Raw genomic sequence first — 1,153,433 nt, 5'->3', positions numbered from 1 at the left:
AGGCCGTCAGTAGTTCTAATGGAATGCTGTCTACTCCCGGGGCCTTGTTTCGACTCAGGTCTTTCAGTGCTCTGTCAAACTCTTCACGCAGTATCGTATCTCCCATTTCATCTTAATCTACATCCTCTTCCATTCCCATAATATTGTCCTCAAGTTTATCGCCCTTGTATAGACCCTCTATATACTTCTTCCATCTTTCTGCTTTCCCTTTGTTTGGTTAGAACTGGGTTTCCATCTGAGCTCTTGATATTCATACAAGTGGTTCTCTTTTCTCCAAAGGTCTCTTTAATTTTCCTGTAGGCCGTATCTATCTTACCCCTAGTGAGATAGGCCTCTACATCCTTACATTTGTCCTCTAGCCATCCCTGCTTAGCCATTTTGCACTTCCTGTCGATCTCATTTTTGAGACGTTTGTATTCCTTTTTGCCTGCTTCATTTACTGCATTTTTATATTTTCTCCTTTCATCAATTAAATTCAATATTTCTTCTGTTACCCAAGGATTTCTATTAGCCCTCGTCTTTTTACCTACTTGATCGTCTGCTGCCTTCACTACTTCATCTCTCACAGCTACCCATTCTTCTTCTACTGTATTTCTTTCCCCCATTCCTGTCAATTGTTCCCTTATGCTCTCCCTAAAACTCTCTACAACCTTGGTTCTTTCAGTTTATCCAGGTCCCATCTCCTTAGATTCCCACTTTTTTGCAGTTTCTTCAGTTTCAATCTGTAGTTCATAACCAATAGATTGTGGTCAGAGTCCACATCTGCCCCTGGAAATGTCTTACAATTTAAAGCCTGGTTCCTAAATCTCTGTCTTACCATTATATAATCTATCTGATACCTTTTAGTATCTCCGGGATTCTTCCATGTATACAACCTTCTTTTATGGTTCTTGAACCAAGTGTTAGCTATGATTGAGTTATGCTCTGTGCAAAATTCTACCAGACGGCTTCCTCTTTCATTTCTTCCCCCCAATCCATATTCACCTACTATGTTTCCTTCTCTCCCTTTTCCTACACTCGAATTGCAGTCACCCATGACTATTAAATTTTCGTCTCTCTTCACTATCTGAATAATTTCGTTTATCTCATCGTACATTTGATCAATTCTCTTATTAGATCGCTAATAAACGAGGGGCCGGTTTAAGGCCCTAGCGACGCCCAGCTGAGAGGGGCGGGTAACATTCCTAAGCGCGACGTGTCACAATTAGTAGCAGTTCGCCTGGGGCGCCAGGCTCACGACGTGCAAGATTTGTTTATAGTGTGTACTAGAATTAGTAGCGAAAACTGACTCGGGAGAAAGGGTACGAGGGAAAAGTGCGGGGAACGGGGACGGAGGAGGGAGGGATGGAGGAACCGGGGGGGGGGGGGGGTGACGAATGTGAAACTGCTTGTGACGGAATATGTTCTCAAATCGGCCCTGAATAAACAGCGCCGATTTCTTTAGAAGCACACTTTTATCTTTTATTTTGTTGAGACACTAGATCGCGGAGCTCTCAACTGTTCTCCGTTTTGCCTTTGTGGAGATTTCTGCGAACGTTACAAGGACCAAACTGGAGGCGAAATACTGACTGACAGTGCTGCACATTAGTCGGCTCTTTAAATCGTCTGGAAGCAATTACATTGCTGTAGGGCAATTATCAGTGGTGTCGGAGTAGCTGCCTGACAGGTGATAAGTTCTTAAACGGCACAGCAGTGCCGAGAATAGATCCGAATTCGCCTTTTCTAATCAACTGTGCTGCACGTCACTAAGTCGCTAAGAGTGCGGTCGCGCGTAGGACTTGGCGCCCAGACAAGGCGTCTCCCGAGGACGAGTCGAGGGTCTCGAGCACAGCGGAAGGAAAGCGGCCTCTGCCTGCCAGGTAAAAACACAGCCCTGGTGGCCAACCTCTGCGGGGCTGCGCATCTACCGGCCCATCACCAGTACCTGCTAAGAACAACGCCGTCTTGAGCGAGCAGCTGACCCCGGCCCTGCCAAGGCAATGTAACGACTGCTGCAGGTAGGCCGCAGAGCCGCAGAGGAGAGAACTGTGTCCCAGACAGGCACTCGAAACCTCCTTCCACTACACACCGGACACATCCCACCGACGAGCCCGCTTGTGTCGGACGTGTTGCAACAGGAGGTCCGCTATAACTAACTGGTACTGGCGTATCGAGGAGGATGTGTCCGATGTCCTGACCGTTTGGGATCTTCGTACGTGATGACAATCGTGTGGAGTCTTTTCGCTTTCATAAAGACCACCGTTTCGGTTCGTCTTTGCCATCTATACAGAGTGTTCCAACATGTTTGTGTCAAACATGTAGGGATGAGATCACGTCATGCGGAACAAATTATGACCGGGACAAAATATTCAATGACGCTTTCCGGCGTCTTTAATTATTGATTATGCCCTTCATAGGTGGCAGGGTATAAGCACTCTGTAGTGCGTGTACGCAATGTGTGATGCCTATAATTTAGGCCTATGCTCCGCTTGAAAGGGGCCAAGCCAGAGTTGCTGATTAGCTTCTAAAATGTCTTTTTCCGCTTGGAAACATTCTTAAGGTTTTCTTGTTGAAAACCACTATCAATATGAAGGGAAACGTACCGGTAGAATGCATATTCAGCTCACCTGATTAGCAGAGCCCGCTAGTTCGGTCGACGCAAGACCGCGGAATGCAATAAAAAGACGCCGGGAAGCATCAGATGACTTTTCTCACTAACACACGTTGATGCCCACTACGTGCGAAACAAATGGGCAAAATAATCAATACTTTGTATCAGCCATACTCAACTGCTTTCAGTTCCTGAATCACAGTTGGTAGTACCTCACTCACGAGCACGATCTTGGCAAGTAATGGCCAACGATTCTCATCCCTTTCTACTATCCCGAGTCAAGCCATTCGGTACATCTATCTCGACCACAAAATTCAGCCACGGTAAGCCTTCTCTTTGATGTTCCTCAATTTTCATTTCAAGTTGTCCAAGAGATAAGGCACCACATTCATGTCTGTTAGGTTAGTTTAGGTGCGTCGAGATTTAGTGTGAAACAGCATTTTAGATGTTACTCTTTTTTTTTAATTGATTAACGTTCACTATTCAATATGTTGCTACACGAATTTTTCTATTATTGCTATCACATATGTTGCCAACGTAACATCTGAATCACAGTTGCTATACAAACCGTCACACGGTTGTGCACAGCCGATTCCTAGCATCACGTACTGACAACTGGCTACCCTGGCAAGGACTGTGTGCTTACCACACTTTACTGGAGCTAATGAGACATCCATCATATCAGAGTATGAATTGATTGGTAAGCGCTTATCCCGCTATAATAATTAGGAAGTGTAATCTTTGTCCCCTACACAATTTTCTTAGTTTTTTTTAATTATGTCTGATAACAATGACTTTGTCCTAGATTTAGAACGCCAACAATCGACATTTCAATATAAAAATAGCTAATGAAGTATAATTGTTAATGTTGTAATATGGACAGTCGCTTGCTCTTTCACTGTACATCAGAATCTTGTTTGAGTAATTGGTAAGTTTTCGAAAAAGACGAAAGCAGTCTTTTAACAGCAGCTTACGCGGCACGTACGGGTAACGCTAGGCAGCAGGCAGCAGGGTTCCCCGATAAGCGGGGCTTGCCAGGCTGTCTCCACCCAACTTCTCGTGCTTGGCGCCGTCGCTCTCAAATTTCTTGACATGGCTATAGCAAACTAATTGGAGGTCGCTGTCGTTTACGCAGGAGAAATCATAAGCAAAACAAAAATTTGTAATGGCAACCAAAGCACTTTACGCTGACAGCCGGAGGCACGCCAAACAATGCTTGGGCTGGCTACAGACAAACTTTACAAAAACGAATTTGAGAAACGTTTCATCGATGGCAAAAAAAGGAGTCCGATTTTGTTAACGAAGATGATAAGAGCAAAGTGTCTCGAGATGCGCGGTACAGGAGCATTTCTTTTTCACTCGATGTTATTTTCCGGACGATTTCTTTCGAGTCTATGAAGAGAGAGAAGTGGCAATACCCCACTGTCATGAATAAACTGAATGATGTTGGCCGTTTTGGCCATGGCACGTGCGAACCACTGTCCTACTGAGAACGGTATTTTATTATTCTTAGAAGGAGCCCTATGTCTATACATTTCCGTTGGATTTATCCAATACTGAGGGCACTTTTGACGATAGTTTATTTCTGTTCAGAAGGAATCGACACGTGCTAGTTGCGATGGTTCACAGGAAGTCTTTTTTTTACTTTTCTCAAATTACGGTCTCAGGGGAACTTGGCCCCTCGGAATATTGCTTTTTCCCAGGTCGGGTTCGTTTCTCTAACGGCAACGAAGCACCTCGAAACCGCATACGAATTACACCTGAACACCTCGAAAGATGGCTGGAAATTACTCACGATGTTCCACAGAGAACAACAGATTCACCCATCTAGCCGATAGTTCAATAATTGCCGTATGTCGCTCTCTCGACCATATACGGTGTCTGAAAGATCGTCGCTCTGCGACCGTGTAACAGGACGCATTAAGTCCTCTACGTCCATTCCCCAGTTGCTACATCGAGTTGTCCGTGTTCGTAAGAGCACAGACGAACTTAATAAAGCAGGGCGAGGATCCTGGAGAACAATTTGCGACTTTTCTTCTGTGGAAGATTGAAGAGCGTGTCGTCGCGAACAGTACCAGAACGTTTACAAACAGGCCACAGTGGAGCAGCGGGCAGGCGCCGCCCACGGCGCGGCACCGCACCGTTACGCACGCGAGATGCCAGCCGGCTCTCGCCTACGTCTGGTAACTGTCGGCCCTGCCTACTCCTGGTGGCCATCCGCAGACTTCCCGACCTGGCCCACACCACACAGCCGCCAACTGTACAACGGTCCAGTTCATGGGGTGCGGGGGAAGAAGACGTTTCCATCTGCGCAGTTACTGTCGGCTGGCGTGATTCTTCTAACGGTTTAGCACACGTTTTCCAAACAGAGGTAAGACGAGTTATCGTTTGGCGTCTACTTTAAATGATCGACTTCGTGCCTTTATTACACTGTGTCTCAATATTAAACAACACTGAGTGACTCTCTCTGAAACAAGGGGTTACCCAACAGGAGCCAAACTGATGTAGCAGAGGGCAAAGCTTTTTTAGTACCGCATTCTGCCACTAGGAGGGCATTGGGCTACGATTCTCTAGAGCAGGGCTTCCCAACCTTTTCAGCTGGCGGACCCCTTCTTCAGTCGAAAATCCATGGCGGACCCCTGATAAGCCAAGAGCACAGTAACTTTAAATTTCAGAGCGAAACCCATGGGAACTGACAGCTTCTTAATGCAAGTGCCATGTTCCAAATGACACCCCCCCCCCCCCCCCCCAGAAGTATCAATAGCCTTTGATTAAGAGATAAATGGAAACAACTTGAAATTAACGATCCAATTTGAATTCCCACTGTATCCAGACACTTGCTAGTGGATTTACTCCCTTTTTTTAACACAATATAGCCTGATTAAAATTACTTTGTAATTCACATTTCACACGTTGGAGCTGCTTTCCGCCAAGAGCAATCAACGTCACGTCCAAACTGTTCGCTGATTGGTCGACAAAGCTCGCTCCGCGCATGCGTAAAAGGTTTCAACGCATCTAGCGCCGTGAGTCGGCGCACAAACGACCCCCGTATTGTCGCGAAACAGTCGATCAGAGGAAGCCGCATTCTCCGGCACTAAACTGTGTATGAGTTCTCACTTAAGAACCGCAAAGGCTGCTTGGGAATACGATCTGAAGTAAAAGTAAACATGTTTTTCATACGAAAAAAAAAATTGTGATGAATTTGATTTTCACATAATTTTACTCATTACTTTACACGATTTAGTGAAAGGTGGCCGCGGACCCCCTAGAAAGAGCCGGCGGACCCCTAAGGCGTCCGCGGACCACACGTTGGGAAGCCCTGCTCTAGAGCAGGGCCGCACAAACACGGAAAACCGCACGCGTGCAAAGCGAGGTGCAGCGAGTGCCTGCACAGTGCATCGGTTCAACTCGGCATACTTCGCCTCAACTCGGCTTGCTAGGTCAGGCCGACGCTGTGTGCTGCCGAACGCCGGCACGGTAGCTCACCGTGTTCGGTCAGAGGGTTAGCTGCCCTCTGTAATAAAAAAACTGAGTCAATGGCTCAACACTGAACTCGAACGGGTGTCATGGGATATCCGCACGCAACAAATGCAACGAACAAAATGAGAACAATTAAAAAAAATTAATTAAAAAAAATGCGCTGCCACACGGCTTAGTCAACATTGGAATACGTAAGTGCAAGACAATTACTGGAATAATGGAACCATCTGCTCCAAAAAAAAAAAAGGGAAAATTGCCGAAAGTCAATTTAAAGCGAAACGGGAACTCTCCTACTTTTCTGTGCTTTGTGACGATAAAGCCAAATGTCTAGCCTGCGGTACACTAATTACGTGTGTCAGAAAATCGTCTATTGAAAGGCACTACAGCAAACTGCATTCAGAAAAGTGTAGTGATACAACAGGGGATGCCAGAGAGGAAGAATTACGGAAGTTGCAAACTCTTGCAGAAGAGAATTCTGTATCTACAAACGAGGTTTGTTGCAAGTACTTTAGCATGTATATTTTGGTTAAAGGTCATGCGAAACGAATTAACATTTGTTTGGATTCCTTAGTTTTCGTTTTCGCATAAATTATTTCTAACATATCTTTTTTTTCTCTACTTTAGGGTGAAGAAGATGAGGGGTGTTGCGAAAGGACTCTCAGAGCTAGTTACAAAGTTGCTCTACGTTTAGCAAGAGCTGGGCCATTTATAAAAAACATTATGTTGGACGTAGTAAAGAGAATGAATCCCACATTAGCTCCCGCGTACAGCAGAATACCACTTTCCAGAATGACAATACATCGGAGAATCAACGACATTGCTGAGAATGTGCATAAGCAACTGGCAGCCAAAATTGAAAACTTCCTAGCGTACTCCATTGCACTTGATGAGTCCACGGATATTAACGACACGGCTCAGTTAGCAATATTTTTGCGTGGCGTGGACGACGACCTACATGTAAGGGAAGAGCTCCTGGATATGATTTCGTTGAAGGACACTTTTACAGGGGCGGATATTTTAGCAGATGTTGAAATGGCAGCTGAAGGAATAGGACTCCCTTGGGAAAAGCTGTTTTCCGTAACCACAGACGGGGCACCAGCAATGTGCGGTAAAGCAGAAGGGTTTATTGGCCTACTGCGGAACAAACTTAACATGCCGAATTTACCGTCCGTTCATTGTTTTGCACACCAAGAGGCTCTTTGTGCCAAAGTTATCGGTCTTCAAGCTGTGATGAAGGTAGTGGTACGTATCGTGAACTACATTCGTTCTCATGGACTCACTCATCGTCAATTCAAAGAATTTTAGATTTCCTTTGAAGAGGAGTATGCAGATATTCCCTACCACACTGAGGTGCGCTGGCTGAGCAAAGGGAAAGTGATTTCCCGAATTTTTCGACTACGCCGATCCTCATGGAAACTGCACGGCCGTGAAGTTATACATGTGCTAGGAAAAATGCGTATGCACTCTCGAAAAGTTAAAAATGGCTTACGAGGCTGATACAATGGCAGAAAATTAAGTGTTCGAGTAGTCTTCCGGTCAAATACACGGTACCACAGAGGGAAAAGTAAAAAGGGATAAAATCAAACAATGGAAAATACAGGTCAGAATGTAACAATATTATTAGACAAGGATAAAACGCGCAAAGTACCCTGCCCTGTGCCTGCCCCATCCTCCCCCAGAACCTTCTAGACCCCACAGTCTCTCCTGCCCCTGTTCTGTCACCCACTTCCAATCCACTCCCCATTATCATCACTGCGCTAGCTGTTCAGGTAGTCACTCTCCTAGTGTTTGTTTTCAGTCTCATTTACGTGCCTGTCTGTAATTCAATTCCTATACTACTCAATTAGTTGCCTTTATTCTTAAATTATTTATTACAACACGGAAGTCTGCAGTGGTAAGAATTAGATTGCGAATCAGAACAGATCCTCAAATACTTTTGGCACAAAATAATATATAATAATGCGCCTACAACCGAATCTCTCTACGGACAGAACGGCACTCGACAAGTGGAGGCCATGGTGGGCTCGTGCTAACTACAATTTACCACACTCGACTCTACACAAAATCATCACCACACAGCAAATTGGTTTCTGTGAAAACAACAGCAATATTTGGCAAGCAATGAGACTTTTTGAGCACACTTGCTTAGCCTGGCAAATTAATCACAGCACAAAACCTGTTTTCCTCAACATCGAAAAACCATCTGATGAAGAGTGGCATTTAGGACTTATCTATAAACCACTTCAACTCAACTGAACATGTCATTTAGTCGAACATTTATCACAGTATTTTAAAATGCGTCCCACCCTAATAAGGAGAAGAGGGAAGGGGGGGGGGGGGGGGGGGGGGGGGGGGGATGCTACTCCTATTGTGTGTGAATGATATAGCTATTTACAGAAGCACTTCAAACCTGAAGTTCACTGACAGCAAACTACAAAAACATCTTTAAGAAATTCACAACTGTGCTCTTCTTTAAAAAATTATTATTACTGTCAACAAAACTCCAGCTATTTGGCTTACCAACAAATCAATAAGCCAAGATGTTGAATTATTACAAATGGAATCATCCTACTACAGAAAAAATTTATCAAATATGTAGGCATCTTCATTCATTCTACATTCACACACTGAATTTATCCAAAATTCTTCAAAGTTTCTCTTCTATCTATGCTCACTTTTGGCTCTGAGATTTGGTCATTGGTGGCTAATATCAAATATAAAAAGGTTAAAATTACAAAATAAATTTCTATGAGTGCACTCCATAATCTAGCAAACACAATCACTCACACAGACCTTAAAATTCTACACAAAAATCAATTCTTTGCCCCATCAGCTTATCCATTTCAAAGGATAAATCCATAATGACTCAAGGCTGTAAATTCAACTTCTGGAAGGGGAAAAAAACTGATCAATTCAAAATCCTTATTTTCAAAACCTCAAGTTCTGACATAAGGAATGAGATCTTGCTGCAGTATTCTTAATGGGTCTTTAACCAGTCAGACTGCCCACCGACTTAGATAACACAAAACATCACGAACACCAACATCAGTTGGACATAAAATACAAGCATACTGTGCAACATTTTCCTGATTAACTTTGGAAGACTACACTTGGAGCAAAAAAAATTAAAGTCCTGTTTCATGAAAAGTCTTTACTATATTCGCCAAACAAGTTTAGCACCCAACATAAAGGTAGCAGGAAGTGGACCCCAAGTGCTGTATTTGAGGTGGTGTGCTTGTACACTCCAGACAGTCTTGTCACGGGGCAAAACTAGACTATAAAAAAATAATGTTGGCAACACAATAAATAACAATCTACAATCATTTATTAAAAACACGTATATACAAATACTTCACTTCAGTATGACAGTGATGACGATGTGAAGGTGTGGTACTATGTTAAAGTTCTGAAAACTGGTATACATTTATCTGAGTGAATGATGACTACCTAATGTAATAGCAGTTCCAGCACGGCTCTGCTGTCAGTGACAGTATCCGAGTTCTGTGTCTGTTAATAATGCACACCGTGCCACTCGACAGTCAATAAATGTGTGGCGGTAACTGGTAAATGACAACTGACAACTGACAACCGATAACAACTCGAGGTGCAAAACTGTGCATACACTTAAATTAATGGTTGGCAGATGAATATTCATTTGCAAACTGTTTGCCTAGCATCATGCAGGATTTAGTCCCTGTTAGGGTTGTATTCTGTGATGCCAGAGCTTAACTATGGCAGCTGGATCGAGCTATCTCTGTGACATGCATAATATGGTCCTCAGTAGGTGTGCCCTCTAACTATAACTATTTGGTACCATGCCGGAGAGTGATACTGACATATGGTTTCTCCTGTGTACAGTATCTGTCAGTAGACTTACCTTCTTTTGTGCTCAGATTTGCAGATGCACTGAATTTATCCAAAGGAATTTTCTTCCTTTGCAGTACTGTTTTTATTTGAAATGAACACTATTTCACTGGTGAATAGCTAACTGCACCATCTTGAGCATAATTATGCAACATCACACAAAAGTTAGGTAGCACGCTTTCATTTGTCAGGATGAGACTGTGGAAGGATCAATAAGTAATGGAGCCTATATTTCCATTTAACAGTATTTGCAGTTCTGAGTTACTGTGCAAAGAACTAAAAACCTGCAACCCATATGCCTATTTAGCCAACCAACATACCAGAAAACACAACATATTAAAAACATTAGGTCAGTGTCTTGTAGGTCATCAAACAATGCACACCACTTATACACTGACTTATTTTTTCGTACACTTTGTCTGGTGGTATATGACTAAACCAGTGCAGGAATTTCACTTTTTTAGTCCTACATACAGAAATCTATACCTCTCATTGTATAATATTACATTATTTGATAGGAATACGGGAAATATTACATACTAACCTTTCCACAAAGATGTGTGGATCACATCACAACAAATGGATGCGTATAACCTGACTTTTGTGTGGTGTTAAATGAATATGTGTAATGGTACAAAATTAACTAATTACAGATGAAACAAAGTGTTTATTTCAAATGAAAGAACAGGTTCACACAGGGAAATTTCTACTTTAAAGAAATTTCATACATAAATTGCTGAGGTAAGAGGCTCCATCTTTTCTCCATCAATAAGCATCACTCTTCAATATCTCATATGAAGTTAAAATTGGTATTTAAAGTATTAAATTCATACAATGGTATAAATTGCTAAACTATAAATATCAGTTTTCACAAGAATTAGAAATTAAGAATGAAATGGCTGAAAATGGCACTTTGGTGTTGTTTGACTGTGAAAAATGGCAGGTAATGGTGCAGCTATGTTATTTGACTAAAGTTGTCCAGATTGCCTAAGGAGCTACGGTGCCAAAGATACTGGAAGTGCACACTGTACAATACAAGTAAAATGTCGATATAAAATTCATTACATTTTTTAGAGAATTTCTTTGTAACTAAACAATTTGGTACAACACCGACCAGGAAGTTCGTAGTTTTAATGCTGAAACTATGAAAACTGCATTTTTATTTCCGTATGATCAATTGAGCACAATTCATATCTATATTTTAGAGTTTTTGGTGTATCCACACACATACGTATTGCATATAGTTCTACAGCAAAAGAGTCTGGTACCCAGCGATAAATAAGACTGCAGAATCTTCCACTTTGCAGCAGACAGTTGTAATAAAAGTGTAGTTCCACAAATGATGGTGCTGACTCTCACTATGTGTATAGTCTTCTTGTTATGTTCATGACAAATATGTGAATTCCATACAGCATGTTAGTAAATAGAGCCACATGGGACACACATGTCACCTCACCTAAAGATGACTAACACAGATGGCAAAACCTTAGAAGTATATGATAATTGGCTGCAATTCCAAGACATCAAGTATTCATTTCTTTAGGAAAACTGTCATCATTTTGTGGATTCTTACTTTCACAATAATATAACATTATACTATTAAGTTGTTATATTGTTTCTGTAGGAGTATACCAGGGACCTGCTCTTTCACCTCTCCTCTCATCTTAGTCATGAATACAGTCACAAGAGATATGCAGAAAACAACAACCTCGACATGACCATATGCTAATGATGTGCTATCAAACTCTGAAGATAAGACTAACTTGGAATGTGAAGTCCAAGCCTGAGACGACCACCTCATAGAATTCAGTGTGTGACTCAATGTAAAGAAAAAATAATATCTCATCACAGATCTAAATTACTCAGATTCCATCAGAATCAATAGTGCTGACCTCCAAACAACAAGGACTTTTAAATACTTGGGCTTGACAACTGCTGCTGTCCACAGAAATCCGTAACCGATGGCAGAAATCAGGGGAGGAACAACACAAACAGCAGTCCAGTGAAGGGGAAGGGATAACGGGCAAGCAAAGGGGGAGGGAACAGGAATGTCAGGGCAGCAGGAAGAGGAAAGAATAGGAAAGGGTGGAAACATGAAGAGCAGGGGTGCCCCGAAAATGCTACGCGTGGTGGACAACCACCACTGGCACCAACCCGTCTTGATACCCACACCATATCACAGTCACAGTGCAATCAGGACAATAGCAAAGGGTGAAGACACAAGAAAAGGAGAAACAAAACTGCACTACATACCAGACAAAATGTGGGGAAAAAGGCAGGGAGAACCTGGCCAGTGTGGAGGCAAGGCCACGGATTGCATAGCCATCGTGTACGCTAACTGAGGGACTCGAATTCCAGAGAAGAATTCAAGTACTTACACCTGAGAAGACAAACCATTTTTGCAAAGAATACTGGGTTCAGATGCAGCCATCCGATGGTTATCTGCTAACCACTGACACAAGGAAGGTGGGAGGGCATATTTAATGTGAAGGAACAGAAAGTGGGGGCAGTACAGCAAAATATGGATCACCTTGAGGTTGAACTAAAAAGAAGGCAAGCACTCACTCATTCTGGAGTTAAAAACCATCACTCAACCTAGTACAGCCGATGCAAAGACAGCAGAGAATAGTAGATTCCAGCCTGGAGAGGCAGATGGGAGAACACCATATGGTAGGAATATCCTTGATTGTGCAAAGTTTGTTAGATGGGGGGATAGGTGGACCACCTCCCCCCCCCCCCCCCCCCCCCCCCGATCAGCAAGTTCATTTGCCAGTTTCCCAGGATACCCATGTGACCGGGTATCCAAAGGAAATCAACCAAACAGGAAGGATCACCAAGATCAGTGAGGAGGTCATGGATGGCAGAGATCAAGGAGTGGCCGGAAAAAAATCTAAGCAGTAGCCTGAAGGCCACTCACTGAATTTATGCATAACAAAACTTGGGTGACTGACGACCATTTAAAGAAAGCAGAGGTCCCAACACATGGCTGTCAAATCTGCTGTAAACACCCCACACATGGCATGCAAGAGATGATGTGCTGTGCTAACAGAAAAAGTGAACCCACACGATCAGTGGATTTAGAGCTATCGATGTGAACAATAGTGGCATCCTGAAACTCCAATAAGAGCACTTGAGCACTTGGAAGAAACAACAGGACACCACTGGAGAAATGATGGATTATGGATGCCGGAAGAGATCTGTCTGAATCAAGGGTGGAGGAAATAACAGGGAGACGGGGGGGAGGCAATGGTCAGGACAGAATGTGGGGAAGAGGACAAGGAGGGGAGATGGAAGCCAAGTCCTGGCAGAGACAATCAAGGTGGAGCTCAACTGTTAAACCCACCCAAGGGGAAGCAGTTGGTAGGTGACAGCCCAAAGTCACGATAAGAATGGAATAGGAGTGATGGGCAGGCAAGAGCAGATAGCGATGGCAAAAGAAACCAATAGCTGCGACCAGTCAACCGAAAGGGGAGGGATCCCAGCATCAACCAGCAGACTATTTACAGGAGTAGTGTGAAAGGTACCCCAGGCTAAACAGATACCACGATTGTGAATCCAAGAGGAGCAGCGTGGAAGGGGCAGCCGATCCATAAACTTTACAACCATAGTCCGGATGTGACAGAGCTAATGCCTGATAAAGGTGAAGAAGGGTCGAAAGAGGTGTGGGCAACAAAGCAAAGGATATTGAGTTTATGAAAACAGCCAACATTCAGATGATGGATGTGGGAAAATCAAGTAAGCTTGTTGTCAAAACGAACACCCAATGAACAGAACTGGGGGACCACGGTCAGGTGTCGGATGTCGAGTCAGAGCTTCCGATCAGGACGGATCATAGTACGGCAACAGAATTGCACCACCCTCGGCTTACAGGGACAGAAATGAAAACCGTACAAGAGAGTCCACACCGAGGCACGCCAGACGGGACTTTGGAGCTGACATTCCGTGGAGCACTGAGTGGGAGCTAGCCAAAATACAGATATCATCCACATACAGAGCAGGGGTGACCAAAGGTCCGTCAGAGGCAACAAGTACACGAATAGCGGTGAGAAAAAGAAGGACACTTAATATGGAGCCCTGTGGAATGCCATTCTTCTGACTCCGCAGAGAGCTGAGAACAGAACGAACCTGGACTCTGAAAGACCGATGGGACAGGAACTGGTGAGTAAAAATCCAGAGGAGTACCCAAAGACCCTACTCACGGAGCATAAGTAGCATATGATGGCAGCACAGTGTGTCGTGTGCCTTACTAAGACTGAAGAAAACTCCGACAAGATAGTGGCGCTGAGAAAAAAACCTGCCAACTGCAGTTTCCAGTCGAAGCAGATGATCCATCAGAGACCATCCCTCCCAAAAGCTGTACTGGTAAACAGATAAAAGGTACTGAGATTCAAGGACCCAACTGAGCCAACAAGCTGCCATCTGTCCTAGTAACTTGCAGGGGCTGACTGGCCTGTAACTAACAAGGGACGATGTGTCCTTGATGGGCTTAAGGACAGGAACCAAAATACTGTATGTCCATTGAGAGGGGATAATGCCTTGGAGCCAAATACATTTGAACACCTGGAGGAGATACTGCCGTTGTGGAGGACTGAGGTGGAGAAGCAGTGGGTTATGGATGGAATCAGGACCAGGAGCTGAATAGTTGGAAGAAGAGAGGGCCAGAAGAACCTCCTACTCAGTAAAAGGTTCATTGTAGGAGTCCACCTGACAAGGGGTGAAACATAAATGGATTTCCAGAGGAGTAAGGTGGCTGGATAGGAGGCTGACGTCCATGCCATTGCAAAATGAGTCGCAAGGTGTTCAGTGAAAACTGATGGTCCATACAAACGTCATCTGAAAGAGCAAGGTCCAAAACGGAAGACTGTCACTGACAACCTTGGAGAGTGTGGAGTATAGCCCACACCTGTGACGAACGGAGAGAAGAACTTAGTAAGGAGACAAAGCGTTCCCAACATACCTGCTTGCTCTGATTAAGTTACAGGTTTTGGCGCAAAGTTGTTTAAAGGTAATAACACTGGTAGAGGACAGGTGATCACGGATGGTGGTGGCAATAGTTATGCTCGACCACGGAATTGGTCGATGGCGAACAGGGCCTGTTGCGTAGGGAATGGCAATGCCAGCTGCATGGATTATCTTATCGGACAGATCATGTTCGGCATCATCAATGCAATATGAAAAAAATAGTATGAACGTGAACTGGGAGGTATGTAGAGGCTAATCAGCATGATGGAAAGCCCAGCAGCATAACCAGGTCATTAGGAGGTGGGAAGGGAAAATGGGAATCAACAGGAAGTGGTCACTAACACAGAGGTCATCATATGGTGACCAATGTACAGAGGTAAGGAGGGGAAGTGAGTGGAAGAGCAACAGTAGAGATAGTGACATATGTGACACTAAAATGAGTAGGGGCACCATCATTAAGAAGGCACAGGTCGTGGTCAGCATGAAACTGTGCTATGAAAGTTCGCTCCTCTGTCATATCCTTTGCACTCTATGCATTCTGTTGATCAATTACTATTCCCAGAGGTACTATGTGGTTGCCTCCAGACTAGAGTTCCATTAATACCACAAACTGCTGGGAAATCATACTGTTTTTGGGTGACTGACTGGCTTGCAAGGTCTCAGTGCAAATAAGATTTAACTTGCACCAGACAAGGCAGCAAGACTTCATATGCAGACTGTGACGTGGTGGTTCACCTTGCATCAGATCTGAAGGTCCACATTGCAGTTTTGAAACTACATAACCCTTGTTGGAGAACATTTTGCACATCGCACACTCATTTGAAATCGCACAGGAGGCTAATGAATGACTGGTGGTGAGGCCACAAGTTGTGGAGGTCCACACACCCCACAGCTGCACTGCAAGTGTAAGACGACCTGCAGGCAGCACCCTTGTGATGTCTGTCTGTGACATTTCTACGGCATCTAAGCCTCTGTTCGCACCTCGTTGCAGACCACGGGGACCGCTTCATTCGTGCCAACAGTGTTTCTCCACTCACTCGTGAGCGGACTGTCCAGACTGCCGGAGAACCTGCGTGCTCAGTAGCAAAGAGGAGCATCTTCGATTGGTGTGTTACAGCCACACAACCTGCCCCCATTCTGTACCACGTGCGCATCAGGACATTGTTCATGCACTGCAGTCAGTAGCTCTGCTGGACCCTTTCATGCAGATGCTCCACATTTATAACAAGGATGTCCATTTTCAGATGGACAAAGGGGCCACTGTCTGATCAATGTGGCAAAGTATGCCCGACTTGTCTCCACCAAGTTTTTTCTGGCCTTGCGGCATTTTGTGGCTTACGGGGGCAGTTCTATTCCCTTTCTGGGCAGTTCTTGGTCACAGAAGCCTATGAACACATTACATGGCTCATTACATTTTTTGTTGTCCACCACACATTGGCTACTAAACACTTCTGCCCGATGCCTTTTAAACTGTTTGGATTTTCTATCTCTGACAAAATCATGGTTGTATCCACTGAAGTCCCTTTCCACAAACTATTTAATACGTATCTCGGATGCACCTAGGATTTTCAGGTGCACATCACCCTTCAGCCAGATGCCACACATCATTTTCACCATGCAAGACCCATTCCAGTAGCCTTACAAACTGCAGTGAAGTAGGAGCGTTATCATCTCCCGGCTGCTGGAGCTATTGAGCCTGTGAGATCTAGAGCATGAGCCACCCCACTCCTCATAAACAGGAAGCCCAATCATTCTCCTCAATTATATGGAGATTTCAAGGCTACCATCAATGCTCTATCACTCATTAAATCTAATCCTATTCCCAAAATGGAAGACCTCCTTACCAAACTTTCTGGTGGGCAATACCACTCAAAGACTGACTTTGCCAAAGCTTAACTTCAGTTGTCCTTAGATGATGACTCTCAGAACACTGTTGTCGTCAACATGCCTTTTGGTTTATATAAGTGCAAGTGACTCCCATTTGGCACTGCTTCAGCCCCCACAATATTCCAAAGGTATCTGGAACAACTGACACACACATTTTGGGTTGTGTGAATCTGGATTATCTCACTGTTACAGGACTCTTTCACCAGGAGCACTTGCAAAATCTCTGCAACCCTGCAGGACATAGGTCTGCATTGTCATTTGGACAAGTGGCGATTTTTCCAGCTGGAAGTGGAGTATTTGGGGTACTGGCTCGCCAAAGATGGAATCAAGACTACTGACTGAAATGCCACCATCATTGATTCCTTTCCCCAACCGAGAAACTTACCAACTGGAGGTGTTTTTCGGCAAAGTCAACTATTACCCCAAGTTCCTACCCCAAGCAGCCCATATTGCACAACCCCACAATCACCTGCATAAAAATAGAGTGCCCTACAACTGGACCCTTGCCTGTGACCTAGCTTTTACTCAATAAAAAACGACACTGAAATCCAACCCCCGTCTCCCACCTTTATTTCCGGAAAATCTGGTGGCTGTGGTGCCTGACACACCCGCCTATGGCATCAGGGCATTCTGTCACATGGTAATGAGGATAGCTCGAAACAATCAGTTGCATACTCATTCAAGATGTTGATCCCTGCACAGGGCACCTACTCAGAGATAAAAAAAAAAGCCACTGACAATTGTGTTTGCCACTAAAAAATGTCATGTCATAAGTGTTCCTGGGCACATAAAATTATACTACTCGCCACTGTGTCCCTCAAACCACTTCACCACATTCCTAACCTTGTTTGACATGACGCATTATCTTGTTGAAAAATGAGTCACTGCCGTCGGAAAACATGATTGGCATGAAGGAGTGTATACAGTCTGCAACCAATTTATGATAATCCATGGCCATCATGGAATCTTGCATGAGCTCTACTGGACCCATGGATTCCCAATTGAATGACCCATAATGGAGCCACCACCAGCTTGTCTCCGTCCTGCAGTACAGGTGTCAAGGAGATGTTACCTGGAAGATGACAGATTTGTGCCCTCTCATGGGCATGATGAACAACATATCAGGATTCATCAGACCGTGACATGCTCGGCTACTGTGGCAATGTCCAATGCTGATGGTCACTTGCCTATTTCAGTCACAGTTGCCAATGTCATGGTGTTGCATGGGTCATCGGCTGTGAAGACCCATCATTATGAGTGTTCAGACACACTTTTACTCTGCCCAGTGTTAAAGTCTGATGTTAGTTCTGCCACAGTTCGCTGCACATCCTGTTTTACCAGTCTGCCCAGACTATGACGTCTGACACCTGTAATGAGGGGTGACTGCCCACCTCCATGACATATGGACACGGTTTTGCCACGTGTTGAAGACACTCACCACAGCACACATTGAACACCCGGCAAGTGGTGCAGTTTCCAAAACGCTCATGCTTAGCCTCAGGGCGATCATAATCTACCCTCAGTTGAACTCAGATAGATCACATGCCTTCCCCATTCTACACACGGACAGCACACCAGCCGATACCACATGTGCTGTGCACGTGTCTGACTATCTGTCATTCCTCGCCAGGTGATGCTGCTGTCGCCTGGATGGGTTTATATAAATTGTAGGTCAGTGGTCATATGTTTCAGTTAATTAGTGTATGTTGTCATGCAGTATCCCTGTATAAGTAGGGGATCTGCTTTACTCGAAATCGGGGTCCCGGACAGCAGGTAGGCACAACGAGACATCATCATTTGAATGTTGTGCTGTGGGCTTCATCTTTAGATGCCACCACCTCCCACGTCCCATTCGTAGCCGTTCCATCATTATGCACCTGGCATGACTGTGTGGGCCAGCAGCTAGGATGCTGGTGGATGGTATTAGATGCCAACACCAGTACCATCTCCACCCTGGAGTACAGGAGTCACACCCACTGTACATCCTACCCCTCCACCTTCCGGTGACCACGAGGCCCCAGGGTCGGCACCACTTGTGGTGGCTGCTGACAGCTACCCACAGGTGCACCAGCACTACCTTCTGCATTCATAGGCACTCTCACCTCCAGCAATGTCGTGATGGACACTGCTGACCACCTCCCTTCCCATAATTGACAGCTGAAGGGACAGGGTCTTCATCCATACCATCTTTCCACTTCCTATGGCATCGTCTGGGGTGTCCCTGTTTAGGGTGGGAGGGATCTGATATCAGGTGCCCAAGAGGTTGAATGCCCACCACGGGAGATGGACTTAGGTTGCTGTTAGAGGGCACCCTAGCCACACAGTGCTGCGCTTGTACGGGTGCCACGTGAGTACGGCAGTTAATATCGTTCCACACGGCTGTTATACAGACAGCCACCCAGGGCACAACCAGTCAGTTCACTGCTCATGCTCGATAGTGCTGGATCTACTTTCAATGTACTAGGACTGCTCGATAACTACCTTGCTTGTCACCCAGTTACTCTCTTAGGTTTCATCTCGGATTTGTCTCTCCACTGCTCTTGGACTCATTGTCATCATTGTGGCGATGGCTTTGAGTAGTGTCTTGTTGTCATCTAGATTGTCTGTCCTTTCCTGGTTTGTCGTCTCATCTGCTGTCTGTCTGTTGCATTTCATTCACCTACCATTGGTTTGGGTTACTCTCCCACAAGCAGTCTTACACCTCGTCCCTTCCTCTATTTATCCTTTTCTTCCGGTACTCCCTCGTGCGGCAGTCTGGGGGTCACTGTTTGTATGCACCCTTGCCTGGTGAACTGGTACAAACTGTTTTAGTGCACAAGGCAATGCCAGCCTATAAAAGACCACTGTAGAAGATATGTGCCATTCCACAATGACTTAAACGCTCATATCTATTCATTTATTAAGTGATCATGTGTTCCTTTTGTGAACACTGGACCTTTCATCTGCCGTTTTCACATTTTTTTTCCCCTGGCAATCACTGTCCCACAGGCTCCGTGGCCATCGCACAATTATGTCTGCAGCCACATTGGTCAAGCTGTCTCCCAATGCCACTAGTGCCCTGTCGGTACCACAATGCTGCGTCACACTGCTGCGCCACCTCCCAGAGCCGTACACACCTGCCGATGCCCCACCTTTGCACCTCTGCTCCAGTTGGTCACGAGTACGGCCTCCTTGTGCCACCTGCTGGCCCGCACCGGACTGTGCCGCCATTGTATCTTTCTCCAACAGTCTTTTTCTTTTCAGACATATTTCTGCCACCTTTGTTCATGCCTTTGATAGGCTTCTTTGGTTGAGCCTTGTCTCCCATCGGCCACAGGCATACCCCTGTGTCAACTCTCTTGCCCTCCGAAGCCATTGCGTCTCAGGTGACTGTAGTTATCAGGCTGCTGTCTCACACTGACCACCAACACCCACTAGTCCATCAGCAGCAGCAGCAGCAGCAGCAGTAGTAGTAGTAGTAGTAGTAGTAGTAGCAGTAGCAGTAGCAGTAGCAGCAGCAGCAGCACCAGCACCACCACCACCACCACCACCACCACCACCACCACCACCAACACCGTGTTTCTCCTTCAGTTGCTTGGCACCACTATCTCCATCCCTCCCCTCAACCCATGGAGAACACACTGACCTCTGTCAAGATCACTACTCTGTCATCTTGAGGGGGCAGGGATATTGTAACTGGCCGTCCATTGGCTACTTCCAGCACAACAGCCGCATCCAGCAGGTAGTCTGCTTGAGGGCCATAAGCGCTTTTTCTCGGTAGATTGTTTAAAATATCACATGTACAGCCCACATTTTAACACTGTACTGCTGATAAATCTGTTTACACGCTGATCACTACCACGTGCCACCGTGTGCCAGTAGTGCTCACAGGCAGTGCACGCATCAGCAGCAGCAGTGCTGGCATCACAGGGCTAAGCTGCATCCACCATCACGTGCTAGCTGACTGCCACTGTCATATTCCGCCACCTGTGTTATTCTTGCGGGCCCGTCTATCAGAGCTCCTGCCGGGGCCCAGCCCGAAGACTGTATCTACACCACATGTGAAATGTGATGTGGCTCCAGCAGACACCAGGAATGTGACTTAATAAATGAAACTTGTGTCAGTGACTGTCACAACCTATGCCATGAAAATTCTTGTTCATATTGGATCAGGACGATCATTTAGTTGTGTCTTTCCACCGTTGCATCGTACTGGGACTTAACTTCTGCATGTTGTGCTAATAAACTAAACTGTGTCTCAGCACTTGCTCACATACCTGCTCCAGACAAGGATATAAAATAAGCGAAACAATGACTTGCTGTCACGGAAACTAAGATGCTCAGTTGAATATTTGAATTAACACTGCATTATCATGTCCCAAGTGATAAAGTTCATAAGTTACATGGATCAGCACCAATAGCAGATACAATGGTACAGACATGTTCTTAGAGCAAACTTACCAACTGTAGTGAAAACTGCTTTTAGTTTGCTAGTAAATGGTAAATGGTCAGTAGAACAATCCAGGCAGTAATTGCTTGAAACTTTGCATGAAGATAAAGATCTCTGGCCTGCACCCTGATCAAGCACAATATCAGCTAAAATGGCAACACAGAACCAAACCAGTGAACGACACCAGCACGCATTACAAACATTAAGAAAGAGGAAAAGGAAGATAATACTGTCATTATGATATATGCTTTCAGTGTGAGATCGATAATTGCTGACGAATAACACTTTAAATGAAATATTTCTCTGAATCAGCTTTGGTAAATAAACATGACACATGAATTCTTTGCTCCACATCAACGTCAACTTATGGGCTTAACATCAATTTCTTTTAGTGACAACTTCACTACTATTTCACTTTGTTACTGCTCACACCAGTGTGCATTTGGCAACCATTAGATAGAGATTCTGCAGCAGGACAGGCAATAATTCTGTTGCACGATTTCAGGCAGTTTAGTTACAAAACAGAATGTCTAGAAAAAGGCTTATAACAATATAATAAAAAGGATAATTGCTACTTGCCATATAGTGGAGATGCTGAGTCGTAGAAAGATGCAACAAAAAGACTATTGGAAAGTTAGCTTCCAGCCAACAAGGCCTTTGTCAAAAAAATAACAACCCCCCCCCTCTCCCCCCCCCACACACACACATGCATGCACGTATGACCACAGTCTCTAGCAGCTGGAGCCAGACTGTGAGATTATAAAAAATGAATCAACAGGGTTAACAATAAATTGCACGAGCAGACATTAGCAACCACGAAGCAGCCATAATTTGGGTGATTTCACCAATCATCAAAAGTGTCAGTCACTTTAAACAACATGAAATTGAAGAGTCATGGCCTACCTTGTAAGTTGTCCAGCATGTAGGTCAGCAGCCGATGAGTTCCATTAGGTTCCCCATACATGGCTAGGATCTCCTTTGTCAGAGGATTACCCTGGAGTCCTAAAATATGCAGCTGGAAGAGTTTCCCCAACTCGTATGGGAGAACCCGTAGATAGTTGTTGTTCAGCAGAAGTTCCCTGCAGAAAGCAAAATAATAAAAAAAAAATTCTCATAAAACTGAGTATAGTCTCGATATTGAAATAATGCTATGTTAAGTTAGGAGTAAAATGAAAGAATTTTTACAATGGCTGGTAGAATAGATAACATATTCCCTCCCTAAAATGAAATAGTGACTTATAATATGGACATGAAAATCTGCTGTGTATGTTTTAAGCAGGTTTAACCTCATCATTCTTTGTGGCTATATGAAATGCAAACCTGCTATTATGGTGGTAATGTTTATTTTAAGAGAAACATTTAACGTATGGTGGATTGATGCAATCGTTGTTGAAAGGGGAAGATAAATAGATTGATAGTGAACAGTTAACAGCATATCATATATTTATAAGAAATGCTATCAGAACCATACACTAAGTTCATCTAATATTAACAACAGATCCTTCAACAAAGTCCCAAAATATCTCCTTAAGCAAACAGCTGCACATTACAAAAAGCTATGGCATCTTTGATCACATTCTGCACACCTATATGATGATGTCTCTCAAGACTTAAAGAAAGAAAAATCACGCTCATAAAATCAGCACAAGTTTAGGAAACACTATCATTTATGCAAATCCCTACTTGCTATTTTCACAGGTGATATCTTAGATTTAGTCATTCCAAATTTCGAAAGGCACCTGTTGCAAGAAAGTAGTCCTGAATGTGTGACTACATTGACATGAAGGCAAAGCAATCAGGGGAATTAAGATTGATGCTGCTAGTAGTAGTTTATATAGAATCAGTATTAATAAAAGAGAGTAGGAAAGTTATTAGTACTATTACAAGGTAGGTGTTTCAACTGAAGTCATATCTGGATGAGAATCATATGTCAGGATTATTTCGAGTTGGTGAATGCAGTGGTGAGAAATCCTCTGTTAAGAGGAAATGCTAGTTTTTTAGCAATAAGGTCATGCATTCATGAGCCAAATGTCTGTCTTGCAGACAAACTGCAATTTTATTCCGTAATGAAAATCAACACAGTATTTGTATAGTATGTAATTGAAAAGACCCTTAATTTTTAAACACTAATGGACACATTTATTTTATCCTTTAACATACATACATATGTAAATAAATAACTACATAGTTGCGCTAAAATACGGATTGTACTTTTCTATTGTAAAGTGTCATTTATACAGGGTGGTCCATTGACAGTGACCGGGCCAAATATCTCACGAAATAAGCATCAAACGAAAAAACTACAAAGAACGAAATTCGTCTAGTTTGAAGGGGGAAAACAGATGGCCTTATGGTTGGCCCGCTAGATGGTGCTGCCATAGGTCAAACGGATATCAACTGCATTTGTTTAAATAGAAAACCCCATTTTTTATTACATATTCGTGAAGTACGTAAAGAAATATGAATGTTTTAGTTGGACCACTTTTTTTGCTTTGTAATAGATGGCGCTGTAATAGTCACAAATGTATAAGTACGTGGTATCACGTAACATTCCACCAGTGCGGACGGTATTTGCTTCGTGTTAAAATGGACCGTTTACCAATTGTGGAAAAGGGCGATATTGTGTTGATGTATGGGTATTGTGATCAAAATGCCCAACGGGCATGTGATATGTATGCTGCTTGGTTTCCTGGACGACATCATCCAAGTGTCCGGACCGTTCACCGGATAGTTATGTTATTTAAGGAAACAGGAAGTGTTCAGCCACACGTGAGACGTCAACCGTGACCTGCAACAAATGATTATGCCCAAGTAGGTGTTCTAGCTGCTGTCGCGGCCAATCCGCACATCAGTAGCAGACAAATTGCACAAGAATCGGGAATCTCAAAAACGTCGGTGCTGAGAATGCGACATCAACATCGATTGCACCCGTACCATATTTCTATGCCCCAGGAATTGCATGGTGACGACTTTGAACATTGCGTAGAGTTCTGCCACCGGGCACAACGAAAATTACGGAACGATGACAGATTTTCTGCATGCGTTCTATTTAGCGACGAAGAATTATTCACCAACAGCGGTAACGTAAACTGGCATAATATGCACTATTGGGCAACAGAAAATCCATGATGGCTGCGACAAGTGGAACATCAGTGACCTTGACGGGTTAATGTATGGTGCGACATTGTGGGAGGAAGGATAATAGGCCCCCATTTTATCAATGGCAATCTAAATGGTGCAATGTATGCTGATTTCCTACGTAATGTTCTACCGATGTTACTACAAGATGTTTCACTGCATGACAAAATGGCGATGTACTTCCAACTTGATGGTGTCCGGCACATAGCTCGCGTGCGGTTGAAGTGGTATTGAATAGCACATTTCATGACAGGTGGATTGGTCGTCGAAGCACGTTCACTGGATCTGACGTCCCCGGATTTCTCTCTGTGGGGAAAGTTGAAGGATATTTGCTATCGTGATCCACCATAGCACCATCTGGTTTCCCCCTTCAAGCAAGACAAGTTTCATTCTTTGTGGTTGTTTCGTTTGACACTTATTTTGTGAGATATTTGGCCCGGTCACGATCAATGGACCACCCTGTATAATTGTGTATTTTGTTGAATCCTACGATAATGTTCAAATGTGATGATGAAATCTTATTACAAAATGTTTGGCAGAGAACTTTTGCGAAGAGTACAAACAATTAATAACAACGTGCACTCACCATATCATTCTCACAACACCGATTCTTGCACGCTATTGAGATTCATCACAGACTCCTCTGTCATGTACCCACAGCTCTGCTGGGCATAATAGATTTCCCCACAGATAAAATGTGCTTTACTCCTACATTCGATAAAGTTTGTCTATTTGCCATTTCATATTCAAATTGTGATTGATCTGTACTGAAAATACTGTTTCAACTATACCCTTCACCTGCGATCAGATGGTGACTTTCTGTACAAATGCTGCAGCACACACTATTATGTCTTTTCCATCCTTCATTTCCTTCATAGAAACAAATCTTGTTATCAGAATGAGATTTTCACTCTGCAGCCGAGTGTGCACTGATATGAAACTTCCTGACAGATTAAAACTGTGTGCAGGCCGAGACTTGAACTCGGGACCTTTGCCTTTCGCGGGCACGTGATCTACCAACTGAGCTACCCAAGCACGACTCACGCCCTGTCCTCACAGCTTTACTTCTGCCAGTACCTTGTCTCCTACCTTCCAAACTTTACAGAAGCTCTTCTGCGCACCTTGCAGAATTAGCACTCCTGAAAGAAAGGATATTGCTTGTGTAAAGTTTGGAAGGTAGGAGACGAGGTACTGGCAGAAGTAAAGCTGTGAGGGCGGGTCGTGAGTCGCACTTGGGTAGCTCAGTTGGTAGAGCACGTGCCCGCGAAAGGCAAAGGTCCCGAGTTCGAGTATCGACCAGACACACAGTTTTAATCTGTCAGGAAGTTTCAAATCTTGTTATTTTTCAGGATTGAATTTGGTTTTTTCTTTTAGTTCTATCTACAAAACTCCTTGTCCCAAGGCATTTAAATTGAGTTTTTTGTAGAAATAATAGCCCATTTTCTTAAGTTGTAATCATGGACAATCAGACTACAAAATGGGCATTCTTTAAATTTCTCAGACATTTCCCTTTTCATTAAAGAATAATTATATGAATTTGGAGGGGCTTTGCAAAATCTTACCACTCATAACTGCATTTGTAGTGCAATTAAGCTACTTTGCAGTTTGCATTGAACTTCTTTGCATATTTTCTATTATGCTTCTTTTGTAACTTTTTTGTACAGGCAAACATTTTCTTGTAGGCTCTCTTTCTATAGCGATTCCATTCAATTTGTTTCATTTAGTTCTGTCTGGTGATGATGGTTCATACCCGCTTGTAGAAAATGTATACTCATCGTCAACACCTAATGTATCACTTAAAGTCAGAGATATTTCGCCAAATGACATATCATTAATGAGTTCAAACAGTGCATTCTCAAAAAAAATCTCTTCATTTTCATACTACATTGCTATTACATTTTAAAATTATATCTGAATATGTAACGGCATGAAGCCAGAATATTCTAGGATGTGTAAATACACGTTAGTGTACTACAGGTAGTTCCTTCTGCCTGGGTGAGCATGCCATGAAGGTCCCACTTCATTATACCGTATAGCATGCAATCTTTATAATCCAAAAACTACACATTTTCTCAACAAAAAAACACCACCACTCCAACCAGTGACAAACATTGAGCCCAGTATGTGTCATCATCATCATCATCATCATCCTCTAAGACTGATTATGCCTTTCAGTGTTCAGTCTGGCACATAGTCTCTCTTATAAAATTCCTCCATGATCCCCTATTCAGTGCTAACATTGGTGCCTCTTCTGATGTTAAGCCTATTACTTCAAAATCATTCTTAACCGAATCCAGGTACCTTCTCCTTGGTCTGCCCCGACTCCTCCTACCCTCTACTGCTGAACCCATGAGTCTCTTGGGTAACCTTGCTTCTCCCATGCGTGTAACATGACCCCAACATCTAAGCCTGTTCACCCTGACTGCTACATCTATAGAGTTCATTCCCAGTTTTTCTTTGATTTCCTCATTGTGGACACCCTCCTGCCATTGTTCCCATCTACTAGTACCTTCAATCATCCTAGCTACTTTCATATCCGTAACCTCAACCTTATTGATAAGGTAACCTGAATCCACCCAGCGTTCGCTGCCATACAACAAAGTTGGTCAAAAGACTGAACAGTGCACAGATAACTTAGTCTTGGTACTGACTTCCTTCTTGCAGAAGAGAGTAGATCGTAGCTGAGCGCTCACTGCATTAGCTTTGCTACACCTCGCTTCCAGTTCTTTCACTGTGTTGCCATCCTGTGAGAATATGCATCCTAAGTACTTGAAACCGTCCACCTGTTCTAACTTTGTTCCTCCTATTTGGCACTCGATCCATTTATATCTCTTTCCCACTGACATTGCTTTCATTTTGGAGATGCTAATCTTCATACCATAGTCCTTACATTTCTGATCTAGGTCTGAAATATTACTTTGCAAACTTTCAATCAAATCTGCCATCACAACTATCACATATCTTAATCTCACCCAGCCAGTCTATTGTTTTCAACTAATGATCCATAAATAATATGAACAACAGTGGAGACAGGTTGCAGCCTTGTCTCACCCCTGAAACTACTCTGAACCATGAACTCAATTTACCATCAACTCTAACTGCTGCCTGATTATCCATGTAAAGACCTTTAATTGCTTGCAAAAGTTTGCCTCCTATTCCATAATCTCGTAGAACAGACAATAACTTCCTCCTAGGAACCCAGTCATATGCCTTTTCTAGATCTATAAAGCATAGATACTCATAACACTTCTCCATTATTTGCCGTAAGCTAAAGATCTGGTCCTGACAACCTCTAAGAGGCCTAAACCCACACTGATTTTTATCCAATTGGTCCTCAACTAATACTCGCACTTTCCTTTCAACAATAACTGACAAGATTTTACCCACAACGCTGATTAAAGAGATGCCTCTGTAGCTGTTACAATCTTTTCTGTTTCCATGTTTAAAGATTGGTGTTATTACTGCTTTTGTCCAGTCTGATGGAACCTGTCCCGACTCCCAGGCCATTTCAATTATCCTGTGTAGCCATTTAAGACTTGACATTCCACTGTATTTGATGAGTTCCGACTTAATTTCATCCACTCCAGCTGCTTTATTGCACTGCAATCTACTGACCATTTTCTCCACTTCCTCAAATGTGATGCTATTTCCATCATCATTCCTATCCCATTCTACCTCGAAATCTGAAACATTACTGATTGTATTTTCACCTACATTGAGCAACTCTTCAAAATATTCCCTCCATCTGCCCAAGGCATCCACAGGACTCACCAGCAGTTTTCCTGACCTGTCCAAAATACTTGTCATTTCCTTCTTACCTCCCTTTCGAAGACTGCTAATTACACTCCAGAATGGTTTTCCAGCAGCTTGACCCATAGTCTTCCCAAGATTTCTTCTTGGATGCTGCAATTATCTGTTTGGCTTTGTTTCTTTCTTCAACATAGCTTTCTCTGTCTACCTGAATTCTAGTATGTAGCCATTTTTGATACGCCTTATTTTTCCTTTTACAGGCTGCCTTGACTGTGTCATTCCACCAAGCTGTTTGCTTCATCCTACTTTTACACACTATTGTTCCAAGACATTCTTTAGCCACTTCTAGTACTGTGTCCCTGTACCTTGTCCATTCCTTTTCCAATGACTGTAATTGACTACATTCAACTGACTGGTACCTTTCTCAGGTCGCTGTTATGTACTTGTGCCTGATTTCCTTATCCTGAAGTTTCTCCACTCTTATCCTCCTACATATGGACCTGACCTCCTGCACTTTCGGCCTCACAATCCCAATTTCACTGCAGATTAAATAATGATCAGTGTCATCAAAGAATCCCCTGAATACACGTGTGTCCCTCACAGCCTTCCTGAATTCCTGAGCTGTTATTATATAGTCAATGACAGATCTGGTTCCCCTGCCTTCCCAAGTATACCAGTGAATGTTCTTATGTTTAAAAAAGGAGTTTGTGATTACTAAGCCCATACTGGCCCAGAAATCCAAGAGTTCTTTCTGCCCAGTATGTTTGTTTCACTCAAATGTGACTCATACAGTTTAAACACCTATTTTGTCAGAGTGCTGATTTGAAGGGCAAAATGGGAGGCCACGTTGCTACATATAAATGCATACAGGAAAGTCTTTTTGACTCACTTAACAGTTGCAATAGTAAAGGGACAAATTTATATCCAAATAAAGCAGCCCCCAGTAAGAGCCTTAACACATCTGGAATCCTTTGGTTGCCCTCTTAACAACTTTCAACAATGTTTCACTTTATGTAAAGTTCGATAGACTACACAGAGGTCAAATCTTACAAGACAGTTTATTCACAGATTGACAATATTCTGTGCATATACTGGGTCTTATGCTTATCATTAATTACAGCATTAGGAAGTACCTCCAAGAAACATATCTTTTGACACATCATCAGTGCAGATTCATAAAAATATTGTTCTTAGGAAACATGATGGGCTCTATATTCACACAAAGTAACAAGTGCTATCAATAGGGGAATCTCGAGATGATTCCACATTTTTAGATGTCCAGAAGACTTTTGACAGCATTCTTCATAAGAGCTTATAATCAAATTGCATGCCTACAGGCAATTTTCACAGTTGTGCAAATTGATTTATGATTTCCTATCAGGTAGGCTATAGATCATGGCAACTGACAGAAAGTCATTGAGTGAAAAAGTAATGGCTGCCATTCCACAAGGAAGTGTTACAGACCCTCTGCTGTTCCTAATCCAAATAAACAATTTAGGAGACAATCTGATCAGCCTTCTTTGATTATTTGCAGATGATGCTGTCATTTGCCGTCTAGTAAAATTATTATGATGTAACTACAAGCGTCAGAATGAAAAGGAAGAAAGCAAGACCAGAAAAGGTGATGAGGCAATGTCAGCCAAGAGCCCGCTGATAAGAACTGCGACATGACAGGACTGAACTCTGCAAGCAGTGAATATAAGCACCGCTCCTGCCAGCCTCGGCTGGGCATTAGTGGACAGTATTAGCACGGCCTAACAAAGAGTATCAGTTATAAGTGATCCAAATCCATTGCTTGTTTGGACATTGTCTACAGAGAACATTACTGTTTACGTGTCGCCCATTGTTTGCAACATCATTGTTATTTCAAAGTCATTGAAATCAAACTACTAATGTTATTTGCTTGAATTGTTGTATAGCATTCCGGGAATGCAGCATCCCTTAGGCACCCTATATGAGACGAGTGGGCAAGTCTCCACAACTGGCGGCGAGGATCCGATGAACTCCATTGCTTGACGGCCACAGACTTTCTTGTATATTGTGCTGGTGCCTTAATTCCCTCTTGTCTTTACTTTGCAGGGGTGCTCATTACTTCACCAGTTTCTTGTCTTTTTGCTAATCAGTGTTTTCAGGTAGGTGTTGCAGAAATTTTCTATGCTTTTTTTGCCTGTGTGTTGCATTTGTGTCTTCCAACATGTCTCCCCCCCTCCCCCCCCCTTCCCGCCCTGGCCAGCCCCCTGCTCAGGCACTGCAGCCACCAGCACATTAGATGCCACACAGCTAAGTAGATGTTTCAGTTCCAGACACAGCTGATTGCTGCACTACTCAACACGATGCAGCAGCTACTGGCCAACACTGTGCACCCAACAGAACAAGCACCACTTACTACAGCTGCTATACCACCTTTTCGACAGTTTCAGGAACAAGCAGAGGAATGGCTCGAGGGGTTACACCAATTCAAGGCACATTTACTAGCTCACAATGTACCAGGTACTGTGAAACTTCCTTATCTATTAACCACAGCAAAAAGTGCAATGTTCAGAATAATTCAAAAACTCTTTCCTAATACCACTCCTAGTGAAGTTGTGTACGACAGTGTTATCAGCTCACTAACAAACTATTATGACCAATAAGTGAATGTGGTAGCAGGTAGGTATCTATTCTTTAATCACAAAAACTGGTCAGAACAAACTTATCATGAGTGGGTAACAGATTTGCAAGGTATGAAAAGGAAATGCAAATTCAAATGTGCTTGCGGTGCTTTATATTCAGATGTTATGTTGCATGATGTGATCGTGTACAATGTACCTGATGTCAAACTCAAAGAACAGATTCTGAAACAAACCAATCCATCATTTCAGCAGGTAGTGCAAATACTAGGTCAGTACGATTCCGGTGCCTTGTCGGCTCATATATTTGGGCACCCAGCTATTTGTCAGGTTGAGTCCCTTGCTTGTGATTGCCCCATTCCGCACCGGCAGTTTGTGCCAGCCATGCCAAGTAAACAACCTTCCACTCCACGTAAGCAGCTCACTACACAGGCAAACAGAATTAAGTCTCACCCTAGGTGTTACTTATGGCACAAACGCCAAGACTGCCCCTCCCAACAAGCTCAGTGTTATGCTTGCAGTAGGAAAGGACATGTACAGTCCGTATGTTTCCAACAGAACAAACACGAATTCGGCCCACTCACAAAAATCTCATCACAAGGCCCATGTTATTCATGCAGTATATTCCAAACCTGAAACAGACATTAGCAAAACTAGCAAGCATGTAGTTTCTTCAGTGATATGCCAATCAAACTAACTTTTTGTTCATTTACTTATTTGTGGGAAAAGTGTGAAATTTCAGTTGGACACAGGTGCCTCTGTCACATTGCTCAGTCAACACACATATGAACTATTAGGCTCCCCATGCCTGTCTAAAACCAGCATGCAACTGATGGCTTATAATAGACAAGACATTCCTGTTCTCGGAACATGTACTTTGGCTGCAATGTATCGCTCGCATATGTGAGCAGTGACTTTTACAGTGCTACAATCATGTGAGTGTGAGAACATATTTGCTCTTGATCCTTTTGAGTTGTTTGGCTTTAACATTCAGGCAATGTGTGGTCAGTGCCTGCATTCAATGCAAAAGACAGTGTAGCTAGCCTGCTAAAAGAATTCCCGCAACTCTTTTCTGAAGATTTAGTCAAAACCAACAATTTTGTTGCAAACACTCCTCTGAAGGACAATGATCACAAAGTAATTTTGCCAGGCCATAACTTTTCCCATTGCATTACAGGACAAAGTCGCTGCCAAACTTAAAGAACTGCAGGATAACGGAGTTCTTATGTCCATATCAGCTAGTCAGTGGGCGAGTCCACTGGTTTTGCTCCCCAAACCTTCAGGTCGTATTTGCCTCTGTGTTGACTAAGTCTACAGTCAACCCACAAACTGCCATTGATACTTATCCACTGCCATGCCGAGAGGATCTCATGGGCAGATTAGGTGCTGGACGTTAATTTTCAAAAATTTATTTGCGCAACGTGTATCTTCAAATACTGCTTAATGAAGAATCGCAAGAAGTGTGTGTAGTAAATACTCATTTGGGTTTGTGTAAATATTTGTGTTTGCCTTTTGGCAGTCCTTCCACACCCGCCATTCTCCAACAGTATTCGGAACAGCTGACTGTGCAAGTCCCTAACTGTTCAAACTATATGGACGAGACTGTCATAGCACGCCGTACACCTGAAGAACATACTGCAAATTTACGTGCTCTGTTTTGTGTGTTATTGGATACAAGACTAAAGTGTAGACTGGACAAGAGTGATTTTTTTAAAACCAGAGTTGCAGTATCTTGGTCATGTAATAAACAGTCAAGGTGTACATCCTCTTCAGTTGCATTTGTTAGACATAAAAGACTTCCGAGTTCCTCGCAGTATCACAGAATTGCAGTCAGTTTCAGGGAAAGTTAACTATTATATTCTCTTCATACCAAATGCTGCACGCATCACAGCTCCATTGCATCGCTTGCGTCACAAGAATGTCCCATTTGTTTGGGCGGATGAGTGCCTAGTAGCTTTTCAAACACTTAAAGATGCATTGCTCAGTGATCGATGCTTAGTTTACTTTGATCCTGACAAACAAGTTGTTTTGCAAGTTGATGCTTCCTCCTAGAGGATTGGTGCAGTGCTTTCGCAAAGACTTGATGATAAAGCCAGACCTATTACTTTTGCTTCATGAGTGTTGTCCAAAGCTCAGTGTAACTATTCACAAATCGACAATGAGGCTATGGCTATTGTGTACGGTTTCACCAAATTCCACCACTATTTGTATGGCAGAAAATTCAGCTTAATAATGGATCACAAGCCTTTGCAGCCCACGTTTCATCTGATGAAGCCATTTCCTGTATGAACTGCCCAAAAATTGCAAAGATGGGCTTTGTTCTTGTCTCAATACCAGTATGAGATTGTGTATCGTTCGAAAGATAAACATGGTAATGGGGACACACTTTCACATCTTCTGCTTGGCCCTGATACACACTTTCACTCTTCTGCTGCATCTTGTTGTCACATCGATGCTCGGGATTCTGAATTGCTTCAGTCTTTTCCGCTGAACTGCAAGCAAATTTCACAGGCCACGGAAGCGGACCCCGATTTGAACAAAAGAAGGACGCAAGTATCGCTTCACGTCACATGATATTGTCTTTTACAGGGTTTTTAGCAGCAGTAGACAGTGAAGTGCAAGGCGAGATTGTCCGTCAACTTGACGCATGCACGTATCTTATTTCAGGTCTGGATGTCTTGCACTGCCGCCATCAAATAACTTCGCCTCTGTCATGTACACAATGATCTTCCAGTCTGTCTTCCTCCAGATACAGAGGGCAGTGCGGCTGCAGCAGCTGCCAGAGTGTGTCATCACGACACTGCGGGACGACCTCACGGAGACAGAGTCTTCGCCTCCTCAGCCTACTCTTATCCTACCGACGGAGTTGGACCTGCCCACACTGCAGCAGTCACTGCCTTCTTCATCTAGTTCATGACAGCAGGAGGTGGACGCGTACCCTTCTGGTCGTTTTCCAGGGGACATTCCCGCCAGAGCGCAGGCGGATGGTGGGGTCCAGACAGAAGCTTGACGTCCCCTGCAGCCACAGCTTCCAGCCCAATGTTGCGTCCACACTCCTGCATCCCCCACCACGGTCGCACTCAAATGATGACGGTCCATCACTTTGGGGGATAGGAATGTTCTGGTGGAACCATAAGCACCGGAATGAAGAGAAAGAACACTGACAAGGACCCACAACAGGAGCGACCTCTGCAAGAAGTGAATATAAGCACCGCTCCCGCCAGCCTCATCCGGACATTAGGGAACAGCATTAGAGAGTGCTACAATATCAATTATTAATGATCCATATCCATTGCTGATGATGGTCGAAGTACAGAGGATATAAAATGTAGACTGGCAATGCCAAGGAAAGTGTTTTTGAAGAAGAGAAATTTGTTAACACCGAGTATAGATTTAAGTGGCAGGAAGTCCTTTCTGAAAGTACTTGTATGGAATGTAGCCATGTATGGAAGTGAAACATGGACAATAAATAGTTTAGACAAGAAGATAGCAGAAGCTTTCGAAATGTGGTGCTACAGAAGAATGCTGGAAGATGAGATCACGCAACTAATGAGGAAGTATTGAATAGAATTGGAGAGAAAAGAAATTTGTGGCACAACTTGACTAGAAGAAGGGGTTGATTGGTAGGACATGTTCTGAGGCATCAAGGGATCACCAATTTAGTATTGGATGGAAGCATGGAGGGTAAAAATCGTAAAGGAAGACCAAGAGATAAATGCACTTAGCAGATTCAGAAGGGTGTAGGTTGCAGTAGATACTTGGAGATGAAGAAGCTTGCACAGGATAGAGCAGCATGGAGAGCTGCATCAAACCAGTCTTTGGACCAAGACCACAACAGCAACATCCATAGCTTGTTTGGACATTGTCTATAGAGATGAACATTACTGTTTGCGTGTCGCCCATCATTTGCGACATCATTATTATTTCAAAGTTAAATATTGTCAATCTGCTTTACTGGAATAAAACTACCTAATATTATTTGTTTGAATTGTTGTATAGCATTCCGAAAATTGCAACATCCGTTAGGCACCCTAAATGATATGAGTGGGTAAGACCACACAAAAATCACCAGAAGATCAGAAACAATTGCATAATGATTTAGACAAGATAACTGTATGAAACCTGTTAAATTTCATTTAGACAGTGAATCACATAAATTTAAAGGTTATTGATTCAACTAAATACCTAGGGATTACAATTATGACTAACTTAAATAGGAATGGTTGCATAGAAAATGTTGTGAGGAAGGTGAACCAAAGACTGCATTTTATTGGCAGAACATTTACCATATGCAACAAATCAACTCTAGAGACTGACTACACTAGGTTTTTCTGCCCTCTTCTGGATTATTGTTGTGCGGAATAGGATTGAAAAAGTTAAAAAGGACAGTTTGTTTCGTATTATCGGAAACATGGGACAGAGTGTCATGCACATGATATGTGAATTGGGGTGGCAATCATTGAAACAAATGCATTTTTCACTGCAGCAGGATCTTTTTGCCAAAGTTCAATCACTGACTTTCCCCACCAAAAGCAAAAATATTTTGTCACTTCCCCCTTACACAGGAAGAAACCAGAGCTCCAAAGAGTTAGGTGTTCATTTTCCCCACGTACTATTCGAGAGTAACAAGTCAGAAAGATAGTGTCAAAGTGATTCGATGAATTTTCTGCTGAGACCTTAACCGTGAACTGCAGAGTCATGAAGTAGATTTACATATAGACGATTTAATAATGTTGAAAGGGCCTTGAAATAATATTTATGTCTGCTCTGTGGTTCTCTCATTCATTCATTTCATTCTCTTTGTTGCCACTGGACAAACAACGGGTATCCCTGGCACCAGCTTTTCTGAACTACCTATATGAGAGTTATTCTGGCGGCACATCTTTTGTTCCCATAGTTGTCCTGGGTTCAATCTCTGGTAGCCTCCTGCCCCACACTCGTCACCCATCTGCAACTTGCCCAAGGACCTAACTTCACTCATCCTACACCCCTAAACCTCATCCCCTTTCTCCATTTTGTCACCCCCTCCCAAGAAAGGCACATACAATGCATGAACTCACCAGCACTGGTGCCCATGCATCGCATTCCTGACCTGTGCACCTATTGCCTCCCTCCGAGCTGTCAGCCCCCTTCTCTGATCCCCTCTCCTGATTCCCACCTTCTTTTTCCCCTCTCCCAATCCGTCCAATACAACCCTTTAACTCAGTCACCTCCAGAACTACAGTCCCTGCGTTGTGTATTCAGCTACCACAATGTAACTGTACAGGACAGAGAGAGAGAGAGAGAGAGAGAGAGAGAGAGAGAGAGAGAGAGAGAGAGAGAGAGAGAGATGGGGAGGGGGAATGAGCACACCCCATGTTCTCAAGTTATTTGGGTAGCAGCATCTGACACGCAGGGCACTCGTCACCCACTCGGGGGACTTTACAGTATTTGGATACTGTTAAACTTACCACTCGTTTTATCTCAGCTGCTAGCAATGCTGTTTATCTTGTAGATAAAGATTCTGCTTTTTAGCAGCACTTTTGTGAAGTCAGCAATTGACTAAAAATGCTGGTAAGAAACACTACATATCTAAAGAATACGTTAATATTCTAGAAAAAAATCATTCAGTAAATTACCTGAGATAAATTAGGTCTCCTAATTCAGCTGGCAGGCTGCGTAATTTGTTGCTTGAAAGATCGAGTGTACGAAGATTCACTAGTTTTGAAATGTCTGGAGGAATTCGAGAAAGGCAATTATCATTCAGGTACAATGCTGTAAGGTGTGTGAATGTCCATAAATTTGGACTCAGGTTGCGAATAGTCCCTGCAAAAACAAAAAATCCACATTAGTGTCACTGGCAATGAGAATAAAGTTTAATGTTTATTGGGAATAGCGGAACTTAAGTTTTACCACAACAGATGCAATCAGTAAAATAAGATTAACATGAATCAAAGTCAAATGGCAATATCCTGCTCATTTCAACTTTTACAATACAATAGAACTGAATACAGTACCACAATTATCCCATTAAGTTAAAAATGTTGACAACATTATTTTTTATGTTATAAGGAGAATGCCTTAACGTATTTCTATCTTGAGCTGGGCACACACATTCAAATCTCCAGCATAACTACAAATCTTATATAAACAATGAATACCACATAAGAGCAACTTATTAGCTAAATGAAAGTCAGAACATGCAAATTGATGACCTACCGTCAAACACAGTGATTTTGGACACAGGGTGGGATTTCGGACAGTGTGATTTATTTGCTCTTTCCCACTGTGTAGCAACAATTTGCTGCTCATTTTCACTTCCACACGCCAGTTACTTTAAGCGAAACGTAATAGTTATCACATTCCGTGACTTTTATTTTGGGTTGATTGTTTACCTAGCTAAATATCTGATGAACAGTCTCACTGTTGAAAGTTCATGCAGTATCGTCAAGTAGAAACTTTCTATTATTGTGACTGGCAGAAAAGTATTGTAACTGCAATTTTCAATGAGTTCAGCAGCCTACGGCTTTGAGACAATTCTTGTACAAGTTGTCAAGCTTTTCATGTAAATTTATGAAATAACAATGGTTTTTGCAAAATTGGGTACTGTGTGGGGTGACTTCTACAATGTCAAACGCATATAAAAGCAGAAAAGTTGCTGAAGTATGGTGGAATTATGACTCGAAACTTTTAGATAAAGCTGTTCATGATATTCAGTATAGCAAATTATTGCACAGAAAACCATGCATATTGTATTGTATACCTAGATCAACCCTAAAAAAGAAAGTGTGGGAAATACGTCTAAAAAAAACTGGAAGGGCAACGAGTACTAAATGAGAAGGAAAAATGTTGAAGTAAGATATCTTGAGGGCTGCACACTGAGGATTTTCTTTCACTAAACTGTATCTTAGATACTTAGTGAAAGGCTACCTTGATGAATCTGACCAAAAAGATAAGAAATTTTCTATCTATCTATTGGGAGAAGAGCGGGATGAATGAGATGACAATACTAAACGAGGAAGAAAAAAAAAAGTTGACATAAGGTATCGTATTAAAAACTGACCTTCAATATATAAAATTCATTATCTCAATCCTTATCACTTATTCGTAATAATAGACAACCTAAAAATGTGTTAATAGTCATGAAAATTGAACAGGAAGAATGTAGAATTTAAAAATAAGTCAATTCTTGTCCAAATTTCCCCAAATATTTTGAAACATTGGACAGAAAATTAAAAACCTCATGTCCAAAATCACACTGATCCATGGGGTGATTTCAGACACTTTATTTGTTTGTCTCAGACAAATATAGTTACACACAGAATTTCTGTTTTTAGGGTATTACGCCACCACTTCTGTAACAAACAATGCAATGTAACAAAAGCTAAGCAAGTTACGGTGAAAATAACACAAAACCTTCTGAATTCACCACATTTGACAGTACCTGAGTTCTAAAATGATTTCCAAGATTTACAGTTCTGATATTATATTTGTAAGGACTAGATCAAACTTTGCAAAATAAGATAAAATGAGAATAATGGCATTTCAGTGTACAGAGCCAATATGTTCCAAAACAGTATTGTCTGATAATACTCTCAAACTACTGTCACACCACAAATACTATATTGCAATACACAACAGATGTACCTATATGATGACCAAAACCGATGACTTCAGAAAGATACGTGAAACAGTAAAACATTTTTCAAGGGCAAAACAATGAAAAAATAATGATAATGTTCTACAAAACAATGGCCTTCGCAACTTTGCTATAAGGAAGCTTGACGTAGAAAAAGAATCTCTAATAATGCAATCCACTAAAAAGTGATTTCTTCATGTTGTTGGAGGCATGATTTTCTGAATGTAACGTATGGAACTAAGACATACAGAAAGACTTTAATATATACTGTGTTGTCGATAAATTGAGTACAGAAAACAGAGTGATTGTCTAACCAGTATGTCTGCAAGCCACGTTCCTTAGATAACTTCGAGAGACAGACCTATTAGTTGGAGAGACTCAGGATGACCAAGAAAACCATGGACACCCAGAATAGGCTATTTAGCTGAATTCTTCAATGAAGGTGAATGCATTAATGTTTTACAATTATATTAAATAGTCTCCTCAGAAAACTCAGCTGTGCTTTAAACTTTCATGTGTGTGTGCAACATACCAAATATTTTACTATAAAGCAAGTGACAGATTCAGTATAGGAACCACCCAAAGGCTATGACTAGGCCATTTTCAATCATATTCTTTCGCCCCAGATCACTCATCCACCAGATACAAAGTACAGTTTAGAAAGAAGTAACGTGCTAATAGCAAAAACCAAGATTTCACATTTGAGTCAGATATGACATACGGTTTTAATCTTTCAAACCACTGCAAGGTGAAGGTGATGTCAAGCCATCTAGAATCAGCTGTTCCTCACAAAGTAAGAAAATGTGTTACAATACAGTTTATTAACATGTTTATTGTAGTGGTAGATCCTGTATTAGTTTTATGGGATCCTTAACTATGAGAAATTTAATGATGAGAAAACAGACAGTATGTATTCTTATTCTTAAATACGAAAATATTCTGCCAAAAAGTGAAGGTTGCTCAGTCAGTTAGTATGTTGGTTGGCTGGTTGTTTTGGAGTGAAAGAAACGGAACTGTAAGGTCATCAGCCCCTTCATTCGTTAAGTGGCAAACCAGGAATAGTCATCAAAGGAAGGATGTGAACGTTAAATCCTGGAAAGCCTTAGAGTAACTAACACAATAAATATCAGATAAAAGTACAGAAAAAAAGACAGCACAGACAAGTCATTAAAAAAAATCAGTCAAGAGAAGGCTTTAAAACCAAGAAATGATAAAGAATAGAGAGAATAAAAAGGTGGAAAGGGTAGAGGGACCCATTGGAGAGGGGAGGAGGGGGTGGGGGGGGGGGGGGGTTGCTGGAGAGGAAGCCTCATCAACCCCACAAGTTGTCTATGAGGCCAAAAAGCTCTACCATTACAGGGATGAAGAGAAACCACCTTCTCAAGCAAAATGTAACACCAGATCAGCTGAGTTGACATCATCTGCTAGCACAAGAGGGAGCGTGCTAAGAAGATTAAGATGCCACCTCAAAGTAGCCAAATTAGGACTGTCTATGAGCAAGTGGACCACTGTCAGGAGGGCTCCACATCAGCAGTGAAAGGGATCCTCAAGTCTGAGATTGTGGCCACGGCTCAGGCAAGTGTGGCCCATTCAGAGTCTACAGAGGACGGTGGATCCCCGGCAAGAAGCATGCAGAGAAGACCACCATGCAATCACGGTCTCCTTAATTGTCCTCCATTTGTCTGGAGGTATCAGGGCAGACCATTCTGAGTTCCAGACTTCCTGCAATCTATGGCGTCTAAAAGACTGAAGGTCCAGTTCTGGGATCCCCTTTCCAAAATCAGCATCCTTGGCCAACCTATTAGCTCATTCATTTCTTGAAATCCCAACACGACTGATGAGATGACGAGGTCCCATACTCCGAGGAGCGTAGGAAATGATGCGGGAAACCCGCAATGCCGACTAGGCAAGGTCCTAGCGGAGGTGGTTTGCCATTGCCTTCCTCCGACCATAATGGGGATGAACGATGATGATGATGAAGATGACACAACAACACCCAGTCATCTCGAGGCAGGGAAAATCCCTGACCCCACCGGGAATCGAACCCGGGACCCTGTGCGCGCGAAGCGAGAAAGCTACCACAAGACCACATGAAAATGATTAGTCATCCAGATTGATGGAGGTCAGAGAAAAGATCCGGTGGGTGAAGACAGTATCACTTGTCTACAGCCTGAAGGCTACCAAAAGAGTCACTACAGATTAGGATACTCTTGCCAGTGCAAGAACAAACATGGCTAGGAGCTAATTTAATGGTCATCACTTCAGCAGTGAAGACAATGCAGCCACTGGGCAGAGTGTGGAGTGCCTGCACCGTGCACATGTGTATGCAAAGCCCGTTCATTCGTCAACTGTTGAGCCATCAGTAAATACCACTTCTGAACTTGGATACTTCTCAAGGACAGCCGAGAACAGGCGGTAAAAAATCATGGGGTCAACAAATCTTTTGGCCCAAAGGAGACTTTGAGACAAACCCAAGGTTTGGGCACAAGCCACGGGGGACAGGTGCAACGTCTCCCGGACCCGATACGACAGTGGTGGAAGTTGCAGTTCTGAACAGAGATACTGTCGGCATGCAGCAATTGTAATCCCAGTTCTGTGTTGCAATGTGGGAGGTGGAGTTCCCTTCCAGGGAAAAGGACACAGCAGTTGAGATGTTCAGGGAAGCTACAAATGTGTGTAGCATAGTTCAGCAACTGTTGTTGGCACCTGATAGGTAATGGAGGCACTCCAGCCTAGACTAGTAGGCTGTTCACAGGGCTAGTTCGGGAGTCTCCTGTCGCGAGTTGGACCCCACGGTAATGAATGGGGTCCAGTATCCGCAATGCTGAGGGTGATGCGGAACCATATGCTATGGGAGTCTTTCCCACAATCAAGACAAGACACTCAGGGCTATGTAGAGCCGCAAAAGGGTAGAATGGTCTGCACGCCAGCTAGTGTTACTGAGGCAGTGAAGTGTATCTAGTTGCTGCCAGCAGTTTTGCTTCAGTTGGTGTGGGTGGGAAGCTATGTCAGCTGGGAAACAAAGTCTAGTCCCAGAAAGCGGTGCATCTCAACTACAAGTAATTGACTATCTGGGTAAAGCTCTGGGTGAGGGCAGGCAGTACGGCAGTGAAAAAAGTGTGTGACATGAGTCTTGGAAGCTGAAAACCAAAAGCCATGAGTGAGTGCCCGTGACTGTGCCTTTTGTATGGTGCCCTGCAGGTGACGCTCAGCAACAACAATGCTACAGAAGCAGTAATAAGAACAATAAGGAGAGCAATACCGCAGACCCCACAGCCATCGCTAGACCATTGATGGCCACCAGAAAAAGGGGTATGCTCAGTCCAGAGCCCTTGGGATCCTGTTTATTAGATATGGGGTGGGGGGGGGGGGGTGGGGGGGGGGTGAGTGCTGAATGAAGCACCCACTTGAACTCGGAACATACGGCACGACAGGAAGTTCTTGACAAAAATCGGGAGTGGACCCCGAAGACCCCACTCATACATCATAAGAAGAATGTGATAATGCCATGTCATCAATAAGGTGCTGATGACATGCAAAGGTGGTCCAGATGGTGGACTCCAGATGAACCGAATTATCTGCAGTGGAGTGGCCTTTGCAAAAAGCGCCTTGAGATGCAGCCAAAAGGCCCTGAGACTTGTGTCGGTAAGGCTGAGTGGGTAATAACTGTCAATCTCGATAGGGTTCTTACCCGGTTTTAGTAACTGAACTATTGCGCTTTCTATGGCAACACAGCATCATTCCAGATCCGATTAAATAGGGCAAGGATGTGATGCTGATAATCCACTGAAAGATGTTTCAGCATTTGGTTGTGGATGCAGCCCGGCCCTGGGGCTGTATCAGGGCAATGGGCTAGGGCACTGGAGAGTTCCCATACACTGAATCGGGCATTATATGGCTCCAGGTGGTTGGTACTACAAGATAAACGCATGCACTCCACCCACTGTTTCACAAGCCGAAAGGCGAAATGGTAGTCGTTAGGTACAGATGCGTGAGCGTAATGCTCAGCAAAATGTTTAGCAACAGCATCTGTATCAGAATAAAAGGCACCACCTAAGGAAATACTTGGTACACCTGCAGGGGACTGGAAGCTATAGAATCATTTGATCTTTGCCCATACCTGTGATACAGAGGTACATGATCCAATGGTAGAAACCTATCATTTCCAGGATTCTTGTTTTCGTCTTTTATGAGGTAGTGAACACAGGCACAGGGTCATTTAAAGGCAATGAGGTGCTCCAGAGAAGGGTGCCGCTTATGTGTTTGAGAGGCTGGCTACAGTCTTTAACGGCTGCCGCAATCTTTGGGGTCCACCAGGATACTATCTTCCGATGGGAGGTCCCCGAGGAAGAAGGGATGGCTTGGTTGGCTGCTAAAAGAATGTCTGCTGTGGTATGCTGAACAGCCGCATTGATACTGGCTTGCGATGGGAAACTAAGGATGACAGTAGAGGTGAACCCAACCCAGCCAGCATTATGGGGAATCCATATGGGTGGGCATCCAGGGGAGCAATGCTGAGGGAGGGACAGGAAGATCAGGAAGTGGTCACAACCACACAGGTCATCAGGGACCCTCCAGTGGATAGATGGTAGAAGACCAGGACTACAAAAAGAGAGATCAATGGTCAAATAAGCTCCATATGCCACACTGAAGTGTGTGGGGGGACCAGAGTTCAAGAGGCAAAGATTGAGCTCTGCCGGTAAAGTTTCAGTGTCTTTACTGTACCCAGTGATCATTGTTCCGCCTCACACAAGGTTAAGGGCATCGAAGTCGCACAAGACTAGGAAAGGTGGGAGGTGTTGACAGAGTAATGCAGACATTATATCCTGGGACACAACAGCATCGGGAGGTAGATAAACATTACAGATGGTAATTAATTCTGATATGCCTGTACGTGAACAGCGACAGCCTCCAATGATTTATCAGGAGGCACAAGGTCACAATATATAGAGTCCAGCACATACGTGCAAACTCTACCTGATATCCTCTCAAAGTTGATACAATTCTTAAAATAAGCTCAGTAGTCACTAAAGGCAGGGGTCAGAGTTGCTGGGAACAACGTCTCTGGATGGCAATACAGAATGTATGGTATGTGCTTAAAAGCTGCTGTAGCTCAGCCAGGTGGTGGAAAAATCTGTTACAATTCCACTGGAGAGTCAGGCTGTCTGAATATTGTGGTGGCACGAAATGACCAGTAAGGGCAGGTCATGTACTGCTACGGTCACGGACTGCCTTCTGCGGCACATTGCCCGGTAAGATTTGGTGCCCAGGCGCCACCGTAATCTCCACCTTGGACACAGAAGGAGTACATGCAGAGCCCACTGGTTGTGGGGCCACCGGAGTTTTCTTCATCTCAGAAGACTACTTCTTGTCCATCTTCTCCTTAGAAGACAAGGACTGAGAAGGTTTCTCTGAATTGGTATTAGGGACAGAGGAAGAACAAGAAGTCAGATGACCAGCAGCCAGTGGTTTCTTCAGCCACTGGCTGGCATCTGGCTGTGGACTAGCAGGAACTGTGGAAGGAAGAGTCCCGAGGGACCTAGCTAGAGAAGCTGGAGGAGGATGAGGTGCCTCCAGCTGGCGGATGGGGACGGGTGTCCCCAGCAGGTGGGGAGCCAATGTTCCCGAAATTGGTGAGGTGGAAGCACCAGAAGTGCCTCCAACCACCTAGGTGGCAGGGATCAGTGGACAGCTCTGGGGCCCCACTGCATCAGAGGAAGGCACCATCAACAGAGAAGACGATGTACGATCGTGTCACTTGTATGGTGTTAGGATGCTCCTACTTGTTTCTTGCCTCTTGATACGTGAGCTTCTCCAGGATCTCATGCTCCCGGATTTTCTTCTCACGCTTAAGGACAGGACAATTTGGTGAGCTGAAAGAGCGGAGTATGCCGCAGTTTACGCAGATGGGGGGAGGAGCACAAGGAACACTCGCGTGCAGCGGATGGCCACAACCCCTGCAGAGTGGGGTAGCAGTGCAATGGGAAGACATGTCTGAATTTCATACACCTGAAACATCTCACAGGAAGAGGAACACGAGGTTTCACGTCACGCAGGTAGGCCATCACCTCGACCTTCTCGAGCAGCTTATCATCCTCTAAAGCCAAGGTGAAGGATCTGGTAGCAACTCTGTTTCCCCTTCATCCCCTATGGATGTAACAGATGGAGTGCACACCCCAACACTGTAAGTTGTCCCACAGCTCCATCGTCAGATTGCATAACGAGATCACAGTGAAAGATGACACTGTGGACCATATTGAGACACTTGTGATGAGTGACAGTCATGGGGGTGTCACCCAACTTTTCACAAGACAGCAGTAGCTGTGACTGAGTAGGAGATGACATTTTGATGAGAGGGGAACCGCTCTTCATCTTAGAGATGGCTGGAGCTTCCCCATATTTGTCTTCAATGTTTTCAACAAAAAATAAAGGCTTTGTGGCCAAAAAGGTATTTCCATTGGTCCTGGTACAGATCAGGTATTGGGGGGAGGATTTTGTTACTTGTCGTCTAGTCTTGCTTTCCTCCCATGGTGTGGCAAGGGAAGGGAAGGGAGTGTGTTGAAACCATACTTTATTGCATTGTGCAAGGCCTTTCCAGTTGAAGACACTGCAGGGGCCATGTTACCACCAGCAGGAGAAAGTTTAAGTCGCTTTGTGTGCCATCTATTCGCCATGGTGCCACCCACTCTGAATGGGGGCTCTCTCATGAGCACCACCCTGCCACAGCAAGAGCTTCCTAGCCAGTAATCCTTTGCCAGAGTCCCCTTGCCCCAGTCATGATGGGCACATACTCCATGGTATACAATGGAAGTGTGCAATGCAGGTGATCCCTGCATGGTCAAGGGGCTACCATTGTGCAGGTACATGATGACCCCCCCCCCCCCCACCACCACCACCACAACAGGATGGCTATCATGCTGGGTTTTGTGCATACTACAACAACAGGAAAGATGGGTGCCAGGGTAGAAGAGCACAGAGGCTGTACATACTCCATACTGGGTGAACTTCCCTGTATGACATGCACTTTTGCAGAATTTAGAAAAAATGGCAGGTCAAACCCAATAATGGGGGCCATATAATTGTTAATGGAAGGTGAATATAGTGCTGGGAGTGAAACTAGAAATCAAGACCAAACTCATGAACCAAGTCCAAGCATGATCTGCACCAAAAGAACCAACTTATAAAGTCAGAGGAGGTAAGAGGTAGACGAAGTGTAGGTTGGCACCACAGAAAGAGGAAGCAATACTGCAAAGGCTGGGACCCTGTGGCAGTCAAGCACAACTTACCAAAGAATGGTGAGCCCCCTGGCAGGCCAAAAAGTGAGCAAGTAATTATTGATCATTGGTTGTCTGTATAGTCTGCAGTGTTTTCACACAGCAAGATTCTGAGTTTATCAGGCAACATTTGGAGTTACGATTACAGCAGTGGACACTGGTAGTCCTTGTACAGCCCAGAATTGGGCAAACATAGTATTAATTCCATCAGAGTTCCCATTTGGGTGACTGTCCTTTGTTACCTGGCCAGAGATGGGGTTCTCATGTAGTATCCAAAGGTTAACTGTTAGGTGGCAATAGCAAAATGTATCAGATCAGCTTAATGGCTCATTCAATGTTTGGACATCTGTGTTCAGGGGCTACTGTGTAAGAAACAGTGTAGCCATAAAGTTAAGTTGTGCTTGTAGGTAAATTTTGATAGTCGGGTGGGCAACCTCCGAGTTGTACTAAATCTTATGGTAAGACACTGGTGTTGAACAAAAGAGGGTTTCAGGGCCTTATGGCATCTCATTGCAGAACAAATAGCTAGCTGAAGATTGTAAGTAAGGGTTCTCACAAGTCAGGAACTGAGATTCAGTGTGGAATTTTAAAGACAGAAAGTATTTGTTGGTCATGACAAGTGTATTATAAGAAATCTATGCACTGAAGTTATTGTTGATTTGAGTACGAAATAAGAGGTACAGTGCCTAACTCAGATTTCAATTTGAGCATTGAATGGCTGTGGCACAGTTTATGACATGGCTGTGAATAGATTGAAATGGATGGATAGTTAATATTGTATCACCATCAACTTATATTTAGGTTTCAAGTTCTGATTTCACTGAGACAGTTTCTAGTATGAAATATGAGTGGACCAGGCAACAAATTGTTGAGAGGTAATAACTTTGCACTTGTTAGAGGAGTTCCTGTGAAACACCATGTGAAATAAACACAAAAACAATAGTAAAGAACAGGATTTGGTGTAGGAAATTGTTGTTGTGTTCAACTGTGTCAAGAAAAAAATGTAGTACCTACGAGAGAAACGGAAGGCAGAAGTGAATGAGAGACTGGGCAGAGGCGCAGGCACAGTTTGTGAACCAATATATGTGAGAAATTTCAAATAAAAATTCAAAAGAGCATGCATTTCAACAAAACTTATTTCATTCAGTTAACTTTAACTTCACATAGCACTTCAGGCCTTCAACAAGAGTTCCACAGACATCAGCTTCTATTTGAAATATTGTTTGCTTCAAATTGAGAAATTAAAATGCAAGCAACAAGTGAATTTCTATCGCTAAAAATAAAAGCGTAACAGTAAGCAATGAAAACTTGTTTCTAGTGCCATCTTACATGCAGCTTTACATTTTAAGAGTGATCAATGAGAGGTGCCAAACAGGCCGCAACAACAAAAAGAAGAACCAGTCACATCGACACAAAAATGCAGACTGTTGGCATGTAAGCTAGTTAGTAAAGTACAGCACAGAATAATGTCTTCAGGCGATGAGTTCGTCATACTGCAGCACTTCAATTTGTACATTGTGTACCACTATGGCAGAGATGTATTTGTGGAAGTAGTGGACAGAAGAGGGTTGCGATGTAGTGGAGAAATGCCAACTATGTAGGTCTGTGTCCCTCTGGACACGACACAGGGACATCAACTCCTATGCACCGCAGCAATACAAACAGCAAATATTAGAGTGGGGAGGCCTTCATGCCTGAGACAGTGCTCATCCTTCAGGCAACTCCACATGGCATACTGCAGGAGGACAATGTGAGACCACACCACTTTGAGGAATGCACTATTTTTTTTTCTTCCAGATCACAAAGGGTACTTTGTGCATTATAGGGGCAGCAGCCAGTCTTCATTTACTTCTGAGCATATTTCAACTGGCCATTTGCCAGCCACTTCCAGGGAAGTCGGCAAAGGCTGTCCTCGGCTTCCAGAGCCTTTCTTATTAGCATGCTGTACGAGTTTTACATATATCAAAAATGTGATATTGCGACTATCCACACTACCAGTGATGCAGGCATTGTCATCAATGGTGGCAGTGTGAAACCTGGCTGCCCAATGAATTGCTGCTTGCCACAGCCTTATTTCTAACACAATGAGAGAAGGTAGTGGAAATAACACAATTCCGTGCACTATCAAAATGACAACCACAACAGCTGTCAAGAAGGTTTCCCACATCTATCTCCACAGAAACCACATTGTTAGCGATAGAGTTAAGGTGCTATAAGAATTCCATTAATTTCTCTTTTCTACGGGCAAGATTCCCCCTATGAACCATGGACCTTGCCGTTGGTGGGGAGGCTTGCGTGCCTCAGCGATACAGATGGCTGTACCGTAGGTGCAACCACAACGGAGGGGTATCTGTTGAGAGGCCAGACAAACATGTGGTTCCTGAAGAGGGGCAGCAGCCTTTTCAGTAGTTGCAGGGGCAACAGTCTGGATGATTGACTGATCTGGCCTTGTAAAATTAACCAAAACGGCCTTGCTCTGCTGGTACTGCGAACGGCTGAAAGCAAGGGGAAACTACAGCCGTAATTTTTCCCGAGGGCATGCAGCTTTACTGTATGGTTAAATGATGATGGCGTCCTCTTGGGTAAAATATTCCGGAGGTAAAATAGTCCCCCATTCGGATCTCCGGGCGGGGACTACTCAAGAGGACGTCGTTATCAGGAGAAAGAAAACTGGCGTTCTACGGATCGGAGCGTGGAATGTCAGATCCCTTAATCGGGCAGGTGGGTTAGAAAATTTAAAAAGGGAAATGGATAGGTTAAAGTTAGATGTAGTGGGAATTAGTGAAGTTCGGTGGCAGGAGGAACAAGACTTTTGGTCAGGTGATTACAGGGTTATAAATACAAAATCAAATAGGAGTAATGCAGGAGTAGGTTTAATAATGAATAAAAAAATAGGAGTGCGGGTTAGCTACTACAAACAGCATAGTGAACGCATTATTGTGGCCATGATAGACAAAAAGCCCATGCCTACTACAGTAGTACAAGTTTATATGCCAACTAGCTCTGCAGATGATGAAGAAATTGATGAAATGTATGACGAGATAAAAGAAATTATTCAGGTAGTGAAGGGAGACGAAAATTTAATAGTCATGGGTGACTGGAATTCGTCAGTAGGAAAATGGAGAGAAGGAAACATAGTAGGTGAATATGGATTGGGGGGAAGAAATGAAAGAGGAAGCCGCCTTGTAGAATTTTGCACAGAGCATAACTTAATCATAGCTAACACTTGGTTCAAGAATCATAAAAGAAGGTTGTATACCTGGAAGAATCCTGGAGATACTAAAAGGTATCAGATAGATTATATAATGGTAAGACAGAGATTTAGGAATCAGGTTTGAAATTGTAAGACATTTCCAGGGTCAGATGTGGATTCTGACCACAATCTATTGGTTATGAACTGCAGATTGAAACTGAAGAAACTGCAAAAAAGTGGGAATCTAAGGAGATGGGACCTGGATAAACTGAAAGAACCAAGGTTGTAGAGAGTTTTAGGGAGAGCATAAGGGAACAATTGACAGGAATGGGGGAAAGAAATACAGTAGAAGAAGAATGGGTAGCTCTGAGAGATGAAGTAGTGAAGGCAGCAGACGATCAAGTAGGTAAAAAGGCGAGGGCTAATAGAAATCCTTGGGTAACAGAAGAAATATTGAATTTAATTGATGAAAGGAGAAAATATAAAAATGCAGTAAATGAAGCAGGCAAAAAGGAATACAAACGTCTCAAAAATGAGATCAACAGGAAGTGCAAAATGGCTAAGCAGGGATGGCTAGAGGACAAATGTAAGGATGTAGAGGCTTGTCTCACTAGGGGTAAGATAGATACTGCCTACAGGAAAATTAAAGAGACCTTTGGAGAGAAGAGAACCACTTGTATGAATATCATGAGCTCAGACGGCAACCCAGTTCTAAGCAAAGAAGGGAAGGCAGAAAGGTGGAAGGAGTATATAGAGGGTTTATACAAGGGCGATGTACTTGAGGACAATATTATGGAAATGGAAGAGGATGTAGATGAAGACGAAATGGGAGATAAGATACTGCGTGAAGAGTTTGACAGAGCACTGAAAGACCTGAGTCGAAACAAGGCCCCGGGAGTAGACAACATTCCATTAGAACTACTGATGGCCTTGGGAGAGCCAGTCATGACAAAACTCTACCATCTGGTGAGCAAGATGTATGAGACAGGCGAAATACCCTCAGACTTCAAGAAGAATATAATAATTCCAATCCCAAAGAAAGCAGGTGTTGACAGATGTGAAAATTACCGAACTATCAGTTTAATAAGTCACAGCTGCAAAATACTAACGCGAATTCTTTACAGACGAATGGAAAAACTGGTAGAAGCGGACCTCGGGAAAGATCAGTTTGGATTCCGCAGAAATGTTGGAACACGTGAGGCAATACTAACCTTACGACTTATCTTAGAAGAAAGATTAAGAAAAGGCAAACCTACGTTTCTAGCATTTGTAGACTTAGAGAAAGCTTTTGACAATGTTAACTGGAATACTCTCTTTCAAATTCTGAAGGTGGCAGGTATAAAATACAGGGAGCGAAAGGCTATTTACAATTTGTACAGAAATCAGATGGCAGTTATAAGAGTTGAGGGGCATGAAAGGGAAGCAGTGGTTGGGAAAGGAGTGAGACAGGGTTGTAGCCTCTCCCCGATGTTATTCAATCTGTATATTGAGCAAGCAGTAAAGGCAACAAAAGAAAAATTCGGAGTAGGTATTAAAATTCATGGTGAAGAAGTAAAAACTTTGAGGTTCGCCGATGACATTGTAATTCTGTCAGAGACAGCAAAGGACTTGGAAGAGCAGTTGAACGGAATGGACAGTGTCTTGAAAGGAGGATATAAGATTAACATCAACAAAAGCAAAACGAGGATAATGGAATGTAGTCAAATTAAATTGGGTGATGCTGAGGGAATTAGATTAGGAAATGAGACACTTAAAGTAGTAAAGGAGTTTTGCTATTTAGGGAGTAAAATAACTGATGATGGTCGAAGTAGAGAGGATATAAAATGTAGACTGGCAATGGCAAGGAAATCGTTTCTGGAGAAGAGAAATTTGTTAACATCAAGTATAGATTTAAGTATCAGGAAGTCGTTTCTGAAAGTATTTGTATGGAGTGTAGCCATGTATGGAAGTGAAACATGGACGATAACTAGTTTGGATAAGAAGAGAATAGAAGCTTTCGAAATGTGGTGCTACAGAAGAATGCTGAAGATAAGGTGGGTAGATCACGTAACTAATGAGGAGGTATTGAATAGGATTGGGGAGAAGAGAAGTTTGTGGCACAACTTGACTAGAAGAAGGGATCGGTTGGTAGGACATGTTTTGAGGCATCAAGGGATCACAAATTTAGCATTGGAGGGCAGCATGGAGGGTAAAAATCGTAGAGGGAGACCAAGAGATGAATACACTAAGCAGATTCAGAAGGATGTAGGTTGCAGTAGGTACTGGGAGATGAAGAAGCTTGCACAGGATAGAGTAGCATGGAGAGCTGCATCAAACCAGTCTCAGGACTGAAGGCCACAACAACAACATGGGCAAGATTATATGAGAGTATGGTCAATTATCATTAGTTTATGGGCAGCTGATTTAGAGAAACCCCCACAAAATACAGTTCACCATAGAAACAGGAACATATGGATTTTTTTTTAAATTCCTGGATGTTTCCATTAGACATCTGATTATCATTAAGCCTATTCACACCAATTTGTATTTCTCCAAGTTATCATCATCTGTCACTAATCAAGGGCATGGTCAAAACATTTGTGTACAGAGTACACACTGTTTCCAAAGCAGACAGCTCAACAAAAAAACTATATTAAGAGAAAGATGAGTATTCCCTCTAGCACATGAACAGGGCACTATCAGTCGAAACTAAATGGTAGCCAATTGATACAGGGAACAGTAAGCCAGCAAAATCCACAGCTTCTGTCCGCATTTGTGCAGTAGTTCCTCCTCCTTCAACTCTTCTGGCAGAAGCAAAGCCACTGGCTCCAAAAGCTTGCAAACCCTTTTGTGTGTGGGTTCCCCTGCCGCTGCTTGGTGAGTAGGTTTTTAATCTATCTGTTTATATTAAAATATATCCAGGGGCAGCTACGGACTGAGCATAATTTATTGATTATTAATTGCAGAAAGGTAAGATATTGAGAAGATGGAATAATGACTTTCTAAAAAAAGTAAGTGGATGCAACAGAAGATCCATAGACAGCTTTGAGAAATGACAGTGATAGCAAAACTGAATAATTTGCAGAAAGGTGTAAATTAAGGAGGTGGGGCTTCGATAAATAGAAAGAACCAAACGATGTTGAAAGTCTCAATACAAGCATTAAGTAATGACTGACAAACATGGGAATACAATACCATAGACAGCAAATGGGTAGCTACAAGAGATGAAATAGTGAAAGCAGAAAGGTGATCAAATATTCTAAAAGACAAAGTGCCATAGATATCCCTGATAGCAAGCAAGATGTTGAATTCAATTGATTAAAGGAGAAAATCTAAAAATGCAGTTACTGAAGCAGGTGAAAGGGAATACAGAGATCTAAAACACAAGACTGACTAAGTATGAAATGGCAATTCGGGATGGTTAGAGGAGAAATGAAGTGCTGTTGAAGCACTTATTACTATGGTAAATACAGATGTCATCTAATGAAAGACTGAAGAGGCCTTTGGAGAAAAGAGAAGCTCCTTTATCAGTAGCTACAGTTCAAATGACAAGTCAGTTCTAAGGGGAAAAGGGGAGACTGAAAGGTAGGAGGAATACTGAGAAGGGCTATACAAGAAATTAAGTGTATTTTTTTTTTACAACAGATGATCTTAAACATCTCAACTGTTCCTTTAAACGACTGTTAGTGTATTTTATTTTCATTACCATTACAAGAAATTGACTTTAGGACAGTATTTTAATTAAATGTGCTATTTTTGTTTACAGTCTCGGGCATGCTCTATGGCCTTATGCCAGCATTGTAGAAGCACTTGCCAAGTGCTTGAAGCCATGTTTTCAGTGCGCGAATTATGCTGTCATCTTCAAAGTGCATCCTGCAGGAGTAACCTGAAGTGACAGATTGAAGTCTGAGGGCACCGGGTCTGGGTTAAAGGCTACACAAGGCAATGATGTCCAACCCAATTTGGTAATGTGTTTCTTGGTCCTGAGGCTTGCGTGTATCTGTGCACTGTCGTGTTGGAGGAAGATTTATTTTGGTTGTCAGATCAAACACGTCGGCAACCACTGTCGGGTTTGTTAAGAGTCTCCACATATACCTCTGAATTATTGGTCAATCCCTTTGACAACACATTCACGAGAATGACATCATCACTATCAGACTGTCATCAAAGCAATTGGAAGATGCCACTGTGTTCCCCAAATCACTAGATCACTCTCCTGGCCTTGTGCAATGGTGCATTATCTTTCTGAAAAATGCCACTGCCATCAAGAAACATGATCATCATGAAGATGTGAACGTGGTTTGCAATCAGTGTACAATACTCCTTGGCCGTCTTAGTGCTTTGCACGAGCTTCACTGGATCCATGGATGCCATGTGAATGTTCCACAGAGCACAAATGGAGCCACCACCAGAGTGTTTCCTTCCTGTAGTACAGGTGTCAAGGAGCTGTTCCCCTGGCCCCTGGTAGATGACAGAGTGACACCCTCCCATCAGCACAAAGAAGAAGGTAACAGAATTCATCAGACAATGCAACACTCTGACACTGCACCAATGTCCAGTGCCAATGGTCATGTGCCCATCTCAGTTGTAGTTGCTGATATTGTGGTGTTAACACTGGCACATGCAAGGGTTATCGGCTGTGGAGGCCCCTCGTTAGGAGTGCTCAGAGCACTGTGTGTTCAGAGATGCTCGGACTATGCCCAGCATTAAGGTCTGATGTTAGTTATATCACAGTTCACTGCCTGTACTGTTTTACCAGTCTGCCTGTTCTATGATGTCCAAAATCTGTAATGAGGAGTGGCCGCTCAAACTCATGACATCTGGATGTGGTTTCATCTTGGCTTCACCATGAGTTGAAGACACTCATCACAGCACTCATTGAACACGCGACAAGTGGTGCATTTCCGAAATGCACATGCCAAATCTCTGGGCCATTAAAATCTGCCCTCGGTCAAATTCAGATAGATCATGCACCTTCCTCATTCTACACATGGACAGCATGCTCACTGATACTACGTGCACCATCCGTGTGTCTGGCTAGCAGTCACCCCTCACCAGGTGATGATGCTATCGCCTGTAAAGGTTTATATCGATGGTAGGTCAGTGGTCATTGTGTTCTGACTGATCAGTGTACGCCTAGGTGTCTGAATTTTTACATGTGCGTGAAGCTGTTTGAGGTAGTGCATTTAACACTGAATTGCAGCTCCATCCTTTCTTAGCATTGCAGCAATACTTTGCACATACCTAGGTTATGCTTCTCGCTGGTTTCTCATTACAATTGAAGGAAAAATTTAAAGTAGCTGAGTGACATAACTGAAAGAAAGATTTGCATTTATATTATGGTTACTGGCAACTGAGACATTGACACCTAAATTGTTTTGCATTTGAACAGGTGCTATACCTGAGACAGTTCCCGATGTCTGCAGTATGTATGGCAAGAACTTGCAGGATTTTATTAAAGTACAAATGGAGAAGACAATGTCAGTAAAGCATGAGTAATGAAATGTGAATATGCACGCAACGTGTGATGTAAGCTACCTTATAAAAATTTTATATAAAGCTTGTTAGAGAGCAGATAGTGTTATCACAGGAAACCGGTTTTTACTTATTGTGTTACTATATCCAAATCCTCTAAAATAAAAGTGATACACCAGCCATGTAATTACAGCTACAACAAACATAAGCAATGAGAATGATCACGTCTTTCACATATTTTTAATTTCAATCAGCATAATACACTGAAGTGCCAAAGAAATTCATATAGGTTTTTGTATTCAAATACAGAAATATTTAAACAGGCAGAATATGGCGCTGTGGTCGGAAGTGCATATATAACACAACAAGTATTTGGTACAGTTGTTAGATCGTTTACTGCTGTTACAATGCCAGGTTATCAAAATTTAATTGAGTTTGAAAGTGGCGTTATAGTTGGCGCATGAGTGAAGGAACACAGCATCTCTGAGGTAGCAAGTGGGGATTTTCCTGTACGACCATTTCGTGAGTATACCATAAATATCAGCAATCCGGTAAAACATCAAACCTCCGACACTGCTGTGGCCGGAAAAAGATTCTGCAAGAAATGGACCAATGACGACTTAAGATGATCGTTCAGTGTGACAGAAGTGCAATCCTTCTGCAAATTGCTGCAGATTTCAATGCTGGGCCATCAACAAGTGTCAACAAGTGATCCACTCAACAAAACATCATCAATATGGGCTTTCGGAGCCAGAGGCCCACTCATGTACACTTAATGACTGCACAACACAAAGCTCTGCACCTCACTTGGGCCCATCAACACCAACATTGGACTGTTGATGACTGGAAATATGTTGCCTGGTCAGACGAGTCTCGTTTCAAATTGTATTGATGTGGGGCGTGTGCAGCTGAAGTGATATGGAACCCCTAATACATCTAGATATGACTCTGACGGGTGACACATATGTAGGCATCCTGTCTGATCACCTGCATCCATTCACGTCCATTGTGCATTCTGACAGACTCAGGCAGTTCCAGCAGGACACTGCGACATCCCACATGTCCAGAATTGCTACAGAGTGGCTCCAGGAACACTCTTCTGAGTTTAAACACTTCTGCTGGCCACCAAACTTCCCAGACACGATCATGCCTTGCAAAGTGCTGTTCAGAAGAGATCTCCAATCCCTCATACTCTTGCAGAGTTATGGACAGCACTGCAGAATTCATGGTGTCAATTCTCTCCAGCACCATTTCAGACATTAGTTGGGTCCATTCCACGTCATGTTGTGGCACTTCTGCGTGCTTGCGGCGGCCCTATATGATATTAGGCAGGTGTACCATTTTCTTTGGCTCTTCGATGTACATATATATATTCATACTTGTTTGTCCAAGGGAATTTATTGTACTGTTACATTTTAATACAGATAAAGAAAAAATCTTGCACTTATTCACTCTGTTTGAAATCATTTAAACAATTTTTTCCCGTCCTCACTTGGATCTTTGAATGCTCTGCAAACTTTCTACCAATCACTTTTCTTTTGGTATGACATTTGTAATTTTAATCTCACGAGCAAATACAACATCTATATTCTGCTGTATCACAAACATTACATGCTCTTCAGATCATCCCATCACCTACATAACTTGTCTCATTCGCAAAAGAGCAGATGAATACTCTCTACACTGCTAGCACCAATGAATAGAAGTTGTGAACTTCCTTTGGAGGTATGCTGAAACACTGACAACCAGTGGAGCTCCAGCAAACACCGATGAATGTGAACCAGTCACCACTGAATGGTGTTTGTTCGCACTTGCCTACCATTTACACCAGAGAAGATTCTCATTCCCTGATACCAGTGCAGTTGTGTTCATTCCAGGCTTTATGCTAAACCTGACAAGAAGTTTACAATATGAGTACCACGAACAACTAAAAAACTGCAGGTAGATATGCAGTACTAATAAGCAACTAATTTGAATAGCTAATGGCATCATAACATCACATAGGAGGAAACAGATATTGTACTGTAATATGAAGGGCATTGAGAGCCCAGTAACAGTGAAGAATCCCACAAGTATGATGAAATTTCAAGTAGAATTATGAACATCAGTGCACCATATATTAGTTCTGTTCACCATCACCTATGCAGTGCATCTTTCACGTGTGATCATTTTCTTGACAGAGTGAAATACTTGTCTGCAGAAACACTTTATAGAAAAATAAAAGAGATAATGTATATAATTATCGGCTAATTTGTTTGCCACCAGTGTTTTCAAAAGTTTTGAGACTGCAATATATAGGAGAGTAGTGGAACATTACAGTACACGTAATTTTTTGTTGCAGTTTGTCGTCCAGAAAGGAGGAGTATCCACAGAAAATTCAATTTATTCTTTTATGTGCAAAGCACTGGGTTCTGGGCAGGGGATATTTTATTTGATTTAACAAAAACATTTGTCTGTGTGGAGCACACAATACTTTTACAAAGTTGGAACTTTATGGAATTAGGGGAAAAGCTCAATAACGGTTCACTTCATATCTACAAAGCAGGAATCAGGAGGCTCTCCTTCAATGTGAACCACCAGGCTAAAGTTTGAATCTGATTGGGACCATGTAGAGTGCCATAGAGTTCTGTTATCAGTCCAACGCTTTTCTTGATATATGACATGATTCCATGATGATATAACAAATTTTCACAATGATGGAGAAGGATAAATGAATCTATTTGAGTTGAGAGACCCTGGTCTGGAAACAACAAAGTTAAAGCTTATAAGGGAAAATCGTTCTGGCGTCTCTGACAGTGAAATAAATGTAAAGGACTGTTGTTGCAAAGACTGTTAGGTAGTCAACTTTAAGAGGTGGTGGTATGGGGAAAAGTAAGTCTGATAAACATGGGCTCTAAAATGAGTATCTTAAGAGCTATGAGCACTTTTTCAGCTTCAGTAGTGTGAAACATCTTTTTTATTGCAAGCTCTTTGATTACACATTTTTCGAGGAGGCAGTATGGAGAAAAACAAGGAAAAAAGCCCAGTAAATATTGGCTCTAAAATGCATACCTTAAGAGCTAAGGACACCTGCTCCGTATAAGAGATAAGTTCCACAGCAGCAAAGATGAACAAGTGCTCGTAGCTCTTAAGCTATGCATTTTACAGACCGTGTTTACTTTACATTGTTTTGATCCATACTGCAACAGCTGAAAGCTGACTACCCCACAATTTTAGCAGCAATAGTATTGGTACATTTACTTCACTCTCAGTAGTATCGGAACCATTTTCACTTCTAATTTTTGATCAATCATTTCTAGACCATGGTTCCTTACCTCAAATAGATACATTTACCTTCTTCTATCATCCCTGAAAGTTTCATCCTTTGTCATGGAGTCACCCCACATATCAATGATTTGCCACTGAACATGACAGATGTCTCAAATATTTTTCTCTCTTTGCAGTTGACACATGCTACTGTGAAATGTAATACAAATCATACAGCTAAAATGGTAGCCAATAAAAATCAGCACATGGCTGACAGAGGATTTACTGTACTTGTGCAAATCTAATATGCCACAGGCTGTAATGTGCACCCCAATCTTAAAAATTAAAATCGCAAATAAAGAATTTGTTGATGTATCATTGATACGCTAAATTTATTTCCTCAACAATGGGTGTATACACGACCTAACAGAACAACAACTTTTAAGAGGTCCACTGTTATGTGACACAGTCATTATTAAAAAAGAATGTCTCACTTCATTAACTACGAGGTCTGTTCAAAATCTTCCTGAACTTTGTCCACAAAATTTTTCTACACTTACCTTTTACTTATTGTGCATGGTCTCCTTCGAAATACTCTCCTCCACAACTGATACACTGCTGCCAATGCCGTTTCCACGTTTGGAAGCAGTTTTGGTATGTCTCTGCTGGATCGTGCAAAGTGCCATCTGTGAATTTTCTTTCAGCTCATCTATTGCAGCAAATTTTCATCTTTTCAATGGAGTTTTCAACTTTGGAAATAAAAAAATATGTCTGCAGGGGTCAGGTCTGGAGAGTATGGAGAATGAGGCAGCACAGTGATTTGGTTTTTTGAGCAATAGTCATGCTCCAACAGGGCAACAGGATGAATGTGCGGGTCCATTAGCGTGATGCAAGAGCCGTGAACTGTCTCGCCAGATTTCAGGCCATTTCCTTCTCATATTTTCTTGCAGGTGTTGCAACACGTCCCAATACTAACATCAATTAACAGCTTGTCCCTGTGGCACAAATTCATGACAAAGGTCACAGAAAACCATCAGCATAGCTTTGAAATCTGACCTGACCTGAAGAGCTTTTTTTTTCTTTATCATCTTGTAGAACCTTTCTCAACCCATTGTGAAGAATGAACCTTGGTCTCAACACCATCACCATAGACCCACATCTCATCACCAGCTATGATTCTCTTAAGGAATCTCTCGTTTTCATTTGTGCGATCCAAAAGCTCTTCGCAGATTGTGAGGCACAGTTCTTTGTGGCTTTGACTCATGAGCCCGTGAGAAAAACTTTGCAGCAACATGATGTATTCCAAGATGCTTTGTCAGGATTTCATGATATGATCCAACTGAAATGTTACTGTATTCTGTGATCTCTTGGACAGTCAGTCTTCGATTAGCACACACAATTTCATTGGCATTCCTGACACGAGTGTTATGCGTAGACGTCGAAGGGCATTCTGAACGAGGGTTATCTTACACTCCATCCGGCCATTTTTAAACTGTGTGAACCATTCATATTACCAAGTATGGCTTAAGAACTCATCACTGTAGGCTTTCTGTATCATTTGGTGTGTGTCTGTAAAAGTTCTCGTAAGCCTGACACAAAATTTAATGCAGATGTGTTGATCCTCTAACTCTGCCATCATGAAATTCGCGAACTGTGCGACACAATGTTCTACTCAGGACAGCACTGAACTATAAATGACAGACATATAACAATTACACTTCTGCCAGTTACACACTAAACATAGGCATGCTCGGATGCCAGACACATGGTGCAAAATTACAAATGTTCTGGAATTTTTTGAACAGACCTTGCACATGACCTGCAAACAAATATACCATAAATTACAAGCACTACCCATCATTATTCACTAATTTCACCATTAATGGTATCCTCGGAGGATTTGAGATCAGAAATATATATATTTCCTCTTTTCCCACCATCCTCGCATAATCTTCATTGCCGTCTGGAGTATATTAAACAAAGTATGTTTCAAATGATTTTATGATCATTGGTGCTTTAACGCTTTTCCAGGCAGCTGAAACCAAGTGTGCAACAATGTCGGGCGCAGCACGCTTAATTTTACTTGTAATTAGTTCACGGTTCAGTTCACAAAACCATTTTTCATAATGTGAACGAAATCTTTGAAAGATTTATTTATACTAATGTCCTGGGGGTTGTAACACAAAAGTCATTCTTCCAGGAATAATAACATGGTCACTGGCTAGGCTGTGGATCATCTTTTTTACGTCGTCAGAGAGATGACCACGAAATGTATCAAGACAAAGCATTGATGGTAGTTTGGAAAGTCCACCTGGACAAACTTCTCATGTGTTTTGGAACCAATCGAGCGTTGAAGTTTCAGTCATCCATCCCGTCCCTTGATTTTTAACAATAACATCATCAGGAAACAGTTTTGCATTTTTAGGGGTCTCAGGGCTTGTTTTCTGCTCAGAGATTACGAAAGGGGGAAATTTGCAACCATTTGCTGTGATTGCTAGCATTATAGTCACGCACTGTTTCTCACACCCTGATGTTTTGATAGTAACTTATTTTGTCCCCATCTCATCAATCGTGTGATAAGGTGGCATATTAAACCAAATAGACACCTCATATATTTGGGGAGCAAAATAACTGATGATGGTCGAAGTAGGGAGGATATAAAATGTAGACTGGCAATGGCAAGGCAAGCGCTTCTGAAGAAAAGAAATTTGTTAACATTGAGTATTGATTTAAGGGTCAGGAAGTCATTTCTGAAAGTATTTGTATGGAGTGTAGCCATGTATGGTCGATAAATAGTTAAGACAAGAAGAGAATGGAAGCTTTTGAAATGTGGTGCTACAGAAGAATGCTGAAGATTAAATGGGTAGATCACATAACTAATGAGGAGGTATTGAATAGAACTGGGGAGAAGAGGAGTTTGTGGCACAACTTGACTGGAAGAAGGGATCGGTTGGTAGGACATGTTATGAGGCATCAAGGGATCACCAATTTAGTACTGGAGGGCAGCATGGAGGGTAAAAATCGTAGAGGGAGACCAAGAGATGAATTCACTAAGCAGATTCAGAAGGATTTAGGCTGTAGCAGGTACTGGGAGATGAAGAGGCGTGCACAGGATAGAGTAGCATGGAGAGCTGCATCAAACCAGTCTCAGGACTGAAGACCACAACAACAACAACAACAACAGTCAGTGATTGCCCATTTTTCCTCCTTTCACAGATGAATTAAGAAACTTCTACTTCAACGTCAGGGCAACTCCCATTTTGAGGGCCAGTGTATTTCTTTCTAGTAGCAGTAGTTGCAAATAATGCCAATTTCTGTTTCATCCATAAGAAACATTACCTGTTGCTATATTGAACTCTCTTCTTGCCCCACTGTTACCATATTTTTGAGCATCAAGAATTACTTTATGATCGAAAGCAGCATCATAGAATGTCATTCTCTGCTTGCCTTCCATTTTGCAACTACAAACACAATGTGCAGAAATAGGCCAACAATAATGTAATGAAGTTGAGAATACAACAATGCAATGTGATGTAAGGATCAATACCTCAATTTCACCAACATTCCTGGTGAATGATGCATTCATGTTGTTGTACTCTAATGTAATGCACCACTGAATACCGTGCACATCCCAATTTTGAATACTGCATATGGTAAAACAGTGCACATTAGATTCACAAAACTATGATATTAATGCTTAACTGCAACAAAATTCTGACACAGAACTCTTGTTGTAAAAGTGAAACTGTATTCTTCAAAGATGATCAGTCAGTGAAGTCAACCATTTTATTTTCTTATGAATGGGGTGGATGGCAGTGATTTTTGGAAGTGCCATGTTCAAGATCTCATGCACAATTTCAATGTTGGTATCGTCATCATTAGAATTATGTCCACTGTCTCACACTGAAATACAAAGCCTTCTTGACTTCCCTTTTATTATCTCCTATGGTGTTGCATTTTGGGGCAACTATGTGAATTCACAGAGAACATTCTTAGCTAAAATAAGGGAGGTCAGACTGATTTGCCGTATCGGTTTGGCTATTGTTCATGAGTCTCAGATTTCTAATTCTGCCATCCTTGTAAACATATTCCATTACGATGTGTTTGGTTGACAATACTGACTTATTCATAAGCAACAGCAACATTCATTCAGTGAACTCTAGAGAGAGATATGTACTTGGGTAACATCTGTTAAGCATTGTAAAGAGAGAGATGCACTACACAGAAAATTTCATTTTCAATCGGTTTCAAACATAGCTGGAAAAAAGTTAGCAATAAACCCCAAGTATTCAATATGTTCACTCTGCCAAATGCCATATAGGTCACTGAGAGTAAAACTCATTACCTGGATGCAAGCTGACTATATTATTCCAATATTACATGTTTCAGATGTTGCCATAATTGGACATCGAAACATCATGTTGCACATATACATTACTACTACAACATGTAACTATTTCATCTATGTGCAACATGATGTTCCTCAATGTCTTGTGATGGCAATATCCGAAGAAATTAATACTGGAATAATGAAATCAGTTAGCATCCAGTCAATGACTTTTTCCATTCAGCATTTTGCAGCTCACATACTTTACAATGTCACATACCTCCTTCATGACTTCGTATTGTAGCCAAGCCGAGTGTTCAAATCCGAGATGAAAGGTTTCCTTGTGGTACATACCTATTCTGCACAAGAATTCCTCCCAGTAGTTGAGAGCTTCTCTCGATATGTGTTATTTAATAATATATTGCTTCAATGTTTTTTCATGTTTTATAAATTCTTTAATTCTTTTGTTTATAAATCTTCTAAACAGCATTTTATAAACTATGTACTAATTTGTTCCATGACCAAGTAGTTTTGGTTCACATAGTCATACGGTATGTGGAAAAAATAGAGATTAACTAAAAAATGATTGAAACTCATCAATGACACTATTTCAGAGCATAGTGATCACATAGACTCAGTCACAGATAAATCAAATTGGCAGAGTTTGGTTCATTAGCATGACTCTAGGAAAATGCAATCAGGCTATAAACGCAATTGCTTACAAAACTCTTGTGTGATCCACTGCAGATGTGTGATCGATTCTAGAATATTGCTGAAGTGTGTGGGACCAGCACCAAATAACACTAACAGCATACAGAATGTATAAAGAGAATGGCAGCACGTCACTGGTTCATTTGAGCCATGGAAGAGTGTCAAGAAGACGTTGGAAAAATTAAACTGGCAAGTTCTTGGAGATAAACACAAATTACTACTTATAAAAGTTTCAAAAACCAGTATTAAGTGACGAGTCTGGTTATCCACTACAACCCCTATTTATTGCTCTCTTAGAAATCACTAAAACAAAATTAGGCTTGTTACAGTGCACAGAGAGGACTTTAATCTATCATTCACCCCAGTCTCCATACATGGACGGAACAGGAAGAGGCCATAATAAAGAAAGTACCCTGTTTCATGAATTTCACAGTGGTTCGCGCAATACGGGTGCAAATGTAGATCATGGACATTGCAGGGTCACTCATCACCAAGGTTTCTCAAACACATTGTGGAATTGGATATAATAGAGGGAAACATTCCATGTGGGAAAAATATACCTAAAAACAAAGATGATGTGACTTACCAGACGAAAGTGCTGGCAGGTCAATAGACACACAAACAAACACAAACATACACACAAAATTCAAGCTTTCGCAACCAATGGTTGCTTCATCAGGAAAGAGGGAAGGAGAGGGAAAGATGAAAGGATGTGGGTTTTAAGGGAGAGGGTAAGGAGTCATTCCAATCCCGGAGACTTACTTTAGGGGGAAAAAAGGACAGGTATACACTCACACACACACCCATATGCAACCGCACATACACAGACACAAGCAGACATATGTAAAGGCAAAGAGTTTCAGCAGAGATGTCAGTCGAGGCAGAAGTACAGAGACAAAGATGTTGTTGAAAGACAGGTGAGGTACGAGCGGCGGCAACTTGAAATTAGCGGAGGCTGACGCCTGGCAGATAACGAGAAGAGAGGATATACTGAAGGGCAAGTTCCCATCTCCGGAGTTCTGACAGGTTGGTGTTAGTGGGAAGTATCCACATAACCCGGACGGTGTAACACTGTGCCAAGATGTGCTGGCTGTGCACCAAGGCATGTTTAGCAACAGGGTGATCCTCATTACCAACAAACACTGTCTGCCTGTGTCCATTCATGCGAATGGACAGTTTGTTGCTGGTCATTCCCACATAGAAAGCTTCACAGTGTAGGCAGGTCAGTTGGTAAATCACGTGGGTGCTTTCACACGTGGCTCTGCCTTTGATTGTGTACACCCTCCGGGTTACAGGACTGGAGTAGGTGGTGGTGGGAGGGTGCATGGGACAGGTTTTACACTGGGGGCAGTTACAAGGGTAGGAGCCAGAGGGTAGGGAAGGTGGTTTGGGGATTTCATAGGGATGAACTAAGAGGTTACGAAGGTTAGGTGGACGGCAGAAAGACACTCTTGGTGGAGTGGGGAGGATTTCATGAAGGATGGATCTCATTTCAGGGCAGGATTTGAGGAAGTCGTATCCCTGCTGGAGAGCCACATTCAGAGTCTAATCCTGTCCCGGAAAGTATCCTGTCACAAGTGGGGCACTTTTGTGGTTCTTCTGTGGGAGGTTCTGGGCTTGAGGGGATGAGGAAGTGGCTCTGGTTATTTGCTTCTGTACCAGGTCGGGAGGGTAGTTGGGGGATGTGAAAGCTGTTTTCAGATTGTTGGTGTAATGGTTCAGGGATTCCGGACTGGAGCAGATTCATTTGCCACGAAGACCTAGGCTGTAGGGAAGGGACCATTTAATGTGGACGGACGTGTGAAGCTGGCCATTGGACAGATGGAGATCAACGTCAAGGAAAGTGGCATAGGATTTGGAGTAGGACCAGGTGAATCTGATGGAAGCAAAGGAGTTGAGGTTGGAGAGGAAATTCTGGCATTCTTCTTCACTATGAGTCCACATCATGAAGATGTCATCAATAAATCTGTACCAAACTTTGGGTTGGCCAGCCTGGGTAACCAAGAAGGCTTCCTCTAAGCGACCCATGAATAGGTTGGCGTACGAGGGGGCCATCCTGGTATCCATGGCTGTTCCCTTTAATCGTTGGTATGTCTGGCCTTCAAAAGTGAAGAAGTTGTGGGTCAGGATGAAGCTGGCTAAGGTAATGAGGAAAGAGACTTACCTTAGGGGGAAAAAAGGACAGGTATACACTCGCACACACACCCATATCCAACCGCACATACACAGACAACTTACCTTAGGGGGAAAAAAGGACAGGTATACACTCGCACACACACCCATATCCAACCGCACATACAAAGACCCTTAGGGGGAAAAAAGAACATTAAAACCCACATCCTTTCGTCTTTCCCTCTCCTTCCCTTTTTCCTGATGAAGCAACTGTTGGTTGCGAAAGCTTGAATTTTGTGTGTTTGTTTGTGTGTCTATCGACCTGCCAGCACTATCGTTTGGTAAGTCACATCATCTTTGTTTTTAGATACATTGTGGAATTGTTTACACCTGAGCAAGAACACACTGTTTTTATTTTATGCCAAGAAATGTGAAAGAGCAAATGGTAAAAACTATACACAAAAATTGTGTTATTAAAGTGAAGACAGCTATGAAAGCAAAGTAAAATGGTTTATAATTGAAATGGGTCTATAACAGTGAATAGTACTGTGCTCCATATTAGTCATGACAGTTATGGAAGAATATTAAACACAAATTAGGAAGAGATGCAACAAAAGCCATGTTGTTTGCAAACAGCAATATGATATGAGGTGACAATTAAATGGAAGAGCAAAGGCGTGTGGAAAAAAGAGAAACGAAAATTTGGGATGAGAGAAACAACAGAGAGGAGCAAAATAGTAGTGATGGCAAAAGGAAGGAAGAAGGGAAGAGAGATAAAGCTGAATGTAAAAATTTTTGAAGTGATCAAAAGTTTCAGTTACTTAGAAAGTGTGATCACAAACGACGAACAAAATTTCTGAGGAAATTGGGAAAATACAACAAACAAACAGCTTCTACCAGAGTGTAACAGATATTCAATGGAAAAGAGACGTCCTAGGATATACAGTTGGTATGTGGACTACAACAAAGAAGTGAAAGTGCAGAATGCAGTTCCAGAGGAATCAGAGTCAAGACAAGAAGGATACAATCAAAAATGAAGATATCGGCAAAATGATCGGAATCTCAAAACCTCAGGACATGACAGAGCAACAAAGCTGATATGGTATGGACACATGATGAGAGTGGAAGAGGGGAGAGTGCTATAAAAAGTATTTTCTGAAATGCTAAGTGGAAAGAGATCACAAAGAATGCCCAGGAGATGGGATGGTGTAATGAGCAGTCCATGAGAAGAGCGGTTGAAAACTAGAAGACATGCTTAAAAAAGGAGTTAGGAAGAGATAGGCAACGATGTAGGTCCTTGATTCACAACCTGACCCAAAAAGTGGAAACAGGCAATAATGGAGGAGGAGGAGGAGGAGGAGGAGGAGGAGGGGGAGAGGAAGAGGAGGAGAAGGGAGGAGGAAGAGGAGGAGGAGGAGAAAGGAGGAGGAAGAGGAGGAGGAGGAGGAGGAGGAGGGGGAAAAAGATCTAGAAATGTATTCTCATAGTAAAACAGGATTGTGTCTACAACCAGTAACATGTGATATGTTTATAAGCATAACAGAGCTATTCCTTAAAGGAAAAAAGATTCGGGTGTCACACCAACAGTGAGGTCATTGGATTAGATTAGTTTTTCATTCCATAGATCCATGCTGAGGAGATCCTCGTGGATGTGGAACATGTCAACTTCCCCCCTATTAAAAAATTCGTCAATGGAGTAAAAGGAGTTGACCACTAGTAAGTTTTTCAGGTTCCTTTTAAACTGATCTTTATTTGTAACTAAATTTTTTATGTTTGATGGCAAATTATTGAAGATGAGTGTCACTGAGTAGTGGGCCCCTTTTTGAACTAAAGTAAGTGCTAAGTCTTTGTGCAGATCATTTTTGTTCCTGGTATTGTATGTATGAACTGAGCTGTTTGTTGGAAAAAGAGATATATTATTTAGGACACATTTCATTAAGGAGTAAATATACTGAGAGGCAGTGGTTAGTATACCCAGTTCTTTGAAGAGGTTTCTACATGACATCCATGAATTTACTCCACAAATAATACGTATTACACACTTTTGGACTCTGAAAACTTTTGTTTGACTTGAAGAGTTACCCCAAAATATTATACCATATTACATTATGGAATGAAAGTAAGCAAAGTATGCAAGCTTTTTCATTTTTATGTCGCCTATGTCTGCTAACACTCGAATTGCAAATACAGATTTGTTAAGGCGTTTCTGCAGTTCTGTGGTGTGCTCCTCCCAACTGAATTTATTATCAAGTTGTAATCCCAAGAATTTAAAAATTTGGACATGGAGAAGCAGCTCTGATTGTGAAAGGGTGGAAAAGGAAATCAGCAGAGGCCCTTTGCCTTAAGAAACTTAGGAAAATGGTGGAAAAATTTAATCTGAAGGGCCAGATTTTGATTTGAAATGTTGTCCTCCTGAATAAGTTAACTGCACCTTAGGCTGATTTAACAGTCTCATAAATGTAATTAGAACCATCAAGAAAACCTATGCATAGAGCTAGGAAAAAAGGAATGAGGTGGATAGTGATTTGAATGGATGAATGATTAACACCAGAAATTACTAGATGACGAAAACTGTAGTTACTGTACTGAACAAATCTCATATGTACTACCAGACAGTGAACATGTATCTCCAACCTTTAGCTCTCCTTGCAGCTACTGCATCAGCTCCCTGATATGCACAATTAAGTTCTTCTTTAAAATCACAAACACATAGATTCTGACTACGGAGGTGTGATCAAAACTGTGTGCCTGCAGACTATTCTATGTGCACGTAAGCAGGCCTTTTTGTCACAGCTATTATGTGATACGCACAATTCATCTACTCTGCATTGCATCTTCTGGATTATGTAAACACAATGCTCATTGATTTGCACCTCATATAAAGAGATTGCCTTTTCGATACACACAGACCTGAGTGTCTCGCACACTGCAGAATTGCCTTGGTTTTTAGTTTCTATTAAAATAACACTTCCTTACTGTATGTGCAGCCTTATACTGCCAAGTTGTTGTTGTTGTTGTGGTCTTCAGTCCTGAGACTGGTTTGATGCAGCTCTCCATGCTACTCTATCCTGTGCAAGCTTCTTCATCTCCCAGTACCTACTGCAACCTACATCCTTCTGAATCTGCTTAGTGTATTCATCTCTTGGTCTCCCTCTACGATTTTTACCCTCCACGCTGCCCTCCAATACTAAATTGGTGATCCCTTGATGCCTCAGAACATGTCCTACCAACCGATCCCTTCTTCTGGTCAAGTTGTGCCACAAACTTCTCTTCTCCCCAATCCTATTCAATACTTCCTCATTAGTTATGTGATCTACCCATCTAATCTTCAGCATTCTTCTGTAGCACCACATTTCGAAAGCTTCTATTCTCTTCTTGTCCAAACTATTTATCGTCCATGTTTCACTTCCATACATGGCTACACTCCATACGAATACTTTCAGAAATGAATTCCTGACACTTAAATCTATACTCGATGTTAACAAATTTCTCTTCTTCAGAAACGCTTTCCTTGCCATTGCCAGCCTACATTTTATATCCTCTCTACTTCGACCATCATCAGTTATTTTGCTCCCCAAATAGCAAAACTCCTTTACTAGTTTAAGTGTCTCATTTCCTAATCTAATTCCCTCAGCATCACCCGACTTAATTAGACTACATTCCATTATCCTTGTTTTGCTTTTGTTGATGTTCATCTTATATCCTCCTTTCAAGACACTGTCCATTCCATTCAACTGCTCTTCCAAGTCCTTTGCTGTCTCTGACAGAATTACAATGTCATCGGCGAACCTCAAAGTTTTTATTTCTTCTCCATGAATTTTAATCCCTACTCCGAATTTTTGTTTTGTTTCCTTTACTGCTTGCTCAATATACAGATTGAACAACATCGGGGAGAGGCTACAACCCTGTCTTACTCCCTTCCCAACCACTGCTTCCCTTTCATGTCCCTCGACTCTTATAACTGCCATCTGGTTTCTGTACAAATTGTAAATAGCCTTTCGCTCCCTGTATTTTACCCCTGCCACCTTTAGAATTTTAAAGAGAGTATTCCAGTCAACATTGTCAAAAGCTTTCTCTAAGTCTACAAATGCTAGAAACGTAGGTTTGCCTTTCCTTAATCTTTCTTCTAAGATAAGTCGTAAGGTCAGTATTGCCTCACGTGTTCCAGTGTTTCTACGGAATCCAAACTGATCTTCCCCGAGGTTGGCTTCTACTAGTTTTTCCATTCGTCTGTAAAGAATTCGTGTTAGTATTTTGCAGCTGTGACTTATTAAGCTGATAGTTCGGTAATTTTCACATCTGTCAACACCTGCTTTCTTTGGGATTGGAATTATTATATTCTTCTTGAAGTCTGAGGGTATTTCGCCTGTTTCATACATCTTGCTCACCAGATGGAAGAGTTTTGTCAGGACTGGCTCTCCCACGGCCGTCAGTAGTTCCAATGGAATATTGTCTACTCCGGGGGCCTTGTTTCGACTCAGGTCTTTCAGTGCTCTGTCAAACTCTTCACGCAGTATCATATCTCCCATTTCATCTTCATCTACATCCTCTTCCATTTCCATAATATTGTCCTCAAGTACATCGCCCTTGTATAGACCCTCTATATACTCCTTCCACCTTTCTGCTTTCCCTTCTTTGCTTAGAACTGGGTTTCCATCTGAGCTCTTGATATTCATACAAGTCGTTCTCTTATGTCCAAAGGTCTCTTTAATTTTCCTGTAGGCGGTATCTATCTTACCCCTAGTGAGATAGGCCTCTACATCCTTACATTTGTCCTCTAGCCATCCCTGCTTAGCCATTTTGCACTTCCTGTCGATCTCATTTTTGAGACGTTTGTATTCCTTTTTGCCTGTTTCACTTACTGCATTTTTATATTTTCTCCTTTCATCAATTAAATTCAATATTTCTTCTGTTACCCAAGGATTTCTACTAGCTCTCATCTTTTTACCTACTTGATCCTCTGCTGCCTTCACTACTTCATCCCTCAAAGCTACCCATTCTTCTTCTACTGTATTTATTTCCCCCATTCCTGTCAATTGCTCCCTTATGCTTTCCCTGAATCTCTGTACAACCTCTGGTTCTTTTAGTTTATCCAGGTCCCATCTCCTTAAATTCCCACCTTTTTGCAGTTTCTTCAGTTTTAATCTACAGGTCATAACCAATAGATTGTGGTCAGAGTCCACATCTGCCCCTGGAAATGTCTTACAATTTAAAACCTGGTTCCTAAATCTCTGTCTTACCATTATATAATCTATCTGATACCTTTTAGTATCTCCAGGGTTCTTCCATGTATACAACCTTCTTTCATGATTCTTAAACCAAGTGTTAGTTATGATTATGTTGTGCTCTGTGCAAAATTCGACCAGGCGGCTTCCTCTTTCATTTCTGTCCCCCAATCCATATTCACCTACTATGTTTCCTTCTCTCCCTTTTCCTACACTCGAATTCCAGTCACCCATGACTATTAAATTTTCGTCTCCCTTCACAATCTGAATAATTTCTTTTATTTCATCATACATTTCTTCAATTTCTTCGTCATCTGCAGAGCTAGTTGGCATATAAACTTGTACTACTGTAGTAGGCGTGGGCTTCGTATCTATCTTGGCCACAATAATGCGTTCACTATGCTGTTTGTAGTAGCTTACCCGCATTCCTATTTTCCTATTCATTATTAAACCTACTCCTGCATTACCCCTATTTGATTTTGTGTTTATAACCCTGTATTCACCTGACCAGAAGTCTTGTTCCTCCTGCCACCGAACTTCACTAATTCCCACTATATCTAACTTCAACCTATCCATTTCCCTTTTTAAATTTTCTAACCTACCTGCCCGATTAAGGGATCTGACATTCCACGCTCCGATCCGTAGAACGCCAGTTTTCTTTCTCCTGATAACGACATCCTCTTGAGTAGTCCCCGCCCGGAGATCCGAATGGGGGACTATTTTACCTCCGGAATATTTTACCCAAGAGGACGCCATCATCATGTAATCATACAGTAAAGCTGCATGCCCTCGGGAAAAATTACGGCTGTAGTTTCCCCTTGCTTTCAGCCGTTCGCAGTACCAGCACAGTAAGGCCGTTTTGGTTATTGTTACAAGGCCAGATCAGTCAATCATCCAGACTGTTGCCCTTGCAACTACTGAAAAGGCTGCTGCCCCTCTTCAGGAACCACATGTTTGTCTGGCCTCTCAACAGATACCCCTCCGTTGTGGTTGCAACTACGGTACGGCTATCTGTATCGCTGAGGCACGCAAGCCTCCCCACCAACGGCAAGGTCCATGGTTCATGGAAAGAAATGAAGTGGCAGCCCATTTGCATTAGGAGCTACTTAAACTTCCAAAACTATTTGTAACCTGGATTTTGCACAATTTGTTTTTACTAATAAAGTACATTTTAGTGTTTATTTTCCATAATTTGCATCATGTAAATGGTACTAGTGTCTGAACAGGATAAAATTTATAAGGAACATTGAAATAAAAACTAGACAGTTAGAAAAAAAGTTTGCAAAACATTTATTATTTCAAAAGAACTCACCATAAATGTATCCCACTGTGAGACAAGATGGTCGATGCTTTCATGAAAAAATGTTGGTACTGGCCTACAGAAGCAGAACTACCCAGGTATACACCTCCTCTTCTGAAGCAAATCGATGGCCACAAATTTATTTCTTCAGGGCTCCTAAAATAGGAAATCCCATGGGGAGAGATAGGAACTGTATCGAGGATGTGTACGGGCTCCCCAGCAAAACTTCTGGAGCACGTCAGCTACAGGAAGGTTGTGATAACCATATCCTTTAACTGTAACAGCCCACTGTTCATTGACTTTCTGGAACACAGGGTCGCAAACCATGCACAGTGGTACATGGACAGTTTGCAAAAATTGAGTGTGCCATCAAGACCAAATGCCCAGGAATGTTGACAGAGGGCACCATTCTGTTGCAGGATAATGCCCGCCAACATTTTGCCATAGTTGTTTTAAGTACACTGCAGAAATTCCTTAGTGAAGCCCTAGAATATCCTCCATACAGTCCCTTCAGAGCACTGATAACCTCACTGTTGAGTGCCTGTAAGCTACAAATGCACACACATGCTGTCCCGATCTCTCCCAATACAGCGTCCATATTTTTGAGACCTTGAAAGAAGAGACTTGTGGCCGTCTATTTGCTTTGGAATAAGACATGCATGGCTGTATACAATCACGTGTAGTGTAACAGGGCAGATTATCAAATACTCTGTTCCACTTTTGGCATTTGTACCAGCTAAAGATGACCGTGGTAGCAGGTAAATGTTTAGTAGTGTAGAAAAAAGAGTAGATACTATGTGCCCTTGCCCGTGTTTGTATAGAGTGTGCATGAGCAATAATAATGAGGGGAGCAGGGAGTCGTCAGAGGATGAGTGACTCACTTGCTGCACAAGGATATAGAAATGCTTTGACACTTAAGATGGTAGCACCATGGAAGGCTTGGAGTAAGAGGGCCACCAACAATGTCAACATGGACTCAAAACAAATGAAGCACTTTCTGATGTAAAAAGATGTAACTTTGATGTACGGCCTATGGATCACATGTTCAATATTATGCTGAATGTTTAGACTATTGCAAGTTGTAATTGTGAGAGAGGAAGAATTAAAATAACACAGAAGTGCAATTTAAGAGTTCAAAGTTTATTTTGTAGCTTGAATTAGTTGTTGTGATCTCGTATTTCAGCACTACACTCCAAAGGATCGAAGTCAAGAAGAAGGGAAAGTTTTTACAAAGTGGCGGGACAGAGTAGCTAGACCACCAGAACAATTCATACAGGCATGCATAATAAAAAATAACATACATTTGAGTGACAGATCTGACATGGCGAAATGTACCAAGCGCACGCAGCAGCTGAAGCACATCATTACTTGGGTTTCTAACACTGGAAAACCACAACCACTGTCCTTTTTTACTGTACATGGTTCCATAGGCAACTGCAAACATTTTTCCGTGAGGCAAGGCACTGACTGCTTGTCTCACAGTTGCATAAATTTATTAACAGTCAGGGCACTTACTTTTGAAATAATAAACAGTTTACTTACTTTTTTCCCATCTATCTATTTTTCATCTGACTGTCTCTTATAATTTACAAGGGATAAAAGTTTAGCCAATTGATAGCCTATTAAAGACAATACACCATCAAGTATCAAATGAATCATTAGAGCTTTCAGAAAAAAGGAGCTGACTTCGCAAGAGCAAAATCTTAATGATTTATTTCTAAGAAAGAGTGCCCAGTGGGCAACACAAAGTACCTAGAACGCCACACATAGTACACTAGCACATCGAAGATAAATATCCTAGTAACTGGCAGAGATTGATTCAAATAAATTCATATACAGTCCAGCAGGAAGAATAATTCCAAGTCAGGTGAAGTTAAAAGCATATATTTCTACAGATTTCCTCCAAAATCTTCAAAGAAAACTAAGTTACTAAAGGCTTGTGGACTTCTTTTCTTGGGTGAGAAAAAAAGAAACACCAATTCAGGCAACTTATGACTTATTTGAACAGTTCTCGGGTATCCGACTGGGTAGCGTCGTAATTTCTCCACAATATTTCAGCAGACGTACACACTGCCATCTTCACGTGCCCGAAGATGGCAGCGTGTACGTCTGCCGAAATATTGTAGAGAAATTACGACGCTACCCGGTCGGATACCCGAGAACATTTCAAATTGGAAATATCCCAGGAAAACTTCAGATCGCCTAACTTATGACTTGTAAAAATTGTCTTCATAGTCTCTAGTCTCCAAAAAGACGATGTTATGGGTGGTATGTATGCATTTATATTTAAGGCAGTTAAGTGCCACTAGATGCCCAATAAAAGAAATAACCAAAAGACTAGAAATAATTTGGTGTATCTTTGGTAAATGAAACGGTTTTAAAAACTAATGTTTCAACGACTCTAAAAGGGAAAGATTATAAACAGAGTTCTGACTTATGACAAATAATAAATGCTTCTATTTTGTGAGCATATTTTTAAGACTTTCACAATTAATACACAAGGCCAAGAAATCACACTGCTTCCAAATTAATTACTATGAATCATCTGCCAATTGTTATTGCCTAAGATGTTAGGAAGGTTAACAATATTAAAATTGTTCTTGTACGACATTGGTTACCAACTTGCTACGTGAGTGAATTACTTAGTCTCAACCTATCTCTGACTGGTTGCTGTTTCTAGAATTACTATGCTTACACTGCTATTTAATACATGATTAGAGCAAGCATTTTTGTCAACATTAGAACACAGAGGTATCTTGCAAAATAAATTACAGTGCAGTCCAATGATGTATACCTGTTATCTCCAACTCCGTCCAATCAGATCTCTTTCCAGAAGCTGCGTCCTCTGGAGACATGATTGTGTGTGCCCTCCGTGAATTGGTGCCTTCATACTTTTCCTTGTGGTTTCGTGACATGTTAAAACCTGTACAGTAAGATGAAAGAATCACTTTCTTTAGCCTGTATGGGGTATACAATAAAATATAGTAACCTAGGAGAAATAACAACCAGTAACATAATATATGTATGTAAACTGCTATGAGCTGCTTTATACAATACGACCATTTCAGTCACAGGATGTCTGTCATAGCAACACTCCCCTTCAGTCCAACATCGTACATATTTGAAATGTCATGCAGTACCTTAAGCTTAATTGGTAAATATATTTTCACTCTCAGTTCTTTTCCTAGTACAAAAGTAGGTCTCATTTAAGCCCCAAGTGACAATTATCCACTTGGGGTGCTAAGCTGACAGGGTACCTGGGGCACCCGAGTGCAATATCTGTACACAGGTTGTATTGTAATTAGAAGATAAACCTGACATGAGCGAATGTTAAGATGAGAGAACCAAAATTTTCTTGCAAATTTGGATCTGCAAACAAGCAGTTTGTGAAATATTCTGTTGGTGGATATGTTCGTAGCGTTTTTGTTTTGCATACTGGTATTTCCTTTGATATAGGTTTATTTACTGAACGTAATTTTTTATTTATAGTTCACTGTGCTATTTGAGTTTACATAATGTCATTTTGTTATTTGGAGATAGTCAGTGGAGCTGTGGACACTGGAAAAATAGAGTGCCAAGTGGAGAAACCGGAACATTTCTGACATATTCTTCTGTTTGAGTTCAAAAGAGGGGTGACAGCAGCGGAGGCATTAAGAAACATTTATGCTGTGTAAGGGGATAATGCTATTGAACAGAGCATGCCAAGAAAATGGTTTTCTCACTTTAAGGAGGATCATTTTGACATTAGTGGCTCTCCATGTTCAGGAAGACCTACGGAGTTCAATAGAGATCGCTTAAACACATTAATCCACAATGATTCAAGTTAATGTACTCAAGAATTGGCAAATGTGATTAATTGTGATCATTCGATCATCATGTGACATTTGTGTGCAATAGGAAGGTTCAAAAATCGGCTGTATGAGTACTGCATGCTCCAAGACCAGGAGGAATGGTTGAGCCCAAACAAAGTAGCAACTACCTGTACAATAATCTGTGTGCATTTACAAAACATAATGTTATGTATCTGGTGGAATAGTACAGTGTGGTGTACCACAAATTGCTTCCCTGAGGTGTAACCATCACTGCTGACATTTACTGTCAACAGCTGAGACATCTTGCAGACGCAATCCAAGATCAATGACCAGGAAGGCTGCATGAAAGGATGCTATTCCACAATAACGCCAGCTAGACTAACAAAAAAATCAATACAGGAACTGGATTCGGAAGTTTTCCACACCCACCTTTTCCATCTATCTTTCAGGCTCAGATTTTCACCTTTCCGCTATCTGTCAGACACCCTTCCAGGAACTTCCTTACTGGGTAAAAATGAATCTCCCAACATGGCTCAATGAGTTCTTCATCTAAAAATCATGTTACAGCCACGGAATCGAAAAGTCACTCGAGCACTGACAGACTATTGTAAATAGTGAAGGAGACTATATTATTGCTTTAAAGTCTCTGTTATGTCTATTGTTGTGTTTATTAAACTTACGCAATAATGTTAAAAACTTATACACCAACCAAATAATTGCAAATTTGTGGTTACAAACTGCCACTAACATCTGTATGCAGAACTGTCCTAATGAGCACAAATGATTTTGAAATTTTAGCTAAGGCCTACTTCTGTAAGAAATACAATACTACTTTAGCTGTTCAATGTCCAATGTCAATTTACTGTACATCCTACCAGTAGAAGGGGATGTTCTCAATTTACTGTAGACTCTTACCAGTCAAAGGATACGTTCCACATGTTGTTATATTTTGAGACAATACTGCACTAGACTCTGCAGTGGAATGCCAATTCCTTCAAATACCACCTCCCTGTTCATCTGCTAAATCCTGACAAGACACAGAAGTTTCTGTTCCAATTCTTCAACCATACCAACAGGAATGCTGTACACTTCACTTCTGAGGCAAGTCCACACACAAACATACAGATGATTCATCTCAGCTGACCTTGGAGACCAAGGTACTGGCTGTGCTCGACTTATCCATCTTAGATCATATGATTTTTCTGATACTTCACCAGCACAGGGGGCTAGCATTGTCAAAGCTTCACCCTCCATTATTGGCAGTGGACTGGAGTTTAGCTTGTGGTTGAAGATTAAATAATCAAATCAATAGAAGCTGAAGCTTTGACAATGCCAGCCACATGTGCTGGCAATAGGTCAGAAAACATCATCAAACAAGCATCAGCCGAAGAACCTGAGACAGAAGTCAACAGGCCAATGGCAGTTATGGAAATTTCTTAAGTGAATATTGAGATTTAATTTTATTTGTTAAGGCAACTTGTGCAATCTATGCTAAAACATCCTTTCTTGCGGTCTTTGCACTGGTATCAGTAGCCATGAGGCAGTTACAGGAACAATTATTACTGCAGTACAGGGATAACTAAAATAGCTTGGAAGATTTGTGTATTCTCAAACTCGATAAAGAGCCAGTAATGTCATATCTCAATGAGTAATTTAAAGCAAACAGTTCTGGACATGAGTACATAGAAGAACTGAAGCTCCAGTTTAAAGAATAGTTGACCATGCACTTGATAGATATGCAGTGCCTACCTAAAAGAACAATTCATGATGGAAGGGACACTTCCATACTAGCCTATACGTTAACCTTAACGAGACAATGAAAGAAAGAGGCACTCCTATCTAATAAGTGTAAAATAAAGTATAGAGCTATGAATACAGATGATGATGACACATTTTTGGTTTACAAGAGTGCAATGGGCAGTGCCTACTGTAGCAGAATATTATCAAAGGATCTCTCACAAAAGGCAAAGAAATTCTGGTCACATGCAAAAGCTGGGTCTAGTGTAGCAGGGGATACAACCCGTCGGCTTTGGACAATGACGTCACAAGTCGCCAGAGAGCAGTTTACCATTTTCGCTTTTGCTGTTATGTTTCAGTTTCGTTTTTTTACTGATTGCTTAATAAAGTGGATCTGTTTATTCTATCTCGTGAGATTTTTTTTTTTAAAGCCAAAAAACACTTATCAGCCAATGAAGAGAGCTACAACACTAAGAAGAATCGCTTCTCGATTGGCCACTTGTGACGTCATTGTCCAAAGCCGACGGGTTGTATCCCCTGCTACACTAGTCCCCAAAAGCTGTTAGTGATGGTAAAATCAATTCCTTTCCATGAAGAAAACTCCCGTAGTACTGCCTCAATTCAATTCTCACATCACTGTAAATATCTATTAGTACCTGTGAGGTTGAGAAAGGAGGTCTATAATAATAATAATAATAATAATAATAAGAGAGAGAGAGAGAGTGCACAGGTCATGTCTGTCTACATGAAGAGTAACAAAGGGATAATCTACCATCCCACTGACATCCATCTGTTGTAGAATCATAGAACATATTCAGAGTTCAAACATGATTAGGCCTAAGTATTTAAAATAGAATGTCTTCCTCCATGCTATCCAGTACCAATTACAAAAACATTGGTCATGCAAAACCTAACTCGCACTTTCTCATTTGCCATCAATCAAGACAGTCTTGTAGATATAGTACTTCGTGACTTTCAATAAGCATTTGACATGACTAATCAATTGTTCAACCCTTCTACATTATAAAGGATTTTATTATTATTATTATTATTATTATAATACATTGAAGCAAAAATATGTGACAAACAATGCAACTCCTAAAAAAGAGTTATTCTTAAGTCTCAGTTATCTACATCTGCAGCACAAATCACAGTTTGCAATCACCTGAATTCTCATTGTCTTTCCATTTCTTTAAACTATGTAAGAGTATTGCCTTTTTATTAGTCAATTCCATCACCCCATCCCCTCTCCAAATTCCCCATCTCCGCACACTCTTCACTATGTGGGTTTTGACTAAACTGAAAATGAGTGGCTTAATCAATATGGTTCACAACAATTTCAGAAACATATTCCATTTAAATCAATATTTCTATCTGTACATCTACATCTATACTCTGCAGACCACTGTGAGGTGCACAGCAGAGCATATGTCCCATTGTACCAGTTATTGGGTTTTCTTCCTGTTCCATTCACGTACGGAGTGCGGGTAGAATGACTGGTTGAATGTCTCTGTGTGTGCAGTAATTATTATGATCTTACCCTCATGATCCCTATGTGAGCAATATGTAGGTGACTGTAATATATTCCTAGAGTTATCATTTAAAGCATTCACTGGACCTGATACATATGTTTCTATAAGTCGTAGTAAGTAGATTTTACTCAATGTAAGGCTGTGCAGGAAGTAATGAAGAATCTATGCAGATAATTTAGGAATCTGTGACCAACAGAAGTGAAAGCAGGATACTATTTGCAATTTAATTTAATTTTGAACATTATTAGTGCTTTCTGAAGTACTATTTACGTTGTTGTAAGTGTAGATTAAGGTTTGCTTATGTTTATGGGTAGAGGGTCATTAAGTACAACAGATAAATCCTCTTCAATTAATAGTAAACCAAAGAGGCAAGAGGGGATGCGATTTTTGTTGTATGAATGGTCATGATGAATTAGATCAGAACAGTGGTTTACACTGGGGGCGCACGCCCACCCTAATCAACACTTGAGAAAGACTGAAACATACCCAAGTGTTATTACTCAGAATCCAGGTATTATTAAGGCATCCAATATTACCTACAGTACCCATGCGCGAATGGTAGTTCGCTAAAATTCGCCATCACACAGGTTACAGGAAACAAATTACAACGTACAGTAAAAAAGACTGTGTATCAAAAACGAGGTAGAGAAAGAGAGAGAGAGAGAGAGAGAGATGTTACGCTTTTCCTAAAAGGAGGAGGGGCATGGGGTGTATCCTCACAAAAATTTATAAATTCTCTCAAGACAACCCAGTCGGAGGAATGTGTTTGGTGCAGTTTACCAGCTTACTCTCGGGTAATCCGATTAGAGATTTTAGCGCAACTTTTTTTTTTTTTTTTTTTTAATAACACCCGAGTAAAAACAACATTTTACCTTCTTTTTTTGGCAGTTTTGTGATGAGCCATCCACAGGAGTAAAATGCTTTATTTTGATTGTAATCTTCACGATATTTAGCGTCCAATTTTAAAATTATCAGCGGAATGGCAATAAGATGACAATTTATGTGCCTGGCTTTCTCGTGTCAGCTGATCGTTGTGCACAACTCAAACACATGCAGCATTCCGTCTGCTGTTAGGTTATTCAACATTCCACAAATATTTGTAAACTTCATTTCGTTATATTTTGTTTCATACGATGCACTATATGTAACTGGCCTTCGAAATGGCTGTATAAACGCTTGTAAGCACTCCTAGAGCCTTATTACACCAATCCAAACACATGTGAACAGCAATTAACTAAACAGACTACCATATCCGAAAAGATGCTACTTGATGTTTCTCATCAGGTTCATGCAAACTAGTTGGGTTTTGTGTACTAAGAGCATAATTTCACGTTAGATACAGCATGCGGTAACGTAACCACTTCACGAAACTACAACGCACCTTCATCTACCTCCGAACAGACACCAAAATCCTCTATTGCTGGAGTGCACCGATATTACTTTCTTGTAAACAAAACTATCTTGACAAACACTGCTTCGCCATTTATCAAAAGTGTTCGCTACGAGAAATATTCCTCGTTGGATTGGTTGTTGACCTGCGAAATGCTCCGTACTTAGACGAGTGCTGCCGACGGGAGACGATGCTGAGGAATATGGCAGCGACGTTGGGAGGTTAGTAAGCACGGAGAGCCGTCGCTTATTGTATTTTGGCGTTGTTCGAAGTTATTCTTCCGACAGTTGGCGCTTTATACACTAGTCATGTGAATCTGACAACTGAAATAATAAAACGCAGTCGATACATGGTTTAAGAAATTATTATAATTTTTGTAGGTTATGTGTAAACTCTGGCCTAAGCAGGTAAACTTCGTGCACAGGTATTCGTGCCGTGACTTCAAGATTTCTGGTTCCAATTTGTTATGGGCAGGCCAGAAATTTTGCTGCGCGAAAGGGAACTCGCGAAAAAGCAAGAAAAAAGAAAGTTAAAGTGGAGATCAAAAAAGTTGCATGGGTTCCGCCAAAGCTGAGGGAAAAGAAGTAAACACATTGCGTTTACGTTTTCTTTCTATTTCTAAATATTGCATGTTACTCAGGTTGATGAATTGCCACATTTGCCTTGTTACAGAGATAAATTGCCACTTATTTCTAAACGTCTGAACGACAGCCACAAGCCAGTTTCCAGTGACGATGTGTGGATTGGCAGGTATTATCAGTGGAGGGTATACGACTTTGTTGAAGCTGTACAGTGTCATCGAGAAACCCACCACCCAACAATGTACAATGTTCCAGATGCACCACTCTTCGCCTTTATTGAACTGGACATGTCCACAGACAAGAAAGTAAGACCAAATTATGTTAAAAATACTTGTTTTAATTTGAAGTAAGTGGATCATGTAATATATTGATTTTGTTGCTTGCTGACCATGCAAGCACCACAATCTATTGTGTCCCTTGCTGCCAATGCAAGCACCATAATCAAGTAAAACAAGAGGAAAAACTGAATTAGGCCCCTAATCATAAATATTATTGATCAGGTCTGGGTAGATAGTGTATGATTGAACTTAAAAATATTGTTCATTCGGTTCTGTGCAAGGCAAGAGGTAACATCATTAGTAACAATATGACACAGAGAAAATAGGATGTGTAAAATTGATTGTTCTAATTTCCTGGATGTGTCAATTGACCGGGACATAAATTAGAAATCATGTATTGTAGATCTTCTCAAATGTTCAGCTCAATTTGCTCTATGTGTAATTGCTGATATTGGGTGTGAAAGTATTAGAACTCGTTCTTTTCTTGGAATGTTCATTCATTGATGATGTCATATAGAATAATTTTCTGGGGGAAATTCCATGTGTAAACAGAAGTAACTCGTTTCACAAAAATGTGCTCTAAGGATATCTAGGGGCCATCCTCATGCTTCGTGTAGACAATTTCTTGAAAGAGTAAAGAATGTTAACAACATAATTTTATGTCGCAGTGGAACAACAGCGATCATAGTTAACAGTACAACTGGAAAAGGCCTGGATTGCTTTTTTTTTTCAGTTTGTAGCAACATCCTCACAATATGTATACTCTTTTGTGAAATTTTTTGGGAAATACGGAAGCGTCCGATCCCACCCGTCTGCTTTGACCCATGACGTCACAAATATGGCGGAAACAAAAACAAACACACACACTTTCCACAAGAAGCCTAATGACACTAACGGGACATGCGCGGGAAATGGGGTGTTTTGGGTGGGGGGCAAACTAAATACAAACAAATTTAGACGCCTTGCGTAGCTACAACGTGTAAGTGAAGACAGCCATGCATGAATACCCACCCACCTCCCCAGGGGTCATAACCCCTGCAACCCATAGAAGATAAAGATGCTTCAGTAGCTGATTAGTGTTTTTTGTCTTTTAAAAAAAAAAAAAATCTCACGGGATAGAATGAACAGATCAGAAAGATAAATATAATAAACTAAAACAGAAATTCGAGGAAACGGATAATTAAAATAAGTAATAAGTGTTTTTAAATTAAAAAAAAAAAAAAAATCTCACGAGATAGAACGAACAGATCAGAAAAGTAAATAAAATAAGATAAAACAGAACTGGAGACAGCCACACTCGAACCAAACTCCGTGCCGTCATGACGTCACACACGACAACACCCTTACATCACGGGTCAAAGCCGACGTGTGGGATCGGACGCTTCTGTCGACCCATTTTTTGTTCAGATTTAGGCCTCACTTAAAAATATGGCCAAATAGTAGTATTCATAAGTGTAACACCATGAACAAAAATAGCCTATGCTATCCATAACTTAACCTTGCTCATACACAGACAGGAACAAAGTTTGCAGCCATGAAAATAAATTACCAAGTCCCTCCTGAATTAAAGGTGATGTTAGATGATAAGTTAAAGTAAAATAATTTCTACTTGACAACTTGTGTTGCTTAGGTCAAATTAGAAGTAGGTAGTATGTATGTGGTTAGGTTACCTTTATCAAATTTTGTCACAGATTAAAACAAAAACCCAGTGGTCTGCATGTTGCCATGTTTTTCACAGAGATAACATCTAATTCATCCCCTCTGACATTCCACATAATAGTTAGTTGTCATGAATGTGATCAACATCACATGGGGAAAAAAAATCACCTAAAATTAACTGAAACTAAACCATATTATTTATTGTGTGTTCTTACTCAAAGGATATAATGAAAGATTTCTACTGTAACACTCTTTATTTTACAGATGTTAGCAATACCTTTCTCTACAATTTATCCCACAAAACTTCTTTTCATACTAATTTTTCCAAGTATCTTTCAACACCTAAATACGTTCACTGTGCCATAGCTCCGTAGTTCATCAACTACAAAAGAATAATTCCTTTGTAGAGTTGTCATCAGAACTGACAGATGTTTACAGTTTCTCAAAAGTGAGAATGAATGCACCAGTGTCTACCTCACTGTCTAGCAGGCCTTGTGGAGGAATCCTCTCTAAGTGTTCAAATAGTTCTTTGGCCATTTGTAGGTTAGATTGCAGTGAAAAATTAATCGCTGTATCGTGCTGAGGTTCTTATGATGTATTATGGTATGAGGTACATCACCAAGTTGTTTACAGGAGAGTAATGCCTGGGACTGGGTAGGATTTGATGCCTTAATTAAGATAGACTCTGTAATTTGCTACAGGAAGAGAGTTTGCCTAGTCAGTTTTCATATTCTCCAGAAACAATAATAGTTTCATACAGAGAAAAGATCCACCATTTGTTCAGATAAAAACCAGGAACAGTTTTAATATATCCCCCAGGCAGCTCATAAGTCCCTTGGTTTGTTTTTTTCCTGTGGCATGCCCAAGTAGGTAAAGTTCCTAGTGTCGTAACTACCAGCCTGAATTGCAGTCTGGCTGAGGAGACTGCTGGAAACTCAAGGTCACTGGCAGATAACTTGGGCCATTTCGTGATGCCTCATACTTCAAATGAATGCTCTTCCAATAGGTACCACCCAATCAGAGCAAAGCCCTTTTGGTATGTTAACCAGTGCCTAGACTTTCAATGCCCCAAATGAACAGGCACCTCCTCTTCAGCACACGCTGGAGGGCGGCAGCTTTGACATCAACAGTACAGTCCCTACATGGCTAGCGGCTTCCACTATACACATAACTGACAACTCGTCACGTTGACTGGCTACTCATCTTTGGGCGACCTTCCTACAAGGCACGCATGATCGGTAAAAAACTTTGAAAGGTGGTCAAATCCAGATTAGGGGACCAAATGCAAGTTAACTGAAACATGTTATCTAAAGTAAATGAAACAAAGTAGGAAAAGTCAGTATCAACATTCTACGAGCAAGCTGGATTGTCAGTAGGGGACCTGTCCTACAGAATGAGCCTGAGAAAAAAAGGCCCATGCTTGCCAAAAATGTACTCATACGAGAGTTATGAGCTGTCTGGGGTTCTTGAGCTCTTTGGTGGGTTCGTGCTTGGCTACCACGTGGCCCCAGCCTTTGCAGCATCTTTTCCCTTCCATGCTGCATGTCTGTCCTCTTGATATTCTTTTTCCCCTCCCTTGGGAAACATGTCTGGGGTGTTTTTGGGAATGTTCTGCATCGTCCATAGCTGACGTAAGAATCGTCTCACCACTTGTGTTTCATTCCTTTTTACCTTCTTCGTTCGCCTTCTCCTGTCCTCCATCTGCTTCGGCGTTTGAAGGTCCTCTTTTTTGTCTTCATCACTGTGCACTCCTGAAGGCTGTCCCATGTGTCTGATGTAAAACAGGTGACTGGGTAACATGTAATTTCCAGCCCCACGTCAACAGGTAGGATTTGCACATATCCCCTGGTACAAGCCAAGCCCAGGGAGGAGTGGTAGCCTGAGCTGCTACCTTCCCAAATTGCTGATTGGTCCCTCTGTCAGGTGTCGGAGGTGTGACCTGAGGTGTGAACAATCAACTGAGGTGGGTTCGCTCCCTGGTGAAGGGTCCCCCAGGTGGAAGGAGTGCGCCATCAGAGATGCTGGCAATCGTGGGGGATTTTCTCACAGTGACCAGTCTTCATGTTGCAATCCATGTCTACCAAATGTAAATGGAATGAAGCTCCCGATTCAAAGACCCTCCCAGCTGCACCACAGTTCCTAATGATTTCCTGTACTGAAGACGGTCAGTCCTTTCCAATGGTAAATCCATTTGTAATACAGAGAGGTGTTGATGCAGTTGCCGGCCCTGAGAATTCCTACTCATTTATGCTACGGCACTTTGATTTTTGGAGATTACTTCTGATTCTCAAGCTCAACAACTGCTTGCCACTTCGCTTCTCCATGGCTATTGTGTTTGTGGCGAGGCTCGTAGAGCTCTGAATTCATCCTGTGGTGTTACTTACACTAGGCTGCTCAACAGTCGATTGAGGCAGAGATTCAGATGTACCTCTCTGATTAGAGTGTCATTGCCATCCATCAGGTGATGAAAAAGGTAGATGCCTCCCCAGTGCCCACGCGCACTCTTTCTCTCACTGATAGTGGTGCTTCCACCCAAGATCAAAGCAGGCTATGAAGTTACCATAGTCCAACCGTACATTCCCCCCCAGGGGATCCACAACTCTTTTGTGGATACGTGTGTAGCGAGCACGGGACCCCGAGCTAATGTGGCCTTCCTTCCTTTCCGGGCTGCATACCTTCCCTTTCTGTATCCTTCCCCATCCCCCATCTTCGCCCCCCCCTCACCTCTGGCTCTTTCCTTCCCTTTCTCCCCCTCTGGGAGTATGGTTTGTGCCTACGTCCGGAGACGGACGCTTGTAAATGTACCGCACTCTTCGCCTTCCTTGCTTGTATGTCTTCATCTTTCTTCGTCCTTCTCTTTTCCTTACCTCTTCTCTTTACCTCTTCTCTTTACCCTTTTCTCCGCTGCGGCGTTTGAGACCTCTCTTCTTTCCTTTCCCTGTCTCTTTCTTCCTCCCTGTGCGTGTCTGAAGGCCGACCCACGCACTTCCATGCGTAGCCGGTGACGGGGTAACGCGTAATTCCCCGCCCCGGGTAGACAGGTAGGACACGTACGTACCCCTGGTAACGGCCAGGCCCAGGGAGGGGTGATTACCCGAGCTGATACCTTCCGAAAGTGCCGATTGGTCCCTCCGTCCGTTTGTCGGGAGGTGTGACCTGAGGTGTGAACAATCACCTAAGGCGGGTGTGCCCTCGGTGAGGGCCCCCACAAGGGAGGAGCGCGCCATCGGAGACGCCGGTAATCATGGGGGATTCTTCCGCAATGGTTTCCTCACCTTCCACTATGTCTGCTCACAAACGTAAGTTCACTGAGTCTCAGCCACAGACGGTTCTTCCATCATTGCCACAGTTCCTTGTTGTTTCTCGGTCTGACGAAGGTCACGACTTTTCCACGGTCAACCCTTTCATTATTCAGAAAGGTGTCGACGCAATTGCGGGTCCTGTAAGGTCTTGTTCCAGATTACGGAATGGCACCCTGTTGTTAGAAACACACAGTGCCCTCCAGGCTCAAAAATTGCTGCGTACGTCTCTGCTCCACACCTTCCCTGTCCGGGTGGAACCGCACCGTACCTTAAATTCCTCGCGTGGAGTCGTTTATACACGCTCCCTCGATGGATTGTCTGACGAAGAAATTCAGCACTACCTGTCTGACCAGGGCGTCACTGCTGTTCATCGGGTTATGAAAAGGGTTGACTCGAACATCATTCCGACCCGCACTGTCTTCTTGACATTTGACAAAGTTCAACTCCCATCAAAAATCAAAGCAGGCTATGAGATAATTTCCGTTCGCCCTTATGTCCCAAACCCTACGCGTTGCTATCGGTGTCAGCGGTTCAATCACACCAGCCAGTCCTGTTCCAATCCGGCCAAATGTGTTACGTGTGGCAGGGATGCCCATGAGGGTGCTTGTCCACCTCCATCCCCTCGCTGCATCAACTGTATGGGTGACCACGCTGCTTCCTCTCGAGATTGCCCTGTTTTTAAGGACGAAAAGCTGATCCAGGAAATAAGAGTGAAGGAAAAGGTGTCGACCTTTGCTGCTCGAAAGTTACTCGCCAGTCGACAGCCCACCGTGCCTCAGAAAGGAACATACAGCACTGTTCTTGCTTCTCCTCGGCCAACAAAGGAGGCGGCCACGCAGACTTGCGACCTTACATTTAGTACCACGGTCGTCAGATCGGCCAGCGCAAAGATCGCCCGTTCAACCTCACCACTTTCGCCTGCCCACTCTATGGCTCACCCTTCGTCGGGTTCTGCTAAATCTCGAGCCCAAAAGTCAGACGCCAAGTCTTCAAAAAAAGAGCATTCTCGTGAAGAGTTTTTACGTACTGCAACTTCACAACCATTGGTTCCTCCTTCATCTAAACATACCTCCAAGAAGGCTACGAAGAAACACAGTTCCTCTCCTTCTCCGCCAAGGCGTGTCCCATCTACAGCACCACCTGGCGGAAATCGCCCTCGGCCATCTTCTGTGTCGCCGAGGCGCACTGTTGGTGGCCGGTCAACTGGCCGATCGTTGGTGGCAGGAGCTGCTCCTGACCAACCTATGGATCAGGATCTTCTGCCTTCGACTGAATGCCATTCCATGCTGTCGGTCGCAAGCTCTGAGCAGTCGTTGAGTTGACAGCACCCTTGGTGACGTTCCTCCATTTTCTGTTCACCCTATGTCCATTATCCACTGGAATATCCGCGGCATTCGCGCCAATCGGGAGGAATTGTCGATCCTCTTAAGATCCTACTCGCCGGTCATCTTCTGTCTTCAGGAAACAAAGCTGCGTCCCCATGACCGCTTTGTTCTCCCTCATTTTCAGTCCATCCGATATGACCTCCCCTCTGTTGAAGGCACTCCAGCCCATGGAGGACTCATGATTCTGCTCCATGATACTCTCCATTATCACCCAATCCCCATAAACACTTCCTTCCAAGCTGTCGCCATCCGTCTTTCCCTTTCTGGATACAAGTTCTCTCTTTGTACGGTATACATTCCATCGTCTACACCAATGGCACGAGCTGATCTCCTTCATCTTCTTGATCAGCTTCCACCCCCCTATTTGCTGGTTGGGGACTTCAATGCCCACCACCCGCTTTGGGGATCTCCACATCCTTGTCCACGTGGCTCACTATTGCTAGACGTCTTCCACCAAGCGGATCTAGTCTGCCTGAACACTGGGGTCCCCACATTTTTGTCTGCCTCCACGGCAAATTTATCTCATTTGGACCTTGCGGTCGGTACTGTTCCGCTAGCTCGGCGCTTGGAATGGTTCGCCCTTGATGATACACACTCGAGTGACCACTTTCCATGTGTTCTTCGACTGCAGCCTCAACTGCCATATATGCGCTCGCGACGCTGGAAGTTTACCCAAGCCGATTGGACACTTTTTTCGTCTCTAGCGACATTCGATGACCGTCGCTTTCCCAGCGTCGACGATGAGGTCACACATTTTACCGACGTTATTCTCACAGCTGCGGAACGTTCAATACCACGCACCTCCGAATTGCCCCGGCGCCCCCCAGTTCCTTGGTGGAACGAGGCATGCCGTGACGCAATACGTGAGCGGCGACGTGCTCTTCGCATTTTCCGTCACCATCCAACTTTGTCCAACTGTATCCGATATAAGCAGCTCCGTGCGCGATGCCGTCGCGTCATCCGCGATAGCAAGAAGGCAAGCTGGAAATTCTTTACTAGCTCATTTAACAACTTCACTCCCTCCTCGGAAGTTTGGAGTCGGCTTCGACGGTTCTCAGGCGTGCCTAGTTTCTCCCCGGTCTCTGGGCTCACTGTCGCGCATGATACCTTAGTGGACCCCGTCGCAATTTCTAACTCATTGGGTCAGCACTTTGCTGAGATTTCGAGCTCTTCAAATTACCCGCCAGCGTTTCTCCCGAAGAAACGTGCAGCGGAAGTGCGACATCTTGCTTTCTCCTCTCAAAATCGCGAAAGCTACAATACTGTTTTCTCCATGCGCGAACTCCAACATGCACTCTCTTCTTCTCGCTCCTCCGCCCCAGGACCGGATGGTATCCATGTCCAAATGTTGCTGCATTTATCAACCCATAGCCTGCGTTACCTCCTTCGCCTTTATAATCGAATTTGGACCGACAGTACCTTTCCCAGGCGATGGCGGGAAGCTATTGTCGTTCCCGTTCCGAAACCTGGAAAGGACAAACATCTCCCCTCTAGCTATCGTCCCATTTCTCTCACGAGTAGTGTCTGTAAGGTTTTGGAGCGTATGGTGAATTACCGTTTAGCTTGGTGGCTGGAGTCCCGCAGTCTTTTAACACCAGCCCAATGCGGATTCCGAAAGCATCGTTCTGCTGTTGACCATCTTGTTGCTCTCTCCACTTATATCATGAACAATTTTCTCCGGAAACGCCAAACGGTAGCAATATTTTTTGATCTGGAGAGAGCGTATGATACCTGTTGGAGGACAGGCATCCTCCGCACACTGTTCTCTTGGGGCTTTAGAGGCCAGCTGCCCCTTTTTCTTCGCGAATTTATGGCAGAGCGCACATTTAGGGTGCGGGTGAACACTACTCTCTCCCGTACTTTCTCCCAAGAAAACGGGGTACCCCAGGGCTCCGTGCTGAGTGTTGTACTGTTTGCCATCGCCATTAATCCAATTATGGATTGTCTCCTTCCTGATGTCTCGGGCTCCCTCTTTGTGGACGATTTTGCGATCTACTACAGCTCTCAACGGACCAGCCTTCTTGAAAGACGTCTTCAAGGATGTCTCGATCGCCTCCACTCGTGGAGCATCGAAACCGGCTTCCGTTTCTCACCCAGTAAGACCGTTTGTGTTAATTTTTGGCGACGTAAGGAGTTTCTTCCGCCCTCCTTACATCTAGGTCCTGTCAACCTTCCGTTTTCCGACGTCGCTAAATTCTTGGGTCTTATGTTTGACAGAAAACTGTGCTGGTCCTCCCACGTTTCCTATCTTTCGGCTCGCTGTCTGCGTTCCCTTAACACCCTCCGTGTCCTGAATGGTACCTCTTGGGGAGCGGACCGAGTGGTCCTTCTCCGCCTCTATCGCGCCTTAGTGCGCTCGAAATTGGATTATGGAAGCATAGTCTACTCCTCTGCTCGGCCGTCTATTCTTCGGCGTCTCGACTCTATCCACCACCGTGGATTACGTTTAGTGTCTGGAGCTTTTTACACCAGCCCTGTGGACAGCCTTTATGCTGAGACTGCTGAACCTCCGCTGTCCAATCGGCGGGCAGTCCTTCTGAGTCGTTACGCTAGCCATCTGTCTTCCATGCCTGCTAATCCAGCCCATAACCTTTTTTTCGACGCCTCCTTTGATGTCGGGTATGCAGGCCGCTCCTCCTCCCTACTACCCCCGGGAGTCCGCTTCCGTCAACTGCTCCATTCTCTTTCCTTCTGCTTTCCTAAAACCTTCTTGACAACTTGGGGTACAGCACCGCCTTGGCTCCGTCCCCGGATCGACTTGCTCAGAGACCTATGTCAATTTCCCAAGGATGGTACCCCTACACTTGTTTACCGTCGGGCATTTGCTGCTCTATGTGCACAAATGACGGAAGCCACATTTATTTACACCGATGGCTCGAAAACATCGTTAGGTGTAGGGAGTGCCTATATTGTTGGCGACACCCCAAATCACTTTCGGCTCCCCGACCAGTGTTCGGTTTATACTGCGGAGCTTTACGCTGTTCTCCAGGCTGTCCACTACATCCGCCGCCATCAGCGGATACAGTACGTAATCTGCTCAGATTCTCTCAGCTCTCTCCTAAGTCTCCAAGCTCTTTACCCTGTGCACCCTCTGGTCCACCGGATTCAGGACTGTCTGCGCTTGCTCCACCTGGGGGGCGTCTCAGTGGCGTTCCTCTGGCTCCCGGGACACGCTGGTATCTGTGGAAATGAGGCGGCCGATATAGCGGCCAAGGCTGCAGTCTCCCTTCCTCGGCCAGCTCTTCAGTCTCTTCCGTTTACCGATTTACGGAGCGGTTTATGTCGCCAAGTTACTCATTTATGGCATGCGCATTGGTCAACACTTCCCCACAATAAATTGCGGGAAGTGAAAGCCCTTCCTTGCGCTTGGACCTCTTCCTCCCGAACGCGTCGTCGGGAGGAGGTAATTTTAGCTCGACTCCGGATAGGGCACTGTCTTTTTAGTCATCGACATCTTTTAAGCGGTGATCCTCCCCCACTCTGTCCCCACTGCTCTCAGCTGTGGACGGTCAGACACCTTTTAATTGAATGCCCCTATTTTAATCCGTTACGCTCCCGTCTACAGCTATCGCCTGATCTATCGTCGATTTTAGCAGATGACACGCGCTCAGCTGACCGCGTTCTACAGTTTATTAGTGACAGTGAAATGACGTCAGTCATTTGAAGCTTTTTTTTGGGGGACAACCAACCCCTTTCTATAGTGGACTTTTAAGCATTCCTTCTGCCTTTAGTTTCTCAAATTTTCTGACTTTGTTTCCATTGCTGCTGATTTTAAATTTCGTTTTTTTCCTGTTTTCTACGTCACGGGCTGGGCGCTAATGACCATAGAAGTTTTGCGCCCTAAAACCACAAACAAAAAAAAAAAAAAAAAAAACTGTACATTCCAAACACAATTTGCTGCTACCAGTGTCATCGTTTCAACCACACTCGAATGCCTTGTCGACACTCGGTCAAATGTGTAACCTGTGGTGGGGGTCTGCACGAGGACGATTGTCCGCCTCATTCTCCGTGCTGCATCAACTGCAGTGGCGACCATACTGCTGCCTCTAGAGATTGTCCTGTGTTTCTCGATGGGCGTTCTGTGCAGGTGATCTGGATAAAGGAAAAAGTACTTTACCCGGTCGCTTGCAAGTTATTGGCTAGTCGCAAACCCTGCGTTTTACCATCTGGCACTTACAGTACTGCTCTTGCTATATCTCCCTCCATGAAGGAGATGGCCACGCAGACATGCAGTGTCAAATTCAGCTCTGAGGTTGTAAAATCGCTCATGTCATGATAGCATCACTGTCTCCTCATCCAGTTGTGCAACAAGCCATCAGACTCTTGTCTCACATGGTGAAGTCACCAGCTACACAACTGGTAGGCTGGAAAGGATGGAAGGAATACCTTGAGCCGCCATTTTGAGAAGATTTCGAGCTCCTCCCACTATTACCCTGCCTTCCTCCATTGGAAATGAGCGGAGGAGGCTCAAGAGATACCCTTTTCTTCTGAGAATCCTGAGTGCTACATGCCACCTTTACTTTGAGGGAGCTAGATCGTGCTCTCAGTTCGTCTCGATCCTCCCCCTTAGGGTGAGACGCTTTCACTTTCAGATGTTGCTGCTCCTTTCTCTTGTGGGCAAGCACTTTCTGCTTAATACATACAACCGGACATACAACCACATCTGGGCAGAGGGCACGTTTCTTGAACAGTGGCGTGAAGCCACTGTCATACCCATACCTAAGCCCAGTAAGGGCAAACACCTTCCTTCTGGCTACTGCCCCCTTTCTCTCACCATCTGTATTTGCAAGGTGATGGAACGTGTGATTCATGCATGGTTGGTATGGTGGCTCAGTGTGGATTTCGAGCACAACATTCTGCAGTTGACCATCACATCATTTTGCCCACCCATGTCATGAATGGTTTTCTGTGGAAATCCCAGCCTGTGGCCATGTTTTTCGATTCGGAAAAAGCCCATGACACCAGTTGGGGGAGTTGTATCCTCTGTACTTCCTCTGTACTCTCTACATGTGGCGCTTCCGTGGCCGCCTGCCCTGTTTCCTTCAAGGTACGTGTGGGTTCTGCCTTGTCGGACACCTTTATCCAGGAAAGTGGTGTGCCTCAGGGTTACGTGCTGAGTGTCGTCCTCTTTTCTATCGCCATTAACCCTATAATGGCCTGTTTCAGCCCGACATCTCCAGCTCCCTTTCCTTGACGATTTTCGTGTTAAATGCAGTCCTTCGTGGACTTGTCTCCTTGACTGGCATCTTTGACTGTGTCCCGATCATCTTTACTCATGGAACATTGACAGTGGCTTTTGTTTTTCCACTGTCAAAACAGTTTGTATGAATTTCTGGCAGCGTATTTGGTTTCTTCCACTGCCTTTACATCTTCGGACTGTTGCTCTTCCATTCATTGAAACTATGAAATTCTTGGGACTCATGCTTGATAGGTCCTCCCATGTGTCTTACCTGACGGCCTACTGTATGCGGTCCCTCAGTGTCCTACATGTCCTCAATGATACTTCTTGGGTTGCAGATTGAACCACCCTCCTCCATTTGTACCAGTCCCTCGTCGGTCCGAAACTAGATTACGGGTGTTTCATTTATGCATCTGCACATCCGGCCCTCTTACACCGACTTAATACTACCCACCATCATAGCATTCGTTTGGTCACTGGCACATTTTACACAACCTCGATTGAGAGTCTGTTTGCAGAAGCTGCCACACTACTAGATATACGTGCCGTTTCTGTGCCATGCATGGCCACCCATTCTATGCCGCCTCCTTCAATTTGTCCTTTGATCAACAGTATGGGGTGTGTCGGTCTTCTCTGTCACCTCCTGGAGTTCGCTTTCGGTTCTTGCTCTTGCAGATTAACCTCACGCTACCTGCAACTGTCCCGGTGGATGTAAACCCTTCACTACCTTGGCTTTGTGCAGCAGCCTGTGTTCACCTGTGCCTTCATTCACTTCCTAAGGACACTACACCATCCTAGCTCAGTCGCCTTCAGTTTCATGATCTTCGCAATAGTACCTTTGTATACACTGATGGCTCTCAGACTGACCATTGTGTCAGGTGTGCCTTCACCATTCGCACCAACATTTTTTTTATCGGCTTTCAGAACACTGCTCAGTATTTACATCAGAGCACTTCGCCCTGTATCAGGCCACATAGTACATACAGCGGTGACACAGGTTTTTCTATTTTGTCATCTGCTTAGACTCTCGGCACCCTTCAGAGCCTCTGTGTGCTGCACAGTGTCAATCCCCTAGTGCAACAGGTCCAGGAAAGCTGTCACTTGCTCACTCTTATGGAACCACAGTGCTGTTTATGTGGGTTCCTGGTCGCATCGGTCTGACAGGAAATGAGGCTGCTGCCAAGGCTGCAGACTTCGTACCTCAGCCCGCTGGTTCTTACATTCCCTCTGATCCCTGAGTTGCCGTCTGTCAGCAGTGGTGTTACTTTGGCATCACAATTGGTCCTCCCTTCATGAGAACAAGCTCCAGGATATTAAGGCTCTCCCAGTGGCTTGGACGACCTCCTCTCACTCCGAGGAGGTCATTTTAACTAGGCTGCATATTGGGCACTGTCCTTTTAGCCATCACCATTTGTTAAGTGATGCTTCCCAACACTTTGTGCATGTTGCGCCCAACTTTTAACTGTCCACCATTTCCTGATGGAATGCCCTTATTTAATCGTTTATGTTCTTCTTTCCTTTCCATGCTGCAGTTTGTATTCTGATATTCGTTTTCTGTCCCCTGGGGATCATGTCTACAATATTTTTGGGAATGTGTTCTGAGGTTTTAACAGCCTCACATCAGAACAACCCATCATCTGTTTTTTCTTTCTTTCTTTCTTTCTTTGTAATCCTTCTCCTAACCTTCCTCCGCTTCGGCATTTCAGGTTCCTCTGGTTCTTCTTTCTCCCTGTGCACTCCTGAAGGCTGCCCCTACATTTGACATGTAACAGGTGATTTGGTAACGCATAATTCCCAGCCCCGGATCAACAGGTAGGGTTCACCCATACCCCCTGGTACAGGCCAGGCCCTTGGAAGGGTGATTCCTGAGCTGTTAACTTTCCAAATTGCCAATTGATCCCTCTGTCAGGAGTTCTAGACCCCCTGCGGGTCCGGAAGTTAGAATAGGCCTGAGGTATTCCTGCCTGTCGTAAGAGGTGACTAAAAGGAGTCTCACATATTTCAGCCTTGGTCCTCTGTCGGGTTTGACCTCCATCTTTCTAAATTTTGCCAAAGAGCGAGCCAATTGGGGAAGGGTGCCTTACATGGTGCATCGTGTCCATTGTGCTTTGAGATCTTTAGCCCGTTTTCTCGTTGTCACATTGCAGTCACGCTCACTCTCCATCTCTTGGGCAAGGACACCTCCTTGGGTGCGTTTTTCACCATGCACCTTGCAGTGTCGCTTTCTGCGTCAATGACGACCATGAACTTCTTAACACCTCATATCCGGCATGGTAGCCTGTCCATTGTGGTGGGATCGCCATGTACCCTGTTGGTTGTAGCCCCGTAACAACACAGGGATCCTGCCAAGTGGCCCTGCTAATGCTGGGTGGCACCCATGCGGAGGGTCTCTTGTCTGAGTGGGTGGCATCAGGGAGGATGACACGCCATGAAACGTAGTACGTCATCTCTTGCTCGTGTTCCACCACCAGCAATCTCTAAGCGGGCAGTCTAACTTCAATGTTAAGAAATATGACCCCAAATTGTTCCCCTCCCAGGACACGCTATGGGAGGATGCCAGGCTAAGGATGGTAGTGAACCTTACTCGCCCCGGTACCTCGTATGTCCATGAAGCCTCAGTTTTTTGTGGAGCATTTGGAGGACAAGTTTGAGGAGGTGGAGGGCTTGTCCAAAATGCACTCTGGGTCAGTCTTGATAAAAACAGCATCCTCTGCCCAGTCACGAGCATTACTAGCTTGTGACAAGTTGGGAGATGTTTCTGTTTCCGTCACACCCCGTAAGAGCTTTAATATGGTCTAGGGTCTTATATTCCACAGGGACCTTCTTTTGCAGTCTTACGACGAGCTGCACGCCAATTTACAGCGGCGAGGTGTTCATTTTGTCCGGCGCGTCCATTGAGGTCCGAAGGATAATCAGGTTGCCACCTGTGCCTTCATATTGGCCTTCAAGGGTGACACATTGCCCGAGAAGGTCAAGATGATGATCTACTGCTGTGACGTCAAGCCATATATCCCTCCCCCAATGCTGTGCTTTAAGTACTGCAAGTTCAACCATATGTCTTTCCACTGTACTTCCAGTGTCACATGTCGAGATTGTGGACATCCATCACATCCCAATACTCCATGTGCCCTGCCTCCAATCTGTGTCAACTGCGGAGAGCATCATTCAACTAGCTCGCCAGACTGCAGGATTTCACAGAAATAGAGGAAAATCATGGAAGCTAAGACAAAATTGAGCACGTACATCCTGTGGCTATGACCTCCTCTTACACCGCCGCAACAAGAACAGTTGTCACCCCATCAGTTCCTCGCATTCCTGCCACCTCTCAGAACCAGAAGATTACACCTGCCCCCTTGACAGTGGGGAGCACTCACCTCCCTGTTGCTCACACACCACCTACTTCAGGAGCAACAGCCAGAGAAGCGTAAGTCTTCTTCAGCTCCTCTCGCGAGGAAGGGGTCCCTTGGGTCACTCCGTTCCCAGGTTTCTGCTAGTGGGAAAGATGACACCTGCCAGTGGCTGAAGAGCCCAAAAGCAGCTGGTCGTAGGTTTTAATGCTCATCCTCAGTCTCGAAGACTGAATCAGTGAAGTCCTCCCAGCCAGGGAAACCAAAGGAGCAGCAAGGGAAATCCGAAAAGAAGGTCCCCAAGACAAAGGGAATTGCGGTGGCACCCACACCTCTGCTACCGACAAGCTCTGCATCTGCAGGTGAGGTGGAGATTCTGGCATCCGCTGAGGACCTATATCTGCCGGACCATCAGACACAATGGATATAGATTGCTCAGGCAAAAATTCAGTGGCAGTAGGTGACCCTGAGGCATAAACTGCCTCATTGAATGTTCCGTGCCTTCCCAGTCTCATGATGATGTCACCCTCCAGTGGAATTGTGGCAGTTTTTTCCACCACCTGGTTGAGCTACAGCAACTGTTAAGCTTTACACCTGCTTTCTGCATTGCCCTCCAGGAAACCTGGTTCCCGGCAATGCAGACCCCTGCCCTCCATGGCTATAAGTGATACTACAGGAACTGTAGCGACTATAATAGAGTGTCATGTGGAGTTTCGGTTTATTTCCTAAACTCAGTCTGTCGTAACACTGTGCCCCTTCAAACCCCTCTTGAAGCTGTGGCTGTCAGAATAAGGACGACACAGGAAATAACTTTCTGCGATGTATATCTTCCTCCAGATGGTGCAGTATCTCTGATTGTATTAACTGCACTGATTGACCAACTCCCTAAACCTTTCCTACTTTTGGGAGATTTTAACACCCATAACCCCTTGTGGGGTGGCACTGTGCTTACTGGCTGAGGCAGAGATGTCTAAACTTTACTGTCTCAGGTTGACCTCTGCCCTTTAAATACTGTGGCTGCCACACATTTCAGTTTGGCTCATGGTAGTTACTCGGCCATTGATTTATGAATTTGCAGCCCAGGACTTCTCCCATCTATCCACTGAAGAGCACATGATGACCTGTGTGGTAGTGACCACTTCCCATCTTCCTGTCACTGCCCCAGCATTAAGCCCACGGACACCTGACCAGGTGGGCTTTAAACAAGGTGGACTGGGAAACTCTGCTGTCACCATTGAATCTCCCCCACACAGGAACATTGATGTGGTGGTTTATCAGGTGACTACTACAATTGTTTCTGTGGCATAAAGCACGATCCCTCACTCTTTAGGGTGCCCCCAGTGAAAGGCAGTCCCTTGGTGGTCAGTGGAAGTTGCTGAAGCAGTATGCCTCGACCACTGGGTGCCATCCATTACCTTCCCAAGTCTGGGCAAAGATCAAACATGTTTTCAGGTACCAGACCCCAATAGGTGTTCCTGGTATTAACATACATGGCGTGTTATAAACCGATGCAAACGTGATTGCCGAGCAGTTTGCTGAGCGCTATGCTCGAGCCTCTGTGTTGAATAATTACCTCCCAGCCTTTCCCACTCTCAAACAGTGGCTGTAAGAGGAAGTACTCTCGTTTACTACATGCCACAGTGAATCCTATAACACTCCATTTACAGAGTGGGAGCTCCTCAGTGCCCTTGCTCATTGCCTCGACACAGCCAGATGGGATCCACAGCCAAATGATTAAACATCTCTCATCTGACTACAAGTGACATCTCCTCGTCATCTTCAATCAGATATGGTGTGATGGCCTCTTTCCATCGCAATGGTGGGAGAGCACCATCATTCTGGTGCTCAAATCTGGTAAAACGCCGCTTGATGTGGATAGCTATTGGCCCAACAGCCTCACCAATGTTCTTTGTAAGCTGCTGGAACGTATGGTGAGTCAACAGTTGGGTTGGGTCCTGGAGTCACGTGGCCTGCTGGCTCCCATGTCAGGGTGGCTTCCGCTAGGGTCGCTCTACCACTGATAATCTTGTGTCCCTCGAGTCTGCCATCCCAACAGACATCATATCCTTGCTACATTATATGAGTGGAGTCTCCAAGGCCCGCTCCCGATTTTCATCCAAAATTTCCTGTTGCTTTGTACTTTCCATGTCCAAGTTGGTGCCTGCCATAGTCCCCCCTCATATCCAGGAGAAAGGGGTCCCGCAGGGCTCTGTTTTGAGTGTCTCTCTGTTTTTAGTGGCCATTAATGCTCCAGGAGCAGCTGTAGGGCCACCCATCCCACCTTCTGTGTATGAAGACGACTTCTGTATTTCGTACTGCTCCACCAGTACTGGCGTTGCGGAGTGGCATCTACAGGGAGCCATCCACAAGGTGCCGCCATGGGCTCTATCCCATGGTTTCCAGTTTTCGACTGCAAAGTCATGTGTTATGCACTTCTGTTGGCATCGTACCGTTCATCCAGAACTTTACCTTATGATGGTCCACTCGTAGTGGAGACATATCGATTCTTAGGACTGGTTTTCGACGCCTGATTGAGGTGGCTTTCTCATCGTTGTCAGCTGAAGTGGAAGTGCTGGCAGCATCTCAGTGCCCTCCACTGCCTGAGCAACACCAACTGCGGTGCAAATCGCTCTACACTGCTGCAGCTGTCCAGAGCCCTTGTTCTATCCCACCTTGACTGTGGGAGTCTGGTTTATGGTTTGGCGACACCCTCAGCGTTGCGTTCACTCGACCTAGTGCACCACTGTATCGTTCGCCCAGTGACAGGAGCTTTTAGGACGAGTCTGGTGACCAGCGTCCTTGTGGAGAGGGCAGAGTCCATTGCAAGTTACACGTGCACAACTGCTGGCCAGTTACATTGCACACGTTCGTAGTTCTCCTGCGCATCCGAATCACCGTCTCCTTTTCCCACCCACGGCGGTTCATCTCCTGCATTTGCAGCCCAGGTCATGGCTTCCAATTGCAGTTCGTGTCCGATCCCTTCTTTCTGAACTGGGGTCCTTGCCTTTACCACCTATACTTGAGGTCCATTCACGTACACCTAGGCCACAGCTTGGACTGGACCTTTCACATGGCACTAAGGACTCAGTTAACCCCGCGACTCTCTGCTGCCACTTCCTCTCGATTCTTGACATTTACCGAGGCCACGAAGTGGTTTACACCGACGGCTTTATGGCTGATGCTCACATCGGCTTCGCGTATGTCCGTGAAGGACATATTGAACAGCATTCCTTGTTCAATGGCTGCAGTGTTTCCACTGCTGAGCTGGTGGCTATATCTCGTGCTCTTGAGCACATCTATTCATGCCCTGGGGAGTCATTTCTTCTGTGTACTGACTCCTTGAGCAGCCTACAAGCTATCAACCAGTTCTACCCTCGTCATCCTTTGGTAGTGACTATTCAGGCCCTGGAACAGTCCAGTTGTTCAGTGTGTTTGTCTGGACCCCAAGTCACGTCAGAATCCCAAGCAACGAACTTGCTGACAGGCTGGCCAAACATGCTACGCGGAAACTGGTTATGGAGATCAGCTTCTCTGCAAGTGACCTGTGTTCAGTACTACGCCACAACATTTTGCGGGTTTGGGAGACGAAATCGCATAACCTCAGCACGCACAACAATTGTGTGCCATTAAGGAGACTAAGAATGTGTGGCAGTCCTCCGTGCGGGCCTCTCACAGGGACTCTGTGGTTCTCTTCCAGCTCTGCATTGGCCATGCTCGGGTGACCCACGGCTACCTCCTGCGGCATAGTGACCCACCTCAGTATCGGTGCGGCGCCCGGCTGACAGTGGCCCATATCTTGGATCTTGGTGAGCTGTCCTCCTTTGGCTGCTCTGGAATGGACTCTTCAGTTACTGGACTCGTTGCCATTAATTTTAGCTGGCAACGCCTTATCGGCTAATTTAGTTTTACTTTTTATATGTGACAGTGGGTTTTATCATTCTTTATAAGTTTTAGCACATGTCCTTTCTCCCCTTGTATTCTCCTCTCTAATGCTTTTAGGGTGGATGTTATAATGTGTCACAGAGTGGCTGGCTTTTCCTTTTTGTTCTCGTGGTCGGCCAGCCACGGTCACTGCTCTCTTGTTTTTACCCCTTCTACCTGTTTCTTGCTTCTCTCTGTAGTTTTCTTTTCCTGTTTTGTCCATACTAGTGTTTGTTGTCCTTCTGTTGTTCTTCTGGTTCCTCCTTTCTCCTGTTATTGTGCTGCATGTCGCCTTTCTTTTCTTTCCCCTTGTGTAAGGGACCGATGATCTCGCAGGCTGCCTACCCCATTTACTTCAGCAATTTTTAGAAGACCAAGTTTTCAAAGTATGTATGGGTTTGGCCTTGTCAGACACCTTTATCCAGGAGAATGGAGTGTCTCAAGGTTCCATCCTGAGCGTCGTCCTGTTTGCTGTAGCCTTTAAATGTTATTATGGTCTATCTCCAGCTCCATTTTCATGAATGACTTTGCGAACTATTGCAGTTCTCCGTGGACTTGTCTCCTTAAGCGGCATCTTCAGCACTGTCTCGATCGTCTTTACTTTTGGAGCGTTGACAGTGACTTGCACTTTTCCACTGACAAAACCATTTGTGTGGTGGCAGTGCAGTGGGTTTCTTACACCATCTTTACTTCTTGGTCCTGTTGTTCTTCCATTCATTGAAACTATGAAATTCCTGGGGATTAAGCTTGGTAGAAAACATTCTTGTCTTACCTGGCCACACGCTGTACTCAGTCCCTCAATGAGCTACGTGTTCTAAGTGGTACTTCCTAGGTAGTGGATTGGACCACCCTCATCTGTTTGCACCGATCCTTTGTCTGTTCAGAACACGACTTACATGTTCTTTATTGATCTGCAAGTCTGTCCATCTTATGCCATCTTAATACAATTTACCATTGTAGAATACGTTTGGCCACTAGCGCCTTTTACACTAGCCCAATTGAGAGTCCCTATGCAGAAGCTGCCAAACTACTGCTGTCAGACCGACGTGCTGCTTTCCTTAGCAGATAAGCGTGCCGTTTGTCTGCCATGCGCGGCCACCCATCCTATGCAGCAGCAGTTTGAAGAGGTCAAAAGTGGCCTCCTGAGTGTGTCTTGGCCGGTGTTGATAAAGAGTGAAATAGTTGTAGAAGGAAATTGAAAACATTTTTGCTTGACAACTCCTACTCCACAGGCCCAATTACTAAATTTAAATGTAAGTATAGATTACTGTGAAACCAACTATGTAAATAGCCATAATTTCACTGAGAAAGTATTTCATATTTCAGCTCAGTGTGAGATATTGCAAACGTTTGTAACATGCAAATAATATTTGTAAGGGTCAGTATTATTGCTATTGATGCTTCTCGGAGCAATACTGCTAACACCTGAACACTTTGTATGTCATCCATATTACTAGATAGCTATGGTCACACAGTCCCAGTTGCAAGTTGCCAATCTAATGGCTTCCAGGAGCAACAAAAATTTGATTTTCATAATTTCGTATAGTTATTGACCAAATTACAAATTTAAAATGCTATCATCAACTCATTAAGAGGTATAATGTTACACTACAGATTTAACAGTAGTCGAGTACTATTCTGGGTAATTTAGGTGCCTGTCTTAAGACCTATAATCAGTTTTGACGTTTTTGGTATTCTTTGATCAAATAATCTGAAACTTATAAAATCAACATAATTACGGTTTTATGTCTTCATCCATAAAGATTTACATCAGGGCCAGCCACGGCATGCCAAAGTGCACGCATGCAGGGTCTGTGGGTCGCAAGTGGGCCAAGGTACAGTCTGTCTCGGCTTTGCTCGTTTGTTCCCTTAAGTACCTGGTACAGCACAACATTTCATTTAGTATTACGGTGTTGCATTTTTCGGACAGCACAAATGTCTTCAGTTCAGCAGCCTCGTGGTGTTAGTGATGTTTACCTTTCGCTTTTTGTTAGTGATATGAAGGACATTCACAAGTCCAGTGGCTGTTTGCACAAAAATAAGTAGACTAGCATCTTTCACCACAAAAGTGACAGAAGAGAGGTATGACATTTCTCGACGTATATTCTGCACTCATATAAGCAATGGGTAATTCAGATTTGCTATGAAATGACAGTGCAGCACCATGCAGAAAGAATTTAAAGATTGAGTTGCCAGTAAAGGAAAAAAATTTCCAAAGATCGACAAATGAGATTCGTTGTTCTCTACATCAAAAGCACTTTGTGCTAAATTTTCAGGCATGGAGCATGTGAAAAAAATTAGTGGTTTGCAAAGTAAAATTTCTGAAGTCGCACACAGGGTATCAGCTGCAACAATGTGGAACAGTTGTAAATCAAAAAGTCATTGCAGGCATGCCCCTTGACTTAACCAACTAGTTTTGCAGTAATATGCAAGGTCTCCATGAGATTTTATATGTTACTGCAAAATAAGTTGATTAAGTCAAGGGGTATGCCTGGAATGATTTTTTGATTTAAAACTAGGAGTTCTTCAATTTATTGAGGAAAAAGGAGTGCAGGAACAAAAATTAGAACATCTGGAATAGAATGCAGAACTTGCATTTTAAGTGAGCTTCAATGCACACTGATCATAATGACATTGCAAGATGTTCTATACTGCTCTTCTCAGGCACTTTCAATGTCTGCATAATGAGGTTGCAAAAGTGCTACAATATTTCGACCAATACATGTATGGAAGATGTTCTTTCAATTATGAAACTAAATAAATCACTATTACATGGCAGCCTGCATGTGAAAATATGTGAAACTGTCTGTGTGTGTGTCTGTATACTGACAGTTTGTACCAGATAAAAATTATAGGTCATCAGTGCGCTAAATATAATTCAGTTATACTGAAAATTGGTTTTGTTTTTGATCTGATTGTTGAGAAATGTGAAAAATAAAACCAAGTCGTGTGTCATCGCCATTTATATCTGGCACGTTCACAGTTTCCCCACACCTCATGCTGTGACAGCATGGCGTGGCAGTTAGGAAATTGTGCCAGCAAAGCTGAACACTATGACACTCGTGCCACAGCATGGGCCACATGCTGAATTCTTGGCCAAACACAATTCACATGTTTAACTGCAACTGTTTAACACATTAACTCATTTGTAAAGTAATCAGGCAAAACTGTCTTACACTGGAGAAGATATGTTACACTGGAGAGTTTGATTCTTTAAAGAATTGACGGGGAGGGGCAGGTTACTGGTGGTATTCTAAAGAAATACTTATTTGTTTGACACAATTATTATTCCTAAATGTAAAGTCATTGCAGTAATTGCCTGTTCAATTGTTTCATGGTAGCATATTTTATATGTTATGAGTGAAGAACACACAAACACTTTTCATATAGATTTGTTGCTAATTATTATGTTATTATTTGCAACTTTAAAATGTTCACTCTTAATTTCTGCTCTTGTTTGGTGACTATTTACTTTAGATTCCAGCACTATTTTATTCATGCTGTAATTTATAAATTGTATTTTTCAGACAAAATTTGTTGATAACTTTACCAGAGTTGCTGGTATTCCACATCCATTTGAACATGGCGAAGACAGATCTGTCATAGTTTTTGCAAAGACACAAGAAGAACAAAAGATTGCCCTTGAAGCCGGAGCAACAGTGGCTGGTGGAATGGAGCTCATCACAGATATACAGGTTATTTGCCACCTATTTTCTGTTTAAATTATTTTTCTGAAAATCAAAACAACAATGAAGTTGTGTTTTTCATGTGTGTTTACACAGCTACGTGCAAATGAAGAAAATTCATAGATTTATTTAAGCTCTTGTATGGTAGAAAGTTATCTGGAACTATTTCCGACTGGTATTTAAAGTTTTGATGCTATTAAATTACCACATTCCAACATAGGATTCAGTCATATATTCCTTTAGAAGTTCATTTGTTTAGCATTTGTGTGCTAAGGTGATATACTTCTCTAGAATACATCACCTTCTCAAAAATTTTGCTAGGTAATGTTAGCAGTGAAACAGGTCAGTAGTTATGGACACCTCTCACATCACCTTGCTTGAAGAGGGGTTTAACAACAGCTTATTTCAGTCTCTCTGGAAAAATGCCTGAAGTTACATATTTCAGGTAAGACTGGGCTTATTATATGGGAACAGATTTTTAGTACTCTATTGCAAACACCATCAAAACCAAATGATGTTTTATTTTTGGAGAATGTATAATTTTCTTAATTTCAAAAGGAGAAGCTGTCGATACATTCATATGATTGAATTTCATGAAAGTTACATTTTCAGCATACTGCTGTGATTTTTCTCTTGATCTCTTCGTCCCTATGCTTTCTACCATATTTAAGAAAAGATTTTTAAATACATTTGCTAGCTGCGACTCATCATTTATAGCCCTTCCATTCAGTTTAATAGTAGTATTATCCTGTTATGCAGATGGTTGTCCCGTCTCTCATTTTACTAATACCACATAGCCTTAAGTCTGTTGTCAGAATTACAGATTTTTGACATTATGTGGATGTTCCTTGATTTTTAATAATCTTTTTTAGTAATTTTGAGTAGTTTCTGTAGTGTGCAACTACTGCAGGATCCTACTTGTTCTTATCAACAGATATGTTCCACTTTTCCTTTCCCAAGATAATTTAATCCTTCCAGTGATCAATGGTTTTTTCAAGGCTGTTTATTGTCCTTTCTGCTTAGCTTTTGTAGAAAGCTATTTTCAAATGATGACATAAATTTACCATCGACTAGATTAAATTAAATGTTAGCATTCGGCTCATTGTAAATTTCATCCCGTTTCATCTCCTGTGAACTATTTTTAAAAACATTTGTCTTAGAGTCATTAATTACTCTAACTGATTTCCACTGAGGAGTATCCATACTGTAAGACTTTAGCTTTGATCAGGGGTATGGAATCAGGATGGCTCCTCCTAATGCTGGCCCTTTCATGGATCGCTTGGAGGAGGCCTTTCTGGGATCCATAAGCCTTCATCTCCTGGTCCAGTTTAGATACATTGATGCCTCTCTGCCATATGGATTCATGGCAATGGTGACCTTTTGAAAATTTTTGGTATCTGTAAGTACTTTCTTCCAATTAAATTTCACATAGTCATATTCTAAATCTCATGCCACTTTCCTTGATGTTGACTTCATCTTCATTGAGGGTCAGCTCCACACTTGTCCTCACATTAAACCTACAGTACTTAACATTTTGTCAGATGCCACCCTGCTTTCCTCCTCCTACAGCCTTGGCATTTGATGCATACATATTTGTTCAGTCTCTGCAGTATCCTGATAAGACTCTACATTCTTTCTTCCCTCGTTGCCTACTTTCGGGCTTTTTCCACTGTGACCATCCCTACTGAAAAACTTGCATGATGTACTCTCCTACCACCAGCTGTAATTAGCAGAACAGGGAGAGCCATCCGTGAAACAACACATCTTGTGTACCAGACGTTATGCAAACAATGTCAGGTGTTCTATATTGGTATGACTACCCATCTGAATTCTGCCTCCAGGCACCAGTTTCTCAGAACATAACAGGTAGGAACTAGCTTTACAATATGTGCTTGGGTCTTGTCACCTGCTTACCTCTAGCGGTGTTAATTTCACTTGTCTCAGCATTTATTTTCAATAACTGTCCCTTTTCTTTGTTCCATTTTACTGTTTTGTTTTCCAACCTGTCTTTTTTTCCAGCTATCCCTGTCTCACTTATTATCCTATTTTCCATCTTTAACTTCTCAGGTTTTCAAATTTCATCTGATGCAGGTACCAACAGTCACCATTTCCTTCTCATCGTGTCCAGTAAGTCTCCCTTGACTTGGGTTTCAGGGTGACTTTTCTAGTTTTCTGTAACTCTTCCCATTTCCTAAACCACGCCAGTCCTTTTCCGTCATATCTCTTCCTTCCCCTGGTAGAAGGAGACACTTGCTATGAAACCTTATATATTCCCACAATCACAATCCCCCATCCAGCCACCATTTGGTGGTGAGTAGATTTTCTGTCCATCCTATTATTTTATATTTTCAAACATGTATCACATACATAACATTTTGGTGGCTGTTTGCTATGTACCCCAAATGATGGGCATCACTGAAGTATAAAAAGTGGTTCAGTACCAACAATTCTTTGGCCTGTCTGATTGACACACACACACACACACACACACACACACACACACGCAAACGCAACTCATGCACACAACTGCAGTCTCGGGCAACTGAAACCTCACTGTAAATAGAAATACCTATATTCAAAGTATGTTGTACCATGGCTTGATTTGTCAGTTAAATAACCTTAATAAAATATTGCCCTAATCACAATTAATTGGTCAGATGTTATATCTGAGATGGTAGCCCTGTAAGAGCCATTGTGGAAGAAACAGAGTAGTATTTCTTTTACAGAAGTTCAAATAACACTTACTGAATGTTATGTAATTTGTATAATGTATGTTGTTTAGTTTCAAAGACCACTCAGAGCTGATATTCTTATTGTGATTTGCAGAATGGTAATTTGTCCATGCAAGATTTCAAGTACGCAGTTGCTCATCCGAGTATCCTACCTGAGTTAGCATCTGTCAGAGGACTCTTTAGGCGGAAATTTCCAAACATTAAGAATGGTAAGGAAACATTTCTCTTCAGTTTATAGACCATGTTTTTGTTACACTATATGCAAAACAGTGGAATAATGCTTTGGAATTCGTGGATACTCTGTCAATTTACACTTAGGCTACAAATCCAATTGGGAACTCAATCCACAGCCGGTGCTAGGACTTTTTATGTTCCTAATTGCTTTATCCACTTTCGGCAAATTTTTGTATTTGCGGAAAATACCAATTTGCACTGTGCTGTGAGGTCATTATTAAACTGTAGGTCCACGGTAACTCGCTGAGTAAATCATTTCAATGATTCGTGGAAGGAAGATCATACCACCTCCAGTAGCGTCACATCTGCTATAGCACTCTGCCCACGCCACATTACTGGAGCTGCTGTAAACTGCGGACATTACACCGTACATTGAGGCTTCATTCCCTTCCATTTCCAGATGTGAACTGTGAGGAGCATTACCGTGTGGCTCTTCATGAGCTACTGATAGTATGGCTGTATCTTGATATGGTATAGTTCACGCAAGTGTTTTGTAAGGGAATTCATCACTGCTGCTTCTTTCAAGACATTTACACAAGTTTCATACTTGTGTAAGAGTCCCAGGTGCAAGTTTGTCCCATAGAATCTCCCAGCACATCTTATTAAGAGTCGTAACACTTTAGGATTAAGGAAGACCACTCACCGAATAGCTCACATCGCTTTTAGCATGTGCCACTTTGGTCGTTACAATCGTGTCAGCCCACATACCCGACACTGCTCCCTTCCACAGTCCTAACTGGGAAACCGACCTTTTTCCAGGCCATTAACCACCCATCCCCAGTCTCTCTCCCTGCCTCTTGCCACCTTCTCCCTCTACCCCCCCTCCCACCACTACCCCCACCTACTGCAAAATAGCGTTAGCACTGTCACTCGATCTGGCACACCGTAGGGGCATAGGCACGTGTAAGAGTGTGGTGTGTTTGTGTATTTTATTCTAGCTCGTTGAAGTATAACTCTGACAAGTAGCAAGTTTTCCTCCTTTTCTGTGTGCCTGTCGGCAGCTTGACACTTCTGCTTTTCTGTAAGTGGTCTCCTTTAATTCTAAAGTATTTACATTCTATGATAACTTTCCACAATATTTATTAAGAGGCTTGTCATAGGCAGATCATATCCCAGCAGATGGAGGACCAACTGTTAAAATGGCCATATCACTTACCAACCCAACTGGAATTTCTGCAGAAACTCACCTGTAGGTGAGCATGACTACTAACAAGCTGTCTACCCAGATGAATGGTCAGTGTCAAACTGTTGCATAGGCTAGCGTGGCTGGTAAGCGGCAGAGCGTGCCACTGAGAGTCGTATGGGTGACTTCAGTGGGTGTGTGTCAGCTGCCAGCTGGATGCTCATGCCAGCAGTGGCCTCTCTCTCTTCCCTTTGCCACTATTTTCCCCTCTCCGGGTTCTTGTTCAGCTCACCCGCTTCACCCAACTCTACCTGTCATCTCAGCTAGGCTGCATTGCTGGGGCAACATAGCTGTGGTTTTTTGTGTGTGTGTGTGTGTGTGTGTGTGTGTGTGTGTGTGTGTGTGTGTGTGTGTGTGTGTGTATTGGGGGGGGGGGGGGGGTGCAAGAGGGAGGTACATGCGCACACATGCCAATTTAAAAAAAAATAAAATAAAATAAAAAAAAAGTTCATAAACTGAGATACCAAATTCTAAATCTTGACATGTTGCCAAGTGGCGATTAATCTATGACAACTGAATAATTATTGTAATATTTTATTGCATTTGTCTTTGTAATGATTATCAGTTTCGTTCAAATATTGAACGTCTTCAGATCTGTTAAGACAAATGAATTACATTCTTTTAAGTTTGATCTTACATTACTGATCTGTAGCAATACAATATAATAGTGTATACAATACTCACTGCAGTTGTGGAGTAGCCCATCTGTTTTATGTGCTGTGTCCCCAACGTCCTAATCCACCCCTATGCCACTCCCACCCCCAGACCCCTGCCACAGGGATTATAGCCTTGTCGAAGACTCGGGTGCGAGACCTGCCCAGTCCACCCACCCAGCACAACCTACTCATGTCCTGTCACAGGCTTATCCTACCCCATCAGAGGCTGGCAATCGACCAGGTGTCAGCTAGAATGAATGGCCACAGCCAAACCGTTGCCAAAACAAGATGGACCACCCAGTGGCACAACACGTAGCAGAGCAGAACATGCGAGATTTCAGTGGCTGCTTCACAACCCATGCCATCTGGATCCTCCCCATCACTGTCAGCTTCTCTGAGCTGCGCAGATGGGAGCTATCCTTACAGCACATCCTTCACTCCCGTAACCTTCCTGGCCTAATTCCGTACATTATTTTCAAAAATTTATTATTTTCATTGACACATAGGGAACCGATTTTTTTTTTTTTTTTTTTTTTTAAACTCAAAAGCGTTTTGCAATGCTGGACTCAGTATTTCTGTAAGATTTCTTTACTTCTCCATCAGAATTCACAATCATGTATTCAATAGCAGAAAGTGGTAAATCACTACTTACAAATGGTGCTGAGCTTGATTTAAATAGTAATGGGTGAGGTCCAGTATCCTAGAATTTTAATGTAGTCTCAGCAAGGATTTAATCTCTCAGTGATATCCAGCATTGTGTCTTGTTACAGTGCTTTTCTTTTTTTAGAAATAATTTTGACCTTGGGATACTAACATAGTGAGTGAAGAACTGAAAATAAAGAAGCTATGGAAAGTTCAATTTAATATTGCCACTGTGAGGACTGTTTCTATCAATCTTCCTGGAAATTAGAAATCCCGTTCCATTGCTGAACAGATGATTCCTTTTTCAGGAAAGAGTAATTTGAAACAGTTTGTCAAACATAAATCTAGGCCTGTGGGTTTGGTGGTGGGAACTATGATTACATCAACTTTGGGTCTTGTAATGGATTTAAAAGAAAATGCTAAGGTGCTTCAACAAATCTGGAAGGTACAGAGCTGGGACTTGGTTCGTCCATGATTCTTTCGCTCTAACAGGCCATTCCTCATGGAAGCTGCTTGCATTTAGACAGGTGTTTCTTTGTAATTCCCTTGTTGGAGAAAGTAGTTGACACGGAACATCATGGAAAGGGAAGATTTATAACAAATAGTTTAGGAGTAGTAAACTTCTGTGGTATTTCAAAATAAAAAGAGGAGAACTGATATAAATTGCTCGAAGTGATGCAGTTATTTTTAGTACGATGGAAAGATAGTAATTGCTTTTTAATAGCATCTGTGTGTTTTGTAATTCACCCAGAAATCAAGATACAGCACTGGTTCAGTAAGGGGAAGAAATACCATGTTCTCTCTTTTGTGTATGTAACCAGTCATTGTGTGGAGAGAACATCTGTCATCAACAAATAGGTTGCTACTGCATCTAGTGTAGGACAAAGAATTTGACTTTTAACATCATTCTCCACTTCTTCAACTTGGCTACACTGAAAATCTGGATGAAATACAGAATAGCCACAAGAAAACAGAATTTAGCAGACATTTTATTAATTAAGATTATTAAGGAGTGGATGAAATTTTGATTGGAAATTGCTGAAGCTTTACTGGCAAAAGGCCTGAATTGGACAGGCCTTTACCTGGGCCACACAAAAAAATCTGAAACTGCAGTTGTCCAAGCCTGGTTCCTTGTAATGATAAGAGATTAAAGGGTTAAATCATTTCCCAGTGATTGATGGTGTAATTTCTCAACAAATATGTAGACTGACATAACGTATTAGCAGAACCAAAATCCACTGCAAAAAAATATGGTGTGCATTTGTCTTTTGAAGCACAAAAATGTTTCAAGCAGTTTAAGATTTAGAAGTAATGTGCTCTTAATCTGTTAGATTATTGTTAGGCATTTTTCATTGATTGTTTGCTCCATGCCGCCATTGGGTAAGCAGCTGCCAACAGCAAGTCGTATACTCTTAGCTCACTTATTTGTTACATAGTTTAATTCTTAATTTCTTTGCGTGTTTTTGGGTACTTGCATTGTTTAATTCATAAATTTCGGGCGTATTATAGTATTTGGGAGTTGTAGCATCACATTTTAGTACCTGAATAGTGTAAAATCGCGTAGTCTCCTTTTGCCGCCGAGCAGTGTATCAGCAGTTCGCAAGCAGCAGCATTACTGCATTTACTAGGCAATCTTGTATTTTAATAATCGTTTAAATTTTGTGTCGAATTGTTTGTGTTCTCTGTAGATTAGTTCAGACGTTCTTTGCACAACAGTATTTAGCACGGACAGATACTGCGACTGCTGTGTTCGGATGCAGGCTGAGTTGGCATCCCTTTGCTCCCAGCTTCAGGCAGTGTTGGCTTCGGTCACACAGCTTGCCAATAGGCATCACTGTGGGGGTCCGGACGGGGGTTTGTCGGAGACGGCCAGCTCGTTCCATGCATCCCCTGATCGGTCTACGGCTGTGGCTGCCCGGGATACTGCCCACATTGAGGCTGACCCCTCACCTGTGGTAGAGTGGGAGGTCGTCTGTTCCAGAGGTTGCCCCTCAGTCTACAAGATCCGGGCGGTCGCAGAGGGTGGGCTTACTGGTAGTTGGGAGCTCCAGCGTCAGGCGCTTAATGGGGCCCCTTAGGGATATAGCTGCAAGGCAGGGGAAGAAAACCAATGTGCACTCCGTGTGCATACCGGGGGGAGTCATTCCAGATGTGGAAAGGGTCCTTCCGGATGCCATGAAGGGTACAGGGTGCACCCATCTGCAGGTGGTTGCTCATGTTGGCACCAATGATGTGTGTCGCTATGGATCGGAGGAAATCCTCTCGGGCTTCTGGCAGCTCTCTGATTTGGTGAAGACTGCCAGTCTCGCTAGCGGGATGAAAGCAGAGCTTCAGCATCTGCAGCATCATCGACAGGACTGACTGCGGACCTTTGGTACAGAGCCGAGTAGAAGGTCTGAATCAGAGGCCGAGATGGTTCTGCGACCATGTGGGCTGCAGATTTCTCGACTTGCGCCACAGGGTGGTGGGGTTTCGGGTTCCGCTGGATAGGTCAGGAGTCCACTACACACAGCAGTCGGCTACACGGGTAGCAGGGGCTGTGTGGCATGGACTGGGCGGTTTTTTAGGTTAGATGGCCTCGGGCAAGTACAGAAAGGGCAACAGCCTCAAAGGGTGCGGGGCAAAGTCAGGACATGCGGGAACCAAGCAGAAATTGGTATTGTAATTGTAAACTGTCGAAGCTGCTTTAGTAAAGTATCAGAACTTCAAGCGTTGATAGAAAGCACCAAAGCTGAAATCGTTATAGGTATGGAAAGTTGGCTGAAGCCAGAGATAAATTTTGCTGAAATTTTTAGAAAGGATAGATTGCATGCAACCGGCGGTGGCGTGTTTGTCGCTGTTAGTAGTAGTTTATCCTGTTGTGAAATAGAAGTGGATAGTTTTTGTGAATTATTATGGGTGGAGGTTATTCTCAACAACCGAGCTAGGTTAACAATTGGCTTCTTTTACCAACCTCCCAACTCGGCAGCATTAGTGGCAGAACAACTGGAATACATTTCACATAAATTTCCTCAGCATGTTATAGTCTTAGGTGGAGATTTCAATTTACCAGCTATAGACTGGGACACTCAGATGTTTAGGACAGCTGGTAGGGACAGAGCATCGAGTGACATTATACTGAGTGCACTATCCGAAAATTACCTCGAGCAATTAAACAGAGAACCGACTCATGGAGATAACATCTTGGACCTACTGATAACAAACAGACCCGAACTTTTCGACTCTGTAAGTGCAGAACAGGGAATCAATGATCATAAGGCTGTCGCAGCATCCCTGAATATGGAAGTAAATAGGAATATAAAAAAAGGGAGGAAGGTTTATCTGTTGAGCAAGAGTAATAGGAGGCAGATTCCAGACTACCTAACAGATCAAAACGAAAATTTCTGTTATGACACTGACAATGTTGAGTGTTTAAGGAAAAAGTTTAAGGCAATCGTAAAATGCGTTTTAGACAGGTATGTGCCGAGTAAAACTGTGAGGGACGGGAAAAACCCACCATGGTTCAACAACAAAGTTAGGAAACTACTGCGAAAGCAAAGAGAGCTTCACTGCAAGTTTAAACGCAGCCAAAACCTCTCAGACAAACAGAAGCTAAATGATGTCGAAGTTAGCGTAAGGAGGGCTGTGCGTGAAGCATTCAGTGAATTCGAAAGTAAAATTCTATGTATCGACTTGACAGAAAATCCTAGGAAGTTCTGGTCTTGCGTTAAATCAGTAAGTGGCTCGAAACAGCATATCCAGACACTCTGGGATGATGATGGCATTGAAACAGAGGATGACACGCATAAAGCTGAAATACTAAACACCTTTTTCCAAAGCTGTTTCACAGAGGAAGACCGCACTGCAGTTCCTTCCATAAATCCTCGCACAAATGAAAAAATGGCTGACATTGAAATAAGTGTCCAAGGAATAGAAAAGCAACTGGAGTCACTCAACAGAGGAAAGTCCACTGGACCTGACGGGATACCAATTTGATTCTACACAGAGTACACGAAAGGACTTGCCCCGCTTCTAACAGCCGTGTACTGCAAGTCTCTAGAGGAACGGAAGGTTCCAAATGATTGGAAAAGAGCACAGGTAGTCCCAGTTTTCAAGAACGGTCGTCGAGCAGATGCGCAAAACTATAGGCCTATATCTCTGACATCGATCTGTTGTAGAATTTTAGAACATGTTTTTTGCTCGCGTATCATATCATTTCTGGAAACCCAGAATCTACTCTGTAGGAATCAACATGGATTCCAGAAGCAGCGATTGTGTGAGACCCAACTCGCTTTATTTGTTCATGAGACACCCAGAAAATAGTAGACACAGGCTCCCAGGTAGATGCCATTTTCCTTGACTTCCGGAAGGCATTCAATACAGTTCCGCATTGGCGCCTGATAAACAAAGTAAGAGCCTATGGAATATCAGACCAGCTGTGTGGCTGGATTGAAGAGTTTTTAGCAAACGCAACACAGCATGTTGTTCTCAATGGAGAGACGTCTACAGACATCAAAGTAACCTCTGGCGTACCACAGGGGAGTGTTATGGGACCATTGCTTTTCACAATATATGTAAATGACCTAGTAGATAGTGTCGGAAGTTCCATGCGGCTTTTTGTGGATGATGCTGTAGTATACAGAGAGGTTGCAGCATTAGAAAATTGCAGCGAAATGCAGGAAGATCTGCAGCGGATAGGCACTTGGTGCAGGGAGTGGCAACTGACCCTTAACATAGACAAATTTAATGTATTGCGAATACATAGAAAGAAGGATTCTCTATTGTATGATTATATGATAGCGGAACAAACACTGGTAGCAGTTACTTCTGTAAAATATCTGGGAGTGTGCGTATGGAATGATTTGAAGTGGAATGATCATATAAAATTAATTGTTGGTAAGCCGGTTGCCAGGTTGAGATTCATTGGGAGAGTCCTTAGAAAATGTAGTCCATCAACAAAGGAGGTGGCTTACAAAACACTCGTTCGACTTATACTTGAGTATTGCTCATCAGTGTGGGATCCGTACCAGGTCGGGTTGACAGAAGAGATAGAAAAGATCGAAAGAAGAGCGGCGCGTTTCGTCACAGGGTTATTTGGTAAGCGTGATACTGTTACGCAGATGTTTAGCAAACTCAAGTGGTAGACTCTTCAAGAGAGGCGCTCTGCATCGCGGTGTAGCTTGCTGTCCAGGTTTCGAGAGGGTGCATTTCTGGATGAGGTATCGAATATATTGCTTCCCCCTACTTATACGCCCCGAGGAGATCACGAATGTAAAATTAGAGAGATTCGAGCACGCACGGAGGCTTTCCGGCAGTCGTTCTTCCCGCGAACCATACGCGAGTGGAAACGTAAAGTGCCCTCCGCCACACACCGTTGGGTGGCTTCCAGAGTATAAATGTAGATGTAGATGTTTCCCAGTGACTTCAAATAGTTATTTAAATTTATGCTTTAGTTTACATGTGAGAGAATAAAAATGTTTCAGGCAGGTTCACTCACAGAAGTAATATCCTCTTAGGCTGTTACATGATCACTAACGATTTTTCAAAAATTGTTAATCTGTGGTTTTAAGTTTGTCTTCTATTATACACACAAGCTTATGATATTGACATTTTGACATGGAAGAAGTGATTTCATTAATGGTTCATTTTGGATAATCTACGGTGGAGGAACACTACGTGGTCAAGATGAAGTGGGACTGATTCTTGGAAGAAGCTGGGCAAAGAAGGTTGAGAGCATATATCATGAAAATGACAGATTATTAGTGGCAAAGACAACAGCAACAGTTTGGGACATGACTGTTATATGCATGTACTTTCCAAAATCGAGCAGTGAAGAAGATGGGGTTGAAAAATATTTGAGTGTATTGATGATCTAAAGGAATTAATAGATGACAAGGCAAACATTGTCTGTTATGGGAGGTTTCAAGGCTGTAGTTTGCATAAAATCAGACAGAATAGGACTAGGAAAGTTTGTCCTGGGAAAGGGAGACTGTCGAGGTGAATAGCTACTAGATTTTTGTGAACAGTATGATATGGTAATAACTAAAACCTTGTTTGAAATGCCTTTTGAGAAGAAGATGTACTTGGGAAAATTCCAGTGACACACAAGGATACCAAATTGACTACCTATTGCTCGAAACTGTGTATAGAAACCAAATCAAATTAAATCACAGCTATCCTGGCACTGAAGTAGATAATGACAACAAATTTGTGATGGTAAAGTGCAGTTTCAAATTTAAAAAAGATGATAAGAAGAAATGAAGTAAGATGAGATTCAAACAAATGGCAAAATGAACAAACAAAACAGAATTATGCAGAGGATACCAATACATTTGTGGAAACTAATAATAGTTAAGTGGACCTGGGGTATGCTTGAACAAGGAATCCTTGAGGCAGCAAAAAAACTTGGGGCAATATGCAGCTAGAACCAAAACAACCTTAGACTACAGAAGAAATGCTAGACATCCTACACCCAAGAAATCAATATAAGAGTGTAAATACAAAAGACATCCAGATGCAGTATGGAATATATAGAATGCCATTGTGACAAAATGCAGAGAGACCAAAGAAGAATGGATGAAGGAAGGTAAGCAAAGTATAATAGTGTGTGATGTAATAGTAGGAGGAAGAACAGGTAAAGCATATACAGCATGATAAAATCACTGCAATACAAATGTAAAACAAAAAATTACTGTGATAATCGGCAAAGATATCACAGAGCGCTGAGAGAAATATCTTGAGGGCTTGTGCTACAATGAGTAAGTGCTGGAAATTACAGACTATCTTGAATCTAAGGATATGTTGGAAAAAGATAATAGAGGGTTGATAATCACATGAGAATAATTTGATCTAATGCTTTAGAAATTGAAGGACAAGAAAGCAACAGGACCTGATGACATACCAGTAGAACATCTGAAGGAAGTAAGAGAAAAAATGTAACACAAGAACTGTACAACATTATTCTAAGACGGTATTGCAATGGTGAAATCCTGGAAGACACTACTAAAAGTCTGGCAGTTATCTTACTGAAGGAAAGAAATACCATTGAACGCTCTAACTTTAGAATACTAACACTACTGCCATGTGCATTGAAAACATTGCTCAGTGTAATTAAGAACAGGATTAATATAATAGAGGGAAACATTCCACGTGGGAAAAATTATATATAAAAACAAAGATGAGGTGACTTACCGAACGAAAGCGCTGGCAGGTCGATAGACACACAAACATACACACAAAATTCTAGCTTTCGCAACCAACGGTTGCCTCATCAGGAAAGAGGGAAGGAGAGGGAAAGATGAAAGGATGTGGGTTTTAAGGGAGAGGGTAAGGAGTCATTCCAATCCCGGGAGTGGAAAGACTTACCTTAGGGGGAAAAAAGGACAGGTATACACTCGCACACACACACGTATCCATCCACACATACAGAAAAGAAACACAATAGACCATACCACAATAATACCGACAATAATGTAAAAAGCAATAAAATAATCAAAGAAAACTCTTAGCCTACAGCTACCTTTTCCTCTTATATCAATAAAAAAGGACAATTTCGTTTAACTGCTTGTGTAGATCAACGCACATAAGGTATCTTCAAATTAAACAACTTGCATGAGACCTCTATCCATAATATGAATTTGCTGCCAGGTATTCAAGCGATTGACCGAAAATTTCTATCGTCAACATACATCCACAAACCACCTTGCGAGATAAGCATCACTCATCTTTTAAGTAATACCTTAGCTTGGTAAACACATAAATAGCAATCTAAGAATTATATACTGGCATTAATCAAAACTTCTAATCATTGATAGATAATCCAATAACATTCAAGAAATATGAAGCAAAAAATGATCTTTCTAGAAATTTTAGTCCCCAAAAATTTGGATCCACCATTACAGAACTGCAGCCAGAAAATGTACCATTCCATCACCTGAACTATTCCCTTATGGGAGTAGTCACCTTAGTGTGCGCGAGTAATGAGTGGATGGGCAAATATCTATTAGGTACATTACGCATGTAGATTGTGGACAGTTGGGAATGTGGGTCTCAAGGGAAGCATGCAAGGGATAAGTCCCTGTAGTCGCGCTATTCATCTATGTCCTTGGTGGCTCAGATGGATAGTGTGTCTGCCATGTAAACAGAAGAGACCCGGGTTCGAGTCTTGGTTGGGGCACACATTTTCAGCTGTCCCCATCAAGGTATATCAACAACACATGTCGGCAGCCGAGGATTTCAATTAATTATCATTTATTCTAGAGGAGCAGCACAGTCATCAATGGTATCTGTTCTTTCGAGAGCAGTTACTATCTTCATATATCAACTGTATCACTTGACACTGTTTCAGCATGCACTATTCACATAAAACTGTATTTCATGTGCAACTTTGGCCTGCTATATCATGCCAACAGACAAAGCTTTCACAAAACAACAGGGTTACATATCTTGCTGTCTTTGTACAAAATTTGAACTAATTCACAAATGAAACTTAGATTCTTGAAAGCAAGTTTTCAGTTTTATCATAAGAATGCATTTTTTTGTTAATTTGATGCACTTTAACCTGATTCCATGCATTCATTTCACATAAGACTGAATTTTATGCACTGCATTTAGCTCGATTTTAAACCTTCATATCCCAACAATGGGTAAAGGTTATTGGATAAAAAAATCTTATTTTAACTTTATCCATTTAACTACCATCATGCAAATTTTTAACCAATTCGTACAAGTTTAAGTATAGACGTGGCACACTTCAAAAACATCCCAGTAAAATGTCTTCGTTGCATGTAAAATCCAGACAATGCAATCTTTTTTCAAACGGTTAAAAATTATTGTAGACCAAGGTCCAGTACACCGATGGACCAAATCTGAACCATCAGTCTTGATCCAGTCCAGAGTTATTTTAGGGTGACTATTTCCGCATGTAAAATCTGTATGAGGGTGACTGTTTTCACATGTAAAATCCGAACGCTGCACACACAATTTGTGCTATGAGCTGAACATTAATTTCAGCCCAATTAAAATCTTGTTCAAAAGAAATTGATTCACACAATTTGCGTGGGCACCAGCTCCGATTTTCCTTGCTAACCTTGCTTAATATATGGGTAACGTAGATACAGCAAGACAGGTGTTAGATTGTCTATACAGATGGCACTGGTTTGTGCTAAACTGAAAATATTTTACCCCTTGTTCCTAGTTCAAATAGCAATCAAGCACAAAGACACCCCCCCCCCCCCTCCCCCTAAACCAAAATTCTTCATTGTAATGTTAAACCCTAACCTGAGTGTTCTTACCGGGTGATCAAAAAGTCAGTATAAATTTGAAAACTTGATAAACCACGGAATAATGTAGATAGAGAGGTAAAAATTGACACACATCTTGGAATGACTTGGGGTTTTATTGGAACAAAAAAAAAAATCACAAAATGTCCGACAGCAAAACGTCAGTGACTGCGCATGGCAATTGTGTATAAAAGGAGCTGTAATGAGAGAGAGAATCAGATGCGGCAGCAGTTGCAGCATGTTGACGTTACCTGAAAAGGCGCTTTTAGTGAAGCTATATTATCAGAATGGGGAATGTGCTAGTTCAGCATTACAATCCTATCGCCATAGGAAGGGGATTCGAATGGGTAAAGGTCCGTTGACAAATGCAGCTGTGGTGAGAATGATTTCATAGTTCGAAGCCACGGGTTGTTTAGATGATAGACCCCGTAGTGGCTGACCGAACACAAGGCGTAATGCTGAGACAGTTCAGGAATAAATGGAGACTGTAGCGGGTTCATCTATGCACGGGGAAGTCAGCGCTCGTGCAGTCGCACGTCGCACCAGCATTCCATACACTACTGTTTGGTTGGCACTTTTTTTAATTCTAATAAAACCCCATGTCATTCCAAGCATGTGTGTCAATTTGTACCTCTCTATCTACATTATTTCTGTGATTTATTTGATTTTCAAATTTATACTGACTTTTTGATCACCCGGTAATCTACTTTTTTTTGTAAACTTAATGAAATAAGGTTTTTTAATATTTTTGCTAATGTAATTGTAGACTTTGAATCAAATTAAAACTAGAAGTTAATGCAATTAAAATGAAAATAAAATTAAAAAAGAGAAAAGGAAAGGCAGCAGGTGAGCTGGGGAGGATGGGATATCCTGGGCTTTGAGCTATGATACAATGTATTTTTTTATACATATAAATCACTGCTAGAGGTGGCAGAAGCTATAAATGACAGGATAAATTTCAGGGTAGACTTTAATTTGTAGTGTCGCAGTATAGACAATAAATCACTAAATAGACCATAATCACATTTAAAGTTTGCATTTTCAATTATGTTCTAAGCAGAGTAACAGAAGCCTCTATATCTTTAAAAAGTATGTAGTATTGTATATAGAGAATAAGCCTAAATTTATCCACATTCATTTGTGTATGTGACTATAAGAGCTCTCTGGATTGAAGGTGGGGACACCTTATTCACATTCCTCCAGAACCTCAACAACTTCTCCCCCATTTGCTTCACCTGGTCCTACTCAACCCAACAAGCCACCTTTTTAGATATTGACCTCCGCCTCAGAGATGGCTACATCAGTACCAACGTCCATATGAACCTACTAACCACCAGCAATACCTCCACTCTGACAGCTGCCACCCGTTTCATACCAAGAAGTCCCTTCCGTACAGCCTAGCCACCCGTGGTCGTCGCATCTGCAGTGATGAGAAGTCTCTCTCTGAAGCCTTCACTGACTGTAATTATCCTCCCATCCTTGTACAAAAACAAATCTCATTTGCCTTATCTTTCCAGTCTCCCGCCACCTCCCAAAGTCCCACAGTCCAGCCACAGAGGAGCATTCCCCTCTTAACTCAGTACCATCCGGGACTGGAGCAACTCAATTACATTCTCCGCCAGGGTTTCAACTACCTCTCATCATGCCCTGAAATGAGAAATGTCCTACCCACTATCCTTCCCACCCCTCCTACCGTGGTATGCCACCATCCACCAAACCTACACAATATACTCGTCCATCCTTACACAACCTCTGTTCCCAATCCCTTACCTCATGGCTCATACCCCTGTAATAGACCTACATGCAAAACCTGTCCCATACATCCTCCTACCACCACCTACTCCAATCCAGTCACTAACCTTACCTATCACATCAGAGGCAGGGCTACCTGTGAAACCAGTCATGCGATCTACAAGCTAAGCTGCAACCACTGTGCTGCATTCTATGTAGGCATGACAACCAACAAGCTGTCTGTCTGCATGAACAGCCACCGACAAACTGTGCCCAAAAAACAAGTGGACCACCCTGTAGCTGAACACGCTGCCAAACATTATACCCCTCATCTCAATGACTGCTTCATAGCCTATGCCATATGGATCCTTCCAACCAACATCAGCTTCTCTGAATTGCGCAGGTGGGAACTTTTCCTGGAATACATTCTACGTTCTCGTAACTCTCCTGGCCTCAACCTTTGTTACTCACTGTCCTCACCCATCCATCCCCCTCCCTGTCCCCATTCCAGCACTACACAGCCATCATTTCACCGCCACACCCAGTCTTTTAATTTTTTTTATTTTTATTTCTCTCCTTTCCGCTACTTACCCCCTCCCCCTCCACACCTTCCCTCCTACCCTCCGTCTAAATTGTAACACTTCACTGTCTGCCACTCCCACCATACTATCCCTCCCCCTCCCCACCCCAGCCTCCTCCTTACCCCAACCCAATCACCACACCCATCATGCACTGGTGCTGCTGCTCGCAGCGTTGTTTCAGCTCTCTGTGGCTGCAGATGTGTGTGTAAGTTGCGCTTGTGTGTGTGTGTGTGTGTGTGTGTGTGTGTGTGTGTGTGTGTGTGTGTGTGTGTGTGTGTGGGCGCGTGGGCGCGCGTGTGTGTGTCTACTGCTGACAAAGGCCTTAATGGCCGAAAACTATGAGTGAGTGAATCTTTTTATTGTGCCTATCGCGGCTCAGCATCTCCTCTATATGGTAAGTAGCAACTTTCCTGCTCTCGTATTGTTACATTCCATCCTGGATTTTCCATTGTTTGACTAAAATGTTCAAAAAGAATCATCTGAGTTTGGAGTCATATAACAAAATAACACTTTCTTGAAACAGCTTTATGTGTACTACAGTTTGAAATGAGCAAATCTGAATTTTGTTAACAATTCAGTTTCATCTTTTTACCACTCTGATTATGTTGAAAAACAGTTCAAAGGCAAGGGTTGTCAGTACAAAGGGAAAATAAAAAGCCTATCATCTTGTTTCACACAAAGATCAGAATATCATACAATGAAGCTTTGTTGTTCGTCCCTAAAAGTCCACTCAGTACGTGAGTAGAGAATTCAGGATTCCAGTTACCACTGTCTGGTGTTTGTTGCAGCAACATCTAACATTTAAGAATTTTAGGAGGCCATCTCCATTGGTTCTAAAATACACTGAAGAACCAAAGAAACTGGTACACCTGCTTAATATCACATAGGGCCCCCACAAGCACTCAGAAATGCTGCAACATGGTGTAGCACAGACTCGACTAATGTCTGAAGTAGTACTGGAGGATATTGACACCATGAGTCCTGCAGGGCTGTCCATAAATCCATAATGATACGAGGAGGTGGAAATCTCTTCTGAACAGTACATTGCAAGGCAACCCAGATATGCTCAATGATGTTCACGCCTGGGGAATTTGGTGGCCAGTGGAAGTGTTTAAACTGAGAAGAGTGTTCCTTGAGCCACTTTATAGCAATTCTGGACTTGTGACGTGTTGCATTGTCCTGCTGTAATAGCCCAAGTCCATCAGAATGTATAACGGATGTGAATGGATGCAGGTGATCTGACAGGATGGTCACATATATGTCACCTGTCAGAGTCATATCTAGACGTATCAGCAGACCCATATCATTCCAACTGCATGCACCCCATGCCATTACAGAGCCTCCACCAGCTTGAACAGTCCCCTGCTGACATGCAGGGTCCACAGAGTCATGAAATTTGAAATGAGACTTGTCCATCCAAGTAACATGTTTCCAGTCATCAACAAACAAATGTCGGTGTTGACGGGCCCAGGCAAGGTGTAAAGCTTCATGTCGTGCAGTCATCAAGGGTACACAAGTGGGCCTTTGGCTCTGAAAGCCCACATCAATGATGTTTCATTGAATGGTTCACACGCTGCTGCTTGTTGATGGCACAGCATTAAAATCTGCAGCAATATGAGGAAGGGTTGCACTTCTGTCACATTGAATGATTCTCCTCTTTCGTCATTGCTACTGTTCTTGTAGGATCTTCTTCTGGCCACAGTGATGCAGAGATTTGACGTTTTACTGGAGTTGTGATATTCACAGTACTCTCGTGAAACGGTCATACGAGAAAATCCCCCCCTTCATCGCTACCTCGGAGATTCTGTGTCCCATCATTCATGCACTGACTTTCAAATTCACTTAAATCTTGAGAACCTGCCATTGTAGCAGCAGTAACTGATCTAACAGCTGCACCAGACAATTGATGTCTTATGCAGGCTTTGCCGACCGCAGTGCTGTATTCCACCTGTTTACGTATTGTATTTGAATACACATGCCTATACCAGTTTCTTTGGCACTTCAGTGTATATTGTGGGAAATTTTATACTCACCAGGGAAGAAGGGCAAGAAATTTTCTGTTACAATTGTGTGGTGTGCGTACTGTAAGACCTTCGGTACAGACACCATCAGATTATTTGACTTGTCGCTCTACTGAAGTAGGCGAGTGTCAGTAATATGTCTCGTGGTCTTATCGTGGCGTGTTTATCTTCTGCCGTTAGGTCAGACGATAGAAATGCCACTTGCACGCTTAGAGTAGCAGATTGACGGTGACCAACTTTAAACAGAACTTGATTAATTTTCACACACACATATGTTAAAATAATAAAAAGCATAGACATTACATAACTTGATTCTGGATACTATTTACAATTGACAATCTGAAGTTCCTTTGGTCTGGGTACGTTAATCTTACTCTCACATATCTCTAATACTTGACAAAGTGTCTATACATTCATCTTCATGGCTATGTACAGGAATATGGTAATCTTATTAGGCGCAGACTGAAACTTGACTATAGACTGGTACAGACTAATGTAGACTTGTACAGTGCAGACAAATGCAGACTGACTAATCGGAGGTCTGTACACTCGTTATAATACCTTGCGCGTTCAGGTATCACTGCGCGAGTGTGATCCGCGAGGAGAAAAGGTTCTACGTTAGCAGCAATCTCATTGGCTGCATTACATATTAATACGCGGATCGGCGGAAGCAGAATTTGGTCCATCTCTAAGGCAGTGCCATCTCGTAGTGCGGAGACGGACGAGCGCTGCGCCTGCGCTGTTGTGCTTAGCAGGGCGCGCTCTAGTGGGAAAGTTGTGTATGCGCTGACTACGCGGAACTGTGTACACAACAAATTGGTTTTCAGTGACAGGCAACAGTTCATTTTAATGTGGAAGTAGGAGACAACTGGAGTACGAGAACCTCCATCTCATCGACCCCTTTCTGGAACCACATAAGAAACAGTATTTATGTGCCTCAACTTCGGACTACTGTAGACAATCTACAAAATCAGATAATGGCTGCAGTGGCAGGGGTGAAGCCAAACATGTGGGCACATTTATAGGTTAATTTGTTCTCTTGTACCTATTATATGTGTCAAGCATCCATAGGTCCAGCACTGAGCAGTTACAAACATTTTAAAAGTAACTTCAAGTATCTGGTGAGATGATTAAAAACCATATAACCATTTTTAGCATGGAGAGCTGCATCAAGCAGTTTCTGGACTGAAGACCTTAACAACAACAACAACAACAACAACAACAACCATTTAAAAAACTGAAGATTCCTATTGAAACTCTGGTGTCTAACAGTAATTAATTTACAGATTCTGGAATTTTATATCTTTATTTTAATTTTACAAGTTATGAAGCATTTTTCTCTTGCCATACCAAGCATTCAGCAGTTTCTGTAAAGTAAATACACACACATCTTGATATACCAACCATGCTCTGATTCAACATGAAATAAATCATAAAGAAGGAAGGGCAGAGTTTAATAGAGCACTGTTGTTCAGGAGGTCATTAAACATACAGCTTAATGATGAAGTGTAGGGGAGGAAATTAGTGGTATGATTTTTAGTGAACCATCTCGCATTTGTCGTTAGCAATTAGGGAAACTGCAAATTTGATGTACCTTCACAAATGATATTTGATGTGATGTACATTTCATCTCTAGAATAGCTGAATTATGTTTCATGTCCAATGTGTGCAAAGTTATGGTCTGCTGTGTTATTGTAAATGAATTTAATTATGGTAATGTGTGTAACTTTCATTTTTAGGTACTCTTGGGCCAGATATAGCAGAGATTGTTAAAAGATTTGCACATGGGATTTGCTATACAGCTTCAAGAGATGAACGTGAACTGGATTATGGTACAATAGAAGCACAGATTGGAATTGTGAGTATTGCAGAATCTAATTTTACCTTAGAATACAGTGGAAGCCATTTTTGTTAGAAGCCCATTTTCGTTCTAGGTGACCATTATTTCTAGTGAAGTAGAAGTACTGGTACATAGCCAAAAATGAAGCAGATACAGTATAGCAGTATGCTCACTAGGTACTTGTGACCATATTGCTCTCACTCCTCCCCACTCCACCCCATCCCCGCCCCCACCCTCAGAAATGGTACTTTATTGCTTTGGAAATGTCAGTGGGCACACTATTTAGAAGTTAATTTTAATGTACGAGGATTTGTCCAGATAAAGTTCCCTAAGAGGTCCAGCTGCATGGGAAAGTGCTAGGCGAAATCTGTCAACACCTCTGTGTGTGTGACTGTTCCCCCACTCGTAATTCTGCCCGGCTACACTTCGCTGCACTGCCACAAAGTATTGGCTGAGCAGCTGTCCGCGATGAAGGTGGCCATTGTTGTTCCTGCCAAGTGTGAGATTCGTTCTGTAATTTGGTTTTTGCATGCAAAAGGGACTCCACCTGCGGATATTCGTCATCAGTTGACACAAGTGTATTGCGACAAGTGTATGTCCATTCAACATGTCCAAAAATGGTGCGGAGAGTTTAGTGCCAGTCAGAAGAAGGTCCACAATGAAGAATGGAGTGGATGAGCTTTAGTTTCAGAGATGGCTATTCCAATGGTCCAACACAAAATGCTTCGACAGGAGTTTCACCATCCGTTCACTTTTACTCGGATTCCTGGGAATTCATGCAGTGCAGTTGAGAGCTTCAATGGCAAAATTGAAATATCACAAGTGTTGGGCTTGATGGGTACTGCTTATGCTTATAGCAGAGCACAAGGAGAAATGCCTTCACTGTGCTCACCAGTTTCTTCAAAAGTGTCAAGAAGATATGGAAGGATTGTTGGACTCCATTGTTAGAGGTGATGATAAGTGGGCGTTTAATTTCACTCTCGAAACATGGCGTCGCTCCGGGGCTGCAGTTGCAGAGAAGTTCAAACAAACCTCTTCCGCTGGCACATTTGTAAACACGAAGGAAGCCTTCCTTCTGAATCAACCCTCCTAGATTATAAATGTAGAGACAATAAAATGAAAAGGATAGATAGCTTCTCACCATATAGGGGAGATACTGAGCTGCAGACAGGCACAACAAAAAGCTGTCAAACAGTTAAGCTTTCAGCCAAAAAGGCTTACATCCCAACTAGAAAACAGCATGAGTTTGTATGTTATCTAATTTGGATGAAGGCCTTTTTGGCTGAAAGCTTACTTGTTTTTGTTGTGCTTATCTGCAGGTCACCATATTCGTTGTATGGTGAGCAGCTATCTGTCCTTTTAATAATATTGTCATTGTTCTGTCCTTTATTTTGCATTGTTAGAAATGTAGTGCATTTTTTAAATTTTATTTTATTCATTTCCCAAACTATTCATACCCATTGCAGCATTCTATTCTGTAGTATGGTAGGCAGATTATAGTATAACCTTAAAAGATTACAATTCCAGCATACGACATGATGGCAAAAAGACTTGGACAGAAAATCACAGTCAAAGTTGAAGTCCAGTAAAGCACTGATAGAAACGAAATACACCATGCCATTTCTTCATATTGTGTTGAGAAAGCACAGAAGACCTTGAAATATCAAGCAGAAATGGTCTTGTATGAATTCTAGACCTATTCCAAGAAGGCACAAAAGCTTTACTGTGAATACAATATGCTGTTATCAGCTGTAGATGTTTAACATAGATCTTTAACAGAGAAATGGTTGCAGGTCGCCACTGTAGCTGAATGATGAACAAAAGATTTAAAATTACAAACTTTTACTGGTTGTAAATTATTAAGCCCTTGTTACACAGGCAGCGCAACGCCGTGTGCCAGGTGAGTAGTGGTGAGCCTGGATGGTTGGGGCTGGGCTAGTGATAGATGTCACAGCATTGCACATGCCAGTCAGTCAGTCGTAATTTGTGACCATGATACTGTGACACTTTCACTGGTGCTACCAGAATCAGAGAAAATCAGCCTTAGTTGAAAGGTATTCATTTGTGTCTGAGTGCTACCAAAGTTAGGCTGCCCCTAGACGTGATGTATTACTGTACACATTGTTAAGGGTAATGGTGCCAACACAGTGGGAAGCAGCCAAGGCTGACTTCTCCTCACTGCTCCTCTCCCCTCAGCAGTCCTTATACAGGGGAATGGCACACTTGCTGCCACTCCCAACAACCATTGCACAAATTGTAAACTTACCATGGACAAACAGTAAGTTTTCTTTTGTCTTGCTCGGCTATGTCAGTGATTCTATTTGACTGTTTAGTAATTTGATGACAAGAGTAATTTAACTGACCATTAGGTCTCAACATACATACAAATTTATGACTTAGGAAAAAGTACACGTTTTTCCATGTTAAATTCTTTTTAATCAAAACCAGGTATAACAAAAGGAAATATGAGTATATCCATATGTGTGTGTATTATGAGAAAGGTACATTCTTGTGACTGCCTAGTAGCAGTTTGCAATTAAAAATGTGGTAAAAGTGTGTGCAAATGCATGCGCGCGTGTGTGTGCACACGCGCATATTTTTAATTTTCGTAATGACCTACCAGGATACGTAACCACCTCAATTCCTCTTCTTCTATTTTTCCAGTACTCCATCTTCTCCCCCTGTTGTTCCCAATTCATTATTTCATCTGTAGTGAAACCCATTAAATTTAATATTCTATTCTCAAAAAAGATATGTGTCGGGTATTTCTGAGTCTTTGATGTTGTTTCTTTGTAGGTCTTTCCTTATTTCTGTAGTCCATGGTGTTGTTGATTTCTTCTTTCAGAAGTACAGGAATATTTGTCTTGTGAGTCTGAGAATTCATTCATTAGAGGTGTCCATAAAAGATAATCCTTTTTTAGTCATTAGTTCTGGTATTTTCTCTATACTTTCGTAGATCTCTTCATGATTTCTTATTTTCCAGCCATCTGTAGTTTGTATTGCACCCCCTTCTTTCTCTAACTATCCCTCTTTCAGGTATCTCTGTCCTGTCCAGCTTACAACTCGTTGTTAGGCATTCACATCCATATAAACATTCTGTTCATACTACAGTGGTATAGTGTTTTAGTTTCGTTTTTCTAGATATGAATTTCTTGTTGTAAGTGTTCTTTGTCAAACCATATGCTCTCTCCATTTTGTTAACTCTTACATCTACTGCAAATTTTTGTAATTCTTTCTTTTGTGTAGTTTGTCCAAGATATTTGAATTTATATACTCCTTCTACACTCCTGGAAATGGAAAAAAGAACACATTGACACCGGTGTGTCAGCCGCACCATACTTCCTCTGGACACTGTGAGAGGGCTGTACAAGCAATGATCACACGCACGGCACAGCGGACACACCAGGAACCACGGTGTTGGCCGTCGAATGGCGCTAGCTGCGCAGCATTTGTGCACCGCCGCCGTCAGTGTCAGCCAGTTTGCCGTGGCATACGGAGCTCCATTGCAGTCTTTAACACTGGTAGCATGCCGCGACAGCGTGGACGTGAACCGTATGTGCAGTTGACGGACTTTGAGCGAGGGCGTATAGTGGGCATGCGGGAGGCCGGGTGGACGTACCGCCGAATTGCTCAACACGTGGGGCGTGAGGTCTCCACAGTACATCGATGTTGTCGCCAGTGGTCGGCGGAAGGTGCACGTGCCCGTCGACCTGAGACCGGACCGCAGCAACGCACGGATGCACGCCAAGACCGTAGGATCCTACGCAGTGCCGTAGGGGACCGCACCGCCACTTCCCAGCAAATTAGGGACACTGTTGCTCCTGGGGTATCGGCGAGGACCATTCGCAACCGTCTCCATGAAGCTGGGCTACGGTCCCGCACACCGTTAGGCCATCTTCCGCTCACGCCCCAACATCGTGCAGCCCGCCTCCAGTGGTGTCGCGACAGGCGTGAATGGAGGGACGAATGGAGACGTGTCGTCTTCAGCGATGAGAGTCGCTTCTGCCTTGGTGCCAATGATGGTCGTATGCGTGTTAGGCGCCGTGCAGGTGAGCACCACAATCAGGACTGCATACGACCGAGGCACACAGGGCCAACACCCGGCATCATGGCGTGGGGAGCGATCTCCTACACTGGCCGTACACCACTGGTGATCGTCGAGGGGACACTGAATAGTGCACGGTACATCCAAACCGTCATCGAACCCATCGTTCTACCATTCCTAGACCGGCAAGGGAACTTGCTGTTCCAACAGGACAATGCACGTCCGCATGTATCCCGTGCCACCCAACGTGCTCTAGAAGGTGTAAGTCAACTACCCTGGCCAGCAAGATCTCCGGATCTGTCCCCCATTGAGCATGTTTGGGACTGGATGAAGCGTCGTCTCACGCGGTCTGCACGTCCAGCACGAACGCTGGTCCAACTGAGGCGCCAGGTGGAAATGGCATGGCAAGCCGTTCCACAGGACTACATCCAGCATCTCTACAATCGTCTCCATGGGAGAATAGCAGCCTGCATTGCTGCGAAAGGTGGATATACACTGTAATAGTGCCGACATTGTGCATGCTCTGTTGCCTGTGTCTATGTGCCTGTGGTTCTGTCAGTGTGATCATGTGATGTATCTGACCCCAGGAATGTGTCAATGAAGTTTCCCCTTCCTGGGACAATGAATTCACGGTGTTCTTATTTCAATTTCCAGGAGTGTATTTTACCTATTTGTGTTTCTATGAATTTTGGTGCATTTTTTATGTTTGTCATGAATTTTGTTTTTTCAGCAGAAATTTTGAAACCAATTCTATTTACTGATGCAAAATTGTCTGCAAAAACTGGGCAGTTTGCCTTAATTCCATTTGTTTTACTTCCTAAAATTATTGATTCAGTTTTGTGATTCTTCAGCTCCAAATTCCAGATTCTTACGATTTTCTCTAGAATGTTGTTAAACAGTAAAGGTGACAAAATGTGCAGTTATCTAATACCATTTTTTATTTCAAATAGCTGAGATACTTCTCCCATAAATTTAACTTTAGATATCCTATTTGTAAGTTTCAAAAATTATGTTTACTAATTTTGCTGTAATTTCAAATTCTCTGATGATTTTATCTATTGTTATTCTGTCTGCCAAATCAAATTCGTTTTTGAGGTCAATAAATGATACTATTATCTCTTTGCTCGTTAACATTCTGTGGTGAATTATTGATTTTAAATAAAAAATCTGTTCTGTGCAGGATCTTCCCTTTCGAAAACCTCCCTGATATTCTTCAGATTCGTGCTTCTACAACTCCGTCCAGGCGAGTATTTGCAACATTGTGCTTCCCACTGGGAGAAGTGACATTTTGTTTGTCTCCCTTTTGATGTAGTGGGTGGATTAACTCTATTTTCCACTCTTCTGGAATCTTTTCAGTTTTCCAGTTCTCAAAAATCAGTTGTAGATCATTTATAATCTTTGGCTCTGACAATTTCAGTAAATATGTTGTAATGAGATCCTTCACCACTTCCTTTGTTATTTTTGAGTGATTTGATGGCTTCATGAACTTCTTGCTCTATTGGGGGAAATCGTCCTCCAGATTTTGTGGTATTACTGGAAATGGAACAGGACAGTTGAAGGGCCTCTGAAAAACTTTTGCATTTATTCTGCAGTTTTCTTTGTTGTTTAATCCTACTTTGCCATTTTCATCTTTGAAATAAATACGTGGTACTTGACACCCTTTAAAAACCTGTTTCAAAGTTTGCTAAACATTTGTAGTATTATTTTTGGTAATTTTCTTGAATTTCCATAAGCTGAGTTTTTAAAGGCGGTTCTGATTTTTTTGGATTATTTTTTATGTTTCTTTTCTTTGATATCTGATTTCTTCTAATTTTTTAAAAAGGTCTCCATTTTCTTCATTTTTGAGCTCTGGTTTTATTGCTTCTTCACACTCTTCTTTCCTCCAATTCATCTTTTTGTACTTGGCCAGTACTAAAGTTTTCCCCTCATCCACATTAACTTACATTTTTCTACATTTAGAGTTAGCTGCCATTCATCACACCAACTAGAAATTTTGTCTAATTCATCTTGTATCCTTGTACAGTCACTCAACTTATACACCTTACCATAAATTACATCATCATCAGCAAATAACCACAGATTGTTGCCCACCCTGTCCACCAGATCATTTATGTGCATAGAGAATGATAGCCATCCTACCACACTTTCCTGGACACTCCTGAAGATATCCTTGTCTGTGATGAATGCTTGCTGTGGAGGACAACATATTGGGTTCTATTAAGAAGTCTTCGAGCCACTATTGTGTGTGGGAACCTATTCCATTTGCTCGGACCTTTGTTAAGTCTCCAATGGGGAAGCGTCTCGAATGCTTTGTGCTTAATACTTTGGTAATTTGTTTGTGTTGGAACAGTTTCTTCTCTAAATTTTTGTGTATTTTCTTCATTGTATTGTGTGTTTTAGGTGGGAGAAAAATATTTCAACCTTACAGAGATAATGGTCTGAATCAAATTCTGAGTTTCTGATTACTTTGACAACCATAATTTTATTGCTAGTCCTTTTAGATATGGCCTCATGATTCAGTTGAAATTCTCCTATGTTTGGTGTTTGTTGGAGATATCTAAGTTTTGACTTTTCTTGGTAGTTCACAAGAAGGTGTGGACATAAGTTTTAACTTGAACATTTTACACATATTGGTCAGTTTTCAGTATTTTTGTTTGTAAAAGTCTGCTGGATTATTCACATACAATATTCTTAAATTGCATTTCTTTCCCAAATTGCACATTGAAATCAGTGAGATGTATTTTAAAGTTGTTCTTAGATACATTGGAGATTTGAGACTCTAAAAGATCCCAAAACTGATCTAATTTCTGCAGAGTTCTTTTTTTGTCACCATTTATAGGTGCTGGGCAGTTTATAAGAGTGTAGCTTTTATTCTTGTACTTTATTGTTGATATGCACATTCTTTCTGATTCCGACATAAATTCTATTATATTGTCAATGATTTATTTATTTTTTTTTTTTTTTTTTTTTTTTTTTTTTTTTTTTTTTTTTTTTTTACATAAAATGTTGTTCCAAACTTTGGCGTGTTTTCCATTATTATTACTGCTTTTTCCCCTTTATAAATCCTGTAAAGTTGCGTGTCAACTACTGTCACATTTAAGAACCTTGTTTCCTGCACTGTTAAAATTTTTATATGGATCTTCTGTAGAGATAATTCCAATTCCATCCATCTCCCTATTTATTATTATATTATTTACGTATTTTATTATGAAAATAAATTGTTTTCTATATGTTTGCTTGTTATGCTTATATTAGATTGCATTCCCGTTTTATTTTCAACTAACGGCACCTGAGAGAAATTATTACAGTAGTTAATTAAAATTGGTTTTACTTTGATAGAAATAAATCCACAACTATTGTCACAAATCACTCCTCGAAACTAGTGAAGTGTTCATGAGAGACAAGGATCTCTTCAGGAGTCCCCAGGAAAGTGTGGTAGGACTGTTATTGTTCTGTATACATATAAATGATCGAGCAGACAGGGTGGGCAGCAATCTGTGACTGTTTGCTGATGGCGCTATAGTGTACAGTAAGGTATCTTAAGATGATAACTGTTGGAGGATTCAAGATGAATTATACAAAATTCTCTGACCAACCACTAGAATTCTTCAAAGGAAAATTATAGAATCTGGGAGGAAAAAAAAAAAAAAATTGAGCTCAGGCAATGTGGTACAAGATTTGCCTCATCGGAGAAGACACTGGTAGTGCTGTATAAGATATTGAAATAGATAGTGCATTCAAAAAAGCCTCACACAGCAGGAGAAGCACTTACGAAACCTTGGTTCATCAAATATATTGAAGTTATGTTATAGGGTAGGAAGCAAAAGAAAGTACAAGAAATATTCCTATTGAGTAACACGTTAAAAGCTCAGACTGAACTAATGTTATTTGACCATTGAACAGACTCCCATATGGATGACATAGTTATAAGCATCCCTGGAATAGAGAAACAAGCATTGGAAACAAATAAAGCATTGAAAAGAAATAAGTTGCCAGCTTCAGATGTAATTCCAGTTAGTTTTACAAAGAGTACTCTATGGCATCCCATACCTAGCTTGCATCTATCGTGAATCTCTCGCGCAGTGCAAAGTAGCAAGTGACAGGAAAAAAGCACAGGCAACTCCTATACATAAGAAGGACAAACACATGGTCCTGCAAAATCGGTTTGCTGGAGAATCCTTTACCATATTCCCAGTTCGAATGTAATAAATTTTCTTGAGGCCCAGATGCTTTTTTCCGTGAATCAGAATGGCTTTAGAAAGCATTGCTCATGCAAAATTCATCATGTTCTTTTCTCACACGATATACCATGAACTCAGGGTGAAGAGCAACTGGCAGATCCCATATATCTAGATTTCAGGAAAGCATTTTATGTGTTGCTCCATTGGAGACTGTTAACGAAGGTACGAGTATATGGAATAGGTTCTCAGATATAAAGAGTGGTTCGAAGATTTCTTAAGCAGTAGAACCCAGTCTGTTTTACTCCACAGCAAGTGTTCATGAGAAACAAGGATATCTTCAGGAGTCCCCAGGAAAGTGTGGTAGGACTGCTGTAATTCTCTATGCATATAAATGATCCGGCGAACAAGGTGGCCAGCTATCTGTGGCTGTTTTGCTGACACAGTAAGGTGTCTTAAGTTGACTGACTGTTGAAGGATTCAGAATGAATTATACAAAATTTCTAGTCGGTTTGATGAGTGGCAGCTAGCTCTAAATGTAGAAAAAAGTAAGTTCATGCGGATGAGTAGGGGAAAAAAAAGAAAAAAAAGTGTAAATAGTAGCATCCTGCTTGACACAGTCATGTCATTTAAATATCTTGTGTTGCAAAGCAGTGGAACGAGCGTGAGAGGATTGTGGTAGGAAAGATGAATGGTCAACTTCAGTATATTGGGAGAATTTTGGGAAAGTGTGGTTCACCTGTAAAGGAGTCTGCATGTAGGATGGTAGTGGGACCTATTCTTAAGTACTGCTAGAGTGTTTGAGATCAGTACCAAGTCAGATTAAAGGAAGACATCACAGCAATTCAGAGGTGGGCTGATAGATTTGTTACCGGTAGGTTCGATCAACATGCAAGTGTTAAGGTGATGCTCCAGGAACTCAAAAAGGAGTCCCTGGAGGGAACATTGTTGAAAATTTCGAGAGCATTTGAAGCTGACTGCAGAACACTTCTACTGCTGCCAACATACGTGTCACTTAAGGACCACAAAAATAAGATACAAGAAATTAGGGCTCATATGGGGTCACTCTATTTGCAAGTGGAACAGGAAAGGAAATGGCTAGTAGTGGTACGTAGCACCTTCCACCACCCATTGTATGGGGGCTTGCGGAGTATGGATGTAGATGTAGGTGTAGATGTAACTCCACTGAAATCATCTAAATACGAAAGTAAATATCTTGAAACTAGCAGTATTATTATTGGATATGGAAATTCATATCAGAAACAAATTAAATACAGCCTCAAAGCAGGATCTGTGAAATGTTAATTGTAATTTATAAAATTTAAGCAAACAAGAATGAACATATTGTATTTCGGTTATTGTGATTCTATGTAATGTACTTAGTTGAAACCAAATCACTCAGTTTTGGTTCAGCCTTTGGCTTATGCACTGAAACTCGACTCCCACCATGCGACCTGTCTCCTTCACACAGAAGCTCGTTAGCCATTGAAAGGCAACGTGCTGGGAAGATTATACCAACTGAGAGTAGAGGTTGAGTTGTTTCTAGTTGGGGGGGGGGGGGGGGGGGGGGGACGACAAGACTTACTAGTGCAGGTTTCTGATGTGTCATCTCAGGTGCATTTGGCTTACTTTGTGCATATTTTCAAACATTTGAATAAATTGAACCTACAATAGCATGGTTCAGCAAACAGATATTAAGAAGCCATTGCAAATATATTTATTTTTGAAGACAAACTTCATGTCTTTATTTGCAAGCTTCAAGTATGGATGGGTATGACTGGCTAAAACAAATATTCTGCTTTCACAAAATTAAAAGCACTCATTGATAATAAAAGTGTGACAAGATTAGGGCAAATATACAAGAAAACATAAAGAGTCATTTGCAAATGTTAGCTTGTGAATTCAGTCATTACTTTCCACAATTTTGGAAAACATAAGTTAAAGTTGGTCAAAAATTATTTACAAGCCTTCTGGCAGTAATGCTGGAGAAGTTGCAGAAGAAATCCAGGAAGAGATCATTGAATTCCAAGATGATAGAATCTGTAAGGATGCATTTGAACCTGATTGTCTAGAGCAGTTTTGGAGTACAAGGCAGTTTTATACACTAAAATTCAAGAAATTGCCTAGCTCTGTCTTATGATTTTCTCCACAAATTATTTATGGGAACAAGGGTTTTCCACTTTGCAGCTAATTAGAAACAGAACCAAGAATCAACTGAAAGTAAGTGACGGTATGAGCGCACCTTTGAAAAGTAATATTAGCCTCAGGATTAATGAACTTGTACAATAGACACAAGCCCAAAAATCACATTGATGTAAACCAAATTTAATTTTCTACTAAAAAATTTGTTTTTCTATTGATATCATACTCTTAATGCATGTTACTTTTGCATTTAACAAATATGTTAAAAGTTTTGATTAAAGTTTATTTTTAGATTGATGCAATTTATTTTCCTTGGACACTTGTGTTCTCTGTTAACAACAAAGATATCAAAGTGGTCCCTGGTCAAAAAATAAATAAATAAATAAAAAATATGAACCACATCACTATTGTGATGATTTGTAGTCGGCGTTCCTCAGTTGATATGACAGGTTTTGTGCTGTAATGCAATGATCACTTGTGGCTGCAAGTATGATGAAACTATTGAAAACATTTGCTGTTAGCCAACCTATGAGAGATGGCTCTGGCTTTTGAAAAATGTAATAATATAATGATGATTAATTCCATCTTATTCTAGCATAGAGGTGAAGATTATCAAAAGTTGATTATTTAAACTACTCAACAACAGAAGCTTGGAACTGTATGGTGTTCTTAAGATTGTTACTGAATTATGGCAAGGTGAAGCAATTCCCAATGGCTCAACCAATTTCGATATTCATTAACACATTGATGGTGTCTGTGGCAGTTTGGACTCCAGGTGTTCTTGTGGACTTAAAAAGCTCCTTCACAGGGCAGATGATCTACTTGATGCTTGCAAGTATACTCGCATTACGGATAATGTTAGTAGACCATCAGTGTGACAACTGTATCTTCAGGAATTTGACTGTTTCCAGCATGATGGGTGCTTGGGGTTGTTTACAGATATCAGCACCATTGAAAGTGTGAGTAGAGGGAAAATGAACCATGTGAGAAAATTTGGTTGACCCTGAGCTGAGAACCCATGATGTACTTTGAAACATTGCCGTATATCTGCCTGGGAGGAGGCGGCACAAAATGAGACATTTATTGCTCACTTCATAGAACTCTTCCCTCACAAGATGCATTTGCTTACTGTAGTGGGACATTAAATGGTAAATAAATTACTGAGAAAAATGGAAGACCGAATATGCTTATTAAGAACTATGAATTTTGTCAATTTTTTGTTTTCTAGAGATGAAACAAATTAATGTAGAAAAACAAAAAAAAATTGCCAAAAGTGGAATTTTATCGAAATCTTGTTGGTATGCAGTTGCTTATCAGTTTGTTGACTGTGCCAACGAACAAAGAAGGAATGTGGTATTCAGGCATTTCTTACTGTTGTTCTACCTTTTCACCACTTCACAACATTGAATGCATTTTTCACACTGGAATCCCAGGAGCAAATTTTCTCATATTTCTTTACAGGGAGTGTTCTTTGGGCTGAGTGTCAATAAGTTGCAACTTGCTCATTTACACTAGCAGTTTACAAGTTCTCTTTACTTTTATGAGCAGTGCTGTATCCTCTGTAATATGATTGGCCCCCGTGTAGCTTTCTGGGCAGTTCAAATTTCAGCCACTACCACTTTTTGTGATGTCAGCTGTAGATAATTTATTAAATGTGTTCAGAATCGGTAGTCTTCTCAATTCACATAACTTGCCAGATTTATGGGAAACAAATGAATTAAACTGTTCGAGGGACCCATCTCTATAAATAGAATGAAAGCCATAAGTATTTTCATTGAACACATGTACATTATTACTGTCTTAACCATCTAAATATTGTGCTGTCTTTCAGCTGACAATGGATCCAAAGCATTTGGAAGAAAATTTTGCTGCGCTTCTACAAGATGTTCATGCTGCACGAACTCGCAAAAAAGCAAATTTTATTACAAGGACTCTTCTTACCAGTCCCCCATCTCGAGAACGGTTTAAGATTGATCATGGACTATATGTTGAAGTCTTCAGGGATGTAAGAGAAGAAGAATCAGAAGCTAAAACAGAAGAGGAGTTTGAAGAAGCTGATGTGAAACAAAGCACTGCTACAGGATGATGTGTATACTGTTGTTTGTCAGTAAGATAAACAATTTTTTTGCCTTATGGAAAACAGCGTACAGAGTTTCTCGGAGATAATTCGCCCTTTAATTCTGATATCATTTCAGCATTTCTGAACTGGCCAAATTTTTCAATTATGATTTTTGTAATTTATTTTTTCCATTTTTTCAACATGTTTACTAAATTACATTAGTCATAGAAAATAATCAGCTTTTGAAAGCATAATGTAATTGGATGGATAAAAAATATGCTCACCAAGAGGTAGGAGAAAAATCATATAACAGGTAATTACATTTCTCATATCATTATTTCTACATCTTCCCAGAAAACAGTGGCCCTCTTATTTATGAACATGGAGAATGGTGCCAGGATGTTTTTCAAATGGAAAAGCATTATCAACGCAAATGAAGTACCCCAATATTGTCTGACTACCACTGGTCCTATTAAATATTCCTGGGGAAGTGACACACTTTACAACAACACTTTCAAATGCAAACAGAAGAAAGAAAAATCTGTCAGTACACAAAGGAATCAAGTAAATGAGTAACCTAATAGTAAAGAAAAGTAAAGAATGATACCTAAAAATATATTCTTCCAAATTTCCAGCAATACTTTGCCTGAGGAACACCACTTTGTAAGGACTGGCAATAATCAAACAAAATTGAATATTCAATTTTATCCAGGAAGAAGTCCAAATAATCATTCAAAAAAAGTAATAGAAATGACTTTTTTTCCATTCTGTAAGGTGGTAAGATATCAGTATTTCTTGTACAATATCATGATAGTTCTTTGCCCTATTGTTACCTAAACAGACATGCTCTTCTTTCAACATCACTCAATGTTGTTGTTGTTGTGGTCTTCAGTCCTGAGACTGGTTTGATACAGCTCTCCGTGCTACTCTATGCTGTGCAAGCTTCTTCATCTCCCAGTACCTACTGCAACCTACATCCTTCTGAATCTGCTTAGTGTATTCATCTCTTGGTCTCCCTCTATGATTTTTACCCTCCATGGTGCCCTCCAATGCTAAATTTGTGATCCCTTGATGCCTCAAAACATGTCCTACCAACCGATCCCTTCTTCTAGTCAAGTTGTGCCACAAACTTCTCTTCTCCCCAATCCTATTCAATACCTCCTCATTAGTTACGTGATCTACCCACCTTATCTTCAGCATTCTTCTGTAGCACCACATTTCGAAAGCTTCTATTCTCTTCTTGTCCAAACTAGTTATCGTCCATGTTTCACTTCCATACATGGCTACACTCCATACAAATACTTTCAGAGACGACTTCCTGACACTTAAATCTATACTTGATGTTAACAAATTTCTCTTCTTGAGAAACGCTTTCCTTGCCATTGCCAGTCTACATTTTATATCCTCTCTACTTCGACCATCATCAGTTATTTTACTCCCTAAATAGCAAAACTCCTTTACTACTTTAAGTGTCTTATTTCCTAATCTAATTCCCTCAGCATCACCCGACTTAATTTGACTACATTCCATTATCCTCATTTTGCTTTTGTTGATGTTCATCTTATATCCTCCTTTCAAGACACTGTCCATTCCGTTCAACTGCTCTTCCAAGTCCTTTGCTGTCTCTGACAGAATTACAATGTCATCGGCGAACCTCAAAGTTTTTACTTCTTGTCCATGAATTTTAATACCTACTCCGAATTTTTCTTTTGTTTCCTTTACTGCTTGCTCAATATACAGATTGAATAACATCGGGGAGAGGCTACAACCCTGTCTCACTCCTTTCCCAACCACTGCTTCCCTTTCATGCCCCTCGACATCACTCAATATATCAAGGAAATGCTCATCAAACGTCAATTTGCTAATTTGTGAACTTACAAATATCTCTTTTCTGCATCACTGATCATGGGATGGTGGTGGTGGTGTGTTGGGGCTTATGGGCGCTCAACATCGAGGTCATCAGCGCCCTGACACACATTAAAAAGAACGAATGTGGACAGACCTAAGAAAACTAAAGCACACACTCAAAGAAAGCAGGAAAAGAAGAAAATGCTACATAAGAAAGTAAAACCTAAGGAAAGGGGAAACATAGCAACAAGAATGTCACAGGAAATTGTTATTGGCTGGTCACTTGCATAAAATATGGGCGAGCTTGTCACACAGTGAGCAAATTAAAATCCTCTCCCTAAAATCTTAGTAAAAACATTTGACAGGGCACAGAACTTTAAAACTTTAACCACATTCGTCCGAGTGTTGCCTAAAAGAGACGGCAGGTCCGCTGGCAAGTCAGCCGCGACCCGCTGGTCAGAAAATAAAACGCAATCCAATAAAACGTGGCGCACAGTGACCTGGACACCGCAAGCACCACACATTGGAGGGTCCTCTCGCCGGAGCAGGAAGCCATGCGTCATGGGGCTGTGGTCTATTCGAAGCCGAGTGAGGAGAACCTCGTCCCGTCGATGGGGCTGAAAGGAAGTGCACCGCACACGCGTTGTGGGCTTGACTATACGGAGCTTATTGTCAGTCACTTCCAGCCACTCATCCTCCCACCGACGCATGACCCGTGAGCTAGCTCAACAGCGAGGTGAGTGCGTGCAAGGGGATAGCACACTGAGATACTTGTGGGGCGAGACACGCCTCCTTGGCTGCGAGATCTGCCCTTTCATTCCCAGCAATGCCAACATGCCCCGGAACCCAGCAGAAAGCTACAACCTTCCCCAGTCGCTGTAGTCGGAGGAGGGCATCCTGGATGGTCTGGACAATTTTGTCTGCCGGATACAAACGTTGCAATGAGTGAAGGGCACTGAGTGAATCAGAACAGACAAGAAATTTAGGAGAGGAAGAATGTCTCATGTGCTCCAGTGCCCGCAACATCGCAAACAATTCTGCATCAAAGACAGTAAAAGTCTGAGGCAGTCGGACCTTGAGGGCACGATATGGAAAAACAACTGAGCAACCAACAGAATCCCCTTGTTTTGACCCATCCGTAAAAACAGCTACATAGTTGTGGTGCTCAGATAAAATGGCAGAAAATGCTGCATTAAAAACGGTGGCAGAAGTGCAATCTCTCTTGTACTGCAATAAATCTAAAATCACTCCGGGCCTCTTCAGTAACCAGGGTGGCAGGCGGTTAAAACCTTGGATTTGGGGTTGTACAGACTCCACACCGAGGGACTCTAGTACACGTTGCACACGGATCCCAAACGGCAACGTAGCCCGGGGACGGCGGGAAAAAAGGCGGTCCAGAGGTGGATGGGCAACAAGATGGTGAGCAGGCGATCTGGGAGCTGCAAGAAACTTACAAGCCTGGCGCACCAGCAGGAGCTGCCGCCGGATGGTAAGTGGCGGTTCGCCAGCCTCAGCACAGAGGCTGGGTACGGGACTGGTCCGATAAGCACCCGTGGCCAGTCGGATCCCATCATGGTGAACAGCGTCAAGGATCCACAAATAAGATGGCCTCACTGACCCATATATTGTGCACCCATAGTCCAGCCGTGAACGCACAAAAGCTCCATAAAACTGTAGGAGATGCGCCCTGTCCGCGCCCCAAGACCTGTGGCTGAGGCACTTGAGGATGTTCAGTGCCTTAAGCGTTCTGGCTTTCAAGTCACGTAGGTGTGGCAGCCATGACAACCTGGAGTCAAAAATTAGGCTCAGAAACCGCACTGTGTCTCTAAAATGTAGGACAGTATCCCCCATATGCAAGGCAGGCAAAGTAAAAAGATGACGAGAACGATTAAAATGAACACAAACACACTTATCGACAGAAAACCGAAAACCCGTCTTTGCAGCCCACTCCTCTAACCGCCGCACTGTTAGCTGCAACTGACGGCTTATGGTTGCAACACTGGAGGAGGAACAGAAAACAGCAAAGTCGTCCACAAATAAGGAGCACTGTACTGGACTCCTCACTGTAGACGTTATACTGTTGATGGCTATGGCAAAGAGGGTAACGCTTAAAACACTGCCCTGGGGGACACAGTTCTCTTGCTCAAAGCGATCAGACAGTGTGTTACCAACACGGGTCCAAAAAAACCGCTGAGACAGGAAAGACCGAATGAAAATCGGGAGGCAGCCACGAAAGCCCCATTGATGCATTTGTGCAAGAATACAGTGTCTCCAAGTAGTATCATATGCCTTACTGATATCAAAGAAGATACCGATACAGTGATGCTGACGGAGAAAAGCCTGCTGAATAGCCGCCTCTAGGAGGGTCAGGTTGTTGACCGTGGACCGAAATTTTCGGAATCCACACTGAAAGCGGCTGAGGAGCTGTCTGGTCTCTAACAGCCAGACCAGACGCCGGTTAACCATCCATTCCAGGGTCTTTCCGACACAGCTTGTCAAGGCGATCCTACGATAACTACCAGGACATGTGCGGTCCTTTCCTTGTTTGAGGAGAGGGATGAGGATTGCCTCCCTCCACGAGGTGGGGAACACTCCTGTCTGCCATATGAGATTAAAACATTCGAGGAGGATTTCCTTTGACGCCGCTGGCAGATGTCGAAGCATGGAGTACCAGATGCGGTCGTAACCTGGTGCAGTGTCAGAAGTCTCAGTAAGTGCCGATTCAAGTTCCCGCATGGAGAAAGGGGAATTGTAGGCCTCAGAACTGTTCGACCAAAAGTCCAAGGTCGCTTTTTCGACAGTCGCACGGTAGCGACGAAACGCTGGATCCTGATTTGCAGTGGCAGTACTTTGTGCAAAATGCTCTGCCAGCATCTGAGCAATGGCTCTGGGTGTCGTTTGGAGGCATCCCTGGTTCAGGACAGCAGCTATTGGTAAACAGCTATGTTTACCGGAAATCCTCCGGATGGCTTCCCATACTCTTGTGGAACAAGTGGACCGGTTGGTGGAGTCCAGGAACTCCTGCCATGACCTTTTCTTGCTCTCTTTAATGACATGGCGTGCCCTGGCTCTCACAATTCAAAAGGCGGTAAGATTGACCGCTGTTGAGCGGCATTTAAACCGGCGAAGAGCCGCACGCCTGTCTCGGATGGCTGAACGGCACTCTTCTGTCCACCAAGGCACAAGGCGCTGCTTAAGAGTGCCAGAAGACTGTGGTATGGACAGGTCAGCAGCATGATGGACCACAAGCATGATGTGATCCACCCATTCCTGTACGTTATTGTGGCGGTCAAAGACAGCCAACCGAGTGAACAGTGGCCAGTTAGCCCTGCCAATCAACCACGATGGTGGCCACTGCTCCAGCAATACACCATCCAGGAGATGAATGCAGATAGGGGAGTGATCGCTGGAATGAAGGTCGTCAATGACCTCCCAGTGAACAGAGTCGGTGAGGGTTGGAGAGCAGAAAGATAGGTCAATGGCTGAGAATGACCCTGTAGCAGTAGAGAAATGAGTCAGAGTACCTGTGTTGAGGATGCACAACACTTGAGATGTTAGGAGGCTCTCCAAAATTCGACCTCAAGCGCAAAGAGAAGTGGAGCCCCACAGGACATTATGGGCATTGAAGTCTCCCAGGAGGAGAAATGGGCGGGGGAGTTGGTCGATAAGATCTATGAGAGCGTCTAAGGTCATTGCATCCAGAGGGGGTAAATAAAGGGAGCAAACGGTAAGCCTCCGAGGTGAATGAATTTCAACTGCAACTGCTTGCAGGTCAGTATCCAGGGGGAGAGCAGAGGAGTGGTGGTCATTATTGATAAACACAGCTACTCCGCCTTTGGCCCTTTCTCCAGTCAGGTCATCTTTGCGATATGACATATAGCCCCTTAGTACAGGAGCATCATATGGTTTTAAATGCATTTCCTGTAAACACAAGCACAGGGGGCGTTGCCATGCTAGGAGGTTCAGTTCCTCCACATGTGCCCGGAATCCATTCATGTTCCACTGTATAATAGGAGCCATCTATCAGGGTGGGAATACCTTCATTCTCACTTTGTCAGGGAGGAGAGCCCACAACAGGTGGAGGCTCAGTTTTGGGGCGAGATGATTGCCCCAGTCTGACATCAACCTCCATCGCCGCAGAAGAGGAGTCGAGAGAAACGTCAGAGAGAATGACATCCACATCAGGAGACTGTATAACTGCAGTCTCCTTTAGTGGGCGAGTCTTCACCTTTGTCTTTGGCTTCGATGTTCTGGCCTGAGGTGGCATTGGAGCCAAAACCTCAGAAGCAGTAGGGAGTGTAGCAGCGCTGGGCAGTGCACAAGACTGGACCTGGGAAGGGGCAGGAAGTTCCATGATGTCAGCTACCACGGCCTGGTCAGAAGGCCGGGGGGGGGAGCAGCAGGCTTCAGGCTTCACAGGAACGGCAGCAGCACACGTACATTGACAAGCGCAGGTGCTAGTGCTGACAGTAGCAACCTCCGTTTGTGTAGCGGCATCGGTTTTCAAGACTGGTTGTTTGAGAACGGAAGAAAAGGAAGCAGCGAACGTGGGCGGCTGCATGGACTTGTAGATTTTCTTCGCCTCACCATACGGGATGCGTTTTGTAGTTTTTAGTTCCTGGATCTTCCGTTCCTCAAGGAAAACTCTGCATTCCCTACTCCACACAGGGTGATCCCCAGAGCAGTTGACACACTTGGGAGGAGAAAAGCAACCAACTCCCTCATGGGCGGCTTTACCACAATTCCCGCAAGTGGCTTCCCCTCTACAGCTGAGAGTAGTGTGTCCAAAGTGTTGGCATTTAAAACACCACATGGGTTTGGGGTAATAAGGCCGTACACTGAGACGTAGGAAACCTGCCTTCACATGCTCTGGCAATTTGGTGCTGTTAAATGTAAGGATAAATGAGTCAGTCTTTATGAGAGCACCATCCACCCGTTTCATAATGTGTTGCACGTCGACAATTCCTTCCCGGGACCATTCAGCCTTCAGTTCGTCTTGGGGAATGTCAACGAGATCTCTGCAAGTCACAACACCCTTGCTGTAGTTCAAGGTGTTGTGAAATTCAGTCTCTATCGCAAACTCCCCAAGAAATTGTGCCTTCTGAAGGTTCTGGACTTGCTGGAAGCTAAATGTTTCAACCAACAAAGTGCCATTTCGCAGGCGCTTTACAGATTTTAATGTGCCAGCAATACCTTCTAAGCCCTTCTGTATATAAAATGGCGAAACTTTTTCAAAACTCCCATCTTTTCTTTTAATTATGAAAAACACATTCTGCGAAGCAGCATGCGTTCTGTTACTACTACCTGAATCAGGAGGACTGGCTACACAAGCCCCCTTGTTGTATTGGGTGTTAGAACCCACCAGCGGTCCACCCTTTCCGCTGGCAGGAGAAGAATAAAAGTTCGAGGGTTCCACCTCAGTCCCACGAGCAGCTAGGGAACTAGAAGTCCACCTAGACAGAGCCCCGCGTGCCTAGGTAAGCCCAACTGGGGTGCGGCAGGTGCCCCAGAGGTTGCCCGCTTGCGACTGTTCCACCCCAACAGCCATGCATCTTATAGGCGCGCAGCAAACTGTAAGATTGAGGGGTTTTTATAGAGGTTTACCTTCCTCGCAATCCAGGCGGTCAAGCCAAGATTACCATTCCCCGCAGCACACAACATTCCACCGCCACGCCATGCGGTGGTCGCTGAAGCATGTCCGGGGGTACGGTGACAGGAGACTGGCGGCGCTGACCAGTCCTCAGCTCAGGACCCCGGGGTTGCCAAGCCCGTACTCAGCAAATGAATGCTGAGCCCCTGGGGGGCTGATCATGGGAAGTACATGAATCCTCATGAAGTTTTGTCCTTAAAGTTTTTGAAGAGAATCAGGGTCAACAAGAGCATTGTTCACGACATTGTTTTGCTTGGGCGGTAGTACATTCCAAGCAATCCTTTTTCCCCATAATAGTGGCTTTTTTTCTGTCTTTGCTGTCCCATTCACATCGAAAGCAACAGTGTTTTGTGTAGCTGAGCTGCATGTTGTTGCCTTCATCACATTGACTGCTGTGCTATCATAACAGAAGGAAACTGTGCAGAAGTACTGCTTTCAGACTTATTTTACTGGAATCTATCAACAAGTGCAACTCATGGCCACATGTCACCATAACATATCATTACAAAAAATTGTGTCACATTTCTTGGGGAAACATTCAGAAACAGTTTGCATGATAAAAACTCACTTTTGCATTTGAAGATGATGATTCTGTCCTTTCAGTTGCGAAACTAAAACTCAACCTGTTGCTTCTACAAATTAAAATCGAGAACAAGATTGTTGAGACAGGGAGTGTCATTCATTCGATTCACAGTGCCCCTGAAATGATTGGTTGGCAGGCTTATCTCCTTTGCTGTCTTCTGCACGTTTGTCGCTGTTATTGTCGTAGTTAGGATAATGCGCAGTTTTCTGTGTTCTCGAGTTGATCGGATCTGTTTTTGTCAGACAAAAAATAACAGTTCATCGTGTAGACAATTTGCTCCCTCCAAATCGTGGGAACAGCAAAGAATGTGTGACCTAATCCTTTTAACCTGCCTGCCAGGAGTGTAATACATAATGAACAGTGTATAAAGAATACTAGGAAAGTTTTGCAATATGATGTGATGGCTACTGTGTTCTGAGAATATTTCATACTTGCGTAGTAGCTGCTGTGCCAAGTCCCGGGCACAGTAATTCACTAGCAGGGTTTGTGACCATGATCCCATAGCAAGTACTTCAAAGTGAGATTCGGGCAGTTTTGTGGTACAGCATGATGCATGCTTTAAACACAGACCAGTGCTTTGAAGAAATGACTCTTGCACTCGGCTATGTGTATCGACATTGTATAACTGTATTCAGGTGGGACAGAGAATTCCAAAGAGGAAATTTCACTCTGGAGGATGCTGAGAGGACGGGAAGGCCATGGTCATCAGTTCCAGAGGAAAGCACTGATGCTGTGAAGAAAGACTGCCGAGTAACCTATAAGCATATAGAAGATATCTTAGGGCTAAATGCTCCAGCAGTTTGTTTGAATCCGCAAATAAAGAAATTCATTCTCTCTCGGTGCCGCATAGGCTGACGGAAGAACAGATGACACGATGTGTGACTTGGTGCTGGGAGATGATGAAGTTTTCTAAGGGACGAAGTCATTATGTGGATAATATTGTGACAGGTGACGAGACTTGGCTGTACCATTACGACGCGCCGACTGAGACTGGAAACAAAGTTTTATTCTTTGAAGGTAACGACGCACCTTTAGCTGTCTAAAAATCCCAATCAGTAAAGAAGAAAATGATAGCTTTTTTCCAAATTGAGTGGAATTGTGGACATTGTTATTTTGGACACGCACAAGACATTCACAGCTAAGTGGTACACTGAACAGTGCCTGCCCAAAATCATCCAGTCTTTGAGGAACCTCTGACCGAAGTCGAGAAGGCCACTCGGTTCCTTCATCACGACAATGCTCCATCTCACGCACCAAAGCGTGCACCGAATATTTGCAAGGAATGCGACTGAAACTTCTCGAGCACCCTCCTTATAGTCCAGACCTTGCTCCTTGTGACTTTGCACTGTTTCTGCATGTGAAAATGAAGCTGAAAGTAGTGCAGTTTCCAAGTGATGAAGATCTCCTGAGAACTTGGCACGAGTGTGCCTTACTCCCTACAGAAACTTGGGGGAAGGGGTTTAGGGGTGGTGAGGTGTACTCGGTGTGGTGGAAATTACTTCAAAAAAGTTAAATAAACAAAGCTGTACTGCAAAATTTTCCTAACACCCTTTGTGTGTAGGTATGCCAATTCTTGTGCTGGCCACCAACCTTACACTTGAAATAAAGTGCATAGCACTTATATACAAGAAGACAAATTTTCATATTTGTGCTTTCAAAGTTAACTCTCCACAGATGTAACAAAAAGGATTTGTGCTATTTACACAGGTATAAGAGATTTCTTCTTCTGAAGTAATACTGAACACAAATCTTCATGAACTTGGAAAACAAGCAGTCACTTCCAACAACAACAAAACTCACAATGCGGAGTTGTAAGGTAAGCTACAGAAGAAGAAGAAGAAGCAGCGATGTGCTGTGTTTTCAAGGATTTCAATAGATAGGGCTAGTGTGTTGCAAGAAAACTGAGACCAATAGCCAACACCAGATTTCATTCTTCAATTCAGCACCCACATCTTAAAAAATAATACCTTTCACACTCATCATAACATAATTCTTGTTGATAAGTGTAATTTTGAGGTAAAACCTGCATCTCTAGGAGGGATGTTGCATGGTCGTGCAGCCTAAATGTTCTATAGTTCGAATACATACATGACATGAAGAAACTGATATTCTATAATTTTTTATTATTTAATCTTCAATCCAGTCTCTGTGAGACTTGATATTCCTGTTATTCGTGGAAGATACAATAATAACAATATCTGTACAAATAATCAGTTGTATGGAAAAGATAAACTTTTGCACATAAATGTTGTCATCGTCTTTTGTAGTAAATGATAAATAATCGGTTAAAAATGAAACAGATGTATTTATTAAAATAAGAGGTTCTGTTTATTATGAAACTTTATGTAGTTCAAATAAAGTCTGTCATAATCACCAAATACTTTTCAGATTAAAGGAGACCACTCACCAAAAAGCAGAAGCATTGAATTGTCGATAGCCTCAAACAAAAGTCTTTTGTGTGTGCCTATCAACAACTCAACGCTTCTGCTTTTCAGTTAGTGGTCTCTTTAATCCAAAAGTATTTAGTTTCTACAAGAACTTTCCACCACACATAATCACTAAATATTATTGTGATGTTTCACTTCTTCAAATTCATACCTTCCAGATAGCAGAGCTTTGCACTAATAAGAAGATACTGTTTTAAATGGAGATTAGTTGTGTAAATATTCTGAGAAATCTCCATGTCAATGAAAATCATTGTCACTGTTTTGAAATTGGAGGAAACATTAATATTCCAGTAGGTGACTGAAACGTTGCATCAAAGGAAAAATTCATTTTTAGTGCTTCCTGCCATAGACACTTGCATATGGTCATTGTAATTAAGGAATCATTGTATTTTGTCAGTTATTTATATGTGATAGCTGTTGTTCCACTCATGAACAACAGACCTTATCAAAGTGGGCTGGGTTGTGTGCATCTATGATACATGTCACCATACTACCAACCACCATCTACGGGGAGACTAAACAAACATGTGGTTCCTTAGGAGGCGCCGCACCCTTTTCAGTAGATGCAGGGGGAATAAATAGTCTGGATGATTGATCTGGCCATGTAACATTTGCTTATACTGTCTTGCTGTGTCAGTACTGCAAGTATCTGAGAGTAACTGGAAATAACCCCTTTATGTTTCCTCAGGACATGCAGCACTACAGCGTGGGTCAATTATGTAGCACCCATTCAGATATCAGAATGGATATTACTCAGGAGGATTGCGTCTTCAGACGAAACAGACCTGGAATTCTGTGAGTCAGTGTGAATGAATAGATCCCTTAATTAGGCAGTTAGATTAAAAAATTGGAAAAAATATGGATAATTTGAAATTACACATGGTAGATGGTTGTAGGAGAAATAGGACTTGTGATCAGGTAAGTGCGAGGCTATTATTACAAAGTCAAATAGAGGCAGTGCAGGAGTAGGTATAGTAATAAACCATACTGTGTGTGTGTGTGTGTGTGTGTGTGTGTGTGTGTGTGTGTGTCTGTCTACACACCTCATCCTAAACCATTGGATCAATTTCAACCAAACTTTGTCTGCTTACCTTTTATTGTCTGGAAAGCAGTAATGTGGGTGTAAGAACCACCTGCCAATCCATAGGAGGGGCAGGGGGCAAAGAGGGCTGCTTCGGAGACCTGACGTGTTGTATGAGAGACAGGCATGGCTGAGCAGAGGGGGCAGAGGAGGAGACGGACAAAGAGAGGGGGAGGGGGAGGGGGAGGTGGACAGAGAGGAGGAGGATGTGATGTAGATGTAAATCTATGTCTAACGCGTACTTCACAAGCCACCCTGTGGTATATAGTGGATAGAATTATCTACGAGGGTCACTCCAAAAGAAATGCACACTATTTTTATAAAAATACAGTTTTCATTCTGCACGTGTGAAAGTTTTACAGTGTGTAGATACATCCTTACCGCTTGTTTTCAAACTTAGTTCAACCTCTTCCCGTGAGTGGCGCCATCACAGAATGTCTCCAAGATGGCTGCTGCACTTGACGTTCATCAGAAGCAACATGCTGTCATAGAATTCCTATGCTCTGAAAACGAGACAGTGGAAAACATCCACAAGAGGTTGAAAAAGGTGTTTGGAGATGCTGCTGTCGATGGCAGTACAGTTAGTCGGTGGGCAAGCAGATTACGTGATGAAAGCGGGCACGGCAGTATTGGGGATTGTCCTCGCAGCGGCAGACCTCGAACTGCACACACTCCAGACAATGTGCAGAGAGTTAACGAATTGGTGACTGCTGACACATGCATCAAAGTGAACGAATTGTCACGCTGCGTTGGGATAGGGGAAGGAAGTGGTTGCAGAATACCGAAGGTGTTGGCGTTAAAACAGATTTGTGCCAGTTGGGTTCCCAGGATGTTGACAGTGGCTCACAAAGAAACAAGAAAAACTGTATGCAGCGAACTTTTGGAATAGTACGAGAATGGCGGAGATGAATTTCTTGGAAGAATTTTGACAGGTGATGAAATATGGCTCTACCGTTTTTCACCAGAAATGAAGAGGCAATCAATGGAGTGGCATCATGTAAATTCACCCAAGAAAAAAAAATTCAAAACCACATCTTGTGCTGGAAAAGTTATGGCTATGGTGTTTTTCGATTCCGAACATTCTTGGACATCATACCAAGTGGAACCACCATAAATTCTGATGCATATATGATGACACTGAAGAAACTTAAAGCTCGACTGATACGTGTTCGACCACATCGGCAAAAGCAGGATCTTTTGTTGTTGCATGACAATGCACGGCCACATATCGGTCAAAAAACCATGGAAGCGATCACAAAACTCAGGTGGACAACACTGAAACACCCACCTTACAGTCCTGTCCTGGCTCCACAACAACCTATATAAACAACATAGACTGGCAATGGCACCGCCATCTTTGAAGCAACTTGAAAACTGAGCCGCCATGTCTTGTAACGTCAAGGTGCAGCCTACACGTCGTCTGCTAATACTGAATGTTGTTATTGTTTACTACGCATGGCGTAAAAAAAAAAAAAGCCAATCTGCACTGACAGTCTGATTTCTCTACTGCAAAACATATAGTGATGAAGGCTAAAAGAAATGAAACACACTTCTGATATCGATTAATTGAAAAGTTTATTACAAAATGTTGCAATTCATTTCGCTGCAATGCCATATAGATTAGGTCAAAAACTATTTTAAATAGTTCAGTAGGTCCAAAAACGATCAATTGACAACGCAGGACCTTTTATTTCCCCTTAAACGATATAAGTTTGTATATATTTGCCGAATATGTTTTCCTCTTTCTTCCATTGGCCTGGTTTTTGCACAAATGGTGTAACCTACAATTAAAATACTATTTTAACAGCATCCTGACTAGAAAAGAGTAATGCGACTCTTCTCCAAATTCAGCTGGCACCATTAGATGGTCAAAATCGAGTAAATAAATTCGGCCTGTCACCCAACATTCTGAACAATTCCACACACAACTACAGAAGGGAGTTCTTCTTCCATATTAAGGTTTGACAGTCCCTGAAAACCCTTTATGCCACTGTTAACAATTTGAATACACCCTTTGGAGCAGAATAAAAACTATTTTTGATGCATTTTATTGCAATGAAACCTGTTTTCCATCAGTTTCCTCCAATTTACGGAGGTACTGCTGCAGTAAATTAAGTTTCACACTTGCTGTTAAACCATTAAGAAAACAATAGGCAACAGGAATTTTCCAACTCTCATTAATCCCAGGGACCATAAATACTAGTGCCTCTTTTGCTATTTGGCTATCATCACTTTCCTCACATACTTGCCCTAAGTCAACATAACCCCAGACCTTATTACCATCCCATATTAAGTCTTGTTTAAGAGCCACCTCATCGAACATAAGAGCAGCTAAAATAGGTCCTGAACTACATTGAACCTCATCTGCTAATTTTTTAAGCTTTCTTCTGTAAATCCAGGAGTGTCATTCACTGTAGTTGCCCAACTGCAGAGTGTTCGAGGATGGGGTAATTTAACAGACTTCCTCAAATAATTATAAACTTTGAAGGAGTAAGGGCAAACTGTCTTATTTCTTTAGGATATTCAGGAATTGAACATTTGTTTTGCATTGCAAAAAGTGCTTCAGAATATCACTATTTTTGTCACATCTTATCACTTCAGAAGCACGGTCTTGAAGTCTCTTATTTAGGCCTACAACCACTGTTTTATATGTCACAATTTGTTTCTTCTTTCTTGAAACACTTTGACTTGCATGTTTCGCTTGCTTCCTCAGCTTCTCGGTCCTTTTCTGTAGTGCCTCATAATTCTGTTTCAATTTTTTGGGGCTAGGCAAACAATAAGAATGATCTGTATGATCATTTTGATTCAATCTTTCACCTACAAAAATGAAGTATTATCATTAAGCTTTATTTTTCTTTAAACATACATTGATTAATAGTAAAATTCACACATAACCCATACAGCAAATAAATATCAGGAAAACTATTTTACCCGGTTCATTTGATAAGGAAGCTGATTCTTCACTGACAGGCCGTTTCCTTGGTTATCTCTATACTATAGTCGTTTTCTGCAGATGGTCAGGAAACGTAAATATTGTCGGTACTGCGTTTGCCAGAAGTCGCCTTGTCTCGTTTGTACTATACATGTATCTATCTTCAAAGTGAAACGAGCATATGTAGCTACACTCCTGGAAATGGAAAAAAGAACACATTGACACCGGTGTGTCAGACCCACCATACTTGCTCCGGACACTGCGAGAGGGCTGTACAAGCAATGATCACACGCACGCCACAGCGGACACACCAGGAACCGCGTTGTTGGCCGTCGAATGGCGCTAGCTGCGCAGCATTTGTGCACCGCCGCCGTCAGTGTCAGCCAGTTTGCCATGGCATACGGAGCTCTATCGCAGTCTTTAACACTGGTAGCATGCCGTGACAGCGAAGACATGAACCGTATGTGCAGTTGACGGACTTTGAGCGAGGGCTTATAGTGGGCATGCAGGAGGCCAGGTGGACGTACCGCCGAATTGCTCAACACGTGGGGCGTGAGGTCTCCACAGTACATCGATGTTGTCGCCAGTGGTCGGCGGAAGGTGCACGTGCCCGTCGACCTGGGACCGGACCGCAGCGACGCACGGATGCACGCCAAGACCGTAGGATCCTACGCAGTGCCGTAGGGGATCGCACCGCCACTTCCCAGCAAATTAGGGACACTGTTGCTCCTGGAGTATCGGCGAGGACCATTCGCAACCGTCTCTATGAAGCTGGGCTACGGTCCCGCACACCGTTAGGCCGTCTTCCGCTCACGCCCCAACATCGTGCAGCCCGCCTCCAGTGGTGTCGCGACAGGCGTGAATGGAGGGACGAATGGAGACGTGTCGTCTTCAGCGATGAGAGTCGCTTCTGCCTTGGTGCCAATGATGGTCGTATGCGTGTTTGGCGCTGTGCAGGTAAGCGCCACAATCAGGACTGCATACGACTGAGGCACACAGGGCCAACACCCGGCATCATGGTCTGGGGAGCGATCTCCTACACTGGCCGTACACCACTGGTGATCGTCGAGGGGACACTGAATAGTGCACGGTACATCCAAACCGTCATCGAACCCATCGTTCTACCATTCCTAGACCGGCAAGGGAACTTGCTGTTCCAACAGGACAATGCACATCCGCATGTATCCCGTGCCACCCAACGTGCTCTAGAAGGTGTAAGTCAACTACCCTGGCCAGCAAGATCTCCGGATCTGTCCCCCATTGAGCATGTTTGGGACTGGACGAAGCGTCGTCTCACGCGGTCTGCACATCCAGCACGAACGCTGGTCCAACTGAGGCGCCAGGTGGAAATGACATGGCAAGCCGTTCCACAGGACTACATCCAGCATCTCTACGATCGTCTCCATGGGAGAATAGCAGCCTGCATTGCTGCGAAAGGTGGATATACACTGTACTAGTGCCGACATTGTGCATGCTCTGTTGCCTGTGTCTATGTGCCTGTGGTTCTGTCAGTGTGATCATGTGATGTATCTGACCCCAGGAATGTGTCAATAAAGTTTCCCCTTCCTGGGACAATGAATTCATGGTGTTCTTATTTCAATTTCCAGGAGTGTATATTGAGTTGGCTGCCACTTATCTCGCCTCATATTGGCTAACCACGGACTTAACAGCTCTTTCTTTTTCAGAGGAAATCTAAAAATAAAGAGACGTGTATACAGTAGCTTATTTACATTTTATATACAGCTTAAACACGAAAATGATGCACAAGACGCTAAGTACAAGACGCATTTAGATACTCACCTGAAATATGATAGTCCAGTTGTTTTATCACATCTATTAGCGCAATTGTACGCTGCACATACACTGGGCATGATTCGCGATCGGTCAATAAGACTTTTAAAACAAATTACAACCGGGAAACAGTGATTATCAAACGCCAGTACTATACACCAAATTTAAATATACTGACATGTAGACGTTTCAAAAAATGGCGGCCGGTGTTGCTTTTTGCTGCCGCTGGGAGCGCTGTTACCTCACAGATAGCCACTCTATGTAGTTTATATACCTCCTTGTGGCTCCATGTAACTATCATCTCTTTGGGAAACTGAAAGACTCTCCTCATGGAACAAGGTTTGAAGATGATGACTCCCTTGTGCAGGCTGCCAAACAGTGGCTCCAACAGGTTGTTCCAGAATTTTACCATGCGGGTATACAGGTGCTGGTTCCAAGATGGCGTTAGGTAGTCGAGAGTGATGGAAGTTGTGTGGAGAAAAGGAAATATTGTTCCTAAAGGATGTATCTACACACTGTAAAACTTTCAAACATGTAAAATAAAAGATGGATTTTTAAAACAAATAGTGTGCATTTCTTTTGGAGTGACCCTCATTAGTCATTACCTTCCCTGTTGCACTCGCAAATGAAGCAAGGGGAAAACAACTGCCTGTACACCTTCATATCCACCTTAATTTCTCATATCTTGTCTTTGTGGTCCTTACACAAAATGTACATTGGCAGGAATATAATCGTTACACAGTAGCTTCAAATGCTGGTTCTCTAAATTTTCTCAATAGTGTTTCATAAAAAGAATTTCATCTCCCCTCCAGGGATTCCCATTTGGCTTCTTGAAGCATCAATCTGATTTGCCAGTAACAAATCTAGCAGCACACTTCTGAATTGCTTCGATGTCTTCCTCTGATCTGACCTAGTGAGGATCACAATCACTCTAGCACTACTCAAGAATGATTTGTACAAATGTTCTGTATGTTGGCTCCTTTGTAGATAAGCTACACTCCTAAAACTCTCTCAATACACCAAAATTTTCCATCCCTACTAACATCTTTCCTTTCTGATATCACTTTGCAACATCATGCCTAGATATTTAATCAGTAATACTTTGCTAAGCAGCACACTATCAATACAGAATTTGAACAGGATAGGATTGTTTCTCCTTTCATCTGCATTAACTTACATTTTTCTATGTTTAGAGCAAGCTGCCATTCATCACACCAAACATTAATTCTGTCTAAGTCAATCTGTACGCTTCTAAAGTCAAACAGCGACAAGACTTTCTCGTATACCACAGCTTCATTAGCAAACAGTTGCAGACTGCTGCTTACCCTGTCTGTCAGATCATTTACGTGTATAGAAAATGAGCAGTTCTGTAACACGTCCCTGGACACTGCTGACAATACCCTTGTCTCTGATAAACAGTCCCCTCCCATCGACTGGTTCAGGGATTAGAATAGGCCCGAGGTATTCCTGCCTCTCGTAAGAGGCAACTAAAAGGAGTCTCCTACTTTTCAGCCTTCAGTATTATGGTCTCCTATTAGGGTGTGACCTCCACATTTTCCAAATTTTTAAGAAGTGTGGGCCATTTGGGGAAGGACACCTTAAGTGGTGCATCATATATCCATCAGTACACACATTGTGCGCTGTTTTGGCTCTGAAACTCTACCCATAATCCAGCTGTTTGGATGATGAGACATTAAGGTGTGTGTAATGCACATCCCTTGTCCACTGTCATCTTCTGCACCCATGGTGATAATGTGTCTTTTCACACCCAATATCCTGCGCAGTAGGTCCATCATGGAGGGATCATCATGTACGCTCTTGGTTGTAGGCCCTTGACAACACAAGGATCACACTGTTGATGTCCAAGCTGCAAACTCCCCATGTATGCCAAGTAGCAGATGCCCGTCTTCTTGGTGCATCAGGACACCTGGCAACAGCCATCGTACCCGGTGGCATTTGCTGTGGCTGGGTGGCACCCATGGACAGAGCTTCTGGTCAGAGCAGGTGGCATCAGGGGGGATGACACACAATAAAGCAGACCAAGTCGTCTTTTGCTGGTGGGCGAGTAGCCCCAGCAGTGCCTTTAGGAAGGCAGGCTAGATTTCAGTACTGAGAAATACGATCCCAAATCGTTCCCCTCCATAGCTATGCCATTGGAGTAGCATAGGTCTACATTCGCCTCAATATTAAGTTTGCAGCAGAACCGATGGGGATCCTTTTCTGGCCACAAAGCCTCTATTTTTAATTGAAAACCTCAAGGATGAGTTTGGGGAAGTGGTGGTGCTGTCCAAAATGAGAAATGGGTCAGTCCTCATTAAGGCAGCATCCTCAGTCCAAGCCTGTGACAAGCTGGGTGATATTCCCATTTCAATCACTCTCCACTAAAGCCAGGGGATCATTTTTCATCAAGACCTTCTACTGCAATCCGGTGATAAACTATGCACCGATTTAGAATGCTAGTGTTCACTTCGTCCGTCGCATTTATAGGGCACCAAAAGCTAATAGGATTGTGACCTGTGCCTTCATCTCTACCTTTGAGGATGATTCGTTACCTGAAAACATCAAGGTGGTGGTCTGTTGATGTGATGTACAACCATACGTCCCTCCCCCTTTGCAGTGCTTTAAGTGCTGGAAATTCAGGCACGTCTTCCAGGTGCATATCCAGTGCCACATGTAGAGATTGTGTGTGTCCATTGCATCTGAATACTCCATGTGCCCCTCCTCCCACCTGTGTCAACTGTCGGCAGCACCACTGCCGCTGCTGGCTGGACTGTGTGGTTTTTCAAATCGAGAGGAAAATTGTGGAGTACAAGACCCTGGACAGGCTGACTTATCAAGAGGCTACATGGAAATATGACCGGTTGAACTCTAATTGACATCCTCCTATGCTGCAGCTGTGATGACATTGCCCTCGCTGGCGAAGATACTCCCCTTGTCTCTGTCTCCAGTAGTGGGCCATCAGGACCGCCCAACTGCATCCCCGCCTCCCCCTTGGTTGTTGGGGCAGTTCTTCTTCTGTTGCTCCCAAAGCACCTACTTTGGTAGCAATGGCTCCCCAAATGCCAGGGATTCTGGTCCCTTCCTCCCACCTGGAGAAGCAACAGTTTCCTTAGGCTCCTCTCGCACAGAAGGGGTCGCTGTGGACTATATCTGAAGCTACTTTAGAGAAGTCCTCCCAGCAAGCATATATATGTGATGCACTTCAGGAAACATGGTTTCCAACAATGTGGAGCCCTGCACTTCATGGCTATCGGTGGTATTATAAAAATCGTAATGACTGTAACAGAGTGTCAGGTGCACTATGTACATATGTCCTTACCTCAGCCTATAGCAAACCTGTGCTCCTTCAAACAACTGTAGAAGCTGTGGCCATCAGAGTGAGGACAATGCAGGAAATTAACCATCTGCAACATGTACCTTCCTCCAGATGGTGAAGTACCACAAAATCTATTGATTGCATTAATTTCTCGACTTCCCCCACCTTTGCTACTTTTGAGTGATTTCAGCACCCATAACCCGCTGTGGATGTAACCAAGATCACTAGCTGTCGTAAAGTTGTCAAGAATCTACCAACGCTATTCGACCTTTGCCTCCTAAATAAAGATATCCCCACTCATTTCAGTGTAGCACATGGCACATACATGGCCATTGATCTCTCTGCCATTTATCTGGCCTGCCATCCACGCACTGGAGAGTTCTCGACAACTTGTGTGGTAGTGACCATTTTCCGCTCTTCCTTCCTCCACTAACGTCTCTCACATGGACGCTTGCCCAGTTGGGCTCTTACCAAGGCCGACTGGGATGCTTTCATACTTGCTACCGCCACTGTACTTCTATTGCGCGGCAAAATCGATGTGGTGGTCCAGAATGTTACTTCAATCATTGTTGCTGCAGCTGAATCAGGAGTCCCTTTCTCCTCAGGTATCCCTGGCAATGGTGGTCACCGGAAATTGTTTCAGCCATTAGAGAATGTAGGTGGACACTACATCATAAACTGCATTGATCAATGGAGCACCTCACTGCCTTCAAACAGCTCCGTGCTCAGGTCTGTCAACTAATCAGTTGACATCAGCATGAGTGTTGGCAATGGCACATCTCCACCATTGGAACACAAACCGCTCCTTCCCAAGTTTGGACTAAGATCAAGCACCTTTATGGATATCGGACCCCCAGAAGGTGTACATGGAATTTCCACGAATATTCCAACTCAGATGCCATTGCAGAGCAATTTGGTGAGCACTATGCTCGAACCTCTGCATCTGAGAATTACCACACTGGCTTTTGTACACTGAAACAGCAGGTGGAAAAAAAGTACTTATCTTTTACTACACGCCATCTTGAGCCATACAGTGTTCCGTTGAGTGAATGGCAATTTCTCGGTACCCTTGCACGTTGTCCTGACACAACTCCTGGGTCTGACCGCACCCATCCCCAAATGATTAAACATCCGTAATCGAATTACCAGCACCACATCCGTACTGGAGCGATGACGAATTTGTGTCATGATGGCGAGAAAGCATTATCATTACAGTGCTAAAACCTGGTAAGAGAAAGTATCACCATTCCAGTTCTAAAATCTGGTAAGACCCTGCTAGATATGGATAGCTATCATTCTATTAGCCTCACCAACATTCTGTGCAAGTTGCTAAAGTTTGTGGTGAGCCAGCAGAGCCTCTACAAATGAGGAAGCACTTCCCAGCACAGGAACTGATATGATCGAGGGTGCAGGAAATGGCTACCAGCTATGCAGTGGAAACACTGCAGTCATCTGACAAGGAGTGCAAATCAGTATGTCCTGCATGAGCACAGGCAAACCCAGCATGACCATCAATGATTGAACCATCCTTGTAACTATTCTGAATCCTGGGATGCATCAAAAACAGAGAGGAATAGGCGGTTGAGGACCACATCATGAACTGAGTCTTTTGGGATTTGTGATAGGTCCAGATGAAGCTGTGGTTGATTTATGTACAATGCAGGTGTATGTGAGTGGACCTGAAAGAGAGGTGGTAGAGAGAAAGACTTGAGTTCAGTGAGAAGAGGCCAGACATGGACTGCAATTGTAATCCTTGATCAGGGCAGTTATGTGAATGAATTGCTGTATTAGGGAAAAGGAGATGGTGATTTGGACGTTCAGGCGAGCTGTGAATGTGTACAGTATAATTGTCAAGCAGTTGGTGTCACCTAAACTGCGATGGAGGAACGTCAGCTTCCACGAGTAGGCCATTCACAGGGCTCATTTGGAAAGCTCCTGCCACAAGTTGAACTCTGCAGTGGTGAGTAGGGTACAGCATCCAGAAACCTGAGGGTGATATGCTGAAGCATAAGCCAAGCTCCCATAGTCAAGATGGGACTATACAAGGTCTTTGTACGGCTGCAACAGTGCACAGTGATTTGCATCCCAGTCAGAGTGACTCAGGCAATGAAGAATGTTAAGATGCTGCCAGCACTTTTGTTTAAGCTGGGGTAGCCAAGTTACGTGGATGTCGAAAACCAGTCCTAAAAAGCGATAACAGTCCACTACGTTAAGGAGATGGTTATCAAGATAAAGTTGTGGGTGTGGGTGAATCATACAACAGCGACAGAAGTGCATGACATCAAGTATTGGTGGCTGAAAACTGAAAGCTGTAGGTGAGGGTCCATGATTGCATCTTTCGTATGGCTCCCTGGAGTCAAAGTTCAGCCACACTAATAGTAGATGAGCAAAACGAAACGCAAAAGTCGCCAGCATATAAGAAGGGTGATACTGAGGACCCTCACAGCTGCTGCAAGACCATTAATGGCCACTGAAAGCAGAGAGACGCTCGGTACAGAGCCCATTGCATGGTTAATGGTGGGAACTGTGTGAAGCGCCGACTCAAACTCTGAAGGTGTGGCATGGGAAAAGAATGTGTATAAAAATCGGGAGGCCCGGAGCGAGGATAGACTTTCCTCAGGTCAAAAAAGGATGGAAATAAGATGTAAATGGCAGAAAAATGCCATTTGGATGGCAGACTCCAGGCATACCCAATTGTTAGTGGTGGAGTGACCTTGGCGAAAACTGCACTGAGACGGAGCCAGAACGCCCTCTGAGACTCAAAAAGCCGACACAACTCCTAGTTCACCACAAATTTAAGCAACTTGCACAGGATGTTGGTGAGGCTAATAGAATGATAGCTATCCATATCTAGCAGGGTCTTACCAGATTTTAGAACTGGAATGGTGATACTTTCTCGCCATCATGACAGGAATTCGCCATCGCTCGAGTAATGATGTGGCACTGGTAATTCGATTAGGGATGTTTAATCATTTGCGGATGGGTGTAGTAAAAGATAAGTACTTTTGTCCCACCTGCTGTTTTAGTGTACAAAAGCCCGGGTGGTAATTCTCAGATGCAGAGGTTCGAGCATAGTGCTCAGCAAAACGCTCTGCAAATGCATCTGAGTTGGCATAGAGAACTCCATTCTTGGAAATCCCAGGTATACCTTCTCAGACGCAGAGGTTCAAGCATAGTACTCAGAAAAATGTTCTGCAATTGCATCTGAGTTGGTATACAGAGCTCTATTCGTGGAAATCAAACTTGGGAAAGAGGGTTTATGTATTAATGGTGGAGATGTGCCATTCCCAACACTCATGCTGATGTCATCCGATTAGTTGACAGACCTGGGCATGGAGCTGTTAAGGCAATGAGGTGCTCCATTGATAAGTGCAGCTTATGACTTGTAGTGCCCACCTACATTTTCTAATGGCCGCAACAGTTTCCAATGACCACCATTGCTGGGGATACTTGAGGAGAAAGGGACTCCCGATTCAGCTGCAGCAACAATGATTGTAGTAACATTCTGGACCACCACATCGATTTTGCCGCACGATAGAGATCCAGTGGTGGTAGCAAGTATGAAAGCATCCCAATCGGCCTTAGTAAGAGCCCAATTGAGCATGCGTCCATGTGAGAGACGCCAATGGAGGAAGGAAGAGCAGAAAATGGTCACTAACACACAAGTCGTCGAGATCTCTCCAGTGCTTAGGTGGCAGAAGGCCAGATCAGTGGCGGAGAGATCAATGGCCATGTATGTGCCATGTGCCACACTGAAATGAGTGGGGGTAACTTTATTTAGGAGGCAACGGTCAAGTTGAGTTAGTAGATTCTTGACATCTTTACAACGGCTAGTGATCTTGGTGATGCCCATAGCGGGTTACGGGTGCTGAAATAACTCAAAAGTAGCCCAGGTGGGGTGAGTCGAGAAATTAGTGCAGTCAATAGATTTTGTGGTACTTCACCATCTGGAGGAAGGTACGTGTCACAGAAGATAATTTCCTGCATTGTCCTCACCCTGACGGCCACATCTTCTACAGTTGTTTGAAGGAGCACAGGTTTGCTATAGGCAGAGGAAAAGACATATGTAAATAGTGCACCTGACACTCTGTTACAGTCATTACGATTTTTATAATACCACCGATAGCCATGAAGGGTAGGGATCCACATTGCTGGAAACCAAGTTTCCCAATGTGCAACGGTAAAAGCAGGTATAATGCTTGCTGGGAGGACTTCTCTAAAGTAGCTTAGATATGGATGAAGAGCATTAAGCCTTTTGATAAGCAGCTTGTGGCTCCCTCAGTCCCTGGCTGGTATGCACTTTGGCACAGGGGGACTAGTTAAGTATAACATTTATGTTGCAGTCCAAAAGCATTGACATAATCAATCAACCTTACACTGAATAAGAAGCGAATTATTGCAGTCAGCTTGGATGTGGATGGTTGGTAAATATTTTACACTTACTCTATATTAATTGAAGCAAAAAGAGGCGTATTATTGTTAATATTTTTGAACTATAAAGTGCCAATTAAAGCAATGTAAAGCCAGTATGAAAGCTGCAAACTTTTTATATTAGTGATTAAATTCCGTTAATGTTTGTAACATTTAAATAGTTTAAATAAAGCATTACATTTTCACTGTAAAAAAAATAATTCCTGAACATCTTTAGGTGTAAGGAAAATAATACTACTAGAATAAACAGTAAAAAATAAAAGTTAAAAATAAATCTTAAAATTTGTGTATATCCGCCTTGAATATAATCAAATAAATAAATAATCTATATAAACCCTGACCACCTAATGATCGACCTCAACAATTAATCAAAAGATTTTGATGATTAATAACCAACTATAAAGGTAAATATGTAGCAAATTTAGTTGAAACAAAAAGGTATAAATCACATAGAATTAGCGAATTTAACAAAACATAACATAATTAAAGAAAACATGTTATCAGAAAAATCAAACTTAGAAACTAGAAAACCTGAATAGTAACTATAAATGACAACAGTAAGTGTTAAAAATTTCAAATAGTAAGGTAAATCAATTATAATAGGAATAGGAAAAATTAATCAAGGTAAAAGACTGAAACTAACAGTAGCATACAAAACTTTGGGTTTGAAGATTAATTACCAAAAAACAGAATACTTGACTAATGATTTAGATGAGCTATACACTGAAGAAAAGAAAATCAAAAAGATAAATACTTTCTAGTCAAAATATCCACGGGTGTGCTGCCAGTCTATAGTGTCCAACGGGCACAATATTTCGGCGATCATACATGTCGCCATCATCAGGTGAACTGACGGACTGAGCTCCTGTGAACGTGCCGGCACGGAGATCCGTACGCTATGGCTGCTCAGAGGGAACTGGGTTCGGTCGCGGCGGCGGCCGATTTAAATACCCTCCGCCCGCGGCGCGCTCCCTCCGCCGTCCGCGCCCCGCGCCACGGTCGCGCGGGGCGCGACCGAGGCGCGGGGCGCGGACGGCGGAGGGAGCGCGCCGCGGGCGGAGGGTATTTAAATCGGCCGCCGCCGCGACCGAACCCAGTTCCCTCTGAGCAGCCATAGCGTACGGATCTCCGTGCCGGCACGTTCACAGGAGCTCAGTCCGTCAGTTCACCTGATGATGGCGACATGTATGATCGCCGAAATATTGTGCCCGTTGGACACTATAGACCGGCAGCACACCCGTGGATATTTTGACTATCAAATACGCCGGGAGAAACTCAAGAATCACATAAATACTTTCTGTTATTCGGGATCCATTTTAGAAATAGAGGAAAAATCAGAGTCAGAAATCAATAGAAGTATTAGCAGCAGACGGAAGGTCATTGGGATGCGTAACTGCGTCTGTTGGAGCAGGAATTTAATGAACAGAACTAAAAAAATCAATATAAAAGTCTATATTCGAGACTGTGGTTCTGTATGGTACGGAGACCTGGACAATTAATCTGAAGCACATCAAAAGAACAAGCTCTAAGGATAGACTCCCGTAGAAAATCGGTAAGACTCTCCACGAAAGATAAGATAAGGAACACCAAAATACTAGGGAGAATGGAAATAGAAGAAAGAATATGTGACATAAGGGATAGGAAGAAATTACAGTCATACGGGCATGTTTGACGAATGGAGGAAGCCAGAATACCAAAATTGATACTGGAGTGGGAGCAGAAGAAGACCACCTGGCTCCAAAATGTACAGCACACAATAAGGAGAATGGGCACAGAAGAAGAGCACACACAATATCGAAATCCCCGGAGGAATAAGTTCAAGAACATTTATTCTTTGTATAGTAATTTCCGAGTAAATTATTATGTTGGATATAAGCCTCTGTAGTGAGGAAAAGCTCAAACTAAAAAAACGACTGCCACCAAAAATGGCAACAAACAATAAATAATCTATATGAAAGGAGATATAATAACCCTTACATCAAAGAAAAAATCTTTAATAAAACTTGTCACCAGGCATTGTGAAATAAAGTAAACGAAGAAAAGTTGTTAAACCTGTAGAAAAAAATGAAAAATTAAACACTTAATTCATCTTGAATAAACAAATCCATGAACTAAACCTTTTGAATCAAATCCAGCTAAAAAGGCATACCACACAAATACAAACTTGAAACATTAGAACAAACAGAATTTAAAGGTATAAAATTTACAATAGAACCTGTCAAACACATATCCAGAGAATCCTTTAAAATATGATTTATTGAACCTGCACATGTAAATAATAAGGCTTTAAGTAAAGGGTGAGCTGACAAACGTAAGAAAAAAGCAAACTTTCAATAACCTATCGTCAAAATTCTTATTATCAAACCAAGCTGTCTTAAAAGTCGAAAGACAAATAACTTTTTTCAAATCAAACTCAAAATTAGCCACCAAACCAGGCATAAAAATAGTTACACAACCAATTAATAGTAAGAATCAACCGCAGTTATAATTATCCAACATTGGAATAACAGTGATTTAATTAATAAACGACTACAGTAACAAGAACAGAAGAAGGAACAAAAAATGAAATAGAAGTAGGGACAGCCATAGCTGGAGAAAGCCTAGAAGAGAAAGGAATCTTAGTTACAGCCACTAAAAAATTAATATAGTATTAAGTGTTATTTCAAAAGAATTTGAAATAAAATCATAATATCATTCATTTAATATTAGGAGAATAAAAATCAAAATAGGAACATCACCAATCAGATTACATAAACCAGTCAATATACCTGCACTATAAGACTTCACATTTTGATCATAAATAACCAAATAATAAGAAACTAAACCCAATTCATCTCAATGTAATAAAATTCTAATCAAATTTTAAGCAATAATTAAAAATCCTATTGAAAGAATAAATAATAAAACAATACTAATAAAATGATTAATATTATTTTCGCCAGACATATAATCTCCTCCCTAATAATTTACCAAAGAAGACATAAAAACAAAAGATATTCAACTGAAATTAAAGTGATAACAACCATAGAACCATTTAAAATTAAAAAGTTCACAAAACTGTGCAGTCAATTTTAAAATAATAAATACCCCTAAACAAAAATTATTGTTCTAGAAAAAATAAAGAAAAAAAAGATGAACAAATAGAAAACAAATATGCAGTCTAAGATGAAAAACAAAACAAATTCATAGTCTAAGACGAAAAACTTCATATCATTGATCCCAGAAAACAATATTTTAAATTAAAATACTTAAGCAAATAGAAACAAAGAAATACTCCCCATTCAAACAAAGCATATTAAAAAACAATGTAAAAGTAAGAGAATATATTCCTGCAGATAACCAAGAGATGAAGTATAAACACCAGAATAATAATTAATGTGCTGGGTATATATATATATATATATATATGTGTGTGTGTGAGTGTGTGTGTGTGTGTGTGTGTAAGTGTAAACAGCCTAAAAATTTGAAAAAATTAACACCAAAAATCAAAAAGATCAAGTCATAATTCTATTTCATAATCTTAATTAACCAACTAGATATAAAGATATGGGAGCAGCCATCTTTGAAGCTCTCAAAAGAAATCATCATGAAGCTGTTCTAGGTATCAAATTAAGTATATCCTTGTTAATAAATAATCTTCATCTACCTGAACATCCATAAATAATAGTAGATAAAGAAAATAAACCAGAGGAACATAAACCATGACCAGCCATTTAAGGCTGGCCGGAGTGGCCGTGCGGTTCTAGGCGCTACAGTTTGGAACCGGGCGACTGCAACAGTTGCAGATTCGAATCCTGCCTCGGGCATGGATGTGTGTGATGTCCTTAGGTTAGTAAGGTTTAATTAGTTCTAAGTTATAGGCGACTGATGACCTCAGAAGTTAAGTCTCATAATGATCAGAGCCATTTGAACCAACCATTAAATAAAGTGCACCTATACAACCCCACCAATTCATAAATCATTAAGTCACCAATAAACATTCTCATATGAGCAACAGAACAGTATGCAATTAAAGACTTTGAATCAACGTGACAAAAAGAAATAAATCTAATAATAACAGCACCAGACAGACCTAATGAGGATAAAAAATAATTAAGCTTTAAACCCAAATAAGAAATAACCTTTGTCACATAAAAAATACCAATAACGACCTGACTGTAACAAAACACCAGCAAGATTCATTCTACCAGAAACAATAGTCTCTTCATGAGTCTTAGGAAGTTAAAGGTGAACCAAAAATACTGGTATCTTAACCAAAAAAGCCAAAATTATAAAAACATAAAAGATAAGAACTAAAATCAAACATCAAAGGAAAAATAGAGAGTATTAGAAAAAAAATTACGGCAATTGTCCTGCCCTTATGTAGGCCAAACAGGGCGAGCTATTTCGGTAAGATTCAGGGATCACTTACTTGTCCAAAAAGGCAAATGTTCACAATTCAACTTTTGCTGACCATTTGTTACTCAGAGGATGTAATCCTAAAGATGTAAAAGACGTTCAGGTTTTACTCAGAGGAAAAAAACGACTATAGGCTTCACATCTTAGAAGAGCTAGAGATTTTTAAACACCTATCATTCTTAACAAACAGTTGCAATTATGCTACAAAAACTCTTTTCAAGATATAGAACCACTAATTAAAAATGGTCTGAATGGCAGTACTCTCCTCAATGTAGACTCTTAAACATCGTTTATCTTTCCATTATTAGAACTGTATTCCTTTTGTAAATTAAGACCGATGCAGTATGTTATAACTTTCGTGCACTGGTTCCTGTTGTTGCCTCTAATGTGAAATTGTCTATGCAGTGCCACATTTGCTCTTGTCTGTAATTCGATCACTTCTTGCTAGTTGATGTGAATCTGTTTTCATGTCCAACTCATGGCTGCCTTGGCCTGTTAGCCATCTAGTTTGATTGTAGCAGCAGTTTGATGCAGTTCTTGGCCCTAAGTGACCTCATGACTGCCATCGTATTTCGATGGAACATTTTATTCCAATTGACAAATGTGTTACATTTTTACAGTTTAATATTTATTCTTGAGACAATTTCTATTTGACGAGAGCATTATTGCTCAGATGTTTTTTACTCATGTGATTATATTTAAGTATGCTTTTTGTACATTTTATGGAAGTAATCCTATTAAGTATATTGTATATTTGAGCTACGTCATTATATTTTCTTGGTTATCCTACGAAATTTTTATTCTGATGAAATTCTTCTGCTGTCAGCACCATGGTCAATTGGACTACAATTTTACGCAGCTGAGGTGGCTACACATATATTCTGTAATTAAAACTCATTAACATTAAATAAAATCAACAAAAAAGGCAATCTAGCAACCAAAGTGTAAACAAATCAAATAAACACCTACTTGGAAACAGAAAGCAAACCAGAAAGCAATCTAGTCTCAAAAAAATATATAAAAAGAAAGAAGGCTCAATCTAGCAAAAGAACAATATAAAATAATAAGTAAAATCATACCATAAAAATAAACAAATTAGAATGATATGAAATAAAGTAAATCTTTAGCAGTAATTATTAAAGAACGAATCCAAAAACTTAATAAAATCAAAGAAAAATGACAACACTAAAATAATACGTCATTATATTCAAACTAGCATATGAATAAACACAAATTATACAAATAAAGCTTGACAGTAACATTAAAGCATGCACGAGCCATCACCAATTATTTACTAAAAAATGAGGGATCAAAAATGGTCATAAATAAATATTTTAACATATAGATAAAGCAAAAGAATTAAAGAAATCATTGCCACGAGGTCGAATTATTGAAACTAAAATCGAAAGGCCCAAAGTCCCTTCGCAAACAGAAAATACCAAAAAGATAATGAGAAAATGGGAAATCAAATTCAAAAAGAAGAATATTTAATATAAACAAAGAAAGAACAATATATTCAACTCTCAACAAAAGAAACCAATGAAGAAGGAAAAATATAGAATGTAAACAATACTTTTAATTGTTTAAAGAAACACAAATTTTGTAAACAGGAAGTTATTCGAGCCCCCACTTTTAAAACATTAGGGGTGGGAAAATTTCCCATCCTCTGGCCCACAAACACATGTTTTAATACATTAATCCTACAAATGATTATAAAAACTATTACATTTCTATCAGATGTACTAAAAATTAGCATCATTGAACTAAGACACTAAATATCAATAATAGTTTTTATTATTTTACAAATCTTCCTTATTGGTTTAATAACAGGAACAATAATATAATCGAACTAAGACACTAAATATCAATAATAGTTTTTATTATTTTACAAATCTTCCTTATTGGTTTAATAACAGGAACAAGAATATAAAGTTACTGATTACCATGTATTTTATTTTTGGCACTTCTTGGTAATATATTACTTATGTTTATTTTACTTTATATTTATTTTACTTTGACAAAATTAACCTTAATTTTATTTACATTAATTATTACAGAGGTAATAATATTTATAGATTTTTTTAAAAACCCTGAGACTATAAATATGAATAACACAAATAATTATCGAAAAATAACAATCTCTTTAGAAAAACTGTACAAATATCCAACATTTATTATTAGAATAATAGTAATTTATGTATTTCTAGCATTATTATCAGAAGTTAAAATCACTAATATTAATCAATGACCTATTAGTAAAGTAAGATAATTATACTAATGAATAAACCCATACAATAAAACATACTTCAAATAAATATATTAAGAACTCTTTAATTGATCTACCTGCACCATGAAATATTTCATTTTGATGAAATTTTGGGTTTCTATTATGGTTATATTTAATAATTCAAATTGTAATTGCTATACACTATACCACAAATATCGAAATAGTATTTATTAGTGTAGTTTGCATCTGTCAAGAAGTCAACAATCCTTGAATTATTTGAAAATCCATGCATATGGAGCATCTATATTTTAGTTGCATTTACATACATGTAGGACAAGGAATTTATTAAGGATCTTATATGTACATATATCCCTGAAGAATTGGGACAGTAACTTTATTTTAGCAATGGCATTTATACAATATAATTACCTTGAAGTCAAATATCATTCTGAGGTACAACAGTATTTACTAATATATTAAAAGCAATTCCGTATTTTTGAACAGATTTAGTTCAGTGAGTATGAGGAGGATATGCTGTACTACCATTAAAATTTTGCTATAGCCATTTTTCATTTACTTTTTCTTCACCATACAGGCGCCAATAATCCTTTAGGATTAAATGGGGATATTGAAAAAATTCCATTCCATACATATTTTACATTGAGGGATTCCATTACATTTGTTATAATAACATCACTATTAATTATATTATTCCTAATTAATCCTTACCTTCTAGGATATCCAGAGAATTGAGCATGCTAATCGTTTAGTAAGAGCAGTTTGCATTCAACCAGGATGATACTTCTTATGTGCTTATGCAGTGTTTCAGTCAATTCCTACAAAATCAGGAGGAATTATTGCATTATTTCTATGAATTAGAATCAAAAATATTTTACCATTTTACAATAAAACAGCAGTTTGTGTTATTGAGTTCTACCCTATTTACAAAATCTATTTGAATCTTAGTAGTTATTGTCCATTTAGCGACATTAATAATGAAGCAGCCAGTTGAAGAAACGTATATTATAACAGGACCAAACATAACATACATATACTTTACCTACTTCATAATTAACGTTCATGTACCAAATGCATGATATAAGCTAATTAAGTAATAAAATTTAAAAAATCAGCTTAGGAGAAGCATATGTTTGGAAAACATAAAACTAGAAGCTTAACTCTATTGACTTTTCTTAAAATATTTCACTAAATAAACAGGTGAATAAAACTTTCAAACCATTAAAGAAGATAAAAAAATTAAAGATATAGGTAAAAAACTCTTTCAAGCTAAATATATCAACTTGTCAGTATGAAACTCTGGTAAAGTTCCCCAGACACTAATAAATCCAAAAGATATAGTAGCACACATAATAAAAAATATAAAAGAGTAAAAACCACCTTCTAATAAAATTCAAGCCAAGAATTAACTTATAAAAATAATTCTGAAATCTTCTGCTAAAAAAAAATCAAAATAAAACTACCTGCTCCATATTCAATATTAAACCCTGAAATTAATTCAGACTCCCCTTCAACAAAATAAAAAGGGATTCGGTTAATTTCAGCCAAGCAAGAAGCAAGAGAAGCCAGGGCTAAAGGAAAAGAAATAATAAATCAACAATTCACTTGATGATTCATAAAGTCAAAAATATTTAAACTACCAATTAAAGTAATAAGACAATAAACTCAGATCTAATCTAACCAGATATGAAATGGTTTGGCAACAGAACATCAAGCACCAAACAAAGAATAATATGAATTTGATGATCAACCAGCAATTATTATAGTATAAACACCTGATCTGGTATAATACAAAAAATTAAAACTTGCAACAAAAGGAACATATACATGTTAAATAAGGGAAAATCAGTCAGAGAGCTAAAGAAACTATTAAATTAAAAAGGGAAAAGAAATAATGAAGCAAATAATTTGACACAATAGGAACAGGCTACTCCTTAGAAATCAATTTGATTGCATCACTAAAAGATTGAGGAATACCAACAAATCCTACCTTATCTGGACCCTTTTGAATTTGAAAATAACCTAAAACCTTACATTCCAACAAAGTCTAAAAAGCTAGACTAATTGTACACTTAACTAAAATAAGAAAAATTTAAAACAAACATAAATAAATCATAAAGTATGAATACTATTTGTAGAAAAAATCTGCATAACTGAATTCTAAATTTAACACATCAATCTGTAAAAATAGTAATCAATTAATATCAGTCAATAATATAAAATGTATTTTATCCACATGGTCCTTTCATACTAATGTGAATAAATAGTATTAGAATAGAAATCAACCTTATTCTTGCCTATCCAAACTGACATCTTGTAAGAATTGAAAGGTCTAACAGACCTAATTACTGGGCTACTGCACCCATAATTTTTCTTAATCAACTACTGAGGTCACAATTTGCTTTGTCAATATGATCTCCCAAAAACAATTACACTGTTGTCCCTAAGGTCTTATGATCATAACTTATGGATCATGATAACAAACATAAATCAATGATTTAGTAATGAGGAGTTTATTTGTTTTTCATGTCACACCAAGAAATCATTCAGTATAGAAAGACCAACAAAAAGCTATATTAAAGTAAAATGTTATGCTGTATGGGGTCTTTTCATCCTAACAATAAATTTAAGTCTTTTGACTTAATAGCTAAATTCAGAAATTTACCAAACGACAAGTGTCAAGCCGTTCATTTCAACCACTAATTAATTAACTTATGATTATGCTATCTTTACATGGTCAGAACACTGTGGTTCTTTAAAAATTTACTCAATGAGCAGGTCAAACCTCAAAATATTATCAAGAGGACACGTTTTTCATAAACAGGCAGAAATCAATTTTGCCTCTTTCCTTATAACAAGTTAAGAATAACAAATACTAATTAAATAAAAACACTAATTTCATCATTATAAAAAAGATTGTTAACTTAAATAGGTTAACATTTGTGTTTTAGGAAATTAAGTACAAAAATATTAATTTTCCTTTAATTATGACACATTAACTATAAGTTGTTTGTAAATTATCCTAAAACGAGATAAGGATAACAAATGCAAAAATTTTGATAAACCCGGATATATGACAAATTAAATATACTTTCACAAATTTAATTTAATATATCAAAAATCATTTACATTACCAGTAAACTACAATGTAAAAATATCAATTCTATAAGATGTACTAAGAAAACCTAACACAATAAAATTATTTCTATTAAATATATAAACAAACAAAAAATCAATGTAAAACATCCAACACTCAAGATATTCTGATTTGCACAGGAAAACTTTCAGGGTAAATGAGGTACTTTACTAATAAGTTATGTCTTGAACCTCTTCCAAGATACATTTTCCAGTATATTGACAGTGTTATGACTAATCAAAATTAAAGCTATTTAAAAAAAACCTAATAGAATGATCAATAGAGAGAGCGATGGGTGATGTGTACATACCTCACAGCCAAAATCAGTTAACTAAATTCAATTAATATCAAATCCACATTCATTAACAGTAATGCGCCATCAACTTCATTATAAACAAAGATCTCTTGTAATTACACCTCCTCTTAAGAATTAGCTGCACCTTGAACTGAAATATTTTGCGATCAAGAGAACTCAAATAAATTTTGTAGTCAATTGTGTAGTATTAATCACATAGTAGGTTCTTCTGACTGGAATGAGATACTGCCAAATTCTTTGAGTTGAAAGACTGTAACTAATAGTAGCCTGGTCAGCATAATCAACATATAAAATAATAGGGTATGAAGTTTATTATTGAAGTTTCACAGGTTCATAAAAAGAACCACAAAGAAATGTTTAACATTTCACCTTAAAAAATTTATATTTTAACCCCAATAATAAAAATAATTGTTTTAGGCTATAACATTCACTTGTATCAATCATATAACTGCGGTTGCTGGCATGAATTATGCTGATACTAAATTCACTGCTCCAAGACCACTTGATAATTACATCACATTACTGCAAAAAGAACATTTAATCTTAACAAAACTTGCATATAATATGAAGAAAAAGTGAATATGTAAGCAACAAGAAAACGTTTGGGAAACATTAATAATGTGCACTCAAACAAACCTATTAAACCCTTAACAAAAGGTAAAAACATTACAAAAAAATAAAATAAAACCAGTCAAATAGAAATAAAAAAGCAATCTGGTCCATTGTGACCACAACTACTTCTCTATTATATATAAATAACGATAAATATAGAACTTGCATTCCAATGAATGTATATTATATTACTGTTTTTTCATTTAGTCTATTTTCTCTATAATAATAATGAAAGATCAAATAATATAATAGATTTAACAGAATATATTATATACTTTTTGTAGCAAAATTTAAACATTAACTAATCTATATTAGGTAACTTATTAAAATATATTATTATAATTACAAATATTAATTATATTAATATACTGTTTTATATGATATTAAATATTTATATATATTGTATCCTATCACTATTTTGTAATAGAGTTCTCTGAATATAATTAAATATGTTATTAAATAATAACTTATTATAAACTAAAATCATAAGGAGCTCTAATTCTAGATAAATATATAACTTAAAATAATCAGTTTATACTAATAAAGTAAAATGTATGGGTATATATATTTAGTTATCTGTGATATATTAAAATAAATTATTTAAATTAAATAGATATTAGAAACAAAATATCATGCATAAGTCATGTAAAATTAATTAAAACAAAAAAATTAAAGATACAAATTCAAAAAAACTTTAAATTTACATATTAGTAAAGGTATATTTAATATAAATTATATAATGCTTTCCAGTTTACCTTGTAAATGTGTGTGAGTGAGTGGATGCAAGAGAGAGAATTTTAAACTTCCCTCCACTATGTCAAGAATCATAGGACTATTGGCGTTATATTAACAACTTCACATGATAGATGGGAAATGCAGGATCAGATAGATGTAGTCAGTGACATGAGTGGACATAAATTATGTGGTTACCAATCCGCCTCTGCTCGAATGAGAACTGAAACCACCAGAGTACGCAGGTGGACTTCTTGAACGAGAGTGCCTTTCAGTATTCTTCTGTTTGATTCTACAAGCATTGGACACTTGAGTAAGTCATCATCTGGTATTTGGACAAATATATCAGCTTTGCTCAATTTAATGTATCAGGATCCCCCTTTTACTTACACTTTTACATAATTTCATGTGCTTGTATGTAAAGGTCGAATACAGGAAGAATGTACATTTAGGAACCCATCAGCATAATAGTTATAGATTGTAGTAGCTTTGTTGGAAAAGTACCAGAGCTCCAAGCTCTAATAGCAAGCACTGATGTTCAAATCATTATAGGCACATTGTGAAGTCTCTTTCCAGGTATACTCTTGCACTTTTATACCTCTTATGGATGGTCTACCACATCAAGAATTGATATACTGGATATGTTCGTATCCTGCACACGAACAACTATTTGTTTAAATTTGATCAGTGTATCCAGATCCTATACCAAATATGACTTGTCTGCCTCTTTTCTAGAGTGCCGGTACTGAGCGTGTACATCATTCTAGCTGTCATTTGTACTTAAGCAACCAGAATATTTCATCCAACATGTTTACAGTTTGGTCAGTGAAACACAGTTTAGATAGGAGCAGTCATTTACTCATTGTAATTTGAATTAATATATATTCATGTACGTCTATATCATACTCCACAAGCCACGTAATGTTGTACAGTGGAGGATTCCTTTGGTACCAGTATTTGATACCCCAGTTTGTGTGCCTCAGTGATACAGATTGCTATATCTTAGGTGCAACCACAACGGAGGGGTATCTATTGTGAGCTCAGACAAACATGTGGTTCCTGAGGAGAAGCGGCAGCTTTTTTAGTAGTTACAGTGGCACCAGTCTGGATGATTGAATCTGGCCTCATAACATCAAACAAAACAGCCTTCCTGTGCTGGTACTGCAATCGGCTGAAAGCAAGGGGAAACTCCAGCCGTAATTTTTCCCAAGGGCATGCAGCTTTACTGTATGGCTAAATGATGATGGCGTCCTCTTGGGTAAAATATTCTGCAGGTAAAATAGTCCAACATTCAGATCTCCAAGCGTGGACTACTCAAGAGGATGTCGTCGTCAGAAGAAACAAAACTTGCATTCTACGGATCGGAGCATGGAATGTCAGATCCCTTAATAGGGCACATAGGTTAGAGAATTTAAAAAGGAAAATAGATACATAGATTAAAGTTAGATATAGTGGGAACTAGTGAAGATCGGTGACAGGAGGAACAAGACTTCTGGTCATGTGAATACAGAGTTATAAATACAAAATCAAGTTGGGGTAATTCAGGAGTAGATTTAATAATGAATAAAATTATAGGAGCATGGGTAAGCTACTACAAACAGTATAGTGGATGCATTATAGTAGCCAAGATAGACACAAAGCCCACGCCTACCACTATAGTACAACTTTATATGCCAACTAGCTCCGCAGAGGATTTAGAGACTGAAGAAATGTGTGGTGCGATAAAAGACATTATTCAGATAGTTAAGGTAGACGAAAATTTAATGCTAATGGGGAACTGGAATTCGATTGTAGGAAAAGGAAGAGAAGGAAAAGTAGTAGGTGAATATGGACTGGGGGAAAGGAATGAAAGAGGAAGCCATCTGGTAGAATTTTGCACAGAGCATAGTTTAATCATAGCTAACACTCGATTTAAGAACTGTGAAAGAAGGTTCAATACGTGGAAGACAGAGATTCAGGAACTAGGTTTTAAATTGTAAGACATTTACAAGGGCAGATGTGGTCTCTGACCTCAGTTTATTGATTATGAACTGTAGATTAAAACTGAAGAAAATGCAAAAAGGTGGGAATTTAAGGAGATGGAACCTGGATAAACTGAAAGAACCAGAGGTTGCAGAGGGTTTTAGAGAGGGCATTGGGGAACGATTGACAAGAACAGGGGAAACAAATACAGTAGAATAAGAATAGGCAGCTTTGAGACATGAAATAGTGAAAGCAGCAGAGGCTCAAGTAGGTAAAAAGAAGAAGGCTAGTAGAATTCCTTGAGTAACAAAAGAGATATTGAATTTAACTGATGAAGGAGGAAACATAAAACTGCAGTAAATGTAGCAGGCGAAAAGGAATAGAAACGCCTAAAAAATGAGATCGAAGAGAGGTGCAAACTGGCTAAGCAGGGACAACTAGAGGACAAATGTAAGGATGTAAAAGCATATATCACTAGGAGTAAGATAGATGCCACCTACTGGAAAATTAAGAAGACCTCTGGAGAAAAGAGAACCACCTCTATGAATATCAAGAGCTGAGATGGGAAACCAGTTCTAAGCAAAGAAGGGAAAGCAGAAAGATGGAAGGAGTATACAGAGGCTCGATACATGGGTGATGTACTTGAGGGCAATATTATGGAAATGGAAAAGGACGTAGATGAAGATGAAATGGGAGACATGACACTTCATGAAGAATTTGACAGAGCGTTCAGAGAACTAAGTCGAAACAAGGCCCCGGGAGTAGACAACATTCCATTAGAACTACTGATACCCTTGGTATTCCAGCCATGACAAAACTCTTCCATCTGGTGAGAAAGATGCATGAGACAGGCGAAATACCTTCAGACTTCAAGAAGAATGTAATAATTCCCATCCCAAACAAAGCAGGTGTTGACAGGTGTGAAACATAGCGATCTATCAGTTTAATAAGTCGTGGTTGCAAAACACTAACACAAATTCTTTATAAACGAATGGAAAAATTGGTAGAAGCTGACCTCAGGAAAGATCAGTTTGGATTCTGTAGAAATGATGGAACACTTGAGGCAACACTGACTCTAGGCCTTATCTTAGAAAATAGATTAAAGAAAGGTAAACCTACGTTTCTAGCATTTGTAGACTTAGAAAAAGCTTTTGACAATGTTGACTGGAATACTGTCATTCAAATTCTGAAAGTGGCTGGTGTAAAAACAGGGAGCGAAGGGCTATTTGCCGGCCGGTGTGGCCGTGTGGTTAAAGGCGCTTCAGTCTGGAACCGCGTGACCGCTACGGTCACAGGTTCGAATCCTGCTTTGGGCATGGATGTGTGTGATGTCCTTAGGTTAGTTAGGTTTAAGTAGTTCTAAGTTCTAGGGGACTGATGACCACAGAAGTTGAGTCCCATAGTGCTCAGAGCCATTTGAACCATTTTTTGAAGGGCTATTTACAGTTTGTACAGAAACCAGATGGTAGTTGTAGTCGAGTGGCATGAAAGTGATGCAGTGATTGAGAAGGGAGTGAGACAGGGTTGTAGCCTATCCCCAGTGTTATTCAATCTGTATATTGAGCAAGAAGTAATGGAAACAAAAGAAGAAATTGGAAAAGGGATTTAAATCCATGGAGAAGAAATAAAAACTTTGAGGTTTGCCGACAGCATTGTAATTCTGTCAGAGACAGCAAAGGACCTGGAAGAGCAGTTAAGTGGAATGGGCAGTGTCTTTAAAGGAGGATATAAGACGAACTTCAACAAAAATAAAACGAGGATAATGGAATGTAGTCGAATTAAATCAGGTGATGCTGAGGGAATTAGATTAGGAAATGAGATACTTAAAGTAGTAAATGAGTTTCGCTGTTTGAGGAGCAAAATAACTGATGACGGTCGAAGTATAAAGGATACAAAATGCAGACTGGCTATGGCAAGCAAAGCATTTCTGGAGAAGAGAAATTTGTTAACATTGATTATAGATTTAAGTGTCCGGAAGTCTTTTCTGAAGTATTTGTATGGAGTGTAGCCATGTATGGAAGTGAAACATGGACGACAAACAATGTAGGGTGATAAATAGCTTAGACAAGAAGAGAAAAGAAGCTTTTAAAATGTGGTGCAATGGAAGAATCCTGAAGATTGGATGCGTAGTTCACGTGACTAATGAGGGGGTACTGAATAGATTTTGGGAGAAGAGGACTTGGTAGCACAACCTGACTAAAAGAAGGGATCTGTTGGTAGGACACATTCTGAGGCATCAAGGGATCACCAATTTAGTATTGGAGGGAAGTGCAGAGGGTAAAACTCGTAGAGGGAGACCAAGAGATGAATACACTAAGCAGATTCAGAAGGATTTAGGTTGAAGTAGTTTTTCGTAGATTTGAAGAGGCTTGCGTAGAGTAGAGTGGCGTGGAGAGCTGCGTCAGAACCAGTCTCTGGACTGAAGACCATAAAAATAACACTGTTCCCTTCAGTTTGCCATCAATAGTGTAGTTGTGGAGTAGCTGATTTGTTTTCTTATGTATGTGCTCTGTGTTACATTTATTCACGTTCAGGGTCAACTGTGAGTCCTCTGCAGGTCATTCTGCAAATCTGTAATGTCTGCTAGCGTTGCTATGGTATTATGGACAACTACAATACTAGTTCAAATTAGCGAGGTTTTCTGCACCAACGTCAAGCACTGATGCTCCTGCATCTCTGTGTTGATGCAAAACAGTCATAGAAATTTAAAGCAATGCATTCCTCGTCTTCTTCTTCTTCTTCTGAAGTGTTCGGATGGACAAGCATTACAATCCATTGCTAAAAATTTCCATAAAATTCGTACATATAAGGGTGGCACTGAAGCGTTTACCAGCCACGTGCTGGATGACTGAGCTACCATTATCAATTTTCTCAATGTAAAAGTGAAGTGAAAGTGAGTGCACCATGTGCTGTTCTCATTGTTGTATATTTTGACTTTTTCTGGGTAGCCCCCAACATATATTTCATGACAATCTAGAATCTAAATCTATATCTTATACTCCGCAAACTTCTGTGAAGTGCACTGCAGAGGATATGTCCCATTGTACCAGTTAATAGGGTTTCTTCTGTTCCATTCATGTATGGAGTGCAGGAAGAAAGATTGATTGAATGCTCCTGTGCATACTGTAATTATTCTGATCTTGTTCTCACGATCCCTATGTGAGCAATACGTAGGGACCTGAGTCGAAACAAGGCCCTGGGAGTAGACAACATTCCATTAGAACTACTGATGGCCTTGGGAGAGCCAGTCATGACAAAACTCTACCATCTGGTGAGCAAGATGTATGAGACAGGCGAAATACCCTCAGACTTCAAGAAGAATATAATAATTCCAATCCCAAAGAAAGCATGTGTTGACAGATGTGAAAATTACCGAACTATCAGTTTAATAAGTCACAGCTGCAAAATACTAACGCGAATTCTTTACAGACTAATGGAAAAACTGGTAGAAGCGGACCTCGGGGAAGATCAGTTTGGATTCCGTAGAAATGTTGGAACACGTGAGGCAATACTAACCTTACGACTTATCTTAGAAGAAAGATTAAGAAAAGGCAAACCTACGTTTCTAGCATTTGTAGACTTAGAGAAAGCTTTTGACAATGTTAACTGGAATACTCTCTTTCAAATTCTGAAGGTGGCAGGGGTAAAATACAGGGAGCGAAAGGCTATTTACAATTTGTACAGAAACCAGATGGCAGTTGTAAGAGTCGAGGGGCATGAAATGGAAGCAGTGGTTGGGAAAGGAGTGAGACAGGGTTGTAGCCTCTCCCCGATGTTATTCAATCTGTATATTGAGCAAGCAGTAAAGGAAACAAAAGAAAAATTCGGAGTAGGCATTAAAATTCATGGAGAAGAAGTAAAAACTTTGAGGTTCGCCGATGACATTGTAATTCTGTCAGAGACAGCAAAAGACTTGGAAGAGCAGTTGAACGGAATGGACAGTGTCTTGAAAGGAGGATATAAGATTAACATCAACAAAAGCAAAACGAGGATAATCGAATGTAATCAAATTAAATTGGGTGATGCTGAGGGAATCAGATTAGGAAATGAGACACTTAAAGTAGTAAAGGAGTTTTGCTATTTAGGGAGTAAAATAACTGATGATGGTCGAAGTAGAGAGGATATAAAATGTAGACTGGCAATGGCAAGAAAAGCGTTTCTCAAGAAGAGAAATTTGTTAACATCAAGTATAGATTTAAGTATCAGGAAGTCGTTTCTGAAAGTATTTGTATGGAGTGTAGCCATGTATGGAAGTGAAACATGGACGATAACTAGTTTGGACAAGAAGAGAATAGAAGCTTTCGAAATGTTGTGCTACAGAAGAATGCTGAAGATAAGGTGGGTAGATCACGTAACTAATGAGGAGGTATTGAATAGGATTGGGGAGAAGAGAAGTTTGTGGCACAACTTGACTAGAAGAAGGGATCGGTTGGTAGGACATGTTTTGAGGCATCAAGGGATCACAAATTTAGCATTGGAGGGCAGTGTGGAGGGTAAAAATCGTAGAGGGAGACCAAGAGATGAATACACTAAGCAGATTCAGAAGGATGTAGGTTGCAGTAGGTACTGGGAGATGAAGAAGCTTGCACGGGATAGAGTACGATGTGTGGCTAGAAAAAAACCGGACTAGTACTGGTGAAACAATAAAACGAATGCAATAAGGCTGAAAGTCGCGTGGGATGTCACGTGACTCTCACTCCGCCTACTGCTCGAGTTTCATCTGCCTCCTGCACTCAGTCTGTCCGTGGCGTCTGTTTTAAGTAGTTGACGTTTTGTCTGTGCGTCGGAAAATGTTGAGTGTACAGAAAGAACAGCGTGTTAACATCAAATTTTGTTTCAAACTAGGAAAATCTTCAAGTGAAACGTTTGTAATGTTACAACAAGTGTACGGCGATGATTGTTTATCGCGAACACAAGTGTTTGAGTGGTTTAAACGATTTAAAGATGGCCGCGAAGACACCAGTGATGACACTCGCACTGGCAGACCATTGTCAGCAAAAACTGATGCAAACATTGAAAAAATCGGTAAACTTGTTCGACAAGATCGCCGTTTAACAATCAGAGCAGTTTCTGAGTTAACAGGAGTTGACAAGGAAAGTGTTAGGCGGATTCTTCATGAAAGTTTCAACATGAACAAAGTGTGTTCAAAAATGGTTCCAAAGTGTCTCACAATTGTACAGAAGGAACGCCGAAGAATGATTTGTTCTGACATCCTGGAAAACATTGAAAGTGATCTCACCTTCTTACAAAATGTTATTACTTGCGATGAATCGTGGTTTTTTACTTACGATCCCGAAACTAAACGCCAATCGATGCATTGGAAAACTCCTGGTTCTCCACGACAGAAAAAAAGCACGAATGTCAAAATCGAAATTCAAGGCAATGATGATTTTTTTTTTGACATCAAAGGGATTGTGCACATTGATTGGGTACCAGAGGGACAAACAGTGAATCAGCATTACTACATTAGCGTCCTGGCTACCCTACGTGAGCGAGTACGGAGAAAACGGAACGATTTGTGGAGAAAAAAGTCATGGATCCTTCACCAAGACAATGCCCCAGCTCACAGTGCGTTGTCAGTGAATACGTTTTTGGCAAAACACAACATTCCCATCTTAGATCATCCACCCTACTCACCTGATTTGGCCCCCTGTGACTTTTTTCTTTTCCCTAAAGTCAAGTCAGCTTTGAAAGGAACTAGATTTGAGACTGTTGAAGCAGTAAAAAAAAAGCGACGGAAGTAATGTATGGACTTACCGAAAATGATCTGCAGCATTGCTATGAACAGTGGAAAATTCGTATGGAGCGGTGTAGAGACCGAGGAGGAGAGTACATTGAAGGAGATAACATGAAATTGTAAATAATTGTAAATAAATATTTTCTCCAGCATCAGTCCGGTTTTTTTCTAGCCGCACCTCGTAGCATGGAGAGCTGCATCAAACCAGTCTCAGGACTGAAGACCACAACAACAACGAAAGAGTCTGTAAGTTCAGTTCCTTCATTATCTCTGTGACACTCTCCCATGGATCAAACAGACCTGTGATAATTGGTGCTGCCTTCTCTGTATGAGTTCAATACGCCCTGTTAGTCCTACTAGGTACAGGCTTCATACGATTGAGGAATATTCTGGGATGACTCACACAAGTGATTTGTAAGCAATCTGCTTTGTAGACTGACTACACTTCGGCAGTATTCTATCAATAAACCGAAGTCTACCATTTTTTATATCCACAACTGAGCCTTTGTGATCATTCCATTTCATATCCCTACAAATGTTACACTTAGGTATTTGTATGACAAGACCGATTGCAACAGTGACTCATTGATATTGTCGTCATAGGAGACCACGTTTTTCCGTTTTGTGAAGTGCACAATTGTACGCATTTGAACATTTAAAGGAAGCTGTCAGTCTTTGCACCCCTTTCATATCTTATCAAGATCTGTCTGAATATTTATGCAGCTACTTTCACACAATACTTCATTATAGATAACTGCATCATCTGCAAAATGTCTGAAGTTACTGTCATAAGATATCCGGATTTTACAGACCTTACACCAGCTTGATCCGTAACGACAGTACGATACAGTATGAGATCCTCAGAAAATAATTATTATATTATATCAACAAGAGGCTATTGCAGTTAATCTTACATAGCAAAAACTAAAAAAAAAACAATACCTATCAATATATGGACAGGGGCATGAATAAACAAATTAAAGTGAAACACATTTTGGAGACAAACCGAGCAGGCGGTTGATGGCATCGGAAAACCCCATTTAACAAGAGGACGGCGAGCTTCAGTGCAGAAAGGTATAAGGCCAGAACAATACATTATACCTTTTAACGTAAATACAGCCGGGACTGAGGGTAAGTGGCTGCACAGCATTAACAGGACTAGGCTATGACCCAGCAAGAAAAATTAAATTCACCTCTAGTGAGACGGTGATTGGCTGAAGACAAACTGGGCGACACAGACACGGCACATTGGGGAGATCTCCGTTACATAAAAGCATTTTGAGAACTAAAATGGCTAGATCTCTCTTTCTTTTCTCACAGTGGACCGCACAGGTGTGTGGAAATAAGCGAGGGTGTTGAGAGCTTTGCTTTCTGCAAAGTGAGGATGATACGCTTCACACATCGTGGCGACAGATAGCAAAGAGGTAGATAATTACACCTACGGGAATTTTCGCAGGCAAAGAAATTGTACATGTCACTCCAACCCTCAGCGAGGGTGCAACAGTCATTATTTCACCTAGGGAAAGATTAACATCCTACAGAATGCAGGAAGGTTGAGACTGAGTGAATTCAGTCAAGGCCAGAGTAGGGAATTAGCATTTCAGATCCAGCACAGAGACAATGCCGTTGCAGGTGAAACTTGATAAAGTACCATCGTGCATTAGGCCACTGTAAATGTTGAGTCTAGATTTTGCTCACTCGGACTTGCATATACTTTGACCATTGAATTTCAAAAGCTTGGATACTAACCTACCCTCACATTGAGTACATGAGAGTTTTTTCATTGGTACAAAAAGTAAATTTATTCTCCACCAACTCAGTGCATTGATCAGCTACGACAATGTAGATTTAAATGAGCTGATGAAGATATTAATCATTCTTTCCTGTGATAAAAAATTTTTATGTGTAGAGCTAATGATTTTAATAATCATCAAGTCATTATGTCCAAGAGTTAAATATTTTGTTATTGAGTGTCAAAATTAATTGAACATGATTGTTGTGTATCACTTGACCCCTGAAAGTACAGTTAATAAATTATATGTAGAATAAAAAAGGGAATAGCTGTGTTGTCTTTCTAGAACAGAACCCAAAGTTACGTGACAGCAGCATTTATGATGATTATTGTTGTGATCCACACCTGATATTAGCTGCCTTACAGGGCCAAGTTCAGATTTATTTAGAATGTCTGTTTAACAGTCTGGGCTTGAGAAGACAGTCCAGATGTGTTGTCCATTTGCGCACTAAGTGGTAAGCTAAGTTTGCACACATTAGTACACTCGCTGTGCAGATACAGAAGCGCACATGATGACACTATTAATATTGTCTTCAAGGTCATTATATATAACATGAATGGCAAGGATCCCAACGCACTTTCCTGGGGCACATTTCCCACATCCTCCCTAACAGCATAATCATCAATCCATTCACAGATTTGACTTACTATACGATATGACTGTACTTTTGACAATAATCATAGGCGTGGTACTTAGTGTAATGCTTTTTGGAAGTCAGGAAATACTGCATCTAAATCACTACCTTTACACGTTTTTCATTATGTCATGTGATAAAAGTGCGAGTTGTGTTTCACATGATCGATGTTTATGGAATCCATGCTGATTGGTATGGAGGAAGTCATTATGTTCACGATACCTCATTATGTTTGATCTCAGAATATGTTCGAAGATCCAACAACAAATCGATGTCAAGTACGAGATGCGACAATAAAGTAATGAGACTGATGTGAAAAAAATGTTGCTTACTGTTTTAGTCAAGTTTAGTGTTGTCTCCTTCAAAGTAGTTCCCATCTTATTGCAAACACTTTTTCCAGCGCTTCTGCCATTGATGGTAACATTTCTGGAACTCATCTTATGTAATATCCTCCAAGACCCTCGTCACAGCTTTTTGGACATCTTGTGTTGTTTGAAAATGGTGTCCCTTGACCGCCGTTTTGACTCTTGGAAATAGAAAAAAGTTGCACAGAGCGATATCTGGTGAATAAGGTGGCTGTGGTAGTACTGAAATTTGTTTTGAGGTTAAAATTGCTGTACTGACCGAGCAGTATGGGATGGCGCATTATCGTGATGCAGAATCCAATTATCAGCAATGTTGGCACGGACACAAAGAACTCTTTTACGTAGTCTTTCTAAAATTTATTTGTAGTAATATTGGTTAACTGTTTGTCCAGGAGGCTCCCACTCTTTATGAACAATTCCCTTGGAATCAAAGAAGCACACAAGCATGCATTTCTCTTTTGACGTTGACGTGCGAGCTTTTTTTGATCTGGGTGATCCCCCTGAGCACCATTGCAAACTTTGGAGTTTTGTCTCTGGATCGTACTGAAAAAAAACAACTTTCATCACCTGTGATAACACAGCTCAACAATTCTGGATTGATTTCCATTTGCTCTAACAGATTGGCTGCCACATTTTTCCATGTTTCTTGCTGTTGGTGTGTGAGATTATTGGGGACCATTTTTGCATAAATCTTTCTGATACCAAGATCTTCAGTTATTATTAGACGAACCGTTTCTTGGTTGCTGTTCAGTTCTTCTGCAATCATTTTCACAGATAATCCTTGATCAGATTGTACGAGTTCACGCACACTGGCCAAGCTGACATCCACCCGTGAGGTTGATGGTCGTCCATTGCGGTCTTCATCTTCAACATTCGTTCTGCTTTCACTAAATATTTTATACCAACGAAAAACTTGAGCTCTTGACATACCTCCTCTCCAAAAGCCTTCTGAAGCTTGCCGTAAGTTGTCATTGCGTTTTCACTGAATTTAATGCAAAAAGAAATGGCATACCGTTGCGCAATACATTGTTCCATTTCTGTGACGAGAGACTCAAACACATGTTAACTGATTACAGCATAACTCACGACTGAGCAGTTGCATCGATGTGCTGCTTGGACTAGAAGCAGCTTATAGACCAAGGTCAAAGATATTGTGCCTATGCAAGCCTGCAGGGTTGCCACATCTTGCAAAGAAAATCAGTCTCATTAATTTATTGTCACACCTTATATACTGGACTGTAGTTCTGCGGATCACTTCGACTACCAATCTTGTCAACGGGTCTGATCTGTGCTTTTTTCCGAAAACTGCGAACGGTTTTTTATTTGAATGATCTACGATAGATTATAGTTAGAAGAGGGACTAACTCAGCCACAAATTCATTATTGAATCTGACAGGGTTTCCATTGGGCCTTGTTAATTTGTTCAGTTTTAACGATTTCAGTTGTTTCTCAACACCACTGATATTAATACTTATTTCATTCAATTTTTCAGAGATACGAGGATTACATTGGTCCATTTCTGGTGGGTTTTCTTTTGTAAAGCTACATTTCAAAACTGAGTTAAACATTTCAGCTTTTCATTTGCTACCTTCAGTTTCAGTTCCTGTCTCATTCTCTAGGCACTGAACACTGCCACTAATAGTCTTTACATATGAACAGAATTTCTTTGGGTTTTATCAAAGACAATTTGACGATATTTTGCTAAGGTAGTCACTGAAGGCTTCATGCATTGCTCTTGTGACAGCTAAATGCGTTTCATTCAGCATCCCTCTATCTATAGTCCTATGCTTTGTTTTATACCTGCCGTGCAGTTTGAGGCGCCATGTCACGGATTGCATGGCCCCTCCCGCCGGAGATTTGATCCTCCTTCGGGCATGTGTGTCTGTGTGTGTGTGTGTGTTGTTCTTAGCATAAGTTTGTTTAAGTAGTGTGTAAGTCTAGGGACCGATGACCCGAGCAGTTTGCTCCCTTAGGAATTCACACACATTTTGTTTTTCACCTATTACACAGTACTCGCTGTTTCTATTTAAGTTTCTTTTCAGTGACTGTAACTATGGAGGGTCCCTTTAATTATTAACTGTTCTACTGGGAACATATCTATCCAGTGCATGGTCAACTATTATTTTAAACTTGTGGCAGAGTTCTTCTACATGCTCCACCCCACACAAAAAGTTTCAAGCTCCTCATTGAGACAGGACGCTACCGATTTTTTATCTAGTTTGCTGAACATATACATCTTTGCGCCTGTTTTAGTAGCCTCTCGTACTTTGGTAATCATTCTAGTAATAACTGCGTCATAATCGGTGATATCAGTTTTGATGTGAACATCCTCAAAAAAGTCAAGTCTATTTGTTGCAATTAGATCCAATATATTTCCATCATGATTGGGGTTTCAAATTATCTGTTCTAGGTAGTTTTCACAAAAGGCATTTAGTAACGTTAGGATATCTTATCTCGGCCACCACTAACAAAACTGTAATTATCCCAGTTGATCGTTGGATGATTGAATTCTCCGCCACTGGTTACAGTATGGTTGGGGAACTTACGTATAGGTGCACTGAGGTTTTCTCTGAAGTTTTCAGTTACATCAGGAGATGAGTCTGATGAGCAATAAAACGATCCAGTTATCATTCTATGGCCACCCTTGATACTGAGTCTTGCCCAAACAATCTCATATGCAGCTTCAGTTTCTATGTCGGTGGATCTGAGTTTCTTGTCTGTTGCAACAAATACACCACCTCCCTATATCATTAGCCTATCCTTTCGATATACACTTAAATTTTCCCCAAAAATGTCACTTCTGTCAATTTTAGGTTTCAACCAGATTTCTGTACCTCGTATTATGCGAGCTAAAATGCTGTAGATCTTTGAATACTGGTCATTGGATTTATTTGGGTTAAATTCTGACGTAACTGACACAGTTGATGGTATGACAACTCTACTATCATGTCACTAAATCATGAATTATCAAAACTCGCCATTTCACTGAACTCCCAACCTGCGGACATGACTACAACATTATATTTACTGTCACTAGCACTCAACGTATGAGTTGTAACGATTAAGAGCATATTCGTTTTGAATGCACTGTGCACTGCTTGCAATTAAGCTATATCTGAGGACATTGGATATAGTGGAAACTCGGATGCTGGAAACAATTCTCTGTGTCCTGCTCTGATGGGTCAGTCACTTCATCATAGAGCGTGTCTGCATGCTGACTTAGAGATAGAAGTGATGGATATAGTGGAAACTTGAAGGCTGGAAACAGTTCTGCATGTTTGAGTTCCACTCCAGCGTGTTGAGACCTGCATCATGGATCATGTCTGTGTGGTAACTTGACTTTTGCTGCTGCTCAAATGTGTCAGGCACTGCATAATCTGCGCCTGAGAGCAGTTATGCTGAAAAATAATAGAAAACCACGAAAAGACATAGGCATGTACATACATAATGAATAATAAAAATCAACACAGAAGAAGATGAAGCGATTAGTGATTAAAATCAACTGTTCGTTTCTTTCTGGAGGTGGCAGATCTGTGTTGCTGCTTCATGATGATCAGCCTTTCACTGAAGTAGACAGGACACGAGTGTCGAGTCTACTTGTTGGCCATTAAGCCCGGAAGCATATAATGAGTGGTGGGGGTAGGTGACTCCAGCACCAAAGAAATAAGAACAACTATTTTGGATTAGTAACGTTGTAGGCTGCACAGGTATTCACAGGTTCACTGTCTTTTATTGACATCTTGGGTTGCAACATTATCAATGAAATTCTGTATCACCATCTTGCATTGTGATATCATACATCTGCCACCTCTGACAACTTAGCACAGCTATCTTACTTCCACTGGGGCATCATAGAAAAATCCATTGAGATGCAATAGTGTTGGAGCCAAGAGGTCTTTGGTAACAGCACTGTACAATTGTGAAAGCAGTGACGTTGCACATATTAGAATGATTGGTATGTGAGTGAGACAGAACTTGTACTGACTGGTCTTGTTGTATTTGTGGTCTACCCTAAGGCTATCGGCGAACTCTACTGCTTGTAGGAATTCAATGACTTTTTCTGCAGCATAGTGGTGCATTGGGTAATTTGTTACAATTTTCTGTATCACGGGGTGTTTCGTTGCAACTATGCTGTAACATGGAGTAATTTGTTACAATTTGATTGTAACATGGGACATTTTGCTACAATTTTACCGTAAAAGTAGTGTTATGTAGTCTCTACAGTGCAGTGCATGAATTGTTCAGTTTCTCACTATATACCTAATTAATGTAAAATATTCCAAATTCGAATTTTGTCCAAAATATTTCAGGGTAGCTTTTTAAAATCAGACTCCCCGTGACCTAGAATAACTCTGAATTCGACGGTTACTGTAAACATTTCACTAAAGCTGAACATATTTCAGTGTCCTAGCAGGTTTGCAGAATTTCTCCAAGTACGCAGGCACCGCCGTCTCACAGCACAGTTAATAACACTCGCTGTTATAACCAGCAAAAGATCTCCTGCATAAGCACCCCTGTTGACTGAATCATACTAGCATTCATCAGAAAACGGCTTATAAACCCTATGGGAGTGTGTGAGTTCATAAACAGAAGTCCCACTACTCCATAACAGATTATGATCATGGAAACTGTTCACATATTGTTCACACCTCCAGAGTCCTCAACTGCCACCTTCTAGAAATCATATGTAAATGTTATGTGCCTTATATACAACGTAATGTTGTTAGCATTGTTAGCTGCAACAGGCAGAAGACGTGGTTTGTTTGTTCTGCACACTTTTCTAGACTTTGACTAAGATAAACTCACACTGCAATATTGTTCGTCGGCGCGCCAGTGTAGAAGTTGCACAGTAACAGCTAAGTACAAAATCCGTGCGGTTCACGTTTGTTTATATGTAAAAAGCCAGCTTCGGAATTTTCCTTTGCGTGAGACCGTGTGTGCAAAATTCGTGGGCGGATTTGGTTTCCAGACTCACATATTTTATTGTCACGTCACTTTTGCATTACCTGTCATTGATGGCACCAATACCCGTTTGTATTGTGATATATTGTGAAATTTCGAACATTTGCGATACTGCAATAAACTATAATCGTCAACTGAAGGCTTAAACTAACCTATGTTCTTTTAAAATTTTTGAGAACAATAGGCCTATCATCGCTCAAAACAGCTGTTCTCTAATTTCATTGTATAATTACGTACGGAATAGGTTATTTCTGAGAATTTTCAGATGCTTACAAAACTATATTTTCATAAGTTACCAGTACGAGTGTTTTTGGATAACTTATTTCCTAACAAATCAGTGTTCGTGATTCACAGCTACTGCCAAATAATAGACCATCTCCAATTTCATTGAATATAAAAGCAAATAAACGTGTATTTTTTTAAATTTTCGGAAGTTAATATTGTCATGTGCAGAACCTAAAATCTAGTAAATCGGCGTTTGTTATTTAGTTACTGTAGCTGATATTCTAACATATTTGTTGCATCTAGTATTCCTTCAAAGGAGAGTATATATAATTTACATTTAGTCTCAATTAACTCCATTTTGGAGTCTTCTAATAATTATATTTAACCTCAAGAAGTTTTAAGAAATTAGTAATACTCCACAGGTTTTTCTGTTGCCTCAGTAGAAATCTCGTTTTGTGTATTTGCTCCAATTGTTATAGGGAAATAGTAATTTTTTAGCTCAACAGGTATAAAAGATAATCAGCAGGCTTAGTTTAAAGTTATTTGTTCGTTGTCCTGCAATACATTGCACCAGCCACAATGCAGCCCCACTGTGAATGCTGTTCTCAAGCATAGGACGAGTTGGTTGATATTCGTCAGCAGCTGGAAATCGTCCTGACTACTGTGAAACGACTGGCAGGTGCTGTGAGTCGGTGTGCTGGAAGGCTTCCTGACGGTTTTGTTACTGTGGCACTGGTGCCATAGACACCTTCTATCCTGTGGACGCTGTCTCCTCTGCAGAGAGTGCAGGATCTGCCATCACTCGTCTCGTCCTGTACAGTGTGGGCGGGGACCGTGGAGGGTTAAGCGTGTTACACCAGTCGAGATGCTGTCTTTCACTGAAACTGAAACTAGCCAGTAGGATTCAATTCACCTGTTTTAAGAAAATCCGTTTTGTCCAGTGTGAAGTGGAGGCGACAGGTAAATGGTAGTGGTCTATTAATCGTCGGCCGATGGTACCCCTTAGAGAAATGGCAGCAAGGAGCAGGAAAGGACAGCAGCTGCACTCGTTGTGTATGCCAGGGGGCCTCTCTCAACAAGTCGAAGAGGCTATTCCGGCAGCCATTGAGGGAACAGGGTGCAAGTAGCTGCACATTGTGGTGCACGTTACAACAAATGATGCCTGTCATATGGGCTCCAACGTCACACTTGGATCATTCCAGCGTCTGGCAGAGAATATGACCCCTGCACACGGAGTTTCAACGAAACTCACGATTTGCAGCATTGTCCCCCGTGGTCCTTTGGTTCTGAACCGAGCGGAAGGACTGAACCAGAGACTTTGAAAGCTCTGTGACAAGCCAGGCTGCAACTTCTTGGACTTGCGCCGTAGGGTTGAGAACTGTAGGGTGTCCCTAAATGGGTCAGGTGTGCACTACACGTCAGGGGTTGCTACTCAGGTAGCTGATTGTGTGTGGGCGCGCACAAGGTCTTTTTTTGGATTAGGCGACTCTCCATCCAATCCAGACAGCGATAGCTGTAGGAAACCCAGAAGTCCCTGGGTAAGATCGAAAGAAATGCGTCCTACAGCTGAGAGCATTAGAATCCTAGTGGTTAACTCCCGAGGCATACACAGCGAAGTGCCAGAGTTCAAAGCGCTCCTGAAAAACGGTAAAGCTCGCAACGAACTAGATACAGAAAGCTGGTTGACGGCCGAAATTGATAGCAGTAAGATTTTTAAGGAAAATTTAAGCGTATATCAGAAAGATAGGCTTGTATCTCAGTAGACAAGAGGCTCAAATCCACCTAGATATAAACTGGGGCTACATATTAGACAGTTTGGGCAAGACTCAGTATCAGGTTTGGGCATCAAATGGGAACTGGATCTCTCTATCGCCCACCAGACTCATCTCCTGATGTAATCAAAAACTTTAGAAGAAACCTCAGTTCACCTGTACGCAAGTTCCCCAATCATACAGTAACCATTGGCGGAGGTTTTAATCATCCAACAATCAATTGGGAAAATTACAGTTTTGTTTGTGGTGGTCGTGATAAGATATCCTAACGTTACTAAATTCCTTTTGTGAAAACCCCAATCATGATGAAAATATATTGGACCAACTGAAAGAAATAGACCTGACTTCTTTGACGATGTCCACATTGAAACTGGTATCAGTGATCATGACCCAGTTGTGGCAACAATGATTTCCAAAGTGAAAAAGGCAACTAAAAAAAAGCAATAAAATATATATGTTCAGTAAACTAGATAAAAAATCAGTAGCGCTCTATCTCATTGGGAAACTTGAAACTTTCCATATGGGGCGGAGAATGTAAAGGAATTCTGGCTCATGTTTAAAAGAATGAGACAGGAACTAAAACCGAAGATAGCACAGCGAAAGGTGAAATGTTTACCTCCGTTTTCAAACAGTCCTTTAAAAAGAAAAACCCACGAGAATCCCCCCAATTTACTCTTAGTACAGCTGAAAAGATGAGTAAAATAAGTGTTAGTCTCAGTGATATTGAGAATCAGCTGGAATCGTTAAAACTGAACAAAGCACCATAATCCAGTGGAATCCCTATCAGATTCTACATTGAATTTGCGGCTGAGATAGCCCCTCTTCTCACTATAATCTACTGTAGATTCCTCAATCAAAAATCCATGCCCAGTAATTGGAAGAAAGCAAATGTCACATCTGTCTACAAGAATGGTAGTAAGAAGTGATCCACAAAACTACCTACCAATATCCTTGATATCAACTTGTAGCATCTAAGAAAACATTCTATGCTCAGACATAATGAGCTATCTTGAGGATAATAACCTCCTCCATGCCAACCAGCATGGTTTCCGAAACAACTGATTATGCAAAAGCTAACTCGCACTTTTCTCACATGACATACTGAAAGTTTTGGATCATGGCAGTCTGATAGATGTATATCTCGATTTCCAAAAAGTATTTGACTCTGTACCACACCTACGTTTATTACCAAAAGTTTAATCATTCGGTGCATCAAGTGAAATTTGTCACTGGACTGAGGACTTTTTGGTAGGGAGGACACAGCATGTTATCTTGGATGGAGAGTCATCATTAGATGTAGAAGCAACTTTGGGTGTACACTAGGAAAGTGTGTTGAGGCCCTTACTGTTCACGTTGTATATTAATGACCTTGCAGAAATTATTGATACTAGCCTCAGACTTTTTGCGGATGATGCAGTTATCTATAATGAAGTACTGTCTGAAATAAACTGCATACATATTCAGATATATTGCAGTGAACACATAGTGTGTTGTGGGGCGATCACTCTGTTGTATAAATAATGCAAAAGCCAAGATCGCTTAAACACTGTTTACTAGATGACCAGTTTCAACACAGTGAAGGTGCGATCATCAGAGCTGAATGTAGCTTAACATGCATAAATCATTTGGATATAACGATACATGAGCCGGTCTGCCTCATATAAAATCATTGTCGCAGAAATAAAAATGGAATAGAATGACCATGAGAGCCGTTGTTTCTAATTTTTATTTCTGCGACAATGATTTTATATCAGCTGGTCTGCCTCATGTGTCGTTATATCCAAATGATTTATGCATGTTAAGCTACATTCAGCTCTGATGATCGCACCTTTAGTGTGTTGAAACCGGTTATCTAGTGAACAGTGTTTAAGCGGTCTTGGCTTTTGAATTATTTATATTCAGATATATCTTGATAAGACTTCAAAGTGATGCAAAGATTTGCAACTTGCTATAATGTTCAAACATGTAACATTGTGCACTTCACAAAACGGATAAAAACGTAGTATCCTATGACTATAATATCAATGATTCACTGTTGCAGTCGACCAATTCATACAAATACTAGATGTAACAGTTTGTATGGATATGAAAGGGAATGATCATAGGATCAGCTGTGGGTAAAACAGGTGACAGACTTCGGTTTATCGGTAGGATACTGAGGAAAGTGCAATCAGTCTACAAAGGAGCCATCGCAGAATATTACAAAGTGTGTGGAATCAGTACCAAGTAGAACTTACAGGGGATATTGAACTATACAGAGAAGGGCACAACGAATGGTCACAGGTTTGTTTGACCCATGGGAGTGCGTTAGTAATGCTGTAGAAACTGAACTTATAAAGTCTTGAAGACAGACCTAAGCTATCCGAGAAAGTCTACTGAAGTTTCAAGAACAGACTTTAAAAGATGACTCTAGGATTATACTACAACTCCCTATGTATTGCTCACGTAGGAATCGTGAGGACAAAATTACAAAGATTACAGCGTAGACAGGGGTATTCAGTCAATTAAACTTCCAGCACTCCACACATGAACTGAATGGAGAGAAACGCTGATAACTGGTACAATGGATTGTACTCTGTGCCATGCAGTTCTTGGTGGTTTGCAGAGTATGCATGTACACTGAAGCGACAAGGAAACTTGTTTAGGCATGCGTATTCAGATACAGAGATATGCAAACAGGCAGAATACGGCGCTGCAGTCGGCGACACCTAATAAGGCAACAAGTGTCTGCCGCAGCTCTTGGACCGGTTACTGCTGCTACACTGGCAGGTTATCAAGATTTAAGTGAGTCTGAAGTGGTGTTATAGTCGGCGCACGAGTGCGAGGTAGCGATGGAGTGGGAATTTTCCCGTACGATAATTTCGCGAGTGTACCGTGAATATACGAAATCCGGTAAAACATCATATCTCCGACATCGCCGCGGCCGGGAAAAGACCCTGCAAGAACGGGACCAACAATGACTGAAGAGAATCGTTCAACGTGACAGAAGTGCAGCCCTCCACAAATTGCTGCAGATTTCAATGCTGGGTCATCAACAAGTGTCAGTGTGGGAACTTTAATGTTGATGACTGGCAACATGTTGCCCGGTCGGACGAGTCTCATTTCAAATGTATCGAGCGGATGGACGTGTACGGATATGGCGACAACCTCGTGAATCTAAGGATCCTACATGTCAGCAGTGGACTGTTCATGCTGGTGGAGGCTCTGTAATCGTGTGTGGGGTGTGTCCAGTTGGAGGGATGTGGGACCCCTGATACATCTAGATACGACTCTGAGAGGTGACACGTACGTAAGCATCCTGTCTGATCATCTGCATCCATTCATGTCCATGGTGCATTCCGACGGACGTAGGCAATTTCATCAGGACAATGCGACACCCCACACGTCCAGAATTGGTACAGAGTGGCTGCAGGACCACTCTTCTGAGTTTAAACACTTCCGCTGGCCACCAAACTCCCCAGACATGAACATTACTGGGCATATCTGGGATGCCTTCAACGTGCTGTTCAGAAGAGATCTCCACTCCCTCGTACTCTTACGGATTTATGGACAGCCCTGCAGGATTAATGGTCTCAATTACCTCCAACACTACTTCAGACATTAGTCGAGTCCGTGTCACGTCGTGTTGTGCCACTTTTGCTTGCTCGCGGGGACCCTGCACGATATTAGGCAGGTGTACCAGCTTCTTTGGCTCTTCAGTGTACATGGAGATGTAGATCTAAAACACTTACAATATAAGTACATATTCGTTTAAAAATCACATCAATATGTAATGATGGCATGAAAATTAGATAGGTTTCTGTTTATTCCATTTATCAGGAGATACAAACCTGGGGTTCTGTGGATCGGAGTGTGGATAGATTAAAGTTAGACGTAGTGAGAATTACTGAAGTTCAGTGGCACGAGGAACAGAACTTCTGGTCAAGTGAATACAGGGCTATAAATACAAAATCAAATAGATGAATGGAGGAGTAGATTTAATAATGAGTAAAAAAATACAAACGTGGATAAGCTGCTATGAACAGCACGGTGAACGCATTATTGTAGCCAAGATAGACGCTAAGCCCACACCCACCACAGTGTAAAAGTTTGTAAGCCAACTAGCGCCGCGGAGGAAATTGAGGAACTGTTGATGAGATAAAGGAAATTATTCAGATGGTTAAGAGAGTCGAAAATTCAAGTCATGGGGGTCTGGAATTTGATAGTAGGAAAAGAAAGAAGAAAAAGTAATTGGTGAACATGGACTGCGGGAAAGGAATGAAAGAAGAAGCCGTCTAGTAGAATTTTAAACAGAGCATAATTTAATCTAACACTTGGTTTAACAATCATATGATAAACTTGTATACATAGAAGAGACCTGGAGACACCGGAAGGTTTCAGATTGATTATATAATTGTTAGACAGAGACTAAGGAACCAGGTTTTAAATTGTAAGACATTTCCAGGGGCAGATGTGGTCTCTGAGCACAATTTATTAGCGGTGGACTGCAGATTAAAACTGAAGAAACTGCAAAAATGTGGGAATTTAAGGAGATGGGGCCTGGATAAACTGAAAGAGCCAGAGTTTGTAGAGGGTTTCAGAGAGAGCGTTAGGGAACGGTTGACAAGAACAGAGGAAAGGAATACTGTAGAAGAAGAGTGGTTAGCTTTGAGAGATAAAATAGTGAAGGCAGCAGAGGATCAAGTACGTAAAATGACGAGGGCTATTGGAAATCCTTGGGCAATAAAAGAGATATTGAAAGGTGAAAATATAAAAATACAAAAATGAAGCAGGCGAAAGGGAATACAAACGTCTAAAAAACGAGATTGACAGGAAATGCGAAATGGCTAAGCAGGAGTGGCTAGAGGACAAATGTAAGGATGTAAAAGCATGTATCACGAGGGGTAAGCTAGATACTGCCTACAGGAAAACTAAAGAGACCTTTGGAGAAAAGAGAACCTCCTGTACAAATATCAAGAGCTCAGATGGAAAAGCAGTCCTAAGCAAAGAGGGGAAAGCAGAATGGTGGAAGGAGTGTACAGAGGGTCTATACAATGGAGATATACCTGGTGGCAATATTGTGGAAATGGAAGAAGACATAGAGGAAGATGAGAAGGGAGATATGATACCACATGAAGAATTTGACAAAGCACTGAAAGACATAGGTCGAAACAAGGCCCTGGGAGTAGACAAAATTCCGTTAGAGCTGCTGATAGCCTTGAGAGAGCCAGCGCTGACAAAACTCTTCCATCTGGCGAGCAACATGCATGTGACAGGCGAATAAAACCTCAGACTTCAAAAAGAATATAATAATACCAGTTCCAAAGAAAGCAGTTGCTGACAGTTAGGAAAATTACCAAGCGATCAATTCAATAAGTCACGGCTGCAAAATACTAACACTAATCCTTTACAGAAGAATGGAAAAACTGGTAGAAGTGGATCTCGGGGAGGTTCAGTTTGGATTCTGGTGAAATGTAGGAACACTCGAGGCAATAATGACCCTACGATTTCACAAAGAAGATAGGTTAAGGAAAGTTAAACTTACGTTTATAACATTTGTAGACTTAGAGAAAGCTTTTGACACTGTTGAGTGGAATGCTCTCTTTCAAATGCTAAAGGTGGCGGGGGTAAAATCCTGGGAGAGAAGGGCTATTTACAGTTTGTGCAGAAACCACCTGGAAGTTACAAGAGTCAAGGGGAACGAACGGGAAGAAGTGGTTGAGAATGGAGTGCGACAATGTTGTGGTCTATCCCCAATGTTATTCAATCTGTATATTGAGCAAATAGTAAAGGAAAGAAAAAACAAATTGAAGTAGGAATTAAAGTCCAGGGAGAAAGAATAACAACTTTGAGGTTTGCCAGTAACCCTGTAATTCTGTCAGAGACAGCAAAGGACTTAGAGGAGCAGTTGAACGGAATGGACAGTACCTTGAAAGGAAGATATATGATTAACATCAACAAAAGCAAAACAAGGATAATAGAATGTAGTCGAATTAAATCAGGTAATGCTGAGGGAATTAGATTAGGAAATGAGACACTTAAAGTAGTAAATGAGTTTTGTTATTTAGGAAGCAAAATAACTGATGATGGTCGAAGTAGGCAGAATATAAAATGTAGACTGACAGTGGCAAGAAATGCATTTCTGAAGAAGAGAAATTTGTTAACATCGAGTTTAGACAAGAAAAGAATAGAAGCTTTCTAAATATGGTGCTACAGAAGAAAGCTGAAGATTAGATAGGGAGATCACATAACTAATGAGGAGATACTGAACAGAATTGGGGAAAAGAGAACTTTGTGGTACAACCCGACTAAAAGAAGGGTTCGGTTGGTAGGACACATTTTGGGGCATCAAGGTATCACCAATTAAGTGCAGGAGGGAAGCGTGGGGGCTAAAATTCGTAGACGGGGACAAGAGATGAATATTGTAAGCAGATTCAGGGGGTAGAGGGATGCAGGTGCTTGAGGACGGATTAAATGAAAAATTCATTAGCCTAAAGTCCAAACAGGAGCCGGAAATTGCAACAGTCTTTTTGCAGTAGTTACTCGGAGATGAAGAGGCTTGCACAGGATAGAGTAGCATGGAGAGCTGCGGCAAAATATCCCTTGGACTGAAGACCACAACAACAACATGAAGGACGACTGTAGTTTAACATTTCTTTTACATTGATATGAAATTTTTATCACACCAAGCCGACAGCAGAAATCAGTGTTGAATAAATAATATTACTCCCAGCTAACAAAAAGTGTGTGATCGTTGCACTGTAACTAGTTGAGGACCTATGGTGTGAATCGAAGTACTACTACTACTACAACTAAATATTGTTAGGAATCTATTAGAATCTGTAGTATGAATTCACTGCCATAGAATCTAGTGTTCGAATGAATGGAATGAACATGCTACTATCACAATCAATAGTATTTTGTCAACTGCACTGTACTGACCACACACCTGTATGAACTACTACAATGCATTTTCCCACCCAAGCACTGTTATAATTGACTGTGGTGAAGCTCTGAATTTGCACTACAGTGGTTTGAGGAGCACTCACGTTGATCTCTTAGCCATCAAATTCCTCTGACCTGAATGCATTCAGAACATTATTGGACGTTAGCTCTACACCCACAATTAAAAGAAGTTGTGTAAACATGTGGTGATGGCTACCTCTGAAAGAAGCCGCTATAGAACTGATTCGTCTACATATTCTGTCTGCCAACAATCCTAAGCCTGTTTGTAGAGTGCATTGTAAGTTGACAGACAACCTACACTATCATGACCATCCATAGCGTTAGCTGGCAAAAATATTCTCATACATGTGGCTTATAATTGTCTGTGGTGTTTGGATCACACTGCCATGGTTGATGGCTTGAGAGATTAAGAAACAACCAATCACGAAGAAGCTTTCGCAGTGAACTAATGTAACAACTAATCACTAGTGAGCTTTCACTGTGGACTGTTGTGACATGAGCATAAGGGTTTGAGTACCCATCAGACCAACTTGGTTAACACTGATGTGTCATCAGAAATGATTTAGAAATCCTGTGGAAACATTAAATGTTAATGTCTGTTGTTTGTGGGTGTTGCAGAACAGTAAGAACAAGTGACCAAACTTGACGAAATGAGAGCTAAGCAATCCACAGAAATCATTGTGGAATATGGTAAAAAAGAAATTAGTGTTGTAAACGATTCAGGAAAACTTACAAAGTGTTAATGACAATGTTCAGGTAAAAGACAAAAATGTGGCCAGACTGTTCAACATATATAACAATTAATAGAAGAATTTGAGGCTAGGCAGGAATGATGACAAAATGAACATTGAGGCAGTGTATATGAAAGCTAAAATGTGGCTGAAACAGAACCTGTTATTTGAAATAAGCCCTGCAGTAAATATTGGAAACTGTGATGTATGTGATGTCGTTAGTAGAGAAGAGACTGTAATTAAATCAAGAAATTGTAGTCTCCTTGTCGCCATTCTGGTGTCATGTACCGTAGGAAGCAAGGGAGAGGATGTTATTATGGGTGGCTGGTATCCTCTATCTACAACACAAATGCACACGTAGATTAACACGTTTCTTTATTTACATGAACAGATAGCTGCTGTTTAACTTTAATAGAGTAAATGTGTTGTGGTACATGCTCATCCGTAATAGTCCTGTTGCAGACAATGTTGGTACTCTTGCTATTACATTAATCTGGACGCTAAGTACTGGAGTAGCCTGTGACATGCTCAGCACGTGAACTGCCAGTCATAAAAATGGAGTGTGAGACTGACCTCTGGTCAGCGACGGCGATCTATATACTTGCTGTCAAGAGGGCGCTGGCGGTGTGTTGCTTTCGAGTGTGTCTTTGGCCTCTCTCGTGACAGACGCAATGGATCCAGCGCCTGCTATCGATCTCGCATTACATCTTTGCCGACCAGTGTGCTGGCTACAATTTAAACCAGCACATTCCTCCCCATCTGCCCTACCCCCCTCCCGAAATGCCGCACCGTTGTCGTGTAGGGAGCCTGCCAACTACAATGTTGAGGGAGGCAGGATGCTGGATGGGACGCAGAGATTAGCTGGGAGCCGTGACTGTGTAGGACGGCGTTCTCCCGGCTGTATCCCGCCATCTGGCTTGTGAGGCAACAGGAACATCCTCCTGAAAACTGCTGCCGGGGACACGTCCAGGCCTGAGGGATGGAGACAGCGACGACGAGTCCACGTCCATCAGGTCAGAGAGCAGCGACGGCGGGGGCTCGTCCCATTTTTTACAAGATAACCCACTACATTCAGGGTCATTACTATTTCGTTTCAGAAATTGCCTAAAATTACAGAATTGGTCAAAACATTTTACATCTTTAATTTCAAAATCATTACACTTATTTGGTAAATGATGATGACGAGGTCCCATACTCCGAGGAGCACAGGGGACGATGCGATAGACACGCACTGCTGTACTAGGCAAGGTCCTCGCGGAGGTGGTTTGCCATTGCCTTCCTCCGACCGTAATGGGGATAAATGTTCAAAATGTGTGCGAAATCTTGTGGGACTTAACTGCCAAGGTGATCAGTCCCTAAGCTTACACACTACTTAACCTAAATTATCCTAAGGACAAACACACACACCCATGCCCGAGGGAAGATTCGAACTTCCGCCGGGACCAGCCGCACAGTTGGGGATAAATGATGATGAAGACGACACAGCAACACCCAGTCATCTCGATGCAGGAAAAATCCCTAACCCTGCCGGGAATTGAACACAGGACCGCGTGCGCGGGAAGCGAGAATGCTACCGCAAGACCACGAGCTGCGGACTATTTTGTAAATATAAAAGGTTTTTTCAACATCACTGTAGTTTACGTCTTTTATAAGAAACATCCATTTGAAACACGAAAAGTCATCAGCCATAATTTCAAATATTAATGGCACGACTGACTTATACAGCAACATAGCTTCCGCCAAAAAAAAAAAAAAAAAATAAAATAAAAAAGTTTAACTTCGTTATCAAAGCCTTCTTCTGTAGGAATTCCCAGCTCCCGTTTGGTCTTTAGGCTAGTGAATTTTTCATTTAATCGGTCCTCAAGCACCGTGCATATAGAATCTAAAATTTCGGTCACTTCAAGCACAGAATTGCCCTCCTTTTCTAGTTGCAGAGTATTTGAACTGAATGCAGACATCAATGAATGCAAATGCTATAAGTAGGCTTCACTTAAACTAGTCTCAAAAACTGAAACAAAACCTTTGACGGCTTGCTTTCAAACAGAAAGTAAGATTTCAGAGCGAGATTAATTTCCAGCGCCCTTTCAATTAGTGGGAAAAGATTGGAAAAAGAGACAACCGCCTATTTTTCACATGAGACAGGACTTATTTGAAATTTACCTCAACAAATTCACAGAAAGAGTGTAACTGGTACGTTCTAACATTGTAAACAGAGAAATAATGACGAATTTTCACAATGACACACTCTCAATCGACAGAGATCAGCTCCATGCTAAATTGTTTACGTAAAATGTGAGCTGGACATCCTACACAGATTAAATAGATTCTCTTTGTTCAAAGACCTCTTTAATCAGTTGTATGTATTCTTACCTTCCTTAATATTTGCACCCCCAAAATTTGTGTTAGCGTTATCACTTGTAAATGATACATACTTATTAGTAATATCCAAATGTTGCATTGTTTCTGTAATATACTGTGCAACAGTCTCATATGTTTCATTGGAGTAGATTTTATGTCAATTACCTTTGTTTTTAAACCACCAAGTTTGTAGTCAAAATACTGAATAAGCATGACCATTTTAAATTGCTGTGTTTGCTTCCGTCGTTCGAGACACCAGAACAACATATATCACTCAAACTTTCCATGGTTACATTCAAGACATTAGGAGCAGTTACATTGTTCATAATGCTTTGAGTTTTTGTTCTGGCTGAGATCTTTTTGGCATCTGAATCAAAATCAATGGCTTCGTTTGCCATTTGCATGCAGTCCATTGACATGCCTAACGTTATGGAATGCAAGTGGTCCTTCTCTAGTAAGTACTCGGCGACTTAAGTGGATTCCTGTTGCTAAATAATGTGTCTATCCCAGACATTGAATTGCAACCCCAAAGATTTTTGTTGTGCTTGTGAGTGGTAATATTATGCTGGAGATCTTGGCCACCTGGTGTAAGAAATTTAAAATATTTTAGTGACACAGTGACATGCGTTTCGTTTTATAACATTTAAATAAGTTAATGGTGTTTACGTATACTATGCAGAAATGGAGAATTTCTCTCATTCAGTTTTCCGCGTACAAGTAAATTGAATGGCTAAGAAACCATGACGTAAAACCACGAAATAAAATAAAACAACCTACCGAGCTATTTCATACTTTTATCGGCCACCGAGACGTAAGTTCCAGCTATACATATCTTACATTCTGCTTCGAATCCAGGCAGAACATCCTGCGATTAGGCATTTCCGGATATTTTATAAAACTTACTTGGTTACAAAAAACAGCAAATCACACTCACACATGAGTACCGAGTACATGACATGAAACCTATAATGCCAAGCCAAGACAATGCGAATCCAGAACTGAAAATATGGAACGGAAATTTTAAATAATCGATATTTGCACTCGCTTATGGATCGATCCACTATCAGTAGTGAAAAATCGATAAAATCGACGATCCTGCTGCCATCTGTGGATGAGATATTTAAGGAAAGAACATTAGAACGGGAAAAATTGTAAATATAATTTTATGAGGGTAAACTTAGCGAAAAAGGAGGACAATGTCAAAATCTGTCCCTGACAATGATTAAGAGATTAAAAGGAGGACATGTCCGGATTTATCCTGACGTCTGGTCACCCTAGCTTTTCATAACGGAGAAAAATAGCTTTGAATATACTAATTAGAAGAAATTATTCCGGAAACTGGTAATAATACTACCGTATTAATTACTCTGTATGAACTATAATCCTTCACTTTCTGGCTAGTGGTGATTCATACAGAAATCTGATATATTTCTAAAAGTGCACTTCGCATCAATATGTCTCTTGGTACAAGGTGTTTGCAACACTTCAGTGGAAGGACTCGAGGAATTTAATAAAGGAGATGGAAATAACGATCAAACATGATAATATTTTGTTGCGGTTCAACATCATAGTGAGAGAACTATTAATTTCATAAAAACTATATATTGACGAGAAGAGTTATAGGGCATGAAAAGTAATGTATGCAATCTGTGCACTAAAAAGAAACAGTTGGCTAATTGTTTAACACCATGCGTGATGTAGCTTTAAAACAGTTTAAACGTCTTAAGAACCCATGTAGAATAAAGCTATGGTTCACTAGTGCAGATTTTCTACTTAGACGGCAGCTGAAAACGTCGTTCTTCAAGTTTCGCTCTTTGTATATATTCTTTACCGTTTTCATAGCTCTGGTCCTTCATCTAAGCGTCACGTTCATGGAGGTCACGGTTTTCTCGTTTTTTCGTGTAGACAAGAAACAAATCGAGTGTCTTTAGGCGGGCGCACAAACTTCAGAACTGAAACTAATTACTGTCATTTCTTTAAGTTTTATGTTTTCCGTCGTTCCTTAGTAATTTGTCTATTAGCGAACCTAATCTCCAAGACCGAAATAATACTGTTCCGCGTGACTTGGCACGTGGCTCGAGGAAGAGTTAGCAAGGCGCTTCAGAGAAACAACCTTCTCCACACTTAACAGACAATTTAGCGTTTGACAAACTACAGACAACAGTCATTCACACGAAGTACCACCCGATCTTTAGCAACAACTAGCTAGAAGTCTGACTGTTGCTTCTGTGACACGAATAAGTTAATCTCTAGTGCTCTCTCATTACCTGTATCTCCTTCCCCCCAAGGTGGTGACGGGGGAAGGAAGAGGGGAGGGAGGATGGTTCAGAGAGGGGTTGGTGACTACGCCCTCGGCTGTTTTTACGACCCTCTATGTCGGCGGTCTCTGTCAGTCAACAGACGACGTCAGCCTGTACGCTTTTGTGCTGTACGTCTCCCTTCACGTTTCCACTTTACTATCACGTCGAAACAGTGGACGTAGGTATGTTTAGGAGTGTGGAAACCTCGCGTACAGACGTATGACAGAAGTGACACCCAGTCACCACGTTCGAAGTCCGTGAGTTCCGCGGAACGCCCCATTCTGCTCTCTCACGATGTCTAATGACTACTGAGGTCGCTAATATGGAGTACCTGGCAGTAAGTGGCAGCACAATGCGCCTAATATGAAAAAAGATGTTTTTGGGGATGTACTTGTCTATCACCCATCTGACCATCCACTTCATCTACTTAAAATACGAGGTTGCCCAGAAAGTAATGCACCGCATTTTTTCTTCTACTTTTCTTTATTGAACATAATGAGAATTACACAGACGAAGGAATGGTGTTTTAGCTACACTCTCTATTTTTCCTCGTAATTTGCATTCCGTTTTATGGCCTTCCTCCAGTGCGAAACAACCCTGTGGGAACCAATCCTTGCCCTGGTGGCGGAGCCACTGCTTCACTGTGTGAATCACCTAGTCCTCGTCCTCAAAGTGGCGCAAACAAATGGAAGTCCGAGCGGGCTAGGTGACGGCTGTCAGCTGTGGCAGCCGTGGACGGTCTCCCCGACCGCTGCAAATCGTGGAGCTCCGCCCAACCGCCTTCTGATGACCTCACCCTCCGTGCACAGCGACTAACTATACTTCTGTCGACAGCAGATGCTCCGTAGACTTTGCACAAGCGTTTGTGAATATTCCCCACAGTTTCTTTCTCTGCAGTCAGAAATTCAATGACGGCACGTTGCTTGTAACGTACATCATCTATAGACGCCAGACGAAACTGTCTCGTCGCTACGCTATCTGTCGGAAGTGACGGAAACTTGACGCGCTCGCTCAGGAGACTAATAATATATACGTAACGTTTCGCATTTTTCCCGAGGGATGCAGCTTTACTGTATGGTTAAATGATGGTGGCGTCCTCTTGGGTAAAATATTCCCGAGGTAAAATAGTCCCCTATTCGGATCTCCGGGCGGGGACTACTCAAGAGGACGTTATTATCAGGAGAAAGAAATCTGGCGTTCTACGGACAGGAGCGTGGAATGTCAGATCCCTTAATCGGGCAGGTAAGTTAGAAAATTTAAAAAGGGAAATGGATAGGTTAAAGTTAGATATAGTGGGAATTAGTGAAATACGGTGGCAGGAGGAACAAGACTTCTGGTCAAGTGACTACAGAGTTATAAACACAAAATCAAATAGGGGTAATGCAGGAGTAGGTTTAATAATGAATAGGAAAATAGGAATGCGGGTAAGCTACTACAAACAGCATAGTGAACGCATTATTGTGGCCAAGATAGATACGAAGCCCACACCTACTACAGTAGTACAAGTTTATGTGCCAACTAGCTTTGCAGATGACGAAGAAATTGAAGAAATGTATGATGAAATGAAAGAAATTATTCAGATAGTGGAGACGAAAATTTAATAGTCATGGGTGACTGGAATTCGTCAGTAGGAAAAGGGAGAGAAGGAAACGTAGTAGGTGAATATGGATTGGGGGTAAGGAACGAAAGAGGAAGCCGCCTGGTAGAATTTTGCCCAGAGCACAACTTAATAATAGCTAACACTTGGTTCAAGAATCATAAAAGAAGATTGTATACATGGAAAAAGCCTGGAGATACTGACAGGTTTCAGTTAGATTATATAATGGTAAGACAGAGATTTAGGAACCAGGTTTTAAATTGTAAGACATTTCCAGGGGCAGATGTGGACTCTGACCACAATCTATTGGTTATGAACTGTAGATTAAAACTGAAGAAACTGCAAAAAGGTGGGAATTTAAGGAGATGGGACCTGGATAAACTGAAAGAACCAGAGATTGTACAGAGTTTCAGGGAGAGCATAAGGGAACAATTGACAAGAATGGGGGAAAAAATACAGTAGAAGAAGAACGGGTAGCTTTGAGGGATGAAGTAGTGAAGGCAGCAGAGGATCAAGTAGGAAAAAAGACGAGGGCTAGTAGAAATCCTTGGGTAACAGAAGAAATATTGAATTTAATTGATGAAAGGAGAAAATATAAAAATGCAGCAAGTGAAGCAGGCAAAAAGGAATACAGACGACTCAATAATGAGATCGACAGGAAGTGCAAAATGGCTAAGCAGGGATGGCTAGAGGACAAATGTAAGGATGTAGAGGCTTATCTCACTACGGTTAATATAGATACGGCCTACAGGAAAATTAAAGAGATCATTGGAGAAAAGAGAGCCACTTGTATGAATATCAAGAGCTCAGATGGCAACCCAGTTCTAAGCAAAGAAGGGAAAGCAGAAAGGTGGAAGGAGTATATAGAGGGTCTATACAAGGGCGATGTACTTGAGGACAATATTATGGAAATGGAAGAGCATGTAGATGGAGATGAAAAGGGAGATGTGATACTGCGTGAAGAGTTTGACAGAGCACTGAAAGACCTGAGTCGAAACAAGGCCCCGGGAGTAGACAACATTCCATTGGAACTACTGACGGCCTCCGGAGAGCCAGTCCTGACAAAACTCTACCATCTGGTGAGCAAGATGTATGAGACAGGCTAAGTACCCTCAGACTTCAAGAAGAGTATAATAATTCCAATCCCAAAGAAAGCAGGTGTTGACAGATGTGAAAATTACCGATCTATCAGTTTAATAAGTCGCGGCTGCAAAATACTAACGCGAATTCTTTTCAGACGAATGGAAAAACTAGTAGAAGCCGACCTCGGGGAAGATCAGTTTGGATTCCGTAGAAGTATAGGAACACGTGAGGCAATACTGATCCTACGACTTATCTTAGAAGCTAGATTAAGGAAAGGCAAACCTACGTTTCTAGCATTTGTAAACATAGAGAAAGGTTTTGACAATGTTGACTTTCGAATTCTGAAGGTGGCAGGGGTAAAATACAGGGAGCGAAAAGCTATTTACAATTTGTACAGAAACCAGATGGCAGTTGTAAGAGTCGAGGTGTATGAAAGGGAAGCAGTGGTTGGGAAGGGAGTGAGACAGGGTTGTAGCCTCTCCCCGATGTTATTCAATCTGTATATTGAGCAAGCAGTAAAGGAAACAAAAGAAAAATTCGGAGTAGGTATTAAAATCCATGGAGAAGAAATAAAAACTTTGAGGTTCGCCGATGACATTGTAATTCTGTCAGAGACAGCAAAGGACTTGGAAGAGCAGTTGAACGGAATGGACAGTGTTTTGAAAGGAGGGTGTAAGATGAACATCAACAAAAGCAAAACGAGGATAGTGGAATGTAGTCGAATTAAATCGGGTGATGCCGAGGGAATTAGATTAGGAAATCAGACACTTAAAGTAGTAAAGGAGTTTTGCTATTTGGGGAGTAAAATAACCGATGATGGTCGAAGTAGAGAGGATATAAAATGTAGACTGGCAATGGCAAGGAGAGCGTTTCTGAAGAAGAGAAATTTGTTAACATCGAGTATAGATTTAAGTGTCAGGAAGTCGTTTCTGATAGTATTTGTATGGAGTGTAGCCATGTATGGAAGTGAAACATGGACGATAAATATTTTGGAGAAGAAGAGAATAGAATCTTTCGAAATGTGGTGTTACAGAAGAATGCTGAAGATTAGATGGGTAGATCACGTAAGTAATGAGGAGGTATTGAATATGATTGGGGAGAAGAGAAGTTTGTGGCACAACTTGACTAGAAGAAGGGATCGGTTGGTAGGACATGTTGTGAGGCATCAAGGGATCACCAGTTTAGTATTGGAGGGCAGCGTGGAGGGTAAAAATCGTAGAGGGAGACCAAGAGGCGAATCCACTAAGCAGATTCAGAAGGATGTGGGTTGCAGTAGGTACTGGGAGATGAAGAAGCTTGCACATGATAGAGTTGCATGGAGAGCTGCATCAAACCAGTCTCAGGACTGAAGACCACAACAACAACACAGCGTAACGTTTCGCATTGGTAGCACTGTTTCCGTAAAAAAAAAAAAAAAATAAAATAAAAATAAAAAAAAATTGCGGAGCCTTACTTGCTGGGCAACGCTCGTATGTGTCAGGCTATTCGTGTTGTGCCAAAAGACATTTATGATACACAGTTTCAAGCCTGGTAGTCATCATTCCGTAACAATTACGTATCCGTCTGTAAGACTGGCAGAGTTTTATTGGACATGTTTTCATATCAACCCGCACTGTGCTATTCTGCTGATGCTGGGCAGCGCGCGCAGTCCCGCCAGATGGCGTCGCCGGCCGGCCTACCTGCCCCGTAGACACCTGCCCGCCTCCGCCTCCGCCCCCCCCCCCCCCCCTGCGGCTTTCGACGGCGGCCTCCCCCCCCCCTAACCCTGCCACGGAGTCGCGGTCGCCGCCGCTGCAGCGCAGCCAGTCGCTCAGCCGCCTCGGTCGCGGGGGTGTGTGTGTCTCTGGCGGTCCCGGATTCGTGACTGGGTGGCGCTGCTTCTGCCGTGTGAGCTGACAAGCTGCGTCGCGGGCCGGAAGCTCCGTTTAGCGGAAGTGTGTTTGGTGCTAATTGAACGCGTGTGTCCAAACAGACGTCGCCGAAAGAGGATCTGCGTGCTTTCGTGTGTCTCACCTGGGATTAAACGCCGTCGTTCAGTTTCTCGAGCAGCACTGCAGGTAAAGAGAAACAGATATATCTATCTGCCAGATTTTGACCAGTCTGTCGGTTTGTTTCGCTCTTCGTCTTATCTTCCTCTACTAGGGAAATGTGTATTTTATTGTGTCGTTCCATTCGAACCTAAGCGTACGATTTTGATTAGAGCTTCATTAATGTTATCGAGTAAAATTCCGTCGTACGTGGCGTTGCGTAAAGCCAAATGGCCCATACCGTGCTATCGGACCTCATTTGAGCTCCTTATCGACTACAATTTGTTTCGCCGAGTTGTTTCGCATTTTGCGTCCTGAAGTGAACTACTTTTTATTAAAAGAGAAACTTGCTGTGATTTTCCGTGCTGCAATAAGAAGAACGCCCACCAGCTACGAGTAATACAATACAGGAGCCACACGAGTTGGAAAATCCCAGTTGTGTAAGCTGTTTGTTCTGTTCGCAAATTTTAGGGGCTTTGGCGGGGAAGGAGAGATAAGGAGACATTGCTCGCAGGGGCGGGAGGGAGACGTGCAACTGACCGCTTTCTGCGGTGCAACTCACTGCTTCCTGACACGTGTTCAGATGCTCTGTCGCAGCGGGATCCCTGTATGTTTTTTACGGCTTTTCTGCCAGTTAACGTTGGTTTCACTTCCAGTAATCGGTTGTATACTTCGGACGTGCCAAGCTACACATTTCACCGATCTTTAGAAAATGCTGCTATCAACAGAACTCTCCTCACCGTGTTATCCCTGACCCTTGTTTCTAGTTGAATTCTAGTACAAATGAATGTGTTTTGTTGCTGTGCTCACCAGTCCGAAGGCTGAGGTGACGCCGCTGTCCACACTGCTCTCTGCTGGACTGCGGCCTACATCCGTCTGAAGCTGGTAACTCTGGAGCCTCCGTCTGCCCCACGCTTCCCTCACTTACCAGACTGACAATTTGGTGACGCTCCACGATGTGCCCCTTCTTTTACTAAAGTTGTGCGTCAAATTTTTCTTTTCCTCAATTAGATTCAGTAGAAGGGCGTCACCGGGCAGCATGTTGGGGGAGGGGCGCGTGATGCAGGACGAGAAAAAGAGTGAGGGAAGCGAGAAGCGCTGGCACAGTGACTAAAGTAGAAAAATTGTTTAATGGCAAGAAAAATTATAAACATTACAGATTACTAATATCTAAAGACATGTAGTTACAACATAATCAAAATGGCTCTGAGCACCATGGGACATAACTTCTGAGGTCATCAGTCCCCTAGGACTTAGAAATACTTAAACCTAACTAACCTAAGGACATCACACACATCCATGCCCGAGGCGGGATTCGAACCTGCGACTGTAGCGGTCGCGCTGTTCCAGACTGTAGCGCCTAGAACCGCTCGGTCACTCCGGCCGGCTACAACATAATCCTCGTTGAGTTTTTGTAACTTCTTCCTACACTTTAGTAATAAAATCCTCTTTATTGTCAACAGTACGGATTCTGTGAATACGCGTAATTCCTAAACCAATGAGGCGGCTTTCTGACATTGTGCTCCACAACCAGGTTTTTATTCTTCTGAACCCTTAACTCAGGAGGTGTGGTCTCTCGGACCGCGCGAAAATTTTCGAACTCGCTCTCCAAGACCAGTTGTGGTGGAATGCTTCTATACCCCACCTACCCTCCTTAAATTGCCAAGCCCACGATATTTTATTGTCGGTTGCGTTATCGCCTTCTGTGTTTATTGTTGACAAGTGTTACTGCAAGGTGTTGGAGTCCCCTAAACCGCGCCTCGTGAACTACGTACCTGTTTTCTTCAGTACGGTACCGTAAAGCTAAAAATGTGTTGGCACGCATGTTTCATTTTTAATTTCCCCGGGTTTGATGAAATTGTTAGTCGGTTTACGGAGGAAGCTGTCAGTGATACAGATCAAGAAATAAACGAAAAAAGACGACGATTTTATGTTAGCCAGTGATCACAGTACTGCTATGAACGAGAGCAGCATTAAGAGGAAGAATTTCAAAAAAGTTGTGATGGGGATCTGCCTTTTTTTCCATGAAATACTTAAAGTGTCTGTTAAAATCGAATGTGTTCTGAGTGATGGTAAGAAAAATGTAGTTCCCAGCAATGAATATCAATTTGACAGACTTTCTTTTTTACCTATCGGGTGGAATTTTTAAGCGCAAATTTAAACTCTGGAATTTAGTTTTATTTGGGAATGTATTTGCTACAGAGATAGTATAATTTTTTAGAATGTAAAATTCAGTAATCTAATAGTCTTGTTTGTACTATTTAAAATAGCCACACAACATTAGTGCTTTTGTGTGATAAATAGTAAAATGCTGCAGGCTTTGCTTAGTGCAATAAAATAAACCAGAAGCCTTTAAACAACACTTAAATAATTGCAAAAATAAATGTTATATAGGATAAATTAAAAATATCAAATGATTTTTGCCTTAAATCTCGGTTTAAACATAGGGGTCCCAGAGGCCCCACCTCGTGGTTTACGATACAGAAAAGTCACCTCGCGAGTTAAGGGTTTAACTGCTAACAGACCCTTCCAGAGCATATGTTGTGCAAGAGATAGAAATCAAAATTTTTTATGCCTTTCGTGTTTCGGGGAAGCAGCTTTCCGTTTCTTTCAGGATACTGAGAGCAGTTAGCCCCCTGGTTTCCTTGTATTCTCTCACAATTTTCGCCGAAGTTCAATTTCACTTTTTACGTTCTATAAATCATAAAATACGGCGAAGGTTTTTCACATGGTTGTCATTTGCACGTGATGTAACTGAGATAATGCAGATACTGGCCTGTTTTCTTAAACAAAACGCGCTTCAACAGTGTCTACATAAGGCACTCCATTACTAATGAGGCCCTCCAGAATTGTGATAGACTTCCTGCTGAAGGGTTGCATCGACGTTGGTGTCTTCCAAACCAAATTTTGCAGCAATAACACTAGCATTCTTCATAATTTCGTCTGTGACTTTTCAGGGTAATCACGATGAGTTTCCAACAGTCGCAAAATTAATTTAATATACTGTGATGCGACCAAAGCAATGGACGGAAGCAAGGACGTAGCTATAAGGGGAGGTTCGGGGGTATGGATCCCACTGTCACCTAAATAAAATTACACACGATCTAGCTGCCGTGTTGTTGTTGTTGTTGTTGTGGTCTTCAGTCCTGCGACTGGTTTGATGCAGCTCTCCATGCTACTCTATCCTGTGCAAGCTTCTTCATTTCCCAGTACCCACTGCAACCTACATCCTTCTGAATCTGCTTAGTGTATTGATCTCTTGGTCTCCCTCTACGATTTTTACCCTCCAAGCTGCCCTCCAATGCTAAATTTGTGATCCCTTGATGCCTCAGAACATGCCTTACCAACCGGTCCCTGCTTCTTGTCAAGTTGTGCCACAAACTCCTTTTCTCCCCTATTCTATTCAATACCTCCTCATTAGTTACGTGATCTACCCACCTTATCTTCAGCATTCTTCTGTAGCACCACATTTCGAAAGCTTCTATTCTCTTCTTGTCCAAACTGGTTATCGTCCATGTTTCACTTCCATACATGGCTACACTCCATACAAATACTTTCAGAAACGACTTCCTGACACTTAAATCTATACTCGATGTTAACAAATTTCTCTTCTTCAGAAACGCTCTCCTTGCCATTGCCAGTCTACATTTTATATCCTCTCTACTTCGACCATCATCAGTTATTTTACTCCCCAAATAGCAAAACTCCTTTACTACTTTAAGTGTCTCATTTCCTAATCTAATCCCCTCAGCATCACCCGATTTAATTTGACTACATTCCATTATCCTCGTTTTGCTTTTGTTGATGTTCATCTTATATCCTTCTTTCAAGACACTGTCCATTCCGTTCAACTGCTCTTCCAAGTCCTTTGCTGTCTCTGACAGAATTACAATGTCATCGGCGAACCTCAAAGTTTTTACTTCTTCTCCATGAATTTTAATACCTACTCCGAATTTTTCTTTTGTTTCCTTTACTGCTTGCTCAATATACAGATTGAATAACATCGGGGAGAGGCTACAACCCTGTCTCACTCCTTTCCCAACCACCAACCACTGCTTCCCTTTCATGCCCCTCGACTCTCATAACTGCCATCTGGTTTCTGTACAAATTGTAAATAGCCTTTCGCTCCCTGTATTTTACCCCTGCCACCTTCAGAATTTGAAAGAGAGTATTCCAGTTAACGTTGTCAAAAGCTTTCTCTAAGTCTACAAATGCTAGAAACGTAGGTTTGCCTTTTCTTAATCTTTCTTCTAAGATAAGTCCGCCCCAGTAGCTGAGTGGTCAGCGTGACGGATTGCCGTCCTCTGGGCCCGGGTTCGATTCCCGGCTGGGTCGGAGATTTTCTCCGCTCAGGGACTGGGTGTTGTGTTGTGTTCATCATCATTCCATCCCCATCCGGCGTGCAGGTCGCCCGATGTGGCGCCGAATGTAATAAGACCTGCGATATGGCGGCCGGACCTGCCCCGCGAGGGGCCTCCCGGCCAATGACGCCAAACGCTCATTTCATTTCTAAGATAAGTCGTAAGGTTAGTATTGCCTCACGTGTTCCAACATTTCTACAGAATCCCAACTGATCTTCCCCGAGGTCCGCTTCTACCAATTTTTCCATTCGTCTGTAAAGAATTCGCGTTAGTATTTTGCAGCTGTGACTTATTAAACTGATAGTTCGGTAATTTTCACATCTGTCAACACATGCTTTCTTTGGAATTGGAATTATTATATTCTTCTTGAAGTCTGAGGGTATTTCGCCTGTCTCATACATCTTGCTCACCAGATGGTAGAGTTTTGTCAGGACTGGCTCTCCCAAGGCCATCAGTAGTTCTAATTGAATGTTGTTTACTCCCGGGGCATTGTTTCGACTCAGGTCTTTCAGTGCTCTGTCAAATTCTTCACGCAGTATCTTATCTCCCATTTCATCTTCATCTACATCCTCTTCCATTTCCATAATATTGTCGTCAAGTACATCGCCCTTGTATAAACCCTCTATATACTCCTTCCACCTTTCTGCCTTCCCTTCTTTGCTTAGAACTGGGTTGCCATCTGAGCTCTTGATATTCATACAAGTGGTTCTCTTCTCTCCAAAGGTCGCTTTAATTTTCCTGTAGGCAGTATCTATCTTATCCCTAGTGAGACAAGCCTCTACATCCTTACATTTGTCCTCTAGCCATCCCTGCTTAGCCATTTTGCACTTCCTGTCGATCTCATTTTTGAGACGTTTGTATTCCTTTTTGCCTGCTTCATTTACTGCATTTTTATATTTTCTCCTTTTATCAATTAAATTGAACATTTCTTCTGTTACCCAAGGATTTCTATTAGCCCTCGTCTTTTTATCTACTTGATCGTCTGCTGCCTTCACTACTTCATCTCTCAGAGCTACCCATTGTTCTTCTACTGTATTTCTTTCCCCCATTCCTGTCAATTGTTCCCTTATGCTCTCCCTGAAACTCTCTACAACCTCTGGTTCTTTCAGTTTATCCAGGTCCCATCTCCTTAAATTCCCACCTTTTTGCAGTTTCTTCAGTTTCAATCTACAGTTCATAACCAATAGATTGTGGTCAGAATCCATATCTGCCTCTGGAAATGTCTTACAATTTAAAAACTGGTTCCTAAATCTCTGTCTTACCATTTTATAATCAATCTGATACCTTTTAGTATCTCCAGGATTCTTCCAGGTATACAGCCTTCTTTTATGATTGTTGAACCAAGTGTTAGCTATGATTAAGTTATGCTCTGTGCGGCTTCCTCTTTCATTTCTTCCGCCCAATCCTTATTCAGCTACTATGTTTCCTTCTCTCCCTTTTCCTACTGACGAATTCCAGTCACCCATGACTATTAAATTTTCGTCTCCCTTCACTACCTGAATAATTTCTTTTATCTCGTCATACTTTTCATCAATTTCTTCATCATCTGCAGAGCTAGTTGGCATATAAACTTGTACTACTGTAGTAGGCATGGGCTTTGTGTCTATCTTGGCCACAATAATTCGTTCACTATGCTGTTTGTAGTAGCTTACCCGCACTCCTATTTTTTTTATTCATTATTAAACCTACTCCTGCATTACTCCTATTTGATTTTGTATTTATAACCTTGTAATCACCTGCCGTGTAGTGGAATTGAAAATATTTTGATTTTCGATCAGACGTCAAAAAAATGGTTACACACTATCGATAGTCACCAAGGCCATCCATAGATTAAAATAGCCAAGACCGATCACTGCGTACTGTTGGCCACACTGGAGCTCAGTTGTTTTGTTAATCAGTTGTTCTTACTTGCAGTTGAATGTAATGTAAGTTCTGTGGTTATTGTATTTCGCTGTGTGCTGGTGTTATAGTTTCTAATAATGGATAAGCTTGTAACAAGAAAGAAGATGGAAACCGGTACTGATTCGCCCACCAGCGTTATGGTAAATTAAAAATATGCACGCACTACTAAAACAGCCTAATTGCGTAACTATAGCAGTTTAATGTTAGCATTGGATTCGTTATTTGGAGACTGGTAGAACTTTGGGGTTGCAGTGTTTCAGTATTTCACAAGGCAGCGGAGCGGTAAACATAATTACAAATAACATTAAATTAAAATTCGGTGCATAAAAATACACTTGGATTTACCTGTGTTGCTCAAAAATAAATTAACAAAAATATCGTCCAAACGGCTATGGTTCCGTTCCTTTAAAAAATTGCTGTATTCCCGTTAATTGTAGCCCAAATGGCAAAATATCGCCCACTAAATGTATCTACGCTCTTGAAATAGTATAACAACTTAAGCTTGGTGTTCTACGATTATCTTCAAACTGTAATGTTTTTAAGTTGTAGAAAGAGTGATATAATTAATATTTTTCTTTACTTTTGCAACATTACTTATCTTGATTTGGGAAATACTTATTTAATTTTAACGCTGGCATGCGACAATAAGTGTAATTCAGCGACATTTACAGTAGAAGGCGGCTAGCGACCGTCATTTTGTACTATGTATCTATGCACAAAGTTGGCTCGACTTATGCAGCAGCGATGTATCCCTTGCAGTTTTACTACAAGAACGATCTTCAACTGTGAAATGCATGGAGGTATAAAAAGAAGGGAGGTGGCACTGCAGGTTTACGCCGTACTTTGCTTTGAAGCCACAGTGGGCGGGGCCAGCCGCCATTTTAAGTAGCCTAAAACAAGGCAAACTCATTTATAAAGTCGCATACATTAGAAGTCTAGTTGATATCAATGCGTGAATCAGTGTTGAGATCCCTAGACAGTAGCTCGTGATATTTGTGTATTCCGTTTTATTTTGTAAATGAAATTTGATCCTGTGCTTTCATGCTGACAATTGAAGTAACAATTTAAAAAGTTCTTGATCACTAAAGAAAACTGAAGAATTTTGATGTTAAGTTTGAGGCGTAATTGAGAAACTTGAGAGGCTTTTATGTGCTAAAGGAATTCTGACTTGGTTTCAGGTAAGTCGTCAGTGTAAATACAGGACTATAGTAGTTCGCATTGATTCTGCGTAATTTTTCATTGATATAATCAGCACCTGTTTGCATTGTGATATGTTGTGAAATTTCGAACATTCACGAGTGCCACGATAAAGTTGTAATAATACCGTCAATAGTAGGCTTAAACTAAATTGTGCTCCTTTAAAATTTGTAAGAATAGTAGGCCTATCCTCGTTCTCTAATTTCATAGCACAACTACGTGAGAAATAAGTTAGTCTGAGCATTTCCGGACGTTGCAAAACTATTTTCGTAAGTTACCGTAGCAAATCAGCGTTTGTGGTTCTCATTCCAGTCAAAGAATACGTCAGCCCCAAATTTTATTGTATATCAATGCAAATAAACGTGAGTTTTTGAGAATTTTCTGGAGCTACCATTGTCCTTTGCATAACTTACGAGCAATTTGTAGCAAATCGGCATTTGTGATTTAGTTACTGTAGCAAATTTCCTAACTAACATATTGTGTTACATCTAGTTTTCCCTTTAACAGGAGTAGACCTATATATATATTACCTGCAGTTATCGTAGGCCTAAAATAACTCTGCCGGCCGCAGTGGCCGCGCGGTTCTGGCGCTGCAGTCTGAAACCGCGAGACCGCTACGGTCGCAGGTTCGAATCCTGCCTCGGGCATGGATGTGTGTGATGTCCTTCGGTTAGTTAGGTTTAACTAGTTCTAAGTTCTAGGGGACTAATGACCTCAGCAGTTGAGTCCCATAGTGCTCAGAGCCATTTGAACCATTTTTTTAAAAATAACTCTGTTTACGGGTTTGCTAACAACTATAGTTGAACATCAAAGCCTTTTAGGAAACCAGTATTTTTTAGCACAGGTTTTTGTGTTGCCCTAATAGAAATCTCGTTTTGTGTATTTGCTTCAGTTCTTATAGGGAATTAGCAACTTCTTAGCTCAACGGATTAAAGATAATCAGCGGGCTGTATTAAGGTTATTTGTTCACTGTCATGCAATACATTGCACCAGCCAAAATGCAGACCCGCTGCCAATGCTGCGATGAGTTGGTTGACGTCCGTAAGCAGCTGGAAATCTCCCTGACCACTGTCAAACAATTGGCAGCTGCTGTGAATCGGTGTGTTGGAGGAGTTTACAAGAGTCGTTTACCTGCGATACCCGTCCCAGAGGTGCCAAAGTACTACAGTTGACTGCGAGTGGCGTGTTAATGGTAGATCTAGGCGTGCTGTACTGGGTGGACGGGCAGGAGGGAGGACCCAGGGTTCTGTACCAATCCCCCTAACCAACAAGTCCGAGATGCTGTCGTTCGGCCGGCCGTGGTGGCCGAGCGGTTCTAGGCGCTTCAGTCTGGGACTGCTAGGGTCGCAGGTTCGAATCCTGCTTCGGGCATGGATGTGTGTGATGACCTTAGGTAAGTTGGTTTAAGTAATTCTCTCAGAGCCATTTTTGGACTGGCAATAAACGCTCACATTGGTAGTTCGAAGTTCTATGGGACTGATGACTTCAGATGTTAAGTCCCGCAGTGCTCAGAGCCATTTGAACCATTTGCTGTCGTACACTGAAACTGAGCATGAGTCAGTGAGACTCATCTCACCTGCTTTGGGGGAACCCGTTTTGTCCTGTGTCAAGATGATGCAAACGCGAAAGGCTGGATGGGTGGGGGGTCTATTAATCGTCAGCAGTTCCCTCTTAGGGAAATTGCTTCAATGGACAGGAAGGGACGTCATGAGCAATCGGAAAGTATGCCTGGGGGCCTCATTCAACATTGTATCGCATGTCAGAATAAATGATGCCTGTCGTCTGGGCTCCAAGACCATTCTTGGGTCATTACAGCGAATAGCAGAGAAGGTTGAGAAGACCAACCTAGTGTTTGGCGTTTCAGCGAGGCTCACAATTTGCAGCATTGTCTCCAGAACTGATCGTAGCCCTTTGGACTGAACCAGAGACTTCGAAGGTTCTGTGACGAGCTAGGCTGCGATTTCCTGCACTTGCGCCACAGAGTTGAGAACTGCAGGCTCCTCCTTAATAGATCAGGTGTGCACTGCACGTCAGAGCTTCTACTCAGCTACTTTGTGTGTGGTGCACATGAAGGTTTTGTAGATTAGGAGATTATCCATCCAATCCAGATAACGATAGCTGTAGAAAACCCAGAAGTACCAGTGTAAGAGCGAAAGAAATGTCTCCCGCAGGTGAGCTCCTAATGGTAAAGCGTCGAAGCATTCGCAACGAAGTGCCAGAGTGTGAAGCGTTCGGTTGCGTTGGGTGATTTGAGGGAGTGTACCAAACAGCGAGGTCATAGGTTCCATCGGATTAGGAAAGGATGGGAAAGGAAGTCGGCTCTGCCCTTTCAAAACAACCATCCCGGCATTTACATAAAGCGATTCAGGAAGATCACGGAAAACCTAAATCAGAATGGTCGAATACAGGTTTGAATCTTCGTCCTCCCGAAACGCACATGAAAAGCAGTGAAGCCCACATAATACTAGGTACAGAAAGGTGGTAGAAACCTGAAAATGATAGCAGTGAGATTTTTGGGGAAAATTTAAGTGCATCTCTAAAGGATATGTAAATGGGAAATGGACACGGTGTATTTGCTGCGGTAGACGAGGAACTCAAACCTACCGAGATAGAGATTGAAGTTGCGTGTGAGATTATTTGACCAAGACTAAGTATCAGGGGTGGGCATAAAATGATAACTGGATCTTTCTATTGCCCTCCATAGTCGTCTCCTGATGTAACCGAAAACATCAGAGAAAACTTCAGTTCAAAGAGTGAGATTTTCACTCTGCAGCGGAGTGTGCGCTGATATGAAACTTCCTGGCAGATTAAAACTGTGTGCCGGACCGAGACTCGAACTCGATACCTTTGCCTTTCGCGGAAAGTGCTCAAGTTTCAAAACTTCTGTTCACTAGTACGCAAGGTCCCCAGTCACACTGTAACCGTTTGTGGAGACTTTAACCACCCAACAATTAATCGGGAAAATTACACCTTTGTTAGTGGTGGGCGTGATAAGACACCCTGCGAAATTTTACTAAATGCCTTCTCTGAAAACTGCCTAGAACAGATAGTTAGGAATCCCACTCATGATGGAAATATATTGGATCTAATGGCAACAAATAGACCTGATATCTTTAATAATGGCCACATCGAAACTGGTATCAGTGACCATGACGGTATTGTAGCAACAATGAGGTTGTAGCAAAAACGATTACCAAAATACAAACGACAACTAAAACAAGCATAAAGATACATATGTTTAATAAACTAGATAAAAATTCAGTAATGTCATGTTTCAATGAGGAACTTGAAACTTTCAGCATAGGCAGGAGCTTGTAGAGGAACTCTTGCTAAAGTTCAAAAGAATAGTTTGACCATGCACTGGATGTATAGGGACCACGTAGAACAGTTCATATTGAGAGGGAACCTCAATGGTATAGTGTCACAGTAAAGAAACTTCTACAGAAACTGCATAATAGGTATAAAACAAAGGGTAGGATATAGGGAGATGCTGTATTAAACGCGTGACGCCTTCAATGACTACCGTAGCACAATATTGTCATGCAATCTTTCACAGAACTCAAAGACATTCTGGTCGTATATAAAGGCTGTTAGTGGCGCCAAAGTTAGTGTCTAGTCCATAGCGAATGACACAGGAAATGAAACTGAGGGTAGCAAAGCAAAGGCTGAAATGTTTGATTACGTTTTTCAAATGTTCCTGTACAGACTGAGAACCTAGGAGAATTGCCCCAGTTTAATCCTCGTACCACTGAAAATATGAATTAAATAAGTGTTAGTGTCAGTGGTGTTGAGAAACAGCTGAAACCGTTAAAATTGAACAAGGCTCCAGGCCCCGATGGAATCCCTGTCAGATTGTTTACCGAATCTGCAGCTGAGTTTGCCCCTCTTCTAACTATAATCTACCGTAGGACCCTCAAACAAAAAACCGTGCCTAGTTCCTGGAAAAAGACACAGATCTCACCCGTCTACAGGAAGGGTAATAGAAGTGATCCACAAAACTACCGTCCAATATCCTTGACATCGATTTCTTGTAGAATCTTAAAACATACTATAAGCTCAAACATTATGAGATATATTGAACAGACTGACCTTTTCAGTGCCAATCAGTATGGATTTCGAAAACATCGATCATGTGAAACCCAACTCTCCCATTTCTCACATCACATACTGAAAACCTTGGATCAAGGCAACCAGGTGGATGGAATATTTCTTGATGTGACTCAGTACCGCAGCTACTCTTATTTTCATGTTTTCTTGGATGGAGAGTCATCGTCAGATGAAGTAACATCGGTTGTGCCCCCGGGAAGTGCGATGGGACCCTTGTTGTTCATGTTGTATATTAATCACCTTGCAGACAATACGAATAGTAAAATCAGGCTTTTTGCAGGTGATGCAATTGTCCATAACGAAGTACTGTTTGAAAGAAGCTGCATAAATATTCAGTCAGATCTTGATAAAATTTCAAAGTGGTGTGCAGATTTGCAACTTGTTCTAAATGTTCGGAAATGTAAAATTTTATAAAACGTAGTATCCTATGACAACAATTTCAATTAGTAAATGTTGGAATAGGCCAACTCATACAAAATACCCGAGTGAAATGTTTTGTGGGGATATGAAATGGAATGATCACATAGGTTCAGTTGTGGGTAAAGCAGGTGGCTTATTGGTAGAATACAGGGGAAGTGCAATCAGTCTGTAAAGGAGATTGCTTACAAATCACTAGTACAACCGGTTCTAGAATATTGCTCAAGTGTGTGGGACCCATACCACATAGGACCAACAGGGGATATGAAGATATACAGAGAAGGGCAGCACGAGTGGTCACAAGTTGGTTCAATCTGTGGGAGAGAGTCACAGAGATACTGAAGGAACTGAACTGAAGACTCTTGAAGATAATGTCAATTACCTACCAAAGTTTCAAGGAATTTGCTATAAGCGCCTACGCATCGCTCACATAGGGATCGTGAGAATAAGAATAGAATAATTAATGCCCGCACAGAAGCATTCAAGCAATCATTTTTCCCGCGCTCCATACGGGAATGGAACAGGAACAAACTCTAATAACTGGTACAATGAGACTTACCCTCTGCCATGCACCTCACGTTCTTTTGCAGAGTATAGGCGTAGATGTAGATGTTTAAAGATACCTACTGTCAAAACATGTTTGAGTCCTTGTAACTTTATAATTTAAGCTATGCAACGTCAAGATTTTTGTGCTCTGCGGCAGTGAACCTTATATTAGAGGACTGAACTGAACAAAGAGGGATTACGTTATATTAGAATTTTAATTCGTATGGCGATGAAGTGAAGTTATCCCACGGTCAAATAAAGAAATATTTAACTGTGCAATTTTGTATTTCTGGTATAAGCTTTTTCGCTTAATTTTTTAGAATAAATACTATTTGTATAAAGGCCTCCCGAAAGCAAAGTAAGTCCATAGCCTCAGGCGAAGAAAAGATTATCATGTGTAACACATGCGCTATGTAAAGACTGTGACCGCATCACCGCTTTCACTGTTCTCTGAACTCCGGACTTTAAAGTGTATTTTCTATTTCTAATTGCTTGGTGCACATCTGAAACTGACTGTTGTCTACGATTGAGCTTTATTTCAAGCAGTGATGCTCAAATTTTTACTTGTTTCTACATCTATATCTACATGGATAATCTGCAAATGACATTTAAGTGCCTGGCCGAGGGCTCATCGAACCACCTTCCCAATTCTCTATTATTCTAATCTCGTATAGCGCGGGGAAAGAACGAACACCAGTATCTTTCCGTACAAGCTCCGATTTCCCTTATTTAATCACGGTGATCGTTTCTCCCTATGTAGGTCGGTATTAACAAAATATTTTCGCGCTCAAAGGTGAAAGTTGGTGATTGTACTTTCGTGAGAAGATTCAGCCGCAACGAAAAACGCCTTTGGTTTAAATCAAATGGCTCTGAGCACTATGCGGCTTAACTTCTGCGGTCATCAGTCGCCCAGAACTTAGAACTAATGAAACCTAACTAACCTAAGGACATCACACACATCCATGCCTGAAGCATAATTCGAACCTGCGACCGAAGCGGTCGCTCGGCTCCAGACTGTAGCGCCTAGAACCGCACGGCCACTCCGGCCGGCGAAAAACGCCTTTGTTTTAATGATTTCCATACCAAATTCTGTATCATTTCAGTGACACTCTCTCTCCTATTTCACAATAATACAAAACATGCTGCCCTTCTTTGAACTTCCTCAATGTACAGCGTCAGTCTTATCTGGTAAGGATCCCCCACCGCGCAGCAATAGCCCAAAAGAGGACGGACAAGTGTCGTGTAGGCAGAAGAAGTAGTGGTATGAAGAAACACATCGTACGCTGTAAAATCTGGATCTCGCATGTCGTGCCGGCCGGTGTGGCCGAGGGGCTCTAGGCGCTTCAGTCTGGAATCGCGCGACCGCCACGGTCACAGGTTCGAATCCTGCCTCGGGCATGGATATGTGTGTTGTCCTTGGATTAGTTAGGTTTTAAGTAGTTATAAGTTCTAGGGGACTGATGACCTCAGATGTTAAGTCCCATAGTGTTCAGAGCCGTGCTGAGAATTACATTGAAAGGTTAAATACATTTCGATCATGTGTGCCTAATAAACAGAGGTAAGTGATGTCTAAAGCCGAAATTCCTCTTTTGAATGTAGCATACCTTAATCTGTCGGTCGTAGCTTCGAAGGCACGACAAATCGGTACACTGTCGAAGTACATTATTTAGAAGATTACTTACAAGAAACTTTAAAATCAGTAGTATTGCCTTTGCAATGAATGAAACAAGTGATTTACCGTTAAGTAAGTCGTTTATTTTATTTCATTGTATTAGGTGAAAAGCAGAAGCCGTAAGTTTAGTGCAGTATTTTTGGCGTTGGGCGAGCAGTGAAACGGGAAGAAGCTGTCCCTCAGTGCTGGCAACATACTCGTATTCTTTGCTCTCCATACTGGTGGCTGCCGCAATGCTACGCAGTTTTAAATTGCGTAGGGTGGCACTAGTTGCAAGAGGCAGGGAAATATTCGGATTCTGTAGGCCAGTCCGAGCTATGGGCACAAGAATCAAGAACGAGCCATTTGAACCATTTAAACACTTTCCTTTAAGCAAAATGAAGAGTTTTGTCACACAATACCATACGTTCGCAACTCTGATGTATTTTCCTGTCAAAATGTTTCATAAAAGTTGTTACGAAATTACCTAGCTTCATACACCAGCACACAAGAACTTATATCACGTAAGATGCCGTTTGCACTCATATAAGTTCAATGTAGTCACAGTCCAACTGGAATTTATTACTTCAGAATGGGTCCTCGGCCACGAGTACACAATTATTGTTGCAATTACCACCAACAACATTTAAGCCTGTATATAAAATTGCCGCTGTAATATTTCACTAAGATGGTAACTACATAAGACAATCCCTTGTCGATTCTGCTTCAGGCTGTTTTTTACTCGTAATAAATAACATATATTAAAACTTTTCTCACCTTCACTATATGCATTAACATTTGAAAACATTGCTCAGTGTTGCAACACACATTAATATTCACCATTTACCAATAAACTGCGCTGTTGATTAACAGCGCCAATGGCTGCGCTCCTTGGTAGCTGAGCAGAAAACTTAACATTTATATAGGATGAGAATTACAATGAAATAAAACTCCAAAGGAAGAAGATTCATTTCAGTAACACATAAACTCTATTTTCAAATATCGTTTAGTAACATAAGTATATTTTAGTACAGTTTTTACAGACATCGGTGTTACGAGACATCAATCACGTCCTGTGAGTAAAATAGTTGGAACAAGAAGAAGGATTTTTCTACGAAATCATAGCTAACAAAAGATGACGATTTTCATTCTCATTTTACATGGGTATTGTCTGAGATACAATTTTTAGCACAATATTAAATTATGTCGTTATCGATGAAGTCATTTTTATTAGTATTACGAGAATACGACCAAAGTTCAGTCACATTCCACATACAATGCTGCCGTGAATATTATTCCGAATAAAATATAAGCCTCTATATTACAAACTGCAAGTGTTTTGGAGTTTAAAATCAGATTTCGAAATCTCTGAAACCTTCCCACGTCTCCAGGTTTCATTCGCGTATACAACTTTGCAAAAAGTCGCCCGTCAGTAGGAATGGCCACACTACGCTCTGAGCACAATTCTACAAAATTCTGCTTTCCCATTCACTCCTTTTCGGCAGCCCACATTCTCGTTCTCCCTTTTCCTGCTGTGAAATTCCACCATTCCATTACAATTAAATTTTCCTCTACCTTTACGGTGTGAATAATTTCATTTATTTCATCATACATTCCCTCAATATCCTCTTCGTGCGCGGAGTTTGCCTTTATCCATTGCTATCAAGAAGGCGGGGAAGTTTCACATGAGCGATGTTTTCGGAACCCGTACTGGTTGTCATGGAGGAGGTCATTCTGTCCGAAGTAACTCATTAGCTTTGTGCTGAGAATATGTTCTAAGGTTCTACGACAGGTGGATGTCAAGGATACTAGAGAATAGTTTTGTTGATCACTTCTGCTACCCATCTTGGAGACGGGTGTGACCAGTGGGTGCTTTCTTCCGATTACTGGGCACATTTTTCTATTCGAGGAATTTACGGTGTATTACGGTTAAAGAGACAGCCGCAGATTCTGCGGAGAGTCTGTTGGGACGCCATCGGACGCTCTATGATTTGTTTAATTTTAACGATTTCAGTTGTTTCTCAGGGTCATTGACACTAACATCTGTGCCACGCATTTTTGCACTGGTGCGTTAAGGGGACCACACCGTGGTCCAGGTCGAAAAAAATTCAAATTTCGGTTTTCATCATATTTCGATGGATTAAGTTTTTATTTAAGTACTCTGAAAAGGATTTTTCTGGAAAATTTTTTTTCGAGGATTTAAAGAGCATTTTCCTACCACGTGAGTTTATGTGCCACACCCACTTTTGTGTCACCCACTTTTCTGCATATATTTTAGAGCTTTAACTTGCAGGTATACTATGGGCAGGCAATTAGGAGAAATAAAGAAAATCTGGAGACAATGAAGAGAGTTGTTTGGGCCATATTCTTCCATAAGTCCTCTACTGATGGTAAGCCATGTCATGGATTGTGTCCATCAGGAGAAAATTCGTGGTGCAAATGCAATAGGGCTCAAGCAACTGGAGAATCTTATCCTCACCAGCATTCTCTTCCTGCAGCTGTTATTACAGCAATTAAACCTATTTTCAGAGACTTGGCTCATCTGGACCTTCTAAGGAAATGTCTGCATGGGCAGACACAGAACCAAAATGAATGTTTCAACAGCATAATTTGGAACCGCCTTCCTAAAACTTTATTTGTAGGCATGCATACAATGAAACTAGGAGTTCACGATGCTGTTATTACATTCAATTGTGGTAATATTGGAAAGTGTTGGGTACTGAAAAAGCTGGGAATTAATCCTGGTGAAAATATGATCACTGGGCTGCAACATTGCGATAAAATGAGAATAGCCGATGCAGACAGGTCTGCATCTAATATGGCCAAGAAAGCAAGACAAACATCCAGAAAGGTGAAAAAGAAGCTGGAAGACCTGCTAGAGACCAAAGAAGGGCCATCATATGCAGCAGGACAGTTTTAATTAACTGTAAGTAACAAATTTCAGAAGTTTTTTCTTTAAAGTCAATTTTCCGCAAACTTAAATTTTCAGTACATATGCCTCACTGTATCATTAACTATCATAGATAAATGAATGAAATTTTCAGAGACTCTGCATAACATAAAAAGCCACCTCTGGTATTACATTTATTAATATTCGCCCATTAGGAAGTACGGAAAAAATATTTTCTGCAGAAAAAACTTTACATTTTTTGTTAATAAATTTAAAAAAGTATTTCTTAAAAACTATAAAATGGATAAAGTAGATTTTAGTACAGTTGACTCTATTAGCATCATGCAACATACAGTAAAAATGTTAAGGTCCTGCATCAAAGAGTTTTTTCAGAAATGGGTGAAACACTTGCCTAAAATAACATGGGTTACATAGGCAGGGTGTGGTCCCCATAATTACACTGGGAAGCATTCTTGGAGTAGCAGTGTTTGCAGAGATAAAAAAAAATGGTTCAAATGGCTCTGAGCACTATGGGACTCAACTTCTGAGGTCATTAGTCCCCTAGAACTTAGAACTAGTTAAACCTAACTAACCTAAGGACATCACACACATACATGACCGAGGCAGGATTCGAACCTGCGACCGTAGCGTTCTCGCGGTGCTGAGATAAATTACTGGATTTAGTATACGTCTGTTACGCGCATTAGGCTGTTGTGTGTATTTCCGTAATAGATGAGAATACGGAGAAAAACGATATTTAGAAAGTAACTAACTGAATAAAAGTATCCACATATGATGGCAGGAAAGGTGCTGAAACAGGTTTGAGCATTTATACAAAACGGTTCTTTGCGTACCAGGAAATTCAATAGTTCCTGGTTTTCTTTGCCCTTCTCAGTGTCAGTCTTTGTGCCATCCGTGACTGTCTGGACACCAACTGATGGTGCCACTGACAGTCTGTACATATAAAAAGAATTTGTTCGGGTTTACTAATTGATGTTTGTGCAAGAATCAAATGAAGGCTTCACACATTGACTTTTGAACAGCCAAAAACGTTTCATTTAGCATTTCCCTATTCGTCACCTTATGCTCTCTCTCTCTCTTTTTTTTCTTTTTCTTCTTACAACAGTTATCAGTTTCTTTACAAAGACTAGATACTATGGACGGTCCCTCCACTCGTGAACAGTCTTACTGGGGCCAATGCTTGGTCAGATGCTCTTCTCAGCTTCAGCCACAGTTCCAGGACATGTTCCTGCCAAGAGCTGAATGTACCACCACCTCGCCAAACTAGTAAATACAGTATTTTTACTTGTATTTGATGCAGTTTGAATTTTGGCAAGCACTGTTGCTACAAACGATTCATCATAACAGATACCAGTTTCAATGTGGACTTCCTCAAGGAATCTAGGTCTATCTATACCTTACCATTGGATGCAGAACAGTCCCGTCATAAGTGGCCTTCCCCGAATATTGTTTGTTCTTTATAATTTTCAGGGAAGTCATTTAATGTTATTTCGCAGCAGGTTTTGTTATACAAGTCATCCCTATTGATCGTTAGATGGTTAAACTATGATATCAGTCTGATTTGAGACTATGTTTAACAGCGAACTGAGGTTTTCTCCAAAGTTTCAGTTACAACTGGTGTTGAGTCTAAGGGGCGAGATAATGATTCAGTTATAAGTTTGTGCCCCACGCTACATGTTCAGTGCAATGTATAGCGAATAAGTTCTGTCCGTTTTCTTGCAGGTGGTAGAATCACTGAGTTTGGACAAAAGTTGAAGCAAATAATAGCTTAAGACGTGGAAAGACTACTTGCCTCGTCTGAGAACCTACAATTTTCTGATAATAGACGTGAAACAAAGAAATTTATTGTGGAGTATAAATCTGCCGACAGGAAGACGTCATTCGAAACGCGTCTGGCACCAGAAAAAGTACACCGTCTTCAGGCCACAAGTGGCCCATCGGGACCATCCGACCGCTGTGTTATCCTCAGTTGAGGATGCGGATAGGAGGGGCTGGTACCAGAAAGGCAGTGCGCAAACTTTTGAATAACCAGTGTAACAACGTAAGGTCGCGAAATTTGTTGCAAAAGCCTGATAAATCCTGGTCACATGTTAAGGCTGTCGGCGACACGAAAACCAGTGCTCTTGTGAAACCGACTAAAACAGGAAATAGCGAACCAAGAGTTGAATTTTGCATTGACAAGCGAAAATTAAGGAAAATTCACTGCTGCTGCGAAGATGACTAATAAAATAATTCGTATCGGCGGTGTCTGTCGAAAATTAAGCATAAATCGCTGGAACTCAGCGAAGGTGAAGATCGCGGGCCGATGCTAGCCTGCAGTGAGACGTTCCGTGCAGAACTGCGCTCGTTCCTTGTTAATGAACTCCAGGAGACAAATCACAGAAGATTTCTCGAGAACTCTTCTGTCGAGATCGCATTAACGAAAAAAAGCAGCAGAACTGGCTTACAAACCTACAGTCTTATATGACTCTCATACATAAATTGTAGCGGAACTGCAAGAAGAATTACCTATATATAAAGCAGCATGGATTACGAATATGTCTATCACGCAAAAGTTTCTCTCTCTCTTGACACACCATGCTTTTAAATACGATGGATAGGGGTGACCCGGTGAATTCGGCGCGGTAGATTTTTATAAAGAAACCTAACAGCTTCCATTCAAGTGTTCAGCATTCTGTTTCTCGTGCTTTCTGTCGAGTCCCCCTGGTAGTTTCCGCGACTACCGGGGTGGCTCCATTAGACTGCCGATTTCCTCCAGAGCCGCGCTTGTTCTCGGTCCCTAATGACCTCGTAGTCGACGGTACGTTGGCCTCCTAAGTCCATCAGTGATTTTTCTGTTTCACTCCATTTATTCTTGCCACGTATTAAAACTGTTTGCCGGCGAGGGACACGAAAGTGGGGCCTTCACCTCCTGCGGATAAGTGCTTTACCGACTGAGCTATCCTATCACGGCCCAGGACAAGCCCTCCCGCCAGTACCGTGCCTCATCTTTCCCAGATTTCTCAGGAGTTCTCCTGCATACCTCGTGGGACGAGCACTCTTCTCTCTCACTGCTGCTGGTCCCGCGAGGAATGCAGGAAAACACGTGCGGAATGTGGAAAACAGAATACGAGGTAAAGTTGTACTCGAGCAGCCCGCCAGCGTGGTCGGTCAGGGGGCCGAACCTCTCTCCCTTTAGCAGAAAGTCGTCGGGCAAAGTAGCTCAGTTGGTGACGCAGTGGTCCGCGGAAGGCAAACGCCCCAGGTTCGAGATCTGGTCGCGCCCACAGTTTTCATCTGCTAGTTATTATTGTGGTCGTCTGTCCAAAGACTGGTTTGATGCAGCTCTCCAAGCTACTCCATTCAGTACAAGCCTCTTTATCTCCGAGTAAGTACTGCAAGCTACATCCCTCTGAATCTCCTTACTCTATTCACCTCTTGGTCTCCCTCAACGATCTGCTAAAAGTTTCAAAAATCATTTTGCTTGTGGCGGGAAACAAATCAGTGCTTTTTGTTGACAATGGGTGACGCTCAAAGTCGCGTGAAAGACGTGATAAACAGTATCTGTGAGATGAGTCCCACAACACATTACAAAATCACTTTGCAAATACCTTCCGAACCAGCCTGACGACTCTTAGGAGAGATATCCCTTTGTATATAGCAGGGTAAGTAACTTCAGTCCTTGCCAGAGTCGTTCATTTGTTCGCCCACGCAACAGATCTTATCCCGTCACACTTCTCTGGTGTTCCGGTCTGTTGCGTTGTAAATTTTACAGTGGAATTATTTTTTAAACTGCAAATTTTGTTGCCATCCCTCGTTTCGGAAACCCCACGTCATTGTTCGAGACAGATGTTGAATTATTTGCAGCTTTCTGTGATGTCGTTTTTTGGTTGTGAGAAATGTTGCAGCCTGGAAATAAGAATTCGACCACATGTAATGCTGTTTGGTTGGTGATTACCGCCTCTACCTGGATTAGCTAGATCTCCTTCAGTGTCAGAGTTTCGGTATACGTCTCAGTGCTGCTTTTGTAAGCACATACACCCACGCTGAACATCGCTCTCTGATTCAGTCCAAATAAACAGCCGATGTGCGAAAAGCACACGCATCTAGCGTAATGTCGTTATTTTGTTATCGTCTTAGACCGAAGAGCCAAAGACACTGGTACACCTGCCTAATATCGTGTAGGGCCCACGGGAGCTCGCAGAAGTGCCACAACACGACGTACCATGGACTCGACTAATGTCTGAAATACTGCTGGAGGGAATTGACACCATGAATCCTGCACGTCTGTCCATAAATCCGTAAGAGTACCAGGGGTTTGAGATCTCTTCTGAACAGTACGTTGCAAGGCATCCCAGATATCCTCAATAATCTTCATGTCTGGGGCCAGCGCAAGTGTCTGAACTCAGAAGAGTGTTCCTGCATCCACCCTGTACCAATTCTGGACGTGTGGGGTGTCGCATTGTCCTGCAGGAATTGCCCAAGTTCGTCGGAATGCAGAATGGACATGAATGGATGCAGGTGATCAGACAGGATGCTTACGTACCTGGTATTTAATCGTATGATGGACCCATACCACTGCAACTGCACGTGCGCCACACCATTACAGGGCTTCCAACAGCCTGAACAGCTCCTGCTGACATGCAGGGTCCATGGATTCGTGAGGTTGTCTCCATACCCGTACACTCCCATCCGCTCTGTACAATTTGAAACGAGACTCGTCCGACGAGACAACTTGTTTCCAGTCATCAACAGTCCAATGTCGGCGTTGATGGCCCCAGGCGAAGCGTAAAGCTTTGTGTCGTACTGTCGTCAAGGGTTCCGAAAGCCCATATCGATGATGTTTCGTTGAATGGTTTGCATGCTGGCATTTGTTGATGGCCCAGTATTGACATCGGCAGCAATTTGTGGAAGGGTTGTAATTCTGTCATGCTGGACGATTCTCTTCAGTCGTCGTTGGTCCCGTTGTTGCAGGTTCTTTTTCTGGCCGCAGCGATATTGGAGATTTGATGTTGTACCGGATTCCTGAAATTCACGGTACACTCAGGACATGGTCGTACGGGAAAATCCCCACGTCATCGCTACCTCGGAGATGCTGTGTCCCATGGCTCGTGCGCCGACTGTAACACTACGTTCAAACTCACGTTAATCTTGATAAGCTGCCATTGTAGCAGAAGTAACCGATCTAACAACTGCGCCAGACACTTGTTGTCTTACGTAGGCGCTTCCGACCGCCGCGCCGTATTCTGCCTATTTACGTGTATCTCCGTATTTGAACACGCACGCCTGTAGCAGTTTGTGTGTATCCCTGGCAGTGCAGAGCGGCCGCGCGGGCTCCTGCGGCCCGTGGCCCTGGGCTGCGTCACAGCGCGGCCGGCGGCTGCTCACACGGCCAACACGTCGGCGCGCGCTCCCCTTTGCACCGTCGACTGCCCGTACTGAAAAATTCTTACGCACAGATCTTGCTTGAATTCGTTAGGTACGACTACAGTGCGCGTGTGATGAGGACTTTGTGCGTTACTTTCGCAACAAGATACTGGATTTTTGGTTCTTGACTTGTTACAGTCAAACCCAGCAACATACACCACTTGTGAATAAAATGATGTATTTTTCTAAATACTAAATTTTAAAAATGATAAACTGAGACTGAAATAGAACTGCCGATATTGGCCCTGCTGCTCAATAACAACTTGGAAATAAAGTAAGCTTTATTTCATTTCAAAACTCCAATATTGCTTTGAAAAAGCAGTGTACGTAAATCATACATACGCAACACAATGTGCAGCAAACGAAAATTTTCCACCGCCACAAACAACAGAAAACGAAACTTAATGTCCGAAAGAAGTTTCTGCTTACTTTTTCACTCGGATAGACTTCCTGTCGACAAAAAGAAGAGCTTCAGCATTGTCCGGTTGTAAAAGTGACCGTCTTGCGTTGAGAATGAAACCGGCAGGACTGATATTTCTTTCAGAGGCCGAGCTAGATGCTTGTGTATACAATATTTTTCTGTCGATCTTATGAACGGTCGGAAAACTTCGTCCGCTCGTTTTCCAGCGATCGTCTAATTTTTTTCCCATTTTGCAATTTTGATTTCAATATCTCTCCAATCTATAGTCATCGACACGTTCCCACAACGCATAGTTGTGTGTATTGAACCGGGGACCTAGAAACGACGAAGAAGCTTCGTCTCGCCGTAGCCCTTAGTGGTTCACAACCCCGCAGCAGGTCACAGCATTTCACCTACCTACCGCCGCCCCACACCGAACCCAAGGTTATTGTGCGGTTCGGCCCCCAGTGGACCCCGCCCCCCCCCCCCCCCCCCGCACACACACACACACACACACACACACACACACACACACATACACACGCCGGGAATGTCTCATAACAGGCGCGAGTGTAACCCCAAATGTTTGCGTGGTAGAGTACGTGGAGACAGTGTTTGGGCAGGAATCGCCGAAAGAGTGTAACTGAGGCGGAATAAGGGGAACGAGCCCGCATTCGCCGAGGCAGATGGAAAACCGCCTTAAAAACCATCCGCAGGCTGGCCGGCACACCGGGCCTCGATTTTACGCCCTACTGCTCGGGAAGCAGCGCGTTAGATCGCGCGGCTAGCCGGGTGGGCTCTGATAGTTGGGTTTTTGTGAAATTTGACGAAAGAATTGTTTCTTCGTGGCTTTTACGTGCTTCTTTCACCATAAAGCTTTTTACCTGATGGTGAAGTAAAAAAGCTCTTTAATATATAGAATTACAGATCCACGACAGTGTGAGATCTCCTCTGAATATGGACTTGCCATCATTATAGGACTAATAACGGTAAGATTCCATAATAGCGGATTCCAGTAGAAGATTCAGTTTTCGTTTGTACGGACACGCCAAGTTCCGAGTTAACAGGTGTAGAAACGCAGTTTGTCTGCTGATTTGAGCGAGCGAGCGCACGACTGCCTTCGTGATTGACGCACGCGCCGCGGCCTGTCTTTCTCGTAGGCCGCGCTGGGCTGCAGCACGCCCGTGCTGACGTACGGTGCTGACGTCACGGTCTGGCCCCGTTCGAGACTATTGTAGTGCAGTGTGGGTGCGCACGACTCTGTCTGGTCCGTGTAACAAACATCGTCCGCTTCTTCACACAGCTGAGGTGAGGTGAGGTGAGGTGAGAGCGAACGACGGCGGGGGCGCAGTAGACCCAGCGTCGTACCGCCAGCCTGCGCTGACTCCAGTGCAGAGCCGCATCACCGAGGCAAACCGCGCCGTGCCAGCGTCTCTGTTCTCCTCTTTGAATTTGTCTTTTAACTTTTCATAGTCGTCCCCACAAGCCGGTGCCTAGCCTACAAACACTCAAAAAAGGAAACAAAAAGAGAATACACAGAGAAAGACAACTACCACCAGAGTGTTCGGCCGCTTTAACTAATTTGTTTAGCACTGCTAGACTGTGTTATGGGACATCTTCCTCAAGCATTACTTTGTCTCATCAGTAGTTGTCGATACCAGTATTATTTTTCGAATTTCGGACAGGTAAATATTATCTCAGTTGCTTTTCTGAAAACCTTCATCTGATTTTATACACAGTACGTTATATTTCAGCCTAAAATTTATGAAAATTAATTACTTTATGAAATTTTTTTTACAAACATTTGAAATTACGAATTATTGGCACACCTAAAATTTCTGTTATTAATTACGCTATACTGTACTGGTTACTATGTTTATTTCTGGATCCAGTTATGAAATAATAATCGAAAGTAATAATGTTACAGAAACTAGTAGAAATTCGTTTGTTAAGAAAAATTCTAAACTTTTTGGAATATGGTTATTTCCGCAGAGAGTCGTAAGCATGCCTCTGATGTGGTCGGACGTATTTTTATGTTTTGTGCGAACGTATTTTTGTGTTTTGTGCGAACAGTGTAATTTCCGCTTTGTTAATGTGGACAATAGCTGCAAGTAGGAAGGAGGGCGTAGATTACAACTGATTCGAGCAGCAGCTCATTTTCATGTGGGCTTACAAAACCAAAATGTGTTGTGTTGGCAGAAGAGCCAATACCTTGTTACTAGAGGAGGCCGAAATGCACGCGTTTTAGCTCACGCGGGCTGGCGTGAGGAGGGAAGAACTATACTGACGTGAGGTCTGGAACATGACAAGGAATTAGAATTCAGAAAGCGGACGTAAGTAGTTTGATACTTAACTTTAATCGATTAATGATGAACGTCGCCTTTGACGGTACATGAGTGACAATATCAATATCAATAGTAACTGAATATGGCGCCTTGCTAGGTCATAGCAAATGACGTAGCTGAAGGCTATGCTAAACTGTCGTCTCTGCAAATGTAGTCAGTGAACCATCGCTAGCAAAGTCGGCTGTACAACTGGGGCGAGTGCTAGGGAGTCTCTTTAGACTAGACCTTGCGTGTGGCAGCGCTCGGTCTGCAATCACTGATAGTGGCGACACGCGGGTCAGACGTATACTAACGGACCGCGGCCAATTTAAAGGCTACCACCTAGCAAGTGTGGTGTCTGGCGGTGACACCACAAAATGTATGGGAGTAAAAAATGTATTTAAAGTCTGTACAACTGGACTAGATGTAGCGTTGTAAGAAACTCTGAGATTACGTACTGACGGAGATGGGCCACAGTCAAATAAGGGCGATAAAAAATTTCCATTTGAGGGCGTTGTTGCTGCGTGTATGCGACGTAGCACGACTCCAATGCGGGTTTATACCCACCGATATGTAGGGATGTCATTAATGTGGCGCATGCTGCTTCGTGACAACGCACGACCCCATATCGGAAACGTCTTGGCGCAGAAGTTAGACGAACTCTTGTGGGAGACACTGCAGCACCCGCCCTGCAGTCCTGATCTCTCCCCACGTGATTATCACGCCTTCGGTTCCTTAAAGAAAAGCCTCGAAGGATCGACGATTCCTGCCCGACCAGGATGTGCGGCAGGCAGTTACGGACTTCGTCACGCAGCAGGACACGGTGTTTTACCATACGGGTGTCTTCAATCTGGTACGTCGGTGGGATGATAGCCTCAGCGTTCGAACGGAAACTTTTTACATAGCCTCAAATCTATATAAAATTTCCTATTCCGTGCACATTTACACATGACATCTTCGTCAATAGAAACAACTAAAATATAACAGGCGCGGATTATATAGTAAGCACAACAGTAGTTATGGCCTCCGACGTCATTCATTAATGTTTTAGTTGTGTAATTGCAGTTCAGTACAGTTTCGTGTTCTCCAAGAGGAGACCTCACTCTCGCTGCACTGTCGTCTCGCCGGTGACTAGTGGAGTAGTGGAAAGCGCTGTGTGGGCACTAGTGTGTTCCATTTTGTTGCACAGGCGCTGCCTATCGAAGAGAGGTGTTTTTATGTTTTTTTTTTTTTTCATTTTGCTTCTCTCTTTGACACCCGCGGGGAGACCGTCGTCCGTGAGCGTTGTACTTGTTCCCCGGCGGCTGTCTGTGGCCCACGGAAAGCGTCGCCGTCGCTGTACAGAGCGCCCTCGCGTCCAGTGGCGCTGCGGCCCGGAATGCAGCTCTCTGGCTGGCTCTGGCCTACAACTGCTTAGATTGTACACAGTGACCAGACGTGCCGAGGAGGCACTGAACAGAGAGGCTTTGTAGAAGATAGCGGGAATACAACAAAGTGTTGTTATTAATTCAGAATGAGAGCACTTAGTGACTTAAACAAAGTTTATACATAATTTCAAACTCTTGTGAAACATTTTGTCAGCGGCAACCCCCACAACATGATGAAAGGAAAATTTTATCGCTAGCTACATTTTACCTGTTCGCGAAGTAAAACTGCCACATTATTCCTGACGTTTTAATTTATTACATCTTTGCGACTAACTGCAATTGCGACATATGCAGACATTCACTTGTAGTACTCAATGCACTTGCAAAAGTATCTCATTGTACGACACACAGTTCAGGAGACATGCCATTATAAAGACAGAGATGCGCGAATAACCGTCGTTTTAATTTATTATTTCTTTATTACTCACTCTACTGACAACACACATCACAGACAGAAGCCACGTATGTCACTGGATATACTGGCAAAATTATATCAGCGGACACGTGGCTCAGGATAAGAGTTGAACTGCCTGAAAATGAAACTGGAGAACGAAATTCGCTAGAGATGCAGGTGAGACATGTTAAATATACGGAAAATAAATTTGGCATGTGTAAAATAAATTTGGCATGTGTGTACACGATCGAAGTCACAGAAAAAAGCAGATTCTAAACCCATGGAACGATTTCAGTTAAATTTGGTACACTTATTAGTTACGATCTGGATACAAATATTGTGAGCCTAAGAACCACCAGCCTCCTGTTGTGGTAAGGGCGACAACGTGGAGAGAAGGGGGGAGGCGGAGACAGACAGACAGAGAGAGAGGGGAAGGAGCAGATGGACAAAGAGAGGGCAGGGGGAGTGGAAAGGCGAGAACGTGGACTGAGAAAGGATAGAGCATCAGATAGAGACAGTGGGAAACAAGAAATGCGCAGAGAGATGGAAGGAGGAGATGGATGGAGGGGTGAGGAACAGATGGACAGAAAGAAGGGTAGGAGTGCAGGGACAAAGAGAAGGGTAGGAGAAGATGGGCGGGCAGCTGGGGGCAGAGGGGTGGGGGGGTGGGGAAGAAGTAGACGAACAGAGGGAGGGGAAGGACTAAGGAAGACTGGAATACATACGTACCCGGTCAACTCCGCGTACTGAGCTAGTGTTAAAATTTATCTTGCCGTATTCGTGTAGTTTACTTTTTCGCTGCTGTAGTTGTAACGAATTTGTGCCGAAGTGTCTGCTCTATTTGTAGATAATGTTAATTCTACGTAGAATACCAACACCTTTGGCTTTCAATCCACTTCGCTCTCGTAAATGTTTTCTGGTAACTAGCGTTGCCTTCATCTCCAGCTGTGGTTAATCCGAGTGTAGATGTGCAGTCTTGAATCCGCCACTCGGCTGGCGACTTGTGTGACCAGTCGCCGCGGGCGCGAGAGAACGGCCTGCAGTTCCGGCGCGGTGGACGCGCCCTCGCAACGGCTGCCGCTGCCAAATACGCCCGCGCTCCGCCTGCCGCGCCGCGCCGCGCCGCGCCATGTAAAGGCAGCAGGGCAGCGCGCGCCCCCTACTGCTCCCCACTCGGCTTACGAAATGTCAGGCACGAATAAACACCAGGTATACTCGTACACGCACAGGCCAAGCCCTGGCACGTTTGCGACTGATGGCCCGCCTCGTGCTGTGGCGAGTTGGGCTGCAGGCTGCAGGCGTGCTCCCGCAGAGAAGACTCGAAAAATTTGTAGTCCGGAATAGTTACACTAACGTCTCGCACAAAGGACACCACCTACTTTTAGGGTGAGCCTCGGTGGGTATGCAAGTCAAATTTCGCGGCTCCAGCTTCGTTGGTTTTGCAGCTAGGATGCGCTGTATGCCGTAGTGTAAGCAAAATGGCGAATATCTAGTGAATCGAGAAGCTTGCTGTGACTGAATATCTTCATTTGAAGGGAATAACGCCCGAGGAAATTACGGGGGATATGCGGAATACGCTTAAGGACTGTGCTCGGTCTTATGCAACAGTGCAAAACTGGGTCTCCGACTTGCAACGTGGAGGGAGGAGTGTGGAAGGGGCGCCGAGGAGCGGAAGGCCTGCCACCGTTGCCAGTGGTGAAACAGTGACTGCGGTTCACGATACGACTGTGGAGGATCGTCCAACAACGCTGCAGCACATCGTAACCACATTTGCAATCTCCCTTGTGTGTGCTCGTGACGTTGTTGTGGATATTTTGGGAATGCGGGAGGTTTCATCTCGGTGGGCCCCGAAAGACTTGGACGCGGATCGTAGACGAGAGCGTGTGCTGGGTTGTGAAGAAACCATCTGCCAATTTGAAGCGGATGAAGACGGCTCTCTTGCAAGATATGTGACAATGCACGGATCGTGGTGTGCCGAGAATACCACGTCGAACGCATTGCCTCTCGGCAACGACAACGCAGTGGCCGACGGCTTTTATTTAACGACCGAGAGCAGCGGCGTTTGTGTAGAATCGTCAGTGATAACAGACAAGCAACATTTCGTGATTAACCGCAGAAATTGATGTGAGGCGTACGAAGAACGTATCCGTTAGGATAGAGTGGCGAAATTTTGAGTTACTGGGCTGTGGCAGCAGACGATCAGTACGAATACCTTTGCCAGCAGGACAACATCGCCTCCAGCGGCTGCCCTGGGATTGCCACCGTAGCGATCCAGACGACTGTAAAACCGTGGCCTAATCAGATGACTCCCGATGTCAGTTGGTAACAGCTGATGCTAAGGCTCGAGTGCGGCGCAGACGCCACGATGCCACGGACCCAAACTGTCAACAGGCTACGGTACAATCTGATCTGGTGGCGGCTCCGTAGTGGGGTGGCCCGTGTTTACGCGAATGGACTAGCACCTCATTGACAATTTTCAGCCATGCGTGGGATTCACGTTCTCAAACAACGATGCAATTTTTATGGATGACTGTGGACTTAGTCACCCGACCACAGTTGTTTGGGATGACTTTGAAGAATATTCTGAACGCTTCGAGCGAATGATTTAGTCACCCATATCGCCCGACACGAATCCCACAGAACTTTATTCGGACATAACCCAGAGGCTACGTCGGGCACAAAATCCTGCACCGGCGACAGGTATAGAGGCTCAGCATTTCTGCAGGGGACTAACAGGGGATGTCGGACGTGTACAGAGATGGGCAGTACGAATGATCACAGATTTGTTGCACCCATGGGAAAGTGTTACACAGATGATGAAACTGAACTGGCAGACTGTTGAAGATAGACGTTAACTATCCAAAGTCTATTAACTACGTGTCAAGAACCGCCTTTAAGCGATTACTCTAGGAATTTAAATGATGGTTCTACGAATATAGTACAACCCCTACGTATTGCTTTCGTTGCCATCGTGAGGACAAGAATAGAATAACTACTGCACGCACAGAGGCATTCAAACAATCATTCTTCCCGCGCTCCGAACGTGAATGGAACGGGAAGAAATCCAATAACAGGTACAATGGGAAGTACCCTCTGCCATGTACTTTACGGTGGTTTGCAGAGTACGGATGCAGATATATATGTAGAAACATTCCGTAAACAGTTTCAGAAGCTCTTTTTGTACAAATATTCCTCCCGTTATCGTTTGTGCAATCGCTTTCTACCTCTGATCTGGCGTGTTCCGGAATCTCACTATTTTTATTATCATCTATATGTGTTTCTGATTCATCTGATCGTTGTTTTTGAATGAAATAAAAAAGTTATATCTTTCTCTAATGTCAGTGGACATCTTTAGCGATACAGCGTCAACGGGAGCGTAAATTTCCACTTTTGCTACTGTGTGACAATTATTGAACTATACGAAAAAAAACGTAAATTAGTTACAAACTACTGCGTGCACACACTTTATTCAACACGTAAACGTTACTAGAGATGTGACTTTTCATGCTTTCCCGACGGATTTGTTTCAAATATGCTTATCGGGTTTGCCACCGGATCGTATTGTGTAACTCGCACAATATATCATCGATGCAAGTTGTCGACATCATCAGGTGGTGGTAGCTGCTGCTAGGAGCAACTCACGGTATTCGGATTTAGGTTGTGAGATGTTCGATATGCCGGCCATCATCGGCGATGGTGTGGCGCAGATGAGTACCGAAATTCTGCACGACCCGCTGAAGTGTCGGAACATCGATGCCGTCGATGACCTCCTGAATGGCTGTGTTCAGCTCAGATGTGGTTTTGGGGCTATTGCTGTACACCTTGTCTTTAATATAGCCCCACAAAACAGAGTCGCATGTATTCAGATGCAGAGAATATGGCGGTCAGTCGAGGCCCCTGCCAGCGGGTTGTGGGTAACCCAGAGCCAGAATGCGGACCCCAAAGTGGTCCTCCAAGACATCACTTCCCTGCTTAGATTGGGTCAAGCACCGTCTTGCATGAACCACGTATTGCCGAAATCATGATCACTTTGGATAACGGGGATGAAACCACCTTCCAAAACCTGTACGTACCGTTCGGTAATCACCGATTATTCCGTGACTAGACATTGCACAGCACACAGTCACCCGTTGAAGGTGAAGAGACTCCTCGATTGCAAAATGTGGATTCTCAGTCTCTCAAATGCGTCAGTTTTGCTTATTGACGGACCCATGCAAATGGAAGTGGACTTCGTCACTAAAGCAAACAATAAAGCGTGTGCCACGCGACCAAACGTGCAGTATGAACGTCCTCACGCAAACCGTTCAGAAGTTACGACGATTTTATTTCGTACAGTTCAATAATTGTCGTCGTCCGTGTAGTGGAAAACGAGATGTGTGTCCACCTAGGCGAGAGGGTAACAGCCCGCTGTGGCCGGCGGGGGTGCTGGTTGGCCGCGTCTGTACTGAGCAGCGTGCGGTGCTCCGCGAACGCTTCTGCACAGCTCAGCGCGCGCTACTCTGCACTGTGAGGGCGGGCGTGCACTTTCCAGTAGACCGCTCTACGGTAATTCCGCGCACACACACACTCACACAGAGAGAGAGAGCGAAATGCGGATTACGTCATTTTGAAATTTTACGTAATTTTAAGGAGACGGTGTGCCGCGGACGGTTCTGAACCCGGGTGTCGGGGTGGTACTGATAAGCTTAGAGACCCCTCACCATTGTTCCTTCCTTCTGGGTCTGTCTCTCCCAGGAGGCTGCCCGACTTCACACAATAAGCGACACAAATGCGGGAGTTGCCGTGTTGCAGCAGTGGGGCTGCGACTGTGCGCATGCGCAGACAAGACTGCCCGTATTCAGTGCCCGTCAGCGGAGGGCGCAGTTACGGGGCACGCTCCTGACGAGCTGAATTTGGGAGCCGTTACCTCACGTGTCTCGCTGCAGCCGGTGACGCCCCGCTTTGGTGTTCCACCGAGATTCAACATCGTCGCCCCGAGATCACCAACATGTACTGCGCCGAAAGGTCGTAGTGGACACATTGGAGTGCGGTCGCACGTGGAGTGACGAATCGGGGGTACTTCCGGGAGCACCATAATAGCTGAAGTTCACGTGGATTGGACTGTGGATTAAGCAAGTGGAAGTGGACCATGTATCGGTACTGAGCAATTGTAGCTTGTGTACGAGGTGTGCGCTTACACTGTCCTGCACTGAAATAGGCCTACTTGTCAAGCGCGTGAAATTAAAATTAAAATTAGAGTAATAGCAGTCGTTGAGGTTAGCGCAACAAACACGAACTTGTTTGACTCGGAGGAGAAACGGCCATTATCCTGCGCCGGTGGACGCCGAAAGCTAGAGAGCCGTTACTTAGCGCAGTTTCACGAACTGTTGCGAAGAGTATCGAAGTTGCGACCGTGACACGCTTAAAGTCCGGTGTGTGTGTTTTCACATTCCGATTGTTTGTGTGCTGTGTTGTGGGACTCGCCTGTCACAGTCGCGGAAAACTACGTAACAAATGGAAATTTGTGGTGAGGTCTTATAGGACCGAACTGCTGAGGGCAGCGGTCCCTAAGCTTACACACTACTTAATTTAACTTAAACTAACTTACGCTAAGGACGACACACTCACACCGCCGAGGAAGGAGTCGAACCTCCGACGAGGGCAGCGGCGTGGACCGTGACGAGACGCCGTAGACCCCGCGGCTGCCACGCAGACTGGGGGAAGTTCAGGTCCCCATCTGGCCATCGACTTTCAAATTTCCGGTGGTTTCTCGAAATCGTTTAAAGTAAATGGCGGGATGGTTCCCTTGAAAAAGACCACGTCCGTCGCCAAAGCTAGCGAGTTATACGGGACGTCGGAGCCACACCTTCCTGTTAAAGTGCTGCGCCGGGCGGGCGACATACTGACTGGATCCCATTGTGGTTGACCTCGGTGTTCCAGAGAAAGTGGACGACAAAAAGCGTGCAACACCACAAGCGCTGGAGCGATTTACGGACTACAGATGCAAATGGAGCCCCTTCTGCGCGTCGGTTTTGAACAAAAAGATTTAACAAAAGTAACATTAAAACAGTAATTTTGTTCTTCAGTGCCCCTGTGAATGTACACGGGCAGAAAGAGCGCGTAAGCTGGAAGCGTGCCTGCCCCGTGCAGTACATACGAGCGGGCGGAAGCCGTGCCGCGGGCTGCCCGCCCACAGCCGCACCGCGGCTGCAGCCGCCCGCGCCCGACCGCAGGCGTCGCCTGCCTCACAGGAGGACACACTGTGTACTGGTGCGGTTTCGGTTGCAGGTACTAGGAAATACACCGAAGTGCCGAAGAAAAAATGCTTCAAATGGCTCTGGGCACTATGTCACTTAACATCTGAGGTCACAGTCCGCTACAACGTAGAACTACTTAAGCCTAACTAACCAAAGGACATCACACACATCCATGCCCGAGGCAGGATTCGAACCTGCGACCGTAGCGGTAGCGCGGTTCCAGACTGAAGCGCCTAGAACCGCTCGGCCACAACGGCGGCGTGCCAAAGAAACTGGTATAGGGATACATATTCAGATACAGAGATATGTAAACAGGCAGAATACGGCGCTGACGCAGTTGTTGTTAGATCGGTTACTGCTGCTACAATAGCACGTTATCAAGTTCTAAGTCAGCTTGAACGTGGTGTTGCAGTCGGCGCACGAGTGATGGGGCGCAGCATCTCCGAGGTAGCAGTGAAGTGAGGCTTTCCCCGTACTATTCTACTAGTGTACCGTGAATATCAGGAATCAGGTAAAACATCAAATCTCCGACGTCGCTGCGACCGGAAAAAGATTCTGGAAGAACGGGACCAACAACGACGAAGAGAATCGTTCAACATGACGGAAGTGCGACCCTTCCGCAAACTGCTGCAGATTTCAATGCTACGCCCAGTGTCAGCGTTCGAACCATTCGAAGAAACATCGATATGGGCTTTCGGAGCCGAAGGCCCACTCGTGTACCCTTGATGGCTGCACGACACAAAGCTTTACTCCTCGCCTGGGCCCGTCAACACCGACGCTGGACTGTTGATGACTGGAAACATGGTGCCTGGAAGAGTCTCGTTTCAGATTGTATCGAGCGGATGGACGTGTACGGGTATGGAGACAGCCTCATGAATCGATAGACCCTGCATGTCAGCAGGGGACTGTTCGAGCTGGTGGAGGCTCTATAACGGTGTGGGGCGTCTGAAGTTGGACTGATATGGCATCCCTGATACGTCTAGATACGACTCTTGACAGGAGACACGTACGTAAACAACCTGTTTGATAACTTGCTTCCGTCTATGCCCTTTGTGCATTCTGACGGGCAATTCCAGCAGGACTATGCGACACCTCAGTCGTCTGGAATTGCTACAGGCTGGCTCCAGGAACATTGTTTTGAGTTATACACTTCCACTGGCCACCAACCCTTCACACATGAACATTATTGAGCATATTTGGGATGCCTTGCAGCGTGCTGTTCAGAAGACACCTGCACCCCTCGACCTCTTACGGATTCGTGGGCAGCCCTGCCGGACTCATGGTGTCGGTGTCCTCCAGCACTACTTCAGACATCGGTCGAGTCCGTGCCACGTCGTGTTGCGGCACTTCTCCGAGCGTCGGGAATTTTGCGTGTCGTACTACCATGATTTTCTATAACAAAATAACATTGTAAGCTTCACGAGGTGGTCTAAATAGTTTATACAGTTGAGCAAATATTTACGCGCTACTTCAACACATACATTGTAGAATCGTGTTACGAGAAGAACATCATGTTAGATATAGACATATTAAAAGCAGAATGTAGTTTTCGTAAGAATACTCAAATGAATAAAGACAGTTGTTATCAACGGCAAATAGCACATTCTAGTTATATAAACTTATTCAGAACAAGCATACTATTCGAAGAAAAGCCGAAGTTGATCAAAAGTGATTAAAACACGCCATTAGCTACGTCTTCGTTAATACTAGATTTATTAATCGCCTTAAAATATACATCAGCTATTTAAACAGTACCGATATTTCAGATAAGGCAAACTATAATGTAATTATTTAGGCTTACACAGAGTATAAAACAAAAATACGCTGACTTGATTCTGATTGCGCTTGTATTGAGATTCATTCCTTTGCTTGTATCTTCAGTCTGCTATACGAAAAATTACAGCCAAGAATGATGCATATACTGATGCACATACTGATCAGTATGTTAAAACTCAAAAGATAACACGTAGTTATTCCGGTTCATCACAATTTCTTACTACTGTTTTATCGGTGTATAAACAGCTGTTAACACGTCTTATCCGCTCGCCGCCACACTGCGATTCTTCAGTGACAGTATAATATTTCGAACCGTAGCATGAGGAGGTATTGAATAGAATTGGGGAGAAGAGGAATTTTTGTGGCACAACTTGACAAGAAGAAGGGACCGGTTGGTAGGACATGTTCTGAGGCATCAAGGGATCACAAATTTAGCATTGGAGGGCAGCGTGGAGGGTAAAAATCGTAGAGGGAGACCAAGAGATGAATACACTAAGCAGATTCAGAAGGATGTAGGTTGCAGCAAGTACTGGGGGATGAAGAAGCTTGCACAGGATAGAGTAGCATGGAGAGCTGCATCAAACCAGTCTCAGGACTGAAGACAACAACAACAACATAATATTTCCTGCTTTGCAGCCATCATATTCAGGTACAAGAAGCTCTTCTTAGAGCAGTGGAGAAGGCAGCAGTTGCAAGATGTAATAAGGTGTGAGGTACCGATGACAGATGGTTTGTTCGGTACAGGTATCGTGAGAAAGTCCGCTTAAATTGTGGGCCTTCTCCGCGATTGGCTGCTGCATTCGGAAATTGCGCGCCAAAATGGTAATCTTCTGTTATCAATATTTGAGAAACTAAACAGCGTTTTACTTGCTTTTCACATTTAAAGCATCGCTCAGTAGCGTGCTATCATTCCATTACTTCACAAGTATTAATAACCAGCAGAATAATAAGCAACTGCTAAACGAAAAGGTAGACAGACGCAGCACTTCGGAGAACTTCGGATCGCGCCTAACTTGGATGGCGGGCGAAGTGGTTCAGCTGTAAGATCAGAGGTGGTTGGGTAGCCTCGGAGGAAAGACATGTTGTCTGGCGCGGTCGATGTTAGTTAAGACTTTATTAGCAATGTTGGTTATTCGGACATATAGTTGAGAACAGTGTGATACTAGTTACGGAAATACGCAGTTCATTAATTTGATGAAGAACAAAAGCCATTTGTGACTCTAAAAAGGAATGTAATTGTGCAGTTTCTCGTGTTGTGCCAATAAAAAGCGAGTGGCATCCCGTATAAACAAACTGATTTGAAATTTAATCATTTCTAAAATAACAGTTCCTCGCAAAGAGTTTCTTGCAGCCTTTCATCTGTATATAATAAAAAAAAATTCCAATACTTTATTTATTTTTAATTCCAAAACCTAATGTACTTTGTGGATAGCCCTCGTATGTCTCACTTCCTTTTCTAGGGAGCATATCCGATAAAATAAGTTATCTTTCCAAAAACAGGCCGGCCGGAGTGGCCGTGCGGTTCTAGGCGCTACAGTCTGGAGCCGAGCGACCGCTACGGTCGCAGGTTCGAATCCTGCCTCGGGCATGGATGTGTGTGATGTCCTTAGGTTAGTTAGGTTTAATTAGTTCTAAGTTCTAGACGACTGATGACCTCAGAAGTTAAGTTGCATAGTGCTCAGAGCCATTTGAACCATTTTTTCCAAAAACACAAACATAAATATAAGCTTCCACACAAACCATAAACTTCAGCAGCAAACCATTCACAATATAAAGAATAACAACCCTTCATACAAAAGATCAGGTATATATAAACACAGATGCCAAAATTGCCCTTCCTCCTATATTGGACAGACTGGGAGAAACTCTTGATATTCGATTCAAAGAACATTTAGATCCCATACGTTAAAACAATCTTTCAAAATCTGCATTTTCTTGAAGAGAGAGAAATATATACACATAAAAGCAAATCACCGCATCATATTCTCAATGAACAGACAGAGCTAGCCAATGCAACCTTTCTAGAAAATTTCACTCACCTATTATCCAGATTAAAATATAAATAATCACTACTCCTTTTAACAACAACATGCAGTCAATAACCAAAACGAAGTATTACATCATAATATGGCTGCCTGCTCAGTCACACATTACTGCAACTGTAAAATTGATTAAAAAATAAATAAAAAAAGAACATTAAAAAAAGTGGTGTGCCATACTACGTTAATATAATTTCTACTGTCACACTATTCATGTATGTCATGTATATGTTGTTGCCTTTTTATGGCATTGTATTTACACAATACCATATAAGCAACATTCATACAACTGGTCAACACATTTTCCCAATTTATTTGTAATTAATGCTCACTGAATATGGTATGCTCACAATGTAATGTGTATTCTTTGTAATACAAATACTTGTAATGTTACCTTGATTCTTTGAGAGAGAACAAATTTCACTGTCTAATTAAAGCAATTGTAATACATGAACTTCTTTGGCACTGCTTTACACCAAAATATAGCCGCCTGCTTAGTCATACTTTATTGCAGCTATACTTGATTCAAAATTTCAGTGCGTCATATGATGTTAATATAATTGTTACTGTCATATTATTCATTTTATCTCACCTCTTATGTTGCTCCCTGTATATAGCACAGTATTTACATAATACCATGTAATTAGCATTCACACAAGCTGGTTACTACATCTGTCAACTTCATCTGTAATATTATTTGCTCATAATGTAAGGTTTATCTTTGTGTTTTAATTTTCATTATGTTATGTCTATTCTTTAAAAACAGTCATACTGTGAAATCAAAGCAATCTGTATATTGTAATATCTCAACATCTCTGGCACTGCTGTATTTGTAAAACTGCAATCTTTGTGTCAACTTCACATGTGGCAAGTACTTTTTGGTGTGTGCGTGTGGGGGGGGGGGGTGCTTTGCACAAATGGTGATATGCAAATCATATAAGTGCAGCATATATTTGCAATATTTCAAAAATACAATCCTGCAACTTCGTAACAAAATTGCGTGGAATTTTCGATGTAAGTACTATAACCACATAGCCTCACATATTTGTTATCTCTGTATTTCATCATTTGGAGGTTAGTTATGTTCACATAGTGCGCTTCCAACACTGTTTTCTACTGTAGGGCACTAACACACCAAGAATATTTTGCTACAGTGGAAGAATAAAAATCGAAAACTGACGCTGTGTTAAGTGCATCATGTAAATCTTGTGATCAGCCGTCTGATGATGAACTTGTCAGTTCGAAACCGGTTACGGCGCTATTTTCTTAAATAAATATCAGTATTAATAGTGGCTGGTTGCTGTCTTCTTCTTTGTAATAATCAACCTACATCAATTATACACAGCCACGGTCTCACCATGTCAGTTTTAGACAAAATAGCGTGAAATATACTACTAATACTCGATTCACTTTATCGAGAAATACACTACTGTAGAAATTCGACCCTGTAGTTTGGAATGCAGCGGAAAATATACCACTAAATTCAAATTATCGAGAAATATGCTACAAAATTCGACCACGTGGCTTGATGATGTTTGGCTTGTGGGACTCTCAACTACGCGGTCACCAGCGCCCATACGAAGTCCCAATTTTGACATAGTCCAATTTTTTTCACAGTTCAGTCTAGCCACTATCACAAATGATGACGACGATGATGATGAGGACAACACAAACACCCAGTCTCCAAGCAGAGAAAATTCCCAACCCGGCCGGGAATCGAACGTGGGATCCCATAATCCAGAGGCACAAACGCTAGCCACTCGTCCACAAGCTGCGGACAACCACGTGGCTTGAAATTCAGTGTAATCTGAAATATACTAATTTCATTTTATCGAGAAATATACTGCAGAAATTCGACCAAGTGCTTTGAAATGCACTCTAAGTATGTATCAGAGAAACACATGGTACTAACAAAAAGATACTACTAAATTTGAACAAGTGGTTTGAAATGCAACAGAACTCGAACACACATGCTATTGCTAAATTTGCTTTACTGAGAAATATACAACAAAATGCAAACACATGGTTTGAAATACAACATTGATATGTACTGAGCTGAGAAACACATGCTGCAACTGGTAATGTACGGCTAAATTTGAACACATGGTTTGAAATGCATCAAAATTCGAACACACTTGTTACTTCTAAATCGAGTTTAACATGAATATACTACTACAAATTGTGTATGCTGAAAATATGTATTACACTGCTGGTCCCTTGCTGGTGCATTCAGCTGTGGAGGCTGTTCTTCCATTCTTGGAACTGCTGTTCTTGCCTCTGTTGTTGTTGTCTTTCTTCTTCCAGCTGCCGATCTAGAGCAGCGAATGTCTCCAGTGTGAACACTATAACGACAAAGGAACTTCATGTAACGAAATTCGAACACGTGGTTTGGAATGCAACTGAAAATATACTACAACATTTGGTGTTAAATTCGTTTTCACGAGAAATATACTACTAAATTTGAACAGGTGGTTTGAAATACAATGGAAAATTTACTATTACTGAAATCTGAGCACATGTGCTACAAGCAGAAATATTCTACAGGAAGACACCCTAGAAAAGGAAAACTCTGAATTCATACGGTGACAATGTGGTCCACACCTCTCAACTGTGTGCGCTCTGGTATATCGCAATTCATTAAATAGTTAAGTGCGATTCATAGCGCTAGCATAGCATGAGCAGAGCACGTGTTCGCAACAGTAGCTCGTTGACCACGGTGAGAGGATGGCATAGGCAGAGTGCGCCACACTAGGACAAACACAACACTACGTACTTAGTGCTCGCGATATGTGCCAGAGTGTTTTTTTTTTATTATTATTATTTTTATGCAACCTTTAACGCTGCATCTTTCATTGTTGCTTTGCGAAATGTGTGTTTTCTACGCAGTGTAAGTTCTATTTCGATGGTATTTTCCACATGCAGCTCCCCATATGGCGGGTTCAGTGCGTTCAATGCTCGTATTGTGTTCTTTTTTAAAACTGTGATATGTAGGTTTTGTGTGAGTTTGACTGGTGACTGTATTTCACATCGATCTCTATATGTGTAAAGCAACCCGCATGAAGTTTCAGGTGTTATTTCCATGTAAGAACGCTATCACTTGCACAAGCGGTGTGGAGAAAGTAATTTCATACCGATTTGCAGGCAGGTGAAGTTAATTTCACCTCAATTTCTAGGCTGGCCGCTGTGGCCAGGCGGTTCTAGGCGCTACAGTCTGGAACCGCGCGACCGCTACAGTCGCAGGTTCGAATACTGCCTCGGGCATGGATGTGTGTGATATCCTTAGGTTAGTTAGGTTTAAGTAGTTCTAAGTTTAGGGGACTGATGATCTCAGCTGTTAAGTCCCATAGTGCTTAGAGCCATTTGAACCGATTTCTAGTTTAGTTTCATGATGCTCTTCCTTGTGTGATTAAAGTGTGTCAATTTCCATAGCAGCGGTGTATTGAGCTGTAATTAGATGAGTGTTTCCACACACAACAGAAATGAAATGAGCTCTGTGTGAAAATAAATGACAACATTCCTTGCTAGCAGCTCAGCACAGACTGAGTTGCTTTTCCCACCATTTTCCAAGTGGAGGGGAGGGAAAGAGGAAAGTGTAGGAGGCGAGGAGAAAGTGTGGTGGGGGAGAATATAGTTGGAGAGGGGAGGAGAAAGGGGGAGGGGGTGACATCATCAGGTGACACCATCAGTGCGACACTGCCACATCTGCTTCCGACATCTTGAGTAAATTTGGCAACAGTGCAGACTGGCTGAGTATTGGCCTTATTTCTCTACTTTCGTCTAATCGATCTTTTTTGGACTTGCTTTGCTGGTCTAAATGAGAGAGCCTACTCTACGGTCGTCGGTCCTGTGCAGGAGTATCGCTGTGTGACATAGGATCCTCAACGGACAGGATACGGGATTGACGGAGGACATCGAAAAAGTCAGAAGGAGGGCAGCTCGTTTTGTATTGTCGCGAAAGATGAGAGAGAGTGTCACGGATATGATAAACGAGTTGAGGCGGCAAACATGAAATCAAAGGCATTTTTCGTTGCGGCGAGATCTTTTCACGAAATTTCCGTCACCAGCTTCCTTCTCTGTATGCGAAAATATGTTACTGTCGGCATTCTACCTAGATAGAAGTGGTCATTGTAATAAGAGGTGTGAGAACTCGTACTTGGGTGGTTTTAATTTAAGTATTCATTTTTCCCACGCGCTGTCAGGCAGCTACGTGTGAATTGCAGAGCAGTTATATAAATGTACATACGTGGCTGCTCCTTTTTGTGGCACTTCGTGGTGTTAATCGTGGTTGCTTCAATGACTCGGCAGAGTCCAGAAGATAGCCGCTCATCTCGTGGTTGTGTAATGTCAGGTTGTTCCTCTCGTTCGTGGGTGTATTCTTAGACTAACCCCCGTTTAAAGAGAGCTGCCGTTCAGTAAACCACACGGTGAGGTCCGCATTTCGCTGCGATCGTTCACCGATGACGCGTTCCCTGCCTCCCTCCCCCACGGCGAGAGTGTGACGTCGCCGTCGGGCCCTGGCGGTGGGCGCTGCCTAACGGCCCCGCGGCCCACTGACCCCGCCAGAGGAATGCAGGCAGGCGCAGCTCAACAATTACACGGTGCTATAGTCAAAATCTCGCTGCTTGCGCCACCGTAGACAGAAAACTGTTTACCGTACGGGTACCCGCCTTTGTAGGAATGATGTTCAGACTGCGCGTTGCAGGATTTCCTTTTTAACAGTGTTAATGTCACGACTTGCTGCTAGCCGCCGCCACTACTAGAGCGACGCAGGGTTCAAACACGAGCATCACTGCGTCTTACAGCCCTACATCTACAGATACTGACGCGCAAAACAAACTGGTACAGGCATGCGCATTCGAACACAGGGATATGCAGACAGGCAGAAACGGCGCTGCAGTCGGCGGCGCCTGTATAAGAGGGCGAGTGTCTGGCGCAGTTGTTAGATCGGTAACTGCTGCTACAGTGGCGGGTTTTCAAGATTTAAGTGAGTTTGAACGTGGTGTTACAGTCGGCGCACGAGTGGTGGGACACAGCATATCTGAGGTAGCAATGAAATGGGGATTTTCGCGCACAACCATTTCACGAGTGTACCGTGAATATCAGAAATCCGGTAAAACATCAAATCTTCGACATCGCTGTGACCGGGAAAAGATCCTGCAAGTACCGGACTAACGACGACTGAAGAGACTCGTTCAACGTGACAGAAGTGCAACGCTTCCGCAAATTGCTGCAGATTTCAATGCTGGGCCATCAAAAAGTATCACCGTGCGAACCATTCGACGAAACATCATCGATATGGACTTTCGGCGCCAAAGGCTCACTCGTGTACCCTTGATGACTGCACGACACAAAGCTTTACTCCTCGCCTGGGCCCGTCAACACCGACATTGGACTGTTGATGACTGGAAACATGTTGCCTAGAAGAGTCTCGTTTCAAATTACATCGAGCGGATGGACATGTACGGGTATGGAGACAACCACATGTATCGATGGACCCTGCATGTCAGCAGGGGACTATTCAAGCTGTTGGAAGCCCTGTAATGGTGTGGCGCGTGTGCATTTGGAGTCATATGGGAGCCGAGCCCTGATACGTCCAGATACGACTCTCATAGGTGACACGTAAGCATCCCGTCTGATCACCTGCATCCATTTATCACCATTGTGCGTTCTGACGGACTTGGGAAATTTCAGCAGGACAATGCGACACCCATCACGTCCAGAATTGCTACAGAGTGGCTCCAGGAACGCTCTTCCGAGTTAAAACACTTTCGCTGCCCACCAAACTCCCCAGACTTGAACATTATTGAACACATCCGGAATGCCTTGGAACGTGCTATTCAGAAGAGATCTGCACCCTCGTGTATTCGTACGGACTTATGGACAGTCCTGCAGGATTCATGGTATTGTATCCCCCTTTTATTTTCGCTGTTTCAATTAATTATTGAAAACTAGTGCATGCTGACATTAGCGACACCTGGTCAACTTACTACACAAACATCTTGTGGCTACTGTACGGCAGCTTGTTTTAAACAGTAGTTTTACTGACAACACGACTCGTGCATGTGATGTGATTTATCTGTATTTTACGATGCTGGTGCTGATTCCGCATTTAACAGTTGACTATGCCACTATGGCTGCCGTGCATTAGGACTTTGTTTTTATGAGACACGTATGCCTCTTCACATTTAAACTGCACAAATGTAAATTTGGCAGTACTACTTTTCAATATGCTCTATGTATTGTTCTTAAAGCTGTATACAGTTTGCTAGTGTATTTATATTTTTCCCATTTTTGCTGCAGATCTGATGATGGTCATTAAAGACTGGAACCGGTAATCTGTTAAACAGAAAATATTGTGCCCATAGACGTAAATTAAAGGAAATTTATTACATATACGGGTCACTGTTTTTTCGCGACGATGTCGCAGCTTGTGTAAGTATTTTTTATTTATCCGTAACCGTTTTCCACGTAACAATGAGAACATGGATTTTCTTGAATTACAGCGCCAACTACCAACAATCAAAACAAATGTTTGAGACAAAATGTACGTAGTTTTTTATGTAGAATCTGATTCTGCAATAAAAAATGGGGGTTCCCATTTGAAATTTTGAAGTTGCCTCCCGCTCCACCCCCAGGGGGCTGGGGTGGCGAGCTAATTTTAGCACCAGCAGATGTTCCCCTCGAAAATAATCAACTTTGGATTCTACAAATTTTTTCGTGTGAAGCTTATTTTTCGAGTTTATTCTGGTTTGTCAAAATTTACACCCTGTATACGAACCTTCCTACCCTGATCCTACAGTCATGTTTGAAACTGGCGTACGTCTCTGACGTGCTCTATTCGAGCCGGTTGCAAAATCAGGTCCTGCAGGAGTTGACTCCTTTCCTGAGCTCCGGCGTGTACACTGCAGAGCAGAGGCTCCGCTTCCCCTCCTCCCAAATCGCTGTTCGTTCTCCTCCACCGCCGTTCCGCCGACATGACACGTAAACAGAAGCCTGTCAGTCTAATACATACCTACACTCGTCTGTAACTTTACAGTATTGTTGGGTCATTGATCACACTGAAATAGCAACACGAGTCTAGTCAGCAGTGACAGGAGATTTCTCTTGTTTGTTGCAGGGTGACTCACTTTTACTGTTCCTCACGCGACAGGACTCGATGTGCAGTTATGCGTTTGAAGATGTGAGTTCCCAGATGTGTAGCACATGCAGTAAGAAGTCAATACGTGTGATGTTTCAGTGCAGAGATTTGGGGAAACTAATTTGTTTTCTCCGTGGCTTGAAGATATGCTTCGCACTAAGAACTTACGGAGACCAACACAGGAAATCAAGTCAGTAAAAAAACTAAAAGCAAAAGTAAAAAAATTGTAGAAATTTTCACACCAGACATTTACTAAAAATTTGATTAGAGAGGTGCTTGTGATGTCACAAACAAGTTGCAATGTTTTCCATTTTATTGTTTCCAAAAGATATTGGCTGTGCGTGAGACGGTTTGGATCTAAGTGGCATTAATGATCTCGCACATTAATCATCACAGAAGAGACAACAGTCAGTTGACAGACACAATGATCGGATTCGCAAGTATCCTTACGTACTCTCCAAAATTGTTTACTGTGAAGTGTGTTGTGTTTCTGAGCTCACACTTGGTGGACATGACGAGTGCAGTAACTCACCAAATACAGGAACTTTCCATTGTCTTCTAAATCTTGGTGTCTAATTTAATGCTCTGCATAGCGGTAACGTTTTTAAGGCTACTGCTTTCAAGGGCATACGTAAACAGATTTATAATAATTTACTTTCCGATATGCGAGAGGCTTACCCTGGCGAAATTGCTGCCACTGATTTTGTACCTGCTATCGCAGTTAAGGCAACAATATTTCAACAATTCATAGTTGGTCTTAATTGTTAGGTATGCTTTGTGTGAGAGAAAATCTTTAGAACTTGTTCACTTCTCGTGAAAATGATGTAAAAACGTTGGTAGAATCGCTTAAACAAACTTTGCTGGACATTGTGGATAATGCAAAGAAATTTTTTTTTTTTTTTTTTTTTATTCAGAGCTGCAACGGGTCAGCTGTTACGAGTAATCGCCCGTCAGGTGTACAGACTCTTCGGAAAAGGAATTTGAAACATATCTATTTTGTTCATTGTCATTCCCATAACTCGAATCTGATTTTAACAGCAACAAACCATGATATGGCCGTTAGGATTTTTTTGTGACCCTAGTGAGATTCTTAGTTTTTTCGTAGTTCTTTACAGCGAACATCCTGGAAAGTTTCTCATATTTCCAACCTGAGGTGGGATTTTAAATCAAGAACAGAGCAAGTTGTGTACGAAAATATAGATCATCGTAAGGTAGGCGTGTTTCCGTTTAGCAGTTATTTCGTTACTCGTCTTTAGCCTTATTCCGTTACTTATTTGGAGCTTTGTAGAGCATCTTCCCAAAATATGCTTCCTTAGAAGAAACTCCATGAACGGTCACTGTGTGGTGATATGGGGCAGGGAATTATCCCTAATTTGAAGTTGGTACTGTGAAGAAAGAGGGGTCAGTGGAAGAGCGAGGATGGCCCCCAAATCACAGTGGCAGTGGACGTTAACTTTGGTACCGCTGTTAGTTGCAAACGTGGCGATGAGGCAGTGTTACGAAAAACGTTGTTGGAGCGCAGAGGACCGTTAGACCTGAAACATTGACCGTGTATAAAGATCAGTGTTGCAGTTCCGTAAACGTTCTGCTCGCAAGCACGCGTCGTCGCTTTCTGTGTCTAGCCGTACTGTTCTTCGGATTCTCCACGAAGGCCTACAATTTTATCCGTGTAAAACGGTGATCGCAACTGTCACAACACGGCCGGCAAAATCGGCGACAAACCTGTGGAGGCTTGATTGAAGTCCGTGCCTGCAGAGAGAGAGAGAGGGGGGGGAGGGTGAGGGGAAGGCAGAGAGAGGGAGGGGGGAGGGGGCGGAGCCAGGGACGACCGTTGCTTGTCCCACTTGCTACACTCCGCGGCAGCAGTCTGTCTTGTCTTCTGGCGCGGCGGCCACTTGCTCTCAGGCGCCCCCGTGCGGACAACGGGACATAGTCATCCGTTACCAGTCCGCTGACACTGATAGCCGCACGTCACATCACACGTCCCACGAATTTTCCCAATGCCGCCACATTTTAATTGTCACTCAGTAACCCGGTATACTTTACCTCATGTAATCGCGACGCGAAAAGCAACAAACATTTGCTATGGTTAGAACCTTCTGCCACCATGGCTTTTTTTCAGTGTAAACTCGTAAACAGACAATGTTGTATTACTTTTATTATTGCAGATGAATACCAGGCTCAAATTTTCCCCATTCTCTGCTCATTTCCTTCTCCGCCTCTCTCTGTCTACCACCACCTCTCTCCTCTCTCTGTCCATCTGCTGCTCCCCCTTGTGTCTGTCTATCTCTTCCTTCCTTTCGCTGTCCATCTCTACTGCACGCCCTCACCTTGTTCATCTCCGCCTCTATTTTTATCTATTCGTTCGTTCCTCCCCTCTCTCTCTCTGTCCAAGTCTTCCTCCCCCCGTCCTGTGTTCATCTCCTACTACCCCCTCTCTGTCTGTCCATTTCCTCCTCCCCCTTCTCCCTCCACATTATCACCCCCACCCGAATACGACATTGCTGCTTCTTACTCCCCAAGTATTTGTTTCCAGATAGTAAGTAATATGTGTACCAAGTTCGGCTGAAATCGACCCAGGTGTTTAGGAGGAGCATTTTACGCGCTTGTTATTGTGTATTTCACACATTCCACTCGTATTTGTAAACAGTCATGACATGAATCCCTAGCTACATTTCGCCCTGCAGTTTCATTTTCACGAAACTCTATGTTTATGACGTCATCCCTCCTGAACTGTGAGTCATATAAATGACGTAATTTTGCAAGTACATCCAATGGCACATGCGGATACTGTCGCGAAATGTGGTGCTAATGCCGGCCGTTGTGGCCGAACGGTTCTAGGCGCTTCACTCTGGAACCACTTGACCGCTATGGTCGCAGGTTCGAATCCTGCCTCGGGCATGGATGTGTGTGATGTCCTTAGGTTAGTTAGGTTTAAGTAGTTCTAAGTTCTAGGGAACTGATGACCACAGATGTTAAGTCCCATAGTGCTCAGAGCCATTTAATTTTTTTTTTATTTTTTTTTATTTTTTTTTTTTTTTGTGGTGCTAATAGAGTTAATAGTAAAGGAGTAATCAGTTGAAACTTCATGGATGATGCGGCTGTTTTTCACGTGCCTCAGTGTTTATGATTTATACGTCGTACAACGATATAATTTTGCTGTGTGCAAAATGTGCCGCCAGCACAGCTGATACTGAAGAAGTAGTAAATTACGACGTCACGCCTGAGAGGCAGTTTTAGTGCATGAACTGCAAAAAATGTAGTAAGCGGTAAACTTTTTTTCGTCATTTGTGTGGTCTTAGTGTCCGTAGTTGTTTGATAATTCTTGAGGGTATTTTTGTTCTGTCGTTGCAACTACGAAAATGCGTGATTTTTTCACCAGACGCATTTCGCGTTATTGAGGTAAATCATCATCAGTGGTCTGTAATTAAGTTATTTACATTTTGATTTGATTGCTCGAAAAACAGTTCGTTAAGAATAGGCTGATTTGTACTTACGGTGATTTTTCAGCTGATATCTCGCATACGTCGGGAAATGCCGTCTGCCAGCACATCGTTGTTTTTCTGTGTTTGGCATTGATAATTTTGGCCTAATTTTTAGATCTTTTGCAGAACTATGCATTTTTCAAAACACACTTTTTAGTGTTGTGAGTGTGGTGTGAGAAGTGCATAGTGCCGGAAAACATCCAAAAATTAGACCAAAATTATCATTGTCTAACACAGAAAAACAACGATGTGCTAGCAGACGGCATTTCCCGATGTAAGCGAGAAATCAGCCGAAAAACCACCTTAAGTACAAATTAACTTCTGCTTAACGAACTGTTTTTCGATCTAAAAAGCAAATCAAAATGTAAATAACTTAATTACAGACAACTGATGATGCTTTACCTCAATAAAGCGAAACGCGTCTGGTGAAAAAATTACGCATTTTTGTCGTTGCAACGACAGATCAAAAATACCCACAAGAAGGGTAAACTTTTTTCCTGTCATCATTTTGTGGCGATTGTCAGCGAGAAAATGTTTCACAAAAAGTCGTGAAATCATGTGCCAAGTTTGTTGCAAGTCACTCTGTCTTTCTCATATACTACATAAACAATGTTTGATATTAGCACGTCGTAGACTACACTTCATTTTTCACTCCCACCCCGTTTATAGGTAAATGATTCTTTTCTGACAGTAAGTGATGTGTAAATCAAGTTTGGTTGAAATTCACCTTTCCTTTGTGAAGTATGAGAGCTGTGTACATAAGGGCACTTGTGACGTTTAGGTGGCTGTGTGTAGTGTGTAGTCTAGTGTAGTGTCATCTTCTTGTTAGGGATGATCACAGGAGGGAAGGGTGACCTCACCATCCGTCCTGCCCCTCTGCCATAAACACAGAAGGGAAAATGCAAACAGCGCTGTATTGGCTCTGACCAACGCACTGCTTTAGAAGACCCGCGCGTCCGCCTACCGGCAGGATCAATTGTCTGCCGGCCTGTGGCAGGCGGAGGTCCTTCCGCTTCCGGGCCACACGTGTGGCGGCCGCTGCGTGCAGGTGGCGCCGTGCGACAGTAGTAAGCAGACAGGTAACAGGACAAAAGAGAGCGGCGGCGCGGTCGGCATTGGCGTTTCTGCACGCACCTTTCGGTGATCTTCTGCAGCACACGCCTTCCCTGACAAAGGCGATCGATGTGGGTCGGCGTGAGAGGCTGCACTTGAAACTTTCTGCACTGAACACGTCTACATGGTGCAGAAACTGCTTTGGCTCTGAGCACTATGGGACTTGACATCTGAGGTCATCAGTCCCAGAAACTGTTTTCTCTACTTCGACGTTTGACTAGTGTAACCGCCGTCCGTACATCTGCTGTCGTCGACTTCTCCGACGTAAGATATTGATGTTGTTATCTACTGTGTATGCCCGACTTTTCGTCAGATCTACATATCATATGGAGCAGCCACAAACACCTTCACTGTAACGGCGACTAAATTTCGGGTTTCACAATAATAATTAATGTTGACTTGTTGCAGAGTCAGTCACCCTCCACTTGTTGCCGCATTACGGAAGACAAGGTAGTTAGTAACCTCTTTGGATGTCAGTTGTTATTTCAACTTCCTATTTCCGACGTTAATACCGATCCGCACATTTCACATTTTGTATTATTTCTGTCCAGTTGGAAATGAAGTAATATTTCATAATCGAACCTTCCGTCATCCAGAGATACAGTTTGCCGCTTGTCTATGATTATCGTTGACTAATACACACGGTACTGTGGAAATCACTACAGTTTTTTTATTAACAACATTTAATAATAATTAAATGATCGTGTTTTGTGTATAGGGAAAAGGAGCAACTAAAATGTCCCTGAATTTTATAGTCACTCAAAAATATTATAACAAGGACATGACCCATTACTATACTTCGATACAGTCCTTTAAACTTCGTATGCTTTTACTTTCACAAAGCTAAGTGTCCAGTTCCGTTGTTACATTAAATTTAACGGCCCTTCGTATAGAATGAGATTTTCACTGTGTAGCGGAGTGTACGCTGAAAGAGCACTTGCCCGCGAAAGGCAAAGGTCCCGAGTTCGAGTCTCGGCCCGGCACACAGTTTTAATCTGCGAGGAAGTTTCATATCAGCGCACACTCCGCTGCAGAGTGAAAATCTCATTCTGCAAACATCCCCTAGACTGTGGCTAAGCCATGTCGCCGCAATATCCTTTCTTTCAGGAGTGCTAGTTCTCCTAGTTTCGCAGGAGAGCTTCTGTAAAGTTTGGAAGGTAGGAGACGAGGTACTGGCAGAAGTAAAGCTGTGAGGACGGGGCGTGAGTCGTGCTTGGGTAGCTCAGATGGTAGAGCACTTGCCCGCGAAAGGCATAGGTCCCGAGTTCGAGTCTCGGTCCGGCACACAGTTTTAATCCGTCAGGAAGTTTCGTTTCCCTTCGTATAGTCCACAGATCCTATTACCGGTTATTCGGCATGTAATTGAATTTAATACTGAGCGCTAGTTTTTCTCGCGCACAATTCCTCAGATATTCATAGTCCGTGACCTTACGCCAAAAGTCTGTTCTGTATAAATTAACCATCGTCAGTTTTCCTGCAGTTTTGCAAAAGTCCCCTGATCCCTTCCGTAACATGTCACACGGAAATGCCAGCTATATCCCGCGCCGCAGCTACGTAGACTTATTCCGAGTGCAGAAAACAAGACAAGAGAACTAATACTACGCGCGCATGGTTTATATAGTACAATTTAGAAACTAAAGTATCTGCGTTGAACCCTCTATGGTTTCTCTGAAGCGCAACTTTGCTGCGGGCGTTATTCTGATGAGAGATTATATATCGATAATTTTAATTAAAACTTTTTCAGTGCTATTGATTATTTCCGATATTATTGATCACCTCACCCCTGTATGAGAATAAGCCCGATAATATCGTTCTCAATTATAAGAGCGGCTATACTTTCTATTAAATCAGGGGAACTCATCAAATAAAAATTCCAACATATTGCCACATCCTGAATACAAAGTCGACTAGCAAGTCCGACTTAGTCTGAAATACAATATGGTGCTCATTTTCATTAGCCAACATGGATTATACCCTAACTGATTAAAAAAAAAAATTACACGCGATGTCTGTGGATATAATGCTCGCTTAATAACCCAAAAATCGCTTTCAACAATCACTTCTAGGTCACAATCAGTGCAAAACGCCACACAGATGTAGAGTATTCACAGTTCACACAACTCACTCTGATCTTTTTAGGACCACGACTGCCCAAAATTAAAACCTCGTCCCAGAACTCAATATAATGGTTCAAATGGCTCTGAGCACTATGGGACTTAACTTCTGAGGTCATCAGTCCCCTAAAACTTAGAACTACTTAAACCTAACTAACCTAAGGACACCACACACATCCATGGCCGAGGCAGGATTCGAACCTGCGACCGCAGCGGTCTCGCGGTTCCAGACTGTAGCGCCTAGAACCGCACGGCCACTCCGTCCGGCAACTCAATAGAAACTTGTCTGATCGTCATTACGTCTGAGCCCAAAATTCCCTCAGGCAGTTAAAGAATCCTGTAGCCCACAAAATGCGCGTGAATGCGCTCTCTTTTGGTTGACTTAGATTTATAATTCTGGCCTGGATTTTAGTGACCCAAATAATAGTGAATGATACATCATATATGACCTAAAACGTATATAAATATGACCTTAAAAACAAAATATTTTATATAAGTTTATTCAAAAACATTGTTCCTGATTTTTTTTATACATCATGTGATACAAAACTCATTTCTGAACAAATTGAGAATGTAACACTTATTTTTTAGTGTCACAACTTGTGCATCGGTCGGAAAAAAAACACGAAATACAGTGTAAACACAACAAACAATCAAACTATGTTTTTACTACTGCACACCAATTGTCTGCAGTATTCCGAATTATCATGAATAATAAAATAGGATACAGTTGTAAAAAATATTTATTTCTAAAAAGGAAAGTACAACCGAGTTTCGTGACCTATATCTCATTTACCGGTGCATCTCGAAAATTATGGATCAATCATATCACCTATACACATTGTTAACAAAAGAAATGCCGAACAGCGGTAACAGGGATTCTTAGAAGAAGAAAAAACAATGTACGTACTTTAAAATATGAGTCCATAAAGGATGCATAACTGAGGTTAAAATAGTGCATCGCAGATACATGGCATGAAATAGTACCCGCTGCTGCCACTCACACACAGACAAAGCGAGCAAATATAGCGGCCCCAGTGAACGCACTAAGAAAACGAGAGGTCACAGTCCGAATACACCAACCTGTCAACGGCACAAACGCGAGTCGCAGCACGGTTCTATAGAACTCACTGTTACCAGTTATCAGCCAACTCGTTTACACTAACACGATGGGAAAAGGAAAGTAATAAAAAATTCTTTGCCTTAACTGCGAGAAGACTTCTACTTCCACATTTATATTTCCAGTAATACATGTACTCGTAAATCTTCTTTGTAATATCAATGCAGTGATCCTTTCTTGTCTCAGTCAAATTTACGTTTCAGCATTTCACTTTACATTGCATTATAAAATCACTTATCATTTTAACAACCTGTTTTACGCGCGGTGTAACACGAAATATTGGCATGAGAAAATTTCTACCTTATAATCTAACACTTGGTGGCTTTACGGAGCACACCACAAAAACTGCCTACTGCAACCTCTTTCCCTCACAGACTGGTACACACTCTCTGCTGTGCGCCAAGCGCATTCTCACTCGAACACTACAATCTCAGACCAGAAGTAGTATCTTTGGCTCTGCGGTCGTGCAAAGTCAGCGATCCGCTTTATAGAGCCCATCAGAGACATACATCGTTTACAATATAATAGTTTCATTTTAGTTTACATTAGTATCATTACAATATTCAGGTGCCACTTATAAGCGTATCCCAGTAGACTCCTGTCAAGGTCACGAGATCAACGTAAGCTCCTGTAGGTGGAAGTTCTACAGTAAAAAAAACAAAACGCGTTTGAAATATATAAGAACGGAATTAAACGTAACATCGAAGTACAGCAATCACTGTACCTTTTGCGGTTTGGCTACCAGAAAATTTTCGCCGGTAAGGCGTCCGCCAAGGGCTGAGCCTAGATGTTGTTATGATTTGGCCCCCTGCCCACTGCTCACTGCCCCGGTTGACCCGGTTCCGCTCCGCCAGTGCGGTGCAGAGCTGGAAGGAGGGGACCATCCGCATTCCAGGCGGAACACGGGCACCTGTTGGCCGCCGCGTGACGTCACCAGGACACGGCGGCGTGCCGCACCTCACTGCCTGACCGAGCACTGCAAGGTCAACACCTCACATCTCGGAAAAGCTTCTCACATTGTTAACTGCGGTACCTTCGGTGTTACTCTCAAATTAGGTGGGTCAAAGTACACGAAGCGAAACGTTAGCTGCAACTTAAACAGAAGCCAGACTGTAGTTGTACGACTCAAGGCCTTCAAAGGGTGGCAGTAATTTAGAAGGGTGTGAAGAAGAGAATTACAACGAAATTAAGGCGAAATTTCTAAGGGGAGAAATGTAAAAACTTCGTGTTATTAACTGAATTTTCCGTCATTGTTCGGCAAAGCGCGAATACAGTGTTTAATGGGGAAGACTTCCCTGATATTTTGTACAGTGAGGTGGCGAAAGTCATGGGATAGCGATGGGCGCATATGCAGATGGCGGTAGTATCAGGTGCACAAGATGTACTGGGCGAGTCACTAACTGTTGCCACCTACAATAACTCCGAAAGTGTGATAGTTGCTGAAAAGTTTGTGGGACAAATGTTGCATGGGACAACGGGGGCCGTAATAAGACGTTGGTTTTTTGTTGCTAGGTGGGGTTGTGTCAGAGATATGAAGGTCAACTTTGTTTCTCTAAATGGGATGCTATAGTTTGGTACTTACTTTCTGACAGCGGCTATCTAGACGAATCCAATGATGTGTAACAGTAAGGTCTTTGAAGGTCAACGAAAGTCATAAAGGTGGCATGAACGTCCATTTACAGGAGGAATTCGAAGTGATGACCATTGGTGTCGATGCAGTGCTGCAATCTTCTTATCACGGATTGAGTGGTATTCCTTATCACTTCGGCACTAATCGAAGCACATGCCCTGACAATTCTCTCTCGTATATCGTGCAAATAGTAAATATTCGCCGAACACGGCGTATCCATCTAACGTGTCATTGACATGTAAACACCATTCGACGGTTTCGCAAGACAACACTAATAGGAACGGTAAGACTAGTTTCGTCGAATGAAGCGAATGTGAATGATGAATTCCTTCGAAGAACAAGTCGATATGCTTCTCATTTACGGAGAATGCCAACGAGATTCAGTGAGAGCTAGAGACTTATAGGCTGAAAGATATTCTCAACGTACTCACCCTACATGTCGTATATTTAAATATGTGTACGATAAATTGAGAACAACTGGATCTTTAACGCATCTCCGGCAAATGAAAGTTACTAACGAGAAAACTGAAATAGATACTCTTGCCACTGTGGTTCGAGATCCTTGTGTTAGTTCGCGTCAAATCGCAAGGGAATTTGGCATGAATCGGAGTAGTGTTGTTCGTGTTCTGCATCGCCATAAACATCATCCTTATCATATCAGTCTCCACCAAGAATTAACTGGTACGGATTGTATGCGTCGCCTTGAATTCTGCCGATGGGCTCAACTTCAGATTCACAGGGATGACACGTTTATTAATTTGATCTTATTTACTGACGAGGCTACATTCACGAACCATGGAAATGTTAATTTGCATAACATGCATTATTGGGCAACTGAAAATACATGTTGACTGCGGCAAGTTGCACACCAAAAACCGTGGTCGTTGAATGTATGGAGTGGGATTGTGGAAGACAGAATTATAGGCCCTTATTTCATCAAAAATGGTTCAAATGGCTATGAGCACTATGGGACTTAACTGCTGTGGTCATCAGTCCCCTAGAACTTAGAACTACTTAAACCTAACTAACCTAAGGACATCACACACATCCATGCCCGAGGCAGGATTCGAACCTGCGACGGTAGCGGTCGCGCAGTTCCAGACTGTAGCGCCTAGAACCGCTCGGCCACTCCGGCCGGCCTTATTTCATCGAAGGAAACCTTAATGGTAGGAGGTACACCACATTCCTGCAAGAAATATTAGGTCTATTATTGGAAGAAATATCTTTAGGAACAAGGAACAGAATGTGATATCAACACGATGGGTGCCCTGCACATTTTTCGCTGATGGCTAGAAATGAGTTGCAGGGACAATTCCCAAATCGTTGGATCGGACGCGGAGGAGATGTGTCGTGGCCGGCTCGTTCGCCAGACTTGACGCCTCTGGATTTCTTCTTGTGCGGATTCGTGAAAGAAATTGTTTATAAGGGCGTTCCAACTACACCTGAAGATATAAGAGAGAGAATTGTCAGAGCATGTGCTTCGATAAGTGCCGATGCGATAAGGCATGCCACTCGAACCATGATAAGAAGATAGGAGCACTGCATTGACACCAATGGTCATCACTTCGAACACCTTCTGTAAATGGACGTTCATGTCACCTTTGTGGCCCTCGCTGACCTTCAAAGACCTTACTATTACACGTCATTGGAATCGTCTCGAGAGTCGTTATCAGAAAATAAGTACCAAACTATAGCATACCATTTAAACAAAAGAAGAAGAAAGTTGAAGTCCGCAGCTCGTGGTCGTGCGGTAGCGTTCTCGCTTCCCGTTCCCGGGTTCGATTCCCGGCGGGGTCAGGGATTTTCTCTGCCTCGTGGTGACTGGGTGTTGTGTGATGTCCTTAGGTTAGTTAGGTTTAAGTAGTTCTAAGTTCTAGGGGACTGATGACCATCGATGTTAAGTCTCATAGTGCTCAGAGCCATTTTTAAACAAAGTTGACCACCATATCTCTGAAGCGATCCCATCTGGCAACAAAAAACCAACGTCATATTATGGCCTCATTTGTCCCATGCAACTTTTGTCCCACAAACTTTTCAGCTCCTGTCATACTTTCGGAGTCATTGTTAGTGCCCTGTAAAATGGCAGTGCAATATTGTACGCAGGTGATTCGTGTGACAGGGTTTCCGACGCAATTATAGCCTGCGACGAGAACTAACAGATCGTGAACACGGAATGGTTTTGCAGCTAGACGCATGGGACATCCCATTGCGGGAATCGTTTGGGAATTCGATATTCCGAGATACACAGCGTCGTGAGTGTGCCGAAAACAGCAGATTTCAGCCATTATCATCCACCATGGACAGTATGGTGGCCGATGGCCATCTCTCAACGATTGAGAACAGCAGCGTTTGCGCAGAATTGCCAGTGCTAACAGAAAAGAAACACTGCGTGAAATAACAGCAGAAATCAATGTGCGACATACGACGAATGTACCCGTTATGACAGTGCGGCGAAATCTGACGTTAATGGGCTACGGCTGCAGACCAACGACGAGACTGTCTTCGTTAACAGTACGACATCGACGGCAGCGCCTCTCCTGGACTCGTGACCATATGGGTTGGACATTAGACGACTGGAAAACCCTGACCTGGTAAGACGGGTCCCGATTTCAGTTGGTGAGAGCTGATGATAGGGTTCGCATGTGACGCAGACCAACGAAAGCGTGGGCACACGTTGTCAGCAAGGCACTGTGGAACCTGATGGTGGCTCCGTAGTGGTTGGGCTGTGTCCACCGGAATGAACTGGGTACTCTGGTGCAAGTGAACCGATCGTTGGCTGGAAACAGCTACTCGGACGCCATTGGCAGCCACTCACTGACTTCATATTACGAAGCAACGAAAGCAAATTTTTATGGATGACAGTGCGCAATGTCACTGGGACACAATTGCTCGCACTTGGTTTGAAGAACACTCTCGACATTTTGAGCGAATGTTATCGCCACTCAGATCGCCCGACGTGAATTCCACCAAACGTATCCTACAATGTTGCCAAATTTATTCAATATGGCGGCTGTAGATGTGGCAATGTCGCAGAGATGTAATGATGGGTAGTTCAAATTTTGGAGGGAAAATAGGTCAATTGGGCTACCTCCACTAACCAAGCCCTGTCTCCTCCCCCTCCCCTCCCACATCTGGCAATTGGCAGGAAGAGGACTTTGTCTGGGCTGGGCTGCTGGATAGCATGGACGTAAGTACTTTTGTTACATTGCTCCCTCTCCTCTTCTCTTCTCCATCTGGAAAATGGTGGGAAAAGGACTCAGTCTGTGCTGGGCTGCCGTATGGGACATACATAAGTCTTTATTTTGTATGCATTGTTTATTTAAACAATTTGAGTAGCTCCATCCACTGTGTTCACCGTCATGCCTGGAGTCCAATTGAGCTAGTTCAGAGCACCGCCACAAGAGGGTGCTGTCTTCCCTCCCCATGTGGTCCGGAGTCCAAGTGACCTAGTTCACAACTCCATCCGATGACGTAATCTAAGATGGCGGCCTGGGAAAAAATGGCGGGAAAAGGACTCTGTCTAGCTGCTGGACTGGGAGGATGAATGTAATTGTTTACTCTGTTCAGTGAATGAGATATCTGTGCTGGAGAAGGAATAGTATTTTAGCTGTAACGGTGCATCTGAGGACAGCGTCGATAACAATGATGGAGATGCAGCAGGATGGGGCTGTGTTACACTTCGCAACTCGTGGTGACAAGTGCCTGTGCTGTAACAGTAGATCACTCGACAAGAGTCCAGTCAGTCTTCCGCGGCACAAGACGCTCGCTCCGGTGCGCGCGCACCCCGCCCCCAGAGGCCGCACGCCGGCCTTACTGCTCGGCCACGCGGTGACTGCAGGGTTGGAAACACCTGCCGCTTTCCTCCCATCCCCGGCGCACGGATACCCTTTGTCGTTGAACACGAACTTGAACTAAATGTACCACGGCACAAAGAGAGACAGAGAGAGCTTTGCAGATGACGAGAGAATATTTAGACAATTACACGTTTTATTCCGAGGGATACCACTGATGTGTCAGCACAGCGTGGAATTCGACCTTTTACACGAAACAACCTCAGCACAATAGGCTGTGGGATGGTAGGACTGGACCAAGTGCCACATCAGGCAATCACAATTCACATTTGCACTGAACGTTTATTTGCCACAGTTAAACAAGACAAATAACAAATAAACATCAACACATTTTTAAAATTACCACACATCTTTAAATTTACCATTTAGATGACAGCAGCTTACTTCAAAATTTAAACATTCATAAACCACGGCACTTAGTGGCCTATTACACATTTAATGAACTGAGTTAAAAATTATTCACTCAAAAACTATTATCAATCTGAAGAACAATTTACTAAAATTTAACGAGAAAATGTAGTCTTTCGTTACTGCAGTGAGTAGTATTACCAAAGTAATTCAGAGTACAGGCAACAACAAATCAGATGCCATGGCACATAACCTCGTTACTTAAATGGCAAGTACCCTACAAAGTAGGATATAAAATATAAAATTTCATGTGACCGAGCAACCTCTTGGGATTCAACAAACTACGCCCAGAAGCGGACGCCCGCCCACTCAACTGTTTCTAATACAGGCTCGGCATGGACCCCCAAACGGGAGCAGCAACGGTCACGAAAAATCCCAGAACTAGTCGATATCTACAACAAACTGACATCTCACTTAAGTAACTAGAAACACAATAAATCATTACAGCATTCATTATAGAATCAATTTCAAACTATTTAAACACACAATAACAACTGGCCTCTCATTAACTTGTAAGAATTTATTGAACTACTCATTTAGAATTAGACACGTGTCTCTCAGACGCACTATTACTTCAGATAGAAACGTAAACAATTCGCAGCAAAATATATCCAGGGAAAATTTTATCCATGTATATCTATAGCAACTGGCCAACTTAACTCCGTCCTGTGATATAAATACAATAACCAGGCAGCACTTAGACAAGGACCAGCCAAACCGCGTTCAGTGGCGGTTAACACTGACAGTAGCAGTCTACAAACAGAATGTACCAGCACTCCAGGCCCTAGTAAATGTTAATCATCACATCACATACAGCTCTCACTAGAACATTGCGCACTGAGCGAATTGAAGTTAAACACATTCGAGGACAGGCTCAGTAGGAGTAGCAACGGCCGGCCGAGAAAATGAAGTCAACAGCGCTGAACCCAGTAGTCGATTCCGGCCACAATTTACAGCACAAGCAAGGCCCTTACCCTCTTGCTTATTCGACAAAGCCAGCCGCCGCAGATCCCGGTGCCAGTAGAAGTGTAGCAAGGCAAATACACGAACGGCTTCCCAGTAACGTGGCTGCTTCCACTCCGGCGATATTTGCTGCGACACCGTCATCCGGATAAACAGCCGCTTCTAAATGTGCTGTTCATGCTACCTCGCACGGCACCTGTACTGGCCGCCAGGCTTGGCACACGACGTTACTGCTAGGCGTCCCAAAGCAAAACCCTCGCTACTCACTAGGACTAGACCTTACCCGTCGCTGCCCGATCGGCCCGGCAGGTGGCGCCAGCACGCGCTCTGCGCACACCACAGGAAAGATGACCCATACCGGCGGCGGGAATATCGCTGATGGAGCCACACGGGTCGACCGCCACCATCGCACTCGAACACAGACACACTTGTGAAACCCCCCTGAGACACTTAACACGCTTTTGTGGGAGACAGATCACGAATTTACACTCCACACCAAATTTGGAGGTCGAAATAAATATCACAGGATTCTCACCACTTTGCTGTTTGTTTGAAGGCACTACCAGAGAGAGAAAAATCTCTCGAGTCCTACAGCTGCTCTGGTGTTCATCACTACTCTGAAACGATGGATGGTCGTGGTTTATATCTGCTGCTGCTGGAGTCAGGGACGTTATTTGTCTCACTTCTCGAAGCACACACTGGTGTCTAATAAGCACAGAAAGGAAAATCAGAACAATTACACAAACAGAATTCGTGCAGACGAGAAAAATGGCAGAAATTTTCGATGTCCTACAGCTGCTGATCTGGAGATGTTCTAAAGCCATAATGGCTGGTGAAGGACAGCATCCCACCCGTCCGAACCAGAAGAGGATGGTCTGCTTGTACTCGTGTCTGAACACCTGAACAAAGAAGACATCGCGTGACTGTCAGACGTCACACAACTTTCCGTAGATACCTTGACCCCGGTCTTGTTCAGACCAGTCTTTTGAGCCTCCTATGCCCCGCATAAAGAATGTCTTATGAATGGAGCACTCTAATTGGCTCTTACTTAATTTACCGACCAAACTGCTTCTGCTGGTGTGGGAGCACTGTTCGTCATTTTCTGCTGAAAGTCTCATAATTTGTCTATTTTGTACAGATTAAAAAAAAAACTCATCATACAGTCACAGTCAAACCCTGAAAAAGTGGTCTACAGATAATGAAACATGGAAACTATCGTCAAAGACACTTCCTCGATTACACTGCTCTGCTACTGTCGAGGAAAGCTTGAACTTTTCAGCGTGAAACCGATCTCCAACTGGGCTATATCACCACATACCGTATCAATGTAGTACACTCCTGGAAATGGAGAAAAGAACACATTGACACCGGTGTGTCAGACCCACCATACTTGCTCCGGACACTGCGAGAGAGCTGTACAAGCAATGATCACACGCACGGCACAGCGGACACACCAGGAACCGCGGTGTTGGCCGTCGAATGGCGCTAGCTGGGCAGCATTTGTGCACCGCCGCCGTCAGTGTCAGCCAGTTTGCCGTGGCATACGGAGCTCCATCGCACTCTTTAACACTGGTAGCATGCCGCGACAGCGTGGACGTGAACCGTATGTGCAGTTGACGGACTTTGAGCGAGGGCGTATAGTGGGCATGCGGGAGGCCGGGTGGACGTACCGCCGAATTGCTCAACACGTGGGGCGTGAGGCCTCCACAGTACATCGATGTTGTCGCCAGTGGTCGGCGGAAGGTGCACGTGCCCGTCGACCTGGGACCGGACCGCAGCGACGCACGGATGCACGCCAAGACCGTAGGATCCTACGCAGTGCCGTAGGGGACCGCGCCGCCACTTCCCAGCAAATTAGGGACACTGTTGCTCCTGGGGTATCGGCGAGGACCATTCGCAACCGTCTCCATGAAGCTGGGCTACGGTCTCGCACACCGTTAGGCCGTCTTCCGCTCTCGCCCCAACATCGTGCAGCCCGCCTCCAGTGGTGTCGCGACAGGCGTGAATGGAGGGACGAATGGAGACGTGTCGTCTTCAGCGATGAGAGTCGCTTCTGCCTTGGTGCCAATGATGGTCGTATGCGTGTTTGGCGCCGTGCAGGTGAGCGCCACAATCAGGACTGCATACGACCGAGGCACACAGGGCCAACACCCGGCATCATGGTGTGGGGAGCGATCTCCTACACTGGCCGTACACCACTGGTGATCGTCGAGGGGACACTGAATAGTGCACGGTACATCCAAACCGTCATCGAACCCATCGTTCTACCATTCCTAGACCGGCAAGGGAACTTGCTGTTCCAACAGGACAACGCACGTCCGCATGTATCCCGTGCCACCCAACGTGCTCTAGAAGGTGTAAGTCAACTACCCTGGCCAGCAAGATCTCCGGATCTGTCTCCCATTGAGCATGTTTGGGACTGGATGAAGCGTCGTCTCACGCGGTCTGCACGTCCAGCACGAACGCTGGTCCAACTGAGGCGCCAGGTGGAAATGGCATGGCAAGCCGTTCCACAGGACTACATCCAGCATCTCTACGATCGTCTCCATGGGAGAATAGCAGCCTGCATTGCTGCGAAAGGTGGATATACACTGTACTAGTGCCGACATTGTGCATGCTCTGTTGCCTGTGTCTATGTGCCTGTGGTTCTGTCAGTGTGATCATGTGATGTATCTGACCCCAGGAATGTGTCAATAAAGTTTCCCCTTCCTGGGACAATGAATTCACGGTGTTCTTATTTCAATTTCCAGGAGTGTAAATACACAATTCGTAACCTGCACTACACAAAAATCATCACTTCTGTATCCTTCATATAACTACTGACCATCAGACATTCGTACATATACCGTGAAGACACGCAGATCCCCAAAAATCCATAAGCACATGCACCATACATATAGTCGCCACGAAATCGGTCGGTCGGTCATCCACCGCAGCCAATGGCCATGGGGCAACTTCTCCACACACGCTGGCCAGATCGCAGTGGTCACTCTCTGAACTGTTGTACGAGGGCTGGGCTGGTTCTCCCCGGCAGCAAACGTCTCCTCCACCTGTCTTTCACCATCTATATGCACACAACACACGCCACAGTCGATGTTTTCTCAACCAGATAAAGACGGGAAATATGCAGAAGCAGTCGGCTGGGCAATTTACATGGGAGGGGATAACTGTGCAGCGCGCACACACACATCCACATTGAATCTTCTCAGATTTCCACGGGCAACACGCTATCACAGGTTTAGGTCAGCTACATTCTTGCACTCCAGCCCATCCAGTTCGGATGGTTCACCCCGTAAGCCAGAAATGTCAATCGTTCCGGCCACAGGCTGCCGCCACAACACGCGCTCCTGCACCCCAGACACAACTGTCCTAGGAAACCAGCCACATTTATTTTAACACTGTACTTACAATAAAATATTACGATGGCAGTATGAATCTGACTACATTGGGCAGTGAGTGAAGTATCGGAAATATCCCTTCCTTACGACTGTAGCTCTGGAAATATAAATATCTATATCGTTCTTATCACTGGACATAATTTTTCACGTCATATCAACACCTTCCTTACGACAGGACATAGTCATTTTCTGTGCACATGTCGGAAACTGACTACAGTACACATACTTTATAAGCTTGCTTGCCACGGTGAATCTATCACATATCCCCTGTTAAGTACAATACTTCGCCAATAATTGAATCCTGGTGATATATCGCGAAATGGGGAGATAGTGTTACAGACATGATACGTGAATTGTAGTGGCAATCATTAAAACAAAGGCGTTTTTCGTTGCGACGGGATCTTCTCATGAAATTTCAATCACCAATTTTCTCCTCCGATCCTACATAGGGAGAAATAATCATCACGATAAAATAAGAGAAATTAGGGCTCGCACAGAAAAATTTAAGTGCTCGTTTTTCTCGCGTGCCGTAATCACGTAGATGTAGATACCAAACAATACTGAGTGAAAATCCGCGATGGGTGGCCATATCTCATTTGTGTTTCCTGCGAGTGGTACCAGCGTGTCTTAGGAACAGAGACATAATCGTCTTATAAGCGACCAGTTATTAAGAAAACACGCGTGTGATGGCTGTGTTACAATCACATGCGGCCTTGGTTCTACCAGCGCACACAAGTAACGGTAATAATATCTGTAAAGACTGTAATAGCTTATAAATCGAGGTGTGGCATTGCTTCAGAATGAAGTTGTCTTCCACACGAGTACCACGGCATTGAATACGGATGGTCATCACTGGAGTGTGTGTTAACAGACCGGAGGTGCACCCCTCGCCGGCAGTGTAAGCTCGTAATAAAATCACCGAATTTGGGAAGTGATTTGGCAAAGGAACGTGCCATGAAGCCGGTATTTTGAACTCACTCATGATGCCCCTAGATATTTCTCCAGTATTTATAACACGTTCTATCTCAGTGCCATGTCTCATGTTCTGCGATATATTCACTGGCTTATAGGCGAGGAAGGACGATGGTTGATTGAGATTGATCACATAGAGCAGATGGTGTGCTATGCAACAAATCACTTAAAAAATGCAGCGCTGTATAGTGGTTGTAGAAAATGTGCACAATCCTATGATCAATACACAAGCTTTTTAGATGTACAGTTAAGCCATGTTACTGCTCAGATTACGTGTTAGAGACACCAAATTGCAATTTAACCATCGTTACTCAAAGAAGATAGGAAGCTAGGAATCTTTACTGATGGACAAACTCGTGGTTGGTACATAATTTTAATTTCAAATACAGGACACATTTCATAATTACAAAATTACAAATCAGAATAACAATATGAAAATTTAATTCGGACCTTTGTCCTCTTAAGAAAATACACAACTGGCTTTAACCAGAAAAACTATATGATTGGATCATAAATTAATATAACAAACAGTATTTTAAAAATAATAATTAGATCTGATTGCAAAAGGATCACAGACACTCACCAGCACAAGCAGACTATTTAGTTCATTGGTTTCGTAACCAAAATTTACACAACACTAATCGCTCTGAGCACTATGGGACTTAACATCTGAGGTCATCAGTCCCCTAAACTTAGAACTACTTAAACCTAACTATCCTAAGGACATCACACACATCCATGCCCGAGGGAGGTTTCGAACCTGCGACAGTAGCAGCAACGCAGTTCCGGACTGAAGCGCCTAGAACCGCTCGGCCACAGACACAACACTAATGGTTCAGCTTGAGTTACTTAAGAAAAGATCTCGTCTGTCCCGGCGGACCGGCCGGATACTTAACTAAAGGATGGAAGCGCGTCTTATACGCGGTGGTACTCGGAACAAACGAGTAGAAAGCAACCGCCAAGCAATTTCGAAGATGATCAGGCTGCAAGCCAGGACAGAAAACACGCCGAACACACACACGATCTCAGCGTGCCCGCCAAGGCCACAAACCCCAGCTGGCCCACATACCAGATCATTTCTGTAACGGCAAATAATTCACGCGGCAGACAAATTCAACTCGTGATTCGCCTTTTACAAGACCGTGCAAGGCTTACTAACTACGTGACTATCTGTAACATGATTGAAAACCAAACTGAGACATTTACCGAATAAAAGAACAATTAAAATTACAGTGACTTGACAAAAGCTCTGGCCTCCATATTAAAAGAAAATCTAAAACCAAAACTGGGCCAAGAGCACACTAATTAACATACTGCATCAAATTAAGACTACAAGAAACCTTTAAAACAAGCGGTAAAACTAGGCTTCACAAGTTCAGTATAGCAGATATAGCGTGTCACAAATCTTCACAGGTTAACCGCAGAATGTGAATCACACGTAACTTCATGCTTCCAGTTACGCAATGAGGAGACGTCCAGTATGAGATGACGGACCCGCCACCGTTTCGCACGCAAAGGCGGCGACTGTTCAGCACCTACCCCCGGCGCGCGGCTAAACGGCAAGGACGGCGAGGCCGAGGCGCTGCGGATAGAGACGAGGGCCTGCCTGCCTTCAGAACGTGTTGCCTCGTTGAACGCCGATCGGAGGGAGCCCCAGACCACGCGCCAAGCCGGAAAACCAAAGCGGAACCGTCAGAGATACAAGAGCAGACGAGTGTCCATATCAGCGACGCAAGTGGGGCGTAACTAGCGCCAGTCGCCACGGCTCAATGGTGTTATGCTTCGCGGTAGAAATGCTGTCTGCAATTTGGAATCAAGTCTTTCCATCCAACCACATACCTGCATTGGATCCTACGGAGATGTCTTTTAATGATTATAGCCAGCAGCGAACCATATTCTTGGCACTCTCATATCTCGAAACGAGTGACCTGTTTTGAACCTATCTGCTGTAGTAAAACTCCAACACGGTTTTTTACGCAGCCCCGATGCGTCGTGTATCTCTGCCCATCTGTCCCTGCAGCTTTGTGCATGTGATCGTTCCAATTTAAGTCGGAACTGAGCACAAGTCCGAGAGCGCTGTGGATCTACCACCTTCTGCAACCTGTCTGGAAACAGGGTGAGCTAAGTATTGAGACAGGACCTTGGTTTGACCATTCCGTGGAAACTGGAACGTGCTGCCATAGCTCTGCCAACAATTTGCGATGTGTAAGGCCGACGCCAAACGAAGCTTACTCCTGAAAACGAGGTAACAGTAGAAAAAGACAGCATGGTAACTGGAAGTACAACGAGGATTTTGCTACCACATTGGGCTGAGTCGCCAAACTACAGACAGGTACTACAGTCAGAAGGGGAGCTGCGTCCCTCGGGGTACATTCGTGTCTGTCACCCAAACAATCTCTTCATCATCGTTATTTTGTGCCATCCATCTGAGAATAAAAAACTATGAACTATAAACATTGCGCTAACATCATCCGGCAGAGAACTCGATAAGATTTTACCATGTCCCTGTCTTCCAATGTATATATTGAAAACAAATGGTGTCTGCGAGCTGGCATTGAGGATATACGCTGACCCCCATTAAATATACAGGTATTGGTCCACTCAGTGATCCAAGTCGCCTGCACAGGCCAGCGCAAAGTGTCATTCCCTGTACTGTAGGAGGACCATATTCCACACACTGTCAGTCGCAAGACAGTGTCCCAGTGTTATTGTTTGATACATTGTCTTTTTTCCGCTGTAACAAGTCCAAGCAGCATATGACAGACAGCTTTGTACAGTGCCCTACATTTTGTTATCTCCACCACGACTTCGAGGTCTGTGTCAAGTTCTAAACTGACATTAACATGTTTCGAGTCATTGGCTCTCACAGAAAACTAGACATCGCATCTGCTGCTGCTGCTCCCACAACACACACACACGACGATTTTAAGTGAAAGACAGTCACAACATATGAAAACTGGAAGAGTTATGCGGCGTTGTGGAGGTGATTGACAGTCTCTAAATTTAAACTCCTCTTTCGCAGTTACGGGATAGCAGATGGCTCAGTGTTCTGTTTCAATTGATTCTCCTTATTGCAGTCATGTACGCGATCACTGTTTTGGTGCCAGTCACCTGCGGAAGGAGTTGCCCTTCTGCTAACACTCTCTCCCCATCTCGAAAAAGCGATGTCAGTCAATCATTATGTGGTAATCAACAGAATACCAGTGGACGGATTGGATGGAAAAGACACCGTCGATGTACTGTAATAAGCAACACAATTGACAGTGCGATCAATTTGAGCAATGTTACCAGTTTTTCCGTAATTCCAACACCGAACAATGACGTGGCGGCCGGCCGGAGTGGCCGTGAGGTTCTGGGCACTACAGTCTGGAGCCGGGCGACCGCTACGGTCGCAGGTTGGAATCCTGCCTCGGGCATGGATGTGTGTGATGTCCTTAGGTTAGTTAGGTTTAATTAGTTCTAAGTTCTAGGCGACTGATGATCTCAGAATTCGCATAGTGCTCAGAGCCATTTGAGCCAATGACGTGGCAGAATGATTCCCAATTTCTGTATCATCGCTGAACTGCCCCTCCATTACTTTGCGAGTACCATATACGAGATTGCGAATGCTGATAGATAACTGTGCAGTACGTCCATTCATTGGTAATTCTCGAACATATACACCAAACTACACCAGGCAGCAGTCTACATATATCTAGCACTTCGATCATCGTGTGTAATTTATGATTATGATTGCCCACCTTTCCCTATATGGATGGGAGCATTCTCGCATTCTTAGGATGAAGTCAGAGACTGAAAGATCTCCTCCCATTGTCTTTGACCAACGCTCCCTGCAACACTGTCACATATTACGGTTGCAGCTGACCAAAAGTCGGCCGTGCATTCCACGTCTTACGAGAAGAAAAGAGCGAGACGAGTCCGTAACTGCTGTTGGGGACCAATCTTACTTACGAACCCATCCAAGTGCACAAGATCTCTCCAGATGCGCGCATGTCGAGGAGGGTAGCACCCCTTATCGGTGTATAGTAGATATGAAAGTGTTGTGATGATATAACAGACGGTTAAGAAGAAGAAAAGGAAATGCGCGGTTTTTACGCACGATGGAGCTCCAGAGGGACGGACTTTGAAGCACTTTACGTAAATCAACTGCGCTATCAATTCTAATGTATTTTCCTAGTGTTTGAGGTCAGTACTAACAAGGTATTGACGTGAGAGAATATAAACACATGCATTCCTTAGGCTACACGGTTCTACACTTAAGACACGCTACAATCTTAGAGTGGTGCTGTTTCCGACCTATTACTCGTGTGGAATGCAACACTGTTAATATTCCAACATAAGAAATATAATTCCAGCGAAAGACGTACATTCTCCTTGTAGGTTTCTCTCTACGGTAAACTATCGTGACAAACTGTAAAATTAAAAAAAAAACTACTACTACTTTAAGCCTAGTTTACACAACGACATTGGGTTGCGCCACTCGTTGCGTGGAATGAGTTGCACGCAAGTGGTTTCATATATGACTGTAGACACGGCGACACCGACACCGGTGTACACTTCAGTTTCGTCGTTTTGTGGGTCCCTGGGTCGTGTCTGAAATGAAAGTTTTGGCAACTGCACGTCGCACGAGTTGTGATGGAGTTAAAGCTTGCTGCGTGGAATCGTTGCATGAGAAAGCAATAAGAAACGTGTTTCGATTCGTGACTGGATGAAGAAAAGACGTCAGCATCCTTGCTGAAATAATTTATAACGGGAGATCTTAGAATGTCACCAGAACTGTTCACGTTTCTTCTAAGTAGAGTTAATTATGCGATAGGGAGTATAGATACTGTAATGCATGAAGCACTGTCGCCAGAACTGAAATTACATATCATACTACGCGCATTACAATCGAGAACACTCGGCATGCTATAAGATATGGTTTCCGTTGCTGATGACGGTATTTCATTTACACCAATAATTATTAACATTAACAGTAATAATTATTAACATTAGCGACAATGATTATTCGAAGCAGGCCGCATTAAGAAGAGAAAATGGTTTGCAAACTACTCTCTTGAAGATAGATCTGTAGGCTCTACAGTGGCAACATTTCAAAATTCTAACATATGTGAATGGGGAGGACTGCAGCGACGTTTTAAATAGATGAATATTGAATAAAGAACGCAGCTTCTTGAATTTGTATAGCCTTCCCTCCTGTCAACAATACTCCTTAGCAAAGAGTTGCCACAGCTAGAATTACACCTGCTTGTATTTTTCTTAATTCAGTTGTATATGTGCTCCTAAATCAATAAACTTTGCCCTGCAGCTCAGATATTGTCAAACCATCTATGTTATGATCGCACATGACTGTCAAAGTGGCAGCATTATGTTGCTTATTTTTGTAATCAGCATCACTGAAATCCCACAAACGCCCATGCAAAGCATAGATATCCAAAAAGCGAACATTATTGACCGTTCCCAACTTCATGTTTCAGTTTGTCTACACTCTGCGAACACACATAACCTCAAAACTCGTTCAACTAGTGTCGCCAAAGGTGGAAACTTGGATGATAGAGTTTAGACAAGAAACGAAACTTTTTTCTGTTCCTCGGGGCGCGCAGAGCCCAATGTTTCTTATATAGTAAGGTAAAAACACCACTCGAATGTGCAATACTTTTACGATCTTAGTGAACACTTTACAGTATAAAGACTTACCACCTATTAATGTATTTACAGAACACCTGGCAATGGTAAAATGCCAGAATGAGCTCATTGTTTTTTATTAATAGAAGTCGTAAAAACTAGTATAAGATTACCGTAAGAAAAGAAGCGTTTGAACCGTGGTGCTACTGAAGATTAACGATTTGTGTGGAGTATCGAGTAACTTTTGAAGAGCTATTGAATCAAACTCGGTAGGAAAGAATTTCCTGGCAGAACGTCAAAAAAGAAGGGATAAGCTATTACGAAACGTCTTCAGGCATCGAGGACTGATCGGTCGGGTAACGGAGGTTTGTACGGAGTGCGACAGCTGTACGGGGAGACGGAGGCTTCCATACGGTGAGCAGCTCCAGAGAGGTGTGGGGGTGGCACTGGTGAAGTGGGGCGCCGCATCAGACCGGCCAGTGTCAGGATCTGAGATCGCGACGAGGGCCGCAGACAGGGCAGGGCGCGCTGGTGTGTGTGCGTGTCTACAAACACATCCTTTAGCCGTCCGGTTCTGTTCAGGCTGGGCGGCCGCCGTTCGCGTGACCTCGAGCGACTGCCTAACGGTCCACGGCGAGGCTTACGCGGCCGTCTTATGTTGGCGTGCCTGCCTACCTGCCTGCCTGACAGAGTCGTGTTCCTCCAACACCGATCAAACGAAGGCCTAGGCGCTTGTTCGTGACGCCACGTCAGCTAGGCACGACGAACGCCAGGTCTGTTGCAGGCGTACTCGTAATGGTGGTGTCTCCCTCTCTGACACAGGAAAATGTGAAACTATTGGCGGTAGTTGACCAACACACATTGTTCTGAGAGATTTCTGCAATCAATATATTTGTGCAATTCATTACACTTCTTAACAAATAGTGTACTCCTGAACTTAAATTTCCACCTGTTTTAAGGATTGACACAAAAACAACTTCATGGTCCAGCTGCAACAGAATTCGTGCTTCTTTACCTTATTTGTAAATCTTAGGAAGTTACGTTTGTACTGGGCTGCTTTTACAAGAAACTGTGGACATATTGGTGCTCTTCTTTAAGTATCTTGGTTGACTATGGGGTGAGGAGCAATGAATGTTAATGAAATATCTTGCAATTGTACTCGTTGGGGGACGGGGTGGGGGACAGAAGAAGAGGCAAAAGAGAGATACTTGTTTTATCAAATAAAATTTTTTTTATCTTACAAAGTTTCTCCTTTCAGTTGCAAGAGGGGAATATTTATCTTTTCTAATGTGCATGTTTAAAAAAGTTTAAGCTCAGCAGTATTCTCGATGTATGAAGCCATTTTGTTTCCTGTTTAGAATTCCTTTCGTTGAAAACGACTCTAATCTAATGATTGGCAACAGTTGGACATTTACACATGTAAATTAGTTCACATTTCCAGTGACGTTGTCAAACGAAAATAAATAAAAGAAACGAGTTCATTGTAAGGGGATTGGGGTAAGTTTCGATAGCAAAATGGATCAAGTAAATATAGTTACTTGAATGTAAAATTTCCGAAGCTTGCAATGGGGCAAAGCATCTTCTCATATTGATCTACGTTTGTTTCGACAGGATTCAGTAATATAGAACTATGATCTTCATTTGTAGCATTACGATAGTAAGAAAATCTTTCATCTAAATAAAACTGCAGAACCCAAAACAATACCAAACAGTTTGTACAAAAATAAGAGATTTATAGTGATAAGCACGCCCAGGCGTTTCTGCCTGCAACAGACCTGGCGCTCGCCGTGCCTAGCTGATGTGACGTCATTAACAAGCGCCAAGGCCTTCCTTCGAGTCGGTGTTGGTTCCTCCCGCCTACAATGGCGGCGGCCAGAAGGGAACGTCGCTCTTTTATTATCGTCTCTGCACGGAACCGCTCGGCTAACACACAACACATTCTTTTCATTACACTGGTAGCAAGTTTTTCACGTCCTCGTTCTGACATTTCAGTCTTCGCTGCCGAACAGGACAGGACGAAGGCTTCGTTTGAGCAGTTGCCAGCGGGATCAGAGCTGAACTGGCGTATGAGCAGTGCCTTCTACAGCATCTGGCTGCTTCGAGTGCCGCTGTTTGCCGTATGATCAGTGGCAGCGAGTAGCCAGATGCTATCCGGAAATATTTTTCTGGCGCGCCCAAGCTACCTGATTCGCGCATGCGCTGAGCAATCGGACTTATAGTGGGGTCACTCTCCACGTGACCCGTGTAAATGTTACGTTATACTGCTGTTCACTCTTCGTTTGCAGCTCCCACGTCAAATGAAAACAAAACAATTCCTGTGACCGGGAGTCATAAAGTGAACTAATATACATTCTCATAATAATGGAAGACCAAAATAAGTTAGTAGTTTCTATTTTCTGATTTTGTATTATTTCCACGTTATTAGTGATCAGCCATTAATCGGCTTAATGAAGTTATTTTTGCCGGTTTGTCAGCGAAATTTGCTTGTATTAATCTTTTCCACCGAGGCAGTCAATCCATGTGGAACGAAGTGTTTCGTTGCACACTATTGATTGGTTTCAACTTCGTTCAGTTTGAAGTGCACATTTTCATTTTCTGGCACGAATGGCGTTATACCATAATAAAGTACCAAACATAAGATAATACAGTACTGGTGCCCCAAGAAAATTCGTATTCCGAAAACCACACAGAAAAGCGAAGTATTAGATACTTCAGAGGAAATCTTGACATACAAATGTGCACTTCAAGACGAGTTAAGCATTTTAGTAAGATTTACGAAATTTCGATGCTCTTGGAGTAGTCTCTGATGTCCTGTTTCTTTTATGATACTGTAAGATCTCTTAATGCTATATAAGTACGAACATACGTAAATATGTACCTGAAGCTGACTGAGCAGGCAAATTTGGTCAGTAGTTTTGAATTAAATATTTTGTTTCAAATATATTGACAGCTTTAGCAGAAATTTACAAATCTGCTTTCCGATTGTGGACTGGCAGCGTACCGTGTTTTATCATATCAACACCCCACGTGGCTTCATATTTATTCATAGAGTAGAAAATAAAATGTCAGTTGACAGTTTCTTTGCCTCACAGACAACCTTGTTAAATTTTCACACATTTTGAAACAGTCATGAAATTATTTATTGTACTTTATTCTGGCGTAGGCTACACACGGATCTTTTTATTTTTTGCAAGAAAATTCCTTCCTACTAGTTTTTTGCAGTACTGTGTAGATATGAACCTGATTGGAAAGGAAACATAACAATGTTGCAGATACGAATTAAAAAATCGTATGTGGAGAGTTTAAATGATAAAACACGGTATGCTGTCAGTCTATAATTTAACATAGAACGGCATTCCATAAATTTAAGATGAGCAGAGCATACACCAAACACGGGCTGCCTACGTCATCGCAGCTGCGCACGCAAATTAAATAACGGATGTCATATTGAAACTGAAGCTTGTACATTGGTTACGAATGAGACTCTTCTTAATGTAGACAGACTGTAGGGCCATACTAATGTAACAGTGTCGTAGAACTGCACCCAATGTCACACCGTGCTCTTTTCACTGACAGGTCTCTGCAGACATTCTGCAAGCGTCTGTGAATATCTGAGTTGCAGTCGTTTTCCGCTAAAAGAAACTAAATGACTGCTCTCTGCGTGGAACCAACTCCGTTAGAGGCGCCATTTTGAAGTCTAAGAATACCGCCGCCTCCTATCGGAATTTCATGAAACGCTAGGGGCTGAAAAGGGAATATTCCACGATGTCCCACAACAAATTCCGCATTTTTTCAGCCGAAATTAGCCGAGAAAAAAATGTATTGCATTACTTATTAAACGCCCCTCGTACAACAGACCGGCCTGTGCTCGTGGAAAGTGAATGCTAGTGAGACTTACGAAAAAAGAAAAGAAATATGAAAATATTATTCTGGTATATACGTATATACGTATCCGGACACCTGGCTGAAAATGACGTAAAAGTTCGTGATGCCCTCCATCGGTAACGCTCGAATTCAATATGGTGTTGGCTGGCCCACCCTTAGCCTTGATGACAGCTTCCGCTCTCGCAAGCATACGTTCAATCAGATGCTGGCAGGTTTCTTGCGGAATGACAGCCAATTCTTCACGGAGTGCTACACTGAGGAGAGCTATCGATGTCGGTCCGTGATGCATGTTCAGGAAGTGGCGTTTCAAAACATTCCAGAGGTGTTCTATGGGATTCAGGTGAGGACTCTGTGCAGGCCAGTCCTTTACAGGTATGCTACTGCCGGGTAACCACTCCGCCACAGGCCGTGCATTATGAACAGGTGCTCGATCGTGTCGAAAGGTGCAATCGCCATCCCCGAACTGCTCTTCAACAGTGGGAAGCAAGAAGGCGCTTAAAACCTCGATGTAGGCCGGTGCTGTGATAGTGCCACGAAAAACAACAAGGAATGAATGTCCCCGTCCATGAAAACCACGACCACACCATAACACCACCGCCTCCGAATTTTACTGTTGGCACTACACACGCTGGCAGATGACGTTCACCGGGCACTCGCCATACCCACACCCTGCCATCGGCTCGCCACATTGTGTACCATGATTCGTCAGTACACACAACGTTTTCCTACTGTTCGATCGTCCTATGTTTACACTCCTTACACCAAGCGAGGCGTCATTCGGCATTTACCGGCGTGATGTGTGGCTTATGAGCAGTCGCTCGACCATGGAATCCACGTTTTCTCACCTCCCGCCTAACTGTCATAGTACTTGCAGTGGACCCTGATGCAGTTTGGAATTCCTTTTTGATGGTCTGCATAAATGTCTGCCTATTACACATTACGACCATTTTCAACTGTCGGCGCTCTCTGTCAGTCAACAGACGAGGTCGGCCTGTACGCTTTTGTGCTGTACGTGTCCGGTCACGTTTGCACTTATGTTTACGAGTGTGGAAATCTTGCGTACAGCGTATTATGCAAGTGACACCCAATCACCTGACCGCGTTCGACGTCTGTGTGTTCCGCGGAGCGCGCCATTCTGCTCTCTCACGATGTCTAATGACTACTGAGGTCGCTGATATGGAGTACCTGGCAGTAGGTGGCAGCAGAATACACCTAATATGGAAAATGTTTGTTTTGGGTGTTTCCGGATGCTTTTGATCTCATAGTGTATGTATATGTTCCACTTCTCCTCCGAAGCAGCCGTGCGGGGGGATAACGGTTCGGTCTGAGGCACCTTGCCACGGTTCGCGCGACTCCCCTGTCGGAGGTTGGTTCGAGCCCTCCCTCGGCCATGGGTGTAAGTTTGATAGGTTAAGTAGTGTGTAAGCCTAGGGACCGATGACTTGAACAGTTTGGTCCCATGGGAATTTACCACAAATTTTCAAATTTCTTCCTCCGAAACCACCTGATCGATTTCAACAGCCTTGGTACACATTCAACTTAGTGTATGGAAAGAATCGCTGGGGGGGAGCGGGGGGGGGGGGGGGAGAACCACCTATCTTTGAAAGTGATGGTTATAGAAAAGCAGCGTAGCCCACAACACACGCCAGCCGGAGAGGCCGAGCGGTTCTAGGCGCCACAGTCTGGAACCGCGCGACCGCTACGGTCGCAAGTTCGAATCCTGTCTCGGGCATGGATGTGTGTGATGTCCTTAGGTTAGTTAAGTAGTTCTAAGTTCTAGAGTACTGATGACCTCAGAAGTTACGTCCCATAGTGCTCAGAGCCATTTGAACCATTTTGAACCACAACACGCGAATACCCTTCCTTTACTCATTCAGTAATTGAGAACTGAGAGCACTTAGTGACTTGCAGCAAACTTTACACGTAATTTCAAATCTATAGGAAACTTTTCCCCGCTGACAGACGACGCAAAATTATGAAAGAAAAAAAAAAACTTTACCGCTTACTACATTTTCGCTGTTTATGAAGAAAACCGCCCTCGTGAAGCATGACGTTTTGATTTATTTCAGTATTTCTTCACTACTAAATGTATGCGCCTCACATTGTAGCAGACAGCATTCTCGTATTTGCTGACTGTACGTACAAAGATTTATAGGTGTACGACACTCTGTTCAGGAGATATGACATCATAAACATTAAGCTGCGTGAAAATGAAAGAGCAGTGCGAAATTCACTAGTTATACAGGTGAAATATGTGCACAGAAACATGTGAAATATGTTAAATGTATGTAAAATTATTCGACATACGCGTACGCGGAGAAAGCCACTGGTAAAAAAGCTCATCCTAAACCCCTAGAACGATTTCAACCAAATTCGGTACACGTGTTATCAACGATCTGGAAAGAAATGCTGTGCGAGTAAGAAACACAAGACTCCTATTGGTATGAGGGTGATAATCTGGACAAAGAAGGGGAAGGAGATGGGCACACATGGGGGGGGGGGGAGTGGTAGTTCCGTAGAGAGAGCGGCGAGGAGGTGGTGAACAGGCAAAGGAAAGAGGAGGAGAAGAACAGAGACAGAGGGAGGAAAAGATAGGCAGAGAGAGGGGAGAGAAGGAGATGGAAAGAGAGAGGGGAGAGGATGAGATGGAAAGAGAGAGGGGGAAGGGGACATGGACGGAGAGAATGGGAGGAGGCGATGGGAAGAGAGCGGCGAGGGTGGAGAAGGTGGCCGGCGAGAGAGGGTGGAGGAGACATACAGAGAGGGGGCACAGCAGGTACTCAGCTAGTAGCTGGAAAAAGTACACTTGAAAGAAGAAACAAAAATCATATCTCGTTACGAGTAATTAAGTGTTACAGAATATGTAAGATCAAATCTAAGATAAACTGTACGTGTCAGGTGTAACTGGGTATGTCGCATATTGCTCAGACACTCAACATTTGCAACAGTTCATTTTAAATGACATTTGTTAAACTTCTTGCTGACACATTGTTATTCTGGATTTGAATTCAAATAGAGAGAAGTTTGAATGTGTCACAGGACCCAGTCGGCAGGTGGCACAAGATATTTGAAATTTCCATTTGCATTTCCTAGGAGATAAACCCTCGGCGATGCTCCGATAATAAAATAAAAGCTTCAGATTATTAGCAATCCATTAGAATTTGCACTTAGCAATAGAACTTAAATGTCATAATTCAAAACAGCATTCAGGTTAGATGTTCATTTGTATTACTGGAAAACTGTAATAAATTGAAGTATATCTACGCAAATAATGAACACAGTTGGCTGGGTTCATTTGGGGGAAGAGAACAAACTGTGAGGTCATCGGTCTCATCGGATTAGAGAAGGATGGGGAAGAAAGTGAGCCATGCCCTTTCAAAGGAACCACCGCGGCATTTGTCTGAAGCGATTTAGGGAAATCACGGAAAACCTAAATCAGGATGGCCGGACGCGGGATTGAACCGTCGTCCTCCCGAATGCGAGTCCAGTGTGCTAACCACTGCGGCTCCTCGCTCAGTGAACACAGTTGGCCACTTAAATATTGAGGTGCTACAAAGCAACGGAAATTCTTGGTTTCACTTGATTTCACCTCTTGCGTGCACTCGTGAAGGAACATAAACTCCTGATGTCGCACACAACCAGTATTTTGTAATTTGGCTGCATGTCCAAGTAGTTTATCACTACGAAATGTGATATATGTTGTATCTGAGGTACTGGAGAACACTTTTTTTTTCACTAGCTGCTTATATTTTATGACCCACCGTCTAGTTTCTTATGGTGGGTGGTATGTTGCCACTTAGCCGCTGTGACTGGGTCCGGGATCCGGAGTGACTGAGAGTGACACCACCCCACCCCGGCTCCCGTCCCCACTCACACCGTTGCCCGTGCCCCGCCACGTGGAGGCGGGCTCTATTTGTTTACATCCATTTGATATCTTTTTTTTTGTTGTTGTTGTGCAGCATTATAAAAACTTATAACTAATACAAAATCAAGTAAGATATTAATAAACAAAACGAAATTAAATATTTAGAAAGAAGGAAGGAAGAGAACTGAATAGAGAAGGGATAGGTATAATATTGCCCGTCACCTGGTTGTGGGCAGCGGCCCGGGTCTTGGAACGACCCTCAAGACGCTGGCCGTCGCTCACCATGCCTTTAACATTTACCATCCTAAAAACTAACTTAACTAGAAGAGATTAGGGTACGTTAGGGGGCTCCGGAAAGGCTCAAAATCATGAAAAGTTCAATTTTTACTTTTTTGCGTTTTCTGAATCTGCAGACTATTACCTTTTAATAGATATATAATTTATTCAATTCCGAAGACTACAACTATTTTTAATTTTTTTTTGAAATGTGTTCTACATGGGCGTGACCCACTGTGGCGCTGTTAAACTGCTGTCAAATGGTGTTATTATTAACGTCCGTGATCATCAGGTACATTTTAGTGATGTGAGATAAAGTATGTGTTGTGGCTAACCTGTGATGGTTCAATATATATCGCTGGTGTGATTGTCGATTGTTTCATGTTTATTTACTCTGTCGTTATCTCGAAAATATTCGTAATTAATTCTGTTTCTTGAGTCTCTGTTTTGTTGAAGTATAATAATGAGTAAAAGTAAAGTTATTAAAAATCCTCTGAAGGCTTTTAAGAAAAGGAGAAATGTTGGAAAGCCAAAGGTGTGTGTTATTACTGTAAACAATAAAGACGATAACCAAGTGAGTGAACCTAACCTCTCAAGTACACCTGCCCATAGCAGTCAAAGTGGGAAAGAAAATACTTCACAGAAGAAGCTTGGTTCAATGAGTGAAAACTATGAATGTTTTATGGGCGAATCGGATGTGAATGAAATATTTGATATGTCGGTTCTCAAAGGAATTTTTTCAAACTGTGTGAGATGTATTCATTGTAGTGAAGTTGTCTGGAACTCTCCATAATAAAGCACGGAGGACTTGCTAGTGAAATACAACTGAAATGTGATAAGTGTTCATACATGACCACCTTTTGGAACAGTGTTGCAGTAACTGCAACTGAAGAAAATGGTAGCAAAATCTACGAACACAACATTAGATTTGTTTATTCCATGCGTTCAGTTGGTAAGGGTGCTACTGCAGGTGCAATTTTCTGTGGCATCATGAATCTTCCAAATCCCCCAACCAAGTTTACGACCTATAATAAGTTAATAGGGTCTAAAGTAGAAGATGTCTGTATAGAATCTATGAAGAACGCTGTGGAAGAGGCAGTAATGGAAAATAATGGTAACAGAGATTTGACTGCAGCGTTCGATGGTACCTGGCATAAACGGGGACACACATCTCTTCATGGTGTAGTATCTGCCACCAGTATGTATACAGGGAAAGTTTTAGATGTAGCAGTAATATCAAAGTATTGTAGATGTCCACAAAAATATAAAAGTACACATGAAAATAATTGCAAAGCTAACTATAGTGGCAGTAGTGGAGGAATGGAAGTGGCTGGTGTTGCCAGTATATTCCAGCGTTCTGAGGCGTGTGATAAAGTGCGATATGTTAATTACCTTGGTGACGGTGATTCTAAAAGTTTCAAACATGTTCAAGGACTGAAGCCCTATGGTGATGATGTTGTAGTGCAGAAATTTGAGTGTATTGGACACGTACAGAAGCGAATGGGAACAAGACTTCGGCGACTGAAAGCTTCGTTCAAAAAAACAAAAACTCAGTGATGGTAAAGTGTTGGATGGGAAGGGAAGGTTAACTGACAGTGTAATTGACAAAATACAGAACTATTATGGAATGGCTATTAGGCAAAATACACAAAGTGTCCACGAAATGAAGAAGGCTGTTTGGGCTCTTTTTTTTCATACTTCTTCAACCGATGAAAATCCCCAACATAGCTTGTGTCCCAAAGAAGAAGACAGTTGGTGTAAATATAACAAAGGATTGCTGACTGGTGAAGTGTACACTCATAAGCATAGTCTGCCTCATGCAATAATGGAGGTGATAAAACCTATTTTCAGAGACTTAGCAGCACCTGAACTGTTGAAAAAGTGTATTCACGGAAAAACTCAAAACCCCAATGAAAGTGTAAATAGTGTTATATGGCCGAGAATCCCCAAGACTGTATTTGTTGGAATAGAAACACTTCACTTTGGTGTGTATGATGCTGTTGCGACTTTCAATGATGGCAACATTGTAAGGTGCAAGATATTTAGAAATATGGGAATGAAGATAGGTTCTAACATGGTACGAGCGATGCTTGCTTTAGACAAGGAACGCCTTCGGGCTGCAGACAGGGCTGTAAAGAGTCTAGAAATACAAGCAAGAGTAAACAGGAGGAGGAACAAGAGGAAGCTGGAGGAGGAGTTTGCAGAGGATAAAGATAATCCATCCTGTGGACCTGGAATGCACTAAAAAGTTAATCCAATCTTTGTCGGTCGATTCCCAAAACTTTTATTTTCTCATACTAATTACATGTTTTCTAAGGATCTTCCAAACATATTTGTTTCAAACTTTCAGTAAATGTTACACAGTACCTTCTGCATAATTTAACACAGCCTTTTTCCAAAAAACTGTATATTTTTGAATATATAAATAAAAAATTGCAAAAAAATGTTGTGAATTTTCATTACAATTGAAAAAAAATCATCTTTAGTAACTGAACTAAAATTTTGTAAAATCCCTGTGTTAAGTTGTAGCCCATATTCCAATAAATAATCTGTAAAAAGTTCAACTTCCTACCTCAAATACTTTGTGAGGAAAGATGTAATTTATAAGCGTTATTTTAACATTGCAAGTATAGGGCGTTCCGGAGCCCCTTAAAGCTAGAAACTAAGACTAAGACCTCCATGTCCAGCCTGCTAAACTATTTACGATATACAATAGAGAGGTAACTGATTTTGTGCTTGGCTCAAAGTTGCTAATGAAAGGGTACTTGTGGTAAAAGTAATAAGATAATGACGCTAACGGTTTGTGCTGAGCCTACAAGGCTCCTAGAAGAGTACATCAGGCGCAAGCACCTCCCGGCCCCGCCGACAACACGACCTGAACGATGGTTTTCCCCGATCTACCATAGGTATCCGTCGGGTTGGGCTCAAAAGAGAGGAACCACAATTAAGATCCTTCCATCCAGGACGTGCACCGCCTCTTACCAGGGGGGCGTAGGTCCCTTGAAGAGGTGCCTAACTTTAAGCTTCAGATCAGAAGTTGTTAGTGTAGTGAAGGTTGAGGTACAGGCTGTGTAGGTTGGTTGTACAAACAGTTCACGCTGAGCCAATGAGACTTACAATGATACGTGGTGTGGCAGTTAGCACCTTCCGGCGCCGTCAGCAACACAGCCTGATTGGTGATTTTCCCCGATCTACCATAGGTATCCGTCGGGTTGGGCTCAAAAGAGAGGGACCACAATTAAGATCCTTCCATCCAGACTGTGCGCTGCCTCTTAACGGAAGGCGTAGGTCCCTTGAAGAGGGACCTAGCTTTAAGCTCTTATTAGACATGGAGATGCTGTTAACTATTTACATATAAGGTGCAATCTGTTTTTAGGATTGTGTGTGACTTGTGCACCTCTTGTCGGTTGTTCCACTCTGTTCTTTGAATTTGACTTGGTTGACACTATGGATCATCCGCGCTGGACGCTTCAATGTCTGTGTTGGTGCCCTGGTCTGTATCTGTTTCTTCTTCAATACTCGTGGTGCTAATCATATCTGTGTCCCCCTGGGCATCGTGACGTCTGTTTGGACCGACTTGCCTTCGGTAGGGTCTGTTGCACAAGTATTCTATTTGTTGGATCTTCGAGATTTCGTCCTTTAGTTTGTTGAGTTCAGTCCACCTTTCCGGGTCGCGTATTATGGCATGTAGTTCGTTCTGTGTGTTCAGGCGATTTATGTGTACTGTGTGTCTTATGTTCGTGCGTTGTCCGCAGAAGAAGACAGTATGTTCAGGGGAACCTTCTTCCCCGCATGTGCATCTATTAGTCTGCTGCAGACTCACGCGTTGCAGGTGCGTGGGATAAGGGCCATGTCCTGTGATGAAATGTACCATACCGCGACTGGGATCAATATGTTTTAGTTTTAGTCTTTCCCGGATGTCAGGGAAGAAGTTGTATACACGGCGGCCCTTATCGCTGTTGGCCCACTCGCTCTGCCAGGTATCCACTCGCCATGCTCTGAGTTGGCGTGTTGTCTCAATCGGTACACCAGTGATCTGCCGAACCTGGTCTATTCTCCCCATCCTGAGCCAGTACATTGCTGCGCGGTACCTGATGGTAATATCTATGGGGAAGATTCCCATGACGACACATAGTGCGTCATTTGATGTTGTGTTGAATGCCCCTGTTAGTCGAAGTAGAACACTTCTTTGGCCTCGACGTACAATGGTTCTGTTGGTTGAGAGATTTAACCTGTGGGCCCAAGTACTGGCAGCAAAGCATAGTACTGACTCGAAGAGAGCACAATGGTATGTTCGTGTCACTGACAGGGGTAGTCTGAATTGTTCCGAATTTAGCCTAGCCAGTTTGTGAAGTATCTTTTCTGCTTTGTTTGTGCATATTCGCATGTGTGCGTGGAAGTTCAATCGTTCATCAATGTATACTCCTAGATAGCGTGTGACTGCTAGTCTTTTAATGTTTGTGTCCCCGATTTTGACTGTTGGGTTCCTGCGCAGGATACCCTTTGGCAATGTATAAGTTGTTTTGTTTCCTGCTATCTTTAATTTATTATCTGTGCACCATTGGGTTATTGTCCTAAGTGTTCAATTGGCTCTTTCTTCTAGCTGGGCACGGTTGTTTGCTGAAACTACGACGAGTAAATCATCAGCATAAGCGACAACTCCATCTGTCAAGATGTGCTCCTCTAGTAACTGTAGGAGCGGTTCTATAACTATGTCCCAGAAGATGGGGCCGCAGATCGACCCTTGTGGACAGCCTTTTGTAATTCATTTAATCACTTTCTGGTTGTCCATTTGCCAAACGACCGTTCTGTCTCTGCAGTAGTCCATGAAACTATTATACAGAGACTCCGGTACCTGCAGGTGTCTGAGCCTCTTGAACAAGGCCGGCCACCAGAGGTTGTCGAAGGCACCTAAGATGTCTATCATAATTGCAACTGTTTATTTGGAGGGTGTGTCGTGTACTATTTGGAGTGCTCTGTTAATTGCGTCGTCTATAGATTTCCCTTCCCTGAAGCCGTATTGGTGTGGTGTGAGTCCCCGTAGTGTTCGGTGTGCTTGTAGTCTTTTGCAGAGTAGTTTTTCTTGTACTTTACCGAGTGTATTGATAAGGCAAATTGGTCTGTATGACTTGGGGTCTGATGGGACTTTGTCTGGAGCCTTTTTGATGATAACCGCCTTCGAGGTCTTCCACACTGCAGGCACACGGCCCAGCCTTAATGCATCGTTTAACAACGTTGTGAGAAACGGGGTGATCTGCGGTGCAATTTGTTTCAGTACCTCAGAGTGGATACCATCCGGTCCAGGCGCCTTTTTGTTTTTGAGTTCTGAGATCGCTGTCGCCACTTCTTCCTGCGCAAATGGACAGGTGACGGTTGGTGTGGTGTATACTGTGTCTACTTCGCGTCTCAGTGCTGCGTGTTGTGGTGTGTCTGCGATGTCGTCAGGCAGGAGTTTGCTCAGCAGGAACTCCGCTGTGCGTCTCCAGCCCTTAGTCATCTCACCATCCTCCTGTCGCAGCGTTCCCAGAACCAGTGGGCTCTTAATTTTCTCTGTCACGATTTTGTATGGTTCCCCCCAAACGTTTAGTTGCGTTTGTGCTGCTACATGGCTGTTCCAATGGTCTTTCCTGGTCTTGTTCAGCTCAAGTTTATATTTGTCCTTGACAAGCCGGTAGTCGTGTAGTCGTAATTGTCTTTCTCTATCTGAAATTGCTCGTTGGTAAAGCTTACGTTTACGTTTTGAGTCGTGTTTGAGTCGTGTTAATTGTGTAGTCCAGGGAATACTTTGGTGTTTTGTCATTCTTTGTGTGGGTATGCAGGTGTTCTGTGTGTGTGTGTGTGTGTGTGTGTGTGTGTGTGTGTGTGTGTGATGATATCTGTCAGCATATGTGCTCTGTAATCAACACTGCCGGTGATGTCTTGCGGTATGTGCTCATGTATTTTTTGTCTGACCCTGTCCCAGTCTGTTTTGTCAAATAATAGTCTTTTTGGTAGTGTTTCTGTGTTGACGTTTGTTGTACCACTTAAGGTTAGTGTGATGATGTTGTGGTCGCTAGCAGTGATCTGGTCATGTACGGTCCAGTCTCGTACGTGGTTGATGGCGGCACTATTAACGAGGGTGATGTCTATGTTTGATGAATGACCGTTGTGTCCGATGTGAGTCGGGTGATGTCCTTCCTTGTTGAGTACGTGTAGTCTGTTTTCTTGGATGATGTCATTTATTATTCTACCTCTGTCGTCAGTTCTGTCTGAATGCCACAGGGTTGATCTGGCATTTATGTCTGCACAGATGAGAAGTTTTTTGTTGCCAGCGCATTGTGCGCAACATCTCTGATGAGGTCTGCGTATGGTCTGATGCAATGACAGAATTGGGCGTACAGCGACGCGATGATCCAAGTGTCCCCCTTGTGTGTGACTTCAACTGTAACTAGGTGCTCGGAACAGAGTTCTGTAATTTTGACTGGATGTATTTCTTTGTTTAGGATTATGACAGATGCCATGCAGCCTGTCCCCTCCGCAACTGTCACCGCACTTGGAGGAAAGTTGGGGATATGCCCTTGTCTAGTGTAGGGCTCCTGTATGCACAGAATGTCACTTTTTAGTTCACGTAGGACCCGTGGGAGCTCCGAATTTACAAGTATACTCCGCATAGCATTAAGCTGTGCTATTAGCAGTTTGGGTGTTTAACGGTGGCGTAGCACTTGCTGCCAGTTTGACTGTAATCGAAGTATGTTCTTCCATGAGCCCTTACGTTATCCTTGTAAAGCTTGTCCATATCGAATGGTTCCTCCCTGCGGGCGCACACCTGCATGAGCAGGTCTAGTAGGCTGTCTGGATCTGTTGGAATATTCTCCGTTTTGAGAATCAGTCTATCGGTTTGCTCTGATGTACGGAAACAAACAGATTGGCCGTACGGGTGTAGGATGCGGATGAGCATCCGCTGTGCCGTCTCTAAGAAGTCTCTTTTTTCTAGCCTACTTAATGTTACATTTATATCTAGCTTGTCGTAACTAAAACTATCGGTGTCGATGGCGTGTGTTGGCGTCTCTGCAGCCGTGACGTGTCGTGATGGTGTAGTGGCGTTGCTGTGCACCTCTGCGGGGGGCGCTGGATTGGCTTCCTCGTTGGTTGTTGTGGGGGTTTCCTTGGGCGTCGGCATTGAGGTTGTTGGTGGGGGGCTGCGAAGGTGTTGGTATCATCTGGGGTTTCGTATCACTAGGTTTTGAGGCAGCCTGCGATTGCCGCGTTTCGTCGTCACACGCTTTCACTTTCTTGACTCTCTTCGGCTGTTTGGGTTTTCTATGCGGTTTTAGTTTCCTAAAGGCTGTGATGATTCGTTTGTTTTTTGTGTGTGTTTCGTTTGTGCAGTCTTGATGTGTATCAGACGTGTTGGTTGTTTGTACCTCCATTCTGCATTGATTTGACGTGATTTGGTTCCCACTTGACTGCTCGTCTACGCTACCTGTGACAGACATAACAGCTTTTGGTATGTTATGCGCACTGTCGCCTCTGTTGCCAGACCCTCCGCAGACTTTTGTTGCGGTTGTTGCTGCGGCTTTTTGTGTGGCATTCGTGGTGTCTGCCGGCGCTGTGGCCTGTTCAAGGTCGATATTACGGTTTCGAATATCATTGTTATGAACACTACAATCTCTGGCGTAAGGGCAATAATAGACGTCGTCTTCTTCCTCTGTCAGTGAGTCAGAGAGAGTTATTTTGCGTTTGATTTGATTACAGTCTGAGGTGTCTGATTTGTCCATGTTTTCCGTTTCGGCTCCAGTTGTGCTGGCTTGCGTTACGGTTGTGTTTACACCGTTGGGTTCAAGGTCTCACCTTGTATGAATTTGATTGGTTTGATGCGTCCTTCGCATTTTGTAGTGTAGTATGGAGAACAACCAAATAATTTTTGGGACTGCACTTACCTCTGTGTCTAGTTATAATTCTCCAAACAATGCCGGTAACTTATCATGTAAGTGTTGCGAACAACGAAATGAAAAGGAAGTCGCTCTAGAAGTACCCAGATCGCTCAGGTAATGGTAACACATCCGAGAGGCGTTGGTATCTTGGGATATAAAACCTGCATCCACATCCTCTGATGATCAAAAGCAGTTAATCTTCCAGGTATCAGTGTAAGTTTGCTATGACACGAATTTGCGTCAGAGGGCATGAGCGAGTTAATAGTGAATGTTGGCCTAATTTCGTTGCATAAGTAGTGTACTAGTATGTACACTACATGAAGACATGTTCACTCGTGTGTGCTGGCATAAGCTGTCACCACCAGTCCACTCGGCAAAGAGGCTTCGAGAAGATCGACGGTAGGCACCAGAGCAAGCGAGCCTGTCAGGAGGGCGGCCAGAGACAGACTCGCAAGGAACGTGTCGCCAGCGCCCTCTCGACCGCCAGTGTTCAGATCGCCACCGCAGATGGGCGGCCCAGTCCGTCATCCAGTGAGTCAAAGAGCCGAGTCATCAGTCGCAGACCAGTGGGAGTCACAGTCGCAGTCAACCCAGCCTGTAGCTCAGAGTCTGTCAGTACCCAGCGACCAGAGTAGTGTGCATAGCGGACTTGTACTTCACCAGCAGTGAGGCTAACGTGGTCTATTACAGAGAGCTTCTACCACAACACCTTCTTATGAATGAAGAACCATGTTAATACATACGAGCAGTTAGTGTCGTAGAAGGGATACTGGCCACCAAATGACATCCTCTCCTTGCTTCCCATGAAGCCTACAATGAGACGACACAAAATTGCGTATGCTGTAAGTCGTCAACGGAGTCGCCGAGTCTCGACTATACTCAACTGCAGCATTAAATTGCAATACTTCTACATCTACATCCATACTTCGCAAGCCACCTGACGGTGTATGGCGGAGGTTCCCTTGAGTACCTCTATCGGTTCTCCCTTCTATTCCAGTCCCGCGTTGTTCGTGGAAAGAAAGATTGTCGGTATGCCTCTGTGTGGGCTCTAATCTCTTTGATTTTATCGTCACGGTCTGTTCGCGAGATATACGTTGGAGAGAGCAATATGCTGCTTGACTCCTCGGTGAAGGTATGTTCTCTAAACTTCAACAAAAGTCCGTACCGAGCTACTGAGCGTCTCTCTTGCAGAGTCCGCCACTGGAGTTTATCTATCATCTCCGTAGCGCTTTCGCGATTACTAAATGATCCTGTAACGAAGCGCGCTGCTCTCCGTTGGATCTTCTCTATCTATTCTATCAACCCTGTCTGGTACGGATCCCACACCGGTGAGCAGTATTCAAGCATTGGGCGAACAAGTGTACTGTAACCTACTTTCTTTGTTTTCGGAGTGCATTTCCTTAGGATTCTTCCAATCAATCTCAGTCTGCGTCTGCTTTACCGACGGTTAATTTTATACGGTCATTCCATTTTAAATCACTCCTAATGCTTACTCCCAGATAATTTATGGAATTAACTGCTTCGCCAGCCGAAGTGGCCAAGCGGTTCTAGGCGCTGCAGTCTGGAACCGCGCGACCGCTACGGTCGCAGGTTCGAATCCTGCCTCGGGCATGGATGTGTGTGATGTCCTTAGGTTAGTTAAGTAGTTCTAAGTTCTATGGGACTGATGACCTCAGAAGTTAAGTCCCATAGTGCTCAGAGTCAATTAACTGCTTCCAGTTGCTGACCTGCTATATTGTAGCTAAATAGTAAAGGATCTTTCTTTCTATGTATTCACAGCACATTACACTGGTCTACATTGAGTTTCAATTGCCATTCCCTGCACCATGCATCAATTCGTTGAAGATCCTCCTGCATTTCAGTACAATTTTCCATTGTTACAACCTCTCGATATACTACAGCATCATGCGCAAGAAGCCTCAGTGAGTGAAATTTCGATGTTATTGATTTAGAATTGAGAGTGAGAGAGAGAGAGAGAGAGAGAACAGTGTGTGTAACATTGTGGCCTTGTTTGTGGCGGACTACAGACATAATTATTTTGTCCGTCGTGTATTGGCGGATATATGTGTGACGTATACAGAGAAAACGTTGGCGAAGAGGGACGTTCGCGACAGACACAGCTGTGTGAGGTGCAGTTCCCGGTCCGCCGGTGAAGGGAGTGGGGAAGGCGGCCGGCTGGAGAGTGGGCAGTCCGACCTTGAGCGCTAAAGGTTAGCAGCCTCGCCTGCACACAGCTCCGGCGCAGGCTGGGGCTGCGCGCCGCGCTACTCCCAGAGCGAGAACACGCAGCGCTGTCGCTGCAGATTCGTTTACTGCAGAAGGCGACTTGTCAGCATGTTTTGTCGATGCGTCGGCGCATAGGTGAAGACGTGGTCTCACTCTCTCCAAAGGGAGCGACTTTACGTCTGTCGGGTCCGTTCGCGCACAGTTCGGTGAACGTGTGCTAATGTGAAACTTCCTGGCAGATTAAAACTGTGTGCCCGACCGAGACTCGAACTCGGGACCTTTGCCTTTCGCGGGCAAGTGCTCTACCATCTGAGCTACCGAAGCACGACTCACGCCCGGTACTCACAGCTTTACTTCTGCCAGTATCTCGTCTCCTACCTTCCAAACTTTACTTGCTTCGGTAGCTCAGATGATAGAGCACTTGCCCGCGAAAGGCAAAGGTCCCGAGTTCGAGTCTCGGTCAGGCACACAGTTTTAATCTGCCAGGAAGTTTCATATCAGCGCACACTCCGCTGCTGAGTGAAAATCTCATTCTATGTGCTTAAGGTGTCGTCAATCCGAAGGCCAGTTTGAACGCCGCGCGGCGAATTTTGATAATTTGTCTTAACAACAAATCAACGCTGGAGGTGAAAGAAGCAGCACGTGGCAGGAAAACTCTACCTTCGACCTGGGTGGTCCTAGTCAGACACTTACCCTCGACTCACCAGACCACTGTTGCCTATTCACTGTAAACTGGCGTTGATGGAATACTGCAAATAGTTTCGAATGTGAATTTACTTGCCATTGGTGTCTGAGATGAAACGTACGCCGTTTGGTTACTCGGTCACTGTTTAATGTTTACCGATTTAGTGTCCTCCAGTGTACGAGAGCAAATTCGGCTATTGGTGAGGACGTGCAGTGCGAGGCGCGGCCCGTCGTCTGCGGGAACAGGCGCTGCCTGCTGCCCGGTGAAGCAGAGCTCGAATCTTGTCACCGTCCAAAACCTGAGTACTAAATACACACTTACTCTGTGTTTTGCTTACTAGTTATTTAAAACTATGACAGAAGCAGTAACACGCATGTATACGCTGAAGAGCCAGTGAAACAGGTACACCTGCCTAGTATTGTGTAGGGCCCGCGCTAGCACGCAGAAGTGCCGCAACACGACGTGGTATGGATCCGACTAATGTCTGCTCGAGGAAACTGGCGCCACGAATCCTCCAGAACTGTCCGTAAATCCGTAAGAGTACGAGGAGCCACCTTCCGAACACCAGGTTGCAAGGTATCCCAGATGTGCTCAATAATGTTCATGTTTGGGGATATTGGTGGCCAGCGGAAGTGTTTAAACTGAGAGGAGAGTTCCTGGAGCCACTCTGTAGCAGTTCTGGACATGTGAAGTGACGCATTGTACTGCTGGAGTTAGCCAAGTACGTCGGAATGCACAGTGGACACGAATAGATGCAGGTAATCAGACAGGACGCTTACGTACGTCCCACCTGTCAGAGTATCAGGGGTCCCACAACACTTCAACTACACACCCGCCACACCATTACAGAGCTTGAACAGTCCCCTGCTGAGATGCAGGGCCCATGGATTCACGAGGTTGTCTCCATACTCACATACGTCCATCCGCTGGACCAGGTAACATATATCCAGTCATCAACAGTCCAATGTCGACGGTCTCAGGCGAGGCGTAAAGCTTTGTGTCGTGGAGACACCAAGATTATGTGAGTGGGCCTTCGGCTCCGAAAGCTCATATCGATAATGTTTCATTAAATGGTTCACACGCTGACACCCTTTGATGGCCCAGCATTGAAATCTGCAGCAATTTGCGGAAGAGATGCACTTATGTCACGTTGAACGATTCTCCTCAGTCGTCGTTGTTCCCCTTTTTGCAAGATCTTTTTCCAGCCGCAGTGATGTCGGAGAGCTGATGTTTTATCGGACTCCTGATATTCACGGTACACTCGTGAAATTGTCGTACGGCAAAATCCCCAATTCACGGTTGCCTCGGAGATGCTGTGTCCTATCACGACTATAATACAAAGTTCAAACTCACTTTTATCTCGATAACCTGCCATTGTAGCAGCAGTAACCGATCTAAGAACTGCGTCAGGTACTTATTGTGTTTATATAGGCGTTGCCGAGCGCAACGCCGTATTCTGCCTGTTTACATATCGCTGTATTTGAATTCGCAGGTCTATACCAGTTTCTTTGGCGCTTCAGTATATAAGCAAGTGCACTGAAGAAGCAAACGTAAGGTGAGTAGGTGGCTGGCAGGAGACAGACAGGTGTCTTTTGTTGCAGGTAAGGAGCGGCCGGAGCCGAGTGCAGAGTGCAGAGGCCAGCCACGCGCTGCTGCCCTGGCGGTGCCAGCCCAGCATCCACCTCCGGTTCCCTCATTGCTCTCTAGGCGGGGCAGTATCTGAGGGCTCCCGAGCCCCTTCCTCACTCAAGGTAAACTCCTGCTGATGCAGCTGACAGTGCGTAACAGACATTTTAAGTGACGAGGGTGCAAATGTGCGTGTTACAATTTCTTAATCCATCGAGTGTCTTTGCTACGTTTCATAATCCAGTTCGTTAAATTTTTCACGCTGGCAGTTTTGCAGATGAAAATATGGAGTGTGTTCTCACCAGATAAGTTTGCTTTTCATTCACAAAATTAACGGCGCCTTTGTCTGAACATTCTTTCTATACGTATCGCCTCATGTTACTGTATCATCTGCAAAAATCATCTTTTTGTCTTTTTCTTTTACTAAATCTTTAACTGCCCTATCCATTCCCTCCATCACAACACTGAAAAGTGCAGGAGGTAGAATACTTCCTTTTATTGGTTTTAGGCAAAGTCCAATTCACCAAATACATTTATGTCGGATAGTGCCACAAAATGCACAATCTGCGATTTTATTATTACTTACTCTGACTCTCCTGGCCTCACAGACCGCAGTCGGGTTTTGGCCTCATCAAGTATTCTGTCTTCGGCATCATCTTTCCTCATTCCCAGTACCTGGAGATCCTTGGCAACCATGTCTCCCCATCTCATTTTCGGCCCGCCCCTAGTCTTCGTCCTTCCGGCTTATTCTCTGAGACTTCTCCCTGTAAAGATCCCTGCTCTCTCCTATATACATGGCCGGCCCATCTTAGTCTCCTTGTCTTGGCTTCCAAAACTACATCTGGTTCTTGTGTAGCTCTTTCTCGCCATTCTCCTCCCTCATAGATTGGTCCAAATATCTGTCGCAGGATTTTGTTTTAAAAAACTTTTTTCTTTCTCTCCGTTTATTTAACTACTCTCCATATTTCTGCCCCAAATAGTAATACTGGTCTGATCATGATTTTCTGTATTCTTCCTCGTGAAAAAAATTGCTGAGTAAGTATGAGACTCTGGATGCAGCTTTGATCTTCGCCTCCACTTCTTGCTTCTCATCGTTTTTGCGGTTTACTACTACTCCGAGATATTCAAACTCATCTACTTCTTTAAACCTGTGGTTATCGATCTGCAGAATTCCCCGACTTTTTGTTGTGTAATTTCTTTCTACCCTCATGAATTTTGTTTTCTCGTCATTTACTTCTAATCCAGCTTCCTTTGCTTTTTGAAAGAGTATTTTGCCAGTATTTTAACAGCATCCGGATTTTCAGCGATTAGTGCTACGTCATCTGCAAAGGCCAGTACATTTATTTTTGTTCCTATTTTAATTCCCTCTTCTGCTTCACTTGCTGCTTCCAGCGCTTCCTGTATTACAATGTTGAAAGAGAGGGGGGGATATTCCATCTCCTTGCCTGACTCCTTATGTCAAACGCCTTGGAATATTCTCTATCCATTTTCGCTGTCCCTTTAGAGCTTTTCAGTGCCACTTTCACAAGATTTATAATCTTCTTCAGTATTCCGAATCTCTGCATTTTCTCCCACAACTTATGTGTAGATATACTGTCATAGGCTTTCTTAAAATCAACAAACAGTATTGCCGTTGTTTTGTTACTCTCCCAATATTTGAATATGGCTTCTCTCAGTGTGAATATCTGGTCAATAGTTGTACTATTCTTCATAAATCTCGCTTGTTTTTCATTTATTATCTCTTTTAAGTATGGGTCTAAATTTTTTCGGGAGAGTCTTGGAGAATGATTCTCCGGCTCGCCAAAGAGAATATCGCTGGGTCCGCTTCTTCACCCAGTACGGTATCTTTTCAGCAGTCCGATCTCTCTGCTTCAGGACTAGACATTGTGACGGACGAAATACTGAAAGTTTTATACATCAAATACTTGTACTCGTTTGGAGTTATTTTACAACTTATCTATTTACTGTAGTACCTTATGGGTTGTTGAGTAAACAAAGGAGTGACGCGAACAGTTGAATGTCTAAACAGTTGACGAAATAGTTCGATTACCGGGTGTACCGTAGCCGCCGGCATCAATTATAGAATGTTTTCGGCCGATCTGTACCAGAACACTTAGGATTTCGTAGGTACTAAAAGGGAGCAGAGAACTGTTTCGATGTACCAAGAAATTCGCCGGTACGATTACCGAGGTAGGCTGGTGTGTGGGTTCATTCCAGTCTTCTGTATGTCCATCTCTTCTTCTCCCTTCTCTCTGTCCATCTCCTTCACCCCTCTGTCTGGCCACCCCTTTCATCCCTCTGCGCTCTGTCAGTCTCCTCCTCCCCCTCTTTCAGTACATCTGCTCTTCGCCGCTCTGTCCGTGTCCTCCGCCACCGCTAATTCCATCTCCTTCTTCCCCTCTCTCTGTCCATTTTCCTCTGTCCGTCTCCTCCTCTGCCGTCTGTTCATATCCTTCCCCTCCCTTCTCTCGCCACGTTTTCACGCTCACCACAACAGGAGGCTGGTGATTCCGACCACCAAAGTACTTCCTTCCAGACTGTATTCTGTATTGTGTATTGAAACCAGGAACCTAGGAACAACAGAGAGGCTTCGTCCCGCCGTAGCCCTCAGTGGTTCACAACCCCACAACAGGTCACAGCAGTCCACCCACCCCACCGCCGCCTCACACCGAACCCAGAGTTATTACCCGGTTCTGCGTTTGCTACTAATTTTCGTCCCCCCCCTATACCCGAAGCGCGATATATCTGTATCGGTCATATTGTGCCCTGTTTCTTACGTATACTTGACCTTCCATAAATACACTGATGATCCAAAACATTAGCTTGGCTGTCCATCTTTGGAACGAATTACATTTCTGATTCTGCGTATCAGATTGTTGGTAGGTGTTTGGAGGTATGTGGCATTACATGTCTACCCACAAGGCATGTAATTGGCGTAAATAACGGGGCGCTGATTTGCGTACGCGGTGATGGCGCCCGATAGCGACCCAAGTGGGTTCCATAGCAATTTGATCGCCGAGACGTCAATCTGTGTGAGTTCAATATAACGCTCCTCAAACCACTGCAGCACGATTGTGGCTCAGTTAACACTGCTGAAAGATAACATCGCCGTCAGGGAAGACATCGACCATGAAGGGATGCTTGTGTCACGGCTTTCCCCATGTCTTCGATTACACGCCACAGCTCTCATGCAAGCGCAGAAGAATGTCTAGAGAGAAAAAAATAGCATCGCATAATACTGCTCCCACGAGCCTGCGTCCGTGGCGCGCTCCACGTTTCGAGCCGCCGGTCACCTCAATGACGGCGTTTGTGGGGACGATCATCGACCTAGAGTAGCAAAAATACGATTTACCCAAAGAGTCGAGACATTTCTATTGATGACGGCCGAATCCCGATGCTCCCGTGCCCACAGCATTCGTCACTGACGATGTCGTTGGGTCAGCATGTGAACACGTAGGTGCGGAGCTCCGTGTTGACTAATTTACGGTAAACGATGTGCTCCGAAACACTGGTGTTTCCATCAGTATTGTGCACTTTCGGCAGACATGCTACAGATCATAATCTATCGTACTTTACAGAGCAGACAAGCCTCCGAACCCCACGCTCTGTGAAGAGTCGTGGACGTCCAGCCATTTAGCACCTGGTGGTAGTTGCACTGTCCTTCTGCCCCTTTCCGTAGATGCTCACGGCATTAGCACGTGAACATTTGACTAGCTTCGCCGCTTTCGAGATACTCATTGACAGGCACTGCGTAACAACAATCTGCCCATTGTCAAACTCGCTTATCTCAATGAATTTCCCCATTTGCAGCCCATCTCTTCGCTAGGGTGATCCCACGTCCGTGTCTGCTCCGCTTAGGCAGGTATTACACTATCAAATTTCTTTGTCAAAGATTTGATCAAAGATATGATCAAATATTCGTAAAATTTTGACGTGGCGCTAAAAGGGGTATTACACTGGGTCATATTTTTCGTCACAGTTCAAGATGGCTCATAAAAACAACTTCTTATTAACCGGAGCAGTTGCATGTACCACAATTGCACTCTGTGTACATGTGGAAGAGAAGCAGGGAAAAAAAGGAAACGTACCTGGGTCAAGCCGTGGGCTTTACGACGAGACGATAAAAACATTCAACAAAACTTGTTACCTGAGCTTGTAGTGGAAGACGTCAAGTCGTACATAAATTACTTAACATTGGATGAGCATACATTTCTGTATGTGCTCAGTCAAGTATATCCTCATATCACAAAGCACAATACTCAATTAAGAACTGCCACATCTGCAGAAGACAGGCTCACTGTAACAGTTTCCGTGCTACACGAGAGAGTTACTCTAGCTTACAGTACAGCACTCGAATAGCACAGTGCACATTAACGAAAATAATAGCTGAAAGAGTGAAGCAATTTATATAACACTAAAGGGCCAATGTCTGAAGGTAAATAAATGTTCAATACTCCTATAAACACACTACAGATGACAGAACGCTGCAGCGATGCTAGCACTCCACGTGGTAACATGTCACATTGCAGTGAACAGAAGACAAGCGACTTTTATGATCAAATCTACAGGGAGGTCTTAGATTTGATCAAAATTATTTGACGACAGACGAGATTTGACAAAGTGCCCTATTACACCACCAAACTTTTTTGGCATATCAACTTTGACAAAGAAATTTGATACTGTAAGCACAACTTGACAAGAAGAAGGGACCGGTTGGTAGAACATGTTCTGAGGCATCAAGGGCTCACAAATTTAGCATTGGAGGGCAGCATGGAGGGTAAAAATCGTAGAGGGAGACCAAGAGATGAATACACTAAGCATATTCAGAAGGATGTAGGTTGCAGTAGGTACTGGGAGATGAGGAAGCTTGCACAGGATAGAGTAGCATGGAGAGCTGCATCAAACCCGTCTCAGGACTGAAGACCACAACAACAACAACACCGGCCTTACATACTTTCGTTACCGCGTCACCGCCGCATCCAACGCCGCGGTGCGCAGTAGCATAGAGGGCGCGTGGCGAAGCCGCGTTGATAGCGCCTATCCACGTCACACGCTGTGCACGCGCAAGCGGCAACATGCGGCCGGCAGTTCTTTCACGCGATATCAGGCGGCGCTCACTCAGCGAGTGACGGGCAACAGAAGCGTGGCCAGGCCATGAGGCAAGGAAATACACGAGCAAAAGGAACTCTGTCTGGCTCACCTGTTTCGCACGCCGCTCCGGCCGCCTTGGGTGACGTCAGAGGCCAGAGCAGCTTGCTCACAGTTTCCACATAACGTAGCGGCACTAATAGTCCCGGCAAGCATTCACATGCATTTAGAATTAGAATTTCTTTTTATCTGTCGATTATCCTTGTGTTCCATGGAGAAGTTATGCGCTGAATGGCTGAGATTCAGTATAACAAAAATTAAAGTGATAACCGAATATTGAATATTATTGCAGGTCATTGTTTCAGTCGTGGTACTGCATATTTCTGTAATATAGTAGCTAATTTACCATAGCATATTAGCATAGCCCTACAGCATACGTAAGTGCAGAATAGTGTAGCCTTAGCAGCGTGCGTTTATGTTCTACGGTTATTTTCGTTTTCCGGGACCTTTTTGGTATGGACCCCAAGCACTAGAACAGTACTTCAGAACTGATAGCACGAGTGATTTATGTACAATGTTTCAAACTCCTTCTGTCCAGAGCTCCATCATTCATAAACAATATGTGTCTTCTACTTCTTGACTGTCTGTTATATCACCACAACACTCTCAAGAGTATCAAGCTCATATCTACTATACACCAATAAGGAGTGCTTACCTCCTCAGCATACATGCACGCAGGGAGACCGCATGTACTGGGCTGGGTATGGAACAGTCTTCGCAGAATGTCAGCTGCGGTATTGTAGTGAGAGGTCTGGTCTGTATCACAAGCAATGGTTGGCTGTGCAAGTTTGGAACACATGTTATAATCTTTCCGAAAGGAAAATATAGAAGTCTACTGGTTACATGGAACTCTGCTGATTCTGTTTCTTCATGAGATGTCAAATGTAGAAGGTGTAGCACCCTCCTACTTCTGGTCTGTTCCAAATTAAATCAGAGACTGTGTTGCAGGGAAGGCTGATCAAAGGCAGAGGGAGAGTTACAACATGCATAGAGACAGACGATCTGGAATTTTGCTCAGGATCCTTAGCTGAAAGGTTCAATGAAAGGCAGATCGTTTTGGAGTAGAAGACAGAGTGCTTCTATGGATATGGATCGTTTGTTAGCTTGGTAACTATCAAATGTGTTGGTGACATCTTTCAATCTCTGACTTTATCCTGGGAATCCTGAAGAATGTAGTTTTTGCACCTCCTCTCTGCTGCGGGCTATTTCCCAAAACACGAAACATGATTTGTGTCACGTGATGTACACAGTGAAACAGGATTGACGATATCTCCATATGTATACAGCATTCACAAAGTAATGGAAGGGATGGTTTAGCAATGATACAGAAATTGAGAATCGTGCTACAATGTCATTGGCTGATAGCATCACAAAAATGACGCAATGAGACGCTTTGTTGATGTGACAAGTCGTCAAGAGCAGTCGTTTGGAGCTCAAGTAATTGGGTAAAAGTGCATTGAAATTATGGAAAACCGGATAAAATTTCGAAAATTGATGGAAAGTACGTAAAATTGAGTAAAATACGACAAAAATGATTATTGTAGAGCTTTGATCTCGGCAGTTTGCTCATCCGTTTTCCACAACAGTATCGTAAACTGAGTTCGTACTTTTACTCAGTTGGATGTTACGAAATAACGAGGATGGAGGGCATGATAATTATAGCTTTTGTTGGATGTAAAAATGACTGCGTTTTTTGTCTGACATGTGAATGGATGGTGTTAAATAGCGTAAAAGCTGCTATTCTGTATTAATACTGAGCTGTGACGTCTCGCAACGACCTCAATGGCCGCGGGTCACATCGTCCAGCCTTCCAGCTGGTCAAATCCTGGAGCTGCCTCACTCCACTGCGAGGCGTAGCACTTCTTCTCCTGGGAAGTTGTCTCTGCCGCATCTGTAATGAGTGGTCGAGTATTTCACTACTGTTCCAGTGTGAGCATTTCCTAGAAATGTGCTTGATATCTGCACACTTGAAACAGTATCATGGTCAGCCCGACACTGACGAAAGTTGAGCATCGCCGGCAGATGGATCGCTTTGTGTACTGTAACGGAGAGGTTAGAACAGGCCTGGGAAGGCAGTACCTATGTAAGTGTCAAGCTGAAGACCAGAAACAATACATCATTCAACACTGACCAAATCAGAGCACATGCAGTGGATGGAGTTGTTTGTGTACCATCAGCGACAGGATAGAACAGGCCTGGAAAACCAGTATCCCTACTTGCTGAGGGAGTGGGGGTGGAAGAAGAGAAGGAGGGATGGGAAGAGGTAAGACTGGTTCTAAGCTGCTTAATCTGTATCCACACGTTGAGATGAAGACACATGGACTATTCTGGTGGAAGATTTTTCCTATAGTTGTGTGATGTTGTTGAATGTTAACCCAGTTTTGGTTATAGTGTTGTTTGTTTCGTTCTACCAGCATCACATTATTGGAATAGCATGTGGAACTTGCTAGCTGAATGTATGTTTAAGGGCTCTTGGATGGTGTTAAGTACTTATTTTGGAAAATATTAAAAGCAAGATTCAATGTTCTCAGTTCAATATTCATTGTAGCAAGCATAAGTTCATACCATTGGAGATTTCATTGATTTTAGTACTTTATCCGCTATTTGTACTGTCGTAGAATACAGTACGTTAGGTTCTTCCTCTGCAGCAGCTTCGTGCAGAGTGAGTATTCTTCGCAGCAGTTCACAAGTGGGGGGGGGGGGGGAGGGGAGGAGTAGGGGGGCAGGAATGGGGTGGTCATGTCAACAATGTAACATTGCCACGTGTACCCCACAGAGAGGAGGTTGGGGGGCCACTGAGGAGGAACTGCCATTCTGAATAAATTTGGCGTCAGTACTGACTGCACCAAGAAGAACTTTGCTTCTCTACTGATGTCTTCATCGCCCCATTAGTTATTGACATTTTCTTTATATGTGTGTGTGTGTGTGTGTGTGTGCAAGTGTTGAACATTTGTGTATTACTTTTCCAAAAATATTTGTTGCCCAGGAATTACATGAATCTCATGAACAACGTGTACAGATTGCATACATAATGGCGTAACAATGAAATTACATTGACGGAAACTATTTTTGACTGGGGATGGTATTTCCAGTTTGGGTTCAGCTTCACTAAAATTGTTAATGGAACATTTCTTGGCACGTGCAGGAAATAATTACAATTATTTTGTATTAATCTTGAAGGAAATTAAATCCTTTATAACTTTGGGTGTTGTGTATTGTGCACGAAACTGCACTGAAAAAGTTATTAAGGCGAATCTGCTGATATATCGAACTTTTTGAGATTTGTTGACTTTTTGCAGATTTTCAAAACCTCTTATCTCAGCAGCTGCTCCGAATTTTCCAGCATGTTTATATGTGAAAGTGGTGGAAATTTAACGGCTCTTTAAAACTGATAATGGAGTATTTCCGTCTCAAATGCACTGGAAGCAAGTTAGTGAGGAAAAACACCGAGAAAAAGTGTCATTTCATAGCGATTTTTTCAAGATGGCGGATAATGTACAAGAGAGAGACGGTCTAAAACTCGGATTTTTCACGAGAGGGATAACACATTCAACATACCTGAAAATGAAAATTAATCCACCTTTTGCAACCCAACCGCTCCCCCTTTTAAGAGCTATACTACTAGGCCGTTTAGCAGAGCAGCGCATTCGATCTGCGTCGCCAGCTGAGTAAGGAGCGCGCGCGCGCGCGTGTGTGTGTGTGTGTGTGTGTGTGTGTGTGGGGTGGGGAAGGGATGGGGAGGGAGGGGGGGGGGGAGCGACCTGCTGCTGTTGGGCCAGTGTAGAGCCGCTGTTGTCCAGACAGCTGCTCTTCATTCGCACGGTTTCTCGCACACCACACACCTGCATCTGCATCCACATTCTTACTCTGCAGAAGAGTTGGGCAACACGATTCTTTTTCCTGATTCGATTCCTACGATTCAATCTCACATTGCGAATCGATTCCTACGATTCGTTCACGATTCTTTCACGATTCATTCTAGTCTGCGATGGCACGATTCTTACGGAACGCAAAAAGTTGTACATCTTACTCACAGATGGCAGGACAGGTCTAAAATTGTCAAAGGGGTTAGAATCGAACTGGTAAGATATGCCAGAAATAGTTTATTTATGAGTAAACATGCATATGACGTTACAAGTGCGATTCTCGATTTATACGTGTAATGCCTTAATTGTTGAAAGATCACGTTTGATTTGATTGCATCTATTGTTTTATTTCAGTATACCAGGAGAGAGGAGTCGATTTGTGCGGAAGGTGGTGCAAAATTACGTGGTATGCCAGTTTGGTTGTGTGGCTTGAACGCGCCTAACTGCAGACGTCTGTTTTATAGTAACAAAATCTAGCAGTGAGGCAGACGTGGTTTGGCTCATATCATTCTAAGTTTTCCTGTGCTAAGATGTCTTTTCAAGTCCACATCACCCTTGTAATTCATAACGCAGCTGACAGCCCTCTCACACAGGAAATTTAGCTTAACTTTCATTTCTTCTAAATACAAAGCATAGGTATTTGGCTTTTAATTTGTCTGAGCACTTGCCGCTGTCACTACTGTTTACGTGAGAAGACGACATACTTCTAAACAATAGGATTCAATCGTATACGTCGACATTACTTCACTAAAATTTAATATGAATGTGAGCAGGATAACATTTGGAAACTCGAACTGGAAATTATTAATTAAAAAGCTTTTGTTTAAAGACGGTTTTACACGGCGATCTGCCAAGAAAGGTATTGGTTAGAGAGCCTATATTCTCTCTATATAGGCTCTGTAATATTGGTCTAGTGCGGCAGCCATTTAGTGGTGGGACTTGTGGAACTAACAGAATTAGCAAATTAGCAGTGAAGTAATGTCGCTGTATACGATTGTATCCTACACTTTAGAAGTATGTCGTCTTCTCACGTAAATAGTAGTTGCAGAAGCAAGTTCTCAGACAAATTAAAAGCAAAATACCTATGCTTTGTATTTCGACGAAACAAAAGTGAAGCTAATTTTGCAGTGTGTGAGGGCTGACAGTTGCTTTATTGTGAAATATAAGGTGCTGTGGAATTGGAAAGAGCACAGAAAAACGTAGCATGATACGAATCCGCGTATGTGCACTATATGGGGATAGTAAATGGGAAATGCCTTTACGCCCGTTCCCGTCAGCCACCGCCAAGTGTCAGCTTGGTTTTCACGTCGAGTAATATTACGGCCCACGAACTTCGTTTGTTCGTTCCGAGCTTCCTTTGTTCACACGCATCCTCCACTTGGCTGCCATCTGGCGGTCGTAATCATTCGACACGACTCGGCATGATTCGGGAAGTTGCCTTCGAAGCATAGCGTACTAAGAATCGATGAATCGTTGGAACTTGGGATCGTCACGACTCGGAAACACGCAGTCGTTCTTACGATGCTTTTGAACGACGATTCGTCCGTATCACGATTCGATTCTTACGATTCTTTATTTAGAGTCGTTCAAATGAACGACTCATTCACGAATCGCCACAACTCTACTCTGCAGACATACTGAGTGCGCGCCAGGGGGTGCCCCACTGAGCAACCCGTTCCGGCTTCGCGCGAGTAGCACTAAGCACCTACGGACGGTGGACTCGACGAGTTGGGGATGTTCTCCCATGAACCGGTGGTGCCGCTCTACTCTGTGTACGGTCACTATCCCCTGTTAGTGCGGATCGTTCATACTTGGAAGATGGGACACACAAGCGGTCTGCTTGGTAGACTGACTGTTTCCCCAGTGAACCGAAGCTGTCACTTGCCTTACCCGAAACTGAGCCAGTGTGATCCGTCCATTTAATATCCACACGACTAGTGTGTTTTTGTAACTTGCCCGATTCCAGTTGTTACTCTCTGATATAGTCATTGGATATTACTATTCTGCGTTTTGTAAAGTGCACAGTTTTACATTTCTGAACATTCAAGCAAGTAATGTACCAAAAAAAGGAAGTGGTGCTTGTTTTTACGCTATGCTAAACGGTTTCAGTCGTACAGAGCCCATCCTTGAGCAGTAATGTTTCCGTTGACCTCGAGCAGTTGAGGCCAGGTGCCTTTTGCACTTACAACAGCACAACACACCAGCAATAGAGACATGACTGCTCAAGGATGGACTACGTAGGACTGTAACCTGCCTCTGTACCGTAGAAACAAGCACCATTTGCGATCTGGACTGGTTGTTTTTTACTACATTACGATGCAAGAGCGCTGGTTTTCGAATTACGAGCTCCAAAACTTTTTAAATACGTGTGCAGTCTTTACACCACTTTGAAATCTTATTGCATCATTGTGCAGATTTTTTCAGACAATACTTCGTAATAATCTGCAAAAACGGAGCTTGTTATTAATAGTGTCTGCTAGGTCTGCTAGGTCTCCGGCAATCCGTGTGAACAAAAAGGGTCCCAACACACTTCTGTGAGGAATGCTCGAACTTACTTCTACCTCTGTCGATGACTCTCCATCGAAAACAATAAGGTGCGTCCTCCCTAAGTAATCTCTAAATGGGTCACAAATTTTGTTCGCTGTCTCAAATAACAGTACTTTTCTTAATAAAAGGTATTGTGATCATGAGACAGATAGTTCTCGGAAGTCACGAAATACTGCATTTCCCTGAGTGCCTTCATCCATGGCGTTCAGGATGCCATGTATCAGATGGCAAACTGGATTTCGCGTGATCGACTTGTTTGGAATGCGTGAGGGTTGGCTTGGGAAGGTTATTCTCTTCCAGATATTTCATTACGCTGGACTTAAGACGTTCTACGATTCCACAGCAAAATGACACTACGAGATAGGACAGCAGTTTCGTAGATCACTCCAGCTACCAAATCACTGGTGCAGTTTTCTTTCTTTCTTTCTTTTCTTTCTATTTTTTTTTTTCAAGGGCTCTACCGTACATTGTGGTTAAAATGAAACCTGGTTTAGCTGCAAATTCTGTATACACTCATCAAAAAAAGTTTTGCATCACCCTACTTTCCCAGAACTCCTGAAGGTAGACTTTGACTGTGGATATTGTATCACAGGCACAGTCCCTTTGACTGTTCAGAGATGTAACGAAACCTACTAAACCTGCCCAAAGACGTAAACAACCAGGCATGAGCAGTGCACGGAGGGGGTTCAACACCCTATCAGTTCCAGTCATTCCATGAGGAAGGAGGTACACGGCTAGTGCTGTCTGCTGCAGTTCAATACTGGGATCGCGATCGCATTGTTTCTTTGTGCCAGGAAGTACTCTCAACAAGGGAAGTGTCCAGGCGTCTCGGAATCAACCAAACCGATGTTGTTAGGACTTGAAGGAGATACAGAGAGACAGGAACTGTCGTTAACATGCCTCACTGAGGTCGCCCAAGGGCTACTACTGCACTGGAGAATCGCTACCTACGGATTATGGTTCGGAGGAACCCTGACAGCATCGCCACCATGTTGACTAATGCTTTTCGTGCAGTTACAGGACGTCGTGTTACGACTCAAATTGTGCGCAGTAGGCTGCATGACAGATAGGCCCAACAACATGCCGAGTGGACCGCTCAGGACTGGCATCACGTTCTCTTCACCGATGACTGTCGCATATGCCTTCAACCAGACAACCGTCGGAGACGTGTTCGGAAGCAACCCGGTCAGGCTCAACGCCTTAGACACACTGTCCAGCGAGTGCAGCAAGGTGGAGGTCCCCTGGTGTTTTGGAGTGGTATTATGTGGAGCCGACGTACGCCGCTGGTGGCCATGGAAGGCGCCGCCGTAACGGCTGTACGATACGTGAATGCAATCCTCCAACCGACAGCGCAACCAATATCGGCAGCATACTGGCGAGGCATTTGTCTTCATGGACCACATCGTGCACATCTTGTGAATGACTTCCTTCAGGATAACGACATCGCTCGACTAGAGTGGCCACCATGTTCTCCAGACATGAACTCTATTGAACATGCCTGGAATAGCCGACGTGACCCACTAACCACTCTGAGGGATCTACGCTGAATCGCCGTTGAGGAGTGGGACAACCTGGACCAACAGTGTCTTGATGAACTTGTGAAAAGTATGCAACGACGAATACAGGCATGCATCAATGCAAGAGGGCGTGCTACTGGGTATTAGAGGTACCGATGTGTACAGCAATCTGGACCACCACCTCTGCAGATCTCCCTGTATGGTGGTACAACATGCAGTGTGTGGTTTCCGTGAGCAATAGAAAGGGCGGAAATGATGTTTATGTTGATCTCTATTCCAATTATCTGTACAGGTGGCGGAACCCACGGAACGGAGGTGATGCGAAACGTTTCTTAATGTGTGCAGAACGTGTGGTTTAAGTACGGTTACAGACGTAACTGTAAAATAATAGTGTGCGGGGTGCGCAGTTCTATTGGGGGGAAAGGTGGATTTTCAAGATTTTTTTCGATTTTCCATTTTAATTGGCTTTCATATGACAAGAGGCAAAGAAGACAGAGGTGTTTCATGCTGTTATGAAAGACGGCAGTCTGATGCAGCACCGTAAGCGCGTAACAAGGTAACATTTGTCTTCCCTGAATCGATAATGACGGTTTAAACCCGTCTCCGGCCATCCTGATTTAGGTTTTCCGTGACTTCCCTAAATCAGGCAAATGCCAGGATGGTTCCTTTGAAAGGGCACGGTCTATTTCGTTCCCAATCCTTCCCAATCCGAGCTTGTGCTGCGTCTCTAATGACCTCGTTGTCGACGGCACGTTAAACACTAATCTCCTTCTCCTCCTGTATCGATAGCGAGCGGCTTGACGTAGTTCATGCTTGTTGATAAATATGACGTACAGTGCCTGGTGTGTTTGATAATAGTAATAACAATAATAATGGGTTTGAAATGTGTGTACATACGAGTAGTTCGTATTCTTGTGCGAACGTCTAGGATCCACTTGTTCACCTGAAGACGTACTGCAAGTAAATACGTTCGCGAAAGAAGAGTGCCGGCCGTTTAAAGTGCACGTTGCGCGTCCGTCGCAGCCAGAGGCTGCACACACACACACACACACTCACCTGTGTGGCTGGCGGGCGACGCCTTGGTCGGCCCGACACGCTGCCTGCCTGCAGTCAGGCGCAGCGCCGGCAGCCGGCAGCCTTCCTCGCTTCGCTGTTGAAAGTTGGCAACAGTACTGCCAACCGTTAGTGTTCTTGCTTCGCTGTTCCAAGTGACTAGTGCACTGTCGCGAACGCTTTTCTTAGGTAAGCACGATTTACGTCATGTTATAATGAGCAACTGCATTTTGTGAGTAAATTGTGGAAAATAACGTTATCGATTTTGTATTGTCTTCCACCGTTACTCGCTATATGCGCTTGGGGTGGAGGTAGTGGGTTTGGAAAACGTGTACAAAACGTCATTTGCACATTTCAGGTCGTATTACAAACGTTTGTGAGATGCGCTGGTGCGGTTGTTTTGTTCCACCCGCGTAGACCATATGAGACCGTAACACGATGTATATTATTCTTTACTAGCGACCCAGCTCAGAAACTGCTGGTTAAAATATTCAATTATTTCAGATTGCATGTCTCACTCACACCCTGACGATTAGGTGGTTATCATTTCGTTAATGGTCATATTTATTTCTATACTTGAGAGCTGCGTAACTCACTCCACATTTTTCGAAGTTTTTGCAGCGAATTACAGAGTGCGAATTGCGACTGCTAATCTGAGAAAAGCAAAAATTGTCGGTTTGAAATTGTCGCCATATTTCGAAATGAGAGGTGAATGCTAGGTTACAAGACAGAGTGAATAAAAGTGACCCAGCCGGATTTCGATCCCATAACCTTTCGGTTTCCAGCCGCACACTCTACCGCTTCTTTTTTTTCTCTAAGGAATACAAATGGGACCTGTTGAGGATTCGACCCATAGCTCCATGGTAGATGTGGATTTGACGCCCCACCAGACTATTAAGTTTTATTATTATTATTGAAAATGTTTGTAGCGGCAGGGAAGAACGGACAGTCTGGTTCAGGCTGGGTGTAGACAGGGTGGGCAGCGGTCGAATTCCCCCCCCCCCCCCCCCCCTTGTGACTGTCCTGGTCACTCACGTGGTACTGGCCATTTTGATTTATTGATTATTCAGTATTGTAACTTTACAAATTTGCTACTTAAAAAAGGAAGAAAAAATCGGAGTTAATCCTACATGGCCTCCGCCATTTAAAAAAGAAAAAAAGATCATTTCTAGTCGTTGCGTGCAACATCTTTTTGTTTACTTTTCATTAATTAATGAAAATGAGACAAACAGGACCACAAAAATGAACTAAACTTTGTAATAATGCAGCTGAAAAGGGACTATGACGAAAATACGACGAGAACCGGTTAGCTCAACAATTTTTTTTGTCAGTTTCTGCCAGGAGCAAGAAATGAAACATTCAACAGAAAAGGGATTCTACACATCATCCAACTCTCTGACGAATAAATGCGAGATAAAGCATATTCGCAAAAAGCACACGATAGCGTGGCATCCTTTGCCATGTGCAGTGGGCCGTAAGCATAAGCTGGTAAAAGGCATAAGGGTTCCGGTCATACCCACTCCTCAGCACGTAATGAAAACATAATGCCCGACAAGCCACATAACTGTATTGTTCTTCGTTCTGGGAAAGAAGACTGAATCGGTAATGGCCGGTTCCATCGCCCTGGCAAGAAAGGCCAATTGTCGGCGGAGCCAACTCCAATGCCTGTTACACAGGGGCCCAACTGATTTAAGGTATCCGTTTAATGGCGACTGGATCTGTCTGCCTCACTTAGGCCAATGCGAAAAAGACAAACGTTGGTGGGGACAAGCTTATGAACGGCTTGGTAACGTGAGGACACGACTTCCATCGGGAAAATACATGGCTGACAGTGGAGCAAACAACCTTCATATCCGTCTCTGTTGAAAGGGACACCACAGAGCAAACGCGATTTAGAAGTGTTTAGCGAGATAACAGCATTTTTACAGAGAGATGCGACTGGGAATGAATATCAGCCCTCAAATAACTGACATCAATAAAAACTTCCCGAATATGCCGTAATTTGTTTTTCATCTAACTAACATGTACTGGAAGGATTAAGCTCGCAGGTCAGAGACAGGCGAAAGGACGAGCTTTAACTGATTGGGAGACGTGAAAACACGTTAAAGTAGTGCGTCGAAGAAATAAAAAAGGAGTCCTGGCTCAACCATCACGGAGGCCGAAACCTCCCATCAGCAGGGCTCTCGCCCTAACCCAATAGCACACCCGAAAAATTGAGTTTCGCCGGATAAATTGGCGCGATCGTAATTTTCGGGACATCGTCTCAGGAAGGGGCAGCAAAATAGGATATACTCAACGCATAAGTTTTCAAGGTTTGAACCTCATGAAGTAACGGGAGGAAGCGACACTTGTGTTCAAGGAGCGCTCCTTTAATCCTGTCCGACGGACTTACAGTTCAACGCACTCATCTTCATCGGACAACGATCAAGAATAGCACCCAACGATCGATGGCGGACGACGGCCAAAGCCCATGTAATCTCAACCGCGTTAAATCTCCGTAAATGAGTAACCAACTTTTCTGGTCGTTAATCTGTGCTCCCGTAAGACGATAAAGTTAATCCGTGGCTCACTTGATCACCGGTATGTCGTCATGAGCACGAAATAAATTATTTCGTGTTTGGGGTTCTCGTTCTTTAGTTGGTTCAAATTCATCTTGGTTTGCATGCGAATAAAATCGGCAGTCTTCTTTTCATTCAGACATCTGTGAGTGTCGATTAATATATTTCTTATTTCAACTATTGAGACTTTATTCTTCTCCGCGCGCAAATAGAGCCAAATTTGACTGCAGAAATTGATGTAAATTTCGCTGATCTGACTACTGAAAAAGTCCAAAATTATTCGGAGTCCAAAAATTGTTTTTATGGTATCCAAAGCTTAAGAATACTCTCAACTGCGCGCATTTACGACAGCCATCTTGTTTCTGAGTGAGAGGACTCTGGTGAGTGATATCAGTGTATAACCAGAACTCTTTCAGCCTCTCTGCCTTACAATGTATATTGAAAAGCAGTTAAATACTTTCATGGCGATTATTTCGATGTGGACAGTTAAGACTCCAGCAGCACTTGATATAGTACTGAGAACTGGGCATGGCTTTCAATTCCTTCCACATTTTTTCTTAGTTCCTTAATTTGCTGAAACACATTACGCTAGCCGCGTCGATGAGTAGGTGTTGGCATTGTCTCCACAAAAAGCGATTACTTTGCCTAAGGGAAACTTTCCAATTGTCTCCGATCCTTAAACAGTTCCAGACCCCTACTACTGTAGAAGTCTGGTATTTTCCCGAATGATGGCTCCAGATCTAGAAGGCGCTTGCAGTGTCGATACAGGACAAGCAACGTGCAACGCCATCTGTGAGACGAATCTGTCAACATAAACATAAAACTAACTGAGGCTGCATTTACACGCTGCGTCAACAGCTGTCGTTACTTCATTACTCGAGCCAAGTTCTTAACAGTATTTTGAAAAATCGGGACAAATTAGGTATTATCGGGATGTCGGGACAAGAAGGTCCACAACGGTGACGGTCCCAATATATAGGGACGGATGGCAACGCTACACAGACATACCCTCTTCTTCGAGGGTCATCTTTAACTTCTGTCCGGCCATTTTTAAACCATGTGAACCGTTTGTAACACCGAGTACAGTTTAAGCACTCATTACCGTAGGTTTGCTGCATCATTTGGCTTGTCTTTGTAAAGTTTTTCTTGAGCTTCAAGCAAAATTTAATGCAGACGCGTTGCCCCTGTAACTCTGCCATCTCGAGACTCGCAGACTGTGCGACGCAACGTCCTTCTAAGTACAGCGCTGAACATTAATTGACTTACAACAATGAAAATTCTGGCCGTTACATGTTAAACATAGGTATGTGCAGCGATGCCAATCGCATTTAGCTGCAATACGCCAGTGGCGCGAAATTACGAATTTTCCGGAATTTTTTGAACAGGTCTCATATAGTATGATTTTTGTCAAAAAATAATCCTGGCTGCAGCAAAGCAGACTGGGGAAAGGCGCGGCTGTTCTGTATCCGATCGAGGCATGTGCGTGTATCGAGAAATCGGCATACCTGCTGGCGAAACGCTTACAGGCACCAGCTTGTGCATCCGATTGTGAGCCGTGCTAACATTCTCCACTGTGTTCATCAGAAATCCTCGCTGCAGACCCAGTTAAAAGTCGGCAGATATTAATTGCTACCTGAGGCAGACGCGGGTCCAGCACCATCGCGGCTTCTCCGAATATTGTCCCATGAGAAAGCTAACCTCGAAAAATAGAGAAAACTAAAGACACTTTTGGAAGATGGCTGCCAACAGCCGTTAAGTAATGTACACACATCAAAAAGTTTTGCATCAGCTTGGTACCCATAACTACTGAAGATAGACGTTGACTGTCTATGTTACATCACAGGCACAGTCCCTTTGACTGTTCAGAGATGTCACCAAAGCCACCCAAAGATGTAAACAATCGTGCACGAGCCATGCCTATTAGACGGAGGGGGTTCAACAGCCGATCAGTTGCAGTCATTACACCAGGAACGAGGTACACGGCTCGTGTTATCTGTAGTTCTACCATGCGTAGACGGTCAGTAGCGCGTTTCGATGGCCGGGCGGTTCTGGGCACTACAGTCTGGAACCGCGCGACCGCTACGGTCGCAGGCTCGAATCCTGTCTCGGGCATGGATGCGTGTGATGTCCTTAGGTTGGTTAGGTTTAAGTGGTTCTAAGTTCTAGGGGACTGATGACCTCAGAAGTTAAGTCCCATAGTGCTCAGAGCCATTTGAACCATTTTTTTCGATCCCGTCCACATTGTTACTTTGTACCAGGAAGGGCTCTCAGCAAGGGAAGTGTACAGGTGTCTCGGAGTGAACCAAAGCGATGTTATTCGTACATGGATGAGATACAGAGAGACATGTCTCGCTCAGGCCGGCCGAGGGCTACTAATGCAGTGGATGACCGCTACCTACTGATTATGGCTTGGAGGAACCCTGGCAGCAACGCGACCATGTTGAATAATGCTTTTCGTGCAGCCACAAGACGTCGTGTGACGACTCAAACTGTGCGCAATAGCCTGCATGATGCGCAACTTCACTCCCGACGTCCATGGCGAGGTCCATCTTTACAACCACGACACCATGCAGCGCTGTACAGTTGGGCCCAACAACATGCCGAATGGACCGCTCAGGACTGGCATCACGTTCTCTTCACCGATGAGTGTCGCGTATGCCTTCAACCAGACAACCGTCGGAGACGTGTGTGGAGGCAACCCGGTCAGGCCGAACGCCGTAGACACACACTGTCCAGTGACTGCAGCAAGGTGGAGGTTCCTTGCTGTTTTGGAGTGGTATTATGTGGGTCCGACGTAGGGCGCTGGTGGTCGCGGAATGCGCCCCCGTAACGGCTGTACGATACATGGATGCCATCATCCGACCGATAGGCCAACCATTGGCGAAGCATTCCTCTTCATGGACGACAATTCGCGCCCCCCATCGTGCACATCGCGTGAGTGACTTCCTTCAGGATAACAACATCGCTCGATTAGAGTGGCCGGCATGTTCTCCAGACATCAACCCTATCGAACATGCCTGGGGTAGATTGAAAAGTGCTGCTTATGGACGACGTGACCCACCAACCACTGAGTGATCTACTCCGAATCGCCGTTGAGGGGTGGTACAGTCTGAACCAACAGCGCCTTGATGAACTTGTGAATAGTATGCCGCGACGACTACAGGCATGCATCAATTTAAGAAGACGCGCTACTGGGTATTAGAGGTACCGGTGTGAACAGAAATCTGGACCACCACCTGTGAAGGTCTCGGTATGGTAATGTGGTTTTCGTGAGCAATAGAAAGGGTGGAAATGCGGAAACGTTGTTTATGTTGATCTGTATTCCAATTTTCCGTACAGGTTCCGGAACTCTCAGAACCGAGGTGATGCTAAACCTTTTTTGATGTGTGTATAAAACGCATATTTGGACCATCAGCTGTTTTTATTTTAAACCCAAATTCTACCGGTTTTGTTCTTTGACCATCTTCACGATTGAAGGGTTAAAATAATTTAAGCCACCATATTCCATTAGCCTTTACTTAAAATGTGTTGTGCATCCCGTGAATGTAAATAATTGAGACATGACTTTAAAAGCAAAAATCCAGGTTCTAAATGTATACAGCGCAGTACAAGATTTCAGTTCCCAGCCATCTTCGGAAAAATACCGCGATTAAATCTAGAACCTTTTACTAAAAAACTAAAACTGAACTCCTCCCGAACAGGCCATGAAGGCCCAACGGTACCGTCCGGCCGCCGTGTCATACTCAACCCACAGACGTCACTGGATGCGGATATGGAGGGGCGTGTCTTCATCACACCGCTCGGCCGGCCGTTATTTGTCAGTTCCCGAGACCGGAGCCGCTACTCCTCAATCGAGTAGCTCCTCAGTTTGCCTCACAAGGGCTGAGTGCGCCCCGCTTGCCAACAGCGCTCGGCACACCGGATGGTCACCCGTCCAAGTTCTAGCCCAGCCCGACAGCGCTTAACTTCGGCGTTACCATTGCGGCAAGGCCGTTGGCAGATTCTTTTACTAACAGCAATAAAATACACTGCAAGCGGTCACATCAGCATGGGAGTCACGTTACGAACACCCTAAAGCGTTGAACAGCCGAAGGCCGAAGGAAACCTGGGAGACGCCGCTGCTTCCCTCTCGTGTGTCGTTTTCCTCTTCTCCGTTATGGCCATGTGGCGCTGCTCTTGCACGCCGCACTCGGTGACACAGTGCGCCATTTGTTTCATTAAGTGCAAGGAAGCTTTTAATGATTCCGGTATTAAAACAGGCATTGCTGTGATTAGCACTCATTTTTTCCATATACAACAACCGAGTTAGAAAACTGCTGCGGACGCAAGGGGAACTTCACAGCAAACATAAACATAGCCAAAGCCTTGCAGACAAACAAAAATTACGCGAAGCGAAATGTAGTATGAGGAGGGGCATGCGAGAGGCGTTCAATGAATTCGAAAGTAAGGTTCTGTGTACTGACTTGGCAGAAAATCCTAAGAAATTTTGGTCTTATGTCAAAGCAGTAGGTGGATCAAAACAAAATGTCCAGACACTCTGTGACCAAAATGGTACTGAAACAGAGGATGACACACTAAAGGCCGAAATACTAAATGTCTTTTTCCAAAGCTGTTTCACAGAGGAAGACTGCACTGTAGTTCCTTCTCTAGATTGTCGCACAGATGACAAAATGGTAGATATCGTAATAGACGACAGAGGGATAGAGAAACAATTAAAATCACTCAAAAGAGGAAAGGCCGCTGGACCTGATGGAATACCAGTTCGATTTTACACAGAGTACGCGAAGGAACTTGCCCCCCTTCTTGCAGCGGTGTACCGTAGGTCTCTAGAAGAGCGTAGCGTTCCAAAGGATTGGAAAAGGGCACAGGTCATCCCCGTTTTCAAGAAGGGACGCCGAACAGATGTGCAGAACTATACACCTATATCTCTAACGTCGATCAGTTGTAGAATTTTGGAACATGTATTATGTTCGAGTATAATGACTTTTCTGGAGACTAGAAATCTACTCTGTAGGAATCAGCATGGGTTTCGAAAAAGACGATCGTGTGAAACCCAGCTCGCGCTATTCTTCCACGAGACTCAGAGGGCCATAGACACGAGTTCCCAGGAAGATGCCGTGTTTCTTGACTTCCGCAAGGCGTTCGATACGTTGCTATTCACAATATACGTAAATGACCTTGTGGACAACATCGGAAGTTCACTGAGGCTTTTTGGTGATGATGCTGTGGTATATTGATAGGTTGTAACAATGGAAAATTGTACTGAAATGCAGGAGGATCTGCAACGAATTGACGCATGGTACAGGGAATGGCAATTGAATCTCAATGTTGACAAGTGTAATGTGCTGCGAATACATAGAAAGAAAGATCCTTTATCATTTAGCTACAATATAGCAGGTCCGCAACTGGAAGCAGTTAATACCATAAATTATCTGGGAGTAGGCATTAGGAGTGATTTGAAATGGAATGATCATATATAGTTGATCGTCGACAAAGCAGGTGCCAGACTGAGATTAATTGGAAGAATCCTAAGGAAATGCACTCCGAAAACAAAGGAAGTAGCTTACAGTACGCTTGTTCGCCCAATGCTTGAATACTGCTGACCGTTGTGGGATCCGTACCAGACGGGGTTGATAGAAGAGATAGAGAAGATCCAACGGAGAGCAGCTCGCTTCGATACAGGATCATTTAGTAATCGCGAAAGCGTTACGGAGATGATAGATAAACTCCAGTGGAAGACTCTGCAAGAGAGACGCTCAGTAGCTCGGTATGGGCTTTTGTTAAAGTTTCGAGAACATACCTTCACCGAAGAGTCAAGCAGTATATTGCTCCCTCCTACGTATATCTCGCGAAGAAACCATGAGGATAAAATCAGAGAGATTAGAACCCACACAGAGGCATACCGACAATCTTTCTTTCCACGAACAATACGAGACTGGAATAGAAGGGAGAACCGATAGAGGTACTCAAGGTACCCTCCGCCACACGTCAGGTGGCTTGCGGAGTATGGATGTAGATATACATATACCTGCAAGTATTAAAAAGCTTGAAACTCAAGGTTAGGCGTTGAATGAATCTATTCAGTTAATGAATAAAATTATTCTATTGAACTCCTCATTGGCGGAGGTATTATCAAGAAAACTTAAAAGTTTGAAAACATTTTCTACAATAACGCAGGCTTTGAAACCTTGTGCCAAATTGATAGTTTTATTAATGGGACGCGTGAACTTTTAGCAGAAACAATGAGTGCCAACATAGCACCCAGATTCAAACACTGCCCAGTTACCTCAGTTGATGTAGAACGGTCCTTTTCTGCTTATAAAAATGTTTTGAGTGATCGAAGACACAGTCAAAATAAATTATGAATGATGCTTTAGTCCAATAGTATTAATTAAAAATTAATGCTGTTCAAACAATTGATTGTATGTTGTTTTTTAAATCAAATATTACGGAGTTTTTGAGCGTGCCTCTCTGCCTGCGATATATCTCGAAGTTGATCCTATATATATCGATTTTTTCGCTGCGACTCACGTCACACCCATTTTTTACCGACAACAATAGCAAAGAAGTAACAATTCTTGAAACAAGGTATGCATTCCCGTTTTGCAAGTTTTTAGAAAATAATCCCAGAAGGGTCCCCTTCGTAACCTCTACCGGAAAGTATTCAGAAAATTATATCAGCTTTCTAAATGTATCGATTATTTGCGTGGCCGGCGGTCTTCCTCGTAATTGATATGCACAGGTTTTGACTTTGAGATATAATGCACACAGTAACTACCATGTTTTTTTAATTATTTGATCTTGCATATTACGACATTTTTCGTGTATTTTCAAGCATTTTCCATACTTATTTGGATGTATATCTTAAGGTTTTTATGATGCATATAATCCGGTCTCTAGTTATTACGTTGTATGTGCTTTGAGAAAATGTGTGTTGATGATATAATCTGAATAGAAATCTATTCTCACGGAAGGGAGAAAACACGATTTACGTAAAGCGTACTGGTGTGTTCTCACGAGGGGGGAAGCACAGAGGGTGTCGGTTTCCCGTCCGCAGCGAGCACGACGAGGCCGGGACGGCAGCGCGGCGCAGCTTCCGCGGAGAAGAAACTGGACCGTGGCCGGCCAACAGCGTGCTGGCGCAACTGCACCGGCTAAGGCAGATAGACGGCGACGTAGGCGGTAGAAATCTGGCTGTCGTGCAGCAATGTTGATGGCGGAAGGTTAGAGTCGATTCGAAAATGACAATCTTCCGTCTCGTGAGAATGGTGTGTGTCACCCTCGGACACCTTTGATGTTCCACGAGGCAATGAGTATAGGAACGTTACAGAGGCACCTGGGCACGCCTTTGATTCTGATTTCCGCGACTGGGGATAGTTTTGAACACCTTGATTGCATTCTAGGTTAACTGTACCTACAAATGTCTCCACACAGCGATTTAACGAAATATCTGTTTATTTCCTGTTTGAGACGATTGATTGGGGGAGTATAACTGCTCTTTTAATTGAGAACAATATTACCAGGCTTATTCAAATATAGGGGAGAGGTGATCGATAATATCGGAAATAATTAATAGCATTGTAAAAGTTTTAATTAAAATTATCGATGTATAATCTCTCATCAGAATAACTCCCGCAGCGAAGTAGCGCGTCAGGGAAATCAAAGACGTCTCAACGCGGCTACTTTCGTTTCTAAATTCTACTATAAAAGCATGCACGGATATTGTTAGTTCTCTTGTTCCCTGCGCTCCCAATAAGTCTAGTCAGTACAAGTTACACTTAGGACTAGGTAGATCTTTGCCGTAAGGTCACGGACTGAGAATATTCGAGGAATTGTGTGCGGGAGAAAAAGTAGGGCTCAGTATTAAACTCTATTACGTGCCGAATAACCGATAATAGGATCTCTGGACTCTACGAAGGGACGTTAAATTGAGTATAAGAACGGAACTGGACACTTAGCTTTGTGAAAGTAAAAGCGTACAAAGTTTGAATGACTATCGAAGTACGGTAATGGGCCGTAGTCCTCGCTAAAATATCTTTGAGTGAGGAACTATAAAAATCACGGACATTCTAGCTACCGTAATTGCTGGGAGTAATTGTAGGATCAACCCTCTTTTTCTCTATACCCAAAACGCTATCATTCATGTTCATTTAATTATTATTAAATGCTGTTAATAATAAACTAAAGTTATTTTCTCAATAGCGTGTGTATTAGTCAACGATAATCGTAGACAAGCTGCAAACCGTATCTCTGGACGACGGAAGATTCGATTATGAAATATTACAAAGCGTAAAGTGTTACTTAAAGGCTATTTAACATTTCATTTCCAATCGGACAGAAATAATACAAAATCAGAAACAGTGCGGATAAGTAACAAAGTCGGAAACAGGAACAAGAAATAACAACTAACATCCAAAGACGTTATTAACTATCTAGTCTTCCGTAACTCAGCAACAAATGAGGGGTGGTTCACTGTGCAAAACGTCAACACTGATTATTATTATGAAAAGCCGAAATTTTGTCGCCGTTGCACTGAAAATGTTTGTGGCTGCTCCGTCTGATGTGTGGATATAACGAAAAGCCGGTCATATATAGTAGATAACAACATCAATATCTTACGTCAGAGAACTTGACGAGAGCAGATCGACGAAGGGCGGCTACAGGAGGCAAGCTGAAGCAAGTAGCTGCGCTCTGCAGACGATAATTATGGCACACCTGTATTGTCGCTATCGATGCTGCCGTCCTTTTGAGGGTTTCCACTGGAGTCGCCCGCCTTTCAGACACCGCGACAACCACTGTTCTCTAGCGCTGTGCAGGCTCTTTCCTCAGAAAGGATCACGTTTTCTAAAACAGACGTATTACCCACTGTCTCACACAGGGATCGGGAGGCAACTCTTTGTTAACTCCTGCCGGCCGGAGTGGCCGTGCGGTTCTAGGCGCTACAGTCTGGAGCCGAGCGACCGTTACGGTAGCAGGTTCGAATCCTGCCTCGGGCATGGATGTGTGTGATGTCCTTAGGTTAGTTAGGTTTAATTAGTTCTAAGTTCTAGGCGACTGATGACCTCAGAAGTTAAGTCGCATAGTGGTCAGAGCCATTTGAACCATTTGTAACCTAAGAGAATGTTAGCACCTACAGTTACATGTAACAAGTTCACAAGTCGCACGATGTTTAATTTATACTAACGTCATCTGTTTGCACCACTCAACTGAAAATAAGTCTGAAGAGAAAATTAAGAAATATTTGACTAAGTACTTCATAGTCTCGATTTGTAGCCGTAAGTAGCAACTTAACTCAAAGATTATTATCACGGTACTTGATGAAAGTGATTCGTGTATACTTTCTCCGGTTTTTGCGCGGACTTTTCCAGAAGTATGGTACGATTTGGCATTTTTCACATACGCAGACAATAATTGACGGAGATGGAAGAAGCGTTGAGTGACAGAAAAAATTGTGGGTACTGAACAGCCCCCGACATTTCAGTTCTTAGTTTGGTACTTGACCTACCCCACTTAGCAATCCATCAAGCCGCAAAACCCTATTGCTAAGTTACGTGTATACTGGAGCGTTAATTTATTTTGTAATGTAATTCTCAGATTTGGATAGGACAATGTAAAGCGCTCTTAAGAAACAGATTACCATAGTGTGAGAAATTTGTGATTAGCTGAATTGCCGACAGGCGCCAGTGTTTCTCTTACGTGCACCTTCCCCCCCCCCCCCCCCCTCCCACCCACCTGCGCCCTGCTGGAGAGGACTCCAGCACGCGGAGGGCGAGCTGAGACGGCAGATGTCGCCGACCGGCCCTGGAACAGTTGAGGTGTTTCCTCAAGTCTGAGAGAGACCTTAGGCGACAAAAGGACTTATCTACTATTCCTGCCTACCTCACGTACCTCTCTAACATCGCCAGCAGTATCACACTGGATCACCGTGGAAATCCTTGATGTACTGTTTGGATGCCTCGCAGCAAGCGCCATCATTACTCATTAGACAGTTATCTGACGTATAAAGAGAAGTGGGAAATGGCGAGTAATTTTCTTTACTGCAAAAAATAAATTAAGGGTGATTTGGACATATGTGGTAAGTTCCTAAGGGACCAAGTTGCTGAGGACCTCGGTCCCTAGGCTTACACACTACTTAATCTAACTGAAACTAACTTACACTAAGGACAACACACACACACACACATGCCCGAGGGAGGACTCGAACCTCCGGCGGGGGAGGAGGAGGAGTGGGGGGGGGGGGGGGCTCAGCTCAGACCGGGCGGCTACCCTGCGCGGCAAATTCAGAGTACTTCATCTGCATAATCTGTAAACTGGAGTTCTTAGAATGGAAATTAGAGGTTGAAGGTTGTCTCTGCACACAGCCAACTGTATTGCGATTTATTTTATCGGTAATTGCTGAATCTTTCGCAAAATTTTAGTTTGAGTTATTTAATTAATTTAATATTGATGGTTTGACAGATACCTTGTTCAAAGTTAAGAATTTTGCCCGCAATTGTAAGAATGTCGTGCAAAAAGTTTCCAGCAGCTACGGTGGGTGTCCACTAAGTGTGAACGCGCGTAAATGCCAGATAATGCGCGTAGGTAGGGAAACAAATTCCACAGTATCGGATCACAGGGTCGCTGTAACTGTGTATAGTGCACTACAGGGACTGAATATACAGCTTTCACAAGCTGCGACATGGCCGCGAATTGAACAGTGATACGATTATAGAACAAATTTATCACCAGCAAAAAATTGTGACCATAGACCTGAAATAAAGAAAATTTATGTACGGAGATGTGAGGAAGTGACGCGCTCTGGGGTGGAACGGACAAAATCCACCTAGACAGGGCTCGTTTAACAAAGCTTTTGGTTGGTTGGTTGATTTGTGGGAGGGACCAAACTACGAGGACATCTGTCCCATCGGATTAGGAAAGGATGGGGAAAGACGTCGGCCGTGCCCTTTCAAAGGGACCATCCCGGCATTTGCGTGAAGCGATTTAGAGAAATCACGAAAAACCTAAATCAGGATGGCCAGACGCGGGTTTGAACCGACGTCTCCCAAATGCCAGTCCAGTGTGCTAAACACTGCGCCTCCTCCCTCGGTAACAAAGCTTTCGTAACACGTTTGTCAGAGAGTGTACCAGTTGCAACTGTGTTATTTACTGAAGTGCACGGAAACTGAGCTTGCAGAATGCACCTTCAACATGTACGCTATTTTTTTCACTCTGTTCCAACATCGATTGACTATGTAGCCTTACGGATGTGTTAAGACCGAAGTCAGTAACATATTGGACAAATAAAAAAAGCCAAATGACTGAAACACACTATCATTTCGGCTCTACTTGTTGCAATCTTTGCTACACTTGGCAGCCGTATGGTATGTGCATGCAACTCGGTTGGATAAACTAATCTACAAACGCATTGTTATTGTAATTCTACAGTGAAGCCGATAGAGATAACGGAAGAGTTTTGAAGAAGAAAGGCATGAGCTCTCTTGTTAACATTGCACGGTGTTACGCCAGATAACTGTTCTGGTTATCAAACTGTGTCTGAAGCTAGAAAGAAAATGAGGCGCTACAGTCTGGAACCGCGCGACCGCTACGGTCGCAGGTTCGAATCCTGCCTCGGGCATGGGTGTCTGTGATGTCCTTAGGTTAGTTAGGTTCAAGTAGTTCCAAGTTCTAGGATACTGATGACCTCAGAAGTGCACAGAGTCATTTGAACCATTTTTTTTAACTGTGGGTAAAGCGAAATAGCGTTGTACTCATTAATTACATAATTCCAGAAAGCGGCCTAAAATCATTTTAGTCCCAATTTTCGTTTCCGCTTGTTGCTATTAAAAACATGTATGCATGTGACAAGCATCAATAGAAGTAATCAGTGATGAAGGCAGACATGTACAAAAATATTAAAAGGCATAGTTGTTCGCATAATGTGCGGACTTGGTATTCGTGTAATTTGATTTGAAACGGTGGCTGTTTTTTAAAGCTCCGAAATCAAACGACGATGACAGATCGTAGTTCCTCAACAGGAGTGACGTCGGGTGATCCAGGTGTTAGGCAAGTAGCTTCAAGTTATAGCGAGGGTGTTAACTGAACCTTCCGGCACAGTCCGGAGCAGCGATGTGAGGGCACGTGTTAGATGACGAGAGTGTTGAGGAGAGAGATGTTGCCGAACATTGGTGTACAGGTGACACGGCATCGCCTTCCAGCCCTACACAGAGTCTTCCCGTACGAGGGTAGCACCACCGGCCGGTGGCGCCGGCCGCTCACAGCGAGTGTCGCCGTCGCGGCTCGCGTCGGCCAGCACGAGGACCACGCGCAGGTGCTCAGCCGACTCCAGCGGCAGAAAGCGCTACGGAGCCGCCCGCGTGTCGGCCGCTCGTGGCAGTGGTGGAGGGGTGGAGCTGGCCGGCCCCCGGTGCGGCTGCGGCTGCGGCTCGCCAGGGAACGCCTCTGACCTGCTAACGGCGCGCCAGCCTCTCACTCTGTCAACAGAGCCGGCCGGCGTGCCCACTGCGTCCGCAGCAGGTTTGCGGCCCAGGGTGTCCGAATGGGAGCCGAAGTGGTAGGTGAAGTAAAGGGAAGCTGTCTGGTGGCCCGTTGGGAAGCCTGTGTTTCACATTCTGACTGTGCCCGAGGGAGGGCGCAGTGCGGCCACTCCAGGCTGCAGGTGGCCGCACGCCAACCGGCCTTCCTCGTCCTCATTGCGTGTCCAGTGACCGCCCCCGGTAGCTGAGTGGTCGCCGCCACAGTAGCTCAGCGTGTTCGGTCAGAGGGTTAGCAGCCCTCTGTAATAAAAAAACTGAGTTAATCGATCAACAACGAACTTCAATGCATGTCTTACGACGTCGCCCCGAGCAGATGCAACGAACAAAAGCGAACACAATGAGATAAAAAAAAGGGGGTCAGCGCGACAGACTGTCAATCCTAAGTGCCCGGGTTCGAGTCCCGGCTGGGTCGGAGATTTTCTCCGCTCAGGGACTGGGGGTTGTGTTGTCCTAATCATCTTCATTATTTCATTCCCATCGACGCGCAAGTCGCCGAAGTGGCTTCAAATCGAAAGACTTGCACCACGCGAGCGGTCTACCCGACGGGAGGCCCTCGTCACGCGACATATATAGCAGACCTTCGAAGTAACCATTTTTTTTTTTACTTGTACTGTGTGGGAAACAGAGTCCCAAATGCCGGGCACAGGCACGCACGTGACGATACGACTTGCTGTTTGCTGTATATGTAAGCTCGGTATCTGTGAGAGACGGAACAATCGGGTAAAAATGCTCGCCGAACGACACACAAAAGACGTAGAGGCTGTTGGCACCAGAGCAGCAGGATGTTCAGTGCGCGGCTGTGTGTTGTCGCGTCGGCAGCGACTGCACCCGATCCCTTCGTGGGACGGCGAGCCGTGTGCGGGCAGCACGGAAAATGTGCGTCGGTACACCGGACGGGAACCACCCAGTTCGGTGCTGGGCGTGTACTTGTCAGCCTTTAGAGAGATACAAACCGATTGAAATTTCGTGAGAAGATCCCGCCGCAACGCAAAACACCTGCCTTTTAACGATGTTCACTCCAAATCTTGTATCACTTCAGCGACACTCTCTCCCCTGCTTCGCGATAATACAAAACGTGCTGCCCTTTTTTGAACTTTCTCGATGTACTCCGTCAGCCGCATCTGGTAGGGATAACGCACCGCGCAGCACTATTCTAAAAGAGGACAGACAAGTCTTGTGTAGGCAGTTACATTTTCTAAGCGTCGTGCCAATAAAATGCAGTCTTTGGGTAGCTTTCTCCACAACATTTTGTATTTGTTCCTTCCAATTTAAGTTGTCCCAAGTATTTAGTTCAATTTACAGCCTTTAGATTTGACTCATTTATCGTGCACTGGAAGTTTAACGGATTTCTTTTCGCACTCATGTGGATGACGTCACACTATTCATTATTTAGGTTCAGTTGCCAATTTTTGCACCATACAGATATCTTTTCTAAATCGTTTTGCAATTTGTTTTGATCTTCTGATGACATACCAGTCGATAACGACAACTTCACGTGCAAACAACGTAAGAAAGCTGATCAGCTTATCTCCTAAATCGTTTGTATGAGCAACAAATAGCAGATGGCCTATAACACTTCCTTGCGGAACGCCAGAAATCACCCGTCAATTACTATGAACTGTGGCCTCTCTGACAGGAAATCACGAATCTAGTCAGATAACTGAGACGATATTCCATAAACACCCAATTTCACTACAAGCCACTTGTGTGTTACGGTGTCGAAAGCCTTTGGAGATGTAGAATTATGGAATCAATTTCAAATCCCTTGTCGACAGCACTCAACACTTCGTGTGAGTAAATAGCTATATGTGTTTCACAACAAAGATGTTTTCTAAATCCGTGTTGACTGTGTGTCAAATGGTTCAAATGGCTCTAAGCACTATGGAATTTAACATCTGAGGTCATCAGTCCCCTAGAACTTAGAACTACTTAAACCTGACTAACCTAAGGACATCACACACATCCATGCCCGAGGCAGGATTCGAACCTGCGACCGTAGCAGCAGTGCGGATCCAGGCTGAAGCCCCTAGAACCGCTCGGCCAGACTGTGTCTCAATAGACCGTTCTCTTCGAGGTAATTCATAATGTTCGAACATAATATACGTTCCAGAATCCTGCTGCATAATGACCTTAATGATGTAGGCCTGTAATGTAGTGGATTACTCCCGCTACTTATCTCGAATACGGGTGTGACCTGTGCAGCTTGCCCGTCTTTGCGTACAGATCTTTTGTAGAACGAACGGTTGTATACGATTGTTAATTATGGAGCTATTGCATCAGGAACCAAACTGGTATACAGTCTGTACCGGAAGACGCTTTTGTTAAGTGATTCAAGTGGGTTCACTACTCCTGGGATATCTATTTCTACGTTGTTCATATTGGCAGCTGTTCTTGGTTCGAATTCGGGAATATTTATTTCGTCTTTTTGGTGAAGGAAGAATTTCGGAGGGCTGTGTTTAGTAAGACGTCGCTCGAGTGACACCGCCTCGTCTAGACCTTGGTGAGGTGAGTTGGAGAGATGGGCGGAGCTGGAGAGAGGTGGGTGGGGAGTTGTGGTGAGGTGCGGGGCCAGGCAGCCGCAGCCCGAGGCGCTCCCACGGGGCTCGGTGTCGCTGCGACAGGCCAGGCCGCGTGTTCGTCGCCCGTGACGGCGCCCCGTCTGCCGGCCACGGCGCCGCCCCCACTCGTCTCAGCTGCCGCTCTTCCACTCGCAGCCTTCCCACCTCCTCCGAGTTCCGCCAGCCGCATTATTTTCCGACCGATCGCATCATCGCAGTACACCTGGAGCACTGAAACAGCCGACTGCACAGATACTTGTTGCACTCCGTTCATCGTAAGAATAAACCTCATGTTAACAAACACAGATGCGATGATTGGTCAGAAGCCGTACCACTCGTTCACTCATGAATGTAGATCCTACTTACGAATTAGATGTATTATTACTAAGTTATGTTAAATGAAACTTTAAGATGTTCAAATCTGTTAACAGCTATCAACGTTTTTCTTAATCACGCTTTAGCTAAGTAGTTTTTATTTAAAAAATCTTGTACAGTCAGAGCCTCCGCACTGTCGTGCTTTGATTGGCGCGCTCTTAATACGCTGCATGAAAATGACTGAGGTTGCTTCATTATCCGTAGTAAAACACGCGTGTGGAACACGGCTAGGAAGTGACGAGAAATAGCTAGTTCTTAACGTTTTGCACAAATTGACAGAGATAGTCGGCTTTGAAGTTTTCCTAGGCATTGTATTACATGTAGTTTAGATACAAGCACCAACTAATTGCACAGCGGAATCGGTAGCGCTATGTATTGATAATTTATTGCAATTCGTGGTTCACTGCTTCAAGTCTCTCACGAATCATTTTCTTCTCGTTCAATTGGAAATACTTACATCTCGTAATTGTAAAATTCATCATCATTTGTTATGAATATGCACGTCTTCTTGTTTTTAATCAAGCATTGCACGCGAAATTGATGTTTCCATTTTAAATATAAATTCTTAATTTTTAATATTTTATGAAGGGCTTTTATAAAGGTCGCTTAAATTAGGAAAACATAAACAATTTAACATTTTAAGGGAAAAATGAAAAACTAAATACTCTTTATACGACAGATGTATGTAAGGGTCATAAAAACATGAAAAACAATCATTTTCACAGCATCGGGCTCACCATACAAAAGCTGTATTTTTGCATTTCCCACTGTATCATTAACAATGTGAACCCAGAAGAACTGATCTGGAACCAATTCAAGGAATTTGGCCCGAGAAATAACAAGACTGTTAATCTGCCAGACGTTATGGAACTAAAGCACGCAGCTTTTTCACCCGTCGCTGCCGAACGCTGGCGGGACATTCAAAGGCACGTCATAAAAAAAAGACCTGATAGGCTTCGTGGATTTTGCTGTTGAATGACTCGTTATCAACGTAGCAGATGACAGTTCGAGAACTGACATGTGTTTCTCGGATTCGGATAAGGAAGGAGCTAAGAGATAACCAGACGACTGACTGTAATTATTATCTTCAGTGCCTTCAGTATTCAACCGTACGGTGAAGTCCCCGCAGTACGCTTTTGCATGACACAAAGCTCGCCCAGAAAAATTATCCTGCGTTTAAGGGATTTTCAGAACTCTTGTTTGTAATTAGCATACTGTGTCAGGTGGGAACGAGAGCGTTTTATGCTTTCTGTCTGCTCACCTAAGAAGGGCGCGGTAGTGCTACAGTCTTGCCGAATATTATTTGATTCTCTTAAAAAATTAAATGACAATCGAAGCTATATTGTTTCTTTCCTCTTTTTACGTCTGAACGGAAACTGTTCACATCGTTGCAGGTTAGTTGGACCGCTGGCTGGCCAGTGCTATGCAAGTTTAATCCGCCGGTTGTTCCGCATTATCGCTCAGTCTATGTGCGTGTAACATAGCGTACAATGTATCCTTATGATCCTAGTTGACTGTACTGGTCACCGCTTGGTTTCCGCTCCACGTCAAACGAAATCCAATGAAATCCAAGCAAACGCGAAAGAATACACGGCGTAATGTTTACATCAGGTTTATTCTTATGATGAACAGAGTAGGCCTATAGCACAGTGTGGAGAGAATGACAGATGAGAGACGACCTGAGAACATGCAGAACTACGTGTCGGAAGGAAGCAGAGAGTAGGCAAGCGACTGGAGCCCTGCGTCACGTGGGCCGCCAGCACCTAGGATGTGCGCTGTGCGAGTGAGAGCGCAAATACGCTTCGCGTACGTCGGCGGAAGTGCCCGACCATTACCGACGATGGTGGCGGCCGCGTGAGCTGGGCTCGAGTGAGCCACGCGGGTTTCACGCGCCTACACTCACTTCCCTACATGCTGCGAATTTACAACCTGTGCACGCGCGTTGCGTTTTGCTTAGCGCCAGGCTTGTGCAAAATTTATGTCAATGACGAATAACGAATACAGATACAAACTGCTATTCGCTATTATTCGAAACACTATTCACTTAGACGAATAAAAACACTTGTTCAACATCTGTGAATTAAATACTGTTAAGGATAATAGATAAATCTGAGATGCAACTGCATTTATAGCTGCAGCTCTTCGTCATTTATTCAACGAATGCACTTTTCGTTTCTTTTAAATTAGTTTTCAGAACAACTATTTTTGTTGAAATGTCTCATCGAAAACTTTATTCGATTTACGGAGATTTACCGCTGTTGCACTAAAGAAAATACTTCCTGTACATGCAGTCCACCTCAGAATTCCACTTTCATCATGAGTTCGATATATGGCTTTTAGCTGATAATCTTATTTGCAAATAATTTATTTTGATTCCACTTCACTTCTCAAATCAGATGCGTATAAATTCTTCTTTTTCAATCATAATGTCATTAGAAACAAGTGACCCGATTTCTTTGACATTTCTTTGGCTATTATTTGTCTCAAGTCTGTTGTAAGCCTTCCTTGCTCATGGACAGACATAGAGATGAACTGCTTGGTTTTAAATCGTTGGTAAGGATTTGTTGCAATAATTAAGGTTAGTAGAGAAAGACGGAAAACGTCTTCCACTCGTCTCTTAACACTTTCACAGTACACAAGTTGCTAGTGTGTTGTGTTATTATGATCTCCGTTATATACTCGAACCCAGTGGCTCTTCCGAAATCTGTGAATTTCGAAGCTCTGCGTAATTGCGTAGATAGATGTCCGATCAAAAAACTATTCCATATTCTAACGGCAAGCTCACCCGTAAACACGTTGGATGGTTCTGGACGTCCAGCAGCAACCCATAAACGTTTTAGGAGACCTTAGAAGATTTTTAGGTTTAAAGGCTGGTGATGTTAATCGTCAGGAACCACTGAGTTCTTGCTTGGTTCACTCACTTTGTAGCACTCCAACCACGCGTGCCGTAATTATACTAAGCAGACACACATATCCGACAGTGTTAGCAATCTAAGAAAGGTTTTGAAGACTGAGAGTTTTTGTCGGCTGCGTTCTCATCGTTGGCTGCTTACGCAGAGTTCCTGCGTCATATTACCTGTGGGAGGGGAGACGTGTTGGCGGGTACAAAGAGACATGAAGGGCGCCGTTTCTGTAGTGTGGTAGGGCTGTAAAGCACGAGACGGGCCTTCTGCGGCAGCCAATAAAGAAATGGCGTGCTTGGTAGCTGCGCAGTTGCGACAGCCAGCGACTGCCAGCGGTGAGCAGTCAGTCTCGTAGGTAACTTCCGTGGCTGCCTTTAGAGTCCGTGCACGTTTCGAAGCAGCCAGACCTTCCTTGGGTCGTGAAATAAATTTCATGACCACTTTCGACACCTTGCAGTAATTGGGGGAGGGAGGGGGGGCGGTTCGTGTTCTAGAAGGACGTACAATATGTCTTCAAATACATAGCCATCTCTTTCTGGCACATTATTTTGTAGAACACAGCACATATTTGTTATGGCAATTGTAAATTAATCTCGGACGTCTATTGGGCGATGAAAAATTCTCCTTTCTACGTTTATTTGCCAGAGTGTATTCTATAATAAAGTATTCTATAGTAATGTATTCTATAAACCGCCAGTCAGAGACAGCCGATTTTTAAAGCTTCTTTTCTTGTTTAAAAATGAAGATGAACAGTCAAAAAAGCCACCGTTGTCCAAGAGAGCTATTCTCGAAAATTAATTTTCTTGTTTGTTAAGCACCTTCCTGCATAAAAGCGCATTAAATATTCGACATCAAACGGTTCGTTTCCGACAATGATGTACAGCATCGGTACTCTCTTGTTTGGTATGAAGCATTTCTCCAATATTTGTAAATTTTTGCCAACGAGATTTTCATGCAAAACTGGTTGCATAGAAAAGATGAGTCACTATATTTTCCGTATGATCTGAACATCTATGTAAGTGAACTTATAATCCACAGCGCATAAAGCAAGTAAAACGACGGAAAATAATTTTTATAGTTATAATAAAGTACGTTTGTTATGAAAAAGAAAACAGAACATATTCCGTGTCCATTCGATCGTCTTATCTGTAACGGTGGTGTGCCTTTTATTATAGGTGAAAAAAGCGATAATAACACAGAAAATCGTTGTAGCAGCCGGGGATCGAACACTAAGCCTAAGTTTTGCAGCCTTTAACTTGAGCCACTGAGGTGCAAAGACATATTTCACGACAAATATTTAAAAAGTTATTTAAATAATAGAAAATGCACTGAACCAAGGGAACAAATGCTAATTTTGTACAAGAAGTAAACAAATAAAATAGAGTGGTATTAAATGTTATTTGTTTTGTAATTTACAGATAATTTATTGGCGAATAAATTTGTTTGAATGACCTTATCTGAATAATTATCCATTATGTTCTCAAATAATACCGATTCTTTTCACCATTACACCTTACACTTCCTTTATCTTTCTGTTCATGTTTTCAAATGTAACGATTCCTGTTAGCTCACTTGTTTGTTTCACTCACAAAACCCTCCAATTTAGCTGAACTGAAGCTTTTTCGTTAATTTCAAACGAAGTTGACAATTATAGTCTTGTCAGACTGTCAACATTTTTTTAAATTTGTTCTGATCAAAATATGTCTGTTAGTGCGATTTTAGCAGCTGACTGAAAGTGAGCATTAATTCATCAGCTACTATTTCACATAAACATGCAGTTCCACAACTGAAACAATGTTATTGAGCATTCAATATCCGGTTGTCACTTTAGTTTTCGTTATATTGTGCTGAATCTCAGCTATACAAGACACACCTTCTCCATAGAAATAGTGAAAAATCGACGGCTAGAGACGAATTCTAATTCTAAATGTTTTTGAACGCTTGCCGGCCCATTAGTGCTGCCAGGTCGTGTCGAAGCTGTATAGCTAGAGCCCGTGCTTCCTTGCCCGCACGGAAAGGCCACGCGGCTGCTGGCCGTCACGCGGCGAGTGAGAGCCGCGTGCATAGCGAGTGATAGAGGCGAGCGCCACCCACGCGGATTCGCCACGCGGTTGCAATGCCAGGGGTGTGTAGACGGGCGGACTGAGGGGGCGGCGGAATGCCTGTGTGTAGGACGGAGTGGCACACGCGGTAGATCGACGCGTGAGCACCCAGTTTCTGCGCAACCATCGTGTCCGAAACAACCGTGGCTGCGGCGAATCAGGTGACTCTGCGCACCCAAAGTCCCGTCTCCTCTCGCGTTCCTTTTCGTCCGGACGCAAACCGCACAGAGCGCTCCTCCGCGGATACGGCCGTGCCAGACAGAGGCAACCGGCACTCAGGTCCACGCCTGCGACACGCAGCCCCTAGCCTTGTGCTTTCCATATCGCCGTGACTCACCGAAATTCTGCAAGTTTAAAGCGGAATGGTAAACTGTTAGGTATAAAAACTCTCTCGCCTGCATCACTTGTCGTTAAAATTTCCGCTTCTATAATGTTACCTTGGAGAGAAGTAATTTTAAGCCTCTCTGAGCGAGGGTTTCTGTGGAGCGAGATAATGCATGACGCTCTCGGTCACATTACGTGGCTCCTCGCTTTCGGAAGGCGTTTCCAAAGTGCGAGTCGAAGGCTGGTGTCCTCGAGCTGCAGCAAGTCTCGCGCCCCACTATATTGGCTGGATTTTTGAGACCACATAGCCTACTCCTCAGTCTTTTAGCCGGTCTGGCGGATTCGGAGAGACTCGACTGTCTTCTAGGCGTCTATTCTTAAACAAAGCGAAATCAAAATCTCCGAGGAAGCTTAATAAATTCGCTTTTCCTGACAAAGAATATAAACAAAACTTGGCAAAAGAGGCAAAGCAATGGCATTAAGTTTATAATGCACAAAGCGGAATAACTAAATCCGTACGCCCTAGCCAAAAAAGTCCATTCTTAATTTTTATTGGTAAAGATACTATTGCGGCGCTTAGTTCTGTCACTGACATAAACATCCAAAAATACATCTGTCGCTGAGATAAAAAAAACCGTCAGACTTCTATTGGTTCTTCAATGTACTACGAAACTAATAGCGCCATCTATTCGGTTTTTTTTTTGTGTTTTACGCTCTTATGATTAAAGCCTAACTACTACACTGAGCGGACGATTTGAGATAAAACTGTAAATTACGGAGTCGTTTTTTTTGTGTGTGTTCCTATTTTGAAGAAATAAAGCCTGTACATTGTCCGAACTTAGGCTCAAGTTAGCTTTGAAAACTCGTTGAGAATTTGCCTAGTAGCTTTTGAGACAGACGCAGTGGTTTTGCCGTTTTGTTATTACTGCCTCACAGAGTAAGACTAGCCGCCAGTTTGAATGTGTCCGTCGCTGTTGTCCGACACAACGCGGTGTGCGCCGCGCCCGGGCGGTGGCTGCGCGCCCTGCTGTCACGCCTCTTCTTACTGAACAAACCCGGGCTCGCTGACGCACAGCACTCGCCGGGCAAAGTGCCGAAGCAGGGTCGGATGCCGACTTTCGAATGCGTTGTACGCTTTCTGCGGTGGCCAAGTAATCTCTAACGCCAGCCTTCGGAAATGATGAAACACCAGCTGCAGCCCAGAGGCCCTGCGACTTGCCACCTCAACCCCAAGCTGGTGCGACTGACTCCTGCACTTCGCCCAGCTCCAGACTCGTCCACACCCAGCCTGTCACGGCGTAAAGTCGGCAACGAGAGGCAAGAGATGGCTGTGGGACGACGTCAGCCAATGGCACGCTGACCGGCCCCTCTCCAGGACGACAGCGCTATAGCAGCGGCCTCTGTGGGAAGAGGATGTAAGAGCCGCGACCAGTCGAACAGCAGCCTCGAGACTAGCGACTTGCGTAGAAGCGTCAGAGCTCACTACTTCGCTTGAACCCTCAATGTATCAGATTTTGGAATTGTTATACTGAAGAAACTTCATCATTTCGTATGTCGCCCTTTGCTTCCAACAGATCCGTGTAAAACAAAGTTAACTATTGCAACTGGTCAATAGTAATAAAACTCATTAATACGATTTGGTTGAATGTTGTCTAGCGATCCTAGAAAGCAGGTTTTCTAGACAGCCCATCTTTGACGATTAGGCAGGATTTAACACAGGCCTTACAGCGAATCAGAATCGGCAGCAGAATGTAGGCATTCAAACTGGACATTCCTCTCTCCTGTATACAGTTCTCGCGTAAGGTACTGGCTTCTGCTGCAGGCCTTGTTTCTAAAGTTACCCCCCGCCTTGGGACACGGCCGACTGAGCGGCCTCGGAGGGAGGCAGAGAGAGCGCGGGGGCGGCAGTGGAGCGTGCTCGCCTTTCCGGGAGCGACTTTCACCACCTCGTGGGATCCACGTGCAACTCGAATCTGAAGCGCCGTCCATCCGGATGTGAGTGCAGCGGGCGCCCTGCAGCGCGCCGCAGGAGCCACGGTGTTAAGTTAGGCTAGGCGTACACCTGAGAGTTCATCCACTGTCAGACAGATTTCACGAGTCGTGTGAACAGCTCGCCAGCAGTGACCGGGAATGAGGCGAGACCTCAGTCACGGCGCTCTGGCGTCTAGGCGTCGACCTCCGTCTCTCGATAGCTGCATCCCCGCAGCTCTGAGACAACAAACACTATGCCCGCATTATCGGGAGAGTCGAGAGTACTCTGAGGCTGCTGAGCGGCCATATTGCGATCCAGATTTGTGCCGTGTTTCACAGTTCGTACACTACTGCATCTCGATAGTATGTTTTGCCGTACCCATGCGCATATTAAATAAAACTACCCACGAGACCTCGTGTTTCAGCTACAATATGTAGCCCTAAATGTTCTGAGCGAAAAAATCGAACATCACGAGCAGGTAGCGTATTTCGGAATCTCTAGACTTGAAAACCCGTGGAAATCTTCGACTAGTTAGCGAAACGTTCTGCGTCGCAAGGTTCGAACATGGCCATTGCTTAATTTTGAATAAAAATCACCACCACCAATGGTGGCTTCCGGCGTAAGAAGTCACCTTCGTTCTGTCAGAGGCCTGCCACATATACTTGTTGGTCACAATAGTTTGATAGCGCGAATCTACAACCTGATCATAGGAAAGTTCATTCTTGAGTAGCGGCAGGTAAAAATTTCAGAATTAGTCTAAATACTGCACTGCCTACCGTGGACAAGAAATAGTGGAGTTTCGCAGAACCTGGTACGTTGTGAGTGATTATGTGGGCTTCAAACTGTTGCAACCACTCGAACCATTCCTCTCGGTTTTGATTAAACTGGCGAAAAGACGGTATGACACTCAGAGCTACAGTAGGTGTAGTTTGTGGTTCTGGGGGGTCCGGAGCGTTGGCCAGTTGCTGCTGCACCGTATTTAGCAGGGTTGATATTTGTTGGCTCTGGAACTGAAACAGCTGCATTAGCTGCGTTGCATGTAACGCTTGCAGCTGTGGGGCCTGACCAGGGAGTGCGATAGGTGGGGTGGGCATAGTGGAAGAAACAAATGCAGACAATAAGTAAAAAAGCAAACAAAATTTCTGCAACGCCCACCTGAAAACACTGATCAGCAAAAAACACTGTAAGAGATACTGTTAAAACAAGTAAACACGCCCCTGCAAACAAAAGACAAGACAGAATTAAGGCGCCAGCAAAACACTAAAGCCCACAAAAAAGGAAACCAGAGAATCAGTGGTGGCTGTCACTGTGGGATCCGTTGACCTCCTTGCCGTCAGTGTTTTTCCCGCCTACTCGTCGAATATGGGGTGGCTAGGAAATCTGCTTTCTCGGATCGCTATACAAAAATTCGAGCAAATCATATTAATCAAGTTTATTACAAAAGGAAATGATTATAATGCCTAACTTCGTGAGATATAGATGTGCCGCGAACAAAGGGTGACAGACAAACAAGTAATCTCTCCAGTATATACAGATCGTAATACAAGAGAAGTAATATAATTCCTAAGTCTTTGCTATAGAAGGGTCTATTCTTGATGCCACTGTGGAAGTCGGCGAACTGCCGGTCTTCAGCTGGGCCACGGCCACGCCGCGGGGCGCGGCGCTTTTTAAGTCCTCTTCGTGTTGAGGGCGCTGCCGTCGTGTTGTCGTCCTAGAGAGGGGTGGCTCCGCGTGCGATCGGCTGACGTCTTCTCCGTAGCCCTCTCTACTCTAACATCCCCGACCGGGGTGCCGGCGCTTGACTTTAAGCCGGACCAGCATTAAAGGTACATAATGTGTATCCGCGGGACATGTGGTCCATAATTGAAAAAAGTGTCATGATGATCCCTCCATTGGCAAAACATTTCGGGCTAATCCCCCCATTCGAATCTCCGGAAGCGGACTTTCAAGGGGAAGGTGACCTTGAGAATGAAAACTAAGGGAAGTAACGTTCTGCGAGTCGGGGCATGGGACATCAGAAGTCTGAACGTCGTAGGGAAGCTAGAAAATCTGAAAAGCGAAATGCTAATGCTCAATCTATATACAGTGGGGATCAGTGAAGTTAAATGGAAAGAAGACTAAGATTTCTGGTGAGACGAGTATAGGGTAGTATCAGCAGCAGCAGAATAAGGGGAGGAAGGTTCGTTATGAATAGGAAGGTGGGCCAGAGAGTGTGTTACTGTGAACATTTCAGTGATAGGGTTGTTCTCAGCAGAATAGAGAACAATAATTACTCAGGTCTGGTGAGCAAGATGTATGAGACAGGCGAAATTCCCTCAGACTTCAAGAAGAATATAATAATTCCAATACCAAATAAAGCAGGTGTTGACAGATGTGAAAATTACAGAACTATCAGTTTAATAAGTCACAGCTGCAAAATACTAACGCGAATTCTTTACAGACGAATGAAAAAACTGGTAGAAGCCGACCTCGGGGAAGATCAGTTTGGATTCCGTAGAAATGTTGGAACACGTGAGGCAATACTAACCTTACGACTTATCTTAGCAGAAAGATTAAGAAAAGGCAAACCTACGTTTCTAGCATTTGTAGACTTAGAGAAAGCTTTTGACAATGTTAACTGGAATACTCTTTCAAATTCTGAAGGTGGCAGGGGTAAAATACAGGGAGCGAAAGACTATTTACTTTTTGTACAGAAACCAGATGGCAGGGACATGAAAGGGAAGCAGTGGTTGGGAAGGGAGTGAGACAGGGTTGTAGCCTCTCCCCGATGCTATTCAATCTGTATATTGAACAAGCAGTAAAGGAAACAAAGGAAAAGTTCGGAGTAGGTATTAAAATCCATGGAGAAGAAATAAAAGCTTTGAGGTTCGCCGATGACATTGTAATTCTGTCAGAGACAGCAAAGGACTTGGAAAATCAGTTGAACGGAATGGACAGTGTCTTGAAAGGAGGATATAAGATGAACATCAACAAAAGTAAAACGAGGATAATGGAATGTAGTCGAATTAAGTCGGGTGATGCAGAGGGAATTAGATTAGGAAATGAGACACTTAAAGTAGTAAAGGAGTTTTGCTATTTGGGGAGCAAAATAACTGATGATGGTCGAAATAGAGAGGACATAAAATGTAGACTGGCAATGGCAAATAAAGCGTTTCTGAAGAAGAGAAATTTGTTAACATCGAGTATAGATTTAAGTGTCAGGAAGTCGTTTCTGACAGTATTTGTATGGAGTGTAACCATGTATGGAAGTGAAACATGGACGATAAATAGTTTGGACAAGAAGAGAATAGAAGCTTTCGAAGTGTGGTGCTACAGAAGAATGCTGAAGATTAGATGGGTAGATCACATAACTAATGAGGAGGTATTGAATAGAATTGGGGAGAATAGGAGTTTGTGGCACAACTTGACAAGAAGAAGGGATCGGTTGATAGGACGTGTTCTGAGGCATCAAGGGATCACCAATTTAGTACTGGAGGTCAGCGTGGAGGGTAAAAATCGTAGAGGGAGACCAAGAGATGAATACACTAAGCAGTATCAGAAGGATGTAGGCTGCAGTAGGTACTGGGAGATGATGAGGCTTGCTCAGGATAGAGTAGCATGGAGAGCTGCATCAAACCAGTCTCAGGACTGAAGACCACAACAACAACAATTACTCAGGTGTACACTCCAACGTCGCAAGAAGATGAAGAGGTAGGAAAAGTGTACGAGGATATTGAACGGGTAACTCAGTACCTATAGGGAGATGAAAATCTAATAGTCATGGAGATGGGAGTGCGGTTGTAGGGGAAGGAGTAGTAGAAAGGGTCACGGGAGAATGTAGGATTGGTCGTAGGAATGAGAGAGGAGAAAGACTTAATTGAGTGCTACAACAAATCTGAGTTAGCATAGCGAATACTCTGCTCAAGCGGAGGAAGTAAAATTGTAAAAGGCCGGGGGATACGGGAAGATTTAAGTTGTATCATCATGATCAGGCAGTGATTCCGAAACTCGAAGGCATAGCCAGGAGCAAATACAGATTCAGATCACAATTTAGTAATGACGAAGAGTGGGCTGATGTTTAAGAGACTAGTCAGGAAGACTGAATGTGCAAAGAAGTGGGATAAGAAACTATTAAGAAATGAAGGGAGACGTTTGAAGTTCTCTGAGGCTATAGATACTGAGATACTGAATAAGCTAGTAAACAGTTCAACTGAAGAGGAATGGACAACTCAAAAAATGGGTAGTCACAGAACTTGGAAAGAAAAACATAGGTACAAATAAGGTAACTGCAAAGAAACCTTGTGCAATATAAGAAATACTTCAGTTGGTCGACGAAAGAAGAAAGTACAAAAATGTGCAGAATAATTCAGAAATACAGAAATGGAAGCCCCTTAGACTGAAATAAATAGGAAGTGACTATGGGAGAGACTGAGTGAGCGTATAGAAAAGTCAAAACAACCTCTGGTGAAATTAAAAGCAACGGCCGTAAGTAAGAGCACAATGAGAATTCCACTATTAAATGCACAGGAGTGAGCCGATAGGTAGCAAGAGTACGTTGAAGGCCTCTATGAGGGTGAGGGCTTGTCTAATGACGTCATAGAAGAAGAAACAGAAGTCAACAGGGAAGAGGTAGGTGTCCAGCATGAGAGTCAGAATTTAAGAGAGCTATGGACGACTTATGATCAAATAAGGCAGAAGGGATAGATAACGTTCCATCACAATTTCTATACTCTTTGGGTGAAGTAGCAACAACACGACTATTCACTTTGATGTGTGGAATGTACGAGAGTGGCGATATACAATCAGACCTTCGGAAAAACATCATCCACACCATTCCGAAAATTGCAAAAGTCGACGAATACGAGAACTATCGCACAATCAACTTAATAGTTCAAGAGTCCAAGTTGCTGAAAAGAATAATATACAGAAGAATGAAAAAGAAAATTGAAGATGTGTACAAAATATGGATTGTGAGTAAACCGGAAAAAGAGAAAAGGTAATGAGAAGAAGCAGAAATGAGAATACCGAGAAACTTAACATCGGAATTTGTCATCACGAAGTAGGTGAAGTTCAGAAGTCCTGCTGTGTAGGCAGCAAAATAACTGGTGACAGTCGGAGCAAGGAGAACGTAAAAAGCAGACTAACTCCGACAAAAGGGCATCTAGACTGGCAATATTTGGTCCAGTTCTAAAGAGCATTTCTTCCATTTTCGTCGCCGCCGTTCTCGTAAATTTTCGATATTGTTGTGGGTTTCCCATCACAAGTTGTACAGTGAGATTCTTGCCTGCTCCGAAATCATCCGGCCGCCAAATCCTTTCTCTTTCCCAACACGAAGACCGTCGTTTACGTTTTTTCTTTGCCACTGAAAGTAGTGAAAGTGCGCTTGCAGCCCGGTGCTCTTCCGTCGCGGACTGAACTGCTACAGAAAAAACTCACGGAGAGTGTCTCTCCGCTCTCACATACACCCTCAACCTGCTTGCGACACCTGCTCTCGCAAGACCCTCCTTCTGTAGAAAATACTCGCATTGTAAATAATTCTGAGAGTAGCAAGCTGTCTGGGAGTAGCAAATTGTGACGTGTACCTTGGAGAGTGCGGCCGGCCCACGGCGCTAGGCGGCGACACGACTACTGCTGCGGTGCTGCGAGGCGGCGCGGCGCGGCGTGTCCTTGCGGTGGGCGCGCTGCGCAGAGCGGCTTGCGACACCCACCTGGCGGCCGACTGCCTGGCATTTGCCGGCGCAGCCGCAGCCACGGCCACAGGCAGCTGTGTTCGCTGCCTGCTGTAGGGCTACACTTCATCGGGGACGCCGCTCCTCTCCTCTACTGCTGTGGAAACTTTCCTATCGACGTAACCGTTCGGTTTCGGGCTGTAGTGTACTGCCCGAGGAGGGGGACGCAGGAGGAGGTAATCGAGATTGTCCGACGGGACATTAACGAGGAGCGCCAAGTCGTTAGATGGCGAGTAAATATCTGGCAAAGGGAATGGGAGTTAAGCGTAAAGGGCCTAGAGTGTTCTTCTCGGACATTAGGGAACGTTTGAGAGTGAGCCGTATCAATCCCGGCCGGGGTTCGGTTCACTTTCTGACAGGTCACGGCCCTCACCCTGCGCCCTTACGCAGCGTAGGCCGCAGCCAGAGTGCTGGTGCCTGTACGTGTGGGGAACACGGAGCCCCAGAACACATACGTTTTCACCGTCGCCGATAGAGAGCGGCACACCACACACCGACGCGGTACAACAGTGACATGATACGGCCAACAAGAGACAGAGACCAATTGGAAATAGTAAATAAAGTAGCTGATGATGTCTCGAGGACATTACATGACGAGTACAGACAGACACGGCCTTATAACAGAACACTGCAACACACACGAAGCATCTAAGACAGCAGTTCCAATTCGTGCACCGACACATACAGCAGTACCGGAACACACACTCACTCAGACAGCAAACACTTTCACCGACGCGTACCACAGACAATCTTACACAACGTCTAAAATAATTAAACTCTTTCAGTATAAACAGTGTAATCCAATCAACCCTATAAACGAGACTTCCTGGCATATTAAAACTGTGTGCCGGACCGAGACTCGAACTCGGGACCTTTGCCTTTCGCGGACAAGTGTTCTACTCAGATGGTACCGCAGCAGTAGTCGTGTCGCCGCCTAGCGCCGTGGGCCGGCCGCGAAAGGCAAAGGTCCCGAGTTCGAGTCTCGGCCCGGCACAGAATCTGCCAGGAAGTTTCATATCAGCGCTCACTCCGCTGCAGAGTGAAAATCTCATTCTGGAACCCCGTAAACCTTTTCTAGCTTAAATATAAACAGCAGACATATCCACACTCCGGTCATTACATCGCTGTTGGGTGTAACATTTGTAACTGAACACTTAGTATATGAGCAACATAACACATAATCAAGACACATAATATAGAAACTGAAGGTTAGTTAATAACCCCAAGAAATATCATACTTTACAGTCACACACCACTGCCCTTTCCACAGTGTTTTTGTTAATAGTGTTTGGAAGTATTAATCCGTAATTAAACTGTAGCGAAACGGAAGTAGTTCCGAGGCTTTCGGACTAGGGTGTGTCAGATAGAGTAACATTTCTCTCTCTCTCTCTCTCTCCGGGCTGGGGATTTTCTCTGCCTGGGGACTGGATGCTCGTGTTGTCCTCATTTCATCATCAACATTATCATCATTCGTGACAACGGCTAGATTAGACTGTGTAAAGATCGGGACTTTGTATGGGCGCTGAGGGACGCGCAGCTGAGCGCTCGACAAACCGAACATCAGCATCATCTCTCTCTCTCTGACTATCCAAGTCTTTCTTATCATCTCTCATCATATCTTCTTAAAATCTGAATATTTTTTGTATTTTTTCTTTCAGTTTCTAATGCATTTTTAATTTATTATTACTTCCATTGTAATTGCTGAAAACAATAATTGCTGTTTGCAGTACGGAATATGTTTCGTAATCTACATGAAAACCTGTAAAATGAACGACCTGTTATAAAATGTAAGGCAACAGGTCTCTAAATGAGCAACAAACCAAACCAAACCAAATCAATCCAGCGGTGGACCCGTTCCCCACCTGCCCGGTGATATCCTCATATCTTGAGGTTTTTTCCTGGCCCACTTGTAACAGAAGAGTTACACAAGTCTTTTCTTACTCCCCGCTAACACATTAATTTCAAATATCAGCTAGGAAAATATTAATTTCAGATTGTTGCTGGTAGATAGTAGATGGGATTCAAGTGGGCAAGTTCCTTCTATTGATGCCTTCCGGAAAAAAAATCGTTACATGTAGTGTACAAAGCGTTTCCGTGTCTCCACCCAGCTTCGAATTCTGAGGATGCGCGGAGCCCAGAACCCGCCGTTGCCGTGCACAAACGAGAATATCTTCTAATTAGGCGTCTTGGACTGCCATGTTTGTGGTTGCGCAAAAGGTACTGCGCTTATAATAATTGATTTCTTTTTAAAGGCTGTTAACCAGTTTGATACCGCGAGGCGCGTTGCCTGTAATACTACACTCCTAGAAATTGAAATAAGAACACCGTGAATTCATTGTCCCAGGAAGGGGAAACTTCATTGACACATTCCTGGGGTCAGATACATCACATGATCACACTGACAGAACCACAGGCACATAGACACAGGCAACAGAGCATGCACAATGTCGGCACTAGTACAGTGTATATCCACCTTTCGCAGCAATGCAGGCTGCTATTCTCCCATGGAGACGATCGTAGAGATGCTGGATGTAGTCCTGTGGAACGGCTTGCCATGCCATTTCCACCTGGCGCCTCAGTTGGACCAGCGTTCGTGCTGGACGTGCAGACCGCGTGAGACGACGCTTCATCCAGTCCCAAACATGCTCAATGGGGGACAGATCCGGAGATCTTGCTGGCCAGGGTAGTTGACTTACACCTTCTAGAGCACGTTGGGTGGCACGGGATACATGCGGACGTGCATTGTCCTGTTGGAACAGCAAGTTCCCTTGCCGGTCTAGGAATGGTAGAACGATGGGTTCGATGACGGTCTGGATGTACCGTGCACTATTCAGTGTCCCCTCGACGATCACCAGTGGTGTACGGCCAGTGTAGGAGATCGCTCCCCACACCATGATGCCGGGTGTTGGCCCTGTGTGCCTCGGTCGTATGCAGTCCTGATTGTGGCGCTCACCTGCACGGCGCCAAACACGCATACGACCATCATTGGCACCAAGGCAGAAGCGACTCTCTTCTCTGAAGACGACACGTCTCCATTCGTCCCTCCATTCACGCCTGTCGCGACACCACTGGAGGCGGGCTGCACAATGTTGGGGCGTGGGCGGAAGACGGCCTAACGGTGTGCGGGACCGTAGCCCAGCTTCATGGAGACGGTTGCGAATGGTCCTCGCCGATACCCCAGGAGCAACAGTGTCCCTAATTTGCTGGGAAGTGGCGGTGCGGTCCCCTACGGCACTGCGTAGGATCCTACGGTCTTGGCGTGCATCCGTGCGTCGCTGCGGTCAAGTCCCAGGTCGACGGGCACGTGCACCTTCCGCCGACCACTGGCGACAACATCGATGTACTGTGGAGACCTCACGCCCCACGTGTTGAGCAATTTGGCGGTACGTCCACCCGGCCTCCCGCATGCCCACTATACGCCCTCGCTCAAAGTCCGTCAACTGCACATACGGTTCACGTCCACGCTGTCGCGGCATGCTACCAGTGTTAAAGACTGCGATGGAGCTCCGTATGCCACGGCAAACTGGCTGACACTGACGGCGGCGGTGCACAAATGCTGCGCAGCTAGCGCCATTCGACGGCCAACACCGCGGTTCCTGGTGTGTCCGCTGTGCCGTGCGTGTGATCATTGCTTGTACAGCCCTCTCGCAGTGTCCGGAGCAAGTATGGTGGATCTGACACACCGGTGTCAATGTGTTCTTTTTTCCATTTCCAGGAGTGTATTTCATAAATAAACTCCTGTTTGTTCTCAAGAGTTCGTCGTTTCCTTCACAAGATGAACTAAAGCAGACTGACATTATTTTATTTTCAGTCAATCTCCGGCCTCTGCCTTTTCCTTTAATTGCTGTGTAAAGCGGAGACAGTCATTTATTGCTTGTTTCGTCGTTCAATCCCGCGTCCGGCCATCCTAATTTAGGTTTTCCGTGATTTCCCTAAATCACTCCAGGCAAATACCGGGATGGTTCCTCCGAAAGGGCACGGCCGTCTTCCTTCCCAATCCTTCCCTAATCTGATGAGACCGATGACCTCGCTGTCTGGTCTCCTTCCCCTAAATAACCCTACCCAACCTTAAACCACACACTCGCTTGTTTCGTCATTTGGTACTCTTTGCTGTTTGTAGCGGCGGAACTTTTATGAACAGTCAAATGCGATTTCTAGGGACGCAGTTATCGTTTTAATACCGGTAAAATAATTTTACCAGGGTATTTTTATGTTAGGCTCCTTATAGCGATGTATTCGAATGGAACTGAGGAAAAGATTTGCTAAAAGTTGTTTGAGGTGTAGCGTTATACGGCAATGAATCGCAGACCATTAAACAAAAAGAAGAAAGAGATAGTTTTCATCTGTACCTGTACAGAAGAATGCTTAAGGTGAAGTGGGACTGACATGTAGACGAGAAAGTGGAACGAATGAGAGGCAGAAGTAAGAAGAGCATTGGTATGATGGACGACACTGGAACTGAGCGAACGTACAAACGGAGAAACCTGTGATAAGACAGACATACTAAAGAAGAAGAAGACGATAGCGGCTGTTGCTTGTAAGCTACTGCTCCAGTTGTCATTAATCAGGCTCGTCGTCAAAAATATCTACGGAACCCATGCACAGGGGGAGGCGTTGCGGAATATTCGTACTTGTCGCCTTAAAGATATGTTCTCACGATTTCCTTAGCAGATTTTCGTTATGCATTCGGCGTCTTCCTTTGATTCTTCGGCAGTGAAGTTTTTTGGAGCGCGCCTGTTTCACAGATACCCGGTGTAGAAGTATAAAACCGGAATTTGGTTGCAGTAATTACACGTCTGTTGTTTGAAACTGATAAACAATATGTTATTCAAAATAATCTCCATTGCTATTTATACATTTCTCACACCTCTCCGACAGACTGTGAACACCACGACAAAAAAGCTGTTCTTCTTTTGGAGCGAACCAGTGACCGAGCCATTAGCGTACATTTTCATACGAGCTGAAGCGTTGTTCACCGAGAGCGTGTCCCGGTGACGCAAACAGGTGACAGTCGGACGGAGCCAAGTCTGAATAAGCCGCATGCCCTGGAATTTCCCAACTGAACGCCTCGGTCGTTCCCTGACCCGTTGTGCTGTGTGTGGTGGGGCGTTATCACGGAGCAATATGACTGTGTTGCATTCTTCCATATTCCGGTCGTTTTTCACGTAATCGGTCACTTACTGATGGTACCGATCAGCGTTAACGGGTTCAGCAGGCTTTAGCATCTCACAATAGATAAAACCCTTCTGATCCCACCAAACACAAGAGCACTGTGTTCTTTCCGAAGCGATTTGGTCTTGCAGTGGATGTCGATGGTTTGCCTGGATTCACCCATGATTTACGACGTTTACGATTCTCAGAACATATCCGTTTTTCGTCACGTGTCACTATTCGATGGAGAAACGGCTTGCTTTTGTATCTGGCAAGCAGCATTTCACAAGTGGTCTTTCTTGTTGCTTGCTAACTTTCATTCGGTACGTGCGGAACCCCATTTTCGCACTTTCTGCGCTTTTCCCATAGCTTTCAACCGAAGAGAAACAGCTTTGTGTGTAACATCCAATTGTTCCGCGATTTCCTGTTGAGTTTGAGTATCATTTTCATCCAATAAGGCCTCCAATTCGTTGTCTTCAAACATTTTGGTGGTTTCCGCGCTCGTCGTTTATCACGTCAATATCACCACTTTTGAATTTTTTGAACCACTCGAAACACTGTTTCCCCAAGAGCATGTTTGCCAAAATCTTCGACAAGCATTCGATGCGATTCTGCAGCAGTTTTCTTCAAATTATAACAGAAAACCAATGCTGCCCGCAAATCGTAGCTCGTAGGCATAAAACTCGACATGTTTATGCGTTTCAAACAGTGTATGGAACTTGGGTTACTGTGTGTTGACAGTCGTTGTCAGCCGTTACAGGAAGCAGACAGCGCTGCAGACACGGTCTAACGGGCTCAGCATTGGCGGCTAGCACCATCTAGAGGGAAAGTCCGCTTTCATACTTCTGCACCTGGTAAGCAGCCTGACAGGCTCAGGGAGAGAATGTGACGCCTCCTCAGTAAGGCTCGGCTTCGAACGGCACAGGAGCTGCTGCTGTCGGCGAATTCAGGTCCGTCTCAAAAAGGTTCCGAACGAACATTGCAAAGAGAACCGTGTGCAATGGACATTCCAAGTCGGGTATATCACTAAATGCCATTGCTTGCAGCGACATATAAAGCTCCACGTCTGGAGTGAGCCAAACACATAAACTAGACAGCAGCCGACAGGTTGTGTAGATCGACGGGTCGCCATTTTCCCCTTTTTTTTCAGACGGTGCTGCACGTCTAGCCCAATAGAGTGTTTAACCCGCATCGTGTGGAGACAGGAGGTGTTTTGTGGTATTTTTGGGCACATTTTTCGTACTGTAACTCGGGCCCATTCGTTCAGTCAATCGTTAACATGTAGCAGGCTGTGTATTTCAACATTCTCGCGGAACCAAGTGTTGCTCTGCTGTACGCCTTCACGATGAGTGTGCTGTGGACACTCCCATCTGCCCGGAAGACAGCCGCGTTGACGGGCCAAGCGGTAAGCGTCCCTGGTCTGACCATCACTCCCGCACACTATCCCACACTGACCGATCCTCTAGGCCACCCGATCGTATTCCCACAGAAAACGTCTGCGAATATTTAAAACAACGGTAGAACGCAGCAATCGAATCCCGCGCAGTCTACCGGATTTGAGTGCATTCTGTTGGATTTGACATTCATGAAGAACCTTGTGGACGCTCTTCGTATCCCCGATTTGACACCACTGTCGAAGTCAGAGGCAAATGCGCCCGTACCCGGGGTCGAGATAGCTCTCAGGGAAATGAAAATATATAATGTAGTCATGTATTTTTCTTTAAAGAGAATTGTTAAAAAGTTCGAGCTGGAACTTTTTATGGCTACTTACATGCCTGGCGAGAATTCTCCCGGGTTGTGTGGCCGAGGTCTATGGAACTCTTCGGTCCCTGACGTTTCGTCCAAAGCAACGTTGGACATCTTCGGAGGTGCTCCTGGTTGTGCTGAGTCTTTCAGACTGAGGTAGGGTCTACATTGGAACTACAAAGAGAAGTGTGAATACACGGTTGAAGGAACATAAAAGTCTTTGCCGACTACGGAAAACAGACAAGTCAATCGTGGCGGAACATGCTCTGCAGTCGGGTGATCACGTGGTGAAATTTTCGGAAACTGAAGTTTTATGTACTATGACGAACTGTTATCCACGGCTATATAGAGAAGCCGTCGAAATATATAAACATGGGGATAGTTTTAACAGAAAAGAAGAAGCTATGAAACTCAGCGATATATGGACAGTGGTGCTACAGAATCGATAAGTTTTTATCTTAGACGTACTATGATCGATAGTTATAGTTTATCCTTGACAAGGTTTATCTCTGCTATCACGTGAAATCCAGACCACGCCCACTTTCCATGCTATTTAGGCCATTCTTCGACGTCCGACTCGTTAGTCGGAAAGACTCAGCACAACCAGGAGCACCTCCGAAGATGTCCAACGTAGCTTTGGGCGAAACGTCAGGGATAGAAGAGTTCCATAGACCACGGCCATACAACCCAGAAGAATTCTCGACAGCTGAAACATCCGATCGTGAAAGCCATCATTGTATGATAGTTACTAATCGCCATTCGTCTTCCAAAATATTAAAAATACTCCAAACCCCCAGGTCTCGTTCGCCCCCCTTCCCTACAAACTATCGTTTGGTCGCCATTGGCTTGAGGCGTATTTACTCTTCTCTTCTATTGCTTCATCTCTTCCTTCCCCTTTTCTCGATCTAACTCCTCATCTCTCCTTTCTATCCACCTCGTCCTCCCCAGTCTCTCCGTCCATGTGCTCCTCCCCCTTGTCAGTTTGCTCCTTCCCCTTCTGTCCATCTCCTTCTCTCCTCTCCACCTCCTCCCCTTTCCGTCCATACCCACTCCCCATCTCTCTGTCCGTCCCCTCGTCCCCCCTATCAGTGTCCATCTTTCTCCTCGTCCACTCTTTCTGTCCATTTCCCCTCCCCTCTTTCTTTGCTCTCCACTCCCATCTGTGTCCATGTCCTCGACTTTGCCCCCTCTATCTGACCATCACCTCCTACCCCATTCTCTCTCCATGTTGTCACCCATACTCCAATAGGATTTATTTTTTTGCAGATAGTAAGTACTATATGTTACAAGATTACATGGAATCGACCAAGGAGTTTAGGAGGACCTTTCTACCAGTGGTTTGCTCGCATACGCCCATTTCGCAGATGATTCATAAATATTTAACTTATTTCACACATATTTGTCAACATGTTTCATCTGTATCTGTAGCGAATTTGGCCTGAAGTTTCGTTCTCACGCAGCTCAATGTTTATGACGTCATATCTCCTTAACTATGTGTCGTACGATTACATAATTTTGTACGTTCGTTCATTGACTTACGTCAACACCATCTGCCAAATGACTTGGGAATATAGCTACTAGCAAATAAGTAATAAATTAAAACGTCATGCCTGATGCGTTAGTTTTACTGAATGAACAGCAAAAAAAGTAGTAAGCGATAAACTTTTTTCTTTTTATCGTGCTGTGCAGGTTGTCAACGAGAAAAGGTTCGTAAAGGTTTGAAATTATATGTAATGTTCCGTGCAAGTCACTAAGTCCTCTTCTAAAATACTGGATAACTAAAGTGTAGGTATTCGCCCCTCATGGGCTACACTTGTTTTGCACCCTCACACCCACCTGTTTGGTAGATAGGTGGTTCTTATCCCCAAAGCCATTCTTTCCAGACAATAAGCGATATATATACCAAGTTGAAATTTGTCCTGTGGCTTAGGAGATGTGGAACATACATACATTTTTATACGCACATCAAAACAAGTTTTGCATCACCTCAGTTCGAGAGTTCCGGGACCTGTCCAGAAAATTGGAATAGGGATTACATTAACATCATTTCCGCTCTTTTTATTGCTTATGACAACCACACATTGCATGTTGTACCACCATACAGCGAGACCATAACAGAGGTGGTGGTCCAGGTTGCTGTACACTCCGGTACCTCTAATACCCAGTAGCACGTCCTCTTGCATTGATGGATGCCTGTATTCGTCGTGGCATATTTTCCACAAGTTCATCAAGACACTGTTGGTCCACATGTCCCACTCCTCAACGGCGATGCGGCGTAGATCCCTCAAGAGTGGTTGGTGGATCACGTCGTCCATAAACAGACATTTTCAACCTGTCCCAGGCATGTTCGATAGGGTTGATGTCTGGAGAACATGCTGGCCACTCTAATCGAGCGATGTTGTTATCCTGAAGGAAGTCATTCACAAGATGTGCACGATGGGGGCGCGAATTGTCGTCCATGAAGACGAATGTCTCGCCAATATGCTGCCTATATGGTTGCACTGTCGGTTGGAGAATGACATTCACGTATCATACAGCCGTTACGAAGCCTTCCATGACCACCAGCGGCGTACATCGGCCCCACATAATCCCACCCCAAAACAGCAGGGAACCTCCACCTTGCTGCATTCGCTGGACAGTGTGTCTAAGGCGTTCAGTCTGACCAAGTTGCCTCCAAACACGTCTCCGACGATCGTCTGGTTGAAGGCATATGCGACACTCATCGGTGAAGAGAACGTGATGCCAATCCTGAGCCGTCCATTCGGCATGTTGTTGGGCCCATCTGTACCGCGCTGCACGGTGTCGTGGTTGTAAAGATGGACCTCGCCATGGACGTCGGGAGTGAAGTTGCGCATCATGCAGCCTATTGCGAACAGTTCGATTCGTAAAACGTTGTCATGTGGCTGCAGGAAAAGCATTATTCAACATGGTGGCGTTGCTATCAGGGTTCCTCCTAGCCATAATGAGCAGGTAGCGGTCATCCACTTCAGTAGCGGCCTGAGCGTGGCAAGTCATGGACAGTTCCTGTCTCTCTGTATCTCCTCCGTGTCCGAACAACATCACTTTGGTTCATTCCGAGGCGCCTGGACACTTCCCTTGTTGAGAGCCGTTCCTGGCGGATGCGATCGAACCGCGGTATTGACCATCTAGGCATGGTTGAACTACAGACAACACAAGCCGTGTATCTCCTTGTGGTGGAATGATTGTAACTGATTGGTTGTCGGACACCTCCGTCTAATAGGCGCTGTTCATGCACGGTTGTTTGCATCTTTGGAGGAGTTTAGTGGCATCTCTGAACAGTCAAAGGGACTGTGTCTATGATACAATATCCACAGTCGTCTATCTTCAGGAGTTCTGGGAACGGGGGTGATGTAAAACTTTTTTTGATGTGTGTAATATCTATGGATTAATCATAGTGTACTATCAAATAAAGAGTTTACAACGTTTGACCACTTTCTGGCAACATTGTGTACGGTTAACCGTTTGAGGCAGGTGTCTGAGCTGTCTACCAACTAGTGGTGGGAGAACGGACTGAGTTTAACAAAAGAGAGGTCATCCGATAAACTTTCTTTTTTTTTTCGGTCGAATGAAAGCGGCGGATCAAACCAGCTTCTGCGGCCATGCCAACCGTACGAATGTTTTTCACTCCTCTCGGGGTTTAAGCTGTGACACAACCGATCAAGTAAAATTTACTACGCTACCGGCTCTGAGTTGCGTACTTGTTCCACCTTTACTGTTATAGATGAGCCACCAATAGGGTGGACAATTATTTTAAAAGGCAAATAACGCGTCTTATTTCAAGGTGTATCGTACTGTTATGACGTAAACAACAGCGCGGCCACAGTGAACGAAAATTTATTCTTCTTTCGCATACAAGCGAACATTATTTGAGAACAAAGACACAGCCAGCGCAGGTACTGATACGAGCAGTTGATGGCCGTAAGTACCGCATGTGCACCGGGGAGGGGTGAGGGATCAGTTAAGTACCCTCCGCCACTCACCTTTAGGTGGCTTGCGGAGGCTGACACAAACGTAGACGTGGACACTGAACGTACCCCTCGCAACAAGTGCTGCTCTTTCATTACATCGTCCTCAAATATACAAAGGCAGTTTCTGCTGCCTAAGAGATTGTGACGTGTACGTATGTGAAATGTTTGCATAAACACTGCAATTTGTCGCTATTTGCTCCCGAGTCGGTTGTGAGCTCTGCAGGATCCATGTACTAATTTATATTTACGTGACAAACCCTAATTCTAGGGCTATATTTCATTTTGACAAATGGATCTATGCCGATATTTGTAAAAACGGCGATGGTACATTAGTCCTACTAATGTAATATTGTAAGTACCAGTCGTCGTTCTCATATTTCTGTAATGCAAGAGCTCTCTAATTTGTGTTAAAATTTATTCTTGACTTAAGTTTCATACTTTACTAATGTAAGCTATGGTGTTCATTGTCCTTAGGCCACCTTCTGAAGAAGACAAATTTATATTTGTCGAAACCTAGGTAAAGAATTCTTTATACATTGCAACTGGTCGGCTGTTTATAAGTTTCTTATATATTACAGTAATGCTTCAGCGATGCTGATCTTTTTGCCCAGCACGCTGTCGCATTTCTCCCACGCATCATGTCGGGGTTGTTTTTAGCACCATCCATAAATTTGTTTTCTGCATTAAAACTTACAGTTATCACTGCCTAATTAGAATAACGTATGTATGATATGATTTAATGAACGGCCTTGTCGGTGTCAGTGGCCGGTTATCCGCTATATATCTGAGAAAAAAATTCACTGATCACATTTTCTGCATTGATTACGAATAGAATTCAAAGGATTGTGCTACTAATATCTGTAAGTACGTACCGTACTTTCTGCTACTCAGCTTTTCGTCTCAGTAACTCGATTTTTTTTATTTGAGCTTGTGTACTGAACGTGAAGAAAACTGATTTACACATGACCTAGCTTTGTGAGTAATATTTACATGGCACAATTGCACAATATTTTGAAAGCTTCACAAGAGATTCGCTGCTTAAGCGATATAAACAAAATTAATAAAGTTGTTGTATATATGTGAATGCTAGACACTTACTAATTTGCATATCTGAATGATAGGAAGTGCAGAGAAGAGATGTCTGAGAGCAGTAGCTCGCTACACATTGCTTCAAAGGAAGAACGGTGTAGATTTAACGAAAAAATTCAATCATATTTAATCTGAATTAAGAAAGAATGAGGTCCGGAAAAAATGGAAAGAACATGTAACTGCATAATAGTCGCTGCTGAACTATAACACAAAACAAGGGAAAAGGAAAATCGTTCGGTCAAGGAAAAGATACACAGAGAAAAGTACTTTACGGCGGCGTAAACCAGCTATGTTTCAATACTTAATGATTATCACCATCTCGCTTTAGTCTTCGATGAATACCAAAGAGCTCAATTGTAAAATTGTTCGACAAAAGTGTTTGCTAAACATCTTTGTCGGTGTCTCGTACACACCGAACGGCAGACTCGCAGGACAAGATCCAGTGCTGCTGTGCGACGTCGTCCTCGTGTTGCGACTTCTGTTCCGCAACAGTCGCGGAAGTCCCACGCTCCCCACAGAAACAAGGGACAGGCGACAACGTTACGCAACTTGTTGTAGTCTGTATGTTTTCCGAGCCAGTTTCTACTTATCTGCCACACAGGTAACATTGAAATTAATAACATTTTCACGCTCTCCCATGTCTTTGGGATATGATATCCCAAGACTACATAGACAGAAGAAAAAGGAGGCTTGCTGTACAGTATTTGGTCAAAGAATACGAAATGTCACACGCTACATGAAATAAAAAATTTAAAATCGCAAATGGCTCTGAGCACTATGGGACTTAACATCTGTGGTCATCAGTCCCCTAGAACTTAGAACTACTTAAACCTAACTAACCTAAGGACATCACACACATCCATGCCCGAGGCAGGATTCGAACCTGCGACCGTAGCAGTCGCGCGGCTCCGGACTGAGCGCCTAGAACCGCGAGACCACCGCGGCCGGCCTTTAAAATCGCAATTCAGGAGAGAACACAAGAAGTTGTACGAGTAAAAAATTTGGTTCTTCTCCGAAAAAGTGAAACTGCTTTGATTACCACCCATTACAGTTTTGGGTGTACGGCGTAGAGACTCTGACGAACATAGTGTTGTGGCTGGAATACTTAACTTTAATCCATAATTGGTGAACATCGCTCTTGACGGTACATGTTTTACAGCATCAGTAGTAACTGGTAATGGCGCTTTGCTAGGTCTTAGCAAATGACGTAGCTGAAGGCTGTGCTAACTATCGTCTCGGCAAATGAGAGCGTAATTTGTCAGTGTACCATCGCTAGCAAAGTCGGCTGTACAACTGGGGCGAGTGCTAGGAAGTCTCTCTACACCTGCCGTGTGGCGGCGCTCGGTCTGCAATCACTGATAGTGGCGACAAGCAGGTCCGACGTATACTAACGGACCGCGGCCGATTTAAAGGCTACCACCTAGCAAGTGTGGTGTCTGGCGGTGACACCACACATAGAGACTCTCAATGAAGTAAGTACCTTCTATTTTACTTCACCATGGTACACTGACACTTTTGCCTGCACCATAGTGAGAAATAATAATTACGTATGTGTACGTACGTAAGTTCAATTTCTTATTTTGACTAAAATTTTTATATGTGCATATTCAGTAAATTAATATTTCTAGGTCCGCATATTACTACCACCTGTTATAGCAGATAATTTTGTAAGTTTTATTTGATATTCGTCTCTCGATCCCAGTTACAACCCTTTTCTTTTAATATTTGCAGATTCCAATAGTGCATCTGATTGCGGCGATAAGGACTCGCAACTTTGTAGAGGGAGTGTCGCGGTACACGGTACATCGGGACGGTGCCTATGTAGCGTCACGAGACTTGGTCACCGGGCGTGTGCGAGCCTTTACACAGTTTTGCTTTTCAGATGGAGGCTGGAAACACTGGAAACATCTGTGGAGAAACCGTTACCAGTATTAATAATTACTTAAAAAGAAATTCACATCAAGGAACGGAAAAAGAAAGGCGATGTAATTAACATTACATAAATACCCGCATGTAATTTTATGAGAAATTTTTGGTATCTTGAAAACATTTTTATCAGAAGAAAGGAAAGATTATTTCCTTTGACATAGTTTCCTGCGCAATAAAACGCTGCGCAACACGTCACCATATATTTCAAAAATGATAATCAACGTTTGCTCGAGAAGGCGCCTTCAACGGTTGTCCATCCGTCAGCTGATCGACATGCTAGCGTCTCCACACGTTGATCTTGTGGTGTCACCGCCAGACGCCACACTTGCTAGGTGGTAGTTTTAAATCGGCCGCGGGCCATTAGTACCTGTCGGACCCGCGTGTCGCCACTGTGTGATCGCAGACCGAGCGCCACCACAAGGCAGGTCTCGAGATACGGGATAGCACTCGCCCCAGTTGTACCGACGACTTTGCTAGCGACTACACTGACGAAGCCTCGCTCCTTTGCCGAGCAGATAGTTAGAATAGCCTTCAGCTAAGTCCATGGCTACGACCTAGCAAGGCGCCATTAGCCTTACATAGCAATTGATACTTATCGTATAAAGCATGTCTCATCAAGAACGATGTATACAACAAGGATGGATTAAAGTTAAGTATTCCAAAAGCTACGTACTTTTCTTTATAGCATTCATTACGTATCCTGCTTCAGACCTCACGCCATCCTTCGTGAGCTTATAGCGTGCATTGCGGTCCCCTCAAATCACACTGTGTCGGCACTTCTGTCGACACATCAGATCTCACGCAACGGTCTAAGCTAGCAGCTCCTGAGAAATTCACTGTTAATTACTTCCAGCGTGGTGGATGTTTCTCAGGCGACGGAGCCGAGCCTGTAGAGTCTTATTTTAAGAGAAAAGCGTGTAGTTACATCATGTGAAAAACGTTATCTATTCGTGAAGTGGATGGAAGGAACAACGAATTAAGTTTTATTTCTCAGTAAATATCCGATATTTGGCGGATGTCAGTGCATACTACACACTAAAGAAAAACTAAGAAATGATACAGATTACTCTGTGGAAATTTTTGTTGGAATGGGAAGAGCAAAAAGAAACAGCTCATGCGTGGTAGAATTGTTCGACAACTGTGGATGGATCAGGAGCTGAAGGCACTGTTTCGTGGCGATATAGTGCAGAGAAGTCGCACTTCCGAGAATGTTACAATCAACACTTTTCAGTATAACATAACGAATTTTGTGTCGTCTCATCCATCGCGTGATATTGCCCTGAGAACGCTGCTGCTGTGGAGACGGTAACGTACGTCGCTGTTCGGATCGGGTCTCGACAGCTATGATGAGCGCGTTGAGATGCGTTGGCTTTCTTCGGCGCAACACAGGTGGTTTGAAGTCCGCGTCACAGTGCACCTGCGCGGAGGTGATTGTCTAGTCTGTCTTCGTAGTAATGCTTCGAAGTAAATAAATAAATATTGATAGTTAGTTGACTACAGCTTAGTGAAATGTTAAATAATGCGACATTTAGCGAAACCTGAGAGGCGAGAAAGACGAGTTGCTCGGGATACAGCTGTGATTTCCGCTAGGTACGAGGAAGATGGGCTGACAGGTGAGTCCGTTGCTGGGGGAAACCAGTTGCTAGCAGGCTGAGCGAGAAGAAAAAGGAGGAGCAACTAGCGCTGACTCAACTCGTGCACTTGTGCCGCTGCCTCGAACTTTCGGCGGGACTGCCGCACCGCCTTCACTCGTGGGCGAAAATCCACGATAATTTTGAAGCTGAGCACATTTGTTGGGAGCCTCGTATAGGAGACATCCGTTTTCAGGCGCGTGAAGGCATTTTGGTGGGAAGCTACGAGTCCCCGTATCCCTGATAGTGGTTTTCGGGCGTCCCAGTGCGTTGCGTGGACGTGGTGGTCCTCCCCACACACTTCTTTGTGCATGTGTTGGCAGCACGGCTGAAGATTTATGGCTGAAAAAAGTTCAAGTTTCTGTGGAATGCCCGCTGTGGTAAAGACAAATGCAACTGTACAGCACGACGCAGGCATGCCTCCCGTATCATCACCAATTAAAAACTCTGTTTCACTATACACCGCTTCAGGAAATTGGTTTCCTAAGTTAAGATCACGAATCTGCCCCAGCGTGTTCGATATTAGCTGAGAATGTCTCAGTTTTATAAGCCGCACTGCGAAATATTTACGCGATAATGCAGTAAGGCGAACTTTCTCGACTCTCTCATTGATACACAGGGCAGGAAGAGCAGTCCATCTGACATCGGGCAAAGTGGCGCCCCCGTTGCCGAGTCCAACATGTTTCCCCGATCAAAATGACTCCTATCAAGCTAATGGCATACTCGATAATTCTATGAATTTCTGGCTGAAGAAGATAATGAAATCCCATACTCCGAGGAGCATAGGGAACGATGCGGGAGACCCGCACCGCTGTACTAGGCAGGGTCCTAGTGGAGGTGGTTTGCCGTTGCCTTCCTCCGACCGTAAAGGGGACGAAAGATGATGAGGAATACGACACAACAACACTCAGTCATCTCGAGGCAGGAAAAATCCCTGACCTCACCGGGAATCGATCTCGGAACCCCACGCGCGCGAAGCGAGAACGCTACCGCAAGACCACGAGCTGAAGATAATGACGTGTTTCATTTTATTTGGCAAGTTCCTCACCACTAGAGGTCCACTTAAGAACATTGTGCCTCGGTAAACAGAGGTGTTTTTCGGCTGTTGTACCCGTTTCCTTTCTGTCTTCGTTGCTTTTTTTTACACAGTATTCACTGTTATAAGTTACTAGCAGTGCGCTCCGACATGGCATGGGTATCTACGGACGACAGCTTGTCTGACGTAATGGTAATTTTGTTTACGGGCTACTGCGTGGAGCTGTGATTAAAAATCAGAGAACAACGTTAGCTAACTGATATCAGGAATTTCCTATAAATCAAATGATGGACGAAGTAGTACACGACCCTGGCTGGCGTACTGCCGGATCGCCGCCCGTTGGCAACGCCAGCCGCGCAGCCGTACAGGGAGCAGCACGTACGGTAGTTCCTGGCAGCAGCCTCCATATACAGGGAGGCGGTAATTCAGCGTTATTCAGCAAGTTTCCACCGAATATTTAAAAATTACGTTTGTAAATTATATGCACGAACCTTTCTCGTGAATCTAGTGGTGAAGAAACGGCGGAAGGACGGGTTGCGGCGGCTGCACCGCTAGATGTCAGAGCGATCGTTTTCACAGCAGAGGCTCAATTTAATTAGTCATAGTCGAGCCCATTTCCAGGAAATATTTGTAAAGTTGTATACACGAGTTTCTTCGTGAGTTAGTTTGTCTATTAGTCAAAACCAGATCAAAATCTGTTGTGAAGTTCCTGAGATTAGACCGAACAGACAGCCAGAAGCGAGTTGGGAACTTCAGTCTACAGTGTGAAAAGCTTTTGAGGCTGTTTCAGGATACGTTGTGCTGCGAAATAATTGTTAACAAAAAAATTCCATACGATGCACCTTTTCCGAGTTAATTGGCAGCGCAGTTAGCGAATGAGGCAGTTGCGCGCGGACGGCCGATACCGAGAGCGGTAGGAATATTGGACACGGGGCAGTAGTAAGCATGGCTGAGGAGTGAGAGTAAATAAGCCTCTAGCCAAGGGCGACCAAACGATGGTTTGTAGGGAAGGGGGGCGAACTAGACCTGGGAGTTTGGAGTATTTTTAATATTTTGGAAGACGAATGTCGATTTGTAAGTATCATACAATGAAGGCTGAGGAGTCCCTTGCGCTGTTGTCTACCGTATGAGAACAACTGACACTAATAGTAGTCGTATCTCGCGCGCCGCTCCAATTTGTGTCCGCAACGGCCGTATTGGCTAGCTTCAATGCTAGTTAACTCTGAAGCGGCGCAAAGTATCGATTTTTTTCTTAACCTTTCTTTCTGCGCACAACCTTAGAATCTTTGGAGACTCTTTCCGACCACCCTGCGTAGAGATTTTTGCTTGCTAAATACACGTACTTCGTGATTTTAATACGAATTTTGTTGGAAGGGAGTGTTCTGTCGGCAGTTGCTTTACAGTCGTTTGAAAAGCGAAGTCACATATTTGATTTCGTCCTGGGAAGATGTTGGAACACGGTCGTCGCTGCTGGCTCCGTGACCTCGGCAGGTAGGGGCAGCGCCGCGACACAGCTTTCTCCCTGGCTGGCGAGAGAGCCGCGGGACAGGACAGGTGCATAGCGGCACTCGCGTCTCGGCCTCTGTGCGCCGAGGCGGGCGGCAGCTTCGGCGACCGTCGGCTTCCCTCGGGAGCGCTCGGCTGGGCGGCAGGTGGCGCTGGACTGGGATCGCCGCGGCGTCATTCAGGGACGGACGCACTCGACGCGGCGACGTACGCTACAGGCGCGCACATTGCTTCGTATTTGCCGCTGTTCGCTGCTGTGCACCTGATTCAGTTGAACAGTTTTACGTTCAAGTTTTCTTTTAGTTCGGCAGTCGTTTCCCTGTTAGTGAATTGACAAATATGGGAAATGTACGCACATGTTCAGAAAAAAAAAAAACAGAACGTCTTGAACGATTTAGAGATACGACGTTCATATTTGCAGGACATGTGCAATTAGTATGTTCTCCAGAACTGATTAGCATTTCAGTCACCTAGGATCAAAACGTGTCCAGTTGCCTGCTAGGCACAGAGTCCCCCATAGACCCTGATAACTAGTTTCACGCGTGATGGGGTTGACGCGTATGAGGCGCGAATGGCGTCCTGTGGCTGTATCCATGTTGCTGCGCCTGATTCCAAAGTTCATCTGTGGTTGTGGGCACTCGGCCACAGCGCTGCATCCGTCGTTGCACCACACCCCATACAACAAGCCTGGTGATGTGGCGAGCCAGGACAAAAGGCTGACATCCTGTGACTCCAAGAAGACACGTGTTCGTGCAGCAATATGTGGTCGTGCATTGTCTTGCTAAAAAGAACGGCATCTGGGGTGTTGTACACAAAGGGTACGGTTAAGGGTCGCAGGTCACGCTGGCTACAGCGCCCTGGACACGCACCAACTCTGATTTGTGGCTGTATCCTATACCAGCCCACACCGTAAGGCCTCGAGTCGGCACTCTACGTCTTGTGCTAATACGGTCACTGTGATGCCACTCCTGCCTGCGCGAGCCAAAATGCGGCCATCATTTTCAAACAAACAGAACCTGGATTCGTCCTAAAACACTGTCTGATGCCATTCCTGGCCCCAGTGATGTCATTCCATACACCATTGCTGTCTAGCATATTTCTGCAGGTTCGTCAAAGGTAGGCGGCGAAGTGGACCACGGGACCCATGCCGTAATAAACGGCGACGGAGTGTCACCTCTGACAGTGTACGATGTGGTATTACATTGTTCCACTGATGCGCCAAAACCGAGGAGGACGCAGATCTGTCTTCCACTGCCATTCGGATGAGGTGTCCATTTTCTCGGGGGGGTGTCTGACTGGTGCGGCCTGACCCATCTCGTCGTGTTCTGCGGCCCTCCGCGAACCATTTTACACACACTCTTGCACTGCTGAAAATACTTCGTCTCACATGAGCAGCAATTTCGCGGATGGATGCATCACGTTCTCTCGTGCCAATAATGCGCCCTGTTCCAGACTCACTGGTTTGACATATGGTTGACGCGTACGTTTGCGAGGCATTCTGCACGTCTGCTCAAGTCAGACTGATCCATTACGTCCAGTTTGTAGCGACAACGAGAGCAGGTGGCGCCTTTTATCGGTAGTTGGTGTTGCGCCGCGATATCGATGTCGACCTCGAACCCGTCCGTTTCGAATGCCCTCGGGGTTCCCCCGACACCGGCCGCAACCGACGCGCGACGTTCTGCTCCACAGGTGTGATCGGAAGCGTTTGTCGGCGGACGAGGTTTGCGTGTTCTCACGGTCAACAACGTAGGTAAGGCGCACGTCGCGCTGGATCGTGCGTGTTCAGTACGGAGTAGCCGTCAGTGCAGGTTGTTTACGGGTAGTGCGCACTTCGTATTTGAATTCAGAGGCAGAGGTCGACGTGCGATGAAAGACCTAACAGAGTTCCAAAGAGGGCAGATTGTGGGCGCCCGATTAGCGGGAACGTCAGTAACCGAGACAGCCACCTAATTGAATGTTTCAAGAGCAGCTGTTTCAACCATCATGACAGCCGACACAAAACATGGAAAGACATGATAGTGTAAACGTAATAATGGGCGCAAATGACAGAGATCGTTGTACGGTGACACGAAATGTGTCAAATCAACACAAAACTACGGCGGCTAAAGTGACTGCAGCGCTCAATAGCCACCTGCGAGGTCCCGTATCTACCGGCACTGTGCGCCGAAAACTACATAAAGCGAATATTCGTGGGCGAGCTGCTACACCGAAACCATTAGTGACGGCGACCAACGCAATGAAACCTAAAACACGGTGTCAGGAGCATAAATCCTGGGCGGCTCATCAGTCGAAACGCGTTATATGATCCGACGAATCAACGTTTTCGTTGTTTCCAACATCCAACATCGGGCCGGGTTTACGCCTGGAGAACACTAAAAGAAGCCTACAATCCTGATTGCTTAATTCCAACGGTTAATCGTGGAGGAGGAAGTGTGATGGTGTGGGCAGCCATATCGTGGTATTCTGCTGGTTCCATCATTTCTCTCAGAGGCCGTGTTACAGCCAACGATTACGTGAACATTTTAGGTGATCAGGTGTACCCCCATGATTCTAATGCTGTTCCCCAACAATGATGCCATATTTCAGGACGATAATGCACCTGTTCACACAGCCAGGACAGTGCAATCTTCGTATGAGCAGCATGTAACTGAACTGCAGCTTCTTGCCTGGCCAGCACAGTCCCTGGACTTGGTACTGGAGCGCAGACTCCGGAGCAGATTTCCGCCTCCGTCGTCACTACAGGAGTCAGACGAGGTTCTGATCGAAGAGTGGCATAAAATTCCGCTGGAGACTATACAATCAGTATACAATTATTCCAAGAAGAATCGCAGCTGTATTACGGGCAAATTGGGGTCCAACCTCTTATTAATAAACCATCTCCGAGTAAGTTCAGGCGTTAGCATTATTTTGCCTATCCCCTTGTGCCTCTCGCCGAAAAAAACAGCAAAATGCCTAAGGTCCGTCCGTTCGCTGAATTATTCAATTCGTGGGCCTTTCAGCGAACCAGAACCTGGAGCGCTAGTTAGACACTGGCCCTGGTCGGTCGCCTCTGTAAGGTGGTGCCTCCTGGCAGGACGTTCAGAAGTTTTTCTGCAAGAAACGCCGGACGACGCAGGCGGGAACGCCCCGTACGCCAGCCACACCGCATTTTTAAATCGAACTAAAAGATCTACAGTAATTTTCCCTAGCCACATACACATTCGTAACCCCATTCCTGAAAGTCTCCGCTTGTGAATTTTTAATAGCTATGGAAATATACGTTTGATTTAAAGTGAAGAACGTGGGGCATATGCAACATATAACAGTAAGAATGTGAACCGCTGTTACGCATCACTTAGTAAGTAGTGCAGTAGTAGCGAGGTGAACAGCTCGTGCACCAGTTAGGCATTCCGCGCCCCCTCCTCCCACATTTTTCGTTTCCAAATTGAAAAGTACTGTCGTAGCTATTAAAAATTCACATTCAGAAATTTCCAACGCTATGTCTGTGGCGTTATGAATCTATGTTTGCGTAGGAGGAATTATTTTATACATTTCAGTCAGATTTAAAAAGTGCTTTCACTTTTATTTAAGCAATCATTTACTGCTGTTTCGTTTTGCATGTGTGTAATTTTTCGGTCGATTTCAGACATGTTGATGGGATTAAAACAGAGACATTTTGTAAATTTCAGGTTCGTTTCGCTTTCTCTTCACCTGACTCGACCAGTATGTTGCTTCCTCCTACGCATATCTCGCGATAACACCGTGAGGGTAAAAATCAGGAAGCCTAGAGCTTACACGGCGCTTTACCAGTAATCGTTCTTCACGGGAAATATTCGGGAACGGAGCAAGGGAACAGGGAGAAATAGCAGTTATGCACCAAGTCCCCACCGCCACACACCAGATAACAAGCCCAGTTAGTATTGTCTTGTCATCCAGTTCTGAGCTACGTTGAAAATTTCAAGTATTCTTTCGTTGGGAAATGACAGTGATAAATAAAGTAACGTCCTCCATACATCAGACAATAAATGTAAATAATTCCGCAGATCGATGAAGATGACCGAGATGGAATGGTCTACTGCCAGCAAAACGGTAAACCATCTCATTTCCTCATTTAAGTGCGAGGTTTCCTCGGTAATCGCTTCCCAGCTCTTTGACTTTAGACCACTGGATTTCTTTTCCTGGGGTTTCATTAAAGACCGTGCGTATTTTCCTCCCCTGCCAAACAATCGATCTACGTTGCAGTTACGCAAGTTATGCCCGACTTGCTACGACGAGTGTGAGAAGAAATTGATTTAATTATGTCCATTTCCGTCAGAGTTTCTTCTGTAACTATTTTACTTTCGTAAAATAAAGAACAACCGCCTTCAGTCACAATCGTGATTTCATTTCAATGCACGGTACATTTCGGCCCTGGGAGCTCAGCTTCACGTCCTTTGACAGTCTACATCTGGACTCTGCAAACCACCGTGAGGTGCATGGCAGAGGGTAAGTCCCATTATGCGAGTTATTAGGACTTTTTCCTGTTCCATTCACGTTTGGAGCACGGGAGGAATGAATGTCTGATTGCCTCTGTGCGTGCAGTAATTATATTCTATTCTTATCCTCATGATCCCTGTGTCAGCGATACGTGGGGGTTTCTGGTATATTCTTGGAGTCACCATTTAAAACCGCTTCTTGAAACTTCGGTAATAGACCGTCTCGTGATAGATTGCGTCTATCCTCAAGAATCCTCTAGTTCAGTTCCTTCAGTATCAGTGTGACACTCTCCCACGAAACAAACAAACCTGTGACCATTCGTGCTTGCCTTTTCTGTATACGTTCAATACCGTCTGTTAGTCCTGTTTGGTACGGGTCCACACACCTGAGCAATACTCTACGAGGGACGTTTGAAAAGTCCTTTTAGACTTACACACTTCGTCCAACGCTGTTCTAGTTTGTTGATCCTCCGAATAATAGGAATTGTCCAAGTCTGCAAAATAGCTATTAGTTGCTACAATCACCTCCTCGTCTGAATAAAATATTTGTCCCGCCAGCCATTTATTCAAATTGGGGAACAAATACCAGTCCGAGGGAGCCACGTCTTGAGAATAAGGGGGGGGGGGGGATGTGAAACGAGTTGGAATCCTATTTCCATTAATTTTGTGACTGCAACTGCTGAGGTGTGTGCTGGTGCACTGTCGTGATGGAAAAGGACTTTTTTGCGGTCCAAGCGCCGGCGTTTTTCTTGCAGCTCGGTTTTTAAACGGTTCAATAACGATGAATAATATGCACCTGTAATAGTTTTACCGTTTTCCAGACAGTCGATGAGGATTATCCCTTGCGAATCCCAAAAGACAGTCGCCATATGCTTTCAGGCCGAAGGACTGGTCTTTGGTTTTTTAGGTGCAGATTCTCCCTTGGTAACCCATTGTTTAGATTGTTGTTTGGTCTCAGGAGTATAGTAGTGTATCCGTGTTTCATCCACAGTGACGAAACGACGCATAAAGTCCTGCGGATTCTTCCTGAACAGCTGCAAACCATCCTTGCAACACTTCACATGATTCCGTTTTTGGTCAAGCGTGAGCAATCGCGTAACCCATCTTGCGGATATCTCTCTCATGTCCAAATGTTACCCGTTCATTCGAGATGCCCACAGCACTACCAATCTCACGCACCTTAACTCTTCTGTCATCCGCCACCATATCATGGATTTTATCAATGATTTCTGGAGTCGTAACCTCCACAGGGCGTCCAGAACGTTCAGCGTTACTGATGCCCATTTGGTCACTCCGAAAATTTTGAAACCACTTGTAAACTGTTCTGATCGAATGTGCAGAGTCACCGTAATGTTTATCAAGCTTCTCTTTAGTCTTATGAGACGTTTTGCCTTTCATAAAGTAATGTTTGATCATCACACGAAATTCTTCTTCGTCCATTTTTTGGCAATCACTCGACTTCTTCGATTCACACGAATGCCAAACACAAAGAAAGACGCCAATATGGCTGAAACATCACCTTTGTTGACTGATTGCACGTCCCCAGTATTCTACCAATGAACCGACGTCTACCACCTGCTTTAGCCACGACTGAACCTATGTGAGCATTCCATTTCATATCCCTACAAAGTGTTACACACAGGTATTTGTTTGAGGTGGCCCATTCCAACAGTGATTCGTTGATGTTATAGCCGTAGCGCACTACGTTTTTGCGTTTTGTAAAGTGCACAGTTTTACATTTCTGAACATTTAAAGTAAGTTGTCAATTTTCGCACCATGTTTAAATATTATCAATATCTGACTGAATATTTATGCAGCTTCTTTCAGATAGTACTTCTTTATAGATAATTGCATTATATGCAAAAAGTCTGAGGTTACTATTAATATTGTCTGCAAGGTCATTAATCCAACAAAATTAATACCAAGGGTCGCAACACGTTTCCCTGAGGCAAACTCGAAGTTACTTTCACATGTGACGATGATTCTGTATCTAAGATAACATGTTGTGTCCTCCCTACCAGGAAGTTCAACCCAGTCACAAATTTCATTTGATACCCCATAAGATCGTACTTTTGACAATAAGTGTAGGTGTGGTACTGGGTCAAACGCTTTTCGGAGATCAAGAAATACTGCATCTACCTGACCGCCTTGATAGAGCTTTCAGTATGTCATGTGAGAAAAGAGCGAGTTGCGTTTCACAAAATCGATGTTTTCGGAATCCATGCTGGCTGGCATTGAGGAGGTCAATCTGTTCAAGACACTTCATAATGTTTAAGCTCAGAATATGTTCTAAGATTCTACAACAAATCGATGTGAAGGGTATTGGGTGGTTACTCTGTGAATGACTTCTACTGCCCTTCTGCTAGACAGGTGTGGACTGCGCTTTTTCCATGAACTGGGCACAGTTTTTTGTTCTAGGGATATACGGTAGGTTATAGTTAGAAGGAGAGCGCCTAAGTCCGCTGCAGCTTCATTACAGAATCTGACAGGGACTCTATCGGACCCTGGAGCTTTCTTCAATTTTAACCATTTCAGCTCTTACTCAGCACGACTGGCGCAAACACTTATGTCATTCATCATTCAAGTGGCACGAGGATTAAACAGGGGCAATTCTCCTGAGTTTTCGTTTGTAAAGGAACGTTTGAAAACGGAAGTTAAGCATTTCAGCTTTTGATTTGCTACCCTCAGATTGAGTGCTTGACCCATTCTCTAGGGGTTGGACACTAACTGTGGTGCCATTAACAGCAGACCAGAATTTCTTTGGGCTTTGCGAAATATCATTTGATAGTATTCTGCTAGCACTGAAAGACCTAAGTCGAAAAAAGGCCCCGGGAGTAGACAACATTCCATTAGAACTACTGACAGCCTTGGGAGAGCCAGGCCTAACAAAACTCTACCATCTGGTGATCAAGATGTATGAGACAGGCGAAATAGCCGGCCGCAGTGGCCGTGCGGTTCTAGGCGCTACAGTCTGGAACCGAGCGACCGCTACGGTCGCAGGTTCGAATCCTGCCTCGGGCATGGATGTGTGTGATGTCCTTAGGTTAGTTAGGTTTAATTAGTTCTAAGTTCTAGGCGACTGATGACCTCAGAAGTTAAGTCCCATAGTGCTCAGAGCCATTTTTGAACAGGCGAAATACCCTCAGACTTCAAGAAGAGTATAATAATTCCAATCCCAAAGAAAGCAGCTGTTGACAGATGTGAAAATTACTGAACTATCAGTTTAATAAGCCACGGCTGCAAAATACTAACATGAATTCTTTACAGACGAATGGAAAAACTGGTAGAAGCCGACCTAGGGGAAGATCAGTTTGGATTCCGTAGAAATATTGGAACACGTGAGGCAATACTGACCCTACGACTTATCTTAGAAGCTAGATTAAGAAAAGGCAAACCTACGTTTCTAGCAAATGTAGACTTAGAGAAAGCTTTTGACAATGTTGACAGGAATACTCCTTTCAAATTCTGAAGGTGGCAGGGGTAAAATACAGGGAGCGAAAGGCTATTTACAATTTGTACAGAAACCAGATAGCAGTTATAAGAGTCGAGGGGCATGAAAGGGAAGCAGTGGTTGGGAAGGGAGTGAGACAGGGTTATAGCCTCTCCCCGATGTTATTCAATCTGTATATTGAGCAAGCAGTAAAGGAAACAAAAGAAAAATTCGGAGTAGGTATTAAAATCCATGGAGAAGAAATAAAAGCTTTGAGGTTCGGCGATGACATTGTAATTCTGTCAGAGACAGCAAAGGCCATGGAAGAGCAGTTGAACGGAATGGACAGTGTCTTGAAAGGAGAATATAAGATGAACATCAACAAAAGCAAAACGAGGATAATGGAATGTAGTCGAAATAAATCGGGCGATGCTGAGGGAGTTAGATTAGGAAATGAGACACAGTAGTGGATGAGTTTTGCTATTTCGGGAGTAAAATAACTGATGATGGTCGAAGTAGAGAGGATATAAAATGTAGACTGGCAATGGCAAGGAAAGCGTTTCTGAAGAAGAGAAATTCGTTAACATCGAGTATAGATTTAAGTGTGTGGAAGTCGTCCTGAAAGTATGAAGTGTAGCCATGTATGGAAGTGAAACGTGGACGATAAATAGTTTAGACAAGAAGAGAATAGAAGCTTTCGAAATGTGGTGCTACAGAAGAATGCTGAAGATTTGATGGGTAGATCACGTAATTAACGAGGAGGTATTGAATAGGCTTGGGGAGAATAGTAATTTGTGGCACAATTTGACTAGAAGAAGGGATTGGTTGGTAGGACATGTTCTGAGGCATCGAGGGATCACCAATTTAGTATTGGAGGGTAGCGTAGAGGGTAAAAATCGTAGAGGGAGACCAAGAGGTGAATACACTAAGCAGATTCAGAACGATGTAGGTTGCAGTAGGTACTGGGATATGAAGAAGCTTGCACTGGAGAGCTGCATTAAACCAGTCTCTGGACTGAAGACCACAAACACAAATACTGAAATATGCAGATACCCAAGCAACGCCGAGTACTCAGATAGTAAAATGGTAATGGCGACGATATTAAACTGAAGGGAACATGGCGTATAGCAATATGGGCAACTGTGAGATACTCTAGTACTTCGAGGAGGTGTTAAACTGCGAGGAACCATGCCAAAAGATGATGTTCGATGGCGGACCAAAGTCATTCCCCAACGCAGACTCTAAACTCCCACCTGTATGTGAGATCCAGGCAATGGTAAATCATATGGATAGTTTCAAGGCATCAGGGGAAAAACAGATAACAGCCGAATTGTGGAAGTATGCTAGCAAAAATGCAATTGTCTTACTCCAGGAACTTTTTGAGGAGATATGGAAGAAAGGGATCATTCCAGAGGGATTGAAAATGGCCCTCAAACATCCTCTTCACAAAAAAGGTCCTAAATCTGATCCCAGCAACTACAGAGAGATTTCCCTGGTGGATGTGACCTACAAGATATTGTCCAGAGCTTTACTAGAAAGAGCAGAATCTCAGTTGGATTACCAAATCGAAGAGTATCATGCAGGATTTAGTAAAGGAAGATCCTGCGCTGAACAGATCTTAAACCTCAAATACATTTTAGCATATCAGAAGCAGAGGACGAAACCTATATAGTGACTTTTGTAGACTTCCAAATAGCTTACGATTCCATAGAAGTCGTTGTTCAATATTTTGAAGGAGTTCAGCTTGGACGGGACGGGAAAATTCGAAACGTAATCAAGGAGACGGCCACGAATGCGTCCTCTAAAGTCAGATTCATGGGTGAACTATCGGAACCTATCGAGACCAGACCAGGGGTCCGACACCCCTGCTGTTTAACTGTGCACTCGAAGAAGTTGTGAGGGAATGGAATGCAAGAACGAGAGGGTGAATAAGACTTGGAAAACAAAAAACAAAGGAATCACGATTAAGTGTTAGGCATTTGCTGACGACATAGCGCAGCTCACAGAAACGTGGGATGAAGCTAAAGAAGAGCAGGCAGGGAAGATAGGACTTAAGACTTGTTACGAAAAAACGAAGATTATGACGAATATACTCCCAAGAGAATTAAAGTAGGAGCTCAAAAAATAGAGGTGGTTGGGAGTTTCAAATACCTAGGGGAATGGATTCCTTGGAACAATCTTGAATGGAAAGCAATGGAAGCAAGAAGGACCAAAATGGAACTAGGTTTCCAGAAAACCAAAAACACACACAGAATAAGAAAGCCGGAAGCACTCTGTGCAGCAGAGACACTTGTCATGGGTTGGAAAGGACAAACGGAGAAATTGAAAATCAAGGAGGGGAAAATTTTGAGGAATATCGTGGGTCCCAGATTCCAAAATAACAAACAAGTTTTCTATAGAAACGAAGTCCTCTATGCGAAGTCGGAGAGACTCTCGGAAACCATGACGAAAAGGAAGATTGATTTGTATGGACACGTGCTCCGAATGAACTCCGACTGACTAACTAAACAAATCTTTGACTTCTTTTCAAAAAGAAAAAAAAAAGACTAAACCCAACTGGCTTAAGGAAGTAGAAAAGAATTTGAGAGGTTTACCGAAGTCATGTTGAAGAACAGTACAGCCAAGACAGTGACCAACGACAAAACTAAGAGGTTCCAAGTTAAGATCAACACCAAAACACCAGGAAACAGATTCAGATATCAGAGGAGGAAAGAAAGAAGATATCAAACAGAATGAAGAACTATTGGGAGAAAAAGAGAACACAAGCATCTAAGAAGTGATCGATCTGATGCACCCTAAAGATGGGTGATTCGAAGTGGGAAAAAAAAAAGGCTAGTTGAAGAGTCGCTGGAGCTAACAGATAGTTATATGATGAAACATGTTTGCGCGAAAGAATAAAAATAATTTATTTTTGCAAACGAGGCTTGTGTCAGCGCTGTCGTCGGTTTAAGATTACTGCCAGCGCACGCCCTGGCTCCTTGGTGGGCACCGTACGTATGGTCTCAGCATTTTCTGCCGGCGAGGAGGCACGCGTCTCCAGACGCTGGGGTCGCTAGTGAGGCTGGCTATGTAAGCAGTGACATTTTTTCATTTCTTTATTGCCTGCTGCCTATTTGAAAAAGTAGGTCGTACATTTCATAATTTTACGTGTTACAGTACAGTGTTCCACATTTCTAACAATATTTGCTTTGAGCCATAGGACGAAAGTAACAATTAGTTAATACTGGTATAAAACGAATATAATTTGAAGAAAAGAAAACGGAAACAATTTGTTAATTTGAGAAGAAGCTAAGAGATGATAGGAGGGGTTTTTAATTGAAAAAGGTGTCCCACTACCTTCCAGGTGAGAGGGCATCGGAACAACTTCGAGCCAGTCCCAAGTGGAGCAGTAATTTGCTTAGATATAACTACAAATTGTATTGAATTATGTTATTTTACAATTTTCATTATATATTATAACTTAGTATACGTTTCGCATATTAATTTTACTATTATAGCTCAGGTTCCAGTAATACATTATGGAAGATGGACTATTATGGAAAATTTACAGCTTAGGTGGCATTTGACACTAGTATGACGTTCTTGAATAACTACTGGCAGTGACGCGGCTTTTCCCGTGGGAGGGGACCTCGGAAGTTCGTCGAGCCGCGCCTCCCCAGGAAGTTTCGGCTCAGTGTATTTCTGTAACATGAGCCGTTATGAAATTAAACTTAGCAGTTATTTCGTGTTACTCGTCTGTAGTTACAAGCTTTATAGACTTTCCGTCGTTGGCTGTTATTTACTTGTTCTGTTATTTACTTTTACCTTGCTCTACGTATCCATTTTGTCTTGTTGTGAGTTTGTTGAGGCAGACGAGTCAGTGATTGGTCGTTGTCGGAATCTTTCCATGCGCCGCATTGTCTTTTAGGTTGATTCCCTATTCTCCGTCTCTTGTATGGTCTTTCCTGTCTTTATGCGGCGTGTAGAGCTTGTGCAATTTTGTCTGTGATGGTGTTAGTTCTAACCAATAATCCGTTTGTCTTATCCTTTGTCGTATGTCAATGTCGAACTGTTATGGTCGTATGTGCCTAAACATGTCGCAATGTAATGTGATGTGTTCCGCTGTGCCGATTTCTCCACATGTGCACATTTCTGTGTCACTTAGTCCAACACGATGAAGATGATGTGAGTACGGTCCATGCCCTGTAAAAAAATGGACCGTACCACGTTTTGGAGCTATACATTTCATGCTCATTCGTTCGGGAAAAATGTGTGTATTCAGCATTCTTTGTCTGTTATGTACCATTCGGTCTGCCAAGTGTCATTTCGCCATTCATTAAGTTGTTTCTTGTCAGTTATTTGTTGGCCTGTAAGTTGTCCTCTCGTCCCTTTCTGGACCAGTATGCTGGAGCTGTGAAACATACAATAGTGTTATTGGGTACACACCAGGACAACGCATAATGCCTCTATAGATGTTGTCCCAAACGCTGCTCACTTTTCTTAAAAGGATGCTTCCCTGTCCCCGTCGTACCATGGTTTTGCGTGGTGTAAGGCAGAGACGATAGGCCCATGTGGTGGACTCAAATAAGACGATGTGGTAGGTTATTGTCACCTGTAGCGATAGTCTAAGCTGTGCAGTGTTGAGTCTGGCTAGTTTATGGATCAGTTTCGTCGCTTTGTCAGTCGCGAGTTTGCGTGGCCTTTGAGTTTTCCGTCAACATATACTCCGAGGTATGTTGTAAGCTTTCGTCGTATGGTGGTTTTTTGTCAAGATTGATTGTTGGGTTTCTTTGTAATGCTCCCTGTAGCAGTCGGTAGACAGTTTTGTTGGCTGCTATTTGAAGTTCGTTGTTGTTGCACCAGTTATTTATTTTTTGCAGTATCTGTATTGCATTTACTTCTAGATTTGCTCTTGAGTTGGCCGATGTAATTACCATTACGTCATCTGCGTACGCAGTTGTCTTGATCGACAGTGTTTAAAAGATGTTCTATAGTGATGTCCCAGAATATGGGACCGCATATAGAACCCTGCGGGCAGCCTTTCGTAATTCTTTTGGGGCCCCTTAATGACCTGCACGCCATTCTGCAACTCTGTTGTTCCAGTAGTTGAGCAAACCGTAACATAGCGATGTGGATATCTGCATTTTCCTAAATCTTGCAAATAGAGCAGGCCAGCAGACGTTATGAAAAACGTCAGCTACATGAATTAGCATCGCAACTACGTATTTGTCTTGCGTCGTTTGTATTGTTGGAAACGCATTGTTAATGGCGTCATCTGTAGATTTCTGTGATCTAACCCCGAATTGGTGGGGGTTAAGGCCAAAGAGATGCCTGTGTGACAAAATCCGTCGCAAAGTAGTCTTTCCTGTGCCTTAGGCAATGCGTTTATCAAGCAAATTGGTCTGAATGTTTTCGAATTCGTCGGGTCTCTGTCCTCAGTCTTCTGGACGATTACTGCATCTGCAGAGTTCCAAGTTGTCGGTGTTGTAGTGTCATTCATTAATTCAATTAGAAACGATACGCTCTGCGCGGTGCTATATTCCTGATAGATTCTGGGTGGATTCCGTTGGGGCCTAAGGATTTTTTGGGTTTGAGTTTGTTAATAGCCAGAGCAACTTCCTCCTGAGCGAAGGGGTCACCACTCGGTCAGTAGCGTAGTCAATTCCCACTAGTCGGCGGAGACTGACGTGTTGTTGTCGGTCCCGAAATGGATCACTGTCCGGGAGAAGCTTTTGTGGAAGGTATTCTGAAGAACACCTCCAGCCTCGCAGAGTAGAGCCGCCTGGACGTTTTAGTGTGAATAGTACAAGTTTTCATTTTGTCAGTCTGCAGTTTGTGCAGTTTTACCAACATATTATTTTGTAGCAGAGTCCGCACAAAGTTGCCCCAGTGGTCCTGTCTTGTCAGCGACAGCTTCGGTCGTGTGTATTTTTAATGAAAAGCATGCAAGCATTGTAACAGAGCCGGTGTGTCTCTCTCTGCCTGCAGGTGAGCTGGCGGCGACGGCGGCGGCTAGGAGCCTCCCTGCTGCGGTAACTGCGGTAGGCCGGCCACGTGTCACGCTAACGTCGCTTCTGCCTCAAGTGAGGAATGTGAAAGTATTTCTTTGTAGCATTTTTCGATCAGCCCTTCAGGTGCTACGGGTCTGTTTGAGACCCTGCAAAACTGCAGTGTGAGTAGTAAGATTGTAGCCTAGACGTGCGGCCTGTATTGGCCACGTGCTGCGCTGACCGCAGTCGCCCAGCTGCGGTCGCAGCACCGAGCGAGCGGGCGCACTGGTCTGTCGGCACAGTGGACTCGTATTCGGGAGGACGGCAGTTCAAGCACGCAGGCGATTTCCTTCCCTAATCCGAGCTGGTGCTCCGTCTCTATTGACCTTGCTGTCGACGGGACCTTACAGACTGATCTCCTCTTCCGGTGGCGGCTGGTCTCTGGTCCCGTGTCTGTCACAAGTCGCGCAGTGTCGCGCCAAGTGTGTCTGTCCAGCCACCGATTTGGCATACGTGGATTGGGCGGAGAAGGGACACGGGGCAGCGAGGTAGCCGACGAAAGCGCGCACACGGTGGGCATACCTCCACCGTCTAGAAACCTGGATGGCAAAATGGAGGATACGACCTAGCCCAACCAAGACACAGACAGTCCCCTTCAGACACAGACACTTAACAAAAAAGAAACAACAGAACGAACATGACATCCGACTAACCCTCTGGAATAGCCCCCTACTACTAAACGACACAGCCATATACATCGGAGTATACCTAGACAAACATCTCAACTGGAAGACCCACCTGACGTACCTCCTTAACAAAACCCGACTCAGACAAAACCTAAGACGACAAGTGCAAGGACGCTTCCATGGCTGCAACCCTCAAACAGCAATACATACGTACAAAACCTTCATTCGTCCAGTTCTAGAGTATGCGGCAGCCCCCCTGGGAGGCATACATGCACCGATCGCAAGAAGACTGTTCAGCACAGAACACGCAGACTCCTACGAAGTATCGCAAGGCTACCATCTGTAACACCCAGCAACGAAGTATATGAGGCAACCAGAATGGAGCCACTATAAACCAGATTAGCCAGAATGAGAGCCAGATACGGATATCACATCTTAATCAAAAGACCGGACATGGAGGACATTATCACAGTCAACCACAGAACAAACAGGAAACCTAAATTCAAATACACAACACCCTCCCACACAATCGCTCACAACACAGCAAAGACGTACCCCGATCTCTCCCCAATCCTATCACCACTAACAAAAAATACCACCATCCTCCCGCACCTAGACCAAAGAACACAAGAATAAAACACAAACACTACCAAGCACACAAGAACATGGCCCACAAAAGAACCACCAAAACATACCTAACCCAATTCCCTCTACCTCCCCTCCCTCGCTCTGCACACTAAATAACAAAATGAAAAATAAATGCATATATATAGTAGCATAAGTAGTTACCTGTATTATAAAATATCTGTAATTATAAACTATTAATGGCAAAGAAGAATTTGCATTGTAAAATTAATTGAAGGAAAACGAAACTGTAACGTAATATTAACAAAAAGAATTGTTCAAATATCACTGAAATCGTTAAAATATCATTATAAATGTTAAAATATCAAAATATCACAGTAATTGTTAATGACCAAAAGAAAACTTGCAGTATGTAGCAAGAGAAATGTAAAAATTGTCTAAAAATAAAGTGTATAAACCCGTGGCTGAAAAGGGCAAATAGCAAGCCCTAAAACGGCCCGCTCTGTCCCCTCAGGGCAGAGAATGAAAAGTGCAAAAAAGAAAAAAAGAAGAAGAAGGGGAGGGGAGCGTGGCTAGAGAGGCGCCTCGCCCCTGGAACGGCGTCACGGGCTCTGCTCTCATCTTCCGCCTGCTCTGCGACTGGGTCGGTAGGCGAGCGCACCGCGCGGCGCTCTTATCGAAGGACAGCCCCCACGTTATTCTGTAAGCATTTCGGAAGCAATGCCAAACGGTCCTAGCGAACTGAAATGCTGTTGTCAGTTCTCCTCGTGCCAACCAATCAAAAGCAATCTGCTGCAGATCCGCGCATGCGCACTGCAGCGCGCACAGCGGCGGAAACCCGAAGCGGCTAGCACCCGACACAGCCACGCTATTCCCCGCAGCACCAGAAATGAGTTTGAAGTACGTAATACTGTTCAAATTTCGCTCACCCTGTGTTCCCATGCAAACATAATAACGATGGCGTATTTGACTGTGTTCTGGAAACTGACATGAATGTGGTTTTATTCTCATTCACATCGACGTATTGTTTCGGATTTTACGTTTCGGAATATCAGTTAGGAATTATGTGTAGTACTGCAGTGTACAAATACATCTATAAAAACACCCAAAAGATTTGTCATGTTTTCTGCTGTGCATCGTTTCTTAGTTGCTTCAAAATTCGTGGAAGTATGTTCTGTCTATACAACTGATTGAAGCCATACGCGATTCGCTTCTTTCATTTGTGAAGCATCTGCCTTCAGTTAGTTGCTTAGATGGAACATACCTTCACGAGTCAGAAAAATTGTTTAAGAGAGTGTCAAAGAATAAGAAGATGCATAGAACGTGGTTGTAGCTTGCTCCTAGAGATCCAAGTGATGAAGTAGCCTGCTTCCCTGTATGATACATCAAAGATTTGCGTCTTACAACCAACATTTTAAAGAACGCCTTTTCTAAAACCTGTGGCGAGTCCAGCTATTGAAGTCGTCTTAGTTTATAACATGTATCTGATGATGAATTGTCCAAGATGATGGGTACGAAACTCATTCAAACGTTGCGACAGGACGACGCCACTACTCGGCTGATAACCCGAGAAGAATTCATCAGTGGAATACGCCGAGAAAGACTGCAATCGCATATATGTATCCGATGAATCAAAATGTTTCGTATATGGTGTTACAGTCTGAAAATATTATGGTGGGGATCTTTCATCTTTGTCTACTGTTGTTAAGAATTCGATCTCAGATGAATACTTGTGACAAGCAAGAGTATAAAGATGATTGCTACTAGTTTCATTCGCAGTAATTTAAGCTGTGCTCTTAGATTCCTGTCTAATCACACACTCGGAAATCGCTACATATTCGTAAAAAAATGTGAATTACTTGTGACAAGAAAAAATATAAATGTCACTATCAGTTGCTTCACACAGTTTCATCTTTCATTTCTTAAACATATAGAAGTTATGAAATCGAAGATACTAACAGCATCTCAGAAAGTATTACAAATAGGAAAAGGAAAAAAGAATTTATACTTAACAGGATGCGAACCCGTGACCTGTAGTACTGCAGTTACTTGCCTTAACCACCTCGCCACACTACAAGTCGTACAGAGCGAGCGCGTTAATGCGGGCTGACTTCGTTGCGGGCGTAACCCGTAAATCCGTGAAATTTTGAAAGATCTCCACTATCTGGCTTCACGATAAATAATAAGTATACCATTTGTTGGAAAAAGTACACGAACTCACTAGCAATTTCAGTTAAGATTCATGCAATAAACGTAAGCAGAGCCAAAGTTTTGAAATTTAATAATTTTTGAACTCTTAATTACATAAAAATAACAGGTATCGTGTGAGGATATTGACCGTAAATGTTTTTTATGTTATAATCATTCACAGTAACAACAATACAAGCCATATTTCTAACAAAGGAAAACAGTCTGTTATGAACTCACTTTCCACTCAGATGCATCCTGGTGATTCTTCAGTAAAACACAATCTCTGAATCCGAAACTAAAACCACTCAATAATTCTAAGACAACAAATTCTAGCTGTAAACAAATCACACTGAATCAAACGAATGACTGTACCAAAACAACCATTTCTTGGTACAGTTATCAGAAAATCTGTGGCAGGACCGATCCGGAACAGGTCTCAAAATCTTAGAGTATAGCAGCTTCGGATAAAGATCCGAAAATTACTTCACCACCGAGGTAATGTACCGCACCGATCGGTACGAAAAATACAGAATAGGAGGGCCTGCGGTCTGAGCACCGCCGCTTGAATCCCTCGGTAATCTGGCGTCTTCCTCGTAGGGCCCTGTTAAACCAGTCGGTGCAGTAGATTAGTTTCGGTAGTGACGTCATTTCTTTATCCGAATTTCCTGTTCAGTAAGCTTCTGAGACATGTTACCGAACGGTCCTCCCGCCGATTTTTCGACAACTGTATGGAGAGGTTTTGAATTTCGGTATGGCTCTGTCGTTCGGTAAGATGTGGTTTATTTACACCTATAGTTTGTTATTTTAAACATATTGAGCGGTTTTAGTTTTGGATTTAGTGATTGTGTTACTAAAGCATCACCACAGGACGTGTCCAGTTGGAAAGTTAGTTCATAAAAGACTATTTTCCTTTGCTAGAAGTATGGTTAGGTTAGGTTGTTACTGTGAATGATTACAACATAAAAAAAAAGTTTTCGGTCAATATTTTCTCACAATAGCCTGTTATTTTTATGAAATTAATAGTTTAAAGATCATTAAATATTAAGACATCAGCTCTGCTTACTTATCTTACAGAAGCGCTAGCTGAAATTACTAGTGACTTGGTGTATTCTTTACTGCAAATGGTTTACTTCGTAACCATCGAAACGCGTTTAAAACTTTTGAGTAACAATCCAAAGGAATTTTGCAAAGTCTGATAGAGGCTTACGCCCGCATCATTCGGCAATGAAGTCAGCCTGCATCTCTCTCAAATCGAATTACATAAAATAAAGCAACGACAGCGTGCGAGTTGTAGTAGCGACATTGGTAAGGCGGCGAACTGCTGAGGCAAAGGGCATAGCTTCGTATACAACTGGATGCGAAAATACTTTTGTTCCTCTTCGTGTTTCCAACTCATCCTGAGACTTCGTTAATTGTCAAATTTAAGCATATTTCTGAAATGTTCGTTGTAATTTACACATTAAGAGTGCGCTTTCTCAGTAACGAGTATCTCCAATTTCGTAACTTCCATATGTTTAAGAAATGAAACATGAAATTAATGTGCGTGAAACAACTGACAGTGGGATTTGTACTACTTCTTGTCACAAATAATTCACCATTTTTTTCGAAATACGTAGCGATTTCGAGGGTGTGGTGAGACGGGAATCTAAGACCACAACTCAAATTACTGCGAATTAAGCTAGCAGCAATCGTCTTTATACTTTAGCTTGTCACAAGTATTTATCTGATTACAGTAGTAGACAGAGATGAAAGGCTCCCGCCACAATATTTTCAGACTATACCACCATATATGAAACATTTTGATTCATCAGATGCACGTTATAAACTATAATGAACGTCTATAGCTGCACTCGCCAAACGATCTCGAAAAGCCGATTTTTTTAAATTTTGTTTTTATGACACAAATCGTTGACGTATCGGCCGGCGGGTGTGACCGAGCGGTTCTAGGCGCTTCAGTCTGGAACCGCCCGACCGCTGCGGTCGCAGGTTCGAATCCTGCCTCGGGCATGGATGTGTGTGCTGTCCTTAGGTTAGTTAGGTTTAAGTAGTTCTAAGTTCTAGCGACTGATGACCTCAGAAGTTAAGTCGGGTAGTGATCAAAGGCATTTCGTTGACGCGTCAATAGGGAAGTAGGCAACTTCATCGGTTGGATCTCTAGGAGCGAGTTACAACCACGTTCTATGCATCTTCTTATTCTCTGACACTCTCTTAAATAATTTTTCAGGTTCGTGCAGATGTGTTGCGTCTATGCAACTAATTGAAGGCAGTTTATTCCCACACGTGTTTCGCTTCTTTTATTTGTGACGCATTTTCATCAATAAAGGAAGCGAAACGCATGTGGCAATAAACAAACTGCCTTTAATTAGTTGCATAGACGGAGCATACCTCCATGAATTTTGAAGCAACTAAGGAACGACGGAAAACAGAAAAATCGACGAATTTTTCGGGTGTTTGTATAGATGTATTTGTACAATGTGGTACTACACTCCATTCCTAACTCATATTCGGAAACGTAAATTACTAAACAAGACGTCGATGTGAATGAGAATAAAATGACGTAATGTGGCATTTACGACGGTTTGCAGGACACAGTCAATATTGTATCGCTATCATGCATTCATGGAAGCCTGTGTTCAGCGAAATTGAAACAGAATAACGTAGCGTAACCCGCCTTCTCAGCAGCTAGCCGCTCCGAGTTCGTGCCACTGTGGCGATGCAGTACGCATGCGCGGATCTGAGGCAGATTTCTTAACGTCGGTTGGCGCGAGAACTGACGACAGCGTTCCGGTTCGCTAGGACCATTCGGCGTCGCTTTCGAAATGCTAACTGAATAATGTTGGGGCTCTGTTTCGGAAATAAGACAGTTCGGTGCCGTTGCGTACCGAACCGATCGGCAAAATGGCGAAAAGATGCAGAATAGGGCCCCTGCTCTCGACTCGACGCTGGCGTGCTGGCATACTAACTGAAACGTCACTTCTTCCTGAAGTCTGTACCCAATTCCAAACCAAGCAGAATTTTCCTCTGCATCGGTGTTTCTTCGCCTTATCGGCCTACCCATTGCTTCTTCCACGAATAGAGCTAACTCATTTTGTGTTTTCTTACTTCCTAGTTAACACAATTGTCCGTCTTTTCTTCGAATGTATTTTAATCAGTACCAATGAGCTGACGATGTGCATTCTAGTTTATGATATTTTAGAGTACTTTTGTCTGTGTTTTGGCTACGCTTATCCGAAACGCTATACTTACGCGATTGTTCGTAAAGAGACGTGACGTTCGACACACGGGAAAATAGTCTCGACCTCGTTAAAGTGTCGGGTGATACCGCACTGCCTTTCTAGCAACTTCTAGCTTGCGCGCTGTAGAGGCGGCGGGGCGCCAGCCAGTCGATAACACGACGACAAACTGCCGGGCCGCCACACGTCAGGATAAGCGGGCAGCGGCGAGCGCCACGCCACGCCACGTCACGTGTCCCAGGCCTCGCACAGCCGGCAACACTCGGCTCTTCGTGTGACGCCGCCAGTTACGGCGTCCAGTGCGGAGTTCTTACTGTCGCCGTCGGTCTGCAATTGTTTCTTCCTTCCGCGGAGCATTCACCAACTCGCCGCCGGCACTTTGAGGCGACACGTTTCGTGCCGTGAGTTTCACGATTTCAGAACTATATTACAGTCCTCTTTAATACAGTTGTCCTCTGACACCAAGGTTCCACGTCCCGACGCGCTAACGACTGCAGCGGTATTCTACTTTATTTTGTTCTGCTTCCTTAACGATGCTCTCACGGTACTTTACTTCGGGGGCAAAATAACATTAACTACGCATTCTTGGATGTACGTAACAATGGACACTTCTACACTTCACATAATATCGTAGTCTCTTCTAACTAAAACTGTAATATTGGATGCCGTTACTTTGTTTAGTTCTGCTTTCACATATTCTAGCTTCTTACGTACCTACCTCTAATCACAAACTAATGTCCATGTTACGAATTACAAATGTTACTTTTTAAAATACCTATTGCCCACCAGAATTCAATAAATACTTCTCTTTCACCAGTGAGTTTGCTTCCAAATACATACTTTAGGTTTTGTTACACGAGAGAAGAAAGTCTTCAAACTGAATATTCGTTCAAATGCTTCAAATGGCTCTAAGCACTATGGGATTTAACTGCTGAGGTCATCAATCCTGACCGAGCGAGGTGGCGCAGTGGTTAGCACACTGGACTCGCATTCGGGAGGACGACGGTTCAATCCCGCGTCCGGCCATCCGGATTTAGGTTTTCCGTGATTTCCCTAAATCGCTTCAGGCAAATGCCGGGATGGTTCCTCTGAAAGGGCACGGCCGACTTCCTTCCCCATCCTTCCCTAATCTGATGAGACCGATGGCCTCGCTGTCTGGTCTCCTCCCCCAAACAACCCAACCCAACCCTTATCAGTCCCCTAGAACATAGAACTACTTAAACCTAACTAACCTAAGGACACCACACACATCCATGCCCGAGGCAGGATTCGAACCTGCGACCGTAGCAGTCACGCGGTTCCGGACTGAAGCGCCTAGAACCGCTCGGTCACAGCGGTCGGCGAATATTGGTTCTTGAATGTTGGCTTGAATATGTCTAAGTTGTTCATTTTTCGTGCTTGTGTTTTCAGATGCCCAAAGATATATGCAATAAAGTCCCAGAACATCCACGCGGGGCTATTATTTTCAGTTCACTCAGAAAAACGTCGATTTTCAGTCGCATTTGATTGTAACGCCGGCCGAAGTGGCCGTGCGGTTGTAGGCGCTGCAATCTGGAACCGCAAGACCGCTACGGTCGCAGGTTCGAATCCTGCCTCGGGCATGGATGTGTGTGGTGTCCTTAGGTTAGTTAGGTTTAACTAGTTCTACGTTCTAGGTGACTGATGACCTCAGAAGTTGAGTCCCATAGTGCTCAGAGCCATTTGAACCATTTGATTGTAACGCCCGATACGGAGTTGTAGGGGCGCGCTCCATGATTCACTACAAGTGAGGCCGGTTGAGGACTATGTGACTGAGAAGTAGCGGCTCCGGTCACGAAAACTGACATACAGCCGGGAGAGCAGTATGCTGATCACATGTCACTCCATATCCGCATCCGCTAAGGATGACACGGCGACCAGTCGGTGGCGTTGGGCCTTTTCGGACAGAGTTTATCTCCGAACTTAAGTTTTGAGCAATGTTAGCAGCTTTAGGAAATTTCACAATGATTCGACCCTGGGTTTTATTTTTCTTAGGCAATGCTTTAGAAAATAAAAATCCAGTGTTACTTTAATTGTGTTTGTTGATGATGCCTTCTCCTCTTCCTCGTTATCATCATCTTCTCAAGTTGCAGCTCTATTCTCAGAATTATGTTCACATTGTATATTTAAATTATTTTCCTCACTTGAAAATAAATGTTCGCTGCTATTTCCGTCATCTTCCTCCAAAACTCTTGCCACAATCTCTTCAAACACTGGATCTTTCACATTTACAGATTTCACATTAGACGAGCTGATGAAATCTAGCTAAGAAATTTAAACTACGGCACGTAAACGGTATAACCCCAAGGATGTTTCAGGCTCACATACGACTGAAAGCAACTGGTTAACAGCATCAGTGACCAGGAACCGATTTATTCAAAAATGACAAAGGAGCAGGCAGACATGACATAAAATTAAAACTATTGCAGCCACCTTTACAGAACAAACAAATTATTGCCAGGGTGACCAACCACCCCTGTTACCATCATATATACACTCCTGGAAACTGAAATAAGAACACCGTGAATTCATTGTCCCAGGAAGGGGAAACTTTATTGACACATTCCTGGGGTCAGATACATCACATGATCACACTGACAGAACCACAGGCACATAGACACAGGCAACAGAGCATGCACAATGTCGGCACTAGTACAGTGTATATCCACCTTTCGCAGCAATGCAGGCTGCTATTCTCCCATGGAGACGATCGTAGAGATGCTGGATGTAGTCCTGTGGAACGGTTTGCCATGCCATTTCCACCTGGCGCCTCAGTTGGACCAGCGTTCGTGCTGGACGTGCAGACCGCGTGAGACGACGCTTCATCCAGTCCCAAACATGCTCAATGGGGGACAGATCCGGAGATCTTGCTGGCCAGGGTAGTTGACGTACACCTTCTAGAGCACGTTGGGTGGCACGGGATACATGCGGACGTGCATTGTCCTGTTGGAACAGCAAGTTCCCTTGCCGGTCTAGGAATGGTAGAACGATGGGTTCGATGACGGTTTGGATGTACCGTGCACTATTCACTGTCCCCTCGACGATCACCAGTGGTGTACGGCCAGTGTAGGAGATCGCTCCCCACACCATGATGCCGGGTGTTGGCCCTGTGTGCCTCGGTCGTATGCAGTCCTGGTTGTGGCGCTCACCTGCACGGCGCCAAACACGCATACGACCATCATTGGCACCAAGGCAGAAGCGACTCTCATCGCTGAAGACGACACGTCTCCATTCGTCCCTCCATTCACGCCTGTCGCGACACCACTGGAGGCGGGCTGCACGATGTTGGGGCGTGAGCGGAAGACGGCCTAACGGTGTGCGGGACCGTAGCCCAGCTTCATGGAGACGGTTGCGAATGGTCCTCGCCGATACCCCAGGAGCAACAGTGTCCCTAATTTGCTGGGAAGTGGCGGTGCGGTCCCCTACGGCACTGCGTAGGATCCTACGGTCTTGGCGTGCATCCGTGCGTCGCTGCGGTCCGGTCCCAGGTCGACGGGCACGTGCACCTTCCGCCGACCACTGGCGACAACATCGATGTACTGTGGAGACCTCAAGCCCCACGTGTTGAGCAATTCGGCGGTACGTCCACCCGGCCTCCCGCATGCCCACTATACGCCCTCGCTCAAAGTCCGTCAACTGCACATACGGTTCACGTCCACGCTGTCGCGGCAAGCTACCAGTGTTAAAGACTGCGATGGAGCTCCGTATGCCACGGCAAACTGGCTGACACTGACGGCGGCGGTGCACAAATGCTGCGCAGCTAGCGCCATTCGACGGCCAACACCGCGGTTCCTGGTGTGTCCGCTGTGCCGTGCGTGTGATCATTGCTTGTACAGCCCTCTCGCAGTGTCCGGAGCAAGTATGGTGGGTCTGACACACCGGTGTCAATGTGTTCTTTTTTCCATTTCCAGGAGTGTATTTATGTTAGACGTTTCATCTCCGTTAAAGTTTTCCACGAAAACGTGTTTGCGAAGTAGACGCTTGACTGTGTAATTGTTCCAGAGTTTTATTGAATAAATCTTCGTATTAACTATCTTTATCAGTGTCCTCTTCAACACCCACCACCTTTGATGCTTGTATTTTTCGTATGTAGGAGCTACTTTCCCTGTATTCACGTAACTGAAAATCTTAAAAGTCATGCGTCTTTTTAAGAGAATCGTCGGCTATTTGGTAGGGTACAAGAGTGTTCTTCTTGAATTTATTTCGCTCAACATGTTTTAGTTTTTACCATTTCTTGCTTTGTTTTTTTTCTCCGAAGAAACCCTCGTTCTTACATGATTCAGTATCCTCTTTCATTGTGAGCATAATTTATGTATTAGGGTTCCAGAATTTTAATACGTTTGTGAAATAAATTTAATAAATGCTGTACAGAAAAAAATACAGCATTCTGGCAATCCACTTTCTTCATTAGCGGCAAAAGACCAAATGAGCACATTACACTCATTGTCACCCTCTTGGGAGATATACATTTTGATCGCTTTCCAATCATGCGAAAGCTTTTACACAGGTGACAGTAAAGTTGCTCACCTAACTGTTATATGGTGAAACACGGAAAGCCAATCTTAAGTAGAAACGCAAAGCATTTTTGAAGCGCCTCCACTCTTTTTGCACTGACAGAAAATTCACCAGAAACATTTAGCACAGGACTTACGACATCGAAAGATAATAATTTCATGCAGTGCTTTGTTGCAGTATTTAAGATATGGTAATTGCAGTTAGTTTTAAGGATATTTGGATTCAGATTTTGTAACTTCTGAAACACCGAGTAGAAGCGACAATAATTATAATGAATAAATAAATTACCGATATGAAAGCAATTCTAAAAATATGAAACCACTCATACTTCGGTACCGAATACTAGGCTGGAATACCAAACAGTTCGGTAGAATACCGAACATGCCAGGCAACTGAAATTAGACCGCGTGCGCCACATAGGCCGGGCTCCTGATATCTCCGGTTCTAGTGTTTCGTTAATAGCGACGTTTTCTCTGAATCCTTCGTCAATAATATCAGTGCTCATTTATATATTGACATATTTTCGAATATTTGCGGATGCCGCGCAAAATTCTAATTACACTGAAACTGGTATAGGCATGCGTATCCAAATACGGAGATATGTAAACAGACAGGATGCGGCCCTGCGGTCGGCAAAACTTATATAAGACAACAAGTGTCCGTCGCACTTCTTAGGTAGGTTACTGCTGCTACAGTGAGGGTTATCGAGATTTAAGTGAGTTTGAACGTGGAGTTATCGTAGGCGCACGAGCGATGGGACACAGCATCTCCGAGGTAGCGATGAAGTGGGGATATTCCCGTGCGACCATTTCACGAGCGTACCGTGAAATCAGGAATCCGGTAAAACATCAAATCTCCGACTTCCCTGCGGCCGGAAAAAGAGCCTGCAAGAACGAGACCAACGACGACTGAAGAAAATCGTTCATCGTGACAGAAGTGTAAGGCTTCCGCAAATTGTCTAGTGTCTGCGTGCGAACCATCCAACGAAAGAAACATCATCGATATGGGCTTTCGGAGCCGAGGACCCACTCGTGTACCCTTGATGACTGCACGACACTAAGCTTTAAGCTTCGCCTGGGCCCGTCAGTACCGACATTGGCCTGTTGATGACTGGAAACATGTTGCCTGGTCGGACGAGTTTCGATTCAAATTGTATCGGGCGAACGGACGCGTATGGTTACGGAGACAACCTCATGAAACCATGGGCCCTGCATGTCAGCAGGGGACTGTTCAAACTGGTGGAGGCTCTGTAATGGTGTTGGAGTGATTTGGGACCCCTGATTCGTCTAGATACGACTCTTGACAGGTGACACGTACGTAAGCATACTGTCTGATCATGTGCATCCATTTATGTCCACTGTGCATTCCGACGGACTTGATCAATTCCAGCAGGACTATGCGAAACCCAGCATGACCAGAATTGCTACATAGTTGCTCGAGGAACACACTTCTGACAAGGGAACCTCCCCATCACCCCCCCCCCCCTCAGATTTAGTTATAAGTTGCCACAGTGGATAGACCTTAAAAAACTGAACACAGTCAATCGAGAAAACAGGAAGAAGTTGTGTGGAACTATTAAAAAAATAAGCAAAATGTACAAACTGAGTAGTGCATGCGCAAGATAGGCAACATCAAGGATAATCAGAACTCGGGAGCGCCGTGGTCCCGTGGTGAGCGTGAGCAGCTGCGGGGTGAGAGGTCCTTGGTTCAAGTCTTCCTTCGAGCAAAAAGTTTAATTTTTTATTTTCAGACAATTATCAAAGTTCAGGCACTCACACATAATCAACTTCGCTCTCCAAAATTCCAGGACATGTTCAGATTTGCTTTGACATATGCAGGCTTTGCCGGTCTACACACGGAAAAATTTGAAAACGTTAAAAACGTATGTTTGACAGAGCACAGGGAAAAGTGTGCGACTGTGAGACTTTTGGATTCATGTGTTGCAGTTTATGTGACAAACTCTTATGTTTTCATCATTTTTTGGGAGTAATTATCACATCCACAAGAAAACCTAAATCGGGCAACGTAGAAGAATCTTTTTACCCATTCGCCAAGTGTACAAGTTAGGTGGGTCGACAACATATTCGTGTCATGTGACGCACATGCCGTCACCAGTGTCGTATAGAATATATCAGACGCGTTTTCCTGTGGAGGAATCGGTTCACCTATGACCTTGCTGTCAAATGTTTTCGGTTCCCATTGGAGAGGCACGTCCTTTCGTCTACTAATCGCACGGTTTTGCGGTGCGGTCGCAAAACACAGACACTAAACTTATTACAGTGAACAGAGACGTCAATGAACGAATGGACAGATCATAACTTTGCGAAAATAAAGAAAAATTTTTTGCTCTAGGGGAGATTTGAACTAGGGACCTCTCGTTCCGCAGCTGCTCACGCTAACCGCGGGACCACGGCGCTCCTGAGCTCACGCTGTCCTTGATGTTGTATATCTTCGCGTGGACTACTCAGTTTGTATATTTTGCTTATTTTTTTATAGTTCCACACAACTTCTTCCTGTTTTCTCGATTGATCTGTGTTCAGTTTTTCAAGGCCTATCCACTGTGCCGACTTATAACTAAATCTGAGGGGGGTGCGATGGGGAGGTTCCCTTGTGAGTTGAAACACTTCCGCTGGCCACGCAAAAAACTCCCGAGACATGAACATTATCGAGCATATCTGGGATGCCTTGGAACATGCTGTTCAGAAGAGATCTCTACCTGCTCGTATTCCTACGGATTTGTGGACAGCCCTGCAGGATTCATGATTTCAATTCCCTCCAGTACTACTACAGACATCAGTCAAGTCCATGCCACGCCCTGATGCGGCACTTCTGCGTGCTCGCGGGGTCCTACACGGCATTACGCAGGTGTACCGGTTTCTTTGGCTCGTCAGTGTGAGCAACAGTAGCCGATTGCTCAAATTATAGTTGTCTGTTCTCTAGTAGAGTGCCATCTGCCCAGTTTCAAAAATATTTATTTTTCAACTGAGCCGCAGACTCCAAGACGGCTGTGCACAGAAGGTGACTCTAATTACTACTATATATTCTTAAGATCCTTATCTCGAACAATGTTGAAAATTTTCTTCATATCTGTATCCGTTTCCGATATCGAGAGGTGAAAACAGTTACCCTACTTGTACACGTAAAATCTGGTGTGAGGTAAAAACGTAGTTTATAAAGTGACGTAGTACGGAGAAATACGCTGTAAAGTGTCTCCGTTGTCATTTGGGAACCCCTTGTTATAGTACTGAACCAGATTCGAAATATTTATGCACGTAAAATGCAGTTTAGGGTTTACAATTCATTCTGCATTATTTCAGTTTGACGTAAGTTAAATACTTAAATTTTACTGACCAATAAATTTCTTTTCATATGACTTGTATGCCCTGCCGCAGCAGAGAAAAGAAGGGAAGCAGCGGAAAAATGCTCGTGTCAGAGTGCAAACAATTCGAAGTATTCTTGTTTATTTAAAAGACTGACTGAAAATTGGAGTACCATCTGCCTTATTCTGCCTCTCTCAGCACCTGTTAGAAAGTTCGCAAACATTTCGGCATGCGAACTTAGTTGTACTTTTTTATGCTGAGAGAGAGGAATAGAGTGGTAGTGGGAAAGAGACGGAAATGTAATAAGTACCAGAAGGTAGTAGGTAGCGGTTGTGGTTCACTAAGAGCGAAGGAGACAAGTGCTGTGTGAGAGAAAGAGAGGGACTCTGTGGCAGTGGAACACTGTTGACAGTGACAGAGCAGTTCTACGAAAAGAGTGAATTTGAAAGTGCAGGGTGGGGGTGGAGGGGGGGGGGAGAGAAAGTGGAACTGAGTGAGAACCAGAGATAATGACGGATAGAGTCTATGTCAATGACAATGAGGAAGAGGGATATAGTGACGTGAGGAGGAGGATATTGGTGTTTAACGTCCCGTCGACAACGAGGTCATTAGAAACGGAGCACAAGCTCGGATTAGGGAAGGATGGGAAAGGAAGTCGGCCATGCCCTTTCAAAGGAACCATCCCGGCATTTGCCTGGTGTGATCTAGGGAAATCACGGAAAACCTAAATCAGGATGGCCGGACGCGGGATTGAACCGTCGTCCTCCCGAATGCGAGTCCAGTGTGCTAACCAGTGCGCCACCTCGCTCGGTATAGTGAGGTGAGATAACAGCATTAGGAAGGAGGGAATGCATTAGGAGGGAGACAGCGACAGTGGGAGAGGACAGTAGTAGTAGGAAGAAGAAGGAGGCTCTAGACGTGGGGCACTGGCTGAGAGAGACAACGACAGTGAGTTGAGTTGAGTGGGTGAGTGAAATGGGCAAATGGAAGTGGATGGGTATGAGCGAGTTACAGCTATGGACTGCCGGGTGTGAACGAGTTACAATAGGGGAGCTTGCGGGAGCGTGAGGTTGCATGTTAAAAACAGCGTGAATATGTACGCATGCAAAAATTTTTAAAGTTGCTGAGGAAAGTGGAATGGGGCGCAGTTGCTTTCTAGGGGGCGGAAACAAATTCACGATGCGAAAAACGGCGATTACTACCGCCCGAGGTCCGCAGTTAGTGATCTAGCGGCTAGCGTTGCTGCCTCTGGATCACGGGGTCCCGGCTTCGAGTCCCGGCCGGGTTGGGTATTTTCTCTGCCCGGCGACTAGATGTTTGTGGGGGACTGATGACCTTAGCTGTTTAGTCCCCCTTAAACATCCCAACCACCACCATCACTAGATGTTTGTGTTGTCCTCATCATTTCATTCTCATCATCACCATCATTCGTGACAGTGGGATTGTACTGTATAAAAATTGAACTGTGTGAAAACTGGGAATTTGTACGGGCGCTGATGACCGCTTAGTTGAGCGCCCCACAAACCAAACATCATCAGCTACCGCCCGACTGCTGGTAACGAAGTAAAGCCTACAGAACTCGGGCCTGGAGTGCGTCTCCCAGTAATTTTGCAGACTCAGGCCGTCGCTCACTGTACCGTACGGCACGGTACGGTGAGTGCGAAAGCAAAAGGTCTCCGTCGCCAGCGGGGGCGGAGGCGGAGGCGGCAGCTCCGGCCTGTGCCGCAGTTGGGCCCCTCCGCTGGCCAGGCCACGTTCGCAAGGTCTGGCCGTCGGAGGGGACCAACTCCCTGCGCACGTGGCTTTCTGAAACCGACGACCACTGGATCTTCTGCTGCAGCTCTACGCCTCTTCCAGCAATTTGTGAATTAACGTACAGGTGAACCCAGAAATTTCTCCGTCCCCCTCATTTTCTCATCCTGTGCTCAGACGCTATCTGGAGCGTGCAGCGTCGTGCCTGCTACGACTGAACTCGTAACTGTGTAAGCAACCCGAATTTGTGACTGGAACAGCAGATTTTATTTTAGTCTCTCTCTTTTTGTACGGGCCTGGCCAGGACAGATATAGAGACTTCGACCCTGGCTCTAAACCTCTCTCGAAAGTCTGTGTCACGAACACACTTGTGGACGTAAGGGAATTACATTACGTACCACTGCCTCCAAGGAGAGACACAATATTTCACTTTAATGCACAGCCTGATCGGAAAGGGGAAGCTCCCGGGATGGGAGCAGAAAACGAAATGCAGCGTCGTGGGTTGACAGGATGAGTGATGTTATTTCAGTGGTTCCAGACTCTAGTCAGACTTAGTAAAGACGTGGCAGTATGAGCCCACGATGTCGCCTGCGCGCGTGCACGCCATGACGCAGCTGGGAAGGGTGTCGTCCCCTGAGGCGGCTCTGCTTCTGTGTCTGTGAATCGGATGGTGAAGTACCGTAGAGAGATTTTTAACCGGTTAAGAGCTGTTAAACTAAAGAGTAAACTCCACCCGAACAGGCCACGAATTCACACCGGTACCGACCGGCCGCCGTGTCATCTTCTGCCGACAGGCGTCACTGGATTCCTATATGGAGGGGCATGTCTTCATCACGCCGCTTGTCCGGCCGTATCTCAGTTCCCGAGACCGGAGCCGCTACTCCACAATCGAGTAGCTCCTCAGTTTGCCTCACAGTGGCTGAGTGCGCCCCGCTTGCCAACAGCGCTCGGCACACCGGACGGTCACCCGTCCGACAGCTAGCCGAGCCCGGCAGTGCTGAACTTCGGTGATATGACGGGAACCGGTGTTACCACTGCGGCAAGGCCGTCGGCTTCTTTCCCCCACGGCGGTTCTTTTCGTGCAGTAAGTGCCTCGTTTACCAAGACTGGTGGAAATCGACCCAGTGGTTTAGGAGGAGATGTGGAACAAACATGCATACTATAACTCTACCGGCTACTACTAAATCAGCTATAGACCGATAATGTTGCTCCTGTGAAAACATTTCAAGTTGACCATGATCGTACGTGATGGTAAGTAAACTGAGTGTTTTCGTTCCTCGAAAGATTGCTATTCAATGAAAGCAACATCAGAACAAACGGGATTCGAAACAAACTGCAATTAGGTAAAGAGAACGGTCGCCAGTCTAATTAGGTGAAGTTGTACCTAGTACTATCACTGTTAAAAAAGGAAGTTAACTATTGGGACTGATTAGTCGCGGTATTGTCTGTTCTTCGCTGCTTTAACTCTTTTCAGATTCACAGACACTCGAACTTGGAGACAATAAAGCAGCTGACGAAAATTGGCTATATTGTGAATACTCTTGAGTTGCACTGGTTCTTCACGTCCACAACTATTTGCAGAGTTTCTGCTTCGAGAATTATTCCAGCTCAAATCATTTAATAAAGGCAACGCCTCCGGTCAAGATTGTATACCAGTCAGATTCCTCTCAGAGTATACTGATAAAATACCTCCATATTTAGCAATTATATACAACCACTCACTCACAGAAAGATCAGTACCTAAAGACTGGAAAATTGCTCATGTCACATCAATACCCAAAAAGGGAAGTAGGAGTAATCCGCTGAATTACAGGCCTATATCACTAACGGCGATTTGCAGTAGGGTTTTGGAACATATACTGTATTCGAACATTATAAAGTACCTCGAAGAAAATGATTTATTGACACATAGAACGGTTTCAGAAAATAAAATTCTTGTGAAACACAACTAGCTCTTTATACTGATGAAGTAATAAGTGCTATCGACAGGGGTTGTCAAATTGATTCCATATTTTTATATTTCCAGAAGGCTATCGACACCATTCCTCACAAGCGTCTTCTAACCAAACTGCGTGCCTACGGAGTACCGCCTCAGTTGTGCGACTGATTTCGTGACTTCCTGTCAGAAAGGTCACAGTTCGTAGTAATAGACGGAAAGTCATCAAGTAAAACAGAAGTAATATCCGGCGTTCGCCAAGGAAGTGTTATAGGCCCTCTATTGTTACTGATGTATATTAACGACACAGGAGACAATCTGAGAAGCCGTCTTAGATTGTTTGCAGATGATGCTGTCATTTACCGTCTTGTAAAGTCATCAGATGATCAAAACGACTAGCAAAATGATTTAGATAAGATATATGTATGGTGCGTAAAGTGGCAATTGACCCTGAGTAAGGAAAAGTGTGAAGTTATTCACATCAGCAGTAAAAGAAATCAGCTAAATTTCGATTACGTGATAAGTCACACAAATCTGAAGGCTGTAAATTCAGCTAAATACTTAGGGATTACAATTACAAATAACCTAAATTGGAACGATCACATAGATAATATTGTGGGTAGAGCAAATCAAAGACTGCAATTCACTGGTAGATCACTTAGAAGGTGCAACAGATCTTTTAAAGACACTGCTTACACCACGCTTGTCCGCCCTATTCTGGAGTACTGCTGTGCGGTGTGGGATCCGCATCAGGTGGGACTGACGGATGACATCGAAAAAGTACAAAGAAGGCCAGCTCGTGTTGTATTATCGCGAAATAGGCGAGATAGTACCACAGACATGATACGTGAATTGGAGTGGCAATCATTAAAACAAAGGCGTTTTTCGTTGCGACGGGATCTTCTCATGAAATTTCAATCACCAGTTTTCTCCTCCGATTGCGAAAACATTCTGTTGGCACCCACCTACATAGGGAGAAACGATCATCACGATAAAGTAAGAGAAATCAGGTCTCGCACAGAAAAATTTGAGTGCTCGTTTATCCCGTGTGCAGTTCGGGAGTGGAACGGTAGAGAGACAGCTTGAAGGTGGTTCATTGAACCCTCTGCCAGGCACTTTATTGTGAATAGCAGAGTAATCACGTAGATGTAGATGTAGAACGTGTAATACCCAGTAAACGTATATAGAAAACAGGGTTATGGAAGCCCAGTACAGCGGTGAAGTAAATCGGATAGTATGTGTGCAAAATGTCGGTATCTGCTGATCGATACTTGGGACGTTTGCAATATGTCGCCGGCGCTGCAGCAGAAGCAGCAAGAGCCTGAAGGGAGGGGAGGTGGCGGAAGCAGCGGCTGGGCAGTGTCGGAGAAGGGTGAGTGTGAGCCAAGGGAGCACGGTGCGGCAACGACCGACTCGGAAGTCGTTCTGACACCTCTGACAGGAGCGTCCCTGGATGTTGGCGATTCCCCCTCGAGCAGTCGCCCCCTTCTGATTAGCTTTGGGTAGCGGACCCCTCTCCTCTCTACTGGGTGGGCGACGCCCTGCGACCGACCGAGTGGCACACGGCTGCCGCACAAACGGCGGCCGTGGGAGGAAACACGCAACTACAGGACGCGCTTAGTGAGAAACTACTCTCGCAGTGGAGGGAGTCTTTTTGTCTGGCACGAGACGTCGAGAGTGAAAGCGTGTAAACTTTGCCTCGCCGTGGGAGCAGCGGACGAGGACGGAGGCCGGGCGTGTGCCGCAGGCCGTGCGCGAGGTGTGTGCTGGGAAAGCCGGCGGGCAAGCGCTCCGCTTACGACAGGGGGAATCTGATTCATCACTACGGAGTAGAGCAGCTGGCATCTCCTTCCAGAATTACATTTGTCAGCCTCTCTATTGCTTTCAAACTCAAACGGGTCGTAGGCGACAAATATCACAAATGTGAAAGTATAGGTAACAGTCGCATGTACTTATGCGGATACCGTGTGGATGTATCACATACACGAGCTGTACACATGGCTATAATTACTGTCGTTGTATTGTGAAGAACTGGTACCTAATTGAGGAGCTACTCCAAAATGTTATCCGTAGGGCATCAGTGAATGAAAGTGTATGTTAAATTATTATGTTCTGTGGACAGAAAACTTATTATTATTGCACTGTTTAAAGTAGCGGAAGGGAAACGTCTTATCGAACCCATTATGCGGTATTGGTATTTGTATGTTGTATGTTTACCGGGGACCTAGAAACGACGGAGAGGCTCCGTCCCCACCTCAGTGGTCCGAAACCCCACGACGACTACCGCAGTCCACTTCACCCCTCCGCCGCCCCACACCGAACCCAGGCTTATTGTGCGGTTAGGCCCCTGTGGACCCCCCAAGGAAAGCCTCACACCAGACAAGTTTAACCTCTATGTTTGCGTGGTAGAGTAATGGTGGTGTACGCCTACGTGGAGAACTTGTTTGCGCAGCAATCGCCGACATAGTGTAGCTGAGGCGGAATAAGGGGGCCCAGCCCGAATTCGCCGAGGCAAATGGAAAACCGCCTAAAAACCATGCACAGGCTGGTCAACTCACCGGACCTCGACACAAGTCCGCCGGGCGGATTCGTGCCGGGGACGAGGCGCTCCTTCCCGCTCCGGAAAGCCGTGCGTTAGACAGCTCGGCTAACCGGGCGGGCTGTTTTCTATTTAAGTGTTCATCACTAGGAACTATGTACCGGGCTTAAAATTTCTATTTAGTGCAGTATACTAACCGCAACTGCTCTGTTCTCGGTTGTACTCTCGATAGCCCTGCGTTCTTTCAAATCTTAAACCTATATCGTTTGTGGGAAGTGAATCATTTTGATACTTCTTTATTCCTCTTGGGAAAATATTACGTGTAGCATCTGCAAACGGAACTAATTCTGTCTGCTCATTCCAGGTTAGTTATAGATCATTAAAGAGTCCGTGCTTTTTCGCTGAAGACGTTCGTATTAATTTCCTCTTCTGGTGACGACGGGACACCTCTCTGTGTGCAGTTGGAACAGCCTAGCGAAGTTTTTGTGCACCCAGTGACGCTCGCGTGCGGCAGACGTGCCGTGCGTGCGCGCGTGGGCGGCGCGCCCCGCCCCACACGCGTCCGCCGTCGCTCGGGTCCGGGCCGGGGCCACGCCCACTCCACGCCAGTCGTCCCGCCTCCGCACACTGTTCCTTAAAGCACTGCACTGCGACAGCGGCGAAGAAGAGGCTCTGCTGAAAGTCCGCGTCGCTCGTGGCTAGAAAGCATTAGTGACAGAAAACGGGCTCTACCCTTGTGCACCATTGTTCGGAGGCGAGTCACAGTTTTGTGGCATAAGCTGAAGTACTGTCCTCTGGGCGCGATAGACAGTACCTGTCAAGATCGAAAAGCATTCTGGTCCGCTCCTGAATGAGCGAACAGACTACACTCGCAACTCCTACGTACTGCCAAACTAGCTACCCTAAAACCTTACTAACTGACGAATACGTCTTTAAATTGTGTCCCATTACAAACATATTTTGCCAGTGCCTTGGTGTTCTACGATTGCGAATATTTTATTTGTATATTTAGTACTAGTTGTCATCTTTTAGGTTGGTTGTAAAGTCTTTATATTTTTATGTGCCACGCACAGTAACATCTTCCCCAGTAGCGCTAGACAATGGACTGATAACCAAAAATAACAGTCAATCAAACACTAGCAAAGAAGGATTATGTCTCCATGCTCGTCGTCAAATATGTGGTGTCTTGGATACCTGCTTACTCGGATCGCTAGACAACATTCAAACAAATTGTATTAATGAGTTTTATTCCAAAATTAAAAGATACAATACTTAACTTTTCCAATTATACAGATGTGTCGCAAGCAAAGGGCGACATAGAAAATAAGCAATCCTCTTCAGTACAAACGTTGCAAGCGTGAGCTATATATGGAGCAGTGGTTAGAGTTGACCTTCTACCCAAGTTGCTAATCTTGAAGCTACCATTGAACTGGGCTGTGGCCGGTCGGTTGCGGCGCCTATGTACGCGTCACACAGGGGCAGCTGCTGTCGCGTTGTCCTGCTGGAGGCAAGTCCGGTCAGAGTGCGGTTGGCCGACGTCTTCTCACAGCCGTATCTTCCCTATCGTTCCCGACTGGCGTGACGGCGCTTGACTTTACGCCGCAAGAGTATGTTCCCCCTGTTTCTGACGCAACTGGTCACGAGTCCAAAGTAGAGATGCGGTGGCATCAATCGTGTATTCCGTAAAATATTAAAGAATGTTGTTGCAGATAAGCTCATGGTAAAAGAGGCAATGTGGAGTATGTCAGGAGCTTGTGACAGATTGAGACCTGAAGCTCTGGATTACCACACCTGTGAGGGGAATTCCGCATTCTCCGTTCAGACAATAGCTTCCAAAAGGAGGAGATTGTGATTCCTTTTCCTCGAGTTTCGGCTACTTAACTTCTTCCATAGAGGCTAACAAAGAACCTCCCGCAAAACAATGAGAGATCTGCATTTTTCATTTTATTTTTGTTTATTTACTTGTTCAGGCTAAGGCGCACCACACAGACGTGTTAACGCAGCGGAGCTGTGGTACGTGGCTGAGGCCGCGGGCGCTGTTGCCCGTAGAGGTGGGGCCGTCTGGAGCCCCTGTGGCGACAGCCTTCACTGCAGACGTTGAAACAGTTAAGAGACACAGTGCTGACCTCCTAACAGATTGCTGTGGCTCATCCAAGCGTGGAACAGAGGTACACAGCAAACTTAATTGGGAACCTTTGAATGAAAAGTGAATGTTTTCGCTTTACCCTCTTGGCTAAAACGGGGTTGGAGGGGGCTGTGCAAGAGTTCTGCTGACGCCACCAGAAACGAGTTGGGCAAAAATATGGGAACACCACGAGGAATGCGTGCTCGACCATAAAAGCAGGCGCCAGCGAAGCCTGCAGGTTGCGCTGCTGTACCTGACCACTAGCGGCGCCCGTGCAGCGCCCTCAGTGTATTGCAAGTCTCAGTTGCAGTGACAACAGTGTTGTCTGCAGTGGTGAGTGCATCCTGTCAGTGGCTGTTGCACAAGTGTGCCGCAGATCCACTGTTCACATCCAAGATTTTATTTACCTCTGAGCCAGGGTTCACAAGAGGTAATATTGTAAACCCCCAAGCAGTTCAGGAAAGAGGACATCAACACCGATTCTCAGTCAATGTACGGGCGGGCGTACTTGGTGATAAATTAATCGGGTCATGCAAGCTACCACAAAGGTTAACTGGGACGCATTATCTTGACTTTCTCTTTAACGTATTGCCTACTTTGCTGGAGGTGCCATTGCAGCAACGAATACAAACGTGCTTCATGCATAATGACGCACCAGCACACTTTCTTTACAATGTGCGCGAATATCTAATGGAGATATCTCAGAACCGCTGTATTGGTCGATTGGGGGGGGGGGGGGAATACACAATCAATCCCCTAGTCTTTTGGCTATGAGGGCACTTGAAGGAATTGTTCTACACCACGCCAATCGTATCACCTGTAAGCAAACGGCTGAGGACGGCGTGCACCACTGTTTGACTGCAGACGGCTCCTGCTGCATCGCTCAGCTTTCAGCCTGCAGCCCAGGTGACCGAAATTCAGGAATGCCCATACACGCTACCACAACTGATGGCAAATCATTCGCTCTTTTAACTACACGTCGAGATTGTCGTGAAAAGAAAACCAGCACTCATAAGCAACGGGTCATAAGGTAACACATGCACTGGGAATTAGGAAATACCATCACCCAAAAGATTGCAGCAAGAGATACGGGTGGCAGTTGCATGTGTGTTATCTTCGACGTGTGGTCGTGAACAAACCTACTTTAAAGCCAGTCTCAACTCTTCCCTAGCACCCCTCATTCCTCAGACCTGTTCTGTATGGTCCACAAAGAGATTCATCTGGTGGTAGTGATAGCTGTCTCCGATCTCTAACGTGCAATCTTTAAAATGTTTTTCTGGGAAAGACTGGACACCACCTGGAACAACAACGAAATTTTGGAGGACTCTGCAGATTCCTTTTTCAAACAAGCAGCTGCTACCATCTACGCTGACCGCAGGCCCCATCACATCTGGGAGAAGCCTTCTGTCCAGTGCGTCCCCAGTGGAGCAGGTGGCAGGGTGGTCCACACAGTCAATCAGTGCTAATGATGCCAGACCCTGATACCAGCAGGTAAAGGAACAAAGCAAGGTAGATAATGGCTACACCGACCGCAAGCTGTTTGTCAGCTGCCACCTACGGAACACGCCCCTATGTCTCCAGCGTACAGCCCCCGCAAATGGCCACCTTTCTGCAGAGGCAAACACTTCACTGTAACAATTGCATTTAACGTGATCGCACCTCTTATAGGTAAGCATCTGTCATAAAAGAAAGCATGATTGCGACGATAATAGATGTCTCGTTTTCACGATAGCATGTGCAATCCATTTTCTTATAGTTTTATGAGTAAAATTTGTACAGTTTTTTTACGCTCGTCTGCAGGATATGGTTCACAACTCTCTCTCCCCCCACCTCCTGTTATTTTGCGACATCCAATGAAGTGAAAACAACGTTACAGCACTGCCACCGGTAACTTATCTCACATCTCCTGTAAAAGCCGCCCTATGTAAAATCAAAAACAATTTCCAATATTTTGCTGCAAAAACTACCAATCACTGTAGAGCGTCTGTGTTACTCTGAAACTGTCGTCGGATTGATGGAAAAGCGAGAGTTAAAACTCCGATGAAGAAAACGTATATGTTGACCGATTTCTTTTAGTTTGCTGGACAAAATTAAATGGCTTGAAAGTGTCCCTGGCATTCAAATCAGTGTCTGTATAAAAATTTTCATGCACATGTGTGTTGCAAACATTTCAAACACGTGAAATAACATTACAGAATACAGCCTTTCGCACCATTTTTTCACATGTCAGGAAAAAACACAATCATTTTACGTTCGGCAGCAGCTGAATGTAATTCAAGATGATGATGTTTTCTATACTGCTGCCGGTCCTGTTTTGTCAATACACTGCAATATCGCACTGGCGTCTATGAAACGTCAAATACAAATCGTGACAGCATGCCTTGTAATGGAACCACGTAACATTGTCTAGCACACAAAATAGCGGAACTGGGGTGATCATGTGTCATCATGGTGGATCTTTAAGAGTGTGAAGGGAGATGTGATAGGTGCAGCAGGATGCCTTTGGTTTTTTTTCTGGATGGAGACAGTACAGTATTATTATGAAATATTGGTAGTGTAACTTGCTAGCACTGTCGATGTAGAGCTGGGGTAGATAGTTGCGGTTCAGACATACAACTTGGTAACTGTTTGTCTACAAATTATGATGCACTCTGTAGGTAGGGAGAAAGGAAACTCTTACTGTACAGAATGGAAAGTGCAGTCGACACACTGCCAACTAACGAATAACTTATTACTAGGATAAAAAATACCTAAAATCTACAGTTTGTACATGTCCTGACAGGGCTGTGGTAATATATCAGAGTTGGAAGGTAGCAAGAAAAGCAGCAGAGCTCATCTGGTAAGCAATAAGAGCATATACTTCTGGCAAAAATAGCAGAGCAGCAGAAAGCAACTCTGTACACATGTCAATTCAATGTTACGTATCGCTATGTGGTAGAGTAGAAGTCAAATGAACTTGTAGAAATGTGCCTGAGTTTCCATCAGGTGCATCGCTACGCGACTCCGCAGACAAGCTCTGTGATGTGTCGTAGGCGACTTATTATCAGTGCGATCGTGTTTTCTTTTTTAAAAGGTGCTCACTTATAAGAGGTGCGTTCACTTTAAAAATACAACTGTTACAGTGGAGTGTTTTCTTTTGCAGAGTGACGGACGCTTGTGGGGTCAGTGCGATAGAGGCATAGCGGCATGTTCCGTAGGAGGTTGCGACTGACAAACAGCTTGCGGTTGGGGTAGCCATCATTTATCTTGCTTTGTTCCTTTACCTGCTGGCATCAGGGCCCGTAGTGCATGTTGGCACCACTAGCACTGACCGACTGCCTGGACCAGCCAGCTACGATCTCCGCCAGGGATGCACTGGCTGAAGACTCTGCTCCCAGGTATGGTGGGGGCTGTGGTCAACACAGATGGTAGCAGCTGCTTGTTTGAAAAAGGCATCTGCAGAGTCCTCCAAAATTTCGTTGTTGTTCCAGGGGGCTCCAGTCTTCTGACAAATATGATTAAAAGATTGCAGGAAGTGTTCATCTGTGACCGAGTTCCGCAGACCGGAGACTGTATATCACTGCCACCGGATGGATCTCTTTCTGGACCATCAGCGACAAGATAAAACACGCCTGTATCTCTATGGCGGGGTCAGGGAGAGATGAGGGGTGCTAGGGGGGGGGGGGGGGAGATGAGACTGGCTGTAAGTTGGTTAGTTCGTGATGTCACGTCGAGGAGAACACTTGTGCAACTGCCACCCCTGCAGTCTTTTGGGATTACGATTTTCCCCGATCACCGATGTTGCATTATGGCCCGTTATTTACGAGTGCTGGTTTTTTTCATGACAATCTCGACATGTAATTAGAACAGTGAATCATTTTGCACCAGTTTTGGTTGCGTGTATTGACATTCCTGAACTTCTATCACGTGGGCTGCAGGTTGAAAACTGAGCAATGTAGCAAGAGGCGTCTGTAGCGAACTTTGACTTCAAACAGCGATGGACCCAGTCCGCTGCTGTGTGCTACACTTATTGACCTCCTTTGTGCCCAACATCAGCGTCTCATGATTTGAAGATATCCCTCCCCCCCCCCCCCCCCTCCCCAAAAAAAAGCGATAGTACCTTGCACTCCAGCCTTTCTTCCCACCACCTTCTAGGTGAAGGGGCCATTCTATGTAGAATTTGATTAGGCCTGTGACTAGGTTTGATTGGTGCCGTGAAAGTTTTCTCTAGCAGGATAATACCAGTTGTATAACATCGTCAATTTTTGAGCTGTACGGTGATTTTGGGCGCTCCTTATGTAGCGCTATGCACATAGATGTGCAATTAGGACCAATATTTATGTTTAATTAAATAATTAGCACCTAACTTTACATCAGTTTCCCGACCAAAATGAATAAAGTTCACTAATCTAACCTCGTTCTCCTGTATCTGGACAGTTTCCATGTGTTGTCGACTGTACTTCAGCTTTCCACCGTGAAGGACAGGGTTTCGAGTGCTAGGAAGAGCACTGATATTTTCAATTTCCCGCCAGTTCCTATGTGGGGTGATGTGCTGGCACGTCACTACAGCCTTCGGACAAGGAAATTTCCGACATTTTTTAAATTCTCACCATTTTTTTTAAATTCCGACCAAAATTCGAAATTCCCACCGAAATTCGAAATTTCCACCAATAGAGCAGGTGGCGAAGGGTACGGGATTGGGTAATGTGGTGGCCCCACGTGTCATCCAGGGGGTTGTTCAGTGGGCGGTGATTGATTGATAAATGTAATTAATTTGTGTATCAAACTGGTATAAAATCTGCACCAGTATTGCCAGCACCGCACTGCTGGCCGCGTCGCGTCTTCAACGTGTGCCAGCAGGCACAACAACAGCCGGGTGGACTTTAAAGGGTGCGTCATTCCTTACGCCGGGGGCATACAGGTGCACTGTCATGAATGGACGCTAAGTTGAACACCTCCCGTAAACACGTGTTGATCGCAGAAAGTACGCATTTCCGCACCACTGTGTATTGGCTCATCTCAGAAAATGTGTATTTCCGGACCCGTGGTCATTGGGCTTATTTTTCTTGTTTCATTGAGTAGTACCACCTCTCAAAGTATTCGACACTTTTATCGGTCACGCTGTAGGTATCTGAATAAGATGTCAGAGACTGAACACATCTTTAGCGCCATTTCGTTCAGGGGCGAAAGAGGGCACCACTGCTGTGTGAAGTGTACACTGTGTAAGTTGTGTGTCGACTCGCCAGCGAGCCGCCTTCTGCAAGATCCGTCCCTCCACGACGACTGGGGAAGCTCTGTGCTGCACCGGCCTCGGCGCACACACACCTGCTACCGGTCGGTGCACATTCCCCGCCCCCTCCACACCCCTTCTCCTCCCCTTCCAGTTTTCGCAGACTCGGCAGGAAGAAGAGAAAGCATTCGGAAGGAGGGCCGCACTATCACACAACTGAAACACTTGCACACGGCCTACCTCTTGTTTCGCGACCTGCATCTCGAAGGGGTTTCGGTAACAGCAGTACCACTGTCAGAAACAATCGATTTTCTGTATTATATTCTCACGCCACTTTTATATCGAAATGTGCACACAAAGGAATTGTGAGTGGAACTCGACATCGGCCCGCAGCTCGTGGTCGTGTGGTAGCGTTCTCGCTTCCCACGCCCGGGTTCCCGGGTTCGATTCCCGGCGGGGTCAGGGATTTTCTCTGCCTCGTGATGGCTGGGTGTTGTGTGATGTCCTTAGGTTAGTTAGGTTTAAGTAGTTCTAAGTTCTAGGGGACTGATGACCATAGATGTTAAGTCCCATAGTGCTCAGAGCCATTTGAGCCATTTTTTTTGGAACTCGACAAACAGCTGCCAGTGGGGAGTGGTCTACATATATGAAACAATTATTTACTGTTGCAGACAGAAAAGTGCTGCTCAATTTATCACGTCGAACGGGAAACTGGGATTAGAATTCAGACCCAGTAGGACACGTAACCCGTCAGGGTAGTCGAGAGCGCTAATGCGCCGCTTCCTGGACTCGGATAGGCGCGCCGGCGCCTGGCGGATTAATGACGAGGGCTGGTATACTGGCCAGCCTGGCTGTGGTTTTTAGGCGGTTTTCCACATCCCACGAGGTGAATGTCGGGCTGGTCCCCATGTTCCGCCTCAGTTACACGACTCACAGACATTTGAACACGTTTGCACTATTTCATGGCCTACACTAGATGCAGACAGCTAGACAGCTGCGGTACTCTCCTTACGTCCCAGGGGGAGAGGGGGGGGGGGCAGGAAGGGCGTCTGCTCACCCTCTTGAAGTAACACTGCCCATTCCGTAACAACAAGGTCGACCCCCCGTTGGCGCGGGACGAGGCCCAAAGAAAGAAAGAAAGAAATACAGCAAGACACGTGAAGGTAATAAGACAAACTGCCTACGGATTACACGTGTCTCGACCGTCTACGGAGATCTCGATTAATTTTTTCCCATACTTTTCGCCGCCACCTGTTTGTGGCACAGCAACAACAAGACGACGAGTGCGCCTTCGCCCACTGGGCCGTGTAGTGACTCTCCAGCGACGGCACCTGAAAACGGGGCCGCCTCGGAAACGGCCTGCGTCGCTAGTTAGCGCACTTCTGCGAACCGTTGTGTCGCAAACTCCGGCAGCTGCCGTCCTTACTGTACGCACGTGCGCTGTGACCGAGGCCGTGCGGTGCGGTGCGGTGATCAGCAGACCAGGACGACGGCGGTCCACGTCCCCGTCCAGCGATGCAGATTAAAGTTTCCCGATATTTCCCCTAATCGCTTAAGGCAAAATCCGAGCTTGGGTTGCGTCTCTAATGACGCCGTCGTCTTTCGTGTTACTTAAGAGCCCTTTTGTGGTCAATTATTGCACTATTAATTGCATTCCCTGTAGGCTCTTAGCAAGAAACGTATAGATCACTGCAGCCTACATCGCTATCCTACAAAATATTTTTGTTTTCTGACGAGATAGAACAATTGGGTACTTCCCTTCCATCGACGAGAACGTCCTTATAACACTGTGAGCTACTTATTGATCACCGTGTAATAAACGAAATATACATCATCGTGTTTGTGTTATTTAATGAAATTGGATGAAATGCGATTCCAAACGGAGTTAATGAGCTTTCTGTCGCCGATTCTGTGTTAACTGGAAAATTTATCTCACCTAACAATCTTCTGTTCCTTCGACCACGGTGATATCGGGTTCCTCTCGTCTAGCAGAAGTTTCAGTCGCTAAACAATAACTTATTGAAGTACGGCAACAGGAGAATGCTACAGCCCAGCAAACTGACAGATCTCGTACATAATTCAGATGTATTCACCGTAAAACAGGCAACGGCCTTGCCACCGTTTCCTCCACGGTCACCCAAGATAAGCAATGTTTGACGTGGCTGCTACTTGGATGGCATGCAATATGAGTTATATTGTACAAGAGAACAGTCCAGTCACAGTCAAAGAAATGAACCGGCACGATACGCCTTGCTGGAGATCAAGACGAGAAAACTGAACATAGCAGATGAAATATGAACAACTCGTCCAGTCCGATTGAGAGACTGTGCTAATAGAAAATCGCGAAGAAGTCTTATAAGTAGTTAGAAATGTCCTTGTACCACTGGTGATTTTATAGATCTTATAATTAAATGTTGTGGTGTAAAGGTTAGCGTTTCTGCCTAGCAGGCAAGAAGACCTGGGTTCGAGTCCCGGCCGCAGCACAAATTTTAATTCATTTCGTGTGCTTCGATCATTGTGGTAGATAATGAAAAGAGACTTAAATGTCTCAGGGAAACGTTTAATTAAAAAAAGGAGAAATAGTTAATAGACATGATACGTGCGTCTGAACGATAGCCCGGACAGAGGCAGCAGCAGCAGCGAAGAGTAGCTTACTGCATCAGCGCGCAAACGCCGTTACAGGCGTCGAGCGTCCTACCAAAACCAAATGCTGTGCCGATGGCCGCCACCAACTAACGTAAGCAACCGCACAGACACCGGAAAATAGCAGCAGCGTCCGCGACGGGAAAAACCGACCGGTTACAACCGGTATCTGAGTAACCAGTAGTTTTCTGTATTTGTTTAGTCTCGATTACGAAGGTGTTTTATTTAACACTAATAACTCGTTAAAAAAACCCGAAATATCAACTGGCCGTAACAGCACTGCTAAAATTTTTTGTTTTTAAATAATGAGCAATTTTATTCATAAAATTTCCATTGCTTTGTAATTTTAGTTATTACTGAAAAACGGATGAGATCTCATTGGACACAATATTTGGTAATCCTTTACTTAACAAGATGTACTTAAAACAGCAATATCATACAAATCAATAGAAACTGTGTGAGATAGATTTCGGAGTGACAAACCAGGAACACCAAACTTACAGTAAAGTAGCCCTGACAGAACACCAAGTTCAAGGCAAGTTAACACAAGTTACATAAGGCCGTTTAAGTACCTCTTTAAGCAGTTGCATATATATATATATATATATATATATATATATATATATATATATATAATTTTTTTAACATAACAAGTGATGCCTGTTTAAAAGAACAAGTTCAACATTCATAAAAACCCAACTCCAGAGCCCTTTAGAAACTCGTAAAATTTGAAGTAGGCAAATATGACTTCTGTACAATTACAGAAAGAGCGTTACCATAACAATTTGAGAACCATAGTAAACTTTAAACAAGTAAGGTGGCCCTTATTTAGGATAATTTTTCAAGTCCAGGATTACGATTACAATAATTTGACAGCGCTTTTTACGGTAGCAATTTAGAAACCGAAGAATAGTCTCCTTTCTTTTTTTTTTTTTTAAAAAAAAAGGCACAAGTTCAGCATTTCACAAAACTGGAGGAGTTCTTTGACACGAGAAACTTTTCGAACAGGAAGGCAACAATACTTGTAAAATTTACAGGTCCAGGATTACGATAAAGGATTTGGGGCGCCCTTGGGGCACTAACAATTTTGCAACAGAAAGGTAACAACGATTTTAAAATTTACTGGTTCAGCAATCCACAATTAAAGGACTGAAAGATCTTCAAATCACAGCAAATTTTGAGGTAGCAGCAGCAGGAGAAGGCCGGGCTGTCGGAGGCAGGGCTTGGCTAGGATGGCTTAGGGTAGTGAACACTTTGATTTAAACTTAAGTCCGAGTGCCATAAAGATTAAGAACTTAACACATAGGGAGATGCCGTAGCAAGCGACGAGGCCGCGCCGCCTGAGCGACTACCGCAGGACAGGATGCGAAAAAGCGCGACGCCCAGGCGTACACAGCCGACGTGGAGTAGCCACGCCCAGTGGATCGGCGAGTAGGGAAAACACGTCGGGCCAACGGCTCCAAAGTTACGAAAAACTCGGGAAGCCGAAGGCAGGATTGAGCATTAGAATTCTCAAGGCCAGAGACACGAATACAAAGTGCAAACCCCGCCCAGACTCCGACCAAAATATATCTGTTACAATGAATCCATAGTTAAAATAAAGGTCATTAACCGGTTAATGATTTGACAGTAACTACTAAAGATAACAATTAATTTGTTTAAGCAGCCGTTCACAAGGCCCTCAAAAAACAAATTTACTTACGTAAACTTAAGAAGTAGCAAGAAATGCTCGAGGGCTAATACTTAAGCACGAGCTCACAGTAGTAATAACACATACAACAGTGAGTAATTAATTCCTTCTTTTAGGAGAAGTGCTGAATCTCACCAAGACCTTCCAACACGAGTACGTAAAACGAGCCAACACTCATCGGGCCGTTGGCATGTGCCTACCACGACCTCGCCCGATGATACAATTCATGCACGCGTCGGGCAGGCGAGAACTTGCCACCTTGAAGGTCAGGCTCGATATTCTACATCTACATCCATACTCCGGAAGCCACCTGACGGTGTGTGGCGGAGGGTACCTTGAGTACCTCTATCGGTTCTCCCTTCTATTCCAGTCTCGTATTGTTCCTGGAAAGAAGGATTGTCGGTATGCTTCTGTGTGGGCTCTAAATCTCTCTGATTTTATCCTCAGGGTCTCTTCGCGAGATATACGTAGGAGGCAGCAATATACTGCTTGACTCTTCGGTGAAGGTATGTTCTCGAAACTTTAACAAAAGCCTGTACCGAGCTACTGAGCGTCTCTCCTGCAGAGTCTTCCACTGGAGTTTATCTATCATCTCCGTAACGCTTTCGCGATTATTAAATGATCCTGTAACGAAGCACGCTGCTCTCCGTTGGACCTTCTCTATCTCTTCTATCAACCCTATCTGGTACGGATCCCACACTGCTGAGCAGTGACCTCAGTGGTCACTAGTATATGAGATGCCCTAGAAAATATTACAACCAAATTAATTTCACACCCAAACAATAATGACAACGATCACCGAAATGCTAAACAAATTGCTATTAAAAGAAAAACACAGTTTAAATACACTCAAATATATGATCCATAAAGGGAATTCACACAGACAGCGGGGCAAATTTAGTAACTTGAGTACGGAGCGACGGAGAACGGCGGGCAAACCGGGGGAGCAAATCCACTACCGGAGGAAGTGTGTCAAAATCCCAAAATCCGTAAACAGAGGTACCTTACCTGTAAACAAGGTAGGGCGGGCGGTTACCAGAGAAAATCAACGTGATCGTGACGCCCACATCAGCAGACGGTCACTCCCAAATCCAGATAGTCAGTCGGGCGCGATAGCGTAGAACCCAACACGGCTGTACAAGTGGCCGCCCACTTGGGCGAGCAACCGCCGACCAGGCCCCGTAATGGCACGCTGGCCGCCCCTCACACGTTACTCCCTCCCTCTCACCGCCCCACCGTCTGTCGACAACCTGCTCACCTCTCCTTCTAACAAAGGAGCCAACTACGAGAAGACCGAAGCGCCACCCAGTGGCCTCACAGGAAAACCGATTGCGCCAATAAGGAAAGTTTCAACACCTCGGGAAACGAGCCGACACGGCTCAAGGGAAAAGCGATCACGCTGTTTTAATAACAACGCGAAGAAGAGGACGTGCCATAAGAACAGGAACAGCATTGCTGAGACAACAATATACCTGCTCCCTTGTGTCGTGGCCTATTGGATGGCGCATGGGTACAAGCAGTGTACAAGACTTCCTACATCTGGTCCATATGGTGGTGTCCCGCTGTCATTGTCGGATGTTAGTCGTATTGCAGAATGGCACCATCCCTAGTCTGGAAGTATTGTACAAAGTACGGTATCAACCAAGTACAGTGCCGCATTTGCTTTAAAAGATTAAAAACGGAAGGAAGCACAACAGGCCTGTGACATCAAATAAAAAGTACAACAGTTCGTACATAGTTTACAATGAAAATAGCAAGTAGGTGATCTGGTGCCAGTGTCTACATAATATGCCTTTATCTGTATGTGGCCTTGAAAATGTACAAATTAACAAGAAAAATAGAGTTCTTCAACCTCAGTATTCATCTTTTAGCACTGACTATACGTAACGTCCAAATAATGGTATGACCTTCGATTGCAACATTATTTTTCAGTAGAGATTCAAAAAATTAGAATGAATAGGAGAATACTGGTTATTTTTTGTAGTCTTCGGTCACTTTTCGACAACAGCAGTGAACTGCGAATGGACGAGTTTTCCTTCAGTTGGCTGTTTAATTTAATAATTTGATTGTACGTATCTTGAAACTGGCGGAGTCAAAAATCTTCAATCGTTTATTAGTGTAGAATGTTCGTCGCCACTGTTGTCTCCCCGTCGCCACTGTTCAGTCTTGTACCGTAGCAATCAAAGGAGGAGAAGTTGTTTCGTGGCCGGTATCCTCTTTTTCACGACACAACTGCACACATGTATTAACAGGGTTCTTCATGTACACGAACGGAGAGCTGCTACTTAATTTTAACTGCGTCCGCGTGTTGTGGTGCAGAGCTCTTCCGTAATGGTCCACCTCAGCCTCACTGCTGATGAAGAACAAGTCCCGCTGTACGATGAGTGACAGCCACCAAGTGGAGTGCGAGCTGGTGCGTCAGTGGCTGGACGACTGCGCCGATGCCTTGGGGACTGCCTTCTGTCTGCGACGACGACCTCAATACTTGTGGTCGAGCGCGTTGCTTGCGAGTCTGTTGTGCATTCCGACGGACTTGGGCAATTCCAGCAGGAGATCACGACACCCCACACGCCCACCATTGCTACAGAGTGGCTCGAGGAACACTCTTCTGAGTTTGAACACTTCCGCTGACCACCATACTCCCCCGACATCAATATTATTCAGAATATCTGGCATGCTTTGCAACGTGCTCTTCAGAAGAAATCTCCACTTCCCCGTACTCGTACGGATTTGTGGACAGCCGTGCAGGATTCACGGTCCCAGTTCCCTCCTGCACTACTTCAGACATTAGTCGAGTCCTGCTACGTCGTATTGTGGAACTTCTGCGTGCCCGCGGGGGCCCTACACGATATAAGCCGGGTGTGTCAGTTTCTTTACCTCTTCAGTGTGTAAATACAGAAACCGGCAACCAGTCACCTTTTTTAAAATACTATTTATTCCATACACCGGTTTTCGAGCCTTTCTAGGCTGATCCTCAGATGGTGCACAGGAGGTTACATGTCTGTTTCAATCCGTGATATTTGTTTAACCTGCTTTCACCATCTGAAGATGAACCTGAAAAGATTCAAAAACCGATTTATGGAAGAAATAAAAAGGTTCAAAAACCGATTTGTGGAAGAAATAACCATTTAAAAAAAGTGACTGCTCGCAGTTTTCTGTATTTATATTGAATGTACGTGCATAAGGGATAAACTTGATCGGGCTTTAGCTGGCTGTTTGGTAACTCCTTCGAAAAGTGAGGTGTGGGGCAACTCCGCGGCTCTCTTGCGAGTTAATGAACGAGATAAGCTCCTCCTTCACGTCTGCAATCGTGCTACTTGAAACTTTGCATACAATGAAGCTTTATAAATCAACAATACATTCCACTTACATGAAGTGTCGGGAACAGCTAGGCAGTGTTAATTTTCTAAGCTAATGTTAAAAAATGGTCTGAGTCTGTTCGTACGGATCGGTATACTCCGTACATCATAAGAATAAACTTGATGTAAACAAGCACAAACGCGATGATTCGTCGGCAGCCGTAGCTCTCGTACACTGGTGATGTTTCGCTCCTGGAAGTAGGTGCAACTTATGCATTATGTGTTTTATTGCTATGTCACTGTAAATGGAACTTGAGTCATTCTGATGTACTAACAGCCATCAAGATTTTTCTGCATCATACTTTAGCTACGTAATTTTTACTTCAGAACTCGTGTACAGCTACAGTCTTTGTAATCGCTGCTTGTGCTCTGTCCCGCTGTTCATGTGTACCGCGAAACTGGATGACGCTGCTTCCTGCTTCGTAGTCAAACACCGTTAGTGGCCAGAAACAACTTGTTCTTAATGTACATTATAGAGAAAATCAGCTTTGACGTTTTTCAAGAAACATCATGTAATAAATATTAGGGTCGATATTTCGGATGTATTCGTGGCGTCACCGGGAATGTCGTAGATTGGTAATCAGGCGGGCTGGTCGGCGACGGTTGTTCGGTTTGAATACCCAAATCATTTAAATATGAAATTTATCAAATATGCCTTAATTAACTCATACTTAGCCACCATTGTCTCAACAAAAATGCGCGTCTTCTAGTTTCTAATTATATGCCACACACAGGATTCTGGTTTTCATTGTAAATACACATTCTTAATTATCGATGTATTCAAAAATGGTTCAAATGGCTCTGAGCACTATGGGACTTAACAGCTGAGGTCACCAGTCCCCTAGAATTTAGAACTACTTAAACTTAACTAACCTAAGGACATCACACACGTCCATGCCCGAGGCAGGATTCGAACCTGCAACCGTAGCGGTCGCGCGGTTCCAGACTGAAGCGCCTAGAACCGCTCGGCCACCCCGGCCGGCTATCGATGTATTATAAAAACTGTTAAAGACTTTGAAGTTAAGAGAACATTACACAATTATTTTTTTTGTACAAAAATGAAAAATCAAATACTATTTGTTTGAATATGCCCATTGTTTCATAGAACAAACGTGGTCTCACATGGGCCAGAATGATAAGCGTCATATAAACAATTTTCACGGCGCAGAGCACACCGTGTTTACCATTCACGCCGTAACACCGCAATCTGAACCCAATAAAATTGATCTGGAGCCAAGTTAAGGGATTTCTCGCGAGAAATACCACGACATTTAAGCTGCCAATCTTACTGCAACTAATTCACGAAGCTTTGTGGCACGTCACTGCCGATCGACGGTGAAAAGCAGAACAGCAGCCCGTCATAAGAGAGGAGGAGGACGGAGGACGAGGAGCGAATGTGGACTTTTTTGGTGGCTTGGGATTCTGTTGCTGACAGCCCCGTTGTCATCGTAGCAGCACTGAAATGTACCGCTTTCCTCGGAGTCCGATATGGAAGAAGTTCAGAGGTTACCATACAACTGAATGTAATATCTCAAGTGGCTTCAGTATTTAACTACATGCTGAAATTCCAGCAGTGCGCTTTTACGCCGCACATAGCTCATGCAGAAAAATTAGGGATCGAGAGGATGTTATGTTTTCCAGCAGATCACGTTTTAAGAGTCGTATCGACTGAGTTTTACCATTACTCCCTTCTGTTCAAGAAGTAAATGACATTCCAGGCTATGCAGTTCTCTTGCGCCTTTGCTACAGCTGTTCACATCACTCCAGGTTGGCAGGACCAGTTGGCTGGGCAGTGCCTTCCGTGTTAAATGCGCCGGTAAAGCTGTTCTCCCGTATTATCGCTGAGTCGATGTGCGCCTAACGCACAGCATCCTCATTATCGTACTTGACTGTACTCGAGACAGCTTGGTTTCTTGTCAACGTGAAACGAAATCCAGTGAGGTTCCAGCAAATGCGGAACAGTACGCAGTGTAATGTTTACATGAGGTTTGTTCTTATGATGAACGGGATTGTAGCATTGTAGTCGAGTCAAATTTCTAAATGACTAAACGACGTAATCAGTCTGAGGTCGTGCAATGGAATTATTTTTCTAAATTATTTAACTGCATATACGCTTACGAGAGATTCGTCGCTTGCTGTTAAAATTTTCTTCTCGTCCTTGCAGATGCGAGATCTCTTTACTGCGTTTTGGTGGGATAGCTGGAGACCATCGAGGAATGCAGGGTAAATTACGCCACGAAAACGTTCGTCTATGAGCTATTGGTGCGATAGAAGGATGGCCTGTGTGATTTTTTAGGATTTGGCCTTAGATTCAGATTTTGCGCAGAGCGCGATAATGAAAGGTCAACATTCATACGCGGTACAGCAGCTGCGACTTTCTCAGGCACGTCGCTGATATATGACTGGACACTTGGAAGTCGTGCTTGCAGACACAACATCGATTTTACAGTATTCTACGGAAGCCACTTCATAGATGTTGGCCAGTGATGGGATTGTGTATACGGCTGGATTTCACCCCCTCATCAGTAAACAGTTGAAGAGGGTATATTGAGTCATCGAAAGTGGTTGCAATGTAATAAAACAACATCAAAACGACGGCTATCGGTGTTTCAGTTTCTCGATTAACTGAACGGCTGAATTCCCGCAGACCATCAATCACAAGGATGGACATGCAATAACAACGGGATATCGTCGGCATATACAGTGAAGGGCCAAAGAAACTGGTACATCTACCTGACATCGTGTAGGGCCCCCACAAGCACGCACGAGTCCCGCAACACGACGTGGCATGGACTCGACTGATGTCTGAAGTAGTGCAGGAGGCTACTGACACCATGAATTCTGGAGGGCTGCCCATAAATCTGTAAAAGTACGAGGGGGTGAACATCTCTACTGCAAGGCATCGCAGGTATGATGAGTAATATTAATGTCGGGGGTGTATGGTGGCCAGCGGAAATGTTTAAACTCAGAAGAGTGTTCCAGCAGCCACTCTGTAGCAATTCTGGACGTCCTGCTGAGTTTGCGCAAGTCCGTCTGAATGCACAATGGACATGAATGCATGCAGGTGATCAGACAGGGTGTTCACATACGTGTCGCCTGTCACAGTCGCATCTAGACGTATCAGGGGTCCCACATCACTCCAACCGCACACGCCCCACACCATTACAGATCCTCCGCCAGGTTGAACAGTCCCCTGCCGACATGCAGGGTCCACGGATTCGCCAGGTTGTCTCCATAGCCGTACAGTTTCACCGATACAATCTGAAACGGGACTCATCTGACCAGGCAGTGTAGCTGCGAAAGTCCGTATCGATTATGTTTCTTTGAATGGTTCGCACGCTGATACTTGTGGATGGCCCAGCATTGGAATACGCAGCAGTTTGCGGAAGGGTTGCACTTTTGTCACGTTGAACGATTCTCTTCAGTCGTCGTTGGTCCCGTTCTTGCAGGACTCTTTTCCGGCTGCAACGAAGTCGGAGATTTGATTTTTTACCGGATTCCCAATATTCACGGTACACTCGTGGAATGTACGCACGGGAAAATCCCCGATCGCTACCTGAGAGATACTGTGTCGTATCGCTCATGCGAACACCACGTTCAAACTGCCTTGAATCTCGATAACCTCCACTGTAGTAGCAGTAACCGACCTAGCAACTGCGTGAGAAATTGTCTCATATAGGCGTTGCCGACCGCAGCGCCGTATTCTACCAGTTTACATATCTCTGTATTTGAATATGCATGCCTATACCAGTTTCTTTGGCGGTTCGGTGCAAGTGGTGGTTAGATGGATGTGAAAGTTGTCGAGGACGCCAATGGATCGACGGCTGACTTTTGGGTGATCCTGAGATGAGCTGTTTTGTCAGTCGCACGCACGACTCGTTGACAGCTGCACTGCACAGTAAACTAGAGTTCAGAGAGTGTAGTGGAGTATCTAGCCCCATTATATGCAGCGTTGTTCCGCAATGACGATAATAATTTTCAGGAATGACTGAGAAAGGTAGATGTGTGAGTTTAGGGATGCTGTCCCGGAAAGGATCGAAAAATTTGGAAATTTGTCGTAAGTTCTTACGGGGCCAAAGTGCTGAGCTCATCGGCCCCTAAGGCTACGAACTATATAATCTAACTTAAACTAACTTACGCTAAGGACTACACACACACACACACACACACACACACACACACACACACATGCCCGAGGGAGGACTCACGAACCTCCGAGGGGGCAGTCGCGCGGACCGTGGCAAGGCGCCTCAGACCGCGCGGCGGAAAGGATCGAGCCGAAACGTATAACCGTAAATCGTTCTGATATCTCTGGCGATGGAATACATGTTCCGGTAGTGTTGTCGCTAAGACTGTAGGGTAGGCAGTTTTGAGAGTAGTTAGTACGGACCAAAGCGAGAATGAAAGGGTGGGAAAGATGGGCTGTAAAATTTTGCTAGTGTGAAAGACACGTCTTCTAGTGAACAGGTGGTGTTAAGGCATGCATTTCAGATCGCATGTTTACGAGACTTGTTTTGTTTTGGTTGGTATTGCCATGTCTGAAAGTTGCTTACCCTACAGTCTTAGCAACAACACTGCCAGTGCACGTATGCCACTGGCAGCTTACAGCTTTCGACTCGTTCGCTCCCGGACCAGGCAGCTCATCTCGAGTGGACAGCCGCGCCGCTGTCACCGCGGCACCCGCCCGTGTCGGCCCAGAGAGCCGCGCAGAGAGAGAGCTAGCTGCTGGCGTGGCGCGGCGCGGCGCGGCGCCGCCCCGAGCTGCCCTGGGCGCGCTGCCAGCCAGGCAGCCGGCAGGGCGCTGTTGCAAGCTCCGCGGCGCTGGCGCTGCACTCCACTCCACCGCGCTGCCGGCTCGCGCCGCCGCTGCTGGACCTTCCACGCCTCCAGTCTGCACTGCCTGCCTCTGCCGTCTTCACCTCCTCCTCCCCGCTCAACCACACCACTTTCTCTCCCACACGCACGAACACATATTTTCCTCCAGTGTCCAGTTATCTATTCTCCGTTCATCGTAACAATAAACCTGATGTAAACAAACACAAACGCAATGAATGGTCATCAGCCGTAGCTCTCGTACACTGGTCTTGTTCCGCTCTTGGAAGTAGCTCCAACTTACCTATTAGATATTTTATTACTATGTCACTGTAAATGAAACTTTTAGACATTCTGATGTATAAACAGCCGTCAAAGTTTTTCTTAATCATACTTTAGCTACGTAATTTTTATTTCAAAAATCGTGTGCAGTCACAGCCTCTGCAAGCGCTACTTGCGCTCTCGACTGTCCCGCAGTTCACGTGTACCGCGAAAATGCGTGACTCTGCTTCCTGCTTTGTAGTGAAACACGCACTCGGAACACCGTTAATGGCCAGAAACAAGTTGTTCTTAACTTTTTTCACGACATTACAGAGAAAAATCAGCTTTGACGTTTCTCCAGAAATATGATGTAGTAAGTATCGGTATATCCGTAGCGTAATCGGTAGTATCGTTAAGTTAAATGTCGACTGCAGCACTGCTGGGCGGCGGTTCGAAATCCGTTCTGATCTACAATTTCTGTTTATTCGGTTTGAATACTTAAATCATTTACATGTGAAATTTATCGAATATGTGGTAATTAACTCGTACTTAACCATCATCTTTGCGAGAAAAATGCACGTCTTCTAATTTCTTATTATATGTCTCAGGCAGAATTCTGTTTTTCATTGCAAATACACATTCTTAATTATAGATGTATTATAAAATATTGTTACACATTTTGAAGTTAAGAAAACATTGCCCAATCAAATTAGTTGTGAAGAAAAATCAAAAATCAAGTAGTCATTGTCTGAATGTGCCTATTGTTTTATAGGACAGATGTGTCACACGAGCCACAGTGATAGGCGTCGTAGAAACATGGAAAACAGCCGGCCGGGGTGGCCGAGAGGTTCTAGGCGCTACAGTCTGGAACCGCGCGACCACTACGGTCGCAGCTTCGAATCCTGCCTCGGGCACGGATGTGTGTGATGTCCTTAGGTTAGTTAGGTTTCTTTCTCGGGGACTGATGACCACAGAAGTTGAGTCCCACAGTCAAAAAAAAACATGGTAAACAATTTTCACGGCGTGGAGTGCACTCTACAAATTATCAAATGATGTATTTTTACAGTTGTCACCTTAACAGTCGAATCTGAACGCAATAGAGTTGAACTCGATATGTGAAGAGAGATAACGAGACAGTTAAGCTGCCAAACGTACTGGAACTGATGCACGAAGCTTTGTGACACGTCAGTGCCGAGCGATGGCGAATCGCAGAACAGCACGTCATAAAAGAGGAGGAGGAAATGTGGAGTTTTTGGGGGCTTGAGATTCTATTGCTGATCGGCTGGTTATGAACGTAGCAGCATTCCTCGGCATCCGATATGGAAGAGTTCGGAGGTTACCAGACGACTGACTGTAATACTTCAGTGGCTTCAATATTGAACTACATGGTGAAATCCCACCAGTGCGCTTTTACGCCGCATGTAGGTCGTGCAGAAAAATTACCCTTGTTAAATTTAGGAATTTTCATCACTCTCGTTTTTAATTACAGTACTATGTTAGCTAAGATCGAGAGCACGTTTTTCTTCATAACACCTAAGAAGCCTATCGCCTGTGTTTTACCATTATTTGCTTTTGTTTGAAAATTAAATAACATTCAAGGCTATATTGTTCTCTGCTCGTGTCTTTTTACGTCTTTACTACAACTGTTCACATCACTGCATGCCAGTCGGTGCACGTGGCTGGGCAGTGCCTTCCGTGTTAAATGCGCCGGTAAAGCTGTTGTACCGTATTATGGCTGAGTCGATGTGCGCGCAACGCACAGTATAAAACGTATCCTCATCAACATACTTGACTGTACTCGAGACTGCGTGGCTTCCCGTTCCATGTGAAACGGAATCCAGTGACGCTCCGGCAAACGTGGAAGAATACGTAGTGTAATGTTTACATGAGGTTTGTTCTTATGATCAACGGAGTATAGTGGCTATACTCCATCATAAGAACAAACCTCATGTAAACATTACACTATGTATTCTTCCACGTTTGCCGGAGCCTCACTGGATTCCGTTTCACATGGAACGGGAAGCCATGCAGTCTCGAGTACAGTCAAGTATGTTGATGAGGATACGTTTTATACTGTGCGTTACGCGCACATCGACTCAGCGATAATACGGTACAACAGCTTTTCTCCCCGAATCAACACATTTTTATAACTTACGCAATCCAAAGCTCCCCTTGCACTTTTCGAAAGCCTCTGTTCTCTTGTTTTCTGACCTCATTATCCGCGTTTCACTTCTGTACAAGAGTACACCGTTAAAATCCTTCCGACAGCCACGTTTTTCCTGGATGCTAAGATAGTTTTTTCCCCTCACGAAACCTTTACTGGCGATTGCCACTGTGTATTTCGTATTCGCGTTTACCTCTGTTGTCGATATTTATTTTTCTGCACATAAACCGAAACTATTTGCTAACCTTACCGTCACGTACCCCAACCTACGGGGTGTACCGCTTATTTGATGGGCGCCTTTGCGGTGCGGTAGATGCCGGCTGCGAGCGCTCGGTTGCACGGCGATCAGATGCCGCCTCGCCTCGCCTCGCTGCGACAGGACACGACTACACTTAAAATATAAGCAAATAAATTCCGTACTCACTGATGTCACACCAGGAGATCCTCCAACTGCCTCCCATTGTTTTCCATGCATTTCTGACATCTACTCAATAAATTATTAATCACACGATGTAAGTCTGTCTGAGATATTGAATTAATTGATTCGCGGATATTGCCTTGAGTTCCTCTATCGTGTCAAGATTGGTTGTGTACACTTTGTCGTTCAGTGCAACCCACAAATAAAAATCACACGGTGTTAAATCAGGACTTCTAGCGGGCCAGATAATGTTACTAATCATTCTTTTAACGAAAACATCGTGAACTGCGCGCAAAGAAACATTGGCCGTATGAGCCCTTGGCGAATCCTGTTGAAAAAATTGTGGAACTTCCTTCTCTTCAACTTAGTTCATTAAAAAAGGGTCGCAAAATGTTTTGCACACATCTTCCACTTGTGTCTTTAAAAAAAAAATTGGGGCCTATTATTCTGTCACCACTAACTACGCACTACCCACCTATTTTCTGATCAAGAAGGGGTTCTTCATGAAGCACAACGGGTCTATCTACGCTCCAATGTCGACAGTTTCGGGAAATTATGTACCCGTGTAAATGGAACCGAGCCTCGTCTGAAAACAAAATGAGGTAAGGATCCACTTCGCCGTCATGCACTTGTTTTAAAACCCATTCGCAAAACTGCGCAGGATCACCAGGTCGGAGTTATCGTACTACAGACACTTTATGGCACCTTAGCCCAGGCAGCGTAGCACCTCTGTATACAGAGGTGCTCGATATCTGTGTTTGCTGCGAAAGACGAATTGGAGACATTTTAGGGGAATTTTCCAGGCGGTACGCAATGGCAAGGAAAGTGTTTCTGAGGTAGAAAAATTTGTTAACAGCGAGGATAGATTTAAATGTCAGGAAGTTGTTTCTGAAAGTATGTGTATGGAGTATGGACATGTATGGAAGTGAAACGTGGACGATAAATAGTTTAGACAAGAAGAAAATAGAAGCTTTAGAAACGTGGTGCTACAGAGGAATTCTGAAGATTAGATGGGTGGATCACATAACTAATGAGGAGTTATTGAATAGAATTGGGGAGAAGAGAAGTTTGTGGCACAACTTGACTGGAAGATGGGACCGGTTGGTAGGACATGTTCAGAGGCATCGAGGCATCAGCAATTTAGTATTGGAGGGCAGCGTAGATGGTAAAAATAGTAGAGGGAGACCTAGAGATGAATACACTAAGCAGATTCAGAAGGATGTAGATTACAGTAGGTACTGGGAGATGAAGAAGCTTGCACAGGATAGAGTAGCATGGAGATCAAACCAGTATCAGGACTGAAGACCACAACAACAACATGCAGTGTCATCGAGACGAGCTTCTGTGAGCACTGTACGTCGTCGTTTACGCTTCTTCCCTTGAACGCTTTCCGTTTTACGAACTTATTCACTAATTTGTGAACTGTATCACGACTCAGAACTCAACACCTGAAACTTCTGTTCATACATTCTCCGGACAGTACGAAATTCAAATGGTTCAGATGGCTGTAAGCACTATGGGACTTAGCATCTGAGGTCATCAGTCTCCTAGACTCAGAAGTACTTAAACCTGACAAACCTAAGGACATGACACACATCCATGCTCGAGGCAGGATTCGAACCTGCGACCGTAGCAGCAGGGCGGCTCCGGACGGAAGCGCCTAGAACCGGTCGGCCACAGCCACGGGCCCGAACATCACGATCGGACTCCGTACGCACATACGAATCGTAAACAAACACTCGTTGTGGAAGTGAGTAATTCGCTCTTGCCGATGTTGCGTTCGCGAACTTTACTGTAACACTGGTGATGCCTGTTTCACAGCTCAAATGAAACTGCCCGACAAGGCGCGTATTTCTGTAAGCCCTTCAGGCCAAAACCCAAAAACAAAAAGGGGGCACAGTGCTGTGCCACGGGACCCATTCCACCGGCAGGCGCGGCTCCTGTGGCCGGCCTGCAGCACCCCGGGCAGGCGGTGATCAGACAAATGGAACACCCTGTAGTTGCTTCAGAATCGTCCGGCTTAATTCGGCTGCACTTCGGTAACCTAGTGTTACTTTTGTTTATGTTCACTTTATTTATAAACCTCCTTTCGTGACACTATCTATTTCGTCCAACTGTTGTTACGAGACTTTTTCCGCCTACAATTTCGTCACAAAATCTAAAAGTATTAATTTCTTCCTGCTCAACTTTGACATTTATTCCAAATTTATCCTAACTTCCTCGCCCATTCCATCACTGAATAACACATACCCACCTATCGTCGACACAAGCTCGCGTCTTTACTCCTCTCTAAAACTTCACATTCGCTCGCACCTATAAATGTATACACGTTTAGAATATCGTTTTGTTAAACATAGTTCAGTCCCAATTTTGATACTACGAATCCGTCAATTGTATGCAACACAAGACTTTCATTGATCACGTGCGTCTGTCGGAGTGAAACCCACTTCCCAGTTAACAGTTTTACCTCAGTCTCAACGTGGTCTGATGAGAAACTCGCGTCTGACGACAGAAATGATAAACAAGTTTACGTTTTAACATTCCGTCGATGACAAATTATGAGTAAGTACATTTTTTTGACGAAAACACCGCTGTTTGACTGTATTGTTCATTTAATTACGACCCAGGTATCGGTCTTTTGTGCCCTTTTCAAGAGATTGTCTCAGTTTATGTCATTAACACGTATTGCAGGACATCAGGCTACAACATTGGCCACAAATTAAGAAAAATATTCGCTCCCCACGAAATGCCGGATGTGGCATTTGGTGGGGAGGTCGTGAGCTTCACCTGCTTCTGCGAAACACATTTGGAAACGATCGAACTATCAGCCGATCGTTTGGCCGTCACGACCACCTGAACTGAATCCCTGTGATTCCTGGTATTGGGTGGCTACCTGAGGGACACGCTTTTTACCAGGGGAACAGCACATGTGCTGATGTGAAGCGCAGCATATCGGCAGGGGCAGCCGAAATACCTATGGACAAGCTTTGTTCTGCTGTGCAGAACGCAATCCTGCGCTTTCAGGACGCTGATGGGCGCCATATTGAGCCCCTTCCGTAGCAGTAATGGTATCGGTATGTGATGGTATGATGTACCGTAGCAGCACAGTAAAAGTGTTTCAGTCGAACTGATTCTGCATTATTTCTCTGCCTTGACACTAATGCTACCATGTTTGGTACTCGTACAGTGATTAGTTTCCGTGTTATAATGTTTTGAATAGGGTAAGTTTAGTTACGACCACCCGAAATGACATACTAGCTGCAGTGCCGAGATGTTTAATAACTAATACACTAAGTGATTGGCCCTGTGCGTTGTTGATACTCGTAGCGAATGCAAGTCTCGTGGGAAACTGCAATCTGTTTAAATCACTCGTTATCAGTGCAATGAGAGGAACGAATACGTGTTGACCTGTGGCTTAACCCTCGATGACCGTGGCCCCTATCTTGTTCGCCAATAGAGCATTTTCCACGGTACGGCGTCAGAAACTCGGCACTCTCGACACTCGAATGGACGGTCCGTTTGCCCGCGGCCCACGAGAGACCTAGCAGGAAGAAGCGCCGCGCCCTCGCCCTTGCCCGTGTCCCTGTCCGCCGCTGCGCTGTGTACACTGGGTGCCCCGCCGATGGCTCGCCGTTCACTCGCTGGCGGAACCACCCACCACTCCCGCGGTCAGAGCTGTACCGGCGTCCTGTTTGTTCGCAGCGAAACGCGACGCAGCGCGCTGCTGCGCAGTTCCGGCCGCACCCTCCCCCCCCCCCCCTCCCCCCCCCAAATCACCATCCATCGGACACGACGGTGCTCCGCGATAAAGCCGTCGGCACACGCACCGTGATTCTGAACGTTGAGCGTGCCGAGTTTCTGACGTCATAGCGTGGAACAGCACATTGAGAAGTCTTTCCGAACGTGCAGAGCAATATCTAGCATGCCATATATTCTGAACGTGCGGCTGAACGTTGACCAGTGAAATGGAAGAACGCCACCTACGTCACATGCACGCCATTTCCCTTCGGTGCAGAGTTGAAGCCTGTATATACACTATGTGATCAAAAGTATCCGGACACCTGCGAGAAAATGACTGACAAGTTCGTGGCAGCCTCCACTGCTAATGCTGGAATTCAATATGGTGTTGGCCCACTCTTAGCCTTGATGACAGCTTCCACTCCCGCAGGCATACGTTCAGTCAGGTGCTGGAAGGTTTCTTGGGGAATAGCAGCCCATTCTTCACGGAGTGTTGCACTGAGGAGAGGTATTGACGTCGGTCGGTGAGGCCTGGCACGAAGTCGGCGTTCCAAAACATCCCTATATGATTCAGGTAAGGACTCTGTGCAGGCCATTCCATTACAGGGATCTTATTGTCGTGTAACCACACCTCCACAGGCCGTGCATTATGAACAGGTGCTCGATCGTGTTGAAAGTTGCAATCGCCATCCCCGAATTTCTCTTCAACTGTGGGAAGCAAGAAGGTGCTTAAAACATTAATGTAGGCCTGTGCTCTGATAGTGCCACGCAAAACAACAAGGGGTGCAAGCCCCCTCCATGAAAAACACAACCACACCGTAACACCACCGCCTCCGAATTTTACCGTTGGCACTACACACGCTGGCAGATGACGTTCACCGGGTATTCGCTATATCCACACCCTGCCATCGGCTCGCCACATTGTGTACCGAGATTCGTCACTACACACAACGTTTTTCCACTGTTCAATCGTCCAGTGTTTACGCTCCTTACACCAAGAGAAGTATCGTTTGGCATTTTCCAGGGTGATGTGTGGCTTATGAGCAGCCGCGCGACCATGAAATGCAAGTTATCTCTCACTCAACTGTCGTTGTACTTGCAGTGGATCCTTATCCAAATTGGTATTCCTGTGTGGTGCTCTGGATAGATGTCTTTCTATTACACATCGCGACCTCCTTCAACTGTCGACGGTCTCTGTCAGTCAACAGACGACGTCGGCCTGTACGCTTTTGTGCTGTATGTGTCCCTTCACGTTTCCACTTCACTATCACATAGGAAACAATGGACCTAGGAATGCTTAGGAGTGTGCAAATCTCACGTACAGACGTATGACGCAAGTGATACCCAATCACCTGACCACGTTCGAAGTCCGTGAGTTCCTCTGTGCGCCCTATTCTGGTCTCTCACGATGTCTAATGACTACCGAGGCCGCTGATATGGAGTACCTGGCAGTACGTGGCTCCACAATCCACCTAATATGAAGAACGTGAGTTTTGGGGGGTGTTCGGATACTTTTGATCACATAGTGTATATATGCCGTTTCTGCGCACCAGCAAACTGGGCAGCACTCGAAAACCGGCCGTTAATGGTACGATTCGTTGTAATAAAATGACAAGAAACCTCATATTCGTGGTAAAAGAATTATCCTACGAGTAACTTGCGTATTATGAGAGTAAGCCATTTGAAATCAACAGCATGTTGAGGATCGATTAAAAACGCTTTGTCCTTGGTACAATTTGTTATACTTAAATTTCAATTTGTCCTAGAGGTACAGTTAAAGCTTTCAGGGAATGGGAACGAGCGACATATGGCCGTTCAACATATGAGGTCACGGCAGCGTAATGAGTAGCGTTGCAGTTACGCAACGATAATTTATCTCATCCCACCAAATTCAAATATTATTTCTTCCAACCTTCGCTTTTTTAATAGCTTCTGATATTTTCTTAATAGTTTACTGGAAGTATGTAGTATAATGTTCGATGTTATGTAAAGGTAAGGGCGCTGTTTTTGAGGGGTGAGTTTGTTGGATTGGCTTAATCTACAGGACACATTGAAGTACTCGCAGGAAGATATTTTGCCCTTTTTTTTCCTTTAAGTTTTGTAATTCACATGTAGGGATTCTGAAACTCAGCAGGAACAGTCATCAAATAGGATGACCTTAGGGTTTTACTGAAATTGAGAGTGATGAAATAATTTTGTCTGATGTGCAGAACTATTATAAATCTGTATCCCACTATTTGTAATGGAACTTTTGTATGCAGATGTCCTCATTGAGTGGACTTCTCAGTTGAAACACTTCCGCTGGGCACCAAACTCCCCAGACATGAATATCTGTGATGCTTGCAACGTGCCTTTCAGAAGAGATGTCCACCCCCTCGGCCTCTTACGGATTTATGGACAGCCCTGCAGGATTCATGGTGTCAGTTCCCTCCAGCGCTACTTCAGACATTAGTCGAGTCCATGCCACGTCGTGTTGCGGCACTTCTGCGTGCTCGCGGGGGCCCTATACGATATTAGGCAGGTGTAGGAGTTTCTGTGGCTCTTCTGTGTGTTTCTACCGTGCATTCTGTAGCTTGTTACGTTTTTTTATGTTGTGATCGTGCCTGCCTTACTTTTGACGTGTTAAAATGACTATTTCCTTTGCTGTTGGCGTGTTCTGAAACTGAAGCGTCAGCCCTTAACGTGGACGGGTGACTGGAGTCGTGAAGAGAGGCGGGGCTCTTCAAGTGGTTTTTGCGGCCGCTGTCAGTTGCCCCGGCTAACCGAGCTTTGTCGGTCGCTTCGCGTTCAAGTTTCGCCCGCCGCCGTCGCTAATGTACATCGGTCCTGTCGCGCACGAAAAAATGGTTCAAATGGCTCTAAGCACCTACCATGTAAACATTTCCCTAATAATCTTGTGTTAGTAAGATCTCTATTTATTGGTTTTATAGCTTCCATTATAGCAAATGGCAAAGAATATTTATGATTGTAGATCTGAATTTCAGTGACAGCCCTCTGTTAAGCACACCATGAATCACTGCCAGGTTGGCAGAGTGTTCAACTGTTCAAACGTGCGTGGATTTCTAAGGGTCCAAACTGCTGACGTCAACGGACCCTAAACTTACACTCTACTAATGCTAAGAACAACTTATGCTAAGAACAACATATACGCCCATGCCCGAGGGAGGACCCGAACCTCCGGCGGGAGGGGCCGCGCAGTCCGTGACATGGCGCCTCAAACGGCGCGACCCCTCCTCGCGGCTGGCAGTGTGCACCACATTGTGAGGGCTTATGAAAGAAGGTAACCCATACTGCCTTTTTCATTCCCTCAAAGTCACTTTTATTTTGTCTTATGCCTTGCCCATAACAATACAATAAGAAACTCACGCACACAATTACTTCGCTGTAAACAAAATGCTCGCGCCAAAACAACAGCAAACAACGACTAATCTGTCTGTACAAACAAAAGATAAGTAACTGTAAAGCCTTCGCAGGTTAGCCAACTTAAGGAACTAAAAAGTCATAAAAACGAAACAAGTGAGAGCAGAACTTTATTTTGAACAGAGCTGACTGTGTGCCATCTGGACGTCGTGGTGCGTGCAGCCACTTTTAAATTCCTCTAATTTTTGTACTTTCTGTGGTCCATTTTCATGGAAGTAAACTTCTTCTCGTTCTAAAAACTACAGAGAATTTTTTAAGACAAAAAATTAAAAAATCAATTTTTTGACAGTTATTCACGTACAACTCCCCTTGAATAATATTCCATGGGCGATATACGACTGGAAGCCCCTCGTCGAGGAAAATACTACAGACTGCGGAGAAATGTGGGACGTTTATGGAGAAATGTGGGACGTTTATGGCATTTGTAGACTTGGAGAAAGCTTTTGACAGTGTTGATTGGGATGCAATCTAGGAAATTCCGAAAATTGCGGCGATAAAATTCAGAAAGCACAAGGGTATATCCAAGTTGTACCTCAGTGCAGCTGTAAGAACCGAAGGACATGAAAGGGAGGCAGCGGTTGTGAAGGGAACGAGTGTTGCAGCCCATCCCCGACGTTATTCGCTATGTACAGTGAGCGTGCAGAAAAGCAAACGGTGGAGGAATCTGGAAAGAGGAAATATAAAAAGTTTCGTGTCTCGTGATGGCATTGTAATTCCGACACACAGTGACAGCTTGTGATATCAGGTGAACGGAATGGATTGCGTCTCAAAAGGAACATCAGCAGATGTGGAACAAAGCTAACTAAGCGTAACTCGAGGGAATTAGTTTAGGAAATAAGATATTGAATGCAGGTGACAAATTTTGATATTCTGACTTAGGTCAGAAAAATAAGACATCAAAAGTGGGAGACGAATTTTGATATTCGGCACAAGTAAAGAGGATATTAAATGTAAACTGGCAATAGCAAGGAATGGTTTTCTGAAAATTGAAATTCATTAATATTTACACAAATTATAAAATTGGATACAGGTCTGTCTGCATACAGGGTGACAATTATTGAGCTATACGAAATAAAATCTTCATAAGTTTCTCAACGGTTTGCGTTAGGACGTTCAAACTGCACGGTTGGCCGCGGGCCATGACGGGAATTGTATGGTTTGGTTTAGTGACGAAGCCCACTTCTATTTCTATGGGTTCGTCAATAAGCAAAATTGGCGCATTTCGGGGCATGAGAATCCGCATTTCGCGATCGGGAAGTCTCTTCACCCCCAACGGGTGACTGTGTGGTGTGCAGTGTCCAGTCACGGAATAATCGGTGCGATATTTGTCGATGACAGGGTGACTACCGTACGGTACGTGAAGGTTCTGGAAGATCATCCCCATTCCCCTAAGCAAACCTGATTTTCACAAGACGGAGCTCGACCCCATCGAAGTAGGAGAGTGTTTGAGGTCCTGGAGCAGCACTTTGGGGACCCCATGCTGGCTCTGGGGTACCCAGAGGCCACTGGCATGGTCCTCGACTGGCCGCCATATTCTCCGGATCTGAAGACATGCGACTCCTTTTTGTTGGGCTACACCAGAGATAAGGTGTACAGCCATTGTTGAGCTGAAGAGAGCCATTCCGACACTTGAACGGGTCGCGTACAATTTCGCTATTCGTCTGCGCCACATCATCGCCAATGATGACAGGCATATCGAACATCTCACTACCTAAATCCGAATATGTGTGTGCACGCCGTAGTTAGTAACTAATTTACGCTTTTTTCATATAGTTCAGTAATTGTCACCCTGTTTGTATGTACGTATGTATGTATGTATGTGCCACATCTCCTCCAAAATCACTCGGCCGATTTCAACCAAACCTGGTACGCGTATCATTTACTGCCTGGAAAGAATCGCTGTGGGAGTAAGAAGTGCCCATCTATCAAAGAGGTGCAGTGTAGTCCACGACAGGCGAATACCCTTGCTTTAGTCATCCAGTATTTGAGAATGGGAGCAAACTTTACACGAAACTTTGAACCTTTACGGAACTTTCTCTCACTGACGAGCCCCACAGAATGATGAAAGGAAAAACAAAGTTCGTCGCTTACAACATTTTCGCTATTCATGCTGTGAAACTACTCCATCAAAAGTGACATTTTAATTTATTATTTCCTTATTACTAACTGCATTCGTGACACATTTTGCAGACAGTATTCACTTACACCACTGAATGTACCAGACAAATTACATCGTCGTACGATATGTAGTTTAGGAGATATGACGTCATAAACACTGATATGCGTGAAAAACAGCAGCATCACGCATGGCGTTTTAATTTATTACTTCTTCACTAGCAAGTCTATTCACAACACATTTCGCAGATAGTAGGAACACATACAATTGGATGTACCGGAAAAATTATATCATTGTACAACATGTGATTTAGGAGAAACGATGTCATAAACATCGAGCTGTGTGAAAATAAAAGTGATAGGCAAAATTCGCTTGACGTTCAGATGAAGAATATGTGCAAAAAGGCCTTAACTTAGCTAAATACGTGTGAAATATATTTGACATGTGCTTATGCGGGAAAAGTCACGGGTGAAAAGTTCATGCAAAACCCCTGGAACTATGTCAGTCACACATTTGGTATGCAAATTCGTTACAGTTTCTGAAGTAATACCGTAGGCGTAAAACCACTAACCTCCAATTGACATCAGAGTGATAACGTGGAGAGAGAATGAAAGACGAGAAGATGGATAGACAGAAAATGGGAATGAGGAGCGGGAGGAGGAGATGGGTAGAGATAGGAAAGAGGAATGGAGAGAGAGAGAGGGGGGGAGAGAGAGAGGAGAGGAGAAGAAGGACAGAGAGAGGTAAGTTGAGGAGGTGGGCAGGGACAGGGGAGGAAGAGAGATGAAGAGGAGGAGATGAACAGGCAGAGGGGGAGGAGGCAAAGGGCAGACGAGGAGGTGGAAAAAGGGAAGGACCGTAGGACGGCAACGACCGTAAAATACTTAGGAGTTACTATCCGGAGCGATCTGAAGTGGAATGATCACATAAAACAAATAGTGGGAAAAGCAGGCGCCAGGTTGAGATTCATAGGAAGAATTCTAAGAAAATGTGACTCATCGACGAAAGAAGTAGCTTACAAAACGCTTGTTCGTCCGATTCTTGAGTATTGCTCATCAGTATGGGACCCTTACCAGGTTGGATTAATAGAAGAGATAGACATGATCCAGCGAAAAGCAGCGCGATTCGTCATGGGGACATTTAGTCAGCGCGAGAGCGTTACGGAGATGCTGAACAAGCTCCAGTGGCGGACACTTCAAGAAAGGCGTTACGCAATACGGAGAGGTTTATTATCGAAATTACGAGAGAGCACATTCCGGGAAGAGATGGGCAACATATTACTACCGCCCACATATATCTCGCGTAATGATCACAACGAAAAGATCCGAGAAATTAGAGCAAATACGGAGACTTACAAGCAGTCGTTCTTCCCACGCACAATTCGTGAATGGAACAGGGAAGGGGGGATCAGATAGTGGTACAATAAGTACCCTCCGCCACACACCGTAAGGTGGCTCGCGGAGTATAGATGTAGATGTAGATGTAGAAGATACTGACAAAGAGAGGGGAACGAGGAGACTGACAAAGAGAAGGGGAGTAATAGTGGAGGCAAGAGGAGATGGACGTAGGGGACAGGGGATGACGAACAAAGGGGGGAAGGAGCAGATTGATAGAGTGAGGGGGGAAGAAAGAGATGGGCAGGAAGAGGCAGGTAGAGAGTGGGAAGTGGAGTAGAACAATGATTTAATGTCAGAACATCTTTTTTGAAAGCATACGAATTTTGGGAATTTATGGTAAGTTCCTGTGGCACCAAACTGCTGATGCCATCGGCCCCCATGCTTACACACTACTTAAGCTAACTTACGCCAAGGACAACACACACACACACACATGCCCGAGGGAGGACTCGAACCTCCGACGTGAGCAGCCGAGCGAATCGTGGCAAGGCAGCCCAGACCGCGCCTCCTGAAAGCATACAGACTGTACAGGAGGAATAATCAATATTCAGAGATATAACGGGAACGATCATCTGAAACAAAATACGTCCTGTTCTGAATGGTTTCCGAGATAGAACACATAATGTACATTGTTATTTATTTTCTATATTATTCAATAAATTTTTACGTTCACACATGTAGTCATGTACAACAGTAAGTAAACAGTACAACAAGCGTTTTATAAAATGTGAATTGCAAAATCCATATTTTTAACACATTCACCTCTGAGGATTATCGTGCACGTCACATTACAGCCGTTGAATGGTTCGCAGTAAACGTTCAAGCCTGCTGTCAGCTTCAGTGCGTCTTGCGAGAACACTTTGTGTTGCTCGTCTGAGTGCGACTGCACGTTCCCTACTGAGGGCAGCAGTGTCCACGATGCGACCAGGCTGTTCATCTCGCGTTTTCACCTCTCGTTTGTACACATCAGACTTCATCCAACCCCATAAACAAAAATCCAGTAGTGTAAGGTGTGGCGTTCTTGGTGGCCAGTTACTTGTACTACCACGACCAATCCGGTGGTTGGTGTAAGTGTGGTTAAGGTATGGTAAAATGTAGAAGCGTTCCGTCATGGTGAAGTGCACTGCAGTCTGCGTGGCAAGCGAGGCGTCCTGGAGGTGTTCAACAAACGAATTTTGCAAAAAACGCAAGTAATAGTGTGCCGCCATTCGCTCTTTTAAAATGACGGGCCGTATCAACATGTTACCGCCCATGAAACACCAAACAATGATCGAAACACGAACTTGAAAATTGGTTTCTACTGTAGCGTATGGATTGTGCTGTGACCGTCGATGATTATTACGTGTGTTTTTGATTCTATTCCTCGTAAACATGGCTTCAAAATAAAAATGATTCAAATGGTTGTAAGCACTATGGGACTTAACATCTGAGGTCACAAGTCCCGTAGAGTTAGAACTACTTAAACCTAACTAACCTAAGGACATCACACACATTCATGCCCGAGGCAGGATTCGAACCTGCAACCGTAGCAGCAGCACGGTTCCAGACTGGAGCGCCTATAACCGCTCGGCTATAGCGGCCGGCAAAGATGGCTTCGCGAGCGAAGAGAATTAATGGAAAGAAATTACGACTGTCCCTGAACGAGCGACAGAATTCAAGTCGTGAGACATCGTCGCCAATGTGAAGGTTGTGTCCAGGCTGTATGTGAAATGGGTACAAGTTTTCCGCGCGTAATGTTCGCCACGCATGAGTTCGTGGGACGCATATGTTCAGAAAGTCGCCGTGTGCTGGTAGAAGGACTACGCTGCACCATTTCAGTAACGTGTTGCTGTTCCTGCACAAGTAGTTGAACTACACGTCCAGAAGAAAAATGGGAACTTGGAAGAATCCCTGTTTGACGCAGGAAACTGGGAGTATCGGCAAACGCCGACGGCTTTTTCGATCGGAGCAGGACCGCTACCATCGCAGAAGCTGTAAACAAGTCCACGTCTGCAAATTCTTCATTAGTGTAGATGTCTGGCATTTTGGACAGCGTCATAACCGCTGCTTCTCTCTGAAATACCTGGCGGTTATAATTACACTTTCCCTATTTAAAACATTATAACACGGGAACTAATTACCGTACGAGGACCAAACTTGGTAGCATTAATGTCAAGGAGATGGAGAAGGGAGATATCGCTGAATCACTTCAACTGAAATGCTTTTAATGTGCTGCTACGGTACATCATATCATCACATACCGGTACCATGACTGCTACAAAAGGGGCTTAATATGGCGCCCATCAGTGTTCAGAAGAGTCTGAAAGCTCTGGATTGCATTCTGCACAGCAGAACTAAGCTTGTCGGTTGGTATGCTAGCTACTTCTCTTGATAAGCTGCGGATGTTCCCCAGACAAACCCTGTCCCCTTCAGCCAGCCCCACGACCAGAAATCACAGGGAGTGAGATCAGGTGGTCGTGCCGGCCAAGCATTTAGAAACGACAGGCTGATAATTCTATCATTTGCAAATGTGTTTCGGAGAAGCAGGTGAAACTCACGAGGGACGTGAAAACTATTGAATTCAATGCGCCTGTCTCCTGTAGCGCGGGTACGACATGCTGGAGCTGGATATCGCAGTGAGGCTGGCCTGTCGCGCTGCACGTCTTCTGTCCTTGAGCGCCGACCTGTTCAAAAGAGAATGGGCCCATGACGAACGCAGCCGTGAAGCCACACCGTAGTGAGGAACTTCATAAACAGTGACTGGACGTGAAGATCCCCACACTCGGCAGTTGTGTGTGTTCACCTCACCCGTCAGAGAAAAATGAGCTTCGTCTGCCCATAGGGTGGTCCAGGACCAGCCCTCGTCAACTTCGCTCCTTGAGAGGAAATGGACAGCCAAGTCAACACGTGGTTGTGCGCCTTGTGGTGCGTGGTGCAAGCTGCTGTACGGTATGGATCTTGTGCGGATGCCATTCGAGAATGGTTCGAAGCGCCGTCGGTGCAGTGGACCACGGGATGTGCAACTGTCGTGACACAGCAGGCGCACTGCCTGACGATCGGGAATTGCGCGCAGCTTTGTCTGCGATAGCAACAGCGATGTCATCAACCACGTGCCGTGCTACCGGTCGCCGGCCTCTTCCCGGAGCGACGCCTCGTGCTCCAGCCCATTCTTCATCGTGCTCAGCACACTAGATGGAGAAAGAGGACCCTCCCGTAATCCTTTCAACCGGCGATATTCTCCAGCTGCAGCATTACTGTTGTTTTGATAATAGAGCTTCACTAATGATGTCCTGTTCCTTTTGTCCGAGCTTACGCTGACACGTCAGCAACTGCACTGTCAATCGTCAGGTGTATGAGACTATGAATAAGAGCACCTGGTGGCCATAGTTGGAACTGGATGGTGGCGTTGTGACACAAGCAAATCGTGCACCCCATGCTCTGGACGTTACTGCTACCAAGTTTGGTACTCGTACGGTAATTAGTTCCCGTGCTATAACGTGTTAAATAGGGAAAGTTTAATTATAACCACACTACTTCGCTCACCACACTCCATGGACAACAGCGCGTTCAACGGGCTAGCGTAATGGCAGAAGGACGCCCCAAGCAAAGAGCTTGCAAACAAGTATGTAGGTATGTAGGGCTAGCATTGAACGTCATTAAATGTGTTCTGTGTCGAAAACTATTCGGAGTAGGGTATTTGTCCATATGAGTTTTTTTTTAATGTAGCGGGCTGCTGCAGGGTGCGGCGTTCCTCCCTCCCTCCCTCCCTGTGCTGTCCGTGTCTGCAGTGTCCAGCCGTCTTTCCCGGAGGGCTGTCGGCGACGTGACCTTTGAAAGCACCGTGTCTTCCCTCTCCATGTTGTCCGTTGACCGCCATCATCGTTTCGGCGTCGGAGCAACGATATTGTGTGTAGGAGGCGTGTCGTCGTGAAGAAGGAACAAACCGGCGGAACGACACTGTGTGCCAGCTAGCCCTGTTACTGCAAAGGCGCGTTTTTACACCTCTGCTGTGGTCGGGCTCGCAGCACTCTGAGACACGTGCAGCCGTCCGCGGTTCGGTTCTCTGCTGTCGGTGCCTCGGTTCACCGTCTCCCACTGGTAAGGGGGGCTGGACGTCACACGGGCCGACCTGGTGCAGGAGGGCCGCTACACGACATTTTAATTCCCACTGTCTATACTTTTACAAATAAAGTCATAACACTTTGTCAGCATAACCAGGAACGATTCAGGATTCACACTCATACCAGTGGAAGCTCAAAAACATAACCATTTCTTTTTTACATGTGAAATTTCTATTGGTCGCATTTGTTGCTATAGGTACAGTTTTTAACAGATTTGGAAAATTCTAGAGTTTCATACACTTGTACGTATGGTTTCTATGCTGTGCAAAGTTCATCGAAGAATCTCTCCTACTTATAAAGGTTAGTGTACCTATAGCAACAAATGCAGCCAATGGAAATTTCACATGTAAAAAAAAAATTGTTATGTTTTTGAACCTCCAATGCTATGAGTGTGAATCCTGAATCCTTCCTGGTCATCCTGACAAAGTTTTATGAATTTATTTGTAAAAGTATAGATAGTGGAAATTAAAATGTCATGTGGTGCCTCTCCTGCTCAAACTCGGCCCGAGAGGTGAAATTTAAACAAGTATTATCGTGCGTTTCCTTTATTGCGGCTGCTCTGTTCCGCGGTTTATAAAGACAGAGTGAAAGTGAATGACTGTCTGCAGTTTTTCACAAATAATAACAATACAGAAACGAGAATCGCAAATCAGAACAAAAATAGAAAGCCTTCGTTCGAACTTCCAATTAATACGCGTTGAAGGAGAGGCGCCCTTGATGTGCCGAAGCCGTCCTGGTTCCTTTACGAGCCGCTTCGATACGTGAACACTTTACGTCGACGAGAGCAAATGAAAGAACAGTGAAATGTCTACCAGAAACTCGCACGCATATAGTACATATTGATTTGCAAATGGGATCGGAAACGCGACATCGAATATCTGACATTTCTTCATTAGTTGCCAGCCAGCCCCTTACGTTGCAGGTACATTTACCGTAGAAACTGCTCCCTTCTATGCTTCACAAATTTCAGCTCATCCGTCTGAGCCAGCGAATCAAACGAAGCAGAGCAGCAACAAAACGTCCAGACGTCTCAGACACTTGTGTTTCTTCAATCTACCAGCTTTCCAAGTGACGCAAAAATATATATTCAAAATGTAAACTGAAGGACTTTAAAGAATGTTGGTGATGGTAGCTCTTTCCTTAGTATACCATTATGATTGACCAATCTTTGTATGTTACGGCCAAAGTGTGAAAGCTTTGTTTTGGTGTGTTTTAAAGCAACTGCAAGTCGACAGACGAATGTGAGCACGTGGCAGATTACGTAAAAACTTAGTGCCCAACAAAATTGTGTCCACAACGGTAGTAAATGGGTGCGGTGAGTGCACCCGGGTGATTTTTAATAGTCCAATCCTTTTTTCATCGAAATAACTAGTTTTTTGATTTTGCTTAGTTAAATCAAACGTCTTTCACTTAGCTCGAAACACAGAGTAATATATAAAGAAGTCAACTTGGACTAATCACTCACCTTGACTTCTTTTTATATTACTCTGTCTTTCGAGTTAAGTTCAAATGGCTCTGAGCACTATGGGACTTAACTGCTGTGGTCATCAGTCCCCTAGAACTTAGAACTGCTTAAACCCAATCAACCTAAGGACATCACACACATCCAAGCCCGAGGCAGGATTTGAACCTGCGACCGTAGCGGTCGCGCGGTTCCAGACTGCAGCGGCTAGAACTGCTTGGCCACTCCGGCCGGCTCGAGTTAAGTGAAATACGTTTGATTAAACTAAGCAAATTCAAAAACTAGTTATTCCTATGAAAAAAATTGGACTATTTAAAAACCACCCGAGTGCACCCACGTACCCACTTACTACTTAGTGCAAATTTTATCTGGCACTTTGGGTGCACTAGGATTAATTAAAAAAAATAATTAATTTTAAAAACAGCTAACACTTTCGGCGCCTTTTGGAAGAAAACCCGGCAGACTTTTTTCTGATGTTACTCTGTTTGTTTCATTTGATCTCAACATTTTTTTTTTTTTTCTGAATTCGCTGTTGGACTGCGACGTGGCTGCTGACCGCCGACCACTCATCTTTTTCTGCTGCGTCTTTGTCAGTGCACATTGGAATGCGCTGAGTGAGAGGCACCTGGCGGTCGTCTTTTGTCTTCTTGATGGGCTCGAGCAGTGGACGACGATGGCAAATTACAATAGTATTGACCGAGAAAACCAGTTCTGTACCAAGTCAGCTGTGCCCTACAGGGCTAAGAACTCGTCTTCACAAACCGTATATGTAGTTAGTATTTGAGGAACGAAGATGATTCGAGAACAAAAATCACGACACCTGTTAGCGGCTTCGCGAATCAGGAGAGGAGAGGCGCGGCGCGGCGCGACCTTGTGGCCGCGGCGCTCGGTCACTCACCGTCCGCTGCTGCTATCTTATCTCGCCCAGCCCTCGGCCTCGAGCCGCTAGCCACGTTTTCTCTTCCGTTACCACTCGCGTTCAGGAAATTGCTAATTCGTTAAACAACTGTGCAACCAATTTTTAAAATTCAAAACGCTAACACAATCTACACGATAAGGGCTGTTCAGCGCCAGATGAAGCAGACGCAGTCTGAAGACCGCCTCGGCTGTCGCCACCTGACGCCTGCTTCTGCTGTCACCGGACTTAGGCCTGAGGCCAGAAAAATAATAGTGAATGAAATTGGATATAATTAGATACGCAAGTTTTCGATTTAAAAATTCTCAGTTGAAATTCTTGTTGCGCATTGTAAATGAAGTTCTTTTTAATATACATAGCGATGTATGCTAAAGTATCTACAGGAATTTTTCCTTTAAAAGATGCAACTAATTTCATTGTTGGTATCTGAACTGTCACAATATTTTTTTTCGAAAAGTAATGTTAATCACACAGTTGATGCTGCGGCAATTGAAAACTCCTACGATGACTTTTTCATTTTGGTTGTTGAATTTTTTGGCGGTAAGAAGGCTCCTCCCACCTTGTGTGTACGCTGCTGACAGCTGCGTCTTCTAGAGAAGAGTGTTGGCTGGATGCGTCCGTGGAAGACATCACTGTGCGGAGCAGCGACGCAGGAGGGGCGGGGCATTGGCGTATTGGAGCGAGGCAACACTGTCACCAGCTGGTGAACGTGCTGCTCGTTTTTGTTGTTCGTCCACGGGCTGAGCTTCCAGAAGGTGTGGTGTACTCGGGTGAGCCGGTTCAGGGTACTTCCCCCACCCCCCCGCCCTCCTTCCCCGTTGCTTCTCTGCTGTTTCTGAAGCACTTCATCTGACGGCCGGCGTCACGACTACTGCACTTGTATGGCCACCCAACCGCATCCGGCGTTCGGCTCAATACTTGTGCTATCGGCATCCAGAACGCTGATGTTCGCGATTTTAGCCTGCCTTAGCCTGCCAAGTAATTTCAACTTTTCTCTGGAATTTTCTGTGTGGAATGTTCCAATGATTTTAACGTGTGCGATACTCAATGCTGTTCTAAAGCCAGGGGATATGGTCTATTAAACACTTTCGATCTTCCAAATGGTCCAAATGATGCACAACTGGAATTTTGCTATCGTAACGAAATAGCTGGATTGCAGATAACTGGTCATAAATTGGCGACTGAAGGAACGAAATATCCAATTACTTATATTTCATGTTTTCGGATGTATGTGGTTTTCCTTAAATGTCTGTTTTCCGTTTTTGTTACTCGAAGTAGGCCATTCTCAAACTGTAATCAAAATTCGTGTTTCGTATGCGATATGTCCTCAGGAAATCTTCGTATTGGCCTCACTAAAACGAAATGCGACGCGATTTTTGTGCAGTTTTGTAGTGAAAACCCTTCAGCTTCGTAGAGTGTCACAGGTTGCTCCTTTATAACGCTCCGAGCGTATAAGCGGCCTGAGGCATGCCAGCCGCATTTTTTGGCTGCTGGAGACTTCGATGCGTGTGCCCGACACGAACCCGGCCGCCGCTTTTCCGTACGTGTACAGGAAAACATTTTAGCATCATGTTTCAAACCCACAGACTGTGTCGCTTAGCCAGCAGCAATTTCACCGATTAATATTCTGTGAAGAGCTTCGATAACCAATACATCATCTTCACGTACATCGTCTGTGTTGGGCTCCGTTTGAGGTTTGTTGTCATGTCTTCACAGGGCGCACTAAAATAAGGTAAGTGGACGCATTCTACCTCACTCGAAATTACGTATAAATACGTATTTCCCGTTACGATAGTGGTGTGCACGTTGGAAGGTGGGTTTTGGGGCGATGCTCAATGTCTTCTGTGAAGCCCAGCGAACAACGCCGTCCTGCCCTGTTCGCCAACAGCGTGCGATTCGGGGTGCGCATGAAACATTTAACGTTTATATTTGGGAATGCAGGCTTTCTCGTTGAATATCATTAGCTGTAACAAATGTGTCTGAAAAGCCCGCGCGCAGAATCTTGGTTTTTGGGAAGAGGGGCGGGGGCATGTGTTCGGTTCCTATTTGTGCTAAGAACCTGGGGTAAAAGGTTTTGGTTTAACCCGGACCAGCAGCCATTTGTACAGTCGTTCGGACATCTGTCTTGCTTAGCTACGTTACAGTACATTAAACAAGGTTTGAACGGCGAACCGGAGCTGGCGCCCTAGCAAATTGTGTGAATCGATTAATTCCTTTTGCAAAAGATTTTTAATTGAGTTGAAATTAATGCTCAATTAATGGCATCATTTGTATGTGCACTGTTCGCATTTTACGTGCAAAAACATCCACTTCGAACTGGAGCGAGACTGATGGTTGAAATTGAGTCCACGTGTGTAATGGACCATGCTGTAGGAGCAGTTTTAACCATTCGAAAAGTCTTGCTTCGTTTGAACTTTACGTGCAAAAAACACGTTTTTCTGGAGCCACTTCTATACTTCAAACTTGTAAAAATCGGTTCAAATTTTGTGCAAAGATAGATAAATTGATAAGTCAAAACGAATTTTTTTATCTAATAATCTTTATCTTTTGTCGAGATTCGATGGTTTGATGTGGAACTAAATGTTCCACGGAAAATTCGTTCATACGTGAACTGAATGCACGGAAACAGTTTGAAACGAACCAAATAAATAAAAAATGTACTCTTGTGATAAAATGGAAAACTCGCTTTCAATTTTTTTTTTTTTTTTTTTTTTGAAAGGTTTTGTTTTTTTAATTTCTTTTTTACACGGTCCACTTCTATGTTTCAAACTTATGCGAAAATATTGTTACAAGACAGACAAATACATGTAATTAACGGTCGTCCTGTTTTGTGGAAGTTTTATCCGTTACCACGATATAAGCATACCGGATCAGTCGTCGCCAGAGTCACCAAATATCTACATCGGTTATCAAGCTAGGCGGTCTAATATCAAAATTATGGTACAGCGAAGGTTGGGAACTAGAATGAAAAGTGTTCCTATTATAACACAAACAGACGAATATGTTCTGGGGAGATTTAGTGATGTAAAAGAAAGGAACTAGCTTTTCGACTTATCTGGAAGGTTCAAAGACATTTAAATGAAAACATCTTGACATACACTCCTGGAAATGGAAAAAAGAACACATTGACACCGTTGTGTCAGACCCACCATACTTGCTCCGGACACTGCGAGAGGGCTCTACAAGCAATGATCACACGCACGGCACAGCGGACACACCAGGAACCGCGGTGTTGGCCGTCGAATGGCGCTAGCTGCGCAGCATTTGTGCACCGCCGCCGTCAGTGTCAGCCAGTTTGCCGTGGCATACGGAGCTCCATCGCAGTCTTTAACACTGGTAGCATGCCGCGACAGCGTGGACGTGAGCCGTATGTGCAGTTGACGGACTTTGAGCGAGGGCGTATAGTGGGCATGCAGGAGGCCGGGTGGACGTACCGCCGAATTGCTCAACACGTGGGGCGTGAGGTCTCCACAGTACATCGATGTTGTCGCCAGTGGTCGGCGGAAGGTGCACGTGCCCGTCGACCTGGGACCGGACCGCAGCGACGCACGGATGCACGCCAAGACCGTAGGATCCTACGCAGTGCCGTAGGGGACCGCACCGCCACTTCCCAGCAAATTAGGGACACTGTTGCTCCTGGGGTATCGGCGAGGACCATTCGCAACCGTCTCCATGAAGCTGGGCTACGGTCCCGCACACCGTTAGGCCGTCTTCCGCTCACGCCCCAACATCGTGCAGCCCGCCTCCAGTGGTGTCGCGACAGGCGTGAATGGAGGGACGAATGGAGACGTGTCGTCTTCAGCGATGAGAGTCGCTTCTGCCTTGGTGCCAATGATGGTCGTATGCGTGTTTGGCGCCGTGCAGGTGAGCGCCACAATCAGGACTGCATACGACCGAGGCACACAGGGCCAACACCCGGCATCATGGTGTGGGGAGCGATCTCCTACACTGGCCGTACACCACTGGTGATCGTCGAGGGGACACTGAATAGTGCACGGTACATCCAAACCGTCATCGAACCCATCGTTCTACCATTCCTAGACCGGCAAGGGAACTTGCTGTTCCAACAGGACAATGCACGTCCGCATGTATCCCGTGCCACCCAACGTGCTCTAGAAGGTGTAAGTCAACTACCCTGGCCAGCAAGATCTCCGGATCTGTCCCCCATTGAGCATGTTTGGGACTGGATGAAGCGTCGTCTCACGCGGTCTGCACGTCCAGCACGAACGCTGGTCCAACTGAGGCGCCAGGTGGAAATGGCATGGCAAGCCGTTCCACAGGACTACATCCAGCATCTCTACGATCGTCTCCATGGGAGAATAGCAGCCTGCATTGCTGCGAAAGGTGGATATACACTGTACTAGTGCCGACATTGTGCATGCTCTGTTGCCTGTGTCTATGTGCCTGTGGTTCTGTCAGTGTGATCATGTGATGTATCTGACCCCAGGAATGTGTCAATAAAGTTTCCCCTTCCTGGGACAATGAATTCACGGTGTTCTTATTTCAATTTCCAGGAGTGTATTTGCGTTCTTATACGAGTTAACCATATTTCCCCAACACAATGAGCTGTCTTAGCTGTTTGTCAAACCTGCCTCTTGCAGTTTATGGGCTATAGTCTCTGATCCCGTGTCCAAAATGCAGAAAATTTCCAGCCATTGTGAACAATGTATAATATCATGTGGCTGAAGAGTATACATGTAATGGCGAAAAAAGTTTTTCTGTGAGCGGGCGTTATATTACATGACTAATACTAGTACTAACAAGTAAAAATCGCGAATACGTCAAGATGTTTTGAGTTAAATGTCCTTGAAGAGGCCAGATAAGTCGAAAAGTTAGTTCCCTTCTTTCATATCCCTAACTCTGCCCAGAACATATTCACCTTTTTTCGTGCTGTGATAGGAGCATTTTTCGTCCCGGTCAAGAATATGCTAGGGCCAGTCAAAGACCGACAGGGCGTAAGGGTACGTGGCGTCCAGGCAACCGTTACGAGTGTGGCAGGTGTGACACAGCAGCGAGGCGCCTCTCAGTGGTGTCCACAAAACGCGAGGAGCGTGCGCCTCGCCTCGGATCCGACCGACGCGACTGCTCTGCAGGGGCAGAGGGCAGCATCAGGCGAGGACACGCGGCTGTGCGTGTGTGTGTGTGTGGAGCTGTGGGGTCATCAGAGAGGCTGCAGAAGTGAAGTACAAAGTGATTATCATGATACTTTCGCTTCGTGAGCCAGTGTAGACAGAAAACTGTACCGTATAGGTCGGTAGCCAACTTCATAGTAATCATGCTGAGACGGTGCGCCACAGGAATCGCGTTGTTACCGCAGTGTCGGTGCTGGGGCGGTGGACGGCAGAGCGAGGGTGCGCTGCATGCTGCGTGTTCCAACATGAACAATCACTGCAGACGACAAAATTTATCCGCATAAGATAAATTAAAATTTAAACTCTGAGCATTTTCAAATCATTAAGAGACACTTGATAATCTTATATAATCTTATTAAACAACTGTATGGGTAGATAAGGTAGTACAATAACCATTTCATTTTTTATAGTTTAGCTCTTAAACTGTTCAATCAACAACAGGTAACTGTACCAAAATATAGTGAAATATGCTTCGCTCCACGGAGCATTCTAAGAAACAGGGGTACGTTAATCAGGGCAAACAATTAGCTTTGTGCACAAGAGTATGTACGTTCAGTTAATCAGATTTGTATTCCTTAACGTGCCCTTCAGAGTAAGTAAGACAAATCCTTACACAAGTACATAAGTAACATGAATCAGCAGTAGCAAAATGTTCCCCTTAATGACGTGAGCCACTGTTGCGGTTTGTTAACCTAACCCAAAAGTCATGAGAGGTAACATGAAGATATAGGAATGACAGCATTGATACAGTTCTACGTGTGGCTAGTTCTGTACAACTATTATTTACACAGCAGTCATCAAATTCAGAAATAACCAAAATCTCTTATTGTAAGACTTAGCTCTAAATGTGCTGCTCAAACGTTCTACAGTAAATTACTTCTTTTAACAGGACAGAACCTCTTACACATGACAGCAACAAATACATAAACATTTATTAATGTTAGTGTGCCTCGTAGCAGTTTAACAAACTTCGTCCAAAAAGGTAGAACTTGTTACACCAGACAGTCACAAATACGTAAAAGTCCTTTAATCTTAGTGTGCCACAGGATAGGCTTACTGCACTGTATTACATCCAGCAGGGCAGAACCTGTTACGTATGACAAGCAAACAGAATCAAATGGAGCTCAAGTGGAATCGCTAGAGATCTTCAGGAAACGAACTATCTGGACGAGTGTCTGTTACGAGGCAGTTTAGACTCACAGCAACACCAAAGATGATGGCTTAACCACACTGAATAATTCAGTACAACGCCGTCTTAACATGTATCGCAATCGTTCGGTGCCTTGTTCCGACACAACAACCTTGAAATAAACGATGCTTTAGATAGATTCAATACGCACTGCAACGCCATCTGACATGTTCCATCGTTGCTCAGTGCTTTGGCCCATAGAAACACCCGTTGTTGTTGTTGTTGTGGTCTTCAGTCCTCAGACTGGTTTGATGCAGCTCTCCATGCACAGTAAACCCGTACCAGTAGTATTTGAGACCCCAGACAGCCGCCAATTCGTCGGATATCGGATTGTCGCCAGTGAAATCCACCACTGTCCACTAGGTACCACCCGCCGTGCGCTCCTCGCTTCTGCCCACACGCAGCTCCGGACACGACAGAAGGCAGCACGGCGCAGCCGCAGCCGCAGCCGCGTGCCCTCCTCCGTCCTCTGGCTTCGCTCCAGTGAGGGGAAACTTGAACAGCGTGCTGCAAGCCAGGGACACTCGCGGCTAGTTTGTTTCCACGCTGCGCCGTGCTGCTCACTTCCTCTCACTCCGGTGGCTACTTACTTGCCTCCTGCTCTACGGACCCTTGGATTCCCACTGCTTCTCCCGCTGCAGCTGCGTCAAGTTTTCCCTGGCTCGGAGACGCTCCTAGTTGCCGCCACAGCTGCGCGCTGATCTCACTGCCGCGGCGGCTCACGCGTCATGACTTGCCGTTGAGCGCTGCCGGATTGCCTAAGTTGGTCTGCACGCCTGTAGCCAGGTCTGACTGCCAAGACGCTGCAACTCATCTAGTGTTGCCCAGAGTGCACGTGCAGTATTTTACTGCGGAGATGAGCCAGATTTACACAGCCATCTTAAAACCTACCGAATCACCGAATCTCCCCCAGAACTTTCGGCCAATTTCCCTGCATAGCTGCATGTATAAGCTCTTCCATACGTATATACATTAGTATTTATTCCATAGATCATGAATACGACATTTCGTGATGATGTGGAAAGTTTCACTTTAACTTAAGTTTTCTTTACACAAAATAATATATATATATATATATATATATATATATATATATATATATATATATATAGTCAGTACTTCATACCCTCTACATCTAACATCTACGTGATTACTCTGCTATTCACAATAAAGTGCCTGGCAGAGGGTTCAACGAGCCCACCTTCAAGCTGTCTCTCTACCGTTCAACTCTCGAACGGCGCGCGGGAAAAAACGAGCACTTAAATTTTTCTGTGCGAGCCCTGATTTATTTTATCGTGATGATCATTTCTCCCTATGTAGGTGGGTGCCAACAGAATGTTTTCGCAATCGGAGGAGAAAACTGGTGACTGAAATTTCATGAGAAGATCCCGTCGCAACGAAAACCGCCTTTGTTTTAATGATTGCCACTCCAATTCACGTATCATGTCTGTGGCACTATCTCCCATATTTCGCGATAATACAACACGAGCTGCCCTTCTTTGTACTTTTTCGTTGTCATCCGTCAGTCCCGCCTGATGCGGATCCCACACCGCACACCAGTACTACAGAATAGGGCGGACAAGCGTGGTAGAAGCAGTCTCTTTAGTAGACCTGTTGCACCTTCTAAGTGTTCTGCCTGTGAATCGGAGTCTTTGTTTTGCTCTACCTACAATATTATCTATGTGATCGTTCCAATTTAGGTTATTTGTTCAAATGGTTTAAATGGCTCTGAGCACTATGGGACTTAACATCTGAGGTCATCAGTCCCCTAGAACTTAGAACTACTTAAACCTAACTAACCTAAGGACATCACACACATCCATGCCCGAGACAGAATTCGAACCTGCGACCGTAGCGGTCGCCCGGTTCCAGACTGAACCCCCTAGAACCGCTCGGCCACATCGGCTGGCAGTTTATTTTTAATTGTAATCCCTAAGTATTTAGCTGAATTTACAGCCTTCACATTTGTGTGACTTATCGTGTAATCGAAATTTAGCTGATTTCTGTTAGTACTCATGTGAATAACTTCACACTTTTCCTTTTTCAGGGTCAATTGCCACTTTTCGCACCATACAGATATCTTATCTAAATCTTTTGCAAGTCGTTTTGATCATCTGATGACTTTACAAGACGGTAAATGACAGCATCATCTGCAAACAATCTAAGACGGCTACTCATATTGTCTCGTATGTCGTTAATATACATCAGTAACAATAGAGGGAACGCCGAATATTACTTCTGTTTTACTCGATGACTTTCCGTCTATTACTACGAACTGTGACCTTTCTGACAGGAAGTCACGAAATCAGTCGCACAACTGAGGCGGTACTCCGCAGGCACGCAGTTTGGTTAGAAGACGCTTGTGAGGAACGGTGTCGAAAGCCTTCTGGAATTCTAAAAATATGGAATCAATTTGACAACACCTGTCGATAGCTCTTATTACTTCATCAGTATAAAGAGCTAGTTGTGTTTCACAAGGACGTTATTTTCTGAAACTGTGCTGACTATCTGTCAATAAATCATTTTCTTCGAGGTACTTCATAATGTTCGAATACAGTATATGTTCCAAAACCCTACTGCAAATCGCCGTTAGTGATATAAGCCTGTAATTCAGCGGATTACTCCTACTTCCCTTTTTGGGTATTGGTGTGACTTGAGCAATTTTCCAGTCTTTAGGTACTGATCTTTCTGTGAGCGAGTGGTTGTATATAATTGCTAAATATGGAGCTATTTTATCAGCATGCTCTGAGAGGAACCTGATTGGTATACAATCTTGACCGGAGGCCTTGCCTTTATTAAGTGATTTGAGCTGCATCGTTACTCCGAGGATATCTACTTCTATGTTTCTCACCTTGGCAATTGTTCTTGATTGGGATTCAGGAATATTTACTTCGTGTTCTTTGGTGCAAGAGTTTCGGAAAACCGTGTTTAATAACTCTGCTTTAGTGGAACTGTCATCAGTGACTTCACCGTTGTTATCGCGCAGTGGAGGTATTGATTGCGTCTTGCCACTGGTCTGCTTTACGTATGACCATAATCTCTTTGGGTTTTCTACCAGATTTCGAGACAGAATTTCGTTGTGGAAGTTATTAAAAGCATCTCGCAACTTCTGTAAAACTTTGCCAATCTTGAGGATTTTGCGTTCTTTTAAATTTGGCATGCTTTTTTCGTTGCTTCTGTAACATCGATCTGACCCGTTTTGTGTAACATGGGGTATCAGTACCATCACTTATTAATGTATGTGGTATATATCTCTCAATTGATGTCGATACTGTCTCTTTGAAATCATTCCACAGCTTTTCTGCACTTACATAATCAGATCGGAAGGAGTGAAGACTGTCTCTTGGAAAGGCGTTAAGAGCAGTTTTATCAGCTTTTTTTAAATATACTTTGCGTTTCTTTTCGATGGTTGTAGGTGTTACGGTATTCAGCCTAGCAGCAACTGCCTTGTGGTCGCCCTTAAAATTCATCTAGTGAGTAGAAGGAGTTGTCATTCAGAAATTCTTTTACTTTGCTTTTGAATGTTGGTTGGCTATCTATCAGACTTTTAATGCTGTTTAGCAAATGACCAAAGATTTCTGTGGCAGCATAATTCACCCCTTTCTATTGCAAAGTCAGATTTGATCCAGAATAGTGAAGATCATCCTTTCTTTCTAGTGTTGTAGTTATGCACTTCGCCGTTATTTTTGAATTGGGATGGGTTATTAATAACAAATTATATAAGTGAATATATGTACTGCGAAGGTACTGTGAATATCCCGAGTTCCTTAAATAAATGTCTGCAAGGTGATCTTGGTTGGGCTACAGTTATTATTCTGATTACACGCTTATGTGCAATGAATACTTTCTCTCTTTTTGACGAATTGCGCAAAATATGATGCCATAGAAAGTAGTGAATGAAAATAGGCATAGTAGGATGATTTACTGATATGTTTATCACCAGAATTTGCATAACATAATAGTGTAAATCGATATGTTTCTTCCAGTTCAATATCTCATCAATGCACACACCCAGAAATTTTGAATATGCTGCCTTAGCAACAGACTTCTGTTCATAGTTTATATTTGTCAGCGGTGTTATGCCATTTAGTGTACAGAATTGTATAATCTGTGTTTTCTCAAAATTTAGTGAGAGTCCATTTGCAGAGAACCACCTAATAATTTTCTGAAAGACATTATTTACGATTACTATACTTGTATCTTCAGCAAAAAGAACTAGCTTTGCATCTTCATGAATACAGAGTCGCAAGTCATTATTTGATATTAAGAACAATAAGGGACCCAAGACTGAACCCTGTGGGACACCACTCTTGATACCTTCCCAGTTAGAGAACTCTGCTGCTTTTTGTAGACTATAATTTCAACCTTGTGCATTCTTCCAGTTAAGTGTGCATTAAACCATTGTGCACTGTCATACTCATACCACAATATTTAAGCTTATCTAGAAGAATTTCATGATTCACACAATCAAAAGCCTTTGAGAGATCACAAAAACGTCTTTAAGGAAATTCTGCTATGCAGACGATGTCACTCGGCTTGTCAGTCAAAAGAGCTTGGTTAGTCAGAGGGAACACTAACGGAGGACTTAGCGGCTCTTAACTCATATTTCCAAAAATGGAGACTGAAGCGCGGTACCAGTAAGAGAGACATTTGTGCGTTTCACCTTAATAACAAAGAAGCTAACACTGAGTTCAAAGTGCGGTTTGATGGCAATATTCTCCCTCACAACAACTACCCCAAATTCCTTGGCATCAACTCGGCTACACTTTATCTAATAAAAAACATCTGAAAAACGCATCAGCCAAGACAAAAACTGGCATTCAGAGGCCGTGTGACAAAACCTGAGGGGTCTGAATAGAGACTTTGCGTATATCAGCCCTTGCATCGTTTTTTTTCGGCCGCAAACTACTGTGCTTCATTATGCTGTAATAGTTATTATACCAGCCAAATCGGTGCGAGGCGGCCGGTGTGGCCGAGCGGTTCTAGGCGCTTCAGTCCGGAACCGCGCGACCGCTACGGTCGCCGGTTCGGATCCTGTCTGGGGCATGGCTGTGTGTGATGTCCTTAGGTTAGTTAGGTTTAAGTAGTTCTAAATTCTAGGGGACTGATGACCTCAGAGCCATTTGAACCATTTAGATGGGTGCGCAGCTCAGTAACATGATGAGCACGATTACTGGTACAATCAGAGCAAGTGCTCTCTACTGGCTTCCCGTGCTAGGCAGTGTCAACAGAGATCATGCTTAGAGATTACCGCAGTTTACTAGAGAACAAAGAACTGCCCAGTCGTCACGACGTACCTGTACCACGAAGAAATAGGCTTCGATCGTGACACTCGCCACTACTGTACGCTGAATAGCTGACCTACTAAGTAAGGAATCTCTGGAACAAGAACTGTCAGCACATCGTAAATTATCAAGTAGGGGAAGGGTTCGAGAAAGACAACTGTGATACTGTGGGTGTCGTACGTGACAGGAACCTGTGGGTCAAATTAAATGGACCCCGCGCTGGATGTGCTCGGTGCGGTTACTCGCTCTATAAGTGGCCTATTGCGTCGTCTCGGAGTTGTGAGTGCGGTGCACTGAAACACATATAAGAGAGGAGTGCGTATTATGATGCTATAAGAGTACGTGCGATCTTATGAATGCCAGGGCAACAGCAGAGGAATGGGCTAGGAACCAAAATAATTAATGTTTCGTTGTTTTATTTTTATTTTATGTGGGGACATTGATTGCGTACTATAAATGTACTGCATGTACGTGTCATACGAATGACAATGACTGTTACTGTGACGAAGGGCTGAAACGCAACCACCAGCGTGCATAACAGTAGCAGACAGTCGGTATGGATGTGTGAGTAGGGCTTCACCCATAAAGCTCTTTTATCGGAACAACAGCGACCGCACAGCGGTTGAAGAACATGATTTGAAAGTTGGAATTAAGTGGCGATTTGGGACTGGCCGACGTCCAGTTGCGCCACAGATTGTTTAACGAGTTACCGCTGCGATGGATGTTACTCCTGGACGCAGTTTGGGTTCTTCAGACACTGCACGGCAAGGGAGTCCACCGGTAGGGTCGCGAACGATTGTGAAGCCGTATGCGAGCTAACTAACTGGCTGTCGTGGGTGGACACGGTCGTAACGCTGAGCAGCGTTTGTAGCCTGGAACGCAAACACGGGCACGCAAATAACAAATGTTACCCCGCCGTGTGGAAATTAAAATATGTTTCATTCAGTGGTTTATTTGTTACCGGTATTTCTCTTCTGCAAGTCCTTACAAATGTTTCGACAAAGTTTCACTGTCCTACATTCACTCTTTTTTCACGGCGTTCCTCTCAAGTAACAGAGGTTTAATTACACTGAAGAGCCAAAGAAACTGGATACCTGCGTGATATCGTGTAGGGCCCCCGCGAACACGCAACACGACATGGCATTGACTCGATTAATGTCTGAAGTGTAGTGCTGGAAGGAACTGATACCGTAAATCCAGCAGGGCTGTCCACAAATCTGTAAGAATACGAGGGGCGGACATCTCTTCTGAACAGCTCGTTGGAAGGCATCCCACATATGATGTTCATGTCGGGGGTGTTTGGTGGCCAGCGGAAGTGTTTAAACTCAGAAGAGTGGTCCTGCAGCCTCTCTGCAGCAATTCTGTACGTGTGAGGAATCGCATTGCCCTGCTGGAATTGCTCAAGTCCGTCGGAATGCACAATGGACGTGAAAGGTTGCAGGTTATCAGGCAGGATCCGCAGAGTAGTATCTAGACGTATCAGGGGTCCCACATCACTCCAACCGCACACGCCCCACACCATTACAGAGCCTCCAGCAGCTCGAATAGCGCCCTGCCGACATGCAGGGTCCACGGATTCGGCAGGTTGTCTCCACACCCGTACACGTCCGTCCGCCCGATACAGTTTGAAACGAGACTCGTCCGACCAGGCAGGCGACACGTCTTCCAGTCATCAATGTCGGTGATGAGGGGCCCAGGCTAGGCGTAAAGCTTTGCGTCATGCAGTCATCAAGGCTACAGGAGTGGGCGTTCGGCTCCGAAAGCCCATATCGATGATGTTTCGTTGAATGATTTCGCCTGCTGACGCTTTTTGAAGTCTGCAGCAATTTGCTGAGGGGTTGCACTTCTGTCACCTTGAACGATTTTCTTCAGTCGTCGTTGGTCCCGTTCTCGCAGGATCTTTTTCCAGCCGCAGCGATGTCGGAGCTTTGATGTTTTACCGGATTCCCAATATTGACCGTACACTCGTGAAATGGCCGTATGGGAATATCCCCATTTCATCCCTACCTCACAGATGCTGTGTCCCATCGCTCGTCCGGCGACTGTAACACCACGTTGAAACTCATTTAAATCGTGATAACATGCCATTGTAGCAGCAGTGACCGATCTAAAAACTGCGCCGGACGCTAGCTGTCTTATATACGCGTTGCCGACCGCAGCGCCGTGTTTTGGCTGCTTATGTATCTCTGTATTTGAACACGTTTGGCTATACAAGTTTCATTGTCACTTCAGTCACTTGCACGTGACGATGTTGTCAGTCGGGACAGCGGTTTCCAGCTGAGCTCGGCGCGGGATGTGGCGCCAGCAAAAATACGCGAGGAGTTGTAATGTGAAAGCGGCGGAATAGAAAGTCGCCGGCGGCAGGCCTGTACGTCCGCCCCCCCCCCCCTCCCCCCCCCCCCCCTTGACCGGAGGCACGCGGCTGCGGTCCAGCGGCTTCAGAGGAACGAACTGGACGCCAGCTCGACTCTTCCTTCTCTGAATAAGACAACCGGGAACCTCGTGCAAACGTTGGGAGATGAGGCCACGACAAGCCTGGTAACCCGCCAAGATTTAATCAATTTAGCTCTGATTTTCGTGTTAGTTCGGTTACGCCACCGCAGAGTACATCGTCGCCGGCAGAAAGCAAAGTCGACAAATCCTGCGCTTTGAAGCGACAGCTATAGCTGCCCAGGCGTATAAATTTTTGCGATGAGAGTCAGAAGCAAAAACAGCGATCCCATTGGGCGCGTAACGCGGCGTTGCCAGCCAGCCCCTGGCGCGGCCGGCTGCGCCTGCCTCAGCCGCCGCCTTGCTTGCACACCACTCGCTATAGGCGGCGACAGGCACGCTGTAACACTGCCGCGGGTATACTTATTGTGACCGCAAGTTACTTAAAGTACTAAGACATTAGGACTTGCGAATATCAGTATAAAAGAGGAAAGCTGCTGCAAAAATAATTTTATACTGGACTACATGTATAACTAGAAATCCCTGCAGATATTTTATACAGGATGATTAAACTAAAATGTTAAGCTCAAATATTTCAGAACCGTTCACCATCACCGTACGAATTTTAAAGAATTTCTCAGTAAATGAAGTGCAGTCTCTCTACGTAGCTACATTAATTACAGAGATACGGGTATGAACTAGACGTTTTCAAATTGGATAACAGTAATTCATCTCGCTACCGTCGTAGGTCTAAATGAGGTGATTTCAGCTATGTTTCACTCCTCCAAATACGATTACTAGCTTCAGAGCAATTGAAAAAAGTCAAACTTTAAAATTATCTGTTGTGAAGATGAAAGTGATTACTGTCATGGGAAAGTTGGTGATTTGATAAAGTGGGTAATTTGATATCCAAATGTGGAAATACGAACGTCGGGTAAATTCGAAACTTGTGTTCCACCGTGGCGGTACCGGTGCAAAAGAGACGCAGAGTGATTGAAGATTCCGTTCTTTCTGTGTCGTTCACCTGTGTCGAGTGGCGATTGGTTGGAAAAATAAATGTCTTTCGCACAGTGAGAGAAACTAGATATGATACTTTTTTCCGGAGAATGCAGAAGGAACGCGAAAAGAACAGCTGAAGTGTCCGCACGAAGACAGACGGTGTCCAATGAGAATGACAGTTCAGCGAACGTGCAAACAGACTGTTATTGCACGAACACTGCAACACTACACAGAAGATGAGGAACAAATGTGCAGCTCGTGGAACACTATGCTAGCTCCATAGAGAGAACAGGTGCCTCCAGAATAATTCGCACCACCGTCGACTGCATTTTGCGGCGAAAAAGCATTGGGACATCTGGTTCTTTCTTCAAAGAATTCTCTTTAGCGATGAGCCTATCTCTCGTGCAATATCGGGGCGCTGAGAATCCGCCCGCACTGGCTGAGTCAGTTTGAACATCAGACGCAATGGAGTGTAAACGTAGTGGGGAACGGGGGACGCAGCAGGGGGGGGGGGGGGGTTGGGAGTTTATCCTTCGTTCACTGAAGGAATCTTAATGGGTAAAAGATTCCTTGCCGAAGTGGTCCTGGCTTTCCTAGAGGAAAGTATCTCTTGGAATACGTAGACGTTTGCTGTATCAGCAGGACGTGTGCCCCCTTCACTACTCGTTTATTGCTTAGCTCTTTCTTGCTCACTGGACAGGGCGTGGAAGCTTTATCGGCTGACCTGCTCGTTCCCCTCACTTAACGCCACTGGACTCTTTCCTCGGGATTAAACTCAAAGATCATGTCTGTGTACAAGTTCTGATAACCCTAGAGCATTTAAAACGTGGATTTGTTGCAGCGTGTGGAATTATATCGAAGGAATCTCTTCCGCCTGTCCAGAAGACCTTGCACTAGCGACTGAAAAAATCTATTACGGAAGGCGGGCATTTCGAACACTTGATGACCTATATGGAATTTTAAGTGAGTGTTTGTGGCCTCATTCTTTTGTAGTACTATGACTTGGTAATTGGTGTGTTGGTCCAAGCTCTTCTAGCCGAATGTGACCAGTACCAATGTAATCTGAAACTTTTCTCCGACACTCCGCTTTTGTAAGCGCTGCAGTCTCTCTGAGCGCCGCGTGAGCATGACGCTATAGGCGTCTACTGCAACACGACGGCAGCAGTCGGTTTCGTGTTCAGAAGAGATGACTCCCAATTTCTAAGTATCGCAATTATCACTAAACTCATAATCGAACTTCGAAGAGTGAAATGCCATAGAATTCGTCTTTAGAGCTACGACATTTTCTGCGATTTATCGATTGCTCAACGATTGGTACGTTTCAACCCAAATGAAGATAAAGCACCATTCGTAAAATACACAAGACAATTTATTTAGAACTACGTAGGAAGACTGAAATGCAATCTACAGAGAATATTGAAAACAATTTTACTAGTTATAACAATATTTATATTAATACAGAACAAGAGCCGACTTCGCTAGAGTTTTTCGTGGACAGTTCAATGCCCAAAATTGAATGTAATTTGACAAGGATTATTAAGCAGTTTTTACAGTTTACAGGAATGATAATTAACTTTTCTAACACAGCCCCAAAAGGGGAAATATCAAGTGCTCCAAGAGGTGTTCCAAAGTTAAAATAAAATTCTACCTACAAGAGCAGTTACACAATAACATCGGTATCAGAAATACAGCAGCATCGGAGTTAGTGGAAACCGCCTCAGCCACCCAGGCGGGAGTGTGTGTACCGTGACGTGCGGCGCCGACTGGCCAACCGATCCGCGGCCACTGGCCTCTGGGCCGAGCACGGGAGCAGAACGTGTCTGTAACACGTGGAGTACCCTCTTAGAAATACACATAACTATTAAACACCAATTCAAGGCACCGACCGCAATATCAGCTTAGGACAGATCGTGAAACAAAATCTTCGGGTGAGCGAGCTAAGAACGCGATGGATAATTAGTGTTAAGACGCTATCTGCGTCTCCTTCCCCCGGAATAGTAAACGACTTGCGAGGAGCTCCGAAAGAGGTCAGGTTAGACTAATGACAAAATTTAACAAGGCAGAAGATAGCGCACAAAAGAAGCGAAAATAGCTAGAAAAATTAAGTAGGCTCGATCACTGTGGTGTCACCGCCAGACACCACACTTGCTAGGTGGTAGTTTTAAATCGGCCGCGGGCCATTAGTACATGTCGGACCCGCGTGTCGCCACTGTGTGATCGCAGACCGAGCGCCACCACAAGGCAGGTCTCGAGATACGGACTAGCACTCGCTCCAGTTGTACGGACGACTTTGCTAGCGACTACACTGACGAAGCCTCGCTCCTTTGCCGAGCAGATAGTTAGAATAGCCTTCAGCTAAGTCCATGGCTACGACCTAGCAAGGCGCCATTAGCCTTACATAGCAATTGATACTTATCGTATAAAGCATGTCTCATCAAGAACGATGTATATAACAAGGATGGATTAAAGTTAAGTATTCCAAAAGCTACGTACTTTTCTTTATTGCATTCATTACGTGTCTTGTTTCAGACCTCACGCCATCCTTCGTGTGTTTATAGCGTGCATTGCGGTCCCCTCAAATCACACTGTGTCGGCACTTCTGTCGACACATCAATCACACTGATTTTAAAATTGAACAGGCACAGCCCAGGACGAACGCGTTACTATTCTAGCGGCTAATTTGTTACACGACAGATCGTTCCCAAGTAAGTAGGCCCGCTCGGTTTCACAGTTTAAGAGGCACACATACAGTGACAAAACCAGTACCCGCAGCACTAATGTGTTACGCGCCCGCCCGGTTAGCCGCGCCGTCTAACGCACTGCTTTCCGGGCGGGAAGGAGCGCCTGGTCCCCTGCACGAATCCGCCCGGCGGATTAGTGTCGAGGTCCGGTGTGCCGGCCAGTCTGTGGATGGTTTTTAAGGCGGCTTTCCATCTGCCTCGCCGAATGCGGTCTGGTTCCCCTTATTCCGCCTCAGTTACACTATGTCGGCGTTTGCTGCGCAAACACAATCTCCACATATGCGTACACCATAATTACTGTACCACTCAAAAACTAGCCGTCGAATTAACCAGCGTCGACCACCACTTATATGCATCACAGAAACGAAACCGCAGTTTGAATAAATTCCACACCGAGCATGTCCTCACAGCATTCTCAATCGGCGTGGAAGACATGTGATCTGGGTGGCGGCCCCACCGGACGCGACTCCCAACACGCCACACCTCCAGCAGCCGACCCGTCTGCACAGAGACCGGACTCCTCGGATCGCGCTGCCCCTGTCCCGTTACCCACTTCCCACCAGACGACCCACCCAGCGCCGCTCTGGCCACGCCCCGCCTCTTTTACGATCGCGGCGTCTTTTACCGGAACCAGGACCCTTGGGAACCACAAGTATGTACGTTCGTAAAATATCGAGACATTAATATTTTTTCAGAGAATTAGCCTATATATGGCACTATTTCTTCCGACGGTATATCGATAACAAATTGGTAATATCGAGTGTCAATATTTTTATTTTATATATTTTCACAATTTTCGGTAAGCATTTGAAGTTGTTCTTTTGAAATTGTAGAACAACATAATTTTACTTTCACTGTGTGAAGAAGTCTTACGACGTTTTGAGCTTTCATCATGTCCAGTCCTTTCACTTTGACTGTGTGAAGCATTACGTGTAGGGGGCACAAAAGAAGAAGTCCGCTTGCACTTTGGGGGGTGGAAGGTGGAGCGGTGTGAATGGAATAACAATAGCGTACCAATTGCGGGAAAAAAAACATTTTTAACGCAATAAGTGTGCTCTTTTTTCACATCGGCACTCATCAAAAACAGTGCTGAAAATGATGAAGAAAAATCTAAATGATAACATTGGTTTGCGGTGGACGCAGACGCGCGAGAGGGAATGCTGACGTAGTCGGCGCCCGGCGCTACCAACAGAAGCTGCAACGTTTGTCTTCACCATGCAGTTTTGACACTACAAGTGCTACCTCGCTGGCGTTGGAAAAAAAAAAAGAAACCACACAAGTCGACATGAAGTGTTCCGGAGAAATCCAATATGTGACGAAACCGAAAACGGGACCCATCGGACACCTTTTACTGTGTCAGTTATATGCAGTTACCCTTGTTGGGAAAGTGGTTATTACCAAGTATCTTAAACGGCTCCTGAGAAAATCAAGGTGAAGAGCTTGGCTGAATCACCGAGTACAGTCAACCCATGGCATGCTTCGCTCCTTACCTTTCTGCATCATCGGAAACCAGTTCGCTGTTTTGCGCAAGAGTAAGATGACAACACCAGAGAGAAGAAGGCTGCTTTGCGTTCACACAGGTTGGACACCGAAGTTGTTACCTCACCCGCGGACAAGGGCAGTGCTACGATTTTGTTTCGCAGGCAGGACTGTGCTGTGTTTGCTGTCTGATTCAGCTTCTCGGAGACGCGGTGCTGACCAGATGAAACGGGTGGAGAAGAGGAGACTGTTAGTCTCCTGAAGAAACGTTCGTTGTGTGCTCGCATTCCTTCACAGCTGGCACATTATACACACTGAATAAACTACAACCGTGGCACTCCGTTCTCAACCACCGCCTGCCCTTCACGTTCTTTGACTCTCGCAACTGCTGTCTAGCTTCTGTACAACTTACAGATAACCTTTCATTCCTCGTATTTTGTCCCTTCCACATTCAAAATTGCAAAGAGTGCATTCCAGTCAACGTTGTCAAAAGCATTCTCTAAACCTATAAATGTGGATTTGCCCTTCGAAAGCTTATCTTCTAAGGTAAGTCATAGAGTCAGTTTTGCTTCGCGCGTTCCTGTACTTCTTCAAAACTCGGACTGATCTTCCCTGATGAGGCAGATCCACTCGGCGGCACCCCAAGCCGCCACCAAGTGGGGCTTGTTATGTTCACACTGTCTGATTGCCCGCCGTCAGCCAAGTCTCGTCCCCCCCCCTCCCCGCCCCCGCCCCCAATTACTTATCGAAAAGCTGGGTCTGTGTCGTTTCGCATCGAATGGAATATCGTGATCAGAAACGTATAAGAAATGTGACGCAGTGCTTAGTAAAATTTAACACGTGTTTTTCCCGTCTATAGCATTAACTCACTAAAAATAAAAATCCCCTCTTATTACTGGCTTACACAACTTACAAGACCAGAGTTTCTCCCGGCGAATACAATGTTCAAATAACTTACACGACTATAGCCGGGTGATGTGGTCCACAACTGCAGATATTTCGGCAGGTGGACACCCAGCCTCAAAAACGACACGATATACCGAAGTCTCTGTTGGTCCATTATGGACGGGGGACATCGGCTGGTTAAGTATTTGTCAGTGCCAGTGAAATTCACCAACACCCGTGTAACTTAAGATGTTATTATACTTTATTTTGAAGGCTACCAGTTTCTGCATTTCACTATGCCGTCTTCACACCCCATATGCATCTCTCAAAATAAACGATAATGCTATATAGAGCCATAAATCTCTGGATGTCGTGGATTGGATCGTTACGCTAGTGCTTCATTCGAAGACTTGGTAACAACTCTCGATAGCTATCAAATCTTCGAATGAAGCACTAGCGTAACGATTCAATCCACGACATCCAGAGATTTATGGCTCTATATGGCATTATCGTTTATTTTGAGAGATGCATATGGGGTGTGAAGACGGCATAGTGAAATGCAGAAACTGGTGGCCTTCTAAATAAAGTAAAATAACATCTTAAGTTACACGGCTGTTGGTGAATTTCATTGGCACTGACAACGACGAAATACTGAATATTGTCGACGACGTCACCCCACTGCATTTCCGTAAGATATTTGAAGAGTACTTCCGTTATTTTACATAATGTTTCACTGTTTAGTTGTTATTTCAGCAAAGATTTTAATATCTTCTCTCCGAGTTACTTCCTGTGTCTCTTTCGGAAGTTTCCCTATTCTTCGATAGGAAGCAGTGTTTTGAGTTTTTAGTTAATTTTTGCTTTCTGTATGTCGTTTTACGTAATGGTAGATAGAACTGTTTGCAGGGTACCAAAAATGTTTTCTACGTGTCCAGTACAGTTTACTAAGTGCACTCGTATGACACGTTAAGATTCCCCAACTTTTAAACAACTGTTTTACGGTGAGAGAAATAACTATGTTGAGTTGTAATTTTTGTGGGCCTATTGTGCCACTTATAAATGGTGTCCACGTTCGGTAAGTTTTCCTCACGTCGTACGAAGTCATTACCAAGAAGTGTCCGTACAGTTTCCTGTTACAAAAGCTGAAGTTTCACAGTTTCGCGGAACGTGGTCCTGTTCGCAGAGAGGTGTGCGCCGCTCGCTCTGCACCTGCATGCGGGCGCCGAAACTGGGCCAGTCGGGACGCCAGGGCGTCGGCCGCAGCCTGCAGTCAGTTGTCGCCGTCGTGCTGCGCTGCACCTAGTGACGTCGTATCGGTGACAATTATTCAACTACGTGAAATAAAATCGTCATCACTTCTAAACGGTTAGCGTTACGACGTTCAAACTGCACGGTTGGCCGCGGGATGTGGTGGGAATTGGTATGCGCATGTGTGGTTTACTTTAATGACGAAGTCCATTTTCATACATGTGGATGGGTTCATCAATAAAATTGGCGCATTTCACGATCGAGAAGCCTCTTCACCGTCAACGGGTGACCGTGTGGTGTGCAATGTCCAGCCATGGAATAATCGGTGCGATATTCGTCGATGGCGCGGCGACTATCGAACAGTAACGGTACGTGAAGGTTTTGGAAGACGATTTCATCCCCACTATCCAAAGTGACCCTGATTTCGACAAGATGTGGTTGGTGTAAGACGGAGCTCGACTCCATGGAAGCAGGAGAGTGTCTGAAGTCCTGGAGCAGAACCGCCACTGGCATGGTCCTCGACTGGCCGCCAGATTCTTCGGATCTGAACACATGCGACACCTTTTTGTTGGGTTACACCAGAGATAAGGTGTACCGCAGTAACCTCAGAACCGTTGCGGAGCTGTAAAGAGCCATTCAGGAGTTCATCGACAGCGTCGATGTTCCGACACTTCAGCGGACCGTGCAGAATTTCGCTATTCGTCTGCGCCACATCATCACCAATGACGGCAGGCATATCGAACATGTCGTAACCTAAATCCGAATATCTGTAGTAGCGACGTTTACATGTTGAATAATGTGTGTCCACGCCGTAGTTTGTAACTAATTTAAGTTTTGTTCATATAGTTCAATAATTGTCACCCAGTATGATGTCGATTTAAAGTAATGTGGAAAGAAATGTGGATCGACGACAGCGAATAGGAAAGAGCGAGATGTGTGTGTGTGTTTTTTACGTGTATTCCTACATAGTCCTGACACCGTCGCACGTAAACATTTTATTTCTGTAGTGAGATCAGACTGGTGGAAACTTTTTTAGTCCTAGAGAGAGGTCGGTCAGCGCACTACCGGCGCACGTCGCCTCGCAGCCCCCTCTGGTGTAACGTTCCTGGCCGACGCGCCGGCGCTTGACGTTACGCTGGAACAGGTACTGTCCGATGCCTAGGATTCGATTTCGTGGTTGGTCTGTGGCGCACGACTGCCCTCAACCGCCGTCACCTGCTGTCCCGAGTAAGAGCTTGGCTCCTAGATCATCGTTTACGAGTCCTCGATCTTCTGCAACGGACGCAATATGTTAACGTATGTTTGGCATCACATATCCCCCACGTGGCACAAGCACTCCGCATCTCGCCATCAGTGGCCCGCCGCATGCTAATGCCGCTGCATTCGTACGTTTGTCACGGCTTGCTCTTCAAGATTCGGTACGAGACATTCACCCTCCCAGGGGCGGTTTGGGCCTGTGTCACGTCCTTCAAAAAGCGACAGCCCTTATCGTCAGCTTTCAGGTGCTGTTAAGGCACCGTTGTCCCCCGAGTATATTTCACATTCCACACATATGTGTGACAGACCTGTATGTATTTTGATTTTTATTCTATACTGTCTACAAAATGCCAAAATGACATGAGTAAGGAACGCACAGTGAAACATAACGTACCACCGAAAAAGGAAAAAGTTTTTGAAGGTCTGTAGAAGATACACGTCGAAAGCGGTCAATAAAAAGTAGTTATGACGGCGATCTTGGCTATAAAAAATTATTTAAAGAGATTGTAGTAGAACAGATGTGTTTCACAGTAGCTGAGATTACCAGGCGTCATATCTCTTAAGGTATTCGTTCTAGGCTCATCTATAATGAACATTTTGTCTTGTTTTGATAAATACTACTTACTCTCAGAATATGCAATGCCTTTTTTAACGCCCTATATAGAGGAGCGTAAGAGAGGAAACGAACTTGAAGGCAGTATTAAAGAAACAGAACAAGAAGTAGGTGAAGATGAGATATGATACTAGAAGAAGAATTTGACGTAGCGCTTATATGGAGACTACCCCGCTGAAGGAGACGACATCCCCTCAGAATTCAAAAAATGGTTCAAATGGCTCTGAGCACTATGGGACTTAACATTTATGGTCATCAGTCCCCTAGAACTTAGAACTACCTAAACCTAACTAACCTAAGGACATCACACAACACCCAGTCATCACGAGGCAGAGAAAATCCCTGACCCCGCCGGGAATCGAACCCGGGAACCCGGGTGCGGGAAGCAAGAACGCTACCGCACGACCACGAGCCCTCAGAATTACTGAGACACTTTTGGGAACCTGTCGTGACAAAACATCTCCCTCCCCTGGTACCCAAGATATACGAGACAGACGAAGAGGACCGACACTTGAGGAAGAACGTAGTAAATCGAAACCGAAAGGAGACAGGTGTGAATTTTACCGAACCATCAGTTAAATGAGTCGTGGTTGCAAAATTTTCACACGAATTATTTATGGAAGAATGGATAAACTTTTAAGTGCTGACCTTGGGGAAGACCAGTTTGGTTTCCAGAGAAATACGGGAACACGCGAGGCGCTACTGACTCTACGACGTACGTCAGAAGATAGGTTGAAGAAAGACAAATCTGCATTTATAATATTTGTAGATTTAGAAAAAGCTTTTGACAGCGTGAATTGGACAACACTCTTTGAAATTGTGCAGGTAGCAGAGATTCAATGGAAGGAGGGTAAGATAATTTCCGACTTGTAGAGAAACCAGACTGGAGTTGTAAAAATCTAAGGACTTGACAGGGAAGCAGTGGTCGAGAAAGGAGTGAGACACGGCTATAGGCTGTACCCGACGTTATTCAATCTGTACGCCAAACGAACAGTAAAAGGAATCAAGGACAACTATCGCAAAGGGAATTAACGTTCAGGGAGAAGAAATATAAAATTAGAGGTCTGGCGATGACGTAATTATATCAGAGACGACAAAGGATTCGGAGGAACACGTGAATGAAATAGACAGTCTTGAAAAGAGAACATAAAATGAACATCAACAGAAATAAAACAAGGACTATAGATTTTAATCGAATTAAATTAGACGATGCTGAGGCAGTTATATTGTTAAATGACGCACTAAAAGTAGTTGATGAGTTTTGCTGTTTGTATAGCAAAGTAAGTGACTATGGCCGAAGGAGAGTGAATATTGAATATAAAATAGAGCCTGGCAGTAGAAAGGAAAACCTTCTGAAAGAGATAAATTTTTAAAGCCCAATATAAATTTGAGTCTTAGAAAGTCTTTTCTGTATCTCTTTGGAGCGTAGCGTAGTACGAAAGTGAAACGCGGACGAGAAGGAGAGGATAAGTTTTGAAATGTGGTGCTATATGAGAATCCTATATAAGAATTAGATGGGTTGACCTCTTAACTGAGGAGAAGGTTCTGCATCGAACTGGGAAGGAAAGAAATTTGTGGCACCGCATAGCTAAAAGAAGAGGTCGGTTGACTGGGAGCAAGCAATAGAGGACGTAGGCTGGAGACGTAGGCTGGAGACGTAGGCAGGAACACACAAACAGCGTCAAACGCAAGACTAGCAGAGAGAGCTGCATCAAACCAGCCTTCGGATTGAAGACCGCGAAAACAACGTAATACGTTAAAATGAGGTCATGATCGACCTCTACTTTCTTTAGCCAATGAATTACGAAGTGTGACTTCAGCAGAAGACAATTCAGGCCAAGTGCGAGCATAGCGGTGGCGTGCTGGATGTCTATTAAAGCGATTTACAAAATCTTAAAAATGTTTTGTAAAGGATTTGCATATATGGATGAGTGGTTTGCGGATGCGGACAGCACTTGTCCCATCCGTACGTCTGGCTGGCACACGGCACCGATACCGTCACTTGCAAAGCAAAGCCTTTCGAATTCGTGTCAGGTCGCCATCTTGTTCATCTCTTTCATGCTAATCTACCAAAAAATCTTCGCATTTAGCCTCAAAAAATTCCTTTCCAGTGAGTCTGATTATAGTTCCCAGCTACGGGTGCTAGGCCCTCCGTGTGTTTTTTTTTTCTGTTTACTAGCTTAGTACCCAGCACTGCCTAGGTTTGTATTTAATCCTGTCTTCTGTTAACCTGCTCAACGTCCTGCCTCCCCCCCCCCCCCTCTGTCCATCTCCACCTTCCTGCTCTCTTTGTCCATTTCCTCTTCCTTCCTTTCTAAGCCCATCTCCACCATCCCCTTCCCACTGTCAATGCCCCCCCCCCCTTTTCCACCTCTCTGTGTTCACCTTCTCCTCCCCCTGTCTTTGCCATCTCTTTCTCCTCTGTCTCTCTCTGTCAACCTGCACCTCTTTCCTTTCTCACTCCATATCCTCCTCTCGCTTGCTTGGTGTCTATTCTCGCCCCCTCTGCCCCATCATTTCCTCCTCCTGCGTATCTTTAGCATCTCCTGCGCCCCCTGTCCGTTTTTCGATCCCCTTTCCTCTCCACGTAATCATCCCTAAACCGATAGGAGGCTACTTGTTCCTACGCCTATTCTTCCCAGACTGTAAACAGAATATGGATCAAGTTTAGTTAAGATCGGTGCAGGGTTTTTCCCCGCGAACGCACATTTCACATATATTTAACATATTTCCCACACATCTGTACTATTTCAGCTGTACCATTAGCGAATTTCACCCTGCAGTTTCTTTTGCATGAATCTCAATGCTTATGTTGCCATATGTCCTGAACTATGTACGCTGGAGGTAAATTCAGTAGTATACACGAATACTGTCTGCACAATGTGTCGCGAATACAGTTAGTTGTTGTTGTTGTGGTCTTCAGTCCTGAGACTGGTTTGATGCGGCTCTCCATGCTACTCTATCCTGTGCAAGCCTCTTTCATCTCCCAGTACCTACTGCAACCTACATCCTTCTGAATCTGCTTAGTGTATTCATCTCTTGGTCTCCCTCTACGATTTTTGCCCTCCACGCTGCCCTCCAGTACTAAATTGGTAATCCCTTGATGCCTCAGAACATGTCCTACCAACCGATCCCTTCTTCTAGTCAAGTTGTGCTTCAAATTTCCCTTCTCCCCAGTTCTATTCAATACCTCCTCATTAGTTATGTGATCTACCCATCTAATCCTCAGCATTCTTCTGTAGCACCACATTTCGAAAGTTTCTATTCTCTTCTTGTCCAAACTATTTATCGTCCATGTTTCACTTCCATACATGGCTACACTCCATACGAATACTTTCAGAAATGACTTCCTGACACTTAAATCAATACTGGATGTTAACAAATTTCTCTTGTTCAGAAACGCTTTCCTTGCCATTGCCAGCCTACATTTTATATCCTCTCTACTTCGACCATCATCAGTTATTTTGCTCCCCAAATAGCAAAACTCCTTTACTACCTTACGTGTCTCATTTCCTAATCTAATTACCGCAGCATCACCCAACTTAAATCGACTACATTCCATTATCCTCGTTTTGCTTTTGTTGATGTTCATCTTATACCCTCCTTTCAAGACACTGTCCATTCCGTTCAACTGCTGTTCCAAGTCCTTCGCTGCCTGTGACAGAATTATAATGTCATCGGCGAACCTCAAAGTTTTTATTTTTTCTCCATGGGTTTTAATACCTACTCCGCAGTTTTCTTTTGTTTCCTTTACTGCTTCCTCAATATACAGATTGAATAACATCAGGGAGAGGCTACAGCCCTGTCCCACTCCCTTCCCAAACACTGCTTCCCTTTCTTGTCCTTGACTCTTATAACTGCCATCCGCTTTCTGTACAAATTGTAAATAGCCTTTCGCTCGCTATATTTTACCCCTGCCACCTTCAGAATTTGAAAGAGAGTATTCCAGTCAACATTGTCAAAAGCCTTCTCTAAGTCTGCAAATGCTAGAAACGTAGGTTTGCCTTTCCTTAATCTTTCTTCCAAGATAAGGCGTAGGTTCCGTATTGCCTCACGTGTTCCAATATTTCTACGGAATCCAAACTGATCTTCCCCGAGGTTGGCTTCTACTAGTTTTTCCATTCGTCTGTAAAGAATTCGTGTTAGTATTTTGCAGCTGTGACTTATTAAGCTGATAGTTCGGTAATTTTCACATCTGTCAACACCTGCTTTCTTTGGGATTGGGATTATTATATTCTTCTTGAAGTCTGAGGGAATTTAGCCTGTCTCATACATTTTGCTCACCAGATGGTAGAGTTTTGTCAGGACTGGCTCTCCTAAGTAGTTCTAATGGAATGTTGTCTACTCCCGGGGCCTTGTTTCGACTCAGGTCTTTCAGTGCTCTGTCAAACTCTTCACGCAGTATCGTATCTCCCATTTCATCTTCATCTACATTCTCTTCCATTTCCATAATATTGTCCTCAAGTACATCGCCCTTGTATAGACCCTATATGTACTCCTTCCACCTTCCTGCCTTCCCTTCTTTGCTTAGAACTGGGTTTCCATCTGAGCTCTTGATATTCATACAAGTGGTTCTCTTTTCTCCAAAGGTCTCTTTAATTTTCCTGTAGGCAGTATCTATCTTACCCCTAGTGAGATAAGCCTCTACATCCTTACATTTGTCCTCTAGGCATGCCTGCTTAGCCATTTTGCACTTCCTTTCGATCTCATTTTTGAAACGTTTGTATTCCTTTTTGCATGCTTCACAGTTAGTAGTAACGAAATAATAAAACGGCGTGCTCCATGGCGGAGTTTTACTGCAAGAACCAGGATTGACTGGTGCGGATTACGTGGGTCGTGACAGGCACAATATAGCCACCCCCATGAAGAATGAACTCCTAGGCAATGTTGACACAAAAGAGATTCCAGCAGAATATGCGATCGGTATAAAACTGGGAGAACTGATGATCTATAATGTCAATAAGCCTCAGTCACAGATACGGTTCGTAGGTATTTTACCCGAGGCTAATCATGTAGCAGTTTACGTCGGTGTTTCTAACTCTGAGCACACTAGGTTTGGTTATCCGGGAGCGACGGTTGAAAGTATCAGAGTAGCCGACTAGGCAGACAGCCGGTACCTGCAGGGATCCTGCGGCCTTCCAGTCCACACGTGGCCTGACCTTCGCCACGCGCGCGCACCGGCAGCGGCAGGCACGCCCGTGCGGCCCACGAGGAGGCCCGAGAAAAGCCCACTGAGTTTATTATCTGTCCTACGTCGAGAACACAGTAAATCGGACACCGCAGAAATCTGATAACTACAAAAAATTCACAAACCTGGTACACAGAGCAGCCCTAGATGCTGTTCCTCGCGGGATTAGGAAGGAATTCACGCCTTCCTAGGGAAATTTTTAGGAGAGCAGCAACGACGCGACCGCGGTACTGTGAACGAGGAGCGTCGAAGCAGATGGAAGGAAAGTCTAGATTCCAGTGGGAAGTCCAGATCCTCACTCTAGGAGGAAGAGCTGGGAAAGCAGGCGGTGCCGCGACGCCTCACACGACATCTCTTGGCTCCAGCCCTGAGACTGCGACAGAAGAGACTTCCAAAATCCAACTAACGACAACTCACAATGAAGAGATTTCCTGCAACGCGAAGAATACACTAGTTACTAATCCAGTCAACATGGGCTTTGTGAAAGAAGTGGAAACAGAAGGAACTGTCCAGGCTTTGAGCTGATGAAGACAGAAAAAGCGACTGGACCTGACGAAATTCTGTCAGAATTCTTGAAAGAACTCGGAAGTTGAGAAAAAAGGTGGTTGGCTAAATTCTGCCACAGCATAGATCAGAACGGGTGCTCTCCCTGAGACCTGGAAAGAAGCAAAACTCATCGCGGCGCTGAAACCCGGAAATTCCAGAGATAACGAGACATCATAGTACGGATAGTACCCGCACTGAAAGAAGCTTTTGCGGCCGTAAGTCAAGCAAATAAGAAGATGGCTCTTACGATAAACGAAGATAAAACTAAATGCATGGCCTGTGGGAAAGCATATCAATCAAATATGCCGTCAAATTCCAATGTGAATGGATACACATTTGATAGAGTTGATAGCCTCAAGTGTCTTGGTTCCACAGTCACTTGCTTTAATGACATCTCAACTGAAATGAAGATTAGGCTGATATCAGCAAATGAGGCATATTTGACCTCGAGTAATTTATTCCGGTCCACACTCCTCAGCTGCACAACAAAATTCACTATTTATAAAACCCTTGTTAGACCAGTTCTCGATTATGCTTCGGAAACGTGGCCCTTGATGGAAACCGATGCAAGGCTACTCGACGGATTTGAGAGGAAAGTTTTGAGGAGGATAATTGGCCCTGTGTATGAGAGAGAACAATCGAGGAAAAGGTACAACGCAGAATTGAACACTATATATGCCGATGTTCCTGTAGCAAAAATCATACTATCAGGAAGGACGAGATGGGCAGGTCACGTGGCAAGATTGGAGGAGCCTGAGGTGGTAGAGAAGATTCTCTTTGGTAATCCAGGAGGACAAAGAGGACGAGGTCAATCTCGAGCAGGATGGAAGGGTGGAGTCGAAGAGGGCCTACGGAAGATCGGGTGCAGAAACTGGAGGAGGGGTCGCGTGTGACATGTGACCGTGATGGATGGCGGGAGCTCGCTGGGAAGGCCAAGGTTCATTCTGTACTGCAGCGGACAAAAAAGGCGGAAGAATTTCTGACTGATATCCCCGATATGTACCTACTACAAACTGTTAGAGAGATTGTTGCTCCATAAATCGACACCAGACTTCCTACATACCAAGCGAGTTTTCGAACAGTAGAAATTATTGCGATCACAACGTACATTGAGAAAGGCTTGGAAAACAAGACGAAAACCGATCTGATTCTCATATATCTTACACCAACTTACAATATGGGTTGAGAGGCTACTGCTTAAGCTAGCTAGAACCATCAAATGCAAAAAGACATATGTCTTACTCAACACGTGGTGACAAACAGAGACATCAAGTTCGTGGCTTGAACAGCAAGAGCACCGATCCTGAATACTGCCCCCCGCAGGGCTGGGCACCAGCATCCATTCTTTTCAGTCTGTATGCTGCCGAGACGACATGCCAGACACGAGATCACGTAAATTCCCGTACGTGGACGATCAGGCCATCGCATATCGAAGTAAAAATTATTGCAGCCACGGCAGAACATTGAACGCAGACCTGCACGTACTGAAGACCTACCACTCCAGGTGTCACCTTCGTCCAATCCTAACGAAACAAGCAGCAGCATAAAGCAGCTTCACAGTAGAGATAGAAATAGAAAACTGCATCTCTCTGTGAATGGCCGACGCATCAGGCATGACGACAAGCCTAAATGCAATGATTTGGGGTGAAATTAGATCGCACGCTAACGTGTAACTCACATTCAAAATATTCAAAAAAGAAATTAAAATCCCCTAATGCTACCACGTCCTAACTGTCTGGGACAACGTGGGGTTCTGGAGCGGATACATCGAGAGCGTGAGCTCTAGTCCATATATATAGCGTGGCTGAATACTGTTCACGAGTCTGAGTGAGAATTACACTCGTACCAACTGAAGGAGCCAATAGATAAACAGGCGGCGGCCTTGGCGCGGCTCCCGTCAGACCACGGAAGGTGCGGACTGTCTGGCTCGGATAGCACCCGGGTGGCGTACCGTCCGGATTTGCCGAGCGCTCTCGGCAAGCCGGGTGCACTCAGCTGGAACTACTCGATGGAGAAGTCGCTGCTCTGCTCGCGAAAACTGGCAGCGGTGTGCTGCCCACATGCCCCTCCATATCCACGTCCACTGACGGCTATCGGGTGAGAATGACACGGCGGTCGGTCGGTACCGTTGCACTTTCAGAGGCCTGTATGGACGGAATCAATCAGACGTAATATTATAAGAACATATGTAAAGAGTAGTGCGACTCAGTATAGAGCTATCAGAATATTTCAGTTAATACATTACGTTGTGAATGCCTCCGTAAATGCCGAACGAATAAATGAAACTGCACGAACAGCAAAAAATGTAGTAAGCGATAAATCATCATTTCGCGAGCTTTGTCAAAAAGAAAAAGTTTCCTACATGTTTGAAATTATAAGTAAATTTTGTTGGAAGTGGCCAAGAGCTCCCACTCTGAAGTACTGGATGAACAGGGCCTGGGTGTTGGCGCGTCGTGGGCTGCACCTGTTCTTCACGCCCAGCCCCCACCCCTTTGATTGGTAGCACTTGGAATCGGTCCAGTGATTTAGGAGGAGATGTGCAACATACATACATACTAGTAAGTACGTCATCCGTTTTTGTAATATGTATCGATTTTTTAAACTGCGAGCTACCTTGGCAGTGGTGCGAGACGGAGACGGGCCGCCAGCGGAGGCGCAACGCATGCGACGTCGCCGTCTGTCTGCCGCCAGGCCAGCTGCCCGCGGCTTCGCCACCCCCCCCCCCCCTCCCCTCACCGCAGCCACCACGGCTGACACAGAGCAGCGCGCTGCTGGTCGACGTTAGCGCACCACCGCCCCCCCCCCCCCCCACCCCCACTCTGGCACGCAGTAACAGGTTCGTTCGAGATGCAGTTGCAACCACGCGTATGCGTTCGACACAGGCTTTCTCCCAGTTCCTGTGATTCGTGACTGGGTGAAAGCTATTCGAGTTGCGGCCATTGGACGGTTGCAACCAGTTTCGATTGATCAGAGGAAATTCTTGTGACTGGCTCTAAAGCCTTTAATAAGTCTGCCCCAAAGACATCAGCCCGCGCATGTGCAGAGCTTTTTGTGTTCAGTCTCGTAGCATTCTCGTTGAAGATTAGAAGTTGTAGGTTCCTGCTAGCCTTCTAAGGCAACTGTATATCTCAAACTTATGACACTTTAATACATCCTAGTATAAATTTTATTCTCTTAAGCGGTTTTTCTGTAGAAATGTGTTGCATACATGTAGCCTGGGGTATCAAAAGGACCTCACTGACCTTTAACGTAACTTTCAAAATGAATAAATTTTTCTCTTCCATACAAGGATCCATTCACAAGAGCCGACAAATTGGTGGGTCACATTCTTTACTGATTGCTACAAATGACATGGGCACACGTAGGCTTCCGCAGCCGTTGTCACAATTAGCAATACACCCTGAGGAAGGCGCCTTGCAACAGTCGCCGAAACGTCGGAATTTTGTAGTTGACAATGCGGCCTCAAACCCAGAAGAATTTTATTGACAATGGGTACGTTAAGTTCGCTTACTGTAAGAGGTCAGGCGGCATAACTAGAAATAAACATGCGACGCTGTTCCACACATATTAGTGAAATTAAGCTGCGTACCAGACTCTTAACCAGTACACACAGTACCGCCTTTCCCTACCAACTAAACCTCCGACAATTTTTCTTCAAATCAGGTAATTTCCAGCATTTGTAATGCTTGCGCATTTACTACCTTGTCGTTTATCAACATTGGTACTAATCATCTGCAGTGTATTGCCACTCAATGTATTGTCAATCAACAACAAAATTTGTGTTACCTACTAAAATCAATGAGACATACGGATTAAATTTTTTCATCATATTCATATTACCAAAATATGTAGAAGAAAACAGTATTGATGAGGAAAGTGGTGTCAGGAATAATTACGAACTTCAGTTAACGTTTTGTATCACTAGTTCTCCGACATGTGGCGACAGCAAGTGGTAAATAAAACATTTGACTCAGTTTCACCATAATCGATGTTCTAGGAACTGTAACGTATCTTTAAATACGATAATGAAACAATGCGCAACTGACGTATTTTTTCATGCTTCGCACGAAGCATTTCGAGAATTTCTTTCCCATCCTCATGATCAAATATTTACATTAGTGGTTGTATGTTGTGTTGCCTGTCTTGCACTGTACCTATCGTTTTGTGGTTATAAGATACTCTGCCTTCCCCCATTATGCAGAAAATAGGACAGACGCTTGCCATCACTCATACTGTTAAACCTCAAAAAGACAATACAATGGAAGAGAGGCACAAAACACATACAAACAGCACACAAAATACTTACCTAAACATTTACACTAGGCAACAAATTTTTGAAATTCCTAGTGCTAAGCATAAAAAAAATACATATCCGGTGCGCTGTTTGATTATTTAAATCAGAAACATTTGCGCAACGCGAAGAGAGTAGAGGTATCACCCAGCGCTACACGTGGTGAGACAGCGAAACACGCGAAATATGCGTTCGAGTAAACTCACGGCGATCTGACGGCCGGAACTGTCACGCAGCGGAGACAGTTTAAATACGGCTGCCCTCAGCTGTAATACTCGAACGACGCTAACGTTTCGGCCACCGTCTCCGTGACGTCACGGAAATACCGGCGTGTCGCAGGAGCCGTAAGAGAGTAGAAGGGTGGACCCAGTAGCAGAGTTACTTCTCAGCACCAGCACATTCGTCTCCCGTGGCGTGGCTTCAACTTTTGTGCTGCAGTAGTCAGCCACCTGTGAATGTTTCAGCTGCGAAGAAGAGTTTCAAATAGTTTCATTACACAGCTCAATGTGCGTCTACATCTTCATCGTGCTTCGCAATCCACGTAGTCGTGTGTGGCGGAGAGTACTTCCGGTAATGTCAGTCTGTCATCTGCTTTTCCTCCTTTTTGTTTATAAGCGGCCGTTCCACTTAAGATCGCTCTGGATAGTTGCTCCTAGATATTTGACAGTAGATACTGTTTCTAGCAGTTTCCCATCAGTCGTGAAGTTGTACAGTAGCGGATTTCCTTTCCTATACGGGGTGATTCAAAATAACTGTACACAGTCGTGAATATAATGTATGCAACGAAATAAGAGTAAAACTTTAAAGTTTTGTCTGAAACTTGTTCATTTCCGAGATATGCATTAGAGTAGGGACACAAGTGCACCACAAACAACTCAATATTAATTCTTCTCGCAAAACAGTGACACGAAGGGACGAGAAATTCAACACAGCTTCGCACTATATACTTACGCCAGAACTTGTTCAAACTGATGTCCGTGAAGACAGTGACGTGTGGCCGGCAGAGACTGAAAACTCCGACGGGGGCGCAGCTGACAGCGCTCACCTGGAGTGTTTGGGGTGTGGTGGATGGGTGGGGTGGAGACAGCACCGTGCTATAAACTTCCACCGCTGACCATCCTTCTAACGCAAGTATCTTACATTTACTTACTACATTTTCAATTTATAGCATTCACTTTTTGTGTAACATAGTCTTCTTCTGAAATTACAAAAATCGCTCCGGAAAACCAACGTTTTTTCGAGATAGAATATTGTCGTGCACCTGTTGTTGTTGTTGTGGTCTTCAGTCCTGAGACTGGTTTGATGCAGCTCTCCATGCTACTCTATCCTGTGCAAGCTTCTTCATCTCCCAGTACCTACTGCAACCTACATTCCTCTGAATCTGCTTAGTGTATTCATCTCTTGGTCTCCCTCTACGATTTTTACCCTCCACGCTGCCCTCCAGTACTAAATTGGTAATCCCTTGACGCCTCAGAACATGTCCTACCAACCGATCCCTTCTTCTAGTCAAGTTGTGCCACAAACTTCTCTTCTCTCCAATCCTATTCAATACTTCCTCATTAGTTATGTGATCTACCCATCTAGGCTATTTTGTAGCACCACATTTCGAAAGCTTCTATTCTCTTCTTGTCCAAACTATTTATCGTCCACCTTTCACTTCCATACATGGCTACACTCCATACAAATACTTTCAGAAACGACTTCCTGACACTTAAATCTATACTCTATGTTAACAAATTTCTCTTCTTCAGAAACGCTTTCCTTGCCACTGCCAGTCTACATTTTATATCCTTTCTACTTCGACCATCATCAGTTATTTTGCTCCCTAAATAGCAAAACTCCTTTACTACTTTAAGTGTCTCATTTCCTAATCTAATACCCTCAGCATCACCCGACTTAATTCGACTACATTCCATTATCCTCGTTTTGCTTTTGTTGATGTTCATCTTATATCCACCTTTCAAGACACTATCCATTCCGTTCAACTGCTCTTCCAAGTCCTTTGCTGTCTCTGACAGAATTACAATGTCATCGGCGAACCTCTGAGTTTTTATTTCTTCTCCATGGATTTTAATACCTACCCCGAATTTTTCTTTTGTTTCCTTCACTGCTTCCTCAATATACAGATTGAATAACATCGGGGAGAGGCTACAACCTGTCTCACTCCCTTCCCAACCACTGCTTCCCTTTCATGCCCCTCAACTCTTATAACTGCCATTTGGTTTCTATACAAACTGTAAATAGCCTTTCGCTCCCTATATTTTACCCCTGCCACCTTCAGAATATGAAAGAGCGTGTTTCAGTCAACATTGTCAAAAGCTTTCTCTAAGTCTACAAATGCTAGAAACGTAGGTTTGCCTTTCCTTAATCTAGCTTCTAAGATAAGTCGTAGGGTCAGTATTGCCTCACGTGTTCCAATATTTCTACGGAATCCAAACTGATCTTCCCCTAGGTCGGCTTCTACTAGTTTTTCCATTCCTCTGTAAAGAATTCGCGTTAGTATTTTGCAGCCGTCGTGCACCTACTCAAATCCTATTCATATTTAAAACTGTGGCAGTGGAGGAAATCTGCTCGGTGCTGTTTATGTGTGACATTTCTACTCTACTATACACCGTTAATTAGCAAATCAAATCAGTGGTTACCAAACTGGACTCGCGTTCGGGAGGACGACGGTTCAAACCTGCGTCCGGCCATCAAGGTTTAGATTTTCCGACATTTTCCTAAATCGCTCCAGGCGAATGCCGGGACTGTTTCTTTGAAAGGGCGCGGCACATTCTCTCACCCATTCTCGAAAAATCCGAGCCTGTGCTCCGTGTGTGATGAGCTCGCGTGGACGGGGCGTCAAACCCGACATTCCTTCGTTCCTTCAAATCACATTAAGACCAAGTATTTTCACAGAAAAAAACATTTCGGAATATTAGCAAATTGAAAGTAACACAATTTTTCATTTTGAAGACAGAGAAGTTGTTAAGATATTAAAGAAAATCAGTTCATGCGTAACTCCAACGTGATTCGTTAACGAACGTTAGTTGTCACCATACACATATGAAGCCACTTTGTTTACAGCTATTTTCGACTGACATTTACTTGACACACATTGGTTCGTTTGAGAATGGTCGTATCCGAAACCGGTCACTGACTAAATAAACATCTGCCTGCCTCTTTTTGCATCACAAACTCAGTTCACTTACAAAACACCATCTTCCATTTCTAGGTACAAGGTGATGCACGGCCAATGAAGTACGCTTAATCGCCCTCACGTTATGTAGCTAGTTTTAAAAATATAGAATTTTTACTGACCATTAAACTCTCCAACCGAAGAATTAACCGTACGTCCGGGACTTTCTCTCTCTCTCTCTGGCTCTCTGCCCCCCCCCCCCCCTCTCTCTCTGTCTCTGTGCAACTCTTCCATACCGACGACTATGTGCATTTCGTTCCTACTATCTCTGTCCTTCTCCTACTCTCTCGTTTATCTGTCCTTTAGCCTTGTTCATTGTTTCTGTAAACGAGATTTTGGTTGGCAATTGAAGTCGCTTACAAAGAAACGATAAATCGGTTGGGATGATAGGGATCCGGGGCGTGAGACAGCCTTCTCCAACTGTGAAGATGGCAGTATTCCGCACTGTTTTATTCTGTGGTTGAGTAGAATTACAAAGTTTTAGACGATTCAGACTCCGTAGTAGCATTCTAACCATAAGCCGATAAACTATAAATACAGCTTCACTGTTTTGTGTAAAATCGACGATGAAGAAGAGGACGTGTTATCCATACAATTATTGTTTAGAATTAAATATGAGAAGACAGAATGTAATTGGGGGAAACAATTTGTCTAGTAGTTTACGTGCCCTGCTATAGTAATTAAAATTCACTCAGAGAAAGACAACGAAACGACATACTTTCGCAGGACAGCGCAGGATTTTCTTACTCGCCATTGGTTTTATATACGAAGGTGATCCCAAAAGTAAGGTCTCCTATTTCTTTATAAGTACATAGACCTGTTTATTTGTACGATGGTTTACATCAGCTTACAGCTTGAACATTTAGCTATTTTTCGACATAATCACCATTTCTGTCGATGCATTTTTGTAGGCACTGTGGCAGTTTTTGTATGCCCATGTCATACCAGCTCGCCGCCATGCTGTTCAGAGAGCTATGAGCCTCTTCTTTCACCTCGTCGTCGGAGCTGAATCGCTGGAACCACAAAAAAATGTTCAAATGTGTGTGAAATCTTATGGGTCTTAACTGCTAAGGTCATCAGTCCCTAAGCTTACACACTACTTAACCTAAATTGTCCTAAGGACAAACACACACACCCATGCCCGAAGGAGGACTCGAACCTCCGCCGGGACCAGCCGCACAGTCCACGACTGCAGCACATCAGACCGCTCGGCTAATCCCGCGCGGCTGGGACCACAATTAACGCTGACAGGTACTGTGAGACCCTGAAAAAACTCAAACGGCCAATTCAGAACCGGAGAAGAGCAAAGATGAGCAAAGAACTATACATTGTCCATGACAACGGTCGCCCACACATCACTCGGCAAACCGTTGCTCTCCTGCAACAGTTTGAGTGGAACATAATCACCCACCCACCCTATAGTCCTGACTTGGCGCCCAGTGACTATCACCTGTTCCCTAGGTTAAAAGAACATTTGGCCGGAAAGCGATTCAGCTCCGACGACGAGGTGAAAGAAGAGGCTCATAACTTTCTGAACAGCATGGCGGCGAGCTGGTATGACATGGCCATACAAAGACTGCCACAGCGTCTACAAAAATGCAGATTATGGCGAAAATAGCTAAATGTTCAAGCTGTAAACTGATGTAAACCATTGTAGAAATAAACAGATCTATGTACTTATTAAAAAATAGGAGACCTTACTTTTGGGATCACCTTCGTATATGTGTATCGAAATTTTGCATCAGCACCTCACTGAGTTTGAGCGAGATCGTGTAATTGGGCTACGAAAAAGTGGATGTTTGTTGCGCGATATTGGAGGAAGACATGGCAGGACTGTAGCCAGCGTACACGGTTGCCGGCAGCGGCGGTCGCGTTAGTGTAGGGTCGCGAGAAGACAGCGCTCCGAACGGCCGCGTCGCACTACCGAGCGGGAAGAGCTCCGTGGTCGGCGTGCGGCTCTGTGTCTGCAGCTGGCACCACACTGACACAGCCAACTGTCACAAATCCGCTACTTCAAACACAGCTCCGAGCCAGACATTGCACTGAGTCCAAACCACTGCCATCTGCGACTTCAGTGATGTGAAGCGAGAGCTCTTTGGAGGGCAGGATGGAGGTGTTCTGCTAAATGGTTCTGCCTCGGTGCCAGTGATGCCCACGTGTCGGTTAGAAGGAGGCCGAATGGCTGCAACAATCTTTCTACGTGCTAAACGTTCTAGGACAACCTTTATTTCCGTCCATCGTTGAGCGAATGTCATCACGAAAAAGTTTCGAAAAGGTTTGAAATTATGTATAAAGTTTGTTGTGCCCTCATTCTGAAATATTGCATCAAAGTAGCCTGGGTACTTTACCGTCGTGCACCACACTCATTTCTCACCCCCATCCCAACCGCTTTGATTAGCTCCATACTGAACAATCATATACAATCGTTCGCTCGACGAAAGATCCGTACCCAAAGATTGGAAAGTTGCACAGGTCACACCAATATTGAAGAAAGGTAGCAGGAGTAATCCACTAAATTACAGGCCCATATCGTTAACGTCGATATGCAGCACGATTTTCGAAAATATATTGTCTTCGAATATTATGAATTACCTCGAAGAAAAAGCGGTCTATTGACACACAGTCAACATGGGTTTAGAAAACATCGTTCCTGTGAAACACAACTAGTTCTTTATTCGCATGAAGTGTTGAGTGCTATTAACAAGGGATTTCAGATCGATTCCGTATTTCTGGATTTCCGGAAGGCTTTTGACACGGTACTACACAAGCGGCTCGTAGTGAGATTGCCTGCTTATGGAATATCGTCGCACTTATGTGACTGGATTTGTCATCTCCTGTCAGAGAGGTCACAGATCGTAGTGATTGACAAAAAGTCATCGAGTACAACAGAAGTGATCTCAGGCGTTCCCCAAGGTAGCGTTATAGGCACTTTGCTGTTCCTTATCTATATAAACGATTTTGGACACAATCTGAGCAGCCGTCTTCGCTTGTTTGCAAATGACGCTGTCGTTTATTGAGTAATAAAGTCATCAGAAGATCAAAACAAACTGCAAAACGATTTAGAAAAGATATCTGAATGGTGCGAAATTTGGCAGTTGACCCTAAATAACGAAAAGTGTGACGTCATCCACATGAGCGCTAAAAGGAACTCGTTAAACTTCCGTTACACGATAAATCAGTCTAATCTAAAAGCCGTAAATTCAACTAAATACCTAGGTATTACAAGTACGAGCAACTTAAATTGGAAAGAACACACAGAAAATGTTGTGGGGAAGGCTAACCAAAGACTTCGTTTTATTGGCAGAAAATGTAACAGATCTACTAAGGAGACTGCATACACTACGCTTCTCCGTCCTCTTTTAGAATACTGCTGCGCGGTGTGGGGTCCTTACCAGACAGGACTGACGAAGTACATCGAAAAAGTTCAAAGAAAGGCAGCACGTTTTGTATTATCGCGAAATATGGGAGAGTGTCATAGAAATGATACAGGATTTGGGCTGGAAATCATTAAAAGAAAGCCGTTTTTCGCTGCGACGGAATCTTCTCACGAAATTCGAATCACCAACTTTCTCCTCCGAATGCAAAAATACACTCCTGGAAATTGAAATAAGAACACCGTGAATTCATTGTCCCAGGAAGGGGAAACTTTATTGACACATTCCTGGGGTCAGATACATCACATGATCACACTGACAGAACCACAGGCACATAGACACAGGCAACAGAGCATGCACAATGTCGGCACTAGTACAGTGTATATCCACCTTTCGCAGCAATGCAGGCTGCTATTCTCCCATGGAGACGATCGTAGAGATGCTGAATGTAGTCCTGTGGAACGGCTTGCCATGCCATTTCCACCTGGCGCCTCAGTTGGACCAGCGTTCGTGCTGGACGTGCAGACCGCGTGAGACGACGCTTCATCCAGTCCCAAACATGCTCAATGGGGGACAGATCCGGAGATCTTGCTGGCCAGGGTAGTTGACTTACACCTTCTAGAGCACGTTGGGTGGCACGGGATACATGCGGACGTGCATTGTCCTGTTGGAACAGCAATTTCCCTTGCCGGTCTAGGAATGGTGGAACGATGGGTTCGATGACGGTTTGGATGTACCGTGCACTATTCAGTGTCCCCTCGACGATCACCAGTGGTGTACGGCCAGTGTATGAGATCGCTCCCCACACCATGATGCCGGGTGTTGGCCCTGTGTGCCTCGGTCGTATGCAGTCCTGATTGTGGCGCTCACCTGCACGGCGCCAAACACGCATACGACCATCATTGGCACCAAGGCAGAAGCGACTCTCATCGCTGAAGACGACACGTCTCCATTCGTCCCTCCATTCACGCCTGTCGCGACACCACTGGAGGCGGGCTGCACAATGTTGGGGCGTGAGCGGAAGACGGCCTAACGGTGTGCGGGACCGTAGCCCAGCTTCATGGAGACGGTTGCGAATGGTCCTCGCCAATACCCCAGGAGCAACAGTGTCCCTAATTTGCTGGGAAGTGGCGGTGCGGTCCCCTACGGCACTGCGTAGGATCCTACGGTCTTGGCGTGCATCCGTGCGTCGCTGCGGTCCGGTCCCAGGTCGACGGGCACGTGCACCTTCCGCCGACCACTGGCGACAACATCGATGTACTGTGGAGACCTCACGCCCCACGTGTTGAGCAATTCGGCGGTACGTCCACCCGGCCTCCCGCATGCCCACTATACGCCCTCGCTCAAAGTCCGTCAACTGCACATACGGTTCACGTCCACGCTGTCGCGGCATGCTACCAGTGTTAAAGAGTGCGATGGAGCTCCGTATGCCACGGCAAACTGGCTGACACTGACGGCGGCGGTGCACAAATGCTGCGCAGCTAGCGCCATTCGACGGCCAACACCGCGGTTCCTGGTGTGTCCGCTGTGCCGTGCGTGTGATCATTGCTTGTACAGCCCTCTCGCAGTGTCAGGAGCAAGTATGGTGGGTCTGACACACCGGTGTCAATGTGTTCTTTTTTCCATTTCCCGGAGTGTATTTTGTTGACACCGAGCTACATAGGGAGGAACGATCGGCACGATGAAATAAGGGAAATCAGAGCTCGCTATACGAGATTGGAATTATAGAGATTTGTGAAGATGGTTCGATGAACCCTCTGCCAGGCACTTGAATGTGATTTGCAGAGTAGCCATGTAGATGTAGATGTAGATAGGTAGGTGAGACAGTGAGTTACACGTGTACCAAGTTTAGTGGAAATTAACCCAGTGTTTTAAAAGGACATTTCGAACATTATTGTACGTACATAGATGCCTTTTGATAATATGTGTGGATTCGCCGGTTTCAGCTTGTTGTGTAGTGTGCAGAGTGGCTGACAGAGCGCGTGTTGTGTTCCAGGGTCGCCGCCGCCGCCGGCATGCAGCCCTGCTCGCGGTCCTGGGTTCGACCCCGGGTGCGGGCGCTTGCCGCGCTCCTCGCCGCCTGCCTGCTGCCTTTAGCCGCCGCCAAGCCAGGTACGTCTGTCTGTATGTACACACGTGCGGCCACGTCTGGACGTGTGCGCCCTACCCTCACGGACTGCTCCGCTCTCATCCACTTGCAAACTTCTACGATTAAAGATGAACTCCCCTCGCCAGCTTCCTACAAATAGTGCGACCCACTTCTCCGACGAAATAGCGTTTGAAGGTACCAAAAGATTTTCGAGCGCTGTTAAGTGCGCACTGCTTCCAACAGACTACCAGCTGTAGAAGTATGGAACCGGAATTTGGTTGCAAGAATTACACGTCTGTTTTCTGAAACTGATAAGCAATATTTTATTCAAAATAATTTCCATTGCTACTTACACGTTTCTCCCACCTCTCCAGCAGGTTCTTTTGAAGCGAACCAGTCAGGGAGCCATTAGCGTACATTTTCATACGAACTGAAGCATTGTTCAGCGAGAGCGTGTGCCAGTGATGCAAACAGATGATAGTCGGACGGAGCCAAGTCTGGAGAATAAGCCGCATGCCCTGGAATTTCCCAACTGAACGCCTCGGTCGTTTCCCTGACCCGTTTCGCTGTGCGTGAAGGGGCATTACCACGAAGTAATATGACTTAGTGTTGCCTGTTTCCATACTCCGGACTTTTTCACGTGATGCTCGATTTAAATCCATCATTTGATGTTGGTAGCGATCAGTGTTAACGGTTTCACCAGGTTTTTGCAGCTCATAATAGGTGAAACCCTTCTTCCTTAAAAAACAGAGCATTGTCATCTTTCCAAAGCGAATTGGTCTTGCAGTGGAGGCCGGCCGGGGTGGCAGAGCGGTTCTAGGCGCTTCAGTCTGGAACCGCGCGACCGCTACGGTCGCAGGTTCGAATCCTGCCTCGGGCATGGATGTGTGTGATCTCCTTAGGTTAGTTAGGTTTAAGTAGTTCTAAGTTCTAGGGGGCAGATGACCTCAGATGTTAAAGTCCCACAGTGCTCGGAGACATTTGAACTGTCTTGCAGTGGTTTACGACACTTAGGATTCTCAAAATATATCCATTTTTTACCACCTGCCACTATTCGATGGAGAAACGACTTTCTTTTTTATCTGGCGAACAGCATTTCACCAGTGGTCTTTCGATTTGCTTGCTGTCTTTCATTTAGTTCACCATTTTCTCACTTTCTGTATATTTCCCATAGCTTTCAACCGAAGAGAAACGGCTTTATGCGTCACATTCAATTGTTCCGCGAATTTCTGTTGAGTTTAAGTATCGTCTTCATCCAATAAGGTCTCCAATTCCTTGTCTTCGAACTTTTTCGGTGGTTTCCCGCGTTCGTGGTTTCTCACGTAAAAAAAAACCCACTTTTGAATTTTTTGAACCACTCGAAACACTGTGTTTTGCCAAGAGCGTGTACGCCGAAGCTTTGACAAGCATTCGATGCGATTCTGCAGCACTTTGCTTCAAAAAATAACAGAAAACCAATGCTATCTGCAAATCGTAGTTCGTTGGCACAAAACTCGACACGTTTACGGGTTTGAAACAGATACTGATCTACGGGACTTGGGTTACTGTGTGTTGACATTCGTCGTCAGCCGTTGCAGGAAGCAGATGGTGCTGCAGACGCGGTCTCACAGACCCTACACTGACCGTCTACAGGGAAAGTCCGGTTTCATACTTCTACAGCTGGTAAGAGATGTGCAGTGCAGGAGTGTTATAATCGAGAAATAGCTGGGGCGATTCCAGCTAATAGCAACTTGCTTCTTTTTTTTACTTTTATTTGAACTACATATAATTCCGAGGTCTGGTCTGACACATGCATCCCCCACCCATTTGAACTCGCTTACTTTGTCAACGTCCACAGTTTTTACCGCCGATCCTCCCGTTCCTTCCATTACGGTACTCACGATTCGCCGACGCCTGTGGACGTCTTCTACCAACCCGTCCCTTCTTTTACTCATGTTCCGCTATAAATCTCATTGACCAACTCGGCAGTCTACCCATCCGATCTCGAGCATTCTTCTGCAGTTCATACTTTCCACTCTCTTCTTGTCTCAACTGCTTGCCGGCGCACGTCTAACTTCCGTACCAGACGACACACGCCTTTATGAAACACTTCTTAACACTTTTATTTATGTTGGACGTCTAGAAATTCTACGTCTCCGGAAATTCTGTTTTCGCTAATGCCCGTCTGCGTTTATAGTCTCTCTACTTCGTCCGTCATCAGTTATTTTAGTGCCCAAGTAGCGACACTCATCCACTGCTTTTCGTGTTTCATTCACTAATCTAATTGCCTCTGACGTAATTTGACTACGTTCCATTACCGTTGTTTTACGTTCATAAATATTCGTCTTATTAAGACTCTTCGAGAGGCTAACCATTCGACTGAATTTGTCTTCCAATTCCTTCGCTGTATTAGACAAAATTGCAACGTCATTGGCAAACCTCAAAGCTGTCAGCTTTTGCCCCTGAACTTTACCTTCCTTTTCAAATTTTGCTATGGTTTCTTTTACTGCTAGCTCAATGTACAACTTAAATAGCATCGCGAATAAGCTATAACCATCTTCCACTCCCTTCTCAAGTGCAGTTCCTCTTTCATATTCTTCGGCTCTTACACTTACAGTATCGTTTTCGTACCAATTCGAAAGAACCTTGCGGTGCCCGTATTTTATCCTTTCTACCTCCAGAATTTGACAATAGTGTATTCCTCTCAACAATGTCAAAAGTTTTCACCAAATCTACAAACTCTATAAAAGTAGGGTTGCGTTTGTTTCACAAGTATTCTAAGATAAATGCACAGCTGTCGGCACCTGCCTTTTTCATTAACTGATGCGTGAATTGTTCGCTTCCGGACTATTATCTATTGCAAGCGCTCCAAGTTTTTCTTTTTAAATCGTACAAGTATTTCCATTACTATTAAAAATTAACATTGAGCAATGTTCAAGATTATCTGTATGGGCTAGGAATCAGTATACGACTGGGAGAAGTTATTTAATAGTTTTTAGTCCGATTTTTCTCGAGCGTTCACGCTAAAAGATATTGACGGTGTTTCCATCAATTATGGAAAAAAAGTGTTGCGGGCATTGGGCTGGGAGTACATGGAGAAGTCGTGGGAATAGTTGGTTTGGCATACACATACAGAGCCTGGGATATCGGTTGGTTGGAGGCTAGGCACTGTAGGTGTAGGTGTAGGTGGAGGGGCCGAGAAGGACACGGGCAGAGACGCAGCGCAGGGAGGGGGAAGGGGGAGGGGGGAGGAGACGGTGTCGCGTGTCGTGGTGCGCGAGTGCAGACTGAGTGACGTTTCGTTGGGAAAGAATCTGTGGTCTGTGGAGGTGCAAGGTCGACTGGAGGATTCGTTCTCATAGAAGCGACGAACTAGATGGGGTTGGTGAACAGAGGAAGTACAGTACGGTGTAGAATATTAAACGCACTAAGTTTTTCTCGTTTATTCGTGATTTCATTTCCTCGAGTGAGGGAGGACGGCAACACTGTCGACATGAGGCAACATCGGCATTTTAATTCGTCAAGGGAATTTGTAACACTCGACGTTAAAAAAGAGATTAAAAAATACAAAATCCATTTATTAGATAGAGATAATGCTCAGAATGAAAACGGCTGTGCAATGCCGGAGGCTAATGATGTGCTCCTGACGAAGGTCGATGGCTGCGCAGTGTAAGAGCTTCGTGGGTGTCAGTTACTAGGAGCTTAACGCGGGACTTGAGCTACGGTTGTGTAATGAGAGCCTGTCATGGGGGTTGCATTTTACACTTTCCAGTGTAAACGTGTGGTCAACGGAGCCTTCTTGTAACGGGTGGCATAAGAAGCGAGGGCCGGAAATCACGGACGTACTAGTATTCAGTACGGTTTTCTGTATCAGGAAGCGAGAATCGGTATGTGACACATGTGGAATACGTGGTGCGAATGTGCGGTCGCCAGTAGATATTACTAGTAGCGTTGACTTAGGAATGCGCGGGTTCGTTGGTGGCGGTGGGACGGAACCGAGGGGTGCTCCTGTGGAAGGTGAAAGACGACGCCAGGAGCTGACGTCACGTACGCAGAAGGAAATGCCGAGGTTGCGACTGCCGCGCCTGCGTGACGTCACGACGCCCCTGCGCCCTCGCCCCTGAGGCGAGCGCATTGCGAGGGTACGTTACGTGCTCACGAGCACGGCGGTCGTACTCGTCATCTCGTTGACAGCTCCAACAGACTTGACAGCGTCTGGAAAACAGGTCGTAAAGTCATCGTCATTACAAGCAAAAGAAGGGTCGTGGGGCTTTAGTCGATTTAAGTCAGGTGATGCTGGGGCATCAAAGGGAAATGAACGTAGTGGATAAGTTTTCTTGTTTGGGCAACAAAATGCCTGACACTAGTAAGTCTAAAGAGAATAGAAATGTAGACTAGCAACAGGAAGAAAATGTTTTCTTACTAAGAGAAATGTGTGAACGTCGCTGTGAGGCGTGTGCGCCTGCTTTTGCATAAAGTCCTTACTTGCTCTCCCTAAACTGGTTTCGGCGAGTGCTGACCTTCGGCGGCTTTCCTTCTTTCTGATAACACGAGAAACATGGAATTACTAGCTGAGTACCCGGTGTTATTGCTGCAAGTTTTCAGGTCACCTCCTCCTTCCCACCTCCTCCGCCCTGTCCACTTTCCCCCCTCTCTCTGTCCACTGTCTGTCTCGACCCGTGTCTCCCTCTGTCCTTCTGCTCCTGCCCCCTCTGTCCGTCTTCTCCTGCTCCCTCTGTCCATCTCCTGCAACCTCAGCCCCCTCCCCTCTGACTCCACCTGTCCCTATATCTTCTCCACACTCCTGTTAATCTCTCCGCCTCTCTCCACGTCATCACCCCTATCACAGTAGCAGGTTGCTGGTTCTTACCACCACCCTCCCCCAGTATGTCTTTCCAGCTAGTAACATGTGTCTCACGTTTGGGTGAAATCCATCCAGGGGTTTAAGGAAACGCTTTCCACCTACGGCTTTGCACATGTCAGTGCATTTAATTTATATTTAACACATTTCACATACATTTGTGCATATATTTTACCGCTATCTGTAGAGAATTTCGTCCTCAGATTCCACATCACGCAGCTCAAACCCTATGACGTCATGTCTTCTGAACTGTGTGTTGTACAGTGACACACTGTTTGCAAAATGTGTCGCGACTTCAATTAGTAGTAAAGAAGTAACAAATTAAAACATCGTGCCTGATGCAGCAGTTTTACTGCACGAACAGCGAAAATGTAATAAGACATAAACTTTTTTCTTTTCATCATTTTATGGCGGTTGTCAGAGAGTAGAAGCTTTATAAAGACTTCAAATTACGAATAAAAATTATTGCAGATCCCTGAGAGCTTTCATTCTCAAATAGCGGAGGGTTAACGTCTGAGAAATCAGCTCCTCTCACAGGCAGGTAGTTCTCTCACCTCCACAGCGATTCGCTCAAGATAGTGGTACGTGTATAAAGATTAGTTCAAATCGGCGCTGTTGTTTAGAGGGAGCTGTTGAACGTACATACACTAGCTGAAAAATGCTCCTATCGGAGCACTAAAAATGCGAAATATCCCTGTTTACTTAAAAATCTCCGATTGAAAATTGGGGTACCAGCTGCCCCATTCCACCTTCCTCAGCACTTTTAAAATGTTTCCCAAAAGTTTTGGCAAGCGAAAATATTCGCGCTTTTTTTTTAAATGTGCGGCGTACCTCAAACTCCCTCATCCTCCCCTAACTGTATCTCACTCAGACCTTCTAATCGTTCGCAGTATGTCGCTCATACCCAGTTCCCCTTTCTCACTCACTCATTCAGCCCAACTCGTTGTCATTGACTCTCTGTGTTTCTCTGTCGTTGTCTTCTGTGCCACACCCATAGTCCCCTCCGTTCTGTCCTATTTCTGCAATCTCTTCTCACTTCCATTGCCTCCCTCTTACTCTCTCTTAATGCTTATTTCTCATTCCTTCCTTCCCGCTGCTACGGTCTCTTCTGTCACTATCTCTCTCTTCCTCGTTATCATTGCCATATACTCTGTCTGTCTTTAGCACTTGCTCTCACCTGCTTCTACTTTTTGCTTCTTTTTATTCCTCCCTCCCGCGCCCTATCGTTGCCTCCTTCACTCTTTTCCTAGCACTGTTCTATCAACTATGTTCCACTGTCTCTCTCTTTCTTCCATACTGCCATTGTCTCCTTCGCTCTTTCTATGACACAACTAGTGTCTACTATCAACCAGTATTTTCCGTCTCTTTGCCACTGCCACTGTCTTCTGCTCCCTCAACATAAAAAAGTGCGAATATATTCTCGTGTCAAAATTTTTGGGAAAATTTTTAAATGTGCTAAGAAAGGAAAAAAATGAGGCAGCTGCTACTCTGATTTTCAGTCTTTCAAATAAACAGGAACCTATTCGCATTTCTGTGCTCCGCTAGGAGCATTCATCTGCTCGTTTCCTTCTTTTCCCTGCTGCAGCAGAGCCTGTAACTCAAATGAAAAGAAATGTATTGGTCAATAAAATTTAGATAGATAAGTTATGTGAAATTGAAATAACGCAAACCTAACTTTACACCTCAGTCCGGATTTTACTTGCAAAAATATTTTGCATCTACTTCAGTACTACAACATGGTGTTGCCAGATTATAACGGAGAGACTTAACAGCATATTTGACCGTGCTACATGACTTCATAAACTACGGTTTTACCTCACACTGGATTTTGCGTGCGTATTTTACGTATAGGTAACTGTGTTACGTGTATGGTTCTGTACGTCAGAACCAGATAAAGATATGAGGAAAATTTTCAAGTTTATTCAAGACTGGGATCTTAGAAAAGCATCGTAAAAGTTGCATAGCCGCTTCATAATACAGGGCTGAGGTTTGGTAACCAAAAACCACGTTTTTGGGGTGTTTCTCGATACCGAATAAGACTTTTTTGGAAACAGGTAGATTGTTCCTTCTGGATAAATGCTTAGAGAACATACTTTTAAAATGTAAGCAGTTTACTGCGATTTATTATTTATACTTCGCCCCGTACCGGATTTTACGTGTAGAACTAGGGTAGCTTTGAACCTCTTGTCTCTTGGGAAAAAAAAGTTTTTGTATGGTTTTTCTGGGAACTGTCCATGAACTAACGGCGCCCCCTTTAAGTCCGTCAAGCCCACCACAGACCACATCAACTGCAAAAGCAACCAATCGATATGCTCCTTTTGCTTCAGCAGAGAAAGTGTGCAACATTCATACATTGTCCCTGTGCTGCTGGATAGCGACACTAAGACGATCCTTCTATTGGGTATACAAATGGTCCCTGGCGCAAAGGTTATCCAAAACAGTTGCTGCTACCGTTTTATCACCAATAGAACTGGAGCTATAACATCGGAAAATGCCTTTTTATGCGCGTCGTTTTGGAACACTTGGCGCCAGTGAGAACAGACATCAGCAGTAGGAAGGGGGAGCTTGTTGGACTTTGAGATAAGTTGCATGTCAAAAAAAAAAAAAAAAAAAAAAAAAAGCGCAAATATGTCCGCATCCCAAAGTTTTTGGAAATTTTTTAAAGATACTGAGGAAAGTGAAATGAGGCAGCTGGTATCCCGTTTTTCAGTCAGAGTCTTTTAAGGAAACAGGAACATGTTCGCACTTTTTTATGCTCCAATAGTAGCAGTTTTCCGCTGGTATGTAAATGACCAAGTGGAAAGCGTCGGAAGCTCCATTAGGCTTTTCTCGGATGATGCTGTTGTATAAAGAGAAGCCACAACGCTTGAAATTTAATGCAAAATCCAGGAAGATCTGTAGAAGATCGACGCTTCAAACAGGGTTTGGAAGTTCACCATCGTCATAAACGAAAGTAACACTTTGCTCATAAATAGGCAGAAATACTCATTGTTTCACGATTACACGATTGCATAACTGTCAGTGGCTTAAGTTACGGCCATAAAATATCTAGGATTATTGGTATGGAGCGATTTAAAATAGAAAGACGACATTAAACTTATCACAGTTAAGGCAGATGCAAGACTGACATTAATTGGAAGAAAGGAAATGTAGTCTACCGACAAATAAGGTAACTTACGAAACCCTGAATCGAGCAATAATTCTTGAATATTGTTAGTCTCGGATCTGTACCAAATGGGATTGATGGAGGAAGTACAGAAGATCCAAAGAAGAACAGCGCTTTTCTTTTCAGATTCGTTTAGTAAGCGCGAAAACGTCACGGAGGAGCTCGAGCAAATCCAGCGACAGCCGCCGCGAGAGAGGCGCTCTGCACGAGGGCATAGGTTCGTGGACGACTGAACTAATGTGTTGCTTCCTTCTACACATATCTCGCAGAGAGGCCTTGAAAGATTCCAGCTCACATGGAGGCTTGCCAAGAAGTTTTCCTTCCGCGAACCATTTGCAAGTGGAATGGGAAAACGGGGAGTATAAAGGTGGAGATAGAAGGGAGATAGGGTAAAGGCATTGTGTGGAGTTGTACGGTGAAGATGGCGAAACAAGTCCGTTGAGATGTGGGTGGAAAAGATAAGGCGGCTAGAAAGGACGAAGAGTGAAGAAGTATTAACGAGAGTTTGTGAAGAAAGATGAATATTAGTAGGAATTTTAAAGAAGGAACGAAGATTGGAGCTAGACCTGCTGTCGACACTGAGGCCATTAGAGACAGTGCGGAGACTCGGGTTAGTCGAGGAAGGGAAAGACTGTGTCCTTTCAGAGACAATTGCCAGGTCCAGTTTAGGGAAATCACGGAGGAGCTATATCTGGATAGCTGGACAGGGATTTGAAGCGTCGTCCTCCCGAACGCGAGTCTGTGTCTGTTTCACCACTGACGTCTTCCTCAGCCTCGCTCCTTAGATTTTAGAGGCATAAGGAAACTGGATGGGAGGCTAAGAAGGCAATCATTACGGATGGATATTTTAGAAGGTACACTGGAAGGAAGAAGAAGCCACAGTTCGAAAACTTGAAGTTCTAGTTCACATATCTCTTCTTGTACTTCGTAACTCAGGGCTAAGGTGTGTGAACCAAATGTTTGGTGCAAATATTTTACGTCTAGGTGTGAACCATTCTGCACCATACATACTATGACAAACAAAGATATTGTAGGTATGTAATTTCTTGATACTAATTTTGTCCCCTGACACAGACCGAAGGAATGGTCGTAATTTTCCAGATGCTGATACTAGGAGTGATATTATCATTAATATATCAGTATATAAAATACACTGAAGAGCCAAAGAAACTAGTACACTTGCCTAGTACCGTTTAGGGCCCCAGAGAGCACGCAGAAGTGCCGCAACACTACATGGTATGGACTCGAATAATATCTGGAGTAGTGCTGGAGGGAACTAACACCATGAATCCTGCAGTGGTGTCTATAAATTCGTAATTGTGTGAGGGTTGGAGATCTCTTATGAACAGCACGTTGCAAGGCGTCCCAGATATGCTCAATAATGTTCATGTCTGCGGAGTTTGTTGTCCAGCGGAAGTGTCTGAACTGATAAAAGTGTTCCTGAAGCCGATCTGGATGTGTGGGGTGTCGCATTGTCCTGCTGGAACTGCGGAAATCCGTAGGAATGCACAATAGCGTGAATGGATGCAGGTGAACAGGCAGGATGCTTACGTACGTGTCACCTGCCAGAGTCGTTTCTAGACGTATCAGGGGTTCCATATCACTCCAACTGCACACGCCCCACACCATTACAGAGCCTCCACCAGCTTGAACAGTCCCTTGCCGACATGCAGGGTCCATGGATTCATGAGGTTGTCGCCATAGCTGTACACGTTCATTCGCTCGATACAACTTGAAACGAGACTCATTCGACCAGGCAACACGTTTCCAGTCATCAACACTCCAATGTCGGTGTTGACAGGCCCAGACGAGGCGTAAAGCTCTGTGTCGTGCAGTAATCAAGGCCATATCGACGATATTCTTTGAATGGATCGCACGCTGACACTTGTCGATGGCCTAGCATTGAAATCTGCAGCAATTTGCGGAAAGCTTGCATTTCTGTCATGTCGAACGATTCTCTTCAATCTTCGTTGGTCCCGTACTTGCAGCATCGCTTTCCGACCGCAGCGATGTCGGAGATTTGATGTTTTACCAGATTCCTTATATTCACGGTACACTCGTGAAATGGTTGCACTGTAAAATCTCCATCGCTACCTCGGAGATGCTGTGTCCCATCGCTTGTGCTCCGACTGGAACACCACGTTCAAACTCACTTAAATCTTGATAACCTGCCATTGTAGGAACAGTAACCGATCTAACAACTGCGCGACACTTTTCGTCTTATATAGGCGTTGCCGACCGCCCGTTTAGGTTTCTCTGTGATTGAATATGGATGGCTATACCCGTTTCTTTGGCGCTGCTGTGTAAATCTCGAGGAAAGGATTGCGTTACTGAGGATATGGTACAGTAATATATTTATACACAGGTTTGGAGAAGGATAGAAGGGAAAACAGGACGGAATGAAATAAAAGACGTTTCGATGAAGTGGGAGACGGACGTTTTAATACACGCAGAGTGAATATTGAATTCTGTATGGTAAGAATTGTCATTTTAACAATAACCGTACCAAAACGCAACTGTCCGAGGTGTACTGTGTATTGGGGGAATTTACAGTTTGGGATTCTGGATTCCACTTTAATATTAGTCGATCAGCCCTGAGAATGTTCTGCAGGCGCACCGTCAGCCCGGTGAGGACAGACGAGGCGTAGACATATTTAGGTGGAAATGTTTTTTATTCCAGTCTTTAATCACAATATCAATTCTTTTGACGAAGATCGATTCCAGTCAGTAATGACCATCCTCAGATCTACAATATAAAAATATAAACACCTAGGGAGCAGTGTGTTTTTTAACACAATACAGCATTGCGTATATTTAGGTGGCGTCAAATTGCAATACTTTTGATTTGCACGGAGAGAGCGGAAGTTTATTTTTTGAGCGTAGTGCAGCCGGATTTGTTTGCAAGGAGTCAGTCGTGGTGAAGCCGAGAGATGATACGTTAGAACCGTAAGTTATTCAGTACGGAGTCAGGGGAGAGCCAAGTGGCGACCGTGCGGTGTGAGGAACAGCGGCCGCTGTGCGACGCCTGTCCTCGGCACACAGGGGGTCGCGGTGGCCGTGGACCACGGTGTCGGCAGCCGGCAGCTCGCGGGCGACAGGGACAAGCGGCCTCTGCCGGAGCTGCCGTCTTCTGGTGGACTCGCACTTGCCGGGACGTCTCCGCCGCCTAACAGTCACGTTTTTCAACGTCGGCGGGCAGGGGACTTTCTGACATTCGTACTATACGGTACGTCAACGTCGTGACGTTACAGCTGGTTCATGAAATACTCACCAGAGGCGCTGTTTACTAGTTCGTGGTAGATCGTCATAAAATGCCGAAATTTAGCGTACAGCAGTTTGCAATGATTGCGGTTGCACTCGATGATGAAGAACAGACAGCAAAACGTATCTGGGTTACAAAAATGTTAAAAAATCGAGACTGTGAAGGAGAGTTCCACACTCTCTACAAGGAGCTGGCGGAGGAGGAGTGATCGTTCTGTGAATATTTCGTAATGTCTAAACAACAGTTTTATTAACTGTTAAGTAAGATACGCATGAAAATTACGAAGAGCAATTCAAGATTTAGGCGCCCAACATCACCTCGCCACAAGCTGAGGGTTAGCGTACGGTGTGCCTAGATGGGCCGTTTTAGTGTACTTGAACTGTTTAGGCCGCGCGGGTTAGCCGCGCTGTGTGAGGCGCCTTGTCACGGTTCGTGCAGCTCTCCCCCGTCTGAGGTTGGAGCATGGGTGTGACTGTTGTCCTTAGCATACGTTAGTTTAAGTTAGATTAAGTAGTGTGTAAGCGTAGGGCCCGATGACATCAGCTGTTTGGATGCCATAGGAATTACCACAAATTAAAAGAAAAAAGAACTATGTTTATTCGCTGTTCGTCGTTGATACGAATCTTATTTTAAACTTCTGCATGCCGCATCAGTTTTATCCCGGTTTTTCTTTTCGCTATTCCCCTGAAAAACTGTCAGTAAAGCACACTGAGCAAAACATGTATCATTTATTTTGCGATTATTCCTCCAGTGTATAAAATGAAATACTTCAGCCTAGTATTATCTTTCAGTACATATAAACACCTTTTCGCAACAGCAGTCAGTGGGGAATACTTTGGTATTATTGTCATTTTTTTCTGTTTTCCGTCTTTCAAATGGTTCAAATGGCTCTGAGCACTGTGGGACATAACATCTGAGGTCATCAGTCCCCTAGAACTTAGAACTACTTAAACCTAACAAACCTAAGGACATCACACACATCCATGCCCGAGGCAGGATTCGAACCTGCGACCGTAGCAGTCTCGCGGTTCCGGACTGAAGCGCCTAGAACCGCTTGGCCACCGCGGCCGGCTTTTCCGTCTTTCCTTAGTTGCTTTAAATTCGTGGTGGTATGTATCGTGTGTGCAACCAATTGAAGGCAGTTTGTTTATTACCATATACGTTTCACCGTTTCACATCTTTTATTTGGGAAGCATCATCAGTGGTCTGTAATACATGTTTCCTTTTATCTGGGGTTCTTTCACCCACATTTGTAAATCCTGCCTTGTCGGTTAATAAAGTCTTCGGCGAAAACAGTGGATCTGTAGGAGACATCTGCAAGAACCATTGACAGAACTGCAATCTGCCTCGGTGGTCTTCTGGCCTCAGTGCCTGGACGCACAGAAGATGACATGGGTGCAGTAATTCTTCATGTATTACAGCGCAGACATGAGGATGACTGCTGACAATCCCCGCTATTGGGTCCAGTATACGTATCACGTACTCCCCCATCTGAAGTGTGCAGACTGACCGAGGCCGTCCACTGCTCGCGCCGTGGGGTGCTAGGCAACCTGTGTCCCCGAGGCGCCGAAAAGGTCGACCGAACAGCCTATCGCACGATACTTCTGCTACGTGGATATTTTTCCGCGTAGAGGGCACGGTCTCACAGGCACCTTCCATTTGCTGACCTGTAGCTGTAAATAACGAGAAGAGAATGTAGTGAACCACTCGTGTGAAAGACAGTACAAACATCACAGTAACAGTGAATATGACAATTAATCCATTTTTGTAAATAGAGTCGTCACTACGATGCACGATAAGACACTAACAAGCCTGAAGCTGCAGTACCTACAACTCAGCTGCTTATCGACTACCCAGTGCCCGGACTGACGTGTACGATTGGAGTATGTCGATACAGAGAGACGAATCACAGAGGCCACGGTGCCCGTACAGTATTTATTTCCTCGATGTTGACGTTGGTTGACACAGAGGAGAACGCATTCACAATCAAACCTCTTCAGCACTATGGGCATTTGTACAGGTCTCGAAAGCCATATTTCCCGGACCCGTATTTATTGGTCTTTTTTCCTTGTTTTTATGGTTATTACCACCTTTCAAAGTATTCGACACTTTCTTCAACACCCTGCATAAACCAGTTAATTCAATAGATCCCTTCTTAAGGAATTATGTTTGTTTTCGAACTACGTCCTAACTGAGTCAAGGAGGTTATGTATTTTTAGGTAGGACCCTTCGATATGTAACGAAGTTCTATATGCAATAATAAACAACTGTAATCTTCCTCACACTCATCACAAAGTTTTCGAAATAAAACGTCAGAGGGAGCATTGATTCTCATGTTGTTAATTGATGTACTCATTTACTGTAGTGAGCAGCGAAGACGACGACTAGGGTTTTTTCAACCAAGTGCTGTTGCTGAATAACATACATCACGGAAACTACTTGAGGAAACGCCTTTTTTAAATATGTCTCGAATCCACGGTATCGTGCAACCATTGTCATCGGTAGCAACAGGCACGATGTTGCTGTAAGAAAAATCTGTTTTCTTTAAAGCAGTGTCCCAGCAAGTCAAATATAGGTTTTCCCTCGGTGTCAGTTTCGAAATGTTTTGCGAATAAATAGTTCTTGACAAACTTTTATGAAACGGACTTCGGTAAGGAGTACATTACTTGGCCGATTCATCGAGCTGTAAGGAAAACTCGTTGACCTTCTGGACATTAGAGAACTGTCGACACACTTGGACGATTTGATCGATTCGTTTCTGTACTGCATTGTCGCTTAATAGCATTTTCTTAAAAATGTCTGATGGCGTCTTGTTTAGCACGGTGCTCAAAACCTCACTCACAACTGGCAGTATCAATGCTTCTCCAAGTGTGACCGAGCGATGTGTCGCAGTGGTCAGCACACTGGACTCGCATTCAACGGTTCAGACGGGCGTCCTGCCATCGTGATGTCGGTTTTCCATGGTTTCCCTAAATCGCTCGAGGCAAATGCCGGGGTGGTTCCTTTGATAGGGCACGGCCTGCTTCCTTCCCCACCCTTCTCTAATTCGATGGGACCGATGACCTTGCTCTTTCGCCCCCGCCACCAACTCAAACAACCAACCAGTCCGATAGTGTGCAGTTTTCCTGATTTAGCAGTAAGTCAGGAAACGTGAAAGGCACGTAAGCTGTCTTCGTCTTGTTTTGATACCACTCAAAGCATGGCCGCTACTGTTGGATGTCTCGAATGCAAATTATGTATTACTAATAATTGTGCAGTACACACAGAGTGGAAGTACAAGACGGTGTAATCTGAAATGTTACCAACAAATGTTTGACGAATACATCACGCGAGGACATACGCAACGCAAGTTTCGCCAAATTTCGTGTAATTCGACTTAAATACCACGCTCCATATCTTTCCCGAAAGTGCATGTTTTAAATCAAAATAATTTTGTGGTTATTTTAGAGCGCCCAAAAATGAGTAAGCACAAGACAGACGGGGGGCGGAAAACTTGTGACGCATTGGCCGTGGCCTTTAAAGGCAAGCGTATGTACTCAACTGCGCGTTACCTGAAGTCGACAGTCACTCTCTAAAACAGAAAACAGCAGTATGTCAGGGTCAGGAACTTAAAAGCGAAGGTCGTACACGCCGATACCAGTGGTTAAGACATCAGTGCGGGATGCCAAGCTACAGTTGGAACTTTTAGATTTGCAGTGTGGCAGGCAGTTCCGTGGTACGTTTCATAATAAAATAAGTCTTGTAGGAGCGTACAGAAACTTTTTATTGGACGTACAGTTTAACGACCTGACAGACTGCTACGATTATGTCAGCATACGCAGAGCAGAGGAAGCTCAGTGGCGAACTTCAGAGCGTATCTTCGAGTTAGTAGTGCCCAGAAAGCGGCACCAGACGCTGATGCTTTAGTTGAAAGCGAAGTAAGGAGTAGTCATTGACGTCCAGTATTTCTACGTTTAACGTGTGCATAAAATAGTCACGGAATACGAGTCGACCTCATTTTAAGCGTCGTTCGAAAATGACACTCAGCGTAAGGCTGCATCAGTCATACGAAATATTATGTTTCATACGTGCTTGCCCTTTTTTCTTCGCCTCATGAATTAATCACAAGCAACCGATTGACGTGGCTGGACTGCGGCTGCGCACTTAGAGATGGCGGTTGTCGCTCAAACAACCGGTTTTCAGTTACATCGGCTCTTCCGACCCCTTTGTAAGGGGACTGTTACAACCGCTCAGCCGGCCGCGGTGGCCGAGATGTTCTACGCGCTTCAGTCCGGAACCACGCGACTGCTACGGTCGCCAGGTTCGAATCCTGCCTCGGGCATGGATGTGTGTCGTGTCCTTAGGTTATGTTTAAGTAGTTCTAAGTCTAGGGGTCTAATGACCTCAGATGTTAAGTACCATAGTACTTAGAGTCATTTGAACCATTTGAACAACCGCTCAAATAACCGGTTTCTGAAATAACTGACTTTCAGAGTTTTATTGCAATTATTTCCTGTTCCAAAAGTAGAAATCGAACAAAGAATGAGAAATTTCGACTCCGTCAGTTTCAAGACACGTAAAATCAAAATGTTATATTAAACAGGCAATTAAAACAGAACTTAATCCGTCCACAGTTCACTGCTTTTCTCGAAAAGTGACAAGTGGTTGAGTACTACAAAAAAATCATCAGTATTCTCCTATTGATTCTAATTCTTGGAAACTCTCCTCAAAAGTCATGTTGTAATCGGGGATCATACCACTAATTGGGCGTTACGAGTAGTAAGTGATAAAGGGTGATAACTGAGGTTGGAGAACTCAATTTTTCTTGTTAATTTGTACATTTTAAAGGGTACAACCAGATAAAGGCATATTATGTAGACATAGGGACATGTCAACTACTTTCTATTTTTACTGTTAACTATGAACGGCCGGCCGAGGTGGCCGAGCGGTTCTAGGCGCTACAGTGTGGAACCGCGCGACCGCTACAGTCGCAGGTTCGAATCCTGCCTCGGGCATGGCTGTGTGTGATGTCCTTAGGTTAGTTAGGTTTAAGTAGTTCTAAGTTCTAGGGGACTGATGACCATAGAAGTTAAGTCCCATAGTGTTCAGAGCCATTTGAACCATTTTTTTGAACTATGAACGAATTGCTAACAAGGGAACATCCCCATAACACCCCCCTCAGATTTAGTTATAAGTTGGCACAGTGGATAGGCCTTGAAAAACTGAACACAGATCAATCGAGAAAACAGGAAGAAGTTGTGTGGAACTATGAAAAAATAAGCAAAATATACAAACTGGGTCGTCCATGCGTAAGATAGGTAATATTAAGGGCGATGTGAGGCGAGGAGCGCCGTGGTCCCGTGGTTAGCGTGGACAGCTGCGGAACGAGAGGTCCTTGGTTCAAATCTGACCTCGACTAAAAATTTTGCTTTCTTTATTTTCGCAAACTTATGATCTGTCCGTTCGTTCATTGACGTCTCTGTTCACTGTAATAAGTTTAGTGGCTGTGTTTTGCGGCCGCACCGCAAAACCGTGTGATTAGTTGACGAAAGGACGTGCTTCTCCAATGGGAACCGAAAACATTTGATCGCAAGGTCATAGGTCAACCGATTCCTCCACAGGAAAACACGTCTGATATTTTGTATACGACACTGGTGACAGCATGTGCGTCACATGACAGGAATATGTTGTTGACCCACCTAACTTGTACACTTGGCGAATGGGTAAAAAGATTCTTCTACCTTGCCCGATTTAGGTTTTCTTGTGGATGTAATAATCACTCCAAAAAAAGTGATGAAAACATAAGAGTTTTTCACATAAACTGAAAGTTAAAATTTTCGGTCGAGGGAAGATTTGAACTGAAGACCTCTCGTTCTGCACCTGATCACACTAACCACGGGACCACGGCGCTCCTAGTCTCATAGTGCCCTTAATAGTGGCTATATTACACATGGGCGGCCCAGTTTGTATATTTTGCTTATTTTTTCATAGTTCCACACAACTTCTTCCTGTTTTCTCGATCGATCTGTGTTCCGTTTTTCAAGGCCTATCCACTGTGCCAACTTATAACTAAATCTGAAGGGGGTGCGATGGGGATGTTCCCTTGTAAGTGTCACGTTTTCTGCTTATACGATGTCGCAGGCAGGTTTCTAGTGCCTCCTACCGCGAACGGGGCTAGTGCTTCGTTGACACTGTATTCGGGAACGGCGCCATTCTGTAATACAACTAAAGCTCGCCGACAACAGCCAGAAACTACGGTATACACCAGATGGGGCAAGTCTCCCTTTCTCCATGTACAGCCGTCCATCCAATAGATTTATTTAAAAACGAAAAATTATAGCATGTCTGCCACGGATAATTGATATTTCGTTTTTTTTTACCCGTCCGTTAGTAAAAAAACGAAACTGGTTATTCAGCACTAAAATAACGATGTCGGTTTTAACCAGTCGGGCTTTTCCCGTCCGTACACCACGCAGGCGCCGCTGCTGCGGTGAGGCGCCCATTCCTGCCACGTCAGGCTCTCCATCTCTCTCTCTCTCTCTCTCTCTCTCTCTCTCTCTCTCCCTGCACCGTTTCGTTTCCGTAGACACCCGATTCGGCGCTCACCTCTGACTTTCTCCCTGCGCCTCGCCGCGCCACTGAGAACCTGCCAGCTTTTGTCTCGCTCTCACTTGCTCCACCTCGGCGTGCTCTCCGCGACGTTCCCGCTTCCGCGCCGTCAGACCACAGAATAGAGACTACACACAAAGGAAAGCACAGATTTGTATCGAGCCAAGCGCTGCGCTCGGCGTCATACTGAAACCGAGTAACCGCGAAACGACAGCTGCATACTACTATATACGGGCTGTTCAAAAAGTCTCTCCGCAGTGCCGTATGATTGTTAGTCGCGCCTGCCTGGGTTACTTCCTTTCAAGTGGACTCTTCCAACGTTTCCACTGTTTCGTTTATCTCAGTAAAAATGAATATTCAATAAATTAATAACTTCTATTTCACTGAGTTTCATTTCGGTATATTCACTGCAGCAATAGGCACGCGCGGCTAGCAATTATACGGCACTACTGAGAGACTTTTTGAACACCCCGTACTACGCTTCGTAATGGACGTTCCTACGAAACGGAACTAATCTAACGGACTACATGAAAACTTTTGCGAAAGCGAACGTCAGTGAAACAAGATCTCGTAAATCTTTAGTTAAAAACTTACAAGCTTTCAAATTCATTACCTTTCTCATGTGCAAGCTGTCAGCTGCCATTGCTTTTCCTTCAGAGAACAATGAAGATACTGTGTTTTGTAAATATTCGTTTTTTTGCTTTAAGCGATGTTATTTCACTTCTTAATTTTTCTTTTCTAGGAGCTTGAACTAATAAATCAACTTCACTTTCCAACAGAAACTACTATTACGACGCACTCTAGCATTTGTATCAATACTGGAATATTCATTTCTGTTTTCAGCCTGAAAGTAACACATACGCCTTACACTAAATGATGACAGTAGACCGCATTAAAATTTGGTTTATACAGACGTTTTGAATTAGGCCCAGACCTATAAGTTCACTCTAACATATTATGTAATATCATTCGTTTAATAAATGGTGATAGGTAAGTGTCGTAAAGAAGGTTTTGGCAAGCTTTGTCTTAAATATGAGATGTGTTTCATCTTTTCCAATACGTAACTGGTGATGTAGAATTTCTTCTGTTTTGGCATTTTCTTCCAGTGGTAATTACAATGTCAAATTGCGTTCGCTGATTTGAGAAAACGCGTTCGTAAAGATAAGATGGCGGCGCTTAATTCTGTCACTGATACGAACTTCCAAAAATACATCAGTAGTGGAACAAAGCAGACATCACCTCCCCTCTGCATTTTGCCATATTTATTCAAGATTGTGGCTCCAAGAAGGCGCCAATAGATGTGGCAATGTCGCACTGACTCATGGTGGGAAGTTTAAATTGTGGCGGGAAAATAGGTCTATTTGCAAATGAATTAACTCAATTTATTTTTTGCCATAAACGTTTCGTCTCGATTTATTATGAGGCACCATTAGTAGCCTGAAGCGTATACATATTTACGTACTGATCCTGCCATTTATTCAGCTGCACTTGGATGTAATCTCAAATTCATGAGTATAGTGTTGCTATACTTTATTCATCGTATGTTTAACATGGGTGTCAGCATTACTTTTGCTGTATGTTAAACACGAATGTTAACTTTACTCTATGTAAGTAAAGTAAGCTTCATCAATCCGAAGACTTCGACACCACAGTGTCTCTTCCGACATTTGAATTGATTTACCCAGGCTGTTATAGAGCGAACTACTGTCTAATATATTCAGAACCATGGCGTAACTCAACATTTCACATCAATAATCATTGTCAAGGGGGAAAGAAGTAATAACTGAAAGACAAAAATCCTAGGATTGACCATGATTGAATCCGAGACTTTTAGATTTGTATTTTACTACTGCACTCTCTCAATTATCTCATAAAAGAAAAAGAAGATCTGGTCAGAGCAGCAGCACCACGTTTACGTGTGAAAAAGAGACGGGGAGAATAAAAGCGTACGCCGCAGTAAGCTCTTGAGACACAAAGCTGCGAGTCTGCCGCAAGGCTACTTCTGGACGGCAACTCGTACTTGAGTTGGTGGCACTGCGTCTCGAATCCGGTGCTTGCAGGACAGTATTTCCCCAGCATTTTCAATTCTACCCGAAATGGGGAGGGGGGGGGGGTGTTCTCAGACTGAGCGTTGCTGAAGACTGCCACTGCGGACGTGAATCAGAGACAAGCGACAAGTTCAAAATGGTTCAAATGGCTCTGAGCACTATGGGACTTAACATCTATGGTCAACAGTCCCCTAGAACTTAGAACTACTTAAACCTAACTAACCTAAGGACATCACACAACACCCAGCCATCACGAGGCAGAGAAAATCCCTGACCCCGCCGGGAATCGAACCCGGGAACCCGGGCGTGAGAAGCGAGAACGCTACCGCACGACCACGAGATGCGGGCACAAGCAACAAGTGAATTTCGCACTATGCCGCCATGCAGTGTACAGCCTGACAAGTTACAGCATGCCACATAGTGCGTAAATGGCTTAATCTACTCGGGAACTGTGACCCAGTGAGTGTTTATATTCGCATTGCGGCAGTGTGTTCTCACTAAGTATGGAGTTTAATGGCTAAGAAACTGAACACCTTATAGTTTTTTGTAGAATAAAGTACGTTCAAATGGTTCAAATGGCTCCGAGCACTACGAGACTTAACATCTGAGGTCATCAGTCCCCTAGAACTTAGAACTACTTAAACTTAATCAACCTAAGGACATCACACACATCCATGCCCGAGGTAGGATTCGAACCTGCGGCCGTAGCGGTCGCGCGGTTCCGGACTGAAGCGCCTAGAACCGCTCGGCCACAGCGGCCGGCAATAAAGTAGGAATTGTGGGATCCCGAGGACAATAAATGTAACATAGAAATAAAACTGAACGATGAGTGACAGTGGGTCGCTAGTGATGTCGCATGGGAGACCGATGAAACGGAGAACAATATGCATGCTTCAATGACAATAGCTGACATACCTTCGATGACAATAGCTGACATACACAAATCATAAAAAATTTTGCATCATCCGGTTCCTAGAACTTCTGAAGATAGACGTTGACCTTGGATATTGTATCGCAGATACAGTCTCTTTGACTGTTCAGTGATGTCACTAAAGCTGCCCGAAGATGTAAACAACCATGCATGAGCAGCGCCTATTAGACGGAGGGGGTCCGACAGCCGATCAGTCCCAGTCTTTCCATCAGGAAGGAGCTCCACGGCTCGTGTTGTCTGTAGTTCAACCATGCCTAGATGGTCAATACAGTGGTTCGATGGCGACGGCATTGTTACTTTTTGCCAGGAAGGGCTCTCAACAAGGGAAGTGTCCAGGTGTCTCGGAATGAACCAAAGCGATGTTGTTCGGACATGGAGGAGAAACAGAGAGACGGGAACTGTTGTCGATGATGCCTCGCTCAGGCCACCCAAAGGCTACTACTGCAGTGGGTGACCGCTACCTACGCATTATGGCTCGTGGGAACCCTGACAGCAACGCCACCATGTTGAATAATGCTTTCCGCGCAGCCACAGGACGTCGTGTTGCGACTCAAACTGTGCGCGATAGGCTGCATGATGCGCACTCCCGACGTCCATGACCAGATCCATCTTTGCAAACATGACACCGTGCAGCGCTGTACAGATGAGTCCAACAACATGCGAATGGACTGCTCAGGACTGGCATCACGTTCTCTTCACCGATGAGTGTCGCATATGCCCTCAACCAGACAATCGTCGGAGGCGTGTTTGGAGGCAACCCTGTCAGACTGAACGCCGTAGACACACTTTCCAGCGAGTGCAGCAAGGTGGTGGTTCCTTGCTGTTTTGGGGTGGCATTATGTGGGGCCAACGTACGCCGCTGGTAGTCATGGAAGGCGCCGTAACTGCTGAACGATACGTGAATGGCATCCCCCGACCGATAGTGCATCCATACTGGCAGCATGTTGGCGAGGCATTCAGCGTACAGGCCGACCTCGTCTGTTGACTGACAGAGACTGCCGCCAATCGAAGAGGGTCGCAGTGTGTAATAGGCAGACATCTATCCAGACCATCACACAAGAATTCCAAACTGCATCAGGATCCACTGCAAGCACTATGACAGTTAGGCGGGAGGTGAGAAACGGAACTCATGGTAGACCGGCTGCTCATAAGCCACACATCGCGTCGGTAAATGGCAAACGACGCCTCGCTTCGTGTAAGGAGCCTAAGCACTGGACGACTGAACAGTGGAAAAACGTTGTGTGGAGTGGCGAATCACGGTACACAATGTGGCGATCCGATGGCAGGGTGTGGGTATGGCGAATGCCGGTGAACGTCATCTGCCAGCGTGTGTAGTGCCAACAGTAAAATTCGGAGGCGGTGGTGTTATGGTGTGGTCGTGGTTTTCATGGACGGGGACATTCATTCCTTGTTGTTTTGCGTGGCGGTATCACAGCACCGGCCTACATCGAGGTTTTAAGCGCCTTCTTGCTTCCCACTCTTGAAGAGCAATTCGGGGATGGCGATTGCACCTTTCAATACGATCGAACACCTGTTCATAATGCACGGCCTGTGGAGGAGTGGTTACACGACAATAAGATCCCTGTAATGGAATGGCCTGCACAGTGTCCTGACCTAAATCCTATAGAGCACCTTCGGGATGTTTTCGAACCCTGACTTCGTGCCAGGCCTCACCTACGGACATCGATACCTCTCCTCAGTGCAGCACTCCGTGGAGAGTGGGCTGCCATTCCCCAATAAACTTTCCAGCACCTAAATGAACATATGCCTGCGAGAGTGGAAGCTCTCATCAAGGCTAAGGGTGCGCCAACACCATATTGAATTCGTTTTCAACATTTTTTCCTTATTTTCGGTGTAGTTCCATGTTTTCCAATTTTGTAACTGTGTATGCAAACGCAGCCAGCTGTCCTCTTCCCGGTCGGCTCTGTCAACAACCTGCAGCTCGGCGCGCGAGCAGCACTTCCGGCATTGTGGCGAGCGATTTGCTGAAGCAGCGAGCGCGAGTTGTGGGAACGTCTGCATAGGAACGAGGACGCAGAGGTGTGGGGGGCGGGACGGCGAACGTACGAGGTCTGAAGCAGCTGCCGGGCGCCGAGGTTCGGCTAAACGCTAAAGTGTGGCGCGAGCGTGGGGGCGCATCCGCGTCAGCGGCTGACGTGCTGCCGGTTTCCGAGGCCACGTGTCTGCCAGGAGGCTAAAGGAATCCCTCGATTCCTGTAACGCCGTTAACACCTCCGCCGGTTCCGATGCGTACATTTCCTCGTGCTGTGCTGTGGACATTCCGCTTTTGGGTGATTTCATCTCAGATCGTACAGGTCAAGGGTGAATGTCTCACATCACTATTTCACTACTGTATTTCCTCTCTGAGGCTGTATCTAACAAAAATTTCAAATCAGACACAAAAATCGATGCAGAATGTTTTACGTGCAAGTTCTTATAAACAGAAGAGCGCTGTAAACATGCATATTTTACAGGAGAAATTCAGTGATGCGAAATACGTAGAATGTTGAAAAAGTTTTTGCCCACTGTGTTTGCACTGTCTACTAACATAATTCACCAGTTTGTGTTTTCGGATGGGGGTTGTAGTCTCCATAATTGAAAACGGAAACCACGTGTGTACGTGTACCTCACCCCTCAATTAATGTACATGAGCGTCAGTGAAAAAGACCAATAAAAAGGTGTTAGCATGTGGACGTAATGTGCTGTTGCAGTCTCTTCTGTACCTAAGGTCCATCACCGTTCCCTTTGGATCCCTACGTAATTCGGTGCTCTCCGATACACACGATCGAACAGCGGAGGAGTGGTACTCAAGCGTCAACTTTAGGTTACAATATCTCCGGATGTAATTAACATTTTACAATACAACAAACGGCACTGATTACGTATTTGTTTATATGTTCAGATGTGCTAACAAAACTAACGGGGTTCCATTTAAAAAAACGTTGGTTTCTGTTAAAAAACATACTTCCGTGCATTTTTTTTATGGTTTGTATTAACCAATTACACTAGCCCCTCTCCTCACGTTCGGTCTGTGGAATCGGTTCGTCAGTATTTGATGTGGTTTACGAAATATATCCAGCGGTAATGTTATGTGACTTACCCTGTACACCCGGTTCTCAATGGATTACGACAGATCCGCATAGAGCTAACCAAACATGTGCCGTCCTATTTATATATTCGTGGCTGTCGTGCAAGTATAATTTATTATGGCCAGCCGAAGACATGCTCGGGATGTGGCAAAGAAGGACACCTCCGTTCTAACTGTCTGCAACTGACAGGGGACGAGCAGACCACGGCCGCTCCAACGACGCTCCCGCTGACGTTTGTCGAAGTCCTCCATAACGACCCCCGACGGCGACCGCCACTGGCTCCTACCACCTGCCACTCCGGTAATGCCTCAGGCTGTTGCGGACGGACCGGCGTCCTTGCCTCCTCCTCCTGTCATATGCAGTGGGGAGCAGTCTCTAGTGCAGGGGATGGCCCTTCACTCCGTGGTTTTGTGTTCTGACCATACGGATGCCCAGGCGTCTTCGGACACTGAAGATCACGTGCGCAAGCAACGGTCGCCGAAGTCACGTCGGAAACGGTGGATCGCCCCGTCTGACGCCTGCAGGACGCAGTCTCAAGACGATGAGGGTCACAACTGTCAAGATGTTGCCCCGATGGACGATTCCGTGGTGGAAGCACCAGTCTGCACCCCGTCTGCCTATGGACGCTGAACAGCACCACCCTTCCAAGCCGACGTACCGCCCCTTCGGACTCCACAGGTACTCCACTGGACGGACACCATCCACGCACCTTTGCTTGGTCTGACGATGTAGACGACGAAACACCCACCGTTGTGACAGCAGCGAATGCTGCTGCTCCAAACCACGACTGCTAATCGACAAGGTTACTGGATGGGGATGTGCAGCCTGCGGGGACAACCTTCCTGTTCGCTGGTGTTCTTCGTGCCTTCATGACCGTCCGAGTAGTCCCAATTCCGCCACAAGCTTACAGGATTGGCTCCATCAACGTCGACAACATTGGCACCCCTTTCAAACAACAGTTGCTCCGTGAAATGTTGAGGGTGTCGGACCTCGATGTTTCCCCTTCTGCAGGAAGTTCCTAATATCTATGGCTATGTTTTCTACCTCACGCCGTGTGTTGACGGTGGCAGTGGGGCAGCTACTCTTTTTAAGGACGGCATTGAGGTAGATGACGTAATTTGCCTGTCATCGGCAAGGGGTCTTGCTGTGACTTTTCACGGTGTCCGAATCATTAATGTTTACGCTATTCAGAACAGGTCGCTCCTTTGTTTGTAGGGCTCTACGACCATATCAATCTTGGCGGCGACTTCAATTGTGTGTTATCCCAGAAGGACCAACATTCCCATTTCACCACATGCCAGGAACTCAAGCTGCTCGTGCATGAACTGAACCTCACCGATACTTGGGACCGCGTGCGTGGTGATCGACCTGGATATACGTATGTCACCAGCCACTCAACAAGTCGTCTTGACCCTGCCTACGTTTCCCAAGGAATCGTAACTGCCACGCTTGACCCTGAGTTTTGGCCTACCGCCTTCTCCGGCCATATCGCCTATATTTGCACTGTTTTGGTCCAGAGACAGAAGGTGTGGCGCGGTCGAGGCCTATAGGAGCTGAATGTCGCCCATCTCAAGGATCTGGAGTGCAGGCAGATGGTAGAGACTACGTGGAACAACTGTGTGAGACGCCTTCCAGCGTATCCTTCAACACTCCAGTGGTGGCTCGACTGCACCAAGCGTGCTTTTACGTCGTTCGAATATGAATTACAGTCGCGACAAAATGCTTTGGCAACGACATGCCATGGAATACTATTTCACAATTATCCGGAAACTCTCAAACCGTGCCCCCTCTGTTCAACGACCGGATGAAGTTCAGCGGATAAAGGTGAAGATGATTTCTCTTATGCGTCACTGCCTTGAACGCACAATAGTACGCGCAAGATGTCACGAGTGTGTACTAGGAGAACCCCCGTCCATGCGTCATATTATCCTAGAGAAGCAGCAGTGTCGGAGAAAGCTGGTCAACGCCCTCGACATGCCAGACGGTCGTCGATCGACGACCCAGAATGACATCGTTAACGCCTTGGTGGATCACTATAAACGTTTCAGTGCAGCAGAGGACCAAAACATCACGGTAGCGACTGATGTCCTCCGTTCCTTGACAGATACTCTTGACGGGGATGCTGCAGAGATTCTCACGGCGACAGTTACGGCTGATGACGTCGCCGATGCTCTTCATGACGGTGTGGCGAACGAAGCACAGGGTCCCGACTGGTTTCTGCTGGAGTTTTACCGCACATCCCACTACATCATGGGCTCACGCTGGACTGCGATGTACAAATGGTTCAAATGGCTCTGAGCACTATGCGACTCAACTTCTGAGGTCATTAGTCCCCTAGAACTTAGAACTAGTTAAACCTAACTAACCTAAGGACATCACACACATCCATGCCCGAGGCAGGATTCGAACCTGCGACCGTAGCGGTCTCGCGGTTCCAGACTACAGCGCCTAGAGCCGCACGGCCACTGCGGCCGGCTGCGATGTACAAAGAACTGATGAACCCTGACCTTCCCCTCCCACCTGAATTCGTTGAAGGTTTGTTTATCCCGGTCCCGAAGCATCGGGATGTCGGGGAGTTGGACATTATCGGCCGTTGACCATGTTAAACTGTGACTTCAAGATTTTCACCCGGATTCTTGCCGCTCGCCTTCGCCGCGTCATCCCTCAAGTCATTTGTCTGGATCAAACGTGCTTTGGAGGTGACAGTAGTATTCAGACGACACTCTGGGCCACGACCTGCCGTAGTCGCGGTGCCCTAGTGACAGTGGACTTTGATCACGCCTTTAATAGAGTGAGTCGTAACTTTCTAGAAAACGTACTCAGACGGATGCCCTTTCCCCACAGGTTTCTACACATCGTGTTGCGGCTCCTCTGCGGTGCAACGTCGCGAGTGCTGGTCAGTGGCAGTTTGGTGGGCCCTATTAATGTCATGCGGTCGGCCCGTCAAGGATGTCCGCTGTCGATGCTCATTTTCGCCATCGCCCTTGCGCCACTGTTACGCGGTTTGAGGAGCCGGGTGACAGGAATAACAATGAGGGGGCATGCTTTCATCTGCCGCGCCTATGCAGACGACACGGTGTTCTTGATTCTATCGAAGGATGAAGTGCGAGAGGCACTGGCATGGATCAACCAGTACGGGACTGCCGCGGGCAGCCGTGTGAACCTGACGAAATCTAGTGCTATGTTCGTCGGTAGAGGTCTTCCAGCAGAGAGTGTGGCTCCATTGCCATTAGTGGACGAGCTCAAATGTTTGGGGATCACCTTCACGCGTCATATACAGCGCACGATCTCATTTAACTATAAACTCCTGCTCTCATGGGAGCATTGGACATGTTACAATGGGTGGATTTTGTCAACACTCATCTAGTCTCGCGATTACCCTATTTAGCACAGATTTTATTGATGTCCAAAGGCAATGGCATACAGACTTCAGGCGCGTTCGGCTACTTTGTAAGTGCGGATCTTATCTTCAAAGTCCCCTACGACACTCTGACACTTCCTCCTTCACACCTTGTCAACGTCCAAACGAGAGCAGCTGCCATTTACGTAAGTACGATGGTTAAATCGTGAACCCGCCGCCAAACCAGATTATCGGGAAGCCTGATTGACGAATTGGCCCCTCCATCTCCAGTGGCACCCGTTGCAGTAGCCCGCATTTCTTCCTCTCTCTCATATGTCAGGACCTTTTTCACCGAATACAGTTATGTCCATGGCGACTTGCCCAGTACCAGGAACCCTACGGCACGTGATGTTTACCGCCTAATGATGAGAAATCGTACTCGGAATGTTGTGGAAGCCGACATCCTACGATCGCGTGGCCCGTGGTTTGGCGTTCTGTGCACCATGTCCTCCTCGACACGACCTGGTATTGGTCGTTAATGGAAGATACATGACACAACCTCGTCTGCATGCCATAAAAATGACAGATTCGCCGCTGTGCCCTCGTTGTCACACGCTTGATACGGACGAACACCAAGTGATGTGTTGATCTTCTGCGGAGGTGTGGCAGCTGATTCAGAAGATGCTCGCCTTTGTTCTACGTTCGGCTCCCCGTGCCATTACACCGAAATCTCTTCTGTTCCCAGATGAGAAGTACTTCCTACATACGAACACCAACGCTGTGATCTGGATAAAAGGCCTCTCGATCTCTTATTTGTTCCATGAAGGTGATATGAGCGTTCTTGATTTTTGGGTGTTCGTGCAAGATCGCTTTACTTTTGTCGTGCACCACCCGCGACACCGCCAATACCGTGCCAACTTTTTGGGTAGTGCCTTCTTCGGTCCCCCCAGCAGCTGCGGTGGCCCAGGTATGAGAAGGTGATTTCTGTGTGATTGTGTAATGCTTCCCGGCCGGGTTGGGGATTTTCTCTGCCCGTGTTGTCACCATTTCATCATCATCATCATCATCATTCGTAACAGTGACTACATTCGACTGTGTCAACACTGGACTGTTTAAAAAATGGGTTTTGTACGGGCGCTGATGACCGTGAAGTTGAGCGCCCCCCAAACCAATCATCATCAACATCATCATCATCTGATTCTTGAAGCTGAAAGTCGTAACATCAGTTCCTCACTGTTGGTTTGAAGTAAATAAATTGGAAGATTGTTGTTGCAGAATTTTGTACGGAAATATATTTTCCACTGATTTTCTCACATTTTAGTATATCATACAGCATTTTGATTTTTCACCTTATCAAAACCGAAATTAGTTTGTTCACACCTATTATACAAAAATACGTCCAATCACATCAGAGGCATCTTACGACTCTCTCACTCTGCGGAAATAACAATATTCCAAAGGGTTCACAATTTTTCTTAACGAATGAATTCCTACTAGATTTCGTTACATTATTAATTTCGATTATTATTTCAGAAATGTATACAGACATAAACATAGCAAACAGTACAGGACTGCGTAATTAATAACAGAAATTTTAAGTGTGCAAATACGTCATTTGTAATTTCAAATGTTTCTAAACAAATAATTTTAACTGTAGTTTCAGAACTAGTACTCATCGATTATAACATGGAAATTAAAATATTTTATAAAGTAAACCCTCTTCATAAATTTTAGCTTGAAATGTAACATAATGTTGATTGGCGACTCCATAGAGTGCTGTGTGCACAACGACCATATGACAAATAAAAGTAGAAGGAAGGTCAACATTGGCCGTAATTTTGATGATTTATTAACAGCAAAATCGATTTTCGATCACATAATGATCATCTTCAGTGCTTTAGCGTACAAATTAAAGTTCATTATGTGATCGAAAATCGATTTTGCTGTTAATAAATCATCAAAATTACGGCTAATGCTGACCTTCCTTCTAATTTTATAACGTACTGTGTATAAAATTATATAAAAGTTTTCAGAAAATTTACCTGTCCAAAAATTCGAAAAATAATACTGGTATCTATAACTGCAATTGAGGAAAAGTAATGCTAGAGGAGGATGTCCCGTTATAGGGTTTTCGAGTAAATAATTTGTAAGAACAATTGCAAATACAATTTTTTACATTTTTAGTAATAAATATTTACATAGTACAGATAGCTGGAGCGGAAAAGGTACTGATTATAATTACGTCAGTAGTATGTGGTAACATGACAGAAAAGATATCTTTCTGTGACTTTCCGTATCATAAAAAAAATATTTGAGTGGAACATTGACTTAAATTTCGTGTTTTCGTCTTAAATTTGTAAGTTAAAGGAAACGCATACGTGTGCGGGTGTAAACTAAATTTCAATACACTAAGAGGGAGCTTTAACGCAAAACATCTGCCAGGTCTCCAGTACTTTTGGTTTATTAGTTATACTTTTTTGTTCTCTACTATTTTAAGAGTTATTTACAAAGTATACATTTTTAAAAGGGTCGTACCATTTACAAAAATTAAGATGAAGCAAAAAATACTTTATTCGTTAATGATATAAAGATCTAATGTATATGTTCCTTCCAGATAAATCCATGGCCACGTGTTGACATGACTTGTATGATTTGTGATGAAATCATCGTGTTGTTGGCATGTTACACGTTGCATTTGGATTACCATTGGGTGAGGCCCCGTTCACCGATGAGAAATTGCGCGGATTAAATTTAACCGCGATTTATTCGTATGATTCAAATCTTGATCGCACAGCATTTGAAGAAGAAGGCGTTTTTACTGAATCTGTATGCTACAAACTGTGTCTATAACCCGAATCGGTTTGCATTCCGACAGGTCCGCGAATCGCATTTTATTGCCGGCTGGCGGTCTTTGCCAAGGCTTAGACCACATTATTGATTGTCAGCAGTATTTTTGCGGACGTTAATATCGCTGTTGTAAGTAACTGGTAAAATATGCATGTAACTAATCTCGGACTCTCTTCATTAGCAAGGGTGCGAGTCTACGCCTACGGTTCCAGTACGTACTTGGGATGTTTACCGTGAAGTTTGGGTTACCGTGACGGTCTCTGGTCGGTGTGAAAACGCCAAGCGCTAATGAGGCACCGCACGCTGCTGGCAAGTGAAACTCCCCACTGCACCCCCTCAGATTTAGCGTTAAGAGGACCCAATGGACAGACAGCCTGTCAGAAACTGAACATAGCCGCGCGGAGTGTAGTGGACTGTGAAAAAAAAAAAATAGAAATAGTGAACGGCCCGAGAGAATAAGGGCAATGCAGAACAACTGATGAGGCAACTTGCGTTGTGGTTAGGCGGTTACGATGTTGGAGTGCCGAGCGGGCGAGCCGTGTTGGAACCTCCTTCGTGCCACCTTTACTTCCCACTGTCCGCACTATTCAAATTTGCGTCTGTGTCGTGGTGTAGCGCCTGTTTGGAACAGCGAGGTGTAAGGTAGGATCCTGTAATGACAGTTGATCCTGCAGAACTATTTTATTAGTAGCCGAAAGGAAGTGGCTTTCGAATGTGAACCGTGAAGTTTGATGACACGGCGACAAGTTAACCGAATCCTCCATCGGAAAACACCTCTGGTGTGTCATACGCGGCATTAGTGACACTACGTGTGTAAACTAAATTTCAATACACTAAGAGGGAGCTTTAACTCAAAACATCTGCCAGGTCTCCAGTACTTTTGGTTTATTAGTTATACTTTTTTGTTCTCTATTATTTTAAGAGTTATTTACAAAATATACATTTTTAAAAGGGTCGTACCATTTACAAAAATTAAGATGAAGCAAAAAATACTTTATTCGTTAATGATATAAAGATCTAATGTATATGTTTGTTCCAGATAAATCCATGGCCACGTGTTGACATGACCTGTATGATTTGTGATGAAATCATTGTTTTGTTGGCATGTTACACGTTGCATTTGGATTACCATTGGGTGAGGCCCCGTTCACCGATGAGAAATTGCGCGGACAGGAATGTGCTAGTGACGCGCCTAGCTTGTAAGCCTGCTGAGCGAGTGAGTGAGTGAGCGAGTGAGTGAGGTATGCCTCCTTGCTCGATACAGATGTTCGTATGAATGTGAATGTGATCACTTCCAAGGAAATGATGAAAATATTGCCGCAGCAGAAGCTGAGTAGCACTGTGGGGTAGTGGTTGCTATATCAAAATTTTGCACGGAGGGTCGTGGGTTCAAAACTCACCTGGACTGTACAATTTTAATTTCTATATTCGGTTCGAGTACATTCTAGAAGTATCCACAAATGTCAAGAATCATTGTACTGGAATCTTCTTTAGTTCTATATATACTGCATGTGTTCTGGCGGGAGGCAGTTCGCTCCGCGCTCTTGTATCTGCAAGTGCTGAATAAACCTTCGTTTGGTGAAGTTAGTCTTCATCATTCATATACCTACACCTTCTTCTACGACACAATATAATAGTTTATCACATAAGCTGTAACAAATGAATGCAACAGTTTTACAGTGACACTGTTTCTCTGTGTTCTGTCAAAACAGATGTTTTTAATGGTTTTGAAGTTGCGTTCCGTTTTCGAAGTCTTGAGTCTTGAATTTCTTTGTTGTAACATTGTTCACACCCATTTATTTGTTGTTTTCATTTCTGTGAGTCGTCTATCTGGTATCTTGTCTGCTTTCACTACTCATCGCATTTACTTGCGACGGTAACGTATTCCTACCACATGACTCATATTCTATAACCAATGTATAGTATGACATCTGCCAAGATTACAGAAAAAGAACATACATTTGAGTGACCAAATGGATAGTTAATCGTGTTGTGAAAAAGAATGTATGGCAGGAGGGAATTTTGAACACGGTTTTGCCTGCTTGGTAGTACGACACCGTACCCACGTTTTTAAATTTTTTTCTTGTTTCAACTCACAACCGCGGCATCGCTGACGACCCACTGTCTGTAATTACCGTGTGTCTACAAGTACCGTGCGTTAACCGATTGCGCTACTTTTTTTTCTTGTACTTCCCTTGGGGAGTATAAAAGTGATTCAAAAATGAGGAAGGAATATTGCCACACCACTTTTGCCCTAAGTATAAAAAAAAAAAGCAAATCACCACTTCAGGCGTTGGCCCCTATCTAATCCTACACCCAGTAAGACTAACCTAGAGCTATGAGGGAGCGAGAACGGATAAAGGAAAGGAAACCACACAGAGGAGCCATTAAAATTTAACATAATTAGTGTTTTGTTACACACACACACACACACTTGACACCGCGCTCGGCCGAGAAGTGGCCGTAGACTGCACCTGCGACACGGAAGCTGCGCTGTTCGTTACACAGGCTCATTGTCGTGGCCACGGATAACATTTGTCAAGTCTCTCGAGTGCCTCATATTACGTAAACTAGGTAACGAATTTTTAAAATAACTTGTTGAAGCCACATTCCTCGCGATATCTGAGTCCGATATGCACCTAGGTAATGTGGAAAAAAACTAAATTGATGAAAGAAACGTGAGTTGCACTTGTCTAACTCACTGCTGTATGTTGCAGACAAGACGGGCGAAATGAGAGAAAATTTGTGGTAAGTTCCTGCGGACCAAACTGCAGAGGTCATCGGTTCCCCCGCTTAAACTAACTTACTGTAAGGACAACGCACACACTCTTGCCCGAGGAAGTACTCGAACTTTCGACGGGGGGAGCCATGCGAACCGTGGCAAGGCGCCCCACACCGCGCGGCTACCCTGCGCGGCGAAAGGAGAGAACTGCGTTTGTACAATGTAGTGGATGAAGTAAGCGACGGAATGAAGTGGCGAAACGCCCGGGAAACCGACCTGCCGGCAGCAGAGACGTGCGCCGCGAACAGAGGAAACTGTCCCGAGCCTCGAACCGAGTGTGGGGAGATTTACTGCCGCGCCCGAGGAGCGGTACGCAAACTACGAGAATGGCCAGGGACACGACAGCGCGGGCACTGGTCGTTTCGCCCTCTGCCGGCCTGCTGGGAGCCACGGCGGCTGCCGCTTTCTAGCGGCTAGTCCCTCGCGACACGCGCCGACGTCTGCGGCGAGCGACAGGAGTCGTGAGAGAGTTACTCTGCCGCGCAGAGGTGTCCAGGGCAGCTGACACAGGCGTGCGACGCTCTACCCTTCTCACAGCTTACGCACACATACACACACACACACACACACACACAATGCGCGCGTCGGAGCGTACTCGATGACAGCAGCAGTCTCTCTCACTGGAGCTGTCCGTCTATGTGCAGCCTGACCTTAGACTCGTGACTGCTGAGCCGAGATACCCGACACGGATGTTGAGCACAGACTAGCTCGTACGTGTTCTTTAGATTTACCATCTGCGCTGCGCAACAAAGGGGCCACCTTGCTGCCAAAGATTCCCACAACTGATATTATAGTTTCGTGTAGGCCGGCCGGACCTCTGACACTGAACCGCCAAAGAAATTGATATAGGCATGCGTATTCAAATGCAGAGATATATAAACAGGCAGAATACGGCGCTGCGGTTGGCAACACATGTATAAGACAACAAGTGTCTTTCGCAGTTGTTCGATCGATTACTGCTGCTTCAATGGCAGGTTATCAAGATTTAACTGAGTTTGAACGTGGTGTTATAGTTGGCGCACGAGCGACGGGACACAGCATCTCCGAGGTACCGATGAAGTGGGGATTTTCACGAGTGTACCGTGAATGTCAGGAATCCGTTAAAACATCAGATGCCGGCCGAAGTGGCCGTGCGGTTATAGGCGCTGCAGTCTGGAGCCGCGAGGCCGCTACGGTCGCAGGTTCGAATCCTGCCTCGGGCATGGATGTGTGTGATGTCCTTAGGTTAGTTAGGTTTAACTAGTTCTAAATTCTAGGGGACTAATGACCTCAGAAGTTGAGTCCCATAGTGCTCAGAGCCATTTGATTTTTGAAAACATCAAATCTCCGAGATCGCTGCGGCCGGAAAAAGATCCTACAAGAACTGGACCAACGACGACTGAAGAGAATCATTCAACTTGACAGAAGTGCAACCTTTCCGCAAATTGCTGGAGATTTCAATACTGGGGCATTAACAAGTCTCATTGTGGGAACCATTAGACGAAACATCGATATGGGCTTTCGGAGCGGAAGGCCTACTCGTGTACCTTTGATGACTGCACGACACAAAGCTTTACGCCTCGCCTAGGCCCGTCAACACCGACATTGGACTGTTGATGGCTTGAAACATGTTGTCTGGTCGGAAGGGTCTCTTTTCAAATTGTATCGAGCGGATGGATGTGTGCGGGCCTGGAGACAATCTCTTGAATCCATGGACCCTGCATCTCATCAGGGGACTATTCATACCAGTGCAGGATCTGTAATGGTGTGGGGCGTGTGCAGTTGGAGTGATATGGGACCCCTGATACGTCTAGATACGACGCTGACAAGTGATACGTACGAGTTGTAGACACTTGTGAGAAGCGACACTTGTGAGAAACTGGAATGTGACGACACTTGTGAGAAATCCAGGATGCTGAGGGACCGGCACAGGGTGTGTCGCAAATGCTGCGCCACTACCTACTCGGCCACTGCCTGCTGCCGCTTCGTGTGACTGAGCGCTCGGCTTGTGCCAGCCCGGGCAGCTGCCCAGGGACATTCACACTCCTCCAGTGCAGCCAGGCTACATTGTTCCACAATTTTTTTGGGCAAGGAAGAGTGGCCTTAGTCAGATTACAAATCGGAGCTGATTTTGCCCCCACGATATCATGTCAACCGTTAGTTGCAGCACAGTTATGCGTAAGACCTTTTTCATTGGAATTTTTGTTCTCATTAATCTTGCATAGGGCATAATTTTCGCTCAACCTCATACTTAACGTTGTATTTTACAGAAACTATAGAAACAGAAAATGTTTTCCGTCTTTAAACCCCTCACCCAATATTTGATATGATAGGAATGCAGCCTTTTACCATATATTAAGAAGATTACCATATATTAAGAGGAGCCAACTAAAGAATTTAGCTCTCGGTAGAAACTTTTTTCTTTAATTATTTCAAAATAAACCTCAGTTTTCCCGTACCACGCAGGGAAGTGTACTGAGGTCTAATGTGAATCCTGCTAGCAATTAGCGTTAAGGAATGCAATTTATGTATTGAAACAAGAAGTATTCATCGTTCACTCAAACAGATATTGTTTCTAAAATTCTCTACACAAAAATGGTGATTGTGATTGTTAGAACAGCTATGATTTTTCAGACTTCACTAGTGAATCTTTTACAATTTACAAGAGACATTTAGCCGAATTTGTGCCTTTTCCAGGGACCACCACGAGGAGGTACTTTCTCTTCGTCCCCCATTATACTGTATTTATTTAAAATATTTACAGGATGGTTATTTATTTACAATTTTTACAATAGGCCGATCGGTGTGAACTGAACCCCTTTTCAATATGTACAAATGTTGCTGTAGCTTCAGCCATTTCCTTTTCATTGTAATTTTTGTGCACAGGCCACGAAAATAAGAAATAATTTTATGTTGCCGTTAACTTGGAGTCTTGTAAGAACCTTAGAAACTATCTCTAATTGCGGACTTCTTTCTTCTTTTCCCACTCACACTTGTCGGTCAAATTGGTGCCCATGATATTCTGCGTCCCCTCTGAGAATTTTTATTAAGGAGTAAAAATTTGGATGAACCTTCGAAATTAGTGTATGTATCCTCAGATTCCAGCCTTCTGAAACACTGTTGGTGCGGTGACGCCTTCCTGCGCAGTGCCATATATCCCTTCGCATGTCTTCATTATCCAGCCATTGTTCAACAAAATAGTCGTAAAAATCCTGCAGTTTTTCATTGTCTGGCGTGCTCTCCTGAATGTATAACCGCCCATCATCTAACATGTCCAGGGGAATGTGAGCCAAAGCGGAAGACAATGTGAAAACGAATTCCTTCGTTTTCCTTGTAGGCAGCAACAAGGCCGCAATTCTGCACTTGCCTCCAGCCGCACTGATTGAAATGGTAGCTGCAGTCATTAATCTTTGTATCAGGAAACAAATGTGTTACTGATTGGATGATTGCAGCTTCAAATTCCATCATGAATGCTATAGGATACCATCCAGGTACGTTGCTCTTAACAGCTGTGAAAAAGCGATCGTACGTTTCCCGGTTTTTATTGTGTAGCAAGGCGTACACGGTTGGAACTGTGTTTGTATCCTTCTCAGAACTAGAAATATCGGCATCAACAATAAATAACTGTCCAAACAGCGTGCAGGAGCTTTTGAACCTTCCATCGACAAATAACGAATTGCAACAGTCTGTTAAACAGGATTTTCCCCTTTCGCTGGCGAACACCAATATTCTATCATTTGGTCCTCTGTCGTCATCTGCAAGTAAAAATTTGCTCCCATCATTCATTAGCAGATGATGTTCTTGCAGAAATATTCCTGCAGCATCGGTCGGATCTTGTGTAGATACCATGCTTTTTTGCCTGATGCGTTGCAGCGATCGTTTTGCACTCCTGTGTGACGGCAGTGATGTGACGATGTCGTATCCTTGATTGAACAGCGGCCCTACTTCTTCGGCGTAAACAGAAGAAATTGAAGTGTCCGTTCATTTTGCACACATTTTGGCGCTTGGCACTTATTTTGGCACTTCATTAGCCGCGACGTCCGGAATAAATGTATAGCTGCCTTCGCCTAGAACTAAGTTGTTTGTGGTGAATTCCATCTGTACAACAGCAGTACTGAACTGCGGTGCGCTACCTGTTTGGTGTCCCTGTAGAGCGCCCGCTGCCGGTTCGGCCGGGTCTCCTCACGAATGTCGCTCCTCACGAATGTCGCTCCTCACAAGTGTCCCGACCCCGACACTTACCGTCTGCATCCCGTCATGCCTATTGTGCTTTCCGAAGGACTTCAGCAATTCTAGCAGAACTATGCAAATCCCCACACGTCCAGAATTGCTGCCGAGTGGCTCCAGGAACACTCCTCTGAGTTGAAACACTTCCGCTGACCACCAATCTCTCTTGACATGAACATTATTGAGCATATCTGGGATGCCTCGCAACGTGCTGTTCAGAAGGTATCTCCGCCCCTTCGTACTCTTACGGATTTATAGGCAGCGCTACAGGATTCATGGTGTCAATTCTTCCAGCTCTACTTCAGACATTAGTCGCGTCGATGCCACGTCGTGTTGCGGCACTTCAGCGGCACACGATATTAGGCACGTGTAACAGTTTATTTGCTCCTCAGTGTAGAATAACTGTAGGCATATTCGAGAGCAGGGGTGAGTGAAGATTGATCTGCGGATTCCTTACAAGGGAACCTCCTCATCGCACCCCTCTCAGATTTAGTGATAAGTTGGCACAGTGCATAGGCCTTGAAAACCTGAACACAGATTAATCGAGAAAACAGGAAGAAGTTGTGTGGAACTATAAAAAAATTAGTAAAATATACAAACTGAGAAGTCCATGTGCAAGATAGGCAACATAATGGATAATACACTCCTGGAAATGGAAAAAAGAACACATTGACACCGGTGTGTCAGACCCACCATACTTGCTCCGGACACTGCGAGAGGGCTGTACAAGCAATGATCACACGCAAGGCACAGCGGACACACCAGGAACCGCGGTGTTGGCCGTCGAATGGCGCTAGCTGCGCAGCATTTGTGCACCGCCGCCGTCAGTGTCAGCCAGTTTGCCGTGGCATACGGAGCTCCATCGCAGTCTTTAACACTGGTAGTATGCCGCGACAGCGTGGACGTGAACCGTATGTGCAGTTGACGGACTTTGAGCGAGGGCATATAGTGGGCATGCGGGAGGCCGGGTGGACGTACCGCCGAATTGCTCAACACGTGGGGCATGAGGTCTCCACAGTACATCGATGTTGTCGCCAGTGGTCGGCGGAAGGTGCACGTGCCCGTCGACCTGGGACCGGACCGCAGCGACGCACGGATGCACGCCAAGACCGTAGGATCCTACGCAGTGCCGTAGGGGACCGCACCGCCACTTCCCAGCAAATTAGGGACACTGTTGCTCCTGGGATATCGGCGAGGACCATTCGCAACCATGAAGCTGGGCTACGGTCCCGCACACCGTTAGGCCGTCTTCCGCTCACGCCCCAACATCGTGCAGCCCGCCTCCAGTGGTGTCGCGACAGGCGTGAATGGAGGGACGAATGGAGACGTGTCGTCTTCAGCGATGAGAGTCGCTTCTGCCTTGGTGCCAATGATGGTCGTATGCGTGTTTGGCGCCGTGCAGGTGAGCGCCACAATCAGGACTGCATACGACCGAGGCACACAGGGCCAACACCCGGCATCATGGTGTGGGGAGCGATCTCCTACACTGGCCGTACACCACTGGTGATCGTCGAGGGGACACTGAATAGTGCACGGTACATCCAAACCGTCATCGAACCCATCGTTCTACCATTCCTAGACCGGCAAGGGAACTTGCTGTTCCAACAGGACAATGCACGTCCGCATGTATCTCGTGCCACCCAACGTGCTCTAGAAGGTGTAAGTCAACTACCCTGGCCAGCAAGATCTCCGGATCTGTCCCCCATTGAGCATGTTTGGGACTGGATGAAGCGTCGTCTCACGCGGTCTGCACGTCCAGCACGAACGCTGGTCCAACTGAGGCGCCAGGTGGAAATGGCATGGCAAGCCGTTCCACAGGACTACATCCAGCATCTCTACGATCGTCTCCATGGGAGAATAGCAGCCTGCATTGCTGCGAAAGGTGGATATACACTGTACTAGTGCCGACATTGTGCATGCTCTGTTGCCTGTGTCTATGTGCCTGTGGTTCTGTCAGTGTGATCATGTGATGTATCTGACCCCAGGAATGTGTCAATAAAGTTTCCCCTTCCTGGGACAATGAATTCACGGTGTTCTTATTTCAATTTCCAGGAGTGTATAAGCGCAGGAGTGCCGTGGTCCCGTGGTTAGCGTGCGTAGCTGCGGAATGAGAGGTCCTTGGTTCAAGTCTTCCCTCGACTGAAAAGTTTACTTTCTTTATTTTCGCAAAGATATGATCTGTCCGTTCGTTCATTGACGCCTCTGTTCACTGCAATAACTTTAGTGTCTGTGTTTTGCGACCGCACCGCAAAACCGTGCGATTAGTAGACGAAAGGACGTGCCTCTCCAATGGGGACCGAAAACATTTGATCGCAAGGTCATAGGTCAACCGATTCCTCCACAGGAAAACACGTCTGATATATTCTATACGACACTGGCGACGGCATGTGCGTCACATGACAGGAATATGTTGTCGACCCACCTAACTTGTACATGGGTAAAAAGATTCTTCTACCTTGCCCGATTTAGGTTTTCTTGTGGATGTGATAACCACTCGGAAAAAAGTGATGAAAACATAAGAGTTTGTCACATAAACTGAAAATAAAAAATTAAACTTTTCACTCGAGGGAAGACTTGAACCTAGGATCTCTCGTTCCGTAGCTGCTCTCGCTAACCACAGGACCACGGCGCTCCTAGACTCCCATAGTCCTAGATGTTGCTTATCTTCGCATGGACTACTCAGTTTGTATATTTTACTAATTTTTTTTCATAGTTCCACACAACTTCTTCCTGTATTCTCGATTGATTTGTGTTCAGTTTTTCAAGGCCTATCCACTGTGCCAACTTATAACTAAATCTGAGGGGGATGCGATGGGGAGGTTCCCTTGTTAGTAGGTATACCGAGATTTTCGAAATAAATGTGCGCTTACCGTTCGGAGGGAGGAAATTTAAGAGATGTTGTCAACGATGCCATTAGAGACGGAACTCAAACGTGTATTGGGGAAGAGTGGGTAATGCGCCTCACCAGATTTGGGCAAATCGCAGGAGGCCTAGACCGCCATGTCCGGACGGGCTCTCCAGGCGCGCCCCTGCCCCCTCGCTCGGCCTTCCTCGCCGCCGCTTTTCTCCAGTGACGTCACGAGCGTGTGTAGCCGGCCGGACTTGTAGCGGCAGCGCGGACTCCAGCTGGTCGCAAGACCGCACCCGCCCTTCCAGTCTCTGTCGGACGATCGCGTGACGTTTATTTACGTAGAGCTGCTGTCGAATGCTTGAAATCTCACGCGCTCCGCATCTCCTCACAATAACGCAGTGTAGGCAGTAGCATCACCAGCCGAGAATCTACAGAATGTCTCTGAAGGTATTCGACAAAGCATTGCGTCGCACCCGACGTTACCTTCGTTGTGTCCGGTTTTGGTTTGGGCGACATAAATAATCGTCAGCTTCTCCACACCAGCCCTAAAGGTTTACTTTTAAATACGTTGGAAGAACTGGAAATTTTTTTCACTATAGGACAGCCCGCTGGCCTTGTTAAATGAACAGTTGAGTTTTCGTGAAAAAGCCTCTTTTGAATATTTGAGGACATCTTTTGAAATAGAGGATGGTTTCTCCTCCAACTATCTATACTTCTATTAGAATTTAAGCTTATATGTTACAGCCAGTTTTAAGATTTTTAGCATCAAGTAGACAACAAATATTACAAATGTACCTTATTATTCTAATTGTTGTGACTCTCTCCTGATATAAAACGTGGAACAGTCCTAGAAATATTAATTTATAATAGCAGTAACGTCGACGATTTTATAAATGATATGTATAAATAATGTTCAAGTTTTTACTGCTCTTCTTAAGATATATTTTTATTCTAAGCTCCAAGTGTTTCTAAACTATTTGTAACATAATCGTTTCCCTTTGGGAATAATGATGTATAGCAGATTATCTACAATAACATGATGTGGCTAAACTGGCGTCACTTCTGTAGTCAACGCCGCTTTTATCTTTGATGAGTGATACCTAGCTACCTCCAGTGTTATACAAGCGTCAAGTACGTCTTTTACAACTGACAGACATATCAACCTCGATGTCTCCATGCAAACGGCGTCCTATTACGTTATTACAGGCACCAAGAGATGGCACACATATATGACGATGCATTTAGATTTTTCTTTTGTTTTTAAGACTTTAAATACAATACGCATACATTTGGTTTCATTACGAATAAATAGCAGCAGCTACAGTACTAACTATCTTATAGTACTAATTGTTTCATCCAGGCGAGACTCTGGACCTGAGTTCACGAATTACACAAGGTGATCAAGCAGGTTTTTTTTTTTTTTTTAGGCTGGCTAACTGTAACATAGATAATGAACCATAAATAAATATGAACTCGTTTCTTGACTAGTTAAAAAGGGGCAAAGAAACTGGTACGCCTCCCTAATACCGTGTGGAGCCCGCGCGAGCACGCAGAACTGGCGCAACACGACGTGGCATGGACTCGGCTAATGTCTGAAGTAGTGCTGGAGCGAACTTACATCGTGTATCCTGAAGGGCTGTCCACAAATCCGGGACTACGAGGTGGTTGGAGGTATCTTTTGAACAGCACGTTGCAAGGCATCCCAGATATGCTCACTAATTTTCATGTCTGGGGAGTTTGGTAGCCAGTGGAGGTGTTTAAACTCAGGAGAGTGTTCCTGCAGCCACTCTGTAACAATTCTGGACGTGTAGGGCCTCGCATTGTCCAGATGGAATCGCCCAAGTCCGTCGGAATGCACAATTGACATGAATGATTGCAGGTGATCAGACGGAATGCTTAGGTACGTGTAACGTGTCAGAGTCGTATCACTCCAACTGCACGCAACCCCCACCAGTTCAGAGCCTTGGGCTTGGAAAGCGCATATCGATGATGTTTCGTTGAATGGTTTGCACGCTGACACTTGTTGATGCACTGCAGCAATTTGCGGAAAGGGTTGCTCTTCTGACACGTTCAACGATTCTCTTCAATCGCCAATGGTCCCGTTCTTACAGGATATTTTTTCCGGCCGCAGCGATGTCGGAGATTAGATGTTTTACCCGATTCCTGATATTCACGGTACGCTCCTGAAATGGTCTACGGGAAAATCCCCACTTCATCGTTACTTCGGAGATGCTGTGTCCAGCAGCTTGTGCGCCGACTGTAACTCCGCATTCAAACTCACTTAAATCTTGATGACGTACCACTGTAGCAGCAGTAGCCGATTTAATAACTGCACGAGACACTCGTCTTGTATATAGGCGTAGCCGACTGCAGCGTCGTGTTCCGCCTGTTTACATATCTCTGTATTTGAATACGCTTGCCTATACCAGTTTCTTTGGCACCTCAGTGTATGCCCTGCGTGTAGCATTTCAGCTTCTGATACTGGCTCCACCGATTATTGGCACTATCTGTTTACATCTGTAACTTGCACGGCTACTGTCCTAAAATGTTCTGAGCAGCTTTAGCATCCCGCATCCGGTTTACATTTGTGTAACTCTAGCGCTCGCACGTCGAACATCACAAGTATAATCTTCTTATGGTAACCAACTGATTCCAGGTTCAGAGGCCGACACTTTAGGTTCCGCTGTCGCCAAACAGCAACTGGCTCCCGCTGAACTAATGCGCCACGGGTTATGTGGCTGACACGTCAGGAACAGCCCGACTCCAGCTGTGGCCCAGTTCTTGCCCAGTATCGAGCAGCTCCAGTTTGCAGCGGTCGATCATCGACATCGTGCAGTACATCGGATCTGGCCTATTGTTTATTTCTGTGTTGTGAACGGTTCAACTTATCCCAGCATTGCCAAGGTCTTGCATATGTCGTTCGACACGGGCGCTCTGTACCGGAGTCGAGAGTAGCACAGTATTTCTCTCAGTTATTGGATTCTCTCATTCTTTAGACTTCTGATTCAGAACCAACGCACCGTTCTGACAGGTCAAGAGTGCTTTTGGCGACGAGATTTTACTTGGTCGCATCATCTTTAAGTCATATCAGAATAACATTTGTGGATTATTTCGTCGATACTTGGAGTAACGTAGATATTAAAAACAGATAGACACAGTACCAATGTTCCACAATAGTATTTAATTTATATTTTGTTGCGAAGTTGCTCACGGCTTTCTAGAACATTACAAGACAAGTCTGAACAGACAGTTCAACATCATAAACAGATTATAGCTGCACAGAGTAGTGTGAGCATTCTACGACCATATACACTATGTGATCAAAAGTATCCGTACACCCTCAAAAACATACGTTTTTCATATTAGGTGCATTGTGCTGCCACCTACTGCCAGGTACTCACGGACTTCGAGCGTGGTCAGGTGATTGGGTGTCACTTGTGTCATAAGTCTGTACGCGAGATTTCTACACTCCTAAACATCCCTAGGTCCACTGTTTCCTATGTAATAGTGAAGTGGAAACGTGAAGGGACACGTACAGCACAAAAGCGTACAGGCCGACCTCGTCTGTTGACTGACAGAGACCGCCGACGGTTAAAGAGGGTCGTTATGTCTAATAGGCAGACATCTATCCAGACTATCACACACGAATTCCAAACTGTATCAGGATCCACAGCAAGTACTATGACAGTTAAGCGGGAGGTGAGAAAACTTGGATTTCATGGTCGAGCGGCTGCTCGTAAGCCACACATGATGCCGGTAAATGCCAAACGACGATTGAACAGTGGAAAAATGTTATATGGAGTGACGAATCACGGTACACAATGTGGCGATCCGATGGCAGGGTGTGGGTATGGCGAATGACCTGTGAACGTCATCTGCCACAGCACCAACAGTGAAATTTGGAGGCGGTGGCGTTATGGTGTGGTCGTGTTTTTTATGGAGGGGGCTTGCACTCCTTGTTGTTTTGCGTGATATTTTAAGCACCTTCTTGCTTCCCTCTGTTGAACAGCAATTCTCGGGTGGGATTGCATCTTTCAACACGATCGGACACCTGTTCGTAATGCATGGCCTGTGACGGAGTGGTAATGGACTGACCTGCACATGGACCTGACCTGAATCCTACAGAACACCTTTGGGATGTTTTGGACGACTTCGTGCCAGGCCTCACTGACTGACATCTATACCTCTCCTGGGTGCAGCAGTCCGTACAAATTGTGCTGCCATTCCCCAAGAAACCTTCCAGCACCTGACTGAACGTATGCCTGCGAGAGTGGAAGCTGTCATCAAGGGTAAGGGTGGGCCAACACCATATTGAATTCCAGCATTACGGATAGAGGGCGCCACGAACTTGTAAGTCATTTTCAACCAGGTGTCCGGATAGTTTTGATCACATAGTGCATCTGCAAGAATGTAAGATGCTCCTATCGTAGCACAAAAAGTGGCGAATATGTCCTGGGCAGAGTTAGGGATGACAAAGAAGCGAACTAGCTTTCAGAGACATTTGAATCAAAACATTTTGACATATTCAGGCTGTTTTACCTGTTAGTATTGGTATCCACATCATGTAATACAGAGCATTGTGCCAAGTAAAGTAACATGAGTACATGATACGTAATGTCATGTAGTATAACATAATACATGCCGATGTCATTAATGTATAGGATGCATGAATCCCCACTCTGGGGCCGTGCGGTTAAAGGCGCTGCAGTCTGGAACCGCAGGACCGCTACGGTCGCAGGTTCGAATCCTGCCTCGGGCATGGATGTTTGTGATGTCCTTAGGTTAGTTAGGTTTAACTAGTTCTAAGTTCTAGGGGACTAATGACCTCAGCAGTTGTCCCATAGCGCTCAGAGCCATTAGAACCATTTGAACCCACTCTGGGATACTTCCTGTTATAGGTGCACCCCTACTCTCTAACACTTCCTATTGTAGATGCATCCCACTCACTACAAGTACATAAATTTTTGTGTGTTTGTTCTCATCCTCCTCACCACACATGTAACAAGGGGTGGATCTAACATAGCGCGAGTATGTCAGCATGTTTTGATTTAACTGTCTTTGAAGCTGCCACATAGGTAAAAAAGCTAGTTGTGTTCTTTCACATCCGTAACTCTGCCCAAGACATATTTGTCTCTTTTGTATTACGATAGGAGTATTTTTCATTCTGGGTCGCAACTTTTACTCTAGCATAATTTTGACATTAGGCCACCATAGCTTCGCAAGTCGAGCAGATTTTTGTTGACTGGCGAAAAATGATCCGGTAAAGGTTTTTTTAGTGTTTTTTGCACCATGTTACTTGTATCCTGGCACCGCATAAAGGTTTTACAAAATAACAGAGCCACTATTAACTACATGTATTTTCTACCGGCTTACAAAATTTGAACCGATTCGCACAATTCTGAAACATAGAAGTGGCGCACTAAAAAAACTCACAGAAAACATGTATTTTGCACATAAAATGAGAGAGAAGCAATATTTTTGACAGAGAGTTTTCAGTATTATCGTAAGAGCGCGTTTTTTATTTATTTGACTCACTTTAAACTGCTCCTGCGCATTCACTTAACGTAAAAACAAATTTTACGCCCAACATTTACACTGAAGCACCAAAAAAAGTGGTATAGGCATACGCATTCAAATACAGAGATAAACAGCGGAATACGGCACTGCGGTCGACAACGCCTATACAAGACGACAAGTGTCTGGCACAGCTGTTAGATCGGCTACTGCTGCTACAATGGTTATCAAAATTTAAGTGGGTTTGAACGTGGTGTTGTAGTGAGCGCACGAACGATGGGACGCAGCATCACCAAGGTAGCGATGAAGTGGCGACTTTCCCGTACGACCATTTCACGAATGTACCTTGAATATTAGGAAAGCGGTAAAACATCAAATCTCCGACATCGCTGCAGCCAACAAAAGATCCTGGAAGAACGGGTCCAACGACGACTGAAGAGAATCGTTCAACGTGAAGTGCAACCCTTCCTCAAATTGCTGCAGATATCAATGCTGGGGCACCAACAAGCGTCAGCGTGCGAACCATTCATCCAAACATCTTCGAGATAGGCTTTGGGAGCCGAAGGCCTGCTCGGATACCCTTGACAAAGCTTTACGCCTCGCCTGAGTTTGTCAACACCAACATTGATGACTGGAAATATGTTGCCTGGTCGGAGGAGTCTCGTTTCAAATTGTACGGGTATGGAGACAACCTCGTGACTCCATGGACCCTGCATGTCAGCAGGGGACTGTTCAAGCTGGAAAAGGTTCTGTAACGGGTGGGGCATGTGCATTTGGAGTGATCAGACTCCGGATACATCTAGATACGAATCTGACTGGTGACACGTACGTGAGCGTCCTGTCTGATCACCTGCATCCATTCACATCAACTGTGCATTTCACCGGACTTGGGCAATTCGAGAAGGACAATGCCCCACCCCACTTGTCCAGAATCGCTACAGAGTGGCTCCAGGAACACACTTCTGAGTTTAAGCACTTCCGCTGGCCGCCAAACTCCGTCATCAACACTACTGAGCATGTCTGGGATGCCTTGCACCGTGCTGTTCAGAAGGGATCTCCACCCCTCGTAGTCTTACGGATTTATGGGCAGCCCTGCAGGGTTCACGGTGTCAGTTCCCTCCAGCACTACTTCAGACATTAGTCGAGCCCATGCCACGTCGTACTGCAGCGCTTCTGCTTGCTCGCAGGGGCCCTACACGATATTACGCAGTTGCACTAGTTTCTTTGGCTCTTGACTGTAGGTCGACTCTAAGCCATCGTATCTCGGCAAGATAACTGGATGAAAAAAAATCTTTTTGACTTTATCCATTCATCTACCTTCGTGAAAAGGTTGAACCAGTTCGCAGAAGTGGAAAATATAGAAGTGGTGCTCTTCAAAAACCTCCCAGAAGAATGTGTTTTTTTGCATGCGGAATCGAGACGAATCAGGATTTTTTTGAAACAGTTAAAACTTATTTAAGAACAAGGATGGGTATACCGATGGACCAAATTTGAATCATCAGTCGCTTTGCAGTCGTTTCTTCAACACATGGCGAAACCAAGGTGAAACGTCTAGACGTCACTGCTGTTCTGTTCAGAAGGACTCATTGCAGATGTCGGACTTCGTAGGATGGGCAGAGAGGTAAAAAAATGGTTCAAATGGCTCTGAGCACTATGGGACTTAACATCTTTGGTCATCAGTCCCCTAGAACTTAGAACTACTTAAACCTAACTAACCCAAGGACAGCACACAACACCCAGCCATCACGAGGCAGAGGAAATCCCTGACCCCGCCGGGAATCGAACCCGGGAACCCGGGCGTGGGAAGCGAGAACGCTACCGCACGATCACGAGATGCGGGCAGACTGGTAAAACAGGACAGGCGGCGAACTGTGGCGGAACTACCATCAGACATTAATGCTGGGCAGAGTACAAGTGTTTCTGAACACACAGTGCACCGAACATTCTTAACGATGGGTCCCCGAAGCCGGCGACTCGTGCACGTGCCGATGTCAACACCACGACGTCGGCAACTGCGACTAAAGCGGGCACGTGACCATCGTCACTGGACGTTGGCGCTGTGGCAGAGCGTTGCACGGTCTGGTGAATCCCGGTACCTTCTTCATCGTGCCGATGGGAGGGCGTGAATCTGTCGTCTTCCAGGGGAACAAGTCCGTGACGTCTGTACTGCGGGACGGAGGCAAGCTGGCGGTGGATCCACTAAGCTCTGCGGAACATTCACGCGGGCACCTATGGATCCAGTGGAGGTCCCGCAAATCACTATGACATCATGAGTATCGTACACTGGTTGCAGATCACGTACACCCCTTCTTGACAATCATGTTTCTCTACGGCAAGGGCATTTTTCCACAAGCTAATGCGCGGTGTCAGAAGGCCACGAGTGTGATGGAGTGGTTCGAGAAGCAGAGTTACAATTGATGTGCTGCCCCCCCCCCTCCCCCCCGCCCAACTCACGGCAGATCTGAAAGCGATCGATAATAACTGGCAAGCTTATAGCGCTCTTCCAATACAGCTTTCCACTTGCGATGAACTGTGTGTAAGTTGAATAGCTAAGATCAGATACGTTACTGAAATTGCACCGTTTGTGTGCGACTGTACGTATAAATATACTTGGAGAACCTGATACTAAAATACTTTCAAAAAATTCCAGCAGTCTAGAGCTGATGTCTGAAATACATCTATGTTGTATTGCAAACGTTTATGAAAATTTAAGACGTAATAATTATTCTCAAACAATCGGAGGTATCTCGATATCTAAGTTGAGTACATATTGCTATCGACCTTTGACGGGAAATGTGACACCGATCGAGAATGCTATCTATCGACAACGTGTTATTGAGTAGCTAAGAGGAGGCGATTGTAAGTAACTTGTGTAACATACAGAACTTTCTAAATGTAGTCCGTGATGTTGACGGAAAACATATTCGTCTAAAATGACCAGAAAATACTGGTACAACGTTTTATAGTTGTAAACATTTTCATTCAGTCGTACTGGAAGCAGTCGCGGATCTCCAGGAAACTCACATAACCGACGGTGAGTGTGTGGGAAGTTAAGTTCGTCTTGTGTATGTCGTTCGATAGAAAAAAAGGGAGCTTAATAAACGGCCAGACTGTCCATGACAAAAGACCAGCTGTGTTGCCTTTTGTATTCATTGCAGATGAGGCATATCCATTCTTGAAGCATTTTGTCAAATCTTATACAATCTGTGGGGTTAGATCCAGGGAAAGAATATTTCTACAAACGCTCTTCAGAACACGACGATTAACTGAATATGCTCTTGGAATAATGAGCGTTAAGTAGAGCATACCAGGCACCTATCAGATTGGAAGAAACTTTTAAACAGAGCGTCAAACTAAACTGTTCAAATGACACGGTTTCGAAAACTTTTTCTCATATAGTAAAACATTATTTTCATGTGTTTTTCAGCTATGATACTTCAACCTCATTACTGCCTCTCATTTTAACAGAATAAAAGAAGAGGAAATGTGTTTGGTACATGTAGTTTGTAATTCTGTTGCCACCTCATCAGATGACTTGTCCGAAATGAATCAGTTGTGATAGTTGTTTCGCTGATACCATAAAAGACACTGATAAAAACGGGTGCTTTGGAGGCTTCCGCTGACGCCATTTTCCAAACAGTACAGCAAAGTAAACACAACAGTAGTGGCTCCGATACCCGAAGCGACATCCGAATGCTACAAGAGTTGTGCGAACGCAGTCGGAGTCCTTCCTGAAGCGACAACTAGCTACTGTATTGGAAAAAAGCTACTGCTGGCATTCCTAGTCATTTTTGTGATATGATCTAGCCATTTTTATTATTCGATAATTTTCACAGTAAAAATGCAACAAGTACAACGTATTTGTATTGTTTAACGTTGCTCTTTTCTCCGCGAGACGGTGGATACCATGTATGGGTCACGTGTTAACGTTGGTCGTCCCTGCAAGTGCATACCTGTACAATGATATCATAATATTCCCCTGTCTGCAGAAAGCCGGGCGCCAGAGCTAGCAGCTGAAGAGCCGAGAGTTTCCAGTTACGCAGATGCACTTGCTTGGAAACGCAAGAAAAGGTGCAACAGTCGTGTGTCAAGTTCTCATTTATAGCGTGTGTGAGCAGTGAGTGTTGGAAGAAGACATTGTACTTTCTAATTACGACAGTCAATTATCACGTCATGCCGAAACCGGAATATAAATCCGCCAGAAAAATGTACACACTATAAGAAACGGAAAGTATTATTTATGTTTTTATTTTACATTTAATAATTGATCACACATGTTGTACAACCTTCACTTTAGCACATGGTTACTTTAAATGTTCGCCGTTGGCGGCTATACACATAACAAAACGACGAGCGGTCGTCGCAACTACGTCAGTCAATGTTACAGTGCAGACCGCTGCACATGTCGCCGTAATCTCCTGGCGAAGCTCCACCAACGCGCGTGGCTTACGTCGATAGACGTTATGTTTCACAGTTCCCCACAAGTAAATAGTGCATAGGTGCTAGATTTGGCGCCCGTAGAGGGAACTCAATGGGCCCCCTTCCTTCAACCCAGTGCCCCGGAAAACTGTCATCCAGGAAAGCTCGTACGGCTAGGTGGTAGTGTGGGGGCGCCTCTTCCTGCTGCTAGAAGACCTCTTCATCAGCACCATAAGGCGCACGTTTACCTGACAAAAGTGATGTGCGTAACATTTTCAGGTACACTTCTCCAGTAACAGTAGCATCAAAGAAAAAGGGCCCTACTAAGCCCCTAGATGATAGTCCACACGACACATGAACCCCTGATAAATTGACCGCTTTATCCACACAAACATGCGAATTTTCCGGTGCCTTGTGCACACTCTTATGCCAATTCACGGTTCCATTAAGTCACTCCACACTACCTTCGTCACAAATTGTTCGTCATCCGTTACCATTTGCTGATACCATTCGCAAAAGTGCACTCGGCGATCAGGATCGTCGTCATTAACCGCGTGCAGTAATCGTGGAACGTAAACTTTCAACTTCGCAGCTTTCAGGCTTCTTCGTACACACTTATACTGCTAACCCCCACTTCACGTGCACGTTGCGTAGCAGACTTCTGTGGAGAATTAGCAAACGATTCCAACACGAGAGCCGACGAACCAGGATTTGTAGCTGTACGCTGTCTTTCTTTGTGAATATCACAAATCGTTCCATGCAATTCAAACTTGTCAATGATGCGTTTAATTACTAGGCGAATTGGCGGTTCAGTTTCAAACTCCCGCCTCCACTGACGTTGCACTTGAACGGCATTATCAAATTTGAAAAACCACCTCACAATACATTTTCGTTGCTCGAATGTCAGGCGTGCTCCAGCCATCTTGTTTTCCCAATACCGACATGAAAGTACTAACATCTGTTGAACCAAAGACCATACTACAACAAACTCGTAACCCAAATCGAACGACAATATCGATATCACGATAGAGCCTGGCAAAAAGTGTATACGTTTTTCTGGTCGACTCTGTAACCGGGTGTTACAAACTTTCAGGAAACATTCCTCACACACAAAGAAAGAAAATATGTTATGTGGACATGTGTCCGGAAACGCTGACTTTCCATGTTAGAGCTCATATTAGTACTTCAGATCACATTAATCATGGAATGGAAACACACAGCAACAGAACGTACCAGCGTGACTCCAAACACTTTGTTACAGGAAATGTTCAAAATGTCCTCCGTTAGCGAGGATACATGCATCCACCCACCGTCGCATGGAATCCCTGATGCGCTGATGCAGCCCTGGAGAATGGCGTATTGTATCACAGCCGCCCACAATACGAGCACGAAGAGTCTCTACATTTGGTACCGGGGTTGCGTAGACAAGAGCTTTCAACTGCGCCCGTAAATGAAAGTCAAGAGGGTTGAGGTCAGGAGAGCGTGGAGGCCATGGAATTGGTCCGCCTCTACCAATCCATCGGTCACCGAATCTGTTGTTGAGAAGCGTACGAACACTTCGACTGAAATGTGCAGGAGCTCCATCGTGCATGAACCACATGTTGTGTCGTACTTGTAAAGGCACATGTTCTAGCAGCACAGGTGGAGTATCCCGTATGAAATCATGTAATATTGCTACAAGAATTTGCTATGCTGAAATCGGGTGCTAATAGTAGAATAAAAGCGGGTTAAAAGCTGTGAGCTGTCTGGGGAGAAGTTAACCGTGCATTACTGCGCAACTGTTTCACCAGGTAACTAGTCTAGGTTTACCACATTACCAATCAGACTAACATTGATTATAATCTTTTACAGTCATACAACAACCGGTAATATATCTATATATAAAAAGGAGAATTTAAATAAAAAGAAAGAAATCAGTTTATATTTGGAAATTTATTTTAAGATTGTTCATTGAAATTTCAGCATATTATACGTGAGTTATAACTGAGCTGGTGCCTTGTTTAAGGATTGTAAAAATGTGAGATTTTAATCTTACGGAACACATCAAATATGGGGCCAAGATTGGGAGACTGCATACAACCCTGCATTCACAAAACAACACCCAAAGAACGTTGAAACATAAGCAAGAAGAAATTAACCACAACCAACAGATTCAGTTTTCACCCAAAGAAATTACGTTCGTAACACAATCCTGTCCGTCATGTAATTACCACACACTGGTATACTAAATTCATATTAACTCTTTGTGAAATCTTCCCAAAAAGAATAGCTGAAGGCTACTTTGATGATTACACCACATGCTCCACGTGGTCAACTTGGTTTACAGAAAGCGTATAACTCCACAGTAATTTTGATAATTAACATAAATTCGATCGAAAAGCAATTGACAAAAGAAAAACCTTGAACTGGTTACTAACGTCTTACTATTGACCTGATGGGTCAAACAGTTATATAAGCACGTGGTACTGGTCTCGCAAAGTACACTCCACGTGGGTTGAACATAAAGAAAAGTTGCTATATTGTAAAATATTGTCAAGACGAGACGTTATAATCACACAAGCATTCACATTTAAGATTGATGAACTTAGTTAGAGTTACTGATCAACACGTGGTTCCACTTTACTCACAAAGTAATGACAAAGCAACTACCCCAAAATAATCTGAACTTCACACGAGAATTACACTACGCTGCAATTTAAGATAACCTTAGATATTTTAGAGCTAAACCCGAAATAAAGATGATTAAATTTTCAGTTAGGCTGAACTTAACAAATCCATTGTCCTATGGACTTAGCAGACACGCGCTTAGCCGGAGATCTTACCACTTCAGACGCTCGCCACCGCCAGACTGCAACTGCCTACTGCTGAGCGTGCTTCCTGAGGGTGGCTCACAAAGACAAACGGAAGTGGCCAGAGGGGCAGCTTCCTATACCAACATTACAACGGACGGACAGAACCATACTAAGGATAGAAACCTCTTTGCTTTTAGGAAGCGTAGCTACCTGTTCCGACGTTGGTCCTACTGTTCTCTAGCAGACAGGCTTGTCTGCTACCTTCAAGCATGCAACTACAAATACATTTGCTCATTCATACTCTCACACAGAAGGGAAGGGGGATGACAGTATCTTATCATATACAGTATATAAAAGAAAGCGGATGTAGGTTCCGTATGAGACTGTGTGACATGAATTACATATAAACTGTGTTTTAAAGTGTAGTAGTGTGACAGATCGTTCTTGTTTATGTGTAAAAGTAACACGTTCCACTACTCAGTCTCCTCCCAGATAGTCAGAAACGCCACAGTAAATTTAGGAGAGGAATTTACTCCATAAATGACAACAGATTTAAGAAATTAAACATGAAAGGAATCCAACAGAGACCTTTCAATCATGATAACGTTCTCCATTGAGCGTAGGTGGAAGAACATACTGACGAAACTAAAATGAGCTCTAACTTGGAAATTAAGCGTTTCCGGACACATGTCCACATAACATCTTTTCTTTATTAGTGTGTGAGGAATGTCTCCTGAAAGTTTGGCCGTACCTTTTTGTAACACCCTGTATAAACTTACAGAAAGGGCTGGGAGAATGATGAATCGTTTTTGGCTGCTGTCAGAATTCCCATACTTAGCTGTTCACTGCAAATATTTTGAGTTTTCTTTATTATTCTGCTGCTAAGTGTCTAAAGTGCCGTTGAACTAATCACATAAATTACGAATCGTCTCGCAAGAGCTGTTAGAGTTTGATCGTTAAGTACACATGGTAGCCGGTAATTTCCTTAACCTAACCTTCCAAGTCGAAAGAAAGTGTTCTGAACATCAGTGACCTGGAAATGGCGTAGTCACATATTTACGTGTCATTTTTTGTGTTAATAAAACTCTTTTTTATTATTTCAATTGGTATCTTATAAAAACAAAAGCGGTGAATCGTAGTGGCACTACACTATAAACAGACGTCGCCGGTCAAATGAGATCCCGACGATATAACCCAGGATTAATGTTCATACAACTCAGATTTCCAGTTTAAGTTTGAGCTGAGGTCATTTTCTACCTTAACCTAAGGTTAAATGCTTTATACAATCGGTCCTAAAGTTGTCATTATATTTCGCAATGCATATCTCCACATCCTTGAGAAGTGAATGCTAGGTTATAAGGCAGAATGAAAAAGTGACCAAGCTAGGATTCGATCCTACAACCATTGGGATTCCAGCCAGACGCGCTACAACTAAGCCTGCGAATTTTGTCGCACTTTCTGTGTTTACGATGTCTAGGTTATGGCGGCTGTTCGCTAGGTGGCATTCCTCCTGAAAACCGGATCAAACTCCTACAGCAGTGCTTGATAGCCTGCATTTACTCACAGACACGAGCAAGCAACTTCAGTTTTGATACAAGGTGATCAGAGAAAGTCTAGAAAAGCTATTAGGGGTGTTGCAGGGTAGGTTGCGTTGCGGCGTTTGCGACTTAGTTTAGCATCGAAGTTAACAACTCAGGCCGTTACGCACGAAAATTCTAGCGGCCCATTCAGAGACGGCGTCGCGAAGCATGTTCTTCGTTTGGTTTCCTAAAACCGTGTAAGAGAACGATGCAAAACTGTACATGAGACGGTAGTAAGGATCGAATCCGCGTCAAAGGCTGAGCAGTCTCGTGCGCTATCATACGCGTTATGAGAACAACTTACACTAATTGTATCTGGCGGGCCACTGAAAATTGCGCGCACAGCGGCCAGACTGTCCATCTTTCTTTCTTGTTGTTGTGTGGGTTCTAGAGCAGTCATTGCACCCCGCGTCCCCGCCGCCAAATGCCTCGGTCTCGCCACCCTTCATCGTCCTCTTCTATTCCTCCTCTGCCGGCCGGGGCGGCCGAGCCGTTCTAGGCGCTACAGTCTGGAACCGCGCGACCGCTACGGTCGCAGGTTCGAATCCTGCCTCGGGCATGGACGTGTGTGATGTCCTTAGGTTAGTTAGGTTTAAGTAGTTCTAAGTTCTAGGGGACCGATGACCTCAGAAGTTAACTCCCATACTGCTCAGAGCCATTTGAACCGTATTCCTCCTCTCTCCATCACTTCTTGGATATCACTTTCCCACACTTTCCGTGTCGTCCCCCGTCTTATCCTTCTAGAAGGTCTTGGGCCATCTGTTTTCATCCATTCTTTTCACGTGCACCAGCCATCTTAGCTGTCTTTCCTCTATTCCTTTGTAACAATATAATGTGTCTGTGTCGTTTCTTTTATTTTCTCATGTCTTACGTGGTCCAGTCGGGAAATTCTACATACTCTTCTCAAGTGGTGTACTTCTAAAACTCTAAGTGTCTTTCTGTTCCTTTCTGTGAATTCTCACCACTCACTCCCACAGCTTGTAATTGGTTCCACGATGAATTTGCATTAAAAGAATTTTCAATCTTTAATCTCAATTTTGAAGACCAAAGTACAGGATTTAATTTTTGCATAGCCGCCCTTCCATGCGTAATCCGTTGTTGGATATCTCTGTCATATCTTCCATCACTTGGTAGGATACTACGTAGGTAGTTAAACTCCTTACACACTTTAATAAGATGTCCTATAGTGGGTAAGTTGCTTCCCTCATCTCCCCAGCATAGACATTCCGACTTCTCAAAATGAATTTTCAAACGCCAAGTTTTATACTCTTCCAACAACTTCCTAAGCGTGTGAGATATATCCTCTTCATCGTTTTCTGCAACGACCTCATCATCAGCATAGAAAAGCGTGTACATACACTACTTCCCCAGTTCAGTCTCCATGCCCATGCACTTGCTACACCACAGGTCAGTGCCTTCGCACGTACATCTTAAAGAGTGTGGGAGGCAGATAGCATCCTTGCTCCAGTCCTTTACTTATTCTTAAGGTCTCGCTGGGAATTTCTTTCCCCACTTTATTTCCACATTCCGCCGACTTGTACAGGTTTATATTAGTTCTTTCATAAATATTTTTGCAGTTCCCCTGACCGCTGCAAATCGAACAATAGCTGTAGTGGCACTGTGACACAAGTTTTCTCAAGACCTATGAAGACCAAATGTTGCTTGCATTCCTTTGTAGTGTCTAAATGGTTCAAATGGCTCTGAGCACTATGGGACTTAACATCTGTGGTCATCAGTCCCCTAGAACTTAGAACTACTGAAACCTAACGAACCTAAGGACATCACACACATCCATGCCCGAGGCAGGATTCGAACCTGCGACCGTAGCAGTCGCACGGTTCCGGACTGAGCGCCTTAACCGCGAGACCACCGCGGCCGGCTTTGTAGTGTCTTCTTCATGATTTGTAGTAGGGTTAAAGATGTTATCTGCACAAGACCTGCCTTTTCTGAAGACCCTTCGTTCTTCTACTTCATTTACAAACTTCTCCATTCTTGGTTTAAAATATTTTCATACAGCCTGGTAATTGAACATGTGACATTTATGACACGATAATTGATAAACACTTTTTTGCTTCTTTTTTATGTATGAGACTTAGATGCATGAAGTTCCACGCTGTTGGAATTTCTTCCCCATACTGCATACATGTATTAAATGACTTGTTGTGGCACAGAATAGTAAGGGGCAGAAATTAGGAAAAAAAGTTATTAAAACTTGTTGCGTCCTGCGGTCGGCAGGAAAGAACTAACAGTCAAGTTTGAACACACTTTATTATACTTTAAAGAAAAAAGCCTTCTTTACATGCACTAAAGTTTAAACGCAAGACCAACAAGAAAACCCCACAATTCTTGTGGTAGCAAAACAGATAAGAACACGAGACAGTGAAAGAAAATAATGACCAAAATCTACTCTACCAATTACAACATGCAACGTGCTACTGAATGCTACGGCGAGTTCTAATTGGTGGAAACACTGTCACATGTCTTCTGGTGAAGTAGTTCCGTGTTTATTCGGAACGCCTGTTATTATTTACATGCACTGGCTATGTTTCGATCTGAGCTTTTGAAAGTAGGTCGGCAGCCCATCTTGCTTGTCTGTTGTGCGGGCCCTCTAACTAACGGATAAGGGCCCGCTACGACAAAACTCAGTCCCATTGCCACAGGTGGGAGCAGGAAGCGAGCCAGTATGTTGCACGTGGGTCGGGTTGTCGGTGGGGATACACATTTAGCAGAAAGGAGACTGTGACAGAAAACCAAAGGAAAGGACTCAGGCATATTTGTCAGCTTGTAAGATATGTTGCAAGAAATTCTATCTCTTTCACAAGAGCACCTGATGAGGAACTGACAGCAGTTAACAGTCCACTAAGTGAATATAGCAGACTAAGGAGGAAACTTGGGATAAATACGAACCGAGTCTTGCATATGACACTGTAGAGATGTATACCTAGATGCCCCAAAACAGTCTATGAACTAGCCTGAAGATGTACTCAAGATGATGACCTCCACCTCATGAACTTCATGCTGATCACCACCTACCGATGGAGAAACTGAGTACACGCAGAACTGTATCTGCTCAGCTCCCTGTAACTTGCTTACATATTCATACAGAATTCTTGGGTCATGCTTCATTAATTCAATTTGTACCTTTTCAGGCACTGGTGATTTCACAATTTTCATTTGTGTAGCCTCCTTCCATACCTGTGTCGCAGCTATTTTCATCACCTCTTCACCCTCCTTATTCTCCTGTACCCCGCACGCACTTTATTGCCTTATACTCTGTCCTTTTTTCTGTTAGTAGACTGGTAACCGGCAGATTAGCTCTTTCTTTTACGTCTTTCCTGAGCCCTGCAACCTTTTCCAAACTGTATGCTTCAGCCCACTTTCACGCATTTATCCCCACAGATTTCATTTTTCCTTTTGCAGCTGTCCTTTCTTAGTTCTCTATTCATTCTAAAATACAAGGTTCTGCCATGTTTGTCCCGTGTTATCAACCTCTTGTTATAGAACATCTTTTTTAGGTTTAATATTTCTTCGGTGCTTTGAGCCCATCATTATGGGGTCAGTTTCTTTCTCCTTCTTGCTTCTTCAGGGCTTCAAACGCTGCTGTGTGTATGGTGGTGGTGGTTAGTGTTTAACGTCCCGTCGACAACGTGGTCATTAAAGACGGAGCGCAAGCTCGGGTTAGGGAAGGATTTGGTAGAAAATCGGCCGTGCCCTTTCAAAGGAACCATCCCGGCATTTGCCTGAAACGATTTAGGGAAATCACGGAAAACCTAAATCAGGATGGCCGGAGACGGGATTGAACCGTCGTCCTCCCGAATGCGAGTCCAGTGTGCTAACCACTGCGCCACCTCGCTCGGTGCTGCGTGTATGCATTTGGGACATATGCCCCGCCGTTCCTTCTTCTAAGTGCCTCAGTTTGTCTGATAACCCCTGTTTCAAGCTATTTCAGTTGTATTTCATAGTATCCATTGTCCTTGTGGGAATATAAGCTTCTTTAATTTGTCTTTGGCCCTTCGATATATCGCCGTTGCACGTAACAGGAAGTGGTGTGAGCCACATTCTGCGTCCCTGTAGCTTCTAATATCATTTGTTCTTAAGTTGGAATTTTTATTGGCAATAATATAGTGTATTATTGATCTGATATTTCCAAGTATACTTGTGGATTTGCTTGTGAGGAAAGAAACCATTTGCAACCTTGAAGAACTCTGTCTCACACATATCCACTAACCTTTCACCACTGTCACTCATTGTGTCACAGCTATATCTTCCAACTACTCCACTATCGGTGATGACCCCTAATTTTCCATTAAAATTATTTGTTTGTGGGCGTTTATGCTCTGTAGCACATTTGTTATTTTTTCATAAAACACATCTTAGACTTTACTATCAGAGTCTTTGTAGGCGCATAAGCCCAGACAATGATAACTTCGTGGCTATATTTTGAGATTTTTACAGTCATTATCCTCTCATCAGTTTCCTCCCAGCATTTGATATCTCTTCTATGTCTCTTACGGACAGCTATCGAAGTCCCTCTCTTGGCCCTTTCCTCTTTTTTAACGCGAGTTCTCAAAGTAAATACAGTCTGCTATATTTTCATTTCTCTTCCCCTTGACCGTTGTTTCACTGACGACACATACATCTTCTTCAACCTCCCTAGTACCCAAGCCCTGCACATTCCACGTTCTTATAAGCAAAGTCCTTTTCCGTGGCCATTTTCGTCTCCGTGATGGTCCGTGATTTCTCCGAGGTTTTTTACTGAGATCTCGAACCGAGAAAATATTTTTTACAAGTGATGGGGAGCTGGGTCAGCAATTCAACCCCCACCCTCGACGACCGGGCAATATTTCGCGCTGCCATTCCGTAGCCATTCTGCCTTCCCAGGGCCTAGATAAGTCGAGGAAAGGAAGCATCGGGACTGGATGTAGGAAAGATCGCGTTCCTCCGCAGAGTTGTGATCGGCTCGGAAGATGCTGCCAGCAGCTACCCTGCCGCGCAGCCCTACGGCCCTCCACTTCAATGAAACACGCAATCCGTCTTGCCCGCACGCACAGTGCTACGGTAAGGCGGTGTCACCTGAGAGGGCTAACTTCACCGTAGCTGTTTGCCTAACTTCAATGCTAATTAACTCGAAAACGGCACAACGTATCGAATATTTTTCTTAACAGTTATTTCTCAGCACAACCTACCGTGAAGCACCTTTAGAAGCTTTTCAGACTGTTTCTGCCATCTGCCTGTCGTGGATGTTTAAAATGATTTTATCATTCATGAATTACGTCTGGTTAAGCATAGCACACTGAAGCGTTGAGGAAACTGGTATAGGCAGGCGTATTCAAATGCAGAGATTTGTAAACAGGCAGAGTACGGCGCTGCGGTCGGCACCACCTATACAAGACAACAAGTGTCTGGCGCAGTTAGATCGCTTACTGCTGCTACAATGGCACGTTATCAAGATTTAAGTGAATTTGAGCGTGATGTTATAGTCGGCGTACGCGTGATGGGACACAGCATTTCCGAGGTAGCTATGAACTGGGCATGTTCCCAAACGACAATTTCACGACTGCAACGTGGTGATGATGATGATGATGATGATGTTTGGTTTGTGGGGCGCTCAAGTGCGCGGTCATTAGCACCCCAACAAAGTCCCAATTTTTACCCAGTCCAACTTGTACACAATCCACTCCAGCCACTGTCACGCAGCATGATGATGAAATGTCGAGGACAACAGAAACACCCACACCATGGGCAGAGAAAATCCCCAAGCTGATCGGGAATTGAACAGAGGACCTCGTGATCCAGAGCCAGCAACGCTATCCACTAGACCACGGCCGCGCGGGAATAGCCCAGCGGTCTTAGGCGCTGCAGTCATGGACTGTGCGGCTGGTCCCGGTGGAGGTTTGAGTCCTCCCTCGGGCATGGGTGTGTGTGTGTTTGTCCTTAGGATAATTTAGGTTAAGTAGTGTGTAAGCTTAGGGACTGAGGATAATTTAGGTTAAGTAGTGTGTAAGTTTAGGGACTGAGGATAATTTAGGTTAAGTAGTGTGTAAGCTTAGGGACTGATGATCTTAGCAGTTAAGTCCCATAAGATTTCACACACATTTGAAGATTTTTGAACTAGACCACGAGCTGCGGACGAATGGACCGTGAATATTAGGAATGTGGTAAAACATGAAATCTCCGACACCGCTGCGGCCGGAAAAAGACTCTTCAAGAACGGGAGCAACGACGACTGAAGAGCAATGTTCAGCGTAACAGAAGTGCAACCCTTCCTCAAATTACCGCTGATTTCAGTGCTGGTCGATCAACAAGTGTCAGCGTGCGAACCATCCAACGAAACACCATCGATATGAGCTTTCCGAGCTGAAGGCCCACTCGTTTTCCCTTGATGACTGCACGACACAAAGCTTTACGCCTCGTCTGGGTCCATCAGCATCGACATTGGACAGCTGATGACAGGTAAGGTGTAGCGCCGTCGGACGAGTCTCATTTCAAAGTGTATCGAGGATGTGTACGGGTATGGAGAAATCCTCACGAATCCATGGATCCTGCATGTCAGCAGGGGACTGTTCAAGTTGGTGGAGGCTCTGTAATAGTGTGGGGCGTGTGCAGTTGGAGTGATATGGGACCTTTAAATGTCTAGATGCGACTCTGACAAGTGACACGTACGTAAGCATTCTGTCTGATCACCTTCATCCATTCGCGTCCATTGTGCATTCCGACGGACGTGGGCAATTCCAGCAGGACAATGCGACAACCCACACGTCCAGAATTCCTACAGAGAGGCTTCAGGAACACACTTCTCAGTTTAAACACTTCCGCTGGCCACTAAACTCCCCAGACATGAACATTATTGAGGATATCTGGGATGCCTTGCAACGTGCTGTTCAGAAGAGATCTGCACCCCGTCGTATTCTAAAGGATTTATGGACAGCCCTGCAGGACTCATGCTTTCAGTTCCCTCCAGCTATACTTCAGACATTAGTCAAGTCCATGCCACGTCGTGTTGCGGCACTTCTGCGTGCTCGCGGGGTGCCTACACGATATTTGGTACGTGTACAGGTTTGTTTGGCTGTTCCGTGTAATTATTTACATGTCTAAGGAAACTCCCTGGACTCGGACGGAGTGAGGCGCCAGGCCAGCTCCTCCTTCGCTGGCTTCGCTGTTCCCGCAGTGTGGCCGAGGCGTTTCTGCGGCCGCCGTCCATTCTGCCACAGTCGTCGCAGGGAAGTTTCGCGCGCCATCTGCCCAAGAATCACTTAAATTTTGCTGCCGACTGCACGTGTTTGCGTGCCGTATTTTCTGAGGTGGCTACGTGGGATCAGCGCGGTATTCGCCTAAACGAGTGTGGGAACACCGCCCTGAGTCCAGAGCCACCAGCCTGGGCAGTGGAGCAGACCAACTCCTCGTCTCTCGAGCTGCTCGAACAGCTGGTGGGTGTCCGGGATGGCAGACGTAGGGCTCACGTCGTAGCGGACGGCTGAGCCCCACTCTCCAGGAAGGTCACGTAGCGGTGCTGCCCACGGAAGTAGCCCGTGGCCTTCGGCGCCTTGACGAGGTGAGGAGGGGCCCCCATTAGTCGCACGCAGGGACCTGCACGTGTGACGTGTGAATATGTGCCCTGACAACGAGGGACGAACAGGACAGGTGATGCGGTAAGCGAGAGTCCTAGTGGAAATATTCGACACTAAACTGCAATAAAACGTCTGCGATTGGCAGCACTGTTTTTTGAGCTTATATGGGAATATTAGATCCAAACGCCACTGACACCTGACCGATCAGGGACTTGATGGCAGAGTGTTTTGGAGAAGCGTTGCAACGCAAGGAGTACCGACTGTACTATTCGTACACAAGAGATCAAAAATGTAACCGTCATGCAGTTACATGATCGGTTTCTGAAAATAACCCTTAAAAAAATGCCAAGTTCGAGATAGACGGCGGATTCTGAATGCAACATCCCGGGTCCATTTCTCCTAGCGCAACAGGAGGCAACTTGCTTACCACTCGTCTTGTAAAGATGTCTCGTCCTTGTACCCATTGTTTTTTTTCTCCGCCGGTCGCAGACTTTAACGTGCGTGCAATAAGTATTGCATAACGGAACGGCAAATAGGAGTTTTTCGACGTTACTAAAATGAGAATTGCCAGAAGACACGATGCCACTTGATCTGCTTTTATTCATAAAATCAGGAAAAGGATTTCTAGAGCTAGTCTGACATTAATGTTCACAGCAAAGTTCCCGAGCACTAATCGTCACTTCTCGACCACCGTAAAAAGCCGCAGAAAACACTTGGTACTATCTTAAGATTAGCAAGAGGTCGCACATGCACTTTTTCCGAGACAAGTTTCAACAAACTGTTCCATTTTTACGCTAAACCGCACTTGACACGCGGATTTCGCTGCTGCCTCTTGCGAAATTGATCGTAACTCCTTGTCAGCTATTATAGTCGTCTTTATTCCGAAAGGAATAATACATGAGAAACAAGTTACGTTAGCCATTGAAAGGGGCGGGGGGGGGGGGGGGGGGGAGGAGCAGGCAAACCCGTTTACTGATTCGTCTTTCAGAAAAACCGGTAAGAATACATGCATACCGATAATGTGGGAAGGTGTGTTAGGTAATCAGCGCTATGTTGTTCTCCAGAGAGAAACAACTCATTAATACTAATATTCGTTGCATTAGTTTTTAAAAAGACACCATTTATGTGGGAAGACATTGGCACTACTTTGTTTTGAGTCCATTTACGAAAAGGAGTTCATATTTACTGTAGACCGCAATATCAGTCGGCCAGAGAGAAACCTTTTGTTATTATTATTAGTTCACAAACCCATTACTATTTTACAGACATTGTGCATCACATCTTAATGAAAAAAGAATAACAAAATTTGTTTGAAGAAGAAGAAGGCTTTGTAACCTTCCCGTATAAACATATCCTTCCTGTACTAAATTGACTGAGAATTGAAACTGATTAATTTTGGACGTAAGCAGCGCTACGTCATGGCCTTGTGAAATCAACCTGAATAAACTGAAAAATTCTTACCTCATAATGGTGTCGCCGAAGAAGGCTGTCTATATATCTGCTCCAAAATGGCACAGCTTAGTGCAATGCTGGCCTGTCTACTATTACTGAACAACATTTGTCTAAGATTTGCATTATTACAAAAAAACTGACTTTGCTTGTTAATACAGCTGCATAGCTGGTCCTCTGATTATTAAACAACATATGACTATGATCTGGGAAAACTTGTAAAATATTTAAATTCAAGTAAATGACTGGTAAAAAATTATGTTCTCAGAAACCGTATTATTGAAAACATTCTGCAAACCATTACATAACTATTGAACATTAAAAGTCTGACTTAATTGGTGCTGACAAATCACAAAAAGATTCGAACAAATTCATATTAACATCTCAGACAACAAATTTAAATACGTGCATGGCGATGAAGTATAATAAAGTATACCTTACACTACATGGCAATGAACGGTGCTGCACCAGCGGCCGACGACTGCTATTCCTCTTAGATGGCTATGAACTGTACTGTAGCGGTGAGCTGCTACGATTTCTCCGTAACAGCGAGCTATTGCGACTGCTCCATTAAAACGAACTATTGCGACTGCGAGCGATTATTACTGCTGCCGACACTGCAGCAGAGATGTTTTATATCGCAGGCAGCGCGTGAGCAATACATCGAAATTACATTTGCTCCAGCAGGGTAGTGAACAGTAAACCTCTTACATAATGAACCCCTTACAGCTTATATTTTGCTTTTACTTACACTAAACAATTTTATATACAATTTCCAAATGTGTTTTTCCGTTCAACAATTCAGGAAACGATTTCTTTGAGGACATCCATAAGATTAATTTTTCCAACCCTGTCTTGATGAACATGGAGTAAGAGTATATGAGTGAGTTCAACTGAGTCGTTTGACACATTGAGATAAATTTTCAGTCGTCTCAAGGCGGCGAATAACCTCTCAGAGGGTGCTGAGTTGCTGACGATACTGCAACTGTCAGAATCAGAAGGATGAGACAAATAACTCCTGAAAGATTACTTTAACCCTACCAGGTTGAACAATAAGTTTTCTTCCTACAGAGGATAAATCACGTGGTTGTATACCCAGTCGTAATGGTTCGCAGCATTTCGACCGGTGCATGAAGCTTGTCCAGGTCAGAGCCTGATGTACATACTCCAAGCAATTCTTCCAAACGTCGTGGTGATGGAGGATGTATATTAAGTATCACTTCAAGATGGGACAGTCGCTTTAGATCCTCTTGGTGGAACTTTCGATCAATCTCATTCAGAAGGAGGTCAAGTGTTTCAAACAAATCTTTACTATATTTTCGTTGTTGAGACAGTTCTATGGGAACAGACTGTGTTCTGGGTGTTGCTATTTCGCTGGTATTTTTATTGGCTATGAGATGTTTGGATCCCTCATATTTAGATTTTTAGAACAATCTTTGGATTCGTCTAACGGCATATCAAATGCTTCCATAGTCCTAAGACTTGCAAGAGCTGCTTTTAGAACCTCTCACTGCGTTAAAATTTGGATTCTGTAGGGATCTGGCTAGTTCCTTACACAGTCCAGACTCTTCAGTTGCTATAACTTTACCTTATAACACTTCCATTTGGTCCGTGTTTGCATGGAAAAGGCAACAACATGGGAATTGTAAGTCCGCCTTGATGCAAAACACTTTGTTGTTTGTTTACTTATTTATTCCCCAAACTAGTTTCGGCGACAAATATCGCCATCATCAGCGGTTTTTTTAAATTTAGAACATGCAGAAAGTAGCATAGCTATACAAACACTGTAACACATAATTACATTTTTTTAAAATATAGTTTTCCTTGGATACTTTCATACTACCGTATTTATTGCACGTTATGGCATGTTTTTAAGTATTGCTGTCGCTGTTTGCGGCGTGTTTTCTGTGCTTTTTCTGTTGCCGTTTTCTCAGTGTACATCATGTCATCTGCAACTGTGTAAGCTGTTCTTAGGAAACAAATACTGCTAGGTGAACTTAACGTATGTCAGCGTTATACACTTGGGGTTGCGGTAGTGTTGTGGATACTGTTTTGGTGTGTTCTAGGCTGTTACGTAAGAAATAGTTTCAAACTTTTCGAGCCGCTTCGCATAGCCCCCAGGACTGACCTTTTTTCATCTCTAACTGAGCTCGTTACATTCAATATTTCGGTCACCGTTTTCTTGACCCGCTCATAGTTTTCCCTGAAATGTGCCAAAGATTTTACTCTTACAGCCCATCGGGTGGGATACATTGGAATTAGTCGTTGAGATTTTGGGTTTGGATTCGTCTCATCGACACCGGATAGTAGCACAACATCTGCATACACGTTTATCGTTTTTGGGGATTCCAGAATTATATTACCAGTACATCGCGCAATGGATCACAGCTTCTTGAAACTTCCTGTGGTGCCAAATCCAAACAATGGTTGCTGCAGTGGATGTAGCAACTGTGTGGCTTGTTCTGAAGGATTTCCTTCACACCTTTGTTCCGCCCGGACGTATTAGCAGCTCCATCGAAACTGTGGGCGTGTACAAACTCAATTTCTAGTGAGTCTTAGAACGATGTCTTTGATGGTGATTGCCAGCATTTGCGCCTTGGAGTCCGGTGGACTATATGAACCCAGAAAAAGTTCTTTTATTTCGAGCGTCTCAGGGTCAATACAACGTACACTGTTCCTGGCTAGCTACGTCCGTCGTTGCGTCTGCCACAGTTACGTAAAATGGGGAATTTTTTATTTGCTGCACAATGTCTCGCAGGATCATGTGAGCCAACAACCAAGTGTCACGCGGCATTTCAGTCATATCTTCTGTTCTGGCACATCATTCTTCCTCTCTTGGAGAAGAATAATGAGGTTCCCAGAGACCGTTTCATGACCTCTCAGTGCGTTTCCTGTTCGACCCAGGAACCCGAGTGAACTGATCATTACTAGCAAAGCGGCTCTTGCTTTCTCCTGATCGGTCAGCAGATGGCTTGGGCAGTCACAGGTGTGCTACGAGTATTTTCATGTTGTTGAATAATTGCGAGAGACTCCCGATGAAAGACTCTTCTCTTATATCTTGAACTTTTCCGTAGTTTTATTCCAGTTACAGAAACCTTCTTTAAGAAAAGCTGTCTCTTTCTGTGGTCTTCTATTGTTCACTAAGTTGATGGACCGAATGCAGTGATAGCAGAAAACACTGCCACTCTTTTCTTCGTAATGTGTCAACGGATAAGCCACAAACCATTCCGATTTACAACATGTTCCATTCTTTCGTGGAAACTTATGCTTCTCTGCTGGGTGAAATTTTCTTTCAAAAACAGGTGTACTTGAAGTAGAGCCCATTGTGTTTTCATGTCAGAATGGGGTGTCTGCAAGCTTAGACAGTCCTGTGCCACAACTTTTACGTCCATTGCCTCTACCTGCAATTGCTAAGGATAAAAACGTGCAACATGACGTACCTCGCACACATCACTGTAACATAAAAAGAGCTTTCAACAAGCAAAGTATGGTAATGGAGAATGTGAATCTCATGTGACTAGGGCCTCCCGTCTGGTAGACCGTTCGCCGGATGCAAGTCTTTCGATTTGACGCCACTTCGGCGACTTGCTCGTCGATGGGGATGAAATTATGATGATTAGGACAACACAACACCCAGTCGCTGAGCGGAGAAAATCTCCGACCCAGCCGGGAATCGAAGTCGGGCCCTTAGGATTGACATTCTGTCGCGTTGGCCACTATTTTTTTTAAAATCTCATTTTGTTCGTTTTCGTTCGTTGTATCTGCTCGGGGCGGACGTCGCAAGACACCCCTTTCAGTTCGTCGTTGATCCATTAACTCATTTTTTTTTTTATTACAGAGGGCAGCTAACCCTCTGACCGAACACGTTGAGTTACCGTGCCGGCAACCACTCAGCTACCGGGGGCGGACATGGTAATGGTGAGGACATAGTATAATAGCACAAGCGTAGGAAGAAACACTCATAGTTGACCATAAGATATTTAGCTTACCAGTGTCACTGCTTGTGCTTTCTTGTAAGTATCTTCGACTAGTATTACAACTATCAGACTGAGACTGGCCATTGTCATGGGTAACACTAAAAACACGGTCTGAAGTTTTTAGTGCCACTACCACCTTCAAAAAATTCCTTGATATATTTTTTGTGACAGTATGCAGTACCACACCTAAAATAACAAAATAGTAGTAATCGTATATAAATATCAGTGATGACTTTGTTTTATAGCATCACATGAGAAACGTTGCATAGCGAATATAAAAAGAGAGCGAAAAGTTAGGTATTGAAATTTAAAAATGACGCTCTAACTCGCTAATTGTATGTGTTGCAAGTAAGAGCAATCACTGTAAACATTATTAAACATCTATAAGGGAAATGAGATGAATACACTAAGCAGATTCAGAAGGATGTAGGTTGCAGCAGGTACTGGGAGATGAAGAAGGTTTCACAGGATAGAGTAGCATGGAGAGCTGCATCAAACCAGTCTCAGGACTGAAGACCACAACAACAATAAGGGAAATACAAAAGGAGGGTGCAAACTATACCTTGAAGCAAATGGAAAAACATTAACATAAGACATAACAAACAAACTTGCACAATTGATTCCAAAGCGATTGCGACTGATGATTTACGTATTAGGTGGAAACTCACATGGTAAGTAAAATATTTGTTCAGAGATGAACTGCCGTATAAAGCACTGTGTTTCTGTGTTTGTTTGACGTTCAACTTTCAGTTATTAAATCAATTTAAGTAAATTGAACAATGTTTATACCGTTACATGTATCATTTGTGAACTCAGGTCTCGTTTTCTGTTTACGAATGCTTTTCTCAATGGCTGTATAACAGGCAAGAATGAAGCTTTTTACCAGATGCGACTGTATATTTTTACTTACTGCTGTTGTTACGACATTATTGTATACGTTAACTTGAATTATAGCACTGTACTTTTTCTTTGATAAGCTAACGAATGGCAGTAATACACTTCCACGTTGTGATAGATAAAAACACGTCAGTGTTTACTGTACAGAGAACTACTCATCTCTATGCGCACTAAACCTTGTCCTTGTTTCAGTGTCTTGAGCTGTTTATGATCACGCTCCACTCTGCATGGCGTGCAGAAACTTATCATGTGCGGCGTATCACTAACGTATACAATCCATTTACTCTTCACTGGAAAGATACAGCTTTCCTACCACGATAAAAAAATTACTTCCTCACGTTAGCTGCAGTTGGTACGCTGCAATACATGACCTAAAATGCACAAAATGTAAAGTAGCCAGTGAGGATCCACTGCAGGTACTAAGGCAGTTAGGTGGGAGGGGAGAAAACTTGGATTCCATGGTCGAGCGGCTGCTCATAAGCCACACATCGCGCCGGTAAATGCAAAACGACGCCTCGCTTGGTGTAAGGAGCGTAAGCACTGGACGATTGAACGGTGGAGAAACTTTGTGTGGAGTGGCGAATCACGCTACACAATGTGGCGATCCGATGGCAGGGTGTGGGTATGGCGAGTGCCCGGTGAACTTCATCTGCCAGCGTGTGTAGTGCCAAGAGTGAAATTCGGAGGCGGTGGTGTTGTGGTGTGGTCGTGTTTTTCATGTAGGGGGCTTCCACCCCTTGTTGTTTTGGGTGGCACTATCACAGCACAGGGCTACATTGATGTTTTGAGCACCTTCTTTCCTCTCATTGTTGAAGAGCAATTCGGGATAGCAATTGCATCTTTCAACACGATCGAGCACCTGTTCATAATTCACGGCCTGTGGTTGAGTGGTTACACGACAAGAACATTCCTGTAATGGACTGGCCTGCACAGAGTCCTGACCTGAATCTTATAGAAAACCTCAGTGCAGCACTCCGTGAAGAATGGGCTGTCATTCCCCAAGAAACCTTTCAGCACCTGATTGAACGTATGCCTGCGAGAGTGGAACGTGTCTTCAAGGCTAAGGGTGGGCCAACACCATATTGAATTCCATCTTTACCGATGGCGGACGCGACCAACTTCTAAGTCATTTTGAGCCAGGTGTCCGGATACTTCTGATCACATAGTGTATAAGACATGGCTCTTCCACTACGTAAATCGTGCACATGAGACATTTACTGAAAGGTGACACAAGTAGAAGCATCCTATATTGGTAACTGAGACACTTACAGGCTCTCCATAAAATTAAACGAGAGGCCTGCAATGGTAGAATCAGTTTCAGATTCGTTTTAAGTGCACGTAATTTCTGGAAGAATTTATCAGCACACCTTTTGTGCAGTATTAACTTAGCTATTGGTACGCTTTTAGTAGCATAGACAGAGTTGGACTTGTTTTTCCACCGAGCTCTTCACATGCGCTACACGGTGCACCCGTGGCTACCCAAATTTTAAATTAAAATGTCCACGGAAAATTTTCAAATAAAATTGACAGTCAGCTTGAATATCCGGTCTAATGTTGTTGAACATTTGTCACATAATCTTGAGGTTAAGTTTAGAGTCAAAATAATTCCATTCTTCATTGGTATAATGTGCTTTCTCACTGGAAATGAGTTGATGTAATTTTTTACTTGCACTATTAAAGCCATTGGTTTAGCATTTCCAGGACGACATTTTCCCCTCTCGTCTTGTAGAGATTTACCTTCTGTCAACAGATTGCGCAGGCGGCTTACTCCGTCACTGCTGACACCGGAAATACTTTGGAAGGTCGTTTTACAAAGCCGAATCTTACCGTCATGCCCTGATAGCCAATAAACGTATGACTGTCCTTTTGATTCCTTCCTCCTACATTCCTTATCACTTCTAGGCTTCTTTCTTGCCATTGATTTTAGTACTGTGAGGCTTGGAGCAATCCTTCCTGTTCATTTTTTGTTTGGAAGTTACTAAATTTAGCGTATAATTCTATCTTGCTGCCTTCTGTTACCTTGGTTGTCATGCATTTCATCCGACTAATGGAAATAGAATTACGTGTAAAATTTAATGTTGTACATTATTATGTTCACTGTGGCAATTAAACCTTAATTTTGAAGCAATACAAAGTTTCAGATTAGAATTCACCTGCAGCGGTAACACGATGTTTTGGTTACTCTATTTCTTTTTCAATTAGTATACGCTTCTTTTTTCACTCTTACTTAGTTTGGTGTTTCGGAAATGAAATGAAATGATCGTATGGCATTTATTGGGCGGGATATCCCCTTCGGGTTTCGGGTTCAGTTGACTCCACTTGCGTGTCAATGATGATGAAAATGATGATGGATACACAACACCCAGTCCCATGCCGGGAACCGAACCCGGACCCCCTTGCGTGGTAGGTGGTGACGCTACCGCAGTGCTACCCAAGTTTCGGAAACCCCTCTGCATTCTTTCTTTTTTTTCCTGCTTCCTGGCATTTGTCACTCGCATCACCACTGTCTGTCATTTTATCACCAGTAACAGCGTGAATCGATTAAATCAAATAGTAAGAGGCAATATCGACTGTTCTCTCTGTTTAAAACAGTGCTGACTACTTCAACTTCAGAGAAAGCCGGTATCTTTCGTACTTGAGGATTTCTCTTCAGGTAAGGTGATACAATGGCTGCTTAACAATACCAAAAATGCCAGAACGTACGGGATTTCTCCAGACCGTACCATCTAAGTAGGTAACTCGATTCTGTCAAAAACTGGACATGTGGGGTTTCTGAATATTCCGATTCAATTAGTAACGTTCGGAAACCGTAGGTGGAACCGTCAGCCGCAGAGCACGTTTGAGTGGCGTGGTCCAGGGGCTGTGGCGGCTTCCCACTGTCCATGCGCTGCGTACCCGGCTGATGGGGAAGAGGTGCATCGACGTGTCTTCAGTTGTAGGCCAGATACAGGCAAGGATTGCCTCTTAGTAGTAGGCTTTGCGGCCAGCGCTGTGTTCCGATTGTAACTTGTTGCTTGTTTTCTGTGTTGCAGGGCTGTGCGAGCTGGAGTCTGGGCAGTCCAACATCATCCTGGACATCGAGGAGAGCAGCGGCTCGCGTAAGTCTGCTCCAGCTGTGCTGTTAGGCAGCCTAGCGCATATACTCTTTTTTTTTTTTACTTTTTTTAATCGATTGGTTTGTGTGTGTGTGTGTGTAGTTTGCTGTGCGTAAATATGTTTTTTTTTTATATACATATGTATGTATGTGTGGGGAAGAGAGGCAGAGAGAGAGAGAGAGAAAAGGAGGGAATGAGATTCATTAGTTATTTATCCTGGTTACATTTCGGTTTGCTATTGTTTAGGTGGCTAGCATGATCAAAGAGTTATTGCTTATATGGATTCTGTCGTTGAATACCCTTTTCTTCCATTGCAATGGCTCTTTGTATGTGAAATTTTTCTTACAATGTCAGGAGCTTTTTGTTCTGATTATTCACTCTGATAACTGTCATGTCACATTTCATGTTTGACTTTCGTATTAGATCACACTTTGTACTTAATATAACAGTTGCTCGCCAAGTTGGCTGTGGATGGATTTTAGGCGGTTTTCCATCTGCCTCGCCGAATCCGGGCTGGTTCCCCTTATACCGCCTCAGCTACACTATGTCGGCGATTGCTGCGCAAACAAGTAATCCACGTACGCGTACACCACCATTACTCTACTGCGCAGACATAGGGGTTACATTCGTCTGGTGTGATACGTTCCCTGGGGGAGGGCGGAGGAGGGGGGCGGGGTCCACCAGTGGCCGAACCGCACAATAACCCTGGCTTCGGTGTGGGGCGGCGGAGGGGTGAAGTGGGCTGCGGTAGTCGTCGTGGGGTTGCTGACCACTGCGGCTGCAGCGGGGACGTAGCACCTCCCTCGTTTCTAGGCCCCCGGTTAACATACAATACATACAAAATAACAGCTATCAAAGTTTTTCTTAATCGTACTTAGCTACGTAATTTTTATTTCAAAAACCGTGCACAGTCACAGTCTTTGTAAGCGCTACTTGTGCTCTGATTGTCCCACTGTTCATGTGTACCGCGAAAATGGATGACTCTGCTTCTAGTGAAACACACGTGCTGAACACAGTTAATGGCTAGAAACAAGCTGTTCTTAATGTTTTGCACTACATTACAGAGAAAAGTCAGCTTTGAGTTTTTTCAAGAAACATTATGTAGCAAATATTAGAGTTGATATTTCGGACGTACTTGTGGTGTGACCTGGAGTGTCGTCGATTGACAATCAGACGGGGTGGTTGTGGCGAAAGATCGCAACCCATTACGATGAACACTTTTTTCGGTTTGAATACCTAAATCATTTAAATATGAAATTTATCAAATAAGCGTTAACTAACTCATACTTAGCCATCATTTTCTCCACAAAAATGCGCGTCTTCTAGTTTCTAATTACATGCTGCACACAGAATTCTGGTTTTCATTGTAAATACACATTCTTAATTATCGATGTATTATAAAAATTGTTAAAGATTTTGAGTTAAGGAATATTACACTTTTTTTTTCTTGAGAAACATGAAAAATCCAACACTAGTTGTTTGAATATGCCCAATGTTTCATTGAACAAATGTGGTCTCACATGAGCCACAATGATAAGCGTCGTACAAACACGGAAAACAATTTTCACTTCGTGGAGCACACTGTACAAATGATGCATTTTTTGCCGTTCTCGCCGTAACACCGCAATCTGAACCCAACAAAATTAATCTGGAGCCAAGTTACGGGATAACACGACATTTAGGCTGCCTTACTGGGACTAATTCACGAAGTTTCGTGTCTTGTAACTGCCGATCGACGGTGAAATGCTCAACAGCACGTCATAAAAGAGGAGGAGGGAAAATGTGGACTTTTTTGGTGGCTTGGGATTCTGTTGTTGACAGCCTCGGTATCAGCGTAGCAGCACTGAAATGTACCGCTTTCCTCGGAGTCCGATATGGAAGAAGTTGAGAGATTACCATACGACTGACTGCAGTACCTTCAGTATTTAACTGCATGGTGAAAGCCCGGCAGCGCGCTTTTACGCCGCATATAACTCGTGCAGAAAAATTACGCTTGTTAAAGTCAGGAATTTTCATCACTCTCGTTTCCAATTAGAGTACGGTGTTAGCTAAGAGACTGATGACCTCAGATGTTAAGTCCCATAGTGCTCAGAGCCATTTGTTAGCTAAGATGGAGAGCATGTTACCTTTTTCCATCAGCTCACCTAAGAAGCTTATCTGAGTTTTAATATTATTTTCTGTTAAAAAATTAAATAACATTCCTGGCTATATTGTTCACTACTCGTCTCTTTTATCGTCTTTATTACAACTGTTCACATCATTGCAGGTGGCTGGCCAGTGCCTTCCGTGTTAAATGCGCCGGTAAAGCTGTTGTCCCGTATTGTCGCTGAGTCGACGTACGCGTTACGCACAGCGTAAAACGTATCCTCATTATTGTACTTGACTGTACGCGAGACGGATTGGCTTCTGCTCCTTGTGGAACGAAATCCAATGAGGTTCCAGCAAACGCGGAACAGTACGTAGTGTAATGTTTACATGAGGTTTGTTCTTACATACTGTGGCGCAGCTGCGTCGGGCCCTCGCCTGTTACGCGTCACAGCTTTCGCTAGGCGCATGCGAGTGCACGCCCGTACCCCGTCTGCTGTCCTTACTGCAGACATGTTTATGAAAGTCGTCACAGCGCAAGAGCTGCCACTACAAAATAGCTCCTTAGTACAGCATGCAATCTTGTACCGAGCCTACAGAACCACAAAAGATTTTTTGTTCAAATCTTCATTCGTTACAAGTTAACTACCGAGGTGGTTTTTTAGATGGCCATCTTCGATAAAATACAACCCGTCTTTCTTCTGGACGAAAACTCAAAATAAACATACAATGAGATTTCTTTTTGTGATCACGATTGTTTTGCTGCAAGGGTGGTTGGATATACAGGGTGTATCAGAAAGAATCGTCCGATTTGGCACGTCTACATTTATGAAACTAATAAACACATACAATGACTTTTTTTCTGATGAACAGGAAACTCAAAAAGTTTTTTTTTCCTAGGTGTTCAGCATGCCCCCTTGAGATGCGGTATTTGAATTGCTCCGGCACTGTGGCGAGCATGTCTAGAGTTACAGCTTCTCTTCTACAGCTGCTGTTATGCGGTGGCTCAGTTCATTCATTGTTGTTGGTAACGGAGGCACATATACACAGTGTCTGTTATAAACCACCACAAGAAATAATCGCATACAGTCGGGTCCGGTGACCATGGAGGCCAGTAATGTAAGGCTGAATCATTTGGTCCAGTGCGACCGATCCATAGTTCAGTAATCAAATGGTTCAAATGGCTCTGAGCACTATGGGACTTAACATCTGACGTCATCAGTCCCCTAGAACTTAGAACTACTTAAACCTAACTAACCTAAGGACATCACACACATCCATGCCCGCGGCAGGATTCGGACCTGCGACCGTAAAGGCCGCGCGGTTCCAGGCTGAAGCGCCTAGAACCGCTCGGCCACCCCGGCTGGCTCAGATTATCTGCGTATCAAGTTATGCTGGCAGCTGATGTGATATATATAGGGATCACGTCAATCCGCACCCCATCAACAACAGCCTGAAGATGGCGGATTGAAGCGTTGAAACTGGTTGCAACAAAATAAAATAAAATCATAAGGACGGCTGTAGCTGTTTTATTTTGCGACAGTAGTAAACGGCCGTCGTCCCAAAGACCTTCTGACAAAAGGATGGACACACAAAAACTTTTCTTCCCGATGTCAACTATCGTAAGCGCTGTTTGACTTTTAAATGCTGCCAAAGAACTCACAATTTCTGTTGTTGTTGTCGTTGTGGTCTTCAGTCCTGAGACTGGTTTGATGCAGCTCTCCATGCTACTCTATCCTGTGCAAGCTTCTTCATCTCCCAGTACCTACTGCAACCTACATCCTTCTGAATCTGCTTAGTGTATTGATCTCTTGGTCTCCCTCTACGATTTTTACCCTCCACGCTGCCCTCCAGTGCTAAATTTGTGATCCCTTGATGCCTCAAAACATGTCCTACCAACAGATCCCTTCTTCTAGTCAAGTTGTGCCACAAACTTCTCTTCTCCCCAATCCTATTCAATACCTCCTCATTAGCTATGTGATCTACCCACCTTATCTTCAGCATTCTTCTGTAGCACCACATTTCGAAAGCTTCTATTCTCTTCTTGTCCAAACTGGTTATCGTCCATGTTTCACTTCCATACATGGCTACACTCCATACAAATACTTTCAGAAACGACTTCCTGACACTTAAATCTATACTCGATGTTAACAAATTTCTCTTCTTCAGAAACGATTTCCTTGCCATTGCCAGTCTACATTTTATATCCTCTCTACTTCGACCATCATCAGTTATTTTACTCCCTAAATAGCAAAACTCCTTTACTACTTTAAGTGTCTCATTTCCTAATCTAATCCCCTCAGCATCACCCGATTTAATTTGACTACATTCCATTATCCTCGTTTTGCTTTTGTTGATGTTCATCTTATATCCTCCTTTCAAGACACTGTCCATTCCGTTCAACTGCTCTTCCAAGTCATTTGCTGTCTCTGACAGAACTACAATGTCATCGGCGAACCTCAAAGTTTTTACTTCTTCTCCATGAATTTTAATACCTACTCCGAATTTTTCTTTTGTTTCCTTTACTGCTTGCTCAATATACAGATTGAATAACATCGGGGAGAGGCTACAACCTGTCTCACTCCTTTCCCAACCACTGCTTCCCTTTCATGGCCCTCGACTCTTATAACTGCCATCTGGTTTCTGTACAAATTGTAAATAGCCTTTCGCTCCTTGTATTTTACCCCCGCCACCTTCAGAATTTGAAAGAGAGTATTCCAGTTAACGTTGTCAAAAGCTTTCTCTAAGTCTACAAATGCTAGAAACGTAGGTTTGCCTTTTCTTAATCTTTCTTCTAAGATAAGTCGTAAGGTTAGTATTGCCTCACGTGTTCCAACATTTCTACGGAATCCAAACTGATCTTCCCCGAGGTCCGCTTCTACCAGTTTTTCCATTCTTCTGTAAAGAATTTGTGTTAGTATTTTGCAGCTGTGACTTATTAAACTGATAGTTCGGTAATTTTCGCATCTGTCAACACCTGCTTTCTTTCTGCTACTGCCTTATTCTTGCCTCCTAATTCTTGATTTAATGCGCTCAGTTTTGCGGTAAAATTGAAACGTCCCCTTAAAAAAAATTATGAAAAACTGTTCTGGTAAACCTCTTACGTTATTTTATTTTCAAACAGCGGATCAAAACTGAACCTACTCAGACATTTCTCTCTTTACTTATTCTGATCATCACTAAACTGACACACAATATTTTCTTTAGCGCAACGTAATCTGACTTTCAATAATCCCTACAAAAGAATGGCCCTGACTAACAATAACCTATACCTTTCATGAATCATTTACCCCACAAAAATCTTCGTTACTCGAACTACTGCAATACAGCGAGCGCCAATACTGCTAGCTAAACAAAAGATTTAAACTAGTGACAGGCATAGTTAGCAAATGAAAAATTTTGATAGAGAACAGACTTCTTTTTTACCTTAATAACGTTCAAAAGTCATTATATATATATATATATATATATATATATATATATATATATATATCAATTCATGACCTCCATCTTAACAAATTTCCTTTTTCTGGCGGACACACGTCCAGTTCGTCCGCTTATAGTAACCTCTCAAAACTCTGGCATCTCTCTCCCCACATCCACCAGTGCTGGCGGCTCACCTCCAACTGCCCAACGCTATGCGCTGTTCACATCCAACTGCCCAACACTACAACAGCGAATAGTCCATCAATGATTCCAACCAGCCACAGACTGCACACAGCACAGTCAGTGATTTTCATACAGAGCGCTACGTGGCGTTACCAACATAAAAACGTGAACAGCCTACTTTCATAGCCCCCATGCTCCCCACAAAAAGTTTACAAATTGTTTTTGGCAGTGCCCAATAATTATTTGATGATTTGTCTTATATTAACGATAACAAATATATCAAATGCACACAATTATTGATACAATGTTCGTCAAAAGCAAAAATTGTTCTCATAAAGACAGTCCTGATCGTTCATCACAGTAGTAATTACATTGTACAAAGTCTGAACAGTAAAAGAAAATGCACACGGCAGTAGTGGATTTCCATGCGGTCTTGAAGAAGTAGTGTTGTTCTTCCAATGGAAAGACAGTACTAACTCTTGACATGCAGACAGGTAATGGGCCACAACAGAGCAAACCCACAGCAGAGCCAGTCGAAGTTTTGAAGAATATTGGTTGGTAGGTCATCACAGAGCAGACCCACTGTAGTCCTGGTATAGATTATGGTAATGGTGGGCCACCAGAGGTGCAGACCCACTATAGTCCTTGTAGAGATAATGGTATTGGTGGGGCACCAAAGGTGCAGGCCCACGGTAGTCCTTGTAGAGATGGCCAGAAGCCATCTGTTGCGACTGTGCGGGTGCACAATCACCATCGAAGAGTCTTGCGGATAACATAGCAAGTCCGTGAACCACCACCTGTGCAATCAGAAATTTTTTTTTTTAAATTTCGTTAAAACCTGCCATGCTGTTAACCAGTCCCTTGTTGAATTATCAACACACGTGCGAGCGCTAACAGTCTCCCCCCCTTTTTTTTTAGAACAAACAATGTATTTGCCTTAATAATGCCCGTCCGGTTGGCCGTGCGGTCTATAACGCACGGCATTCCGGGCGGTAAGGAGCGCCCGGTCCCCGGCACGAATCCGCCCGGCGGATTTGTGTCGAGGTACGGTGCACCAGCCAGTCTGTGGGTGGTTTTTAGGCGGTTTTTCATCTGCCTCGGCGAATGCGGTCTGGTTCCCCTTATTCCGCCTTAGTTACACTATGTCGGCGATTGCTGCGCAAACAAGTTCTCCACGTACGCGTACACCACCATTACTCTACCACGCAAACATAGAGGTTAAACTCGTCTGGTGTGAGACGTTCCCTGGGGAGGTCTACCGGGGGCCGAACCACACAATAACCCTGGGTTCAGTGTGGGGCGGCGGAGGGGTGAAGTGGACTGCAGTAGTCGTCGTGGGGTTGTGGACCACTGCGGCTGCGGCGGGGACGGAGCCTCTCCGTCGTTTCTAGGTCCCCGGTTACAGTAAAATACAATACAATACCTTAATAATGTTCAAAAGTCATCATATATGTATATCTATCAATTCATGACATCCATCTTTACAAATTTGCTTTTACTGGCGGACGCACGTCCTGATCGTCCACTTATAGCAACCTCTTAAAACTCTGGCATCTCTCTCTCCACATCCACAACTGCTGGCGGCTCACGCCAACTGCCCAACGCTACGCGCTGTTCACATCCAACTGCCCAACACTACACAAGCGAATATTCCAACAATGAGTCCAACCAGCCACAGACTGCACACAGCGCAGTCAGTCAGTTGCATACAGAGCGCTACGTGGCGTTACCAACATAAAAACATAAACAGCCTACTTACAAAATGTGCGAAAAATGCTAAATCACGCTCATCGCAACACTCTTCAGGAAATTTTATTATTTCGTCCAATGGACGTAAAAATCTTTCCAAAAACTTGCTTCGACTCAACCACCTCACGTCAGTATACAATGCCAAATCTGGCTCCTCCTCATCTAATTGCTGCTTAAAGAGCCGCCTTTGGAGAGATTTTCCTTTTATGGAATTAACAATCTTGAAAAAAGTACACATTACATTTTTTGTGTTAAGTCTCTTCCTAGCCAGTACATGATGAATTATGCAGTGTTAGCTAATGAAGTCTGCAAAGTCTTCGTCTTTGTGACAAAGAGCAATAAAACCATTATGAATACCTGTCATTGCAGGAGGCCCTTCACTGACACAAGTTTGTATAAAGGTAGCTTAATCTTGCTAATACGTGCTCTGAATTCCGTGAGTATATCAAGGTCACGAGTCTTTCCTTTTAAGAAAATCATACTCAGGGTTTGCGTCAGCGGGCTGCAGTTCCTCCTAGACTCTACGGCCTGTCCAGGATCCGTAAGAATGGGATGCCTCTCCGTCCCATTGCAAGTAACATAGGAGCACCTACTTATTTTGTTGCCAAATACCTGACATCACTATTGGGACCTCTCGTAGGCAAGTGCGAACATCACATTCGAAACTTTGCACATTTCATAGGTCGCGTGAAAACTGTTAGATTGTAATCATCGGATCTCTTAGTAAGTTTCTATGTTGTGTCTTGATTTACAAAGGTACCTTTGCAGGACTCTTTGGAGCTCATTACCAACAAGTTTGAGGAGGACATAGTAACATTAATTAAACACGTGCTTACTTCAAAATACTTCTTATTTCATGACCAATATTTTGAACAAGTGGACGGTGTCGCCTTGAGAAGCCCTCTGTCTCCTGTGGTGGCCAATTATTTTATGGAGGACTTTGAAGAAAAAGCACTACAGTCAGCCACTCTCAAACCCTTTTTTTTCTGCGGTATATGGATGATACATTTGTGGTGTGACCGCATGGACTTGATAGCCTACCTGCTGAAGAAGCGTCTGAATTCGCTCCATCCAAATATAAACGCCACAATGGAAGTAGAAAAAGATGGTACTTCACCTTTTCTCGATGTTTTGGGAAGAAAGGAAAGCAGATGGAACCTTGGGACACAGCGTCTACCGCAAGCCAACGCATACAGATTTATATCTGCAGCCACAAGCTGCCATCATCCTGCACAACACGGTAGTGCATTACGTACGTTAGTTCATAGAGCACGTGTGGTATCTGATCCTGAGAACCTGTCGAGTGAAATACAACATTTGAAGACAATGTTCCGACAAAACGGTTATTCTGAGAGACAGATTCGCAAAGCATTCAGGCCCAGGCGAGTTCAATCTATGGAGCAGAATGAAGATACGAGACACCCACCATTTTGGCCTTTTTGCCGTATTTTGGTGCCATGTCGTCAGGAATTGGAAGAGTCCTCGGAATATATGGAATTAAGTGTGTTTTTCAGCCATCTGGAAAACTGAGAAACCTGTCTGGTTCGGTGAAGGATAACCTTGGCCTGAGGAAATGTGGTGTGTACGAGATTCCTTGTCAATGTGGGGCAGCGTATGTAGGCCAGACATGCCGCACAGTACAAGAACGCTGCGATGAACATCAGCGTCGAACAGACTTCGTCAACCGGACTAGTCGGCAATTGCGGAACACTGTCTGAATACAGGGCATCGGATGATTTGCGAAAAGACGAAAGTTTTATATCCGGCAACATCTTTCCGGGATTGCGTCATTAAGGTAGCCATACATATCCGTACAGCCGATAATCTCATCAACAAGGATACTGGATTTCAGCTGAGCACAGACTGGAACCCTGCATTGGCTACTATTAAATCACGACGCGAAAATCAAGATTCTTCGGTAACAGGCCCGTTATAACACTGGCCTAGTACGGCCGTTGGTGAGTAACGTCTGGCCGCACTGTTGGCAAAAGCAGCGTACAGCGCACGCGCAGAACAGCCGTTCCGTGATTTTCGGCAGAGGGAGTTTGAATATGGCACCATCTAACTGTAAATCATTGCGCATGTCCGATTTCCGCGCCTGCGCATTCTTCGCTTGCGCGTTCTAGAAACGGGGCGTCTACGTGCAGATACCATCAGTCGTACCTAGCTACCAGCAAGGTTAAACCACGTGAGCCGAGCGGTTCTAGGCGCTTCAGTCCGGAACCGCGCTGCTGCTACGGTCGCGGGTTCGAATCATGCTTCGGGCATGGATGTGTGTGATGTCCTTAGCTTAGGTAGGTTTAAGTAGTTCTAGGGGACTTATGCCCTCAGATGTTAAGTACCATAGTGCTTGGAGCCATTTGAACCATCTGAAGATGGCGGACAGTTGCTCCGAGGAAATATTGTGGAATTTGCACAACGTGATCCGGCGGCAAACCGGTGAAGACTATTTACAACTCATTTGATATTTAAAAACGCATTTAATTATTGCTTCGACCGTTGGTGCTTGTAATCTCTTTCGTTCCTCAGTCCATTACACTTTCACGAGAGAAAATACTCGTTCCACGTTTCGATTATACCCTGGTACACTGAAGACGAGCTCACACAGATTCAGCAACTGAGAATACTGTTCTTCGCATCCAGTCTGTCGAAAGAAATATGTCCACTTCTCCCGACATGATTTGCTACCCCAGTTACCGCTATTTTTATTGATTTCTGATTCAGTGAAATGCTTGAGTAAAGAAAACTTGTCAAAGAATAATCTGTCATCTACTGACAATCCTCTACGTTGTATAAATGTTATTGTCCTTGTCACATTGCTCCACTCAGATTCTGTGTCCAGCATTTGAAAATGGAAAACTCATTGAAATTTGTTGACCAGTTTTCTAAGTAACCTGTACACGTTTCATAAAACTGTTCTACATCAACATGACATTTTTGAAATTCACTAGTTAATCCAACCTCGTTGTTCTGCAAGAGAGATGTCAGTTTGAGTGGAATAAAACTTTCTTCTTTACGACTTCTTTCTTCTTTACGACTTTCTACGATTTTCCAAAATCACAGCGTCTTCTACAACACTGCTGTCAGCTTTCTCAAGTTTAAGCATCCGTCTCTGAAACACGCTCAACTGACCATGCAGGAACCACGGATTTGCTTTCTGGAAGAGGGTTGTCAGAAATTTAGGTGTCTTTTTTTCTAAGAATAAGAATGATCTAAGACCATCACACAACTTCAGTACTCTCTGTACAGCAACAAACAAAGACAACCACCTTGTTTTTGTATGTGACAACAATGAATGATACTCTACGCCCACAAACTCACAAAACTCCTTGAGACGCTCCGTTCTAACTGTGTATATGGAGAAGTAATTGAAAAGATTGAGTATAAAAGTTTCTACGTCAACACTCATCACGCCAGCGGCTGTCTTGGCAGCACTGTTTAGTAGGTGAGCAGGGCAGCCAACTTTTCAGTCTAGCAAGTGCATTGTTAGTACCTGCTCGCCGCACTCCTGCAAAATTAGCGTCAGCATTGACACCGCAAAACGCAATACACTTAGACTCTTATCAATTTTATTTTCTTCTAATGCGGTAATGCAGTACGTACTTACTGTAGAGGTTGTTTGATTTGGCACTGAAACTTATTTAAGCAATTTCACTTGAAAGCCATTCTGAGGTGTAAAATATTGAAAAATTAATGGAAATACTTTTTCAGCCTTGTGATTACTCGCATCTGTAGCTGTCGAATAATAGGGGACCAGTGAAAGGTCGTCGCATACGAGTATTTGTTTGACAGTGTTAGGTGCCAAAACTGCTTTCAAAAGTGCTGTTGTTTTGGTTCTGCCCAACGCCACACTCTTCACTGTGACAGATTCGTTAAAAAGATTGCAGCTTAGCCTAGAAGACCAGTCTACAGATTTCCAGGACGTATGGTGTTTAACTGTATGATAACGCATTGTTAATTCCGCTGCTACTACTGATTGGCTCTGTTTTGATGACTTTGAAATAAAAAAGTTGTCTATTTTTTTAAGTGCTAGCAGAACACATGTTTCATTTACGCTTTTTGCTGCATGAATGATCTATAGTACCTTCCCTTCCTCCATGTGAAATAGTAACATATGACGTACATATTCCACGTCATAGTCATGTCATCCTCGTTTGATGAAAGACCATTCTTCTGTACATTGTCTTGAAAGGAACGCTTTCGCTTTGGCGTTCGGGGCTCACTTTAAAGACACAAGCAAATGTGAACTAAGCACAATAAGCCTCGGACAGAGGACCACATAGCTGCAACGTCTTGACTCAACTGAATCCCACGAAAAGAGCTACTGACAGAAGGAAGCGTTACGGGCAATAAAGGCCCTTGATAGACGCTGGCAAGTGCAACAATGAAACAAAAAACATTATTTTGCTTGACAGTGACCGTTAAAATACAAATCTACGCCAGTATTTGGGAAGAAATAGACGGTATGAGTGTATTTCTTTGGCATCACAAAACCGGGACTAAACTGGCGTCCCGAGAGCGATATCCGGGACGCTCATTTTTTAAATCCGAAAGCAGGACTGTCCCGGAAAACGGGACGTTTAGCAACCCTGTCACGGTGTAATTACCGGGCGCTAAATCGGTGGGCTGTGGTGCACTGCCTCTAGTACAGCTATTTCGTTAGCTCGTGTAAAATGTTTGCTTCATTTCCTTTTGTAGGTGTGTACGCTGCCATCAGACATAAAAGCGTTCACAGTCTTGTAAAAGAACGAACGAGAGTGAGATTTCTCTGGAAAATGTCGGCATAAAAGGCAACAGTAGCCTCGACATTCCTCCTACATTCTGCGTGTGTCAGGATCATTTCAGTTTTTTCTTCTGTGCCTACCGTGTTCATGGTTCGCTTGCACGTCTGTTCTCCAAATGATGGGTAGGTGTGCAGGCAACAAACACTGCGCAAATATTCTAATGCTAAGAGCCACTCTGTGTTCTACGTCTGCGTGGCACATGAGCTCCGGTCGCCGTCTGCTGCCTGTTACGATGGGTCGTAGTTCACTACACGGCCAAGGTTGCACCTCGAGTTCGGTATACAACATTGCGGATGCGGTTTCTGATGTGTTGGTAAATGTGCCAACACCTTGTAGATAGAGGCGGCCTAAATGCACGCTATCTAAGGCAGACGGGCGTGAATTTTGGAACAGGATAAGTAGTGAATTCTCATAAGAAAAGTATGCAGCTCCTCGAATACTTAAATTTTATTTATCCTTGTTGTGAATACGGCATTCCGGATGAGACATTTCATACTATAACTTTCAAACTATGTAAGGCTAATGGCGCCTTGCTAGGTCGTAGCCATGGACTTAGCTGAAGGCTATTCTAACTGTCTCTCGGCAAATGAGAGGAAAGGCTTCGTCCGTATAGTTGCTAGCAATGTCGTCGTACAACTGGGGCGAGTGTTATCCCGTATCTCGAGACCTGCCTTGTGGTGGAGCTCGGCCTGCGATCACACAGTGGCGACACGCGGGTCCGACATGTACTAAATGGACCGCGGTCGATTTAAGCTACCACCTAGCAAGTGTGGTGTCTGGCGGTGACACCACATTCCTCCCCCGCAAATCGGCGAACGGTCGTGTTATAAGGCTTCCGCCCGCCGTGGGGAGGACCCCATGTTGACGTATGCGATGAGGTGGGGAGCCTAACAACAGGCGAGGCTGTGCCACCCGCACCCGGCCATTCGGTCCCAGGGGAGCTAGGAAACGCCTGAAAACCTAGTCCAGGGTGCACGTCAACATGCGGTGTATGCGCCCGTACAGAGACAGGAGGGGCCGAAGGGTCGACCTCCATTGCGTCGGGGTACCCGACGCGCGATGACGTCATGTGGTCCGGAGCGAGCAAGAGTTCCATGGCGGAGGACAGCTGGTCACGGGAAGCGATCGGCGGCGCGTGACCCAGGGAGGCGCTTGGCGGCTGCAGCGAAGCGTCCACTGCGGGCGGCGCCGGCTGGAGGACAGGCGGCAGCGGCGCGTCGCCATGGGGCAAAATGGAAGGCATCGTCGGTAACACCTGGGGATGAGGCGAGCCAGTAGAAGGGTCCCCAGGGCGCTGACCGGACGGCACCGTCGCTGAAAGCAGACGGGGAGCGGCAGAACCCGTGCGACGACAGAGGCGCAGCTGATTGAGATGCCGACGCACCTCACCAGAGGCCCCCAAAATCAAATACATCGCGCGGCCGAGGCAGCGAAGAAAGCGCCCTGCGAGCCAACGCTGTGAACCTCGTTGGTTGCGATAGAATACAACGTCGCCTGGAGCAAAAGCAGAAGTCTGCCGCTGCACAGGAACCTGATGCGGCGGATGCAGCAAAGACATCAAGGTTCGATGAGGACGACCGTGGAGCAACTCAGCCGGCGAGCGACCATCTCGGGGCTGAGAGCGATACGATGACAAAAAGAGCAACAACGCGTCCTCCCGATAATGCGACTCTTTCAACTTCAACATCTGTGACTTGAAAGTCCGGACCAATCGTTCAGCGGCACTGTTTGACTGAGGCGAAAACGGCGCGGATGTCAGATGTTGAATACCATTGGCCTGGCAGAATGACTGAAATTTTGCGGACATGAATTGTGGGCCATTATCGGAAACAATAGTCTGCGGAAGACCTTCAATGCAAAAGATAGCAGACAACGCTTGGATGGTGGCAGTTGACGTCGTGGAAGACATCCGGACAACAAAAGGAAAATTACTGAAGGCATCTACCAGAACCAACCATCGAGCATTCCAGAATGGACCAGCAAAATCGATGTGCAAGCGTTGCCAAGGAGAAATGGCACTGGACGAAGCGGAATGAACTACATGAATGTCCATGGGGGAAGGTCCACGAGCCTGAGTATTCTTGGTTTGATTCCGGCGCGAAGCAAAGGGCCTGGAATGATTAAGAGTGTCTGATCTGAGCTTTTTCTGGCAAACACTTTGAACATGTCCTTTCTTATTACAGAAAAAGCAAATAGCTTGGCGTGACGGGCAATTTTCACGCGAATGTCTAGTTGCACACCGCGGGCATGATTTCACTGCATTTGTGTGCTGGCGCGGCACACCCGGTTTAGAGCGTGGCGGCAGCTGCGTTGATGTGCGCGAGGGCAGTTGACCGGGCCGCGCAGCTCGCCCAGCAGGCCGGTTAATGTTACACACGGCTGGCGAAGTTGCAAATGAGTCCTGAGCACAGTCAAGTGTGTCTTGCCTATCCAATATGTCTATCACTTGTTGAAGGGAGGGATTAACTAGTTTCAAAATTTGCTCCCGTATGCGAACATCAGAAATGTTCTGTGCTATTGCATCACGCACCATAGTATCTGAATAAGGAAGGCCACAGTGACATTCAAATGCACAGTCCCTAGTAAGTCCTTGCAATGTTGCAACCCACTCCCTATTAGTTTGACAGGCCGTACGTTTTGTACGAAAGAACGTATACCTTTTTGCAACTACATTAACTGTTTCTTTGAAATAGGCGTCCAATGCCGACAAAATTTCCTCGTAGGACAGAGTTGCTACGTCGCGTCGGGGAAACAATTTCACTATCACACGGTAGGTGGACACACCTACACACGAAAGCAAAAACGGCTGCCGCTCATTACCTTGAATTCTGTAGGCGGCGAGATGAAATCCAAATTGTCGGGACCATTCCGCCCAGGTCTCGTGGGTGTGGTCAAACTTGCGAAACGGCGGTGCAACTGCATGTTGTGGCTGCGGCAACGATGAAGCGGCGGCTGCCACATCGGTTTGAATGGCACGTTGACCCTGGACGAGCTGTCCAAGGGCATCCAGTAACGCCTGCGTCTGCTGATTCTGCAAGAGATAAAATTCGGACAGTACATCTGGAGATTGTGGCGAAGCCATGACACAAATAAATCAGAGCAAGTTACTATCAAAATAACTGCAACGTGGGCGCGTCACCAATACTTGGCGCATATGATGTGTTGGTAAATGTGCCAACACCTTGTAGATAGAGGCGGCCTAAATGCACGCTATCTAAGGCAGACGGGCGTGGATTCTGGATCAGGATAAGTAGTGAATTCTCATAAGAAAAGTATGCAGCTCCTCGAATACTTATCTTTTATTTATCCTTGTTGTGAATACAGCATTCCGGATGAGACATTTCATACTATAACTTTCAAACTATGTAAGGCTAATGGCGCCTTGCTAGGTCGTAGCCATGGACTTAGCTGAAGGCTATTCTAACTGTCTCTCGGCAAATGAGAGGAAAGGCTTCGTCCGTATAGTCGCTAGCAATGTCGTCGTACAACTGGGGCGAGTGTTATCCCATATCTCGAGACCTGCCTTGTGGTGGCGCTCGGTCTGCGATCACACAGTGGCGACACGCGGGTCCGACATGTACTAAATGGACCACGGCCGATTTAAGCTACCACCTAGCAAGTGTGGTGTCTGGCGGTGACACCACAGTTTCCATGTAGAAGCTGTTATGAAAGACGGGTCCGCCGTACCGTAGCACCGTGGAGGTGAGGTCCCACGTGCCACCGAGCAGCATGTCGCAAATTACTATTGTGTACCCATTTGTATTCCTCCGGTTACAGCTGCGCCATCTGTGGCGAAATGAAGAAAATGCTTCAGACTTTGGTCGAATCATAATCTACAATAACAAACAATGGTTCCCATTGAAGATTTCAGAGTTGCTCTCCACCACCCACGCACGGGGTGGGTGGCGAGTCTAATACACTATCGTTCGATGTCTGCCTCAGAGACAAACAAATTGGAATTATAACTTTTTTTACTCCACTTTATAGTTTTAGAGATACTTCAATGACTTCGATTAAAATGAACAACCTGTATACATGGTGTCTGTTCTTTCAGACATGTCCAGAAGAATAGACACCACATACACACAACAGAATTGTGTTATTTGGGAAGGAAGGAAGGAAGGAATAAGGTTTCTTTATTGCCAAATATTACTTACAAAAAAGAACATGTAATGCTTGTAAACACACGACCAACGACTGTAACAGTGCGAGACGTGACATTTCCAAAGACAATGTCGGAGTCGATACCTTGGCATACAGGGTGTTTCACTAAATGTGTTTGCCTCTGCAAGTTACGAAGTAATGGGCGACGGAAATATTTATGCGTTAGGTCACCATAAGAAACGTCACACTGTCCGCGGAGGTATGAACATCGTTTATTGTGGTATTATCCAAAGAGTTACAGCAAAAAGATACAATTTTTAAATGTAACAACAGTTGTTTCTATCATGCACTGGAATCAGTGACACCAGCTGTGCATACATCAATTTAAATTACATTCCTGTCATTTTTGGTTTGGGAGCTACAACCCTTCAAAGTTTCAGGGGCAGATGCCACACACGGTGCGCATAACGCAGTGCGCCTTCTCAGTGCGGTGCGGCCGAGTTGTGTAACGTCGCCGGCGTCACGGAGCGAGAAGCTTCCTCGATGCGCTGCTAGACTGCCGACTGTCGCCGCACACGGCCGTGTACCCGACACTTCGAGCCACACAAACAAACGGGGCTCCATACACCACAGTTACTGACTTCGGATGAAGTTGACATGTTGCTGATGACCGGCGAATGCCGACACGATGCCACTGAAGCAGCCATGGCGTGCGCCTTGAGATATCCTAGGCGAAGAGCTCCTGCAGCCATTACGTTCTTACGTGCCGAACAACGACTTCGGGAAACAGGCAGCTTGGTGATGCGCCGCAGTAACAGACGAAGAACTGCAAAAAGTGAGGAGACGGAGGTGTTTGTTATAGCTGCAGTAGCTACACCACGATCCCCCTGTCAGCTTAACGAGCCGTTGCTGCAGTCGCTGGTGTCAGTCTCACATCCGTGTGGCGTATAGTGCACGGGCACAGTTTTCACCCTTACCGCCTGTCACCGACCCAGCAGCTATATGGGAGCGATTTCCGTGCGAGAGTCACATTCTGTGAATGGGCCATGCGTGATTTCAAGCTGGAGTCTTTACAAGGTATTATGTTCCCTGATGAGTCCGCGTTCACAAATTATGGTACAGTGAATCGCCATAACGAGCACTACTGGGCCCCAGACAATCCTCGGTGGGTACAACCTGTCGACCGTCAACGTAGGTTGTCTAATAATGTATGGTGTGGAATCCTTGGGATGAAATCATCGGTCCACACTGCTTCCCAGGTACACTGACAGGTGAGTTATAGCGTTCGTTTATAGTGGACAGTTTGGGCGGTCTCCTTGAACATGTGTGTCTGCACACGAGAGTCCATATGTGGATGCAGCACGATGGTCACCCAGCCCATTCTGCGCGTGCTGTTGTCGAAGAAGTAAACAAGAGGTCTGCAGAAAGGTGGTTGGGTCGCCGTGGTCCTCATTCGTGGCCCGCTAGGTCGCCCAATTTAACACCATTACATTTCTTTTTGTGGGGGTATCTGAAAGATCGTGTTTATGTCACTGAGCCCACATCCTCAGATGATGTAAAACGGCGTATCGAGGACGCATGTTGAACATCCATCACCACCATACAGCCATATATTCTGTACAGCGTGTGGTATCTGCCACTGAAACTTTGAAGGGTTGTAGCTCCCAGACTAAAAGTGATAGGAATGTAATTTAAATTGATGTATTCACAGCTGGTGTTACTGATTCCAGTGCATGATAGAAACAACTGTTGTTACATTTAAAAATTGTATCTTTTTGCTGTAACTCCTTGGATAATAACACAATAAACTATGTTCATAGCTCCGCAGAAAGTGTAACGTTTCTTATGGTGACCTACCGCAATAAATATTTCCGTCGCCTATTACTTCGTAACTTACAGAGGCAAACACATTTAGTGAAACACCCTGGTATATTGCCATACATTGTAAGACGTCTCACACTTTGCAAGCACAAATTAAATATTGCCGTATCTATATTTTCTATATAAATCAATGAAATACATTTTTATCGTAGCGTAAGCGAAATCGCTAAGAAAAATCGGTTCATATACCTTGTAGACATGAAGGCCCCCTATCGCAAAAGTTGTATAACCACCCATAATTGCTATAAATGCTAAGGAAATACCACAACACGTATTAAAGGGATGTTATCATCTGTGAGATACTGATATATAGGCGTAGATATGGAAGTCGTCGTGTTCTAAAAAATTTGTGTATCATGACCAGAATTGATGCCTATATTCTACCAACCAATGATGCTGCTTCAACTGAAATATAAGCTTAGTATCAAGTCCTCAACCACACTCTTCATGCTTGGACCTCGAATTAGCAAAGAGTAAACGAAATGACCCTAAATATTACGAGGTATGGTACCTCACTCAACATTGCAGTGTGCCAGTATGACAGTCCTGATTTGTAGAGACGAAGCTAGCAACGTCGTAATACACGGAAAACATAGACGAAATAATGTGAGCACAGTAGCAATAGCGGTGAGGCATTACGAGTAATATTTGAAGTGACGTAATTATTGGTTTTTGCATCAGTTCGTACCGTTCTTGTTTTGCATGTTGCTATTTGACTTGCTATGGGTTTTGTTTATCGATTGTCATTTTTTATTTGTAACTCACCGTTGTTATATGAGTTTACATATTGTCATTTCGTCATTTCGAGGTTGTGAGCGGAGCTGTGGACGCTAGAAAATGGAGTGCTAACTGGAGAAATCGGAACATTACCGACATATTGTTCTGTTTGAGTTCGATAGAGGGGTTACAGCAGCAGAGGCGGCCAGAAAAATTTGCGCCTTGTAGGGGGATAATGCAATTGGACAGAGCGTGGCAAGAAAATGTTTTTCTCGTTTTAAGGTGGATCCTTTTCTCATTAGTGAGTCTCCACATTCAGGAAGACCTTCGGGATTTGATGAAGATCGTCTGTACACATTAATCTACAACGATCTACGTCAGTGTACTCAAGAAATGGCAGATATGATTAACTGTGATCATTCCAGCCAGCTTTGTATGGCGCATGCAGTTAGAAAGGTTCAAAAATCGGGTGTATGGCTACCACATGCTGTAAGCCAAAAACACAAAAATCAGCAGGTGTTCATATGTCTATCTCTGCTTGTTCGTTATCAATTGGCACATGAACAACACTGACTATTGTTACTGATGACGAGAAATGGCATCTTCAAGGAAAAGGAAGGAATGGTTGAGCCCAAACATAGCGGCAACTCCCCATACAAAGAGCTGCATGCATTCATGAAAGATAATGTTTTGCATGTGATGCATCAGCGACGATGTGGTGTACTTCGGATTGCTGTGGCGATCTACGAAATGCTTCCTTAGGTGTAACCGTCAGTGCTGACGTCATTTGTCAGCAACTGGATGCCTTGCAGACACAGCCCGAGAACAGTGACTAGGAACACTGCGTGAAGTGATGCTGGTCCATGATAACACCCTCCTGCACTCAGCTAGACTGACAAAGAACACTGTACAGGATTTGGGTTGGGAAGACATTCTGCACCAGTCTTATTCACCTGATCTTGTGCCCACAGATGTTCATCTTTTCCACCCTATATCGAAGAACTTTCAAGGACTAGCCTTTCTGAATGAAAATGCGTTCCGAACATGGCTCAACAAGTTCTTCTCCTCAAACCCATGTGATTCCTACAACTGTGTTATCGAAAAGATGTCCCAGCGGTGGCAGAATGTTGTAATGAGGATATGTTACTGATGACTGAAGTGCTTGTTATGTGTAACTGTTTTGTTTATTAAACTTACGGTAAGACACTAGTAATATATGCACCAACCTAAATATTCCATAACAGAGTAGTTGAAAAGAAAGGTACAATTCAGTGTACACATGCCTGAACAGTTTTGCACAGGGAACAAACACACAATCCATTCTGTAGTGGTCTCCAGACGGGTAATACCGTGGTGTTTGGCCAAGAAGGACGTAAAAAACTGCATATAGTCGTGTGTGTATGGCCACTTTATAAACTGTATCACGTGGTTACCAATAATGCTGCCCACTTGCGACTTGACATATATAACTCAAACTCTATAATTAGAGACCACCCATGTTAAACAGTCAACCCTAACTACCTTATCATGTAGTACAACGCTAGGCGTTGCTGTATGTGCGAGATGCCACCTCCAAGCGAACTTTATGCTCCACTTAGGAAAAACTTTATAGCACCACTGAAGCTGGCTGGTTCCGTTAGTTTAGATTTATGGTATAGTTTTGTGAGGTAGAGTTGTATGTGAATCCCATGTGCGTTGTGTGTAAATTATTGGTGTCATATATAGTTAATAGTCTACCTGTACGCCAGTAGGCAAACGGCAGAAACAATGTTAAACACCATACATCGACTGTTTTTTAAGTTATTCGTCAACTGGCACCACATAGAGGCAATTACCACGGAGTGGTTCTACTGCTTCCCAGCACTCGCTACTATTGAGTCGCAACACACACACTGGTGTCAAAAATTAAAGCATCAAACCTCTATTTCCCCGTCCTGTGTCTAATGCACGATGTAATCATACAAATTGTCAGTAGATGTCCGTACTATCGTGTTCTGCACGGAAGATAGCATTCCGGTCAACGGACAATCACACCAACGATGACGTAGGGCGCCTATCGAATGGGGTATGGTGCCTTGTAGTCCCACATCCACAGTCGCTGTGTACACAGTCACAAACGGTGCAGTACGGCTCAGAGCTGACGCCTACCGGGCTCTCTGCGATGAATTGCCATAGGTAGAATTGATGGGGCAGGGATTGTGTTGACCACTCAAACGCATCGTCATGACATTGTACAGCCGAACCAGCAAGGTTAACTTGTTGTCAGGAGTCGTGACGAGATCTTGGGACCTCACGTGGGGTTACTGCGAGGCGCTGAGGGGCCCAGAATTCGTATTAATGGACGATAATGCTCGACCTGTTAGAGCAGGGTTGTTTGACGTGTTCTTGGAAACGAAAGATATTGCACACATGGCGTGAACTGCGCACTCTCCCAATTTGAATCCCATAGAGGACATCTGGGATGCACTTGGGAGATGGATTGCACCATGTCACCATCCACCAGCTCTGTGGGAATAATGGGCGTTATTGCCTCAACATGAGATTGGTGACATCGTTCACAGCCTGCCCTATCGTTGTGAAGCCTATATTGCTGCCAGAGGTGGCCAATCCCCGCACTGAGCACATTAAAGCACATTAACCAGCCGTGTGCAAATCCGTTAAAGTTGGGCTAAACTAAGAAAACTTTTGTCTTCCATTATGCATATTGCAGTTGTTTATGTTCTGTATTTTTTACATTGTTTTTAGTTTACTATCATCTGTTTACACTGTTTTGTAACAAAATATACGTAATCTTGCAAAACTTCCGTTTGTTGCTGTAATTTTGGACAACAGTGCAGTATTGCCCAGACCACCACAGCCCAAGAGGCTTGCGATCAAATGTTCGTAGAACTGACGGAGTGACAGCATACGAGAGTAGGAGACGCATTATCGTATTGGCTGCTCCAGCAGAACCTACTGTAATTGAGTGATAGTAAATTGTCATCTGTCATACGGTTCTCATGTGCTGTAAACGATTTGACTAGCAGCAAGTTGGAGCTGGAGCGGTGTCCGTGGTCAACAAGCCGATACTGCGGACATAGTCCTCTCAGAGCATGTAAGTCTACTACATATGATACATCATAAAGCTCACGTGGGGACACACACGCGCACACACACACACACACACACACACACACACTGAAGCGCCCAAGAAACTGGTACAGGCACGCGTATCCAAATACAGAGATATGTAAACAGGCAGGACACGGCGCTGCGGTCGGCAAAGCCTATACAAGACAACAAGTGTGTGGCGCAGTTGCTGGGTCGGTTACTGCTGCTACAATGGCACGTTATCAAGACTTAAGTGAGTTTGGACGTGGTGTTGTAGTCGGCGCGCCAGCGATGGGACACAGCATTTCCGAGATAGCGTTGAAGTGGGATTTTACCCGGACGGCCATTTCACGACTGTACCGTGAATATCAGGAATCTGTTTAAACATCAAATCTCTCACATCGCTGCGGCTGGAAAAACATCCTTCAAGAACGGGACCAGCGAAGACTGAAGAGAATTGTTCAACGTGAGAGAAGTGCAACCCTTCAGCAAATTGCTGCAGATTTCAGTGTTGGGCCTACAACTAGTGTCAGCGTGCGAACCATTCAGCGAAACGTCATCGATGTGGGCTTTTGGAACCGAAGATTCATTCGTGTACCCTTGATGACTACACGACACAAAGGTTTACACCTCGCATGGGGCCGTCAGTACCGTCATTGGACTGTTGATGACTGGAAACATGTTGCCTGGTCGGACGAGTAGCGTTTCAAATTGTATCGAGCGGATGGATGTGTACCGATATGGAGACAACCTCATGAATCCATGGACCCTCCATGTCATCAGGGGACGGTTCATTCTGTTGGAGGCTCTGTAATGGTGTGGGGCGTGTGCAGTTGGAGTGATATCGGATCCCTGAGACGTCTAGATACGACTCTGACAGGTGACACGTACGTAAGCATCCTGTCTGATCGCATGCATCCGTTCATGTCCATTGTGCATTCCGACGGACTTGAGCAGTTCCAAAAGGACAATGCGACGTCCATAATTGCTAGAGTGTGGCTCCAGGAACACTATTCTGAGTTTAAACACTTCCGCTGGCTACCAAACTCCCCAGACACGAACATTATTGAGTTTATCTGGGATGTTTTGCAACGTGCTGTTCAGAAGAGATCTCCATCCCTCCGTACTCTTACGGATTTATGGACAACCCTTCAGGATACATGGTGTCAGTTCGCTCCAGCACTACTTCAGACATTAGTCGAGTCCATGCCACGTCGTGTTGTGACACTTCTGCGTGCTCGCGGGGGACCTACACGACATCAGGCTGTTGTACCAGTTTCCTTAGCTCTTCAGTGTAGTTTACTGTCATCTGTTTATAGTGTTTTGTGGCAAAATAAACGCAACTTTGCACAATTTCCATTTGTTGCTTTGATTTAGGACAGTGTAGCATTGCCCGACACTTCGCAGCCCATGAGTTTTGCGATCCACTGTTCCTAGAACTGACGGAATCACACCGAACGAGCTAGGCGGCACATTGTCGGATTGGGTGGCTCGAATACAACGAGTATAACCTACTATAATTGAGTGACGGTAAATTGTTGTCTGTAGTCCAGTTCTATAAACGATTTGACTATAGTAGGAATGGAATGTGAGCTGCAGCGATGTTGGCGATCAACAACGAGCCAATATCGCTGACATAGTGCTCTCAACGCATGTAATTGTACATATAATACATCATTAAGTTCACATATATATATTTTAAGTTCACGTATACAACACAATGGCGAGGAAGTCAGCATCTCGTGCAACACGTCAGAGAAACCACCGGCAAAACGCTACTCTGTGTTCGTAATCCGACACAGCATATAGGTCTTGGACGGTGTGGAAACTAAATGGATGCTGGCCGTCATCCCTGAAAACCTCCCAGAGTAACCGATGAGTGACCACCATGTGGAGTCCAACCGCTTGCCGCAGGTGCTTCCTCGGAGAGCTCGAGAACAGCCTCTTCAAGTGCAGCATCCTGTCGTGTTGGAGGCCTTCCAGCTTCACCACAATATCGCCCCAACGAGTCTGTTTCGCCAAGTCGCCGGTGAATTGCTGTTAACGTTTGCGGGTGTGGGTGGCGTCTTGCTGGGTACCGTTCCTCATACAACCGTCGAGCTTCATGCGCTTTACCGTCGGCTAGTCCACAAACAAAAACCGTATCTCGTTGTTCTTCGAACGAATACTGCGCCGCCATGCTTAGTATAAGACTAAATCGCAGGTGACGTGTGTGTGTGCTCCGAAGCGAAGCTTACGTGTGAGTGCCTCTGACGTGAGGTGGAGACAAACAGCAAGACCTGCTCGACACGTGTGCGTATCACGTTGGGGCAGTGACGGGGCGAGGGACGTTTGTGAACCGACAACCATAGCGCCGCCCTTCAACCTACGAAAGGCAACAGGGCAATCCCACGGCCAATCGGAGCGCGTGGTGCCGTGTTTCCGTAGTTTAAAAATGGTGCGTTGTCGACTTACAAAACATTTGTAATTTTGGTTGCTGCTGGCATCAGGTATCCACGGTTAAAATTTGATGACAATTTTTCTCCACCCTATACCGCACCGAGTGTCAACATTGTTAGCGCGTGTAAAAGGTGTATATAGATATCGAGTGTCAATATATATAACTTTTACACGCGCTAACAATGTTGACACTCGGTGCGGTGGCTTATGGGAGTGACCGTAAAGGCGTTTTCCATTTACAGTCGCTCCTAACACCCATCGCGCCGAGTGTAAACTTTGTTTGCGGGGGCAATATATATACAGGGTGGTAATAAAGAATGAGGGTTCCTATTTAAAAAAAACGCAGTCGATATCCATTTGACCTATGGCAGCGCCATCTAGCGGGCCAACCATAGCGCCATCTGGTTTCCCCCTTCAAGCTAGACAAGTTTCGTTCTCCGTAGCTTTTTCGTTTGACGCTTATTTCGTGAGATACTTTGCCCGGTCAGAATCAGTGGACCACCCTGTATATATATATATATACAGAGTGAAGGGAAATTCGCGCACTCGGGCTTCGCAGGCCTCACCTGCCAACGATGAAAAAATGTCTCTCACAAAATTTCGTTCGGCGAGGACATCCAGCAGAAAAAGGACATTAAACAGTGGCAATCTAGCAGCACTGTAGCCACATGTATGGTAACTCCCTTGTCAGCACGTATTAATCGTGATGTACAGTAAGTGCTGCGGATAAAGATTTGGGTTAGCATGCAGGATGTTGATGGTTCGATCCTGGGTTGAGGCATACGTTTTTTATTTGGTAAATGTAGTCCAGGTGGTACGGCATCTGGCATCTTAATCGTTAACAGAGATTGTAGCGGGTCCTCTAGAAAATATTTGCACTTACATAGTACAATCGTAGAAATGGTAGACTGGTCAGCTTTGAAAGAAGCCCTTTCCACGTCGTGGGCGTGACTTTATTCGCACCACCTCATGTACTAGACGCGAAATCTGTTTTCTTTGAACCCTCCTCCAATCGCCCCATAGATTCGTACCAAATATTATTCTTGCCTCTGTAAGGTCCATTATATTATGTTAGGGCCTTACGTTACCAGTAGGACTAGCAACGTGCTTTGCAAATGATGTCCAAATTCAGTAACTATTTGAACGTGTTATAACCATGGTCGCACCAATTATACATTTCAACACTGAGTCTGGTAACTGCTTGCCGTTTAGTACGTATCTCAATGCATTACTGTTATTGTTATTATTATTGTATGGATAGGGTAGTGGAAACAACGTCTATTACCGTTAGGGAAACAGTGTAATTCGAAACCGAACATTTCACATTTAGCATTGCCGAAATGAATGATACAGAACAATATCTCTAGGAGGGGTAATGCGCGTTCGGTGGAACAGCACACAGGACTGACGGCGTGTTTATACTGTACGCTCTGTCCACCAGACAGGGACTAGTTGTGAACGGAGTAACGCGCCCGTGACAGACGCCAATGTACATGCATACATGTACCGAGTTTTCTCATTGTAAACCTCTGAACCAGTGTGGCAGACGTATGGCACGCACAAACAATGAATATGTGCATGTGCCTCTGGTCCTTGGTGCATCTGATAACCCGGTTGGTGTTGCCACTCTTGAGTATGCTGCTAGATATTCTCTTCGACGTTATCCAGATAAAAATGTGTTTCGTCATCTGGAGCTGCACCTTCGGATGTCAGGTTCTCCCCTTCGACCATCGCGTGACAGTGGTCGACCACGGACTGGCCCTACTCCAGATACTGAGGCTTTCTGGATGTCATACACCATGAACCTCATCGAAGTACACGTAGCGGTAGCAAGGCAGCTGCGTGTCTACCAAAGCACTGTTGTTAACGTGCTGCACGACCGTGGCTGCACCCTGTCACTATGCTTTCACTCAACACGCGCATCATCAGCGGATGCAATTCTTTGAATGGTCCCAACAACAACAGGAAGCCAACGATGACTTCGTGAACACCGTAATATGGTCAGATGAAGCAGCATTCACTCGTGAGGGTGTCTTCAACGTGCACAATGCCCACAATTGGTGTGAGGTTAACCCGCACGTCACTCGCGACCGTGGATATCAAGTTCGCTTTGGTATCCATGTCTGGCCTGGAATATTGGGCGGCAGGCGTTTGGGCCCCTTCATGTTGCCTGACCGGTTGGCTGCAAGAAGGTATCATGCGTTCCTCTCAAGCTATCCATCTGATGCGCTGGAAGATGTTCCACTGCATGTTCGGCAGAGGACATGGTTCCAACATGATGGTGCACCTCCACACTTTGGAATTACTGTGCGGCAGTATTTGGACAGAACATTTCTAGGGAAGTGGTTAGGATGTGGAGGTCCAGTTGTGTGGCCGCCGCGTTCACCTGACCTAAATGCCCTGGACTTCTTCCTGTATGGACACCTGAAGAAGCACGTGTAATATACTCTGTTGACGAATGTGGAAGGATTGGTAGCGCGTGTTCATGCTGCTCTTGATACTGTGGACGCAGCTTTGTTGCGAAGGGTCCAGAGCTGTATGATCCGGCGGGTTGTGCAATGTTTGGACATGCAGGGAAGTTGCTTTGAGCATCTGTTGTTCTGAGGACAACGAATTCTGTTCTGAAGGTCATGCAGTCATTAATATGGACGTTATTGTCACTGGTTGCTAATGTGTGACTTCTGAGAGCTAACATGTAGTATAAATGACAAGTACGAGGGTTCGAACTTTAATAGTGGCAACTATTTATTTACAGCTCGTACAAAATACATATGTGTTCCAAAGGTTTACTGATCTTCAAAGTAGTCACCAGCATTGTGTATAACCCGTTGCCAGCGATGTGGAAGTCGTTAGGACACTCTCAGCAGTGCCAGTTGTGTTGACAGTTCGAGCGGCGCGGTCTATTGCCCGACGAATTTGTAGCAGTTCCGAAGCGAATGCCGTGAAGAGTTTCCTTCAGTTTAGAAATCGAGTTGAAGTTACGAGGGATTAAGTCAGGGGAGTGCAGTAGTGTGTGAATTACTAAGCGATCAAAGTGCTTAGGTCATCGGTCCCTAGACTTACACACTACTTAAACTAAATTATGCTAAGAACAACACACACACCCATGACCGAGGCAAAACTCGAACCTCCGGCGGGAGGGGCCGCGCAAGTGAGTTCCGAAGTGTTTAAATTGCTTTTAAAAGATTATTATTCAGCTTGTTAAGGTTTTATTCAGTCGACCCGCACTTGTGAAACGACATTTGTCGACTCTAAACTGGTGTATGTTGGAAGTTACACATTGGTCTTCCATGGGGTGTATGACAGCTTGTTGAGCTGGTTCTGTGTACAGTATTTGTAAAATTACTAGACGAACCTTTATTTGAAATAAAAACAACTCGACTAGATTGCGACTTTTAACTACTTTCGGTGGTAATTCATTATATATCGATTTTTATCCGTTCTGTGGAATAAATAAAATATAAAATAGAGTACTTGCTCTGTGGAGCAAAATTATTAACTTAACTTCGTCCGAACCGACCTCGGAAGGCCCAACGGTACCGACCGACCCCCGTGTCATCCTGAGACGAGAGGCGTTACTCGATGGGGAGATGGGCCATACCGCTCCCGGCATTTATCGGTTTTCGTGACCGGAGCCGCTACTCCTCAGTCGAGTAGCTCCTGAATTGGCCTCACAAGGGCTGAGTGCACCCCGCTTGCTAACAGCCCCCGGCAGCCCCAGGTGGTCGGTCATCCATCCAGGTGCTAACCAAGCCCGACAGCGCTTAACTTCTATGGTCTGACGGGGACTGGTGTCGTCACAGCGACAAGGCCGTTGGCCCAGAGCAAAATTTTCGCTAGCTGCTTGTTTGTGTACGTCCTTTTTGGGAAGTCAATCTCCACAGTTTTCCAAGAATTACTGTTTTGTAGTTTTTATTGTTTTCTAGCTGTCATATATTTCTGATGAACTAGGATGAGTTACAAGAGCAAGTGGCTAAATGAAAGAGACTCATTTGCGAGAATGGCAACGAGTGACTGAAGTACATTTTGAAAAAGCTAAGCAAGGAGAAGCAATGAACCGTAGTGTAGGAAGTAACTCCAACGTGAACAAAATCTTTGGAATGTGGGCGTTTGTAAACTGCAGGTAATGCTTGAGGAAGAGTGTCGTCTGCATTTCATGCATAAACGCCTTTCGAATGCGACAGCTACGAAACTTGGGCTTAATAAATGCAAGTATTGAATAAAATGTGCGCCGATTTATCTCGGAGATGTTTCTAGATTACCAATTGAGGTATTCGATGTTGAAGCTTGTTGCATATGTAAGACAGTTTCAAAGCCACAGCAGCAGTACTACTTTTGAACTGGTAATTCAGCTTCTTGAGTACAATCAAGTTTATTAGAAGTAAGAACCCATTGTAGCGCGTTCTCCATGCTCGAAAGGTAAAGATGCTACTCATGCATTTTGTAATCAATTTTAAGTAACGACGTCTGTACCAGCAGAGGTGGCTGATTCCCCAGAACTTGAACAATGACGGTTAGGCAGAGTTGTACCTTTTCTCAAACTTATCAGAGTTCAGAATAGTATCAGCCATGACTGTTGCAAAGGAGAAACGGATTTTTTGCCTAAGATGTAAGGGTGGCGAGCGCCAAACAAGTACAAATTACTCTTGCAGTAACTCTTACTTCTTTAGCCTGGACGACTGTAGTAAATTACTTCCGTAGTGGTACACTGTTTTACTGACTGTTGGAGAACTCCGTTTCTATTTACTTCTTTAGATTCAACTAAAGTACTAACGCCTTTTTACTAAAGAAGGAAGCGATTTCATCATACTGCAAGCACGTGCGTTTCGTTTCCTCTTGGAAGATACTGATTGTCGGCGGACAATATTGCCTCACCTTTTGACAATAATATCGTGTTTACGTAATTAGTGGTAGAAAGGATTATCAAAATTCAGAGAAGCTGCATGCTAGTGTATTAATGATAACGTCGGTGTATTATCCAAAAGATACGTGCTATTAATTGCATCTATTGTTCAGTTCTTAACCCCCCTATCTACAGCTACCACCGTCCATTATTGATGGGTGACATATGTTTAAGCGGGACCATACACTTTTTTTTTTTTTTTAATAGCTTGAGATACGAGCTAACAGCAACATTGAAGTAGTCAAGAACAATTTAACTATAAAGAAACGAACGCTAAAAAAAAATACCACAAAGTGAAATAGAGCGGTTTTGCTGAAATAATGTAAAAGTACATAACTACCATTAAATCTAAAATGAACGATCACAAGTTGCTAAAAAGGAAAAAAGGTTCATGGGAAAAAATAAACGTTGAATAAAATGTAGAAGCTCTTACACAAAGGTCACAAGAGGAGCTTAAAGTAACTAGGAAGGATATGAAAGCGAAGCAAAGAAAATGAAACCTAAATGCTATCGAGAACAATTCCAAACTCGCAATGGAGTAGCTGAAAAATGTTCAAATGTGTGTGTGAATTCCTAAGGGACCAGACTGCTGAGGTACTCGGTTCCTAGACTTACGCACTACTTAAACTAACTTATGCTAACAACACACACTCCATACCCTAGGGAGGACTAAAGTGCGGTGAGAGGGGCCGAGCAACTCGTAACATGGCGCCTCAAACCGCGCGGCCACGCCTCGTGGCGGAGTAACTGAGACGAAGATAGATGATGTAACCCAAATGTTTGTTGATATGATCCTACAAGTTTTCGAGAGGATAACTGGAGTTAACTTCGTGTATACAGAATGGCAGCATCCCAACCTGCTGGAACAAAGCAAACATAAACATACTACATGAAAAGGGAAGTTTCACGCTCTGAGGAACTACCACCCCATTAGCTTACTTTCTGTTATATGTAAAGTGTTCACTAAAGTCCTGATGAATCTTATTAAAAAGGTAGTGGGGACTGCACAGCCCATAGAACAAGCTGGATTCCGGAGTGGTTTAAGTACAATTGACCATATAAACACACTCCGTGAGGTAATTAGTCGAGCCAATGAGTATGAAATGCCACTATGCATTGCCTTCATTGACTTTGGAAAAGCTTTTGATTCTGTCAGCCACACTGCACTCACACAAGCATTGGCCGAGCAAGGAGTGGAAACAAAATATATAAACATGTTGTGCAACGTTTATGACATGTCTGTAGCATCTATCAACATAGGAAAAAACAAGTGCGAATTTCCCATTGGAAAAGGAGTAAAGCAGGGCGATCCTCTATCCCCGAAGTTATTTACGTCTACATCCATACTCCGCAAGCCACCTGACGGTGTGTGGCGGAGGGTACCTTGAGTAACTCTATCGGTTCTCCCTTCTATTCCAGTCTCGTATTGTTCGTGGAAAGAAGGATTGTCGGTATGCTTCTGTGTGGGCTCTAATCTCTCTGATTTTATCCTCATGGTCTCTTCGCGAGATATACGTAGGAGGGAGCAATATACTGCTTGACTCCTCGGTGAAGGTATGTTCTCGAAACTTCAACAAAAGCCCGTACCGAGCTACTGAGCGTCTCTCCTGCAGAGTCTTCCACTGGAGTTTATCTATCAACCCCGTAACGCTTTCGCGATTACTAAATGATCCTGTAACGAAGCGCGCTGCTGTCCGTTGCATCTTCTCTATCTCTTCTATCAACCCTATCTGGTACGGATCCCACACTGTTGAGCAGTATTCAAGCAGTGGGCGAACAAGTGTACTGTAACCTACTTCCTTTGTTTTCGGATTGCATTTCCTTAGGATTGATGATGTGTGTGAAATCTTATGGGACTTAACTGCTAGGGTCATCAGTCCCTAAGCTTACACACTACTTAACCTAAATCATCCTAAGGACAGACACACACACCCATGCCCGAGGGAGGACTCGAACCTCCGCCGAGACCATTCCTTAGGATTCTTCCAATGAATCTCAGTCTGGCATCTGCTTTACCGACGATCAACTTTATATGATCATTACATTTTAAATCACTCCTAATGCCTACTCCCAGACAATTTATGGAATTAACTGCTTCCAGTTGCTGACCTGCTATTTTGTAGCTAAATGACAAGGGATCTTTCTTTCTATGTATTCGCAGCACATTACACTTATCTACATTGAGATTCAATTGCCATTCCCTGCACCATGCGTCAATTCGCTGCAGATCCTCCTGCATTTCAGGTACAACTTTCCATTGTTACAACCTCTCGATACACCACAGCATCATCCGCAAAGAGCCTCAGTGAACTTCCGATGTCATCCACAAGGCATTTATGTATATTGTGAATAGCAACGGTCCTATGACACTCCCCTGTGGCACACCTGAAATCACTCTTACTTCGGAAGACTTCTCTCCATTGAGAATGACATGCTGCGTTCTGTTATCTAGGAACTCTTCAATCCAATCACACAATTGGTCTGATAGTCCATATGCTCTTACTTTGTTCATTAAACGACTGTGGGGAACTGTATCGAACGCCTTGCGAAAGTCAAGAAACACGGTATCTACCTGTGAACCCGTGTCTATGGCCCTCTGAGTCTCGTGGACGAATAGCGCGAGCTGGGTTTCACACGACCGTCTTTTTCGAAACCCATGCTGATTCCTACAGAGTAGATTTCTAGTTTCCAGAAAAGTCATTATACTCGAACATAATAGGTGTTCCAAATTTCTACAACTGATCGACGTTAAGAGATATAGGTCTATAGTTCTGCACATCTGTTCGACGTCCCTTCTTGAAAACGGGGATGATCTGTGCCCTTTTCCAATCCTTTGGAACGCTACGCTCTTCCAGAGACCTACGGTACACCGCTGCAAGAAGGGGGGCAAGTTCCTTCGCGTACTCTGTGTAAAATCAAACTGGTATCCCATCAGGTCCAGCGGCCTTTCCTCTTTTGAGCGATTTTAATTGTTTCTCTATCCCTCTGTCGTCTATTTCGATATCTACCATTTTGTCATCTGTGCGACAATCTAGAGAAGGAACCCAGTGCAGTCTTCCTCTGTGAAACAGCTTTGGAAAAAGACATTCAATATTTCGGCCTTTAGTCTGTCATCCTCTGTTTCAGTACCATTTTGGTCACAGAGTGTCTGGACATTTTGTTTTGATCCACCTACCGCTTTGACATAAGACCAAAATTTCTTAGGATTTTCTGCCAAGACAGTACATAGAACTGTACTTTCGAATTCATTGAACGCCTCTCGCATAGCCCTCCTCACACTACATTTCGGTTCGCGTAATTTTTGTTTGTCTGCAAGGCTTTGGCTAAGCTTATGTTTGCTGTGAAGTTCCCTTTGCTTCCGCAGCAGTGTCCTAACTCGGTTGTTGTACCACGGTGGCTCTTTTCCATCTCTTACGATCTTGCTTGGCACATACTCATCTAACGCATATTGTACGATGGTTTTGAACTTTGTCCACTGATCCTCAACACTATCTGTACTTGAGACAAAACTTTTGTGTTGAGCCGTCAGGTACTCTGTAATCTGCTTTTTGTCACTTTTGCTAAACAGAAAAATCTTCCTACCTTTTTTAATATTTCTATTTACTGCTGAAATCATCGATGCAGTAACCGCTTTATGATCGCTGATTCTCTGTTCTGCGTTATCTGTTTCAAATAGTTCGGGTCTCTTTGTCACCAGAAGGTCTAATATGTTATCGCCACGAGTCGGTTCTCTGTTTAACTGCTCAAGGTAGTTTTCAGATAAAGCACTTAAAAAAATTTCACTGGATTCTTTGTCCCTGTCACCCGTTATGAACGTTTGAGTCTCCCAGTCTATATCTGGCAAATTAAAATCTCCACCCAGAACTATAACATGGTGGGGAAATCTACTCGAAATATTTTCCAAATTATCCTTCAGGTGCTCAGCCACAACAGCTGATGAGCCAGGGGGCCTATAGAGACACCCAATTACTATGTCTGAGCCTGCTTTAACCGTGACCTTCACCCAAATTATTTCACATTTAGGATCTCCGTCAATTTCCTTCGATACTATTGCACTTCTTGTCGCTATAAACACGCCTCCCCCTTCACTGTCCAGCCTGTCTCTGCGGTATACATTCCAATCTGAGTTTAGGATTTCATTACTGTTTACGTCTGGTTTCAGCCAACTTTCTGTCCCTAGTACTATATGGGCGTTGTGACCGTTTATTAATGAGAGCAGTTCTGGGTCCTTTCTATAGACGCTCCTGCAGTTTACTATTAGCACATTAATATTGTTATTCCCTGTTGCATTTTGCCTACTCCTACCTTGCCGCGTCTCAGGAGGCGTCTTGTCGGGCCTAGGGAGGGAATTCTCTAACCTAAAAAACCCACATGTGCACTCCACACGTACTCTGCTACCCTTGTAGCCGCTTCCGGCGTGTAGTGCACGCCTGACCTATTCAGGGGGACCCTACATTTCTCCACCCCATAGCGGAGGTCGAGAAATTTGCACCCCACATCTCCGCAGAATCGTCTGAGCCTCTGGTTTAAGCCTTCCACTCGGCTCCAAACCAGATGACCGCGATCGGTTCTGGGAACGATACTACAAATAGTTGGCTCTGATTCCACCCCGCGAGCGAGGCTTTCCGCCTTCTCCAATTCCGCCAACCGCCTGTACGAACTGAGGATGACCACTGAACCCAGACGGCAGGAGTCATTGGTGCCGACATGAGCAACAATTTGCAGTCGGGTGCACCCAGTGCTCTCTATCGCCGCCGGCAGGGCCTCCTCCACATCTCGGATGAGACCCCCCGGCAAGCAGACAGAGTGAACACTGGCCTTCTTCTCCGACCTTTCCGCTATTTCCCCAAGGGGCTCAGTCACCCGCCTAACGGTGGAGCTCGCAATAACTAATAAACACCTCCCCCCCCCGTGTGCCTGCTCGGACCTTGCTGAAGGAGCGGCCACATGTCCACTCACAGGCAGAGCGGGCGATGCCACACGGCCAGCCTCCACATTGACCCACCTCCGCCTCGTGCGCCGCGAACGCCGCTGAACCCGCCACTCCCTTGGGGAGAGGGTGGCCCAACCGCGCCCGGTACCCGCGAAGATGTCTCGACAGCAGGGACAGTGGGTGAAGCATGTAAACCCTGGGGTGTACCATGCGACGCACCAGTCTCCCCACTGCCGCTACACTCCAAGGCAGCAGCCTGAAGACGGCTGACCGCGGCCATCAACACGTTCAGCTGTTCGCGAACAGTGGCCCAGCTCCTCCTGCGTCCGTACACAGCAGTCACACATCCTATCCATCCTAAGAAATCAATTTACTGTAGAGAGTTAATCAACTTTTAACTAGACTGCTAATTCACTAAAGGCGGCTGATTGTTGACTAAACTGTGGTTGCTAGCCACTTCTTGTAGAAAACAATGAAAATAGCACTAACTGTCTCTGGACTGTATTGAAAACAAACACTAGCACTACTGGCACTATGGTTGACTAAAGGGACTCTCTCTGAATGTATTCAAAACAAACACGAAATCTATGGAACACTATCACTAGCGCTCGACAGTTAAAGCTTCCTAAAAGCAAAAACGCATGGAAGAAGAAGTGACAAGTAAGAAAAATACAGTTAATACTTAAATTAACGTAGCTCGCTGCACAGCAGACGTGAAGCAGACGGCAGTTACGTCGACACTGACACTATTTATAGTAGTTCTCGAGATGGCTATGTCCAAAATTATTTGGAACAACAGAGGAATAAGGATAAATAGTAAAAGACTCACCAACCTGAGATTTGCTGAAGATTAAGTGGTTCTAGCTAACAGTAAGATGGAAACTCAGTCCTCTATAAAAGACTTAACAGATCATTGTCAGGAAGTTGGACTTAAAATAAATCACTCTAAAACTGAGGTTATGCATAATAAGTGGGTGGCTGCAGACAAGTAACACTTAACGGCAACATCCTAAACAACGTTACAGAATACGTTTATCTGGGGCAACTAATTGTGTTGTGTTGGCAGAAGAGCCAAAACCGTGTTACGAATGGAGGCCGAAATGCACGCGTTTTTGCTCACGCAGTCTGGCGTGACGAGGGAAGAACTATACTGACGTGAGGTCTGGAACATGACAAGGAATTAGAATTCAGAAAGCGGACGTAATTAGTTTGATACTTAACTTTAATCCATTAATGATGAACGTCGCTCTTGACGGTACAGGATTCACAATATTATCTGTTCAGAATACATTCGTAGTAACTGAATATGGCGCCTTGCTTGGTCGTAGCAAATGACGTAGCTGAAGGCTATGCTAAACTGTCGTCTCTGCAAATCAGACCGTATGTAGTCAGTGAACCATCGCTAGCAAAGTAGGCTGTACAACTGGGGCGAGTGCGAGGGAGTCTCTCTAGACTAGACCTGCCGTGTGGCGGCGCTCGGTCTGCAATCACTGATAGTGGCGACACGCGGGTCCGACGTATACTAACGGACCGCGGACGATTTAAAGGCTACCACCTAGCAAGTGTGGTGTCTGGCGGTCACACCACAAATTGACACAAATGGGGATTTGAAAGCGGAAATTAAACTGGGTTGGACGGCTTACGGAAGGAATGCAACAGTTTTCAAATCTAACATGCCAGTCTACTTAAAGAAGACAGTTTTTCTTCAGTGTGCCCTACCGGTTTTAACGTACGGATGTGAAACTTGGACTTTAAATGAATTTCTCAGAAGGAAACTTAGAAATGCTCAGAGAGCTGTGGAAGGAAGAAACTAGGCTAAAACTTACTCCTAGGTAGTAGTAACACGAATTCTTTACAGACGAATGGAAAAACTGGTAGAAGCCGACGTCGAGCAAGATCAGTTTGGATTCTGTAGAAATGGTGAAACACGTGAGGCAATATTGACCCTACGACTTATCTTAGAAGATAGGTTAAGGAAAGGCAAACCTATGTTTATAGCATTTGTAGACTTAGAGAAAGCTTTTGGCAATGTTGATTGGAATATTCTCTTTCAAATTCTGAAAGTGGCAGGGGTAAAATACAAGTAGCGAAAAGCTATTTACAATTTGTACAGAAAGCAGATGCCAGTTATAAGAGTCGAGGGGCATGAAAGGGAAGCAGTGATTGGGAAGGGAGTGCTGTTCAATCTGTATATTGAGCAAGCAGTAAAGGAAACAAAAGAAAAGTTCGGAGTAGGTATTAAAATCCATGGAGAAGAAATAAAAACTTTGAGGTTCGCCGATGACATTGTAATTCTGTCAGAGACAGCAAAGGACTTGGAAGAGCAGTTGAACGGAATCAACAGTCTCTTGAAAGGAGGGTGTAAGAAGAACATCAACAAAAGCAAAACGAGGATAATGGAATGTAGTCGAATTAAGTCGGGTGATGCTGCGGGAATTAGATTAGGAAATGAGACACGTAAGGTAGTAAAGGAGTTTTGCTATTTGGGGAGCAAAATAACTGATGATGGTCGAAGTAGAGAGGATATAAAATGTAGACTGGCAATGGCAAGGAAAGCGTTTCTGAAGAAGAGAAATTTGTTAACATCGGGTATAGATTTAGATGCCAGGAAATAGTTTCTGAAAGTATTTGTATGGAGCGTAGCCATGTATGGAAGTGAAACGTGGACAATAAATAGTTTAGACAAGGAGAGAATAGAAGCTCTCGAAATGTGGTGCTACAGAAGAATGCTGAGGATTAGATGATTAGATCACATAACTAATGACGAGGTTGAACAGAATTCGAGAGAAGAGGAGTTTGTGGCACAACTTGACAAGAAGAAGGGATCGGTTGGTAGGACATGTTCTGAGGCATCAAGGGATCACCAATTGAGCATTGGAGGGAAGCGTGGAGGGTAAAAATCGTAGAGGGAGACCAAGAGATGAATACACTAAGCAGATTCAGAAGGATGTAGGTTGCAGTAGGTACTGGGAGATGAAGAGGCTTGCACAGGATAGAGTAGATGGAGAGCTGCATCAAATCAGTGTCTTGACTGAAAGTCACAACCACAACACTCGAGTGGCTAGTACGTGCTGTGTTAAAAATTTGTTTTCATTTTAGATAATAATTATCCGTTATTTAGTCTTACATGTGTGAAAGTTGTCAATGGATTTTAAACATTTTGTTGAGACTATATTTGTTATTTAAATTATATATAAACTTTTTGCCTCTCTCTTTGCTTGCGTTCACTGTCACATATATTGTATACACCCGCTGCTCCCCTCTCTCGGTCAGTTTGCCCTCCCCCCTCTTCCTCTCTGCTCAGTCGTGCCCGTCTGCTTGCACACCAGCTTGAATGCATTCCTATACTACCTGATCAACACGGCAGTCCTGCAGGGTAGCTGAGATGTGAGGCGTTACGAAACTTCTTCATTCGCACCGCCACAACTTCCGAACAAACCGACGAGGAAACGAGTTAATATTGCATCGTCATGCAGTTCTCAGCCATGTTTAAAATCTCTAGCTCTTTGCAAAGTTACTTTAAAATCGAGTGAAAAATTCGTAACTAAGCTACAGACAGAGAAGAAAGCGAACCATATCACTAAAGTCGATTTGCAGTAGGGTTTTGGAACATATACTGTGTTCGAACATTATAAATTACCTCGGAGAATACTATTTATTGACACATACTCAGCACGGGCTCAGGAAATATCGTTCTTGTGAAACACAACTAGCTCTTTATACTGATGAAGTAATGAGTGTTATCGACAGAGGATGTCAAATTGATTCCATATTTTTAGATTTCCAAAAAGGCTTTCGACACCGTTCCTCACAAGCGTCTCCTAAGCAGACTGTGTGCCTATGGAATATCGCCTCAGTTGTGCGATTGGATTCGTGAGTTCGTGTAAGGAAGGTCACAGTTCGTAGTAATAGACGGAAAGTCATCGAGTAAACCAAAAGTAATATTCGGCGTTCCCCAAGGAAGTGTTATAGGCACTCTATTGTTCCTGATCTTAACGACATAGGAGACAATATGAGTAGCCCTCTTATATTGTTTGCAGATGATGCTGTCATTTACCGTCTTGTAAAGTGATGAGATGACCAAATAATTGCAAAATGTTTTAGATGGGATACATTTATTGTGTGAAAAGTGGAAATTGACCCTTAGTAAGGAAAAGTATACATGAGTACTAAAAAAAATCCGTTGAATTTCGATTACACGATAAGTGACACAAATCTGAAGGCTGTAAATTCAACTAATTACTAAGGGATTACAGTTACAAATAATGTAAATTGGGACGATCACATATATAATGTTGTGGGTAGAGCAAAACAAAGACTGCAATTCACTGGTAGATCACTTAGAAGGTGCAACAGATCTTTTAAAGACACTGCTTACACCACGCTTGTCCGCCCTATTCTGGAGTATTGCTGTGCGGTATGGGATCCGCATCAGGTGAGACTGATGGATGACATCGAAAAAGTCCAAAGAAGGACAGCTCGTTTTGTATTATCGCGAAATAGGGGAGGTAGTGCCACAGACATGATACGTGAATTGGAATGGTAATCATTAAAACAAAGGCGTCTTTTGTTGCGACGGGATCTTCTCATGAAATTTCAATCACGAGTTTTCTCCCCCGATTGCGAAAACATTCTGTTGGCACCCACCTACATCGGGAGAAATGATCATCACGATAAAATAAGAGAAATCAGGGCTCGCACAGAAAAATTTAAGTGCTCGTTTATCCCGTGTGCCGTTCGTGAGTGGAACGTTAGAGAGACAGCATGAAGGTGGTTCATTGAACCCTCTGTCTGGCACTGTATTGTGAATAGCAAAGTAATCACGTAGATGTAGATGTAAAATAAAGACTTGTTAAAAGGTCCGCGACGAATGAAAACCACCTGTTTTTTGGATGACGTATGAAAATGAAAGACCGGCTGCTGTGGCGGAGGGGTTCTAGGCGCTTCAGTCCGGAACCGCGCGACCGCTACGGTCGTAGGTTCGAATCGTGACTCGGGCATGGATGTGTGTGATGTCCTTAGGTTAGTTAGGTTTAAGTAGTTGTAAGTTCTAGGGGACTGATGACCTCCGATGTTAAGTCCCATAGTGCTCAGAGCCATTTGAACCATTTGATAATGAAAGAGTAGCCTACCTGTGAAGGTCTGCTAATTAAAAATGTCGATAGGAAGGAAGTGTGCGCCTCTCTGCTGACGGCCATTGGGCGGTGCGGTGTGTTCGCAGAGATGAGCCAGCAGACGACGCCGGCCGAGCTGCCCGTGGTGGGGGACCCGTTCTCGGACGTGGCGCTGGAGCTGGTGTTCCCGCGACTGGAGCCCGTCTTCATCCTGAACGGCAAGAGGCTGCAGCTGCTGCGGCCGCTCGACAGGGACCGCGACAACCTGTCGCACATCGTCTTCCAGGTGGGTCCGGCGGCCGGCGTGCACTCCCACCCGCTGAGTGGGCTCGTGGCACGTTGTGGCCCGCAGGGTAGCAAAATTAATGTTTATCGGTGTTTCGCATAACTTTTGACCGACTTAAAAACCTTAAATGTTGTCATAATCTACTTAGAAGTATGAGGGTTGGACAGAAATGTGGAAACACCAAATACACAAAACATTATCGTGCCTAATACGGTGTAGGAACCCTGTTGCCATTCAAAACAGCTTGCAGTCGTCTCGAAATGGACAGGCACAGGTGGTGTATGTTTTTCAGGAGAATACTATACTATTCTTCCTGTAAAATGGTGACAATTGAGTAACAGTGACAGAGCTGGATAGTGATCACGCACACTTCTCTCCAAAGTAGACCACAAAAGCACAGTGCTACTGAGATCTGGGGACTGTGGTGTCTGAGACAGATGCGGCAATTGATCTTTGTGATCTAGACGATGAGAGCTGTGTAAAACGGGCGCTGTAAAACGGCCGCTGTTGTCTTGGAACACAGCTTCACCATTGGGGAACAAACGTTGTACCGTGGGATGAACCCTGTAATCTACACCTCCCTCATTTGTTCACTGTCACTGACTTCGTGTCCGCCCCCGGTAGCTGAGTGGTCAGCGCGACAGACTGTCAATCCTAAGGGCCCGGGTTCGATTCCCCGCTGTGTCGCTTTGGATCTGAGGAGATCCTCTCTGGATTCCAGCGGCTATCTGATTTGGTGAAGGCTGCCGGTCTTGCTTCGGAGATGAAGGCAGAGCTCACCATCTGCAGCATCGTTGACAGAACCGACTGCGGACCTTTGGTGCAGAGCCGGGTGGAGGGTCTGAATCAGAGGCTCAGACGGTTTTGCGACCGTGTTGGCTGCAGATTCCTTGACTTGCGCCATAGAGTGGTGGGGTTTCGGGTCCCGCTGAATAGGTCAGGAGTTCACTACACTCAGCTGGCGGCTACACGGGTAGCGGAGGCTGTGTGGCGTGGACTGGGCGGTTTTTTAGGTTAGAAGGCCTCGGGAAAGTACGGGGTGGGCTGCAATCTCAAAGGGTGCATGGCAAATACAGGACGTGCTTGGATGAAGGAACAGCCGGAATTGTAGTTGTAAATTGTTGTAGTTGTGCTGGGAAAGTCCCTGAGCTTCAAGCACTAATAGAAAGCACAGAAGCTGAAATCGTTATAGGTACAGAAAGCTGGCTAAAGCCTGAAATAAGTTCTGCAGAAATTTTTACGAAGTCTCAGACGGTGTTCAGGAAAGATAGATTAGGCAGAATTGGTGGTGGAGTGTTTGTGTCTGTCAGTAGTGGTTTATCTTGTAGTGAAGTCGAAGTAGATACTCCGTGCGAATCGGTATGGGTGGAGGTTATACTTAACAGCCGAACTAAGTTAATAATTGGCTCCTTCTACCGACCCCCGGACTCCGATGATATAGTTGCGGAACAGTTCAGAGAAAATTTGAGTCTCGTAACAAATAAATACCCCACTCATACGGTTATAGTTGGTGGGGACTTCAACCTTCCCTCGATATGTTGGCAAGAATACTTGTTCAAAACCGGTGGTAGGCAGAAAACATCTTCCGAGATTGTCCTAAATGCTTTCTCCGAAAATTATTTCGAGCAGTTAGTCCACGAACCCACGCGAATTGTAAATGGTTGCGAAAACACACGTGATCTCTTAACCACAAACAATCCAGAGCTGATAGAGAGCATCATGACTGATACAGGGATTAGTGATCACAAGGTCGTTGTAGCTAGGCTCAATACCGTTTCTTCCAAATCCACCAGAAACACACGCAAAATAATTTTATTTAAAAAAGCGGATAAAGTGTCACTAGAAGCCTTCCTAAAAGACAATCTCCATTCCTTCCGAACTGACTATGCAAATGTAGACGAGATGTGGCTCAAATTCAAAGATATAGTAGCAACAGCAATTGAGAGATTCATACCTCATAAATTGGTAAGAGATGGAACTGATCCCCCGTGGTACACAAAACAGGTCCGAACTCTGTTGCAGAGGCAACGGAAAAAGCATGCGAAGTTCGGAAGAACGCGAAATCCCGAAGATTGGCTAAAATTTACTGACGCGCGAAATTTGGCACGGACTTCAACGCGAGATGCATTTAATAGGTTCCGCAACGAAACATTGTCTCGAAATTTGGTAGAAAGTCCGAAGAAATTCTGGTCGTATGTATAGTACACAAGCGGCAAGACGCAGTCAATACCTTCGCTGCGCAGTGCCGATGGTACTGTTACCGACGACTGTGCCGCTAAAGCGGAGCTATTGAACGCAGTTTTCCGAAATTCCTTCACCAGGGAAGATGAATGGAATATTCCAGAATTTGAAACACGAACAGCTGCTAGCATGAGTTTCTTAGAAGTAGATACCTTAGGGATTGCGAAGCAACTCAAATCGCTTCATACGGGCAAGTCTTCAGGTCCAGATTGTATACCGATTAGGTTCCTTTCAGATTACGCTGATACAATAGCTCCCTATTTAGCAATCATATACAACCGCTCGCTCACCGATAGATCTGTACCTACAGATTGGAAAATTGCGCAGGTCGCACCAGTGCTTAAGAAGGGTAGTAGGAGTAATCCATCTAACTACAGACCTATATCATTGACGTCGGTTTGCAGTAGGGTTTTGGAGCATATACTGTATTCAAACATTATGAATCACCTCGAAGGGAACGATCTACTGATACGTAATCAGCATGGTTTCAGAAAACATCGTTCTTGTGCATCGCAGCTAGCTCTTTATTCGCACGAAGTAATGTCCGCTATCGACAGGGGATCTCAAGTTGATTCCGTATTTCTAGATTTCCGGAAAGCTTTTGACACCGTTCCTCACAAGCGACTTCTAATCAAGCTGCGGGCCTATGGGGTATCGTCTCAGTTGTGCGACTGGATTCGTGATTTCCTGTCAGGAAGTTCGCAGTAATAGACGGCAAATCATCGAGTAAAACTGAAGTGATATCAGGTGTTCCCCAGGGAAGCGTCCTGGGACCTCTGGTGTTCATGATCTATATAAATGACCTGGGTGACAATCTGAGCAGTTCTCTTAGGTTGTTCGGGGATGATGCTGTAATTTACCGTCTAATAAGGTCATCCGAAGACCAGTATCAGTTGCAAAGCGATTTAGAAAAGATTGCTGTATGGTGTGGCAGGTGGCAGTTGACGCTAAATAACGAAAAGTGTGAGGTTATCCACATGAGTTCCAAAAGAAATCCGTTGGAATTCGATTACTCGATAAATAGTACAATTCTCAAGGCTGTCAATTCAACTAAATACATGGGTGTTAAAATTACGAACAACTTATTTGGAAAGACCACATAGATAATATTGTGGAGAAGGCGAGCCAAAGGTTGCGTTTCATTGGCAGGACACTTAGAAGATGCAACAAGTCCACTAAAGAGACAGCTTAGACTACACTCATTCGTCCTCTGTTAGAATATTGCTGCGCGGTGTGGGATCCTTACCAGGTGGGATTGACGGAGGACATCGAAAGGGTGCAAAAAAGGGCAGCTCGTTTTGTATTATCACGTAATAGGGGAGAGAGTGTGGCAGATATGATACGCGAATTGGGATGGAAGTCATTACAGCAAAGAAGTTTTTCGTCGCGGCGAGATCTATTTACGAAATTCCAGTCACCATCTTTCTCTTCCGAATGCGAAAATATTTTGTTGAGCCCAACCTACATAGGTAGGAATGATCATCAAAATAAAATAAGAGAAATCGGAGCTCGAACAGAAAGGTTTAGATGTTCGTTTTTCCCGCGCGCTGTTCGGGAGTGGAATGGTAGAGAGATAGTATGATTGTAGTTCGACGAACCCTCTGCCATGCACTTAAATGTGAATTGCAGAGTAGTCATGTAGATGTAGATGGGTCAGAGATCTTCACTGCTCACGGACTGGGTGTTGTGTTGTCCTAATCATCATTTCATCCCCATGACTCGCAAGTCGCCGAAGTGGCATCAGATCGAAAGTCTTGCCCCCGGCTAGCGGCCTACCCGAGGGGAGGCACTAGTCACACGAGATTTACATTTTACTGACTTCATAATAGACTCTTTTAACAAGCTTCGAGAGGGGTAATATTTACAATAAACCTTTTTACTTATCCTCCTTTCTTGCAGTTGGCCCCAGTTCTTAACGTCAAGAGGTTGATTCTTGAAGCTGAAATTTTTGGTATGATAGGTTCTTATGGTTCCAATTGACGTAATAACTTCTGAAGAACTGCCTGAATAGTTAATTTTATTCTCTCACGTTTTTCTATATCACACTTTTACAATTTCCACTTCAAAACCGATAACTACATTCTCATTGCCGGAAATAAAAACGCGGCCGGTTACATCACAGAAATGCCCACTACTAATCCATTCTGCGGTACTAACAATTTTTCAAAGAGATTACAAATTTGTTGAGAAATGAATCTTCACCAATTTATATCATTATTTTATAAATGAATCCAGACGTAAACGTAATAATTATCGTTACATTGTGCAATTATCAATGGGAATTTTAAGTCTGCCAGATATTTCGTATTTTCAAATGTTTATAAAAAATAAGTAATTTTAACTTTACTTATCGATTGTAACAACGACATTAAAGTAATTTCTTTTTATATATTTTAGCGTGAAATATGATACATCGCCTACAAAATCATATGCAATTCCTTTAGAAAAGCAGTTGAGATAATATTAACCAGTTTAAAAATTCGTATATATTATTTGATATCACCTACTTCTGTTGAGGAAAGGCAATGCTAGAGGAGGGTGTCCCATTACAACCCGAACAACCAAAATGCAGACACAGCCCCTGGCAGTAATGCGACACTGCAGAGTACCCGTGGGGCCCGTGGAAGAGCACAATACGGCTGCCGAGTCATCACACGAGACACCGACCCGTCAGCTGAGTGGTCTGCGCTCTCTGACTGCCGTGCAGAGGACACTGGTACGATTCCCGGCGGGGCGGAGATTTTCTGCACCCGGGGGACTGGCTTTTGCGATGTCCACACCATCATTTCATCATCATCGACACGCAAGTAATGCAGCGTGGTGTCGATTGAAGACTCTGCGGCCAAACTTTTTGGACATCAGTGGCATACTATCATTTCATTTTTTCATCATTGAACCTCCAACGTGTCCTACTCTTGGGACGTAGACTTGGCCAGAAGTTGTTGTGGCCGTGCGGTTCTAGGCGCTTAAGTCTGGAACCGCGAGACTGCTACGGTCGCAGGTTCGAATCCTGCCTCGGGCATGGATGTGTCTGATGTCCTTAGGTTAGTTAGGTTTAAGTAGTTCTAAGTTATAGGGGACTGATGACCTCAGATGTTAAGTCCCATAGTGCCCAGAGCCCCATTTTTTTGGCCAGAAGTTGGAAACAGTGTGGATCAAGACTCATTCGACGAAATGACTTTTTTCCATTGCTCCACAGTCCAGGTTTTATGGCTCCGACACAACGTTTTGCTGTTATACGCATTTACATGACTGCAGTGTACCTGCTTAGCTGAGTGGTCACGTGTTTGCCTACCGTGCAGCGGGCCCGGGTTCGATTCCAGCCGGGCTGGAGATTTTCTCCCCTCGTGGATTGGTTGTTGTGTTGTGCTTACCATCATTTCATCCCCGTCACCAGCACGCGAGTTGCCCAGTGTGGCGCCGACTGAAACAAGATCGCATTCGGCGGCCTGACTTCCCCGGATGGGGCCTCCCCACCGAGAATGCCATACGGTCATTTTTTCACATCACTGCTGAGTGGGTTTGGAATTCAAGTTCGCCCTGCAGTTCCCATCTTGTGGAGCTCCCTTCGTGTTGTCTTGTTGGTGAAAGGGTTCGGTGTATGACATTCGCTTTTGCGATGACTTCTGCATACCCTGCGTTCTTATTTTTTGCCACAATACTCTTCAGTGATCGTCCGTCACGATCAGACTGACTTAACGGATGAAGTTTCTCCGCGGTATAGATCCTCGATATGGTGCCTCATGAAGGACCAAATACTTCGCCTGCAGGAGCACCCCCCCACACGAGCAGCAACAATTTGCGCACGTTCGAAATCATTTAGCTCCGACGTAACTGCATGTATGTGCGAACATGGATTTCTCGCCAACCGTTATGTAATCTTATGTTAAAGTTCTAACACAGTAAGACAAGTCATATTGCTGGGAGCTTGGTATAAATGACGAGGCACCACTTCTCACAGCGCGCAAAAATTAAGAATATTCCAGAATGAAATTTTCACTCTACAGCGGAGTGTGTTCTGATATGAAACTTCCTGGCAGATTAAGACTGTGTGCCGGATTGAGACTCACACTCGGGATGTTTGCCTTTCGTGGGCAAATGCTCTACCGACTGACCCACCTAAGCAGTATTCAGGACCCCTCCTCACAGCTTTAATTCCGCCAGTACCTCGTCCCCTACCTTAGTTCTGCAAGGTTTGCAGGGGAGCGTCTGTGAAGTATGGAAGGTAGGAGATGAGGCTCTGGCAGAATTAAAGCTGTGAGGAGGCGTCCGGAATAGTGCTTGGGTAGGTCAGTCGGTAGAGCATCTGCCCCCGAGAGACAAAGGTCCCGAGTTCGAGTCTGGCCCGAGACAGAGTTTTAATCTGCCAGTAAGTTTCACTAACAATATTCATCCCTTATTTTAGAATGGTGTACTAAGCAATTTCCAACAAACTTTACAGGTCAAATCTTTACGAAACTTTTTCTCCCTGATACCCAGCCACAAAATGATGAAAGGAGAAAAAATTATCATTTACTTCATCTTCGCTACTCGTACAGTAAAACTGCCACATCAGGGATGCTTTCAATATATTACTTCCTTATTACTAACTCTATTTGCAACACATTTTCCAGACAGTATTTGCATGTACCAGTTGAGTGTGTCTGCAAAATTACATGATTGTACAACACATAGCTGAGGTCTTAAACATTGAGAAGCGTGAAAAGCTAGCTTTGCTTAAAATGGAGAGCACATCACTCGACTATACTCGTGGGGTGTCTGATAGTGAGAGTACTTTGCGACATACAACAAACTTTAAACATGACAATAGACCTTTTCTAAACTTGTTTTCGCCTACAGTTTAACGTCAGATATGTAAGATATATGTAATATATGTTTGTAAAGTAGCTAGACCTTTGAATCTGTTTCATACATGGGAGCTCGAATCATAAAAGAATTGAGGGCGGAGAATAGCGCTGTTTGCGATACTCTGGCGAAAAGTCACGAGAACTAGACCAATACCGCGAATGCCACAATACATAGGTCATGTGGAATATCACTGATGCCGCCGCTGCTACTGTTGCTTGACTGAGGTCCGGATTAAGAATGACAGAAGATGTGGGGGACATCATGGAGTGGCACACTGCAGCAGTGGGGAAGACACCTTTCGTTGGTTCCTAACTTACTATCATTAAATTCATAGTTATCACTTTACACTTAAAAGTATTCGGACATCTCGGTAAACATGAACACAAGTCCCCTACTAGGCTGACATCTTGCCCATACATTCTGGTTCAAATGGTTCAAATGGCTCTGACCACTATGGGACTCAACTGCTGAGGTCATTAGTCCCCTAGAACTTAGAACTAGTTAAACCTAACTAACCTAAGGACATCACACACATCCATGCCCGAGGCAGGATTCGAACCTGCGACCGTAGCGGTCTCGCGGTTCCAGACTGCAGCGCCAGAACCTCGCGGCCACTTCGGCCGGCCTACATTCTGGTAATTTGACAGTTATTGACTATTAATTGCATTATCATGACAGTTGTTGCCCATTAGCTGTACCATAAATAAATCCGTAAGAGTACGGAGGGGTGGGGGTCCCTTATGAACAGCGCGTTGCAAGGCATCCCACATATGCTCAATAATGTTCATGTCTGGGGAGTTTGGTGGCCAGCGGAAGTGTTGGAACTCGGAAGAGTGTTCCTGGAGCCACTCTGTCGCGATTCTGGACGTGTGGGGTATCGCATTGTCCTGCTGGAATTGCCCCAAGTCCGTCAGAATGCACGATGAACATGAACGGATGCAGGTGATCAGACAGAATGCTTACGTACGTGTGACCTGTCAGTGTCGTATCTAGATGTATCCGGAGACCCATCACTCCAAATGCACATGCCCCACGCGTTACAGAACCTTTTCCAGCTTGAACAGTCCCCTGCTGACGCGCAGGGTCCATGGATTCATGAGGTTGTCTCCATACCCGTGCACGTCCATGCGCTCGATACAATTTGAAACGAGACTCGGCCGACCAGGCAACATGTCTTCCCGTCATCAACAGTCTAATGTAAAGTTTTGTTTCGTGGAATCATCAAGTTTACACGAGTGGGCCTTCGTCTCCGAAAGCCCACATCGATGATGTTTCGTTGAATGGTTCGCACACTGAAACTTGTTGATTGCCCAGTTTTGAAATCTGCAGCAATTTGCGGAAGGTTGCACTTCTGTCACGTCGAACAATTCTCTTCAGTCGTCGTTGGTCCCGTTCTTGCAGGATCTTTTTCCGGCCGCAGCGATGTCGGACATTTGATGCTTTACCGGATTCCTGATATTCGCAATAAGCTCGTGAAATGGTCGTATGTGAAAATCCACACTTAATCGCTGTCTCGGAGAATGTGTGCCCATCGCTCGTGCACCGACTATAACGCCACGTTCAAATCACTTAAATCTTGATAAGCTGCCATTGTAGCAGCAGTAACCGATCTAGCAGCTGCGCCATACAGTCGTCTCACATAGGCGTTGCCGACCGCAGCGCCGTATTCTGCCAGTTTACATATTCTCTGTATTTGAATATGCATGCCTATATACCAGTTTCTTTGGAGCTTCAGTATAGAAGCGACGTGTATTATAGTATTTTTCAAGAACTGTATTAATTCTTCCTATTAGTTCGTTAATTACCTGGCATTCGACGTGTCCACTGTCAGTGTTCTTGAGGTCAATTTCACTTGTCTTTTCCGTAATTACAGTGTGTCCATCCCATATGTGGGGCACAGGAAATGAACGTGCTTTGTCCACTTTATAAAAATGTCCACGAGAACAAAAGTTTTAAATCAAATTTCATGGGTACTAAGGGATAAAATTAATGAATACTAAAATCATTCCAAAGTATATATTACACTCATTATAATTAACATGAGATCTTACATAAATAAATAAATTGTAGTTTCATTGACATAATATTTAGAGTAATGTCATGCATTACAACACAAAAACTTGCATATAGCAGAACAGAAGATGTTGCAAGAAAAACTGCACTTTTTGTTAAAACATTGTATGTCAAGTATTGTGTGAAGAACAACAATGTTTGTAACAATAAAGATACTTCTTGTTAAACAATTTGTCCTTGCTATTTTAACTTAATAAGACAAAGGGGACTACTCAAGAGGATGTCGTTATCAGGAGAAAGAAAACTGGCGTTCTACGGATCGGAGCGTGGAATGTCAGATCCCTTAATCGGGCAGGTAGGTTAGAAAATTTAAAAAGGGAAATGGATAGGTTGAAGTTAGATATAGTGGGAATTAGTGAAGTTCGGTGGCAGGAGGAACAAGACTTCTGGTCAGGTGACTACAGGATTATAAGCACAAAATCAAATAGGGGTAATGCAGGAGTAGGTTTAATAATGAATAGGAAAATAGGAATGCGGGTAAGCTACTACAAACAGCATAGTGAACGCATTATTGTGGCCAAGATAGATACGAAGCCCACACCTACTACAGTAGTACAAGTTTATATGCCAACTAGCTCTGCAGATGACGAAGAAATTGAAGAAATGTATGATGAAATAAAAGAAATTATTCAGATTGTGAAGGGAGACGAAAATTTAATAGTCATGGGTGACTGGAATTCGAGTGTAGGAAAAGGGAGAGAAGGAAACATAGTAGGCGAATATGGATTGGGGGACAGAAATGAAAGAGGAAGCCGCCTGGTCGAATTTTGCACAGAGCACAACATAATCATAACTAACACTTGGTTTAAGAATCATGAAAGAAGGTTGTATACATGGAAGAACCCTGGAGATACTAAAAGGTATCAGATAGATTACATAATGGTAAGACAGAGATTTAGGAACTAGGTTTTAAATTGTAAGACATTTCCAGGGGCAGATGTGGACTCTGACCACAATCTATTGGTTGTGACCTGTAGATTAAAACTGAAGAAACTGCAAAAAGGTGGGAATTTAAGGAGATGGGACCTGGATAAACTAAAAGAACCAGAGGTTGTACAGAGATTCAGGGAGAGCATAAGGGAGCAATTGACAGGAATGGGGGAAATAAATACAGTAGAAGAAGAATGGGTAGCTTTGAGGGATGAAGTAGTGAAGGCAGCAGAGGATCAAGTAGGTAAAAAGACGAGGGCTAGTAGAAATCCTTGGGTAACAGAAGAAATATTGAATTTAATTGATGAAAGGAGAAAATATAAAAATGCAGTAAGTGAAACAGGCAAAAAGGAATACAAACGTCTCAAAAATGAGATTGACAGGAAGTGCAAAATGGCTAAGCAGGGATGGCTAGAGGACAAATGTAAGGATGTAGAGGCCTATCTCACTAGGGGTAAGATAGATACCGCCTACAGGAAAATTAAAGAGACCTTTGGAGATAAGAGAACGACTTGTATGAATATCAAGAGCTCAGATGGAAACCCAGTTCTAAGCAAAGAAGGGAAAGCAGAAAGGTGGAAGGAGTATATAGAGGGTCTATACAAGGGCGATGTACTTGAGGACAATATTATGGAAATGGAAGAGAATGTAGATGAAGATGAAATGGGAGATATGATACTGCGTGAAGAGTTTGACAGAGCACTGAAAGACCTGAGTCGAAACAAGGCCCCCGGAGTAGACAATATTCCATTGGAACTACTGACGGCCGTGGGAGAGCCAGTCCTGACAAAACTCTACCATCTGGTGAGCAAGATGCATGAAACAGGCGAAATACCCTCAGACTTCAAGAAGAATATAATAATTCCAATCCCAAAGAAAGCAGGTGTTGACAGATGTGAAAATTACCGAACTATCAGCTTAATAAGTCACAGCTGCAAAATACTAACACGAATTCTTTACAGACGAATGGAAAAACTAGTAGAAGCCAACCTCGGGCAAGATCAGTTTGGATTCCGTAGAAACACTGGAACACGTGAGGCAATACTGACCTTACGACTTATCTTAGAAGAAAGATTAAGGAAAGGCAAACCTACGTTTCTAGCATTTGTAGACTTAGAGAAAGCTTTTGACAATGTTGACTGGAATACTCTCTTTAAAATTCTAAAGGTGGCAGGGGTAAAATACAGGGAGCGAAAGGCTATTTACAATTTGTACAGAAACCAGATGGCAGTTATAAGAGTCGAGGGACATGAAAGGGAAGCAGTGGTTGGGAAGGGAGTCAGACAGGGTTGTAGCCTCTCCCCGATGTTGTTCAATCTGTATATTGAGCAAGCAGTAAAGGAAACAAAAGAAAAATTCGGAGTAGGTATTAAAATTCATGGAGAAGAAATAAAAGCTTTGAGGTTCGCCGATGACATTGTAATTCTGTCAGAGACAGCAAAGGACTTGGAAGAGCAGTTGAATGGAATGGTCAGTGTCTTGAAAGGAGGATATAAGATGAACATCAACAAAAGCAAAACAAGGATAATGGAATGTAGTCTAATTAAGTCGGGTGATGCTGAGGGAATTAGATTAGGAAATGAGGCACTTAAAGTAGTAAAGGAGTTTTGCTATTTGGGGAGCAAAATAACTGATGATGGTCGAAGTAGAGAGGATATAAAATGTAGGCTGGCAATGGCAAGGAAAGCGTTTCTGAAGAAGAGAAATTTGTTAACATCCAGTATAGATTTAAGTGTCAGGAAGTCATTTCTGAAAGTATTCGTATGGAGTGTAGCCATGTATGGAAGTGAAACATGGACGATAAATAGTTTGGACAAGAAGAGAATAGAAGCTTTCGAAATGTGGTGCTACAGAAGAATACTGAAGATTAGATGGGTAGATCACATAAGTAATGAGGAAGTATTGAATAGGATTGGGGAGAAGAGAAGTTTGTGGCACAACTTGACCAGAAGAAGGGATCGGTTGGTAGGACATGTTCTGAGGCATCAAGGGATCACCAATTTAGTATTGGAGGGCAGCATGGAGGGTAAAAATCGTAGAGGGAGACCAAGAGATGAATACACTAAGCAGATTCAGAAGGATGTAGGTTGCAGTAGGTACTGGGAGATGAAAAAGCTTGCACAGGATAGAGTGGCATGGAGAGCTGCATCAGACCAGTCTCAGGACTGAAGACCACAACAACAACAACAACAAGACAAAGTGGTAATAAGAGTAAAATATAATACCACTCAAATGCAACATCCGCTTCTCCGATTAGTGTAAAACTCTCTAGCTTCTTGTCTACACTACTACTTCAAAACCTCCAATCCTGATATTTTTCTCTCGGCGTGTCTAGAGGATCTGTAAAGAGAAATTATTATTAAAATTATTATTATTATTATTATTGTCATTGGCATTATATAAAATTATTCTAGAATAATGTTTTATTATGTTTTTATATTTTACCTCTGTAAGCAAGAGATAGACATCCTTCAGACTGCCGGCCTTGAAGTCGATGTGAAGCTCTCACCGCCGATTAAATCCAAGCTCCATTATAAGTTTCTCTGCGTTGAATGAGGCCGGGATGTTTTTTTGTGAGGACCACCTCTTTGTTGGGCCTTGTTAGGAATGTACATTTATCCTCCAGAAATGATTCCCATTTTTGTATCATATCTTAACTGAGTACGACTACGTCAAAAGGCTTAGGTTTACATTGAGTTGCAATCAATCCATTGGAATTTCTGCTACTGCTTTTGTGTTAATCAGTCCTATATTCTTATCGCACTCCATAAAATATTGACTTCTAATAGAGAAAGTTACTGTCACTGTCTCCAAAAGTTTCAGTGACTCACAAAATAATTAAGACATCTTAGAGCAGCATTGGTTCAAATGGCTCTGAGCACTATGGGACTCAACATTTGTGGTCATCAGTCCCCTAGAACTACTTAAACCTAACTAACCTAAGGACATCACACACATCCATGCCCCAGGCAGGATTCGAACCTGCGACCGTAGCGGTCACGCGGTTCCAGACTGACGCGCCTAGAACCGCACGGCCACACCGACCGGCAGAGTAGCATTGTTCTTGTTCTGGCCTGAATATGAATCACAAAATACTTCAAGACGTTTGACTTTCTTGTTTAATAAGTTAGTCAGAAAATGATTTAAAAGGGGCTAGCTTCATTAGCACCTTTTCTTCCAGTATCTTAAGTGTGGAAACTGAAGCTGCATTTGAAATCTGATGAATATTGAGAAAGGATGCAGAAATCTGCCTTCTGTAATAGACATCATCAGTACTTATGTTCCGTAAGCATAATTTAGCTTGGAAGTGTATATAGATTGCTTCTGTTTCATTAGACTTTCTGCTTCTTAAACGAGCATTTTTCTCTCCGGAGTAAAATGTTTCAGCTTTAATTCCTTGTGCCTTGTGGCCAGTGCTGATCGTATTCCTTCTTGACATCGCCTGAATCTTCAGATAAATCTGCATTCAGCACTGTCACCTCAGACGTGTAGTTATCGCAGGTTGAACATGTGTCACTTCTTAGATACCCAAAAGCTGCGTTGAATTTGGTGATGAATACTGTTCTATACATTTCATATAAAATGTCAAAATTTGCGAATTTTTCTTTGAACATTTGCATTTTTATCACCAGGAGTTGCTCTGGAAGATACAACTTCTTGGTCTTGTCATTGTTGTTTAGAATAAAATGTACTGTTTACGTTTCAGCCTTTAAAAAATGTCACTTACAATCGTTCGGTTTGCTGCTTGAATAAGCTACACTATAAGAGTGCTCTCATAATAGGATTGCTGCTAATTATAGAAAGTGCAATGCCTATTTTCGTTTTCTTGGAGTCTTCTACAGTGTTCTTGTAAATATTTTTGCTTGTAATTTCTTCTTTTCTTTTCCTGCTGTGTTCTCCACTTGCGTATCAAAGTAAATTGTGCTTCTGAAAATCTAACAAAATAGTGCATCATATGTTACCCGAAATAGGAAAGCAAAATATACTTGTACACCGGTATAATATTAAAGATGAAATAACAGTATTAATCTACATACAAGGTGTACAACTTTGCTTCCGGCATTTTTTCTCCAACATTTGAGGCTTTAATGAAACAAATTGGTTACACATGTATCATTCAAAGTATTTTCCATCGCTGGCCACTAATTTCTCCCATCTTTCGGACAGTGTACGAATCCCGCGTCGAAAAAATTGTTCATCTTTTGAAGCGATCCACGAATCGATACAATTTGTGACTTCTTCTTGAGATGGGAAGTGTTGGTCAGCCAGGCCGTGCGCCGTTGATCTAAACAGGTGATAGTCAGAGGGAGCAATGTCTGGAGAATCCGGCGGGTGGGTCAGGACTTCACACTTTAAAGTTTCCTCTTTAGCAACGTGGGGCCGAGCGTTGTCGTGCTGCAAAATCGCCTTAGCAGGCCTCTCGCTGTATTGCGCCCGTTTGTCTTTTGACGCTCTGCTCAAACGCATTAATTGCGTTCGATAACGAGCACCTGTGATTGTTTCACTTGGTTTTAACACCTCATAGTACACGACGCCGAGCTGGCCCCACCAAATGCAGAGCATGATCTTCGAGCCGTGAATATTTGGTTTGGCCGTCGACGTGGAAGCATGGCCGGAATATCCCAATGACGTTTTGCGTTTAGGTTATCGTAATGAACCCATTTTTCGTCCCCGGTCACAATACGATGGAGAAATCGCTTCCATGTTTGCCTCTGAAGCAACTGTTCACAAACGCCGTTCAACGTCTCTTAGTTTCAGCTCACACGAGACCCAAGTTCCTTCTTTCTGAATCATGCCCGTAGCCTTGAGCTGTTTTGAAATGGCTTGCTGTGTCACTCCCACTAATCGTGCCAATTCTTCTTGAGTTTGTTCGAGTCTTCACTCAGCAATGTCTCCAGTTCTGCATCTTCGAAATCATTCCCTCTTCCACCACTATGCCGGTCTACGACGTTAAAATCACCGTTCTTGAGGCGTTGAAACCACTCACGACACGTTCTTTCACTAATAGCGTCCTTACCGTGCGTAGTGAGAGCATTCGATGAGACTCAGCCGCTGTTTTCTTCATACTGCAAAAAAACAGTAACACCTGCCGCAACGACGAGAATTAGGCTTGTAAACTGACATTTTCAATCAAGAACAACTTTATGATGCAGTCACAGATCGTCTAATGTTTGAATGAGGTTATGTTGACCGAGGTGCAAGCTAACTGCCTGACGTCTGCGATCTGTTTCTTTCGACCGCTACTTACCGTTGTCGCCACCTATCGGCAAATGGCCGGAGGAAACTTGTGCATCTTGTACAATTTTCTCCTTATATGTTTACACATATAAAAGCACAAACTAAATAAAACACTGTAATGCTTCCTACTAGATAATAAAAATAAGTGGAGAGGCTGGTACAAAAATACCAAAGGGATTGAATTGTGCTGTTCGCAGTCTGTTCTGCAGACCAGAAGTAAAGTGATCCTCGTGGATGTGAAGCAGTTCCAGAAATCTTGAATGCATTTTCATTTAAAAGGTAATAACAGATTTGTCACAAAATATGTAAATACTCAATAGAGGTGGAATAATCATTCTTAGGGTATTGTAACCACACACTATCAAACAGAGACATCATTTTACAACACTTATTTACATCGATAACTTTATTGCACCGAATTTGTGCAGAAATCATACTGCGTGTACTACTTGCGTTGTTTATCATTATTAACACCATATATATACATGTCAGACAGTTCTGCTAAAAATTTATCAAGGAATACGAAACGTCTACCAATAAATCGTTTTAGGTTACTCTTAAACTGAACTTTATAAGTAATTAAATTTTTATGGCTGCTGGCAAGTCGTTGAAAATGTCTGATTAATGGACACCTTTCTGGACGCTAAATCTCTGTGAAAATTATTATTATTTCTTGTACTGATTCCATGAACTGAGCTGTTGCTTTGTATGGGGGATATACTTTTAATTAGAAGTTTCATTAAGGAATAAATATATTGGGAAGGAATGGTTAGTAGCTCCACACACTTAAAGAGGTCGCTGCAGGATTTTTGGAAGGTCAGAAAAAAGCTTACCTTTGCTGGATTAGTTTTCCCAAAAACGTATCCCGTATTTCATATGGAATGGAAGTAAGAGAAGTATGCTAAAATTTTCATTTTTATGTGATTAATTTCTGACAATATATGCAGTGCAAAGAGAAATTTGTCTAGGCACTTCGGCAATTCTCTGGCATGCTCTTTCAAGTCGAATTTATTATCAAGCTGTAATTACCAAAGTTAAATACTGTCAAACTTTAGTGACCAAGAAATGTCTAGGAACCATTAATTAATGTTCATTAAAATTTTGCTAGTCAGTCTTTCTAAGACGATATTTGATTTTGTATTTATTGCAGTGTTTGTAACATCTGCAAACAACAGAAAATTGAACTTGGGTAATGTAACTGATGATATGTATTTGATATACACAACAAAAGGTAATGGCCCTAAGTTTGTACGTTGTGGGAAAAGACATGTAATTAGCACCCAGTTGGACAATGCCTGATAGATCAGTCTAGATCTCTCTCCTTCTGACACCCTTTGTTTCCTGTCAGAGATGTACAGCTTGAACCAATTTGCAATATTCAGATTTATCTAAAACGATATCATCATTTACACCCTCAGATGCCCTTGACAGTTCACAAAATATGTTGTGCCACTCTGTTTGGTTGCAGCTGACATGCACGGTGCGAGCCACGGGTCGTAAGCGCACCATCCCAGTGATCGTCAGAGTGTCTGACGTCAACGACAACGCTCCCGTCTTTCTCGACACGCCGTACGAGGTCACCGTCCCTGAGGTAAGCCAACTCTACCTGGATGCGACTAATTTCTGTGTAACTCATGTAAGCCTGCTCTCAGGTAGCTGTCCCGAGAGCCAACTGATTTCCGTGCCCCCGAGGTAAACCCACTTTCAGGTAAACCAACCTATAACCAACTAATTTCTGAGTCCATGAGGCAGGCGTGCTGCTCCGGGCAACTCTCCCCAGAGGCAACTAATTTCTGTGTCCCCAAGATAATCCCACTCCCAGGTAACTCTCCACAGACCCTACTAGTTTCTTCGTACTTGAGGTCAGCGCGCTCTCAGTTAACCCTTCCTAGATCCAAATAATTTCTGAGTCAATGCATAAATCTCCATAAAACCAATCTCCATAAAGCCAACTAATTTCTGTATCCCTGAGGTAAGCTGCTACATGCAACTCTCCCCAGACCCAAGTAATTTGTGTGTCCCCGCGGTAGTCCCCTCCTGTCAGGTGACTCTAATCAGACCCAAATGACTTCTGTGTCCCTGGCGTAAGCCAGCTCTCTGATAACTGTCCTCAGAGCCAAATAATTTCCATGTCCCCTAGGTACGCCCACTCTCAGATAACTCATCCAGACCCAACAACTTTGTGTGTCCCTTAGGTAAGACCAATCTCAGACAACCTTACCTAGACCAAACTAATTTCTGCAATACCGAGGTAACCCCACTCTCAGGTAAGCCTCCATAGAGGCAACTAATTTCTGAGTCCGTGAGTTAAGCCGACTGTCAGGTAACACTCACCAAACCCAACTAACTTCTGTGTCCTCGAGATAAGCCCAGTTTCAGGCAACTCTCCCTAGACGCAACTAATTTCTATGTCCACGATGTAAATACGCTCTAAGATAACAGTCCTCAGACCCAACTATTTACATATCCATATTGTTGAGAGTAATTGTTAGACTGTTAGTTCGACAATAGTTTCTGTTGGACATACATGTCTCATTTCATTCGAGATGGAATAAACTTAGGGACACATTTTCTGAGGAAAGTGGGTGCCATCTATAAAAAGTAATGAATATGCAGTGATATCGTGTCAGTAAGATTTAATTATACGAAATTTTCGTCCGACTGAAAGCTGCCTTGCGAGACAGGGTAGAAAGGTAATTGTTCACATGGTCCGCTATTATTACAGTTCCACACGATGACACTGTTCACTGCTCATGCTTCTGAGAGCTGAGAGAAAGTAGAAAGTGTATGCCCAACATTTTAATGACCTTTCGCCAACCACGGAATTTTCTTTTCTGTGGTCAGACAGGCCAGTACTTGAGCTGTGTTACTGACAGTATGTAGAGAGTAGCCCGTTTGCTTCGCTGACATTTCTGGCTGTCAGCATTCTGTATTAAAGGGCAGACACAGGTGGCGCTCTGGTAGCTGTTGCCACTTCGCCACCTGTTGTCGGACGACGTTGGAACCATCATCTGTAGTACATCTACTGTTCCCCGGTTGAAATATGACGTCATCGCATCAAAATAGACATCGTCTTTCCAGGTGCACTAATTTTTTTTCCGGTGGAGGATTTAACACATTGTTGTTGTTGTTGTTGTTGTTGTTGTTGTGGTCTTCAGTCCTGAGACTCGTTTGATGCAGCTCTCCATGCTACCCTATCTTGTGCAAGCTTCTTCATCTCCCAGTACCTACTGCAACCTACATCCTTCTGAATCTACTTAGTGTATTCATCTCTTGGTCTCCCTCTAACATTTTTACCCTCCACGCTGCCCTCCAATACTAAATTGGTGATCTCTTGATGCCTCAGAACATGTCCTGCCAACCGATCGCTTCTTCTGGTCAAGTTGTGCCACAAACTTCTCTTCTCCCCAATCCTATTCAATACTTCCTCATTAGTTATGTGATCTACCCATCTAATCTTCAACATTCTTCTGTAGCACCACATTTCGAAAGCTTCTATTCTCTTCTTGTTCAAACTATTTATCGTCCATGTTTCACTTCCATACATGGCTACACTCCATACAAATACTTTCACAAATGACTTCCTGACACTTAAATCTATACTCGATGTTAACAAATTCCTCTTCTTCAGAAACGCTTTCCTTGCCATTGCCAGTCTACATTTTATATCCTCTCTACCTGAACCATCATCAGTTATTTTGCTCCGCAAATAGCAAAACTCCTTTACTATTTTAAGTGTCTCATTTCCTAATCTAATTTCCTCAGCATCACTCGACTTAATTCGACTACATTCCATTATCCTCGTTTTGCTTTTGTTGATGTTCATCTTATATCCTCCTTTCAAGACACTGTCCATTCCATTCAACTGCTCTTCCAAGTCCTTTGCTGTCTCTGACAGAATTACGATGTCATCGGCGAGCCTCAAAGTTTTTATTTCTTCTCCATGGATTTTAATACCTACACCGAATTTTTCTTTTGTTTCCTTCACTGCTTGCTCAATATACAGATTGAATAGCATCGGGGAGAGACTACAACCCTGTCTCACTCCCTTCCCAACCACTGCTTCCCTTTCATGCCCCTCGACTCTTATAACACATTAACTCATTTAAGAGTATTAAGAAATCTGAAACTTTTATACAGTGTAGTTAAGTTCTTTAGAGAATCGCTGGCATACTCGGTACTTACTGTCTGCAAGAAAGCGCGCCATGGGGGTGGGAAAGAAATGAGGATGGCATTGCAGCAAAATTCAGGAACACCGAGAACAGTTTTAAATTTAACCAAATTTGTTAGGTACTTGCCTTTATTTCTTTTGTAAGTCGCTTGCTTGTGTCCGTCTGTACAGGCAGGCTAATATCAGGAATTGCTGTAGGCATTTAGATCCGTATTTCGCTATCAGATACACACTGATTCACGGTGAAGCTTTTTCTCTGTAATTTATAAATATTTCGTACAAACTGTGGAAATTAACACTGCATTAAAAGTAAATTAACACTGCATTAAAAGTAAATTGTGAAAATGATGTGAAGAGGCGCCACACCACACGTCAGGACAGTAGCGCCATCTCGAAAACGGAGCCAGTGGGATCTGATCCGTACGTGGCTGCAGTGGTGCTCCGCAGTTCCTCTTGCGGCGCTGAAAGGGTTCACTGTTTACTTCTGCTCCCTAAGAGCGCCGCGATTACTGCGAGTTTGCTGTTTAGGCAAGGTTTTAGCTTTGTGAATGTATATGGTATGTCGAATTCGTCTTCTTTTGTTCCCGTGGAGTCCAGGTCTGTTCCTCGTAAAGATACAGTGAGAAGTCGACCCGTCATGTGCAGACCAGTTCTCTGGTAATCTACCATTGGGTGGTAGGTTTTTCTGATTTGACATGCGATTAGGTAAATACGGCATATTTTGACACCGAACTTTGCGTTTATTTATTAAATTTTTGAATCCCTTGCCAGTAGAAATATTACTGCTGAAGCATGGTTCCCAGATTCCTTTCTGTCACAGAGACGACTCAGATAGTGCAGTCCTCCTTGCAAATGATGATGTTGAATACACGAATGTTAGTGTGTTCAACTTGCCTCCCTACGTACATAATGTTTACCGTAAGGACGTTTTGCTTAAGCACGGCGAGGTTAAAAACATTCGCCGTGAACGATGGTCCAGCCAGCACTGACTCCAGCGCTTCATCGGAATTCGTTCCGCAGAAATGCAGGTGAAACAGAAGATCCCGTCTCATACGTACTCTAGCCGGATGGGTACGTGCTGTGTCCGAGAAGTGTCTTTGTTTTGCAGCCTGCTCTTGAAAAGCGGTTTAAGTTAACGGTGATGGATCTCGTCCCTAATAGTACTGAATCAGGGGGTGAGCAGTCTTCTGCTAATAACGCCCACCGCACGGATTTGAATTTCGCTGCGGGTGGTATTCCACAGTTGAGACCGAAGACACGGGTTCTGATGTGACTCCTTGGACTTCCACTGATGTGTCCTTCGAAGCTCTCCAAACGCTAGAACCCGTGGTGTCGATTCCCTTGCCGCTTATTCCGTCCGTTCCACGTGTTGAGCCACAGCAGCACACTCCTACTCCCGACGATGACTCGGTCTGACGTGGCTGTCTTGTTGACTTGCGTCGGTCGCTTTCACTGGGGCTTCCCCTTGTGCAGACATTTTCCGCCTCTTCAGGGCCGGCGATGACTGACGTGGCTGCGGTAAACAATCCTCCCACACCATCGGCGGCGGAGGGTAACTTGCCGTACGGCCGGCGTAAGCAACGAACCCAGCCGGATCGTGCTGTTGCAAAGAAGAAACGTTACCTTAACGGTTCGACGGGATTGTGACAGTCGAGGAGTGGAATAAGTAGGTTTTCTTTGGCGTATGCACCTATTCTTATTCTAATTGATGACTCGAGCTTACACCTTTATTAAACGTTAATAGAACTGAATCATATTTTCATTTGGCTTCGTTACGTCAGTTTATTTATAATACTTGTCGATACTGAAGTTTTACAAGAAGTATCATTCACCAGATTTGCTCTCTTTGAATTTCAAACTGTTTTTAATGTGGCTTCTGAATGTGCGACATGTTGATTTGATTTGATTTGATCAGGGAGGCAGAAACAGCATTGGTCAAGCCCGCTGCTGCCCGCACCGAAACAGAGTTCATTGTGCGGTATTGATCTCTGTGCCTCTGGTAGAGCCAGTCAGTGCCCTTGAACAGTGCAAGCAGATCCTTTACCAGTGCTTTGCGAGACACAATTTCTTCAGGTCTGGTTGATCCGAATATTCTGTGTCTGTGATGCGGTTTCCTCGCCCATACCACACAGCCTGCATTTCGGGTCTTCTATTATCCCCATTGTATGTAGGAGTTTTTTGAAGTTCCCATGACCCTCAATAGTCCAACCGTGAGTTTCATTTCTCTCCTGTTCAAGCCCAGGACTGAGAGACTTGTCTTAGAACATGGGTTCGGCATCAATACCTTGCCATGTTTTTACCTTTGGATCTTAGCCCAATATTCTACATGCTGTCTCCTTGTACAGTCTCGTGGGTGCAAAATGAGCGTATCCCCGTTGCCGTTATTGAACTGCTTAATTCTGTTAGGGGGATAGGGTGTGCTCTTTCTAACCTAGCCCATGTTGTTTTATATGCACCGCCCGGTTCGGGTCATACAGTGGCGCGTTGACGGTTTCACAAAGAGAAGGTCGTCTATCTTTTGCGCTAGTCCTCAGTATCTCATGTAAGGTGGCGACTTTAATTGTGCTTTACGTCCTAGCGATCAGTCCCCACATTGTAGTTTCTGTCGTGAACTAAGTGAATTGGTAGATGCGATGTGTTTGCGTGACGTGTGGGAGCTGAAATATTCCATCTCTTGAAGCCGTATCGGCAGGTTTCGTTTATCTGATGGTTTATGTGCTATGATTCTGGCGGTTTATGTTGTCTCCGTTTCCTTTTCTGAGCACTGTGCTGTGGCGGCTACTGTAAACCTGGAACGGCGACCTGCGAAGCTGTTTCGGGCGCAGCGCAGTGGACGCTGACTGAATCCCAACTCGTGGGTTGCGCACTGGGAGCCGTGATGTGGGCCGTGTGGGAGCGTCGTCGCCGCTCCGCTGTGCCTTGTTCTTCGCTGTTGGATCATCGGTGGGCAGATGTAACGACGCCGAATCTCCGTCGTTCCTTAATATTGCACTCTGCTGCTGGAGCATAGGACTATAGTCTATAGGAAAACTTGCGAATTTTCTTACTCTCCTTTGCGCGAGCTGTATGACGGAGCGGGTAACGTCTGTCTCCTGATCCGAGACGTTCGCCGTATTAAATCAAAGCTGCTGCGGGTTAAGCGGCATCAGATGAAGGGTCTACAGGTCAAATCCAAACCTCTGTCGCTTCTTGAACGGAAACTGACATCACTGTATCACCTGACTCGCCGTCAATCGCGACATTGTCGCTGTTTCATTACATCTCTCACAGTTATTGAGCACGGTGATATTCTTGGCGCTCTCCAAAAATACTATGCGGAACTGAAATTGAAACAATTGAGCCGTCTGTCACAATTTTTTAGTCTTATTTACCAGGTTTTAACACTTCTAAGAGTGCCTTCATCAGAATTTAGACATTTAAAGTAGTCTGTAACATAATTACGAATTTGTGGGAAGAAAAAAAAAATTTATATAAAAAAAGTGTAAGTACTGACTAACGATACAAGACAGAGACAGTACTTACATTTCACGTATAAAATAAATAACAGGCCACTTTAAATGTGTAAAGTCTGATGAAGGCACCCTTAGAAGTGTTGAAGCCTGGTAAAAAAGACTAAAAAATTGTGACCGAGGGCTCAATTGTATTAATTTTAATTTATAAACTGTCACTGAACCGAGCAGCCTTGTTCAAAACTTTGTTATGCGCAGCTGTTTGCAGTGGACAACAATGTGAGACGTGTTCCTGATGGTTCTCGTGGAGCCGTACGTGGGTGGATCACGCCTGCTGTCTGTGACCGCCTCGAAGGCAGACGCGGTGCCCTCCCTCTCTCTTATCGCTGCTTCTCCCTCCCGTAAATTACCCGACTGGAGTGGTCTCCCTACCGAGTTTAACGTTCGCTTTTGGCGAGGCGACTCTCGGGTAAGACGTTTACGGCGATGTTAAACGAGATCACGCAGGCTTTTAAGACGGGTAAAATAGCGTTAATACCGAAACAATATGGCCGTTTCAGTTCTTTTCCTCCTCTCACTTTTCTTAATATTCATCGTAAAACTGTTTCCAGGGCAGAGTGTCAGTGGAAGGTTATCTTCTCTGCTGGCGACCTGACTGGCGAGCATCACAGTTGCTTTGCTGGTCGCTCCATTTTGGCTCCGATAGCGGTGGAGCGGGATGTGATTTAAGTTGCTGCAGTCACTCCGCTGTGCCGTCGCTTTTCTGCATTTTTAACAATACGTTTGACCGCGTGTTCGAGATAAACGGTTTTACCGCGGAGGCTCTTGTAGTTCTTCCCAACATACTTCGTAGCATCGAGGCGCAGATCCTTGTTAACAGCCGCCTGACGCTGCCGATCGCAACCCGTCGGGGTGTGTCCCACCGCAACTCGCTTGTTTCGTCTCTCTCTGGAAGCGCCGCCTCTTCGCCTCCCGCCCCAGTTAGGAGGAATGACCCCTTTTGGTGCGACAATGTGTATAAGTCGAGTCGTCTCTCGCCCGAATGTTTTTTATGCGTTTGTGCAACGAATCAAGCCTCTGGCACCCGCAGGCGACCTCGGCCAATGGCCTACGGTAAAACATAACGGTGACCATGTTGGCAAAGAAGTCCTGAAGGCAGGGCAACGGCTGGCTGCTCCAGTATGTGGAATGTATACGAACACTGGCGAAACGCCAGCACCACCAGCGACCACGAAAGGGTACCAACCAGACACACACACACACACACACACACACACACACACACACACACACCGCTTTCTTGTAATTTTTTCCTCCATCCTCTATCCACTGACACACATATATATCATGGGTAGAGAAATAAATTGGAAACCGAAGGGCTCTGGGATCGAATCGTGGTCGGCTCACTTCTTTTCACTCTGCCTTTCAACGTAGGATACATCTCTATTATAAAGATATGAAATTACGCATTTCGGAATATGACGACAACTTGACTGCTAATTTTTGGTTCCCTCAGATTAGCAGTCGCAATTCCCACTCTGAATTAAGTGCAATTTTTCGAACAACGGGCAGTCAGTTAAAAAACTGTGAAGTGTCGTAATAAATATGACCATTAACGAAAAGATTATTACCTCGTCATATGGCTACGATGTAAGACGTACAATTTGAAATAGTCAATTATTTTTAAGCAATAGTTTCTCTGCAATCGCTTCAGAAAAGTTGTATAAGAAACAAACATGCGGATCGAAAGCATACTGTGTTTTTTTATTCTATACGTAAAACATTTTTTTGAAAAATTACTTCTTCCCTTCGTTTACCTACCTTACGATCTTTCATCTGCGCAGGAGAGGACTCAACTTACAGGTTTCTGGCGTCGTCGACTCGGACCTACACGTGGTACGACGAACAAGTGTGCAATAAAAAGTCTACGAAAAAGAATTGTGGCAATGAGTCTCAACGATGCACCAAAGTGCGAACTAAGCTTCACAAGAGGAGTGCTGTAACACGATCTAAACATCTTCATCGTACGTGGTTTTCCTTATTTTCGCTTTCATTTGTGCCACCAAAGTGCGAACTAAGCTTCACAAGAGGAGTGCTGTAACACGATCTAAACATCTTCATCGTACGTGGTTTTCCTTATTTTTGCTTTCAATTGTGCCACCTCAGCCAGTTTCCCATGCATATGGAATCAGTGACAAAGACCCATGATTCGCATAGAATATTTACTTTGGTTGTAAACATGTTACTTGTATCACGATGTGCTCCCGTCATTGACTTGAGACGTCACTCCAAACGCCTATTCAATATGGAACACACGACATTCATGCGTCCAGACAACTTTCCTGCCGTGCGCTGCTTCCATCGCTTGTGTTACCATATTGAGTTACTTAATGCTGTTGTCTCAATTTTCTTCATAACTGTAGGTCGTGCCTCACAAATGAAATACGCTACGCCACACAAGTGATGTGGCTGTGCGAAACCACGCCGCGTGTAAAAGTATAGGAAGGTTTGGCACTACCACTAGGGGTAGGAGGGGGAATGAGGATAACAAGGGGTGACATAAAAATTTTCGAAGAGGACCTGCTGGTATTTAATTCTTGTGTTTAGTTTATTTGGAATATTTTTAAAGGCCTGAAGATCAGTTTGTATCTTATTTGTACAGTTCATCGTGTCAAGCAGGTCGCGACAATGAGGTCTGCAGTGAGACAATAGTTTTGTCAACGTGTTGCGGGACCTGAGATCAGCCCACACGGCTGCGAATCGGACATGTATGAGTGCAATACGTGCTTATGTTCAACATCTCCTGCTACGGCAATGGATCGATGTCAGCCAGACTTGTCGCACACATTACATACTACCTGGAGCTGGAGAGAAATACTGTGGTGGTAAAGACCACGGATCTCTCATTGGAGTGAGCGTGAGGCCGACCACCGAGTGGTGGACAGAGAAGGGGGAGAAAAGATGGACAGACAGGGAGGGCGGGGGAGAGACAGAGGGAGGGGGGGGGGGGGGTTAGTTATGGGCAAAGGCGGGGAGAGTTGACAGAGAGGAGGTAGAGGAGGCGATGGACTAATAATAGAAGACTGAAACGAAACTAAACTCCGCCCGAACAGGCCACGAGGACTCAGTTATTTGTAAGCAGTAGGTTCTGTGCAATCGTTTCAGGACAGTTGTATAGGGAAAAATAACATGCGAATCGAAAGTACGGAGTGTCGCCTCCGTGTCATCCTCAGCCCCGAGGCGTCACTGGATGCGGCTGTGGAGGGTCACGTGGTCAGCACGCCGCTCTCCCGGCCGTGTGTCACTTTCCGAGACCGGAGCCGCTACTTCTCAGTCAAGCAGCTCCTCAGTCTGCCTCACAGGGAATGAGTGCGCCCCTCTCGCCAACAGCGCTCGGCACACCGGACGGTCCACCCATCCAACTGGCAGCCCAGTCCGACAGCTGACCTGACGGTGGCTGGTGTTACTGCTGGGCGCAAGGCAGTGGGCGAAATAAATGCCCAGGTAACGCTGCGTGTGCCAGCTGGCAACGTAACAAAGGTCACAGGTATCTCCAGTGCCCTCACCTGTCACAGACACGGAAGTGTAACAGCTGGACGCGCCTGTGGAGTGGATACACACACCGGCGTGGTGACGTACCGCGACCGCAGCCCGGCCGACCAGCAGCGACTAAGGCGGAGTCCCTTACAGCATTGGGCAAGGACGTGCTCAGCGTTTTCGGTCGTTGGGGTAGCGGATAATACTCGTACAGGGAAAACGGGGATAAGGGATGTTATTACCCAACTTTCGTGGCCTAGTTACGGTAGGCCGCCAAGGAGAAACGACACGGGGTGCTCTCCGAGCGACGATTTTCCTCCAGCCCATTCCGCACGGGACGCGGGTACAGAGGCTGATTCGCCGGACTACCGAGCTCTGCCTGCCCCCTGCCGCCTGCCCCCTACTGACGACGACGGCAGTTGCGATGTGGCAATGTTGGTTGTCCCAGGAGCCTCCACACAGTAGTGCGTCCATCACGATGCCTTACTTGGCTCCCTGACTCGTCTGAGAGGACCGCTGGGTCCAGCGTGGTGGCAACATTTTTATCTTTATTTTTTTTTCTTTGGCTTTAGGCAGTATTGGCCGTACCGCCGTACTGTACAGAGTTAACATAAAACTTCGAGTAAACGTAAAAGGGCGGCCCGCCCGGTTGGCCGTGCTGTCTAACGCACTGGTTTCCGGGCGGGAAGGAGCGCCTGGTCCCCGGCACGAATCCGCCCGGCGGACTTGTGTCGAAGTCCGGTGAGCCGGCCAGTCTGTGGATGGTTTTTAGGCGGTTTTCCATCCACCTCGGCGAATGCGGGCTGCTTCCCCTTATTCGGCCTCAGCTACACTATGTCGGCGATTGCTGCGTAAACAAGTTCTCCACGTACGCGTAGACACCCATTACTCTACCACGCAAACATAGGGGTTACACTCGTCTGGTGTGAGACGTTCCCTCTGGGGGTCCACCGGGGGCCGAACAGCACAGTAACCCTGGGTTCGGTGTGGGGCGGCGGAGGGGTGAAGTGGACTGCGGTAGTCGTCGTGGGGTTGTGGACCACTGCGGCTGCAGCGGGGACGGAGCCTCTCCGTCGTTTCTAGGTCCCGGGTTAACATACAATACAAGGTCTGCTACGTCAGTTTCGTCCTCATCACAATGCTGGAAACTAAAATTTTTATACAATGTGAATGTCCCAGCTTCATACGAATGACGTTTGCTTAGCTTCAAATAGTCGAACGACGATTGGGCAGATATGTTCTGTCTTACGGCCGCTAGCCGTCTTATACTGCTAAGAACCTCACCTCTCTCGGTTCCAGTCAGGATAAGCAGTGTTCTTGATCGTAGGTTTGAAACCACTATAAACGATCAATTTTAGACACAACTGCGCTAGTTGGTCGATTCTTTCGCCAGGCAAAATTTCATGCGCTCCTTTTATCCGTAACAAATTGACGTCTACGTCATTTTCCCTGGCCTCTGTGATGGTCGCCAATATATCCAAAATATACTCCAAGGAGGAAAAATACGAAAACACCGACGCACCACGAAGGAATTATCCGAATGGGAGGGAAATTGGTACACATGATCAACAGAAAAACAAATCATTACAATTTGAGAAAAATTGGTTGATTTGATCAAGAGAAAGAGATCCGCACATTGAGCAATCAATAACACGTTGGTCTACCTCTAGCCTTTATGCAAGCAACTCTTCGGCTTGAAATTGTTTGATGCAGTTGTTTGATGTCCTTCTGAGGGATGCCATGCCAGATTTTGTTCAATTAGCGCATTACATCGTTAAAATCCCGAGCGCGTTGGAGTGACCTGCCCAAAATTCTCAAAACTTTCTCAAAATTGGAGAGACCCGACGACTTTTCTGGTCAAAGTTTGATTTGACAAGCAAGAAGACAAGCAGTTGGGAATTATCTTACCGAAATGGAAGCGAAGGATGGGTTCCCATTAAGGGAAACAGAACTGGCAGTAGAAAGTCGTCGACGTGCCAGTGTGCCGCAGATGACAACTGAGGTGGTCCTGCTATGAAATGAAGCTGGATCCCAGGCCATGGCTCGTGGTTCTCGGCCGTGTCGGCGTCCGACCGCTGTCCGACGTGTCTCCAGATACGTATTTGTCCTGGAATCCCACTGTCTTCTGTGATGAGACCCTCTTCGAATCGGCGACGAGGTGTCTGTAGATGCCTCGGACCGTGCTCGCCCAACAACCAGGACTGATCGTCTGGGATGCCATTTCATTTCATAGGAGGACCCCTATGGTCGCCATCTGCGGCGACCTTACAGTACAGCGGTGCGTCGACCATTATTCTACGCCATATCTGGTTGACCTTCGTGACCAGCCATCCTGAGCACGATATTGCCCGCCCACACACGGCGAAAGTTTCTGCCGCTTGTCTTCTTTCTTTTCAAACCCTACCTCGGACAGCAAAGTCGCCGGACATCTGACCAACTGAGAACGTTTGGAGCATTATGGGCAAGTCCCTGCAACCAGCTCGGGATTTTGACGATGTAATGTGCCAGCTGGACAGAATTCGGCACGCTATCACTCGGTAGGGCATCCAAGAATTCTAACAATCAATGCCAAGCCGAATAGCTGCTTGCATAAGAGCCAGAGTGGACCAGCCCGTCATTGACTTGCTCAATTTGTGAAACCCCTTCTCTTGAATAAACCATCCAATTTTTTTGAAATTGTGATCTTTTTTTTGTCTGTACATGTGTATCGCACCTGCCGATTTCCGTCGTCTTCGGATAATTCCTTCGTGGTGCGTCTTTTCTTTTTTTTCTTTTTTAAGTGTACATTATCTTAGCCTGCTTATCGATTTTTGTTTTTTATAGTTCCTGCAAAGCGCTTTGCGAGTCTGTGACTATCAGTGTGAGTTTAAATATATGTACAAGTCTACTGTGGCCAGTAAACTGCTTTAGTTCGTAATTGATGTCCTTCTCGTTCCTTAACTCGTGTGGCAAATATGAGAGAGGTGCAGAGACAGATGTCAAACGGATACCGAAAGTAAGGTAATTTCGTGTCTTAAAGGAAAATTCAAATGGCTCTGAGCACTATGGGACTCAACTGCTGAGGTCATTAGTCCCCTAGAACTTAGAACTAGTTAAACCTAACTAACCTAAGGACATCACAAACATCCATGCCCCAGGCAGGATTCGAACCTGCGACCGTAGTGGTCTTGCGGTTCCAGACTGCAGCGCCTTTAACCACACGGCCACTTCGGCCGGCTGTCTTAAAGGATTATTGGCAAGAGGTTTCGCCATTTTTCATGGGTTTTTACTGCAGAGAAGTTCGGTTTGTGGTTTACCAGTGATGTGTTTGTATTAGCCCCCAGAATTTAGCCACTGCCGTTTTGGAGTTATGATCAGATATCGAAAAACGTCTCAAGGCAGAACTATCTGACGACATCTGCCTTTTATGTTAAGTGCTATTTCGCAAGCTGCCACTAACAATGCGTTGGTGGTAGTTGCTTTCATGGCTCCAGGAATTCCCGATCACCCTATAATGTCGAAAATCACGCTCTGAGTAGTAGTTTTCAGTGCGATGCTTCTGCAGTCGAAGACTGAGCGGGTCAAGAACTTACACCGGTCAAGGACTTATTTGTATTCTTTGACAGCGTGGCTGGCATTGCCGCCTTTGACTGCTTTGCCCGTCAAGGCTCCAAGTACGTCTTCAGCTCTCTTGGAACGGCATGGAGACCAGGCGGAATACCTCATGCAAATAATAGTACACACAAAACAGGACTTGTCCTATAAATAAGTGTTCTTGCATAGTAATTAAAACTTTATATTTTGAACGAATTCCGCAGCTCGTGGTCTTGCGGTAGCGTTCTCGCTTCCCGGGGTTCCGGGTTCGGTTCCCGGCGGGTCAGGGATTTTTCCTGCCTCAAGATGACTGGGTGTTGTTGTGTCATTTTCCTCATCATCATCATTCGTCCCCATTACGGTCGGAGGAAGGCAATGGCAAACCAGCTCTGCTAGGACCTTGCCTAGTACGGCGGTGCGGGTTTCCCGCATTGTCCCCAACGCTCCTCGGACTATGGGAGTTCACCATCATCTTGAACGAGTATTCTGGATTAAAAAAATGTATGTAATTCTACTAATAAGGCTTGTTCATTTGTATTCAATATCAGTACTAGATTTCACTCCCACTCAACGAAATTATTTACTTCCAAATTTCGGCTAAAAAATATCTGGCAAATCTCGTACCCTCGCAGTAGGACAATCTCGTGGTGAGTGTCTTTCCCTTTGCGTAGCTGAATATTGCAATTCTCACTTTGCAGTTGATAAAGGAAGGAAGACTAAAGAAAAATCAAGACATGTTAATACGATTTGTCGACATGGAAAAAGCGTTCGATAATGTAAAGTGCTGCAAAATGTTGGAAATTCTGAGACAAATAGGGGTAAGCTATAGGAAGAGACAGGTATTATACAATATGTACAAGGGCCAAGAAGGAATAATAAGAGTGGAGGATCAAGGACGAAGCGCTCGAATTAAAAAGGATAATCTGAACATCGAAGAATCAATTATGAGAAAAAAGGAAGGTTCAGGAGTAGGCTGAAAATTCAAGGTGAAAGGATATCGATGATACGATTCGCTGATGACATTGCTATCCTGGGTGAAAGTGAAGATGAGTTACATAATCTGCTGAATGGAAGGAGCAGTCTAATGTGTAGAGAATATGGATTGAGACAAAAGTGATGAGAAGTAGCAGAAAAGAGAATAGTGAGAAACTTAACATCAGGATTGATGGTCACAAAGTAAATGAAATGAAGGAATACAATGAAGTAACCGTTGATGGACGGAGTTAGGACATCAAAAGCAGACTAGTAATGGCAGAAAGGGCATTCCTGGCCAAGGGAAGTCTACTAGTATCGAACATAAGCCTTAATTTGAGAATTTTCTGAGACTGTACATTCGGAACACAGTATTGTACGGTAGTGAAACATGGACTGTGGGAAAACTTAAACATAGAATAACTGAAACGTTTGAGATGTGGTGCTACGGACGAATGTCGAAAATTAAGTGAACTGGTGAAGTAAGGAATGAGGGAGGAGGCCCTGCAGAGAATCGGAGAGGACAGGAATATGTGGAAAACACTGAGAAGGAGAAGGGACAGGATGATAGGACATCTGTTAAGACATCAGGGACTCGCTTTCATTGTACTAGAAGGAGTTGTAGAGGGCAAAAACTGTAGAGGAAGACAGAGATCGGACTACATCCAGCAAATAATTGAGGACGTATGTTGTAAGTGCTACTCTGGGATGAAGAGGTAGACACAGCAGGGGAATTCGTGGCGGGTCCTATTAAACCAGTCAAAAGACTGATGACTCAAGGAAAAAAACCCTCTACGTGTGTCACGGATGTACGTTCTGCAGTGTGCTTGATAGTGGTTTACACGACGGGAGGTGGAGACGTCAGCAGTGAGTGTAGTCTCGGGCTTTCACCGGCGCGCAGCAGGTGCCTGTGACGTCACCCGGGCGTGGGCGGACGGGTCGGCGCCGCTGCGAGTTCCCGCTGGCCGTCACGTACCGTCTGACGCTCACCAGCATTCCACAACATACCCAGTTTGTGCGCTAAAGCGCCGCTGTAGAATCCCTGAAAAAACACGTATTTAGTGTGACTGTTACTTCAGAAACTCAAAACACTACCTGCATCGCGTCAAATGCACAAGAAATGTGCACAGGAAACAAGTTTTTTTTCTTTTTTTTTGTTTACATTATAGTGTTATACCTAAATATTTCTATTATCTCGGGAGGCCCTCCCAACACGACATTTCATTTCATCTACCCCATTCCCTTAAATGGCACAAAATGCATATATTATATCTCCAGATTTATTTACTCATATTCAAGAATTCATCTATGGTATATAAGGAGTTGTCAAGGAGGTATGATTTCAATGTTTTTGAAACTATTACTGCTGTCTGTCAGACATTTTATTTCATCTGGTAATTTATCAAAAACTTTTATAGCAGCATATTTTACCCCTTTCTGTGCCACAGATAGGATAAGTAAAGGATAGTGTAGGTCTTTCTTTTTTCTGGTATTGTAATTATGAATGTCGCTGTTGATTTTAAACTGGTTCATGTTGTTGGGAAAAAATTTCATTACTGAGTAAATATGTACTGTGAAGCAGTTGTAAGAATTCCTAACCTTGTAAACAGATGCCTTCAAGATGTGCGACTATGAATCCCATACATTATTCTAAATACTTTCTTTTGAGCAGTGAATACCTTCTGCCTAATTTTTGAGTTGCCCCAGAATATTATTCCGTATGACATCAGAGAGTGGAAGTATGCAAAGTATGTTAGCTTACTAATTTCTACATCCTCAAAATTGGGAATTATTCTGATTGCAAAAGTTGCGGAACCTAGTCGCTTTAGGAGATCAAAAATATGAATTTTCCAATTAAGTTTCTCGTCTATATGTACTCCGAAAATCTTAGTATGCTCTGTCGTGGCTACTGACTTCTTTTGATGTGCTATGTTTATTGAAGGAATTACACTTTTTGCAGCAGAAAATTGGATATACTGTGTTTTTTCAAAGTTCAGAGCAAGCCCATTCGCCGAAAACCAATTAATAACTTTTCCAAAGACCTTATTTGTATCATTTTCTATCGGACTTTCTTTTACTGGATTAATAATTATGCTTGTGTCATCAGCAAACTGTGTCAGTTCAGCATCTTGTTTCACATAAGAAGGGAGGTCATTCACATATATCAAGAACAGGAGGGGACCCATGATCGAACCTTGTGGAACACCTAATGTAATTTCACCGCAGTTAGATGAAGTGGCAAACTCCTTTGAATCACTTGAAGCATATAAAGAGACTTCTGCTTCCTGTTCTGTAGATATGACTTAAACCACTCATATGCTGTTCCATTTACACCATAGAATTGTAGTTTCTCTAACATAATGTCATGGTTCACACAATCAAATGCTTTGGATAAGTCACAGAATATTCCTACTGGTGACATTTTACCATTTAAAGACTCTATTATGTGGGCAGTGAAATTGTATATTGCTGTCTCAGTGGAACAGCATTTCTGAAATCTGAACTGTGATTTACTAAGTATCACATTACTGTTGAGATGGCTAACTGCTCTCGAGTACATTACTTTCTCAAAGATTTTTGAAAATGCTGTAAGCAAGGATACTGGCCGGTAATTATTGACATCTGTGGTTTCCCCCTTTTTGTAGAGAGGCCTGACAATAGCATATATCAACCAGTCTGGAAAAATACCCCGAGTCAGTATGCATTACGTATGTGACTCAAAACATCAGCTGTAATTGCTCCACATTGTTTTACTAACTTGTTAGAGATGTCATCTACTCCAACAGAACATTTATTTTTCAACGATTTCATAATTTTCCTTATTTCACAAGAGGTTGTTAGATGAAACTTAATCTGACTAAAATATTTCAAAACTGGCTCTTCCATGTACTGCCTGGCTTTTTCTTTTGAGCTATCCTCGCCAATTTTTTCTCCTACACTTAAGAAGTGATTGTTAAATACATTGGCTACCTGTGTACTGTTGGTTAAGATGGTCTCATTCTCTTTAACAGTAATACTACCTACTCCAGTGGTTACTTTTCCTGTCTCCCTTCTAACAACATTCCATATTGATTTGATTTTATTGCTGGAATTAATTTCTTCTCTAACATACATATTTCTTGATTTTCTTACAGCTTTTCTCAGTATGGTACAATAATTTTTATAGTGTAGAACTACTTCTAGATCTTCACTAGTTCTTGCAGTCTCATACAGTTTTCTTTTTCTTTCTGAAGACACTTTAATACCTGTAGTAATACAAGGTTTCTTTGAAAATTTGTGGTGTTACATTTAGTCCCTATTTGCTGTGCATGAAGTTTCTTTTCTTCTATTTTCCTTGGTTGTTGTCTGTCTGGAATTTGGCTTTAACCTAAAAAACCTGTCTGCCTGGTCCCAATAACCACGGGGATTACCCTTTGTGTGACTGTGGCCCCCCCTTACAGTATCTGCTAATAGAGAAGCTAACATCTTTCCCCTTCCTATTAAGGTGCAGGCCATGTGTAGTGAAACCCCTCCTACCAGTAGCATCAACTGGAACAACACTCGTGTGAGACTGCCATTGTCTGGAGCATCCCGTTCAGCTCAGTTTTAACACGCCTACAGCAGTGTCTACCCAGGGCTGATCATGGCGCTGAAAGACCTCCACAAACCCCACATTCGTGTGCCTAACTTGTGCTCCTATTTTATCCAGGTCAATCCTAATACTATATCTTGGATTCATAGCCAGACTGTTCCCTGCTCTCCCAACTATAATTACCTGATCTTCCTTCTCAAAGTCCTTGCATAGCTAACGAAGTTTTCTGTCACCTGGCTAAGGCTAGCACTTGGTTTCACGAAACTTGTGACCTGGTACTCTGTCCCTAATTTCTCCTGAAGCTGTTAGCCCACACTCCTCCCATAACTGCTACCTATAAGCAGAATTTTTCTTTTCCTATTCTGGTTTAATGCCGACCTGTCTTTTTTTCTTTAAGCTAGTATTCTGCTTCAACCTACATTCAACTACATCTGAATGAGGCCCTTCCTCCACTACTTCAGATAGCAAGCCAAACTTATTTGCTAACTGAATTTCAGAAGTTTCATCAATTGTTTCCCTATTTCGCCCTTTGCTTGCTACCTTTTCCCAGCGCCCAGAGTCCTTTTCCTCCCTTAGCTTACATAATTCCAAATTCGCGATTTCTAATTCAGCCTTAAGGGCACAAATCTTTGCCTCCCGTTCCGCGATTTTTCTGTCCTTTCTGCATAACCTACACTGCCATGGAAGAGCCTCATTATCTACCCTCGTTTCCTCTCCGCTGCACTCGCCCCAATGAAACCACAACCTACAGTCTATACAGAACCCCCCGCCCTCTCTCTCTCAAATTTCTACGGCAACCACCACACTTGTCACACATGGTTTGATAGTAATACGTAAAACAAAAGCAGAAAATAACTTCAACAACACAATAGTTTCGTAACCTGTACTAATACGTAACTAAACACTAATGTAAACAAACTTATAAACTTACTTCAGAAACTTTTAATTAACCACACAAATTCTGGATGAGAGACACGAATTAATTTAACTTTGAAGCGCTAAGTCTAGTCAAAAACAAAATATCTACGCTCGTACGAAATTAAGGCCTAAGTATGTAAACAAACTCGCGACTGCCGGCCTTTACGAAATGATAGCAGTTGGGTTCCTGTGAAGCGTCTCTGACGCTAGAAAACATTGTCAAAGTTCACTTATTTTGCAGTCGTCTCGTTTCAGACCGGCGCTGCAGCCGATGTCTCAGTCAGCTGCGTGTTGGATTCCCGCTGACGGCTGCCGAGTCAGATCGTCGTGTGCAGGCCCACGAAGCTCCCATCATGCCCCGCGGCCAACCGTGCTGTTTGAACGCCGAAACGCAAACCGTTCAGAAGTTATGACGATTTTATTTCAAATAGTTCAATACTTGTCAGTGACCTGGTGGCGCGGCTATGATCCACCACGAATGGTCTCTACTAGCTCCTGCAGTGTGCTCGATCCCACTCCGAATTCTGTGTTGATGCTTGATGACCCATCCGCGATGTAGTGTTGTCGGAAGTCGTGTAGTCGGTCCGTCTACTTCCTACCGGCCACGTAGATTTCGGGACCCGTGGGCACGGACTGTGAACTGCACGAGACCTTGCTGCCGGCTTCCGCGGTGAGGTCGGTGCCGTCAGCACTCCGTGATGTGGTGTTGTCGGAAGACAGTCAACTTCTCCAACAACAGTGGTAGGCGTCAAACAGTACAAAGTTCATCAGGCGAAGACCATCATCTCACTACACCTTCGGGTGGTTTCCAGACTGCTCTGTCGTATATATGCTATGTGATCAAAGGTATCCGGACACCCCCAAAAACATACCTTTTTCATATTTGGTGCATTGTGCTGCCAACTAGTGCCAGGTACACCGTATCAGCAACCTCAGTAGTCATTATACTTCGTCAGAGGGAACAATGGGACGCTCCGCGGAACTCACGTGGTCAGGTGATTGGGCGTCACTTACATGCCTGTAAGCGAGATTTCCACATTCCTAAACATCCGTAGATCAGCTATTTACGATCTGATAGTGAGGTGCAAACGTGAAGGGACACGCACAGCACAAAACCGTACAGGTCGACTTCATCTGACTGACATCTATCCAGTGCATCACACTGGAATTCCAAACTGCATCAGGATCCACTGCAAATACTACGACAGTTAGGCGGGAGGTGAGAAAACTTGGATTTCGTGGTCGAGCGGCTGCTCATAAGCCGCACATCACGCCGGTAAGTGCCAAACGACGCCTCGCTTGGTGTAAGGAGCGTAACCATTGGACGATTGAACAGTGGAGAAACGTTGCGTGGAGTGAAGAGTCATGGTACACAATGTGGCGATTCGATGGCAGGGTGTGGGTATGGCGAATGCCCGGTGAACGTTATCTGGCCAGCGTGTGTAGTGCCAACAGTAAAATTCGGAGGCGGTGATGTTATGGAATGGTCGTGTTTTTCAAGGAGGGGGCTTCCACCCTTTATAGTTTTGTGTGGCACTATCACAGAACAGGCCTACATTGATGTTTTAAGAACCTTCTTGCTTCGCACTGTTGAAGACCAATTCGGGGATGGCGATTGCATCTTTCAACACGGTCGAGCACCTGTTCATAAAGCACGGTCTGTGGCGGAATGGTTACACAACAATAACATCTCTGTAATGGAGTGGCCTGCACAGAATCCTGACCTGAATCCTACAGAACACCTTTGCGATGTTTTGCAACGCCGACTTGGTGCCCAGCCTCACCGACCGACGTCGATACCTCTCCTCAGTGAAGAATGCGCTGCCATTCCTCAAGAAATCTTCCAGCACCTGATTGAACTTATGTCTGCGAGAGTGGAAGCTGTCATGATGGCTAAGGGTGGGCAACACCATATTGAATTCCAGCATTGCCGATGGAGGGCGCCACGAACTTGTAAGTCATTTTCAGCCAGGTGTCCGGATATTTTTGATCACCTGCCGTATGACATAGATTCGCTACAGTATCGTAGTCGCGAAATCCAGTGCTATCACTGAGCGCGCCGTCGATGCCAGTTATCAATTCGGCGAGAGCTGGAGAGCTCGACTATCTGAAGGCAGCTAACGTGAGGCTGCGACGTGATGCTCTGTTGGTAATGACCGCCTGCTTCCTTCTTACTATGCTGTATTTGCTTAACAGGCTTTTAACTGCTGTGTAGGTTCTCTGATACTGGATCTCCCGGAGTAGGTACAGTTCCTATCGATACCTCTTACGAGCTAACGAATATGCGTGTCACATTTCCGTCGGTGTTGTGTCCCGTGCTACTTTTTGCTGAGCTCGTCCTCTCTCTCTCTCAAGGCGTGGTGTTGTAACGTGCCGAGGTCTGACCCACTTGCTACGAACCCCTTGTTTCTCGGTCCTGTCTCTGTCTCTGACGTGACTCGCTTTGCTTTTAGCAAGGACAATAAGTTTTAAAATGTTTTAATTTTCAGCCCCTTACTATTTTGTGCCACAACAGCAGTAAAATGTTCGATTGGCGCCTCTTGAAACACCAAACATTCCTGCTACTTGGCTCCGACGTCATTCACTCACAACTTAAACAGCAATGTTACGATCGCGATTGACACTTGCAACGTGTTCAGGATGTTGTACAAGTGCCACTTGTGTTCAAATGTGACAACGCAACCGGCAGGCTTGGCTGGCGTCTACATTTAAATTCGAGGACTCTTTTCTCTCTGTTTACGTATATTTGCTCGACGTCTGTAAAGCCGTACACGAAAACATTCGTAGCGTGCGTGCGGTTTACGTGTCGTAGAAGCCACGCACTGTCTGAGTGTGGTGGATCAGAAATTTTATTCCCCGCAGGCAATAAATGAATTTAAAAGTGCGTACCCCATTCGCCCACTTGTGCATTTTAGTCCAGTCGACGAAGGAATATTAGGGGTGAAATCGTTTAGTCGCAAATTTTTGCTCAGTGATAGGACCGACTGTCCTGAATATCGTATTAAAAATCCTGACCGTAGGGGTGTCAGCGTTCGGATAGTGGGGATAGGTTTTGCGGTCACTTTATCTGTTTCGAGTATGATTCGAAACCTGCAGCTTCTACTGAAAATGTTATCGAGTACAGACGAAAATACATTAAATTTCCCATAAAAAAGGTCCAACTCATTTTTTTCTAGGACTAATAATTTCTGCGTTAAGAGATGGAAAAATAGCAACGGTATGATACTAATGTTTACATTTAAATGAAGTGCATTAAAAACAAATTCTAAATATGTGTACCACATGTAGGTGTAGCTGGGCCGAATTGTAAGACAGCGGAGGGTGCAGTTGCGTAGGATAGGTGCGCGAGGCGAAGTAAGTGACCGCTTGTGGTCACGCTCTGCTATCCTTCATAGGTCTGCAGGCTGAAGGTCGAGCAGGTGATTCCCCACTGTGCCTACTCCACTACGTCACAGGAAACAACCGTGTGTGTTTCACAAAGTTGTAATCGGGCCCTCCACAGCGCGCCACGAAACACTCGCGACGCAGTGCCCGGGGAGTGTTTGCTTTGCACAAAATGCGTTACCACTGTACACAGTGCAGGTGTGAGTGACTAAAACACCTGACGCACAGATCTCTGCACACTGTTCCTCACTGCCGGAGCAAATTCTCATCCTTAGTGATCCTGTACGGCAGCTCTCGTGTTCTTCCGGCAAAAGGCAACTACCCCCACCGTGAGCGCTGATCCATTGCTCTAATGTGAGCAGAGAAAAACTTGACTGAGCCCGTGAGAAATAATTCGATGCTTTGCGCCGTTTCCCCTTTGACCAGCGTCGAAGTTAGCCAACCAGGCCGTTGTCCTCGCAAGTGGAAGCGGCCCGACAGAGGCGGTATTGGCAAACGTGTTCTCCATGTGGCTTCCTAAAACCGAACAAAAGGGCGACACAAAAACTGGTATGCGAAGGTAGTACGGACTGAAGCCGAGCCGAAGGCTGAGCAAGTCTCGCCTGACGCGCTGTCGCCTGCGCTGTGAGAACAACACACACACGCTTTGAATTTACGCGCACAACGGCCTGATTGGCTAACGTCAGTGCCAATTAAATCGTAAACGGCGCAAAATATCCAAGTTTTTTCTTAACCGTTATTTCTCAGCAAAACCTACGCTGCAGCACCCACAGGAGCGTTTCAGACTGTTTCCGTGTACAGGGGAGTTATTTTGAGTTCATTAAGTGAATACTTGTATGCAGTTGTTAACTGAACTATTACTGAAAAAAGCCCAGCAGCTGGAGCTGTCAACTGTCTACCACACTGAAGTGCAACACGCACATCTGTTCGACAGTGTCGATTTCATTGTCTCCACTATCACGGTCTGGAATACTTCTCACAACATGAGGGGTGTCAAATGCACCACCCCAGCCTCAGCTCTCCCAAACTCTAAAGAGTCCCAGAGGCTCTGCAGCAGAAGTAGGTCATCAACATGATCAGTCCCATTCTATCAGACATATTGTCACCCATCTTGAAAGATACGTTGCGGATGTGTGGTAAATGGCTCCACTCAGTCCAGCTCACCCAACGAGTGCCAGAAATACCTGAATGGAACTGATTTATGCATTCTACCAGTAACATAATTAATAGTGAGAGACGCACAGTGACTTTTTGGTCATTCATTAAGTCAGCACTAAGTGACTAAAATACAGCTACATGGCTTTACAATATGTAGTCAATGCTAGACAGCAGCAAGGCACCACTTTAGCCCCAATCCATTTCCCACCAACACTGCATAGGTCACTGACAGCATCGCACTTACAGCTTACACACAGGAACATATTTTACATAATAGCTCACATAACAACTGCAAATAAATACTCACTTAATAATCTAAAAATAACTCCACTATATGAACACGAGCTCCGTGAAGTTATTTTGTCTGCTCACATAAGGGAACCAGACACGAAATGCTGGGGATGTATAGTCTGTCTCTAAACTGAAGAGCGAGCGGCGCTCACGGTGATGGAAATTGTCTTTCGCTGAAGAATGCCATAGCTTCCGTGTTGGGTGGCTAATAATCAGTTTCTCCCCTAGCAGGAGAGTGTGCAGAGAATTGCGTAGATTCTGATCGTGTGAATTACCTGCGTTAGTGTTATTAGTAACTCACGTCTTCATTCTATGCAGTGTTGACGCATTCTGTGCAGATTAAACAGTCCCAGGCATGTTCGCACTCTGTGTCGCCAGACATTCATAAGGGCAGCTATGGAGGACTTGATTACAACTTTGTGAAACACACTGCGGTTGTGTCCTGTGGCGTAGTGGGCTAGACAGTGGGGAATGAGCTGCTCGACCCTCAGTTTGCAGACCTATGAAGGAGGGAAGAGCGTGACCGCAATCCAGCCACTCACCTTGCCTCGCGCATCTACCCTACACAACCCTCCCCTCCACTCTGTGACAGCCACCGAACACAATTTATCCCTTCATAAGGCGCTACAGCACTTAGATGTGGTACACACAATCAATATTTCTTTTTAAGCCACTTCATTTAAAACAAGTATTTATTTTATAGCGTTAGAACAATATTCTTCATAATCTGTGATTAATTCCATCCCCTGAACTCTTAGCTATAGAGAAATGATGAATAGCGATTTTTTTTTTTTAGGAAATTTAATGTAGTGAAGTTTTTGACTGGTAAACATTTTCGCTAGAAGCCGTGATTTTCGAGTTATTCGAGAAATACATAGAAAGTGACTTTTAAACCCATCCCCACACCCCACTGATCAAGATTTTCAGTGTATTGTTCAGGACTCTCCCTCCACAATTTCATTCCCTAATCAACCTTCTTTGGCCTTTGCTAACTGGGCTACGTGGAGCGTGCGCTCTAGCAGCGGAGTGTAGCTTTTCTGCCCAGGTGGAACGTGTTCTGCAAGCGCCAAGCAAACACATTGCGTTTTCAGGTGTGTGCTGCCTTTGCGAGTGTGTAGGTTCGAACACGGTGCCCCGGGATAGTTAAGAACCCGCGCAGATGCATCTGCCCGTTATATATTTATTTCAACACAGAAAAATATATAAAGAGACAAATGTTGGTTGAAACGTGGTGCAGGGACAGAGAGAGCCTTTATTACTCGAACTGCAACAGTGATTGTGATGATTTTGAAAGTTTTGTACTGATGGGCTTCTACATTTCAACACGTTTTGACTTTAATTACGCCACTGCTATAGAAATAAGATTCCATTATTAGGAACTGCATCTTTCTAGATGAATGATCAGCTGTGCAACTGATTGCTCGCTGCAAGACTTATTACATGTTCCGTGGTTCTGTTCGTGCAGCATGTACTTGTTATATAATACTACAAACATATTGCGCAGTTCATATTGCATTAAAGCAAGGGTTTTTAAGACTGTACATAAATTGCAAATAATATTTTAAAGTTGCAAAAGTGAGGGTCTTTTGCGTCAGTGGGTAAAAACGGGACGGTTACGGCGCTGGTGAGGAGCCAGCGGCCACGGCCTGTGGCCTGAACCTGAACCTGGCTCTCGAGCGACGGGAGAGAGGGAGGCAGGCAGGCGCTCGGTTTATACGCAACCGGGAACACATTTCCGGATATTTACGCCCTCGCTTGACTCACCTCACGTTTGCATCTCGCGACACAGATCAGTGGAAGTGCTTACCCGACCGCAAGATTTGAACACTGAAGAAAAATACATTCTCAGTGTGAGCGCAAAGTTACAGCCTGTGTGTCATGCGTAAAAAAACGCTCTTTTCGATGTGTAACTAAATTTATGGGATGATATTAAACGAATATCCTCTCAAAAACGCGTGTTTTCGGGCATAATATGTTGGTGTGGCGTATCGGGAAATAGTTGCCATTTGGCTCGGTGCTTATAGCCCATAAACCAGGGGCGGCCAAGATTTCGGGTCGCGGGGCTCGCCCTGGCCGGAGTGCCAAAGCGCTCTGCCTTCCTCCGCCGCCGTGCCCTGCTGTCTGGGCGCGAGCAGGGGGAAGAGGCGCTGCCGGTACAGTCGCACTGCATGTGACGTGGTTTTACATTTAACATGTGTCAACAGTGTAGATCACAATCAAAATCAATTTTTCAGTATTATTTAATTATTTTTATATATATTTTATGTCCACCTCTGGCAGCTGAGTGGTCAGTGCGACGAAATGTCATACGTAAAGGCCCGGGTTCTATTCCCGGCTCGGTCGGAGGTTTTCTCCGCTCGGGGACTGGGTGTTGTGTTGTCCTTATCATCATCATTTCATCCGCATCGACACGCAAGTCGCCGAAGTGGCGTCAACTCGAAAAACCTGCACCAGGCGAACGGTCTACCCGACGGGAGGCCCTAGCCACACATTATGTATATACAGGGTGTTACAAAAAGGTACGGCCAAACTTTCACGAAACATTCCTCACACACAAAGAAAGAAAATATGTTATGTGGACATGTTTCCGGAAACGCTAACTTTCGATGTTAGAGCTCATTTTATTACTTCTCTTCAAATCACATTAATCATTTGGTACCGGGGTTGTGTAGACAAGAGCTTTCCAATGCCCCCACAAATGAAAGTCAAGAGGGCTGAGGTCAGGAGAGCGTGGAGGCCATAGAATTGGTCCGTCTCTACCACTCCATCGGTCACCGAATCTGTTGTTGAGAAGCTTACGAACACTTCGACTGAAATGTGCAGGAGCTCCATCGTGCATGAACCTCATGTTGTGTCGCACTTGTAAAGGCACATGTTCTAGCAGCACAGGTAGAGTATCCCGCATGAAATCATGACAACGTGCTCCATTGAGCGTAGGTGGAACAAACTAAAATGAGCTCTAACATGGAAATTAAGCGTTTCCGGAAACATGTCCACATAACATCTTTTCTGTATTTGTGTGTGAGGAATGTTTCCTGAAAGTTTGGCCGTACCTTTTTGTAACACCCTGTATATATTTTATGAAGACGTAATATAATTTTTATTTGGTACAAACTGTTGTTATATGGAGAGACACAAACAATTTCACACAGTTTTGCACTCGAGTTGCCACGTAATCATGACTTACGTGGTTTCATAATGTAGAAAAACAGACTTGGAAACTATACATAAGGAAAGCAATGTAGACGTCCTGGAGGTTTATTATGTAAAAAGATATGTCATTAGGACAGGAATTATGTTGCAGGTCAGTCAGTTACATGTGCACTTTCTCAGGGGCGATTTCATCTGAGACGGCAAATTGTCTCGAAAACAGCTGGAAAACAGATTAAGATGACAGTGTCCTCAAAATGTTTATAAAACTGTCCTCGTAATTCGTTCAAGGCCAAAATGAATTCTTCAAACCTCGCAAATTTCTTTAACGCCATCGAGCTTAGGCAACTGAATTGTCTTTGTCGGACTGTGTCCATTCTACAACGCGATTTTGTTATTAAATGCATCGCCATCAAATCAGAAAAGTTACCCTGCAGTGTCTTGCTACAGTCAAATCTACTTAAAATGCAAAGTCTGAAATCCATTCCAGATGTCTAATTTTCGTTCCTGGACTCCTTTTTTCTTCATAAACTTAACACTAGTGAGTTTTAAATCGAAAAATCGTTCCAGGCATTAAGCTTTATTTAACCAACGTACTTTTCAGTAATACTTCAAGTCTCCATACTCTCTTCAGTTCCACTGGAAACTGTTGCAGCTGGAAACGGAATAGCACTCGGGACATCAGAAATTTTTCTATTCGTACCACCAATTTCTTCAAGTGCTCTGTGCCTGCAAATTTAGCACAGTGTTTCTTGGTATACAAAACAATAAATCCCATCTGCCGATGCTCTTTCATTGTCAACTAAATCCTTAAATTCTTTCTTCATGCTCTCAGTAATGTCGTTTCATAGCAATTCTGCAGTACCCGACACTTATGCCAGATGACAATTCTCATCCCTCTCTTCTTTCGTCATTCTCATTCATTTTAAAGGATTCGACAGATCGCTGCTAGGTTGCCACTTTTTGTGCAAAGAGCCACAGGGCCTGTGAACGTCCTTCATATCACGAACAAGCAACGAAGAGTAAACAGCGCTGACAGTATGATTCTGCCGAACTCACAGAAGAATGCCGCACCGCAGTGCTAAATGAAATATCGCGCCTTTCCGGGTACTTCCGAGAAGTGCCGAACAAAGCCGAATGACAGACCGGGTCTTGGAACGCTTTGTCCCTCCCGGCCATCAACATTTTAACGTCACGGTTGCTCTAGTTTTAATGTCACTTGCTAGGAGCGCTGCCGTCGTGTCACGTGGCCAGGCGGTCCGCGAGCGTCATTCAGCTTACGGGACGCCGATGGTTGTCCTTTCTCACCTTACAGGACTACTCGGGTGTCCAACTGTTCGGACCTCTTTTACTCGGGAGCGGTTAGATGTACCAAGTTGAAATTTGTGTCAGGTACATACTAACGTCTACGGTTCTTAGGCGGTGTGCAAAATTTAAACTTTGAAGTCAGTGCAGTCCATAGATACGGTTATTTATTCCACATGAACTCGCTATAGACTTGTCACACCTGGCAGTCGACGTTAAGCGCGTGCCTGGAAACCGAGAGCTCGTGGGATCAAATCTCGGCCAAATCATGAATTTTTCAGTCTTCGTTTTAATTTAGCGACCACCTCTCTACAATCCGAGGAGTCGCCAGAAGCAAAACGTGGATGGGATTCCACGTCAAACTGTAGGTACCCCTTCCACGGCTGTAACTGCTGTGACGTCTGGAGACGCAAGTCTCCAAAATGGCGCCCAACAGAAATACTTGCACCAGGCAATACAGCCACACGGAGTTGTTATCTGTATACGTAATGCAGTTTGTGGGGGAAGAGAGTAGGTGTCAGGTGACATCCGATTTGTTAAGGAGAACTTAAAAAAGGCTCATGTTTTTCATTTACTCTGAAAACACATTTGTTTATTTTTTAATTTTATTTACATAATTTGCTTTCGGAAGGCATTCATACAAATAGTAATTGGACTGTAAAATTATGCAATGTTGAGAATCCATGTTATTCTTTTAAGTGAACCTTTTCTCGCTTAGTTTTTATGTATATAATAAGAAATACCCAAGTGTAAACTAAAAAATGTATTGTCTCTTTGCGAACAAAACACGGATTAGTCTTTTAACATAAGGTTCACTACGGTACAGCAGAAAAATCTTAACGTTGCGCTGAATTGCTTATAAAATCAAACGATTCAAATCTTTTTTGATAGTAACTATCTTTCTCCTACTACAGTCTTGTATTTAAACTTACAGCTCATCTGAAACCATGTCAGAAGTCCTTCAGCATATGTAAGCATCCCAATTTAATCAATTCACTATCCGATTTTATTAAAGTATCTTTAATTTCATTAAAATTCTTCAATTATCCGTAAGTGAGCAAGAATTTCAGTGGTTATAGTTTTACAAGAGCGTAAATACATTTTGGATGATTGGGGGGGGGGGGGGGGGGGAGAGGAATGCAGGGCGCAGTCTACTGCTCGGACCAACTCAAGCAGCCCGCTGAAAAAATCTTTTAGAAACGAACTACTTGTTTCCATTATTGAATACCGTCCGGGTGACCAGATTGGGCGATATTTTGGCAATTGCGCTAGTAATGATAGAACTTCGAGCAAAGTTTTTTTTAAAGAAGTGTAACCATTATCGTTTGGGTGATATTTATGTTGATCAACGCGATTATTAGGTGACACAGACAAATCCAAGTGTATTTTGATGCAATGATTTTAATTTAATGTTATTTGTGACGGTGCTTACCGCTCCGCAGCCTTATGAAATACCGAAATATTGCAACCCCAACGTTCTACCAGTCTCCAAATAACGACTGCAGTGCTAACATTAAAATGCTGTAGATACATACAAGAAAGCAAGGGGAAACTACAGCCGTAATTTTTCCCGAGGGCATGCAGCTTTACTGTATGATTACATGATGATGGCGTCCTCTTGGGTAAAATATTCCGGAGGTAAAATAGTCCCCCATTCGGATCTCCGGGCGGGGACTACTCAAGAGGATGTCGTTATCAGGAGAAAGAAAACTGGCGTTCTACGGATCGGAGAGTGGAATGTCAAATCCCTTAATCGGGCAGGTAGGTTAGAAAATTTAAAAAGGGAAATGGATAGGTTGAAGTTAGATATAGTGGGAATTAGTGAAGTTCGGTGGCAGGAGGAACAAGACTTTTGGTCAGGTGACTACAGGGTTATAAACACAAAATCAAATAGGGGTAATGCAGGAGTAGGTTTAATAATGAATAGGAAAATAGGAATGCGGGTAAGCTACTACAAACAGCATAGTGAACGCATTATTGTGGCCAAGATAGATACGAAGCCCACACCTACTACAGTAGTACAAGTTTATATGCCAACTAGCTCTGCAGATGACGAAGAAATTGAAGAAATGTATGATGAAATAAAAGAAATTATTCAGGTAGTGAAGGGAGACGAAAATTTAATAGTCATGGGTGACTGGAATTCGAGTGTAGGAAAAGGGAGAGAAGGAAACATAGTAGGTGAATATGGATTGGGGGACAGAAATGAAAGAGGAAACCGCCTGGTAGAATTTTGCACAGAGCACAACATAATCATAGCTAACACTTGGTTTAAGAATCATGAAAGAAGATTGTATACATGGAAGAACCCTGGAGATACTAAAAGGTATCAGATAGATTATATAATGGTAAGACAGAGATTTAGGAACCAGGTTTTAAATTGTAAGACATTTCCAGGGGCAGATGTGGACTCTGACCACAATCTATTGGTTGTGACCTGTAGATTAAAACTGAAGAAACTGCAAAAAGGTGGGAATTTAAGGAGATGGGACCTGGATAAACTAAAAGAACCAGAGGTTGTACAGAGATTCAGGGAGAGCATAAGGGAACAATTGACAGGAATGGGGGAAAGAAATACAGTAGAAGAAGAATGGGTAGCTTTGAGGGATGAAGTAGTGACAGCAGCAGAGGATCAAGTAGGTAAAAAGACGAGGGCTAGTAGAAATCCTTGGGTAACAGAAGAAATATTGAATTTAATTGATGAAAGGAGAAAATATAAAAATGCAGTAAGTGAAACAGGCAAAAAGGAATACAAACGTCTCAAAAATGAGATCGACAGGAAGTGCAAAATGGCTAAGCAGGGGTGGCTAGAGGACAAATGTAAGGATGTAGAGGCCTGTCTCACTAGGGGTAAGATAGATACCGCCTACAGGAAAATTAAAGAGACCTTTGGAGATAAGAGAACGACTTGTATGAATATCAAGAGCTCAGATGGAAACCCAGTTCTAAGCAAAGAAGGGAAAGCAGAAAGGTGGAAGGAGTATATAGAGGGTCTATACAAGGGCGATGTACTTGAGGACAATATTATGGAAATGGAAGAGGATGTAGATGAAGATGAAACGGGAGATATGATACTGCGTGAAGAGTTTGACAGAGCACTGAAAGACCTGAGTCGAAACAAAGCCCCCGGAGTAGACAATATTCCATTGGAACTACTGACGGCCGTGGGAGAGCCAGTCCTGACAAAACTCTACCATCTGGTGAGCAAGATGTATGAGACAGGCGAAATACCCTCAGACTGTGACCCTATACTGATGTGAAACGTGCACAATTGCAAGAGAACAGAGTAGACGGCTGGAGGCCCTGGAGATGTGGTGCTATAAAAGGGTGATGATCAGCTGGAGAGACTAACAAACGAAGAGATGCTTAGGAGAGCACAGGAGGCACATCCAAACAGGAAGAGACAAACTTGTAGGACACAACAACATTATAGGAGCAATAGCAGAACGAGTTATTGAGGGAAGGAATCGGCAAGGGTGAGCAAAGATATCATACATACAACAGATCATGAATGACGTTGGATGCAACACATATGTAGAAATGAAGAGGAAGGCAGACAGAAGAGAGGAACGGCGCTCTGCTGCAAACCAACCTCAGGGTTGAACACTAAAAGAAGAAGACGCTACGGACAACACACACAGCCATGCCCGAGGGAGGACTGGAACCTCCGACGCGGGGAGCCGCACGGACCGTGACTGCAGCGCCTCAGACCGCGCGGCAGGCCCTAAGTGCTGATGAACGTACCACTGTTCTGTAAGGAGACTGACCTTCAAAAGTCTACTGTAGTCACCGTCATTAGTGGTAGCGTAACTGAATCGGACTTCGAATTTAAAGATGCTGGTTCTGTTCGGAATACAATGCTCAAGCAGCAAGACGCCATCGGCGTTACTTTCTTCGAACAATGTCCGTTACTCTTCCTGACAAACCGTCTCTAATTAGACACTTTTGTTAAATGTGTCGAGTTATTATTCAGAGCAGCGTACAAGATTCGCCAGTTACTCGTGCCTATGTGTGTGCGTTGCGAGACCGGACAGACACAGGCGATTGGCCGGAAGGAGCTTCTTCTCAAATGGTTCAAAATGATTCAAATGGCTCTGACCTCTATGGGACTTAACTTCTAAGGTCATCAGTCCCCTAGAACTTAGAACAACTTAAACCTAACTAACCTAAGGACATCACACACATCCGTTCCCGAGGCAGGATTCAAGCCTGCGACCGTAGCGGTCGCGCGGTTCCAGACTATAGCGCCCAGAACCGCTCGGCCACCACGGCCGGCGAGCTTCTTCTCTTAAGAAACTTGTAGTATTTAACAACTGACAGTTTTCTCATATACTGATACCTTTATCTACATTTAGTTCACGTATGTAAAGAGCCCTGCCTTTTTTTGCACTAATTGAAGCCTTGTGGAGTGTTGTCCTTAGCGTTAAGTTAGTTTAGGTAGTGTGTAAGTCTAGGGACCGATGACCTCAGCAGTTTGGTCCCTTAGGAATTCACACACATCTGAACATTTGCACTTATTCAAAACTTATTATTCCTTTCTTACCACATACATGCCTGGGTGCACATTTTGTTATAACAGTGTGGATGAATAAAAAAGTTGTCACATTATTTTTTTCTTTCACTTAAATGTCTTCCTTTTAAAGCATTACATCACCAAATGATGCGAATGGTAATATGCAGCTATGTGAAACATACTTAAACTCCCAGACTAATAAAACTTGTAAGCGCCAATCTTGTGTCTTCCATTTAAGACGTCATATCATTATATGGAACGTATGATAACTAGTGTCTGAAAACCCAAGCGGATACCCCCACATCCCAGCAGCAGAATCATGGGCTGGTACCCGATTCTCGTTTCAGTTACACGATTCGCAAACATTTGGAAAATTTTCACTCTGTTCCACACGGATAACATTACACGCACACAGTTTGGTGCACGTACTCCGTCCGGGGGGAGGGGAGGAGGCTTACGGGCAACAAACCATGCCAAGTCCGTTAATAAGTATGCCGATTCTGCACCGACGCCTAACAAAGGCACAAGAAAATAATGTCGATCAATGATGATGATAATATGTATATGAACCGCATTTTAACACTCAGATTGATAAAAAGGTTTTCCCATTTGTTTTGCTTTTTCTGTAAGTCGGTAACGGACCCTATTATTTATTCACAGTCCTGGAGAGAGTTCCCAAGTTTTAGATTGGCAGAAGTCGATAAAAGCCGGTCGACTTCGGCCCGTTCGTGTTTCGTCTCTGGCTGCTGCCGACATTGGTCATTTAAAACACAGTATGTGTGTTTACTGTAGACATTATGGAATGACCGTTGTGCCCTGCCATGCCAAACCAGGCAGCACACGTGTAGTGCCGTTACTGTGCGACACAATTGCGACTCGTCCCCACTCCTAGCCCCCCACCCCCTCCACACATCACATCTGCCCCCCCCCCCCCCACACACAGCAACACATGTGTTGGGATAATCAGTACACAGACCTTGCTCCCTCTACGCACTGCCCACACCCAACCGCCCCCCACTGCTCACCTGCTGGAAATTCGTTCAGGACATTGTGAACAGACTTGTTGCTTTTGCCTCAAACGTCTAGCGCTGACAGATCACTCTGTAGGCAACAATTTTTGTTAGAGACACAATGTTTGCTGATGCTTCCCAGTGACGCCAAACGTAATTGAATTCGCCAGCCTTGGGACGACGAGATGTCATAGTGTGCAACATCTGCGTACTATCTACGCCAGTAAAGTGATCGAGATTTCCAATCAGGAAATCTTAAGACTGAGTGAAGATATTACAGAAGCACGGCTGACACTCTTTTGGGTGGGCCAGATGGCTGGCCTAAAGGCAACATACACTCCTGGAAATTGAAATAAGAACACCGTGAATTCATTGTCCCAGGAAGGGGAAACTTTATTGACACATTCCTGGGGTCAGATACATCACATGATCACACTGACAGAACCACAGGCACATAGACACAGGCAACAGAGCATGCACAATGTCGGCACTAGTACAGTTTATATCCACCTTTCGCAGCAATGCAGGCTGCTATTCTCCCATGGAGACGATCGTAGAGATGCTGGATGTAGTCCTGTGGAACGGCTTGCCATGCCATTTCCACCTGGCGCCTCAGTTGGACCAGCGTTCGTGCTGGACGTGCAGACCGCGTGAGACGACGCTTCATCCAGTCCCAAACATGCTCAATGGGGGACAGATCCGGAGATCTTGCTGGCCAGGGTAGTTGACTTACACCTTCTAGAGCACGTTGGGTGGCACGGGATACATGCGGACGTGCATTGTCCTGTTGGAACAGCAAGTTCCCTTGCCGGTCTAGGAATGGTAGAACGATGGGTTCGATGACGGTTTGGATGTACCGTGCACTATTCAGTGTCCCCTCGACGATCACCAGTGGTGTACAGCCAGTGTAGGAGATCGCTCCCCACACCATGATGCCGGGTGTTGGCCCTGTGTGCCTCGGTTGTATGCAGTCCTGATTGTGGCGCTCACCTGCACGGCGCCAAACACGCATACGACCATCATTGGCACCAAGGCAGAAGCGACTCTCATCGCTGAAGACGACACTTCTCCATTCGTCCCTCCATTCACACCTGTCGCGACACCACTGGAGGCGGGCTGCACGATGTTGGGGCGTGAGCGGAAGACGGCCTAACGGTGTGCGGGACCGTAGCCCAGCTTCATGGAGACGGTTGCGAATGGTCCTCGCCGATACCCCAGGAGCAACAGTGTCCCTAATTTGCTGGGAAGTGGCGGTGCGGTCCCCTACGGCACTGCGTCGGATCCTACGGTCTTGGCGTGCATCCGTGCGTCGCTGCGGTCCGGTCCCAGGTCGACGGGCACGTGCACCTTCCGCCGACCACTGGCGACAACATCGATGTACTGTGGAGACCTCACGCCCCACGTGTTCAGCAATTCGGCGGTACGTCCACCCGGCCTCCCGCATGCCCACTATACGCCCTCGCTCAAAGTCCGTCAACTGCACATACGGTTCACGTCCACGCTGTCGCGGCATGCTACCAGTGTTAAAGACTGCGATGGAGCTCCGTATGCCACGGCAAACTGGCCGACACTGACGGCGGCGGTGCACAAATGCTGCGCAGCTAGCGCCATTCGACGGCCAACACCGCGGTTCCTGGTGTGTCCGCTGTGCCGTGCGTGTGATCATTCCTTGTACAGCCCTCTCGCAGTGTCCGGAGCAAGTATGGTGGGTCTGACACACCGGTGTCAATGTGTTCTTTTTTCCATTTCCAGGAGTGTACATAGCATACAAATGTCGCAGAGTGCCTACGCCCTGTTGCGTCATACTTTAAAAGACACAAGTTGTTTGCAGTGACGTATTACCCCCTAGTCGTTTGACGCAAGGACTTTGTAACACCCTTTACGCATGCCCTGTTTCATGTGAAATTAGTATATTAAGGGGGCAATAAAAGAAGCAGTAATAACTGGGCCGCTACAGTATGTGTGTGCTCATGTGAGGAACTCTCTAGAACTGCACCTCAGACAGAGTAAGTGGATGCTGTAAGCTTAAGGTTAGCGCTGCGACTGTACACTAATTCCATATAAATCCAGATAATTGCCTCACATAAAATGTTTATCTCCTTTAGCTGGTTTTCGAATCTATTCAGGGAGTTCTGAAGAGGACTGAGATTTCTCATAAACTAACTCTTGTAAATAAGAAAACAGCTCACACAGCGGCTGGTGGCAATCTTTATCTGTAACGAGTAAGTTTCTTCGACGCATCGTATTTGAACCACACTTAAGTTAAATGAGAGAAGAAATTTTACTGCTGTCCAGGTGGAACCTTAAGTGTCCGGAAGCTCTCGACGTACGTAAGGCGAATACGCACGATTTTCTGTATTTGCTTGTCACAATAATTGGAGAAGCGTAAAGCAACTCGCTACGTTGTCAGTAGGCTCCCGACTTGCACGCGTCAGCAGCGCGGCGTCACGTTCTTCTGATTTGCCTCGTTTATCCCGTCTTCACGACCTTGTCCTTTATGTTCGCACAGAACTTCTTGCTGAAGCTTTCCAATGCAGGATCTGCCCCGCTAGCCTCTGGCACACGTCCCTTCTACTTATTTTTTCACTGTTCGTGCAGACATTCGTCTCTTTATTTACTCTGTTGCAGTTTTGCACATATCTGAGAACTTCGTTTCAAATGTTTCTGTCTACGCAAGGTCTTCCTGCGTCGAGATTCGACACTCACCCGCATTGTAACGTAGAGACTGCGCCACCGGGTGGAATTATGTTTGGATGTTCGTACTTGCATTCTCTTTCAGAGCTTTTGCACCACCACATACTTGTTGTAGATGTTATCAAGTATACCCTTGTCCTCTCACTCTAGGTACAGGAATTGTTTCATTTACTCTAGTGTTAGTCAATCGATGACGACATATGATCGAAGTGAAAACGTTTCTGAGACAGACAAAAGTTAAGTTTTTGTTCTTGAAATTTTACTGTTAACGTTTGCACTCTGCCAACTGCAGGACTTCTAAATGGCGACAGGTGACACACACACACACACACACACACACATACTTAGCTTAAGTTACTTTCAGATTAATTAGTGCGTAAGCTTATGGACCGATGACCTCAGCAGTTTGGTCCAATAAGACCTTACCACAATTTTTTTTTTAAAACAAACATTGAATTTTCATTTAAAATTTTTGGTGAAATCAACAACTAGCGTCGAAATCAACGAAATTTCCACCTAAATAAGTGTTAGCCCCCCTTCTAGCTGCATTCTGATGCTTGTAAAACGAATATTGTACCTTTGCGTTGAAAACTGGGAATATTCATTATCATTCAAGGCGTACCAAGATTTTTTTGTCGTTCATTCAAGCAGACTCCATAACAACCCAACAAATTTAGGGTAGAAGATAGGGGAACAGTATAGAACCTGTGTCAGCCAGCACGACACGTGATAGCAACCATGTAACTGAATTTCACATCTGATGGGTCCAACCTTACCATATCTTGCACACCGCACACATGACATCAGACGTTTGCAAAGGATTTGTAAATGGAGACAGGTGACAAGCATACACAAGGTATTTGAATGTGTGTCGAATAATATGTGGCAGTACTATCCTCTGAATTAAAGATCGAAAACCACGACAACTAGAGAACTGAGAATTCAACACAGATTTTTAACGAATAGTGGTATAATGACTTCTTAATGTTTCCGAGAAATGTCTTTCATCTGCTTCTCCTGTACTTTACAAAGCCAAAGGACTACTTAAGTCTAACCACTCTATGGATCGGAAGATCTCGGTATCTGTTCTCTTATCCGTCAGTCGTAGGATCTGTATACGTCACTTACCATTTCTTACGACTTGTTAATGTTTGTTTGTGTAGAGGAAAACACTGTAACTATAAATAGTATCCTAATTCCATCCCCTTCTTTAATCGGACCATTTATAAATTCAGTAAGTTGACTACAGTGTCAAAATAGTGTTGAAATCTAAGTACTCGAGTTCCATGTAGTCTACATGTAAGTTAATCACTGTAACAAACGAACTGTTGTTAAAAGCAGTTATTTGACCAGTTTTAAGAACTCAGCAAACTGCTTCCCAACTTGTAGGTGCACTTATAAGAAGTGGACACATCGCAGAGCACTGTTACACAGGCTATAACAAACAGAAGCATATGACTAGTCATGATAAACAACACAGGCGTCGAACTACATAGCGGTCCTCTGTGCTGGAAAGAATAAGAGATAAATGTTGAGGGAGATATTTCCAGCAGTGCATATGTGACTAACAGTATTTACGGTGTACAAACAAAACAGCGACATTGTAACGGGTGTAATAGTCCATTCTCTTCTTATCCGAGACAGTTCAACATGAAACACAGGCGCCTGACCATTGCACCCCATGCATTCAACACAGGCCAGACGTCGCCCCAACACACACGTGGCAGCATAACCGAAAAGATTGAGTTTCTCCATAGAGATCGATGTTGTAGGGTACAAGTCGGCCAAGTTCACCGTATTTGAGCTCTTAAACTTACTTGACAAAGGGATGTATTGTTCTCATCATTTCTGATTAATTTTAAGGGTTTAAGGGAAAATAGCTCATACAGACGTGTGGGTTGCACTGGCTCAGCTGGTACAGTACTAGCCATTGTAGTAGTAGTAGTAGATTCACTAGCGTTAAACAGTAGGTCTCATGGCGAATTCAAATTGAAATTAGTTCCCAAATAGCTGTAGGGTTCCCAGCCAGCTGTGCCGCAGGGATCCGCACACTCTTTCGCTGTATGACAGTACTATTTTTTAAATTAACACCTATTTTCGCTGTAGGTGCATCTTGGCGTGATGGAAATTTGATCTCGATATAGAAGAAATGTTAAACTCCAACCATTCATCCTAAAAACATTTTAACGGGTAAGTGATTCCTCAGGCAAAATGTTTCACCTCATCAGCAGTGTCCAGGCTTACTAGCCGCCAAGAACATATTGGGTAACTAGACCAGCCTGATACAAGCCTTCACTGCAGTGGTGGAACTCACTGACTGTCCGTAGCACTGTAAAGTATGGAGCGCTTGAGGGGTGGTAAGAGGGCTGGCGATGATGATGGAAGCTGTAATTTGGGAAGCATTTTGATACATTTGGGGTGCATTTTGTTGTATTGTTTGGCAGAGTTCGGAGGATTTGTGGGGCGAAGTATTATGTAGTCACACGGGGTCCTGAAAGTCCAAACTTCATCTGAAATATTTCTGATTAACCAGAACACAAGCCTCTGCTACAAAATACTAGGATGTTATTTACATATGACGTTTCAAGATTGTAAACCACTGAGCATGGTAACGGTATTTCTGTGACATCTCCCTGCTGCAGGTATTAACCTGTATTGTCTATAAGTTTAGAATGCATGACATCCTCAGTGACGCTAGAATCCAAGGTGTGTGACCTGTGGATATGGGTGCAGTCTGAAATAATTGTTAAATTAAAAGGAAGGTCAGCCTTGGCCGTAATATTGATGTTTTATTGATAGCAGAATCGATTTTCGATCACTTAGTGATCATCTTCACTGCTGTACAAATTAAACTCAGACACTGGTACCAAGTTATCAATAAGCAAAACTGAGAAGCGATCACAATAACTGAAGCCGCTGTTTACCAGTTCTTGTGGCGCTGTGGTCATCTACCCCACCACTCATCTTCGGCGTACAGGCTTCCTAACCATCAAGTGGACCCAAGACTTGTGTCCCCGACTCCATAGTGAAAGGTCGAATATCGTCATGAAGCGTCATCAGACCTCCAAGCAAAAGAAATTTAGTCGCACACTCGATTGTAAGTTTTAAACCATATCTCTACCTCAGTGTTTATTATTCACTATGTCTATATGTGTCTGCAAGAGTTTTTCACGTTTTTTTTTACTCCTCCTTCATTTCGCGGCTCCCTGACGCAGCAACAGCAGCACTGAGGTCACAAAAGTCACAGTAAATCTCCTCACATCGTGCCGGACCTGCTTTTCCCCGTGTAGTGCAGCAAGTCGATGTGGCTCGAACTTACAAGTCACTGGAAGTCCCTTGCGGAAATAGAGAGCCTTACTACCTCTGCAGCCATCCATAACTGCAAAAATGTTGCCACTGCAGTATTTGTGCATGAACTACCTTCTCGATTATGTCCCCTAAAATTTTGGAAGCGTTGCCAAATCATTCACTCAAATTGTTCTGAATTCCCGAATGTTCTTCAAACTAATTGGAAATAGTTGTGGCCCAAGGACATGGCGCATTGTCATTCATAAAAATTCTATCACGGTTTGGAAACATGAATAGCTGAAATGGTTTTCAAGTAACTGAACATAACCGATTCCAGCCACTGAACAGTTCAGTTGGACACTCTGTGCAAACACAGCCAACAACATTACGGAGCTGCCACCAGCTTGCACAGTGCCTTATTGTCAGCTTGGGTTCGTGGCTCTGTGGCGTCTGCGGCACACTCGAAACATACCATCAGATTTTACCAACTGAAATCGGGGCTTAATTGTCCAGGCGATGGTTTTCCAGCCGTCTAGGGTCCACCCGATACGGTCGCGAGTCCAGGAGGGGTGCTGCAGGCGATGTCGGTGCTGTCGGCAAAGGTCCTCGCGTCGGTCGTCTGCTGCCACAGCCCGTTAACGCCAAATCTCGCCACGCTGTCCTAACGCGTACGTCCCACATCGGTTTCTGCGGTTATTTCACGCAGTGTTGCTTGTCTTGTAGCACTGACAACTCTACACAAACGCCGCTGCTCTCTGTCGTTTAAGTGAAGCCTGTCGGCCACTGCGCTGTTTGTGGTGAGCCTGAAATACGATATTCTCAGCACACTCATGTCAATGTGGATCTTCGAATATTCAATTCCCTAACAATTTCCTAAACGGACTGTTCCACACATCTGGCTCCAGTTACCATTCCGCATTCAAATTTGTTAAGTGCCGCTGTGTGGCCATAATCGCTTCGGAAAACTTTTGACATGAATCACCTGACTACGAATGACAGCCCCGCCAATGCACTGCCCTTTGGTACCGTGTGTACGTGACACTACTGCCTTATGCACATGCGCATATCTCTGTTCCATGGCTTTTCTCACCTCATTGTACATCAAGCCAACGACACACGCCACAATACCACTCAAAACACGTTGGAGTGGAAGTCAAGTCTGCATGCCGAACTGTGTCCATCATGTGCATCAATAAGTCATCATGCAGACCGACTCCATGATGGAGTTCCTGGTATATCGGAGCAAGACACAGAACTGGTTCCAGACTTCGAGTTTCCAATATATCCAACATACACACCGATAGTCAAGCCGCCATGATTGCATTGTGCACTTGACTTGATTAGCACCAGTCAAGAGATGTTCTAAAATACATTATTGGTTACATCCTTTTCTTGACGACGGAGAGTATGAGTGCAACAGTGATGGGGTAGCACGTGGCGTCCCATGTATCTGGTGACCGCACGCGCGGGGCTGTGTTTGGCGGCCACCGGAGCTGTGCAGGCCGGTCAAATGGGTCGCGTGTCTCGCTGTCATGCCGAACGCGCCACGAGACTCTTCGACCAGTGCCATTCCAGCTGTGAAAGAAACACACCATGAGTGCAACAGGGATGTTTGCGAATGTGACAGGGTAAACCAGTTATGTTGGCCATTGATGCGTCGTATATATGGATCGTGATAAGCCCTTCGGCATCAACTAAGGCCTGAAGATGGTGCACTGAAGCGCCGAAACTGGTAGCTACACAATAAATGACATCACAAGGACGGATGAAGGTGTTTCATTTTGTTACAGTAGTGAACGGCTGTAGTCCTCCAGGCCCTTCGACCATAGATGTTGGTAGACTGGTCATGACTTATATTTCGTGGCACTAACATCTCTACTGCTATACCACGTGACTATTGGCAAAACAATGGTGGTATCCTGTTGTGCTTATGGTTGTACCGAGCGTTTTGTGAAGGGAAGTAACATTAAATTTCACGTGTAAGTATTATTAGTTTAATTTAGCGGCATTTCTTGAATACTGATAAGCTGTTGTGTGTATCATATCCTTACCCAGAACGCCACAGTTACGTAAATTGGCGGTTTGAAGTGCTGTGTGTGTTTCCAGGCGCACATTGCAATCGTATATATTTCTTGAAATGAAATGGTAAGCTACAAAGCTGCTTTTTCTCTTTCGTATAGGTTTCCAAAGGATGAAGGGCGCAGGCAGATGTGGATACAGGCAGTGAAACGAAAAGATTTCAAGCCTACTGCGCACACACGCATCTGTTCGAAGCACTTTGAAGAATATATATAAACAAAGATGATGTGACTTACCAAACGAAAGCGCTGGCATGTCGATAGACACACAAACATACACACAAAATTCAAGCTTTCGCAACGAACGGTTGCTTCGTCACGAAAGAGGGAGAGAGAGGAAAAGACGAAAGGACGTAGGTTTTAAGGGAGAGGGTAAGGAGTCATTCCAATCCCGGGAGCGGAAAGACTTACCTTAGGGGGGAAAAAAGGACAGGTATACACTTGCGCGGGCGCGCGCGCGCGCACACACACACACACACACACACACACACACACACATCCATCCGCACATACACACCTATATATATATATATATATATATATATATATTTTGTGTGTGTGTGTGTGTGTGTGTGTGTGTGTGTGAGAGAGAGAGAGAGAGAGAGATATTTATTACCAATAACCCTTCCCACTCCAAAAGCAATGGCAATGTGCATTGCTACTACATAAGAAGAAAGGATGATTTTTACTATCCTGGATTAAATCTGACTTTGGTACAAAAAGGGGTGAATTATGCTGGCATTATTTTAAAGAACAATTTGCAAAAACAAGTTAGGGGTTTGATTTCTCATCAGGGGTTTAGTTTTATTTTGTACTTCCCAGTTACAAAACATACGAATATCAGAAACAGATACTGAATACCATTTGCAAAAAGGTAGTTGTATGGCCTAATGTTAGTTTCCAGATAATAAGCTGTAATGTATGGGATAAATAATATGCTGCTACAAAAATCTTTGGTCATTTACCAAAAAGCATTAAAAGCCTGACAGATAGCCAACCAGCATTTAAAATCAAACTAAAATAATCTATGAATGGCAGCTCCTACTCAGTAGACGATTTTTTAGGTATAAATAGGTGATTGGAAGAATTGTCATGTAATGATAGGTCTACCTTTCATTAAACTGACACATCATTGCGAAGTATCGTATTCGTGATCTGTGGAACAAGTATTCATGTAAGTAGGTACTGATTTTGTAGATATCTTATTTGATACATCTACGAAACAAACTGTTTGAACAAAAAAAGAGCTTTTAAATGAAACTGCTTTACGTTTTGTGGGTGAACGACACAATTGAGTTCGTTACATTCGATGTGAACACGTGTGTTTACGTTACAGGTTTCGTTGTTTATGCCGATTTATGAAGTCTATAACACTTTCTACAACCAAGGCACTAAAACACACGCACGCAATATTTACATTTTATGCAGTGCATAACGCGTATTGTTAGTAGAGAATGCATCTCATAATTGGTAACACTGAAATATTCGCGGCGAATATATTGCCGAACATCGAAAGTGTTTCAGCAGCTCACAAAGTTCATTGTGAAGTAATGGCTGTAAAACTAAATTTGTACAGTGGTTACGCAATAATTTATCACTTCTAGCTGTGTTTACATAAGCTACATTTAATGTGGTGAAGTTAGCAGGAAATCCACTGAGAAATACTGGAAGTGAAATCAGGAATCAGAATGCTGCCTTGAACTCCCGCCGACGTTCTGCCAACAGTCACGTGATCCTATGTTGCAGCCACGGCAGATGTATAGCCGCTGCACTGCTTGCCCAGTCTATTAGTATCTATGGTCGAAGTCCAGGCCTCAAGCCAAAAGGATGGACATACAAAAAGATTTTCGATCTTGGCACCAACATCTGCCATAAATATTTCAGTTCTCAACATTTCAGATGTTAGCCCTGTTTTTTCATTTTCCTGTCGTCTTTATTTTTAATAATATTTTCTTCTGTCTCACACTTGTGAGAGAACTTTCTGGTGACTTCCCTATTGATATGATTCCAATCCCAGCCAATGTAATGAACAGAAAGATTGAAATAATGATTTTTTTGAAGGTATCAACCCAAAAGTGGCTTTGGTTTTAGCCACGATCCACTCATTCTGTATGGCTTTGAGAACTTCTGACAGTCTTTAGCAGCATTTGCACGTGATGCTAGGACATGCAGAATTGTTGCAGGGTCGCACAGTAACTCGGACGCATTGGCACACCTGTACTTTGCTCTTTAGTCAATGCATACGTGCACGAGATTCGTAAAATATGGGTCTGTCAATCTGGTGAATGGCCGAATGCAACCTGTCCTCATTTTAGCACAAGCATCCCTAAACCTGATCTTCATTTCGGATGTAACTTGCGTTGCATGTGTACCATCAGGCGTGATAACTCTAAATCTGATGTTTTACAGCTGGGAGAGATTCATGCTTGTTTTGAAAATTTTTGTGTTGGAACACCAGAATCATCGTAACGACCCTGTGTACCAATTTGTGCTGCTTTCGAATATCTCTCCAAATTTTTCCCAGCCTGGATTGGTTATGTGGCTGCCTGTTTGAGACCGCACCGCCCAGTCATCTGATGACACGTTTTCCCGGACATTTTGTTTCTCTTACTGTTGCATCGCCTGTATTCTGTGGTGAGGTGCAGTGGTAAGCGTAGCGCATCGCGCAGGCGCTCACAGCAAGTACGAGCGCGTAACACTTGCGTAGTGGCACATAGGGCGTAACTTAGGCGCGGCTGTCAAGAAGCGCTCACGTGGATGCGTTACCGGGCGAGGTACAACGGTTACCCTCTGCAAATATTCTCTCTCGCACAGCGCAGAGGATAAGGCACGGGTCTGCAGGGCCCTAGGTACCTGATACGTCAGAGCCGAAGTCAGTTCAGCGTGCGGACTGCGACTTTCCACTATTACCACCGTCTGAGCCACTCGTCAAGCCGCTACCACTGTTTCCTGCGTCTGTCTTCGTGCTATTATTTGCTGAACGTACAAGTTGAATGCCAGTGACAGTAAAGGCATTTTTGTAGGCATCTCCTCAGTCATGAGTTAAAAGTAAAGGTAATTTTTGAAACTCCACGATTTAGTGACATGAAAATAGTGCTTTCAGACTATGAATGGCATGAATTACACCAGAATTCAAGGCAAGTAACTGCTACGTGCAACTCTCGAACGCCTGCAGTGTTACTAGATGGTCATAGAGTATGTTTGGGGGCTATCAAAGAACAGTGAAAATTTACACCAACGAGAATACCACACTGATGTGTGGTAGTGTAGTTATCCAGAGTACTGTGTATGGGTTTGGTGAATGGTGGCCATATGTATAGAGATTTTCTGGAAACGTCTGGCATGTTGCTAGAGAGCTACGTCAGAAGACTTCAGAGGAAGCCTTTGCTACGAACTGCGATGCGTGCTCTGGTTCAGTGTGCGCCGTGTTCGATGCGTCTGCACCTCGCTTAGGTTGCCAGAGAATTACGTACATATTTATATTCATTTCTGTATCCTACTACGTTACACCAAATTAAAAAAAGTGAAAATAAATGAGTATTTATCTCTCTAAACCGTGTTTCATTTCATCAGAAAGCTGAAATATGTCGAAGAAAATGTATAGTTAATATTATTAAAGTACAAATAGCAACAGAAATCTATACATCTTAGAAATCTGCATAAAGAGACAGTCAAGACATCTCATCTCCCTTCTTACGGACAGAAGCATGCAGCAGAACTTGAGCTCTAAGTGGGTCGTCGCCCATGCACAAAGAATACACACGTATCTAGCTGGTAGTATACAGTATTTCTCGATGTGAAGGGGAGGAGAAGGTGGTGCATAATTAACAGTCCAGTTATTGCTACATCGAAGAGACTTGTCACATTTTATGAGGGTCGTTCAATAAGTAATGCCCCACATTTTTTTCTCAGAACATATTTATTGTTAGGAGTCAGAATTTGGTGACAATATACATGAACATGTCTTATGCAGCTCCTGTTTTTCTACGTAGTCGCCATCGCGTTCTACGGCCGTATGACAAAGTTGTGGAAGAGCATGTATTCCCTGCTGGTAAAAGCTCTTGTCCTGTATGCGTAGCCATGTTTTCACTGCATGACTGACACTCTCGTCATCTTCAAAGTGGCATGTCCGTCGGGCTCAAAACGCTCCAACAATTCAGGTGACATCACCTTTCTTTGAATCTTGCGGCCCACTGTGAGCATTCGTGGAACCCATCGTGAGCACCTCTTTGAATATCCGAGAGTCTCGATCATTCCAGACGCACTTCCAATGCTGACGAACAACTGTAGAGCCAATTATAGAGTTGTGATGCGCCGGTCGGCACGATTGATGACATCCGTACGTTTCAGCGTGTCTGGAGCAGTGGCTGCCACATGACGTCCCGAGTGGCTGTGACATCACGTCCCGGGCGCAGCTGATCATGCAGCTCTGTCTCTGCATTTCCTGATGCTGTAACTTTCTTTATCCATCGTCCATCTGTACTGCTATCAACTGCAGCATCACCATACACTGCACACAAACGTTACTGATGTTCACCACGTTTTCTTTCCCTGCACACATGAATTCAATAACAGCACGCTGCTTGTAACGTGAGTCGTATGTAGACGCCATTCTGACGCTGTGCTACGTCTCTGCCATCTGCCAGAAGGGTTCGCAACTTCACCGGCGCACAGAACAAACATCAAATGTGAAGCACCAATAAGGACGTTTGCCTATGTGTATTAATGGCTTTTTAAAAATCTGGGGCATTACTTGTTGAACGACCCTCGTATATGAGATTAAACTTAACAGCTGAACTTATTGCAGTGTAAGAGAGATGCTTAACAGTTCGTCATTTCCAGTTGTTGTCATTATGTTAAAGGGAAACTTAGAAGTTTATTATTGGAACACGCAGAATGTGTGTGGAATGCAGTTGCTCAAAAATGAAAGTAAGCGTGTACTGACGAACTGCGCGAGATATCTGTGGGAGGAAAGGAGGGAAACCACCGTACCCGCAAGTGCCGCCCTTACGGACGGGGTAGGAAGCCGGGTGTGAGGCGGAGCTGTGGACGAACGCAATGCCCGGCACAGCACGATGCACTGTGCGGATTGTGCGGCGTGTGGTGCTCCTCGCTTGTACGGACACAAAACCCGGACAATAAGGCGTGCGGGGTGGAAGCCAGACGGGATACCCGCAGCAGGAGGGTGGGGGGTGGGGTTCGGTCCCGACCGCGTGGGCCGCTCAGCTGCGTGGGCGGCGGGTGGGGCCCGCGGCAGTCACCGCACGCTGCTGGGGCGGCGTTCAGGAGCGCCACGCTCAGCTGCCTGCGTGTAAGTGGAGGAAACAGCGCGCAAGCGTGGCGTCTGTAGTTTGGTCACTTCTGAAATCTCGTGTGTGCCCTGTGCGCGGCGTCTACGTTGCCTGCAGCAGTGTTTCGTACAAAAATCAATCGAACACGTGTTATCGTCGCTGCCACAGCAGTACGTACTGCCGCTGCGGTAATGAACATGTTGCTGTTGTGGTCCTCAGTCAGAGGACTGGTTTCATGTAGCTCTCCATGCTACTCTATCCTGTGCAAGCCTCTTCATCTCCCATGTAACTATAGCAGCCTATACCCTTCTGAATCTGCTTACTGTTTTCATTTATTGTTCTCCCTCTACGATTTTTACTCCCCCCTACTAAATTGGTGATTCTTCGATGCCTCAGAATGTGTCCTACCAACCGATCCCTTCTTCTAGTTCAGATGACACTGTAGTAGCGAACAAAAGTGAAAGAAAAAGTGGTACTTGGGTAAAAGAGTACAGGTGAGAATGGGCAGTGAAACATTAGATATAGTACTGGACATCGTCAAGGACAAAGTAAGCCGGAGGGACGCGGTGAGTGACGAGGGAGAGCGTCTCTGCATTGTCGAACAGCTACTCTCGGACTGTTAGCAGCAGGTCACTCCGTGCTGACGTCTTTGATGATATCGATCTGAATCGATACCTTGATCGTAGTCGGCGTCCCCAAGCGTTCTTTGGTTTCTCGACTGGCACTTCGGCCGTTACGTTACCATGACAACGGCGTCCTTTATCAGTAAACACCTCTATGATATCATGGCGGCCATCTCGACCTTCACGTTGTCTAGGCGACGCCGTCGGTTTAAATTCCTACCACAGGGCACTGCCTAGTAAATATACACAGCGTGTATATATTTTAATGGTTGCATCTTTTAATGAATCTTTATCTCTCATTATCTCTCTATGTCATACGAGGGTAATCCCAAAAGTAAGGTCTCCTCTTCGTTATAAGTACATACACCTGTTTATTTCCACAATGATATGCATCAGTTTACAGCTTGAACATTTAACTATTTTTCGACATAATCACCATTTCTGTCGATGCATTTTTGTAGACGCTGTGGCAGTTTTTGTATGCCCATGTCATACCAGCTCGCCGCCATGCTGTTCACAAAGTTATGAACCTCTTCTTTCAGCTCGTCGTCGGAGCTCAATCACTGGGACCACAATTAACTCTGACAGGTACTGTGAAACCCTGAAAAAACTCAAACGGGCAATTCAGAACCCGAGAAGAGGAATGTTGAGCAAGGGCGTACACATTCTCCATGACAACGCACACCCACACATCGCTCGGCAAACCGTTGCTCTCCTGCAACAGTTTCAGTGGAACATAATCACCCACCTACCCTATAGTCCTGACTTGGCGCCCAGTGACTATCACCTGTTCCCTAGGTTAAAAGAAAGCGATTCATTTATCACTAAATCAACAATAGGCGCTATGGCCCCGAAATCATTACCATCATCTATAAAACTATTAGTTTCACGCACCTTGGCCCTCTCAGAATTAACATTATAATCCACTGTATCCCCTTCCATGACACACAACTCAACAAATTTCGTACTGTTCTTTCACACACACTTTGGTCATCACAACATCCATCTATACCTTCAGGCAGTGCCTTAGTCCCTGACCTGTTAATAATGCTCACCAAACCAATACTATCTTTCTCAGAATTCACATCCCCAAACTCTTCACAAAAAGCATTCTCAGCATTGATTTCTTCCATTTGGGCCTTTAAACCCCTAACATTCTTCCTCTTAAAAGCTCTCCTTTTGCCATGCTCCATGCGCCAGCTCCCCAATACATTTTCATCATTTAAAATGGCCCCCATACCACAAATTCTTTCCTGTCTCCTACTTCTATCATTATTGTCATACCCCCTTTTAGAGTAACCACACTCAGTCTGATTATAGTTATTATTGTTCTATCTCTTGGCCCTATTGTTTGCAACTTGTCTTGTCCCAAAGTGGACCCCATTTGAGAGAACTCCTAGTTTAACGGATGCTGTCCCTGTTGTGTGCTGTTGTTCTGTCCCCCTCTTCCAGGTCCATTTCCCAGCATTGGTCTTGGTTCATTTCTCACATCATTGCCCCTAAAATCCCTTTGAGGTACTCAAGGTACCCTCCGCCACACACCGTCTGGTGGCTTGCGGAGTATGGATGTAGATGTAGACTGTGGCTCTCTTCATTATATCTTCCCCCATTTCCTCTCCAATCGTCATTTATATTTCTGTCCCCATGATGTCTCTGATTATTTCCCCAATGCCTATTTCTGTGACCGTTTTGATGATTGTTACCCCAATTCATATTTCTTCCCTCCCCCAGATACCTATGGTTATTCCCAGGATTGTTTCCCTTTGAGCCAGGCCTATAGCACATAGTCTGCTCCATCCTCTCAACAAAGTCTAAAAACTTCTCCACAGAATCAGTGGGGCAATGTATGAGTTCCCATTGTAACTCCTCAGGTAGTCTCCTCCTTAAAGTAGATATTTCTGTTAACACACCTAAAGGCTGATCCAGATGTACTAATTTATTCAACTCTTCCTGGCAAAATTCCCTCATAGTTTGTCTGCCTCCCCTGTACATAGGTCCATTCAAAAACTCATTTTGCAACCTTCACTGCTTATTTTTACTTTAGTATTTGTCTAGAAACATTCGTTCGAACATTTCAAATGAAATGAACTGATCCTTAAATTTGTTGGCTCATGTCTGAACTGAACATCCCAGCAATCTCTTTACAAATTTTACTTTTGCCTCATCTGACATCCCAGGCAGAAAATAGTCCTCGCAATTGGCCAAAAAATTCACGGCATGATATCCGTTTTCGCCTGAAAATGGCTTTCCACTAGGTGCCTGCATTCCAGGACACCCAGCATGACCCGAAACATTATGCACTTCTGTCTGGGTAATTTTGTCATTTACTTTTGAGGCGGCGGCAGTTGCCATTTCCTTTCTGAGATCATCAACTGTGCTGTCTGATTTATTTATCAGCACAGCTTTTGTCTCATCATTGCTAGCCACTATTTTTGTATTCACTTCAACCAAAGATTGCCTTGTCGCCTCTTCCCTATCATCCCACATCTGCCTTCCCGAAGCAGTTTCACCCCTCAGCTCTGCCTCAACCTCTTTAACCTTGGAATGCCAGCTCTCTTCTATTTTCTCTAATCTGTTATCTAATTCAGCGACAATTTCTTGTTTCATTGACTCGAATTGACCATTTATCTGGCCCAATTAGTTTTTAGAGAACTTAATTCCGAAGTTAATTTAGTTCCAAAATTAGTGTGTAAAGCACTTAAGCTAGTAAGTAAAAAAAAAAAAATACGCAAGTTTTGCCACTGGCCACCGATCGAGTATTTGATAACCCCTGCAAACTTGACGATAGCCGTTGAAACCTGCGCTGATATTCCGTGTCACTTCAGAATCGCTCGGCTATTTTCAGAACAGACTGTGGAAGGAGTGCAATAATCGATTCTTTGCGATTGTTTCAGTTTTCCGCTGTCGGTTTACAACGTGTCTGCTGTCGGTATCTGATATTCTTTGGTCGTGAAAAGTTAACATTCAGCTGTGCGAAGTGTACTTCTGGTGTTGTTATTGCACAGGCTAGCTTTAAGATCAGTCAATACAATGCTCCAAATCCAATGTAACATGAAAAAAAAATTGAACAGATTTTCATAGACTAATTCAGAATCGGAACGAGTTTCTTTCTTCTGTCCAGGGCTCAGAGAAATATGACTGGTTTAAAGCATAAAGTGAAAGATATATATCAATTGCAGCGGCACGATTGTGTACATGTTAATAATTTGTGTTGAGTTCTTTAATTAAAAGGTTATTTAATGACAATTGCAATTAATTTTCTTCATCATTAACCACTCCTTTATAGACACCGTTAATGCTCGGATTAATTTTCCTCGTTAATTACAACTTCTTCGCTGACAGAATTGCTGTTTGAATTACGGTATTTATGAAGATTTGTCTGACGTGCAGAAAGGTGAAAGGACATTGTGTGATTTCAGGTTTCAACCACATCTTCATAATTACCACTGTAAAGTAATGACGAAGATTCAAATGAAATGCAAACCAATGGTCACCTGCACAGCATATCGGTCAGTGTTTCAACCACATCTTTATATTTGGGAAACGGGACACCCCATGTTGGGAATAGATCAGGATCTTGTTATTTTACATACACAGGACAAAGGAAAATAGCTGGATCTACTAGAACAGCTGGAAATTACGATACATAGCGTGGATGATCAGAAGACCCTGAATCAACAGCTAACTGGTAATAGAAATAACTTTTTCAAACATTTGACTGGTTTCTTTTAGTAACTACATTTTAGCAATTGGTAGGATACCATCATTTCATGACGTCCTTGGAACATGTATACGTTATCTGTTTGTATAGATATCTCTGTGACTTCCTTGTTTACTTGCGCGTGAGCTGACTCGCGTTTCAGTGTCGTGTTTGGCTACGTGGTGTGTGGTATCAACGAAGACGCACGGGCGGTTTACGACGATAGAGGAGAGAGCCATGTGGTTAGATGTTGAAGACCATAGGCGACACCATTTTAGAGTTTTTTATATTTTGACGACTATGTGGAGATGCACCTTGGAAGACACGGCTGCAACAAGGGAAGTAGCCAAGATATTTTAATTTTATTGTCAATTTTATTGTGCCTGGTGCATGTTCCATTTTAGCGAGTTTTAACAGGTTCTTTTACTTTTTTTTATTCTGATGATGGAAGCTTGACTTCCGAAACTCGTCAATCTTAGTGTTTTACACTATAAACAAGTGATTGAGCCGATATATTTTTTAACATTCACATCTTTATAATCACCGAATTTCGTCCTCGATCTTCGTCCTCGGATTGTGGCAACCCTGAAATTGCACACTGGTGGAATGTGTAATACGGTAGTCGGTGGTGGACGGTGTGCCCGCAGCTGACGCCGGTGGGCAGCACGGTGTTCCGCGGCCTGAAGGCGGTGGACGCGGACGCGGGCGTGAACGCGCTGGTCGAGTACTCGGTGGTGGCGGGGCAGCCGGCCGAGGGCAGCGGCGCCGCCGACGGGGCGGCCTTCTTCGCCATCCGGCTGCCGCACCAGGGCCAGGTGACGGTGGCGCGCGCCCTCGACTACGAGCGCACGCAGCGGTACCTCGTCACCGTCGTCGCCTCGGTGAGTGTGCTCGCGCCGCCGCCTTACCCTGCTGCCCGCCTGCCTGCCACGCCTCTCTGGCTGCGCACTGTGCTCACGACGCGGCTTGTGCTCGCTTTCACCCTCCAGTCTCGCCTCCAGTGTTACCACGTGTGTAGCCCGCGAGTCAACTGTGGACGGTACTTCTGGCACCACTATTACCCTCCCACGCCTCCCCCCCTCTTTCGCCGTTCGATTCGTGAACAGTGTGTGCCGAGGAGGACTAACAGTGAAGCCGGGTATTGTTTTCAACTTCTGAGTTTCTCTTTTTTTCACCGTGCGAGAGTAAGGAAGGCGAAGTAGTACACTGTGTTTCCAGTCTGTACCTGGAATATACGCTCTCGGAATTTCGACAAACTTCTCCGTCACCCACGACCGCAGTAGTATCTGCCACTGGCCTCGAACATCTCCACAAAGCGTGCGTCCTTATTACTAAAACCCTTCACATTTTATCCATTTTCTGTACCACACTATCCAGAAGTATTCAAACGTCGGTCAGTCAGCTATATCTGCCTGTTCTCCCTAAGACGACGATGTCGTTACATCTGGTATCAGGTTACATATCCGGTGTCAGGTTAGCCACTTGAGCTCGTCGGTTTCTCCACTCCCTCTCTTCCAGGGAACCACCACGAACTGATCGAGATCACCCAGCCAGTTGAGCGACTCGTATTCGGGGTCGTGACGTAACTCTACAGTTCTCGCATGTGCACCAACCCCTGCCCCCTCCCACCTGGACCAATGAGGACCGGACACCTCGTCCACACCTTCATCTTTTAAAATTCGGACACTTCAGTGGGGCACCGTAGGGACAAGTTGTAAGACGTCTGTTTTTGTCAATTTCAAATTATGTCACGCGAGTCTGATTGTGAATAACAAATTATTATTTCGTCATTACAGGCACAAGAAGAGGTCACAGCCAGGAAGATACGTATTTACCCTCATTTTTCCATATTTTCCACAATTTTCCACATATTACCCAAATAACTGAGTTACTTGTTAATCTGAACATTGCTGTCACAGTGCTGCGTCGATCTTACGGTGCTCTCAGCCAATCACGAAGTAGCATCGCCCTTATTTACGTATCATTGCTAAGCCACGACCCCATTACTAGCTTATGTGTGATGTCATGTGTTAGAAATGAACAGATTGTGAAAATAATGACGTCATGTCAGTGACACAATAGAAAATTATACACGGTGATTCACGAAGATGTGCAAATATTTTACTATGTTTGGTTTTCCGCGCATGCGCGACACTGTTCAATACGGGCTTCCGTGCCCTGCCAGGTATTGTGCCGTCGCGCTAACTGTTTAGTGCGAACAATTCCCCGATGTCCTTGGTGGAGAAACCGCATCACTTCCTTTTGCAACCCTTTGGGAATAAACATACGCCATTTTCCAGTCATTTCGAACTACAGTCACACCTTCTTGAACTGAAAGACTATTCCGATGTGCAAAATATCGGCGGACAACTGACTTCTGGATACTGTTCAATGAAAGAGGCCAAGACGTGCGAATGTAATGCAACAAAATCTTGAGGTCTGAGTCTGCTTCCGTGGCCTGAGCTATTTTTCTGTAGTGCAAGGGAAAAGATTCCAGCAATTCAGAGACCTGCGCATCGATTTGGCAACATATTGCGACAGATGCATCAGCATCAGAGTCTGGGACAATCGGAAAGCGAGACCGGCAACTGCATTGCCGTGCTTTGCCGTAGCGCTGCACACAATTTCATACTGCAAAAGCAACGAAGCCCAGCGTTGGAATTTTTGAGCAGTGCGTGTAGCAACCGCCTTTGATGGATGAAACGAGGACTACAAAGGCTTGTGATCTGTCACTAAATAGAACCTGCGACCATACGAATAGTGATGGAATTTAGTCACACAATACACAATAGCGAGAGCCTCTTTTTCTATTTGAGAATAGCTGCACTGAGTTAGCAAATTGGAGGTCAAAATATAACAGGCAGGCCACGGATTGCAAGCAAATGAGATTGGAGACGGTGCACACCCCGTCTGTTTGTCACATGGCCTAAAGTACTGCAGTTCGAAAAAAGTCACACTTTTCGAAACGATACTTGAGTCCTACTTCCGACAACACTCAAAAAAGAGTACGTAAACTGGCAGTGTGTTCCTCTGGTGCACGACCTGAGACGGCAATATCGTCAAGGTAGTTTCAACAAAATAGTACTTTTGCAGTCAGCTGTTCCAAGTAACGTTGAAAAATGGCGGGTGAGGAAGCACTGCTGAAGGGAAAACGCAAATACCTGACCATTCCTAAGTGTGTATTTACAACAAAGACTTTCTGTCGTTGTTCATCCAATGGAATTTGCAAATAGGCATCACGCAAATCTATCTTAGAAAAGTAACGTCCTGCATCAAGCCTGCCCATGAGTTCCTCAGGGTGAGGTAATGGATAAGTGTCAACTACTGTCTGTGGGTTGATTGTAGACTTGAAGTCAACACACAATTGCGGATGCGACCAGAGGCCATTGACTAGTTTGAATGGGAGCAATTACACCATTATCTTGCAATTGTTTCAATTCACTGGCGACTTTGCCTCATAAAGCAATTGGAACGAGGCAGCCCTGGAAAAATTTTGGCTGTGCATTGTCTTTCAATGTAACATGTGCTACGAAGTTATTAGCTTTTTCCATTCCTTCTGAAAATAGTTCAGGAAATTCTTTAAGCAAGCTAGCGACATTGTCTTTTGGTGCAAAAGCAGCCACTGAAGTACATTGTCGTGGTGGCTAAGCCCAAACAAAAATAACGTATCTAGACCGAATATGTTGTCACTGTCTCTTTATTTCGAAACAGTAAAATTCACTGTCCTAGTGTGACATTAGTAAGTGGTAGACAAACTACACTGTCCGAGCACTGGAATTTCCTGTCCGTTGTAAGCAGTGAGGTGCTTGCTAGATTTAGAAAGGCGTGGTGAGCCTAACTATTCGTATGTGGCACGGTTAGGCAAAGTAACTGATGCACCTGTGCTAACTGAAAGCCAGCAATTCCTAATGAGACTGCCGCCCGCTGTGGCCGAGCGGTTCTAGGCGCTTCAGTCCGGAACCGCGCGACGGGTACGGTCGCAGGTTCGAATCCTGCCTCGAGCATGGATGTGTGTGATGTCCTTAGGTTAGTTGGTTTTAAGTAGTTCTAAGTCTAGGGGACTGATGACCTCAGATGTTAAGTCCCATAGTGCTCAGAGCCATTTGAGCCATTTCGTAATGAGACAAACAGTTTGTTAGAACGTCGTTGCACAGCACTAGGGCGAGAAGGAGACACAACCTTAATCTTATTTTTGTCAGAACCTGTTGTAGGTTAGGAAAACACAGCGTTCACTGCATGTGCACGAGCCTGTTTCTGCTGGGAGCGAGCAAAATTGGCGTTTTTGTGCAGTTGCAAACAAACTGCTTGGACATGGCCTTTTTTTCCACACGTATAACACGTTGCGTTACGTGATGGGCAGTCCTGTATTTTATGGCGAGCAAAACATCTAGGGAAAGACTTCACAAAGTCCACAGGCCATTTTACGTGTCTGCGTGGCCTTCCGCGCGACTGTGTATGAGCTTGTTGTTTTGGCTGCTTGGGGCGGTCGCGACCAAGGGGCGACTCGACCCGACAAGCTGGAGCCTAGTCAAACTTATCTGCCACAGTGGCACCCGAATCATATTGCTCTAAGATTTGCAACACTTGAGGAAGTGAAGGACCAGGGTACTGTTCCCTTATTCTACAACCTGGGACGTTGAATGCTAAAGCATCCGTAATCATTAAGTTACTGTAAAAGTTGCCACAACTACAATTTCCTAGTTGTGTCCGTTAATTCTGTATACCACTGATGGTACGTCTGTTCCAGCTTTTTCTGCAAACGAAAAAACTGATATGTGGCTGCAACTACTTGAACTTGCTGATCATAATATTGAGTTAACGCAGCGATTACTTCGTCATAACTGAGTTCGTTGGGAGACGCAATGGGAATAGTTTTTGTATGAACCTAAACACTGTGGATCCCGCGATTGAAAGAAAGTATCATAGTTTCACAGTACCTTGCAATGGACGAATTGCACAATGTGCTTGGAACTGTGTCAAATTTTCGTGCCATTCCTCTTCTGTGTCGTTAAATTTCTGGAACGGTGGTATGCTGGTCGGCGACACTTATTGGGTTTGTCGTTCAATGTGTAGGGTGGTCGACGCAGCTTGTGCAGCCAGAAGTTGTTGGTTCTGAAACTGAAAAGCTTGTGTTAGATTAATTACATTGGCCGTCAGCAGCTGAGGCGCAGGGGCAGGGGGTACAATGAGCGGGGTAGCCATGCTTTAAAAAAAAAAAAAAAAAAAAGAAAAAAAAAAGAAGAAGAGCAAAGCCTCCAAAAAGAGAAATTTGATTAGTTCTGCGGCACTGCTCTTGGAATACGTGCAAGAACACAACAACAAACTATCAAACACTTGAACAAGAGCACCCCGCCGGCCGCTGTGGCCGAGCGTTTCTAGGGGCTTCATTCCGGAACCACGCTGCTGCTACGGTCATAGGTTCGAATCCTGCTTCGGCATGGATGTGTGTGATGTCCTTGCGCTACTTAGGTTTAAGTAGTTCTAAGTCTAGGGGAGTTACGACCTCAGATGTTAGGTCCCATAGTGCTTAGAGCCATTTGAGCCAAAATCACCCCTGCTATCTGAAACACAATAGTAGCAAGCAGATTCTTCTACACTGAAGGTTTCGTGTCGCCAATGTTTTAAATCCTCGTGGCTGTCTTTTATTTCGCCTCGTTGTCTCTGCAGAGCTGTACCATGGGAAGCAAGGAGAGGAGGTTGTTTGGTGGCCAGTGTCCTCTTTCTGTAACTCCAACTTGACACATGTATTAATTGGGTTTTTTATTAACATAAAGAAAGACCTACTTAACTTATGCTTCCATGTGCTTTGGTACAAGTTCTCAGTTCTATTTCACTTTAGCCTAGCTGCTTGTGAAGTACAAAGTCCACTATGAACACTATTCTGTTCGTTGTGTGCTGTATGATTCTGAGCTAGAGACTGTGACTGCAGCTCCGACTCGGTGACACACTGGAACTCACTCGTTGTAACAGACGCAGACCCCAACTAACTGGCCCTCCGGTCTGCCGTCGCTACCTAAGTACTGGCGGCCGAGAGGGTGTTGGTGGCGCGGTTCCAGCGCGGTCCTTGGCGTCAGTCAATCTTCTTGTGACCTCTATGCCGTATCGTGTGCTGGCGCCAGCTTACATCAGCACATTGCCAACTAGTAGATGCTCTACATGTACGGTGTGCACCATCAGAAAGATTTGGGAGCAATGTGTTTTGTTCAGAGAATGAATTCTAGCAGAGTGTGCACTGACACCAAACTTCCTGGTGGATTAAAATTGTGTGCCACACCACAACTCGAACCTGGGACTATTTCTTCTCTCAGGAAATGGTCTACTGGTTGAGCTAATCAGGTACGACCCATACTTACTGCTCTACTTCTTCTGCCAGTTCTCTTTGGAAAGACACACACACACACACACACACACACACACACACACACACACACACACACACACTGAGAGAGAGGGGGTGGGGTGTTCATGTGGTACTTGTGTGAGTTAGATGCGAGTACTCGGAGAAATCCTCAAGTAGCTGTGCCGGAGTGAGGTTGCGGCTCCTCCGGTGTGCAACTACTTGCGGTAGAAGGACTAGATCCCTTCCCAACCCTCTGTAATTCACACTTTTATTCTACACTCTTCGATGTGTACTTACACTGGTGTGCAAAACTTAAGGACAAAAATATCTTTCGCATGATGTGTGACTGCCAAGAAAACATAGCACTATGAATCTTGGATGATACACAGAAAGAATTGTTCCAATACAGTACATTACATTATATGACATAAGGGAAGTGAAATAAATGCACAATGAGGTAAACAGATATCACACCTTTATTCCAAGAGAATAATCACCCTGAAGTCATTTTAAGTCGAAGAACAGAAGGAACAGTACATTTGTCACATATCCTCTCATTCTGAGAGCTCCCTTCACCTGCAGCCTTCGGTGTGGTCGCACTTTGGCATCCATAAAAATGAAATCAGTGCCGAATGCACCCCTGAAAACTCGTACTTGGGGAAGGTGCACAGTGACATTTAGCCGTGAATGCACTGTGTTCAAAGATTTCGTGGTCAGTGCTCCTATTTAAGGTGATGTCTTCCACACCATAATGCCTTTACCACCAAAATGAGGATTTTCGACAATATCCCTGAGTGCATTACGTGTTCCCACCTCTTGCCATACGACGATAAGTGGAGAATCACTATGCTGAGTGAATCTGCCTTCCTGGGAGAACAGTACACGACTCCTCTCCTCGTTGGTACGCTCATTATGCTCTTGGCATCATCGTAAATCATTCAATGTGGTACTCTCACCAATCAATGTTGTTGTGACTCTGTACTCAGTCCCCACATGCGTCCTTTTAGATGTGCATTCGGACCTGCCCTCATTTTTGTGGATGGCAATACCTGATAGCACTGAATGGCACAAGTGGACGAGCTCTTGGAACAAGTGGGTATTCAGCGAATGTACTCTCCAGCCTGTTCCGTCAACTTAAATCCCATTGAGTAGATGTGGGATGTGCTGGGGATACGTATTATAGCATGTTCACATGCGCTGTCAACCGTCCAACAGTTTTCTGTGCTGGTGGAGGCCAATCTAGCGCCGCCACCTGTGGTGATCATACAACCAATTAAAAACCGTGTCCTGCTCTTTGTAATATTCATGGGACAATCATGAATGGCAGTGACTTCAGTGTAATAAAAGTGAGTAAAAGTATCGTTTTCTTTGACCTCATTGCATATTTTTTCAGTTACATCCTGTACTATGTTGTAGCACTTCTTTCTACTTACGGTCCAGGTTTTCTCGAGTTACGTTACTTGTCCGTCACACATCATGCGTCCTCGAGTTTTACGTTACTTGTCGGTCACACATCGTGCGTCCTCGAGTTTTACGCAGCAACGTACATGTACACCTACAATCCCTATGCCAACTTATAATATGTGCTCAAGGTTTCATTTCAGTCCAATATCAATTTCTCCATTTCCTACTCCACTCGTGATTTCTGTGCTGGAATACCGATTGTGAAAACTCTCCGTATGAGATCCGATTTCACTTATTTTGTTGTCACAGTCATTCCGCGAGATTTGCACCGATCACCCAAAACACTGTGGCCGTTGCCAGTCGCGAAGCTGAATGTCGTGTGGTGGCGTTGCAAGCACCTTGCGCAGTGAGGACAGTACATAAGTGGCGCAGAGACGAGTGGAGGACTGTTCTAACGAGGATACGGGCCACTGCCGTAGGCGACTCTGGCAGTGAGCAGATTCTGATGCTCGAGAGCGAGCATTTCGGAAACAGCAGAGAGAGCGGGCCGGCTGCTGTCGTGCTGTCGTTGTGAGCATCTACGGAAATGAATGCACGCATCATCACAGTGAATGGAGATCCAAATTTTGGCTGCTGTGGAAAGCAGGATAGACGGCTCTAGCGACAGAGTGCAGTGCTGGTGCGGGTAAGTGTTTCGCAGCACTACGCCGTAAATGTGGCTCCGCAGCAGACGACCCCGCCGTGTTCCCTTGTTGATGGAATGATAGCATCAATTACGATTGCAGTGGGCATCATCGTCGAGATTGGACCGCGGATCAATGGAAATGGATCGCCTGTCGGATGAATGACATTTGTTGTTACACTACTTCACTGGTCGTATCCGGATATGCTGTTATCCAGGCCAGTGGCTGTCAGAAACATGCACTTGGCCATGGCTGCAGACCAGTGAGGGCAGAGCTATGCTGTGGGGGACGCTCAGCTGTAGGACCTGTGGTAGTACTCGAGAGCTGTCTACTATGTGATTACTGCGGATCAGCTACATCTCTCTGTGCTCGATGTTCTCCCTGACGGCGGAGAAATCTTCCAGTGGCATGACTGTCTGCATCCTGAGACCAGTATCGCGCTATAGTGGTTTGATGAGCTCGCTAGTTGAGGCACATTGATTTCTGGGCTACCAGTTACTCTGATCAGAGGCCTGTTGAAGAGATATGGGACACAACAGGGCATCGTAAGTAGCAGGGCAAAGTGGGTTCTGAGACAAATTGTTAGTGTGGGTTGCATACATTTGTGGGAAAACTTGATTGATTTATCACCACCTCGCCCACCTCTTAATCTGTTGTTCTGTTAATTTATTTATGACCTCCTGGCGATAATCCTTCCTTCTTGGAAACCCCCCACCACTCCTCTGGGAAACCCACTCGCAAATACAAGTGCACCTTTGATATAAAATTAATTGACTAATTAATTAAATCGTTAAATTAATTAACCCCTCCACTCCCACATCTGGAAATTAGAGGCAAAAAGAGTAAGTGAGTGCTAGAAAGGAAGGATCTCATGACAGGAAATTCAAATCAACACGAATTACATGGCAAATGATGTGCTGCTTATTTATAAAATTCAATTGCCAGGGGTTGGATCTCTCTTCTATTTGGCGGGAGAAGCACATCATTCTCTTATATTGTCTTGTCTTGTGACAGCCAGAGCGAGAGCACCAGCAGCAGCGAGTACTGTTTGTATAAAGCGTTTATTTTGCATTTTGTTTACGACCTTCCATTAAGGAAGGGATTCTATTTGTGTTTATCTGCTCTGCATAGTAACTAACAGTTCTTGATAAAACTTTACGTAGTTTTCGTGTTAGATTTCTTAGTGTTTTCTTGATCGTTTAGAACAGAAAGCGCCCTAAAACCGTCTTTTGTTTGTTTCGCGGCCGTTAGCCACTAGTCACCTGAATCAGCAGTTGTCTTGTGACAGCCAGAGCGAGAGCACCAGCAGCAGCGAGTACTGTTTGTATAAAGCGTTTTTGTACTTATTTGCTGCGCTTAGCTTTTAAATAGTTTTTCTGGGAAAACCTAGCGTATTTTTCGCGTCTCGTATTTCAGTGAGTGTTTCTTGATTATCAGAGTAGCTCATCAGAAGATTATCTTGGGAATTTGTCACCGTATAGAGTAGGGTAAACATAGTCATGTGTAGGGACTGTGGTTGTTGTGAGCGGACGCAAGGAGAATTGGCCACTCTTCGGGGGCAGGTGGAGGCTTTGTCTGTTAGGCTCATCGAGCTCGAGGCGCAGGCGTCGGCTCGTAGTGGCGTTGGGGCAACTGTGGTGAGACCTATGCCTACTTCGGTGGCCTTGGAATCACATGGAACCCCTGATGTCGCTGCGTCTTCCGGCAGTGAGCATCTTACCGGTCAGCCATCACTCCAGGGTGAATGGCGGACAGTGGTGGGCTCGCGCGTGCCTGGCCGAAAGGCGAAGGTGGGATCTGGCCGCGTGGCAGCTGCCTTACCCCTTTCCAACAGGTACGGGGTGCTTCCTAGTGGTGATGACATCGTTTCCGAGCCACCACAGGATGCCTCGCCTGTTGGGCCAGTGGCCGATTCTCCGGCAAGGTCCCGACAGTCACAGAGGGCGGGCCTATTAGTTATAGGGAGCTCCAACGTTAGGCGGGTTATGGAGCCCCTCAGGAAAATAGCGGGTAGGTCGGGGAAGAATGCCAGTGTGCACTCGGTGTGCTTGCCGGGGGGTCTCGTCCGTAATGTGGAGGAGTCCCTTCCGGCAGCTATTGAACGCACTGGGTGTGACCGGCTGCAGATAGTAGCACATGTCGGAACGAATGACGCCTGCCGCTTGGGTTCTGAGGCCATCCTTGGTTCCTTCCGGCGGCTGGCTGATTTGGTGAAGACAACCAGCATCGCACGCGGAGTGCAAGCTGAGCTTAATATCTGCAGCATAGTGCCCAGAGTCGATCGCGGTCCTCTGGTCTGGAGCCGTGTGGAGGGTCTAAACCAGAGGCTCAGACGACTCTGCGACTATAATGGTTGCAAATTCATCGACCTCCGTTATTGGGTGGAGAACTGTAGGGCCCCCCTAGACAGGTCAGGCGTGCACTACACACCGGAAGCAGCTACTAGGGTAGCAGAGTACGTGTGGCGTGCACACGGGGGTTTTTTAGGTTAGAGGGACCCCCCCTTGGGCGAAACGATAAAATACCTGACGGCTTACCAGAGAGGACATTATCATCGTTGATAAAGAACGTCCGTCCTCAGAGACCAAAAACAGGAAAAGTTAACGTAATATTGGTAAACTGCAGGAGTATCCAGGGCAAGGTTCCTGAATTAGTATCTCTTATTGAAGGAAATAGTGCGCATATAGTATTAGGAACGGAAAGTTGGTTAAAACCGGAAGTGAACAGTAACGAAATCCTAGACACAGAATGGAATATATACCGCAAGGATAGGATAAACGCCAATGGTGGAGGAGTATTTATAGCAGTAAAGAATTCAATAATATCCAGTGAAGTTATTAGCGAATGCGAATGTGAAATAATCTGGGTTAAGTTAAGTATCAAAGGTGGGTCAGATATGATAGTCGGATGCTTCTATAGACCACCTGCATCAGCAACCGTAGTAGTTGAGCGCCTCAGAGAGAACCTGCAGAACGTCGTGAAGAAGTTTCGTGATCATACTATTGTAATAGGGGGAGACTTCAATCTACCAGGTATAGAATGGGATAGTCACACAATCAGAACCGGAGCCAGGGACAGAGACTCTTGTGACATTATCCTGACTGCCTTGTCCGAGAATTACTTCGAGCAGATAGTTAGAGAACCAACTCGTGAAGCTAACGTTTTAGACCTCATAGCAACAAATAGACCGGAACTTTTCGACTCCGTGAATGTAGAAGAGGGTATCAGTGATCATAAGTCAGTGGTTGCATCAATGACTACAAGTGTAATAAGAAATGCCAAGAAAGGAAGGAAAATATATTTGCTTAACAAGAGTGATAGGGCACAAATCGCAGAATATCTGAGTGACCACCATCAAACGTTCATTTCTGAGGAAGAGGATGTGGAACAAAAATGGAAAAAATTCAGAAACATCGTCCAGTACGCCTTAGATAAGTTCGTACCGACTAAGGTCCAAAGCGAGGGGAAAGATCCACCGTGGTATAACAATCATGTACGAAAGGTACTACGGAAACAAAGAAAGCTTCATCATAGGTTTAAGAGTAGTCGAATCATAGCTGATAAGGAAAAGCTGAACGAAGCGAAAAAGAGCGTAAAGAGAGCAATGAGTGAAGCATTCAACGAATTCGAACATAAAACATTGGCAAACAATCTAAACAAGAACCCTAAAAAGTTTTGGTCATATGTAAAATCGGTAAGCGGATCTAAATCCCCTATTCAGTCACTCGTTGACCACGATGGCACCGAAACAGAGGACGACCGAAGAAAGGCAGAAATACTGAATTCAGTGTTCCGAAACTGTTTCACTGCGGAAAATCGTAACACGGTCCCTGACTTCAGCCGTCGCACGGACGCCAAAATGGAAAATATTGAAATAAACGATATCGGAATTGAAAAACAACTGCTATCACTTAGTAGCGGAAAAGCATCCGGACCAGACGAGATACCCTTAAGATTCTACAGTGATTATGCTAAAGAACTTGCCCCCTTTCTATCAGCAATTTATCGTAGATCGCTGGAAGAACGTAAAGTACCTAGCGACTGGAAGAAAGCGCAGGTCGTTCCCATTTTTAAGAAGGGTCATAAATCAGATGCGAATAATTATAGGCCTATTTCGCTTACGTCAATCTGTTGTAGAATAATGGAACATGTTTTGTGTTCTCGTATTATGACGTTCTTAGATAATACAAATCTCCTTCATCATAACCAACATGGATTCCGCAAACAGAGATCATGTGAAACTCAGCTCGCCCTATTTGCCCAAGAAATTCACAGTGCCGTAGACACTGGCGAGCAGATTGATGCCGTATTCCTGGACTTCAGGAAGGCATTTGATACGGTTCCGCACTTACGTTTAGTGAAAAAAATACGAGCTTACGGAATATCGGACCAGGTTTGTGATTGGATTCAGGATTTCCTAGAAGAAAGAACACAACATGTCATTCTTAACGGTTCAAAATCTGCAGATGTAGAGGTAATTTCGGGAGTACCGCAGGGAAGCGTGATAGGACCTTTATTGTTTACAATATACATAAATGACTTAGTTGACAACATCGGTAGCTCCGTGAGGCTATTTGCAGATGACACGGTTGTCTACAAGAAAGTAGCAACATCAGAAGACTCGTACGTACTCCAGGAGGACCTGCAGAGGATTAATGCATGGTGCGACAGCTGGCAGCTTTCCCTAAACGTAGATAAATGTAATATAATGCGCATACATAGGGGCAGAAATCCATTCCAGTACGATTATGCCATAGGTGGTAAATCATTGGAAGCGGTAACGACCGTAAAATACTTAGGAGTTACTATCCGGAGCGATCTGAAGTGGAATGACCACATAAAACAAATAGTGGGAAAAGCAGGCGCCAGGTTGAGATTCATAGGAAGAATTCTAAGAAAATGTGACTCATCAACGAAAGAAGTAGCTTACAAAACGCTTGTTCGTCCGATTCTTGAGTATTGCTCATCAGTATGGGACCCTTACCAGGTTGGATTAATAGAAGAGATAGACATGATCCAGCGAAAAGCAGCGCGATTCGTCATGGGGACATTTAGTCAGCGCGAGAGCGTTACGGAGATGCTGAACAAGCTCCAGTGGCGGACACTTCAAGAAAGGCGTTACGCAATACGGAGAGGTTTATTATCGAAATTACGAGAGAGCACATTCCGGGAAGAGATGGGCAACATATTACTACCGCCCACATATATCTCGCGTAATGATCACAACGAAAAGATCCGAGAAATTAGAGCAAATACGGAGACTTACAAGCAGTCGTTCTTCCCACGCACAATTCGTGAATGGAACAGGGAAGGGGGGATCAGATAGTGGTACAATAAGTACCCTCCGCCACACACCGTAAGGTGGCTCGCGGAGTATAGATGTAGATGTAGATGTAGATATTTTGGAAGATGTAGGAAAAGAAGTAATAAAATAGATTGCTTTTTTATTATGATTGTGCAAGGAATACCGTCTCGAAATCGACCTCAACACAGGTCATCACGTGTAATTGCACTGTTACAGATTGCGCTAAATGTATCTGGTGAAAAAACAAATTTCCGATTGCTCATTCTCGCTTCTTCACGCACACTGTCCACAGGCTGCTGGCCGACGATGGGGTTGCGGGCGCATGTTCGTTGAACAGTGGGCAGCAGCTACTGTATGAGTGTGGGGTCACCATAGGTAGCAGACTCTGGTCGCCTGTTACTCAATCCCCAAACAAAGTGTCAGGTGCCGGCATCCCTTTGACAGCGGACTCACTTCTGGTTTTGCTCCCAAACACACACTTTCCGTACCAGGTCAGTGGAAGCAGCTGCTCGATGTGTTCTCCCCGCTGTGCAGATACTGACTGAGTCACCACTGGCAGAGGACGATGGGAGGAGCAACCTCCCCAAAGCTCCTCCCTCGCCCCTCCAGTTACTTCCTGTCAAACAAAGCATTAGGCTGCAGCAGCTCTTAGACACTGATACCTGAGAAATTCCTGTTGAAACACATGCTCTCTGTCTGTCTGTTTCTCTCTTTCTCTCTCTCTCTCTCTCTCTCTCTCTCTCCGGTGGCTAGTTACTCCCCAGCGAGCATGTGTTGTATACCACAGTAACCCCTCTTTTGTCCTGAACGAAGTAGTGGATAGCTGATAAATCTCTAGCTGTAGATATCTTGGACATAGATCCCTCATTCCATCAGACTGAACAAGCACTTTTTTCTTGCATCCTATTTGCGGGTTTCGACCCTGCAACTAGTTTCCACTTTTTCTTGCATCCTGTTGAAGTAGTTGCAGTAGTTGAAAGTTTCAGATTTCAGCTCAGTTGCGCTGTGTCCTTAAACAATTTGTTGGAGACACAGGTGGTTTGACAGGAGTGTATGCTCGCAGTACCACTATCGGAAACAGTAAACTGATCAGTCGGGAATTTGACGTTACTTTGGGTTTTAAAGCACAGGGCTGCACCAAGACCAAGAATGAGAAGGAGGAGGGGGAGGAAGAGGAAGAATCTCCCACATGATAGAATAGTAACAATAATGAATACCACTCCCACCTTTCTGCTGCAAGTCAGAATGCACTGGACTCCATTGAGAAGCAGTAAACACAGCACACTTAAACCACATCCCATTCCGTAGCAGTAATTGTCAGGGTTAGATGTCGAAGATCGTTGGAACACTCGTACATCCTGTGCACGCACAACCCTACTTACCACCTGGATGCGTGTCTCCGCGACCACACCAGGTGTATGCCAGACTCGCCAGAGACGACGGCCCGGTCACGGAGAGTACCCACGATGACGGAATGGTAGGAATTCGGATCTCATCAATATGTCCAGCACCAACTAGCCAGTGATCGATATTGAATATTTTCAAATGACCGCGTAAAATTTGGAGAATACTCGCAATACACGCGATCACAAAGGCTGCCCAAAACATACTGAGTATTAGTTCACTATTGACCCATCTAGAGGGCGACACGGTTAGGTAACATGCATCCCAGTTCCCCACCTGACCGGTAGAGAAGGCTCAGTGGCGGTGGCATGCGCCTATCAACTCGGAAATGTGCATTAATTGCAGCCACCGGCTACCTCCGCTGCGTGGCCCACACACCAAATGGTGCTGTCCTAGGAAACCAGCCACGTAGTTATCAATTTAATTACAATTAATATTAAGATTGCAACACCAGTCTGGTGACATTCGATAATGAGTGAAGTATCTGAAATAGCTCCTCCCCCTACTCCTCATGACTGTGGCTCTGGAAATATCAGTATCTGTATCCTCCTTATGGCTGGTCACAATTTTCCACACAAATTCATACGGTTACCAGTGCATTGAAATTCACAGTGTTCGATGTCAAATCTGTACCTCCCTTACTACTGGACGTAAGAGATTTTCTTTGGAGATGGCGGAACACTGACCGCAGTAACTTTACACCCAACACGTACTTTATAAGCCTGCTGTTCACAGTGAATCTATCACACTTCCTTTACTAAGTATAATACTTCGCCAATAACTGAATCCTGGTGGCACCAAACAATACTGAGCGAAAATTCTGGGATGGATGAAGATACTCCATTTGTTTTTCTTGCGAGTAGTACCATTGTGTCTTAGGAAGAGAGACCTAACGTCTTATGAGCAACCATCTACTAGGAACATGATCGCAATGACTGTGTTACTGTCACCCTGCATAAAAAGCGTTCTTGCTTCTACGGGCGCACACAACTATAGTTAACGATATCGATGTTAAAAACTACACATCAAGGTATGGTATTGCTTCCGAATGAATTAGTCTTCCACATAAACACAGCGACATTGAATATAGGTGGCCGTCTTTGGGATGTCTATTAACACACCGGACGACTGGGGGCACGTCACCAGTGGCGTAAGCTCGTAACACAACACCACGCCTCTCACCGAGTTTACAAAGTGTTTCGGCTAAGTAACAAGTTATTAAGCCGACATTTGCATCTACCTCATGCCACTGCTAGATATTTCACATGCTAGCAGTATTTGTAACGCATTCTATCTCGATGCCAGGTAGACAGTGTAACAGAGGTTCTGCAATATATCCACGGGGTTACAGGTAAGGGAGGATAATGGTTGATTGAGAATGATCACATATGGTAGGTGGTGTGCTATGTGAGGAATCACATAAAAATGCAAATACACTGGTTTTTCAGTTCTATAGTGTTACGCTTTCTGGTCTCTCCATTCAACCACCAACTTGCGTTGCATCCTGTGGAGATGTCTATTAATTATTCCTGCCACTGGTGAATCGTATTCGTGGCACTCTCATATCTGAAAGCGAGTCAGCTTTTTCGAACCTACACTAGGTGATCAAAAGTTTCCGGACACCCCCCAAAAGCAAACGTTTTCCGTATTAGATGCATTGTGGTGCCACCCACTCCCATTTACTCCGTATCAGCGACCTCAGTATTCATTAAGCGCCAGAGATCAGAATGCGGCGCTCCGTGGAACTCACGGACTTCGAACGTGGTCAGGTAATTGGGTGTCACTTGTGTCATACGTCTGTACGCGAGATTTCCCCACTCCTAAACATCCCTAAGTCCACTGTTTCCGATGTGATAGTGAAGTGGAAACGTGAAGGGATAGGTACAGCACAAAAGCGTACAGACCGATCTCGTCTGTTAATTGACAGAGACCACCCTCAGTTGAAGAGGGTCGTAATGTGTAATAGGAAGACACCTATCCAGACCATCGCACATGAATTCCAAACTGCATCAGGATCCACTGCAAGTACTATGCCAGTTAGGCGGGAGGTGAGAAAACTTGGATTTCATGGTCGAACGGCTGCTCATAAGCCACACATCACGCCAGTAAATGCCAAACGACGCCTCGGTTGGTGTAAGGAGCGATTGAACAGTGGGAAAACGTTGTGTGAAGTGACCAATCACGGTACACAATGTGGCGAACCGATGGCAGGGTGTGGGTATGGCGAATGCCCGGTGAATGTCATTTCCCAGCGTGTGTAGTGCCAACAGTAAAGTTCAGAGGCGGTGGTGTTATGGTGTGGTCGTGTTTTCCATGGAGGGGGCTTGCACCCCTTGTTGTTTTGCGTGGCACTATCACAGAACAGGCCTACATTGATGTTTTAAGCACCTTCTTGCTTCCCACTGTTGAAGAGCAATTCGGGGATGGCAATTGCATCTTTCAACACTATCGAGAACCTGTTCATAATGCACGGCCTGTGGCGGAGTTGTTACACGACAGTAACGTCCCTGTAATGGACTCGCGTGCACAGAGTCCTGACCTGAATCCTATAGAACACCTTCGGGATGTTTTGGAACTCGAATTTCGTGCCGGTCCTCACCGACCGACATCGACACCTCTCCTCAGTGCAGCACTCCGTGAAGAATTGGCTGCCATTCCCCAAGAAACCTTCCAGCACCTGATTGAACGTATGACTCTGAGAGTGGAAGCAATCATCAAGGCTAAGGGTGGGCCAAAACCATATTGAATTCCAGCATTACTGGTAGAGGGCGCCACGAACTTGTAAGTCATTTTCAGCGAGGTGTCCGGATACTTTTGATGACATAGTGTATCTGCTAAGGACCCCATAGAGCAAAATTTGAGTGTGGTTTTACACAGTCTCTATGCATCTTGAAATTGTTCCTCATTCTCTGCGCCACGCTCCCTTCAGCTTTGTCCGTGTGATCGTTCCAATTTAAGTGGGAACTAAGTGGAAGTCCGAGAGGACTATATCACCTTCTACATACTATGGACAAATAGGGTGAGCTGAGATAATGCGACACGACCATGTTTTGACTACCCGGTGGATATGGGAACATGTTCTCGTAGCTCTGTCAACCGTGTACAGCGTGAAACGTGAGCGCCAAACCAAGCTTCCTCCTGCAACACGAGGTGATGGAAAAGACACTATGAGCAGTTACGGTGGTGTTTCTTATCGGTAAAATAAGGAAGACTTCACATCATACGGGAACTGAAAGAAGATTTTGCTATTGCATTGTGTTGTACTTCCAAAGTACATACACGTACTGCAGTCTGAAGGAGATCTGTGTCTCTGAGGGTGCATTCATGTCTGTCACCTCTGGCGAACTGCACCCGCACTTTGGTGCGTTAATACACACCACATAGATTAACAGGTGCATTCAGTGTTGCGGTATTTCTGTGGAAGATGACTTCATTTGGAAGCAATACCATACCTCGATTTATAAAGCATATATAGTTTTTAACATGTACACGGTTAGCGTTGCTTGTGTGTGGCTGTAGAACCAAGACCACTTTTTATACAGAGCTACAGCAACATAATCATTGGCATTGTGTGTTTAACAGCCGATCACTTGTAAGACGATTGCATCTCTCCTCCGAAGACACAGTGGTACCACTCACAAGGAAAACAAATTGAGCACGTTCATCCATTCTGGAATTTTCACTAAATATTGTTTGTTGCCACCAGCATTCAGTTATTGGCGAAGCATTATACTTAGCAAGGGAATGGTGATAGATTCGCTGCCGCCAGCAGGCATATAAGGTATGCGTCAGGATGTAAAGTTGCTGTTGCTATGGTCCATGTTTTGCCCTGTGCAAATAAAATAACAATATCCATTTGTAAGGGACCAGGTTGGTGATGTAATCGTAATATTTAATTGTAATTGAACTGATAACTATGTGGCTGGTTCCATAGGACAATGCCGTTTAGCATGCGGGAGGCATGGCGGAGGTAGTCAGTGGCCAGAACGAATGGGCATTTCTGGCTTGAGGCACATGCCGCCGTCGCTGACCCCTCGAACCACACTGGTGGTGAACGGTGATGCAGTTGACTAACCGTGTCGCCCTCTAGGCGGGTGAGTAGCGAACTAATACTCTGTGTGTGTCGGGCAGCCTTCGTGATCGCGTGTGTTGCGAGTATTCTCCGATATTGGGGAACATTCAGTGTCAGTCATTGACAAGTGTTGGCGCTGGACATATTGATAACATCCGAATTCCCACCACTCCGGTCATCCAGGACACGCTCCACACCTGGCGTGATCGCAGGGACGTGCATCCACGGCGCCAACTAGCCTTGCGCGACGTCTCGCCTGGGGTGCTGCGTGTGGGCATCGAGAAGTGAGCACGCGGGGTGTACAAGTCTCCGATATCTGTGACAAATACTGCTGCGGAATGGAATGTGAGTTAAGTGTGCAATGTTTACTGTTTCTCAATACAGTCAAGTGGTCTCTGTCTTGCAGCAGCAGTTTTTGCTTGCATTCTATTGCTCTATTGCTGGATACTAGGACTTGTATATTTGGCGAGATTCAATCTTGCGACCACCCGGATTCCAAATCCTGTACACTGTGAATCTACCCCCCCTTCCTTCTTCCATCTGTTGCCCATATTAAACAATGCCCAGTCCAAGTAATTGACAAGGAAAGTCTTTTATGAAGATTTGAAAGGAGCGAAGATTACAATAAACTTTCAAGTTTACTTAGCTTGTCATGTTAAGATGGCTCCCGTTCTTCTTGTCTCGGGGTCTGATTCTTGAAGCTGAAAATCTAACATAAGGTCCTCACGGTTACTTTGAACTAAGTAAATTTAAAGATTGTCGTTGCAGAATTTTTTCCATAAAAATATTTTCCACTGAATTTCTCAGGTTTTAGAATATCATACAGTATTTCGATTTTCCACCTTAACAAAGCCGAAATTACATTGTTCGCACATATTATACAAAAATACGTCCGATCACATCAGAGGCTAAATTTACAACTCCTCCACTCTGCGGAAATAACAATATTCGAAAGGGTTTACAGTTTTTCTTAACAAATGAATTTCTACTAGTTTTCGTTACAGTATTACTTTCCATTATTATTTCATAAATAAATCCAGAAACAAACGCAATAAACATTACAGGTTTGCGTAATTAATAATAGAAATTTGAAGTGTGCAAATAATTCGTTATTTCAAATGTTTCCAAAACAATAATTTTATCTGTTTATTCACAACTATTACTTATCGATTATAAATCGAAATTGAAATATTTTACAAAGTAATTCCTTTTCATAAATTTTAGCTTGAAATATAACGTACTGTGTGTGAAACTATATGAAAATGTTCAGAAAAGCAACTGAGAAAATATTGACCTGTCGAAAATTCTAAAAATAATACTGGTGACAACTACTGTTGAGGAAAGATAATGCTAGAGGAGGATTCCCCGTTACAACGTGGTAGATTCTTCCTCCTCCTCCTCCTCATTCTTCGCCCTGGTGTAGCTGAGAGAACAGACTTGGGGATTATATAGTGCTTTAAAAGCCAATAGTAATGTCAAATGCCCGACTGATCAATTTATTGTTTCTGATAGTGGAATGCGAGCACACACTCCAGTCAGACCCCTGACCCCTGTCTCCTGCAAAATGTTTAAGGACGTAGTGCAATTGAGCTGAAATTTAAAACTTTCAGCTACCTCCAACTTAATGTACTTCCTGCCAATCGATCTATCTGTGCCAGTATCCACAAATAGGATGCAACGAATCCAGAAGGGGGAAGAGTAAGGTTTAATCACGAATTTCCCCACGACAGCAGTCGGATTAATTCATGTTCAAAATAGGTAAATTCTAAGTTCTAAATCCTGCAAGCACTCCGAAAACAGTAACCGTGATTTGAAAATGAAACATCGTTGAAGTACGATACTACCAAGATAAGTTATTATAGTTCAGCTCGAAAAAGAGAAGTTCATACTGATATCTCGGTAGTTAAATTAGCTATGCGGTCAGGCTACGTCGGTTACTGAATACTTTACACAAGTCACTAGGATATTACGATAGTACGATATCTTAAACGAATCTGGGGAAAACAGCTTAGGCGAGTCACCCTTGTTTTTTTCCATCTGTTGCTCACAGAAACGTGCCTTTGACATTGACCTCTGACATCATCCCAGAAAGGTGCTGAAACAGTTCCTTGTGAAAACTAGAAAACTTCGGCTAGGATTAGAAGAAATTTCACACCTCGCTAAGGAATGCGTGCAAAGGGTGGCACAGGTGTTCAGGCTCTCGCTGTGGTCCACTGTACCTGAGTGTACAGACAAACTCTCTAAATGGAGTACAAGAAATTTTGTATCGTACAGTGTGGGAAGAGAATGATCGACTTTGGTTTATTGGGAGAATTTTGGGAAAGTGTGGTTCACTCGTAAAGCAGACAGCATTCAGGACTGTGGTCTGACCTATTCTTGAGTAGTGCTCGAGTGTTTGGGATCCGCACCACGTCGAACTAAAGGAAGAAGTTGAGAGGCGAGCTGCTAGATTTGCTGTCGGTAGGTTCGAACAGGAGGCAAGTATTTCAGTTATGCTTCAGCAACACAAATGTGAATCCCTGGAGGGATGTGGGTGTTATGCTTGAGAACACTATTGAGAAAGTTTAGAGAATCAGAATTTGAAGCTGACTGGAGAATGATTATCCTGCCGCCAACGTGCATTTCGCTTGAGGACCACGGAGATGAGGTAAGAGGAATTAGAGCTCTTGTGGAGGCATATGGACAGTCTTTTATCCCCTCTGTCTATTTGAGAGTGTAACAGGGAGGAAACGCTTCTTGCTGATACATTTCAGTTTCTCGTACTACTTCGCTCACAACACACCGCGCTCAACAGCGTATTCAACGGGCCAGTGCAATTGCAGAAAGACATCCCGAGCAAAGAAGCTGAAAGCAACGAGGCAGGTTGTGCTAGAATAAAACTTCAAAGATATCGTATGGGCAAGACACATATGTGCACGCCGCTAGTCCAAAAACAAATATGCATTAAATGTTTCGTTCGTAGGAAATTACTCGGAATAGGGCATATGTCCATACGAAGTTCTTTGCTTCAAATGGTCGTTCCTTTCATGTCACCGAATGTTGATCATTCCTCGTGGGGCAGCCTCTATAGCGTCCGACCCCGGTAGCTGAGTGGTCGCCGGCACGGTAGCTCAGCGTGTTCGCTCAGATACCTGGCTGTTCTCTGTAATTAAAAAAATAAAATAAAAAAAACTGAGTGAAAGGATCAACAACGAACTTCGCTGGATGTCATGTGACGTCCGCTACGACCAAATACAACGAACAAAATGAAAAAAAAAGGTGGTCAGTGCGACAGTATGTCAATCCTAAGGACCCGGGTTCGATTCCCGGCTGGGTCGGAGATTTTCTCCGCTCAGGGACTGGGTGTTGTGTTGTGGCGTCAAATCTAAAGACTTGCACCCGGCGAACGGTCTACCCGACGGGAGGCCCTAGTCACACGACATTTACATTTTTACCCTCTATAGCAGTGCCCGCTGGACTTTTTTGATTAAGAGCCAGTGCTGATATTGTGGGGCGACAGCTGAGGGCCCATAGAAGAGGGGGGATCAGGAATTGGCCGTTCGAAGAAGAAAGTATCAAATGAAAGTAGAAAAAAAAAGAACATTTTGTAGGCCAAAAAATTATTACTCCTCTCGCAGGCAGTAGCGCTGCCCAGGGCAAAAAATACCGAATGGCGACTTTTGCCGTCCTGGCCACTTTAGCAAACCTCCCCCAACGGATCCAACTATTAACTGGCAATCTACATAAATTAGTATGTTATATTAAAGAGTAATAGGAACACCAACAAGAGACACGACCACACTAAATATTCACTAAATATTTTGAATGTCATTTCTCTTGTACTCATTGCATTGTATTATAACTGCCTCAATTTGATTTCATATTCCTTGCTACAAACATGTACCTCATTTGAAGATAATGCATATTTCCGAGTCCGTGTTACTTCCGTTTGACATTTATGCCACAGCACCTGATTTGTGTTAGTTTCGCTCACTCGTGAGTTGCCAGCATCAGAAGACAAACAATAAAACGCCTCTCTCTCACTTCTGTCAACACCAAAGTCGCTGCACTGCGCCCCATACCACTGTGAGCATAACGTAAGCGCTGAACTATACGTGGATCACGGTCGAATTCATCAGCGTGAATTAAAATCAAACACCTCTTAAAAATATTACTGTTTCTTTGGGTATTTGTGTTTGTTTCTGAGAAGGGAAACTCCCCATCGTACTCCTCTCAGATTTATAGGACAGCCCGTCAAAAACTGAGCACGGATCAAGCACGAAAACAGGAAGAAGGTGTACTGGACTGTGGAAAAAAGAAGAAAAATAGAAACAGTGAATGGTCCAAACTTAACATGTGCAGTATGTAGCAGAGTTACCTGTCATCGTGTGGTGGTTGTGTGGTCGTGGTGTTGGACTGCGACGGGGGACATCCGGGTTCAAATCTTACTGGGTCATTTCTTTTCACAAAATCACGAACTTTCTGTTCGGTCATTGACGTATGTGTTAGCTCTATTCAAATTTGTATATGTATCGCGACGCAATGTCAGTTTGCAACAGCTACGTGTAACGAAGTAACCTCCAGATGTACTTACGTCCTATTTGTTCTACACAGGGGGAAACCAGATGGCGCTATGGTTGGCCCGCTAGATGGCGCTCCCATAGGTCAAACGGATATCAACTGCCTTTTTTTTGTAAATAGGGATCCCCATTTTTTTTTACATATTCATGTAGTACGTAAAAAAATATGAATGTTGGACCACTTTTTTCCCTTTGTGATAGATGGCGCAGTAATAGTCACAAACATATGGCCCACAATTTTAGACGGACAGTTGGTAACAGGTAGGTTTTTTTTAAATTAAAATACAGAACATAGGTAAGTTTGAACATTTTATTCCGGTTGTGCCAATGTGATACATGTACCTTTGTAAACTTATCATTTCTGAGAACGCTTGCTGTTACAGCGTGATTACCTGTAAATACCACGTTAATGCAATAAATGCTCAAAAAGATGTCCGTCGACCTCAATGCATTTGGCAATACGTGTAACGACATTCCTCTCAACAGCGAGTAGTTCGCCTTCTGTAATGTTCGCACATGCATTGACAATGCACTGACGCGTCAGGCGTTGTCGGTGGATCACGATAGCAAATATCCTTCAACTTTCCCCACAGAAAGAAATCCGGGGACGTCAGATCCGGTGAACGTGCGGACCATGGTATGATGCTTCGACGACTAATCCAACTGTCATGAAATATGATATTCAATACCGCTTCAAGCGCACGCGAGCTATGTGCCGGACATCCATCATGTTGGAAGTACATCGCCATTCTGTCATGCAGTGAATCATCTTGTAGTAACATCGGTAAACATTTAGATTGCCATCGATAAAATGGGAGCCAATTATCCTTCCTCCCATAATGCCGCAACATACATTAACCCGCCAAGGTCCCTGATGTTCCACTTGTCGCAGCCATCATGGATTTTCCGTTGCCCAATAGTGCATATTATGCCGGTTTACGTTACCGCTATTGGTGAATGACGCCTCGTCGCTAAATAGAACGCGTGCAAAAAATCTGTCATCGTCCCCTAATTTCTCATGTGCCCAGTGGCAGAACTGTACACGACGTTCAAAGTCGTCGCCATGCAATTCGTGGTTCATAGAAATACGATACGGGTGCAATCGATGTTGATGTAGCATTCTCTACACCGACGTTTTTGAGATTCCCGATTCTCGCGCAATTTGTCTGCTACTGATGTAGGGATTAGCCGCGACAGCAGCTAAAACACCTACTTGGGCATCATCATTTGGTGCAGGTCGTGGTTGACGTTTCACATGTGGCTGAACACTTCCTGTTTGCTTAAATAACGTAACTATTCGGCGAACGGCCCGGATACTAAGATGATGTCGTCCAGGATACCGAGCAGCATACATAGCACACGCCCGTAGGGCATTTTGATCACAATAGCCATACATGAACACGATATAGACCTTTTCCGGAATTGGTAAACGGTCCATTTTAACAGGGGTAATGTATCAGGAAGCAAATACCGTCCGCACTGGCGGAATGTTACGCGATACCACGTACTTATATGTTTGTGACTATTACAGCGCCATCTACCACAAAGCGAAAAAAGTGGTCCAACTAAAACATTCATATTTCTTTACGTACTAGACGAATATGTAATAAAAATATGGGTTCCTATTTTAAAAAAAACGCAGTAGATATCCGTTTGACCTGTGGCAGCGCCATCTAGCGGGCCAACCATAGCGCCATCTGGTTTCCCCCTTCAAGCTAGAAGAGTTTCGTTCTTTGTACTTTTTTCGTTTGACGCTTATTTCGTGAGATATTTGGCCCGGTCACTATCAGTGGACCACCCTGTATTGCACATATTAAGGAGGGAACATTCTCTGTTTCTACGACGGTTGTTCAATAAGTAATATCCCACGTTTTTTTAAAAAATGTCATTGATATGCATAGACAAACGTCCTTGTTGGTGCTTCACATTTGATGTTTGTTCTTTGCGCCGGTGAAGTTTCGAACCGTTCTGGCATGTGGCAGAGCCATAGTACAGCGTCAAAATGGCGTCTACATACGAGTCACGTTTTCAGCAGCGTGCTGTTATTGATTTCTTGTGTGCAGAAAAAGAAACGGTGGTGAACTTCCATAAACGTTTGTGTGCGATGTATGGCGATGCAGCAGTTAGTAGGAGTACAGTTGGGCGATGGGTAAAGAACGCTACAGCCTCAGGAAAGGCGGGAACAGAGCTCCAGTATCAGCGGCGCTCGGCACGTCCTCCCACAGCCGCTGCTCCAGACGTGCCGAATCGTGCGGATGCCATTATTCGTGCAGCCCGGCGCATCACAGCTCGACACTTGGCTTTACAGTTGTCGGTCAGCGTTGGAAGGGCGTCTGCAATTATCGAGACTCTCTGATATTCAAAGAAGTGCTCACGATGGGTTCCACGAATGCTCTTAGCGGACCACAAGATTCAAAGAAAGGCAATTTCATCTGAATTGTCGAATCGTTCTGAGACCGACGGAGAGGCGTTTCTGCCACGGATCGTTACGGGGGACGAACGCTGGGTGCACCACTTTGCGGCGGAAGCAAAAAGGCAGTCCGTGGAGTGGCATCATCCTGATTCACAACAAAAGAAGAAATTCAGGAGAACCCCCTCTGCCGGAAAAGTCACGGTGACAGTCTTCTGGGACTGTGATGGCGTCATTCCCGTAGAGATGATGCCAAGAGGGTCACCGATCAATTCAGAGGCGTACGTAAAGACTCTGAATAAACTTAAGAACCGTTTCCGACGTGTTCGATCGGAAAAGAATCCAGCAGAAATCTTGCTCCAACACGATAATGCACGCCCACACACAAGTCTTGAGAACCCGGGAACAGATCGGCAAATTGGGTTGGACGTCATTGCCTCATCCACCCTACAGTCCAGACCTGGCACGCTCGGACTGCCATCTGTTTTAGGTGCTTAAAGATTCTCTACGGGGAACACACTTTGAAGATTACGAGAGTGTCAGTCATGCAGTGAAAACACGGTTACGCCTACAGGACAAGAGCTTTTACCAGCAGGGAATACGTGCTCTTCCACAGCGTTGGCATACGGCCATAGGACGTGATGGAGACTACGTAGAAAAATGGCACATGGACAAGACATGTTGATGTATATTGTCACCAGATTCTGACTCTTAACAAGATTATGTTCTGAGAAAAAAAGTCTGGAGTATTACTTATTCAACGAACCTCGCATTTTTCTTCAGTTTAGTACACCTTCCTATTTTCATGGTTGATCTGCGCTCAGTTTTTTGACGGGCTATCCAATGGGCGACGTGCCGCTAAATCCGAAGGGGGTGCATGGGGGACTTTCCCTTGTGAGGAGGAAAAATAGACTCATAAGAAGTTTTTAATGTCAGCTGACGTTTCTGGATTCGGTTCTCAGTTTCAAGAAGAATATTGTTATAAAATACGACTGAGGACAGCGGGCCGCAGTTTGATGACCACTGGTCTGTTGCACAGCTGGCGATGATGGGGAACAGACTCGAAAGCCGTCCAACTTCATTGTGACCGTAGTCGGACGCCACGTATGCGGCGGCACACGCCCACACGGCAGAGTGTCGCTACCTAACGGCCTGTGCGAGCGCGTTCCGCAGCCCTACCTTGTAAGCGAGAAAGGGCAGGGCGTGCCGTCAGCGCGGCCGCTTCCGCTTCCGGCGTGGCCGCCGCTCTGAAGGCAGGACACGATCAGGGCAGGTGGGGGCGGGGGCGGGGGCGGGGCTCCACCACTGGAGCCAATAGCGACAGCGTGCGGCGGCACGGCTGCCGACCGTATTATCACACTGATATGCCGAAGAAACTCTTACAGGCATGCGTATGAAAATACAGAGGTTAACAGGCAGAATACGGCGCCGCGGTCGGCAACGCATGTATAAGACAAGTGCCTTGCGCAGTTTTTGGCTCGGTTACTGCTGCTACAATGGCAAGTTATCAGGTTTAAGTTAGTTTGAACGCGCACGAGCGATGGGACACAGCATCTCCGAGGTAGCAATAAAGCGGGGATTTTCCCGTACGACCATTTCACGAGTGTACCGTAAATATAAAAAATCCAGTAAAACATCAAATCCCCGACGTCGTTGCGGACGGAAAAAGATCCTGTAAAAACGGGACCAACGACGACTAAAGAGAATCGTTCAACGTGAAATAAGTGCAACCCTTCCGCACATTACTGAACATTTCAATGCTGGGCCATCAACAAGTGTTAGCGTAAGAACCATTCAACGAAACATCATCGATATGGGCTTTAAGAGCCGAACGTCCACTTGTGTACCCTTGATGACTGCACGACACAGAGCATCACATCCCGCCTGGGCCTGTCAACACCGTCATTGGACTGTTGATGACTGGAAATATGTTGCCTCGTTTCAAATTGTATCGAGGGGATGGACGTGTACGGGTTTGGAGACGACCTCATGTATCCGTGGATCCTGCATATCAGCAGGGGACTGTTCAAGCTGTTGGATGCACTGTAATGGTGTGGGGCTGTGTGTAGTTGGAGTGATATGGGACCCCTGATACGTCTGTATACGATTTAGACAGGTGACGCGTACGTAAGCATCCTGTCTGATCACCTGCATCCATTCATGTCCATTGTGCATTCCGTCGGACTTGGGCAATTCCAGCAGGACAATGCGACACCCCACACGTCCAGAATAGCTACAGAGTGGCTCCAGGAACACTCTTCTGAATTGAAACAATTCCGCTGGCGACTAAACTGGCCAGACACGAACATTATTGAGCATATCTGAGAAGCATTGCAACGTGCTATCCATAAGTGATCTCCACTCACTTGTACTCTTACAGGTTCATGAACAGTCCTACAGGATTCATGGTGTCAATTCCCTCCACCACTGCTCCAGGCATTAGTCCAGTTGTGGCACTCCTGCGTGCTCGCGGGGGCCCGACAGGATATGAGGCAGGTGTACCAGTTTCTTTGGGTCTTCAGTGTATTACTACAACAGCCTTAATTTAATTTCATATTTATTGAAAAAAACATATACCGCATCTGAAGATAACGCTGTCCATACGCGCATTCACGAATCCGCGTTCCTACGCTTCTTGGTGCGGGGTACAGCTGTCGTCGCATCCCGCATCTCTGTCGCGAAACTGGTCGATCTCGTTAGTTTTCGTCATCCTGTTCTATTTATCTTCATTTTATCACTTCTTGGATGCCCCTTAGTCAACCTTTTCGTGGCCTCCTTCCTCTTCTCCTTCTATGTGATTGCCATGAAAGTGCTATGTGTGGCCGGCCACCTCTCTTCTTCCATTCTTTTGACATGCCCCAATCATCCTAGCTGTCTTTCTTCCGCTATACTATAAAGGTTTTGCGTCCTTCCTTTGATTTCCTCATTTAGTGCGCGGTCAAGTCGGCAAATTGTACATGGTATTCACAAGTGGCAAATTTCCAAAGCTTTGGGTCTCCTCTTGTGTGTGTGTGTGTGTGTGTGTGTGTGTGTGTGTGTGTGTGTGTGTTCCCAGCGTTCACTCCTGTAACTTGTTATTGAAATACGTTGAAGGAGACACTGCAACCAGTCACAAGTTAGTTTTTTTTTTAGATGATTTTATTGTACCTTTACTAGCACTGACGTCTTTGCAAGTTTTACATTTGTGTCCTGAAATGTAGCAATTCTTTGTGATACATAGATTACAAAAGGTTTTACATTTGCGTCCTAAAACAAAACAAACTTTTTGTGATTACATAGTTTTATATATGCGACATACAAAGTACTTACTTCATGGAAACCTTCCTTTACATAAGACAGAGGTTTGATTTTCTTTTAAAATGCATACTGATCAGTGCACTGAACGTAATACAAAATGGCGAATACGTGTGTTTACATCGGCTACTGATTTGATGTCCCAAAGAACGTGATCTGTGTGTGTACAGATAGGGCACACCTCTCGAGTTATTTCAGAGATACTTCTTCACAGTACAGATAATTTTGTACAGTGAGACATTAAGTAATTTGGGTTTGGAAGATATGGTAACGGCCAGTGAAGAATTCTGTTTCTCTGAATTAATTATTATTTCTATCATTCCAAATTAGAGAAGTTGTATGAAATTTTGGAGGTACATTTAGTTTTTTAAATTCTAGTTGATCACACAGTATGGAGTCAGGGTTTTTGTGTGCCTCTAACAGATTCATCTGTACTCCTCTTTCGGCAAAATGTAATATCTATAAGTTTTTTTCCTTGCTTGTCTCTGTGTTTCCGTGCTGGGCCAAGTGAGTAGCAAAAGTTGACGTAATTAGGTTGCTGAGCCTAAGAGTATCCATGTGTTCGTGGTATCATACGTTGAAACTCCTACGGCTTTGGCCAATGTGAAGTTTGTGGCACACGGAACATCTTAGTTTATAAATGCCAGACTTGTGGTGCACTTCAGTGTTTAAGTTGTGAACAATTTTGTTTTTCATTTTACTGTTTGTATAAAAACTAATAGTGTTATTTTTGGCATAGAATAAGTTTTCAATCTGATATGACACTTCACCAATGAATGGTATGCAGAATTATTTCACAGTCCACCCTAACAACTACACCCGTCCGGAAAAGCGCAGGAAAACCCCTTTTTATTAGTGGACCCAGCTCTAGTCTTCACAAGTGTTAAGGCAGCTTGGAACACCAGGAGACTCCAGAGGAAAATTCCGGTATAGAAGTCGAGGCACCGAATATGTAGATTCTGAGAAATATTACGTGGGCTGATTATCCAGAACATTTAACCTCCCACTACAACGGCTGGGAAACCTTTCAGACTTGACGTCTCACAATCAGTCGCATCAGTACCACCTGATGGTGGCGACGAGCTTCGTCAGCAACACGCTGTGCTGGTAAGACACGCCGCATAGAGCCGCCGCCGAGCTCCGAGCTGCTGGCGCTCACGCCGGCCCGGCGCTGGCCTGGGCTCCCCCGCCCCCGCCCCCGCCCCCGCCCCCGCCCTGTCCTCAGGAGCTGTGCGCCTCACTACTCCAAGGGGCGGGGCGGGCCACACACTGTACATCGGCCTGCTGCTGTCTCCTCTATACCCGCCAATTAAAGCAAATTTTAAACTGTAGTACGCCGCGTCCATCATACGTGCAAGGGCGGAGTCAAGGGGGTGATACGGGGGGGGGGGGGGGGGGGGCAAGTACTCCCCTCCCCAAACAGAGACGGAGAAAGAGAGAGACAGAGACAGAGACAGTGAATATCGGCATAATCACGATTTTCACTTACTGACAGCATGTAATTGTGAGCTTAAAATATGCAGAAATCCTGGAAGTAATGGAACGTTAGTGTCACTTGTTGTGTTATGCCTTCTCGTTTCTTTTTTGTCATATTTTACGATAAAAGTGACAGTCTGTTATAAGCGTGCATAGATCTGTAGAACGTAGAGTAGTTTCAGTTTATGCTGTGATTTTTTAACACGAAAGAAACAATTCCACATTTTCTGCATCAGTGTAACTTATTTCGAAGAACCCTCAGATCAGTAATTAAGTTTTTCTTCTTTACTGAAACGCCCTGCTTAAATCCGTAGGACAGAACAGGTAGTTGCAGTTGTGGAAAGGGGCCAAAAGGGGGGGCTGTCAGTTACACTCAAACATATATAACTTTATTTAGTTGTCCAGAAAATACAGCAAAAATTTTCGACCTAGTTATCAGCTGAATAGGTCACACTGTTTAATGCCTTAAGGGCACAACCACTTAAATTTAAGAACGGCTGAAAGCCATTCACTTAAAATTCAGACTCAAAACCGAATATTTAGACGGCAGGAGGCCTCACGGAAGTAAGTTCTATAACGTGGCTGAAGGCACAACAAATTTAACACTTGAAAAGCAAACAAGTTTGATTTAAAGACGGCTGAAGGCCCATGATTTGAGACTGCAGGTAAAATTAATTTAAAAGAAACACAAGGCGGAAGGCCTTATCTTGAATTAGGCTGAAGGCCCCACATAGTGTGATACTTGAAAGACAAGAACTTTAATTTAAAAACGGCTGAAGGCTGATGACTTAAAACAAGTAAAATAATTTGTAGTAGGCAGAATGCCCAAACCTTTATTTTTAAACAATATTTTACATACGCTGAAGGCCCACCAATATAAGATTTAACAAGTAAGGAATTTAAATTTTAAAGCGGCTGAAAACCCATTATTGGAAAAAACAACTACAATAAATTTTCAAAAGGCAGAAGGCCCAAAGCTTTATCCAAAAAATATTTTAAATGAGGCTGAAGGCCCAACGCAAGACTTCACAAGTAAGGAACTTTCAATTTTAAAGCGCCTGACGGCCCATTATTTAAAACCGAACTAAAAGCATACAAATTCAAACCATCCGCTATAAGCCATTAAAATACACAATCAAACACCAATAAGAAAAGGCAGTACAGCCAGCGGCGCTCAGAAGTTTCTGAGGGTCAGTCCGCACTCGAAATATTAGCGTTCATTTAGGGGAGACAGCTAGTCAGCCGAACTATATCCGATCCGCCGGCAACCCAACCAAGAGACAGTCAACGGACCCACCGACAAGACGACTAGCTTGCCACCCGACCAGTGCACAATTAACTCCAAAGCCAAAACGTAAAAGGTGTAGCCACCCACAACCAAGTATGCATAACTACGCACACATGTTGGACAGCGACAACACGGTGAGGAAAGGACACTGCCTGAATTTTACGTCAGCGGCCAGGGCAGATAACCGGAACGCTAACGGCACAAGGCAGAAAATTCCGCTGGTGGACTTGGACTTCAAATAACCAAAATACAGTTAAACTCCACCGGATGGTGGCCAAACTTTCACCAACTCGAACCCTCGCTGTTCCTCACGGGAATACACCCAACAGCCAACCGTGTTAACCAACAACACAATGTGAACAGTCTGGTTTCGGTAGTTAAATCACCGCCCAACTTTGATGTCCTGGGTCGGTGAGCCACCAACCCCGTAGCAGTCGGGACAGCTCCCACACACTCCGGCACTGCGTAGAGACCGCCAGCGGGCCCAGCCCACTGCGCCGCGCGGAGATTGCCTGGTCGATCCATACCAGCCGGCCGACTGCCACACATCAGCACGGAGACAGCACTAAAATAAGTGAGCAGCCGACATCACAAGCTACACACAGTTTCACGAACACTTGCACGAAGGACTAGACAATACTAACGGCAGCGACTGTGCAGTAACAAGGACGAATCACGAGTCGGCACGCGCAGGCAACCCATAAGCGATACGTCGTCCGACAAGACGACCGACCGACGACCAACCGAGGTGGTCCGCACTCACAAGTGGTGTGTGTCGGCAACCGTCGGGGGAGCCGTGGCTGTCAGGACCTCACTGCAGCCGCGTTCCGAGTCAAACACTGCCAGGTCCGAACTGCACTGCTGGCGCCTCCCAACTCATCGGCACATCCGGGCTCCCCGAACACACGACAACCGGGAAGTAACAGCAGTCAACAAAGATAATACGCCAGGGCTGATATCGGTAAGCGCCGCTGCCGCCTCTCACAGGCAGGCAAGGCGGCAACTCAGTGGCACCAGTAATTGAAATTAACGTAACGAGGTGGTGGTGCAGTAAAAATGAGATATGGCACGAACACGAGCCACGCGCGGCTCAGTTACTCTGATTGTTTTGAAACAATTAAATCTTTGTGTTGCAAAAATAAAGCTCACGTTGGTCACTCTGATACCCCATTCGTTAATTTCACATTCTTCATTTTGCTAACAAAATTTGGAGAAAAGTCCATTGTGTGATTTCTAGGGCCTCTCGATGAAACATTTCAGCAAAAAGGTATTCTGACATCAATCAGCTATCGAAGGCACAACGGGAGGACAGAATAAAATAGAAGGAGAAGAAGAAAAATGGTGGATGAAGTGAAGAAAGGGAGACAGCAGAGTACGGAGTAGTTGGAATGGGAGACAGCAGTGCAAGTGGGCAGTGATGGGAAAACATGCGCGGGCTGTGCCCGTCCCCCGTCCAGCAGCGTGCACTGGAGACGGCCAGCTGCCGCCAACCTGCCGCCGATGCAGACGATGTGGGTGCCGTGTCGTCCGTCGGAGACGCGCAGAAATGCACTGAAACGTGGGACACGTCTCGCGAGGACCACCACGACGAGCTTTCGAGACTGCGAAAACTTTTGCGAGGGTTCTGCTGCGGAAAGTGTTCAGGAGAGACGATATAGGCAAGTATCGCTGTTCGGCTATTCTGTATGTTTGTTCCGGCAGTGATGTTTTTGCGCGGATGCGGGCATTCAAAACTGGAAACAGACCCAACGAGCACATGCTTTGCTGCCTGGCGAGGGCCCCTTCTCCAGCCAGTAGCATCGTTTCTCCAGCCTAGGAGGGTACAGCTGTCGTGTCGTGGCGCTGCTCTGCTGTTTCTTCTACAGCAGGCGCCCGGCGACCAGTTCCACCTTTGCAGGACCGGAGGGGGTAGATTAGAAGCGTGAACATGTCCTTACAGGCTGTGTGAGTCTGACTTTAAAATAAACAGACACGTACAATAAGAGATTAAGCTAATTACAGACGTTATCACATATGATATACATATTAGAAATATGATTTTATTACAGTCACAGTTTTAGGACAGTCATTATTACATATGACGGAATGAAACTTTCCTCTTGCGTTTCCTACAAGAAGATATCTAACTCTTCCTCGCGATCATCGTTGATGCAATACCTTGATGGATATGCATCAATGTTAGTGAATTTAAACGACCTTCCGTGATCTTGCTGCGAAGATACTTCTTGAGACGGAGTAAGATCGAGAAATATCTCACTGCAAGTAATAGTTGTTACAGATTTGTTGTCAGATTTGAAGCTCCCCCTTCAAAGCTTCAAAACAAGGGAGATCCTTTGTGTACGGTCCAGAACTTTGTAAAACATGCTCTGTACTGTCATCACTCTAGTTTGGCGACAGCAATTTTTGAACGTGACCGATTCTTTGTAGTTAAATTTTTTGGGAGTTTTAATGACAGTTCTTTTAAGAAATGATCGAGAAAAGGTACGAACGCTGACAGACAGTGATACTCTCCTACGGACTGTTTCTGAAAATTGGGCCTTTTGGTCTATTTTGTACGTGTATCGCATCACGGCACAGACAGGAATGCATCGACTCCAGCGCAGATTTTTTTAAAAATTTATTTGAAGCTCAGTTTAATCAGAATTGTCGTGACAAATGTTTGATGAAAGTCTGTTTACCCGTTTAAAGGTATATAAAGTAAATAGTTTGCCGGCAGCCTCACGCTTTCTAATCAATATGTACTACATAACTTGATGTCATACTACAATATAGATCCCAAAAATCTCTAAAGAAATTTCGCGAGAACATATGTTAACTTTTATGGTTCACCCACAATAATAATTTTTGTGATGTCTTTCGGATTCACTGCGCCAGGTGTATTCAAAAGACAAAAATTATTATGGTGAACCGTAAACGCTAAGCAAACGTAGTGGACTTCCGTGTTGATCCTTTTTGAGATCTACAGTTTGGTTCTTTCCAATTTGACATGGCTCTTATCGTCTGCGGAACGTATTGTAAAAGAATGCATTGCCGACAAAGATTTTGCTGCCTCGATACTTTTTATCGACTATTACCTTACCTGCCTATCGATTTAACTTTTTTTTTAGTCGACTTGTTCCTTCTCAAGGTTCAAGGTGTCTCGATACCAAACTTCATCAAATTCGGTTCAGTGGTTCTGCCGTGAAAATGTGACAAACAGCCGCGGGGTCTGGGGCGCTTTGCAACGGTTCGCGCGGCTCGTCCCGTCGGAGGTCCGAGTTCTCCCTCGGGTATTTGTGTGTGTGTTGTCCTTAGCGTACCTAAGCTAGTTTAAGTTATATTAAGTAGTGTGTAAGCCTAGGGACCGACGACCTCAGCAGTTTGGTCGCGTAGGAACTTACCACACATTTCCACATTTTCTGTGACAGACAGGCAGAGCTACTTTCACATATAAAATATTCGTACTTTATGGATTACTCACTGTACCTTTCAACAAGAAGTGAAATGCTATATCGTGACTGAAATATGTTGATCCTAATAAACTGTCGAACAGGACACAAGGTACTATCTGCCAAGAAAAGGACTTTGGCGAAATGTCAAGGTGCGTAGAACAACAAATATACTGACTGTAAGAAGCCTCACGATAATGGGAAATGGAAACGTGGCGGTACTATTTTTTACCGACTGAGAAAAGAATCCAGAGAGATCAAATATTTACCGAAAATGCCTGAATGTGTGAGCTTGAACGCAGCCCTAGAAGTATACAAAATGTTTCGCAAAGTAAAAGATTTAACTTTACTTGCATACCGAGTAAAACCTACACAAAATCTCATTCATCTGCTACACAATCACGAAACGCGTTCTACAGATCTATCTCTTAACGATAATAGACTACCGATCAATGTCTTCTGTATCTACATCAACAATAAAACTGTAAAACCGTCGTGTCTGTGTTTTGCCTATTTGGACATGCTAATCTCAATAACTGGTAGGGTTTTCGCAGGAAACTTGAGTGTAACTTCAGGTAACGTATACGTTTTATTTCATCGAAACCGGATCATGGAGAAAAAAAGATGTCCTAATGTAAAATTTTATCTCGTTTGAAGCATATAACGCATATAGGGAAACATAATCTGTCCAGTCACATTAGTCTGTTCGCCTGTGAGAAGCCTGACTAACCACCTTTTGCAGCGCGAAGAGAGTGAGTGACGTTTTGGAAGGTGCTGACAGCGGTGTGCAGCCGTGCCGACTCAGTGCCGGCCACCTGTGCTAGCTTTCACGGTTCGGCATCCGTGGCGAAACAGCCCGCAGCCGGCACAGCACGGCACGGTAGCTCAGCGTGTTCCGTCAGAGGGCTGCTCGCCCTCTGTAATAAAAAAACTCAGTTAAGGAGTCAACGATCAACTTGAACGGATGCCTTGTGACGTCCGTCCAGACCAAACACAACGAACAATACCGAACAAAATGAAAAATAAAAAAAATCGAGTGGGTCCCGCAGAACCTCGACTGGGTTTAAGTCCGTGCAGTTTGTTCGGTGGGGGAGTACAGTAAACTCGTCCTGCTGCTCTTCGAAACTCGCACGGACACTGCGAGCTGTTTGACACGTTGCATTGTCCTGCTGGTAGATGCCATCGGGCCGAGGAAAACGAGCTCCATGTAGGGTAGGACGTGGTCCACAAGGATAGATAGACGCATACTTGTGTTGATACGGTGTGTTATCCAGAATGACGAGATCACCCGGGGAGTGTCTCGAAAACATTCCCCACGCCATAAAGGCGTCTCCTCAGGCCTGGACTCTTCCGATGATTTTTGCAGGTCCATACACACCAGATGTCATCTATCTACATCGTACTCCGCAAGCCACCTAATGGTGCGTGGCGGAGGGTACTTCGGTACCATTATCTGATCCTTCCAACCCTGTTCCACTTGCGAATAATGCTTGGGAAGAATGATTGTCGGTAAGCCCCTGTATTGGCTCTAATTTCTCGAAATTTCTCCTCGTGGCCAATACGCGAGATGTATGTAGAGGGAAGTAATATGTTGTCCGACTCCTCCTGAAAAGTGCTGTCCCGATATTTCAACAGTAAATCTCTCCGCGATGCACAACGCCTCTCTTGTAACGTCTGGCAGTGGAGTTTGTTTGGCATCTCCGTAACGCTCTCTCGCCTGCTAAACGATCCCGTGACGAAACGCGGCGCTCTTCGTTGGATCTTCTGTATTTCCTCTATCAGTCGTACCTGATAGGGATCCCAGGTGGATGAACAATACTCAAGAATCGGGCGAAGAAGCTTTTCGTCGATGAGTTACATTTCCTTAAGATTCTCCCATGAATCTGAGTCTGGTGTCTGCTTTTCCCACTGTCTGTTTTATATGGTCATTCCACTTAAGGTCGCTCTGGATAGTTACGCGTAGATATTTTACGGCAAACGCTGTCTACAGCTCTTTGTCATAAATAGTGCAGCTGTACAGTAGTGAATTTCTTTTCCTATGTATGCGCAATATGTTACATTTATTTACGTTCAGGGCCAACTGCCAGAGCCCCCACCATTCAGCAGTTCTGTGCAGGTCGTTCTGTAAATTCTTACTATCTTCTGGCGTTGCTACTTTGGTACAGACCACTGCATCATTTGCGAATAGCCTTAAGGAGCATCCGACGCTTTCTGCTAGATCATTTATATATATTGTGAACAGCAACGGTCCTATCACATTTCCCTGTGGCACTCCGGATATTACCTTTACATCTGTCGATTTAGTTCCGTTAAGAGCGACGTGTTGAGGTCTATCTGCAAGAAAGTCTTGAATCCACTCGCAAGTCTGCTCCGATACTCCTTAAGCTCTCTTCTTCGCCCCCCCCCCCCCTTACCCCGGTGGAACATGAGGCCAGCTGTTGCCACTCAGTGAACGTTCAGTCGCTTTACTGGCCAGCAAATTCGAGCCTTTGTTGCCGATGCACAGCCGTCAGGATGGGCGCTTGAACCAGGCGCGTGCTGCGAAGGTCTACACGCAGCAACTTTCGCCGAATGAACGTTTAGGAAACACTGTTAGCAGCCCCTTGATCATTTGGGCTGTTAGTTGCTCAACAGTTGCACGCCTGTTCGTCTGTACGTATCTCGGCAGCTGTCATTCACTCCTGTTAACTGTAACCCTCGGTGCCTCACAGGATAGCGCCATTTTGCCATGCGCGGTGTACCTTTAATTACGGCGACATTCGAACAGCCTACAAACTTAGCCGTTTCGGAAATGCTTCCACACATTGCCCGAAAGCCAATGACTATGTCCGTTTGCAAATCAAATAAATCGCTCCGTTTCCGCATTACGACAACGACTACACTGTTTTCCGTCACCCTCACACGCTTTATGCGGTGGTGGGAATTGGTACATAAAGGCACGTGGTTGTTTGTGGGAAAAGCGTATTTATTTACTTATTTCGTATTGCACGCATTATCCCTGTGCAATTTACAACAAATCAAAACAATATACATTCTCATTTCACTATTAGAATTAGGCTGAGTACTTAAAAATAGAGAAAAAGGCTATGTTTCGGGTAGTAAGGGGCGGATGTGGTTATAAAGGCAGGGCAGCTAGATGACGCGCCGAATGGTGAATGTGAACAGCTCGCTGCAGTTACAGTCTGGAGGTGTGTCTGCTAACGTCGTACGGCAGTTATTGTGATTACGTCGCATGGAAAGTTTCTCTCGGGTGAAGAGCAAACAATTATTAAGGCGTACAAAGAAACGGGCCTGCCTAATCGCCAGATTGGTAAGAAATTCATACGTTGAAGTTGGTGTTATTGATAATTCTGTCAGGCTGGTTATACTGTATGGCAAAACTGACAAATATGGCCGGACACGAAAATTGTCGGCATCAGATACGCGTTTCATTCTGCGTAAAGTAAAAGTCGACGGCTTGTGTTCCTCTCAAATCGTGGCAGATTTGCAGACCCATAAGCCACTTTTAAACAATGCGCATAAGGAAGTTTGACTGAAATGAAACCGCTGGCAGATTAAAATTGTGTGCCGGACCGAGACTCCAACTCGAGAGCTTTGCCTTTCGCGGGCAAGTGCTCTACCATCCGAGTTACCCAAGCACGACTCACGCCCCGTCCTCACAGCTTTAATTCCACCAGTACCTCGTCTCCTACTTTCCAAACTTCACAGAAGCTCTCCTGCGAATCTTGCAGAACTAGCACTCCTGGAAGAAAGGATACTGCGGAGACACGGCTTAGCCACAGCCTGGGGGATGTTTCCAGAATGAGATTTTCACTCTGCAGCGGAGTGCCGTGAGACCGCTACGGTCGCAGGTTCGAATCCTGCCTCGGGCATGGATGTGTGTGATGTCCTTAGGTTAGTTAGTAGTTCTAAGTCTAGGGGACTGATGACCTCAGAAGTTAAGTCCCATAGTGCTCAGAGCCATTTGAACCATTTTTTGCAGCGGAGTGTGCGCTGATATGAAACTTGCTGGAAGATGCAAGCCATGTCTCCGCAGTATCCTTTCTTCCAGGAGTGCTAGTTCTCCAAGGTTCGCAGGAGAGCTTCTGTGAAGTTTGGAAGGTAGGAGACGAGGTACAGGTGAAATTAAAGCTGTGAGGAGGGGGCGTGAGTCGTGCTTGGGTAGCTCAGATGGTAGAGCACTTGCCCGCGGAAGGCAAACTTTCCGAGTTCGAGTCTCGGTCCGGCACACAGTTTTAATCTGCCAGGAAGTTTCATATCTGTGCACACTCCGTTGCAGAGTGAAAATCTCATTCAGGCTTGATTGAAGTTTGGGGGAGTACATCTGCCGTGGACAGCAGAATGAAACAGAGTGATTTTCAGTGATGAGAAAATGTTTAATTTGGATGCGCCAGATGGTTTTCAGTATTACTAACATGATCTCCATATGAAAGAACACGTTCGGATGAGCAGAAAGTTTGGCGGTGGCAGCGTTTGAATGTGAGCAGCATTTTGTGCTAATGGCAGGTTCAGGATAGCACGCCTATACCCCAAAATGAAGTCCGATGATTACACAAAATGCTGGAAATTGTATTTGTTCGTATGTTTGAGGAATTTGACGAGGATAGTTTATCAGCCCAACATGGGAACGCTGGGATTGACACGTGTGCCAAGACAAAGTGTTGTTTGCAAGAGAAAGGAATTTCATTCATGTGGTGGCCATCGAGCAGTCTGTGAGATCCAAGCGTGTCGTGCTTGTTGCAGTGGGCGACAGTTTGAGGCTGTGGCCGAGCTGAAAACTGCATTTCAGATGGAGTTGATATCAATCGCGGAAGACGAGGTCACTGCTCTTACACAGTCAATTCCTAAGAGAATTTCTGCAGTTATTAAGAACAGAGAATTTCCGCAGTTATTAAGATCAGTGGGGACTCGACTAGATACTAGGTCGTAGTTGTGATTGTTTACTGTTTACGTTAGATTATTTTGATAACAATTCATAAATGTCTTTATATCGATTTCCACACCCTAAGGTTGTTCCGTTCTTAAGTACCAATGCTAATGGTAAAAAAAGGATGTATTTTGTTTTACTTTGTTGTAAACGGTACGGGAAAATGCTTGCAGTACCAAACACGTAAATAAACGTGTTCTTTTTCACAAATAACCACGTGCCTTTATACTGATTTCCACCTCTGCATACCCTCCACTGCTAGTGCTGCAGCGTAGGCGGCGGTCACGTTAATGTGGCTGGACCATGGTATTAGCTCTCTGGAAAAGCTGTTTACTTCTGGCGTTCGAACTGTATCGTATTTGTAAAAATGATTGATATCTCCTGCGTAACACGATTCAACTTACTGATGCAATGCTTGTACAAACCTCAAACTGTTTAATGTATACTTCTACACAGGTATTATTAAATGCGAAAGTAGCTCCGTCTTTTACGTTTTCACCACTCAACTCCTGAACCGATTCCGATTACATCTGGTATGGGCATAGCTTGAACACTGAGGAATAACATAGGCTACTTTCGAAAGAAGAAAAAAAAAACAGAAAGGAAAAAATCGACCCCTAAGAGTATGAGGTTTCGGATGGAACATTTTTTTTACACCAGTGAACATGAACTATGTTAAAAAGTTATTAAATTTTTTGGGTAATGTCCAAGTTGTATGATGTGTAGTTATTTCAGTAGCACGATGCCTAGGTGCGCACTCGTGGCCACATTCCTCTGCACGCAACCTGTGCTTGCCGGAACAGCCAGTACGTGAATGCAGCTGGCATTGTTGCACGCACAACAGCTTACGTACTCACTCACCATCACTCATCATAACAAAACTGCTGATGCGTGAGCGCGGCTTCAGGTGACAGCTAGTTTAAGAAGAAGTGTCTCATGCTTTCCGAAGAATGAACTTAAAATCTAAAGCAAAAGGTAAAAAGGTTAGATGCCTCGTTTGCTGTATACGATGTCGAGAAGCAAACAAAAGCGCCTCAAATGTTTCCCCAGTCTGTTTCATTTGTTTCTGCTTTTAGACAATCATTTCACAAAACATCTGACCAATGTCTTTTTTTTTTAAATTTTTCTTATCCTCGCTGTACATGTGACATCCAGTATGGTTTGAGATTTTTTGGTTCCTTTACCCTTTCTAGTACTTAACTTTTCATTACCTTATGCATCCACTGTATTTCCTCCATTCTCTTCCGGTTCCACATCTCAAATGCATCAATTTGGTCTCTCTCTCTCCTCTTTAAGGCCCAGGTTTCACAACCGCACAGAAAAGCACACCACGCGAAGTATTTAACCAACATTTTTGATAACTCCAACCGCGATTCTCTCCATAATACAGTTTTCTGGAAAGCTTGGTTTTCCATTTAAATTATTGGACCTTTTTCTTTTTAATCATCCAGTAATCATTTAGCGTCATACCCAAATATCTATATTGCACAACCTGTTCACGTTGATCTTTCGTTGTTTCCAGTTTCATATCTTCTTTGTTATTTGCTCTGATCACGTTAATTTTCATTCCATACCCTTTCAAGCTTTATTCAAGTCTGGGCAGTGTCCATTGAGGAGATGCTGTTTTACCTGCAAGCAGTACCTCGTCGTTAGCAAATCTGATGCAGTTGATCTTCCATATAGAAAGGGTCGCCAACGAGAAGCACTATACTTTCATTTGGTTATCATGATGTTTAGCGCATATTTAAAAGAGCATAACTGCTCTACTCACATTACTATTACTGACAAGTCAAACACAAGTTTTTTGAAGGCTATGTGGAGCGAAGATATTGTTCATAATGGCCGCTTACCGCTCGAAGTCGATACGCGTTGGTGGGCCGTTGTTGTCTTCAAAAAGAGTATGGCTCAACGATCTCACTGGACTGCCCAGTAGCACACCAAATGACAACCTTCGGGCTACCATGGGCCCCTTCATTAATAAGCTGCGTTTTTGTGTCCGAATAGTATTTGGTTTACTGAAAAATCCATCAGATGACAGTTTGCCTCATAAGATATGATAATAAATTAAGATATCTTTTACCGTCATCCGATTTTAGTGAAATAAAGCCTGTATATTGACTCAAGCTACTCTAAAGTTACCTGTGGGAAGCCCATGAAAATCCGTCTAGTAGTTTTGGAAATTAACGTGTTCAAATAGACAGGCAGAGTTTTTAAAATAGTGTTACTGTATTCAGTTACACTCCCTACATCACCACAGTCAGTTATCGATGAATATTTTCAGTACACAGACACGACATTTTACAGTTTTGTTATTAGTATACAGTGTGTAACGAAAACGTATGGCCGAACTTCCAGGAAATATTCCTCACACGTAGAGGAAGGAAATATGCTATGTGGACATGAATGTGGAAGTGCTTTGTTTCCCTGTTAGAGATCAGTGTCTACTTGGCTTTATGATCGCGGTAATCATGGGAATCAAACAGGAGAAGAACGTATCAGCACAGTATAAAACACTTTCCAAATGAAATGTTCAAAATGCCCTCCGTTAGCACGGATACACGCATCAACTCGCCGTCGCTTAGAACCGCTGGTGCGCTGGTGTATCCCTGCAGAAATGCGTATTGTTTCACAGCCTTCCAGAACACGGGCACGAAGACTCTGTACATCTTGTACCGTGTTTCCGTACACGACAGCTTCCAAAGGCTCCCACACGTAAAAGTGTGGTGGGTTTAGGTTCGGAGAGCTCTCTGCAAGATGAGGAATCAGTCGCCTCAAATGTCCTCCTGTCAGCGCACGTTTCCCCCAATATAAACGTTGAGCGGCACGGCCATTATCATCTGCTAGTCCGCAAAGAAAATAGGCCTCTGCTAAGTACGTATTTTGAGAACACTTCCATTGCTCTGAACCACAAACCAGGTCCATAGTGAACACATTCCGTGCTTTTCCCCCTCGATGGCGCTGACCCTTTCACGGTTTAAGCAATTTTTAATTAAAAAGCCACAATTGTATCTACTTATGTGTTCTTATTTACGAAGGGTTTTTAGCCTTTTTCTTTATTTAGGTACTGCAAAAATTTCAGATACAGGATCTGTCTTGTGGAAAATCGCTCGAAGAAAAAATATCGAGTCCTTTTGCAACTTTCGCAATAAAACAAAGCCAGCAATGAAATGCGAACTAAGAAAATAAATATTTTAGAGAAATAAGTTTTTAATATAAAGTAATATAAGCTTTTTAATTTACCACGTGCCTTGTTTGGACTAAAAAGTGTAAAATAATTTCTAGGTGCCCATTAAGATTCCCAACCCTATACTGATAGTCCTGAAACTTTGTGATTGTAAATTTCTAACACAAATGAAGATATTTCTCGAAGCACATTAAGATTCCTGACCCCCAGATAGTATTGTGAATTTCTAATACAAATGAAAATACTTGTAAGACTTACAACGAAAAGCGCGGGGCGCATACAATGGATGACAGTTTGAAGGCGAACTATTCATACACCAATTATGTATTTTTATAGCTATTAAAACTTAAAAAAAAAAAATGGCTCTGAGCACTATGGGACTAAACTGCTGAGGTCATTAGTCCCCTAGAACTTAGAACTAGTTAAACCTAACTAACTTAAGGACATCACAAACATCCATGCCCGAGGCAGGATTCGAACCTGCGACCGTAGCGGTTTTGCGGTTCCAGACTGCAGCGCCTTTAACCGCACGGCCACTTCGGCCGGCTATTAAAACTTCACTATCACAAATTTTCAGTACTATGTATTTGGTGTTATAACAGCGTGACCAGACTTTCGTATTTCAAGGGATGGTCCCTTATTTTGCTTAAGTGTACCATTGTTCCGGTAAAATACGTACGGTATGTATACTGTCCCGTTTCCCATTAACTATCCCAGATATTCTGAATCAGCGTGTTTTCAGGTGACTTGTTGCGTTACCTAATGGAGAACAAACACATCAAAAGAATAAAGAAAATACCTCTCTGACGAAACCAAACTGAACGGGATTTATCATTTTCAACTTCTCTACATCTCAGATACCTGCTGCAATAATTTGAATTTCATTACAGCGTTTGTGCTAACTCTACCTGGCACTAATGGTGCTGCTGAAAGCGTTTTGCCTGTCACAAATGCTTCATGGACTTACGAAAGGAATAGGTTTAGTGTGGAAACTGTTAAGGAAAGTCGGCCGTTGAGGCCGAGCGGTTCTAGCCGCTTCAGTGTGGAACCGCGCTACCGCTACGGTCGCAGGTTCGAATCCTGCCTCGGGCGTGGGTGTACATTAAAATTTATTTTTCTTTAAATAATTATTTTCCGCTTTTTTAGCCTTGTGTGTGTGAAATTTTTCATTCGGTTTCAAATGCCGCGATCACATTAGAACAGAGATACGTGCTAAATTTCAGGTTGATTTCAGTGTCTCTTCACCTGACTTACTCCTAAGTATATGTGACCAAAGCACCGCGGAAGTAAACATCAGAGACAGAGTCGAGCTCGTGCGCAGGCCTTATCGGCAGCCTTCGCACGTGCGAACCGCGCACGACTGGAACTGAACAGGAGGAAGCAGCAGTGGTGCACAAAGTACCCTCCAGCACACGCCGGACAAGCAAACGAATTAACACTGCAGTGTCATCCGGATTTGAGCTGTGAGGAATCCTTAATGCTGTAGTTTATTTGGAAACTTTGTGTACAATAAATTGCAAAATTTGTGCTGAAGAGACAAACCGAAAGACAAGAGAGCTAGTTAATAAAAACGTAGTACTCCGAGGTGAAAAGAGTCGTGGGTTGCCTCCTGATATCGGATCGGACCCTCTTTTATCCTGCGTAGCGCAGCAACTTGGCGCAGCGTGGACTCAACAAGTCGTTACAAGTCCCCTGCAGAAATACCGGGCCATGCTGTCCCTAACGCTATTCACGAGTGCGAAAGTGTTACTGGTACAGGATTTTGAACACCAACTGACATCTCGTTTATGTACCATAAATCTTCGATGGAACGGATGTCGGGTGATCTGGATAGCCAAATCATTCGCTCGAATTGTCCAGAATGTTGTTCAAACCAATCGCGAACAATTGTGGCCCAGTGACATGATGCGGTGTTATCCACAAAAATTCCATCGTTGTTTGGGAACATGAAGTCCATGAATGGCTGTAAATGGTCTCATAGTAATGGGACGTAACCATTTCCAGTCAATGATCGGTTCAGTTGGACCAGAGGACCCAGTACATTCCATGTAAACACAGCCCACACCATTATGGAGCCACCACTAGCTTGCACAGTGCCTTTTTGAGAACTTGGGTCCACGCCACATTCGAACCCTGCCATCAGCTCTTACCAACTAAAATCGGGACTCACCTGACCAGGCCATAGTCTGGGGTCCAAGCAGTATGGTCACGAGCCCAGGAGCCACTGAAGGCGACGTCGTGCTGTTGGCAAAGGCACTCTCGTAGCTCATCGGCTACCATAGCCCATTAACGCCAAATATCGCGCTACAGTCCTAACGGATACGTTCCTCGTACGTCCCACAATGATTTCTGCGGTTATTTCACACAGTGTTGCTTGTCTTTCTGCACTGACAGCTCTACGCAAACGCGCTCTCGGTCTTTCAGCGAAGGCCATCGGCCACTGTGTGGTCTGTAGTGAGAGGTAATTCCGGAAAATTTTCAGCACACTCTTGACACTGTGGATCTCGGTATATTGAATTCTCTAACGATTTCCGAAATGTAATGTCCCTTGCGTCGAGCCCCAACTATCGTACCGCGTTCAAAATCTGTTGAATCCCGTCGTACGGCCGTAATGACGTCGGACCCATCAAACACCTGAGTACCAATGGGAGGCCCGCCAGTACAGTGACCTTTTATTCCTTTTGTAGGCGATACTACCGCCATCTGTGTATGTGCACATCGCTGTGCCGTGACTTTGGTCACCTCAGTGTAAAATGAATCATGTATACGCCAAATTTGGTTTAAATTGCTCCAGGCATCACTGAGTTATGCCGTTATATCACCACTTTCATCTTACACTCAACCATACAGGTCACAGAGCTGTTTTCTCCTGGTTGCAAGTGATACATGTTTGGTACAGTTCGGTAGAAAAAACTTCAGGCGTTGCATAGGTGCACCTATACAATAAATCGAATCAAATCTAGCAGACTTCCTGCAGCAGATAATTCTACACACATTGCTCCTGTAGGGGCTGTGACGCAATCTGCTGAGCACATCCATCGTGCAGGAATTCCAACTCTACAGGCGGTGCCCTGTTCCTCTTTTTTTTCTTTTTTTTCTACAAGTGCCAAAGAAACATAATTTCAGACAATAACATTAGAGCAGAATTACAACAGTGTTATGACAAACATGTATATGCTCTTAAAGTACAAGACAAAACAATAGCCGGCCGGGGTGACCGAGCGGTTCTAGGCGCTACAGTCTGGAACCGCGCGACCGCTACGGTGGCAGGTTCGAATCCTGCCTCGGGCATGGATGTGTGTGATGCCCTTAGGTTAGTTAGGTTTTCTAAGTTCTAGGGGACTGATGACCACTGGTAGCAGTTACTTCTGTAAAATGTTTGGGAGTATGCGTACGGAACGATTTGAACTGGAACGATCATATAAAATTAATTGTTGTTAACGCGGGTGCCAGGTTCAGATTCATTGGGAGAGTCCTTAGAAAATGGAGTCCATCAACAATGGAGGTGGCTTACAAAACACCCGTTCGACCTATACATCAGTGTGGAATCCGTACCAGGTCGGATTGAAACAGCAGATAGAGAAGATACAAAGAAGAGCGGCGCGTTTCGTCACAGGGTTATTTGATAAGCGTGATACCATTACGGAGATGTTTAGCAAACTCAAGTGGCAGACTCTGCAAGAGAGGCGCTCTGCATCGCGGTGTAGCTTGCTGTCCAGGTTTCTAGAGGGTGCGTTTCTGGATGAGGTATCGAATATATTGCTTCCCCCTACTTATACCTCCCGAGGAGATCACGAATGTAAAATTAGAGAGATTCGAGCGCACACGGAGGCTTCCCGGCAGTCGTTCTTCCCGCGAACCATACGCGACTGGAACAGGAAAGGGAGGTAATGACAGTGGCACGTAAAGTGCCCTCCGCCACACACCATTGGGTGGCTTGCGGAGTATAAATGTAGATGTAGAAGTTAAGTCCCATAGTGCTCAGAGGCATTTGAACAAAACAAGAAAGGGCAAACGCCGTGGAACAGAGCGCGATGCCGCCACTTTGATGTGATTCCCGAACACAGCGTGCTTTGCTTTCAGGGACGATGAATGACTATAGTTGGGCGTCCATTGGTGCGCCATACCGTGACCAATCTGCCTGCGTAACGTTCCATTGATGAGCTGGCCTATAGGCCGTGATAGGCGCTGCAGTGAAAGTTGATATAAGAAGAGAGTAGTGGTTAAAACTCATAGAGCACTTCACGTAAAAGTCGAAGAAAGTGACGCCAAACACTGAGTCAAACCGACAACTTTGGAAATAACGTAGGGGATCCATCATCGAGGAGGATAAGATTGAACTCGTCGAGAACCTCAAGGATCCCCACAACATAAGAATGGAGGTTCCAACTGCCGAACCAGTGCGTACCATTCTCCAAAGGGAATATACGACCTCTGCTGGCTATAAATAGCCACGATGATTAGGCGATCAATTGTGGTAGAGAGCCTGGCAGCTATCGCTTGAGAGCTGTCGATAACCTCGTGGGATATCTTCTGTACTTGGGTGTGATACAGTCCATTTATAATGAAGAGGGCGACACCACCTCGACCATCTTCCCTGTCTTGGCTATAACCTGTCATCCTCGAAAGTGGGCAACAGACCCTGGTTGAAACCGTATCTCTGAGGAGACAGCCACTGCTATCTTCCGCGTCCAGAGTTAATGTTTGAGGACTCCCTTTTCGGCAATTGCAGATCGTGCATTCCATTGGAGAATCCTTAAGCCTGCCACAGCTGCTAGACGTAAGTAGGGTCGTTAATAGTTGTCGTCGAGGCTGTAAAGTTCCTGGTGGCTGTGTCTTCGCGTCTTCAAAGAGATGCATGATACACGGCATAATCTTTTTGATGACATATTCGTTGTACCCGTGGCCTAGAGGTAGCGTCTTTGATTCATAATCAAAACGTCTTCGGCCCCGGGTTTGATCCCCGCCACTACCTAAATTTTGATAAATAATCAGCATTGGCGGCCGAAGACTTCCGGCATAAGAAGTCAGCCTCATTCTGCCAACGGCCTTTTCAAAGAGGGCGGAGGAGCGGATAGAGGTTCAGGGCACTCTCTTGTCCTAGGGGTGGGAAATTGCCCCTAAAGGCGGAAGAATCAGCAATGATCAACGACATGAGGATGCAGAAGGCAATGGAAACCACTGCATTAAAGACACGTAACGTGTATCCACAGCACATGTGGCCTGTATTTGAAGGTGTCATGATAATCTCTCCATTTGCAAAAGATTCCGGAATAGTCCCCCATTCGGATCTCCGGGAGGGGACTGCCAAGGGGGAGGTTACCATGAGAAAAAGATTGAATAATCAACGAAAGGATAACGTTCTACGAGTCGGGGCGTGGAATGTCAGAAGCTTGAAGGTGGTAGGCAAACTAGAAAATCTGAAAAGGGAAATGCAAAGGCTCAATCTAGATATAGTAGGGGTCAGTGAAGTGAAGTGGAAGGAAGACAAGGATTTCTGGTCAGATGAGTATCGGGTAATATCAACAGCAGCAGAAAATGGTATAACAGGTGTAGGATTCGTTATGAATAGGAAGGTAGGGCTGATGGTATGTTACTGTGAACAGTCCAGTGACCGGGTTGTTCTAATCAGAATCGACAGCAGACCAACACCGACAACGATAGTTCAGGTATACATCCCGACGTCGCAATCTGAAGATGAACAGATAGAGAAAGTGTATGAGGATATTGAAAGGGTAATGCAGTGTGTAAAGGGGGACGAAAATCTAATAGTCATGGGCGACTGGAATGCAGTTGTAGGGGAAGGAGTAGAAGAAAAGGTTACAGGAGAATATGGGCTTGGGTCAAGGAATGAAAGAGGAGAAAGACTAATTGAATTCTGTGACAAGTTTCAGCTAGTAATAGCGAATACCCTGTTCAAGAATCACAAGAGGAGGAGGTATACTTGGAAAAGGCCGGGAGATTCGGGAAGATTTCAATTAGATTACATCATGGTCAGACAGAGATTCCGAAATCAGATACTGGATTGTAAGGCGTACCCAGGAGCAGATATAGACTCAGATCACAATATAGTAGTGATGAAGAGTAGGCTGAAGTTAAAGACATTAGTCAGGAAGAATCAATACGCAAAGAAGTGGGATACGGAAGTACTAAGGAATGACGAGATACGTTTGAAGTTCTCTAACGCTATAGATACAGCAATAAGGAATAGCGCAGTAGGCAGTACAGTTGAAGAGGAATGGACATCTCTAAAAAGCGCCATCACAGAAGTTGGGAAGGAAAACATAGGTACAAAGAAGGTAGCTGCGAAGAAACCATGGGTAACAGAAGAAATACTTCAGTTGATTGATGAAAGGAGGAAGTACAAACATGTTCCGGGAAAATCAGGAATACAGAAATACAAGTCGCTGAGGAATGAAATAAATAGGAAGTGCAGGGAAGCTAAGACGAAATGGCTGCAGGAAAAATGTGAAGACATCGAAAAAGATATGATTGTCGGAAGGACAGACTCAGCATACAGGAAAGTCAAAACAACCTTTGGTGACATTAAAAGCAGCGGTGGTAACATTAAGAGTGCAACGGGAATCCCACTGTTAAATGCAGAGGAGAGAGCAGATAGGTGGAAAGAATACATTGAAAGCCTCTATGACGGTGAAGATTTGTCTGATGTGATAGAAGAAGAAACAGGAGTCGATTTAGAAGAGATAGGGGATCCAGTATTAGAATCGGAATTTAAAAGAGCTTTGGAGGACTTACGGTCAAATAAGGCAGAAGGGATAGATAATATTCCATCAGAATTTCTAAAATCATTGGGGGAAGTGGCAACAAAACGACTATTCACGTTGGTGTGTAGAATATATGAGTCTGGCGATATACCATCTGACTTTCGGAAAAGCATCATCCACACAATTCCGAAGACGGCAAGAGCTGACAAGTGCGAGAATTATCGCACAATCAGCTTAACAGCTCATGCATCGAAGCTGCTTACAAGAATAATATACAGAAGAATGGAAAAGAAAATTGAGAATGCGCTAGGTGACGGTCAGTTTGGCTTTAGGAAAAGTAAAGGGACGAGAGAGGCAATTCTGACGTTACGGCTAAAAATGGAAGCTAGGCTAAAGAAAAATCAAGACACTTTCATAGGATTTGTCGACCTGGAAAAAGCGTTCGACAATATAAAATGGTGCAAGCTGTTCGAGATTCTGAAAAAAGTAGGGGTAAGCTATAGGGAGAGACGGGTCATATACAATATGTACGACAACCAAGAGGGAATAATAAGAGTGGACCATCAAGAACGAAGTGCTCGTATTAAGAAGGGTGTAAGACAAGGCTGTAGCCTTTCGCCCCTACTCTTCAATCTGTACATCGAGGAAGCAATGATGGAAATAAAAGAAAGGTTCAGAAGTGGAATTAAAATACAAGGTGAAAGGATATCAATGATACGATTCGCTGATGACATTGCTATCCTGAGTGAAAGTGAAGAAGAATTAAATGATCTGCTGAACGGAATGAACAATCTAATGAGTACACAGTATGGTTTGAGAATAAATCGGAGAAAGACGAAGGTAATGAGAAGTAGTAGAAATGAGAACAGCGAGAAACTTAACACCAGGATTGATGGTCACGAAGTCAATGAAGTTAAGGAATTCTGCTACCTAGGCAGTAAAATAACCAATGACGAACGGAGCAAAGAGGACATCAAAAGCAGACTCGCTATGGCAAAAATGGCATTTCTGGCCAAGAGAAGTCTACTAATATCAAATACCGGCCTTAATTTGAGGAAGAAATTTCTGAGGATGTACAGCATTGTATGGTAGTGAAACATGGACTGTGGGAAAACCGGAACAGAAGAGAATCGAAGCATTTGAGATGTGGTGCTATAGACGAATGTTGAAAATTAGGTGGACTGATAAGGTAAGGAATGAGGAGGTTCTACGCAGAATCGGAGAGGAAAGGAATATGTGGAAAACACTGATAAGGAGAAGGGACAGGATGATAGGACATCTGCTAAGACATGAGGGAATGACTTCCATGGTACTAGAGGGAGCTGTAGAGGGCAAAAACTGTAGAGGAAGACAGAGATTGGAATACGTCAAGCAAATAATTGAGGACGTAGGTTGCAAGTGCTACTCTGAGATGAAGAGGTTAGCACAGGAAAGGAATTCGTGGCGGGCCGCATCAAACCAGTCAGTAGACTGATGACAAAAAAAAAAAAATCGTTGTTATTACAAAGTGGTGGCGGTTGTTGACTGTACTGATGAGGATATGGGTGGGGTGGTAGCGGGGCTTGGGGGAGACGAGGATGTTTCAGATGGCTCTAAGCACTATGGGACTTAACATTTGAGGTCATCAGTCCCCTAGACGTGGAGCTACTTAAACCTAACTAACCAAAGGACATCACACACATCCGTGCCCGAGGCAGGATTCGAATCTGTGACAGTAGCGGTCGCGCGGTTCCGTACTGAAGCGCCAAGAGCCGCTCGGTCACAGCGGCCGGTGATGGAGATGAGGAGAGACAGAATATTCGTGACGAATAATGTCTGTGAGAACCCCTGTCTCCGTACTGCCCTAGGAGCACGCCATCTCAATGACCTCTTGTGCCAGAGCTGTCTGCCGACTGGAAGAAGTCGGGTTGACAATGCACGGCATCCAGAGGGAGAGAGCCTAACTGGGGCGACAGCGGCGGTGGCGTTGATCCCGTGCAAGAATCTCGTAAAGCGACTATTGGCTGTGGGAAATGCCTTGGAGGTAGAGGTGGGAAATCCAGGGGAATTTGGGGACTAGGAGGCTGGCAGAGAACAGCAGTGTGCGAGAGCTGAGGGCAACCAATTACCATCCCCGACGTGGCGTAGGCTTTTGCACGATGGAGCCCTTGTCGACGGATAAAGGTTGCGCACGAACGGTCTGTCACTGGGTGCCGTAAAGTGCCATTTAAGCACGTCGGAAACGCCGCCGTACACGAATCTGCTGGGTGTGGACTACCACACTTGCGGCAACCAGTATGACTTCTACATTGGCTTGCCCGATGATGAAAAAGCTAACAATTCCTACATTGAATGACTGGTGCGACGTTCTACTGGGAAACGTGTCTCCAGGCTAGCAACATATGAGGACAGAGTTTGGGAGCGGAACATAGTCAAACAGAGAGGAATCGGCACAGTTTGTACATAATGTGAATGATGTTTCTTAGTGCATCGTTCGATACTTGCGACAGAATATATGTTCTCCATTGCGTCAGCCATCTCCATGTCTGTCAGGCTGATGTCAACATCACAAATAATGCGATAGGTATGGAATAGGAAGTTGGGAATATAGACGTCAGACTTACGATCTTTTAAAACAGGGACTTGTGTCAAAGCACTAGCAGCCGCAGCAGTTTTCAGTTCTATCTTAACTCTGTTTCTACCTAGCGGACTAATGTCAACAATGTCATGCTTGAGATGAGAGTTACAGGAAAATAATAACTTGCCCTGACATAGGGTGGAGTTTGCCAACGTTCTTGTCCGAGCTCTCCACGAAGGCAACACAGGTGCCTGCGTATGATCGACTGTACCGGTTGCTGACACTCGGGCGTACGACCGCAGCAGAGGAAGCCAACTGTTGACTCTGAGAGCGTTCCGAGTTTGTCTGCGCTGTACCATTACTAGAAAGGCTAACGGAACCCAGTAACTCAAACATGTCACAGGCTGGGACGTCGGAGAGTCCACACCCAGCCGTTTACTAAGCGGACCGCTTTCCTGCTGCTCACTTGCAGGTACATTGGCTTCAACGGCGCAGCCGGAAGGGTCACTGGGGTAGTTAAATTGATGCCTAACCTGACGGAACTGTTGGTGGTGGTGGTGATAGTGCTGGAATTGGTGTTGTTGTAGCTGCAACAGCTAAAACTAGTGCTGTTGAACCAGTTGTTGCTGCTGAAACGGCAGTTGTTGATGATGGTGGTGCAGAAGTTGCTATTCGGGTTGATGTTGAAGCTCGTGTTGATGTTGGAGAAACTGTGTATCCGAGTGCGGTGACTCGGCCTGCTGGATCTCACCACGGTTGTCGGACGTCGGTGGTAACGGAACGTCTGTCGGTGCGTGTTGATGGCAGATCTCTAGTGCCGACCGTATGACCAGACCCGTGTCAGGGGGTCGGCCATTTTACGGTGAACTATGCAGTGCTACCGCCGCGAACGTGTGTCGAAGAATACACACACAATCCGGCGTACGCTACACTGCGCGTAAACGATTCTTCTCGAAAAACGATGAAATGAGTAGGGAAATACTAGTAAGAACGCGAATAGCACGACACTCGTCGCGAAAAGTAAACAAATTACGATCACGCGGAGGGCACTAGCGAGAACGTCCGAACGCTGCGACGGGGGAAGTGACTCGGGTGCTCTGCGTTACTCTTCTTTGTCACCCCGTTTCACCCGCATCCCTTCCTCTATTGCGGATGGGTGGTTCTTACCCCCACGTACTGCACTGCCTTCCAGTTCTGAGCTACGTTTAAAATGCCAAGTATCTGGATCATTGGGACATTAGTACCGAAGAGATAGAGTCAGACAGTAAAGTAACCTGGTAAAAACGTGTCACAAGAGAACATAATCTAGTATTACGAGGCGGCTGAATGCGGCGAGAACGATTAATCTAGTAGGAGACTTCCCCTTGGATAGCCGAGCCTCGGTTACGGAAGGCAGCCGGCGGGAACGCCTTCCCTGTCCGCGTTGTCAGTCTGCTTCGGGATTTAATAATAATAATAATAATATTTATTCAACATCGAATAATCAAAAACAATCCCTAGAAATAATACAGTTTCAGGACATCATACAGATTATTCTTCTGAATACGTCAGTTTATAAATTACAAACTAAAGATTTGTTTTTATTAATAAATTTTATATTTTGATGGATTTTACGTCTGGTAATATACAATCACGATATTACAAATATTGTTTTTATCAACATTATATTAGTTGTAGGTTACTTAAAACTATGAGCTTGACATACTTATGAAGCACTTTTCATACAGATATAATACTCGTCTAGGGAATAAAAAGGGTTTTCAATTACAATTCTTTTTAGCCGATCTTTTAATTTGTTAGTAGGAAGGGTTGTGAGACTTTTTGGTAGGGCATTGGCTAGCTTCAGCCAAAAGAAGTGCATTTTTTTCATATGAATCTCTTCTGTGGCTATTTACGTGGTATCTGAACTTTTGCCTTGTATCGTACTGGTGCAGGTCACAGTTGAAATTTGGATTTATTGTTTCCACAAGCAGTATAACTTTCAATATGTATACACCTATAATGGTAAGCACACCTAATTTTGGGAACAGATTCCGACATGATTCTCGAGGTTTGGCACCACAAATAATTCTGTTAACTTTTTCTGTAGTATTAATAATGTACTTAGGTTGTCTTGAGTTGTTGCACCCCATATTTCTACAGCATAGTTTAAGTTTGATGAGAATAGGTCATGATAAGCAGTTTTTAGTACACACATGTCCTTACAATATTTGCTAATCATATTTATAGCAAACACATTCTTCGACAGCTTACATGCTAAGGAATCAATATGCATGTCCCATTTGAGGCTGTCCTGGATTGTAATTCCCAAGAACTTTGTCCATTTTTCCTTTTTTACAATGGCATTTCCTATGGATAATTTCATGTCAAATTCTATTTGTTCCCTTGTCTTAAATTCCATCATTGCAGCCTTTGAAGCACATTTAGATGGCTTTCATTAAAATACTTGACTATTGCATTAGTTACACTGTGGCACTGTACCTCCAGTCTCTCATAGTGTTTGTGTTTACACACTACTGATGTGTCATCTGCATACAATATTTTTGTACAGTTAGAAGAACAATACTGTATATCATTAACATAAATCAAGAAAAGAAGGGGTCCCAAGACAGAACCTTGAGGCACTCCATATTTGATATCTGTAATTTTAGATTTGTAAGACCCACCGTTTGTTTTAAGCAAGACAAATTGTTTTCTATTGCTCATATACGATTTTATTAGCTCATAGCCAGTTTGTTTGGTACCCAGGTTCCACAGCTTGTCAAGTAATATGGTGATGTTGACACAATCAAAAGCTTTTTCTAGATCAAGGAACACTCCAGTTATGTACTTCTTGTCCTCTATGGCCGTTATTATTTTGTCTATTAATTGTGCTGCTGCTACTGATGTTGACTTGTTTTTCATAAAGCCATTCTGATTTTCAAATATTAAATTGTGTTGACTCAGGAATGTCATTAGTCTAGTATAAATAACTTTCTCAACTACTTTAGAAAATGCAGGTAAGATTGAGATGGGGCGGTAGTTTTCAATTTTAGATTTATCACCTTTCTTGTGAATCGAGGTTACTTGTGCTGTCTTTAGACTATCTGAGAAACAACCTGATGCAATTACATCATTTACTGCTGTGGTCATGGCATCAGATATGTTGTCTATGCATCTTTTCAGTGTACTGATAGACAATCCATCATAGCCTGCTGATTTTGTATTTTTTAATAACATTACTATGTTTCTGACTTCCTTGTTATTGGTTGGGGCCAAGTATATGCTTTGTTTGAATGGAATGCCCCTATATCTATGCTGAAGATTCTTAAAATGGTCATTGACAGATTTTCAAACAGAAGAAAAGTACTCATTAAAAACATTTGCAATCTGACATTGACATTTCATGGTATGCCCTTTATGGTTTATAGTAAAATCACTTATTGATCTGTCCTTACAATCCCTAAAGCTATTTATTACTTTCCAAACAGCTAAACCTGTGTTAGTAGAGTTTCTTAACATTGTGGCTACATATTTACTTTTAGTTTCTAGCACAAGATCTTTATAGTAATCCTGACAGTTCTTAAATTCTACCTTTAGTCTATTATTATTGTTATTATTTATCATTGCATATTGGAAAAGTCTAAGTTTCTCTCTTGCTGTTTTTACTTCATGATTTATCCAGTTATTTTTTTGTATCTTTTTGCAGTCACTTACTGTAAAGGTCATTTCTGGACATGAGACATTGAAGCAATAATAAAAATCTGATGAAAACTCACTGAAAGTAATGCTGTTTTTTTGACCCCATTGTAAGCTTTTTATCAAACTGTTGAAATCTTTAACATTGTCGTCATTGGTCATTCTTTTTGTCACATATTGTTTCTCTTTTCTATTGACATGAAGATTTTCAGCTTCTATCAATACCTGTACTGCGTGGTGGTCAGAAATGGCAAGCTTCAGAACTGATGCACTGCATGTAAAGCGGGACATGTTAGTTATAATGTTGTCAATGCATGATTTTACACTATTGACCTCTCTAGTGGGCTCGTTTATCAGAAATGTTAAGTTAAATTGAGCTAGTATTAGCATTAGGTTTTTAGATACAGAGTCATTGGACAGCAAGTCAATGTTTATATTTCCAGTTAGTATTATGTTAACTCAGCCATTTTTATTGCAGTGTTTATTGTCAATGTCAACAAGCAGGTCATTAAGAACATCAAAGAAACTATCTAGGCTACCAGATGGAGGTCTGTATAGACCTATAATAATTAAGTTCTCTTTCCCCCACTTATAATTAATTGCTGCTAGTTCTATTACACCCTCAATGCTGAAAGCACTTACATCTATTACACTATAATTACTACCACTGGCTGCAAAGATAGCTACCCCACCACCACGTTTCTCTTTTCTACTGAAGTCAGACCAAAAGTTCATGGAAAGTGGCTTACATACACTAATTAGCTCATCTGTGTACCAGTGTTCACTTATAACTAAAACATCAGTGTTATCAATTGCTGCAATGGTATCCAACTCGTTGTGCTTATTGCCAAGACTTTGAAAGTTCTGCTGAATTAGTTTGAAAGTGAATTTGGATTGTTGAACGCTTGATGGGCGTGTCACCCTACCAGAACCACTTATACATTTATCCCTAAAAAAGAAATATCAATGGACAGAGTGGGTTTGGTATTTTTTACTATCCATTTATTCAAGTTGGTCTGTTTCCATGTACTGGGAGCCTGGGAAGAATCAGCTTTACCTGGTGTTTTCAGCAGCCATTTGTCCAATGTCGTCTGTATATACCCATTCCTGCAGTGTTCTTGTGTTGTGGAGCACTCATTCTTCGAATGTGTGTGTTTTGAGTATACGTTGTTCCTGGCATTTACGACGATTTCACAAATAATGGACGCTAAGTCGCTTTTTCCGCGCCGATTGAGGTGAAGGCCGTGATTGGTGTAAAGATCTCTACTAAAATGTTACACATCGACCATTTGTACATTTGCGTAACGGTTGCAAATTTCTGCATATTGACTGTTTGTGTATGCTACTGCCTTGTTTACACACGAGAATTGAGGCAAGTCATACCTGTGTGCAATTTCGAGAACAATGACGTTTGAGTGATTTAGATGGTTTAGGGCAGATTTTAGGGCATTAACAGCATGCAAACCATCGTTGTGTGCGACGTCGTTTGCCCCACCACATATTACAATGAAGTCTTCCTTCATTGTCTTTCGAGAGGATATTGTTTACAGTTGAAAGCACTTGGTCAACACGAGCGCCAGGTTTAATAAAACCTGAAGCATTTACTTCACTGTTTACGCTTTTTATTTCGTGTGCAAGACCTCTAAGATGACTATCACCCATTAAACATACGTTTATTCTTCTTGCTGCATTTGTGGTGTTAGTTAAATTAACTGTCGTCTTGAATGTTGAATTTACCTTGCTTCTGTTTATGAGTGACCGTTTTGGCTGGCGAGGTTCCACATTTTGCTTAATAACTGGCTTTTCTTTCAGATGGGGCACGATTTGATCTTTTGTAGATAGGCCTACCGTTTTTTGGAACACGGCAGGAGAATTTATTACTAAAGACGACGAAATGATTGCGCTATGGTTAGCGTTACCGGTACACCCAGAATGTGTTGGAAAACTTGAAATGGCGACGGAATCTTCGGTCACTGTGTACACTTTATTTCTGTCGAATTCACTTACGCCCTGCTCGGCGGTTTTTAGTTTTCTATGATCATTTTCAAGACATTTGAGTCTATCAGCTAACACTTAGTTTTCTGCCAAGGATCTGCGCACAATTTCTTGCAACGAATTAATAGTTTCAACTAGTTTTGCTTTGTCAGGATGGACTTCACATGTTACACACTTACATTTTGATCTGGATGATTTTTCACTGCGAGATTTTTGCGTGGCACTAGACTTGAAACTTTGCGAAGCACTTTTGTTGATCATCTTCTTCTTGCTATTGATGCCGGCTAACATTTGAAAATTCGAAATAACTGGAGGCACAAATTCACTAAACTCCTCAATCGCCGCCGTCAGTGTTTCGACGGAGTTTCCGATTTTCCGTGTGCGCGTCCACGGCCGTCCCGCCAGTGCTCGCCCCGCTTGACAGCTCCGCTGGTGCCGACTCGTCATTTTGTCTCAACCGAACGTCGCGCTCGTCCTCAGCTATGCGGCAGCTAAAAGGCCATCGGGTTTCCCCAGTGCAGGCGGCTTAGCGCTCCACTGTATCTCGTACACGCCGACAACGTTGAGGGCCTTTACTGCGTCCTTAGGCAGAACCTGTACTCGTGGAACTTGTACCGAAGAGAACTGCCAGAGGATATTGAATGTTTACATTGAACGTTCACATTTGCTTCACATCGCTCGACGCACTGTTGCTACGAAAATCGCCTCGTAACCCGCATTTGCTTGCACAAGCGTTCACACTGTCGGTGCGTATGCTCGAGCATGCGACATAGGTATGGTTGCACAAATTTACATAACTTAAAATCGACGAAGCCTCGAGGTCGTTTTCGCTTGTCAGGCTTGCTGTTATGGGTGTGACCGCGTTAATACTCGTGGTGATTATGACATATGAGCCACTTTTTCTGGGTGATTCGGCCAGTTTTAGTTCGGAAAAATTCGTTGTTGCCAACGGTCTCTTCTCATTTAACGCACAATTCTTTAAAAGTAATAATATAGCTACAATCAGGAATATTGTATTACATAATAAGAAATCTTCATCGAGCGTTTCGTACATCATGAACGAAAAGGATGGGAAGGGTGTGTAGTGTGGATTCTGCTCCTACCCTGCACTGAGCACATTGGTTGGTGAAAGATGCCGTTTTCGAGTGTTTGATGTAGATTCTCGTCCTGGACTTTGTCTCAGTATCGAGTGAATGCTGGGCGTATGGTAACAGCAATAGATATCGTGTCGTCACCAGTGCGGGTGTGAACATTATCGCAGACTCTAGTGCTCTCTCTGTCTATGTTGCCTACAATGAACGTGACACGTGATGATATTGTAACAGCGAATGTGTCTACTCGACACTCTTCGCCAGGGAAGGCTAATTAGATGTGTAGAGCAGCGGTTCCGGCGTTGTGAGAGGAGTTGAGATGCCTTCACTGTTTGAATGAGGAACTCTTCGTGTTGCAGGACCGCGCACGCAACGCGTCGGAGCGGCTGTCGGCGACGACGACACTGACTGTGACGGTGCAGGATGACGACGACCAGGAGCCGTCCTTCATCTACCAGGGCTGCACGCCGCTCAACGGCGTCTGCATCAACCCCGAGTACTCCGCCTCGGTGAGTCTGAGGACGAACGAATGACAATTTTGTGATAACCCATTAAGACGTAACATGTCACTGATAATACACTTCATTAATAACTGATTTTGGCATACAATTAGACATAAACGCGAGACGTATATGTATTTTGTTTTAACCTTTTTGTGGTACTCGAGAAGTTCTTCTGATCAATTTTTTAAAAATTTGTTGTTGTTTTATAATCGTGTTTTCTGGCTTGTTTGTTGCTCTCTTCTGCCAACCTCTCCATCTCTGAGTAGCACTTGCATCATACGTCCTCAATTATTTATTGGTATATTTCACTCTCTGTCTTCCCATATAATTATTATGCTCTAGTACTGTGGAAGTTACGTCCTCTCGCCTTAACACACATCCTGCCATCCTGTCTCTTCTCCTCGTCAGCGTTTTCTATACGTTCCTTTCTTCGTCGATTCTACGGAGAACCTCCTCGTGCCTTATCTTATCAGTTTTCCTAATTTTCTACATCCTTCTTTACAACCGTGTCCCAAACGCATTTATTGTCTTATTTTCCTGTCTTCCCTTAGTCCGTGAATCACTACCGTACAATCCTGTGCTTCGTACATTTATTCTCAGAAATGTCTTCCTCAAATTAAAGCTGATGTTTGATATTAATATACTTCTTTGACCAGGAATACATCTACATCTACATTTGTACTCCGCAAGCCACCCAACGGTGTGTGGCGGAGGGTTATCCTTTGCCTGTGTTAGTCTGCTTTTTATCTAATCCTTGTTCCGTCAGTTATTTGTTGTTTTGCTTCCAGGTTAGCAAGCTTCCTAAATGGACACAATTTTAATGTCAAGTTTATCACTACTCTTATTTCTGCAACTCCTCATATATGTGACTTTATTTGGTTTACTTTTGATTCAAGGTGTGTGCTCATTAGATTGTTCATTCCCTTCAACAGGTCTTCATCTTCATTGAGGATAACAATGGCATCAACAAAGTTTGTCGTTGATATCTTTCCACCCTGAATTTTAATCCTGCTCTTGAATATTTTTTTTTAAATTTTGGTCATTGCTTCTTTGATGTATAGATTGGACAATAGGAGCGAAAGAGTTATATCTGTGCCTTAGACCCTTTTTGGTGTGAGCACTTCATTTTCGGTCCTCCATTCTTATTGTTCCCTTTTCGTTCTTTTACATATTGTATACCAGCCATTTACCCACAGCTCTCTCTCTCTCTCTCTCTCTCTCTCTCTCTCTCTCTTGATCTCCTATCTCCTCCGTCTTCCTCATTGTTTCCATCTTCTCCTTCCCCATTTCTCTGTCCAGTCCCCCCTCTTACCTCTCTTTGTCCATCCCCTGCTCTGCCCCCTGTCTCCTTCCATCTCTTCTCCCCCTTCTTCTACCATCTCCACTTCCGTCTCTCTCTGTCTCTCTCCTGCTCCCCCTCTATCTGTCCATCTCCACCTCTTCCTCTCCCACGTCTGCCCAACTCCTCCTCCTCCCATCCTTCTGTCTCTCTCCTTCTCCACACCCATCTATCTGCCTATCTACTCCTCACCACTCTCACTTTTCATCTCCTCCTGCCCATGTGCCTTTTCATCTCCTCCTATCTTTGTCCATTCCCTCCTTTCCCTCTCTGCTCAGCCCTGCCCATCCGTACATTGACCCCTGGAACATTGTTGTTACACCTTGTTCATCAGATTGATTTATATCAGTTAGTATGGCACAGATGTGTTATACCTATGACTGTTGGGTAACATATGGTGCTGTCTGATACCAGAGGACAAAAAACTATTTTAACTATAAGGTTCACAGAGTCTTTGGAAATTCCTGTTACAAACTTCTAGGACTTGTAGAAGGGAGCGAGTACATAATATTTTGAATAGGAACCCATGTTCAGAAATGTACCTTTCCATTCTATGATGATTTCATTTCAGATATGTAGTGTGCCACATCTGCTGAGAGGAAAAAGAAAGATCTTGAGTTGCTTGTCCTGGAATGCAAAAGGGTAGACAGGATGACATGTACTACATTAGATGCTCAGCTGATGTCATTTAATGTCATATGCAAAGTTTGATTTATGATACTCCCACAGAGATGGAGGAAGATCTGCTGGTGCGAGTTCTGGCCACTTCAATAGAAATTGAAGAGACACCGGGTAGGATGGTGAGCATGTGCCAGAATGTTTGTAACAACATCGGTGATCACCACATCGAGCCACTATTGTAATGCATCAGTACAGTTCTGCATGTACAGTATGCTGGGTTCTTTTTTGTTTTGGAATAATATAAACACGTAATATTTAAGTGTTAATACAAACAAATGTGCATAAGTGACAAGTGGATGTTTCATTATGTTTCCATTTGAATTGTTAGCTTATAATGGTACTGTGTCAACCCTAATCCAGGTCCTGAAGCTGGAGTCAATGAGTTAAACATCTGAACTGAAGCCATCATAGAACAGAAACAGTATGTTTCTGGACACGGGAACTTATTCAAAATTTTATTTAGTCATTCCTCTCTACAAGTCCTAGAAGCTCATAATTGAAATTTCTGAAACCCTTGTGTATTGTTGTTCATCTGTGTAATCAAACTATCCCCATGTCAGTGTTGTGCTAAACAAGGCTAGGGCTCCTACCTCCCTCTTAATGTGTCTATGCAGGGCCACAGGTCACCCCAGAATCTACATCCACATTCATACCTACATCTAGGTACGTACTCTTCAAGCCACTGTATGAGATATGGCAGAGGGTACCGCGTACCGCTGCTAGTCCTTTCCAGCTCTGCTCACAAATGGAGGAAGAAAATAAGATTGTCTATATGCCTCTGTACAGGCCCAATTTTTTTTTACCTTGTCTTCATGGTCCTCATGCGAAATGTATGTTGGTAGCAGTAAATCATTCTGAAGTTAGCTGCAAATACCTGTTCTCTAAATTTTCTCAGTAGTGTTTTGTGAAAAGAACATCTTCCCACCAGGGATTCCCATTTGCATTCACAAACCATCTCGTACCACTCAGGTCTTGACTGAATAGACTAGTAACAAATCTAGCATCGTGCTTCTGAATTGCTTTGATGTCTACCTGTAAATCGAACTGGTGAGGATCCCAAACACTTGAACAAGACTCCTATTAGTTCAGTGAATGAGTGCTCAAATGAGGGGTATAGAGAGCATGGAATGTATGAGATTTCTGACTTTATTACGAATAGTTACAATTTAAAAATACTTAGTCCTTTCCCACGGGATGAGAGCCGAAGGTGGGAGAGGGTTGGAAAAGTACACTCAGTTTCGAAGTTCCTCTATAAGTAAGTATGTTTAGAGCTTAGAAGTTCTATAACTTTTGACTGGTTGAAGATGAAGTGGCAAAAGTCTGTGTCAAGTTAAACGAAATGAAATGCTGTACAACTTCATTTCAGACAATTTTTCTGAGAAATGTTCACGGGAGGCACTAGAAACAAATGTTCGACAAAAAGAGTGAGGTAAAATGATTTTTTTAAAGTCATTGATTTTCAACAAAACGTATCTCGAAAAGTGTTGCAAATTTGACAAATACGTATACAGAAATTTTATAGGAAATTTAATTAGTTACCATTTTTGTTTGGAACTTTTTTTTTCTACAGTGCACCATTTCTGAGTTATGAGGCAAAAACAAAAAAATTAAAAATGGGACCTTTGCTCCCCCCTTCCATCTTTGGTTCACCTTCAAGGGGTGCAGACTTTGAGGACATTTACCTCCTAATTATTTCAAATAAAGTTCTAGAGTCAGAAATTCCCTTATATTCCATGCACTGTATAATACATCCATTGACTAGACTGTGTATGTGAACTCCTTGTAGAAGAGCTAGACTTTCCCAAAGCCCTCCCAATAAACACAGTCTTACATATAAAGTCTGTGCCATATCAATTAATGTAAGTCCATCTGATGATGAAAATGTAATACTTCAAAAAACATTGTCCAAACTACATTGTAATAAATGTGACTGATTTCAGCAATTTGTAATTTTACGTGATATTCATAATGGTCACAATTGAGCTTAATCCAAAACAATTGTCATTAAGGACTACTGTAATACTTCAAAAATCAGGTTTTCATTTAGTATATGAACATTTTTGTATTCCTTGTTTAATAATAATCAAGGTATTTTTTGCTTTATTCTTGGGGTATTTACTTTGTTGTTCCTTATTTTTGTATCTCATTTTTTTTTTACTAATGGATTGAAGGATTTTATGCTCATGAAAATGGTGTTAATGGACCTCAAACTTTAGACAGCAGCATGTTCTCCACATTAAGTAGAACTCTTTCTTCTGAACACAAGGTTACATAGGGCTTATCGAAGAGAGGAACTCACTATGGTACTCACAATTGTTTTAAGTGAAAAGTGTCAAATTAAAGTAGTTACTTTAAACTGAATTTAGTTTTGGTACAGCTATTACGGAGCAACCAAGAAATGCTCAGTCATTTAAGTTAGCACCTGTATTATTCAGAATGTAATAGATATACATAATGTGCCAACTTGGTATTAATATTTATCAGAAGTTTTGTTTAAACTGTACTATTTCATCTGTGAAAGAATTCATTATTATTAATTTTAGTAATAATATAAAATTAATTTTTAAACTTCTTATGTCTTCATTACCCTCATTCATACTTATGAAATTCATTCTTTCTCTCACTTTTATTTGACAGTTCATTTACATTTATTTGCACTGTTAGAGATGTTTTATGTCTCAAAGAAGCTATCTGTGTCCCTTGTTGGTATCCCAGAAACTTTTGTTCTTTTCTAGGTTTCAAGTGGAATCTTGGCTGGCATTCTCAACATATCCCCAGAAAAGATTCAAGCTGTTGACATGGATTCCATAAATTCTCCTATTCATTATAGTTTTCTGAGTGGAATGCCATCGTCCTACAAGGATTATTTTGAAATAAACCCTCAGACAGGAGCTGTAAGGCAGATACAGCCTGTTGATACATCTGTTGCTAAAAAATTTGAGATAATTATAAAGGTAAGGTATAATTTAGAAAATTACAATTACAATAAAAGATATATACTTCCAAGTAAGTTATTGAAAGTGTTATTGCCTTGTTCCATTAGGCAGAAGAAGAATCTGAACAACGCAGATTTGCAACTGCAAAACTGTTCATCACAGTCAAGCCAGTGGACAGCAACCCACCAAAAATCCAGGTCTCTGCAGCTGATGGATTTGTGGATGAAAATGCACCAATTGGAACTAAAGTTATTGATGCCAGTGGGAACCCAATTAAGCTTACAGTAACTGATGCTGATCTTGTACGTACTTTTGTCACAGAATTTGTAGCAATATGGTAAGGAAAGTTCTGGTAAATGTAAATAGTTTCCAGAATGAGATTTTCACTCTGCAGTGGAGTGTGCGCTGATATGAAACTTCCTGGCAGATTAAAACTGTGTGCCGGACCAAGACTCGAACAAAGGCTCAAGGCAAAGGTCCCAAGTTCAATTATTGGTCCAGCACACAGTTTTAATCTGCCAGGAAGTTTCAAAATGTAAATACTTAGTAGTAATGGAGACCACTCACTGAATAGTAGAAGTGTCGAGTTGTTGACAAGCACTTGAAAAAGAAAATGAAAACTTCTTAGATTTTGGATAAATCCATTAATGAGCATGCACAACCAAACACATATGCCCCCCTCCCCTCCTCCACACACGCACACACACACACACACACACACACACACACACACACACACACAAACCACCTGCACAGCTACATTGTGCTGTCTGACTGTATGTTCAGCCAGCTCAATGTAGCTGGACACGTGTGTGTGTGTGTGTTTGTGTGTGTGTGTGTGTGTGTGTGTGTGTGTGTGCATGTGGGTGGGTGGGTAGGTGCGTGGGTGGGTGGTCGGTACGCTCGCTTGTGTATGTGTACTCGAGCTCATTATTTCCTCCAAAACCTGGCAAGCCTTTTTCTATTTCTTTTTCTTTTTTTCCCTTTTTGTGCATCTGTTGATGACTCAATGCTCCTGCTGTTTGGTGAGTGGTCTCTTTTACTCTGAAAGTATAAACTTTGAAAATGCTGTAATACAATGCTCACAAAACTGAAAGGACAGAAGTGTTAATGCTTTATGTGAAAGTGGTTTTTCTCCTAGTTGCTGTGAAATCTTGGAAGTTAATTTTGAAATGCTTAAGTTTATATGTACATATGCTACCCATTTTCAAGATTTATGATTGTTGCAGGGTCCTGATGATCCAAAACCAACATATGCATTCGAACTGACAACAAACTTCTTTAAAGTTGACAACAGTGGCATACTGGTGGTCAATGAAGAAACACTTGACAGGGATCCGCCGAGCCCAGGGAAGTTCAGATTTCAGGTATGTGAATGAACCTGTAAAGCTGTTCTCATGCACTGACTGATGGGCACAGAGATCTGAGGAAGCAACCTTCGACCAGCACATCAGCTGCAGCACAATGAGGAATAGTGTGGATAAGTAGGTCTTGCCTCCCTTGTGCATTGCATGTATGCTCAATGCAATGCAGTGAGCATATGTCCTCTCTGTGGATAGTGTAATATTTTTCCCAATGAGTTGTAGATAGTGCCTACAACAACCCGGGAACTATTTACTCAACTAGAACACAGCAGACTAAACTCAGAAATGATATTTAATAATGACTAGTACAGTGGTAATGTGCACTGAATTGATTTCTTGCTAACGTAGATATTGAACCCCCCACCCACTTATTAGTTAATCAGTTTCTGTAGCTGAATGGTCGTGTGATGGCTGCCATGCAAAGTATTCGAGTTGAGTTCCTGGTACTGCCAAGGATTTTTCCTTGGTGGGTGGAGTGGTGCAGGGCGCACTCAGCTGTAGATGATGTTAACTGATGAGCCAGTTAATTCAGAAGTAGCACCTCCAAGGTTCAAAAAGTATGCAAAACAGCCTGGAGAGTGGTTTGAAGGCAAACAGTTAACCTATAAAACTAAACTCAAATGTATTGTTCAATAGCACGCTTATTGCAAACAGTGTCATTTTCATCCCACCAAACAGGATAATTTCTTTCAATAAGTTTGCCCAAAATTGCAAGTTATCGTTATCGTGGTTGTAAGTATTCCGTATACCCATAAAGATCTCTCCCTCAGGAAATTTCTCCAAATCTAAATTATTATTAAATTGTCTTCCCTGTTTACAACCCTCCACAAGTGACCAGTAAACCATTAGTAGCAATAGGCAGCAATATATCTCCTTAGTTGTTCCAAGAACTCAATAGAATCATCATAATCCTGCATCACAGAACTGTTCATATAAATATTAATTAATCTCCTTAAAGCAACATATCTTCAATCTCATCATCATTAACAGCATCATCACTCTCAGCTTCATTGTTCACGGACAAAATTTCTTGTGCTCTAGTGCATCATCAGTCTCAGCCATTAGCACTTCAGTACTAACTGAATCATTCCATTCCAGTGACATCTTGCAATAACTCATCACTACACTGAATATCATAGTTACCATTTTCACTTTATCATTCCCTTGAGTACTATTTGTAGCCCAACCATAAAATTTTTTTCAGTGACATCCTCCTACTCAGTGCTTATCATAGATTGAGTGTTATTCCTTCTCACATCGGCACTTATCAAAGCACATGCGCTGACAATTTTCTCTTGTGTATCATGCAAATAGTGAATAGTCACTGAATACGGCATATCCATGTAACATGTCATTGACATGTAAACATCATTCGACGGTTTCACAATACGACACTACTACGAATGGTAAGACTGGTATCGTCGAATCAAGTGAATGTGAATGATGTGTTCCTTTGAAGAACAAGTTGACATGCTTCTCAATTACAGAGAATGCCATGAAATTCAGTGAGAGCTAGAGACTTGTTGCAGCACTGCACTGATACCAATGGTCTCACTTTGAACACCTTCTGTAAATGGACATTCACTCCACCATTGTGACCTTCGTTGACCTTCAGAGACCTTACTGTTACATATCATTGGATTTGTCTTGATAGCTGCTATCAGAAAATAAGTACCAAACTATAGCATCCCATGTATAAAAACAAAGTTGACCTTCACATCTCTGAAGTGACCTCACCTAGCAACAAAAAAACAACGTCATTTTATGGCCCTGTTGTCCCATGCAACTTTTTTCCCACCAAATTTTTAGCTCCTATCATTCTTTTGGAGTTATTCTTGGTGGCAGTAGTTAGTGACTCACACTGTATACAAACTGATGAAGAAGATTAGAGTGTCTCAGATCAGTAAAGGAGAAAAAGGACCCACTCCCAATATTGGAAATATACCAAATATCATATACATGTGAAAAAGTCTGTTGGAATGCGCAGATGATCCATCAGTACAAAACAATTTGAAGATAAACAGTGTTGATGGTGGAGACAGGTGGAGAAATAAACCATGGCACAGCACATGCTGTGTGAGAGTGACCATATAATAAAATTCACTGACATGCAGATTCACCCATCCCTTTTTGCAAGGAAGCCATTGAAATTCAGAAACACGTCAATAGTTTTGACAAATAAGAAGCAGCCTCAAGATGAATAATTACTGGAATCCTGTACTGCAGCAGTCAACTGTTGCATATAACATGGGAAGAACCATAGTGGTAATCTTACTTCCAGAAATGGAGGGTGGATCTTTGACAACACCAGCCACTTGTGCTAGCCAAATGTCAGAAAAATCATTAAACAAATGCCCACCCAAGACTTTGAGATGAAAAACAACAGGCAATAAGTTACCATAGTTCTCTGCCCTATGGTTGCCTAAAAGTTCTTGCAGAAACTTATGAAAGGCAACCATGCCACTCTTTCAAGATCACTCGACAAATCAAGAATGTCTTCATCAAACATTGATTCCCTAATGTTGAAACCTACAAATGTTCCTATCTTTATTTTTCCTTCTCTGATTCTTAGAAACTTCTTTGCAAGCACAGAATCCTTGTGAAGTTTTCTCCAAGGCTTTCACTAAATTTTTGACGAGATGCAGTTTAATATGAAGAGGAGGTAGTTACACATTTTTGGGGTCAATAAGAATGTTCATTATGATCTTATGCATGGATAGCAATTCATTCTGAGTAGGCCATTTCTCCCATAATAGTATTTTTTTTCTGTCTCTGCTGTCACTCTTGCATAGAAGATAGCAGTGCTTCATATATACAAGCAACACGTGAGAAAGTGCTGCAATTACTTTGAAACCTCCAAATGTATACCATATGTATTTCTCATACTGGATAAGTATATCTCCTTCAGATTAGCTCTACAAGCAATCAGAAAAGAAGAAAATTTGTACTCATTATGAGAAACTCTGCTTTCAATCTAACTTTGCTGGAATCTACAAAAGAAATACCACCTTATGTACACCAAAGTCATGGGTGAGTGCCTCCACCATGGTCACAGTATGTTAACAAAAAAAAGTGTCATCTTCCTTGGAGAAATAATGAGTAAAACAGCATGGTGGTCATGATAAACATTGCAGAAGAGAAAATTCTAGCCTTTTAATCGTGACAGCCTATTGATTTGACAAATTTAAATTATGAATTATGTCATTAGGGCCCCTTGAGACAGAAAGTGTGGCTCATTTGATTCACAGTGGCCTCAGAATGTTGGATCGGCCTGCATATCTCCTTTGCTGTGTTCTGTGAGTTCATCATTATATTTGTCACCACTCACTGTCACTTTCTCAGGAGGTAATGATATTGAAAATTCTCCACTGTGACGAACAGCCCTAAGAACAAATGGTTAGTTAGGACGTTGCTCTGTTTTCCTTGTTCTTGACATCATTCAATCTATCTTTGCCAAAGTAAAATAACAGCTGATTGTGGTCCATTGGCTCTTCAAAATCTGCCAACTGGAATGGACATGTGATACACTGTTTTTAATTACCCCGTTAGGAGTGCAGCCAATGACAAACAGCATACATAGGACATGAGAAAGGGGGGGGGGCAACTCTTGTCCTGGTTGCCAAGCATACTCTACAAGAGTATTAAGTTTCCATTTTGACACTCCACAAATACAACAAAAAATTGTGATATTTATGCGGATTAATGTTAGCATGTTTTCTTCTGATTTAGTACAAACCATAAACTTTCACACATTTGGAACAACAAAATCATGTAAGACAGTTGTCACAATGCTGAAATGCAGTTGATTCTGTATGTTTGAAGATGAGTCATTTACAATGCTGCCAAACCACCTTTATTTCCTGGAGTTAAATTTCTGAATTTTTCATTTGTTCAAACATCATGTTCTGCCAACTCCATCATGGAATGGGTCAAATTAGATATTAACAGACAGAACTGACCACTGGTGGCTACTTTTGTAAACTGTGCTAACAACAAATTATGACAAGTGCTGATGTACAAAAACCGATAAGTAATTCCCATCACTTCCAGATTACTTCAGGTGTGTGTTTTAGGAGAAGCATAGCTGTGTTGATAGAAGTGATTCCTTCTCTTGCCATACTACTCAGCTCCTGTTACTATCTAATACTTCAAATGAAGCATTTTAACTTCATTGAGACCCATATTAGCTGTCTACACACTGGAAACATCAGGATATGTCTGATAGAAGTATTAAAATAAGGCAGCATTTATGTTCCTAAGGCCAAATATACAGAAAAATTTTAGAAGGAGTTGCTAATGAGCTATTCCTGTACTTCATTTTTTATATATGCGTAGTTCAATTTCTTGATTGATGTTCACTGGAAACATTTGCAGACTTTTGCCCCCGAATATAAACTTCACTCTGAGCCCTAGAGGAGGATGTGTTGTCTACATGGAAATTATTTCTACTTCTAGTATTGTGGCTGTGAATAGTTGAGTTCATCCTAAAACCACTCTTCTCATTAACCACAAATACCATCAGGGAGTACATATAGTGGCATGTGAGTGTAAGAATACTTAGGTGCCTGCAGAAGCTTCAGCAAATTGTTCAAAAACTTTTTTCACCTTAGTACAAGTGCTCCAGATAACTGTGCCGTAGGACAGAACTGAGTGAATGTATGCTGGATTTGGAAATGGGGAAAGTGTGGAAGTCACCTAGAATCCCAGATCAGCAGAGATTTATCGGGCAGGACAGTCTTTCCTTCTCAAGCCATCCAGTAAAGGGTTCTGGGAATCTTTTCCAAACTCTCCCCATTTTTTAAACCTCATCAGTCTGTTTCCTTCAGCCTCTTCCTTTCCCTTCAACCCTTCTGATAGAAGGAGGAGGCAGTGCCTCTGAAAGCTTGCAAATTTCTATTCCTGATGCCACTCGGTGAGTAGATATGTTACCCATTCTATAACATTTTGAGTTTTTGGAAGATTAATTGTTAAGGTGATGGCTGTGCATTCTGTTGTTAAGATATGATTCCATCAATGCAAGGCGAAGACATTTAATGCATTACCATTTTAGTTTCTATAGCAGAATTTTTTATCTATGCCACCGAAGGCCTTGACAAGATCACATGAAATGCCTACAGGGTGATTTTTATTGTTTAATTCCACTAGAGGAGAGTTTGTGAGATCATATGCAGTTTACACAGTAGAGATGCCTTTACGGAAGCTAAACTGAGCTACAGTTAAAAAGTCATAAAGTTATTCTGTAATTCTTTTGTGTCTTTATTCTCAGAAAGTCGGTTCAGTATTGTGTTCTTAGGTACTTTCTCAAAAATTTGTGTGAACACAGGAAGGAGTAAGATTACTCCATAATTAGAGGTCAGTTTCTTATTTCCACTTTTGTATGTTGATGTTCCTTCTGCATACTTCAGTCTTTCTTGACTCATCAACTGATTCAAAAAGTAACTCGCAGGTGGTGCTCCCAAGTCAGCAGGAGATTTTAGTACTAAGGCTGAGATAGCATCATAGCCAGAAGAGTACCAACATCTGATAGTGGAATTTGTATTACCTGTCAAAGTCAATATATTATATCTGCTTTTGATGGACAATATTTTGTTCCTGTGTTTTCAGCTACTGTTAGGAACAATTCACTGAATTATGTAGCCAATGATTTTAATTTCACATTCTCTGTTGCTGCTAGTGCCCTCAGAAAGATCGATATAATTTGCATTACTGAGTTCATTCTTTTTGTGCCTAATAATGGTACAAATTGTCCTTGCCTTGCTCTCGGAATTTTCATTTTCTGCATAGCGCTTGGTTTCTGCCTTTTTTAGGACTACATTGCTCGTAGTGCATTTTTAAGGTGTGATTAGAGCTAATCTTTTCCATTAAATAACATTCTCTCTTTGTAGCACAAGATATTTTGATCTCAGATGTTAGCCACCCTCTGTCTCAACTTCCTTGGATCATTGTAAAGGAGAACTGGATTCATAAAGTTGTTATAATATTTGTAGTAAATAGTTAAATTACTCATCTACTGTATGTTCTTGGTTAACTTCTTTACATTTTTTGATCCTGTAAATTCTAACAGAAACTAGTGTAGCTGACATATTTTGTTTTTCCCTTCATAGCTAAACCAATTATTTCATTAAATTAAAATTAAAATTAAAATTAAAATTAAACCAATTATTTCATTAAAGACAGATATAGTTAGGAAACAATCAGCAGTTGTTGTGCCATGCCCTCCTATTCTTATTGGGAATGTTACTGTGGGAATCAAACTGAAGCTGGTCAGCAGTAACTCTAGATGCCCTCAATCAGAACTTTCAGAGTCGAAACATATATTGGGATCTCCGCATGCAGCATTTTCCCACTTAGTGGGAATGAGTCATATTAATACTCCCTTCTACTTGATTAATGAAGTTTAGAACTTTTCCTGTTGGTGGCATATAGACTGTCAGAAGTGCTACCTTGTATATTTCAAAGTCTTTTAGTGAAGTATGACACTGAAGCAGATGGTCTCTGCAGTATATACTAATGTCTTTGGCCTTGGACTTTAGTCCACTTTTTGTGTGTATTGTTACTCTCATTTTCCTTTACCTTATGCCTACAGTAATGCATAGCACATCTGTAGAAGTACCTTTAAGTCTGTCATACCTTGTGTTAAAAAAAAGAAGCTCTGTTTTCACATTGTACAAGCTTTTTATGTTTTGATGAAAAAGTCCAAATGTATTATGGCTGTTGAATTTTGTACTGTCCAAATTAATATTATTTGTAATTCTGTTTATTATTTCAACTGTGCCTATGGTGATCTGGCAGCTCTGTATTTTAGAAACATTTACCATAAAAAAGACCTAGTGAAAATATTGGGAACCACAGGGATTGAATGGGTACTGTCCTTGTTACACTGGATGGTTCTGAAAATTAATTGTTCAAGTAACCTTTTACAGAAACATTAACGTTCAGATGTAGACAACACCACATGTGGTATGACCTTGTGAGAAGCGATGTGTGGTAATTTTCAATAATAATAATAATAATAATAACAATAATAATAATAATTGCAGTTGTAACCATCTACACAGATTCATCTAAAATATCCACAATAACCTTGAATGAAAATCATTTGAGTAAAAATACAATTTTTACATACGTTTTTATGTTACTACATATGTGTATATCATGTAAATAATATTCAAGGTATACATATAAAAAAATGTTATTGTATGTGAAGTTTTACTGGATTGTGTTCTTTAGTAACATAGTGTATCATGTTTTTCAGTGAGAAATGAGAATTTAGTACTGACAACTTTCGTTACACATGTCACAAGAAAACTGAGCCCAATAGCCAAAAACTGATCTCATTTTCAAATTCAGCACCCATGACTTAGCAAAGAACACCATTCAATTCTTTTTAGCAAATATGTTGTTGATCAGTGTAATTAGGAAGCTAGGACTTCAATGGAAATTTCAATAAGTGAAAACTAGAATTGTAGATGTATAGGCTCCTGCTGATAGTCAGTTAACATGCAAGTTTTCTAAGCATAAAACTGTGTCGGGTTGTAAAATAACTGTTGCTGAGTTAGTTACTTTACAGTATGAGGCAGTTCTGCACCCAGAAAACTTTTGCGCTGGATTTCTTCAGCACATCTGATATTTGCACTTTGTGTGTTTAAATAAGTAAATAATGATCTTGAGTGTCTTGAAAAGTATAGTTGCTGCTCATGATATAGGGGAGATGCACGACAAAAAGACTATCAGGAAGTGAGCTTTCAGCCAACAAGACCTTTGTCAAAAATAGACAACACACACACACACACACACACACACACACACACACATATGTGACCAGAGTCTCTGGCAGCTGAAGCCAGACCAGCTGCCAGAGACTGTGGTCATGTCTGTGTGACTGGCATTTGTGTGTGTGTGTGTTGTCTATTTTCAGCAAAGGCCTTGTTGGCCTTTTTTTGTTGTGCCTATCTGGGATTCAGCATCTCTGCTATTGGTGAATAGAACTATCCTTTTCATGATATTGTCACATTCCATCCTGGATTTTCCATTGTTTGATATTGAATGTTATTGATACATTCAGAGCATACAAATAACTTAAAGTGGAACTATGTTACAGGTTGTTGCTCGGGAGATGACCGGAGGTAACGGTGCCGCTAGTCGCCCGCTCACCCTCACCGTCACCTTGAACGATGTGAATGACAACGCGCCACGGCTGCCAGCGATAGCCCCCATCACCATACAGGCCGGAGAAGGGAAGCGCCTTGTCTATACTGTAGGTTGCAATGGGTTTTTATCAGTATCCATTCTTCTCAGATTTTATAATCATAATGTGATCACACAGTGATGTGTAGGCTCTAAATGACAATTTAACACAATGTTTGTATCCCATCCAAGACTACTTAGTATCTTAGATAATGAAATGATATATTTGTTAAAACTCAGAGAAATAGTATCAGTGGCAATTGAGAGATTTATACCGAATAAATTAATAAGCAATAAAACTGATCTTCCATGGTACACAGAAGAGGTCAGCAAACTGTTGCAGAAGCAATGAAAAAAAATCTTACAAAGCAAGCAAAATCTCCAAGACTGGTAATGTTTCACAGGAGCTTCAAATCTGAAATGGAATTGGGAGTGTGAGATGCTTTCAATAGCTTTTACTGTGAAACTCCATCTGGAAATCTGGTAGAAAATCCCAAGATACCAGTTACAAGATACAATCAATATTCTCACTGTGCAATAACAATGGCAATGTTACCAATGAAAGTGCCACTAAAGTTCTGTGGTTACAGTTTTCTGAAATTCCTTCACCAAAGAAATTCACAAAAGAATTGAAGTAAATAATACAGAATTCAAATCAAGAACAGCTCCAAACATGAGAAACTTAGTAGTTGATATCCTCAGTGTAGTGAAGTAACTTAAATCATTTAATAAAGGCAAGGGAACCTCCCCATCGCACCCCTCTCAGATTTAGTTATAAGTTGGCACAGTGGGTAGGCCTTGAAAAACTGAACACACATCAATTGAGAAAACAGGAAGAAGTTGTGTGGAACTATGAAAAAACTAAGCAAAATATACAAACTGAGTAGTCCATGTGCAAGATAGGCAACATCTAGGAGAGTCCGAGTTCAGGAGCGCCGTGGTCCCGTGGTTAGTGTGAGCAACTGCGGAACGACAGGTTCTTGGTTCAAATCTTCCCTAGAGTGAAAAGTTTACTTTCTTTATTTTTGCAAAGTTATGATCTGTCCATTCGTTCATTGACGTTTCTGTTCAGTGTAATAAGTTTAGTGTCTGTGTTTTGCGATCGCACCGCAAAACCTTGCGATTAGTAGCCGAAAGGACATGCCTGTCCAATGGAAACCGAAAACATTTGATTGCAAGGTCATAGGTCAACCGATTCCTCCACAGGAAAACACATCTGATATATTCTATACGACACTGGTGACGGCATGTGCGTCACATGACAGGAATATGTTGTCAACCCACCTAACTTGTACACTTGGTGAATGGGTAAAAAGATTCTTCTACCTTGCCCAATTTAGGTTTTCTTGTGGATGTGATAATCACTCCCAAAAAAGTGTGAAAACATAAGAGTTTGTCACATTAACTGCAACAGTTTCACAGTCGCACGGTTTTGTCTGTGCTCTGTCAAAACATATGTTTTTAACGTTTTCAAATTTTTCCGTGTATAGACCGTCAAATCCTGCATATGTCCAAGCAAATCTGAACATGTCCTGGAATTTTGGAGAGCATTGTTGATTATATGTGAGTGCCTGAATTTTGATAATTGTCTGAAAATAAAAAATTAAAATTTTCTCCCGAGGGAAGACTTGAACCAAGGACCTATCGGTCCGCAGCTGCACACGCTAACCAAGGGACCATGGCACTCTTGGGTACACACCCACCTGGATGTTGCATATCTTACACATGGACTACTCAGTTTGTATATTTTGCTTATTTTTTCATAGTTCCACACAACTTCTTCCTGTTTTCTCGATTGATCTGTGTTCAGTTTTTCAAGACCTATCCACTGTACCAACTTATAACTAATTCTGAGGGGGGTGCGATGGGGAGGTTCCCTTGTTAGCAACCATATACAACTGCTTACTTGATGGAAGATCTGTACCTAAAGACTGAAAGTCGCACAGTTCACACCAATACTCAAGATAGGAAATAGGAGTTACCCGCTGAATTACAGACCCATATTACTGATGTTGATTTACAGTAGGATTTTGGAACATGTACTGTGTTTGAACATTATGAATTACCTCAAAGAAAATCATCTGTTGGCACATAATCAGCACATATTCAGAAAATATTGTTCTTGTGAAACAAAACTTCTGTGTCATCCGACAAGACACAGCCAGGGCAAAAGCATGACAGGTGTAAAGATGCAAACTGGTGTCATTGCCAAAGAGACTCGCCACTTGTGCAAGTTCCATCAATGCTACTGGTGTCACTGAGAATGGAGTTATCGACTTCGCCCCAGCCAATGGGCAGCTGAGTACAGTCTGCCAATGACCGGACAACAAAAGACAGAAGCCTACTTGGAAAATAGAAGAGCAGCTCTAGATCATCATCGGCTGACTTAGACAGGGAACATCATTTAGTGAACTCTTAGAAGTGAACAGACAATTGTAATTGCATTTACTATGTCCTGTGAAATTACCTATGATTATTTGCACTTACTCATTGAGGACCTTTTTTGTATTATATTGCAAGCATTGCTGTATGAGTTTGTTACTAATTTGTTGGAGTGTTGTAGAACCTTTATTCTCCTATGCTATTACCTGACATTGGGATCTAGCTGGGTAATAGTGGCAAGGGGAAATTGTTTTAGCAGTGTACCGCACCAGAAGCCATTTCATGAACTCACCAACTCTGCCTCCACAGCAGTGGCGATGAGGCCTTTACACAACTGGTGATGAGGGTTTGCAAAAAATTTTTTTGCATCTTCATGATTTTGCAGTTTAAAGACTGTTCCATAAAAGTTTGGGCATGCAGCTGCACAAATTCAGCTTCTTCTAATATTTCAGCTGAATACCATCCAGCTATCCTCAGAGTGAGCCAAAGTGACTAACACTCTAGCTTTCCTGCCGTATGTGGGAAACCTTTCATCAAAAATAGGACAGATCCACAGTAAACACGAAGTGAAAGTGATTTTTCGCCCTCCACCAAAGACTGCAGCACTCCTGGGTTCTGTTAAAGATGATTTGGTGCTTCAGAAGCCTGGGGTTTATAAGATCCCCAGACAGATGACACGTACAGTCGAGGAGAGATGCACTGCAGGCACACCCGTCTCGTACAACCTAATGAATCTGCGGTGGCCGAGCACTGTATTGCCACTGGGCACTCTATGGTGTACGATAACGTCGAAATTTTAGCCTCGACTTCATATTTATGGGACTCAGTAGTGAAAGATGCAACTGAAATTCAGTTGGTGATGAGTTTAATGAATAGAGAGAGCGGCTTCAGCTTGGACAAGTCATGGAATCTAGGAATTTCTGTAATTAAATCACAAAGATGTCACAACGGTGCAGCTCTCTGTGCGACATCGATATCACCATGTTGATCGACTGTGCAGCCGTAGATTTAATTTACGTGCATATGTTACACCTCTTTGCCACCTATCAATGTCACTGGTGCCTCGTGTATCTTTGGCCACATACGCAGTGGTTCGGTCCTCAAGTTTAAAAGGACAGAGCAAGTGCTGGAGCGTTCGTCACCTTGGCTACCTCTGAAGATGGATGGATGGTATTCAGCCGAAATGTTAGAAGAAGAAGCTGAATTTATGCGGCTGCACATCTGAAATTTTATGGAATTTTATGCTCTTTATTTGCAGAAAATAATGAGTACTATTGACAGGGGATGTCATATGGATTCTATATTTCTGGATTTTCAGAATGCTTTCGATTCATTCCTCACAAGCAGTATCCAATCAAACTGCTTGTTTATGGAGTCTCAGTTGTGCAACTGGGTTCATGATTTCCTGTCAGAAAGGTCACTCTTCATAGTACCTGATGCAAAGTGACTGAGTAAAACAGAAGTGATATCTGGCATTCCCAATGGAAGTGTTATATGCTCTCTGCTGTCCTTAATCTGCAGGGTGTCCAAAAATGCAGTGCCCAAATTAACAGAGGTGATGATGCACACAAAAACAAATATAATTTGTAAAGTAACCGTCTTGGAAACACATATTGTTAGAGTAAAGATTACCCAGGAGGTTTATTGTCTGTGATTGAGGATAAAATGGAGTTAAATGTTTTTCACTCTGTTCTTGTTCTGATAACTATTACATTACAATAAATATTCGAAATGAGCAACATTAACCTCTGTGCTGGAAAATGCATGGCATGTTCTGTATTTGTGTAGGTACAGCAAGAATTCTTGCAACCGATTCCGCCTCTGAGTCAACTCAGCTTACATGTAGCCCCAGAGAATGAAGTTGCCCGCAAAAGGCAAAGGACTCTAGTTCGAGTTTTGGTCCGACACACAGTTTTAATCTGCCAGGAAGTTTCATATCAGCACACACTCCGCTGCAGAGTGAAAATCTCATTCTGGAAATATCCCCCAGGCTGTGGCTAAGCCATGTCTCTGCAATATCCTTTCTTTCAGGAGTGCTAGTTCTGCAAGGTTCGCAGGAGAGCTTTTGTAAAGTTGCCAGGAAGTTTCATATCAGCACACACTCCACTGCAGAGTGAAAATCTCATTCTGGAAATATCCCCCAGGTTGTGGCTAAGCCATGTCTCTGCAATATCCTTTCTTTCAGGAGTGCTAGTTCTGCAAGGTTCGCAGGAGAGCTTCTGTAAAGTTTGGAAGGTAGGAGACAAGGTACTGGCACAAGTAAAGCTGTGAGGACGGGGCGTGAGTCATGCTTGGGTAGCTCAGATGGTAGAGCACTTGCCCACGAAAGGCAAAGGTCTCGAGTTCGAGTTTCGGTCAGGCACACAGTTTTAATCTGCCATGAAGTTTCATATCAGTGCACACTCCGCTGCAGAGTGAAAATCTCATTCTCAAAACATCCCCCAGACTGTGGCTAAGCCATGTCTCCGCAATATCCTTTCTTTCAGGAGTGCTAGTTCTGCAAGATTCGCAACAGAGCTTTTGTAAAGTTTGAAAGGTAGGAGACGAGGTACTGGCAGAAGTAAAGCTGTGAAGATGGGGCGTGAGTCGTGCTTGGGTAACTCAGATGGTAGAGCACTTGCCCACGAAAGGCAAAGGTCTCAAGTTTGAGTTTCGGTCCGGCACACAGTTTTAATCTGCCATGAAGTTTCATATCAGCGCACACTCCGCTGCAGAGTGAAAATCTAATTCTGGATATTCCAAATTGTGTTTCCTGATAGCACGATTATCAAAAAATCCAGTTACACAACAATAATTTGTCATATATAATTACTTATGGATGTGGCCCTTATTTACAGAATCTCCTGGGTGACAAACTCAGGGAAAGTGGATTCTTTTGTGTCATAAGATGAGAGTTTAAACAAAATTGTCTAAAAGGAATACATGGATTTGGTTGTTTGCCTCTAAGGTGAACAAAATCTGTCTGTATATACAAGAAATTCAACATCTGTATTTTTGAATTCTGCCACATCTTCCATTTACAGTCATGTTTCCTGGTAGTTCTGAATGGTTTGAATATGTCACGTAAGAGTAGAATTGAAATTTCAGTGAATGGACCAAATGTGAATTTAAAGATGTTGCATGATTTGCAAGCATTTATAATCAGTGAAGAAGATAATCAACCGCAAATGTTTCGTTGTGGCATTTGCTGACATCATGTAGTGCATGGAGCTTTGAAAACTGATCATGATAAAAGTGACTGAGTGTTCATGAATTTCTTGGGCGATCTGGTACACATCCATTGATTTTATTACCATGAATTATTGTAGAAACATTGCTTGCACATTTAATTTCCTTCATATTTTATACAAGGTATTGGAGAGGATTGCGATTTTTAATCTTGTTGCCAATTTCATGTGTTTTTGCACACATTTTGAGGCATTTTAACATTTTACTCCATTCTGCATTTTTGTCAATTTTGCGTTTTTTAAGTGTAGACCACACGGAAACATAAAATAGGATTTCACTGTACATGGAAAACAATAGCCTTATTTTCAGAAATGAGTGCACATGTATTTTGCAAAGCCTGTCTCTAAAAATTACTGAGAAGAGTCCTTTGAAATTAAAGATAATCAGAGGTGACTCATGTTTATCACCCAAAGTTATACAGGGCTCCATTTGGAGAAATTCTTGAGTGACAATTGCAATGTAGGAATTTGTATCAAAAAACATATAACTCCATCAACAGCTGATGTAGTGAAGAGAGAATACTTTAAATTCTGTGAATATTCTGAAAATCAATTGAAACAATTCATGCTGAGAACAACAAGCTTGATGAATTTTTGTTGAATTTACTGCAAAGTATGAACCATGCTTCATCAAGTTCGTGGAGAAGCTGTTACTCATATATTATGGAAATGGTGGAGTTGAAGGCAGCTTTTCTGTTAGCAAAGAAGTTTTAGATGAAAACTTAGAAGAAGATACAGATGTTGCAGAAAGAAGTGTTCACAATGCAGTACAATTGTTAGGTGGTTTACAACTAAATGGGGGCATCACAAAATCAGTGATACTAGCTGTGAAAAATGCTTCATCAAGAAGAGTAGAAGCTGTGGAAAAGAAGAAATCTTATGAAAATGAAGTGACCAACCCTAAAAGAAAAACAGTTCAAGAAATAAAAGATTTCAAAAATAAAAAAAAATGATTATAGAAAAGACAAAAGAAGAAGCTGAAGTTTTAGATGTTGAAATTTCAAGTTTACTTAGGAAAGTTAAACACTGAATCTTTTATTGTGAAATTTAACATTTGACATAAGTTTTTTGCCTTCAAAATTGTTATTATTACATTCAGCTTTCATTTCAACCAGCTTTCATACTCATAAAAAAGTATTTTTTTTCATTGTACCACACTTAGTTTTGAGAGGTCATGAATGTAACTAAAGAGATAATGAAAAAGTCATGAAAAGGTGATGAATTAGATCCACTGAAAATTGGTAGACACCCTGTCATAGGATGATACGAATGAAGCAGCTGTTCATGCACCACATTCATATTAAACTATGATGAATACTGAGCACAGCAACAATTGCTTGCATGCTTGTCTCTGGATTGTTCTTAAAATGTAACAGCACTTCTTTCCCAGTGTTAGATGTACACATCATCCAAGGTCTGCCTGCATTAGCCCTGCTTACCATCAATGAGCTGGTAATTCCCAGTCGAGTGCAGTTTACAATATATGTGCTGTATTGTGGACATCCGTGTGTTGGGAAATGTTTGCGATACATCACCGGGCTCTTTGACAAATGCCTTCAGCCACACTGTAAACAAAGTGCTTGTCTCACAGTTCTCCCTATGTGTAGTGATCCATGTTGAAACTGCAACTGTCATGCAGGCACTAGTACTACCCTCCATTTACTGACTCAGTGTTGAAATAGCATTTGATGTAACAATGTTAAACACAGTGACTTTTATCTGCTCACTCATATGCTATCTAAGCATGCTCAGTGCTCACACAATATGGGGTTTCAGCATATGATTGCTTTACGAAATATGTTTGTTTTTTCTTGTGTATCATCCATGTTAGTTTGGGCTGAATTTTTGTTACACCCTGTGTGTAAACAATTTAGGAGACTATCTGAGTATCCCTCTTAGATTGTTTGCAGGTGATGCTGTTGTTTATTCTCTAGTAAATTCATCAGAACAAAATAAATTGCAAAATGATTTAGGCGAGATATCTGTGTGGAACAAAAAGTAGCTGTTGAGTCTAAATAAAAAATGTGTGAGGTCATCCACATGAGTAGCAAAAGGAAGCCATTAAATTTTGGTTCAAAAGGCTATCAGTACAATTAAATACTTAGGAATTACAGCTACAAACAACTTAAACTGGAACAATCATATATAAAAAGTCATGGCCAAAGCAAACCAAGGATGGCTTTTTAATGGAAGAACACATAGAAGATGCAACAAATCTACTAGAGAGACAGCATAGGCTTGTTGTTTTATTTCATCTAGTTTCCTCAAGTAATTTAAATAAATGCAGCACTGTCTCAGATTTTCAGAAATGCTGGAAAACGTCATATTGGCTGGACTGTCTTGTTATTCACCTGCAGTCTAAATCTGGATAATTGAGATCAGAGAAAGATGGGGAAGTAGTACATTGGGCCATGTTGAGGAAGTACTCAATGGTTCTGGATTATTGTATTCAGTTCTATAGAGTTTGTGGAAAGAGGTACCACCTATTTGCACTCATACATCAAAGAACTGTTTGACAGACAAGAGAATACTGATCAGTATGCATAGTTTCTTTGGTAAATAGCATCACAAGCTCACCACTCATTCAATTTATTATATACAGTCACCTTAAATATTGCAGGGATAATGAAGAAAGGCACAATGCACAGTTTGTGAGCAAGATTGGCATTATGGGTAGCAAAAAACACTTCTAGATGAAGCAGATTTGATTATGGAATATTCATTTGTGAAATTGTGGATTACTGTTATGGATCAGCTGTGCCGAATTCACCATATAAGGCTCCACAAAACTGAAGGCCAGAAGAGATGAGAATTGAATTTTTTAAAGATTTGAGAGACTATGTTGCTCTGCCATAACAAAACTGGACTTGATATGCAAGACTGCTACATGATACAGGGTGATGTAAATAGTCAGAATCATGCATCAGTATCATTTATTTGAGAATTTATTGGTTACACAAGATGTCCTACTAGATCTGTGAGATATGCAAGTGCAAATATCTCACTGAGGCTCTGCTATTGTACGGTTACAAACCTGATTTCTGTGTTCTGCTCCACACTGCCTCTTCGGCAGCATACCAGTCTGTAGCCATGAAACTGAAAAACTTAATGAATGCTAGGTGCTTAATAATGTATTAATAATGTATATAACACCAGAATTTTGACTTCACTTTTTCACATATTTATTATTCTTAATGCCGTATTGTTAGAACAATGGTCAGTTTCTTAAATATGTAAGATAAACAGCACTTGACTCAGGTTGTCTCTCAGAAACAAATGAGAGTTCAGTGGCAGAATGCATCGAACTAGTTATAATGCCTAAGCACAGTTTTTAGAAACACTACCCATAAATCAAAAGTAGCCCTGCGGTGAATTACAACAACCAATTATATCAGTGACAATGGTGGTCCAACCTTCCCATTATTTACAACACAGTTCTGTCAAAATATTCACAAACTTGCATTAGCACTATCACTCATAAGTTATTAGGCAATGACAGTACCACATTTTCTTCTGGATGCCAATATGCATACTTTCTTTTAGATGTTAGTGTATTCACATTCAGGTGGGTACTCTTTTGTCATATGTGGTGCCTAAGAGCTTTCAGACCATGGACTCTCACAAAGGTATTAACATGTTCACATTTGAGTGCTGATGTACATAGATGTTACACAGTTACTTGCCAGTAGCAGACTGACTATTTTATGTGATATCGACTATTTAAAGACTGGCGTATGAACAAATTGTTATTTTGGAAATCACACAATCATTTGAAAAACTGCTACATTAAATTTTGCTACTCAGGACATACTATATGTATTAACAATACTATTTATGAAATATGTGGTTGTCTAGGAATTTAGAAAAGTTTACAAAACCATTTTATGCATCCACATTGGGAATGTCCTATTTACAAGTGCAGGTGCTATATTGAAGATAATTGGAAATTATTCCAAAATTGTAATTAATAGCTTGATGAATTAATGAATTCTGCCATCTTGTGGATAAAAATTTGGTGAATGAAAGTATAACAGAAAATATCAGAATTTGACAGGCACAGAGGCAATATCTATGATGGAAAATATAGAAACTTCTGAACTCTTCTGTTAATTATCTTGTAAGTTAATTAATGTCACAGAATTTGAATTATGTTACTGGAAAGTCAGAATGCTAGTTTTCGTGATTGAGTGGTATCACTAAACCCATAAATATGTATTAGCTCACACACCATTTGCTAATTCACTGAAGTAAAAAATTCAGCTTGATTAGCAATACTTTCATGAAAACTGATACAAAGGAAGAATCAGCACATTAACATCAATAACCTGAACAATGAACCTAAGTGAAATTCAGTCTAGATATCATTCTGAAATATTTATGTACATGGCACATGTAAACTATGTAAGAGAAGAAAGTAATATTTTCAGGGGTTGAAATCATAACAGATGGAGTAATTCCAGCATGCTGTGTCTCAATATTTAAAAGAGACTTTTTTATAGTTGGTAAGAGCCCTATAAGCATTTCACAGTCACACTTCACCTTTTCACTGAGGGACTTCCAAAGTCTCACAGGACACAAATGCTTACATGTTGCACTTGGTGGTGCACTGCAATAGTTTCCACAGTCACCAGTCTTATTGGAAACTGGAAAATCAGAGCAATATAACTAATGTGTTCTGTTCACTATTTGCTATATATACTTTTTGAATGATGGCAGAACCCTTTATTGCTGGTAGCTTATAATAAACATGTAAGATGACATATTATCTATCAATCCCATTATAAAAAAATCTAATATCCGCTCACACATATGTTAATTCTAGTCACAGACAATTATATTTGTACTCAGAAGAAAAAAATCACAAAAATTAGTAATATTTGTCAATAATTCCTTCCAGGCTACATTATTTTATGAATTTCAGGTTGTTGCAACAGACGATGACCTTGGTGAGAATGCCGAAATTTCATACAGCATATATCATGTCTCCAACAATGGAAGGCAGAAATTCAAAATAGAACCAAAAACAGGTGAAATATTTACCATTGGAAAACTGATAGCTGGAGAACAGTACAGCATAACAGTCCAGGTACACCCTAAACTTCTGCATGTTCATTGGTAGCTAGCTGATAGTATTACAGAGTGTGATGCAATGACATATAGACAATTTACTAAAGCCAACCATCATCATTCTTTTGATTTTCTTTAGAATGACTCTAATAAAATTCGATGTGTTCTTACTTAACTGTGCTAAAGTAGAAGAATTGTTGACCATGAGCAGAATAGAAATGTACCTAGTAGAATAGTTCATGATGGGAGGCACTCTCCATGATACCTAGTCAAAGTGTAGGGGTATAGAGAGACAACTAGTGAATGAAATTTGCTTTGATGTCAAGAGAGCAAAATGTGAAGCACACAACAAATACTGTAGCAGAAAATTATCTCTCAGAAAACCCAAAGATAAAAACTAGATTATGAAAAGGATAGATTTCTATTCACCATTAAAATGACTTGTTGAATTGTAGACAGGCATGATGAAAAGACTGTAACATATAAGCTTTTGTCCAAAGACTTCTCCATAAAAGAGAAACACATACATATTTTCACAAAAACAAGCACACCTTGCACACACATGACCACTGCCACACTGCCCAGACTGTAACAGAAAAGTATTGAATGGGAGCAGTAATCCAGAGCAGGATAGAGAAGAGGAAGAAGAGAGATTGGTGCTGCCTGGCAGAACATGCAAGGTCTAGAGGTGATAGGACAGGGCCAACAGGCACAGTGTCAGGAGACTGTGGTAGAGGGATAGGAGGGGGAAAAATTGAGGATTGGAAAGGAGATGAGCTGAGAAGGGAAAAAACTGATGGATGTGCTGGCAGAGAGCACAGCAGGGAGGTGAATTGTGGGGAGGTGACAGGGCAGTGGGGGGCAGAAACTGTTGTCTGGAGGGTATGGAGACAGTAGATTACTGTAGGTTGAGGCTGGAATGACTTCAGGAGTGGAGAATGTGTTGTAAAGATTACTCCCATCCGCACAGTACAAAAAACCTGGTGGTGGAGGGGACGATCTAGCTGGCTCAGGTTTCGAAGCAGCCATTGAAATCCAGTACGTTATTTACAGCCTGCATGTTATACCACTTTACTCTTGGCCACAGTTTGGCTGTAGCTATTCTTCCTTGTAGACAGCTAATTGCTAGTCATACCAATATAAAATGCTGAACAGTGTTTACAGCAGAGCTGGTATATAACATGCATGCTTTCACAGGTGGCCTGTCCTGTGATGCAGTAGGATAAGCCTGTGACAGAACTAGAATCGGAAGTACTGGGTGGTTGGATTGGGCAGGTCTTCCACTTGGGTCTCACAGAGAGATATGATCCCTGTGGCAAGAGGTTGGGATTGGGAGTGGCACAAGGATGGACTGTGGTGTGCTGGAGATTGGGCGAGTAATGGAACACTACTTTAGAAGGGGTGGGAAGGATCTCGGGTAGGAAGTCCCTCATTTGAGGGCTGATGATAGATAATCAAGAGCCTAACAAAGGATGTGGTTCAGTTGTTCCAGAGTGGCAGAGGGGTCACTCCTTTGTAGCTGTTTCTTAGGAGTGTTGGGAGGATTGGGGGTGTGTGGGAACTTGGCATGGGAAATCTGTTGTCAAGCTAGGTCTGGGGGATAATTTCTGTCTGTGAAGGCTAGGAAAATTTCCTGTAGAAGGCCCACAAATAAAATAGGTTGGCATAGGAGGGTGCAATGCAGTTGCACACAGCTGTGCAGCAGATTTGTTTACATAACTAAGGAGGAGTAGTGTTAGGATATTGTTAGTAAGGTTGTTGGGGGTTGTTGATGTATAGTGTGGGAAAAAAAGGGATCGAATGGGTGAGGTACAGCAGAATGCATGCGTTACCATAAGGGAAGAGATGTTGAGGGGATTAATTAGGTTCAAAAGTTTGTCTAAAAGGTTTCTACTTGATTTTTGTTTGTGTAAGGTTCACTGCCAGAACAGTTTTCAATCAGTTTTTGTAGCAGTTATGATTCAGTCAAGTCACAGTTTTGAAGCAGATTTCGAGGAAATTATGTAAGTGTTTCTGACACCTTATTTGAAAATGTTATAGTATAGGTTTACATGACCAGAATTGCTTACTTGCTAAATATTCCTGACCTCTATCTGCATGATAATCAAAAAACAAGACCATGAGTCGGAATGAACAAGATATGTATTCTGAAGTTCTACCAGCTCTGCTGTAAACACTGTTCAGCATTTGATATTGGTATGACTAGCAATTAGCTGTCTGCAAGGAAGAATAGCTACAGCCAAACTGTTGCCAAGAGTAAAGTGGTATAACATGCAGGCTGTAAATAACGTACTGGATTTCAATGGCTGCTTCGAAACCTGAGCCAGCTAGATCGTCCCCTGCACCACCAGGTTTTTTGTACTGTGCGGATGGGAGTAATCTTTACAACACATTCTCCACTCCTGAAGTCATTCCAGCCTCAACCTACAGTAATCTACTGTCTCCATACCCTCCAGCCAACAGTTTCTGCCCCCCACTGCCCTGTCACCTCCCCACAATTCACCTCCCTGCTGTGCTCTCTGCCAGCACATCCATCAGTTTTTCCCTTCTCAGCTCATCTCCTTTCCAATCCTCAATTTTTCCCCCTCCTATCCCTCTACCACAGTCTCCTGACACTGTGCCTGTTGGCCCTGTCCTATCACCTCTAGACCTTGCATGTTCTGCCAGGCAGCACCAATCTCTCTTCTTCCTCTTCTCTATCCTGCTCTGAATTACTGCTCCCATTCAATACTTTTCTGTTACAGTCTGGGCAGTGTGGCAGTGGTCATGTGTGTGCAAGGTGTGCTTGTTTTTGTGAAAATATGTGTGTGTTTCTCTTTTATGAAGAAGGCTTTGTACAAAAGCTTATATGTTACAGTCTTTTCATCATGCCTGTCTACAATTCAACAAGTCATTTTAATGGTGAATAGAAATCTATCCTTTTCATAATCTAGTTTTTATCTTTGGGTTTTCTGAGAGATAATTTTCTGCTACAGTATTTGTTGTGTGCTTCACATTTTGCTCTCTTGACATCAAAGCAAATTTCATTCACTATTTGTCTCTCTATACCCCTACACTTGAAAAGTGTTTCACCTACTCCTATATAAATCGGATATTGGCTATTTCATTATTCAACTCTAGTAACGAGATAGTTACATCTCAATGCTAAGTTATCTGTAAGCCATCTTTCATTTTTTTCTGAATGCTCATCTAATTTTTAATTACTTGCAGGCAACAGATAAAGGTGGAAAATATTCTCAGACAATAGTAGAAGTTAATGTGGTTCCTGGTCCAAACACTCGAAGTCCAGTATTTGAGCAACAGACATATGAAGTGCAAGTCAGTGAAGGTGCTCCTATAAATTCTACAGTTGCAACTATCATTGTAAGTGAACGTTTTCTATGAAATACATAATTTTATGTGAGGATATGAATTCAGAAAGCTTATGAAATATCTGACAAACTCCACTGCAATACAAGTGTGTAATGCAGTTAAAATTAGTGAATTATTTTTTGTAATAATTTTGTACATATTTTCAGGCAAATGACCCTGAAAAGGACCCAGTCACATATTCTATCATATCGGGCAATGATCTACGGCAGTTTGCCATTGGAGACCGGACTGGAGTAATCACTGTCATACGAAAGTTAGACAGAGAGGAACTCACAAGATACCAGCTGGTATGTTTCTTACTTTTATTCATATATTCATTCATTATGTCTCCTAGATCTCATCACATAGCAGAGCCTTCAGTGTTGTGGGATGAGTCAGAATTTATGATACTTCCAAATGTTCATAGAGCAACAACTGTGAATGCTCAAATTATTAACAGGAATTCTTCGGAAAATTTATTGTCATCCTGCATATCAGTGGGATAAGGGAACTGGGCCTACTTTCCCTTTGTGGAGCGTGTTGTCAACCAAATGGATGGTGTTTTCAGTTAGAAATGAATAGACAGTAACAAACATTATAATCGCCCTTGATGCTTCAACTCATAACAAATCTGATTGCTTGTAAAGCCGGTGAACTTACTGGGATGGCCACATGCGATAAATATGATAATAAAGACTGTATGATTCTGGCATGTATTATAAAAAAGGCTTCACTCAGATAATACCATCATAGTCCTGTCTGTCAAAGAGAATACCACTGTCAAACAATGGAAACTCTGGTATGGGATAATGACAGTATTGTCAAAAAGATAGATTGCTTCTCACCATATAGTGGAGATGTTGAGTTACAGACATGCACTACAAAAAGGTCGCTAAACAATTGAACTGTCATCCAAGGGGCCTTAGATGATCACACACACACACACACACACACACACACACACACACACACACATATATATATATATATATACACATATTCATTCTAGCACAACTATCACATGCATGACCACTCTCTCTTACTGCCAAGGCCGGAGAAACACCACTGTTGTTGTTTATAAAAATGACTACATTAATAAAACCCAATGGTTTTTCTGCAGCAATGATATTTGTAAAATAGATTATGATCCTACTGATTCCCTGTGCTGAAGAGCTTAAGGCTTGCTTTGATGGATGTGCACATATCATCCCCCCTGACCTCTTACTCAAATTTAGACTGATAAATCCTAAGGCCCCAAACATGTGTGCACAAATAAAGACTCACAAGATGGATATACCTACAGATCCTGTTATTAATGGGATTGGGAACACAGGCAACCCAATTCTAAATATTTTCTTCAGCTGATTCACAATGACTTCACATTTCATGACAATTTTGCCATTTCTGAAAGAAAGGAACTTTTACAACTCTTACATAGAAAATCTTTTCCTCACGGCTACACTTTACTGTCGCTTGATATAAAAAAAATTAGATACAAACATTCCAGTAGAAGAGACTTATTTCAATTATTCAGGATGACCTTTGACACTGACATCTATGCACCAATGAAACTGTGGAGGTTATAGCTCTTCTTCGGCTCTTAACTTCATAAAATTACTTCATTTTTAATAACAAATTTTATAAGCAGTCAGTTGGCCATGGGTAATCATTTTGCAGGGTTTCTTGCTGATATATTCATGAATTAGTTGAGTGTGACCATTTCGCCCAGGTCCCCCACCATTAAAAAAAAAAAAAAAAAAAAAAAAAAAACACTGCTTTTACTGGTGATATGTAGGTAAGATAATAATTGTTTTTGATGGCGAAGGAATGATCTTTACACATGAAGTCATCAATAGCACTGGTATTCTCAACTTCTTTGATTTGTAGCCTTGTCTCATTAATCATGTCATCAAATTTGACATTTATAGTAAGCTTCCTACAAGGGACTCTGTTATACATGCTACATCGTGTCATCTGTATAAGTACAAGATGAGTTACTTCAGATCTATGAAACACTGTATCACAGAAATTGCACAATGTAGAATCTATTACAAGGGAACTGGAAGACCTGAAATATGTTGCTTTTTTGCAATGGCTACAGCCCCTCCATCATTGAGAAATTATACATGCAAAAAAATCACCAAGTGACCAAGAATTCACTCTCAGTCCGCACCTTAAAATTACAGGTTTTCGAAGCTTTCATTTTTAGGTAATGTGTTCTACACTGCAGTTAAACTCTTTGGTGGTCAAAATATAAGAATAGTGTATACCACCTCTAACAAAATTCAGTATCAATACATCCACAACATTGCATAAATTGAAGATGGAGGGGGGAAAAAGGAAAGAGAAGGAAAGGGACCAATGATACAAGCTGGATTGAGACTTTATGCAGAATCAGCAGTGACAAATTATAATGTGTGATGGACTGGTACTGAAACATGGGATCTTCTGCTTACAAGGCACATGTGTTAACTGCTGCACCACTCAGACACAGTGTTAATCACAAATGCAAGGACTATCTCGGCACGCTCCTCAGTTGATTCACATTCGCCAGTTCCTTCCCTGTCCTTTTCCTTTCTCCCCCGGCCACCTTCACTTTACATAATATGTTTTACAGTTGCAGATTCCATGTGATGTTCATTCTTTTGGACATTGTCCAAGTGGGAAGGGCTTTTAAAATAAGGTTTCAGGAGCATTTACTCACTAAGAAGGGGCAGATTACCAGTAAGCATAATTCCTCTTTCACTGAGCACCTTAAATCCAGGGTCCACTAGCCACCTGCACTTAGGAACTTAAAGATTCACACCATGCTCCCCAAGGAAGGAGACCTAGTCTTCTTGATGATATTCATATGCTAAGAAGGATATGTTACTCAATGATCAGTTAGCTGGCACAAATCAGATTTTATATGATTGTATGATTTTTTATTTTTTTTTTTTATTTTTTTAATGATATATTAGTTTTTAATCTTTTATTGCCAGGGAATTGGTCTTAGCATTGTTACTTTTTTGCCTTATATTTGTAGTCTAATCTTTCTTTTATTGCTCTACATAATTTACTTCATTATTCTTTTAGTCCGCCCCGATAGCTGAGTGGTCCACGTGACGGATTACCGTCCTACGGGCCCGGGTTCGATTCCCAGATGGGTCGGGGATTTTCTCCGTTCAGGGACTGGGTGTTGTGTTGTCTTCTTCATCATTTCATCCCCATCCGGTGCACAGGTCGCCCGATGTGGCGTCGAATGTAATAAGACTTGCACCAAGGCGGCCGGACCTGACCCACAAGGGGCCTCCCGGCCAATGATGCCAAAAGCTCATTTCATTATTCTTTTAAACTGTATTTGAGCATAAGGATTTTCTGTGTCTCTGTACATAGTTTTTGATCTAGCATATTCTGCATTGTATGTATTTCCAAAGGCCCTATTATGTTTTTATTAATTTCTCAGTTTATCCACTACTAATTGAATGTTACACCATTATCACACTGTACACTGTCATTTCTACTAGCACAATATTTTGCATGAGCTCCTATCATTCATATGTATGCACTATGTGAATACGGATGGCCCTTTGTCACCTTTCTAGTGTACAGCTGTGTTTACAGTTTGTGCACGAGATCTAGTTCTGTGCTGCTACACCTGTCCCCACCTCCACACGAAGCAATATACTTTTTGAGGTTTCTTCTTCATTCTCTACTCATGCCTGATCCTGGTGCTTTTATCTATTACTTTTTAATATGTAGGTCGTATTTTTGTATGTTTTATTCGGTGTCATATCTTCTTTGACAGTTGCTTTTTATCAGAAAATTTTTGAATCTTTAACATGAGTTATGTGACTTTTCTTTATGTAATTTTATTCATTTGGTGTTTGAAGCTTATTTTGCCTTTATAGTAATCCAGGATAGCACCAGACTGAATTAATTATAATTTCATCCTCACCTTATATTTTAAGGTGACCTGATGATGCCCTGTCCAGGTTAAACAATCCTTGTAGAGTTAATGAAGAACAGTGTGCAACCTACAACTGTTTTTTAAATAGGAGAAATTTTTTCTGAAACTTTTAAACCCCTATTACATGCCCTCAGGGAATGAGTTTCCAAAACTGCTGAAACAGTTATTTCTTTTATTCATTTTTTTATTCAGTTTTCATAGCTTTAAATTGAAAATTCCCTTAATAGTGACTTTTTTTTTCAAAAAAGCTTTCAACACCTATTTCACCCCCTTAGGGGTGGAGTTTCAAAAAATCCCTTCTTAAATGATGCCTACAGTAAAAAATCAACACCCTACCCAAAATTCAAGATTAATATTTCAGATTTTTAAAATTTAATGTCACAATACTTACGAGACAAATTATTTGTTTACATCACACATTTGAACTGACAGAGAGTTATTTTCAATTTCAGGTAGTTAAGGCAGAGGATACAGGAGGACTATCAAGCACAGCACTGATCAGCATAAAAGTGACAGACATAAATGACAAAAATCCAGAGTTTCAGAATCTGCCGTATCTGTTTAGAGTGCGGGAAGGAGAAAATAATGCCAAAGTTGGGAGTGTGCTTGCCACTGATGCAGATGAGGGCCAGAATGCAGTTGTGTACTATTCTGTTCCTGATGAGATACCATTTGCAATTGATGCTATGACTGGTGAAATTCGGACAAAAACTGCACTTGATTATGAGAAACAGAGGGTAAGCCATTGGTACAATTATGTTAAGTATCATTTGTATGTGTTGCTGCCTTTCACACAGAATAGATCATGTTTGTAACTGTCTCATCTTTTCCATACAAACTAATTTACTCATTGTACTTGTCCAACTCTATTATCATCACATTGAGGTAATGTAGGAAGCCAGGTAAAGTATTCAGATTGATATGTCAGTTTTAGCTGACCATCTTAGTATTTATAAGTGAAGCCAGTAATTGCTTAAAAAGGATGAACAGGACTCACAGTGTACACAGCATAAAAGAAGGTTCACTTTTGCAGTCCATGTGTTGATAAAAGATGATGTAGTATGGAGAAACAAGTCATGTACAGTATTAAATTTGTATGTAACATGATATGCTTTCATTATTAACAAATAGTTCCTGGCAGTGGTCTGTAGCAGGCTCTGATTGTTCAAGAAGGTTTTAGACTAGATTAGTTACAAACCTTATTCATAATAACATATAACAAGAAATAAACTGATATTCAACAACCTGCTCTTAACAGTGGTTATGTGTAATAATTGAAAGCTGAACTTGCGAGGAATTGGGGGGGGGGGGGTGAAATTATTTGTGCTGCTTTTAGTGAGCTGGTGAGGGGGAAGGGTGGGGGAAGGTGGTTGGGGAAGAGAAGTGGGTATCTCAGGTTTTCGAGCTACCAAGCTCTAACAATTGCATTATATACTTCAGTGATATTTTCTGTATTTTTATGGTTTCACCAATTATTGAGTCAGAAGCATATTATTTTTGAAGCACCTTAAATTAGTTACTAATGAACTGAGTCACAAATGTTGTGACTGTTTGGAGTGCTTACAAAATATCTTACAAAATTGTACTTCAACAGGTGTGTGATTCCTTGAGCTTACTTTTATTTTCAGGACTATAAGTTTGTTGTGACTGCAAAAGATGGGGCACCAGATCCTCGCTTGGCAACAGCGACTGTCACAGTCCAGGTGGTGGATATTGACGATGAATTGCCAATATTCCATTTACTGAGCTATGAGGCAAGGGTCCCTGAAAATGTTCCAGATTACATGGTTACCCAAGTCAAGGTAAATCCATAACTTCCTTAGTTGACAAAAGAGGTTAAAAATCCTTGCACCTATTCTAATGATATGGTATTTCCAGGCTGATGATCCAGATACGAATCAAAAAATAACTTACATTATCAGACAAGGACCAGCTGAATTATTTTCAATTGATCAGAAAACTGGTGTTATTAGAACTTTACGTGGATTGGATTATGAGAGAGAAAGTCAATATATCCTTGTCATCGGAACATTGGAAAATCCGGGAAATCGGCCAGGTGACACAACCAGAGTGATTGTCAATGTTGAGGTAAATATTACCTATTCATTTTATAAAAAACCAATGTGAATTGCTTCTTACACTCAAGAAAATGTTCTAATATAAAAATGAGGGCATTGCCCATATAAATTACATATTAACAATTTTTAATTTAGTTTCCACATACTACAAGAAAGTCACTATGCTGCTATTTTTGTACTGCGGGTCACTTTTTAGACTTCAGTAGTGTTTAAATTGACTACATGTATTTTAATGGTTGTGCTGAAATGAAAGTCTACTTTCTATCTTTGCCCCTCTGCACACACACATGGAATGCTGTAAATGTGAACAGTCAGTAACAGTAACCAAATTTATGGAGTAAAATGCAACTTATCAGTGATGAAATTTAGCATTTGTTAATTGATCATCCTGGCAGTACATTAACATGTAAAAGAACAGTCTTCACCAAGATAATAAATCCAGTAATGAAAACAGAAAATTTTTGTGGGGCAATATAACAGTAGAAGACTCTCATCAGTAAAAATAATGACAGCCCCATATTGTGCAGCAGAGAGAAACAAGGTCAAACAAGTGGATAGGTACTTACAAATCTGTGCTTTGCAGATTGCTCCTTAGTCTTTGGCAGTGGGTACATAGTGTACCACCATCATTTTCCCTCTGTGTTGTTTTTGTTGTTGTTTTCAGCCTGAAGACTCGTTTGATGCAGCTCTCAATGCTGTTCTATCCGGTGCAAGTCTTTTACTATCTGCATAACTACCACAACCTGCATCCGTTTGAAGCTGGTGACTGTATTCGAGCCTTAGTCCCTCCCTACATTCATAGCCCTCACCCCCCACCACCACCACCACCCCAAACAGAAACCGTTTCATTACTGTATGGACAACTCCTTGATGTATCCTATCAACTTATCTCTTCTTTTAGCCAAGGTGTGCCATAAACGTTTTTCCCCAATTTTACTCGGTACTTTCTGGTTCGTTACTTGATCTCCCCATCTAATTTTCAGCGTTTTTCAAGAGCACTACATTTCAAAAGTTTTTGTTTTATTTCTATTCAAGGCTACACCTTCAGAAAGGACCTCTAACATGTAAATCTATTTTTGATAGTGATAGGAGATAACAAATTCTTCTTTTTCAGAGATACTATTGCCAGTCTTCATTTATATCCTCTCTACTTTGGGCCATCATCAGTTATTTTTCTGCCCAAATAGCAAAAATTGTCTACTAGTTTTATTGTCTCATTTCCCATTCAGCTTCACCTCGTTTTATTGTCTCATTTCCCATTCAGCTTCACCTCATTTCATTCAGTTAAGCTTCATTACCATGGTTTTACTTTTGTCGATGTTCATCTTATAATCTCTTTTCAAGACCGTATCCATTCCATTCAACTGTTCTTCCAAATCTCTTGCAGTCTGAAAGAATCACAGTGTCATCAGCAATCATTAAAGTTTTTGTTTCTTCTCCATTAACTTCATTTCAGTTTTCAAATTTCTCCCTGGTTTGCTTCACTGCTTGTTCTGTGTACATCCTGAATAACATCAGGAATAGGCTGTCTCACTCTCTTCTCAATTACGGCTTCCCTTTCACAACCTTCAGTGCTTACAACTGCTATCTGGTTTCTGTACAAGGTGTTAATTATTTTTATACCTGTAGTTTGTCCCTGATACCTTCACAATTTCAAATAATGCATTCCAGTCAACGTCTTCAAAAACTTTCCCTAAAACTATAAATTTTACAAATGTAGGTTTGGCTTTCTTTAACATGTCATCTAACATAAGTTGTAGGGTCAGTATGGCCTTGAGTGTTCTTATATGTCTCCAAGGGTAAAGATACATGCTCTCAGAAAAAAGGGCTGTGATTACCTAAGAATTTGCAGTAGCAGCACAGCAGGACATGTTATCTGAAGTTACAAGGTCAGATCAGTCAACCGTTCAGACTGTTGCCCCTGTAACAACTGAAAGAGCCACTGCCCCTCATCAGGAACCATGCCTGTTGCCTCTCTGCAGATACAATCACACTGTGGTTGCACTTAAGGTATGGCTATTAGTACGAGACACCCAAGCCTCCCCACAATGTTGTAAGTTTTTCCGTGATGTGCAATGTCTTTCTTTTAATATCATACACTGCAGAGCAGGGATGACTAAACAAACTCACGAAGAACTCTGCCCACTTCTCTGAATCTTTTGCCTCTTTTCTGTTGATACAATCTGGCAAGGACAGTATTCCAGTTTTGGTATCTGCCTTCCCCATGGCTGGAATTGTGTGTCAATCAACTTTAAACTGCTCTCGACTGATACTCCTAGATTGTTGACGTTGTAACAGGTCACTATTCTGTAGTCAAATTATGTACAATCTTTTCACCTATTTACGTACATTACAGTATACATGTTTATGTTTAGAGCTACAGTAGCTACCAGTCTTTGCACCAGCTGCTGATCATCTGAAAGGGTCTTTAAAATTTCTAACTAGGTTCTAATGAAAAGGAAGATTAATGTCTGATGTCTGATTGATGATTAGTTTAAAATCAAAGATTGGGTAAGAAAATTAACTGTGTTGTTTTGAAAGGAAACATTCCCACAGTTTGACTTAAGCAGTTTAAGGAGTCCTCAGAAAACATAAATGAGGATTTGAACTGCCATCCTCCTGAATGTGAATCCAGTGTCTGTCTGGCTGCTGCAGCACCTCGCTTCGTATATCTCTAATGATGTCATGTCCCTGCATGTAAGAGGACGGCCTCTTAGGATGACTGCAAGTGTTATCCACTCGCTTACTAATATACAGGGCATTTCAAGAGGAACAAAAAATATCAGAAGGTGCTAGTATAGACCTATTCAAATAAAGGCTTTCATGTAACATGTATCTGACTTTTATTGGCTACAGAGATGTAGCTATTGATTACAGGGATGTAGCTGTTAGAATGTAACCCAAACCAATAAACACAGAAGGTGTTAAACAAGGGTTGTTGTTGTTGTTGTGGTCTTCAGTCCTGAGACTGGTTTGATGCAGCTCTCCATGCTACTCTATCCTGCGCAAGATTCTTCGTCTCCCTGTACCTACTGCAACCTACATCCTTCTGAATCTGCTTAGTGTATTCATCTCTTGGTCTCCCTCTACGATTTTTACCCTCCACACTGCCCTCCAATACTAAATTGGCGATCCCTTGATGCCTCAGAACATGTCCTACCAACCGATCCCTTCTTCTAGTCAAGTTGTGCCACAAACTTCTGTTCTCCCCAATCCTATTCAATACTTCCTCATTAGTTATGTGATCTACCCATCTAATCTTCAGCATTCTTCTGTAGCACCGCATTTCAAAAGCTTCTATTCTCTTCTTGTCCAAACTATTTATCGTCCATGTTTCACTTCCATACATGGCTGCACTCCATACAAATACTTTCAGAAACAACTTCCTGACACTTAAATCTATACTCGATGTTAACAAATTTCTCTTATTCAGAAACGCTTTCCTTGCCATTGCCAGTCTACATTTTATATCCTCTCTACTTTGACCATCATCAGTTATTTTGCACCCCAAAGAGAAAAACTCCTTTACTACTTTAAGTGTCTCATTTCCTAATCTAATTCCCTCAGCATCACCCGACTTAATTCGACTACATTCCATTATCCTCGTTTTGCTTTTGTGGATGTTCATCTTATATCCTCCTTTCAAGACACTATCCATTCTGTTCAACTGCTCTTCCAAGTCCTTTGCTCTCTCTGACAGAATTACAATGTCATCGGCGAACCTCAAAGTTTTTACTTCTTCTCCATGGATTTTAATACCGACTCCAAATTTTTCTTTTGTTTCCTTCACTGCTTGCTCAATATACAGATTGAATAACATTGGGGAGAGACTACAACCCTGTCTCACTCCCTTCCCAACCACTGCTTCCCTTTCATGTCCTTCGACTCTTGTAACTGCCATCTGGTTTCCGTACAAATTGTAAATAGCCTTTCGCTCCCTGTATTTTACCCCTGCCACCTTCAGAATTTGAAAGAGAGTATTCCAGTCAACATTGTCAAAAGCTTTCACTAAGTCTACAAATGCTAGAAATGCAGGTTTGCCCTCACTTAATCTAGCTTCTAAGATAAGTCGTAGGGTTAGTATTGCCTCACGTGTTCCAACATTTCTATGGAATCCAAACTGATCTTCCCCGAGGTCGGCTTCTACTAGTTTTTCCATTCGTCTGTAAAGAATTCGCGTTAGTATTTTGCAGCTGTGACTTATTAAACTGATAGTTTGGTAATTTTCACATCTGTCAACACCTGCTTTCTTTGGAATTGGTATTATTATATTCTTCTTGAAGTCTGAGGGTATTTCATACATCTTGCTCACCAGATGGTAGAGTTTTGTCATGACTGGCTCTCCCAAGGCCATCAGTAGTTCTAATGGAATGTTGTCTACTCCCGGGGCCTTGTTTTGACTCAGGTCTTTCAGTGCTCTGTCAAACTCTTCATGCAGTATCGTATCTCCCATTTCATCTTCATCTACATCCTCTTCCATTTCCAGAATATTGTCCTCAAGTACATCACCCTTGTATAGACCCTCTATATACTCCTTCCACCTTCCTGCTTTCCCTTCTTTGCTTAGAACTGAGTTTCCATCTGAGCTCTTGATGTTCATGCAAGTGGTTCTCTTATCTCCAAAGGTCTCTTTAATTTTCCTGTAGGCAGTATCTATAGTACCCCTAGTGAGATAAGCCTCTACATCCTTACATTTGTCCTGTAGCCATCCCTGCTTAACCATTTTACACTTCCTGTCAATCTCATTTTTGAGACGTTTATATTCCTTTTTGCCTGCTTCATTTACTGTATTTTTATATTTTCTCCTTTCATCAATTAAATTCAATATTTCTTCTGTTACCCTAGGATTTCTACTAGCCCTCGTCTTTTTACCTACTTGATCCTCTGCTGCCTTCACTACTTCATCCCTCAGAGCTACCCATTCTTGTTCTATTGTATTTCTTTCTCCCATTCCTGTCAATTGTTCCCTTATGCTCTCCCTGAAACTCTGTACAATCTCTGGTTTAGTCAGTTTATCCAGGTCCCATCTCCTTAAATTCCCACCTTTTTGCAATTTCTTCAGTTTTAATCTACAGTTCATAACCAATAGATTGTAGTCAGAGTCCACATCTACCCCTGTAAATGTCTTACAATTTGAAACCTGGTTCCTAAATCTCTGCCTCACCATTATATAATCTATCTAATACCTTTTAGTAGCTCCAGGATTCTTCCATGTATACAACCTTCTTTTATGATTCTTGAACCAAGTGTTAGCTATTATTAAGTTGTGCTCTGTGCAAAATTCTATCAGGCGGCTTCCTCTTTCATTTATTAGCCCCAATCCAAATTCACCTACTACGTTTCCTTCTCTCCCTTTTCCTACTACCGAATTCCAGTCACCCATGACTATTAAATTTTCGTTTCCCTTCACTACCTGAATAATTTATTTTATCCCACCATAAATTTCATCAATTTCTTCGTCATCTGCAGAGCTAGTTGGCATATAAACTTGCACTACTGTAGTAGCTGTGGGCTTCGTGTCTATCTTTCCCACAATAATGTGTTCACTACACTGTTTGTAGTAGCTTACCCGCATTCCTATTTTCCCACTCATTATTAAACCTACTCCTGCATTACCCCTATTTGACTTTGTGTTTATAACCCTGTAGTCACCTGACCAGAAGTCTTGTTCCTCCTGCCACCGAACTTCACTAATTTCCACTATATCTAACTTTAACCTTTCCATTTCCCTTTTTAAATTTTCTAACCTACCTGCCCGATTAAGGGATCTGACATTCCACGCTCCGATCCGTAGAATGCCAGTTTTCTTTCTCCTGATAACGACATCCTCTTGAGTAGTCCCCGCCTGGAGATCCGAATGGGGGACTATTTTACCTCTGGAATATTTTACCCAAGAGGACGTCATTATTATTTAACCATACAGTAAAGCTGCATGCCCTCGGGAAAAATTACGGCCGTAGTTTCCCCTTGCTTTCAGCCGTTCACAGTACCAGCACAACAAGGCCATTTTGGTTAGTGTTACAAGGCCAGATCGGTCAATCATTCAGACTGTTGCCCTTGCAAGTGCTGAAAAGGCCGCTGCCACTCTTCAGGAACCACACATTTGTCTGGCCTCTCAACAGATACCCCTCCGTTGTGGTTGCACCTACGGTACGAGATTTGCATCGCTGAGGCACGCAAGCCTCCCCAACAATGGCAAGGTCCATGTTTTCATGGGAGAGTAAATGATTAAATTCAAAGTTGGTTTTCATAAATTGTACCTCTGAGTTCATTATGCTTGGGAATTCTCTCAACAACAACACTTGTAGTGCTCCTGTAGTCATTTTGGCATTCTTTTTTGGAGGAAGCGGCATTCATAATAAGAGTGATCAGTTTGTCTCTTGCATTTAGCGTTTCTTTGTAGGCTTCACCTTTTGACCATCTCCACAGGCAAAAATATAAACAGGTAAGTTCTGCAGACCTTGGTGGCTGAGAAATGTCTATCCATCTTCCAGAAATGTTACATTTGGATGGCATCTCACCTCATGACTAGAATGCTCAAGGCCTCCATCTTGCAGGAAGAATGTGTCCATCCTCAGAGCCAAAGGTGCCTCTTCCAGTAATGCCAGATGCTCATTTTTGGGAGAGTCTTAATAATGGGTCCCTATAACATAGTACAGTAACATGACACACTCAATCAGTCATCTATCATAGAACACCACATATTTACAGAGAAGCATTCTCGAAAATGTTTCTCCACATTGGCACATGTGTTTTTGTTGGACCATCAATGTGAGCTATGAGTGCTATTTACACGGCCACAAATGAAAGACGATTCATTATTTTTAATGTTTTTTTGTCAATCTGCAATTATCTGGCAGCAAAATTCCAAACATCTACTTTTATCCATTCTCTAAGGTGTCAAATTCACTGTGAATAACAAGGACAGAGGTTTGATCATATTAATGTCTTCCACATTCTCATTTGTGGAATACCAGCATGTGTAGAAATTCAGTGTGTGCTTGTTGAAGGATCACATTTTACCAACTGAAGAATATCTTCTGCCTTAGCCACACTCTGGTCCTTTGCGCACTCAAGTGAAATATCACTGCCGAGCACTGCGCCACTCTCAGACAGTTTAGTGAAAACATGAGTAATCACTCAAGAATCGGGTACTCTGTGGTTGGAGGTGAAAAATGTAATCTGAAGCACAGCTTGGACTTCAGCACAAAAGTGACAGATGATAAAAGCCAGAATACAGACACATAAAATAAACAGTTATTATTTCTGTAAACAGTTGCATCTCTATAACCAATAACACTTTGGCACTTTGGAAGCATATGATATCAAATGTTTTATTCTATACTGCTACCTCCTTCCTCAAACACCAGCATATCTCGAACTGCAGTCGTGCTATCACATTACCTTGGATCACATTTGACATTGCCATTGCTATATCCTGTGCCCCAGAGATAACCGACATGGAAAGTCAGGTGGCATGTAACACATTTATTCACAGTCTGACAACTGACACAGTCTCATGAACATAGAGTGACTCTATAATAACAGAAGCATGGCTTAAGTTCAATAGGGGACTGTGGAAATGGATTTTTACTAAATTTTTACTAAATCACCTGCAGTACATATTTAGACATAGATGTTGCTCATTTCGTAACCTCCCAGACTTATTACAATGGCTTCTAGCAGCCGATCCTTTACAAGATTACAGTAATTAGCAATACATTCAGCTACTGTTGTTTGCACAATTTTTATAAATTACGATTAAAGATTTCTATTTTTCAATACCTGAATAGTGGAGTAAGATTGGTTTGACTGAAGACTTCAAGGTAAATTCCTCTGTCTAGTTTGTCAAAGTATGGTATTCTATTGCAATAACAATATTTTAACTAAGAATGCTAATTACCTTGAAACTAAATGAAGGCAAAAGTTATGAACACGTTTCAAGCATTAGCTAAATATATGTTTCAGTTATCTAAGTATACTTCTGACCTACTTTATCTGAAAATTAACAATTGCGTACATGTTTACATAGGAACAATGATAACAAAGTTGTATATTATTGGTATTTTTAGATAATCTCATTACATTTATGAATTCCAATTAATCAAAATAATGCAATTAATAATAAAATTGGCTAAGCCATAAGTTAATAGCCAACATTTCTGGTATACTGTGCACATGCCACGTAAGTGATAATCTCGAAGATATTTGCAAAAGAATAAAAATAAAAATAACTGGGGAGAAGAAAAACACAAGAAGGGTGAAATCCATCTGCTTTGTTACAAGCAAGCAGCAACATGTTTCAAAGTCTGTCACAAAGTTAAAGCTCTGCTTAACACAAAGTTAAAGTTCTGCTGAACAAGCAGTGAAATGTTTTTGAATCTGAAAGAGAGTCTCTGCAGCCTGGACAAAATATGGAACAACCACCAGTTACCACTCTTCAGGGAGCCTATCAGATGCTGTTGTGGATCCTTGCAGTGAGGCCATTACCAGAGCTGTGGTGTCCTGAGATATGTCAGTGGTGATCCTCAGTCATAGGCTGTGATTATTCTGCTCTTGAGGGTCACTCCCCACGGTGTAGAGCTGCAAGTTTTCGATGACTGTCCTAGCAACTTCAGCAGAAGAAGATAGTTTCACATGAGTGCATCTTCTAGGATGCATGTGCTGCCAAATGTCTTGGATGGCCCGGTGCTGCTGCCCTTTGTTGACTTTGCTATGAGGCTGGTCCTCCGAGCTGTCATGGTGTGGTGTCGGAGGTGAAGCATAGCTGTTGCATCATGACATTCCTACCCCCAAAACAGAAGTGGCAAGGTGGAGACAGGACTTGGAATCTTTTGTGAAGTCCATGTCCTCTGCTCTGGCTGGGCTGGGGTCCTCTTTCATGGGACTGACTGACTGGGATGGTCTGTGATCTGTAACCCCAGGTGTGATGTCCTCCAGTAAAGGCGCAGATCGTGGTGTCATTGGTGGACCCCTGTTGGTTGCGGGTCTGTAACAGAGACCTGTGTTCGTGTGTCCAGGGGTGGAGCTGGGCTATGAGAGGGGCATACTCAGTTTAATGTGAATAACGTGGAGGTAATTTGTGTTATGAATGGAAACCCCATGCCAGCATCTACTGCTATGAACCAGGTAGCCCCTAGGAATGGGCCCACAAAATTGAGTTGGATGTGGCACCATGCAGTGGAGGTCGTTGGCTAATTGAAATAGCATTGGGTGTGGCAGCGTGCTTACTTTGACAAGTTGTACATTTGGTGACTGACGGGAAGCATTCCTCCAGATCAGCATCAAACTCAAGGGTCCCGACTAGCAACTGAGATGTCAAATTGGTGTTGGCATGCTGTGTTGTGGATCAGAACTGGATATCATATGTATAGGCAGAGAGAAACAGGACCCATCTTTGTAGGTGCCTTGTCATTTTGGTCAGTAGGGCCACTGAAATCCTCAGTAAGGGTAGCAGCGAGTGATTTAAAGTCTGTAAGAAGGCTGAATTCCTGCCCGTACATATAGTAATGAAACTTTTTATTCCAAAAATGATGGCAAGGGCCTCCTTTTCAATTTCACTGTAGTTGCTCTGAGCCAAATTTAATGTCTTTCATGCAAATGTGATGGGCTGTTCTGCTCCATTCATTATATGGGAGAGAACTGTGTCATGCCAAAATTCGAGACATCAGTCACCACTATGAGGTGATGTTTGGGGTTCTATGCTGTGAAGCAGGTCAGTTGTAACAGTGGCAATTTCAGGTCCCAGAATGCACAGGCGATCATTTGTAGGGGAAGTTTTTGTGAAGCAACTGATGGAGGGATTTAGAGAGCACTGTCGCCCATGGACTAGACCGACAGCAATAGTTCAATTGGCCAGATAGCTGTCCTTGGGTACTGACAACTTTTGAATGGCACCCACATACTGTTGAGTTTGGCAGATTCCTGAGGCACTGAATATGTGTCACTCAAAAAATTCACTCTTGTCTCTTTTACAGTGGAGTTTCACTTGCAAAAACACTGAAAAAAGTTTTTCAAGATTTTTCGTAAGGTCTGCAGCATACGTAGGTACAACAAAAACGTCATCCAAATAATTCACTGTTCTCAGTATGCCCTTGATTAAGTCGTTTCAGTATCTTTGGAATATAGATAGTGCACTAGCTATTCCAAATCGTAGGCAGTTATACCGATACAGTCCAAACAAAGTGTTGATGAATAGCACTGAGTGTGGTCTTTGTCCTAGGTTAATTGTAAATATGCATCTTAAGGTCTACCTTAGAAAATAGGCATCCTCCAGCCCATTTCTTCTAACCTGGGAATGAGATGTTAGTTCTCCACTGTCTGTGAATTTACTCTTAAAGTCCTGACAAATACAAAGTGCTCCATTATCACAATTCGCATTACTCATCTACTGTTTGTAACTGGGCTGAGCATATCTTGGTCCTGGAGACATTATAATTCACTGTGTAGCTTCTCTCTAAGTGCAAATGCCATGTTACATGCCTTGAAGAATTTGGATGTCACTGTCAGTAGCAAGTTAATATGTGCCTCGAAGTTTGAAACTCTCGACACCCGTCAGGAAATTACAGTCGGAAATTTGTCTAACAGGCCCATGCGATCCACCGTTTGTCCAACTGCCCTCACAGTCTCTGAAGTGTCATGAATTCCCAGTCCTAATATATTAAATACACTCCTGGAAATGGAAAAAAGAACACATTGACACCGGTGTGTCAGACCCACCATACTTGCTCCGGACACTGCGAGAGGGCTGTACAAGCAATGATCACACGCACGGCACAGCGGACACACCAGGAACCGCGGTGTTGGCCGTCGAATGGCGCTAGCTGCGCAGCATTTGTGCACCGCCGCCGTCAGTGTCAGCCAGTTTGCCGTGGCATACGGAGCTCCATCGCAGTCTTTAACACTGGTAGCATGCCGCGACAGCGTGGACGTGAACCGTATGTGCAGTTGACGGACTTTGAGCGAGGGCGTATAGTGGGCATGCGGGAGGCCGGGTGGACGTACCGCCGAATTGCTCAACACGTGGGGCATGAGGTCTCCACAGTACATCGATGTTGTCGCCAGTGGTCGGCGGAAGGTGCACGTGCCCGTCGACCTGGGACCGGACCGCAGCAACTCACGGATGCACGCCAAGACCGTAGGATCCTACGCAGGGCCGTAGGGGACCGCACCGCCACTTCCCAGCAAATTAGGGACACTGTTGCTCCTGGGGTATCGGCGAGGACCATTCGCAACCGTCTCCATGAAGCTGGGCTACGGTCCCGCACACCGTTAGGCCGTCTTCCGCTCACGCCCCAACATCGTGCAGCCCGCCTCCAGTGGTGTCGCGACAGGCGTGAATGGAGGGACGAATGGAGACGTGTCGTCTTCAGCGATGAGAGTCGCTTCTGCCTTGGTGCCAATGATGGTCGTATGCGTGTTTGGCGCCGTGCAGGTGAGTGCCACAATCAGGACTGCATACGACCGAGGCACACAGGGCCAACACCCGGCATCATGGTGTGGGGAGCGATCTCATACACTGGCCGTACACCACTGTTGATCGTCGAGGGGACACTGAATAGTGCACGGTACATCCAAACCGTCATCGAACCCATCGTTCTACCATTCCTAGACCGGCAAGGGAACTTGCTGTTCCAATAGGACAATGCACGTCCGCATGTATCCCGTGCCACCCAACGTGCTCTAGAAGGTGTAAGTCAACTACCCTGGCCAGCAAGATCTCCAGATCTGTCCCCCATTGAGCATGTTTGGGACTGGATGAAGCGTCGTCTCACGCGGTCTGCACGTCCAGCACGAACGCTGGTCCAACTGAGGCGCCAGGTGGAAATGGCATGGCAAGCCGTTCCACAGGACTACATCCAGCATCTCTACGATCGTCTCCATGAGAGAATAGCAGCCTGCATTGCTGCGAAAGGTGGATATACACTGTACTAGTGCCGACATTGTGCATGCTCTGTTGCCTGTGTCTATGTGCCTGTGGTTCTGTCAGTGTGATCATGTGATGTATCTGACCCCAGGAATGTGTCAATAAAGTTTCCCCTTCCTGGGACAATGAATTCACGGTGTTCTTATTTCAATTTCCAGGAGTGTAGATCCAAACCAAAAGAGTTGGAAGCACCATGGGAGGTGACCACCAAAATTGTGCTGTGAGAGTGGTGGCTCATTATTGAAGTTGTGCATAGCAAATTCTGACACAGATATGAGGTAATTAGTGAAACTGTGAAGTGGGGTGTCAAAAGGATGTAATCGTGGTGACTGAACATTCTGATATGTTTTCCAATCAGTGATGGTGGCTGAGGAGCCCGTGTCAATTTGGAAGACAACCGGGACTCCCTCTCGAGACACTGTAATTGACACCCTTCATTGTGAATGGGGGATTACTGTTTGCATGTTGTCATCAGTGGGTGATTCAGCTGGATCGGAGAATATCCGATCCACATCCATTGGTGGGGCTGACCAGTAAATCTCCACCTTGTGACTTGCTTTGCCACAAGAGCACAATTAACTTAATGAAAACAGCACTGCTGGCATTGGTGGCTGATTAAGCACTGCACACACACTAGTAACTATTGAGGATAGTTGAGTGTCTGTGTGTGTCAGTTCATTTTCTGTTCCCTATGCCTAATATATGGATTGTTCCTGATGAGGCGAGTGGCATACGCTAATGCTGAATCCTGGAAGGAGGCAGGTGATTGCAGAGACTGTGCAGATGCCCTTATAATTGGTAAACAAACATCCAATATGGGATCTTTTAACTTCAACAACTGTCTCAAGGCTTCGTCGTATGAGTGCAGTGACACTGTGTCCTGAAATAGTGTGGAAGTGTATGATTGTTTGCATTGGGGGTAGGAGCACTGGAATTCGCATTCCCATGACAGTCTCTGGAGCCTCATGACCCATTTGTGATATAATTCTTTCTGTTTATTACAGTTGAAGGACTTGTGGCAGGCAGCTGCCACATGAACCTGGGAGTCAAAAATCATCTGTTATGCCATGAACCAGGAAGCGTTGTTTCATGCATGCAATGTGGCACATCTGAAGTCCCAGCTTGTGGTTGAAGCTTTGGAAAGGGGGTGGCTTTGCTCTGATGTTCCACACTAATGAATCGATTTGGGCCAGATGTCCTGCCATTGCTGGTGTTGAGTGTGTAATTCCTGCCAGCCATACCACCAACACCTTGTTTGTCTGCTGCAACCCCTGTAGCAGAATGATCACCAGAAGTGTGAGGTTCGCAGGGCTGGCTGCTGTTGCCACGTTGACAAGCCCAAATTAGAAAAGTGACTACCTGTAACAGTGTGTGGGTACAATTTTAACTTATCACTGCCAATGCTGTATCTGATACCATGGAGATAACCACCATGGAAAGTCAGATAGAATGTAACTCATTTATTCACAGTCCGGCAACTGACACAGTGTCGTGAACATAAAGTAACTTTATAGCAACAGAGACATGGCTTAAATTCAATGGAGGATTGCGGATAGGAATTACACAACGTTACTTCTTGATGTAAACTTAACTGCAAAAATACTCTTCCAAAAAGAACTTGTAAATTTCATTCAACAACTTGGTGGTGTTAGTCCCTTTGCAATATGATGTTAAGTCCTATTGAGCAAGAAGAAAAATATTTCGAAGTCTAATACAAAGTTAAAGTTCTGTTGATTTCTAAGTCTGAAATAGATTTTGTACAGCCTGGACAAAGTATGGAACATCACCAACTACCACTCTTCAGGAGCTGATCAGAATGCAGTTGTTTATCCAGAAAGTTAGACCATTACTGGAGTGGCCAAGTCCTGAGTGATGTCAGTGGTGATACTTGGTTGTAGGCTGTGACAATTCTGCACCAAACTAAACAGGCTGTGGTGTAGAGCTACAAGCTTTCAATTGGCTACCCTTGCAACTTCAGTGGAAAAAGATAGTGCCACATGTGTACATCTTCTAGGATGCATGTGCTGACAAATGTCTTGGATGGCCCAGAGTTGCTGCACTCTGTTGGTTTTGTTGCAAGGCTGGTCCACTGAGATGCTGCAGTGTGGCCACAACCACACAGAGTGCACTGGTTCACGAGGTGTCATCAGAATGGTGTAGCTGTTGTGTCATGACAGCCTTCACCTCTGATGACACTACCCCATACCCCTCCCCAGTCCTTCAGTTAAGATTAATGTGTGGAGTTCTGTTTGCATATCTATTCAAATATCCAGTATGCATGTATTTTATTTTGAGACAGCTGTGCAGAACTAATGTTTTCTGTAAATGAAGAAACTTGGCATAAACCTGATGTATACTCTCTATTGTCTTCTGAAACTTATGTATGAACAGAACAGAAAAAGATGTGTCACAGGATCAGTCCTTGTGAAAACAGTATTAGTTTTTACGTAGGAGTGGTTTTGCCTCCAGAAACACAATCACACTTGATCACATAATTCTAGCAGAAGTTGATGTCCATTACATAGGTCTAAAGTCCTGTACATTAGTATTGCAACCCTTTTTATGGTCTGGAATGACATGTGCCCTTTTCTGGTCACATGATATGTTCCATTGTTCCAGTGTTGTAGGGTAAACTTATCCTAAAAGAGGAGTCAATTTCTCCACAAAGTCAATATAGAATTGAATAGGCAATCCATCAAGACCTATGGATGTAGAGTGATATCAGCTCTTTTGCAGTGTCACTCTAATTTATTTCTACATATACTCTCCAAGTGGCGGCTGGAGAACAGACTTATGAAAGTATTTAAATTTGCAATCTTTTGAAGCAATTGGGTCCTTCTTCCGACAATAGGATTGAAGGAGAAGGAAAAGGGGTGAAGGAAAAGGACTGGTGAGGTTTAGGAAGTAGGACAATTTTGGAAAAGTTCCCCAGAACCCTTGTGAGGGGAGACTTACTGGATGGGATGAGAAGGAAAGACTGATCGCTGGGTACTGAACCAGATGAAATTTGAAAACCTGAGAGCTTAAACGTGGAAGACAGGGTAATATGCAAGACACAGATTGCTGCCAAACCATTGTGCATGTGTTAATGAGAGCGAAATGCTAAGTGCATTGTATGTGGTAGAGATGGGTAGAAAACTAGAAGGGAGTGAAGAAAGGAATAGTTACTGTGAAGAAATACTGAAACCAAAGAAATTAATGTAAATTAAGGCCAGGTGGATAGCAAAAAACAAGGACATGTTGTAAACTAGTTCTCACTTGTGAATTTCCGAGAAATTGGGGTCTAGAGGAAGAATCCAAATGAAACACATGGGGAAACAGGCACTGAGGCCACAATTGTCACGTTGTAGAACATGCTCTGCAACAAGATATTGTGTGTCACCATTATACACCCTGTGACTTTGCTCATTCAACCTAAATGATGTAAAAGGCTGAACAGTGTTTACATAATAGTTGGTGTATGACATGTCATTTCACAAGTGGCTCTCCCTTTGATTGTACAGGGGCGGTTTGGAAAGTTCTTGGAACAGAATAGAAAAAAAGTACTTACATTACTGAAACTTCTTTTATTTTTCAATGTAGTCTCCTTGTAGATTAATGCACTCGGTCCAATGATGTTCCAGTGCCTTGATCCCATCTCGAAAATGAGTTTCCTGCAGGCCTGCAAAATAGTTGTCAATTCTAGCTGTCAATTCTTCATTTGAAGTGAATCTTCATCCACCAAAAAAAAAATTTCAGTTTTGGGAGGAGATGGAAGTCTGACAGAGCCATATCAGGTGAAAAAGGCAGGTGTGGCTACATTTCATACCTTAGTTCATGTAATATTGCCATGGTGGTGACATACGTTTTTGATCCAGCATCAAGAGTCGTGGCATCCATCCTGGAGATAATTTTTTCATTTCTAATTCTTCAGTTAAAATATGATATACCCTTTCAGATGACGTCCGGTAAGCATGAGAAATTTCACGCACTTTCAATTGGCAATCCTCCGTGATCATTTTGTGCACTTTTGCAATGATTTCTGGAGTAGTGACACATATTGGCTGACCACTGTGCAGATCATCATCTAAGCTCTCCTGACCAAAATCAAATTCATTTGTCCACCTGGCAACAGTTGAATATGAAGGAGCAGAGTCCCCCAGTGTATTCTGGAAATCGGCATGAATGTCATTCGCTGTCATACTTTTCTTTACAAAGTACTTAATCACTGCTCAAATCTAATTTTATTTCGATCTTCGCAAAACACTACGTGGGAACATCAACAGAGCCACATCACCGCCACAGCTCTCTTCCAAGAGCACTAACATGGCACATGTTTACAGGCAACAGGCCAATGAGTATCATGTGAACAACCCGTTGTGCTAGCACTGACCTTTTGTGGTGATACCGAGAGAACTTTTCAAACCACCCTCGTATGTTTTTTCCAGTTACAGTACTGGTATAGGTGGTGGTAGAAGAATGCATAGGGCAAGTCTTACAGTGGGAATGATCACAGCGGAGGAGCTAGAGGGTAGGGAAATTGATGTAGAAGAAGCATAGTGTCCAACAAGGGAACTTCAGAGATTGTGAGAGAGGCAAAAAGCTGTTCTAGGTGTGGTTGGCAAAATGTTGGACAGAATGGATCTCATGTCAGGGTATGATTTTAGGAAGTCACTGGCTTGTCGAAGAAGCTAATTAATACATTCAGTACCAGGATAATACTAAGTGACAAGAGGCATTTTTTGGAGGGATCAGCAGTATCAGGACTGGACATGGCAACCCAAGAAATCTGCTTTTGAAATAGACCGGTGGGGCAATTACTCTCAGTGAAGGCTGAGATGAGAATGTTGATGTATTGCTGTAAAGAGTCTGCATCTGAACAAATACGTTTGCCTCAAATATCAAGGCTGTATGAGAGGGAATGTTTAACACAGAAAAGATGGCAAACAGTCAAAATGTAAGCACTGTTGTTTGTTAGTAGGTTTAATATAGACAGAAGTTGCGTAGCCAAACTTCAATGAGGATGAGGTCAACATCGAGGAAAGTGGCATGGGATGCAGAATAGGACCATGTGAAATGTAATTGGGAGAATCTATTTAGAGATTCCAAGAACTTTAACAAGTCAACCTCACCTTGAGTCCATACAGCAAAGATGTCATCAATATATATAAACCAAACCAGGGGCCGAAGGCTTATGGGTTCCAGGAAAGCCCCCTCCAAATGACCCATGAAAAGGTGACTTTAACATAGGAGGGTAGTCTTTCTACTATAGGCTGCAGGTGTTGATCAGTTAATTCAGATAGATACTCAGGAACATTGAAATGGCACACCCAGGGGGAAGAAAGGAACAAATGCAAAACTTCGCAAATAAGTACGGTGAGATTGGATACGCAAATGATTCGAGACCCCACCGACCCTACAGTGGCACTGCAATTGGACAAGGGCCTCTGATTAAATGGTGCACTGTTGATGAATCATATACATGATGATCACATCTGGAATCAAGTGGAGGATGTTAGGGGTGCAGACTGTCAGATAGATGCGTGAGATGACATTTCTCACATTTAAGTCAGTTTGGGAGGGCATAATCATTGGCATGAAAACTGTGATGTGGTTGACATGCTGTGTGGTTGCCAGGTTGATCTTTTGGAGTCTTCAGTCGGGAACAGTGGACATATTGGGTCTGGAGTGATCAGAAAGGTGACAAGGCAAGAGGAGTGGAGGATTGTGAAGCAAGTGATCAGGGATACTACAGTGACAAGCAGATGTACGGGTGCCGGTTGTTCCACAAGCCATTTCCAGACACATTGAAGATGCAACTTTGCAATCCAAGTGCCTTTGTCATGTAACACTGAGCACTGGTGACTCCATCTACAGTTTTGTGAAGCCACTTCATCGTGCATTGTCACAGATTGGCAAAACATGGTGTTTAGTGATGAATACCGATTACTTTTGGGAACAGATAACTGCATATGAATGTGGAGACAGCATGATGAGTGGTGCAGTTCCACCCACGGCGTCATGTGCCACAATGCCTGCACAGCTGACCTTAGTGGGCCAGCATGACATTGATGACATTCTTGACCCCATGTGGGACCTACATGGTCTACTGGGACCAGTTTTCCAACAAGATAATGCTCATCCACATACAGCTTGAGTTACTCAGGACTTCCTAAATCACTCTCCCACTACTGGCCTGCTCCCTGGACTTGTCCCCTATAGAGTGTATGCGGGACCAGGGTGCTACATCTCCCAAGCGGAGATGCTTGATAAGAAATAATAAGACACTGAATACCAAGAACAAGGGTTTATTGTGACCACAGTAGAGAGCTTTAATAAGAAAGGACAATTTTCTTCAACAAAAAATAATACAACTTTTCAGGCACTAACAGGCATACACCTGTAACACACAGTGAATACATGCAGTGCAGCGTGAAGACTATGCTGCTGACAATCCCTAACTATGGAGGTCGAGTGTTTGGTGCAGTTGGCTGACAGGTATGTCTCGAGATAATGCTGGAAAGTCATAAATCCTGCTGCAGTGGCTTCTGATTGGGCTCTGACTGATGGGCTGCTAAGAGCTGGTGCACAAATCGGTCCAGAGCTCCAGTAGAGCGAACTGTCCTCGAGGTGTTGGCTTGTGCTGTGCTATATAGCCGGGGTGCAAGGGAATTTGTGCCGATGCAATTCCACACAAATGACGTGGCAGAGGAAATAGGTCCCTGGCACAGAGGACCTCTGGTGGCACTTGCCATCTGTCATGCTTGTTGCGATCTATGCAGACTGGGGAGTCAATGCTGTGTACATATGCAAACCCTTGTGCTTCAGTGTCTGAGGGGTTGCCAATCCCTTTTAAGTGAATGGCAGATACACGGCAGTGGGGAAATGCTGTATGCTGCCATGTCACTGTACTTTATTTGGAAATGGCTGTTCAAGATTTGTGGACAAATTGCCTCATGACATCCGACATCTAATCCGCTCGATGCCGAACAGTGTTGCGAGATGTGTTGCAGCAAAAGGTAGTCCATCACATTATTGATGTTGCTCTGTATTTGTCTGATTGTACTCATAGTATCTGTTAACTTGACTTATTTTGGGATGAAGTGAATCTCTCATCTGTATGATTATGTCTAATACATTTCACTTCGATTCAATGTTCCCCTCTTGCTGAACTATTTTTAATGTTCCTGAATGTACGTTTGGTGGGTGCTTTGAAGCCAGCAACTATGAGGCAACCAGGAAGATTTGGTTTGTGGCTTGTAGGAAGCAAGCAAAAGGTGGGGTGTGTGGTTTGGGTGGGGTAAGAAGTTCTATGGATTGAGGTGTTCATCCTTGTGAGAGGCTTGAGCTTTTAGGAGGGACTGGAGGTCTGTTTGTATCACAGGGATGGAATCTTGATGGCAGATGCTGTACACAGAGGTGTACACAGCTAGTGTAGACTGTCACTTACATATTCCTTTCAGTCTAGCACCACAGTGGTAGATCCCATGTCTGCTGGGAGGATAATGATGGATTCATTAGTTTCTGGGAATGAAGAGCTTGGAGTTCTGCAGAGGACAAGTTAGGATCATGTTATAGGGACTTGAAGCAGGGTTGTGAAGTAATATGAGGAACTCTTGGAAGGCTTTTAAGGGATGATTTTGAAGTAATGGTGGTGGATCAAGTTGGGATCTTGTTTGGAACTGTTTGAGGCTGGGCTTAATGCCAGGTTTTGCTGTTGGAAAGATTTTGAGATTAAGTTGCAAAGTGATATTTCCAGCTGACATTGTGTCTGAAGGAAAGTAGATCCTTCATCAAAGAAGCATAATTAAATGCAAGTTTAGGGGTGAACATGAGATTCTTGAATAATACAGATAATTCAGAAGGGGAGAGTGCCATAGATGAGAGATTGAGAACATTGTACTATTGTGAGTGATCCGTAATTGGGTTTTATCATTGCTCTGGGAGGCAGTGGTGAAGTGTGGGGATGCTTAAGAAGGTTAGCGTAGCTTGGTTTGTAGGAGAGGAACAGTGACTGGTGGTGAGGCATCTTAGGAAGCTGCAGAGGGACAGGAAGGATAGCACCACTGTTGACGTATTGTAGGGGAAGGTGGGATAGCTTGTTATGCTGAGGTCTGGCATGTTGTTGCAGTTTGAAATTGGCTTGGCAGATGACATTATCTAAGAAAATGAGAGTGGCAGATAACTACAGGATTTTGTAGAAGGAGAGAAGCCTGGTGCAGTGGTAGTTGGCAGATGAGATGTATAGTCACAGATTAATGGGGTAAATGCAAGAGATTGCTGTATTTGAAACTATAAAAGAGATTGGTAGAAACAGAATGTGGGACCTTGGTTTTGATAGTAGAAAAGCAGATTTATCAGAGGAACAAGTGTAATATGTGATAGGATTCAACATGAGAAGAGCAGAAGGTTGGGAGTGTCAGAGATGATGGGACTGGCAAAAATGAAGCAGCAGGGGGTGAAAAAAGGTAGAAAATCGGAAGAAAAGCAAGTAAAAAGATATTATAAATAGAAAAAAGTTGTATGCAAATCATGAGACAGAGAGGGGCTCTCAAGAGGTAGTGAGTAGGTGAGAATTTCTCGCCAGAAAAGTATCCTCTATGATGTAAAACAGTTATGATGGGGGAAAACATTCCAGTTGGGAAAGTCATGAAAATGGGCAATATTTTGAAAACAGGGCAAACAGAAAAAGGAAGACATTGTACAACATTTAATTTACTGTATTTGGAAAACAAAGTAATGCAGGACATGGCAGTAAAGTTGATCAGAACAGTTTGGCGAAAAACAAATGCACCAGTATGTGAAAGAATCATGTATAAGCAAGGTAAGTGGAAGGTGGGAAAAAATGCTGTCAAATTTGCAAGTAAATCAGTGAATGACACTGCAGAGAAGGCCCTGTAGTGTAGCGAACCATGAAAAAAGTATTATATGCAAATTTGTACTGTATTTTATGCACTATGGACTATAAGCCACACCTTCATTTTTAAGCAGTTTAAGCATTTTTACCATTTTTATTATTAAATTACAAATCCAGACTTTAAAAATTCTTAGTTTATCTAACCGAACTGACATTTAAAGTCCTCAAAAATTGTCACCTGAACTTTCTTCTTCTCCTTCCTCTTCATCATCATTGTTGTCTTCTTCATATATAAGATGGTCATCACTGTCATTAAGAGTGTTACTTATGCCTCACTTGTTGAAAGATTTAACAATATTGTCTTCTCTCACTGTAGACAATGGCTTTTTTATCCACTGACACACTTGTTTGATTGTAGGTCATCTTAAAGCTCCCTTCGGCTTAAATTCATGTTGGGTTTCATCTACCACCCATTTGTTCCATTCCTCTCACATATACACTTTAAATGGTTTATTTATCGAGACATTAAGAGGTTGCAATTGTGAAGTAAGTCCTCCTGCAATAACAACAAGCACTATATTTCCCTGTCTCAATTTCTCTTTCACAGAATTTTTCAGATGACTACTTAACTGACCTAGCACAAGAAAAGAACTCTTCTTCAATAAAGCACCTTTTCATCTCTCCCACAGTGTGTTAATCCATAATTTCATACCAGACTCCCCCATCTAATACTTGTCATGTACATGAACAACACCACCTGGCAGTATTTCAAAAGGTTTTGGCATTGTTTTGTGCTTGAAAATGATAATTGAATTAAGTTTAGTACCCAGAATGGCAGGAAGTTCCAAGTTTAGTACCATCAACACAACATGAAAGGACAACAGTGTAGTGCATTTTTTCATGTTCACTTATTTTTATAGTTACATTTTTAGCACCTTTCATTGCAGTAGTTCTGTTACTTGGCACATCAAATGTCAGAGAAGTTTCATCTGTATTCGCTATTTGGCTTAGTTCAACATTGGTTTTCTTTCAATTTTGAATAATAAAGTGATGGAAAGATAATATTTTCTCTTTTTACTGCAGTGACATTTTTTGAGATATTTTGGTTTTGGTTTGCATGCTAAGTCCATAAAGTCTGTAGTGCTAGATTGCAAGCATGTATTTGAATCACTGTTGAATTGGTTCCAGTGCCATTTTGATGGTGTCCTTGAATTCATTTCCATATGTCATCTTCTAGTTTTGACCATTGTGCAGTCAGTCCTCTATTTGCACATTTAATCTTCCTCATTTTTTCAGTTCTTCTTTACTAGCTTGTCAGTCACAAATGGTTTTTTTCTGTTGGTGAAATGCCACTCAACTGCTTTGTTTTAATGTTCTTCTGCATATGCTGTTACTTTCAAGTTATAGCTCTCATCTTATGAATACCTTTTATTATTTATTTTTTTGTATTGTGAAACTAGCTACTAACAAAAATATTGTTGTGCTGTTACCAATAACACAAATCACTGTCAAATAAAGTTCACTGGCACCGTGGACTGCAATTATGAATCATAAGCTAGACAGTGTTCTGGGTTTGTGATGGCAGGGCAGGAGGGAGATAGCTTATGAATCCCTGCAACTCATGTTCATTGCATCGGTGCACTGCTGCTGCTAGTTGAATTCAATGTTGCCAGACAGAGATACGTTTTCCATGCCATTGAATGTATGGTCATTTTTAAGGCTGGCAGGAATTTTAAATCAAACAATGGCCACTTTTACATTAATTTTGGGTATAAGATGCACCTGAATTATGGAGGCAATTTTGTGAAGAAAAAAGTATGCCTTATAGTCTGTAAAATATGCTAAATAACAATGGACCCATCTATATCCATAGAAATCACTACTAGAAGAGATGTAGGGGCAAGATGTTATTCAATATAGATGGCACAGATAGATAAATGTGTGAACTAGCACATAAGGTACAAAACAGACAACAATTTGAGCAAGATAGATGACAGCAAAGACTGACAAGGGGGTTACATAGTAATGAATGATGGCCACACACCTGATCTATCCAGTTACATTAAATAATCAAAAATTGGTTGTTTTCATTGATGCTTAAATGTAGGAATACTGTTGTGAATATCTTTGGTGAAACAGTTTTGAAAGACAGAATTTAGTATTTCAGCCTTTATTAGTCTTCTTTTATTTGAGTGGTGCAGCGATTAATGAATATTTGGATAGATGATTTTGTTCCAGAAACTGTATAAGACCAAATTATTATTCTTTCGTAATAATTTCATAATATTATTTTTCAACTAAGATCTTCATGGCATCAATTTATCTTGCAATGGCAAACAGTATTTTCAGATCTGTGTAATAAATCCCTCTACATTAACCCCCCCCAAGGGATGAACATTTGTTATTAATTGCTCAGGTAATTTTTAAACCTTTTCTGTCATATGTGTTAAGCAGAAATATCTTTCTACATGTCTTAAGGTCTGCACCTGCAGATCAAAGTGTTGCTGTTTCTCCAGTAATTTCTCATAATCACTCTAAGAAAATACAAGGTGGGTTCTTTCAACATGGACGTGTGTGACTTGTTCACTAACCTTCTCTAACTGATGTCTTCCTCTGCGGGACAATATGTTGACCTTCCATCTAATTAATATTGTAAAATGCTCAAATCATTTTATGTGACTAACCTGGGCATAATACATATGGTTAAGCTGAAATCTGAACATAATGTTATGGTTAACCTGAAATCTGACTGGTCCAACCACGCTTCAGACTAGAATAGTTATTGTGTAAAAGGTAGCATATTGGCTTATAAGAGACCATTATTGAGTAAAATTCACATTTTGGATATGCTCTTTCTAATTCATGCACTTGACTATTTTCTATTTACAGCAGCGCACATGAGTACACACCTGCACATGCGCGCCCGCGAGCACACACACACACACACACACACACACACACACACACACACACACACACACACACACACAGTGTTTTTACCTGTTGATATTTTATTTTACTCTAACATGAGAATACCTGATTTCAGGATCGAAATGATATACCACCAGTGTTCACAACAGTACCACGACCAGTTACTCTGGAAGACAGTGTACCTATTGGCACTACTGTAACAACTCTAATTGCAACTGATTCAGATGGGACACCACCTGGAAACAAGGTAATTACAAAGCTTTTCAGCTACATCATACCCAAACCTATATAGTTTATATCCAAATAAATGAGGAAGCTGATGAATGCTTCCTTGGAAGTGACTATTGCCGTAATTTTGTGCATCTGCATATTGAATAATCCGATCAGCCCCTCCACCTCTGAATTTGATGATTGCCAGAATGGAGCAGTGATCTGATGCTCAACAACAACTGAAATACCGATGCCATAAACTAAGGGCTGTTTTTGGAAATGGTGGTGGTTGGCACCCTCTCTGCGGCAAAGCTAGTAGATGAGGCACACACTGTAGTCGACTGTGTTGTAATATACATATGTGTAACATACGGGAAGTTATAAAGGGCATTGACAATGTGCAACCATTTTCGGCCTGGGACAGTCCAACAAAATTGATGTAAACTATGTGCAGATGTGCTGGAGCTTTTTGATAGTGGGCAAAAGTGTGGCCCTTCTGGACCATATGTTCAGTGCCGAGCAAATAAACAGGATGCCGTGGTAAAGATGTCATCCTGCACGTACCCCAACAAGTAGTTTGCAGTAGCTTATGACACCATGGGCACAAGAAAGATGGAATGACAACCTGACATTTGCAGCCTTTGCTGGGTATCAGGAGGACACTACATTGGGAGCCAGAATTTGGGAGAAATTTGTTGAGAATGTCTCACTGATTTATATTTAAATCAAAACTCACTGCTTCGTGCCTGTCAAAGATTGCATCCAGTCCACACAGAAAGTGAGATAAAGTCTGGGCATTAGGCTCATTTTGCTCAAAATATCACTGAGATGCTTAACACACAGTTAAAAATGTGACACCTGTCATGCCTGCAACACAGATTTGGAGCCGCTAAAATAATACCTTTAAATGTTGTAAGTATTGCTCCATCACAGCCACTGCTATAATTATGTCATCCAGATAGTCTGCAGGATTTGGGATGTCCTGAATGAAATGTTTGGTTTGCAAAAATTGCAGGGAAGTGCTCTGTCTCCCCAGTCACCTGCCATCATCCAGATACCCTCTCAGTACCACCCAGGACTGGAAAAACTGAATTACATTCTCTACCAGGTTTCTGAGTAACTCTCTCCATATGTAGAGGTGAAAAATATTCTCCCCACCCCTTCCATGATGGTATTCTGCCACTCACCCAAGCTATGCAATATTTTAGTCCATCCTTATTCCACTCCTGTTCCTGACTCCTTGACACATAGCTCATATCCCTGTAAAACACCTAGACACAAGAATTGTTCCTTACATACTCCCACTACCATATAGTCTACTCCTGTCAGAGGCTTTCCTTTTGACATCAGAGGCGGGGCGACCTGCAAAAGCACCAATAAGATCTACCAAATTAGTTCCAATCATTGAGCTTGTGGGTGCAACAACTAACAGGTTGTCTGTTCACATGTTGGCCACCACCGAGTTGCGACCAAGAGTTAGTTGCTGAGCACAAACACAACACAGTGCACTTCACTTCAGTAACTGCTTCAGTGGCCATACCATCTAGATCCTTGCCAACTTTTCTGAATTGCACAACCTTCACTAGGTCCTGTCTCCACCTGCTTTTGTTCCCTGCCCTGCTCCCATTTCTGCCTCAACACATATCTATTGACCCCCTCCCCCCAGTGCACCTTTATAGTCCTTTTCATTCCCTCCTCCCGCCCCATCCCCCTGCTGCATCTAGAACTCCACCATCTTGTCCTGCACACTCCCACAGTCAGAGTACAGCATCTTTCGCCACCATAATCTTGCTATCCCTCCCCCTCCTCTCCTCACACTTCTTCCTTACCTACACTGCTTACCCCAGCCTAAATAGCTGCTCGCCTCGGACAGGCCTCAGTGCCCAGAGACAATAGTGGCCAGATGTTTTAGAGTTGTGGTTTTTTCGTGTTTGTGTTTGTTTGTTTGTTTGTGTGTGTGTGTTTACACCTGGTGAAATACAATAATGAAAAGATAAACATTCACCGTAAAGATGGCATGTTGAGTTGCAGCAATCTGGAGTATGGCAGGGAAGGCAGTTGGATAGCAGGGTACGGGAGGGGTAGGAAAAGAGCACTGTGTTGCGAAGTGTGCAAGGACTAGCAGGTGGCAGGACAAGGCTGCCAGGATCAGTGTCAGGGGACTGAAGGAGAGAGGGGAGGGGGGTGGTGGAGTGTAAGTAGGGGACAGAAAAGGAGAGAAGCAGAGAGGGGTTTATTGGCAGAGAGCAGTGCACAATGAGGTTGAGGGAACATGTATGTGAAGGAGATGATATGACAAAGTGGGTGAAAACAATTGGCTGTAGAATATGGAGACAGTAGGTTATTGTAGGCTGAGGTTGGAACAGTTTTGGGAACAGAGAATGTGTTGTAATGATAACTCCTATCTGTACAGTTTGGAAAAGCAGCTTTTTGTTTTGTAGCCTGGGCCATATGGATCCTCCTCTCCACCACCAGCTTTTCTGAACTGCACAGTGGGAATTATCTGTACAACACATTCTGCGCTCCTGAAATTATCTCCACTTCAACTTTGTTTCAACACCCGTCACCCAGAATTTTCCGTCCCCTCTGACCTATCACCTCCCTCCCTACTCACATCTCCCCACCCTCGTTATGCACTGCTTTCTGCCAGTGAATCCACCACTCTCTTCCCCTCTCTACTCCTCTCCTTTTCTGCTCTGGAAAAATTCACTTCCCCCACGGTCTCCAGGATCTGAGCCCGGCAGCCTTGTCGTGCCACCTTTTAGTCCTTGCACTCAAAACTAAACATTACTCTTCTCCCCAGCACCCACGCCTCCACCCACATCACGTCATCCTGTACCCTGCACCTTCCCACCCCACTGTAGACTGCTGCTTTCATTCAATGCAACAGTTGCAGTCTGCCCGCAGTGACCAGAAATTGTGGTTGTGTATGTGAGGCATGCCTGCTTGTGTGTGTGTTTTCCTTTCAGTTCTGAAGAAGACTTTGGCCAAAAGCTTAATGTGTAACTGCTTTTTCATTGTGCCTGTCTGCGACTCAATGCGTCGTCTTTAGTGAGTAGCTATCCTCTTTATAATTGTTGATATTCCAGGCTAGACTTTCCACTTCTTGAAGGACTATGTCTGATAGCTTATCCAATAGACTACTTTTATATTTGCCTCTCCACTGCTCAATGTCTCCTCTGTGTGGTGAGTAGCAGTATGTCATATTGTCGTATTGAAAGGAGCATTAGTTTAAACATCTAAAACAAGAAATGGATGTCTACAAATAGAAAACAAAAATAATATACCATAATGTGATCTCTCAGGTTTTCTTGATGTGATTGATTAATGGTGTGTTTCCCAAGTGTTTGGCTGATTGTTGTCCCGCATTTTATGCACAATATTGTGACAACAACCCAGCTGACCTCTTCAGATGCTGCAAGTTGTGCTGTCATGTGTGCTTGCTCTCCAGACTCCAGCAAGACAGTGAACTGTTGTTAGCCTCAAGCCATTTTTTACAGCTGAGTTTCACTCCAAACATGCACTATATGGCTTTTGATGCTCTTTCATCAGAGCCTATACTGATATTCCATGAATCATGCATTCTCTCAGCATTTACCAGCTCTGGTGGATGTTATGATCAGCAAGAGCTTAATAAACTGAGCACTGGACACCAAGCCTTGTTTACAAAAGAGACACATACTGAATCCTTGGAACCAATTGTGAAAAAGCTTGAAGATTGTTGTATTGGACTTTTAGTCATGTTCTGACATCAGCTTATATCTTCCTCAAAGGAAAATATTATGAGCAAACCCTTGGAATGGTGATCTGTAGTCTGTTATTGCTTGTCATGTTGAACCTATATGTGGAACACTTTGCAGCAGAGGTACTAGAATCTACCATTTCCACACTAACATCACACTGTTGATAAGTAGAAAACACATTTATGTTATGTACGGTTCTTGGGTGAGACGTCAGGTGTCATTGTGAAATTTCCACAATATTTCATCGGCGCAACTGACTGACATTGTCCGGTGCGGCAGACACACTGCTGAGGCTGTGACCAAAGCCTCCTGTTTATGACAGTCGCAGAAGAAACTGCACAGGCATGAATTTACCAAATTTGATGACTGGTAGTCTAAGTATTATGATCCGCAGTGGGAGAGTGAGACAGCAACAGTCATTGCAGATTTCTTTTACTGGTCCAGATGTGTGCGTCTTCGACATTCAATGCATCTGTCCTCCACAGTGCAACAAGTTTGTCCAATTTACAATGTTCTGTAGCTACAAGCTTCTTAAAGTGAGACAATCTTTCACTGACCCTAAAAGAGCTCTGAGTTTCATTTGCAGATGAAAGATGCATTTAACTTAATGTTTCTTAAATAATCTTCCTATTTTTGAAGAAATATTGCTGATGCATGGCAACACTACCATTCCTCTTTGTTCCTCACTTTCTCCTGTCTCCTCACTTTGTCTAGCACATGCCACGTGTAATGCACAGTGCATCTCTCACCCAGAATATTCATTCTCTAAAAATACAGTACAGAGGTGGCATAGCTCATCAAAGATGCTTTCAGAATCTGACATGGTTCATGATCTGTGGATCTACAGCCTGAGCATGCCACTTCATTGTGCAGGATGGTGACAGCTCATGGGCTGTAAGTGTAAGTCTGTGCATCTAGGTTTATGGTACACAATGTGACACATGATGCTGTCCAGTTTTATCCACACCAATACATGCAGAAATGGTAGTTCACTATTTTTCTTAATCTCCATTGCAAACTTGATGTTCAGTGATACAATACCAAGGGTGACATGACAAAGGTGACATCCACATATTCCTAAAAGCACTTAGGCTTCAACTTCCCAGACTTGAGTGCTCTCTCCTCAAAATCTTCTAGAAAAAGATTAACCCCATTGGGTAACTGTGACACTATCAGCCTGTTCAAAGTATTGGTCACTGAATAAGAACTAAGTTGAGGTGAGCACATGCTTCAACAAGTCAAGAAGATCCTTTGCAGCTTCTCACCAATCAGTAACACTGATTCCTTCCTTTTGCACTTGAGTGGAAAGAGAGAATACATTGAAACTAACAAGAGTATTTGATGGTGCAAGTCACAAGATCTGAGTTGCGAATGTAGTGTTTACATTTTTCCACTAAAGGGCTTAATCACACTGCTAGACTTTTAGCCAGGTTGTATGCTGGTGCACCACTGTGACTAATAGTTGGTCAAAGTGGTACCGTATCCTTATGAATCTTGTTCAGTTCATATACTCTGGGAGGAACAAGTGCCTGTGTGCGAAGTCTGGCCACATTATCAGAGATTGTGCTGTTTTTGAGAAGCTCTAAAGTCCTCTGTTGTATTTTTGTGGTAAGGTCATAAGTTTCGATCTTGCAGAAGGGGCTGAACTTAACACCCACTCTGAGGACACCACCCATTTTGGATATTATTAGTTCTATTGAACAGGGAATCTTGAAACTGCACAGGGATGTTATCAAGGAAATCAAATGGGAGACTTGCTTGCTCAGACACGGACACCAGTGCCCAAAAATAATGTCTCGGCTGCAGACAGGTCAGCACTTCAATCTCAGTGTGAGGATCCTGGTATTGTGATGTTACCAGTGGATAAAGGCAGTGCAAATTTCATCCTCTCCAGACTGATGTACTTAAGCAAGGTGAACCAGTTATTGGACAACTTGCCTATTGCCTTCTAGACTAGGACTCGACAACCAAAATATAACAAAGAACTTCAGAACAGTCTTTGATGTTGTGGCCAACAACCTTCATACACAGGCACCTGTTCCTTTCAGACTATGCAGATTGCCCAAGATTCATAAGGGTACTGCGCCACTTCAAGTAATTGTTAGTAGCACTGGAACACCGACATACAATCTGACTAAACATCTAGCAGCACAGTTGAGCCCTTTAGTGGGAAATGTGAGTACCACTTTCATAACTCAGATGACTTCATCCATTGACTCAAGAACTTGTGACTTGCACCATCAGATATTCTCATTAAGTTCAATGTGGTCTCACTTTTCACTGGAGTGCCAATGAAAGGTTCAGTGTCGCTCATTGGTGAGAAGCTGCAAGGAGAACTTGTTCATTTGTTTAAGCACGTGTTTGTCTTGAGGTACTTTTTATTCAATGACCAGTACTTTGAACAGACTGATGCTGTCACAGTGAGTAATCCTTTGTCACCTATTGAGCCCAATCATTTTAGGAACATTCCAAGGAGAGAGCACTCCAGTCAGTGGAGTTGAAACCTACAAGACTCTTTTTTGTTATCTGGCATCATGGCATTCATTTTTGCAATACCTAAATTCACTTCATTAGAACATCTGCACATCTGCACATGTGGACTTATACACTAGCTGTCCCCTTCCTGCACAACAAAGTGGCAAGCTTATGATGTTGGTCCACAGAGCATGAGCCGTATTGAATTCAGATGGCTATCTGATGAACTACACCATCTCCACATCATATGTTTAGAGAAGGGATATTCTGAATGAGAGATTCACTGTGACTTATGCCTAGTGTGTGCTAGGCAAAGTGAGGAGATGGAAGAAAATGAGGAACAGAGAGGAATGGTCATCTTGCCATATGTTGGCAGTGTTTCTTCAAAAATAGGAAGATTATTCAAGAAACATTAAGTTTAATGCATCTTTCACCTGCAAGTGAGCCCTGAGCTCTTTTAGGATCTGTGAAAGATGATCTTGGTTTAAGAAGACCTGGTTTCTACAAGGGCTATCCACAAAGTACATTACGTTTCGGAATTAAAAATAAATAAAGTATTGGAATTTTTTAATATTATATACAGATGAAAGCCACACTTAAATACTACTTTTCTACATAGTAGCCATTTAAATTAAGGCACTTATCATAGCAATGGACGAGCTTGGAAATTCCTTCGTCGTAAAATTCGGCTGCCTGTGCCTTCAACCACGTGGTTACCTCTTCTTGAAGCTGTGCGTCATCATCAAAACGCTGCATAGCCAACCACTTCTTCATTGCTGGGAATAAGTGGAAGTCGCTCGGTGCCAGGTTGGGACTGTACGGGGGATGAGGAAACAACTCCCACTTAAAAGATTCGAGAACTTCACGAGTGGCATTTGCCGTGTGGGCCCGGGCATTGTCGTGAATCAGCAAGATATTTGAGCCCAACTTTCCCCTGTGCTTGTTTTGTATTGCTCTTCTGAGGTTGTGCAGAGTTTGGCAATACCTTTGAGAGTTTATTGTAGTGCCTCTTTCCAGGAAATCCACAAAAATCACACCTTTTCTGTCCCAAAAGACAGTCGCCATCACCTTCCTTGCCGACATTGTCTGCATGCATTTCTCGGGTTTTTGGGGGGAATTTGTGTGCCCCCACTGCATTGACTGCAATTTTGTCTCACAGTTCACATGCTTAACCCATGTTTTGTCACAAGTAACAATGCGATCGAGTAATGAGTCGCCATCTTTCTCGTAAGCATCCAAAAACGTTAATGCTGCAGCCATTCGGTGATTTTTGTGAATCTCTGTCAAGATTTTTGGTATCCATCTTGCACAAAACTTGTGGTAACCAAGCTTTTCGGTAATGATTTCGTGCAACAAATTTCATGAGATTTGTGGAAAACTCATAGAGAGTTCCGTTATTGTGAAATTATGGTTTTCACGGACTGCGGCATCGACTTTTTCGACAAGTTCGGCAGTCACTATGCTGGGTCTTCCACTTCACTCTTCGTCGTGAACGTTAGTTCAGCCATTTTTAAATTTTATGACCCATTGATGCACTCCACCTTCAGTGATTATGTTGTCCCCATACACTTCACAAAGCTGCCAATAGATTTCTATCGGTGTACAGTTTTTTGCAATCAGAAACCTTATTACAGCACGCACTTCACACTTCGCGGCATTTTCAATTAATGCTGACATTTCAAACTGTCACAGTAACTCAACAGAGTACAGCACGAACCTCTCACTAGCATGGCAGGATGCCGACTGAGCGGCGGAATGCCATGACACCAAGATGGCCGCACTAGCCCCGCCCCTAACGGACACAGACGAAAACGTAATGTACTTTGTGGATAATCCTCGTATAAGATTTCCTGTAACTGCAAGGTGGCATACATTGAAAAAGCCTGTTAGAACAGAAGCACTGAACATCAACAGCACACATGTCTGAACTGCCAGAGAAATCTACAGTGCCTGAGTTTAGTACAGGGCACAGTGTGGAATACAAAAACACCAGAGTTATCTCATTTACCTCTTCATACTGGGGTAGAGTGGAAATTTGCAGCTCAGCTAACCAGCTATAAAGGGACACAGGATAATAATTTAGTACAGCTTGGTATCTAGTGCTGGCCATGTTAAAATCACAGTGACTGCAAAGAAGAACTGTTGCACATACAAGGGATGACTGCTGTGGTGAGATAGATACACGATTGACAATGGTGACAACAGGCACATGCCAGTGTGGACACATAGGTCAGCAGGCAGCTCCTCACAGAGGGCGCTGGGGTGGCTGATGGCACAGTACAGTATGACTGACAGCCTCTCCAATTATGTCAAATCTGTCCATTCTCCGTCTGGCTAGTGGCGTAGCTGTCTCCCCACTACTGGTCAGGATATTTGCACTACTGGTCACTGAATTTGGTGCGTTAATACACCTGCACAGTTTCTTCTCAGTCTGGCATAAATAGGGGGTTTCAGTCAGAGCCTCAGCAAAGTTTTTGCTGCACCTGAAGATGTCGACAAAATATTGTGAAAATTTCATGACGACGTCCCATGTCTCACCCAAGAACCATATTTACCACTAGTCCACCTGTAAAGCCTCAAGCAACACAACACATTTGTGGTGTACCCTCGTGGAACAAGAAATTTGATGAGTTCCTGGAACATTTAAACTCTGTCCATTGTAATAAAAAATTCATGGTGGAACTTCCGAAAGAGGGCCAGGATCCTTTCCCTTGGCTTATTAGTTGAGAAAAGACTAGGCACCCCTGTGTCACAACATATACAGAAAATCCATGAACAATGACCTCTAACTTCATGCCTTGAGCCCCCCACCATCTGTCACATTTGCTGCTAAAGTCTGGTACTTAGAGCTTGAACACTTTCAGACAAGGAGGGCCTTGCAGAAGAATTACAGCACCTACAAATAGTTTTCTGAAGGAATGGGTACTCAGACACTTAAATTGAGTGGGCATTGCAGACAAATTCAAGACTGCCTGAGAAAGAGTTTGAGACTGATTTAGAGTAAGAGAAACCAAGAATCACTTACCTACCTTATGCTGGCCTAATTTAAGAAATACTGCTAGACTTCTACTAAAACATGGCATCCCATTTATTTTGCTCCCATCAACAAATATAAAAGTGAAAGTGAAGATGAAGAGAGATCTCTCACCCTCCCTTTCTCTCTCTTCATCTTCACATTTCTCTCCTTTATCCCACTCCCCCTCCCCCCCCCCCCTCCCCCCTCCGCACCCTCTCCCTCTTCCTACATCTCTTTTTGTTGTACCCTCTGTACTCTTTTTTGTTTTGTTGTGAGGCTACAGAGTCATCTGTCCAAGAACCTGCCTCTTTCCTGCCGCCTCCTCCATGTGTCCTACCCTTCTCCATGCCCAATTGCACCAGCAAAGGCAACAGCTGTTAATAATAGGGTATGAGTAGTCTTGCCATGGACATAGGAGTGTGAATTAGAGGGTCTGAATGGTTGTATGTGTGAATCTGTGTACTGTTGCTAGAAAAGGAGATAGCACTCAAAAGCTAGTGTGAATGGTGTTTTCCGTTATGTGTTCCTGTGCTCGATGCATCGATCTGCTATTGGATGCTGCTTGCTTTCCCTTATTTTACACATTGTTAAAATGTTGTCATTTGTGCTGCCATTGTAGAACAGAAGAATGGCTGTAAGTTATACTACTGCAACACACCAAAACATATTTCATGAAGGAAGGAGTAGTAGCATAGTAAATGCTGTAGTTATCATATCTGACTCCTAATTTAGGTATTATGAATTTGGAACATGTAAAATACAATTGTGAAAAGTGGCACCAGTAGCCCATCTACAAAGGTTGCCATCTTTGCCTAAGAATACAAGGAAAAAAATTATGCTTCCTTTTCAGCTCAGTGACTGAAATATGGTAGCACTAACTTGGAAATAAACGGGAAGTGTGTTTAAAGTTCTGTATGTGTGTGATGTTCACTACAAGAAACAATGTTAGGTATATATATATGTTCTCATGTTGTCCGTTTGGCTTGTCCCATATCATATACACTCATGTACATTAAATGATTGGGTGAATCAATAGAGATGTAGTGCAGTACAATAGTGCCTGACTGAAATTAGTGTAAGTTCAAGCACTATGACTTTGCCTTGCAAGTTTGTTGTAAGTATGAGATTAAGCAAAGTTTCTTCTAAGCTTGGCAGTGGCAGAAAAAACACGCACGCACGCACAAATGCACGCTCGCACTACACCCACACACACACACACACACACACACACACACACACACACACACATGCACATTAGTTGAAGCACTATAACACACAAGTCTAAATCAGCCCAGCTAAACAGCATAAGTCATACTTCACTGGAAGAGACAAAAGTTTGATAATAGTAACAGAAAATGTGTCCACCACCAGGTGACCTAACTTTGCTTGTTACTGAAGTTCACATTTCTGCCGAAGGCACTCTCACTGGACCTTGGCATATCAGTACAAGCATATCTTCCATTTACACATCTGGCAGGATTACTAAACTCAGTATTATGACAGGTATGCATTATTTGTACTTGATTGCCTTTTGTACAAAAGAAAGTCAATGGAACTACAAATGAAGACAGTTAGCTCATCACAAAAAAAATGATCAATCAGTCTACTACTAGATTAAATCAAATAAACCTGGGAATTTAGCTTTTAAATGCACTACCTTCACAAGCACACATTGTCTCACTTAGGAGTTTTTAAGTCTGTGGTACAAAATTGTCCAAAAAAGGTGTTCTACACAATGGAGAAATTAATGGATTGTACTAAGGATTATTTTACATTTTGACTTTTATTGTCTTTAATCTGTGTGTTTTTACTGGTTTACCACTGTACTGCAATGTGTTATTGTTTACTAGCTTATATTATTTTTCTTAGTCCTGCAAATTCTTGATCAGCTTAAGGCCTTGACACACCCTCTTACATCAAACTCTGTTGAAATTACAACAAAGTTATAGCATGCGCAATGCACAATAACAGACGAATAATTGGAGCTGAATTTGCACTTCTTTGTCATAGGTTCGATATGAACTTATTGGAAGAGGAAAAGCAAACAAATACTTCCAGATTGATTCTGATACAGGTGTTATACACGTTCGAGATGACCTACGGAAAGAAACACTCAATGAATACCAAGTAAGTAATATTTTGGTAAATGCAAATTTTCACTAGTGTAAAGCTCTGCAGTGCTTTGTACATTACCACTTTTATTTTTTCTAGGTCGATATTAAAGCCTATGATCTCGGTGAACCACAGTTGTCATCTGTGACATCAGTGCCTGTTTATGTTCGCCACGTGGCAACTGTTCCACCAGATGAAGGGCTGGGCTTTGCTGACACTTCTTATACTGTAGAGATTCCTGAGAATGCAACTGCAGGCACCCTTATAAAGACACTTACAATTTTGAACATCAGAGCTCAAGACATAGCTCCTCTTCGGTGCACAATAACAGATGGTGACATTCAAGGTTAGTCTTCAGTGCATCTTAAATCAACTACAAACAACATATTCCTCAAAAAGGTAGTTTTCATTAACTGTCATTATTATCACAGCAAAATTAATAGACTTATTCTCATTTCATTTATAAGGTCTCTTCTACACAAATGTGACAAAGGATCGGAACTGTGAATTAAGGTTAAGAACTGCTGGTCTGGACCATGAAAAAGTGCAACAGTATCAGGTGGCTATAAAGCTAGACACTCTTTCTGGTTTGGTGAATCAGATGAGAAACAGCACTACTGTAAGTAAACGTGAGAATTTTATATCTTTGTACTGTCTACTTATTGAGGTAATTGATAAGTCTAATCTTCTGGACTATGGTTCTTACATTCCAGGTTAAGATTCAGGTTGTTGATGTGAATGACAACAAACCTGAATTTATATTCCCAGAACCAGACCAAAAATTTTCAAAGGGAAAATACTTTGGGGCAATTGCAGCAGATTCACCTATTGGGACATCTGTTTTGCAGGTTAAAGTAAGTGAAATATTCCATATAACTAATAAACCTCTTTGTGTGTAACTCGTTCATTCATTCATTCATGCTGGTTTGAGAAGCCAGAGATGGCAATCATGTGTGCATGAGATGTGCATGCTTTTATGAATGAATGTGTGTATGTGTTTCCCTTTCAGAAGAAGGCTTTGGCTGGAAGCTAATGTGTAAGTGTCTTTTCATTGTGTCTAAATGCAGCTCAGCATGTCATCTTTACAGTGAGTAGCAGTCTATATGTATTTGTGTCTGGAGAAAAACAGCTCCTCTGCTTCCTGCTGCTCTAGTGTTAATATTATTATTGTTTTTGAGACTTTTGGCCTGTAGGCCATCTCTGTGTTCTGGAGTTTTAGTTAGTAAGATTACAAGTATCTACAAATTTCATAATTACTTTTAAAACAAATACATTATTTTGATGAAGTAGAGTTGCTATAGTAGCTGGTAAAGGTTGATGAGATCTGATTAGTCATTGCATGAAATTGGCTTGCTGGTTTGCATACAGTTTATATTAGAAAAAAAAATGTTTGATATCCCATACAGATATTCAATCACTTTTTCAATGAAGATTATCTTGAATGTGTATTCAGTGAAGATGGTTAGAAAATGATCTGTACTTAAATCTCATGCGAATTATGGGACTTCCTTGCCAAAAAGCTATAAGTTTCACTGGGAAGTGAAAACAGTGTCTTGTAACCTGTGCTTGCCTACAGAAAAGTGCAGTCCACTCTGCCACTCCCTGGGGTTTTGGACCCATCAGCATTACTGTGGAAGTATTCTGGGTAATTATCAGCAGTGCAGGTTTTACTAATTATTCTGTGCAGGCATTTGTTTTTGTTGGGAAGTAGAAGACATCAGCAACTGAAATAATTTTGTTATGTTTGTAATCTGTATTAGGATATGGTAGCATTCCTTGATGATTTGGTAAAATGTTCTTTAAATTTATGGAGTTTGTATGCAATTATGTTTTTAGAGTAGTGTTTATTCTCTGTCTACTCATGTCATCTGGAAACCATCTGCAAATTTCTGTCTCAGTGGGTACTCAGTTGCAGAAAGTAGTTTTGGGAGCAATATATCCATCATTAATTTCCATTGTAAGGCATCGGACATTTCTGTGGCTTCCATTAACGGTGCATTTTTTGCTGTTGAATGAACATGTAGCTCCTAGGTGTGTCCTGATGCAGCTAAATTAGAGTTTTCTCAGTTCCGAAATTGAATTCCTGTTGCCTCTGCAGAATAACATGCTTCCTTAGTCAGTTTCAGATCTTATTAGGTCACTGCATATTAGTAGTAGAACATTACTATCTGCTCACCACTATGTTCTTGTAACCAATCACAATGCATTGAGACTAGGCTGGATCTTGTAGTGGTCAAAATTTTTAAGGCCATTACAACATATATAAAATAGCACTTGAGTACAACATTAGCACATTCAGTGAAAATTATTTGGAGTGCCAGCAGGAAGAATTTAAAGAGATAAGTCATAAATACTTATTGGTGAAGCAAAATGCCTTTGGACTACAGTTATTCAAATAAATGTACAAGTCACCTAAGAGAACGAAATAATAACGTGCCCTTTATCAGTTACAAAATTCTCAGGGCTGTTACTTAGTGTTTAGATTATGATTGAGTTGTAGTGCATTTTTAATGGGTGGTGAGCTGGCTGATATCAACACGAGGGAGGTGTGCTGCAGAGAACTGGCAACGCTTCGGTAGCGGCACATAGTCAGTGGCTGAGGCAAGTCTGATAGTGGTCAGAGGTGGGTACCCGTCTTTGGCGGTGTGCGAGAAGGTGCTCAGGAGACAAACGCGTCTCTCACCAGTCAGCAGGAGTTTTTTTCTTTTCCTCGTGGACAGCACGTGTTTTCTTCCTCGGCTCTACACAAGTCCTTCCAGGGCAATGCCTTTACATCCTCCAGACTTATGTGGATGGTTGTGTCTGTACATTTGATTGGCTCGATCATATTCTTCTTCTTGATCTTTATTGTTCACTACCATTATTAAACATTTTTTCCTGCCCAAAATTTCCAAATTATCATGGTAAGAAGGTAGGACCATACAGAGACCTTACATTGGCTAGTATTCCTTCACTGGGCAAGCTCCATGTCACCAGTCCGCTTCAGTGCATTTTTTTCCCACACTCCTCTCAGGAAGAGAGATGTTAAAAGGCATTCACAGCAGGCATTCTTCCCCTTAGCAAACTGCTTATCATCATTTCACATTAGTGTATTGTGTCCGGTATAAGAATCCAATTATAGCCCTGTCTGGTACACTGCAAATATCTTATCTCCAGTTTCGAAAGGTGTTTGCAGTCCTTCTGAAGATACAGAAAAACAATCTGGTGGATGACAGTGTGAATGTCCTGGAAAGGGATGATTCCTTTTCAGCTCGTAGGCACCTGCACACCTCCTTTAGGAGTGGTCGGGGCCTGGGAGAGAGGGAAGCCAGGTCTCTGTCCGAAGGCCCATTACACAACATTCATCTTAGGTGCAGAAAATTATTTACAGAGTCTAATTTTTTGCATTTTAGTCACAGTGGTCTGGAGATAAACTCCAAAATTGTCTTTATATTCAAATAGTTTTACTCCATGTTTGTGTCAGTGTTCATCTGCAATTTATATAGCCACTGTAATACAAGTCCTTAAATTTGAGCTTTTCTTAATATATGTACAATTGTAAATGATTTGTACCTTTATCCATACATTGATGACAGTGACATTCTGAGAAGAAAAAACAAAACCTTACATTTTCAAATATTGTCAGCTATCAAACCTATCCATTGGCCACAAACATCTACGGTAAAGTTTAGCAGAGGATGAGGGTCTGAAAGGAAACAAGAGAGTAATTTATTTGAAACAGTTATTGGATCTAATGAGCACCCATGACATACAGCATGAATACAAACAGCATTTAATGCTACAACAGATGATAAAAGTTTGCGCCATCAGATGCCATGCATGCCTGACGCCAATGGAACATTAACTGCTGGACAGGCTTAAACAAAGTAGGTGTTTCTTTGATTGTAGCAGTTGTGCAGTTGATTCTTGTGATGAGATCCATTTCACATTCCACAGGATCACGATATCTGAGAGATTTCATGGCTCCTCATCTAAATTCAGTATAGGTGGGGGCTAGGGAACTGGTCCATGATGCCCACCCAGGCCATCAATGTGGGAATTACCTGTTCAAATGCCTGTGAACAGAACAAATCTCTCATGTATCACAATCCTGTGGAGTCTGAAATGAATCATTTGCAAGAATCCTCTGAGCAACTGCTGCACTCAGAGGAACTCCCGATATGCTCAAGAATGTCCGGCATTCAATACTCCATCAGTGTTGGGTATGGGTGGAGCCTGATGGTGCAAACTTTCAGCTATAGTCAAGCTGTGCATTGTGTGTACTCGTTATGTCCTCATTATGTCTCTCATTTTTTCCTTGGCACATCTTCGAGTGCTCAATTACTACAATGTCATTTCTTACTTCTTTCTCCATGAGTGCATAATCTTAATATATGATGGTATCTTAATATCTTCCCTCAATAAACCATAACTTCTCTCTCACAAAAGCTCATCAACTCACTTCAGTACATCAATTTTTCATGAACCTTTATTAAATATTATTGATGATGCTTCTTTTCCAAAGGTGTGTTCCTCTTACATTACTTATTTCATCACAACCAACACTTCATCAACAAAATAATAACTTATAATAATATTTCACTCCCATCGTCCAGATGGGTTGCTACTACAAAAATCTTATAGTATGTTCTTATCTCTCATTCCTGGAATTTATTGCATGTATTCTAATGCTACCTGTGCAGTTTTACGGTATTTCCCACTCATGGAAACATGCTGTCAGTGTTATTATCTTACTAAATTATCATGGCCTGTACTTATCAAACATTGACACTACCATTCATTATACATATCTCAAAATAATTACCACAACTGTAGCTCAACTCATTTATATCCACTGCTGATCTGTCTGAATAAATATCTCAGTTTCTTACTTGAATTTATCCTCAGTATGAAATCCAACTGTACAGCTTATCACTTTTCCCTCACATTTTTCCACACTTGTCAAAGCTTTGGGTTAACACAAAACTAATACAAACTCTCTGACATCACATCTATGTCTGATTCTGTTTTCCATTTGATCACTGACAGATTTTCTGTGTCTGACTTTATGAAACTTCCTGGCAGATTAAAACTGTGTGCCTGACCGAGACTTGAACTTGGGACCTTTGCCTTTGGTGGGCAAGTGCTCTACCATCTGAGCTACCGAAGCACGACTCACGCCTGGTCCTCACAGCTTTACTTCTGCCAGTATCTCATCTCCTACCTTCCAAACTTTACAGAAGCTCTCCTGCGAACCTTGCAGAACTAGCACTCCTGAAAGAAAGGAGACTGTGGAGACATGGCTTAGCCATAGCCTGGGGGATGTTACCAGAATGAGATTTTCACTCAGATGGTAGAGCACTTGCTCGCAAAAGGCAAAGGTCTCGAATTCGAGTCTCAGTTGGGCACACAGTTTTAATCTGCCAGGAAGTTTCATATCAGCGCACACTCCGCTGCGGAGTGAAAATCTCATTCTGGTGTCTGACTTTATATTTGATGCCAAATCACTCCTTCTTGTATCCAAACATTTTGTGTGCTCTGACATGAACCAATTTAAATTTACAAGTGTGTTTTCTGGTGTGAGTGCATCCCTGCCATTTTCGTCTTTTACGTGACCTTATGTTTCTTGTATTGTCTGCATCACATAACAGTCTAAAATTTGTGAGCAATGAATTTACCAGTACTGTGTCAAATGATGCATTCTGTAATTGTGTTGCAACATGTGACATTTTGACTCTGCACTGTCCCACATCAGGTATCTCATTTCTATCAATTACTGACGAGCTGGGATTGACACATTCTGTTGCAGTGCTGCCGCTATCCCCATCTACAACTTCACATTGTGGCACAACTGCTCCTTGTGGTGGCAGATCAGCCTCCTAATGTAACACAACATTGATGTAATTTGAGGCCTTGTCAATTACATCGGTACTTCCAGTGATTACTTCACAGATGTCGCATATTATTTGCTCATCTGCATCTGACCTCACTATTTCTGGTTGTTACTCATCCTTTGCATTACTCATTTTGTGTGCTGAACTGCAGTGCACATAATCTTTTGCACCTTCCATCAACAATATTTTCTTCCACAAATTTGTGATTAGATTCTTCTGAGATTTGTTTGAAATTATTAGACAAAGCTTTTCACTTCTCTGAAAATATTGTATTCATGTGTTCTGTTAAATATGTGTGGCTTTCTGTAGCTCTCTCCCCATTGCATTGCTCCTGCCAAACATTAATTGCACTGGACTTTCTTTACAGCTGGCATTCTGCAGAAACCTTAATATGACACTCCTGGAGACGTTCAGTTATTGCCTCTCCATAACACAGCTGCTGGCCTACTGCAAGTATCTCAAAAAATGGTTCAAATGGCTCTGAGCCCCTAGAACTTAGAACTACTTAAACCTAAACAACCTAAGGACATCACACACATCCACGCCCGAGGCAGGATTCGAACCTGCGTCCGTAGCAGTCACGCACTTCCAGACCGTAGCACCTAGAACCGCTCGGCCACACCAGCCAGCGCAAGTATCTCGACAACATTGTTGGAATATTTCTGCAAGTGCCTTTCTGTGTCAGTGCTGCTGGTATTTAGCAACGGCCTCACGACGGAACCTCACGTAGGTACCCAGTAATCTGTCCTTGAGGCGCAGTTGCTAACTTACTCTAACACTCGTGCCATCTCATTGTTGCTGGGACACTAAAATTGCTTTGCTTTTGCACTGCTGTAGGGATTCTGCACACACTTGCCAATGACATCCTGTTGCAGTTCTAGAAATGCTTCTCAGTCTTGTCGTTTCTCGACAACTGCGAATGTCAATCACACTGCTGAAGTCTTTGATGATTCCTATCATTCTGCAACATTCCTGCCACGCAACCATATCTGGCACACCTGCCGGCTTCCTTTAACCCTTTAACTGCTCTGCACGTGTTAATGTGCACACCTCCGTACCTGTCCCCGTGTGCTCCAAACGTGTTTACGTGCGCCACCAGTCCTTCTATCCGGTATTCTGAACGTGTAGACACGTAGACACATCCAGAGTACCAGGTAGAAGGACTGGTGGTGTGCGTAAACACATTCAGAGCACACAGGGACAGGTATGGAGGTGTGCACATTAACACGTGCAGAGCAGTTGAAGGGTTATCCCTCGCTCCCTCACACAGACGGTGTGCTGCTGGCATTAGACAAAGGTCTCACCATAAAACCTCTTGTGGGCATCTGATAATCTTTTGCCAAAGCACACCTGCTAGCTTACTACAATTCTGCATCAACTTATTGCTGCCGGGACAGTAAAATTGCCTCGTCGTTGCACTACTATAGGCATTCTGCAGATGCCTCCCAATCACACTCCTTTTGCTGTTCTAGATATGCTTCTCCATCTCACAGTTTCTGGGCTACTGCAAATGTCTCTCCGTCACACTGTCAGAGTGTGTGATGTCTCCGACTGTTCCGCAACGATCTCTACATCGAATCACACGCGGGTGTCCAGTAGTCCATAACCGAGGAATGGCTGTCGGTGTACTGTAACCCTCGTACTGACACATCGAGACTCGGACACAGAAATTGCTCACCGTTAGACTACTGCATACATGCTGCAGATGCCTCACCATGATACTGTGGCTGCCCTTCAGGAATCACCTCTCCATCTCAGGGATGCTGGCCTACAGCAAGTGTCCCTACGCAATTGTCGGAATCTTGTAGCGAGTGTGGTTCTCTGAGACTGCTACTGCCATTCCGCTAGGGTCTCAGCGTGGAACACCTTCCGGACATCCAGCAGTCCTCCTGCGAGACGAGGCCGACGGCTCACCGTAACTCTCTCTGCACCACTTCACTTCTGGGACACACTAATTGCTTCACCACTGTAATATAATAGTAATTCTGCAGACACCTCAGTACAACACGGACGCTACCGTTACGCTGTTGCCTCTCCGTGGCACGGCTGCTGGGCTACTACACTGTCGGAGTATTTCTGCGAGTGCCCTTCTGTGCTAATGCTGCTGGCAACTAGGAAGAGTCTCACCGTGGAACCTCCTTTTGGGTATCCAGTAATCTGTCTCTGAGGCAAAGCTGCTATCATACTGTAACACTCTCTCCGTCACATTGCTGCTGGGACGTATAAATTTTGTTGCCGTTGCACCACTGTAGTCATTCCACAGACACCTCACCGTGACACTGGTGCCACCCTCATGAAATGCCTCTCCGTACGACAAGGGCCCCATTGCATATGTCTGTACGACACTGTCGAAGTCACTCTGCTAGTGTGTTTCTATGATTCTGCTGCTGGCATTCAGCTACTACCTCACCACAGAACCTTTTCAGGATGTCCAGTAGTTTGCAACCAAGACACTGCTGCCACTTACTGTGACCCCTTGCACCCTCAGATTGACGCCAGGACACAGAAATTGCTTCAGCGTTGCACTACTGACGGTTCTCTGCAGATGCCTTGTCGTGACAGTAATGCTGTCCTCTGGAATTTCCTCTCTGTCTCACAGCTCTGGGCTACTGAAAGAGTCTCTGTCACACTGCTGGAATCATTCTACACGTGTATTCCTTTTATACTGCTGTTTACATTAGGCTAGGGTCTCACTGTGGAACCTCTTCTGATTTTTATTTTTATTTATTTTTATTTAAATGTCAAGTTCCGTAGGACCAAATTGAGGAGCAAATCTCTAAGGTCATGGAACGTGTCAGTACATGAACTTACAACATAAAAAGTAATAACAGATAAAAATAAATGTTCATGAACCTGAAAGAAAATCAGTCCATAAGTATAAGCAAACGCTATCAGCAATACAATGAGAATCATCTTAAGTTTTCAAGGAACTCCTCGACAGAATAGAAGGAGTGACCCATGAGGAAACTCTTCAGTTTCGATTTGAAAGCGCGTGGATTACTGGTAAGATTTTTGAATTCGAGTGGCAGCTTATTAAAAATGGATGCAGCAGTATACTGCACACCTTTTTGCACAAGAGTTAAGGAAGTCTGATCCAAATGGAGGTTTGATTTCTGCCGAGTATTAACCGAGTGAAAGCTGCTTATTCTTGGAAATAAACTAATGTTGGTAACAAGAAACGACAATAAGGAATATACATATTGAGAGGCCAATGTCCAGATACCCAGACTCGTGAAAAGAGTTCGACAAGAGGTTCGTGAACCCACACCACTTATTGCCCGAACCGCCCATTTCTGAGCCAAAAATATCCTTCTAGAATGGGAAGAGTTACCCCAAAACATAATACCATATGACATAAGTGAATGAAAATAAGAAAAGTAGACTAATTTACGTGTCGAAATATCACTCACTTTCGATACCGTTCGAATAGTGAAAATGGCGGTATTAAGTCTTTGAACAAGATCCTGAATGTGGGCTTTTCACGACAGCTTACTATCTATCTGAACAACTAGGAATTTGAACTGTTCAGTTTCACTAATCATATGCCCATTCTGTGAGATTAAAACGTCAAGTTTTGTTGAATTGTGTGTTAGGAACTGTAAAAACTGAGTCTTACTGTGATTTAGCATTAGTTTATTTTCTACAAGCCATGAACTTTTGTCATGAACTGCACTATTTGAAACAGAGCAAATGTTGCAGACAACACCCTTTACTACCAAGCTAGTGTCATCAGCAAACAGAAATATTTTAGAGTTACCCATAATACTAGAGGGCATATCATTTATGTAAATAAGGAACAGGAGCGGCCCCAACACAGATCCCTGGGGCATCCCCCACTTGACAGTACCCCACTCAGATCCCACATCACAGCCGTTATCAACATTGTGAACAATGACCTTTTGCTGCCTGTTGATAAAGTAAGAGGTGAACCAATTGTGAGCTACTCCCCTTATTCCGTAATGGTCCAACTTCTGGAGCAATATTGTGTGATCAACACAGTCAAATGCCTTTGTTAAATCAAAAAATACGCCAAGCATTCGAAACTTTTTGTTTAGCCCATCCAGTACCTCACAGAGAAAAGAGAATATAGCATTTTCAGTTGTCAAACGACTTCTAAAGCCGAACTGTACATTTGATAGCAAATCGTGTGATATAAAATGATCAATTAACCTTACATACACAGCCTTTTCAATAACTTTTGCAAACACTGATGGCATAGAAATAGGTCTAAAATTACCTACATTATCCCTTTCTCCCTTTTTATAAAGTGGCTTTACTACTGAGTACTTTAATCGCTCAGGAAACTGACCATTCCTAAAGGAAAAATTACAAATATGGCTAAATACAGGGCTAACATGTGCAGCACAGTACTTTAATATTCTACTAGACACTCCATCATAACCATGAGAGTCCTCAGTCTTCAGTGATTTAATTATTGACTCAATCTCCCTCTTGTCTGTATCACAGAGGAGTATTTCAGACGTCAATCTTGGAAAGGCATTTGCTAAGAAATTTATATGATTTCCTGTAGATACTAAATTTTTATTTAATTCACCAGCAATGCTCAGAAAATGGTTGTTAAATACTGTACATATATCTGATTTATCAGTAACAGAAATATTATTACTGCGAACTGACTTTATATCGTCGACCTTGTGCTGCTGACCAGACACTTCCTTCGTAACTGACCATATGGCTTTAATTTTGTCCTATGAATTAGCTATTCTATTTGCATACCACATACTTTTTGCCTTGCTAATAACATTTTTAAGCACCTTACAATACTGTTTGTAATGAGCTACTGTAGCTTGATTGTGACTACTTCTAACATTTTGATATAATTCCCGCTTTGTTCTACATGATATCCTTATCCCACTAGTCAGCCAACCAGGCTGTTCATTACTGCTAGTACCCCATTTAGAATGTTCTAATGGAAAGCAACTCTCAAAGAGCGTGAGAAATGTGTTATGGAAAGCATTGTATTTATCATCTATATTATCGGCACTATAAACATCTTGCCACTCTTGTTCCTTGACAAGTTTTCAAAAACTCTCTATTGCTGTTGGATTAACTTTCCTACATAGTTTGTAATTAAATACGACATTGGTTAGAGTACAAAAACCTTTTAGTGTTCAAATTTGTCCATCATGGTCTGAAAGGCCATTCACCCTTTTACTAACAGAATGCCCATCTAGTAATGAAGAATGAATAAAAATATTGTCTATAACTGTGCTACTGTTCCCCTGCACCCTAGTTGGAAAAAACTCAGTTTGCATCAGATCATATGAATTTAGGAGATCTACCAACATCCTTTTTCATGCACAATCGTGTACAAAATTAATATTGAAGTCACCACATAGAACTACTTTCTGGTACTTCCTACAAAGTGAATCAAGAATCCTCTCTATCTTAAGCAAAAATGCTCTAAAGTTGGAGTTAGGGGACCTATAAACAACAGCAATTAGAAGTTTAGTTTCACTAAATTCAACTAATGCTGCACAACTTTCAAATATCTGTTCAGTGCAGTGTCGTGATATGTCTATGGTCTCAAATGAAATACTGTTTTTTACGTACAGAGCCACTCCCCCACCCCGCAAGGAACTCCTTGAGAAACAGCCAGCTAATCTGTAGCCTGGTAAAGGAAGCCTCTGAATTATCAAATTATTTAAGTGGTGCTCAGATATACCAATAATTTCAGAGTTAGCATCTATTAGCAGTTCACTAACTTTATCTCTAATACCTCTTATATTTTGATGAAATATGCTAATTCCTTCTCTACTTGGAAACATTACATCCTCTGGAGGTGAGCCCTTAGTTAGAGGCACTTCCTTTAAGCAGGTATACCTATCAGCTGACTTCAGTCTAAAAAAGGTGCAGCTCTAACACCAACTACTATAGGAATTTTTCCATGAATGATACCACTACCACCACCACTACCACCCACTACACTGTCACCTATAAGCTTAGCCAGCCTCCCCTTCCCACACCTATTGAGGTGCAGGCCATGCCTGAGATTTAATAATCTTTCTCCGAGTCACTGCGTGTAGCTTACTGTAACACTCTCTCCGTCACATTGCTGCCGGGACACAGAAATTGCTTCACCGTTGCAATACAGTAGGCATTCTGCAGAGGGCTCGATATAAAACTCCCATTGGCATTCAGTTATTGCCTCCCATAATACGGCTAATGGCGTACTACAAGTATCTTTGTGACACAGTTGGAGTATTTCTGCACATGCTTTTCTATGAAAATGCTGGGGAGAAATTAGTGAGGTCTCTCCGAGGAACCTCTTCCAGCTGTCGAGTAATCTTTTTGTGAGACTAAACTGAAGGCTTTCTGTAACTCTCCCCATTGCATTGCTCCCGGGAAACAGTAATCGCACTGGTTTTGCGTTACACCCGGCATTCTGCAGACGCTTTAATACGATACTAATGCTGCCTCTCAGGAATTCCCTCTCCATCTCACGGGTGCTGGCCTACGGCAAGTGTCAGTACGACACTGCTGAAGTATTTCTGCAATTGTCTTTCTGTGACAGTGCTGCTGATATTTTGCAAGGGTCTCACAATGGAATCTCTTCTGGACTTCCAGTAGTCTTTTTTGTTAGGCTAGGCTGAATGCTTTCTGTAACAATCTCTCCATTGCATTGCTCCTGGGGAACAATAATCACATTGGATATGCTTTACAATTGGCATTCTGCAGAAGCTTTAATACGACTCAATTGGTTGCGTCGTTATTGCCTCTCTGTAACACAGCTGCCGGACTACCACAAGTGTCTCGACAACATTGTTGGGGTATTTCTGTGTGTGCCTTTCTGTGAGAATGCTTCCTGCATATAGCGAGAACATCAGCATTGAACCTGTTCTGGGTGTCCAATAAACTGTCTCCGAGGCACAGTTGCTAGCTTATTGTAAAACTCACACCATCTCATTGCTTCTGCTATACCACAATAGCTTCACCATTGCACAACCATAGACATTCTGTGGAGGACTCTTGATGATACTCTTGTTGCCATTCTAGAAATGCTTCTCTACCTGACCATTTCCAGTCAAACACACTGCTGAAATCTTTGATGACTCCTATCATTCTGCCGTGTTTTCACCACGAAACCACATCTAGATGTCCAGTAGTTCATAACACAGGCACAGCACCCGGCTTACCGTAGCTCTCCTATCCTCACATTGGTGCTGGGACATAGAAGTAGCTTCGCCATCAGACAACTGTGGGTATTCTGCAGCCGCCTCACCACAACATTATGCCTGCCCTTCAGGAATTACCTCTCCATCTCATGGGTGCTGGTAACTGCCTCTATGACTGCTGTAGTATTTCTGCCAGTGTTTTACTACAATAATGCTGTCAGCATTTAGCAAGGGTCTCGCAATGGAACCTCTTCTGGGTGTTCCATATTCCAGTTTCAAGGCACATCGTGTAGCTTGCTGTAACACTCCCTCCATCACATTGCTGCTAGGACGTGGAAGTCATTTTGCCATTACAATACAATAGACATTCTGTAAACGGCTCAATATGACACTCCCACGGGTGTTCAGTTATTACCTCCCTTAATGTGGCTCCACGACACAATTAGGGTATTTCTACAAGTGCCTTTCTATAACAATACTGCTGACATTTAACAAGGATGTCACTGTGAAACTTCTTCTGGATATCCAGTAGTCTTTTAGCAAAACTAAGCTGTGTGCTATCTGTAACTCTCCCCCAATCGCATTGCTCCTGGGAAACAGCAAAGCCATCGGATTTGCTTTGCAACAGGTATTCTGCAGACCCCTTAATAAGATAATCCCACTAGTGTTCAGTAGTTCCTCTGCATAAGACGGCTGCTGGCCTATTGCAGGAGTCTCGACGATGCCATTGGAGTCTTTCAGTGAGTGCCTTTCTATGAATGTGCTGCTCGCATTTAGCAAGGATGTCACAACAGAACGTGTTCTGGGTGTCCAATAAACTGTCTGATGCACAGCTGCTAGCCTACTTTAAATCTCGTGTCATCTCATTGCTGCTGGGACACCATAATTGCTTTGACGTTGCACTACCACAGACATTCTGCAGAGGTCTCTCAATGACACTGTAGTTGCTGTTCTAGAAATTCTTTTCCATCTCAACATTTTATGGGTTACTACAGTGTCTCTCCAACACACTGCTGGAGCTGCGACGGCTTCTATCATTCTGCAATATTCTCACTGTGAAATCACATCTGGGTGCCCATTTGTAACTGAGGCACAGCTACCGGCTTACTGTAACCTCGCTCCCTCACACTGACTATGGGAGACAGAACTTGCATTGCTATCAAGACTAATACAGTCGATCTGCAGACACCTCACAATGAAACAACGCTGCTTTTCAGGAATCACTTCTCTATCTGATGGGTGCTGGCCTACAACAAGTGTCTCTATGACACTGCTGGAGTCAATCTGCAAATGCATTTCTCTGACACTGCTTCTGGAATTCTGCTAGGGTCTCACCATGGACTATCTTTTGCATGTCAAGCAGTCTTTCTGTGATACAAAACTGATTTCTTTTGTAACTCTCTCCCTATCACCTTGATACTCGTACACAATAACTGCATCACCATTGCAATAGAATAGTCATTCTGCCCCTCAGGAAATGCCTCTCCATCAGTGATGGATTAGTATGCCAGCAGCCAGATGGATCAATATTGCAGCCCATTGGTGTTCAGTTATTACCTCCCACAACCCGGCTAGTCTCCTACTACAAGCATCTCCATGAGACTATAGGAGTATTTCAGTAAGTGCCTTTCTATGACAATGCTGCCGACATTTAGCAAGGGTATCAAAATACAACCTCTTCTGCACATCCAGTAGTCTTTTTGGGAGAATAAGGCAAAGGCCTTCTGTAAATCTCTCCCCCTTGCATTACTCCTGGGAAGCAGTAATCACTTTGCCATGCAGTAGAATAGGCATTCTGCAAACACCTTAATATGACAAATCTGCTGGCACTCAGTTATACCTCTCCATAACACGACTGTTGGCCTACTACAAGTGTCTGAACGACATTGTTCCAGTATTTCTGCATGTGCATATCTGTGAGTTTGCTGCTGGCATTTAGCAAGGGTCTCATAATGGAACCTTGTCTGTGTGTCCAACAATGTGCCTCTGAGACACAGTTGCTTGCTTACTGTAACTCTTGTGGCATCTCATTGTTGCTGGGACACTAATATTGCTTCACCTTTACACTAATATAGGGATTCTGCAGATGACTCTCAGTGACACTATTGTTGCTGTTCTAGAAATGCTTCTCCATCTTACCATTTCTGGGCAACAGAAAATCTCAATCCATCACACTGCTGAAGTGTGCAACGGCTCCTACTATTCTGCAACGATCCCATCATCGAACCACATTTGCGTGTCCAGTAGTCTGTAATCGAGTCACATCTGCCAGCTTACTGTAACACTCGATAAAACACGGCGAGTCTGGGACGTAGAAATTGCTTCACCAGGGCAATACTACAGGCGTTCTGCAGTGTCTTAATATGACACTCCTGGTGGTGTTCAGTTACTGCCTCTCTACAACGCTACTGCTAGCCTACTGCTAGTATCTTGACAACATTGTTGGAGTAGTTCTGCAAGTGCCCTTCTATGTGAATGCTGCTGGCATTTAGCAAGGGTTTCACCAAGGGAACCTTTTCTGGGTGTCCAATCGTCTGTCTCCAAAGCACAATTTCTAACTTACTGCAACCTGTGTACCATCTCATTGTTGATGGGACACTAAAATTGCTTTGCCTTTGCGCTACTATCACTTAGCCCTTGTGAGGCAAACTAGGAGCTTCTTGATTGAGAAGTAGTAGTTCCAGTCTTGTTAACCGTCATATGGCCGGTAGGCCTCTCCATGTCCGTATCCAGTGATGCTTGAGGGCTGAGGATGACAAGCCAGGCGGTTGGTACCATTGGGCCTTCAGAGCCTGTTTGGGCAGAGTTTAGTTTAGTTTGCACTACTATATGCATTCTACAGATGCCTCTCAATGACATACCCGTTGCCGATCAAGATGTGCTTTTCCATCTCACCATTTCCGGGCAACTGCAAATGTCTATCCATCACACTGCTGAGGTCTGCGTGGCTCCTATCTCTCTGCAACATTCTCACCATGGAAACGTATCTGGGGTGTCCAGTAGTTTGTAACTGAGGCACAGCTGCTGGCTTACTGTGACCCTCATTCCGTCACATTGACGATGGGACACAGAAGTAGCTTCACCGTCGGACTACTACAGTCATTCTGCAGACACCTCACCGTGACACTATGCTGCCCTTCACGAATCACCTCTCCGTCTCACGGGTACTGGTCTATAGGAAGTGTCTCTATGACACTGCTGTAGTCATTCTGCAAGTGTGTTTCTCTGAGACTGCCGATGACATTCTGCTAGAGTGTCACCACGGAATGTCTTCTGCGTGTGCAGCAGTCTTTCTGCGATACAAAGCTGATGGCTTGCTGTAACTCTCTTCCCATCACATTGATACTCATACAAAGTAACTGCTTTTTCATTGCAATAGAATAGTCATTCTGGGATGCCTCAATATGAGACTCCTGCTAGCGTTATGTCACTTCCTCTCCATGACATGGCTGCTGGCCTATTACAAGTGTCTTCACGACACTGTCGGAGTATTTCTGCAAGTGCCCTTTTATACTAATGTTGATAGTATTTAGAAAGGGTCTCACCGTGGAACCTCTTGTGGGTGTGGAATAACCTGTCTGCGAGACAAAGCTGCTAGCTTACTGTAAAACTCTTTCCATCATATTGCTGCAGGTACACAGAAATTGCCTCACCACTGCACTACTATAAGCATTCTGCAGATGCCTCACCATCACACTAATGCTTCCCCTCCAGAATTGCCATTCCATCACACGGGTGCTGGCCTATTGCATATGTCCCTATGACACTGCTGCAGACACGGTGATAGCGTATTTCTATGACACTGCCACTGGCATTCGGCTACGGTCTCATCGTGAACCTCTTCTGGGTGTCCAGTAGTTCATAACCGCAGCACAACTGCTGGCTTACTGTAACCCTCGCTCCCTCACACCGGTGCTGGGATGCAGAGGATGCTTCACTGTCAGCCCACTACAGACATTCTGCAGATGCCCCACCGTAGCATTATGGCTGCCCTTCACGAATTGCCTCTCCATCCCACGGCTGCTGGCTGACAGCAAGGGTGTCTATGACACTGTTGGAGTATTTCTGCAAATGCCTTGCTATGATAATGGTGCAGTCATTAAGCCAGGATCTCACCATAGAACCTCTTCTGGGCATCCAATGATCTGTCTCTGAGACACGGCATGCAGCTTACTGCAGCAGACTCTCCATCACATTGCTTCTGAGACGTAGAAATCGCTTTGCCACTGCAACACAATATGCATTCTGCAGACATCTCAATATGATACTCCCATCTGGCATTGAGTTATTGTCTCCCTTAAGACAGTTACTATCCTCCGACAACCATCTATATGACACTGTTGGAGTATTTCCGCAAGTGCCTTTCTATGACAGTGCTGCTGACATTTAGCAAGAATGTCACCATGGAACTTCTTCTGGATGTCCGGTAGTTTTTTTGCGAGACTAAGCTGAGGGCTTTCTGCAACTCTTTCCCAATCGCCTTGCTCCTGGAAACAGTAATTACATCCAATTTGCTTTACAACAGGCATACTGCAGACGTGCTAGTATGGCACTCCTTCTGGCGTTGCCTCTCCATAAGATGGCTGCTGGCCTGCTGCGAGCGTCTTGACAACACGGTTGGAGTTTTTGAGTAAGTGCCTTTCTGTGAGAATACTGCTGGCACATAATTCTCCCATCAGATACCTCTTTGGGGTGGCGATTTCACTTCAAATCCAGAAGTCAGACAAACTACACAATAAGAGAGTGAGATTGTTAAGTTCTAAGTTCTCTGTGGTTTTTTACTGAGGTGTCGGGACAGTGGCATTATTCCAAAGTTTGCCAGAGTGAGACATTTTATCCAGATCGCCTCTGTGAAATTCATTACACGAAAGGTGAGTCTAGCACTAGTGAAGGAAAGGATCCATTTTACTTGCTGTGAACTGGATACCATATCAAAACAGCTGTTTCATACGCATACGGATATTGCATCCAGCCTGCCCATCACTTTCCTGGGCATAGGCCGAATAAGTGACCCGGACAAAATCGGACTGTGTCCGCAAGGCATACATCGAGACAGTTTCTGAAGTTCTCCCAACAGTCAGCACCGTTACCACAAGGAGATACTTTTCGACACTCAGTGGCAATTTAACGGATGAGGTTTGGACAAAATAACACTGTCTGTGCACGGGAAAGGCCCGAACTTCACCCCTACACTGAGAACCCTGCACTGACTGATTTTATTAGTGCTGTTGAGGAAGCTGTGAGACCTCTTCCTAATGATGCTGCAGAAGAAATAAGACACGAAGCATGTTGTGCACTCGTGAAAGCTCCATCTCAGAAGAGTAATGTGTCTGCCATGGAAAGGGCCGCAGTACAAAATGTATGAGAAGGTTCTCATGCGGTGGTCTTACCAGCAGAAAGAGAAATGTCACCATGTTGTTGCCACTTGGGCTTTATGAGTAGAAGATTTATAATTTGCTGAGTGAACCAATGTATTGGAAGATTGACAAAGACTCCACAGGAAAGTGGAAAGGAAAACATCAACACTGCTGAATTCTTCTTCTGTTCCACAAGAAGTGCCCAAAAGACTAAGATTCATAGCCCTGTGCCACCCAGGTTATACGGTCTCCTGAAGATTCATAAAAAAGAGCTTCCGTTATGGCTGATCGTCAGTAATATTGACACCCCCACGTACCTGCTGAGACCTTTTGTGGGGAAGAGCACACATCGTGTATGCAACTTGGCTGACTATCAATAAACTGAAGTCACTTCAACTCTGTCAAACTTACTTAGTAGTGAGCTTCAATATCATCTCACTTTTAAGGTTTCTCTTACGGACTCTTTGTCACTCATCAGCAGTAACGTCATGGCCGATATAATAGCACATTTTCATCGTGTCCTTTCCTCAATCTGCTTTTTATTTAACAATGAATATTTTGAGCAGACTGATGGTGTTGCCATGGGAAGTCCTCTCTGTCCTTTGGTAGCAAACTTTTTTTATGGAAGACTTTGAGGAAAGGACACTTGATTCAATAGAACTTAAACTAAGAGTGATAAGTAGGTGACAGGACACTTTTGTAGTGTGGCCCCACAGTGAAGAACTGTCACACTTCTTGCAACATCTGAACTCAATTCACAAAAACATCCAGTTTACAATGGAAATAGAGAAGGATGGTTTCTTACCTTTTTTTGCACTTCTTGGTTATTAGGAAGGTGGATGGATCATTAGGGCATTCTGACTATCGTAAGCCCACACATATAAACCTTTAGCTCCAAGCATTGAGCTGTCACCTTTCACAAACTAATGGCATCTTAGAATGTCAGTGCACCAGGCAAGGAGACAGCCTTACAAAGGAGCTAGAACATCTACAGTCACTGTTCAAAGGTATGGTTACTCTCAACATCAGATTAACACAGTGCTAAGGAGGATGAAACGTGACTACCCACGACATACATAAGGAGCTGTTCAAGTCCAGGGTGTTCCTTTCATCTGAAGTAGTCAGGGTCCTAAGGAAACATCTAAGTTAAAGTAATCTTCCAGCCACCAGTGAATATTAGTGCCCTTCTCGGTTTGGTAAAATATGATCTGGGTCTGCGTAAGGTCACGATCTACAAAGTTCCTTGCCAGCGCAGCAAAGCTGACATAGGTAAGACAAATACCCACAGTACACGAAAGGTGCATTGAACATTAGCACTGTACTTGCCTTTCACAGCCCAGTAAGTTGGCTGGAGCTGAGCATTGTATTACCACAAGCCATTCGATGGATCACAAAAATATTGGCCCCAGGGAGAACTTTTTGGGATTTGGTAATTAAAGAATCTGTGGAAATACGTCTACACAAAATCTTATACATCATGACGGCGGCTTTCAACTGGACAAGGCTTGGGACCCAGTAGTCTCTCTAATTTCTTCCGAAAGAAAACAGTTTATTCATAATGACACATCTGGTGGCATCTGATGTCTGGTTTTAGCGATGCAAGTGCACATTCCGATAAAGGTTGGGCATGTAGTTTCACATTTACACATGCATCTGCGTGCCGCAGATAGAACAGTATTTGCAGAGGGTTCAGGTTTCAATAGAGGACGCTCCTGTGATGGGCGCCAATGTGCGTATATTTCCGTGCCAATTTTTGCTATAAAGCCGATGCTGGAAACTTGCAGTTTCCAGTGGCGGACACTCACCTGAAGATGGATGGATGGCGCCAGCTGAAATATTGTGGCAAGAAGTCAACATGATCCAGCTGCAGCTAAATACCTAGGAATTACAATTATGACCAACTGAAATTGGAAGGAACACACAGAAAATATTGTGGGGAAGGCAAACCAAAGATTGTGTTTTATTGGCAGAACACTTAGAAAGTGTAACAGGTCTACTAAAGAGACTGCCAACACTACGCTTGTCCGACCTCTTTTGGAGTTCTGCTGTGTGTTGTCTGGGATCTTTACCAGATAGGATTAATGGAGTACATCGAGAAAGTTCAAAGCAGAGCAGCACATTTTGTGTTATCATGAAATAGGGAAGAGAGTGTCATGACATGATAATGGATTTGGGATGGAAATCCTTAAAACAAAGGCATTTTCACTGTGGCAGAATTTCTTATGAAATTTCAATTTCCAACTTATTCCTCCGAATGCAGAAATAATTTGTTGATGCTGACCTACATTGGGAGAAATGATCATCATAATAAAATAAGGGAAAGCAGAGCCCGTACAGAAAGATATAGATGTTTGTTTTTTCTGTGTGCTGTTCAAGATGGGAATAACAGAGAATTATTGTGAAGGTAGTTCGATGAACCCTCTGCCAGGCACTTGAGTGTGATTTGCAGAGTATCCATCCTTCCCGCCAACATTACTAGATGGGATAGTTGATTGAAAGCTTAATTGTCTATTGTCAATAATGTTTGGGCTGTGTGCAAGTTTTTAGATGCTTTGTCAGATGACTCTTCAGCTGTCAGAGAGCCCAAAGCATTATCAGTTAAAGAAGAACTGCAATACAAATGTGATGTTATACAGAGACTGTTCATTCTGTCAGCATCCATGAGCAAATTAGAGAAAGAGTAGCTAGGGAAGGAAGCATAGTGGATCATTCTGACAGATGTGAAGGATGCACTGGAAGGCATTTGAAAACAGAAGCTCAGACAATTGCTATACAGAAACCCTGATGTGGAGGATGTGCCAATGAGCAAGGATGCTGATTACTGTTTGGAAACAAGGTACACACCTCTGTGTCTGTGATGTAGAACACATTATCTGATTGTAAATACACTTGTGTCCAAAATTAAAGCAACAAACCACTATTTCCACCTCCTGTGTCTAATTCATGATACAAATTATCAACAGATGTCCATACAATCATGTTCTGCACAGAAGATGGCATTCTGAGCAGTGGACAACCATGCCAACAACGATGTTAGGGTACCTATAAAAGGTGCTAGTGTTTGCTGAGTTGTCCCAAATCTACTATTGCTGTGTACACAGCCACAGACTCTGCAATATGGCACAGGGAAGATGCCTACCATACTCTCTGCAGTGGAAGGCCATAGGAAGAATGGAAGCAGAACAGTCACAATATGATATGGCCTGATGGCTTAATCTAAATCATTCTGTTGTTTCTCAGATGTGGTGACAGTTTACAGAGACCAAAACTGTATACCAAAGACCAGAACAGAGCCAACCATGTGTGACATCAGAAAGAGAGAACCATTTATGGCTGTAAGGGCATGATGGTACCACCTTAGAACTGCATGGCAGGTGGCATCTGACCTCGCAGCATCTACTAAATGTGTTGTATTAAGGCAAACCATGTGCAGAAGGCTTCCACAGAGTGGCCTTTATTGTTGGAGACCTATTTTACATGTACCTGTGATGCGTCTTCACAGAAGGGAATGTCTAGAGTTGAGTCATTCACATGCCACCTGGACGACCGAGCAGTGGGCCAGTGTTCTTGTCACAGATGAGCCCAATTTGGTCAGGAGAGCAATTCTCGATGGATTCACATCTGGAGGGAACATGGAACATGATTTTGGGTCCCAAACATTGTAGAAAGATAGTGATATCGAGGAGGATCCCTAATGGTGTGGGCAGGGATTATGTTGATCACACAGATGCCTCTTCATGAAATTGTATGGGTGAAATGGTAAGGTTTAACTGGTGTAGGTATTGTGATGAGATCTTGGGACCTCATGTGCAGTTGTTGTGAGGTGCTGTGGGCCCAGACTTCATATTGATGGACAATAATGCTCGACCTCATGCAGCACATGCAGTTAATGTATTCTTGTAAACAGAAGATGTTGCATGCATGGCGTGGCCTGATCACTCTCCTACTTTCAGTCCCATAGAGCATGTCTGGGATGCACTAGGGACACAGGTTGCATCACATCAGCACCCACTAACCACTCTCGAAGACTTGCGAGCAGCTTTGTTGGAAGAAAGGGCGTTATTGCCTCAACATGAGATTGATGACATCTTTCACAGTGTGCATCATTGTTGTCAGGCCTATATTGCTGCCAGAAGTGGTCACACCCCATAGAAAGGCACTCACTGAAAGACTCCAATGACATCGTTGAGACACCTGCAATAGGCCAGCAGCCGTCTTATGGAGAGGAACTACTGAACATTAGTGGGATTATCTTATTAAGGGGTCTGCAGAATACCTGTTGCAAAGCAAATCCGATGGCTTTACTGTTTACCAGGAGCAATGCGATGTTGGGAGAGTTACAGATAGCCCACAGCTTAGTTTTGCTAAAAGACTACTGGACATCCAGAAGAAGTTTCACAGTGACATCCTTGTTAAATGTCAGCAGTATTGTCATAGAAATGTGTGTGAAAATCCGTTAAGTTGGAAAATGTGAAGAACATTTTTTGTATACTGTTATACATGTTGCAGTTGTTTATGTTCTGTATTCTATACATTGTTTCTACTTTATTATCACCTGTTTATACTGTTTTGTAGCAAAATAAATGCTACCTTGCAAAATTTCCATTTGTTGCTTTAATTTTGGGCACCAGTGTATTTGCTGATCGTACATGGGTGAAACATCACAGAACATTGAAATGTTGAATGTTATTTATTTTAACAGTTTTGTAGGTGAGTGACTGAAGTAGTTCTGTGTGTTGAAATATGAACTTTATAGATTTTTTTCAATGCTTGAGAATTTTGTCATTAAATGACTTATATATGCATTCCATAAAAAAAATTGCACCTGTAATTGGGTCCCACCTTTTCTGCTGAAAACACCACATCTTTATTGCCTAAAGTGTCATTCCTCTATTGCACTATTTTCCCCACATTTTACTCTTTACTGCACTTTTTTGTTTCTGGAGCTCCAAAATTTTCAGCCCAAAATTGGGCTCTATCCAGTGCTCTCATGCTTCAGCGCTACAATTCATTGAGAGTACATTTGCTAGAACAGTTATGACAGATCAGGAGATGTTCCATATTCCAATATACATCACAATCACATCTGTTTTCATATTCTTCAGTAAGGCCTTCTCACCCGTGTTTGCCTTTACTGCTGTTATTCCCTTTCTCATGCAGTTCAAGCTCCTCTAAATCTTTCATTTTGAGTTCTCAGTGATAGCTGTATCCTGTAGTGGAGGATAGTCATTTGTTCTTAAAACTCCTGGGGAGGCTATGACAGAAATACAGTCATTCCAGTATTCGAGTTCAATTGTTATCACCACGTTATTTTGTTCTTTAGTTTAGCTGATAATTTCATCACTTCAAAAGAAACAAAAATAACATCTTCATTAGCTTTAGACCATGATTAGAATTTAGGAGACAGTACTGTGATACAGTGAACAATTCCCTAAGTAGTCTATAGATGTACTTAATGAAACTGCAAATTCACAGAAATGTAAGACTAAATTAAAACTCATCCACATTTGTGTGATCCATTTTGATAAATGAAACTGTCAAGACTTCAGTTGTATTTATTAACAATAAATATTTAACATGTTCCAACCAGCTGTCTTTATTTTTACTTTGAAATATCTACAACATATCATTGTTTTTAAAGATGTAGAACTCCATCTTCATACAGTTGTTCATAGATGGTATTATGTAACTCTGAAATTGATATAACATTGTATAAGCCTACTGGTTGGAACATTTCTGCACCTCCATTACCAGATGTGGCCCATGCTTTCCACAAATACTCTGTAAAAAAAAAAATTAGAAACAAAAATGGTCATACATTAGAATAATTGTTGCTCAGTCCATGGCAACCCCTATGCAAAACAATGGCTGCAGATACTTATGGGCAGAACGAGTACCATCAACTATGCAACTAATTGTTGCTGTCCGTCCATGTTTGGAGACCAGCTCAATGAGCAACAGTTAAGTATGGCAAAACACTATCACTGAATGCTTGTAGATCCACACAATGTTAATGTATCTTTCTATCATGAATAACAAAACATTCTGTATATGATTGCTATTTGACTCTCCATTCATCCACCTTGGAGCGTATTCGTTAACATAGTGATTGCTTCTACACTCTTCATGCATTGACTGCTAGCAATCAGTGGAGTCTGGCCCAGGCTTTCAAATGTATGTTCCAAGCGCAGTTAAAGGAAAGTGCTCTGACTGGAATGACATGGAGTATGCCTAATAGTTAGTGCATCACATGTACTGTGCTCATAACAGTTATTTTTCTCTGTGTCACTGAGCTCTTTGTGGTATTAAAAATTCATGAGCATTCTATTTCATGTACACACCAACAGAACAGTATCATACAGAGTGAGGAGATATGGTAGCAAGATCATTACTGTTTCAATTAGAAAAGGCTTCATTGTAATTTGCTTGCTTGATTGTTAACCAAAAGTTAACTTTGGTGTAGTTCTCACATCATTCCTTCATTTGGAGCCATTGAGGGGAAACAATCTTGAAAGAGGAAGGAAGGGACATTGCTTGAAAGATAAGTTTCTCTTGGGCACCAGACAAGTAGCTACAGTGTTACACTGAGAGATTGGTCTTTGATGTTTACACATGTCCCAATATTTGTTAAAATGTTATTTTACTTATTCATTTTTCTGTTAATGTTGCAGGCTGAAGACAAAGATAGTGGGAAGTATGGAAAAGTTGAATACAGAATTTTGGCAAGTGATAAAGGATCAGAATATTTTGCTATGGATTCAAGCATAATCAAAAGCAAGAAATTATTTGATAACGATGTGGGGCTGCCCTTCCGGTTCACTGTAGAAGCTCGTGACAACCCCACATCAGAGCAAGACAGCAATACTGAAACAGTTCCTGTTGTGGTAAGTGTTCCAGACATGCCTTGGCTGTTCATAACAGTTCTAGAAGATAAAAAAATTGATAATTTTCCAGATGAGCTTAGTGTTAAAATAATTTCTTTTGACTGTACTAGTGAGATACCAATTTATAACTCATCTTATTTTCAGATAAACCTCATTACTGATCGGAATCGACTGATACTAGTGATCGATGATGCCAAACCAGAAACTATTCAGAATGAGGAGAATAAAATTGCTAGTGTCCTGGAGGACCACACAAACTTGATTATTGGAATTGAGAAAGTAGACTCCAGACAGTTTCTTGGCAGTAATAGCACAATTGAAATAGACAAAGATGGGACCGATGTTTGGTTCTATGCAGTAGATCCTGAAACTGAAACAATTCTGGAAAGAAACAGTAGCAGAGTACTGAGGTTAGATTAAAACTTATTATTTCTACTTTATTGTTCCTGTACTTTACAGATATTCAGATGAAGTAAGAAAAACACTACAATTGCTGGAAAACAGACTTATATCAGGAATTTAAAATTTTAATCTTTTTATAAGTTTGAGTAGCATTTCACTGTAGAGTTCCATCCCATCTCACTTGATGAAGAATGTGTGGCAGTTTCTATTCCCACTGTGCATCGTCGGGCAGAGGAGATCACGAACACATAACTGAATGCAGAAATGAAGTGCTTTATTACTGTTAAAACATACAGCAATACAAGCGAATGCAGACTATTGGTGTTCATACCCGACTAGGTCAAAGATCAAAATGTCATGAATAAAAGTAGTTGTTCTCAAAGTCAATCACCACATGTTCAGTGTTGGGGGTGGCCACACAGGCCTCCCCTCCCACTTCCCTGGAAATTCAGAGAACTGTGGAGGATGTGAGGTAGTAGAGGGTGCCAGTAGGATCAAAAACGTAGAGCCTGTCCGTGGGAGGATGCAGCACGTACGTTAACCGAGTAGGAGGGTGGCGCCCTACAGTGTCACTGCCAGTCGTGGCACCCAGATGGACTCATTGCCCGAGTTCGAGTAAGCACACAGTGGATGACGACACCGTGCAGAGTCGCCAAAAGTTTCGTGGTACCGACATAACGGGTACACGGGATGCCACGTCTGCTTTGTGTCACCCGAGCTGCTCGGTGCACTGTGTGCTCACTCAGCTATCGGAGGAGAATGGGAAGCAGGTGCTGGTGGTGCAGGTAGTCCTGGAACTTGACCACCAGGTGGCACTGGATGTAGCTGCTGGGAGCACATGCCATGCGTGCAACTGCTACCGGCAGGGTGACGAAGCATCTGGATTGGAGCCGGAGGAAGGAGAAGTGTTGCACACCATTTGTATCTGTGGGGGAGCTGCCGGAGGGAAGGAGCTGGTGATGTCAGATAATGCTGTCTGCACAGTCAGCAAGACAGAGTTTCTTACTAGACTTGTGAGACAAGAGATATATTTGAAGGTCAGGCAGCAATTTAACCAGCTGCAGGGTCCACAGTGTGACATTAGGGAGGTGCTCAGGTTGACTTGGGGTGGAGGTGTTGTTACAGTTGAGATGGGGTTCAATCCTGCAGCTGTACATAACGAGTCCTGTAACAAATTGCTTTGGCATACGGTTGTGACAGGTGTTCAATACTGTGGGACTGAGCGGTACCATATTTATGTTGAGCTGGCGGATTCAGCAGCAGGTCACTGACAAGGTCCGATTTGTCGTCTAAGTGGCTAACAAATATGAAACACGCGTTGTCACCCAGAATTGCACGAATGTCCTACAGGTTACCGACTGAGGGGAACCGCATTTTGGAATTCTCCTTCTGCAGGTGAAATCGTTTAGGAAAACATCTGACTGGCATCTGTTGCGATGTCACGGGGAGAGGCAAGTAGCGGTGTCAGCATGGCGATGGCTGGGTGGATGCAGGAACTGGTGTGTTGCCTGAGATTTGTGTATGTGCATGTGGTGGAGGGGTGGGGGGGGGGGGGGTGATACTCTGTCCACAGGTGGCACACAAGGTGGCTGTCACGGATGATGTGAACTTGGTCATGAACAATCGGAATGTTGTTAGTGCGAGGAATGCGCAAAAGGATGTCTATGTGTAGTGGGAGAAGTGAGCAAGTAGTCCACATTATGCACCTACATCTGATGCAGCAGCACTGGGAAAGGCAAAAATGTCTTTTGTTTGATTCGGTATGAGATGAAATTGGGGTATTGTGGCACAGCATGGAAATGGGCATGTTGTCCTGTATGCAGTTCTTGCCAAGGTGGCTGTGAGCTGGAGAGGGTGGAGTTCACATTAGCGGTCGGTACGAGCTGGTAGGGACACGTGAGTCAGGCTGTATGGTAGGAGTGTCACTATCAGAAAGGACTATCTGTGCTCCCATGTCAGAGTCTGAATCACAAAACTGTAGCTGATACATTGTGTAAGTTTAGTTGCAAAGGGGTAAAAGAATCACACAAAAACACAATCGAATGGAAGGCGTCAGGGGTCACCAGTGTGGCAATTTCTATTCCTATGGTGAATCATTGGCTAGAGATCATCAGCACACTACCAAACATGGAAATGATGCACTTTATTTCTGTTAACAAGATACATTTATACAAGCGAGCACACACAATGAGCATTCATACCACTCTGGCCATAGATTGTAATATCATGAAGCAAAATAGTTCTTCTCAAAGTCAGTAACCACATGTTTGATGTTGCTGATTCCTGCAAGTCCACCATTATAGTTTCACCAAGTTTGGAAAATATCTCCATGCTTTTCCCTTTCTATGTTTAGTTGAAGAAGAAACTTGTAACAATCAATACTTGAAGTTCAAAAGCTTTTAAAAGTCTCAGAAGCTGTTCTTCTATCTTTTGTCAGTAACTAGGTATTTTTCCTGACGTCCATTTTGTTTTATCTCCAGTATTTTCAAGTAATATCATCCTTGTATTTTTAATTACTTAGTGTGAACAAAAGACCAATTTCCCATTTCCTGTTGATTTGGTTAGTCGGCTATTCTGCTTATTTTAAACTTACTTTTTTTAAAAAAAAAAGCTACTGACTGAAAATATTTACAAACTATTGGTACTTGACATGAGGGGGTTACAAAGTGACATGTAAACATTATGCATAATCAAAATAACGCTTAACAATATTGTGAATCTTGAAATTATCCTTGCATACAGGATAACAATGATATTGTCAGCTGTTTAGCCAGTCATCATTTCACACCATATACAATATTTCATCCATGCACAGTAGAAAATGACAACTGACTGACCTACCGAAATATCATTAAGTGTTAACACTATTTGTGTCAGAATAAGTGCAAATACTTTTCAGCTGTTTAAATTGTTTGTCTTTAGTGCCATGACCATAACCAGCAATAACCAAAGTTTTGATCCCTTTGAGGGAGGATGTATGTAATATAGATAAAAAATGTTGAATTTTTTTATCAACAAGGTAGTTCTGTAGCATGGTGGAAATACTGACTTCAACTTTCACAATTTAATTCATGCTACAAATGATGTAAAAGCCCTGTAGTTTCAATCAGTGTGCAGTGACTTGCCTCCTTTTCTACACAACTCTGTCCTTGTTTGTGAAATTTTATTATTTCCTACCATCAGAGACGGCATCAATAGAGTACAGAAGACTTTGAGCCTATTTATGGTGTGGTTAATTACATTTTGTTAAAGAAATGCACCCATGATGGAATACAAAACCCAAATGAAAGCTTTAATGACCACATTTGGAAGAGACACCCAAAGATAACAGTTTGCTAAACCACTGTTGGTAAAATTTCCTCTTATGATGCTCGTTTGGTGTTCAAAGGTGGTAACATTTGAAGAATCCAGACCTGTATGAGGCTAGGATTTGATGCAGGTTGCTTAACTGAAAACCTACAGAAGAAGACTGATGAGGTGCATATTGCTAGTTCTGAAATGTCAGTGAGGGATATTGCAAAAAGGGCATGCCACAAGGATCAGACTAGAAGAAAAGAGCTACACAAGGCCAAAGAGACCAAATGTTTGGTAATGGCCAACATTATGGTGCTTATTTCTGGCATAAATGCTAATAATTTTTTTTCTGCATTTCCTCCAACCTTCATTTTCTGCATAACCATTGCAGATAAAAAGGTGAAATTTGCTACAGACTTTGAAAATAGTACATCGTTACTTCCTTTGATACAAAATTTTTCAGAGTGCATTACTCTCACATTTATTTGTATTTGTGTGAACTAAAAATATTTATGTATCATAGAAATAAATTTAAAAAATTGTTGTACAAATACTATGACTGACATTAAAAAACTAGTGCACAGAATTGTTTATCTAATTACTAAGAAAAACCTACCACATTTTGAAAGTTATAATTAAAGTAACATTTGATAAAATATTTCTCATATGATAGTGTGTGCCTAAAAGTATCCAGCAATGCCCTGATCAACTTATTTGACAAAAGATTTTAAAAAAATAATCCAGATTATAGCCAATAACATAATGACAACATGTACAAAATTCGGTTCTGTTATCTCTCAAACAGTAACAGGTACATTAGCTTATATATGCCTGTGTATTTTCTCATATGTCAAACCCCACCACCCCCCTCCCAACCCCTGAGCCAGTGTTAAAAGATGAGACACAACTTTCTGCTTGTGTAGAACATTCAAATAACTTACGGGACTGCAACCGAATAATATCATCAACAACTGCTGATATTTCAACAGGAGCACTTCCTGCCATTTTTGAGGCATAACTGCAGCAAAAAAGCCCTATGCAAATAAATTTAAAACTTTAGTTTGCAGAGACATCATCTTTGGTAGTGTGTGTGTGTGTTTCTCTCTCTCTCTCTCTCTCTCTCTCTCTCTCTCTCTCTCTCTGTGTGTGTGTGTGTGTGTGTGTGTGTGTGTGTGTGTGTGTGTGTGTGTGTGTGTGTTTACCTTTCCAGAGTTTATGTGCAAACCAAGGTTTTAAATTCCCTTGCACAGCACTTACTTGCTGCAGTTATGCCTTGAAAATGGCAATTGGGCTTCTATAAAAATAATATCAGTAGTTGTCAGTGACATCACCTGGCTGCATTGAATATGATAAAAAATATATATTATAAAATTTTTTATAGCACCCTAACTAAGTTAGAAAATGTTGGAGTAAGTTGTTTCAGTAGATTCTTATTGTCTGGCAGCATCAGATACCTGTGATGCCGATTGATCACTGTTCCCAATAATCGTCATTGCATTCGAAGTTCGATCATTTTTAAAATGCTTTGTTGCCTGAAGCTTTGTTACCAGAATCTTACTTTGACATTTTTGTAAGAAATTGTTATACCCACATGCTGCTAGATATATACCACAAAGTGTGTAACTCCCCAAAACAAGTTCACCAAAGATGAACCCAACCATTCAGGAGGATGAAGGTTTTAGTGAGGTATATTCCCTTTCAGCACAATGCTTGCTGAAACATTCTGTGGAAGTGTGATTAGGCTCATTGTGGTAATGTGGTGGATAACCATCTTCACTTCTTTGTTCCCAAGTTCATCACATTATTTCACTGTGCAGTTAGTGTTAGTGTTAGCAGAAGAATCTGCCAATTTGATAACATTGGTATTAAGATTATTCAGAATGTGTCGTGTGATTTGCCCAATCACTCTGTGATCCATGTTACAACCATTGAAAGAGCTTATTCCAATTCAAGGAGACTCCTTGAGTGTGCTGTAAAAGCCATAGACGATCTCTGTATAACTGCTGACCACTTGTATCTAGCTTTCCTACCAAACATGGCATTTTCCAGGACTCTTTTCCTTGCTATAGTTGTTTGAATTACAAAATAATTTTTGTTTGGTTTTCATCCTTGATGTAAGTGACAGTTTTTGAAATTTTTTAGGTCAATAATGGATGCTGCTGTGAAATCAAGTATTACAAGAGATATCGGTAGTACTCTTCAAGCCACAACCAGTGGGATACATGGTCCATTAATGGTCATGAAACTTCAGAAGGGTTCAGCTGTTTCATGGGATGTTTTCCCATATGCTCTCATAATAATCGCTTGTATAATCTTCATACTTGGCTCAGCTGGAATAATATACATATGTATCTCATGGTCAAGGTATGTACCAATACAAAGCAGTTTGTTATTTTTTTTATAAGAGTAAAGGAAACAATCATTCAAGAATAGCAAATAGAAATATGAAGCAGAACTGGAACAATATACATATGCATCTCATGGTTGAGGTATGTACCAACTCAAAGCAATTTGTTATTTTTTTTTATGATGAAGAAAAAACTGCCAAAGAATGGCACAACGAGACATGGGTCAACAATATGGGCTATAAATTAATGTACTCTGAAAGCTTTGTGAAATGATATATTACATAAGTGTAGTGCTAGTAATGTATGATACCAACAAATTCACTATAATGGTTCCTGTAAACAATACTTTTTCTGCTCTACAGGTACAAAGCTTACAAAGAAAGAATGCAAAGAATGTATGTTGTGCCGAGATATGATCCAGTGTTTGTTGAACCAAATCTTAAGGAATATGAAACTCAGGTTTGTGTAATACTTAAGTTTTTCAATCAATATATAGAAATATTCACTAAATATATAGAAAACTAAATATAGCTAATGAGTTGTAAATGACTGGACTTAAATTATAGCAAATTCAACTTGGGCTGTGTGTGTTGTGTGTGTGTGTGTGTGTGTGTGTGTGTGTGTGTGTGTGTGTGTGTGTGTCGAACTGTGAAGAAAGGCTGAAGGGCATGTGTATTTTTCTTTTCTTTTGTTAAATAGGAGCCTGTATATAGTGTGTTGCAACTGTGGTGTAATGCAGCATGAAAGATCAGACAGAAGAAAACAGGATAAGTTGTGAGCCCAGCAGTGGAATGGTGAATGTGATGTCATTACTAGGTGCCAGACGTACCAGCTGCAAGACAATGGTGTACTGCACAGCTCAATTTGAAATCCTTGGTACAGTGGAATGTAACAATAGAGAGAAGGAAAGTTGCTACTCACCATATAGTGGAGATGCTGAGTCACGATAGGCACAATAGAAAGATTCACACAATCATAGCTTTCGGCCATTATGGCCTTTGTCAGAAGTAGACACACATACACACATGCACACACACACTCACACAAGCGCAACTTGCTCACACATCTGCAGTCTCAGAGAGCTGAAACTACACTGTGATCAGCAGCACCAGTGCACGATGGGAGTGGCGACTGGGTGGGGTTAAGGAGGCGGCTGGGACAGGGAGGGGGAGGGGGAGGGATAGTATGGTGGGAGTGGCGGACAGTGAAGTGTTGCAGTTTAGATGGAGGACAGGAGAGAAGGTGCGAAGGGAGGAGAGGGTAAGTAGTGGAAAAGAGAAAAATAAAAATAAATTAAAAGACTGGGTGTAGCAGTGAAATGACGGCTCTGTATTGCTGGAATGGGAACGGGAACGGGGAGGGGGGGGGGGGGGGGCTGGATGGGTGAGGACAGTGACTAACGAAGGTTGAGGCCAGGAGGGTTACGGGAACATAGGATGTATTGCAGGTAATTGTGTGAATCTTTTTATTGTGCCTATCGCGACTCAGCATCTCCACTATATGGTGAGTAGCAACTTTCCTTCTCTCGTATTATTACATTCCATCCTGGATTTTCCATTGTTTGGTACAGTGGAACATTGTTACAAACATGTAATCACCTGTGTCCAAAGCATGCAGCCATTTACTGAACAAATAGACAGGGGCTTCCTATTCCTTTGCATAGGGTGTCCTAGGTATCCATCGGAACAGGTGACCTACTTACAAACATAGAGAATCCCCCAACAATGCTTCTTTTCCCATACTGACATCTGCATCCTGTGATATGCAGCTGACAAAGGTTCACATGGATTAAACATACACATTTGAGGCTGTATCTTCTGTAATCAGTAACACGGAAGAGGGTTGTTGTTGTTGTCTTCTATTGAATCGACAAAATTATTTTGTATACTATGCTCTGTCTGTCAACAGTAAGAATCTTCTATAGTTAATGGTGATGCTTATCATTGGGGCAGTTGATTCCGGCTGCAGAGATTTTTTCACCATCGAGGTAGTTTCAATACATCGTTGACACAGTGATGTGTGAAAAGCCCAGTGCCCGTACAATCTTCCGAAACATGGAGTCCCATAATTTGGTTACCGTAAGGTATGCTGGTGTTGTGTGTGTCTCTCTCATCATGTATTTGAATCTCATACTGAGAGCCAGTACAACAACTGGCAATGTGTGAATAAAATAACAAGTCGAAGTATTCCATTTTCTATTGCGGTAGAAATGCTCTGCTCCAACAAAGCAGGCACCGCTGACTCAGCTGCTCATTACTGTGTACTACATAAATTAATTCATATGCCATTATAGTAAGAATGATAAGTTTAAAGAGGAATATAAAAACATACATTGATATACAATCAATGTTTAAAAGTCAGATGTTCCATTCCATTAAACGATATTCTTAAATATATGTACAATGTTCATTTTCGCTAAGAAACTTGGTGACAGACTAGAAGCAGGTGGTAAATAATAAGTTCTTCAGGCTCTGTTAGTCTATATTAAGGTTGAATTATTTCTCAATTGATCTTTTTACCAAATCAGAATTATTGCTGTTTGAGACAAACTGATGCTAGTAATGTAAGATTGTGTAGATTTCGAACAAATGGTATTTTATAAGCAGTGTGGTAGTTCTCCAATGTTTGTTGCAACAAATTCACTGTTGACATAATGTCAGTTTTATTTTTTTAAAATCTCTATTACACAGTTATTCACAAATAACAATAATAGTGTACACAGCTGTGGCTCATCAACTTAATGTTTAATGATAGGTAGGGCCTTAACTACTAACATTTAAGTTGATGTGCCACAGCTGTACACATCACAGATGAAAACTTCAGTTTTGTGTATTCTGATGGTTCTGGACCTTTCACTAGAAAACAAAATGCAGGTCTCACATCAGCATTGTACAACACACACTTTTCACATTTCAGGTTCTGCAGATGAGTGTCCCACTGGATGACAGTGACAGTTACAATGATCTACAACTGGACTTTAGCAGTAAAAATCATGCTTTCAGCTTAGACAATGTGAGCTACATAACAAAAGAAAATGGTGACAGCATAGGTATGTCCTACCAATTATTTTATGTTTGTATCAAATGGGAGATTCACTTAAGAAACAGAAAACTGTAAACATATAGAATTGCTGGCCAGTGGTTACAAATGCATTTAAAAGAGAAAAACTAGTCCTAGCTTTCAGAACTATCAGTTTCATGGGTTAGAAAGGAATGGCAGGTCAGTCAGACCCTGGCACATTGTGAGGGTGTGATGCAGTTCCTGCGTATTGCCACTGCAGGCAGGCTCCTCCCATGCTGGGGTCTGACAGACCTCCTCTCATTTCTAACCAATGAAACTGATGGTTCCTAAAGGTAGAATTAGTTTGTCACTTTTAAATGTGTCTATTGGCTCTACTGGAAGTAAATGCTGGTTGGCCACTAACTCTGATTCCAAGTTATTTATGTGTATCCATTGCATATGTTGTAAAGTTATTCAGTTTCAGAGAAAGAATGGTAAAGAAATGACTCATGTTTATATCACTTACAGGCCAGCAGAGTCCTGTAAGTTCTGATGCTGCCACAACAGCGCGTGCCTCCAGTATAGCGGGAGGTGGGCACCACAGGAATGAAAGTGAGCACAATATCATGGGTCAGGATTCTCCTCACATATCAAATCCTGTTTATCAAAGGTATGAAGTAGAAAATTTTCCAGTGTTCTTCCTAATATAAATGTGTACTGGTTAACAAAGGACAAAAATAAATACTATAGACTGGAACAGGAAGAATTGAACTGATCATCTCAGTGAGACAGTGGATGTAAAGAAAGTTGCATTCTACAGTTTAAAATCAGTCTGTGTAAGAAAAAAGAAAAATTGGACATTCCCAACATAAACTACAAGGCAAAATGGAAGGTGATGGCTCTCAACTGGAGGCATTATCACTAAATATCCCCTTTATTCTTCACTGTAATTATGTATTCCAAAATTAACTACACTTCAGATCAAAACTCGCACCCAATAGTGTTAAAATCATGTTGGCTCAGTATGTCTCACAGAGCAACTCAATCCTTCAACACCAAAGGAATTGTGAGCATGCTGTTGCACACTGACACTTTGAATTCCTCTCTAAGGCATATCTGGGCAGTGCCACACACTCGTTACATGTCAAAAATTGTCATGTAACTTGTCAAATATCGTCAACACACTGTATACTCCACAAAAGACTATCAGCTCCCTATTTCTCAGAACAATTCCTTTTTTAATGGCAATAGATTATTTACAACAAACTTTGTGAGGGAATAAATATACCGTGAAGCAGTAGTCAGATTGCCGAACTCCTTAAACACATGTCTGCAAGATGGTCATGGGTGAGCACCCCATGATATCCTTACAGCACCTTTTGAAGCAATGAAGACTTTCTTCTTAGAGATGAGCCACCATAAAACTTTACTCCTTATGATACTGAAAGAAGATATGCAAAATATTTCAGCTTACTGACGTGTATTTCACCAAGATTTGCAATGATTCTAAGTGCAAATGTAGCTGAACTAAGTTCTTTTTGCAGCTCTAAAATGTGCTTTTTACAGTCAAAATTCTCATCAATATGGGCACCAAAAACTATCATTTGTTATTTTGTCAACATGTGTTGTACATAAAATTGGTTTAGTACCTCTAGATTTTCAGAACTGAATCTGTTGTGCCCTTTTTTTAAAAAAAAAAAAAGAAAGAAAAAAACTGAGGCTGAGGCCATTCTCAGAAAACCAGTCAATGATGCTTTTAAGAACATCGTTTACCATTTCATCTGTTGCTGTATGCATGCTCAGATTGATTATAATATTAGTTTAATCTGCAAAAAGAACTAATCCTGGTTGTTGTGTATTACGTAGAATATCACTTATAAATCTGAGGAACAATAGTGGAGCTAAGATTGACACTTTGGGAATCCCACATATGATGTCTGCCCAGTCAGAATAATGTCCTCAGACTACATTGCTTAAACTATTAAGAACAACTTTCTGAATTCGTTTGGTTAGTTATGATACTATTCATTGTTTGGCTATAACATCAATCCCATAAAACTTTAATTTATGTGGGAGAATATTGTGACACACACAGTCAAATGCCTTAGAGAGGTGACAGATAACACCAGCCGGTGCAGTTTTGTAATTTAACGCATGTAAAACTTCATATAAACGGCATTCTCAGTAGAACAATTCTGAAATCCAGACTGTGATTTTCGGAAGATATTATTGTTGCTCAGGTGAGATATTGTTTTAGAATACATCACCTTCTCAAAAATTTTGTAAAATGATATCAGTAGTGAAACAGGTTGGTAGTTATTAACTTCTCTCCTATCACTTATCTTATAGAGGGGTTTAAGAACAGCATATTTCAGTCTCTTTGGAAAAATGCCGTGAGTTAGTCATGCATTATATATTTCAGATAAGATAGACTTATTATATGGAAATAAATATTTAGTACTCTATTGGAAACACTATCAAATCCAGATGTGTTTCTATTTTTGAGAGACTATATCACTTTCTTAACTTCAGAAGCAGAAGTTATGAAGAATATGACCGAATTTTATGAGAGTTGCTTCCTCAGCACACTGTTGTGATTTTTCTCTTTAACTGTTCATCCACATACTTTCTAGCATATTTAAGAAATGATTATTAAAATATTGCTACCTGTTACTCATCACTTATAGCCCCCCCATAAGTTGAATAGTGATGCTATCCTATTCTGTGGCTGATTGTCCTGGATCTCATTTCACTACATTCCATGTAGCCTTGAGTCTGTTGTTGGAATTACTGATTTCTTGTATTACATACATATTGTTTGAGTTTTTAATAATTTTCTTTGTAATTCTGAGTAGGTTTTGTAGTGTACAACTGCTGCAGCATCACTATTTGTTCTTGCCAACAGATACATTTCCCTTTTTCTTTCCTCCAATGATCCATGGCTGTTTAACATCCTTTCTGATTATGTTATGCAGGAAGCTGTTTTGAAATAATGATATGAATTTACCATGGGATAGATTAAATTTAATGTCAGCATTTGGTTCATTATGAATTTTCTTCCCATGCCATCTCTTGTATATTGTCATTTAAAAAATGACACTATCTTTTTTATCCTATCTGTGCATCATGGTCAGAGGGAGCATTTGTTACTGGGTAAACAGTTATTTTCTTGCTTTGAGCTGCACCAAAGGAAACATTATCACTTACAGTCATGCTGTCTTTATCCATCAATGTTGGAACGTTAATTACTGAGATCAAACAGCAGGATCCAGAAAGGTTTACAAATCATTGTTCATATCAGAATCCTTTAGAAGATCTACATGAGCCACTACAGACTTTTAACTGCTTGCTGCTGTCTGACAGATACCATTGTAAGCAACCAAAATGCCTCATAAACAGTTCAAAATTTGGCAGTGGGGACCTATGTACAGTTACAATTAAGTGTGAACAATTTTTCGGTATTAATTCACAAGCGCACACTCCTTTGTGCTGATCACTACAAGATCTACTTGTCTCAGTGTTTTTGAACTTGTTTTCTGTCTTAATATACAGCATGTAACAACTCCTCCTTTTCCTGTATTAGTTCTACATGAGTGATATGCTAGAGTGTAATCTTTTATATGTAACATACGTAATCATATGGTTATGTGTGCTCAGATAGGCATGGGATGTCTTATCTTTTCAGAGCTCTCTAAATTTTCCAAAGAGACAAATTCTTCTACTGTATTACTCAATCCTTTAAAATTCTGATGAAATTAACCTTACATATTTGTACACTGTTAAGTGTGTTGTGAGGCTCTTCTGTAATTCTGACTTGTTTCAAAACAGGCTGCCTGAATCCTTATTCTAGCCTAAAAAAGTGCCCTTCTGACACCAGTAACCACAGAGATCTTGCTTCGTTTGATGGTGGCCCTCACTCATATTCTGCAAGAACATCAGCCAACCTATAAATCTCCTTTTCAGGTTATGCTATGTCTAATATATCCCCATCTCCCTCTTGTTACAACAGGCATTGCACTTGTATGAGATTTCACTTCAGTCTGCGGCAGCATATTCAACACAGTGTTCACACAGCTCACAGCAGTGGTTACCCAGGACTGGTCATGGCGTTGCAAGACCACCTCAAAACTCACATTTGCGTGTAGTCGGTACTCCTATTTCATCCTTGTCTCTGCTAGTACTGTAATTTCTGTCATTAGCCAGGCTGTTCCCCATTCCACCTACTACAACAATCCAATCCTCTTTGTCAAAATCTTTGCACAAATTCCCTATGTTATCTGTCACCTGGCTAAGGCTAAAATACTAAAGACAACTGCATCATTGTCAGTTCAACACCATTACCGGCTGCTAAGAAACATACTGGATGTTTGTCACAGTGACAAATGTCAACTTATGTAATAATAATAATACAGAAGCTTCAGTTGAAATTTTGCAGTGCACTAACAAGTTGGCATGGTCTCCTACTAAAAGACTGGGGAAACACAGGTTTCTGTCTTTGTGGTTGTGTCATCACATCCCATACTCTGTTGATATGAAGCAGTGATGTCCAGCTGTTTGGTGAGCTACTGGAAATGGACTCCTGTGGTCATTCGCTTAGATCCCAGGTGTTGCTCGTGTTGCGGTTGACATGGCATGAGGTTATGTTACCACTTCTTGTAGGGGAATCACTACCCAACATAGATCCTTGGAATGACACTTGAGTGAGTAATATCTGCACATGAAGTGTCTTTCCATCTTTCTTCACAAAGCCACTCTGACATCACATAACATTCAGTTTATTGTTCACTGTTGGTAAATAATAATTCACCAAAAATTATGTATCCTGAGTGTCATGTTGACATATAAGGCTAGAGGGACACAAAAGATATTTTTGTGTCATGTCAAAACACTGAGCGACACATGACTACACATACAAGCATGTGGATCAGAATATGGAATGACCATGTGTCTAGATCAAATGAATCTGTTTATTCCTTGTTAGTCCTGTAATTGTTTAATTATCTACTGGTTGGGGAAGCATACATGTAACGATGTTTGCTAGTACAATGTTGAACATTTTTATCCAAGGTGATCTCTCTTGGGGAAGGCTGTCCCCCCCCCCCCCCCCTCCCCCCTTCCCCTTTTTCATACCACTACGCACCCTCACACATCGCACAAACTACCAACTGCCCACATCCCAACAATGCTCAGTGGATCAAGGAGGCACAATAGTTGGCCATTGGATAGCTCATTTATCTTCAGTATCAGAAACCCATTAGTATCCTACTAGAACTAAAACCTCATAATACAGTGAAAAAGAGAAATAAGAAAAGAAAGGAACAGATGTATATGTTAACCCTAATGGCACAAGATCCTTGCATGTGAGCAGGTAGAATAAATTGTGCAGACTGACAAGAATCCTTCAGACAGGTAATATTTCTTGCCATTGATATGTAATATACATTTTCACCACTTTCACTTGCTCCTGAAAATTCACACAATGCATGGAACTGCAATGGTTATTTTTTTATGGTCACTATACTTAGACAACTAATGACACTTTACCTTGCAACTGGACAGCTCTCTGAGCAATACAATTCTCAACAAAGTACTCTCTTAGTGAAACTTCCTGGCAGATTAAAACTGTGTGCCCGACCGAGACTCGAACTTGGGACCTTTGCCTTTCGAGGGCAAGTGCTCTACCATCTGAGCTACCGAAGCACGACTCACGCCCGGTCCTCACAGCTTTACTTCTGCCAGTATCTCGTCTCCTACCTTCCAAACTTTACAGAAGCTGTCCTGTAAACCTTGCAGAACTAGCACTCCTGAAAGAAAGGCTACTGCGGAGACATGGCTTAGCCACAGCCTGGGGGATGTTTCCAGAATGAGATTTTCACTCTGCAGCGGAGTGTGCGCTGATATAAAACATCCTGGCAGATTAAAACTGTGTGCCTGACCGAGACTCGAACTCGGGACCTTTGCCTTTCGTGGGCAAGTGCTCTACCATCTGAGCTACTGAAGCACGACTCACACCCGGTCCTCACAGCTTTACTTCTTCCAGTATCTTGTCTCATACCTTCCAAACTTTACAGAAGCTCTCCTGCAAACCTTGCAGAACTAGCACTCCAAACACAGTTTGGAAAGATCTTTAATGTGCAGCAACAGGTATGTTGCATTTTTTCGTGTCACGGAGGTATAAATTCGAATTCCACCAAACACTTCATGTTACTTTCCGAAGCAATGAAATCAAGATTGCGACGCGCTTTTGTAAGCCAGTCATACCTCATGTCACGTGATCTCACCAGCTGATGGCAGCATAGGACATGTGATGTAGTCAGCCAATAGCAAGATCACTCTTAAGTAGTGCGAACACACAAAAAAGAAAAGTTAATGGTTTAAATTAATATACATAGTGTTGCTACAAGAAAAACAAAGCTTTCACAAATAATATTGGTCGCTAAGATTAATAAGCTGCAAGAGAAGCTAAGCTTCCACATATAATGCTGATCTTTTTGCACGCGTTACACTTTTAAGATACATCACACAAACGTGCCAGTAAAATTTTTAATAATGACGTAAATGTCTGATCTTCTGGGCTCATAATTCTTCTAGATGGTTGTCCTCAAAGAGTTGATTTTTAAATGAGAGTCAAACGCTCTGTGATTTAAGAAATTCATCGTACATTCTCTCACATAGTTCGTCTTGTGTAAAAGGAAATTTACTTTGAAAGTAATACTATTCAAACCACCATTCGCAATATTTTCCCATGACCTGTTAGAAATTGGTTCATTTCAGCAGTTGCCAGATAGCGCCAGATAACAGGTGTCACAGTGCCTGCGCAGCTACGCTGACTCAGGAAGTCCGCATGTTCGTACGTGTAAAACATTAAAAGATCTTGCATTATGTCATAAAAGAAACAAGACACCAAAGGATACTTCAAGAGCATCGGAATTTCATGAACCATACTAAAATGCATAATTCGCCTTAAAGTGGACTATCGTATGTCCAGATTCGGATGTAAATTTTCTTGAGTACTAGTACTGCATTATCTCATGTTTGGTTCTTTATTATGGCATAATGCCATACGAGCTAGAAGATGGAAAACATGCACTTGAAATGCAGCGAACAGTTGAAACTAGCTAACAGTGTGAAATTAAACACTTTGTTTCAAATAAATTGACTGCCTCGGTGCAAAAGACTAATAAAAGCCAAAAATAACTTCATTGTTCTGCAAGGCGATTAATGTTTGACTGTCAGAAAGGTGGAAATAAAACCTGAAACTAACAACATATTTTAGCCTTCCGTAATCATGCGAACGTATTTTAATTCATTTGGTAGCTCCTGCCCACAGAAATTCGTTTTGTTTTCATTTAATGTGAGAGCAATAAACGAAGAGGAAACATCAAAATCACTAAACGTAAACACAGGTCACGTGGAGACTACCCACCTCCCCACTACAACTCAGACTGCTCTGTGCATCAGCCCTGGATCTACGATATTTCCAAACCGGGACAATACTAGATAGTGGCACCCAGCCACACTTCTGTAGCCAGAAGCGGGAGAAAATACTACTCAGACGCGACTCAACTGTGCATGCGCAAGAGCTCGCCCGCAACTGCTCAAATGAATCTAATGTAAAAAGACTGTCACGTCTTGCTCATTGGAGGCAATATGTTGTTAGGAAGCACTGCATATTCTTCCTAAAGCCTTTGACACACTTTGGTTGGCAGACGCTTGTATGAGCACTGTGTTTTGTTGTTGTATATGGCGCATTTCCTTTGCAACTTAAGTTTTATTTTCGTTTTTTTTTCCTCTCGTTCATGTTTTGTTGCTGCAGTATTATTCTGCAGAAGCGGGATACAATAATATCCTTCATTAGAGTATTGGTTATTACCAGTCAAAATCACAAAAATTTAACTGGTAACCAAACAATGAAAAATTCCTGGAATTCTAAAAAATTCCCGGGTTTTTCCCGGTTTTCTCCCGGACGAAAAAATTCCCGGGTTTTTTCTGGATCTCCCGGGTCGTATACACCCTGTCCAGGCTAGCAGAGGGGCAGATGCAGACACATATGGAAACCAAACACCATCAGTATACTCCTGACATCAGCTTACAGTGTGTGTAGTGTTACATCATAAAATAATATGTGAGCAGTGTCTACAGTGAAAATAACTTCTTTGCAAAATAGTTGTGTACACCAAGGATAAAAGCAAAGAAGGTGGTGGCACCGTTTTAAACAGACTGCCCTTGTGTTCAAAAGGACGAAGGCTCCAATCTTCATCCAGCTATCCTGAGTTTATCTTATCTGGCAGGGATGTACAAAGACCCTAATCTCAGTTTTCTGTGGAATCTCCATATTACTTCAGGAAATGCCAGGATGTTTCCTACTATAATACCAAAACCAACAGTCTGTCTCATCCTTTTCAAACTGGACGTGCATGCAAGTAAATGCCTGTAAATACAAATTAGATGTTTTCAATTGCTCTTAAACTGTAATACCATGACACATCCAGTGTTCTTGTAAAGTTGATCCTGAGATGAATAAACTTACTGCTATGACACCTAACTGTCATCTGAGATGTAACTGTCAAGTTAGGAGAGCTGCATAATGAAAGGTAAGATCCATATAGGAGTACATAATACACTTACTCAGCAATACCTGTGACAACATGAGTACCTCTCGCTCCCCTCCAAGAGGCTGTTTATGGGAATGAGTGTATAAAGAGTTCAGAAGGATCACCTGTAGTACAGAGAAGATGAAGTACAGAGAAGATGAAGTACAGAGAAGATGAAGTGTAAGTGGTCTATCAGCACAACAGCCCAAAGGCATTTTCATGATGATTGTGTCCATCCTAGTGAAAGTAGAAAGTGCGCCAATACAGTTAAGAGCTCCAAGAGTTCTCATTTCCTGTGATGTCATTGTAACCTTCTGAGGGATAAGAACCGAAAAATAGGTAAATACTTTTTGGTAATATTTTATGAAAGTAGAAGGCAGAGCATAATTTTAAAATCCCAAGACATGGGAAAATTACATGGCTGGTTGTTCAGCAATGGTGGTTTGTCAGACTTAGTGGTACCATCCTGGTAGACAGCCAGGACACTAAAGGATTACTGATGCCCATAAATATGGTGCATTTTATCCCATACTTGAGAAAAGGGTGTATAGGTCTGAATAGTGACAGTTACAAATCGTTCCCAACAACACAGCAGACCTGGGCATAGAATCTTTCGAAGGTGATAAGTGTATCCCTCGATGGATGTTGTTTACATTGCTAGAATGCCTGTCTGTAATTTTTAATGACCATGGCTACTTCATGTTTCCACCAAAGTACAGATTTCTAGTGGTGGGGACGGAGGTGCTACTTACTTACTTCTGCTACTTGTAATATCACAGTAGTGTTTCAATGGAGGATAACTTCACTTATCTTATGAGATATGATATCAGGATTTAAAGAAATGATGAAGTTACACCAAATGGCAATTTTTAAATTCCATAATGGAGACCACTCTGAGATGGAGAAGGAAAAATTCAAAAGTGGTCACTGTCACATAAAGCATCATGTGCTTTCCAATAAATAGATACGAGAAGATGGAGCTACAAACTGATAAACTGATAGCTTGGGAGGTGCCATGTGCTGGGCTAACATGAATGGGAGACCTGGAATTTAAAACACAAACAGTAAATGAAAAAATAAAACCTTTTCCAGTAGATTGTTACCCTGAGGAAGGGTTGTGAAATTTAAATGAGGAGGAATGTACGTACTTTGAAAATCAAATCAGTGACAGCTGTGCAGTGTGGGATCCTTACCAGGTGGGATTGACAGAGGACATCAAAAAAGTGCAAAGAAGGGCAGCTCGTTTTGTGTTATCGTGCAATAGAGGTGAGAGTGTCACTGTTATGATATGCGAGTTGGGGAGGCAGTCACTGAAACAAAGGCGGTTTTCCTTGCGGCGAGATCTATTTACAAAATTTCAATCACCAACTTTCTCTTCCGAATGTGAAAATATTTTTTTGACACCCACCTACTTAGGGAGAAATGATCATCATAATAAAATAAGAGAAATAAGAGCTCAAACTGAAAGATTTAGGTGTTCCTTTTTCCCACATGCCATTCGAGAGTGGAATGGTAGAGAAGTAGTATGGAAATGGTTCAATGAACCCTGTGCCAGGCACTTAAGTTTGAATTGCAGAGTAACCATGTAGATGTAGATGTAGACCATGTAGATGTAGATTCCCCTTTGCATGCAGATAAACATTTGAATATGTATGACTAACACTTTCAGTGAAGTATCAAATGGTATCTGTTCACAAAAATTTGTCTTGTGAACCAAAGTAAAAATCCCACCCAATGTCCTTCCAAGATCAATTCAAATTTTATAACAGACTTTGTAATGACTGAGACTAAGAGAGTACCAGAGTGAGATTTTCACTCTGCAGCAGAGTGTGCGCTGATATGAAACTTCCTGGCAGATTAAAACTGTGTGACCGACCGAGACTCGAACTCGGGACCTTTGCCTTTCGCAGGCAAGTGCTCTACCATCTGAGCTACCGAAGCACGACTCACGACCGGTCCTCACAGCTTTATTTCTGCCAGTATCTCGTCTCCTACCTTCCAAACTTTACAGAAGCTCTCCTGCGAACCTTGCAGAACTAGCACTCCTGAAAGAAAGGATATTGCAGGGACATGGCTTAGCCACAGCCTGGGGGATGTTTCCAGAATGAGATTTTCACTCTGCAGCGGAGTGTGCGCTGATATGAAACTTCCTGGCAGATTAAAACTGTGTGCCCGACTGAGACTCGAACTCGGGACCTTTTCCTTTCGCGGGCAAGTGCTCTACCATCTGAACTACCGAAGCACGACTCACACCCGGTCCTCACAGCTTTACTTCTGCCAGTATCTTGTCTACTACCTTCCAAACATCCCCCAGGCTGTGGCTAAGCCATGTCTCCGCAGTATCCTTTCTTCCAGGAGTGCTAGTTCTGCAAGGTTGTGTTGTATTTGACACAAAATTACTGTGTTTATTGAAACACTCCAGAATGATAGATTTCTTGTTCGTATTAAGCCCTGTTAATTCAATAGCTGCTACTGCACAGTCTTTGTCTTTACTTACTATACCCCAATGTCATAAATGCGTGATCCTCCAGTCTATGAAATAGTCCTGCATTAGGGGCTGTCGTTCCTAGAAAAACAACACTATGAGTTGGATTTCTGTGTCTCTATGCCAGTGTGCAATGACAAAACTATTGTGCAGTTTAAAGATTAGAGTACAATATCAGATTACTATATTTTATTTTGTACTGATAATTTGTTTTTTCATAAGGATTGTTTGTGAAATGTTCCATGTTAGTTTTTCCAATAGTTTGTGGTTCATAGGAGAAGGTTGTGGTAACAATATACTTACAGTATAACAGAGGAGCTCTAATATAGAATAAAATGGGTTTCCTTGTGATAACTTTAATAGTTTGTAATATGTGGTGCTAGCTGTGCTATCTCAACACTAAATTCCTTTTTTACCTTTCTAGGTCTGATGACAATTCCAGCCATATGAATGCCAGTGCTACAAATGAGAATGTGACATTCAGAGAGAAGAAAGATTATTCTCATCTAGGCTTTACATATTTAGGGGATAGGTCTCCAGTAGAAACAACAACAGAATTGTGATTTGCAAAATTACTGAAAAAGAATACTGTTTTGTCCCCAGCTGATAGCTCAAAAATATTGCCATTTCTCTTTGTTGTTCATTAACTACTGCCTTTCAGGCCATAGGGAAGAATGACAGTGCATCTTAAGAGAAAATGATATTCATTTTCAGTTTACTGTTGATACCTCGTGCACATTTTTGCGCAAAATCTGTGCAAAAGACTGACTGTAACATTTTTAATGTTGGATGTGTGCTGTGGTCTGTTTGACAATGATCAATGCTCAAATACTCAGAGATTGGACTGTGTGAATGCTGCAGCTGTAAAATATAAGCAACGATAACAAATCAACATCAGACAGTTTAATACCAAGATGCCCCCATAAAGCAAAACATTCTTGGTACAGAGAGAAAATTTTTTTATCTAGAAGGTATACAGTGAAAGTTAATGAATACACTCTAGCAGAATGTTACATTACTTTAATGTGTGAAATATTATGAAGTGTGTTGAACTTTTTATGCTTCATACAACTGTATGCTTCAATATATTGAATGGAAAAATCTTGCAAGCAGTTACCAGTTTTTGGTGCCAGTGCTGCAGTGGTAGATGTACTTAATATTGCATACACTTTTTATCTGGCAAGCACATCAAAGATTTTATGCAACAAAGAAACCACCAGTGTGTAAATTTTATTTGCATTTTCACTTTGTAGAGTGCTGAAATAGTAAAAATTGAGCATCTTTGTATCACTGAAATTTTATAAAATCATAGTTGCAGCATTTTTTCTGATGAGTGTGCCAACTGTTTTGTACTGAGTCTTATACAAATATATGTACAGTGTTTGCTATATAAATGTTATTTGCTGTCATTGGCAGTGTTGTGTATATAATTATAAATGTATAGGTGAGAAACAGCTCATAAGTCTTCCAAGCTTTGCAAAATAAGTTACTTGTATTATAGATCTGAATCATTGCTCATTATCCATTGTTTTCATGGTTGTTAATTTATGGAAATGAAAGCTGTATGTGAACCGTTAGAAAGAAATGTGTGAAGGGATCACTGTGGTTACCACCACCTGTGTACCTTGAAATATTTTGTGAGAAGTATGTACGTTTGTGTAATAAGAGGATAGATGTGACTTTTGAAGTGAAGTGTGCCGTTGTGAAAGAAATCATTTGACATATGAGATTTTCATGCAAATAATTATATATTTTTTCAAGAAAATATTTGTATAAGGAGTAAGCAATGTAAATATACAGAAAACTTACATGTTGATGTTAATGTAACAAATTTTATTTATTTATTGTTTATTTTTTTCAAAATTATAATTTGTGCATAGATGTGATATGAAATAGAATTTTTGTACTTAAATGCAAATGAAATATTTAATCTCACTTGTATCATCTTTTCATCATGTGATACATTTCAGATTTTAAACTGATGTGCAGAAAACATTCCTTTTTCCTGGTACCCTGTTAATATTTTTACTGACTAAATATTATTTTTAATAAAATGTTGTTCAGTTTTTGACTTAAATTTTATTGCTGCTCTAAAGATAAGGTGTACTAATGAACCTACACAGAGAAAGTCATGGAGGTTCTAGATATTGGATCATATTGTCTCTGTCTTGCTGAATGGTTATGTATGCTGTCCACAAATGCAACTGATGTTTTAACAAATAATGAAAAATACTTTCAGGAAATGATGGCAACAGTGTGGTCTCCTGGAAATACTTATGGAATAAAAAACAATGTATCACAAACAAAAGTAATACACCATTAACTATTTCTTGTCTTATCATCCTCAATTGTGTTTAATTCCATGTTGATAATAATTTCTGTGAAACTGTCTAATCACAAACAAATAAAACAATTTTTCTTGCCATTGATGGTTCGCCTTTATTATTTGCAAGGCATCTTCGGCCACCTGGAATATATATGTATTTGTGTTTAATCTATTTTGCTTTACGTTTTGGGCATTGTTTACTGAGGTAATAAACAGTTCTGATAGTTTCAGCTTATCTGTGTCATAGTGATAGTATAAATTTCTCCTTATAAATTTCTACAAAATTGTACAAATTGTAAGTAGAAATTTATATTACCATTACATCACTGATAAGCATAAAGTGCCAGAAATGTTTATAACCTCAGTATATCGAAAATGTAAAGTGAAACCCAAATGTGTATAGAGAGTGATTAAAAAAAACACTTACAAACTGACATAGCACATTGGGCATACAACAAGGATCAATAATCACATAGGAATCTGGGATTGCAAAGGCCATCTGGGGCTACCAAATGGTGTGGTTATTTAGTCACTTGCTGCAAATGAATACCCACTGCAGATGATAAAAATTTGCATTAGGAGACACAGATATGTGTAGCATGTGTGTTCACATCTGCCTCCGTATGAAGGTTTGTGTACATTCATCACATCCTCGAGTGAGAATGCAGCCTTATTAATGAAGAGGATACTCACTGTGAAGCTTCAGTCTGCCACGGATTCCTGCAGAGACCACTGCAGAAATCCTGTGCACTTATTGTAGAACCCCAGTTGAAATGCCTGCACGCATTAGAAATGAAATGGATGTGTTCTCTGGTCATGTACAATGTGACAGACAAAGGGGTGGGGGATGTCAGTGGTGCAGGATACAGCTCATGTACTTGTTCACGGAATATGCTGCACCCTTTTGAGATTGCTTTCTTCCACCAAAATTGTCCGTGCTGTTCATTGCTGACCATCATCCAGCTTGTCGACACGAAATAAGCTGGTTTCATACAGTTGGTGTTGCAGGGTGGCAAATAATATGTGGCACATCACCTTTCTATTGGGATATTTCTCACAATACAATGGCATGCCTTCTCATCTGTTGTAGCTGGTTACACCTTAAGTCAAATGCATCTCAGCCATTTTGTGGTACATGTAGCTAGCCATGTTACTTCCAAAGCTTCCATGGTGTGAATGGTGTTGGTCTCCAAGTGCTCTGCCTGTTTTTGGATAGCAATGCCCACTTGTGATCGTAGTGCCCCCTTGTGGTTTTGCGACCCCTAGTTCCTATGTGATTATCGATCCTTGTTGCATGACTGATGTGCGTGCCAGTCTGTAAATGTTTTTTTTAATCATCCTGTATATCCCAAGCCATTGAAGATACCTTGCAAATAACAAAGGCAAAACACATATGGCAAGAAAAAAAATTTTTAATTAAATTGTGATGAGATAGTTTTAAACTGATAATTATCAATATAAAAGTAATACCAATGTGAGGAGGAAAATGATGAATGAAGAAAAACTTAAGAGATGTTCAAGAATATAAATTTTTTTGTGAAGTAGAGGATAGAATAAAAGAAGATATGGAAAAGAAGCAAAATCATGAATAGAAAAAGTCAAGTTGCTGCTCATGAAGAATAGGAGGATATTTTGCAACAATGAAGACAGCCTCACATAACGTAATGTGCAGCTATATGGGTTGTCCTTCCTCACTTCTCTGCTAAGTATCTTCCAGTCTGTGAGTTACTCTGGCCCTGTTACGAGACACCTGGCGATGCTGAAATAATACTAAGACAATTATTGTAATGGAGGGTCACCACTACACTCGATCACTGAGAAAATTGTGAAAAAAGAACAGCCTTCATGCTTAAGTGTTAATTGTAAAGCCACACTTTATTTGGCTGGATAGCTTGATAAGCATGCTGTTGAGCACAATAAAATATCATTTATCAATACTTACTAACTGTATTTTATTCGAATAAGACCACTGCACATTTAAATACCGTATAAATAATTAAACAGGTGGGATCTTACTATTATAGCCAAATGTGCGATGGAGGGTCTGCTACGGTGTCACAATGGAAGGCAGCAGAGGGCGAGATGGGATAGCATGCTGTTGAAGGCCAAAGAAACAATTTGCTGTCAAAATTAATAATAAATGCCCAATTTTGCACGGAAACAACCGGTGACCAGTGAGACACCGTCCGCATCCAGCCGGCATGCTGCAACACGTACGTACCCGGCTTGGCTGATGCTGGTGCTGGTGCTCAGTGTGTGGCAAGTGACCCCATCGAATAAGTCATGCCTCGAACACCTGGAATTAGGGGCACACAAAGGCAGTCGGATACGTCACTGTGGAAGTCAGCCCCGTGATAAATGACTGCATCGTAGAGGCCTTCTGTGTGGAGGCACGCGTGTTGTGTCAGTGGCAGGCAGCTGCAGTGCTTGGGTTATAGCTCACTGCCCTCTGGACAGGAGTCTCGACTTGCTGCTGGAACAAACACAGATGTTCTACTGCATGTTTCACAAAGCCTGGTAGGAGGGCTTAGTTCGAGAAGCTGGTACCGTGGGAGAGATCTGAACTTGTGACTGCTGCTGGCTGTTCTGTGTTGTCCCCTCGTCTGGTGTAGCTGTCACACCCTGGTGGAACTGCTGGGCTGCTTTTTTGTTCTTTTTTTTTTTTTTTTTGTTTATTTTATGGATGCTCATTGATGAGGTTATCAGTACCCTTAAACAAATTAAAAGAAATGAATATGGATAAAATGGCGAAAATTGTTGTCACACAGTGATGAGGAAACCTATAAAATGACACTTGCTCACTCACGCACACCTCACTTGTATTGACCCAGATAAGCACTCTATCTCACACACCTTAAGACAATGGAGAAAGGGTGAAAGGTGCTATACCTGGGATTATAACAGAAATAAAATGACAGAGGAGATAAAAGGTAGATACAAGGAAATGTGACTGGCTGACCACTTACAAAAAAAACTTGTTAACACATTAAGAAAAGCAACCTAATATTTTAGGAAACAAATTGGACAAATCATGAAACATTGAAACTCTCACCACTTTCATTTGAACATTACTTAAAATAGGGGGCAGATCTGTCAGAAAATCTCCTGTTGTCTGCTAGAGACTGTCATGACCACTAAACAGTATTAAGCACAGAATCCTGTCCAAAACTCCTTATTTGTTGATTATTTTGCAGTTGGTGGGGCTCTTCCTCTAATAGTGTTGGAACTTACAGTGAAGAGTTTGGAAGAGTAGGTTGCGAAGACTGGTTTTACATTTTCTGCGGGGAATTTTGTGTGTTCATTTTAATTATTCTCATTGTATTTTTAATTCTCCCGACCTGTGTCTATTGGATGCAATTCGTCCTTTTAAAGTCTCTGTGATGTTGCTGGACAAAATTTTTTCTGTCGTGGGTACCACACCTCATCAACCTGAAGACAAAGACCCCCTAGTATCTTGAAGTGTCTTAGCCACATGTCCGATGGAGCAGATAGGATGTTTCCGTCACAGTTTTATAGTGCCTTTGTGTGATCACAACTGGATTATGGGCACACAATGTAGGGTCAGCAAAGCCTTCTTACCTGAAAAGAATTGATGCTATATGCAATGAAGGCATCAGGCTGGCCACATGTGCTTACAGGACCATCAGTACAGGAGAGATTGGACTCCTTCTACTGTTTTTCATACAATTTTTCCACCATTCTAAATGAGCACCAAAACTATATAGCTTTATTCACTGATAGATCTAAACGGGGGGACTCCATTGGTTACTCCGCTGTCTTCTCAGTTTGTGTCCTCATGATCTGGTTGCCTCCAGATTTCCCTGTATTCAATTTTGAATTATCTGTGATCCTGAGGATGCTGGAGTAATGAGATGTGCCATGCCTGCTAAATCCCTCATCTGTTTTGACTCCCGAGTGCCCTTCAGTCTCTGCACTGCTTGTATCGAGCCAAGAAACTAGTCCAGGATATCCAGGACACCCTTCTCCACTTATAAAGGCTGAGGAAGGATGTGTCTTTCTGCTGGGTGGCAGAGAACATGGGTATTGTGGGAAGCAAAAGGGTAGATGAAGCAGTTGAGGACATATGTTGTGATCCTCAGTTAGTTCTGTGTGCCATCCCCCAGCATGCTATCATGTTGCTGTTGATGTACAGAGGAAGATGAGTGGCTGGAAGTCACAGACAATAAGCTCTATTTAGTAAAGCCCATAATGCATCCAGAATGTTCCTCCTTCCAGCCATGCAGACGATACGAGGTTCTCCTTACTCATCTGCGCATTAGACACGTGGCTTCTTACTCCAGTGAGAGGACCCACCAATGTGTGGTGCTAGTGGTATACAGAGCAGTGTGTGCCATGTTTTATTATACCGTTTTATTTTCCATCCAGCAGACAGCAGGAGATTTTCTGACAGCTCTGCCACCCTATTTCAGATGAATGTAGTGAGAGTTTTAATGTTTCACTGCCTTGGGAAACGCCATTGTTCTGCAAGAAACTCCTGAATCCACACTGAGATTGGCCAAACTCTACTATCTGAACCAGATGATGGTCAACCGCGCACTCGAGGGTTATTCTGACACAGCTCGTTAAGACAATGCTCCAATAACTATTGGGACACACGAGGTCCTTCTCTGGTTTGAAGAGGAGGGTCAAAGTTGCCTCCCACCGTGAGTCAAGGAACTGGCATGTCAACCATACCAAATTAAATCACCATAAAGAGGATCTCCTTGGACACTGCAAATATTGCAGCATGCTGTACCAGATTTGATGAGTGTTAGACAGCACCAAATTTGACTCCCACATGGAGAATGGGCTGTTGTAGCACTCAGAATTGTTGGATCTGAAGACCAACTTTCCACCCTCTACAATCGTATGGTAGCAGCACCACCCTAGATAGTGGCTACCATTGGCAGTAGTCATTGCATTGCTCTGGCATCATCTGAGCAATGTCTCTGGGCATTGTTTGGAGACACCCCTGTTTCAACAGTGCTGCTATAGGTAACCAGCTGCCTTTACCGGAAATCCTTCTAATGGCTTCCCATAGTATTGCAGATCAAGTGGAATGGCTGATGAAGTCCAGGAATACTTGCCACGACCTCCTCTTGATCTCCGTGTTAATACTTCAAGCCGTGGCCCTTGCCGATCTGAAGTCTGTGAGATTTTCTGCCGTTTGGTGGCTGCAGAGCTGCACACCTGATCCAGATTACTGAACGGCACTCAGCCAACCACCAAGGGACAGGTTGCCTCCTAAGATGACCTGAGTACTTTGGCAAGGTGAAGTCAGCAGCATCGAAGATCAGCCGTGTGACGTGGTACACCCACTCTTGGGCACTGTTGCAGCATTCAAATACACTCAGTTGGTGGAACAACATCCAGTTTGCTCCAGAAATTATCCATCATGGCTGCATCCTTTCAGGGAGAGCTCCATCCAGTAGATGAATGCAGAGTGGGAAGTGGTCACTGGAAAGAAGGTCATCAGTGACTTCCCACTGAAGTCCGCAAGGACTGGAGAGCAGAAAGAGAGATCGATGGCTGAGAATGACCCAGTAGCAACACAGAAATGAGTAGCAGTGCCTGTATTGAGGATGTACTGTTTGTGAGACGTCATGAGGCTCTCCAAAACTCAACCCCAAGGGCTAGTCGATATCAAGCCCACAATACATGATGTGCATTGAAGTCTACAAGTATGAGAAATTGTCAGGGGAGTTGTTCTATAAGATCTGTTAAAGCTCAGAGTTTACTGCATATTGCAGAGGTAAATATAGTGAGCGAACAGTGGTCCTCCGACACACATATTAACTTCAACCCCAACCGCTTGCAGGTCAATAGCTAGGGGAAGAGCAGAAGAGTGGTGTGCATTATTGACAAACACAGTGGTTCATCCCTTGTTCCTTTCCTCAGCACTTGTGATAGAGCATGTAGCCATGTAGTACAGGGTCATCAGACACTTTAAAATGTGTTTCCTGCTAACACAAATATAAGGGGTGATCCTGTGCTAAGCCTTTCGGCTCCTCCACATGTTTTTGAAACCATTAATGTTCCACTGTATTATGGGAGCCATTATCAAGGGGCTGCACATTCACTCTGTCTCTCCGCTGGGGACGGGAGCCTACAGTGGGTGGAGGCTCTATCTAGAGGTGAGACGAGTGGCCTAAGTCGACATCAAGGTCGATCAGATCTGAGGACTAGTCACAAAGATGTCAGAGAGAGTGGTGATGATGTCATCAGATTGCTGACTTCCGGTCTCCATCAGCAGCTGATTCTCTGCCTTTGATATTGATCTTTTTGCCTGTGGAGGCTGTGGAGCTACAACCACAGAAATGGTAGTTGCAGCAATGGATGGGGGACCAGACTGAACCTTCGGAGGATCAGGGAGCTCTGCAACATTGGCTACCATGTCATTTTCTGATGTTCTTGGAGAAAGTATAGGCTTCAAAGTAACTGCAACAGCACTAAAGCGTTGACAAATGTAGGTACAAGGGGTGGCATTTGCAACCTCCAATTGCAAAGCAGCATAGGCCTTCTGGACTGGCTCTTTAACAACAGTATCAAAGGAGGTAGGGAATTTGGGGGGCTGTATGACCCTATAGATCTTTTTGGCCTCACCATAAAGCATGCGCTTCATTGTTTTAATTATCCTTTCTTCAAGGAGGACACTACAGTTCCTACTCCAGAAAGGGTGTTCCCCAGAGCAATTAACACATGTTGGAGGAGATAAACAATAGAGTGGCCTAACCACATTTGTCACAAGTGGCTTTTCTCTTACACCCAAAACAGTGCATTGACTGGGAAAATAAGGCTGCATTATTAGGGTAAGAGAACCTGCCTTGATGTGCTCTGGAAGTTTTATGCTGTTGAAAGTCAGTATAAATGAGTCTGATTTCACCCATCATCAACACTTTTCATTATGTTTTGCACTTCAACAATGCCTTCTTGTGTTCACTCACCTTTTAGTTCTTCTCTGGTAATGTCAACCAAATCCCTGCAAATCGCAACACCTTAGCTGTGGTTCAGTTTGGTGTGCAGTTCAGTTTGTATTGCATATTCCCTTATGCATCTAGGTTTTTGGAGGTTAGTTGCTTGGTGGGGGAAGTTCTCTCTTAACAGTGTCGTATTACACAAGCGCTTGACTGATTTTAAAGAGTCACAGATTCCCTCTAAATCCTTTAATTCCTGAATCAGGAGGACTGGCTATATGAGCCCCTCTTGTTTGATTGGGTTTTAGTACCTATCAGTGCCCCACCCTTTCCACTGGGAGGAAGAGGAGAGAATTTTGAGGGCTCCACCTTGATACCATGTGCAACTAGGGAAATAGGTACTCTGTTCCATTTGAAAATAGATGGAGGGGAAAAGTGACTATCTATATGCCTCCATATGGGCCCTAATCTTTTGTATCTTACCTTCATTGTCCTTACGCACAATGTGTGTTGGTGGCAGTGGAATCATTCACCAGTCCGTTTCAAATGATGGTTCTCTAAAGTTCCCCAATAGTGTTCCTTGAAAAGAAAATCACCTTTCCTCCAGGTATTCTGATTTGAGTTCCTGAAGCATCTCTGTAACACTAGTGTGATATTTGAAACTACTGTTAACAAATCTAGCAGCCTGCCTCTGATTTGCTTCAATGTCCTCCTTTGATCTGACCAGATACAGATCCCAAAAACTTTGAGCATATACAAGAATAGGTATCACCAACATCCATTGGACCACACTTTCATAAAATTCTCCCAATAAACTGAAGTCAATCATTTGCTTTCCCTACCACAGTCCTCAAATGCTTGTTCCAGTTCCTATTGCTTTGCAAAATTATGCCCAGATATTTAAATGACACGACTGTGTCAAGCAGTACACTACTAAATGCTGTATCCGAATATTACAGGTTGTTTTTCCTACTCATCCACATTAACTTATATTGTCCCACATTTAGAACTAGTTGCCGTTAATCACACAAGATAGAAATTTTATATAAGTTATCTTGTATCTTGCTACAGTCTCAAGTTTAAAAACTTACAGTACGCCACAGTATCATCAGCAAACAACTGTAGATTGCTGCCCACCATGTCTGCCAAATAATTTATGTATATAGAGAACAACAGTAGTCCTATCACAGTTCCCTGGAATGCTCGTGACATTATCCTTGTCTCTGATAAACTGTCCACTGTGAAGGAGAACATACCGGATTCTATTACATATAAAATGTCTGTGAACTTATTCCATATGCTCATACTTTCATTAATCACCTGCAATGGGGCACCATGTCAAATGCTTTCTGGAAATGTAGAAATATGAAATTTGCCTGTTGCCTTTCATTCATAATTCACAGTACATCACGTGAGAAAAAGGTAGGCTGCATTTTGCAAGTGTGATGCTTTCTAAAACTGTGATGATTTGTGGGCATAACCTTCTTATATTCAAACTAAGAATATGTTCAAGCATTCTCCAGGAAACTAAAGTTAGGGATATTAGTCTGTAATTTTACAGATCCGCTCTTTTAGGCTTCTTACATACAGAAGTCACCTGTGCTTTTTACCATTCACTTTGGACTTCGTGCTGAGTGAAAGAGTTGCAATTAATCCAAGCTAGGTAAGGTGTCAATACCTTTGAGTACTACAGAACGAGATTTTCACTCTGCAGCGGAGTGTGCACTGATATGAAACTTCCCGGCAGATTAAAACTGTGTGCCCGACCGAGACTCGAACTCGGGTCCTTTGCCTCTCGTGGGCAAGTGCTCTACCAACTGAGCTACCGAAGCACGACTCATGCCCAGTACTCACAGCTTTACTTCTGCCAGTACCTCGTCTCCTACCTTCCAAACTTTACAGAAGCTCTCCTGCGAACCTTGCAGAACTAGCACTCCTGAAAGAAAGGATATTGCAGGGACATGGCTTAGCCACAGCCTGGGGGATGTTTCCAGAATGAGATTTTCACTCTGCAGTGGAGTGTGCGCTGATATGAAACTTCCTGGTAGATTAAAACTGTGTGCCCGACCGAGACTCGCAGAAGTAAAGCTGTGAGTACCGGGTGTGAGTCGTGCTTCGGTAGCTCAGTTGGTAGAGCACTTGCCCGTGAAAGGCAAAGGTCCCGAGTTCGAGTCTCGGTCGGGCACACAGTTTTAATCTGCCAGGAAGTTTCACCTTTGAGTACTCTTTGTAAAACCAAATTGGGATTCTATCCAGTCCTAGTGACTTATCTGCTTTCAAATCTTTCAGTTTTTTCTCTACGTCAGGAATGCTTATTAATATGTTGTCTATACAGGAGTGTGTCCAATGGACAAATGGCGGTATGTTTGTATGATTCTCCTGCGCGAATGGTTTCTTAAATGCGAAATTCAAAACTTCGGCCTTCATTTTGCTATCTTCAACTGCCACACAATTAATAAATAAGTGATTGAATGGGTACCTTAGACCCCCTTAGCAAATTTATATACACTCCTGGAAATTGAAATAAGAACACCGTGAATTCATTGTCCCAGGAAGGGGAAACTTTATTGACACATTCCTGGGGTCAGATACATCACATGATCACACTGACAGAACCACAGGCACATAGACACAGGCAACAGAGCATGCACAATGTCGGCACTAGTACAGTGTATATCCACCTTTCGCAGCAATGCAGGCTGCTATTCTCCCATGGAGACGATCGTAGAGATGCTGGATGTAGTCCTGTGGAACGGCTTGCCATGCCATTTCCACCTGGCGCCTCAGTTGGACCAGCGTTCGTGCTGGACGTGCAGACCGTGTGAGACAACGCTTCATCCAGTCCCAAACATGCTCAATGGGGGACAGATCCGGAGATCTTGCTGGCCAGGGTAGTTGACTTACACCTTCTAGAGCACGTTGGGTGGCACGGGATACATGCGGACGTGCATTGTCCTGTTGGAACAGCAAGTTCCCTTGCCGGTCTAGGAATGGTAGAACGATGGGTTCGATGACGGTTTGGATGTACCGTGCACTATTCAGTGTCCCCTCGACGATCACCAGTGGTGTACGGCCAGTGTAGGAGATCGCTCCCCACACCATGATGCCGGGTGTTGGCCCTGTGTGCCTCGGTCGTATGCAGTCCTGATTGTGGCGCTCACCTGCACGGCGCCAAACACGCATACGACCATCATTGGCACCAAGGCAGAAGCGACTCTCATCGCTGAAGACGACACATCTCCATTCGTCCCTCCATTCACGCCTGTCGCGACACCACTGGAGGCGGGCTGCACGATGTTGGGGCGTGAGCGGAAGACGGCCTAACGGTGTGCGGGACTGTAGCCCAGCTTCATGGAGACGGTTGCGAATGGTCCTCGCCGATACCCCAGGAGCAACAGTGTCCCTAATTTGCTGGGAAGTGGCGGTGCGGTCCCCTACGGCACTGCGTAGGATCCTACGGTCTTGGCGTGCATCCGTGCGTCGCTGCGGTCCGGTCCCAGGTCGACGGGCACGTGCACCTTCCGCCGACCACTGGCGACAACATCGATGTACTGTGGAGACCTCACGCCCCACGTGTTGAGCAATTCGGCGGTACGTCCACCCGGCCTCCCGCATGCCCACTATACGCCCTCGCTCAAAGTCCGTCAACTGCACATACGGTTCACGTCCACGCTGTCGCGGCATGCTACCAGTATTAAAGACTGCGATGGAGCTCCGTATGCCACGGCAAACTGGCTGACACTGACGGCGGCGGTGCACAAATGCTGCGCAGCTAGCGCCATTAGACGGCCAACACCGCGGTTCCTGGTGTGTCCGCTGTGCCGTGCGTGTGATCATTGCTTGTACAGCCCTCTTGCAGTGTCCGGAGCAAGTATGGTGGGTCTGACACACCGGTATCAATGTGTTCTTTTTTCCATTTCCAGGAGTGTAGAACCTGAATTTTCTCTGGTTCTCTTCCAGATCTTTTGCTAAGGAGTGACAGTGGTAGTAGTTGTATGCTTCACACACAGATTTTTTCACAGACACGCGAATCTGTACTAACCTTTGCTTGTCATAATGTGTGCTCGCTTTTTTGAACAGCTTCCTGAGAATCTCCAAAATTTGTTATTAAACCATGGTGGGTCTTTCCCATCCTTTATCCATTTGCTAGGCACATAACTGTCCAGACCATGATTTACAATCTGCTTAAACTTTGCCCATAATTCCTCTACATCCATCTGACTGGAACTAAGTGATGCCAATTCACTGTCTAAGTGAGATGCTAATAACTGATTATCTGCTCTGTCTATCAGAAAATTTTCTGTTCTGTTTTGTGTATCTATTGGCTGTACTGAGCTGAGTTAAATACTGGCCAGCCCCTCTATCTCTTTTTTAGTATTTGTTTCACATCTTTATATGAGATTTTCCAATAATGTTGCTTACATTTTTTACCCATTTTTAGGCCCTAAAATTGTTTACATACTACATTATATTCATATTTCCATTTTTCTCTCAGTATTCATGTTCTCAAGTTATTTACATATTATAATATGTTCATTTAATTGCAGTACCTCTATAACAGTAACCGTAGCATTTTTCATTCTTTGATACATATACTCTTCTACACTATAAAATTCTTTTCCATTAAATAATCATTTAAAGGTTTTTGGAATGTCTTTTTGCTCACATTGTCCTGTAAAGGGAAGGCACTTCATGAATTTGACACCCGAGTATCAAGGACCTTTTTCAGCAACTCTCAGTCAGTGTTGTATACTTCTCAGCTGGCCTTTATTTCTTGTTTCATATGTATGATCATCTGCATTTCTTTCTAGTACTGCATTTCCTTTTATTAATGATATTATTGTTTTGTAAATGTACAGAGATGGAAATGTCAGTATCTTTAGACTATGGAAAACAGTTCTGCATGATTTTCTTTGTTTGTTCAAGATGGTCCTAACAGCTTCTTTTGCAATGGAAATATTCTTTTAGTATTTTTGCTGCTGGAATTTCCCCAAATAGTATTTCCATATTGTAGGCATGGCTCAAATAGAGCATGGTACACTGTACACAGCAGCTCCTTGTTGGAATAATGTGCAAGTTGTTTCATAATAAATACTGCAGTATTTATTTTACAGGAAACATTATCTCTATGTTGACTCCACTGGAGCTTACCGTCAACTGTAATCCCCAAAAATTTAATCATGGTAGTTTCTTCCAGTCTTATTTCATCTATGAATATATCTATGTGTACTTCCTTTTCTCTATTTGTGAACACCATGAACATTGTCTTTTTTAGATTTAAAATTAAATCATTTTGTATAAGCCACTGTACTGTGTTATTTATTGACATAAGCACACTTCTTTCCAGTGTTTCCAAATCTTTTTCTACTTTGTTAGTGTCATGTCATCTGCATATAGTATTTTTTTATCTTTCTCACTGACATCAATATTGTTCACATATAGGTTGAACAAGAAGTGGGCGAAGTACCTCTGCCAGCGGAACAACAACAACCCAGGCAGCACGGGCTGTGCCCAGTCAGTTCACATCAGGCATGCCTATCAGATGGTTCTTCACTGAAGGAGTTACCAGCTTTTTTAGGCAAGATTGCCTATTACCACCGGCTCATTCCCAGGGCTTCCACCATAGCCCGCCCCCTGTACTGCCTTCTGCGTAAGGGTGTTCCTTTTGATTGGTCGCCTGCATGTGAGCGAGCGTTCACCTTGTTGAAGGGCCTCCTCACGTCAGCGCCTTGTTTGGCTATTTTTGACCCCCATAAGCTGTTGGACCTGGCTACAGATGCTTTGCAGTATGGGGTGGGGGCGGTCCTGGCCCATCGCAATGCGGATGGCTCCGAGCAGCCACTGGTATTTGTGTCTAAAACTCTTAGTTCCGCACAGGCCCATTACTCCCAGGTGGAGAAAGAGGCTTAGGCCATTGTCTACGCTGTTACCAAGTTTCACCATTTCTTGTATGGCACGAAGTTTCACTTAATCACTGACCATAAGCCATTAATATCATTATTTGGCCCCGCCTCTCAGATTCTGGATAGGGCGGCCCACACACTGCAGTGATGGGACTTGTTCCTCTCTAAGCACCGTTATAACATTTATTTTCGCCCTACTTGACAGCATGCCAACACCAATGCTCTTTCCCGTCTTCCAGTGGGCCCGGATCCTAAGTTCGATCAGGAGGAGATTATGTGTTTTCATTTGGATGTGGCGTCCCACCAAGTGGTTGATGGCTTCCCGATCACTAGTTCTAGAGTCGCCAGGGAAACTTCAGCTGACCCAGTTCTCCGGCAAGTAGTTCACCTCTTTCAGCAGGGGTGATCATCCCGACCCTCAGGCCAGGCCTCGGACCCTCTTCGTAATTATTTTGTTCTACGAGACCGCCTCTCAGTCTTGGAAGGAGTTCTCCTTTTGGCTACCGATGATACAGCTCTTTGTGTGGTTGTTCCTGCAAGTTTGTGAAGGGAGGCCCTCACGTTATTACATGAGGGGCACTGGGATGTTTCCCGTACTAAAACCTTGGCTTGCAGACATGAGAACTGGCCCGGTATAGACAGAGAAATTGAGCAGTTGGTAGCCGCCTGTTCCCAGTGTTCGAGCCAACAGGCGTCTCCCAGGTCAGCGTTCTCTTCATGGCCACCTGCAACCCAAGCATGGGAACGTGCTCACATAGATTTTGCGCGCCCCTTTCTCAATGGCTTTTGGCTCATTGTCATTGATGCTTATTCCCAATTCCCATATGTGGTTCGCTGCTCCTCAACCACTTTGGAAGTTGCAATCCAGGTACTAGCAAAAATGTTTTCTGTGGAAGGTCTGCCGGTCACCCTGGTATCGGACAATGGGCCTAAGTTTATTTCATAGACCTTCCAGGATTTTTGTAGGCGCTTCGGTATTCGGTATATTCGCTCTCTCTTCCTTTCATCCACAATCAAATGGGGAAGCTGAGCACATGGTGCGCACATTTAAGACGCAAATGAAAAAGAATGTGCACGAATTTCCTGCGGAGGAGGCATTGACGTTTTTCCTGACGGCATACCGGACCACACTGATGGGAGAACACAGCCCCACAGACTTCCTCCACGGGCGCCAACCTAGGACTCTGCTGCACCTCCTCCGGCCTGGTCCTTGCCAGTCTTCGCAAAATGGGGTACCCGGCTTTCCACCAGGTATATCGGTCTTCTGGGTACGTGGGTTTGGTTGCAATCCACGTTGGATACTGGCGGTAGTCCTGCGCTGCAATGGCCACCGGCTCGATACCTTGCAGGCGGGGGACCGGGAGGTACGCCGTCACCAAAATCAGCTACGTCCACGTTTGGACACTCCCCCCCCCCCCCCTCCGACCCCTCGGGTGCCGGCTTCCCCATTGCAGGCACCCCTGTTGTTCTCTCAGGGGATGCTACCCCCCCTCCCACCTGTGACTCCGACTCGCTGCGATGGTTCTCAGACTTGGCGGCCTCCAGTAGCTCCAGCACCGGCATCGCCATCGTTGGCGATGCCCCGGCAAGAGCCAGCCCCCCTCACAGGCCCGGTTTCTCAGGAGGCTGGTTCACCTGTGGTCATCCCTTCCCCATCGTCCCCGCCACCGGGTCTTGCCCCTCCCAGGTCTTGATCCAGAGTTCGACAGCTTGTCGCCTGTTCTGTCCCGGGCTCCGGTGGTGGGACGTCGGGGGCCTCTTCGTGTGGGTCACTTCCAGCCGTATTCGAAGGTTCGGGCTCGAGGTTTGGCAGATTCCCTCGACTCCAGCCTTCCAATGGACGTGGAGGTCATCGCTACTGCACGATGCTCCACCTTCCGACGCAGTGGATCACAGTGGCTTCACCCCCCGAAGGAGGAGGAGTGCAGCAGCCACCAGAAAGATCACGGGAGGCGCACATCGGCTCGGTGCGTCACGGACAGTAGTTGCCGCAAGTAAAGTCCCGTCCACCAGAGGGCACGCCGCAACCTCTGCCGGCGGAACAACAACCCAGGCAGCGCCGGCCGTGCCCACTCACTTCACATCGGGCATGCCTAGCAGATGGTTCCCGGTCTACACTATGTGAAGTGCGACGGAAACGTGAATCGTGTTACTGCAATAAGAATCTAAATATTTTGTGATTCTAATACAACTACTAGTCATAAATTATGTTTCTATCCATGAATTCCCAAATGCCTGACTTCTACCAAATACTTTTCTGCATGAGTACTTACTGAACTTTAACTCAGGACTCTGTGTGCTTATCCTAATCCAGGCTGAACATGAAATATTGTGCACTCATGGTGGACTATGCTATTGTAGCAATGGCATTAATAATAATAAAAAAATCAAACAAAAAAAATGAAAAAAACTCTGACAGCCATTTGGAAAGCTGCCAGATGTTCCAGCACAGTCAAGGACAAAAGAAGATACCCAAGTTAAACTTCGTTACACAATTTTATACATATTTTGAAAAGAGAGACTTCACCGTATAAATATCCAGGAAGAAAAATTTCAAGTTAACATTAAGGTTTCAGATTTAAAAAAAAATGATTATACAGCTTAAAATTGTTCAATTTTGCTATCTTTCATAAATATTAGGCTGGGACTTGAAATTTTGATCTCTTTTGAAAATAGAAGGATACGGATAGAAAATTTTGCATCTTTTGTTAACAGTAGATTAGAACTTGACAATTTTGCAATCATTTGTAAATAGTGGATTAGAACTCAACAATTTCAAAACCTTTTTGCTTTTAATTTTTGAAAACTGATAGGTCTATGTATTAACAAATATTTGTATAATTATTTGTTTTACCATTACTTCCATGACTTTTTGGTACAGTCAGGTCGCATACAGACATAATCTGTTCCACATTCTGTACAGTAGCTATGATTAGGGGGAGGGGAGGAGGGATGTGTGTACTAGGACTTAGCGAGCACCACTTTACAAACTGTTCGATACCACCAAAGATAGCTTTTCGATATACCGTCCACAATACGAAGAACACAGCACATAATGAAACATCTTTTGCTTCATAATTTATGGTCGGGTGCTAATGCATAACATACATTGCGTACATAATGTAGTATAACTAATTAGCTTACCAGTCTACGATAATTAGCCAGAATCTCTAATTACCAGTAATGTATTACTTCAGAACAGCTACAGGAAAACTAATTATGTAACTTTTGAAAACATTAAGTGAAGATGTCATGATAATGTTAGCTTGTAGCTTATTAGCAAATCAATCACTGAAATTCAATTATTTCGTGTAAAGCCAAATTAACAATTCAAAAAGTTTCACAACATCAGACATGATTAAACCCATGTAGAACCTTAGGGGATCACATTATTAAAGACGCCAGACTCAGAATGCCTGTAATTAATTTTGTAAATACACCTTCCAGAAATTTCCAATATAAACAAATGACCTTTTTGAGATTCTGACAAAACAAAGTTTTGCATAAAATGTGAAGCTTGTAATCTTATTCTACAGTCCGTAAAATTCTCCAATTTACATTATCACAAAGATTTATTCACTAATTAATAAGAAATCTGTAATTTTGTGTAGATTATTGTTAACTGGAGTTCATCACTTTATTTTCATCTCAAAACCTAAAAACCAATACTTCAAACTATATTCACTATAAGTGAACATTTCTATACTTCAAAATTGTATCAATGAATATTTTATAATAAAACTTTCTAATTACAATTCGATAAATCTATTTTGTAAATAGTGAGAACAAAAACAGCATGTAATGTCAAGAAACTATATAAGCAGTGCTGCACACTCAACCAAAAAAGAAAGTTCAGGTTGTGTTGTTGTTCTGTCATGAAAGGTCTGTGTTACTACGTAGTTTGAGAAAATATATGACTGTCAAAACGAAGATTTTCTGGAGATGACTCTTACATATGACACCAGCTACTCACATGTTGAGTTCTCAGGACAATCTGTAAGAGTATTAATCATCCCAATGTACAGTTTCTGCAACATGGTGGAGATTTCCATTATAAAATCTAAGTAGTCAGCCTGCTAAAGTTTACTTAAATTGACGGCAGATTGTTATTAAGCTAGTCAATTTTTTAAAATGTTGTGAAGTTTCTTTAAAATTAGTCAGAAGGTGACTATGTTAGATGGTGTAATGGATGGCTTGGAGTAAGAGAGCCACCAAAATTGTTAAAGGAAACCCAAAACAATTTAATCTCTTTTTGATGTAAAAACATGGAATTTTGACGGACAGTCTACAGGTCACACATATAATATTTTGTTCAATGTTTACATTATTTTGAGATGTAATTAAAGTGTTCTGTCATTTTGAGAGAGGAAGAATTTAAAATATAGAGAAGTTAAACTTAAGAGTTCAAAGTTTATTTCATAACTTGAAGCAGTTGTCGTGATCTCATATTTTAGGATCATCCTGCAAAGGATCAAAGTCCAGAAAAAGAGAAAGTCCATACATGGCAGTGGGACAGAGTAGCTGGATCACCAGAACAACTCATATAGGCCAACGTACATAATGAAAAGTAATATAAAGGTGTGTGACGGATCCTACATGGTAAAATGTACCAAGTGTAAACAGCAGGTGAAGTACAGTACTATTTGGATTTATAACATTATAGAATGAACTACTCACTTTTTTTTTCGCCGTAGTTGTTACATGACATTTGATAGTGCATTTATCGTGTGGAAACCCACGAAGGGACATACACATTTGTACGTTATGAGCTTAGTAAGCACAGGTCCTCAACCTTTTGCAGCACTATTTTTACTTCTATTTTCTGTGACGCATCTTCTGTCTTTGATCCTTCTGTCACTCTGTGAAAGCCCTCTGTTACTGTTATTGCCATCTGCACTGTTATTGCCATCCACACTATTGTAGTCCTAAGTTAATTATTTTGCAGTTTATGTGGTTTATTACTGTAGATCTCAAAGTAATTAGGGAATTCAAACAGACTGTGTTTAACTAATGACTATTTTTCTGTAAATGCAGCAGTAAGGATGTTTGAGTCTGTAGACGTAATGTGATCACACAATGGTAAGAGTTTTTACAAACACAGTGGTATGACAATTTTCAAACAACATACTTATTTAATGAAACCAATATCAAGCTTTTGAAGTTAATTCCACATATGTGCTTCCTTAATAACTATATTTTTAATGGAACTGATAAATACTTTACACAGTAATTGTGATTTGTGTGTCTTGTCAGTGTATTTTGCTACTTATCTGAGTTACAGTTAAATGACTATTAAGCTGTATCTTATGAAACTGCAATTATAATAGGACATTTAATGGGTAGATGGGGTCACACTTGGTGGATATGCAGTCATGCTATAGTTATGGAGTCATTGTGTAATGGCCTTTCCTTTGGCAGAGCAGAGTTATTGTCAAACTTAATGGAAATATATAATTTATAGAATGGCTTCTACTAATTATCCTATTCATACGTCAGCTACTTATTAAGTACTGGAAAAGGAGAAACATTTTGCACAAAGTCAGACTGTGTGAAGTAATGAAGGCTCTTGTCATGATTACAATAAGGTAATACTGAATAAGCACTGTCAGTGATGTTGAGAAAGTTTTGTCTGTAGTGAGGCCTTGATGAGATGGACATTTATGCACTATTTTCATGATGGTGCAGTTAGATGAGAGGTAGCTGTGAGTATTGAGAATTTACTATCAGATGAATAATAATGATTATGTTGTATTAGGGGACATAATAAGCTTTGGGTTAAGGCAATCAGGTAGATGCAGTACTACTTGAGTTCTGAAAGGCATTTGACTAAGTACCACACCTACGCTTCTTGTCAAACATATAAACATATGGGGTATCAAGTGAAATTTGTGACTAGATTAAGGACTTTTTGGTAGGGAGGATGTAGTATGTTATCTTGGATGGAAAGTCATTGTCAGATGTAAAAGTAACTTTGGGTGTGCTTCAGAGAAATATATTGGAACTCTTGCTGTTCGTATTGTGTATTAATGACCTTGCAGATAATTTGTGTGCTCAAATTTTCAAGTTTCAACACAGTTGACACCCGCAGTTCAATATGCAGCATCATGGAATAACCCCACTCACTACAATTCTACTCCTTAAATACATTTTTCCACCCTTTTTGCCATTACGTATGTAACACTTACATTTTAGTTATGTAAAATGATTAATTTCTTATTCATGGAGGAATTCATAAAACTGTGTTATTCACTGGGTGATTTCCCTACTTCTGATGGCAGGTGGAGGTGAAATTTGCAATAAGCAAATAGCTATTTGTTTCCAAATTGAGATAGCTTAAGAGTCTTCATTTTCCTCTTCTGAACAAGTGTTTCACTTTTTTCAAAGATTTTCTATTTAAAAATTTATTTGTATTTAAAGTTTTCGTGTTTCAGATTCCAGTCACAGGAGGTTGGGATAATTTACAAAATTCAGTTCCATAGTTTTGTAGCCGCGATTTTTCTGATTCCAAAAATAGCTGCTTCTAGAAGAAGTTATTAGTTTCCTAGGAACTTAATTTTGAAAATTTCACTTTTAGAAACTTTTTGCAAGCTCTGTAAATCTTCACAAAAGTGGGAATCATTTGTATAAAATAATAAGTCTAATTTTGCCCTTTTTGTAGAAATACAGGTCATGGTTAAAGGGACATGCTCTTTTTCTGGTTATGATCCCCTGATTTTGCTCTCTTTTTAAGCCAATGTTGTAATTTTAACAACAAAATTTTGATTTTTGTTTTTACACGCATCTATAAGTGAGCGAACAATGTCGCAGGCAGTCCTAGGCTAGCTAGCAAGAAGTGCAGTTTCCATGGCTTAGTCAGAGGATAACATTCATCTCGTTATCATTAGGTAGTCTGTGTATGGATAACAGAATGTAAATGTAAAATTTTAACTTTTCCCGGCGAATTAACTGTTCAAAAAGATTTTGGGCTTGCAGCTGGTCGTCGTAAACTTATTGCATGATATTTCGGCTGGACAACTGCCAACCATAAAGTGGATAAAAAAGAGGACATGCCAGCCAAGTCCCTAGCTTTTCTTCCCTTTGTCAGGAATATCTCCTACAAGATAGCAAGGATTCTTAATCATTTTAATGTGTAAGTGGTTTGTCGTCCGCCTTCTAAGATTTAGGATTTGCTGGGATCAGTGAAGGATGATTTGTTACTGCGGAAAGCGGGAATCTACAAAATACCATGTCAATGTGGTATGGCCTATATAGGACAGACAACGCGTACAGTGAAAGAGCGTTGTACAGAACATCAACGTTGCACTCGCCTACTGCAACCCAGTAAGTCTGCAGTTGCGGAACATTGTATTTCTAATGGACATTCAATGGAGTACGACAAAACTTTGATTTTGGCCACTGCAAAAACTTTTTGGGACTCCATTATCAAAGAATCAGTTGAAATACGCATTGCGGGAAATCTAATGAACCGTGACAGTGGTTACCAATTGAATAACGCACGGAATCCCATCATCTCCGAAATTTGCTTGAGTTGAAGACGCCAGAAGACTTCGACAGCTGCAGCCAGCGACAATACCGACAGCAGCTGAGTACTGCAGTTCCACCAGCGAGGGTGCTGGTCGCTGGGTGGTGTGGCCCTTCTGTCTCCCCAATTGCAACGCATGCGTGGCAGTACTATCAGCGCACTATATAAGCTGGAGCGGAGAACGTCTTTGTCAGTCCTTGTTCGGCTCACCTCAAGACGGCTGGCAATTGTCCAGCCAAAATATCGTGCAATGAAGTTCACGACGACTGCAAGCCTGAAATCTTTTTTAACAGAATGTAAATGTATCAATGTAGCTATCAGATAAAGTGTACAGGTGTTATGCTCAACCATCCACACAAACTAATATCAACAAGGTGTAGTGACTATGTGATCAAAACCAACTTCATGTTATTTGTTAGCTAAAACTCAATGGTGAAAATGTATTGTAAATATAATGTCACTATGTCAGAACAGTCTTACTGTAGGTTTTGACCTGTGATAGATGAAATGCATAAATTACTGAATACAAGCTCAAAATCATCACATTACCTATGTTCATAAATATCAGAAGATTTCAAGTGAATGTCTACAGTGTTTTCATTATTTAATCACCCAATGCTTGCAGAAGGAAAGACAATGAAAAAGAGCAGCAAGAATACTGAGGTGAGATCTAGGTAAGTAACATTTCAAGTTGAAAGGGACATATTTGTGACCTGTAAAATTAAGTAATCAAGTAGTTAGGACAGACTAGTACTAAAGGAAAAGAATTTTCAAAAAATTATTTACTTTTGATGTTGAGCTTATTCATCTTACACTGTACTTAAATTTGTATATTTATCAGCATGTATAAATATAGTTTTGGTTGTGATCACAATTTCAGTTACCAACACCTGAAATTTATTGTTTTTTTATGCATATAGCATCTTTTATGTCCTGGATTTAATTGGATTAAAATCAGAAACTTCACTCCACTTCCTCATACAACATTTAAGCCCAGAAGATACTGAAATGTATCACAAAAGGCCAAAATTCACTCTTACATATCACTTTAGGTAGCAATAACACATGCAAACACTGAAAACAAACATTTACACTAAAAACACAAACACCTTTCCCCAAATCCTATTTTCACAAAACACATAGCACATTTCGAAGCCATATGGGCACAGCCCAGTGGTGCTTCAAAATTCAAACCCAGCCACACAGAATCTGGATTTGAATTGACACTAAATATATCATAATTCATAGGAGAAGGGAGACTTCTGATATGGAGTTTAAGAAATATTCAAGCAATGGAGATGAAAGTGGAAAACTAGTTCCAAGAGACAATGAAGAAGAAACAAGATAGAACAAATAAGATTAACTTTTTTTTAATGTGTCACATACAACATGAACAATCACACAGTTAGATTTGTTCGAAAAAAATAATACAAACCATTATTCATTACACAATCAGCACTGAAGAGGGCATGGTTTAACACAAATGATTATTTTTACTGCTTCTTTAAGAACGAGTTTTAGATTTGACGGCATCATCTTCAGCGTGAGTGCTTGTCTATGCAGAATACAATTGGTGAAACTACGGTTTGGTGCTTTACCTTCTTATTACTGTTACTGATTGTGCTGTTTTCTTGTTTAGTAAATTGTTAGATATCTTACTGTTTGAAACTATGGAGCTACATCACCTCGTTGACTCTCACAGTCTTTATCGGAAATCTTTGAAGTTGATGCCGCACATTTTGGGTGAACCACCTGTGAACTTGTGATGTAAGATTTTCCTGCAACACCTAAAAGCTAATGCTCCAGTATATCTTTTAAAATCAAGGTCAGTTTAATTTTACAATGCATCAAACATAGTAGAATACACCGAGTTTTACAACTGTAGTCAATAACAAACACAACTGAATTTACTGGGGTGTGAGAGCAGTGTCAGACTTGCCATGCCAAACTGGATTGCATGGTGCTGGTTTATATAGCCTTGAGCAGTGAAGTGACAAAATCCTTTCAAGCAATTTGATGTGTTTGTGGATGAGAGAGATATGGAGACAGGATAGCAGAATGTTTGTTTGTGGCATCTGTACATGAGACAGTGCACGAGGAAGATGGACAGAGAGGTAAAGAGATAGACAGAGAAACGGGGGGCAGGGGGGCAGTGCCTCAGCAAGGCCACGGCATGTGTGTGTAGTTCCAAGTATCGAGTTGCCACATACCTACTCATACAAGCCAAATTCTTTTGTTTATAGTTTTTGATCATAGCATTGTTGTAGATTTATTACGCTGCTTGTCACCTCATTTTGGACTGTTATGCACTGGAAGGAAAAAAAAAAATTGTAAAACCAACACTGTTATGGTATTTATAAGGGTTGTTTTTCTCAGTGTGTGACAAGACTTTATGTGAATTGTTCTTTAAGTTGATATTATCTTCAGAGAGCCCTTGTAGATGCAGTTGTAGCTCCAGGATTTCATGGAGCACAATTTGGTGTTCACACAATTCTGATATGTAAATTTCTTTTCCTATTAAATGCATATTCTGGTAAAATCTCATTCATAAGTTTTATGCTTGAAATTCTAGGGATACACATAGTGTAACAGACCAAGATTCAGCATCATACATGTAAAATTACATGTTACAAGCAATAAATTGAATTGCATTGAATGAAACACCTATTCAGTACACATGAAAATACAAATTTTTTGCATTGTAATGTCATTGTATATTATCAATAAGAATAATAATCAGAGTTCAAAAGATAGTAACTCTTGTAACACTGTACAGGCACAATGTCAGAAATAACATCAACCAAGTTTTAGTCTGCCTCCATATGAAGAGAATCACATTAACACAGAGTGAAGTACAGAACAGTATACGAAGTCTCATAACTGTAGAACACATCAATATACTGCCTCACATGTGAGCATACAGTACTTAAGCAAATATAAGTGAGGCCGTGGGCCCTGCATGCTGGGCTTACAATTGGCTGTTGTGCACTTGTCACTGTACTTCTGCACCACCTATCCAGGTCACAAGGTGACCTCTCTAGGCTGGCCACGGAGGCGCTCATATCACACGCTGTTTGATTGCACGTGCTCACACTATAGGGTTACAATACTGTTCCACATTGGGGATGTGTTCACCGTGGAGATGTCCACTGCCGGCACAAGAGAATATAGTCTGGAATGGTGCAGGAGTGGGTAGATATGGCACCCACTACCCTGTGAGAAGCCATAAGCAAGCACCAATGAGGGAGGTGGTGTACCCAAATCCATATCTGGACAGGCACTCGGTGATGCAAGCAGCAGAGAAAAAAGTGACAACGGCACAGACGGAGGCAGCCTTGCACCGACTACTCCGTTTGGCAGCAGCAGCAGCAGCAGCTGCAGCAGAGAGTGAAGGGAGTCACAGGGAAAAATGGCCCTCTGGTGCACAATCAGTCACATGTGGACGGAGGCGGTCACAGTGTCACGACACCGAGCCATCGAAGATGCTCACGGTGCAGAGATGGCAGCCACAGCAGTTATGAATGACCACTGGTATCCACTCTGGGCACCAGCCAAACCCAGATGGCAGTGCCCAGGTGAAACTGCTGCGAAGCAAGTGCCGGCTGGTAGCCAAGCGTAAGGCCAGAGCACGATGAAGCACTGCAAGGGGCTGGCAGCTGTGAAGCAGTTCTTCCAGGCGATGGTCACTGATTAGAGTGAACCTATAGAGGCGTTCCTCAGGGGAAGACTGGGTGATACTTCTTTCATCTGGAATTTGAATGTACGGACCAGCCTCTTCGCCTCTCTGTCGGACTGAGGATGAAAGGGAGGGGCTTTAACATGCCAGATGCCACTCTTTGTGCAAAAATCTTCAAAATTTTGAGAGGGCCATAACCATAGCTGCTATGAATATGGACAGGCAACAAACCACATAAGGAAATTTTGAAAAAGCATCAACTATTACACGTCAAAAGGAATTAAGGAATGGTCCTGCAAAATCAGTGTAACACACTCCCAGAGACACTGGGGCTCGGCCGTGGGAAAGAGAAGCCACGGTGCTGCTCGATGGGTGGTGCACTGTGTGCAGGTTGTCACAGTGTGCACAATTTCATTGTCGATACCTGGTCAAAACACACGGTGGCGGGCCAGCAAATTTTGTACGAGAAACACCCCAACGGTCCAGATGGAGAAGGTACACGATGTCCCACTGCGTTGCAGATGGGATCACAACCCCGGCCAATGACTCTTTAGTAGCCAATAATAACACACCGTGAAGAACTGGGAGATAACAGTGGAGAGCATAATAACTATGCAAAGGATCCAGACCTGACGTAAGACAGGAATGGCTGCGACAGCCACTGAAATCCGAGAACTGGTGATGGGAAAATCATCAACAGTACTTTGGGTTTTGACATCAAACGCTGAATTGTGGCCAGTCAGCATTTGAGACACAGCATCCGCAATAGGGTGTTGCACTATGGATCAGAAATGAGACTCATATTTACAGCACAACAAAACCAGAGTCCAGCAGTGCAGGCGAATGGGCCACTTTGTCCAGTAAAGATGCCAAAGAATTAAAAAGAGAAACCAGGAGCTTATAACCAGTAAGCAAATGAAAGTCAGATTTATACAGGAAAATATAAAATTTTTGAGGCATACACATTAGCAAGGGCTCATTTTTCTATCAGCGAGTAGCACTGTTGCACCCAATTCGGAGTTTTTGAAGCATATGCAACAGTGTGTTCAGAAGTGTCCATATATCTGCGGATGAGAACAGCCCCGAGGTCGTACTGGGAGGTGTCTGTGGCCAAATCCAGATGTCGGTCCAGTTGTAAGGTAACCAAGATGCCGAGTGTAATTTTGAACCTAATTGGATAAAAACACGCTCGTCGGTAGGTGACCACTGGAAAGGAACACCTTTGCACAAGAGATGTAAGAGGGCATCGAGTGGCTGGGCCACTGTGGCTGCACAAGGAAGAAATTCACTGTAGTATGCAATATTTCTGAGAAAGGCTTGCAACTTTTTGACATTAGTACAATGCGGAGAAGCTATAACGGCAACATCATGCCAGTATACAGGCTTGACAGCAGCATGCGAGACTTTGAAACCTAGATAGATGACAGACAGCTGAAAAAATTGCAATTTGTCAGAGTTACATTTTGCTGGTATCCTATATCACCATGAATGAGGCATGAAGGTTCCAAAAATCTCCCTCTGTTGAGGAATCTGAGACCACAATGTCATCCAGGTAGGTAGTGCACCCTGGCATGGAGACTGTGAGTTGCTCCAAAAATCATCAGAAAATGGCAGGCACTGGCACTGATATACCCCAAAAGGACACATTTGGAATCTTCATCCAGAAGAAGTTTTAAGCACGCTTCTGACAAGCTGGAAAACTATTGGCCCCTACAGAGTCATTCTGAGAGTTCATCCTGATCGGTTAAGGGACAGGTAGCAATAAAAGACTATGACTTTACAAACACTTTAAAATCACCACTGAGTCAAAGGTTGCTGTAACATGCTCCCATAAAGCTGTCAGAACTAGGTGGGCATGCAAAATATGGGTGTGTAACATCTGTTTCATTGAGATGTTTGTCTTGAAGTTAGAAGAATACTCTAAATCTTCTGAAAACAGGGTAGAAATTTCTGAGCAATTTGCACCAAGTTGTTGAATGGAACATGATATACCAGATGCACTTTGTCAGAAACAAAGAACCCAAAATTTCTAAAGACATTTAATCCAAATAAGGTTTCAGTGTTGGCATCATCCACTACTAGAAAGGCAAAGGCTGACCAACTGCTTTGTACACTATGGAAGTTTAAAACTGTCAAAATATGAGTATTTGTTGCTTATTGCAACTTACCAACCAATGAGAGATTGGGGCCAAAGCCCAACATGTTTGAGAATTTAATACAGTCACTGATGTACCTGTGTGCACTTGCACTTTTACCATCTTATCCACCATCAAAGTAGAGCTTCTTTGGGCCTACCAACACTTGGGAAACATCACATATATGTTCATGTCTGGTAAAGGAGGTGGAGAGTTGCACACAGGTGCAATATCCCCCCCCCCCTTTTTCTTTTTTTAAACAATGGGCATGCAGACCACTCATGTTGAAAAAAACACTAATGACACAATAAAAGGAGGCCACAGTTGCACACCTGTGACATCTTCTTTCCCCTGGCGCCCAAGAAGAAGAGCAAGAAGAAGAGGGAGCAATCGCAGTTACTTCACACCATGCTTCTATCTGGTTTCCTGGTAGGTAGCTACGTCTGAAGACTGAGCTCTGTTCAGAACATCTGAGAGAAAGGGATTTCTACATTGTAAAGCATGCTGATGAACTTCCCTGTAGGGACCAGGCATATTATAGCTTCACAAACCATTGTATTAGCATATGAGTCCCAGTGGACCTCAGTAACAAACTGGCAACAATAGCTAAGACCATGAAGTTCCGTTGCCCAACCTCTGAAAGACTGTTGTAGCAACTTCTGACAATGGTAGAACTCAATGTGAGCAGCACTAACATGAGTATATTTGCAATGATAAATAGAGTGTGCTTGACATATTTCATCAAAAGAGAGACTGGCAGGTTACTGAAGAGGAGCTAGCGGACACAAGAGTTGATAAACATGAGGAGAAATCCATGACAAAGATAAAACCTTACACAAGTTAGGGTCTGTGACTACAAAGTTTGGAAATGTTGACAAAGGCATTTTTCATATGCATCCCAATCTTTCACAGAATCATCATAAGGAGGAAACGGTTGGGGGTTGCAAGAATGGTGGAGGAACTTGGTGCATCAACAAGACTGCCAAATTGTGCCATGGAGAAAGTTTGCAGCTCATCAGTGAGAGCTTGCTCTTGTTCAACACTGGCGTGTGGGATGTTTATCTAAGAATGAAATGTAGAGAGTGGAATGCTGCAGTCATCACGAAGTATTTTGCAATACTGTACAAATACAATTACAGAAGTAATGCCAAACAAGTTTTAGTCTACTTCCATATCAAGAAATTCACAATAACACAGAATTAAGTATAGAATGGTACAAAGTCCCAGAATTATAGAACATATCACTATACAGCGTCATAGGTTAGCACACAATTAGTAAGAAAACATAAGTGAGGCCGTGGACCAATTGTGCCAGGCATATATTGGGCTGCTGTGCACACGGAGCAGCGTATGCTGTGCTGTGATTCCACACTGCAAGGTGACCTCTCTACACCAGCTGTGGAGGCACTTATATCGTGTGCTGTTTGATTACACATGCTCACGCTATAAGGCTATAACAGTAACTCAATATAGTTTTATTGAGTGATGAAACCATTTGTATAGAGTGTAAACAAACTTTAATGTACTAGTTTTCAGTATGAATTTGAACAGTGTATTTTGTACAAAATAAGAAAAATTTAGTTTTAAAGTCACCACTACTGTAGGAAGGTAAAATATTAATTTCTTTTGATGAAAATTTAATGTACTGTAATATTAATTACTAAAAATATTCATCTTACAAAATTTAGCTTTGGAAATCTCAGAACTGTAGAAAACTATTTATTTTAAATACGCCTGTTTTCTGCTGAGCATATTGTCATGCAAAAATTAATTTGTACAAGTTTAAATTCATTATAAACTACTAAAAGTCACTGATAAATCAATACTGTCGAACACACACATTGTCAGAGTGTCATGTAAGAGATTGCAGCTGTCACTTCATCAACAGCAGTAATCGGAAAATAGTTGAGTAGTTGTGAGTGGTGTAAGCAAGAAGCTGCTTTTTGTTTTTCATAAATAAATGAAGAAAATTAACAGGATACATGTGTTGGACTTTATTGTTGCATACAAATCCAGCAAAAACAAAAATGATACAACCCTTGATTTTCAGCAACAAACAACAAAGCTAGATCAACAATCATGGACACACTCCATATGTCAAGATAAGTATCAACACAATAATGTATCATTTCCTGCTCAAAGGAATATTTTCCTATAATTTGCAGAGTTCAATGCAATATCTGAAAAGATATTTAAATTTATGAATTATATGTGAGCTTGAATGTTAGATGTTTTACAGTGTTCAGTGGGCACTCGTCAAACACAATGAGCTGGTTACCAGGGTTGATGGAGTTCTTAGACCCACACTGCCACAGCCAGAGTGTTATGCTAGGTATTGCTGGCCACAACCAGCAATCTGCTCGTGCAGTCACTTCTCTGGTCTCCAATGTGCGGTGACAGGTGTGGACCAGGAGATAAGTGCTTATGCCAGTGGTGACACGTCTGACCACTACAATATTGTGCCCTTGGACACTATGAACCAGCAGTGCCCTCATGCTACATTTGACTAATTAATACACTGAGTAAAACTGTCAGCTATTCCAATACAAGCTCACAGTGGAGGAATTTTGGATATGATTCCTATATGGTTTGGTATTTTGTTCTCTCTCTCTCTCTCTCTGTCTCTCTCTCTCTCTCTCTCTCTCTCTCTCTCTCTCTAATCTATATCAAATATAACCACACTACAAGGTAATACATATTTCTGTATTGATTCTACATCCTGTTCTAGGAAACAGAATGGATCTCTTTGTTCTAATGTAGATGATTCAAAATCTGCAGAAATCGAAAACAGATTTTTAAAATTATTTTACAGAAAACATTATTTGAATTGTGGATTGCATATTTGTGTTTGCAGTAAACAATATTGCATTTTCTGTAAATACATTAAATTCCCCCTTCCCCCTCCAGCCTCCACCCAAAGAGTTCATTTTCAACACCTGTCACCCCCCAAAAGCATCTGAATCCTGATTTAAGGTTTGTTGTAGATGGATGATTGGTGGACAGCTTGACAAGAGAAAACAGTTCTTTTCTCTTAAATTAGTATATCTCCTGATAATTTATTGGACACTAATTCTCAGCCATACGAAGCCTTAAGTGGAGTATGACATGTGCAGTCGACAAATAATATTTTCTATCATTTATGATTGAGTTATTTAAGTGATCTACAGAAACAGTTCATCATCCCCCATTTCACACTAATAAGAACACTCCTATGTGATGGGATGTATGAATCATGAAGTGTGACCACTGAATGAATTCCTTTGCTTATACTGTATGCCATCTTGTACCCTGCCCATTATTTGTGCCCCTGCTGAGTGATTTGTATTTCCAGTAATGTTGTGTTTCATATCTCACTTTTCTCCATAAAAGCAAGTATGTTTTGGCAAGTTAAAAAAGTTTTACGTCACAGTATACTTAGTCCATGCAAATTTTCCATCAACTTAAATTATAATAGAAATCCCAAAGTTTATCTTAAATTATAAACTATTTTACTGTATCAAAAAAGGCTCTTTATTAGGATATATGAATAATTTTTTATTACGGTATTATATTAAAGTAAACTTGCCTTAATGGTGTGATAATGTCACCTAAAACATATTATAACTTACAGTAAACTGATCTAAAGTTGTTTCTTTCCATGTCCACTGGTATCTGTATAATAGATATATTACATATGTGTGTTATTATGAATGTGTGTTGCTCTGTATGTGTGTGTGCTGTGAGTTCCTTTGATAGGACATTACAATTTTTTGTATACACACTACAATAACCCTTTCTAAAAACTTACTTTTTGTGTAAAAATTTGTGACCAAAGACTCAATACATTACTATTTGTGTTATCTGTTCAAATAAACAAAGGTGAAGCCTTCCATTTTTTTCAGGGCAGCTAGGAGATGCACGGCTGTTTGCCTTTGTCTTTTGTCTTCTTGCTTTCATCATGTGCATCCTATTCTGTATGATTTGTAACATATTAATCTAAATGTTGAAAAAAATGTGTTCAAATACTTTCTTGCCATATCATTTCAAATATTTATGCTAACTACCAATGTATTCTCAATCATACAATGGAAACTTCAGGTAGGAATATCATCAGTGTAGGAAAAGACAGACTGCTACTTAATGTAAAGAAGAAACACCAAGTTGCAGTCAGGCACAATTAATAGACACTTACATAAAGCTTTCAGCCACAGCCTTCATCATTATCAGTGAAAAAGACACACACACACACACACACACACACACACACACACACACTCACTCTCTCTCTCTCTCTCTCTCTCTCTCTCTCTCTCTCTCTCTCTCTCTCTCTCTCCAGTATCTCAGGCCAGAAAGCACATCACATGGGATGAAAGCAGCAGTCTGGAGGGGGCAGGGAAGAGGAAGGGATGATAATGAAGGGGTGAGAAGATTGACGAATGCTGTGTGGTGGAGTGTACAGGGATGAGTCTTCCAACAGGCACAGCGTCAGGAGGTTGTGGGGCAGGGAGATGGGGAAAAAGGAGCAGGAAAGCAGAGGAGTGAGGAAAGATGAGCAGATGGGTTGACAGAGTGTTGCAAATAAACAGGTAGGGAGATGAGAATGGGGAAGTGGTGACAGGACAGAGGGGGTGGAAACAGTTGGGTGGAGGGTGTGGGGGACAGTGTTACAGTAGGTTATGGCTGGGATAATTATGGGAGTGGAGAATGGGTTGTAAGTATAACTCCCATCTGCACAGTTCAGAAAAGCTGGTGGTATAGGGAAGGATCCATATGGCTTGGGTAATGAAGCAGTCATTGAAATCAAGTATGTTATATTCAGCTGCATGTTGTGCCACAGGTTGATCTACTTTCCTCTTCGCCACAGTTTGGCAGTGGCCATTCATCCTGGTAGACAGCTGGTTGGTAGTTATACCAATATGAAAAAAGTTGTGCAATAACTGCAACAGTTCTGGTAAATGACATGGGTGCTTTCACAGATGATCCAGCCCCTAATAGGGTAGGCCTAGGATAAACTTGTGGACTGGGCAGGTTTTGCATCTGGGTTTTCCACACGGATATGATATGTGTGGCAATGGGTCGAGATTGGAAGTGACATAGCAATCGACTAGGATGTTGTGGAGGTTGGGTGAGTGATGGAATCCTTCCTAAAGTGGAGGGCTGGGAAGTATCTCGGGTAGAATGTTACTTATTCTAGAGCATGATGACAGGTAATCAAAGCCCTGGCAAATGATGTGGTTCAGTTGTTAGAGTCCAGGGGGGGGGGGGGGGGGGTGGTTCTGGGTGATGAAGGCAACAGTCTTTTGTGGCTGGTACTTGGGGGTGATGGGAGGATTGGGGATGTGGGATGTGAGGGGAAACGGCACAAGAGATCTGTTTGCGGACTAGGTCTAGGGTATGGTGCCTGTCTGCGAAAGCCTTGGTGAGCCTTTCAGCATACACAGCAAGGGAGTTTTTGTCACTGACGATAAGCTGTCCCAGATGGCCAGGCTGTATGGGAGGGATTTTTTGACACGAAAGGGATGATAGCTGTCAAAATGCTGGTACTGTTTGTGGTTGGTGGGTTTAATGAGAACAGAGGTGTGGATGGAGCCATCAGAGAGGAAGAGGTCAACATCTAGGAAGATGGCAGGCTGGGTTGAGGAGGACCACGTGAAGTGGATGAGAGAGAAGGTGTTGAGGTTGTGAAGGAACAAAAATAGGGTGTCTTGGCCCCGAGTCCACATCATGAAGATATCATCAATGAACCTGAACCAGACTAGGGGTTTGGCATTTTGGGAGGCTAGGAAGGTCTCCTCTAGAGGCCCATAAAAATGTTGGCATAGGAGGGTGGCATATGGATGCCCATGGCTGTTCTGAAAATTTGTTTATATACCTTCCCTTAAAATGAGAAGTAGTTGTAGATTAGGATAAAGTTAGTAAAATGTATTAAGAATAAGGTAGTGGGTTTGGAGTCTGAAGGACATTGGGAAAGGTAGCGTGCAATAGCAGTAAGGTCACGAGCATGAGGGATGTTGGTGTATAGGGAGGTGGTGTCATCAGTGATGGGTAAGGATCCAGGAGGTAAAAGGGTGGGGATGGTAGAGAGTTGGTGAAGGAATTGGTTAGTGTCTTTCATGTGGAAGGCTAGATTACAGGCAATTGGGTTGGAGGTGTTGGTCATCAACAAGGGCTGAGATTCTTTTGACTGGGGCACTGTAACCAGCCACAATGGGGCATACACGATAGTTGTGCTTGTGAATTTTGGGGAGCATGTAGAAGTTGGGTGTGTGGGGTGCCATAGGGGTGATAGGGAAATGGATTCAGGTGAGATGTTCTGGGAAGGGCCTAAGGCTTCAAGCACGGACTGGAGTTCGTGTTGGACTTCTGGGATTGGATCACTCTGGCAGAGTTTATAGATGGAAGAGTCAGATAATTGGTGGAGGCCTTCTACCAGGTAGGCACTGTGATTCATAACAAAGTATTAGACTCATTGTCAGCAGGTAGAACAATTAAATCAGGATTTGTTTTGAGGTTGTGTATGACTGTTCTTTCTTCTACTGAGAGGCTGGTGTTCTGAGGAAGGGACCTGAGAAAGGATGGTTAGGCTAAGTAGGAGGTAAAGAATTCCTGGAAGGTTAGCAGTGGGTGGTTAGGTGGGAGGGGGAGAGGATCATGGTTGGATGGTGGTATGAACCGGAAGTGGCAGGGTTCAATGTTGGAATTAGGATGGTTTGGTTAGAGGGATTGGCAGCAAAAAAGTGCTTCCATTGCAAGGTTTGGGAGGAGGAGAGAAGGTCTTTGACAAGTCCAACTTGGTTAAATTTGGGTATAGGGCTAAAGGTGAGGTCTTTGGATAGGACTGAAACTTCTCTGAAGCTAAGGGTTTTGGTGGAAAGATTAACAACAGTGTTACAGGAATATTTTAGCTCTGGATTTGGTGGTGAGTTGGTAAAGAGTTTTGGGGGATGTGGTAAGTCTAAAAGGTCAGCTAGGCTGGGTTTAGCTGCTGTTAGGGGTGACCAGTGAGGAACCTGTGGGTACGATAGGGATTGGATAGTGGTACCCTGATGTGGGAGTAGGATGTCAGTAGGTCGGATAACTTACGGAGGTGGAGTTTCGAATGCTCCTCCAGGTTCTGGAGAGGTAGGGATTCAATTTCAGAGATGTGATGTATGGAGTAGGAATTGCACAGTAGTACTGTACTGCAGAGGGAGGAGAGTTGGTTCTGGAATACCTGTACCACGGAGATGTGTTTTTGCAGCACCAGGTTTGCGAAGGACAGGGATTGGCCGAATCTGAAATGGTGTAAGTCATTGTGAAAGGAGGCAGTATTTGAGAAACACGATGTGGGGCTGGTTTTTAGCCTGGGAAAGGGATGTTTTTCTGAACTAGTGCAGAAAGATGGAGCAAGGGTCCACTGTGGCAGGAGGAGGAGCTGGATAAGTGAAAAGACGCGAAAAAAATACGCAAAGACATGCACAGATACCCAAAAATATGCATATATACGTAAAAATATGAACAAATACTTACAAAAAACGTACAAAATTTGGGTGAAAAGGAATGTTGAGGTATGGGAGTGTGTGTGTGTTTTGCGATAAGCAAAAAGAGAGGGAGGGAGGCTTGGTTAGATCGAGACTCATAAGTTTGTGTGGCACGGGCAAGTGTGGAAAACAAAATGCTAAAGTACATCAATTTCATGTTTCAGCATTTTGTGGGACAGAAGCAACGTATCGATGTTGCACAGATTTTTAAAATTATTTTATAGACAAGATTATTTAAATTGTGGCTTGCATATCCACATTTGCAGTAAACAACATTACGTATTCTGTAAGTATGACAACTTCCTTCCATCCCCACCCTCCTCTAACGTTTTGTGCAACATTATTACAAAACTTCGAATGTCTGTTTTTTGCTTATTGTACAATGTGAACGCACAGTCATTTGGAAAAGAACTCTCAAGAGTTTTAACTAATTGTACAGCGTAGAGAAATTACCAGGTTGTGATACACAGTTTACATTTCAAAATTCTATCTGTCCATATCATTAACTGCACTGCTCCCATCACCAATCAAGGACAATTAAAATACATCATACAGTCAACAACAGCCTCGGCGATTCTTTAGTGAGCAAAGATTGGAGCCAACTCACGCTGGCAACCACTTATGCCCAATTGTTAAATAACATCTGTTGTTTGTTTGTCTTTCTTTCATGGTCGAGCAATCACTCAAAACATCTCTATGGATACATAAATCAACTGGAAATTGAAAACGAGTGAAATGAATCACAAAAACAAAATAAAAGAAACTTTTATAAGAAAAAAATGCCAAAGCAGAATGACAACATTTAAGGTAAAATGGAATTCATTATTATGCTTTAAACTGTCAGCAGAGCATCACTTTTCTGCCTTAGTTAATCACATACTTTTATACAGTGCAATATACTTAACAGTATCAAACCGGTACACAGTATAGATTTGTCCAAGATGGACCTTCCTCTTGCATTTCACGTGCAGTGGTGTGTTCCATTATTGAAGTGAATGAAATCAGTCTTGTGGGCATTCAACAACAGTGTTTATTTTTTTCCATTGTTAGTTAATGTTATTTATTGCAAAAAATGCTTTATTGTGACTTTTTAATCATTTAATACCATTATGGCAAAAATTGGTAAGAAGAAATCGCAGATTCAAATTCTGGTAACATCTCTTCTGATGCAAAAGGTGGTTGTTGTTGTTGTGGTCATCAGTCCTGAGAATGGTTTGCTGCAGCTCTCCATGCTACTCTATCCTGTGCAAGCTTCTTCATCTCTCAGTACCAACTGCAACCTACATCCTTCTGAATCTGCTTAGTGTATTCATCTCTTGGTCTCCCTCTACGATTTTTACCCTCCAAGTTGCCCTCCAATACTAAATTGGTGATCCCTTGATGCCTCAGAACATGTCCTACCAACCGGTCCCTTCTTCTTGTCAAGTTGTGCCACAAACTTCTCTTCCCCCCAATTCTATTCAATACCTCCTCATTAGTTATGTGATCTACCCATCTGATTTTCAGCATTCTTCTGTAGCACCACATTTCGAAAGCTTCTATTCTCTTCTTGTCTAAACTATTTATCGTCCATGTTTCACTTCTATACATGGCTACACTCCATACAAATACTTTCAGAAACGACTTCCGGACACTTAAATCTATACTCGATGTTAACAAATTTCCCTTCTTCAGAAACGCTTTCCTTGCCATTGCCAGTCTACATTTTATACCCTGTCTACTTTGACCATCATCAGTTATTTTTCTCCCCAAATAGCAAAACTCATTTACTGCTTTAAGTGTCTCATTTCCTAATCTAATTCCCTCAGCATCACCCGACTTAATTTGACTACATTCCATTATCCTAGTCTTGCTTTTGTTGATGTTCATCTTACATACTCCTTTCAAGACACTGTGCATTCTGTTCAACTGCTCTTCCAAGTCCTTTGCTGTCTCTGACAGAATTACAATGTCATTGGCAAACCTCAAAGTATTTATTTCTTCTCCATAGATTTTAATATCTACACCGAATTTTTCTTTTGTTTCCTTTACTGCTTGCTCAATGTACAGATTGAATAACATCAAGGAGAGGCTACAAATGCAGAAGTTAACAAAGCAGAAATTAATCAACACATGGGGAATATTAATGCTGCTGTCTGTGAAATAAATACGCGATCTGAAAGTGACACATTTCACTCAGAGATGCATTCAACTACCGGTAATGAGCAGATCACAAACGCAATTGTTCGACCGTCAGTCGAACTAGCGTTTTCACCCATATAAGCTTCTACTGAACTCGATATTCTTCAAATACTGGAAAACATATTAACCAATATTATCACTCTGTGCATTATAGGTGAAATGACCACTTTTAAAAATGAAATTGTTACCACGAAATCTGATGGAATGACCTCTATGTTCGACTAAGTAACGAAAAATATCACAATACAGATTTCAAATGTACACAAATAGACAGAAAACCTTTTATACAATTCCTGTTCATTACCTTTCACTAATGTTGAACAGCTGAATGAACATAACGTAGAAAATAATAGAGATGACTTCTCTATCCTCCCATTTGCCATAGCAGAATTAACAGATGATTCCAGTAATACAGAAAAATTTGAAAATGCTTTTCCGTCTTACCCTTTGCCAATGATAATTTGTTCAGCGACAGTTAAAATGTTGAATCAGTGTCCATAGTCAAAAGGAATGCAAGTGAAGGGCTATCACCAAGTAAATTTGTCAGGGATGCGAATTGTGTCACTTTTCTGAACAAATTTACAAAAATTCATCACTGCACTATCTCACATCACCCATAAATACAATACGATGTAAACTGAATTTTGATGCATTTAGTACGAGCTCTATTCAAAAAATGAGGACCTTTTGTAATTTCGCGCCAATTGGAGTGCAATGCTGTTGGCATCCCTGCACAAACTTGTGTTTCTGTGTTTGTGTGTGTGTGTGTGTGTGTGTGTGTGTGTGTGTGTGTGTGTGTGTGTGTGGAGTTGCCAAAAGTTTCCTCATCATATATCTTAGCAGTGGCGCACCTTGCCTTACACGGACCCTGTATCAAAATTTGTCGTGGGACCCTTTTACCCGACTTTGGCGAAGCTCAAATGGAACTTCTTTTCACAAAGGAAACAAAAACACACATTTTGAATAAAATAGATATTTATTGATTAAGTATGGGTCACACAGGTAAGTAAATATTTAAAATTAAGGCTCCTAGGAGCCAAGTTAGCCAAACAGTTGAAATATATACTTTTCTCACCTTTTTCGACAAACTTGCTTATTAAATCATCCATAGCTGAAGGCGATTTTAGTTTTTCGAAATGTTCTGCCTCTATAGACAGCGCTGGCAACTCTGAAAGCCGTTCCTGGCTCATAGAAGGTCTAAGACAGTTTTTAATCAGTTTTAATTTCTAAAAAATTCTTTCAGCTGATATAGTTGTTACACAAAGAGTCAAAAATAGGAAACATGCTATTATTATCTCCGGAAAACTGGCTGCTTGGCCATTGAATTTAATCAGTAATAATTCCTTGAGTTCCTTAATCGAATGGATTTTCTGAATTTGAAAAAGGTTCAAGTGGCTCTAAGCACTATGGGACTTAACATCTGAGGTCATCAGTCCCCTAGACATAGAACTACTTAAACCTAACTAACCTAAGGACATCACACACATCCAAGCCCAAGTCAGGATTCGAACCTGTGACCATAGCAGCAGCTCGGTTCCGGACTCAAGTGCTCGCCCACAGTGGCCGGCTCTGAATTTCAGTTTTTAAGCACATTTTCAAAAAAATTAATTGTTCATACAGATCAAATAACATGCCTTTGCTGTATTTAACAGTCAGTTTTCCAATTTCCTTTTTTATTATTCCATCTGAAAATGATAAGTTGATCCAGTTGTAACACTTTGAATCTATTACTAATATCACAGAGGCTTTGAAATATTTTTTAGTTTGAGAAATAAATATATCTAAACAGCAATAATACACACTGACTTTGAAGTACAATTCCGGGTCTGAAATTCTCTCATCCTCTGATAACTCATCAAAATATTGCTTTGTCATCTTCCATCTTTAATTTTTGAAACCAGCTGTTAGCCCCCACTCTTTTGCTATTCCAGTTTTAAGCCCTTCTGCACTACAATCAGCTACTGATATACGAGGGGGGACCCAAAAATAGCTGGAATTTCTTTCTAGAAAACATATACTTTATTGTTTTCAAATACAACCTTAATCTCCTTAAAAGTACTTTCCATTAGCATTAATACACTTGTCCAAATGTTCATTCCAGTGTTCGAAGCACCTTTTAAATTCGTCCTCTTTGATACCTGCTAGCACTTTCACGACATTGCGTTTTACATCTACCACATCCGCAAAACGCTTCCCTCTCAAGTCTCTTTTCATCCTCGGGAATAGGAAGAAGTCCAAGGACGCTAAATCCAGCGAATAGGGCACGTGGGTCAAGGTAGTAGTCTTAATTGAGACCACTGATGCAAGAACCACACACCAGAATCCCACAAAGAGGGACGTTTTCGCGACAAACTTCTGCGAAGCCATTTCATAAACTCCAAATAGAATTTTTGGTTTACTGTCTGGTTTTCATGGACAAATTCAGAGTTTACAATCCCTTTGATGTCAAACAAACAGATCAACATCGTTTACACATTCGATTTCACTTGTCGAGCTTTTTTTGGTCGGGGTGAGCCAGGTGACTTCCATTGTGATGACTGTTGTTTACTTCCTGGATCGTACCCATACCACCATGACTCATAACCTGTAATGATTTTGTTGAAAAAATGTGGATCATCTTTGAATGCATCCTTCATTTCGAGACAGACTTGAACATGACGATCTCTTTGATCTCCGGTAAGAAGCTTCGGCACGAATTTTGCTGCCACTCTTCGCATCCCCAAATCGATGGTCAAGACGTGCTTAATTGAGCTCCAGGACAACCTGGGCAAGTTCTCGAGTTGGTCGATTGTCCTGCGTCGATCTTCACTGATGAGAGCATGGATTTTGTCGATGTTGTCTTTGCTTCGAGCTGTTGAAGGTCGACTGGAACAGGGCTGATCTTCAACCACCATTTCTATCTTTTTAAACTGAGAAAACCATTCATACACATGTGTTTTACTAAGAGCATGGTCTTTGTAGGCTGTCTGAGTCATTGCAACAGTTTCTGCTATGTTCTTACCGAGCAAGAAACAAAACTTCACTGCTGCACGTTGTTCATAAGAACTAGCCATTTCCTCGTGTCACGCCTGCTCTGTACGCACACTCAAAGAACTCCCAAAGAAACCACACTTCTCACTGTTGGGTGATGCGGTGTGGCAGAATGACTCAGCAGAGCTACTACTACAACCCTCTGGCGGTGCAACCTGCTACTACAAGTACATGTTGTGCAGCATTACGATTCCGGTTACTTTTGGGTCCCCCCTTGTAAATCCCAAAAATGACTCACAAATTTTTATTTCTTTAGGCACATGATCATCATCGAAAAACTACAGAAAGTTGGTTAGTTTTTGACAGCTCTTATGTTGTATACAAAATAATCGCCAGAAATGGAGCTTTTTTTAATTTCTAAAACAATATTTTCTCTAACTGCGGTAGCAAGTAAATTAACAACCTCATTTTCAATCGTGGCCCTTAAGTAATTTATTGCACTGTTTGGCTTTAAAGAAGTTCTTTTAAAATAGTATCATAATTCGATAGCAAACACAAAATTGAGATGAAATTTCAGGATTCAGAACTCTGGCCTCTTAAAGGTAAATTGCATGAAGCTAAAGTAATTATGACATCAGTAACACAATGCAATATATCTCACCAGAAAGTAATATTACTGTTGATTTCACTTTGCAGTAAAGTATCGAGGGTATTACGTTTTAAACAATTATTAAAAAAGAGACTCCCATTAATATACTGCTGAGAGTTCTCACGGTCAGATATACATTGTGTAAAATTGCTTGTAACTGATACACTGTTAACCCACGTGCAGCAGTATGGTTTGTTTAAAATATTAGAACATAGCCACGGCCTTGAAATTTTTATACCAGCCTTATTGAAATATGAGTAATGTTAAGCTGGAAGACATCGTTTTGCTTCTGAATCCTTTGGAAATGTCCTTGTGGTTTAAATGGGCCCAATTTAAAAATTATTTTTCGTTCGCATTCAGTAAGGCAGTCAGCAGCATTTTTCTATCTGATGAGGACATATTATGAAATTCCTCAGACTTATTAAGATCCTTGGTATGGGTTTCTTCTATTTCCCAAAGCTCTGTCTCACAATGTGTTACAGATGAATCTAAAAATAAAATGAAGTAAAATTAATATTGAGAATTTTAGGAAATTATTCAGAACTGTAGGGTTAAAAATATTAGTTAAACATATGTTTAATTTTTTAAATTAATCTCTAAACCAGGCCCGGCAAACCCAAACTGTTTCATGAACCCTCTTGATGACATGCAACATCAAAGCGGATCATATTTTAGAAGTTGTTCAGTCTTAAGAACACTGTGGTGGTGGTGGTGGTGGTGGGTGATGGTGGTGGTGGTGGTGGTGGTGGTGGTGCGTGTGGGAGTGGGGCATAATGTGAATGAACAACAACAGTGCGGTGGAACTTTCTTCACCTGTCTATAATATTGAAATTCAACTTAGCCCTCAACAAAGCGATGATAACAACAAGGTGTGACTCATACTGTACTGCAACGCAACACAAATGATCACTGCATACATTGGCTAATGTTTAAAAGCAGCTCGAGAAATTCTAAGTATCACAGGTGAGATTCTTTCAGAACATAGGGAGATCGTCGAAATGTGATTAACGCAGTGGCGCACAGGAGTTATTTGAGCAGGAAGATGCCGTAACAGTGATGTGGCACCCCCGAGGGAAGACTTTTTTTGGAACCAAGTGGACCGAGTCGGCACCGAAGATTGAAAATAGTGCACTTATTTTAAAATGTAATTCACCACTGCACAGGCACTGGAGAACATAACAGCGATTCACCTATGTGTTACGAAAGTGTGTTAGCAGTTTGTTTACACAAAACATTCCACACTGTTGGAATTGTGTGAACAATATATTCCGTGTGTAATGACAGCAAAGTGCATCATCATGTGGAATATAATAGACCTCTCTGGTGCTATTGTATGCTCTGAGTTTTATGTATGTAATTAAATGTTCCTTGGTTATTGTGTTCAATGTATTTTACCTGGAACTGCAAATATAGTTACTGGCACTAAATGTGTTTTACTTACTATTACTTATTCAACTGTGTCGACTCTAGCAGGTTATGGGCCCAGCGATGCATTTGGAATAAGCATATGCATAATATAATAGTGAGAAAGTACTGTAAAAGTTCCAGGTAGTGCACTTGCATGAAGTACAAGTTATCCTTACAAGACAAAAGCTACTCTTTTGTATTATTCTTCAGTATTATTCTTTACGTTAAGAAAGATACAAGTTACCATTAAAATGAGAGCAGCACAAATTCTGCTGCTTGAAAGACTTATGGGTCATGAAAACTATGGGACGTGGAAATTTGCAGCAGAAGTGTATTTACCTTTGGGCAACCTATGGGACGTGGTGGATGGGACAATGAAATCCACAGATCATATTTATTCTATTAAGGATAGGAAAGCAAAACCAAACTTGATATTACTAGTTGACCCTGTGAATTATGTTCACATTGAAAAAGCTGCAATGGCAAAAGAAGTCTGGGACAAATTACGAAGTGCCTTTGAGGGTGGAGGTCTTGCAAGGAAAGTAGGATTATTACATGAGTTAATTACCACTCAACTGTACAAATGCAAGAGTGTAGATGGATACGTCAACAAAATAATAGCCACGTCGAACGGACTGAGAAACATTGGGTCTGACATCACTGACGAATGGATAGGACGACTACTGTTGGCAGGACTGCCCGAAAGTTATGCGCCTATGATTATGCGGCTGGAAAGCTCAGGTATACCGATCATGGGTGACAGTGTTAAAGTGAAAATCCTATAGGATGTAAAGAGAACCTCAAGCTGTCATGTATTGGTGAAAGAAACTGCATCTGCTCTTTATTCAAGAAACAAAAAGAAGAAATCAGTGAGGTGCTATAGATGTTAGAAGAAGGGGCATATTGCATCTCAGTGCAGGGAAAAAGTAAACCCGAGGTCAGACACTCAGCAAAAGAGGTATGTTGCTGATAGCCCAGAGAGAGGGGCCAACAATAAAGGTAAGGCACTCTCATGTTTTTATTCTTTTGGAGAGGTGGGTAATCGTCAACTGGAGTGGATTTTAGACCCAGGTGCAGCTATGCACATTGTTAAAGACAAATCTCTTCTTTATGATAAAGATAACACTCATATGGGAATATCAATTGTTGATGGCAGCAAGCTTCAGTGTCATTTGGCTGGGAAAATGGACCTACATGTAAGTGTAAATGGTGAACCCGATATGGTTACAGCACATGATGTTTGTTATGTAAAAAATGTTGCAACTAACCTACTGTCTGCAGGGGAAATTGTCAAGACGGGAAATACAATCATTTTTGACATGCACGGAGCAAGAGTAATCAACAAAAATGGTGAAGTTATAACTACAGCAAGTAACGAAAGTGGTATTTTTAAATTGGATGCCATTGACAGTAAACGTAGAAATGTTAGTTATTCAGTATACTCAGTGGAAGGCTTTTTATGGCACCGCAGACTTAGACACCTAAATAGAAAGAGTATGTCTTAAATGAGGGATATGGTGAAGCAAATACAGAACTGTAGTGTAACCAAGGACCTTGTGAGATATGCATAAAAGGAAAACAAGCAAGACTACCTTTTAAGACTAGTAAAAGTAAATCTACAGATGTGTTACAGTTAATCCATACAGACGTATGTGGCCTGATGGAGTGCAAATCCATAGGTAGGAGCCATTATTTATTTACGTCTATTGATGATTATTCACTATATACTCATGTTTATTTTCTTAGTTCCAAAGACCAAGTGAGGAATATTGTAATATGGTCGAAAGCTGGACGAGAAAGAAGATTAAGATCATCAAGTCTGATAACAGGAGAGAATATATTAACTAGAAATTGAAGGAACTTCTGGCAAAAATGGGAATCAGGCATCAAACTACCATAAGGTACAGCCCATCTCAAAATGGGATTGCTGAGAGGACTAATAGGACCATTGTCGAAAAAGCAAGGAGCGTGATAACTGATTCTGGATTATCAAAAGATTTTTGGGCAGAGGTGGTATCAACGGCTGTATATTTGAACAATAGATCACCTACAAAAGCATTAAGGAATAAAACCCACCATGAGATATGAGTAGGAAGGAAACTTGACCTAAGCAATATAAGGTTTTTTGGGTGTGATGCAATGGTGCACATTCCAAAACAGCTAAGAGGAAAATGGGACCCTAAAGCTGAAAAGTATATTTTTGTAGGCTGTTGTGAGAATTCAAAGGGTTACTGATTAATGGATCCATTGAATAAAAGGATTGTTACAAGCAGAGATGTGGTATTGTTTGAAAATAGAAAGCACTCTGAAAGGGCAAGACTACTAAGTTAACTGCATCTAGTTCCAAGAATGAAATTTTATGTGAAGAAAGAGAAGGTGAAGAACAGGAAAGGGACAGTCAAAGACAAATGGAGACTATTTATGATGACAATGAGTCTGAGGATGAACAAAATGAAGAGAACAATGTAAGGCATTCTTCTCGCACTACCAAAACCGAAAGAATATCCAGATTTTGAAATGTGTGCAGCCCAGTCTTTTAATGATGAGCCAGCAACAGCAGAAGAAGCAATGAGCAGCCCGAACTCTCAAGAATGGAAAGAAGCAGTGGAGAAAGAATTGGAATCTTTATCTCGGAATGAAACCTTTGAATGGGTAAATATGCCAGCACATAAGAAGCCATTACAGGCAAGATGGGTATTCACTTTGAAGAGCTCCAAAAATTAATCACCAAGATACGAGGTGCAGCAATAAAATAATGAGACTGATGTGGAAAAAAAATGTTGCTTACCATTATAGTTTAGTGTTGTCTCCTTCAAAGTAGTTCCCTTCTGATTGCATACTCTTTTTCCAGTGCTTCTGCCATTGATGGTAACATTTCTGGAACACATCTTCTGTAGTATCGTCCAAGACCCTTCTCACAGCTTTTTGGACATCTTGTGTTGTTTGAATATGGTGTCCCTTGACTGCCGTTTTGACTCTTGGAAATAGAAAAAAGTCACACGGAGCGATATCTGCTGAATAAGGTGGCTGTGGTAGTACTGAAATTTGTTTTGAGGTTAAAAATTGCTGTACTGTCAGAGCAGTATGGGATGGTGCATTTTTATATATTCTCCTTTCATCAATTAAATTCAATATCTCTTCTGTTACCCAAGGATTTCTATTAGCCCTCGTCTTTTTACCTACTTGATCCTCTGCTACCTTCACTATTTCGTTTCTCAAAGCTACCCATTCTTCTTCTACTGTATTTCTTTCCTCCATTCTAGTCAATCGTTCCCTAATGCTCTCCCTGAAGCTCTCTACAACCTCTGGTTCTTTCAGTTTATCCAGGTCCCATCTCCTCAAATTCCCAACTTTTTGCCATTTCTTCAGTTTTAATCTACAGTTCATAGCCAATAGATTGTGGTCAGGGTCTACATCTGTGCCTGGAAATGTCTTACAATTTAAAACCTGGCTCCTGAATCTCTGTCTTACCATTATATAATTATCTGAAACCTGTCAGTATCTCCAGGCTTCTTCCATGTATACAACCTTCTTTTATGATTCTTGAACCAAGTGTTAGCTATGACTAAGTTATGTTCTGTGCAAAATTCTACCAGATGGCTTCCTCTTTCATGTCTTCCCCCCAATCCATATTCACCTACTACATTTCCTTCTCAACCTTTTCCTACTATCAAATTCCAGTCAGCCATGACTATTAAATTTTCGTCTCCCTTCACTATCTGAATAATTTCTTTTACCTCATCATACATTTCATCAATCTCTTCGTCATCTGTGGAGCTAGTTGGCATATAAACTTGTACTACTGTGGTAGGCATGGGCTTCATATCTATCTTGGCCACAATAATGTGTCGACTATGCTGTTTGTAGTAGCTTACCCGCATTCCTATTTTCCTATTCATTATTAAACCTACTCCTGCATTTCCCCTATTTGATTTTGTATTTATAACCCTGTATTCACCTGACCAGAAGTCTTGTTCCTCCTGCCAGTGAACTAAGTCCCACTATATCTAACTTTAAGCTCTCCATTTCCCTTTTTAAATTTTCTAACCTACCTGCCCGATTAAGGGATCCGACATTCCATGCTCCAATCCATAGAATGCCAGTTTTCTTTCTCCCGATAATAAAAAATGCATGTATCTAAATAAAACGTGGATATGATAACGTTTGTGTATACTTATCAACTTCTGACTTTTGTAGATGAGGGGAGTACTTTAATGATGAAAAAGGGGAAAAAATGAACATTTAATTTCATCTTAATTTAAGATGTAATTTGAACCTGAGCCATTTCCAAGTATCTCCATTAAGTAAAATCAAATGAAAGAAATAACTGATGTTGTAAATAGTATGAATATTCTAACCCCATGTTGGAATTCAAACTTCATCTACGGTACATGTATTTATCTATGTACTTTAACTCAGTATGCACTGTAGTAGTGCATCTTTTTCAAGAGACTGACAGCATGGTGCAAATGTTTAATTAATCCCGGTGCTTCAGCACAGCTGTGAGTGGACCCTGAGGTGAGAAGCAATAAGACAGCACTGTGTACATGGACCGTGGGCTGTACTGAGGAAGATCATATGAAGACGAGCCTGTTGCTGCCCAGTGACATCATACAACCCGCACCTGATGTCAGTGCTCCTCTGGACTTGTGATATACATTGTGTCACGTGCAAAAATCAAGTATCTGAAATCTGCTCTCACATACAGTACAGTAGTGTTGCTCACACTTCACAGTGACATATACCGACTGTCAAGCCAATATCAGGAACTTTATATATTTATTTATTTATTTATTTACTGGATTGTTCTTGTCAAACATGTAAAAATGTAAATATTAATTTTTGCTTTCTGTGAGCTGAATCAGTACACCCAATAAAGCAACAAATTGTGTTATGGTCATTGAGAGGACACTGCAATATCCCTTTCTAAAAAATTATTTTTTGTATACAATTTTGTGACCAAAGAGTCAATGTGTTAACATCTGCGTTATCTGTATGAATAAACAAAGGTGTGGAATTCATTTTTTTTAGGGCAGCAAAAAGATGCCTAGCTGTTTGCTTTTTTTCTTTTGCCTTCTCACTTTCACCTCTTCTGTAGCTCTGTATGGTTCATAATATATTAAACTAAATTTGAATCAAAATGTATTCAAATACGTTCTTGCCATATCAGTTCATATATTTATGCTAACTACAAACATCTCATCAATTTCATTTTTCAACCTTTTGTGGGAGAGGTGCAACATATCGACATGGCACTGATCTGCCACTTGTGTAACTTTGTTACAAAACTTACCATCTCTATTTTTTGCTTATTGAACAACCTGAGTCTGCAGTCATTCGGAAAAGAGGTATGAGAACTTTAACTAATTATATGGCATAGAGCCAGGTCACGATATGTAATTACATTTCAAAGTTTCATTGGTCTTCATCTTTAATTGAACTGCTACCATCAAAAATTTAGAGCAATTACATCAGGTATTCAATAACAGCTTCAGCAATTTATTAGTGAGCAGAGATGTGAGCCAACTCACAACACTCATATAAATAACAGGTTATCTAAATTGCTCTTCTAATCTCAGGTGAACATCAACATTTATTCATTGCTGTGGTTTAATCATTTGTCCAATTTTCAGAAAAAAAAACAATATGATAAAATAAGATAAAAGTCAATGTACAGACACTGTAAAAATATTTTGGTAGATATTTACAACTGGAAACACTGAAATATAGGCTTCCAGAGTTGTATACCTAACAATTTTTCCCGCTGGGTATCAATCAAATATCTTCATTAAAAAAGGTTACATACAATCACATTACCCTAAAAATAAAAAATGATAACACCTAGTACACTTAAAGTGATTTCTGATGTGCGTAACAGTCCTAAAACATAATGACTTTCATACACTTTTTTACTTTGTATTTTGTACCTGTTCTTAATTATTTAGATAAAGAGACAAACTGATATACACGTTGTCAATAATAATGAATAAATATAAAGTAAGGTTCATTACAAAGCAAAATATTATTTAATTTCAAGGTACATATGCATTAACATCAAGACCATTGTAAACCATCTGTTCATCGATCCAGTTTCTTAATCCAGCAACATTTGCATAAATTCCAGGTGTACCATCCTCACCACACCCTATACCCCAAGCCACAATTCCAGCCTGCTCATATGTGGCCGGGTCATTAGGTCGTGGACAAACAAGAGGACTGCCTCCATCACCCTGGAAAAATGGACGTGCCGTTTTTAACTCATAATGTAATAAAACTTGCAGGAAGGATGGTCAGAAATCTACAACTTTATTAATTTTCAATAATCTTTAATGCTTCAGAGTTAACATCTTTATTTAGGACTTAAGTTGAATGATGAGGAAAAAAGCCACTAAGATATGGAAGACATAAAATAAACTACATACTGCAAAACAAGTGGAAGAATTATGAGGGGTACTCACGTACTTTAGGTAGTAAGGGTGGAGAGGATCCACTACATGTGAAACAAATGGCAATTTTACAAGTGTGAATTGCATGGAAACATGCTACAAACAAATTAAATGATAGACATATTAAAAAAAAAAAAAAAACGTAATTTGCGTTGATAATAAAGTACAACAGGTAAGGATGGTAGGCAGAAAAAAACGAGAAACGCAAATCCTAAATGCTCAACTAGATGAAGGGAGATATTTGAGTAATGAATACATAGTGACAACTGAAAACTGGTGCCAAGTCAGGACTCAAATCTGGAAATTTCCTGCTTATCGTAAACATTCATTTTTAACTGTGAGGCTATCTGTGCATACATCCAGAGTTAAATCAATTTTTTGTATCACCGATGTTTCCTTTTATGATTTCCAGACACTATTGGAAATGGTCTCCTGCATATTATGTGAGGCTAGAACCACTGTGGTCAGTGGAGGACTACAGTCTACTCACCCACAAGAGATATACCAGGTGTCCACCCTAAGAGTTGTCAGATGCATTTCCTCTCATATTTTGGCAAATATTTGCAATTTTATTTTTGCAGTGTGTATCTGGAGTCAGTACAAACAAATACTGCTCATCACATCTTTTATCTGATGCCTATTGTCAACAGAAAGCATCAGTTTGTTTCTCTTTAGCAACAAAACGAACTTTAAAGGTGGAATGTCGTGTGTCCACTCGATAGAGTGATCCCAATTTAAACTAGTGCAATATATGTTTTATCGACAAGTATTAAAAGAGACAGCAAAGCACGACGAATAACTAGTGCTCTGGCAGCGACAGCACAGCCCCTAACTGCACCGACTGCTGCCGTGCAGCAGGGCTGCCGAGTCACTGTCGCAGCACTGGCTACACTGTGTGCTTTGCTGTATCTTTTAACACTTGTGGATAAAACCAATACAGCTAAAGCACTAGATTAGTATGGGACCACTCTTCTGGAAGGGAATGTAAAACACCACTTTAAAAATCATTGTGGTTGTAATGGGAAACAAACCGACACTTTCCATTGACTCTGGGCATTGGATGAAAGATGTGATGAGCAGTATTTGTTTGGCACGACTCCAGCTACGCATTGCAAAAAAAGATCTGCTAATATCTGCCAAAATACTAGAGAAAATGCTCGTAGGAGAGACACCGTGTGTACGAAAAATTAAATGCACTGAAATAAGTGTATGGATCAATGAGATGAAATCAGTTAAGGTCCAGTGACATACAATTACATCACTGAGAGCCAGTAAGAAACATTTAACGTGGAAGTGCTTATCCTCTGGTTATAGTATATGGAAATGATATGTGGAAACATCTGTGACAATTTAAATTTGAGGTAGGCATGGGAATGTGCCAAGATACGAGGGTGAGTCAAATGAAAACCTTAAATATTTTTTTAAATATTATTTATTGTGCAGAAGTGGTACAAAGCTGTATCACTTTTCAACATAATCTCCCACACATTCAATGCAAATCCTTCAGTGCTTACAATGAGCGTAAATTCCTTTAGAAAAAAATTCTTTTGTTAGTCCGCACAACCACTCGTGCACCGCACGGCGTACCTCTTCATCAGAACGGAACTTCTTTCCTCCCATTGCGTCTTTGAGTGGTCTAAACACATGGAAATGACTTGGGGCAAGGTCTGATGAGTGTGGTGGATGAGGAAGACACTCAAAATGCAGGTCTGTGATTGTTGCAACTGTTGTACATGCAGTGTGGGGCCTTGCATTGTCATGCTGCAAAAGGACACTTGCTGACAGCTTCGATTTGATTGCAGGCCGCAGATGAATTTTTAGGAGATCTGTGTATGATGCACTGGTGACATTGGTCCCTCTAGGCATGTAATGCTCCAAAATGACGTCTTTTTCATCTCAAAAGAGAGTCAGCATAACCTTCCCTGCTGATGGTTCTGTTCGAAACTTCTTTGGTTTTGGTGATGAGGAATGGTGCCATTCCTTGCTCACTCTCTTCATTTCTGGTTGGTGGACGTCAACCCAGGTTTCGTCCCCAATAAATATTCTTGCCATCACCTTCTCGTTCAAAGTGCCAAAGAAGTTCTTCACAAGCATTGACACGTCGTTCTCTCTTTTCAGGAGTCAGCTGCCGTGGCACCCGTCTTGCAGACACTTTGTGAAACTGGAGCACGTAATGCACAATGTGGTGTGCTGACCCATGACTAATCTGTAAACATGCTGCAATGCAAGTGTCACTCGGTGGTTTCCCTTCACTATGGCTTCAACTGCTGCAATGTTCTGTGGAGTCACAACTCGTTGTGCCTGACCTGCACGAGGAGCATCTTCCACTGAAGTCACACCATTTGTGAACTTCCTACTCCATTTGCAGACTTGCTGCTGTGACAAACATGCATCACCATACTGAATCTTCATTCGTCGATGAATTTCAATAGGTTTCACACCTTCACTACGCAAAAACCGAATAACAGAACGCTGTTCTTCCCTGGTGCAAGTTGCAAGTGGGGTGGCCATCTTTAAACTGATACTGCGATGGTATGTGCGCATCTGCTCTATGCTGCCACCTACAGGCCATTCTGCACGCTGTTTCTAGCACGCTTACCAACTTACAGCATAACAGCGTGAAATTTCGATTTGTTTCACAAATTTAAGGTTTTCATTTGACTCACCCTCGTATTATAGTGTTTGAGATGACTGCCCTTGAGAAGTAGGAAATCCTGGTTTGTGACCCAATCTAGTAAAAATATTCAACTGACACAACATATTCATTAGACTGCAGATTTAGCACATCTCACTGGTTTACAATTATATCATCTCATTTCACTGCACCTTCACTGTACGCCTCGATAGCTGAATAGTCAGCACGACAGAATGCCATGCAAAAGGGCCCAGGTTCGATTACTGGCTGGGTCAGAGATTTTCTCTGCTCAGGGACTGGGTGTTGTACTGTCTTCATCATCATATCACTGCCATCGACAGGCAAGAACCCAAAGTGGCGTCAACTAAATAGACTTGCACCTGGCGACTGGTCTACCCGACAGGAGGCCCTGGCCACATGGCATTATTATTATTATTATTATTATTATTATTTATTCATTCATTCATTTTGTATAGGCCATCTTTGGACCACATTATTCCAACTGCCTTGCTTTATGTGTTCTGATGTTCGCCCAGAGCTCCCACATTCATTCTCGGTGTTGCTCCTTCCTCCCCTAGGTCCAAGCCTTTCCTGTTTTTGGTTTTGGCTTTTCTTGGAAACCCTGCCACGCCATCAGTTTCTCCTTGAGTGAGACATGCTCCAATATGTCATCATGGGTGATCCCCACTTCTTTAAGTTCTATCTCCACCTCTGTGAACCAGACCCATTTTGTTTCCTTCTCCTAAAAGTAGGTGATCTTATGATTGGTGATTGTTCCAGGACTCATTTGGGTCATATGTCCATAAAACATAATCCTCCTTTTCCGGATGGTATCGATTATCTTCTCTATACAGTTCATGATTATGTCGTCTTCTATATTCCCCATTCTCCCTGATTGGACCTACGATCTTTCTGAAAATCTACCTTTCCTTGGCCTCCAGTTTTTCAATTAGGCCTTTTTTGTTCATTACTGGGCATTCAGAAGCATACAAGATGTCCGAATGGATAACACTGCAGCAATGCCTTAACTTTGCTTTGAACAACACTGATCTTTTGTTGTAGATGTTTTTGGTTAAATGGAATGCCATTTCCATTTTGTTCATGTGATATGAACGCTTCTTTCTTTGATAAGGTGGCTGTTACCCAATCTCTGAGATATTTAAACTTTTCAACTCACTTAATTTTGCCTTGACCCTTGATGGTGAATTTATGTTCATTATAAACTCAGTTTTATCAAATGAAATTTGGAGGCCAGTCTTCTGTGCTTGTATGTTAAGCTCATTAATCTGTCTCTCAGCTGTTTCCATGGAATCTGAAAAAATTGCAAGATCATCTGCAAAAGTGAGACAGTTGATTTCAAGATTTTGTTTCTTGTAACCCTGCCTGACACCATTTTTAATTCCTTGGTTTTCCAGTTCTTTGTGCCACTGACGGATCATCATCTTGAGGGCACAGTTGAAGAGCAGAGGTGAGAGCCCATTTCCTTGCCTCACTCCGGTCTTTATTTCAAAAGCTTCTGATGTTTCTCCTCTAAATATCACTTTTGAAGTTGTGTTGGTTAGTGTTTGCTGGATTATCGCTTTTGTCTTCTTGTCTAGGCCAAGTTGTTCTAGAATTCTTATCAGGGTTTGGATTTGAGGTTCATTATGTGTTCGACACATGATCGTCCCTTCCTGAAACCTCCTTGATACTCTCCCAGCTACGGGTCTAGCTGTTTTATGTCCTCTGTCCTAGTTTGCACAGCTTTTGACAGAATCTTATAGGTTGTTGATATGAGAAAGATACCACAATAGTTATTTACATCTGTTCTGTCGCCTTTCTTATGAAGAAGAAGAATTAGAGTGGAATTCCAGCCATGTGGGAGTCTTTCAGTTTCCCAAATATGGCTGATAATTTCTGATAGTTTATCTACTGCTTTATCCCTTCATACTTTCAAAGCTCAGAAGTTGTAGAATCTTCCCCTGGTGCCTTGTTGTTTGTAAGAAAGTGAGTAATTGGCTTGATTTCCTCTTGCATGGGTGGCGATGAATTTGGGTGTACTTCTACGTAGTCAGTAAAGGGAAATGTGGAGTCTGGAGGTTCACAATTCAGAAGAGCTGTAAAGTAATTTGCTAATATCTGGCAGTTGTCTTTATCATTGTGAGCTAGCTTCTCATTTTGAGCTTTGGAGTGTAGGCTTGGAGGATTGTACTTGGTGAGATTGGCCTTAAAAGTTCTACAGAAGATCGTGGATTTCTCTTCAGGAAGTATTGTTCAATTTGTGCCAACTGCATTTTTCTCAAATGTACGCTTCAATCCCCGAACAATCTTTGCAGTGTGTTCTCTAGCATCTGGGAAGTTAGTTTTGTTAGCTTCATTTTTTTCTTGGCATTCCATCTCTGCCACGCATGCTGTCTTTGCTTCACTACTGCCTCACAATCACTGTTCCTCCAAGCACGCTTCTTTGGTTTCAGATGCGGCACACCTTCCTTTGCTGTTCTGACCAGGGCTTGTTGCAATTCTTCCCAGCACTCTGGATCTAAGGATTCAAGTTTACGAGTGAATTCTTGATTGGACATCAGCTTTTCCATGTCAAATCTGTCTATCTTATTATAATATAATAATTATAATAATTATTATATAATAATATAATAATTATTACAATATAATAATAGTAATTATTATTATTATTATTATTATTATTATTATTACTGCATCTTCACTGATTTCATCAACATTGATACATTCATTACAGACACGTAAGAGATGCATGGAAATCTTTAAAATCCTTCTGCATATATGTGAACACTAGGAATGTGTAAATAATTTATGTGGTTAACACTGCGTCGAGCTGACAGCTGACGAGCAGACACACACATGATGCCCTCCCTGTGCACGACCACCAGTCCTACAGTGCAGGCCAAAACGTCTGCTAGTCCCAGGCCTGCAGTCACCTCCCTCCACACTGTTTTCTCAGCAGCATCACTGCACTGCATCTCCCTCCACCCCCACTGCACAGCTGTGGGCAACATGCAGCTTCTCTCCCTGCACAAAAGTGAGGCAAGCCATGTGCAGTGGATGGTGCATCATTATGTAGCATGAAAATGCAAGTGCACACAAAAAGTTGCCTTAGCTAAGAAGCTTGACTTACTTATTTTTCAAGATCATGATATCTCATAATGTCAAACATGTTGCATATAACAACTATTCAAAAATTTTGTCACTGAATAATCATGCAAATAACACTCCAATTTTTATTAAACTTCTGCTTGTTGTCTTTCTGCATTTTTAATTCGGTAGGTAAGGATGTGTAGAAATCTTTCATTGCGTTGAAAGTTTGCAAAACTTGAAACTAATTGAACATATTTGGCGTATTGTAAAATGGTGTCTGGTCTACCATCTGACCACCTCTAACATTTGACAATTTACTCATACATTTGTAGCAAGAACAGTTGCACGTGCATTGCAACAGCACTCTGAGCCATTGCGGTGGGTAGGGTGTTGGTACCTTTGTGAGGATGTGAGGGTTCTGAAATTATTCCCAACACCCTCTGTGTTTCTAGCATTGTATTGACATGTGGCGACATCACCCGATTAATCAAAAATTTATTATTGTGAGGGTAGTGGCATCTATCTCCATCAGCATATCTGTTTTAAATTCCAGGTAACTGAGTTTTCCCTTCCCCCATGAACCATGGACCTTGCCATTGGTGGGGAGGCTTGCGTGCCTCAGCGATACAGATAACCGTACCGTAGGGGCAACCACAATGGAGGGGTATCTGTTGAGAGGCCAGACAAATGTGTGGTTCCTGAAGAGGGGCAGCAGCCTTTTCAGTATTTGCAGGGGCAACAGTCTGGATGATTGACTGATATGGCCTTGTAACACTAACCAAAACAGCCTTGCTGTGCTGGTACCGCGAACGGCTGAAAGCAAGGGGAAACTACAGCCATAATTTTTCCTGAGGGCATGCAGCTTTACTGTATGGTCAAATGATGATGGCATCCTCTTGGGTAAAATATGCCGGGGGTAAAATAGTCCCCCATTCGGATCTCTGGGCGGGGACTACTCAGGAGGACATCGTTATCAGGAGAAAGAAATCTGGCATTCTACGGATCGGAGCGTGGAATGTCAGATCCCTTAATAGGGCAGGCAGGTTAGAAAATTTAAAAAGGGAAATGGATAGGTTAAAGTTAGATATAGTGGGAATTAGTGAAGTTCGGTGGCAGGAGGAACAAGACTTTTGGTCAGGTGAATACAGGGTTATAAATACAAAATCAAATAGGGGTAATGCAGGAGTAGGTTTAATATTGAATAAAAAAATAGGAGTGCAGGTAAGCTACTACAAACAGCATAGTGAACGTATTATAGTGGCCAAGATAGACACGAAGCCCGTGCCTACTACAGTAGTACAAGTTTATATGCCAACTAGCTCTGCAGATGAAGAAGAAATTGAAGAAATGTATGATGAGATAAAAGAAATTATTCAGGTAGTGAAGGGAGACGAAAATTTAGTAGTCATGGGTGACTAGAATTCGAGAGTAGGAAAAGGGAGAGAAGGAAACATAGTGGGCGAATATGGATTGGGGGAGAGAAATGAAAGAGGAAGCTGTCTGGTAGAATTTTGCACAGAACATAACTTAATCATAGCTAACACTTGGTTCAAGAATCATAAAAGAAGGTTGTATACATGGAAGAATCCTGGAGATACTAGAAGGTATCAGATAGATTATATAATGGTAAGACAGAGATTTAGGAATCAGGTTTTAAATTGTAAGACATTTCCAGGGGCAGAAGTGGACTCTGACCACAATCTATTGGTTATGAACTGTAGATTAAAACTGAAGAAACTGCAAAAAGGTGGGAATTTAAGGAGGTGGGACCTGGATAAACTGAAAGAACCAGAGGTTGTACAGAGTTTCAGGGAGAGCATAAGGGAACAATTGACAGGAATGGGGGAAAGAAATACAGTAGAAGAAGAATGGGTAGCTCTGAGGGATGAAGTAGTGAAGGCAGCAGAGGATCAAATAGGTAAAAAGACAAGGGCTAGTAGAAATCCTTGGGTAACAGCAGAAATATTGAATTTAATTGATGAAAGGAGAAAATATAAAAATGCAGTAAATGAAGCAGGCAAAAAGGAATACAAACGTCTCAAAAATGAGATCGACAGGAAGTGCAAAATGGCTAAACAGGGATGGCTAGAGGACAAAGGTAAGGATGTAGATGCTTATCTCACTAGGGGTAAGATAGATACTGCCTACAGGAAAATTAAAGAGACCTTTGGAGAAAAGAGAGCCACTTGTATGAATATCAAGAGCTCAGATGGAAACCCAGTTCTAAGCAAAGAAGGGAAGGCAGAAAGGTGGAAGGAGTATATAGAGGGCCTATACAAGGATGATGTACTTGAGGACAATATTATGGAAATTGAAGAGGATGTAGATGAAGATGAAATGGTAGATACAACACTGCATGAAGAGTTTGACAGAGCACTGAAAGACCTGAGTCGAAACAAGGCACCAAGAGTAGACTACATTCCATTGGAACTACTGACGGCCTTGGGAGAGCCAGTCCTGACAAAACTCTACCATCTGATGAGCAAGATGTATGAGACAGGTGAAATACCCTCAGTCTTCAAGAAGAATATAATTATTCCAATCCCAAAGAAAGCAGGTGTTGACAGATGTGAAAACTACCGAACTATCAGTTTAATAAGTCACAGCTGCAAAATACTAACGCGAATTCCTTACAGATGAATGGAAAAACTGGTAGAAGCCGACCTCGGGGAAGATCAGTTTGGATTCCTTAGAAATGTTGGAACACGTGAGGCAATACTGACCCTACGACTTATCTTAGAAGCTAGATTAAGGAAAGGCAAACCTACGTTTCTAGCATTTGTAGACTTAGAGAAAGCTTTTGACAATGTTGACTGGAATACTCTCTTTCAAATTCTAAAGATGGCAGGGGTAAAACACAGGGAGCGAAAGGCTATTTACAATTTGTACAGAAACCAGATGGCAGTTACAAGAGTCGAGGGACGTGAAAGGGAAGCAGTGGTTGGTAAGGGAATGAGACAGGGTTGTAGCCTCTCACCGATGTTATTCAATCTGTATATTGAGCAAGCAGTAAAGGAAACAAGAGAAAAATTTGGAGTAGGTATTAAAATCCATGGAGAAGAAATAAAAATGTTGAGGTTCACCGATGACATTGTAATTCTGTCAGAGACAGCAAAGGACTTGGAAGAGCAGTTGAACAAAATGAACAGTGTCTTGAAAGGAGGGTATAAGATGAACATAAACAAAAGCAAAACAAGGATAATAAAATGTAGACGAATTAAGTCGGGTGATGCTGAGGGAATTAGATTAGGAAATGAGACACTTAAAGTAGTAAATGAGTTTTGCTATTTGGGGAGAAAAATAACTGATGATAGTCGAAGTAGAGAGGATATAAAATGTAGGCTGGCAATGGCAAGGAAAGCGTTTCTGAAGAAGAGAAATTTGTTAACATCGAGTATAGATTTAAGTGTCCGGAAGTCGTTTCTGAAAGTATTTGTATGGAGTGTAGCCATGTATAGAAGTGAAACATGGACGATAAATAGTTTGGACAAGAAGAGAATAGAAGCTTTTGAAATGTTGTGCTACAGAAGAATGCTGAAGATTAGATGGGTAGATCACATAACTAATGAGGAGGTATTGAATAGAATTGGGGAGAAGAGGAGTTTGTGGCACAACTTGACTAGAAGAAGGGACCGGTTGGTAGGACATGTTCTGAGGCACCAAGGGATCACAAATTTAGCATTGGAGGGCAGTGTGGTGGGTAAAAATCGTAGAGGGAGACCAAGGGATGAATACACTAAGCAGATTCAGAAGGATGTAGGCTGCAGTAGGTACTGGGAGATGAAGAAGCTTGCACAGGATAGAGTAGCATGGAGAGCTGCATCAGACCAGTCTCAGGACTGAAGGCAGCAGCAGCAGCAACAACAACAACAACAACAACAACAACTGAGTTTTCAGTTTCAGAGGTGTCTCGTGCATCACAGCCAATGACAAGGGTGCTTTCATTTTTCTTTCATATTATCTTAATTATAAATTCCAAGTGTACCTTCTTTTGCTCATGTGGGTTCTTAACCCTCGTTTCAATTTTGTTCCTGAGTCTGTTTCTTTGATAATTAGATCAGTGACCTCATTACTAGCACCCTAGTTGTAACAACAGTGCCTGACAAAGTGAAGCACCCAGAAGGGGAGGAGGAAATGTAATGAGCATCACAAGTTGAGAGAATATGTGCCATTATTTCAGTGATCACAATACTGAGCCAAATTTACAAGAAACCTGACAGTAAAAGCTCACCTATCAGTATGATGTTGCACCCCCTCTGCTCTGGATGGATGTACAGATTCTGTTGGAAAGGGTATCATAAAACCATCATATCCTCCCCTGAGGCAAGTTGGCTAACAAATATTGCAACTAGTACTCATTACCCTGGATATTGTATCTGTGACAGAACTGATATCCGAGATGGTCCTACATGTCTTCTATCAGGGACATATCTGAGTATCTCTCATTGGCCAAGGGAGTATCTAAACAGCATGCTGGCACCCCATACAGACATGTGCCATGCGAGGACAAGCAATTTCCAGTCAAAAAATGGTATCACATTATTAGTTCCGTCAATCACTACCAGCAGTAACCTGAAGCCAACCCAATGGCTCCTCACACCAGAACACCAGGAATAACATCACTGTGTGCCCCCCCCCCCCCCCCCCAACACACACACACACACACACACACACACACACACACACACACACACACACACACACACAGAAGAGTGGGACATCTCCACAGGTCACCACATGCTCTTCACTCTTCATGATGTTCAGCAAGGGTAGTACAGAACCACAAATCACCGCTGAACACAATGCAAGACCATTTGCCAGCAATCCACGCTTCCTGGTCATGGCGGAATTCCAGAGACCAGCTGTGTGTGTTATGCTGTTAATGGTAGCCTACATATGGGACAGTAGTTCCCTCATATTGGCTGCTGTTTGTCACTGGTCAATAGTGCAGGACCACACAGAAGGTTGCAGGATGTCCATTACTTGGTCTCGTATAGAAGGCACAGGTGTGAAGGAGTTAAGATGTACTCGGTGCACAATATGGGAATCATCCCTTGCTATAGTCAGATGTGGTCAGATGGAACCTTGACAATGAGTATGCCTTGCCTCACCTTCCCATGAGGCCCAACACTGGCTCACAAATTTAGATATTCCACATTTTGAGCAGGTGATCAAATGTAGATCCGCAAAGAGGTCCCTTTACAACTCTGTCAAGTGCTGATAAGTATACAGGACTTCCATGTCCTTCACAGTGATCACTCAACATCTGATACTGTTCATGCTCACCCTACTAGGCCTGGTAACAACTCTTAATATGAAAAACACTTGCGGAATCTGTTGGCTGTCCTACCTGTCACACAGAATTGCAAGTCTAATCATCTGCATAACCACCAATAATGTGTATGTGTATGATGTTACACTGACATCAGCCATGTTCTGGGTATTCTTCACTGTTCTACACCTACATCTACATCTAGATCCCACAAACCACTGTGACGCACATGGCACAGGATACATCCCACTATACCAGCTATTGTGGTTTCAATCACTGAGTGCAAGAAGAATGACTGTTTAAATGGTTCTATGTGTGCCATAATTATGATCCCTATGTGAGCAGTAAGCAGGGGGTTGTGTATTCCTAGAATAATTGTTTAAAGATGGTTCTTGAAATGCTGTAAGTAGGCTATCTTCAAGAGTCAACCAGTTTAGTTTCTTCAGCATCTCTGCAACACTCTCCCACGTGTCAATCAAATCTTTGACCATTCGTGCAATATCTCCTGTTAGTACTATTTCGTATGAGTCGCACACACTTGGGCAATATTCTAGATTGGGTCACATGGGTGATTTATAAACAATCTCATTTATAGACAGATTGCATTTACCCAGCATTCTACCAATAAACTGAAGTCTACCACCTGCTTTACCCACAACAGAGCCTTAGTAATGGTTCCATTTCACATTCCTTCAAAGTATTATACCCAGGTATTTGTAGGAGTTGGCCTATTCCTACAGTGTCTTATCGATACACAGGATACTAAGTTTTTTCATTTTGTAAATTGCGCAATTTTCCATTTCTGAACATTCAAAGCAAGCTGCCAATCTGTGCACAACTTTGAAATCTTATCAAGATCAGACTGAATACTTATGCAGCTCCTTTCAAACAGTATGTCACTGTAGATAACTGTGTCATCTGCAGAAAGCCTGATTTTGTTATTAATATTGCCTGCAAGGCCATTAATACACACACCAAAAAAAAGTCTTGCGTCACCTCGGTTCTCAGAACTCCTGAAGATAGACGTTGACTGTGGATATTGTATCACAGACACAGTCCCTTTAACTGTCCAGAAATGTCACTAAACCCACCCAAAGATGTAAACACTCATGCACAAACAGCACCTATTAGATGGAGGGGGTCCGACAGCTGATAAGTTCCAGTCATTCCACCCGGAAGGAGGTACATCGCTCGTGTTGTCTGTAGTTCAACCATGCCTAGACGGTCAATACCATGGTTCGATCATGTCCGCATTGTTATTTTGTGCCAGGAAGGGCTCTCAATAAGGGAAGTGTCCAGGCATCTTGGAGTGAACCAAACTGACGTTGTTCGGACATGGAGGAGATACAGAGAGATAGGAACTGTCGATGACATGCCTCGCTCAGGCCACCCGAGAGCTACTACTGCAGTGGATGACTGCTACTTATGGATTATGACTCTGAGGAACCCTAGCAGCAACACCACCATGTTGAATAATGCTTTTCGAGCAGCCACAGGACTCAAAATGTGCACAATAAGGTTGCATGATGCGCAACTTCACTCCTGACGTCCATGGTGAGGTCCATCTTTGCAACCACGATACCATGCAGCTCGGTACAGATGGGCCTAACAACATGTCGAATGGATTGCTCAGGATTGGCATCATGTTCTCTTCATCGATGTGCATCACATATGCCTTCAAGCAGACAATCGTCGAAGACGTGTTTGGAGGCAACCCGGTCAGGCTGAACGCCTTAGGCACACTGTCCGGTGAGTGCAGCAAGATGGAGGTTCCCTTTTTGAGGTGGCATTATGTGGGGCCGACGTAAGCCTCTTGTGGTTATGGAAGGTGCCATACGTGAATGTCATCCTCCGACCGATAGTGCAACCATATCAGCATCATATTGGCGAGGCATACGTCTTCATGGATGACAATTTGGGCCCCCATTGTGCACATCTTGTGAATGTGCTTCCTTCAGGACTAGAGTGGCCAGCATGTTCTCTAGACATGAACCCTATCGAACGTGCCTGGGATAGATTGAAAAGGGCTGTTTATGGACAACGTGACTCACCAACCACTCTGAGGGATATATGCTGAACCGCCATTGAGGAGTGGGACAATCTGGACCAACAATGCCTTGATCAACTTGTGGACAGTATGCCACAACGAATGCAGACATGCATCAATGCAAGAGGATTTGCTACTGTGTATTACAGCTACCATCACTTATGAAGATCTCGCTGTATGGTGGTACAACATGCAATGTGTGGTTTCCATGAGCAATAAAAAGGGCAGAAATGATGTTTATGTTGAGCTATATTCCAGTTTTCTGTACAGGTGCCAGAACCCTCAGAACTGAGGTGATGCAAAACTTTTTTTTATGTATGTACAACGTGAACAGCAAGCATCCCTACACACTTCTGTGGGGCACACCCGTAGTTTCTTCTACATCCAACAATGACTTTCATCTAAGATAAATGCTGCATCCCACAACCAATCAGTCAAGTCACAAATTTCACATGATACCACATATAATCTTACTTTTGACAATAAATATAGATATGGTTCTTGAGTTGAATGCATTTCATAAATCAAGAAATACTACATCTACATGACTGCATTGACCCAAACCTTTCAGTATGTCACGTGAAAAAAGTGTGATTTGGGTTTCACATGATCGATGTTTTCAGAATCCATGCCAGTTAGCATGCAGGAGGTCATTCTGTTCGAGATATGTTCTTATGTTTGAGATCAGAATATGTTTGAAGTTTCTATAACAAATAGATGTCAGGGATATTTGGCGGAAGTTTTGTGGACCTCTTCTACTACCCTTTTTTGTAAACAAGCATCATCTGTGCTTTCTTCCAACTATTTGGGAAATTTGTGATGAAATTTCATGATTCCAAACAATCATTTCAAGTTAAGCCCCTGACATCCTTATCTATTTTAAATCTCATTTTTTTCTTTAGGACGCAAAAACAACTGAGGTCATAAGCATTCATCTCATAACCTTAGAACACCAATAAGTAAAGACAGGTATAGGTTGCTGCAACTCATTAAAAGTTCTTTCAACTCTGAAAGAAGCTAGAACAGACATACCATCACTGGGTCACTGAACTTCATAGTTTGACACAACAGTGTTGTTTTCAGTGTAGCTGTGAACGGTACTATACTGACGCAATGATTCATTATGCAGTTATGAACAATGTACCAGACAGCAGATTTTGTGAACAAATTCTTTACCATCCTGATCCTACTTTGAACCAAGAGTTACAAATTATCAAAAATCTGCACTCGTGCGATAGTGCTGTGGAAAACTTTGAGATAGCTCCTGACTGTAGTGTAACACAAAGTGACAAACAGGTATGGCTCTGCAACAGACCAATGCATGCAAACAGGCCACCACACTGTGAACAAAGTAAACAATTGTCAACATGTGTATCTACCATGAAATCATGTCCCTGCTGCTTTTCCACACATAAAATGACAAAATTGCTCTTTGTGGAATACAACTTGCTTTGCTTGTGGGAAACCAGGTCATGCAAAGTCTGAGTGCTTGGAACAGAAAAAGAACTCTACCCACATTCATCCTCGTAAGTGCGGAGCACCTTCTTCTTCAGTGAATTTTAGTTTTTTTTCTAAACCATTTACTGTTACTAGTAATGACCAGATTAAGGCTGTGCCTTCTTCACTCTACCTGAGTTCTGTACAATGACAGTCAGACAAAATATTTTTGAATTTAGTCATTTCCAGATGTTCTATGCAACTTCAGCTAGACACTGGTGCTTCCATTACATTGCTTAATAGTGCCATTTAAGAACAGTTGGGCTTGCCACAGTTGACAAAATCTTGTACACAACTTGTTGTGTATAACAGTCATGACACTCCAGTGCTTGGTATATGTAGTTTGCCTGCACATTCATGTCTCACACCAGAACAGTGAAATTTACAGTTTTGCAGTCACAAGACTGAAAATATTTTTGGGTTAGATTATTTGATTCATTGGTCTTCACATTCAGGACAATGTACATTCTGTTTCTGCTTTCAACCCAAAAGATGGTGTCACTCAACCGGCTGAGAAATTTCTTGATTTATTTTCTGAAGGACTTGGCAGAGCAAATAACTTTGTGACGCACAACAATGAAGGACAATACACAACCTAAGCTTTTTCAGGCGTGTTTCATCCCTCATGCACTTAGAGATATTGCAAGTGAACTTAAAGAATAACAAGACAGTGGTGTTACTGCTCCTATCCAGGTTAGTTAACACGCTTCTTAATTAGTCATCTTGCCAAAGCCTTCTGGAAGACTTTGCCTTTGTGTTGACTTTAATTCCACTCAGAATCCACAGACAATAACTGATACTTATCCGTTGCCTCACCCTGAGAAATTAATGGATAGGCTAGGTGCAGGCTGGTATTTTTTCAAAACTTGACTTACGTAATGCGTATTTGCAAATTCCGCTAGCTGAGGAGTCTCAGAATGTGTTTGCGATCAACACACATTTAGGGTTGTTCAAACTGTTGAGCTTACCCTTTGGTAGTGCTTCTGCACCGCCATATTCCAACATTACTTAGGAAAGCTTACTGCAAAAGTTCAGTTCAATTCAAATTACTTGAACAATATTATGGTGTCACAACATGCACCAGAGGAATACACTTTTTCATGTACTTTAAGCTATAGGTTTGAAGTGTCTCCTGGACAAATGTGCCTTCTTTCAGTCTGAAATTCAAGACTTCGCCCATATTCTTAATAACCAAGTTGTTCATCCCCTTTAGTCACATTTGTTGGCCGTAGGGGACCTCCTTGCCCCATGGAATGTGACAGAATTGCAGTCAGTTCTCAGGAAGTTGATATATTATATTCAGTTTATACCCAACACAGTCCACATCGCGGCTTCATTGCATCATCTGCATCAGAAGAATGCGCCTTCTGTTTGGACCAAAGAGTTTCAGTATCCATTCTGGAAATTAAAAAACGCCTCGTTGAGTGACAGACACCTTATTCACGTCAATTCCCCTGAGTCTGTTTTGACAGTGTCCGCATCTTTGCACGGAATCAGAGCTGTGCTCTCACACAGATTTGGTTCAGAGGACAGGCCAATTGCTTTTACTTCGAAGTTACTGACACAAGACTCAATGTAACTATTCCTGAATCGAGAAGGAAACGCTCACTATTATCTGTGGCATGATAAAGTTTCACCATTATCTGTTTAGTCAGAAGTTTTACAGTTTTGTACAGCCAATGGTACCACTCACCTTATAACTGCTCCATTTTGTCCTCAGTCGAACAGGGCAGCTCTGAATGATTTGTGCGTACTGTCAAACAACAGATGAATAAACCATGTGCCTCCCACAAATGGGAGCAAGCACTGGTGCTCTTCCTCATAATGTATCACTCCCAGCTCTGTGACAGTCTGTCGCCAATGCATCATCTACATACCTGGTGCCACAGCACGCTGCTACAGCTGATGCACCCACCATAGTACGGGGCACCTCCCACGCTTCCCAAGTATTGCTTTGTGCCTAATGATTCTAAACTTTTCAGAGTTTCTGGTTGCACCAGGCACAGTGAGAAAGATACAATTCTTATTCTTCAAAATGTGGGCACTTGCATTTATTTAATTCAAGGTCCTGCTGGATTACTGCTCCACCATCAGAACCAGATTTGTGCTTATCTGTTGTGAGATTCTTCCACAGATTTTCTGTCCCCAGATTCACGTCCTACTAGGATCTTGTGGCTGGCACAGCCAGTGCAGTTGCCCCCAGGTGCCTCCTCCGCACTGCCTGCGGAACCGATAGAGATGGAACCATTACCTTCGCCACCACTGCAGCTCAACTTTTGGGGTTTTTCCGACTGACATTCCCCTCCGAGCACTGGAAGAATGCCGAGGCACAGCCAGGGGCTCGACATCAGTCCCAGTTGTGGCTCCTGGCTCATCACGTCACCCTAATTTCTGCCGACCCCCCCACCCCCATCTGCTCACCCCCCATTGTCATGATTCTTCCACACAAAAATGGTGTGGCATTTGGGGGAGGGGGAGGGGGAGGGGGAGTGTGCAGACCTAAAGCATCGACTGCACACTGACTAGTGCAGGGCTGGGCGACAGCATCAAGAAGGCACTGACCCACGCACCGATGGAAAGAGTGAGCGAGCAATGCCACTCCTCCAGGCATCCCCTGGCAATGCTGATTTAATCAGCCACCAATTACTGGTCAGTCCAGTTTGGCCACAGACTTTGAGAGCATCAGTGCTGAGTAATAGGAAGATGTTTATTGGCCTGCATTCTGTGAATAGTAATAGAGAGTAGAGTTCTTGTATGTAGGTGATGCAGGAAGCATAGGAATCAAGTTATGGTTCTCTTCTTTGTAAAATTAAAGTGTTGTATTGATCAGCGTGTGGTATATACAGATCATTCTGGATTCCTGCCACTGGTGATTCCAACTTCTCCCCTTCCTTGTTTGTGTCCATGCTGACTCCCACAGTAGCTGACACAACAGTATGCACAAAGGTGAAAGTGCTTACTGCAAGAGAGGTGCTGAAACATCTGAATATGAACTTCATCCAGCCCTGGGGCAGAAGATTGGAACGAGATGAGAGCACGGTCAAGTTCCCTCATAGTAAAGGCGGCATCGTAGCACGATTCTGAGAGGAGAAGGATATCACCCTAGCCGCCTCCACTCATTTCTGAGGAAGGAAGGCAGGGTGATAGTGGGGAAATGAACCTTGGTCCCAGAAAGCCAAAGAAGGTTGCCCCACGACAAAAGAGGGAGAGAAACTATTAAAAGAACTAATAATGGAAACCCAGCAAGCTTGCTTGTTATTCCGAAGAATGTGACGACACTGCACATGCATTGGTTTAAGGAATACAGTTTGCCATCATAGGATGACCTCATCGCAGCTTGCCTCAGCCCAAAGGGGAGCGAAACATGGTGCGGCACAGAAGAAGTGAAGATATGGAACACTGTAAGGTGGTAAGGATAACATGAGTAAGGTACTCTATCTGGTTATCACAACTGGGGAAATGTTGTTCATCATAGGTCACCAGGAAGGATTAAAGCCTCCAGTCAGCCTCAGAAAGCTGCCAATTGGGTTTACACACAGATGGGGCAGGAGGCAGTAAACAGATATCACACGGGAAATGGTTGCTCCAGAAGGTGTCAGAGAGAACACATCATTCAAGACGATGGGCAACCAGGGCAGGGCAGAAGGAGATGTCCAAATGGGAATAGGTGTGCACAAAGTCTGAAAGGAACACGGGTGCGCCAGTGTTAAGACAGATGAGGCTGAGCTGACTGAGAAAGTCAGCTGAGAGGGAACCTCTCTGACATGTTTTCGAAGACCCCAAAGGGGGTGGTAGGCATTAAAGTCACTGAGCAGCAAAAACGGTTGAGAGGGCTGACCAATAAGCTGTAGTAAATCTGCTCTGGTGACAGCGAATGATGAAGAGATGTAGACATTACAAAGAGAAAATGAGAAACAATGAAGGAAAACGTGGACGGCAACATCTCGTAGCTGGGTGTTCAATGAGACGGTTTGGCTGTGGACATCATCCCAAACGAGCAGCACGACTCCACCACGAGACAGAATGTTGTCCTCGAGGGGAAGGTCAGAGCATACTGGAAGGAAACGAGAGAGGTCAAAGTGGCTGCAAGGATGCATCTTCGTTCCTTGGAGGCAGAAAAAAACTAGAAACTGCAATTCCAAGAGCAGCCATAATTCCTCCTTGTTGGATCTACTGCTACGAACATTTCATTGGAGATGAGTTGTAATGGGAAATGGGGACGGCAACAAGCTTGCCAGCTGCCGAGTGCCAGCCTTTGAAGACTTACTGTTACGGGGCAGAGAGGCCGGAGGATCCTTTTCCGTGAAATCTACAGAGATGTTGGCACTCTCCAAGGATCAGCCTGTGAACTTTACTGTAGAAAAATGGTAGGTGATGTGCACCAGCAAAACAGAGGTCAGCTGGGTGAAGGTATCACGTGGCAACACTGTCGAAGAGGTTCTCCTAGTTGGGGGAGGAAAGACCATTTGCTTTTGTTTGATTTATTAGAGCCTTTACAATCTGCAGATAAAGATTCAGACATTTGTCGGCTGGAGGGACATAAAAATTCTTTGCAGGAGTGTTCCTTTTGTTCTTTCTGGCCTGCCGGTTGTGTAGCAGGCGATTTTGCTACTGGGAGGGTAGGATTTGGTGGCTCGTTGTACATCCATAAGGTAAGAAGATGGGGATGCTACCATGATACTGGCCGATTTCACAACTCCAGTACCAAATTGGAGACTGCAAGTCTGCACGACCATGTCCTACGTGGAGTGAGGTGTAGCAAGAACAGTACTATAAGTGCTGGATGGTAAACAGCAGGGCTTTTAACTGGTCAACAATTTGCAAGTGGCAGGGTAATGTATTTTTTCCTTCACCTGGATCTCCTAGATGGCCTGCTCATTCAGATACACAGGACACTGGGGGTAAGTCAGAACTCTGCAAGGCCGTGTCATTTGTGGAGCAAGGTTTAGCAATAATGGTGCTATAAGTACTGGATGATAAAATGCAGGGCTTTTAAGTAGCTAACAACTTGCAAGAGACAGGGTAAGGCACCTTTTCCTTCACCCAGAGCTCTCAGACAGCACTCTCATTGAGATACATGGGACACTCACAGGATGAGGTGGCACGGTCACTGTTACAACTGATAGACCAGGGAGAAGAAGGCATGCAATCACCCTTATGACCATTTCTACCACAAGTAACACTTCTGGCCGTGTTTTGACAGGATACACAAGTGTGACACTGGTAGCAACATGCCAGGTTCAGGAGACTGAAGACTTTGTGGCCTGCCTCTATCACGGGTGGAAGCGCTACACAGTCAAATGTGAGAAAAAGATGGTGTGTAGGCACTAACATCGCACCAATCTTTTTTGTTACCCGACGGACTGCAGTGACGCTCTGAATGTTGGATTTCCCCCTAGGTCAGACCGTCGATCAGCCGAGTGTAAATACCACTGTATGAAGAATTCGCTGTATGATTGACCTCGATATGCATGGGATATCCGGGGAGGAGCAAAACTGTAAGCAGTTGTCGAGTTTGAAAATCCCAATCGGTCTCCGGAAGCAGAGTGCCGTTACGTGAGCGAGAACAGAACTTCGCAGGGCCTGGAATTGCGATAATATATTTCTGAACGACAAATGGATTAACTGTAGTGAAAGACTGACCCCCTTCAGTACATGACACCACGAGGAGAGTCATTGCACTTTTAGCCTCATTCCATTTACACTTTCTACACATAGACTGAGATGAAGATGATTGCCAGTGTCTCTGACAGCATTTACAGAACATGCGTCTTCTTGCATCAGGAAACCCTTTCAGTACTTTGAATATGCTCATTCTGACCGCTCACCCCCCACCCCCCCTCCCCACCTTAGGTGATTTTTCACACCTCAGGTCACATCTCCCATACTCCAAACAGAGGAACCTATGGGCAGATGTGAAGGTAACAGCTAAGGCTATCAAGCTTTCAGTTTGTCATGTGAGAAATGTATGAGTTGGGTTTCACATGATCAATGTTTTCAGAATCCATCCTTGCTAGCATGGAGGAGGTAATTCTGTTCATGATAGCTAATTATGCAGGAGCAGAATTTTCTAGGATTCTGGTGGTGTAAGTTTGAAATGTATGTGGGAGTAGTAAAACGTCATTAATGAAAGTTTCATTAACAAAGTATTTGATAACTTGTCTCAAGTATACTTTATGATGGAAACTTATATATGTAAAAGGTGATACATTTGGCCACATAAAACTCATTATTTCATTCAATGTCAGTTGTAATAAGCAGACAATATCGGTTCTAATAAACAGACGCATTTCTCTTGGGCTATTCTCATGAGCAAAATGTCTATACCGATATACCAAGAAAGACTCAACATCTCATCATTTATTTGGAAATACAGAAAGGTAGTTAGAAAGAAAAACTTGGAGATAACCGTTTGTTTAACACTACACCTTACTATCGTATCATTCATTGCATTCATAGTGACCAACTGATAAATTTTAAGAATTTTTAATTAAGTTAATTTGAATTAAGATTTATCATTCCAGATATAAGTATCTGTTACATGTATGAGAAAATGAATTTAATTTCAATGGATACATGTTATTTAAAGAAATGTAACAAAAAGTTATGGCGCCAACAAACTTGTTAATACATAATATTTTTACATAGACAGAAGTTATTTCAATTAACTGTCACATAATGGAAACATCTGATAATTTAATAATGAAATAATATTAAGTTTACTTTAAAATCATTTCATTAAAAAAATATTAAATAAGCAAAATTGCAGATTCTAGATCTTTCAAATCAAAATTTGAAATTAATATAAGTAATATTCTTTTGTGACAGTAATATAGTGTATTCAAAAATGTATACTTTTGTGGAAATTATGATTAAATTAGAAAATTATTGTAGTTTAAAAGTGTATTTTTTAGCACTTTCTGGCATGCACAGACAGTCCATAAATAGGCAAAAAGTGTTCATCTGCAGTTCTGTTGTTATTCAGACTCAGTTGGTGTTCAGTACTTCAGTCATTATTCAAAATTATTAGCAGTTCAGTTGCTTTAGATGTTATGTCATTCAGTCCCTCTCTTTTTGAATCTGAGCTTCATATGAATGTTTTTTCTCTTGTGTATTTCACTATACTGTTTTCAAATAAGTACTCTGGAAAACAATAAATATCAAGAATCCAACTGGTAAACAGTGTTTCAGTCAAAGCAATAATGAAACCTCTACTCTTGACCATAGAGCCAGAGGTTAATACAAATCATCTACAAGATGGCAAGGAGAGGTATGTACATTTCACTTAGTATTTATAATTATTTCTTCCCACTGTAAGTGTATAGTGCTGCACTGGATGGCAATTGCAATAGAAATCCACTTACAATGATTCATGCTTAGTGTTATGGATACTATTATTTGGATACATGACTAGATGTAGGTGTTGTCTGGTATGAAATATGACGACTCATGCAGCTAATCTGGGGAGAATAGTTATAATTGCAGTTGTTCATCTGGAATTAGACATTATAATTTGGTTGCATGTAACTCAGAAAGAAATAGTATCGCCGCCACCACCACCACCACCACCACCACCACCACCACCACCACCACCACCACTTCCTTTAAAGGATGAGGCTGTTGCCTGTTCTGAACTCACAAACGAAGTCATCCCCATCTTTTTTGTGGTCTACCAGTATCTCTTTTTCCATTCAGCTTTTAGCTCGGGATCTCATGTGGAAGTTTGCAATTTGGCATTCTCATGAGGTATCATCTCCAGTCCTTTTTTTTTCAACAGGGAGCTTGGAATTAGTGTATTTTATTTTAAATATCAGAGTCAAAAATTGCAGCCTAAATAAGAGATTTGAGACACTTTATCTAAAACTGAATTATCCACAACAATTTTGATCTGACTAGATATTTTTCTTGGAATGTCATTTTTTCATTTTATTACTACAAATTTTCAAGTTGTACTTCTTGTGAATTTTGTTCAGCTGGTATATTGCTCTTTGGAAGCATTCCTCATTCATTATCTTAATTCCTTTGTTTACTTTACACATTTCCATTTGCAAAGGATGAAGTCAATGTGAACGTTAAAAAGGATAAATGATAGTCTACACACTTGTCTAATTCCCTGGTTAATCATTATTTCTTCTAATCAATTCCTACCTGTATTTATTACAATGCATTTAGTTTTGTAAAGAAACCTCATCTATTAGGTGGCAAGGATATCCACATTCAGAAATAATCTTCCATAGTCTATCACAGCTCACATGGTCCAAAGTCTTCAAGGTCAATAAAGGCTGATCAGTTTCCATATTAAATTCTCTGTGTTTTTCTATAATGTTTGTAATTAAAAATGCATTGTCTATGCATGAACAACCTGATCTAAATCTACTTTGTTCTTCAGGAATAATAGCTTCTGTGATATTCTTCATGTGGTTGTGGTTATCTTTGAGTACAGTTTGTAGCCAGTGTTTACAAGACTGGCACCATTATAGTTTCTACAGTCATTAAGTTTCCCTTTCTTGAAAAGAGAGATTACTTCTGATGTATTACATGTGTATGGGATCTTGCAGTTCATCCAATATTTATTTATTAATTAATTAATTTTAAAGGTCTTATCTACTGATAACCCTCCATATTTAATTAGTTCTGCATTTATTCCATCTATTCCAGTAGCTTTTCTGTTCTTCATGCCTTTCAAAGCCTCTTTTAGTTCCACCATGGTAACTGATCTACTGTTTCATTATACATACTTTCTCCAGTGTCATCTTCAGCCTTCTGTGTACTTCACATTGTGCATTGGTTATAATGTTCAGTGAGGCAATGTCTTTTTCTTCCTTGTTCAGCACTTTCATGACCTTTTATGCCCATTGCTGTCTACTGTGTATGTCATGTTCTAAGACACTTATGAACAAGTCCCAGGAATCTTGGCATGCTATGCACACGGTTTGTTTCACAATATCTCTTTTTATTTTGCATGTTTCCCAATTCTCTGATGTTTTTGTCTGTAGAAACTTCAAATAAGCTATTTGTTTTTCCTCTATACACATATATATGGGAAAGAAGTAATAGTTACAAATGGCTGTGCACTTAACACATTAATTATTTTACGCACACTCAAGTTTCTACTAGATTTGGCCTGTCAGCATTTCTGTATTGTTTTCTTTTTTTGACTCAAAGTGCAACAACCTCTTTTTTCTCAGCATTTTCTGACTTTCCGTTACTAAACCATTATGATTCTCTTCCATCTTTAAATAAGTTATTTGACACATACTTCTTCAGAATGCTATTTACAGTCACTTTGAACTCTGTGCATAATCCCTCTACATCCATCATACTGGAACTAAATGATCACCCTTCTCTACCATGAAAACTTTCCTAGTCTTCTTGATGGATTTATTAACTTTAGTAACCATCATGGCAATAATGCCATTGTGTTCTCCAACCCTCACCTCAATACTGACACTGTCAAGACCAGGCCTTTATGTAGCTATAAAGTCTAGAATTATTTCCACTGCATGTGGGTTGTCGAACTAGTTGTTCAAGACAGGTATTGTAGAAAGTGCTCCATATAACTTTTCAATGAAACCGAGCTGTTTCAGGCTATACTTGGTAGGTTAAAGTGGCATCCGTCCAATTAACATTGCATGCTCAGCGTATGAGTTGGTTGATATTCACAAGCAGCTGGAAATTACCCTGACTACTGTAAAATTATTGGCAGATGCTGCGAACTGGTGTGTTGGAAGAGCTCCCCGGGATTCATGTACCTGTGATACCTGTACCAGAGATACCCCAAGTACTATCTGTCCTGTGGATCCCGTCTCCTTTGCAGAAAGTACAGGATCTGTCATTACTCATCCACTTGATTGCGAGTGGTGTTTCAATGGTAGATCTAGGCTTCCAGTAAAGGGTGGACCTGGACCAAAAAGGACTCATGGTGTTGTACCAATCCCTTAAGCAACATGCCTGAAGTGCTGCCTTTAGCTGAAACTGAAATTGTATGTCTCACTTCATCTGTTTTGTCTGGAGTCAGGAGGAAGCAAACACAAAAGGGTAGGGGTCTATTAATCATCATCAGTTCAAAGATACGGCAAATGATGGTACCCCTTAGGGAAATGGCAGCAAGGGACAGGAAAAGCCACCAAGTGCACTCAGTGTGTATGCCTGGGAGCCTCATCAACATGTTGAAGAGGCTATTCCAGCAGCCACTGAGGGAACAGGGTGCAACCAAATGCAGATTGCGGCACATGTCAGAACAAATGATGCCCGTCATCCGGGCTCCAAAATCATTCTTGGGTCATTCCAGAGACTTGCAGAGAAGGTTGAAAAGACCAACCTTCTGCATGGAGTTTCAACTAATTTACAGCATTGTTCCCAGAACTGATCATGGCCCTTTTGTTCTGAGTTGAGTGAAAGGACTGAACCAGAGCCTTTAAAAGTTCTGTGACAAGCTAATAAATGGGTCAGATGTGCTCTGCACACAAGGGTCGTTTACATCAAGGGACTTTCCATCCAATCCATATAACGACAGCTGTAGGAAACCCGGAAGTATCAATGTAAGATCGAAAGAAATTCCTCCCACAGACGACAGTAATAAAATATTAAGCATTCGCACAATAAAGTGCCAGAGTTTAAAGTGCTCATGAAAAGCAGTGAAGCTCTTAAAATACTAGGTACAGAAAGCTGGTTGAAACCAGAAATTGATAACAGTGAGATTTTATCAGAAAAATTAAAATGTAAATCAAAAAGATAGGCAAATGGGAAATGGAGGTGGTGTATTTGTTCCAGTAGGCAAGAAACTCATATCCACTGAGGTAGAAATTGAAGCTGCATCTGAGACTGTTTGGGCAATACTCAGTATTAGTGGTGGGCATAGAATGATAATTGGATCCTTCTATCGTTCAACAGACTCATCTTGTGATGTAACCAAAAACGTTAGAGAAAACTTTAGTTCACTTGAACATAAGTTCCCCAATCACACTGTAATCATTGGTGGGCATCGTAAGACATCCTGTTAAGCTTTACTCAATGACTTCCATGAAGACTATGTACAACAGATAGTTAGCAAACACTCATGATGGAAATATACTGAATCTAATGGCACCAAAGAGACCTCCCATCTTTGAGGATGTTCACAACGTTTCAGTGGCCATGACACAGTTGTGGGAAAAATGGTTACCAAAGTACAAAGGACAGAGAAAATAAGCAGAAAGATATATATGTTCAGTAAACTATATAAAAGATAAGTAGTGTCATATCTCAAAGAGGAACTACAAACTTTCAGCACAGGCCAGGAGCATGTAGAGGAACTCAGGCTCAAATTTAAAAGAATACCTGACCATGCACTGGATACATATGTACCCAGCAGAACAGTTCATAATGGGAGGAAACCTCTATGGCATACAGTTACTGTAAAGAAACCTCTACAGAAACACGGATTACTACACAGTATGTGTAAAACAAAGTGTGGGGCTATGAATGAAATGCAAGTGTCTGTCAAGAGAGCAATGTGTGATGCCTTCAATGACTGCCACAGCAGAATATTGTCAAGTGATCTTTCACAGAACCCAAAGAAATTCTGATCATGTTTAAAGGCTGTTAGTGCTACCAAAGTTAGTGTCCAATCCCTAGCAAATGACACAGGAACTGAAATTGAGGATAGCAAAGCAAAAGTTGAAATGCTTAATTCCATTTTCAAATGTTCCATTACAAAGGAAAATAAAGGAGAAGTGACCCAATTTAATTTCCGTAGCACTGAAAAGATGAGTGAAATGAGTAATAGTGTCAGTGGTTTTGAGAAACAGCTGAAATCATTAACACTGAACAAAGCTGCAGATCATTAAAACTGAACAAACCTCCAGGGCCAGATGGAATCCCTGTCGGATTCTATATTGAACTGGCAGCTTAGTTAGCCTCTCTTCTAACTATAACCTATAGTAGATAATCAAACAAAAAATTAAGACCAGTTCTTGCAAAAAGCACAGGTCACACCCATCTACAAGAAAGGTAGTAGAAGTGGTCCACGAAACTACTGTCCAATATTCTTGACATCGATTTGTTGTAGAAACTTAGAACACATTCTGAGTTCAAACATAATGCGGTATCTTGAACAGAATGATATCTTCCATGCCAACCAGGACGGATTTCGAAAACACTAATCATGTGAAACACAACTTGCATTTTTCTCACATGACATACTGAAAGCTTTAGATAAAGGCAATCACGCAGATGCAGTGTTTCTTGACTTCCAAAAAGCATTTGACTCAGTATCACACCTACACTTATTGTCAAAAGTATGATCATATGGTGTATCAAGTGAAATTTGTGACTTGACTGAACTTTTTGCTAGGGAGGAAACATCATGTTATCTGGGATGAAGAGCCATCATCAGATGTAGAAGTAACTTGAAGTGTGCCCAAGGAAGTGTGTTGGGACACTTGTTGTTCATGTTGTATATTATTGACCTTACAGATAATATTAATAGTAAAATCAGGCTTTTTGAAGATGATGCAGCTAACTATAACAAAGTACAATCTGAAAGAAGCTGCATAAATATTCAGTCGGATTTTGATATGATTTCAAAATGGTGCAGAGACTGGCAACTTGCTTTAAATGTTCAGACATGTAAAACTTAGCACTTCACAAAATTTGAAAACGTAGCATCCTATGACTATAATATCAATGAGTCACTTCTGGAATTGGCCAACTCATACAAATACATGGATGTAACACTTTGTAGGGATACGAAATGGAATGGAATGACCTATAGCTCCAGTCATGGGTAAAGCTGGTGGAAGACTTTGGTTTATTGGTAGAATACTGGGGAACTCTACAAAGGAGATTACTTACAAATCACTCGTGTGCCCAGCTCCAGAACATTGCTCGAGTGTGTGGGACCCATACCAAATAGGACTAATAGGGGATATTGAATGTATACAGAGAAGGGCAGTACAATTGGTCAAAGGTTGGTTTGATCCATGGGAGTGTGTTGCAGATATACTGAAGGAATTGAACTGGAAGACTTGTTACAATAGACATAAACAAACCCAAGAAAGTCTATTAACAAAGTTTCAAGAACCGTCTTCAAATGATGACTCTAGGAATATATTAGAACTCCCTACATGTCACTCACATAGGTATCATGAAAATAAGATTAGAATATTTAACCACACACACAGTGGCATGCAAACAACCATTCTTCCTGCACTCCTCATGTGAATGGAACAGGAAGAAACCTTAATAACTGGTACACTGGAACATACCCTCTGCCGTATACCTCATAGTGATTTACAGAATATAGATGTAGAAAATATATATCTAAAAAACCCTCTATACCAGTAATAGCTACAGTGTGGGGGTTGGGTTGTTTGGGGGAAGAGACCAAACAGCGAGGTCATCGGTCTCATCGGATTAGGGAAGGACGGGGAAGGTAGTCGGCCGTGCCCTTTCAAAGGAACCATCCCGGCATTTGCCTAGAGCGATTTAGGGAAATCACGGAAAACCTAAATCTGGATGGCCGGACGCGGGATTGAACCGTCGTCCTCCCGAATGCGAGTCCAGTGTGCTAACCACTGCGCCACCTCGCTCGGTAGCTACAGTGTGGATGCTTCAAATTATTATAATGGCATTGCAGTGTATATTGCGAGAACAGGAACTTAAAAACAATGAATATACCACATTTGAAAACAGCTTATGGTTATTGCTCAATGAAGGGGATTTATAATTGATTTAGTACCCTGTAGAGATTTTTACCACTATTACTGTTCTCTGTCAGAACTGTTACTTGTTTTTAAATATTATAAAGTGGCATCGCCTTTCCATATTTGTAGCAAGAGAGCAATGCCTCACCTTGCATGTATCGCGGCCTGCCAGTCCACCAGCACAAATGAATGACTTGTCTAACTTGTAGTAAGGGCCCAATCTAGTTCGCCGAAGTGCTTCTTGACAAGTGTGGTGTTGCACAATGGGCAGCTCAACTTTTTTCAATATTACTTGGTATTTTCCTTCCTTTCCTGTAAAAAATCACAGTGAAGAAATATCTTTATAAAATTGTTCTTGTGGCAACCTTTCTCTAGAAAGAGAAAAATGGATAATGAGTAAAGTGCAAGTCATTAAAAGCAAGTAAAGGCGAACTGAGGGTGGTACAGGTAATCATGTGGTCAGGGAGGTGAAAAAGCTTTGAGCATTAGTGCCAAAGTAGAAGAACACAAAGAGGAAACGTACAGTTAGAAATTTAGACTCGCAACTTTAATATATGTTACTGTCGCAATTAACTTTGGTTATCATCAGTGTAAAGCACAATGGAAAACATTACAGCCTGTGCTTCCAAGTGTTAGAAGTAATAGTTTTCTGTTGTTTGTGCCAATTTTAGAATGTTCAATAGCAAAAAATCATGTAACATGTATGTTATCTTTTATTGTATTCTCTTACCAAACACATCTTTTCCCCAACCACTTGCAAAACAATGTGAACTGTTGACAACAGTGTTTCTGTCAGGCAGACACACCACATCTACATTCTCTGCCAAATCCACAGGTTCTTGAAGCAAAAGAAGAGCTACATCATTGTAAAGAGCTCCTGCATGGTAATTTTCATGAACAATGATCTCCTTTACTCTTCTATCCTGATGGGGATAAATTTCATTTTTCGTTTGTGTATCCCATTCACCAGCTCTGATTTTCATTTGATTTACATCCTTCCTATATAAAATAAATCAAGTGAAGTATTAGTCATGAGATAAATATGGAAATTAGGCAAGCACTTACTACAACACCTTGATAACAAGAATACAAATATAATTTAGAAATTAAATAATTAGAAGTAATTGCAATATCCAATCAACAAAACATTGTTTAATGTTACACCATGGTACTTCATGGTAGAGTGGCTTGTATTGCTCAATTATACACACAACTTTTTGTAGGTGCAACAACATCAAAGTGGTATCTATAGGGACATCAAACTAACATATTGCCTATGAAGAGGGACAGAAGCCTTTTCAACAGATGTAGGGGCAACATGATTTTAACATACATGCTCGCTATTATGGTACTGTGAGTGCTGTAAAGCAAGGACAGCTATAGCCATAACATTTCCTGGAAACCTGCAGTGTATGACTTTAATTTGATGGCATCCTCTTGAATAAAATATTCCAGAGGGAAAATAGTGCTCACACTGAGATCAAAATGGGGGGAGGGGAGAAGGGATGTATATATGAGAGTGATTGTTGCACATGGGAAATGTGTCTCTATTGAACTGGTGTCCAGGTTATCTACATCAATAGTTTGGATGATACTATTTGCAGTTTAGTATTTAAAGAAGTTTTTATTTTAGTGCTTCGATGTCTATAGCAATATTAGCATACCTGTATCTAAAAGCAAATGTGTTATAGTGAGAAAACACATTGCAACTTTATTGTAAGTTATAATATTTCATTTTTTGAAAATACTTGTAATTTGTGCAATTATTAGTTTTGTGTAACACCAGTATTTCCAAAATTTGCATTTGAATATAACAATAATGGAAATTCCAAAGTGAAGAACTACATAAAATAACAGAAAGGGAACCATTTACTTACAGAGGACTGGTGCATGGCACATAAACACATGACAGAAAAATTATTGAATTTCTATTGTTGTAAGCAGTTGCCTGAATACATGGAGGTGGGAAGTGGGTAGGAAAGGGTGCACGGGGCAAGGAGGGAGTAGCAGGGTAGTTTGAGGTAGGCGTTTCACTGGACGAGTCAGCAGATGCATAACAAAATGAAAGAGGTCGCAGGGTAGGACGTACGAGAGAGAGAGAGAGAGAGAGAGAGAGAGAGAGAGAGAGAGAATAAGGGAGATGGTAGTCGTTTATGTCACATGAAGAAAGCAGGTGGATACAGTACCAGTTGGCTCTGAGCACTATGGGACTTAACATCTATGGTCATCAGTCCCCTAGAGTAACAGTTGAAAAAACTTGTTAATGGCAGCAAGCAGGATTGAATAAATGAAGTTATCAGATAAGTGATGTCATATTTTTCATTTCAAAGAAGTTACCCTCTGTGAATTACAATGAAGGACAATTCTACAAGCTAAGTAAAGCATTAAGAGTAACATTTTCTTGTTCGAAGAATGATATGATTAACAATCTGCCTCAGTTGGTAACTAAGGCAATGGAATCTAAGACAGCTTTCTGAAAAGTAATGCTTCCAATTTTTTATGGTGTTCTTAATACGTCACACATATTACTTTGCCAATTTCCCCACTTTACTGACAAGTTGCAACTGTCTACCACTAGCAGGTTGTGAATCTTAGTGCATGACATGGCGGTGTCCAAAGTAACTATTTTGGTTGGTTGGTTTAAAGGCAGGAGAAGGGATCAAACTACGGGGTCATCGGTCCCTTGTTCCTAATAAAACCATGCCACAAGTGTGAGAATAAAATGGAAGAAATATATAACACAAAACGGAAAGAAAGGAAAAGCCACAAGAACGAAGGGAAGGCAACGAACACTAAAAGGAACAAAAGAGGACAAGAAAGCAACAGAAACACTAGAAACAGAGGAGAGTAAGACATGAAAGCAGATTACAGTGGCTGGACAACTACGAGAATAAAAAGGAAAAGCCAGCTACTCTGCAACACGTTTAAACCTCCACCCTAAAAGCACTGGGTTGGAGGACACAGAGGGACCAAGGACATGCGCTAAAACCTACATTTATTTATTTATTTATTTATTTATTTATTTATTGTTCCGTGGGACCACATTTAGGAGAAGTCTCCATGGTCATGGAACGAGTCAATACATGAAATTATAACACGATTGTAGAAACAGATAAAATGAAATATAAGAAACATATTCAGGCGACAAGTCATTAGTTTAAATAAAGAAAATCAAGAATGTAACACTGGAATTTGCTTAATTTTTTATCTCTTCCAGGAGCTCCTCGACAGAATAGAAGGAGTGAGCCATGAGGAAACTCTTCAGTTTAGACTTAAAAGTGTTTGGGCTACTGCTATGATTTTTGAGTTCTTGTGGTAGCTTATTGAAAATGGATGCAGCAGAATACTCCACTCCTTTCTGCACAAGAGTCAAGGAAGTGCATTCCACATGCAGATTTGATTTCTGCCTAGTATTAACTGAGTGAAAGCTGCTAACTCTTGGGAATAAGCTAATATTGCTAACAACAAACGACATTAAAGAAAATACATACTGTGAGGGCAATGTCAAAATTCCCAGACTATTGAATAGGGGTCGACAAGAGGTTTTCGAACTTACAGTATTCAGTATTCAGTTTATTCACCGTTGACCACTTACAGCGGAATAGGTCTGAACATTAAATATACAATTAACAACAACTTTACAGTAAAGTTTTTACAATTTAATTCCTTTTCTTTTAGGAATATTCTTATATACTAATGTCAATGCTTATTTCAAAATATTCTGTTATCTTATAAAATGGGTGTTTGAGAAGCCAGTCATAAACCTTACGTTTGAAAATATTATTGGTCAGTGACTGAGCAGATGCTGGAAGTTTATTGAAGAGTTTTAAACTCATTATTTTGTGTGAGTTTGCAGTCTTTGTGAGTCTGTGTCTTGGTATGTCAAAGTCCAGTTTGCCTCTGGTGTTGTGGGGATGTATGTTCTCTCTGGTCTCGAACTCATTTAAGTTGCTTTTGACATAAAGCAGGGCTGTGTAGATGTATAGATTCACCACAGTTAATATCATGTGCTTGATAAAGAGGGGATGGCAGTGTTCCTTGGGCTTAGCTTTGCTTATTATTCTAATTACTTTTTTTTGAATTTTCAGAATTTCACTGACAAAGCAAGAATGTCCCCATAACAATATGCCGTAGGAAATGTGTGACTGAAAGAGGCCAAAATATACCACCTTTAGATACTCATCAGTGACTATATCTGTCAGTCTCCAGATGAGATAACACACTCTTGCTATTCTCTTGCAGATATGGCTAATGTGTTCCTCCCAGTTTAATTTTGAGTCAATGTGGAATCCTAATAATTTTATTGATTTGCTTTCAACAGCTGTAGTTAAACCCAGAATTAGCTCTTGTGTTTTATCAGGATTACACAGGAGTTCATTAGAAGAAAACCAATCCATTACTAGTTCTAGTTTTTCCTGTGTTGCCTGATGCAGTTCTGTTGTGTCATGGTGTGTATTGAGCAACGTTGTATCATCTGCATAACACACAACTGAATTTGCTCCTACATGGTAAGGTAAGTCATTAATTGCAATGATAAACAGAAAAGGACCTAGGACCGAGCCCTGAGGCACTCCAGTCCGAACTTCCTTCTGTGAGGAGCATCTATTTTTAATTGATACATACTGTCTCCTGTTACTTAAGTATGATTCGATTACATCCAAAGATGGTTTGTGTATGCCATAAAATTCCAGTTTTGCAAGTAGGGTGTTAGATGGTATGCAGTCGAAGGCTTTGCTAAGATCGCACAGTACGACTGACACTAGATCCTTATTTTCGAATGCAGTTAACACCATACATAGCTCGAACAGCCCGTTTTTGAGCCAAAAATACCCTTTTTGAATCAGAAGAATTACCCCAAAAAATAATACCATATGACATGAGCGTATGAAAATATGCGAAGTATACTACTTTTCGTGTTGAAATGTCAGTTATTTCAGATACTGTTCTAATGGTAAATAAAGCGGCATTTAGTTTCTGAACAAGATCCTGAACATGGGCTTTCCACAACAGCTTACTATCTATCCGTACGCCTAGGAACTTGAACTGTTCCGTCTCGCTTATAACATGCCCATTCTGTCTGATTAAAATGTCAGTTCTTGTTGAATTGTGGGTTAGAAACTGTAAAAACTGAGTCTTACTGTGATTTAGCATCAAATTATTTTCCACAAGCCACGAACTTATATCATGAACTACATTATTTGATAATGTTTCAATATTACACACAAGATCCTTCACTACCAAGGTGGTGTCATCAGCAAACAGAAATATTTTTGAATCACCTGTAATACTAGAAGGCATATCATTTACATAAATAAGGAACAGCAGTGGCCCCAGCACCGACCCTTGGGGAACGCCCCATTTAACAGTGCCCCATTGGGACTGAACATCATTACCACTCTCAATATTGCGGAGGATTACCTTCTGCTTTCTGTTCTTAAAGTAGGAGGCGAACCAATTGTAAGCTACTCCCCTTACTCCATAATGTTCCAACTTCTGCAGTAATATTTTGTGGTCAACACGGTCAAAAGCCTTCGTTAAATCAAAGAAAACACCTAACGTTCGCAACCTTTTATTTAATCCGTCCAAAACCTCACAGAGAAAAGAGACTATAGCATTTTCAGTTGTTAAGCCATTTCTAAAACCAAACTGTACATTTGACAGCAAATTATGTGAATTTAAATGCTGCAGTAACCTTGTATATACAACCCTCTCGATAACTTTAGCAAACACCGATGGCATAGAAATAGGTCTATAATTGTCAACATTATCCCTGTCTCCCTTTTTATAAAGTGGCTTCACTACCGAGCACTTTAATCGGTCAGGAAACCGACCACTCCTAAAGGAAAAGTTACAGATATGGCTAAGTACTGAGCTAACATACGTGGAACAATACTTCAGTATTCTGCTAGATACCCCGTCGTATCCATGAGAGTTCTTGGGCTTTAGTGATTTAATTATTAACTCAATCTCCCTCTTGTCAGTATCATGGAGGAGCATTTCAGGTAACAGTCTCGGACCACTTTTTTCTAAGAGCGCTATATGATTCCCTGTTGGGACTAGGTTTCTATTTAGTTCACCTGCTATATGCAGAAAGTGATTATTAAGTACTGTACATATATGCGACTTGTCAGTAACACGGACATCCCCACTACGCACTGATTCTATATTCTCGACCTGTCTCTGCAGACCAGCCACTTCCTTTACGACTGACCATATGGTTTTAATTTTATCCTGAGACCTAGCTATTCTATCTGCATACCACATACTTTTTGCCTTCCTAATAACTTTTTTAAGCACCTTACAATACAGTTTGTAATGAGCTGCTGCATTTAGATTTTGACTGTTTCTAACGTTTTGATATAATTGCCACTTTGTTCTACAAGATATTCTTATCCCTTTAGTCAGCCACCCAGGCTGCCTGTTTGTGCTAGTACCCTGTTTTGAACGTTCTAACGGAAAGCAACTTTCAAAGAGCACGAGAAAAGTCTTGAGGAAAGCATTATATTTATCATCTACTGTATCAGCACTATAAACATCTTGCCACTCTTGTTCCTTGATAAGATTACAAAAGTCTGTACAGCAACTGGATCAGCTTTCCTAAAAAGTTGGTAACTATATTTAACATGTGTTGCAGCACAAAAATCTTTTAGACTTAAAATTTGTGCATCATGATCTGAAAGGCCATTCACCTTTTTGCTAACAGAATGCCCTTCTAATAATGACGAATGAACAAAAATATTGTCTATGGTTGTTCTACTGTTCCCTTGCACTCTCGTTGGAAAGAATACGGTTTGCATAAGATTATATGAATTAAGGAGGTCTACCAGCATCCTTTTCCTTGCACAATCACTTATACAATTAATATTGAAGTCACCACATATAACTAACTTTTTGTATTTCCTATAAAGTGAACCAAGAACCTCCTCTAGCTTTAGCAAAAATGTTGTGAAATCGGAGTCTGGGGATCTATAAATAACAACAGTAAGAAGTTTAGCTCCACTAAATTTAACCACACCTGCACAACATTCAAACACCTTTTCAGTGCAGTACTTAGAAACATCAATTGACTCAAATGGGATACCGTTTTTCACATACATGGCTACTCCCCCACACCGCAAAGAGCTCCTAGAAAAGCTGCCAGCCAACCTGTATCCTGATAAAGGAAGCCTCTGAATTATCTCCTTATTTAAGAAGTGTTCAGATATACCAATAATTTCAGAGTCAACATCTATAAGCAGTTCACTAACTTTATCTCTAATACCTTGTATATTTTGATGAAATATACTAATTCCCTCATTAATCGGATACCCAAGCTTTGTAGAAAGTGGTTTCTTTGTTAGAGAGACTTCCCTTCAGCAGGAATACCTATCAGCTGACTTCAATCTAAAAAAGGTACAGCTCTAACACCCACAACTACCGGAATTTTCCCATGAGTGATCCCACCACCCCCACCTATGCTGTCACCTATAAGTTTTGCCAACCTCCCCTTCCCATACCTGTTGAGGTGCAGGCCATGTCTAGTGAAACCCGTCCTACTGATAGACTCCACCGACACCACTGAAATGTGACTCATGCCTTCTGTCATCAGCGCACCCCCAAGTCTCATGTTATTACGCCTGACGGCTGTATTAAGATGAGGCCGATCGTGACGCTGAAACAGTTCCACGAAATGCACATTCGTGTTGCCAGTCTGAGTGGCTATCTTTTCCAGGTCACCATCTATGTCATACTCCCCATCCCTATCAATACTATTACCAGCCCCACCCACAATCACTACCTGATCCTCTTTAGTAAAATCCCTACATAACCCCCCTATGTTAAAAGTCACCTGAGCCAATCCTGCATTAGGCTTCACAATGCTGGTGACCTGGTACTCACTCCCCAAAACTTCCTGCAACTGCTGGCCTACACCTCTACCATGAGAACTACCTAACAGCAGAACCTTCTTCTTTCTCTTAGACTTTGCAACTGTCCTAGCCACCGTAACTGCTGAGGTCTGCTGCATACTTCCTACATCTACAGCTACTAGAGATTCCTCTCCACTAGACTCTGACAGTTGGTCATATCTATTACAAACACCAATAGTAAAACTATCTGAAAATCTCCTTCTCCTAGCAGATCTCTTGCCAACAGCCAGCTCCCATTCCCCAACCCCCTTCTCCCTCCTCATCCTATCTAGCTCCTCCTGTGCGTTTTTCAACTGCACCTGAAGGGCACAGATCTTACGCTCCTGCTCCTCTATCAACTTACTCTTGCTACATAACCTGCAGTTCCAGGAGAGGATCTCACCAGAATGCCACTGGCTTCCCCACTGCATTCCCCCCAGTGAAAATACTTCGAACAAGTCTCACACCGCAATCCACTACTCACGAACCTACGGCAAAGCCCACACTTCTCACTCATGGTAAAATTTTACAATTATTGAAACAAGAAAACAACTTTAAGTTCCGCTACTACAATAAGATGATGTTAAAAACTGACTACAATTATCACAAACTTGCTCTACAAGGGAAGTAACTACTATTATTGACAGTATTAATCAACAACAAATGAGAATATAACAAAATACTAACACAGAAAGAAAATCAAACGTCTAATGACAGTAACGAAACTGAAATCAGTTCGCAAAAATTTCTTCTGAAGTTATTTCACCGGAAAACACCAAGAACACCGGTTGAAGACTACTAAAGTTCCTAAATAAACTACTATACACAAACAATTAATTAGTACTTAGCTTCCGATGCGCCGCTACAGCTGCAACTGGTCAGCGCGGAATGTAAACACGGGTAAGAGGTTAAGTTGCTCGATACGAAACACTCACAAATATCAGGCGACAACACAAGAAATGCAGAGGTGAATGAAGAAACCACTAATAAGTCACTTATATAGTAAATATTATCACAAAAACAGTTAAAATATATATCTGAAACCTAAAAATAGATGAAAACTTAGAGAGCGATCTCACACGCAGTCACGCGCTTATGACGTCACACCAAACATTTATTTATACATAGAAGTATAAACCCCACTCTCACAGACAAAATGTAAAACTAAAGCTGCTGTGGAGTCATTGTTGCCCAAAAGTGAAGGCAGGGTGCTGGGAAAGTTAAAAGTCTGCCGCAGAGCGGCTAAAAGTGGGCAGTCTAGCAAGAGGTGGACGACCGTCATTTGGGAGCCACAGCGACACTGAGTTGGGCCCTCGCAACGGAGCAGGTAACCATGCATTAGTCACCTATGGCCAATGTGGAGCCGGCAGAGGACAACTGATTCCCTGTGAGAGGCCTTCCACACATTCATAGTCTCCTTAATGATACGCAGTTTGTTGTGTGTGCTGTTGTGCCATTCCGTCTCCCAAAGCTGGAAAACCCTGCGATGTAAGACAGAATGCAGGTCAGCTTCGGAGATGCCTATCTCCAGAAGCGGTTTCCACGTCGCCTGTTTGGCCAGCCTTTCAGCAAGTTCATTGTCAGGGTTCCGACATGTCCTTGGGTCCACACAAACACCACGGAATGGCGGGACTCTTCCAGGGTATAGATGGACTCCTGAATGGACGCTACAAGAGGTGGCAAGGGTCGCACTGATCGACAGCTTGTTGTTGTTGTTGTTTTCAGTCCTGAGACTGGTTTGATGCAGCTCTCCATGCTACTCTATCCTGAGCAAGCTTCTTCATCTCCCAGTACCCACTGCACCCTACATCCTTCTGAATCTGCTTAGTGTATTCATCTCTTGGTCTCCCTCTACGATTTTTACCCTCCACTCAGCCCTCCAATACTAAATTGGTGATCCCTTGATGCCTCAACGTCCTACCAACCGATCCCTTCTTCTAGTCAAGTTGTGCCACAAACTCCTCTTCTCCCCAATTCTATTCAATACCTCCTCATTAGTTACGTGATCTACCCATCTAGTCTTCAGCATTCTTCTGTAGCACCACATTTTGAAAGCTTCTATTCTCTTCTTGTCCAAACTATTTATCATCCACATTTCACTTCCATACATGGCTACACTCCATACAAATACCTTCAGAAACGACTTCCTGACACTTAAATCTATCCTTGATGTTAACAAATTTCTCTTCTTCAGAAACGCTTTCCTTGCCATTGCCAGTCTACATTTCATATCCTCTCTACTTCGACCATCATCAGTTATTTTGCTCCCCAAATAGCAAAACTCCTTTACTACTTTAAGTGTCTCATTTCCTAATCTAATTCAACTACATTCCATTATCCTCATTTTGCTTTTGTTGATATTCATCTTATATCCTCCTTTCAAGACACTGTCCATTCCATTCAACTGCTCTTCTAAGTCCTTTGCTGTCTGACAGAATTACAATGTCATCGGCGAACCTCAAAGTTTTTATTTCTTCTCCATGGATTTTAATACCTACTCTGAATTTTTCTTTTGTTTCCTTTACTGCTTGCTCAATATACAGATTGAATAACATCGGGGAGAGGCTACAACCCTGTCTCATTCCCTTCTCAACCACTGCTTCCCTTTTATGTCCCTTGACTCTTATAACTGCCATCTGCTTTCTGTACAAATTGTAAATAGACTTTTGCTCCCTGTATTTTACCCCTGCCACCTTCAGAATTTGAAAGAGAGTTTTCCAGTCAACATTGTCAAAAGCTTTCTCTAAGTCTACAAATGCTAGAAATGTAGGTTTGCCTTTCCTTAATCTTTCTTCTAAGGTAAGTCATAGGGTCAGTATTGCCTCACGTGTTCCAATATTTCTACAGAATCCAAACTGATCTTCCCCCAGGTCAGCTTCTACCAGTTTTTCCATTTGTCTGTAAAGAATTCGCGTTAGTATTTTTCAGCTGTGACTTATTAAACTGATAGTTCAGTAATTTTCACATCTGTCAACACCTGCTTTCTTTGAAATTGGAATTATTATATTCTTCTTGAAGTCTGAGGGTATTTCAGCTGTCTCATTCATCTTGCTCACCAGATGGTAGAGTTTTGTCAGGACTGGCTCTCCCAAGGCTGTCAGTAGTTCTAATGGAATGTTGTCTACTCCCGGGGCCTTGTTTTGACTCAGGTCTTTCAGTGCTCTGTCAAACTCTTCACGCAGTATAATATCTCCCACTTCATCTTCATCTACATCCTCTTCCGTTTCCATAATATTGTCCTCAAGAACATCACCCTTGTATAGACCCTCTATATACTCCTTCTACCTTTCTGCTTTCCCTTCCTTGCTTAGAACTGGGTTTCCATCTGAGCTCTTGATATTCATACAAGTGGTTCTCTTTTCTCCAAAGGTCTCTTTAATTTTCCTGTAGGCTGTATCTATCTTACCCCTAGTGAGATAAGCCTCTACACCCTTGCTTTTGTCCTCTAGCCATGCCTGCTTAGCCATTTTGCACTTCCTGTCAATCTCATTTTTGAGATGTTTGTATTCCTATTTGCCTGCTTCATTTACTGCATTTTTATATTTTCTCCTTTCATCAATTAAATTCAATAGTTCTGCTGTTACCCAAGGATTTCTACTAGCCCTCGCCTTTTTACCTACTTGATCCTCTGCTGCCTTCACTACTTCATCCCTCAAAGCTACCCATTCTTCTTCTACTGTATTTATTTCCCCCATTCCTGTCAATTGCTCCCTTATGCTCTCCCTGAATCTCTCTACAACCTCTGGTTCTTTCAGTTTATCCAGGTCCCATCTCCTTAAATTCCCACATTTTTGCAGTTTCTTCAGTTTTAATCTACAGTTCATAACCAATAGATTGTGGTCAGGGTCCACCTCTGCCCCTGGAAATGTCTTACAATTTAAAATCTGGTTCGTAAATCTCTGTCTTACCATTATATAATCTATCTGAAACCTTCTAGTATCTCCAGGGTTCTTCCATGTATACAACCTCCTTTTATGATTCTTGAACCAAGTGTTAGCTATGATTAAGTTATGCTCTGTGCAAAATTCTACCAGGCAGCTTTCTCTTTCATTTCTTACCCCCAATCCATAGTAACCTACTATGTATCCTTTTCTTCCTCTTCCTACTCTCGAATTCCAGTCATCCATGACTATTAAATTTTCGTCTCCCTTCACTACCTGAATTATTTGTTTTATCCCACCATAAATTTCATCAATTTCTTCGTCATCTGCAGAGCTAGTTGGCATATAAACTTGTACTACTGTGGTAGGCATGGGCTTCGTATCTATCTTGGCCACAATAATGCATTCACTATGCTGTTTGTAGTAGCTTACCCGCATTCCTATTTTCCTATTCATTATTAAACCTCCTTCTGCATTACCCCTATTTGATTTTGTATTTATAGCCCTGTATTCACCTGATCAAAAGTCTTGGTCCTCCTGCCACCGAACTTCACTAATTCCCACTATATCTAACTTTAACCTACCCATTTCCCTTTTTAAATTTTCTAGCCTACCTGTCCAATTAAGGGATCTGACATTCCCTGCTGTGATCCATAGAATGCCAGTTTTCCTTCTTCTCATAATGACGTCCTCTTGAGTAGTCCCCACCCAGAGATCCGAATGGGGGCTGCTCAATGAGTCAGTACACAGGAGAAATGACTCACCAGGGCATGATCAGATGTACTCAAGAGCACAAGATATGGCTGCCAGCTCTGCAGTGAAAACACTGCAGCCAACTGGCAAAGAGTGCTGCTCAATAAGTCCTCCATGAACATATGCGAAGCCTACGCTGTCGGTGCTAACCACTACAGAGCCCCGGAACACGACAAGAATCGAGAGGAACTGACAGCGGAGAGCGGCGGGGTTAACAGAGTCCTTAGGGCCATGCAAAAGGTCCAGACAAAGCTGCAGCTGAGGCGTACACCATGGAGGCGTACGTGAACGGACCGGACCGCAAGTAGAGGTAGTAAAGGGAAAGACTCCAGTTCGGAGAGAAGGGACTGCACGGGAACCACAATCGTTAGCCCCGATCTGGGCTGCCGATGCAGGAGATGGGAAAAGGAGACGGTAATTCGGATGCTCAGGGGAACTATGAATGTGTGCTGCATAGCTGGCGAGCAGTCGCGCATGTCCGATCTGCAGTGGAGGGACACCAGCCTCCGCAAGGATGCTGGTCACCGGACTTGTCCTAAAAGCTCCTGTTGCTAATCAAACCCCACAGTGGTGCACAGGGTTGAGTAAATGCAATGCTGAAAGTGCTGCCGAACCATAAACCTCACTTTGATAGTCAATTCGGGATTGGACAAGGGCTCTGTAGAGCTGCAGCAGTGTAGAGTGATCTGCATCCCAATTGGTGTTGCTCAGGCAATGGAGGGCACTGAGGTGCTGCCAGCACTTCTGCTTACGCTGACGGAGATGAGGGTATCGAGTCTATCGAGCATCAAAAACCAGTCCTAGGAACTGATATGTCTCCACTACAGTGAGTGGATCATCATTAACATAAAGTGAGAGTTCCGGATGAACGGTGCGACGCCGACAGAAGTGCACGACACACAACTTTGCGGCTGAAAACTGGAAGTCATGGGCTAGAGCCCATGACTGCCCCTTGTGGACGGCTCCCTGGAGGCGTCGCTCAGCAACAAGAGTACTGGAGCAGCAGTACGAAATGCAGAAGTCGTCTGCATACAGAGAAGGTGAGACGGAGGGCCCGACAGCTGCTGCTAGACCGTTAATGGCCACTAAAAATAGAGAGACACTCAATACAGAGCCCTGTGGAACTGCATTCTCCTGGATATGAATGGAACTATGGCAGTCACCGACTTGGACACGGAATGTACGGAGTGACAGGAAGTTTTGGATAAAAATCCGGAGTGGTCCCTGGAGACACCACTCATACAATGTGGCAAGGATATGATGTCACCAAGTCATGTCGTATGAGACAGCAATCAGGTGTTGCTATCTGGAAAAGGCTGTTTGGATGGCAGACACAATGGACACAAGATTATCTGTGGTAGAGCGACCCTAGCAGAAGCCACCCTGACAAGGAGCCAACACGCCACGTGACTCCAGGACCCAACCCAACCACCGACATACCACACGTTCCAGCAGCTTACAAAGAACGTTGGTGAGGCTGATAGGATGATAGCTATCCACATCAAGAGGGTTTTTACAGGGTTTGAGCACTGGAATAATGGTGCTCTCCCGCCATTGTGATGGAAAGACACCATAGCACCAGAGCCAGTTGAAGATGACGATAAGATGTCGCTTGTAGTCAGATGAGAGATGTTTAATCATCTGGCTGTGGATGTGACCAGGCATAGGAGCTACGTTGGGGCAATGTGCAAGGGCACTGATGAGCTTCCACTCTGTAAATGGGGCGTTATAGGATTCACTGCAGCGTGTAGTGAATGAGAGGATGTTCCCTTCCAGCCACCATTTGAGTGTGCAAAAGGCTGGGGGGTAATTCTCCAATGCAGAGGCTCGAACAAAGTGCTCAGCAATTGCATTTGTGTTGGTACATAACTCGTCATTTATGGCAACACCGGGGACAGCTGTTGGGGACTGGTACCCGAAAAGACGTTTGATCTTTGTCCAGACTTGGGAAGATGACATGTGGCACCCAATGGTTGAGACTGATCTCTCCCAAAACTCCTCCTTCCGTTGTTTGATAAGGTAGCGAACACGGGCACGGAGCCGTTTAAAGGCTATGAGCTGCTCCAGCGAAGGAAGCGGCTTATGCCGCTGTAGAACTCGCCGACGCTCCTTAATTGCTTCAGCGACTTCCGGCGGCCACCAAGGGACTGCCTTACGCCTCAGGCAGGGTAAAGAGTGAGGGATTGTGTCTTCTGCCGCAGAAACAATTGTGCTAGTCACCTGCTCAACCATCACATTGATGTTACCGTGTGGGGGAGATTCAGCGGTGACAGCAGAGGTGAAAGTTCCCCGGTGCACCTTGTTCAAAGACCTTCTGGGCAGGCGTCTGTGTGACTGACATTGGGGCATTGACCGGAAGATGGGGAAGTGGTCACTACCACACAGGTCATCATGAGTTCTCCAGTGGATAGATGGGAGAAGTCCTGGGCTGTAAATTGACAAATCAATGGCGGAGTAACTACTATGAGCCACACTGACATGTGTGGCGGCCCTACTATTTAAGAGGCAGAGGTCGAATTGCGACAGTAAAGTTTCAACATCTGTGCCTCGACCAGTAAGCATGGTACCACCCCACAACGGGTTATGGGCATTAAAATCTCCCAGAAGTAGGAAAGGTTTAGGGAGTTGATCAATGAGTGCAGCTAATACATTCCGGGGTACTGCACTAACAGAGGAATATATACATTGTATACAGTTACTTCCTGCGTCATCCTTATTCTGACAGCCACAGCTTCAAGAGGAGTTTGAAGGGGCACATGTTCACTACAGAGTGAGGGATTGTGTCTTCTGCCGCAGAAACAATTGTGCTAGTCACCTGCTCAACCATCACATTGATGTTACCGTGTGGGGGAGATTCAGCGGTGACAGCAGAGGTGAAAGTTCCCCGGTGAGTGAGTTTAAGACATAAACGCAAACTCCACCTGACACTCTATTATAGTCGCTAAAGGTCCTGTAATATCCCTTACAGCTGCGGAGGGCAGGGGTCTGCATTGCTGGGGAAACAGGTTTCCTGGAGAGCAATGCAGATAGCAGATGTAAAGCTTTAACAGTTGCCGCAGCTCAGCCAGGCGGTGGAAAAACCGCCGCAATTCCACTGGTGGATGCCAACGTGAGTCTGGGAAGGCATGGAACATTCAGTGCAGCAGTTTACGCCTCAGAGTCACCTGCTGCCACCGATTTATTGCCTGAGCAGTCTATATCCATTGTGTCTGAGGGTCTGGTGAGATCTAGGTCCTCTGCAGACGCCAAAATCTCCACCCCATCCTCAGAGGCAGAGCTTGTAGGTTGCAGTGGTGTAGTTGCCACCGCAATTTCCTTGGTCTTAGCAGTTTTTGTTTGGATTTCTCTCGCTGCTCCTTGAGTTTCCCTGGCTGGGAGGACTTCACAGGTTCAGTCTCCGGGACTGAGGATGAATGTGAAGCCCTACGACCAGCTGCTTTTGGGCTCTTCAGCCACTGGCGGGTGTCGTCTTTCCCACTCGGAGAAACCTGGGAAGGGAGTGACCCAAGGGACCCCTCCCTAGTGAGAGAAGCCAAAGAAGACTTACCCTTCTCTGGCTTAGAAGTGGGGACGGACGTCCCGGATGGTTGGGGGGGAGGGGGGTGTTGCTCCAGAAGTAGGTAGTGCAAGAGCAACAGGGAGGGAAATGCCCCCCACCATCAAGGGGGCAGTTGTAGTCTTCCGAACTGTTGTAGGGGCGGTGTAAGACAATGTCATACACAAGATGCAGGCGTTCAAATTTTCTATTAGCCTCATTGTAGGTCAGTCGGTCCAGGGTCTTGTACTCCATGATTTTCCTTTCTGGAGAATCCTGCAGTCAGGCGAGCAAGGCGAATGGTGCTCTCCACAGTTGACACAGATGGGAGGCAGGGCACATGGAGTATTGGGATGTGATGGTCGTCCGCAATCTCGGCATGTGACGCTGGAAGTACAGCAGGAAGACTTATGGCCGAACTGCCAGCATTTAAAGCACCACATCGTGGGAGGGATATAGGGCTTTACATGACACTGGTAGGTCATCACCTTTACGTTCTTGGGCAATGTATCACTCTCAAAGGCCAAGATGCAGGCACTGGTGGCAACACGATTTTCCTTTGGACCGCTGGAAGTACAGCAGGAAGACTTATGGCCGAACTGCCAGCATTTAAAGCACCACATCGTGGGAGGGATATAGGGCTTTAGATGACACTCGTAGGTCATCACCTTTACGTTCTTGGGCAATGTATCACTCTCAAAGGCCAAGATGCAGGCACTGGTGGCAACACGATTTTCCTTTGGACCCCGGTGGACACGCTGGACGAAATTTACACCTCGCCGCTCTAAACTGGTGCGCAGGTCATTGTCGGACTGCAAAAGAAGGTCTCTGTGAAATATGATACCCTGGGCCACATTTAAGGTCTTATGGGGCGTGATGGTTACAGAAACATCCCCCCAGCTTGTCACAAGCAAGTAACTCCCGTGGCTGGGCAGAGGATATTGTTTTGATCAAGACTGACCCAGATCTCATTTTGGACAGGACCTCCACCTCCCCGAACTTGTGCTCTAAATGCTCAGCAAAAAACTGAGGCTTCATCGTCATGAAAGATTCCCCGTCAGCTCTGGAACATACAAGGTACCGGGGCGAATAAGGTCCGCTGGCATCCTTAGCCTGACATTCCTCCCATGGTGTGGCCGGGAGGGGGCGGGGATGATTTGGGGTCATACTTCTGTGTGTCGAATTGAGCTCGTGATCGATTAGAGACTGCTGGTGTTTCAACACCAGCAAGAGCTGATTGACTACGCTTCATCGCATGTCATGCACCGTTATGCCACCCACTCCGAGCAGGAGCCCTCCCCACGGGTGACACCCAGCCGCAGCAAAGGCCACCTGGCAGGATGGCCATTGCCAGGAGTCCCAATGCCCCAGGGAGATGGGCATCTACCCCTTACCAAATGTGAGGAGTTAATGGCGCAGCATCAGCAGAGCGATCCCTGTGTGGTCAGGGGGCTACAACCAACAGGGTACATGGCGGCCCCACCACAATGTACTAGCTACCGTGCTGGATATCAGGTGCAAAGAAGTCCACACTCATCGTCAATGCAGAAATCGACACTGCATAGTTCATGGTGCAAAACGCACCCAGGAAGGTGTCCTCACCCAAGAGATGGAGAATGGGGAGGACTGCAATGCGATGATGAGAAAGTGGGCTAAAGATCTCAATGCACGATAGACACAATGCGCTATGTAAGGTGCCCTTCCACAATTGGCTCACTATTCGGGAAAATTTTGAAAAATGGAGGTCAAACCCCACAGGGAACCATCACATGAAGGCCAAAATGTATGAAACTCTTTTCAGTCACCTCGTACTACAGGCAGGAATACCTCAGGCCTATTCTAACCCCTGGACCCGCAGAGGGGGAGGGGGGGGGGGGAGAACTATTTTTTTTTTTTTTTTTTTTTTGTGGCGCAAAACTTCTATGGTCATTAGCACCCAGCCCGTGACGTAGAAAACAGGAAAAAAACGAAATTTAAAATCAGCAGCAATGGGAACAAAGTCATAAAATTTGAGAAACTAAAGGCAGAAGGAATGCTTAAAAATCCACTATAGAAAGGGGTTGGTTGTCCACCAAAAGAAGCTTCAAATGACTGACATCATTTCACTGTCACTAATAAACTGTAGAACGCGGTCAGCTGAGCGCGTGTCATCTGCTAAAATCGACGATAGATCAGGCGATAGCTGTAGACGGGAGCGTAACGGATTAAAATAGGGGCATTCAATTAAAAGGTGTCTGACCGTCCACAGCTGAGAGCAGTGGGGACAGAGTGGGGGAGGATCACCGCTTAAAAGATGTCGATGACTAAAAAGACAGTGCCCTATCCGGAGTCTAGCTAAAATTACCTCCTCCCGACGACGTGTTCGGGAGGAAGAGGTCCAAGCGCAAGGAAGGGCTTTCACTTCCCGCAATTTATTATGGGGAAGTGTTGACCAATGCGCATGCCATAAATGAGCAACTTGGCGACATAAACCGCTCCGTAGATCGGTAAACGGAAGAGACTGAATAGCTGGCCGAGGAAGAGAGACTGCAGCCTTGGCCGCTATATCGGCCGCCTCATTTCCACAGATACCAGCGTGTCCCGGGAGCCAGAGGAACGCCACTGAGACGCCCCCCAGGTGGAGCAAGCGCAGACAGTCCTGAATCCGGTGGACCAGAGGGTGCACAGGGTAAAGAGCTTGGAGACTTAGGAGAGAGCTGAGAGAATCTGAGCAGATTACATACTGTATCCGCTGATGGCGGCGGATGTGCTGGACAGCCTGGAGAACAGCGTAAAGCTCCGCAGTATAAACCGAACACTGGTCGGGAAGCCGAAAGTGATTTGGGGTGTCGCCAACAATATAGGCACTCCCTACACCTAACGATGTTTTCGAGCCATCGGTGTAAATAAATGTGGCTTCCGTCATTTGTGCACATAGAGCAGCAAATGCCCGACGGTAAACAAGTGTAGGGGTACCATCCTTGGGAAATTGACATAGGTCTCTGAGCAAGTCGATCCGGGGACGGAGCCAAGGCGGTGCTGTACCCCAAGTTGTCAAGAAGGTTTTAGGAAAGCAGAAGGAAAGAGAATGGAGCAGTTGACGGAAGCGGACTCCCGGGGGTAGTAGGGAGGAGGAGCGGCCTGCATACCCGACATCAAAGGAGGCGTCGAAAAAAAGGTCATGGGCTGGATTAGCAGGCATGGAAGACAGATGGCTAGCATAACGACTCAGAAGGACTGCCCGCCGATTGGACAGCGGAGGTTCAGCAGTCTCAGCATAAAGGCTTTCCACAGGGCTGGTGTAAAAAGCTCCAGACACTAAACGTAATCCACGGTGGTGGATAGAGTCGAGACGCCGAAGAATAGACGGCCGAGCAGAGGAGTAGACTATGCTTCCATAATCCAATTTCGAGCGCACTAAGGCGCGATAGAGGCGGAGAAGGACCACTCGGTACGCTCCCCAAGAGGTACCATTCAGGACACGGAGGGTGTTAAGGGAACGCAGACAGCGAGCCGAAAGATAGGAAACGTGGGAGGACCAGCACAGTTTTCTGTCAAACATAAGACCCAAGAATTTAGCGACGTCGGAAAACGGAAGGTTGACTGGACCTAGATGTAAGGAGGGCGGAAGAAACTCCTTACGTTGCCAAAAATTAACACAAACGGTCTTATTGGGTGAGAAACGGAAGCCGGTTTCGATGCTCCACGAGTGGAGGCGATCGAGACATCCTTGAAGACGTCTTTCAAGAAGGCTAGTCCGTTGAGAGCTGTAGTAGATCGCAAAATCGTCCACAAAGAGGGAGCCCGAGACATCAGGAAGGAGACAATCCATAATTGGATTAATGGCAATGGCAAACAGTACAACACTCAGCACGGAGCCCTGGGGTACCCCGTTTTCTTGGGAGAAAGTACGGGAGAGAGTAGTGTTCACCCGCACCCTAAATGTGCGCTCTGCCATAAATTCGCGAAGAAAAAGGGGCAGCCGGCCTCGAAAGCCCCAAGAGAACAGTGTGCGGAGGATGCCTGTCCTCCAACAGGTATCGTATGCTCTCTCCAGATCAAAAAATATTGCTACCGTTTGGCGTTTCCGGAGAAAATTGTTCATGATATAAGTGGAGAGAGCAACAAGATGGTCAACGGCAGAACGATGCTTTCGGAATCCGCATTGGGCTGGTGTTAAAAAACTGCGGGATTCCAGCCACCAAGCTAAACGGTAATTCACCATACGCTCCAAAACCTTACAGACACTACTCGTGAGAGAAATGGGGCGATAGCTAGAGGGGAGATGTTTGTCCTTTCCAGGTTTCGGAACGGGAATGACAATAGCTTCCCGCCATCGCCTGGGAAAGGTACTGTCGGTCCAAATTCGATTATAAAGGCGAAGGAGGTAATGCAGGCTATGGGTTGATAAATGCAGCAACATTTGGACATGGATACCATCCGGTCCTGGGGCGGAGGAGCGAGAAGAAGAGAGTGCATGTTGGAGTTCGCGCATGGAGAAAACAGTATTGTAGCTTTCGCGATTTTGAGAGGAGAAAGCAAGATGTCGCACTTCCACTGCACGTTTCTTCGGGAGAAACGCTGGCGGGTAATTTGAAGAGCTCGAAATCTCAGCAAAGTGCTGACCCAATGAGTTAGAAATTGCGACGGGGTCCACTAAGGTATCATGCGCGACAGTGAGCCCAGAGACCGGGGAGAAACTAGGCGCGCCTGAGAACCGTCGAAGCCGACTCCAAACTTCCGAGGAGGGAGTGAAGGTGTTAAATGAGCTAATAAAGAATTTCCAGCTTGCCTTCTTGCTATCGCGGATGACGCGACGGCATCGCGCACGGAGCTGCTTATATCGGATACAGTTGGCCAAAGTTGGATGGTGACGGAAAATGCGAAGAGCACGTCGCCGCTCACGTATTGCGTCACGGCATGCCTCGTTCCACCAAGGAACTGGGGGGCGCCGGGGCAATTCGGAGGTGCGTGGTATTGAACGTTCCGCAGCTGTGAGAATAACGTCGGTAAAATGTGTGACCACATCGTCGACGCTGGGAAAGCGACGGTCATCGAATGTCGCTAGAGACGAAAAAAGTGTCCAATCGGCTTGGGCAAACTTCCAGCGTCGCGAGCGCATATATGGCAGTTGAGGCTGCAGTCGAAGAACACATGGAAAGTGGTCACTCGAGTGTGTATCATCAAGGGCGAACCATTCGAAGCGCCGAGCTAGTGGAACAGTACCGACCGCAAGGTCCAAATGAGATAAATTTGCCGTGGAGGCAGACAAAAATGTGGGGACCCCAGTGTTGAGGCAGACTAGATCCGCTTGGTGGAAGACGTCTAGCAATAGTGAGCCACGTGGACAAGGATGTGGAGATCCCCAAAGCGGGTGGTGGGCATTGAAGTCCCCAACCAGCAAATAGGGGGGTGGAAGCTGATCAAGAAGATGAAGGAGATCAGCTCGTGCCATTGGTGTAGACAATGGAATGTATACCGTACAAAGAGAGAACGTGTATCCAGAAAGGGAAAGACGGATGGCGACAGCTTGGAAGGAAGTGTTTAAGGGGATTGGGTGATAATGGAGAGTATCATGGAGCAGAATCATGAGTCCTCCATGGGCTGGAGTGCCTTCAACAGAGGGGAGGTCATATCGGACGGACTGAAAATGAGGGAGAACAAAGCGGTCATGGGGACGCAGCTTTGTTTCCTGAAGACAGAAGATGACAGGCGAGTAGGATCGTAAGAGGATCGACAATTCATCCCGATTGGTGCGAATGCCGCGGATATTCCAGTGGATAATGGACATAGGGTGAACAGAAAATGGAGGAACGTGACCAAGGGTGCTGTCAACTCAACGACTGCTCAGAGCTTGCGACCGACAGCATGGAATGGCATTCAGTCGAAGGCAGAAGATCCTGATCCATAGGTTGGTCAGGAGCAGCTCCTGCCACCAACGATCGGCCAGTTGACCGGCCACCAGCAGTGCGCCTCGGCGACACAGAAGATGGCCGAGGGCGATTTCCGCCAGGTGGTGCTGTAGATGGGACACGCCTTGGCGGAGAAGGAGAGGAACTGTGTTTCTTCGTAGCCTTCTTGGAGGTATGATGTTTAGATGAAGGAGGAACCGATGGTTGTGAAGTTGCAGTACGTAAAAACTCTTCACGAGAATGCTCTTTTTTCGAAGACTTGGCGTCTGACTTTTGGGCTCGAGATTTAGCAGAACCCGACGAAGGGTGAGCCATAGAGTGGGCAGGCGAAAGTGGTGAGGTTGAACGGGCGATCTTTGCGCTGGCCGATCTGACGACCGTGGTACTAAATGTGAGGTCGCAAGTCTGCGTGGCTGCCTCCTTTGTTGGCCGAGGAGAAGCAAGGACAGTGCTGTATTTTCCTTTCTGAGGCACGGTGGGCTGTCGACTGGTGAGTAACTTTCGAGCAGCAAAGGTCGACACCTTTTCCTTCACTCTTATTTCCTGGATCAGCTTTTCATCCTTAAAAACGGGGCAATCTCGAGAGGAAGCAGCGTGGTCACCCATACAGTTGATGCAGCGAGGGGATGGAGGTGGACAAGCACCCTCATGGGCATCCTTGCCACACGTAACACATTTGGCCGGATTGGAACAGGACTGGCTGGTGTGATTGAACCGCTGACATCGATAGCAACGCGTAGGGTTTGGGACATAAGGGCGAATGGAAATTATCTCATAGCCTGCTTTGATTTTTGATGGGAGTTGAACTTTGTCAAATGTCAAGAAGACAGTGCGGGTTGGAATGATGTTCGAGTCAACCCTTTTCATAACCCGATGAACAGCCGTGACGCCCTGGTCAGACAGGTAGTGCTGAATTTCTTCGTCAGACAATCCATCGAGGGAGCGTGTATAAACGACTCCACGCGAGGAATTTAAGGTACGGTGCGGTTCCACCCGGACAGGGAAGGTGTGGAGCAGAGAAGTCCGCAGCAATTTTTGAGCCTGGAGGGCACTGTGTGTTTCTAACAACAGGGTGCCATTCCGTAATCTGGAACAAGACTTTACAGGACCCGCAATTGCGTCGACACCTTTCTGAATAATGAAAGGGTTGACCGTGGAAAAGTCGTGACCTTCGTCAGACCGAGAAACAACAAGAAACTGTGGCAACGATGGAAGAATCGTCTGTGGCTGAGACTCAGTGAACTTACGTTTGTGAGCAGACATAGTGGAAGGTGAGGAAACCATTGCGGATGAATCCCCCATGATTACCGGCGTCTCCGATGGCGCGCTCCTCCCTTGTGGGGGCCCTCACCGAGGGCACACCCGCCTTAGGTGATTGTTCACACCTCAGGTCACACCTCCCGACAAACGGACGGAGGGACCAATAGGCACTTTCGGAAGGTATCAGCTCGGGTAATCACCCCTCCCTGGGCCTGGCCGTTACCAGGGGGTACGTACGTGTCCTACCTGTCTACCCGGGGCGGGGAATTACGCGTTACCCCGTCACCGGCTACGCATGGAAGTGCGTGAGTCGGCCTTCAGACACGCACAGGGAGGAAAAAAGAGAAAGGGAAAGGAAAGAAAAGGGGGTCTCAAACGCCGCAGCGGAGAAAAGGGCAAGGAGAAGAGGGAAGGAAAAGGGAAGGACAGAGGAAGGACGAGGACTTGCAAGTGTAAAAGCAAGGAATTTGGAACAGTTTCGAGCATCTGTCTCCGGACGTAGGCACAAACCATACTCCCAGAGGGAGAGAAAGGGAAGGAAAGAGCCAGAGGTGAGGGGGGGGGGGGAGGGGGGGGCGAAGATGGGGGACGGGGAGGGATGCGGAAAGGAAGGGAAGGTATGCAGCCCGGAAAGGAAGGAGGGCCACATTAGCTCGGGGTCCCGTGCTCGCTACGCACGTGTCCACAAAAGAGTTGTGGACCCCCTGGGGGGATATGTTGTTGCGTGAAAGACAGAGTGCCGTATCTGAGTTTGTAACCACAGAAAACACTGGCCCCCACATGGAGCACCCTCTCCTCCTGCACGACAATGTCAGATGACATACAAATGCTGCAACAATCTGACGCCTTTAGTTCACAGTCATCAATATCCTGCATACAGCCCAGACTTGGCCCCATCCAATTTTCACCTGTTTCCAAAACAAGAATACCTTCAAGGACTTCTCTCTGATAGCGATGAGGTTGTGCAACCAGAGGTGAGGTTGTGATCCTGTCAACAAAGTCAAACATTCTGCAGTGACTGTCTCAACAAAGTGATCTATCCTTGAGAGAAATGTGTTTGTCACCAGTGTGACTATGTTGAGAAATAAATATGAGCAAAAAAGAATGACGATGTAGAATGCTGGTAACATTTTTTTATTTACAGAACTAAGATCTTTCACATGAAAAATTTGGAGGTATTACATTTCAGCACACACTCATAAAACCAGGATTTTTGGGGTTAATTCCTTCTACATCTTGCACAAGAACAGGAATGTTACACTAGACAATCGTGGATGAAACAAACTGAAATTGAAGATATCAAGACAAAAGCAGAAATGTTGAACTTCACTTTCAAATGTTCTTGAACAATGGAAAATCCAGGAGTACAGCTCCATTTTGGTTCTCCATCACTGCAAAAATGAGTGATACACGTGTTAGTGACAGTGTCATTGAGCAGCAGCTGAAATCTTTGAAACTGAATAAAGTTTCAGGCCCAGCAGAACCTTCATCACATTCTATACTGAATTTGAGGCCACGTTAGCCCTTCTTTTAACAATAATATGCTGTAGATACACTGAACAAAAATCATGTATAATAATTGGAAGAAAACACAAGTCACATCCGTCTATAAGAAGGGCAGCGGAAGTGATCATGAACTCGGGCCAGTATCCTTGGCGTTTGTTGTAAAATCTGAGATTGTACTTTGAGCTCAAATGGGATGAGGAAATTTTAACAGAATGATTTCCTCCATACTAGCAACTATGGATTTTGGAAAAAATTACTCATGCAAAACCTAACACACACTTCTCAGACATGACGTGCTGAAAACCACGGATCAAAGCAGTAGGGTAGATACCGTATTTCTTTATTTTTCGAAAGCACCACACATGTACTTATTATCTCAAATACAATAATGTGGGGTATCATGTGAAATTTGTGATTGGACTGAAGATTTCTTGGTAGCAAAGACAGCATGTTACCTCAGATGGAGAATCATTGACAGATGAAGTAACTTCAGATGTGCCCCAGGGAAGTTTGTTGTGATTCTTGCTGTTCATCTTTTATATTAATGATATTGCAGCCAATATTAATAGTAACCTCAGACACTGACAAGTTATCTATTATAAATTATTTTCTGATTACAGCTGCACAAGTATTCAGATAGATCTCAATATGATTTCAAAGTGGTGACTTGCTTTTAATGTTCAAAAAGAAAACATATGCTGTTGTATGACTCTTTGCCTTTAGAAATGTCTGCTTGTGTCTGTGTATGTGCGGATGGATATATATATGTGTGTGTGTGTGTGTGTGTGTGTGTGTGTGTGTGTGTGTACCTGTCCTTTTTTCCCCCTACGGTAAGTCTTTCCACTCCCGGGATTGGAATGACTCCTTACCCTCTCCCTTAAAACCCACATCCTTCCGTCTTTCCCTCTCCTTCCCTCTTTCCTGATGAGGCAACAGTTTGTTGCGAAAGCTTGAATTTTGTGTGTATGTATGTGTCTGTCTGTGTTTCTATCGACCTGCCAGCGCTTTCATATGGTAAGTCACATCATCTTTGTTTTTAAATATATGTCCATAATGTAGGTTTTTTATGTCCATAAATCCCTTTCCTCCTTCCTTTCTGCTTAATGTGAATCTTTCTGTTGCTGAATGTATGTGATGTATTCTATATTTGTGGCATTGTGATTGTGTAAGTGTATTGGGTGCTTCTAGGTCTGTGTTACTCCATTTCACTACTCCAAATGAGTAGGTCAATACTGGTATAGCATAAGTATTTATAGCTTTTGTCTTGTTTCTTGCTGTCAATTCTGTTTTCAGTATTTTTGTTAGTCTTTGTCTATATTTTTCTTTTAGTTCTTCTGTAATATTTGTATTGTATATTCCTATTTTTTGTCTGTATCCTAGATATTCATAGGCATCTGTTTTTTCCATTGCTTCTATGCAGTCGCTGTGGTTATCCAACATGTAATCATCTTGTTTAGTGTGTTTTCCCTTGACTATGCTATTTTTCTTACAATTGTCTGCTCCAAAAGCCATATTTATATCATTGCTGAATACTTCTGTTATCTTTAGTAATTGGTTGAGTTGTTGATTTGTTGCTGCCAGTAGTTTTAGATCATCCATGTATAGCAAATGTGTGATTTTGTGTTGGTATGTTCCAGTAATATTGTATCCATAATTTGTATTATTTAGCATGTTGGATAGTGGGTTCAGAGCAAGGCAGAACCAGAAAGGACTTAATGAGTCTCCTTGGTATATTCCACGCTTAATCTGTATTGGCTGTGATGTGATATTATTTGAATTTGTTTGGATATTAAGTGTGGTTTTCCAATTTTTCATTACTATGTTTAGGAACTGTATCAATTTAGGATATACTTTGTATATTTCCAATATTTGTAGTAACCATGAGTGGGGTACACTATCAAAGCTTTTCGGTAATCAATGTATGCGTAGTGAAGCGACCTTTGTTTAGCTTTAGCTTGATATGTCACCTCTGCGTCTATTATTAGTTGCTCTTTACATCCTCGAGCTCCTTTGCAACAGCCTTTTTGTTCTTCGTTTATAATTTTGTTCTGTGTTGTATGTGTCATTAATTTCTGTGAAATGACTTAAGTTAATATTTTGTATATTGTTGGTAGGCATGTTATGGGGTGATATTTTGCTGGATTTGCTGTGTCTGCTTGATCTTTAGGTTTCAGATAAGTTATTCCATGTGTAAGTGTATCAGGGAATCTGTATGGGTCTGCAATGTAACTGTTAAATAATTTAGTTAGATGTGAATGTGTTGAGGTGAACTTCATTAGCCAGAAATTTGCTATTTTATCTTTTCCAGGGGCTTTCCAATTGTGTGTAGAATTAATTGCTCGGGTGACTTCATGTTGCAAAATTATCACTTCAGGCATTTGTGGTATCATCTTGTATGTGTCTGTTTCTGCTTGTATCCACCGTGCATGCCTGTTATGTTGTACCGGGTTTGACCATATGTTGCTCCAGAAGTGTTCCATGTATGTTATGTTTGGTGGGTTGTCTATTTTAATGTGTGTGTTATCTATTGTCTGATAAAATTTCTTTTGGTTTGTGTTGAATGTTTGGTTTTGTTTCCTTCTATTTTCACTTTTCTTGTATCTTCTAAGTCGTTTGGCCAATGCTTGTAATTTCTGCTTCTTTTCATCTAATTGCTCTATCGCTTCTTGTTGTGAGATTTTACCTGACCTTTTTCGTTTTTTGTCTGATATTTCATTTCTTATAAATTGTGTAGCTGTCCGATGTGTTTTCTCAGTTTTTCTATTCTGCTCTGTAGCCTGTGTTGCCAAGCTGGTTTTGTGGGTTTCTTCTGTGTGTTGGTTAGTTCTGATCTCTGCCTAGTGTGTATATTTAGTGTTGTGAGTGCTCCTATATAAACCAGTAGTTGTAACTCTTCCATAGTTGTATTTTCATTTATTTTGTTGTGTATGAGTGTGTTGATAGTTGTTGTTGTTGTTTCGACTTGTGGGTTATTTGGTGGTCTATGCAAGAATGGTCTAACGTCTGTATTTGTGTCTTTGTATTCTATATATGTCAACTGAAATTTTTCTTCTATATCTAACAGGTGTGTCACTTCATGTTCTATTTGTGCTTGTTCTGGTGGCTGTCTTAAGATTTCGTTTTCCTCTGATTGTTTAATTGATGCGTCGTGTTCTTTGTTTGTTTGCTCTGGGATGTTTGAGTCCATTACTGTATTTTCTTCTTCTTCTGATTGCATATTATTTTTTTCCAGTATTTGTTGCACTTGCTGTTTGATGTTTTCTAATTCTGACTGGGGTATCCTGTTATTTTTGATTATTACACGGATCTGATCAGCTAGTCGACGTTCTGTTAAAAATTTTAATTCTGGGTGTCTGGTAATAAATGTTGTGTATACTTGTGATCTGTATCCAGTTGTGTTGGTTCCCAAGTTTGTTGCTTGGTAATAACAGAACATGAGGTGTCGGTTAACTTCATCTGACCATCTCATCCTCTGTCTTTGTTTTCCTTCTAGAGTGGTTGCAGGGAGCATATCCTGCAAAACACCTCTATTTGGATTTAATTCATTTTCTGTGTGGCTTGCTGTGTCGTTACCATTGTGGACAGGCATAGGGTTCAAGCGTTGTCCCCGACCATGACAGCGCTTGTCCGAGGCTTCATTAGTTCTATCCTGAACCAACTAATCACACTAAAAGGGGGGTTAGCCCTATTAGTGGTTTGATCTTTTCATCGCCTTTTACGACTGTCAGAACATACCGAAGGCCTATTCTTTTCCCGGGGCTCCACGGGGTTTATTATTATTATTATTTCTCTTTCTTGTCTCAGACATTATGTCTGGTTACAAATGGAAAGTGACGTGGACCTTGATCAAGTGTGACTTCCTTGTAACTGTACGGTATATGTTACATTGCATTTAGGAACTTTCGGGTAATTGAACATGTATCAATAATTACAGATTTCTGTTGTTGTATATATACGTTTGGATGTAGCTGTATTGCGTTGACGTAATGGTGGATATTGTGTGGTATGACTCCTGTAGTTGATAGTATAATCGGTATGATGTCAACTTTATCCTGATGCCACATGTCTTTGACTTCCTCAGCCAGTTGGATGTATTTTTCAATTTTTTCTCCTGTTTTCTTCTGTATATTTGTTGTATTGGGTATGGATATTTCGATTAGTTGTGTTAATTTCTTCTTTTTATTGGTGAGTATGATGTCAGGTTTGTTATGTGGTGTTGTTTTATCTGTTATAATGGTTCTGTTCCAGTATAATTTGTATTCATCATTCTCCAGTACATTTTGTGGTGCATACTTGTATGTGGGAACGTGTTGTTTTATTAGTTTATGTTGTATGGCAAGTTGTTGTTGTATTATTTTTGCTACATTGTCATGTCTTCTGGGGTATTCTGTATTTGCTAGTATTGTACATCCGCTTGTGATGTGATCTACTGTTTCTATTTGTTGTTTGCAAAGTCTGCATTTATCTGTTGTGGTATTGGAATCTTTAATGCTATTTTATTATTATTATTATTATTATTATTATTATTATTATATTATTGAAAAGTATCCTCTAGCAGGCAACTCACAGTGGTTTGCAGGGTATAGCAGTAGATGCAGACTAATATGAACTGTTAGATTAGTAGGCCTACATGAGATGAATCTGCCACTGTTGAGTTTGGAAGCTTGAGTAGTAAGTTTGTGTTGTTAGCGAAGATTTAATCAAGATTTAAAGCCATTGCACTACCATTTATGTGGGTTGGAAACAAGAGGGCCCAGTACCAATCCTTTGTTATCTTCTCTCATGAATGTCTGCACACTGACTTTGATACTACTAATGGCTTTTACAAATTGCCAGAATTTCTTCTGGTTTTATGGGAGATCTGTCAACAATATTCTGCTTAGTAACGTGATACATATACTTGCAAAATTCCTAGTGAATTTTCTCTCCAGCACACATTTCTCACATCATTGGTGAGTTTCCTAAATGCTTCAGAATAGTAGAGGTTTATGCACATGTCCACCATACTGAACACTTGGGTATAGAAATGATTACCATTTCAGTGCAGCCACATTAAACAAGTAGAAGTGACATCATCCACTATCTGTACACAATAAAAGATTATGGAGAAGGTTTCTCATTCAGAAACTGCAATTGGAGGTGGCTGTTTGTGAGTAAATCATGAAGTGTCTCACGTATGGTAAGAACGAGAAATACCTACTAAAATGTGTCAACATTTGACAGTGGCAGGATCGTGGTTTACCGAGCCTGCTTTATCATTCTGCAATACTGCTACTCACATTGGTCAGGAAATCTAGCTTGCATGCAAGTATAGAGTAAATGTGTTCAGGACAGCCATACTCCAAGCAGTATAGGATTTCACCCTCGTCAACAGATACTTGTTAATAGGCTGTGTAGAATTGTACAATCCTTTGGTCACGAAATGGACTCATTTGCAGCACGACAAACATCCACATGGACAGTACTGTCTGGATCACTGCAGACTGGCAGCACAGCAACCACGGTCATGTGTGCTGTGGCTGTCCACTTCATACATCACAGCGCCTACTGCATCGGCATCCATGTCCAACCGACACGGGATGTCTACATCACAGGACGTACATTCACCAGGAAAACCTCCGTCATCTGCATTGTCAACACAAATATTTACCAGTGGCTACAACACAACACCAGCTCTCCACCAATGGCTGCCAGGGACCGCTACCCGTTCACAGAGCCAGCAGAACAACTTCACCAGAGGTCACAGGTACCCCAGGAACTAATTTGATACGCCAGGCACGTGATCGCAAATAGTTCCGGCAGATACGTCCGCCAAACGGGCTGGACAGGGCGGCACACTGCGGGCAAAGGTCAGTTCAGCACACAGCTTGGAAGCATACAGAGCCGCCACCCCGGCAGCCGTGGCCAGATGCCTCTTCTAGCTGGCCAATCTCTTGCAGATGGACTTGGTATAATCGATAAACATCTAGACATTGTAGAATTGTTTTATTGTGATCTCTCCCCATGAAGAGACAGGTCTTTTCTATTATTATTTGTTATTTTATGTTTGTGACGATCCACAGCTGGGATCGAGTCTGTTGTTCTTTTTGGAGATCGTATTATTGTTTCCTTTTGCCGAGTCCAATAAATTGTTTTCAGACTTGCATTTTCCACATTTCTATTCTGCTAGTGCAGATACTTCAGTGTGATCCCTAGATGAAGCAGCAGAGAGGCAAAACAGTGACAGTGCACAGACAGTGGTGCACTCGACAGCAGTAATAGGCATAGGAGTGGCACCACGTAACCTCTCCGTGCGATTCCTAGCTCTTCACACAACTTTGAGAGGGTTATATCTGCAAGAGATGGCCCGAGAAGAACAAACATTGTGAGATTGCATTTGTCATCTTCATTCAGGCAAAGGAATTGATGTGACAACATAGGGTGCCACGACACAATCACCTCCAGCTCAAGTACTCAGTCGCATTACTCCACTAATGCTGATGACTGTTGTTGTGGATTGGTAAGAGAGCCAACCCACTATGAGAGGAAGCCGAAAGGCACACGTTTTAGCTCATGCAGGCTGGCGTGAGGTCTGGAACAGGTCAAGGAAATGAGACTAACAAAAAACGTACGTAGCTGCTGGAATACTTAACTTTAATCCATAATTGGTGAACATCGCTCTTGACGGTACATGTTTTACAGCATCAATAGTAACTGGTAATGGCACCTTGCTAGGTCGTAGCAAATGACGTAGCTGAAGGCTATGCTAACTATCGTCTCAGCAAATGAGAGCATAATTTGTCAGTGAACCATCACTAGCAAAGATGGCTGTACAACTGGGGCGAGTGCTAGGAAGTCTCTCTAGACCTGCCGTGTGGCGGCGCTCGGTCTGCAATCACTGATAGTGGCAACACGCGGGTCCGACGTATACTAACGGACCGCAGCCGATTTAAAGGCTACCACCTAGCAAGTGTGGTGTCTGGCGGTGACACCACAACTGTGCCCTATGTTGCTGGTCTGTATGAAGTCACTTTTCGAGAAGACAACACGAGATTGCACCTTCCTATCCTACCTGGTTACAGAAGGTATTATATTACTACCTCAGTCAACACTATCTCCAGATCTTTCACTGATTAAAAACATCTGGTAACAGGTTGCTGAGACACTGGCATAGAACTACTCACCAGCTGCTACCATTGACGAATTCTAGTATAAAGTTAAGGCAGCACAGAATGATGTACCTGTGATAGTCATCAGAGCTCAGTTCAAACAGTGTCTCAGCTGAGTCAGAGCCATTACTCCTTCCTGTGGTGATAGCTCTGTGTACTAAATGTCACACCACATACGTTCCCAGATCACCTATAGATTTACTCATGTATTCCTCCTACTAAATTGAGTATTATGTGCTATCAAACCAGTTGCTGCTATCTTAATGGCCAGAAGTGCAAGAGCATATATTATCATAAATTTATGGAAGGTTGCAGTAAGCATATTGTGAATATGTAGGGTTTTGTGTTACAGTACGTAAATATTTCAAGGACTTGAAGAAGAATCAGTTTCTTATGTAGAGAAAGACAGATCTGTTGTTTTGTGCTCTGCTCCCACATATGTCAACTGTAAGAGAATGATGAACAATTACAGAAGCATGCTACACATTAGCTCTGACATGGAGGATGCACATGGAAAAGGCAGGAAGGAGCACACCCAAATTGAGTACCGAACATTTGACAGAATTAAAAGTAACATATGCTACATATCAGTCTTTGATCTTCACTCTTACTTTGTTTCTTATTCATGACATTAAGAATATAGTTTAATGTGGAAGTTCTCAACCAGTGCTGATTATTTGTAACCTGCTTCTAATTGACTTAACAGAAGGTTGCATCCTCACTGAAATACTGAAAGAAGTACTTTCTGTTCTATGAGGAGTGTCCAATAAGTAAGTTTCCATATTTAAAAAAAAACATATTACACCCAATTTATCATGTGAAAATAATTTTATTGGCATTGTACAATACTTCTGTTACTTTTCTACATAGTCGCTATGTTTTTCTGAACACTTTTGGTAACATGGCAAAAGTTTTCCAAACCAGTGTTGTACCAGGTCACGTCAGGTCCTGTGCTCCTAACCAGCTGTTCACTGCTTATGTGACTTCATCATCCTGGACCTTTGTCTTGCAAAGTTCCCTTCCCTCATAATAATGCTCTGTCTAGTTCACTTTGAATGACCTAGCAAGAGCTGGTAAGATTCAACTGGAAAATGTTTCATCATCCTCCATATTCACCAGATCTTGCCCAAAGATATTTTCACATATTCCCCCAACTCAACAGTCATCCTGGAGGGAAGTACTTCAGCACTAATGATGGAGTCACATCAACAGTGAACAGTTGGTTTCAAGGACAGAACCAGACCTGGTACAACACAGGAATGGAAAAAAAACTCTTGTCATGTTATAGAAAGTGCGTAGAAAAACATGGCAACTATGTAGAAGAGTAACAGGAGCAGTGTGCAATGTGAATAAAATTATTTCAATATGATAAGTTGTGTGTAATGTCTTTTTATAAAATAGGGAAACTTATTTATTGGATGCCCCTTGTAGAAAAAAGGTAAAGTAAACATTTAAGATGAGTGAGAAACAACAGTAATGGGGATGGGAAATGGATCAGTTGTAAACTGACAGGTAAGGTGTACAGTGTGTTTTTAAAGGAAGTGCCATTTTGAAGTTCTGTGGAGAAAACTTTGTGAATTATGGAATAGTACAGATATGGGTCAGAGCATTCAAAGGTGGCCATACGAATGGTCATGATAAGGAATGAAACGGGCGACCTTCAGTCATTGTTGATGGTTTAGTGCAGAAAGTTGATGAGAAAGGGAGAGAGAACAGATACTTTACACAATTGTTACAGAATGTTGAAGCTATTGTTGAATCCTGCAACATGTTTCTACAAGGATGGTATTCAAAATATGGCTGCACAATATGACAAGTGCCTTAATATTGATGAGAATAATGTTAAAAAGTACATTAAAGTACAGGCTTCCATGTAAAAGAAAATTGTGAAGAAGAGTCTGCTGGTTTTAGTTTTATTTCAAAATGGTACTCTGTTAAATAAAGTGTCTAGTATCTTGCTTAATGGTTTCACTTCACATAATGACACAAAGGAAAGGACTACACGTGCAGGTGCACTTGATAATCTGAAACACAATATAATCAAAAGGATACTTGCTATTCACCATATAGTGGAGATTAGTGGAGATGTTGAGTCGCAGAAGGCACAGCAAAAAGACTGTCGGAAAGTGAGCTTCTGGTCAACACGGCTTTTGTTGGACGGACGGAAAAACACACACACACACACACACACGAATGGTTTCACAGGTAGCCCTACTCCAATCCGGTCACAAACAGTGTTCCATTCTATGTGGGGATGACAACTGACAAGCTGTCTGTCCGTATGAATGACCACTGATAAACTGTGGCCAAGAAACAACTGGGGCACCCAGTTGCTTAGCATGCCACCCAACATAAAGTTCTTCACTTCAGTGACTGCTTCACAGCTTGTGCCACATGATTCCTTCCACCAACAACAGCTTTTCTGAACTGTACAGGGAGCTCTCCATGCAATACATCCTGCATTCCCAGAACCCTCCTGACCTCAATCTTCGTTAGTCACTGACCTTACCCAGCTAGCCCCTTCCCTGTTCCAATTCCAGCACTACACAGCCCTCTATTCCACCAATGCACACAAGTCTTTGTACTTCTCTCATTTTCGGCTATCTGCCCTCCATCCCCCTCTCTGTCTAACCTCCCAAATGTACCTAGCTGCCCTACTCTCCACTTTGTCCTTGCAAGCTCCCACCAGCAGAACTTTACCATCCCCCACCCCTTTCCTGCTATCCCAACCCCAGCCTCCTCCTTACCCCCACCTGGTTGCCTCTCCCATCATGTGCTGCTGGTCGTGTGTGTGTGTGTGTGTGTGTGTGTGTGTGTGTGTGTGTTTTACAAAGGCTTTGTTGACCGAAAGCTCACTTTCAGACAGACTTTTTGTTGTGCCCATCTGCGACTCAGCGTCTCTGATATAGTGTGTAGCAACTACCCTTTCCATGATATTGTTTCATTCCACCCTGGATTTGCCACTGTTTGAAGCACAATATAAATATTTCACTGCAGATAATGGGATAATGTTCTGGGGAACAAATGAACACAACAGAACAAACAATCTTAAAGATAATAAATACTGTATGAATTATGGCATGAAGTAGCAAGAGAACTCATTTCACTGAGTTGTTTAAATCTATGGAACTCTTGACTGCTCCATGTGAGTACATATTGCAAACTGCAAACAGTGATCCACGTAAAAAAAAGAAGAGAGAGAGAGAGAGAGAGAGAGAGAGAGAGAGAGAGAGAGAGAGAGAGAGAGAGAGACTGATCAGTAGCCAGTAAACAGGTTTCTACATGAACATTTAACCAGATCCAGCCACCACTTAAATCTCAAATTTAAAAAACCAAAATATTGTGCTGTATAATGGAATTAACTATACAATAAACCACCAAAAGACATCAAAGGCAAAATTGAAATACATGCCTTCAGGAATACCCTAAAAAATACAAAAGTGTTTTTATACCATAAAGTATTACCTAAAATAATGTCTAAATTTTGCTAATAATCATGCTAATGATTAATTACTGCAGTTAAGAGGCACTTTGCTACATGTTAAATTTAAAAGTAAAATACAGTGTCCCAATGGGTAACTCAGTAAGCCTTATCTATTTATTGGTGTAGTTGGCTTCAAATTAATGATATGAATATAATAGAGGGAAACATTCCACGTGGGAAAAATATATCTAAAAAGAAAGATGATGAAACTTACCAAACAAAAGCGCTGGCAGGTCGATAGACACACAAACAAACACAAACATACACACAAAATTCTAGCTTTCGCAACCAATGGTTGCCTCGTCAGGAAAGAGGGAAGGAGAAGGAAAGACAAAAGGATATGGGTTTTAAGGGAGAGGGTAAGGAGTCATTCCAATCCCGGGAGCGGAAAGACTTACCTTAGGGGGAAAAAAGGACAGGTATACACTCGCACACGCACACATATCCATCCACACATACACAGACACTGTGTATGTGTGGATGGATATGTGAGCGTGTGCGAGTGTATACCTGTCCTTTTTTCCCCCTAAGGTAAGTCTTTCCGCTCCCGGGATTGGAATGACTCCTTACCCTCTCCCTTAAAACCCATATCCTTTTGTCTTTCCTTCTCCTTCCCTCTTTCCTGACGAGGCAACCATTGGTTGCGAAAGCTAGAATTTTGTGTGTATGTTTGTGTTTGTTTGTGTGTCTATCGACCTGCCAGCGCTTTTGTTTGGTAAGTTTCATCATCTTTCTTTTTAGATATATTGGTGTAGTTGTGTACATTTATGTAGCTTTGCATCTATATTTTATGTATTTGTGTGTTGACAACATACATGCAATTTACATTTTCCACAGATGGATTAATAAATAAATAAATATTAAATAAAAGAATTAGTGGAACAATGCCATGCAATGGGTTTCTAAGCTACTCCCAGTTAAAGTCAAGAAATATGAGATTTCAACAATATGGATCCTAACATAAAAGAAACAAGCCTACTCATTTACTAAGGACCTATTTGTGTAGCACTTTGTGATCTGTAAATATCAAGTTCCTCATGAAACATAAAAGGACAGTAAGGGACACATTCCAGTTGCTGTCCGAAACTTACGTAAATAAGTGCTTATCATTCAGAATGAGATTTTCACTCTGCAGCGGAGTGTGCGCTGATATGAAACTTCCTGGCAGATTAAAACTGTGTGCCCGACCGAGACTCGAACTCGGGACCTTTGCCTTTCGCGGGCAAGTGCTCTACCAACTGAGCTACCGAAGCACGACTCACGCCCGGTACTCACAGCTTTACTTCTGCCAGTACCTCGTCTCCTACCTTCCAAACTTTACAGAAGCTCTTCTGCGAACCAGAAGAGCTTCTGTAAAGTTTGGAAGGTAGGAGACGAGGTACTGGCAGAAGTAAAGCTGTGAGTACCGGGCGTGAGTCGTGCTTCGGTAGCTCAGTTGGTAGAGCACTTGCCCGCGAAAGGCAAAGGTCCCGAGTTCGAGTCTCGGTCGGGCACACAGTTTTAATCTGCCAGGAAGTTTCAAGTGCTTATCATGTTTGCATGCCTAGGAATGACATAAGATATTCTCTTTTAAAGGCAGGGACTCTGTGAAAAATGATGACTGACCAGGTCATCCATGCAGATTGAGCCTCCAGGCAAACATTGCCAAAGTCTGAATAGGAATGTATAAAAGGCCAAAGAATGAGGGTTTTTGATGTTGTTGAAATGATGCCCAATGATCTAGGTTTGATGCCTTTCAGCAGAGAAGCTGAATGTGAGGAAAGTGTGTGAAAAAATGCAGGAAAAAAGTTGCACAAATGAAGAAAAGAACAGATTTTTATAAAACAAATTATTGTTAATGAGATGTGTAGTTTCGCATACAATACAGAAATCAAGTGGCAATCCTTCCTTAGGACAGACAACTTGTTCATATGAAAAGATATCACGTACAAGTCACTAAGTCCAAGTGTGTGTGTGTGTGTGTGTGTGTGTAGCGGTGCCACCCGCATAGTGCTATTGGGTTGTTCGAAGGGCGAGTATGCGTTAAGGGCAGAATCACACCACTTTCCTTTAGGGCCAGAGATTATTACACCGTACTGACACTATCTTTATCTCGTTGAGGTACACGTCATATTCATTTTGTCATATTTAGCTGTTGTGTATTATTATATGCAGATATCTAGGGCATCATTTTGACAGAATGTGTTCCCAGAAATAATTAACTAAATGTATTACAAAGAAGTTTTCAAAAAAATGCATGAAATTATGAGAATGAAGTAACCTCAAATGAAGAGGAATGAATAGCTCTTGCATCAGAACACTGTATCGGCCTGTAACCCTTTGTCAATGAAACATTTTAGCTAATAAAACTGTATGTTTCTGACATTCAAATCTGTGCTAAAAGAGTGTCACTTTGATTTGTATCTCATAGTGATAACGATTTCCTTAGGATCGAATGATGAAGGGAATGCAACATGCATAACAATAGCCTTAAATTTACTGAGAACCTCTGGTTTCATTTTTCTTCTTTTTAATAGTACTAAACAGTAAATAGCAGTAGACGATGAAATTCATTCTTTACAAACACAAATTAGACTAATAATAAATTGCTTTCATCAGAACACCAAGGACAAAAAAAATCTCTCCTGACAATCATGGAATGATCTTTTTAACACACACACACACACACACACACACACACACACACAATAATGTCGTAATTTAGGCCAAACTCTCTGAATACTTACCCAGCAACACAATGAGCGGCAGTCAGAACAACTTCACGGTGTATCAGTGAACCACCACATTGATAAACATTCAATTTCTCTGGGTTTCCATTGACGCTCTCTTCTCTGAGGATTGCCACCATCCAAGGGAATTCCCCAAACTGTGCCTCATTGTCATTGTTGCCCGTTATGCGGAAGCCCACGCCTTCCGGGTTACGGCGGCCACAGCCACTTCTTATATGTGGAGTAGGTGTGATAGGCCTGTCCACAGTCTGTGGTTTTTTGCAGCAAACATCCAAATAATTTTCACAAGGGCCATCTTGAATCCTAAAATTCAGACATAAGAACAAAATATTACTATTTTTTCTTTTTTTTTTTTAAAAATGCTGGCAGAGGGCACAAGTGTAAAAGCAATATATTTACATAAAAAAGGGCTCTGATCACTATGGGACTTAACTTCTGAGGTCATCAGTCCGCTAACTAACCTAAGGACATCACAAACATCCATGCCCAAGCCAGGATTCGAACCTGCGACCGTAGCAGTCGCGCGGTCATTTACATAATATTAACATACTTCGTGTAACTGCATGTGTTTATTTATTGTGTCACAGGAAAATGCAACTCATGAAACTAATAAATTGTGAGACAGATTTGTGAGACAGATTTGCCAGCCAGGAGGTGAAATGTGCATAACTTCTAACACATATATACAAAAGTAGAAGAGAGTCTTCAAATGCGAACATTTTTTGTTAGGCACTGATAAGCATCATGCCAGCATCATTCCAGAGATAAGGACAGAGAGAGAAGCAAACACAGATAAGGGGGAAGAGAGATGAATAGTGAAATTAAGAAATGAAATGAAAAGTATTATGGAAAAACAAAGGGGAGTGGGGGGTGGTAGTGTCAATGGAGATTCAGAATTGGAGGGTATCAGGACACAAAGATGTGTTGGAGGCCAGTTCCCCTCTTCACAGTCCAGTAAAACTGGTATTATGTGGTTGGCTCCAAATAGCTGAACAGCTGATGTGGTACAGTGAGCATCTTTGAGTTATGCTGTACATCATGTTCAGGCAACTGGGTACTGAATACACTGAGGTGGATCGTTATTCTATGCCCATTCATGCACTCAACCAGATTAATGGTGTTCACACTTACACAGAAAAAATGAAATGATCGTGTGGCATTGATGGCCGAGAGGCCCCATCTGGGAAAGTTTGGCTGCCGGATGCAAGTCTTATTTCAGGTGATGCCACATTGGACGACTTTCATGTCAGTGGTATTGATGAAAGGATGAGGAGGACAGCACAACACCCAGTCCATGAGTGGAGAAAATCTCCAACCCAGCTGAAAATTGAACCCAGGCTCACTGTATGATAGACAAACATGTTATCACTCAGCTAAACAGGCAGTCTACTTATATAGAAGTCTGTACAGTGGACACAAGTTAGCTGGTGAACAACAATCACTTTTTGCAAGTTGTTCTTCACTGGATATTACCAGTGGTGGGGGACTGGAGTACCACAGTGAGATCACCACGTCTGTGCTCGAAGTATGGGACTAGCTCAGATGTCGACTCCGTCCCTGTGCCGATATCCGGGATATTGAGGACCAGTTACAAGTGTTACAGGCAGTTCCAGGAGAGAACACAACAGCTTTACGATATGCTTCCAAAACTAACCACTGCACACATCCGGGCCAGAATGTGTGCAAATATACTGGTAAGCAGGCACATACTACTAAGTTCTTTGTTAATTGGACTCTATACTTTAATCACTGAAATTACATCACATACCCCTTAACCCATGAAGTTTCATTTTGTTTTCTCTGGGTAGTTAATTTGTTTTGTCAGGCAGCTTATATTAAATTACTGACCGAGGAACAAAAAGAAGAAAAATGTGAGCGTCGAGGTCTTTTACTAAACATAAAAGTAACAGTAAAAACAAAAAAGAAAGACAAAATAGGAGCATAAACTATCAGTTTGCGGTTATCATTGTATGTGTCAGGTTTGTGGAACTGTGAATTGTTATCTTTATCACTGTATTATGAACTGAAGAAACTGAATTATACATTCACTACTAGCTTATCTTATAAATAGAGTAAAATGTGTGTGTGATATACATATCATTTATATTTTCCACTGTAGTTTTGTTTTTATTTGCGACACAGAGGGGTAACTCCATCGACCATCAAAAGCAAAGGTGAAACAGTCCTCAACCTGCAGGTCTGTTTGAACTTCACAGTGCTCCATTAGGAATGGTGTTGTCAGTGGTGGTACGTTCTTGCCTTAATGTGACTGTTGAAGTGATTTATTCAGGCAGCGATAGAGATCTTACTGCTTACTGTGGAATCCGAACCGATGTGTGACTTGGCATTTTTTTCCCCTACACAAGTCATTGCCAGACAGAAAGGAAGTACACAGTCAGTGAGAGAAAATCCCAATGCCAACAGATGATCGAGACCAGGACCTTAGGGTTTGCAGTCTAGCACTTACTAAGTAATTATAAGAAGACCACCTCGGCAAATAAGGGATAAACTATTGGGCGAACTCGACCAACACAGAGCCATTCTAAGGCTAATGTACCTCAATTTAATAATGATAATCAGAATAACAACAACAGTCAAAGGACTGTTAGAGATGAAAATACTGAACAGAGGAATACATGGAATAGACAGTAGTGGAGAGGTAAATCACAAGCTACAACATTGATAATCATAGGGACTAGCAACCTACAGCATCCACCAGTATTAACTGTAATAACACAGAAAGGGGAAAACTAGAGCACTTCTGGGGAGGGGCTTGGCCCCAGAAGCAGTTGAAAACAGGTTGTGACAACTGAATTCTAATTTAATGAGGTGTGATAAGGAGAGAAGCATATCGGATGATTCATTACAAGAAAGAGAACAAAGTCCTAAGAGACATACAACTGAAACTGAATGTAACTGCAGGGTGGGCACTATTGTGGTGACCATTATTGCGGGTTATGGTAGTGAAACTTGTGTTCTTAGAATAATGCAAGATGCTGTATGTGTTCCCTATTATACTTGTAAATGGGGTGAAAATAGTAGGAATTACAGGGAAGTTAGCTAAGCAACTCTGTACTGAATTATTAGTGAAATTTAGTCTACAGAAAAATGTCTCTGAATAACCAGTGTTTTTAGTACCAGGGTTAAATATACCAATAATTATTGTAATTGATCAATTAGTAGAACATAATGTTATATTGGATTCAATCAAGGATTTACTAACATTACATGAAAAGTCAGAGCTAATATTATTGATTCCTACAAACATACATACACGTATATTTTATGGTATGTGTGGATTCTAGAGCCATCACAATGGGTTCAATTTTAGAATGATTTCTGTAATCAAGTTTGTATTTTTGAATGTTTTGTTAGGTTGTGACCAGCTTTAAACAGTCAGAGGACAAATTCCTTGCTTAAATACAACTGAGAATACTTTAAATAACTATGCTTTTAAATGAACTCTCTTTTAATTACATTGTGTAGCTGCATACACATTATGAATAGATCAACATTCAAGGGAAAACTAACAAAATTCTATATGACATCTGAAATCATGATAGGGATGGACATTCTGTCAATGCAGGATGCAAATGACACTCATCTGACTGATTCCACATTCCTTGGTAACATGTCTCATACCACTGTGTGAATTTATTAGCATCATCTTCATTGTTCTCTGTGATTTTCAGCCTTCTTTCTTGTCCTCTTTTTGACATTCAAGCAGCCTGTCCACACTATCATCTTAATAATTTGTGCTATTGCCTGGCGCACTGGACATTGGTGATCCCGACAGATAGCCCCATATCACTGTCCTGTTTTTATGGCATTTCTTTTGCATTCACCATATAAAAGTAGTATATCCAACTTCTCCTCATTGGTGTACACGTCTGCACTCAACAAATTTTGAAGCAGAAGTGAGTCACCTGCAGATCAGCCAAGTAAACAGGCAGATGTGTTGACATTCTGACACAGTGTAGAACAAGAGCTCTGCTTGGCAGTGTTTGCAACGCTAATGCCGATTACGGCCACTGTGCTCTCAAATTCTGGGGCATTTCTCGAATTTTTTATGACAGGTTTCAACATCAACATTAACAAATGCTATAGCACTGCAATTGTCATCTCAAGAGCTATTGAACACAGTTATAAAAAGCATATGCTTCCATTTTAAAAAAACATACTTGCATCAATATCCTCATTGATATGTGTAACCACTCACAAGATAAAAGAGGTGTTACATCTTACATAACTAACCCTCTGTGTGTGTGTGTGTGTGTGTGTGTGTGTGTGTGTGTGTGTGTGTGTGTGTGTGTGTGAATCTTAGATTTTAGATTCTGAAGATGCCTACTGCACAACCCCAAAACCAGCAATACTGTTCAAAAAACTTTGGGATCACCTTTGGGATCGTGACTATTATCCAAAAAGTTATGTACATCGTATGATCTACATCTACATCTACATCCATACTCCACAAACCACCTGACGGTGTGTGGCGGAGGGTACCTTGAGTACCTCTATCGGTTCTCCCTTCTATTCCAGTCTCGTATTGTTCGTGGAAAGAAGGATTGTCAGTATGCCTCTGTGTGGGCTCTAATCTCTCCGATTTTATCCTCATGGTCTCTTCGCGAGATATACATAGCAGGGAGCAATATACTGCTTGACTCCTCGGTGAAGGTATGTTCTCGAAACTTTAACAAAAGCCCGTACCGAGCTACTGAGCGTCTCTCCTGCAGAGTCTTCCACTGGAGTTAATCTATCATCTCCGTAACGCTTTCGCGATTACTAAATGATCCTGTAATGAAGTGCGCTGCTCTCCGTTGGATCTTCTCTATCTCTTCTATCAACCCTCTCTGGTACGGATCCCACACTGCTGAGCAGTATTCAAGCAGTGGGCGAGCAAGTGTACTGTAACCTACTTCCTTTGTTTTCGGACTGCATTTCCTTAGTATTCTCCCAATGAATCTCAGTCTGGCATCTGCTTTACCGACGATCAACTTTATATGATCATTCCATTTTAAATCACTCCTAATGCGTACTCCCAGATAATTTACGGAATTAACTGCTTCCAGTTGCTGACCTGCTATATTGTAGCTAAATGATAAGGGATCTTTCTTTCTATGTATTCACAGCACATTACACTCGTCTACATTGAGATTCAATTGCCATTCCCTGCACCATGCATCAATTCGCTGCAGATCCTCCTGCATTTCCGTACAATTTTCCATTGTTACAACCTCTCGATATACCAGCATCATCCGCAAAAAGCCTCAGTGAACTTCCGATGTCATCCACAAGGTCATTTATGTATATTGTGAATAGCAACGGTCCTACGACACTCCCCTGCGGCACACCTGAAATCACTCTTACTTTGGAAGACTTCTCTCCATTGAGAATGACATGCTGCGTTCTGTTATCTAGGAACTCTTCAATCCAATCACACAATTGGTCTGATAGTCCATATCCTCTTACTTTGTTCATTAAACGACTGTGGGGAACTGTATTGAACACCTTGCGGAAGTCAAGAAACACGGCATCTACCTGGGAACTCGTGTCTATGGCCCTCTGAGTCTCGTGGATGAAGAGCGCGAGCTGGGTTTCACACGATCGTCCTTTTCAAAATCCATGCTGATTCCTACAGAGTAGATTTCTAGTCTCCAGAAAAGTCATTATACTCGAACATAATATGTGTTCCAAAATTCTACAACTGATCGATGTCAGAGATATAGGTCTATAGTTCTGCACATCTGTTCGACGTCCCTTCTTGAAAACGGGGATGACCTGTGCCCTTTTCCAATCCTTTGGAACACTACGCTCTTCTAGAGACCTACGGTACACCGCTGCAAAAAGGGGGGCAAGTTCCTTCGCGTACTCTGTGTAAAATCGAACTGGTATCCCATCAGGTCCAGCAGCGATTTTAATTGTTTCTCTATCCCTCTGTCGTCTATTTTGATATCTACCATTCTGTCATCTGTGCGACAATCTAGAGAAGGAACTACAGTGCAGTCTTTCTCTGTGAAACAGCTTTGGAAAAAGACATTTAGTATTTCGCCCTTTAGTCTGTCATCCTCTGTTTCAGTACCATTTTGGTCACAGAGTGTCTGGACATTTTGTTTTGATCCACCTACTGCTTTGACATAAGACCAAAATTTCTTAGGATTTTCTGCCAAGTCAGTACATAGAATTCTACTTTCGAATTCATTGAACGCCTCTTGCATAGCCCTCCTCACACTACATTTCACTTCGCGTAATTTATGTTTGTCTGCAAGGCTTTGGCTATGTTTATGTTTGGCTGTTGATATACTTTCCGGGATGTGAGGTCGTGGTCCAAGAACCTCATATCCCGGAAAGTATATCAACAGCCATGTCACCCGGTCGTGAAAGCCTTCATTCTATGTTTATGTTTGCTGTGAAGTTCCCTTTGCTTCCGCAACAGTTTTCTAACTCAGTTGTTGTACCACGGTGGCTCTTTTCCATCTCTTACAATCTTGCTTGGCACATACTCATCTGATACATATTGTATGATGGTTTTGAACTTTGTCCACTGTTCGTCAACACTGTCTGTACTTGAGACAAAACTTTTGTGTTGAGCCGTCAGGTACTCTGTAATCTGCTTTTTGTCACTTTTGCTAAACAGAAAAATCTTCCTACCTTTTTTAATATTTCTATTTACGGCTGAAATCATTGATGCAGTAGCCGCTTTATGATCACTGATTCCCTGTTCTGCGTTAACTGTTTCAAACAGTTCGGGTCTGTTTGTCACCAGAAGGTCTAATATGTTATCACCACGAGTCAGTTCTCTGTTTAACTGCTCAAGGTAGTTTTCAGATAAAGCACTTAAAAAAATTTCACTGGATTCTTTGTCCTTGCCACCCGTTATAAACATTTTGAGTCTCCCAATCTATATCCGGCAAATTAAAATCTCCACTCAGAACTATAACATGGTGGGGAAATCTACTCGAAATATTTTCCAAATTATACTTCAGGTGCTCAGCCACAACAGCTGCTGAGCCAGGGGGCCTATAGAGACATCCAATTACCATCTCTGAGCCTGCTTTAACCATGACCTTCGCCCAAACTGTTTCACATTTCGGATCTCCGTCAATTTCTTTCGATACTATTGCACTTCTTATTGCCATGAACATGCCTCCCCCTTCACTGTCCAGCCTGTCTCTGCGGTATACATTCTAATCTGAGTTTAGAATTTCATTACTGTTTACATCTGGTTTCAGCCAACTTTCTGTCCCTAGTACTATGTGGGCAAGGTGACCATTTATTAATGAGAGCAGTTCTGGGACTTTTCTATAGACGCTCCAGCAGTTTGCTATTAGCAGATTAATATTGTTATTCTTTGTTGCATTTTGCCTACTCCTACCTTGCCACGTCTCAGGAGGTGTCTTGTCGGGCCTACGGAGGGAATTCTCTAACCTAAAAACCCAACATGTGCACTCCACACATACTCCGCTACCCTTGTAGCCACTTCCTGCGTGTAGTGCACGCCTGACCTATTCAGGGGAACCCTACATTTCTCCATCCAATAGCGGAGGTCGAGAAATTTGCACCCCAGATCTCCGCAGAATCGTCTGAGCCTCTGGTTTAAGCCTTCCACTCGGCTCCAAACCCGAGGACCGCGATTGGTTCTGGGAACGATACTACAAATAGTTAGCTCAGATTCCACCCCACGAGCGAGGCTTTTCGCCTTCACCAACTCCACCAACCGCCTGTATGAACTGACGATGACCTCTGAACCCAGACGGCAGAAGTCATTGGTGCCAACATGAGCAACAATTTGCAGTCAGGTGCGCCCAGTGCTCTCTATCGCTGCCGGCAGGGCCTCCTCCACATCTCGGATGAGACCCCCCAGAAAGCAGACAGAGTGAACACTGGCCTTCTTCCCCGACCTTTCCGCTATTTCCCTAAGGGGCTCCATCACCTGCCTAAGTTGGAGCTCCCAATAACTAGTAAACCCCTACCCCTGTGTGCCTGCTCGGATCTTGTTGAAGGAGTGGCCACATGTCCACTCACAGGCAGAGTGGGCAATGTCATATGGCCAGCCTCCACATTGACCCTCCGCCTCGTGCGCCGTGAGCGCCGCTGAACCCGCCACTCCCCTTGGGGAGAGGGTGGCCCAACCGTGCCCAGTATGCGCGAAGATGTCTCGACAGCAGGGACAGTGGGTGAAGCATGTAACACCTGGGGTGTACCATGCGACGCACCAGACCCCCCACTGCCGCTACACTCCGAGGCAGCAGCCTGAAGACGGCTGACCGCGGCCATCAACACGTTCAGCTGTTCGCAAACAGTGGCCAGCTCCTCCTGCGTCCGTACACACCAGTCACACATCCTATCCATTCTAAGAAATCAATTTACTGTAGAGAGTTAATCAACTTTTAACTAGACTGCTAATTCACTAAAGGCGGCTTATAGTTGACTAAACTGTGGTTACTAGACATTTCTTGTAGAAACCAATGAAAATAGCACTACCTGTCTCTGGACTGTATTCAAAACAAACACTAGCACTACTGGCACTGTGGCTGACTAAAGGGACTCTCTCTGACTGTATTCAAAACAAACACGAAATCTATGGAACACTATTACTAGCACTCGACAATTAAAGCTTCCTAAAAGCAAAAACACACAGAAGAAGAAGTGACAAGTAAGAAAAATACAGTTAATACTTAAATTAACGTAACTCGCTGCACAGCAGACATGACACAGATGGCAGTTACAACGACACTCTTCAAACTGTCATACTGTGTCAAATTATATTTAATTTAGAATATTTATTAGAAATTTATGAACATGTCAAACATCTGTACTTTTGAACATCATGACTGAAACTAAACAACCCAAAAACACTAAAAAAAATTATAACACTTCATATACTGAAGGTTGTAATTATATCCTAACATGTTAACAAAATTGTATCCTAACATGTTAACAATGATGTACATTTTTGTTCCTTAAAAATTTATGAGTAGCTCACTTACGTGCAACCAGTGGCTGTGTATTATTGATTGATTCAGTGTGTATTTGTCAGGCAGAGTACTGTGTTGGTATCAGTGCAAAACTCTCCATATTGTTCAGTTGTCATTGCTATGATGAGCTGTCACAATAGAAGTTTAAAGTCACATGAAGCAGATATGTTTTATTTGAGTCTTTAGTCATGCAGCAAGTTTCCACAACCAAGAATCTTCCCCTGACTGAGCTAAGTTAACTATGCAGTACTGGCCATATGTTTGCAACACACCACTCTAGAAATAATTTAAAGCACTAGAATAACCATTGCAATAATTTAGGTAAAGAGAGCTCAGGTTTTAAAACATTATGTAAATGAATAACTTTCAGGCATATTACAGCAGTGTTATAAACATCTTTAACAAAATCAAATCCTTGCATTGTCTCCCATGTGTGCTGCAAGGAATTCATATGAAAAAAGGTTGTGTCCAGGTACTGAAGGAAATTTTCCATTAGATCCTTCAGAGGAAATTTTCCATTAAACTCTTCAGATCAAATTAGTGCAGCAGAACTAGTGGGCATATTAACTACAACTCATCTGTAGTTTTCAGAAATGTGGGAGAATATAAGTTGTCTCTAGACAACTTGTCATTTGAGATGCATGAGCAAAATTAAATCTATGAGAATGCAATGGCACTGAGCCTCTGTAGTGTTTCACTGATTATGACATCATTTATGTCATTAGCATAGTCTAATACTACCACCACTGTTACTGTGGCATGTTTGCTCATGTCCCATGTTGCCTGTACAATATGGTGCAAGAAACAGCTTCATTCATTAAGGTAGGATCTCTGTCTCCCTCTCCTCACAATAGGAGGTTCTCTCTCATCTGGAGGCTCAGGGATTTGCTCCCTTATGAAGGAACTAACAGCCCTGAAGCCTAGAAATAGATTTTTCCACTTATAAATTTGTATCCTTTTAATTTTGCAGTCTTCTCATGTCAATTCTCCTTTTGCTATATATATAATTTTACTTATAATCAGTCTTTATTGCAAAATTGTTTATTCATATGACCGGTTTTGGTTCATTCAGAACCATCTTCAGATCTGGTATTTCAGTTACAGGAGTAACCCGTCCAAATCCAGCAAATTTCACATGCAATCACCATTGATCTTTATTTTACAATTTCCATTACCAATCTTGCACCATAAAAAAATATATTCATCAGCATTCAATTTCTTCCTTCTTCGGCTACTCAAAGTAAATGGCATACTAGGAACAACAGTACCATAAGGCTGCTTAGCAATATCAGATCTGAAGATGGTTCTGAATGAACCGAAATCGGTCATATGAATAAAAAATTTTGTAATCAAGACTGATTATAAGTGACATTATAAAATCACTGGTTGCTGTCATCCCAACGAAACCGGTCATATGAATAAAAAATTTTGCAATCAAGACTGATCATAAGTAACATTATAAAATCACTGATTGCTGTTATCCCAATCAGACATTATGTCTGTTTTTGCAAAATATACATAATTTTCATATAATCTCAATGAGTAAGTTGGAAGGCTCTGTAATACAACATATATTTGAGCAGTAGTACTATTCTCAGCAAATTGTATAAAGCAGGAGCATTGTATCGTGTTCTCTTTGGCATTAGATAGATTTTTCTGTTTATACATTTCTCACGTGAATTCCCCTTTTGATATACACATAATTTTCTTATAATCTCAGTGGGTAAGTTGGAAGGCTCTGTACTTACTCCGTAATATAATCCACATTCAAGTGGTAGCATTATTCTCAGTAAATCCTACAAAGAAGCAGTGTGGTGTCACGTTCTCTTTGGCACTTCGGTCGATAACGCTGATGCAAGTTAAGGATTTTTACTTTCACACCAATAGAATTCCACAGGACTAAACTATGTACTGAGAGATCCAGGAAGTGAGATGACCACATGCAGGTGCTGTCTACAGGAACTTTTGAGTGACACGAGTTAGGTACTGTTGAAAATTGGTTCTTTTCTCTTCTCCTATAGTATGATTTGTGACATTAATCAATGTTCCAAACTGCCTGAATACATATATTGTATATTAGTTCTGAGAAGAAAAATTGTCAGAAGGTAGATTGTTCAGAAATACAAAGAAGAACACTTGTGTGTTATTACATTAAATAACAGCTCAATACTTCTCAAGTCTTCCTATCTCGATACTGTACGTATTTACTTTCCCCGAAAATAAAATTTGACATCTATTGCAACCATTCATTTTCCCCAATCCTTATCTTTTTAAGTAACAACTGTAAAATTCCCACAGATTGTCTGCCTATTTATAAAATTATTAGTCTCAAGGTTGTGTTAAGTTGCAGTTCATTGGGGACACACTGCAATGAGTTTCATAGAAACATACTTACTAAATGTTGTTGTTAACTGTAATTGTTGGCTAAATCTTTACATTAATTTCTGTAGGCACCATATTAAACTATCTGCTTATTTAACTTAACTGTGGATTCTTTACCTTTATATTATGCACTCTGTTTTGTGAAACTGTTGTCGTCTACAGTCTGACCTCACGAGAAAAGTATGGTGTCCAAACAGTTGTCAAAATAGCCAGTAAACAATAACAATTACATATCAGTGTAATAAATATCTGCTATGAATGACTGGTAATGCAGTTATCATCAAGAACAATGTGAGCATAGTCATCCTCATCGTTATTGCACGTTTCCCATAAAATGACTTATGTAGCCAAATGTTGATGTTCAAAATTCAAGCTTCCCTCTCAGACATGGCAGTAAGATTATAAAGGAATGTTCTGTGCTGTTGATAATGTAAAATTATCAGACTGTACTATGATTTGTAATTTTCCCCTCTTTTCTTTAGCACCTACCCTACCTTTGAAAGGGTCTGGTAATGACAGAGATGTCCTCATCTACTATAAGGCAGTTAATATAGTTTGATTCTGTATCCAGTGCCTTCATGTTGTTAAAATTGTTACTTTCAGGGAGAGAATTTGTATGCATCGAGTGAGTGAATCATGTCAAAAACATTTTGTTCGTATTAATGTTTTGTTTCTGAGGTAGAAATAGGGGAGTAGTTTGAAGTATGGAGAATAACCTAAAAACTGCAATCTTGTTACATAGTGACACAAGACTGTTAATTTATCTAAAGATACAATCTCCTCATACCACAAGACAAGGAAATGTGCACATATGGTTGTCCAATAATTTTTAAATTTTCCTGTATTTTCTAGTCAATCAAACACCAATGTACATCACCATAATTGAAAGTATTTGCATACGAGAACAAACTTTGTGGCTCTAGAAGGAGTTGAATTATGTACACAGTTAGTGGCACAAGTTAACAACATCCCATGCATTTTATTTTTGCTCTCTGATGTTGACAATATTGACTAACAATCGCAAAGGAATTTTTGAAGAGGGCATGCACAATACACAACCAACCACCGATCTGCAAGCCACCCAGTGTGATGCAGGCATCACAGACTCACCCCGGGTGCTCAGCAGAACGTGAAAGGCGTATGGAAAGAGAGTCGAGGCCCGACCTGATGTCGATGAGGCCGACCCCGTCAGTGATGATCGAGTCGTTCTGACACAGGTAGTAGGGCACGCACTCGCAGTCACCCTGCGCCATCGACCCACTTGGCCTGTCCTGGTGTGGGACTCCAGCTGCTGCCGGAGACTGTGTCTGTGTTGAGGGGGGCGCAGGTGCAGGTCCACCTGGGCGGCGCGTCGTGGCTCCCTTGATCAGCTCGGACAAGCTCTGGCCGCCACCCTGGGGCAGTGCCCCGCACACTGCGGTCATCGCCACCAACACCGACACGACCACCATCCGCCGTGAGATGGTCATTCTGCTCTGCAACAAGCAACATACTGCTCACACCACTTCCTGAACATACAAGCTCATCAAGTAAAAGATTTGTCACTTGTCATTTCAAAGGTAACACAGAACGTTCACAAATGATGCCACCTTATGAAAGAGTGATTGTTTTCTGTTTCAGTTTGATAAGATTTAATTGAGCAAGAAATTGGTAACAAATTACAGCAGAAATCATTCACTGTCATAGAATAAGTCACATGAGCCTGTATGTTGAAACTGAAATTGCCTTTACAGAAAATTATGGTGAGGATTCACAGTTTCCAGAAAACAGTAAATGTGCAAGATGCATCCAAAAGTGGTCAATCTGAAGTGCTAGCTCTAGAAAGATGTAGAAGATGTATACCCTTAGTCCCAAGAAGTCTTATGGCGCCTTTATACCCAACACGATCTCTCTGTTGGTAGTGCCCACACACCATTGTGCATTTAAAGATACATCTGCACAAAATTACTGTCATTCTTGAGCCTGTCACCTTAATACAATGCAAGATGTGCAACTATGAGTCACTGGTTCACGTTAGCTGTAACGGCAGAAGGGAAGAGCTTGGTGATTGCTTTTTGTTAGACAGGGTATGATTCCATCTTGATTTAAATTCACATTTACTCACTGAAACGTGCTGAAGGATATGTATTAGAGTTTCTTCCTGTTCTGGTCGCATGGGAAAAATGTTTGTTTTAATGCTTCTGTGTACCATATAATTGGTCTAATCTAACCTTCCTGGTCCCTAAGTGATCAATATGCAGGTCGGGGGAGGGGAATTCCAAGGACATTCCCAGTATCTAGGAGCTGGGGTGAGAGGGGTGAGGGAAAGGAGGAAATTTAGGAAGCAAATTACATTAGTTCTGTGGTGAACAATGAAATAGTTTTGCAATTTCAAGACAAATGAATCTACGTAAACTTTATACCATTCAGTATCATTACAGGTTTCCTCAAACCAACACAATGAATGTGTGTGTATCTGTCAGGGAAGTATGTCAATTTGGTTGCTGAAGCTTTTTCTTTTGTGGGGTGATTGGTACCTATCTCAGGCATCTACTAATTTAGTTTTTAATTCCACAATGCTGCCCCCCAAGTCAAACAAACCTCTGATATTTCTGATAATACCATCCTTTGCATACATTTAATATTTCTGTAACAATACAATGGTGTATGGGACCCATGCTGAGAATTTCTAAGACTGTAGGTATGAGTGTTTCGTATGCAGCATTTTCCCAGTCAGCATTTCAATGTGGTAAGGTCTGTCACCCACTTTACTTACAATTGGGACTACACGATAAATCCACTTCATACACCTACAAATTGTTACATCGAAGTATTCTTACAAGTTGACTTATTTCAACTGCAACCAATTTGTATTGTAGCCATTGGATATTACATACTTGCATTTTGTGAAATGCACCATTTTGCTTTTCTGTACATTTAAAACAAGTTACCAACATTTGCACCATTCTGAAAGCTTATCAATATATGCCTGCCTATTTGTGGACATCCTGTCATCTAATAAGCCTACTTCACTGAAGATAAATGCCTCTTTGGAAAATTCTGAGATTGTTATTAGTATTTTCTGTTAGGGCATTAATATACGGTATGAAGAGCAATGGTCCCGCAGGACACTTCCTGGGGTCACACCTGAATTTAATTCTACATCTATATAGGACTCTGCATTTCCCCTACCACAGAATCCTCAATAGTAAGATTACTGTGTCTCTGGAGTTCTTTGGATTGTGTTTAGTTGAGCTGAAGCTATTGTGTGTGGAGTAATGTGTAATTAACTGAAGTGAGGAAAGCAGAAAGATTGCTCAGTCTTTGAGAAGGAGAAGAGCAGATGTGTTTATCAATCATTAGTCATCAGAAGTAAGTGTTCAATGAAATAAAACTTAATGATGTAACCTTGGTCTTCTGAGAGTTTTATTGTCACAATATTTAAGTAGTAGTGAGTGACCTGAAACCTGATGGTTCAGTTGCTGCTTCTCTCCACTAATACCATATACCAGCCACTAATTTTGTTGGTACACTTCTCCTAAATTACTGGAACAGTGGTATCTCCCTTCCTGTCCCTCTGCAGCTCCCTAAACAGCCACACCATCAACCACCACTCCTCTCCTACAAACCGAGCTTGGCCAACCTCCTTAACATCCCACAGCCTTCACCACTGCCTCCCAAGCCAAGAATAACCCATAATCCCAAGAACCAGTAACAACAGTACAGTATCTTTAACCTCTCATATAAAGCAGTCTCCCTTCCTGAATTATCTGTATTATCTAAGGGTCTCACTTTCAGCCTTAAACCTGCATTTGATCATGCTGCTTTGGTGAAGGACCTCCTTTCTTTCACACATAATATCCATTGGAAATATCACTTTGCAACCCAACCCCAAAACCTTTCCAACAGCAAAACTGACATTGACCCCCGCCTCGAACAGTTCAGACCACGATCCCAACTAGATCCACTACCTCAAAATCGACCCTTACAAGCCTTCCAAGAATTCCTCACATCCAGCATTGCCTCACAACCCTTCCTCAGTTCCCTACATGACCCTAACCTATCCTCTGTAGAACTCCGGTCACTCTGTTCCCTAAAAGTTGACGACTCCATTATTATCCTTCCAGCAGTTAAAGGATCTACCACTGTAGTACTTGACTGAAAGGAGTACGTTAGTGAAGGTCTACGCCAGCTGTCTGACACCTCTACATACAGTGTCTACCATTGAGATCCTATCCTTATGATTCAAACTGACCTGCAATCCCTCCTTAAAACCTCAGGCCCCTCACAAGGACTAATGCCTCAATCCATAGAACTTCTCACCCCACCCAAACCACACACTCCCACCTTTTACCTTCTGCCTAAGATCCACAAACCCAATCATCCTGACAGTCCTATAGTAGCTAGCTTCAAAGCAACCACTGAACATATATCTGCCTTAGTTGATCAACACCTGCAACCCATAGTACAAAAACTCCCCTCTTACATCAAAGATACCAACCATTTACAAGATAATCTAAAAGCCATGCCCGTCCCACCCCCACTCCCCACACCTTGCTTGTCACCATTGATGCCACCTCCCTCTATACCAATATCCCCCATGTACATGGTCTGTCTGCTGTTGAATATTTCCAAACCTCTGACAGCCTTCCTACTCATCTTAATCAACTTTATACTTACCAACAACTACTTCACCTTTGAGGGGCAGACATACAAACATATCAGGGGTATGGCTCCTTCCTATGCCTACCTTTTCATGGGTTGCTTGGAAGGGGCTTTCCTGGGATCCATAAGCCTTCAGCCCCTGGTTTGGTTTGGATATGTTGATGACGTCTTTACCATATGGACTCAGGGCGAGGCTGGCCTGCTAAATTTCCTGGAATTTCTGAATACCTTCTCCCAATTAAATTTCACACGGTCCTATTCCAAATCCCATGCCACTTTCCTTGACGTTGATCTTGTCCTCATCAAAGGCAAACTACACACTTCTGTCCATATTAAACCTACCGACAAACAACAGTACTTACTTTTTGACAGTTGCCATCCTTTCCATGTCAAATGTTCCCTCCCATACAGCCTCGGCATCCGAGGAAAACATATTTGTTCGGATGCAGGCTCTTTACAGCAATACACCACCATTCTCACCTCAGCCTTCACTGCACGTAATTACCCCACCGACCTAGCTAAAAAGCAGATTTCCCAGGCCATCGCATCCAATCCTGGTGCTGCTGACCCCTCCAAAAAAAAAAAACTTCGGAGAACACCACTGGTGACTCAGTATTATCCTGATCTGGAATATGTTAATCAGCTACTTCAACAGGGCCACGACATCCTAAAATCGTGCCCTGAAATGAGATCCATTCTGTCTGAAATTTTGCCCACCACACCTACAATAGTTTTCCATCGCCCTGCCAATCTCTGCAGTATTATTGTCAGACCCTATGCTCCATCTGCACCCATCTCCTTATCCTAGGGCTCCTACCCCTGTGACTGTCCCCACTGAAAGACTTGCCCTATGCACCCTCCTACCACCACCTATAATAGCCCTGTAACTGGCAAAACATGTACTATTAAAGGGAGAACCACCTGCAAAGCAACACGTCATATACCAGTTATTGTGTAAACACTGCTCAGCCTTCTATGAGGGCTGTTGAATAAAGAATGATCATAAATTATTTATGTTCATAATTTCTTGCACTAAAATTTAATCTTATGATATTCTGTTAGCTTAATGTGCAACAAACACACCACAGTAGTTTCATTGTCAGGTCTCCCGGTTCCCGCATGTGAGAGGCAGGTAAGGTCAGACACATTCAGTATTGCCTACTGCTGCAATGGAGGTAACACGCGAGGAACAATATGTGGCTTTGAAATTCTGCTTTCGTCTCAACAAATCTTCAGCTGAGGTCTATATAATGTTACAGGAGGCCAATGAGAGTCTGTTCTTCCCTACAGCACAACTCAAAGATGGTTTTAAATGTTTAAAGAGGGGAGACAATTTCAAAGGAAGGACGACCTGGTGCTCCAGTCACTGCTCTTACAGAAGAAAACATCAACACTGTTGCTGTCACTGTGAGAGAGGATTGACGAATTACCTTAAGATCACTTTCTGAAATAATGAACATTTCGTTGGGTGTCACCCACATGTTGGTGACAGAAAAATTACACACAACATGTGTTTGTGCGTGATGGGTTCCAAGACTGTCGATTCCCAAACAAAATGACATTCGCGTGCAGGTCTGCATGCAGTTAAAGTTGATGTTAGAGGAAGATCCGGAGTTTCTTTCACATGTGATCACTGCTCTCAGGATCAAATTGATGTCGCCAAGTTTCATCAGCAAACAGCAAATCTCAGTGTGGAAATCTCCTTCATCACCATCCCCCCAAAAAGCAAAAGTGGTTGCTTCTGCTGGGAAAGTTATGGACATCTCATTCTTTGATATTCATGGAATGGTTTATCAGCATGTTATACCTGCACACACATCAGTAATTGGACAATGCTACAAGGATGACCTGAAAACATTGCAGGTCCATATCAGGTGCAAAAGACCATATTTCCGGATGGTGTAACAACAGTGCGCGGCCGCATATTGCCAATGTTGTTGCTGAATATCTTGCAAAAATCAACGTGAAGTGCATGCCCCATCCTCCCTATAGTCCAGATTTAGCCCAATGTGACTTTTCTCTATTCCCTAACAAGAACTGTCAAAAAAATCTCGAAGAGCACCATGGCAATAGCAGAAGATGGGAGATTGATAGATCAGTTGTTACGGAACATCCTTTACAACCAGGAGACCACCACATTCATTTTGATAGGACTCAAGTACTGGCAGCCAGAAGCAAGTACCATGAAAGGCTATAAAGAGGGGTCATAGAGATTGTGAAACACCCCAGGAATTTCAATGGGAAAGAGAAGGGCATGAAATTGAATGAAATTTGGATTCCAGTGCTGAAGATGATGTGTACTAGTCATTCACCATGCCACCATTGGATCGTAGCAACAGCAAACATCAGTCGACAACAGTCAACTGTGCTCGCATATTCGAAACGTGATGTCGTGCCACTTCTCAGAAGCAGAATTTTGCTGTTGTCAGTAGCAAGCCAGGGTGTGGATCGGACATTCAACAAAGCTATGATCCCCCTTGAAAATGTGTTCTGCAGATGTGAACAAAATTTTGGCCTGTAATATTTTATTAACTGAGACTGGCAGTGGTAAGAAGAGTTTCTGAACAAGAGAAATTTGTTACCATTGAATATGAATATAAGTGTTGGGAAGAGTTTTCTGAGGGCATTTGTCTGGAAAGTAGGCTCACATAAAATTAAATGTGGATGATAAGCAGTTCAGACAAAAAGAGAATAAAGGTTTTAAAATGTAATGCTACAGAATAATGCTTACGGTGAGTAGATCACATAACTAATGAGGTGGTACTGAATAAATCTGGGAGACACGAAGTTCGTGGCATGACTTGACTAAATGGATACATCATTTTATTCATGGGTAGGGCTATGAATTTCACATAGTGACATACGTGAACTTGCTTACAAAAAGAGATATTTGTTGTGCTTTACAACAGATACACATTAATTTGTGAACTGTAGAGTTTTTTACGTTGAATGACTACTCTAACTGTAGATGCTATAGGCTCCCATTATGCAACACATGAGGAAATGGAGTGTGCACATTTAACACAGGTAGTAATGTGACCAAATGGATTGAACGCAGCACCCACATCGTCCTGGAAGCAAATTTTACACAGCCGAGTACTGTCAACCGCATGCTGTGCAGATGACACTGCTTTGTTCAGAAAATCTGCCTCACATTTAATATTTAGTACTTCATTTGCTGTAATTATCACATTTTTCATTCAATAGGTAGTAGGAAACAAAAGAAAAATTTGGAGTAGGTATTAAAATCCATGGACAAGAAATAAAAACTTTGAGGTTCGCCGATGACATTGTAATTCTGTCAGAGACAGCAAAGGACTTGGAAGATCAGTTGAATGGAATGGACAGTGTCTTGAAAGGAGGGTATAAGATGAACATCAACAAAAGCAAACGTGGACTATGGAATGTAGTCGAATTAAGTCGGGTGATGCTGAGGGAATTAGATTAGGAAATGAGACACTTAAAGTAGTAAAGGAGTTTTGCTATTTAGGGAGCAAAATAACTGATGATGGTTGAAGTAGAGATGATATAAAATGTAGACTGGCAATGGCAAGGAAAGTGTTCCTGAAGAAGAGAAATTTGTTAACATCGAGTATAGATTTAAGTGTCAGGAAGTCGTTTCTGAAAGTATTTGTATGGAGTGTAGCCATGTATGGAAGTGGAACATGGACGATAAATAGTTTGGACAAGAAGAGAATAGAAGCTTTTGAAATGTGGTGCTACAGAAGAATGCTGAAGATTCGATGGGTAGATAACATAACTAACGTGGAGGTACTGAATAGAATTGGGGAGAAGAGGAGCTTGTGGCACAACTTGACAAGAAGAAGGGACCGGTTGGTAGGACATGTTCTGAGGCATCAAGGGATCACAAATTTAGCATTAGAGGGCAGTGTGGAGTGTAAAAATCTTAGAAGGAGACCGAAAGATGAATACACTAAGCAGATTCAGAAGGATGTAGGTTGCAGTAGGTACAGGGAGATGAAGAAGCTTGCACAGGATAGGGTAGCATGGAGAGCTGCATCAAACCAGTCTCAGGACTGAAGACTACAACAACAACAACAACAACAACAACAACAACAACAGGTAGTATCCACAGTCAATGACTTTTACACAAACCAGAAACAGGCATTTGGAGAACTACAGAGAGTACGCTGTCTATGGATCATCCTTTGCATGCTAAAGCTTCAAACTACCACCACCACAATGAAAGAACACTTTTCCATCACCATTACCAGTGTGGTGTTAAAGTAACCCCCCCCCCCCCCCCCCACACACCCACCCACACACACACACACACACACACACACACACACACACACACACACACACACACACACACACACACTGTCTCCAAATTTATTTCTCCTATTCGTCAGAAGCAGCACTGACAAGTATGTTAAATGCTTACGTGAAGCCTGTAAGTGAGAAGATGGAAAATAGGAAGTAAAAAAATAAATAAATACAAAGTTCTAAAAACAAAGATGATGTGACCTACGAAACGAAAGCACTGGCAGGTCGATAGACACACAAACAAACACAAACATACACACAAAATTCAAGCTTTCGCAACAAACTGTTGCCTCATCAGGAAAGAGGGAAGGAGAAGGAAAGACGAAAGGATGTGGGTTTTAAGGGAGAGGGTAAGGAGTCATTCCAATCCCGGGAGTGGAAAGACTTACCTTGGGGGAAAAAAGGACGGGGATGTGTGGATGGATATGTGTGTGTGTGCGAGTGTATACCCGTCCTTTTTTCCCCCAAGGTAAGTCTTTCCTCTCCCGGGATTGGAATGACTCCTTACCCTCTCCCTTAAAACCCACATCCTTTCGTCTTTCCTTCTCCTTCCCTCTTTCCTGATGAGGTAACAGTTTGTTGCGAAAGCTTGAATTTTGTGTGTATGTTTGTTTGTGTTTGTTTGTGTGTCTATCGACCTGCCAGCGCTTTCATATGGTAAGTCACATCATCTTTGTTTTTAGATATATTTTGCCCCACGTGGAATGTTTCCCTCTATTATATTAAATACAAAGTTCTGTTTATGAAAAAACTACTTATTGGTGGACTATGTAATGGCATCTTGGGAAGCAACCAGTCAAGTCCACAAGCTCACATCACAGCTGACCACGTGAATTTTCACACCATAGCTGCCCCAGATAGTCCTCAGTGCTTGCACTAAGTACAGAACACTTTCGATTATTTATTGCACAAGAACCAAACATTGTACAGATATCATACATATTTCATTTTGAAAAGAAATCCTGAAAGTTTTTTTTTTTTTTTATTTTTTTTTTTATGTATACATCACAGCGTAGTTTGGTAATTTGTCGATAGTCAGTGCTAGACGCAAACATGGTGAGTTCAGGTACAGAGCGAGCTTCCTGTGTGTTGAAGCTCGACAAAAACAAGTGTGCTGCAGCTGTTCAATGGATGTTTAGAACCAAGTAGGGTAAGAAGCCACCAACAAGGAGGGCCATTTACCACTGGCACAATAAATTTGTTATGACAGGTTACTTGTACCCGGCAAAGAGAAGCAGATGTCTCAGTGTGAATGAAGTGAATGTGGCGCATGTACGAGAGACATTCATAAGGTACCCATAGAAATCAGTGTGTTGTGCATCCCGTGAACTCAAAATGGCTCCAATGACAGTGTTGAAAGTCCTGTGACAGAAGTTGTCTATGAAACCATTCAGATTGGAGCTAGTGCAGAAGCTCAATGACGACAACAAAGACAAGTGTTTTGAGTTTTGTCACAGTTGCAACACTTGAATGAGGATGGGGATGGCATTGTTGATCGCTTAACTTTTAGCAACAAAGCCTCCTTTTACACTAATGGGAAAGTGAACAGGCATAATTGTCGAATATGGGGAACAAAGCATCCACACGAATGCATTGAATTTGAGCACGATTCCCTAGAGGTAAATATTTTTTGTGCTTTGCCACATCAAAAACTGTACAAGCCATTCTTCTTTGCCGAGAGCACTGTCACTGGATATTCATACTTGGACATGATGCAGCAATGGCTGATGCCTCAAATGCAATTGGACTCTCCGTTCATCTTTCAGCAGGATGGGGCTCCACCCCATTTTCATCATGAAGTTCATACATACCTGACCACATCGATCGATCAGCCGTACTACAGAAGGGGACAGCTGTTTAATGAAATGGCCTCCCCGATCAACCGATCTCACTTCGTGTGACTTTTTTGTGTGTGGACGTATTAAAGATCTGGTGTATGTACCGCCTCTACCACGTGATGTAGCAGAGCTCTGGGACAGAATATGGGAAATGACTGCCACTGTCGATGATGCCATGCTGGGATAGGTATGGCAAGAATTCAATTACCATATTGACATCTGCCAGGTCACTCGTGGTTCGCATATCGAATGTTTGTAAAAAAACTTTCATCAGAGTTTCTCTTCAAACAGCAATATGTACAATGTTAAGTTCTTGTGCAATAAATAATTGAAAGTGTTCCCAGACTTTATGTACACCCTGTATAATACATGGAACACCATGCAATTGTTAAAACATCAAAACGATAAGACACGGATAGGAGCCTGTTCACCACTAGGTTAGATTCTCCTCAGAAAAGTACTAAGTTGACATTAGCAAAGATCACCATAGGTTAGGGGCATACAAAGCGGATTATCTACCTGTTCAGAATAGTATTCTGAACCTAGATGGCCAGAAATAGAATGATGGTGTTCTCATAATGTTAGGTCGTAAGACGATACCTCATCCTGGTGTGTAGGTACAATACATTGTAATCAGTGGTGCAGCAACACACATGTAAAGCAGGCAGAGAAGTAAGGCATATGATGTCAATCCAAGCAGGCAGAACAACCTAGGGAATTAAAAATTAATGATCACATGATCTGCAGTTTGTAGATGCAGACATCCGTGTTTAATATTTTTATACTATGATAACCATGCAGTCTGTGGTTTTCTCAATGGGTATGGAGATGGGGCTGCTTTAGGTTGGGCACGTATTCGACGTAAGCAACATGTCTCACATTTTTCCAATAATTATTCATTTTTTTCATATTCCATACATAAATGTGCAAGTATGAATATGCTCTTATTGCTTACATAAACAGGTGTGGTTTGGTATTTTTTTTATCATCCAACTTTGGTACAGTGTCCCATGTGAGCCTCTTTGTATATGGTAAGATCTCAACCTCCAAATATATAAATTGACCTGCACCCATGGTCCAGAAAGTGAACTCACTTTCTGGCGTTCATGTCTCCAGCAGATGCAAGACAGTTGTTGTTGCTACCCAGATGACCTACTTGTTCCCTTGTTGCACTAACAGCCCCAAGTCATAATTTCTTGACCTTGACTGATACCAAGAAGAGCCTTGCGGTTCTGACCTGCCTCTCAGGTTGCACCAGCAGGTTGCAGTAGGCATTGTATTGCTGTGTTAAATAATCAGGTCTGCCATTCCACAGAAGCTGCAAATGGTGCAGTAGTGTGCAACCTACTGAACTAGGTGAATCAGGGTACTTTTACACCAGTAATGGTGATGAAACAATGTGTTTTCATTGTGGTGGTGGTATGAAGCATTGGCATCAAAAGTATGGTCCATGGACAGCACACACTCTGTGGCTCTCCAAATATGTGTTTCTGATTTGTTTAAAGGGCACTGACATTGTAGATATTATCTGTCAAACAAAAAAATGTAATAATTATAACAAAGAATGCATTAAATTTTAAACTAGAACAGAGCAGTGCCATCTGAACAGCACGTTGTTGAGAGTATTCGGCTGTGTAACATGTGCTTCCACAATGAGGTGGGTGCAGTGTTTCATCCACACGTACACATTACTACCTGTGTTAAATGTGCACAGTCCATTTCTTTCTGCACTGCATCTACAGTTAGAGTATTCATTCTACATAATTAAGACAGTATCAGCAAATAGTCTACTTTTTGCCTTTGCTACACGTTAAACTCAACAATTTACAAATCAATGTGTAAAGCACAATAAACATCTTTCCTGTAAGCAAGTTCACATATATCACGTATGCAATTCATATCCCTACCCACAAAACATCATGATGTGTCATATATATCTATGCAACAATTTAAATATAGAAGGTTTCACTCTCTGTGTTCGAGTACGCAATCTGGTAATGTCTCTCCTACACTTCTGTATTGTGACTGTCAGTTCTGCTAGCATTGGGTTGGAAGCTCCTCTGCTGTTTATCCACTGGCATACAGGAAGACCATTAACTATATTCCATCTGCATACAGCTATAAAAAGATACTCTGGCTCTGACAGAAGTGCAATATTAAAACAGGTGAAGCATTGTTTTCCACAACACTGTCAGCACTACAGGCTGTCCATTGATATTTGGTACTCAGTCACACAAACCACGGAATTTACCATTAAATTATTCTGTTACATTATTATTTGCTGCACGATGTTCGCTTGGAGGTGACATCTCGCATATATAGTGACACCTAGGGTTATACTACACAATAAGCAGTTATGGTTGACTGTTTAATGTGGATGACATCCAACTGTAGAATCAAACTTGTATACTGTATTATGTATGTCAAATTACAAGCCCAGACATGAGCAAAGTTATTGGCAACCACCTTACAGATTTTATAAAATATGAACATATGTGACCACGGAAAACTTTTTCATCTTCCTTTGTTGAGGAACACGGAATTATCAGCCTGGAGACCACTACATAATGTAGTCCTAAAGAAGAGACACCATTTTGATCCAGCAGCATGGTGTACTAAGACACAAAGGACTTACAGACATTGGCTGTGAGCAGCCATTAATTGAAGTCAGTGGAGAAGGTTTAAAATTTGTACCAGAGCAGGCTTTGAACCCCGTCTCCTGGTTACTAAGCGGATGCTCCGACCACTGAGCAAATCCAGCTGCACTGACTACCCTACCACGCCTCCCATCAGAACCAAATTCTCAATTTACCCAAACACTCTGATGGTAGACATGCTAGGACAGGGTACTTCGTGCAAAATTTTGCAGGAGCACAGGAGTGGGGGCCGAAAGGCCTCGATAAGTTGGTGCTGATGTTGCTGTCAGCGAAATATGACAGGCACAATTGTCTCAGCCGACAATACAGTTAAGAAAGCACTGATGCTGATGTCAGCAAATTCCTGGCTCGTTTTCCCATTGTCATCCTACTGCTCCCATCTGGAAAGAAGCACTATGGACTTGTGGACTACTTAGATCCCATTGGTAGGTGGAGGGGGGGAGGCAGGAATACAACATGAGTAGTGTCGTAGGATACCTCAGTAACATCTGGAGCAATTTCAACCAGACTTGTTAGGTATATGTATTATTATCTATATAAAAATAGTTTGGCAGTAATATTCCCACTACCACAAGGGGTGGGAGTGTGGATGAGTAGAGGCGACACAAACATGTTTGAAAACGACTTGTTGGTGTTTGTTTCCTGTAATTAGCTGACTTTGAATAATTTTAACAGCATGAAGTGCACTTTATCTCTTATTTGTACTGTTCACTGTCAACAAGGTCATGAGAAAGAGCGCTGCAGCGAGCCAATAATTCTATCACCCTGTCTTGGGCCCTAACATCAGCCAGATGGCTAAATATCACAGATAACTTTAATATCCTCTCAGGACTTGCACAGTGTAAAACATCAGAGCACTGGACATATTTATGTACAATATATGTCACATATGCATATGTTCAACATCTCCTAACCCCCTGGATTACTTTCAACCAGACTTTGTACACATATTACTTACCATCTGGAAAGAAATATTGTGGGGTAAAAATCACCACTGTGGTTGGGGTGATAACGATGTGTGTGTGTGTGTGTGTGTGTGTGTGTGTGTGTGTGTGTGTGTGTGTGTAGGACGTTTTGTTAGTGCTAGAAGCCCAAACCCAGGAAAATGTCTGTTTTGTTTTTGTGATTGTGGATGACTAAGATTTATATAGCTACCAAGATTCCAAGCACATCCATGTATGAGAACTTATATTTGTGGAGTGCCATGTGTACATTTATCAAATATGTTTCCTGTGTATTGAAAACCAACATTGCTTATGTGTGTATTGTGATGGTTCCTTTCCATTCCTCTCTAATTATTACATTTGATGTTATGTGTGCTGTTAGGGTAGGTACTTCTTGCTGTTTAAGTTATAATTAGGTCTACCATAGTTTCAGATTATGAGAGATATAGTCAGTCTTGGGAGTTCTGTAATAGACTTCCATATGTACTGGTTTTATGTGGGATACTTTCTAGTTTGTTTAGATGGATACAATCCAACTTTAGTTCTACCAGTTCAGATTTCATGCCACTTTGATGGGATGTTAGTATTGAAATGGGAACAGGTGTATTTTTGTTATACATAAAGAAAAATTCGGAGTAGGTATTAAAATCCATGGAGAAGAAATAAAAACTTTGAGGTTCGCCAGTGACATTGTAATTCTGTCAGAGACAGCAAAGGACTTGGAAGAGCAGTTGAATGGAATGGACAGTGTCTTGAAAGGAGGATATAAGATGAACATCAACAAAAGCAAAACGAGGATAATGGAATGTAGCCGAATAAAGTCGGGTGATGCTGAGGGTATTAGAATAGGAAATGAGACACTTAAAGTAGTAAAGGAGGTTTTCTATTTGGGGAGCAAAATAACTGATGATGGTCGAAGTAGAGAGGATATAAAATGTGGACTGGCAATGGCAAGGAAAGCGTTTCTGAAGAAGAGAAATTTGTTAACATCGAGTATAGATTTAAGTGTCAGGAAGTCGTTTGTGAAAGTATTTGTATGGAGTGTAGCCATGTATGGAAGTGAAAAATGGACGATAACTAGTTTGGACAAGAAGAGAATAGAAGCTATCGAACTGTGGTGCTACAGAAGAATGCTGAAGATTAGATGGGTATATCATACAACTAATTAGGAGGTATTGAATAGGATTGGGGAGAAGAGAAGTTCGTGGCACAGCCTGACTAGAAGAAGGGATCGGTTGGTAGGACATGTTCTGAGGCATCAAGGGATCACCAATTTAGTATTGGAGGGCAGAGTGGAGGGTAAAAATCGTAGAGGGAGACCAAGAGATGAATACACTAAACAGATGCAGAAGGATGTAGGTTGCAGTAGTTACTGGGAGATGAACAAGCTTGCACAGGATAGAGTAGCATGGAGAGCTGCATCAAACCAGTCCCAGGACTGAAGACTACAACAACAACAACAACACTGGACACTAGAAGCAATATGTAATTTGAGTCTTCAGTAACGATTATGGCAGGAGGTCAGAGATACAATTACTAGTGATAGGTTGCTACCTTAAGTAGAGATACATGATACTTTACGTTAGTGGCTGAGTTTACGCTGCAGTACAAAGTTAGACAGAGGAATTATTTGAATACTGAGCGTGTCTTACCCGTCGTGTTTTGGCTGACAATAAGTCAACTTGTTGTTGAAACTTTATTTATTTACCCATTTCGGGCATAGCCAATCATCATAATATCAGATAAATGACATTAAAAGAGATGACGAGTGACAGTCAATACGAAGCTAACTGCAATCAATTGTTATGAAAGTTTGTATGCACCACAGTGGTAAGATCGCAAATATTTGTTTATTCAATTGCCGGTTTCGGTCATTACAATGATCTTCAGCTTGATCTAATAAGAGAACATATGCCTGTTTACGAGAAAATGTGCGTAATAGTAGATTGTCAACTATTTCAAGCAGTATCCTAATATACATTGTCTGGAAGGTTAGCAAACACACCTGTCTTTATGAAATTAACATATAATAAAGTATATAGCCTTAAATAGCATCGTCGCTGAGTACAATCACGATAAAATTGTAAACACCCTTGACTCGCAATGCCGGGTCGTCTCTGGCATACTATGCTTACAACTACAGCGCACACAGCATAGCCGCTAGGTGTCGCTAACCGAAGGCAGTTTGCAGTGGTGTGATACAAAAATCCGAAGTATTATTTTCGAGATTCTGCAAAAGACTAAATAAGATATGTACATTAAAATACACTTCAAGAAAGAACTCAGTTTTTAACACAGGTCCAAAGAGAAAGCTATCTTTTATAACTTCAGGCAATGTTTTTCTTTGGACCCATGTTAAAACTCGCGCTCGTTCTTGAAGTGCAAGTGTATGTGCCTGTTTTAGTCTTTTGCAGAATCTCTAAGATCGTATTTTGGACTTTTGTATCATGCTATTGCAAGCTGCCTTCAGCTTTTGGTTAGCGAAATCTAACGGCAGCGACGACTCGACATTACGAGTCGTGGGTGTTTACCATTTTAGCACGACTGTACTTAGTGACGATGCTACTTATAGCTATACATTTTATTAGCTCACTCTTTTTACTTCATGGAGTTAACTTAATGTTTGCTAACCTACCAGACGACGTACATTACGTTATAGCTTGCAATAGCTAATACCCTACTAGTAAATATAGTTTTTCATAAATCTGCCTATTTCCTCTTTTTAGATCAATCTGAAGATGATCATTATGACTGAAGCCAGTAATCGAATAAACAAATATTTTCTATGAGAGACGGTTGTGGTATTTACAAAATTTCACTTAATAGAGCGTATCTAAGTTATAGAATACTATTATGGGGCAATTCCGTAGGCTCAAAATTATTGTTTAAATGGCAAAGAAAGCCATAAGGTGAATAGCAGAACTTAGCCCATATGAATCATGTCGAGTTATTATAAGAAACTAAATATAATGACAGTGCCTGGCCTGTATATTTACAACTGCCTTGTCTTCGTTAAAGAGAATCTGAGTAAATTTGACTTAGGTGAATAGTTTATGGCCATAACATAAGAAGTGGACATACAATTAATATGCCATATGCTTGGCTTGCAATGACACATAACAGCTACAAATATCTTGGTCCTGTCTGCTTCAACCCATTACCCGAAAATGCCTACGCTGTGCCAGTAAATAAATTTAAAATCAGTCTTTTGAGCTAGATCAAAAGTAAAGCAATTTACTCTGCTCAAGAGTTCCTTTAAGTATGTGACAAATGAACCATTTTCCTTATGAGAATGAACTATACATTAACTGCAAACTATACATATGCCACACTGTGCAACTATTTTATTACTGTTTCATGTACTTATTGTTAATTATCTGTTTCATTATTTATTTGTGATTCACTGAACTATGTACCTAGTTCATTTATCTTGTAACTGATCTTTTAGGAAACTACTACTTGTTACTGACATTTGCACAAATATGTATTGCATCGATCTTGGATTATTATATTGTAGTTAACAACATTTCTCATGTCGAAGTTTAAATTATTATTATTGTTAGTATTATTTTGTTAACACTGACGATACCAACTTCATGCAAATATGTTCAAGACTGGAATAAAACATTTGTATTTGTATCGTGTCACTCAAAGATGGAGGCAGAGATAAGGCAAAAGCCTCTTTCAGTTTGGCATTACAGAAGTTATAGGTTTTATAATTAGCGTTGTCAGCACCCCATATAATATACCTAATTGGGCTGTCAATTTCACATAATTTCGTTTAGGAGTGAAGTCTCTTATTTGGATTCATCGCACTAAGTCTCTTCTTACTGGAACAAAAAAATTAAGCCTTTTTATACATTTCTTAAGGTCATTATTACAGTTATACAATGAATTCTTTTCACTTCACAGATTCGAAGAAATTTGTTGTTTTACTGATATAGTGAGTGTCATATCAACACAACAGACTTGCCTTTATCGGCTTTGTTAACATCTATTTAATCTCATGTAACTTGACATTAAGAATGATCAAGTTTGCCTCATTTACATTTTGAATATGCGCTTTACACCTGACTTTTTGGAAGACCCTATAAGTCTTCAATGCAATGGCTGCTTGTGATTGGTGATTTTGCTTTGCTCATAAGTGTCCCTGACGTCAGCTAATGTTCTTTTGATTACGTTATCATTTACAGTTGATGGCAGCTTGAATCTTAGTCCTTTGCTCACCAACTTACAACCATTCGTGAAACAGGCATAGTAGTAAGATTAACACACTTTGCAGCAAACTCGTATTTATTCACCGTGAACTACCTGTGCGGCACCCTTACAGGACAGCCGTGCGTCGACGATATTCCACATCCCCTTTTGTTGCCCTTCGTGGCAAGCCATCCTGGACTTACATTTCAGCAAGACTGTGCCTACCCGTACACGACGTGATTTTCTCCTCGTCGTCTTCGTGCTCGTCAAACCCTACCTCGGCCAGCAAGGACGCCAAATCTTTTGCCAATTGAGAACATTTGGAGCATTACGAGCAAGCCCCTCCAACCAGCTAGGGATTTTGACGATGTAACACACCAACTGGACAGAATTTAGCATGATGCCCCTCAGGAGAGCATCTAACAACTCTGCCAATCAATGCCAAGCCGAATAACTGCTTGTATAAGGGCCAGATGTGGACTTGTCCGTCACTGACTTGCTCAGTTTGTGAAGATCGTTCTCTCGAATAAATCATCCATTTTTTTCTGAAATCGTAATCACATGTTTGTCTGTACATGTACAGCACATTATCCATTTCCGTCTCATTTGGATAATTCCATCATGGTACTTCTTTCTTTCTTTCTTTTTTGAGTGTATATATCTAACTAAGCAGTGCAGTCTTGTAACACTAGTGTGTATAACTGTCACATCCCCTTGCAGTGGGTGTACGGTTGTTACGAAGTGTGCTCTAGTGTTGCAATTCGAACGTTTCCACAATTCAGAACGATGTACGCAATAACTTGTCGAAACATGTTTCGTGAGGTAGTTTGAATACTGACGAAGCAACAGCGTCGGTCTGCAACCGACAGTTGAAGGAGTGGCTACTATGTGTGCGATGGTGATAACGACCGACTGACTGAATGACAGTTCGGGACACCACGTTTTTATCTGTCTCGTTTTACCGTGTCCATTGTCAAGAGTCTGCCAGTTCAGTTACTTCAGCATCGCTGCACACTCTCCCACGGATCAATCAAACCTCTGACCATTCGTGCAGCCCTTCTCTGTATACGTCAAATATCCCCCGTCAGTGCTATTTGGTTCAGGGTCCCACACACCTGAGCATGTTCTAGAACAGGTCACGCGGGTGATTTCCAGGCAATTTCCTTCCCCATTATTCTACCAATAAACCTAAGTCTACCACCAGCTTTAACTACCACTAAGCCTATGAGATCATTCCATTTCACATTCCTACAAAGTGTTACACCCAGATATTTGTACGAGTTTGCCCATTCCAGCAGTGGCTCACTGTTGTGATGGTCATAGGATACAACGGTTTTTTTTTGTTTTGAGTAGTGCACAATTTTACATTTCTGAACATTTAAATCAAATTGCCGCTCTTTGCATCACTTTGAAATCGTATCAAGATCAACTGAATATTTAGGCAGCTTCTTTCAGACAGTACTTCGTTATAGATAACTGCTTCATCTGTTAAAGTCTGATTTTACCGTTAATAATACCTGCAAGGTCATTAATATATAACATGAACAGCAAGGGTCGCAACACACTTCTCTGGGGCACACATGAAGTTATTTCTACATTTGACGACGACTCTCCATCCGAGACAACATGCTGCGTCCTCTCTATCAAGAAATCCTCAATCTAGACATAAATTTTACTTGATACCCCACACGATCGTACTTTTGACAATAAGCATAGATGTGATACCGAGCGAGATGCTTTTAGAAAGTCAAGAAGTACTGTATATACCTCACAGACTTGATCCAAAGCTTTCACTGTATCATCTGAGACAAGAGCGAGTTGGGATTCACATGGTCGACGTTTTCGGAATCCATGCTGGCCGCATTGATGTCATCCTGTTTGAGATACCTCATTATGTTTGAGCTCAGAATAGCTTCTACTACTCTCCTTGTAGATGTGTGTGACCTGTGCTTTTTTCCAAAAACTGTACATGGTTTTTGTTCGATTATCTACTACAGATTATAGTTAGAAGAGGGGCTAAATCAGCCGCAAATTCAGTATTGTAGCGGACAGATTCAATCGGGCCTGGAGCTTTGTTACATTTAAACGATTTCAGCTATTTCTCAACACTAATACTTAATTCATTCAACTTTCCAGTGGTACAAGGATTAAATTAGAGCAATTCTCCTGGCTTTCCTTTGTCAAGGAACATTTGAAAATGGAGTTAATCATTTCAGCTTTTGATTTGCTACTCTCAATTTCAGTTCCCGTCTCATTCGCTAGGGACTGGACACTCGCTTTAGTGCCACTAACAGTCTTTACATACCACCAAATTTCTTTAGGTTTTGTAAAATATTATTTGGCAATATTCTGCTATCGTAGTCACTGAAAACATAATGAATTGCTTTCTTGACAACCAAATGCATTACATTCATCATCTCTCCACCTGCAGCGTTAGGCTTTGTTTTACACCTAATATGCAGTAATCTCTGTTTCTTCAGAAGTTTCTTTACAGTGACTGTATACGATGGAGGGTCCCTACTGGGTACATATCCAACCGATGCATGGGCAACTATTCTTTTAAACTTGAGCCATACTTCCTCAACATGCTTCTGGCATGTGCTGAAAGTTTCAAGTACCTTGTTGAGATATGACACTACTGATTTTTTATCTAGTTTACTGAACATTTTTCTGCTTGTTTTAGTTGTCGTTTGTACTTTGGTAACCATTGTTGCCACAACTGCGTCGTGGTCATTTATATCCCAAAGAGGACGTATTGTCACGCCCTCCACTAATAAAACTGTAATTATCCCAATTAATTGTTGCACGATTAAGCCTCCACCGATGATTACAATATGACTGAGGAACTGAGGTTTTCTGTAAAGTTACATCAGGAGATGAGTCTGGTGGGCGTGAGAAGGATCCAGTTATCAATTTATGCGCACCCCTGATAGTGACTCTCGCCCAAATAATATCACGTGGAGCTTCAGTTTCCATCTCGGTGGATCTGAGTGTCTTCTGCGGCAAATACACCACCTCCACTTCCAATTTTCCTATCCTTTCGATATATACTTAATTTTCCCCCAAAATCTCACTGCAATCAATTTCAGGTTTCAACCAGCTTTCTGTACCCAGTATTTTGCGAGCTTCACTGCTTTTCAGGAGCGCTTGAAACTCTGCCACTTCGTTGTGAATGCTTCAGCAGTTAACCATTAGTATTTTAATACCCCAACCTTGAGAGTGGTGCTTCTGGATATTCTACAGTTATCGTTATCTGAATTGGATGGAGAGAGGATAGTGTGCCTGCAGGGACTTATCCGTTGCACACTCCCCGCGAGACCCACATTCCAGCCCAAGTCCCTGCAGGCACACTATCCTCTTTGCCCTCGGTGGCTCAGATGGATAGAGCGTCTGCCATGTAAGCAGGAGATCCCGGGTTCGAGTCTCGGTCGCGGCACACATTTTCAACGTGTCCCCAATGATGTATATCAACGCCTGTTTGCAGCTAGGGTGTCGATTTAATTATCATTTCATTAGTGAATAACCATTTTTTATACACCGAGGTGATAAGTCATGGGATAGCAAATATGCACACATACAGATCGCGGTGGTTTTCGTACACACGGTATTAGGACAGTGCATTGGCGAATGAGTCATTTGTAGTCGGGTGCTTTATGTGAACATGTGTGCGGTGTCGAGAATTAAGAGACCGAATGCGGAATGGTAGTTGGAGCTAGGTGTATGGGACATACCATTTCGAAATCGTTAGGGAATTCAATATTTCACACTCCACAGTCAAGAATGTTCCAAAAACACCAAATTTCTGGCCCTACCTCTCACCATGGGCAAAAAGCAGTACCCAATGACCTTTTCTTAGGCACCGAGTGCACCGGAGTTTGCGTAGTGTTGTCAGTGCTAATAGACAAGAAACACTGCGTTAAATAATCGTAAACATCAATGTGGGACGTACGACGAAAATACCCGTTTGGACAGTACGGCAAAATGTGGAGTCAGCAGGCTGTGGCAGCAGGGCAGGCGACCGACGCGACTGCCTTCGCTAAGAGCGCGACGTCGCCTGCCCTGGGCTCGTGGCCGTTTCAGTCGGACCCTAGACGAGTGGCAAACAGTGGCCTGGTCACACGAGTCCCGATTCCACTTGGCAAGAGCTGACGGTTGTGTTCGAATGGGGCGAAGAGCTCACCAAGCCACGGACCGAAGTTGTCAGTAAGGCACTGTGTAAGCAGCTGGTGGTTTCGTAATGGAGTGGGCAGCGTTAGGATGGAATGGACTGGACCGGCTCCTCTGGTCCAACTGAACCGATAATTGACTAGAAATGGTTATGTTCCGCTACTTAGAGACCATTTGCAGCTATTTATGATCTTCATGTTCCCAAACAACGATGCAATTTTTATAGATGACAATGCGTCATGTAACCAGCCCATAGTCGCTCGCAACTGATTTGAAGAACATTCTGGGCAACTGGAGCGAATGATTGAGCCACTCATATCGCCCGATATGAATCCCACGTGAAATTTATTGGGCGTAATCGAGAGGTCATCTCGTGCACCGGCAACACTTTCTTAATTATGGACGGCTACAGAGACAGCATGGCTCAGTATATCTGCAGGGGACTTCCAACAATTTGTTGAGCCCGTGCCACGTCGAGATGCAGTACTGCGCCGGACAAAAGGAGGCCCTGCACGATTTTAGGAGGGAGACGTCCCACGGCTTTTGCCACCTCAGTGTGTATTAGACAGTACTTATCATGCGTGTTATTTTGGATCCTTTAACAGACTTTAGCACCGGATAGGTACTGGTATTTTTATACTGCTCTGGCTCATATTCATACACACAAATACAATATAGCTCTTACGAAAACACGTTTGTCCCCTCTCCCTGTATATTGTTATAGTGTGCTAGAAATGTATGTTTTATTTTCTTCTGGTCATGAATGAGTGTTGTAAAGAGGTTGTTTGCTCTCGATCTAAACTTCACATTACTACTTCCTAATTTGCCCTCAGTTGGGTGACCATCAAGTGACGATCAACTGGGTTGGATACTAAGTTAAATAATGACGTTGCAATTACAATACCGGGCAGTTTGTCGACGTGATGCAGGTCATCCTGCTTTTTGCTACAGTTTTCTAAACTTACTTCTCGGCTGTATGCAACAGGCTGATGCGCGGAAAAAAACCCTTGAGGCGCTACTCGCTCGGTCATTTATATATATTATGAAATGTAATAATTGTACAGCACGTAACAAATGCAGAATTATTACATTTACAGACCTCTACCACCACACAGTTTACGGAGACGTTTTGCACGCTCAAGAATACCATCATTTCGATGTGTTGCTGAAACTGAATTGCTGTGAGCAAATTGTTGTTGAAACGAAAAATGGAATAATTCTACCGAACCATCGACCACCAAAAGTTCCTCGTACCGAAATATCTCAGAAAATACCCCTGAACAACCTCTGCAATTTTTGTCAGTTGAGTTCCAGTTCATACTGTACACCTTACGAAAGTTAACACACGTCTGTTGTGGCAAAACTTTAGTAGCCTAATGACAAAAAATATCGAGAAGTCAATTTATTTTTCTTTGCGTTTCACTCGTCAAAGGATAACACGAATTACAGGATGTCACTGGAGGAATCATCACTATTCAGGAATATCACAGAAACGATCGTTCGAAGAAAAAAGTGTCTAGTAAATAAGGGCTCTAAAATGGATAAATGGTTCAAATGGCTCTGAGCACTATGGGACTTTAATGCTGAGGTCATCAGTCCCCTAGAACTTAGAACTACTTAAAACTAACTAACCTAAGGACATCACACACATCCATGCCCGAGGCAGGATTCGAACCTGCGACCGTAGCGGTCGCGCGGTTCCAGACTGTAGCGCCTAGAACCGCTTGGCCACTCCGGCCGGCTAAAATGGATACTTCGAGAGCTATCAGCACTAGGTTATCTTTCGCTACGTCCAGAATTGTCGAACGTGACCGCTTTTAATGGGTCAGATACCATAGTGTTGCAGACATGAGCGAGCGTACTGTATCACTTCTGACGGGCGCCGTTCCAGGCTGCAGTGCATCCCACCGTGTCAGCGAAATCATTGTCTTTCAATAATGGTCTTCTTTCTGTTCGTCTCATTGTGTATTTCTTTCAATTACGATCCGTACCGTGCTGTAGCAGCTATTTCTATGTATGCTCTTAAGATTCATGCAACTGTTACCAAGAAAGATAGGAACGCAGCAACCAGTCCCAATCCCATTGGTTTTTTTTTTTATTATTCTTGCATATCGAAATTTTGGCTATATATAGCCATCTTCAGTGCTAAAATACAAGAAGCAAAAGATAAAATATTAAGTGAAATACCAAGTTATCCAACAGCAGTGATCCATTCTAGTCAACATATCATTTGAGTGAGCTACAATCCAACCGCCTCGCAGCATTGTGTGTCTACAGGCACAATGGTTTCTTGAGGAATCAAAGTTGGTCATGGAATCTACGTCACTCGACGATGGTACATCATGCAAAAGTGACTTTCGTTCTCACGTTTTGTACGCCAGTGTAGTTGAATGCTCGCAATCTGTGTCTGTGCGTGCGTGTGTGTGTGTGTGTGTGTGTGTGTGTTTTATTTTTTTTTTCGCCTTAACACCTACGTCTGACAATGAGCCTCCAGTAGCTAAAAATTTTTTTTAATAGTATAGGAAACAAATAGTGTCGAAATTCTCAGAAAGCCACGTACTTTCCTGCTTCTTGTGAAATTTACAATTTTGCGTTTCTGTGCACTTAAAGCAAGTCGCCACTCTTTGAACGACTTTGAAATCTGCAAAAAAGCCTAAGGTTACTGGTAATTTTATCTGTCACGTCATAAATGTGCAGTACTCTTTTGGCCAACAGAGATCAGTTACCTAGCCCAACTGCGCTATTATGTGTACGCTTGTGTCGGTTTCTCCCAGACCATTCCCTTAGGTGTTATGCATTAGTCTTTAGCCATTATCCGTTTTCAGAAGCGTCAGACATTCGGCGCATCCCCTCAAGTCAGCCAGCTATTTTTTTGTACCCACTGCTTTTCACGATAGTCTGCTAGTCTCGACAGCCCACATATGCCCTTTAGACAGAACGAACAACCAAGTTGCTAACTGTGCCATCAGGAGGGAGTGTCAAATTTGTAATGAGAGACAACAGTAGTGACCGCTCCAACTAGCTCCACTACACGGCCCCCACTAATGGTTAGTGTGTCAAGGTTGAACAGACTGCTTCTCTAAATTATTTACTACGATATTGCAGTACCTGTGTTGTTAAGAAAGAGAGGCTGTCCGTGAAGTAGGAACGAATATTAGAGTGCTATAAAACGTGCAAAGTTTACTGAAAATGTATTTTTTTTTTTACAAGAACACGAGCAACTTCTGCCATTTATGTATGAAAAATTATATCCTCTTTACGACGACTTGGGCCAACGGCAAAGAGCAACGCGTTCGCTGAAGTCCTCGATGACGCGTTTACAAACATCTGGTGGGAAGCCGTTCATAACTCTTTTAATCTCATCCTACAATTGGTGTATTTATTGTTTGTGGTTTTTTTTTTCCACAAAAACTGTTGACTTCACAAATCATCCCCCCCCCCCCTCAAAAAAAAGTTACAAGGCGTAAGCTCGCATGATTTGGTAGTTTTTGAGGAAACTTTTCATTCAGAAAAGCAATCGTTTCACGGGATGTGTGACATGTCGCACCATGTTGTTGAAAGCAAAAATAATCATTTACATCAATAAGAGGGAAAAACCAATCAGAAAGCAGTGCGTTGTGGATGCACCTGATCTGAGATGGAAGTGCTTCTCGTCTGAGGAATTTATTCTTTTTGTGTAGTTCTGTTTCACCGCTTGTCGAACCAAAACCCATTGAGCGAATCGATGTCTCATTCCACGATCTTCAGGCTTCAACTCTTGTGTAAGTTGAATCTTGTTCTCACGCGTTTTCAGATTTTTCGAAAGGATTTCGTACATTGAATTTTGTGATAAATTCAGTTACTGAGCTAGTCACCGAGCGAGGTGGCGCAGTGGTTAGCACACTGGACTCGCATTCGGGAGGACGACGGTTCAATCCCGTCTCCGGCCATCCTGATTTAGGTTTTCCGTGATTTCCCTAAATCGCTTCAGGCAAATGCCGGGATGGTTCCTTTGAAAGGGCACGGCCGATTTCCTTCCGCATCCTTCCCTCACCCGAGCTTGCGCTCCGTCTCTAATGACCTCGTTGTCGACGGGACGTTAAACACTAATTTCCTCCTCCTCCTCCTGAGCTAGTCGTCGAACCGGTTTTCTGAGCTGACTGTCGCACTGCCACACAGCAATGTTTTCTTATGTCCGAACAGAACGCGGTCGGTCCTGTTTTCTTAACGTTTCAAACAGAACCCGTCCTCTCAAACTTCCGGATCAACTTCGAACTGAGCATTCGGTCGGAGCAGCATTCCGAATGTCACACGAATTCACGAACAGTTGTCGTGGGACTTACACTGCTTTTGCAATAACTATTTATCACTCGGATACGTTGCTCAATTGTCAAATACTCCATGACGAAAATAAACATCAAACAACAATTCTCAGCACACAAAAGCTATCAGGCAACTAATGGGGAGGATTGCAGATAAACACGGAAAAATCACGGCTGCCAACCGTCATATAACAAAATGGTCAAAGTTCAGATTCGTGTTTACTTCCCGGACACCCGTTACCATGCAAGGTTCCTTCGCATATGCATGCATGTCCGAAGAAACAAGTACTGTGACGACGGCAGCCGTTATGAAGTACATGAAATGTAATCGCAATTGCGAATATGGGAAACCATAAGGCGTATAATGAAATGACAACGAAAAATTGTGCCATGCCGGGATTCGAACTCGAATTTCCCACTTACCGCGAGCTGTCGCCTTACAAGTAGGCTATCCAAGCACGACTGACGGGCAGACCCATACTTCCAAACATCGTCAACCTCGCATCTACGATCTTACGTTTAATACGTATCTTCCCGTACAGCCAGTTGCCAGCTGCCGGCTGCTGAGTACACACACGTCTGCACTTTGGGTCTGGCCGTGAGCCGTGCACGTGTATTCCAGTGGTGGGGCGGCCCGACCGCTCGCGACGAGCGGGACTGCAAACCCGGACTCGAGTCCCCGGTCCGGAACAAATTGTCACTGTCGTTCTCCCATTATACAGTCGATGGTTGTTCATATTCGCAACTGCGAATACATTTCATGTATATCGTGTAATTGTTTTGACAGTCATACGAGGTACTGCCGCTACCATTTGGTGACATACGAAATACGAAATCACAAGTTTTTTTCCCGACAGAAACTATAAGAACAGTAGTACACAGCGCATACGTGCGGCTGTATAAATAATAGACACAACGGCAACTGACCAGTATGCTGTGCAGAAGGGTTATAACACAACGTAAACTCCTGAATTCTGTGGGCAGCGCCTGTGTAGCAGCGTAGGTACAGAGCCGGAGGACAAGGCGCTCAGCGCTCGCCAGCTGCGCGTCCTGGCTCGCTACGTGGTTCTCGAGTTAACCGAGAGGAAGAGCAGGAGGAGGCGAGACTCCATCACGATTACTGGGAAACCGCAGTCGGTCGTATTGACAAGTAGGGATCATTTGTCAAAAAAATACCCAAGCACAACTGCGCATAAATAAAAGACTCTAAAAATCAGTTATCAATAGAAACAGACAGATTAGCAACTGCAGACAAAGTCGTGAACAAGAAGACGTGTGGTTATTGATGTTGCCGTTAATTTCACAAGACGACGTATGGTTATTGATGTTTCAAACTTAGTGATAAATCTTACGCAAGATAATTAGTGGTCGCAGTCAGCACTGAACAGTCCAATAAAATGAGCAAGAAGGGTGATTGTCTATTACACAGAATAGCCACAGAAACTGGTACGCATGTCTAATATCGTATATGGCCCCTGTCAGCACGAAGAAGTGCCGCAACACGACGTGGCATGGACTCAACTAACGTAGGAAGTTCTGCTGTTGTGCTGCGATGACACCATGAATCCCGCAGGGCTGTCCATAAATCCGTAAGAGTACCAGGGGGTGGAGATCTCTTCTGAACAGCACGTTGCAGGGCATCCCAGATATGCTCAATAATAGTCATGTCTGTGTTTAAACTGAGATGAGTGTTCCTAGAGCAACTCTGTAGCAATTCTAGACGTGTGGGCTATCGCATTGTCCTGCTGGAATTGCCCAAGTCATTCGGAATGCAAAATGAAAATGAATGGATGCAGGCGATCAGACAGAGTCGTATCTACACGTATCAGGGGTCCCATATCACTCCAACTGCACGCGCCCCACACTATTATAGAGCCCCCACTAGCTTGAACAGTCGCCTGCTGACATGCAGGCTCGATGGATTCATGAGGTTGTCTTCACACCCGTACGCGTCAATCCGCTCGACACAATTTGAAACGAGACTCGTCCGACCAGGCAACATGTTTCTATGAAATGAACACCCTTAGTTGCTTACAGGCGTTGACATACGTCGACGGGGACAGATGAAAATGTGTGCCCCGACCGGGACTCGAACCTGGGATCTCCTGCTTACATGGCAGACACTCTATCCATCTGAGCCACCGAGGACACAGAGGATAGCGTGACTGCAGGGATTTAACTCTTGTACGCCTCCCGCGAAACCCACATTCTCAACGTATTGTCCCGCACTACATTCGTAGTGCCCCCGCCCATTATACTCATTACTCGCGGCTTTACCGCCGATTCCCGTAAGAGTTCGGGCACTGTTTGTGCATTCGCACAGAAGAAGAAGATGGTCAACTAGCCGGTCAGCCTTAACCATATATATACTAAGATGGTATCTGTTCTTTCGGACATGTCAACGCCTGTAAGCAGCTAAGGGTGTTCATTTCATTGTAATTTCATTCTAACCAGCTACATGGTCACCGATGGTATCTGTTCTTTCGGACATGTCCTATATATATAGTTAAGGCTCACCGGCTACTTCTTCTGTGCGAATGCACAAACAGTGCCCGAACTCTTACGGGAATCGCCAACGCACCGCGAGTAATGAGTATAATGGGCGGGGGCACTACCATTGTAGTGCGGGACAATACGTCGAGAATGTGGGTTTCGCGGGAGGCGTACAAGAGTTAAATCCCTGCAGTCGCGCTATCCTCTGTCTCCTCGGTGGCTCAGATGGATAGAGCGTCTGCCATGTAAGCAGGAGATCCCGGGTTCGAGTCCCCGGTCGGGGTACATATTTTCATCTGTCCCCGTTGACGTATGTCAACGCCTGTAAGCAACTAAGGGTGTTCATTTCATTGAAATTTCATTCTAACGAGCTGCATGGTCACCGATGATATCTGTTCTTTTGGACATGTCCGAAAGAACAGATACAATCTTAGTATATATATATATATATATATATATATATATATATATATATATATATATAACATGTTTCTACTCACCAACAGTCCAATATAGGTGTTGACGGGCACAAGCCCTTGCAGAATCTCTTTCCGGCCGCAGCGATGCTGGAGATGTAATGTTTTACCATATTCCTGGTATTCACGGTCCACTCGTGAAATGGTCGTACGGGAAAATCCCCACTTCATCGCTACGTCGGAGATGCTGTGTCCCATCGCTCGTGCGCCGACTATAAAACCACTTTAAACTGACTTAAATCTTGATTACCTTCCATTGCAGCAGCGTAACCGATCTAACAACTGCGTCAGACACTTGTCTTATATAGGCGTTGCCGACCGGAGCGCCGCATTGTGCTTGTTTACTTACCTCTGTATTTGAATACGCGTACCTAACCTTTTTTTTTTTTTTTGCACTTCGGTATATTAGAGTCAAATGCCACATAGGTAGTGACAGACGTCTGAAGTGTGCCAGCCCTCACCTCACTTTGTTTTTTAGTCAATCTTGTATGTTGTCAGTAATACGAGTACACAGGGATTTGTCAGTGGGCGAGTCGCCACGTGTCTGTGTTTGACACGAGGGGGGCGGTGCGACAGGGCGGCGTCATCTGGTGCGAGCCCCCTCAGGACGCGGCCAAAGCGATGGCTGCAAGCCGCTGAGCGGCATTACCGCAGAAGACAAGCTCGCTGAGTTGTCACATGTGTGGTTGACAGCAGGTTGCGTGCAGAGTAAACAAAGTTATTCGAAAAGCAAGGTACAAGAAATCAGCATTTTTTATGCGAGCACTATACCAACAGTCGTGTCCGTAAATACGTGGTAGTACTTCAAAAAAAAGTTAACACGAATAGAACTCTCAAAGATTGGGTTACAGTCAGTTCTACATAGTACGAAAAATACTACGTTTAGGAATGTTTCACCAAAAGTTTATCTGCCTCATATTCGTGACATTCTACAGAAAGGGAGAAAATCAGAGTATGTTTACCACAGTTGTATCAAATATAATGAGGAAGGGACTTTAATAAGTCTTTTCCGCCGCAAAAGTACATTTGGTATGATACAGTGGTCGGAAAAGAATTATTACAGTTCGTATAAAACGAAAAACAAAACGTGCTTTTACTCGAACTGCGTACACAATTTCTTAAAACTTGAATAATAACAATTTTTTCGTTATTTAAGACGTGTAAAAAGAAAACAACCGGAGTTCAGGCTCGCTGAAGCGGCGACCCGTAAGAGGCTGAACGCAGCGGACTTGTTCGCGACGCAGAACTCGCCACAATCCTCGTAGAATTAGAAGCGCGTGTCCCTAGACTTGTTAGCAGGTGAGCGGGCGCCCCTTATCTGCACTCCTGTGCAACTCACAAACCTTTTGCTGGACACTGTCCGACAAAAGTGAAGCGCTTACAGGGGGAGCTGGAAACGAAACGAAACTTGACGAAGTGAGAGGGTACCGGTATGTAATGCTGAGGAAGCACTGGGCAGCACTATTCTGAAGCTGCCCGACCAGCGACGCGGGTGGCCCAGAATGTCGCAGGCCAGCCATCACTCGTCTTCCGATGGCACGCGCTGATGTGAAGGGGTTACGTCGTGTTTGAAGGTCCCGTCGCAAATGAGGACTTACCTTCGTTGCCTGTCCAAAGATATGTTACCTAATACAAGTGTAGTAGCCATTGCATTTATGAGAATAGTATTAAAAAAAATACCAAATCGTTCTATGCAGCGAGTAAATGTTGCTTTCACTAATTGCTGGTGTCTTGTGAATCAAATACTGGTGACAGTTCTTGCTTACAACTGGCAATCACATACTTTATGAGCTTACTGTAGCAGCAATAACAGAGCAAACTGCTTTTGTTCTAAAACAACTATACGAAGATTGCCCAGAAAGTAATGCACCGCATTCTTTTTCTTCAACAATTCTTTATTGAACATAATGAGAATTACACGCACGAAAGAATGGTGTTTTATCTACACATCCTATTTTTCCACGTAATCTCCATCCCGTTCTATGGCCTTCCTCCAGCGCGAAACAAGGCCGTGTTTGCCCTGTCGGTACCAATCCTTGTCCTGGTGGCGGAGCCAGTGCTTCACTGTGTGAATCACCTCCTCATAGTCCTCAAAATGTCTTCCACGAATGGCATCCTTTAATGGCCTCTAGCGAGTGACATCATCAGCTCGCTGCCGCATGTCAGGTGTGACAGCCGTGCACTGTCTCCCCGACCGCTGCAAATCGTGGAGCTCCGCCCAACCGCCTTCTGATGACCTCACCCTCCGTGGCCAGCGACTAACTATACTCCTTTCGGCAGCAGATGCTCCGTAGACTTCGCACAAGCGTTTGTGAATGTTCCCCACAGTTCCTTTCTCTGCAGCGAGAAATTCAATGACGGCACTCTGCCTGTAACGTCCATCACCCGCAGACACTATTTTGAAGCTGTCCTGCAGCTACGCCATCTGTCGGAAGTGACGGAAACCTGGCGCGCTCACTCAGGATGACTCCAAATAATACATACGTAACGTTCGTATTTTTGAGGCTGAGAAAAAAATGCGGTACTTTACTTTTTGGGCAACCCTCGTATATTGTTCACGTGCCCAATTACTTGTTATCGCTAGACATGTGTAAAACTACCGTAATTTTTATAAATTTCTAGAAATGGCACTCGGCTCCTAAATGGACAGTAAATACACCTAACGGCTAGTTTGCTAACGTTTCAGCAATATTAATAAAATTTATGAGAGCACGCACAATGACGCCCGTGTGAATATCTGATCCTTCCGGGCGATTGTTAGTCATATATTTCGGCACGTATGCGCAGAAAACAGCTGTTTCGTTATTTGTGCTTGGTGCAGGTTTAACATGTGCGCACGTCATTACGCGAAGTGCAGAATAGTTGGGCGGTATTTCATTCAGGCGCCTCGCATGTGTATTGGGAATAGTAACAGAACTCCAGGTATGAGGACATAGCGTGTTGTTATTCTCCCAATATCCCCACGTGTTGTGTCGGTAGCTGGGCCGACACCGGGAAGTTGAGATGGCTGAAAAGGCAAGCTAGACTAACGCTGTAGCCGATAGGGCACGCAAGGCTAACGCCGACGGGCGTGAAGTCTGGAACATGAGAACTTATAAATGAATAAGAAGAAAAGTATGTAGATGCTTATTACTTATCTTTTTATTAGTCCTTGGAATACATCTCTCTTGAATACTCGTAAGCTAGAGGCCCTGATACAAATGACGCCTTGCTAGTTCGTAGCCATTAACTTAGCTGATGGCTATTCTGTCTCTCGGCTAATGAGAGAGAAAGGCTTCGTACATCTGGTCGGTAGCTAGGTTCTCGTACAACTGGGCGGTAGCTAGGTTCTCGTACAACTGGGGCGAGTGCTCTCTCGTATCACGAGACCTGCCTTGGTGGTGGCGCTAGGTCTGCGATTACACAGTGGCGACACGCGGGTCCGACATGTACTAAATGGACCGCGGCCGATTTAAGCTACCACCTAGCAAGTGTGGTGTCTGGCGGTGACACCACACCACGTACGTAAGTAAAAGTGTTATTATTCTCCCAATATTTCCACGTACATAAGTGTAGCAGGCGACTATCTGTCTGCCTACCAAGGTGGAAGTAGAAGGGCCTGCCCAACACTAACAAGAGTATTACGAAACAGCTGCCGCGCGTTGAGGTTAAGTCGTCAGCGGAAACCGAAAAGTCATCTGTGGTTCCTACGTTTTTGTGCAATCTCTGACAACACGCATGACCAATAGCTGCAGTGAGAAGAATAGCACTTGACATGTGCGATAAGAAATGAATATTGTGGTAGTCATTCGCTGTCGTAAATACACGTTAGTAATCACGTACTTTGATCAATATATCTCTATTAGGCGATTCGCATTTTACTTCGCTGTTCCGTTTCGTCTACGCAAACTCCTACTTTCCGTCACAGTGTCGTCAAGCAATATTATTTTTTTTGGGGTGAGATACTGTTGTGCAACTTACTATAATGGCGACCTTATGCGATGTGCTTAGCGCGAGCACTGAAGACTGAGCAGGATGTGCTCGTGGCATCGGCTTGTGCACTAGGCCCCTGTGTGCGACGCGAGGCAGCTGAAGCTGGCAACCAGAGCACGTGGCGCCAGCACAACGCCGAGCAGGGCGGCCCTCCAGTTCTCGACCTTCGCCGATACCTAGGAGAACCTTGCGGACACAACCTGTCCCCCAGGCTACACCGCCGCCCGCGCGCTTCTCACACCACCACGCAGCGGGCTGCAGGCGTCCACTGGTGAGCCACTCGGATGCCTTCCTTTACCCCCACCCTGTGTGCGTCTCAGTGCTTAGTAGTAATACTGAGACCAGGGGAGATTTGTATTTCAAGTAAGGTCCCCATACGCGGTTTCTAGAGTACGCCCACTGCTCCACCGTCTAACTTTTTTCCCCCTGCTGTGGTCGTTTTAAGGATACACATCCCGCACGGTCTTGCTGTGCTGGTACTGCGAACGGCTGAAAGCAAGGGGAAACTACAGCCGTAATTTTTCCCGAGGGCATGCAGCTTTACTGTATGAATACATGATGGTGGCGTCCTCTTGGGTAAAATATTCCCGAGGTAAAATAGTCCCCTATTCGGATCTCCGGGCGGGGACTACTCAAGAGGATGTCGTTATCAGGAGAAAGAAAACTGGCGTTCTACGGATCGGAGCGTGGAATGTCAGATCCCTTAATCGGGCAGGTAGGTTAGAAAATTTAAAAAGGGAAATGGATAGGTTGAAGTTAGATATAGTGGGAATTAGTGAAGTTCGGTGGCAGGAGGAACAAGACTTCTGGTCAGGTGAATACAGGGTTATAAACACAAAATCAAATAGGGGTAATGCAGGAGTAGGTTTAATAATGAATAGGAAAATAGGAATGCGGGTAAGCTACTACAAACAGCATAGTGAACGCATTATTGTGGCCAAGATAGATACGAAGCCCACGCCTACTACAGTAGTACAAGTTTATATGCCAACTAGCTCTGCAGATGACGAAGAAATTGAAGAAATGTATGATGAAATAAAAGAAATTATTCAGATTGTGAAGGGAGACGAAAATTTAATAGTCATGGGTGACTGGAATTCGAGTGTAGGAAAAGGGAGAGAAGGAAACATAGTAGGTGAATATGGATTGGGGGACAGAAATGAAAGAGGAAGCCGCCTGGTCGAATTTTGCACAGAGCACAACATAATCATAACTAACACTTGGTTAAAGAATCATGAAAGAAGGTTGTATACATGGAAGAACCGTGGAGATACTAAAAGGTATCAGATAGATTATATAATGGTAAGACAGAGATTTAGGAACCAGGTTTTAAATTGTAAGACATTTCCAGGGGCAGATGTGGACTCTGACCACAATCTATTGGTTATGACCTGTAGATTAAAACTCAAGAAACTGCAAAAAGGTGGGAATTTAAGGAGATGGGACCTGGATAAACTAAAAGAACCAGAGGTTGTACAGAGATTCAGGGAGAGCATAAGGGAGCAATTGACAGGAATGGGGGAAATAAATACAGTAGAAGAAGAATGGGTAGCTTTGAGGGATGAAGTAGTGAAGGCAGCAGAGGATCAAGTAGGTAAAAAGACGAGGGCTAGTAGAAATCCTTGGGTAACAGAAGAAATATTGAATTTAATTGATGAAAGGAGAAAATATAAAAATGCAGTAAGTGAAACAGGCAAAAAGGAATACAAACGTCTCAAAAATGAGATCGACAGGAAGTGCAAAATGGCTAAGCAGGGATGGCTAGAGGACAAATGTAAGGATGTAGAGGCCTATCTCACTAGGGGTAAGATAGATACCGCCTACAGGAAAATTAAAGAGACCTTTGGAGATAAGAGAACGACTTGTATGAATATCAAGAGCTCAGATGGAAACCCAGTTCTAAGCAAAGAAGGGAAAGCAGAAAGGTGGAAGGAGTATCTAGAGGGTCTATACAAGGGTGATGTACTTGAGGACAATATTATGGAAATGGAAGAGGATGTAGATGAAGATGAAATGTGAGATATGATACTGCGTGATGAGTTTGACAGAGCACTGAAAGATCTGAGTCGAAACAAGGCCCCCGGAGTAGACAATATTCCATTGGAACTACTGACGGCCGTGGGAGAGCCAGTCCTGACAAAACTCTACCATCTGGTGAGCAAGATGCATGAAACAGGCGAAATACCCTCAGACTTCAAGAAGAATATAATAATTCCAATCCCAAAGAAAGCAGGTGTTGACAGATGTGAAAATTACCGAACTATCAGCTTAATAAGTCACAGCTGCAAAATACTAACAGGAATTCTTTACAGACGAATGGAAAAACTAGTAGAAGCCAACCTCGGGGAAGATCAGTTTGGATTCCGTAGAAACACTGGAACACGTGAGGCAATACTGACCTTACGACTTATCTTAGAAGAAAGATTAAGGAAAGGCAAACCTACGTTTCTAGCATTTGTAGACTTAGAGAAAGCTTTTGACAATGTTGACTGGAATACTCTCTTTCAAATTCTAAAGGTGGCAGGGGTAAAATACAGGGAGCGAAAGGCTATTTACAATTTGTACAGAAACCAGATGGCAGTTATAAGAGTCGAGGGACATGAAAGGGAAGCAGTGGTTGGGAAGGGAGTAAGACAGGGTTGTAGCCTCTCCCCGATGTTGTTCAATCTGTATATTGAGCAAGCAGTAAAGGAAACAAAAGAAAAATTCGGAGTAGGTATTAAAATTCATAGAGAAGAAATAAAAACTTTGAGGTTCGCCGACGACATTGTAATTCTGTCAGAGACAGCGAAGGACTTGGAAGAGCAGTTGAATGGAATGGACAGTGTCTTGAAAGGAGGATATAAGATGAACATCAACAAAAGCAAAACAAGGATAATGGAATGTAGTCTAATTAAGTCGGGTGATGCTGAGGGAATTAGATTAGGAAATGAGGCACTTAAAGTAGTAAAGGAGTTTTGCTATTTGGGGAGCAAAATAACTGATGATGGTCGAAGTAGAGAGGATATAAAATGTAGGCTGGCAATGGCAAGGATAGCGTTTCTGAAGAAGAGAAATTTGTTAACATCCAGTATAGATTTAAGTGTCAGGAAGTCATTTCTGAAAGTATTCGTATGGAGTGTAGCCATGTATGGAAGTGAAACATGGACGATAAATAGTTTGGACAAGAAGAGAATAGAAGCTTTCGAAATGTGGTGCTACAGAAGAATGCTGAAGATTAGATGGGTAGATCACATAACTAATGAGGAAGTATTGAATAGGATTGGGGAGAAGAGAAGTTTGTGGCACAACTTGACCAGAAGAAGGGATCGGTTGGTAGGACATGTTCTGAGGCATCAAGGGATCACCAATTTAGTATTGGAGGGCAGCGTGGAGGGTAAAAATCGTAGAGGGAGACCAAGAGATGAATACACTAAGCAGATTCAGAAGGATGTAGGTTGCAGTAGGTACTGGGAGATGAAAAAGCTTGCACAGGATAGAGTAGCATGGAAAGCTGCATCAACCCAGTCTCAGGACTGAAGACCACAACAACAACATCCCGCACTAGACATCCCGCTATTTTTGACCTGGTGTATCTGAAGCATTATATAATTAAGAATCTATGGTGCTTAAATATATTATTTCGTGTGCGTCTAGCTAGGTGCACGCACAACCATCTCTGTGAAATCGACACATTTTATGCGAGCCCTATAGAACAGCTTTCTCCGCAAAAACTTTTCTACATAGCCCGAAGTAACTACGATTAGGAAGGTTTGACAAAAATTTCCGTCAAACGTCACGTGTGTTTGATACCTCATTCTGCTTGCAAAGTGTGCGAAATCTTACAAATAAAACATTTATTTTTTTGCTCGAATATTATGTAGTAATTCCAGTTCCAAAGAAAGCATGTCCTGACAGATGTGAAAATTACAGAACTGTCAGTTTAGTAAGCCACGGTTGCAAATACTAATACGAATGGGAAAACTGGTAGAAGCCGACCTCGGGGAAAATCAGTTTGGATTCCGGAGAAATGTAGCAACACAGGAGGCAATACTGGCCCTACGGCTTCGCATAGAAGATACGTTAACGAAAGCTAAAGAAGATGAAAGATTGTTAACGAATGTTGCTTAAATGAAGCAAACATAACAATCTAATTTTTATTTATACCACAGACGTAGTCTCACACGAACCAGAATGATAAGTATCGAAGAAACAAGAAAAACAATCATTTTCACAGCATCGAGCACACCATACAAATGTTGCCACTGTACCATTACAATATGAACCCTTCAATGCTTCAAATGGCTCTGAGCACTATGTGACTCAACATCTGAGGTCATGAGTTCCCCAGACTTGGAACTACTTAAACCTAAGGACATCACACACATCCATGCCCGAGGCAGGATTCGAACCTGCGACGGTAGCGGTCGCGCGGTTCTAGACTGAAGCGCCTAGAACCGCTCGGCCACATCGGCCGGCAATGTGAACCCAACAGAACTGATATGGAGCCAAGTTAAGGGATTTCGCCCGAGAAATAACAAGACTGTTAAGCTGCCAGACGTACTGGAACTAACGCACGCAGCTTTTTCACATGTCACTGCTGAACGCTAGCGGGATATAGAACGGCCCGTCATAAAAGAAGAGGAGAAAATTCGGCGCCTGGTGTGACTTCGAGGATTCTGTTGTCTATCGACTCGTTATCAAAGTAGCGCATGACAGTTGCAGATCTGAAATGTGTTTCTCGGATTCGGATGATGATGGGTTAAGAGATTACCAGATGACTCTGTAATTAATACCTTAAATGGCTTCAGTATTCAACAGTACGTTGAAATTCTTGCAGTATGCTTTTGCATTACACAAAGCTCGCTCAGAAAAATTACCATGCGTTTAAGTTAGAAATTTTCAGAACTCTTGTTTGTAACTAGAATACTGTGATAGGCGAGGACAAGAGCATTTTATGCTTTTCGTCTAGACACCTAAGAAGCGGGCGGTAGTGCTGGAGTTTTGCGGAATGTTATAATATTCCATTCTCTTTAAAATTCAAATGACATTCGAAGCTATATTGTTTCTGTGCTCGTCTCTTTTTATGCCTGAACAGCAACTGCCCACGTCATTGCAGCTCGTTGGCCTGTGCTGTCCAAGTTAAATGCGCCGGTAAAGCTGTTGTCGCGCATTATCGCTCAATCTATGTGCGTGTAACACAGCACAAAACGTATCCTTATGATTGTACTTGATTGTGCTGGACACAGTTTGGCTTCCACTCCACGCGAAACAAAATCCAATGAGATTCATGGAAACGCGGAAGAATACATGGCGTAATGTTTACATCAGGTTTATTCTTATGATTATCAGAGTATAGTCTTCACAGTTCTCGGAAGATTTGCTTTTAAATGATACGATCCAAATTGTTCCACCATTTTGAAAAATGCATTGTATGTAAGCGACCCAGTAGCAGTTCAACAGTGAAATCCCAGAAGCAGTTCGCGTACTTAAAAATGAACACACCCACGAAGTCTGATTGCTAGTTTCTTCCTCTGTTCTTCGTGCAATGCAAACGTACCCACTTCCACTAATCTCGTTTTCCTTCGTTTCGCGGCTATAATAGGGCTCGTTTAAACACCACCTGCCCGGAAATGTGCGTTACCGCGGACATATCGAGGCAACAATAGCCAGCGGTGTTGCCGTAAAAGTGGCTGCAATTCGTGTGGCCGCGATGTTGCCGGGCTACACGGCCGGCAGTACGGGCAACACTGGGACGCCCAGAGGGGCGCAGCCACGTCCAGAGAACGCGCTCGGTGGGAACAGCGGGCTGGGCGCTGGAGAACGGTACTCTGCTGCCATTAGCGCGCCAGCGAGCTCGTGCCGCAAGCGGATGCGGCCGAAGGTTCCTGAAGCCGCGGGCCACGGCCGCGCCATAGCTTCAGGCAGGCAGGCTACGTGTCTGCTGCAGTAGTAGCCAGGGGGCGTCTCGTATCGTCCTTAATTGGTACTGTGTCACTACCTGTTTCGTCGCGCTAAAAGCCACATCTTCAGGTGAACATCGCTTCTCCAATCTAAACTCGTGCTCATAAATTAAGGATAATTGCCGAAAGTGGTGCCGCACAACGTGGCACTACACAAAACTGGCGCTAATAGCATAGGCACATAGGGAACACACACGACACTGATCTGTAAGTCCACGGTATTAGTGATAAGCTGAGAAAACCGTCCCGAAACACATGTGCTACAAAACGCTATGTACCCCGACATCTTTATGGGATATGATCACCATGCACACGTACACAGGCCACACAACGGGTTGGCATACTCTGGATCAGGTGGTCGAGCAGAGCTGGGGTATAGCCTCCCATTCTTGCACCAGTGCCTGTCGGTGCTCCTGAAGTGTCGTAGGGGTTTGAAGATGTGCAGCGATACGTCGACCGAGAGCATCCCAGACGTGCTCGATGGCCTTTAGGTCTGGAGAACAGGCAGGCCACTCCATTCGCCTGATATCTTCTGTTTCACGGTACTCCTCCACGATGGCAGCTCGGTGGGGTCGTGCGTTATCATCCATCAGGAGGAAGGTGAGACCTCCTGCACCCCTGAAAAGGCGGACATACTGGTGCAAAATGATGTCCCAATACACCTGACTTGTGACAGTTGCTCTGTCAAAGACATGCAGGGGTGTACGTGCACCAATCATAATCCCACCCCCACGCCATCAAACCACGACATCCATAAAGGTCCCTTTCAAGGACATTAAGGGGTTGGTACCTGGTTCCTGGTTCACGCCGGATGAAAAACCTGGCGAGAATCACTGTTCAGACTATACCTGGACTCGTCCGTGAACTTAACCTGGGACCACTGTTTCAATGTCCATGTACTGTGTTCTTGATACCAGACTTTACGGGCTCTCCTGTGACCAGCGGTCAGTGGAATGCACCTTGCAGTTCTCCAGTCGTCTGTAGGCTGTGTGTTCGGAGACAACTGTTCCAGTGGCTGCCGTAAGGTCCCGAGCAAGGCTACCTGCAGTACTCCGTGGCCGTCTGCGGGCACTGATGGTCAGATATCGGTCTTCTTGTGGTGTTTTACGCTGTGAACGACCCGTACTGTAGCGCCTGGACATGTTTCCTGTCTGCTGGAATCGTTGCCACAATCTTGAGATCACACTTTGTGGCACACAGTGGGCCCGTGCTACGACCTGCTGTGTTTGACCAGCCTCCAGTCGCCCTAGTATTCTACCCCTCATAACGTCACCAATATGTGTTCTTTGAGCCATTTTCAACATACAATCATCATTAGCACGCCTGAAAAGTCTGCACACTTACTCGCTGCAGCGTATTGTGTTAGCGGACACGGCTTCCTATTCAAAATATTATGTACTCACTCCTCTCTACAAGTCCTAGAAATATGTGATGGGAATTTTTGAACACCCTGTAGAGGACGGTTGTTTGCGAAATACCGCGCACACACACACACACACACACACACACACACACACACACACACACACACACACAGACAGCTGAGCTGGCATGCCTTTGGAGATGGCGTTGAGTTTTGTACGCTCCATTATTTCAGCCCTGAAAGGCTTCGAGAACGTTAACGAACACGTTACCCGGAATATGATGTCTGTAATACTACTAGAAGGTATCAGATAGATTATATAATTGTAAGACAGAGATTTAGGAACCAGATTTTAAATTGTAAGACATTTCCAGGGGCAGATGTGGACTCTAACCACAATCTATTGGTTATGAACTGTAGATTAAAACTGAAGAAACTGCAAAAAGGTGGGAATTTAAGGAGCTGGGACCTGGATAAACTGACTAAACCAGAGGTTGTACAGAGTTTCAGGGAGAGCACAAAGGAACAATTGACAGGAATGGGGGAAAGAAATACAGTAGAAGAGGAATGGGTAGCTCTGAAGGGTGAAGTAGTGAAGGCAGCAGAGGATCAAGTAGGTAAAAAGACAAAGGCTAGTAGAAATCCTTGGGTAACAGAAGAAATATTTAATTTAATCGATGAAAGGAGAAAATATAAAAACGCAGTAAATGAAGCAGGCAAACGTCTCAAAAATGAGATCGACAGGAAGTGCAAAATGGCTAAGCAGGGATGGCTAGAGGATAAATGTAAGGATGTAGAGGCTTATCTCACTAGGGGTAAGATAGATACTGCTTACAGGAAAATTAAAGAGACCTTTGGAGAAAAGAGAGCCACTTGTATGAATATCAAGAGCGTTGATGGAAACTCAGTTCTAAGCAAAGAAGGGAAAGCAGAAAGGTGGAAGGAGTATATAGAGGGTCCAAACAAGGGCGATGTACCTGAGGACAATATTATGGAAATGGAAGAGGATGTAGATGAAGACGGAACCGCGCGACTGCTACGGTCGCAGGTTCGAATCCTGCCTCGGGCATGGATGTGTGTGATGTCCTTAGGTTAGTTAGGTTTAAGTCGTTCTAAGTTCTAGGGTACTGATGACCATAGATGTTAAGTCCCATAGTGCTCAGAGCCATTTGAACCATTTGACCCTACGACTTACCTTAGAAAACAGATTAAGGAAAGGCAAACCTACATTTCTAGCATTTGTAGACCTAGAGAAAGCTTTTGACAATGTTGACTGGAATACTCTCTTTCAAATTCTAAAGGTGGCAGGGGTAAAATTCAGGGAGCGAAAGACTATTTACAATTTGTACAGAAACCAGATGGCAGTTATAAGAGTCGAGGGGCATGAAAGGGAAGCAGCGGTTGGGAAGGGAGTGAGACAGGGTTCTAGCCTCTCCCCGATGTTATTCAATCTGTATATTGAGCAAGCAGTAAAGGAAACAAAAGAAAAATTCGGAGGAGGTATTAAAGTCCATGGAGAAGAAATAAAAACGTTGAGGTTCGCCGATGACATTGTAATTGTGTAAGAGACAGCAAAGGACTTGGAAGAGCAGTTGAACGGAATGGACAGTGTCTTGAAAGGAGGATATAAGATGAACATCAACAAAAGCAAAACAAGGATAATGGAATGTAGGCGAATTAAGTCGAGTGATGCTGAGGGTATTAGATTAGGAAATGAGACACTTCAAGTAGTAAAAGAGTTTTGCTATTTGGGGAGCAAAATAACTGATGATGGTCGAAGTAGAGAGGATATAAAATGTGGACTGGCAATGGCAAGGAAATCGTTTCTGAAGAAGAGAAATTTGTTAACATCGACTATAGATTTAAGTGTCAGGAAGTCGTTTGTGAAAGTATTTGTATGGAGTGTAGCCATGTATGGAAGTGAAACATGGACGATAAATAGTTTGGACAAGAAGAGAATAAAAGCTTTCGAAATGTGGTGCTACAGAAGAATGCTGAAGATTAGATGGGTAGATCACGTAACTAATGAGGAAGTATTGAATAGAATTGGGGAGAAGAGGAGTTTGTGGCACAACTTGACAAGAAGAAGGGACCTGTTGGTAGGACATGTTCTGAGGCATCAAGGGATCACAAATTTAGCATTGGAGGGCAGAGTGGAGGGAAAAAATCGTAGAGGGAGAGCAAGAGATGAATACACTAAGCAGATTCAGAAGGATGTAAGTTGCAGCAAGTACTGGGAGATGAAGAAGCTTGCACAGGATGGAGTAGCATGGAGAGCTGCATCAAACCAGTCTCAGGACTGAAGACAGCAACAACAATACTCAGGACGAGGGTTGTCCGTATTGCCTGCGCTCCAACGGAAAATGTTTGTTGACAGAAATGAAGCAGTGACTGCCGAGTTAAACGTGAAACTGTTAGAACAATGGTGGTGTGATTGTCGTTCGAATATGGTAGAATGTGTTGCTGAAGTATGTTAAAATAAAGCTTTTTATTGAACAATGAAATGCTGTATTTTTTATGTGAAAATTTTGTTTTAAGCTTTAAAATTTACGGTGCACTGCTTCTGGTACTGAGGCACTTTTCACCCATGCAGCGTGATATTCAGTATGCGGGCTGTATTATTGTGGACGAGTTCTCTGTGGTTGTTAGTTTCGTTGTATTGTTGTATCGTAAAGGTGTGGGGTTCTGCCCGCTCGTCGCTTGTAGGGTGCCTAAAGGATGCTGACTTCTCGGATAGGTATTCCACAATTCGAGCAAATAACATTAATAGTTTTTATTACAAATAAGAAGATTGACAATACTTAACTTTGAATTTACAAACGGTGTCGCAAGCGATGGGCGACATGCAAACAAGTACTGTTCTCGCTATAGACAATGTCCGTACACGCCATGGAGTGGGTCACTGATAACTTTTCTGCGACTGCCCGTGCGGCCGAGGCTGCCTTGTCAGCGGGCTACTGGCTGGCGTCGCCTTACAGCCTTCTCCATCTTCTTGCCGGCGCTTTCCTTACGCCGGATCAAAGTGAGTAACTGTAGTGACAGATTTTCAGTGACAGTAGTACGAGTGTGCTGGTCTTTTAGGATTAGGATTATCACTGGGTTTAGTTCACGTTGTATTCTGTGTTAAGCTGTATCTATACGACTTCGCAAAGCGACATGAGAAGTGACTCGCCTCTCGATTTTACTGTTTCAAGATGTGACAGTAAACTGAAAACGCAGTAACGGCAGTTACGCAGTAACTGGACGCTTAATACTAATCATTTGCCCGTTGCTTGATGACACATATTAGTGAGTGGGTTACAGAAGCTGTGCAAGTGCTGCTGATGCCGTAGAAGTTGAACTAAATTTAAAAAATGGAGTAACACATTAGTGACGCTGGTTACAACTTGACGCAAATTTCACCGACCACTTCTTTTCCTGCTCATTTACAGATTTTACTCTGCACTATTTGAATTTCGGTTCTCATTGACGTTTCACTGCCGACAGTTATAACCCACTTCAAAGAGAGAAATGAAATCACGGTTGTGAAAATATGCTACCTTGTCATGTAGTAGCTCCTACAAATAGCACACAATTTATAATACAGGTTCTACTATACGTAACGTTATAGGTATGAATTGTTTAGTTATATGCCAAATCTAATAAAGCATGGCAAGATCATCATACAACAGGCGGATGTCAGGCACATTATCTCTTCGCTACAGTTTTACGATATTTGTAAAAGCAACAGTTGGCACATAATCAGACTCTTCGATGTTGGAAGCAATACTTCATGAAACAGTCTTCTGCAGCCACTGAACAATTTGCTCTGGTAGGAGCAAAGTCTACCGTCGTACAATGTACATCTGCAACTGTGTAGCAGTAACATGTATTCGGTAAACGACGTTTGCTTTTCTGTAAGCAAAAGGAAAAAAATATAAGCAACCAAGGTTAATCTTTGACTTCGTGAGTTTTGGTGAAGAATGAAGTGTATCGATTAACTGATTTGATAAGAGCTCTGAAGCTAGTTAGGCACCTGATGAAACAACAGTTTACTGGAGTCACAGTGGAATTTTCGTGCAATGTTATTAACCAATTTACTGTCCATCGTATTCAATACTAATCTGCTAGCCAACCTGTGATTACTTGAAAGAAGATTTACTGTGTTTTCCCATGTGATTGATTTGGAATCTTTCCACAATGTGAACTACCCGTTAGTCGAAAGGTCTAGCACTATTAGATCAATCCAAGTGATTACTTTCTGCAGGCATTTACAATCGCCCATCTCCCGAAGGATCGGAAACTTTGTGTAGGATGTCAAAGCGCCAGGTCTAATGCGAGCGCCATGCCCCATTAACAGCAGACTTCCGTCTTACCACCCGCGCACGTCTTATTTTCCATATGTGGCTTTTGAAATGTCTCGCAAGCACAATGGGGATTCTAATTAAATATTACCATATCTAAGTTACCTGTACAGCCTATTAAGACACATGCTTATCTCCTTTACGAATGTTGTTGTTGTTGCGGTCTTCAGTCCGAAGACTGGTTTCATGCAGCTCTCCATGCTACTCTGTCCTGTGCAAGCCTCTTCAACTCTGAGTGGAACTACTGCAGCCTACATCCTTCTGAATCTGCTTACTGTATTCATATATTGGTCTGCCTGACCGCTACGGTCGCAGGTTCGAATCCTGCCTCGGGCATGGATGTGTGTGATGTCCTTAGGTTCGTTGGGTTTAAGTAGTTCTAAGTTATAGGGGACTGATGACCACAGATGTCAACTCCCATAGTGCTCAGAGGCATTTGAACCATTTTTTTGGTCTCCCTTTACGATTTTTACTTACAACGCCCCCCCCCCCCCCACAAGCTCCCCTCCAGTAGTAAATTAGTGACCCCTTAATGCCTCAGAATATGTCATACCAACCGATCTGTTCTTAGTCAGGTTGTACCACAATTATGTGTTTAGTGCGTTCTCATTAGTTACGTGATCTACCTATCCAATCTTTAGCATTCTTTTGTAGCACTACATCTCAAAAGCTTCTAGTATCTTCTCATCTAAACCTTTTATCGTCCATGTTTCTTCCATACAAGGCTACACTCCATACAAATACTTTCAGAAAGGACTGCCTCACACTTAAATCTATACTAGATGTTCTTCAGAAACGCTTCCCTTGTCATTGCCACTCTGCATTTTATATTCCATGTGGTTCCACCATCATCAGTTATTTTGCTTCCCAAATAGAAAAACACATTTACTACTTTAAGTGTCTAATTCCCTCAGCATCACCTGATTTAATTCGTTTTGTTGATGTTCATCTTATATCCTCCTTTCAAGACATTGTCCGTTCCGTTCAACTGCTCTTCCAAATCCTTTGCTGCCCCCGACAGCATTACAATGTCATCGTGAAACCTGAAGGTTTTTATTTCTTCTCTCTGGATTTTAATTCCTACTCCAAATTTTTCTTTTGTTTCTTATACTGCTTGCACAATATACAGATTGAATAACATCGGAGATAGGCTACAACCCTGTCTCACTCCCTTCTCAACCACTGCTTTCCTTTCGTGCCCTTCGACTCTTTATAACTGCCATCTGGCTAGTTTCTGTACTTCCCCCTCGATTCTTGTAACTGCCATTTGGTTTCTGTACAAGTTGTAAATAGCCTTTCGCTCCCTGTATTTCACCCCAGCCACATTTAGAATTTGAAAGAGTACTCCAGTCAACATTGTGAAAACCTTTCTCTAAGTCTACAAATGCGATAAAATCATAAAAGTGATGATGAATTTTACAATTACGAAATGTAGGTATTTCAATTGAACGAAAGGAAATACATAAGCATGGTGAGACTTGAACCAACGATCCACGACCAGGTTACCTAGTTAGTATACTACCGACTCTGGTATGTATTTGTATCTCAACTGTATCGTATTCAGTCCCTTGGATAATCAAGCTGAATTTTTCTACAAATTTATGAAACAGATTAAGAACAACCCATTTCTCCGCACTTTTTAACAGTGTTTCAAACGCGTGTTTCACTACGAAACAGGAAACAGCCTCAGCCATTTTCATACTGCGTATTAACAGCGCGTCAATCAGGGCACAACAGCAGAGAGACTGTGACTGATAACAATTACTTAAACAAAAAATACGTAGCTAAAGCGTGATTACGAAAAATGTTGATGGCTGTTAATAGATTAGAATTTCTTAAAGTTTCATGTGACGTAACTTAGCAACAAGATATCTAACACATAAGTAGAACCTACTTCCAAGAGTGTAACACCACCAGTGTATGCGTGCTATTTCTTCTGACCAATCACGCGTTTGTGTTTGTTTACATCAGGTTTATGATGAACAGAGTATAACACCAATACCAATAACTGTACATCATCACAATAAATTTGGTTATCACCTTCCAGTTACTGGCTAGTAGTGATTCACACAAAAGCCTGGATGTGTGACGGTGGTTTGATAAGCCTCGTAAATTTGTACGAAGGAATGGAAGGTTTTTCGTGCGCCTTCAGCCGTTTGAACTGGTCAATGTGTCGACCGTGACTGAAAATGCAGGAAACAGAGTTTCGTACCGTTATTGAACATTTTTATTTGAAGGGTTGGACTGCCGCACAAATGAGAGTAGAACTGGATGCCATCCACACGGACTCTGCATCATCAACATTGAAGACCGTTTACTTTTGGATTAATGGATTTAAATCTCGTCGGACAAGCACCAAAGACGAAGAGGGTTCCGGCCGTCCAACTGAGGTCATCACGAAGGAAACTATAGACAAAACCCTTGATACGATAATGCAAGGCCTCCGAATAAAAATTCGTGAGGTTTTTGAGACTGCAGGCACCTCAACTGAGAGAGTGCATAATATCCTGCACGGAGAATTGGCTACGAAGAAGCTGGGTGCGAGGTGGGTGCTGCGACTGCTCAAACACTACGAAACACGCATCTGGTACGTTTCAGTACAATGTCTGGCAATGTTTAATCTCAATTCGCAAGACTTTTTCCGCCGATCTGTGACTGTACGAGAAACCTGGACCCATCATTACACACCAGATCAAAATGGCAGTCAAAACAATGGACAAATCCTGCAGAAAGTGCACCGAAGAAGGCAAAGCCCATTTGCTGGCTGGTAAGGTGAAGGCCACTGGTTTTTTGGGAATTGGTTCCTCATCCAACATATTCCATCAGACTTAGCACAAGTGAATTCTTCCTCTTTCGTAACTCGAAACTCTGGCTTGCTGGGAAGAAATTTTCATAAACGAGAAACTGCAGTCAACGAGCATTTTTCAGAGTCGAACAATCTATTTTTCCGATGGAATGAAAAAGCTAGAGGACCACTGGATCACTGGATCACGTGTGTATACCTCAAAGGAGGCTATTTAGAGAAGTAAGGTGAGTTGTTTACGAGGCAAATATTTTCTTGCTTTTTTAATCAGACTTATCTAACCACCATCGTCTGCCTTTGAAGTGCACTTTTCACCTAATTGTTTCTTGGTACACAAGGCATCTGCCGCACGCACGCGCGCCCGTTTCTCTGTGTGTGTGAAATTCTGAAGAAGGCCTTTTGGCCGAAAACTCACATGTGTAACAAACAGCCTTTTTGTTGTGCCTAGCCGGCCGGAGTGGCCGAGCGGTTCTAGGCGCTACAGTCTGGAACCGCGCGACCGCTACGATCGCAGGTCCGAATCCTGCCTGGAGCATGGATGTGTGTGATGTCCTTAGGTTAGTTAGGTTCTAAGTTCTAAGTTCTAGGGCACTGATGACCTCAGCAGTTAAGTTCCATAGTGCTCAGAGCCATTTGAACCATTTGAAGAGAACGATCAGTTTCATACAGTTCCTCGTAAATGATCAAACTTTCGTGTCAAATTTTCCCATATCTAGCCACGGACGTGTCAAACAAGCCCAACAAAGTTTGTCAGTTTAACCTTACTCTTGACGCAGACGCTGCTCTATGGGTGCAGTATTTCTACACTAGAAGGAATGGCTACAAATGCTGATAAAGCTGATGAAGCATTTCGAACACTGACTCTGGAACTGCGTGTAAAATTAGACGAAGAAGACGAAAACAAGACGTTGGAATGGTTTAAAATGAGGGAGAAACATACATATGAAAGCCTGTTAAAAGAAAAGTTACATTAGAAACATGATTACATCAACTTCCCGGAAATGGGCAGTTAAGCTTTTAATAAGGAGCCGCGCGGGGTAGCCGAGCGGTCTGGGCGCCTTGTAACGGTTCGCGTGGCTGCCCCCGTCGGAGGTTCGAGTCCTCCCTCGGGCATGGGTGAGAGTGTTGTCGTTAGTTTAAGTTAGATTAAGTAGTGTGTAAGCTTAGGGACCGATGACCTCAGCAGTTTGGTCCCATAAGACCTTACCACAAATATCCAATTTTTAATAACGTGTTTAGAGTTGCTTAGCCCTCACACAGAAAAAGACACAAGTATGCGAAAATTGATAGTTCATTAAAATACCACAATGTGACAACATGTACTCTACACTGTCCGTGGAAGAACCGGAGAACTTAAGATTTTTTTGTTTTTGTTTTATTGCGCTCCTGCTTGTATGTAGTGAGTTGAATTCAGGTTTTGATTACTGTCTTAACCTCTTTCTGTGTATTTATGGCCGGGAAAGATGACACCTCTACCGCCTTGGTAATTGCCAGTGCTGTTTTGATTTTACCTGTGATCCTAATAGCCACACTAGTGGGAACTCACGATACACTGAGATACACTTTATCACAACTTTTCACGAGGCATATGTGGCGAAACATCGGCACAAACAACGTTTGCCAAAACTTCCTGGCAGATTTTTTCCCCGGAAGTTTCATATCAGCGCACACTACGCTGCAGAGTGAAATCTCATTCCGGGAACGTCCGCCATCATCTCACATTTTCTGTCAAACAAAATTTCTGATAAACACGTCAAACAGCACTGTACACGATCAAATATTTGGTAAACATAGTAAAATTTGACAAATTGTTCGATCGTTTACAGGGGCCTTTAATGCGGTATATACCACCATCGTTATTGTACGTAAAAATTAATGCATATATAAACATCAGAAAAAAACCAGTTGCCAAGTTGCTGTTCATGAACTACACGGAACTTCGAAGTAGGTTAGACGTCTTACTAACATACGTAGTTAATATACGTAGAGTAAAATTTTAGCTCACAACTGCAGATCTTTCTCCATTCCATTGCTCGTAGATCACATTTATGGAATTCATGGTTGGCTCCTCTTCTCTTCATTTCAACATTCCCGTAGACGACGAACAAATCCGAGTGACTCTACGCACAAATCCGAGTGACTCTACGCTACCGCGCCAGCTGTCCAGTTCCCCCCCCCCCCCTCCCCCCCCCAGAGGATGGAGCTTAAAAATTTCGGAAGCTATACTAAAAAATAAGACAAACATCAACGTTGTGAGAAATTTATAATTTGCAATTTTCAGTCACCAATCTTCATCCTCCACACAATCCTTGTAAATGTCATTAGTTATCAGACGTACAAATTCCGTGCCCGTCTTAACATGGTAAATCTCGCCAATCCTTTCGGAACGTGAAAGTCCGGTTATCGTTCTAGTGCTCAGTCTGTTCCCTACTTTGGTTTTCATTCTGTTTATTGCAGAAAATACTCTTTCCACACTAGAAGACGAACGGCGTACGCACAATAGCAACATCATCATGTCTGGTAACTTGAGGAACATGTGTGTTCCATCTATTTGTTTCAGCTTACGAACAGCAGTCCACACTTCAGCCGGATCTGTACTCTTCGTTCCTACCTCTATTTCTCAGTAGCCTCTATACAGTGTCAACGTTTTGAATGTCTCTTAATTTAACTTGGAAACTTTGATGCAAGACTGGCTATAGACGGAATTCTCTTCTTGTCTCTAACGCAAATTACGCCAAGTGCATTCAAAACTTTTAGGATATTACCACTGAAAGGAAACCGTTTCATATCTGTTGAGTATCCTAAAATGTCTAAGCGCCAAAGACTGATAAAAAAACCAATGTTCAACTGAACTTTTCTCCTACATGTAGATCACCTACATCTTTAAAATGAGTAGGTTTCGATACTCAACTTTTTTCAAAGGGGTTGAATGTAGATAATTTTCCTTCCTACAAGACTGTAACACCATTTTCAATACTGCCGTAACGTCACGATACATAGTGTGGGTTTGAGGAGACAGACTGCTTCCTAAGGTACCTTTAAGGTATATTCACACTCAAAAGCAACTCCAAGAAATTCGGTTGACAGCTGTTTTCAAGTCTAATATTGACTTAGTTTTCAAGTATTGTCAACAGTTGTTTTGAAATTGTTAGTCTGAAAAACTGGTTGAGGGAAGTTGTGTCTCGCCTTTGTAGTTTACGGTCAGTGTGCACGACACGGCGCAAATCTGGGTGACTTGCGCATGCGTACTGTCGTGTCGCCTGCTGTGTTTCTTTCTTCTGTTTATATCAAGAATCAAGACAACGGCAACTCACGAGTGGTCAACAGAACCAACTATTCAGTTTTTGTTGAACACTGAAATCAGGAAACCTCTGTGGGATCCATCCGTTTCGGACTATCAAGTCCGATACCAGCGAAAAGATTTGTTAAAGGAAGTTTCAGAATAAAGTGATCCACTGCTTGTAGAATGTGAAAGAAAATGGACCAATATGAAAAATTTAATTCAATCGCGAACATTCTAAAATACTGAGAACAAGGTGCATCCAGGACAGCTGATATCTACGTTCAGAATTGGATATTTTTTGAACATAACAAAGTTTTTGGAGGGCGTGAACGGGCCAGGGGGATAAAGATTTACAGTTGTAAGTAACATGTCATTCATTAGAAAACTGAAGCTGTCGGGTTTTGAGGTCATACGTTTGTAATCACACCTGTCTTTTTACTGGATATTTATTTATCACTTTTGCAATATCACTTTACCAATATGTTATACAAATTAGTTCCCTAACTCATGGCTTATATTGTTCATAATAAAAGCTGTAAGGGTTTTGTTCGGAAGTTTTTAATTACATTTGTCTTTTCATACATTTTTTATTCATGCAGATTTCTCTTGCTACATCACTTTTCCAACATCCAATGTCTTTACCGTTGTTCCTGCGTTCCCTACCTTTCTCTGAAGACTTATTTTGTGGATACACCCTCCAGCTACCATCTGAAACCCTGCCTGTTTCTGGATCCGGCACATCAAAGCTGCCAGGTGGTGAGTATTCTTCCTTTATTTCTTCCAAAACAATTGTGCAAAGGCACAGCTGCAGTGATCACTAATGTCGCTTTTTCAGGATTTAAATACATAGTTGTTCTAAGAAACCGAAAAACTTCTGACAGTATTACAAAATACTCTCCACAATTATTCTGGCGCGAGATATCCGATAGTTAAATATTCTTTCGCGGCTGCCTTTCTCTTGCCACCCAGCATACGGTTTCATAATGTACTCTGAAAGAGCAAACGCATCACACCCACCGTGAAAAGTGGGACATGCTCATTTCTTCCTGGAAGTGGTCTTGGTGCGGGTTGAGCAATCTTTCCTTTAGCAAATCGTACACCCATCTCGGAGCGATTAAAAACATCACCAATCTGAAATATTTCGCTGCATACCTGGTGGGTTAACAAATGCTAGCAGCACGATACTAAATGTTCCAGCGTAATGACGGTAAAATGATCCCGTTCCTGCAGGTTGCACTATTTCAATGCGTCGGCCATCTATTGCCACCAATACAATGTGGGATGTTTCTTTTAGTCTCATTGCCATTTGAAACTTCTTCCCATTCTTCCTTCGTAGATGATTCGGATAAAAATATTGTTAACATTTAAATCTCTTATCTTAATAAGACGCTGTAGAGAAGGTATGGGGGCAGTGTTTTAAAGGCAACATTTCGTGTATTTCAGAGTTCATCAGAAACATTTCATGTAGACCACGTAGCCGCCACTGAAGAGGATAATGATGATGAAAGTGATGAGTTAGGTGACCTGTTAAGCAACTCCAGTCTACAAACCATAGTGAAGGCACCCACCTGCTACACCAAACATCTTTGCATATGGAGTACCATCATCACACTCAACATCACACTCTCCATCACCTTCAACATCTATCATAGGCCCAAATTTTGCAAAGAAGAGGCAGAGGACCACTGTCACAAATAAAGCTTTAACGTGCATGCATTCTGTCACGTCACCAATATAAAATAAAAAACCATCAAAAAATCAGACAAATACTGTGCATTTGCAGACTGAGTTCCATCAGAGCTTAGAGCAGCAGCGGCGGCTGGAACAGCGATATTTTTTTCAACTGATAATGAGGCTGCAAATGCAGGACGAGACTGTAACTAGGTAATGAGGAAACTCAGGGTTATCTTGAAAAAAATGTGTAGAGCCAACGTCAATCTGTAATTTTATGAATAACTTATTTCAATTGAACAATCGTTCTATTTTACTCGTAAGTTTAAGGCAGTGATATGTATTATGTTCCATTTTCGTCTTAAAATATATTTTCATTGCTTCCTTTCAGAGGGAAATTCTGGCAAGATATAATGTATACGAGTGTATTTAAAGTAGTTTGGCAATTCATATTTTTTTAGTCATAGATTGAAGAATCTGCCAGTTACTATGGCAATCAGACCTCAACAAGAACTTTCACTTCCTTTACTTCAGATAATGCGCTATTGAGAAGGAACTGAATATATAGTACAGTATGTGCGAATAAGTACACTAGTAATGCATTAAGAATGTATACAAAGTAAAATAACAGTGCTTACTTTCACAAAATCCTTGAACATTCACGGTAACCAAGCACATTCTATGCACAGTTTCACTAATACATGTACATCTACGTGGCTACTCTGCAAATCATACTTAAGTTTCTGGCAGAGAGTTCATGGAACCACTTTCACAATAATTCATTTCACTCTCGAAGACTTATATATTTCCGTGCGAGCTCTGATTTTCCTTATTTTATTATGACAATCGTTTCACCCTATCTAGGTCATCGTCAACAAAATATTTTCGCATTCTGAGGAGAAAGTTGCAGATTGCAAGTTCGTGAGAAGATCCCACCCTAACGAGAAACGCCTTTGTTATAATGATGGTCACGCCAAATCCTATATCACGTCTGTAACCCTTTTCCCCTGTTTCTCGGTAATACAAAACTTCTTTGAACTTGCTCAATGGATTCCGTTAATCCTTGCTGGTAAGGATCCCACAATGCACAGCAGTATTCCAAAAGAGGGCGGACAAGCGTAGTGTAGGCAGTCTCTTTAGCACATCTGTTGCATCTTTTGCGTGCTCTGCCAATAAAACGCCATCTCCGGTTCGTCTTCCCCACAACATTTTCTGTGTGTTCTTTCCAATTTAAGTTGTTCGTAATTGTAATTCCTAGGTGTATAGTTGAATTTACAGCATTTAAATTTTATTGATTTGTCGTGAGACCGAAGTTTAACGGATTGTTTTAGCGCTCATGTGGATGAGCTCACACATTTCGTTATTTAGGTTTAATTGTCAATTTTCACTCCACCAGATGTCTTATATAAATCGTTTTGCAATTGGTTTTGGTCTTCTGATGACGTCACTAGAACATAAACGCCAAGATCGTCTGGAAACAACCTAAGACGGCTGCTCAGATAGTCTCCTAAATCGTTTATACAGATTAGCAACAACAGAGGTCCTATAACACTAGCCTGGGGGACGCTAGAAATCTCTTCTGTTTTATTCGATGACTTTCTGGCAATTACTCTGACAGGAAATCAAAAATTCATTCACATAACTGAGACCCTATTCCATCAGAGCGCAATTTGATACGAGCCGCTTGTGACGTACGGTGTCACCAGCCTTGTGGAAATCTAGAAATAAGGAATCAGTTTGGAGTCCTTGGTCGATACCACTTAACTTCGCGTGAGTAAGGGCTAGCTGAGTTTCATAAGAACGATGTTTTCTAAATCCGTGTCGACTAAGTGTTAACAGACCGTTCTCTTCGAGGTAATTCATAACGTCCGAACATATGTTCCAAAATCCTGCAGCAAGTCAACTTAATGACATGGGCCTGTAACTTAGTAGATTACTTCTAATGCCTTTCTTGGCTGTTGGTGTCACCTGTGCTGCTTTCCAGTCTTTGGGTACGGGTCTTACGTCGAGCGAGCGGTTGTATATGCTTGTTAAGAATGGAGCTACTGCATCAGCATACTCTGAGAGGAACCTAACTCGTATACAATGTGGACTGTAAGACTTGCTTTTATCAAGCGTCTTAAATTGCTTCACTACTCCGGAGATATCTACTTCTAAGTTACTCACGTTGGCATGAGATTCGATGAGAGAACATTAAACTAACATAGCTGTCAACTGTTACCAAAAATCGAAGGGCTGCAATAGGTTGTTCCGCTGATGATACTGCTGCTCTAAAATCTGTCTCTTTCCGTTGAATATGTGGTGTTAGTAGCCTCAAGATTTCTTCTAATTGCCCACAGGTCGTTCTGGCAAGAATCTTCTAAACTTACCTGAGTTCAGTATAGCGCTCCTCCAATACAGAATTACAAGCTACATGGTTTTCTCTTTGTAACAAAAACTTTCTGGACCACATGCGTCTTTTTTGTGTTGATACTCGTGAAAGTTACACCAAGAATTATAGCACCAAGTACTAATGCACCTTCACAGTCAGAATTCGTTTCTATTCTTGTTTTGTAAATATAATTCTTTGATGTAATTATCACGACAAAGAATACAAAAAAAGACACATGTGGTCGAGAATATTTTTGTTACAAAGAGAAACCCATAGATATTATAATTCTGTATTGCAGGAGCTATATACTTAAAATACCCAAGTTTTCATGAACTTTGTCAGAAAGACATGTAGGCAATTCAAAGAACTCTTGAGGCTAGTAGCACCACATATTCAAGGGAAAAAGACAGATTTTAGAGCATAAGTATCACCAGCGGAACAACTTCCTGTAGCCCTTCGATTTTGGGTAATAGGTGACAATATGGAAATTTAATGTACTCTCATCGAATATCACTGGCCACGTATACTGAATCTGGACCTAGTGTGTGTGTGTGGTTACGGTGAATGTTGAAGGATTTTGTAGAAGGAAGTATAGTTACTTTACTTTCTATGTATTCTTAGCACATTAATATGTGCACTTATTCGCACATACAATATATTCAGTTTCTTCCCAATAGCGCATTATCTGAAGAAAAGAAACTGAAAATCCTTATTAAGGCCTGACCACCGTAATAGCTGGCAGATACTTCAACCTAAAAGTAAAAAAAAAAAAAGTGAGTTGCCAGAACCACTTTAAGTACATGTACTTACACTCGGATACACTATACCCTGTCAACATTACCCTCTAAAAAGAAGCAAAGAAAATATATTTTAAGACCCAGAATGGGACATAACTCGTGTCACTACCTTAAACTTAAAATAGAACGATTGCTGAATTGTAATAATTTATTTATAAAATTACTGATTGACATCGGCTCTACAGAATTTAAAAAAAAGGTGTCACTGTTTTCTCGGTCCCTAGTGACGGTCTTTGAATTTCCTGCATTTACAGCCTCATTATCAGTTGGATAAAATAACGTCACTGTTTCTGCTGCTGCTGATCTGAGCTCTGAAGCAACCTAATTTGCAAATGCACAGTATTTGCTTGTTGTTTTCGATGGCTTTTTATTTTGTACTAATGAAGTGACAGAATGCATGCACGTTAATGGATTATCTGCGACAGTAGTCCTCTGCTTCTGCTTTGCAAAATTTTGGGCCTATGATAAATGTTGAAGGTGATGGAGAGTGTGACGTTGAGTGTGATGGTGGAGATGGCATTCCGGACCCAAAGATGTTTGGTGTAACAGGTGAGGCGCCTTCACTGTGGTTTGTAGACTGGAGCTGGAGCTCAGTGGTGTTGCTTAAACAGTCATCTAACTCACCATCATCATCATCATCATCATCATCATCATACTCTTCAGAGGCGGCTACATGGTGTAAATTAAATGTTTCTGATGAATTCTGAAATGTACGAAATGTTACCTTTGAAACACTGCCCCTCTCCCTCTCTAACGCTTCTTATTAAGATAAGAGATTTAAATGTTAACAATATTTTTTCTTATTTTTATCGGACTCATCTACGAAGGAAGAATGGGAAGACGTTTCAAATGGATATGAGACCAAAAGGAACATCCCACATTGTACTGCTGCAATAGATAGCCGACACATTGAAATAGTGCAACCTGCAGGAACGGGATCATTTTACGGTTATTACGCTGGAACATTTACTATCGTCCTGCTAGCATTTGTAAACGCAAAATACAATGTAAGCAGTTACGAGGTAGGTATGCAGGGAAGTATTTCAGACGGTGATATTTTTAACAGCTCCAAGATGGATGTACGATTTGTTAAAGAAAAGATTGGTCAACGCACACCAAGACCACTTCCTGGAAGAAGTGAGCATGTCCCACTTTTCATGGCGGGAGATGACGCGTTTGCTCTTTCAGAGTACATTATGAAACCATATGCAGGGTGGCAAGAGAAAGGCAGCCACGAAAGAATGTTTAACTATCAGATATCTCGCGCTAGAATAATTATGGAGAATTTTTGTAGAATACCGTCAGAAATTTTTTCTTAGAACAACTATGTACTTAAGTCCTCAAAAAGCCATTTTCGAGAGGAGTGAGGGGAGGGGAGCAATGCATCCTATCTGGCAGGCCAGCACAGACTCAGTCCTTTCCCGCCAATTTAGAGATGGGGGAGGACAGGTAGGGGGGTGAGGGGTTGAGCGGCGGGTGGTTAGGTTAATGGTGGTGGCCCAATTGACCTATTTTCCCGCAAAAATTTGAACTTCCCACCATGACATTGCCACATCTATGGCCGCCATCTTGGATTGAATAAATCTGGCAACAATGCAGAGTGGGTCCATACGAACTTTGCCCTGTTGCTAATATGTGTGCATATGGTCTAATGCAGAAGAAGGCCTTTTTGGCTGAACGGTTAGCAGTCTTTTTGTTGTGCCTGTCAGCAACTCGCCATCCCCACTATTTGATGAGCAGCTATCTGTCCTTTTCATAATATTGTCACATACTGATTTGCATTAGATTTCATTAGATTACAATAAAAAATGTTAACATTTAAAACACAGAGGATCATTGCATTAGTCTCAAAGTATCGCAAAATTTGTGCTGTCAGACTTCCAATCGCTGTTTTGTGAATTTTGTAGCAAAATTTTAGCATTTTAACTTCAAGCTGGATGACAGGCTTTTCCCAATCTCGATTTAACTTTGAGGTGCTACTCCTGGACGTCTTCGCAAGAGGGCGCCTATCGAGGTATGAGTTAAAAGAAATGTAAAAACTAAAATAGGAAATTGTTAGAATGTCAGCCCACGGAGTGCAAGGGTCCCTGTCCGATACAATCTCACTACGAAATCTCTGTTTCCACCAAAACTTAAATCACTTTTTCTGATTTCCATTTGTAACAATCAGTATGAACAGCACTTTCTCCACTATGATACGTAAGTAAAAATTTGGGTGATAACAGGTTCAGGTTAAAACGAAAGTATTTCAACCATTGTGTACTTACCCTTAAGAAGCCTTCCTTGAGAAGATCAAAAATAGCTGCGCATATTTCTGGTACAATCCTTCCGAGCATTTGAGAGCCAATTGCACAACTGAAGTTTAGGTTCTCATAGCTTCTTCCACTGATTAAAAACAAGCGTGTCAACAAGCCGTTCTTCAGGAGAAATGGATTCCCTCATCCTTCTATCTTGCTTTTGAATAAAATTGGAAACTCGTGAAGTATGTCTTTGAAAGACTCTTCGTTCATTCGTAAGTAGTTCTTATAATGTTGTGGCTCGTTGGCGGCTAGTTGTGACAATAAACACATATGACCAAGTTTATTTCTCTCTAATAGCCACTTTTCTTTTTTTCCCTTTTAGTTAACATCGCCACACACAGCTATAGCCGATGCAAAATCCGTTGCAAAACTGACGTTTTACCAACAAACCCGGTCTGAAGGTCGTCAATGTATGGAGCACATGTTGGGTTCGCCGTTTCGTTGTGTCAGGTGCTTGCTGGTCAACGTATTCGACTATCGATGGCGGCTTGAGGAAACCTACCTTCGCCTCTGCGACTCTACTGACATCTTCCTCTCTTTGTTATCTTACTTTCTAGACTGCAGAAATTTGACGCTGTGTCTTCACCAGTTTAATAGAGGTTTTCGGTTGTAGTTTTCGTAGCTTAACAATTTACTTCTCCAACGTGACGTTTAATCTTCCTGTGCCCCGTGCCAGTGTTTTTCAGTTCTGTCTTTCTCTCACTGAGTCTGATTTACGCTTCTAGACTTGCATAAATCTGGCTTAAATCAACATGACACAGTGGAAACGTAGTTTTTTTTGTCGTTAAGGAAGTAATTGCACAGTGTAGCTATTTTGAACGACAGCTCTGTCGAAAGGTTACATTCAGAGAGTTCGAAAGGCAATTTTAAGTCACAATTTGTTCCCGGAAGTGGTGTTGAGCATAGCCAGCGGTAAAATTCAGTCTGGAGATTCGAACTGCCTTCTTCCTGAAATGGAGTCCAGTGGCCGGAACTGCCCTCATCGATGGTCGGGCAGAGTCTGTAACAGCCTTTTGGCGCAACTGACAGCTTCTGTCATTCCAGAACAGACATATTTGTCTTCAGGCATCGAATGGGTTGTTAATTATCTGTCTGATGCAAAAGTTGTCGAAGGCCTGCTACCGCCTCGCTCACTTGCAACTGTCAGGAAGAGCGAGCGCCAAAGCAGACCGCAGTGACGGAGCGCGTACTCGGACCGTGCAACGGCTGTGGCGGCCGGCGGCCACGCTCCCTGCCGACCTTGGGGTGGCAGAGTTACGCCACTGCGGGAGCCTGTAACGAGTACTGGTAAGTAGGCAGCTGGTAGCCGAGCCGGCACAACACACCACCAACGTCGACACCGCCTTCATCGACGTCGGTCTCTCGACACCAACTTCCCTCGCACTGGGATTTCCTACTGGGTGGAGCCACACTTCTCCTGTTTCCTTCGGCCATACCTCAGCTGCGGTTTTCTCACACGATGTCCGAAAATGTATGCACCGTAGCAACTGGGTAAATTATTTTTTAGGTTCAAAAGCAACAAGACTCTGTACCACACCAACGCTTATTAGCAAAAAAGCACTAGTTTGTGGTAGCGATCAGTCTGAAGGCCGATTTAATGTACTGTTCACGCTGGTCTGTCCTGAGTAAATTGGTTCATCTCTGTGTGGTTAACGCCCCCCCCCCCCCCTCTCCTTCCACACACACACACACACGTCATTCGATTCCCAAACTGACGATTCCTTGATGTCTCAGGAGCCTATCAACCGAGCCCTTCTTTTAGTCAAATTGTGCCATAAAGTTATTTCATCTCCACCTCCTCAGTTAACCGCTCTATTCACCATTGTTCTGTATCGCCACTATCGAGGAGCTTCTACTCCCTTCTCCTTCGAACTGCTTATCGTCTACGTTTCACTTCCGTACGGGGCTGCACCCAGACTAATTCCTTAAGAAAATACTCTCCGACACTTAAAATTACATCAGACGCCATAAATTCTCTTCGTCAGAAAAGCTTTTCTTCCCATAGCCAGCCTGCCTTTTATGTCCTCTTACTTCGGCATCGCCAGTTATTTTGCTACCCGAACAGCAAAACTCGTCGATTTCTTTAGCTGCCTCATTTCCTATTTCCTTCAGCATCACCTGATGAAATTTGAATACATTCCATTAACTTTGTTTTAATTCTCCCTCCAAATTTCTCTTTCGTCTGCTTTACTACTTGCTAAATGTAAGGACTAGACGACATCGGGATAAGCTGCAGCCCCGTCTGACTCCTTTATCAACGACTGCTTCCCTTTTATGCCCTTCGGCTATTGTGACTGCAGTCTCGTTTTCCGTAAAAGTAGTAAATAACCTTTTCGCTCCTCGTATTTAATATCCGCTGCCTTTAGAACTTGAGAGTGTGTATTCCAGTGAACGTTGCGAACACCTTTCTCCAGATCTATAAATGCTATAAATGTAAGTTTCCACTTGATCTCCGAGTTTGACTTGTACAGCTTTTCCATTATTCCTGTATTTTTCAGCTGTAACGCACTAAACTGATCGTTCGGTAATATTCACAAAAGTCAATACCTGTCTTCTTGACGCCCGAGGCTACTTCCGCTGTACCACGTGTGTTGTGTACCAAGTGGAATACTTTTGTTAGAGCTGACTCTTCCAAGGCTGTCGAATATTGAGGAAACGTCCACTCCGGGGGCTTCGTGTCGACTAGATTTTCCAGTGCTTTGTCAAATTCTTCTCGCATATCTTATCTCCCATAATATTGCCTTCAAGTTCGTTTTTAGTGCTTGGACTCTCTATACAAGCACTGTACTCTTCAACGTTCCACGTGCTGTAGGAGCCGCCTGCCCGACGTGGAGAGGGCGCGCTGGCTGGCTGGAGCGTCGCGCCATCCTTGACGGAAACCGAAAGTGCTTCTGCACATAAAAATTAAGGGGGGGTTTACTATCTTTTGGTTCAAAAAATAGAGTTTTTTTAAACTGAATTTTTGGATCCATAAAAGTGTGTAGAATCCACCCCTGAAATGGTTTTTCCGAATACGGAACGGAAATGTTTATTATTCGCGGTTCAACAAAAAAATGTACCTGTCTGAAGCCGGCCTTTTTCACGCACCACTTTTTGTTTCGGGAATTTCGAGTTTGTAGCCGCGAAAAATTATTCTACGTGCTTGTCCATGACTAACAATGATGAAAGTGATCAATGAGCTTACGACGTACTACGGCTTGGCAATCCGACGGCATTCCAATTCGGTGGAACAGATGAAGAAGGCAATTTGTGCAACGTATTTCCACAACAAGTGTTCGACGCATGACCACCCACAACACCAAAATTGTCCGGAAGGGGAAACTAGTTGGTGCAAGTGGCGCATTGCAGAGGCTACCGGACATCTGGACAAACATCAACACGACCAGCTGGTCTCCAAAGAAGTTCAAAATGTGATTCATCCGATCTACGAGGCCCTTTCAGAGGACGAGTTATTGTACCGGTGCTTGGGAAGAAACACACAAAATTCAAATGAAAGTTTGAACGCGTGTGTTTGGAAGTTAGCCCCCAAGCATTTGCATTCTGGTGCGAAGACTGTGAGATAGTGACTCTCCTGGCAGTGAGCAGCTTCAACGAAGGGTATCAGCAATTCTGAAGACCATGACAACGATGGACGTCACCCTGGGACTCATTCGGCGCATTTCGTCAAGCATTCGGACGACCACCGGATTCAAGCGGCTTGTTACCGGCCGAACGAGAGGCTCTGAAGCAGCGCAGGATGGCTCAGATCGAGCAGAACGCCCTCTATGGGGAAGAGGAGGGACTAGTTTATGGACCCGGAATAGCAGATTGAACGTGAGTTGCATAATATTGCATTTATATGTAGTCAAAACTTCAAACGCGTTTTTCTCGAAATGACTTTTTTTTTTTATCGCGCAGTATGGTAACTTCAAATCTACTGCACCGATTCGCATGATTCTTTGTTTTCGACGAAGCTAACTAAATTGTCTAGGAGTTGTACCACTTTTACTCCGATCCATCAACTATAAATATTTTTACTTGGTCGACGAAGTCGTTTTTTTCAAATTTCCGCCATTTTGTTTCCTTGGTCCAAATAACTTAAGCGAGGTACAGCTGCTAAAGAGTCCTATACAGTTCGCTAGCGTCGACTCAGACGAGCCGGCTGACCTGTGACATACCGCGCGTGGAGGTCTACATCGAAATTTGGTTTCGTTCCGACGGCACTTCCGCCTTTGCTCTTCGACATTTCCGGTCGAAAAAATTCCAGTTTGTAGAGGAAATATCGATAAACACTTTGACCAAATTTGACATTGATATCTATATCATATCCCGAGAAAAAAATTCTCGACGAACATGCTTTTTTGGGCCAAAGATAGTGAACCTCCCCTTAGGGTGGACATACAGAACAAGGAAGAACACGTAGAGAGATTTAAATCCGTTACTTTCCTGCAGCATGTGAGAAACCTGTCGTTAAAATTAGGTCGGATCTTCACCGAACACAATGTTAAGACAGCAGCACTTTTGGGTCCTTGCTCCGCAAGGTTGTTGTTTACAAGATACCTGCGAGTGTGGCCATTCGTGCGTTGGGCAAACGACTCATACAATCCACGACAGATTCACTGACACCGTAGCTCTTACAGTCCATTAAATCGGCTGTGGCAAATTATTCTATCTACACAGGTCACTCCATGCGGTATGAGAAGGTCGAAATTCTAACATGTGCTTCATCCGTTTGGGGCTCTGTGTTGTAAGCAGGAGTTGAAATCGTTTGGCGATGAAATTTAAAATAGATAGTGATTTCAACATGGACAAATCATCAAATTCGGCATTTTTTTAAAACAAGAAGCAGCTCATAAAGATACATCGATATCCCAGCATAGTTCGAGAGCGTAGTCATGGATTCAAATTACGCATACTCTTCGCCGCCGGTCGTCGTCTGTGGCGCATGCGTATTTGTCGTTTAAAACGACGGAACAATATCGCAGCTTCAGTCCGTGGCTCATCCCGAAAGTGAAGAAAGAGTTTATGCAGCATCACTCCAGAAATTTAATGGATCAGTTACTGCGCTGAGGAAACGCAATGTGCACAGATCTTAACCAATATCACACCACCTCTAATTGCTGGGAGCGACAATTGAATTCGCTTGACCGCCGCCACATTCACTTCTGTGCTGAATCAATCGATCCTTTTGGTGTAGCGTTCGACTGTTTTCTGGAAACCGTAAATTGTTAATTACATCAGTTTATGCTCGTAACATGTCTTTTTTCCCCTAATGCTCACTGTCATGAAATACAAATAATTTGTCGTAAATTCCATTCACAGGGATACTTTATTTTGGAATTTAAGTTTCAGAAATTGACTTACAAATGATGTTTATAAATGGCTGAACAAACACATCTATAAAAGCTTCTGAGAAATTATTTTTCATTGTTCCACTGAATGTGAAGATGTGTAAAACTTGGTTACAACTCGCTCGTAGAGACGTAAATGTGCATGTTACACTCCATATCAAAACGTCATCGCTTGTAGCGTAATAGGTGGCATGCTGGACATCTAGCGTGGTGTTCGAGCTTTATTTGGAGCATTTTTTTCCTTCCTGTTCTCTCCTTAGATTTACTTTATTCGTAGTACAGTCAAGTAATATTACATTTTAATATCTATTTTCATTTATTAGCTTCATCTTACATTTGATCAATTTTAGGTGAAACTGTATTTGATGCCTGATGTAGCTCTTATTATGAACAATCTGAGAAACCAATTAACAATTTCTGACAACATTATTCTTCCTGTGCTGGCATAAGCTGTCGCCAGCACACCAGTCGGCAAAGATGAAGTGCGAAGATCGATTAGTAGGAGCTGGGTCAAGCACACGTATGACGACAGAGGCCAGAGACTCGCCCACAAGCAACAGGCCGCCAACGCCCTCTCGACAGCACGTATTCAGGCCGCCGTGGCTGACTGGAAGGCTCACTCAGTCATCCAGTTTGGCGTCCGTCAGTTTACTCGCCGTGCGGGTCTAGTTCGCCACAGGCTGCGACAGTACACAGCGACCAGGTTAGCGCCCACAGTGGGACTAGTTTACCTCAACCGTAATTGTGCTTTACTAGCAGCAAATGCTGACATTACATCACTCTTCAAGAGGACTATTACTAATGAGTTTTTACCACAAAACATGGACTTTGTTCAGGTTAAGTAAATGTCCGAGTTCACGTAAATAAAGAACCGTTTTAATCCATCTGTGCATTTGTGTCGTAGGAGGAGGATTGTATTGTAACGTACTGTATGTTAACCGGGGGCCTAGAAACAACGGAGAGGTTCCGTCCCCGCCACAGCCGCAGTGGTCCACAATCCCACGATGACTACCGCAGTCCACTTCACCCCTCTGCCGCCCCACACTGAACCACTCTTTCAGGGTTATTGTGCGGTTCGGCTCCCGGGGAACGTCTCACACCAGACGAGTGTAACCCCTATGTTTACGTGGTAGAGTAATGGTGGTGTACGCGTACGTGGAGAACTTGTTTGCGTGGCAATCGCCGACATAGTATAACTGAGGCGGAATAAGGGGAACCAGCCCACATTCGCCGAGGCAGATGGAAAACCGCCTAAAAACCATCCACAGACTGGCCGGCTCACCGGACCTCGACACAAGTCCGCCGGGCGGATTCGCGCCGGGGACCGGGCGCTCCTTCCCGCCCGGAAAGCCGTGCGTTAGACCGCAACGCCAACCGGGCGGGCTAGGAGGCGCATACCGGCCACCGACAACATCCTCTCCCTTACTTCCTTGCGGTACAGGATTCTACAGTGGCGAACGAGGATAATTCAATGGAGATCGAAGATACTGAAGTTGGCTGAAGATTGCAGAACTGATCGTGTTCAAGTGTTTCGAATTGCTAATTGTTTGTTGTGTTCTTGCATGTATTCCAGGAGGGGAGCCGCAGAACTAATCAAATTTCTCTTTTCTGAAGCTTTGCTTGCTTGCTTTACGTATTTGTGTAAGCCATGAATTCCCCTCCCCCTCCACCCACCGCCCACGCGCCTCATCCGCAGGCGGCCAACGTAATGGTTTCAAGTTTCAGAACCAACAAATCTTACTGACGGCGGTACAACAACTTCTGGCTGCACAAGCTGCGTCGGCCGCACAACCATAACCGACCAACCGAGCAACCCAAAAAGTGCCACCAACCAGTATACCAACGTTCCGGCATTTTAAGCAAACGGAGGATGAATGGATTGAATATCTGACTCAGTTCCAAGCACACTGTCAAGTTGTTCGTGTTCGAGGTACTGTTAAAGTTACAACACTTCCTTTCGATTGTGGGGTCCCCAGTGTCCAGGTTAATACAAAAACTCTTCCCAACTGCGTCTCCCGGCGAACTCTTCTATGATCAGATAATCGCTGCATTAACTAAATACTATGACCAGCAAGTCCAAGTAGCTGCAGCTAGATTTCAGTTCTTTCGCTTGCAGAAAAAGTCGGAACAGACGTACCGCCAGTGGTACACAGAATTAGCGGGTACGACTAGAAAGTGTAAATTTAAGCGTAGTTGTGCCAACTTTTACAGTGATTTAATGATACGTGATGTAATAACATTCAATGTTCCAGATAGCAGAATACGGGAATAGATCTTAAAGCACACTGATCCAACACTTCCCCAAGTATTGTGAACCTTAGAGCAATATGACTCGGGTGCCATAGCGGCCGATAAGTTTGACCAAGCCCTGATTTGTCGGTTCGAGTCGCCCCTTGCTGGCGTCAGCCCTAAGCAGCCACAACGAGCGCGTACACAGACGCGCAGACAGCCACGTAGGCAGTTAAACAGGCCTGCAAATTTAGTGAAGCCTTACCCTGCATGTTCTACATCTACATCTAGAGGGACACTCTGCAAATCACATTCAAGTGCCTGGCACAGGGTTCATCGAACCACCTTCACAATTCTCTGTTATTCCAATCTCGTATAGCGCGCTGAAAGAACGAACACCTATATCTTTCCGTACGAGCTCCGATTTCCCTTATTTTATAGCGGTGATCGTTTCTCCCTATGTAGGTCGGTGTCCACTAAATATTTTGGCATTCGGAGGAGAAAGTTGGTGATTGGAATTTCGAGAGAAGATTCCGTCGCAACGAAAAACGCCTTTTTTCAATGATGTCGAGCCAAAATCCTGTATCATTTCTGTGACACTCTCTCCCATATTTCGCGATAATACAAAACGTGCTGCCTTCTTTGAATTTTTTCGATGTACTCCGTCAGTCCTATCTGGTAAGGATCCCACACCGCGCAGCAGTATTCTAAAAGAGGACGGACAAGCGTAGTGTGGGCAGTCTCCTTAGTAGATCTGTTACATTCTCTAAGTGCCCTGCCAATAAAACGCAGTCTTCGGTCAGCCTTCTCCGCAACATTTTCTACGTGTTCCAGTTCAAGTTGTCCGTAATTGTAATTCCTAGGTATTTCGTTGAATTGCAGCCTTTATATTTCACTGATTTATCGTGTAACCGAAGTTTAATGAGTTCCTTTTAGCACTCGTGTGGATTACCTCACACTTTTACTTATTTAGGGTCAACTGCCAATTTTCGCACTATTCAGATATCTTTTCTAAATCGTTTTGCAATTTCTTTTGATGTTCTGATGACATTATTAGTCGATAAACGATCGCGTCATCTGCAAACTACCGAAGACGGCTGCTCAGATTGTCTCCCAAATCGTTTATATAGATAAGGAACAGCAAAGGGCCTACAACACTACCTTGTGGAACGCCGGAAATCACTTCTGTCTTACTCGATGATTTTCTGTCAATTACTACGAACTGTGACCCCGATGACAGGAAATCACAAATCCAATCACATAACTGAGTCGAAATTCCATATGCACACAATTTCACTACAAGCCGCTAGTGTGGTACAGTGTCAAAAGCCTTCCGGAAATCCAGAAATACTGAATCGATATGAAATCCCTTGTCAATATTACTCAACACTTCATGCGAATAAAGAGCTAGTTGTGTTTCACAAGAACGATTTTTCTAAACCCATGTTGACTGTGTGTCAATAGACCGTTTTCTTCCAGGTAATTCATAATGTTCGAACACAGTATATGTTCGAAACTCCTGCTGCATATCGACGTTAATGATAGGGGCCTGTAATTAAGTGGATTATTCCTACTACCTTCCTTGAATATTGGTGTAACCTGTGCAGCTTTCCAGTCTTTGGGTACGGATCTTTGGTCGAGCGAACGGTTGTATACGATTGTTAAGTATGCAGCTATTGCATCAGCATACTCTGAAAGGAGCCTGATTGGTATACAGCCTGGGCCAGAAGACTTGCTTTTATTGATTTAAGTTGCTTCACTACTACGAGGATATTTACTTCCACGTTACTCATGTTGGCAGCTGCTCTTGATTCGAATTCTGGAATACTTACTTTGTCTTCTTTTGTGAAGGCATTTCGGAAGGCTGTGTTTAGTAACTCTGCTTTGGCAGCATTGTCTTCGATAGTATCCCCAATGCTATCGGGCAGAGAAGGTATTGATTGTTTCTTGCCGCTAACATACTTCACATACGACCGGAATCCCTCTGAATTCTCTGCTAGGTTTCGAGACAAAGTTCCGTTTTGGAAACTGTTATAGGCATCTCGTATTGAAGCTCGTGTTAAATTTCGAGCTTCTGTAAAAGACCGCCAATCTTGGGGATTTTGCGTCTGTTTAAATTTGGCATGTTTGTTTCGTTGTTTCTGCAACAGTGTTCTAACCCGTTTTGTGTACCAAGGGGGATCAGCTATGTCGTTTGTTAATTTATTTGGTATAAATCTCTCAATTGCTGCCAATAATATTGCTTTGAATTCAAGCCACATCCTGTCTACACTTATATTATTAATTTGGAAGGAGTGAAGATTGTCTCTTAGGAAGGCGTCAGGTGAATTATGGTCTGCTTTTTTTGAATAGGTATATTTTTCCTTTGTTTTTGGAGGATTTGGGGGTTAGAATATTAAATCTCTCTACGACAACCCTGTGTTCACTTGTACCTGAATCCATTTTGATGATCGTTATTAACTCAGGATTATTTGTTGCTAAGAGGTCAAGCGTGTTTTCACAACCGTTTTCTATTCGCGTGGGCTCACTAACTAACTGCTCCAGATAATTTTCGGACAATGCGTTTAGCGCAATTTCGAATGGTGTTTTATGCGTACATCCGAAATTAAACGTATTTTCGCCAACGTATCGAGGGTAAATTAAAGTCACCATATTCTGATCGCCATGAAAGACAGGATTGTCCACCGCGTAACGCAACGTGTTACAAGTGTGCAAAAAAGGCCATCTCCAAGCAGTTTGTTTGCAACTGCACAAAAACACCAATTTTTCCAGCTCCCAGAAGAAACAGGCTCGTGCACATTCAGCGAACGCTGTGGTTTCGAAACGTACAACACGTTCTGACAAAAGAAAGGTTAGGGCTGTGCCTCCTCCTCGGCCTAGTGCTGTACAGTGACGCCCTAACAAACTGTTTCTCTCATTACGAACTGCTGGCCGTCGTGTGGACTTTCAGTCAGACACAGGTGCCTCAGTAGCTTTGCTTAATCGTGCCACGTGCGAACAGTTGGGCTCACCACGCCTTTCTAAATGTAGCAAGCACCTCACTGCTTACTACGGACAGGAAATTCCAGTGCTCGGACAGTGTAGTTTGTCTACCACTTACAAATCTCACACTAGGACAGTGAATTTTATTGTTTTGAAATAAAGAGACAGTGAGAACATATTCGGTCTAGATACGTTATTTTTGTTTGGGCTTAGCCTCCACGACAATGTACTTCAGTGTCAGCTTTTGCACCAAAAGACAATGTCGCTAGCTTGCTTAAAGAATTTCCTGAACTATTTGCAGAAGGAATGGAAAAAGCTAATAACTTTGTAGCGCATGTTACATTGAAAGACAATGCACAGTAATTTTTCCGAGTCCGCCCCGTTCCAATTGCTTTAAGAGGCACAGTAGACAGTAAATTGAAAGAATTACAAGATAATGGTGTAATTGCTCCCATTCAAGCTAGTCAGTGGGCAGTTCCTCTCGTTTTGTTGCCTAAGCCTTCTGGACGTATTCGCATTTGTGTGTTGACGTTAAGTCTACAGTCAACACACAGACAGTTGTGTTGTTGTGGTCTTCAGTCCTGAGACTGGTTTGATGCAGCTCTCCATGCTACTCTATCCTGTGCAAGCTTCTTCGTCTCCCAGTACCTACTGCAGCCTACATCCTTCTGAATCTGCTTGGTGTATTCATCTCTTGGTGTACCTCTACGATTTTTACCCTCCACGCTGCCCTCCAATACTAAATTGGTGATCCCTTGATGCCTCAGAACATGTCCTACCAACCGATCCCTTCTTCTAGTCAAGTTGTGCCACAAACTTCTCTTCGCCCCAATCCTATTCAGCACCTCCTCATTAGTTATGTGATCTACCCATCTAATGTTCAGCATTCACAGACAGTAGTTGACACTTATCCGTTACCTCGCCCTGGGGAACCCATGGGCAGGCTTGGTGCAGGACGCTACTTTTCTAAGATAGATTTGCGTGATGCCTACTTGCAAACTCCATTGGATTAAGAATCACAGAAAGTGTTGTAAATACACACTTAGGACTGTTCAGGTATTTGCGTTTGCCCTTCGGCAGTGCTTCCGCGCCCGCCATTTTCCAACGTTACTTGGAACAGTCGACTGCAAAAGTGACATTTTGTTCAAACTACCTTGACGATATTGTTGTCTCAGGTCGTATACCAGAGGAACACATTGCTAATTGGCGTACTTTTTATGGAGTGTTGTCAGAAGCAGGACTCAAGTGTCGTCTCGAAAAATGTGATTTTTTTCAAACAGAACTACAGTACTTAGGTCATGCGATAAAAAGTCAGGGTGTGGACCCCTTCCAATCTAAATTGCCTGCAATCCGTGATCTGCCTGTTCCTAGCAAAAGTATCTGAACTGCAGTCAGTACTAGGCAAGATGACATACTACATTCGGTTCATACCTAATGCCGCTCAAATCGCGGCCCCACTGTAATGCTTGCGTCGGAAAAATGTGCCTTTCGTATGGACTAAAGAGTGACACGACGCATTTTAGAAACTCGAAAACGCTTTTCTCAGTGACAGATGTTTAGTGCACTTTGCCCCTGTCAAACCAGTGATTTTGCTAGTAGACGCTTCCTCTTACGGAATCGGCGCTGTCTTTCGCACAGAATTGGTGCACAAGACGGACCTGCTGCTTTTGCCTCAAAGTTGTTAAACTCAGTGCAATTATTCTCAAATAGAAAGCCCCCAGGGGCTCAGCATTCGTTTGCTGGGTACGGGCTTGGCGACCCCGGGGTCCTGAGCTGGGGACTGGTCAGCGCCGCCGGTCTCCTGTCACCGTAACCCCCGGACATGCTTCAGCGACCACCGTATGGTGCGGCGGTGGAATGTTGTGTGCTGCGGGGAATGGTAATCTTAGCTTGACCGCCTGGATTGCGAGGAAGGTAAACCTCTATACAAACCCCTCAATCTTGCGGTGTGCTGCGCGCCTATAAGATGCATGGCTGTTGGGGTGGAACAGTCGCTAGCGGGCAACCTCTGGGGCACCTGCCGCACCCCAGTTGTATACGGCTTACTCAGGCACGCGGGGCTCTGTCTGAGCGGACCTTTAGTTCCCTAGCTGCTCGTGGGACCGCAATGGACCCTTCGACCTCTACATTTCCCCCTACCAGTGGATTGGGTGGGCCGCTGGTAGGCAAACACACCCCTTCGAAAAAGCGACTTCGTGCTTCGAGTCCTCCAGCTCCTGGTGTTGCTAGAGATTTATCAGACTGTTGTAACAGAGCACATGCTGAAAATCAGAATGTGTTTTTGATTATTAAACGGAAGGAGGGTAGCTTTGAGAGGGTTTCTCCCTTTTACATCCACAAGGGTCTTGAAGGAATTGCAGGTACACTGAAATCTGTTAAGCGACTGCGCAATGGTACTCTCTTAGTTGAGACTTCTAGTTCCCGTCAAGTCGCTTCTCTTCGGAAAGCACCCAGTCTCGGAGAGTACGCTATCGAGACCGAGCTCCACTCCACCCTCAACTATAGTAAGGGTGTTGTGACATGTAGGGACTTGGTGGATATCTCCACAGACGAGTTGAAATCTGAGTGGGCTGACGAAGGTATTGTTGACGTGCAGAATATTATGAGGCGAGTCGATGGGGACCTAGTAAAATCCGACTCGTTTATTCTCACGTTCAGTTGCCCGAGACTTCCAGAGCATGTTAAAGCAGGGTTCTTACGTTTGCCAGTACGGCCATATTTCCCCAACCCAATGCGCTGCTTTAAATGTCAGCGCTTTGGGCATACTACATTGGGGTGCAATGGGATAGCCACCTGCGGTAAATGTGGTCAGCCTGCCCATGAAGGAGCCGATTGTTCATCGCCTGTGAAGTGCGTGAATTGCTTTGGGAGTCACCCTGTCTGGAGCCGGGTCTGCCCCATCTATCTCGAGGAACGGAAGATACAGGAGATCAAAACATCTAAGCGCATCCCCTATGGTGAGGCCAAGAAGCTCTTTAAGGCCATGCAACCTCCTGTGTTTACGACATCTTTCGCTTCCGCCCTGAAAAAACCAGTACAAATGGCCACTGTTGCTACGCAAACGGAGGTTGCTAGTGTTAGCAATAATACCTGCGTTTGCCAGTGCACTTGTGCTGCTGCGGTTGTTTTGCAACCTGCAGCTCTCCCCGCAACGTCGGACAAGGCCGTGGTTGCTGACATTGGGGTACTTCCTGCCTCTTCCCCTATGGCACCTTCTGCCCAGGCGAGTAAAGCTCCAACTGCTGACAAGGCTCTGCATTCTAAGCCCCCTAAGACCAAGACGCCGAAGGTGAAGATTTTGCCACCTGCGGAGACTGATCAGGGTCGGTCCGATGACAAGGCCATCGTACTGTCTGACATCTCCCGTGGGTCGTCATCGGAGCTGATGGACATTGATGTCGACCGGGGGCGCCCTTCTCGCCCCAGGAATAAATCTACGGCCAGTACGGGCTCTCCTCCAAAACACAGAGGCAGGGTGAAAGTTCAGCCACCCTGATCACTGGCTCCCATCTTACAGTGGAACCTGAATGGGTTCAGGACGCATGTGGCCGAACTACAACTCCTTGTACGTGAGTTCCCTTTGTGCTTCTGTCTCCAAGAGACACATTTTCGGGCCACTGATGCTCCTTCTTTACGGGGCTATACCGTCTATCGGAAAGATGATCTGACGGGGGAAAGGGCAAAGGGTGGTGTTGCGGTTTTTGTCCGTGACATGCACCCCTCATCTGAGCTCCCTCTCGTTACAGACTTGCAAGCAGTTGCAGTTGACCTTCTTGTGGGTCGGAGGCTCACAGTCTGTTCACTTTACTTACCTCCTCAGGATGCGATAGACTCTGAGGCTCTCTCAGACCTTATTGGCCAACTTCCCCGCCCATTTCTTCTTCTGGGGGACTTCAATGCTTATAATGTCTTATGGGGCTCTTCGACTACTTGCCCCAGGGGTCGCATTCTGGAACGCCTCATGGTGTCTGAAGAACTGTGCATCCTCAACTCTGGTGCCCCCACTCATTTCTGTACTGCTTCTGGGTCGTCGTCAGCTATTGACCTTTCCTTTTGCTCTCCAGCACTAGCGGATTCTGCTCTATGGGAGGTTGATGCTGACCTCCATTCTAGTGACCACTTCCCCCTTTGGATTCGCCTCCTGGATGAGGCTATGGCATTTCCGGTACCGCCCCGGTGGCACCTCTGCAGGGCTGACTGGACACTTTTTAGCCACCTGGCCGTTTTGGAACACCGTGACAGCGTCCACGTATGGGTAGACCATGTTACAGCTGTGATCTCCCATGCTGCTGAATTGTCAATCCCACGGTCATCCGGTCATCCCAAGAGGCGTCCTGTCCCTTGGTGGACCCCTGAGTGCCGCTCGGCCATCCGAGCCCGCCGTGCCGCTCTGCGCCGCTTCAAGTGCCGTCCCACAGCTGACAATCTTGCAGCCTTTCGGGTGGCAAGGGCTAAAGCGCGACGCGTGATTAAAGAGAGCCAACGACGGTCATGGCAATCGTTCTTGAACTCCATCTCCCGCTCCACTAGTTCTACGACAGTATGGGAAGCCATCAGGAGGATTTCCGGGAAACTCGGCCAGCTACCTGTCACGGCCTTGCTGCATCAGGGAAGTCTCCTCACCGCGCCGAGAGACATTGCCCAGACACTGGCCATGCATTTTGCGGAATCTACCGCCACTATTAACTGTGATCCAGATTTCTGCCGCTACCGCACTGCCATCGAGAGGGGTCACTTGGACTTCCGGTCTCCTAATTCTGAACCCTACAACTGCCCCTTCACCATGTGGGAACTGGATTCGGCACTGTCTGTGGCTCATGATACTGCGCCTGGTCATGATCAAATCCGGTATAGCATGCTGCGGCACTTGTTACTGCCTTCCAAGGAAGTTCTCCTGAATTGTTTTAATATGATATGGTTATCCGGCACGTACCCTGACTCGTGGAGGGAAGCGATTTTGATACCCCTCCTCAAACCAGGGAAGGACCGAACGCATCCCAGTAGTTATCGAAGTATCGCCTTGACGAGCTGTGTCGGGAAGACGTTGGAACGCATGGTCAATCGTCGCCTGGTTTGGCTGCTCGAGACCAGGCAGCTCCTTAGCCCCTCTCAGTGTGGCTTTCGGAGATGGCGTTCCACTATAGACAACTTGACCCTGCTTGAGGCGGCCATCCAGCAGGCCTTCCTGCGTAACCAGCATTGTCTAGGTGTATTCTTTGACATTCATAAGGCGTATGACACTACTTGGCGCCGCCATATCCTCAATCAACTCCATGAGTGGGGCTTTCGTGGCCGTCTCCCCATCTTCATTCGGTCCTTTCTTTCCCACCGCCTCTTTCGCTATAGGGTTGGTAATGTGCTATCTGATTTGTATGTGCAGGAGAATGGTGTTCCTCAGGGAAGCGTTTTAAGTGTCACCCTCTTTGCCGTCGCCATTAACAGTATCACGTCCACTATCCGGAGTCCTGCCCAATGCTCCTTGTTTGTGGACGATTTTGCTGTTTTCTGTTCTTCCTCCAGTCTTGTCACTGCTAGTCGACAGTTGCAGCTTACGATACAGCGATTAGAGGCATGGACTGCGAAGACGGGTTTTACCTTTTCTGCGGACAAATGTGTGTGTGTTCATTTTAATCGTTCTCGACGTGCTTTTACCTCCCCTGAATTGCGTCTGAGGGACACCATTCTTCCTTTTAGCGACACTGTGCGGTTCCTGGGCCTCACTTTTGATTCCAAACTGTCGTGGTTGCCTCACCTTAAAGACCTCAAGGTGCGGGCCCTGAAGGCACTGAATATTTTGAAGTGTCTGAGCCATCGGTCCTGGGGAGCAGATCGGGCGCGTCTGCTGCAGTTTTATAGGGCTTTCGTCCGATCGCGACTTGACTATGGTTGCACCGTGTATGGGTCAGCAAGGCCTTCGTATCTGAAGATCCTTGACGCAGTACACCATGAGGGTATCAGGCTGGCCACTGGTGCCTTCCGTACCAGTCCCATCCCCAGCCTGTGTGCTGAGGCAGGGGAACCGCCGCTCGCCATCCGGCGGCAACTCCTCATGGTGCGACGAGTGTGTCAGTTTCTTGCCTGTCCTACATCCCCTGCATACCCTACCGTTGCCCGACCGCCTATGGAACGTCTCTATTCCAGTCGTCCCAGGGCAACGAGACCATTTGGGATTCGTGCCAAGCATTTGCTTGAGTCCCTTGGTGTGGAACGTGTGGCCCCCCAACGACAAGGTTTTACTCGCCTGCCTCCCTGGTTGCTCCAGAGGCCCTGCGTCCTTTTAGACTTGTCGGAGTACCGGAGGAGCTGCACTCCTGCGTTTGTTTTTACCACCTTATTTTATGATATTTTAAACCAGCATCCCGACCATGTACCAATATTTACGGATGGCTCTAAACAGGGGGACTCTGTTGGTTGTGCTGTTGTTTTCCCTGATCGAGTCGTCAAGTTACGGCTTCCTGCGGCGTTTACCATCTTTGATGCCGAATTGTTTGCGATCTTGCGGGCATTGGAGCAGATGAGATGTGTTCCCAGTCGTAAGTTCCTCATCTGTTCTGACTCCCTGAGTGCCCTTCAGACCATGCAACACTTGTACCCAGCGGATACGGTCGTCCAGAACATCCATGATGCCCTCCTCCACCTGCAGCGGCAGGGGAAGGAGGTTTCCTTCTGCTGGGTGCGGGGGCATGTGGGTATTAGGGGAAACGAGTTGGCGGATGTGGCTGCCAAAGATGCATGTTCCCTCCCTCACGTTGTTGACTGTGCCGTCCCCCTCCATGCTGTTACCTCCCTCCTGCGTTTTCGCGTTATGCGTCAGTGGGAAGAGGAGTGGCTGGCAGTCGGTGAAAATAAGCTGCGTCTGGTCAAGGCCACCACGCGGCCATGGCGTACGTCCTACCAGTCATGCAGGCGGGATGAGGTTCTCCTCACTCGCCTCCGCATCGGGCACAGTCCCTTCACACATGGTTTTTTACTTCGGCGGGAGGATCCCCCAATCTGCAGTGCTTGTGGCGTCCAGATTACTGTCCGCCACATTTTAGTTGACTGTCTTTTATTCTCTGACCAGAGGGCGGTGGTTTCTTTGCCACCGGATTTGCCCTCTATTTTGAAAGACGACGCAACGTCTGTGTTTAAGGTTTTACGGTTTTGTGTCCTGTCCAATTTGTTGCCGCGGCTTTTAGGGAGAGGTTTTTAATGTGCTGCTGGATGACTGGCTCACCCAGATTTTAGGTAAGAGGTCAACCAGTCACGTCTACCTCCTTGTTTCCCTTCGGTTTCTGTCCTTTCCTTGTGTTTCCTTTCCTTTTTTAGTGCACTCCTTCTCCTCTTGTTTTGCCTCTGTATGTGAGGATTTGGCACTGCGTCAGGTCTGTGTTTTTTAGCTGTTCCCCTTGTTCGTTGTTCGTCTTAGTCCCTTCACTGCATGTGTTCCTGTTTTTATGCGTTTGGGCGCTGATGACCCCGCTGTTTAGCGCCCGTAAACCTCAAAAACACACACACACACACTCAAATAGAAAAAGCGGCTCTCGCTATAGTGTACGGTGTGACCAAATTCCATCACTATTTGTATGGTCGAAAACTCTTTTTAGTGACACATCAAAGCCTTTGTTGCGTCCATTAAAGCTGGTTCCTAAGGTCACCACTCAAGAATCGCAACGTTGGCAAAGCATGGCACTGCAGACGCCGTATCTCGACTTCCGATTGGCCTAGACTCTGATTTTGAAGCATCGGCCGCATCGTATTGCCAAATCGATGCACAGGGCTCTGAATTGCTGGAATCTTTTCCCTTGCACTACATAAAAATTGCAGAGGCCACGAAAGCAGACTCAGATCTCAAGATTTTGTTGCATTACATTCACACGTCTGGGCTTCGTTCATTGAAGAGTATCTAGAAGTTAGTTGTGCGCCGACATTTTGCACGTCAGCATAACCTTTCAGTACAACAGGTTGTGATTCTAGTTCAAAATGACTGGACAATAGCGTGTGCTTATTCCCATAGTGTTGCAAAAGGATGTGTTGTGGTTGCTCCACCAAGGACATCGGGGAATTGTTCGCACTAAACAATCAGCGCGACGTCACTACACTTGGCAGGGCTTGGACGCCCATATTGAACAGATGACATCACAGTGTAGCGCATGCGCGGAAAACCAATCCGCTCCGCCACAGGCGTCCCCATGGCAACGGACGCACATAGGCTGTGCACTACCATTTTGGAACACTCGTTGGCTCATAGTGGTAGACTCTTATCAAGTTCCCTCTTGCGGTGCCTATGGCCGTCCACATCCCGTGGTACCAATCAAGCGTCGTCCTCCATATTCTGCAGAGGTTTGCCAGAAGTACTTGTGTAGGACAACGGACCGTAGTTCACTTCGCGTGACTTTGAATGGTTTTGTGAACGAAATGTCATTCGTCATCTAACAAGCCGTTCGTTTCAGCCCTAGTCCAACGGAGAAGCAGAGCGCTTCGTATCCACTTTTACACAGGTGGCCGCGCTTCGCACCCCGCAACACGGGAAGAGGCGCTGCAGCTCTTCCTCGCCTCCTGCCGCTCCCACCCACGAGACGGACCATCGACAGCGGAAGTTCTGCAAGCAGCCGCCACCAGACGCCGTTTCACTTGCGACACCCACCGCAGCGTCCGGCGCCGCCAGTGGTCCGCAAGTATCGCTTTGTGCTGCACGACCTCGTTCATTTCAGGGTTTGTGGCTCTCCTGGGCGCTGGGAAAGAGGCGAGATCCAGGAACGTGTTGGCTCTTTTATGTACTCGGTTTTGCAGCGCCGCCAACAGAACCAAATTCTTGCCTTTGATTTGCCAAACGATTCTGCTGTTTTTGTGCTCCCAGATTCACGGCCTCACGGCACCAAGCGGATGGACGACGGATGCGCCCTCGCCACCTCCGGCCCCCTCGCCGACCTGACGGACGTGGACCCGTCGTCGCCCCAGGATGCGCCCTCAGGCCAGGACGTGTGCCCATGCAGAAGTTTTCCGCAGGATGTTCCCGTTGCCTCGAAAGCCCGACGGCAGGGTACGGTCGGGAGAATGTCGTCCTCCACTGTCACAGCTCCCGATGTCCAGTGCATGCCCCCTCCGGTCACCCAGTCATGTTCTCATGTTCTCATCCTCCCCTCCTTGAGAGGAGGAGGAGTGCGCTGGCGTAAGCTGTCGCCCCAGCACACCAGTCGGCGAAGATGAAGGGCGAAGATCGATAAGTAGGCGCTGGATCGAGTGCGTCCGTCACGAGAGAGGCCAGAGACACATCCACAAGCAACGCGCCGCCAACGCCCTCTGGACAGCACGTATTTAGGCCGCCGCGGCTGACCGAAGGTCTCACTCCGTCATCCAGTTTGGTGTCTGTCAGTTCACTCGCCGTGTGGTTCTAGCTCGTCACAGGTTACAATGAGTTTTTACGACAAAACATGGACTTCGTTCCAGTTCGTGTAAATAAAGAACCATGTTAATACACGTGTGCATTTATATTGTTGAAGGAGGATACCGTCCATCCATAACAACATTCTCTCCCTTGCGGTACGAGACAATACTTCCAAAACGAGTAGTTCAAGACAATAATTTACTACAGCCAGCTGTCTCCTACTGACAAAAGAAAAATTCAACATTGCTTGGAACCTACGAGGAAAAGTAATAAGACCAGGGCATTATGATAAAATGAAAGTTCGTCCCGCTTAAGCACTCGAATCGTAGTGTTTCCGCAGCAGCTAAGTACGCATTAGAACAGATATTGAGGGGTTCTGCTGTGTTAGCTGCATAGACACAAGTTTCCAGTCGTTTAAATTAATGAACTGGCGGAACAGGAAAACTGTAATGTGTAGGCTGTTGAAGGCAGACACGATGATCCTCTGCAGTTCACCACGACTATTATTTGCGGTCTAAAAATTTTAAAAGCACTACCGCGAAATAGTAGCAGTCATGGCAACTATAAAGCAATTAACAATCAGAATTATCTTCTAATTGAAAAAGTTTCCACTTTGTTTTATTGAGCAGGCTTTCACAACTTGCCGTGAGAAACCTTATTAGCATGGTGTGAACAAATAAACCAGTTCCCGATTCCTCACTTCTAAGACAGTTCTGCGATTTATTGCTCTGTCAGAGTGCTTCCGCCTCAGCCGCGATGCAACGCAGTTTTCACACAAAAATCTGGGTTGTTTTTTAACAATTAAGAGACCACAAACGCATCGCCTTTCTTTCAGCTAACACCCCTGTAACACACATATAGCCTCGTCTTACCCGTAGTCTGTGACGTCACCAGAACTTCCGCCAATGACAGAGCATTTTCGATCACCTGAACAAATCTTGAAATTTAATAATTTTAAATTTTTACTTACGTAGAAATACCATTTTGTGAGAATATTGACCGAATATGCTATTTGAATGTTTCTCACCATTCAGAACAACGCTCTGAACCATACTTTTAATATAGGAAAATACCCTATTATTGTTGTTCACTGTCGGAGTTATTATCATTCCGATATTTGCTTTTTATTTACTGCCAATAAGTAGTTTTTAGTTCAGTTTTACGTCCTTGTTCCTGAATACGACTGATGTACGGAATCTAAAAAAGTAAATGATTTCACAAAACAACTAAAAATGCTGCTTCCTATACGCTTGTCCATTTACCGAAAGAGAATGATCGGTGATGGGTATGGGTGAAAATAAGAGAGAGAGAGAGAGAGAGAGAGAGAGAGAGTTAAATGAACTTAAATAAAAAGTGATTAAATATAAATTTATAATCTAGCAATAATTATTAAAGCTTTAAAACCTACCAACATTTGTTGCCAGAAGTACGAAAAATTCATTATGTAATAATAACTATATACATACATGTTTTTGAAAGACATTTCCTTTTTACAAATAAGCTTTCTTCCCTCTCCGTGAAATAAGATGTATTTGTATCTAAAAACTGGCAATCCTAGACACTGAATGCGTGATACCGGCCACCCATAACAGCGTCCTCTTCCTTGCGATACAAGACTCTTCACTTCCAAAACGAGTCGTTCAAGACAATAATTTACCACACCCAATTGTCTCCCACTGAGCCTGTTGTAAAGCAGTATGACTTGGACAAAGAGAAAAATTCAACATTGCTTGGAACCAAACATTCATACAGTTGATCTAGCCGCAGAGATCAGTTTCACTTGACTAAAAAAACATCGAGGTATAACCAACTAAACGAGAAAACAATCGACTGGGACCAGTTGGTTATTACAACCACTCGTTGCTCCGTAACTACGGGCGCACCAGACTTCAAAGCGCTCGTTAGCCCGGCCACTTCTCGGTAGGCACGGTTATAACTAAAGGCGACAAGAAAATTAAATCATTTTGCATGTTTTGTTCTCTAATGAGACTGGTTATCATATTTTAGCGAAACCTTAGAACCAATGTTGTTTTTACTACTTTTCAGAACGACTGCGACCGAAATCTTTGAGTCACTTCCAATACAGAGACAGAAAAGAGGATATTAGCGGACTAACAGTGTGCTTTTATTAGAAACGGTGCTGTTGCTACTGTAATGTGCAACACAGGTTTCAGTAGCACTCGGCGATGTCATTGGAATGAGAACATTTCATACTCATCGCTGTGGGCAGGCCTCCAAAAGCGACACAATTACTGTTGGTACCAGCGATCAGCCACACTCTTATCCTATGCTTCACGTGTCCAAACCGATAAAAAGTCGGGGAGTTGAGCCGGCGCCGTAACGTAAGGACTGCTGTGCTGGCCGGCCTACCGTTACAGAGAGAGTCTCTTCTTGAGAAAAGCTTTCCTTGCCATTTTATATCCTCCCTACCTCGACCATCATCAGTTATTTTGCAGCCCAAATAGCTAATCTGATCTATTACTTTCCTAATCTAATTCCCTAAGAATCACCTGATTTAATTCGACTACATTCCATTATCCTCGTTTTGCTTTTGTTGGTGTTCATTTTATATCTTCCTTCCAAGACACTGTCCATTTCGTTCAACTGCTGTTCCGAGTCATTTGCTTTCTCTGACAGAAAAACAATGTCATCGGCAACCCATAAAGTTTTTATTTCTTCTCCCTGGACTTTAATTCCTACTCCAACAAATGTAGAGAGGAATGTAGACTGGTACAACCTGACATTGGGGAAAATCAATTTGAGTTCCGGAGAAGTGTAGCAACTGCGGGGGCCATGCTGGCTGGACTTACTTCTCTTAAAATATTGACTAAGGAAACGCATTTATAACGATAGTAGAGTTATAGAAATCTTTTGATTATTTTGACAAATACAGTCTTTGAAATTCTGAAGATAGCAGGAACACACCACAGGAAGCGAAAGGCTATATACAGCTTGTACAGAAACTAGATTGCAGTTACAAGCGTCGAAGGGCGTGAAAGGGAAGCTGTGGTTGAGAAAGGAGTGGGACAGAATTGTACCATATCGCCGATGTTATTCAGTCTGCACATTGATCAAGTAGTAAAGGACACCAAGTAGAAATTAAACTTGAAGAAGAAGGGACAAAAACTTCGAGGTTTGCTGATGACATTGTCATTGTGTCAGAGGCAACAAAACACTTATAAAGAGCGGTTGAATGGTATGGCCAGTGGTTGGTTGGTTGTTTAAAGGCGGGAGAAGGGACCAAACTACGAGGTCATCGGTCCCTTCTTCCTAATAAAACAATGTCACAAGGGTGAGAATGAAACGGACGAAACATATAACTCAAAATGAAAAGAAAGGAAAAGCCACAAGAACGAAGGGAAGGCAACGAACAATAAAAGAAACAGAAAAGAACAAGAAAACAACAGAGGGGCGCTTGAAACAGAAGAGAGTAAGACATGGAAGCAGATTACAGTGGCTGGCCAACCACGAGAATAAAAAGGGAAAGCCAGCCACTCTGCAACACATTAAAACCTCCACCCTGAAAGCACTAGGGTGGAGGACACAGAGGGACAAAGGACATGCACTAAAACCTACATAGAAGTATAAAATCCACTCTCACAGATAAAATGCAGAACTAAAGCTGCTGTGGAGGCATTGTCGCCCAACACCGAAGGCAGGGTGCTGGGAAAGTTAAAAGTCTGCCGCAGAGCGGCTAGAAGTGCGCAGTCCAGCAAGAGGTGGACGACCGTCATTTGGGAGCCACGGCGACACCGAGGTGGGTCCTCGCGACGGAGTAGTTATCCATGCGTTAGCCACGTATGGCCAATGCGGAGCCGGCAGAGGACAACTGATTCCCTGCGAGAGGCCTGCATGGAAGACTTCCACACATTCATAGTCTCCTCAATGACACGCAGTTTGTTGTGCGTGCTGTTATGCCATTCCGTCTCCCAAAGCCGGAAAACCCTGCGATGAAAGACAGAATGCAGGTCAGCTTCGGAGATGCCTATCTCCAGAAGCCGTTTCCGCGTCGCCTGTTTGGCCAGCCTGTCTGCAAGTTCGTTGCCGGGGATTCCGACGTCTCCTGCGGTCCACACAAACACAACGGAACGGCGGGACTGTTCAAGGGCGTAGATGCACTCCTGAATGGATGCTAATAGAGGGTAGCTTGTAGGCTGCTCATTGAGTCAGTACACAGGAGAAATGACTCGCCAGAGCATGAGCGGATGTACTGAAGAGCACGAGATATGGCCGCCAGCTCTGCAGTAAAAACACTGCAGCCAACTGGCAAGGAGTGCTGCTCAACATCTCCTCCATGAACATATGCGAAACATACGTGACCATCAGCCATTGAGCCGTCAGTGTAAATCACTTTAGAGCCCCGGAACACGTCAAGAATCGAGAGGAAGTGACAGTGGACAGTGGCGGGGTTATCAGAGTCCTTAGGGCCATGCAAAAGGTCCAGACGAAGCTGCGGCGAGGCGTACACCATGGAGGCGTACGTGAACAGACAGCAAGTAGAGGTGGTAAAGGGAAAGACTCCACTTTGGAGAGAAGGGACTGCACGTGAACCGCAATCGTTAGCCCCGATCTGGGCCGCCGATGCGGGAGATGGCCTGCCGCGGGCGGGAAAAGGAGCCGGTAAGTCAAATGCTCAGGGGAACTATGAATGTGTGCTGCCTAACTGGCGAGCAGTCGCGCACGCCTGATCTGCAGTGGAGGGCCACCAGCCTCCACCAGGAATTGATGTGTCTGCACTACAGTGAGTGGATCGTCATTAACATAAAGTGAGAGTTCCGGATGAACGGTACGACGCCGACAGAAGTGCACGACACACGACTTTGCGGCTGAAAACTGGAAACCGTGGGCTAGAGCCCATGACTGCGCCTTGTGGATGTCTCCCTGGAGGTGCCGCTCAGCAACAAGAGTACTGGAGCAGCAGTACGAAATGCAGAAGTCGTCTGCATACAGAGAAGGTGAGACGTAGTACCCGACAGCTGCTGCTAGACCGTTAATGGCCACTAAAAATAGAGAGACACTCAATACAGAGCCCTGCGGGACTCCATTCTCCTGGATATGGATGGAAAACTATAGGAGTCACCAACTTGGACACGGAAAGTACGGAGTGACAGGAAGATTTGGATAAAAATTGGGAGTGGTCCCCGCGGACCCCACTCATACAATGTGGCAAGGATATGATGTCGCCAAGTCGGGGTGTCATATGCTTCACTTAAGTAAAAAAAGACGGCAATCAGGTGTTGCCGTCTGGAAAAGGCTGTTCGGATGGCACACTCGATGGACACAAGCTTATCAGTGGTAGAGCGACCCTGGTGGAAGCCGCCCTGACATGGAGCCAACACGCCACGTGACTCCAGGACCCAACCCAACCGCCGACATACCACACGTTCCAGCAGCTTACAAAAAGAACGTTGGTGAGGCTGATGGGCCGAAAAGACGTTTGATCTTTGCCCAGACTTGGGAAGGTGACATGTGGCACCCAATGGCTGAGACTGATCTCTCCCAAAACTCCTCCTTCCGTTGTTTGATAAAGTAGCAAACACGGGCACGGAGCCGTTTAAAGGCTATGAGCTGCTCCAGCGAAGGAAGCGGCTTATGCCGCTGTAGAACTCGCCGACGCTCCTTAATTGCTTCAGCGAATTCCGGCGGCCACCAAGGGACTGCCTTACGCCTCAGGCAGGGTAAAGAGTGAGGGATTGTGTCTTCTGCCGCAGAAACAATTGTTCTGGTCACCTGCTCAACCATCACATTGATGTTACCGTGTGGTGGAGATTCAGCGGTGACAGCAGAGGTGAAAGTTCCCCGGTGCACCTTGTTCAAAGACCTTCTGGGCAGGCATCCGTGTGACTGACATTGGGGCACTGACAGAAAGATGGGGAAGTGGTCACTACCACACAGGTCGTCATGAGCTCTCCAGTGGATAGATGGGAGAAGTCCTGGGCTGTAAATTGACAAATCAATGGCGGAGTAACTACCATGAGCCACACTGACATGTGTGGCGGCCCTACTATTTAAGAGGCAGAGGTCGAATTGCGACAGTAAGATTTCAACATCTCTGCCTCGACCAGTAAGCATGGTACCACCCCACAAGGGGTTATGGGCATTAAAATCTCCCAGAAGTAGGAAAGGTTTAGGGAGTAGATCAATGAGTGCAGCTAACACATTCCGGGGTACTGAACTAACAGAGGAATATATACATTGTATACAGTTATTTCCTGCGTCGTCCTTATTCTGACAGCCACAGCTTCAAGAGGAGTTTGAAGGGGCACATGTTCACTACAGAGTGAGTTTAAGACATAAACGCAAACTCCACCTGACACTCTATTATAGTCGCTAAAGTTCCTGTAATATCCCTTGCAGCCGCGGAGGGCAGGGGTCTGCATTGCTGGGAAACAGGTTTCCTGGAGGGCAATGCAGATAGCAGATGTAAAGCTTTAACAGTTGCCGCAGCTCAGCCAGGCGGTGGAAAAACCGCCGCAATTCCACTGGTGGATGACATCGTGAGACTGGGAAGGCATGGAACATTCAGTGCGGCAGTTTACGCCTCAGAGTCACCTGCTGCCACCGATTTATTGCCTGAGCAGTCTATATCCATTGTGTCTGAGGGTCTGGCGAGATCTAGGTCCTCTGCGGACGCCAAAATCTCCACCCCATCCTCAGAGGCAGCGCTTGTAGGTTGCGGTGGTGTGGTTGCCACCGCAATTTCCTTGGTCTTAGGAGTTTTCATTTTGGATTTCTCTCACTGCTCCTTGGGTTTCCCTGGCTGGGAGGACTTCACTGGCTCAGTCTCCGGGACTGAGGATCAATGTGAAGCCCTACGACCAGCTGCTTTTGGGCTCTTCAGCCACTGGCGGGAGTCGTCTTTCCCACTCGGAGAAACCTGGGAAGGGAGTGACCCAAGGGACCCCTCCCTAGTGAGAGAAGCCGGAGAAGCGTAAGCCTTCTCCGGCTTAGAAGTGGGGACAGACGTCCCGGATGGTTGGGGGGGAGGCGGGTGTTGCTCCAGAAGTAGGTAGTGCAAGAGCAACAGGGAGGGAAATGCCCCCCACCATCAAGTGGGCAGGTGTAGTCCTCTGGCTCTGAGAGCTGACCTGGGTTGGAGGAGCTGATGGTGCCATAACTGTTGTAGCGGCGGCGTAAGACGATGTCATAAGCACAGGGTGCAGGTGTTTAAATTTTCTCTTAGCTTCAGTGTAGGTCAGTCTGTCCAGCGTCTTTTACTCCATGATTTTCCTTTCTTTCTGGATAATCCTGCAGTCAGGGGAGCAAGGTGAATGGTGCATTCTGCAGTTGACACAGATGGGAGGCGGGACACATGGAGTATTGGGATGTGATGGTCGTCCGCAATCTCGGCATGTGACGCTGGAAGTACAGCAGGAAGACATATGGCCGAACTGCCAGCATTTAAAGCACCACATCGTGGGAGGGATATAGGGCTTTACATGACACTGGTAGGTCATCACCTTTACGTTCTTCGGCAATGTATCACTCTCAAAGGCCAAGATGCAGGCACTGGTGGCAACACGATTTTCCTTTGGACCCCGGTGGACACGCCGGACGAAATTTACACCTCGCCGCTCTAAACTGGTGCGCAGGTCATTGTCGGACTGCAAAAGAAGGTCTCTGTGAGATATGATACCCTGGGCCACATTTAAGGTCTTATGGGGCGTGATGGTTACAGAAACATTCTCCAGCTTGTCACAAGCGAGTAACTCCCGTGGTTGGGCAGAGGATGCCGTTTTGATCAAGACTGACCCAGATCTCATTTTGGACAAGCCCTCCACCTCCCTGAACTTGTCCTCTAAATACTCAACAAAAAACTGAGGCCTCATCGTCATGGAAGATTCCCCGTCAGCTCTGGAACATACAAGGTACCGGGGCGAATAAGGTCCGCTGCTATCCTTAGCCTGACGTTCCTCCCTTGGTGTGGCCAGCAGGGGAGGGGGGGGGGGGAGGGGGCACGATTTGGGGTCATACTTCTGTGCATTGAATTGAGCTTGTGATCGCTTAGAGACTGCTGGTGCTTCACCACCAGCAAGAGATGATGGACTACGCTTCATCGTATGTCATCCGCCCTGATGCCACCCACTACGACCAGGAGCCCTCCCCACGGGGGCCAACCAGCAGCAGCAAAAGCCACCTTGCAAGATGGCCATTGCCGGGAGTCCCAATGCCCCAAGGGGATGGGCATCTACCCCTTGGCATACGTAGGGAGTTAATGGCGCAGCATCAGCAGGGCGATCCCTGTGTGGTCAGGGGGCTACAACCAACAGGGTACATATCGGCCCCACCACAATGTACTAGCTACCGTGCTGGATATCAGGTGCAAAGAAGTCCACGTTCATCGTCAATGCAGAAATTGACACTGCATAGTTCATGGTGCAAAACGCACCCAGGAAGGTGTCCTCGCCCAAGAGATGGAGAATGGGGAGGACTGCAATGCGACGATGAGGAAGTGGGCTAAAGATCTCAATGCACGATGGACACAATGCACCTTGTAAGGCGCCATTCCCCAACTGGCTCGCTCTTCGGTAAAATTTTGAAGAATGGAGGTCAAACCCTACAGGGGACCATCACATAAAGGCCGAAACGTGTGAAAGTCCTTTCAGTCGCCTCGTACGACAGGCAGGAATACATCAGGCCTATTCTAACCCCCGGACCCGCAGGGAGGTATGGCCAGTCTCTTGAAAAGAAGTTGTAAGATGAATATCAACGAAAGTAAAACAAGTTCATAGAATATAGCGGAATTAAATCAGCTGATGCAGAAGGAATTAGATTAGGAAATGAGACTCTAAAGATGATCGACGTGTTGCTGTTTGGACAGTAAAATAACTGATGTTAGCCGAAATAGAGAGGATATAAAATGCATACTATTCAGAACACGAAAAACTTTTCTGAGAAACTGGGATTAGTCAACAACTGATATACATTATGTGATCAAATGTATTCCGACACCATCAAAAAAATACGTTTTTCATATTAGGTGCATTGTGCTGCCACCTAGTGCCAGGTACTCCACATCAGCGACCTCAGTAGTCACTAGACATCGTGAGAGAGCAGAATGGGCCGCTCCGCGGAACTCACCGATTTCGAACGTGGACAGGTGATTGGGTATCAGTTGTGTCGTAAGTCTGTATGCGGGATTTCCACACTCCTAAACATCCCTAGGTCCACTATTTCCTATGTGATAGTGAAGTGGAAACGTGAAGGGAGACGTACAGCACAAAAGCACACAGGCCAACCTCGTGTAATAGGCCGACACATCTATGCAGACCATCACACAGGAATTTCAATCTGCGTCAAAATCCGCTGCAAGTACTATGAGAGTTGGGCTGGAGATGAGAAAACTCGGATTTCATGGTCGAGCGGCTGTTCATAAATCACACATCACTCCGGTAAATACCGCAAACGACACCTCGCTTGGTGTAAGGAGCGTAAACATTGGACGATTGAACAGTGGAAAAACATTGTGTGGAGTGACGAATCGCGGTACACAATGTGGCGATCCGATGGCAGGGTGTGTGCATGGCGGATGCCCGGTGAACGTCATCTGCCAGCGTGTGTAGTGCCAACAGTAAATTCGGAGCTCGTGATGTTATGGTATGGCCGTGTTTTTCGTGGAGGGGCTTTCACCCCTTGTTTTTTGCGTGGCACTATCACAGCACAGGACTACATTGGTGTTTAAAGCAACTTCTTGCTTCCCACTGTTGAAGAGCAATTTGGCGATGGCGATTGCATCTTTTAACATGATCGAGCACCTGTTCACAATGCACGGCCTGTGGCGGAATGGTTACATGACAATAACATTCCTGTAATGCACTGGCCTGCACACTATCCTGACGTGAATCCTACAGAACACCTTAGGGATGTTTTGGAACGCCGACTTCGTGCCAGGCCTCACCGACTGACATCGATACCTCTCCTCAGTGTAGCATTCCGTGGAGAATGGGCTCCCATTCCCCAAGAAACCTTCCAGCACCTGATTTGAACGTATACCTGTGAGAGTGGAAGCTGTCATCAAAGCTAACGGTGGGCCAACACCATACTGAATTCCAGCATTACCGACGGAGGGCGCCACGAACTTTTAAGCCATTTTCAGCCAGGTGTCCGGATACTTTTGATCACATAGTGTAAACTTAAGTGTTAGGTAGTCTTTTCTGAAGGTACTTGCGTGTAGTGCACCCTAGCGTGGTCGGTAAGGAGGTCAGACAATAAGAAAATGGAATCTCTTCGAAATGGGGTTCTACAGAAGAACGCTTAAGATTACAGGGATAGTCTGAATAAGTCATGTGGAACTTCTGAAACGAACTGTGGAAAACATAAATTTATGTCACTGCTCGACTAAAACTAGGGACTGATTGATGGAACACACCTGGAGACATCACGTATTGGAAGGACAGGTGCGGAGTACGAACTGTAGCTGGAGACCAGCATACGAATACAATAAGCAGGTTCAAACGGATGTAGGTTGCAGTAGTAATTCGGAGACGACGAGGCTTGCACAGGTTACAGCAGCGCGGAAAACTGCGTCAGATCAGTCTCCGGACTAAAGCCCACGACAAGAAATAACGTAATTATGTAGGTGTCGATTTAGGCTCACGCACGCTTGCAGACATGACGAAGAGCGACTCGTGGGGTAAGACCCGCAGCTGATCCGGTCTCGTCGTGCGGGCTGCTCAGCTGGGAAAACCCGGAACGTAATTGGCCGCGGTGCCCCGCCAGCGCACGGGGCCGGCGCGACCTTCAGCTGCGGCAAACAGTCTGCCCTGTGCCGCCGTGTGGCACACCACACTGCCGCACCGCCCTCAGCTTTCACTCTGCTCTACCCCGTGGGCCGAAATCCTCTTTACAACTCCAAAAATGGCCAGACCCGAAACCTGAGCTTAACCTCACGTTACGCGGGAGTCGAAAGTACAGAGCGCTCGTGAGTTTGATCGAAAGCCCGGACATTAGGCGTAAGGGGCCCCTCTGCGAACACGCAAGGAAACGTGCGCCTTTTGACTCTAGTGTTACAGACCTGGAGCAGACAGTTACTGTGGCGAGGCGGAGTCGAAACCGATTAAGTGGTATTAAGATGCCTACGTACTGTTGAAAACAGCACGATCTATAAACAGCTCAGTGAGATTCTCAGGAGGCTGGGACATGGCTCTTTGTTCCTATGTGTCGCTGTGTGGCTCGAATCCCCGTGTTCGATCTATTTTGTTAATTTTTTAAAGCGTTGTATTGTCGAGAACACAAAATTAATAGGACTACGAGATTACAGCTTTTAGTAAGAGATCTTTTGGTCCAGGAAAAGAGCTGAGCATTTTTTTAAGGTACTATGTGAGCTGGCATCTCTGGTTCTTGGCACGATCTCCTCGCATCGTCCGTTTCATTTCCGCCCACACGTTTCCTATAGTCTTGACGCCTGGCGCAGAAGCGTTTGAGTCGCCGAGACTAACATCGTTCTGCCTGTAAATTATTTCTGCGTCATCTCTGACGTGTGCACTGGACACTGGCCTGCTAGATCGGATTTCTATGGACTCATGACGTTACACATTATATGCGGATATTGGGAAGCCCATTACCTACTGTCGCATAAGAAATTATTCGGAATCCTTCCACCTTGCAGTGAAGTAAGCGACCTTCAAGTGTGTCTTGTCGTGTAGCCGGGAGTTGCAGTCTTTTTTTCTTTCTCACATTATAGCAGCAGTCGCTGGCCGCTGGGTCAAGGTGCTTGCCTCCGGCCGCACCTACCGCCTACGATCCGTCAGGGCCCGGTTACGCAACGCTAGTCGCTGACCTGGCAGTGGCCAGGTGCGGCACCTGTGTACTGCTGTACTGCTGCACTGTATTACAGCAGCTCGCCCAGCCACACAAACTCGAGGGGCTGGCGTGAAAGTAGACGGCTACTGTACGTGTGTACCTGCTGCGTCTTCTCAGTGGCAATATCTCATGCAATGTTGTCGCAAAATACACTACTGATCACAGTTCACAGTGTAATAAAAGCTGTTACAAAAAAACTTTGCGCTTAAATACTTGAGCTGGAAGTACTGGAAATAAAAAACGGAACGATTTGAGCCAGGATATGGATGCAAACGAAAGATGCAGCGTATTCGATATTTAAAGTGATCAAAAGTATCCGGACACCTGGCTGAAAATCACAAATTCGTGGCGCCCTCCATAGGTAAAGCTGGAATTCAATATGTTGACCCACCCTTAGCCTTGATGACAGCTTCCACTCTCGCAGGCATATGTTCAATCAGGTGCTGGAAGGTTTCTTGGGGAATGGCAGTCCATTCTTCACGGAGTGCTCCACTGAGGAGAGGTACAGACATCGGTCGGCGAGGCCTGCCACGAAGTCGGCGTTCCGAAACATCCCAAAGGTGTTCTATTTGATTCAGGTCAGGATTCTGTGCAGGCCATTTCATTACAGAAAAGTTATTGTCGTGTAACCACTCCGTCACAGGCCGTGCATTATGAACAGGTGCTCGATCGTGTTGAAAGCAATCGCCATCCCCGAATTGCTCTTCAAAAATGGCTCTGAGCACTATGGGACTTAACATCTATGGTCATAGTCCCCTAGAACTTAGAACTACTTAAACCTAACTAACCTAGGGACATCACACAACACCCAGTCATCACGAGGCAGAGAAAGTCCCTGACCCCGCCGGGAATCGAACCCGGGCGCGGGAATCGAGAACGCTACCGCACGACCACGAGCTGCGGACAATTGCTCTTCAACAGTGGGAAGTAACATCAATGTAGGCCTGTGCTGTGATAGTATCACGCAAAACAAGGGGTGCAAGCCCCCTCCATGAGAAACACAGCCACACCATAACACCACGGCTTCCGAATTTACTGCTGGCACTACACACGCTGGCAGATGACATTCACCGGGTATCGGATCGCCACATTGTGTACCGTGATTCGTCACTCCACACAAAGTTTTTCCACTGTTCAATCGTCCAATGCCTACGCTCTTTACACCAAGAGAGGTGTCGTTTGGCATTTACAGGCGTGATGTGTGGCGTATGAGCTGCCGCTCGATCATGAAATCCAGGTCTCCTCACATTCCGCCTAACTGTCATAGTAATTGCATTGGATCCTAATGCAGTTTGCAATTCCTGACTGATGGTCTGGATAGATGTCTGCCTATTACACAATACGACCCTCTTCAACTGTCTGCGGTCTCTGTCAGTCAACAGACGAGGTCGACCTGTAGGCTTTTGTGCTGTACGTATCCCTTAACGTTTCCACTTCACTATCACATCGGAAACAGTGGACCTAGGGATGTTTTTGGATGTAGAAATCTCGCGTACAGACGTATGACACGAGTGACATCCAGTCACCTGACCACGTTGGAAGTCCGTGAGTTCCGCGGAGCGCCGCATTCCGCCCTAAAATGGTTCAAATGGCTCTGAGTACTATGGGACTTAACATCTGAGGTCATCAGTCCCCTAGAACTCAGAACTACGTAAACTTAACTAACCTAAGGACAGCATACACATCCATGCCCGAGGCAGGATTCGAACCTGCGACCGTAGCAGTCGCGCGGTTGCAGACTGAAGCACACAACGGCCAGCCCATTCTTCTCTTTCACGACGTCTAATGACTACTGATGTCGCTGATACGGAATACCTGGCAATAGGTGGCAGCACAATGCACGTAATGTGAAAACCGTATGTTTTTTGGGTTGTTCCGATGCTTTTGATCACATAGCGTATATGTAGTTAAAGTATAGCGTCTAATGTATCCGCATGCATAATACCAAACTCTCAACGACACAATGACTACCATCACTCTGAAGTAAAGTACTTCATCGCATATATCTAGCTCGAGATTCGTTTCGTAATTTCATTTGAATGGCTGAGGAGATTTTTCGACACTTCTCAACATTGGGAAAGAGATACTTAGCGGCGAGATACAAACATATGGCAGTCCATGAAACAAAGAGAGATACATATATTTTACGCAAAGTTTCGTACTAACAAAAACTTCCAGTGTGTAACTTCAGTTTACTTTCTGACAGACTGACGTCTACGTTAACATTTCTGGTCATTGAGGAAATATGACACTTGCAAAAAGAATTGCTGCAAATACGTTATTTGCAATAAATTACACGCACTACTGCAGGTAATTCTTCTATTAAATTAATAAGAAAGTCCCAATAATTTTAACAAAAAAGTTGACAAAAATATTTGGAACGAGGTGGACGCAAGACTGCTACCTTTCTGAAACTTCCTGGCAGATTAAAACTGTGTGCCGGACCGAGACTCGAACTCGGGACCTTTGCCTTTCGCGGGCAAGTGCTCTACCATCTGAACTACCCAAGCACGACTCACGACCCGTTCTCACAGCTTCAATTCTGCCATTACCTCGTCTTCTACTTTCCAAACTACACTGAAGCTCTTCTGCGAACCTTGTAGAACTAACACTCCTGGAAGAAAGGATATTGCGGAGACATGGTTTAGCCACAGCCTGGGTGATGTTTCCAGAATGAGATTTTCACTCTGCAGCGGAATGTGCGCTGATATGAAACTTCCTGGCAGATTAAAACTGTGTGCCGGACCGAGGCTCGAACTCGGGACCTTTGCCTTTCACGGGCGCACAGTTTTAATCCGCCAGGAAGTTTCATATCAGCGCACACTCGGCTGCGGAGTGAAACTCTCATTCTGCTACCTTTCTGTTCACAGCTCACGACGTTACCAACTTGCCTGGCTGAGACTTCGACATGGTTTACACTGTCTGAAGAGTGTACCTACTAATGTCATTATCTGATGTTTAACTGTGGAAAATTGCATCAAAACGACACGCTGCTGTTATGCTATTGAATGTGAACTATATACTTTCACAGCACACAAGTAATAACACTAACAACATGAAGTAAAGGAAGCATTTATTACAGATACGTAGTTAACCGTTTTATTATTAAAAAATCGTAGCTAAGAGAAATGGTTTCGAGGTGTCCTCATTTTTCTGATGCTTCGAAACATGCTGACATTCAAACCACGTACTGTATGACAAAACGCATCAAATGCGTAGTTTAACTCAACACAACATGATGGTTCCTCAGTTTTGTTTGGGACGTGAAGAATAGCATCTGGCAGACACAATGATAAACACGCCGTACAGTTCGTGAGAACCTGTTTGTAGAACGTCTAGCAGCTCTTTTATGTGAAGAAGTTATGAGCACCCTAGGAATCTGACAAAGACCGAGCACGTGAGATTAGGTAAACAGCAAAAGTGTGCAAAGAGTCATGTTTCCCCTCCCCATCTAAGTGGAGCGGGAAGAAACATCAGTAGATGGTATAGCAACAAGTACACTCTGACACTCATTTCAAGATGGCAGAACATTATCTTGGTCCTTAAATGAACTATTAGGCACATTCGGTAATGATGCTTTGGAGAAACACATTGTTTTCTATTGAAACCGGAGTTTGTGTGCTGTGTTCTGTCCAGTAGGCACCGTCACCGTAACGAGACACAGACGGGTTATCGGCGGAGGTCAGAGGCGGTGTCTCCTTATCGTCTCGACCACTTCTGTGACGGGCAGCTGATATCGGCCGTCTAAAATCACCTTACCCGGAGGTCACGCGTTACAGGACGTCATAATTGGAAGTTATATTGACAGCTAACAGGCTAATCGACTGGACGCGGGGGATTTTCCATGTGTTAAAAGGAACTGATGGATGTTGCAGAAACCACAGTACAAGTTACGCGACGTCGTTGCTGGTAAAACGACCGGTGTAACTCGTAGCCGGTCAACAGCAGAGTGCTGCCGACAGCCGGGAGAGAGAGAGGAAATCGCCAGTTCATAACCACGTTGGCGTCGATTGAAGGGAAAAAAAAAACTTTTGCTCTGATCCGTACGGGGCTCTGTAAGGATCTCAGCAGCCACCTTGGCTTCAATTACAGTTAATTTAAAGTGATATGTTTGAAATTACCATCAGTCTATGATACCCCGGATTTCAAGAGGCGCATTAGGCCTAAGATAATCCTTTCGAAACAATATACACATATCAAAAAAAGTTTTGCATCATCCCGGTTCACAGAACTACTGAAGATAGACGTTGACTGTGGATATTGTATAACAAACACTGTCTCTTTGTTCAGAGATGTCACTAAATCCGTCCAAAGATGTAAACAACCATGCATGAGCAGCCCCTATTAGACGGACGGGGTCCGACAGCCGATCAGTTCCAGTCATTCCACCAGGAAGGAGGTACACGGCTCGTGTTGTCTGTAATTCAACCATGCCTGGACGGTCAATACAGTGATTCGATCGCATCCGCATTGTTACTTTTTGGCAGGAAGGGCTTTCAACAAGAGAAGTGTCCAGGTGTGTGAGTGAACCAAAGCGACGTTGTTCGGACGTGGAGGAGATACAGAGAGACAGGAACTGTCGATGACATGCCTCGCTCAGGCCGCTCATGGGCTACTACTGCAGTGGATGACCGCTACCTACGGATTACGGTTCGGAGGAACCCTGACAGCAAGGCCACCACTTTGAATAATGCTTTTCGTGCAGTCACAGAACGTCATGTTACGACTCAAACTGTGCGCATTTGGCTGAATGATGCGAAACTTCACTCCCGACGTCCATGGCGAGGTCCAACTTCGCAACCACGACACCACGCAGCGCGGTATAGATGGGCCGGAAAACATGCCGAATGGATCGCTCAGGTTTGGCATCACGTTCTCTTCACCGATGCCTTCAACGAGACAATCGTCAGAGACGTGTTTGGAGGCAACCCGGTCAGACTGAACGCCAGCGAGTGCAGCAAGGTGGAGGTTCCCTGCTGTTTTGGGGTGGCATTATGTGGTGAAGACGTACGCCGCTGGTGGTCATGGAAGGCGTCGTAACGGCTGTACGATACGTGAATGCCATCCTCCGACCGATAGTGCAACCATATCGGCAGCATATTGGCGAGGCATTCGTCTTCATGGACGACAATTCGCTCCCCCATCGTGCACAACTTGTGGCTGACTTCCTTCAGGATAACGACATCGCTCGACTAGAGTGCCCAGTATGTTCTCTAGACGTGAACCCTATCGAACATGCCTGGGATGGATTGGAAAAGGCTGTTTATGGAAGACATCGCCGTTCAGGAGTGGGACAATCTGGACCAAAAGTGTCTTGATCAAATTGTAGCTAGTATGCCACGACGAATACTGGCAGCCATGTCACGGATTTCGCGACCCCTCCCGACTTAGGTTCGAGTCCTCTCTCGGGCGTGTGTGTGTATGTGTATGTGTGTGTGTGTGTGTGTGTGTGTGTGTGTGTGTGTGTGTGTGTTGTTCTTAGTATAAGTTAGTTAAAGTAGTGTGTAAGTCTTAGGAGCGATAACGTCAGCACTTTGGTCCCTTAGGAATTCACACACATTTGAGTCTTTTCTCTCTCTCTCTCTCTTTTTTTTTTTTTTTTTTTTTTTTTTTTTAAAAAATACAGGCGTGCATCAATGCAAGAGGGCGTGCTACTGGATATTCGAATGGTTCAAATGGCTCTGAGTACTATGGGACTTAACTTCTGAGGTCATCAGTCCCCTAAAACTTAGAACTACTTAAACCTAACTAACCTACGGACATCACACACATCCATTCCCGAGGCAGGATTCGAACCTGGGACCGTAGCGGTGGCGCGGTTCCAGGCTGAAGCGCCTAGAACCGCTCGGCCACTCCGGCCGGCTACTGGTTAGTAGAGGTACCGGTGTGTACAGCAATCTGGACCACCATCTCTGGAGGTCTCACGGTATCGTGGGACAACATGCAATGTGTGGTTTTCATGAGCAAAAAAAAAAAAAAAAAAAAAGGGAGCGGAAATGATGTTCATGTTGATCTCTATTCCAATTTTCTGTACAGGTTCCGGAACTCTCGGAACTGAGGTGATACAAAACCTTTTAATCTGTGCTGACTGATTCGTAGTTGAGAGTTCCGTGGTGTTCTGATGGACTGATATGATGATCTGCAAGTCAGTTTAAAGTCTGAACGGTGTACAATCGTCGTCGTGGAGGTTGGCTCGCCTGGATTACTACAATTAGATAACGGTTATTAAGGGGATTATATTATTCATTCCTCATATTCGTATGTGACCTCTCCTTAGGGCGATAACCTGTGCTCTGTCCGGCTAGGAATAGGCATTAGGAGTGATTTAAAATGGAATGATCACAGAAAGTCGATCGTCGGTAAAGCATGTTCCAGACTGAGGTTCATTGGAAGAATCCTAAGGAAATGCAATCCGAAAACAAAGAAAGTTGGTTACAGTACATTTGTTCGGCCACTGCTTGAGTATTGCTCACCGGTGTGGGATCCGTACCAGATAGGGTTGATAGAAGAGATAGAGAAGATCCAATGGAGTGCAGCGTGCTTCTTTACAGGAACGCGAAAGCGTTACGGAGATGATAAACTGCAGTGGAAGACTCTGCAAGAGAGACGCTCAGTAGCTCGGTACGGGCTTTTGTTGAAGTTTCGAGAACATACCTTCACCGAGGAGTCAAGCAGTATATTGCTCCCTCCTACGTATATCTCGCGAAGAGACCATGAGGATAAAATCAGAGAGATTAGAGCCCACACAGAGGCGTACCGACAATCTTTCTTTCCACGAACAATACGAGACTGGAATAGAAGGGAGAACCGATAGAGGTACTCAAAGTACCCTCCGCCACACACCGTCAGGTGGCTTGCGGAGTATGGATGTAGATGTAGGTTCCTGCGGGCGCAGTTGGTCGAATATAAGAGGTCCGTCACACTTAGGTTTATTGATACTCTCTTGATAGCTGTCATTTGAGCATTAATCGAATGTACAATAATGTGTGCTGTTACATGTGAGCGAGCGAGCAACGATGTTGTAGGCTGTATTGCAGGATTAGGTTATCATCTTTGGTGTGTGCGTAGGCGCAGCAGCAGATAGTGGTTAGTTGTATTAAAAGTGACGAAGCAGTTATGTATTAAATGTGAAGTGTCAATTTATCGATGTGTTTAATTAAGATGTTTATGTTATGGTAATTGATCTGAGATGGAGCAAGTGTAATGGAACCTTTTATTTACGTGAATAGGAATTATAACGTGTGGAGTTTGCTGGTCTCCCATCGGGCGCCTCCCCAGGTGGCGGATAGGGGAATGCTCACCAGATATGGCGGGTACCGGGGAAACAAAATACCCGGGGTGGACCAAAACTAGCAGCTGCTGCCTTGTAGTGTGATATTGGCTTATCAAATGCTAAAGGAAGAAAAACTTGAGTAAAAATTACCTGGTCCTCCGGGTTGGGGGTTGTGCAGTGGGCCAGCACCTCACTCACATAAAAACATAAAAATGCTAAAAAACCTAATAATATGCCTCGGAAAAATTGGAACTTTGGACGACGAACTGGCGATGAGAAACGGAAAATGATAATCAAAATATCCACGGGTGTGCTGCCGGTCTATAGTGTCCAACGGGCACAATATTTCGGCGATCATACATGTCGCCATCATCAGGTGAACTGACGGACTGAGCTCCTGTGAACGTGCTCAGTTCCCTCTGAGCAGCCATAGCGTACGGATCTCCGTGCCGGCACGTTCACAGGAGCTGAGTCCGTCAGTTCACCTAATGATGGCGACATGTATGATCGCCGAAATATTGTGCCCGTTGGACACTATAGACCGGCAGCACACCCGTGGATAGTTTGATTATCAAATACGCCGGGAGAAACTCAAGAATCACACGGAAAATGATGTTTGGATGCTGGAACGTGCAAGGTATTTCCACTAAAATAAATTTACTATCTGCAGAAATTTGGCATGTTCAACATGGATGTTGTCGTACTCTCTGAAACAAAGAAGAAAGGCCAAGGAGAAGAAGAACTGGATAATTATGTACATATCTGGAGTGGGGTATCAAAAGCAGTAAGAGCCAAAGCAGGAGTCTCCATTATGATAAAGAAATCATGGAAAGAAAGAATCACAAATTGGACATTCATCAATCAACGTATTATAACTGTTGAAATGACATTATTTGCTAGGGAAGTTGTGATTATTGGCGTATATGCACCCACGAACGACACAAAAGATAAGGAGAAATATACATTTTGGGACACCCTCAGAGAGACTATCGAAAAAATCCCAAGAAGAAGGGAACTGATTATCATGGGAGATCTGAATGGAAGGGTAGGAATTAGAGAATCTTGTAGAATAGTAGGAAAACATGGAGAGGACGAATATAATGACAATGGGGAACGATTGATTGCAATTTGTGAACAATTTGATCTAAAAATTACCAACACATTTTTCAAACATAAGGACATTCATAAATATACTTGGCAACAGAACACCAAAGAACTTCGTTCTATAATAGATTATATTATCATTAGGCAAACAAGTAGTTTCAAGGCAGTAGACGTCAGATCTTATAGAGGAGCCCAGTGTGGATCAGACCACTATCTAGTTAAAATGAAGTCTTTCTGGCCATGGAAGAATGCAAGGAGTGATACAAGTAACATAAATAAAACGAACCAGACTGAGAAAGATGAAAATTTACCTTTAAATATTGACAGCCTACAAGACGAAAGTATCAGAACACTCTTTGAGGCCAGGATGGAAAGGAAACTGGTTGAATCATTTGAAGGAAGTACAGAGGAAATATATGACTATATAAAAGCTAATGTGAAAATCATAGCAACAGAGGTGTTGGGTAAAAAAGATAGCAACCGCAACCGTGCAGCAGAGTGGTGGTCAGAGGAACTAGAGGCCCTCGCTAGAGAAAAACGAAATGCGTTCCTTCAGTGGTTGAATGATAAATCAGAAGAAACAAGGTCCATATACAAGGAAAAGAAGAATGAAGTGATGAAAAAAATAAGGATGGCAAAAAATGAAGCATGGGAAAGAACATGTGCCAAGGTGAATAGCAAATTAGGATTTGGGAGAGCAAAAGAAGCACGGTCAGTATTGAAAGGGCTTCGACAGGATACAAAAAGCAAAACTAATCTCCAACTGCTAACACAAAAGGAATGGGAAGAGTATTTCCAAAAATTATTAAATGAGGACAGAGAAGAATATCTAGAAGAAGGAACAGGGGAAGATAAAGGACATGAAGATGATGAGATCCAGATTTTAGAAAGTGAAGTACTTCAGGCGTTGAGAACAGGAAAGAATGGTAAATCACCGGGACCAGGCGATATCAATCTGAAGTGTCTGAAATATGGTGGTGACAAAATAGTGAAACTGATAACACAGCTCTTCAACAAAATGATACATGGAGATTTAATACCCAACGATATGAAGCTAGGTTACATTAATACAATATTTAAGAAAGGGGATCGCAAGTTTGTTCAAACTATCGAGGAATTTGTGTTACAAACACATTACTGAGAATTTTTGCGAAAGTAATTAAAAACAAACCGGAAAAAAATTTTAGATCCCAAGAAGAACAATGTGGATTCACGGCTGGGAGATCATGTGTAGACCATATTTTCACATTACGACAGATTTTGGAGAAACATAGGGAAAAATCAAAAAATATAGGATTAATTTTCATAGATCTAGAAAAAGCGTATGATACTGTTCCAAGAAAATTACTTTGGAGAGCACTACATAAACCCTTCCTCGATTAAAATAATACAACAGATGTATAAAGATTTGCCAAGTGAAAGTTGGTAATAAACTTTCACAGAAATTTAGAACAAGCAAAGGCCTTTTACAGGACTGTCCCATGTCACCATCATTATTTTAAATCTATATAGATATTAGCCTTAGAACATGGTCTCGTAAATGTAATAGTATGGGATTAGAAATAAGAGATGGAGTTTACCTACATCATTTATTATTTGCTGATGATCAAGTAGTCGTAGCACAAGATGGGGAGGATGCTAACTATATGTGCAATCAACTAGCAGTAGCATACAAAACTTGGGGTTTGAAGATTAATTACCAAAAAACAGAATACTTGACTAATGATTCAGATGAGCTATACATTGAAGGAAAGAAAATCAAAAAGATAAACACTTTCTGTTATTTGGGATCCATTTTAGAAATCGAGGGAAAATCAGAGTCAGAAATCAATAAAAGAATTAATAGCGGACGGAGGGTCATTGGTATGCTTAACTCAGTCTTATGGAGCAGGAATGTAATGAGCAGAACTAAAAAATTAATATACAAATCCATATTAGAGAGTGTGGTTCTGTATGGAACGGAGACCTGGACAATTAACATGAAGCACGTTAAAAAATTACAAGCTCTAGAGATGGACTTTTGGAGAAGATCGGCAAGAATCTCCAGGAAAGAAAAGATAAGGAACACCGAAGTAATAAGGAGAATGGAAATAAAAGAAAGAATATATGAGGTAATGGATAGGAAGAAATTACAGTGGTACGGGCATGTACAAATGGAGAAAACCAGAATACCAAAATTGATACTGGAGTGGGAACCGGAGGGGAGAAGAAGAAGAGGACGACCTATGACCACCTGGCTCCAATATGTACAGCACACAATGAGGAGAACGGGCGCAGAGGAAGAAGAACGCAAGATCGAAACACCTGGAGAAATATTTTGAGAATATAGTTTAAGAACGTTTATTGTTTGTATTGTAATTTCGAAGAAAATTATTATGTTGGAGATAAGCCTCTGTAATGAGGAAAAGCTCAAAATAATAATAATAATAATAATAAAGGAATTATAACGTAATTTTTTTGAAGTCACTTTTATTATTTAGCGCCGTTTTTGGATAAATTCTGGTGTCCGATTCCACTCGTCGGCTTTGAACATTGACGTCATACCTAAGGCAGAGACACTACGCATAGATAATATATGAGTGCAACGGATATACTCGTAAACAAATGAATGTAGCATACGATAAAATTATAATCACATTCACGCAGTTCTTTACTTAGTCATGAATCATATAGAAACGAACTGATGATAACGAAAATAATTAAGAACAAGAATTAAAAACAAATTTTCAGGTCTGGTTAGAAGTATTCTCGAAATTTATGCGATTAGAAAACCACAAAGAACCTTTAAATTGCATTACAGTAAAGCGCATGGTGAAGTCAAACTGTTATAAAATAGCGTTAACTTTATATTAATTATTGAATGTAACGGAAGAAGTGCAGGAAAGTGGGAGTTTTGAGCGGGAGTCACTAAAACGTGTCAGAAAGACGAAAAAATTAATTTACAACAAATACGATACAGTAGCGTAAAATGTGGAAAAACCGACACACTAAATTCTAAAACAAAAGCCAGTACATGACAAACGAATATCTGCAAAACATAGAGAATACTGGAATTGATAACTAGAATTAACCTATGTAGGTAAATTCTAGTTACAGATTCCAACCGCTCCATGATTCATATGTAAATTATTTTTGAAGTTTGTATACACTGAAACGTAATAGCATTTCTACATTTGTAATTGCTCCCTAAAACTAGTGCGGTGTATATCGAAAATTGGAATCGGCAACTAGAACTGACCTTCTATATAGTTACTGATTCCAATATTAGTAAGTTTTTTGCAGTAGTTCAGAGAGCAAAAACAAGTGCAGAAATCATATTAGCCTATATTTTAGTGCCCACACTGTTGAGAAAACGGTCTAATTAATGAATCATCGAATGGCTGTAATCGGTAACTAGAGTTGACTTATCTAGGAGGTCAAATCTAGTAACCGATTCGAACTTTTCAATGGTTCATAATTTTGGACATTTTTGCAGTAAATCTGTGGACTATGTTTTTGTAGGATTTATAGATTTCTTATTGAGCTCCGAAATACTACGAAAAAACTAATAAATGTTGCAGGTACAGCTTCCAAATTTTTCTCTTTTTCATTGTGATGAAGATAGTAATACCACATGCAGGAATCCTGTAAAACTTTGGTGCATAAACTTGTTAAAACTAAGTAAATAACGAACCGTGGAATGGTTGGAATCGGTAAATAGAATTAACCTATTTAGGCCTGTTCCAGATACCGAGTACAGTATTTGTTAGACGCTACTTTATGGCAACTTTCTTTACTTGCGCACTCGCCCCGTTAGATTTAACAATTAGTATTAAAAGTTAAAGCTGATTCATAATATTATTACTTCATCATGCGCTATACTGTACTGGATTTAAAGGATCTCCATGCTTTTCTTACTCGCATAAATTACGATAACAATTTATTTCAGGCATGTATACTTATCTTTTTCTGTTCTTATTTATTTTCGTTACCTTTAATTCTTGTGACTAAGCAATTAATCATGTGAACAGTGTAATTTTATCGTATGCTACATTCGTTTGTTTACGAATATGATCAGTTGCTTTCAAAGACTGCCTCTATGTAGCGTCTCTGCCTAAGGTATAACGTCATTGCTCAAAGCCGATGAATGGAATCGGACACTAGAACTGACTCCCATTTTTCATCTACATTTCTCTTACAATTTTTAATTGATCATGGTTTCCTCGCAAGTAGAAAAGAAACCAAGTGTGTTCCGAAAATATTTCGATTTGCAACTAACAGAGAACTCATTGCACCTCGCGATTGTCTCTGTGTAGATACAGTAATTTGCGGCTTTAGCATAGCGGCACGCAAGACAGAGCAGTACTGCAACGCGTTATACAGATTTACGCAGAATAAAGGTGAGGACTAAATATTCTGATGCTTTTTTTAGTCAGTCAGGGCCAACTTATGTCATTCAGAGACATATTTTTCTCTGTTGTGTATGAGTTTTAGTTTTGGGATCAGTTTTGCAAAATTAATTATCGTAGCTTTTATGTCACCGATCATGATTCGGGCAGTTTACACTGTTCAAAATTCTTGCAGCCCGATTATTCACTTTATCAGTATTAAACGATTGCCTTCTCATTACGACAGTTCGATTTTCTACTACGATTCATTATTACTTCTGTACAGCTCTTATTATTCAAAACAGAGTACGTTAGTAATATTTTTATTATTTAAAGAGAACTTTCACTCTGTATCAGCAGTTCTTGCAGAGGTACAGTTTCTGCAATAAAAATAGCTGTATCTAATAACACGGTTCGAGGTAAGTCAAGTAAAACGGTGCTCCAACCAGAACTAATATTTCTTTCCTTGGAACGCTGACCATATTTACATTATTTTGCGGACTCCTGGGACTGGAACTGACGTTGGAGGGAACGTAAGGACGTTAATGGTGGTGAGTTCAGGTCCTTCAGGTTTTGAGTCTTAGAACGTATTTGTCGTCGAAAAATAGATATAATCAGCAACTCGTGCAGTTGTTCGCCAAACTTATCTGTGTAAATTAGCTGAGATATCAGATTACTATATCTAAACAAGAACATCGAAAAACAAACCCCACGGAAAGACGAATAGTCCCTATAGCTTTATAACATTATGTAAGTCTGCAGGCTTTCGTGGCCGTTGTCACAGAAGTTAAAATCTTATGGGTTATTAGGACGCGTCATATTTCTTCTAAAATGTTCGACGTTTCGACCCCTCTGCTGTGATCTTACTCAGGATCTTTTGGTGTCCACTACTGCTAGTACACTGTCAGAGACGAGTGTCGCTTTCACTTATAAAGGAGGAGTTTTCTGGCGTTCGTACTGGAGAAGTAATAGTATTGGTTAAAGTTCATATGGCTACCATTGGTGGGCCACAGTCATAGGCTAATATTCCCGCTCTGATGCAGAAGAAGGGGCGTTGGTAGCTCATCTCCTGTGGATACCATTGGCGGGCCATCGTCATTGGATTGAAAGGAGAAGGGTTATTGGTTGAAATGCCTGCTACCGCTATTGGTTGGTCGTCATCAGTGGCTAGATTCGAAACGGACAGAGCAAGAGAGGGGGAATGTTTACCCAACATATTATTGTCCGCCGAGGTGACTTGCAGCGCATTGTTTATGCCGCTCACACACTGCGGCCGCGTATTTACTTCCTTGATGACGGGGAGCCACAATGCCGAAAGCCTATAGCCGTCCTCTCTATTGAAATTAGATGCATTCTTAGAAATTTCAACCGCTTCTCGGACCTTTCTTCTACAAATGTTTGTTTCTTTATCCAGTACACGTACGTTATTAAAATCGATGTCAGAGCCGCGGTTCTCGTGATGTTCCGCTACTGCCGATTTTGCACTTTGTTTTAGCCACATGTGCCGTTCGTGTTCCTTAATGCGTTCTTTAACAGTTCTTCCCGTTTCGCCTATATATACTTTGCCGCAGCCATATGACACTTGATAGACGCCTGCATTGTGGAGGTAATCAGGTGCATCCGTTTCCCGTCGGAAGAAGTATTTTATTTTGTTTTGACTAAAGAAAGATCTCAGAATACCATTTTTCTTTAAAATTCCGCTTATGCGGTCAGTGACCCTAGAAACGAACGGTAACATGACGGAGTGAGAAGGCGGTTCCTCGTCATTCTTATTCCGCCTAAAAGCCCTGTCGATTGAATAACTATCATACCCATTTGCCTTCAATGCCCTCTTTAAAAAATTCAACTCCGATTCCAAGTTGTCGTCATCGCCGATACGGAAGGGTCGTGAAGACAGAGTGTTGAGTATTGCTTGTTTCTGGGTTGGGTGGCGGTGCGAAGTGGCATCTAAATACCTGTTTGTGTTAGTCAGCTTTCTGTACACTCTGTGACCTAGAGTGGTATCAGATCTTCTGTAAACCAACACATCTAGGAACGGGAGATCGACCTCACTCTCAACCACCAAGGTGAATTTGATTTTGGGGTGAATTCCATTTATGAAATTGTGGAACGCATGAAGTTCTTCTTCGCCGTGAGCCCATATAACATCTGGAGCAACATTCTCTCTTATGATCTCTATTGTATATGATACTGGGACGTTAGTAAATAACGATCTCACATCGAAGCTAACATGTATGTCACCTGCAGATATCCTCAGTATGCGTATAATTTCTAAAAAATGTTTCGAATCTTTTATGAAAGTATTTGTTTTACCAACTAGATATCTCAGTTTGATAGATAAATGACGTGCTAAAAAATAAGTCGGCGAGTTAATCCCACTGACTATAGGCCTCAAAGGAACCGATTGTTTGTGTATTTTTGGTAGTCCGTACATTCTGGGTGAGACAGGTATTCGAGGTGTTAAATTCTTTGTAATAGAGCTGTCCAGTCTGGAGTCTGATATCAGGTTTTTCACTTTCCGAACGATTCTGTTCGTCGGATCGCTTTTTAACTTGCGGTACACAGGGTCAGCTAGTAGTTGTTCCATCTTCCTGTGATAATCCACAGCGTGCAAAACAACAGTAGCATTCCCCTTATCCGATTTTGTTACAACGATGCTTTCATTTTTCATGAGTTCAATAAGAGATTTCCTTTCCTGCGCCGATATGTTGTTTTTCGGAGGTTTCGATTTCCGTAGAATTCTCGACACATCTCGTCTTACTTCTTCGGCCTGCAACTTCGGAAGACGACACAATGATGCTTCGACGGCACTTACGATTTCTTCAACAGGTATCCTCTTCGGTGTAGTTGCGAAATTCAGACCTTTGCCCAAAACTGAAACAGCTGCTTCATCGAATGCTTCTGACCAGAGATTCACCACTACTCGCTTCGGATCCGCAGTAGCATCTTCCTTCTGAACTGTAACCGCTAGCTTCTCGAACTTCTCTTTTTGTTTCATAGCACTGAAATCCGAAAACCTTGTTGAATGATCAAACGTTATTCTGTCCACTTGATCCCAGTCCTGGGGTGAGAGAATTTCCGCCAGTGAAAAATGCACGTCAATTAAAACGGAGCTAACATAATTCAAGTCTCTGCGAATTTGCTGGATTCTTTCACGAAGTGCTTCGCTGGCCCTTTGGTAGATTCTCCTGGCTTTCACTGTCTGCATATGCTGGCTAATTCTGGAGAATCTGGGAATAACATCATTATAAGTGGACGCGACATTCGTCTCTGACAGTGTTCTAGCAGTAGTGGACACCAAAACATCCTGAGGAAGATCCCAGCAGAGGGGTGGAAACGCCGAACATTTTAGAAAAAAAATGACGCGGCCTAATAACGCTTAAGATTTTAACTTCAGTTTATAACATTACTTTCATGAGGCTAAAAAACAGCGTAGAAGCTCATCAGATTTACTCGCGAAAGCTTCAAATGTACAGTAGGCTAGTTTAATTCTTGTACAGCTAAATGAGGGGTGAAACTATTGAAAAATCTACTGTCTTTTTTATTATAAGTAGAGACCTAGAACGATTTAAAGGATTGGGAAATTAAGGGCGCTGTTTTCAGAAAATCATACAAAACTTTTCACTTTAAATCATTTTTTGACATTGTGCATTAGATACACTGACTGGAAGAATATATGTCCAAGACAGAGTAAGTGACCAGCGAGGACGGTTTCTTGTCTTGATAAATATTGCTCACAGACTGTTGCTAGAATTAAATGTGAGAAGGGTTGCGGGTGTGAGAAGTGGTTGACATTATGCTTAGGGACGTAATTTAGTATGCCCGGCCGGTGGCAGCAGAAATGGGTTCTCATATACGATCAAACATTTTGTCAAACTTAACTATGTTTGTCAAAATTTCACCACGTACGGTGCTGTTTGACATACTTGTCAAGTACTGATCGTGTCTGACGTGTTTTTCGAGAAATTTTGGTCGACGGTGTAATATTACTGGATTTCACATTCTTTGCATATGAGATATTTGTCATAAATAAAAAGGGCAGCCAACGAGATGTAGTTCGTAAAGATGCTAAGCATCGCAGCGCGAGGATAAAGAGGCGAAATATTTTTTTTAATGTGCGCCTATACCAAAACGCGCATCCAACGTTTAAATACTCTAAATAAACACTATGACCCGCTGGGCGCAGATATTTAAAATCATTGCCGCAGCGCTTGATAGCAAGAGGCTGCGAAACAGAAGAAGGAAAATCTATCTTTTGTTAAGAAATATTCTAGAGACTTCATTAACTCTTGTACTTGTGGTCGCCGACATGTTAAGGCGTACTACATAGCATTGCTACAAGTTGTATTTTTATTTTGTGTAAAAACTATGTGAAACGACGAAAAAACATTTCGGTAACTCGGGCGTGGATACAATGTACTTACGCACACGCAAGGACATTTAATTTTAAGAAGGAACCTACTGACAAAGCAGAGATTATTGGACTGCGCTATTTACAAAAGAAATATCAGATGTAAGTCATGCATTTGTTGTGTATTTGTCACTGTTTAGAAGTTTAATGCCAATTTGTTCAAAATATATTAATATTTTACGATGCAGTAATTTTCCTCTTATTCTTTTCTTTCACTAACCAAAATTGATGTTCAAATTGTGTATGAGCTTTGTTACAGGTTCGCTCTTTATCGCGGTGTCTCGATTGTATTTGGGAGACCACTAATGAGTTCAGTTTCCAATCTGTTAATCTTTCTCTTACGAAATTCCACTAATTTGCTTTCATTTCCATTTTTATATTCAAATAGGTCCCTTAGGTATTTTCATCGAAGATTCTGATTGCGAGAAGGCAATCCTAGTCAAAAGGTCAATTATTCGCGTAATCAATCCGTACGTCTCCTGAACACAATTGAGAACCGACGCATCGGTGATCAATTAATAATCTCTCTCTCTTTTTAAGTCGAACTAAAAGCCGTAAGTACGCAATCTAGCGTCAGGTTGCATTTTGTCAGTAAATATTACCAACCAACAGTTATAGCATCACTATTATTAATAAGTGAGTTCCTACGCCAGAACGGGAAGTTTGACAAGACGGCGTACGTTGTTTATTCTACACATAACATATACGCGGGATTGAATAAAATAAAAGAATCCAAGCTGTCAGGTTCTTCTACGGATGACGTGGGTTCTACGTTTCCACTTTGTAGTATTTTAATGAACTGTCGCTAGAGGACCAAATAGAAGAGATTTCGGATTGCAAGTTTTTGCCCATTCACATAAATTTGATGTAACAAAAAAAGAAAAGAAACCGGTATAGCATTGTCGTGAGCGGAGCTTGAGTAGTACGTATTCCTGGCGCGACTCATTGCCAGTCGAGTGGCTGCCGCCTGTTGTCGACCTGGCTCCTCGTGCTGTTCACCCGCAGTGACTGCTTCTGCCAGCGCTCTTTTGTTCCTGTTCGTTTTTTTATGATGGCAGGCTTAAGTGAACAACGTGCAGCTGTAAAATTGTTTTCTGCGCGGTAAAAAATGCTGCTGAAGCTATTTTATTGTTGAAGGCAGCTTACCAAGGTGACGCTACGGGAAAAACTTACGTGTACAAGTGGTTTGCACCATTTAAAAATGGCGACATCTCGATTGATGACAAACCTCGCTCTGGACGTCCACGAACTGCCCGAAGCGACGAAAATAATGAAAAAATTAGAGAGCTTGTACGCACAGACCGACAGACAACTGATCAACTGTCAAATTAGTGGATTATATTGGAGCTCGTTCCGCGAATTTTAATGGAAGATTTGGGAATGAAAAGGGTTGGTGCCAAGTTTGTTCCTCGGGTTCTGACTGACAATCAGAAGGAACGACGAATTGAAACATGTCGTTCTTTGAAACAACAGCTTGAAACTGATCCAGAGTTTCTGGCAAAGGTTATTACTGGCGATGAGTCCCGGTGCTATGGTTACGACGCAGAAAGAAAGCAAGAAGTCATCGTCACCCCGTCCAAAGGAATGTCGTCACGTTAAATCAAACGTCAAAACAATGCTGATTTGCTTTTTTCATGCCAATGGCGTAATTGTTCAGAGTTTGATACCCCAGGTCAGACTGTCAATCAAACCTTTCATTTGGAAATTTTAAAAAGATTCCACAACAGCGTTCGTCAAAAAAGACCCGATTTTTGGCAGGCAGGAGACTGGTTCCAGAATATTTTCACTCTGCAGCGGAGTGTGCGCTGATATGAAACTTCCTGGCAGACTGAAATTGTGTGCCAGACCGATTCTCGAACTCAAGACCTCTGCCTTTTGCAGGCAAGTGCCCTACCAACTTTTTTTATCTCATTTTTTTCGTTATCGGTCGTCGAATTTGTTCGGAGCGGACGTCCCATGACGCTTGTTCACGTTCATCGCTGATCCCTTAAGTCAGTCTTTTTTTAAATTATTATTACTACACAGGGCAGCTAACCCTCAGACCGAACACCCTGAGGTACCGTGACGGCAACCAACAGAGCAACCCAAGCATGACTCACGATCCGCCATCACAACTTCGATTCTGCCAGTACCTCGTCTCCTACCTTCCAGACGAGGTACTCTCAAAATTGGAGCTGTGAGGAAGGGTCGTGAGTCGTGCTTGTGTAGCTCAGATGGTAGAGCACTTGCCCGCGAAAGGCAACGGTCCCGAGTTCGAGTATCGGTCCAGAACACAGTTTTAATCTGCCAGGAAGATTCATAGGAGACTGGTTCTTCCACACACGGCCATCTGTGTTGGGCGCTGTTCAGCTGAAAATGGCACGGTTCCACTGCCCCACGCACCTTACTCGCGTGACCGGCCTAACCGTACCTTAAAAACTGAAGAGCGTTTGATGCACCAGCAGCTCAACAAGCATTACAGTACACGCAACCACAGCAACCGAGCGCAGCGTATGGACCTCCCGGAAGCCGGAAACTGGCCACGACAGTCACTGTGGCAGCAGCCTCGTCCTTCGGAACTTCCGCCACACCGTCGCGGAGAACTCGGTCGGGCCTCGCAGCAATAGCGGCAGCAGGCAGGCGCGTCGCGACGGCACTCGGGCCGTCCGCACACGTTGCGACCGAAGAGGAACACCACGCCACTGGTTGCCGCAGTTCCTCACACTGGCAGTTCCCGTGTGCGAGGGGAGAGACTCGGCATGTCGAGCACACATTCGAGCTCAGAGGACCATGCGCTTCTCTACCATGGGCGGTCGAAAAGTTTCTAGCCCGAGATACACTCCTGGAAATTGAAATAAGAACACCGTGAATTCACTGTCCCAGGAAGGGGAAACTTTATTGACACATTCCTGGGGTCAGATACATCACATGATCACACTGACAGAACCACAGGCACATAGACACAGGCAACAGAGCATGCACAATGTCGGCACTAGTACAGTGTATATCCACCTTTCGCAGCAATGCAGGCTGCTATTCTCCCATGGAGACGATCGTAGAGATGCTGGATTTAGTCCTGTGGAACGGCTTGCCATGCCATTTCCACCTGGCGCCTCAGTTGGACCAGCGTTCGTGCTGGACGTGCAGACCGCGTGAGACGACGCTTCATCCAGTCCCAAACATGCTCAATGGGGGACAGATCCGGAGATCTTGCTGGCCAGGGTAGTTGACCTACACCTTCTAGAGCACGTTGGGTGGCACGGGATACATGCGGACGTGCATTGTCCTGTTGGAACAGCAAGTTCCCTTGCCGGTCTAGGAATGGTAGAACGATGGGTTCGATGACGGTTTGGATGTACCGTGCACTATTCAGTGTCCCCTCGACGATCACCAGTGGTGTACGGCCAGTGTAGGAGATCGCTCCCCACACCATGATGCCGGGTGTTGGCCCTGTGTGCCTCGGTCGTATGCAGTCCTGATTGTGGCGCTCACCTGCACGGCGCCAAACACGCATACGACCATCCTTGGCACCAAGGCAGAAGCGACTCTCATCGCTGAAGACGACACGTCTCCATTCGTCCCTCCATTCACGCCTGTCGCGACACCACTGGAGGCGGGCTGCACGATGTTGGGGCGTGAGCGGAAGACGGCCTAACGGTGTGCGGGACCGTAGCCCAGCTTCATGGAGACGGTTGCGAATGGTCCTCGCCGATACCCCAGGAGCAACAGTGTCCCTAATTTGCTGGGAAGTGGCGGTGCGGTCCCCTACGGCACTGCGTAGGATCCTACGGTCTTGGCGTGCATCCGTGCGTCGCTGCGGTCCGGTCCCAGGTCGACGGGCACGTGCACCTTCCGCCGACCATTGGCGACAACATCGATGTACTGTGGAGACCTCACGCCCCACGTGTTGAGCAATTCGGCGGTACGTCCACCCGGCCTCCCGCATACCCACTATACGCCCTCGCTCAAAGTCCGTCAACTGCACATACGGTTCACGTCCACGCTGTCGCGGCATGCTACCAGTGTTAAAGACTGCGATGGAGCTCCGTATGCCACGGCAAACTGGCTGACACTGACGGCGGCGGTGCACAAATGCTGCGCAGCTAGCGCCATTCGACGGCCAACACCGCGGTTCCTGGTGTGTCCGCTGTGCCGTGCGTGTGATCATTGCTTGTACAGCCCTCTCGCAGTGTCCGGTGCAAGTATGGTGGGTCTGACACACCGGTGTCAATGTGTTCTTTTTTCCATTTCCAGGAGTGTAGTTACCGTGATGTCTCGCATAAAGACACCACCTTCTTTTGTGGTTACACTTTGCGGGTATGCAAGCCAAATTTCGCGGCTCCAGCTTCGTTAGTTTTCACGCTAGGACGCATTGCATACCTCAGTGTAAGTAAAACGGCGAATATCGAGAGAATCAAGAACCGTGCTGTAACTGAATATCTTCAAAATGTTCAAATGTGTTTGAATTCCTATGGGACCAAACCTCTGAGGTCAGCGGTCCCTAGACTTACACACTACCTAAACTAACTTAAACTAATTTATGCTAAGAACAGCCGGCCGCGGTGGCCGAGCGGCTCTAGGCGCTTCAGTTCGGAACCGCGCGACTGCTACGGTCGCAGGTTCGAATCCTGCCTCGGGCATGGATGTGTGTGATGTCCTTATGTTAGTTAGGTTTAAGTAGTTCTAAGTTCTAGGAGACTGATGACCACAGATGTTAAGTCCCATAGTGCTCAGAGCCATTTGAACCATTTTTTTTTTTTTGCTAAGAACAAAACACACACACACACACACACACACACACACACACGCATGCCCGAGGGAGGACTCGAACCTCGCCTTAGGCGGGAAGGGCCAAGCAATCCGTGACATGGCGCCTCAAACCACGCGGCCACTCTGCGGGGCTGAGTATCTTCATTTGAAGGGAATGACGCCCAATGAAATTGCGGAGGACATGCGGAATACATTTAAGGACAGTGCTCCGCTTTACGGAACAGTGAAAAACTGGGTGTCCGACTTCAAACGCGGAAGAACGAGTGTGGAAGATGCACCAAGGAGCGGAAGGCCTGTGACTGCAATTCACGATACCATTTTGCAGGACCATCGAACAACGTTGCAGCACATTGAAAAAAAATTGGAATCTTCTATTGGCATGCTCATGACATTGTTGCGGATATTTTGGGAATGCGAAAAGTTTTCTGTGTCCCGAGACAGTTGAGTGCAGATAAAAAAATTGGAATCTTCTATTGGCATGCTCATGACATTGTTAGGATATTTTGGGAATGCGAAAAGTTTTCTGTGTCCCGAGACAGTTGAGTGCAGATCAGAGGCGGGAGCGTGTGCAGTATTGTGAAGAAATCGTCCGCCAATTTGAAGCGCATGAAGACGGCTTTCTTCCTAGGTATGTGACAATGGACGAAACGTGAGTTGACCCCTTTGATCCTGAGACAATACAACGGTCACAACAATGGAAACATCCTTCATCCCCTATCCCAAAAAAATTTCCGTGTGCAAAAATCAGTCGGTAAGGTGAAGGCAACTCTCCGTGACTGCGGGTTCCAATTATTACGTCATCCGCCTTATTCTCCAGATTTAGCTCCATCAGACTTTTTTCTTTTCCCAAACCTAAAAAAAGACCTCAAAGGACGACGATTTGACAATGATGGTGCAGTGATTAATACTGTGAACGCTTGGTTGGACTCGAAATCGAAGATCTTTTGTTTGAATGGTTTGCAGAAGTTATCTGAGAGTACCCGCAAGTGTATTAGTGTACACAGGTACTATATTGAAAACTAAATTGGTGTTATGAAATTTCTGTCATTCTTTATTTGCTAGGCTAGGAGTCTCAACCCCGTCGTATATAATAAGAAAATAAGAAAATTCTGGATTCGTCCCTACATGTAGAGAAATATAAACTGCAGACTGCATATAGCAGCCAAGGATCTGTAACAGACGGATTCGAAATGCATAGCTTTTTGTACGACTAAACAGTGCAACAGTGATTTTGCGCAGTTGAGTTCTTCTATCCTTGCAGATCGTTACCTTCATTTTGAAAAACTAAGTGTCTTGAGGTTTGTATGTACCGAAATGTGGTGACGGTTGCGTGTACACGATAAGTTATTTGTGTGTGAACATCCGGTGTATTACACATATCACCTCGTGATGACTGGGTGTTGTGTGATGTCCTTAGGTTAGTTAGGTTTAAGTGGTTCTAAGTTCTAGGGGACTGATGACCATAGATGTTAAGTCCCATAGTGCTCAGAGCCATTTTGAACATATTACACATATCGGAGATTTGTGGTTTTCCACTGTTCGTTTGCACTTGACAACGTTATTTTATAGAAAGACAAAGACTGCTAGTATTCATAAGAATAGTATCGATTTAATTTTGCTTTTTTTTTACATCTGCTTTCATGACGTACATTTAATTTTAAGCATACTGTTGTGCAGGACTGTGCGTGTTCAGTACGGACTAGGCATCAGTGCACGTTGTTTACTAGTAGTGCGCACTTCGCGTTTGCAGTCAGAGGCCGAGCTCGACGTGCAATGAAAGACTGAAGAGAGTTCCAAAGACAGAAGATTGTGAGGGGCCGATTACCTGCTGCATCAGTGACGGCCAACTTATTCAACGTTTCAAGAGCAACTGTTTCAACAGCCATGACAGCCTACACGAAAGATGGAAAGACATCATCGTGTAAACGTAATGGTGAGCGCAAATCAAAATTAAATGACAGAGATCGTCGTACGCTAACACGAATTGTGTCAAAACAACACAGAACTACGGCGGCTAAAGAGACTGCAGAGCTCAATAGCCATCTTCGAGACCCCGAATCTATTGACACTGTCCGCCGTGAAACATGGTGTCAGGGGCATAAATCCTGGATGGCTGGTCAGTGGAAACACGTCATACGGTCCAGCGAATCAACGTTTTAGATGATTTGGTGCTCCCCGTGATTCAAATGTTGTTCTCCAAGAATGATATATTTCAGGATGATAATGCATCCATTCACACAGCCAGGACAGTACAATCATGGTATGAGAACCATGTAACTGAACTGCGGCATATTCCCCGGCCAGCACAGTCCCCGGTCTTGAACATTATCGAACCCTTATGGGCGGCATTGGAGTGCAAACACCGGAGCAGATTTCCTCCTCCCTCGTCCGTATAGGAGGTAGAAGGGGTTTGATAGTGGCGTAACATTCCTCTGGAGAGTATACAATCATTATATACCAGTTCAAATGGCTCTAAGAACTATGGGACTTAACATCTGAGGTTATCACTCCCCTAGACTTAGAACTACTTAAACCTAACTAACCCAAGGACATCACACACATCCATGCCCGAGGCAGGTTTCGAACCTCCGACCGTAGCAGCAGCGCGGTTCTGGACTGAAGCGCCTAGAATCGCTCGGCCACAGAGGCCGGCTCTATGCCAGTATTCAAAGAAGAATCACTGCTGTATAACGGGCAAATGAGGGTACAGCTCCATATTCATAAACAATTCCCAAGTAAGTACAGATGTTCACATTATTTTGCCTATCCCCTGTACGTTACATTAAGTCGTACGGAACACTTTTCCCACTTCACACCCCGCTATCCACGCGGGATATAACTGGCGCACATGCGCAGTAGACGATAGTACCGCGCGAAACGTAAATAGAAGTGTCTGATCTCTTGTCGAATGGTTAGCGATCTACCGCGGGAAACACACGGGGAAGCGTGTGATGTACAGTGATTCGCTCAAATTATTTCTCTGAGCGCAAGGTTCCTGTTTCATAAGAAGTTGTTTTGTAATCTTTATTTATTAACTAATTGTTATTCTCTTATGTAGATTACTTCTGTTCTGCATTACAGACTCAACAGTTAGTTTCATATTACGACACTTAGTTGCACAAGTATATGTAAATTTACATTTATACAGCATTTTACACATGGAAGACCCAATTGTTTCTTAAGCCAGTGCCCTGGCAGTGACGGTAAATCTTCAGATTAGGGCATAACGACTACGAAAACGAAATGCCAGACCCTGGCTGAAAAGAAGGGATGAAGGCAGGGAAATGACTGACTGCTTGGAGAGAACCGATCCCGAAGATACGCAAGATTTTCGGAAGTACTGGCAAAAAATACTGCTTTTCGTACTGCATTTACGAAAATCTGCTTACTGAAAAAATACAAAAAATCCCGAAAACGAAAATCTGAAATTAACCGCTACCCACCTAACAATAAGCAAGTATAAGAAAAAAAGACATAGCGGAACCCTCTTTGCGCATGAGCGGATTGACGGCAGTTTAGAACTGTCTCTATTCTAGCGCGCGGATATTGTATCTGCTAATTTTCGTAGTTTCACCTGTTCTACCGGTAAATGGCTGTCGCGTTAGACCAGTACCCTTTGCGACGGATCGCCTTGTAACACTAATACTGAAAAAACCTAAATCGACGACTCCTTTTGAACCACCCTAACAGATGGAAGACTGCAATACGAACGTCGATGTGTACTGACTCCAGTTGCTCGTGCCGTACACCTCGAAAATAGGAGAAACGAGGCGTAGACAAGTAGATGTTACCGTGAGTGACCGAAATACGTCGATGAAAGATTGAATATTTCATTACATTGTTGTACATTCGGACTCTCTCCGGTGTGTGTCGACAATCACACATATGCTCTGGTGGAGGTCCAAAACAGAAGAGTCAAAAAACAAGCGACTGGCTCTCCCGTCAAATCCTTTGCTCTGCTCGGAGTCAATCAGCTTTGTCAGTCTTATGCAAGCTTTGCTAACGCGATAAACGTTTTCTTAATTTTTTTCCGATACCCTAATTACTAAATGGATACTGCACTAAATCGTGAGCTTTTTCATGAAAAGTTAAATGCGTTAATTGCGGGTAAAGGAGAAGACAATTGTTTTTATTTTTCTCAAGAAAAATATTCTAAAGTACTTTCTGAGGTGGTTTCTGCTAAAATTAAATGCAACACACCTTTGGATTACAGACGATTAAAACGTTTTGATGTTTTAAAAATTAATGATGAACAGAAGTTAATTCAAAATGGTTCGAATGGCTCTGAGCACTATGGGACTTAGCATCTTAGGTCATCAGTCCCCTAGAACTTAGAACTACTTAAACCTAACTAACCTAAGGACATCACACAACACCCAGCCATCACGAGGCAGAGAAAATCCCTGACCCCGCCGGGAATCGAACCCGGGAACACGGGCGTAGGAAGCGAGAACGCTACCGCACGACCACGAGATGCGGGCAGAAGTTAATTGTACCATTGAAACCAGGGGAAATGAACATAAAGTATTATGTTACGAATGAAGAATTGTATAGTATATTATATGAAACTCACATCAGAATAGGCCACGGAGGAAGAACACGTATGCTTATAGAGTTGCAAGTCAAATACAAAAATATTACATATGAAGTTGTAATGTTGTATTTAAATTTATGCAAACAGTGTCAAATGAAACACAGTGCACCTAAGAAAGGTATTGTTGTGAAGCCAATGGTTAGTTCTGAATGAAACTCAAGACGTCAAGTTGATCTGATAGATATGCAGTCAAACAGAGATGGCGAATATAAGTTCGTAAAGGTGTATCAAGATCATTTAACTAAGTTTGTCCAGCTACTACCTTTAAAAACTAAAAGAGCTGAAGAAGTAGCGCATCACGTTCTTTCAATATTTTCAACATTTGGTGCACCAGCAATATTGCAATCACATAATGGTAAAGAATTTAGTAATCCAGTTATATCCGAAATATGCGCTATGTGGAAAGATGTTAAAATAGTTGATGGAAAGCCTCGTCACAGTCAAACACAAGGCTCAGTTGAAAGGGCCAATTAGGATATACAGAATATGCTAACTGCATGGATGAATGATAACGATACAAATAAATGTTCAGATGGTTTATCCATTGTTCAATTTGCCAAGAACACTACATACCACGAAGGAATACGCCAAAGTCCTTATGAATCCATGTTTGGCGTTAAAGCAAAAAGAGGCATGGCATCGTATTTTTTGCCTGGCGAACAAATCGCAAATATTGAAACTGAAGAACAACTCGAAGAAATTGCCAATACTTCTGAAACCGAAGAACAGCTTGAAGATACTGTTAATGATTATAAAAAAAATTTGAGCGGTCGTCATACCGAAAACCATATTCCAAGGAAAAATATTGAAGAGGACCTCCAACACACAACGTCTTCACATCAAATTCTGTGTGAAAAACACGAATTGATTTCTACAAAAAGAGCGGCCGCGAAAGAAAATCTTCTACTGCAAGCAACAAAGGTGTTACGAACCTCACAAAAACAATTTCCTCCTGCTCAAATTGGTGATAATGTACTAATACAAGTCCCTGATGTAGACCGTGGTCGTTGAGATAGCCGAAATGTGTTGGCGGTTGTTGGTGGAATAGAAGACTCCGACTTCTATAAACTGGCAAATAAAAATGGTACCCTCAAGCAGCTTCACACACGTAATCAGCTCGTAATTTGTAAAGAAAAGTTACTTTCCATAGATGAGATTTCTTTTCAAGAAATGTCGCTGAGAGAAGCAGCTGCAGCCAATTCGAGAGGCGGGGGACAAGGCTATGCACGCTGTCATCGCAGAAGGAAGTGTTCCACAAATAAATGCAGTTGTAAAAGCGAAAGACTCTTGTGCAATTCAAAGTGTCATAATAGTTTAAGTTGTTGCAATAAATAAGATTTGAATCACATAAGTAATTTTTTTATAAATATTATTTTCATTTCTTACGTAGAATGTACTGTGTATTTTAAATTCTTCGTCATTCCTTTCAGAAAGAGAGACGAAAAAGTTACGTCACCCTTGCGACGTTTTATAGCGACTGAATTATGGAGAAGAAAATATAAATCTCCAACATGTTCGACATCCACTACTAGTGCATGGTGAATGTCAATATATACCGGTGTAAGTCAGAAATAAGGGTATTTAGCAAATATTTCGGACACACTCTAAGCGACTATGTGAATCTTGACATTCACCGGTGAAAGTCGACATTCTGCAGATTTCGGTGTTTCACTGTAACACAGACACGAAGACAACTGTGGCAGCAATTCCACCCGATGTAACAGTACCGGAGTACCTCTAACCGTGACACACGGCCCGTTACACGACAGAGGCGCAGCGGACGTAGTTCAAGAAACAAGTCGCGGTCTCTCCGACGAGGCTGCGTATGTATGTTGTCCACATCCGGAGTATATCTAAGAACGTCGTCCAAATACGTCCTATGGCTGCGGGCAGCCCCGACTAAAGAAATAAAAATTGCTGATATTAGCATAGTGCGAATGAATAAGTAAGGACTCCAACTCATATTCACTAGATCACCTATTTCACTTGTGACGTCATTACTGCGAGAGAAAAAGCAGGAATGTTCTGTATCTACACACAGTACACAACCCTGAACGATACGCAACATCGACACGGATATTAATCGGGACGTAGCAACTACTACGACGCTGCTTTTAACAGTTCCCTCAAAAAACGTGTGCCAACGACGCATCCTTGCACTGACGCTTGCTGCTACACCGGGCAACATTCAGGGGTCAACTATTTCCGGAATATGCCTCACACCAGCACCGGCAGAGGGGTTCCCTTGAAAACCACTTTTCGAGAGCGCAGGACCCGAGTCTCCCGGAAGCAAGTTGCAGTGCCTCCCGAAAAGGTCTAAGTGCCGACAGACAGTAGTGTAGTCCTCGGGCCTCCGTGGTAATTTGTGGCCTCAGGCACCTGTCTACGGCAGATCGCTTCATAGTCTACATATCCTCCGACGCCGTTGCATTTACTGTGAGCAGAACAGGGAAGAAAACGCTACTTCAGAAATACTGCACTTTCGGATTCAAAAAAATGGTTAAAATGTGGTGCAGCTTGTAACATTGAGAACTGCAAAAATTATTAAGACTCCCTGCACTGACGACGCCGACAGCCCGGAAGACCACGGCCACGCTGACACGGCTGGTGGTAAAACCCAGAGGTAGAAAACGGTTTGTGATCTGAAGAGGAAGGCTACAGAATACATATGTGAGAGACCGTCAAAACACGCCCATACACAACTGAAAAGAGAACACGCGAAAGAGACAATCATTAAAGACGTGGCAACACTTTGAGATTCCTTGCCACGTGAGTTCAGCGCTATCGTGTCGCTGACGTATTAGAGCTCAATCTTTGCCGCTGTTGGCATACTGACTTAGAGTTGTTTACGTTTATCCTTGTGTTATAAAAGTTATTCTGAACAACTGCATATTATTGTACAGGGTGGTCCATTGATCGTGACCGGGCCAAATATCTCACGAAATAGGCGTCGAACGAAAAAACTACAAAGTACGAAACTTCAAGGGGGAAATCAGATGGCGCTATGGTTGGCCCGCTAGATGGCGCTGCCATAGGTCAAACGGACATCAACTGCGTTTTTTTAAACAGGAACCCCCATTTTTTACTACATATTCGTGTAGTACGTAAAGAAATATCAATGTTTTAGTTGGACCACTTTTTTCGCTTTGTAATAGATGGCACTGTAATAGTCACAAACAAATAGTTCACAAATTTAGACGAACAGTTGGTAACAGGTAGGTTTTTTTAAATTAAAATACGGAACGTAAGTACGTTTGAACATTTTATTTCGGTTCTTCCAATGAGATACATGTACATTTGTGAACTTATCATTTCTGAGAACGCAAGCTATTACAGCGTCATTACCTGTAAATACCACATTAATGGAATAAATGCTCAAAGTCATGTCCGTCAACCTCAATGCATATGGCAATAGGTGTAACGACATTCGTCTCAACTGCGAGTAGCTCCCCTTTTGTATCGTTCGCACATGCATTGACAATGCGCTGACACATGTTGTCAGGCGTTGTCGGTGGATCACGATAGCAAATATCGTTCAACTTTCCCCACAGAAAGAAATCCGGGGACGTCAGATCCGGTGAACGTGCGGGCCATGGTATGGTGCTTCGACGACCAATCCACCTGTCATGAAATTTGCTATTCAATACCGCTTCAACCGCACGCGAGCTATGTGCCGGACATCCATCATTTTGCAAGTATATCGCCATTCTGTCATGCAGTGAAACATCTTGTAGTAACATCCGTAGAACGTTATGTAGTAAATCAGTATACGTTGCACCATTTAGATTGCCATCGACAAAATGGGAGCCAACTATCCTTCCTCCCATAATGTCGCACCATACATTAAACTCGCCAAGGTCGCTGATGTTCCACTTGTCGCAGCCGTCGTGGATTTTCCGTTGCCCAATAGTGCATGTTATGCCGGTTTACGTTACCGCTGTTGGTGAATGACGCCTCGTCGCTAAATAGAACGCGTGCAAAAAAATCTGTCATCGTCCCGTAATTTCTTTTGTACCCAGTGGCAGAACTGTACACGACGTTCAAAGTCGTCGCCATGCAATTCTTGGTGCATAGAAATATGGTACGGTGCAATCGATGTTGATGTAGCATTGTCAACACCGACGATTTTGAGATTCCCTATTATAGCGCAATTTGTCTGCTACTGATGTGCGTTTTAGCCGCGACAGCAACTAAAACACCTACTTGGGCATCATCATTTGTTGCAGGTCGTGGTTGACGTTTCACATGTGGCTGAACACTTCCTGTTTCCTTAACGAAACTATCCGTCGAACGGTCCGGACACTTGGATGATGTCGTCCAGGATACCGAGCAGCATATATAGCACACGCCCGTTGGGCATTTTGATCACACTAGCCATACATCAACACGATATCGACCTTTTCCGCAATTGGTAAACGGTCTATTTTAACACGGGTAATGTATCACGAAGCAAATACCGTCCGCACTAGGGGAATCTTACGTGATACCACGTACTTACACGTTTGTGACTATTACAGCGCCATCTACCACAAAGCGAAAAAAATGATCCAACTAAAACATTCATATTTCTTTACTTACTACACGAATATGTAACAAATATGGGGGTTCCTATTTAAAAAAACGCAGTTGATATCCGTTTTACCTATGGCAGCGCCATCTAATGGGCCAGCCATAGCGCCATCTGGTTTCCCTCTTCAAGCTAGGCGAGTTTCGTTCTTTGTAGTTTTTTTGTTTGATGCTTATTTCGTGAGATATTTGGCCCGGTCACTATCAATGGACCACCCTGTATAGTTCGGGCATACTAGAAAGTCGCCACAGTGGTGACCCCGCGAAGAAGACGCAACTGCGCACACACCAATTCGGTATAATGACTACACCGACATCAGAAGCGGAAAACAGTTTCGAGGAGGAACAAAGTACGTCGCCTGCCGCAAGCTCTTCCACAGGAGAACAGAGAAGTACGCCTATAGGCCAAGAAAATGTCAAACTCCCTGCTTTCTGGACAACGAGGCCACAGCCGTGGTTCACACAATCGGAATGTATATTTCAAAGACGCAGGGTAGCCTGTGATACTGATAAGCTCAACATTCTGGTTTCACGTCTAGAACTGGAAGTGATAGAAGAAGTGGAAGTTACCTTCTCACAACGCAGTTACGCAACGTTAAAAGAGGCTCTAATACAACGCTACACTTTACCGGAAGAACTACGTCTTAAAAAAATCGTTACTGAACAATATGTGGAACACAAGCTTCCGTCACAAGTCCTCACATCTGTCACCGCTGCCTGAGCATGTAGAGGCAGGTCAACGGATGCCCCTCCCAATAACATACAAAGAACTCCGTCGATAACTCGGCATGCTCAACTACTACCGCCGCTATTTACAAAGCTAGCTGGAAAATTCTACCGAAATTACCTACAAGTATTCAGGAGGTTCGCGTTGTTCTGAACCCATTAAGTGTGAAAACTACAGATGGGGCGGATATGTTGTTATACAACGATGTTAACAAGAATGTTGTAACTTTCTATGAAGCAGAAAGCGTCAAAATACTTACTCTGACAATATATGTTGATGTAACTTTCAAGTATTGCACGAAGTTTCTTGTCGGCTATTTACGATCCATAGGCTTTTTAGTGGACATAATATTCCAAAAGGTTTTTCTTTGTTGAACGGTAAGAAAACACCATATCCGCCTGTCTTTTCGACAGTTGTTCATAAAAGTGATGACTTATGTTTCAAATTATCTCCATGAACAATGTATTTAGGTTTGGAAGAAAGCATAATGAAAGCTGAAATGTGAACTAATGTAAGAATCCAAAGTTGTAAATTTCATCTGACAGAAAAAAGATTCAAACCTTGGGATTTGCACATGACGACTATTCCAGAAATTAAATCGGGAAGTTTCTATTTTATATTTGGTCTGCCAATGCTGGATCACTGGTTGATGACTTTTGTTGAGGGCTAAAATGTCAGCGATTTCTCTGTTTGAAAACTACAAACGTTCGGCGACTACTTAGTAGATGCGTATTCAGGGTGAACAGTAATAAAACCGAGAAATTGGAACGACGGATTTCTGACTGGAAATGAGGTCTTACGAACATGTGTCCGGAAATGCATAGTGGCCGCGGTAGATGGCGCTGACGAATGAAAGTTCCTCTGACCGCGTGCCGTGTCAGTAGCCCACAAATCATGATTATGGAGACCGATGGTGCCAGTTCTGGTAAAGATTGATTCGTCGGTAAACAGGATCGATGATAGAAATCCCATAATTGTGATGGTCTGGTGCGAAAACGATCGACAAAAACCTCCCTGTGAAAGGAAATCCGCTGGTGATAATCCTTGCACTCGATGCAGGTGACAGGTGGTCACGCAGGATACACGTACACACACACACACACTCTGGCGTGCACCGCTTGCCTGCAGCTTGTACCAGGGTTCGCCTCAGTATCCTGTTGGACGTGGTCCTGCGCGCACAGTCCGCCGCGACCACACTGGTTCTTGTGGTCACAGAACTGCCCAAGAGGAGGCTTCAAATGTTTTGCGATGAGGTTGCTGTCTGTGAGGGTACTTGTTCTATTGGTATAGCCGTGCTGCCTGCCGACCGATTCCATCTCCTTGGCCGTACATAAACACCATCTCGACTCGTTCCCGACATGAATACAGCACCATTCTGCTGCTTACAGTACTTTCCGTCAATCACACAGCCTGCAACACTCAAGGCCATCTACCGTCGCAACGACGCACTTCCGGACACCCGTCATAGGGACATTTCTCCCTTCATTTACTGTCACGAATCCGTCCCTAGAGGTTGTCGGTTTTATTAATGTTCACGCTGTGCAGATCGGAAACGCACTCTTTCCTCCATCCACGTGGACAAGAGTCAGTTGTAAGAGAAAAAAAAAAATCTATGCTTGACAAAGTTTCCATAGCAAGTACAGTAGACATTCCTAATCCTTTAGCCCACATATATACAGACTTCTCGAGGTTCTGAAGAAAATTTAAGTCTTTCCCGATTTAATATTCATGAAACACAAAGTGGCAAACTTTAAAAATGGAAAAAATACAAGAATGCAATATGTGAAATTAGTTTCATCCAAAATAAAATCTGAGACAGTTCACCTCCTCATGGTGCACCCTGGGTAACGCTAATGAATTGGCACAAAAACCACTAATTTATATTTAAGCAATTGCGGGATAATCGGAGTCGTTCCTTCTTATTACTTTTGGCAGAATAATGTTTTGCAGCTTCGACTAGAAATACGTGTGTTTTTGAGCGGGAGCACTGGGTTCCTTCTCTGACCCCACGGGACTTGAGTGCTGTGCTCCAGACCGCTCCTTGAGGATCAGGAGGCATGGATCTTATTTTTCTGAACGCAAGAGGCTTGGATCCTGCGACCGTTCTCCAACGATTCGGCGCACATCTCACGATAATCTTCGCCCTTCGTGGATTCCAAAGTCCACAGATAGCCTTCGATGAAACCAGCTCTGCTCCCAATGTGTGTGATAATCAGGCGTTCTCCAGTGGGTAATCCGGACAGTAACGCTTATTTTGAGGATTTTATGGCGTTATCTCTCCAGACTTTAATTCGGTTATGTCCGGAGTTCAGCCATGTCTCTTCCAAATAGAAAATAGGCCTTCCTTCATCTCTCATCAATTTGATGCCGCCCAGATCAAGCCGCCTCCGTAAAGTGATATCATCCCCGTATATCAGCATGTTATAGCGTGTACGCCGACCATATTTAATATTCATTTCTTTTAATAATTTATAAAAGTAGTTCGAAAATTGCCCAGGTCTACGTCTCCCTTGACAGCAGCAAGCGCTTTGTAACTTGTTGACGTTTCGCTACGAGACACAGAAAGAATCGTGTACGTCCCTTCGTATCGCATTTGTACGGAAGTTTTCAACACTTTCTGAAAGCTCCTGCCGTGATTTTTTTTCTTCGGAGACTGCAAAAAGTATGGAGGATGATCTAATGAGTTTACTCGTACGTGATACTAATAATTAAATAATAATAAAAAAAATGCGATGCTACTAGATGGGTACAGAAACAGTGACAACTGAATGTTATTACGAACGTTCATAGACTTACGCTTGTAATGAAAACCCGGTCTTTCGAGTGTCTCTTAAGATGAACTTTCCAGTGAGATTTTAAAACCACCTATGTATAACAGAACAGACAAACGAACTCACACCTTGAGCGCACGCCCCGGCCACCGTCACCCCACGACGGCAACGGTGTGGTCATGTCTTTACAGGTGAATAGCGCACAGTGATCTTTGCCAGTCAGTCGCATCTAGTTTTACTTGACACGAAATACCCAATGAGATTAGTCACCCTGCCACAACGCCCATGCTCTCCAGGTGTTATATGCTATTGTATCATCATCATCATCATCATCATCATCATCATCATCATTGAAACGCAGCTGGGAACCACTCAGTGACACACTAAGCGGCGATCACCATCTTATTGAAATCTCCGTGGTGGAACGTACACACTGTTGCGGATAAACAAGGGATGAAGACATCAACTATAAGCGTATCAACTGGTAGGGATATCAATCAACATTATATGAAATATTTAACGTTTATGTACCCAACGATGAGATCAAATCCCGATACGTGTGCTTTAAGGATACAATCTAGGCATTCAGCTGCCTTTGAAAATCCCGATAACATATCACAACCACAACCCACAGTGGACTGTTGGTCGCCAACCTTGTACGAGGCACCAAACAGTTAAGTCCCAGAGCGAATCTGTCTTGCTTAGGTTGCAGCAGTGTCGATACGAAGAATAATACCGGGTGTAGCAAAAAGAATCATCTGATTTTTTAAAAAAATTATATCTATTATGTTATTATGTTATCTTGCACAGGAAACAAAAACGGAAAATTATACCCCTCCTCTATGCCCCACCTGATTCCCCATCCACTGTCTGCAAGAAATGGTGTACACTACCATTTCTAGGTGAGGTATCACAGATTGTAACCAAAGCACTGAAATCCTGCAAGTGACAAATTTTACATTGGTCAGTCAGGCAGAGACATAGCAACTAGGCTGGCTGAACATGAACGCAGCTGGAGGCTGCAGGATTCAGACTCTGCATTTGCTGAGCATTTACTGAGTGAGGGTCAAACTACCAGCCAGTGTCCCGTGTACCTCACCAAGCAAACAAAGGTCATAAACTGAACCTGTTGGAAGCCACGGAAATTAACAAACATCTTGCTCACAGTCCAGATCTAATCCTAAATGACCAGAGACAGCTCAACACTTCCCCCCTCCTAAACTTCATATAACCATCTCTGTTGTTCATTACTTCCACACTGTTTCCTCCTACATATTCCCATTTTCCTGTATTCATTAAGTTATTTTGTTTTGTTAAAGTTGTCTTTCCATTCCAAATGGATTGTAGTTTCAATAGTTACGGCTTTCTTTTAACTGGTACTTGTATTACTGTCCATGTTTAACACCCCTTGTAGTTGTCTCATCAAATACTGTTCATATTTTACTTTCATTTATTTAATGCAAAGCGTTACAAAGCCACTGTTTTGATTATAATGTTAAAATGCAGTACCACCACACTCTCAAAGATTGCATTTACTGTAGGTTCCCTCAAACGCCTCCATTTTCCTGTATTTATTTATTTATGTTTATCTTATTGATAGTGCTTAAGTTCCTTATGTATTCTCTAGTTACATTGATAATTGCCTCTTATTTTAATTGGTTTGTGCATCACTCTCCATGTTTCATGCCTCCTGATGTAGCCTCGTCTCGTACTAATTTTATTTTATTAGTTTTGTTTATTAATAGAAACTGTAGTGTAGGCATGCTATTCCTATTTTGCGTTAAATGTTTTCCTGCCTACTCCACTGTTGTTTATGTACTGTTGAATTTTTACTTTTTCATTGCATTACCACCACACTGTCAAAGATGTTACTTACTGTATGTTTCTACTTCAGTCTAGAAGTGTTACTTCTCTTCCAATGTTTTTTTGCAAACATTGTAACTTCTTTGGTGATAATACTCAGTAAATGTCTGAAGATGGCCTTGTAAGCCAAAAATCGGTTAACAATAAAAGTAATATTGTAGAACAAAAGCAAATTGGTGCTTTTCATTTATTATTTGAGATATGTGCGAGAACAACGTACTGTTGGAAAGAGGAAACTCTCGAGTTATACACGGTTCCCGCTAAGTAGCAGCTGTATGCGTCCACTTCAGTTTTGGTGAAAATGATGTCTGGACAACAGAGAGCGTTTTGTGTTACACGTTTACCGCAGTGCAGGTCAGTAACAACTGTTCAGGGTCACCTTCGTACAAGTCATGGTGCCGATGCTCCTACAGCACAGACAATTAGACGGAGAATTAGGCCATGGCGTGAACAATTCTGAGTAACAGGCCAATCGCCGGGCCGTCCCCTACAGACGTCGAATGCATCCACCATAGTTTCACAAGGAGTCTGCAGAAATCCGTTCGTCGTGCAGCTCGACAGCTCAACATGCCCTCCGATGACTGTCTGGCGTGTGTTGCATCGACGTTTACACGTGAAACCGTACAGAATTCACCTACTGCAAGCTCTTCGTGAAGGTGACAAACAACTACGTGTGGAATTCTGCGACTTCATTCTTGGCAAGATGGAGGACGATAATTTTCTTGCACGCTTAGTGTTTAGTGACGAGGCAACATTCCATTTAAAAGGAAAGGTGAACTGTTATAAAGTGAGAATGTGGGGTACAGAACAACGACATGAAGTTTTACATCATGAGAGGGGCTCTCCAAAATTTAACGTGTGTGTGTGTGTGTGTGTGTGTGTGTGTGTGTGTGTGTGTGTGTGTGAGTGCAGTTTCACAGGAAAAGGTGGATGGTGCATTTTCTTTGCCGAAAACACTGTTAGAGGAGGCTCATATCTCGATATGCTTGAGAACTTCCTTTTCCCACAGTTGGAGACTGATTCGCACGACTTCATTTGCCAACAGGATGGGGCACCGCCACACTGGCTTCTGGAAGTGCGAGAATTTTTAAATCAAAGGATTACTGAACGGTGGACCAGTCGCACTGGAGCAAATGATTCAGCCTTACATTACTGGCCTCCAAGGCCACCGGACTTGACTGTAAGTGATTATTACTTGTGGGGGTTTATAAAAGACTGTGTGCCTCCGTTTACCAACAACAATGAAGCTGTAACTCAAGACGTGCTCGCTGCAGTGTGGGAACAATTTGAATACTGCCTCGACATGTGTCGTGCATCTCCAGGCGGGCATATTGAACACCTATGAAAGGGTATGAAATAAACTCTGAGTTTGCGTTCACCGAAAAACAAAATTTATTGTACATGTTTATTAGTTTCGGACATACAGACGTGCCAAATCGGATGGTTCTTTTTGATACGGCCTGTGTTTCACCACCGAGAGTGTGTGTGGTGAGGCAGACAGCGGGACCCAGCATGACGTCACGTACTGGAAGGAGCGCTACTGCTAGTGACGGCGGCCGCAGCGGCAGCCGGCAATGCCGCAACACCTCACCTCGCCTGGCTGGCTGCCTGGAGCGCAGCGAAGGCCGCCGGCGGCGTGGCCCGTCGACGGACATCGACAGCCGATGTCAGCACCGAGTCCAGGCGTTTCTTTCACTGCGCGCCAACCGGCGACAACAGATCACCACCACCCTTCCGACGGAAACCAGTAAGGATGGTGATGGTGACTGGTTTGTGCGGCGCTCCACAGCGCCGCCATCAGCGCCCGAACAAAGCTTCAATTCTTTCACACTTCAATTTTTTGCACATTCTAGCCACTGTCACGAATGATGATGATCATGCAATGATGAGGACAACACGAATATCCAGTCACCGGGCAGAGAAAATCCCCGAACCCGGGGAACACTAGCTACTATAATCCGTTCATCATAAGGATAAACCTGATGTAAACATTGCACTATGTATTGTTCCGCATTTGCTGGAACCTCATTGGATTTCCGTTCCACTTGGGACTGCAACCAAGCTGTCTCGAGTACTGTCAAGTACGGTAACAAGTGTACGTTTTGTGTTCTGCGTAACGCACACATCACCTTAGCGCTAATACGGGACAACAGCTTTACCGGCGCATTTTAAACTTGCGCAGCACTGGCCGGTCGGCTGGCACAGCTAGCCTGCTGTGGCGTGGCCAGCTGCAGTTCACACGTAAAAAGAGAACGAGCAGAGCAATGTCACTAATTTTTAAGGAGAATGAAACAATACACTGCCAATCTTCCACAATACGGTCCTTAGACGACTAGACAAAAACCGCACCGCGTTATCGTTTTGAGCTAATGCACTATTGTAATTAAAAACAAGAATGATGAAAATTCCTGACTTAACCACAGGGTAATTTTTCTGCCTAAGCTGTGTGTAACGTAACAGAGTATTGAAGGATTTCACCGTATATTTAAATATTGAAGCCACTGAAGGTATTACAGTCAGTCGTCTGGTACTCTCTTAGGCCCGTCTTTACCACAATCCGAGAAATACGTTTAAGTTCTGGAAGTGTCACCTGCTATGTTGATAATGAGCCTAACAACAACAGAATCCACGAAACCAACCAGGTGCAGCATTTTCTCTTCTTCCTTCATGACGAGCCGTTCTATATCCCATGAGTGTTTGGCAGTGACGTGTGAAGAATCTGCGTGCGTTACCTCCAGTACGTCTGGCAGCGGAACAGTCTTATTATGTCTCGGGCCAAATCCCGCAGCTTGGCGCCAGGTCTGTTCTACTGGGTTCATATTGTAATGGTGTAGTAGCAAATGTAAAAACGCAGCATTTGTATGATGTGCTCGATGGTGTGAAAATGATTGTTTTTCAAAAAAAAAATGTTCAAATGTGTGTGAAATCTTATGGGACTTAACTGCTAAGGTCATCAGTCCCTAAGCCTACACACTACTTAACCCAAATTATCCTAAGGAGAAACACACACACACACACACACACACACACACACACACACACCCATGCCCGAGGGAGGACTCGAACCTCCGCCGGGGCCAGCGGCACAGTGCATGACTGCAGCGCCTCGCCCGCTTTTCTTTCTTTTTTTTAATCTCATTTTGTTCGTTTTCGTTCGTTGTATCTGCTCGGTGCGGACGTCGAAAGCCGTTTCAGTTAGTTTTTGATCCATTAATTCAGTTTTTTTTTATTTATTACAGAGGGTAGCTAACCCTCTGGCCGAACACGCTGAGCTACCGTGCCGAGCCCGCTCGGCTAATCCCGCGCGGCGATTGTTTTTCATGTTCGTACGATACTTATCTACCTCTGTGGTATAAAACGATGGATTTTTGCCTTAAGAAATTACGCTGTTATGTTTTCTTAATTTAAACAACTTTTATGAAGTCTTTCATAAAACATCGATGATTAAGAATTTGTATTTGAAATGGAAACAGGAATTTCACGTCCAATATTTAATTAGAAACAAGAAGACGTGCATTATTCATAAAAATGTTGATGAGTTTTATAATTACGAGATGTAGGTATCTCAAATTGAACGAGAAAAAAAAACTGGTACTGGGGATTATGAAATGATACGCACATATAACCGCATTTCGTTCAGTTTCCTTTATGCTACCGATTGCACTACACGTTCGATGAAGATTAACCGTGTTCCACGCGCGTGTTACACAACGGAACAAAAGCAGCCACAACCATTTTTATACTGCGCAGTAACGGCGTGACAATCTGAACACAACTCTGCAGAGGTTGTGACTGTACACGATTTTTGAAATAAAAACTACGTAGCTAAAACGTGATTAAGAAAATCGTTGATAGCTGTTGATAGATTTGAATATCTTAAAGTTTCATTTAACATAGCTTAGTAATAATATACCTAGTATATTCGTAGAACCTACTTCCAAGAGCGCAACAACGCCAGTGTACGTGTGCTACGGCTTCTGACCAATCATCGCGTTTGTGTTTGTTTACATGAGGTTTATTCTTAGGATGAACGGAGTATAGACCACGAGCTGCGGACAAACTAGTAAAGAGCGAACTGGGGGTCTGCCTCCCGACACACAAGCATCTCTGTTTCCTCCCTGCCAACAGTCGCCTCTTGCAGTACCGCGGAGTGCCCTGGTGCTATAGCGAAAAGACAGCTTGCAAAAATGTCACACGTAATGCACAAAGGAAGGGATAATTAAATTTATGTCCGAACTTGGACCGGATATTTCAGCAGTAACACTCAAAAGAGTAAAATCTTTCAAAGAACCAACTCTCTACGACATAATCTGGGCAAATAAGCTGGTTACGCAGTCATTCGTAGATTTGTTAGCAGTAGCTAGTCTGTGTGGCACGAAGTACTGTGAGCTGCCGAACGTGAAGCAGAAATGTGCACCTAATTACACATCACGACTGGATACACGTTTTTGGTACAAATGAGTGCATCGCTGTCGGAGGAAGGAAGACACGGCGACAGGCTCAGAAAAAATGTCGTGTTGCAAGTTTTTAAATCTCCCACACGAAATGGCCACCATTCGTCTCGAGCTCAACGATTTACACTCCCTGACAAAGAAATTAATCGCCTAGAAGACATTGTCGGATGGCAGCGTAGCTCGGTTCATGTGTAGACCACTGGTGGGGGATGAACAACTGATTTGCAGAACCGTTTATGATGGTTTGCCGCGAGCGTATTCCTTAGATCCGCTAATTTTTAACACACTTACGACGGAGACTGGGTAGGGACTTTATTATTTCATAGACGACTTTGTGACATGTGCCAAATACAGGGCCAGAACAGACCGTTTAACTTCCTGCAACTAGGTTTCAGCTATGTGGTAGCCAAGTTAACTGAGAAAGGAATGGATTCAGTGCCCGACAAATGCAGTCTGGATGTCTTTACTGGACATAGATTAGACACACAAGCAATTGCACTTCTAATTAGCTACTATATTATCTTAGCGTCTACCCATATTGAATACCTGGGTATGTGGCTCGCCATTCCACTGATACAGCAAAGGCGTATCAGCAAACTCCTGCCTTAAGTACAGGAGCTTCACTGATGAGGCAGGAGACGCTGCCCACGTACGGAATCGCGAGTCGGCTCATCTTTGGAATGGAGTACAGCAGCAGGAGTCAATGCGCAGGTCACACAGCTACGAACAGCTGCTTTCCGGCTCCCATAGCATCTCAGATCTGTTCCACTGGGTTCCGATCAGGCTAGTTTCGCGGCGAAGGCGTCAACATCAGTTCACCAGCACGTTCCTCAAATCTCTGTCCTAGTCCACAGCTGCCACGGTGCCTCCGAGTACCAGCACGGGTGAATAACCCACCGTAACATAATACCGGGTGTCCGCAAATTATCCATTTTGTAGGAAACGGGGAGCGATTGTGAAGTGGTAAGGTGTATACAACAGTGCATTTCAGCTACATTATAGATAAAACTGAAGCAATAACAGCTCTCGGTCGCAAAAAAAGTCGTTTAACATAGATTTTGGCGCTGCTATGAGTGCCTTCATCGAAGTAAAACGCTCAAACTGGCCTATAACATAATTATAAAATTATAGGAAAAATAATTTTTTTGAAAGTGTGAGTACTGACTAGGAGTAATAAAAAAGAATCAGAAGGTGGTCGGCGAAAGACAAATTTTGAGTGCTAGTGCCATTTTTTCATAAAAGATGTTCTTTGTATCAGACTGTAAAGGCACATTCTGTTTGTCCTTGTCTGTTGCCGACCACCTTCTGATTACAGGTCACACTCCCAAAGCTGTTCAGGATATCAATATTTTGCACACTGAGAAGAAAGGCCGTAGATTACATGTTCTTGGAGAATTAGAAATTTATAAACATCTTTCTCGAAATGAAGGCCTCATTCTTAATGAGCAGCTACAATTCTGATATCTGATTTCGTGTTCCCTCGTGCAGTTACCTAATATTTTTTCTATCAAGTCGACTCAAAATTTTTCTGTTTATTAAATGGTTTCTGCCATTTTTCTGCTGGCTGAGTCGCTTAGCACCCTTTGTACTTCTAAAATGGCGTTTTGAGCCTTTAAACTGTACTTATAAGTCCTTATGTAGACAAGTTGTTACCCTGTCTGCTGCTGTCAGATAAAATTATTGCCTTTTACTTCATGTAATAAACAATGTTCATCATAACATTCGTGTGTCTATATTTTGAATGTTAACTAACCTCCAGAATGAGATAACCACTTTGCAGCGGAGTGTGCGCTGATATGAAACTTCCTGGTAGATTAAAACTGTGTGCCGGACCGAGACACGAACTCGGGACCCTTTGCCTTTCGCGGGCAAGTCCCGAGTTCGAGTCTAGGTCTGGCACACAGTTTTAATCTACCAGGAAGTTTCATATCAGCGCACACTCCGCTGCAAAGTGGTTATCTCATTCTGGAAACATCCCCCAGGCTGTGGCTAAGCCATGTCTCCGCAGTATCCTTTCTTTCAGGAGTGCTAGTTCTGTAAGGTTCGCAGGAGAGCTTCTGTTAAGTTTGGAAAGTAGGAGACGAGGTACTGGCGGAATTGAAGCTGTGAGGATGGGTAGCTCAGATGGTAGAGCACTTGCCCGCGAAAGGCAAAGGTACCGAGTTCGAGTCTCGGTCCGGCACACAGTTTTAATCAGCCAGGAAGTTTCATGTTAACTGAGCTGTTTGTATTTGCGGCTACTACATGGCACTCTTGGTACAATGTTCAGCTGCCCGCAACAGCTAACGCGGGCGCCTCAGTCCGACGCTTCCGCAGCTGGACACGTGTGAACAGCCCAAAGTGGATTGCCTTCTAAGTGTCTATTTCAAAAATTTTGCAACTAAAGCTTTATCGCTTGATATTTCGTTATATAAGTGACATGTAAGTACTGTTTATTTTTTTCACTCCTAGTCAGTATTTACACTTAAAATTTTTTCCTATAATTTTGTAATTATGTCACAGGCCAGTTTGACGGTTTTACTTATGATGAAGGCCGAAATCTAGGTCAAAAGACTTCTTTTATGGGACCGAGGGTTGTTACTGCTTATTTTTACTTTGTAAACGGTCGCTGAGCACGCAGTCATGTTCAAAACTTTTACATTTATAGCTGTTAAAATAGTTATGCCTGCTGAAAACGATGAATTAGTTTCTAATAAATTTCCTTTACTTTAACTCCATGGTCACAATTTTTTTGTCATCAGACTACTGGTTTCGGTCTATAATGACCATCTTCAGATCAGTTTTATAAAAACATGTCCTAATGTCCTGCAGCCATAGTGGCATCGTCAAATGTCAAACGCAAAATCAGCAGCAGTATCGTCAAATATATGTAAATAACAGCATATACAAGAGTCATTGTTCTGACAAGATGACTCTTGCACATGCTGTTATATACGATGCTGGTGCTGATTTCGTGTTTAACATTTGACGATGTCACTATGGCTGCAGTACCTTAGGACATGTTTTTATGAAACAGATCTGAAGATGGTCATCATACATCGAAACAAGTAATCTGATGACAAAAAAATTGTGACCGAAGACGTAAAGTAAAGAACAAATAATCCATATTCAGGTCACTTTTTTATTCGCGAACACGTTGCAGCTTGTGAAAGAATTAGCTTCTGTTGTTACAGATAATTGAACAAGCGTGATGTTAACTGTGCAGCACAGAAGATAGTGATTCTGACATGGAGGTTCTAGAGGATTTCGTATGGTGAAATTCGGACGAGATCGTATAAACCTGGGTCTACAGATGAAGCATTTCAACATTTACTGAACAAGTTTAAGCCCAGTGGTACCGTTACGGGCCCGGACAAGGCCGTCCAGCAACCTCTGATGACCGAATCGAACACAATAGAACATCCGTTGAACACAATCTAAAATCGGAGCAGCAATTGTCGGTAGATATGGGCATTCCACGCCCACACAGGAAGTGTTGCGACACACACTGGAGAGGGAAAAAAAAAAAAAAAAAAAAACAACGCCGTTCCGTCTGCAGCTTCTCTACAAATTACCTGACGAGGTGTAGAGCCTATGATCATATGCCAGGATTTACGTCAAGAACATGCAAGTCACAGTATTCTCAACCAGATCGTATTCACCGGCGAGACAACTTTCACACTTGTGGAAGGGTAACCGACATAACTGCATCGGCTGGGTGACGCACCACCAGTGGAATTCCAGCGAGACTCCGCTAAAGCTAGTCTACATCTACATGGATACTCTCCAAATCTCATTTGAGTGCCTGGCAGAGGGTTTATCGAACCACTTTCACAATTCTCTATTATTCCAATCTCGTACAGCGCGCGGGAAAAACGAACACCTATATCTTTCCGTACGAGCTCTGATTTCCCTTACTTTATCATGACGATCGTTTCTCCCGATATAGGTCGGCGTCAACAAAATATTATCGCATTCGGAGGAGAAAGTGGTGATTGATATTTCGTGAGAAGATGCATCCGCAATGAAATGCGCCAGTCTTTTAATGATGTCCCAAAGCCTGTATCATTTCGGTGACACAGTCTCCGCTATTTCGCGATAATACAAAATGAGCTGCCATTCTTTGAATTTTTTCGATGTACTCCGTCAGCCCTATCTGGTAAGGATCCCAACACTGCGCGTTTAACTGGAGACCCTTATTACTTCTCTGCGCTGATTTCAATGCGAGATGCTTATAATAGTTTCCACAACGAAACTTTGTCTCGAAACCTGGCAGAAAATCGAAAGAGATTCTGGTCGTATGTGAAGTATGCTAGTGGCAACACTTAATGTCTTCTCTACGCGATAGCAGTGGAAAGGGACTGTGCGGCTGGTCCCGGCGGAGGTTCAAGTCCTCCCTCGGGCATGGGTGTGTGTGTTTGTCCTTAGGATAATTTTGGTTAAGTAGTGTGTAACTTTAGGGACTGATGACCTTAGCAGTTAAGTCCAATAAGATTTCACACACATTTTTTTTGAGCAATGGAAATACTGTCGACTACAGTGCTGCCAAAGTAGTGTTATAGAACACAGCCTTCCGAAATTCCTTCACAAAAGAAGACGAAGTAAATATTCCAGAATTCGAATCGAGAACAGCTGTTGCCATGAGTAACGTAAAAGTAAATATCCTCGGAATAGTGAAGCAACTTAAATCACTTAATAAAAGCAGGTCCAGACTGTATACCAATTAGGTTCCTTTCGTATGCTGATCCAATAACTCCAGACTGCTCGCTCGACGAAAGATCCGTACCCAAAGACTGGAAAGCTGCACAGGTTACACCAATATTCAAGAAAGGTTGTAGGAGTAATCCACTAAATTACAGGCCCATATCGTTAACGTCCATATGCAGCAGGATTATGGAACATGTATTGTGTTCGAACATTATGAATTACCTGGAAGAAAACGGTCTACTGACACACAGTCGACACGGATTTAGAAAACATAGTTCTTGTGAAACACAACTAGCTCTTTACTCGCAATGTGGTGTTGAGTGCTATTGGCAAGGGATTTCAAATTGATTACGTATTTCTTGATTTCCGGAAGGTTTTTGACACTGTGCCATACAAGCGGCTTGTAGTGAAATTGCGTGCTTGTGGAATATCGTCTCAGTTATGTGACTGGATTCTTGATTTTCTGTCAGAGAGGTCACAGTTCGTAGTAATTAACAGAAAGTCATCGAGTAAAACAGAAATCATTTCTGGCATTCCACAAGGTAATGTTATAGGTCCTTTGCTGTTCCTTATCTACATAAACGATTTGGAAGACAATCTGAGCAGCCGTCTTAGATTGTTTGCTGATGACGCAGTCATTTATCGACTAGTAAAGTCATCAGAAGATCAAAACAAATTGCAAAACGATTACAAAAGATATCTGTATGGTACAAAAATTGGCAGTTGACCCTAAATAAAGTGTGAGACCACCCACACGAGTTCTAAAAGGAATCCGTTAAACTTTGGTTACACACTAAATAGTTAAATCTAAAGGCCGTAAGTTCAACTAAATACCTAGGAATTACAATTACGAACAACTTAAATTGGAAGGAACACAGAGAAAATGTTGCGGGAGAGACTGACCAAAGACTGCGTTTTATTGGCAGGGCACTTAGAAAATGTAACAAGAGATCTACTAAGGAGACTGGCTACACTAAGCTTATCCGCCCTCTTTTGGAATACTACCGCGCGGTGTGGGATCCTTACCAGGTAGGACTGACGGAGTACATCGAGAAAGTTCAAAGAGGGGCAGCACGTTTTGTATTCTCGTGAAACAGGGGAGAGAGTGTCACTCAAATGATACAGGATTTGTGGTGAACATAATTAAAACAAAGGGGTTCTTCGTTACAGGCAGAACCTTCTCACGATATTTCAGTCACCAACGTTCTCCTCCGAATTGCGAAAATATTTTGCTGTCGCCGATCGGGAAAAACGATTACCATAAAAAATAAGGAAAATAAGGGCTCGCACGGAAAGATATATGTGTTCGTTTTTCCCGCGCGCTGTACAAGATTGGAATAACAGAGAATTATTCTGAAGGTGGTTCGATGAACCCTCTACCAGGGACTTAAATGTTATGTGCGGAGTATCCATGTAAATGTAGAACACAGCCTTACTTTGATCCGTGGCACGGTGTTACACTTCTCACAAGTTTGAAGTCAACAATTAAAAATCCTGTATCAATCCAACCACGGGCCTACTTTGAAGAAAAATTTCGCGATCCGACCCCTGGATCCTCGGCACGTCAGTTTCGTTCACTGAACACCACCGCCCAGCTAGCTGCTCGGCTGCACAACGAAGTCTGCGGTCCCTGCCAGCCGGCCGTCCGTCTCTCCCCCACCAGTGGCGGCCGATAACCGTGTGCTAATGGCTACAGCTCGCTGTAAGTTCCACATCATAATTATGCCACTTCTCTTTGAATGCGAGCTGGAAATCGAAATCGCACTTAGATTTCGCCGTCTCTCTTCAAAAGCGTGCTGGTATGCAAACAAAACGGATGAAAACATGTTTCGTAGCGTTCTCTCCGCGGTTACAAGAAACCAGTGTCGAGTACTGAAAATGAGTTGAGCCACGCTATGATCCACTCACGGAAGAGATACAGCTCTCTCTCTCTCTCTCTCTCTCTCTCTCTCTCCGTGTGTGTGTGTGTGTGTGTGTGTGTGTGTGTGTGTGTGTGTGTGTGTGTGTGTGTGTGTGATGTGGCGTCATTGTCCTAAGATTCTCACACACTACGTCAGCACAGGCAAGATCGGAAATACTGAATCTTGTAATATTCTCACCACTCTGTCGGAGCTCTAACCGAGCGACAGTAATAGCCAGAGGTGTGAGGCCAATCGAAAAGCACCACGTTTCGCCCGCGTGTAGGTCCATATTACTAACGTTTCTGCCGCGCTGAAGATTTATCACAAATAGATGGGTAGATCACATAACTAATGAGGAGGTGTTGAATAGGATTGAGGAGAAGAGAAGTTTGAGGCACAACTTGACTAGAAGAAGGGATCGGTTGGTAGGACATGTTCTGAGGCATTAAGGGATCACCAATTTAGTACTGGAGGGCAGCGTGGAGGGTAAAAATCGTAGAGGGAGACCAAGAGATGAATACACCAAGCAGATTCAGAAGGATGTACGTTGCAGTAGGTACTGGGAGATGATGAAGCTTGCACAGGATAGAGTAGCATGGAGAGCTGCATCAAACCAGTCTCAGGACTGAAGACCACAACAACAACAACAACATGTCACCCTTGGTACAATTTCTTATTATTAAATGTCAGTTATTGAGGCATTGGCTGTAAAAACCTTCTGGAGATCCTAACATAACGAATGATGGTGATACACGATGCGTGTGATCCTAATAGCACTTCGGCTCGCGCAGACGTCAGCCGGGGACATCCGCTTGCGTCGCCACCTGTTGCGGAGCGCTCGCGGTTTCCTGGTTTACTTCTCGCCGCGGTTTCGTGTACTGCGTCCCTCATGCGAGCGAGCCGTGGCACGTACCTACCGCCTGGCAACGATCGAGAGCGCATTCCACGCAGGATATGCAAGACCCCATCTTTAGAAACTGATAACTTCACACGGAATTATCTTCACCTGGATCCACAGGATGTAATTATTATTCACTGGAGGTGTAAAGATGGGCACCGAACAACTATGTACGGAAAATGTGAGCCGCCACCCGCGAGACCAAGTTTTTTTTTTTGGAAATTTGTGGTAAGCCCCTATGGGACCAAACTGCTGAGATCATCGGTCCCTAGGCTTACACACTACGTAGTCTAACTTAAACTAACTTACGCCAAGGACGACACACACACACACACACACACACACACACACACACACACACACACACACACACACACACACACACAAGCCGGAGGGAGGACTTGAACCGCGGCAAGGCGTCCTAGAGCGCTCGGTAGTTAAGTTGAAGCACTCCGCCAGACACGTAGGTGCTGTCGTGATTGCCCACGCCGGTCTCGGCCTGCGCACGATTGGGGTCTTCCAGCTCCCGTTCGAGATCCCACCGAGCGTCACGTAGGCTTCTAAGCCGTATGGCGATGTACTCAGTCACCAGTCCGAAAAACGGAGAAAACCTTTGACACTTATTCTGTTCTCGACGGCGTCCATTAACCGAAAATTGAATAGGTGAAGCATGTGCCGTCATACCTGGTTATGTCCTCACGAGTGACAGGTAGCTGTACTGCCTGCGGCCAGGAAGGACGTGTCTACCAAGACTGTCTCCGATGCCGCCCCCACTGCGCCGTCCGCAGTCCTTCCTGTTACCTATACCGCGGTCACAGCACCATCTTCAACACGACACTCGCCACCCGCCACCGACGACGACTGCCGTCGCAGAGACTGGTCTGACACTTGCAAAATTGTCGAGAGGAGACACTCGCCTACGTAGCACCAACGCCCGTGACAAGGAGATGGAAATGCCACCTGGTGGTGTAACGACTACCTGCCTTACATCTGGCAAGGAAGAGACGGACAGTCGCTACAATTCCGACTCTGAACAGCATGTCTGTAAGCAAAAATCATCGCAAGTGACACTGTATGCCCCCGGATGATTACCTTCAATGAATGGGGTGACGACACGATGACCAAATATCCGGTGACGCCAAGTCCTCAGACATTCAGCTGTTAGACCTAGCCTCACGAACCATTCACGTTGTAATGAGGCATTGGTGCCAATCCCTACTTTGTGCGACACGGAGGGGTCCCTCCTGTGGTGCCAACTCCTCCCTGCACAACAGATGACTTATCGAAGGACACGACCTCTGTAATGCCGAGCTCCTGGGCGGATGCGGCAGAGCATCACATCGTGCAACCGCCTGTTGCCACGGAAGGACGTGTCGGACACGGCAACGACAGTGGCTGATAATGCGACAGATGCTGTGGCTGGTCCAGCCGGACAGCCCCCTCTGGAGCGGACGTCACTTTCCCAACTGACCTGGAGACCCAACAATACTGACTGGCTACCCTCAACATCAGTAACACCCACGCGCGCCATAAACTGACCATGTTCCAAGTTACGCTCAATGGGGCAGATGTGGACGCAGCCCTCCTCCAGAAGGTCTATGTCGTCGATTTCATCGGCCATTTCGGATAAACCACTCACGCCTCCCACACGCCCGGCACAGGCAGAGATGTGGCAATCCCCTTCCGTAAAGGTGTAGTTGCCGAAGATGTCGTTTTCCTCCCTGACGTGAGAGACATGGCATTCACTCTCCACAATGTCAGAATCGTAAACATGTACGCTGCCTCCTGACTGTGCCAGCACGATGACAGTCCACTTTCTTCGCAGAACTGCCCACCCCCTTTCTATCGCTTGTCCGAATGCCTTAATTTTCGGTGAAGATTTTAACGTCACCCGGTCACTGAAGGGCCAATTGCCACACTAGCCCCATGTGCAACGCTTTCCACCATCATATTCAATCTTTGAGCCATGGACACGTGACAGTATCTACATGGCGATAGGCAGGGTTTCATACACTATACCAGTCTGTCCTCCTGCTGCATTTTTCGGGGTACATGGGCTGCTGAAATATTGCATACTGGCCTTTCCGAGCATGCAACCTATATATGCACTGTCACCTTGCACTGCCAGATGGTATGCAAGGGCGATGCCCCTGGAAACTAAACGTGTCACTCCTACAGTGGCCTGAATCCTGCATCAGTCGGTGAGGGGTTACTCAACGACACTCTCTTGGTGGCTGCTATGCGTCAAGTCGGCTCTTAGGAAGGCGCTGGCTGTTCTTAGCAGGGAGGTGGCCGCCTCCAGGAGCTATTCGCTACATTCTTATTACCGCATTTTGCGTGATTGTTCCGCAATGCTGCACTCACCTACCCATCAGCAAGCAATGAACCGTGTAAAAGTGCAGTTGGTGGCACTCACCAGGCAGCATCTGGGAGGAAAAAGTGTTCGTGCGTGCACCATGGATAACACGGACCATGGAGGGCCATCCATGCATCACATCATCAGCCAAAGCTACTGTCGGCGGTGGTCACAGATCCGCACTTAAACTTCGGCTCATGGTCGCTGTGTCACTACACAACATGAGATCACACATGCTCTCCACGCTCACTACAGTCAAATGTCTGTGGACCACGATCGTCGCCCGCCTTACATATGGTACTCTACTGCAGGACGTGCAAATGGAATTATTTGAGGACGTAACAGAGGAGGAGGTCATTGCAAATATACTAGCTGGCATGCCTCAAGTGAGCAGTACCCGACAGTGTCCTGTTAAAGCTCTACGGGACCTACCACCAGCCAATGATGCCCGGCTTGGATAGACATAAGCTGTGACCTGGTGTTGGTTCAAATGGCTCTGAGCACTATGGGACTTAAAACTTCTGCGGTCATCAGTCCCCTAGAACTTAGAACTACTTAAACCTAACTAACCTAAGGACATTACACACATCCATGCCCGAGGCAGGATTCGAGCCTGCGACCGTAGCGGTCGCGCGGTTCCAGACTGTAGCGCCTAGAACCGCTCGGCCACCCCTGCCGGCTGACCTGGTGTCCCCTATGGTACAACTTCCTGGTTTCTTCCTCAAAGGGTTGCTCCTCCCTGTCCATAAACCACATGGTGGAACCAGCGTGAGCGACTACCACCCCCGCCCCCCTCGCTCCTGAACTCTGACCCACATTTTGGGAGCACGCCTACAAGAGACGCCTACTTCGTGGTCTCCCATGATCAGGCGACTTTTGGAGGCAATCGGAACATCTAGACTGACACGATCGTGCTTGCGTGTACATGGTGCAGGACGGGGGTCTTAAGACTCGCTTCATTTCAGCCAGGCTTTTGATAGGGCTGACCACTTCTATCTGGCAGCAGTGATGAAACATCTAGGATCCTCTGCAATGGACGCGCAAGGATGCGCTCTTTCCGCGACGCTTGGCTCTCTCGCCATGGAACCGTTACTTTGCAGTCCCTGCCAACGCCTCACCGGCCACACTTTCTTTTTCGGGCCCTATGCGGACGACATGGTCCTCGTTCAAGCAGACCTGGAGTGGCTGGAATGCTACTGCGCTGCTGCAGGCAGCGTCATTAACTTTCACATATCTCGCGTGCTGCCTGTGGGACGGGGGCTGCCCGATGAACGTATCGCTCCCCTGCCGGTCTACGAAGTGATGAGATGTCTGGGCGCTGGTTTTACGGCCGACATGCGGCGGACTGTAGCTCTTAACAGTAGGAGCTAATTACACCGGATCTGGGCGGAACTCGTTGAGCTTCGACTCCAAACCCTGGACATGCTGCAACGGACCTGGTACCCACACGTTTATGTTGCATCGCGAATCCCGCACGTGGACCAGACTTTCCCCATCCCACCGCCAATGACCAGACACGTGTTGGCCTCAGAAGGTTCCTTTGTGAGTCATGGCATGTTATTTTTAAGTCAGCTAGGAGTCCCTCACCGTCCTGAAGGGTCCTTCATCATAACCAACATGGATTCCGCAAACAGAGATCATGTGAAACTCAGCTCGCCCTATTTGCCCAAGAAATTCACAGTGCCGTAGACACTGGCGAGCAGATTGATGCCGTATTCCTGGACTTCAGGAAGGCATTTGATACGGTTCCGCACTTACGTTTAGTGAAAAAAATACGAGCTTACGGAATATCGGACCAGGTTTGTGATTGGATTCAGGATTTCCTAGAAGAAAGAACACAACATGTCATTCTTAACGGTTCAAAATCTGCAGATGTAGAGGTAATTTCGGGAGTACCGCAGGGAAGCGTGATAGGACCTTTATTGTTTACAATATACATAAATGACTTAGTTGACAACATCGGTAGCTCCGTGAGGCTATTTGCAGATGACACGGTTGTCTACAAGAAAGTAGCAACATCAGAAGACTCGTACGTACTCCAGGAGGACCTGCAGAGGATTAATGCATGGTGCGACAGCTGGCAGCTTTCCCTAAACGTAGATAAATGTAATATAATGCGCATACATAGGTGCAGAAATCCATTCCAGTACGATTATGCCATAGGTGGTAAATCATTGGAAGCGGTAACGACCGTAAAATACTTAGGAGTTACTATCCGGAGCGATCTGAAGTGGAATGATCACATAAAACAAATAGTGGGAAAAGCAGGCGCCAGGTTGAGATTCATAGGAAGAATTCTAAGAAAATGTGACTCATCGACGAAAGAAGTAGCTTACAAAACGCTTGTTCGTCCGATTCTTGAGTATTGCTCATCAGTATGGGACCCTTACCAGGTTGGATTAATAGAAGAGATAGACATGATCCAGCGAAAAGCAGCGCGATTCGTCATGGGGACATTTAGTCAGCGCGAGAGCGTTACGGAGATGCTGAACAAGCTCCAGTGGCGGACACTTCAAGAAAGGCGTTACGCAATACGGAGAGGTTTATTATCGAAATTACGAGAGAGCACATTCCGGGAAGAGATGGACAACATATTACTACCGCCCACATATATCTCGCGTAATGATCACAACGAAAAGATCCGAGAAATTAGAGCAAATACGGAGACTTACAAGCAGTCGTTCTTTCCACGCACAATTCGTGAATGGAACAGGGAAGGGGGGATCAGATAGTGGTACAATAAGTACCCTCCGCCACACACCGTAAGGTGGATCGCGGAGTATAGATGTAGATGTAGATGTAGAAGGGTAAATTAGGCCTCAATCTTTGTCACGTCCAACATCGAGCAACAGCCCTCTTTGTAAGCACTCATGTAGCGACATACTCCAACGTTGAAAAGGTGGATGGCAATTGGTAGTTTACAAAATACCGTGCGAGTGCGGGAAAATTTACGTTGGCCAAACTATTCGTACCTTCAACGACAGGTGTATTGAACGTTATCGCCGTACGCGATTATTACAACCAGATAAATCTGCGAAGGCTGAGTATTGCCTATCAGAGGGACACAGGATGCTACACAATGAGACGCAAGTAGTTGCAAATGCTTCTCGGTACTGGGACTGTGTTTTAAAATTATTTGTCGAAATCAGACTAGCAGATATCATAATGGATACCCGCTAAGTAAAACGTGGAACCCTGTTTTATCAGACATGAAGAAACAGAATCGGCCGGCTATGAATAATAATTTGTAACGATGTATCGTTTTCAACAGTATTCACCACCGGAGGCGCTGCAACTCTTTTTGCGCCAGGGGGCAGCAGGAATTACTGAGCCCGTGTGGACTGTATCTAGGGCATGCGCTGTTGTACTTCCGATGCATATAAAGGTGCAGTCAATTGCGAGTGGAATCAGTTATCGGCGGGAGCAGCGGAGCTTTTCTCACCTGATGATGGCGGCCAGGTGGAACGTTAAAATATTGTGTTCAGATGACAGTTTGATCCGGCTGGAAACCAGACAAGAATTTGACGTATTATCCTGCACATGAGCGATACAACCTAACATCAGACCACGACTTCTGTGTGCAAGTGGAAGGGTACCAAGGGTGGTGGCAAACTGCAATAAGACTGTTACATCTCCTCTGGCTACAGATCATTGTGTTCATTTCCTCGGAAGATATCGCCGTTTCTTCGTGTGCATTTTCGGTTTCCGACGATCATTTTGTAGTACTGTTGCGAACATATCATAATTTCCGAACAGTAATCGGGCTGAACTTTGTAAACAGCAGGTGTCATACACCTGTGGAAAACTATGTAGTGTTTGTGTTACAGAGAATCGATTTTTCCTTTGGTGTCCAAGGTAAGAGACAACATTCTCCTACGAGTAGACTAAGTAGGTAGACTACAATCACATTTAAATCTATATGTTTACTTTGCAAGCCATTGTACGGAGTATGGCGGAGGGTGACCTGTACCACTAATAGTTGTTTCCTTTCCCATTCCATTCACAAATAGAGTGAGGGAAAAAGACTGCCTATATGCCTCCTCATGAACGCCAATTTCTGTTATCTTGTGTTTGCGGTCCTTGCGTGAAATTTATGTTGCCAGCGGTAGAATGTTTCTGTGGTCCAAATGTCGGTTATCAACAGCATTACTCGAAAAGATCATCAATCTTCTGCCCAGAGATACCTTTTTGAGCCACTTGGTGACTGTAATCCGACTGCAGAAAACAAAAATTATTCGTGATTCAAAGTGACTCACGATCAATATGATGAATTAGCCTATCAGTTTGATATCATGCATGTGACGTCTGGCGGAGGAAGCGATGGATATCAGGGATATGATTCGGGACTTGGAGCGTTTTTTCGTTGTGGAGAAATCTTTTAAGGAAATTTCAATCCTCCACTTACACAGGGAGGGATGACCATCGTAATAAAATCAGATGTATCACCAAATTTATAAAGTGATACATAGTATAAGTCTGATATTTACAACTTATCTGCGCTGTTACCTTAAGAGATTTCACGTATGGCAAGGTATTTGGTTATTTTAAGGGAGTTTGATGTGAGGAGGCATCCTGCGACAGAGGTGGGTCTTAGCACTCAATCGTGAGCCAACTACGTGTTTAATACGGTAGTCCTGTGACTCAAGACACAACAGGTATTAAGCTGATTAGAAGTACTGTGTAGATCCAAGACACAGCTGTTTGTCTCGCAGTGGACAGCAGCCGGCGGCACCAGTGGTCACGAGACTTGGGCGATCGGAAGTGGCGGACAAGCTCGGCCCGTGATGTGCTGTTGGATACAAAGAAGTCCCCAACCTGCCTGGTCTCGCCTGCAGCAGCAGGGGCTGGCGGAGTGACCAGTGTGCTGGGTGAGTGGTGACAGAAGCTGACGTGTGTGCTGGGTGAGAAGATTCCGTACGACAGGTGTTTATGCTTTAAACTGATGGGTTGACAGCACTGTGCGGCCCGCGCGTGGCTGCCGGGGGAGGGACGTGGGGCGTGCAGCTGCCGGCGTGGCAGGCGCGGCTCCGGGGCGGACGGCGGGTGGCGCGCGCCGCGATCCACAATTTGTGTAATCGGTAGGATTTTTTCCACCAGATATGTTTAGAGGAAACGCTGTGTTGGAAGAGAGAATGTGTGTGTGTTCTCAAATATCGGTGCATACGAGACCTCGGGTACATTTAGCGCTACGATCTACACTGAAGAGCCAAAGAAACTGGTACACCTGCCTAATATAGTGTAGAGCCCCAGCGAGCACTCGGAAGTGCAGCAGCACGGGGTGGCATGGAATCGACTAATGTACTGCCGCACGGCAAGTCCTGCTGGGCTGTCCGTAAATCCGTAAGAGTACAAGTGCGTGGAGATGTCTTCTGAACGGCACGCTGCAGGGCACCGCAGATATGCTCAATAATGTTCATCTCTGGGGAGTTTGGTGGCCAGCGGAAGTGTTTAAACTCAGAAGACTGTCCTTGGAGTCACTCTGTAGCAATTCTGGACGTGTGGGGTGTCTCATTGTCTTACTGGAACTGCCCAAGTCTGTCGGAATGCACAATGGACATCAATGGATGCGGGCAATCAGACAGGGTGTTTATGTACGTGTCACCTGTCAGAGTCGTATCTAGACGTATCAGAGGTTCCGAATCACTGCCACTGCACACGCCCCACACCATTACAGAGCCTCCACCAGCTTCAATAGTCACCTGCCGACATTCAGGGACCATGGATTCATGACGTCTCCATACTCCCACACGTCCATCCTCTCGATACAATTTGAACCGAGACTCGTCCGACCGGGCAACGTGTTTCCAGTCATCGACAGTCCAATGTCGGCGCTGACGGGTCCAAGCGAGGCGTAAAGCTTTGTGTCGTGCAGTCATCAAGGGTACACGAGTGGGCCTTCGCCTCCGAACGACCGTATCGATGCTGTTTCGTTGCATGGTTCGCACGCCGACACTTATTAAGGGCCCAGCATTGACATCTGCAGCAATTTGTGGAAGGATTGCACTTCTGTCACGCTGGACGATTCTCTTCAGTCGTCGTTGATCCCGTTCTTGCAGGCTCTTCTTGCGGTCGCAGCGATGTCGGAGATTTGATGTTTTACCGGATTCCTGATATTCACGGTACACTCGTAAAATGGGCGTACGGGAAAATCCCCACTTCATCGCTACCTCCGAGATGCTGTGTCCCATCGCTCGTGCGCCGACTGTAACACCGCGTTCAAACACACTTAAATCTCGATAAGCTGCGATTGCAGTAGCACTAACTGATCTAGCAACTGTGCCAGACACTTGTTGTATTACATACATAGGCCTTGCCGACCGCAGCGCCGTATTCTGTCCGTTTACGTTTCTCTGTATTTCAAAACGCATGGCTACACCAGTTTCTTTGTTGCTTCAGTATATTTGTGGCGGAAATTTAAGTGCTTGAGTTGCGTAAAGTTTGCATGTGATACTCAAAGACATTGAAAATATGTTTTATTACGATGAACGGTTTTCGTAAGGTGGAGATCAGTGTTCTACGCTATGTATTTGAATCCTGTAAATTATTAATCGATTAATTTGATAGGCTAGCGAAATGGAGTAGTTCGCTCTATTTTTTATCAAAATTTTGTCATCTCTCCCTTTGCCCGAAGCATTAGCCAATATAAACACAGTATTCTCAGGGGAGATGAAAACCTCTGTCGGCATGCTCCGAGACATTTGTGTGTACACACAGACACAGGCACATGCACACGCAACCATGATGTAAGGTAGAGAGAGAGAGGAAACGAGTCTGGGATTTCCCGAGTAGCAGACTGCGCCACCCGATGCGTTGTCCGCGGATACAAGATGAAAGTTTAGTACAGTAATCCGTAATTGGGAGTTTGAGCGGTTTCGACCTACCTGGCGGTGCCCCGACGACAGACAAGCGCGGGAGATCCCAAACTTGGCTACTTTACCACACTTCATTCCATTTCTCGGTGCTTACAGTTATTACGTCATGGGAGGTGGTGTGGAGGTTGCAGATGTGAGCTCTACCGAAGTGGCAGAACCGTGTCTCCCTCAAACTGATTCAATAAAATATATCATCATTACATTGTTGACATTGATTTGAATTGCGTGTTGTGAGATCCTTCTACTGCAGCGCAGAGTGAGTCTCTTTGCCGCTAATGTCCTGTGAGATGGGTGGGGAAGGAGGGGGCGAGGATTGGGGGGTGAGACGTCGTCCGGCGGTGGCATTGAGCATGGGCTCGGTCGGTGCCTGCACGTCAAGGTGAGTGCACACGCGAAAATTTTCCAACAAGACAACACCTCCAATCTGCAGAAGTGTAATTACGTTAATTAGGACATGTAGTCGCTGGATGCGATCCTTTGCCGCGAATTAAAGAGTGTCAACTCCTGCAAATTGAATTTCATAAATAAACAGTATATCCTCATTTATGTAATTGACACTGACTTCAATTCTGTATTCTGAGATCGTTCCTCTCCAGCACAGATTTTTTTCCCGCCTATTTCCAGGTGGGGAGTGCAGGGTGGAATGTACAGGTGGCTGAGGGATCTCTCAGGAGGGGGAGGGGTAACTAATTTAGAGATTTAATTAATTACTCTGTTGATTTGATATCAAATGTGTGCTTGTATTTGTGTGGGGAGTTCAAGAGGGGTGGAGGAGGGGAAAAGGAGGAGGAGGGGGAGGAAGTGGAAGGGGTGGGGGTTTTCTCAGAAGGGCGGATTATTTCCAGATTATCATATATGAAGCCTCAGCAGGTCATAAACGACTTAGTAGAACAATAAGTTACGGTCATAAATCAAGTTTGCCTCTGAATGGATGCAACCCGTGCTAACGAACTGTCCTCATTCTCACTTTGCCCCACCCCTGGTCGCCTGCTAGAAGTACATTTAGTCGACTCTACATTGGCGATTTGCATACATAGAGCAGAATGGTAAAGGTTAGATTGGGAGATCGGGTAAGTTACGATGGCGTAGTGACTCGAATTGGGGCAAGCAAACCAGCCTCTCAATTAAAAACTGGAACAACATCAACAAGAACTCGTACTATTACTACTACTACTACTACTACTACTACTACTACAGTGAGGGCACTTACGTGGCAGCTGGTTGCCAGTGCAAATAAGTTTAACCGCCGGAGCGTCAAGACCGGTCAGGGTTACAAGTTACTCCTCCGTCTCGCAGGGCTGGCAGCTTCTGCAAAAGCACACGTCAAACACTGTCAGTAGACTTCAAACCCTGTGATGTACCAGGATTGGTCTTTTTACTGGTTTTAAAATGAGGAAACAAACAAACAAGCGACGCATAAGCGAAGGCAAAACGAAGTATACAAAACATTTCCCAATGGCTACCGTGCGGTTACTCGGTGAGGCTGCTGAGGCCATCCGTGTAGTGAACGAGGCAGTTAGATACACTGGCAGTATTAGTGCTGTATATTTAAGTATTGGTTTATTATTAGATATTCTGTACATCAACAAGCTAGCAGCCTGCCTATCCCCTGTAGAACAAGAATTGAAAGAAATACGATGCACGTTCGCGCTTGGCGATACCAGCACAGCAGGTAAGTGGCACAATAGGTGTCTGATGGGTCCGTCGTTCAGGTTTGTCACATATCGGATTTGTCTGGAACACTTCATGTCGACACACCTGTTTTTTCGTTTCTGCAAACGCCAGTGACTTAGCAGCTGCAGTGACAAAATTGCGTGCTGAAGCTAAACGTTGCAGTTTCTGTTGGTAGCGTCAAGCGCCGATTACGTCATCATTTCCGCTCACATGTCTCAGTCCACCGCACAGGCCAGTCTTGTTATTTAGATTTTTGTTCATCAGGTTCAGTAACGGTTTTGGAGAATGCCGATGTGAAGAAATAGCACACTAGTTGCGTTCTACTACAATTTCGAAAGAACAAAACAGTATAATACAAACTCTTTAGTCGATATTGATTTTTCGATATCGATACGTAAATGAGAACGATCGCCATCATAAATCGATACTTTCTTGAAAGAAATATCGATATTCTTTCGACAGTGCTAGTTCAGAAACCGCTCCCGTTCTGCTAGTGGGTCATATCCCCCAACTACGTGCAGCCTTGTGTTACTTAAACATTGATAGCTAAGACGTACGTCATTATCGATAGTATTTTTTAAGATTGTCGACATGCAGATTAACTATGTGTTGTTTTGTGCCTGTAGTTCAAATGAAAAAATAGCTTTCTAAGGATTTTTTACTGATATAAGACAACAATAATAGATATGCAAACTTTGTTTCATAAAATTAAGGTATTTACATTCATGCTCTTTAGTCTGCTATTTAAAATACATCATTACAAGATATATAAATTTTGTTTTATAAAAAGTAAGGCATTTACACTTTTCACCTTTAGTCTGTTGCGTTTTTCAGTAATTATTTCTCCTGCCTTGAAGAAAACCTTCTCTGCAGGAACTGAAGTCGCTGGACAGCACAAATATTTAGTGGCCATTACACGCAACATACTGTTAGGTATTACCCAATATTCTAATAGACAAGCATGCTCGCTCTACTACATGTTTCTCAAAATACTGAAGTAGGTGAGCTATGCAATCGCCGGCCGCGGTGGTCTAGCGGTTCTAGGCGCTTCAGTCCGGAACGGCGCGACTGCTACGGTCGCAGGTTCGAATCCTGCCTCGGGCATGGATGTGTGTGATGTCCTTAGGTTAGTTAGGTTTAAGTAGTTCTAAGTTTTAGGGGACTGATGATCACAGAAGTTAAGTCCCATAGTGCTCAGAGCCAGCTATGCAATCACTGAATGGTCAACGTTACGCTGTTGCTGTTTGGAAAAAAAATAGATCATCCGATTTCAAACTGGTAGACGTATCAGTAGCCGTATTATCACAGCTCGTGGATACTTCTGTTTCAGGTATTATCTTGGTGTTGATGCAGTGATCGCAGCATACTCTTTCTGAAGTAATTGTGCAGTGTTGTCTGCCTCTTGAAATATCCTGAAACCAAGTTTTTTAAACCTAGGATCTAATAATGTCGCAAGCATATTAACAGTGCGCGTGCCAAATAGTTTCAGTATTTCATTGACTGATTTAATCAAGGAATCCATAACACTTTGTGTTTCATTACCTGTTAAGGTGCTTTCCAAGTCTGACAGCTTTGTAAAAATATCTCATTTAAGGGGTATAATTAAGGAAGCAGTGACGTATGACACCCCTGAGATTATTGTTGTTGCTACTTAAAAACGTTCAAGAAGACCTATTGTCTCTCATATAGCTAAGTAATTTTCTGCTGTGAGGGAAGCGGTGCTTTTGAACTTTGATCGCAATCCAAGCTCACTTCATACTTCCAAAATTCTTTTTGAGCACGTAGTATGTGGTGTTGCATCGAGTCGGCACCTCTTGTATCAGTTCCAGTTCTTTTTTGTTTGCTGCTTTCATATACAAACAAATAATTCTCAAAAAAACACATTCCAATATATTACTTATCGATGCGAAGTTGAAATTGAGCATCTTAGAAGGAAGAGGAAGACGAGAACGACGACGACGACGAAGAAGAAGAAGATAACACGAGGAACAGGTATGCGACAAGGATAATGTTTACTAGTCTGCCATACAATGTTGCTACTTCAGGTGTGCATGCTTGCTGATGAGCTGCAGAAGGTATGGTACAAACTGCACACAGGAGTAAGAAGGTGTAGTGACAGCCCACTGAAGAGACCAGCGGTGTTTCTCAGTTGAGTTGACACTGAATACAAAATATTAGGGCCATCACTCTACTGTAGTGATACAGTTGCTACATAGCTGAAGTCGGCAGCACTTGTGATCTTAATACAGTCGATATAAAGGTGTAGCTTGTAGAAGTTTTCCTGAGAGTTTCGCCTCTCGCCGAGGAAAGCGCACGAGGCGGTATAAAAAGTACAATAGTGTTGTGAAGGTGCGGGGAGAGACAGCAGTGCATCATACCGATGTATTCCTATAATATACCCGGGCCGCTCAAGGTTCGCACTTGACAGGTCCTGACAGACAGCATTTCATCGACTTCACTGTAGTTGCGATACATTAGCTTAAAATAGAAATAAATGCTTGTACCCAGCTCCGTAAACCTAGGGCGGTCCGCTATAAATGGCGCGCGGCAGTAACAATGGTTTGAGAAAGCGCATTGCATAGACATCAAGTTATTTGTAGGAATGAATAAGAAAATAAATAAAAGTGGGAGGTGAAGCTGCCAAGAAAAACTTTACAAGCTATGCATGCCGATTTGACTTGTACCAACATGTACCGATCACAAGAATGAACCGAAACTCAGCATGGCATTGACAAGTTAAAGGAGGAAACCTTTTTTTTAAATGTTACTTACATGTGTCACAGATTCTGCATTGTGTTGACCAGCAATTTTTGTCACCTTTAATATGGATGAAACTAATTTTTCAGCCACCATAAAGTGCCAAGTCAATGCCAGTATTCCTTCATTTGCACGGCTTGTCCACATGTCCGTTGTAAAACTCAAAAAATTGCATTTTTAAGGGCCTTTTCTAATTAATTTTCTATCTCCTCATATAGTTTTGAGATCATCGAACATTTAAGTGTGGTTTTCTCCAGCTACTCTTATCTGTTGTGCAAAGCATGAACGATTTTTTTCCAAACTTTGATGGTCGGATGTTCTGTACGGCAGCATATCGATAGCCATCATTTGTGCATAAAGAGAATCAAGTTCTTTCTTTACTTTTGAGCTGGCATCGTACAAATGACTAATGTTAACATAATTTTTAGAGAGCTTCTCGATCTTTTGGTTGCACCTCTTGCACTTGATCTAGCTCACTAGTTGATCCTTCCCTCACCCTACAGTTTTATTGCAAAAATCCATGGTTCTCTAGTTTCTTACCATGGTTTCTTTTTAAGTGATCTCTTAAATTAGTAGTGTTCCCTGAACATCTATATTCTTTACTGCAGATGGTACACTTCACAAACTATTATCCCCCACTTTTCGAAAAATTTCCACACAGATGATTGATTTTTACGATTCATTTTCAAAATAATAACAAAAAACTATTTACTTCTCTCAGAAACAAACCAACCTAGGAAGCGCAGGATTTCCTCGGCTAACTTTCGGTGGCGCGTGAAAAGTACCGATAGTTTCATTTCGGCACGATTCAGAACACTTCGTGGCGACTATGCTCTTTGTATCACTGCTGCCAACGACAGCGATTCAGCAGTTGTGGACTATAGTTTCATGACGAAGAATAATGCTGTGGTTGTGTGGCGTTTAAACAACGAAATGAGTGATGCAGAAACCGTTGCTGGAAGATTGAAGTCAACTGGTACGATACCCGAACAGCTTGAAACTTTGGGGGCGGCATTCTTCCTCGTGACCCTCGAAAAATTATTAATCACATCTCAGAATGCTGTAAACTCGAAAAAATGAAAAATAAAAAATAATGGTGAGCTAATTCGCGCGCTTCAGAATTTCAGACAAGGGGTATCATTATTGATGGGCAAAAGCTTAAGAATTGTCGACAGATTTAGGTGATTTTACAATTACATTCCCGGACATTCACCGTCAACTCTTCGCAAGAGAAGGTTAGTTTTGTTTCCCATCCATTGAAACATTCACATTTCGCCCGAATGACTTACGAACATGCATTGTAGTACTGTGAAAGCAGATAGCAAGTAAATACAGATATACATTTAATGATTATGTCCAGCCACCATACAAATAAAAAATTTGACACTAGACAGGTTGTGCTTTTACTATATTCAATTTTGCGGGAACTGAAGCGTCCGTGAAGGAACAAGTTCCGCTAATGGAACACAACACAGGGAGCCAACGTGTGAAAGATACTTGTGCTTCTCCGAAAGCTGGAGTGACGCAGGGGCGTTAGGGTTGCATCGATGTTTTGTGTTTCCAAAGCGGCTTAGACATTAACGCGTACAATTGAAAACACTTGTAAGTACAATGTGGACTCAGACACAGAAGCTGACAATAGCGGATGTGTTTCATTAATAATGATAATAACCATATTTATTTTAAAATGCATTATGGAGTACAATCAGAAAAGGTTAACAAATCCTTAAAAAAATCTTTTTTTCCCTCTGCTAACTGCGTTATATTACAACAGCCTTATTTATTCCTTTCTATACCTATGCTCACAAATTTGGAGATGGCAATCGGTATAATGCGCATTCATGTTCCATGTTACTTACATGGGCAATTTTTACCATAAGCATCTAATCGGTAAGAGATACGCACGACCGTGGGTTGTCATCAACATTCATTAATAAACAGCATAGCCTGGCTAAGGCCCCACCATATTTGATTTTGACTACATACCACCATGCAATTACTTTCCCTCCACACTCCACATGCCATGGAGGCAACAGGATCCGACAATTTTTCGAGAGCCAATTAAAAAAGAATTACATTGTAAACGAAATGACTATCGACAGTTAAACCAGACTACCGACAGTGCAGGCGCTATGGATGCAGACACTATCGATAATCGATAGTCTATCGATGTCTAAGTAACAGTAGCGCAGCTAGGCCGCAGCCGTGGAGAGTGGGTTCTCCCTGGCGCAGGCGCCCGCCGGGGAAGTCCAGTTTCCCGGCCGCTGCTGGGCCAGCGCAGCGCGCCGTGGTCGCCTAGCGCCTTGCCAACGTCCTATTGCGCCGCCGTTCCAGTTTGTGCCGCCAATACAATCGTGTATTTGCAGACAAAAACTAAGATGATTCTTGAAACTTTGACCGTCCCTCGAAAGCTTCTGCCTTCAGGCACGTTTGTGGACGTTAACCCCACATGCGAACGAAAAAATTACTGGTCCAAGTTTTGAAAATAAGACTGTACACTTTCGACCAAGCAAAGTGTCGCTATTACCTGTTACACATTCATACTGTCCTACTTTTTCTTTTTCCTGGGCTTAGACCCTTCTGCACCCAGAAAAGCGAAATTATTTCGTTTGGCAGCAATAACCATTGCTTAATGAAATAACTGGCATTACGGTGTCGAACACCCAACTGTAGTTCTGCTGCAGCAAATTCGCAACGAAGCCCGCCGGCGTTTCGTCAAGGACGGAAGTGACATTGGATGACCTCGGCATCACATCTGACATTTCAGTTTTCATCGCAGACACGGCAAGAGTCACTTAAGATCAGTGTCTTCTGTTTCTATGCTAACGCTATTAGTGGCACAGGGAGAAGATACTACTCAGATGGGAAGAAAGAGAGACGAAAAAACGGCGTCACGGAGAAAATGAAAATCGCTTCCTCAATCACGAGTCCCATTAGTGAGCACCAAAGAAGCTCATTTAGAACTATTTTTCGTTGCTATTATTAAAGTGGAATCGTATGTTGTGCAAAACGCATTATCTGATTGCAGCAGAGAAACGCCTTGCGGTTACGTCGATGACCTGTCGACCTTCAGTGTCGCCAGTTGCTACAATCTAATATAGTCTAACGGAAAAAAAGAAAAGCCCACGGCTAGCACACTGCATCCCAAGTCGGCGGCGTAATCTACAACAAGAGGGCCACCTGCAGGTGCTGTGGGGGGGGGGGGGGGGGGCTCGGGATCAAGTCTGCCCAGGTCGAACTCGCCCTGTGTCTGTATGTCCACACATTTTCGCAAACTACCAAATAAAGATAAAACTTTGATATCTCCAAATCCAAAAGAAGGAGAGTTTCAACTGGATCACATAGCCATATCTAAAACGCATATAATGGAAATTATGAATGTCGAAGCACTCGGAAATGGGGAATTTGATTTAGTTCATTATCTAAGATTAAAATACGAGTTTTCCCACATAAAACAAAAAATATCACTAAGAAAGTAATCAGATACACCTCCACTACAGCTAATATTACTACTGAAAATATAGAAAATATTTGAGAAGAAACTGAAACACCAAATCAAGGTGACTGTCATGAACTCCAGGTATAAATTACTACAGCAGCAGAGAAAACTTTAGGAGTGCCCAAGAATAAAAAGGAGGGATTGTGGGACGATGCGCATGAAGAACTTGAGAACAGAGAGGTCAAGAATGGAGAAACAGGTGATGTTAAAAAAAGAAAATTTACAAAACTCAAAATAACAAAGAAAAAAAACGTCAAAAATAATCCCCAAAATCAGAAGAACTTTGAAAAAAACTCGGCGTCTTGAAATATAAGATAATTTTAGCAAAAATAATACCAGAGATTTTTACCAAACTTTTAAACATGTACTTACATACTATCAAGCACCAATTTGTTTCAAAGATAAAATTGGCAAAACAGGATTAAATAACAAAAATTGCGAAATGCTAGCAAAAGTTTTTGACAGGTTCGTAAACTGTCAAGTTCCAACAGTTAAACTGGAATTTCCAGCAATACTACAAAATCTGGAGAAAGATTTCTCGCCAATAGACCAAGAAATTCATGAAGCCACAAAAAAAAAGCACAAAGCAAGTGGTGAAGATTACATTACAGCAAAATTTTTGAAATGGCCAGAACCGAAGATTATAAACGATCTGCAACTACTGTTTGAGAACATTTGGAAGATTGAAAAGATTCCAGAAGAGTGGAAAGTAGAATTAATTCAAACTCTACGTAAAAAAGGAGCCAAGAGTTCGACAATTACAGAGGAGTGTCACTTATGCCAGGGCATATAAAATATTAGCAAGAATTCTCATCGACAGAATGGTAAAAACTTTATCTAAACAGTTGGGAGAAATCAGGGAGGTTTTTCGAATGGGAAGATCCTGCACAGAATAGATTTTTAACCTAAAATCAATAATTCGCCACAGAATGTTAACCAGCAAACCAGTAACAGTATAATTTATTGAATTCCAAAAAATGATTTGGTTCTGTGGACAGAGAGATAATAAATAAAAACATTAGACAATTTTGTCTTCAAGCAAAATTAGCAAACATAATTCATGTAACTGTAACAAACACGATATCCAAAGTTAAACTTATGGGCGAAATATCTCAGCCATTTGAAATAAAAACTGGTGTTAGACAAGGGGCTGGTTCTAGAAAAAATTGTAAGGATCTGGAATTTGGAGCCTAAGAATCACAAAATTGAACCAATAACTATAGGAAGGGAAACAAACGGAATTAAACTGTCTGGTTTTTGCAATTTTGCAATACTTTCAGAAGATCTGACAGATGCAGTTATTCAAGTAATTATTCTGGAAGAAATAGCAAATAGAATCGGTCTCAAAATTTCAGCTAAAAAAACAAAATTCATGACAAACATAAAAAATGAACTACAGTTCATAGAAACACAAATAGGTAAAATAGTGCGAGTAAGTAAATTAAAAGATCTTATACAACAGAATACACTAGAAACATTTGCAATAGGTATAGGAGTTAACAAAATGGAGAGAGGGTATGGTTTGACAAGAAATGTGTATTTATAAAAAGAAAACAAACACTGTACCACAGTGGTACGACCAGAATGTTTTCATATATGAGAATGTCTAATAGTGAACTACACACATCAAGAAAAGTTTTGCATCACCCCGATTCCCAGAACTCCTGAAGATAGACGTTGACTATGGATATTGTATCACAGGCACAGTCCCTTTGACTGTTCAGATGTCACTAAACCCGCCCAAAGATGTAAACAACCATGCACGATCAGCGCCTATTAGACGGAGGGGGTCCGACAGCCGATCCGCTCCAGTCATTCCACCAGGAAGGAGGTATACGGCTCTTGTCTGTAGTTCTACCATGCCTAGACGGTCAATACCGCGGTTCAATTGCGTCCGCACTGTTGCTTTGTGCCAGGAAGGGCTCTCAACAAGAGAAGTTTCCAGATGTGTGAGTGAACCAAAGCGATGTTGTTCGGACGTGGAGGAGTTACAGAGAGACAGGAACTGTCGATGACATGGCTCGCTCAGGCCGCCCATGGCCTACTGCTGCAGTGGTTCAAATTGCTCTGAGCACTATGGGACTTAACTTCTAAGGTCATCAGTCCCCTAGAACTTAGAACTACTTAAACCTAACTAATCTAAGGACATCACACACATCCATACCCGAGGCAGGATTCGAACCTGCGACCGCAGCGGTCGAGCGGTTACTGCAGTGGATGAGCGCTACCTACGGGTTACGGTTCGGAGGAACCCTGACAAGACCACCATGTTGAATAATGCTTTTCGTGCACCCACAGGACGTCGGTTTATGACTCAAACTGTGCGCAATAGGCTGCATGATGTGCAACTTCACTCCCAACGTCCATGGCGAGGTCCATCTTTGCAACCACGACACCATGCAGCGCGGTACCGATGGGCCCAACAACATACCGAATGAACCGCTCAGGACTGGCATCACGTTCTCTTCACCGAGGGGTGTCGCATATGCCTTCAACCAGACAATCGTCGGAGACGTGTTTGTAGGCAACCCGGTCAGGCCGAACGCCTTAGACACACTGTCCAGTGACTGCAGCAAGGTGGAGGTTCCCTGTTGTTTTGGAGTGGCATTATGTGGGACCGACGTACGGCGCTGGTGGTCACTAAGGCGCCGTAACGGCTGTACGATACGTGAATGCCATCCTCCAACCACATCGGCAGCATCTTGGCGAGGCATTCGTCTTCATGGACAACAATTCGCGCCCCCATCGTGCACATATTGTGAATGACTTCCTTCAGGATATCATCGCTGGACTAGAGTGGCCAGCATGTTATCCAGACATGAACCCTATGTAACATGCCTCGTGTAGATTGAAAAGGGCTGTTTATGGGCGACGTGACGCACCAACCACTCTGAGGCATCTACGCCGAATCGCCATTGCGGAGTGGGACAGTCTGAACCAATAGTGCCTTCATGGACTTGTGGATAGTATGCCATGACGAATACAGGCATGCATCAATACAAGAGGACGTGCTGTTGGGTATAAGACGTACCGGCGTATACAGCAATCTGGACCACCACCTCTCTGAAGGTCTCGCTGTATGGTGGAACAGCATGCAATGTGTGGTTTTCATGAACAATAAACAGGGCGGAAATGATGTTTATGTTGATCTCCATTCCAATTTTCTGTACAGGTTCCGGACCTCTCGGAACTGAGGTGATGCAAAACTTTTTTTGATGTGTGTATAAGGTGGACAGAACAGAGGTATTTAAAAGACGGATAGCTAGAAAAATAATAGGTTCAATACAAACTACAGATGGCTGGAATATGGGGAGTAATGAGGAGATCTACAAAAATGTAGAGAAAATGTCATAAGTGATGGCTAGAAGAAGATTAAGCTTTTTTGGACACCTCTACCAAATGAATGAGAACAGGTTCATGAAATAAATATTCCTGTAATTCTCGAACAAGGGAAGGACAATAGCATTGATTACAGAAGTAAGGAAAGATGTAGAATGAAATAACATCAAAGAATCGGATATAACAGAAAGAAATCATTTCATTTCAAGAATAAAATATTGAATTTTAAGGCCATCAATGCATAAAAAATAAGAAAAGGGAACAACACGGACAGAAGAAAGGAAAACAGGGGGAGATGATAAATGAGAACTAGTAAAACAGAAAACAACAAGGAAAGAAGAGAAACTGAAGTTTTTACGTGATCCTAGTAGGACAATCCGAAAACAAAAAGTGCAATAAACTAACTGCATGAACAATTTTTGCAGCATAACTGAAACATACAGTATACGCCAGCAAGAGAGCCTGTGATTCTTCAAACTCCTCCAGCGTAACACTCGATCGAGATGATCGGGTGGACTTGAGTGTCCAACGGACAAAACATCTCGGGAAGCTACGACGCTGCCCTGAAGGACTGCTTGCGCGGCGCTCGCCTCCTGCGCCCTTCTGCCGCGGTTCGCACCCAGGGGCGCTCGCTGCCGGCCTCTCTGCCTGCCCACTAGGCCAGTTCGTTGTGGGACGCCATCTTAATGTGGCCAAGGATGTACCCACTTGACTAGCACGACTGATCAGTGGTTCCCTTACTCGAATCTCGACAGATTCTTTAGTAACACAGTCCCAGGCGTTAGAACCTTAGCGCGTTCGTAATCCGCTGTGTGTAATTCCGAAAGGCGATGTTTCGCATCTGCCGACTTATTAGGTAGCTGCGATCTGGTGCGTCTGGTTGTGGCTCACCAGTGGAACCATTAAAAAGGGAAATACTGAGTCTGCCGGTGTGGTGTCACCGCCAGACACCACACTTGCTAGGTGGTAACTTAAATCGGCCGCGGTCCATTTAGTACATGTCGGACCCGCGTGTCGCCACTGTGTGATCGCAGACCGAGCGCCACCACAAGGCAGGTCTCGAGATACGGACTAGCACTCGCCCCAGTTGTACGGACGACATTGCTAGCGACTACACGGACGAAGCAGCGCTCATTAGCCGAGCAGATAGTTAGAATAGCCTTCAGCTAAGTCCATGGCTACGACCTAGCAAGGCGCCATTAGCCTTACATAGTTTGATAGTTATCGTATGAATTGTCTCATCAAGAATGCTGTATTCACACAAGGAATAAAAGTTAAGTATTCGAGGAGCTGCATACTTTTCTTATTAGAATTCACTACTTATCCTGTTCCACAATTCACGCCCGTCTGCGTTAGATAGCGTGCATTTCGGCCTCCTCTATCTACAAGGTGTTGGCACATTTGCCCACACATCAGCCGGCACGGTAGCAAGCCCCCAGAAGGAATGTTATCAAAGGCGGCACTGAGAAACCAGCAGAAACCACATCTGCAGACTTTGTAAAGGAGCTGATAAAACAGTCGACCACATTCTGACCTGTTGCGAGGAGATCGCACACGCGGATTAAAAGAATAGAATTTTGTGGTGCAATCGATAGTTTTGAAGTTATGAGAAACATCATCAGCCAGTGGCGGAGTTATAGACAAGAAAATGTAGCCGACAATGAGCAAGTCAGACTGATCAATGACTTTTTTTTTGGGTGTCTTGACGAATTTGATTTTATAGTCTACCAGACGGCGTTAACAACTCGCCTGGAGACGAGAACACCATTAATCAACCACGGCGAGAAAACCAAAATGATTACTTCAGACTAATCGACGACTGGCTCACGGCATGCCGGACGTGACAGCAGTGGAGAAAAAGAAAGTGCGCATCTTACGAATTGCTGCACCAGCCAACAGCACACTGAAGGACAACAGCCGGAATACGATTAAATATGAGTATCAAAAATCTAACTTGAGTAATTCTGGCACAGTTTTGTAAAGGAGAGAGCAGTGGTCCTTGGCGTACAGGCTGCAGTCCTGGCAACGATAAAACACGTATCTGCCAATTATAAACAACACTTTGATGGGGTCAGATACACCAAGACATTCTAGTCACTTGAGCATTGTTCGAGTAGTGACAAAATATGACATTTACCATAGTTATCTAGTTTGCTGTATTTACTGTTTTACGAGGGTTGCCCAGAAAGCAATGCACAGCACTTTTTTTCTCAGCCGAAAACAATACTACGAATGCGAAACGTTGCGTATGTATTATCTGAAGTCTCCCAAGAGAGCACGCCAAGTTTCCGCCACTTCGACGGACAGCGTAGCTGCAGGACACTTTGAAAATGTGATGTACGTTACAAGCAACGTGCCGTCATTGAATTTCGCACTACAGAGAAAGAAACTATGGGGAATATTCAGAAACGCACAAACAGACGTGGTTTATTCGCCTGGAGACCTGCAAGGTGCATTCCACTGACCCCTGGTCACAGGAGAGCCCGTGAAGCCTGGTGTCAAGAACACAATACATGGTCATTGGAACAGTGGTCCCATGTTATGTTCACGGACGGGTTTTCATCTGGCGTGAACCAAGAACCAGATACCGACCGCTTAATGTCCTTGGAAGGGACCTGTATGGAGGTCGTGGTTTGATGGTGTGGGGTGGAATTACGATTGGTGCTGGTACACCCCTGCATATTTTTCACAGAGAAACTGTTACAGGTCAGGTGTATCGGGACGTCATTTTGCACCAGTATGTCCGCCTTTTCAGAGGTGCAGTGGGTCCCTCCTGATGGACGATAGTGCACGGCCATCGTGGAGGAGTACCTTGAAACAGAAGATATCATGGGAATGGAGTGGCCTGCCTGTTCTCCAGACCTAGACCCCATCGAGCACGTCTGGGATGCCCTCGGTCGAAGTATCGCTGCACGTCTTCACACCCCTAGGACAGTTCAGGAGCTCCGACGGGCACTGGTGCAAGAATGGGAGGCTATAACCCAGCAGCTGCTCGACCACCTCATCCAGAGTATGGCAACCCGTTGTGCGGCCTGTGTACATGTGCATGGTGATCATATCCCATTTGATGTCGGGGTACATGGCGTTTTGTAGCACACGTGTTTCGGGAAGGTGTCCTCAACTTATCACCAATACCGTGGACTTACAGATCTGTGCCGTGTGTGTTCCCTATGTGCCTATGCTATTAGCGCCAGTTTTGTGTAGTGCCACGTTGTGTGGCACCACATTCTGCAATTATCCTTAATTTATGAGCGTGAGTGTACTCCGTAGTGAAACACGGGACATTGTTAACAAGTGCCGAGAAATAGGTTGTTCTTAACGTTTTTCATAAATTTACAGAAGAATTCGGCTTTGAAGTTCTCGGAGACACTGAAATATGACACAGCTGAGCTACGCATCCACATGGATGTGTAGCTGAATTGATAGTGCAGTAGCTTGAAAATCAACTGCAATTCGTGGATAGCCTGTTCAAGTCTCAACTTGGTCACCTTTTTCCCGTTCACTTTGAAACACCTGCATCTCGTAATTGTAAAATCCATCATCATTTTTGATGAATAGTGCACCTCTTCTTGATACTAATTATATATTGCATGCGGAATTCCCGTTTGCTTTTCAAATATAAATTCTTAACTATCGATATTTTATGAAAGATTGTTAATAAAGATTGCTTAAATTAAGTAAACAATTTGTTTTATTTAGGATAAAAATGAAAAACCGAATACTCTTTATCTGGATTGTGTCCATTGCTTTATGCAACAGATGTAATCTCACACGAACGAGAGTGATAAGTGTCGTAGAAACATGAAAAACAAATCATTTACATAGCATCAAGTACAGCATACGAATGCTGCATTTTTACAATTACAATACGAACCCATCAGAACTGATCTGGAGCCAAGTTAAGGGATTGTTCAAGCTTCCAGACGTACTGGAACTAACACGCGCAGCTTTTTCACACGTCATTGCCGAAAGCTGTCGGGATATACAACGGTACGTCACAAAAGAAGAGGAGAAAATGCGCCGCCTGCGTGGCTTTGTGGATTCTGTTGTTGATCGACTCGTTATCAACGTAGCAGTTGACACTTCCAGAACTGAAATTTATTTCTCGGATCCGTATAAGGAAGGAGCTGAGAGATTACCAGACGGCTGACGTAATTAACATCTTCACTGGCGTCAGTATTCCACAATACGGCGAAATCCCTGCAGTATGCTTTTGGATCACACATAGCTCGCTCGAAAAATTACTCTGTGTTTAAGTTACGAATTTTCATCCCCTTGCTTGTAATTAGAACAATGTGTTAGGCGAGAACGAGAGCATTTTATTCTTTCCGTCTCGTCACCAAAGAAGCGTGCGGTAGTGCTGGAGTTTTGTCGATTATTATTCATACTCCTGAAAAATCAAGAGACATTCGAAACTATATTGTTTTTCTGCTCGTCTCTTTTTACGTCTGAACTGCAACTGCTCACATCGTTGCATCACATTAGTTGGAACCGGCTGGCTGGCCAGTGGTGTCCAAGTTAAATGTGCCGTTAAAGATGTTGTCCCACATTATCGCTCAGTGCTTGACTGCATTGTATTGTATTGTACTGTATGGAACTGGGGACCTAGAAACGACGGAGAGGCTTCGTCCCCGCCGTAGCCCTCAGTGGTGCACAACTGCACAACCGGCTACAGCAGTCCACCCACCCCACCGCCGCCCCACACCGAACCCAGGGTCGTTGCGCGGTTCGGCCCCCGGACGGGGCACTTGACTGTACTGGACACAGCTAGGCTCCCGCTCCAATGAGATTCAAGAAAACGTGGAACATTACATGGTCTAATGTTTACGTCTGGTTTATTCTTATGATTAATACCGTATAGAAATATCTCATCAGAGACAGTTTACCCAGAGAGCAAAGTATTGACTGCAGTGCAACAGAAGTGAAATAACTTGCTTTGGCAATAGCAATATTTGGAGTCACTGAAGAACTTTAACCTGACTAAGACTTAGGAATAAAACGGGGAGGAGGAGGAGGAGGAGGAGAAGATGAAGTCACTGACGAAATGCCTGGCACACTGACAGGAAGGAAGCTGCTACCAACTTAGAAAACTTTCCGCAGAAAAATTGCGCCGCCACTGACGAAGGGCTGCTTTCTCAGTTGTCCAATAACAACAAGCTACGAAATGAATCCGCTTGCCTACATTACGGCAGTCACAGTAGCAAAAGAACTGTGGGTACTTTAATCAAAGCGTGTCAGAAAATCGATTAGGAGACCAAAGTGGAAAGTTTGGCTGGAACTGTAAGTCCAAAGCGTAACCTCTGATTTGAGCAGTTTCTAGAACGCGAAAGAGCATAAATTGAATAACCAGAAAACCGAAGACTACCGGATGAATTACTGACATAACACTAAAAGTCGAAGGAGCTTTCTGAAATTGTGGAATAACAAAGAACTGCAACAGCCAGGATAATTAAAGATACGAGGGAGAGCTGGATCACCGAGCGCTGGCAAAATGGACTTTCCAATCCAAGATACTTCGTAAACACAGGAAAAAGAATTGCATCTCTTACGGTCGAATATTAATACTCTTGTTATTTACAGGTGATTGAGCTAAGCGGTTCACATCAAATATTTCCGGAACCATTCAAGATATCCTAATTCTGCTTTTACCTAGATGAATAGCGACAAAATCCTCACGAACCAACCATCACTCGACAAATGTAAATCACAAACACAGAACGAGAGCTGCAGTTTCTATGTGATCCTTTTATACCGATTTCTGAGCGGTGCAACACTATTTCATCTACACGTGACGTGGCGTATTTCCTTATTTGACTACGATATCACTAACTCCCGCGTGAGATAGCCATCAATTTCATGTTAAAACTAGATGAGTCTGAAGTTGTAAATATTTAGTCTCTGAAATTATTAATCTAATTTTGAAGAGTGAAATGCCGCTGACTTCACCTCATAGTATTATGACACGGGTACTGGACATTACTGTTGATACACTTAAAAGAATGAAGCCGAGATCTGCCAGCCTCTGTGGCCGAGCCGTTCCAGGCGCTTCAGTCCGGAACCGCGCGACCGCTGCGGTCGCAGGTTCGAATCCTGCCTCGGGCTTGGATGTCTGTGATGTCCTTAGGTTAGTTAGGTTTAAGTAGTTCTAAGTTCTAGGGGACTGATGACCTCAGATGTTAAGTCCCATAGTGCTCAGAGCCATTTGAACCATTTTGAAGCCGAGACGTATATCTCTGAAACTACACTGAAGAGGCAAAAAGGCTGGTACACCTGCCTAATGTCGCGTAGGGCCCCCGCGAGCATGCAGAAGCGCCACAACTCGACGTGCCATGGACGCGACTAATGTCCAAAGTAGTACTAGAGGGAACTGACACCACGAATCCTGCAGGGCTGTCCATCAATACGTAAGAGTACGACAGGGCGGAGATATCTTCTGAACAGCACGTTGCAATGCATCCAAGATATGCTCAATAATGTTCGTGAGTTTGGTGACCAGCGGAAGTGTTTAAACTCATAATAGTGCTCCTGGAGCCAGTCTGTAGCAATTCTGGACGTGTGTGGTGTCGCACTACCCTGTTAGAATTGCCCAAGTCCGTCGGAACGCACAATGGACATGAATGGATGAAGGTGATCAGGCAGGATGCTTATGTACGTGTCACCTGTCAGAGTCGTAGCTAGACGTATCAGGGATCCCATATCACTCCAACTGCATACGCGCCACACCATTACGAGCCTCCACCAGCTTGAGAAGTCCCCAAACATGGATTCGTGAGGCTGCCTCCACATCCGTACACATCCATCCGCTCGATATAATTTGAAAAGAGATTCGTCCGACGAGGCAACATGTCTCCAGTCATCAACAGTCCAATGACGGTGTTGACGGCCCCATGCGAGGCGTACTGCTTTGTGTCATGCAGTCATCAAGGGTACACGAGTGGGCCTTCGGCTCTGAAAGTCCATATCGATGATGTTTCGTTGACTGATTCGCACGCTGATACTTGTTGAAGGCCCAGCACTGAAACTGCGGCAATTTGCGGAATGGTTACAATTCTGTCACATTGAACGATTCTCTTCAGTCTTCATTGGACCCATTCTTGCAGGATATTTTTCTGGCCGAAGCGGTATCGGAGATTTGATGTTTTACCAGATTCCTGATATTCGCGGTACACTCGTGAAATGGTCGTACTGGGAAATCCCTTCATCGCTACCCCGCACATGCTGTGTCCCATCGCTCGTGCGTCACTTAAATCTTGTAGAGCCGTAACCGATGCAGCAACTGCGCCAGACACTTGTCTTAACCGGCGTTGCCACCCGCAGCGCCGTATTCTGCCTGTTCACATATCTCTGAGTTTGAATACGCATGCCAATACCAGTTTGTCTGGCGCTTCAGTGTATAACGAAATATCAGAGTCCACACATCAAAGTGGGAGACTTCCGAGGACGTAGAAGACGCACGGTGTCAGTGGCAGTATCCACAATGTGGAGTGATGGGTTAGCTTGCCTCAGGACAGGGTACAACAACTTTATGACACCTTTTCCAAGCCAATGAGTGCACTCAACCAGGCCAGAGAGGTGCATTGTCGTACTGGTAAGTGGACTCATATCGTCAAGTTTTGTAAATCAGACTTTTTTAAATCAGTGAAATAACATTACCTCAACTGGTGAGGTATCATTTCATTACTTCTCCCTCCTCATCTTTTTTTTTTGTCAAGCAGTGTGCCTGAGTGATTTCACCCTATGAAAATTTCAGCTGGGATACCGCGTTAAAGCCGACCATAATAAGTAAACGAGCGACCGCCCTGTTGGCGCAGAGAGACAAAGATTTGCTCAAACAGTTTGAGAGACATCGTTAGAATCTGCACCTTCCTGATTTTCCCCTCAATTTCACGAAATTTACTAACACTGTATTTTTAATTAATAATTTTTCGTAGCTGTCTCGTCTATTACCTTAACCGTGTGTGTATGTGGAAAGACAAACGCCGCCGTGCTCCAACGTGGCAGAGACGAAAGATGGCGACGCGATGGGCGGCGGCGCTGTGTGCAGCTGTCACAGTCACACCCGTGCCGGCCGGATGTTCCGCGAGCAGGCGGGGACGCAGCCCGGCCCTGGTCTGGCAGGACGCACGCTGCTCCTTCCGCAACAAGGGAAGCGTGGCCTGCGGTCGCCACTTCCGTCGTACGGCCGGGCGCCCACATCTCCGAGTTTCCGATTCCTCCGGGAGCCAGCTGGCAGTGGAAGCTTCGGAGCAATACGCTCGTTCATGTGCGAATGATAGGTAAGTGCTGACCGACAGCGAATCGTTTCTTCGCCGAGTGTTATCGAGCCAATTCTACAGTTCGTTACGTCCATCGCATTAACGTAACTACTACACTGAAGAGTTTGGTTCAAATGGCTCTGAGCACTATGGGACTCAACATCTGAGGTCTTCAGTCCCCTAGAACTACTTAAACCTAACTAACCTAAGGACCTAAGGACGACACACACATCCATGCCCGAGGCAGGATTCGAACCTGCGATCGTAGCGGTCGCGCGGTTCCAGACTGGAGCGCCTACAACCGCTCGGCCACTCCGGCCGGCACACTGAAGAGCCACAGAAACTGGTATACCTGCCTAATATAGTGTAGGGCCCCCAAGAGCAATCAGAAGTGTCGCAACACGACGTCGAATGTCTGAAGTAGTGCTGGAGAGAACTGACGTCATGAATTCTGCAGGGCTGTCCATCAATCCGTAAGAGTACGACAGGGTGGAGATCTCTTCTGAATAGCACGTTGGAAGGCATCCCAGATATGCTCAATAATGTTCGTGTCTGGGGAGTTTGGTGGCCAGCGGAAGTGTTTAAACTCAGAATACTCTTCGTGGAGCACTGTGTAGCAATTCTGGACGTACGGGGTGGGTGTCGCATTACCCTCCTAGAATTGCCCAAGTCCGTCGCAATGCTCAAAGGACATGAATGGATGCCGGTGATCACACAGGCTGCTTACTTACATGTTATCAGTCACAGTGGTATCTAGACGTACCAAGGGTCCCATGTCACTCCAACTGCACGCGCCCCTTTCCATTATAGAGCCTCCACTAACTTGAATAGTCCCCTGCTGACATGCAAGGTCCATGAATTCATGAGGTTGTCTCCGTAATTGTACATGTCCATCCGCTCGATACAATTTGAAACGAGATTGGTCCGACAGGAAACATGTTTCCAGTCCAATGTCAGTGTTGACGGGCCCAGGCGAGGCGTAAAGGTGTCGTGCAGTTAACAAGGTTACAAGAGTGGGCCTTCGGCTCCAAAAGCCCAGCCCGATAATGTTTCGTTGAATGGTTGGCACGCTGACACTTGTTGGTGGCCCAGCACTGAAATCTGCAGCAATTTGGAAGGGTTGCACTTCTGTAACATTGAACGATTCTCTCCAGTCGTCGTTGCTCCCGTTCTTTCACGATCTTTTTCCGGCCGCAGCGATGTCGTCGATCTGATGTTTTACCGGATTTCTGATATTCACGGTATACTTGTGAAATGGTCGTTCGCGAAAATTCCCACTTCATCGCTACCTCGGAGATGCTGTGTCCCATGGCTCGTGCGCCGACTATAGCATCACGTTCAAACTCACATGAATCTTGATAACCTGCCATTGCAGCAACAGTAACCGATCTAACAACTGCGCCAGATACTTGTTGTCTTATATAGGCGTTGCCGACCGCAGCGCCATATTCTACCTGTTTACGTATCTCTGTATTTGAATACGCATGCGTATACGTTTCTTTGACTCTTTAGTGTATATACTTCGACACGTATAAACAATAAATAAGAACACACAAATGCATAACGCCAACACAAAGTCGTTTTCCATCCAACGCCAGTTCACTTTACTGTACATGAATGCGCACAATTTTTAGGCTATACCTAGAGAAACTACAAAACGTGGTGTTGGACTTGCAAGCAGGATGAATTCCGTATGATCGCTTGGTGCCCGAGGCGCCACGTGCCATCATCTAACAACGTCCTGGCCGAGACACCTTGCACAGGCGTGAAGCGCTCACCAAACGCAGGCAGCGCGTCACCAAGTATTACCGGAAAAAAAGGCGACTGAAAACATACTTTGGTGACCCCGGAACTCTTCCGATGTTCCAAGAACCTTTATCATTTGTTCATTACGTCAGCTAAAACTACATTTACGCCTGAGACCGGATATTACGTGCGTAAGTACGGCAACTGAATCTCTGGATCTCGGTAACGGGTAACGGTACCGACAAAAGTTTCATGGCTCCCCAAGGTGATGGTTTACCGTATAAATTTCGACGATCTGCCACGAATACATTTGACAATGTGGCTGTCCCCACAATTTGTACATTCATTTTCCCAAAAATCATGGTTTCTCGAGGTTTTCTCAGGAACCGCCCAGGAACAAATGGTGCTTTCACTAGCCGCTTAAGCCCCGCCCTAGTCCACCCCTACTGCAGCAGAACACACCGACTTGCTCAATCTGCTTGGGCTGGACGAAGAGTGTAATCTTTATTTTTTGACCCTGTACTGTAGGTGGCAGGTATGGCAGGAGTAAAATACTGAGAGCGAAAGGCTATTTACAATTTGTACAGAAACGAGACTGCAGTTATGAGAGTCGAGGAGCGTGAAAGGGAAGCAGTTCTTGAGAAGGTAGTAAGACAGGGTTGTAGCCCACCCCGATGTTATTCAATCTGTATATTGAGCGAGCAGTAAAGGAAACGGAAGTAAAATTTGGAGTAGGAATTAAAATCCGTGAGGCAGAAATAAAAACTTTGAGGTTTGCCGATGACATTGTAATTCTGTCAGAGACGGCAAAGGACCTGGAAGAGCAGTTGAACGCAATGTACAGTGTCTTGAAAAGTGGATATCAGAAAAACGTTAACAAAAGCAAAACGAGGATAATGGAATGTAGTCGAATCAAATTGGGTGATGAATGAGACACTTAAAGTAGTAGATGAGTTTTGCTATTTGAGGAGCAAAATAACTGATGACGGTCGAAGTAGAGAGGATATAAAATGTAAACTGGCTATGGCAAGGAAGTCTACATTTTATGTCCTCTCTACTTCGACCATCACCAGTTGTTTTGCTCCCTAAATAGCAAAACTCATTTACTACTTTAAGTGTCTCATTTCCTAGTCTAATTCTCTCAGCATCACCAGACTTAATTCGACTACATTCGATTATCCTCGTTTTGCTTTTGTTGATCGGCACACGAGTACAAATGGTCGCTAGGCCAAGGGCTATCTAAAACCCTTTACCCATATCTCTGTGACCAATAGAAATCAGGACATGACCCACTTGAAAAAACGCTTCTTCGAACTGCTTTGTGAAACATACTGGTGTACCTCAGTGTCGTGCGCGGACCGACGTCTTCTCTCTCTTCTTCTCATTGCTCTACCATTCTTGGCAAAGTGTGATAACGGAAGCGCCGTCCCTAACAAGCGAGTGACAGGCTACCGCGTCTCGCTCGATTCGCTAACCGTTTCCGTTGTTCGTCGCTTCTTTCCACCTCTGGTGATTTGTTGACGCGAAATCAACGCCGGGCTGGACGGCAGCTGGTAGTGAACGCTCCCCTACAACGCGGTGCGCTCCGAGCTCTGCAGTGACACGTTCGGCGGTTGTCGCTTACCGTAGCTCTCTGGCCGCCCCTACCTTCACACCTCAGCGAGGAGCACTCGCAGCTGTTTGCCTCAGTTCACGGGGAATTCACACGTGGGTGTGAAAGATGCGGCGCTCCTCACTCGCCGACATCATATTCTGCACGGTTTGCCTCTGGTAGGAGACTGTTTGTACGACTAATTGTCATAGGCATAAAATCAGACCAAAGCAGTATCTGTCATATCACTGTGATTTTCAATAGGTTCCCTAGGGTTTTTTTTTTTTTTTTTTTTTTTTTTTTAGGGCAAACTCGTGGCAAATTGAGGTGCACAATGAAAATAGTTACAGCAGACCCAACAACATACGAGGGTGAGTCAAATGAAAACCTTAAATATTATTTATTGTGGAAAAGTGGTACAAAGCTGTATCACCTTTTAACATACTCTCCCCCACGCTCAATGTAGGTCCTCCAGCGCTTACAAAGTGCATAATTTCCTTTAGAAAAAATTATTTTGGTACTCCGCGCAACCACTCTTGCACCGCATGGCGTACCTCTCCATCAGAACGGACCCGTGACTAATCTGTAAACATGCTGCAGTGTCATTCAGTGTCACTATGGCTTCAACTGCTGCAATGTTCTGTGGAGTCACAACTCGTTGTGCCTGGTCTGGACGGGGAGCATCTTCCATTGAAGTCACACCATTTGCGAACTTCCTACTCAATTCGTAGACTTGCTGCTGTGACAAACATGCATCACCGTACTGAACCTTCACTCGTCGACGAATTTCAATAGGTTTCACACCTTCACTACGCAAAAACCGAATAACAGAACGCTGTTCTTCCCTGGTGCAAGTCGCAAGTGAGGCGGCCATCTTTATACTGCTACTGCGACGGTGTGTGTGCATCTGCACTATGTTACCACCTACAGGCCATTCTGCACGCTGTTTGTAGCACACTTACCAACTTACAGGATAACGGCGCGAAATGTCGATTTGTTAAGACAAATTTAAGGTTTTCATTTGACTCACTCTCGTACTAAAGTTTGGACTGTGTCCTCGTCTTACAACAGATACTGTCCCCGTATTGCGAAGACTGTCACGGCGCACTATGCTGCGACGAGGACACTTACTTAGCTGCTGCGAATTTTAATCAGAATTAGAATGATTATTACCTTTTTTCAAATTTTACTCTAAACTTATTGCAAGAGCCGTGTCGTCAGATGTTAGTCATTATGGAAAGGACGACGCAGTACTGCAGTTTGTCATCATGACAGAGTTCTCTCAGCACAACCACTGAATACGTACAAAAGTTCAAGACCTTCATGAAGACAACGCAAACGCTGGTGTGATCTAAGTGAATAGAGGCCGCATTCACGCAGTGTTACTGAACAGACCCAGACCTTCTATGCAATCTCTCTTCCGTTAAGTCTCTTCTCAGATACTTAAACATTAAATTCCGCATTAACAGTTTGTTTGCACATGATGATACCACCACACCATCTCACCCGCTCACAAATGAGACACACTGAAAGAAGAAACACCGGTGCTGAAAACCAGTTAAGACTGCTTTCTACATCTACATCCATACTCCGCAAACCACCGGACGGTTCTCCCTTCTATTCCAGTCTCGTATTGTTCGTTGAAAGAAGGATTGTCGGTATGCTTCTGTGTCGGCTCTAATCTCTCTGATTTTATCCTCATGGTCTCTTCGCGAGATATACGTAGGAGGGAGCAATATACTGCTTGACTCCTCGGTGAAGGTATGTTCTCGAAACTTTAACAAAAGCCCGTACCGAGCTACTGAGCGTCTCTCATGCAGAGTCTTCCACTGGAGTTTGTCTATCATCTCCGTAACACTTCCACGATTACTAAATGATCCTGTAACGAAGCGCGCTGCACTCCATTGGATCTTCTCTATCTCTTCTATCAACCCTATCTGGTACGGATCCCAATATTGGTAAGCAATATTCAAGCAGTGGGCGAACAAGTCTACTGTAACCAACTTCCTTCGTTTTTGGATTGCATTTCCTTAGGATTCTTCCAATTAATCTCAGCCTGGCATCTGCTTTACCGACGATCAACTTTATATGATCATTCCATTTTAAATCACTCCTAATGCGTACTCCCAGATAATCTATGGAATTAACTGCTTCCAGTTGCTGACCTGCTATTTTGTAGCTAAATGATAAGGGATCTATCTTTCTATGTATTCGCAGCACATTACACTTGTCTACAATGAGATTGAATTGCCATTCCCTGCACCATGCGTCAATTCGCTGCAGATCCTCCTGCATTTCAGTACAATTTTCCATTGTTACCTCTCGATACACCACAGCATCATCTACAAAAAGCCTCAGTGAACTTCCGATGTCATCCACAAGGTCATTTATGTATATTGTGAATAGCAACGGTCCTATGACACTCCCCTGCGGCACACCTGAAATCACTCTTACTTCCGGAAGACTTCTCTCCATTGAGAATGACATGCTGCGTTCTGTTACCTAGGCACTCTTCAATCGAATCATACAATTGGTCTGATAGTCCATATGCTCTTACTTTGTTCATTAAACGACTGTGGGGAACTGTATCGAACGCCTTGCGAAAGTCAAGAAACACGGTATCTACCTGTGAACCCGTGTCTATGGCCCTCTGAGTCTCGTGGACGAATAGCGCGAGCTGGGTTTCACACGACCGTCTTTTTCGAAACCCATGCTGATTCCTACAGAGTAGATTTCTAGTCTCCAGAAAAGTCATTATACTCGAACGTAATAGGTGTTCCAAAATTCTACAACTGATCGACGTTAAGAGATATAGGTCTATAGTTCTGCACATCTGTTCGACGTCCTTTCTTGAAAACGGGGATGACCTGTGCCCTTTTCCAATCCTTTGGAATGCTACGCTCTTCTAGAGACCTACGGTACACCGCTGAAAGAAGGGGGGCAAGTTTTTTCGCGTACTCTGTGTAAAATCGAACTGGTATCCCATCGGGTCCAGCGGCCTTTCCTCTTTTGAGGAATTTTAATTGTTTCTCTGTCCCTCTGTCGTCTATTTCTATATCTACCATTTTGTCATCTGTGCGACAATCTAGAGAAGGAACTACAGTGCAGTCTTCCTCTGTGAAACAGCTTTGGAAAAAGACATTTAGTATTTCGGCCTTTAGTCTGTCATCCTCTGTTTCAGTACCATTTTGGTCACAGAGTGTCTGGACATTTTGTTTTGATCCACCTACCGCTTTGACATAAGACCAAAATTTCTTAGGATTTTCTGCGAAGTCAGTACATAGAACTTTACTTTCGAATTCATTGAACACCTCTCGCATAGCCCTCCTTAAACTACATTTCGCTTCGCGTAATTTTTGTTTGTCTTCAAGGCTTTGGCTATGTTTATGTTTGCTGTGAAGTTCCCTTTGCTTCCGCAGCAGTTTTCTAACTCGGTTGTTGTACCACGGTGGCTCTTTTCCATCTCTTACGATCTCGCTTGGCACATACTCATCTAACGCATTATGTACGACGGTTTTGAACTTTGTCCACCGATCCTCAACACTATCTGACTTGAGACAAAACTTTTGTGTTGAGCCGTCAGGTACTGTGTAATCTGCATTTTGTCACTTTTGCTAAACAGAAAAATCTTCCTACCTTTTTTAATCTTTCTATTTACGGCTGAATTCATCGCTGCAGTAACCGCTTTATGATCGCTGATTCCCTGTTCTTGGTTCAAATGGCTCTGAGCACTATGAGACTTAACTTCTGAGGTCATCAGTCGCCTAGAAATTAGAACTAATTAAACCTAACTAACCTAAGGACATCACATACATCCATGCCCGAGGCAGGATTCGAATCTGCGACCGTAGCGGTCGCTCGGCTCCAGGCTGTAGCGCCTAGATTCCCTGTTCTGCGTTAACTGTTTCAAATAGTTCGGGTCTGTTTGACACCAGAAGGTCTAATATGTTATCGCCAAGAGTCGGTTCTCTGTTTAACTGCTCAAGGTAGTTTTCAGATAATGCACTTGAAAAAATTTCACTGGATTCTTTGTCCCTGCCACCCGTTATGAACGTTTGAGTCTCCCAGTCTATATCCGGCAAATTAAAATCTCCACCCTGAACTATAACATGGTGGGGAAATCTACTCGAAATATTTTCCAAATTATCCTTCAGGTGCTCAGCCACAACGGCTGCTGAGCCAGGGGGCCTATAGAGACATCCAATTACCATGTCTGAGCCTGCTTTAACCGTGACCTTCACCAGTGTAAGAGGCCCCACGCCATTTCTCAATTCCTATTAAATTTTACTATACATGCGCTGCAGAATTAGCTCACTTTAACCTAGAATGTTTCGCTGTGGGCATAGTCCGAAGACTAACAGAGCGGGTGTAACGAACTACATACCGAAGTCGCTGACGGCCTTGCATATTCTCGGCTCAGATATTATGACATTCCTCGATGAAGATAAAGTTTGTCTCATATAACCAGAACGGATACGGAAAAAACGGAAACCATTCATGTGAAAGCCAGCTTGCTGTACTAAACGCGACATCTTCCAAACAACAGGTGCAAGTGCACAGATTTGGGAAAGGCGCTGGACACTCCAGCGCACCGTGGACTACACGTGGAGTACCTCCACACGTTTGTGGCAGGCTGACGCAATGAACCTTTCTCCCGCCGAGCCCAGCACGTTGCACTGGACGGCTCATGTTTCACAGAAGCGGGGAAATCAGATGAGCCCCAATGAAGCGCGATTGGTTCCATAAATTACTGCTCTTAATGTACACAAATTATTTACTAGACACGGTAAAGAACAGTATCAGACTGTTCGCCGGTGATGCTGTTGTCCGCAATGAACTATCGATGACGGATACTCGCAGGGAAATGGAGAAAGACCGACGCTACACTACTAACGGCCATTTGTACAGTCTCCAGTTAGCAGCCGCTAAAGTTCAGTTCTCAGAATAGGGCGGAAAACGCGTTGTACGAACACTTAATAACGCCTAAACGGAGCATAAACGTGAGATAGATAAACTGGTGATTCTGGCAGGGTTTGTGAATTTAAGCGAAGAATAAATTTTGACAATGGCAGAAATACTTACAGAATTATAGATGGCAAGATTGCTTGTTAGAACGAGGAAGGAGAAGAAACGGGGACATCTCCAAAATTATATGGAAGAATATGACGATACCAAATTTATACAGAAATTTCGTACTAATTACTTTTCGATCTGAGCATATGAACGAAAAACGAAACTTTTTCCCAATATAAAACATTTTGCTTGTAGTAGCCTTAATAGGTATTTGATATTGGTACTTTGTGAATTATATTTTGCCGTGTTACTTATGTAAGTGAGATACATAAAAATAACTATTAGTGCCAAAACAAACTCGCTTATTTGGCGTGTGTTACAATTGCTGTAATATTAGAAAGGACTATTTAGAACACCTATTTCATTTTATCTAATGGGCAGTGATAGAACAGACGTAATCAAATCGAGAAACCACATCAGTCTTGGGTACTTTTCGTATTAACAGCTTCTTTCAGTATTAGACGACGACTTTTTGATTTTTCATGTAGCAAAACGTTTGACGAAATTTCATGAGGTAACGGATTCTTTCGCAGAAAGGAAAGCATGTCGTCTAAAGCTGTAACAAGATTAGAGAGAAAAAATGTTGACACCTAAGGATTAAGAGATGTGTACCGTCTTGCTTGTCTCTTGTCTTTATTGGTTTTGTTTCCTGTATTTAATTTTTATGTCGCACAAAAGAGAAAGTTGTCAGCTAATAGGCAACAAAAAGTGCAAGTTTTCTAAAGAGTTCTTATTCTGCTGATTACAAATAATCCCACCCAGTATTAGTTGTGAGTTTTGTTTAACGGGAGTCGGACGTCAAACCGGGCCGACTGGGAGCAGGAGACGGACCACAGAACATTTTAATTTCCACTGTTCTGAATGTAGCTTTGATGGCTTCCATTACAGAGTATTTCAAATTTCACAGAGCGAAATACAGTCACGTGCGATAGAATAATGCCGTGTGAAGAGGCATGGCACTGCACTTTGGCACACTTAAGACCAAATAACGTGTCTTACATTTCTTCGTACATACATGCTTCATACATCAAGCGCTAAGAAAGATGTCCTCTACAAAATGAACATATTTTTGGAAATAGCTTTTTTTAAATTTTTCATGTCCTGTCTCAAACGCTCGAGGGGGAGGGCCGCCACTGTCAAGTTTTTGCCCCGGGTCCGGGGCTGGTGGACTTGTGCGACTGCTCCATACTCTTCGTATTCGTGCACGGGTTTTCATATTCTCGTCGTTGTTTCCGTGGAGGAGAAGCGTTTCCGTGCAGTGTAGTGTCCACTGGATTCCTGAGTCCAGGCCGTTTTGCTACCTTTCATGGCAAGCCATCCTGGGCTTACAGTTCAGCAAGATAATTCCCGCCCTCACGCAGCGACAGTATCTGCTGCTTGTCCTCGGGCAGAATTCGGCGTGATATCACTCAAGAGGACATCCAACATCTCTACCAATCAATGGAAAACCAAATAACTGCTTGCATAAGGGCCAGAAGTAGAGTAACGCGTTGTTGAGTCCGATTTGTGAAGCTCTTTCCCTTGAAAAAATCATCCACTTTTTCTGAAACTGTAATGATTTGATTGTCTGCACACGTACACCACATCTATCTGTTTCCGTCCCATTCGTATAATTCCCTCATGGTAAGTCTTTTTCCTTTTTTTGCCCTGGAGTGTAGTACAAGCTCACCTACCATCCACTTTCAGTCTTCTTGCGCCTGTTTTGTAGATATTTATCTTACTCTTTTCGAAGCCAACGTTTTCACATGTCTCGTATGTAGAACGATTCTCTCGTATGTATCCAAGTGAAAAACTGGCCACGGAAGATCCAACGCTTCCGACTGACCGCCGTGTCATCCTCAGACGATAGGTGCAACTGGATGCCGATAGGGATGGGCGTGTGGTTCCTCAATTGGCGTCACAAGGACTGAGTGCACCACACTCTGCAGACCCAGGCAGTCATCCATCCGAGTGCTAGCCAAACCCGACAGCACTTAAATTTGGTGATCTGATGGGAACTGGTCTTACCACTGTGGCAACGCCGTTAGCCAAATGCAGAATCTTAGGACTTTATTACCGTCCCCATAACGGTATCAACACTTTGCAACAATTTATTTGCGCCATTAGATCTCGTCAATATCGATGACTAGAACGTCTCCATAACCACAGTTTCCAGACTCTGCAGACTGTTCAGCGTTCTGGTCGTCCCGCACCTTAGTGAAGCCCTTTTGGGTTTCATAATCCTGAATAATTGCCAAAGGTGGGGAAAACAGGCAAGTGTCTGTGAGAGCCAAGATCATAAATTTCATGGTTGCTCGTTTCACTTGCAGCAATTTAAGCTGTGCCGCCAGGTCCCAATCTAACCACGATCTCGGAAATCTTTACGTATTCGGAAAAAACGGCCAAATATTTGAGACAACAAACACTACAAGACTGATATATTCTTACTGGCTTCAGTATAGTACGACCCGCTTGATGACGGGCAATGAGAAGAAAATGGCGACAGCAGCACGCAGCGGAAGGGCTGCGGACACAACAAAGTTCGAAATGAAATTTAAATTAGCTGCCGACAGGTGTTGATATGCATCAATGCCACTACCGGGACTCGAAACCGGGATCTCCTGCTTACACGGCAGACGCTCTGTCCATCTGAGCCACCGAGGGCAGAGAGGGTAGCGCGACTGCAGGGACTTATCCCTTGCGCGCTTCCCGTGAGACCCACATTCCCAACTGTCCACAACCTACATTCGTAGTGCTCCTAATAGATATTTGCCCATTCACTCAGTACTCGCGGGAGACCCGTAAGAGTTCGGGCAAAGCGTGTGCATTCGCACAGAAGTAGGTCAATGGTTGGGTAGCCTTTAACTATATGAAGATAGTATCTGTCCCCAAAAGAACTCGGCACCAAAGGGTTTCGATTTAATTATTTCATTTTAGAGAAGATGCACGGTCATCAATGGTATCTGTTCTTTCGGGAAAAGATACTATCTTCATACAACAAAGTTCATTTCAGCCATCGCTCGTGTCTTGTTTCGTAGACACTTCCTGCCTGATTCATATAAAATGATCTAAGTGTGGGACAAGATTACTAAACATCTGAACTCACATTCGGCACAGCTTCGTGTTACGGCGTGAAGTGAAGCGCTGGCACGCCACTCGGGAACTATCGCACGCTGGTTGGCCGACCGCTCTCCAGGGCGGCATCGCTCCCTGTGCGAAGAGGACGTACGCGCCGCTCCCGACCTGCCGCGGCACACTTCCACAGCAGCATCAAGATGAGGCACTTTAAGACCAGCAACTTACGAATTGTATACACTGAAGAACATTGTGTACGAGTATTTTGTCTGTCCCCCTTTGCCGGCCGTTGTGGCCGTGCGGTTCTAGGCGCTTCAGTCTGGAACCGCGTGACCGCTTCGGTCGCAGGTTCGAATCCTGCCTCGGGCATGGATGTGTGTGATGTCCTTAGGTTAGTTAGGTTTAAGTAGTTCTAAGTTCTAGGGGACTGATGACCTCAGATGTTAAGTCCCACAGTGCTCAGAGCTATCTGATTTTCTGTCGCCCTTTGCTTGCGACATTTCTGTGTTATTGTCAGAGTTAAGTATTGTAATTGTTTATTTCGTAATAAAACTCATTAATACGATTTGTCTGAATATTGTCTAGCGATCCGAGAAGGCAGAGCTCATAGACCCCACAATTTTGACGACTAAGCAGGATTCAATACTCAGTTTTTCAGAATATCTGAAAACGACGATCTAACGCCTGACGAGTCATTGACGAACAATGCGATTTCGTAGGAAATAATATAACACTTCTTCCTCTGACAAAAAAAAAGAAAAAAAATACTTTTGACTAGGAACCGTGATCCAACTACTCAGGAAGGTTGGTTCGCTTAGTGATTAAAGGGACCAAACGACGAGGTCATTATCAGTCCCTCCTACCTGGAACAGGCAAGTCAACAAAACGATACGCCAGAGGAGGACGTAGTGTGCGAAATCCAAGAAAAGGAGACCACAAGGTCTACCGAAGGTGGAGGGGTGTGGGGGCAGAAGGAAGAAAGGCGGGCTAGGTGCCCCGACCCCCGACCAGCAAGCAACCGGAGGCGCCCACATGTAAAAAGTGCGGTGACCGAGCGAGGTGGCGCAGTGGCTAGCACACTGGACTCGCATTCGGGAGGACGGCGGTTCAATCCCGCGTCCAGCCATCCTCATTTAGGTTTTCCGTGATTTTCCTAAATCGCTCCAGCAAAAATGGGGGTAGTTCCTCTCAAAGGACACGGCCGACCTCCCCATCCTTTCCTAATCTGTGGGACCGATGACCACGCTGTTTGGTCCCCTCCCCCAAATGAACAAACAAACCAACCGAGGTGCGGGGGAGGCATACCCCCGCCGTTCAGCATAGATACGCCACCCAACAGTACCCAGAGAAGACTAGCGACACGGGCAGGGCGAGAGAAGCACAGGAGAAAGACGACGTGCACCAAGTCAAGGAGAACACGCGGGGAGGGGGAACAAGAGCAGGGCGGGGACTCGAGCGGACCACCGCGCCCCCAGACAGCCGCTGCCCGTCCGGGGCAGCGGAGGCAGCAGGGCCTCCTGCTGACAACCTTCAGTTTTCTGTAAATAATCACACTCCCAGTCACAGGCGAGTCATAAAATACCAGTTACACACGTATTAATGCATAAATATCTGTCGTATGCATAAATATCGGTCTTGAGAGGATATAAGATGAACATCAACAAAAGCAAAACGAGGACAATGGAATGTACTCAAATTAAGTCGGGTGATGCTGAGGCAATTAGATTAGGAAATGAGACACTTAAAGTAGTAAAGGAGTTTTGCTATTTGGGGAGCAAAATAATTGATGATGGTCGAAGTAGAGAGGATATAAAATGGAGACTGGCGATGGCAAGGAAAGCGTTTCTGAAGAACAGACATTTGTTAACATCGAGTATAGATTTAAGTGTCAGGAAGTTGTTTCTGAAAGTATTTGTATGGAGTGTTGCCATGTATGGAAGTGAAACATGGACGATAACTACTTTGGACAAGAAGAGAATAGAAGCTTTCGAAATGTGGTGCTACAGAAGAATGCTGAAGATTAGATGGGTAGAGCATATAACTAATGAGGAGGTATTGAATAGGATTGGCGAGAAGTTTGTGGCACAACTTGACTAGAAGAAGGGATCGGTTGGTGGGACATGTTCTGAGGCATCAAGGTATCACCAGTTTAGTATTGGAGGGCAGCGTGGAGGGTAAAAATCGTAGAGGGAGACCAAGAGATGAATACACTAAGCAGATTCAGAGGAATGTAGGTTGCAGTAGGTACTGGGAGATGAATAAGCTTGCACAGTATAGAGCAGCATGGAGAGCTGCATCCTACCAGTCTCAGGACTGAAGACAACAACAACAACAACAACAACAATCGGTCGTGTATGACTACCCGGTGCCTCGTTAACACAGACGTGGTGCAACGTCTATGGCGGATGCGTTCAGAAACTCTCTGCCGCTCTTCACAAAGTGTTAAAAGAAATACAGAAACGTATCACAATACTCTTACCATGGCAACTGCAGCTATTTGCTATCATTTTATGGTTTTCATGAATCATTTGCGCTAAAAACCAGGAGATACAGCTACTGACCGTGTTGCTGATTTTGAGAGCGTTTTGGAAACATTAATTTTATTATGTTTACATGAAACATCAGAAGAATAGTTGGCAGTATTGTGAAAGCACAGTTGCTGGAATCATTTATTAAATACTGAACTGTGCGTTAACTTACTCATCTATTCTAAGAACGCGTTACTAACTGGTAGTCTCATTAAAATAATAATAATAATAATAATAATAATTCCTGTCCTAAACATGTGCTGTCTATCTATTACAACACGCTTTTCCATAGGGTCGGTATGTACATCCCTCATGCCCCTATCTTAATTACTGTATCAGGTTTTACAATTAATTAAATACTTTTGAGATCGATATCTACAAAATGACACAGGCATAGATGCCAGAACGTACGTCTTGAATCCAGTTCAAATCACTAAGTTCCGACACATGTGCGACAGCTTTAACCAATGACCAGAATTGTTAAATGTAGTATGTCCTGTATGATATGAAACCAAACTGGGAGTAAACATAACCTGCTAGTATCTGATTATAGATTCTCGAACTGGAACATGTTTTTACAAACATTTTGTGGGCAACAGTCCCTCACGTCGGTAAAAATTTGGGAAAATTAAAATTCGCGAGTATAGAATCTGGTTCTATTTACGGATGACACGTGATGCAATTAGTCAACTGTTTCATTAGAATAATAACTCGAAAAATAGCCGCGGAGGAGTATTTTACGAAAAACCATCAACTAGCAGCGCCTTTTTTAAAACTGTAATTGAAACGACCAACAATATAACGGGCACAAGGAAACAAGAACCGACTACCCTTGTTTTCACCAACACGCCTCGAGTGTTGGCCCTGCGCAGACTCGCGATAGTTTTGTAGCCATTCTGCTCGCGGTATAAACGCCACTCGTATCGTCGTTGTTCCTAATTAGGAGGGAATTTTTCTTCTGTAGAAAATATAAACTGCGGTACACAACTAACACGTCGCAAATAGTACTAATCATAAAATGACTAAGCGAGACTCACATGGAGCGACGTACCGCCGTCGGCGCCCGGCTGGCTACTGGCGGCTGGCTACTCGCTCGTGTCTCGCAGCGCTGCAGCTTCGGCGCCCGTCGGCTTCTCTCGGGCGGCCTCGGCTGCGCGGCAAGCCCTGAGGTCGCACAGTCAGTACGGCGACAGCCGCGGTTGGCTTTCGACGTCGACTGGTCCTTCGTCTTGCGGGGATACAGTTAAATATTTTGTCATGAAATTGCTGATGTTGCCTCTCTCAGTTTATATTTTCTGCTGCACATAAGCGTGGGATGTATTCTATCTGACATATGACAAGGGCATGCAGTATAAACAGACAAACTCTTCCTAGCCAGGACATCTAATCCGTCCGGACGAGCCACAGAAGGCCCAACGGTACCGACTGACCGCCGCGTCATCCTCGAGCAGAGGGACGTCACTGGATGAGGGTACGGATGGCCAGCATCCGCACACCGTTCTCCCAGCCGTTACCAGTTTTCGTGAGTGCGGTGCTTCTTCTCAGTCAAGTTGCTCCTCAATTGGCGTGCAAGGGCTGGCTGAGTGAGTGCATCCCACTGGCCGACTGCACTCAGCAGGCTCGGGCCGTCCCTCACACAAGGGCTATACGCCGTTCCTCATAAGAACAAACCTCATGTAAACATTGCACTATGTATTCTTTCGCGTTTGCTGGAACCTCATTGGATTTCGTTCCACGTGGAGCAGAAGCGAATCTGTCTCGAGTACAGTCAAGTACGATAATGAGGATACGTTTTATGCTGTGCATTAGACCTGTTTCACACGTATGCGGTTTCATTCGGTTCAGTTCGGTTCGATTCGTTTTCAGTTGCGACGGAAAACGAACGAAATCCTTACACACATACTCAGTAGTAATAATGGTGAGAAGCCAAGTTGTTGCCATGTTGTGTCTCTATAAAAGAATAAAAAAACGAAGGAGGAACGGTAGAATTCATTGGGAGCACCCTCTCATTACTTTACGGCAAGAATTTGGAGCATTCTACACCATTTTCCCCAAGCTGCGAGAGCGCACGAAGACAAATTTTTTAATTAATTCAGGATGTCAATTAAATCATTTCATGAATTACATGTGAAACTAAAAGACTGTCTTCAATGCCAAAATACATTTGTGAGGGAATGTATTCAACCGATTCAGATGCTGGCCGTAACTTTGAGGTAAGAGAGTACAGTTAACACAATTTTTTTAAACAGTCTCTTTTTTTATTTAGATTTTAATATAAAACTGAAATAACATACGTTTATAAATAATACATCAGAGTAAATACAAGTAAAAGTGAAGTTAAATGATGTTATACAAATTGTTCCAAGTGTCATCGCAAGAAGAACTGTGACGACACTTCAGGCCAAGGTTGTGTGGGTCCTCGTAGAACTGAACACCGGGCACTTGTGATTGAATTGTCTTCAGGTAGGCTGACGTAACGTGCTGCGGATTTGGCTGGCTCTGTATATACTGATCGGGACCACCGTTGGGGTAGCAGATGAAGAGGCCATCGGTGGAGTACTAGATGGAGAGGCAAATGGTGTACCTGCCTGATTTTCTTTACTACTTGCAGCACCTCCATTTGAAAATCTAGAGTGTCAAATTCATCGAAATCCTCAAGAGTAGGTTGTAATCCTTTAAAAAAAAGGAAAGGTGCCTTCAGCGCTGCAATCATTTCCAATTCAACAGAATCCATTTTCCGTTTTTTTTATGCAGGTTTTTTGAAAGACGATTCGGGTTTTTCAGCTGCTGTAGCATAACGTGCTACGCTTGGAACTGACTGTATATGATTCTCATCATTTTCAATAGTTATATCCGCAATACCACCATCATTATCATCAATATTTTGTGAGAGAGTGTCCTATGTTTCTCTTTCTTTAAATATTTTATTCAGGAACTGCAACTGAGATGCATAGATGTAGGCTTTTGCTTTTGACGCCCCTGCTCCCGATTTCTCCATAGTTTTGTTAATTGATTTTTGGTACGAGTCTCTCACTTGCGTCCACTTCTTCAGAACGTGTTTACCGGAAAAAAAATTTATTTCATTAAGCACAGGACCTGTCAGTCTCCCGTTCGTGGTTTTATATATCAACTTGCTTTACAATATTTTAAATAATTTTAATCTAGTGATTTTTCTTTTCTGTTTTAGGTATTTGGCAAGTCGTTGCACTTTCTCAGATTTGCATTACACGTATCTCCTGGGGATTTCGACTATAAGCTAGATCGTCAGAGAGCTTTGTTGTGCAATGTGGACGGTATTACGATTGGACTGCATTCCTGCTCCAGATAAGAAGAAATGGGAATCAGTTGCCCAGAAATCTGAAACCATCGCCAATTCCTCGAACTGCTTGGCCGCCGTTGGTGGGAAACATAAGGATCGTCCACCCTCTCAACTCGATGCGTATCAACTATAAAGGACATTCTTGTATACAGGGTGTTACAAAAATGTACGGCCAAACTTTCAGGAAACCATCCTCACACACAAATAAAGAAAAGATGTTATGTTAGAGCTCATTTTAGTTTCGTCAGTATGTACTGTGCTTCCTCGATTCACAGCCAGTTGGCCCAATTGAAGGCAGATAATGTTGACTTCGGTGCTTGTGTTGACATGCGACTCATTGCTCTACAGTACTAGCATCAAACACATCAGTACGTAGCATCAACAAGTTAGTGGTTTTGCAGTCAGTGCAATGTTTACAAATGCGGAGTTGGCAGATGCCCATTTGATGTATGGATTAGCACGGGGCAATAGCCGTGGCGCGGTACGTTTGTATCGAGACAGATTTCCAGAACGAAGGTGTTCCGACAGGAAGACGTTCGAAGCAATTGATCGGCGTCTCAGGGAGCACGGAACATTCCAGCCTATGACTCGCGACTGGGGAAGACCTAGAACGACGAGGACACCTGCAATGGACGAGGCAATTCTTCGTGCAGTTGACGATAACCCTAAAGTCAGCGTCAGGGAAGTTGCTGTTGTACAAGGTAACGTTGACCACGTCACTGTATGGAGAGTGCTACAGGAGAACCAGTTGTTTCCGTACCGTGTACAGCGGGTGCAGGCACGATCAGCAGCTGATTGGCTTCCACTGGTACACTTCTGCGATTGGTTCATCCAACAATGTGTCAATCCTCATTTCAGTGCAAATGTTCTCTTTACGGATGAGGCTTCATTCCAACGTGATAAAATTGTAAATTGTCGCAATCAACGTGTGTGGGCAGACGAGAATCCGCACGCAATTGTGCAATCACGTCATCAACACAGATTTTCTGTGAACGTTTGGGCAGGCATTGTTGGTGATGTCTTGATTGGGCCCCATGTTCTTCCACCTACGCTCAATGGAGCACGTTATCATGATTTCATACGGGATACTCTACCTGTGCTGCTAGAACATGTGCCTTTACAAGTACTACACAACATGTGGTTCATGCACGATGGAGTTCGTACGGTTCTCAAAAACAGATTCGGTGACCGTTGGATTGGTAGAGGCGGACCAATTCCATGGCCTCCACGCTCTCCTGACCTCAACCCTCTTGACTTTCATTTATGGGGGCATTTGAAAGATCTTGTCTACGCAACCCCGGTACAAAATGTAGAGACCCTTCGTGCTCGTATTGGGGACGGCTGTGATACAATACGCCATTCTCCAGGGCTGCATCAGCGCATCAGGGATTCCATGCGACGGAGGGTGGATGCAAGTATCCTCGCAAACGGAGGACATTTTGAACATTTCCTGTAACAAAGTGTTTGAAGTCACGCTGGTACGTTCTGTTGCTGTGTGTTTCCATTCCATGATTAATATGATTTGAAGAGAAGTAATAAAATGAACTCTAACATGGAAAGTAAGCGTTTCCAGACACATGTCCACATAACATCTTTTCTTTATTTGTGTTTGAGGAATGTTTCCTGAAAGTTTGGCCGTACCTTTTTGTAACACCCTGTAGTTCTGATGGCAGTAGCTGATGCATAATACCGATTTGTGTACGCTAATATTGGAGCATATGGGAAGGACTGCGACTTCAACATTTTTCAAAACTGTCAACTGTGGACATCTATCATTAACGGTAGGATCTGCTAGCCCATTTGGTCTATGGCGAGCAACTGCGTCCTCCAGGTGAACACTTTGTACCCGCACTACTTCAGCCGATCACACCAGAAATATCGACAGACTTTGCACAATAGTTCTGCTCCAAAATTCGGTGTTTGCATTGAGGCCCACTTGTCAGGCATGGACAGAGAAAAGTTGTGGCCTGCACAGAACGAATTATTAAAGGGAAGGAAGACTGGAGTTGAACACGTCAGTGGTACACCTGCGATTGTTCCCCATTCTGAAGGTGCTGTTTCTCTGTGTGTGCTGTCTGGCCTTTTAAATACAACATTCTGCAACCTTTTAATTGGATAGGATGGAAACCAATTACCAGCAGGGTTTCTGATATTATAATCTCTGAGCTTCTCCGCAAGAATACTGTTAACTGAACAATCAAATGAGAATATAACATTATTTGTTTACGGTTCATTTAAATTTTTATAATTTTTTTGCTTTAAAATTTTCGCATATTGGTACTATATTTTCTGTAGATGCAAAGTACAGTGTGCTATGCTGGAGTCTGAAGTTCTGCGCATTACATGTGAGTAACGTATGCATGTAAAATACTATGTAAATTGTTTATTACGTTAAATAATTTTCTGATGACATTTTGTGTTTAAAAATATTTGTGTTTATAAATTGTTCATGTTGATGTAAATTTGACAATTTAAGAAATGGTCACGCTTAGGAACAATTATGTATAAGCCAGTATGCTTTTGTTTGAAATGAAGTGGCTCTGGGGGTTAGAAAAGATGGCAAGGGCGTATCGGCGCGCTACCTAGAGCAAGCCCGGGAAGTAAGCCACACAGTCTGTAGGCAGCAGTGAGTGAGGCGACACCTTTGTGGAGCAGGAGAAGCTTTGCCTGCAAATTCGCACAGAGATGCCTCAGATGAAGACTGCAGACGGATTACGGCATTCCTGCGAATTGTTGGGCTACTGTATGTAAAATTGAACGATGCCCAGAAGAGAAATTGAGCCTATACAGGAAGTTACTTGCAGGCCGTACTATGGGTAGTGTAGCTGCCATAACTGTTCGCCACACCCAAGTCTACAGCCACCAGATAAGATTTTTTTTTTTTGCTTTTGTACAGCGTGAACCATTAATTTAAACCGTGTTTTCACAATCATTCTCGAACTTTAAAGAAATTGGTTCACCCTGTTATTTCATCCTAATCATACACCTGTATAGGGTTCCTTCCTGGTGTTTGATTAATCCGAGTATCCTGATTTACACACTTATGAAGTGCAAAGTTAATATAAAGAGGCACCATTTAAATTGTTTTTGTGTTTTCTTAACTATTGCAAAGTGTTGTAAGACGACGTGGTCTCCTGATGTTCATTGCTTACATATTCCGCCCTCACAATCATATTCTGCACGCTTCACTCGAACCCAAACTCGATAAGATAAAGCCAATGTTGTATGAATTCATATAAACGATATGCAAATAACAAGTAAATCGCAATTGCGCACCGAAATTGAAATACTCGAGGCTGGTGTATACGTACACATTCAAGACACGACGGTCACAAAAGCTTTTAGTTTGGGAGAGGCAAACCACACCGCATGCCAGGAGGCCGGTCCCTTAAGAGGACGAGTTAACCTATCTACGTCGGCTGATGACCGCCCATGGAGCAGACAGTGTGTGCCCGAGTGAAAGGAAGTACGACCCCATGTTCGGCTTAAAAACAAATTCTGCTACATGGTGAGGGAGTGCCCAGCCTACGCATTCTTTACAAACATAGCACTCAGTTTCAGAGGTTTTCACAGGGAGACAGCAAACGCCAAACGCCGATGCTATAGATTTCCAGATTGGTCGCCTTAAACGAAACGTCATTCTCCCGTTTTAGAAGAGCAATGCTGATTGGCACATGATATTCCTGGCGCCTTGATCTGAAGGAGTAATGGAAGATATACTCCTTCACATCTGGCATGGAGAGGGGCCGTCCCATTGTCGTTCTTGGAGCGAGAACATGTAACGACAGCATGTGCACTCGCACGTGTACTCAAAAAGCGAGGAACAAGTCTCTCGTCAGTACTTCACTGGGAGAGCACCTCTGTCGAGAGCGAATCGGAGTGCGACTCTATATTGAGTCCTTGCGATTAAGCGTTGTTCACTGTGTTGGCCGCCACACTTATTGTGCGGTGTGGACGGACAGCGTTATAGTTAAACACGTGCGAGCGAATTTTTGAGTGGCATCACGGTGTGGACTGGTTATCTGACCGGTGTACCGCACCAACAGCTAGACTAGGGGCGAATAGGAGTCCTTGACTTCATCAAGGCGTAGGAGAGTTTGATTGGCGAAGGTCAATCCAGATAGAACGAGAGTTATCTTATTTGTCAGTTGCGAGGGGCGCAGACAGCAGTCATTGTAGATTACGGTATTGTGCGCTACAGCTCTTGCGAGCCCCATATTTCCTCCACAACAGTACACTTCACTGCATTTCACACGCGACAGCCTCGACCGTACCTAGCGACATTCTAACGGATAATTATTCAAGTTGAGTAGGCACGGCTCTCAGCCATTCTGTCAAGTCAATAACAATCTTAAACTTTGTATAGAAATTTCATTAGCGAATCCTATCCTTAAGAGGTAATTTCACATTCCGAAAAGAACCCGGAAATAACTTGTTTAGTTCATAACTAAAAGTGCCATTGTGATTTCTCGGAATTTTAGCAAAATAAATAATAATTTTCGTTAGTTTCATGTTTTTCTTTCACTAACTAGCACTACTTCAGTACCCAAGTATCTCACAAGTTACGTAAGAAATTTTGTGAATTTTTGTATCATTTCCTTACAGCGGACGACTCCAGAAGACATTTATTGCTGAAAGTTTTTCAGGCATTTCTCTTTAGAACGTTAGGAGCATCTGTCTGACTTCTGTAGTAGTGTGGTGGTGGAAATTGCATCTTGCAGGAGCCACAGGGTAAAGGGTACATCTCAGATTAATCCGTTGCGCAGAATGACAGAATAGCACCCACATGCTCACAGTGTTACAGTAAAAGTTTGCTTACGCAAAATTCAGTTAGAGTGCAGCCAAGTTACTGGAATCTGTTAAATGACTATACAGAGTTAGTTCAAAGAGTAATAGCTTTTGAAAGCACATTCCAGTAAGAAAGAGGTTTTCTTGAAGTGAATTGTTCAGTATAAAAAGTGTATGCTTTAGTATCTAAGTATTTTAGTTTGTTGATTATAGAAAATGCTTTTCTAAAGCCCCCCCCCTGGCCAAACCTTTTTTAGCTTCCTTTAAGCTATCCACAGGCCTTTACCTCTTTTAAAAACGTAATGTATAAGGGTGTAGTCCAACATTGTTTACGTGGTGTAATATTTATTTGAAGAAGCAACTTAAACAGTAGCAAGAAAGCAGGCAAAATTCATACTTCTGTCTTTCCAATACTCCACTGTTTCATTGCCCAGGTAGATTGGCGACCATTAGTATATGTTTTAAACCACTAAATGCTTCAATGTAATGCTATTCATATTGCGTTTCTTTCTAACCGCTGGGTAAGATCTTAGGAAAAGAATTGAATAGCCTGATTTACTTATCGATTAGACACAACACGCGGTCAAATCCTGTAAAAAGGCTAGCTCTATTGATTGGCTTTTTCTATAACAGGACTATCCTTCCATAGTATACTTTGTTTGGAAACTAAACTAAATTTTAGTGAGAGGGTTATGCGTGGCAACATGGAGACAGGATTCTTTTATTTAGATAAAAGCATTCTAAATTACAATAGTAGTGGTGGGGCTATAAGAAGTCGCATAAGATATCAATTGGCAATGTTTTATATTTTCCGATTTGTAAGTTACTAAAGAGCCTTCTGTGTCTGAATAAACAGAATCTGGCAAACTAACACGACCTCTTAGAAAATAGGGGTCTTTGGGCCGAGAAGGTTCTTATACTGACAGCTTCAAACACATATAAGTCTGAAAATATGTGTTTTGATCAGGGACGCAAAAGCAACAGGAAAGACGCTGTATATAAAAAAGATCGTCATGAAACATTTGTTGGCTTTGCCAACTCAGACCGACTGTCATCTCCCAGCATAGCCTAAAGATCTCGGGCAATGCTACAGTTCAATCTCTCATTACAACTACATTAAAAATACGTGTTTCTATCCTCACGCGACTCTTGCCAGCACAAGCTGTCTGTCTGTAACCACGCAGCATGAGGAAGGCAGTCTAGTAAGACTGAAACCAATGCTTAGACATTGAAGAAGTGGGAGGATCTAAAAAGCGACCTATGGAATAAATTTCCGTTGTTGTAGACCAAAACAGCAAGCCACTGGGTACGTATCGTGCTCTCTACTGTTGTTTCCAGTCGGGAACAACTCATTCAAAGAAACGCAATTGTAAAAAATCTTACACTACACAGCTCTTGAGGAATAACGGCAACAGTAAAAAAAAGTATAACAGCAAAATAGTTGCAACGTGTGCCAGTGACCTTTTGATGCTGTTTCTGGTGAAGATTTCAAACAACTAGGCCAAGACGATCTAGATACACCTTGTGGAGAAGTCAGCGTTTCAGAGGTCATGCTGTATTCCTCCGCAATAAGCTGACATGTCAAAGAAAAGGTTGACATAATCTGAAACAGCGTTAAACCTACTGTTATTCAGGAAGTTATTAATAAAACATTTGATACAATAATTGATATGTGGATTGATTCACGCAAGGAGGTGCATTATTTGACGCTTGTAGCACATTACACAAACACCGACTTGTCGCATGTGAATAATCTTTTATTTACAACTTAATTCCCGGAAGTCAGTAAGATGGGAGTAAATATCAAAAAAGGAGTATAAGAAAATGCGGCTGACAGAAAAATTTCGTCAGAAATGTTGCCCAATTTGGTTTTTGTCTGCGACCGGGGTGTCAATATAATACTCCAAATGCATTTCAAAACTAGCGTTTTGGTGACTGTTCTAGTTGTCCCCGAATGAAAGCACTGAAAAATGACGAAAGGATTTTTTGTGCTGCTCATTGGATTAACACGGCACATAGTCACACTTTCGATGAAGACAGCTTCTTGCTAAATGATTCCCCAACGATTGCAGCAACAATACATACTCCAAAATGCATTGTACGGTACATGAAGAAAAATGGTCTCTGCTTATCTTTGAAATCATCTTTGAAACAAGAGGACAGTACACACTAGAACAGGTTGTACACTACACTCAATATAACTAAGTTGCCCCTTTACTGACAGAAAAGAAGCCCGCTTACAGGTTACAGGGATATTTCAGAATAAAATTCAGTCGTCAGTTGCAAATATGTTATTATATGGCAATGAGCTTACAGGAAGGATTGATGATTTCCTGAAACCTTTTGAAGAACGGACTGATGAATTAGAAGGCGAAAAAGAATCTAGAGTAAAGTTAGTTCTTCTTTGGTTTGACATCAAATCTGCCACGTCAATGAAAATAGGTATCAAATACTGTGAGGTGAGATACATTACTGCAGTTACTAGTTCTGTTTCATTATGATACAAAGAAAGGATATGTTTGCAATCAATTAGCGTAACTGATGTATACTAACAGATATGTACTTTTTGATAAGCGGTACAACGGTTTACAAATCGAACCGAGATGTTTTTCGTAATTACCACCGTAAAATTGCTACGTTCCTGTGTGGTCGTCTTTCCGTGATGTTAATATGCTTGATATAAATGGAAGTAGAAAATTCTTAGCAGTATGCGACGAAAGTGTGCTGGTTTTACGGATACTACATGCAATCATTAACGTAATCGTTCTTGAATAGTTAGTGCATACTGTCGTATAGCCATAGTATTATAATTGACATAATATTTAATTAATGTAAAAAATTTTTTCCGGCTAAACCTTCCTGTAGTTCTGTGTAACTTACCTCTCTGTTGTTTATTAAGACAGAGCCGTGAAGTACAATGTCATCACCATCCAGACAGAGAGATCGCTTCGAGAACTGGGATAAGAACACATTCTCTGCTGCAGATGAAGTAGATCTCCATATTTTAGGGTGTGTCGGAGGTAATGATTACTTGTTAAAAATGGAGAGCAGACATATGTGTTTTGTGCAAGTGTATCCCAGCGACAAGCGCACCTACTGAATGGTGCTTTCGTAAAATCTGCGTGTTATTAACAAATCGGTACAGCCAGTTGTCTATTGCTGATCAACATTAACTACAAATTTTCTTCAAATGAAAAGTGTGAAGAGTCACAGCAGTAGCGGGACAAAAATAGTGCTATCCCACTCTGCATTGCTACCAAATTTATTCAAGATGGTGGATCCAAGATGGCGGCCATAGATGTGGCAATGTTGCAGTGACATCATGGTGGGAAGTTCATATTTTGGCAGGAAAATACGTCAATTGGTCTACCTCCACTACCCTAACCCCATGCCCCCTGCCCTCCCCCTCCCCCCCTCCCACATCTGACAATTTGAGGGAAAAGGACTCAGTCTGTGCTCTGCTACTGGACAGGATGGACGTAAGTCTTTATTTTGTATGCATTGTTTATTTATGCAATTTGAGGTGTCACAAACAGTGGCTCCATCCAGTGTGTTTACCATGAGATCCAGAGTCCAACTGACCAAGTTCACAATACTGCCACCAGGATGCACTCACTGTCAGCCCTCCCCATCTCCCTCCCAAGATGTAATCCAAGATGGTGGGAAAAGGGTTCAGTCAGTGTCTAGCTGCTAGATTGGGAGGACGGATGTAATTGTTTACTGTGTGTATTATGTGTCCAATGGATGAGATGTCTGTTCGAGAAGGAGTTCAATGGGTGTTTTAGCTGAAACCACACAGCTGAGGACTGTGTCTCTAGCCACATGCACTATGTCTGAGAGGCAATGATGTTAGGTGAATGCATGAAGAAGATGAAAACCGTGACCGGGCACACCAGCACCAACTTGTCCTGTATGCTCATACAAGCATTCATCTGCAGGTGAGGACTGGATGCTGCACTCCTATTGGCTCCTGGAGATAACCTTCAGGACTTTCCATGAAGCGCCCTCCCTGATTGGTTCCCGCCAAATCAGTGTATCTACATAAACCCTACCCCCTCCACTCCTGGTCTCATTCTGCCAGCGTCAGTTCGCCAGTGTGGCCTTTCTTTTGTTGCGTGAGCGTCTGTTTGTTGTTGAAGATGAAGCGTTGAATGACATCAAACAGCGTCAACGTTAGCAGCAAACGATGTAGATTTGAAGAAGAAGAAGAAGAACATGAACTGCCACGTAAGTATGCGAGGTGTTGGGGTTGAGAAGAGTTCTGGCGAATTTTGCGTGAAAACTAGACATGCACTCGATCCCCTCCTTACCTACCACCTAATTGATTATGTGCAATGTGGCAACGAAAGGAATTGATTGTGGACCCAGTTAGTTGGTAAAGTAAGGAGTGCACACGGACAATAATTTAATAAAAATCATAATCTACTCAGTAAAAAAAGGGAATTTTACTAAAATAATTGACAGGAAATGGATTCTGCATCTATCTACAAAATGATATGCGAATAAAATATTACAATGAGATGTAAGTCAGAACATAAAGGTACTTCATTGTCAATACAAATAGCAGGCTAAAGGATAGGGTATGCCGAACTATTACGAGAATAAGAGTTGGCTCGAGAACAAGAGGCTCCTACTTTCTGTGATGCAATAGATTGACGATCATGACTAGAGATCCTAATGAATCAAATATTACTCCGACTATGATGTAGTTTTGTGATTAGTTGTGAGAGCTCAAATGGGAACACATGGAGAAACAAACACGATGGACTTGTAGCAAAGCGAGTGTGTGTGTGCTGAGGACTTCAGTATAAAAATAATATGCCGTACAATGTCAGAGCCGCAAAATACTTGACCAGTCCTGAAACCTGCAGCGCGTCGTGGGTAGACAGCGTTTTGGTGATATAGGCGCCGACTCCTGCTGTGCAGCAACTCCGTTTCAACCCGTGGCCTCGAATGCTGTCCGAGAATTCTAACTTCTGCTTACACGCTCAAAGCAGGGAAACTCCTAGATGCATGAGGATATCTCTAGAAAGAGACATAGGAAAACCGCCTAAACTCGCCCTGTCGGCACAGGTGCGACAACGTAGAGTAAGAATCTGGGTCTTAAGTTGCAGAATGAAACTGAAGTATGCCCCTCAACGATTCCGAAAAAGTGCGACTAAGTCTCAAGACCGTCCGATTCAGACGAAGATCAGATCCCGAATGCTATGCGCCCACGCAGCGCAAGAGCGAAGCCAGTGTTACTCAACTCCCCACTACCCTCGATAAGCTACGAATCCGCATTCAGTGCTGATTCCAGAATTCCCTTACACTATCTCGGAACATCCTCTGCGCCAATAGTGATCATTCCCTCCAATTTGGTGCAGTCCGTATTTAGCCCCATGTGACTTTTTTCTATTCCCTAACTTGAACAAACGCCTTCGCGGGAGACATTGTCAATCATCAGAAGCAATGGTGAAGGCTGTGGAGGCGATTTTGAAGGACCTCTCAAAAAACGGTTTCCAGCCTGTATTCGAAGACTGGCAGAAAAGCTGGGACAAGTGCATTGCACTCATGGGAGACTAATTTGAGAAGGACCATCAAAATTAAGAGGATGAGTAAAGGTATGTTGTCAAAAAGAAAATTATGATCATTCTTTATTGAACATCCCTTGTAGTATCTGGACGAAAATGTATACTGTCGAAGTGGAACCAGGATGAAGAGAAATCATACACATATTATGAGGTAAAAAATCATTTGTTTCGCATCCAACTTAAAAGTAATTTTGCATTTTCATAAGCGGCCACAGCAACACTATTTTCACACCGTCTTCTTCTTGAGTCGATTGAGAGCAGGCTATTCCTACGGGCAAGTCTTGAATATTAGCAAACTTGAAGATTCGATGCATCCATGAGATCTTCTTCTTCCCCGTCACTTATCTGTGAGGTCAAATAATCGAAGCGACGTCATCCTATCTTTATAGGCTATCTCAGGATCATCCCAGCAAATTCCATGGTGGAATGGAAATGCCCTGTGACTAGGGCCTCCCGTCGGGTAGACCGTTCGCCCGGTACAGGTCTTTCGATTTGACACCACTTCGGCGACTTGCGTGTCGATGGGGATGAAATGATGATGATAAGGACAACACAACACCCAGTCCCTGAACGGATAAAATCTCGGACCCAGCCGGGAATCGAACCCGAGCCGTTAGGCATGACATTCCGTCGTGCTGACCACTCAGCTACCAGGGGTAGAAATGTGTTAACCACTTTGCACCCTTTCACGTTTTGTGCACTTCACATCCTTGAACGATTTCAGTGATACAATGTTTGCTGAGAATGTCCCTATTATTTCAGCATCTTCTGTGTATGCAACATCTTTAAACATGTACTGCCTACACTCATCATCATAGAAACCCTGAGCGTCTGTAATGACATTCACACCTTGAGACGCCGCTGTGGAATTCTCTGGGCATGGCGCAGCTGCTGCTCATTTATACAGCTTGTTGCACAACACCGGTGAGCGGACAGTAGTTAATCACAGGGTCATGCAGCACATACTGAAGTGTGTTCCAGGAAACGTGCTGAAGATTCAAATTATATTCGTACATCTGTTGGTGCAGACTTCATTATCTCGTTCTGTTTTGAGC

At 43.4% G+C, this 1,153,433-nt stretch overlaps 4 protein-coding genes and 1 non-coding gene across 5 annotated transcripts; 3 read left to right on the top strand and 2 right to left on the bottom strand.

Annotated features, from left to right (window-relative positions):
* Positions 1-21,982: 21,982 nt before the first annotated feature.
* On the bottom strand, positions 21,983-79,748 carry LOC126416503 (CCR4-NOT transcription complex subunit 6-like). The gene is made up of 4 exons (XM_050084244.1): positions 79,632-79,748; positions 73,964-74,092; positions 36,328-36,514; positions 21,983-22,291 (listed from the first exon to the last, which is right to left on the bottom strand). Exons 2-4 carry the CDS (start codon positions 74,082-74,084, stop codon positions 22,105-22,107), a joined length of 495 nt encoding a protein of 164 aa, XP_049940201.1. The 5' UTR covers positions 74,085-74,092; positions 79,632-79,748; the 3' UTR covers positions 21,983-22,104.
* LOC126416502 (39S ribosomal protein L1, mitochondrial) lies at positions 79,663-136,604 on the top strand. The gene is made up of 7 exons (XM_050084243.1): positions 79,663-79,861; positions 80,065-80,224; positions 80,313-80,526; positions 102,820-102,987; positions 105,805-105,919; positions 123,758-123,876; positions 136,055-136,604. The coding sequence occupies exons 1-7, from the start codon at positions 79,831-79,833 to the stop codon at positions 136,307-136,309; spliced, it is 1,062 nt and encodes a 353-aa protein (XP_049940200.1). The 5' UTR covers positions 79,663-79,830; the 3' UTR covers positions 136,310-136,604.
* Positions 136,605-206,085: 69,481 nt separating this feature from the next.
* LOC126416112 (cadherin-99C) lies at positions 206,086-834,011 on the top strand. The gene is made up of 29 exons (XM_050083623.1): positions 206,086-206,321; positions 475,205-475,320; positions 546,476-546,541; positions 586,054-586,232; positions 603,031-603,153; positions 654,886-655,119; positions 714,418-714,567; positions 719,317-719,535; positions 719,625-719,819; positions 720,747-720,884; positions 728,983-729,138; positions 739,599-739,763; positions 742,955-743,107; positions 743,263-743,403; positions 747,497-747,781; positions 748,673-748,846; positions 748,923-749,132; positions 772,931-773,062; positions 784,270-784,386; positions 784,471-784,717; positions 784,839-784,990; positions 785,085-785,225; positions 809,409-809,621; positions 809,766-810,031; positions 815,460-815,681; positions 816,028-816,124; positions 818,582-818,714; positions 819,194-819,335; positions 830,169-834,011. The coding sequence occupies exons 2-29, from the start codon at positions 475,224-475,226 to the stop codon at positions 830,305-830,307; spliced, it is 4,686 nt and encodes a 1,561-aa protein (XP_049939580.1). The 5' UTR covers positions 206,086-206,321; positions 475,205-475,223; the 3' UTR covers positions 830,308-834,011.
* Positions 834,012-841,095: 7,084 nt separating this feature from the next.
* Positions 841,096-841,170, top strand: Trnas-uga (transfer RNA serine (anticodon UGA)). Its single transcript has one exon. It is a non-coding gene; the product is annotated as a tRNA-Ser (tRNA).
* Positions 841,171-878,501: 37,331 nt separating this feature from the next.
* Positions 878,502-1,139,896, bottom strand: LOC126416056 (phenoloxidase-activating factor 2). The gene is made up of 6 exons (XM_050083529.1): positions 1,139,736-1,139,896; positions 958,139-958,498; positions 945,669-945,974; positions 908,329-908,597; positions 907,747-907,910; positions 878,502-879,156 (listed from the first exon to the last, which is right to left on the bottom strand). The coding sequence occupies exons 2-6, from the start codon at positions 958,495-958,497 to the stop codon at positions 878,959-878,961; spliced, it is 1,296 nt and encodes a 431-aa protein (XP_049939486.1). The 5' UTR covers position 958,498; positions 1,139,736-1,139,896; the 3' UTR covers positions 878,502-878,958.
* Positions 1,139,897-1,153,433: the final 13,537 nt, after the last annotated feature.

Source organism: Schistocerca serialis, chromosome 8 (genome assembly GCF_023864345.2).
Source record: "Schistocerca serialis cubense isolate TAMUIC-IGC-003099 chromosome 8, iqSchSeri2.2, whole genome shotgun sequence".
NCBI classification, from domain to species: domain Eukaryota; kingdom Metazoa; phylum Arthropoda; class Insecta; order Orthoptera; family Acrididae; genus Schistocerca; species Schistocerca serialis.
Note: the sequence above shows the minus strand (reverse complement) of the source record. Positions and strands in the feature narration are given on the sequence as shown.

What these genes read in the sequence shown, in the direction of transcription:
- LOC126416503 (XM_050084244.1), bottom strand. Translation starts at nt 74,084, where the DNA reads ATGTCACGAAACCACAAGGAAAAGTATGAAGGCACCAATTCACGGAGG. An exon ending in GACGGAGTTGGAGATAACAG is followed by an intron (nt 36,515 to 73,963) that starts GTATACATCATT and finishes TTGTTTTTGCAG; the next exon opens with GGACTATTCGCAACCTGAGT. An exon ending in GGAGACCTAATTTATCTCAG is followed by an intron (nt 22,292 to 36,327) that starts GTAATTTACTGA and finishes TGCTTTCTGCAG; the next exon opens with GGAACTTCTGCTGAACAACA.
- LOC126416502 (XM_050084243.1), top strand. Translation starts at nt 79,831, where the DNA reads ATGCTGAGGAATATGGCAGCGACGTTGGGAG. An exon ending in CCAAAGCTGAGGGAAAAGAA is followed by an intron (nt 80,225 to 80,312) that starts GTAAACACATTG and finishes GCCTTGTTACAG; the next exon opens with AGATAAATTGCCACTTATTT. An exon ending in ACATGTCCACAGACAAGAAA is followed by an intron (nt 80,527 to 102,819) that starts GTAAGACCAAAT and finishes TGTATTTTTCAG; the next exon opens with ACAAAATTTGTTGATAACTT.
- LOC126416112 (XM_050083623.1), top strand. Translation starts at nt 475,224, where the DNA reads ATGCAGCCCTGCTCGCGGTCCTGGGTTCGACCCCGGGTGCGGGCGCTT. An exon ending in TGTCGCACATCGTCTTCCAG is followed by an intron (nt 586,233 to 603,030) that starts GTGGGTCCGGCG and finishes GTTTGGTTGCAG; the next exon opens with CTGACATGCACGGTGCGAGC. An exon ending in AACAGATGGTGACATTCAAG is followed by an intron (nt 784,718 to 784,838) that starts GTTAGTCTTCAG and finishes TTCATTTATAAG; the next exon opens with GTCTCTTCTACACAAATGTG.
- LOC126416056 (XM_050083529.1), bottom strand. Translation starts at nt 958,497, where the DNA reads ATGACCATCTCACGGCGGATGGTGGTCGTGTCGGTGTTGGTGGCGATG. An exon ending in GCCGCTCATTGTGTTGCTGG is followed by an intron (nt 908,598 to 945,668) that starts GTAAGTATTCAG and finishes TATTTTATATAG; the next exon opens with GAAGGATGTAAATCAAATGA. An exon ending in CAGGCCGCGATACATGCAAG is followed by an intron (nt 879,157 to 907,746) that starts GTGAGGCATTGC and finishes CCATTTTTCCAG; the next exon opens with GGTGATGGAGGCAGTCCTCT.